We start from the raw sequence: 1,153,433 nt of genomic DNA, 5'->3' as shown, positions 1-1,153,433 counted from the left end.
AGGAATGAGTCTGTCAGTTCTCATAAGCAAACCATCCTCTATAGACAACTCATCAGCCACCTGGACATAGGTTTTTAGCAGTCAACATTAAGATTTCTCTCCCTGGGCCAACCTATCTCCACATACTTCATGACTGTCAACAAAGATGAATCCTTGGCAAGTGCACCCCGCCACTCATTCTCCGTAATAGCACACATTTGCGGGATGTCAACGGCAGCTACAATGTATTCATCCTTGTCATCCTCACTCACAATTTTCGGATCTTTCAAGATGTCCGAAGAATGGGACAAATAATCTGCACAACTATTCTCGCTGCCAGGAATGTATTCAGGATAGAAATCAAATTGGAGCAGCTTAGATGAAAAGCGAGTAATACGAGGTGTGAAACCTCTGACATTCTTTCCACTCAAAATAAAAATCAACGGCTTGTGGTCAGTTTGAAGACAACAGCTTCTTCCCCATATGAAATTCCTAAATGTCATCACAGCCCACCAACAAGTCAATAATTCTTTCTCAATTACAGAGTATTTTTTTTCTGCTTGAGACAGCACCCTTGAAGCAAAACCAATGGTCCTGATTTCATCAGCTTTGACCTGACTCAAGACTGCCCCCACAACAACATTACTAGCATCCACAGTCAAAGTGCAAGGTAGATCAGGGTCATAATGCTTCAACTCTCTGGGTGAGACAAGTTGCTCTTTGACCCAATCAAACACACTTTGGCACTCACCAGTCCATTCAAACCCGAAACCCTTCATGAGCATTCGAGAAAGAGGTCTCAACTTGGTATCAAAATTTTGTATAAAGCGTGAATAAAGTTCACAGAGCCCCAAAAAAGACTTAAGAGTGGTTTTATCAGAAGGTGGTTTAGATTTCACAATGGACTCTACTAAACTAGACTTGGGAAGAACCCCATGCTTAGTTACAAGATGTCCTAAATATTCCACTTCTTCAGTGAGGAAAACACACTTGTCTCTGCGCAGTACCACACCCTTGGACTGAAACCTAGACAACACTTCTTGAAGGATTGCATCATGGGTAGATCTGTCAGGAGCAAAAATTAACACATCATCCTGAAAAACAGGTAGACCATCAATACCCTTAAGCATGTTATTCATCAAATGTTGGCATACCGATGCCGCTGAAGCAAGGCCAAACAGCATGCGGACATACTGATGTGTTCCAAATGGAGAAACAAATGCAGTAAGATGTCTGGACTCAGGAGCTAATTCCACCTGATGATAAGCAGAAGCTAAATCCAGTTTAGAAAACACTTTAGCATCTTTCAATCCTGCAAGAAGCTCATTAATATTCGGGAGAGGGTGTGAATCTACCCAGATTTCCTTGTTTATGCAGCAGAGATCAACACATACCCTCAATTCACCATTCTGTTTTCTACCGACCACCAATGGAGATAGCCCCAGGGAGGAGTCCACTGGCTCAATAATCCTCTTTACACATAAAGAATTCAACTCCTTCTCCAAATCTTGTCTAATACTAAAAGGTACATTCCTGAGCTTGATCGTGTGTTGGTAGTCTCTAATCTTCCCAAGCTCTCCGGAAAAAACATGAGGAAATTTGTTGAAAATGCCCTCAAGATCTCCATTGTCTCACACAATACGAAACTGCTCACTAGTTCCAGGTCTGAGCACCATCCTAAACAAACCCTGGTGAAACCAGCCGAGAATGTTCAACCCTTTGTGAGCAACATACACCTTCCCTGCAATTTTCCTTCCTTTAAACTCCATAATGTCGTCAATGTATCTAGAGATGTCGATTTCATGTCCTTCATATGAAACTGCTTTACGATCAGGAGGTAATAAAAGTCTATCCGGCCAGGTTTTGTCAAAAAGATCTTGGGTGATCATTGAAATGCGAGCACCCGAACCCACTAACAGTTTTAAGATCTTATCTCCAACCTGGACTTCAACATAAGGATCAATACAAAGTTCAGGATTGCCCACTTTAACTGCTTTGTCGCGAACTACAACAACCATGTGTCTCAACTCCCTAGTGACAGAATCCTCATTACTGCCAACTAAGTTTTCGTCCATAACACACTTGACCATCGTGGATTGTTTACTTTTATTGGCTTGACAAACCTTTGCAAAGTGACCTTGTTTGTTGCAAATTCTGCAAACACCAAACCTCGCAGGACATTTGCTACCATACCCATGAGCTTTGTACCCACACTTGAAACAAATATTCTGATAGTTGTAAAATGCATTACGTTTTACTCCAAAACTTGCACATGATTTTTCAGACTGACCAGCATCCTTTGAGTCCTTGACTTTAACAACAGGAAAACCTTCACTGGTGTTAGGTTCAAGTTCTTTTGCTGATAACTGAGATGTTTCAATACTTTTCACTAACTTAATGGTTTCCTCCAATGTTGGATTCCCCATTGAAAGCAACTTTTGTTTTATCATTTTGTCCGTGCAATGACGGGATGAACTGATCCCGGACTAATTGATCAGCAAAATTCTCAAATTGGCACTCAGAGACCAACTTCTTCAAGGCAGTGATATCAACATCCTCCCCCGGTTTATGAACACATCAAAAAAACTTGTGTCACAACACCACTAAACTGGGTTGTACATCAAACCTGTTTTTCAATGTATTTAGAGTCTCTTGATACTCATCCAGTACTTCTTCGTTAACAACTATAGGTGGAGGAAGATGTTTCAAGATCTCCCTCCCTTCATACCCTAAGGAGTGAAGAAGAAGGTATTTTTGTCTTTCTGGCCTGAAACGCATAGCTCCAATTGCACCAACATAGGTTTCAAAACCATCGTACCACTGTTTCCATTTAATAGGTGGTTCCCCTGGCATTTCCAAAAACTGTGGAGGTGGTGAGACAGACTGCATGCTATTGGCAGTGTCAATTAAAAATAAAAATAAAACTTTGGTGTGGTATTATCTAATATCTCTTGAACATAATAAAGTGTGAAGTGCTGAGCATAGCTTTAACAAAGCACATACTGATAATAAGGAGAGCAAAGCAAAGCTGTATAGTTCATATAGTTTGAAGATTCGAGCACAATAACATCCAATCACAATTACATTACATTGGGTCACAATCTACTCCCTCAAAATGTGTCCAGACCCCACAAACCTTCTAGTTTCTCCCATCCCTTTTGCATAGGCTTCTTCAAATTTCAGTGTGCTAATCATTTTATTATACCATTGTTCCTATGTGGGTACTCAAGAAATACTCCAATTCTGCAGAATCAAGGAGCCACGAAAGAGGCTATTGTAATAAAAGCACCCCCATCCCCCTATTTTCGCTTTTAAGACATTTTGATTTAGTTTGGAGATTCCAAAAAAAGCCACAGCAGCTCAGTCTCAAGTTGAATTTGCAGACCATTACTAAGAGCCCCAAATAATGCCTCCCAATACTGTGTCAACATGGGACAGGCAAAAACAATATGAAGCCAATCACCTTCTTCCAATTGCTGGCAGCGAAAACATCTATCCTCCAAGTCAGGAAACATTTTGTGGAGAGCTTTTGGAGTATAGTAAGCCTTCCAGAGTGACAAGAAAGACGTACACTTGCAATTGGCTGGCCTTAAGGACTTTTAGCAGAGTTGTGAAATCGTCTGCCACTCAGCCTCAGTATAGAGGCAATTTGAAGTCTCAGAGATTTTACCCAAAATGTTTTCAATTGAGTGGCTTTTCCCTTGATTCCGCAGAAGTCGATACCAATTACCAACCCCTCTTAACTTTCTTCCAAAAAGAACAGCCGTAAGGGGCGGTGTGCCTGAATTGGCCATAGAACAACATTTCTTAACTAGATACGTTATCTTCCGGTATTCAAAGAAAAAACGTACCGCTGTGGCCGCACCTAGCGTGGAGTTCCTGCCAGGTAATGCATCTCCCTCCCGTCAGGAAGTTTCTTAATTCGCAAAAACTGTGGATATTCCAAAATCTTAAATGAGTAGACTGGATATGAAGCCCCACAAATTTACATTCCCTGAGCTTCAGGTATTCATATCCAGCAGACACACTATTTGAAGAGTATAAAAACTGAAGCCGCATGTGTAGTTCTTGTAGGGTCTTATACTTAGCTGTTTTGCTATCTTTATAAAAACCAGTAGCTGGGACCCTGCTTCCTTTACTATTTTCCCCAGAAAGAAACAATCTAACAATCTCTGGAGATAAATTATGGTAGCAAGCATATCTATAAGAGAAGCTTCATAGTACATCCGGACCTGGGGCAGTGCGAGTCCCTCCTGATTGATTTCCAATTGAAGTACTGGATACCTAACCCTGGGTGCATTTTTATTCCAAATAAATTGATGAAAGCATATTTCCAGTTCTTTAAAATATGCCATATTTACTTTAATGAAGACATTAGTGAAAAGAGAAACTAATGAGGGTAGAAGAGACATTTTAATAAGAGAAACCCGATCTATTAAACAGAAAGGCAGGAATGTCCATCTGTCTAATAAGTCTCCAATTTTCTTCAACATGGGGAGATAATTTAAATTATACAACTCTGCATAGGAATTAGTGATGTATATTCCAAGATACCGAATTGGATTATTAGGTAAAGCTTGACGTTGAAGAGTAGCAGGAAGAGTGCTCAATGATGTATTAAACATCAAAACCAAAGTTTTTTAATGATTAATTTTATAGCTTTCAATTAAATAAAATTGGGCAAACTCAGCAAGCATCATCCATAGATTTTGCTCTAGTGGCTTTAGATAAAAAATGATATCATCCGTGAAGAGTTTTAATTTAGCCATGCCCTCTGCAGGGGGTTTGATACCTAGATTAGCTCTAATCCTGGTTGGCAATGGCGCAATGAAGAAAGTAAGTAGGATAGGAGATAAGGGACAACCCAGACGAGTTCCGCGATTTATAGCTACAATTCCTGCTGAGTTAAAATTCACGAAAACCTGAGCATGGGCGGCATGATAAACATACTGCGCAGCATGTTAATAATAGTATTAGGAAAGCTCACCTTATTAAGACCATAAAAAGAATTTCCCAATTGACAAGGTCAAAAGCATTCTCAGCATCCAACATTATCATAAAAGCAGGTATCTGATTGATGTTAAAATAATCCAGGGCATGAATTAAGAAAGCGGTATAAGATTGCCATTTGTCAACCTGGCAAAAACCCAGTCTGGTCATTATGAATAACCTTCTGGGCAACAGGCGTAATTCAATTCCCCCAGATTTTCATTACAATTTCGTAATCAGAATTAAGTAAACTGATCGGTCGGTAAGAATTTACATCTCTAGGATTCTTTCCATAATGTGAAAAGCTGGCCTGGTATATGATGTACAATAATGTAAGTGGGCACCTTGCTTGCACCAGTCCAGACAACCCTTATGGTGATTTAAGAAGTCTTAGACAACCTTAGAAAGCTCTCTAAGTGGTAGCTGTGGAGAGCATCCTTCAGGCTTGGTTTTAAAGGAGTGTAAAGCAGCTTGTCTCACCAGAATGCAATCTTATAGTATAGATTAAATGAAAGTCAACCACACCAAGTATTTATAAAAATATGTATTCATTATATAATACTCTCTAGTATGTTCCAGTATCTCCAACGTGGATATGAACACAATGCACACAATACTTTAGCAAAGTAACACCGTAAATAGCACAAAATACTCAGTGGGCCCTGGGGGTAGGGGGCCAACCCATATACTAAGAAAGTGGTATAAGAACCACGACTCGAGTCAGGACTATGTCGAGAATGTGTGCAGTGTGTGACCACGACCGCGTGCTCCATACAAGTCTATGTGCAAGTCGTGGATGGAGTTTTAAGGAATAAGGACCCTTCCCAGTGGACCCTTGAAAACCCCATGGAAGACAGAAGGTTGGAGAGCCACCCAACCCGAAGAGGAGAAAGTGTCCGTAGGTATCCAAATGTGGATTATTGAAGAGGAGTCCCTGAAAGCAGAGGGGACAGAGTCTGTTTCACTCAGGGGCGACCAGGAGACTTGGAAGACGAATGCCCTCCGATGTCGGGTGCTTCAGGGAAGATGACAATGACCTTGTCTCTGCAGCTGTGAGGACCAGGCGAAGCTGAGGAAGTCTGGGACCCGGATACGAGCTGTCCCTTGAAGGATGTCAAGTGCTGAGGGGTCGTTGTCCAGCAGGAGCACCACAGGCTTTGGTAAATGCAACCCACGCAGAAAGTCGAGATGATGCAAAGTTAGGACCAGCAAGGACCAGGGGACTCACCACAAGCAGGGGAGTCAGGGCAGGCCCGAGTAATCAGGGGAGCCCAAAAGAAACAAGTGTGACCCTCAAGTGGACCCACAGGCTGGTGACACTGGAGGCGCGAGAGAACCTCAAGCAGCTCACCAAAAGATACAGTGCATGATGCACAGGATGTGGTGTGGCTGAAGATTCTGGTCACTGGAGGTGCTCGAGGTTGGGGCTACTTGGAGCCTGAAGATCTCCTTGCAAAGAAGCCAACAAGCCTTTGCAACTGCAAATTGGATGCGATGCAAAGGGGTTCAGTTATTGCATCCCCCACGAGGGATACTGGCGTCAAACTCGGTGAGAGGGCAGGGCAGGCCTCGGGAGCTGGGGAAAACCACCACCTGTGTTGCAGAGCCCACAGAGTCCGGAGTAGCTCAGAATCTGCAGACCTGTCGACTTAGTTGCGGTGCCTGCGAATGCAGAGTAGTGATTCCTTCACTCCAAGGAAGATTATTTCAGGTGTCTTTGATGCTTCACAAGCCTTGGAAGGTTCCTGTATGATGCACAGGCACAGACGATGCAGCAGACTGGAAGGGAGACGAAGTTGGGCCTAAACAAAGTCCAGAGTGCCCAGACGGTAGAAGTGCAATGGTGTCTGATCTGATTCTTATCCCATGGGGAATCTAGGGACCTACACCCAAGTAACCCAGGGAAAGGGTTGGGACGATTCAGGGGACCCTCCCAGGTGGGAGGTTACTCTCATGTTGTTTGTTCAGTTTTTCACCAGAGCGGGAGCCAACGGCTCCTAGGACTGGTTTGAACCGGACTATGCACAGGGACAGCAAATATGCCCCTCATTCAGACTTTCTGGTGCTGGCAAGCGCACTCACCCAGCCCTAATACACTAAATCCTCTCTGGGAGATGGTCACACCTCCCTGTGACAGGATGCCTATTGTTCTACCTTCCTCTGATCGAGCTTGACTCAGTAGCAGGAGGGCAAAAATATGTCTCCGGTCGACATCAACTATTTTGTGCTGTCTGGGTCTAAAAGGCAGGTACTGGGAACACTGAAAGCCTAAGGGAGGGCTCTTCCAGTGCTTGGAATCAAATCCCCACACCGTAGTGGGGGTGTGATTCCAACATGTTTGATATCAAACATGAGATCAGCCGCGGCCCATCGAGGTAGTTCTGTGGGGCGGAAAGGCGGGGCGGGGGAGGGACAGGGTGGGGGGTACTAAAAACCAGAATATGGATAATTGGAGGTAAGTAAACAATTAAATAAATAAAACGAATTTTGTTGCGCGACCTGCATCGCTTAACGCAGCCTTGTACATAAGGGCCCCTTTCATGCTACGGTTAACGTGAAAGGGGTGGGCAGTGGGTGTTGCGGTGGGCGTTCCACCGCAACATCCCTTCATTTTGACGCTGCCCCCTATGTTCGGCGGTGGCGTACATATGAGGCAGCACCAAAATTAAGATAAGGTAAAAACTGGTCTTAAGATGGTGAAACGAGGAAAAATGCATTATTTCTCCTCGATTTTGCTTTTTCCATGTGTGCTGCCTTGTACAGCGCACATCGAAAAAGCAAAATGTCATTGTTTGTTTATGTACAGGAAGGTGTCCCTTTCTGTACACCAGGGCCGGACTGACTACCGTGCGTTTTGGAATTCCACCGAGCAGGGGGCTGATTTCACTGCGGTGGGGGCTGATTTCATTCATGGAGACCTGCGTGTACTTCGAAATAATTAAAGCAAAACGAATTTCGTTCAGTACACGCAGGTCCCCCTCAACGAAATCAGCCCCCAGCTCAGCAGCATTCCAAAACGCCCAGTAGCCAGTCCGGCCCTGCTGTACACAAACACACTTTGTAAAAAATGCCATTTTGTCACTTTCATGTGTGCTGCATGAAGCAGCACGCATGAAAGGGACAGAATGGCATTTCCGGGATTGCTTATGTGCAGGAATGGACACCTTTCTACACATAAACAATCCTCCCCTGCAAGCAGACAGCCTTGCACTCTTGTTGCTAAACTTAGCGCCATCGCAGGGGAAAACGCAAGGCTGCACCACATTCTTGTAAATATGGTTCAGACTTGCGTTTCGGAAGAGGAGGAGAGAGGCGTTAAACCAGGAAGGCTAACGCCTCTCTCCTCTACTTCGTTGTACATATACCCCTATGTGTCAATGAGTTGAAATTTTAAATTGTAAAGACTACTCATTCATTAAACATTCAAGTGGTTTGCAAAGCCTCTAATAAAAGCCAGATTCACAGGGAGTACTCCTAATTCCTTCATATTTTGTCATATTGAGGTTTACGCACACCTTCTTAGAGGAGAATTTAGTGAAGGATATTTACTTAGAATTTATTTATATATTTGTCTAAGTATATAGTTGAGATGTAGCTCAATTTTTCCACTTCATTCATTTTTTATTTTACATTGTCAAAGACAGTATGTATGCTTTGCGGTCCTGAATTATAAAGCTTTATCTGAACCCTGCTTCACCATGTAAGTGTTGCTACTAATTAATCAACTAGAAATGACAGAGAAAACTTTGGGACTGCTGAAGAGTGACTTTCTTCACAAGAGTTGTAGAGCACTGTAATACAGACCAGAAACCAGCTGCATAATTGTAAAAGCATATGCTGTACTGCACTACATGGCCACATCTAACGGAATACAGAGCCAGAATCGATGAACTGCAAATACTACCATATCACCCTCCGGATTGGCCAAGGGCATGAGAAAGCAGAACACTATGCAATGAGATTACAAAAGCTTATTTTTAAAGTAAGTGCTACATTTAAAGTTGAACACAAATTTCAGCAATTCTCGTTCAACTATATATTTTTATTAACTTTGCTTCAGGAATATTTTTAAGTTGTAAATCAAACAACATTAACTGCATATAATGTACAAAATCGGATATTTCATTTTTGGTAATTCAAATGTCCAAATAATGTAAATAATATGAACATAAATTGAAACAAAAGTTTCCTAATGATTCTTCCTGTCTCTTACCGAACTTGCCCTTTCTTTGTGCTATATACTTTGAGATTGTGAGACATCTGTAGATGCACTTTGCCTGCAAGTGTTATTCTGACTCTTTGCTTTTGGGGGTGAAATGCTGCTGAGGCTTGACAACTCCTCACTTTCTCCTCCACCTAGCTCACCGGTTGGTGAAATGTTTGATGTGTGGATGCTTTCCAATGCACTGGTGACTTGTACTAAACCACATGCTACATCAGTACCCTGGTGACCTATGTCCACCTGCATGTTCACCATGCCTCTTGATAATGTTGATGTTGCATGTAAGTTGGTGAGTAGACCTAGTGAAACCATCCAATCTGGACATCAGCTGATAATCATTGTGTTTGTGAGTAATGTTATCCTGCTGCATTACAGTGCATAAGAGTGTTATACCATCTGTGAGATATCTGAAATTGTCAGAAACGGCTTTTAGACCCTCCCCAACAGCGTTGATTAGATTTTATAAGCCATCTTTGATATGGCCAATGCTTTTATTCATGGGCACTGTGGTATGAGAAGATAACAGGTACAAGTTTATTCTGCCATAAACTTAAACAAACACATGGAACCTCGAAAAGATTTCATTCTAATAAAATACAACAAGGCATACTCCTTATAACACATTCCCTTCCCTTCCATAAACATGAATATAATAATGACTAAACAAGCTATAGAATAACATAAACAGGATAATAGCTAAACACGCTAGAAAGGCACAAAACAAAATAAACAGTACCAGCAAATGAGTATGATATTCCATCTCTCTCCATTCTCCAACTGAATGTAATATTGATGTTCACGTTTCACTTTGGATGGACCTCTAAGAGTAGAGAATCCTTTTTTTACTCTACCAACCTTGATCTTCACCCAATCACCAACCTTCACTGTATTATTCATCCATTCAGTTTTACCCATCAATGGTTCCCTCTTTTCACAACCTTGCAACAAACATTCTTTCATCCATGATGGAACTATCTTGGTGCTCGGTACTCTCTCTCTCTTTACTTCAAACAGAGACTTGTGAGTAGCTTCCTGTACAGTGGTATTTTATGCCCACAGCTTGTCCTCCACTGACTTTTCAACATCCTGTCCACCCGTACGTGTCATCTGGATAATACCTTTCATCAAAAACAATTTGCTCTCTCCACAATAACATTGCCTCGTGGATTATAAAGTGAGGTGCGATGATGCGTGATACCAATGCCCGAGAAAAACATTTTAATCTCATGAGAGATAAGTTGAGTGCCATTGTCAGTTATTAATACTAAAGGTACATCCTCTTCCAAAAATATCTTCTTCAAACTATGAATAGTGACAATTGTAGTGATTTCTCTAAAAATTCCATGCACATCCATTTGGAATGTACATCAACAATTACCAAAGCAAATTTGCACTCACTGCGAAGTTCACCCATCGGGCCAATAAAATCCATTCACACACTATGCCATTGCTTACTAGGATTGGTAATGTGCTCCATTGAAGACTGCACACCAACCTCCAGTCTTTTCTCCCCCTCCTTGTAAACAGCACACTTTTCAAACCATGATATTACTTTATCATCTAAGCCTGACCATCAGAACTGAACCTTAAGTCTACGTTGAATTAAACTATGTCCCTAATACCCCTCGTGGGCTTACACCATGAGTTTAGTTATCAATCCTAAGGGTGGCTCCCGGTAACAACTTATCAAAACACATGGTCAATTCATCCAAAATCTTAATATATGGTCGCACATATATAGACACACAACTCTCCCTTCTAATCCCAGCAATCATTATTTATACAACGTTTTTAGAATAAAATCAGCATGCATCTCACAGCATCACTCCTCAACAGTAAACGCTTCTTCACAACCTACTATCACATCTTGAATAGAAGCTACAGCACCATCACTCTCACTGACCAATACAGCTGTATCATCCCTTACCTGCCAATCCACTGCCAACTTCGACAAACAATCTGTCTAAGTAATCTTCTCACCTTAAATGTGTTCAATCTGATATTGATACTCCTGGATCCTGGCTGCCAACCTTACCAACCTTGATGACCCTTTACCTGCCCCACCCGGGAGCAATACTTTCATCAACAGTTTATGATCTGTCCGATAGGTAAACTGTGTTCCCCATAAATATGTTCAATGATATTCAGCACCCACAATTGCAGCTAACGCTTCCCTTTTGATAACAGAATAGTTTATTTCTGAATCAGCAAGTGTTCTTGATGCAAATGTCACAGTTTGTTCTGTGTTGCCATGTCTTTGAGAAAGAATAGCTCTCAAACCGGTGGCACTTTCATCAACAGTCAGTATGGATTTAGGATTGATATCAAAAGGGTACCAACATCCCTGCATCACAAATTTCATTTTTTAAAGCATCAAAATATTCTCCTGTTCAAAACCCCATATAAAATTAAACCCTTTTCCCAATAAAGATCCCAAACATTCAGTTTTTTTCTGCAATTTTTTCCACAGATTTTGAATAACATTCTATCAATCCCATAAAGGAACATAACTGTTTCTATTGTAGGGGAGCTGTGTCCAAATCAATTGCCTTTAACAAGTCCTTCTTTGATTTTACCCCTTCTCCCGAAATAGTGTACCCCATATACTCAATTTGCTCTTTACAAAAAAGAACTCTGATCTATTCTTAATGAAAGTCCTACTTCAATGAGTTTACGCACAACTTGATTAGGTACAACATTGTGTTTCTCAGTAGAGATCCGAAAGATTAGTATGTCATCTTGGAAATATACAATATTCTGCAATCCTATAAAAATGTCACTGATCTCATGCTGAAAAACGCTTGCTGCCGAAGACAGTCCAAAAGGCATGCAAGTAAACTGAAAAGTTCCCTTCATGGTAATAAAAGCTGTAAGTGATTCAAATTATTTGTGAAGTTTAATATGGTGGTAAGCACTTTTCAGATCCAACTTAGAAAACGACCTCCCCCTTTAAGCAACAACACCAATTCTTTATTGTTAGGCAATGAAGATGTATCTACTGCAATATTTGATTCAATGATCTGGGTTCCACACAGAATTATAACCATCCATCAGCCTTCTCAGTAATAACAACAAAGGATATCAACTAGATGCCTCTTTCGGTTTTATGATCCCTTCATTTATTATATCTTGTACCATTTATTTTACCTCATCTTGAACCATAATAGGCACCCTCCTGACCTTCTTTTGAACTGGCACTGCATCTTTTTTTAGTACGATTTTGTTCACATGTCCCTTAAGCTGTCTAAGTTTGTCATCAAATAAATCTTTTCCCACATCCAGTATTTCCAGTATTCCTGAATAGATTCTACAACCATAATATGGGATGGGTCCCTGGGGTTAATAATTATATGTAGATCATATTGGCATAACCACTCCAAGATCAGAGGTCCATGCTCAGTTACATACACCTTGCCCTGTATATTTTTTTCTCAAAAGAAATATGAGCTTCCAGATACCCAGTATATCAAGAGTTTCACCTTGATACCCACCTTAAGTTTCAAAGTGGTTCCACCCCACTTACGCTCGAATATTTATTTTGAGATAATAGTGCACATAGATCCAGTATCTACCCTAATTTGGATTTGAAATCCATTTACCATATAAGTGGCCTATTATTTCTTTTGTCTTATTCAGTTACATTTTCCTCACAACCCACACTCAAAAATCTATCAGCCCCCTCAGTAGCTAGAGATGAATCTTCCAGTACTACAGCTACTTTGTTACGATTCCTCAAATTTATACATTATAACAAAATGACCTAAGTAACCACACTTCCTGCATTCTTTGTTAGTAGCAAAACAAGTCTTCAAGTGCGACATATTACCTATGCTCCCACACCTATTGCAACACCTATTACATTGTTTAGAAAGCACATTGCCTTTAAATGAGAAATTGGAGGATTTCAGCGCCACACCCACTTCTGGTTTAGTGATAACCCCCACCTCTTCAACCTCATGCCCCTGATTTTTCTTTTCATTTCTTTCAAACACAGATCAGATTCTTCAACAACTTTTGCAATGTCAATTGTATCCTTTAACCTGGGAATCTTTGCTGCCCATAATCTCTTTGGAATTTCTCACTCTTGCATTGTACAGTTAACTGATCTCAGATACGTTCATCTGTCATTTCACCAAATTGCCACTTAGTTGACAATTCTCTTAGTCTAGCTACTAATTCACCAATTGACTCTTCAAAACCTTGGTGTTGAGTATAAAATGTGTACCTTACATCTTGCGTCTAACCTCCCTAAATATGTCTTGAATAGGCTGACCATGAAGCTTGTGGTAAATATCTAAAGTTACATTGTCCTTCTTTACCTAAGGCACTCAATAGTAACGGTTTTCTTCGTGCAGCCCAAAATTCTTGATCATCAAGACTCCCTAAATAGCTTTCAAACATTAAGATCCAATTTTCCCATGGAATAGGTGGTGTACCAGCTTGCAAAAGGATCAAGGGGGAGTAGATTCCATGAGTACAGTACAGTGTTGCTGTTAAAAAGAATATTAAAATAAGCAATTGTTGCATACAGTACTGTGTTGTCATTAAAAATCCCCAAAAAGACCACTTCTTTTCAAGCAAACAACCCACACAATACACAATAGGTTGTGTGTGCATCACGCTCCAGGATTTTAATTTTACTTGCCACAAGGAAAGGTCGGTCCAGGATATGTCTCCTTTGCAACATCTGCACAAACGATCTATGATTTCATAGTGGGCTCTCCTCATGAGCAAACGCGGATTCACCTCAACTATCCCGTAAACACTGGAGCTCTTCGCTGGCCAGCTCGTCACCAAATTGTAGTAAATGAAGAATGAATGAATGAATGCGTGAAACTTCTCCCCCTAGATGGGGGCGGGACCAATGCCTGGTGCCCCGAGAGTAGGGGCGGGCGGAATTTGCGTAATCGCGTTACGCAAATCTCCGCGAAACGGTAAAAAATCTCCGCGAACACGCAGAAATTCCGCGAACACGCGGAATTGCTTGTTCGCGATACTTTTTTTTTGTTCGCGATCGCTGTTTGCGTGCTCGGGGTGAAATATCTCGCGAACACGCATATTGAGAACGCGAACAAGCAAAAAATTTCGCGAAGTCGCGGAACGCAGATTTTTGGGCAATTTCGCGTTCTCCGCGGAACGCGAAATTACTCAAATTCCGCAAATTCCGCGAACGGAACGGAATTTACCGCCCAGGCCTACCCGAGAGCCCACATTAGTGCAACAGCAAATGGGCAGAGGGGTGCCAAGACACACCACTGTGTGCTCCTTAATACAAGGTCGCTCATTAAGGATAAATCTGAATTTGCAGATTTTATGAGCCAGCATAATCCTGATATCTACTTTCTTAAGGGGACTTGGGTTAACAGAGGGTCTGATCCAGACATCAAGACTGCTATCCCAGAGGGCTTCAATATCGAAAGGCTGGACAGAACAGGGAAGAGAGGGGGGTGCTGGCAATTGTATATTGCAACTCACTTGAGGCGAGTTTCACCCCAATGTTTCATCTAGACTGTGAAGCACTTATATTTGGCATTAAACTAAGTAAATCATATACGTTTCATGGAATGCTAGTCTATCGACCCCCAGGCCCAGGTACGGGCTTTATTGATAAAATCCAGTCCTTTATGGAATTTTGCGTGACTCATGCCAGCTTTACGCCGGTAGGGGACTTCAACTTTCATCTTGAACTGTCCTCCAATAAGGACTCGGGGCACTTGGTTGACACGCTCGATAGCTTCAACATACACCAACTAATAGATGTGCCCACTCACATGGCGAGCCATACGTTTGATGGAGTTTTCATCAGCAATGCAGACTTAGTCATAGACAAGCTTCTGCCACTCCTATGGTTGGATCACAAGGCCATACTCTTCTCAGTGACAACCCCCTGTAACAAAACAGATAGAACCAGTGCAATTAGAACAATTAAATACAGACCGCATTATGTGAGGCTCTCTCTCAATCAGCTCCATTGCCTGAGAGCAACTTAGATTGCGCTACTATCAGCTTCACCCGCTGGCTTGATGTGGCAAGTTCCAAAGTGGTACCTTAAAAAACGCCAAAGAGCCACAGGAAATATCCATCGGCTCCTAGGTTCTCACCAGCATTAAAAGCAGTACAGCTTAAATGCAGGCTGCAGGAGCGCATATGGAGGAGAGATTACGGGTCGGAGGAAAAAATCAAATATAAAAAATGCCTTCTGGGGTATAAACAGCTAATTAAAGCAGAAAAGATTAAATACTTCTCAGAAAAAAATCAGGCTAGCTGCAAACTCCACTAGGGAACTTTTTAAAACTGTCAAAAACGTGTCCAATTGGAATAACAGTAATGTCTTCCTACCGGATGTATCTTTCTGCAACAAGTTGGCGAACTTCTTTCAATCTAAGGTCAATACTATCTTTCAAGCATTTTCTACAAATTCTTGTAGATCTGATATTTTTCTCAATGAGGCTGAGGCTGTGACCTCGGGGCATCCTCAGGCGACGGAGCTCCTCTGTTATTCGTGGAGTTCTCTCCTCTCTCATGGGATAAAACTATCAGACTCATGAGCTCCATCAAATAAGGAGCCCCTTCGGACCCTTGTCCCCCTTTCATTTTCAACAAGGTGGCCAGCACGGTGGAAGGACCACTTAGAGTCCTATTATATGAGGTGCTCAGCCCCGGGCACTACCCAAGCAGCTGGAAAGAAGCTTCCATTCTCCCCCTGGTGAAGAAACCCTCCTTGGACCCTAAGCTTGTGGAAATCTGCAGATCAATTTCCCGACTTCCTATCCCTGTAAGCTGCTAGAAAAGGCCATTAACAAAGAAATTCTAGAGTTTCTGGACACGCATCAACTGAAAGATTCTGCCTAATACGGTTTCAGAGCTAACCATTGCACGGAATCAGCTCTGGTAGCTGCAGCAGAGGAAGTAAGAATAAGGGTGGACAAAGGTAGCAGAGCGACTCTAATCCTCCTCGATCTCTACGCCGCCTTTGATACGGTCCACCATGCGTTACTCCTTAAGCGTCTGTATGCTTTAGGTTTTAGGAATTCTGCACTAACAGTGCTGAGGTCCTTTCTGGCTGGCAGACAGAACACAGTGGGTGGAGATGGGAGAGGCAAAATCAAACCCTTTTTTGCTCCTCCGTGGGGTGCCGCAGGGCTCGGCACTCAGTCCCACACTTTTTAACATGTATGCTACCCCCTGGTACAGCTCATCTACAGTTTTGATCTGACCGTACTGTCCTATGCGAATGATACACAGATAGTGGTAGCCATTTAATCTCAGGTTGAGAAAGATGCTGTAAATGTTTGCAGATGTATGACGGCAGTGGCAAGTTGGATGTGGAGCAACTGCATCAAATTAAACTCAGACAAAACTGAGGTATTACTCTTTGGGAAAAATACCTCCTTCTGGAATGCGTCTTTGTGGCTGGCAGATCTGGGCAACCTTCCGAAGCCTGTGCAGAAGGCAAAAAACCTGGGAGTCATTTTTGACACTAAACTGTGCTTCTCTGCTCAAATCAATGCAATATTTTCAGGAGGATTTTTCATGCTGCGCGTTCTCCAAAAAGTCCTCCCGTACATTCCATTTGACTTGCAGAAGACTGTGATGATGGCCCTCATCACATCTAAAATGGATTAATGCAACTCACTCTATCTTGGTACCTCCAAATACCCGCTAAAAAAATTGCAGTCTCTTCAGAACACTGTAGCACGGACACTTCTGAAAATTCCCAAGTTTAAACCAGTGTCTCATTCACTGCATGGTCTACACTGGTTGCCAGTGGAGAAGAGGATATCTTTTAAGGCACTGTGCCTTATGCACAAGGCTCTTCACAAGACTGGCCCGTCCTGTTTTCAAGAACGGTTCGCATGGTAGGTGCCCAGCAGAAGTCTTAGATCAAGCTCTGCATTCATGGTCACAGTCCCAAGAATCAAGCGAGCAAACTGGGGTGGCAGAACGCCAGCCTATCAGGGGGGAAAGCTATAGAACTCTCTCCCCCTGGCTCTCCGCTCACAGCCAGCAATTTAAGTATTTAGAAAGCAGCTAAAGACTTGGCTGTTTCCACTTTAATTAGTGGGGTCACCCAGGTTTGTTTACGTTCACCCTAAACCTGCGGCTCCTTCTCGTGGCCTGATTCTGCTTAGCGCTAAGACACCCTAGGTAATGCAAGCTTTATAAAAATATTTCATTCATTCATTCAACCGTGTCTTCAGTGATTATATGTTTTTACACTATAGGTGCTGCACAGATAACATTGACACCTCCAAACCACCAAAAAGAGTAGTATTGCCACCATCATCTGATACTCTACAAATGCCTAAACCTCGCCTTCTGCTTGTCTTGTGTCAGCGTTGAAGAAAGAACTGAAGCATTTGTCTGCCTCTGGTACGAGAATGACTTGTAGGCTTGGCTCATGCTTGCTTTTCACTTTCCTCTGGAAAGTCAGGCAGAGAAAAGACTGCTGCTCCGTGTCTAGGTGGCACAGGTGTTTGTGGGTGTTGCTGTCATAGTATCATCTTCTTCCATATCTGAGAGAGCGTTATGAGTTTCCTCATGCTCTGTTTTCTCACATATTGCTGAGGGTGCACATGTAAGATACGTGCAAAGTATTTTAGTGTACTAAATATCTAAGTGTAAGAAATGGGGTTATTGGTTTAACTGGGAAGAAGCCCAACTCAAGCAAAAACCACAATCCTTGTCTAGAGGAACCACAAAAGACACAAAATTAACCTGTGCTTCACCCTCTGGTAGTTGGGCACAAAGCAGTGAGGCTTAACTTAGAGGCAAAGTTAAAACGTAACAAAAGAAAAATCTCAAACCAAATTAGAAATCCAGCATAAATTTTAATTAATAAAATGAGTACAGATTGACGAAAATCCAGTCACTAGAACAGAGATATCAAATGTAAAAGTTTTAAAAGCACAATGCGCTTAAAAAACAGAACACTACTCATGGTCATCTGGTTGTGCTAGACCCAAGAAAAGCCACAAGTTAAGGTCTAACATGATGGAGTGGTGGCCGGCTACAGCAGCCACATTACTCCTGCTGAAAAAGTTGTCTTTGCAAATTCTGATACGAAGACTGAGTTCCTTTCACTTTGGAGGAGGCCACGAGAAACAGGGAGAGTGTTTGCCAAGGGTCGTGGCTCAAGCAAGAAGAGCCAGTCGGGCATTGCGACGGTCATTGCTGGAGTTTCCCACGAAGTGCAAATCTCACATTGTCAATCATCACTGGCAGTTGCTGTAGTACAAAGAGTTCGGATCACCAGAACCTCACACTGATGGTCAGCAGAATCTTAGCGGGAGAGGGGCCCATTTGTAAAGAGCCCAAAACTTGAGGATTTTACCTTTCTTCACTGGAGGAGCTGGACTGATGGTAGCCAAGTGTAAAAAACCTGAGGAGGCACATCTTAGGGATCAGGAACTCACTCCAGCACCGTTCAGGCTGGTCTAGTTGCAGGTCCAGTGTAGCAACTCATCTGGGCAGTTGCAGGGAGGCCGTTGGAGCTTGTTGTGTCCCCATAGCTCAAACAAGATATCAGCCAACAGACCTTTGGAGTCACTTAGGTTAGCCTGGGGTGATGGGAGAAGGTGCAGTCTTCCTTCTCAGAGATCAAGGCAGTCCCTAAACTGCAGGGTAGTCCTTGAGTAGCAGCAGGGCAGTTTACTGGGGAGCACAGCGGTCCTTCACCTGTAATGTCCACAGGCCCCTGGGTGTAATGAAGAGTAGCTCTGGAGGTCCACTTTTATACCTGGTTCCAGCCTTTGAAGTCGGGGGATTCGCTTTACTACCCCCACATCTGGTTCTAGAAAGTTTTTCCCTTTCTCTGTCCAGGCTCTAAGAAGACTTGGATAACAAAAGACTGTGTTGGGTTCATTTGTGTTCTGGCGCCAAGCCCTTTGAAGTGTAAGTGAGGCAAGGCACAGCTCTGCCCCCAGCCATCTTGGCAGGATGGCCCATCCTGCCCATACTTAGTCCCCGTTGTGTCACTGTTTGGGAAGAATACACAATACCCAACATCAAAGCCATTCATAGTCATATGACCCAGGATACTGGCAGATGGCACAAATGGTTAGGACAAGAAAATACCAATTTTCTAAAAAGTGTAAGTTTTTAGAACTGTGGTTTAAAAGCTGACTTTACATTTCAGAATATTTTAGTGCAAACACCATATTTCTATCTGCTCCCAATCAAAGGTTATCACTTAACAAATGTGATAAGGTAACCCAGTGTTAGACAATGGAAGAGATAGGAAAATTACTTTGGGAGTTTTTTGCAGTACATGTCAAACTTATACCACATGTCTTACTTTTGAATGCCATGCACCCTGCCCATGGACCTTTAGGGCCTACCTTAGGGTTGGCTTAGAAGTATTAAAAAATACATTTTAGGACTGGCAAAAGGTTTATTTAGTCAGGTCGAAATAGTAGTTTAGAACTGCAATACAGGATTCAGTGGCAGGCTTGACTCATATTTTATGTTACTTTAGTGTGTGGCACAATGTCCTACCAGAGTTTTCTTTTGTGACTATCAGGTTCTTGAAAGGAGCTTTTTCCAAACAGCTCATCATGATGGAAAGTACATTCGTTGGTTAGAACCTCAAGCCTCTTTTCACTGAATCCTACATCCCTCTCATTTTCCTCTCTGGACATGCTGACCAATAATCTTAGAAAATGCCTTCTTGCACTGAGAAGGTTTGTAAGCTCGTACAGCCTACCTTCCTTTGTGAAGCTTGGAACTCAATTTAGCATGGGTGAACTCACTTCCCCATTGTGAGGTCATCATGCTGCTCCAGGTAGTGACAATTTGCGAATACCAAATAGCAATTCTCTCTTTGTTAGTTAGGATCCGGTGACCATAACTGATTAAGAATCGTGATTTCCTAATTGCGATAAAGATTAAATTTACATTTGGAAATCACTATTCTGAATGTAAGTCCATCTGGCCCCTATGTTTAATTAATACAACATAAGCTTTTGCAGAACCTGTTTATAGAAAGAAAAATACTCTATAGAATACCCAAAATAGATGCATAAAGAAGCTGCTTGCGGTTTTCCAATGTACTTTACATAGTAATTATCAGCAGTAGATCGTCCAAATATAGGAACCCTGTAACTGGTGTTTTACCTAAATTTAATATTAATAATGTCCCCAAAAATTCGAAAGGTTGATACAGAGTACCATAGATCGTGTAATACAATGAAAACATCTGTAGTAGGTGCTTATAAGTTGGTTCCATTATACAAAAATAGTGTAGATAGGTTCAATAGCAGTTCTGATACCGAAACACACCCCTCATAGAAATAAAGTCATTAGGATATAAAACGGCAGAGAAAGACTTTTTTTTCTCTTTCAGAGCTCGATGAAATGATTACTTTTGAGTTAGATAGTGATAAGTATCTGTTATTCAGCAACAATGGGTGTGCATGTGCTTTACCCCTTCAGATTATGTTATATAAATAAAGCTAAAACACACTTGACATGCATGTGTTTCAGTGGTCACAGTTTCTTAAGCAATGGGGTTATTGGTTTAACTGGGAAGAAGCCCAACTCAAGCAAAAACCACAATCCTTGTCTAGAGGAACCACAAAAGACACAAAATTAACCTGTGCTTCACCCTCTGGTAGTTGGGCACAAAGCAGTGAGGCTTAACTTAGAGGCAAAGTTAAAACGTAACAAAAGAAAAATCTCAAACCAAATTAGAAATCCAGCATAAATTTTAATTCATAAAATGAGTCCAGAATGACGAAAATCCAATCACTAGAACAGAGATATCAAATGTAAAAGTTTTAAAAGCACAATGCGCATAAAAAACAGAACACTACTCATGGTCATCTGGTTGTGCTAGACCCAAGAAAAGCCACAAGTTAAGGCCTAACTTGAAGGAGTGTTGGCCGGATACAGCAGCCACATTACTCCTGCGGAAAAAGTTGCCTTTGCAAATTCTGATACGAAGACTGAGTTCATTTCACGTTGGGGGAGGCCACGAGAAACAGGGAGAGTGTTTGCCAATGGTCGTCGCTCAAGCAAGACGAGCCAGTCGGGCATTGCGACGGTCATTGCTGGAGTTTCCCACGAAGTGCAAATCTCACATTGTTAGTCATCACTGGACTTTTTTTTGTCCTCTTATGAGCCCTGACATTGCTTGTCCCTGAAAGCATTTCATGTTCTTGTCTTTAGTGCTGTAATCAGTAGTGCCATAGAGTGAAATTATCTCTGCTTCCAGGAACTCTATTGTCATGGAGCCAAACCAGCTGTACTAATTGGGGTACAGCCTCCATTCTTTCCTTGCAACAAGCTTTGTATTAATCAAATATAATACCTGCAACATTTTATGTAGTATTAAAGTAAGTACTAGACTATCATTTTGAGGTGTCCAATAAACGCGTAACACAAGTAGGTTTGGTGATTGAAGTATTTATTCCTGTAGGCAGAATCCATCCACAACTCCAGCCCCTGCTCCTCCCAGTCTCTAAAATTAACTGACGCCCTGACATTCCACAATACAGTAATGAACACCAGTGGAACACGCACCACCATACATTCTACATTGCACTGCATCCCTTGCTGAGGCAGAATGCCACACATTTCTCTCCTTTATTTTATGATTTCTAAAATGTAAACATTAAATTCAACGTGGCCTAGCTTCATTTGCGCATGAATAAGCTGAAAATAGATAATACGATGAAAGTTGTTTCAAACAAGGGCCCCCAAAATATGTTTGGCTCAGGCCCCCCAAATTCCTTAAGATGTCCCTGCATAAGCTTTTCTGCTACTACGTTCTTCTGTCATCCTTGTCATTGCATAGAAATGGTAATAAGAAAACCTAATTTTACATTTCAGATATAGAATTTCAGTGCAAACCAATGGAAAAGTGAACTTCAGCAAGATGCCAATATTTCAGCTTCTTTTTTCTTTTTCTTCTCATTTTGTTACTTCACGCATAGGATTTTGTTTTTACAGCTGTATTTCTTGAAACAGCAAAATGAAAATGCAAAGCTTGCCCCATTACTAAATACGTTATTTTTAAGTTCCCAATAATGCGTGCCGTAAAGTGTTTTGAAGCCAATAGAGCAGACACACCAAGGCACTGTTGACATGTATACTGATGTGTGTGTTAGGAGTTCATTGTAACTTGTCATAACTGCAATAGCAAGTATTAGTCAAACATGTAGCTGACATAGATGATTGCAGGGTCTATGGGATGTGTTCACCTGGTGCTGGTCATGCTGTTAAACTACCCATTGGAGACAGGTCATGGATCCTTCTGATGAATAAACCTCGAGTTAACGTTTACAACTCACAGTTCCTGGTGATTATTTACCTACGCATGCAACATAATTTGGCCAAATGTGCTGGTGAAGGACTTTTGGACCCACCGACTGATAAACTTTTCTTGGATTTATCCTAGATATTGTTGTGCGGTTTGTGTCATTTTATGGCACACTCTGCACTTCTTCTGAAGCCTCTCACTGTACATTTTATTGCCCCTGTGTATGTCTGTCTATGAGATCTGTGTGTGGTTTTGAAGGTGCAGCAATTGCACGTTTCAAAAATGTTCTTACTGGCATTTTCAACTCATGCGTGCTCCTGCGCTGTTTAAAGCTGCCCTCATTGTTGCGTGTCAGTGAGCGTGAAGGTGATTACGCTCTATAGAGGTCATTACAATGGCGGTCGGACTTTCGTCCAACCGCCATTGTTGCAGGGATCGGGACTGGCCACCATGAATGCGGCGGTACCGCACTACAAATTAGGATGCCCCCACCACCATGGCGGTCGCATCTTGCAATTTACCATTGCAGCGGGCGCTGCTGACTGCAGCACCCGCCGCAATGTCAAAAAGGCATGTACTGCATTTCACTGCACTACGCGGCAGGCACCACACGGTGCCTGCCACTCAGTGCAGGGAAATGCAGGGGTGTACCCCCGTGCTTAGCCACGTCCTCCAAAACAAGGGGGGCCCGCAACGGGCCCAAAAAGCAATCCCCGACAGCCTTTCCATGGCAGTTTTACCGCCAGAGAAAGGCTGGCTATGGCCAGCATCCCAATCACCGCCACCATTTTATTGATGCTGACTGCTCCGCCTGGTAATTGCCTGTGGCGGATCCGTGGTGGGCGATCTTTGCCCCCGCTATGGTCATGATCAGATTCCCCCTGCCATCGTAATGTGGGAATATTGCTTTCCGATGGCGGAAGGCCCACCACCGTTCTGCTGGCGGTGGTGGGCCTTCACCCTCATAATGACCCCGTATGTATTCAACATTGAAAATTCAAGCTTTATTTCCTTTAGAAACACACATTGGCACCCTTGGTGTCCTGCACATTATCGGCCATTTTTCTGTGCTTGTTTCCTCGTTGCCTGTTGCCATGACAAGTACAACAATGTTACTCGTTGTGCAGGGAAATTGATTTCAACAAACAATATTTAAAATTTCCAAGGTGAGAGGCACACCTTTTTGCTTTACTCTACTTTCCTGTTGTGGTTATCATCACAGTGATAGGCACACCTACTATTTTGCTTCCTGAGCATTCCAATTCATACTGCACCTTCTTTGTTCCATGGATTGGTATTTATTTTTCAGGTTGCATTTATTTATTGCGCTCTTTTTTTTGTTTTTATCTTTATATTTATTATGGCATCTTCCAACAATGTCCGCAACCCCCACCATTCCTGAAAAATTCAGGCAAACCATTCATGCCATGGAGGAAATTGTTGAGAGGGTTTGAAAACAACATGGTTGCTATTGACGCTTCCAAATATAGTGAAATTCATCACGCAGGTTTACTTTTTAATCATTTAGGTGATACTGGCCAACAAGTGTTTGATAATTTACCACCTGCTATATCACCTCCTGGTGATAATATCTGGAATGTTTATACAGAGGCACTTGCTCAGATGAGCTAGCAAGCAATATACATAGGAACCAGCTGTCATGATGGTGTAATACCTGAACTGCTAATGTTGCCGTGTACAAACTCCATCTTGTGCACATGATCCCTTTTTGACCTTTCACAGAATCATCTTCTACATGACCCCGTGTCAGTGCCCTGGGCTGGTTTCTGCTGCACCCACGCATTTGTCTCAGGAACTTTTATAGACAGTAGAACAGGTCTGTCCCTAACCGGTCTGCCTCTGCCTACGGCCTAACACCTGGTCTGTCACGGAACCTTTCTTACCCGCAAGGCATGTAAGCTGCCTCCAAACAGGAACATGTCCAGCCCACTCCCGAAATTCTGCATACCAATGGACTTTCTGTCGTCTCCCTGCACACTAGGGGAGTATCCACATCCTATAAAAGATGCTGCATGCCAATAACACATTGAACAGTCTCCTGACACCTACGTAAACAGTGGGTCTCGGACACTCTTCCATCTCTAGAGATTGTCTGTTTTATGTACTAATAAATCTTTTGTTTCCTTGCTTCCAGAAGTGTGGTCTCCCATTTTTGGTTCTACAAATTGGTGCAGCAACATGGGACTCCATCAGAGATTCGGTAGTCCAGGCTTGATGACCCGGAGAGGAAGGGAAGATCGGTAACTGAAGCGTGCACCTACGGAAAAGCAGATTCAAGTCCCCGTAGCCGACGACGCCAGTATCTCCTTCCCTCGACTGTGTCCTCTACAACAGTGGCCCCGGTCCTGACTGGAGCTCCTTTCCATTTTTTGGTCCACCTAATTTGTTTTGGAAAAAGAGGAGATCCCGCTGGAAGAAGGACACATCAGTATTCTGGTAGGGTCGCCTTGAGCGACATATTTTCTCTGTTCTGAAAGTCATATTGTACAGGCCTTTGACTATTCTGGTTTCTGATTAATTATTCGATCTTTGCAAAGACCGAAGGACAGGTAATGTGTTCTCAATTTTGAACAAATTACGGGCGTAAAAGAATATCCTTGTTGATACCTATATTGTAGACATGCCTGTCTCTAACAGATTAAGGAAATTATGTTGCTGTTTTTATGGTCAAGATACCCTTGAAGAAAGTCAGCCGGCTCCTACGGAAGGAACCCCTCACAAAGAAATATACATAAAGTATGGTATTTCCGGCATTATTTACACAAAATTGTGGCGGAAATACACAAAATCAAATGTAGAATTACAATGGCCAGAGTTTGGGTCGTTTGAGATTACGCAAATAACATACCTAGAAGAACAACTTCACCGGCGGAAGGTTAGAGCAAGTATGTTTGATTCTTTTGGGCTTTGGAGGAAAGAAATACATGAGAGAATTAGGAAGGCCCAGGCTAAAGAGAATAATCGGAAAAGGAGAACTCCCCAATCAGACATGGCAGCCCTTAGGGGAAAGGAAATAGAGCATAATATAGAGAGACATGACAGAGAATATAGGTTAAATACAACAGGTCAATACCCGGTACTATCCACTAAACAGGATGAAGAGAATGCACTCTTGTATTCTAGACCCCCTGCCTATCAGCCACAATTGTTAATACAACTGCTACAGCCCCCACCCGTCATTCCTAATGTACTCCCAAATGCACAAAATCAACCTGTTCAGCCATTTGAAGCCACTGCCCTGATTCCTTCGGTTAGCGAATCAGATTCCGCGCCTCTTACCGTTGCTGAACCGGAGGTAAGATTAAAAGTAAAAAAACAAAAGAAGCGACCCCGTCTACTGAAGGTTCAGACTACGAGTCGGAATCTCTAGTACTAGGTCATGATTCCGATACTAGCGAATATAGAAAAAACCATCCACCGCGATTAAGAGGCCATGACAGGAAAAAAATAAATCGCAGAACCCAGCAGCTAATATACAAAGGTGCCACCCCAACAGACATACACAGTGCAGCAGATGAACAGATCCAAGTGGCAGGGAAAAGCTATCTATTAGAGAGGATGGCTTATCACCTAATGGCTAAACATGATGAGGGTATAGATACACCCTCGGCGTTTCAAAAACTATATAGTTCAGTAGAGAGTGGTGGGTCAACTAAAAATTAAAGAGATACTTTATTGGCAATGATCAAAACCACTTTACATAAAGAGAGCCATTCCAACAAGGCAGAACCTATTGAAAAGACACAACAAATGCCTGTTAAAGAAGCAGCACCCGTTTTTGTACCACCTCGGGGCGATGGGTCTAATGTTACTAACCCTAATGATCCCAATGCGTGTTCTAGATGGTTGTTCAATTTTGTAAATACCCCCTGGACCAAAGCAGAAGTGTTGCAGCTGCGAAAGGATATCCCTGATATCCGAAAGAATCCCACAGGATTCTATGAAAGCGTCCAACAGATTCTAAGCTCATATACACTGACTTTAACAGACATAATACAGTTTTTTGGACTTATACTTCCAGCCCAACTGTGCAAACCCCTACGGTTTACAGATGATCAGGTAGCCCTTGGGGATATATGGGAAGAGTTGGCACTCAAAGATACAAATAGGAAACCATGTGAAAAACCACACGATAATATTTTAAAATTACCCCAAAGATTGCTGACAAAATTGAAAACAATGGCACCTGAGAGGAAAATAGACTGGACATTACTTGCTGCCTGTAAACAGAACCAGGATGAGTCAGCCTCTGACTATTTCACAAGGCTGGGAAGAGCGTACACTGACTTCAGTGGTCAGGATGTGACCACTGAAACTGGCCGACATCTCTTAATTCAAACTTTTGTAAAGGGTCTGTTACCTTTAGTGGGGAACAGACTAACATCTAGTGAAAGTAGTTGGCCAGCGGCCACTCCGGCCACTTTTCTGACTATGGCTCAATATTACGAGACACAGAATAAGACAGCGGAAGATGAGAAAGAGAACAAAAGAAGAAATTAAATGAACAAGTGTTACTTAGTCAATTAGATACATGTCGCACCAACAGCAATATGTCCAGACCAACGGTCTCATAACCGCAACCTAAACAACATACCTCAGGTATCCCACGTCAACTACCCAGGTTAGGCCCTCAACCTACTGACATCTGCGCTTATTGTAAAAGGCAAGGACACTGGAAAGGTGATTGTAGGATTCTAGCAGCCAACATCGCTTCAGCGAAAACACAACCCACGACACATAACACCCCGACACAAACCACACCCCTTTACAGGGAGAATATATTCGATAAGTGCCCAAGACAGCAGGAACTCCAAGCTACTCTTCAGGACTATACTGAGGATAATATTGAAATTACATCCCTATATTGGGCAGCATAGGACAGTCAAGGATGGGGGAAGCAACCAGTGGAAGTACCTGTAGATCAACAGGGACCATACGTTACAGCGTCAGTCGCAGGGTCAGCGGGATCTTTCTTAATAGACACAGGAGCATCCCGTAGCACTCTAGCCACACCACTGATCCCGAGGGCTCCTCCATCCGGCAAACTCATTACATCGACTGGATTCGATGGTCAGCCCTCTGTCAATCCCTTGTCCTGCCCAACACCATTTTCAATGCAGGGTGAACAAACTTCAGCTACCTTTTTACTATCTTCCCAATGCCCAGAGAACCTGTTAGGCATGGATCTGTTGAAGCACTATAGAGTTACCATTCGGTGTTCACCAAATAACGTTCAGCTAAAACTGTACGATAACATTACACCTTCTGCTTCTGCCCAGCTTTTACAGTTAGCTCACATGCAAGATGATTTGGCGACTATTTCCCCCTGTCTATGGGCAACCTCAGATACTGACATTGGGTCCATCCAAATGCCCCCAGTGCATATCACTGTAAAACCAGGAGTAGCTCTACCAAGGATCCCACAGTATAAAATATCTAAAGAGGGAGAGGTTGCCCTCCAAGCCATTGCTCAGGACCTCATACTCGCTGATGTAGTGGAACAGGTATCAGGAAATGTCAGTAACAGTCCTATTCTCCCGGTTCTTAAACATTCACCTACAGCAGTGGTTCCCAAACTTTTTCCACCCACGGCTCCCTTGCCCTATTGGCCGTTTGCTGCGGCTCCCCAATATGTTACATTCTTTTGGCGGTGGGGGGATGTAAACCCAGCCTTAGGAGTACTTCCATTTTTCATCCTGAAAATAATTGGGATGAAGCTGACAAAGGTATTATAATGATTGATGTGGGGCTCACTCTTTCGAACCAAATGGGGGGAAAGATGGGGGTGGGGGGGGAATGAAAAAACGTATTCTCATTGGCACCTTTTGCATGATTGCTAGGTGTAAGAGTGCAGCTATTGTGAGTTTCATCATTTGTGGCGTCAAAGCACATTGGATATGTGTAGAATGGAGTGGTGCATGGCTGCACTTTAACAAACCAGGGGCACTCAGATCCTGCAGAGGGCATAGCAGCCCTTATATTCCTTGGATGCACTGGAAGACCTGGAGTGTGCACTGGGGGCTCTTTGGCATGCACTGGATAGCCCTATGATTGGCAGTGCAAGCCCAGAAATGAGCTTTGGAAGCCCTCTCATATGTGCTCACAGATCTGGAATGCGCATTGTCAGTATTATGGTGTGCATGGCCAGCCATGGAATCTGAAGCAAGCTTCCCCCTGCTGCCTTAGTACTTAATGTTTTGCTTATTGTTGTGCTCCTGTCCTGTTATCAGTGTCCCACCATGCCTTGTTTACTACACTGGACAATAAGCGTTGCTAAATCATTTCCACTGAGTCTACACAGCAAGCAGTTGGGGAGAGTCAAAGATAGACTTCTATATTCATGTGAGCACAGTGCTGCCTGCATCAAGGCTAACTCAGGACCAACAGATGCATGATTGGAGAGGTTAATTTTAATGCAGGAAACTATATTATGAAACAATAAGTAAACTACACCGTATTAATGTACATTTCAATTTACGGTGCTTTTGCAGCCCATTTGTTTTGCATCAGTCTAGTCCGGGAGGCATAATTAAAAAGCATGACTTGTTCGAACAGGACATTCAAAGCAGTGACATATATAAGACAAAAATGTCCTTGGACTATTACGGTGACATTGTGCAAAATCTAACAAGAGGGTTGTTTTGAATCTCACGGTGGCACACATCAGGAGCGAAATGCTGGCTGTGTCTGGGTGCACAGGACTCATTTGAATATTGAAAGGCAATCACTGTCCTTGCACAACCCCATTGTGCAAAATATAAAATTGTGAAGGCAAAGACAAAGTACAATCGTCAGTGGCATGTCAGTCAGTGGAGATCAGGGAGTGGGTGGTGGAGCCTCCACCCAGATGGCAGCACATACTACTTGATCCTTGCATTGAGGACATGGATAAAGCAAATAGGAAATGTCATGTTAATGACGAATAGCAGCAGACATAGACAAGTATTGTTCTAAAGCCATAAATTAGAGAAGCAAATGCACATAATTTGCACTATAATCCAGGATTAGTCTTTCCAAACTCTCTATGACCCACAGGTTTTGCACAGCTCTTAGCAGCTGGCACATTTACCAACTGAGATAATTCCCATTATATGTGTAAATCTGAGAACACAGCTAGTGGCCATGAGTTTTCCCCTGCCCACTTGTGCCTGCACTGCTGCACCAGAGAGGGCTTCCCGGTGCTGTGAATCATTATTCTTCAAGGGCGTTGTGTGTAAAAGCAGGTTGTCTGCAAATGTTTAGTTTCGCTTTGAGCGCCGCAGGACGTTTTATTTCCTTCTTAAGTAACACCTCCGACCCGACTCCTGGCTGCCCTGTCTGCCAACGTGCTGTCCTTGTGTATCCCACGTAGGCCCCATCCTACTCCCCTTGAATGGTTCTGCCTGAACTTCCTAATCACGGTGCTGCAGTGCATGCACGTTTCCGTCCGTTTGTAGGAGTGTTATGCAAGGCTTCCTCCCTCCTTGCTGAGTGGTCCCTGGGAGCAGGGGAATTGTGCACTCGCTAGGCGTGTGGGATTTATTACCTTTCTCCTGAACTACAGTTTCCCCGCTCCTTTTGAACTGCATTACTGAAAGAATAAACAAAACCGCCACCGATTACAAATCAGTGTCTGAAGCATCCTGCCCTCCACCGCAGGTATTACTCTTATCAGAGGCGCAACTAGAGCCAAATTTCGGGGGGGGGGCTAAGAAAAAATTTCGGGGGGCTGAACCTAATAAGGCCGGCAGAGTGGAGCTGCAGGGGCTCTTAGAAGGGGTGAAACAACAGCGAGGCCTCATTAACATGCAAATGGTCTTTTAAAGACCTGTGAAGTGCTCGGGTGCAGCTGTGTGTGCGCCGCGAGGCTGTCTCATCCCGGGCTGCCACACGCGACGGGGGGGGGGGGCTGAAGCCCTGTGGGTCCAATGGGTGTTGCGCGCCTGACTCTTATTGTGTATCAGTCAGTGGTTCTCAAACTGTGAGCTTGGTGCGTATCTGTTTGCGGCGCCCCTGGCTAGTTTTGATGGCGCACCAGGGTGCCGCGGCACACAGATTGGGAACCACTGCCCTACAGGACAAAAGATATATAAATTTGTGATTGACCTGTGAGCTATTAACAAAATAGTGCAGCCTCAGTTCCCTGTAGTTTCTGACATTACCACCTTTCTCACCATGATCCCACCAACAGCTAGAGTATTCACAGTTATCGACCTTAAAAACGCATTCTTCTCTATTCCTATACACAAGGATTCCCGTTTTCTTTTTGGATTTACATTGATGAATGTCTCCTATAGATTCTGTAGAGCTCCTCAGGGCTACACTGAAAGTCCCAGCATCTATAGCCAGGCTTTAAAAACACAACTGGATCAGATTCAGCTTCCGCAGGGAGTGGCGTTAATTCAATATGTGGATGACATTCTTTTGGCAGCAGACACAACGCAACTTGCCCGCAAAGCATCCATGTTCACCCTCCAGCTTCTTGCTACTAAGGGACACAAGGTTTCTAAAGACAAGCTACATTATTGTAAACAACAAGTGACCTATTTGGGTCACTTATTGTCTGAGGAGGGACGCACTCTTACACCAGATAGGATTTAAACTATTCTAAATTTTCCAACTCCTGTCACCCAACGAGATGTCAGAGCACTCATAGGACTGACTTCCTTTTGTAGGCAGTGGTTCCCTAATTTCTCTCTCATCATAAAACCACTCCTTTTTCTAGTCACCAGAGATGTATCTGACCCCGTCCCCTGTACCACTCAACACACAGAAGCATTCATGACACTATGCCAGGCCCTGTGCTCTGCTCCTGTACTAGGTACTCCCGACTATCAAAAACAATTTTTTCTTTTTGTACACAAACAATCTGGATGCAGCCTTTCACTCCTCGGTCAGACACACGGCACACACAAATGACCTTGTGCATACTTTTCTGCAGTATTGGACCCTGTTGCCTCTGCTTTACCCACCTGTCTACGCGCTGTAGCGGCCGCTGCAGTAGCGGTACGACAGACGGAGGGCATTGTTTTAGGCTCCCCCTTGATGGTTTTGGTCCCCCATTCGGTGGACATATTGCTTAACAAAACCAAGACACAAAATCTCACCAGTGCCCGATTACATGGATATGAACTCACCCTTCTTAACCCTCATATCACAATACAACGTTGTACCGCCCTTAACCCAGTCACACTCTTACCCCTACCAACTGCTGATCCCTTCACACAGCCACCCCACCATGACTGCGTGTTCCATACTGAAGCTGAAACAAAAAGTCAGTTGGATCTGAAAGATACGGCTTTCCCAGAGGCAGAAGGCCAGTTGTGGGTGGATTGGTCTTGTCTAAAATTACCGGACGGTGCTACTTCCGCTGCCTATGCAGTCACTACAGCCCTTACAGTAATAGAAACAGCTAGAATTCTTCAGAAATCAGCCCAGGCTGCGGAAATAACAGCCCTTACACGAGAATGCATCCTTAGTACCAATATGTCAATCAATATATATACCGACAGTCAATATGCGTATGGGGTGGTACATAATTTTGCCCTGCTATGGGAAGAACGAGGTTTCCTTACTTCCCATGGCACCCCTATTCAGCATGGCGACATTATCAATGCCCTTTTGGAAGCAATCACTTTACCAACCAAATTGGCAGTAATCAAATGTGCAGCTCATAAAAGGGTGACAGATGAAGTAGGGCAAGGAAATGCCTTAGCAGATAAGATAGCGAGACGGACAGCATTGGGGGAAGTACCAGCCCGAGTATACGTCCTTAAGTCACAAACTGAGAAATGGCATGACGCTAGACAGCAGATAATTGACATACAGCGTTCAGCCACTCCTGAAGAAAAGGGCCAGTGGGAAACAGATGGAATTATTGATGAAGAGGGGTGCTGGAGGTCCCAAGATATGCTCAAATGGAAACTACCACAGGCTTACGTAATTCCATTGCTCACTATGACTCACATACCCGCACATATTGGTTTCCAGGCCATGTGCATCATGCTCAAGGAAGTGTGGGACTACCCCCGACTCCGACCAGCAGCATAACGGTTTTTCAAGCAGTGCCTCACATGTCTCCAACACAACATAGGTCAGGGAACTTAAGTCCCAATGGAAGGATTCGCTCTACCTACTGCACCGTTTGAAGTCCTTCAGATGGACTACATACAGTTGAACAGAGTCAATAGCTACAAATATGTATTAGTGGTAGTCTGTGCCTTTAGCAAATGGGTCGAGGCATACCCCACGAAAGATAACATGGCCATCACTACAGCTAAGGTATTATTGAAAGAAACATTTCCTAGATATGGCCTTTGTAGATTGATGCAAAGTGACAGAGGGTCCCATTTTATTGAGCAAACAGTTAAGAACACCTTGGAAGGGCTAGGGGTCAAACAAATATTTCATGCAGCTTTTCACCCCGAGGCAGCAGGGCTGGTGGAGAGGTACAATGGGATCCTTAAAGAAAAACTGGCTAAAATAACAACAGAAACAGGACTGAATTGGGCCAATGCTCTCCCATTGGCACTACTATCTATTAGATCAGTCCCACATTCTAAATCTCATCTTACCCCATACGAGGTAGTCTTTGGCAGACCCATGAACATTTGGAATGGACCCTCTCCAAAGTCCATTTCTGAGCTACCACAGGAGATATTGACTGATTATTTGTATGCACTTACTGAAACAATGTCTTTAATCCATGAACAGGTGAGGGCCACTACTGAGGACAGATCCCAGGGTCCAGGCCATCACATCCTCCCTGGCGACTTCATCCTGGTGAAGAATTTTGCCTGCACTCAATCTTTACAACCACGCTGGAAGGGCCCTCTGCAGGTGCTCCTGGCCACAAGAACAGCTATCAGAGTGGAAGGAAGAAAATCGTGGGTGCACGCTTCCCACTGCTGAAAAGTGGACCCTGTCACCAAGGAACAGCTACAAGCCCAAAAGGAAGTCCTAGGGCACAAAAAGCCTGCATCGCCACACCTTGAGTCAGACACTGAGTTGGAACTCTGTGATGAGGGAACAGACGGATACTACCTCCGATCCAAGGCTAAGCTGAAGAACAAGCCCAGCTCCAAGGGTCATTAGTACTCCATTGTCCGTTGCTGCAGGGCGGTAGTAAAATCTGGCCGAGGGTCCTAGGCACCCCTAGTAGTGGTTTACCGTCGCAGATATTGGCCAGTGAAGCAACCAACAACTATCGGCAGCTATTAGGGACATTGCAGTACTCTCTGGACACTTGTAGAGCTATTATGGCTGGAGGTCACGATAATGTGGGACCAATCTCCCCAAAACCCGGATATGTCACGATCCGTCCTATTCATGAGTACCAAAGACTACGCACCCCCTTGAACAAATTATTACCAACAAGGGCCATCATCCAGGTCTGCCAATGTTCCCCCCGATGAAGAAAACAATCAACGACACGGGAACGGTATGAATCCAGAGGTCACATGCACCCGTGATACTTCCCCAACGCTGAAGAAAGCTAGAATGATAGTTTACAGTACTCGCACCATAATACTGTTCATTCTGATCATACTTGCAATAATTGTTGGTATATCATTTTGGATCCTCGAAGAAACAGCCCCCGTCAAACATACTGTATTACCGCAAGCAACAGTTCCACCAACGCCACCCGAACACTATCACGTACCTTGACCAGATGCACACCTCGACAGACACCTGGAATTTCATAATAATACTTTTATTCAAATGTTGCACCAATTGGATCAGGTTTCAAATGCAACAGACTGTTATGTTTGTGGACTCCCACCTCGCGCAGCTCAGCACACTATCTCATTCTTAGTGTTTCCTGCCTCTCCCGCCTATACTTGTGCTTTGATGTACAACTTGATGAACGTTTTTCAATCACGTTATGACAGAGGCAACCTTACAACATTCCAACCCTTTCTTTGGACTTTCCATGCAAAAAACAATACTATCTGTAATACCTCTGACCCGCCACAAATGCGTGCTATAATGTCCATCCCCATGCAGGACACCTGGGGTTACACTTTCCTTCCCACCCAAGAGAAAGAAGTCGCCATTTCTATTACGTCACGTCCTGGTATATTATGTCTGCAAGGTCAAGGGAAAATACCTGTAGGAACCAGTCTATGCAATACTACCATCATTTACAATAACTTCACCCAATATCTCAGCTTTCCGTCAGGATTGCATTTTGTATGTGGAAACAACGCTTACAACTGGCTGCCTTCTGACTGGAGTGGCACATGCTATATTGCATTCCTGCTGCCACCCACGTTTAACAGGGACAACATGCACCACAGACAGAAAAGACAGGTACCAGATGTAGACCAGACCGATACCAGCAACCAGCAATTCAACGATGCCCTGAAAGGCCTTCTACCTTTTTGGGGTCCCATGTCCAACAGTCTCAACACCAGACGACTGACCAGGGTCCTGGAAGCTACTACCAACATCACTGCAGGAATACTGACCCAACACACATCCGAGATCGATGCTATACGTATGGTTTCTCTCCAGAATCGCATGGTACTAGACGTCATCATGGCAGATCGGGGAGGAGCCTGTTGCATCATCGAGGCCAGCTGCTGTGTGTATATTCCTGATTCATCACCCTCTGTCTATGAAGCAATTTCTAAACTACACTGAATTGCCACCGAAATACACCCAGACAATGGGGCCTCTTGGGCCTGGACAACGGGTTATTGGAACAGACTAATCACTTGGGGATGGAAGATACTGGTGTTCCTCACGATCCCCTTGGGTGCCGTCTTCTTTTGCTGCCTGTGCATTCATTGTGGCCCAGCTCTCTGTTCTCTGTGTGCTTCCATTTGTAGACCCACCCCTAAGACACATTAGGCAGAAAGCAGCAAAATACAATATCATCAGGCCATTGAAGACCTCTGTAATATTGACATTTCCTAATGATGTTGCACACGGCAAGAGGAGGGACTGTAATAACTGAGCTGCTAATGTTGCCGTGTACATCTTGTGCACATGATCCCTTTTTGACCTTTCACAGAATCATCTTCTACATGAACACGTGTCAGTGCCCTGGGCTGGTTTCTGCTGCACCCACGCATTTGTCTCAAGAACTTGTATAGACAGTAGAACAGGTCTGTCCCTAACCGGTCTGCCTCTGCCTACGGCCTAACACCTGGTCTGTCACGGAACCTTTCTTACCCGCAAGGCATGTAAGCTGCCTCCAAACAGGAACATGTCCAGCCCACTCCCGAAATTCTGCATACCATGGACTTTCCATTATTTCTCAAATACCTGAATTTCTGCCTCAAACACCTGAATTCCTGCATACCAATGGACTTTCCGTTGTTTCCCTGCACACTAGGGGAGTATCCACATCCTATAAATGATGCTGCATGCCAATAACACATTGAACATTCTCCTGACACCTACGTAAACAGTGGGTCTCGGACACTCTTCCATCTCTAGAAATTGTCTGTTTTATGTACTAATAAATCTTTTGTTTCCTTGCTTCCAGAAGTGTGGGCTCCCATTTTTTGTTCTACAATGGAACGGCATAATTATTTTAAAAACGAAACAGATGTTGGAGAATCTGTAGAGGATTATTTGGCAGTGTCGATAGAGCTAGCAGTGCGAGTTTGGTGCTAATTTGGATATTTATTTTTCCGTGATCAATTGGTATTTAATTGTTTCAACAAAAAGATTCAGGAAGTATTTTAACTTGCAAAAATCCTAGTCTTAATGAAGTTATGGGTATTGCTAGAAGTGTTGAGCAATCACTTATTTCTTCAAAGATTTTGGCACAGGATCCTAAGGGCAATGCACGGGTATCGGTTGTAACTGAGAATGAGGATGTGGCTGTATCTGCTGTTATGAAAAATAATATGGTAAAGAGGATTGCTGATGGAGGATCCGAAAGAAAGTGCTACAGATGTGGCTCTAAAGTCCATTTAGAGAATTATGTTTCATGTTCAGCTCTTGGCAAAAAGTGTGAAAATTGCAAACAAATAGGTAATTTTCAAAGCTGTGTGTTGTGCTAGCAGAACTAACCCCAAAATTGACCAGATATATGTGGAAGAGGATCAATTGTGGGAGGATATTCACAATGTTTTACTGACAGTTGATGTTAATGCACTGAAGTCTGCTCAGAGGAAATGTAAAGGTTCATATACGAAGTAATGATTGGCAGTGTAAACCTGGGAACTATGGTCGATTCAGGCTCTCCCATCACAATACTCACTGATGTTGCCTGAAAATATTTATGGTCTAAACAATTATTGATGCAAACTAATGTCAACCAGAAAGCCTTTGGTGAATATGATATCATTATGAAGGGTTACTTTTTGGGCATTGTTAGAAATGGGATTTCTGGTTGGCTAGGGCTTGCGCCAAAGCCAGGCAGAAACCTCCACTCTAGTCAGGGCAAGGAAGTTACAAGCCAAAGATAACCCCTGCTCACCCCCTTGGTAGCTTGGCATGAGCAGTCAGGCTTATCCCGGAGGCAATGTGTAAAGCGTTTGCGCGCGCACACAGCAACAACACCCTAGGCCCACCACAAAAGAAACTCCACACAAGGTTATATATAAAAATAGCCTTTGTATTATAATAAGCACATTAGATGATAATCACATAATTTGCACTGTGCCAACTGGCACTGGGCAGAAACTTACAGGGGACTATTTACACAAGACAGGGCCACATGGACCACTGTCAGAATTAGCACAAATCACTAATTGTAACTGTAGAAATGTAGAAATGTAGAACAAATAATAAATGTAGCGCACAACCAGTAACCACTGGCAAAAGGTAAGTACACCCTACGCAATCCTAAACACCTTAGGCATATATCACGCAGGGAACCTTGAACTCACTAGCATAATTTCTACTAGAAAAACAATCTCCTATGCATAGACACAGTTAGGAATAAAAAATAGCATAAAGGCAATGCACATTGCGCAAACGTACACAGGTAAAAATAACCATGTACCCTAGGTGAGGGCACAACACAGGAAAACTGTCCCCAGGCCAACTTGGCCTCTCAGGAGCTCAAACGCCCTTTGTCCGAAATGTCAGGGCTGGGCTAGGGTAGGCGGAAGGCGCAAAAGATCAGGCCTAAACGTTGCAGCTGCCCACTACTTGCTGGGCAGCTGTGTAATCACAAAGCGGGGCACAAGCACTCCGTGTGCCCTTTTGTGCCGTCCTGCGCAAACCGTTGCAGCTGCCTGCGATCTCGCAGGGCAGCTGGGGTCTGGGAAAAGCGGGCCCTGGCATGACTGTGCCCTCTGGGCCTTTCTGGGGCTTTTAAAACAATATTGCCCCTGTGGGAGCCACACGTGCTTTAAAGTAATGGTGCCCAAGCAAGATCCTGATCTGGGACTCGGAATAAACAAAAATGCCAAAAATGCCCCCGATGTTGGAGCACGCAAGCTCTAAAACAAATATGCCCCAAGAATGCTGGCACCGGTAGGTGGGGGCTCCACTCGGGAATGCGGACCAAATGCCCCCCCCAAGATGCAGTTGCCCGCAATGGCGGCGCAACTGCGAGGGCTGGAGACACTTCACGATGCAGCTGCCCACTGTCAGATGGGGCAACTGGGAAGTAGCTTGCACAGGGGGGGCGAGCACCGGCAATGTGGTCCGACACCCCCCCAACCAACGAAAACTGAGCCCCAATCACCGGGCTCTCTGCTGCGATGTCCCCGCTCTCTCCTTTGCCGGCAGCACTTCTCGACACGCTGGGGCGGCCTGCGGGACTCCCTCTTCCCTACGGGGGTCCCGCCTGAAACTTCTGTGGGTCGCGTCGCGGCCTCTCTGCTCCGGTTTCCCTCTTCGTCGTGCGGGGCTCTCCTCTCCTCATGGGAGCCCCGCATCAGCCGGCACTGACTTCCGGCTTCCGTGGACAGTCCTGGGGCATGCGCATCAGCTTGCTATGGGTCCTCACGTCTGCTAGGACGCTCTCCTGTTGCCGGGAAACTCCCGACGCGAGCACCAATCCCAGCACGGCTCCCCTCTAGCGTCAGCGGGGAGCCGGCGCGGTGCTGTGGTGAGCTGGGAGGCAATACGGGGTAGGCTCCCGTGGTTTCAGCACAAAGTCCCTGGCGGGGTGGGCACCCGCTAGGGGTAGTTAACAAATGGCCATCAGGCGGAGTGGGCACCCGCGACCGAGCACTGTAATGCGGGGTGGGCACCCGCCGCGAAGGCACCGATGCGGTGTGGGCACCCGCCGCGAAGGCACCGATGCGGGGTGGGCTCCCGATCGGCTTCAGCATAAAGGCCCTGGCGGGGTGGGCACCCGCGAAAGGCGACAAAAATGCGGGGTGGGCACCCGCTGCTATATATCGGCCAGACAGCAGCCCCGCGCTGCAAATAAAGAACAGGAGTGCTTCTCCACGTGCCAGGGCAGAATCCCGAGCCCTCTTTAGATTCCGGGAAAGCGCGCTTCAGGGCAAAGCTCCAAGCCCAGGAAAAAGTCCCTCAGAAGGCAGGGGGCAAGGGCTGGGCCCAGGGGCCAGCTCACAGGGCCCTCCAGGCAGGGAGACAGTCCCCAGTGGCGGTCCTCCTGGCGCCCAGCGGCCGCAGCAGGCCCCTCCCGTTAGGATCAGCAGAGCAGAACATTTTACATGGGGTCACAGCCCCTTTTTATACACAGGTTTCCTTTGTCTCAAGGTGCAGGGAAGGGGCGAACCAGATGCAACTGGTTCCTGAGCACTTTGTTTTGCTCAGCCCCTCTCCCTATTCACAGAACAGGCCAGGGTCATCAGTCGCACCACAGGGTGCGGAGCCAGCATTGTGTGGGGGAAAGCCCAGCCCTATTCAGGTCCCAGGTGTACTCCTCCCACTCATCACTGGGGCAGACCCATCCTGACTCCTGGAGCCAGGCACACCAGCCAATCACAAGCCAGACAGTCACTTCATATTTACTACACAGACATGCCAGCTTCTAGAAGTGGCACTTCTACACTAGACACAGTAACGCCGCACACATCATCGCGCTGCATTCAATTTCACGAGTTCGCACATACCAAACTCGACCCTGCACTCCCCACGCACCAGGAACTACCATGGACACACACATTCCCCATACATTCCTATGGGAGGGCAGGTCAGTCTCACTAAAGACATACACAGGGCGCACGCACTCTCCACTGGTAAACAGTGTAAAAAGCGCCTAGAGGCCTAAAACCCCTTACACAACAGAGGGAAAAGGCTAGGATAATTGCAAAAAGTTTTGGGGTGAACCCGCCAGAAGGGCCAAGTCCAACAGGCATTCTTAAATTCAAAGGCTGGGAGGTCACCACTAAGGTATCTGTTGCCAAAAAAAGGAGAGATGTTATGAGCTGGCAAAGCCAAGCTAAATTGGGCAATATTTTAAGAGCTGGGCATGAAGAACCTGCAGTTTTGGGGGATTTTCCTGTTTTGGCAGTTGAACATACTCAATCTGTTCAGGATGTTGATTCCCTATTGTTGGAAAGTGGGTTTTTGGTAGGGGCAAATGTAGGTCTGCCACTGGCAATAAGGCCATTAACACATGATAGGACTCAGCATAGGTCTTAGAAAATTATTCCTATGCTCAGCCCTTGGTAACGTGGCTGCGAGCAGACAGGCTTAACTTCAAAGACCGGTAGGTAAAGCATTTAAAAACACCATTTCAGTAAATAATTAAGACACAACACATAATAAAGATCCAACACCAATTTATAACAAGCATTGGCATAGCCAATAGGTCTCGCCTTGGGGACCTTATAAGTGTTTAGCCATGCGGTTGATGTTGTTGCACCAAGGATATTGTGCTGCACAACGAAATACTTACAAGATCCCAAAAGCTAAACCTATTGGGTATGCCAATGCTTGTTAGATTTCATGTTAGATGCAACCTGTGGCGCGATGCCAGCTTATTCGGTTGCAAAGACGTCAGAGTCAGAGCTGGTACTTGTGGCATGGATCAATTTGTTGGCAAGGCAATGCAAGCCCTTCTCCAAGTAAACTGCACGACATGCGTCTTTTTCAGTACATACGGTGCGTGAAGAACCGGTATTTTGATTGTCCAGCCTCCGTGCTTTCTGACTGGCCCTAAGCTTGTTTTCCAGAAGTTCGGATGTTCGAGTAAGGCGCGCGCTCAGCCGTTCACACTGCAGCTATACACAGCTTTTGACTTTCTTGTTCAGAGTTGTCTATTGGAAACAGCTACATCAGTAGTGTTGGTTAATTTCTAAATATGCCGTACCTGTAAAATTAGAATTTGCTGAGGCTGCTGGAGAAGGCTAACTGCAGATCACCTTTTTGGTTCTTTCAGAGAAAGAAGATGTGATTTATTTTCCGACTGTGTTTGTCGTCATCTGTTGTCCACATAGCAGAAGCGGGCTGTCAGTTAAGCACCGTGGCCGGAAGTGCATGTCTTCAGTGGCGTAGTAAAGGTTCCTGGTCCTAATGGATGAATGGAACGTGAGCCCCTCCTCCACGTGGCGGGGTGTAAAATCATTTATGACTGTGGTGCAGTGTGCCAGTCACACACCTGGGCCCTGGTGCCACTGCACCTTCAGCACTACTGAATGTTACTTAATGTTGCATGAAAAGTACACCTATGCAACCACGGAAGGGGAATGGATATTAGTTTGATGAATCATTACAGTTTCAGATGCACCTGGTGTCGCCTTTTTCTTGCTCTTATGACTGGATAAGTCATGTTTGTTTATTTTCCCTCATTTCTTCATAAGCAATGGTCCCCTAGCGGTCCCATGCACCATATAGTACCATGTGCCGCGTGCCACCTCTTTTAAAGTGCTGGTGCGGGCATTTCCCCTGATTATTGCTAAATATTTCTTTAACATTTCTTTGCATTATGCCCAGGTCCCCTGTTCATCATTCACTCATGCTCCATTTCCCTTTGTTTCCTCGTAAGTAAAGGACGATTACTTGATTATTTTATGATCTGGGGCATTTTTTGCTTTATACGCCATCCCACCATGGCATTTAGAGCCTGAGTCCAATAGGAGGACAGGGCACAGTTGCCGCTGGGAGAGCTCTCTGGGACTGTTAATGCTGCATCGCCCAATGGGCAGAGGTCTCTGCCAAAGGCACCCAGGGCAGGACGAATGGGACGCCAAGCAGCCCTAGATCACCATAGAAACCACAAAGATCCGAGAGCTGATCCGAGAGCTTGCACTGGAGCCTAGGAGCTACCAGGAGTTCATCACAACCTATTCGTTGCAGACGCCTTCATTACAAAGTTATCTCAACCTGATAATGCTGCTGCAGCCATGGCTGGCACAAATCACATTTGGAAACAAGTAAGATTTCACACACACATTTGAATGAGCCACAGTGCTGGAAGCAGGGGCTCTGGACAGCAGCTTGACTCCTCTGACAGGGGTTTGCAGCTGTGGGCGTGGAGTGTGCAGAACTTCCCCTGGAGGTGGGCACTATAATTAAATGAACATAAAAATACAAGGGAGTGTGTATAAACTTGCATCATGACGAGAGTGTGTATAAACTTGCATCATGACGAGCGCCGTGCTGATAATTAACAGCGCGGCGCTCGTGAGGAGCACCATGCTAATTATGTATGCAAGTGAGCATGCTGGGCTGCAAAAATCATTTAAAAAAGTTCCCCTCAGGCACAATTAAAACACGAAAGCTGACGAAAACTGTGGTTAGGCAGTGCTGCTTCCGGATAAAACGGAACTGACTTATCGCATGCACAGCCAACCATACGCCTGCTAAGAAGAGCAATTCCGCAGTTAACAAATGGCAAGCGGCAAGAGAAAGAGCTTCACCCCTGATACTGATTACCTGAAATCTCGGAGAGACAGTGCATGCACGCTGCCAAGCCGAGACCTAACAATAGGAAATATCTTTATCTTTAAAATGACACCAAAACAACAAAAATCCAATGTAGGGAACCGGAGATATGAATTTTCAAATATTTAATAAAATATAGCACTTAGAAGATTATAGCACCATATTGTGATCCCTGCTCGCGATAGACAGGGCCAAAGTCAAAGTTTCAGGCCAGGCGCGATGGAGCCCTGAGCAGCTACAGCTCCCGGCAGGTCCCGGTCTCAGTTTTTACCTTCACACTTAGAAACTTTTCTGGAGCTTTTCTTCCCGAGAGACCTCAAAGCTCCCAGCCAGTCTGGATCTGGTGAGGGTTCGCCGGCTTAACTTGTGACGAGGTCCCGGTCAACTTCCCAGGAGCGGACTTTGAAAATATTTCAAGATTGCTTCAGCGGGACAACCCAGGAATCCAGGACGACACGCGATGGAAGACAGGCGGCTTGGCTCTTGCGGTTGCTCCCGGTCACATTTTTTACGAGCGGACTTAGAAACTTTTCTGGAGCTTTTTCTAGTAGGGTCTCTCAATGCTTTCGCCTAGTCCCGGTCAATCAATGGAAGCTGGAGCTATGGAGCTTTTATCGGGACGAACCTGGTTGGCTTGGCCGACTCGCGTTTGAAGGCAGGCGGCCAGGCTGGCCAGGTTGAGTCAGTCCCTCTATGGAGCTTTTTTGCAAAGTTGCTCCAAAGTTCTCCAAACTTCTTGAACTTCTTCCTGAAGTTCCTCAAGCGGTCCCAAAGTGTCGCAAACTTACTCCAAGGGTCTAGAAGCTCCAAGATGGTCCTTGAAAGTTGAGGACATCGGTTCCCACAATCCACTGGTACAAAAGCCTTACAAATCTACTGATGGTTCTCCAAGGTGTAGATTTAGTTGTTGATGTTTCAGTTGAGCTCTTTTAACCTGTAGCTTTCAGGGAGTCCACTCTTTAGTTCTTTTTCAGCAAAATAATCCACCGGGCTGTAGTTTCAGATGGTGCAGTTTTCAGAGGTCAGGCTTTAGAGATCCTTGCACAGCAAAACTTCTCAGCAGGGCACTTCTTCAGTAAGTTTCAAGCAGCAGATCTGGAGGGCTCTGCCCCTCTCAGATACTTATTCCAAGTTCTCTGGGTCATGCAGGAGGTCACTTCTGACCAACGGGAGCATGGTAACTCCTCAAAGTTATGACCACATCCAGTAGAGTGTGGCATTATTTTGTCCCAATGTGCATCAAATCTTCCAAATCCATAATGGCTGATTTTCCAGCATGGAGGTAAGAGCTGGCTAAACACACCCCTAGGATGGATAATTTACTTAGACTCTCCCCATGCATCTGCTCATACCTTCCTTAATCCTACCATCTGCCTGAGGTGGTAAGTTCAGAGCTGTAAATGACACTGGCCTCTGCTCTCCTCTTTGAAGACCATGGTTTACGACTCCTTCCCCCTGGCCTGGCATACCTATGGAACAGCACACTACCCTCCCACTAGAGCTAGTCAACCCCAGGGGCTCTTTATCACCTCTACAAGGCAGCCTGGCTAATCCACTTAACTCTGACCAATCAGGGCAGACCATTGGAAGGCTGAAGTTGGACTTACAAACAAGAACGTCTTATAACTTCTTGTATGTACACTTTAGGAGAAATTCAACAATATGGTATTGTTGGCTTTAATAATACCATTCTGGGAAGTCTTTGAATGGCATTTCTATCCCTCTCCTATCCATAGTTATTAATCAATAACTTCCTACCATGTTAACCTATGTAACAGGGGATTTGCAATGGGAAAAATGACTGTGGTCATTTTTCCAGGACGAGGACTTACAAAAACATATTTTATAAGTACTTTTCTTATTTATACAGGAACCCCACCCCATGTGCAACTAGGGGAGACTTTAGGGGTTCTGAATCTGTAGAAATATTGCAGATCCGCCCTCAACAGTGTTCCTAGCATCAAAGTCGAATTTGAGTAGCACTGTACCACAATGTGGGGAGTGAAATGTGAAATTTCACTTTACCCAGGCATATAAAAAAATCGTTTTATAAGCGCGTACCTTATGAATACCTGACCCCCCACCCCTGGGATACCTAGGGGAGACCCTGGGGGTCCCTAATATGCCAAAACTTTGCAGGTTATCCATTTTTAAGTGCCCCAAACACCAAAGTCGAGTTTGGGCACAATATACTTTTTAAAAGCAGTCCTGGCACCCAGTGTTGCTTTTAAACTGACCTCAGGCTTCCACTGTGCACACATGCAAGTGCAAGAGCTGCTGGCCTTTAAACTGCCATGCCCCAGGGTACTAAGGACTTTTAGGTAGTTTCAATCCCCCTGCCCTATTATATACTAGGGGCTTATAGGGTAGGTCATGCCAATCACAGGGGTACCCCACCATACCATTGTGTACCCTAGTGTATGTAGGTGTTTTAACTGTATTCTAATGTGTTTTTTTCAACATAGCACTGGCCCTGGCCTGGTTAGGCAGAGCCCAGGGTCAGTCAGAGTCAGTTACCACCAGTATCAGTCAGCAAAAAGTTGGGGGGTGCCCGGGGCACAGGATGACTTTGTAACATAGCCCCCCCCAAACGAAAGGTGATGGGTTACTATCCTACACCCTGGTAGTCCTCATCAGCTAAGTGGAAAAACCTGAAAAGTCCATCCGCATTTGCATGGGCAACCCCAGGTCTCTGTTCCACTGTAAAGTCCATCCCCTGTAGGGAAATGGACCACCTTAACAGCTTGGGATTCTCCTCTCTCATCTGCATGAGCCATCTGAGAGGTGTGTGGTCAGTTTGAGCACGAAAGTGAGTCCCAAACAAATATGGTCTCACCTTTTTCAGGGAGCACACCACAGCAAAAGCCTCTCTCTCAAGGGCACTCCACCTCTGCTCTGTGGGAAGAAGCCTCCGGATAATAAAGGCAACTGGTTGATCAAGGCCCCCTTCATTTAGCTGTGTCAACACTGCCCCAATCCCTTGCTCTGAAGCATCTGTCTGAACCACAAATTCTTTTGTGTAGTCAGGGGCCAGTAGCACTGGTGTTGAACACATGGCAGCTTTCAGAGTGTCAAAAGCCTTCTGACCCTCTGGGGTCCAAATCACCTTCTTGGGCCTCTTTTTAGAAGTGAGTTCTGTTAGGGGCCCCACAATTTGAACAAACCTTCTATAGTACCCTGTCAGTCAAGGAATACCCTGACCTAAGTGTGGGTAACAGGAGCTGTCCAATCCAGAATAGTTTGGATTTTAGCTTGGAGAGGCTGTACATGGCCCGCACCTACCAGGTAGCCCAGGTACACCACAGAACTCTGCCCCATTTGGCACTTGCTTGCCTTAATAGCCTGGCCTGCCTGCTGCATGGCATGAAGCACTTCCCTTAGGTGGCTTAAGTGATCCCCCCAGGTAGAACGGAATACAGCTATATCATCCAGGTAAACTGCACTGAACTGTTCCAACCCAGACAAGATCCTGTTCACCAACCTTGGGAAGGTGGCAGGTGCATTCTTTAAGCCAAAGGGCATTACCTTGAACTGATCATGTCCCTCCAGTGTGGAGAATGCTAATCTCTCCTTTGCTTCATCAGTGAGGGCAATCTGCCAGTAACCTGAAGTGAAATCAAAAGTACTCAGGTACTTCGCAGCCCCAAAACTATCAATCAGCTCATCAGCTCTAGGTATAGGGTGAGCGTCAGTCTTTGTGACTGCATTCAATCCTCTGTAGTCCACACAGAACCTTAACTCCTTGGGTCCCCCCTGAGGATTAGGTTTAGGTACCAGCACCACTGGACTGGCCCATGGACTCTCAGACAGTTCAATTACCCCCAGTTCCAGCATCTTAGCAACCTCAGCTTTAATTCTGGCTCTGACGTGGTCAGACAACCTGTACAGTTTATTTTTGACAGGTAGGCTGTCACCAGTCTCAATGTGGTGCACACACCACTCAGTGATGCCTGGGTGAAAGAGAACAGGCCAGCAAACTGCTCCAGCACTTGCTTACAGTCTCTGTGCTGCTGGTCTGTCAATTTGGGAGACAGTACAACTCCCTTCACTGACCCATCTTGCACATTACTGGAGAGGAGGTCGGGCACAGGCTCAGTTTCCTCCTCCACACCCTCATCAGTGACCAATAACATGGTCATATCGGCCCTGTCATGGTGGGGTTTCAATCTATTCACATGCAGGACCATGTGAGGGTTCCTGGGAGTGCCCAGGTCAACCAAATAGGTAAACTCACCCTTCTTTGTTTTAAGATTGGATAGGGCCCACTCCACTTGTCATGGAGGGCCCTGGGAGCCACAGGCTCCAACACCCACACCAATTGTCCTGGAGTATACTCAGGCATAGTAGCCTTTTGATCATACCAGTGCTTCATGAGCTCCTGGCTGGCCTCCGGTTTCCTGTTTGCCTTGTACATGTACTCTGCCGTTCTAGATCTCAGGCCTAGCACATAGTCAAGCACATTGTCCTTAGCTTCTTTAAGAGGCTTCTCTAAAGACTCTCTTAGTAGTCTCAATGGCCCGCTCACAGGGTGTCCAAACAACAACTCAAAGGGACTGAAACCAACCCCTTTCTGTGGCACCTCCATGTAGGCAAACCGTAAGCATGGAGGAGAACATCCCATCTCCTCCTGAGTTTCTCTGACAATCCATTTATCATGCCCTTTAGGGTTTTGTTGAATCTCTCAACAAGACCATTTGATTGTGGGTGATAGGGGGTGGTGAACTTGTAGTTGACAGCACATTCATCCCACATAGCAGTCAGATAGCTGGACAGGAAGTGTGTGCCCCTATCTGACACCACCTCTTTTGGAAAACCTACTCTGGTGAACACACCAAGCAGTGCTCTAGCCACTGCAGGAGCATCAATGGTTCTAGGAGGTATGGCTTCAGAGTACCTAGTAGCATGGTCAATTACCACTAAGATATGCCTATTCCCTGATGCAGTAGGTGGGTCCAGGGGACCAACAATGTCCATCCCCACCCTTTCAAAAGGAACCCCCACCACTGGCAGTGGTATTAGGGGAGCCTTTGTCTTGCCCCCTGCCTTGCCACTAGCCTGACAGGTGACACAGAAGCTGCAAAAATCCTTTACCTTTTCAGCCATACGGGGCCAGTAGAAATGGTTCACCAACTTGTTCCATGCCTTTGTCTGTCCCAAATGTACTGCCAAGGGGATATCATGACCCAAAGTCAGGATGACCTCTCTGTACTTCTGGGGCACCGCCAACCTCCTGGTGGCCCCCTCCTTAAGCTTTCTGGCCTCAGTAAAAAGCAGTCCATCTTCCCAGTAGAGTTTGTGAAACCCACTGTCATCCCCCTCCTCTTGATTAGAAGCAATCCGCCTCAAGCTCTCAAGGGTGGAGCAGTCACTCTGTCCCTTACTGAACTACTTTATGGAAGGTCCACCTGCTCCTGTCAGTTCTGCCAAATCTGACAGCTCTGGCAAGGATGGAGTCCCTCCCGCTGAGGCCAGATCCTCCCCATCAGGGTTAGATTCTTCCTGCAACTCAGGAAGTTCACTGGGGTGGCCCACCAGGCCCAGTACCCATGTCCTTGGATGCTTGGCCCTTTGTTCCAGGGTCCAAGTGTCCAGCCCCTCCCTTCTGGCTAGTCTGTGATCTAGTCGCAGCACATACCCACTTAGGGAGCTCCACTATTTTCATATGGAGTCCTCTCTCCACCTCTGACCACTGAGAGGCTTCAAGATCATTGCCCAGTAAACACTGGACTGGGAGCACCTTTGACACAGCTACCTTCAAAGGGTGTGTCACACCTTCCCATTCCAAATCCACCACAGCCATAGGATGGAGTTTGGTAGTGCTGTCTGCATAAGTCTCCTGGTGAAACTCATCAGGTAACAGCCTCTCTGGATGCACCAGTTCATCCAGGACCATAGTTACACTAGCCCCAGTGTCTCTGATAGCCTCAACCTCAGTCCCATTCACTTTAGGCCTCTGCCTGTACTTGTTCATGTTTGGAGGTAAGGCAGCAAGGGTGGCAATATTCACCCCACCCAGGGACAGTAAGGTTGCTTCCACCACCTGACTACCCCTCTCTGGGGCACCACTCTCCACACCTACACTGACACTGGCAATCCATGTGGATGGCCCCTTAGGGGGGCGCTTCTTGGCGCTGACAGCATCTCCCTGCTTATGCCCTGACTGGTTACAGTCAAAGCACTTACCCACCTTTGAGGGATCAAAGAACCTACCAGGCTTTCCCTAAAACCCCCTCCTTTTGAATTTGGGTTGGCCCGGGCCCCCCCTCCTTGTACAGGTTTTTGTGGGTCTTTGGAGGACTCCTTTGGTTTTTGACATTCATTTCCCTGGGCTTTCCCTTGGGAAGGGACCTGTCCTCCTTTCTTCTGGTCACCCCCCTGGTGCTGAATGGAAACCCGGGTTCTCACCCACTCATCAGCTGATTCCACCAACTCTCTGGGGTCTGTCAGCTTAGAGTCCACTAGATACTGGTGCAACTTCTCTTCTGCACAATGAGTCAAAATATGTTCCTTCAAAAACAAATTATACAATCCCTTATATGTGTCAACTTTGTTACCAACAATCCAGCCTTCCAGTGCCTTAACTGAAACGGCCACAAAGTCTACCTAAGACTTTGAACTCAATTTCTGGGTTCCTCTAAACTTCACGCTTTACTGTTCTGGAGTCAGACCAAATCTCTTGACTAAGCATGCTTTCATCTGCTGGTATGATTCTGCATCCTCTCCCTTCAGGGTCAGGAGCTTATCCCTCCGAGCTACTGAAATCAACTCCCACAGGAGTGCTCCCCAATACCTAGAGTTGACCCTACTCATTTTAAGGGCCCTCTCAAAAGCTGCTAGCCACTTGTCAATTTCATCCCCCTCAGTGTACTTGGGCACTATGCCCTTGGGAAGTTTAGGTTCCAGTCTACCACCCCAGGACATCTCAGCATCTTCTTCACTTTCGCTGCCACCATTCCTCTTCTACCTCTCCCATTTTCTCCTAGCCAATTCCAATTTCTCCTTCTCCAAGGCAATCATCTCTAATTGAGCCTGGAGCTGCCTCTCTGCAAGAGACGGTAGTGGTGCCAGCGTAAGGGACCCTTCCCCAATCCCACCACCACCTTGGTTCACGTGGCTAACACTAGTCACAATGGAAGAGGTCTCATCCTCACCCCCCTCTTGTGTGAGGTTGGGGGGAACATCCTCCCACCCCCCTGGGTTCTCCTTAGCTGCCCTGACCCAGGCCTGTGTGGACTCAAGCAACCCTGCCTTCCTCATCTTCTTGGCAGCAGGCAGCCCCCTAAGTCTACACTGTTCCCTAAGCTCAGAAAGCTTTTACTGGGACAGTTTAGCCAGGTCCAGCTCCATGGTTCCCTAGTTTTGGGTCACAAAAACTAGGCACACCAGACTTAGAACAATTTGGAAAAATTAAAACAATGGCTTAAAACAGTTTAGTCCACATTCTAAAAATCAAACTCAAAAGTTTTGTTCTTAGGCAATTTAGAGGCTTTTTATAATCTTAACTCATTCACTGAAAGGTGTACTTTTTAAACACAAGTCCTCATCCACACCGCTTAGCACCAAATGTTGGAAAGTCGGTTATTGGTAGGGGAAAATGTAGGTCTGCCACTGGCAATAAGGCCACTAACACATTGATAGGACTCAGCATAGGTCTTAGAAAATTATTCCTATGCTCAACCCTTGGTAACGTGGCTGCGAACAGACAGGCTTAACTTCAAAGACAGGTATGTAAAGCATTTAAAAACACAATTTCAGTGAATAATTAAGACACAACACATAATAAAAATCCAACAGCAATTTATAAAACTAGGAAATATTTTTATCTTTAAAATGACACCAAAGCAACAAAAATCCAATGTAGGGAACCGGAGATATGAATTTTCAAAGATTTAATAAAATATAGCACCATATTGTGATACCTGCTCACGATAGACCGGACCAAAGTCAAAGTTTCAGGCTGGGCACGATGGAGCCCTGAGCGGCTACAGCTCCCGGCAGGTCCCGGTCTCAGTTTCTACCTTCACACTTAGAAACTTTTCTGGAGCTTTTCTTCCCGAGGGTCCTCAAAGCTCCCAGCCAGTCCAGATCCGGTGAGGGTTTGCCGACTTGACTTGTGACGAGGTCCCGGTCAACTTCCCAGGAGCGGACTTAGAAAATATTTCAAGATTGCTTCAGCGGGACAACCCAGGACTCCAGGCCGACACGCGATGGAATACAGGCGGCTTGACTCTCGCGGTTGCTCCCGATCACCATTTCTACGAGCGGACTTAGAAACTTTTCTGGAGCTTTTTCTCACGGGGTCTTTCGATGCTCTTGATGTAGCTGGATCTGGTGAGGGTTTGTCGGCTTTAGATTTCTCCAAGTCCCGGTCAATCTCTGGAAGTTGAAGCTATGGAGCTTTTAGCAGGACGAACCTGGTTGGCTGGCCAGATTGAGTCGGTCCCTCGATGGAGCTTTTTTTCAAAGTTGCTCCAAGTTCTCCAAAGTTCTTGAAATTCTTACTGAAGTTCCTCAAGGCATCCCAAAGTGTCTCAAACTTACTCCAAGGGTCTGGACGCTCCAAGATGGTCCTTGAAAGTTGAGGACGTCTGTTCCCACAATCCACTGGTACAAAACCCTTACAAATCCACTGATGGTTCTCCAAGGTGTAGATTTAGTTGGTGATGTTCCAGTTGAGCTCTTTTAACTTGTAGCTTTCAGGAAGTCCACTCTTTAGTTATTTTTAATAATCCACCGGGCTGTAGTTTCAGATGGTGCAGTTTTCAGAGGTCAGGCCTTAGAAATCTTTGCACAGCAAAACTTCTCAGCAGGGCACTTCTTACTTACAGTAAGTTTCAAGCAGCAGGTCCGGAGGGCTCTGCCCCTCTCAGATACTTATTCCAAGTTCTCTGGGTCATGCAGGAGGTCACTTCTGACGAATGGGAGCATGGTAACTCCTCACAGTTATGACCACATTCTGTAGAGTGTGGCATTATTTTGTCCTAGAGTGCATCAAATCTTCCAAATCCCTAATGGCTGATTTTCCAGCAAGGAGGTAAGAGCTGGCTAAACACACCCCTAGGATGGCTAATTTACTTAGACTCTCCCCCCTGCATCTGCTGATACCTTACTTAATCCTACCATCTGCCTGAGGTGGTAAGTTCAGGGCTGTAAATGACACTGGACTGTCCTCTCCTCTTTGAAGACCATGGTTTACGACTCCTCCACCTGGCCTGGCATTCCTATGGAACAGCACACTGCCCTCCCAGCAGAGCTGGTCACCCCCAGGGGCTCTTTCTCACCTCTACAAGGCAGCCTGGCTAATCCACTTAACTCTGACCAATCAGGGCAGACCACTGGCGAAATTAGGAGAAATTCAACAATATGATATTGTTGGATTTAATAATACCATTCTGGTAAGTCTCTGAATGGCATTTCTATCCCTCTCCTATCCATAGTTATTAATCAATAACTTCCTACCATGTTAACCTATGTAACAGGGGATTTGCAATGGGAAAAATGACTGTGGTCATTTTTCCAGGACCAGGACTTACAAAAACATATTTTATAAGTACTTTTCTTATTTCTACAGGAACCCCACCCCATGTGCAACTAGGGGAGACTTTAGGGGTTCTGAATCTGTAGAAATATTGCAGATCCTCCCTCTACAGTGTTTCTAGCATCAAAGTCGAATTTGATTATCACTGTACCACAATTTGGGGAGTGAAATGTGAAATTTCACTTTACCCAGGCATATAAAAACTCATTTTATAAGGGCTTTCCTTATGAATACCTGACCCTCCACCCCTGGGATACCTAGGGGAGACCCTGGGGATCCCTAATATGTGAAAACATTGTAGGTTATCCATTTTTAAGTGCCCCAAACACCAAAGTCGAGTTTGGGCACAATTTTCTTTTTAAAAGCAGTCCTGGCACCCAGTGCTGCTTTTAAACTGACCTCAGGCTTCCGCGGTGCACACATGCAAGTGCAAGAAGAGCTGCTGGCCTTTAAACTGCCATGCCCCAGGGTACTAGGGACTTCTAGGTAGTTTCAATCCCCCTGCCCTGCCTAGGGTACTAGGGGCTTATAGGGTAGGTCATGCCAATCACAGGGGTACCCCACCATACCATTGTGTACCCTAGTGTATGTAGGTGTTTTAACTGTATTCTAATGTATTTCTTTCAGCATAGCACTGGCCCTGGGCCTCGTTAGGCAGAGCCCAAAGTCAGTCAGAGTCAGTTACCACTAACCCTGGGCGTAGTGGGGCTACATGGAGCATCACGGGGGGGCACATCTATGCACACTCCGCCTAGCCCCACTACGCGCCGTCCGCCTCCCTCCCACACTCTTTTAAATACCCTCACAATGTTTAAAAGAATGTTAAAAGTAATTAAAATGACCTACCTGAGCTGTGGCGTCCCGGGGCTCCCTCTTAATCGCAGACTTCTTCCTCACAAATGCAACAAAAAGTTGAGGAGTGCCCAAGGCACAGGATGACTTTGCAACACCTACAATCTGTAAAACAATTACTGTGTAAATTTGAGACAGTTTTCAAGGAAACATTTGGATTGGTTAAGGGAACTGAGCATGTAATTTAACTGAAGTGCAATGCCATGCCGGTCATACAAAAAGTGAAACCTGGGACATTATCTGTCAAAGAAGATCTTAGAGTTTTATTGGGTAAAATGTGTGAAAAAGGAAATGTAACATCTGTGGATTCTTCTTAATGTTTTTTTTTGCCATTATAGCTTAAAACAAATCTGGGGATATACGTTTGTTTGCCGATCTCAGAGTTCTCAATTGTAATATCCTCATTGATTGCCATCCCAGAGGATACACGATTTGTTGTAAAATTTGGGTAATAGTAGCTATTTTTCCACTGTTGACCTACATTCTGCCTATCACCAGTTAGCTTTATGTAAAGAGTCACAGCCTCTAACAACGTTTATAAAACCTTTTGGTGCGCTTAAGTACTTATGTATGCCATTCCAATTGGCATCCGCCACTAGTGTGTTTCCACATTTTATGGATGAGTCGTTTGGTGGTGAGAGTAGTATACAGGCTTTTCAAGATTATATTCTTGACCAAACTGAAAATTTAAAAAAACATCTTGATTGTTTGGGTCTTGTTTTATGCAAATTGGAGAAATATGGTGTAAACGTGAATAGAGAAACGTTTCATTTTCTTTGCCCAGGTAGATTAGCTGGGGTATAGTATTTCTTCTTTAGGCATCCAACCGAAAACATCAGTCGTGGAGGTCATTACTGATGCCCATGTACCGAGAGATAAGTAATCTTTAAGTGCATTTCTGGGGTTGAGTAAGTACTATTCCAGTTTTGTACCTATGTTGTTAAACCTCTGAGAGCATTCCTTATAAAAAAATGTTATGTTTATCTGGACAGATGTTAAAAAGAACGCCTTTGGGAGATCCAATATTTGTGAATGCCCCCGCCATTAAACCTTTTGTGGCAGAGTGGGCTAAAGAACGGTGATGGATTAAACCCAGATCAGTTGACTGGGGGTGAGTGCTTGCAATGTTCAACACTCCGTCCATCATTTCCTTTGGTTTTTGCTATGTTGTTGTGGATACCACAGACTGTTTTGGTATTGCATCTGAACAGTGGGAGCTTTGTGTTTCTAATGATGAATGTTGAAGAATGGTTAAGGAGTGTCTTCTATTTGGATTGACTTGTGATAGGAGTCTAGGTATGGAATTGAAATCTTTCGAACAATGGCTGCTGAATTGTCTGTAGGGAATGGTTTTGTTGTAAGACAGGATTTGTTTGTGGCACCCATTGGTTTACGGACTAAAATAATTAGTTTTGCTCATCAGGGTCATTTAGGTATTACTGCCACTGCCAAGCTAGTCAAGAAACACTACTGGTGGCCTGGAATTGAAGGGCAAATCAGATCTTACGTTGATAAGTGTGCAGAATGTTTGTGCTCTGATAAACTTTGAGTGGTTGGTACCGCTCCTTTGTGTCCTGTGGTGTGTCTAATTGTTCTTGGGAAAAGGTTTGCAAAGATTTTGCCAGAATTAAAAAAAAAATGTAATACATTTTTGATTGCAGCAGGGGACTACTTCTCTAAGTTGTTATATTTTGTGTTTGTTAGGACTAATGATTCTGTGACTGCTGTTGAGTTTTTGGTACAGTTGTTTAAAAAAGGGAGGCCTCCTAAGGAAGTTATCACGGATAACGGGATGCACTTTGTGTCTGATTAGTTGTCGGTATTTTTCAAGAAATTATATGTGAAGCATGTTAGAGTCCCTGTACATATTCGTTCTTCCAATGGACTTTTTGGGAGAGCAAATCATACGTTGAGAGAGGGGGTTTAAACAGCTGTTGCGAGCAAACTCAATGTAAAATAATTCTACAACAGAAAGTGTGGAGTTATAAATTATAATATCACGCCACACAGCACTACGGATGTGACTCCATTTGTGTAAAAGATAATCAGAGTTGGATGAAGGAAAACCTTTAAAGAAAACGTCAGATGGACAGGGAAGAAGAGGAGCTGAAGATGCCTAGTGTGCGTGGGTATTTTCCATTGAAAACTGTCCTATCCACTGAGCCCTTTCTCCTATGGCTAGAAAGCACTCACAACAGATTTTTATAGACTAGATTCCATTTGGACCTTTTTCATTATCTCCCGGCTCATCCGGGTGGGGCACAGAGGGGTCAGAGTCTTCCCACCTGTGGCTGCGACGGGAAGTCTCTACAGGACATGGCGCATTTTTTAATGTTTCGCAGTTTTTATGAGTTTCCTAGAAAATGTTATCTAATCCCCGTTTTAAATGAGTGCAACTTTACACAGGTCAGACCAGCTTTTATTTTCTTGCAAATGCTTACCAGCAACTCCTTGTTACATGTCCTTAGCTTCTTGAGGTGTGCAGTTAGGCTTAAATCAAGCTGCGATTAGCCTATCTGCCAGTGTCCTCAAACTTAGGCTGCGACCTGTTTACTTGTCCGCCCCGGTCTATGACATGAATAGTTCTTTACTTTGGTATTTAATTGGGCTGGTGTTGAGGATCCGTATTGTTATAGGTATAATATATCGTTTTTAACCTATTATAGCTTTGTCTTTTTATTATTGCATATTTTGTATATATTTTTAAATGACAATTAGCGATTTTACCTGGAATTTGGGTAGATTTAAATGGATAGTAGAAAACGACTTTAGCCAAGAAACTGGTGCAGATCGGAGCTTCCGAATCCCCTCTACTTCCACGGACGGAGTGATTTCACAGTCATACGCGCACACACACATCACACGCTGGTGGGGCCCATAATACCAACATTCATCCTACCACTCTATCCGTGCCATGTATAAGGGGAAACACTTTTCGATACCTAACCAATCTGCATGTACCCTGAGGTCAATGGCATCAACTAGTTGCTATAGATCTGGTAAAACATCTTAGCACTCTATAGATTCAATAAACATGACAATAAAATAACCACCTGACACAGTAATTCAAACAGAATATTGTTTATCTAAAATTGTAAGAAAAGCCAATTAAATGCAAGATCATTTCTTTCATATTTACCTATTCTGGCTAAAAGTCGTTTTCTAAGTCAGAACCGGTCCTCAGCAAAATAGTTAAAGTTTCTAGCCGTCATGTAGAGTCACTGTCCTCTCCGTCAGCATCGGGACCTCTGATCATCAGTTCAGGAAGAAGTGGCGCTAGACCTCTCTAGTCTACTAATATTTATACCAATTTTACATTCCAAATGTTGCAATCATATCTTACAAAACAGTCGAATGGCGGAAATTATGTCGTCTTGGTACATTGGGATACAACGATAGTTTTTCTCACACATTGATAGTCTCAAATAATGAATAGAAATTAGGAGTCCATAACTAATTTGTTACTTCTACGGATGTGTCTTTAGGGTAAAATGCATCTCATCCGTGGGACCATTATAAGTTCATCAGGTTGGTATTTGGATTTGGCAACAATCTTCACGTTCAGGGGCATTTGGCATCTCTCCCAGATTTGTCGTCATGATCATGGCTTTTCAGTTCACTAGGAGAGCAAGGTCGCAGTCAGCGCGAAGCCTCCTGTCAAATTTTCCATCTACTCGAATGCAGGCTGAATGATGGTTAACTATTGTCTTGATCTGGTGAATTTTGCGTGTATATAAGCTTATTGATTATTGATTGGTATTGATATATGTACTAACACTGTATGTCGAAGTTGTATTGAGTTTATGTAGTGTGTACGGCTTCTGGGACGTAGGAAGTCGGTGACAGTTCCGTGGTAGGGCAGAGGGAAGCGCTGCTCTCGGAAAAGGCGGGATTGTTGGCCCTGTATGTGGACTGGGGAAAAGTGTGACAATTGAAGTTGCGCGTCGCATTGTCTGTGGTTCGATGAGGTAGCATCGCCGTGTGTTGCCATTAGAAACGTATTTTCTGTGTGAGAGAAGTGTATATGATAGCGAAGGTTATCTGTGAAGTTCTGGTCTTAGGTATCAGGGATCCTTATGGCATTCCGTTAACGCTTATCACTAGAAAGGTAATAGGTATTCTCTGAGCTTGTTAGAAGGACAGATTAGAGGTAAGCGCTGTTTTGTTAACGTGTGATATAATTCTGTAGTAGGACAGACTGTTCGCTGTTCTCGGGAAAGTCAGAATTCTGTGTGAATGTACTACATTTTCTGGTGTGAAAGTGCGTGAATGAGAAGGCATTCTGGTTAATTGTGAAACTCTTAGGAGCATTCCGGAGAAAACAGTTAATTGGTGCTTGTTAGAAGGGTAGAGTAGAGGGATGTGCTACTTTATCAACGGAAGTAACGATTCCGTAGTAGGGCAGAGGTAAGCGCTGCTCTCGGGAAAGGCGGAGTTCTCGTGGGAAAGGTCTTTTGCTGTTCTGTGGCTAGCAAAGCAGACAATGCAGATGTTTGTATGTTGTAACTAACAGACTCGTAGAAGTTGAAACAAAGTCTATAGTTTTATAAAGGAGGGGTAGACGAGGGAGACAGGGGACGGGAGCAGGAGCTGCTGCAGCGACTGCTGACGTCAGGGAGACCGCGCTGTGATTGGACAGTGGGTTAGAACGGTGGAAGCACGGTGATTGGTGTGCTAGTGTACGCCGCGCAAGGATTGGGAGACATACAGGGTGACGTAGACGCTCCAGGATTGGTGCGTTGGTGTGAGTCGCGCTGGGATTCGTGGACTGAGTCAGTGACGTAGACGCTCCAGGATTGGTGCGTTAGTGTGAGTCGCACTGCAATTGGACAGGAGATCGTACAGTTGTAGAAAGGACAAAAGGGTTGCGGAAAATAAGAAAATGTATTACCACGCTGAGGAAAAGAAAAAGAAATCCTTGTTTAGTAAGGTTAAGAACTGGTTTGACAAGGATAAGGATATTGTGACTAGGGAAGGACAGTTACTTCCCCCGATAAAAACCCCCGCATCCTTCATGGTTGCGAAGTATGGGTATCATACCTGTATTTGGTTAGACAACTGGGTGAAGTATACTAAAGAGGATGGAGTTTTAGCTTTCCCGGAACATGGCTCATTTAATCTGGCCATACTGAGGAACTTACGGGAGCGGATGATGTGTCTAGAGCCTCGGCCTAGGCCAACGCAGTTTGAGGCATTGACTGAATGGGAAGATGAAATGCATGAGCGAGAAAAGCAGAGGAGTGGAGGAAATTACAGGTATATGTTTGGGCGAAAGTATGATCGCGAAACTCATCATGACCGGATGAGAAGATGGCGAGATGCCAGTATGACTGAGGGATTATATCCTGTAAGAACTGCAGAGGAGACAGAAGGGAGAAAGTGTACAGAAAAAGAACATAATGTAGAAACAAGGAGGTATGGGGCGAATGAGTCTGATGATGATGTTTTAGATGACATGTTCTACAAAAGACCACCCCCGTATAGACGAGAACCAGAGGTAGGAACAGCAGTTACCCCAATGAGCGACACCCTGCGGATTATAAAGACAGAGGTTATGACCCCTGAATTGAAAAGCAGTAGTTCTCTTGCGGAAAGAGAGAGAGAGAGAGAGAAAGAGAGCGAGAGAGAGAGAGAGAAAGGGAGAGAGAAAGGGAGAATGAAATTGAGGATGAAAAGACCAGAGAACTAGCAAGAACCACATTTGAATTAACAGAGAAAATCAGAGAACTGACTAAAAATCTTGAGGCAGTTACGGTGCCTGTGACCATAGGTCCGGTTATGCCGATTTTCGAAAAGCAGAGGACTGGTGAAGGTGGTTTGACAGTTCCATATGTAGGCAATAGATTGATTGTTCCTCCAGAGCAGGCAGAAATGAGAACGGGAGAAAGTCAGTGGAGAACGGGAGAAAATCAGTGGAGACATACCATATGTGGAGGAGAGTTGAATGTGCAGACGAACTCAGGTTTGAACTCTGGATGTGTGGAAGGGAACAGAGGATCGATCTTAGAACCACAAAGAGTGACAGAACCAGGGGGTGGGAAAAAAAACCATGGGAATAACTGCTGAAGATTTGAATGATTGGCTGAAGGCTTTGCAGAGGAAAGAAAAAGAATCCCAGGGAATTGATGTAGCTAGACTACGTATGGAAATGGAGGAGCTGATTGTAGGAACAATCCCTACAGAAACGCTGAAAAATTATCAGGAAGGGGAGATTCTATTTCTATGTAAAAGTATCACATGGAGAGCAAAGAACATACATGACAGGTTGAAAGGAATAGCCAGTGAAATGGGGATCCACATGGACAAGGTAAAAGCTTTACAAAAGCCTTACCGAGTGGATTTTACAGATAAGGACATTGAGAATCTGAATAATGCAGGCCGAACAGGGCAGATTAAGGAGATGATTGCTTTGCTGAGAAAATGGGGAGATGTGGAGAGATGGAAAGATAGATGGTATAGAAAGCGAGAGGATGCAGCAGACAGAACTTACTCAACATTCCCTATGAAAGAAAAGGAGAAAGCAGTGACAGCTTACCCCATGAGAGAGATTCCAGGAGGAGGGTACGTACATGTCCCATGGACCAGACAAGATATTTTGTCATTTACAAATGATTTCCCTCGACTAAGAGAGAAGCCCGTCGAGTGGTTTAGACAGGTCGACAGATTTGTGAAGTTGTCAAAGGTGCTGTGGATCGACCTGAATAGTCTGTTTGATATAATTGTACCAGCAGACCTGTGGGCAGAATGTAAGATAGTCACAGACTGGCCCACTAAAGAGTACCCGAGAGATCCAAAGACAGGAGCTCCAGATCCGGAGGTCATGAAAAAGTATGAGCAGGTTATGGCCTTCTTGAAAAATAAGGTACCTCCCAAGGAAACAGACTGGGTTAAAATAGATCGAACACATCAAGAAGTGAAAGAATCAGTCCATGCTTATTATGAAAGACTAATACTGGCTTTCAAACAGTTCAGTGAAGATGAACATCTGAGTGACAAGGATCTGAGCCATTTTGTATATAGATTTGTGTATGGCTTGCGACCTGAAATCAGTGAAATGATAAGGCAGCATACCGTAGACTGGCAGAGTAAAAAGATTGATGAGATCCTGAGACATGCAAAATACTTCAGTGATGAAATTGAGGCGAAGCAAAGGAAAGGCAATGTGGGCACAGGTGAAAGTTGCAGAAAGACAGGAAGCTCAGTTGGTTGAACAAGCAAACAACCCAGGAAATAAACCCAGGTTTGGCCCAGGAAAAGGGAAAGGCAATATTGAGGAAGCAAAGAAGAAATTTCCTTGCCACAACTGTGGAAAATTAGGGCACTGGAAATCCGAGTGTAAGAATCCACCGTCTACTAATGATGACAATCCATCATTGAATTCACTGGTGCAGAGTGAGGGGTGTGGTCAGCATCAGCAACAGCAGAAGGCTGTTAAGCAGCAGAATCAGGTGCCAAAACCACCCTTGCCACAAAGAAGAGGATCCCAGAAGTACAGCCAAGATTCGGGGTTCTACGATGAAGAGCAGGTAAACAAGCCAAAACGCGCAAGCGCTGTGTCACAATATTGGCTGAAAAATGAGGGAAGTGATTCTGAGGGAGACTTCTGACGGTGCCGAAGAGAGGAGGAGGAGTGCGTACTTGGCGCAACTCTAGAAATAGACCAGGCAGGACCTTTTGTAGATGGAAAAATCAATGGTGAAAGTGTTACTTTTCTAGTTGACACAGGGGCCACGAGATCAACTGTCAGGTCAGCTGATATATAGAATCTTCCTCTCTCGGATGAAGCAATCCAAGTAGTTGGTGTGTCTAACACACAGATAAAAACTCATCTTACTGAACCAGTAAGGGTTAGAATAGGGAAATTCTCAGACATGCACCGATTTGTGGTGTGTGACACTAGTCTTGTGAACTTGCTAGGCAGGGACCTGCTGTGCAAGATGAATTGCACTATTTTCTGTACACCAGATGGAATAACCTTTGAAACACCAGATGAGGATGTCCTATACAGAATGACCCTAGATAACAGGGAAAGTGAGGCTTTGGGGACATATGCTGTGTTTAATCCAGATGCATTACCCACAGAATTGAAACAGACAGTGAAAGCAGCAGTTTTGGATTTTACTGGAGAAGATGTGGGCCTGATGAGAAATGTAGATCCAGTAAAAATTACGGTAAAAGAAGGAGTGGTTTACCCAAACATCCCACAATACAGACTGACACCTGAAATAATTGAAGGAATAACACCCATAATTGAGAAAATTATCCAGCAGGGGGTGTTAAGGGAAATATTGAGCAGCCCATGTAATTCACCAATAATGGGACTGAAGAAACCTAATGGAAAGTTCAGAATAGTACAGGATTTGAGAAAAATTAACAAGATTGTTGTGTCATGCTGTCCCATTGTGCCAAATCCATCAGTGATTTTGTATCAGATTCCCCATGATGCAGAATGGTATACAGTAATTGATTTGTGCCATGCTTTCTTTTCAATCCCGTTGCATCATGACAGCCAGCCGATTTTTTCATTTAGATTTGGAGAGCGAATTTTGGCATGGTGCCGAATTCCACAGGGGTATACAGAGAGCCCTTCTATATTTAATCAATTGGTGAAGAAATTTCTGGAGAGTTTAACAATGCCTGAAAATTCAGTTTTGGTCCAATACATTGATGACCTGCTTGTGGCATCAAAAACATGTGAAGCCTGTGAAGTAGACACCATTGCTTTACTGAATCACTTGGCAGATGGAGGATTAAAGGTATCCCCAGCCAAATTGCAATTCTGCAAGAAAGAAGTCCAGTATCTGGGACATAATATTGAGAAGGCCTGAGGAAAGTGACCATTGCCAGGATTAAAATCATCAGAGGGATGAGAGCCCCAATGACACAAACAGAAGTAAGAATGTTTCTGGGAATGGTTGGTTACTGTCGTCAGTGGATAAGTAACTTTTCCTTGATTGCCAAGCCATTGATTAAATTGACCAAAAGTGAGGTGAAAGACCCATTGGAATTAAACCCAGAAGAAATGGCCGCATTTAAGGAGTTAAAGAACAGGCTATGTGAAGCTCCTGCCCTGGGAATGCCAGATTATGAAAAAGAATTTGAGCTGTACTGTAGTGAGAGAAATGGATGTGCACTTTCAGTGTTAATCCAGAAACATGGACGTCTGAGGAGGCCAATTGCATACTTCTCATCAACACTTGACCCAGTAGCTGTGGGTTTACCAGGTTGCCTGAAAGCAGTAGCTGCTACATGCAGAAGTCTGGAACAAAGTGAGGGAATCATAATGGGATATCCTGTGCGGGTATTCGTACCTCATGATGTGGCAATCCTTTTAACAAGGTGCCGGACACAGTTCATGTCTCATAGTCGGCTGACTAAATATGAGAAAGTCATTCTTGGTGCAACAAATGTGAGCCTTGAGAGATGTGTGAATGTGAATCCAGCGACACTGTTGCCTGATGCTGAATGTGTGGGAGTGAGAAATGAAGTTGATCATGACTGCCTGGATGTGCTTGATTACTGTACAAAACCAAGACCAGACATAAGAGCTCTGCCACTGCCTGAGAGTGATCATGTGTTGTTTGTGGATGGATCTTGCTTGAGAACGGATGAAGGAACACTGAGTGCCGCATATGCTGTGCTGTGTGTACAGTTTCAGGAGTTGTGGAAGCATCACCTTTGAAAGGAGTTAAATCCGCTCAGGTGGCAGAATTGGTGGCACTAATGAAAGCTTGCAAGATTGGAAGAAATGTGAGAGTGACTGTAATGACTGACAGCCAGTATGGCTTCGGAGTTGTCCATGATTTTGGCCAGTTATGGCTACAAAGAGGTTTCCTGACCTCAAGTGGAACTCCCATAAAGAATGCTGAAGTGGTTGGAAAATTGCTAGAGGCGATACAGCTGCCTAAAGAACTAGCAGTTGTAAAATGTGCAGCTCATGGTCAAGGTGATGATTTCGTCACCGTTGGGAACAAATTTGCCAATGACATAGCACAATACTGTGCAAGGAATAATCATTCCATTAATCGGAGTAAAGAAAGAGAAATGTCTTCTTGTTCCTTAATGTTTACTAATGCGATGGGAACATGGGAGGAAGTGAAGCAGTTGCAGGATGAGGCAGGAGATGAGGAAATAAAAGATTGGGTGAAAGCAGGTTGTGCACCAAGAGAAAAAGACCATGTGTGGGTCTATAGGGATGGAAGACCAGTTATGCCCAATAGCATGTTGTCAACAATGGCAAGGATGTATCATGGCCAAGGACACTTGGGGAGGGATGCTATGATAAGGGCCTTTAAGCAGACGTGGTATAGCCCGAAATTCAGGCTGATAGCAGAGAGTCTCTGTCAGAGATGTCTGATATGTCAGCAATTCAATCCTGGAAAGAGAACAGTGGTGAGCCTAGGAACAATAGGCAGGGAGGGAGGACCCTTCACAAGAATGCAGATAGACTTCTTCGAAATGCCCCAAGTCAATAGATTAAGGTATGTCCTGGTGGTGGTCTGTTTGTTCTCCAGGTGGGTGGAGGCATATCCAACAAGAAGAAATGATGGGATAACAGTGGCCAAGCTACTGTTAAGAGAATTTATCCCAAGGTATGGGTTCCCAGTGACCATTGAATCAGACAGAGGAGGACATTTTTATAATGAAATCATGGGTTTGATCTGTGAAGCATTGAGTGTACAGCAGAAGCTACATTGTGCTTACCGACCAGAGGCTTCTGGTGTGGTTGAACAAATGAATGGTACCATCAAAAACAGAACTGGCAAAATATGCCTGGCCACAGGAATGAAATGGCCTGATGTCTTGCCTCTAGTCCTGATGACAATTAGGTCTACTCCAGACAGAACAACAGGTTTGAGTCCACATGAAATTATCATGGGACGTGCTATGAGACATGCATTTGTACCAGTCAACAAGCTAATGACTATAACTGATGACATGATTTTGGATTACTGTAAAGGCCTGGCTGACGCAGTTCATTCTGTGTTTCACCAGGTTGGAGAAGACGCCACCACACTTGAAAAGAAACAAGCCCATGATCTGAGCCCAGGGGACTGGGTAAGGATAAAAGTCCACAGAAGAAGGAATTGCCTGGTTCCAAGGTGGGGAAGGCCAAGACAAGTCATTCTGACCACAACGACTGCTGTGAAGTGTGCTGGAGTGAAAAATTGGATACATGCAAGTCACACACTGAGAGTTCCAAATCCAAGAGACAGCACTGGAAAAGAATACTTTGAAGAATCAGATTCCAGTGATGATGCAGACAGTGAGGCAGTAAAAAGAAAAAAGAATCCTGAATGGGGGGAAAGTGAGTCAAGAGAAATTTTCATCCCACCAGAAGAAGTTCTGAAAAGATCATTGCAAACTTCTGAGACGAGTCCAGATTCTGAAGAAGTGCCTGAAGTTCCAACTAACAGTGACTAACACAAAAAGAAAGAAAGAAAAGAAAAGAACATTCCAACAGAAGTGACACCAGAATCAAATGAGGAAATTGGACAAGTTCCACCTGAGATAATTCTTGAAGAAGAAGGGACAGAAAAAGAAAGAGAGGGACAGATTGCCGAAAAACCCCGAGGAGGTGTAGGGAACATCGACAACAAGCTAGGTGAAGGGACAAGTAGACAGCAAGAAGATTGCGTGTCGGAGACCCGAGGAGGGACAGAAGTAGGGAAATCTCAATTGGTGGAAAAAGAGACTGTTGGAGAAAAAGAAGTTGTTAGAGAAGAGAAAACTGTTGATGAACAAGAGGCAACTGAGACAGAATCCGATGAAAGTGAAAATGATATACATAGAGGACGAGTTCTGAGAAAGAGAACTTGGATTGGAGAAAGAAACAATAAAGAAGGAAGACAAAAGAGAAATGCTAAAGGAGATCTTTGGCCTAACAAGATAAAGAGACTGAGGTATCGACTGACACGAGTTAACTCTTCGAAAGCTGAACAAGTGAACGAAGTGTCAAGTCAAAACCCAACGAAAGAAGAGGAAACAAAGATATCTGAAGGAACTAAAAGAATCAGAAAACCAAACCAGAAGTATAAGTCACCAGAATGGACGTATGTGGCACTGAAGAGGCAGACAGTCAAGGAAGTCCAGAGGAGGCTTTACTGAAAGTGGTTGATGAAGAAGAAGCAGTGGGAATCCTGAGAGTTATCTTGTCCGACATTGGAGAAGAAACGGATGTTCAGGACCTAATACAGTTTGATGATGATGAAGAAACAGTGAAAAGTGATGAAAATCCAAATTGAGTAAATCCATAGAAATCATTTGGAGAAGAAAGGAAAAGAAGTAATATTAAAACTAGTAGCTTGTAATAATCTGTTGGGTACTTGCTGCCCTAAAGTTCGGTAGTGGAGTAGAAGAGGCTAAGTCAAAAGACACGGTCAAATTAATAAGATGGCTAACACTAACAATAATCAAAGTAGATGTACCTTCATGAAAAGATGGTGCAAGATGTGCTGCTGCTGTACAGGATTATTAATGCTGCTTTGGAGCGTGCTTGCTCTACTGATTTCTTTTCGAGTAACTATAGACACTTTAGAAGGACATACTGAAAACAGGACTAATATAGGGAAGAGTTCACAGAAGATAGTTCCAACTAGAACTAGTAATTTACATATACATAAGGATAGGTCAATTAATGATTTTTCTAGCAATGTGTTTTCAAAATTGTTGTATGAATACGTTAAGACAATGGATGTAAGGGATTGCTACGTCTGTATGCAATTACCTGCATCTGTTTCGGAAGGAGTGACTTACCATCATCTTCCGGCTACGTATGGAATTTCATGTAGTGTGTTGATTAGTATATTTTATCAATTAGTGAACCTAGATTATAACATGTCTAATGTAGATAACATTCTTGGTCAACTGCCTATGAATAAAGAACTGAATCCTGCTAAAGAAGCTAACACTTTAGGTGAGATTTTTATAGAAACTAGAGAATTAACATTAGAATATGTTTTTAGAAACAATTTAACCTGCAGTTTGAAGGAAGAAGAGAAAACTTTCTTAGACATGGTTGAGAGAAGAAGGTTGAACATGCACAAGAAAGCAGAAGGGCATAAAATGAGTGAAACAGTGTGGGATATTGAGAAAGAAAAAGAATTGAAAAATGGAGCCAGTCCAACTATGGCTATAGATGCACCACAGAAAGGCAAACTATGCATTACCAGGAAGAGATCCCAGTATGATTATTATTTCATAGGGACTTGTGAGTGCCATGATACATACTTTATTGCAACCGGATGGGGATTTAGAGGAGGAGAAGATCCAGTTTTTCCGGGAGTGTATTATATTTGTGGGAACAAGGCTTATTACAGGTTGCCTGACCATTGGTTTGGCACATGTTATGTTGGCCTGGTCTTTCCAAAGATTTTTCACATAGATAGAGTAGAAAATGCTGAACAAACTAATCCATTAACACGCTATAGAAGAGAAACATGGACAGAAATTGTAGGAGATATTTTTGGAGCTTTGATACCAGCAGTGGGAATTTCTTTAAATGCATTTGGCATTCGGAAGCTGTCAACAGTGGTGAATCGCTTGTCAACAAGCACCGCTGGAGGCTTTCTTTTGGTAAATACTGAAATGGTTGCTTTACGCGCTATGGCGATGCAAAATCGACTTGCCCTTGACATTCTTTTGGCAAAAGAGCGTGGAGTCTGTGGAATGCTGAAAGTTCAACATTGTTGCACTTACATTCCTGACGAAAGCAAAGATCTAAAGGTTTATATCAAAAATATTACTGATTTGCATGAAGAATTAGTACCACTGGAAGCTGAAAGTATCTGGACTAAAATGGCTAATAAGGAGGGAGGAGCCTAGCGCTTGACCAAGATGGCCGCGTGAGCTTAGAGCTCCCGAGACCCTCGCGCCCTCCGTCGACTATCCTGTCTCTAATCCTGTCTGCATGCATGGCATCGTGTAGATTATTGGTCAGGGAGGCGATTGATGCTACCTGCGGTCGGATCGTCCACCGGGAACCGGACTTACACCTGGCGGAAGATTGCGGCCTATCTCCCGGGGAAGCCAGGGGCTAGAGTTGGCTGGATGCCCGACTCCTAGTTGAACAACAACGGCCAGGCGAGGTGTGAACTGTCGGACGGAGGTCCCCGCACTTTCACTTTCGATTTCGCTCCCTTTGTCAGCCCTGCTACTGGAGAGCTCTGGATGGCTTTATTACCCCGGGGACGCTCCGCAGGCTACTCTGGCGGTCCACGGTAGAACTGATCACTCCTTATTCCTCTCCTTGAGAGGGACCCGTCTTAACTGAACCGACCTGCTTGGAGTCAACCATGTCGGGCAAAGCAGAAGGGGATCGGCAGAAGCCTAAGTCTACCAGGCGGGGAACCTACACCCAAGTCAACAGCATGGACCGATATGCTCTGCAAAAGGGATCACCGAGTGGATCGAGCCAGGTGCCGGATGCCCAGAAGGAGGACTCGCCTGTGGCCCCGGAGCTCTCCCTGCAGGATGTCATGGGCGCGCTCGAAGGGATGCAGACTTCGATTGGGAGACAGTTTGAGGCCCTGGCGCATAAGGTGGATGCCATTTTGGTGGATGTCAACCTGATCCGTGCGGACTTGGGCAAAACGAATGAACGGGTTAAGACCTTGGACCTCAGGACCACGGGCCTCACTGATGATGTTACGGAACTGCAGACCGAGGTTCGTAAGCTGAGGACCGAGAGTGATCTCGTCGCCCGCCGGCTGGAGGACTTTGAGAGCCGGGCCAGGCGCAACAATGTGCGCGTTATCGGGGTCCCGGAGTCCTCGGATGAGGCTTCGGTTGACCTGCTTGTTGAAGACTTGGTCCTCAATCATCTCAAGCCCAAGGGCCTTGGGAAGTTCTTTGCGGTGGAAAGGGCCCATAGAGTGCCGGGCGGGAGGCCTAAGGCGGGTGCCCCGCCGAGGCCGATCGTGGCCCGGCTCTTTCACTTTCGAGATCGGGACGCTGTTCTGCAGGCATCGAGGGTGACGGGCCCGGTCCCCTTCCAGAACGCGTCGGTGAGTTTCTGTCCGGACTTCGCCCGGCAGGTGCGGAGGCGGAGGCGGGGCTTCCTGGGGGTGGGGCGGCGGCTCCGGGAGAGAGACCTGAGGTATGCCATGCTCTTCCCTGCCAGACTGCGGGTGGTGCACGACGATCGGACATTCTTTTTTGACTCTCCTGTTATGGCCGACGAATGGCTGGACGCTTTGCCCCGGCGACGGACGGGGGACGACACAGCCGAGGATGGAGACAGTGGCCGGGATGGGCAGGGCTGACATCTCGGAGCCGGTCTGACTTGATTTGACTATACTTGAAGACTTGCATAGAGTGCAGTAACTGTGGAGGGTTGCGGGAGGACGAGGGTTGCTCTTTTCCTCCCTTAGGGTACTTTTTGTAGACTTTTTGTTTTTGTAGGGCGACAGGCACACTGCAAGTTGGGGGGGCTTTGTAAGCTGCAGCAGGGGTGCAGGGTGGGGGGAGTTTTAGGGATTTTGGGGTTGTTGTTGGGGGGTTTATTTCTGCAAGGCATGATGCTTATATCCAGGGCTGTTCCATGGTGGCTCCTCGGGTGTGGGGTGGGCCTCTTTCCATTTGAGGATGGGGGGTAGGGGCTTAAGTGTTATAAGCTGGAATGTTAATGGGTTGGGGGATCGCATTAAGCGGGGGATTGTTTTGCAATTTTTGAAACGATCAATGCCGGATGTTGCCCTGCTGCAGGAGACGCATCTTATAGGAAATACGTGCTATGCCCTGAATAGGAAGGGGTATAAATTCATTGCACATTCAGGATTCTCATCTGGGTCCAGGGGTGTGGGCATCCTAGTTAGAGCTTCGTTGCCATTTGAGGTGGACTCCACCATTGTTGATGATAGGGGGAGGTTTGTGGCGGTGGCGGGGCGGTGGGAAGGATGGACTGTGGTTTTAGTTTCGGTTTATGTCCCGCCGGCCCTGCAGGCCTCCACTTTTGCAGATCTGGGTAGGGCCCTGCTGGATCTCCCGGGGGGAATGCTTGTGGTGGGAGGGGATTTCAACGCTGTTTGCTCCGGCCTGCTGGATAGACACCCGCCCAGAGACACAGGGGGGGCTCAGAAATGGCTTCCAGACTTCCTAGACACGCTTGGTCTGATAGACTGCTGGCGGCTCCGGCACCCCACACAGAGCCAGTACACGTTCCACTCCGGGGCACATGGTAGCCTCTCCAGGATTTATTACCTGCTCACTCTGGCCGCGCATGCCTCGTTGGTATCCGAAGCGAGGCACATGGCGCGCGGTATATCTGACCACTCGCCAGTGTGGATCCGGCTGGATCTAGGTCGGGAGGGAGGAGGAAGGGTGGCCCCTATCAACCCTTGGTATTTCCGAGACCCCAAGATGCGCAGCGCCCTGGTAAAGAAGGTAGAAAATTTTTTCAAGGACAATCAGGGAACCGTTGACTCGGCAGTGTCGCTGTGGGAAGCTTTTAAGACCGTGCTTCGGGGGGAGGCCCTCTCCCTAGTAGTGGCTGCCAAGAGGCGTAGAGATGGTGAGATTCTGCAGGTGGAGGAGGAGATCGCGGCTCTGGAGGGAGCGATGGAGGAGGAGGTTACAGAGTCCTCACTGCATGAGCTTTGTTTGAAGCAAACTGAGTATAAAGACCTGGTGACGAACGCCGCTAAGACCCTCAGTAGGGAACAGCAGGGCCGACTGTATGATGTTGGTGATAAGGCAGGGAAACTCCTGGCGTGGCTGGACAAAAAAGAACGGGTCAATAGAGTGGTGCCAGAGTTGACGGGAGAGAGGGGAGAGGCGATTGTGGACCCTGAGGGGATTGTAAAGAGCTTCTCGGACTATTTCTGTAAGGTTTATGCCTCTGTGTCGGATAGGCCAACCGAGGACTCGTGTGACCTCCTCCGTGATATCGAGTTGCCCTGCCTCTCTGCTATAGATAGGGACGATCTAGATGGTGAAATAACGGTCGACGAGGTGGCGGGGGCTATCCGCGCGTTAAACTCGGGTAAGGCCTCGGGACCGAACGGCTTGCCGATAGACCTGTACAAGCTGTTCCCGGATAGGGTCGCCCCTCACCTGCGCGCCATGTTTTTGAAGGCGCGGGGGGGTGGGGCCCTCCCGTTGGATCAGCGACTGGCGTCGATTGTGGTCATACACAAAGAGGGTAAACCCCGCGATAAGTGCGCCTCATATCGGCCTATTTCACTTCTTAACGCGGAGCCGAAAATTCTGGCTAAACTCCTGGCGACCCGTTTGATTAGGGTACTTGGCGACTTAGTCCACCCGGATCAATCCGGCTTCATCCCGCACTGAAACACAGCGCTGAATCTTAGGCGTCTTCATGGCGTAATCGCCAGGGCGGGCACGTTGCGTGAACCGGCTATTGTGGCGTCTCTTGATGCCACGATGGCCTTTGACACGGTGGAGTGGGCATACTTGTGGGCCGTGCTGGCCAAGTTCGGTTTTGGCAGCGGTTTTGTGAGCTGGGTGAGGTTGCTGTACGAGGGGCCGCTAGCTAGTGTGGTGGTGAATGGTCGGGCGTCGACTCCGTTTCAGCTTGGAAGGGGTACTCGGCAGGGTTGCCCCCTGTCGCCTCTGTTGTTCGCCCTCGCCCTTGAGCCGCTGGCTGCGTGGATACGTTGGCACCCGGATATACGGGGCCTTCGGTGGTCGCCTGAACACGAGGACCGTATTTCGCTCTATGCCGATGATATCCTGTTGTATCTTGCCTCGCCCAAGAAATCACTTATAGTGGTCTGTGACGTACTCACATCTTTTGGTAGGAATTCGGGTCTCGTCATCAATTGGAGCAAATCGTACTTGTATGTTCTTAGTGGCGAGGTTCCACCGATCCCTAGAACATGTTCGATACAGATCGCCCAGCAGGGTTTCGTGTACTTGGGGATCTTTATCTCCATGGACTCGGCTGTGCGCTATGAGAAGAATCTGCTCCCCCCCCTGGCACGCCTGAGGCGCGATGTTGAAGGGTGGCGGAGGCTGCCGCTCTCCCTCGTCGGGCGTGCGGCCCTGTTCAAAATGATGTCTCTCCCCCGCTTTCTCTACGCCTTACAGAATACCTTGGATTGGGTGCCGGCCAAATACTTTCGGGAGGTCGAAGGCCTCCAACGGACGTTGCTGTGGGATGGGCGGCCGCGAATTGCTATTGCAAAGCTGACGCTTCCATGGTATGACGGGGGCATTGCGCTCCCAGATATCCGTCGGTACTATTGGGCCACACAGCTGAGCGCGATCAATCATGGGCTTTATGGCCCTGCTCTCAGCCCTGGGTATGCCATGGACAGGTGGTTGCTGCGTGGTGGTAACTATTACAGGGCGTTGTACTCGCGATCCCTAGACTCGTCCCTCACGGGGCCCACCGCTGTGGCAGTGCGGGTGTGGAAGATGGCAACTGACTCGCTGGGCTGGAAGGATAAGCTCACCCTCGCTACCCCGTTGTTTGAATCGGAGAGATTGGGAAGGCTTTGGCATTCAAAAGGCTTTGATAAGTGGGACCTGATTGGCATCTCCAGGGTGGGTGATGTGCTGCATAAGGGGAAGGTGAAGTCCTTTGAGGAGTTGCAGACTGAGTATGAGCTGGGGCCCTCCGAGTATTTCAGATATATTCAGATGCGCCACGCCCTCCGATCAGTCCTCGTGGAGGGTGAGAAGGTGCCTGAGTCCTCTCCCTTGGAGGACCGGGTCCTTGATGGCCACATGCCCGAAAGCACGATCTCGCTCATATATAAGAAACTTATAAACGTCCGGGCGGACATGCTTCTGGGGCTGAGGGACCAGTGGACTAGGGATGGCCTCGAGTTAGATGATGAGGATTGGCAGTCAGCTGTTTCTTCCCCTAGGGAGGTCGCGATCCCGTCGCGCCTGAGGCTGGTGCAGCTTAAAATACTGCACCGAGTGTATGTGACGGGGCCAAGGCTGGTCCACATGGGGTTCTCGGAGGACGGCCTGTGCAGGAGGGGGTGTGGTATGGTGGGTACTTTCCTGCACATCATTTGGGAGTGTGGTGTCATTGTGGAATTCTGGAGGGGAGTCCATGCAGTAATGGGGGAGGTGACAGGCATTGCTCTGCAGCCGGAGGCGCGGTGCTGTCTCCTGAATATCTGGGGGCCCACTGATCTCGATGAGGCGCGGACCCAATGGGTGACACTGGGTAACATGGTCGCTAAGAGGGATGTCGCGCGATTGTGGGGCTCCTCGGGGCCCCCCACACTGACTGCGTGGAAAGAGAACATGGACTGGAGCATGTTTAGGGAGAAGACAGTCTACTGCTCTAGAGGCCGCCCCCGGAAGTGGCACGCCATCTGGGGGCGGTGGAATCAATACAGGGGGGGAATATGCCTTGCCCCTGATCTGGAACCGCCCGAGGAACAGCTTTCCCCCTGACCTTCTTTCCAGCACAGTCTGGTTTGTGAACTATTTGGGCCTCTGCTGTCCCCCCTCTTCCTCCTTACACTATCTTGTAACCGGTAGATGAGTGGGGTCCGGCCTCCCCTGGGGGCTCTCACCATGGTTTTTAATGTTCTTGCCTTGCTGGGGTTTGCTGTGCTTTTTGTGTTTGTTTAAAATTGAACCTTTGCACTTCTCTTTGTACTTTACTGGGGGCGCATCACTGTTTCTAATCATCGATGCTGCCGAACCTCCGGGTTGTCGGCTGAATAGCTGTGTCCTGTTTTTAAATAAAGGTTTTTCAAAAAAATAAAAAAATAAAATGGCTAATAAGATGATTGCTATTAAGAATTTTGTAGCTAAAATAGGTAGTACCATTTTTGGTAAGATATTATTTCCATTAACGTGTGTAATTGTTGCATTATTGATTCTTAGATTAGGGTGTATGTGTTGTAGATACAGAAGAAATAAAAAGAAAACAACACAAGAAAATGTTAAAAAGAGACAAAAGAAACCAGAAAGAGATCCACAAGAAATAGAATTAGAAGAACTAAGGGAAAGCATGTATATAGAAACAAAGAGAGAAGATGATATGGAAACAAGGGTTTGAGAAATGAACAAGAAGATATTTTGAATTTCTTCAAAAGGGGAAATTAAAATTGATTTTTTTGGTTTTGATTTTTGTGGTGATTAGATATCACCAAAGGGGGGATTGATGGAGCAGGGTTTTTACTCTAAACCCAAATATCTGTTTCATTTTCGTATGTTATTATTAAAAGTACTACTGATTAGTTAATAATTACTAAAGATTTGTCGAGTCCGGTCTAACCAACCTTATTAACAGAAGAATTACACGTGGGAATGCTATTGCATGGCTAAAATAATAAGTGAACTAAGTTGGTGAGCAAATTGACAGAATAGATGTTGCTTATGTGATGTTATTGTGTTTTGCGCTTATAATTAATATTCATTAATGGCTTTTGATGTTGCAAATGGCTAGATAAATACATACACATAAGGGTATTACCAGGGGAATAACACTGTATAATCATTTCCATGCAGTAATTATGTTTTGTGTTTCATTTTACTTAAGTTGACCAATGTGGCCTGCTAGAACATGGCTACCACCCGCAGCCTGCATTCGAGTAGATGGAAAATTTGACAGGAGGATTCGCGCTGACTGCGACCTTGCCCTCCTATTGAACTGAAAAGCCATGATCATGACGACAAATCTGGGAGAGATGCCAAATGCCCCTGAACGTGAAGATTGTTGCCAAATCCAAATACCGACCTGATGAACTTATAATGGTCCCACGGATGAGATGCATTTTACCCTAAAGGGATATCCGTAGAAGTAACGAATTAGTTATGGACTCCTAATTTCTATTCATTATTTGAGACTATCAATGTGTGAGAAAAACTATCGTTGAATCCCAATGTACCAAGACGACATAATTTCCGCCATTCGACTGTTTTGTAAGATATGATTGCAACATTTGGAATGTAAAATTGGTATAAATATTAGTAGACTAGAGAGGTCTAGCGCTACTTCTTCCCGAACTGATGATCAGAGGTCCCGATGCTGACGGAGAGGACAGTGACTCTACATGACGGCTAGAAACTTTAACTATTTTGCTGAGGACCGGTTCTGACTTAGAAAACGACTTTTAGCCAGAATAGGTATATATGAAAGAAATGATCTTGCATTTAATTGGCTTTTCTTACAATTTTAGATAAACAATATTCTGTTTGAATTACTGTGTCGGTGGTTATTTTATTGTCATGTTTATTGAATTTATAGAGTGCTAAGATGTTTTACTAGATCTATAGCAACTAGTTGATGCCATTGACCTTAGGGTACATGCAGATTGGTTAGGTATCGAAAAGTGTTTCCCCTTATACATGGCATGGATAGAGTGGTAGGATGAATGTTGGTGTTATGGGCCCCACCAGCGTGTGATGTGTGTGTGCGCATATGACTGTGAAATCACTCCGTCCGTGGAAGTAGAGGGGATTCGGAAGCTCCGATCTGCACCACCAACATTGCACATAGCACATTCATAATGGCTGAGCAGCAGGCATAACAGTATTCTACATTTTCTTATAACAAGTTGCATTTATTGTTTCTATATGTATATTATTTATTTATTTATTTATTTATTGTTTTTTGGGGAGTGAAGGGAGATGGTGTTATATATGTATACTCGTGTGTGTTAGGAGTTCACTGTAACTTGTCATATCTGCAATAGAATGTATTAGTAGAACGTGTAGCTGTCATAAATGATCACAGTGTATATGGAATGTATTCACTTTGTGCTGGTCATTCTGTTGGACTACCCATTTTAGACAGGTCATCGGTTCTTCTGTTGACTAAACCTCGAGTTAACATCCACATGTCTCGGTTCCTGGTGATTATTTACCTACGCATGTAACGGACACCTAGTCGATTCTTGAAAGAAAGATGCGTGGTTTGGTGGGCTGACTCCGCACATATATTAATGTACTGCCAGGCTCCTCTTATCTGCGATAAAATAATGTCTCGAGAAACAAGATACTTTTTTTTATTAAGGATGGGAGTCACTACTTTACAACGATACGGGCATTTTAATATTCTTCTGTGTGAAATATTGGAGGTGTCGCCAGTGAAGCCATCCGGAAATAAAACAAGGAATCATAAAATGTGATGGAAAACATATTTATGACAGGATAAAACACCACGGCAATGTGGTGTTTTCAGTCAGTCTCTTTGTTATACACTGCTCGTTGAGTTCATCTTATTGCTGGTGGGTACACCATGTATTTATTTTAGAGTCGCACATTACTGCCTTGTTACTGTAAATATGCTGTGTAAATCAAAGCCAGAAGGGTGGCTTGTGAAGCATTACAGATAGTGTATTTGTATATATGGCCTTGTTTCACTTCCATAGTCTCAATATACTTAATGGGGGCCATTTGAGTAGAGTGGGTGTGTGTGTACACTGATTAAAATTGTGGATTGCTTACCTGCTTACCTAGTTACGGCTGGCATGACTAGCGAGTGGGGGGGTGGGCGTTGGAGGTCATGTGGGGGTTAGAGCGGGGGTGGGTGAATAATTTAAAAATAAAAAGATTACCTCACGGGGTCCTGAACAACCTCCGCTGCTGGCCAGGTCCCCCGTTTTCCTGCTGCTTAAAGAGCACAGGAAGCAGGCATCCTCCCTACCCTCCCCCAAGCCAATCACAACGCTGCAATGGCAGCGTTATGTTTAGTGCGGACAGCGCTCAGCCGGGTCCCTTAATAGAGCCATTTTCTCTATGTAGGCTGTAGAGTGCCGACCAAACAGTCATGGCCCACAACAGTGGGCAAGCCACTCCTCCCCAGTGCCCCCAACCAGGCATAATCTCCCGCCCGCCCCCAACCAGGCATACCATTCTGCTTTCTCGCAGTGCGAGAAGCAGAAATATAAAATGTCATTTAAAATATCATTTTATGTTTCTGGTTCTGGCACTGTGAGAAAGTAGTGAGGTGATGCTCCTCCGCCCTAATGGAGGAGCCGCCCCTGGTCATACCCCATCTGTAGGCATCTAGAGCATTCAGAGTTTTCTCATTCAAACTCTACCTGTACTTTTGGGAATGGTTTTAAACAAGCGGATTGGTTCACAGCTCCCAATTCCCCTATTCCTATTAAGTCTCATTTCCCTGCACCCTTTCAGCTGGGCCTCTACCCCGAGGGCAGTACCATTCCAGAGCTGTGCTACTTTTGTTACTTTTTGTCCCACCTTTTTGCCTTAGTGGTATTGTGCTACATAGTTATCGCTGTAGTCGTGGTTTGGGGTAGGTTTGCTGGAACCTTCCACTGGAGTATGTTATGTATACAAGTAAGTCTTAGGGCCCTAGCTAGTCTGCCCAAATTTATGGACAGATCCTCCAATGGAGAATACACCCATTTGTTAACTACCGCTGGTGATATCCCGAGTATAAGTTTCTAAGATGCAACAGGTCTATATCATCAATCTATAAAACTTAGAAAGGGCTATTCTGGGTACTTTCAAGCTTGTCAACAATGTGCACAGTATTTATTTGGCCTGTCAGAAAAAGGTCTCTGGGATCAAGGGGGGGGTGAGTTTGGCATAGTATGTAATTATGTAGGCAGTGAGATTTGTTTTAAAGCAGTATAGTTCTGTTTAGTGGAGCTAAAGGGAGCTTTGTCCATTGTAGTCTATCATTATTGAACCGTTGAAGTAATGTAACTAAGTTACATTACAAGTAATCTCAGTTATTGTGAGTTATTTCTATACTTTGGTAGCACAAACCAGCTTCCCACACACTGATATTTTGATCACCCTTGGATCCCTAATCCACTGGTGTATGTTACACAGACTTCACTTTTCCAACTTAAATGGGTATCCAGAGAATTCATATACTTCTGTAAATATGACTAACATTTTGGGCATGGTGATATACCGATTTGACAAGAAGAGATAACTATAATCTGCATAGAGGGCCTTTCGGTCTTCCTTACCCACCTGTCAATGGAACTGTCACCAATATTGGTCTGCCATACCTAGCAAGCCACTGGCTTCACTCCTGGAGCTAACACATTGGGAGAAGGTACGACCCTGTCTTGTCCCTCATCTCAAAGCAAATCTTCCCATCACTCTCAAGCTATCCCAGATCACAGCTGTCAGTAATGATGTAGCAATGATTTGACAGTGCTTAATTTGCAAAAGAATGAGTGCCAGTGCCCAAAGCTCAGAAGCCAGTAGCCACGCTATTAAATGTTGGTGCGCCAAATAACAAGTCAGGAATCCACCTCATTCATCTTTAATCAAGTACCACACACTCCCTGCCCCTTTATCTCACCATTATCTGCCTCTGCTTTCTCCCTTTGTGACGGCTTTTCTGTCTTTCTTTTCCTCCTCCTTTCCATTTGTGCGTTTTTCTCCCTCATGCTCTCGGTAAATGTCTATTTAGAAAAAATGGGTTCTGGTGGGTACCGCAGGCAATCACCTGCTCAATTTAAGCATTGGCAGGGAAATCTGAGACAAAACAATTGACTCTAGTCCCATTGCCTGCAAAACCTCAAAGAGGAACTGTCAGTCCATAGAGCTAAATGCCTTCTCAGCATCTAATGTCTACATAGAGCGTTGTTCCTCAACCTGACCCATGTAATACATGGATTATGGCGGTCTCTTAGAGTCTGTCTAGAATCTCTATGTGACACCAATTCTGTTTGGTTTGGGTCCATTACGGATGGGAGGAAGGTGAACAATCAACCTGCTAGGGCTTTGGCCAAGGTTTTTGTCTGAGTTCAGTAGAGAGATTGGGTGGCATGGTTAATGGGGTGTGAGCCTATTTCCCTCCTGGTAAATATTGCTGCCACTATAGTGTTTCTCACATCAGGTAACATGGTTCCCTCCTCCCTAGTAGTCTAAAATAATTGCTTCAGCTGGTTGCTGAGACTAGTTGATAGGCTCTTGTAGAGTTTCAACAAGATGTCATTGGTGCCAGGGGCTTCCCCAGAATGTTGCTGCCCTATTGCCTCCGTTATTTCAATTGTCAATGGCTGCTTCACCTTGCCTCTATCTGCATCTGTCACTTGTAGCATATTTAGACTGCTCAGGAATATGTCTATCCTTGACCCCTTGCTGTTAGACCTGTCATTCTTAGGGCTGTCTTCCCCCAACTTTTTGCATGCTTACCTCCTCTTTTTGTTCAATCTTTTTATTGGCCTTGGGACTCTGAGCACTTTACCACTGCTAACTAGTGCTAAAGTACATGTGCTTCTCCCCTAACACATGGTGACATTGGTGTATACCTGATTGCCATATTTAGTGTACTTGTAAGTCCCTTGTAAAGTGGTATAGCATTTTCACAGGGCCAGTGATCTAAAGCTGTGCCACTGGACTCAAGCTGATGAGGGGTGAAACCCCAAAACCGGTACTAGGATGCTTGTTTTCGGTCCAAGGAGGACCTGGCTTGGCAGTTTAGGCTGGACTGTTCCCATGAGCCACAGGGTAAAGACTGATTTGCATATGGCCAGGTCTAAACTGGGGTGGCATGGTGAGCAAAAGAATGATGGATTTACCCCAGATCTCTTGACGGGGGTGAATGTTTTGATTTGTTTTGCATTCCGTCCATCAATGGTGTGTCTTTTACAGTGGGCCTTTAGCACTAGTTGCGCCACCCACACAAGTAACGTTTCAAACCCATCTCAGACATGCCATTGCAGGGCCCGTGTGTGCAGTTTACTGCCACTTCAACGTGTCCTTTCTAACCACTTGTCAAGCCTGAAACCTCCATTTTATTACATGTAGGTCACCCTTAAGGTATGCCCAAGGCATCTCTGAGGGTAGGGTGTTGTGTAACTAAAAGGTAAAACATTCACGTTTAAGTATTACATGTCCTGGTAGTAACAAACAACTAAATTTGTTTTTCACTACTGCGAGGCCTACTCCTCTTACAGGCTAGCATTGGGAATTCCTTAAAACAATTTTAAGCTGTAATTCATGATTTGAAAGGAGTAGCTAAACCATATTTCATATCTATGGAATGGTAATGATAAATCCTCTTTAGTGGTATAGTTGGATTTGACATTGCTTTAGAAATGTAACTTTAAGAAAGCGGACATTTCTCTCCTCTTAACTTTCCTCTGTGTGCCTGCAGCCTGTCTCCAATACACGTCTGGGCTGGGTGATAGCTATACTTTGTACATTTACTTAGACAGCCACAAACAGAGGAAGGGTGGGTGTGATAGACGACTGATCTGCATTCATCTGCATTCTGATAGCCTTCATGGGCAGGAAGGGGGAGAGGGAGCTCACACTTAAATCTGAAAAGTATGTGTCCTGTCCTCACACAAAGGACTGATTACCCCCCACAGATATCCTGGCAGACAGGACTGGGATGAAAGGGGACCAGTGCCGTTCAAGGGGCAGCATTAAAAATACCCCCACTTCAAAGGCACATTTGGGTATAAGTACTGGGGCTCTGACCCCACGAAATCGGTGCACTACTGGACCTGGGAAGATCTCTGCTGGAGTAAAGATAGCTGTTTTGTAAGGATTGCTACTTTAAATTGACTGACTGAGGAGTTCTGTAGGGCACAGAGGGAGTGTCCATTCAAAGAGGATATGAGGAAACAGGTTAAAGCACAAGCAGGAGGTAATGTCTCTTGTTGTTATTACATTTACTGGGCGGACAACCTCCTTTACAGTGAGCCTAAGGCCCCTGTGCATGGGACAGCAAGGGCCCTGGTGGTCCCCCAAATACTACAGGGCCTTCCTACTGGAGCTGGCTCACTAGATTCCACTGGCACAACACTAGACCCAAGACAAGACCTTTGCAAGGCTTCTCCCACATTTCTTTTGTCCCAAGATCAGGGCATCCTCAGAAGCATTCTGCAGAACCTTTGTAACCTGTCAGGCTAGTGCAAAGACAGGGCAAAGGCTTAAAGCCCCCCATAACCCAATGCCAGGCAATTACACACCTTTTGAGAGGGTGGGCATTGACATTGTAGGGCCAATGGATCCCTAGAATGCGATAGACAACAGGTTCATCCTTGGTCTGGTGGATCATGCCACTCGATACCCAGAGGCAATCCAACTAAGGACCATGACTGCACCTGCAGTGACAAAGGCCCTGATAAGGATGTTCCCCCTGTTTGGGTTTCCTCAAGAAATTTGTAGCTGTCAATGTGGATGGAATACGAATGAACTTAAACGTTTTTAACTCCTTGGCATCTGGAAATGAATAGGTTTATTGAGAGATTCAACAAAAGCCTGAAAGGCATGATTAGAGGCCTGCTTGAGGCCCTGAGGAATAAGTGGGACATCCTCGTACCATGCCTGTTGTTTGCCTACAAATAGGTACCATTGAAGAGAGTGCGGTTCTTCCTCTTTGAGCTTCCGTACAAGCTCCCTGTCAGGAGACGTTGGAGTCTGGGGAAGGAAGGGTGGGAGGAAGCTCCCAGGAAGACTTCTCAGGATGTAGTGAGCAACGTGTTGGCCTTTAGAGGCCAGATGGCTAAGTTGTGGAAGGAAGCTGTGAAAGAGTAGTATGACCGAAATATTACCACTGTGGGAATTACAGCCTGAGCAGAAAGTGTGTGTTATGGAACTTGTGGAACCCAGGGCCCTCCAGGACCATTGGACTGGGCCCTACAAGGTGATTGAAAATAAGGGTAAGGCCACCAACCTGGAAGACTTTAAGACCCCCAGGCAATCCCATAGTGTACTTCACATCAATCACCACAAACCCCACGTTGAGAGGTCTGAGCTCACCATGCTGTTGATGACAGCAGAGACAATGAAGATTGGAGTGAACCTCTCCTTGACCTCTTGGACTCCAAGGAGAAGGGTGGGTCTGTGGAAGGATTAATCCTTTCCCCCATTCTAACTCTTGAACAGTCTACTGACTGCAGCCAAGTGTTGGGGTAGTACTCGTCTTTTTTCTCCCGTACCTGAGAGACTACCCACCTGTGTTCACATTATGTGGACAACCACCTTGTTAAGAATAACTCTTGCAGGTTGTCAGAGAAGGTGAGAGACAGCATAGAGAGTGAAGTCTCTAATATGTTGGAATTGGGAGTGATAGCACCCTCCAGTAGCCCCTGGTCTGGTCTTCTGATTCTCATACCAAAAGCTGCCCAAGCAGGCACCACGCCTGAACTGAGCTTCTGTATGGATTACAGAGGGCTAAATTCTGTGACTTAGACTGATGTTCATCCCCAGGGCAGATCATCTGATTGACAGGATAGGGTCTGCCCAGTACTTAAGTACCTTTGAGCTTACATCGGGGTATTGGCAGATTGCCCTGACAGCAGGTGCCAATGAGAGGTCACCCTTCTCCACTCCAGAGGTCCACTATCAGTTTTGAGTGAAGCACTTTGGACTCAAGAATGCCCCTGCCCCCTTCCAGAGGCTGGTAAACCAGCTACTTGCTGGTCTGCAGGCTTTCTCAGCTGCCTATCTGGATGACATAGCTATCTTAAGTACAAGTTGGAAGACCCACCTTTTTCCATTCAAGGAAGTGATTCAGGCTCTGCAATAGGCAGATGTGACTATGAAGGCCAGTAAGTGCCAGATAGGCCAGGGGTCTGTGTTGTACTTAGGGCCCCTGAGGCCTCATTTACAATATGTTGACTCAGGACAGCACAGCAAGCCTTCCTGCTGTGCTGCCATGCATCAAAATAAAAGGGCTGGAATGTGCAGTGTCTACAATATATGACTCAGTCCTGGCCTTCTCCCCTGCGCTGGCACACAAACAGAAGCGGTTCGCCAGTGCAGACAGCCTTGCGTCATTTTGCAAGGGTGCCTGCACTGAAGGATGGTTGTTTTTGTGTAGGAAGGTGCACCTTACTGCACAAAAACAATTATTAAAGGCATTTTACTCTTCTTATGCATGCTGCAGAATGCAACACGCATTGAAATTGGACAAAACAAGGAGAAATAAAAGTATTTCTCCTCGTTGCACCTCCTTATACCTCCCTTAGGGCGGCATAGGAATCCGACTCATTTCCATGTTTACTATATGTTGTAAATCTGGAAATGCGTCAAGTTCCATGGATGTTGCGTGGGAACACCAACAGCAACACCCATGGAATGCCCCTTTCCCACAGAGTTATGTGTGAAAAGGAAACATATTTACAGGTTTATGTAAAGTCATGCCGGGTGAATTTACATGGCCTTGTAAATACGGAGAAGCCCATTGCGCTGCCGGAGCGTCAATATAAGTGTTGCACTGGTGGCACAATGGGTTTGTAAATAAAATAACCCCCGGTGGGCAGGGGAAGGTGCAGCCTCCCCCGGCTAAGATAGAGACCATCATGGCCAGGAGCCCCCCCAAAATCCAGACTGAGGTCAGAGCATTCTTGAGCCTCACTGGGTACTGCAGGAGGATTGTCAAGGAATATGACACCATTGTTGCCCCCTTGGCAGAGCTGAATTCTAAGAAGCAGCCCAGAAATGTGATTTGGACAGGGGCATGTCAAACTGCATCCACTACCCTGAAGCAAGCCATGTGCACAGTCCCTGTGCTCAGGGCCCCTGACTTTTCCAAGGAGTTTTTGTTTAAACAGATGCCTCAGAGTATGGCATGGGGCAGTGTCATCACAGCTAAATGAAGAGGGCCTGGAACAATCTGTAGCCTTCATCTCCAGGAGGCAGTGGCAGCTGGTGACATTTGAAAGTGGTAGGCGTAAAAGTTCTGGATGAGTGCCCAATGGCGTGGGAGCGAGGCCAACTGTCATAATAGGTGTTTGGGGGTCTTTCTCCGGAATTTGTTTTTCAAGAAAGTGGGCAAATGGTGCATTTTCAAGCAAATTTGAGAACACAAAAACGTTTAGAAAGTAATCTGTAAATTAATAAGCTACCCCATTCATCCATTCACAAGACAACCTGGAGGCACTTGAAGGCAATTGGATTGAGTAATTCTGTACAATCCCATTCATCCATTTAGAAGAGGTGTGCCCTGAGCCCTTCACTTAACATAGCCATTCTATAAAAGTTTCTTCATTTAGTAATTTGTTGACCTATTCACAAGAGGACCAGGGACCACCTTGAGACGATTCAGTTAACAGAATAGTGCTCTACAGTTCTATTCATCCACCCATTCATTTATCTATTCACAAGAGAAAATTTATTTGGAAGTGTCAATCTCTGGAACCCTATTTATTCATTAAGCTACTCATAAATTCATACGCGACCAAATTGAGCTGGCCTTTCAGGGATTCTCATTGCATCCACCCCTGAACCCTACTCTCCAGCCACGTTCCTTCTCTCTTCCATACCTTGGGTATTTAGTGGCGTTAGCACCTTCTGTGGAATCAGAAGTCGTGCCTGCCTTACAACTGAGCAAAGCTGTGTTATCTTGAGAATATCAATGTATGTCAGTGGGGAGGTGGGTGGGACTTAAACCGCAATTATCACCGTTAAGTGATAATTAAGTCCTTTAGCTATAACAATTGAGGTGCCAATTCCGATCCGGTAAAAACCGGGTACGAACCGTCGGACGGAGCCTTTTCTCCGTCCGACTCGTACCCGGTGCGAAATCCATCCGAAAATGCAAGTACGATTCATACGGAAACACCATTTCCGTACGAATCGAACAAAACACCGACCGAACAGAAACAAAACACAATTCCAATCCTGAAAGGCGCCGACGTGACGTCGGTACGCATCCAGCCTACGTTTCACGAACCAGGAAGTACGATTCGAACCGACGTCATCCCGCACGGTAAATATTTACCGGCTGCCAAAAACTGCCGGGAAATCAGGACGACACACGCAAGGAGCAGCTGGACGCGACGAACAGACATGGACCCGAACCTACGTGCCATCCCTGCCCTCCTAGCAGTCCACCTGGCGTACAGGAACCGACGCAGACGCCGCAGAAGGTCAGCACAACAACCAGGGGCAAAGGGGGGGGCAGGGGCAGGACACACAACACCAACACATGGTACCAAATCAGACATGGCCTGGACATACCTGACCATCAGGGCCTGGACACTGCCAGGGTGTGGGGGCGAGGCCAGCAACGCAAGCGTCCGCCACAACGGAAGTGGATGGTCACGCGAACCGGTACGTACCCTACCCAGGCCGCAAGAGCGTGGGTACGGAACGTACCACGCGTCCCCCTACGTCACTCCAACAATGGCGGTACGGCCCGTACCCACGTCAGAAAGGCCTTGGTACAGCTCGTACCAGCATTGCTGGGGTCATGTAGGGGTACGCGTGGTACGACCCGTAGCCACGCCCCCAAGGCCTGTGTACGGTGCGGACCCCACGGCACCGCAACAATGGGGGGACACACCGTACCCACCCACCAAAGGCATGGGTACGGCCCGTACCCAGGCACGCAGAGCGTGGGCAGGGGTATGTACGGACCGTACCCCCACCCGTGGAAGTACGGCCCGTACCCCCACCCACTCGTGTATGTACGCACCCAAGCACCACCCGTGTATATACGCCCTGAACCCCCACCCGTGTATGTACGCCCCGAACCCCCACCCGTGTATATACGCCCTGAACCCCCACCCGTGTATGTACGCCCCGAACCCCCACCCGTGTATGTACGCCCCGAACCCCCACCCGTGTATGTACGCACCGAACCCCCACCCATGTATGTACGCCCCGAACCCCCACCTGTGTATGTACGCCCCGAACCCCCACCCGTGTATGTACGCACCGAACCCCCACCCGTGTATATACGCCCCGAACCCCCACCCGTGTATGTACGCCCCGAACCCCCACCCGTGTATGTACGCACCCAAGCGCCACCCGTGTATGTACGCACCGAAACCTCAACCGTGTATGTACGCACCGAACCCCCACCCCACCCTGGTATGTACGCCCCGAACCCCCACCCGTGTATGTACGCCCCGAACCCCCACCCGTGTATGTACGCACCCAAGCGCCACCCGGCCACCCGTGTATGTACGCACCGAAACCTCACCCGTGTATGTACGCACCGAACCCCCACCCGTGTATATACGCCCTGAACCCCCACCCGTGTATGTACGCCCCGAACCCCCACCCGTGTATGTACGCCCCGAACCCCCACCCGTGTATGTACGCACCGAACCCCCACCCGTGTATGTACGCACCGAACCCCCACCCGTGTATGTACGCCCCGAACCCCCACCCGTGTATGTATGCACCGAACCCCCACCCGTGTATGTACGCCCCGAACCCCCACCCGTGTATGTACGCCCCGAACCCCCACCCGTGTATGTACGCACCCAAGCGCCACCCGTGTATGTACGCACCGAAACCTCAACCGTGTATGTACGCACCGAACCCCCACCCCACCCTGGTATGTACGCCCCGAACCCCCACCCGTGTATGTACGCCCCGAACCCCCACCCGTGTATGTACGCACCCAAGCGCCACCCGGCCACCCGTGTATGTACGCACCGAAACCTCACCCGTGTATGTACGCACCGAACCCCCACCCGTGTATGTACGCCCCGAACCCCCACCCGTGTATGTACGCACCGAACCCCCACCCGTGTATGTACGCACCGAACCCCCACCCGTGTATGTACGCCCCGAACCCCCACCCGTGTATGTACGCACCGAACCCCCACCCGTGTATGTACGCCCCGAACCCCCACCCGTGTATGTACGCCCCGAACCCCCACCCGTGTATGTACGCACCCAAGCGCCACCCGTGTATGTACGCACCGAAACCTCAACCGTGTATGTACGCACCGAACCCCCACCCCACCCTGGTATGTACGCCCCGAACCCCCACCCGTGTATGTACGCCCCGAACCCCCACCCGTGTATGTACGCACCCAAGCGCCACCCGGCCACCCGTGTATGTACGCACCGAAACCTCACCCGTGTATGTACGCACCGAACCCCCACCCGTGTATGTACGCCCCAAACCCCCACCCGTGTATGTACGCACCGAACCCCCACCCGTGTATGTACGCACCGAACCTGCTATAAGAATGGGGTGTGCCAAACACCCCCAGCAGTGCCCAGACACAGGAGGGGTGGGTGCAGGGTCCTCCCAGCAGTGCCCAGACACAGGAGGGGTGGGTGCAGAGTCCTCCCAGCAGTGCCCTGAGACAGGAGGGGTGTGTGCCTATCACTCCCAGCAGTGCCCAGACACAGGAGGGGTGGGTGCAGAGTCCTCCCAGCAGTGCCCAGACACAGGAGGGGTGGGTGCCTATCACTCCCAGCAGTGCCCTGAGACAGGAGGGGTGTGTGCCTATCACTCCCAGCAGTGCCCAGACACAGGAGGGGTGTGTACCTATCACTCCCAGCAGTGCCCAGACATAGGACAATATACCCCATCAACAAGTTCAGTGACCTACAAGGGTGATACCCCAGATGCAGGCGGAGCCATCGCTGAGCCAGCATGGCTATATTGAACGGCAACCCTCACACATCCAGGAAATGTAGACACAGCACAGCACAGCATTTGGGAGACACCCTGCAGGGAAAATGGCCTGCTCCACAGAGGATGGAACACACCTTGGGACAATGTCACCATACAGTGAGAGCAAACATGACCAAATACCATTGGCAGAGACCTTTGTGATGGCACGCAGATGGCAGGGTACACCCCATGAGCAGCACACTCCAACATTTCACAGACCCCTAACACATCATCACCACCCCAACGCAGGGAGCACCAGCACCAACAGCAAGTCCAGGAAAGCATCAGTGTGCAAAACCAAAAGAAAAGGCTTTATTCAGCAGGAAAATATATCTGAGAAAATGTCCACTATGTACAAGGGCCATGGGCCAGCCCAGCAGCAATGTCCGGGGGGGGGTACACATCGGGACGTGTGTCCCCTAGCTTGCCTGCACAGTTCACAAGTCCATTTCATCCACAGAAGAGGGGGCATCAGGGGGGAGGGTGGAAACAGGCACCGCAGGGACAGGAGGGGAAAGGGTAGGTGTTGTGGGTGCAGGGAGGGATGATTCTGCCACAGGGGGGGTGCCAGCGCCAAAGGTGGAGGACAGAATGGCGCTGCACACGTCGGCAAGTTCCCCCAGCGAATCCCCCGCACCCAATCCAACGACAGGCCCCAAGGAGGGGGGGGGGCAAAGGGATGGGTCGCAGCGCCACTGGGGGAGGGTGTGGACAGGGTGGGGGACTCAACTCCCCTGGCCGGGTCCCGCCTCCACCGCTTGCGGGGTGGTGTCATCCTGGGGCTGGGGGGCACACTCGCAGTGGATGATGCTGTCACTGACTGTTGGCCAGGAGAGCTAAGGGGAGTGGATTTGGAGGGAGTGGGTTGTGTGGAATGCGGACTCCCACTGTGGCTGCGTGTTCTACGTTTCCCCCCCGACCCAGTGGGTGTGCCTTCCTCACCCTGTGTGTGCGTGACAGGAGGTGTGCGCTTCGACTTCCCTGGTGGTGTGGTGCCTGTGTCTGTTGGGGTGCGTGCACGCTGACGTCTGGATGTGCGTGGGACAGGCACGGGAGTGGGAATTGTGGATGGGGCAGGGGTAGGGGGTGTTACGCAGCGCTGCAGGAGATCCAGTGCTGCAGTCAGTGTGGAGTCTATGGACCTCAGCAACTGCCGTTGGTCAGACTGCGCAGCCGACATGCCCTCCATGTATGCCTCCATCTGGGTCAGCACCTGGGTGTGGGCATGGAGGACATTTAGCATCGCAGTCTGACCAACCTGCAACTGCCTCAGGATGTCCACAGACTCCGCACTCACCGCAGCAGTGGTGACAGGGGCAGGGGGTGCGGTGCCTGGCAGGAAGGAGACATGTGGGGACCGAGCACGGAGGGAAGGGCCACGAGCATGTGGGAGGCCGGTGATGGAACCTGAGGTGGCGGGGGGATGTGGAGGGCTGCCATCAGCTGGGGGGGCAGACTCCGCCACCTCTGGGAGCTCAGCCTCGGACCCGTCTGCGTCATAGTCTGTGTTGGCAGTCAACAGGTCCTCTGCCTCACTCCCTTCGGCCTCCGTGCCACTCCATGTGCCAGACAGGACAGCACTGCTGGCACTGGTGCTCAATCCCTCCTCCCGGTCCGTGCTAGTGTCTCCTTCCGTGTCCCCCGGCGATGCTGTGGGCAAGGTGAAGAGACAGGAGAAAATCAGACACCTGTACACTTATGTCACATGAGTCAAATATACATAGGTCACATTGCATAGCCTGAAAAGCAACAGGAGTAACACCTAAAAAACAATGTACACATGTAGGCCATGGAACACACAGTTATTCGACCCACCATGCCACTGAGACACAATGGAGATCATGACACAACAGCAAATCACTGCACCTGAAATTTTAGAGAGGAGTCAGCCTCTGGGGACAAATGTGCACAGCACCTGCACCACACTGCGTCGTCAAAAAGGGATGAGCATGAATCATATCCATTTACTCTTGCCGCATGCTGCAAAGGCAATACATGAAACCAGGCCACACATGACAGGGTCACTGCACCTTGAGCGTATGTCCAGTCAAACATCACACACAGGCTAAACCCAGCAAGGAGGATGAAGCTTCTGACATGTAGGCCTTGTACGCACAAACCACCCACACCTGAGACAATCTCATTGAGACGGAGAAAGTATGTACACCTCTTACTCTGGGATGGAAACACATGGCCTCCACTAATTCATGACTGTACACACACAGCCCCTGGTGGCCATGTCCACACATCATTGACAGGCAAACATCATCAGATTGTCTCAACAACACACACAGGTAATGCCCACTGTGAGTATGCACAAGCAAAATGGGTCCCCCTGTACAGTGGACACATGTAGCAACCTGTAGGTCCTAACAGTTGAGCCCAGGGTACAATGCCACCCTACCCAACCCATGGTGAAGACACAGTGAATGGCCATATTGTTGGATGACGCACATGATACCTAGGAAGAGGTGCCCCAGGGCACAGTAGTGCCCACACTCCTCCATGGTCCAGGATGGACATGACTGCAAATTAAGCAACCGTCCCTGCACTTAGCAGGCCTCCCACTCAGGCACATCATGTCAGAGGGCACACAATTGGACATGCATGCTGGAAGGCTGTAGATTTTGGAGACACACCCCTATGTCGTGATTCACAATCAGTGCCAAGTGACATGGACACCACAATGACTGAAATTGGCCATGGCACACGCAAGGTCCCCATACCTGTGGCACATCACCCCCACACATGATGCTGATAGCATAGGGCACCTGCATGAACTGCCTGCCTAAATAACCTTGTGCAAGAGTGGCTACAGACAGACCAGGGAACACATTGCAAGGAGGGGAAGGGAGGGAGTGAGAACAGCACTGTGCTACTTTGTGGAGAAGTTGACGCACTGCACAATCAAACCCTGGCAGTGTATCCATGCAACTGCACACTTACATTGGCTGGGGACACACAACTGACACACATGTACCTACCCCCTTCCTGCTGCTGCCTCTCCTGTAGGCGCCTGTCCATATCGGGGAAGACCACCGCCAGCACACGCTTCTGGATGTGGGTCAGACGACGGCGCCCACGGTTCTTACGGCTCTCAGGTGAGTCCCCCAGCAGGAGCCGTGCAATCCTCCTCGTCCAGCACCGGATGTCCTGCCAGCGTTTCCTCACCTGAGACAGGCTCCGCCTCCGACCCTCTGTACCCCTCACGGCACTGACGGCTTCCCTCCAGATCTCCCCCTTGGCAATGGCGCCTACCTGTGAGGATGCAAAAGAGAGAATACATTAATCCACATGAGCAAAAACACAGAGACACACATATAGAACAATCCTCATTATGAACAGGCCATGGTATGCATGCAACTAATTGCACCTTTGTCATAGGGACATTATCCACTGTGGAAGGCCAAATGCACTACGTGCCAGTGTAAGCACACGGGTGGCATGAGGGGTACCACACACTCACTGACCAGGGATCACACTGTGCCTCACAGGCTACACCAGGATTATGTACAGCACCTCACAGCAGTCACCTGCCCCAGCACACTGATGCTACCTCAGCAGAGTACACAGACACACACAGGTACAGGACAATCACATGGCATTGCCAACTGCGGGTACACACCTCACTCTGCCCATGTGCCAGTAGACGGGGGTGTCACAGGTGTGGGGCTGGCTCAGCACGGCATGCACACAGCACTGCTCCCTGCTCACATCGGATGGCCAGGCCACATCCATCCCTCATGCTGCTTGTGTGCAACACTCCCCATATGCACTCACCCACATGACAGGGGACTAACACACACACCAATGTGCAGGGGACGAACACGGCCTTTGGACACTCACAGCACAGGTACACTGAACAAACACACATCCATGGGTACTGACACCTGTCACACTGGGGGGAACACAGGATCACATCAGGACTGTGGAAACAACATCCCCAGGAGGAGTATGCAGGCAGAATGTGGCATGCACCTTGCATTCATTGTCACAGTAGGCACTATGCAAGTGAGGAGTGCACACAGGAAACACAGCATGCTCTGCATGGGTGACATGAGGCCTTCCACACCCTGGGACCCACTCCAAACAACAGTGCATGTCTGTCACACATGGACACAATGCCAGAAGTCACTGTCACACAAAAGGGGCACAGTCTAAGCTAGTGGAGTCTGCACTCACCTGAACCCCTGGTCGACCATACAGGCTCTGGAACTGTGGGAGGATCACATCTATCAGGGCAAGGTTCTCCTCCTGGGTGAATGGCTGTGACCTCTCCACAGTCCTGGACATGGTGCCAGAGGAATCACTATCAGCAGCAGTGGTCATGGATGAATGGATGTGCAGGCAAGTGCTCTCTCATGGGACCTGGCTGCCTTATATATGCCTGGCTGGCCTGTTCATGTATAGGAGTACAGATTGATTGGTCAGTCACATTAGCATCCTACGTTTCATCCAATCCCTTCAAACCTACCCCAGTGTGTGGCTTTGCATGGTTTCATTTTTGATAATGATGTCAAGTCAACATCCACATTGCAACAATGTAGATTCTTTCAAACTGACTTCTGCTGTGCACCTGGTGCTCAAATTCAAAAATTTAACTCAGTCTCCATGGCAACCATCAGGCATTTAGGCCCTTATACTTGTCCCTCATGTGTCCCCTATGTGTTTTCATACATTTACACACAGGTACGGTGCGTTCCACGCCCTAGGGCACCCCACAAGCAGTGATACCGACCGTACAAGCGCTTGTACGGTCCGGATCACAATATGGGCGCTGGCGTATGCGTACGCCACAGTAGTACGGACCGTACAAGCGCTTGTACGGTCCGGATCACAATATGGGCGCTGGCGTATGCGTACGCCACAGTAGTACGGACCGTACAAGCGCTTGTACGGTCCGGATCACAATATGGGCGCTGGCGTATGCGTACGCCACAGTAGTACGGACCGTACAAGCGCTTGTACAGTCCGTACTACTGTGGCGTACGCATACGCCAGCGCCCATATTGTGATCCGGACCGTACAAGCGCTTGTACGGTCCGTACTACTGTGGCGTACGCATACGCCAGCGCCCATATTGTGATCCGGACCGTACAAGCGCTTGTACGGTCCGTACTACTGTGGCGTACGCATACGCCAGCGCCCATATTGTGATCCGGACCGTACAAGCGCTTGTACGGTCCGTACTACTGTGGCGTACGCATACGCCAGCGCCCATATTGTGATCCGGACCGCACAAGCGCTTGTACGGTCCGTACTACTGTGGCGTACGCATACGCCTGCGGCAATATTGGCCCAGGGACCCTATACACGCACTCCGAGCGTATGTACGGTGCGTTTCACAACTGTCAGTGGTGACAGGCGGCACACAAACAGGAATGGAGCGGACAGGTATTGCCAAGGGTGGACACCAATGCATTGTCTGTGCAATACCACATGTGTGTGACACAGGTGTGTCAGGATGTGATGTGGCACTTTACCCCTGAGGTGTGGGCAAAGCACATGTACGATGAGCTGTGTACACATGTCGTGTGTGATGGTGCGCATTGTACCACACATCCCCTGCACTCCTTTGACATGTGTGCATGTCGTACACACTAGTGGAGCCATGAGTCACTTGCATGTCCCAGTCACGGAGACCCGCACCTGTCCCCTGATGCCAGGTACACGGAATATTACACATGACACGTGTATGGCTGCGTTGCACGCTGCAACCATGTCATGTGTGTGGCATGTCTTTCCATGATTTTGCTGTAGGTGTGTGGTTCAATGCATCAGCAGTTGCTGCTGCCAACATGTGTCTGTGTGTCGATGGGCATGGCACACTGTTCCGCACACCAGCCCACATATGTGATTTGCCATGAGGTGTGTATGTATCCAACTACACGGAGTATCAACACAAGTACATATCCACATGCTCCCTATGTATGTTCTGTCTCGACATGTACTCCTCAAAGGCAATGTGTGTGGCCTGTCCTATTCCTATGACATGTGACCAGTGCATATCGCATCCAACTACCTGTCTGTACCATACGCATACTACTTCTGCACATGTGTGGATGTCTGTGAATCCTGTGATGCGTGTGCATGTTCACTTACACTGGCCCACAGCTAGTCTCATGCCATGTCATCGTGATCTTGCCCCCCTCCGTTAGTGGCTGTCCCTTGGTAGGAGTGTCACCTGACTGGCGTACGTGTCCAGGAAATGTGGCACAGACCTGACTCACAACGTGGCATATGTATATTGGCTGTGTAACATGTGCTCAGTGCATTGACGATGTTGTTGTACAGTGCTCACTCTTAGGTGTTCCTTCCATTTCACTGCAGGGCTCCGCCTCTCCCTCGACGTATGCCAGACATTGCTGCCCTGCATGAACGGGACTGTATACGCCGCTACAGATTCAGCCAACGGTTGATTGATGAGTTGACTGGCCGGCTGGAAGCACAACTCCTCCCGCGCCACAGGTATCCCAGTGCACTGACACCCAAGTTGAAGGTGATGGCATCCCTGCATTTCCTTGCCACGGGTACGTTCCAACATACCATTGCTGATGTCGGGGGCATGTCCCAGACGATGTTCAGCCGTGTTCTGCATGATTTCTTAGAGGCCATGTTGGTTCACCTGGATGAGTACATTAAATTCCCTATTCGTGAGCAGTTGACAGATGTCAAGCGTGAGTTCTATGCCCTGGGAGGGATGCCCCATGTCATTGGGTCCATAGATGGGACACATGTTGCGTTGGTACCACCACAGGCACAGGAGGTGGTGTATAGGAATCGCAAACATTATCACTCCATTAATGCCCTTGTGGTGTGTCTGTCCAACATGGTGATTTCACATGTCTGTGTTCGCTTTCCAGGATCAGCACACGATGCCTTCATCATGAGGCGTAGCAGGCTGCCTGAAATGATGCTGCATCTGCGGAACGAGCGAGCATGTATTGTTGGTGGGTAGACTCTGGCAGTTCAGTGTTTGGCGTCATCTTCCAATCTCACTGCCTGTGCTGACACACTTCTGTCCATGATGTTTCCTTGTAGGGGACGCTGGCTATCCCAACATGCCATGGCTGATGACGCCTGTCCGCAACCCCAGCACGGCTGCCGAGCACCGCTACAACAACGCACATGGGCGGACCAGGAGAGTCATTGAGAGGACGTTTGGACTTCTGAAGAGCCGATTCCGGTGCCTCCACAAGACCGGCGGAGCACTCCCATATGCCCCGGTGAAGGTGTGCAAGATCATCATCGTCTGCTGCATGCTGCACAACATGGCAGTGGAGGAAGCTGTTCCACTCATACTGGATCAAGATGACCAGGACCATCCACCCGTGGAGGATGAAGGCCTTGGTGACGGGGCAAGTGATGTGGAGGAGGATGAGGCTGTGGAGGACATGCGGAGTCGGCTCATACGCAACTTCTTTGCTTAGTGGTGAGTTCCAGTGTCTGAGTGTGCACGCATTGGGCCGTGTGTGGCATGTGTTGCAATGTGTGTGTCCATTTGCATGTCTGGCAAGTGAGTCAGTGGTGTGTATTGAAGTGTCACTCAAGTGATGGCGCAATGGAAGGATGTTGTCTGAGGGTCATCATTGTCACCTGTCATGTTAACAACATGATACGTGTTGAGTACATGCTTGCGGATGTGCTCCTTTGTGCTGAATCCTTGTGTGTCTCTGTTCCACAGGTCCATGTGCATGCTGTCTGCTGGTGGCATTGTTGTGCTCCTGCTACTCCTCATGAACACAGCAACATGTGCTGATTCAGCGTCACATGCACGGGCAAGTGTTTAAATCTCCTTAGGGTAAGGGATGCCTCACGTCGTTTTGGGTGTGTGAATTGTTTGTAGTCTGTGTGCACTTCTCCGGTTCATGTGTGTTCCATTTGCATACATGGTGATCCTACATGGGGAACATGACATGGGGCAGGCTTCACCTGGAGCCATGGTCAGACTTGGTGACTGTCATGTGGCAGGGGATTGGGGATTGTGATGAGGCGATCATTGTGTGTAACACTGACCTCGGAAACATACAGGTTGCACCGGGTTGACATGGTGTGTGATTGCCCCATCAGGGCCTCAATGGTGTATAGCGGCCTCTCCGTGGCAGCAGGGGGTGTTTAGCTGTTATCCGTCACTTGTGTGCCAGGTCAATGGGATACCAGCATCTGTGTTGCAATGGGGGGTGCCAGTGTTGCTCCCACATGTTCATCCACATGACCTGTGTATGTGTTGACAGAGTATCATTGTCATTCCAACACACATGACTAATAAATTTGTCCCTCTGTCTCCAAGGTGCCTCTTCCCTGTCAATGGTGGCCTGTTGCCACTGTGCGTGCGGCATGTCTGGCATATTTTTCATAGGTGGTGCATATGTGTCTATGTGTAGAGTGACAAGATGCTAGGGGTTTGTCAGGGAGTGGGAACTGTATTATGCACAAGATGCACAGTTCCATCCACCTCAAGGCAAGAGAGACCATCCCCCAGGGCAACTACAACATCCGTGTCGAATCCTACCCTGCAGTCTACGGACATGTGCCTTACGACTCCCATGGTACTTGTCCATATCCGGAGTGCATCTGCACAGCTCTGCTACTGCGTCGGGCAACCAGGCCACATCAACGTCCAAACGGGATGGGGGGAATGTTTCACAGCCAGCTGCAGGATGACCTTCTCGATCCACGCCCACACTCATGATGCAGCCCACAACCCCAACACAACCATGTGGCACTGTGATCCTAAACTGCATTCTGGCATCTCCATGCATCCAACCTTGGCCTAGCCACCATTCTCAACATCCGCCTGACGCAAGCATGCTGCACATTGTAGGGACACATGTCTAGACATACCTGGGAGCGGCAAGCCAGGTCACTCCACATGATCCCTGACCTCTGCGCATGACTGTTGCTCCCCTGAATGTGTCTGTAGCCACAGTTGTGCGGGAACCACTCAGCTGGTTGTGCCCAGCACAGGTGAGTATGGTACTCCATGTCTGTATCAGATGAGACATTGGGACCCATGTGTGTCCTGGGCAAGACTGCGACCCCACGGTTTGGATGGTTGGAGTTAATTCTGAGATCAGGCATGCTTTGACTGTACGACACACACATGTATTGTAATAATGTAGAATCACGGCATCATCTTGTAAGTGTGATTAATTTATTTGTGGTGGGGTACGGGTTTGTAGGGATGACAAGAGGTGCACAGCGGGAGTGTAGAATCCAAAGTTCACTGGGGGAGTTGGTATCCTTGCCGTAGCAAAATGTCAGAGTCCATGCCACAGTCTTTGTCAACATAGGTCAGACAGTGACCAGCAAGTCCATGTGGCAGAGAATGTCATGTGCTGCTATTGGGCCAGAGGGCCAGGTGCCAGGCCAGGTGACCTGGGAGATGGTGATGTTCTGCTGACTCTCACAGTCTTTTTCGTGGACGGCCCACCTTCCTGCGGGGACCCTCGGAAGCAGTCCGTGACGATGTCTGTGACGCTCCGTCGGATGAATCCTCCTCCTCCTGATCCCTCCCTGTGTCTGGTAATGGCCTTCGCCTGGTGCCACAGGGAGGGTTGCCCATGTTGTCGGCAATCCGACGGAGTACACCGGTCATTTGGGTTTGCACCGCCACGAGCTCAGCCTGTCTATCCTCCATCCTTCCTTGGTGTTGCAGTTGACAGGCATGTTGCTGGGACTGCAGGGTCTTCATCTCCTGGAGGGTCCCCTTGATGTCATTGAGGGTGGACGCAATCTGGTCCATGCCCCTGGTGTCACGCCGGTATGTATCCAGGATGTTGCTGACCTGGGACACTACCGGGTCCTGAGCTGCCTGGTCAGGTTCGCGCCTCCGCCGTCCTCCACTCCCGCCACCCCTGCCCACGTGCACCTGGCCTGCCGTTGTGGGTGCATCGGGTCTCCGGGACCCCTGAGGGATGGCATCTGCGTTGCCGCCTGCCTCCTCCTGGGTGCCCGGAGGACCGTGTCCCTCCTGGGCAGACTGGCTGGGTGGTCGTGTGCGGGCAGGGCTCCTGGACGTCTCCTGGGATGTGGCAGGAATGGGGGTGGTGGTTGGCACAGTTGTACCTGACGCAGGTGCTGCAGGTGGTTGGACACCAGAGGGGCCAGGTTGGTCTGGGTCATCCACGGAGTGGTGAGAGTCATCGCTGGCGGTGGGGTCCTCATCCCGCGGAGCCTGGTCCTGTGAGACTTCCCCCCCAGTGTTGGGGGGTGTTCGTCGACGTTGACCTGTGTGTGAGAGAGACAATGTTAACAGTGTCACATGTGGCATCCATGTTGCATGCATTTCTGATTTGGCACTCTTCCTCTGGGTAGTTGGATCTGTCCTGCATTCCTCTCACAGTGCACTTGTGCATGGCTATGTCCCTTGGCCACAGCTGTCAGGGCTTTACGCATGTGTGAGACACAATCTTAGTTGATGCATCTATTTGGGTACACAGTCAGCAGTGTGGTGTGCGGGCGTAGCGAGCCATGCAGAGGCGCCTTACGTGTTGCACTGTACGTGGCCAAATGGTGTTTTGCCAAGGCAATTTGATGTTGCAGGTAGGGGACTGAAGCATTTGTGACAGGGTTCTTACCGACACTGTGGCTGGGTATACTGGGTGTGTGGTTAGGTCTGTGCCTGCAGCACGGATGGACTCGTGCACAGATTGACACATGGACCGGTCTTCATCTACGGAAGGGGGTGTTGAGGCACTGCCAGACCTGGTCTGCATGCACACAGTCCACCGGCTGACGAGTGGACATGGCCACACCACCCAAGGGTGATTTAGTCTCCCTGTGTCTCCCTTCCTCCCTCCCTCTGTCACCCTCCTCCCTCCCTCTGTCGGTCTCCCTCTGTCACCCTACTCCCTCCCTCTGTCTGTCTCCCTGTGTCCCCCTCTGTCTCCTTCCCTCTCATTCCCCCTCTCCCTCCCTCTCTTTGTCACTCTCTGTCACCTCAGGCCAGCTTCCTGGGCACACACAGTTAGCCGGTCTTTGAATGGCCATTGGCTTGTTCATGTGAGTTAGTCCCTGTTCTCCGGGCACCCATTGGGCAGTGTGTCTGAGTGTAGGCTGCTGCTGTGGCGGTGTGTGCTGAGACTCTATCAGAGCGATGCATCTTCATTGTCTGCTGTTATGTGCAAATTGTGCCTTCGGACCCATGTCATCCTGCATGGCAGCCACCATTTGCAGGCAAGACAGTACTGTGTGGGTACACACAGTTTCTATGGCTGTGCCCTGGGCCATATGGGCTGAGGGCATTGTTGTGTGCTTGTGAGTTGCTCAATGTTAGTTTTGATGCCCCCACTCCCAGCATCGACCACATCCTGTGTTGTGTTGGTGTTTTGTGTGGCCTGTGACTTGGCATGGCCCTGATTGATGCATGGGGCATGGTGGCGCTAGTGGCATGTGTGTGTTTGTGGAGTGTTGTTGTGTCCGGTGGTGGCTTGGGGGGGGTGGCATGCATGATTGATTGTGTATGGCATCCCCCCCATGTGAGGTGAGTTGTTTGTGTACTCACCAGGGTCTGGGAGTCCTGGCAGTCCGTGTAGTCCCTCCACCGCCAGCGTGGACATCACCTTCTCCTCCCAGGGATGGTATTGTACCGGTCTGGGGGGCGGCCCTCCTCCAGTGATGTTCCCCTGGTTGTGATTGTCAGTCATCTTCCTCTTGACCGTCCTCCGCAGATCGTACCACCTGGATTGGCACTCGTGCCTGGTCCTTCTGGTGGTCCCAACAGCATTCACAGAATCGACGATCCTCTGCCACATGGCCGTTTTTTCGGATATGCTGGTCTGTCTGACCAATGTCCCAAAGAGCTGTGGCTCGACTCTGAGGATTTCGTCGACAAGGATCTCCAGCTCCTCCTTTGTGAACTTTGGATTCTTGGTGGTGGACATGGCGTGGGGTGTGGGTGTGGATGGTTGTGGGGGTGTGGGTGTGGATGGTTGTGGGGGTGTGGGTGTGGATGGTTGTGGGTGTGTGGGTGTGGTAGTGGAGGTGTGTGTGTGAATGTGATGAGGGGGTGTTTGTGTAGGTGGTTGTGTGAAGGTATGCAAGTGTGAGGTTCAAGTATGGTGGTGTGGGTCGTCTGTGGGCTCTGGCAGCAGTGGGTCTGTTGCAAAGGCTCATGGTTTGTGTGTGTGGTCCATTTTTATTGGTCCATTTGTGGGTGTGGCTGTGTTTGAAATTTGTGTGGGTGTGTTATGAGGAGTGATTGAGTTTTGGGCCTCTGTTTGGCAGTTTGGCAGTTGCAGGTGGGTGTATGTGATGTTTGTGGGGTTGTTGGGCATGTTTGGTGGTGTGGGGAAACTCTACTTGACTCTCCTTGTGTAAATATGGTTTGTCCTGGTTCAGTACGTGTTTTTTTGGCGTCAGTACGGTCCGTACATGCACTGGTGGGGGTGCGGTCCGTACATTCCCTGGTGGGGTGGGGGTTCGGTGCGTACATACACGGCTGGGGGTTCGGTGCGTACATACACGGCTGGGGGGGGGTTCGGGGGCGTACATACATGGGTGGGGGTTCGGTGCGTACATACACGGCTGGGGGGGGTTTGGTGCGTACATACACGGCTGGGGGGGTTTGGTGCGTACATACACGGGTGGTGGTTCGGTGCGTACATACACGGCTGGGGGGGGTTCGGGGGCGTACATACACGGGTGGGTGTTTGGTGCGTACATACACGGCTGGGGGGGGGTTTGGTGCGTACATACACGGCTGGGGGGGGTTTGGTGCATACATACACGGGTGGGGGTTCGGGGGCGTACATACACAGGTGGTGGTTCGGTGCGTACATACACGGCTGGGGGGGGGTTCGGGGGCGTACATACACGGGTGGGGGTTTGGTGCGTACATACACGGCTGGGGGGGGTTTGGTGCGTACATACACGGGTGGGGGTTCGGGGGCGTACATACACGGGTGGTGGTTGGGTGCGTACATACACGGCTGGGGGGGGTGTTAGGTGCGTACATACACGGGTGGTGGTTCGGTGCGTACATACACGGGTGGTGGTTCGGTGCGTACATACACGGCTGGGGGGGGGTTTGGTGCGTACATACACGGCTGGGGGGGGTTTGGTGCGTACATACACGGGTGGGGGTTCGGGGGCGTACATACACAGGTGGTGGTTCGGTGCGTACATACTCGGGTGGGGGGGGTTTGGTGCGTACATACACGGGTGGTGGTTCGGTGCGTACATACTCGGGTGGGGGTTCGGTGCGTACATACACAGCTGGGGGGGGTTTGGTGCGTACATACACGGCTGGGGGGGTTTGGTGCGTACATACACGGGTGGGGGTTCGGGGGCGTACATACACGGGTGGTGGTTCGGTGCGTACATACACGGCTGGGGGGGGGTTCGGGGGCGTACATACACGGGTGGGGGTTTGGTGCGTACATACACGGCTGGGGGGGGTTTGGTGCGTACATACACGGGTGGGGGTTCGGGGGCGTACATACACGGGTGGTGGTTCGGTGCGTACATACTCGGGTGGGGGGGGTTTGGTGCGTACATACACGGGTGGTGGTTGGGTGCGTACATACACGGCTGGGGGGGGTGTTAGGTGCGTACATACACGGGTGGTGGTTCGGTGCGTACATACACGGGTGGGGGTTTGGTGCGTACATACACGGCTGGGGGGGGTTTGGTGCGTACATACACGGGTGGGGGTTCGGGGGCGTACATACACGGGTGGTGGTTCGGTGCGTACATACACGGGTGGGGGTTTGGTGCGTACATACAAGGCTGGGGGGGGTGTTAGGTGCGTACATACACGGGTGGTGGTTCGGTGCGTACATACACGGGTGGGGGTTTGGTGCGTACATACACGGCTGGGGGGGGTTTGGTGCGTACATACACGGGTGGGGGTTCGGGGGCGTACATACACGGGTGGTGGTTCGGTGCGTACATACACGGCTGGGGGGGGGGTTCGGGGGCGTACATACACGGGTGGGGGTTTGGTGCGTACATACACGGCTGGGGGGGGTTTGGTGCGTACATACACGGGTGGGGGTTCGGGGGCGTACATACACGGGTGGTGGTTGGGTGCGTACATACACGGCTGGGGGGGGTGTTAGGTGCGTACATACACGGGTGGTGGTTCGGTGTGTACATACACGGGTGGTGGTTCGGTGCGTACATACACAGCTGGGGGGGGGTTTGGTGCGTACATACACGGCTGGGGGGGGTTTGGTGCGTACATACACGGGTGGGGGTTCGGGGCGTACATGCACTGCTGGGGTGGGGGTTCGGTGCGTACATACGCGGGCGGGGGGGGTGGTGGGGTGTTAGGCGCGTATGCGGGCACATGTCTCCATGGTTGCTATGGGAGTTCGGTTCGGACGGTGTTTTTTGCGTACGGTTGTGAAATGGGGAGGACGGGAGGGATCGTACTTGCGCAGTCGGACTTTATTTTTCCGCACGGTGGGTTTTTCGCCCGGGGACGTGTCGGTGACTTTTCCCGACCCGAGGACGTGTGGGGAAATCTTCCCAATGCGATTCGTATGGACTTTTTTCCGTTCGAATCGTACTTGGCAGTTTGTACGCTACTTTGACGATTCGGACGGGAAAAAATCCGGATACGAGTCGGACGGGGAATTTTTTTACCGGATCGGAATTGGCACCTGAGTGTTTAGAAACGGGTTAAAGGCCAGTGTAAGGCGCTACATAAAGGACACCTGAGGCTTTCTTTCTCTCAGACCCAGTTCCATATAGGCTTGATCAGGGTATCGAGCACTACTTTAAAATCTTGGACGAGTTGGTGACAGGAGGAAAAACAGCCATATTTGTCAGCTGGATTCACTCATGTGAGTCGCTCTGGAGTCTTTACCATGATTTACACAGAAGTACATGTCCCCACTGCCCCAGTCAAGCCCATTCTGGAGCTCACACTTACATCTGAATAGGCTGTGACCCATCCTCACACAAAGGACTGATTACCCCCACTGATAGCCTGGCAGACAGGGCGGGACAGGGGACCTGTGCACTTCAAGGAGCTACTCTGAAGTCACCTCTCACTTCAAAGGCACATTTGGGTATACGTACTGTGGCTGTGACCCTTCCTAATCTGTACACTACTAGACCTGGGAAGAACCCTGCTGGAATAACGACTGCTGTGCTGTAAGGATTGGTTGTATGACATAATTTCGACAGACAGAAAATCGACCTACAAATATATCGCAACAAAAATATCGATGTCAGGAATATCGACATCCTATCTACAACATGGTAAGTACAAAAATATCGAAAATTAAATATCGATGTCAAAAATATCGTTATTAAAAATATCGTTTTTCTTTTACTTTAAAAATATATGTAAAATAAACCAAATTATACTTAGAAATTAAATAAACATTATTAAATATATTGTATAATATTTAAAATGTATAATTAATATATATAATTTAATAAAACTTTAATTAAACATATACATATAATATATAATGTATATACTTACTTAATAATTAATTTTAATAATAATTTCTGTAACATATAAATTGTTAAATGTTTTTAAAAATTACCAATACATCTATACACATAAAACAATAACATTAATAAATATTTAATAATTACATATAGCAAATAATAATCAATATTTTTCATGTGAATAATTTTTATTATTAATGATATATTACAATAGCAAAAATAATACAAAACATATTAAATATCAGACACAATAAAACTACTAGTCCAACTCCAACAAAAACAACAGTAAGGAAAATGTTGGATACCGTAGGGGTAAAAATTACTATTCCAACTCCAAAGAGTGCAACAGTAGGGAAAGCGTTGGATAGCATAGGGTTAAAATTACTATTCCAACTCCAGAGAGTGCAATAGTAGGGAAAGCGTTGGATAGCGTAAAGGTAAAAATTACTATTCCCACTCCAGAGAGTGCAACAGTAGGGAAAACGTTGGATAGCGTAGGGGTAAAAATTACTATTCCATCTCCAAAGAGTGCAACAGTAGGGAAAGCGTTGGATAGCGTAGGGGTAAAAATTACTATTCCAACTCCAGAGAGTGCAATAGTAGGGAAAGCGTTGGATAGCGTAAGGGTAAAAATTACTATTCCCATTCCAGAGAGTGCAACAGTAGGGAAAGTGTTGGATAGCGTAGGGAAAAAAATTACTATTCCAACTACAGAGAATGCAACAGTAGGGAAACCACTGGATAGCATATTGGTAAAAATTACTATTCCCACTCCAGTGAGTCCAACAGTAGGGAAAGCGTTGGATAGCGTAGGGGTAAAAATTACTATTCCCACTCCAGAGAGTGCAACAGTAGTGAAAACGCTAGATAGCTTAGGAGTAAAAATTACTATTCCCACTCCAATGAGTGCAACAGTAGGGAAAACATTGCATAGCATAGGGGTAAAAATTACTATTCCCACACCAGAGAGTGCAACAGCAGTGAAAACGCTGGATAGCGTAGGGGTACAAATTACTATTCCCACTCCAGTAAGTGAAACAGCAGGGAAAGCGCTGGATTGCGTAGGGGTAAAAATTACTATTCCAACTCCAGAGAGTGCAACAGTAGGAAAAGCGCTGGATAGCGTAGGGGTAAAAATTACTATTCCTACTCCAGATAGTAAAACAGTTGGGAAAGCACTGGATAGCATAGGGATTCTATAAACATAATAACCAATTAAATAATTAGTTATAAAAAAATAGCATATTAATAATTAATTAACAACATATTTATTCTTAAATACCAATTATTTAAAATAAATATTTATATAAATAACTTTAAATTACATCCCACACTATTCACCCTTTAACACACAACACACTACACATACAAAATACACAATACATTTAAATATCAGTTTATCTATTATTTACAATTAATAATATAATTAATATACTTATTATTTACTAATTTATACATATTAACTACCAAATTACAATTATTCACAAATTCATTATTAATTAACAATACATTAATTAGCAATAACAACAAATAACATGAAATACTAAATTATTTATATTTACTATATTTAACGTACTAATACCAATTAATTACCAATTAATAATTAATTAACAATAATTATTATTAATTACAAATAAATAAAAATTATCAGTAATTATTTAAATTTAATTACATCCCACCCTATTCCCCTATAAGCCCACAACCCACTGCACATACAAATTCACATAATTAATTTTATCATCAATTAATCACTTAATAAAATTAAATCACCAATTAATTACTAATTAACAATTAATTAATTAACAATACCAATAAATAAATATTAATATTAAACTAATTATAACTTATATAATTAACCAATTAATAAAATTAATTTACAATTAATAATTAATTACAATTAGTTAATCAATTAATATATTTAATTTACAATTAGTAAATAATTAACAATTAATTAATCATAAATACCAATTAAACAATACATATTAATTAATTAATTATAATTAAATTACTTCCCACCCTATTCCCCTATAAACCCACAACCCGCTCTGATACTAAAACGCTAAATTATATTTTAAATAATTATTAATCTCTAAACATTTATTTTTAAATGTATTAAAATACATTACAATAATCTTTAACATACAAATGAAATACATATTAAAATACATTACACTAATAAAATATCAATATTATTGACATCGAAATTTTTCATTACAATATTACTTACATCTATATTAATGACTTCGATATTATTAACTTCGATAATACTTACCTTGGGGTCGATATTCTGTCCATCGATATTCTTGACTTCGATATTCTTTACCTACGATATTTACAACTCGATATACTTGTAGGTCGACATTTAAAACTCGATATTTAGACTAACCACCGTAAGGATTGCCCCTTTGCCTTGACTGACTGTTCTGAGGAACTGCTTTTCCCTTTGCTCAGCTGTCCTGCTGCCTGCTGATCTCTGCCCTGCTTTGGAAAAGAACCTGACCCATCTCACTTGAACCCAGAGTGATTCCAAGGGCTTGCTGGCTTGCCTCCTGTTTTCTGAAGTATCGAGGACACCAAAGACTTCCTACAATTCTGCTGGTGCTGCTGTACTCTACCATCTGTGAGTTCTACCCTTGCCTTGGTTCAGCAACTGAAAACCAATGAACTGTCATCTTTGCGCCTATTGGAACAGATGCATCGTCCTTTGATGCTGACACCAAGAGTGTTCGACGACAGTAGTTCCACAGCCTCCCCAGCCCAACGACAACGCTATACACCGCTCGATGATGATGCATTGCCTGCATCTCAAAGGAGCTTGATAACAATGCAGTGACCTAACTGTGTGTAAAAGATTGGCGCATCGTGCCCTCATAGTCGATCTTGAGCTCTATCCAAGGTACTTCTTCAGCCGGACCTAAATGAGCCTTGTTGCCGATCTGCCCTCCATCGTGGTCGGTCTGAACTATGATTTTACCCTAGTCCCTTGCGACCTCAAGTTACCTTTTAGCGCTATTGACTTCAAAGCATTGTTTTCGGATTTATTCTTTAAAAATTCATATCTCGACTTCTACTGATTGGATTTTTGTCGCTTTGGCCTTGTATTACTCAGATAAATATTCTCTAATTTACCATACCTGTGTGGAATCTTTTTGTGGTGTTTTCTTTGTATTACTATGTGTGTGTGTGGTGCACAAATACTTTACACATTGCTTCCTAAATTAAACCTGCCTGCTCTGTGCCAAACGACTAGAGGGTGAGCACAGGTTAAATTAAAGTGTGTTTCTAGCTTACTCTGACTAGGATTGTAGCCCCTATTTGGACAGGGTGCAAACCTCTGCCAACTAGGGAAATCCTCCTGGGTAGCTGTGTGCAATATACAAGTCTCAAAATACTGCTAATAATAATAATAATATAAACCCAATTTCCAACACTTGTTTTGTGATTTTGATAAGTTATACCAGGTCTCATAGTATTTACAGAATATTTTTGCTTTCTCGTAATAAGCCTTGACCTGATTGTTCAACATATCTGTCATCTCTCCTGTTCAATGAGCTTCATTTATTAAAAAACATTCTTTTATTTAAATGCGATCACAAACTTGTTGGACTGCTGACCAATCATCGTGGGTTGCAGTTTGAACCTAACTCATGCATATTAATGAGGCAGGTTGAATTGCGACCCCCTATGATTATTTTTTTTAGAACAGACCTATTAGTACATAGGTCAGTTTGCAACAAACCACTTAATTCAGAAGAAGTCGGTATTCAATTTCCAACCACTTTTACCGAATTCATTTTAGTACATTCCAAATCAGAAAACGCAAATTGCGAATCGTTATTATTGGCAATTTTCCATTTCTTATATTGAATCTTTGTACATGAGGCCCATTGTTCTTTAGAGGTTCAAGCATTACTTATGAATTAAATTACCTGTGTATTGGGTTTCAACTGTTTAGCATACTTCATTACTCTGAACTACTTGAATTCTTGAATTCTTGAATGTTGTCAATAAGGCAATATATATTTTATTTTTCAAATATTATTTTGTCCCCTGCAAATATTATTAAGTAAGGCTCTATGCATTTCGACCTCATTTTACCATTCATCTGGACTAGATTAACAATTGCAAAATCTAAAGTTCTGGGAAGCAGAAAGTGCAAAAGGGCCTGGGCGCAGGACACAGGCAATGCAGGACTCACAACAGGTGACAATACCAAACAAATACATTTCCTTAACTATTGACCTTAATTGTTTTTACTTCTCTACTGCCAGATTTTAAACTTTAAAGATTGCAATTGCTGATTTCCTATTTATGAAATGTAAAATTCGAATTGCCTCTAATCTTCATCTGCCATGAAAGACTATACCTTAAAAACTAAAACCGAAAGAACTTTAAGGTCATCCTAAATTGGTTTCAATCAACTGTTCCTCTTCAAACTTTAATATACCTTGGTTTGAGAGGATGACCTTTGAGTGTGGTGTAGCACCAGTCGGATACTCCAATCTGAGAATGTGCTTAACTTCCCCGCTATGCAGAAATTCAGCTTTCTGTTCCGCTCATACAATCAATATACTCTAATGTGCAGAATTGAGAGCGACGGAGAACACCCCATCTCCATCGCTGACATAGGCCTCTGACAGCCAAATGGATTAAGGGTTAACAGAGGTTTGGCAAAGCGACCTCCTGCCAGATTTAGAGTGTGCAGTTGAATGTCCAGTTTTTACCCTCCCTTATCGCCATGAAAAATGTGGCACTAAGTGATGGTAAAAAAAATTAAATGACCCCTCAGCACTGGAGAAAACTACCATGCATGTTGAATTCATTAACAGGAACTGCGATGTCAGCGGTTCCTGCCTTATTAAGAGTTGTCCTCTGGCCTGGTGGACACCTTAAAATTTGCCGGGTGAAAGACCCCCCGCATAGCAGAAATAAAGCACTACACCAAAACGATGGATTACTGCCATCAGCCAAAATCTAAATCAGCCCCTAAGAGATATTGATGCTAAGTAGTGTGTCATACACTCGCACACATCTCAGACACCATTTTTTAATATTGGGCCCTCTAGTGTTGACTAAGGAGAGGAATGCTTGCATCTGAACCAAGCAAAAGGCAGGTCTTGATTTTCAAAGTTGGGAAGGCATCCTGAACCTTCCATCCTTCTGAAAGCTGTGAATTGGGTACCATTAAATTGGATGATAGTAGCACCTGCTATAACAATGCTTAGAAACGGCAGAAGTGTAGTATGTAGCACTTCATAAAAAAGTGTGTTTTCTCTGTATAGATATATAGATATGTACACATACATACATACATACATACATACATACATACATACATACATACATACATATATGCATACTGTGGAAAAGAAGTGGAGTAGAAAAAGAGGTGGTATGGTGTTTTTTTGGAAGATTATATCCACACACAACACCTTGGAATTCTCCAAGGGAGGGAACTGGAGACTACGGGGTGTTCAGGCTGAGCTGGCCTCCAAACCTATCATGCACACACAAAAAGAGCTACCATGAATGATTAGTCGTTGAAAATGCTACAAAATCCTTGCAAAGCACTGAACACTAAGGGGGTCATTAGTATGAACGGGACCGCCCGCAATGCATGCGGCGGTCCCGCAACTACAATTAGGATGTGCCCGCCACACTGGGGGGCGCATCCTGCATTCATGACATTGCGGCGGGCGGTGCTTTGAGCACCGCCCGCCGCAATGCCGCAAGAGCAAGTTGTGCCTTTCAATGCACAACGTGACAGGCACCACATGGTGCCTGCCACGTTGTACATTGTAATGCAGGGGGGTACCATAGGTACCCCCCATGTGTACCCCCACCCCCAGAATCCCTGGGGGCCCGCTACGGGCCCCCAATGTCGAAGACAGCATGCCTTTCCATGGTTGTTAAGAAAGTATTCCCACCAAATCTGTTTGGGAATGGTTTCCTACTGACTCAGATCGGGAGAGTCCGATTGACCGATTACGATGTATCCAATGCTTCCAGATATGATTAGATCGGACTCCCATTGACTTCAATGGTAGCTACTGTTCTGACCGAATGCATAGGCTCCCATTGAAGAAAGAGGTGGCAGGGGAAAATCAGGCACCCTGTGGTGGGCACCCTCTGGTGCCTGCCACACTGTGCACGGCCAGTAAGGGGGACCCATGAGTACCCCCATGGGCCCAATTGGGAAGGCTCTGGGTGCAGGGGGCCCGCTACGGGGCCCCAAAGTCTTATTCCAACTGCCAATTCGAGCCAAACAGCACGATTCTGAGAGGCTGTCCGAATCCAGCATCGTAATCAGTCGGTCGGAAAGTCTCCCGTAGAGACGTACAAACTGCTCTGTACAGGTCGGTCATTCCGAATGCCGTCGGGTTCAATTAGAATATTCCTAATGCCTAACTCGCATCGTATTCGGTTGGTCGGCAACCTTTCCGATTCGGTCAGAAAAACACGTTTCCGATTCGGACGGAGCAAAAGCCGTTAGGAGGCCTTCATAACTGCATCGTAATTGGGCCCTATGTCAGTGGAGTGCTAGGCATCTCAAAAAATGTAAAGGACAGTACTCACACACCACTAAGTGCCATGCTTCATCATTGGCAGTCCTCTCTCTAAAGCCGCATTTGATATAGAGCGGGCCTACACCTGGAGTCAGGGAGGCACTTCTAGAAATCGAAATGGGGGCCTGTGAGTGAGTGATTTTAAACCCAATGTAAGAACCCAAATACATTTATTCACTGGGTGCTACTGGGTATTAAAAACTGAAGTATGGGGATTGGGCGACCTAGTACCCCATCACCACCATTATCGTCAACATCTTTCTGCCATTGGCCTAAAAGGGTCTGTGGCATTCAACAGGACGAAAAAATAGGGCTCCTATCTTACCAAATACGGTCAGATGTTACCACTGTGTTAGGGTGACCTAGGTCATCCTCAATCTAAGCAGTGTTTCTTAACCCCAAAATAGGGTCTTAAGTGCCCCTTGGCAAGAGGGTAAAAGGAACCCCTGTAGTCACACTTCTCTCAAGGTGCATCCCTCGCCATCCTCCTAAAGGTGCCTGCTCCTGTCCCCGTCTGTGGATATTTGGAAAACCCAAATAATCATAGTTTACCCCTTTTTCTATAGCGTGAAATTGAGACCAAAAATGATCTGTCTTTGAATTTTAGAAATAAAACTGTAAGCGCATAAATTATTAAACAGTTTATGAAATAATCCAGCATAAAGAGATATAAAATAGATATCACTTTCATAGAAAGATACTTCACATTTTTTTAGAATTTAGACAACTAGTTACCTAGTGGGACCTAAACATTCTGTAAAGGGTAGACCTCAATCTTGTGACTTATCCCTTTGTAGTATGGCTACTGAAAGTAACTGGAAAGAAAGAAACAGTGAATTTATGTAGTACCAGCAGGTTAGGAGGCACCAAATGAACACAATCTGATTCCAGGTTTTAATTAGGCCTGGGCGAAAATTTCGTTCCGTTCGCGGAAATTGCGCTAATTTGACATTTTCGCATTCCGCGGAGAGCGCGAAAATGTCAAAATTTCCGCATTCCCCAGCTTGGCGATAATTTGTTTCTTGCTCGCGCTTTAAAATAATACATTCTCGCGCGCGCGCGATCGCCTTACCTGAATCCCTGCGTTCGCCGACAAGTTTTCTTGATCCGGTCGCGTTCTCCACGAGATGTTGTATTGTTTTTAGCCATTTGCGCTGTCTCGCGACAGTTCGCGCCTGCAGTGACGTCATGCATCGCGCGATCACGTCTTTCTTCTCGTGATCATAAACCGCGAGACAACTGAAAACAAGATGGCCGCCCCCGCGAGCAACCACATGGGTAAGTTGGCGAGCCGCAACCATGCAGAAAATCTCGCGAACATGCGGGAAAAAAACTTCCGCATCTTCACGATATTTCCGCGTGTTTGCGATAATTTTTAACATTTTCGCGATAATTTGCGAAAGTGGATTTCGCAAATTCCGCCCACCCCTAGTTTTAATCAGTACTTTATGTGAAAAAGCATGGTGTAAGTGAAACTTGATATGCCAATGGGACCGGCAAGTACCAGACTTTTGAGTTGAAAAACAGGAGCTTTCAGAATAGAGAACAATGAACTTTTTTTCCCAATCCTGCATCACCAGCAAAGAGGCCTAAAGAATATTCCTTTCTTTGAATATGTTAATTGAGTTGCGAGACCTTCTGTGATATAATTCACTTGAATAGTACTTCAGTGCCCAGAAGAATCTGTTATGTTCCAAACACAAATTACTAACTCAATGTAGTACCCTGAAAGGAACGCTGGGAGATGGCCTTCTGTGCTGCCACTTTGCACCATTCCTGTGATGTGCTGTGTCTGGTGGCTTAGTGGCCTAATGCATCCACTGTAGGGGCCTCTGTTCACCCTCATGGTCACAGGTTCAAATACTAGCAGGGCTGCTCATCCTTCTTAGATTGATAAAATAAGTACCATTGAGTTGGGAAACAATAAACACCTGTTATTCAGCACCAAGATACCCTTCTAGGTGAATGTGCACTTTACAAATACACGTTATGGTGTGGGCCACACTGGGGCTGAGGACAAAAATTAGCCAAATAAGAGAGCGCTGTTGACCTAGAGCCATCTCTAACCAGAAAGATAGGACAAAAATCTGCTCCATTCTCTTGTGAAGCCACCAGTTGAGACACGGTCACCTTCCCTCTCAGCAAAAGCAAGTGGGAGAGCCCAGATAGCCATGCCTTAAGCATGTTTCAACAACATTTTCTTTCAAGTAAGAGACAGTTCTAGCTCTTGCAGCACTCTCTTTTTTGGGTGGGGTGTTAATAGCCTTAATGCCCTTGCCTGCAGGACAATAACAGCTGTTAATTACTCCCCCCTTGTTAGGTGCCGTCCCATGCATGTCAGGTCCATAACTGCTGGAGGGATAGTTAACTGAATAGCAACCACATTATGTAAAGCTGAACCCTAAATAGCTTATTTGAAAATCTACATTAGCAATAGTGGGCCAATCTGTCTTGGAAACCAGTGGGGGAAAGGCAAAGCCAACAGATGAATATTACCCTCACACTGCCTCCTTTGGATATATGCCTGTATGCATGTGAATTTATAGACAGTGGACCTAACTACAGAGCAGAATGCTATTCACAAGTATGGGGGTGGGACTATATCGATCTATCGAGATGAGTACAGGATTCGGGGTGCTGTTGGGAGGAGGGGGATAGGTGTCTGCCCAGTGAGCGGCGACCTCGTCATTTTATTTGGAAGAGGTGTTTACCGTGGGCAAAAATTCCTTTCACAATATTTCGCAAAAATTGTGGGAATTTTCATCAAATCGTCTTGATTCTCGCATGAAAATCTAATACATGGGAATACTGGCCGTGTACTGGTCAAGATGATGTCTCAAAGAGTAAATTTGCGAACAAATTGTACAATTTACGCAGCAGCCATGAAATTAGCGAGTTTTGCACGCATAGTAAAAATAATTGCAGAAGACACCAAGCCCATGATCCTTGTCTGCCCTGGTCTGTTCAAAATGGGTCGAATCGCAGATTCAATCCAGATTCTGTCTTGCAGAGAGGGTCTCTAGCTGTCGTGCGCGTTGTCTGCCGAATTAGATTTTGTCAATAAAGAAATACAAGCAAAAGCTAAATATTTGCATTGTCAGCTCAGCCTCTCCTAGTCTCGGAAAGAACAATCTCGCCCGAAAAAGAAACGTAATTTTGTTCTCGGGGCGCAGAGCCTGGTTTATTCACGGTTTGGTGAACTGGATTTTCTTTTCAGAAACGCAGGGACACGTGGAGATATTTGCAACAGCTTGCAGTCGCTCTGCTGTGCGCGCCAGGTAATCTCATCAAACGTGAAGTGGAGCCTTTGATAAGAGATTTAGCAGAGCCCTGGGCGAAGATGGCATTTGTTTTCGAAGTCTGTAACAGGCCACTGAGCACGCAGACTACTCGAAACAGAAATATTGACTTTGCTGTCAAAGTCTAGGTTATTGTGTAATTGTAGTTCTGGGAATTTTATGAAACAATATATAGATGGAAAAGCTGCACGCTTAGGGCACTTTGGGGGAGTCAGGAGGCAGTAGATTTCCCTTCTCAAATTGCTAAATTGTGAGTGAATTGACAGCTTCTGCGAAAAGTAGGATTGAGTGCACCTGAACACATGCAAAAACAGAGCAGGATGTGTCTGCTCTTCTAAGCCCACACCACTCCTTTGCTGATATACTTTGGGTACCTGTCCCATTAACATTTGGCACCTCAGCAGAGAAGGTCAACAGTTGTCTCTTGTGGCCAGTGACAGCTGTGCTGGTACATTTTAATGAAGTGGACATATGCCTACAGTGACACAAATCCATCATTGTCCTTGTTAGATCTGGTACCATTGGCGTGAGTCTCCCTCCCATTTTTTTTGCTGATGTCTCCTCTGTTTTTGATATGTTTTGCTGGTTATAGATGTTTTGGGCACTGTGCCACTGCTAATCAGCGCCACAGTGCAAGTGCTCCCTATAGTAAATTGTTGTAATGTATTAGTGACTCCGTGATTGGCTTATTTGATTTACTTGTCAGACCCTAGTTCAGTGCACGATGTGTGCCCAGGGCCTGTAGATCAAATGCTGCTAGTGGGCTTGCAGCACTAATTGTGCCACCCACAGAAGCAGCTTGTAAAGTGTGTCTCAGGCCTGCCATTGCAGAGCCTGTGTGCGGTCTAGTACTGCCATGTCTACTTGTAAGTGCACCCACTTACCAGTCCCTAAACCTTCCATTTTCTACATGTTAGCCACCCCTAAGGACAGGGTGCATTGTAAGTAAAAGGTAGGACATGCCCTGGTGTGTGGCATGTCCTGATAGTGAATTACAGCCAATTTTGTTTTTCACTATTGCAAGGCTACCTGTCTCCATAGGCGAGAATGGGCAGTTTGATTATAACATCTTATAATCCTAACTGACCCAGGGAACATGGTAGGAAGACAAATTTAGTATGCCTGAACTCAGATGATAAAATACATCTTTTAGTGAAGTTGGTTTTAACATTCTGGTGCCGATTCCGATCCGGGAAAAAAAAATTGCGTACGACTCGTATCCGTATATTTTCACGTACGAATCGTACAAGTACCGTACAAACTGCGAAGTACGATTCGTACGTGAAAAATACATACGAATTGCTGTAAATTTTTACGTCCGAATAGCGTCGGGAAAAGTGTCCGATAGGGAGCCGGACATTTTTACGTGCAAATCATAAAACAGAAGTCCGAGCGCGCAAGAACGATCCGTACCGCCCGTCCGAATACACAACCGCATGTAAAAGGCCCCGTACGGAGCGAACGCTGTAGCCTACATGTACACGGGTAAACTTGTGCCCGGATACGAGTCGTACAGCCCCCCGCACCCCGCACATGTCAGCACCATACCACCGTATGTCAGCACCGTACCCCCCCTCCGCACCGTACCCAAACACCGTTGCACAGCCCCGCACCTGTACGCGCCGCACCCCAGGCCCATCTCCCAGCCCCGCACATGTATGCCCCGTACCCCAGGACCGTACCCCAGCCCCCCACCTGTACACGCCGCACCCCAGGCCCGTCTCCCAGCCCCGTACCTGTACGCACCGTACCCCAACACCGTAGCCCAGCCCCGTACCTGTACGCACCGTACCCCAACACCGTAGCCCAGCCCCGCACCTGTATGCACCATACCCCAACACCCTAGCACATCCCCGCACCTGTACGCACCGTACCCCAACACCGTAGCACAGCCGCGCACCTGTACGGACCATACCCCAACACCATAGCACATCCCCGCACCAGTACGCACCTTACCCCAACATCGTAGCACATCCCCGCACCTGTACGCACAGTACCCCAACACTGTAGCACAGCCCCGCACCTGTATGCACCATACCCCAACACCATAGCCCAGCCCTGTACCTGTACGCACCATACCCCAACACCGTAGCACAGGCCTGCACCTGTATGCACCGTACCCCAACATCGTAGCACAGCCCCGCACCTGTACGCACTGTCCCCAACACCGTAGCACAGCCCCGCACCTGTGCGCACCGTACCCAAACACCTTAGCACAGCCCCCCACCTGTACGCGACGCACCCCAGGCTCGTACCCCAGCCCCGTACCTGTACGCACCGTACCCCAACACCGTACCCCAGCACCCTCACCCAGCATCGCGTATGTACGGACCTTACCTACGCGAAAAAGACTCGTACAGAACCAGCACACTGTAAAACAGAACAAGGAGGGTCAATTCGACTCGCACAACACCACAAAACACGTCAACATGACAAAATACATCGCTATGACTGACCTGGCACATCCAAACAGGCAAACAGAGGCCCTAAATCACAACCACCTCTTATAACACACCCACCACAAATTCAAACCCAGCCACACCCACAAATGGACCAATAAAAAGGGCCGACACACACAACCCATGAGCCTTTGCAACAGACCCACTGCTGACAGACCCCAGAGACAAACAACTGCACCTTACTTACACCTTAACTACACCTTCACTTACACACCTTCACACAACCTCATTCACAAACACCCCCTCTTCACATTCACACACACACTGTCACATTCATACCCACACACCCACAACCATCCACACCCACACCCCACACCATGCCCACAGACAAGAATCCAAAGTTCACAAGGGCGGAGCTGGACCTCCTCGTCAACGAAGTCCTCAGAGTCGAGCCACAGCTGTTTGGAACATTGGTCAGACAGACCAGCATAGCCCAAAAAACAAGCCTGTGGCAGAGGATCGTCGATAAGGTGAATGCTGTTGCGCCCATCCGAAGGACCAGGCATGAATACCAAGCCAGGTGGTACGATCTGCGCAGGGCAGTCAAGAGGAAAATGAACGAGGAATATGCCCAGAGTAACATCACTGGAGCATGGCTGCCCTGCAGACCCGTACATTACCATCCCTGGGAGGAGAAGGTGATGGCCATGCTTCCGCCGGTGGGAGTACACGGAGTCGAAGGAGTCGCAGAGCCTGGTGAGTACACAAACAACTCACGTAACATGGGGGGAATGCCATCCACACCAAAAATACACCAAATGCACGCAACTTCCCCCAAGCCCTCACCGCACACAACCACACTCTAAAACCACGCTCATGCCACTATTGTCTCCATGCCCCATTCACAAATAAAGCCAATGCCATGTCCCAGGCCACACCAACCACAAACCCAAGACTGGCTGTCCGAGATGCTGGGAGGGTGGGGCTCACACAACTCATTGTGCAACTCCGAAGCAGACACCAATGCCCTCAGCCCATATGGCCTAGGTACATACCCATGCACCATGCCCAATGCACAGGGACTGGCAAAGTACTGAGAAGGTAGCTGACACTTGGCCCTGCTGTATGCAGCACAAGGCCTTTCTGTGACTACTGGACACTCAAACACCAACTACACAATCTCAGATATCTAGCACAGGCACTCAAACTCACTGTCATGCCAGCATGCACCATGAGGGGACAGATACATCACCTGGGAGACCCAATGACAAATCACACTACACCCAACAGCAGGCCCGGTCACACCCCCCCCTCCCCCCCCCTCACACAAGCACACACCCCGGGGCAGACAACGGATTTACCCACTCTCACAATGGACATGTGACACAACCATCGCCAAATAAGCATCCGAGCCAAAATTCTACTGGTCAAACACTCAGAAGAACATACCAAACTGTCCCCCGCAACATACCCATCCCCAAGTGGACATTGAGAGGAATGCTAGGCACATCCAACTACCTGGAGGATCTGTGACAACTTGAATATGTATGAAACATGGATGTGGCATGAAACAGCATTAACATTGTCTCTCTCTCACACACAGGGCAACTTCATCGACCTCCCCCCAACAATGGGGGGTAACAATCACAGTCCCAGGCTCAGCGTGAAGATGATCCCACCGGCAGCGACGACTCTCACCACTCCGTGGATGACCCCGACCAACCTGGCCCCTCTGGTGCTCAAGCCCCTGCAGCACCTGCGTCAGGTACATCTGTGCCAACCATCACCCCCATTCCTGCCACATCTCAGGAGACACCCAGGAGCCCTGCTCGCACTGAACAACACAGCCAGTCTGACCAGGAGGGACAAGGTTCTCCGGGCACCCAGGAGGAGGAAGACAACCCCGATAATGCCATCCCCCAGGGGTCCCGTAGACCCGATGTGCCCACAATGGAAGGCCAGGCTCGGGTGGGCAGGGGTGGTGGGAGTGGAGGCAGGCGGAGGCGCGAACCTGACCAGCCAGCTGAGGGAACCGGTATGTCACACATACGCCACATACCGGCGTGACACCAGGGGCATCAGCCAGGTAGTGTCGAGCCTCACAGAGATGAAGGGGACCCTCGACGAGATGAAGAACCTGCAGGTCAAGCAACATGCCAGTCAACAACAACACCAAGGACGGATGGAGGCAAGACTGGCTGAGCTCCTGGCAGTGCAAACGGACATGAGCCGCTCACTCCGTCGGATTGCCGGCAACATGGGTAACCCTCCCTGTGACACCAGGCGAAGACCAGCACCAGCCACAGGGAGGGAGGAGGAGGAGGAGGAGGATTCGTCCGACGGAGCATCACAGACATCGTCAAGGCCTGCATCTGAGGGTCCCCGGGGGAAGGTGGGTCGTCCACGGAAAAGACCGTGAGAGTCAGCGGACCATCCACATCTCCCAGGTCACCTGGCCTGGCACCTGGCCCTCTGGCGCGACAGCACCACCTCACCCAATTACATTCTCTGCCACATGGACTTGCTGGTCACAGTCTGACCAATGATGACCAACACTGTGATCTGGACTCTGATGACTCCAACTGACAGGGATGCCATCTCCCCCTGTGAACTTTGGATTCTATGCACCCGGTAGAGCACCTTACTTCATCTACCAAAAGACTTACCCCACCAAAAATAAATACTTTATTTTGTCATGAGATGTTGCTGTCATTTGGCATTATTCCCCAACATATGTGTGTGTAAATGTCAAACTATGCCTGAGTGTTGAACTAACTCCACACATCCATACCCTGGGATTGGAGTCTGGTACAGGACACACATGGGCCACAATGTATCATTCAATGCAGACATGGAGCACAATGCTCACCTGTGATGGCCTCAAGCTGCTGAGGGGGTGCATGCAATACTGTGCCGACAGACCTATTTGGAAGAGTACCATTAAGGCGTAGAGGTCATGCCTCATTCGGAGGTTCCCGGGAGGGAGTCCCAGGTATGTGTTCCCAGGTGGGAGAACTATGTCCTGCATGCTGGAGTACGGTGGATCTGAAGAATGGTGGCCAGGTGGCCAGGTCATGGTTGGATGCACGGAGATGGCACTACGGGGTCTCGGATGACAGTGGTACAAGGTTGGTGTTGGGTCGGGGTCGTGGCCTGCCTCCTGAGTGTGGGTGGGGAGATACCAATCCCCTTTCTAAATAAGTGGGTCCTTTTTCTGTTCCTCCTTTCCAACCCTTTCCATTTGTTATGTCAGACCATGCACCTCTATATTCTGATGATTATATCAAAAAAATCTGCGAGGGCCCCTCACTTTTCTCAGACTCTGTAGAGAGCCCTTCCTCTACCAACATATCATCTGCAGAACAATTAGAAAAGTGTAAAAAGAAACAAGTACGCCTCCAACTAATGACCCGCATGCTTACCGAATACCTTAAAGCAGAAACCATCCCCACTGGGTTACAAGTACGTAACATTCCTGGAATCTTTACCGATAATCCAAAGTATATCAGCAATTTCAGCTACATAGGTACAACCTGCTCTAGACACTGGTTAGTACTGGGCATTGACACCGCCACAGAAGCCCTTAAAAAATTAGCGGAACAAATCGAAGAGATTGAAAAACAAATTAAAGATACATGCCCAATCGCTGAAAGTAAGAAATTATTGGAACAAATCCAAAAGACAGTCGATGAATTCTACAGAATAGAGCAAAACAAAAAAACTGTTAAAGTAAGAAAAGATATCAGATCATACAATATTGAACGTACATACCCGTATTTACAAAAAGATTTCTACACGAATAGGTCTTACTCCAACCCACAAAACAGCAGACCTTGGGGCCGCTTCAATAGACGCAATAATCTGGTCGGATTCTCAGATACTTCGGCTGAATCTTCCGAAAACTCCGACGCAGGTGAAGGTACGAGTACATCAAACCGTACCCCTGGCCCCAACTTCCCAGCCCCAAGCAGTAATTTTTTAGGACGGGGCCAAAACGAACCACCCAGACGCGGCCGTGTCAAACAGGCCCAGAGATGGTACAACCCACCAGGGGAGCGCCAAACTCGCCAAAAATTTTACCAATGGTAACTGCTGACAATCTACAATGCATACCCATCTTCAATCTTTCACAACACATACTTTTAGACCCTGAGTTATCCCTACTGAGCAAAGGTTTATCGTTTGTCCCCACTACCCATCCCAATTTCTTGGAACTTCATACGGAATTACTCAGATTCTTTAGACGTTTACGTCTACACACATTTTTCCTCTTAAATCCTTCCCCTTCTTCCATCTCCAATACTCCCTTCAGACCTCCATCTACTTTCTCACCCTCCTCCAACATGATTCCCAGCGAAATAACCACTTTTGAAAAACTTTGATCTACAGGCCCAGGGCCTGTAGATCAAATGCTGCTAGTGGGCTTGCAGCACTAATTGTGCCACCCACAGAAGCAGCTTGTAAAGTGTGTCTCAGGCCTGCCATTGCAGAGCCTGTGTGCGGTCTAGTACTGCCATGTCTACTTGTAAGTGCACCCACTTACCAGTCCCTAAACCTTCCATTTTCTACATGTTAGCCACCCCTAAGGACACGGTGCATTGTAAGTAAAAGGTAGGACATGCCCTGGTGTGTGGCATGTCCTGATAGTGAATTACAGCCAATTTTGTTTTTCACTATTGCAAGGCTACCTGTCTCCATAGGCGAGAATGGGCAGTTTGATTATAACATCGTATAATCCTAACTGACCCAGGGAACATGGTAGGAAGACAAATTTAGTATGCCTGAACTCAGATGATAAAATACATCTTTTAGTGAAGTTGGTTTTAACATTCTGGTGCCGATTCCGATCCGGGAAAAAAAAATTGCGTACGACTCGTATCCGTATATTTTCACGTACGAATCGTACAAGTACCGTACAAACTGCGAAGTTCGATTCGTACGTGAAAAATACATACGAATTGCTGTAAATTTTTACGTCCGAATAGCGTCGGGAAAAGTGTCCGATAGGAAGCCGGACATTTTTACGTGCAAATCGTAAAACAGAAGTCCGAGCGCGCAAGAACGATCCGTACCGCCCGTCCGAATACACAACCACATGTAAAAGGCCCCGTACGGAGCGAACGCTGTAGCCTACATGTACACGGGTAAACTTGTGCCCGGATACGAGTCGTACAGCCCCCCGCACCCCGCACATGTCAGCACCATACCACCGTATGTCAGCACCGTACCCCCCCTCCGCACCGTACCCAAACACCGTAGCACAGCCCCGCACCTGTACGCGCCGCACCCCAGGCCCGTCTCCCAGCCCCGCACATGTATGCCCCGTACCCCAGGACCGTACCCCAGCCCCCCACCTGTACGTGCCGCACCCCAGGCCCGTCTCCCAGCCCCGTACCTGTATGCACCATACCCCAACACCATAGCCCAGCCCCGTACCTGTACGCACCGTACCCCAACACTGTAGCCCAGCCCCGCACCTGTATGCACCATACCCCAACACCCTAGCACATCCCCGCACCTGTACGCACCGTACCCCAACACCGTAGCACAGCCGCGCACCTGTACGGACCATACCCCAACACCATAGCACATCCCCGCACCAGTACGCACCGTACCCCAACATCGTAGCACATCCCTGCACCTGTACGTACAGTACCCCAACACTGTAGCACAGCCCCGCACCTGTATGCACCGTACCCCAACACCATAGCCCAGCCCTGTACCTGTACGCACCGTACCCCAACACCGTAGCCCAGCCCCGTACCTGTACGCACCATACCCCAACACCGTAGCACAGGCCTGCACCTGTACGCACCGTACCCCAACACCGTAGCACAGCCCCGCACCTGTACGCACTGTCCCCAACACCGTAGCACAGCCCCGCACCTGTGCGCACCGTACCCCAACAGCTTAGCACAGCCCCCCACCTGTACGCGACGCACCCCAGGCTCGTACCCCAGCCCCGTACCTGTACGCACCGTACCCCAACACCGTACCCCAGCACCCTCACCCAGCATCGCGTATGTACGGACCTTACCTACGCGAAAAAGACTCGTACAGAACCAGCACACTGTAAAACAGAACAAGGAGGGTCAATTCGACTCGCACAACACCACAAAACACGTCAACATGACAAAATACATCTCTATGACTGACCTGGCACATCCAAACAGGCAAACAGAGGCCCTAAATCACAACCACCTCTTATAACACACCCACCAACAGATTTACCGACTCTCACAATGGACATGTGACACAACCATCGCCAAATAAGCATCCGAGCCAAAATTCTACTGGTCAAACACTCAGGAGAACATACCAAACTGTCCCCCGCAACATACCCATCCCCAAGTGGACATTGAGAGGAATGCTAGGCACAGCCAACTACCTGGAGGATCTGTGACAACTTGAATATGTATGAAACATGGATGTGGCATGAAACAGCATTAACATTGTCTCTCTCTCACACACAGGGCAACTTCATCGACCTTCCCCCAACAATGGGGGGGAACAATCACAGTCCCAGGCTCAGCGTGAAGATGATCCCACCGGCAGCGACGACTCTCACCACTCCGTGGATGACCCCGACCAACCTGGCCCCTCTGGTGCTCAAGCCCCTGCAGCACCTGCGTCAGGTACATCTGTGCCAACCATCACCCCCATTCCTGCCACATCTCAGGAGACACCCAGGAGCCCTGCTCGCACTGAACAACACAGCCAGTCTGACCAGGAGGGACAAGGTTCTCCGGGCACCCAGTAGGAGGAAGACAACCCCGATAATGCCATCCCCCAGGGGTCCCGTAGACCCGATGTGCCCACAATGGAAGGCCAGGTTCGGGTGGGCAGGGGTGGTGGGAGTGGAGGCAGGCGGAGGCGCGAACCTGACCAGCCAGCTGAGGGAACCGGTATGTCAAACATACGCCACATACCGGCGTGACACCAGGGGCATCAGCGAGGTAGTGTCGAGCCTCACAGAGATGAAGGGGACCCTCGACGAGATGAAGAACCTGCAGGCCAAGCAACATGCCCGTCAACAACAACACCAAGGACAGATGGAGGCAAGACTGGCTGAGCTCCTGGCAGTGCAAACGGACATGAGCTGTTCACTCCGTCGGATTGCCGACAACATGGGCAACCCTCCCTGTGACACCAGTCGAAGACCAGCACCAGCCACAGGGAGGGAGGAGGAGGAGGAGGAGGATTCATCCGACGGAGCATCACAGACATCGTCAAGGCCTGCATCTGAGGGTCCCCGGGGGAAGGTGGGTCGTCCACGGAAAATACCGTGAGAGTCAGCGGACCATCCACATCTCCCAGGTCACCTGGCCTGGCACCTGGCCCTCTGGCGCGACAGCACCACCTCACCCAATGACATTCTCTGCCACATGGACTTGCTGGTCACAGTCTGACCAATGATGACCAACACTGTGATCTGGACTCTGATGACTCCAACTGACAGGGATGCCATCTCCCCCTGTGAACTTTGGATTCTATGCACCCGGTAGAGCACCTTACTTCATCTACCAAAAGACTTACCCCACCAAAAATAAATACTTTATTTTGTCATGAGATGTTGCTGTCATTTGGCATTATTCCCCAACATATGTGTGTGTAAATGTCAAACTATGCCTGAGTGTTGAACTAACTCCACACATCCATACCCTGGGATTGGAGTCTGGTACAGGACACACATGGGTCACAATGTATCATTCAATGCAGACATGGAGCACAATGCTCACCTGTGATGGCCTCAAGCTGCTGAGGGGGTGCATGCAATACTGTGCCGACAGACCTATTTGGAAGAGTACCATTAAGGCGTAGAGGTCATGCCTCATTCGGAGGTTCCCGGGAGGGAGTCCCAGGTATGTGTTCCCAGGTGGGAGAACTATGTCCTGCATGCTGGAGTACGGTGGATATGAAGAATGGTGGCCAGGTGGCCAGGTCATGGTTGGATGCATGGAGATGGCACTACGGGGTCTCGGATGACAGTGGTACATGGTTGGTGTTGGGTCGGGGTCGTGGCCTGCCTCCTGAGTGTGGGTGGGGAGATACCAATCCCCTTTCTAAATAAGTGGGTCCTTTTTCTGTTCCTCCTTTCCAACCCTTTCCATTTGTTATGTCAGACCATGCACCTCTATATTCTGATGATTATATCAAAAAAATCTGCGAGGGCCCTTCACTTTTCTCAGACTCTGTAGAGGGCCCTTCCTCTACCAACATATCATCTGCAGAACAATTAGAAAAGTGTAAAAAGAAACAAGTACGCCTCCAACTAATGACCCGTATGCTTACCGAATACCTTAAAGCAGAAACCATCCCCACTGGGTTACAAGTACGTAACATTCCTGGAATCTTTACCGATAATCCAAAGTATATCAGCAATTTCAGCTACATAGGTACAACCTGCTCTAGACACTGGTTAGTACTGGGCATTGACACCGCCACAGAAGCCCTTAAAAAATTAGCGGAACAAATCGAAGAGATTGAAAAACAAATTAAAGATACATGCCCAATCGCTGAAAGTAAGAAATTATTGGAACAAATCCAAAAGACAGTCGATGAATTCTACAGAATAGAGCAAAACAAAAAAACTGTTAAAGTAAGAAAAGATATCAGATCATACAATATTGAACGTACATACCCGTATTCACAAAAAGATTTCTACACGAATAGGTCTTACTCCAACCCACAAAACAGCAGACCTTGGGGCCGCTTCAATAGACGCAATAATCTGGTCGGATTCTCAGATACTTCGGCTGAATCTTCCGATAACTCCGACGCAGGTGAAGGTACGAGTACATCAAACCGTACCCCTGGCCCCAACTTCCCAGCCCCAAGCAGTAATTTTTTAGGACGGGGCCAAAACGAACCACCCAGACGCGGCCGTGTCAAACAGGCCCAGAGATGGTACAACCCACCAGGGGAGCGCCAAACTCGCCAAAAATGTTACCAATGGTAACTGCTGACAATCTACAATGCATACCCATCTTCAATCTTTCACAACACATACTTTTAGACCCTGAGTTATCCCTACTGAGCAAAGGTTTATCGTTTGTCCCCACTACCCATCCCAATTTCTTGGAACTTCATACGGAATTACTCAGATTCTTTAGATGTTTACGTCTACACACATTTTTCCTCTTAAATCCTTCCCCTTCTTCCATCTCCAATACTCCCTTCAGACCTCCATCTACTTTCTCACCCTCCTCCAACATGATTCCCAGCGAAATAACCACTTTTGAAAAACTGGTTCTGAATGATTTTTCCATCTTGGAATCAAAAAAACGTTTCATTCCCTACAATATTTCTCTTCCTGAAAAGAAAGCCATCACTTCTCTGAAAATGAATGACTCCCCAGTCATTAAATCAGCTGACAAGGGAGGAGGCATTGTCCGTCAAGAAAGAGTAACGTACAAGGAAGAAATCCTACGCCAATTATCAAACACAGATCATTATTGTAGACTTCCCACGAACCCTACCAAAGAACTACAAATGGTTATCTTGAAAATCACTACAGAAGCCAAACAGGAGGGTTTTCTTAGCCAGAAAGAATTTTTATTCCTCAATGTAAAATCACCTCGCACACCAGTCATTTATACCTTACCTAAGGTCCACAAAAATCAGACCAATCCACCGGGACGGCCCATAGTTTCCGGTTGTGGTTCTATCCTAGAACCCCTAGGTCAATACATTGACCACTTTATTAAGGATTTCGTACCACTCACCCAATGTTATATCAGAGACAGTATGGCTATGATAAACCTCATCGAACATCACCCCTTTGAACCTTCCTCCGATATTCTTTGTACCATGGATGTAGAATCACTCTACACTAACATTCCCCAAATCCCAGCACTTCTCGTGATCCAAGAGATCTTGGACTCCAGACCACGCCCCCACCCTGTCCCCACACATTTCATTTTTCAGCTACTCGAACTCTGCCTGACCCGAAACTTCTTTACCTTTGATAATGAATATTACCAGCAAGTCAAAGGTACGTCGATGGGCGCAGTTTTTGCACCGAATCTAGCGATCCTCTATATGGACCATCTAGAAATGACGACCATCCTTGATTCCACCAACCCATTCCTTCCGGGCATAACTATATGGCGTTGTTACATAGATGACATTTTCCTGATATGGCATCAAGATGAGGATACACTTTCCCAATTCAATCATTGGCTCAATAATAATTTTTCTGGCCTCAACTTCACCAACACTTATGACAGATCACAAATCCCATTTCTTGATCTAACCATATATCATTCTGACGGCGAATTATTGACCAAACTATACAGAAAAAGCACGGAGAGAAATACATTACTCAGATACGAAAGTCACCACCCCCAAGCACTCACAGATTCTCTGCCATACTCCCAATTTCTCCGCATTAGACGGAACTGTTTTTCCAAAGATGATTATTTTTCTGAAGCCCTCATTCTCACCAACAAACTGAGAGCCCGTGGTTACCCCAAAAGACTGGTAAAAAACGCTCAAAAACGCGCTTGGTATTGTCCAAGTGAAATCCTGTTATCACCAAAAGACAAAACCAATGCAAACCGCTTAGTTTGCGTGACCACATTTTCCCCAGCGTCCAACCAAATACGCAAATCCATCCTACAACACTGGCCAGTAGTCAATGCAGGTAGTCTCTCAATAGAGCGACCCATTTTTGCATTCCGTAAGAACCGGAACCTAAAGGATCATCTGGTAAGAGCCGCTTTACCTTCCCCCAGCCCATTGGTCACCCTTGATGCACACTGGGGGTTAGGCCCCCTCATTGGACATGTCAAATGTGGCAACTGTAATGTGTGTAGCACTACTATGGAAGGTAAAGACTTTGTATTTAATAATGTGTCTATCACTCTGAATTCCTTCTCGAACTGTAATACTTGCAATGTTATTTATCTCATTTCTTGTCCATGCAACAAGATTTATATCGGACAGACAACGCAAAAGGTGAAATTACGTATTGGCCAACACAAAAGCAGAGTGCGTTGCAAAACCCCAAATGCCCCCCTTGTTGAACATTTTACCGAAATGGGGCACAAAGATGTTGACATTAAGTGGACAGTTCTGAAATGCATCAAACAGCTGCCAAGAGGTGGAGACATTGCCAAAATCTTGAATAAAGAAGAACTTAGAATGATCATCCGCACTGACAGCATCAGGAAAGGCCTGAATCGGAGCGAGGATTGGACTAACCTCCTCTGACATCATTTTCTCTCACCCTAATGTTACATCTTACTTGTTTTCACAGCGACTGTCAAGGAACAGCTGTTTTCCTTACTGAATGTCACATTGTCATCTGGCTTTCCCGATGTATACATCGCGTGCACCTGTGTATCTCTCTCCCTGGGTCTACCTCTTCATGACCATGACACTGAGCTACAATTTCCAACAACAGCTCTCTTTACATATAATTTTCCAATTGCTCGTGTTCCAAATACTTGCTGTATTTCATTTTATTCAACTGTTACAACTGTGATGCAAATAGTTTCTTTTAAAAGTAATATATGAAGTTTTTGGTCTGTCTACAACTGTCTTAAAGAACTTCCGCTATCTTTTCTTTCTTTCTATTATTCTACTCCAAGATGGCGCCGCTTTCACCCGCTCTAGTCCTAACACACCTTCCGGTATTTATTGTTTTCCGGCGCTCGCAACGCTATCACTCGGTTCACTGTAACCCGCAGGAGCAGGCTGGATCACGGTAAGAATCTAATCTCACTACCTTCCCCTCCCTCTCGTGTCCGGGGCACCAGCTACGTGCTCACACCTTGTTTTCCTTCGTAGTGCATTGTCACGCCGCCTCGATTATCAACAGTTTCACTTGGACGGTTAGTCGAACTGGCATTAACCTCCCTTCATCCAGGTAATTATTATCCCAGTTTTGCCCACATACTCACGATACTTCCTTCCTAGTAATGCACCTTCTCCGGTTTTTTCAGTGGTCGCTCACCGACAGGAATTCTTCGCGTGACTTCGACCTGGTTTTATTATTAATTCTGCCCGGCTCAGACTCTCGAGCGTCCGCAGCTGCCCCCGTCATTGTACGGTTCTCATTCTCCAACGAGTACAGGTCAGACCCTTCCCTCTGTGGATTCACCACCCACCAATTGACCCCTTTTTCACTATCACATTCAGTTGAGTCCTTCAACACCCACCAGTCGTCCACCATCGGTTTCTGATTTCACATGCTCTCGTAGCACACGGCTCCCTTCCGCTTCCACCTCGTATTTTTCCACCACCATAGACCATACCTCATTATTATACCACCCATACAGACCTTTCCTTGAAAGCCAGTTGCGCTTATATGGCATGTCTACAAGCGGACTGTTCACTACTCTTTACCGCTGTTTGCCTACACATTCGCGCACATTCCACATACATGGCCTTGATACCCCGAACCATTCTCTATTCACCTTCGCGTTGTACCACCGCGCTTATCACGTTCAACCCGTGTTCCGTATTAATTCACGCATGCCCATAGAGTCGCATGCACTCGTGGAAACATACTTGCTTTTTTGATTCCACCACTAGCGGTTAGCCAAAAATCTTCCTTGTTATATATTTCCCACTCTATTTTCTCTACATCTACTGCTTTTTGTTTCCCCACAGGCAATTTCGTTCACAATCAGGCATGTCCACATCTAAGTCCTGATGATGATCCTGTTATTCTTCTAAAAAGGATCGAAACGTCGTCGCACCCCTTTAAATAGCATGCACGTTATCCCATTGTGTTAAGAAAGTGCAATCGCTGTTTTGAAAAAGCTTTTCACACTGAATAATCTAAAAAAGCTCAATTTTTCGTCTTGCCTGAAATGCCTTGTTTGTTTTGTTAATGTCAATGTTTATTCTGGACACAGGACTGTGTCCCACACGTATTGTAAATTGTACATGTATTTTCAATTTGAATAATTAAATTGGTTGTCCGGCTGGACTTCCAGAATATAGTATCGATTCTGAACTATATTTATCTGTACATCATTCTATCCATTTGAGGATCATTGTTGCTTGTATTGAAGGTCATCCTGCAGCACACAGTGATCCATTGCAGCTATCTCTGCTGGACGGTGATGTGGCTGGGGCGCGGGATGTTGCAGCTGAGGTGTGCAGATGCAGCCTGGATGTGGACAAGTGTCCTGGGAGTTTGGATGTGGCTGCCCCGTAGAGGGCAGGGCAGTATTTGACACGGATGTTGTCGTGGACCTGGGGGATGGTCCGTCTTTCCTTGGAGTGGATCTATCTGGAGATCATGTGCAGAATGCAGAGGGTGTTGTAGTCTGAGGCACAGATGCTGGTGATTACCATGGCAAATGTGAGCAAGTAATCCATGATGCACACCATCTTGTGTGCATGGACACTGGGTGCTTGTGCGGGGCTTCTGCGGGTGAGACACAAGCAGTTGACCCAGCTGTAAGGGGACAATCCTCAGATTTTGACCTCAGTCCTGTACAAGTCCAGCCTCAGGTGGCTGCTGTTCTGCCATTCATCAATGGATCTCATGCAATCTAGAATATTGGAACTGGCAATGTCTGCGCCCTTGGTGAGGGTGAGAAGTACCTGGCTGTCAATGGCATACGAGTTGATGATGAGGTTGTGTGTGCATGTGATGGTGGAGAGGGGGGTCCTGGACACATTGTAGTTTGACACGCTGGCAGATGATACCTGTGCCATGTGCCTCACAACGACAGCATACTACATGCAGAAGCCTTGAGTCCCACTCCCATGTCCTTGCCAGGGTACAGAGCCGGTGGGGAGTAGGAGGGACATGACCTGGTGGGTGTGACAGGGCCTGGAAGGCGTGGCAGCACTGTGTAGGCAGTCGGAGTTGCACACTCATCATGCAAAGGTGTTGTGTCTGCGTTAGTGTATGCCTGAGAGCTGGCGGCAGATGTGTGGATGGACATTGCTTGGAGGGTGGCTGCAACATCAGACTGTAGTGGGATGTGGGTCATGCAAGGACATGAGGCTTGTGCAATGTGCACGTTGCATGTGCAGACGGTCCAGCCTTTGGGACGGCGTGGCCGCAACTGTGGCACAGACAAGCTGATGACAGCCAAATGAATGGGTTGATGGAGAAAGGGAGGAGCATCTTTGATGTGTGTGTGTTGCCAAATCAGGAAACTTTGTGTGCCCTTGCTGCAGTGGCTGCAACAGCAGGCGGCATGTCCTGGGAACTATGCCACAATTTCCACACAAAGACTAGGATGTCAGAAAGGACTACTGCAACAGGTGTATGTCAAGGAAGGGGTGACCGGTTTTCAATGGCACACCCAGAGACAAAGGATGCACAATTCCCAAAGATGACTGACACCGGATCATGAAACTGAAGGCCAAGCTGCGCACAGGAAACACACCCCAGAAGGTGTTGACGGCCCGTTGTGGTAGACCAACATACCAAAACACATACACAGCCATGGACGTCATGCACAATAGAGAATCAAATACATGTAGAACAGCATGCAGGTTGCTAATCTACACATAGACTCCTATGCACAATCCTTGACAACCATGCCAGAGATGGCGCATGCAAAGTGGCAAAAGACATGCATTGACAGAGATGAGGCACCTTGGAGGCTGAGGAACACCTTTATTACTCAGGCTCACACCTATGGAAATGCATCAATATTAACAGACTCACATGGTCTTTTGGATTAACATGTGCGACCTACACCGGACACCCCCTTCGCACCACAGATGCTGTCAATCCATGGGTGTGGCACACAAGTGAAGGGGGTGAGCCAAACATCCCCTGCTGCACACGGAGAGGGTGCAATTCCCCATTGAGCCTCTCATGGGGATGTCCCGCAATATGTCCACCCGTAGCCTCCCGCATGTTTCCGAGGGAAGTTGTACACACATAGATGCCTTCATCAAAATCCACAATCCCATAACAGATGACTGTCACGAAGTGTGACTATCAATTCATGTGAGTCATGCTACATGTTATGTGCCCCATGGTGAGTCGACATGTATGCATAGTAACAATACCTGCACAGGAGCAGTGCCCACACATCACAAACAACTACCACACCCAAAAAGCCTTGCTGCAATCCTTACCCAAAGGAGACTTCTCACCATGTCCGTGCATGTAACGCTGATTCAGCACACGTTGCATTACTCATGAGGAATAGCAGGAGCACAACGATGCCACAAGCAGACAGCATGCGCAAATACCTGGGGATGAGAGACACACAAGAAGTCAGGAAAAACATAGTCATCCGCATGCATGGTCATGTACTCTACATGAATAAGGTTGACACCATGCTAGTTGTCAAATGAGTGTGTCAGCCAAAATGTGTGGAATGTCATCAGCACTCGAGTGACACATCAGCACACACCTCAAAGTCACTTCGCATACAGTCAGCTGGACACACACATTGCAACACATGCCAACAAAGGCTCCAAGCGTGCACACTCAGACCCAGGTACTCACCATTATGAGAAGAAGTTGCGTATGAGCTGACTCCGGATGTCCTCCTCCTCCTCCTCCTCCTCCTCCTCACTTGCCTCGTGACCAAGGCCGTCATCCTCCACGGGTGGATGTTCCTGCTCACCGGGATCCAGGATGAGTGGCACAGCTTTCTCCACTGCCATGTTGTGCAGCATGCAGCACACGAGGAAGATTTTGCAGACCTTCACCGGTGCATATTCGAGGGACCCGCCGGTCTTGTGGAGGCAATGGAATCGGCTCTTCAGGAGGCCAAATGTCCTCTCAATCACTCGCCTGGTCATGGGCGTTGTTGTAACGGTGATCTGCAGCTGTTCTCGGGTTGCGGAGAGGCGTCACCAGCCATGGCATGTTGGGATAGCCAGAGTCCCCTACATGGAAACATCATGTAAAGAAGTGGGTCAGGAGATGCCATCACATACTAAGATACCGCTGAATACTGGACAAACAGAGTCTACCCACCAACAAGACATGCTCGTTTGTTGTGCAGCTGCAGCATCATTTCTGGCACCCTGCTACGCCTCATGATGTAGGCATTGTGTGCTGACCCTGGAAAACGTGCACAGACATGGGAAATCACTAGGCCTGGGCAAAATTTCCGTTCCGTTCGCGGAATTTGTGATAATTTGGCATTTCCGCGTTCCGCGGAGAACGCAGAAATGTCAAAATTTCTGCATTCCGTAGCTTTGCGATAATTTGGTTCTTGCTTGCGCTGTAAAATAATACATTCTCGCGCGCGATCGTCTTACCTGAATCCCCGCGTTCGCCGACAAGTTTTCCCGATCCGGTCGCGTTCTCCATGAGATGTTGTATTGTTTTAGCTATTTGCGCTGTCTCGCGACAGTTCGCGTCCGCACGTCATGCGTCGCGCGATCACGTCTTTCTTCTCGCGATCATGCACCGCGAGACAACTGAAAACAAGATGGCCGCGAGCAACCGCAGGGGTAAGTTAGCGACCCGCAACCATGCAAAAAATATCGCGAACGGGCGGGAAAAAAACTTCCGCATCTTCGCGATATTTCCGCTTGTTAGTGGAGATTTTTAACATTTTTGCGATAATTTGCGAAAGTCGCTTTCGCAAATTCCGCCCACCCCTAGAAATCACCATGTTAGCAAGACACACCACAAGGGCATTAATGGAGTGGCAATGTTTACGGTTACGAAAGGCTACCTCCTGTGCCTGTGGTGGTACCAAAGCCACATGTGTCCCATCAATGGACCCAATTATATGGGGCATCCCTGTCAGGGCATAGAACTCACTCTTGATACCTGTCAACTGCTCAGGAGTTGGAAAATGGATGAATTCATCCAGGTGCTCCAACATGGCTTCTAAAACATCATGCAGGACACGGCTGAACATGGTCTGGGACATGCCACCCACATCAGCTATGGTCAATTGAAACGTACCAGTGGCAAAGAAATGTAGGGCTGACATCACCTTCATTTTGGGGGTCAGCGCAGTCGGATAACTGTGTCGCGGTTGGAGGTGTGGGGCCAGCCTGTTTGTCAGGTCCACAATTAACTGTTGGGGGAATCTGTAGCGGCGTACGCAGTCACGTTCCCTCATGGCAGCCAAGTCTGGCATTGGTCGGGGGAGAGGTGGTGCCCTGCAGAAATTTGGAAGGAATAACGAAGATTGAGTACATTACTACACCAATGTCAATGAACTGAGCACATATTCAACAGCTAATACACATATGCTACATACAGAGTCTGGTCTGTGCAATACATCCTGCACACGTATGCCAGCCAGCTGATACTCCTACCAAGAGCCAGCTACAAACGTGGATTGTCAAGGTCTACATGACATGCCATGAAAGTAGCTGTGCGCCAGTGTGAGTGAACAGCCAGACACATTACAGGAGTGACATACATCCACATATGTGCATTTGAAGTATGTTATCTCATACAGACAGCTGCCGGCAAGCTAGACGCACAGGTCACATGTCATGGAAAAAGGACAGACCACACACCTTGCCATGAAGGGGTACATGTCAAAAATGATCACACAGACATTGAGACTACGCTGATATGTCCTAAGCTCGCAAGTCCCTGTTCGATGCATACAGACACACATTACATGTTATTCCACATGTGTCCTGGTGTGCGTAATAGTGTGACATGGGCATCTACACACAGACACATGTTGGATGCAGCTACAGCAGATGCCGTTGACGGAACACCAACAGCAAGATCATGGAAACACATGACACACACATTACATAGTCACATCAGGGCACGCTGGTAGTGAGATGTCAGGTGTCATCATCCGTGTACTTGGCATCAGGGGACAGTTGCGGGTGTTGGTGACTGTGCCATGCCACTGATGCAGTGCTTGACAAGTTTGAACTACATGCACACATGTAAAAGGTGTGAAGGGGAAGTGCGCCACATAGTGCCCCATCACACATGACATGTGTACACAGGTCATCACACAACTATTGGGTTAAAACATGAGGAGACATGTGCCAGCTCACTGCCTGACACACCTAGGCCCTACACATGAAGCACTGCACTGACAATGACTTGATGTCCATCCTTGTGCGAGTCAGACACCTCCACTGTCATAGTGCTACGGGCCCTACCCAGGCGGGTACGGCCCGTAGCACTATGGCGTATGCCTACGGCAACACTGCCATAGTGCTACGGGCCCTACACACGCGGGTACGGCCCGTAGCACTATGGCGTACGCCTACGGCAACACTACCATAGTGCTACGGGCCGTACACACGTGGGTCAGGCCCGTAGCACTATGGCGTAAGCCTACGGCAACACTACCATAGTGCTACGGGCCGTACTCACGCGGGTACGGCCCGTAGCACTATGGCGCACGCCTACGGCAACACTACCATAGTGCTACGGGCCCTACACATGCGGGTACGGCCCGTAGCACTATGGCGTATGCGTACGGCAATACCATCATAGTGCTACGGGCCCTACACACGCGTGTACGGCCCGTAGCACTAGAGTAGTGGTGCCCTAGGGGTACGTGTGAAACGCACCGTACCTGTGTGGGGATTTGAAATTTACAATGGGGACACATAAGGGACAAGTATTAGGGCCTACATGCATGCTGATTGTCATGGATACCCAGTTTGAAGTTCAAATTTTTCCATCATGTGGCCTGGAAAAAGCAGTTGGCCACAATATACATTGTTGCAAAGTGGTTGTTGACTTGACATGATGCTGCAAATTCGAAAAAATGCTAATGCTGTCACTGGTGTATGTTTAAAGGGATTGGAGGAAACATAGGATGCAAAGGAGTCTGACCAATCACTCTGCACTCCTATTACTGAAATAGGCCAGCAAGGCAGATATATGTCAGGCAGAACCCATGAGAGGGCACTTGCCTGCACAACCTTTGATTCGACACCACTGCTGCTGCTTGTGATTCCTCTGGCACCATGTCGCGGTCTGTGGAGAGGGCCCAGCCATTCACACAGGAAGAGAATGAGGCGTTGCTGGATGTCATCCTCCCACAGTTCCCCAGCCTGTATGGTAGACCAGGGGTGCAGGTGAGTGCTGACTCCGCTACCTTTGACTGTGCCCCTTATTTTTGTGACTGGCACTTCTGGCATTGTGCCCAGGTGTGACAGACATGAAATGTTGTTTAGAGTGGGTCCCGGGGGGGATGGCTCATGTCTGTCATGCAGAGCATGATGTGGTTCATGTGTGCACTCCTCACTTGCATTGTGCTTACTGTGACATTCACTGCATGCTGCATGGCACATTCAGCATAGCTAATCCTCTTGGCCCTTCTTGTTCTCTAGTCCTGAGGTGATTCAGTGTTCCCCCCATGTGACAGGTGACTGTACCCACAGATGTGTGTGAGTTGAGTGGAGCTGTGGTGAGAGTGTCCAAATGATCTGGACATTGATGTGTGTGAATGTTCCTTGTCATGTGGGTGAGTGTCTATGTGGAGTGTTGCACCACAGCTGCATGGAGGAGGCAACAGCTCTACCCATCTGATGTGAGAAGTGATCCGTGATGTGTGTCTGACTTGCTGGGCTAGCCCCACGCCTGTGACACCCCCCAGGCAAGTGGCACATGTGCAGAGTGAGGTTTGTATCGACTGTTGCCACTGGCAGGTGAATGATCTGTGCCTGTGTGTGTCTGTGTAGTCTGCTGTTGTTGGGTCAGTGGCCTGGGGCATGTGACTGCTAGGAGGTGCTGGCCATCAGCTTTGTGTTGCTTGTGATGTCCAGTGTGTGCCATGATCAGGGAGTGTGTCGCACCCCTCATGCCACCTGTGTACTTTCAATGCCATGTAGTGCATTGGGGCTTCCACTGAGCCTAATGTCCCTATGACAAAGGTGCTTTTCGTTGGCAGCATACTATGCCCTGTTCAACATATCAAAGATGTTCAAATATGTGTCTCTGTGACATGGAGCAGGTGTAGTGATGTTGTCTCACTTTGTCATCCTCACAGGTAACCGCCTACGAGAAGGGGGAGATATGGAAGCGGGCCGTCAGGGCCGTGAGATCTGTGGAGGGTCGCAGTCGGCGCCTGGCACAGGTGAGGAAACGTTGGCAGGGCATCTGGTGCTGGACCAGGAGGATCGCCCGGTTCCTGCTGGGGGACTCACCAGAAGGCAAGAACCGCTGGCACCGACGCCTGACCCACCAAATGAAGCGTGTCCTGGCGGTGGTCTTCCCTGACATGGATAGGCGGTTACAGGCGATGCAGCAGCAGCAAGGGGTTAGGTACATGTGTGTTTGTTGTGTGTCACCAGCTTTGGGAAGTGCACAGTCGCATCGATACACTGGCAGGGTTAATATGTGCATTGCATTTCCTGTTCCCCAAAGTCATCCTCTGCTGTTCTTCCTCCTTTCCCCTCCTTGACACATGTTCCCTGGTCTGTGTGTAATCACTATTGCACATGCTCATCTAGGCTGGCGGTTAATCCAAGTGCACATTGCTGTCTGCATCATGTGGGGGTGGGGTCGGAGACATGTGTTGTTACCTTGCCTGTGCCCTGTCCTGTTCAGTCATTTGGGGGTCCATATCAGTTGGCACTGCTGCTGAGTCTCAACATAGGAGTGTGAGTGTTCAAATGAACAGACTTGCAGCATGCATGACCGATGTTGTGGCCTCAGACATGATGTGCATGAGTGGGAGATATGCATAGTGCTGGTACGGTAGCTCATGTTACAGTCAGATAATTCCAGGCCCATGGAGCAGTGTGCCCACTTCAGTACCCTAAGACACCCTTGCCTCGGTATCATGTGTGTCATCCAACACTGTGCCCATTCTCAATGTGTTCAGCATAGTTTTCCCTCTGTGGCATTGTTCCCTGGCCTCATTTGTATTTATCTAAAGTGTGCTACATCTGCCCATTGTACTTGCTTCTGCATCCTCACACTGGCCAGTGCCTGTGTGTCTATGTCCAACAATCTGTTGAGGTTTTGTGTCACAAATATGTGTTGGCAGCCTCACAAGGTGATGTGGAGTACATTCAGGATTTCCTGATGCACTTTTTAGTAAACCCAGATTGAGAGGTGTCACTTTTTGAGCTGTCTCAATCACATTGTCTCAGATGTGGGTTGTTTTTGCGGGCAAGGACTACCTGGCACATGCATCAACGTAGGCTTTTGCGATTCCTTAATTGCGATTATTAAGGAATCGCAATTAAGGAATTGCAAAAGCCTATGCATGTAGGAATCGCTATAAAAATAGCGATTCCTACACATTCCTTAATTGCGAGTCGCAAATTGCGAGTCACAATTAAGGAATGCCGTCCCATTAATTCCTATGGGCCTCCAGGTCCATAGGAATGAATTGGAGATTGCATGAGCAATTTGCGAGTACCAGGAGGTACTCGCAAATTGCTCATGCAATTGTCAAGAGTGCAAGGGTGTCAAAATGATACCCTTTTGCACCCCTGAAATTGATCTGTGCACATATGTTGCACACACACATGCCCTAAGGGCATGTGTGTGCGCAACATGAAACTTAGAAAAATGCACAAAAGTGCATTTTTCAAAGTTTTTGCAAATTACCATGAAGTTCAACTTCATAGTAATTTGCTCCCCCTATTAGCAAAATCGCTAATTTTTTTACTTTAATGCATTGCATTTAAGGAATCTCAATTTGGGATTCCTTAAATGCAATCGCAATTTAAGTATTCGCAATTTAGAGATTCCTTAAATTGCGATTTTTGCATTTGGGATGATGCATCCCAAAAGCAAAAATACCGGTCGCAAATGGGCAGATTCTGAGAATCTGCCCGTTTGCGACCGGTTTTTCCTTTGATGCATGTGCCTGTACATGTCCATTCCTTATGTCTCCTTGCCAGGTCTGACCAGTGTGTTGATTGTCTGGACAGGCACTCAACGTGCAGTGACCCAGGCATGTTGTGCAGGGTGTCATGTTTGTGCTTTGCAGCATGTGTCACAAGTTAAAAAACAAGTTTCCTGCTCATCCATTATTGGCACGGGTGGTTGCTCCAGATGCTATGTGGTTTGGTCTGTGTGTGCTGACATCTGTGTGGACATTCTTCATTCACATCAGGGTGTCTCCTCAGTGCAGGTGCTCTTTATTCCAACATAATTTCAGGGCCATTTGCTAATGCATTGTCCTGTGTCTGGACATGTGTGCCACTCCACATGACAGGTAGTGTGTCAGATGTGTTGCCAACTGTGTCATCATGGTATGGATGGCCATGTGACAGGTGGCATGTTTTAAGTTGTTATTCAAGACGGCATGTGCCCTGGCACTCACTACACTTGTCAACATGTCCCAATAGTTTATATGCTTCACTTTGATTTTTGTGAAGGACAATGATGTGCCTGCATGACAGAGATCTCCCAAAGGAGTGCACAAGTACCACTTTTACACTTTTGTGGTACACGCTGGCACAATTAGAACATGGGCACATTTCAGGCCAAAAGTTGTTTAGGATTTATACATATCCATGTTCCCACAGTGTGTTAGCATTTGGGTTAGTCCTTGGTTGTTGCTGAAGGCAACTTACTGGTGTCAAGTCATCCTGACCACCGTGGTGCCATGTATGTGTACTTCCTGATACCACATTTCTTCTTAACATTGGCTTCTTGCCATTATGCGGGCAGCTCATACTATGACTGTGTAAATGTAGTTTTGTGTGCACCTCCTTGTGTGACTTCTGATATTCATGCACATGTGTGTTCTGTTCCACAGGTGGGACATTCACACATTCCAAATATGTCAATTGTGTAAAGTTTTGTGCTTCCCAATGGATCAGATAGTATTACATTTGCTTTTCTACAGTACTCACAGGTCTATGAGTGTGGGGACCCTTTCAGCATTGGCATCTGTTATTTGGCATTGGGTGCACCAATACTATTTCGTTCACAGTGACCAGGAGGTGGCATGCCGTCATGGTCTGCCTGTGCTCCACTGTTCACAGACACTAGCTTCTCTGTTTAATTGGATATCCAGTTATTTGCTGTGGTGTCCTGATTTTCATTATTTCAGGGGGCATGTTGGGTGAACCAACTGGGGAGTGCAGGGCTTACATATGTGCTGGGTATTCTAGATGTTCCTCATGGTGCTTTTCATGATATGCACTGTGACCTATTTAGTTTGGACTCATGTGTCAGAGGTACACAGGTGACTGATTATTTCCTGTCTCTTCACCTTGCCCACAGCATCATCGGGGGACACCGAGAGAGACACCTGCACGGACGTGGAGGAGGGATCCAGCACCAGTGCCACCACACCTGGAGAGTCGGCAGCATCAAGTGGCACGGAGGGCGAGGGGAGTGCGGCGGAGGACCTGGGTATTACCACCACCGACTACGATGCAGACGGGTCCGAGGCTGAACTCCCTGAGGGGGTGGAGGCTGCTCCAACAGCTGGAAGCAGCACTGCAACTGTCACCGCCTCCTCCATTCCCATCACCGCCCTCCCACTTGCTCTGGTCCCTTCTGTCCGTATAGGGCAACAACGTGTCTCCTTCGTGCCAGGCACTGCACCCCCTGCCCCTGTCTCCCCTACTGCCCTCACTGCCGAGTCTGTGGACATTCAGAGGCAGTTGCAGGATGGGCAGACATCGATCCTGACTGTCCTCCATGGCCACACCAGACTGCTGACACGGATGGTGTCGTACATGGAGGGCATGTCATCAGCGATGTCTGACCAACGGATGTTGCTGAGGTCCATGGACTCGTCACTGATGGCAACAGTGAGTCTCCTGCAGTGCTCCGTCCCCCCACCTACCCCTGCGCTATCCACACTTTCCACTTACATTCCTGTCCCAAGCACACACACACCTTCCCAGGCAGGCACCACACCAGACACAGGCAGCACACCAACAGGGAAGGGAAAGCGCACACCTCCTGTCACGCACACTCAGGGGGAAGAAGGCACACCCACTGGGTCTAGGGCACACAGGCGGACACGCAGCCACAGTAGGAGTCCACATGCCTCACTCCCCAGTCCCTCCGATGTCACTCCCCTCGGCTCCCCTGCCCCACAGTCTGAGAAGGAGACCTACTTGGCTGTGCTGGGCCTCAGCCCCACTGTTTCACCTGCGCGCAAACGGGCAAGGCACACCACGGGTAGGGGAGTAGAGTCCCCCCCCTGTCCACCACCTCCCCCAGAAGCGCTGCAACCCATCCCTCCGACCCCCTCCCTCCTTGGGGCCTGTGGTTCCTTCGGGTGCAGGGGAGACGCTGCAAGATCTTGCGGACGTGTGCAGCGCAGTACTGACCTCCACCTTTGGTGCTGCCCCACCCCCTGTGGTGAAGTCGTCCGTCCCTGCACCCCCAACACCTGCCCTACCCCCTCCTGTCCCTGCGGTGCCCGGTCCTTCCCCACATGATGCCCCCACCCCAGTCGATCAACCAGAGGTATCTGATGTGCAGGCAAGCTAGGGGAGACGCATGGCCATGTTTTCCCCCCCAGGACTTCGTGTTTGGACTGGCCTATGGCCTTTGTAAATAGTGTCCTTTTCTACTTTTTGTTTTCATGCTGAATAAAGCATTTTGTTTTACTTTGCACACAATTGCTTTTCAGGTATTGATGTTGGTACTGATGCTCCATGAGTTGGGGTGGTGATCATGTGTTGGGTATCTGGGAAATGTATTAGTCTGCTGCTCATGGGGTGGACCCTGGTATCTGCTTGGCACCACAAGGTCTCTGCAATGATTCCTTGGCCGTGTATGCTCTTTGTGTTTTGAGACATTGTCCCAAGGAGTGTTCCTTCCTCTGTGGCACCTGACATCTTCCCTGCAGGGAGTTGCACCATTGTTTTGTTGAGCTGTGTCTACATTCCCTTGGTGGCTGATGGATCCCTTCAACTATGTCCATGCCTGCTCAGCAATGTGTCCGGCTGCATCATCTGTGCCATCCTTGGTAGTCACTCTACTTGTGTATAGTGTATGTTGCCATGCCTCCATGGAGAAATGGTCCCTTTTCCGCACTATGCATGTGTGTACTCCCAGCCTAGCACACATATGGTACTTGTTCAGCCGGGTATTTGGTCACCTGACTGACAATTGTGGGCATTGTATCTGAGGGTGGTCCACCCTATTCCTTCCATGGGAGACAACAACTTGTTGGCTGTGCCAGCACCTGAACATTCCTATCAGTCCTGGAATGTGCGTGACAGTGTGTGTTCCCTTTGGCTCTCTTAGTTTAGTGGGTTTCACATGACTATACAGTCTTGTGACATGATCTCAGTGTGTGTATTGTGCAGCCTCCGCAAGGGGTGGGTATGCATGTGTCATTTATCATCGCACCCACATGTGGTGTGTCATGCAGTGGGGGTATGACATCCATCCTCATGGGAGTGGGACACTGCTGTCAGTGATGTGTTGATATGGCACTCTCAACATAGTCACACATTGGGGATGCGTTCATGGACCCATGAAGTTGTGGTCATCTGAGGATGATGCACCCACCCCTCATATGTCTGGGCACTGCTGGGAGTCCTCTGCACCCACCCCTCATATGTCTGGGCACTGCTGGGAGTGAAATGCACCCACCCCTCATATGTCTGGGCACTGCTGGGAGTGATATGCACCCACCCCTCATATGTCTGGGCACTGCTGGAAGTGACATGCACCCACCCCTCATATGTCTGGGCACTGCTGGGAGTGATATGCATCCACCCCTCATATGTCTGGGCACAGCTGGGATGCCTCTGCACCCACCCCTCATATGTCTGGGCACTGCTGGGAGTGATATGCACCCACCCCTCATATGTCTGGGCACTGCTGGGAGGCCTCTGCACCCACCCCTCATATGTCTAGGCACTGCTGTGAGTCCTCTGCACCCACCCCTCATATGTCTGGGCACTGCTGGGAGTGATATGCACCCACCCCTCATATGTCTGGGCACTGATGGGATGCCTCTGCACCCACCCCTCATATGTCTGGGCACTGCTGGGAGTGATATGCACCCACCCCTCATATGTCTGGGCACTGCTGGGAGTCCTCTGCACCCACCCCTCATATGTCTGGGCACTGCTGGGAGTGAAATGCACCCACCCCTCATATGTCTGGGCACTGCTGGGAGTGATATGCACCCACCCCTCATATGTCTGGGCACTGCTTGTAGTGACATGCACCCACCCCTCATATGTCTGGGCACTGCTGGGAGTGATATGCACCCACCCCTCATATGTCTGGGCACTGCTGGGATGCCTCTGCACCCTCCCCTCATATGTCAGGGCACTGCTGGGAGTGATATGCACCCACCCCTCATATGTCTGGGCACTGCTGGGAATGATATGCACCCTCCCCCATGTCTCTATCCACTGCTGGGAGTCCTCTGCAGTCACCCACCCACCAACCCACCCGCCCCCTTGGTGCAGTACACTGCTGTCCTGTGCATACACACACACCAATATACTGCTTATATGCTACAACAGGCCCTATGCCAACATTCGTGGGTTGTGTACGCCTTGTATCCATTCTGTACTGGTGCCGTAGGGGTACTGGTGGGACGGACCCTAACCCCGCATTCATAGGGTGTACGCGCCGTACCCACGCTGTGAGGGTGTGGGTACGGGCCGTACCACCAGTGGAGTGGTGATGGAGGGGTACGTGCCGTACCCACGCTGTGAGGGTGTGGGTATGGCGCGTACCCCTCCATCACCACTCCACTGGTGGTACGGGCCATACCCACGCCCCCACAGCGTGGGTACGGCGCGTACACCTCCATCACCACCCCAATGGTGGTACGGCCCGTACCCACGCCCTCACAGCGTGGGTACGCCGCGCACACCTCCATCACCACTACAATGGTGGTACTGGCCGTACCCACGCTCTGGGGGGCGTGGGTATGGCCCGTACCACCAGTGGGGTGGTGATGGAGGGGTACTCACCGTACCCACACTGTGGGGGGCGTGGGTACGGCCCGTACCACCAGTGGAGGGGTGATGGAGGGGGACGCGCCGTACCCACGCTGTGGGGCGTGGGTATGGAGCGTACCCCTCCATCACCACTCCACTGGTGGTACGGGCCATACCCACGCCCCCACAGCGTGGGTACGGCGCGTACCCCTCCATCACCACTACAATGGTGGTATGGCCCGTACCCACGCCCCCCAGAGCGTGGGTACGGGCCGAACCACCATTGTAGTGGTGACGGGTACGCGTCCACGTCCACTTCCGTTGTGGCGGTCCGTGGGATTGGTGGACACGCCCCCCGAAGTGACCAGACCATGGGGGTAAGTTATGTGCAGGATATATATGTTTTAACTTTGGGGGGGTTATGTTTCCTGCCCCTCGCCCCCCCACCCCTTTGCCCCTGGGTGTTGTTCTGACCTTCTGTGGCATCTGTGTCGGTTTTGGTGCACCAGGTCGTAGGCTAGGAGGGCCGGGATGACACGTAGGATGGGGTCCATGGCTGTCCGTCGCGTACCGGTGCTCCTTGTTCACGTCGTCCTCAATTTCCCTGCAGTTTTTGGCTCCCGTAAAAAATGGTCCGTGCGGAGTGACGTAGGCACGAATCGTACTTGTTGGTCCGTAAAACGCTGCCTGACTCCGTCCGGACATCATGTACGCGATGTCCCGTGTGGGTATTTTTTCGCCGCACGTAGTTTTGTACGAATCGTACGGAAATGGTATTTCTGTCCGAATCGTACTTGCTGCTTTGTAAGGTGAATTTCCAGGGTACGAGTCGTATTGAGAATACGCTCTGTACGACCATTCGTACCCGGGTTTTACAGGATCGGAATCGGCACCTCTGTGTTTAAAAATACCACTTTTAGAAAGTGGATATTTTCTTGCCTAACCATCCACCCGGCCTCTGCTAGGTTGTGTATTGCATGTGTGGTTTGTGAGTGACAGGAGGGCTTGGGCTCCAGCAGTCTCATGAGTCAGGGTTGGGCTGAATAGGACCTTGGCTGCATAGAGAGTGGGGACGGAGATTTCCTTTCACTCCCCTGAGCCCTCATAAAATAGAAAGTAGGGGGAGGAGATTTCCTTTCAGCTACCTGGACCATGTCTGCTTTCAACAATGCTGTCTCCACCTCCGGCCAGTAAGCTGCACAGAACTGGTTTTGGCTAGGTACAGGCACCCTCTGTCTTCAGAGGACAAAGGATTTACTAGTATAAATATTGGGGCCCAAACCCCAAGACTTTAGATCTCTTCTGGGAATCAAGACGGACCTTTTGCCAAGGAGAAAAACCAGGGAATCCGAAGGAGTTTGACTGCCCCTGTGCCAGTGCGCTATTTTCTGGGGTTGGCCTGCAGTGGTTTCTTTATTGCCAAGGAAAGGAGAAAGACTTTTATTGAAACTTTCATCATCTTGAAGAAGAATCTCCAAGGGCTTGAACTGTGCTTGCCTCCTGCTGAAGTCTCAGGGATATAAGACTTCACCACCTGCTCCCCTCTGAATTTTCTTGCTGGGAATTCTGTCTGCAGAAGCCTGTGTGTTGTTGAGAGCTGGAAGTGCGACTCAACGAGAAGAAGCGTGTCGCATCCGCAGCTGTTGCATCATCGGAGAAGTGTGTCGCCACCGCATGGTTCGCTATCGCATCACCGGAGAAGCGTGTCGCCGTCGCAGCTTTTTGTCGTCGCACCACCGGAAAAGTGTGTCGCCACCGCAAGGGTCGCCGTTGCATCACCGGAGGAGCATGTTGCAGGGCCTGTCGCAGCTCCGAAGTTATAGAGTAAGCCGCACGGCTGTCGGACGTGCAAGCATCGCCTTCACTTCGTCGCATCGCATCAAAGATGCCATCTTGTCACATTGCTTGCACCGGATCATCGCATCGCATCGAGGCACCATCTTTTCGTATCGCAACCGGGACGCACCACGAGATCGTTGCATCACCTCCTCTCCGATAAGGAACAGACGCATCGCCTACTTTGCGCAAGCACTGAGGAACAGACGCATCGCCTTCCCCGAAGCAAGGAACCGACGCATCGTTCTCCCTGCAAACCTTTTGTTTATCTTGCGTGACGGTTCCAAAGGTACGTTGTGAGAAACATGTTGCATTTACCATCTAAAGTGAACTAAGCTATTTCTACCATTTAATAGTCATTTTCTTAATACTATATTGTGAATTTTTCGCAGTTTTCGTGTTGTGTTAAGTCTATATAAAGAATACCTATTTTTATAAAACCTGTGTTGTATCCATCTGTAGTGTTTTCACTGTATTACTGTATGTGTTCACAAATGCTTTACACACTGCCTCTGAGATAAGCCTGTCTGCTCGTGCCAAGCTACCAAGGGGGTGAGCAGGGGTTATTCAGGAGTGTATCCCCCTTTCTCTGACTAGAAGCAAGGGTCCCTATTTGGACAAAGGTGTATACCATTGCCAACTGGAGACCCCCATTTCTAACATTGGTGGCCAGCGGTTAGGATTCTGGACTTGCATTTGTGACTCATATACAGTAATTGGTGTACACTACTAGTGAGTGCAGACCAAACGCAACCACAGCTAGATGGGCCATTGGGTCCAGCCAGGGAGAGAGTGTCTTCCCCCATAGGCAGCAGTGTTTCTTCCAAGGGCCTGTCCCCAGGAGAGCTGGAGGACAGGGAGAGAAATAGATTGCACAAAATGGACCTGGCCAAGCTCAAGATGGAGGGTCAAAGGGACCTAGAGAGTAAGAAACTAGAACTTGAGAATAACAGGATAGCTTTTGAAAGGGAAAAAGAGAAATTAGCACATGAGAGATTTTTGAGGGAATTGGAGCTTAAGGTTAAAAGCTTAGAAATGAGTCCCTCTGGTGGCAGTGCACCATCTGTGCCTGCAGAAGGCAGGGTATATTTCCCTAAAGATCTCAACAAGGATTTCCATAAGCATGAGGATATTGGGCAGTGGTTTGCAGTCAATGAAATGGCAATGTTGGCCCACCGGGTCCCTGAGAAGTAGGGGAGCGGGGTTGTGGGGCCACTTTGTTAGGGATGGGAGGGATACTTTGTTAGACCTACCCAGTGAGAGCAGGATGCTTTATGTCCACATGAAGGAAGCCCTGATGACCAGGTATGGGTTAACCAAAGAACTCTATAGACAAAGGTTCAGGAATTGTAAGAAGCTGGAGGCAACCACCTGGGTAGAAGATGTGTCTTTCTTTTGTAGAGCTATGGATGGTTGGGTGAAGGGTAGCAAAGTGAGTACTTTTGAGGAGCTCTATGATTTGTTTGCATGATAGCACTTGTCTGGTAATTGTTTTCCAGAGCTATGCCAGCACCTTATTGATAGCAAGCTAACTAACCCTAGGAAGCTTGCTGAGGAGGCGGACCGCTGGGTGAGTACCCGGGTCCACAAGGGTCATGTGGGAGACTCCACCAAGGGTGGGCAGGGTCCCCAGCAGAAGAGTGGGGGGACAAGGGTAAACAGAGGGAGTTCCAGAAAGGGCCCCAAAGTAATTCCCAAGGGAGCCATGGTAAGGGTTCCCAGCCTCCCCCTGAGAAGAAGACAGGGCCCCCAATAGGTTTACCTGTTCACAGGGTGCCCCCTACATGCTTTGAGTGTAAGCAAGTGGGTTACCGCTGATATGATTCTCAGTGTACCCTGAAGGATCCCAATGCACCACCCCGTGCACCATCCTGTGCACCACCCCATCAGATGGCGAGTGTATCCCTGGAGGGGAGGAGATGTGTGCCCAAGGTGAGTGGGGTCCCGCAGAAATGTCCCTTGTCTCTTTAGGAGATTGTGAGATGGTCCCTAGGACCCAGCTGCCTGATAACACTGAAAAATGCAGGCAGTGGGTGACCATCAATGGCCATAGGGTGGAGGCTCTGAGAGACACCGGGGCCAGTGTGACAGCTGTCAGTTGTTGACTGGTGTCTCAGGAGCAGGTGATCCCCCATGCATTCTTCTCTGTAGTTGCTGCGTACAACTCAGAGAGCCAGTGTGAGGTGGCTCAGGTTCCCTTTGATTGGGGGGGGGGGGCACAGGTACTCTCCAAGTAGCTGTGAGGCCAGCCATGCCTGTGGATTGTCTGTTGGGCAATGATTTAGAAAGCTCTCCTTGGGCTAAGGTGGCGAGAAGGTCTCATTTAGAGATGTTGGGTCTGCCTGAGTGGGCATGTGTGACCACTCGGTCTATGGCAGCCAGTAAGGGTGTTCAAGAGGTCCTGGAGCCTGAAAGTTTGGCCCAGGTACCTGCCTTAAAGAAAAGAGGTAAGGGGCGTGGAAAACCAGCCCCCCTAGTTCTCACGGTCTAGGAGGAGGCAGACCTTGAGGGGGATGCCCTGGAACCTACAGGGGAACAAGTGGCCGAACTGGGGGACCTGCCTGAGCTTACCCATTGGCAGCAAGAAGGAAGACCCTCCAGGGAGGAATTCTGTGAAAAACAGAAGTGCCCTTCTCTTGTGGGTATGCGGCAACAGGCCATAAACCGGGCAGCAGGTGATCAATCTGGATCACATTGGGTCTACTGGGAGAATGGCCTCCTGTATAGCGAGCCTAAGGTTGCTAAGCCTAGTCAGCCTGTGTGCTGGTGGTACCCCAGTGCTTCAGAGCCTTCCTACTGTGTTTGGCTTGTGATGTACCTTTAGCTGGACATCTGGGGAGGACAAGACCCTTGAAAGGCTTGTCACCCACTTTTATTGGCCCCAGATGTGCAAGAGTTCAGATACTCATTGCAGGACCTGCCAGACTTGCCAGGCAAGTGAAAAGAGTGGGAGGAAGAACAAGGATTCTCTCCAGCCCTTCCCTGTGGTCAGCACCCCCTTTGAAAGGGTGGGCATTGACATTGTGGAGCCTCTGGACCCAAAGCTCCTCGAGACAGAGAAGCCACTCTGCCTAATGCTGACGGAGACTTGGTGGGGTGAAGCTTCTAATCCCGATGTGGCTATGGCCATTCCGCCGGATTTTGACATCTTCAGGAAGGACAGAGCAAAGGGCAGGGGTGGCGGGGTCGCATTGGTGGTAAAGAAGGGCACGCCCTGCACTATCTTGCCCACTGAGGACATCCGCGGCTCGGAATCGTTGGCTTTTCAATTGTGCTAGCGCCGCATCAATCAGTAAAGGGACTGTTAGTCTACCGCCCCCCTGGTCCGCTTGGGACGTTTTTTGCTGACCTTGATTCGGTGCTGGTGGGTCTAGCACTGAGAGCAGAACACTGCTTAGTGGCGGGGGACTTTAACATCTGGATGGATGATCCGTCGGACCCCGCCGCTATTAAGCTTTTGGAGGCTATGACTCCGCTGGGTCTCACCCCGCATTTGCAGGGCCCGACCCATGACAAGGGGCACACTCTAGACCAGGTCTTTTCGACCTCTCCTGTAGTGGTGAAAGAGATTCTCCCGGTCTTGTGGTCGGATCACTGGCTGGCCAAATTTGTAATCAGCGGCAACGTCAGGGCACCTAACCCTGTCTCACAGCAGCGGGGACGAGCCTCTAGAGCATTTAGCAGGGTGACCCCTGAGATGCTGGCTCAGGCTGCTGCGACGCACCCTTGCCCTCTGTCTGGCGAGCTAGAGAGAGACCTGGAGTCCCTGCAAGAATGGCTGACGGAGAGGCTGAATGACCTGGCCCCAGTCCCGCCCCCCCGCCCGACATCTAAGCGGGTCTCGGCCCCTTGGTTTACCCCTGCTCTGTGGGCTACGCGGCAGCAGTGCAAGGTAGCCGAAAGGGCCTGGCGGGCACATTATGACAGCAAGGACAGGTCTGCCTACAAGGCTGTGGTTAAAGCTTACCACCGAGACATCCGCCTCGAAAAGAAAGCCTATCTTGCGGGGAGAATCGAAGCAGCTTCGAACTCCAGTAAGGAGATCTTTACCATCTTTCGAGAATTCATCTCCCCTCGGACTACTGCTTCGGAAGAGGGGCCCGTAGAATCTTGGGCGGCGGATCTTGCGTGTTTTTTTACAGGCAAGATCAAACTTATCCAGGACTCCTTTCTATCGAGTGAACCGGTTACATTGCCGATGCCCGAGGCGGGCTCGCCTTCCCCAGTTGCGCAGGGCGCCTTATTGGCTGAGTTTCCATCTCTGCCAGCCTCAGCTTCTCTAGCGCTTATGGGCAATTTAAAATCTGGGTCTCCGCTTGACCCCTGCCCTGCTAAGCTCCTGGGTAAACTGGCGGAGGTGGTTAATCCACTGGCGCACCCTCTTCTCAACCTCTCGTTGAGTCTGGGAGAGGTGCCTCCAGTATGGAAGCAGGCAATGGTCATCCCGTTGCTTAAAAAGCCGGGACTTGACCCGAAAGCCCCTGCCAATTACAGGCCAATTTCGTTGCTGCCGGCTCTTGTAAAAATTCTGGAGAAGCACGTTCAGTCGGTGCTCTCCAATTTTCTGGAGTCCCATGAGATCTTACATGACTCCCAGTCGGGCTTCCGTTCACATCGCAGCACCGAGACCGCGCTCCTTGAGGTTTCTGAAACCATTAAAGGGGTGTTGGATACCGGGGGCAAAGTCATGCTGGTGTTGTTGGACTTGTCGGCGGCTTTCGACACCGTCCCCCATGAGGGCCTGCTCGCAAGACTCTTTGAGATTGGTCTGTGGGGGACGGTGCTCAAATGGTTTTCTTCCTTTTTGGCCGGCCGCCGGCAAACGATCTGGACATCATCTGACACCGCCGTAATGCCGCCTCTGGGAGTCGGGGTCCCTCAGGGCTCTATATTGAGCCCAACCCTTTTTAACATCTTTATGACCCCTTTGGCGGCGGTGGCGGAGTCATTTGGTGCCCGGATCGTGTCGTATGCCGACGACACCCAGCTTCTCTTCTCTTGCGAGAGAGGGGCTGACTTTGACGGGGAGAGTATCCAGAATTGCCTTAGGGCTGTGTTCGCATGGTTCCAACTGAACAGCCTCAAGTGCAATTCCGACAAATCGGAGGTACTCTTCTTCGGGTGCGATACGGAGCCTAGCTGGCAGGCCTGGTGGCCCATCGACATGTTCCCTCCGTCCGGCTCTTCTCCCATGGCTAAAAACTTGGGGGTTAAGATGGACAAGGGGCTGACGATGAAAGCCCAGATCTTGGGGGTAACCGGCACTTGCTTCGGCCTGTTAAAAATGCTGCGGAGGTTCTTGCCTCTCTTGTCCGAGGAGCACAGGAGGCTGACGGTGCAGGCTCTGATAGGCTCCAGGTTGGATTATGCCAACATTCTTTACCTGGGCCTGCCAGAGTATCTGCTACAAAGGCTTCAAGTTGCACAGAACGCGGCGGCCAGGGCCATCTTTGGCCTAAGTAGACGGGCCAGCGCCTCTGGGTTGTTGGTGACGTTACACTGGCTACCCATCCGCAAACGGATTGCCTTTAAGGCTCTGACCTTGGCCTACAAAGCGCTCCATGCTGTGGGAGCTAAACATCTCCAAAAGAGACTGACCTTTTACCATCCGACTCGCTCGTTGAGGTCAGAATCTCTACTTTTGGCGGCTGTTCCGCGTGTGAAGAGGGCTCGCCTTGGGGGCCGCTCTTTCAGTCTGTTGGCCCCACAGATGTGGAATGCACTACCGCTCCCTTTGCGGGGGGCGTCTACTCTCCTTGATTTTAGAAGAGGTCTCAAAACCTGGCTGTTTTCCCAATAGGTCTGCCAGTAGTTTTGCTTTCTTTTTCTTTATCTTTTAACCTCTTTTAGCTGTGTTGTGTTATTCTGAAATCTGTTCCCCTTACCTAAAAGCGCTGGGACACTCTTTTTGAGTAACCGTTGCGCTATACAAAAGAATAAATAACATAACATAACATAACATAACAAAGCAAGCCATGAGCAACAGGGTTATCTTGGTCTTGGTGGACCATGCTACCCGGTACCCAGAAGCCACCCCTCTTAGAACAGTGACAACCCCCGTGGTGGGACGTGCACTGATGGGGATTTTCTCCCGTGTGGGGTTCCCCAGAGAGGTGGTATCAGACGATGGTACAAACTTCATGTCTAAATATATGAAATCCCTGTGGCAGGAGTGTGGAGTAACTTATAAGTTCACCACTCCTTACCACCCCCAAGGTAATGGGCTGGTTGAGAGATTCAACCAGACCCTCAAAGGCATGATTATGGGTCTTGAAGAACCTATGAGGCGTAAGTGGAACGTCCTCATGCCATGCCTTCTGTTTGCTTACCGTGAGGTGCCACAGAAATCCTTAGGGTTCAGTCCCTTTGAACTGCTGTATGGTCGCCCGGTAAGAGGACCTCTGAGTCTGGTTAAGGAAGGCTGGGAGAAAGCTCCCAGGAAACCTCCCCAGGATGTATATATCTACAGGCTGGCCGTCAGGAACCAGACTAGGTGATTCAGACAACTCGCTCAGGCAAATCTGGAAGCCAGCCAGGAAGAGATGAAGCGGTGGTATGATTAGAATGCCACCCTAACTGAGCTGCAGCCTGTTCAGAAAGTTTGGGTCATCGCCCCAGTGGAGCCCTGTGCACTCCAGGATAAGTTGAACGGACAATTTGAGGTGGTGGAGCTTAGAAATGTCCGAAGTGGGCATGTTCCTAGTGACAGATGCTGGAATGGAGGAGGAGACTGAGCCTCTTCCTGACCTCCTGTCTGCAACAGAGCAAGCTAGGTCAGTGGATGGTGTAAACCTCTCTTCCACCCTGACCCCTGAGCAGCAGAATGATTGTCGCCAACTGTTGGGACAATTCTCTGATTTGTTCTCCCTGGTTCCTCTTGTCACTGAGTGGTGCATCCATGAAGTAGACACTGGGGACAGTCCTCCTTTTAAACACAAGGCTTACAGAGTGACTGACAGGGCCAGAGCTTACATCAAGGAGAAGGTCTCCAAGATGTTTGCCTTAGGGGTGATTGAGTCCTCTAATAGCCCTTGGGCCAGCCCAGTGGTCTTGGTCGCAAAGGCTGTCGCGCCTGGTGCCACACCCGAACTCTGGTTCTGCGTGGACTACCGAGGACTCAATTCAGTCACCAAGACTGAAGCGCACCCCATCCCCAGGGCTGATGAGCTCATTGATTGGCTAGGGGCTGCACGGTACCGCAGTACGTTTGATTTGACATCTGGGTAGTGGCAGATCGCCTTGACTGATAAAGCCAAAGAGAGGTCAGCATTCTCCACACCAGATGAGCACTAACAATCCCGGGTTATGCCCTTTGGGATGAAGAATGCCCCTGCAGCCTTTCAGTGGTTGGTCAATCAGGTGTTGGCTGGACTGGGAGATTTCAGTGCCGCCTACCTGGATGGCATTGCAGTGTTCAGCGCCAGTTGGGAAGAACCTCTGTGCCATCTCTTGGTAAGTGTTGATGGCGCTGCGAAGAGCAGGCTTCACGATTAAGGTGAGTAAGTGCCAGATCAGGCAGGGTTCCGTGGTGTACTTGGGGCACCAGGTAGGAAGCGGTCAGGTGGCGCCCCCACAACCCAAGATTGATACCATCCTGGCATGGGAACCCCCAAAACCCAGACACAGGTGAGAGCCTTTTTAGTACTCACAGGGTATTACAGGAGGTTTGTCAAGGAGTATGGCAGCATTGTTGCACCCATGACTGAGCTGACTTCCAGGAAGCAGCCCAAGAAAGTAAACTGGACTGACACCTGTCAAAAAGCTTTTGATGCCCTAAAGACTGCCATGTGTACAGCACCTGTGCTTCAGGCGCCCAACTTCTCAAAGCAATTCATTGTCCAAACAGACGCTACAGAGCATGGTGTGGGGTCTGTTCTTTCACAGATAAATGAGGCGGGCCTAGACCAACCTGTAGCCTTCATCAGTAGGAGGTTACTTCCACGTGAACAGAGGTGGAGTGCAATTGAGCGGGAAGCGTTTGCTGTGGTATGGACACTGAAGAAGTTGAGACCATACTTGTTTGGGACTCACTTCTGGGTTCAGACAGACCACAGGCTCCTCAGATGGTTGATGCAGATGAGGGGTGAGAATCCAAAGTTGTTGAGGTGGTCCATTTCCCTACAGGGGATGGACTTCACGGTGGAACACCGCCCTGGCACAGAACAAGCCAATGCTGATGGTCTGTCCAGATTTTTCCGTCTTAGTGAAGAGAACTCCCAAGAGGATGGGTAGTTCTCCCCAGATTTCAGCTGGAGGGGACACATGTTAGACCTGGTACCATTGGCGTGAGTCTCCCTCCCATTTGTTTGCTGATGTCTCCTCTATTTTTGATATGTTTTGCTGGTTTTAGATGCTTTGGGCGCTGTGGCACTGCTAATCAGTGGCACAGTGCAATTGCTCCCTATTTGTAAATTGTTATAATGTATGAGTGACTCCATGATTGGCTTATTTGATTTACTTGTTAGACCCTAGTACAGTGCACCATGTGTGTCCAGGGCCTGTAGATCAAATGCTGCTAGTGGGCTTGCAGCACTAAGTGTGCCACCCACAGAAGCAGCTTGTAAAGTGTGTCTCAGGCCTGCCATTGCAGAGCCTGTGTGTAGTCTAGTACTGCCATGTCGACTTGGTAAGTGTCCCGTCTTACCAGTCCCTAAACCTTCCCTTTTCTACATGTTAGCCACCCATAAGGTAGCAGGGTGCTTTGTAAGTAAAAGGTAGGACATGCCCTGGTGTGTGTGGCAACTCCTGATAGTGAATTACAGCCAATTTCATTTTTCACTATTGCAGTCTACCTGTCCCCATAGTCCAGAATGGGCGGTTTGATTATAGCATCTTATAAAATCTTAACTGACCAAAGGAACATGGTAGAAAGACTAATTTAGTATGCCTGAAATCAGAATGATAAAATACATCTTTTAGTGGAGTTGGTTTTAACATTCTGTGTTTAAAAATACCTCTTTTAGAAAGTGGATATTTTCTTGCCTAACCTTCCAGCCTGCCTCTGCTAGGTGGTGTATTGCATGTGTGGTTTGTGAGTGACAGGAGGGCTTGGGCTCCAGAAGTCTGATGAGTCAGGGATGGGCTGAATAGGATCTTGGCTGCATAGAGAGTGGGGGGTGGAGATTTCCTTTCACTCCCCTGAGCCCTCATGGAATAGAAAGTATGGGGATGAGAATTCCTTTCAGCTACCTGGGCCAGGTCTGCTTTCAACAATGCTGTCTCCACCTCCTGCCAGGAAGCTGCACAGAACTGGTTTTGGATAGGTACAGGCACCTTCTGCCTTCAGAGGACAAAGGATTTACTAGTATAAATATTGGGGCCCAGACCCCAAGACTTTAGATCACTTCTGGGAATCAAGAAGGACCTTTTGCCAAGCAGAAGAACCAGAGAATCTGAAGGACTTTGACTGCCTCTGTGCCAGTGTGCTATTTTCTGGGGTTGGCTGCAGTTGGTCTGCAGAAGCCTGCGTGATGTTGGGAGCTGGAAGCGCGACTCAATGAGAAGAAGCGTGTTGCATTTACAGCCGTTGCATCATCGGAGAAGCGTGTTCCCACTGCAAGGGTCGCCGTCGCATTACCGGAGAAGCATGTCGCCATCGCAGCTGTTTATCGTCGCACTACCGGAGAAGTGTGTCGCCACCACAAGGGTTGCCGTTGTATCACCGGAGAAGCTTGTCGCAGGGCCTGTCATGGCTGCGAAGTTACACAGTTCACCGCACAGCCGTCGGGCGTGCACGCATCGCGTTCACGTCGTCGCATCGCATCAAAGGCGCCATCTTGTCGTATCGCACCAGATCGTCGCATCTCATCGAGGCGCCTTCTTTTCACATCGCAACCGGGACGCACCACGAGTTTGTCGCATCACCTCCTCTCCGGTAAGGAACAGACGCATCACCTACTTTGTGCAAGCACTGAGGAACGGGCTCATCGCCTCCCCCGAAGCAAGGAACCGACACATCGTTCTCCCTGCGAACCTTTTGTTTATCTTGGGTGATGCATCCAAAGGTACTTTGTGAGAAACGTGTTGCATTTACCATCTAAAGTGAACTAAGCTATTTCTACCATGTAATAGTCATTTTCTCAATACTGTATTGTGGATTTTGTCGTTTGGGTCTTGATTTAAGTCTATATAAAGAATACTCATTTTTATAAAACCTGTGATGTGCCCATCTGTAGTGTTTTCACTGTATTACAATATGTGTTCACAAATTCTTTACACACTGCCTCTGAGATAAGCCTTCTACTCGTGCCAAGCTGGCAAGGGGGTAAGCAGGGGTCATTCAGGAGTGTATCCCCCTTTCCCTGACTTGAAGCAAGGGTCCCTATTTGGACAAATATGTATACCATTGCCAACTAGAGACCTCCATTTCTAACAGTCCTATAGAAATGTGCCTGATTTATCACCCTTTGATGGTATATGCTAGCGGTAGACTGATATCTGACTTGAACCCCAAGTCTAGCTGGAGATGAAAGTCTGTTAAAAAATGAGGCAAATCCGCAAGTTACTCAGGGATGGATTTAATTAGAACCTGCATTGTCCTTGCTTGATGCATCTAGCTGCAAGGCAATGCAAGTCTTCAACTGAGATGTTCCTTCCTGCACTAAAACAATTCTGCCTGTAACACAGACACCATTGTCCTGTGGTTCAAAGGTGCCTGCGATGGCACGAGGCGGCACATAATGTGACAATGCAAGGAGAGAGCAGAAATGCTCCATATATTGTAAATATGGGGCATTTCTTTTCTCTCCCTTTCATGGAACTTCCCTTGCTATTTTGCGTTGCTTGAAAGAATGGTGAATCTGCACCTCAATCTTCAACAGTTCTACAAACATGGGTTCAGGCAGTGCAAGGAGGGTGATGCTTGACTGAATGTGCTGAGTGCACTTGGACATTGCCTGCCTGAGATTAAAGTAGTTTAACTGGAGCCTGATGTTTCAGCCTAGAGTCTGCCTGACAATTACTGACTTGCAGCAGTACTGTACCCTCTTGATAATAATGTTATGTCTGGCCATGCACAACATTGCAGGTGACATTGAGTATCTGTAATGCAAAAAAGTGTCTGTGGCCTTTTAACTTCAAACCTGATTTCAACCTTTGGATGAAGGCGCATTATTTTTAAAATATTTTTATTTTTTAAATATTTTTATTTGCTCTGGATAATTCAAACATATAAACAATAAAATCATGAATACACAACACCAAGTGATCAACGGGCATTGACAGTCGGCGTAAGACAGAAAATATAACATCAGTTCCTCTGAAAGAGATCACGGGCCGAATTCGCAGTGTTACATATGTACATTTGCTGAGGATCACATCAGGGTCAACCTTCATTGTCAACAATAGGTCAGGTAGTACAAGTTTCAAGGCTCTTTTCCCGATTCTCCCAATACCCTGTCCTGTCCCTCCCCCTCTGATCCTATTTCCAAACCATAATATTGCATCCAAGGAGTCCATACGTGCCGTAACTTTCAGGGACAACCCCTTGCTGTGTATGTCACTTTCTCCGCAACCATATACAGATTTAGGCAGTTTCTCCATTCCTTTAGTGTAGGGAGTTGGTGAACCCCCCAATATCTAGCTATGTCCCTCTTAGCTACTACCAATCCCAAGTTAACCAACATAAATTTATGACGTGGGAGAACCACCTCTGTGGGGATTCCCAGTAGGAGTTAACGAGGTTCCATTTCAATTTGTGCCCCTAGTATATTGTTTAATTCTTTTACCATGTTGTTCCAATACATTTCAAACCTGTTGCATTCCCAGAGGGAGTGTATAAATGTCCCATGTTCTGTGTGGCATCTAAGGCAACCCTGGTTGTCTGCCCTACCCATAGATGAAGGCGCAATATTAATCAATCAATAAATAAACAGTAAACAATCCCATTTTGTGATGGGTGTCATTTCTCACTTGCACTATAGGTTAGTTTTCCTTTTTCTTTTTCCATGTTTTAATTGGGCAGCAGGAATTATGGCCATATGTATCAACATTAGTAATTGTGAATTCCAAATTGCAATTATTACTGAATCACAATTTGAAAATCATGATTACTTATGTATGAAAATGTTGGACCTGGTCCTTTTTGCAGGTATTTCCCCTTTTAGCCTTCTATTTTTTGACCCTGTGTTTGTTGACTTTAGGACTCTAGTCACTTTACCACTGCTAATCAGTGCTAAAGTTCATATTCATTTTGTGTAAATTGTGATTCTGATTGGTTATCCACGAATGCCATATTTGATTTACTGGTAAGTCCCTAGCAAAGTGCATTGTGTGTTCCAATGGCCTGTAAATCAAATGCTACAAGTGGGCCTGCAGCACTAGTTGTGCCACCCACATGAGTAGCCCTGTAAACTTGTCTCAAGCCTGCCATTGCAGTGTTTGTGAGTGCAGTTTTAAACTGTCATGTTGATCTGTTAAGAGTACCCACTTGCCAGACCCTAACCATACCTTTTTATATGTATACGTCACCCTTAAAGTAGGCCTGTGGGCAGGGTGCATTGTTTACAAAAGGTAGGGCATGCGCTGATGTGTTTTACATATCCTGATAGTGAAATACTGTCAGGATATGTTTGTTTCCGGCAAGGTCATGGAACAGAGACCGCCCTGATCAAGGCGGCAGATGAAATCAGGGCTACAATGGATAAGGGTGGACAGGCTGTCCTAATACTGCTGGACTTGTCGGCGGCTTTCGACACGGTCGATCATGTAACTTTGGTCGGCCGTGTCGAGGCCATCGGCATTAAACATAAAGCTAGGGACCTCATTGCATCATTCTTGGCGGATCGTAGCCAAGCGGTCAAGTTGGGCACTTTTACTTCACCCACCTTCAGCCTTCCCTGTGGAGTCCCTCAGGGTTCCTCGCTAAGTCCGACCCTTTTTAATATCTATGTTTCGGACTTAGCGAGGGTAATAAAGGAGCATAACATCAGTTTGACAACATACGCTGATGATACTCAGCTGGTGTTGTCTATTCACAAAGATGGACCCACGGTCGCAGCAAATTTCAAGAATGGTATGAGGGCCATTAGCAGTTGGATGGTTTCCAACTGCTTAAAACTCAACTCAGCTAAGACAGAAGTTATGCTGTTTGGAAATATTCAACCTGTGTGGTCCCCTTCATGGTGGCCTGAGGAATTAGGAACCCCACCACAACCTGTCAGTAAAGTTAGAAATCTGGGAGTGATATTCGACAACAAGCTCCTTTTCCATCATCATGCGAATTCGGTAGTGTCATCTTCCTTTAACATCTTAAGGAAAATAAAGAAACTTCTACCGTACCTTCCCATAGCTATGGGAAAAACACTCATATCCACACTGGTGTTTTCTCGCATCGATTACTGCAACTCCCTCTTCCTCAATGCTCAAAAAAAGGTTATCTCCAAACTGCAACTAATACAAAATGCCTCCGCCAGAATTCTACTGGGCATTCCCAAATACAGCTCTGTCTCTGGACATCTCGACCAACTGCACTGGCTTCCAGTCAGAAGCCGCACGAAGTTCAAGACCCTCTGTATTGTCTATAAGGCAATAAATAACACGGGACCTAGATTCCTGAGAAGTTCCTTTAAACCTTTGGCAACCCCCAGAACGTTGCGCTCCAACACGGCTCACATGCTTCAGATTCCCAGAACAAGAAAAGTGACCTGGGGAGACAGATGTTTCACCATAGCAGCGGCGAAATTGTGGAACTACCTTCCCCTTAACATAAAGATTAGTCCATCTTTGATTGTTTTCAGAAAGCAGCTAAAGACTTGGCTGTTTTCCCAATGACATTCCTGTAGATCACTTTATCCACCGTTTCAATGTTTATTATCTGGTTAGTTGGCTTTTAGCTGCTAGCGCCGAGACACCTACGGGTAATTGCAGCGCTTTAAAAATTGCCAAAAATAAATAAAAATAAATAAATAAATAAATAAATTTTCATTTTTCACTATTGTGAGGCCTGTCTCTCCCATAAGTTTTCATTGGAAATGCCTTGTAACATCTTACAAGTGTAACTTTCCGTTGGGAAGAGATAGAGAATTGGAGTTTGGGCTCTCTGAACTCAGAATTTTAAAATACATCTTTTCGTGAAGATGATTTTTAAATTGTGTGTTTGAAAATGCCACTTTGAGAGGGTGGGCATTTTCTTGTTTAACCATCCTATGCCTCTTCCTGCCTGTGGAATCAACATCTGGTTTAGACTGACAAGGGCCTGCTTGTGCAGTCACTCTAGAGAGCCTCACAAAGGGAGCTGAGGTGTGTCCTGCATATCCTGATGGCTCATTACCAGGCTGATGGGTCTTCCTGGGCTGGAGTGGTGAATGGAGTTGTCACTGACTCTTGAATAGGGCTGTGCCTGCCCTCTCACAGTGCTGTCTCCACCCCCCTGGAGTGTGCCTGGAGCCAGCGCAGAACAAGGCAGGAACTTGTGAACTACAAAGACTTTATTTTGAAGTATGTCTACTTTATTGGACTTAAAACCCTGACTTTGAAAACACTTATGGATCAAGAGGAACCTCTGCCAAAGAGAGAGCTGACGAGCTGTGAGGATGAGCACTACCCCTTTGCTGTGTGTTGCTCTGATGGGTTGGCAGACAGTTGCTGCTTCTGCATTGAAGAGGACAAAGGACTGGACTTTGCTCTGTATCCTGCTGTGAAGTTTCTCCAAGGCTTGTTTGTGCTTGCCTCCTGTTAAGAAGTTTTGGGGCCATCAAAGACTTCCTCTGCAGCATCCCTGAACTACATTACTGGCAGTTCCAACCTTCTTTGTGGTGCCAAATCCAGGTCTGGGCCCTTGGCTGGGCCATTGGAGGTTGTGTGGCTGCTAAAAGACTTGAAAATCGACGCATCACCCTTCCAATGCATGTTTTTCCAACACTGCACCAGCGTCAAGGAGACATTTCAATGCACCGCTGATGTGCAGCTGAAGTGCTCGATCCAGCGTCTGCCCGTGGCAAAAGAAACCGCCGCAGCCTGAGTTCAGTGCACTGTGTCTCCGAAGCCATAAACCACTTTACGGAATGAGATGCAGGCCCTTCTGTGTGGCTGAAAGAATCGAAGCATTGTTGGACCATGGCTGAAGAAATTGACACAGGGCCTGTTTGCCACTGCTGCATCGACCATCAGCACGCCCGGATTTCCACCCATTGCACCTGTGCGTCATTTTTTTCGGATGCCTCTCCCAAAGACCAAAACCGTCTTGGATTTTGGCTCATCGCTTCCCCTTACAGTACGGATTTGATGCAACACTTTTCCTGCATGCAGCAGAACTGCCTTCCCAAGGACTCAAGAACCAACGCATCCCTGTGTTTTTTAATGCTTCCCTCCTCTGCAGCTGTTTTCCTTGTGAATTTTGATGCATCTGAAGGTACATTTGTGTAAAATCACCGCAGCCATAGAGCTCTATGAACAGAATTGCTAAAACCTTTTAAAAGTGATATTTAGACTTGTGTATTTTGGATTTTTGTCATTTTGGTCTTGTTTGGTTTAAATAAAGATACTTTATTTTTCTAAACTGGCGTGGTGTCCATTTTTAGTGTTTTCACTGAGCTACTGTGCATGTTATGTACAAATACTTTACACATTGCCTCTGGGATAAGCCTGACTGCTCGTGTCAAGCTACCAAGGGGGTGTGCAGGGTTTATCTTGGGTCTGTAGTCCCCTTACCCTGACTAGAAGTAATGGTCCCTATTTGGACAGGGTGCAAGCCACTACCAACTTGAGACCCTCATTTCTAACAGAAGCTTTTACTTTTAAAATAGCAATTCCTGGTGGGTCACAAATCGATCTACCTAATGAATATTTATGTGGTAGGTCACAATTTGCAACCCACTAAGAATCAGTGTCATCATCATATGGATGAAGGGCTATTGCAGTCAACAGACCACAATGCCTGTGATTGCTTTTAAATAAAGCTACATTTTAAAAAAAAATGCAATCTGTTTTCCTCAAAGGAAAATGGGATGCGTTTAAAAAGAAAATTTTCTTTTTTTGTTTTGTTTAAGAAGACTTAATGGTCCTTTGGACCACTACCTCCTCTTAGACAAACCTTTCGTTTGCACTTAAAAAGGGATGGGGGGGAATCTCTTCCCATTTGGGTATGCATTGCCATTATACTTCTGAAATCTGTAAATTATTAATGTTTTCCAACTGGAATTCGGTCACAAAACATTAAAACATACCACTCTGATTCGGTATGTGGAAGGGATATCACTTCTAAATAATGAATTGCTTTTTGATTGCAAAACTAAATTTTGATTTTGTAACATGTTACTAAATTGCACTTTGGGTTTGACACATACCAAAATGCTTTTTGGCAGTCGCAAACAGGCCGATGCTGCAAATTGCCCCTTTTGAGACTGCAAACAAGTTTGATAAACCTGACCCTGTTTGAAACATAGTCCAATGGGAAGTTAAAACAAACTTACTTATTTGGTGAATCTCCAGTCTCTGTTAGTCACCCCAAAAAATTCCCATCTAACTGTAATTCATCCTTAAATTTTGAAATTTGCCCAACCACGCTTGAATATCTTCTCTCATTGCATTGCATACATCTGTTGTTCGATACAATACATTTAAAATTTCTTGAAAGCAGTCCAGGATGTCCCAATGAAAGGAGTCCTTGAAATGTCGAGCGAATGTGTGTGTAGTCAAAGTGGCATGAAAACTAAATTGCCTTTAGCCTCAGGGGTTGATACCACTATGATTAAGGTAGCATTTGCGTCTAACCGGAATACAAACTGCTCCAGTGTTTTAGAAAAAATATGTTTTTGTTGGCCACTTGAATTTACAACTAGCAGCAGAAGGGTAGCATATCAGGGATCATTTAGCCATCTTTTTCAGAGTAATACGGTCCTCGCACAAATCACAATTATATCGTAGTCTGATTTTAGTCCTAGTTGTGTCCTATGATCTTCTAACCAAGGACTGCCCTCAGGGGTAATCGCCTGATCTCTTTAACTAATGAAACCAAACATTTAGCAGCCCACCTGGCAGTTCATCATCCAATGTGGCAGGAAGACTCGGCAGAAGCTGGACAGGGCCGGACTGGCTGTAGCGGGTACCGGGCAATCCCCCGGTGCGCCGCACGGGTGGGGGCCGGTTTTGGGCTTTTTGGGCCCCTGGGGACTGTTTTTGTTACAGGGCCGTTTTTGCAGCATAGCTGCAAAATCGGCCCTGTAACAAAATCGGTCGAAAACCGGCCCTGGCAAAGAGCTCGGTGGCACCTCCAACCCCCAGGGGAGGTGGGGGGCGGCCGAGCAGTTTGCCAGGGCCGGCTTTGGTTCCCAGTCCGGCCCTGAAGGTGGACATATTTGTTTGGACAGCCTCTAATAAAAGAGAACAGATATCGAGGCAAAAATCAATTTCTAGTTTAGTTGTAATAAAGTTGAGGCCTTTGTTATTTGTAAGTATTTTGAAAATTCGCGCTGTAAAATATAGAATTCCAGGGCTAGTTCCAAAAACTAGGGGGCATATTATCAAGCACGGCGTTAAAATTATCGGCGCTTTAGCAGCAGAAAACTGCTGCCAAAGCGGCGATAATGGGCTTGATAATATGCCGCAGAGAATTCCAATAGAAGCCCATGTTGACACTAGAACATGGGCTTCTATGGGAATTCTCAAGGGCATATTATCAAGCCCATTATCGCTGCTTTAGCGGCAGTTTTCTGCATCTAAAGCGGCAATAATTTTAACGCCGTTTCTAGATAATATGCCCCTACTTTAGCAACTGGTTAGAGTATAACTGATGTGAAATGTAAAATGTGAGTAAATCAAGATGGATGAATTATGTATAATGAAACTCGCCGGTAATTGTAGGTTTTTCCACAGAGGTTGATAGCTATGGAATTTCATCTGCAAGTATCCTGACAGACCTCACTGATAACCTTCGTTTCGAATGCCTCGGTCTTGGCTGGCACTTGGGGTTATAAAACTGAAATATAGAAAGATAAGGAGACGTTAAGTAAATCGCCATAAATGAAAATGTTATAGGGTTGCCTTGTACTGATTCGGCAGGGTGCGGAGCTAATGCTCTTTCCAAAGTCAGTTGTAGGAACCGAAGGGCTCATCTCATTAATGTTTTTTATTTTTCTCTATGAAAGGTGCAATTGATTCATTTTTTTAAAAGACAATGAAAGGTAGGGGCATATTTACATAGATGTGATGTAGCGCGGCGCCAGCCTTCTTGTGTTTACGCCGTGCTCTGCCACTTCTGAAACACAGGGCTGCACCGTATTTACAACAATACGGTGCAACCCTGTGTTTCCCCCTGCGCTGGTACTAATTACAGCTGCCTAGCGCCAACGCAGGCACCCTTGCACCATAGTGCAGAGGTGCACTATAGTGCTAGGGTGCTTGCGTAATGGGGAATTATTGTTTATGTGCAGGAAGGGACCACCTCCTGCACTAAACAATCATGCATGGCGTTTTGCTGTTTTTATGTGTGCTGCACAATGCAGCACACATATGCAGCAGAAAAATTAAACATTTCTCCTCGTTGCGCCCTGTTAAGACCAGGTTTGCCCTAGTCTTAATTTTGGCACTGCCCCACATTTACGCCACTCTTGTAAATATTGGAACGTATCAAAATCAATAGGTGTTGTGGCGGAACGCCCACCGCAACACCCATTTCCCACCCATTTCACGCTAAGTGTAACGTGGAAGGGTGCCTTATTTACAAGGCAGCGTTAAGCCACTTTAAGTGTCTTAACACTACCTTGTAAATAAGGCAAGCCCGTATAGCCACCACAATGTAAAACAAGCATTTTAAATGCAATAGGTCTCTCATTACTGAAAGTTTGAGCTATTGGCTTTCTATTATTAATTGCAACGCCAATAGCTAAAACTTTCAGTAATGCGAGACCTATTGCATTGCAAACGCTTTTTTTTATTGCAGCTGGTAATCTTTTAATTCTGTTGTGAGTGCATGCTTTTTAAGCTATATGCCTTTGGGTTGCAGTAGCTTGTATTTGCATACTGCAAAATATCTGTTGTTCAAGGCTGGCCTTAACTCCTGTGTCATTGGCATGTGACTCCTTATGCCACTGTTTCGCTCTCTAAGCAGGCAGTTTTATTATGTGCTGTTGAAATGGGGGTCTTGAGTTGGCAGAGGTAGGTACCTTTGTTCAAATAGGGGCTCAAACGCTCCGTCCATCATCCCCTTTGGTATCGCCTTGTTCGCCCTAAGTTGGCAGGGTATGCCCAGTCGTGGGTCCCTTGCTCACTTTGCCACTGGATTCAAGATAGCCTGGCTGATGAGGGTTATGAACCCGAAACCGGTCCCAGGATGCTTGTTTCCGGTCCAGGGAAGACATGGTTTGGCAGTTCGAGCTGGACTGTTCCCATGAGGCACAGGGTCAGACTGATTTGCATATGGCCATGTCTGAACTGGGGTAGTGGAGTGAGCTAAAGAATGATGATGGATTAAACCCAGATCAGTTGACTGGCGGTGAGTGTTTGATTTGCTCAAACGCTCCGTCCATCATCCCCTTTGGTATCGCAATTTCCTTCTGTGGCAGCTCATACAACAGTTCCAGATGCAGACAGACAGAAGAAATGAAGTCTTTGTGTCCCTGAGCCTTCAGAACAGGAGGCAAGCTCAATGCCAAGCTTTTGGAGAGCTTTTCCTGAAACAGGTGAAAAGAATTAAACAGCAAAGTCCTTTTCACCTTTCCTTGGCAGCAAGTAGCCACTGCAGGCCAACCCTAGACAGCAAACATCACAGGGGCAATTTTCCTCCTCAGCGCTCTTCTCCTTGCCAAAGGTTCCTCTTGATTCCCAGAAGTGATCTAAAAGTCTGGGGTCTGGGCCCCTCTTTTTATACACAAAAATCCTTTGTTCTCTGAAGGCAGAGAGTGTCTGTACCCAGCCAAAGCCAGTTCTGTCCTCACTGGTACAGCTTCCTGGCAGGAGGTGGAGACAGAATTGTTGAAGGTAGACCAGGCCCATTCAGGTGTAAGGAAACCTGCTCCCCCTACTCTAAATGCAGCCCAGGTCTATTCAGCCCAGCTCTGACTCATCATTCTCTCTGGAGTCACTGACCCTCTCCAGCCCCTGTCATTCAAAAGCCAGGCATGCATAACAAAATCCTAGCAGAGGCACACTGTATGGTTAAGCAAGAAAATACCTACTTTCTAAAAGTGGTATTTTCAAACACAGAATGTAAACATCACCCTCACTAAAAGATGCTTTTTAACATTCTGAGTTCAGGCATACTCACCTTTATTTCCCTACTTTGTTCCCAGGGGTAGTAATGTTTATAAGATGTTATAAACAAACTCCCCATTCTGTCCTATGATAACAGGTAGCCTTGCAATAATGAAGACCGAAATTGGCAGTATTTCACTATCAGGACATGCCACATACACCAGGGCATGTCCTACCTTTCACATACACTGCACCCTGCCCGCAGGGGTACCTTGGGCATTCCTTATGGGTGACTGATATGTAGAAAAGGGAAGGTTTAAGGACTGGCAAGCGGGTGCTCTTGCCAAGTAGTCATTGCAGTACTAGACTGCACACAGGCTCTGCAATGGCAGGCCAGAGTTACATTTTACAGGCTGCTCCTGTGGGTGGCACAATCATGCACCCACTAGCAACATTTGATTTACAGGCCCCGGGCACACACATTGCAATGTACTAGGGTCTGACTGGTAAATCAAATAGCCAATCATGGAAACACCAATCCAAAACAACAATTTATAGGGAGAGCATATGCAATTTAGCACTGGTATAGTGCCCAGAGTCATAAAACCACCAACAACAGGTCAGAAAAAATACAGGAGGAAGACAACAAGTCCTGGGAGGACCCTGAAAAAAGGGCCAAGTCCAACATGTACCCATTACGCCTGATTGCAAGAAACACCCACAACAGAGCCACATGCAGCAGTGGACATGGCTGCATCACACCACCAAATGTGTACAAGATCAAAAAGCGTGTTTGTTACAGAACATGAACAGAAGCATGAAACTGATGTGATGCCTCTTACTTTCCCATTGTCTCGGACAGATCAATGGGAGGTGGCATGAGCAGGACGTTTGCAAGTTAATACAGCGCAAGTGAAATGCGCTTCTAAAGACAAAATAAAAAATAAATAAAAGGCTGGGAAGTGAAGGTGGGAAATCAAAGCTACAGGCAGGGTGAGAGAGAGACCAGAGAGGGGGTGGAAGATCAGGAACCTGGAATCGTGTGTCGAAGTGCACCACCTGAAATGAAATGATGCAGAGGAAATGCTCCAGCAGGTAAACATGCCTTTTGAACACATTGCAAGCTAGGCTGTTGTTTATTTTATGAAGTTTTTTTTAATTTGAAAGTTTTCAACAAGAAGACTCGCAATTCTTACAAAACGTTTTTTAAACTTGAAACAACTGGGATTGTACGTGAAGTTCGCATGACTATGAGTGTTTTTAAAAATATATGTAAAAATGTGGGTGATTACCTTTCAGTACATTTCAAATACTTATCTTATGTTTGTATCATGTGGTGTTTCATATCTAGCGTAACTACCATATTCATTTGCGGCAAACACAATGTTTTGTGTGTCGTGTCTTTGAAAATAGCCCCAGTACACTCACTATCTTTAATAAATGCTTTTTAACAAAGTTCATTTAAAGAATATTATATTTAACTTAGCCTGTGACATTCAAGCCTATTTGTGTGAATGTGTGCCTTCCAAAACATGCTGTTTCACTTTCCCTTGCAAGATTGTGTTTGTCCACCCATGTCTTCTCTGTTGTTAGGCACACTAGTCATGTGCTATGATACAGCTGAGTGCTGTTTATCACCAGGACAAGGCAGGCAGGAAATGTTAGGCAGTCTAAATACCTGCCGAGGAGGTTAAAGTCGGCCTTTCTCTAGAGGTGACACGTTATTTTACAGTCCAAGCATGTCTCAGGATGTTAGCATGTATGTGGTCTCCCAGCAGGGAAGAGGGTCGCAGAATGTTGTGAAGTAAATGTAGCATCATGTTTTAAACTGTTTGCCCGCCTCCCTGCAAGGTTGAAATGCAGATACAATACGGGGTGATGAAACATATGGAGTGGAATTAATTAGAAATACTGTCCCAAGTTAAGGAGCCACTTACAAACTTTTATTTCGGCACATCTGCAATTGCACTCGAGCAGTGTCAGGCGATAACGAACATGCGCCTTCTGGCGTTTGGTCTCAGCCAAGCTAATAACAACAAGCAGCCACGGACAGAAAGCAGCAATTTGAAGAAAAAAAGAGTTCTCCAACAAAACACATAAGGAAGGAAAGGGGAAGGAGACTGTAATCGGCCGGTGCTCCTCTGGCTTGACCAGAAGTGAACCATCGGCTGCCAGAACAAGTCAGAATGCTGCAATTAGGAGGGGCGCTGGAGGAGACCTATGGCAAGAAGTAGGCGGATGTAAACGTGGTGTAAGTGATTACAAAAGGTCTTGCAGACCATGCACTGTAGGCTCGACTTGTGGTGATAGCAGCTTCTAAATATGCCCACAGACTGGAAAGACTCAGAATTAGAAGAGGAATTTGGTAGTAAGGTCATCTAGATCAGATTAGAATGTCCTAGGAGAGTGAGTGCCAGCTGTTTCTCATTTTTAGAAGAACCATGTTACTTCTTTTAGTAATGGTGAGTAAGTAGTTGACCTCAAATTATCACATCTAGCAGTTGAGCAAATCTCAAGATATCTCAGTTTTCCAAGCCAGAAAGTTTTGTATTAGGGCAGTTGGCCAACATTCAGTTTAAAGCTGGATACCTTCCTGAAAGAAGCTGATGTAGTTTCAATTGATGCAATGCAGAAAGAGGGTCAGGAGTAACATTTCCAGCATATGCCAATACTTTGTATCCTGTTGGAAATCTTAGGAGCGATGTCTAGTGTGTGGATCAAGTATGTCAGAAAGGGTTTGATATAAAATACATAAAGGTAAGGAGACAAAAGACAGCCTTGTTGCATACCCTGTGAGATATTAAATATGGCTGAGAAGTGGCTAGTAATAGTAACTATCACAGTTGGGGCTTGGTATGTAGTGCTAATCCACATAATTGAAACTGTAAACAAAAGTGGTAAATAACAATCCAAAGTTATGGCCACTCTACCACGTCAAATGCTTTCCCAGCAACTAAGTTTATAGACAATAAATGTTGCCTCGCCTCTGCTCACTCTTTCATCGTCACTGCTAGGTTAGTGAGCCTGATTGTGTCTCTTCCCGAGATGAAGCTATGCTGCCATTGTGTCACTAAGTATGATAATATTTCATCATATTTCCTTAATTTCTGCTAAATAAACCCATAAAAGGTACAGTATAAACATTTAAAATTATAATGTAGTAAAACATGCAATTTTATTGTGCAAAACTATTTCTAAGTAAAACTCTTTTGTTTGGGGAATTTTGGTCCAACAATACAAAACTCATTATACATTTTTTAGGATCCACAATATTATAAAAAGGGATAAAAGAGATTTGAATAAAACATCCTAAAACTTATATGATTTACAAAGAGGACAAGTGAACACCTAGGTAAAAGGGTACAAAACCAATCATAAAAACAATTGGGACAGTACATTAAGTATACATGAAAATGCTATTTTTAGGAGCAATCAAACTAATGTACCATATTGCCGACAGGTATCTAGCAATAGAATACACCACACAGTCTCTGGTGTTGGTTTTACATATTCTAAGAACTGTATGGCGATCTCTAAACCCAAGAAGTTTAGAAAGAGGAATTTTTCAACGTGTGCGTTGTTTAGCATATGCCTTACAAAAAATAGCACATGCTTGGTATTCTCTGGGACTAGACAACCCATCGGACACAGGTATGTCTCCTTTTTTCATCCAGGATTGGGTTAAAGAAACCAAAGGTAATATGCCCAATCTGAATTTAACATAAAGTGCACATGCAGCATGGTTGATAACCATATTCATACATTGCTTATATTCATGTGCACATTTGAACATTAGGAAGGAATCTACCGTTGTACCAGGAGAAAACGCTGAAAGTTTTACACCTAATACATAATTCCAGTAGGACATTTTCAACTTCTCCCGAGCACCTTTGGGTAAAGGGCTTTAGCCGGAAACCTTCCAGACCTAACTTGAAAAGCCAATTTTTAATATGGAAAAGCCAGGGGATCCTCCCTGCATGGTGGCCACCTAGTACAATGCTTATTCAATCCCTATAGTGACCTAGATCCTCGTTGGTTCAGAGCCTTAGCCAATATAGTGGATAGGTATCAACATAGCAATGTCAGAAATCAACCTTAGCTTTAGGTCAAATCTAACTGGCAAAGTCGATGCACTGGTAGGGAGTCTTGTGAGGGTATTAATAAAGGCATTTTCTGATTTTTCAAGGGTGTTAAGATTACAGTACCCACATAAATCTGACCCATACATGGCTACTATTTCATTCACTCTCCGAGCCACAGGACAAGCAGTGATATTAGACAATATGAGATAATTTGAGAAGGGGGGATAATCATTTTTCAGAAAAGCCATTACACAAGCAAGATACCAGAAAGGGAGAATAGGCTCTCCTGCTATCATTTTGTAGATTGTCTGAAGGAAGAAATGGGGCATTTAATGTATTATTTGTTTATATAGTTTACTTGGGATGACATCCATACTCTCAGCTTTCAGCTTGCGGAGTGGTATGTATGATTTCTGATTTACAGAAGTGTAACAGGGGTAGACATTTCTTCTTGGTTAATCCGCATGATAGTTGATAAGGATTTATGATTGAAATATTGATTGGGCTTGTAGGAGGCTGGCTTAGTATTTGGTGCACACTTATGTGAGTGATGCACCTTGTACTAAATGAGACAACCTTTATGGCGATTTTAGTGGTTTTTGATAACCAAAGAAAGCTCTCAAAGCGGTAACTGTGGAGAGCAGTTTTCAGGCTAATCTTAAAGGAGTGTAAAGCAGCTTGTTTTACCACGTGTAATCGACAATATAGATTAGATGAAAAAGAACCACACTGGTTTATAAAAATAAGTCTGTTTATTAACACAATCACTAACACATTGGCATAACTCCTACCCGGAGATATCAACAATACACACAAGAATACTTCTAAATATTCAGGTAAATAGCACAAATATACACTGATCTCCAAGAGGAGACCAAACCATATACTAAGAAAGTGGAATGCAAACTGAAAATGAGAATGGGACTTAAAATACTAGGCTGGAGAAACAAGGAACCACCCAAGGTAAGTACCCAGGAACTCCACAGAGTCAATGGAGAAGTTGCAGTTGCAGTTTTAAGGAAGAAGGACCATTACCGGAGGACCCAGAGGAAACCCTTTGGAAGACAAAAGGTTGGAGATTCACCCCATCCATAGATGCCCCAGGAACCAGGTTACCTTCACCAGGGAACCCGGGGGCATAAGGGCGAAGTGACGTTAGAACCAGCTGTAAATGACACCAGGAGACTTCGAAGAAGATGCCTCTGGAGAAGACTGTAAAGGAGTCCGATGAAATCCAAGGGTGAATTCTGGAAGTGAAGAACTTGCAAGCAGAGGGGACAGAGTCTATGCCACTTGGAGCTGACCAGTAGCCACAGAACAGAAGCACAATACCCACTGATGTCTAAAGGTTCAGGGGAGACAACGTTGACTTTGTCACTGCAGCTGTGAGGGCCAGGCAACATTGAAGAAATCAGGAGCTGTACACAAGCTGTTCCAAGTTTGATGTCAGTGTCTAGATGGTCGGTGTCCAGCGGGAGCTCCAATAAGTCTTGGTAGCCGCAACTGACGTGGAGAGCGTAAAGATGCTGATATTGGAACCAGCAAAGTCCAAGGGACTCACCAAGTGCAGGAGGGTCAGAGCAGGCCCCGAGAAAGCAGGGGAGCCCACTGAAGCAAGAGAAAACCTCAGGTGGACCCACAGGCCAAAGGCACAGGATTCGCAGGAAGACCTTAGGGAGCTCACCAAAGGATGAGGCAGAGGATGCAGTGAGAATGCTGATCTTTGGAAGAGAAAGTGTTGGAGGCTGGAGTTTCTTGTAGCCCGAAGATCTGTGGAGTGCAGAACCAACAAGCCTTGGCAACAGCAAGGTGACTGGATGCACAGGGGTTTGGTCCCAGCCGTCCCGAGAAGGGATACTGTCCTCAAAATGACTGAGAAGACAGGACAAGAGCCAAAGCAGCTGCAGAACTACCGCTTTTGTTGCTGGGCCTCACAAAGTCAGTAGGAGAACAGGAGAAGCAGACCGGTCAGCTTCGTTGCTGTGCCTGCAGGGGAGTGACTCCTTCCCTCCAAGGGAGATTACTTAGGATGTCCTTGATTCCCACATGCATTCTGGAGAACCTTGATGAAGCACAGACACAGACGACGCAGAAGACTGGAAGAACAGTGAGACCAGGAGCAGCAGGAGTCTTCCTTAATGCAGCCTGGGTTCTAGTCGAAGTCCAAAGAGGTCCAAGTGTCCGGACAATCGAAGAGTTTCTTGGTGTCAGAGGTGAGTCTTGTTCCATGATGAATTTAAGGACCCAACCACAGGGTGGCCCTTAAACACCCTAGGGAAAGGGTGTGGTAGTCGGCACGGATCGGGTGCAGGGGGAGTGGGCGGGGGTGAGAGGGTATTGAAAAAGTCTTTTACCTGATTGCCGTGTCTCTCCTCCTTTGTCCTTCCCAGACAGGAAAGGAATCAGGAAGAGCCAGGCTCCCCATAGCCAATCATGGGCTGTGGTTTAGCACTCAATCAATCAGGGGTTTGTAAAGCGCGACTACTCGACTGTGAGGGTCTCACTGCACTCACACAGCCAGTGGGAGCCTGGGCATGTTCTCAATGGAGGCCGTAATGCAGCCTGGGTGGAGAACATGCAAAGTGTGCATGACTGTTTGGCAGGCCCAAGACGGCTGGCCAAACACTTATGCGCACTTGGAGTGGGCAAACCACTCCTCCTCCTGCTCCAGTATGAGCAGCCTAGCCCGCCCCTCCCGAAAAATGATAATAACATCGAGTTATTATCATTTATGTTTTTTTGACTGCTGCAAAACGGTGGGGCAACACTATCCCCCCTTAGTGGAGGAGCCACCGCTGGGGAAAGGGTTGTAACGACTCGAGGGTCCCTCCCAGAGGAGGAGGAGCTGGACAGGTGGAGGATACTCCACTTTGTACGGCTTTGTGCCAGAGCAGGAACAAAGGGTTCCTGAACTAGCTCAAACCAGAGTATGGAAGACGGGCAACAAATATGCCCTAGAAAGCAGTCTGGTGGCACTGCAAAGCACCCACACCTCAGCATAATTCACTAAGTCCTGTCCGAGAGGTGGTCACACCACCCTGTTACAGGAAACCTATTGTTCTACCTTCCCCTGCTCATGCTCAGGTCAGCAGCAGCAGGGTAGAATTGTGTCTGTGGTCTGAAGTAGCACTAGCTTGCTGGCATATCCTGAAAGGCCAAGACAGGGCGTACAGGGGGTCCCCTGAGGAGCGCCGCCAGTACATGAGATCATACTTCCATCACCAGAATTGGTGTTGGGGTATGAGTCCAACATGTTTGATAACAAACATGACCAGGTTCAGTACAGCCATTATATAGTTAGACATCTCGTAAAAACTGATCTCCAGTATATACCTTAAAATGCCTGACTGCACTTACAAAGCCTGGAGAGTCGATTCCAGGGTTTGTAGGGGTGCCCTGCTCATGCAGGGACACCCTCACACTTGTAACCAAGCACCCTGCCCTCAGGACTGAAGAGCCTTCTATAGGGGTGACTTCTAGGTATTAAGTGCAGTGACCTCAGATATAAGGAAACTTACATAAGTGGAGAGTGGGTGCAAGCACCCACTCAAAGGCTACAATGGCAGGCCTGTAGTCGCAGTTTAAGTGGTCTCTCATGGGCGGCACAATTTATACCACACCTCAGGGGAGACCCCTGGAGTACCTATGCCCTGATGTCTCCTCCTCCCTCACGCCCTGTCCTGTCATCTCCGGAGAGCTCTCCTTCTTCCCTCTCCTACTCCCACCCGCGTGGTGATGTTTCCGCCCGGTAGCCTCAGGTGCTGGGGAGAAAGATGGCAACTGCCGCTGCTGCCAGTAGTAGCGGCACAACCTCAGGCGGCCTACTCAAAACTCCTGATTCCCTTCCTGGGGCTGAGGAGCAGTTCAGGAGAAACAGCAGCAGTAAAGGGGAGGACAACCCTGGCAAAAGGGTGAGTGTCAAATATGCAGTGTGTGCAAGCACTCTAGGTCCTGGATATAATAAGTCTTCCCCACACGCCTGCTAGAAATGAACATAGTCTATCAAGAGCCAGACTGCAGTGGTAGAGCTGCTACGCCTAATGGAGTTGACGCGTTCTGCTCCGTCTCGTCACGGGACTGGCTACGTACTGTTGTCAGATGTACGGTATGCTCTACATTCTAATGTGGGTCCAATGGGTCTGCGAGATGGTGTTGACCCATTGACTATTTTTAATTAATTATATCCATAATTAGGTGATGTTGGTGTTTAGTTTTAAGTGGGTTAATGCCTCGTGCCAGAATGCTGTATAATTTGTCAGTGAAGTTTGGGGTGTGTTTTCCTTGATAAACAATAACTCCGCTTGCATGCGGAACTCCATGGAATTCGATTGTGTGCTTTGGTAACTGCGCAGAATTCCACGCAGTGAAACTCCGCAAGCTCCACCCACCCTTAGATTTTAATTAGCCACAGAACGACCCAGGAGCACTGGGAGCAAGCCCTGACAAAAATATCTGAAAAATTAATGCTGCAGCAAATAAGCAGAATATTATTTTGAGCTGGCCAAGACACAGCATCACCGTACCAAAATAAATGCAATAATAAATAATACCTCCAGAAATAAATACGTGGAGGTGATTTGGGTCATGCCACTTCATCCTTTGGTGTTTTCAGCAGTCATTCATACTTTGCTTCTGCATACCGGAATACACAGCATGATACAATGAGTCAGGTCATTTAAGCCATTGGCTCTCTTGCTCTGTGAGTAATGGCAATTTTCCTCAGTATGTGTGTGTATCTAACTAATAAGAAGTGCAGTCAGTGCCAGGACTGGTGGGCCACTGCTTTACTTTGCAATTTTTTTTTTTTTTGTAATTGTTTATACTTTTTATTTTTATAGTCTCTTGAGGGCATATTCTCAAGGAGCTATCGCCGAGTTATCTGCACTTTACCGCAGCCAAAGTCACAATAAATTCATCGCCCCATTCACAAGCTGGTCCTAACAGGCCATATCACCAGTTTTCCGGCGATAGCATCCTCAAAAAACATTGCCACGGATGACCCCAGCAACTAACGCTAATGGGAGGCAGAATAGGCGTTTCCGAGCAAAAAGCGGCGACAACACCACTCCGCAACATTCTCAACGACCAGCCAGATTGGCGATAAGAACACAAAACATGCGATAAGGCACGTTAGCAGCAGGAAACTAACACCTGCTCTGACCTGGTGTAAAGTCGGACGAGAACCAGCACCAGACAAGGGAGCCCAGGCCAGCGCCACACATGAAGAACAACAGATGCCCTGGAGCAACTGAACATGCAGTAGTAGAGCCCCAATAGGGCAACAACTTCCACCGCCACCACCACCAGAACTGCCCCCATACCCTCCCACACCCCCCGGACCACCACAGAGGCAGCACAGACAAATCTGGGAGAGGAGTTGGGCTAATGGCTGGGGCTCTCGACCTCGAACCTGGGGAACTAAGTTTGAGTCTCGGTAATGACGCTGAACATGCTGTGATTCTGGGCAAATCACTTAATCTCCCTGTGCCTAACAAATAAGGGATGTGTGTCCCAATGTAACATAACTGGTGCTATGGAACGCGCTCTGAAACCTGATTGGATTCGGGTCAAGTTCGCGCTATATAAAACTCCGCAAAAAAAAAAAGACAGCGGACCCTCAAAAAATGCACCAACCTCACAGACCCAACACCAGGGAATGTCATTGTCCACTACAGGCCCAAAAGGACAACCATCCTCCGCATCCTGAACATCATTGCCCACAGGCCGCCGACGGCACTAGCACAGCGGACAACCAACATCCCACCTCAGACAAAGCTTCTGGCTGTGGTGCACCTGTTGGCCTCTGGTACCTTCCAACCAACTGCCGTCCGAGACGAAGGAGTCTCACAGCCAGCCCTATCCAAGTTCACCACAACTGTCCTGAATGCCATCACCAGCTTGGTACCCCAGTACCCATTCCCCCCCACTGCGCAGGAACAGCTGTTGATCAAGCAAGGCGTCTACGCCATAGCTGGCTTTCCGAACATGTTAGGGGGCAATTGACTGCACACATATCCTACCTGTGCCCCCTGGGGACACTGCACACAATTACCTCAAGGGAAAGCACACGCATTCCATCAATGTGCAGGCAATAGTGGACCACCGGGGAATCGCCAGCCATGTCGTCGCCAACTGCCCAGGCAGTGTGTATCATTCCACTTCTTCCGACAGTCCATCAGCAACCGGCGCTACCAGGATGGCACCCATGGAAATGCACTGCACGTTGGTAAGTACCAAATGAACACACAACACACCTCAACTCCACAATCATGCAACTCACAACACTGGCAATGCACACGTACCAAACTCACATACAACATGCCCAACAACATGCCCACACACCAGACACGACAGCACAACTTACTGTGGCAACCGGGCCAGCCATGTACATGAGCCATCAATGGCATGGCACATCAGCCACACAATAGCAGATTGTGGGGAGAGGTGGGAACCAGGCATTGCAAAGGAGGCAAGTGACTCATGAATGAGAATGTAGACAATGCCAAGTGTGGCGTGGATGTGCTGGCCAGACTGCAGTATCCAGGTCGACATAAACCGCTGGTGTATGGAGTGTAGTGGACAGTGGACACAACCATGTCACCCCAGCCAGTGGGGAAGATCGCAAAAATGTAGCTTGTTGCGTCCCCCCTGTAAGTGTGAGCAGAGTGGGCTGGTCCGGCGTATGCCAGGCCAGCGTAGGGATGTGAATAAAAAGCACGTAGCTCTGGGCGTGGTTCTCTTCCGGAATGCCCAACGTCTCTGCCAGGGCGGCGCCTCTCACCCAGCTACTTGGTCGACACCGTCATCGTGAGCGGAGTTGGCTGCGATCCTTTGCGCCTGCTGTACCCCGGGCCGCTGGTCCCCGAACCCGTCCTGCCTGCCCCTGCGCACCCAGGCCTCACTGCTCACCTGCCAACACCGGCGTGTGTCAAAGAGGGCCCACCATGTGCCCATGCAATCTCCAAGCCCAAGGCCCGTGACCTTGGCAGCCTGCTCAGACCATCACAGCCTCCTCGAGCTAGGCCCGCAGTCCTCCTTTCTTGTTGATGTACTCCACCGGCATACACAGTGGACAAGTAGGTCACACATTTGGAACTGAGTCTTGATCATGCAATGGCAGAGTACATATTCATGGCTGATTTGATGTCACTATACTCCCTTCAATGTGGTACCACCAAGTCTGTACATAGCATCCCAACCACACATGTCTGTGGGCCCTTGATGACTACGCCTTCGTTCAACAATGCGGTCCAGTAGGCCACACACCAATCCAATCCAGTCCGTACCAGGCAGGACACGGCATCGTCGTTGACTGAACACCCGCTCAGCTCTGGTGCTCCTATATCCTTCAACCACAAGTCACCCCCACATGCCAATTCAACGTTGTGTGTTAGAGTTCCAGGAGGAGCTCGCTGAACAGCGGTTTGCCCGTGCTGACCGCTGTCTCAGGCCTACACTGCGGTCGACTAGGTCACACTTTCAGAACTCAGTCCTGATTCATTAATGGCAGATTTGATTTCATTGTACATGCCTCATCGCAGACTGCATACCCTCTCAGCTCCGGTGCCACTAAGTCTGTTCCCTGACATCCATGGACACTTTCTGGTTGAAATTTGGTGGTGACTGAGTCTATGGACTGGGGGTTGTCGTCGTCATCATCATGTCAGTGATATTGACTTGGTGGCAAAAACAAGGCAGTCGCATTCCACTTCTCCATTTGCCACTTCCAGACAGCTTCTGCCCTCTGCATCATGCCCTGGAGGACACCTTCCACTGTCCCCCGCAACACATTCATCTTGGACATCGATGAGGACCCGCTCAGCTCACGTGGCCCCATCTCACTGCACCGCAAGTCACCGGACCGTGGCGGTGTGCCTGTGCCGGCCACTGTGCATCCAAGGCCACTGACTCTGTGCAGCTTAAGTCAGGGACCCTCTCTGCTGAGATACTGGATGGCCGCTGAGACGATGGCCTTGGGCCATCAACACCATGAGTATGTGGCCCTGCACTGTCTGATGCCTCCAGCCTCAACTGTGGTCCACCAGGGCTCACACATTAAATCGAGTCCTGACTGGCCTGGATGTCGCATCACGCCACCACTGCCTGGACTAGCTCCAAACGCCAAAAGCCAGAGTTGAAAGTGTCTTACTGCCAGACTATCAGAGTTGCTCACACCTGTCATGGATGCCATCATCTACCTGATACCCTTCTCAGCCCTACAGGTGCCACTAACTCAGTGCACCACAGCTCATGGACACTTCTGTTTGCTCATTGGGTGACCTCTGTACTTGCTCCGTATAATACCATGATGCTCCGCAGTTGTCTCTGTAATGCTGGTGTTTTCTGTGTCCGTTTTAATTGTGTTCACTGTTGTAGTTGTCGCCAGCACCAACCACTCCTTGCGGGCTGGCTTACACTCACCCCACACACATCCAGCACAGGCATCACTGTACATGTGACCCTGCCAATAAAGGGGCCAGGCGCACGTGCCCGTAGCCAGTTCCACAAACTATCTGCATGTGTCCGTGTGGTCATGATGTATGCATGAGGGCCCCTGGGCCTACAACATTACATTGCACTGTGTACAGCAGACGCAACCATGTCAACGCTGGCATCGGATAAGACCTTGGACATGTAGCTTTGTCATCACCCACTCAATTCAATTCAATTCAATTCAATTCAATATTTATTAAAGATTTGGAACTCCAATGAGGTCCACATTAAAATACATACAAATTATTACATAAATATAAGAAAACATAAGAAAACTCATTTCTCAAACCATCATACATTTTCAAAATACTACATAGCAGGTCTAGATTTTCCCTTACATAACATTAGTAGATGTTGTCATTTACCCTAATAGGCGAAATAACTACGGTTTCCAACAATAATACCATTTAGTTCATAGGCAAAGAGAGAGGCCCGAAAGACCTCTACCAAAGCAAGCGATGTATGTTTAGAACCGTACTAAATAATAGCAGCTTCATGTAGGTATAGAATAATATGCATCACATCAGTGCTAGGTAAAAAATGTCAAACATTTAGGTAGCAACACATAACCGCTTTGGCAGAAAATAGGGTTTGGGATTAGTAGCAGAAGGATTGAAATAATAAAGCATATCCCAGAGTGTGCAAAAATCAATAAGTAGCAGCCAGTTCATCTGCAAAATATAATCCAAAATCCACCTTCAGCAGAGAGTTCAGTTTAAAGTTATCAGCAATAAAAAAGGAGTAACAGGGCATATCCTAATCTGTGCAAAAAGCAATTCAGTAACAGCCAGTTCATGTGCAAAGTACAATCCAATCTCCCGCTTCAATTGAGTTTTGAAATTCGCAACAAGAGAAAAAGTGAGAGACAAGCACAACGTATCCAATTGTGCAAAGAGCAATAAATAGCAGCCAATAAATGTCCAAAATACAATCTGAAAAAGAAGAAAATATTAATACTTCCTAAAAGGGTGATAGACACAGGGGTTAACAGCCCATTTAAAAGAATATATAAAAGATTTCAAATATATACATAAACTCCTTAAAATAATTGACTAGTTTTACACAGACTGCTTCGTTCTTCAAGCAAAAGAAAAAGTCTGGGGCTGAAGCTACATTTTTAACACAATTTTGTAAAAACATCGGCCGAAGCCAGCGACGACGACTCAGAACCAATGCTGGACAGACAAACAATATGTAAAAGGAGTGGACTGGGCCATCGTACGGGTGTGAATGATGATTCCGGGGCTCTGGGAATGGATCATTGCAGGAAATGTGCAAATGCATGTGTATGTGTCATGGTGTGGGTCTCCTTTGTGGGATGTAGGTGGTCCATGATGGGACTTGAACACCCATGTATGTGATCTAGTTCTGCTTCCATGAGCTCTGACCCCACCCGCACCCGTTCGGCCACCTCCTTTTGCCATTCTGACACATGGCATTGGAATGCGATGTGTGCATAGCTACAGTGTTGGGAGCCAGCCGTGGTGGCGGGTGCTTCCTGCTGTGTGGTCTGTGCAGGGGCTGGGGTCGCCTGTGTGTAGCTTGGCTGCCCTGCTTCTGAGGGTGGGTTGCCTAAGATGTCCATGGGCTGTTGTAGGGCATCGGTGTCGAAGGTGTGATGGTCCTCTCCAGCATCACTGATGAGTAGTCTGGTCTGCTCTGCTGAAAGTGTTGTTTGTCCCTCTGCAATGTGAAGGGGCGATGCATGTTGACATTGTGTTGACATGTATGTTGGCGCATTGTTCTAGTTTACATGCAGATTGTATGACAATGTACATTGTGACTGTTTCAGAGGGGCTGAATATTTGATGCGGGACAGTGGACATTTGGACTACATGACGGATGTGAGATTGTACACGTATATTTCCATCTCACAGTTTCCTGCTATGTTAGATGTTATTGGCCTGTTTCTGCACATGGGCAGACCCAGCTGTGTCCTCTGTTCTGCAGTGTTGGTGTTGCACTTTGTACCACATGGTCCTCGGATGTCCTGTTATTGCTATGTGTGTGTGTTGCAGTGTGCCACGGGGATCAGGGACATGATCCAGGATCATTGTGGTTGTGCAGTGTGCTGCACATCGTTGTGCATGTGTGCCATTGTGCCCATCTCCCTCCGTTCCCCCAGTCCCTGTTCGTTACTCACCCTGTTGATGTTGTGTCAAGTCCTATCCAGCTGTGTCTGGACTGCCAACTCCTTGCGCCGTCTCCACCTGGCATGATGGTTCCTTGGTGGTGGTCTGTGGGGCTTGTGGGGTTCGTGCTGGCCTCTGCACTCGGTCTGGGACCATGGTGCTACGCAGTTTCTTTTCTTCTCCCTTTTTAGGTCTCGCCTGGCGAAAAGCAGCGCATGCGCTGCTCTCGTCAGAGAGACCCTTTGCAATCGATTCTGCCAAAGCCTTACATGCACGCGCAGGGATGGACACCATTCGTCCAAACCTAACAGCATGCGCGTGCATGTAAGGACAGCGGACAGCCCGCCGCCATGTTGTTAAACACGCGTGCTTTCATGGCGTGCTTTCACTTTAAACACAGTTTTTAAGTGAAAGCACACCGCCATGCGCGCGCGCGCGCGTGCACTGCGCGCCACCCCGGCCGACCTCCCTTGTTCCATTTAGTGTGCATCTCGGGGGGCATTTCCAAAACCTCCTGTTTCCGTTTTCACCCAATTTAGCAGTAGATTGCTCAGGGCAAACTCCCCCAAAAAGTCGAACAGGTTGGAGCATGAACTTACTATCTCTGTTTCCACATTGGCACTCAGAGTCTAAACTTCAGAAAGTTCCATTAGGAGCTCTTTAAAAGCGTGTTCTCCTCGTAATTTGGACTGAATGAACTCTTTTAAGATGAGTCAGAGGCACATTTTCTGGGCCAAATTGTGCTGAGCCCAATTCCAAGAGTGACGGCATTATTCTAAAGCTAAAACAGCGACATATCCAGTCTATAACTTCGGACGTTATTGAATAACATTTAATGAAGGCCTGGCGAGGCTTGCACTAACATACACGTCTGTAAATATAAGGCTGGTGCAACCTGGCTCGAATCGATGGCAGATGTGCAACAAGCCGTACATCTCCTGTGTATGCGTGGTTAGGCAGCAGTGCACATTGATTTATGCCCCATTCGCCACTTACTAGCTAGCCGTTATCACTCGAGTAGGCCATGGAGGCAATGTTGTAGCAAGGATGCATGCCCTCGACCCTAGTCTCAGCCAGGAAATTGGGTCCCGAAAAACCCTTGTCGAAAACTGAAACGTCAATGTTTGGTTCACGGGGCCTCGCCGGTGCCACTGCACCTGCTGCACCGTGGAGAGCTACGTTCCTGCATTCAGGAGCCTCTTTGCTGCGCGCTTTTATTGACTTTCGGCAGACTGGAAAAAACCTTTCAGCGAGCCACTTGCTGAACAGAGGTAGCACAGCAGAGATGTATACACCGCCGTCTAATCTGCCAGCAAAGGGGGCCTGTTTTGACAGATGCTGACAGCCTCTGGGCTCGGCTGTGGCACTTCGCACAGGAGTCTATCTGGGGAGCGCGGGCATTTGCCGTCCATGTTTTTCTGCGGGCGGCACACGTTTGAGAACGCAGGCATTTCAGATCAGGATTCTAGTACACGCAGCTTCGAAGCACTGCATGGATTTTACAATTTAAATTAACAAGACCATGTAATTAAGGGAGTGCTGAGATTCGAAGTTCCCGTCCTCTGGACACTGAGGATGGCGTCCATTCTGAAGACAGATGACAGCCATTATGAAGACAGGTGACATCACGTGACATGAAGAGCAGGGCACGTGACATGAAGAGCAGGGTTCATTCCTTGCGTGGGACACTGGGAATGGAACTACTGTGTGTGTGTGTGTGTGTGTGTGTTAATTGTTGCACTCGCAGTTTTCCTCTCATAGATTCCATGAGCACAACACCCCCCCCCTCCCCGAAATATATTGTAGGAAGAGACTCGAAAAAGAGTCAATACTCCAAGAACTCGGTGTGTTAAATAATGGATTCTGCACGTTATGCCGCATTTTCCTGTTGAAAACTCAGAATAGAAGTTCTTTACCCATGCAGGGTAAATGCCTCTCCCTGGGCCCTGGTGTTTAATATGTGTGGTAAATACCCCGCCCTATTCCTCCCAACTTGAAAAGAGAGCCATATAGTGACTACTGTTTTGCAAGTGCTTTAAACTCCGAAAATTTCAGTGTTACAGGTACCGGGTGCTCCTGCAGAGGCACTTTTCCTTTGTGCACTTTAGAGCAGAGGTGGAAGGCTTAATGCCTTTTGCACCCACCAATGCATAAACCATTGCATCCTTTCTGTAAAGCAAGCTTCTGCTTTGCTAAATTGACCAAGACTCTTATTCAGCGAGGCACACTGGTCTATCACAATGTCGCATACTTGCATGTGGAATAATGGCTTTGAATATTGTTGCAGTAGTGACAACATCATAAAGAACCAAAGTAGTGATCACACCTTGCAGGTTTACTAGTAGTGACATATTCGTTTCCCAGAATACATGTTTTTCTATTAAACTTTCTATAAACTTTCCATTTTTGGCCAATACATTCAAAGAAAATGTCGTTTCATGGGGGAAACGTTTTCATGCATGTCCCTTAAAAGTCAGCTTGTCATTTTTCTAGTTCAAATGCATTATCTTGACACATTCTGCTCCATCTACCCTGGTATGTACATGCAAGGGATGCCCATCCAAATGACAGAGATTGGCTACATTATGCAAGGAATGCCCCCATAATGTCAGGGCCACAACCACTATTGTATCCATTCGTGGACATTGATTCCAAGAAGGCCCAAATTATTCGATAGAAGATCATAATTAGGCCAAATATATTCACAGTATGGCAAGAATAGCAGCCATTATGCAACGTTAGTACAAGATGCCCAACATATGTCAAAATTTACCGTTATTATGCCAGAGCCAACTTTTTCCGGAATAGTATTAATAAACATGCGTAGATGCACACACCCTTCCCACCATATGAAACAAAAAAGGCTGTTAGCCAATCTTCATTCGCAACCCTGCCTCTGACTACATGGCTACCAACGAATGAGTCTCACGCAATGCCACTACTACAGTGCACTTTTATTCTTGCCCAATTTTCACACATACTGTATGGTTTACAGAATGGATCTTGGAAAGTGACTAATCTCGTTGTGACTGCAAAATTGAAAGTGGAGACATGTGGCCAGTCTATCTGTACACCAGCTTGTTACAGTGTGTGTGTGTGTGCGTGTGTGTGTGTAGGCATGTTACCCTATTTGTCATTGGCTTGTATCATTGTTCTTTGTAAATGCTGGCTTCTGATTCGTTATTAGGCTTGTTAGTCCCTCCTTAGTACCACCTTTCCACATAATTCCACTATGCAAATCCACTCCACACAATTCTACCACACACCATTTCACAACTAAAAATTCCAATGCCCATAAATCCACTCCACATACATCCTCTCCAATCCAAACCACATGAGTAAAAGACATTCTCATTTACAACGCCAATTCCTCTAACTCTAACAAATGCGAGACCAATTTGCATTGCAAATGCTTGGTTTTTTTTGTTGCCTTTTATAGTGCATTTTCCCGCATGACGCGTGGTAATTGTAGGCCTGTCACTGGTTATTGCAGATTTTTGTATCGCGGTTGGCCTCATTACAACTTTATGTGCGTTCGTGTTTTGCATTTTTGCGGTGTCGCGTTGATTTTAATGCGGTCATTTGATGCGTTATCATGTGACTATCGCATGGTGCCGCCAGGTTGAGAATACCACGTTAACACGGCGTTGTTTTTCTGCGATAGACTGCGATATGCAAAGTTGCATTAAGCTAAATTTGTGATGGTTATCACACGTTCTTGAGAGTATCCCCCCTTGTGTGTTTATATCATCTCCTCAGGTAACACTAATTCAAAGTCAATAGTATCTTTTTTGCCGCAATAACAATATTTTTTTCCTGTCGTGTACAAAATGAAAGGCTTTTTATACCTGTACGCCTGCCTGTTAGGATGCCCCTGTGATGTTCTATTAATAAATGGTTGAATTTTTTTTTACATAACATTTTTATTACAAACATAGCACCAGATTAGACGAAAGCATGTTTATTTTTTTATTTTTGTGGCAAATACTTGCAAAATAAAATAATTAAGAATCGTACAGTGCTTGTATCTGTAGAATTGATGTTTCAAATGATTTTGCCTTAGCTCGCTCCACAGTTCTGTTTGGTAATCAAGCGCTGACGAAGCCAATTGGTTTGACATTTGTGTGACGCACGCAAGCCGGATGCCCAAGCCAAAACATCTTCACACTGTCCGGCAATTCATTTCCTGCTGAGAGCCACGGAGCAGGAGCTCTTTGTTTCTCCAAAGGATATTGGGGCTTAAACAATAACACACAACCATAAATCCCAAAAAAAGCAGTATTATTAATGCTCATTTCTCTATTAAATGTAGGTCCCCTAGCACACAATAAAGATAATAGTTTGCTTCCTCTGCAGTTTGTGAAGGAAACACGTTATAAATATCGCTCTCCTCACATTTGCCCGGGGCAGTAAATCTCCCTCTCGGCAGCGAGAGCCCTCATTAGCATTAACTCACGGGCCGCAGATTGCTCTTGTCACCGAGCCAGCCACATTTTATAAATCTTCATGATTGCGTTGCTGAAATATGTCTGCCAAAAGACCTCTGTGGCCCATCCCTCTGGAAGTTATAAAGTGCCCTCCCAGCACTTAGGCCAACGCCGCCTGCTGATCCCGGTCCTTGCCAAACACATACGAGAGAGCTTTATCATGTCGAGTGAGGGGCAGAGAGCCCCTCCAGAGATCTATCACAGGGCAGACAAGCTATATCTATTTTTAATTAGTCAATTCATTTTTTCCAATAAAAAAATGTTAAAAAAACAGTTTGCACCCATTTAGTGTAATAACAAGTGTCTTCTGCTAATTTGTCATTTAATAACTTTGGACGCGTTCTCTAGTCCCCTGAGAATCTTCACCAGCTATCCATGGAAACGAACATAGCATATGGCTTTCATGCCTCCGCTTTGGCTAGTGCCTCCTTCAAAGAATGGAGATGGGCGCTAGTTCCCCCTGGTCAGTGTACACTAGGCTGGGAGTGCACTACCAGATGGGGGAGTCAAGTGTTTATTTGTGTCTGTCACATGTGCATTGGTTACGCTCTTACCAGCGTTGTGACGTGACGTGAAGCTCTGTACACTGGTCCTTAAAACAGCAATCTGAATTGGCGATTTGCAACTGCCTGGCAATCTTCGCCTCTGTTTTTGTTCCGATAGGCAATGCAGCACGTTTTAGCCAATGTATAATGTTTGTTTATATCGTTATTCAAGTTTCCATTTCTTCTTTGAAGAACTGTGTTCGGATTTTATTTCTGAGTGGCACAGTTTTTTGAGGGTGCGTTTCTACTATGTGGAGGGCCAATTTACTAAAAAGAGCGGCTGCGCTGCTGGCGCGCCAAAGGCAAGTCCATCTGAGCCCGTCCGTGCCTCGACCATTCCCAGTGCCAGGACCCCTGGCCCTTCCACCCCACGATCATACACCACAGCTGACCTCTGAGCTCTGAACCCAGGATGCACCAGCACCACAGCTTTCGCACATCCCCGCTCACCACCAGAGGACCGTTCTCCTGCCGACACAGATGCCTCACCTTCAGCACCAAAGCAGTCAATGACACCAGCGACACCGCAAACACAGCCGCACCCACTACATCAACTGAGATCACCATGTCACAACTCCAGTGCATCCTACTCAACGTACGTTCACTCAGCATACACACCACTGGGGTCTGGGACATGATCTTCGTCCTCACCCTGGGTGTCATCTTCCTCACAGAAACCTGGCTAAACCGAGCTTCCGCACCAGACTTCGGCACAGTCATCTCTGAAGTTGACAAGTTGACACACCGGGACCGAACCAACAAGCACGGAGGCAGTATAGCCATCATCTACTGGGACACCATTCACTGCACAACATCCCTTGATGACCCAACAACAGTAATGGAACACCTCAACTTCCAACTTCACACAGATGGAAAAGCACCATTAGAGGTACCCTTACCGACAGACCACCAGAACCATGCCTAAGCTTCTGCACTGCCGTTGCCCAGCTCGTAATCAACTCAGAGCACTACATCTTCCCAGGAGACCTCAACTTCCAACGTGACGACCCCAGTGGCGCCAATTCCACCGACCTTCTGGAAAGCATGAGCAACATCAACATCATACAGCTCATCGCCTACCCTACCCACATCGCAGGACACATGTGTAACCCCATTTTCACCTCCAGCGACAGAGCCAGGTACATCCACACCACTCACCTGGTCCGACCAGCACAACATACACTTCAGCATATCAGGACCCACCCACCCAGGCACTGTGCCCCCAGATCCACACAAAAAGACTGGAAAAGGGTATCCAAAGACCAGTGGAACTACACTCTCCACTCTTAACTCCCAGCCTCTGCACGCAACCCTAAACAAGAGCCTCTCCCAGTGGATCACAGACTGTGCCGATGCCATCACCCCTACCAAGACAGTCAGGACCAAAGAACAAAGCAAAAAAAGTAAGCTGGTTCACCAAGGAACTGCACTCTACTAAATGCAACTGCCGACAACTTGAAAGGAAGTGGTGCATCAGCAAAAAGACAGAAGACCACACCACCTTCAGGTCAGCTCTGAACCAGTACCACAGTCTCCTGACAGAAACCAAGAATGCCCTAGCAGACCGCATCAAACCCAGCACAAACCACAGCAAAGAACTCTTCGCTATCGTGAAGGAGTTTACCAGTCCTGCAGCCACCGAGCATGACATCACTCCTTCCTAGGAACTGGGCAACAACCTCACAAACATCTATGACAACATCTCAGCCATCTATGAAAACCTCAAACACCAACCCTCTGCCACAGACATCATCAATCAGCTTAGGCCTATGAAAACAAGCCCCAAACACCTTCTCACGCACTAAAACTCCTCACAGAGCAAGACACTATCTTCACCATAAACTCTGTGCAGTCTGGAGCACTCACAGATCCATGCCACCATCACATCTTCAACCTCGGAAGCAAGATAATAAGGTACGAGCTTAGGAAGGTCCTGAACACCTCCATCACCTCAGCCTCCTTTCCTGAGTACTGGAAACACACTGAAGTGAGGCCCCTCCTGAAAATCATCCACCGACCCCACTGAAATGGAGAACTATTGGCACATCTCTATGCTCCCCTATCCAGTAAAAGTCCATGAGAAAATGATCAACCAGCAACTCGCCCAACACCTAGAAGACCACAACCTCCTGCACCCCTCCCAAACTGGATTTCAAGCTAACCACAGCACTGAGACAGACCTGATTGCAGCCACAGACAACATATGAGCCCTCCTGGACAGTTGGGAAACAGCACCATTCATCCTCCTGGGCCTCTCCGCCACGTTTGACACCCTCTCCCACCACATCCTAATCAACAGACTCCACCACATTGGGATTCAAGGAAACGCCCTGAAAGGGATCACCACGTACCTCACCAGCAGAATCTAAAGGATACGCCTCCCGCCGTTCACCTCAGGAGCCCAGGAAGATCATCTGCGGAGTCCACCAAGCATTGTCCTTCAGCACAACCCTCTTCAATACCTGCATGTCCCCCCCTGGCTGCCACTATCAATTCACACGGACTCAACATCATCTCCTACGCCAACGACTCACAGCTCATTCTCTCATTGTCTGAAGATCCATCCACTACTAAAGCTAACTTCTACAGATGCATTTCTGAACATGGCAAACTGGACAAAGGACTACTGTCGCAAACCTAACACCAGAAGTCCTCATCTTTGGAAACAGCACCTCTCCATAGACCGACGGATGGCGGCCCAAGGAGCTTGTCACCCCCACCACTCGCCTCCCCAACAGACCACACCCGCAACTTCTGCATCATCCAGGACAGCACGTTAACAATGGAGAGGCAAGTCAACATAGTCTCATCTGCCTGCTTCCATATTCTTCTAATACTCCTCAAGATCTTCAGGTGGCTCCTGGCAGATACCAGAAGGATCCTCACGCAGGCCCTCATCTCCAGCAGACTGGACTATAGAAACATGCTCTACGTAGGAATCACTGCACGTCTCCTGAAAAGACCCCAGACAATACAGAGCTCAGCAGCAAGATTCACACTTGACCTCCCCAGATAGACCCACATAACACCATATCTAAAGACACTACACTGGCTGCTGATTTAGAAGAGATGCCAGTTCAAAATGCTGATCCACGCCTACAAGACCCTTTCACAAGGAAGGACCAGCATACATCAACAAACGCCTGACTCTTCACCAACTGACCAGACACCTTTGAGCAGCTTCCCTCTCACTCGCTGACACCCCACAAATCTGTTGAGCCAACAACGGAGGACACACCTCCTTGCACCTGACAGCCAAGGCTTGGCACAACCTCCCCCTGCACCTCAGGACCACACCTTTGTTGCAGAAATTCAGAAGAGATCTAAAGACCTGGATGTTTGAATGATCAAACCTCCATGCAGCAGCAAACAGCATCAATACCTAGAGACCCTCACGGTTGATTTGCCATGCTCTATAAATGTTTGATTGATTGACTGAGACACCAGTTGACGAGGGCTTGAATGTTGACATGGGGCCATATGTAGGTAAAACTTGTTTTGCGATTCTCTAATTGCAATTTTTAGGGAATCGCAATTAGAGAATTGCAAAACGCAATGTAGGTAGGATTAGCAAAATATTTTGCGATTCCCACCTATTCCTTTTTTGCGAATCCCAAATTGAGATTCGCAAATAAGGAATACCTTGCCATTCATTCCTATGGGCTAGAAGGCCCATAGGAATGAATAGGAAGACATTCTCAATTTGCGATTCTCAATTAGAGAATCGCAAATTGAGAATGCAATTTCAAGGTTGCAAGGGTGTCAATAGAACACCCTTTTGCACCCCTGAAATAAACATGTGTGCACATGTGGCGCACATACATGCGCTAAGGGCATGTATGTGCGCCACATGGTACTTTGAAAAATGCAAAAAAGTGCATTTTTCAAAGAAATCGCAAATTACCACCAACCTGAAGTTGGTGGTAATATGCGATTCCTTAAGCCAAATGCGTCACGATGTAAAGCCCTGCGCCCCGTAAAACCTGCGTCAGGTTTCACGTGGGCGTGTCGACAGAGGGGGGGCGTTCCATCGCAGGAACGCCCCTGAAAAGTGACTCAGTCAAATCTATAAGATTTGACTGAGTCACTTTCCCAACGCTGATGCGCCAAAACCCTGCGCCTGCTTGAAGCAGGCGTAAGGCTTGACGCACCATGTTAGGGATAGGGTAGGTTGGAACAGTGCTGGAGTTGTGTCGCGCTTGAGACGAAACTGAAGGACTGCGCCAACCTTACGCCATTGGATGCGTCACGCATCTGTTTATTCCTGCGCCATGATGCGCCGCATTGTAAATGCGGCGCATCATGTGTGGCGCAAGGGTAAACTTGCGTGACGCATCATTCCTGGCGCATCCTTGCTGATTTGCAGGGATGCGCCAGGAAACATAAATCTGCCCCATAGTGTTTATCCTGCCAAATTTTTGGTATAAGAATTGTAAAATGGAAAAAGAAAACATTGATTTTGTCTGCTTTGCTAATTATGTAGTTTTTAAATAACTATTTAATTTTCTCCTTACAATTCATTATTATTATTTTTAAAGGAGAGAAAAATAAATCATACATAACCAACCCTCAAAACGCAGGCAGCCACAATGTTACAATGTCACTAAAACACTTTATAACATTGACTTAGAAAAGGAGGCAGAACATAAATGAACATTAAACTGAGTACCCGAAGTGCAACCAAAGTACATTGTCGGCATTTGAATTTAATTTAAAAATAAGTCACAATTTGAGCTGGATTTGTCACTGAATAGAAAATAACAAATGATAGGTGGTTGTGAACAAAGTGCACATGCTTTGTGCAGTCACTTAAAGTGGAGGGAGTCAGTGAGTAAAATGGATTTACCTACTCTGAATACACTATATTACTATGGTGGCCTAAAGCAAAATGTGAAGGCGAATTAAAAAGATCCATGGACGAAAGCTACAGACCAGAAGCCCCTCTATGTATGGATATTATGTATGTTTCTTTTTGCTAAAGCAATAATCTGGTGTCTCGATGGCCAGACATAAAAATGACTGAATTAAAATTGGAAATTTACTGAGACCACATTCTTTAGATCTCAGGCACACCCGAAGGTTTTAATGCCTGCAGCAGACTCACAACCCTCTTTCTCTCCAGCATTAAGCCACCAACTCAATTATTTATTAGGGCTTTCGGCACTAACCTTTAACGCAGTATGAAAGTTAAAATATAGACATTATAACAGAATAAAACATGAGAAACAGATTATAGAGGTGCCGGGAAACAGGGGCCTTGTAGAGGGCGTAAACCGTTATAAAGGAGTTTTGATCCATACTGAATTAGATTGTTTCAGTGAGGTATTTTAGGAATGTGTGCAGTGCGAGGGGTTATTTCCACCAAGGTCACCAAGGCAGCCGGGATAGCAGAGGCTCGACTCTGACCACCCCATATATATCCTGGCTCCAATTTAGAAAGAATTGAAATAGATGGTTCATGCACGTCTAGCGTGCCTGTCCCGGAACACCCAAATAGTGCATAATTCCTAATGCACTAATTGCATCCTCTCTGTGGCAAATGGGCAGCCAATAATGACTGTGCACCAGTATAGTGAGCATAGGCTGCACCAGCACCTGCACCAGCATACAAGCAACAAGCCTCCCACCTCTACAGGGAGCAGAGGGACCGTGGGTTTGGCAGGTGGGGAGCCTCTGATGTTTGGAAGAGCTCCAGCTCCGTCAACCCCTTCATGAGGCCCCTTAATACAGGTTAGTACAAAAGGGGGTGGTGATGGACGGAGCATCAGAACCAATCAAACACTCACACCCAGTCAACAGATCTGGGTATGATCCATCACCGTTCTTTAGCCCACTACGCCACCCCAGTTCAGACATGGCCATATGCAAATCAGTCTGACCCTGTGCCTCATGGGAACAGTCCAGCCCGAACTGCCAAGCCATGTCTTCCCTGGACCGGAATCAAGCATCCTAGGACCGGTTTCTGGCTATCAGCCGTCATCAGCCAGGATAGCTTGACTCCAGTGGCGTAGTGAGCACGGGTCCCACGTCTGGGAATACCCATCCCACTTAGGGCGAAAAGCGTTACAACAAACAAATGATGGACGGAATGCTGACAATGCATACATTCTCCCCCAGTCAAGAGATCTGGGTTAAATCCATCGTTCTTTTGCCCACTACACCACCCCAGTTTAGACATGGCCATATGCAAATCAGTCTGACCCTGTGCCTCATGGGAACAGTCCAGCCCGAACTGCCAAGCCATGCCTTCCCTGGACCGGAAACAAGCTTCCTAGGACCGGTTTCTGGCAATTCAAGTTAAGCATGTGTGCAGTTCGCAAATGATACCTGATAATATCATTCTTCATATATTATTACATGTGTGTTATTTTGCCTGTCCGGCTACATTACCAATGCCTATCTCTTGTTTATCTTATATTATTGTCCTGCCGTGTCTGAATATTTTATGCAGTCTTCCAATTTGTCTTTGCTTTGTTTTATCTGTAGTCTTTGTGTTGTATTTTGTGAAGGTATACAAGCACACAAACACTGAACCAGGTGCGTTTTTGTGATTTGAAACACACATAAATAAAAGGAATACATAGACATTGAATCTTTGCCAAATATATAAATCACTGAAACACATATGTTAAGGAACCTTGTTGTGACAGGAAAACGAAACAATCTAAATTGGCCAGTGCACCATAAGTGGATTAGTTAGTGGCTTTTTTCGTGTCAGTACTCATGTGACATGATGCATCATACATGATGTGAATTACGTCATCTGAGAAAGCATATATGGGTTCATCATTAGGATGCGTTACAGCAGCATAACTGATCATTATTGGAAAATTTCAGAGGTTTCGGCTTTGGTTTGCAATCATATCATGTCTACTGAAATTTTGTTAGGTGAAATACTGAGTGGATAGTCTCAAGAACGTGTGATATCCATAGCAAAAGTAACTTAACGCAGCTCTCAACATCGCAGTCTATCTTGGGAAAATTGCGCCGTATTAACTAAGTATTGACAATACGGCGGTACCATGCGATAGTCACCAGATAACGCGTCAAATGACCACGTTAAAATCAACACCACGCCGCAAAAATGCGGAAAATGTACGCAAAAAATCTTGCGATGAGGCCAATCGCGGTACAAAAAGCAGAGAAACCAGCGACAGGCCTGCAAATCCTACACGTCTTGCGGGAAAATGCACCATAAAAGCAGAGTAAAAAAAAAGGTGAGATGACAACGTATGAGCACAACCCCACAGCTGTGATGCAAACAAATGACCATTGTCCAAATCAGATAGGCAGTTCCCCACAAACAGCCGCAATGTACATGGACATGCATTCAGTATGTAACCTGCACCAATGCGGAAACAAACATGGAACACACTGTGAAACAGCATCTCCTCTTCACATTGCAGAGGGACGAACAACACCCACTGCACACCGACGTGCCATGTCCACGAACAAACAATAAGGAAAGCATTGATCAATGTAGGGGCAGTGATTCCCCCTATGTATTTGTTGCCCATGTCATGGGACTTGAGTCACAGGGTGCATCCCTGCATCATGGCGGCACATATCAGAGCCCAAAAGAATCCCTAGTAGGCCACAAATGACAGCCAAAATGGAATGAATTGGGACACATGTGAAATGCCGAAGAGTGGGACACCGTAACAACTGTGACACATAGAACTGGCAGTTCGAATACTTGACACCCCAAACAGCCTCACTGCACAGAGGTGACACACCCACCATCCATCAACAAATTCCAAAACTGTCAGCACAACATGTCGCACCCACACTTGTCTGAGTGAAGTGCCTGTACAGATGAGTGACAATCACACACGGAATGTGTATTGGAATGCATTTATTAGCACATTCTGTGCCTGTGGTCAGTCAACGCACTGTCCCATTACTGCTAAGGACCGTCACAATGTGATGTCAACCAGAGAAGAAATTGTGAATGATGTAGTCCCTACGGGCTATTCCTGCTGCGGCTGCAGTTGGGTGTGGGACACCTGCCTCATCTTCATCATCATCTTCCAATGCATCTGGCACTTGTATCCATAGGGCTTTACTGCATACACATATGTTGTGCAACACACAAAATGCAACGATCATCTTGCACATGAGGTCTGGGCTGTACAGGAGCCTTCCACCTGTGATGTCCAGGCACCTGAAACGTGACTTCAACACGCCAAATGTGCGCTCCACGATGCCCCTGGTGCATTTGTGGGCCAAATTGTACTGCCTCTGGGCCTGTGTGTTCGGGGCTCGGAGGGGGTGTCATCATCCAAGCACAGAGTGCATATCCTTGGTCACCTGTGACAGTGCAGAGAGACATGAGTCAAGACAACGCACTGCATGATGTGTTGGCAGTCTCACTGGTTCCTTGGTGTGTGACATGTGTGAATCTGAAATTCCTGTATGATACGTAGTGTGTGTTGCAAATGGGCGGCATCACTGTGTATTACTGCACCTCTCCCCCCTGACCACATTCACCTGTGTGCGCAGTGAGATAGCATCACATGCACCCCTACGGCACACCATTGTCATGCCTGTCTGCACATGTCCTCAAGCCTGACTATGACACAGTGACGATGCTGCGCAGAATGTGGCCGGCCACGTGTGTGTAGGCCCATTGCAAGGACAGGGCTGACACAGATGTAGAGCACCGGCCTGACTGAACTCGACCTGCAGTTGAAGGTACATCTTTGGCTCATGCTGCGCTAATAGCGAAACACAACAGTTGGCATGTGGGAACCCTGACCCCGAGTGGGCATGCCCGTCCCCATGTACCCCTTCAGCCGAGCACGCACACCAGGGGCATGCCACATAGCGACATTGTCGATTGCGGGACGGGTGGCGCAGACACTACAACAGAGACACACGCATCAGCCACATCCTTGGTAAGGCCTACACTGCACCACACCCAGATCCACGTGTGGAGTAGCCACACCCCGACGCAGTACTGTCGTATACCTGTCCACCCCGATTACGCTCATAGGGAGGTACGACATGGGTTCCTGTCCCAGGTCTACACCACTGCCTGCGGTGATATAGATGCGCATGCTGTACACAGCACAATGTTATGTGGAATGACCCCGGTCCCTCATGCATACATAATAACCACACGGACACACTGAGTGAGTATGTGGGACTGGCTACGGGCAAGTGGGTCACGGAAAAGAGGGGGATCAAAGTACAAAGACCCGCACCAATCTAGAACGTCTCAGCAATTTTTAAACAACAAACAAGGTGAAAAAGAGCCTGGGACACAATCCCCTATGTCCCCAAGCTAGGGAAAACCAGGAGGAAGTCAACTGGTTTCACTAGATACATGCAACAAGAGATAGCTCTGCACACTTGTAAAAATGTAATTCTCAATAGCCCACAATAGGGTACCATTATAGTGTAGTTGTATGCTTATATAAGAAAACAACGTTATTCAGTTGAAGTTGATTTTTCATCTTTATTCATTATGCAACCGCCAACGGATTTCGTCCACACATGGACTTCTTCAGGGCTACAAAAATATACAAGAGAAAGAATACTATTCACAATACTATATATACATAAATTAAAAACATTTTGTACAATGATATATACAATGTTATATTACATTTTTTATGAATTTCTCTTCTTAAGCATACAAAGGTAAATACATAGCATTATATCCCAAATGTATATATACCATCTCAAACTTGATACGAAGATCATATATACGGGAGAAAATCATGGAGGAGCGAATATCTAAAGAAAGTTCTCAGTATATTTTCTTTAGTCACTAAAACAGTTTTGTCTCTATTGGAGAACCATATTTGATAACACACACACCTCAACAATAATTTTTCTCTATTATCAGATGTTCATGGTCAACATGTTTAACACAATCTGTTTGTGAAAGAAATTGTCCGGTCATCGTCCATCTTATGTTTCCATTAGGGCAAAGTAGTAAGTTCTAGAAAAAGTATATAAGATAATACAAAGTAAGGAATAGATATAAATCAGTCCTATAGTACTCAAATGATGTAAAAGGATTTTTATTAAAAATAAATTTTTTTTGGGGATGAAATTCATCCAAAAAGATGCATACATATGTTATTACTAAATTAACTGGCTTTTATTTTCGCCTCTCTAAGTTATTATTTATAATCTTAAATTGATTTAATAAGGTAAACACCTCAATTTCTTTTAAATTGATTTAATAAGGTAAACACCTCAAAGGATAACACAATAATATAGGAAAGTATTCCTGACTCATTATGCGTAATTGTTCGTATTAACACGGCTAAGTCTCCGCAAGTATATTTTCTGCAAACATTTAGGAGTAGTTAGAGTAACCATAGGTAGTGCCTTAGCGGACATATTTTCAGTGATTTGAGATCTAAAAGGACAATAATATATAGGTGGTTCTTCAAATAGCTTGTTTTGTATAATAGACTATCTAAGTTTATATTTACAAATCTTGAGAAGTTTGCACCTCAAAAAAACCGTACTTTGACAGTTAAGTATTCCCGCTTTGCTATACAGTGTTATTCGTGTAACAAGGGCAGAGTCTATACAGAGGGGATATGGGGCAGCCATTTCGAAATGGTTGAGGCAACCGCAGGTAATGCCTAATCAAACATATTCCTAATAATATTTCGATCTGATTAATGTTAAAGATAAAAATATAATAGAGACATTTTATATAGCGATACTTATAAGATGAGAAAAAGGAGCTTCCAAATAAGACTTACGGTCACAGTGTTCTTCCGTCCCCAAAACGTCCGTCCGATTCGATTTGCAAGTATGGCAAGTCTGTGTTAGCCCGTATATTTATAAAGAGTGCAATTGGTAAATTGATTAGTTTAATTTGCACGATTGGTCTAATTAATGCCTCTTTTTCGCGCCACGGAATACAGATAAAGTAGAGAACCAAGAAAAGACACAAACAAACGCGCCATTTTGGAATGGGTTAGTTAGATAAAATGAAAGCCTTAAATGGATTTATATGCAATCAACCATATAATCAAACATGTGCAAATATATTTACACAAGTGTACTTTTGATACAATAGTTGCTGTAGTCCAATGTCTATGGGTATTTATTTTCTTTTCAGATCCGAAGTGAATCAGATCGACATAAAAACACTTCGGGCGCCATCTTATAATGGTGTGAGTCACTCGGAAGATACAAGTTGTGGAGTAAAATAGAAAACTGTGTGATAGGTTCAAAAAATCGTACGCCATTTTAGAACGGGATAGCTAAATGGAAAAACAACCTTATTTGAAGTGTGCGCACGCACGGGTACATAAATGTCGAAGGAAATATATACTCTGGATTTTTTTAAAACCACTAATCCCGAGAACTGAAAATCTTTACGATTTTGATATTTTTAATATACATATCTTGACATAAAGCAGATCGAAATATAATCACTTAGCACGCCATTTTGTAATCGTATTGATTACTCAAAAAATAAACACTTTCCAGTAAAGCATGAGATATGCCAATATAACTAATTCTCAATAGAGTATATATGTTGCACTAAACTATAGCAACAATTGATTATAAGTTCTAGAATTTCAAATATAGTGAGAAGTAAGGGGGATCTAAATCAGAAAATCTAAACAAAACAAACCTTTTTTTTTATTTTTGAAAATTCAGTTAGCACACAAAAACGTAAATGGGAGAAATCATTTTACCCATATGATACTATGTTTTGATTATCATTTGCTCAAAATTGAATAGGTGTCCTATTATAGGTAATAATGAAATTCCCTATATATATTCAACCCTAATAACATACATATACATGGAATTGTGTGTGTATGTTGTTTACAAGAAATAGTGAAATTCCTTATGTACATTCAATCCCAGTAACACACATCGTAACCTACAGATCCAGCGTGCTTTCATCTGTCTAAATTGTAAAATCCTATTTCCTCCCCTGATATTGACATCAATATGATCTATAGCATGAAATGTAAAATCCCTTTTATTGGGATGGACATCTACAATATGTTGGGTTACCGGATTTCTTACATCACTATTTTTTATATCCCTTGCATGTTCTTGAATCCGAATTTTAAGATTCCTAATACTACTGCCAACATAGATTTTGTCGCATGCACATATAATTACATATGATAGTATACGTTGTATTGCAATTGATAAAGGACATAATCTGATATTCTTTTGGGCCATTGTATTGAAAGGCTTTCTTTTTATTCAGACCGTATTTACAAATAGAACAGTTGCCACAAATGTGAAACCCATTAGGTTTTACTGGTAACCATGTTGAATAAACAGTTTTCGGTGTCACAATATGACTTGGGCATATAATTTTCTTGATAGTGGTCCCTTTTCGGTATATTATCTTAGATTTTTGATGTTAGAGAGTCTTTTCTTTTGCTTAATCGGATTTTATTTTCAGCCTTCTTTAGACAATTAACGTCATAACCTCTTACTTTAAAGTCCCTTTTTGCTTTACAAATGTGGTTCTCAAAGTTATTGTCCTCACTGCAGTTCCGACGAATGCGTACCATCTCGCCATATGGGATGGCCGCAATGGTAGTCTTGGGGGTGACAGCTTGACGCATGTAACACATTATTACATGCTGTGGGTTTTTTATACAAATCGCTGGGAATGACACCCTCTTTCATATAAAGCCTCAGATCTAAAAAGGTGATCTCATGCTTCGAGCTATTCACAGTGAGTTTGATGTTCCGATCATTATCATTAAGAAAAAGAAAATAATCATTGAGTTCAGAAGTGCTTCCTCTCCATATCAGGAAAACATCGTCGATGTATCTTGTATAGAAGAGTATATTGTCGACCCAGGTTTTGGCCCCCGGGCCCCAGGCATGCTCCATCTCATACAACCCCATAAAGAGGTTAGCATAGGACGGAGCAAACCTGGAGCCCATAGCTGTCCCTTGTTTCTGGAGGAACCATTCCTCCCCATGCATAAATGCATTTTGCGTCAAAATCATTTCTGACATGGCAAGCAACATATGAGTGTGTTCCAAATGGCAGGCATTGCGTTTGAACAAAACATATTTTAAAGACCTGAGTCCATCTTCCAGACCTATACCTCCAGGAGCAGGGCAGACCAGCTGCATCCAGGAGACCCCACCCCCTGCACAGACCACACAGCAGGAAGCACACACCACCACGGATGGCTCCCAGCACTTCACTGAAGCATACATCGCATTCCACAGCCAGGTGTTCAGACTGCCAGAAGGAGGTGGCTGAACAGGTGCGGGTAGGGTGTCGAACTCATGGCAGCCGAACTCGATTACATACTTGGGTGTCTAATTCCCATCAGGGACCACTTGCACTCACCAAGGGACACACACACTGCGACATAGCCACATGCATTTGCACATTTCCAGTACTGAACCACGCCCAGAGCCCCGGGACAATCATTCACACCCCTACGCTGGACTTGCGGATTCCGGCCCAGTCCACTCCTCTTACGTATGAAGGGGGGATGACAGAGCTACATGTACAAGGTCTTACCCACTTCCTGGTCTGACATGGTTGCATCCGCAGTACAACGCACAATGTAATGTGGTAGGGCCCGGGGCCATCATGCATACCTAATGAGCACACAGACACACCTTGATAATCAGTTGAACTGGCTTGCACAATGTAATGTGGTAGGGCCCGGGGCCATCATGCATACCTAATGAGCACACAGACACACTTTGATAGTCAGTTAAACTGGCTACGGGCACATGCGCCCGGCCACTCTTTATTATCAGGGTCACCTGAGCAGTGATGCCTTTGCTGGATGGGTGTGGGGTGAGTGTGAGCCAGCCCTCAGGGAGTGGTTGGTGCTGTCAACAACTTGAACAGTGTCCACCACTAAAGCGGAAACAGAAAAAAACAACACAACACAAACAACTGTGAAGCATCATGTTGGTAGCCGGAGCAAGTACAGAGGTCACCCTATATTCAATTAGATGGGTCAGCGAGTCGCAGTGCACTGAGGTAGGGGCACCAGAGCTGATCGTGCTCATGTGAAGAAATTGTCCAAGATCGTGTCCCTTCGGGATATTCCTGCTGCAGTAGGGTATGTTATACCTGCCACATCTTCCCCATCATCGTCCCAGGTCTTCCCCACTGCCTGATGTGACATAGTTGCGTCCGCAGTCCACAGCAGGTACCTCAATCGTAGCTCCTGGTGTGTCGCTGGACTACCACCTCCAGTCTGCATTGCTGCCTTCAAGGTGTTGCCTCCTGCCCTCCCATTGTCTGTGCCTTCAACCCTCTGCACATCGGCCACATCTACCCCATCATCGTCCCAGGTGTTCCCCACTGACTAAGGTGACATTGTTGCATGAGCTGTCCACATCAAAAAACATCTATTGAAAAGGGTCCATGAGTTGTGGTGCACTGAGTTAGTGGCAACTGAAGAGCTGAGCAGGGTACCAAGCTGATGATGGCATCCAAGACATGTGTGAATGTTAGAAAGGGTAGACGGACCGGGAGGGTCGGCCGGGGTCAGGAGGAGAGGTCTCCGGGGAGAGCCGTCTCCAGCGATCGTACAGACAAGTAACTTCCCCCCCACAGACGGATACCACACACGGATAAGGTTCAGGGTTCTTTATAAGCACTTCTTAGGGTACGGTTAAATGGTACAAGGAGGTCTGGACTCAGGGGTCCCCTCGATTCAAGTCTCTCAAAGCAGGGTAAGGGGTAGCGGGACAGTCTGTCTACCAGTCAGGTAGTTCGGATGAGATGATGACTAGCTCACAATCCTCGAGCTTGGTGGGTTAGTTGGTACGGGCCGCGGCAGCGCCAGCAGGTCCCGGTTGAGATGGTCGGTACACGGTCCGCGGCAGCGCCAGCAGGTCCCGGAAAGATGGTCGATGTACGGTCCGCGGCAGCGCCAGCAGGTCCCGGTGAGGATGGTCGTTACAACGGGCCGCGGCAGCGCCAGCAGGTCCCAATGAGGATGGATGTTGCAGAAGGCCGCGGCAGCGCCAGCAGGCAGGACGATGGTTCACAAGAGCGGGCTACGGCAGCGCCAGTAGTCCGTCAAGGCTGAGTTCTCTCGGTGTCTCTCGACTCCAGGATACAACTGCCCTCCTGCTCCGGAGCTGCCCCAGTTATAGGGCAGGCGCCCTTTGATGTCCGGACCCTCACACTCGGAGGTCGGAGGGCCCGGGATGAAGGTGTCCAGACACCCAGCAGGGGTTGGAGCCAGCTCCTGGGGGAGCTGGAGGCGATCGGCACCTGGCGGGGGAAGAGCTCTTGACACTTCGTTCTCCCATTGACCTGCCAAGTGGTCCGTTCACCTCCTGGGTGGAAGGTGGTGCCGGGATGTCGGGGCCGGCCAGGCCCGGGGTTAGGGTCGGGCCGAGGCCACGCGGCCTCGTGGTGCAGGGCCCAAGATGGCAGCTTGAACCGGCCGGGGGAGCCGGTGGGGCTGGGCCCCGTGATGAGTAGAGGTCCGAGGGCAGAAGATCCGTCGGGAGACGGGGTACAGGTGCTTTTCGTGGGTTATGCCTGGCGGGCCGGAGCTCGGGCCCTGTCGTGCGGGGAGGGAGCAAGCCCTTCGTGTGGCCTGTCCAACATGCGTCCCCCCCAGCTGAAGGCGAGGAGAGTCACCCATCTCCTTGGGGACTCTCTTCGTCGAGGCGGAAAAAGCGGGACAGGCCATCCGCGTTGGCGTGGTCTTGGCCTGGCCGGTGCTCCACAGTGAAGTCCATTCCCTGCAGGGAAATGGACCAGCGCAAGAGTTTTGGGTTCTCTCCCCGCATCTGCATCAGCCACTGCAGGGGTCGATGGTAGGTTTGTACCCGGAAGTGGGTACCGAAGAGATAAGGCCGGAGCTTTTTGAGGGCCCACACCACTGCGAAGGCCTCCCTCTCAATGGTGCTCCAGCACTGTTCTCGGGCCAGGAGACGTCGACTGATGAAGGCCACCGGCTGGTCATGACCCTCGGGGTTTAACTGAGAAAGGACGGCTCCGATGCCGTGGTCGGAGGCGTCGGTCTGTACCACGAATTCCCGACTGTAATCGGGGGCCTGGAGCACAGGGGCGGTGCACAGGGCGGCCTTCAGTTTCTCGAAGGCCGCTTGACAATCGGGGGTCCAGTTAATCCGCTTCGGCTGGTTCTTGGACGTGAGACCCGTGAGGGGCCCCACGATGCTGCCGTAGTCTTTCACGAACCGCCGGTAGTAGCCGGTGAGCCCCAAGAAGGCTCGGACCTCGGTCTGGGTGACGGGGGACTGCCAGGACTGGATGGCAGCAATCTTAAGTTGTAGCGGGGCCACCAGCCCGCTTCCCACTTGGTGCCCAAGGTAGGTCACAGACCCTTGGCCAATTTGGCACTTGCCGGCCTTAATTGTGAGGCCGGCCCGCTGGAGGGCCTGTAGGACCTCGTGGAGGTGACGGAGGTGGTCGGCCCAGTGGCGGCTGTATACAGCGATATCGTCCAGATAGGCAGCGCTGAACTCTTCGAGCCCTGCCAAGACCTGGTTCACGAGGCGTTGAAACGTGGCGGGGGCATTTTTCATGCCGAAGGGCATGACCTTGAATTGGTAGTGGCCATCGGGGGTAGAGAAGGCTGACCGTTCCTGAGCCCTGGGTGTGAGGCCGATCTGCCAGTAGCCCGCTGTTAGGTCGAAGATACTGAGGTAGCGGGCGGCCCCCAGCCGGTCGATCAGCTCGTCTGCTCGGGGAATCGGATGAGCGTCGGTCCGGGTGACAGCGTTCAAGCCCCGGTAGCCGACGCAGAATCTCAGTTCAGGTGCGGTGCCGGGGGCAGTGGCTTTGGGAACCAATACCACCGGACTGGCCCAGGGACTGTCCGAGGGCTCGATGACCCCGATTGTGAGCATCTTGGCCACTTCCTCCTGTATGCAGGCCCGTACCCGATCTGGTACGCGGTGTCGGACAGGGGGGCTGTCCCCGGTGTCCACGTCGTGCAAACACCAAGGGGTGACCCCGGGGGTGAGGGAGAACAGTGTAGCGAACCGCAGCAGGAGGTTTCGGCAGCCCTGGCGTTGCTCCGAAGTGAGGGCGTCAGATAGCCGGACCCCGTCCACGGAGCCGTCATTCTCCTGAGTCTTCAGAAGATCCGGAAGGGGTTCGGAGTCTTCCTCTGCCCCACTGTCCGTAGCCATCAGGAGGCTGAGTTCTGAGCGCACAAAGTGTGGTTTGAGTCGGTTGGTGTGGAGGACCCGGAGGGGGTTCCGGGAGGTCCCCAGGTCGATGAGGTAAGTGACGGGGCTTTTGCGCTCGACCACTTTGAAGGGCCCCGTCCACTTATCCTGCAAGGCACATGGTTCGGTGGGGGACATCACCCATACTTGTTGCCCAGGCTCGAACTCAACGGAGGAGGCATTGTGATCATACCACCTCTTCATGTCCTCCTGGCTGGCCTCGAGGTTCGCCTTGGCCATCCCTCTGAAGCGCCGGGTCTGATTGCGTAGGGCCAGGATGTATTTGAAGACGTCTGGAGGGGTCTTCAGGGGGGCCATCTCCCAACCTTCTTTTACTAGGCTGAGGGGCCCTCGCACAGGGTGCCCGTACAGGAGTTCGAAAGGGCTAAAACCGAGGACCTTCTGGGGAACTTCTCGGTAGGCGAAGAGGAGGCACGGGAGTAGTACATCCCACTGGCGACGGAGGGGCTCTTCCAATCCCCCAATCATCCCCTTGAGGGTGCGGTTAAAACGCTCCACTAGTCCGTTCCCTTGGGGGTGATAGGGGGTCGTGAATCTGTAGGTGACCCCGCATTGTTGCCAGAGGGACTTCATGTATTTGGATATAAAGTTCGTGCCTCGGTCGCTGACGACTTCTCGGGGGAAGCCTACCCGGGAGAAGATCCCCATTAGGGCCCGGCCAACCACCGGAGCTGTCACGGTCCGTAGGGGCACCGCCTCGGGGTAGCGGGTGGCATGGTCCACCAGTACTAAGATGAACCTGTGTCCTTGTGCCGTGCGGGGGTCCAGAGGCCCCACAATGTCTATCCCCACCCTCTCGAACGGGGTGGTGACCACAGGGAAGGGTTGCAGAGGGGCTTTCAGCTTCCGACCACTCTTCCCGCTGGCTTGGCATGTGGGGCAAGATCGGCAGTGGTTCAGGACGTCGTTCCTCATTTTCGGCCAGAAAAAGTGGGTCACTAGGCGGCTGTACGTTTTATCCTGGCCCAGGTGTCCAGCCAGGGGGACATCGTGGGCCAGGTTGAGCAGAAAGTCTCTGAAGCGGAGAGGTACCACCAGTACTCGACCGGCCCCCAGCTCGGCGATTCTTTGCTCGCTGTATAGCAGGTCGTTATCCCAGTAGACCCAGTGAGTTCCGGTGGAGTCCCCTGCGTTCTGGGCGCTGGCTTGTTGGCGGAGTCCCTCGAGGGAGGGACAGGTCTTTTGCTCCTGGCGGAACTGTTCTTGGGTGGGCCCCCCTTCTTGACGCCACTGAGCCAGGTCAGGAAGGTCCTGGGGTTGCGCGTCCCCTTCGGTCGTCGGGTCTGGGAGGCTGGCCTCGTCGTTGTCTTCTACTGGGGCGACCGGGGGCGGAGGTGCTGGCCATTCTGGTTCTTCTGATCGAGGGACGGCACGGGCGGCCCTGGACCGGGTGGTTATGCAGGCCCAGTCCGGGAGGCCCAGCATCCCCAGGTGCTCTCTTCTCTCAACGGTGGCCCACGGGGAACTCTCGAGGTCATTCCCCAGGAGGCAGTCCACGGGGGCATCGTCCCGGACCGTCACCTTCAACAGGCCGGAGACCCCTCCCCATTCGAATGGGACGCAGGCCATTTGACACATACTTTCAGAGTTGTCTGCCGAGCGGACGGGGCAGAGAATGTTCGGCAGGATCTGCTCGGGCTTCACCAGGTGACAGCGGACGGCCGTCACACTGGCGCCTGTGTCACGCAAGGCCTCGGCTCGCTGTCCATTAATGGTCACCCACTGACCGTATTTCCTGGTGTTAGCGGGTAGGGGAGCCCGCGGGACCATGTCTCTTCCCCCTAAGCACGCCAGGACCATGGCGGCCGGTTCCCACTCTTGCTGGGCCGGCTCATACTCCTCTGGTTCCTCCGATGATCGCTCTTCCCCCAGGGCGGCGGCAGCTACCTGGCGGGGCTTGGGTGTTTGGTTCTGCGGGCAGCTCGGGTCATTGGCGTAGTGGCCGACTCGCTGGCATCGGTGGCACGTGACGTTGGCTCGGACCCCAGGATGCCACGGGGGGTTGCCCCGGCCGGCCGGAGGCGGGGTGCTGGCCACGGGTGTTGCGGGCAAGGCGTCTCTCCCTCGCCCCTGGCCCCCTCCTCCTCCCCGAGGACGGTGCTGGCCTTGGTTGTTTCTGTTCTGTTCGTGTGGCCCCCTCCGGCCCACTCGGGTGCTTTCCCATCGGTCAGCTTCGGCGGCGAGCTGCCGGGGGTCAGTCAGCTTACTGTCGAGGAGGTGCTGCCTGAGCTCGACGAAGCAGTTGTTCGACAGGTGCTCCCATACCATCAGGTTAAAGAGTTGTTCGTAGGTGGTGACATGGCTCCCCTTTATCCAACCCTCGAAGGCACGGCTGAAATAGTTCACGTATTCTACCCAAGTTGTACCTGGGATCCGGGTGCAATCTCTGAACCTCTGGCGGTACATCTCGGGTGTGAGGCCGTAGCGGGTGAGGAGGGCAGCCTTCATGTGGTCGTAGGACGACATTTGGTGATCTGGGAGCTGCAGTAGGGCATCGCGACCCTCGTTGATAAACCTCCCCCAAAGTCCGGCTCCCCAATCACTCCGGTCGATCCGGTGGGAGGTCATGGCGATCTCGTAGGCTTTAAACCACTGTTGTATGTCGTCTTCTCGGACATACTCGCGGACAACATCCTTGGGGATGTGGACTTTTTTCTCGATTGGCCCCGGGGTGTGTGGTCGCTCAGGCACCCCCAGTTCTTTATTCTGTTTCCGAAGTTCTATTTCCGCCAGCTTGCGCTCGTGCTCGAGCGTTATTTTTTTCTCCTCCAGCTCTCTCTGTCTCTGCTTCTCTTCTCGTTCATCTCGGAGCCGCATATGCTCAAGGTTGAGTTTCTGTTCAGCTAACTTGAGTTCCCCATCCATCTTGAGTCGTGCCATTTCCAACTCGTGCAATCTGGTTCTTTCTCTTTCTCGGATCTCCTCCTGCGAGAGGCCCGTTCCCCGCTCCTCGGGAGCCGTGGCGTTCCCCTCTGGTGTGATGCTGCTTTGGTCGGAGGGTCCGGCGACCCCAGTTTCTGTCCACGACTCTAGGGCGTGCTTTAGATCATCTTTGGTACTCAGGCCGGTGGTAGCAATGCCAAGTTCTATGCAGAATTGTCTCAGTTCGCGGTGGTTGTATTCTTCTAATTTATCCATTTGGAATTTCTCGGTGGAGTTGCTATCTTTGGCTGACATCGTGTTTTTGTCGTGGGGTGAGCTACTCTCTGTACGATTACGCGTTGATTCGGATCCCACCGCTGCCACCAATGTTAGAAAGGGTAGACGGACCGGGAGGGTCGGCCGGGGTCAGGAGGAGAGGTCTCCGGGGAGAGCCGTCTCCAGCGATCGTACAGACAAGTAACTTCCCCCCCACAGACGGATACCACACACGGATAAGGTTCAGGGTTCTTTATAAGCACTTCTTAGGGTACGGTTGAATGGTACAAGGAGGTCTGGACTCAGGGGTCCCCTCGATTCAAGTCTCTCAAAGCAGGGTAAGGGGTAGCGGGACAGTCTGTCTACCAGTCAGGTAGTTCAGATGAGATGATGACTAGCTCACAATCCTCGAGCTTGGTGGGTTAGTTGGTACGGGCCGCGGCAGCGCCAGCAGGTCCCGGTTGAGATGGTCGGTACACGGTCCGCGGCAGCGCCAGCAGGTCCCGGAAAGATGGTCGATGTACGGTCCGCGGCAGCGCCAGCAGGTCCCGGTGAGGATGGTCGTTACAACGGGCCGCGGCAGCGCCAGCAGGTCCCGACGAGGATGGATGTTGCAGAAGGCCGCGGCAGCGCCAGCAGGCAGGACGATGGTTCACAAGAGCGGGCTACGGCAGCGCCAGTAGTCCGTCAAGGCTGAGTTCTCTCGGTGTCTCTCGACTCCAGGATACAACTGCCCTCCTGCTCCGGAGCTGCCCCAGTTATAGGGCAGGCGCCCTTTGATGTCCGGACCCTCGCACTCGGAGGTCGGAGGGCCCGGGATGAAGGTGTCCAGACACCCAGCAGGGGTTGGAGCCAGCTCCTGGGGGAGCTGGAGGCGATCGGCACCTGGCGGGGGAAGAGCTCTTGACACTTCGTTCTCCCATTGACCTGCCAAGTGGTCCGTTCACCTCCTGGGTGGAAGGTGGTGCCGGGATGTCGGGGCCGGACAGGCCCGGGGTTAGGGTCGGGCCGAGGCCACGCGGCCTCGTGGTGCAGGGCCCAAGATGGCGGCTTGAACCGGCCGGGGGAGCCGGTGGGGCTGGGCCCCGTGATGAGTAGAGGTCCGAGGGCAGAAGATCCGTCGGGAGACGGGGTACAGGTGCTTTTCGTGGGTTATGCCTGGCGGGCCGGAGCTCGGGCCCTGTCGTGCGGGGAGGGAGCAAGCCCTTCGTGTGGCCTGTCCAACAGTGAGTAACTCTGATAGTCTGTCTGTAAGACTCTTTCGACTTTGGCAGTTGTTGGTTTGAGGTGGTCCTGGCGGTGGTGGCATGTGCATCCTGCGGTGATGCGTCATCCGGGCAGGTCAGGACTCGATTTGATGTGTGAGCCCTGGTAGACCACAGTTGAGGCTGGAGGCAGCAGACAGCGCAGGGCCACAGACACATGGCGTTGATGACCCCCAGGCCATCGACACAGAGGCCATTCAATAGTCAATCAGACAGAGCCCATTACTTGAGCTGCACAGAGTTAGTGGCCCTGGATGCACTGCGGCCAGCACAGGCACACCGTCATGGGACGGTGACTTGCAGTGCACTGAGGTAGGACCACAAGAGCTGAGCGGGTCCTCGTTGATGTCGAAGGTGAATGTCGCAGAGTGTTTTGGGGGACATTGGAAGGTGTCCTTCAAGGGCATGATGCAGAGGGCAGAAGCAAGCCGAAACAGGCAAACGGAGGAGTAGGATGCTACAGACTCCTTTTTACCACCAAGTCAGTATCAGCTACATGATGATGAAGACAACCCCAGGCCATAGACTCAGACGCCACCAAAGTTCAACCAGATTGTGTCCATGAATTTGATGGCACAGAGTCAGCGGCACCAGTGCCGAAAGGGGATGCAGTCTGCGATGAGGCCTGTACAATGAAATCAAACTCTGCCATAAATAAATCAAGGCTCAGATCCAAATGTTTGACCTACTTGACCACAGTGTAGGCCGGAGGCAGCGGTCCGCATGGGCCCACAGACATGTATCATTGGGATGCTATGCACAGGGCTGCTGGCACCAGATCAAAGGGAGTACAGTGAAATAAAGGCAGCCACAAATATATGACTTCAGACATCATGAAATCAAGACTCAGTTCCATATGTGGGACCTACTGGACCGCAGTGTAGGCTGGAGGCAGCAGTCAGCAAGGGCCAACAGCTGTCCATCCAGCTCCTCCTGGAACTCTCACACACAACGTTGGAATGGCATGTGGCAATGATTTATGATTGACGGAGGTAGAAGCTCAAGAGGTGAGCGTGTGTGCAGCCTGTGATGATGCCGTGTCCTGCCTGGTCTGGACTGGGTTGGATTAGTGTGAGGTCTGCTGCACCGCAGTGTAGGCCGAAGGCAGTAGTCAGCAAGGGCCCTCAGCCACGTGTCGTTGGCTTGCGATGCACAGAGTTAGTGGCACCATATCAAAGGGAGTACAGTAACATAAACTCAGCCATAAAGTGTGTACTCTGCCATTGCATAATCAAGACTCAGTTCCAAATGTGTGACCCACTTCACCGCAGTGTAGGCCGGTGGAGTATGTCAACGAGAAAGAAGTGCTGGGTGCCTGTGTCGTGGAGGCCATGATTGTCTGAGGAGGTTGCCAAGGTCGCGGGCCTCGGGCTTGAAGCTTGGCGCTTGCACAGGCACGTGGTGGGCCCTGTTTGACATACGCCGGTGTCGGCAGGTGAGCGGTGGAGCCTGGTTGCGCAGGGCTGGCCAAGACGGGTCTGGGGACCTGGGGCCTGGGGTGCAGCAGGTGCACATGACCGCTGGCCCCGCCGCTCATGGCGTCGGCCTCATGTTGGTCTGCGAGGCGCCGCCCTGGCAGACACGTTGGCCATTCCAGAAGAGAACCATGCCCAGAGCTATGTGCTTTTTATTCACACCCCTACGCTAGCCTGGTGTACGTTGGGCCATCCCACTCCGCTCACGCTTCCGGTGGGGACGTAACAAGCTACTTTTCTGCGATCATCCCCAGTGTTTGCGTCCACTGTCCACTGCACTCCAGACACCAGCAGTATATATCGACATGGACATGTCTGTGGTATGCTTACTGCAGTCTGTCCAGCACATCCACGCCACACTTGGCATTGTGTACATTCTCATTCATGGGTCACTTGCCTCCTTCGCACATGCCTGGTTCCCACCTCTCCCCACAATATGCTATTGTGTGGCTGGAGTGCCATGCCGTTGATGGCTTATGTACATGGCTAGCCCAGGTTACCAGAGTCAGTTGTGCTGTCATGTATGGTCGGTGGGTATGTTGTTTGGCATGTTGTATGTGAGTTTGTAACATGTGCATTTTCACATCTGTGAGTTGCATGATTGTGGAATTGGAGTGTGTGGTGTGTTCATTTGGTACTTACCAACGAGCAGTGCATTTCCGTAGGTGCCATCCTGGTAGCGCTGGTTGATGATGGACTGTCGGAAGATGTAGGAATCATGCACACTACCTGGGTAGTTGGCGACGATGTTGGTGTAGAGTTCCCGATGGTCCACTATTGCCTGCATGTTGATGGAATGTGTGTGCTTTCTGTTGCGGTAATTGTGTGCAGTGTTGGCAGGGGGCACAAGTAGGACATATGTGCAGTCAATTGCCTCAACACGTGTGGGAAGCCAGCTATGGTGTAGATGCCTTGCTTGGTCTCCAGCTGTTCCTGCGCAGTGTGGAGGAAGTGAAGGTGCTTGTGTACCGAGCTGATGATGGCATCCAAGATAGTTGAGATGAACTTTTATAGGGCTGGCTGTACACTCCTCCGACTCTGGCAGTTGTTGGTTGGAAGGTACAAGAGGCCAACAGATGCAGCACAGCCAGCATCTTTGTCTGCGGAGGGCTGTTGGTTGTCTGCTGTGTTGGTACCGTCAGCTTGTGGGCTATGATGTTCAGGATGCGGAGGATGGTTGTCCTTTTGAGCTTGTAGTGGGCAATGACATCCTCTGATGTTGGGTCTGTGAGGCTGGTGTGTTTTCTGAAGGTCCGCTGTCTTTGTCTGCACTGCCTCTGCAGTAGTCTGGGGGGGGGGGTGGGCGTGGGTCTGAGGGGGAGTGGAAGGCCTGGGTGTGGTGGCAGTGGGTGTTGTGGCCCTCTTGGGGCTCTGAGCTGCATGATCAGTAGCTCCATGGCATCTGTTGTTCTTGAGTTGTGGCTCTGGGCTGAGCTCCATTTTATGGTGCAGGTTGTCGTCCGACTTTACACCAGGTCAGAGGTTAAATCCCTGCTGCTCGAGCGCCTTATCGCCTGTTTTGGGATCTTATTGCAGATCTGGCTGGTCGTTGAGAATGTTGCGGAGTGGTGTTTTTGCAGCTTTTTGCACAGGAACACCTACTCTGCATATCATTAGCGTTAGTTGTGGGGGTCATCTGTCGCGATGTTTTTTGCAGCTGCTATCGTAGGTAAACTGGTGGTATCGGCTGTTAGCACCAGCTTGTGAATGGGGCGATAAATTTATCACCACTTTGGCTGCGATAAAGTGCTGATAACTCGGCGATGAGTCCTTGAGAATATGCCCCATTGCATTTTACCACTACTAGACAGTGCTAAAGTGCTTGGGCTATGTCCTTGAAATATGGTAACATCGGGCTACACCTAATTGGCACATTTCATTTACTTGTAAGTCCCTATTAAATGGTACTACCTGTGTAAAGAGCCTGTAAATTAAATGCTATTATTGGGTCTGCAGCACTCATTGTGCCACCCCTTAAAGTAACATTGAAACTAGGGGTGGGCAGAATTTGCGAAATTCACTTTCGCAAACTATCGCGAAAATGTTGAAAATCTCCGCAAATACACCGGAAATATCGCGAAGACGCGGAAGTTTTTTTCCCGCAGTATTTTTTGCGTGATCGCGGCTTGCCAACTTACCCATGCGGTTGCTCACGGGTGCGGCCATCTTTTTTTCACTTGTCCTGCCCGCCCGCGATGCTTACTTCCTGTTTCGGGTCGAGCAATGAATGCTCGCGCCCGTTCGCGGTACGTATTTCCTGTTCGGGAACGCTTTTACTTGTTCGCGTTGCTTTTTGCATGCTTGGGGAGAAAATATTGCGCGAACTTGCGCATGGGGTCGCAATGGGCGTGGCCATCTTGTTTTTCACTCTATTGCATGGTTCTGGGGCCTGATTTCCAATCCTCCCTGTATCTTTCCAATCCTTTGTTTAAAGCCACTTTTTTAAAATCTTTCTTATTTATTATTTCACTAACTATTTTCCTGCTTCTATATTTTTGGTTTTTGTCTACTTTTTTTTTGTTTTTTAGCTACTTTTTCACTCTTTCTATTGCCTGCTATTTATTTCCTTTACTTACTTTTTAAATTTTATTACCTTTTCTTTCCCGCCCCGTCTCTCATCCCCAGAACCATGTCAAAGGGTAGGGCTCGCCGCAGCCAGAGCCACGACCGCCTTCCTTGTGCAAAGCGGCGCCCACAAGGGGTGCAGGCATGGGCCTTATTTGGGGAGGTGGAGTTGGCTGCACTCATTTTCTTTGTGCAGTGCCACCTCCCCTCAACCCTGGCAGCAGGTGGCAGGCCTGGGTCCGGGTACGGGCTCCGGGAGCATCGACAGCGGTGGGTGATGGTGCGCCGGGCAGTGTTGCACTGCTCTGGGGTCCGGCGCACCCAGGCGCAGTTGACGCACCAGTGGTCCGACATCCTGGACCGTGAGCAGGCCCTGCTGGACCTGCTAGGAGTGGAAGTCCCGGGTCTTGGTGAGTAACTATTTCATTATTACTACTTTGTGTCTGTTCTTCTGCTCTATGTTATATATTGCGAATATCTTTTTTTCTTCCAACCAGCTAGAATGTTGCTGCTTACATTCCAGGTTAATTACGTTTAAAAATCTTCTGTGATTGTTATGACACAGGTGCTCCTCTGCGCTACTACTAATCTTACTTGTTTGCAACTTTGCGTTTGCGCACGCTTAGCGTGATTCTGTAAGAGTTTATTTTAGAGAAATTAAGTTACGTAATGCTATAGTGACTCTAGTCCTTACTTTGTCCTGTCACTAAGAGATGGGGCGGATTGATACTTAGGTTTAGTTATTTCGTTTGAGTTTGTAATTTTTTAGTGGTATGCGTGATGCCCCCTCAGTTACGTCACGTGCTGCTAGTACGCCAGTCTTTATTAGAACCTTTTTCTAGTTTGTTCAATGAGTGGTGATAATTGGCTTAGCACCTTCAGTTCAGAGGGCTAGCAATTAAAAAAAATAGAGGTGTAATGTTACAACCAGGAGAACATTGGAGAAAAGTGGAGCTGCAACTCAACTTAACATTAAAAATCCATGTAGTATAGATAGTTTAATGGAACTGGATAAATGCAGGAAAAAGCTAAAGGAACATTGTCCCGAAAAACAAATTGTAAAACATAAAACTATATATCAAATTGTTACGAATAATACAAAAAACTTGGCATAGATTAGGCTACCGAATGTGGAACACAGAACAAGCACAGTATCATCCATAAGGCCTTATTACGATGTCGGGCGGTCTCGGGACTGACTGATCTCCGGTCGGCGGTCCCGACACCACTATTACAATACGACCTCACATGGTGCAGTCGCATACTCCCATTTTGCTATGGAGCTTGTGCTGCGGCCATAAATCGGCTGTAGCACTAGCCCCCACAGAGAAATGGGAGTTTATGTTAATCCCTGCACCGTGTGACAGACACCATAAAGTGCCTGCCACACGGTGCAGGGATTAACAGGGGGTACCATAGATGCCCCCTCAGCCCCCAACCGGAGGCTGCAGGGTAAAGGGGGAGCTGCTAAGGTCCCCCAAAAGCCGCTTTCTGACAGGCTTTCCATGTTGGAAAACCTGACATGCAAAGCATGTTGGAAATTGACCTACTAATCCCGACAGCGAAAACGCCCTCCTTAGGGATTACGGTGAGGCATCCAACTGGCCGACGGGCTCCTTGAGCCCATCGGATTCCAGCCGTAATAACCGTCCAGTTTCACCTTCGACCGCCTGCATCATAATGCGGCGGTCAGAAGTGAAACCTACTATGTGACTTTCCGAGTCACATCGTAAAGAGGCCCCTGATGTAGAAGTTCACTTCATTGGATTAGCACTTTAACTCCACAAATAAATAGAAGAATCATTTCATTCTGCAGTGAAACATTAAACCCCTCTGGTGTGTCTACCAAACATTTTGACATATTTACTCTCTCAAGAATTACTCTATCTGATAAAAAATTAGCAGTAGAAAAGTTTACTGTAAATTAAATATAGTGAGCAAGAAGCCCTGTTCTAGGTACTAACTGTATGGCTAGCATTGTCTCCCTATTGAAATTTACAAAATATTAGTCAATAAATTAATTCCAAAATCGATGATATGAAACAGCCATGTCACAGAACGGTAACACCCATTGCTCTCGTTCCTTCGAATCATTGATGATATTAGGTTCTCTTTGTGCCATATCTATCATTAAATTATTAAATCTTGATTAAAAAATTCCAATGGAAGTCTTTAGTGGTACATAATGCAGAGATGCTGTTCGGCCTGATGCACAGTCATTCCTTTGTGGAAGCACTAGGCTTTCATCACTTCACTCTCTGGTTACCAGATTGACCGAGAGCCTGTGATCAAAATTGGGGTAGCTTCGTCATTGGAAATACCATCTACAAAGACATCAGAATCTTTCATTAAAACCTACAATGAGCTTGATTTATCAAAACTGAAAAATATGCTGTGATCTTCAAGCAGTGAGCTTCAGTTAGAACCTTTTAATACTCCTGAGTCTACGGACAAAAAGGCTATCTTGCTCACAGCTTTTCCTCTTTTTACCTCTAAAACTGTTGAACAGCACCTCCTTAATACAAAGTCAGGCTCGACCCTTGACCCATGTGGACCTGCAACACTGCACATGATGGCTGGTACTGTCACATATCCTCTTGCATCCTTAATGAACAAAGCAATTTATTTCTGGCTGCTATCCACGGCTATGGACGGAGGTGTTGGTGAGGCCACTTCTTAAAAAGCCCAACCTCGACATCAAAGATCTCAACAACAATTGCCCGATCTCATTAATTCCATTATCTGCAAAGAACCTGGAGAGATATCTGAGCAGCCATCTGATGGAGTTTGTGAAGGATCGTGGATGGTTGGATATATTTCAGTTCTCTCTCTGGAAACATCATGGAACTGAAACTGCACTGGTGTCGGTTATGGACTTTATTAGGCGGCTAGTGGCCTCCCACTCGCAGCCATCGTCCAACAACAGGGCCTCAACATCGTATCCTACGCTGATGACACCCAGCTCATCCTCTCCCTCACCAAAGACCCCGCCACTGCCAAACTCAACTTCCAGAAAGGAATGCAAGATGTCGCAATCTGGATGACCAACAGCTGCCTGAAACTCAACGCAGAGAAGACAGAAGTCCTCGTCCTCGGTACCACCCCTTCTTCATGGGACAGCACTTGGTGGCCGACCACCCTCGGAAGCCCACCTTCCCCCTTAGACCAAGCCAAGAACCTCTGCATCGTACTCGACTCATCACTCACCATGAACCGACAGGTCAACGCCGTCACCTCCAGCTGCTTCAACACCCTTTGCATCCTCCGCAAGACCTTCAAGTGGATCCTCCCCTGTGTCAAGGGAGACAGTAACCCACACACTCATCACCAGCAGACTGGACTATGGAAACGCACTCTATGCCGGCATCAACAAGTCCCTACTCCGCAAACTCCAGACAATACAGAACAATGCCGCCAGACTCGTCCTCGGCATCCCCCGACACAAACACATCAGTCAACACCTATGAAGTCTCCACTGGCACCCCGTGGAGAAAAGAGTCACTTTCAAAATCCTCTCTCACGCCTACAAATGCCTACACAACAACGGACCCAAATACCTCAACAACAGAATCAACTTCCACGTTCCCAAAAGAAACCTCCGATCTTCCAACCTCGCACTGGCCGAAACCCCACGCATTCACAGAGCCAGAGCAGGTGGAAGATTCTTCTCTCACATTACAGCCAAGACCTGGAACAAGCTACCGGCAGATATCAGATGCCCCCTCCCTGAACACCTTCAGGAAGACCCTCAAGACCTGGCTCTTCAGCTAAAAAGATCTGCTGACACCCCCCCCCCCTCAGCGCCTTGAGACCCTCACGGGTGAGTAGCGCGCTTACAATTCCCTGATTGATTGATTGATTGAGTAGATGAAGGGCAAGGTGCGGTTCTGATCCTATTGGATATGTCCACTGCCTTTGACATCATTTCCCCCTCTCTGCTGATTGAACGCCTACAGAAAATTGGAATTACATTCAGGGTCTTGTCATTGGTGTCCTACTTCCATAAGGATTGATCCTAGAGGGTGATACTGAATCAATGCCAATCTGATGTATTTTTCTTGCTATGTTGAGTGCTGCAGGGCTCATCTTTGAGCCCTACTCTATTCTATCTCTATGTTTCTCCACTTGCCAGCATCATCTGCCCCTATTGGCTATATGCGGTATAATATGCAGAGGACACCCAGATCATTGTGTCGATTCCGAAGAATATGACGGATAACGCAGCTCATTTTTCACATTGTATGTCTACTGTAGCAGGATGGATGGAGAGGATTTTCCTGAAACTCAATGGGGAGAAAACTGAGGTGTTGCTCTTTAGAACACACGTTTCAATTTGGAATAACAGCTGGTAGCAAGATACTCTAGGCATCCTGCCCGCTCCAATAGAGAAATCTCGGGGTGATCCTGGATAGCAAACTATCTCTCAACGGACAGGCTAATCATATCGTTGTGACTTGCTTCTGTCTTATAGGAAGTTACAAAAAAATCTTCTCCATTATTCCCTTCTCGGCATGGAAGCAGGTCGCCCGGGCACTTGTTAATGTCTACAATTAATTATTGTGATGCCCTCTATCTGGATACTAATATCAGTACCCAGGCAAAATTGCAACAAAACTAAAAGCTATCAGCAGCTGACCATGGGTTCTGCACCCCACTCCCCTTAACATTTATTTAATAAGCAGTCCAGTGCATTCTCTTCCTGCACCTGCCGCCGTTTAGTGCCACTGGAATCCAGAGAAACAAATATAAGCTAAAAGGAAGGTGCACCAAAAATAGAATCAATATTGCCAGTGTAAATTCATCATCTTCTTTTATTGAAAATTCTTGATCATATGCATTAAAATCAGCCATCAGCCAACACGTTTCGTTCCTTTTTCCAATAGGAACTTCGTGAGGGCTCCAGCTATTAAATAGTATATTCACGCTTGTAAGCAAGAGTCACCCCGAACAAAGCAAACACATGGACTGATTTGCATATAGCTATGTCTGAACTGGGGTGGCGAAGTGAGCTAAAGAACGATGATGGATTCAACCCAGATCTGTGACTGGGGGTGAGTGTCTGAAAAAATTTTTTGCGGTCCGTCCATCATCTCCTTGTGTTTGCTTTGTTTGCCCTAAGTTGGCAGGGTATGCCCAGACATGGGTCCTTTGCTCACTTTGCCCATGGATTCAAGCTAGCCTGGCTGATGAGTGCTGTTACCCCGAAACCAGTCCCAGGATGCTTGTTTCCGTTCCAGGAAAGACATTCGCTGGAAGTTTGGGCTTGACTGTTCCCATGAGGTACAGGGTCAAGACTGATTTGCATATAGCTATGTCTGAACTGGGGTGGCGAAGTGAGCTAAAGAACGACAATGGATCCAACCAAGATCTGTGACTAGGGAGTGTCTGAAAAGTTTCAGCGCTCCATCCATCATCTCCTTGTGTTTGCTTTGTTTGCCCTAAGTTGAAAGTGTATGCCCAGACGTGGGTCCCTTGCTCACTTTGCCACTGGATTCAAGCTAGCCTGGCAGATGAGGGCTGTTAGCCCAAAACCGGGCCCAGGATGCTTGTTTCCATTCCAGGGAAGACATGGCTTGGTAGTTCGAGCTGGACTGTTCCCATGAGGCACAGAGTCAAGAGTGATTTGCTTATGGCTGGGTTTCAACTGAGGTGGTAAAGTGAGCTAAAGAACGATGATGGATTCAACCCAGATCTGTGACTGGGGATGAGTGTCTGAAAAGTTTCAGCGCTCGGTCCATCATCTCCTTGTGTTTGCTTTGTTCACCCTAAGTTGGCCGGGTATGCCCAAACGTGGGTCCCTCGCTCACTTTATCACTGGATTCAACCTAGCCTGGCTGATGAGGGCTGTTAGCCTGAAACCGGTACCCGTATGCTTGTTTCCGTTCCAGGGAAGACATGGCTTGGTAGTTCGGGCTGGACTGTTTCCATGAGGCACAGGGTCAATACCGATTTGCATATAGCTATGTCTGAACTGGGGTGGCGAAGTGAGCTAAAGAACGATGATGGATTCAACCCAGATCTGTGACTGGGGGTGAGTGTCTGAAAAGTTTTAGCGGTCCGTCCATCATCTCCTTGTGTTTGCTTTGTTTGCCCTAAGTTGGCAGGGTATGCCCAGACATGGGTCCTTTGCTCACTTTGCCACTGGATTCAAGCTAGCCTGGCTGATGAGTGCTGTTAGGCCGAAACTGGTCCCAGGATGCTTGTTTCCGTTCCAGGGAAGACATGCGCTGGAAGTTTGGGCTTGACTGTTCCCATGAGGTACAGGGTCAAGACTGATTTGCATATAGCTATGTCTGAACTGGGATGGCGAAGTGAGCTAAAGAACGACAATGGATCCAACCAAGATCTGTGACTAGGGGTGAGTGTCTGAAAAGTTTCAGCGCTCCATCCATCATCTCCTTGTGTTTGCTTTGTTTGCCCTAAGTTGAAAGTGTATGCCCAGACGTGGGTCCCTTGCTCACTTTGCCACTGGATTCAAGCTAGCCTGGCAGATGAGGGCTGTTAGCCCAACACTGGGCCCAGGATGCTTGTTTCCATTCCAGGGAAGACATGGCTTGGTAGTTCGAGCTGGACTGTTCCCATGAGGCACAGGGTCAAGAGTGATTTGCTTATGGCTGGGTTTCAACTGAGGTGGTAAAGTGAGCTAAAGAACGATGATGGATTCAACCCAGATCTGTGACTGGGGATGACTGTCTGAAAAGTTTCAGCGCTCGGTCCATCATCTCCTTGTGTTTGCTTTGTTCACCCTAAGTTGGCAGGGTATGCCCAAACGTGGGTCCCTCGCTCACTTTATCACTGGATTCAACCTCGCCTGGCTGATGAGGGCTGTTAGCCTGAAACCGGTACCCGTATGCTTGTTTTCGTTCCAGGGAAGACATGGCTTGGTAGTTCGGGCTGGACTGTTTCCATGAGGCACAGGGTCAAGACCGATTTGCATATAGCTATGTCTGAACTGGGGTGGCACGAACGATGATGGATTCAAATCAGATCTGTGACTGGGGGTGAGTGTCTGTAAAGTTTCAGTGCTCTGTCTATCATCTCCTTGTGTTTGCTTGGAAATGTAATATGACTTTTTTTTCTTATGAAATATCTAACTATTTTAACTCTACAAGTTCTTTTCTTAACAATGTAAGTCCCCTCTGCAGTTGATTGTTATTGCACTATCACTTTATGCAATGTGTTTCAGTCAATATTGTTGAAGAGTTTTAAGTTTCCATTTCAATTAGTCAATTGTTTGGTTTGAATTACAGAGTTTGTTCTTCGAGTTCTAGAGAAGCGAAAGAGCTGATGTTAAACCTACACAGTGAGTGGGCTTTGAGGGAGTTCCCTTCTGTCACTGGCTTGTTTGGGCCATTCCCCTTCAGCCATTGTGCGACTTAACCATCTAACACATTTGGAACAGGCATACTAGAGTACTTATCAGTTTTATATTTGTATTTATAATTTTGCACTGGTGATTACAAAATAGCAGTACATCTTAAGTATCACGTTATCAGTTACCCATCTTGTAGGGATATATGGTCAAATGGAAGCTAGCTTGGCCTGTTTGATCTCAGTAAGAGCATCTGAAGTGTGTAATTTGTAAAAGAATAGGTGCCGGGCACAATGTATGGCTCAGGAGCCCATAGCTGGTGATTTTTGAATGTTGCTGTGCTGAATACCAAGGCTGCGTAGTGTTGATTTTGCTTCATGCCTCATTAATCCACCACTGTACATTTCAAGGCCCTTTATTCCACTCTTGCATGTTCCTGATTTCTCAATTTGTCACAGCTATTCTGTCTTTCTCCTTCTTTCCACCTTGTGTGTTTTTTCAATTTGTGCTCTGGGTCATACACACAGGAACCACCAAACACCAACAGTAAGATTCCAGTCCAGATTCTCACTGCACCAGAACCAAGCAGCAGTTGAGGAACATCAGCATCACTGAGACCCACTTAGAGAGTGGCCCAGCTGCTTTGATTTTGCCTCTGCCAGCTGTTTGTCCCTGACCAGGGGATGCATTTTTGCACACCCGGCCCAGCTGACCTTACCACTCTGCACCTGAGCCCCTCGACCGGGGTCCTGACAAACCTGTTATGCCCCCTTGTTTTAAGACACCTTGCGACATAATCCCCTGTTTGGGAGCGCTGTCCCCAAATCCCCCGGTGCAGCCTGTTTTTGGGTGGGCCCCCTCACTATAGCACACCAACTACCAACCTCACCAGCACCTTGCTCCCAGTAGAACCCAGGCAGTTCCCGATGAAATGCTGGTTGTACTTTGAACTGCTGGTAGTACTTTGGAGTTGTAGTGGAAGTCTAATTTAGTGATACACTCAGGTGGGTCCTACCCGGTAATTAATGAGTAGGAACTTGATACCCTAGATTTTACGGGATACCGGCATCTCGGGCACAGAGTAGGTAGTGTCCTTTGTAGTCACACATTTGTCAAAAGGTACGCCTCTCCGTAATATCTATGTGGAGCCCGCCTTGTGCCGCTGGTACCACAACAAAGCACACCACCCCCTCTGTGACCGAGATGCCAGTAACCTCTGAAACCCAGGCTATCAGTTTCCTACTCATCAATTACCGGGTAGGACCCACCTGACTGTATTACTAAATTAGACTTACACTCAAGAACATCCAATAATAGTAAGTGTGAGAAGTTGGCCGTTCCAGTTCCACGCTACTCACGAGGGCTGCGGGTCTCAGCTTTGCTGGGGACTCGGGTCGGCCTCTGAGATGTCTAGAAATCCTCTTCGTGGGCTGCGAATACTTCAGAGTCCGGCGGGAGCTTCGTAAATGCAGACGTGCAAATTGCTTTGTTGGTGCCTGCCAAGCAGGGGAGTCACTCCTTGACCCCAAGGGAGATTTCTTCAGTCCTATGGTCTTTAGCAGAGCATTGAAGGTCCAGGATTCAGCTTCAGAGGTTCGTCCAGGGTAATCTAAAGTTCTGGTTACAGAGGTTCCTTATTTATACCTAAGGAAGGGGTTGGACTAGCACTGGGGACCCACCTATGGGAGGGTTTGGAAAGAGGGGTGGCTACACCCATTTCCTTTGTCCAGTTTTGCGCCAGAGCAGGGGCTGGAAGCCCCTGAACCGGTTTGAGTTGGACTATGCACAGGGACACCACATGTGCCCCCAGTGCAGGACTTCAAAGCAATCAGAGAGTTCTCCCACCCAGCCCCAATACACATAACCCTGTCTGGGAGGTGGTTAAACCTCCCTGTGACAGGAAACCTATTGTCCAGGCCTCCCCTGCCGGAGTTTGAGTCAGCAGTAGGATGCCAGCCTTGTGTTGTGGCTGCAGCATCCATTTTGTGATGCCAGGGCTCTATTAAGTTTCTACTGGGTATACCAGTGCTGTCATGTTTCTCCCTCTAGAAGGGTGGGATCATACTCCTACACCAGTTACTGGTGTGGGGGTATGATTCCAAGGTGTTTGACACCAAACATGACATTTTTCCGTGCAGCCAGTCCAAAGTTAGCATTTACCGTTTGGTTATAATGCACTTAAGAGTATATGGTCAGGCTGCACTACAAACAGCATCAGAGAAGGGTCTCCGAACGCTGCAGAGGGGCTCTGCTCATGCAGGGGCCCCCTCTCACATACGAACCAAGCACTCTGCCTTCAGGATTGATAAGCCCTGCCACAGGAGTGACTTATTGGTTTATATGTGTGTATATATATAGTGATATAGGTAACCTATATCACAGTAAGGGGTGCATGCACCACCTTACCCTGGCTGCAGTAGCAGACCTGTGGTGTCATTTTGGGTGACTTTCCGGGGGTGGCATAATACATGCTTCAGCCCCTGGTAGACCTCTGGGGTACCTATGCCCTGGGTACATAGTAGACCATATACTAGGGACTTATAAGGGCACCTCAGATCCAATCTGTAATGTACCTAAAGTAAATGGAATCAATTTAGAGAGGAAGCAGCTAGGCTGTGGACCTGAATAGCAGGTTCCCAGCCACACTAAGTCAAAAACCATCAAAACACCTGGAAAAAAGTGGGGGCAACCATGCAGTCAGATTCCACCTTCCCACATAACCCACCCCCCAAACAAAAGGAGATAAGGCTAACATTGCCCAGTTGAGCCTTTATTGACTAAGTGGCCATATAAGGAAGTACCTGCACTAGCATCGTTACCCCGTCTTATGGTCCACTAGGCTATCCCTCACCCTAAGGGTATGAGAGGTTCTCCACCATGGAGAATCACTACCTCTGGTGTGTTTTGGTAAAACAAAAGACTGGTGAGGTGTCTGAGTAGGGATGTGAGGCCCTAATAAAGTTGGTCTCAGCTTCCTCAGATCACTGGTCACCATGTATACCTCTCTTTCCATGACTGAGTTGAACTTTGCTCTAAGGGTCATCCTTTGGCTGCCTACAGCTGGGGGTTGGGTCCCTTTGGGTGGAACACTGGGGGGGCATAGCTGGTTTGGAACCATTTGGTCCCAGGTTTGCCCTTGCCCAACAGAGTCCTTCTGGGGGAGGTCCTTACTCAAAGGCATGGGAGATCCCTCAGTGTGTTGAAGAATTTTCACCTGGCTAGGGCTACTAGACTGGGTGCCCCCTAATCTGCTGATGGAGGGGGGTTCCTCTGGACAGGGGGCCCTGTGGGGTCCACTGACCTCCCTGACCTCTTCAGTCCTGGGCTGACTAAGGCAGGGTAGAGAGGGGCAGGTTACCTGCTCCAGACTGGGTACCACCTTGGAAGGGTCCCCTGCCATCAGAGGTGTTGCCAGGACAGGCCTGACTACCTCTGGGGCAGTTCCTTCACTAGGGGTAGGATCAGTTCCCTGAGGAGGCTGACCCTTACCTAAAGTATGGGGGGATGAAGACTTTTCTTTAACCCCTGTGCCGTCTTGTGGGGGAGAGTGGGCCATTATTTCAGGCTCCATCACTCCAAAATGTCCCTGTGGTTGGGCTGTGACCATCCCAGCCCCACTAACTCTTTCAGGGATGCCCAGCATTTTTAGATGGGCTTGGTGTTCAACTTCAGCCCAGGCTGAAATTTCCAGATCATTGCCCATCAGGCAATCTATAGGCAAGTTTGGGGCCACTGCCACTCTTTTTCGGCCTGTGACCCCTCCCCAGCTGAGATTGATTATGGCCATGGGGTGATCTGTTCTGACACCATCAATGTTGGTCACCTGGTATTTAAACGCAGGTAAAAGCTGCTGAGGGGGGACTAGTTTCACTGTCACCATGGTGACACTAGCCCCTGTGTCCCTGAATGCCACAGCTTTCTGACCATTAATCAATGGCTCCAATCTGTACCTGCCCAATGCATTGGGACCTATGGTAAAAGTGGCAAATGCCATACCACCGTCAGAGGAGTCAGGTGAGGAGGACCTTCTTAAATTAGGGCCTACCTCTGTTTAGGGGTGGGCGGAATTTGCGGAATTAACCTTCGCAAATTATCGCGAGAATGTTTAAAATTATCGCAAACAAGCAGAAATATCGCGAAGATGCGGAAGTTTTTTTCCGGCATGTTCGCGAGATTTTCTGCATGGTTGCGGGTCGCCAACTTACCCATGTGGTTGCTTGCGGGCGCGGCCATCTTGTTTTGAGTTGTTCTCGCGGTGCATGATCGCGAGAAGAAAGACGTGATCGCGCGACGCATGACGTCACTGCGGGCGCGAACTGTCGCGAGACAGCGCAAATGGCTAAAAACAATACAACATCTCATGGAGAACGCGACCGGATCAAGAAAACTTGTCGGCGAACGCAGGGATTCAGGTAAGGCGATCGCGCGCGCGCGAGAATGTATCATTTTACAGCGCGAGCAAGAAACAAATTATCGCCAAGCTGCGGAAACCGGAATTTTTGACATTTTCGCGCTCTCCGCGGAACGCAAAAATGTCAAATTATCGCAATTTCCGCGAACGGAACGAAATTTTTGCCCAGGCCTACCTCTGTTCCACTTGCAAAAGCACCTAACTTTTTGGGTGCAATACTACCGCCTGGGGGATTACTACTAGTAGTACCAGGAGGGGTGGTAGTATTAGTTGGAGGAACATTTTCTTTATTGTCAATCCTGGGGCAACTGAGATCAGTTTTCCAGTGGCCAGGCTTTTTACAAACATGGCAATATGGTTTCTTTTCAGGAGAGGAAAGAGTTTGGGACCCACACCCAGGGGTGGACTTTTGTGACCCTCTAGGAGACTTATCTTTAGATTTATCCCCACCTTTCTCTTGGGACTTGGTAGAATCTTTCTTCTGGTCACCACCCTTATTTTTAGGCCTTACCCTTGTTTTGACCCATTTGTCTGCCTTCTTTCCCAATTCTTGGGGAGAGGTCAGATCAGAGTCCAGCAGGTACTGGTGTAAAAGCTGGTTTTGACATTTATTAAGGATCTGCTCCCTCATAATCAAATTGTACAATCCTTGAAAGCCATGCACTTTGCTGCCATGTATCCAACCTTCCAGAGCCTTAGTAGCACAATCCACAAAGTCAACCCAGTCTTGAGTCTGAGCCTTTTGGGTGTCTCTGAACTTCAACCTATACTGTTCAGTGGTTAGGCCAAACCCATCAATCAGAGCACTCTTCAAGACCTTGTAATTGTCAGCATCCTCTTCTCTAACAGTGAGGAGCTTATCTCTACCTTTGTCTGCAAAGGAGAGCCATACGTTTGCTGCTCACTGCTCCTGGGGGACCCTTTGAAGTTTACAGGCCCTTTCCAGTGCAGTTATCCATTTGAGGATTTCATCCCGACTCTGGTAGGGAGGGACAATCTTATTCAAGTTTCTATGGTCATGAGACCTCTCCCTATCTCTAGGGATGTTATTGCCACCATGGGACTCTAGTCCCAACTTTTTTCTAGCTCTGTAGAGCTCTAGGGCCTCCTTATCTAGGGCGACCTGCTTTCTTCTGATTTCAAGCTGAGCTTCCTCATACTTGAGCAGTCTCTCCCTTCTCTCCTGAGAGGTTTCCCTCCTATGAGAGGAGATTGAGGTCCCTACAGATGAGTTAGAATGGTTAGACTCCCTGGAGGAAGATCTTGACCTTCTAGGCCCACCACCGACTCTTCCAGGAGGGACAAAGAGGGGTCCATTGTGATCCTCTCCATCACCTTCTAGGGGACTTGGATTTTCCAGGTCCAGATCATTGTCATCTGCCTGGCCAGCCTCAGAGGTCAGGTCATGGGGAGTTACACCCCTAGGCCTTTCCTCGGGTGCTGTCCCACTCACTCTGCCTAACCCTTCAGATCCTAAAGATCTGCTAAGGTCATCCAGCCTGAGTACCTCTATGAGATGCTGGGTGGTTGGACTTTTGCCTGTCTTCAGTTTCCTAGTTGTACACAATGCTCTCAGTTCCATGAATGGGAGTTTATCATACTGGGAATCTTGAAGCCCATTGGCTTCTGGCAAGGACCTACTGGTTCCTGGCCTTGAAGACATTACAGTGTGGTGTGGTATATTGCACTACCTACTCTAATGTGGCCTACTAAACTCTCTTGAGTTGTAGAAAGGGTGTGCTAGCCCTTAACACACAACTCTAAGTTCAATAGAACTTACTGTATTCTAAAGCTTGTATTATATGTACCTAGGGTACCTTTAGTGGTTTTCAGTTAGTCACTCAATTGAGATTATCTGGTAAAACAATAGCAAGCTGGAATCCCACACGCTGCACACCAATGTGAGAAGTTGGCCTGATATATGCTGTCCACTAGTTATAGTGGGCACCTTGTATCAATCCTGGTTATAGGTTAAAGACAACCTTTATTGAAAGCTATCCTAGTGGTAGCTATGGAGAGCAGCCTTGAAGGAATGTAAAGTAGCTTGTTTTACCAGTCTATAATCTCTTGAGTTCCAAAATGAAAGATATCCACACCAGGTATATATATATTAAATATATGTATTTATTACTACACACACCCTCCTAGTTTCTTTATGAGGCTAGAGGTCAAAACATATACGTTACACTTCAATAATCACAGTAAAATAGCACAAATACACGTCAGGCCCAGGGGTGAGCCAAACCATTTACTAAAATAGTGGTATAAGAACCACGAATTAACTAGACACAAGGCCTAGAGCCTGTAGAATCGCTGGGACCCCAAGGAACCACCCATGGTAGTGACACAGGGAACCCACGGGGCCGTGTGCAGTGTGTGAACACAGCCGCGAGCTCCCGTTAGCTTCTATGGGGAAAGTCGCGGTTGGATTTTTAAAGATTAGGGACACTTAGAAATGAGTCAGGACCAAACCCTTTTGGACTTAGGAAGTTCTAGGGGTAACACCCACGGGAGCACCAGAGTACTCGTGTTACCTCACCCAGGGAAGCCGGGTGCACAGGTGTCTTTTGGTGTCGGGTCGCGTCATCGATTTCAATGGGAGCTGGCGAAGAAGTGCTTCTGCAGTGAAGATGCGAAGTGTCCGAAGAGATCCAAGCCTGGAGCGGAGATGAGAAGAACCTGAAAGCAGAGGGGACAGAATCTGGGTCACTAGCCAGTGACCAGGAAGGCGATGGACAGATGCCCACCGATGTCGGGTGATTTCAGGTGAAAGAGCTGAAGCTTGACACTTCATCCACGAGGACCAGGAGGTGTCGAGGACAACCAGGAGCTGGATTTGAGCTGTCCCACAAAGGATGTCGAGTGCTGCAGTGTCGGTGCCCATATGGACACAACAAGCCTTGGCAACAGCAACCCACGCAGAAACAAGAAAGAGGCTTTGGTGCAGACCAGCAAGGTCTGAGGAACTCACTACTTGGTAGGGAATCGGGGCACATCTGGAGCAACCAGGGAAGCCCAAGGAAATTCAAAGTTACCCCCATAGGGACCCACCAGTCAACGGACCAGGGATCCTGAAGGGACCTCAAGACGAAACACAGAATGGCGGCCCACGGGTCACTTGGAATGACCAGGCCAACAATCTTCAATGGATTCAGTGCTCGAAGAGGGGGCTATAAGTCAGCCTAAGCACGACTTCAGAAGACGTCGACAATTCAATACACTTGCAAAAGTGTGCGGTGACCAGGATTTCCGGTTGCACGCTACTCACGAGGGCTGCGGGTCTCAGCTTTGCTGGGGACTCGGGTCGGCCTCTGAGATGGCTGGAAATCCTCTTCCTGGGCTGCAAATACTTTGGAGTCCGGCGGGAGCTTTGGAAATGCAGATCGGCAAATTGCTTTGTTGGTGCCTGCCAAGCAGTGGAGTCTCTCCTTGACCCCAAGGGAGATTTCTTCAGGCCTCTGGTCTTTAGCAGAGCGTCGAAGGTCCAGGATTCAGCTTCAGAGTTTCATCCAGGGTAATCTAAAGTTCTGGTTACAGAGGTCCCTTACTTATACCTAAGGAAGGGGTTGGACTAGCTCTGGGAGGGTTTGGAAAGAGGGGTGGCTACACCCGTTTCCTTTGTCCAGTTTCACACCAGAGCATGGGCTGGAAGCCCCTGAACCAGTTTGAGCTGGACTATGCACAGGAACACCAAATGTGCCCCCAGTGCAGGACTAAAGCACTCAGAGAGTTCTCCCACCCAGCCCCAATACACATAACCCTGTCTGGGAGGTGGTTACACCTCTCTGTGAAAGGAAACCTATTTTCCAGGCCTCCCCTGCCGGAGTTTCGGTCAGCAGTAGGAAGGCCAGACTTGTGTCTGTGGCTGCAGCATCCATTTTGCGATGCCAGGGCTCTATTAAGTTTCTACCGGGTATACCAGTGCTGTCATGTTTCTCCCTCTAGAAGGGTGGGATCATACTCCCACACCAGTTACTGGTGTGGGGGTATGATTCCAAGGTGTTTGACAGCAAACATGACATGTTTCCGCGCAGCCAGTCCAAAGTTAGCATTTACCGTTTGGTTATAATGCACTGAAGAGTATATGGTCAGGCAGCACTACAAGCAGCATCAGAGAAGGGTCTCCGAATGCTGGGGCTCTGCTCATGCAGGGGCACCCTCTCACATGAGAACCAAGCACTCTGCCTTCAGGATTGATAAGGACTGACATAGGAGTGACTTATAGGTTTATATGTGTGTATATATATAGTGATATAGGTAACCTATATCACAGTAAGGGGTGCATGCACCACCTTACCCAGGCTGCAGTAGCAGACCTGTGGTGTCATTTTGGGTGGCTTTCCAGGCGTGGCATAATACATGCTTCAGCCACTGGTAGGCCTCTGGGGTACCTATGCCCTGGGTATATAGTATACCATATACTAGGGACTTATAAGGGCACCTCAGATCCAAACTGTAATGTACCTAAAGTACATGGAATCAATTTAGAGAGGAAGCACCTAGGCTGGGGACCTGAATAGCAGGTTCCCAGCCACACTAAGTCAAAAACCATCAAAACACCAGGAAAAAAGTGGGGGCAACCATGCAGTCAGATTCCACCTTCCTACAGTAAGGTACACGTAAAAAGAAATTCAAAACGAACACTAGGGATCCATATGCCATGATGAATGCGCAGACCCCATAGGCTAACATGAATGGGTGGAAACATTAATCTCCATATAGCCATTTATTTTAGATTTTAATCTTACCTAGGGTTCTGTCAAATAAAGGTATTGCCATGGGAAAACTAAGGTATTCCTATTTTCATTTTGAATCTGTAACCCCTTCCCTGTTGGTGTCGTCCAGTAAGATTTATTTAAGAAATCACTCCTTCTGTTACAGTCTTTGAGGAGATTGAGTCTGCCTCAGTGGTGTTGTCCTACCGGTGTGGGGAGAGGATCCCTATGGTGAAGCACGACACTATTAAGTGTGTCAGGTTTAATTTTCCACTAAGGATGACCTTTCCTAAATGAAAAGGTGGACTGGTGTCAGCTGTCTCCTCTAAAGAGAGTCAAACAGCTTCTTCCAGACAGCGACTTCAGATATGCAGTTCAAGACCTAGTCCAATTTTATCTGGAAGGTGGTATTGCCCTACTCAGTGGCCTCACAGACTCCACACTGGTACCCCTCAGAGTCATCCTTGGCCTCAAGAAAAACTATTACATCAGCCCCATCCTAATGGAACTGCATTGACTCCCCTTGCTGTCCCCCACCATCTTCAAAACCAACTACACCATTTATAAAACCCTCAAAACAAGCACACTGACTTATCTTGCAGACAAGATCACCATCTCTGGTGGTTCTGGGCACACCCACAGGCATGACAGCATCTGCCTGCATGCTAGGAAGTGTAAAAATGTAAAAAAAATAAGACAAAAGCCTTTTCTAGCCATACACCCAGAATATGGAGGACACCTCCATATCCATCCATGTTCACAGCGCAACAGCTCGCTTTCTGTTGAGGCTGGCTAAATACCAGTATGTTTGAACGTCCTTGATCAAACAACATTGGTTTCCTATTAAATAAAGATCCAATTTAAAGCCTTATGCTTCGCTTTTGAAGGATTTAAGAACATTCTTCTGTCATCTGGTCCAGCAAATCCCTCAGATCATCAACATCCTACTCAGATTCCATATCCAAATTCCAATCCTCAGATTCCATAAAAGCAGAGGTTGTGGTCATTCTTTTTCCCTTCTTGCTTCTAAACTATGGACCTTGCTTCCATATGCACTCCGTAATTCTCCTGATGAACTCACTTTTAGGAAGACCAGTGGTCGAAGTGGGGGGAAAAAAAGTAGGGGAACTGTGGGCGGAGAATCAGAGGGTGAGAATAACCCAAGGATTGACTCAGTGGGCGGAGCCAGAGGTGTGGCCAGAATGCGCAAATATCCCAATTTTTAGTATTTGTTTGGCATTTCACTGCCCAGTTTAATCAACCAATGGATACACATGATTATCTAAGGTTATAATGAGTTATTGACATTAAAACACATTCACAAAGTAGGATATGCTTCTAATCACAGAATGTCCCAAATACGATAAAATGTGGAAGCTCAAGCCATTTGTCTCCGAGCCATGGAGTTTCTGTCCTCAGCACTTCTCCCTTTTTCCACAACAGCAGTTCAAACATGAATAGCAAAAAATATCCTAGTTTGCAAATGTTTTCTATATAATCATGGTTCTGCCGTATTTGCCTCATAATGCAAGATCTGCTGCATGATCTGACCATTTAAACTAATAAATTGTTTATAGCTCAAACGTATCACAAGTTAATAAAAAATGTGACTTGTTTTGCTGCGGAGTGGATGGCTTATTGCGAAGGTTGACTGATCACCTTTCTCACTGCTGCATTTGTATGTTACACTGGTACTAATCAGGCAAAATCTTTCCAGAGACTGTTAGCATGTGTGTACGTCAAAATAATAAAATATCAGAAAATATACTGCATTACGCTGCAGCCTTTTTTTAAATGCATAATTTAGTCAACACTGTGGCATAATTTTGTACTCCTCTGCTGCATATTTTATTCCAGTGGCCCCACAGCAAGCAGCACATGTTAAAAGTGCTTGTGAATGAAGCAGAGAGACTGTGAAGTTTGTGAACTTAGTTTGGTGTGCGTGCAAATTCTGCACTGCCAATCCCTGGTGAGTTGCAGCTACTACTTCTGAAACAAAGCCAATGGAGCTACCTATAGGTGAGGCAGACTGGCCTCAAGGGCAGGGCCGGTCTTAGCACTGGTGGTGCCCTGTGCATTAATGTTTGGTATTGCCCCCCAATGACTACCTCTGCCATGGATTCCCTCACTACCACCCTTTAGCAGTGCCCCTCAAGTCTCCATAACCACACTCTCTCTCAGATGCATTTAATTTGATTTACAGCGCCACTCATACCAGTGTAGGGTGTCAGAGCACTTTACATCACACACATTACTCAGAGACAATATGTGTGTAAATCACTGTATAGAAAATGTTACACAAGACTAAGGACTACAAGGTGTAGGAGTCACATGACAACCATACTACTAAGCCGTATAGTTTAATAGTGATTGGTCTGGAGAAACAAACTCAGAATTTTAAAACGTAATACCATGGTTGGGGCTTCTCTTTAATAATCAGAATTGATTTCTGTCCAAAAGAACACTTTTTGCAACATTAGGATAATCAAAGACTGGGGGGAAAAACATAACGCTCTAATTTATACCTTGCAGTTTGTATGCAGCTCTTAGATGAAAGTTAATAGCTCACTGTTGTATGTTAGGATTTTAACTTATAAACTGCAAGTAACAAAAGTATCTCTCTGACAAAAGCAGTAGCCCACTGACCTATTTACATTATGTGCACTTTGTGATCTGTGTAGGAAGGTGGAATCTGACTGTATGGTTGCCCGCACTTTTTTCCTGGTGTTTTGCTGGTATTCGACTTAGTCTGGCTGGGATCCTGCTATTCAGGACCCCAGCCTATCTGCTTTCTCCCTTAAATTGATTACAAGTACTATAGGTACACTCCAGATTGGATTCTGGGGTACCTTTATAAGTCCCTAGTACATGGTATACTATGTACAAAGGGCATAGGTACCCCAGAGGCCTACCAGGGGCTGCAGCATGTATTGTGCCACCCCTGGGAAGCCTTCAAAAATGACACCACAGGTCTGCTACTTCAGCCTGGGTAAGGTGGTGCATGCACCCCTTCCTGAGATATAGGTTCACTATATCTCTCCATATCACTGCACATATAAACCTATCAGTCACCCCTATGGCAGGCCTTACCAATCCTGAAGGCAGGGTGCTGGGTTTTATGTGAGAGGGTGCCCATGCATGAGCAGAGCCCCTCTGCAGCCTTCAGAACCTTTATTCTGGGGTTGTTTGTGATGCAGCCAAACCATACACTCTTAAGTGCATTATAACCAAACGGTAAATGCTAACTTTGGGATGGCTGCATGGAAACATGTCGTATTTGGTGTCAAACACTTTGGAATCATACCCCCACACCAGTAACTGGTGTGGGAGTATGATCCCACCCTTCTAGAGGGAGAGACATGACAGCACCGGTATACCCGGTACCAGCTAACAGAGCCCTGGCATCACAAACTGGAGCTTTGGATTACTTATAGCCCTGACCCCGAGCAGCATTTGCACTGAAGATTGCCCATCTACACTCCACAAGTGTTCCGTGAGCTGGCCTTTTGTGTTTCCTCTCGAGGTTTCTTCGCGATCCCTAGTCCATCGACTGGTGGGTCCCTGTGAAGGCAACTTTACCTGTAATTAGGCTTACCTGATTGCTCTAGATGTGCCCTGTCTCTCCATTGCTTGGGGAGTCCCCAGGAACTTGCTGGTCCGCACCAAAGCATCTTTTCTCTTCCTGCGTGGGTTTCTGTTGCCAAGGCTTGTTGTGTACAATACGAGCACCGACACCGCAGCACTAGACATCCTTCGTGGGACAGCTCAAATCCAGCTTCTGGTTGTCATCAACGCCTTCTGGTCCTCGTGGTTGCAGAGTCAATCTTCGCCTCTTCGCACCTGAATAACCCAACATTGGTATGCTTTTGTCTACCGTGCCCCTGGTCACTGGCAAGTGACCCAGACTCTGTCCCCTCTGCCTTCAGGTTCTCTGATCTTCGATCCAGGCTTGGATCACACCGGACACTTTCCTCCTTCCCGGCAGCAGCACTTTGCAGCAGATCGCCATTGAAATCAACGACGATTCCAGACACCATTTAACACTTATGCACCAGGCTTCCCTGGATGAGGTAACGAGTCCTCCGGTGCTCCCGTAGGTGCTGGCCCTAGAACCCCCTACATCTAAAGGGGTTTGCTCAAAGTCCTCTCCTAAGTGTCCTTAACTTCTAAAATTCCAACCGCGACTTTCCAATAAAATAGTACGGGTCTCGCGCCTGTGTTCTCACACTGCACGCGTCCCCCGTGGGTCTCCTGTGTCACTACCTTGGGTGGTTCCTTGGGGTACCAGCGATTCTTCGTGCTTTAGGCACTGTGTCTAGTCAAGTTGTGGTTCTTATACCACTTTCTTAATATATGGTTTGGTCCGCCCCTAGGGCCCATTGTATATTGTGCTATTTACTGTCATTTTAGAACTGTATTATTGTATATCTTGGACTCTAATCTCATAAAGAGATTAGTAGTGAGTGTTTAGAAATAAATACATATATTTTATATATACCTTGTGTGGATCTCCTTTCATTTAGTAATTCAAGAGGTTATAATCTGGTAAACCAAGCTGCTTTACACTCCTTCAAGACTTAGCCTGAAGGCTGCTCTCCATAGCTACCACTAGGATAGCTTTCAATAAAGTATGTCTTTAAACCTATCATCAATAAGGGTTGTTTGGACTGGTACAAGGTGCCCACTATAACTAGTGGACAGCATATACCAGGCCAACTTCCCACAATCTGTATGGTACTTGTTCTTTGCAGCAGGCACATTAACCCTCTGAGCTACCTTTCCATGAATCAAAACTTCCACTAGACAAAATGATCCCTCTCTAGGAAGAACATTAAACACCAGAGTCATCATGACATTTTTATTGTTGCCGAAAATTGCTGGAGGCCAGGAAGGAGGCAGCAAGCGCGTTTAAAACCTTAATATACTTGCAAACATAATGCCTCCACCCAAAGTCAGCACCCGGCGTGGTCACACTGGTTGCACTGCCCTAGAGCTGGCCCTTCAAGGGTCCTGTGACCTCAGTGACAGAGTCAGTGTTGCTCTAGAGTGTGCTGCTTTATAGGCCTGTCTGCAAGACTGGAGATGAACTTCAGTATGGATTGTGATGGACAAACCTTGAAGGTTAACCCACACTTGCCACTGCTAGGGTTCACCTACTGGTGCTGACACCAGGGCTCCTAAGGTCTTGCGCAGCCTGCTAAGGTCTAGCATGGGATTGTGCTCCCTCAGGAGAGTGGTCTGTTGGACTGGTTATTGAGGCTGAACCTGGTTCCCCAGTTACAAATTCAGTAGCTCTGGCCATAGTGCCACATCCTCTCCCCCGCTGAACACCATACTAACCCACTCAGAAAAACTCACCCTGCCTTCAACTACAACCCAATTGCTGCCAGCTATAAACACCTGGATGAGGCTCAATTTAAATGACGCACTAGACAAGAGCAATATACGGCCTACAAAAAAAAGAAACAACATCCTGGAAAAAGCAAACCCTCATAGGGAATGTAAAATTTAACAAACCATGTGAAATGTAAGCAGGAACAACATGGTTACCTTAATGCGTTTACACTCGCTATTCAGAAATCAGTGAGTGCTTTTGCCTGAAAAGTTAAGGACATGACTACAGGGCCCTGAATGGACCCATTTCAATGTGCATTGCTTATATCCTTAAAAAACGTAAGCAGCATGGTAAAAAGACCACATCCCTGAACGCAGAGCCGCAGTACACATTTTGTTTTCCAATCCACACTTTGCAGTACCTCCAGGACTGGTGCACTAGTTGCAAGCCCAGGGAAAACAAAGACAAGAAAACAAAAATAGCGCTTCACTGAGAAACTCTGTAAAAGTGGCGCTAATGTGTTTGGGAGTGAATAAAATCAATCTGGTCAGTTTGCTACCACTCTGTCTTACTTTATTTAGTTATTTTTCCTATTTTTAACCTTTTATTCCAGATGCTGCACTTTGGAATTAAAATACGACATTTCCAGCAAAAATTATTTTCTTTTTTGGATCCATTTCACAGGGGAGCAAATAAAAGGAAGGAGAGGAAAGAGTGTGAAAACCCCATCTTGAAATCTCGGTTTTCGGTAAGAGAAGAACTGCTAGACAGAAAGAGAGGGAAGAAGGAAAGGGGGGGGCAACTGAAGCGACAGAGCAGAAGTGGACACTGTATTTTTCTTCTCTGGGTAAGAAGGAAAAGACAGAGTCCTGTTACTTCTCTGCCGCCCGTCCTCGAACGCCAGGAACGCCGAGTTTTATTTATAGGCGATGGTGATTTCTTGCGACCCGGGACGCATTTTCAAAATAAAAAAGTAGGGGAACGGAATTCCTGGAATTGAAGAAGTAGGGGCACGCTGTGCCCTGCCGTTCCCCCCCCCCACTTCGACCACTGAGGAAGACCCTTAAGACTTGGCTGTTTGAGCATTTGTGTTAAGATCTCATCTGGCCCCTTTCAATCTTAGTGCTAGGAGGCCCTTTGTGGGTATCCATGAACGTTATAAATGACCATATAATAGAAAAGAATAGAATAGAATCAGAACAGCCCTAAAGCTGCTCCAATTTAGGAAAGAGTTAAATATTCACCTCTTTAAAGAACACTACATCACAGCGCGTTCACTGTCCACAGCTCAGCTTTCTCTCCTATTACTCGATGACTTTAAGCTTGCCTTTGACCATGTACACTGCATGTTACAATGTATGTTGCATTATAGCTAAGTTTGCGCCATAACAATACCATATACCTACATTTATACATACAGACATGAATGCATACATTCACTTTTTCATGTGTTCCACAGAATGATTAGTTGACAGCTCTAGTTAGAAAACGGTTTAATGTAGCACAGATACATGGTACTGTGTGTAAGCGTTGCATTTGATTACCGTGTTTGGTGAATCGTTGTCTGTGTTTCCTACGTAGGCCATTGGTGTCATTTAAGTCATTCTGTAAATCTCAGCCGAAGCAAAATTCAAGTACTATGCCTATGTTTATGGAATTCTAAATCTGGTCCCCCCAACCAAAGCTCAATTCCGTCTTGTTCTTTGGGATTTACAATAAAGCGGGAAGGCTGCCAGGTGATGGATGCACAATGGTTTATGCAGAGAAAGCGAGAACTAGGATCACAAATGCATGCTCGCGCACATGTCTTTGTTTATGTCACTAACATGAAAGCACAACCTGTTGGGTCAGTGTTGCAACAAGGGCTGTCAATTCCAATCTTCTTCTTTGAATACCACCCCTTAATGTCAGACCTACAACACTGTCCTGCCCGAATCATCTGTGAGTCAAACTGCATGATTCCCGTGACATTCTGCTTTTTGGGCAGTTGTTGATAACCAGCAACATTTATTTCCAGTACTAGGTTGTGGTTTTTTTGCGGTGTTAATTTGGTATGGCAAGTCTCTATGTTTGTTTTTGTCCTTTCTTTTACTAGGGACTATTTCCTCCCCTTTCTACAATGTGTTTATTTGGAAAGTATGTATTTATCTACAAAATGCTTGTAGCATCAGCTGTCCTCTGGTTATCTTTTTTGACTGACTGAATGAATTCAGACCTAAACTTACCAGAAGCTCCGACCTGCACAAACCAATAGGTACAGAAGGAGCGACAGACCCCCGCTGGATGAGGAACGTTGGTTGCTGCAAAACACGCAATAGAAGAAGAATGTAACCCGCACTTCTAATAAATGCTGCATCTAACGCTGTCTTTTGTGGGTGTTAACCAGCCCGAAGATTAATTGCCTGGTGGCCTAGCGAGGCTGCACCAACCCCCACGGCTCTCCTCTGCGAGGTCACTAAGCGCTGAACCACGCGCCAGCAAGATTGTATTTAATAGAAACTGATTCCTGTCCAGGGGATTGTGTGTCCCAACACAACCTGCCTTCCCGAATGATCCATCACCAGCCTCGCCTCCGGCCATTAACCTGCGCTCTCCGCTGCCGGCTCGAAGCCCGTACACACTCGGAGACCCGCATTTCGTGGATTTCAGCTGAACAGATCCATCCGCGGGTCCCTTATTTTCGGGGGCGAGGGAGGGTGTGGCGGAGGAAAGAATGGAACATAAATCTCCGTAACAAGAAGACAGAAGCTATTAAAGAGCTACGGAGTTCGGAAAGAAATGACTTCGCCCGGTAACGCCAGAGGTGCTGGAACAATTTTCAGAGTGGGGGTGCTGCCAACAATCAGGGTTGGAATGGGGAACACAATTCGGCCCGGGCAGCCCCAAAAAAAGTGGCCCACTTTCGTAGAATGCGACCTTTGATAATACAGTGCTTAGTTAATTATTGGAGCTAAATGACACACATTTGCAGTAATAAAAGTATTTTAAAGCTTATGAAGCCAGTACCTAAATAGGAAATTAACATTCCAAGGAAAAAAATATACTTTGGAAGCACAGAATTATCAAAAAACCCAGGCACAATGGTGTTTTTTACCCATACATTTGCTATGGGTGTTTTGATTAATGTTCACTGGGAAACATGATACGTCAGAGACCTAAACTGCCTTTTACACTCACTTTTTTTTATGACATTAAGTTTATTTTTTGCAGTACTAAAGAGAGGCCTCCAATGTTCAGAATCTGGTGAATGGTGTATGTGTGTTTTTTGTTTTACTTGTGGCTAGCATCACGTGTACGTTCTGAGAAAGGGAATGATGCTAGTGTGTAAATGCAAAAATAAACAAAAAATAGTGTCACTTTCCTTACATGCAGTTTATATAGCATGAACTAGGCCCAGAGGCATCGGAGCGCTTTGTTTGCACCAGATAACATTACAGAGGGTCATTAGGTTAATGAGGATTAAGTGATTTGCTCAGAATCACAAGATGTCGAACTGGCACTGGGACTTGAACCTTGTTTCCGAGTTTCTAAGTCAACTGAGGCCACAACCTGTCCCTGTTGACTGCAGTAATTGTTATCCTGCTGATAAAGGAGAAGAGCAGATACAGATGTATCTCCACAGCTTGCATGGAGTGGAGAAGGACAACAACTGAGGCGCTTCTTCGCTGGCCTCTGAAAGCCCCACCTCTCCATGCTCCAGTCCTCTCCCCTGCTGCAGACCCCTGAAAAGTAAGTGTTAATGGGTTCCCAGCAGCACCTCTTTGAGGCCTCTGTCACACCGGGATGGAGGCAGCCACACCTCTTACTGTGACAGTCGGAGCAGCCTATTGTCATTCTGTCACTGATGTTAATCTGCTGGCCTGACTTCAGCTGCATGGGGTCGTGTTTTGTCAAGGCTGTGACAGCCTTTCATGCTGTGCACAAGGGGTGGAGTCCAAAAAAAAGGCCAACCATCTGGCCTCAGCCAGAGGCCCACTGGCCGATGCCCGATTGCACGCCTTGCCAATCCGAGGCTGCCAACAATGTTACTTCACTGAACTCATAAGGACTGTGAAACATCCAAGCTTAACACACAGACCAAGTGCAGCAAATGAGCCCACCCATTCGGCACAGTGGTACCGATGTAGTATGTAACTGGTAGTGCTTTTTGGCTCACACTGTCACAAATATATTTGTACAAAGCATGATGTGGTAGGTCAATGTAATTTACAGACAGCACATTCTCCCTTGAAACGGCCAGTCATTTTGCACAAACATCCAGTTTTAGTGCAACACGTTATAGCACATAAATAATATTGTGTGGAAATCATTGAATATTTGTCATTTGTGCATCACCAAGTAAAGTGTTGTGGTTTTTTCTGATCCTATTAAAATCTTTTTTCAATCACACTTCAGAATGACAAAAAAACGCTTCATTGATGCTTTCCTAAATGCTTATTTTTAAATATTTGTACAGTTCAATTACAGGTATATAGATGTTGTGTGCATGGAAGAAATTCCATCCTACAGACTTTCCTTTCTTATCATCGAGATTGTCAAATTGTTTCACTTCACATGACCCTTATACTTTGCAGTTAGAGAAAGAAAGGTAAACGCTAATATTAAAATAAGCAGCAATTTGTCAGAAGACATAACCTGATATTTGGCCTCTGTCTTTGAGTGTACAGAAAATATGCAAGATAAAAAAAATTTGAAGGCATCTTTATTGCTCATTTATCTCCAGAACTCCAGCATTGTTATTCTGGGGGTGCTACAGCACCCCCCAAACTCCTACTTCCAGAGCCTGTGGGTTCCAGGGCTATGGTCTGCAGGCTCAATCATGAAGGGTTGTGAAAAATGTAGACAACAGCACTAAAATTAATGTAGCGAGATGCAGCACGTGTGTTTTCCAGGTCATCTGATGTAACTATCAATTCGAGCACTGAAAAAAGTTTAGAGCACTCTCTTTTTTTGTAACCTAAAAAAGTATTTATAATTAGACAACTCTCAACTCTGCCCTCGCCAGGATTTTTTGTGGGGTCCGGCATAAACATATTTACTGGGCCCCCAACTTTTTTCGCAAGGGTGTCGTGCATTTATCAGAAGTTATTATTTTATCCTTATTTTATTTCTCCTACCATTCTTCCAGTGCACACTTCCTTTCTCAAGCCTCTGTTCCATCTCATCTATAACTTTACTTGTCCCATAAACATTTGTTTTTTTCCTATAAATTTCACACCCTGCTCTCTCCTTTCTGATCTGCTCTCTCTTCTATACCCTTCAATTTACACTCCAACACTCACCTAAGCCCTGGCCTGCTCACATGTGCTTTCCCAATTTACACCACCCAGGCAGCAATATGACACTTGTCACAGTCAATCAAAGGAGGTGTGCACCTCGAGCTCTGCAGTGATTTTTAGAGGCTCTGGCAAAACGGCGTGGTTACTAATAGGCGAGCCTTTCTAAATCCTGAGCAACATGACACTATTTAGGCTATTTTATGTCATTTGGAGTTTTTCATTGGCCTGTTGTATTGACGCTGTAAGACAGGTATATGCAGTGACCTTCATGAAGCGTGGGTTAGAGCACAGTCTGTCGCATTGACCTATAGTGTCCAATCGGATCCACAAAGTCACAACAACCAGACCCTAACCAAGAGCATCCTTAATGCGCTAGAACTGGGGCCCACAGGCAACCATGTCATTTCATCTCAGTTCTGACCTGCGATACTTGGCCATTATCCCTCTGTGTTTTGCCCCATACAATGTCTTGGAATTGCAACACCTCAAAACAAGCAGCATTCCAGTTATTGTAGCAGATGGACCCATACAATATTAGTGCACCCCAAACCTAACTCACAGTAACCCTTTAAATTCCAATATCAAGATCTACTTAAACTCTGCTGCTACTCATTAGTAACACAACTGCAATTGGTAGAGCACTTCCAATTCCAAAACACACACGCACACACACGCACACACACACACACACACACACACATGCACACCCACACACATACACACACACACACATACTCTCACACACACACACACACACACATATATATATACAGACACACACACACACACACACCTCTTCCTGTGCACCACAACTGTGCTTGCAAGTGCCTCATTCTACTTACATAGGTATGTCAGTTCAAGAAAATTCAAGAATTACCTACATTAGAATCCCAGAATGTAACAATAGCTGTTTAGGTTTAGAGTGTTGATTAATAAACCACTCTTTGTGTTGTTGAATAGGAGATCTTTTAAGCATATTGTTAGACCTGGCAATTCTTGGCGTGTTACCCCTGACTTTTTGCCTCTACCCCCTCTATTTTTGATGCTGTGATGGATTTTGTTTTACTGGCTTAGATGTTTTGGGCACTTTGCCACTGCTGATCAGTGTCAAAGTGCAAGTGCTCCCTGTATAAAGTGTTATGGTAATTGGTTGTCCATAATTGGTATGTTTGCCTTACTAGCAAAGTCCCTAGTAAAGTGCACTATGTGTGCCAGGGCTGGTAATGCAAATGCTACTAGTGGGCCTGAAGCACTAATTGTGCCACCCACACAAGTAGCCTTAAAGAGAGAACTCAGGCCTGCCACTGCAGTGCATGCACGCAGTTTGCTAACTGCTATGTTGTCCTGACAAGTGCACCCACTTTCCAGGCCTTACCCTTCCCATTCCATGCACATCAGACACTCCTATGGTAGACCCAAGGTACCCCCCTGGGCAGGGTACAGTGTCTGGGAAAGGTAGGGCATGTACTGAAATGTTTACGATGTCCTGACAGTGAAATACTCTCCATTTCGTTTTTCACTGTTGCAAGGCCATCTTGCCCATAGGACAGAATAGGGAAGGCTGTGTAATATGTTTCCAGCCTATCTTCCCATAGGCTTAAGATGGAGAGGTGAAGTTTAATGTACCTGAACTCACAATTTATTAACACATCTTTTTATGAAGGTGGTTTTGGAATTGTGTGTTTAGAAACCACGCTTTTAGAAGTGGCTGTTTTTTTTGTTCTAACAATTCTCTGTGTCTCTGCCTGGCTGTGGATTAACTGGGTGGACTTGAATGTGATAGGATCTGGGAAATGTGTTGACCCAGGGGAGAAGTAGGTGAGATAGAAACAGGCTGACCTGCATCTGGAGTGTAGGGGGGAGGAGTAGCCCCTGGAGGTGAAGAGGCCTGGGTTGCTGCCATAAAACAAGGCTCCACCTCATGCTGAGTGATTGAGGAACCAGACCCCCACTATCAAAGGAAGAAGGTGTCACTGGCAGGGAGACTCCCAGAACTGGTTGGACAGGGGTCAGTGCCCCCGAATCACAAAGACTTCAAAGACATTTAGGGGTATAACTATGAGAGCTGAAACCCCTGACCGTTGGACTGATCAAGACTGAAAAGGATTGAAACAAGTTCATGGTCAAGAGGAACCTCTGCCAAGGAAAAACAGCTGAAGAGACTGAAGGAAAGGTCTGACCCTTGCCGTGTGTTCTGGGGCTGGCCTACAGTTTGCTGATTTAACTAAGGAGAGGCTAAGGGACTTTGCTGTGTCCCCCTGCTTGAAAGGACTTTGCTGTGTCCTGAAGTTGTGGAAACTCTGCAACATCAAAGTTTTCAAGTGTGTCTCAGCGGCGCTGTGTGCGTGTGCTTTTTGCAGCCAGAGACTGTCGTAAGCATTGCCCCGGGACTGTGCGACCCGAAGCCCAGCCAAGTATCAGCGACGCTTTGTGTGTGTAGCCTGAGACTGCTGTGGGGTCCGTGGTGCTAGTTGGAAAGTGCCCCCGCAGCCGGAATCATCGTCCATGCTGCTGTGTAGCTGTTTGTGGCCCAAGCCGTCATCGTAACGGAGGCTGCGGATCAAGATCGCCGCTGCCGGCCCAAGCCGCAATGTGCTGAAGGATTTCGTAAAGCTAAGGAAGTCGTGAGGTAATCGTGTTCGTTGTTCGCAAGAGGAATCTGCCCAAGATCGTCAGCAACAAAGAAGGCAGCGTCGTAACCTGTCCGGCAACAGCATTGCCTTGCATCGGAGCTGCGCCGTCATCGGGAGCGCCCAGCAGGACGCCCTACGAGAGGGGAGAAAGAGAGAGAGAGAGAGAGGCCACGCATCCCCCAGGTAAGGCTTGGACTCCGGTCAGGAGCCACAAGCGTGTGTGGCCTGGGGAGGCACAGGAGGAGTACAGGAGTGCTCCCGTCTCTCTCTCTGTTGCATCGCGTTAGACACTCTGAGTCCTCGAGCGGCCCGGACCTGCCCGGCAGGACCGGGGCCGCCCTCAGAAGTTCAGGTCTGTTGTCTGTGGTTGGGGCTTAGTGGTGCCCGCGCTAATCACTTCGATTGGCCTTGTATTATTCCTGCATTTACGAACTGCCTTATTACATGCATTGAGGATTGTAATATTCCTGCATTTACGAACTGCCTTATTACGTGTATTGAGGATTGAATTATTCTCGCATTACGAACTGACTTATTACTTGCATTAAGGAGTACGTTATACTTGCACTACGAACTGCCTGATTACGTGCATTGAGGATTGCATTATTCTTGCATTACAAACTGACTGATTACGTTAATTGAGGATTGAAATATTCTCGCATTACGAACTGCCTTATTACTTGCCTTAACAAGTGCATTATACTTGCATTCCGAACTGCCTGATTACGTGCATTGAGGATTGCACTATTCTTGCATTACGAACAGCATTAGTTTGACAATACGAATTGCTTTATGAACTGCATAGCATTGCATTAGGACTGCATTTTGAACATTGTGAACTGCTCATTAATACCGCAAGAATCTACAAGTGTTTGTTGGCCTTATAACCGGCAAAGTGAAATATTACGAATACGCATATGTTGGATTTCTTTCGTTTGTTCTTACCGTATTTTTATTCTTGCTAAAGATACCGCTAATTTCATACATCAGTGTGGTGTCCATTTGTGGTGTTATCACTGTGTCACTGGGAGTGTGGTTGCAAATACTTTACACATTGCTTTGAAGATAAGCCTGGCTGTTCGTGCCAAGCTACAAGGGGGTGAGCAGGGGTTATCAAAGAAAATGTCCCTCCTTTCCTTGACTAGAAGCAAGGCTCCCTATTTGGACTAAGGCAACTGCCTCAGCCAACTAGAGACCCCCAGTTCTCACACATGTCCTTTAGCTATTCTACAATATCTGCCCTTCCAAACACAGCTGTTTGTGCTAATCTTGCCAATTACACTTATATCTGTTCTCATTATATCACCTGAACATATTCACTTCATCTCTATACACTTGAGATTCCAGGGGCTCAGACTAAGGTAAATAATTGCTTCCAAGCTTTTGAAAAATGTGCAGCAAGGCATGGAATGTCGAGTCTTGTTTTATTGAAAGAGGTGTGGCAGTATTTCCACCATAAGGTAATTTTTATTGGTTTAGCGAATTTTTGTCTGAGGTGTAATGGAAAATGTGTCAACGGCACATGTGCCAATCAGGTATTTTTCATCTTTTTCTACCAAATAATAGTACAAAAAGATCAAGAATCTGCACGACCAGCAAACATTAACAAAATGCACCTGGGGATGGCAAACACATAACTACACCACCTCCCTTCCTAGGTCCTCAGACATAGAGAAGAGGGGAAAAAATAGCGAAATAAAGCAGCACAGCAGGAACGCTGATGATGCATATCGCAAAAGTGGGTGGACCGTGGCCTGCTCACTTTTACAGGTGCATCCCAACTTATGAACCAGGAAGCGGAGATGAAAAAAATGAAAAACAAAAAATTAATGTGTCCTTTTGTAATGCAACTGGTGCTCATGCAAAGCGTTCCGATACCTTCGGGTCGAGTTCGCTCTATATAAAATTGCAAAAAACCATAAACTGCACATTGAAGTGCGTGGAGTTTACACCCCCCTCCCTCCCCCCCCCCATTTGCCCAAGAATGTGCTGGCTATGCCAATGGTCCCTCTATGTTGTGGAAGAGCAGAGGGCAAACTAGCCCCTCCTCATTTCCAAGGTGTGGGGCTGTTTTTTCCTGCTCCCTCTTGCTTTAGCCAAGAACATTTGAGGTTGAAAGCAGAATGAATCATTTGGCACCTACCCAGCTGAAGCAGAGCAGCTACCTCTTGCCACCACTGCACCCGTTTTCTATAGCAGACAGGGTGCTGAATCTGACCTACACTTCCATGGACTGTACCATTTTATGGACAGGGTGCAGGGGCAGTAGATAGGTAGCCTGTTCATCCAGTGCACACAGTATTTTTAGGGAGGTGCACGCTGGACACTGATTGGGACAGGTGTGAGGTGCATGTTCCTCTATGACCTGCAACATTTTGCAGACTGTGGAGGAGCATGCCAGCTTATAGCTGTCCCAGTACTTTGTTCTACATTTGTAACAGTGTAGTTAGACAGCTATAAGGTGCCTACTATGTTTCTTAGCCCCTTGCGAATTTTGGCACACTGGGGTGCAGAGGGGTCACACACTGCCATAGTCTGTGTAGTTTTTAACAATACACGTACAGCCATTGGGCAAGGTAGGAGTAGGAGGAACTACATCTTCAATTGGTAGTCTTAGAAAAAGTCTGTCGCTAGGTAATGCAAAGCATGGGGGCACTCACTCAATCAATCAATCAATTATGCATTTGTTAAGCGCTACTACTCACCTGTGAGGGTCTCAAGGCACTGGGGGAGGGGGGTTTCGCAGGTTCCAGTTTATCAAGGAGGGGGTCTGTCGAAGAGCCAGGTTTTGAGGTTTCTTGTGAAGATGGGGAGAGATGTTGTCTGTCTGAGGTTGAGAGGGAGGGCGTTCCAGGCTCTGGCCGTGATGAAGGAGGAGCGGCCGCCTGATCTGGCCTTTCTGGTGTGGGGGACCATGGTGTAGGAGAGCTGGGCTAATCGTAGGGTCCTTTGGGGTGCATGTAATTTGAGTCTGCTGTTCAGGTATGCTGGTCCGGTGTCGTGGAGAGCTCTGTGAGCGTGGGTGAGCATCTTGAAGGTGACTCTAGCTTCGATGGGGAGCCAGTGGAGTGTGCTCAGGTGCTGGGAGATGTGGCGGTGTCTTGGCAGGTTGAGGACCAGTCTTGCGGTGGCGTTCTGGATGTTCTGTAGCTTGCATGTGAGGTTTTAGTTTATTCCGGCGTAGAGTGTGTTGCTGTAGTCGAGTGTGCTGGTGACCAGGTCATGAGTGTAAGTCTTTCTGTGATCGAGGGGGATCCATTTGAAGGTCTTGCGTAGGAGGTGGAGGGTGTGGAAGCAGGAGGATGAGACGGCGTTGATCTGGCAGTCCATTTTGAGGTCGGAATCCAGGATGATTCCCAGGTTGCTTGCGTGGTCCATGGGGGTGGGCGGACTTCCAAGGGCGGGGGGCCACGAGGTGTTGTTCCAGGCGTCGGGGTATGGGCCCATGATGAGTACTTCTGTTTTGTTGGTGTTTAGTTGAAGGCAGCTGTTTTTCATCCATTTTGCAACGGCTTCCATGCCTTCTCAAAAATTGTGTTTCGCGGCTTTGGGTTCGTTGGATAGGGAGAGGATGAGTTGGGTGTCGTCTGCGTATGACACAATGTTGAGTCCGTAGGTTCTGACGACAGGGCGAGCGGAGTTATGTAGACGTTGAAGAGCATAGGGCTGAGGGATGACCCCTGGGGGACTCTGCGGGTGGTTGGTGTAGGTTCACTGCGTTCTGCCGGAGAGGAAGGAGCAGATCCATTCAAGGGCCTTGTCCTGAATCCCAGCGTCGTGGAGTCTGTGTATTAGGGTGAGGTGAGATACAGTGTCGAACACTGCTGAGAGGTCGAGGAGGGTGAGGGCTGCTGTTTCTCCTTTGTCCAGTAGGGTGCGGATGTCGTCTGTTGCGATGAGGAGGGCGGTTTCTGTGCTGTGGTTTTTTTCTGAAGCCAGATTGGGAGGAGTCGAGGATGTTGTGCTCTTCCATGAATGTGGCAAGTTGGCTGTTTATGGCTTTCTCAATGTCTTTCGCTCGGTAGGGGAGCAGGGAGATGGGTCTGCAGTTTTGAGGTCGGTGGGGTCCGCTGAGGGTTTCTTGAGGTGGGGGGTTGATCTCAGCATGTTTCCAGTCGTCGGGGAACGATGTGGTTGCCAGGGAGCGATTGATGGTGTGGCGGAGCATGGGTGCAATGGTTTCGGCTGGTCTGTTGAAAATGTGGTGGGGGCAAGGGTCCATGGGGGCCCCAGAGTGGATTGAGTTCATCATCTTCACTATGTCTTCAGTGGTGAGGGCTGTCCAGTTGTCGATCGTTGGCTTCATGGTGTCAGGGGTGGTTGGTGAGGGTTCAGTGTGTTGGTTGTCTTCATCGAAGTTGTCGTAGATGCTCTTGATTTTGTGGTGGAAAAAGGTGCTGAGTTTGTCGCAGAGGTCTTGTGAGGATGGGATGTCAGTGGACTCGCTGGTAGGTTGGGCGAACTTCTTGATGATGTTGAAGAGTTCTTTGCTGTTGTGTGCGTGGGTGGAGATTCTGTCTTCGATCACGTTTTTCCTCGTTTTTCTGATGAGTTGGTGGTGGACATTTGGTGGCGACTCTGAAGTTGTTGTGGGCTTCAGTGGATTTGGTGTTCCTCCAGTCCTTTTCAAGGCAGCGGCAAGTGCGTCTGGACTCTCGAAGTTCGGTGGTAAACCATCTAACTTTCTTGGCATGGGTGTTGTTGTTTTTGTTGAGGGGGGCTAAGGTGTTGGCGCTGTCTGTGATCCATCTGTGCAGGGTTCAGGCTGCGGCATTGGGGTTGTCGTTTTCCGCAGCTGTCGGGGTGGAGTTGCTGAGTGATGAGGTTAGCTGGTCAATTGTGATTCTGGTCCAATTTCATCGTGGGAGCAGGTGCTGGTGTCTGTGGATGATGGATGTTCTGAAGGTGAAGTGGACGCATCGATGGTCGGTCCATGGTAGTTCGAAGATGTGACTGAAGGTGATGGAGTTTCCTGGTGTGAAGACGGGGTCGAGGGTGTGTCCTGCTGAGTGCGTGGGTTCGGTCAGGATCTAGCAGAGTCCAATGTTGTGGAGGTTGTCCAGGAGGGATGTGGTGCTTGGGTCCCGTTGGTTGTCGAGGTGAAAGTTGAAGTCTCCCAGCAGGGTGTAGTTGGTGGATGCGATGGCCTGCGGGGAGAAGATGTCCGTGATGGATTCGGCAAAAGGTCCACGGGGTCCAGGGGGTCGGTAGATGAGGATTCCTCAGAGGATGGTGGTGGGGCTGGCCAGTATCTTGAAGTGAAGGTGTTCCATCAGGTCTGTGGGCTCGTCGGGGAGAGTCCTCAGGCTGAGAGTGGATTTGTGGACTATGGCGATTCCTCCTCCCGGGCAGTTGGGGCGGTCCTTCCTGGAGATCTTGTATCCTTGGGGGGATGGCGATGGCGATGTCCGGTCCCGAGGAGGTGTTGGTCCATGTTTCAGTGAGGAACACTACATCCAGGGTGGTGCTCACTAAGCCCACCCTAGGACAAGGCGGTTGTGGCAAAAAATTGTACTCCCATAATACAACCGCATAACCACCACCTTGCATCCAAACAGGTGCCATCATGCACCCAACATCTTACCTTCACAATCTCACACATCCTCCATCTTGAACTAAGAAATCTGGCATAGAACATCGATACATCCACCAAAATGTGGCAATGGGCCAACAATCAACACAGTCAGCATCATACATCCACATAACTAACTTTATATGCCTCCACAACCACCACCATATGGCTACATACATTGTGATTTACGGCCAGACCGTCACCATCATACATCCACGGAGATACCATTAGACATCCCCACATTGACCAACAAATGGCAAAACGTGCACACAACCGCTGTCATATGTTAAATGGTAGCGGCAGTTTCAGTTGATAACCCTTCAAGTATTGCCCGGCGGTAATCGCCTCTCATACCATTCGATAATTTACCAATGAAAGAGGCAGGCGCCGGAGACTGGAAGGCAGGAAACAAAGTTTTATTCCGTCGGAGCAGAACACATCAGATCAGACAGCAAGGTATCGTCACGAGGTGCTCTAACTGCATCTCTGAGGCCTGGCCTCTTATACACAGGTTTATGACTTTATTGTACATGGCACATTCTTGAGATTACTTTGATGTATAAAAGAACGTCTTCGGAATCCCCACTTCAAACTCGTTCCCACACATATCTACAGTGGAAGTCCCCACCCCATCTACAGTAGGAGATGGCTATCACGCAGCTGGACATTCCGCCAATTCCCGGGGGTGTGTGCAACCGGCCGGGTCTCAGGGGGTAGGGGCTTTGATCCACTGTAATCCCTTTGATGTGGGGTGTTTCCCTTACAGTAAGGGCAATAAACTGCATCCGCAGGGCTAGGTGATGGCCTGGGACCGGTTCGGATAATGGGGCGCAGAGGAAGGGGGTTATCAAAGAGATGCATGACCATGTATGGGATGTCGGTCGGGCGTGGGATGTGGTTCCATGGCAGGGTCGCGCAGAAGGAGAGGGTTTATGGCCCGTGTATGAGAGAGCGGGGGTGGCCGGCGCGCGGGGGATGCTCACAGCGCCAGGGGAAAGCGCTGGCGATCGAGAATGAGCGGGGAGAGAGTGGGGTGCCTAAAATGGCGGCCGTGCATTCGCTGTGCGTGGCGCTGGGGAGAGGCAAGATGGCGCAGATAATGTTCAGTTACAAGCTAAATTTCCACAGTCCTCCCTTTTAACATATCTCGCCAGCTTGCCTGGCCGACGTTTACCTTCGTTAACCTTCAGCTATAATATCGCTAATGTTTTTCGTACATTCCTTAAAGATACAGAGTTTTTAGGGCAGGCAGGAGTAATCTGACACATTTGTACATAGTTACATACAGGTGATAAAGTAGGCTAGGAGGTAGTACATACAAAGTTACATCAGCTGCGCCGCATGTCAGGTCCAGGGGTAGGAAGAGGTGAGCTTGTTTGAGCACAAATAGGATACTGTAAAGCAAAAAAAATGTTTCTGGCAAAGCAAGGGATATTCCGTACATTACATATGGCCCAGACTTCGTGTGGATCAAAAAGATAGTCAGTATAGTCGTGTGCATGGCTGGTGTTGTATGAATGTCATTATACAAAGTTAGATTTTCTAAACTTCTCAGTGTGCAGTCGGAAGTGACTGATGCAACATCATGAAAACTCGATAGGAAGATAGTTAATATAAAATGGTGGTTGGGAGAGGATTTTTCAACTTTAACATGGGTTCTTCTTTCCAGTGTCCTATTACGAAGAGCCATCACTGGTAAGCTCTTATTGTTGTTTTTCTTTCGTTGGCTCTGTTGAGCACCGGCGGTGGAGCTAAGGTCCAGCTCAAATCCAATCTCTCACGTGGCAGGGTGTGACCATTCGCTGTTCTCTGATCACAGTCCTGTTCCTTAACACAGTTCATCATAGGTACTTTGAGACAGGGTACCTGCTTTTTGTTCTTCTGTGGTTAAGTCAAATTCATAATCCATATAAAAGGGGGAGAGGGAGAGAGAAGGGTGTGACGTGCTTCGGGATGCCGAGGGAAGAGGGGGTGGAGTGGGATCGGATCAAAATGCGGACCAAGGAGAGCAGAATCTTCCAGCACTGGGCCCATCAATCGGGCCCGATGGGTTGGGACTTCAGGCACGCTGGTCAGTGAGCAGGGGGCCTTGATATAGCCCTTCGTTCTATCACTTATCATCCTGATATTAGTGCCTCGTCTCACGCCCTTTTTGCTTCGATGCTTCCCCCTTGGTCGATGCCATAGATGTTCCATGGTCCGCAGCCAGGCTGTGCGTCACGTCCGACCCCTCTCTTCCGATGGCCGCAGGTTATCTTTGAATGGGTACAAGAAACAAAAATCTTAGAGAGTTGGCAGGGAAGACATTTACATACTTCATCCTCTCTCCCAACCACCGAGTAGTTGCGGAAATGCTTTTATCGGTTGCTGTATGATTGGTGTCTGTTGACTCTGATGTTTGTGTGCGTGTTACCAATCTATTAATCATTGCTGTGGTGCAGGTTTCTGTGGGTGTCCCTGTCCATCGTCTGGCCTTCTAGGTGTCGATTTCTGCGCCCTATAATCGTTGCAGGAACCCTGACATCTGTCAACCTTCTGGTCTAGTAAAAATTCGAACCGGCTTCTCCGGTAGAGACTCGTTCATCCTAACACAAGTTTTGTTAATACACCTTTTTCTCCGAGGACTGCTAAGTTTAAGAAAAGAAAGTGCGAGGTGCTACTGTCACGGGTTCACGAGTATCCATTTCGGGGAGGAACATAAGCTAAGCATTATTTTTGCTGGCGACAATAGGTAACCCTTTATCAGTTTAGGCGATGTATTATTAGAGAATAAGGTCATCAGCTGTTTCGTTCGAAATACTCTGAGGCGGCTAGTATAGGGCTGGGGTTATTTTGGGAGAACGGGGTGCTTTAGACATTCTATTTCGGGGTAATTGGGCGGGGGTAATTCTGGGCGGTGGAGATGGTGTCTTCTAAAAAAAACAAAAACCACTGACATATAGTCCCCGTGATAAGGGCCAGATTGGGAGACATCAGTCGTCTTACCTGTCCCTTCTTTCTCAGCTAATTAAGCTCAACATTTGCAGAAAGGAGAGGTAGTAACGTGGTAAAGTACGGTCGTTTTGTTTCAGTCAATTTGTTCGAACACCACCGTGCTCCAGGCCAATTATACACCCACCGAGGAGGTATGTGTCGTTAATTTATTCAAAAAGAAAGAGGGCAAGAAGGCTTTTTAGTGAGGGAGGGAGTGAGAGAGAGAGAGAGAGAGAGAGAGAGAGAGAGAGAGAGAGAGAGAGAGAGAGAGAGAGAGAGAGAGAGCCGTGTGCATCAAGTAGGCTATTTGGCATATGTACGACACAAAACGAGAGAGAGAGAGAGAGAGACATGGGTACGAAAATAGGCCACTTGGTGCACACACAACATGGAGTAGCATGGGTCTGTTCTATGTAAGGAAACACAAGCGGGAAAAAGACATAAATTCGGTGATCACGTACACACAAATACCGGATAGGGTGTGACAGTACATGCATCAAGCGCAGAAACTTAAGACGGAGACTCAGGGCTACGCTGAGTATGGGGACCTCTCCTTTCCTGTCCTCTTTCCTAAGCATGATGCGTATTTTCAGTATTTTTGTAGTTTATCTTGGGGGGGGGGGTGTCGGATCTTCTACTCTCCTCCCTTTGATCGATGGACGAGTACTTAAATCATATGGTGACGCTCTCTTCAAGTGACCCAAGCATGAAATGCATACATATTCACATCGTATAATCGCAGTACACACGCACAATCACACCATACAGTTTTTCATGTCCCCAAGGGTGGTCTGCACTTTATGCACTATCCCACAACGTTTGTCTATGTTTTTCCTGATATTGAACAAGGTGCGGTCCATGTCCACTTCATTTTTCAGTCGGAGCTTCGTCGTGACCTATAGAGGGGAAAAAGAGGGGAGGGGATGTGCAGTATTCAAAGTACCTTAGCGCGTGTAGACACAAAAAAGTTCTATTTACCTCGTACTAGGCTAGCCGCAGGAGTGGGTAATACCCCAGACCTCTTATTCTTTTTGTCCGAGACGAAGATGCTCTAAGTTATTCATTTCCTAAATTCGGGTTCCCTTGTCATACATGCATTTCTCAATCGGCCGTGTATTAAGGTGCAAGATACCATACCTAGCGTTTCGGCATATATCTTAAACTATGGTTGACCATTGTTTGACAACTCTTGGAAAAAGGTAGGTGTGATGGGTACAAATTCCGTTAATCAAAAAGATTCAGGCAAATGGGGACTGCATTATCTGTTTTCTATTGCTTGGGAGTAACAATCATTTATTCAAAAGAAGAAATCTTTATCAACCTATGTGATTAGTCATGACACTGATTCCGTAATTCTTTCAAGAGGCCCTTTATTTAAAACAATGTCAGTATACAAGATACGGGCCTACAGCCGTTCAGGCCGGCCACGGCGTGAGAGGCGTCGAGTATCATGAGCAACACTATTTTAGCATCTAAGAATAAGAACGCTAAATAAAAATGGGTAGGTCAGTAATCAGTAAGATTGTACGTACGTTCGGTCAGTACCCTTCCCGTCCCTCTGCTCATCATGTGTGGAAATATCACATACATATCCTTTTGACACAAATGTCACGTGACTGGAATGCCACAAGGAGTTGTAGGCCTCTCCTACATCGGCGCCATTCTGGGGCGGGGTTGGGCCAGTGTACAGTCTAAGTCTTTCCATGAATTAGCCTTTGGACCAGAATTCCTTTCGGTAGTTCGAGAACTTTCGTTAGCGTCAGCTTGCGTCAGCATGGCGTCACCGCGATCTTGTAGCAATGCCATGGTCCGTTCTTGGGGCGGGGCAGCAGGCGGGTTCTTCCGCCGACGTCTTGAATCTGTCTTTCTCACTGCACCAAGCGGAGGCAAGGTGGCTGCCGCCCGGGGCAAAGAACAATGGCGGCGGTTTGTCCTTACCGGAAGTCCGCGGGAGTCGAGTGCCAATGACTCCAGCAGATTCTGCAAAGCTGAGGGGAGCGTTTTGTCAAGGGTGGGGCCCACGCCCAAGCAGACAAGCTTTCGAGTCCAGAATCGCCTCACGGTGGGCTAGGCCTGGATCCGGAGAACCGACCGCCGGAGTCCAAAGGCAGCAGCAGTAGCAGCTCTTCGGTACAGCCACCGGGTGGGTCCAGTAGCAGCGACAGCAGAAGTTCGGATGGTATCGCTACCGGGGTGATTCCAGTAGCAGCAACGACAGCAGTTTGGATGGTATCGCCACCGGGGTGGGTCCCCGATTACTTGGCTGCGGGGGCCCACTCCTCGCGTCGGGCGCTAGTGGCGATCCTGGTGAACCCGTGCTTGGGCGGTTGTCCGGTGGTCGCGTGCAGCGGCAGGGTGCAGCTCAGTTGGCCGGCGAATTAAAGACGATTGGGTGCAGCTCAGCTGGCCGGCGAATTAAGACGGTTGGGGTGCCCTCATCTGCTGGTGAGCCTCCACCTGGGGAGGTGGGGGAGGCCTGTCCGCGGCGCTTCCCCCGGCCAGGGCACCCCTCCGTTATTGAAGGAAGAAGAGAATGGGAAGATCCGACGGTTGGGGTGCCCTCGTCTGATGGCGAGCCTCCACCTGGGGAGGTGGGGGAGGCCTGTCCGCGGCGCTTCCCCCGGCCAGGGCACCCCTCCGTTATTGAAGAAAGAAGAAAAGAATGGGAAGATCCGCCCAGCGTGGCAGACTCCATCTTGGCGCTGTCAGAGCTTTGGCGCTTCGTATAGCCTCCGGCCTATTCGCACAATCGTCCGCCACTGATGTCGATGGATTTGGCATGGTTTTTATAGCCCAGAGCTGACTAAAAGGACCGCCCAAAACAGGCCAATGTTGCAATTTCGAGGAAGGAGAGGCGAGGACGGTGTCACGTGGACGTTAAGGCTTCGAGATGGAGGTTGCAGCAGACTGTCATGTAAATAGTTGTTTAAAAACGTGTTTTAACCTGTTTACCCTGTTGGTGTGTTTGTTATATCTATAAGTTATTAAAATGTTATAACTATACTACTTCGTTGGAGTGTTTGTACATATTTGCAATCTGGCAACGAGCACAAGGATGTTACTGTGTAATCGGAAAAATAACATAGCCCAATTGTGCGCGATCTAGCCCTAGGTTGGTGACGTCGATGGTGGGTGTCAGCAGGCTTCCGTTTGTGCAGGATTTTGTCATGTTTATTGGGCGGGGTGGGCAGTAGGGCAGACATGTTTAGGTAGCGAGAGTAATGGAGTCGGGCTACCTCGTGGCCGTCTCGACCGTGAGCTTGGCTCCTTCCCTTGGTTTCATATATCCCACAAAGGGCTATCTTCTAGCGCTACTTTAGTTTTGTAAGGTCAAAAAGGATCCCACCAGTGCCTTTACTATTTTGTCGATTCCTGCTCGTTCATCCTTTGTTAGTCGATTCATTCTGGTGGAATCTTTCTTTCTTATCTCAGGGTCATCCAACGTCGTTGCCGACGTTGTGTTCAGTACAAGAGGCTCGGCCGGCGCGGAGGCCGTGAGGACCGAGGCCCCTGTACTGCTTTCGCTCGTGTTTGGGGGTTGTGGGTGTTGCACTACCGATTGGGATGGTGTGTATGGAGGGGGCATGTAAATGATTGGGGGACCTAATAGTAATTCGTCATTCGTTCGTTGCTTAGAGGACAACTCAGGGTAGAGCATAGAGGGGGTCCTAACAGCGTACTGGCCTGAGGTTTCGGGCTCCTGTCTTAGTTTAGTTTCCCTTCTCTCCTTTATTTCTTCTTCTAACTTTCTAGCGGCAAGGTGAGCTGCCTTTCGTAATTCCTTTTCTGCCTTTACTTCTTCCCTCTTTTTCCGTTGCGTTGCTTCTTTGCGCCACATGCCGATACTGTCAAGCATAGTAGGCGTCGTCTTATTGCTACGCAGAGCCATTTCTAGCACTTCTATCTTATGGTCGTCGAAGGATCCCATCAGTGGCCACTGACTCTCGGGGTCCTTCCTGGTATATTTATGCCATAGCTTGCTATAAGCTACAGCGACTAGTCCATATTTAGTGAACATGTCCTTATTAGGGGTGCCTTCCAGTGGAGCCGGATGGTCCACCTCTAATAAGCGGTCCGGGCAGAACCAACTACCAATCAGTGGGGAGAAGATAGGCATGACGGGTTTCAATGGGGACAAAAGTCAGCACTACCTATCTTTTCACTGCTTGCAAAGACTAGACAGAATATCTCTATTCCTCGTTATTTGTAAGCAGAGAATACCTCCAAAGAACCAATATCGAACAACTAGTGTTCGTACAATCAATCAATCAATCAATGGGGAGATAAAAATAGGCACGACGGGTTACAACGGGGACAAAAGTCTGCGTTACCTACCCTTCACTATTTGCAAAGACTAGACAGAATATTTCTATTCTACGTTATTTGCAAACAGAGAATATCTCAAAGAGCACTATTCTTCAAAACAATCAATGTTCGGACAATCAATCAGTGGGGAGATAAAGATAGGCACGACGGGTTTCAACGGGAACAAAAGTCTGCGTTACCTACCCTTCACTATCTGCAAAGGGAGAGAGAGAAAGTGTATTTCTACTCCTCCCCGTTTGTAGACAGTGAATATCTCAAAGAGAACAATCAATGAGCAATACTAGTATTTTCAAAACTTCAAACAATCAATCAATTATTTCGCAATTTGTCGTGTATCACGACCTTACCCGGACCGCGTGGACAGTTTCTCGTCTTCCGCCTCCAGCGCCCGATCGTCCTCTACTCTCCGTTATTGCTGCGTCACTCCTGATGGTTCCCAGTCAGGACCGTAGATCACTCGAGAGAGGTCTGCTCGGAACCAGTGAAGTTCGGATGATCGGCTGCCAGACGAGGATCTATTGGGCAGGAGCTCTCCCGATCGTTGCAGTCGTTCACTCTGTCGTCAGGACCTCTCCCACTGGATCCACGTGTCTCTGATGGGCCCCACGCTTGGGACGCCAATTGTTAAATGGTAGCGGCAGTTTCAGTTGATAACCCTTCAAGTATTGCCCGGCGGTAATCGCCTCTCATACCATTCGATAATTTACCAATGAAAGAGGCAGGCGCCGGAGACTGGAAGGCAGGAAACAAAGTTTTATTCCGTCGGAGCAGAACACATCAGATCAGACAGCAAGGTATCGTCACGAGGTGCTCTAACTGCATCTCTGAGGCCTGGCCTCTTATACACAGGTTTATGACTTTATTGTACATGGCACATTCTTGAGATTACTTTGATGTATAAAAGAACGTCTTCGGAATCCCCACTTCGAACTCGTTCCCACACATATCTACAGTGGAAGTCCCCACCCCATCTACAGTAGGAGATGGCTATCATGCAGCTGGACATTCCGCCAATTCCCAGGGGTGTGTGCAACCGGCTGGGTCTCAGGGGGTAGGGGCTTTGATCCACTGTAATCCCTTTGATGTGGGGTGTTTCCCTTACAGTAGGGGCAATAAACTGCATCCGCAGGGGTAGGTGATGGCCTGGGACCGGTTCGGATAATGGGGCGCAGAGGAAGGGGGTTATCAAAGAGATGCATGACCATGTATGGGATGTCGGTCGGGCGTGAGATGTGGTTCCATGGCAGGGTCGCGCAGAAGGAGAGGGTTTATGGCCCGTGTATGAGAGAGCGGGGGTGGCCGGCGCGCGGGGGATGCTCGCAGCGCCAGGGGAAAGCGCTGGCGATCGAGAATGAGCGGGGAGAGAGTGGGGTGCCTAAAATGGCGGCCGTGCATTCGCTGTGCGTGGCGCTGGGGAGAGGCAAGATGGCGCAGATAATGTTCAGTTACAAGCTAAATGTCCACATCATACACCCATACGCCAACCATCATATTGGGACAGGGACAGTGGGCCAGAGACACAGGGACAGTGCCAACATTATAGGGATAGACACAGAGGGGCATGGGGAATGTGACAGGGAAATATACATATAGAGACAGGGATATGGTTGAAGAGGCAGGGACAGTGAAATAGTGACATTGTGGACAAGAAAGAAAGTGGAAAAGGGGACTAGAAAGAGAGACCAGGACCCACCACACCCCCTCATATGTCCACACACCCATCAACATACACCCTCCCAGCCACCATCGCACACCAACACACACACCACCATGCAGTCAATTACATGGCACTGTACAGCCACACACCCACCAATAAATAAGGACTGAGAAAGAGGGGCAGAAACAAAGGTAAAGGGTAAGAAACGGATGGATAATGAAAAATCTCAGGCAAGCACATGGGGGCAAGGACATGAGCAGAGGAAAGGGTCAGAGGAATGGGGACATATATAGAGAGACGACAGAGGGACAGAAGAAAACAGGGACAAAGAGGGACACTGACATAGAGAGGGACAGGAACCGAGGAACAGGAAGAGATACAGTGATCCATCATAATATGCCCACTAACAACATCATACGGCCACACACCCCACCGTCATACAGTCACTATGGAATGTCCACACAAATACAATCGTACTCACATGCACCTACCATTATTTGAAAACACACCCACCATAAAACATTCACGCACTCACCAACACCACCGATAAACCCATATTCCTAAACCAGCACAAACACCATCATACATCCATCAACATCATGTTGGCACAGTATCATGTAACCAAACACCCACCATCATATAGAGCCATAAACCCAACTTTGTATAATGACAAACTCACCTACTCTGCCACCATTACATACCAACACATGAATGGCAGTGATCCACAATTATAGAAGGACAATGAGAAGGAGGGGACAAAGGACGAAGAACACTGGTTTAGGGGGCCAGGGACAGAGAGAAAGACAGGGGAACAGGCAGAACCACTTTAGATCTTTGAAAAAGCGACTGTGGAAAGGGACATAGAGTTCGATAAAGAGGAATGAGACAGAGAGAGGGACAGTGGAAAAGAGAGACAAAAGAGACACAGAGAGGGCCGGGGTTAGGGGAAACAAGAGACAAACTGTGGCAAAAGGCTATTCACACAGCTGCCATTGTATTTTATTGTATTGCAACATTTATATAGTGCTTACTAACCCTATGTAGGGCACGGAAGCACTTGCCTACATGACTAGCACCCTACGCTATGTAGGGTGCGTGGTTGGAAGTATGTTTTGACCCTGTGTCATAGGTGTTTCCATGCCGTGAATGGTGACCACACCCCTCATTATATGTCCATACACCCAGCAACATACACCTTCACAGCCACCATCATACATGAACAAACACACTACCATTCAGTCAATCGCCCACCATCATGGAGCCACACACTTATATAGTGTTATAAGGCACAACACTTAGCAGAGTGATGAATGAAGAAGTGTGAGAAAGAGGTGTACGGTTTTTGATTGTCAGTAAACTGGCAGCTTTTGCAGGTCCCTTTATGGTATTTCGTATGATCATAATCCAGTTAGATGGTTACTTCACTGGGTTGTCAATATCGAGATATTTTAAATAAAGTGTATGGACCAGAGCAGGCATAGATTAGAGGAAAAATGGAAGAGAGGTCTGCTAGGATAGACTTTGTCTCAAATCTTATTGGCATTGTGTGGTGTCAAGAAGAGGTCGTTATGTGTAGCTTGTTGGGACCTGCAATGGTGGATTAAAATCTCTGTTGTCTAGTGGCATGCAACAGATCGTTTCAGTTATTCCATGTCTGTTCCATTGGGGATGGGTGCTTTAATGCTGTGGACTTGTATACCACAGGGCGATCGACAGGGCCCATTACAATTTTGTCTTATGTGAGTGTAAGCAAGAGGGATCACATGTATATAGATATGTTCTATGTACTGCGACCGTAATATGGGTATATACATAGGCGTGTATATGTACAGAAGAAGAAGGAAGGCAGGAGCCAAGGGGAAACGACAATTATTACTGTTTTCAGCTCTCTGTACTTATGTGCATTCTGCATGTGCAGGACCTGGACATCTAATGATCCAGCCAACTATGGAATGCAAGTAGTGTTAGATTTGAAAGCAAAGCTTTATGCTTCTCTACTTCTAAGTTTAAAATTAGGTTTAGAGAAAATAGTGGCACACTTTTTAGCATTAAGGTACTATTAATGCTAGTAAGCCAGCATGTCAAAACTCGAGCTTTGAAACTTCATGCTTGTTTTATCGCTTTTAAAACAGTGTATTGATAGAAATATGTTATGGTATAAATTGAGTTTTTAGGCTATTGATCCTATACCATTTTAAAAGTGATTTGAGCTCTTTATACTGATACGTGGATCCAAGCTAAAATGGACAATAATAAGAACCTAACTAAAAACAAATATATCAACATGTGCCTAAAACAAAGTTATGCCCTGCACAATTGTACTTAATTTGTATATTTTAGCGATTATGTCATTTTTAGCAAATTCTAGAGCATGCTCCCCTAACGTAGGTGGGATGTTGATGCCCATACTTTTTTATACAGATGACAATCATTATGGATAGAAATAGCATGGGCCTCCAGCACACTTTAACTTACCTTGAAAACTATGGTAAGGCAAATAATTTCCATATAATAAATTATGAAAAATTAGTTATATTCATTTTTGGAAAAGGCAAAATTATCAAAACTTATTGGGGACTAATCGAACAGTATATCCTGAGGGCTCTCACATTCAACTTATTTAAGAATCTGGTTTAAAGACAATGGGAGTATTGTCTTACATCAAGTAAGGTTAAGGTTAAAGGCCCCTTCATTAATGATGGCCATGTTAAAGCTGGCCAATAAGATGTCAGGAGTATCGATTAAGCCTGTTTTAGATAATGTTCTTTTTGGTGTCAAACATATAATCCAGTAATGTACTCATTTTACAACACAGATATCTGGTGATTGTATCTGGTCTACAACTTGTTCATGTCATGGCTTATGATGTTTCTGCACATGCTGTTGACTCATGCCTTGAAATGTACAGCTGTGATATGCCACATCCTGCTTTGCAACTAAAGTAAATTGCTTCATTGTTCTAGTATCAGTGAGGCAGGAGAGCATGTAGTGAAGCCTCAATGGCAAGCTTACTGTATACATTCCTCCTTCATCTTCACTTTGTATGTATGAATATGGTATTTCTATAGTGCAAACCTAGCCAAAAGGCAGTGACGAGCTGTACATGGCCAAAGCCAAGCTTAAAGTCAACTAGCAATAGAAGAGGAAGCTAAGTTGAGGATGGTTAATGCATTGTAATGTAGTGTTCTTTAAAGAGGTGTGTCCTCAAATCTTTTCTAAATTGTAGCAGCTTTGGGGCAGTCTTGATAGCTACAGGGATGTTGTTCCAGATCCTTGGTACATATGTGGAAAAAGCTTTCTGGCTTGTTTTTCTCTTTTCAGCACTTCGTGGTCTGCATTCTGATGGTGTCCTGGCTGTAGGTGTGCCGAGAACCAACGGAGATGGTAAGCTTGACAGCAAGATAATCAGGAGTGCTGGATGTGATGGCTTTGGAAGCTGGTTCTGAAGATGGTGCAGGTCAGCAAGGAGATCCAATGGCATTCCATCAAGATTTGATCATGTGATCATATTTCATCAGGCCCTGGATCAGACCTACATCGGCATGCAGGATGTTGCTCATGACAATATATCTCATTTACTGTTTACATCTTCCAAAATGTGTTTCTTCACAGCTGCAGTCACTCAAAATCCCCTGATGACATCACTACTTCCCACCCACCATATTACATCAGGTTGCCCAATTTAAGAGACTACTGTAGTCTATCAGTGAGGTATGTCTTCAGCTCCAGAACCTCAAAAGCAGTGAGACACTGTTTTACTTGGCCATTTTTGCAGGGCCATCCCAGAACGTTTTGCCTTCCTCCTGTATTTTTTCCGATCTGTTTTTTGTGGTTTTAGGACTCTGGGCACTTTATCACTGCTGTTCAGTGCTGAAGTGCATGTGCTCTCTATGGTAAACTTGGTAACATTGGTCTACACCTGTTTGGCATATTTAATTTACCTGTTAAATAGTACTGGTGGGCTTGCAGCGCTGCTTGCGCCACCCACCAAGGTAGCCTTTCAAACCTGTCTCAGGCCTCTGCCACTGCAGGGCCTGCACGCGCAGTTTACTGCCGCTGTGACATAGCACATAAAGTGGTTGCCACGTCTGTGACTCTCCTTTTGCTACATATCAGTCACCCCTAAGGTAGGCCCTAGCTAGCCCTATGGGCAGTGTGTGGTGTAGTAAAAAGGTAGGACATATGCCTTAACTGTGTGGCATGTCCTGGTAGTGACAAACAGCCTATTTGGTTTCTCACTGCTGTGAGGCTGCCCTCTCATAGGAGTGCATTGGAGATTCCCTGATATGCACTTTAAATCGTAATTCCTGACATGAGAGGGGTAGCATGGTCAAGTTTTGTATGTTTGGAATAGTGGTGATAAATGCTGCGTATTGGGGTTTGCAGATTTATTATTACTATTTTAGAAATGCCACTTTTAGAAGTAGGCATTTCTGTGTGCTATATGTCTTTGGTCCTCTGCTAGGATGTGTATTGACTGTCTGGCTTTAGAGTGACAGGGGCTGGGGAGGTGCAGTGGCTCCAGAGAGTCTGAATGAGTCAGCGCTAGGCTGAATAGGCCTGGTCTGCATTTGGAGTGGTGGGAGGAGTAGCACTTGCACCTGAATAGGGCTGTGCCTGCCTTCCACACTGATGGCTCCACCCCCCTGTGGTGTGCCTGGGGCCAGGGCTTACACTTACAAATGGGAAGTGTTGTGCACTTGCAAAGTGCCCCCCCAGAACCGGTTTGGACTGGGCTCAGGGCCCTGGGCCAGGGTGCAAGACAAAGGCACTTAATGGTATAAGTACTTGGGCTGTGCCCCATGTCTGATGAACTGAGTTTTTCTTGGGACTTGTGACCCGCAGGCTGCTGTAAGCCTGGAGGAACTGCCTTGAAACTTTGCCCCTCTGGACTGCTGACCTGCTGCCCACTGGGCTTGAGGAGAGGACTGCAGCCCTGTCCTGAGGGACCCTTGTGCTGGCCTACCAGCCAGCGCCTTGCTAGTGTGTCCCTGGTCTTGAGGATGGTCATCGCAGGTGAGGCGCTTTCTGCGAGGGGAGCTAGAAGCGATGGAGAAGTACAGCCCCTTTTCTCCTGCACACAGAGAGAAAGTGTGTGGAGTGCTGCTTAACATTCTTCCCTGCTGACCCTGTGGTTTTGTGACCGCACCATGTGTCCAGAAGAAGAGAAAAAGGGAAGCAGCCACCGCGCCTTTCCACAAGTCCGCCTTCCCAAGGGCCTGCACCGATGGAGACTTCGCTCCGTGGTGCCAGAAGCTAGGCAGAGGTCAAGCATGGTTGTGGGCGGGGCCACGCTCAGTAAGGAAGCCGGAGACACCAGGGCCTACAGAGGCTTTGCTCTGCGTCCTACCCTTTGTGTCCCCGCAGCAGAGCAGCCACACCGTATGGTCGCGAGCCACCGCCGTTCTGGGAGTCAAGGCGGATGGCCCTGACCTGCCAAAGACTTGCTGCCCAAAAGGGTAGTGTGGCCGCGCTCGGCCCGGAAGAAGCGACGCCTCCTGTGAGAGCCTGGCAGGAAGGTGAGTGCCTTGGGATAGAGCCAGCCGGAAGGAAATCACAGTTTCACATTTGCTACATGAGATCAGCCGCACCGTGGGGTAGCGGGTAACCGCTTTGAGCTATTTTGTTGTCTTCACAGGAGGAGGGGGGAGACCAAGTGAGGTCTTCCCGCCCTCTGGAGCATTGCGCTGCCTGTTTGTGGCATTGCAGGGATTACCCCGACCTTAGACACAAGGCTGGGAGAGGTCTCCAATGTATGTGGCACCAGCAGTTGCACCTTAGAAAGTCGCAACAACTGCCAGTTGGGTGCCCTGTTAGAGACCTCTTTTTGTTCTTGTGGGCATTGCAGGGTGAGTCCAAAACAGGCCCCTGCCTCAGTTGCCACGGTGGCTGCACCACGAGTGGTGGGTAGCTGCCTCTCACTAGACTAGAGGGGCAATTTGATGCAAAGTAATGTACTAGTCTGCACTCTGATTTATGATATGTGTGCCCAGCTGAAAGTGCACTAAGGTGCACTGATGATTATGTGCCTAAGAGGTGCTCATGATATGTGTACTGCAAGTGTTTACTTTGGTTCTCTGTTGCTGATGCTTATGCATAAGGTGTTGTGCTAAGTCTAATCGTGATGAAGAGAAAAAGGTGACTGTTCTTTTCAGGAAAAGTCATAGTCCTACAACAAATAGCTACTGCATCCCGAATGGAATGCAAACACAATGTCACACCTTCTTCTTCTGTTAGACACACTCGTCAAGATCACACACCCTTGTAGTCTCCAGTTGATACAGAGCACCCCTGCACGCCTCTTATCACGGGGCTTGGGAGAGGTTTAGAAAAACATTCATTTGCGCGCCAAATACCCCGAACCACTGCCGCGCACACAGCGATTGAGCGCCACAGGTAAGTAACGTGTCTTTGTCACTAAAGTCACTACCAAATGGATTCCTGTGGATACAAATTGACTCTGTTGCCTCTTCATCCATGACTTCCAGAAGACAGCTGTCAGTGTCAGTGACATGATGTAGCACACGCTGGGAAGCTGACAACCCTAACAAACAAAACCTGCTCCAGAGGGTGGATGGCATGCAAAGGGATTTCGTACCACTTTAAATAGTCAAACCGGCACCTGAAATGCGGCTATCTGGGTGTTTTAGAAATGCTGCGTGTATGTTTGCGTTGGAGCTTTAGATTGCGTGTCTCCTGCATACAGAATTATATTTGAACGTAGGTACGTGTCAATAGCTTACAGTGTTTGCATAACTGTGCTATGTGCTGAAATGTGAGTTTGGGTGCGATAGAGAGAGCGAGAGGGAAAGATAGAAAGAGAGAGAGAGGGGCAGAGAGCGGGAGAGTTTGTGTACTCTGCATGTGGAAACTGTAGTAATGCTATCACTTGCTTACTTGCTCGGTGCGCCTATCTCCATGGTTATGGAATGTTGATGTTTAAACTGCCTGGACTGTTGTTCATTCCCTGGGAGCTGTGGAGATGAATGGTCAATAAGCATGATTTCTCCACTTACCTGTTAGGAGTGGTCACTTCATTTGGCGAAGAGTTGGGTTGCCGTTCCGTGTCTCCACCCATGCGTGTGCCTGCTTCTGAACGAAGATTCTGTGTCATGGACTTCACCTTTGAGTTCATCTGGAGTTCTGTTCCACTGTGTGCTTCTATTTCCCTCGTAGACTGCCAATTCTGCATCCGGCCTTACAGTACCGATAGGGCGCCTGTTGGGGCAATCAAGGCGTGTTTCTCTGCTGAGCTGTGAGCCTGAGTCGCATGGTGTTCTAAGGTTCAAGTGGGTGAAAATCAAACTTCCTCATAATGTTCCTAAGGGTTTGTCAAAGTTTGGTCCTCCTGTGCGAGTGGAAGCCACTTCTCTCTATGCATTAAGAGTTAACCGAAAAAGTTGGTGGGATTTATCAAGGATTTACAGGATTCCTAATCAAGCTGCATGGCAAATGGGACTGGATTTCAGTCTAGAACACTCATTGGACATGTCTGATAAAGGTGTTTCCAATTCTAGTGTCCTGGGGAGTCCTGCTGATGTTCCTTTTTGCGGAGAAGTGGAAGACAGAGAGTTCCAACACAACGCATGAATTTGTGATTTTGTTACTGATGTTTAGTGCACATTTTGTTATTCTGTGCTTTCTATTGGTATCTGCTATCTCTTTAGTGTGTCTTTTCTTTCTCTCATTTTCCTGCATTGTTTAGCTTCCTGTGTCGCCCTTTTGGTTTGGGTTGTAAAGAAGGGAGATGTTGTAGTAATGCTATTACTTGCTTACTTGCTCAGTGTACCTATCTCCATGGTTATGGAATGTTGATGTTTAAACTCCCTGGGACTGTTATTCATTCCCTGGGAGCTGTGGAGACGAACGGTCAATACACATATGATTTTTCCACTTACCTGTTTGGAGTGGTCACTTCAGAAACCCATCATTTTGCCAGTTCCACCTGCACTGTCTGTCTTCACTGTTATCCTATACATTTGCCTATAAAGGTGTCAGGTCGGATACAGAGGAGAGGAGGATCTCATTAGTTTATCACAATTTGCAAGTGACTGGTTATACGTTTCCCTGCAGCTCATGAGTAATTACTTACCGGTAATCTTCGATACTCCAAGTCTTCTTGTCGCAGTCAAAGCCTGCCTTCTCGGTGTACAGGTCTCTGTAACTGCCCCTTCATCGCTCTCCAACAATCCTTGCTCTTATAAAAGAGACTAGTAGTGTGCATCCTTTCTTAACTCTACCTACCCCTTTCCTGCTATAATTATACCTTACCCACCTTCATTTTCCGAATGCGCTATCCATCCATGACACAAAACACAGGGGGTGAGGGAGTTAGCGAAGGCCAAGTGCCAGGGTAGTGAAGAACACCCATCAGTAATCGCTCATTCCCTTCTCATCTGCCTTCCTCATTACAGTGCTAACTAATCGAGAGCGGAACACGCCATCCCTTGTATAAAACACTATTTAACACCAGAACTCCTGCTCATGCACATCGTAAAATGATTATAATGGAAAATGTAAGAACTGAAGGCGAGGCAGCTTCCCCAGTGGATTCTGAAGATTGATTACCTATTTGCAATCTACAATCTATAATGTAAGACAGATGTAAGAAGAGCAGACTAAGGAGCTGTCACACCACCTCTTTTAAGGAGACTCCTTGGCTTCCAACCAGGACCTCGCCCAGTGCTTAATTTGAGCCAGAGCTAATGGCTCTGTCTTTTCATAACCATCTACTCATTTTACCATCTAATCAATATACCAACTGACATCTTTCTAACTTTAGCTGAACTTTAATATCAAATAAAGTGTCACATGTCCTAAATATAGCAGTTTCCTGCAAATAAATATACAAAGATCTAGGCAAGTCTCACTTCTTCCGGATATTGAGCCTTAGGAAAAAATGTTGGCAGAGCTATTGGGCCAGATGCATAAGTCCCTTTCGTGGTTTCAAACCCTGTGCTTCCCAAAAACACAGGGGGATATATTTACTAGAGAAGGGTGCAGCACTTCAAGAAATTTTGCAAGGCAGCACTGCGTCATTTCAAAAACACAGGGGTGCACCATATTCAAAAGGATACCGCGCACCCCTGCGTATTCCGTTGCGCTGGTGCTAAAAATAGCTTCCTATCGCTAGCGCAGACACCGATGCGCCATTTTGTAAGGGTGCCTGCGTTGCAAGGATAATTGTTCATGTGCAGGAAGGTATGCCTTCCTGCACATACATAATAAATAATGGCGATTTTCCACTTCTATGTGTACAGCAGAATGCATCACACATAGAGGTAGCAAATTGCCATTAATTAATGATTGTTTTTGTGCAAGACAGGACACCTTCCTGCACAAAAACAATCATTCATGGCATTTAACTCATTCTATGTGTGCTGCAGAATGCAACACACATAGAAAGAGCAAACAATGAGGAGAAATTAAAGTATTTCTCCTCGTTGCGCCACACTAAAGCTTGCATTTCACTGGCGTTAGTTTTTGGTGCTGCCTCCGATTTACAGATTCTTGTAAATCTGGGGTAGAGTCAAAATGCAATGGATGTTGCATGGAAACACCCACAGCAATACCCTCTGCACTCCCCTTTCATGCAAAGTGATGCGTGAAAAGGGTTGGTATTTATAAGGCGGCGTTAAACTTTCAAAGTGGATTAGGAACTGGTCTGGTGGCTCAGTGGACTAATACTTCAAGGACCTGTGTTCGACCTCATGATCTCAGGTTCAAATCCCCGCGGTTCCCCTCAGCCTTTCATCCATCTGACGTTAAGAAAATGAGTACCATCGAGTTGGGTAACAATAAACGTCTTCTATTCAGCGCCAAGGGTGAACGTGTGCTTTACAAATAGACATGTTATGTTTTTTATGTTATGAACGCTTTGCAAATATGGAGCAGGGCATAGCGCCACCGGAGCATTTGTAAAAGTGACGCTCCAGTGGCGCTTTGCCCTTGTGAATATGCCTCTGAGTTTTCAACCTCAAAAGAGTAATCTCTATTGTACAAATCCATTTTTAGGTCTCGCCTGACCCAGCGCATGCGCTGGTCTGGCGAGACATTTTGAGAGGGCTCCAGAAAGTGCTACCAGGCCAGCCTACAGTGCATGTGCGCGGGCGCGCGCGCCGCGCTTGACCGCGATTACTTTCACTTTCACGGCCGCACGGCCGCTTGGCATAGCCAATAGGTCTAGCTTTTGGGACCTTATAAGTATTTAGTTTTCCATTGTTGCATGGCTAAACACTTATAAGGTCCCAAAGGCGAGACCTATTGGCTATGCCAATGCTTATTACAAGTTGGAAAAGGTTTTCTGACTTGCCAAATGGGTTCTACAACTCCTAACGTATTGCAATTTGAAAGAGACATCAAAAGGGGTGAAGAGTCATAATATCGAAAAAAAAATATCGACTGGACAGAATATCGAGTTTTTAATATAGAATGGACAGAATATCGAATTGCCAGAATATAGTGGTGACGAATATCGAAAATCAGGTAAGAAATATCGATTTATATAATATAGAAGTAAGTAATATCGACAGTCATAATATAGTTGTTAAAAATATCGAATTTTTTTATAGTGTTTTAAGTGTTAGTATATGTGTTAAAAGTATATATTAATTTTGGAATGTATGTTTGAATATTTTTAAAGTAATGAATTTTATGTTATTTAATTTTTGTGTAATTTAATTCCGAAGCGGGTTGTGGGTTTATAGGGGATTAGGGTGGGAAGTAATTTAATTATAGTAAATTAAATAATAATTTTTAGGAATTATTCATTATTTTTTAATTAATCTTTGCCCTTGGTTTTGAAACTTGCTATAACTTGTTTATTGTTTCACACTTTTACTTAATGTTGCTTTTATCCATCTTGCTCTAAATACTCACTGCCACTCCACCTTTTTGAGTCTTTCTGACACGTTGCGAATGTGATTTAACATTCGAGATTTCGTTACTACTCGATCCTTATTTTGGGCGACTTTTAGTCTTTCGCAGTAATATGCTTTGTTTTCCTAGTTCAAATGCACTATATACACTTTGGTTTTGATCCTCTAAACTGTGTAAATTCACTTGCGCTATGGTTCATCATGCTCTTTCCACTTCTCCATAGGGTTTCCACTTACATGAGGTGTTTTCACGCCAATTCACCTCTGTGTGGTTTATTTTGCTTTTCAAGTATTGAATTTGTTTTTGTACTATGTTATTTGTTTATCCCCAGCCCTGAAGAGTCACGGATAAACTGCCCGCTTGGCGAAACACGTGTCGGCTGTTTTTTTCTTTGATGTTCTCCTTCTGAAGAAGGAGGTTCAAATATATTGACTTGAAAGGAACGGAAAAACTTGTGTCTACCTTGTCTCCATTTTGTGCCGTTATATTATGTTTCTTGAAAAAGACACTCACATACATTTATTTTAAAACGTGTGCACAGGACTTTTGCTGTATTTACTGAGTGGGCCCTTGCCACTCCCTTCAAGGGTTATTGGGGTTTCCTCTGACCTAGCAGCACCGTATCCTCCTTTGGTTCTAACTACTTTCACTCACCGCTACGAGGCAGGGCGCCAATTTTCCGGTATACTCAAAACCCTACACGGAACCCTCATATAACAAGTGTTGTCAACATTTTATCCATTCCTGGAGGACATTCAACGTTCACCACTTTTGTGAAGGTCTGTATACCAACACTTCTGCTAACTGGTTCAATGACCTAGGCATAATCTTGGTGACTCTTATATATGAATTTACTGTGCAAGCCAAAATTTGTTTTTACACGTAAAGGACGTTCCTCATCAACATCTTCTCTTCCTGAATCTGTTCTAGCTTCACATTTTACTGCAGTATCAATGTCTGGGGTTTCTTCCAATCGCTCTTCCTTGTCACAGTCATATCCTAAATCATCTCCATCAGCTTCAGCTTCTAAACGTCTGAAGCAAGGCCCTCCTTCTCCGGACACGGCGTCTTCTCCCGAAACAAATAACAAGATGCAACTCCTGGAGGAGAAATGGTCTGCAATAGAAACCAGAGTGTCCTCAGTAGAACAGCAGCTTTCAGTGGTTCAGGATCGGGCCGATCCGTATGTACTTTTTCCCGTACGAATCGTACTTCATGGGTTGGACGTGACTTGTACGATTCGTACGGAAGAAAATATGGATACAAGTCGTACGGAAAAAAAAATACAGGATCGGAATCGGCCCCCATGTCTATTAAATATAGGTGGGTCACAAACATTTTTTGTTCTTAAAAGTGTGTTGTGGTTCAAAATGTTTTGAGAACAGCTATTCTAGTTAATTTCACACATACAGAAACAAATATGTGTATGTAGATACATGACACAATGGTGGATTGTGGGATGCTCAGGGCCAATGCCCTACACGTGTCTGGTATTGACATGGACTAGTGCATTCAGCCACCATTGGTGCAGAGATATGTGCTTTCCACACATCTACTTTAAAACTCATTCCAATAAGATTTTGAGGCACATGTAGGCAGACCCAATGGAACATTTACCGTATACTGATCATTCTAATATAAGACTATTGATTTTAAAAGACGCACATTGCAAAAAAAAAATGTTTGGTATCTATTATTTTCGGATTCGACTTATTCTGTTATCGTGATGATGCTGCTGACTGATGTTGCAATTAGTAATAGTTATAAGGATCGAGAACACTCTTGAAATGAGCAATTTAAAGGGTTATTTTATGTAGAGGCTTTTTTTGCCATTACCCTGTTTCGTGACACACGCCACTTCAAGATGGCGCTCAATTAAAACATCGTCCGGGAGGAGAGCGTTAATGTAAGTAAATTTGATGACATCGTTGTCTCCTCTGTTATATATTAATGATATTTTTCCTTATGGCGCGATTGTTTACCCGTATCCGGGTGACAGAAAATGAGAGGAATACTATTATTATCACAGTACAAATAGTCTATGTGACTGAAATTTTAGAGTAAAAACAATGTGAATATTAATGATTTAGCACTTCAAGATGGCGTATAACTAGAACGCCGGAAGTGGAGTGGTAACATGAGCATGTATTATCTCTAACATCGTCGGTTTCTAGGTTATATATGAATGGCGATCATGCTACACCGCTGACGCTTACCTGTAATCGGGTGAATAGAAACTCAGAGGTACGTAATTACCGCTGCGGGATAACATGGTCTGTTTGTAATAACGAGAGCCTATTTGGTTGGCCAGATTGATATCTTGGTTTTTGAATTGATTTGTAGGTCCCCGTACTTCAGGGACGTGGAGGGTACGACTTCTTGTGTTACAATACACGGTTATTTATGCGGCGCTAGTGATGAACATCACTAGAGGATATATGTGAAGCCCATACTTCAGAATTCAAACAATTGAATGTTTCGATCGTAGTTTGACGGTCTTAGCAATTGGAATACATTGAAAAGAATAGTGGAGGTAAGAGACTGTGTATCATAGGATCATGACCATGATGAGTTAATACTTCTGCAGTGAAGTGATGGTCATATTTTGAATTAAAAAAAAAAATATATATTTCTTGAAGTGGATATCTACATTGAAATTGTTGAGCTACATTACAGTTGAAATCAGAATACAAAGCAATATGTGAGGTAAGATAGTCCTTTCATTGGACATGTATAGTTATTTACACGTACTGAGAAACCTTGCCCCATGTGCTTCATAATTTATCTCATGGTTTGATTTTCAGATATTTGATTCAATTGAAGCTTAAGGTACTGATTAATCCATTATGGGTATATTTTGGCACATTATACACTATGGGTGAGATAATAATAACCCCAGATACTTGAATATTAGGCACTATACAAGAAACATATATATACATATAGAGTCTCAAGGATATACTTTATAATGATTATTTATTGATATTATTTGAATAATGACCTTAGTTTATGAGAATTTGTTCATGTGTGATCACAGAGCACTGGAAATCAGGCTAACTACTATTATTTATTATTATTATTATTATTTGGAGTTTTATATCGCGCACGGTTACCCTTGAGCATCCCAGCGCTAACCATAGATCAGACCACCAACCAACGCCTGACACCTAGACCGGGAACAGATGGGTTTTTAATAGTTTGCGAAAGCGCAGAGTATTGGTCTCTGCCCACAACCTGAGTGGAAGCGAGTTCCAACGGAGGCCGTATTCACTGAGAACCTTCTCCCTCCTGTGCGGGCTCGCCTTACTCTAGAAGACTGGAGGAGAAATTTATGATCCGAGCGGAGAACCCTTACTGCTTTATAGGGTTGGATCACGTTCCTCAGGATCGCTGGGCCCTTCCCCTGCAGACTCTTCTGTGCCATGCAGAGTGCTTTGAAGGTTACTCTTTCCCGCACCGGAAGCCAGTGCAGCGCCTTCAGTGCTGGTTTGGCGGACTGCCTTCTGGGAACATTGGTCAGCAGTCTGGCCGCTGCATTTTGCACCTGCTGCAACTTCTTAAATGTGGATTCCGGCGCGCCCAAGAAGAGTGCATTGCTGTAGTCCAGCCTTGAAATGATGAGCCCCTGTATAAGCAGCTTACGGGAGGTCTCAGGGAGGAGTGACAGAATCCTGCGGGCTGACCGGAGCATACCAAAACATACACCGGCGATCTTTTTGGCGTGTGTTCTAAACGTCAGGTCCTGCTCCAGCCACACCCCCAGGCTCTTAATCTCCTTCTTCGAGCTGGGAGGGGCTCCCATGCAGTCAGGCCAACTACTGGGGGACAGGGAGAAGGAAGATTCACCTAAGATCATGAGCTCGGTCTTTGAGCCGTTCAGTTTAAGGGATGAATTACACATCCACCCAAACACTTCCTCCAGGCAGGAATGAAGCACCGCTGGTTGCTTCTCTAACTGAGAAAGCCCCACCACCATCTGCGTATCATCCGCATAGCTGATGATGTTAAAGCCAAACGGAGACACCACATCCTCCAGGGGGGCCATATATACATTAAATAATGTAAACACAATGCGTAGTCCTTATGCATGAGGTTGTAATTTGGGCTCACCTAAGTTGTTAAATGTAATCTTTTTTATATATATTGGTAGTACAATTGTGGTACTTATGTTACTTCCAGCCCTGAGGAAGTCGCTCGGTTAATCTCTATAGCGACGAAACGTGTTGGGAATGGAAGATTTTGAAAATAAAAGAAGACCAGAAAGACCAGAAGCCCAACTGATTATTGTGTTGTCTTAATAATTACTATATTGTATATGGACATTGAGCGTGTGCATCAGCAATTTGTGATTTACATATCATTCTTTGATTGAGTCTTTTGGGAAATTGGGTGTTATTTCCCAATGTTTGATGGCACCGCAGTATAGCTAGCATTAACGAGAATACTTGTGTAATATTGTTGGAGCGCCTCACATCCGTTGCACCCATTTGAAGTGGTAATCATTCCAATATGTTGCCTGAATAGTGAGGTGGGAATATCAAGGTTGAGCACCTGCCTCATTTGTGCAACACCTTTTTGCACTGTGAGGGCAGCGCTCGGAACATACACCTGCTCTCCCTCTAAACAGATGCAACACCATGTAATTCAGCAATTATACCCTCAGCACCCCCCATACTGCAGGGCTAGTTAGTGGCTGCAGCCTCTGATGTTTAACAGGTGTGACCCGAACTCCCTGATCCTCTTGCTGACATTGGTGCACATAGTTGGGTCCATGTCCTGCTGTATCCAGTTGAATTATTTCTAAGCTACTGGTCCATTGGCAGCGCAGTTGTCCAGCTGATTGAAACTGTGTAACTACCCCAGGTCTTGCTTCAAATGGTTCTATGGTATGCTGCTGAATTTTTGAGAGACTGCCATGTTGGTGAACGATTTTCTCCAATTTCTGCTAGGTAATGAGTTGATTTACTGCTCATTAGCAGATATTCTGTGCGCAAGAGCCTTGGAAGACCTTCTGCCATGATGCACCAATATTTCTGGAAATTCCAGTGATTTCTGTTGCTATATTTTATCCTATATTCCACTAGTAGTGAAATAACCATTGCTGCCACCAACATCGCATATTTTCCATTAGCACCCTACCTTGCCTGCAAACTGTGGAACTCAATGGACTTTCAACTCAGTGCTCAGTCTAATCGCCTACTATTCAGGAAACATCTCCTAACCTGGCTGTCTGGAATGGAATTCCTGGTTGGCTGAGATATGCACACTGGCCAGGCAGGAATCACCACTTTAGTCAGGGTAAGGTAGGGACACCCTCTGGTAGCACAGAGAAGTCAGGCGTATCTAAAGAGTCAAACTGTAAAGTATCTGTGGAACACACACACACACAGTAAAACAATGAAAATACCAGAAAAAGACTCTACATAGGTTTAGAACAATAGACCATTATATTCTGAAAAAAATAAGACCAAAGCGACAAACCTCCAATGTATAGAAGTAGAGATATTGAATTGCAAAAGAAAAAGTGAAAAATAGTACTTTAGGGGTTACTTGAGGTTGCGCTGAACCGGGGCAAAGTTAAAGTTTGGGCTGACTGCGAAGGATCACCAGCCGGCTACAGGACCCACACAGGCCCCAGTGAACAAAATACCTCTACTGGTCGCAACAGCGAGATGCATTGTGAGCTGTGTTGATGCAGGTCCAGCAAGTTGAGGATGCGTTAATTTTCTTCACTCGCTGATGCCGATGCGTCAGCTCCGTAGACAGGTGCCGGAGTCAAGAGGCATCTGGCAATGTGCTGGGTTTCTCCATGTAGTCGAGGGGATGCGCCGATCTCTCTAAGCTGCAGAGGTGATGATACTCTGCATGATGTGTCTATCTCAGGAGGCAAAGTGATGGTTCTGATGCGATGCACCGATTTTACTTTCGCAATCGGGTTAAAGCGCCGGTTCTGGTTCACTCAGATAGGAGATGCGTCACAGTCCGTGTTGCAAGTATCTGGACCTATTCTACTGAGCCAGGCACAGGAACAGGGTTAGAGACTTTAATATCCATGAGTCTCACACAGCAGAAGGCAAGCAGACTCTTGTAAGGAGAGATCAAATGACATTAGTATTGGGGGAAATCTCATTTGATCTCCCCTTACTCCAGTGAACGACATCTCTGTTCCTCCAACACAAACTTGATTGACATTTTATCTTTTAAGGCTTCCTTCCTCCAATGCTAGGCAATGATTTGTGATCAGGGTGCAGCTTACTCAAATTCCCCACATTAGCACCATTTTGAATCCCATGGCTTGAACGCATTTCATGAACATCTGAAAGCTTTTTTGATAAATCTGTGTTACATGAGTTGTGTTATATCACATGTCAGTAATATTACATCTACTGGAGAAATGTTTACTTATATATAATAGGTTAATATTTACTAGAGTTAGGCTGACGATTAATAATATACCTATGATGTAGTAGTAGGTAATGTAGTGAGTGTGGTATTAGTGTAGAAAACTGCTGTCAACCTTGATATAGTGTCATACAATAGCTTGCTTCTTCGAACACGTTATTGTCACAACTCTCCTTCCCTCTTGTTTCTGTCTACTGATCTTCGTCTTTGCTGCCTTAATTTTTTTCCCCCGAGTTATTGTGCTTTACAAATGATCAAAATAAATGCATTAAAAATAGACCCGCTGTGCCCCCATATGCCACCGTCAGCTAGTTGTCATTGGGTTCTCGCAGTTCTAGTCCCTGTAAGTAATTAACTTGAAACTGATTTTAAAACGATCACGTTTTGTAGTGCAGTCTTTTCATCTCTAATTAACTACTTTGCTTTAATTGTTACATTAAAAGTCATTAAGATTGAGGCCAACTTCGCAATCAATAGTTTAATTAGAAAGAAGCTGCCAAGGTGAAAACGGATGTTTGCAGGAAGGCCTTATCAGGGAGGGCTCCAGGAGCGCCACGTGCCTCCGCCTGGAAGTCTGTTCAGTGACACACCAATGAAGCTGCATGTCTGATTGTGAGAATTGTCAGTTTCATGTGATATTTATCATCTGCACTGAAGGTAATCTTCAGAAGTCACTAATAATGACCAATTTATATTAAATTCATGTTAAAGAAAATCTGCATTTCTTATTAATGCAATCTAGTGACCTAGGGAACTGGTGCAGCTACTGCAGGGATCTGTGTTCGACCCCCATGGTGATGGGTTTGAGTATTAAACTAGGAAACAGAGTCTTTGGGTAAGAAAAAATAGCGCCAAGAAGCTTTCTGTGGGGGTGAATGTTCAGCTCTACAAATACACGTCATTGCATAATTATTGCACTTTCCTGGGCAGTGTTGGAAAAAGTATCTGCTGACATCGAAATGGTACTAGACTCAAAGATAACGCGGCTGAGGAACAAGGAGGAGAATGTATGTTGTGACAGCTGTTAAGATGAGGCGTGGGTACCGTTTCCCACACATATTCAGCACATCCTGGAAAACATTTCCTAAACTGTATTCTTCTCTTCTGTCTGGTTTTCCCACAATACCAACATCGCTACCAAAAAATAATAAGGGACATATTATCAAGAAACGGCGTTAAAATTATCGCCGCTTTAGCGGCAGAAAACTGCCACTAAAGCGGCGATAATGGACTTGATAATATGCCCTTAAGAATTCACATAGAACCCCATGTTCTGGTGTCAACATGGGATTCTATTGGAATTCTCCAGGGCATATTATCCAGCCCATTATCGCCGCTTTAGTGGCAGTTTTCTGCCGCTAAAGCGGCGATAATTTTAACGCTGTGCTTGATAATATGCCCCTAATATCTTTTCTGGCTTTATGGCCAAGGTTTTTGAGTTGTCACTGTTTTCTATGTGCCTTTCTCTGTAAAGAGCTCTGCTAACCTCCACCCAGGAACTTGCTGAGCTATAAAAAACATAAATAGATATATGAATGTTACGGGCAAGTAGGCATCAGAAACCTGTTGCTCCAAGTACCTAAGTGCTCAGAAGAACATATAGCTACGCAGTGTGGCTGTCCCCCTTACAGTGGTGGCTGGTGACCTTTGAAAGTGGTGACTGTAAAAGCTCTGCATGAGTGTCCTATGGAGGGCAAACATAGCTAGCGAGCCCGACCGCCATAAGGGTAGTTCACAGGGTTTCTACCCCGAGAAAAGTTTGAAACAAGAGTAGGCAAATAGTGCATTTTTCAAGCAAATTTGAGAAAGCAAGAAGGTGAAAACCAGCGATGTTCCATGGTAAACACCGCTATCGCTGAAATATTATCGCCATAGTGCTATGTATTGTTAATATAGCGTTATCATGGCGATAATTTTCAGCGATAGCCGCCGATAATATTTCTACCGCTATGTGGGGCCAGCGATAATTATCGCTGGCCCTTGTTAATATGCCCCTATGTTACTTATGTATTAGGACTACTTAGGGAGTTCTTCCAAGGCACAGCTTCCCCTCAAATAATTTGGGATACCATGAAAGCATATATTCGGGGTACTACGCTGCAGTTTATTGTTAAACAAAATATAGATGCTTCTGAGTAGGCATACATTCTCCGCCCGGATATTTTACAACACGAGACACTACAAGCTCTTAAAACCTCGCAAGAACGGACAGAGGAGCAGTTGGTTTATATTCAGTTAATGGAGAAAAGATCTCTCCTGAGGCATACATTAAAAGATCAGGTCGCCGCTTGGTACGTAAAACACAGAGAGTTGCATTAGGAATATGGGGAAAGGGTGGGGAGAGTCCTGGCCCATCAGATACTAGACCGACAGTCATAGAGCGATATACGGCTAATTAAGTGCAGGAATGATAAGCTTTATACTATCTCACTGCCTATTCTGGAACAATTCGCTTGATTTTTTTAGGAGGTTTATAATCAGACACAAAGCATAGACCAGACAAACTATTTACTGCACATCCAGCAGTGTAGCCTTCCCCACCTGGGGGAAAGCCAGGTTAATGGTATGCAGTCCGAATGTTCTCTGACAGATATTGACGCAACTTTAATGGCTCTGTTAACTGGTAAGGCGGCAGGCTAGGATGTTATACCGTTAGAGTTGTACAGGGTATTTAAAGATATAACAGCTGTTGAGTTCCTAAAAGTTGCCTGACATATATATATGGGGGGGGGGGGGTCACCCGGATTCCTGGAATATTACTAACCTTACGGTATTTTAAAAAAAAGATAAGTTGGCAGAAGATATGGGATCTTACCGGCCCATATCCCTGATTAATTCTGATGCAAAATGGTTTGCCAAGATCTTGGCCATGCGTCTGGCCCTAGTAATTTCACTCTTAATTTCCCCACACGAACATGGCTTTGTCCCAGGAAGGGATACTACTTGCCATACTAATATGGCAATTACAGCTTTTGATGTGGCAGGGAGGCTTAATACGATTTTGGGCATGATTCTTCTTAATGCGGAAAAAGCCTTTGACCGTGCTGCATGGGATTTTATGTGGGCTACATTGCGGGCTCTCAGTATCAGTGAAAGATTCACCAACCTGACTCAAGCTTTATATAAGACACCTAGACCAAGGTTAATACTCACAGGAAACTGTTCTAATCATTTTCAGATATCCCGTGGCACCCGTCAGGGATGCCTGCTTTCTCCTCTTTTATTTGCTCTCTATGTAGAGCCATACCTGCAAGCTTTATGCAGGAATGTAGATATACAACCCTTCACTGTTGGAGACCAACAGCCGAAACTGGTCGCATATGCTGATGTCCTGGCAGTTTTTTTCTTCCAATCCTCTAACAGCAATCGGACAGGTTTCTAAGGAGGCAGCCAGGTTTGATGAGGTTGCAGGGTATAAACTTAATATATCTAAAACACAGCTCCTCCAGATTTTTAATCCAGATTCTCCTACCCCAGGAGTAACTAATACAGCTGTTTATTTAGGTATCAAGCTATGTTCACAAGTGCACAACATTATTAGATTGAACTATGAACCTCTGTTATCTGTGGTTCACACTAAATTAAAATCATGGAACAAACTTCCTCTGACAATTATCAAACGAACCAACGTTATTAAGATGAATATTCTCTCCAAATTCCTTAATTTGTTTATGGCCATCCCTTTAAGGGTCCCGGACTCTTTTTTTAAGCATCTGGAGGGGATCATCGGCAGCTTCATATAGGGGTATAGGCGTGCAAGGAGAGCCATATGCTTTGTGAAGCTTTCATTTAAGAAGGGAAGCGGGGTCTCTCACTCCCAGATTCTAAGCTATATTTCTGAGCGGCATTCACTGGCCGCCTACGCAGCTTATTGGATCCTAACGATCTAACTTTTACAGATTAGCTCCAGGGGCAGAGTGCAGGCTTTTTCCATATCGACTAGGAGATCCCAACTACTACAAGAGGGTATGGTTTAAGGTCTTGAGGGACATCGTACATATATGGAAGGAGATATGCTCTAAATACTCCATAGCCTTAATAAACATAGAAACACCACTCTCGAATAATCCAGCGTTTCCCTCAGTCTTTCAGGTTGCAGCTTGTAGGATCTGGGCACGGAGCAGTGTAGTAACAATGGGTTTGCTCTATGATGCAAATGGCCTCAGGTCATTTTTGGGGCTGCAGGAAATATATGGGCTTCCACTACATATTTTCTTTAAATACTTGCAAGTGAGAGACTATTTTCAGTTAGGTTGGCAATATACAATGGATAGTGAGGGCTCCAAACTGCCATACTATTTTAAATCAGGTATTAAACCCTCAATTAGCACTGCCTACCAGGGGCTCTCCTGCCTAAAAGCAGATGATACTATAACTCTGGCAGCCAAATGGAGCTGACTGCTTTCAGTGGAGACCTCCGTATATTCAGTAAGTCTAAAACTACAGCAATTGCGCACCATGTGTCTGCTATATTATACCACGGACAAAATACTCAAATGGGGAACAAATGTTACTAGGGATAAGACTAAGGTGCCGATTAGGATCCTGGAAAAAATGTCCCCGTACGACTTGTATCCGGTCTTTTTACCGTACAAATCGTACAAGTGCCGTACAAACTGCCAAGTACGATTCGCATGGGAAAAAGTCCATACGAATCGCACTGGGAATAATTCCCCACACGTCCTCGGGTCGGAAAATGTGTCCGACACTTCCCCGGACGATTTACCATACAAATGTGAAAAGTGAAGTCCGACCGCGCAAGTACGATCCATCCCGTGCGTCCGATGTTACAACCGTATGGAAAATGCACCGTACGGACCGAACTCCCATAGCAACCATGGAGACATGTGCCCGCATACGTGCCGAACACCCCCCCAGCCCATGTGAGTACGCGCCGTACCCCCCCAGCGCCCGCGAGTACGCGCCGTACCTCCCCAGCCCCCGTGAGTATGCGCCGAACCCACCCGTGTATGTACACCCGTGTACGTATGAGTTGAACCCCCACCCGTGTACGTACGAGTCGTACCCCCACCCGTGTATGTACGGTGCGTACCCCCAGCGCGTTGCACTGGGGGTACGCACCGTACATACACGGGTGGGGGTACGACTCGTACGTACACGGGTGTACATACACGGGTGGGGGTTCGACTCGTACGTACACGGGTGTACATACACGGGTGGGGGTTCGACTCGTACGTACACGGGTGGGGGTTCGACTCGTACGTACACGGGTGTACATACACGGGTGGGGGTTCGACTCGTACGTACACGGGTGGGGGTTCGACTCGTACGTACACGGGTGTACATACATGGGTGGGGGTTCGACTCGTACGTACACGGGTGTACATACACGGGTGGGTCCGGCGCGTACTCACGGGGGCTGGGGGGGGTACGGCGCGTACCGGGCCCCCTAATCTGGTCGTTTCGCGGCGTACTTCGCTTTTCCGGCACTTTTTGGGTGCCGTAAAAATATTGCCGTCCGGACTGCTGTCGGTTCGATTCGTACTTCCTGGGTCGTGAAACGCTGCCTGAAAGCGTCCCGACGTCACGTCGGAGCATTCCCGGATCACATTCGTATGTATATTTTCGTCGGTCGGTGTTTTGTACGACTCGTACGGAAACGGTGTTTCCGTGCGAATCGTACTTCCATGTTTGTAATGTTATTGTCCCGGGTACGAGTGGGACGGAGAAAACGTTCCGACCGACGGTTCGTACCCGGTTTTTCCAGGATCCTAATCGGCACCTAAGTGTCCGAAATATAAACTTCTGGCTGCTGACATAATACATATGTTTGCGCTCTGCCCTGCTCTTTAATAATTCTGGGCAGGGGTGAACCAGGCAATGATATCTGGCCTGGGCCACTTGAGTGCATTAACAATTGAGGAAAAAATTATTGGGAGTTATGAACGATTGTGAGGGAGGTACTCAATATTTGGTAATGATCATTCTGGTGTGTGCACGGCTATGTATAGCCAGGGCATGGATGTCCTCAGATGCCCCTAAGGCCGTAGAATGGAAGGTTCTTGTGCATCAGATATATGAGGCAGAACTAGCCTTGGATAAGGCCAGAGGTATCACTTCTTTGAAAAAATTTGAAATTATTTGGAATAAATTTAGATGGGTCCCTCTTAACACCAATGTGTAATACTGATCAAAATTTTAGCCTTTGGGTTTCTTCTTAATATGGAAAGACTGCCTCAAGTCCCCGTTTTTCATATGATAATACAACGTGGTTATGTGTGACCAATATATATATATTTTTTTTAAAATAGGTCATTTTTCAAAATGACTTCTTTTTAACGAATTGTCTTACATTTAAAAGCAGTAAAGCAAAGAAAGTCCATTGGTAATAGCACTTGTTCTACTATTTTGTGTTTCCCTAAGTCTCCCGATAAAAATGCTACCCCACTTGTGTGGGTAGGGCTAGTGCCTGCGACAGGAAACGGCCCAACACGCAACGTAAACCCCTAACATTTTTCCAGTGAAAACGTACCCTTTTTTTTGCAATGTGCCTAGCGATAGATTTTGAACCCTATCTCTGCATGCATCTAGGGAAACCTAGCAAACCTATACATTTTTTAAAACTAGACACCCAGGGGAACCCAGGATGGGCTGACTTGTGTGGCTCTCACCAGGCTCTGTTACCCAGAATCCCTTGCACACCTCAAACTTTGTAAAAACAAAACACATTTTCCTCACATTTCTGTAATGGAAAGTTCTGGAATTTGCTTGGATCCACAAACTTCCACCCAACCAGAAGTCCCCAAAGTCTCCCCATACAAATGCTACCTCACTTGTGTGGGTATACTTACTGCCCACGGCACAGAAGGGCCCAAAACATATTGTGGAGAATTACCTATCACAAAACTACCTGGTTTTGCAAGTGGGTCACCTGCGTTTTTGGTCCTGGGCTCGGCGGTCATTTAGGGAAACCTATCTAAACCAGACAATTCTGAAAACTAGACAGCCAGGGGAGTACAGGGAGGTATGGCTTGCGTGTATCCCCCAACATTTTTCTACCCAGAATCCCCTGAAAACTTAAAATTTAGATAAAAAAATCTATTTTTCCCACTTTTCCGTCTGGTAAAGTTGTGGGATCACTGGGCTGACACAAAGTTACTACCACCCAGAGTTTCCCCAGGTTTCCTGATACAAACGGTACCACACTTATGTGGGTGGGCCAAGTGCCCGCGGCAGGGAAGAGCCCAAAACGTATTGTGGAGACATTCAAATTACCTATCACAAAACAACCTGGTTTTGTAAGGAGGGACACCTACGTTTTTGGTCCCGGGCTTGGCAGCCAACTAGGGAAACCTACCTAACCTAGACATTTCCAAAAACTAGAGAGCTAGGGCAGTCCAAGGAGGTATGGCTTGCATGGATCCCCCAAAGTTTCCCTACCCAGATTCCCCTTCAAACCTCAAATTTAGCTAAAAAAACATATTTTCATTACATTTGTGTGTGGGATCACCCCTCCAGCACAAATGTCCTACCACCCAGCATGCCCCTTGGTCTCCTGATGCTTCATTTTTGTGGGTGCCCAATGCGTAGTTAGCCTAAAAACGCATATATAGACAAAATAGCGCTTAGAACTTGCGGTGCTATCCCCTCAAACCCTATGTTTTTGGCCCTTCACAGTCACAGGACCTTGGCCCACCCATACAAGTGAGGTATTATTTTACTTGGGAGACCGAAGGGAATGCTGGGTGGTAGGACATTTTTCCCGGTGCAATGATCCCACAGGGAAAAGTGAGAAAGGTTTGATTTTTTTAGCTAAATTTGAGGTTTGGAGGGGATTCTGGGGAGGAATACATTTGGATATCCACGCAAGCCATACCTCCCTGGACTACCCCGTGCTGTCCAGTTTTCTGAGATGTCTAGGTAGGTTTCCCTAGATGGCGCCGAGCCCAGGACCAAAAATGCAGGTGACCCCATTGCAAAACCAGGTACATTTGTGATAGGTAATTTTGATGTCTCCACAATATGTTTTGGGAGCTTACCTGCCGTAGGTACTTGGCCCAACCACACAAGTGAGGTACCATTTTTATCGAGAGACCTGGGGGAACGCTGGGTGGTAGGAAATGTGTGTCAGCCCAGTGATCCCACAACTTTCCCACACAGAAAAGTGAAGAAAAAAACAATTTTAGCTAAATTTGAGGTTTGTTGGGATTCTGGGTAGGAAACTGTTGGGGGATCCAAGCAAGCTATACCTCCCTAGGCTTCCCCAGCTGTCTAGTCTTCAGAAATGTCTGGGTTAGGTAGGTTTCCTTTGATGGCCTCCGAGCCCGGGACCAAAAATGCAGGTGACCCCCTTGCAAGACTATGTCGTTTTGTAATAGGTAATTTTGATGTTTCCACAATACATTTTGGGCCCTTCCCTACCCCGGGTACTTGGCACACACACACACAAGTAAGATACCATTTTTATTGAGAGACTAGGGGAATGCCGGGTGGTAGAAAATGTGTTGTTTTTTTCGGAAGCGTGAAAATAATGGCACAGTAATGCTAGGAAAATGTGACAGTAACATTTTGAGGTTTGCAGGACATTGTGAGTAAGATAACTCCCCTAGGTGTTTAGTTTACCAAAATATCTAGAGTTGGTAGGTTTTTCCTAGACAGAATGTACACTTTGGCAGAGAAAGACAATTATTACTGCACAACCATCTATTCCTCAAGCACACACACATACTGGTTGGATTTGGCACGAGGGTGAGTGATGGTTCAGTATCTAACATTTTATTAACAAGAGATTTCACAAAACTGAAATGCACTGTTAATAATTGAAAGGACAAGAAACTGAACCATTGACTCATAGCTTGTGAGATGTAAAGCCACGACAGGGCACCACCCTCTTCACAGGCCATTCATACACCTTTGATACGTATAACACATACTAAACAATTCACACCGCCAGCCACGGGCCCATCACATTACAACACTCACATCAGCAGACAGCGCCATTCAAGGGTCCATCACCTATACACGCCCACATGCCTGACACAGCAACCACACCGGCTGATGGATTGCGTGGGCTGGTGTTTGACTACCAGCGTGTGTAGTGAGCAGCAGCAAGTCACTACTCACACACCACCAGCCAAGAGCCAGTCCACACACACCACCAGCCATGCACCAGTCCACGCATATCACCAGCCAAGCATTGGTCCACGCACACCGCCAGCCAAGCACCAGTCCATGCACACTGCTAGCCAAGCGCCAGTCCAAGCACACTGCCAGCCATGCACCAGTCTACACACACCGCCATGACATTTAGGGTTTTGTTAATCGAAAAAAGAAAACACAAACAAATTGTTAGTAAATACAAATCTGCAAACACAATAGCTGAAACTAAATGCATCGCACTAATGCCAACCTTGAAACTGAACAAAAAATATAACATAATACAGATCAGGCAGTTCACTTTACCACTCATGGATGCTCCCAAAAATTATTTTGCATGTGGTACATTCTAAAACACGGGTACTCATAGTACGGCCCGCGGGCCGCTAGCGGCCCGGCAAGCCTTTCTTGGCGGCCCGCGGACCTTGCAGACATCGTACCGGTGTTTTTTTTTTTTTTTCAGTGTCAGTAAACACAGACTCTGCTCTGTGGGGGCCAGGCGATTCAAGTGATGGTCCGAGTGGAGCTACAGGGGCACTAAGAAGAGGTGAAATACAACAAAGCCTTGTTATCATGCAAATGGTCTCTTAAAGACCTGTGAAGTACTCGGGTGGGGCTGTGTGTGTACCCGGGAAGGGAAGCTGCCTCAGCTGCCACACAAGCGGGGGTGAGGTGACAAAGAATGACAGAGGACAGCAGGGTGTGAGAGTCAGGTGAGATGACAGAGGGTGACAGAGGGCAGTAGGGAGAGACAGAAACAGACAGAGACAGAGAGAGATAGAGACAGAGACAGACAGAGACAGGGACAGACTGACAGATAGAGGCAGAGACAGATAGAGACAGAGACAGATAGAGACAGAGCCAGATAGAGGCAGAGATAGATAGAGACAGGGGCAGACAGAGCTAGATAGAGGCAGAGACAGGGACAGACTGACAGAGACAGACAGAGACAGACAGCGATAGAGTCAGAAAGAGAGACAGAGAGAGAGACAAAGACAGAGGCAGGGACATATAGAGGCAGAGACAGATTGAGGCAGAGACAGACAGAGATAGAGACAGACAGAGACAGATAGAGGCAGAGACAGGGACGGGGCAGACAGATAGAGGCAGAGACAGACAGAGAGGGAAAGGGAGACAGAGGGAGGGAGACAGATAGAGACAGGGGCAGACAGAGTTAGATAGAGGCAGAGACAGGGACAGACAGAGACAGATAGAGGCAGAAACAGACAGAGATAGAGACAGACAGAGATAGAGACAGAGACAGACAGAGACAGGGACAGACAGAGACAGATAAAGGCAGCGACAGGGACGGGGCAGACAAATAGAGACAGAGACAGACAGAGACGGAAAGGGAGACAGAGGGAGGGAGACAGAGACAGGGACAAACAGAGACAGGGACAGACAGAGACAGATAGAGGCAGAGACAGGGACATACAGATAGAGGCAGAGACAGAGACAGAGAGGCAGAGAGACAGAGAAATGGAGAGGGCGAGGGAGAGGGAGACGGAGGGAGACAGAGGGAGACAGGGAGTGGGAGTGAGAGGAAGGGAGAGGGAGGGAGGGAGACAGAGGGTGACAGAGGGAGGGAGAGGGAGGGAGACAGAGAGGGAGGGACACAGAGAGAGAGGGAGACAGAGGGAGGGAGACAGAGGGAGGGAGACAGAGAGAGGGAGACAGAGGGAGGGAGGCAGAGGAAGGGAGGCAGAGGTAGACAGAGGGAGGGATTCAGGGGGAGACAGCGGGAGGGAGAAGAAGACAGACAGAGGTAGACAGTCAGAGGGAGGGAGGCAGATAGAAGTAGACGGAGGGAGATAGACAGAGGGAGGGAGACAGAGAGGGAGACAGAGAGAGAGGGGGATAGAGATAGAGGGAGACGGAGAGAGAGGGAGAGAGAGGGAGACAGAGAGAGAGGGAGACAGAGGGAGGGAGACAGAGGGAGACAGACAGAGGGAGGGAGACAGAGAGAGGGAGAGAAAGATAGAGAGAGAAAGATAGAGAGAGGGAGAGAGAGATAGAGAGAATGATGTGTATGCCAGGTACGGTGGCTCAGTGGACAAAGGCGTCCGCTGCTGGGGCCTCTGTTCCACCTCATGGTCACATGTTTTTTTTGTTGCTCTAGCCCCACCCTCTCCCCCAATGACCCCTCGGCCACAAACCACACTGTAAGTTTGGCCCCCGAGAGAAAGTTTGTGAGTACCCATGTTCTAAAACAAGCAGGCACACACAGTGCAGGGTTATAAGGACACTCCAGCAGTACATACGAATCTCATTCTGAGTACCTCTACGCCAACAGACTCTACATCTCCTACTGGGAAAGTCTTTTGTGGGCATGGGAGGAATGCGATTAGGAAAGTGGTGATCTTTCAATCTATTCACATCCTCCACCACTCCAACTCTAGGAGCACTTGCCTGTTCCACTACAACAAGGCTGCCTATCACAGACTCCTGAAACTTGACAAAAGTCATCGTTGTCTTAGGACAACAATCCTTAAATACAGCAAAAGCATTAAAGTTTGCCAAATGGAAAAGATGGATAGCCAACTTCTTATACCAAATGTAAGCCTTACAAAGAACAGTGTAAGGTTCCAATCTCTGATCTACTCTATCAACACCACCCATGTGCCTATTATAGTCTAAATTGCACACAGGTTTGCGCACTTCAGCAACCTGACCCCAAACAGTCACAGGTGAAGTGCTTTCATCATGAATGGTAGTTAGCATGTAGACATCTCTCCTGTCTGCATACTTCATAGCTAGAAGCTTGCCACTATGCAACACACACACTGCACTGTCCCCGCTCAAGTATTTGACAAACAAGTTCTATTGGGAAACCTTCACGGTTAGAGCAGATTGTAACTCAAGGAACAGTGTCCACTTTGGCCACTTCCCTGAACAACTGCTCACCAGAGTAGAAGTTAATTACATATAAATGGTGACCTTTGTTAAAAAGTCCTCTACGAAGTTCCCACACAATTTTACTCACTCACTCCAAAAGTGGACGGACAACCAGAGAGGTCAATCCTGGAATCCCTACCAGTGTACACCCTGAAATTAGAGTCATATCCAGTCCTACTGTCAGACAGCATATACATCGTAATTCCATAGCGTGCCTTCTTGCTAGGAATGTACTGCCTAAAAAACCATGCAGCCCTTAAACAAGACCAAAGACTCATCCACAGCTATTTCTTTCCCTGGAGCATAGATCTTAGAGATTCGATCTACAAAGTGATCAATGACAGGCTGAATCTTAAAAAGACAATCACAATCACGGTGATCTCATGGCAATGCTAACCCATTATCGACAAACTGTAGTATCCGAAGCAGTTAGCAAATACCGATCACGACTCATGATATCCAGAAAAATAGCCGTTGCCATCAAGGGACTCGTAGACCAATATGAAGACTTCGATGGCTTCCTTATCAAGCCCATCGAAAAAGTTAAACCCAATAACTTCTTCAACTCTTTCAGATTTGTGGGAGTCCACCGGGTAGCTCTAGAGTGCGATAAGTCTGGCACTGTTGTCCCTCAAATACTGTTCAGCATACAAATTAGTCTGCTCAAAAATCTCCACCAAAAATACATCATCCATAAACAAGTGAAAAAAATGTATAGGCAAAAAGTTTTCAGTAACCACTCCACACCTTGGAACACCAATAAAGCCTGGCAATACTGGCTGCACCATGCCTGGGGCAACCCAAAGGTCAGCTCTTCCAATGGGAAGCCTTGCAGACCCAGGCTGCAGCTCACATGCCTCTTGCTGCACTATCGGCACATCAATGTCCTCCTCTAAAACAAGCACTTCATCTGCACTAAGAGTGGCTTCATCCTCCAATGATTCCTTGTGGACAGAAAACTCACTGCCAGAATCTTCCACTCCCTCCTCTGCCTCAGATGCAGAGTCAGCCTCAGAACCATAGTTAGAGTAAGACTCAAAAAGCATACCAACAAACTGCTGAGCAGTAATCCTGTGGCTAGCTACAATCCTTACTAGGAAAGGGGACTTCATCAACGTTCAACAACCACCCAAACAACATTGTGCAAAATAAGTAATAAACAAAGTGTGGCTTTATCACAAGGACCTATATACATAAAAACTATACGATTCACTTGCCAGAGACAGCTACACTCACCAGAACCTGCTCTGTGGAGACACAGCAAAAACCAACGATATACCACTAGAAAGAAAGAACAAAACCAATTACTCACAAGACAACAAAATGCACATTGAGCACAAATGCAAAACGTTTTTCACACTCAATAAAACAGAAGCTAAACTTACTGCTATTATTACACCATTTACAAAAACAGAAGGGGTCGCTTCCATTAACTAAAAATGTTTTAAAATCCCTAAATCTAGTGATTTTCTACCTGATCTGTCCCTGGGTGTGGGGGTGCAGAAAATACAAACATAATAATTCCCCCCATTGGAAGCGACCCTTGCCCAAGGGGTCACTTCCATTACTAAAAAAAGAATCCCTGGTGCCTAGTGGGGGCATTCCTGCTGCATGACCGCAACGCCATGCGCGATCGTGCAGCAGGAATGTCCTGCAAAGAGACATCAGGTGAGAAGGAAAACTCTTTCCTCTCCCCCGATGCCTCCGTGCATGGAGGAAACCACCCTGCCCCTGGCAGGAAAAACCTACCTTACTCTACGGACGCCTGGAAGCAAATGGCTTCCAGCTCATCCTGGGCTTCATGATGACGTTGCTGCACTCTGTGTGCGCTGGCGTCATGGTATTGACGAGGGGGGTTCGAGTGGCAGTGGAAACTCTTCCACTGCCATCCCTGTTTGTGGGGGCTAGATGGGCTGCCCATGGGGGAGAGCCAGCGCTTCCACCTTGGGTGGATGCCATGACGGAACAGTTCCGTCCTGAGCACACGTCCACCGTGGCTTATGACAGAACCGCTCTGTCATGAGCACGGAAGGGGTTAAAGGCAGAAATAAAAAGTGCTGATTAGCACCGCTCGGCATTCCTATTGCGGGTTCATTGTTTTTTGCAAGTCTGATTAATGCTGCTGTTTATCATTGGATCACACTGCACGCTGTTCTTTATCACGTCACTGTACCCTGGTTCTCACCCATCAAAGCCCCAACCCCCGCTGCGCCCCTCTACAGTGAAGATTAGTTAGAGCAGAGTAACCTGAAATCCGGGTGTTTAACATTATAACTAAGAAGTGGGAAGTCGTCTGGGAGGAAGGGCGAGGGCTCGCCCTCCCATTAGAGGATGTACTCTCCTGATGGACAGTGTGAATAACTTTCAAGAACCACTTTACTTAATTCTTTGTACAATGCATCAGAGGCCTGCCAGCATCAGGTCCTTTAAAGACATCAGTAACATTTCACAAGTCAGGTGTAGCAATCGTATGAATGCACCGGCATGAATATACAATGCAGTGTGAGAAATGCAAGTTCAGGTTTTCACATGCTACACATCGGGAACACACCCGTTATCTATACAATCACGAGCTCCACAGACACACAAAATGTAAAACACTTGCACTTGAAGGCTATATATCTAGGTGCACTGGACAACAGTTTTTATAGCTAATTATGAGAGTACGGGCTGGGTGGAGGGAAAGGAAACATTTGAAAGTAGAGTCTTCTTTAATCGAAAGCACACAAAATTCTCTCTGACGAGAGAGTGTGACTGCACTCACTGAGCACGAACACATGAACAGTCGATCCAGTGCCGTCCTCACAACAAACACTTCGCTGTGGCCTCTGTCTTTCATTGTGAAAAGTGGAGAGCCAGAGAGACAGCATCCTCCCACCCTGCGCTGTCTCACACACACCACCTGTGGCCTGGCAGTTCGGACTGGACTGTTCCTATTGGACTGATTTGCATATGGCTGGGTCCAAACTGGAATGGCAGGTTGAGCAAAAAAACGATGGATTTAGGCCCAGGTCTCTGTACTGGGGTGAATGTCTAACATTGTTCTGCATTCTGTCCATCAATTGTTCTTTTTGCATTTCACACACACACTGTGCCAGAGGGCCCACTAACTGCTGCATCTCTCTCAGCCAATCCAGACGCTATTCCTGCTGTTAAAGCAGCTCCTGGATTGGCTAGGGCAGACACCCTCAAGGCTATGAGTCACCCTGGGCTCTAGTATGAGCAGGGTGAGAGACTCTGAGCGGTCTCTAGTGCTCAAGTTGGGTTTGCCAGAGTGAGGCAGCCGTCCAACCCGACATGCGCACTTGGGCCCCTCTGACTGACGGTGTTATGCCTGTCAATAAAATTGTTAAGCCCCACCCCGTCCGGCCCACACTGCCTTCTCAAGGTACCCACCTCTTCATGCCTCAATACTCCAATGGCCTGCAGCAGAATGAAATGCAAGTCTTTACTTATGTTTAATTAGGGAGCACAGGGGTCAAGATATCAGAGGGACACACTGCCCTACACCCTTATGTGGAAACTCTAGCCAATGAGGGATGAAGTAGAAGGCATGATATGTCGAGGCTCCTTGTGCGGAAGAGGTTAGCTTCATGATATCATTCTGTCACTCCCTCAGTTATCCTCCCCATCAACCCTCTTACCCACCAGTTCTACTGAAGTGGTACTTACCATTATGCATTCACATAGCTCTTGCATCATTAATCATCTTTATGCAAAAATTGATCCAGCATAATTGGTTATATAGCGCGAACTTGACCAGAAGGTATCAGAGCACTTTACATGAACACCAGTTGCATAATAGACAAACACATTAATTTTGGTAGCCACAGGAGATTACGTGATTTGCCCAGAATCACAGAATGTTGAGCGTTCCATCCAAAAAGCGAACCAGGTTCCCCAGCTTCAAGGTCGAGCGCTCTAGCCGTTAGGCCACATCCTCGCCCAGCATTCTATTGCAAGGATTCCCCTATATATTAAAATATGAGGGGTTCCAATTTTCTGCAGCAGGTATTTCAGAGCTAAGGTACTTAATATGAATAGTGCTTTTCTCCTCTAATGCAGCATTCAGTGGTGCCTTTAGGTAACAAAATGCACTAGGGATATTTGAAATGAAGCAGGAACGTCACAGGTATGAGGTAAACAGGGTTGTATATTTGATGCAACCATATCAGGAGGAAATCCGCTTGCAACAGCCACTTTTCACTAGCCTCCATACACCCCCCCCCCCATTCCACACACTGAGAATGCTGAGAATGCTACACATCTCCTTTCCCCAACACAACACAACCTAACAAGAAACAATAATGTTGACTATAACAGTAACCATGGCAAAGATGGTTAAATTAACATCCTGAATAAAAAATGCACCATGATATCATTCTACAATTTAGAACAGTGTAATCCATTGCATCACAGTACAATGAGAACAAAGTTAAGAGACTATGTGAGTTAGTACATAACAAAATCATTGTACATTTTGGGACAACGTAGTTCATTATGATCCCAGAATACCTTCCTCTCCAGCACCTCACCTGGCTTCACCTCCACTCTTCCACCCGAAATTATTTCCATGTTTTCTCCATTCATCATGCCCTATGGGATCTTCACCACCTTCTTACGATGCCACACATTACCGTCACTGAGTTTGAATGTATATTGGTTTACCCATCTGAGCTGAAGAGGAGGAGAAAAACTGGACTCTCCCTTCCTCACTCTTCTCCCTCTCTTGACAAACACCCAATCACCAACCACATAATCTCCAACCTCACTTATCTGCTCTTTTTTTCATCTCCTTCTGACATTAATGGATGAGACGTGTGTCCTCTCAACAGCTCAAAGGGAGACTTTCCAGTGGCAGAATGGGGTGTGGTGCGATAAGCTCATATCAACCTGCTCACTGCTTTCTTCCACTCTCCACCACTGCTCATTGCCAATTGCAGACCTTCCTCCAATATTCTGTTCCACCTCTCAACCATATCATTACTTTGAGGGTATTAAACTGACGTCCACATGTGCTCGACTCCCCTCATCTGCAAAAATCCTTTAATGTCTTCTGAAACAAATTGCACACCATTGTCACACACGATTATCTCCGATACCCCTTCTCTGTCAAACAATTCACTTAGAAAATCAACTATGCCATTTAGTATCCACATGATCGGTGAACTTGACTTCAGCCCACAGTGAAAAATAATCAACTACCACCATGGCGTGCTTAGGCGTCCCACCCAATATGTGCAAAGGATCCGTCAAATCAGTGTCAACCATCTTCCATGGTTCACATGACTTACCTGAAATCACCAGTGGATTCTTTACAGTCCTTTAAGACTTGTCACTCCATGCACATGGGAGACATTTGCATATGCTACCCTCCACCTTTCATTCCATTCCAGGCCACTAATACTCTTGGTGGCACTCATCCTGATATGGCTCTCATGTGTGAGGTCAACAATTCTCTTCCTCAACTCTGATGATATCACCAACAACTCCCCTCTGAACAAAATTCCATTAAAAACCGACAGCTCCACACTCACCTGGTGAAATGTTTCTGCTGCATCAGATATCTTCCCCTTCACAGACTACTCGTTAGTCATGTATCCCCCGATTTCTTGCATTACCTCATCGTCTGACACAGCACACACCCATTCCTCATTTGAAATCCTCCCCTCTGTGTTCACGTTAACCCAAACCACCATTACTTCATTCAGGATTTCATCCATGTACTTTTCCTTTTTGGTTGGCAACCTGCACATACAATCCACTAAAACACATTTTTCATTCCTGGTACATACTCCATCCTGTAATTATTGTCTAACATTCTCAAGACCCATCAGCCTATCCTGGCAGAAATCCTATTGGCCCCCTTGCTGGACAAAACATCCACCAAAGGACAGGTCATCTTGGACATAGGTTACATGAGGAATGCCCTTAAGCATACAGTGCATTGCATGTTGAAACACAGCGGACGCAGAGGCTAGACCAAACAGCATCTGCTTAAATCTATCAAGCACCTTCATGCATAACAAAAGAAGTCAAACGTCTTGAATCATGATGTAGCACAATCTGGTGGTATTTTAAAGACAAACCCAGTGTGGAAAAAACCTTTGGCCCCTTTATAGTAGTCAGCATTTCCCCTATGTTGGGCAAAGGATGCCTGTCGACCCAGATTGCAGCACTCAGATCATGCAAGTCTACACACATATGCAACTTACCATTCCCTTTCCTCACTAGAACCACAGTGGTCAACCATTCCAATGCCTTTATGTCATCAATGATCCCCTCATCACAAACCTCTTTAGTTGCTGCCATAATGGTTATCTCATGACCAGTGGAACACTCTGGGGCTTATATGTCTTTGTCACAGCCCCTTGCTGCAAAATAATTTTGAGCATGAACCCCTTTAGTATGCCTAGCTTTCACACAAACACTGATGCAAAATCCTCTTCTATAGACGAAGATACTTTTTTAAATTGTAGCATCCCATGACTGTGCCCTCAAAACTAGATCTTGCAGAGTATCACTCCATGGAGTTCCAAGTTACCCACAATTTTTGCGAGTTTCTGAGGAGTTCTGCAAGCGGCGGAGTTGTGGTACATCACACTGCTTGCACTGATTTTTAATGTCTGGAGCTTGTCCCGCTCTGCAAAACCAGTGAGAACAGCACCACATGGCACGCCAAAGGGTACTGTTTCTTTCTGCCGCTCGGGTAGATTTTCTACACGAGCGGCAGCTTTCACAACACAAAGGCCAGCTTTCTGAATGCAAAACGGTAGCAACCTGCAGTGACTGCCTGCATTTACAAGTATTGGAGAGATGTGGTTTACCGCTTGATTTTCTCGCTTCCCAACTTACTGTTGGCAAGCCGCGTGTGAGAAAAAACTCCACCATGTGGCGGTTGGCAGAGTTTTTCTGAAACCCTTGCTCCCAGTGGAGCAAGGAGTGGACAAAACTCCTCCAACTCTGGCAGAGGAGCGGAGTTTACCACCCACCCCTGCCCAAAACCTGATCCAGATGATTAGGGTTTAATCGCATCTTCAAATCCCTTTGTTGAGACCATCCCAAATTACATGAATCATCCTTGGCAAAGTAAGCCTTGGAGGGCACCACCACACCCTGAAATTCTAAATTTGACTCTATGAATCCAATCAATTCTATAGGTTTGTTGACATAAGCTACTAATTTGACACCTGGTGATTTGAGTACGTGAATAGGAAACTTGCTTACAAATTCTTCCCCAATAAGAGTGTATCCAGTGTCTGAATCAGTCCTAACATTAACTTCTTCGCCATCTATCTTGATTCTACAAAATGTGTAATCTTCACCCTCTACACTCCCAAGCAGCTGTATCTGCAAAATGACTTCCAGAATCTCTTCTGACTCAACCCCACACTCCACCATGTTGATTCCCTCTCTTCCCTTTTTGAAACAATACAATTTTCCACTGCATACTCTCACAAAATATCCCTTGACCTTGCACTTCCTGCACACCTGGCCTATTACGGGACATTTTTCATCTGGTGCCAAAAGTCCCTTCAGCCTACACTTGAAACATGTTTTATCCTCAAATTTAGACACTGCATAACTATCTTTTGTTGTAGGCCTAACATTATTTCTTTCAACAGCATCTATTCCTTCCTTAGACGTCAGTTTCTTCAATCCTTCATCAATAAGCTCATCCCTCTTTATAATATTAATGGTATTTGGAATGTCAAACCCTCCATACTTAGCAACTTTTCTTGCAACCTCTTATTGTTTGCTTTCAATACCAACTGTTCTAGCAACATTTCATCCTGGAAATACTTGTAGTTGCATGTGGCCGCTAACGACTGCAGTCCTGCTACATACCTCTCTACATACTTGCCAGGCATCTGACTTCTTTTCAGAAATTTTAATCTCTCCACCACCTCATTCTTCTTTTTTCCAAAATTCAGTGTTAACTGCATTAATGCCAACTCCTACTCATCCTCACCCTCCTCTTCTTCTTCATTGGTTTCATTTAAAGGTGGTAGATATTTCAAAATGTGCCTCCCTTCAGCCGTGATGCAATATTTGAGTATGGATAACTTCCTGGGAGCTTTATAAACTATCTCCTCCTATGGCTTGTGTAGTCCTCAAATCCTTCTCTCCAATCCTTCCAAGCTACATTCGGTTCTCCTGGCATGCGTAGGAATAGTGTGACGGACAAATATCCATCCATAAATCCTACTTTGACAATGGCCTTGTGGTTTTAGAATCAGCTTTAGATGTTTCTGCCTCTATTCATTTTATAATTGTTGCCCTTCTTTTTTTATGCTTTTCACGTTGTTGCCCTCTTTTTTCTTTTCTTTACTATTTTCCTTTCTCCTCACCAACTCCTAAATTGTATACTGTCACTCACCCACTGTGCTCTTGCCTTTATCACTCTCCACAATGCATGGCGCCTCTCTGAACAGTGCTCATTTTGTGAACACTAAACTATATTTTGACCAACAACCTCTGTTCACTTGCTTTCAATAATCCTTGTAATGTGTGTGCCTAGCTGAACCGTGCTCGTCCTGTGAGCATTTTCCTCCTCCGAATAACGTGTAAGATGCCAATGGTTGCTAAGCAACACTAACGCTACTTGGAAAAGCTTGTCCCCCCTGCAGCCAATCCGAAGCCCTCTCTGAGGTAAACCGGAGTGCTTATTTGGTGCAACCGTATTGGGAGGGAGTCCGCCTGAAACTGCCGCTAGCCTCCATTGAATTCCAGACCCCTCCTCCTGCACCCCCCACAGTCCACACACTGAGAATGCTTCAAGGCTTCCACGCCTAAATAATAACTGTAATTCAAGCAAGAGTAGGCTTGGTCAAAAATGTACCTTTCAGCCTGGCTCCACAGGCTTATGATTCAAAGCACATGGGAGAGTAAGATGGTGGGACCTCTGCACTGATCAGATAAACAGGAACAGAGTGACAATTGGTGTGTCTAGATGACTCTCTTCTGGCACGATCCAATGCTTGTAGGTAGTCGGTGCTCTCACTTCACAACGGGCATCCTACCACCCTAAAGATAATGGTATAATTGTGACCTTGTCTTACTGTCCCCGAAGGAATATTCAATATTTGTCCTGTGGACCCTCACACACTCTACTGGTGTCATGCTTCATCATCAGGTCGCACCCTGGTCCCTAAAAGCCAGGGTGGGCTCAACCATATTCTAGGGAGCACTTTAGATAATGTTCTTATCCTGTTGGGGAATGTAAATATTAAAATACCAAGTAGTCACCCCAGTTTCCCTTTATTTTGGGTGCCAGTGGAATGATTAAATTATAAGTAAATTACTTGGAGGGGAGGGTTACTATTTATATACACTCATACTACATCAACATGTTTCAGCCCTTCATCATGGTTCATACAGGATCCCGGCTTTCGTCAGGATTGATTGTTAATCCCCATTCCCTATAACGTGTCAATGTTACTGTTTAGTCTATGATGTCGTGCCTGTCATTTGTCAATTGTCACAACACAGAACATAAAATAAACATCAACAGGTTAGGATGGCCTACTTGCCCATGACCCTGATGGAGAGGCATACACTTGTGCCCTCCTAGGTTTAAAATAGGCACCGTACATGGGCTGGTGAATCACGTCCCTGTAGCCACACTCACTCCAAGGGTTACGTGTCGCAATTATCCTACAGTGCCACCAAACACCTGTGCCGGCCTGTGCTCTCACCACAGTGGACAGAGACGCAGAGGATGAGAAATGTAGAGGAGTCTCTTCACAGAGCAGGAATACCACTTCAGGGGCAGCTCCTCTGCACTTTATCGGTGCTACAGTGACCATCACTTCTTGTAAGAGCTCTCTGGGGACCAGTAGGTGAGTCTGGGAATCCCCTCTGGTCTCCTTGGACTGGTGGGGGTGGGCTCAGACTGCACTTATTGCAGCAGGCAGGCGTTCAGTAGCAGGCCTAGCCCTTTCCTTGAGGTGACAATCAGCACACAGTCGAGGAGGAGCGCGCAGACCCTATTGGATATAGTTCAGTTCTAGGTATTTCATTCTCTGAAGTGGCACGCAAGCATATATTTTTAATGTGTGGCAGTTGGGCCACACCTCGCCATCAATCAGTCTGTCTGCATCAGAAGGTTTGCTGACTGCACCGTGACACGCTTTATCTTGCTTGTGGCGGGTCGGCTGTGCATTGCAGATTGGGAAAGCCAGACATACTGAGCAGGGGAGAAAGCATTTGTAGTATCTTGTGCTTGTTTATGGAATCTGCCTGGCCATGTCACATTGTATAGCTCTAAAGTAATCATAGAAATGCGAGCCCCAGAGTCCACTAGTAATTTCAGAATACGATCACCAACTAATATCTCAACATAAGGATCTTTACACAATACAGGATTACCAACAATGACCCCATCATCATGTACAACAACGACCATCTCACCGAAGGATTCACATCCACGCCGTTTTTCAAACTTTCCAACTTCAAAATTTGAGGAAAAGTAATCGTAAGTGATCAGTACGAGAATCAGGTCAGTGACTGGTGGAACGCACATTCAGTGACGTGCGTTCCAGCAAGGAGTTACGCCTGTATGCGTTGTACACGTTTGCATGTCAGCACGGTTGCATTCCTATTGTGAAACACAAGAAGGCTCTTCCATGTTAGAGCGTCACAGTGCATTGTGACGTCACAGTGGGCTATTGTAGTACGCTCAGCAGTCTTCGCTTAATGGATTTCCTTTCATCTGCGCGTCACAATTCAATCAAGGGAGCGGCAGACGTAGAGGGCTGAGGACTGCAGGTACTATTGATTTTTTTTTGCCATTCAAATCGTTTTGTTCCACATGTGCTCAGACTTTGAAACAAGTTCTTTGTATGTGGTGCAAGATCAGGAATAGTGTACAGTGTCAAACATTCAATGCATACATCCTGTGGAGTGGATTTTTGTGTCTCTTGTCAGCAGAATGATAAACACTTCTAGATTTTTTTATTTAAATTAAAAGTTTGCAGTGTGTCGTCTTACTCCCCTAAAAGTACTTACGTATTCACCTTTCAGAACCTATTTTGACACTAATTTGTCTTTTCAATAAGCAAGCGGTCAGTCCTCCTCCACCTTTCCTCGAAACGCCAGATGACCCACCCATCAATTGGAAACAATAGTTTGATGGGTTTGAAACTTATTTGGGTGCCATGGGTGCTAACAGGTTCAGAGCTGAACGCAGGAATTATCTACTTTTACACTCTAGGATTTGAGGGGAGGGCTATCCTGAAACATCTTCCACCACCAGTCATTGTTGGTGAGGAAAATCTTGATGAGTATCAAGATACAATTAAGAGACTTCAAACAAGATTTGACGTTCAGCCTAGCATTGTTGTACTGCGTCATAAATTTCCTTTACACACACAAAACTAGGCCTGGGCTAAATTTCCGTTCCGCTCGCGGAAATTGCGATAATTTGACATTTTCGCGTTCCGCGGAGAGCGCGAAAATGTCAAAATTTCCGCATTCCGCAGCTTAGCGATAATTTGTTTCTTGCTCGCGCTGTAAAATAATACATTCTCGCGCGTGCGCGATCGCCTTACCTGAATCCCCGCGTTCGCCGACAAGTTTTTCCGAGCCGGTCGCGTTCTCCACGAGATGTTGGATTGTTGGTAGCCATTTGCGCTGTCTCGCGACAGTTCGCTCCCGCACTAACGTCATGCGTCGAGCGATCACGTCTTTCTTCTCGCGATCATGCACCGCGAGAAGAGTGAAAACAAGATGGCCGCGCCCGCGAGCAACCGCATGGGTAAGTTGGCGAGCCGCGACCACGCAGAAAATACCGCGAACGGGCGGGAAAAAAACTTCAGAATCTTCGCGATATTTCCGCGTGTTTGCGAAGATTTGTAACATTTTCGTGATAATTTGCGAAAGTCGCTTTCGCAAATGCCGCCCACCCCTACACAAAACACAGGGCAAGATGTTGACACCTATATCACTGCTCTGAGGAGACTTGTGCCCGAATGCCAGTTTGAGAACTTTGCCGAACAACTGGTGCGAGATCAATTTATTTTCCACTGTGCTGATAAGGAAATTAAACAAAAACTTCTCTCTATGGGGAATCCTACCTTGGAAGACACTATCAGAGTTGCGAAAAGCATCGAAATTTCTGTTTTGTCTGCAAAAGAATTGGAGAACAAGGGCAATGAAGCAGTCTCAGCAGTTAAAGTGAAAGACAGCATAGACAAAGACAGCAAGCCCCCTGACAAACAGTGTGCACATTTTTGGGAAAAGCAGAATGCTTTCTTTTCTCAAAGCAATATCTGCCATAAATGCGGATACAAGAATCACATAAAAGGCAATAAGTGTCCTGCTAGATTTGTGACTTGCAATATTTGTAACAGGACTGGTCATTTTGCGAAAGTCTGTCAATCCAGCAACGGAAGATCAAACCTCCCTCCTTGCACTGTCAAATGTGTTATCGACGGGGGAATGCCTGGTGATGATGATGAATCCGTCGCTAGAGATCTCAGTGAGATTCTAGGCCAGGCAGATTCCAAAAACAAGCACAAGATACTACATTTTTGCTGGGCAGAAAAGGGTGTATTCTGCTCCTAGCAAGCCGCAGGACTGCTACCAACGCTCCTGCTGAGTAGAGTCACGTATCTCCCTTTCACAGAGGTCGTCTGGATGGAAGAGCAAGATGGAGATGACGCAAAGAAGCACACCTTAAGCATCTTCTCTCACACACAGCCCGGCAAAGTCTCTCACACTTGGGGGCCGATTCCGATCCGGGTCGGAAGGGCACTGAACGCGATCCGGCCGGAAAAACTACGAGCCGTACGCGTGTTTTCCGGCCTCGTACAGCTGTACGAGCGAGCAAGTACGATGCGAGCTACATGAGATTCACCGACCGAGTCGTTTCCGGGTCTGAACAGCTCCGTACGTCTCGTTCGGAAGCTAACCGTGACGTGCAATGGATGCGATTTACAACTGAGCCAGTACGATGCACGCGTCGGACAGACTGTGCGAGTCGGAGTGTCCGGCTCGCAAAAGCTCCCAGAGTCGGACTTCGGGGGCCCGTGTCAGACCCCCTGACACCCGCAGCCCTATGACTCGGACACAGGGGGAGACCTATGGGTCTCCCAACACAGGCATGTACGGTGCGGATGGCACCGACGCGTACCCACTGTATGGGGCGCACTTGTTCGAGACGTACCCATTCAGCCAATGGGAGCGCATGTACGCATCGTACGACCGGCTCCCATTGACTTCTATCGGAGTCCGACCGAACCGAGTCCGACAGCATACGGCCGCATCGTACTCGCTCGGTCGGACTGTAGAGGTCCGGCTTGGTTGGAAAACACTCCGGATCCGACTCGGTCGGAGTGCTTTCCGACCCGGATCGGAATCGGCCCCTTGGTGTCAGGGGAAGAGTTCCCTTTACACAGACCTCGGCACTGGGAGCCACCACAAAGTACCCTAACCATGAATTATCACTGCACTCTGGTGAACACATTTCAAAGGGGCCCTTTTTGGCGGTTCTTTGTTCAAGCAGCAGCATAGTTCTCTTCTAAGGAGCACTAGGGTCAGAGTCTTGATAGTTCTTTCCAGGGCTTTGAGTGGTCCGGGTCTTGCTGGTGCTCAGCTCTGGCAGTTCTAAAAAGCAGGTGCTGAGACAGGTCCCTTTCGGGCTCACTAATTTTGTCCTCATCATCACGGTGAAAAATAAATCTGAACTCTGCAGCAGTACCACCCTTCTCTGCCTCTGATGTAAGTCAAAGAGACTCGTTAGAGTTCTTTCATAGTCTCATCGTTTAAGAACTGAATCATTTTCTATTTTATAACAACGAAACCGTAGTTGTTGCTTATTTGTCTTATGCAACAAACAACCATAGATAGCCAAGTCAATAGCCCTGACTTCTTGTAAGTGTAACGTTACTTGTTGTAATATATATCTGGATGCAGCGACACAAGCAGCAAAATACCAGTCGGGTGGCACACTATGCTAAGCACAGATTTTTAGCTTATGTGTTTTAAGCTATGCCCTTAATTACATGGGCCACGCCCCTTTGAGAGACCCTCATCCCCCGCCAAGTTTTTCCATCCCACTTAAAGCCCTGGTTCTTCCTGGACATACCAAACAATAGTGGAATCATTAGGAAAAAGCAAAGAATGTTAGACTGGCTCTGAAACCCACAGACTTTCTGCCCGGCAGCCAGCATCACCCCAAACTCATCAGCATCTGCCTAGTAGGTAAGTGATCTGAGGCGAGGACAAAAATCAATATTTTAGTATTATACTTAGCAGCCAAAAATAAATACATTATTAGAGAAAAAAACTGTACAGTGTTTACAAATTCAAATGCACAGTTATTTGTATAGTGTTTCATTGATGTAGACGTCCCCCATCGTATGGATGATTCTGTCATTAAGGGAGATAAATTGATGTGCCCAGGATCACACATGGCAAGTTAGAGGATAACATGTGCAAGTAGAGTTGCATCTTAAGATTCTCAGATTCCAAAGCAGCAGCTTAATCGTTTTCATGCTTCATCCGTAAATTACTCTGCTGTAAATTGCAGCCGCTGCTCAGAGACCTTACAGGGCTGGCCCAAAATGTTAATTTACCTAAGGGTACTAACAATAATACATGGAAGAGAAGGGAGCTGTTTATTAATTACCAAAGGGATGATAAAGTGTAAATGCAGTGGTAAACAAAAGGGGCGGCTCCTCCTTGGAGCGGAGGAGCAGCGCCCCACTTAAATGCCCCCTAGATGAAAAATAAAATGGTAATTCATTACCATTTTATTTATCATTCCCCGCCCGAACAGACCGTCAGGGTGTGGGTGGGGATGCTGCTGAGTGACAGCAGCAAGGAGGAGGGTGGGCTGTGTATGCACTATTTAAAGTGTGCATGTCTTTTTGGCTAGACGTCTTGCGACAGCCTGCCACACGGTAAACGACCAAAATATAGAATCCAAAAAATAGACAAGACAGAATATCGACTCTAAAATATAGATAGCACAGAATATCGAATTACCAAAATATAGATAGGACAGAATATCGAAATTGGGGTATGAAATATCGATTTCCATAATATCGAATTTAAAAATATAGACTTCCATAATATCGAGAAAAAAAATTGTGTTATGTATGGTAGTATATGTGTTATAATTATGTATTATTTTTGTAATGTATGTTTCATTTTTTTAAAGTAATGAATGTTATATAATTTAATTTTTGCGTAATTTAATTCCGTAGTGTATTGCGAGTTTATAGGGGAAAAGGGTGGGAAGTAATTTAATCATAGTAAATTAAATATGAATTTTTATTTATATGTATTGATTATTTAATTGATTGATAATTAATTATTAATTGGTAATTCATTTTAATTAATTGGTCATTCATTTTTATTCATTGGTAATTATTTTTTATTAATTGGATTAATTGATAATTATGTTAATTGTATTTTTTATTATTAGGTGCAGGTTGTGGGTTTATAGGGGAATTGGGTGGGAAGTAATTTAATTGTAATAAAGTAAATATTAATTTTTATTTATGTATATTGATAAATAATTGATAATTAATTTTTATTAATTGCTAATTAATTTTTATTATTTGCGAATTCATTTTTATTATTGCTAACTCATTTTTCTTAATTGATTAATTGATAATACTGTTAATTGTATTTTTTATTATTGGGAGTGGGTTGTGGCTTTATAGGGGAATTGGGTGGGAAGTAAATTAATTGTAATAAAGTAAATATTAATTTTTATTTATATGTATTTATAATTAATTGATAATTAATTATTTATTGGTAATTAATTGTTATTAATTGGTAATTATTTTTAATTAATTTTTTATTGGTATTGATAATTAATTTCATCTTATTTTAATATTAAATCATTACTTTCCCTACTGTTGCACTCTCAGGAGTGGGAATAGTAATTTTTACCCTCCCGCTATCCAACGCTTTCCCTACTGTTGTACTCACTGGAGTGGGAATAGTAATTTTTACCCCCCCGCTATCCAACGCTTTCCCTACTATTGCACTCACTGAAGTGGGAATAGTAATTTTTACCCTCCCGATATCCAATGCTTTCCCTACTGTTGCAGTCACTGGAGTGGGAATAGTAATTTTTACCTTCCCGCTATGTAACGCTTTCCCTACTGTTGCACTCTCTGGAGTCGGAATAGTAATTTTTACCCTCCCGCTATCCAACGCTTTCCTTACTGTTGCACTCTTTGGAGTGGGAATAGTAATTTTTACCCTCCCGCTATCCAACGCTTTCCCTACTGTTGCACTCACTGGAGTGTGAATAGTAATTTTTACCCCTACGCTATCCAACGCTTTCTCTACTGTTGCACTCACTGGAGTGGGAATAGTAATTTTTACCTTCCCGCTATCCAACGCTTTCCCTACTGTTGCACTCTCTGGAGTGGGAATAGTAATGTTTACCCCTACGCTATACAACTCTTTCTCTACTGTTGCACTCACTGGACTGGGAATAGTAATTTTTACCTTCCCGCTATCCAACGCTTTCCCTACTGTTGCACTCTGTGGAGTGGGAATAGTAATGTTTACCCCTACGCCATCCAACGCTTTCTCTACTGTTGCACTCACTGGAGTGGGAATAGTAATTTTTACCTTCCCGCTATCCAACGCTTTCCCTACTGTTGCACTCGCTGGAGTGGGAATAGTAATGTTTACACTGTCGCTATCCAACGCTTTCCCTACTGTGGCACTCACTGGAGTGGGAGTAGTCATGTTTACCATCCCGCTATCCAACTCTTTCCCTACTGTTGCCCTCTTTGGAGTGGGAATCGTAATTTTTACCCCTACGCTATCCAACGTTTTCCCTACTGTTGCACTCACTGGAGTGGGAAGAGTAATTTTTACCCCTACGCTATCCAACGCTTTCCCTACTGTTGCACTCACTGGAGTGGGAATAGTAATTTTTACCTTCCCGGTATCCAACGCTTTCCCTACTATTGCACTCTCTGGAGTGAGAATAGTAAATTTTTACCTTCCCGGTATCCAACGCTTTCCCTACTGTTGCACTCTCTGGAGTGGGAATAGTAATTTTTACCCTCTCGCTATCCAACGCTTTCCCTACTGTTGCACTCTTTGGAGTGGGAATAGTAATTTTGACCCCTACGCTATCCAACGTTTTCCCTACTGTTGCACTCACTGGAGTGGGAATAGTAATTGTTACGTTCTCACTATCCAACAAAATCGCTACTTTTTTTTACATAACATTTATTATTTTTACATTTTAAGCTTTTTTATATTATTTTAGGTATCTTTTATTTAATTGTTTTTAATATTTAATTACTTTTATATTATTTTTAATACATTTAAAAAATTCGATATTTTAGCTAACTATATTTTAACATTCTATATTTTGGAATCAATATTTTAGTACTTACCTCTTTGTAGATAGGGATTCTATATTCTGTACTTCTATATTTTGGAGTCGATATTTTGGGCATTCTATATTATGTCCCTCGATATTTAGTCACTGAACCCTGCCACACATGCGCACTTTGAACATCTCTAACCCAGCTGTCTTAAGACATCTAGGTTAGAGTAAGCAAAAGCCTCCAGAGCCCTGTGGAGCGGTCAGTGAGGCAGCTTGCTCCAATCGGGATGCTGCTCTCATGCTGGTAACACCAGTGCCCTGATTGGTCAAGGGAGTTTCCTGGTGGCTGGGCTGCAGTGGCGACCAGGACGTCAGGAGCTTGGAGGTGCTGTCCAGTAAGGTAAGTGGTTTTTTTTTTTTTTAATTTTATATGTGCACGCACCTGACTGCACCCCCACTTAGATGCCAGCCGCCACTGAATCCTGCCGGGGGGGGGGGGGTCAACTAGGAACCAGAGTATCCCATCGTAACTTTTTTGCAACCACTTTTTTTTATCAAACTGTCTTGATTGGTTTTCAAAGATTCAAGAAAAAAACATGACACTGTCGCTATCACATCAGGCCATCGCTGGATTGGAAGCTAATTACAGACTCAGTTCAATACAAGTAATTGACGCCCACATGTCAACATACATGAGAAAACTAGAGACGATATAGTAATATGACAACAGCAGTCAAGTGAAACGTTTTTGTCTAATGGAAGTGCTCATTTTCTTGTATAATAAGGGCATATGAACAAAAAATAGAGAATATAAGAGAGACAACATCAGGGGGACCTGGACTGGTGGTTAGGGGAGATCACCCCTTGGTGTAGTTGGACATGTTTCAAGAGAAATTCAAGAGGGGGAGTTGTTATGTCTGGAAGATTATGCGGGAGTGGCAAGAAAGAAGCGGAAGTCCTTGTGAGAGGAATTGTACCAGGGACTCCCATATGTAATCAAAACTTTTTTGCTCATCTGCTGGAATGTTCGACAAACGTTCCCTCGTAAGGGCGTGCCAGAGACGAGCATGCTATTGTGACATGGAGGGAGCTTCAGCTTTCTTCCATGCTGTGGCTAGGGCCATCTTGGCCGCTCCCAAAACAGAGTGATCACCCTGTGTTTGTCATTTAAGGGAGGGTCTCGAAGACCTAAGAGGACAAATTGTGGGGTGCAGGGGACTGCAAACACTTTTTATTGAGAAATATAGATATGACAGACCCATTATCAACAAGTACCTCACATGAAGGAGGAAGTTCTTGTTCACACAGGACTCTGCCAAAAGTCAAAACTGTGCCACCCCCTCCTGGAAGATCTGTTTCCCGGGCAAAGGTGTCACTAAGGTGAGGGCCGCTCTCCAACCAAACCCAGCACACAGATCACTTCAAAAGGTAGCAATTACTTTCATTTCGCCATTCACTGGGCCAAGAATAAATATTTTAGTCGCCTCCACTTGCATAAAAAATACATTTTCCCTACATATTCCAGCCTAAGTCTCCAAGGGAAAAACAAGGACCCTGGACTATGAAAGTCATTCAGTGTGTTTACACACAGAAGTACCCTCTTACGTGTCAATGTCTCAGGGTTAATGAAGCCAAAACAAGATATAGTGAGTGCAAATACACTTCTCTCTTTACAGTCGCACATTGTAGGTCTCTATCACCTGTCTCTTAAGAGTGTAACACACTCTAGGCTGTATCATCAATAGAACCAATGAATCTAGGGGTTTGTTTTGCTCGTCTAATCAAAGGGAAAGCTACACTTTAGCCAAAATTAGACATTAAGGAGCATATTTACAAGGGCATTGCGCTACCGGAGCGTCGTAAAAAGTGACACTCGGGTGGCACTATGCCCTTGTAAAAATGCCCCTGAAAGTCAAACTTCCACAATCTCCTCTTGCAAGGTGTCCGAAGGAATCGCTGCTCTTCCCAAATTACCAGTAGGGATTGAGATTGTAATGCACGGATAGAGTAGGTAGTATATCAGTTCAACGCAAAGGAGAAGCATTTGATCTAAAAAAAAGAGTTCCCATGTTGATTTTGTCTCATTGGCGATTTTGCACCTAATTGTGATTTTGCACTCAAATGTGGTTTTGCTAAAACGTCTTTTCCCCACACTTCTGCTGATGTTGCACCAAGGAAGGATAATTTTACACCTTAATATGATTCTGTATCTGAATTAAATGTTGCTCCTGTGTGTAACACAACTTTTCACTTTTCACCCTAGGCGATTTTGTACCTAAAATTGATTTTGTACTTAACAATGATTTTAGATCTTAATGTGATTTGTGTTCATAAAAGTGTTCTAACTCAGTTTGATGTTGTAACAAGGGTGATTTTGCACCCAAATGTGCCATTGACTGATTGTGATGCTATACTGATTCACACCATTTTTCAATGGTAATTCTTTATTGGTATTTCTTAAGACATACATCCTTATTTGCCAACATCATACAATTAGAGCAAAGCAAGGCACAACGCCATGAAACCAGAGCATACAGGGCAACATCTGAACAGGATAGAAATAATAAGTTCGTTACGAAGGCCGCACTGGTTTGTGATCGTAGTAATGGGGGAGGGGGGAGTGTCAGGAGAGATGCAGTGGGGAAGCAGTCCGAGGTGATGGTAGAGTGTGGGGGGACAAGTACTGGCTAAGGAGTGCTGGCGGGCCTGAGTGGGATGGGTATGCCCAGACGTGGGTCCCATGCTCTCCATGCCACTGGAGTCAAGCTATCCTGGCTGATGAGGGCTGAAAGCCAGAAACTGGTCCTAGGATGCTTGTTTCCACTCCAGGGAGGACCTGGCCTGGCAGTTTGGTCTGAACTGTTCCCATTGGGCGCAGGGTCAAGACTAATTTGCATATGGCTGGCTCCAAACTGGAATGGCATGGTGAGCAAAAAAATAATGGATTTAGGCCCAGATCCCTGTACTGGGGTGAATGTATGACATTGTTCTGTATTATGCCCATCAATTGTTCTTTTTATACACTACAGCCTGTGCCCTTGCTGTAGACAAGCCTGAAGACCGGCTCTGATCCTCTGCCCAGTAAGGGCAGTCAGCCCAGACTGGCCCTCAGGGAGATCAGTGACTTTAATCTAGGGGGGAGGGTGAATGGCATACACTCCACTGAGAATAAGAGGACTCAGGGGTGTGGCTCTGTGCAGGGTAGGGATGAGGGAGGGAGGCCAGTAGAGACCCCCTGATGGTGAAGCTTTTGGATGCAAATAGGGTGGCTATAATGGGTCCTTGTGAGGTGGAACTACATGCAGAGTTACAGTCATGGGGGCTTCCTGGTGTTGGGTTCAGATCGTGTGATTTGGGTGATGAAAAGGCTCCAAAATGGCTGCAGATGTGTCCAGTTGGCCGTTAATTCTGTAAATTACCTGTTCATAATCTACCACCCAGTCAGTTCCGCCAACCATTCCGAGGGCGTAGGGGTGGAGGGTTACCACCAGCATCTCAGGATGTAAACCTTGGTGGTCAGTAAGGCTGTCCCAGACAATGTTGGGCATGTTTAGTGGTTACCACGCAATCAGTCATGTCGTGTAGCAGGCCCAACTGCATGGAAGGGCGGTTGTGCAGGCCTCGAAAGCCCAAGACATCTCATACCATCGTCTAGTACGACTTGCACACCTGATAATGTCTGAGAAGATGCAGATGGTGACAGCCACTAAGGCGCAAGCATCCCCAGCACTGGTTGTGAGGGAGTAGCCTTGCCCCAAGCAGTTCTGAGGAGTCCAGTACCAATTATCCAGTACCTTGAAGTAGTGAAATCTCTGCCCTCCCGATGAAAGGTATCATGCCTGGACAGGAGAGCGAAGCAGTTCTCGGCCACATAATTATGGTTCAAAATGGGTTGGCAGCGCAGTGGGAGGGCTTCTCTGACCTGGGCCGAATAGGAAGTATCAATGAAGAGGTTGTACAGGCCAGACACAACTCCTTTCAATGTGCCCCATGTCTTCAAATATTTGCGGATAGCGAACAAGCGGACCCCTTTAGATAATGCATCAATTGAATGTAAGACGGTACTGGGACCGAGGCAGTCCACATTCCAAACGGAGGGTCAGAAAGGAAAAGGAGGTGCTATCGAACAATTGAATAATGCCTGTGGTTTTCCAAAAGGGCAAGGTGACAGGGAGACCACCTATGCGGATCCCACAATTATCCCACAGAGGGGCAGAGGCATGGAGTTAGGGCTGTTTCTTCAAGGAGCCATAGTTGGCATACAACGTGCAAATCGCCCCTCACCCCCTGCCGTGTAGGCTGGTTCCCAGTAAACACACCAAGTCTGTAGTTGGTCTTCACAGCATAGTCTTTATTAATTTAAGTTATCGCCACTTTAAACGTTGACTCACTGTCTGTCAACCCTTGACCAACTTTATTATTTATTGCACAGCAAACACACGCATAATAAAACAGAAGGCTTATACAATTTAGCCATGGGCTGCATATTTGTATTTACATTCCTAGGTCTCCAGAAGCACCTTGCCGTGGGTTGTGCCAGCAGGCCACAACCAAGATAACTTGCTCTCTCTTCTGTGCTGAACGCCAACCGGCCACCAGTGCAGCAGGTAGATTCACAAACTGCTTATAACAAGCGCCAACTTCTCAGGTAGGGCCAGAGAGTCCAGGGCCACCAGCAGGTCAGCCCCCTCTCCCGCCAGCCCGGAGCCCCCAATTGACTGCATGCCCTGTTCTGGGGCCAAGCAGCCGCCGCCAAATGGAGTCCCTGTCATTACCTTGCCCACGACCCCGCCTAACCAAACACTATTCCTAGGGATGGGTGGATGGGTGACTTTCGTGACGCTCCGATCTGTTTCACCCGAGACTTGAGGACAAAAGAGGGCTTCCCCTTCCTGTCCTGAGATTCTAAAACCCCCGGCAGTCCGAGGTCTCCCGCGCCCCCGAGTGACGCACTTACGGGGGATCCCTGCAATGCCCTCTTCTGGGTTACTTGACCCGGAAGCGCCCCCTGACCTGGCTCCTGCCCGTGATGCGACTAAAGGCACCACGCCCTCTAGGTGGGGTAGTGCTCGTCATGCACCATATTCGATAACACCAGCATGACAGTGATGACCGGGTTAGGGATCAGTGGGGAATGCGCCTTATGTTCACAGAGGGCATTGAGGGATCTGGCGCTCCCAAGTAGTTCACTTCAATGGGTATCCAGGTGGGCGGGTCAGGGGTGAATGCCAATTAGTGGTCCACCTGTAAAAGATGATGGGTCATGTAGTAAGAGGTCATAGGCAGCAGACACAAGCCACCGACCCCAGTATGGGCACAGAGCTTGTCCAGTTTCAGGCATGGAGGTATGTCGCCCCCAGATAAGTCTTAATCATTGCATACATTTGGGATATCAGCGCCCTAGGGAATCAGTGTCGGGGGCATGCCAAAGAGTAATTGAAGCGCAGGGCAGTTACTCTTCTTACAACTTCTTACAACTTGTACCCGGCCCCAGAGCGAGAAATGGCGCGTGGACCACCTGTTAAAGTGTCCTTGGGTCTTGGCCAGTACAGGGTCAGGTTCTTTTCTACCATGTGGCGAAGGCCTTTGTTGAGGAGGACTTCCAAGTATTTCATCCCCGTTTGCACCCATGGAAAAATGGTAGCACACTATACAGGCTAGGGTAGCGATTCTGACATGAGCATGGCTGCATGAAGGGCAGTTTTGAATATAAGGGTGTGGGTAAACCTAAACATGATTTTTGCTCTTAAATGTATTTTTTTGTGTTGTCTGGATGTTGCGCCATTAGTGATTTTGAGTCCAAATGCGGTTTCAGACCGAAATGCTTTTGGATCTAGAGGTCTTTCCATACTCATTTTGGTGTGTTATACCAAGGAGAATTTACACATCAGTGTGCTTTCAACTAAATGTCATGCCACACTGGTGCACACATTGCACAGCTAATGTGGTATCTTGCTGCCACATTTTCTCACAGTAGTAAGAGATGTTGCACCTAAATATGATGCCAGACTGCTGATGAGTGTGCACCAATATCAATGCTGCACCTAGGAGTGTTTTTGCAACTGAATGTGTTTTACGCCTGGATGTAATATCAGCTCCAGTAAGTGTTTTCACAGCCTATGGGGCACTATGCGTTTCAGTGTTCTGGCAGAGTGGGAGCCAGTTTCAATGCCTGTGGATGCCGGTTTCATTTCCGGGGATCTTTTGTGCCATGTTCCTCCTTGCACCACTTCTAAATAAACAATTCAAAAGCAAATGGATTTAAAGCCATTTGTTTTTGATTATTTAGAAGCTCTGCATTTAGGAACGTGACAGGCAGGTTCTCAGCCCCCGCCGGCAGTGAAACATTCCCACCACCGAAACGCCCAGTAGTCACTTTGGCCTTGTTTCACACCTCAGTTGATGTTGTGTTAATGCTGTATTTGCCCCTAAATGTGGTTTGCACCGAAATCTAGTTTTACTCCTAAATGTGATTTGTGCTCCAAAGTGTTTCCACTTGCTTATCAAGGGGCATAACAGCAAGGTGAGGCGATAATTATCGCTAAGCGCACTTAGCGCTAGGATAATTATCGCCGGCTATCACTGGATTCTATCGTGGAGATAGCGTGCTATCAGCAACGCTTATCTCCAAAGCGATAGAAATCCAAGCGTTAGCTAGAAAACAGTGCGATTATCGCTGGAAATCCAGCAATAATCGCACTGCGACCGGCAATACCTTGCTGATAGGGCAGGGTGGTCTTAGCCATAAAATCCACCTCCCATTGGATTACATGGCTAAATCAGAAGAAAAGCAGGCGTAAGGAAAGTAGCGATAACCACGGTTAGTGCTACTTTTCCTATCGCTCTGCTTGTTGGCGTGAAGCTTGATAATTGGAGAAATGTAGGTTAGCGACATTTCTCCAGTTATTTTGGGGAGCAACGCCCACTTTGCATCTCATTAGAGATGCGAAGCTGGGCGTTCCGGAAACAGGCGCTAAAGGCATGGATTCACGCGTCCATGCTGATAGGGCTATAAAATTAACGCCGCTTTTCATCCAAAAACGGACGCTAAAGCGGCGATAATTCTATCGCCTCGCCTTGCTGATATGCTGCCAAGATCGGTGACTTTGCACCTTAAATGGTTTTGGTCACAAACATGATTTTGACAGACACTTGAATATAATTTTAAACATAAACGTGGCATGTTCTCCATAACGTTTTACACGCTCATTTAGTTGCCCAAAAGGGATTTTGCAACAAACTGTGAAATGGGAAGTCATGTCATTGTGCATCTTATTTTCTTAATGTGACATCTTTGTATGAATTTCATCTCTGTAAAATGTGATACCATGACGCTGCATATTGCAGCAGTCCCGCACCAGATCTGCTTCCTAAAATCAATATTGGTTTTCGTGTGATCATAAAAGGGCAGTGGAATCTAAATCAAAGAAAGTTTAATCTCAGATCAGATTCCTTGATAGATGTAACAGCACCTCAGTGATCCCACTCCCCACTTGTGTACTTACGATTGCTCTCAAATTCCACAAACAAAGAGCCCTGATAAGCATCTCCGAAAAATTATACAGTGACAGATGCCAGAGTCTGAGACAGGGTTCTAGTAAAACAGACCTGCCTACCCTTTTTTAACACATCGTCCTGTTGGAATTATAAATTATGAATGTTCTTCTTGGTCTAAAAAAACACAAATTTCCATTTTAGGAAACACTTACTATTTCAGACTTCTGTAACCCCAAATGTGGGTTACATATCTACCTGTTAGAAAAAGGAAGGTCATTGTTTAGTCCTTGAATGTCATTCTTCACATGTTTCCCCACATTCTTTGATATCCTGAAAGCCTAGAAGATTCTACTAATGTTCGGGGTAGATTTTCAAAAAAGTCGCGCAGCGCAGCCCCCCGCGAGGCTGCGCCATGTTGTGCAACAGGGAATGAGCAGGAGAGTGCCATATCTGCGCCATGCACACACCTTAGCGCCACAGCGCTAGGGAGTGTGCATGAGTGTAGCATAGGTTTTGTACAGGAAGAGTACTCTTCCTGTACAAAACACAATGCATGGCATGATGTAAAGCTTTTCCCACTTTGCATACGTGCTGCACAGTGCAGCACACATGGAAAGTGGGAAAAGTGCGGAGAAATGAAAACATTTCTCCTGCTAGCGCCTCCTTTGAAGGGGCGTTAACTTTTGGCGTAAAACCATGTTTGCAAATCTTTGTAAGTATGGTTTTGCATCAAAAGGCATGGGTAGTTGCATGGGAACGCCCATGTACCACCCATGTCACGCCCCTTCAGCACAAAGTAAAGCAAAGCAGTGCTTGGCGCTGCTTTGCAGTACTTACAGGGTACTTTCCAGCGCAAAACAAGTTTTGCGCTGGAAAGAAAATAGCAAAACAAAAATTTGCACTGGTTAGCGTCACTTTTGTAACGCTAAACCAGCGAAAAAGTTTTGAAAATCTGCCCCTTCGTATGTAAACAGGGATACCACATCTAATGAGCTAACCCTTTTCCACCTCTGCAGCACAAGGTCTGGACTGGGAGCTAAAACTGCCCTGGCAAAAAGGTTTACCCTGCTCCCCTCCTCCACACCCTCCTATCTATTCTCTCTGTCTCCTAAAGCCCCCTGTGCATGCTACTTCGGGAAGGTGGGGGATGTGACAGAGGCGACAGCACTGGTCACTTGACCTAAAACCACCCTCCAAAGTCTCCAGGCCACCAGTAAAATGCCAGTGTAAAAAATGGGCAGTCCGGACTTGACTGGCGCCACTTAACACTTGTGAAGGTTAACTGCACGAGTGTGTGGGCGTAAGAAATTAAGGAAACTCCATGTGCTAAGGGTAGGTTAATAACTAGCATCTCCGTAAGACAATTCTTGTGTAATAAAAAGTTTGCACTTCAGAGATAGAGAGGGAGTGTGTGTAATTCAACTGCTGATGGTTATGATACGCCTTTTCTGTATATGATTTGGAGGGGGTGTTTGCACTGATGCTGTCTGTGCTGTGCAGTTCTCTGTTGGTGACTGACATTCGCACTGCTGCTGCGCATGTTGAGCCTCATTGTGTGTTAGGGTAGTTTGAACTGTTACTGCTAGTGACAAAGCTGCACAGGCTGTATCTTCTTCCGTGTCATATATGATTTCCATTTTGATGACTATTATTTTCATGTTTTTTGTATGACGGAAGCTTGTGTGTGCTGCAACTAGTCAGTATGTGTAAAAGCAATTGTCTTGCTGTTGCTCGTGCTACTTTCATTCTCTGCACATTGGAAGCTTGCACTGCTACTGCCTTTAATGCACTTATTTTGTGTGTGTGTGATGAAGCTGGTGAGTGTGAGAAGCTTGCACAGATGTTGATCATTGTTTACCAGTTCTGCTCTGTGCATGAGAGAAAGCTTGCTTCGCTGCTGCTCTTTTAACAAAAAGTCCTGTTTAAGGGAAGCGTGTAGTGCTCCTACCCTTGCGGTGTCTCTTCAGTGCGCGAGAGCATCTTACACTGCTGGAGGCCTATTGCGCTTATGCAACTCATATGCACTGTTCCGGAAATCACTTAAGACTTGCTTATTTTGAGTTCTTGAATGGTTTTACTGGTCATTGATCCGCCAGCCCTGGGAAACCCCGGTGGGGTAGCTATGCGCTTTACCAACTAGATTGATTGATTGATTGATGCATCTGCACTGTGTCTGCGTGTGTGTCTGAGACTGATGGATGTGTGCACTGCTGCTAGCTGTGCAGTACTTGGTCCTTGAGTGTGAATGATGCTTGCAATCCTGCTACATTTGCTATGCCTCACTCGCATTTTAGCAGAATTGCGGTTTGGCTGCCTTTGCTGTAGCTGTTCTATGTGTGAGGAATTATTTCACTGCTGCTGTGTCGTTTGTACACGGTTTCTGGTTGCAGCTCCTGTGGCTCCTGTTTTATGGGTAATACTGAAAAAATGCAATGATGTAGAAGCCCAAAAGTATTAAAGTTTTGGAGATAGTTACATAATTGGGGTACTGATATTTCCAATTGCATATTTGTCCTTAATCGGGCCATTACTTCATGTACTTTTGGGTGTACAACTATTTTGTCTTGCTGAAAGTTCTTAATATATATGTTGGCTAATGATTTTGCTCTGCTTAAAGTAACATAATGTAAATGATGTATTTTGCTATTATTAAAATGGATGTAAAGTGGTTCAATAGTTTCTCCTTGTGTTCTATGTACAGTACGAGAGCTTGTTTACTATATAATAATGTTGAAAAACTGTATAATAATGTTGATCTTTGCCTGAGAGAAATTAATTTTTTTCATTTTAGGCTAAATGTACCATCCCTGTTCGCAGACTATGGATGTGCACATTGCGCACTGAGTGGTTTCCGAGTTCGGTTGCAATTTGGTGAGTTGCATTGAGGTGAGCAAGCCACTGAGAGCTCAAGGTTTTCTTGCACCTCGAGCCCAAAACAAACTGAGCCTTCACAGGACACGAGGTGGCCGACTGATTTATAGCTGCTGGCCATGCAACATGGGATCCAGGTTTGAATCCTGGCCTCGGCACAGGAGCCTGTGAATCTTGTAAATCTCCCAGGGCCGAAAAAAAGTCTAATTTATTCTGTGTATGTTGTGAAACACTCTTATGTCCTTAGGCAAGGTTTTCACTATGTAAAACTACCGAAAACTAAATTTTGATTCTGCCTGTCACCCATGCTGTAATCTCATCTTCCAATTATGGACAAAGCATTAACCTTTGAGGTCACAAAGAAATTCCCATTTAGTGGCTGAATTGCACAGTGCAAAATTGGAAAATCTGATCCCATCTTCCCAGCTTGACCATATGTGTGATCCTAGGTAAACACTTTATTTCACCCAGCCACCTTTGTGGTCAATATCTCATAAAAAACACATTCAAATATGTGAATTCAGGATGTGCACGGAACAAAAACCTCTCTTGTGGCTGATTTGCTAGCCTTCCATGTTGTTCCATCTGTAATAAGGACATAGGATATATATATGGTACACATAACAACTGCCTTGACTCTTACTTCACCAAAAGTATTGTCTTCAGGGCGGGGGCAGGAATGTTTCTCAATTCATGTTTAAAACTCACATTTAATAAATACTTTTTAATGCAGAAATAACATCTGGTGTACTAAGGTGAAACACTACCGTGTGTTAAAGACATAGGGCCCGATTCACAGAACTAACTTAAGACAAAATCCTAAACTTACTACCATTTTGGTATTCACAGAAGGCACTTACTCATTTTGGTATTCACAGAAGGCACTTACTCATTTCGGTATTCACAGAAGTTAGTTGTCCTAACTTTAGGACTCCTAAATGCCTTCTGTGAATACTGAAAGTCTTAAAGTTCGTTTTTTTCTCAGTTTAGGAGTAGTAAAGTTAGGACTCCTAACTTTAGGACTCCTAAATGCCTTCTGTGAATACCGAAAGTCTTAAAGTTAGGTTTTTTACTACTCCTAAACGGAGAAAATTCCTAACTTTAAGACTTTCGGTATTCACAGAAGGCATTTAGGAGTCCTAAAGTTAGGACTACTAACTTCTGTGAATACCAAAATGAGTAAGTGCCTTCTGTGAATACCAAAATGAGTAAGTGCCTTCTGTGAATACCAAAATGGTAGTAAGTTTAGGATTTTGTCTTAAGTTAGTTCTGTGAATCGGGCCCATAAACTTTTTTGAATTTTGAAAACACCCTATTATATTCTAACATGCTGTCTGTTTGCATGATTTAGATATTGAATATTTTCAATGTTCAGATCATGAGTGGCTCTCAGAGCCAGAGTAGACGCTTGGTTCAGTTCTGGAAAGGCACTGTTGACTCGTTCACCTCTAGCCACCTATGTACAATTTAGATGCATCCCACATTATACATTCACAGGGTGGTGCAAAATGACCTGTCTAAAGAACACTCATTACGTAAGTGCAATTTTATGATACCTGGATGGAAACCTGCTAGGCGCAGCAGTCCCCTGTTCCTGAATTTGTAATCCCATATAGGAATCATTTTCTAAAAGCAGCCCATTAACCCCTTGTGTGCCACGCCCTTTCCCCGCCCTGTGCCGGGCGTTGAATTAGCGGGCGGGGTTCATGACGAGATAGTCTCGTCATGGGCACAGCGCAACCGCGGCCCATGACGAGACCATCTCGTCATGGGCACTCAAGGGGTTAAAGGGGAAGGACTTGCTCCTAAAATAATTGTTTCCTGTAAGAAATTGGGTTGCTGGTTGATTGGGGTTGGGTCCTGGTCAACCAGCAACTACAATCCTTGTCTGGGTATGGCACAATGAAACTCCAAATTAACCTTTACTCAACCCCTTGGTAGCTTGAGACAGAGCAATCAGGCTTAACTTAGAGGCAATGTGTAAAGTTTTTGTGCAACACTTCAAACAGTAAAATAGTGACAACACCATACAAAAAGGTTCTCACACCAGATTAGAAAAATAGAGCTGAATTTTTTAATAAATAAGACAAGACTGACAAACATCCAATCAGTAGAACCAGAGTTATGAAATTTTATAAAAATAAAGTGAATTTAGCGCCAAAAAGCACAAAGCGCCTACTCAGGACATCTGGTCGCGCAGGACTGGGTCAAATTCAAAAGTTCAGGCAGACCGCGATGGAGCGCATGTCGTATACTGTCCCAGGATAGTCCCACTGAAGGTCTACTTTCTCAAGTTTGTGCCAAGAGTCCTATTCTCATTGCAGAGTGACAGAAGGAGCAGGGAGAGGATTTTGAGATGCTGTCAGCAAAGTGGAAGCACACATAACATTTTGCCAATTTTCAACAATATTTGGGAATTTTACATCAAGCTTTTGACCAATTATGAGCTTTGTGTAGTATGGTACAAAAACAAACAATGCAATATATAAATCCTCCTGGATTTCTATGGTTTGGTACCTGGTATTAGGGTGAGCACTTCTCTATCACACTTTATCACTTGAAGGCCAGACAAATTATGAATAAAGTCACTCAGAGGATTAAAATAGAAGGTCCGCTCCATTGAATGTGTAGAACAAAATCCCTTTCCTCCCACCCCTCCATGCTGCCTCCTCTCCTGCTGTTCTCGCACTTTTGGAAGAGACTTTCTAATAGAAATTGTCATTTCCCCATACTATTCTAAAGAACACGATGTCAAGCGTACGTTGAGAACAGGCAGAGGCTAGAAAATACAGAAGCAATGTAATAAGATAAACAAAGCAGCTGCTGCAGACACCAAAATTATTATCATAGAACACAATTACTTCAAGCCAGATGATTGTGACATGTTTCCACAGAAACTTGGAGTGATATACTGCATAATTCATGGGTGATTGAAAATAGAGAGTTCGAGGAAAGCCCTGATAGAATGTCCTAAAAACTCACTCCTCGATTTCCACTGATTGGAGCCATTGCTTATCTTGAAATGAACGGTCACCCACATTTGTATTTACATTTTATATTATGATTATTTGACAGTTGCGGCCAGCATGATTTGCGGGTGACGGGGCGGAGTGGGTGCAGGGGGGCTTGGGTAACCGAGGTAGCTCAGCGAAAAACAAAAACTTATATAAAAAATAATTACAACACTTACCTTGCCACCAGTCCCGCCACCGCGTCTCCCCTCCATGGTCCTGTTCTCATTGTGGGAGAGGAAGCTAGGCTCCCCTAACCAATAACAACACTGCAATGCGGTGTTGTGATTGGTTTTGAGTGTCCTGGTGGGACGCTGAACCACGGAATGGGAGCCTGGGCTTGTTCTCCATGCAGGCAGCAATGCCGCCTGCATGGAGAAGGGGAAAATGCCCATGACTGGTTTGGCGGCCCGAGTGGACCGATTAAACAGTCATTGCGCACATAGAAGTGGGCAAGCCACTCCTCTCCTGCCCTGCTCCGTATGAGCTGAGCAGCCCCGCCCACCCGCAAAGGAAAGAAATATAAAATGATAATAACTTGTAGCTAGCCATAGCAGAGGAGCCACCACTGTAATTTGATACTACTAAAAAGCAAAATGTGCACAAGTAGAAAAGGGCAATGCTAAATGAAGGGTTTAGCTAATGAAAATGTGGTGAAGTGGGTTGTCTTGAAAGCCTTCATATGGGTAGACATTTTTTCTTGATTGCGTAATCGTGGGCCTTGTGCAGAAAAAAATATCTGCCTGACTTTTATTTAATGAAATTTGGAATGGAGGGAATTCAGGATGTGGAGTATCAAGAGTTCTATCTGGTAAACACATGTTATAAGTGTGCATGGCCCAACGGTTTCAATGCTCAGTTAGACAGCATGAATATTGAAATTCAATGTTTTTTTTATTGTAAAAACAATAAATGGCAAATACAATGGGGCAGATGTTTTTTTTACTGTGAAAAAAGATCACAATAGCTGCTCAATGCTGAATAGTGTAGATTCGGTAGAGAAGGGTGATAAGAAGTTGTAATTCCAGGGGGCGTCACTGGTCAAGCCAGAAGATGACCTGTACTTGAAATGAATATTTGCAACATTAGTGTAAAGGTCAGGGGAATCTCTTTAGTAATTCCAACTGGAACTTGGCTGGTTCAGTGAGTCTATTGATTTAAATGTTGATGGATGTGTGCTTGCTGAAGCTCACTCTGGAATTCTTTATGGTGGACAGCAATGCTCATGAAGGAAATAGAATGGTGGCCAGTTGAAAAACAGAGGAGCTGGGTTGGGCTGACCTTAGGAGTATTTCAGTTTTGAAAGGACTAAGAGTTAAATGGTTGCCCATGTCCATACCAGGACTGGGCAAAGTTGTAATTACACCAGCAAAATTCAGGTGCTAAGGTGGGGGAAGTTTCTTTACTTCTCCAAGTGCTAAGGATAGCCAGCCAACTTGCAGTGATACTTTCTTGCCACAATAAAATCCCACTCCAAAGTACAGAATTTGTGGTGACAGAAAATCATTGCATGTCTTAGGCTGTACATCCATCACAGTAAAATGGAGGATCCCGGCAGCTTATGACTGAGGAGCACGTAATTCCTCCTCTTTAGTGACTGATGGAATGGGTCACCGGTACCAGAAGGATCACTAATGCTGGCCTTCCATTTTTTGAAACTTTGAAAACCTCATACTTCTCCAAACAGTCAAAGTTTTGTTTAGAAAAATACTGAAAGTAGCAAGTCAAACGACTTTCCAACTTTTCATATCCCTAAATGGTATGTATGAATGTCTTTGAAGCAGTTTTGAGTCAAAGGAAACAATACTTGCTAGGCACCAAAAAACTGTGGTTCTTGTCAATATGAATATATAGTTGAGTGAAGTTAGAGCCATCTGCACAAAGCACCAATAAATAGTTAGTTCCATACATTATGTAATCAAGTCGCCTAAAGTAAATGATGCAGAGAAAATGGAGGATCCCTGTATAAATCAGCTGCATGGTGTGATTTCAAGTCAAAGATTTTAGTCAATAGTGTCAACGTCAGCTTACAATTCAAGGAGAATCAAATGTATTGGTTCGCCTAGATCATGTGAATAAAGGCGTTTTTCAGGATTGTCTAATGAGGCTTATTCATGTGGCAAAAGAGATTGTGAGGGTCTCAGGTGGAGCAGGTTTTCAATGAATCTTTTGACTGAGGGAGAATGTTTGCATTGTCAACATTCCGTCCATCATTTGTCTGCTTTAACACTTTTCACCCTAGGTGGGTTGGGCATGCCCAGACATGGGTCCCTTGGTCTCTCTGCCACTGGATTCAAGCTAACCTGGCTGAAGAAGGGTGATATACCCAGAAACTGGTCCCAAGATGCTTGTATCCGGTCCAGGGAGGACATGGCTTGGCAGTTTGGCCTCGACTGATCCCATGGGGCACAGGGTCAAGACTGATTTGCATATGGCTGGGTCCAAACTGGGGTGGCGTAGTGGGCAAAAGAACGATGGATTTAACCCAGATCTTTTGACTGGGGGAGAATATTTGCATTGTCAGCATTCCGTCCATCATTTGTTTACTGTAACAGGTTTTCAATGAAGGCATTCTGTTTTTTCAGTGGCAACTATCAAGGTTCTCAAATACATTCGATAAACAGGACGTCGGAGACAGGCCTAGTTATCGTTTTAAATATAGTCATTTTGGAAAGGAGAGCCGCAGTGAAGACACAGTGAGTAGGTTAGTGTAGGCATTGATAATGGTTGCGAAGTAGCAAGTGAAGGCGTGGATAATGAATTGTGAGGTTCATCCCCTTGGAGGGTTGAGGATCAAGTGAGATTAGTGCTTGTCCATTTTGGATACTGTCATGTATCATCTAGCAAGTATAAGAACCTGTATAAAATGAGAGAGTGAACGTTCCAGGCATGATGAGTGTACTGGGGTGGTGACAGGTGAGTAGAGATTCTATAGCAGTCAGCACAGAGGAGTCTAATAAATGGCGTGAGTGTCTGTTTTGTTTATTCCTGAATACATCTTGAGGTGAGCTTGCAAGTATTTATTACAGGTCACAGTGAAGGCAGAGTTATTCCATTTAAGTTTGATGGTGATGTTATGTTTGCTGAGATAACCAGCTTCTTTGGATAACCTTGTGTTGGCATTGTGATTCCATAGGTTTGATCAGGGTTTGAGTAAACATTTGTGGTCGCAGGACAATCAAGGAAAACCATTAGTCAAATGATGGGAATAAATGTATTGGTAAAGGCCAATTAATGAATGAATTAATGAAGCCGAGGTTGGAAGATGTGATGGCGGAAGGTGTGAGGGCATGCCAGTATGGATATTGGAGAATGTAAAGCCCTGATGACGAGTAGCCCGGCAGGGGATGACATAACTATCGCACCTTTAAAAAAACGATGACACAGGGATCAGAACTTAAAGGTGAGATAAATATCACCTATTACAAGTTGTGCTCTTTCAAAATGAGGCCTAGCATGCATGAACCAGAATCTAGGTGACATTTTACCCCTGGTAACATTTGTCAGGTTTCACTTTCTTGAAATTTACCTGGGGAAACTTGAGGGGGATGTAATGTACCTAAAACTTGCAATTCTGACACCCATGTAAATAGTAGTTTGCACATGGATTGGAAAAGAGCAGGCCACTCGTAATAAGGGCCAACGTCTGCATCATAAGGGGGAACCTGCAGTTAGCAAAGACCCTGCCATAGTGCTGTACTTCAGTTGGAAGGTAAGAGGGTAGGTGGTGACTCCACCAAGGGATGATACACGAGCAATAGGTTGACGAACCTGCCAGGACTTTCCAAAAGGGCGGTGGCGTTCATAGCGAGTGGTGGCTGCCACATGGCAGCAGTTGACCGGCGGCCCTTTTCCTGCAGAGGGAAGGGGAATGATTTCTCGCTGTCACTGGTCCGCTATAACAGCCCTTAACAAAGTATATATATTACAACTTTTCAAGATTCTCATTTACCCAAGAAAATTGCAAAGTTGCAAGTCAAACGACTTTGAAGCTTTGGACTCCCCTCGTAAGAAAGAGGGGCTTGTGCATACATTGAGATACCATTCAGAGCACTGCTTCTGGAATCTCAGACAAAGCCAGAAGAGACAGCCGACATATGAGGTTCAATGCAATGAAATGTGCCAGTTCTCTCCAGATAAGGGTCAGCGAAGGGGCAGCGTGTTAGTTTCTCTCGATTATTTTGCAGCAACATTAGTAAGCCTTCTAAAGGTTTCTACAGTAGTGGCATTTTGGCAGATAAACTAGGCGCGGATTGACGCATGTTGTCAATCTGAGAAGGCAAGGAATGGCTTGGTAAACAGGACTGGACATGCCTAACTTTCAGGGGAGAACTGGTGGCTGCACTCTACATTCACAGAACTGGTTCACCGTGGAGTCTGTAAGAAAGAAATCATAGGCTTATGAACACAGACATACTTTGGAAGGTGATAGGATTATGAATTTGACTACTTTAGCCCCAGGAGATTTCATTGAGAGTCACCTGCACTCTGGGTTTCCTAAATGATCAAACATGACCCAAATGACCATCTCATAAACTATAGATTAAGCAATACCTATCTATTTCCTCCTTCCAAACTTTGTTAGCAAGCACAGTCCAATGGCCTTAACTGACACAGCTGTTTCTGTGTCATGCTTTTGAGAAATTCGCTTGTTTCCAAGTAGCTGGGGGGCAGTAGATTGGATGAACAGTTGCAACAGTCCCATACATTTTGATAAGGCTAGAATTTCATGACTATGTGCATCGAAACCTTTCTTCATTTTGCCGATGTAAACAGCTTGTATTGAATGAATGGAAGGTGTCCTGAATGGATAGAAATAGCCTTGTGTTGGCTGGATTGAAGCTGCTTTATCTTGCATCATGGAACAGACCAATGCGTTGAATTTATAAGCACAGCATTGTCATTATGGACAGATTGATACAATACAATTCTGAATGGATGGAAGCAGGCTGTATTGTAAGGTGAGGACCATGACATTCGCCAAAATGCCCCTGGCAGCAGAAGTGATATCACTCACTCTTTCACTCCCATAATAACATCAAATGGCTCAATCCTTGCCCCACACTTAGTCCCTCAACAGCTCTCAATTTGCTCTAGAGGAGCTCTGGTGCGGTCAAAATTTCTGGAAACTTCAGAAATAAACAGGGCCCTTTGAGCTCTGCTTGCTTTCTGCTCTCACTGTCGCCTTAATGACCCTCGAGACTGGGGGTAAAACTAGCAGAACCACTGTTGGACCTATCGTCCTAGGGTTGCTTGGCTCAATTGGAAAGGCCTATGCCCGAGAAACATGTTGTGCTTGCATCAGACTCACTTCACACTCCAGCGTACCACCACTTAAAAAGGACGCTACACCAGGTAATTAGAAAAGGTAGAAAAGCTTTATCTTTCTTTTATCATGCTTCTTTTTTTTCCTTCAAATCAAATCAATCAGTGTCGGTCTAGAACACATTAGGGTCCAAACATTTCATCGTTACTAGATTGACAGTACAGCAAATTCACTAGTGTTTTAAAAAAAGTCATCAGTCACCATGCTGCACTTAGCAATTACTTAGCACTGTAAATTGAGTCAATAAATATAGCGCCGCACATAGCATTGACATAGCGCTTTAAATAGAATCAGTAAATATAGCGCCGCACATAGCATTGACATAGCGCTTTAAATAGAACCAATAAATACAGCGCCGCACATAGCATTGACATAGCGCTTTAAATAGAATCAGTAAATATAGCGCCGCACATAGCATTGACATAGCGCTTTAAATAGAATCAGTAAATATAGCGCCGCACATAGCATTGACATAGCGCTTTAAATAGAATCAATAAATACAGCGCTGCACATAGCATTGACATAGCGCTTTAAATAGAATCAATAAATACAGCGCCGCACATAGCATTGACATAGCGCTTTAAATAGAATCAATAAATACAGCGCCACACATAGCATTGATGTAGCTCTTTAAATAGAGTCAATAAATATAGCGCCGCACATGACAAACACAATGCTCTGATTATCAGGTCAGTAATTATAGGACAGTTCACAGCGATCACTATGCTCTTGAAATTGAGTTACTAATTGAAGAACTGTTCATATTAGCTCATTAACACTTCAGATTTGGTCATACCGGGATGCATGAAATCTAGCCTTACATAGGCTTATTACACATGGCTGGTTCTGCCTTTGCCCGCAAAATGCTCCGTTTACTCTGCAGTTGTTACTTCCCTCACTCGAGAGAGCAGGGGCCAGGAGCCGAGTTACTTCTTCCGCTGTAATCATGGAAGGCCGCCGGGCTCGGGGAGAGACTTTACCCAGGGGTTTCCTCACTTGTGGGCACTTGCAAGTAGACTCGGCCGGAGGAGGGCTCACTCGGGTGATTTGGGGCCAACGAACTGTCGGGGAATCATCCCGGGGGAGGGGCGTGCACCGGACCTTACATAGGCCTCCCGCCCTCTTCCCCGGGGGGGGGGTTACCTTGTTCTTCGGCCTCAGTTAGGCCCTTGCGATGGTCTCTTTCTGGCAAGAGGGCTCTCGGCTCCCTTCACTCGTCCAGGGTTCACGCCTGCAGTCGCCCTTGGTAGCGCGACCTGCGGGGGCGCGGCCCTGTCAGCAAATCGTGCATCGGCGGGGGCGGCGTCTCGCAGTCCGCCCCCGTCACGTGATCCGAGTTTCTGGGCCTCAGGCCTAATGCGGCCTACGTGGAACTCCAGCGGCTCTCACTCCACATGAAGGGCCGCGTTTCAAAAGCTGCGACGGCAGCGGAGGGGTCCCAGTCTTCCTCACAAACCCCAGGTGACAGGAGGGTTGACCTTACGGGCCTTGGGCTGCAGCGGTGAGTGATTCCTTATGGGGTCTTTCAGCGGGGGTGGCCAAAGTTAAGGGGGTGATCTGCAGGCTAGGGGGTGGCGATTTATTACGCGCCAAGCACCCCCTTTCTCCCTCAGTGTTGCCCCAGCTCAGGACAGGCAGGCTAGGAAGTGGCAGGCCACACACCAGTGGCGTCAAAGGATAGAAGAGTCCCAGGCAAAGTCAGGAGAGCCAGAGATAATCACTCTATTTCCCCGTTCTCCTCAGGAGTCCTGGCAAGGTGGGGAGCTCCAGAGCTTGAGGTGATCCCAGGGTCAGTGGCTGAGGGCAGGGTCAGGTCAAGAGGTAGGGGGTAGTGTCAGCCGAGGAGGAAGAAAAGCAGACCCTAGGATCTGTCAGTTTCCTTCTCTAGCGCACCCACCTCCCCCACTCAGATGCCTTACTCCTGACTACCTCTTCTCCTACAAAATGGCCGCCGCCCCTCACCTCTATATATAGCCTGGGCCCTGACTGGCCAGAGTGGGCCAGAAGGTTCTGGAACCCCTCATGACAGTCTATGGCCCAGGCTCTGAGGTGACAGTTTAGGCCACCATTTTGTGTAAGAGCTCTCTCCCTCCCTCCATTTTAGAGAAGCACCTTGCGCCTCACCCTAAATCAGTGAAAATGGGGCACCCAGCGACTCTACGTCAACACCAAAAACAAAACTAGTGGACAGAAAAATTGGAGGGTAAAGGGAAAAAAAGGGAAAAAATGAGGAGGGAACAGCCAAAGGGCTGGCAGGTCTAACAACCACGAATGCCAAAGTGTAAGCCAGGATTAGCAGCTGCTTCCCTTGATTGCCAGCTATAGAGAGAACCAGTATTTTTTTCATCATGTTTGTAGCCACATTTTGCATAGTTAGAGTCTTGCTTACTTAAGGGTAAACTCAATACTGCACAGAAAGGATAGAATAAGCCATTATATGTAATGGATTAGGGCAACCTGTGATTGAATGGGTTCAGACAGCCTTTTATTGAAGGAAATAAAGCACCCGTGTATCTCATGGCTGGATTGATTGAAATTGTCTTATATTGTATGGATGAAAGCCTTCATCCACACACTTTAAGATGCACAATATATCCATTGTAACGAATAGATAGCAGCAACCAAGTGTTATATGAATGAAAGTAGCCTTGGATCGTTTAGATGGGAGCAGCCTTGCATTAATTAGAGAGAGCTACTTGTTATTGAGTAAGGTTAAACAGTCCTATGTTGAACATAATGCCCTATATTTCTTCGACAAAACTAGCATTGTGTTTGGTAGATGAATGCCATCTGTGTTGCATGGATGGAAATATCCTTGTATGTTTAATATACGGAAATGGCTCAGTATTGAATAGATAGAATCAGGCTTCTATTTTAGGAACAAAAGATGCCCCATATTTCATAGCCAAAACTAGCTTTGAGTCTGGTAGATGGATGCAATCTGTGATAAACGGGTGCAGATATCATTGTGTTAAATTATTGATAAGAGTTTATACTGATTGGATCAAAGGACTCCTAAGTACTGAATGGGTACAAGCACTAGTGTTACACATGTGGAAACAAAGGTCTAACGTATAGGTGCAGAAAACCTGTATAGAAAGGAAAGAAGCAGGCTCATATGGAATGGATGATAACTGCCTTGTATTCAACCGATATAATCAGATTTCGTTGCATTAAAAGGAGGTCAAATCCTTGCATTGAATGGGTGTAAGCAGGCTTGCATTGAATATATGGAAGAAAGGTTGTCTTAAAGGAATGCATAAAACATCATTGCCTCCAATGGATGTGATAACCCTTATATTAAATAGACAGAAATCGGCTTCTGTTGGCTAAATGTCAGCAGATTTGTTGTGCATGAATGGAGGCAGACATACATTGTATAGATGTATGCCGTCTTGTAGCGATGGAAGCAGCATTTCCTCTCCGTTGTATAAATGATCGGCAGCATCACACTGCATAGGTGGAAACAGCTGTGTGTTGGGCTGGTGGAAGCAGCCAGGTTCTGTGTGGAAGGAATCAGCCTTGTCATTTGAGCATGTGATGGCTGCTTTGTTAACACCCCAGGAGAGGAGGGGTCAGGTACCCTTGTTATAACTGCCAGACTCCTGTGTTGTATTGACTCGAATGTCGAGCACTTGAGCAGGATGCCGGCTGGAATTACAGCTTTGAAGACCGTGTCTGCTATATTATGCTTTTTCGAGTATAGCGGTGATAGCGCTAAGGGCAGCAAGCAGCCCCTCCCTTCCATTTACTCGTCATCCTTGAAACCTGTCAATATGGAAATGAATGCCCGTGCCAGAGAGAAAATGCAAAATTACTCAGCTCCTCCTGTAACTTCTTAATTAACTTTTAATCTGCACTGTTGCGTAGGAAGCCTCTCTTAATGCTAAATGTGTCTGCAATGGAAAAGACAGTGATTTAAATGATTTAAGTAAACATCTGGCTTATGCAGAGGCATGAAAATTGCAAAATTAAGAAGGAGTGGGCGTCTGCCTGCCTTCCAGCAGATACTGCCAGAAAAAGTGATGCTCTGCTTACCTTTCTCCATCCAAGCGCAGTCTTTACTTTGCCACAGACCCCTTGTTTAGGGGGTACTCCCCACATCCTTCTCATCTGGTTGTAGTGTCTTGGCCCAATGATAACAGACACTATATATACTTTTACTACGAGCTTTATTCAGAGCTTCTTGCTCAGTCCCCGTCCCTACTCTAACTGCCTTTTCCTGCCGTCTCTCCGCCTCTTCCCCTTGTCCCCTTAGCTCCGCCCACCCAACAACTATACCGCTCACTTTCTACATCTCCCCCTTTGTTAACAAAATGGAATGACTGACTTGTTCATAGTTCTTCAATTAGTCGTTTTGGCCTTTGAATGTCTCGTCGAGGTCGGAGAGATACGCTCCCAGCCTCAGACTCCGGTTCTACGTGAGTATCAGGACGCTGAATTGCGACTGCCGGTTCAGGCCGTTCTCTCCCTCCACTCTCTGGTCGGCCCATCATCTTCTGGAGCGACTCTCTCATGGCTGGAGTGCATTTTTGAAAATGCGATACATTCCTGGTGACTTTCCTGCTGCCGGACTCTGCGGTCACCATGGTACCCTTTTGCTGAGTAATCGTCAAAGGCTCAGCTCTGAACTTACAGTCCGTTTTCCTTTGCTGTTCCTGTTTGACTATGACACAGTCCCCTTCATGTATGGATGGTGATTTTGCTCTCCTTCTAGCATCCGCATATGACTTCATTTTGTCTTTCCCAATACGGTCAGCCGTCATTACCTCCTGATGAACACGGGCAGGTGAGAGCGCTCTCAGAGCGCCTTCCCAGGTAGGTATCCGGTTCCTGATTGGTCGCCCAAGCATTAGTGTGGCAGGGCACTTTCCTGTGGTGGCATGCGGTGTTGTTCTATAAGCCCTTAGAACTTCATTGAGAGCCACTTGAAGATCCTTTTTTTCGACGGTAGCCTGTTGAAAAGTCTTTTTTAGAGTGGCCATGAACCTTTCAATAGTCCCATTGGCCTGCGGCCACAAGGGCGTGACTTTACGGTGCTTGACATTCAGATGCTTTGCGAATTCGCCAAACTCGTGTCCATTAAAAGGAGGGCCATTATCCGTCTTGAGTTCTTTGGGAATACCCCATGCCGCAAATACTTTGTCTAACACCGCAATGGTGCTTGATGCACTGGTGGATGATACAAATTGGGCAAGTGGAAATCTTGAATATTCATCCATAATTGCCAGGACATATTTTCCCGATTGAAGAGGTCCATAAAAGTCCATGGCAAGTTCTTGCCACACTCCACTGGGCAATGTTGTCATTTGCAGAGGAGCTGGGGGAGCTCCTTGACTGACGAGTTGACATTGGGGACAGTCTTTGAGGGTGAGTTCCACCATTTGATCCAAAAGCGGAAACCACACCCGCTCCCTGAGAGCTCTTTTAGTCGCGACCACTCCCCGGTGACCCTCATGGGCAAGGTTGATGATGCCCTGACGCAGTTGCATCAGCAAGAGACCTTCCGAGGTGGAAGAGAGTTCCTCACTCACATGTCGGAATGCTTGCATTTCTTGTCGGATTGTGGGATCATTCCCTTCCTCTTCACTGTCATGTCTCCACCTATTGGTCTGCAGTCGGCGTAATACTTTCTGCAGGATGACATCTTGCGCAGTGGCCTCTTGAATGGCTTCCAGGGGAACTGCTGGTGGTTGAGCGTGGCCCACCACAAAGTGGATGTATTCCTCAGCCATCGATGATCGTGATGCCGACGATGATTGAGGGTGTCGTGACATGTAGTCAGCCGGATTTGCTGATTTTCCCGGCTTGTGTATGTATATTCCTGTAGACGCAAACCCCATCGCTCAATCCGAGGTGGCATCTTTGACCTGGGGTTTCCAAAGATGGTGACAAGCGCCTGATGATCGGTCACCATGGTAAAATGTTTGCCGTAGATGAAGACATGGAAATGCTCGCAGGCCCATACAACTGCCAGACTTTCTTTCTCTGGTTGAGAATACGCCTTCTCCGTGTCCGACAAACTGCGACTGGCGTAAGCCACAATATGCCGCTGATCATCGTCATTGTCGTACTGAGCCAAAATTGCACCCAGGCCCACAGGGCTGGCATCTACAGTTATCTCCGTCTTCCTCTTGGGACTGAAATAAGCGAGATTGTCGGCAGACCCAACTGCACGTTTGATGTCTTGGAACGCCCGCTCACACTGAGGGGTCCAGTCAAACGGCTGTCCCTGCTTTGTAAGAGTTCTGAGAGGATGACTAATCGTGGCATAGTCCTTTATGTATCTGGCACAATAGCTGGCCATGCCCAGAAACGATCGAATGTCACTGACATCTTGGGGACTCTTAGTGTCATTGAGCGCCATCACTTTTTCAGGGTCCGGCTTCATCCCAGCTCCAGAGAACACATGTCCAAAGAATTTGAGAGTGGATTGATGGAACTCGCACTTGTCCTTGTTTAGGGTCAGATTAGCTTCCAAGAGGGCATGACATACCCGATCTAGAGCCTTATCATGTTCCTGAACATTTTACCCATACACAAGAATATCATTGCTGTAGTTCAGCGTGTTGGGTATGTGGTGTATAGTCTGACGGATGGCCTCTTGAAAGATCTCCGCAGCCGAGGAAATACCAAAACTTAACCGTTTGTATCGAAACAGCCCCAAGTGAGTTGCAAATGTTGTTAGGTATCTAGATTGTTCATGCAACTCCAGCTGATGGTATCCCTTATTCAAGTCAAGTTTCGAGAATACCCTGGCACCATTTAATGCAGAAATCATGTCACTCAGATGAGGCCCGGGGTGACGTTCCCTTTCGATAGCAGTGTTGGGAAGCCGCATATCAACACATAGACGCACCTTCCCGGGGGTGCCTTTCTTCGGCACAATAACTACAGGCGACACCCATGGGGTGGGACCGTCGGTCCGTTTAATGATATCAGTTGCTAATAGATCTTGAAGTTCATCCTCCACTGCTTGCTGATGGTGGTAAGGCACTCGCCTGGGATGTTGTGCTACAGGTCTTATCTGTTCATTGATGTGAAGACGAATTTGACATCTGTTCATCATTCCCAGCCCGGTGAACAGCTTGGGGAATTTGTGTAGAATGTCCGGGTCATCACTAACCCTGTATAGAATGTCAACTAGACGAAGGCGTTCCGCAGTTGGTAAGCTGAGAAGACAATCAGCTTCTGGGCCATCGATTACGTGTATGAATGCCGGCACAGACATGGTCTGGTGCCTGAGTGTTTTTGGGAATTTTCATAGACAGGGAAGGGGCTTCTTCGACATCCAGGTAAATACCTTGACGTATGCTGGACTCAAAGGCGGCTGTGGGTTCATTTTCTTGTATTCCGTCACAGGGATATAATTCAGCGATGCTCCACTGTCCAGAACAAATTTCGTGGCGTGATTCCCTACACTTATGTTTAGTCTCGGGTATTTCTTGAGTTGGTCAGGATCGGCGACCATACTAGCGTATTCAATAGTGTATTCTGATTCACGCGACCCTGATCGGGAATCCCTGGACGACGACCTCCTCGACCATTGAGACCTCCTTGACTCTCTGCTGGAATGTGACGAGCTCGAGGACGACTTCGGTCGACATGGTGTCGTCTGGCGTCAGAGGGAGTTGGCCTTGTCCTTTCATTCCTTCTTTCCCTGCGATATTCTCCACACATTGATTCAAAGTGATTCGTCCGTCCACATTTCCGACATTGCTGGCCTATGGCCAGACAGGCCTCTCTGTGCGGGAAGTCATACCCACACCGATAATATTTTCTTAAGCTGCCTTGTTTCTTGTCTCTCCGGCCTGACTCATGACTCGTACGCTCTGTGTATTGCTGGCTAGAGGACGGTCGGGATCTGTGCTGTCGCTCTTTCGAATGTCTGCGACTACGGCTGGCTTGCACTTGGCATACCTGCTCTCTTCTTTCAGTGCGCCCGGTCTCCATGCTCTTGGCGTGTTCCTCCGCTTGATCGTAAACTCGGGTCATTTCCTCAATCTCCTCCAGATTGTGACTCTTTCGTAATAATCTCCTCCTAAGCGTCTCGGATTGACAGCCATCGATTATTTGTGATCTGATGGCATCATCTGTTGAGAACGCGTCAAATTCGCAGTACCTGGACAGTGGACGTAGTCTCGTTATGAAGGTGCTCATCACTTCCTCCTTTCCTTGACGGGCTTGGTGAAAAGCATATCTCTCGTAATCCATATTTCTTTTAGGTAGGAACTTCTTGTTCAGAGCGTCTCGCACTTTATCATAGGTTCCCGTGTCTGCCTTCGGCAATTCTTTGATTAACTTGCTGATTTCTTTACTCACAAGGTTGCGCAGTGCAATCACTTTGTCTTCATCCTCTGTCGCTTTTGATCCCTTGATATAATCTTCAAAGTCCTCGAGCCATTCCTGCCATCCGGGGCCCATGCTTCCTCCAGTCGTAAGTGTTAGGGGTTCTGGGGGCGCAGATGTGACACTCCCGTCAGGAGTGGTTTGACTTCATTTCTTTGTGGAGAGTTATGGTTCGACATCTTAGCAGTACGCTCTTGCTTCTGTCTTGTCTATGCACGTGCTTGTTTGTTATTTCTTGTTTGTATTGACTTGGGCTTGTTGTTTCTCGTTTGCATTAACTGGTGTTTGTTTACTTTTCAGGCTTTCTCTTTTTTTTTCTTCGATCAATGCTTGTTTGCTTGCCCTTGCCTGACTTCAAAATGGCCGCCCCATGAACTTCATGGGGATGTCTTTCAAGGACGCCTGACTTAAAGATGGCCGCTACACAGAAACTCTCACACCCATGAGATTTTGGCTGCAGTCCTTGTCAGGCTCACCACGCTTCATCCGGCACTCACCCGCAGCCACTTCACAGGTGCCAGGACGTCAGCAGTGCCTCGCACACCTTTCTGGGCACTTCACCTACCCAGGCAGGCTCAGGGTGAGCTCCCGACTTTTCCTTCGTGTGCGTGCCGTTTCTCACGCATCGGGAGTGAGCTTTTCGTTCTTGGCGCGCAACGGCGCTCTTTCTCACGATCCCTTCCACAAGGCTTCAGCAGTGCCTCGTACACCTCCCGATCACCAGAGCAGCAGGCAGGATCGGGGTGGGCTCCCGATTTCTCCTCATCACTCGCGTGTCAACTTGCACGCATCAGGGGTGAATTACAATTTGGCGCGAACCAGCGTTCTGCTTCAAACGCGCTTTTCTTTTCTTCCTTCGCGCTACAGGGGACGGGACGCTCTTCTTGATGTTCAGTGGGTGCTGGGCTGCATCATCCCACCCTCGTCGCCAGTTGTAGTGTCTTGGCCCAATGATAACAGACACTATATATACTTTTACTACGAGCTTTATTCAGAGCTTCTTGCTCGGTCCCCGTCGATACTCTAACTGCCTTTTCCTGCCGTCTCTCCGCCTCTTCCCCTTGTCCCCTTAGCTCCGCCCACCCAACAACTATACCGCTCACTTTCTACACTGGTGATCCGTGCTTATAAGGTCATCCGCGCCTTTCGTCCTTCGGGACACCCAGAAGAGAAAAGAAATAGACACCATATAAATAAAACATTTCATTCATTGTTCCTTCGTTGTTAAACTAAATACCTTTTCCACTCTGGACAGAGGATGCACTGTCTGTTGCGAGATGCATTGTCCGCTTACGTTGGCTTACAGCCAGTCCATTGCTTAAAATTATTTGGCTTTATTTTCACTCTCATACGCTTGCTTCTTATCCATTGGCCTGTGTGAACTATATTTCATCTTTTTCTGTTTGTTCCTCTGCTGAAGCATGGACACATTCCTTGTGTTTCTCCACTATTTATTTTTCAAGCACTATTTTTTGTTTTTTTTGGATAAGCACTACACAGAGTTCCATGTATTTTCCAGCTCTCTTCTTTGTGTATCATCACCCGTGTACTTCTTGGCCACTGTTCTCCATGGTGTGCTCACCTGCATATGCTTGTCCACTGTTGCTCTCTCTTTGTGTTGTTTGGTTCCCTCCACCCTTTCCCTCTGTGTTGATTTAGCAGCAGTGGAAGCTACGGGGCAGTACTGGTGGGGCAGGGAAGGGGCAGTTAATAAATTAAAATAAAAGAATAAAAAATTAACTTTACTGCCGGCTACCGCTTCTCCTCCGTCCTCTTCTTCTTCCATCGACACAGGAAGCAGGAAGAGGAAGATCTCAGGCTTCCAGACTCCCCTAGCCAATCACAATGCTGCTGATAGCAGCATCGCGATTGGTCTGAGGACCGTGGTTCGGCGCTCAGATGGGGACTGAGAGCCTAGGCATGCTCTCCACCCAGCCTGTGCAAGACAGCCCTGTGGAGAACATGACAAGTGCGCATTGCGGTTTGGCTGGTCCAAGATGGTCGGCCAAACCGTCATGTGCACTTGGAGAGTGCCTACTACTCCTCCCCATTCTTTATGGGCACTCCAGCCCACCCTGCCCCTAAAGAGGAGTGCTGAATAATAAAATGATAATAACATGCTGTCATTATCATTTTATTTTTCCTTATCGGATGAGCTGTCCCTGTGATTCAGCCACCCTGTGTTGGTTCCGCACTCCTGTTGTTTCCAGCCTATTGCTTGTGCCACCCCCGTGTTGCTTACCCAATGGCATTTAAAAAATTTAATAAATGCTTTTTCGCATTATTTTGTTTTTATTTGGATTGGCAAATAAAAAGAAAAAACAGTGGTCACATAATTTTGTAGGTGTGTGCATATGTGGTAAGCCTACAAAGTGATGTGGCCTGCCTTGTCATATGCCTTTTTACGTATTTAGCCATGCTGCACAGCATTGGGATGCAGTGAGGCATGGCTAATAACCACTGACAAAGCCAATAGGTCCCAAAGGTGAAACCTGTTGACTTTGCCAATGCTTGTTTTCTAAAGTGGCAAATAGTAAAGTAATTAACATTGATGTCATTGTTATTTTGTCAATGTGGGACACCATACAGAGATGTATTATTACATACTGAAGATTGACAGGTAAGCAGGGGCAGTTTGGTTTCTTTACTGGCTTCAGGATGAGTATATTGAGGGTTCAGTTCTAACTTTCCAAAGAGATTTATGCAATGCGGGGTTACTTATTTAGGAATTTTCCAAAAGGGCTGCTAACATCGGATGGCCTGATAGTGCTTTGGACTTGGATACATTCAATACTGGCAGGCTATAGGACAGTCATTTCCAGAACTGTGGACTAAAGGCCCAGCCTGTTCCTTGGTAAAGGGTGGGCATCCCAGAGAACCTGCCACTAATGTGTCCCAAAATATGACAAAACCATAATGTACAGAATGCTTATGCCAGTAGTGAATACGCAGCCTGCTTGGGGATAAAAGGCCTTAGTGCATTGATCCCAACTCCCTCCCAGTCGCTTCTAAGGAGAGGCTGGGGTCTGTAGCGATAGTGTAACCAACCGGCATGGGTGCAAATTCAGAATGGTGAGTGTAAATATTCAATACAAAGGGTCCAAATTCAGGAGAAAACTTTGGGACAAAAGGTAGGTTTTACAGACCTAACAGAGAAGGTCATGTGATAGTATATAAGTAAGTAAATAGACAACCTCTTAAGTACCAGTCAAAAGAATTTTATATTAGTTTGACACAATCATGCACTTCACGGTTTATCAGTGTGCGCACAGCTTTGAACAACTGTGCGGATCTTTTTGTAGTATTTCATATGATAATAATCTATTTATAAGGTTGCTGCATTGGGTTGTCCAGTCTGATATTTTGCTTACAATTCGTGGTCCTGAGCAGGCATGTTTGGTGAGAGAAGTGGTCGGGAAGACTTTGTTACTAGCATCTCATATCTGAGTGCCATTGTGAGATGTAAAGCGGCACCCATATGTGACCTAAAGGGAGGATTGCTGGGATGAACCCACTATAGGGAATGCATTATGGGTGTTTCAGCAAGTAGAACTTAAAATATGGAATCAGACTTTGTTTTTGGGGGCTTCGCAGAGGGTTGCACTGGCTGACGGAAGTCACAAAGGTGCTTTTCCCTGCAGTTTTCTTAAAGAAGGCACTGTCCATACACTATTACATAATTTATTTTTGAAGCCTTGCCTATTGCTACAAACACAATAAACATCTCGTACACAGCTCATGGCACTATGAGGCTCTCCCTAAAACTTTACATCTAAAACAAAACATGCAAACACTTACAATTACTAGTGTAACATTCAAGTAGCAGTTGGGTGTCACTGAAAATGTCATATGCATGACGTAGAGACCCCACTCATAAGCACACAGCAAATACAGAAACGTCACACATAGGCAAGGGAGTAGCCAGAAAATTAACATACCTTCCACTTTGAACCAAAGCTCTTATGGCACCAAGATAGCAAAGTAAGTAATTACAACCCTCCTGAGAAGAGCTCTCTTATCCACGGATCTAGCCATTCATCCTTCCATCAAATCGCTGATATCCACGATTTCACATTTACATCCTGTCATCCATTCATTCTTTCATTCATCATTCAATCTTTCACCACTCATTCTGTCCTTCCATCTGTGTGCCCATCCCTATCCAAACCTATTCAACCATTTGCAAGCCTATCCATCATCTATCCTTCCATCCATCATCTCACTCATCCATCCCTCCATACATCCCTTCACTCATCCATCCATCATCCATCCATCCACCCTTTTACCCAATCCATCCTTTCACTCACCCCTCCACGCTTCCACGATCCATTATTTATTTATTTTATTTTATTTGCAAAGTTTTATATAGCGCTGGCTAGACCATCCATTCACTCCTTCATCCAACCATGTACCCTTTCACCCTTCCAGCCATCCTTTCCCTTACTCATCCATCCACCCAGTCACTCATCTGTCCACCCATTCACCCTTTTACTTATCCATCCATCATTTTTTCCAGCTCTCCACCCTCCCTTTCATTCATCTATGCATTCTTTCACTCATCTATCTTTAGAGCCTTCTTTTCCGTCATTGATGTACCCATTCGCCCATCCATCCTGTTAATCATCCATCCATACTTTCACTCATCCATCCATCCTTTATCTGATCAATTCACCCTTTCATCTATCCATCCTTTTGTCCATTTACATTCTCTTTCACTCGCTCATCCATCCTTACATCCACCCTTTCACTCATCCATCCATTCACCCTTTCACTTATCAATTCATCAATCCATCCATCATTTCACTCATCCATTCCCCCATCATCCACCCTTTCACTCATCCATCCATCCTTTCACTCATTCATCCACCCCTTTACCCATCCATCTACCCTTCTGCCCATCCATCCATGTATTTACCCTTTCTCTCATCCATCCTTCCACTCACTCTTCCATCCTTTCTCTCATTATCCACCCATTCACCCTTTCACTCATCCATTCGTCCATTCACTAATCCATCCAACCATTCACCCATTCCTTCACTTACTCACTCACCCATCTTTTAACATTAATTATGAGCTGAGCCTTTATCTGCAGGGTTGCAGACAGAAGAGGACTATCAAGAACTCTACCCTCACTGTAGTTCATAAAGCAAGGGGTGGTGTGGGGGTGGGGGTACGTTTCTGATATGGAATTTGGAATAACTGATTTAGTTTTGATCAATGGAAAATCAGCACACAGCTAATATGAGACTGGCTGCATATGGAACTACTGGGTTCAAAAAGAAGATCTAACTGTATTGAGGTATGTTTGTGAGAAATGAGTTTAGGGTTCTTTTGGCAGACACAAATGACAACACTATGATGTGATTTTGTACTTCAAAATATTTTTTGCTAAGAAACAAAATGTTCTGCAGGATATAACTTTGTTGGCATATATTGTCTCTTGATTGAGGAGCTCTAGTATAGGGTTCCAGCATGTGCTTAAGATGCCTCTTTGTCCTAGGACTTTGATTTTGGAGACGCTCTAGTGAGTGTGGTGGTTATGGGACAGCGGAGAACTTTTGCTCTAGATGCATCTCGTGATGCAGTTCACACTGTCTTTTTGGAACTTTATTCACTTTATTGATCTGTTTGGTTGGAATTGTAGTGTCCCAATGTTTGTTGCAAGTCCCTTGGCCGTGTTTAATGTTGGGAAGATAAATCAGACCATAAGTGGTATGGCACTTAGATTTGATACTTTGATGTTGAGTTTAATCACGAAATCCAGCCATTGGCTAGTTTTGAGTGTGGGGCCACTTACTGCACATAGGCAATCTGAAAATGCGGAAGTCATGAATCATGCACCATGCCCAGTGCCAGGACATGAGATGACTGTGACATGGTGTTATTTCCTGGACTTTAAGTGGGTTGGAAAAAATGGGGGGTCTCTCAAAAGGGGCTGTTAGATGTAATTAAGGGCTTGACTTACAACACCTAAGCAAAAAATCTGTGCTTAGCATAGTATGTGCCCGACTGGTATTTTGCTGCTTCTGTCATTGCATCCAGGTATATAATACAGCAAGTAATGTTAAACCTACAACAAACCAGGACTATTGGCTTTGTCAATGTTTGTTAGTTGCATGAAATAAAAAAGCAGCAACCATGGCTTCGGTGAGTATAATACTGAAAATGCGTCAGTTCTAAAATGATGAGACTGTGAAAGGACAATCGAAAAAAGGGGGAGATGGAGGTACTGGTTAGGTTCACCCTCCAATTAACATGTAGTTCACAAAAAATCTGTAAATGTCAGATCCAAAAAAACTAACCAAGGGAATGGGGATTCCGCTGAATGTGCGAAAAAACAAGACCCCTGTCCAAAGAAAAGAAAATTATTTTCTTGAGTCCCCGCACTCACCCAGGGTTGCCCCTAGGAGACATGCTTCATCATTGGGGCCATCCCAAACAGCTGCTGCTTGGGGCGTGCTGCGACTTGCGGAACTACGTAGGAGCACTTTTTTGTGAAGAAATGTGTAGTGCAGTGTTCGTGGAGTGGTGAAAGTGATGTTAAAAATAGTGAGCTAATATTTTATTCTCGCTCCTAGTTGGTATGGATAAAAAGGCGTTAAATAGTAGGGAAAAGATATAACTATTATGTGTATACAATCCCTAATATTCGGTCGACATGTTTCGAGGTATCCTCTAAACCTCTTCTTCAGGACCACATGGGGACCAGACCCATGGGTGCCACTCCTTGTGAAAACCTATAATAAAGTGGGGATGCACACCTAATGTGTGAGCACCCCATTCAAAATACATATGGTTTAGTCTTTGACTCGTAGTATTTATGCTTTGGCAATACTATGCCTCATGGTCTGTCGGCATAGTGGTCCTGAAGAAGAGGTTTAGGGGATACCTCGAAACATGTCGACCGAATACTAGGGACTGTATACACATAATAGCTCCTACGTAGTTCCGCAAGTCGCAGCATGCCCCAAGCAGCAGCTGTTTGGGATGGCCCCAACGATGAAGCATGTCACCTAAGGGCAACCCGGTGAGTGAGGGGACTCAAGAAAATAATTTTCTTTGGACAGGGTCTTGTTTTTTCGCGCATTCAGTGGAATCCCCATTCCCTTGGTTAGGTTTTTTGGATCTGACATTTACAGATTTTTTGTGAACAACAGAGACTGTGAAAGGCCCATGGCCCCTTCCTTAGGTCTCGCCTGGCGTAAGACTGCGCAGACATGCGCAGTCTCGCTGGCGAGATTGAATGATTTGAAGAGATTTCTCTAGTGGGCTTTAAGCCCGTCCCTCTTTTCCATTGGCTGGCGTCACCGTTTATGTTAAACGGTGGCCAGCTATTGGAAAAGAGCGTCTTGTGACCTACACTTTTCTCTTTTAGAGCCGTCCTAGTTGGACTGGCTCGCTTGCTTTACGTTTGTAGTAAAGCCTTTTCTTATCTTTATGGGGCCATGTGTTTCAAACACATGGCCCCATAAAAACAAGAAATCACCGCCTGGAGCTTCATAAAGCTCCGACATCACCGCAAGCCACGCTGGGATTGGCCCAGCCTCGCAGGTTGCCTAGCAGGCTGTGAAGGGGGGGGGGCTTGTCTCTTGTCTCCTTTGTGGGATGGCACCCCTTTGAAGCGCTCCAAGGCTCGCCCTGTAGTACAGAGAACTTCACAGGAATCGGAAACATGAGCGCGCAGGTCTGAAGCCGGGCTACTGTACAATGGCGAGAAGAAAGCCCGGGAGACCCCAGCGCCGAAGGCCACCTCCCCGGAGCCCGCGCTCATATCAAAGCCCAGCAGACACCGGCTGTAAAGGCAGCGCGGCAGGGGGAGCGGCAGTATCCTGGACACTGCTCGTCATCCTGGTCAGCTGTGTCTCCAGGAGGCGGGGAGGTGCACATTCCCGTGTAATCTCACCCCTGAGCTCGTATACTTTTCATGTTCCTCATGTCTGTCCCACCTATCAACCTCGACCCGCGGCCTCACTTCCCACATGATCACCCACACTGAACCTTACGTGGCCTCTCCTAATGCCCTTAGACAGTTTTCCACTCTGCTTCTCTGATGTTGCCCACGGCACACTTATAACCTGGCCGAGCTCTACCCTCCCCGCCCGTGGTCTCAAACACTGTAGAATCATACCCTACCAGCTAAGGTCTCTTCGGTTAGTATCCCTAACTCCAAGGGTGTCGCGTGCCCCTTCGTTCAGGAATTACTACTCTGCTCTCAGGTGTCTCTGCTAGTCTCACCCAAACCTCTAATCCCAGAGTCCCCTCTCGCTACACCCCTCTTCATACATCTCATGTCCCCTCTATAGACTCACAAATTTTTGAAAGGGTATTTTTCTTCATGGGTTTACAATCTTCCCCGCCCGCTTCTCCCTCCACTCCTCCATGCCTACAAGTGTCTCTTTGTCCACCTGACCCTCGCTTTGGTCCCAGGTAACCTATCAACACTCACTCATCTCTGCCGGTGTTCTTTCCTTTCCCCGGTCGGTTCCCTACGTCCTGCGGACAATATGTTGGAAAGAGTCGGCAACCCAGAGAAACCATACAAACCATACAACCAATGCACAAACTTATCCGAAGTAAGCCGAGCGTGTCCGATATATTTGGCATCCCATTCAGTTCAGGATATCCGTCATTTTTAGTGTGTTTCACGAAAGACATCCGATTAAAGTTTAACGCATTTACCTGCAAGAAACAACATAAAATAAATATTTATATATTTTTAATAAACGTCTCCTTGAGGTAAGATGGACCGGGCAGCCCGGGCAAACGTTAGGCTCTCCCCTGTTCATCATGAAAAGTCTTGTCTTTGAAACTCCCCCATTGTATGTATGTCATGCAGTGTGCAGGCTAAAGAGGAACCTCTCCCAGTCCCTGTTGGCTGTGCCCCTGCCCTGTCTGTACATCCGCTCTGAAGTGCCATCTTATCATGCAGCGTGCAGCTTTAGGGTGGGTCCATCCACACTGAGGAGGCCACGACCAGCTCCTTGAGTGCTGGCGCTGTGCTAAGTGTGCTTAAAAAAGATTGCCATATACTTTCAGAAACAGCGCGGAACTGTTTGAGGGGTGTTGGCGAGCGCGCCGCACGCAGCCTTTCTTACCACGGAATGAAACGCAGGCACTGAACCGCATTTTTACCACGGCGGATGCAGAGGCCACACACAAGCTTTGTTAAGGTTAGAAAGTAGACAGTTAATTTGCTGCAGGTCAGTGACTTGTGAGTTGCAAAGATTTGTCAGCGATTCGGTGCATGAAATTACGACAGATTTTCTGTTCCTCGTCACAGGGAGGAAGGTTATCGGATGACTTTTTTCTTCTATAATTATTCTTTTCAGCTGTGGTAGTTCAATGGAAACGACTGGTGGTAACCAGGACTGCAACGCCCAGAATGCATTTGGTTGTTAAATGAGAGCCAGTATCTGCGGAACAGCGTCCTTCGTGACTTGAAGCCAACTGGTTGCACTATTAGTGAGGAATGCAAATCTTTCTTATCAGCCACAGAAAGAATGGTGCTGATGGTATCTGGTAACTGTTAAAAACTAATAATTAGAAAACAAGTATTCTAAGCGCCCCTTTTATAGCCGAAGCAGCATTGCACCAATAGCATGCTCAACAAGTGTCGACAGACGGAATGGAAACATGCCTTCGTGCATGGCTTGTGAAAAGCCAGGAACAGCGTCGCTGTAAATAATGCATCCATTTCAGAGGCTTTCGTGTAACCGGAACCGTGATAAAAATATTTAAATGAGTTTGAGCAGCCATAAATCCCAAAACGCCCTGCTATTCCTATACCAAGATGCCACTCTATCGCTTGAAATAGTCCATTATAAATGCAGAACGTTATGAATTAAATGTCCATTTTGGTATAATATTGGACTTTGTAACATGAGTCTCTCTACAGTTGTCTGGCAGCGAAGGGGACAGGAGGAGAAAAGGGCACAGAATCACGGGGGCAGCGAAGGGGACAGAAGGAGAAAACAAGCATTGAAAATGTTATAGGTCTCGCCTTTGATTAAGTTAAAGCCATTTGCTTTGCTAATTGGTATTATATAGCAAAGCAAATTGCTTTAAATTAATAAAAGCTCGAGGCCTATTGTATTTTCAATGCTTGTTTTAACTTGTTTCACCGCCTTTTTTTCATGAACGTGATTCTCACGTAGCAGCATGGGAGTTTTTGTACATTTTTTCCATCTGACAGAATGCCCTGCCCTAGAGCTAGGCTGGAGGAGACCACCACGTGCAGTAACAGCCCAGACTGGCCCATTGTAATTCTGTATGTGACAATCGGGCGGGGTGGGGCTGCTCTTGGCTCAGAGGAGGAGTGAAAGGCGGCCCCATCAGGGAACTCCCGAGAGGTCATCCCACCGGATGGAAATCGATAAATAATTTGAAATGGAGACCATGCCTCCCTCTTACATACTAATAATCATCCCTTATGTGACAGCTCGAAGATTGAACCTGTTTTACAACCCTGTCAGAGACGGGCCACCTCCTGGGATGAGACGCCCTGACCCCCTTCACCCCCACCCTCCCAGCTCCTTCATTAATTTCCGGGCTAGCGGTTGCCCAAAGTTTTCGATAGGGCCCCTCGCCTAGAAGCGCTCAAAGAAAGGCTTCGTCAGCGGCACATCCGGCAGTGTCGATGCGTCCTTTATAACAAGGCGTTCAGCATCTCCAAGCATTCAACAGCTGGCATCCCCCGCCCCTCGGTAAGTACCCGAGGCACACGTCTCTAGGTAGCAACTGGAGAAGTGAAAACATTGAGAGAAAAATAACACTAACTCCCCCTGACACCTAACTGGTGGATCATAAATTTGAGTCTCTATGCAAATGAAGTAAATAATTAAAACCTTTAAGAACAGCATAGCCTAGGTGGTTGATGACTGGCAATTACACACGCTGCATTTTTAATATGCACACATCTGAGAAGCCAGAAAAATTAGCTCCCAGACTAATGGACTTGCTTTTCTTCCCTGGTAGAATTTTAATGAGAGCATTATTTATAACACAAAGCGGGAGTAACTGTACTCTTAGCACGTCTCGTTTTTAGCTGTCCTCCGATGCACCATCAATTATAAAAGGTGCTTTTCAGAAACATAACTGTATATTTCTCTCCTTGGAGGAGCTTGTGGTTTTGTATTTTGTTCTGTATTCCTTAAACCTGAAAGCATCCTCGCACAATGGCTTCTCTCTGTTTTGTGACTGAGAAGTCAGATGAAACTGGTTGGGGCATTTTTTGTTTCTTCTGATGTGTTGAGAATAAGTGACACCTTTGAGAAGCTCCCTCGTTTCCCTTCGCCTGTTCAAAGTTTTCTTCGCCTGGCGTGAGAGTTTTAAGGCTAACAAAACCCAGCCAGTGGTGTGGCGCAGCTTCAAATAGGGGACGGGCGCAACAAGGTGTAGCTCCCAGATGCGAGACGACCCCGTTTATAAACTTATTCTGTGTCAATTGTGACAAGAGTGTCATCCCTCACCCCGACCCAAGCCACAGATGGGCATGGTTTGTGTGCAGAAGGCATTGTAACACGGGATGCAAACACGTATGGCAGAGGCTTGCATGTGACGGCGAGAAACATAACTGGGCCATAGGTGACAGGAATGGACTCGTGGCCGTGTAGAGTCCAGTGTGGCCTACAAATAAACACAACGAGGGGCATCTTAACAGGCACCTATCGCCAAAATAATGTCACTTTTAATGACGTTGTGGTGGCGATAGGGGCCTTGCCTTATTTACAAGGCAATGTTAAGCCACTTAATGTGGCTTAACCCCTTCAGTGCCCATGACGAGATAGTCTTGTCATTGAGCGCGGTTGCGCTGTGCCCATGACGAGACTATCTCGTCATGAACCCCGCCCGCTAATGAAAGGCCCGGCACAGGGCGGGGAAAGGGCGGGGCACTGAAGAGGTTAACACTGCCATGTAAATAAGGCACACTTTCAAGCTACACTTAGCGTGAAAGAGGCAGGCAATAGGAGTTGTGTTGGGCGTTCACCGCAACACCCATTGATTTTGACGCTGCTCCCTATTTACAAGGGCGGCGTAAATAGCAGGCAGCGCCAAAATTGAGACTAGGGAAAACCTGCTCTTACCCTGGTGCAACAAGGAGAAATGCATTATTTCTCCCCGATTTTGCTGTTTCCAAATGTGCTGCCTGGTGCAGCACACATAGAAACAGCAAATTGCCATTGTCTGTGTATGTGCAGAAAGGTGACCTTTGCTGCACACAAGCAATCAAAAAAAAAATGACGTTTTGCAACTTCTATGTGTGTTGCATTAAGCAGCACACATAGAAGTTTCAAAACGCCATTAATGATTGTTTATGTGCAGGAATGCAGACCTTCCTGCATAGAAACAATGATTTCCCCCAATGCAGACACCCTTGCACTATGCAAGGGTGCCTGCCTTGGCGCACGGCAGCTGAACTCAGTGCCAGCGCTAGATGAAACGCAGGGGTGCGTCGCATTCTTGTGAATACGCCGCATCCCTGCATCTTCAGAATGGAGAACCGTGGCGTTAGCAATGATGCTTAACGCCATGCTTCTACATTCTGCTGTAACTATGCATTGAGTCTGTGGTGTTGCTTACTCCGGTGCTCCGTGATAAATCATGTCATGGGCCCTGACCTTTATTTTATATATCCTGCATTACGTCATGTGGCAAACCACAAGTAGTGATGGGATGGATAAAACTTCCCAAGCGCACCCATTTCCACTTGACCAGTGGAACATTAAATTCCTCCTTAATTTTAGTAAAATTAAAACAGCACACAAATATGTTCATATCAAAACATCACACAAATATGTTCAACAATAGTGTCATCATGTTCATTTCTGGGAGTTGTATAGAGTTACCAACCTGCCAACCACTGCTACATACTTCGCAGGCATCACACCAGAAACCCCGCCAGAGGGGAGGATAGGGCTGAGTTGTCCCTCAGGTTGCATCTGGAACTGTCACCCCTGTGGTACTGGGTGATGCCGGATCATCTTCATCACCACTCTCCCTGGGTGCTCTGAGAACGGCATCGGAAGTTCCAGGCATACTCTTGTTGGACGGGGAGCCTCTTGGGGGGGCAACAGGGGACGGAAATTGGGGACTCCTGGAGAGGAGTATCTGTCACAGTCAACAATGTCTTCCTAGAAAGCTTTGCATTTCAGAGATGTTGGGGGGTGCGAGAACTTCCTGGATGTCACACACCTCATCTGGAGTGATGCTCTTGTCACAGAAGGTGTAACCAAAGAAACGAATCCTCCACTTTAAGAATTCACACTTTTCTTGGTGTATAGTTAGACCGGCCTCACGAATGCATTGTAGGACTCCTCTGAGATGTTGGAGGGGGGCCACGAGGGACCTCGCATAAAGCAGAATGCCATCACTGATGTTAAGGACCCCAGGCAGTCTGCTGAGTACTTCCCTGATGATGTTTTGAATACCTCAGCGGCACTGGCGATCCCGAAGTTGAGACCCTTGTTACACTGAAAGCCAGCGTGAGTTGAAAACATAGTGATGTAGTGTGAGTCAGGGTGGGGTGGCAGTTGGTGGTACCCTGACCTGAGGTCCATCTTTGAGAACTACATCGCGCTGTTCAACTTTCCCAAGATGTCATCAATAAATGGGGTAATGTGACGCTCCTCTTTAATGGCGGTGTTTGGGAGACACATGGCAACACAGATGCGCATCTGCCCTGGTTGCTTCGGCTTCTTGGCGACCACTATTAGGGAGACCCATAGAATAGGACCAGTGACCTTTTCGATGATGCCTTGTCGTTCCAATGTCTCAAGCTCTTCCTTAACCTTGTGCCGGAGGTGGAAAGCGATGCAGTGGTGCCTCAGTGCTACAGGTTGGACAGACTAATTGAAGTGAAGTGAGATCTCTTTGCTTTTGAGACACCCAATGCCTTGGAAGACTTCACCAAATTCTTCTAGGAGCATCGCAATCTCCTCTTTCTGTACTGAGAAGGCAAACAATATCAACTTGAGTGTTTTGGATGTGGTTCCGCTTACCAGCATGCCTTCCCCTCCTTGGATATGTAGACCGTGGTGTGTGTGGTTTGTTCCTGGTGGGAAATCTCAGGCTTGAAACACCCAATCAGGGGAATGGGTGTCTTTTGGCCATATGCGAACACTCATATTCTAGCTTCCTGCAATGGGGGACTTGGGTTCATGGATCGGTAAGTGCTCGCCGACATAAGTTCAGTGGAAGGTTTGGTGTAGATGGTAGCCTATAAATCCTGATGGTGAATCTGGACTTAGCACTTGGGAAGGCAATACCTTTTTTGTGACTGCTTTCCTACTGCCTGAACGTAGTGTAGTGGGTACTCTTCTGTGTCATCGTCCATGTCTTCATGGTCAGGGGCATCCTCTATCACCTGCGCTACCTCTCTCAACGGGGTCTGGAGGATCTGCAGGCCTTTGCAAAAAAAATTCTACTTCCCACAGGATGAGCACCGCTTCCCCATAGCCGGGCACTTACTCATTCAGTTTGGGGGACCTCCGCAATAGCCGCAATCTTTCTGATTCTCTTGTGGGTGCTTGGCCGCTGGAGGGTGTGGGCATGTTTTCACCACATTGGCCTGCTCTGTCTTGATGGGGTGGTGAAGTGCAGCTTTCATATGTGAAGCTCTGGCCTCCGCTAGTTCTTTGGACCTTCCCATAGGCAGGATGTCACATAGCGGCTTTCCTGATTCCTGGAGGATGTTCTCGCGGAGCTTCTCTGAGTAGCAGCATTGAATGATTTGAGCCCTGATCTCACCCTGCTCATCCTGGAATCCGCATGTGCTAGTGAGCTCTTTTAGACAGCCGAAGAAGGTGTCCAATTACTCATCCACCTCCTGGCGAGCATGTCTAAAGACAAACCGCTCATTGTCCCTGTTTGCCATTGGTTCAAAATGGGCATTTACCTTCGTTTAGGGTGACACACATTTTGGGTGTAGCCTCTACTAGGGTCTTATAGATCCTGTGTATGTCTTTCCCCCCTAAATGGAGCAACAGAGCTCGGTGTCAGTCTTGTGCAATGCCTGCTCCCTCAAAGTAGAACTGCAAGCGGTCCGTCCAGTTCCTCCACTTGGGAGCCAAAAAGGATGGTGTGCCATCAACCATGAACGGTTCAATGGCGGGGATGGCCGACATCATGGACCCCACCTACGGAAGTGCCTTGTGGCATGAGCGCTGTCTCACTTTAGGGAAGTCCGCAGACAGCTGCCAGACCAATGGAGTGTCCCAGGCAAATGAGACATTGTTGCTTCTGTAAGGTGGCAGGACACTACAAAGTCTCTCTTTGGAGTGGATGGTGTGCTGCTAGAAGTAAGAAGATGCCAAGGTGGGTCCTTCCCCTTTCACAGGCGTGTAGTTCACCTCCAACGGCCTCCTAATAGTTCTGCCTATTTGCAGCAGACCAAAGCAAGCACGCAGCCTGCGAGAGGCCACGAGGCTGAGGAGAACCCCCCTTGGGAAACATCAAGCTCACCGCCGGATACCAGAGGGGAATGCCGCATTGAGCCCCATCTCCCAACAGGCTTTGAATGGCAGACATGTGGCGGTGGCCATCGGGGAGAGACCGACAGACCGGGAGCACTGCGTCCCAGCCCACCAGAGTCGTGGCTCAGTGTGCGTGTATGAATGAACAGCCTGAGGCCAGAGGCCGTGTTGAGCCACTTTGGGGAAGCTCACCTCCGTCACCCAGACCACAAAGCGGTCACTGTAATCGGCCTCCAGTCTGCTGGAAGCTGTGGCAAGGCAAGCAACACCCCTGCTCTGGCAGGTGAGTAAATAACCCTCATCGCCAGTGTAGAGTCCAGAGCGGCCTACAAATTAACACACCAAGTCTGTGGTGTTGCTTACTTGGGTGCTCGATGACCACTCATGCCATGGGCCCCACCTTTATTTTATATACCCCGCAGTACCTCATGCAGGGGCAAATCAAAAGTTATGATGGGGTGGGTAAAACTTCCCGAACACCCCCAGTTTCACTTTGCCAGTGGAACGTTACAGGCCGTAGTATGAGGAGGCACCCTACCCACTTGGAGGGGAGCGGCATGCAAACTGGATACCTAGTGCTGGTGGCCCAAGAGGGGACACATTGTTATATCAAAGGTTGCTTCCTTTGCAGGTACCCCTAATGCGTGTTGGGTTTGAGGGCCCCCCTTTACTGCCTGCCACACAGCTCCCGAAAGATGTACAAGTTTCATCATAGAAAGGGGTCCAGAGCCTAGACCTGGAAAGTTGACAAACAGAATTACTGTTTGAACTGTTCTACATTGAAGACACTGGAGAGGGGCTAAAATTGAGACATGGAACCTGTTTGTACTCTGGAATACCGAGACCAAGATTATCGTGGCTTTGTGGCACACTAAAATTGTAGCTAAATTATATAGGGACAAAATATTGAAAGGAAAGCGCATTTAGGGAAGTATAGATTTACTAATCTCAATTCCACATAGATGTGCCTTGGAGATCTGTTTAGGGTCAAGGTACATATATGTGGTATTAGGTATAGAAAATGTACACATATTTACCTTTCAATATTTCATCACTGATATAAGTGTCCCAGGATATTCATATTCGATATTTCTGATCCACACCCCTGGAACCCACAATTGAGGTTTCAGTGCATACTTGTTCAACTACCCCACATGCCTAGGCAGGTTTTGAGCATGAGGAGTAATTGGAAAGGTGGGTGTGATTACTACCCCTTTTCACCCAGTATTTTAGTGCTACCACTATAATACTCATCAAAGCATTGGTAAAGCAGACACAGTCTTCAAAGTCATAATTTAAGCCCACATTCCACAAAAACATTTGATATTTGAGTCAGTAAAGTGAAGGACTCCAGCAGCTATGGCAAGGCTAACTGAATCCCTCTTTTATGGGTTGCTAACAACCAGACATGAAAGGCATGTTTCATGCTAAAATGTCACAGCTGATCTCTTTCTTACAAAACCTGGCTGCTTCCATCAATCAAACACACTGCGGTTTCCATCTATGCAACATAATGCAGCTTTTATTTATACATTGTAAAGTACAATGCTGCTTCCATCTATACATGACAGCATACATCTATACTATATAATCCTGTCTGCCAAAAGCCTCTTGCAGGGTGGCTTATCAGCAGCGGAGATGGAATCGATTTCCACAGAACTTTGAACTCATGGACTGGGCATATATGTTAGAACTCTAGACAGCGGGCCTGTATGATGCTGATGGGTTTGCCATATGTGGTCACAGTTAATCAAGATGCTACTGACCTAGATGGACTGTGTGAGCCCCTGAGGGACCTTCATTGGTAACCACAGGAGGAAGATCACACTGGGAACCAGTCTGTGCATAGTTAACAGAACACATTGGATGAATAGATGCATGGATGTTTGATTATGCCCTACCTGAACTCAGGATCTGTTGGGTTGTTGCGGAGCAAGGCATGATCCCAAGGATCAAGATGAACGTGAGTAACAAGAGCATAGGATACAGTTGAAACAGGATGGTAATTCCAAAATGTGGAAAATTCAGCCTGTTAAAGACTCTCAACGACCTCAAGAATCTGAGCAGAGAGACAAAATGGACCCAATAAGAAATGTGGAAACAATATTAGAAGAATGATCTGGAACGGAAAATATTGCAACATTTTGCAGGCGATGCTAGATATAGATATGAAGGGCATTCTGGAAACAAAAATTGATGCTGTGGCAACTATGTGATCCAGCTGGAAACTGATGATAGGAAGATGATGGAGTAGGTAACAGAAAACAAATCTACACTAGCGGAAATTAGACCAGAGATGGTTGAATTACAGATTAAGGTGGAGGAACTGCAGAGGGATTTGCAGTGCATGAAGACTTGCAGAGGAATGCTCATGGTGTAGTAATATTGACATAGTAGGTAGGCCAGAGTGGGCTGAAGGACCAAGCTTGGAAATCTTCCTGGAGAAATTGCTGATCGCTAATATATATGATGGTAACCCCCTCCAAACCTTTTTAGCTGATTAGCCACACAGAGTTCTGGGGCACTAATGAGCAAGGGGCCACCAGAGGACCATGGTAGCACCTATGCTTAACTGTAGACCTAGGGACTAGATTCTGCATGTTGTCAAGTTGCATGGTCCATGAATAATGGACAGGCAGCTGATACATGTATTCTTGGGCTGTACCTCTGAGGTGCAAAGGAGGAGAACCTCATTTCTGGTGTGAAATGCAAGTGCAGCAACTTGAGATTCAGCATGTACTGATGTTTACAGCCAACCTATGCATAGTAAAAGACAAAGCTATGCATTTCTTCTCCACACCTGATGAGGTTTAGAATTAGCTGGAGGCAGCAGGAGTCCAAGTAATTAACAAAGATTCCCAGAATCATGATGCAAGATCATGTTGTAACAGAAGAAATTGAGAAAAGATCTGAGTTTCATGGAAATTGACTAAAGAATAAGCAGCGTGGCAAAGATCCCTAGTGGCTTAAAATGTATCCAGCACACGGGCTTCAAAGAGGCACCAGTCAATAGTAACCTAGAGAAAATGTGTAGAGAAGAGTACTCAAACATTGGAGAGGTGGGTGATTGTGAGAAAGTGTCCTCTTTCTTGCATGGTATGCCCCCACTTTTTGCTGAATTGCTGATGTTCTTTGACTGAGTGTGCCCTGGCCACCTGCTAATCAGGTACCCAGGGCCTATGTTCCTTCCCTAAAACTGCATTGAAGCCTAAACCCAATTGGCATCTCTGGCCACATGTCAGCCCCTGGTAAATGGTACCACAGGTACTGTGGAAATATGGATTTTTCTGATCAGTTATGTCCCCTATCTTGGACCCCAACGGTTTCATGTATGAATCACAAGTACATGTATGTTCCCTCCAGTTCCAGTTATGAAGACGCAAACACATGTGCGTCCACCGTCAACATGTCCTCTTTCAGATCCGCCATGAATAGGCCGGATATTCCATTCCTAAGTATGAAAGGCCACTGGCTTTATATGGTTCACTTATGCCATTTTACAGTCCAGGCAAGTAGGCCCTGATTCTGTCATCAAGCTTTTCTTGCCTTCTGCCTCTGAAAGCTCCAGTCTGAGCCTGCATCTGTGACCATGAACTTTGTCTCATTCCCTGCGCGGCTCACGATGCCTGACATCAGCCTGTTGCCTGCCAAAAACTGTATTTCACCTTCGAAATTATCTGCTCCGCTCCCTGCCCAATGCATTCCTGTCTAGTAGTTTAAGTAAACATTCTCCCAGTTACCGAGCAAAGGCCCGGCTTCTCTGTCTTTATGCAAGTAATTCATAGCCCTATTATTATGGAAGACTTCTGCCCTCGCATCTAGTGTAGACACTTAGACGCTTGTACACGCACTAACAGTCAGTATAGTCAGTATAGAATAAGATTCTACTCTAAGAGACCTCTCTTTTGGATAACATAGTTCTTTAAACATAGGATGTTAGATATGATTTGGGATTAGGTTGACTTGACCCTCCAGACTTCTGTCGCCACATGTAGAGCTAAATGTCAAGTCCCCTTCACCCCCTAGTTGCACGTCAATCACACGTCATGCTGCTGCGCGCGCATTTCTGCCAAGTATTTCTGCTGACATTGCGAAATTCTTTCATGGAACCACCCTATTATGACATCACACCTGATGACGTTCTTTAGTTACACCCAGTTACGCCCACTTTTGCTACGTATGTATGTTTTATCTTCACTATCAATTGTTACGCCTCCTGCATTTGCTTCACTGTAATGCCTATTGTATAAAAGTGATTACTTATCAATAAAGTATGTACTTCACTTCCTGAACCTCCGTGGTGATGGAACTTGGAGTCAACGATTCGAATCGTCCATTGGAATAAAGCCCATTCCGAACCTCTAATACCACGGATTTTGCCTCTTATTTACTGAGCTATTTTTATTATGTTTCTGTATCAAATTAAGTCCCGGTAATTAAATTATTTACCACATGAATGGCGCCCGAACAGGGACACTTTCTCATCTCACGCGCCGGCGGTGCGTTGCAGGCCCGGTCTCCTGCCACAGCTGGACGGACAACAACGCGTACCAGCAGGATTTCCTGTATCTCCCTCCGGTCAAGCGGGGGCGACTGAGGCTGCGATCAACACCCAGACGAGGCGGTGAGAAGTGCGAAGTATCCCGACCAGAGCCTAGCTGAGAGAGCAAGATCCGAGGTATACAGAGGCCCACCAAGTTCCGAAGTTCCGAAGTTCCGAGGTTTCCGATGTTCCGAAGTGTCCGAAGTTTTCGAGTCGAGTCCAGTCCGGTCTAGTTCAGTTCCGTTCCGAGGCCTTCCGTTCCGAGCTACCCGGTGAGTACCATTACTGGGGAGGCGTTCTGACGTGCACATAGGTTGTGCCGGTCAAGACGGGTTTGGGTACACAAATCCGGTCTGCACTGTTTTAGCAGTGTATCTGTACTGTTTAGCAGTATATCTAGTATATCAAGTATATAAATTCAGAATAATTCAGTTAATGCCGAGTATTATGTTTAGTGATTCTCATTTAAATGTTAAATGTTAAATGTGTTAATACGTCCTGCATATTGTGGTATGAATGACTGTTCATTATTGTGTTTATTGTATTAAGTTTGTTCAAGATCAAGTATCAGATCAGTTCTCAATATGCCGCTCTTTTCGAAATTAAGACAGATCACAACTAGAAAAGGGGTACTCGAAGAAGCTGTTCCTATTCCTCCTAGGGACACTCCAGGGTACTTCATGTATCATAAACACGGCTTAGACGCTATATTATTTCTTGATTTATGGGTAGACTACACCAAGGAATTACCAGAAAGTCAGAGGTGGCCCGCAGCTGGGACCTGGGATGCAGAGTGCATCATGAAAGTAGAGGAAGAGTTATGGAAAAGGAAAGCCAGACAGTCACAGAAAGACGCCGTTGAGTTATGGCGTAAAGAATCTCATAGACGTACAGAAAAAGCACTCCGACAGGAGGAGAAAAATAAGGAGAATTCAAATAAAGTCCGTGAAAATCTATTAATTGAAGAAGGTACACGAGTGAAATCAGAACAAGTAGACAGACAAAGAAATGCCCTTATGAATGGTATGTATCCCCTCCTGGCCGAGGGATTACCTAAGGCTACTCCGGAGATACCAAAAGACTTGCCACCCCCATTGTTCCCAATAAAAATGCATGCTAAGGGGCATCCTAGAACAGCAGAAGATGTTTTTCTTTCCTCATATTTAGATGACGCAGCTCCCGAGTATGCTAACCCCGCCCCACATAGACCGTCTGCCGGGGAAGTTCAACGCCAAGATCCTGTATCTGTATCTCTACAGCAACAAATCCTGACACAAGTTCCGGCAAGCACATCTGTTTCCACATCTGTTCCTACAGCTACTTCTACAGCTGTGTCCACACCTATAGTTGCTGTATCGCGTTCAACGAATCCTTTCACGCCCGATACCCCAGATGGGGCTACCGGAGGTGCTACCAACATTTTTTCTACGCCACCCAGAATAAATAAACTTACCTTTCAAGAATCAGCACATCCACGTACCCCCAAACTCATAAATTCCCGCACGCTTAAGGAACTTCTTGTAGATTGTAGATATGACCCGGTGCCCGGCAAAGAGGACGAAATGATCCTGGCATCATTACGTATCAGACGAGCTGCGGTGTATTTAGGGAAGTTACCAGGAATGACTGTGCATCTAGATAATATATACCATTTTGTCCAAACAGGGCGAGATTCTGAATGTATTAACAGAGCTATGGAATACCAGAAAGTGGAGATACAGGGGGAACTGTTACGTTTCCTCATAAATTGTGTGATCAGAAATCAAGACCGACCGGGGGTAGATCCGGAAACAATGGAAACTCTTACCAGATGGAGCCAGAATATATCAGAAGGGAGACATGATAGGCAAAAATGTATAATAGCCATGTGCCGAAAGATCCGTAAAGAAATAGAACGCCTACACGAAGAAAGATTAGCGGTAGACCAGTTCGAACAAAGCGAGGAGGAGGAAGGATCAGGACTGCCCACAGGACAGTCAGAAACCATAGCCTATGTAGGTAAAGGAAGATCTTGTAATAGTACTAGATGTTTTTCTGACCCGATACGTCCGATATGTCCAGATAATAACAGGAATTTCCAAACACCTATAATAAATATAAGGTCCCCCGAGCATTCGTTCCAAGCCGCTGACAAATTACTCCGAGAACGAAGGGGTTATCATTTACTCGATTCTATGGATGAACAAGAATTAGCCAGGTCAGCCGTTCATTGGGTTGACAGTCCCGGAAAATATGGTGATGATACAGTAGCACACACATTTTTGAACCTCACCCCAGATGAACAGCGTTTAGCTGGGATTTATATGATTCAACAACTCCTTATACTATATAAAAGCCAACATTCAGATCCTGGTCCCTTACCTGATATATTGACTGAATTACTCACGAATAGATGGAGAGGTTCAGGTACTAAGTTAATTAGAGAAATACTAGAATCAAGAAAGCAGTACATTCTTTTTGTATGCCCAGAACATGTCTCACTGCCCATCAAGGAAAGAACGACGTATTACATGGACAGACAGAATCCCTTACGAGAAGTACACCCAATAAAACGCGAGGACAATGAGTTTAAACGTGTATTTGTATATACGCCCATATCGAAAATAGAATTGTTAGAAATGAAGAAAGTGGTACCCAGTCATGACAAAGACCCAGCGGGTTTCCACCGAGAAATTAAAGACATGTTACTCATGGGAGAGTATACCTATCCCGACATTATGACAATATTAAAGGTATTAATGCCTGCTGGCATTTATGAAAAACTCAAGGAAAAAGAGTGGGAGGTGGGAGACCAAAAGATAGACTGGACAGCATTAGAAGCAGAAGAAAAGGCCCGAACTGCAGGAGCAGGGCTTGGGGATAAAACTAAAGCACTACCAGGTTTACTAGTACAGGTACTGCCACGTTTATTAACTACGAAAAAGGAAGACTGGGGTGCAATTTCAGCCTGTAAACAAAAGCAAGATGAAGACACTAGTGATTTCTATGCCCGATTTGAAAAATGTTTTGGTATAAATAGTGGCATAAAAGCAAGTAGCGAATCATACCCACATCTGTTTGTGACAAAATTAGTTGAAAATTCCTTGCCCCAAGTGAAGAATAGAGTATTAAAATTCGAGAGTACCTGGCAAGGTAACACCCCATCACAAATGTTACAAATGTTACAGTATCATCACAATAGAATTAGAGAGGAACAAGAACATGAACAAAGACGCATGAAAGATACAAAAATGAAAATGCTAGTCTCCCAGACAGTTCCAGCTGAAGGTCATAAAAAGGGTACGACACAGTCCGGTGATTCAGCAGGACCTGTAAAAGGGACATGCAACTATTGTAAACAGCCAGGACATTACATACACGATTGCCCAGTCCTGAAGCGTAATATTGCCACAGGTAAAACACAGGAAAGACCACGGCCACCTAGACAGGATCAGAATGAACAAGGAGCCCCGCAGCATGCACAGTCCATGCCAGCTCCACAACAGTATATACAGTTTGTGCCAGCTGCACCAGCGCTGCCTGTTGCTGCCACACAAACCACGACACGACAGCTGTACCAGACCGCACAGTACGACTATCCTGATTATCAACGATACGCATGAACCAGCCTAGAGAGGGAAGTTGGCTTACCCCTTATCGAGGTCCCTGTAGACCAAGAAGGACCTTATGTACATAGTGAATTATTAGGCCAAGATAGAAAATTTTTACTTGATACAGGGGCAAGTCGAACAACCATAAAACGTAGTGAAGTTCCAGGGGCACCCCTCTCAGGCTCACAGAATATTTCCCTTGGTTTTTCAGGAAAACCTATTGTTAATGAAGTATCACAGCCTCTTCCACTTACGATAGGACCCTTGACCCGAACTACAGATTTATTGCTTACTAAATCATGTCCAGAAAACTTGTTAGGTATAAAAACACTGAAAGCTCTAGGAGCTATAATATGTTGTTCTCCGGAAGGAGTAAGATTGTTTTTACGTGATTTCAAAGGTCACTATGTGTCTCGAGACATGGATCCCCGTCTGCAGACTTTACCTACACATTTATGGGCACAAGGCCCTACTGATGTTGGTTGCATGAATATTACACCATATCGAGTTACACTAAAGGCAGGAGTGGTACTACCACGAATGCGACAATACAAGTTACCACCAGATGCTGTAGTGGCTTTACTGCAAATCATTGACGAGCTCATTGCCCAAGGAGTGGTTGTGGAAACAGACTCCAATGTATGTAATTCCCCGATAATTCCGATTCTTAAACGAACAGATCCAAAGGCCCCGCCAGTATATCGATTGGTTATTGATCTGCGCGAATTGAACAAATGCATTGTGCCACAATTCCCTGTGGTCCCAGATATCTCGTCATTACTGATAGCTATTGATTCCGAAGCAACATTCTTTACTGTAATTGATCTCAAGAATGCCTTCTTCAGCGTCCCAATAGATCCGGAAAGCCAATACTTGTTCGGATTTAGTTTAAATGGACGTAGCTTTAAATTCACACGCGCACCTCAAGGATTTACAGAAAGCCCCAACATCTATAGTCAAGCACTGAAAAGAGAACTCGACAGTATCCACATGCCAGTCAACACTGCCCTGCTTCAATATGTCGATGATCTGCTGATCACCGCTAGAAGCGAACCTGAATGTGAGAAAGCATCACTGACAGTTTTACAATTTCTAGCCGAAAAGGGGCACAAGGTGTCCCCTTCTAAGCTGCAATTCTGTGTCCAGCGAGTTGTTTATCTTGGACACTCGCTGTCCAAGGAGGGAAGGCAGCTTACACCAGATCGCATCCAGCTAATTGCTAATATGCCAATACCCAAGACACAAAAGGAGGTGCGGGCTTTCATAGGCCTCACTTCATATTGTAGGCAGTGGATCCCTCAGTATGCATTTCTAGCAAAACCACTCATTCAATTGACAACACAGGAGGCAGCCACATCGACTGTTCTCCCTTGGACTCAGGAACATGCACAAGCTTTTGAAAGCCTAAAGAAAGCCTTATGCCAAGCACCTGTTTTAGCAACACCATGTTACAATAAACAGTTTACACTCTTTGTTACAGAGCGCGAAGGTACTGCCTTGTCAGTACTCACACAGGAACAAGCAGGATCACACAAACCATGTGCTTATTTTTCTAGTACATTAGATCCCGTAGCTCAGGCTTTGCCTGCATGCCTAAAATCAGTGGCAGCAACAGCTTTAGCAATCAGACAAAGCGATGCCATAGTGTTAGGACATCCATTGACAGTTCAAGTACCACATGCAGTAGAGGTTCTTGTGAATCGAACGCAAACACAACATTTGACTATAGCGCGACTTACAGGGTATGAATTAACATTGTTTCAGCCACATATAGAAATCAGACGTTGTAACACATTGAATCCTGCCACACTTTTACCTGTAATCGGAACAGACCCACTAGCTCATGATTGTATTGAAGTTATTACAATCACGACGAAACCCAGACAAGACTTGACAGATGTCCCATTGTCAGACCCAGACCTGACGTTGTATGTAGATGGTTCATGTATGAGAACAAGTACAGGAGAGTTAGTGGCCGCTTACGCAGTCACAACAGACACTGAAATCATTGAAACAAATTGCATAAATACCTTGTCAGCTCAAGCCGCAGAGCTCATCGCTCTGACACAAGCCTGTATTCAAGCCACAAATAAAAAAGTCAACATATACACTGATTCACGTTATGCATTCGGAGTTGTACATGACTTCGGCGTGCTGTGGCGAGAGAGAGGTTATTTAACTTCTCACGGTGCCCACATTCAACACGGACCCCTCATTCATGCCTTATTAGATGCAATACATCTACCCACTGCAATATCAATTATGAAATGTAAAGCTCATACGAGAGTTACTGATATCATTTCTCAAGGCAATGATCTGGCTGACAGAACAGCTAAACAGACTGCTCAAACTCAAACATCCGACATGACAAAGACAATAGTCCCGACGCCAACACATTGTATTACGGTTAAAGATCCCACTCTTGACGTAATTGACATACAGACACATGCTACACCAGACGAAATAAGGAAATGGACTGAATTAGGAGGGATCCAAACGGATCAAGGATGGATGACGAAGGAAAAATCTGTGTGGTTCCTTCCTGATTCAATGGTCCAAGTCATTATTAACACTATACATAGTCCAGCGCATCTGGGAGAAAAAGCTATGCTAGACAGCATTCAACACATTTGGTTCAACAAACATTTACGAGCAGCAGCCAAACAAAAAGTTCGTACCTGTATGATCTGTTGTCAGTTTAACCCAGGAAAAAGCATTCCCGTAGAACAGGGTGGATTTCAGCCTCCTGATCACCCTTTTGAAGTCCTCCAGATGGATTATATCCAGATGGAACGATGTCGAGGATTCAAATATGTTCTCGTAGTTGTCTGTGCTCTTTCCCGTTGGACAGAGGCATACCCGGTTTCAGATTACACTGCCCCGACTACTGCCAAACAGTTGGTTCGAGAATTCTTCCCACGATACGGTTTACCACGTGTTGTCTACTCAGACAACGGCCAGCCGTTTTCATCCGAACTAATGAAACACGTTTCACTTTTGTTAGGCTATCAGTGGAAATTCCACTGTGTCCGACACCCCGAGGCAGCAGGTCTCGTGGAAAGACATAATCAGACCCTGAAAATTAGATTGTCCAAAATATGCAGAGAGAAAGGTGTCGACTGGGTAGTAGCGTTACCAGTTGCACTCTTTTACATGAGAATGGTAGCACACTCTCGAACAGGGCTATCCCCGTATGAGGTGATCTTTGGCAGACCACCAAATATGTGGGGGACGCCTATACCACGCAAAATAACTGATATTGACTGTAATATGCTGACAGATTACTTGGCTTCCTTGATGTCTGCACTACAATCTTGTCGTTCACAGGTAGCTGCAGCCTTTCCTGACAACACTGAGGTGAAACCCCATGACGTAGTTCCGGGGGATCTGGTTCTAGTGAGGAACTTTGATCGGAAGACTCAGCTGGATCCTAGGTGAAAGTCGCCGCAATTGGTCTTGCTTACCACAAGGACAGCCGTGAAGATCGAAGGCAGAAAAGGCTGGGTACATTCAAGTCATATCAAGAAATTTCATGGACTACCATCGGATGTAAATACCACACCTCGTGTGTCTTCACCCATTGACTCAAAGCTCCCTTTGGTTGAACCGAGTAATCACGAACAATACAAACTAAAACTTAGGTCTAACCAGTCAGGCAATTTGATTGTTTAAGTCCTCTCCAAGGTGAATCGGTCGAATTTGTCTCTGACATGTATCATTTAGACCTGTATAGAGAAAGAAACAAAAGGATAAAACTGAAACGACATGCGTACTGTAAATCACTGCGTAGTTATTGCACAGTGACGTTATTAATTTTGTTTTTCTTAAATCTTTTAATAATTACTGCAAGTATATTGTTGCACATATATTATCCTATTTCTAGACATGTTTATAATGTTACTGCTGAACATTCTTTTAGTGAATTACCTCCGCATGAGTTGTCTTATAGATTTGCGCTGTGCAATAACACGTTTATTAGTATGTTACATCATTCCCATCAGGTTAGCAATGCTACAAATTGTTGGATATGTGGCCGACTCCCTCCCTATCAGAATTATAAAGGAATTCTACCTCTCTTTCCATACCCGTTCACACACAACGGCTCCTGTGGAGCATGGTTTAGTTTAATTAATTCCCTAGATTCGAATTCTGCAGTTTATCAAGACAACTGGGTATGGGGAAATTTGAACTTAGTTTTACTTAAAGTCTGCTACCCTAACAAGGAGGGACTTCCCAAAAGAACAGGAACTGATCTAGAAAATGAAGTATATGGATTAGGTAATTTTACGCTTAATCTTATGATCCTAAATGTCGAATCCGAAGCTACTCCAATTTTGCCCGCTATGTCAATATTTCCAGTAAAAGGTGAATTATGTGTAAGAAAGAATGGTTCCATACATATGGGCCATAGTAGATGCACCACTGTAATAGAATTTAGTGATCAAGGCAAGTCTACATTTAGAGCTTCCCGCCATTCCTATTTCATATGTGGTCAGACGGCATATGTACGTTTGCCTCTAGATTGGGATGGTACCTGCTACATCGGATTCCTTTTGCCACCTGTTTTCCTAGCTCCTCCTGATTATCACAGAAATACTCATTTAGTACACAATAGAGAAAGGAGAGATCTCCCAATAGTCGATTACACTGAAACAGCATGGGAAAAATACACAGATTTCAATAAAGGTCTCTTTCCCTATATAGGTACCGTTACTAATAGTAAGCTGATACGTAGATTAACTAGAACCCTTGAAGCAGTAGTGAACGAAACTATTTCCGCCTTAGGCAATTTAACAGAAGAGCAGTCTGCTATGCGGATTGTTGTGCTTCAAAATCGTCTTGTCCTTGACGTCATCCTGGCCGATAGGGGCGGAGCTTGTAGGGTCATCGGATCAAGTTGTTGCATTTTCATACCAGAAAATTCGCCATCTGTATATAAAGCCATAACTCGCCTTCATAAGATTGTAAGTCAGATACACCAGAATCCAGGCACCTGGACTTGGTCCGGTTGGTTTTGGAGTGTATTATCTACCTTTGGATGGAAGGTCCTATCCTTCCTAGGTATTGGCCTTCTCATACTATTCAGTTGCTGTCTATGTCTACAATGTGGACCAGCGATCTGTGGTCTGTGTGCCACATCGTGTATTCCACCACCAAGATTTCATTCATCCCAGAAGAAAAAAGAAGAACAAATGATGCTATATGAACAGATCAACGGATTGATGAAGATTGATATCTCTTAACGGGCAAGTAGGGGACAAGGAGGGAATGTGGAAATATGGATTTTTCTGATCAGTTATGTCCCCTATCTTGGACCCCAACGGTTTCATGTATGAATCACAAGTACATGTATGTTCCCTCCAGTTCCAGTTATGAAGACGCAAACACATGTGCGTCCACCGTCAACATGTCCTCTTTCAGATCCGCCATGAATAGGCCGGATATTCCATTCCTAAGTATGAAAGGCCACTGGCTTTATATGGTTCACTTATGCCATTTTACAGTCCAGGCAAGTAGGCCCTGATTCTGTCATCAAGCTTTTCTTGCCTTCTGCCTCTGAAAGCTCCAGTCTGAGCCTGCATCTGTGACCATGAACTTTGTCTCATTCCCTGCGCGGCTCACGATGCCTGACATCAGCCTGTTGCCTGCCAAAAACTGTATTTCACCTTCGAAATTATCTGCTCCGCTCCCTGCCCAATGCATTCCTGTCTAGTAGTTTAAGTAAACATTCTCCCAGTTACCGAGCAAAGGCCCGGCTTCTCTGTCTTTATGCAAGTAATTCATAGCCCTATTATTATGGAAGACTTCTGCCCTCGCATCTAGTGTAGACACTTAGACGCTTGTACACGCACTAACAGTCAGTATAGTCAGTATAGAATAAGATTCTACTCTAAGAGACCTCTCTTTTGGATAACATAGTTCTTTAAACATAGGATGTTAGATATGATTTGGGATTAGGTTGACTTGACCCTCCAGACTTCTGTCGCCACATGTAGAGCTAAATGTCAAGTCCCCTTCACCCCCTAGTTGCACGTCAATCACACGTCATGCTGCTGCGCGCGCATTTCTGCCAAGTATTTCTGCTGACATTGCGAAATTCTTTCATGGAACCACCCTATTATGACATCACACCTGATGACGTTCTTTAGTTACACCCAGTTACGCCCACTTTTGCTACGTATGTATGTTTTATCTTCACTATCAATTGTTACGCCTCCTGCATTTGCTTCACTGTAATGCCTATTGTATAAAAGTGATTACTTATCAATAAAGTATGTACTTCACTTCCTGAACCTCCGTGGTGATGGAACTTGGAGTCAACGATTCGAATCGTCCATTGGAATAAAGCCCATTCCGAACCTCTAATACCACGGATTTTGCCTCTTATTTACTGAGCTATTTTTATTATGTTTCTGTATCAAATTAAGTCCCGGTAATTAAATTATTTACCACAGTACCCAGGGCACTGTGACCAGAGAAGGCCTCTAAGAGCTGCAGCACTTATTGTGCCACCCTTAGAGGTCCTGTCCCCTGACACTCAGACACTGCCTTTGCAGGCTGCCTGTCTTGGTGCAGAACAAAGTGAAGAGTCGGCATGGCCCACACACCACTGCCCTGGAATACATCAGTCACCCCTCTAGCTGGGTGCCCTATGCCAGTGGTGAGGGTACAGGTGCATGAGCCCTGTACCCCTACAGTGCCCAAGTTCATTCCTGGGCACTGTAAGTGCAGTGCTACCATTAAGAGTATATGGTGCTGGGAGTTTGTCATTACGAACTCCACAACACCATAATGGCTACACTGAAGAACGGGAAGTTTGATATCAAACTTCTCAGCACATTAAACCCACACTGATGCCAGTGTGGGATTTAATGTAAAATGCACAACAGAGGGCATCTTAGAGATGCCCCCTGAAACTCGACCAACTTCTAGTGATCTGACTGAGTGGCTGCTTAGGCTGCCACAAACAGACATGTTTGTGGACCCCTGGGTTGATAGCCTGCTGTTCTCGGTGGCCTGAAACAATGCACATCCTGGGACAAGGTGCCAAGCCTCCTCCCCAAAGATGGGCAGGGTTCACGAAGGGGAAGATTCAAAGGCATGCCGCCTTTGTGAGCCTCCCCAGACCATTTGCTGCTTTAAGCAACTGGTCCCCACTGATTCTACCCCCCACTTTGGCCGGGAGAAGCGGCCAGAAAAACAAGTGAGTTAAAGAGGTGTGACCACCTCTGCCAACTCCACCACTCAGGTGGGGGAGGTGAGGTGATGCACTACTCTGAGTCCCCACCATCTTGAGGATGGGGGGACCTAGCCAACCAGGGACAGGCTCCTGCTCCCTCCCACTGGAGGGTGGCACGATAGGGGGTGTACCCAACCCAGGGAGGGGACCCACCGGTCCCTGCCCTTACCTACCTGTAATGCTCCTAAATCTAGTATTTAGGGGCACCCTGAACCTTGCTTCCTCAGATCCAGCCTGACAACAAGAAGAAAAGAAGAAGAAGGATCGAACAGCCGTGCATCTAGCTAACAAGAGGACGACACCCACTGACTTGGCCCAGCCCTACCAGCCTGTCTCCCCTCGAACCTGCTCCTGCGAAATCTCAGTGTGTCCTGCAGCCAGCAACCTCGAAAACCCCGGAGGATCTGCCTGCCTACACTTCCAAGAATGCTCCTAACACGAACACAGGATTTGTTCAAACTGCAGCTTCTGGCTCCGGCCAGATACCGCGAATCCAGCCCACTCTGCACCCGTCATACCCGGCCCAAGCTCGAGTGGAAAAACACAAGGAGGAGGTCGCCCCGACCCCTGACCTGCGTCAAGCCTCCAGCCAACGCCTGCAGTCTAAATCCAGAAGGCCCCCCTGACTGCGACCAGGTGCTGGTAAGAAGGTCTGACCCCAAAAGGCACCCCTACACTCGACGCCCCATGGCCTTGTGTGCCCAAACCAGCGGTGCCTAACCAACCCTTAACTTCCCAACTTACCTCTCGAAGTGGTGGTCGCACCCAAAAGACCTTTGTCTCCCTGCCTGCTGCGCCTTTGCAAACCGGAGGTTCTCCATTGAAAATAACAGGACACCCGACCTCAAAACAGCACCCTGCACCTGGCCACCCTAGTGCCGCTGAGGGTGTACCTTTGGTGCAAATTTAGTTCCCTATTTGCCCTGACCTAAACCAGCAGCCACCCACCGGAGGCCCCCTATCCTCCATAGGATAACATTGGGCCTCAAAACTCTGCACCCGGCCGCCCTAGTGCCGCTGAGGGTGAAACAAAAGTGCATCACTGACCCTGGGGGACCTCTGAGTCTAATCCGAGAACCTTAACTCCCACAGTCGATTACTTACTTACAAACCGATAACATGTTTTTCCTCCATAGGATAACATTGACAATTTTCTTTCAAAAAGTTTTTAAGTGTGGAGTTTGGAAATCTAAAAATATTCTTTAAAAATCGCACAAATAACCAAAACGTATTTACTTACCTGTTTGCAAGAAATGTCCCAGTGCTGATCCAGATATCCAGCACTGAGTTAGAAAAGTTACATAAAAAGTAATTTACCTGTAATTTACTGAAAAAGCCTATTCATTTCAATGCACTGTATTTGCTAAGTGTTGCAACCTGCTGCATCCCCTGTAAATCAAAGTACAAGTTCTATTGCATTTTCAGACTGTCCTATATCCAGTAACTTATTACTGAAAAGTATTTAATGCTTACCTGTGCCAGGCTTGCTTGGTTCTAAAAATAAAACAACAGTATATATTTGTATAATTGGCATTGGGTTCAGTTATTGAGTGTGTGAATTCATTTGCTGACTGTGGGGTATATTCACAAGAACGTGTGCTAAACATCACCAAAAAATACTAACGCAACTTTACACATCGCACCTATCGCGGGAAAATAACTCTGTGTCAACGTGGAATTCACAACAAGGCGGTACCATGCGATTGTCTGCCGAAACCGCGGCCAACGTCCGCGATACAACCACCTTGACGGAGATAAAAACGCAAACCACAACACAAAAAAACGTGCGTTGAGCACATTCGCGATGAGGAAAGCAGGGATAAGCACCGCCAGGCCCGCGACACACACGGCAGGCGGGAATAAGCACAACAAAAGATTGAAAAAGAAAGACAAACCAAACAGAAAATAACAGCCAAGCACAATGGAGGCAACCCGAGCCAGGATACAACCCCACAAGCCCCATTGGCAACAAAACATTGTACAGGGCAGGCCATCTTGGACAAGGTGAATGCAGCCTGAGAGCGGAGGAGGGCAATGGAAGAAAACCAGAACATCCGGAATGATGCCAAATGCACAAACAAGCAGAAACACTCCAACAACAAGAAGGCAGCAATGCACACCAGAGGTGGGAGTCCAGTGCTACACCAGGAGATGGATGACATGGAGGAAATGGTGTCCACCACATCAGTCTGGAGATGGTGGCAGGACTCGGGGACCGTAAATTGCCCAAAACCACAGACACAACAGCAACAGGGAGAGGAACCAGCAGGGACTGGGGGGGAGGGTAAGGGGGGAGATGGGCACATTGGCACACATGCACAATTAAGCACAGCACAACTTTAGACAAACCATGCCCAAGAGTAACAACACCAACCAAGAGCACAAGTCACACAACCCAGCAATATCACACCACTGAACAAGCAAAGAAGTGAAAACCACACTACCTGAAAGGGAGAAGGGTGAGCCAAATCAGAGCTGAAGGGACATCTCACACTCAATGCGGCACACACACATGGGAAGCATAGCACCCCAACATCGAACACAATGTGGTACAAACACCAACATTTTCACACCAAACACAGGACACTAGTGCACCCGCCTTTGACCGGTACACAGCCATACGCATCTGGCAAAGCATGAAACAGGGACATGATAATGCACAAGTACAAACCCACAGTCCTGATGGTATAGCAATGCACGTATGGCAGGGAGCCAGAGAGTCTGTGACACACACATTGGCATACAAATCAAGACACAACACAGTTGGAGACAAGTGAAAGTTCTGAAACTTTATCAACAAGTGCGTGTCAGTATGGCCAAGAGAAGTGCCACGACATGCAGACCAATGCAGTAGCATGTCTGAATGAGGAACGTAGAAAAGCGCCCATGTCCACCTCGGGGGAGTCCATCACCAACACAAATCAGTGCCAACCCGCGTTGGTTGCCCAAGCCTGGATAATGAGTCTAGGCCAATGCTGCCATGTCCACTGTCGTCTTGGGACATGTGACCATATTCCCAACATGCGACCAGGCGTCGGGACACGTGCAATGTGTCACATCCAGTTATGGCTACAGGTACCTAGTTACTCGTCCATGAACGCAAGTGCAGCAGTGTAGGCCAACATCTCCAATGAGCGATCGTTGTCCACCACATCCGACATGTCATCGAAGTAATCCATAAGCTGACCTGGACAGATGTGCCGACTCCAACCACTGGACCCAATGTGCACCAAAGCCCAATCGGGTAGTGCCTCAATGTGCTCACTGCACACAACGACTCATGCAATCTCCCAGGTTCAGTAACCAGCCTGCATGCCAAACATCCATGCATGCCATAAACGGGCATCACGGTGACACTCCTGGTCATGGGCCAACAGGGGGTGCACACACACACATCATAATCCAGGTCAGCAACCGTTACGTTGGAGAGGCAGACATGCATGGACAACTCGAATATGCACGAGCGACAATGCAACACAGGCTGAATGCAGGTGACATCCGCAAGGCGGAAGCTCAGCCGGTAATTGATCCGCAGCACTGCCAACGGCAGTGCCCCCAGTACATGCAGCAAACGAGCACGGTACAGCTCCACATGACTGGAGTCGAGCATGTGTCTGGGCACGTCTGCCATTACGTCAGTGGCTCTTCTTGAAGCAGGACTGGCTTGCCCTGCGCCAGTCCTGTGGGTGAAATGGCACAGCTCGGTGCCACTGAGCAGTGTCTGTGTGCAACGGGTGCAGGCCTGGGGTGGGGTGGGAGTACGTGTGAAGGCCATTTCATGCACACCAACTATGACCAAGGACTTCTGCGTGTGGGATGTGTACATGTTGGTCTCACGACGGGCAGTGCGCTGTGTGGAAGTCGCAAGCAAATGCTATTGTATCTGTCAGGGGGTGCTGGCCACAAGCAAGTTCCTGCTCGGAGCTGCAGATGTGCTACCGCCTGATAGTTCAGACAAAGGACCTTTCATCCCTACAGTACCTTCACAATCTGCATGCATACAGGAGATGAACAGAGGCCAGTCGTGGGTGTGGTGGGATGTCTGCGAACCTGGGAATCATGAATGATATGCCCAGCAAGTGGCACATGAGCAGCCTCACTGTGTGTCACATTGCCACACAGCCGCTCCTCCCTCCCACAAGCCCCCAGACTTGTATGCGCTGAGCGGTTGCATCACATGCACTCCTATGGCACAGCATTGTAATGCCTGTCTGCGCATGTCTAGCGGCATGCCAACAACACCGTGACACTGGCCTTTGAACGTGTGCGGTCACGTGAGTGTAGGCAAATGGTCTGGACAGGGCGGACACAGGTGTACAGCCCATGGCTGTCTGTGATAACGCTGCGAATGGGGGCAGGCAAGTGACTCATGCATCCACAGGACTGATACACATAACACTTGGCATGCATGTGCCAAGACCCCGAGTGGTCTTGCGCTCTTACATGTCCCCGTACGTGCAGGCCCGCCCTCCTGGTGCATGCTACATTGCAACATCGACTACTGTGGCCCTGGTGGCGACAATACCCCAACACAGAGACACACTTACTGCACTTCCTGCCCAAGGCCAGGTCTGAGCCACGCCCTGCTGCCCCTGCCAAATCAGCACACCCCTGCGCTGACCTGACATACGCCGGACCAGCACACGCCGCTTGTGCATGCAGGGGGGTGCATGCGGGGTTACATGTTCAGGGTCACTGCCAACGCTGAGGTGACATGGTAACGTCCGCTGAAGACAGCACACTGTGATGTTGCAGGGCCCGTGCCCATCATGCTGACACAATGACCAAACGGACACACTTGCTCAGATGATGTGAATGGCTACAGGCATGTGCGCACGGCCACATTTATTAGCTGGCACACATACTGAGTGACACCTGTATTGGATGTGTGTGGGGTATGTGCACACCAGCCGGCAAGGGCTGCCTGGTGTAGTCAGAAATCGACAACAGTGTACATCGGAAAGGGCACAACCATACAACCATAAAGGCCCCATGATTTGTGCTGCACAGAATTAGTGGCCCCGGATGCCCAGCGTCCTGCACGGGCCTACCGCCACGGGCCGATGACTTGCGGGGCACTGTGGCAGGGTCACGAGTGCAGAGCAGGTTTCCGTAGATGACAAAGGGGCTTGTGGTGGAGTGTCTCGTGGACAGTGGAAGGTGTACCCCCAGGGCATGATGCAGAGGGCAGGACCACACTGAAAGAGTCACTATGGTGGAGATGGATGGAACAGACACATGTCGGACACCAAGTCCGGGCCAGCCAGATGAAGATGCAGAAAACCACCAGGCCATGAACTCAGACACCACCAAGGTCTAATCAGATGGTGCGCATGACTCATTGTGCATGGAGTTAGTGGCACCAGTGCTGTTAGGGGATGCCGCCTGCGAAGAGGTGTTTCCAATGGTGTGGACTCTTCCACATCTTACCCAAGACACAGTTCCACATGTGTGACCTACTGGACCGCAGTGTAGGCCTGAGGCAGCGGTCAGCACGGGCCATTCACCGAGTGCCGCCGGCTTCGGTTTGATGTCCCCACTGGCCTGCGTAGTTCAGGCTCAGTGGCACCAAGGGACGCGGACTTGCGGTGAACAGGGTTGATGGCACCAGGTCAGTTGTTGATAGTGTCGGATCACCTGAGTGACTCTGATCCGGCTTCCGTCCGGACTGAGCAGCATCTTCCTCTTACTCCTCTCCATGCGTTCACTGGTGTGGACTCTGCCATTCATGATTCGCGACTATGTGCTGGATGTGGGACCTACAGGTCCGCAGGGTAGGCCTGAGCCCTCATCCACGTGTTGCCGGCTTGTGTTGAACAGGGTTAGTGGCACCACGTGTCGCCGGCCTGCATTGAACAGGGTAAGTGGCACCACGTGTCGCCGGCCTGCGATATGGAATTATGCCTCACTGATCGAAGGGAGTCTGATGCTGTGGCCGCTGCCACAGACTTGGGGTCACTGCCATTCAGGACTCAGGACACAGTTTCACATGTGGGACCTACTGGGCCGAAAGGGACGCCGGTGGAGTATGTCAATGAGAAAGGAGTAATGTGGGCCAGCGTCAGGGGGGCCAGCAATGGCCTTCGGAGGCTGCAGAGGTCACGGGACTGGTGCTTGGAGCTTGCACCGGCATGTGGTGGGCCCTCTTTGACACACGCCGGTATAGGCAGGTGTGCAGAGCCTTGTTGGTGCGCTGGGGCAGGCATGACGGGTCTGGGGACCAGCGGCCCGGGGTGCAGCAAGCGCACAGGGATGCAAGCCCCGCCGCACTCGGTGCAGGACTCGTCGCGGGCTGAGAGGCACCGCCCTGGCAGGCGCATTGTCCATTCTGAATGAGAACCATGACCAGTGCGACAGGCTTTTTGTTCACACCCCTACGCAGGCCTGGGGTACGCAGCTCCAACTCACTATGCACATGCATGCAGGGTCTGACGTAACATGCAACATTTCCGTGTTCTGCCCCACAGCCTGTGGGGACATGATAGCGTCCACTGGCCACTACACTCCATGCACCAGAAGTTGATCTCCACATAGCCATTTCCGTGGTTTGCACTCTGTGGTCTGTCCGGCACCTCCACGCCACACCTGGCATTGGGTAGGTTCACATTCCTTAGTCACTTGCCGCTCTCGCACATGCCTGATCCATGCCTCTCCTCACATCCTGCTATTGTGTGTCTGTGGTGCCATGCCATGGTTGGGTTGTGGGCATGGCAAGGCCGAATTCCCAATGGAGTTGTGTTGTCATGTCTGGTCGGTTGGCATATTGTGTGTCATGTTGAATGGAGTTATGCTGTGGGCTGGAGGTGTGTGGTGTGTTTATTTTGGACTTACCAAAGGGCACTGCATTTCCATGTGTACCATCCTGGGAGCGCTGGGTGATGATGGACTGTCGGGGGATGTGAGTTTCATGCACTCTGCCTGGGGAGTTGGCCACGACATTGTTGAGGAGTCCTGGGCGGTCCACTTGTGGTAGTTGTGTGCAGGTTGGGCAAGCGGCACGAGGGGTACATGTGTGCAGTTGATTGTCCCTGACACGTGAGGGAATCCTGCTATGGTGTAGGGGCCTTGCTTGGTCTCCAACTGCTTATGCACAGTGTGGGTGACGTGGGGGTGCTGGGGTACCAGGCTGATGTTGGCATCCAGGACAGGTGTGATGACCTTGGATGGGGCTGGCTGTGTGATTCCTCCGACTCTGTCAGTTGTGAGTTGGATGGTACCAGAGGCTGGCATGTGCTGAGCAGCCGGCAGCTTTGTCTGCGGAGGGATGTTGGTTGCTGGGTTGTTTCTGTCAGCAGGTGGGGGATGTGGGTCAGGAAGTGGGGGATGGTTGTACCTTTGGGGCCTGTAGTGGGCAATGTCCTCCTCTAGCGTTGGGTCTGGGTGGGAGGTGCGTTTCAGGTGGGTCTGCTGTCTTTGTTTACGCTGCCTATGTGGTGTTCCCGGGGGGGAGTTAGGACGGGTCCTGGGGGTGGTGGCGGGCCTGGGGTGGTTGCTGTGGGTGTTGTGGCCCTCATGGGTATCCGCATTGCATGATAATTGTCTCCATGGCATCTGTGAGTCTTCCGGTGTGACTCTTGGCTGGGCTCCCTTTTATGCTGCAGGTAGTCATCCTGCTTAACACCAGCAAAAAGCAGGTGTTAATTCCCTGCTGCTACCACGGCTTATCACCTGTTTTTGGTTCGCATCGCAGATCTGGCAGGTCGTTGTGAAAGTGGTATTGTGGTTTTTTCGTGTGTTTTTGCATGGGAACGCCTACTCTGCATCTCATTAGGGTTAGTTGGTGGTGTCCACCGTGGAGATGAATTTTGGGGCAGTTCTCGTGGGTATACTGGCGGTGTCTACAGTTTGCACCGGCTTGTGAATGGGGTCTTAAATCTATCTCCACTTTGAATGCGTTAATGTGGAGATAAATCGGAGATAAGTCCTTGTGTATATACCCCTAAGTGTGTACATCAAAGGCTTAACACTGCCCTCTAATACTGCCTTACTGCTCGACCACTCTACCACAAATAGAGAGTAAGGTTCTATCTAACTTTAACTTCTGCCTACCTCTGGGGTCACTTCGTCTCTATACACATAATACCTCATTTTGGTGTAGTATATATAGAGCCAGTTTCCCACAGTGATCCATAGGGCCATGGTCTGCAAGACCACTCCCATGAAGGTAGAGAAGATCATCGGAATACTTGGGCAAGTTGACTTACGTTTCAACAGCCGGCTCAACTCCTTTTTGAGTAATTTGTAGGTTTGGGGATAAGGGGAAGACTATGGTTAGCAAATTTGAATGGGACGGGGGAATGCCAGAGGGTAGCTGAAGGGATTTGTCAACTGTGGGGCAGCATAATTTTAGCTCCCCTCTTACATGTCACAAAGTGAAAGTGTTACGTTCACTTACCACTATATATTCTGTGTGCCTAACTGTATTGATGACAAGTAAAGTATTTCAATGTTCTACTGAATTGCATTTACTGTAGAAGATTCATAAATGTGTGCACATTAATATTTAGCTTAACCATGAAGGAAGTGCAGTTCTCATATATATTTATGCAAATGCTTCAAGTTGTGTTGCATTCATTTGAAATTGCTTCATGCAATGCAGTGTGAACTCATTCACATTTATTTTGCTGCATTTATTTTCAAGTTATACATGCATATATAACCATGTAGTCGAAGTGCACATTTTAGCATTTAACAATGCTAATTAACTAGACCTGTATTTCGAAATGTATTTTCTGTTTGCCTTGCATGTTCTCTCCTCTGCAGATGCAGTTCCAAGGCTTCATTAGTCAGATAAAGGAATACTGTGTTAGTGATACTGAGGTCTGAGAGGAAAATCTTAGCAGAGCTGTGAGGAGCTAATGGTCAGGAGAAATGGCGTCTATTCATTGTATAACAGCAATGGTGTTCCATCCAAGGTCATGTGAATGTCCAGGTTTCATGAGCTTGGAAAATTTGACAATGGAGTGTAATTCTATTGGTTCCTGGATTGCACTATCAAAATGTATCTGTATATTTAAGTAATATATGAACTGTAGGAGTTTATGGCAGATCCCTTTAGACTGAGAGAGCTTCAGACCTCTCTGCCTGCCCTATTCTTGAGAGTATAAATCTATATGCTAAACACTTGTCCTCTATTAGAGGTTTACTACTTGAAATCCTCACTATGCTGCCACCTTCTCATTTCACCGTTTTAGTTCTTGATTCCCTTGAGATCTTCCATTCTTAACCATCCTCAATTTAAACGTAGAGCTCTGATTAGCCGAATTTAAAAAAATTGCCATCAGTACTTATGTGGCTGCACTTGTCACACTTTGATGCCACTGAACTGGATTTACTTTGTTGACTAATGCCTCCTTTTGAATTATATATCTGAAAAATGCTTAATTTGCATTGATTTGTATTGATGATTAATTTGTAATAAACCCATTTGACTTTAGTTACCAATTCCTAGTCCCTATTGTGTGGCCAAATGGGTTACATGACATTGAATTGTTTTGTTCAATGCTAACTCTCTTTTTCTTCTGCCAACCACAAAGGTCTGTTGCATGGAAATTATCACTGCATGCCAACATGCCACTACCTGCCTCACTGAAATAATGCAAGACATGGTTCCAAATGCCCAAGTTAGAAGTTCACCCTGAGCACCACTAGAATTCCACTTTACTTTCCTTGTAGGGAAGTGCGTTGCCAGTTTTGGGAGGTGCCTGGCTCCCGTAGGTTGGGCGCCATTTTCTAAGGGAGTAAGTCCCTGTTTTTATGCTTTTATGTGTTTCTTCTCAATTTTAATTGAATTAGCTTTCATTAACCAGTAGGGGTCCCTTCACAGGGGAACCTGTGTGGGTCCGCGGGGTTGCTGGACCCCAGTTTTGCACCAGTAGTTTGCCCCACCCTGATTTTAATAGTTTCGCTCATAGAGCTTAATTGGACATGCCCCCTTTATGGAGGGACATTTAAGGTCGCAAATCGCGTGTCTGCGCAGCTCTCTCTGAGCACCACTTTACTTTCCTTGTAGGCAACAGCATTGCCAGTTTCGGGAGGTGCCTAGCTCCCGTAGGTTGGGCGCCATATTAAAAGGGAGTAAGTCCCTGTTTTATGCTTTTATGTGTTTCTTCTCCCTTTTAATTTAATTATGTTTCATTTACCACTAGCGGTCCCTTCACAGGGGAGCTTGTGAAGGTCCACATGGTTGCTGGACCCCGGTTTTGCACCAGTAGTTTCCCTCCCTGATTTTAATAGCTCGCGCTCATAGCGCTTAATTGGAAATGCCCCCTTTAATGGAAGGACATTTAGGGCGGCAAATCACACATCTGCGGAGTTCTGTCTGAGCACAACGGGAACACCACTTCACTTTCCTTGTAGACAACTGCATTGCCAGTTTTGGGAGGTGCCTGGCTCCCGTTGGTTGGGCGCCATATTAGAAGGGAGTAAGTCCCTGTTTTTATGTGTTTCTTCTCACTTTTAATTTAAATAGCTTTCATTTACCAGTAGCGGTCCCTTCACAGGGAGCCTATGTGGGTCTGCGGGGTTGCTGGACCCCAGTTTTGCACCAGTAGTCTGCCCCCCTTAGTTTGCCCCACCTTATTTTAATAGTTCACGCACATAGCGCTTAAAAGGCGTGCAAAAAGCAAACGCGTCTGAGCATGTCTGTGGATAGAACACGCCTAGCGCCGGGACCCCTGGTTCAGAGAGGATTGAATTCAGAAATTACTCAAGTAAGGAACTCCTAGATCTTAATAGCTACGTCCCTGGCCCTAACTGTTGTTGTTAGAAATGGGGGTCTCTACTTGGCAAGGGCTTGCACCTTTGTCCAAATAGGGACCCTTCTTCCTAGTCAGGATAAGGGAGGTAGACTCCTAAAATAACCTCTGCTCACCCCCCTTTGTGGCTTGGCACAAGTAGTAAGGCTCATCTTAGAGGCAGTGTGTAAAGCATTTGCACGTAACCAACAGTAATACAGTGTAAGCACTACAAAAGTACACCACACCAGTTGAGAAAAATATCCAATATTTTTATATACTTAAGTCACGACCAAAAACGATAAAAATCCACAATACAGTACTCAAAAATCTTCAGTTATCAACTTATGCTTGAAAAACAGTTCCTTGATGTTGATAGCTCCGTCCGGGGCTATCAGGGTGTCGTAAGCAAACAAATCCAAACAGTTCTGGCTGACCACGGCGTCGCGGGCCAGCTACAGTGTCGGGAAGACCCGCAAACAGTACCTTTTAGAAATGCAGGATGTCGGTGGCCTCTCGTTGAGCTTCTGACAGCACGGCGTCTGCAGGTGTCGGTTCCGGAGGTCGTTGCAGGAGTCGACGGGCCCTTGAAGTCACACACGTTACAGATCAAACTCCTCTCTGTTGAAGTCAGGAGCGCTGGTGTCGGCAAGCATCGGGTGCCGTGGTGCGAAGTGCAGCGGTGCGGAGTGTGGTGCCTGCAGGTCACGGTGCGAGTAGCGGCCCAGTGGTGGCGTCAGATGGCGTCATCAGTGAGACCAGGGTCGCGGTGTGAAGTGAATACAATGCTCGTCATGGTGCTGGCAGGTCGCAGTGCAAGCAGCGTCGTCGTCATTGCTAAAGCGCTGTCGTCGGCTGACGAACTGGAGTCGATGGCGCCGGTGTCGGTAGGCCAAGGCTGCGGTGCAGGATGAGGGCAGTGCATTGTGTAACTTTATGAGCGGTGCCCTCGAGCCACGGTGCAAGCAGCGGCGTAGATTTCAGCTTGTAGCAGCGTAATCGGGGATACCAAGGCGTTATCGTGAGGCGGTGCAGGTTGAGGTGGCCACAGGTCGCGGTGCGAGCAGCGGCATGGTGACGGCATCAGCCGGTGTCGTCAGTGATACCAGGGTCACATTGCAGCGGTGCCGTCAAGACACGGAGTCGGAAGCGGCATCATCGACGTCGTCGGGTTGTTTTTTTTCTGTTGCAGCACAAAACACACAGTTCCCAGTGCTGAGGGCAGAAGAGCTTGAAGTCTTTGCTGTTCCTGAGACTTCTTGAACAAGGGGGCAAGCTCTACCTCAAGCCCTTGGAGAAACTCACAAAAGTAGATTGCAGAATGTTCAGTCCAGTCCTTTCACTGCCCAAGACAGAAGCAGCCACTGCAGGCCAACACAGCAAGGCACTCAGCAATGTGGTAGTTTTTCCTCACAGCATCTTCGGCTCTTCTTCCTTGCAGTCTTCTTGGTCCAAAAGAGTTCTAAAGTTCAGGGGCCAAATATGCTTGGCAAATAAAGCTTTAAACAATACAGGACCCGTCTTTCTCAAAAACCTCTTCAATTGGTATCATCCTAGTAGACTGCTTCGGTCTGCCGAAGCCAAGTACATGATTGTTCCCAGATTTTGAGAAACCGATTGTAGTGGCCGAAGCCTGAGCCATGGAACAGCAAAACTCTTCTTTTCCATATTAGGTCTTCACACTCTTTGTTTTACTTTAGGAAGGGGCTTAAAATTTGGCTTTTTTCAGATCTAGGCCTCGGTTCTAGTTGTGTGATGTTGCTTTGAGCTTTGGTGCCAAGAAACCTCAGGGTATTTATGCGCTTAACAAGTCTAAATAACATAACATAACTTCAAAGGTGAAATTGACCAAAGAACTCTTGATATTTCAGCCAGGGAGAGGAGATAGTTGCAACCAGACCAAATGGCCATTAGTGTGGAAGACAGGTAAAGACTCACCAAAGGGCAAATGCCAGTTACCCAGATTTACAGTAAAGACTAAACACCATACACATGTATCAAGCAATGATGGTCACAATAGTGAGGACAAATTAAGAGTTTCCAGTGGGACGGAAGGACACCCTGTCTCCAACATATATGCACAATAGATTTAACTATATCACTTGGAATATTAGAGGACTGGGTACCCCACTAAGAGATACAAGTATTTACACTTTTCTAAAGCACAGGAAAATACACATAGCTTCCTTCAGGAGGCCCATCTAGTAGGAAATGAATTATGCATCCTACAAACGTAATGGTATTACCAACTTCTTAGTACCACATATTCTGCTGTGCCAAGGGGCACCCTAGTTTGGCTGGTCCTGGGAACCAACTATGTCATAAGAAATGCCCTTATTGATGTTATTGGGAGCTACTTGATGTTGGAGGGAGCATTAGAGAGTGAATACCTCACTCGGGCTGGCATTCATGTCCACAATGTTATACGTATATAATTTCTTGGGGGCTGTCCCCTCTTCCACTGAGAAACCGCAATGCTCTTAGTTTATGGGGTGGAGACTACAACTCAGTGCTGACTATGAGAAGGGCATTTTCTTGCTTTACCGTCCTGTGCCTCTGCCTGCTTGCTGAATCCACGTCTGGTTTAGACTGACAGTTTGGCTGTTTGTGGATTCACTCTAGACAGTCACAAAAGGGAGCTGAGGTGCGCTTTGCATATCCTGATGGTCCATCACCAGGATGATGGGCCTTCCTGAGCTAGAGTGATGGGAGGAGTTGTCACATACATCTGACTAGGGCTGTGCCTGGCCTCTCACAATGCTGTCTACAACCCCCTGTAGTGTGTCTAGAGCCAAGGCAGGGCAAGACAGAATCTTGTGGACAACAAAGACTTTCATTTGAAGTATGCCTGAATCAAAGGCCAAAAGGGGTATACATATTGGACCCATAATCCCACATCTTTAGAATACTCCTGGATCAAGAGGAGACTCTGCCAAAAGGAAGAGCTGGAGAGCTGTCAGTAGGAGTACAGCCCATTTTCTGTGTTGCTTTGCTGGGTTGGACAGAAGTTGCTGTTTCTCTCTTGTGGAGGACAGGGACTAGACTCTACTTTCCTAACCTGCTTGAAGAAGATTATCCAAGGGCTTGTGTGAGCTTGTCTCCTGTTGTGGAAGACTCAGGGGCATCAAAGTCTTCCTTGAGCTCTGTCTACTAAACCTATGAGATACTTTTGGATCTGTTTGCTGGGCCTCCAGACACGCTCTCACCACCGGCAATGTGTGCTTCACTACAAGCTGCATAGCCCTCCACCACCGGCTGTGTGCAACCCAAGGCCCTGTGTGTCACGTGCCATGTCACAAGGCTCAAGGGTTGTGGAGATCTGTGCACGTCGGCGCTGGCCGCTCATCAGCTGAGGCAGCTCGCTGAAAATTGGTGCGGGAGCAAACCCTGCATTGGCTGGCAACAGTCCTCTGCTGTGTTCAGCCTTTTCCTGGCATCCCGGGGGTGAGAACACCCAATGAGGCCTTGCCGGATGTCTAAGCCCAGCCCTACCTGCATCTTCCCTGACCCCAAAGTCCCAGAGGTCCCGCAGCTGCAAGCCATCAGGGGAATGACGTTGCCACCCTCCCCTAGCCCAACACAAGAGACTGTAGGCGCGTATCCCGTGCCCCAGCAGCACTGAGTGATGATCCATGTATGGGGGCTAGCACTCAATTTTTACCACTCAGAGGCAGTGGCTACACCTCTGCTTGCGCCGCCCAGCATAGACCAGGGATGACCAAACCATCCTAATCGGACCAGACGAGTCCCAACGCAAGAGGAGCAGTCGGGGAAAAGGAATCCTTTTGTCTAAGATTCCTCGCCCCCCCCTTCTGAGACAGCAACTGCAGGTCAACTCCACACAGCACATAGCAAAGGGGCAGTACTCCTCCTTACAGCTCTTCAGCACTTCTCCTTAGCAAAGGTTCCTCTTGAGTCCAGAAGTAATCTAAAATTCTAGGGTTTTAGGTCTAATACTTATACCCCAAAATGTCTTTGTTCTCTTTGTGCAAGTGTCTCTGAGCCCAGTCCAAACAAGTTCTGTCCTTACTGGTGCAGTATGCCCACAGTGGGTGGCGACAACATTGTGCAAGGGAGACAGGCTTTATTCAGGTGCAAGGAAATCTCCTCACACTACTCTAAATGTAGCCAAGCCCCATTCAGCTCAGCTCTGAGTCATCCAGGAAGGGCGAGGCACACCTCAACCCCCCTAGTGGCTGTCTACAGTGAATGTACATCCGCCGCCCCTGTCACTCCAAAACCAGATAGTCAACACACAAACAGGCAGAGGCACACAGAATAGTTAAACAAGAAAATGCCTACTTCTAAAAGTGGCATTTTCAGCAGCAGCAGAACTGTTACAGCTCCTCCCCAAGGTCTCAGGAACTGACTCTTCTCTTTCTTTCTCGGCGCTTCCCATCTCTGCGGTTGTTTGGCCTTGTGAATTTTGACGGATCAACAGGCGCATTGTGAAAAATCACACATCAATAGTTTTCTATGGACCCAGTTGTTTGAAACCTTTGAAAAGTCATATTTCTATTACATTTATGTTGGATTTTTGTCGTTTTGGTCTTGTTGAGTTTAAAGATACCTTATTTCTCTCAACTGGTGTCATGTCCATTTGTGGTGTTAGCACTGCATTACTGCGTGTTTTGAGTACAAATAATTTACACATTGTCTTTGGGATAAGACTGTCTGCTTGTGCCAAGCTACCCAAGGGGTGAGCAGGGGTTACCTAAAGTGTGTATCCCCCTTACCCTGACTAAAAGTAAGGGTCCCTATTTAGACTAAGGTTCCTACTTCTACCAACTAGAGACCCCAATTTCTAACATTGGTGGTCAGCGGTGAGGATTTGAACCTGTATTTGTACTTGACCCACACTGATTGGTATACATCACTAGTTTAGTGCAGACCACTATGCAACCACATACTGTGTTTATTTTTGGTTCTATTTTTGATCAGACCCTTGCAGTATCCACGCACCATGTCTCTCGTTGGTAAGCCAGCGAGTGAGGCTGCAGAATTGGAGTTTCACATTGAAACGTTAAGTAGTTACAGCGTGGAGCAACTCAAGCAATTCTGCAAGAGCTTTGGGTGTCCCATGAACTCTTGGAAAGAGGATCTACAGAAGGCCTTAGGGGTTTGGTGGGAGGCCAGACAAGATGATGCAGATGTGGATGGGGGGGTTGCCAGAAGGTAGTTTCAGATCCCAGGATTTGCCTTTTGGGAGAGCAGCCTCTAGGGCAGTCAGCAATCATTCTTCCACAACTTTGTCTGCAGAGGAAATAGAGGAGAACAAAAGGGCCAGAGAGCAGGAGTTAAAAATCCGGAGTCTCAAGATGAAGCAGATGGAAATGGAAACCCAGAACAAGGCAGAGTAGATCCAAACTGCTTGTGAAATGGAAGAAAAAAGGTTGCTTTTTGCACATGAATTGAGCATGAGAGAGCTGGACCTCAAGGCCAAACGGGCAGAGTCCAGTATAATGGTGGCAGTGTACAGCCAGTTCAAGGGGGTCAGGTTTACATTCACAAGGACCTAGTAAAAAATGTCAAGAAGGGGGATTATATTTATGCATGGTTTGCATCTTATGAGTCAGCACTGCGTATGAATGAGGTCCCTGAGAAGAATTGGGGGCCGTCCTGTGGAGACACTTTGACCCCAATGGGAGGAACACCCTGACACCTTTAGAGAAGGTGGGTGCTCTGACCTACTTTAATATGAAGGAGGCTTTATTTCTCAGGTATGGGCTCACACCGGAGCAGTACCAGGAAAAGTTTAGGTTTTTCAAGAAGTTTGAATCCAATACTTGGATTGAGTGTGTGAATCTTTATTGCAGAGCACTGGATGGTTGGATAAAGGGTAGCAAGGTTACTGATTACCAGGGGTTTTACAACTTGATTGGTCGGGAGCACTTGATTAGTCTTTGTGTTCCAGAGCTGCACCAGCATCTGATGGCTAGTAAGCGGACTAACACTGGGAGCTTGCTCATGAAGAGGACCGCTGGACGAGTACCAGGGTCCACAAGGGGTATGTTGGAAACCCAGGCAAGGGTTGACAGGGTCCCCAGCAGAAGAGTTGGGGCACAAGTGTAACCAAAGGGAGTTCTCTAAAGGACCCCAAAGTAGTTCGCAGGGTAAAGATTCCCAGCCCCCAGTTCTAAGAAGCCATGTCCTCCTAAGGGTAGGCCAGACAACCGGGGTCCCTGCAAGTGTTATGCATGTGGTCAGGAGGGTCAAATGCAGAATTATCGCAAGTGCCCCAAGGCCCCACTAGCACCCACTGGTGCACCGTCACTGGGGTGAGTTAGTGTAGTGCTGGGGGAAGAGTTGGTTTCTAGTGAAAGTGGGGAGCCAGCTGTGATGACCCTTATCTCATTAGTAAATAGAGAGATGGTCCAGGAAACCTGCTGCTAGATATCTCTAAAAAGTACCTGAAGTGGGTGACCATCAATGGGAGGAGGGCGGAGGCTCTGAGAGACACAGGAGACAGTGTGACGTCTGTCAGGTGTCAATGGGTGTCTGAAGAGCAAGTCATCCCCAATGTGCTTAACCCCAGGGCTTTAAGTGGGATGAATAAACTGGGGGGTTTCTTAAAGGGGCGTGGCCAATGTAATTAAGGGTATGGCTTAAAAATACCCAAGCTAAAAATCTGTGCTTAGCATAGTGTGCCGCCCGACTTGTATTTTGCTGTTTCTGTTATTGCATCCAGATATATGATACAACAAGTAACATCCTACCTACAACAAGTCAGGACTATTGGCTTTGTCAATGGTTGTTAGCTGCATAAGATAAATAAGCAACAACTATGGCTAGTATATGATATTGAAAAAGCTTCCACTTAAAGCCCTGGTGACACAAACAACAAAGTTGCTGCTCCTGAGTTTCGAAAAGAGAAGGGAAATCCAGAGAGAAAATGACTCTCTTTAAAGGATTTCCCTTCCCCTACAAGGCTTACCTGGCATGACGTCATGTCGTAACTTCCCCATTAGTGAGAAGTGGGCAGTGTGGGAACAGGCACATTGATGTGTCTGCTGCACTGCAGTCCGCAAAAAAAGCACCGCCTGTACCAGGGCACAAAACAGAGCTCGATAGAGACCTGTTTCGAGGTCCTCTTTAAAAAACTGCCGGTGCTCAGCACCGGCAAGACCCGGTCCACTTAAAGCCCTGCTTCACCCTGTAGTTGCTTCAGACAACTCTGAGCACCTGTGTATGGTGGCGCAGGTTCCCTTTGAGTGGGGAGGGGGACTCAGGTTCCTTAAAGGTAATTGTAAGTCCATACATGCCTGTTGACTGTCTGCTTGGCAATGACCTGGAGAGCTCACCTTGAGCGCCAGGCTCATTTAAAGATGTTGAGACTGCCTGAGTGGGCCTGTGTGACTACCCAGTCAATGGCAGCCAGTAGGGGTGATCAAGAGGACCTGGAGCCTGAAACAATCGCCCAGGTGCCTGCCAGAAAGAGGAAGGGCAGGAGGCGTGGGAAACCTGCCCCCGAAGATCCCAACGTCCAAGAGGAAGCAGAACCTGAGGAGGTGCCCTGGAACCTACAGGGGACCAAGTGGCTGAACTGGGAGACCTGCCTGAGCTGACACATTGGCAGCAGGAAGGAGGTCCCTCCAGGGAAGAGTTCTGCAAGGTGCAGATGGAATGCTTTACTCTTATTGGTTTGTGGCAACAGGCTGCAGACTATGCAGCAGGTGGTCCAGCCGGATCACACTAGATCAATTGGGAGAAGGGTCTCTGTTAGACTTGGCGCTTTTTGCAGGGTCATCCCTTAACTTTTTGCCTCCCTCCTGGTATTTTGTCTGACCTGATGTTGGTGGTTTTAGAACTCTGGGCACTTTATCACTGCCGTCCCGTGTAAAGAGCATGTGCTCTCTATGGTAAACGTGGTAATATTGGTCGACACCTGTTTGGCATATTTAATTTACCTATCAGTCCATTGTAAAGTGGTATCTCATATACCCAGGGCCAGTAAATTAAATGCTACTGGTAGGCTTGCAGGGCTGCTTGCGATACCCACTAAAGTAGCCTTTCAAAACTGTCTCAGGCCTCTGCCATTGCTGGGCCTGCGCGCGCAGTTTACTGCCGCTGTGACATGGCTCATAAAGTGGTTGCCACGTCTGTGACTCCCCTTTTACTACATATCAGTCATCCCTGAGGTAGGCTCTAGCTAGCCTTATGGGCAGGGTGCTCTGTAGGTAAAAGGTAGGGCATGTGCCTTAACTGTGCGGCATGTCCTGATAGTGACATACAGCCATTTTGGTTTCTCACTACTGTGAGGCTGCCCTCTTGTAGGAATGCATTGGGGATTACCTGATATGTGTTTCAGTGCTAATTCCTGACATGAGAGGAGTAGCGTGATCAAGTTTTGTATGTTTGGAATAGTGGCAATAAACGCTACGTAATGGTGTTCACAGATTTATTATCACTATTTTAGAAATGCCACTTTTAGAAGTGGCCATTTCTGTGTGCTATATGTCTTTGTGCCTGCCTGTTGTGTATTGCATGTGTGGCTCTGGATGACAGGGGCTGGGGAGTTGCAGTGGCTCCAGAGGGGCTGGGTGAGTCTGCACTAGGCTGAATAGGCCAATCTGCATTTGGAGTAGTGGGAGGAGTAGCACATGACCCTGAATAGGACTGTGCCTGCCTTCCACAATACTGGCTCCATCCCCCTGTGGTGTGTCTGGGGCCAGAGCCTACACTAACAATGGAAGCTGTTGTGCACTTTTTAAGTGCATCGCAGAACTGGTCTAGACTAGATCCAAGGCCCTGTGGCAGGGCAGAACGAAGACTGTATGCAGTATAAGTATTGGGGCTGTGACCCCATGAAAGTGTGGAGCTTTGTGCTTACTGAAATTCTGGAACTGCTGGGCCCCAGGAGGAACCGCCATCGAGGGCTACCTACTCGTGGGAGTGAAGCTGCTGCCCTGCGGAGGTGCACGGTGTGCTGGCCTGCCTGGTCCCTGCCTTTTAAAGAACCACCAGGGGTTGGTGGCTGGCCTGGGCTAATTGGCAGTAGCGCAGGATAAGCGCTGTGCCCGTTACTTTCCTTATTGCCTTACCGCAGAGCAAAGTGTGTTAAGCACTTCACTTTGGCCTGTGGGAGGAGCGGTTGATTGCTCTGCTCTCTGAACTGGGCTGGTAGAAGCACTTCAAGAGGTGCAGCGGAGTTGCCTTGTGGACCACTTCTCATGCTGCTGGGGCACTAGGCGTTGCCTAGCAACCGGCTAGGACAGCAAGGAGAAGGAGGCTCGTCGCGGTCCCGCCCAGCAGGACACAGCGACGAGTCTCGGTTTCAGGGAGGGCGCGCTCCAGACAGGAGGAAGCCGTTCCATTACTGAGCTGCACCCGAGAGGAGTTTGCCCCGAGCCCTGAGGAGACCAGAGAGGCTGTCAGAGGAAGAGCGGGTGAGGTCACCGCACCAACCCCCTCTCGGCCGGAGTGTCCAGGCGTTTCTTGCAAACACGGGCCGTGGTGGTGAAGGGCTTCCGGTACAGTTCAGAGAGGGTCCCTCGTCAGGAGGATGCCGGTGAGTGGGGCCTGCGAGGCATTATTGGGGGCATTTGTTTTCTAAAGAAGGAGCATGGTGAGTTTCACCCTCGCCCACATCGTATTACGGGTCTGTCAGGGCCATTGCTCTGCTGCACCTGCAGCTAGGTGGGGCTAGTTGGAAACCCCATATCTGCAGAAGGGACTACCCTTGGGGAGAGCCCCTACTTTGGGACAAAATCATTGTGGTGATGCCCAAGACGGGCCCCCGAGGTTAAGGCCAGCCGGCCTGATGGTCGGCCCTATGTTTAGGTGGGGCCTAATGTGATTAGGTGATGTGGTGTAAGGATCACCTATTGTGCAGTTTCTGCCTAAGAGGGGCCAGGATGTGTGCACCCCTTACAAGTGTTTACTAGGGGGGCACTGATGACTGGGGGCATGATGTATTGTGATGATGTATTGCACTACTGCTGATTATGTTTTGCATAGCATGCTATACTAGGAAGTGCTATGATGTTCATGCCTCATGCTTTATGCATAATGTGTTTATGCTAAGTGCCCTATTGCCAGTAGCTAATGGTTGTTTTCACTAACTGTGATATAATGGTTATGACAGTGGCCCGATTGGCCCTGTGGTGTATATAATCCCTGTAAAGTCATACCAAGTGCCAGGCGGCACAGTGTATATATGTCATTACGTTCTAATGTGTTTTATGGATAATGCAAAGGCTATTTTTATATAACCTTGTATTGAGTATCTTTTGCAGTGTGGCTAGTCTGTCACTGCTGTGTGTGTGTGTGTGTGTTGTGCAAATGCTTTGCACACTGCCTCTGGGATAAGCCTGACTCCTCTGCCAAGCTACCAAGTGGGTGAGCAGGGGCTATCTTCAGTGTATAACTCCCTTGCCCTGACTAGAGTGGTGGTTTCTGCCTGGCTTAGGCCATGCCATAGTCAACCAGAAATCCCTTTTTTAACATTCTCCTTTACAGTGAGCCTAAGGTTGCTGAGCCCGGGGCTGCCTACATGCTAGTGGTACCCACGTGCTGCAGGACCTTCCTACTGTGTTTTGCTGGTATTTCATTTCATGTGCCTTTGGCAGGACATTAGGGGTGCAACGAGACCTATCACAGGCTTGTCACCCACTTTTACTAGCCCCAAATGCAAAGGCACGTTGACACATTGTAGTTCTTGTCATACTTGCTAGAGAAGTGACAAGACTGGAGGGATGTGCAACTCTCCCCTTCAATCCTTTCCTGTGGTGAGCATCCCTTTCAAGAGGGTGGGCATTGACATTACGGGGCCACTGAAACCCAAGACAGCCTTATGCAACAAGTTTATCTTAGTGGACCATGCCACGTGGTACCAGGAAGCTATCCCTCTCAGGACAATCACGGCAACTGTGGTGAGCCGTGCATTGATGGGGATCTTTTCCCGTGTGGGGTTCCCCAGAGTGGTGGTCTTTGACCGTGATACAAACTTAATTTCCAGGTATATGAAGTCACTGTGTAAGGAGTGTAGTGTAATGTACAAATTCACCACTCCTTACCATCCCCAGGGGAGGGGGTTTGTTGAGAGATTCAACTGAACCCTGAAAGGAATGATAAATGGTCTTGCAGAACCTATGAGATATATGTGGGACATCTTCCTACCATGCCTGTTGTTTGCCGACAGGGAGGCACTGCAGAAATCCTTAAGGTTCAGTCCCTTTGAATTGCAGTATGGGCACCATGTGAGAGGACCTCTGAGTCTGGTAAAGGAGGGCTGGGAGAAAACGTCTGGTAAGACTCCCCATGATGTGTTCAGCTACATGCTGGCCTTCTGAAACCAGACTCTGCGCTTCAGGAAAAACACTAAGGGGAACCTGGAAGCCAGCCAGGAGGAGACGAAATGCTGGTGCGACCAGAATACCACTCTGGTTGAGTTTCAGCCTGGTCAAAAAGTGTGGGTGATGGCACCAGTGGAAACTTATGCGCTCCAAGACAAGTGGACTGGTCCATTTGAGGTGATGGCGTACAAGTGTCGTGTGGCCTACTGGGTCAACTTGTAGACTCCAAGAACCCTTTGAGGGTCCTACACGTGAAGCGCCTAAAACCTCACTTTGAGAGGTTTGAATTAACTATGTTCCTGGCTACAGATGATGGAATGGAAGAGGAGAGTGAGCCTCTTCCTGACCTTCTGTCAGCAAGAAACATGATGGGTCAGTGGATGGAGTGAACTTCTCTCCCGCCCTGACCCCAGAGCAGCAGAGGGACTGTTGTCAGGTGCTGGAACAGTTTGCCTCCCTGTTCTCCCTGACTCCAGGAATCACCAATTGGTGTATTCATGATGTAGACACTGGGGACAGTTACCTATAAAACATAAAATTTACAGAGTAACTGACAAATTCAGGGCCAGTATCAAGGAAGAGGTTTCCAAGATGCTGGTGTTAGGGGTGATAGAGCCCTCCAGCAGCCCCTGGGCTAGACCAGTGGTCTTGGTTCCGAAAGTGGATGCACCCAGTGCCACTCCTGAACTCCAGTTCGGCATTGTGGACTACCGTGGACTCAATGCCATCACCAGGATGGACGTGCACCCCATCCCCAGAGCTCATTGATCGGATGGGAGCTGCCCGGTACCTTAATACGTTTGATCTAGCATCTCAGTACTGGCAGATTGGCTCTCACCAGGTTCTGTTATCCAGAATCCCTTGCAAACCTAAAAATGTGTCCAAAAAAACAACATTTTCCTCACATTTCTGTGGTGGAAAGTTCTGGAATCTGCGTGGATCCACAAATTTCCATCCACCCCGTGTTCCCCAAAACCTTCCGAGAAAAATGGTACCTCACTTGTGTGGATAGGTCTAGTGCCTGGGACAGGAAACGGTGCAAAACGCAACGTGGACACACCACAATTTCACAGTGAAAAATGACCCTTTTTTGGCAAAGTGCCTAGCTGTAGTTTTTTAACCCTAGCTCTGCCGGCACCTAGGCAAACCTAGCAAACCTATATATTTTTGAAAACTAGACACCCAGGGAAATGCAGGATGGGGTGCCTTGACTGCCTCTCACCAGGTTCTGTTACCCATAATACCGTGCAAACCTAAAGAATTGTAAAAAAAACACATTTTCCCCACATTTCTGAGGTGGAAAGTTCTGGAATCTGCGGGAATCCACAAAGTGCCTAGCTGTAGTTTTTTAACCCTAGCTCTGCCAGCACCTAGTGAAACCTAGCAAAAATATACATTTTTGAAAAAAAGACACCCGGGAAATTCCAGGGAGGTATGGCTTGCGTGGATCCTCCGACGTTTCCTTACCCAGAATCCCCTGCAAACCTTAAATTTAGCTGAAAAAATCTGTTTTTTCTGATATTTTTGTGTGGGAAAGTTGTGGCATCACTGTGCTGACACAAATTTCCTACCACCCAGCGTTCCCCCGGGTCTCCTGATAAAAATGGTGCCTCACTCGTGTGGGAGGCCCAAGTACCCGCGACAGGCAAGGTTCCAAAACATTTTGTGATAGGCAATTTTGATGTTGGTATCCACAAGAGAGACATCACCATGTACTCCCATGGGTGTTTAGTTTTTGACAATATCTACAGTTGGTAGGTTATTCCTAGATGGAATGTACACCTTGGCAGAGAGACTAAAAAGACAAAGATTACTGCACAGCCATCTATTCCTCAAGCACACACACATACTGGTTGGATTTGGCACGCGGGCGAGTGATGGTTCAGTATTTAAAATTGTATTAACAAGAGATTTCACAAAAATGAAATGCACTGTCAATAATTAAAAAGACAAAAAACTGAACCATTGACTCGCAGCTCGTGAGCTGTAAAGCCACGGCAAGGCACCAACCGCTTTGCAGGCCATTCACACACCTTTCATACGTGATACACACAAGACCATTCACACCACCAGGCACGAAACCAACACATTGCAACACTCACAAAAAGGGACAAGGTACATCCTGCTTGAGAAAGACAGAAAAGACAAATATTTCTGCACAACCACCTATTCTTCAAGCACACAGACATACTGGTTGGATTTGGCACGAGGGTGAGTGATGGTTCAGTATATACAGTTGTATTAACCAGAGATTTCACAAAAATGAAATGCACTGTTAATAATTGAAAGGACGAGAAACTGAACCATTGACTCACATCTCGTGAGCTGTAAAGCCACGACAAGGCACCAACCACTTTACAGGCCATTCATACACCTTTCATAAGTGTAACACATACAAAACCATTCACAATGCCAGCCGCGAGCCCAGCACATTACAACACTCACACCAGCCGACAGTGCCATTCAAGGGCCCATCACTTTCACTTGCCCACATTCCTGACACAGCAACCACACCAGCTCACAGATTGCATGGAGTGGTGTTTAGCTAGCAGTGTGTGTAGTGACCGGCAGCAAGTCACTACTCACACACAGCCAGCCAAGTGCCCGTCCACGCACACCGCCAGCCAAGCGCCCGTCCACGCACGCTGCCAACCAAGTGCCTGTCCAAGCACACTGCCAGCCAAGCGGCAGTCCACGCACACAGCCAGCCAAGCGCCAATCCACGCACACGGCCAGCCAAGTGCCAGTCCACTCACCGCCAGCCAAGCACCAGTCCACACACACCGCCAGCCAAGCGCCAATCCACGCACACCCCCAGCCAAGCGCCAATCCACGCACACCACCAGCCAAGCACCAATCCACACACACCTCCAGCCAAGCGCCAGTCCACGCACACCGTCATAATTGTTTTTTAAACAAGAAAGAAAACACAAACAAATTGCAAACAAATAGCAAACTATAACTACAAAAACAACAGCAGTAACTAAAGACATCATTCTATTGCCAAACGTTAAACTGAACAACTATATAAAACCATACAGACCAGGCAGTACACTATTAGACTCATGGTTGCTCCCAAAAACTCTTTTAAGTGTGATGCAATCTGAAACATGTGGGTACACACAGCCCAGGATTAGAAGGACAATCGGCACAGTGCATACGACTCTCCTCCTGCACACCTCTTTGCAAGCAGACTCTACACCTCTTACAGGGATTTTTTTTGGGCTTGGGAGGAATTAAATCAGGAAAGTGGTGATCTTTCAATCTAGCCACATCCTCCACCACTCCAACTCTAGGAACACTTGCCGGTTCCACAATAACAAGGCTGCCTATCACAGACTCCTGAAACTGAACAAAAGTCAACTTTGACACAGGAGAACACTCCTTGAACACAACAAATGCACTGAAAGTTGCAAATAGAAGAGATGGACGGCCAACTTCTTGTACCAAATGTAAGCCGTACAAATAGCAGTGTAAGGTTCCAACCTCTGATCTACTCTATCAACACCACCCATGTGCTTATTGTAGTCTAAAATGCACACAGGTTCGCGCACTTCAGCAATCTGACCACAGACAGCCACAGGTGAAGTACTCTCATCATGGATGGTAGTCAGCATGTACACATCCCTCCTGTCCACACATTTCACGGCTAGTAGTACATCACTATGCAAGGAACTGCACTGTCCCCTCTGAAGTTTTTTGCAAACAAGCTCTTTTGGGTAACCTTTATGGTTAGAGCGGATTGTGCCACAAGCAAAAGTGTCCACTTTGAACAATTCCTTAAACAATTGCACAGCAGTGTAGAAGTTATCAAGGTACAAATGGTGGCCTCTATTAAACAGTCCTCTAGCAAGATCCCACATAATTTTCTCTGAAACTCCAAAAGTGGACGGACAACCAGGGGAGTCATTAGTGGAATCCCTACCAGTGTACACATGGAAAATAAAAACATATCATGTCCTACTCTCAGACAACAGATACAGATACATGCCCTCTTGCTAGGAATGTACTGCCTAAAAACCAAACGGCACTTGAACAGGACCAAAGACTCATCAACAGATATTTCTTTCCCTGGAGTATAGATCTCAGAAAATCGATCTACAAAGTGATCAAGAATAGGCCGAATCTTAAAAAGACACACAGTCAGGGTGATCTCGTGGCAATGCCAAAGCATTATTAACAAAATGCAGCATCCGAGGCAAAAGTAAATACCAACCACAAGTCAAAACTGCAGGAAATATGGCCGTTACCATCAAGGGACTGGTAGACCAATATGAAGCCATGGACGGCTTCCTTATCAAACCCATCAATAAAGTCAAACCCCAAAACTTCTTCATCTCTTCCAGATTTGTGGGAGTCCACCGGGTAGCTCTAGAGTGGGGCCTAAGTCTGGCACTGTTGTCCCTCAGAAAACTGTTCAGCATACACATTAGTCTGCTCAACAATATCACCCAAAAATGCATCATCCATAAACAACTGAAAAAACTGTATAGGAAAAAAATGTTCACTACCCACTCTACATCCTGCATCACCACTAAAGGCAGGCAACACCGGCTGCACGATGTTTGGATCAACCCAGAGTCTAGCAATTCCAGTAGGAAGCCTAGTAGCCTCAGGCTGCAATTCAGATGCCTCTTGCACCATCGGCACAGCAGTGTCCTCCTCTAAAACAGGCACTCCAGCCGCACTGAGAGTAGCTTCATCCACACCGAGAGTAGCTTCATCCGCACTGACAGTAGCTTCATCATGCGATGATTCCAATTGGGTAGAAAACTCACCCCCTGAATCTTCCCCTCCCTCCTCTCCCTCAGACACACTGTCAGTCTCATAATCCTGCTCAGAGGAAGATTCAAGAAGCATACCAACCACCTGCTAAGTAGTCATTCTACGGCTAGCCATAATGCTTACTAATAAAGGTAACTTGTCAAACAAGTAAACAACAACAAACCCTTTGTAAAAAAAGAAATAAAAACAATGTAGCTTTATCACAAAGACTCCAACACTATACCACTCACTTGACAGAAGCAGCTAGACTCACCACCACCTACTCTGCACAGACACAGTAAGGATCAACAATATCCCACTAAAAAAGAAAAAGAAAAAAGAAACACATAAGACAATGCAAAACACATCGCAAAGAATTTCATGCTCAGAACACTAACAAATATGCTGCTATTATGACACCACTTACAAAAAAATTAATTCATGCATGACAATAATACTCATTTGGAGTAAACACAACAAAAATGTCCTTCTTACCAAATAAATGCAATTACACAAAACTGCAGAACAACCACTGCCGAAACCGCAAACAGGAATCAAAAGCTTTACACTAGAATAAAAAGGAGGAAAAAAAAACATTGCAATCACATATTCAATTCATGCACACACAATCTACCAGCTGAGCTAAGGGGTAGGTGGGCCTAGGAGTATAAATAAAATATTCACCCCTGTAAAAGGGGAGCAACCCTTGCCCTTGAGGCCACTCCCCAACACAAACATTTTAAAACCCCTGTTGTCTAGTGGCTTCTGCCCCCCTTGGGGGCAGATGGGCCTAAAAAACATACTGCTGATCTGCCACCCAAAAAGGACAGAAATGGCCACAATCATCCTCCCATAAAGGGGATCGACCCTTGCCCAAGGGGTCACTCTCCCCCCCAAAAATCCCTGGTGGCCTAGTGGGCCCTAGATAAAGAAAGGCGAGATCTCCCCCCCCCCCCAATGGGGGCAGACAGCCAAAAACATAGCCCCCAAAGGGGAGTGACCCTTGCCCAAGGGGCCACTCACCACAAAGTATTCCCTAGTGGTCCAGTGGGCCACTTTAAAAACAAAGCCAATTACTAATGCCCCCACTTTAAAGACAAAGCCAATTACTAATGCCCCCATAAGGGGAGCGACCCTTGCCTAAGGGGCCGCTCCCCCAAACAGTAAATCGATTGAAGACTTAAAAAAAAATCCCTGTGTCTAGTGGCCATTCCTGCTGCACGATTGCACGATCGTGCAGCAGGAATGCAGAAAAGAAGCATCAGGAGAATGGAAAACCCTTTCCTTTCCCCCGATGCCTCTTTTGCTAAAATCACCCCCTCCCCAGAAGAAAAACTTAACTCTTTGTTCCCCGATGTGCTGGAAGCAAGTGGCTTCCAGCACGTCGGGAAACAAAGGGAAACCTCCAATGACGTGGAGGGGGTAGCGGGGGGAGGCAGGGAAAGGGCTTCCCCAGCCTTCCCCAGTGGAGGCACGAAGATCGGCATCCCACGTGGGGAACACCAGCGCTTCTCCCATGGGTAGGTGCCAGGACGGCTGGGAGCCATCACGAGCACACACCCACTGTGTCTCATGACGGCTCCCGGCCGTCATGAGCACCGAAGGGGTTAATTATCACTGTGTGTGCTGCATACTGGACATATACCCTTTTATTTATGTCCAAATACGTGAAAAGTTATGCCGTGTCACATCGCCATATCACTGTGTGTACTGGATACTGAGCAAATACACTTTATTTTGGGCCATTTTTTAGATACAAATACCACATCTCCTCATACATAAAGTATATATTGGCAATAAGTCGGATCATGGATAAATGGTGATACTGTATTTCAGGATAAGTTGTTCAACTGCTTCCAGGGGATATTGTCGTTGAGTACTCTTATATGTGTCTGCAAATGACATACCCAATGTTGCTCTTTAGTGAGAAGTATTCTACGGATCCCAATTTTCTGGGGTAGTTTCTCAATGATTGACCATGATAAATCGTTATCGGTGTGTTGCATCTCAAGGAAATGAGCAGTGAGTTTAGTTGTAACCCTCTTGCATCTTATAGTGCTTCTATGTTTAGTGATGCATAATTTGATTTTCCTATTGGTTATTCCGACATATTTAAGGTCACACAGGCAGGATAGCAGATATACTACATTGCTGCTGTTGCAGTTGGTATATGTTCTCTACTTCCAGGGGGTAGTCAAACCAAGGTCTGTAGTTTTCGTGTGGTAAAAGAAAGGACAGACTGAGCAATTCCCACACAGGAAATGTCCTGTGACCGGGGATAGTTCCCATAATGTATTCTGATGGTTCGTAATGCTTGGTGTGCTGTTAATATATACCAGTCTGTCGCTGATACTTTTATTTCTTTTGAACGAAAAAAGAAGTTTTTCAAATGTGAGATGCTTCGATGTTGAAATACGCAAATGTTTGTTAATGGTGGGTTGGATGCTGATTTGTATGCAGTTACACAGATCAGCGATTTTGAGTCTGGTTTATTTGTCTTTTCAAGTAAGGCTTCTCTGGGGATATTGCGTATTCTTTTACTTGCTTTACAGACAATGCGATCTGGGTACCTACATTCCTTTAGGATTTTTTAGAGGTTTTTAGCATATTTTTTGTAGTCATCAATCTTTGAGCAGTTACAACGAATGTGTAAAAATTGGCCTAAAGATAAGTTTTCCCTCAGCGCTTGTGGGTGTGCGCAACCAAAGTGTAACAAACTGTTATGGTCTGTTGGTTTAGTGTAGAGTGAAGTGCACAAGTTCCCATCTTCTGCCATGATGTTCATATCAAGGAAGGAAACCTGTCTGTTGTTGCAGGTCATGGTGAAACATAGATATGGATTTCTTTCATTGAGCCATGTGTTAAAAGCTTTGATCGTAGAGTCACTGTTGCGCCAGATCACCAAAATATCATTGATATGTCTTCTCCAAAGGCCTATCTGGTCTCTGAAAGGATTATTGGTCCAGAGGTCTTGCTCTTCGAACCAACTCATGTATAGACAGGTTATACTGGGGGCAAATGTACTGCCCATCGAAGTCTCATGGCATTGGAGGTAGATCTGGTTTTCAAAACAAAAGAAGTTCTCCGTTAGTGCAAGTTTTGCCAATTCAATGATCCAGCTGATGGGGGCTCTCCATCTCCAGTCTTGTTCATGTTGGAGGTCTTTGATAACAAGTAGACCTTCTTTCTGTAGGATACTTGTATATAGGGCCTCAACATTGAGGCAAAGCAATGTTTCACTTGTGGGGGTCAAACTCAATTTCCTGTAGGATGGTCAGTAGGTGTGTATTATCTTTTATATCGGATTTGGCCTATGTTACCAATGGTCTTAGGAACCAATCAGTGTATTGGGAAAGGGGCTCCAAAATGGAACCAATAGCAGACACTATTGGTCTTCCGGGTGGTGGCATCCTTCCTTTGGGGATTTTTGAGATGGTGTAGAAGCATGGGGTTCTAGCTTCAGTACTAATCAAAAAGTCTTTTTCTTTTTTGTTTATCCAACCTTTCTCACTCACTTCCTCTAACAGGTTGATAATCCTTTTCTGTATTCGACCAGTGGGGTCGCCGCAGAGAATGGTATGGTGCCTAGTATCCTGTAATCATGATAGGCAGGCTTGTCTGTAATCTTCTTTGTTCTGTATAACAACGGCCCCTCCTTTGTTGGCCGGTTTTATTTGAATATGGTACTACTTGCTGAGGGTATTCAAAGCACTGGTCTCTTTTTAGTGAGATTCCAGTATGTTGTTTTTCTAGGTTGATATGTCTCGACAGCTGTCATAACCGCCTCCTCAACGCCCATACTCCTGGAGGTATTGTGTAAGGGGGAGGGTTGAAATTGGATTTCTTCTTCAAGTCAGTGTATCCCTCTATTGCATCCATGGGAGGATTGCTGAGAAAGAAGGATTTGTTACATATCTTCCTAAATAAATTGCCTTGAAAATGTATATTTTTTTATAAATATAAGGAGGCAGAGTGAGCACACCATGACCCGCAGTAACATGTGGGGCATCCCAAATGTTCTCTCTTGATTGACTGGCCACAATATTGATAACATGTTGTGATAGCCATTACAGGACTCGAGGACATGGTCCCCATTAAAAATCATTGCAGTGGAAGCCTGATTTTGAACTTAAAAAAATGAAAACAAACGAAAGGAGATATAAAAATGTTGTCACAATGTAAACCGTTTGCTGGTGGTACCATACTAATTATAGAAATTGTGTGGTAAGATGATTTTACCCAGTGAAAAATGCTGAGCAATGGTTTTCTCTCAGGGTTTTCTAATAGAGATAATGAAATTAGCTCTATAAGCTAAAATGAGAACACATTTTCTATAAGTTCACACTATATTCCTCAGCCATATGAGAACAAAATCTACCATTCTTAGTAAAACGTACTTCCAACAGCAGCCTGTCAGTGGATATCCCAGTGTTTTACTGAAGCTTCACCAGTTCTCTAATGAACAACCAGAGCACTAACATTCTAGGGGGCATATTCTCAAGGAACTATCATCGAGTTATCAGCACTTTATCACACCCAAAGTTGCGATAAATTTATCGCCCCATTCACAAGCTGGTACTAACAGTCCATATCGCCAGTTTACCTGCGATAGCAGATGCAAAAAACATCACCACGGATGACCACGGCAACTATCGCTAATGAGATGCAGAGTAGGCGGTCCCGAGCAAAAAACTGCGACAACAACACACCTCAACATTCTCAACGACCAGCCAGATCGGCGATGAGAACACAAAACACGCAATAAGGCACATTAGCAGCAGGAAATTAACACCTGCTCTGACCTGGTGCAAAGTCGGACTACAACCTGCACCAGAAAAGTGAGCCCAGACCACAGCCACACATGAATAACTAGAGATGCCATGGAGCCCACACCATGCATCCCGGAGCCCTGAGAGGGCAACAACACCCACTGCCACCCCTCCTCACCCTCCCCGGGGCCACAATCTGGGCACCCCCACCTCCCCTGGACCAAGAGAATGCACATCAACATCACAAAACATGCACAAAACCATTCGCCTGATGCCGCAGAATCACAACAACTAACAGCCATGTGAGTACAGAAAAAGCAGAATCAGTCATCCACCATTGATAGTCCAAACAAAACATCACAATCCATTTCCACACCAAACAACTATTTTGTGGAGGCATGGCGGATCATCCCAGGACAAACTCCAAGTGACAACCTGTAAGAATATTTCCCAGATAAGAAGGTGTGTCAGGCACCCATCAAAGGACAGAGAGAGGGAAAGAGAGAGAGAGAGAGAGAGACTGAACAAGGAGCGCAAGGACAATCGTGCCCTTGGCACATACATGCCAACTGTTGCGTGTGTCTCGCAATTGGTGCACCCAAAATCTAAGGCCTGGCAACAATTTGAGCACGAAGCCCACATCACATTTCAGAAAGACAAGCAGTAGCCAGACCAAAATTAGGCATGAAAGCTCCTTTGTCTCAATACACGAGGTGGAAGGACACCTGACCTTGGTCTCCAATGCGCCCGGCACCCCCTGAATGAGATACCATACCAGACTCTGCCGTCTCCCACAACACGAACTGCACTAATGAAAGAGCAACTGGTCCACACCCCACACACACTTGTCCCTATTTGAGATACACCTGCACGGCATGCCCCCAACACATCATCAGAAAAGACAAACCATACGTCCAAACGTTGAACACACATACGACTCATTACTCCAAGCTGTGGCATATTGTCCCCAGAACTGCCGCCGGTCTGAGGAGTGCCGGTGGTAAGAGACCAACAAATGCAATAGCAGACAATCCCGGGCACATGCACAACCCCAGTCACATGGAACTGTACCGTGCACGAATGCTGCATCTGTTGGGAGCTCTGCCAATGGCTGTTTTGCTAATCAGTTACCGTCTGAGTTTCCGGCTGGCGTACGTCACATGCGTCCAGCCCTGCTTCCACTGTTGATCACGCACATTCGAGTGGCCAATGGAGGTCTGCCTATCCAACACAACGGTAGCTGAACAGGATTACGACTTGTGTGTGCGCCCCCTGTTGGTCCACAAACAGGAGTGCAACTGAGATACCCAGCCTTGGGATGCCTTGATATGTGGTGTCTGTGCCGGCAGCAGTGGATGGGAGATTGCACAAGTCATCATGTGCAGTGACCACATTGAGGTGCTCCCCTATTGGGCTGTGTTGCGGATTGGTGAAACTGCGTGGTCGGAGCACATCTGTCCGGACCAGTCAATGGATTGGCTCGCCCTCGTGTTCCTTGAATTCAAGAACGACGTACTTCTGGAACTGATCGCCTATGAAGCAGCGCTCGCATTCATGGACAAGTAACTATCTTCCTGCAGCCACAAATGATTGACACCCAGAGCACAGGTCCCAACACCATGTTGCATTGTGGAGGAATGGTCCCATAAGCTACAACAACAGTGGACATGTCTGCATTCGCTCGTACTCAGAATGCATGTGCGTGCACCTACGTGTGTTGCCACACACCTGTGCAAGGTGCTGCAGCCCCATGGGCAGAGCTGCACAGCGTCGTTTGGCAAAGTTCCTAAATCTGACATACTGACAGAGGGAGACTTCACACATGGCAATGTAGCACGACATGTGACCTTGTTGGTCCCTTTCACCTGCTCACTGTCAGCAGAGCACACAGTCTGCGCAGTCCGGTGGTACAGCTCCATGCAGATCCCATGGGCTGTGAGTTGCGTCCCCTGGCACGGGGCAATGACCACACGCCAAAAATCAGATGACTCGACCAGCAAGGCAAGGTAGGCTGAGACCGTTGCCAACCGTAAGGGAATGTGTACATTTTTGCCACCCCATTCCTTGAACCTCGACACATTCCCATTCTGCCTGTAAGTGTCTTAAGCATTTGTCTGCCTGTTGTGGCCCATCACCTGCCCGTACTGACATGCACATGCTAATAAAGCCTAGGCAACTTCACCAGTGTACAACTGTGATGAGTGTTGATTAGTATGACCAATTGTGTGCCTCAATGAAGATTGTCCATACACAGGGAGGGACAGACTGCCTCTGGTACATAGGTGGCAAATCTCCATTAGCAGCTCCACCTCTGTGAGCCACACATTGTGTTTGGGATAGTTGCTGGTAGACTTGTGCTCTTACGTGTCTTCAGCAATGTGAGTATAGTGTCCAACTTCTTGCCATGTGGATCAATATAATCCATTAAAACAGACTGTGTACACACTGATGTGTGTTAGTACGTAATGCGAACAGAAGTTCCGTAGCCACATTCGATGGTGGACACTACTTCATGAAGGCTACTGATTCTGACATTGATACACACAGCCCTATATGATACATGTACATGGGGCTACATTGGGGGATGCAAGATTGTTGTGCATGTGCAATGAGGCCACAGCTAGTTCACACCTTCACAGTCATCTAATTGGCCATGTAGGTCAGGCTCAAACATGCACATTGATGACATTTACAAGGGTGTACCTTTATGTGCAATCAACGTCCCTACATTCATCCATACTTGTACACGTGGGTGAACCTAGACTTGATACATCTGTGTGATTTGGAATGTTTTATTCACATTCTGGGGAGTCTCGGAGATGGAGGGGTACATGGCCAGTTCAAGTCCACATTACATCGTTGCCAAGTGGTGGGCCAACCAGAGTCCTTGGGGAATGCAAAGATAATCTGAAGAGGAAGAGTACAGTCCTCAGCCGGATTGCTGTGTCATTGGTACAAGAGCAGATATGGCAGTCCATCTCGGGGTCCTGGTGAATGTTTCAGAGTGTCCCGGTGGACAGTGGGAGGTGTTGTTCCAGAGCATGATGCATAGGGCAGAACCATGCAGGGACTGGCCTTGTGGCCGGTACGGATGCTACTGCCTCCTTCCTCACACAGTTATTGCACTCAACAGCTTACTCCTCTGAGACATCTTCTGTGTCCAGTGTGTGTGGTGGTGTTATGGCTGCATCACTGTGGGCTACTGACACATCAGGGTGCGGAGGTGTAATGGCCACATCACTGTGTGCCAATGACACATCAGGGGGCAGAGTAGTGTGTGTCGAAGGTCCTGCAGCAGTCATCTGGGACAGGCTCTGTGGCAGCAATGGCAAGATGAGGATCTGCAAGACTTGGAAGATCCCAGCTACATGTCACTGGTGTCCAGCTGTGGCTGCCCTACTTCCAGCCTGCTTCAGCTCCATGGTCTCCATTGTCCTCCGCATCTGTGCCAAATCTGTGCTGTCGTCGGCAGCGAAGTCAGCCAAGGATTGTTGGTGAGTATGGTGCGGACAGGGGGTGTCCGTTAGGGACTGTACGTGGTCCCTGATGGGACTCAGACACCCACATATGGCATGGAGTTTGGCTGCCACGAGGTCGAAACCCACCCGCAGCTGATCTGCCAGCTCCTCCTGGCATGCTAACACACGGCGTTGGAATTCATAGTGTTGGTCGTGGGGGGCCTGTGGGCCAGCCGTGGTGGTGTGTGCTTCCTGCTCTGTGGTCTAGCTCACCGAGATGCTGCTGGGCTGCCCTGCTACTGGGCATGGTGTGCAGAGGCTGTCCACGAGCTGTTGGAGGTGTATGGGCAAATGTGCAGGGTGTCCTCTTCATCACTGTAGAGATGTGTGGTCTGCTCTTCAGGAGGTGTTGATTGTCCCTCTGCAATGTGAAGGGGAGATGCAGGTTAAAAGTGTGTTCCATGTATGTTCACGCATTGTACATGTTTACATACAGACTTCATGACAATGTACATTGTGACTGTTTTAGAGGAGCTGGCTATTTGCTGGGAAACATGTACATTTGGACTACATGACGGATGTGAGTTTCGTATTTCGTATCGCGCGCTGCATCGCATTTTGCGATGCAGCGTGCGCTACGAAATTCGTTTTATTTATTTAATTGTTTACTTACCTGCAATTATCCATATTCCGGTTTTTAGAACCCCCCACCCTGCCCCTCCCCCGCTCCGCCTTACCGCCCCACGGAACTCCCTCCACGGGCCGCGGCTGCTCATGACATGTTAAGTGATATCATTGATGGCATCACCCATTAAATTCTAAGAAAACAAGTTGTTCAAACTACAAAATGAGTACTATGGTCCACCCAAAAACTTAAAAGGAAAACCAAGGTTATGGGTGTAGGGAATGAGCACACACAGGGTTCAGTATGTTATGTCATGACTGAGGTAATTTTTGAGGTTATAAGCAGTACGTGATGGGGTGACATTTATAGTTAGTTGATTAAACTGTAAGTGAATTTTCGTGTTTTTTTTTGTCAATTTGTGTCAATTTTCAACACCTAACTTTAATATCAGTTTAACTTTTAACCATATATAATACATGTTAAATAAGAATGATACTTTGTGTTGGATTTTTTATTATTCTTTAGAAAATATGCAACAATGAAATAATTATAAGTAAATGAATAAGTTAATTCACATGTAATTGAATGAGTTAGTATGCTGTAACATTTGATTTAATTAGTTATATGTTGACTTTAAATGTTTGGAAATATTTTGTCTTCATTTTTTATACCTGTAACACCTAGAGCGGTATTTGCTTGATGTGGTGTTACCATATCCTTTTGCTTAAACACAAATCATGATTTTGAATGTTGTCTGGTATTCCAAGATGTGAAATTAAAATGAGTGGTATCTTCACTGCACAACTTCCACCTAGTTTTACCTGGTGAAAAACAACCTGGGCAGCAATTCCCTACATCTTGGAAACCTAATTCAAGTACAAATTCATGTTTTCTCTGAACATTAGCTTCTTGCAGGACTCAGAATGAGCTCTTACGTAGAGCTATTTTGTAGCATTAAACAAGTTTGTATGAAGCATGATTCATCACAAAATTCCCAATTTTCTTACATATATCACAAACAAAATAACTTTGTGTTGGGACAGAATTATTCCGTGCATTTTTCTTTTATTTTACTTTTCCATTTTTCAGAAACCCCTGAGAGCACTTTCAGCAAAAGATTATATGACAAGAACTTACCCAATATCGGAAAGAAGAAGTGAAAGGATTTAATTAATAAATCTTTATTGTTGCCTAATTAAAGCCTTTACAATTCACAAGTTACATCAGTGCACTGATGGTGCCTGATAAATGCAGACACTAAAAGAAAAGATTAAGTCATTAATTTATAGTTGTATGTTTATCCATTAGGGAAGCTTCAGTAATCTTGAACAGTTAGATGACTTGATCAAAACTTTGCACCACTCTTGTAATTAATTGAGGTGAGATGCTATTCAAATAAACATCCACTGCTGGAGATCACATAGTAGCATCAAGGGCCACAAGTAGGGGTTTCATCAGAGAGCAAGATTACGCTTTTAAAGCTAGTCACATACAAAAGATATATGACAGGTCTTCTTTGGGGCCATTACACAAAACGCAATTACCTTGTTCGCTTTTACAACCTAACCAGCCATGCCTAAACTCGTGTAAAGGGATAGGCAAAACTTCAGAGGCAATAACTTAAAGTGAAAATTTCTAAAAGAAGAACCTATTATATAGCTCTTAAACTGACTGGCAGCATAATTCAGTATGGTGTGCAGAGTGCAAAAGAATCTTGATTTTGACAAAAAAACATCATGGCAAAGTGATAATGCACATAACGTATGTTTACAAATGCATGTTTTCTGCCGATAATTACTTCGATTAGGCCTAATATCTGATACTTTCAATGATTTTAATGGATTAGCTAAACGTGGCTCCCATAAATGTGATCAGTTATGAGAGATTAGGTCGTGTATTGTGCTACATTATCTCAGTAATTTTCAAACTCATAAGGGACCTATTTAACCAATTAATTAGAATATTTGTGAAATTACATAACAAATACATTTATAAGCAATATATACATTTGGCACACAAAATGCACCCCTTCTTTTGAGAGTGACAGTTGTCTTCTCACTGACATGAGAGAGACAGAAGGCGTTGGCAACAATTCACTTATAGAAAAATGGGCAGGGTATTTTATCCTGGTCCCTCCATGGGAAAAGTGTCTACTGGCCTCTTCTGTACAAAAGGTCTGCTAGTCAGACAGCGGGGTAAGATGGCGGGTTGAACCCGCCGCTGAGAGCTCCTCCTTGTTGCTCCTGTGAATGCCACCTATTAGCAGCAGTGTCGCTCAACTCCAGGCCGAACCGGAATTGTTCCCTGACTGTCTGTAACCTCCTGATCTGAGTTGGAGGCTTCTGCGGCTTATGTGGCAGCTATTCAAGTGGAAGCAGCGTGGTCTCCTAGCGTTTTTCTTGTTTAGACACCATGCTGTTTGTGATCCTACAGCTGCTGGTCCAATTGGGACCGCGAACTGTTGCGGGATGGCACTGCCGTTGATCAAACACTTTACGAGGCAGCTGGGGGGCCCACAACTCTCCCAAGGCTCATTCTGAGACTATCTGATTCACGGAAGGGGGTCAGTTCCTTTGTAGTGGCAATAAGTACAAGATTTTACTGTCTGCCTACTGTATTGGTCGCTGGGAGATCTATATTTCAGATCGTAATGCCCTCACACACCTGTTAGGGCATCATGCTTCATCATAGGGCGCTCCTCGTCAGACCGGCGCTGCAATGTCTGATGGGCCTGGTGGCATCTTTAGCGGAGGTCTTTTGATCTGAGATCGCCGTATGTGAAGAGTATCATACTCCCGAACGTTTAGGGCGGAAGAGATTGACGGTGCCACGGTGAAAAGATTTCAGAGCAGGCACGCACATAAACAACCCTGCTTCATCAGAAACTTGTTCAGAGCAGAGAACGATTTATGAACCAGGACTATCGATGCACAAATAAAAGGCCAATTGGTCCCCTCCAGTGGTCGGGCCTCCTCCCCCACTTCTATGAAGTAACACTTTCTACCAAGTAAGGTGGAGAGACACTACAGGTTCCTGAACTGGGACCTGACATTCATCTATTGAATATCCCCATAATGTGGGGTGACATTCGATGGTGTTCCCCTATGAGGGACCTTCACCTCTATATTTTTGGTACTGAAGAAATGTCGCTCGATATTGGAGCCTCTATGACACGAAACATGTCGACCACATACACCTACTAGCTACTTTGGCACCTTAAGACCTTTTGGTAGCACCACTGTTTTTACTTAGTCCCAGTCCTATTTCTTGAATTAAAACATTCATAGGTCTGGTGCCTATTTTAAAACCACCTAGTCACCTGAATACACACCAAGATCCACTCACTTTTTGCCCACATACACTCTTCACATACGGCGATCTCAGATCAAAAGAACTTCGCTAAAGATGCCACCAGGCCCGTCAGACATTGCAGCGCCGGTCTGACGAGGAGCGCCCTATGATGAAGCATGACAGCCTAACAGGTGTGTGAGGGCATTACGATCTGCAATATAGATCTCCCAGCGACCAATACAGTAGGCAGTGACCTCTAGTACTTATTGCCACTACAGAGGAACTGACCCCCTTCCGTGAATCAGATGTACACATATAGGAGCACAGGAACAGGACCTCTTTAAATATTTAGCTCTTCTGTCCCTCTATTGATTACACGTTCATTCTGAGACTAACCATGCTGGACCCAATGGAGCACCTCTGTAGTGCCTGGAGGTTGAAAAAATCAGTGGTTTGGCACGCAATCCTATAATTGCTTAGGTCTGGATCTGTAACCTCTATCCTAGAGACACATTCTATGGAGGCACGAGCTTTGGGGGATGATCCCTCACTTGTGGACATGCTAATGACTGCTGCCCGGAAGGGCTATATGGATCTTTTGAGGATAACTGTGGAAGGCAACATTGTTACAGGAGCTCAGGAAGAAGCCCAGGAAGAAGCGACGCTGTCAATACATATTTGCAGCCTCGGCCCCTTGAAAGTCTTGGAAGTTTCCCTTAGAGTCTTTCCACCAGAGCGCCATGAAACAGATATCTTCAGGGCCCGTGTGTCAAACCGTGGGTACTGAGGGGGCTACTCATTCCGCTGAAGCAATATTGGAAGCTGATCTGGTGGTGTTCCATGAGGGGCAGGGGCAGGGGCGCAGCCGGTTAATTGTTTCTTCACTTGAGTTGTCCTTAAATCAGATAGAGGGGTCCCTTCAGTCTACTTCTTTATCTCCAGTCAAAATTTCAGCCCCCCACCAGTGTCTGAACCAAACACTGATACTTCTTATGTAGCAAGTAATGTGGATACAACATTGAGTAGAATACAGGATTCTGCGGCAGAGATCGCTGCAGAAATTGGTGTAAAATCCAGTGTGGCTACCTCAGTGAAGAAGTCTAATCAGCTAATTAAAAGAATACAAGGTAGAGCAAACACGCTTAAAGATGCCTCTACAAGCAAGGAGGGTGGCAGATAAACTCCCTCATGGCAGAGGAGCTGGACCGTGAGTAACAGTGCCAAAGGCAGTCCACTGCAGGACAGGGTCATGTCAAAGGGAGAGGTGAAAGCTCTGATATCACGCTTACCCTCTGTTCAGTTGCAGTCTCAAAAGCCCACAGAGACAGGCAAGCAGGGCCTGCTGAGCCACTCTCTTCAACCTCCAGCAGCCCAGGAAACTCTGTTGCTTCTGAGACTCACCTTTTCTCACCAGGCGATGCCCCTCTGGCTGTCCTTGACCAGCTACCCCATCGGAACCGTTTTTAGTGGACAATGAGCAGGAACCATCGCTGCTTGCTCCACTGCAGCTGCTGCAAGCTCAGTGGGCAGAGGCACAGCAACCTTACGCCCAAGTCCGAGCAGACAAGGCACCTATCCAGCGATCCTTGGCGGAAGTTACTTGTAAAGTGTCAGCCCTCCCTACAGATATGGGTGAACTCCCGCCTAACATGTCTAGTGAGGGACATGAATGGCATTTGGATTTCATGCAATCTAAAATTGAGCACTTGGAAAATCGACAGAGACGGAAAACCGTCACATGTTTGGTATACTTACTGTAAGGGAAAGAAGGTGATGATGCCCGCCAATCTATGGTGCAAATGTTTGGGAAAGCATTTCCCAAACTTTCGGATTGGGACGGGGACTCAAAAATCCAGAGGGTGCATAGACTCCTCATTACCAGGCCCAATAAACTGGTTGCTTCCAGGGCAGGGAGTTCTCGTCCTATTTTGATTTACATAGGTAATTTTTTGTTAAGGCGGGCTATTTTTTATTACAACTCATCCCTTCGCACCTGTGATGATTGATTCCTTGTCAATTTCAGTTCGCTCAGATCTATATAAATCTACGATAAACAGGCGCTGGAATCTTCACCAACTTATTGATCTGCTAAAGGCTGTCTGAGCTCAGGTCTTTTTGCAAGAACCAGCCTGGCTTCAGGTCATTAAAGATGGCCAGATGCGATTATGTTCTACAGAGCAGGATGCTGCACAGACCTTGTGTAATATGAAGGAGGGAACTCTGTAGACTTCTATTTGCGCTGTTCCCCTGTTTTATTATGCTGATGTGCATGCATAATTTTCTTTTTCTATATGGGAAGGAGGGGAGTTTGCTGTTTCCTGAAATGTTCTTTCTCTTCTGAATGTTTTGATCTCTTTCCCTTCCAGTGCTTCTCTTTTCATTTTTCACTTTCTCACTGTGACGGGCATGGTCTGTGATGGATGGCCGTGGAGCACATGGGGGGTAGGTTCTCTGAGCTGTATATTTCATTGACAGCTTTGGGACAAGGATGATTCCATTTACCAGAGTTAATGGAGGATCGGTTTGTCGGGTGGTGGGGGAGAGGGGTGGAGTCTGTTGGGGTGTAAAGAAATAAGTCGAAATGATCAAATATTATTACACTAGCTGATATTTTAATTTGTCAAACTGTAAGGCGGGGTGCTCCCTGTGCTTTGGGGTGGCTTCTTTAAACAGAAGAGATTGTTTTTTTCTTTTCTGGCCTAAATTTGTCCAGCAAAAGCCGATTAGCCAGTGAAGAAATCAAGATATGCAAGTCTCACCTAGTATCTCTCACTGAGACGCATCTGGCCCACAATGATAGATCACTACTTAAGCATCTCGGATGCAATGTGATCGCTTGTGCATCCCCGTCTGTTTCTATTCAGGGGGAGCCATTCTGGCTGATGGAGCTTTAGAGTACAAGGTACCGCTGTGGAGCCTAGATGCCGATGGGTGATTGCACAGCTGTTACTCTATGCACAAAATATGTGTTCTGCACAGTGTATGGGCCAAATGTTGATGGAAGGGCTATCTCTTGAGTTACTGGAGTGGTCAGGGGAACTCCTAGTTGTGGGTGATTTTAATCGTGTCCTGGACTACAGTAATAATTCTACCAACCACCAGCCCACTCCCCGAATGGTGAAAACTAGGGCTTCTATTCTTGAACTTGCTCACTAACATTGTTTGAGTGATGTTTGGAGGGCATTATTCTGATCTGTGCGAGGCTATACCTATTACTCGGCCCCGCATAGACACTATTCCGGGATTGACATGGTTTTTGTAGTGGTAGCTTTTTACAAACAGCAAGTATGGAAGCATATCCCAAAGTTACATTGGATCGCAATCTCATGTTAATAATCTGTCGTCTACAGGCTGCAAGAACCCACAGGCATCCATTCTCTTTTCCTCACTATTTACTCTCATATTCAGAGTATATCCAGTCCATGTCAAAAGCCTTAACTGAGTTTGTTCTAATTAACCTGGCACGGCATCTCTGCCGGTTGTCTGGGATGCAATGAAGGCTTTTATCAGAGGCATTACACAGCAGTTTGTTCTCAGTAAAAACAGAGATAACTTAATTAATGCATCATCACTTTGGCAGTTAATAATGCAATTAGAATATTCACATGCTCATGAAATTCATGAAATTGGAGATGGGGGAGAGCTTGATCAACAGAAACTATATTTCTCTTTGATTGAAAAATTGGTCAGCCTTGGGTAGGGCACTGAAAGAGAAGGCTGCGGCAAGTTACTGTAGGAATTAGGCGCTTCAATATGAGTATGGAGAGCAGCTTGGATGCATGTTGGCACATCAAATTGTAGATAGGAGGTCTCAATGCCATATTTGTTCTATTAAAGGTGATGATGGTTTATTACATACCCATACACAAGCATTTGCGGAACAATTCTCTGCCTTTTGTCAGGGTCTTTATAGTCAGCCGGAAACATTTGATGTGACAAGGCTTGGGCAATACCTTCATGGCTACAGCGTGCCTACTTTTGGCGAGATACATGTCTCTACTCTTCAGGAAGATATTACTTTAAATAAAATTATGGTAGCTTTATCAGCACTACCATCGGGCAAAGTGGCGTGCGATGATGCCATATTGATAGAATTTTACAAAACTTTCAAGACTTTGTCATTCCTCCTCTGATTAAAGTCATTGAATATATTGTGGTTAGTGGAGAAGTGCCAAATTGAAATATGACCAATATAGTCATTTGTTCTAAAGAAAGTTAAGCCTCTGGAGGAGCGAGGCTCATATCACCAGATATCTCTTATTAATGAAGATGCAAAAGTATTTGTAAAGATTCTTTCAGTCTATCTTGCTTCCCTTATGTCTGGGCTTGTGTTGCAGCAGCTACATGGCTTTATTCCCAGGTGGAACATTACCTTTCAGGTCAACACCTCTGTCGCCGCCTTTGATGTGGCAGAGAAATTGGGCTTCAATATGGGAATGGGACTATTAGGCACTGAGAAAACGTTTGACCGGGGGGTGTGGAAGTGCCGTTGGCAACAATGGCTGCCTTCAGCATTAGTGGTTGATTCTGTAAATGGGTATAATCTTTACATAGAAGCCCTAGTGCTCAAATTGCTCCTGTGGGGCCATCTTGTATACCTTTCTGGATTTATTGCAGCAGCCGGCATGGGTGCCCGCTATCTCTCTTGCTATTTGCTCTATATGGAGCCATATCTGAGTTCCCTGTATTTGAATGATTATATTCAGCCTATTATCTTCAGTGGCTGTGAACTTAAAAACACTGCTAACGCTGATGACATGGCGCTCTACTCTTCTAATCCACCAGCTGCCCTTGATTTTACTATAGAGGAAGCCAATACATCTGGTGCATTTTCAGGTTGTAAACTTGACATAGCTAAAACCCAAGTCCTTCTTAACTTCCAGCCAGAAATGCCGATACCTGGGGTCCACACGTTGGCCACATATTTAGGTATTCAGGTTACTTCATAGGTGGCACAGATGGGCAACTTAAATGATGAGCATCTCTTACATTCTGTTACAAAGAAATTACAATGCCGGAATAAGTAACCCATTAGCATTATTGCCCGATGTAATATTATCAAAATTAATGTTCTACCAAAATGTTTATATCTATTTAGGGCAATTCCATTACGGGTTCCAAATTCTTTTTTAAATGATTAGGAGGCATCATCTGCGGTTTTATTTGGGGTTATACGTAGGCTAGGTGTGCAATACGGCTTATTAACTTTCCTAATAGTTGATGGGGCTTCAGCTTCAAGCTTTATTGAAGCCTGACGTCAAGCTTTAGTTTTGGGCGGCTTTTGCTGGGCATCTCTGCAATCTTTTGGCAATTAGTAATCCAGACTCTACTGTTATCTACTAATGCTTTGCACTTGGACCTGATTGTAGATTGTTTTTGTATCGACTTTGGGATCGTAACTACTTTAAGTGGGTTAGATTTAAGTGTATTAGGATATAGTATATACATGTGCGAGATCCCTACCAAATATTCTTTATCCCTTATGCATTTTGATACACCTCTATAGGATAACCCAATCTTCCCAGCTATATTTCACAACCCAATTGACAGAGCCTGGTCCCTCTATGGGGTCAGGCATTTAGGACATCTCTATGATTTAAATGGATTCCGTACATTTAAAGGGCTCCGGGCTTCTTTTGATCTCCGTTGCCATTTTTATTTCAAATATTTGCAGATCAGGTATTTCTTCATGGTTGGCCGTAAGATTATGATGACAGTCACAAGTTCTAATTTACTTACTTGTCTGCACAAAGCACCTAAGAAGACATTATTTAGCACTGTCTACCAACATCTCTGTCAGTATAGGGCCAGCGATAGTCCTAATCTTGCTGCTGTATGGAGTAAAACTCCATCTGACAAAATAATGCCCTCCGAAATTCTTGCTGCTTTAGAGACTGTAGGGAGTTTGGTATATTCTATCAATTTAAAATTGCACAATTTAAAACTCTATGTATGCTCTATTACACTCCTGATAGAATCATTTGTGTTATTGTTATTGCTGATTCTATAATTATGTTTGTTTCTATTTTTCTCTGCCACCCAGCAAATTGTAACCGTGATGTGTTTTAAGTTGGGGGGTAAACCTTCGCCTAATTTATTATACGTTTTAGTTGGCTGACCGACTTTTTTTTTATCATGTTTGACTTTATATGACAATAAAAAGAATTTAAAAAAAATTCTGCTAGTCTCCTTTAACTGAGTCTTTCACTCACTTCGAGTGAGACATGGATGGGGCGCACATGTATGCATTGCTGATGGGTGTTAAGGCATGCAAACTGGACTTGAATATAGGTGGCTGGGCTTAATTCCATTTTGGTATTCCTGTATTTGAATAGCTGACGAGATGGTGAGATGAGCTTGGTCCAGACCTTCTTTTGGACTAGTCAGAAGTAAGTGATCATCCCTTGACATACCCATTTGAAGTCAGAAGCTCGCATAGTTGGAAGGAGAAGGCAATATATTCATTCAAAGTGCATGGGCTGCCCCAGAAGTATCTGCTTTACCCTGTTCCCAAGAGGTCTAATTCCCACGGCATTCCATTTTAGCTGGATAAGAATGCCTCCCTCCTAGTTGAACCTTTATCTCCAATTCCGGTCAGGGCACACCCCACACCACCTTCTCCTCCTTGCATGTGTTCTTCAGGTTGTATCTAGGACCTGCCTGGGGTTCAATAATCTGTGTGTCTGAACCAGACTGAACCAGGCCTAGAGAAGGATCCCTGGATTTCACTTCTGCGTCTGAAAGATGGCCATAAACCCTAGATGTACCCTCTTCTGTAAGTGTCTAGCTCCGGGTAGGAAGATAGTTTTTATGGAGATAGGCTCTAAGGATCAGCCCCTATAGAGGAAGAACTGTCTTGGAGCTGATGCTCTGTGTTGATCGCGCGCACTTTGCAACAGAGCGGCACTCCGTCGCATCCAACCCTCACAAAAAGTTATGATTCCGTGATCGGAATACACGAACCGACAGCAGGGTTAACAAGCATTTGCAATGCAATAGGTCTCGCAGTTGCGAGATTTTGAGCTATTGGCATTGTAAGTGACCTCGGCTTTTATTTATGTGTTTATAAAATCTGCAGTAATAAAAGGCATTGTCATTTACAGTACCAATAGGTCAAAGTTTCTAAAATGCGAGACCTATTGCACTGCAAATGCTTGTTGTTTACAGGCACCACATGCTGCGCTTTCACAATAATAGAGGCCATGCTGCCCCTTTTTTCAAACGAGTCATATCTAACGAAAGGTCCGCAGACACTATTTAATAAGTGTGATATAGGGTGCTTTTAACAAAAAAGCATTTGTTTGCCAAGTTGATAAAAAAATGCTTTTTTTCCGTAAAAGCGCCCTGTGAAAGAGTGCATGGCGCGCTGAATGTTGTAGAAAAGCATAGTGCATGCAGTAGGAGAAAAGCATTAAAGAAAATAGTGTTTACAGACTAATTAAGACGCACCGAAGTAAAATAGCCAGTCCTCATGGGAGGTTACAAAAGACAAGGTGGTACTAAGGAGGGACTAACAAACTTATTACTGAATCAGAAATAGCATTTACGAACGACAACAACACAAGCCAATGACAAATATGGGCAGAGATCAGCAGGATATAGTGATTTTCTTTCTTTTATTTTGGTCAGCATTTTATCATTTTAAATACATTCAAAATATTTTTGGAGATGAGCGAGTAAACAAGTCATGAAATAAGCTGCGATAGCACATTAACCACAGATAAGAACATCCCTGAACCTCTCTCAGCACAAAGAATTGAGATGGGGTGAAACCTTGCCATGTAGGGTCTACCTCTGCCAATTTAAAAGTAAGGATAGCTAGAAAGGCCATGCCCTTTGAACACAGGGCTCTGGAAAGAACGTGCAGGAAACAAGCTGTTGGTGGCTTCACATTTGAGCCTCCTCAATCCTCTTTGTACGTTTTATTTGGGAGGCCGAGTGGTGACTACAGCTCGCTGAAATAATAAACGCTTTCATTAAGGAGGAATCTACGAACTATTGCTCTATATCGTTCATGAATATAAACCAGAGAACACATCCACATGGCAATCTCATGCAGAAGGCTCAGCTTGGGTTTACTGTAATCATGGCTAGCTGGCTTGTCTGCCAGGCCCCTCCCCCTCACCCTTCTGTCATATCATGAGCTCAGAGGAGAACCTTTGTCTTCCTGTGACTCCGCTCATTTGAGTCAGGTAATTGGCAGGCACTTTAAACACTTCCCTCAGTATACTTGATTGATTCAAACGTCTGAACTCAAAGATCCTTTTGCAAGTAAATGATCGGTACACACATTATTCCGCAAGGAGTTTACCAATCACCAATTTTAATGGTAAAACAATGATCAAGGAAGAACAGTGCAAGAATTTATTGCGGGTGGAAAAATCCATCTCTGTTAGGTGACTTGACGATGTGGATATTATGGGGGTGGTTGACTAATCCAAAAAGCCAGACGAAGGGAATGGATGGGGGAGGGAGTGGGAACAATGGAGGAAGCGTTTGCAGTTTGTTTCATTAACCCAGCACCCGCTTCAGTCAGCGTCCGTGCAGGGGGGGGACGGGGGAGCATATTTACTACATATAATGGCCTTAAATAGTCAAATATTTTTGTTGAAAAATGTAAATGTATTCAATATAAATAAAACCGCATACATGACCGCAAAACTCTTCCATGTGTGTTTTTTTTTGTTTAATCTGGTTCCGACCTGCGCCTTGGGGAGGTTTACGGCTCCTTGCTCTTTCTCCTCCCTTCGTTCATGGCTGGTCTCCGAGCCTGAAAGTAGTTAAGGCCAGAGGCAGTGCCTGCAGAGGCACAGCGGGCGGAGTAAAGGAGGGTGAAAGTTGGCCCAATATGGAAAGTAAAGAAAAACGAAAACAAACAAACCTTGTTCAAATCATGATACGCGGTGTTGGAGTTTACCGTGCTTCATGCTTTGGACAGCCCGGTGCTAACAGTGTTTGTTTATTTTAGTACAGTCTTTCTAAAATAAACAAGCTTACTAGCACTCTGATGTCCAAAACATGAAGCGCAGTGTCAGAGAAACGGGTGCCGAAGGAGCGACGCGGACTACTGCTGCAGGGGCGGTGTGCGCTGTGAGGGAGGCACAGTGCTTCAACAAACTAGGGAAAAATAAAGTACCATGAAGAGCGATGTCGGAGATGCGGGTGCATATATGAAGTAAGAAAAAGTGTGAAATTCTGGGAAAAAAATGCTTTCCCTACACGATGGCCCCTCGCATCGCATGCCGCTTCTTCTCAGCTTTGGAAGCGGTGAAATATAAGACGTGACCCCTGGTTATAAACAAGCAGCATGCGGTGTCCGCCCCTCGCGCACACCGGCACTTGAGAACGGCGGTGGAAAATAAACAAGGAAGTAGTCCCTACACGAATAGATAATGCCGAGCAGTGGAACGAAACTGTAGTTGGTCGGTGCTGCTTCCTGCTAAAGGGAAGCAAAACGGAAGTGCCGCATGGGATCGTAAGCCAATGACAAGCCCGCTAACCAAATAAACGCCCAAGTTAATGAATGGCAATGGGCAGGAGAAACTACCGGCAATAGGCGGAGTTTCACCCAATATTCAGAATTACTTAATGCCTCGTAGAGGCAGCGCATGCGCTGCCCTTTGCGAGACCTAAAAATGGCAGCTCTAACGGACCCGGAAGTCTGTTATTGGTTGCAGAGATCCCTAGGGCCCGGCACACAAAATGGTGCCTGAAGACCGAGAAATCGCCTATGACCGGACTGTAAGTCAAGCTGCCTTGACCGCCTAGACTGACCACTGGAGAAGCCCCCTAGACGAACGGGCATTAGTCGCTGACCCCATCTGCTGCAATGGTCCGCCTCTGGGCATGCCGCCTGGAATAAGTCCACGCCGTTGAGATATGGATGCAGCCTAAACAGTGTATCCGGCGCCGAGCAGTGAGTTCACCCGGGAGCGGCAATGTGGTGATGTGAACTTACAGGCCCCCACATCCTTGTAACTGAAGTTTGGAGACTCGAGTAGTATGTGGAGAAATTGCAGGATTTTGTTCTTATCGACCGGGGACTGTAACACTCCTGCGGTTCTGCATGCATTCCGGGAGATCGGGAGAGACTAGTGCTTCGATCGCCATTGCAAAGCGATTTGCTCCGATGACCGGGGGAGGGGATACTGACCCTTGACCACCCCCTGCCTCCTCTTTGCCTCGCGATTGTTGGGATCAGGAGCACTCTTGAAGCGCCGGCGGAGTCCGGACGAGCATAACAACGGGCAGCACCCCTCGCTGACTCCAAGGTTGCGACCAAGGTAGTGACTATCCCGTCAGAGAAGAGCTGTGAGATCCGCGAGCATTGGAGGGCCGTGAATAAAATCGAACCTGGAGCGGGGCATATTCCGCCAGAGTGCAGGGGATCTAACAACACGGCCACAGCAAAGGAGGTTATAGCATATGTCTCGGCCCGCCTGACCCCAAACCGGCGGACGTCATCCCTCACTCGGGAGGTGTTCAGGAGGCTTCCCTGTTGTACCATGGTGATAAGGAAGACGAAAGTAAGGCTCCCTGTAATGTCGTGTGCAGATGTGAATTGAAGGCACTTGATCAGCAATACATGGGAACACATAGCCATTGTTTGACCTCAAGATGGCCGCCATGTTACATTATTTACTAATGGGGTCCTCCATCTCAGGCACTAATCAAACCTGATTAGCGCTCATTGTTTAACCTCAGCCCTTATCTGCCATATAGCCTTGGGCTGTCTCAGACGGGATGGCGCCGATGCAGGGGGCCTGATACTCTGGAGTTGCTGGAAGATTAATAAGTGGCCGTACTGAAGTGTGTTCTCTTCAATAAAGCTGCACAGCAATTCAAATGAACAAGGAGTCTTCACAGTTTGAGTAGATTTATTGTAGATAACAGGATACACAAGTATTCAGTGTAAAGGGCTCAAGGTGGCTGCTCCAACTGATTAAGAAGCAATTCCAGCCTCTAACCCAAACATTCCAAACATGTATTACATAGAATACTTTGACAAGTACAAAGAAACACTCCAACACTCATATGTAAAATAAATGCACTGAGAAATGATGCACAGACCCCCTGGTGGGGCTTTATAGTACATATCTACTGGAAAACCTATCTAACCATCTAAGAAGAATAAACTTATCATCTGTAACCTAACCAAGTCTTCTGGAACTCTTTACCTACGACACAACATAAATTGGTGTCAAGGTGGATCAAAACTACGCGTGAGGACCTTCTTCAAGCTTCTTAAAAGGTACTTTCACTCAAGATTAAGCTTATTAAGAACTTCTTAAGGATTTTGCGCCCTGTTGCCCCACCAGTGTCCAGATTCACCGGACAGCCCATTGACAAGGCGTAAGTTCCTTGCTACCTGCTACTTCCTCCCTGATGTCTACTACCTGCTCCTGACTGGGCGCATGTTTCCTGATACCTGCTTCTTCCTGCCTGATAACTGCTGCTTGCCTCTGATAGGGCGTATGATTTATACTGCCTGCTTCTGACAGGGCGTATGATTCCTGCCATCTGTTCTTCTTGCCTGATTCCTGCTGCCACCAAATGTTCATCCCATCCTCGTCGCCAAAATTGAAGTGTGTTCTCTTCAATAAAGCTGCACAGCAATTCAAATGAACAAGGAGTCTTCACAGTTTGAGTAGATTTATTGTAGATAACAGGATACACAAGTATTCAGTGTAAAGGGCTCAAGGTGGCTGCTCCAGCTGATTAAGAAGCAATTCCAGCCTCTAACCCAAACATTCCAAACATGTATTACATAGAATACTGTGACAAGTACAAAGAAACATTCCAACACTTATATGTAAAATAAGTGCACTGAGAAATGATGCACAGACACCACACATACTCTACCCCCCAATTTCCCTAAAGTATGTGGCCTGGCCTCCTCATTTTAAGGATTTCCTTGGCCCCCCATGAGGTACTTTTCTTCCACTGCCGGTCAACCAGAACTGATCTGCTTCCCAGCCCCCTGTTTCTACTCCCCTCCCATATTCCCTCTTTCCTCTATTGGGGATTTGTTCCTCTATGTTTAATTATGCAACTGTAACTAACTTAATTATGCAAAAATGGTATTCTTGTTATTCCTGACCGCGCAAACCTGAGCAACATGGCTGATGCGCGGTGGAGCTGCATTTCAGCTATAGAGGAGATCGGTTCTGGTTCACCCCCTCGGCCTTCACCTACCCAGCCGGACACTGGGTACAGTTCCCCCTGTCTCCCCGCTGTGTCTCCTTCCTCCCCTCCCTCCTACGTATTACCGTAACATTGTTTTTCTTTGTCCTGTGTGTATACTTGCACTTGTAACTGATGTAATTTGTAACTGGTAACGTAACGATCCTCATGTAAAGCACTCTGATACCTCAGGGTCTAGCCAGTGCTATATAAAACTCATCAAACAAGTAAATAAATAAACTGTCCAGATGAGAATAGCACAGCCCAGTGACCCATGGTAAATGGCTGATGTGCAGAGGAACTACGAGAGCCATCCCACTAAGGACACTGCGTCCCAGGGAGAAGACCCGATCTAGAAGCAACTATGGTATCTGTTTCATGACCTGTACTCAGTGGGAAGCATCCTTCACAACGTGGGCATTGCATCGCAATGCCTTTACATCGCGGGCATTACAACGCAAGTCATTACAACAACTTGCGCTGGATGGCGCTCTAACCTAACGAATAGTATGATTCACTATTCCAGCACTTTCCCTACTGTATGTAGACTGGAGTTGGAATAGTAAATCATACTATTCCTAAGTCCAGCACCCTCCAGCGCAAGTCGTTGTAACGACTTGCGTTGTAACAAACGTGATGTAAAGTACCGCATTGTAAATGTATGCGTAGTAACGTCATACATTCGTACCCAGTGCATGCCTTTGATGGTACTTGAAGAGTGATTGGTTCAACCCTCCCAGTGAGAAAGAGAAATAGGGCTGTCAGGTGAGGCTTTGCGAACTGACCCCACAAGATGCATCCAAATATATCTGATGGTTGTGGATAAAGACTAACTATGCCCTGCTTTGGTGAGAACTCCATTAATTCTGTGACAAAATCGGGACATAAGGAAGGTCAGTGCAATTGACGTGTTTAACCGTGGGAACCCTGGGAAGATTGTGGCACTGATGCACACCAGTAAGATGAGCACCACAGCCTCAGGAATTCTGGTATGCGGTCACTAGAGACCAACTTTGGTCTCCCTTCAGGACTCTACAAGGAGGCTGAAGAATGGTGTGAAAGAAAGCTAGATGGTTCACCACCGAACTTCGAGAGTCCAGACGCACTTGCCGCCACCTCGAAAAGGCCTGGAGGAACACCAAATCCACAGAAGCCCACAACAACTTCAGAGCTGCCACCAACGCCCACCACCAACTCATCAGAAAAAAGAGGAAAAAAGTGATAGAAGACAGAATCTCCACTCATGCACACAACAGCAAAGATCTCTTCAACATTATCACCAGCGGGTCCAACGACATCCCTTCCTCACAAGACTTCTGAGACAAACTAAGCACCTTTTTCCACCACAAAATCAAGAGCATCTACGACAACTTTGATGAAGACAACCAACACACTCAACCCTCACCAACCACCCGACACCCTGAAGCCAGCGGTCGACAACTTGGCAGCCCTCACACCGAAGACACACTGAAGACGATTAAGTCAATCCACTCCGGGGCCCCCACGGACCCCTGCCCCACCACATTTTCAACAGAGCCACCAACACCACCGCACCCATGCTCTGCCACACCATCAACCACTCCCTGGCAACCTCCTCATTCCCCGACAACTGGAAACATGCTGAGATCAACCCCCTCCTGAAGAAATCCTCGGTGGACCCTACAGACCTCAAAAACTACAGACCCATCTCTCTGCTCCCGTTCCCAGCTAAAGTCATCGAGAAGGCCATCAACAGCCAACTCGCCACATTCATCGAAGAGCCCAACATCCTCAACTCCTCGCAATCCGGCTTCAGAATAAACCACAGTACGGAAACTGCCCTCCTCGCCGCAACAGACGACATCCGCACCTTACTGGACAAAGGAGAAACAGCAGCCCTCATCCTCCTCGACCTCTCAGCAGCGTTCGACACAGTCTCGCACCGCACCCTAATATGCAGACTCCACATTGCAGGGATCCAAGACAAGGCCCTCGACTGGATCCGCTCCATCCTCTCCGGCAGAACGCAGTGGGTCAGACTCCCCCCTTTCCTCTAAGACCCTACATTTACCACCTGCGGAGTCCCCCAGGGTTTCTCCCTCAGCCCTACGCTCTTCAACATCTACATGGCTCCACTCGCCCCTATTGTCAGAACCTACGGACTCAACATTGTGTCATATGCAGACAACACCCAACTCATCCTCTCCCTATCCAACGAACCCAAAACCGCCAGACACAACTTTCGAGAAGGCATAGAAGCCATCGCCAAATGGATGAAAAACAGCTGCCTATAACTAAACACCAACAAAACGGAAGCACTCTTCATGGGCCCAAACCCCGACACCTGGAACGACACCTGGTGCCCCCCCACCCTCTGAAGCCCGCCCACCCCACAGACCACACACGCAATCAGGAAATCATCCTGGACTCAGAGCTCAAAATGGACCGCCAGATCAACTCCATCTCGTCCTCTTGCTTCCACACCCTCTGCCTCTTACGTAAGACCTTCAATTGGATCCCCCTCGAACACAGAAAGACCGTCACTCACGCCCTGGTCACCAGCAGGCTCGACTACGACAACTCACTCTATGCTGGGATAAATAGAAACCTCACCGCAAGCTACAGAACATCCAAAACGCAGCTGCAAGACTGGTCCTCAAATTGCCAAGACACTGCCAAATCTACCAGCACCTGCTCACACTCCACTGGCTACCCATCGAAGCTAGAGTCACCTTCAAGATGCTAACCCACACTCACAAGGCCGTCCACGACACCGTACCAGCATACCTGAACAGCAGACTCAAATTCCACGCACCCCAAAGGACCCTACGATCAGCCTAGCTCTCCTACGCTGTGGTCCCCCACACCAGAAAAACCAGATCGGGAGGCCGCTTCTTCTCCTTCCACGCAGCCAGAGCCTGGAATGACTTTCTGCTCCACCTCAGACAGACAACATCGCTCCCCATCTTTGCAAGAAACCTCAAAACCTGGCTCTTCAACAGACCCCCTCCTTGATGGACTGGAACCTGCGACCCTCCCACCCCCCAGCGCATTGAGACCCTTACGGGTGAGTCGTCGTGCTTAACAAACAACTGATTGATTGATTGATTGATTGATTGATTGATTGGGTTGGTACTTGTGATCTTCAGAATGAAGGGTCGCATTTGACCCAGAGGAAGCGGTATAGAGACCTAGAGAGACTCAGAGACAGAGAAAGCGGCATGGCCCGGAAGCGCCATGAGTGCACAAAACTTGCGTTCTTCAATTAATTGCCCACAGGATGGCTCCCCCTGCCTGCCTGCTCCCACCCACTCCCCATGTTCGCCCACTCCGGTTCGAGTATGCGCACTCGTGTCAGTTTTCACAGAGGCCAATTTAGAAAGCCATCAGCACGGCTTCACGCGTTCCCCCTACAGGCTTAGAGACTCTCAGAGTAAACAGTCTGGAAGTATTCCTGGCATAGTTGTTTGCACCTCGCTCCTCAACAAAGAACTTTTGAGGTCTGTGGAGGTGGGGTGAGCTGTATTTTTCCTACATCATGGCAATTGGTATTCAGGCCTATTGTAAGTGATTGCAATACTGTTTATTTACACGCGCACTAACTTAATGTAGTAGTGATTAAAGTTATTTTCCTTTTCAGATAAAAGAGCCCTGATTGGACTTTGATTGTTTGTTAGTGCACCTCGTTGCATTAGTTAAGAATCATACTTGTATACAGCCCGTAGAGGGCGTCAGTAGACCCATTGGTAATACCTCTATGTGGTAACATCAGCGCAATCATCAGGTAGTGCGGAATTACCTTTGGTTCATGTGTTATCGCATATTTTACTGAGGTTACATGTGCAGAGTTATTGTCTGCGTTTACCTGGCGGCGATCTGCCATGGCCATGATACAATAGGGCAGAAAGCGTTCTGTTTCCCAGTTGCCTCACATTACTATCAGAACTTCCCCATTTTAGCGACTGGGAGCAAATGCATTTGCTATTAACACTAGAATGCTTGGGTGCAATTTTTAATTTCTTGCATAAATAATATATTCTCGTCCTTAATCTGCTGGTACCACGTCATGAATGTACAAAAGCGGCCCATGCTCTTTCAATCCTTTCAATTCAGTTTGGAGTTCTAAATACTTTTCTTGTGTGCCTGCTCCAAGAACAAGGTCAACCGATGGCTTCCCCAGAAAGAGTCTCTGTACCGGTTATAAAAAGAGATTACATCAGAATAAGAACACACGCACATGAAGCTATTATAGAGTCAGGGTAGGACTCCGTTTGGGTTTAGCCTATGAACGTTGAAGACAGATTTCAGCACCTGGACAGCTCCTACCCGCGTTTTCCGATAAGGCTTCTTCGTGTGCTTCTCGCTATGATGATGTCTGGAGACAATTGGACATATTTAAAATTTGGTAGCAAACAAAACATGATAGAAAGCCTTTCTGCTGTATTAGAAGAATCATAGGTTAAAATACACTTGTAATACAGCTGGAGGGACAACCGCCATGAATGTTTGTAACGCATGTTCGCTTAACAGTAAGTAAGGGCCGATGTTTCTTCAGCACCTAGACAGCTCTCAAGTGTACTGCAGCTAGGGGCCTGTACCTAAGGTACTTTCAGGTCCTGGACAGCTCCCCGCCTCAGCAAAATTTAAATTACGTGTGTATAATTCATACCATTTCAGGATCTTTGCATTACGCTTGTTAGCAGTAGGTGTCACCCGGTGCGGGTAACTCATGGTGTCACCCCCTCACGACTTACCGCATGGACCTCCTCCGCTCCGAGTCCGCTAGCCTACAAGCCCTAGATTAGATTATATCTACTTGCAAACAGTCACCAGTATACAACGGATCAATTCTGTGTGTATACAGAGCAGGGCTGGCTTTAGCACTGGTGGCGCCCTGTGCGACAATGTTTGTTGTCGCCCCCCTCCCATGTCCACCTCCACCACGTATTCTCTCACTAGTACCCTTTAACAGTCTCCATAACCACACTCTCTCAGATACATTGAATTAGTTTTATAGCACCACTCATACCAGTGTTGGGCGTCAGAGCACTTTGCATCACACACACATTACACAGAGACAATCAATCATACGTGTTTTAAATTAGAGTATACAAAATGTTTACATAAGCCAAAGGACTAAAAGTGTAGGAGTCACATGTCATCCATACTGGTAGGCAGTATAGTTTAAGAGTGCTTGGTGTGGAGAAGCACACACTCAGAAAAAGAAACAGCATAGTTGGGAGTTTTCTTTAATAAGAAGAATCGATTTCTAGTCAAATTAACCCTTTATGCAACATGAATCAATGCTCTAATGTATGCTTTGCAGTGTGTATGCAGTTCTAAGATGAAAGTTAATAGCTCACTGTTGAATATTAGGACTTTAAGTTATAAATTGCAAGTAACAAAAGGATGTCTCTTTTGAAAGCAGTAACCTGCTGATCTGTTCACATTATAGGCACTCTGTAATCAACTTGGTACACGTTCTTTGCAGCAGGCATATTAACCCTCTGCACTAACTTCACAGAGGTCAAAACCTCAACTATACAAAACGCTGATCTCTCTCCAGGAAGATAATTAATCACACGAGTTATCTTGACATTTTTGTGAGGCCTGGTAATTGCCAGAGGAAAGAAATGCAGCAGGTGCTTCAAAAACATAATAAACTTGCAAACACGGCGCCCCCAGGAAGCCAGCACCCGGTGCGGTGGCACCGGTCGCACCACCCTAAAGCCGGCCCTGATACAGAGCATGTGGAGAGTTATTTGAAAGTAAGAGCGATGTCTGGATGTAAGTGCAAACCCTCAAATTCCAACAGGCCAGGTTTTAACACAAGTACTTACTTCCAGGCCCGATTATCCACTTTTCGTCCATCCCGCTCCTGTGTACCTTATCTCACAGCTGACCTTCGGGCCCCAGCCCCATATCAGCCCCATCCAGCTCTACTTTCATTATTCCCGTAAAAAAAAATTTGCAAAATCACCTTCAAACTTAAAACATTAAATATAGCAGTAAATATAATTAGCTCGCACTTTAAAATATGTTCCACAGTTGCCCTAATGACCTGATTGCTAATTAAATAAAACCAGAAAGGCAATGACAGGGCGGGTTTTATCGCTAGTATGTAATTCCGTCTACAGGGAATGTCACATGAGCCAATGAGGATTACAAGATGTAGGAATCACATGGCATCCATACTGGTGGGCAGCAAATTTAAAGAGGGTTTGGGCTGGGGAAGCACAAACTCAGGATTTAAAGCATACCGTAGTGGTTGGGGCTTGGCTTTACTAATAAAAATGTATATCGGCCCAAACTCTTTTTAGCAACATTAAAATAATGAAAGACTGGGGAATTTCTAACTTTATAGTAACACAAAAAAAGTGAAGTTCTAACTATACCATTCATGTTTGTCTGCAGGTCTTTGATGACAGTTCATAGCCACTGTCCTATGTTAGGATTGTAACTTTTGAACTGCAAGTAACACAAGAATCTCTGTGACAAAGGCAGTAACCCACTGAGCTATCCAAATAAAATACAGTTTATCTTCATTTCAAAACTACCAACAGGCAAAGGACTGCTCTCCAGCAGGATCATTAATCACCAGTTCTCTGGACATGTTTTATTGTTGCCTTGCATCCATGGCCATGATAATGATGTGCCTTGCTGGGCCTGTGCAGATTTTTAAAATAAAAACAAACAGTAATGAGGTCCCTAATTATCCCCTTCCATTCATCTTTAAGACTTTCATGTATACATCCATCTATCCATCGTTTCATACTTTCATGAATCCTTTCACCATTCCATCCATCCACCCTTTCATTATTAGTTTTCCATCCATACATTCTTTCGCTCACACTTCCAAACATTCATACATCCTATTACCCATCCATTCGTCAATCCATTCTTCTTCATCCATCCACCAATTCACCCTCCTTTTATCAGTCCAGCAGTCCATCCTTCCACACCTCCATCCAGGCGGCCATCCATCCAGGCTTCTATCGTTCCAGCCACTTTCTTTCTCACACTCATGCAAATATTGTTTTGTCCTTACATGACCTTCCCTCTCAGCAGGCAAGTTAGCTTCTAGGTTAAAGAACAGTAGATGTTTCAGCACAAATTGCTAATATGCTGCATTGCTAAGTACATATAAGGTCCCAAAGGCGAGACCGATGCATTGCAAATGCTTGTTATATTAAGAACCCTGAGGGCGAGGGCGAAAATGGAGACACGGATAGGGACCTGTCTCACCACACCTGCTTTTAGAACTGTGGTGCTGAGCACCGCCAGGACCCGGCCCACTTAAAGCCATAGGAGGTTCTCTGGATGAATAAATCTTGAACAGGCTGGCTCCTGGTCTGTCCCATCTTTGCAAAACTAACAAGCATTTGCAATGCAATTGGTCTCGCATTTGTTAAAGTTAGAGCTGTTGGTGTTGAAAATGACAATGTTTTTTTATTTTGTTTTTTATTTGCAGTGTAGTCATTATATTTGCATAGCGTATAATTGGTATAAAAAAGCAAAAGTAAAAAACTGTCATTTTTAAGAATAAAAAACAGGAAGGAGTGAAGATGAGAATTGCTGACAGGCTTGAGAGGACTGGTGAAGGGGTGAGCATGCAAGAGCAGCAACCGTGTGGTACAGTGGGGAAGAGAATCTTAATGGAAGGAAAAGGGACTATGGCAGCAGGTCTGTGCATGGAACTACAACCGACCTCAGGCCCGGGGCAGTGTGCTGGTGACAAACATATGAGAAGGGTGGAGGAAGCAGCAGATCGAAGGGAGAGAGATCGAGGAGAATGAGCAAAAAAGATTAAAGGGTACATCAAAAGAAACAGAATGAGCTACAAAGAGAGGCCTTTTTTCAGTCCATAGTAAACAGAACTGGCAGCAATTATGCATCTGTTTACTGTGGTTTTAAAAAGAAAGGATATCTACCTAGGAAGTAGAGAAACAGAACCACCGTATATGTCGAAGTGATTGCAACATGGAAACAGCTCAAGTTGTCTTCGGGTCCCTCCCTGAAAATCTCTCACTTCTTTCGCCATTTAACTGTATCTGTGCCCGTGCTCTGTCCAAAACTCCCACACTTGCTTTTTCTTTGTGCCCAACAGGAATAAATTCATTAGAGATCTTATGATATAGAGGGAGATAAAAATATTGTAGGGTTGTGTGTTACCGAGAGCAACAGCCAACAAGAAAGGAAAGTGAGGCTCACCCCAAACACACACACACGGGCTCACGCACACACAGTCTCTCACACACGGAAACGAAACCAATGAGCAAGAGATGCAAAGGCACCAAAAACACACAAACACATGGAAACCAATAAGCATCAGACACAAACATGCACATAGAAAGACACATTATACAGAAATGCAACTAATTAAACCCACATATTAAAAACAATACCTACACTCCAGAGCAAGTAAGACATTAAATAACACACCGATCAAGTGTGGTTTAACAACATGCGCACTTACAAAGTGCAGGTGAATTTGTGCCATTGCGCAGCGGGGAGCCCCCGGTGGTGGAGTGAGGAGGTTGTTCAGAGCAAGAAATTCAGTGGAGGAGGAGTGAGTATTGAAGAGGTGTTGCTGCCTCATTAAGGTAAATGTTGCGTTTGTGCCAGGCTCTGAATGCGAAGCGGGAGGGGAAAAGCAAATAGAGCTTTAAGGAGCACGCTGCGGTGTGCAACTCTAAAGAAAGACGGTGCACACTTTATGCCTGGGTGATACCTCCAAGCATAACCCACACCCAAGAGCCATCTTTTTCACGGGCTTCGTTCTGATATGAAGAGAGGCACCGGAGAAAGGGCGAAGGAAGTTGTGCAACTTGGGGCCCAATGCTGCGGGATTCAGATTCCTCCAAAAACGCCGCCCGACTGCACCCCTCTAGTGACGACGTGACATCACTGCCGAGGCGCGCAGACGCGGCGGAGGAGGAGACAGTGCGCGCTGCGCACAGGCACCTTCTGCAGAAGGTTAGGTTGCGCGCCGGTTTCTGGACTGCTGGTTTTAATAAAATTTTGCACGGACTGTTGCAGTGCACCACACCACACCGACCGGACCGGCCCTTTGGTGTCACCCCCCCGTGAGGGTGTCACCCGGTGCGGTCCGCACCCCCCGCACCCCTCTAGTGACGCCACTGCTTGTTAGGCAAAATTCTGAATATTATTATTCCTCTTTGCTTAATTTCATGTCATTCACAATAAAAAAAAAAGACCACTGCAGACTCACAGGACGGACAGGACACAAGCAGCTGTTGTTCACGATGCTTTTAAGAGCATCCTCGTACCTGGACACATTTCACCCTAAAATATAGTGTGAAATTACAGATCTGTACTTAGTGTAGCTATGCATAATTTCATGTAATTTTTCCGAAATTTCTCATAATTATATGAAAGCAAATTATGTAAAATTTGCACATCTCTAGATATATTCTGTCAGGGCTAAGACTTTGAGGCCTGCAGACAGAATTCTTTCACCACTTGGAGCGCTAAATTTGAGGCTGTGAGCTCTTCAATTAGAAGTTTTTACTCATACAGTGGCTCCCACAACCACTCACTCCCCCTTATAGCCTCTCACACAGTTACTCACAGACCCATACATCCACTCACTCACCCACAAACCCAGTCACCCACCCAATCATAGATCCTTACAGCCACTCACCCACTCAATCACTTACCCATACACCCAGTCAAACAGCCAGTCACTTACCTACCAGTCACTTACCTAAACACTTACCTAAACATCCACTTACACAACCAGTCAGTCACCCATAAAGCCATTCACACAGCCACTCAGTCACCCATACAGCCACTCACAAACACACTTATCCCCCATAGAGCCAGTCACATAGACACCACAGATACAGCCACTCACAAACTCACCCACTCATACAGCCACTCACACAGTCACTCACTCACCCTGACAGCTACTCACACACCAACGTATTCACCCATACAGCTACTCACACGCCCACACAGTCACTCAGACACCCACTCCCACACTGATACAGACACTCAGATGACATATATTAAAAACAGTATCGCTCATTAGTAGTACAAAAAGAAGAGTAATTTAAATGATCAAGTAGCATAATATATATCTTTAACTCTTGGAAATTTTCCCAAAACTCTTGCACTCACTGGATGATGCCATCAGTGATGTCATTTGAGATGTTATCATTGATGTCATCAGTGTTGACACTGACCATGTCATGACTCATGTGATATGTGAGGTCATAAGCATTGTATTGCGGGGGCATATTTTATAGTTAGCTCAGGTTACTATAACTGCTGAATTTCACTGGTTTTGGTCAAGTGAAATCTGAGCCTAATAATAATGTCCCTGCAACCTTTAGTTTTTTAAGTGAATTTATCTATCTATTTACCTATCTGTCTATCTATCTGTCTATCTATCTATCTATCTATCTATCTATCTATCTATCTATCTATCTATCTATCTATCTATCTATCTATCTATCTATCTATCTATCTATCTATCTATCTATCTATCTATCTATCTATCTATCTATCTATCTATCTATCTATCTATCTATCTATCTATCTATCTATCTATCTATCTATCTATCTATCTATCTATCTATCTATCTATCTATCTATTCACTGAAAAAACCATAGGTTTCAGGGGCGTTATAGTTAGCTGGACTTTTCACTCGTACAAAACCATTGAAATTCCCCCGTTATAGTTAGTTCAGCTAACTATAACTCGCGCGCCCGCAATGCACTGCTGATGAAGTGACATATTACATCACCTATGACGTCACATATTATTCACCTATGGTTTTTTCAGTGAATTTCTAAGGTTTTTTAAATGCTAATTCCTTACTATAACGTGCCTGAAACCTATGGGTTTTTTCAGTGAATTTCAAAGGTTTTTTAAATGCTAATTTCTAACTATGCCTACAGAGATAGGACATGTGAAGAAAGAAGAAAAAACGCACAGAAAGAAAAAAAAGAAATGCAGAAAGAAGCAACAGAAGTCCTCAAAGACGAAGAAAAGTGCAGGAAGAAGGATAACGTGCAGAAAGAACAAACAGAAGAGCAGAAAGAAGCCTTGTTGCAAAATCATCCTGTACCCTCAACTTTTTCAGATGGATACTGGTGGTAACTGAGTCTGACTAACCAGTCCTAGAGCCAGTGCTATGCTAAAAGACACTCCGAATACAGTGAAAACACCTACATACACTAGGGAACACTATGCGTTGGGGTCCCCCTGTGATGACCTCATCTATAAGCCCCTAGTATATAATAGGGCAGGGGATTAAAACTACCTCTTAAAAAGCGCCACAGGGAGTGTTTGCACACGTCACCTCAGGCCCCGTCCCCTCCCTTCCCCACTGTGTAAACACGCCCTGTGGCCGTTTTAAGTTGGGAGATTAAGTCCCCTTGAATCCTGAGGGTCCCTAGGGTCCAACTAGACCACTGGGTACCTCCAGTAAGCGCCACAGAGAGATGTAAAAAGGGGCACGGCCTAGACCAGCTCTCTGCAGCGCAGTGGCGCTTACTGGAAGCACCTGGTGGGCTAGTTAGCCCCCAGGGGCCCTCAGGATTGAAGGGGAATTATTTCCCCAACTTAAAACGCGCCATAGGGCGTGTTTGCACACATCACCTCAGGCCCCGTCTCCTCCCTTCCCCACTGTGTAAGCACGCCCTGTGGCCATTTTTTAAGTTGGGAGATTAAGTCCCCTGGAATCCTGAGGGTCCCTAGGGGCAAAATAGCCCACTAGGTACGTCCAGTAAGCGCCATTGCAGAGAGGTGTCAAAAGGGGCACGGCCTGCACCACCACTCTGCAACGCAGAGCAGTGGCGCTTACTGGAAGCACCTGGTGGGCTAGTTGGCCTCCAGGGTCCCTCAGGATTGAAAGGGAATTATTTCCCCAACTTAAAATGCGCCACAGGGTGTGTTTGCACACGTCACCAAAGGCCCCGTCCCCTCCCTTCACCACTGTGTAAACGCGCCCAGTGGCCGTTCTGAGTTGAGAGATTAAATCCCCTTGAATCCTAAGGGTCTCTAGGTTCAAACTAGCCCACTAGGTACCTCCAGTAAGCGCCACAGAGTTGCGTTGCATAGAAGTGTAAAAAGGGGCATGGCCTCAGAACACCTGTCTGCAACGCAGCTCCCTAGCGCATACTGGAGATACCTGTTGGGCTAGTTGGCCCTCAGAGACCCTCAGTATTGAAGGGGAATTAATTCCCCAACTTACAACTGGCCAGGGGGCGCGTTTGCAGAGTGCTGCAAGGAGGGGGCGTGGCCTCAGGCGCGATGCCGGTCTTTTATTTATTTAATTTTTTTAAGAAGGAAGGCTGTGTCGCCCCCTTTCTTTTTCTAATTTATTGGCCCTGGGGACCCCATCCCCCAGGGCTTGCACCCTAATTTTTTTTGTTGAAAAAAATTAATTTGGCCCTCCCAATGCCTTAATCGGCCCCGGGGACCCCAACCCCCGGGTCATGGCCTTTTTAAAAAAAAATTCTTTAGGAGGGGGCTGCGTTGCCCCCCTCCTCAGGACACTTATGGCCCCGGAGACCCCATCCCCCGGGGCCGGCCTTTGTTTTTTATTATAATTTTTTAAAATATATTTATAGAAACACCTAGGACATGCTGGACAAACCGTATGTACCTATCACCATGACGATTTGCGTGGAATGTATTTGCACTGCTAGTGAAGCTCTGACGTGTCTGACGCCCTACCGTGCCTAATCCCGGCACCCCCGCCGGTGGGTACTCTCCAAGTAGACACCCTTGTCGTTTATTTATACAAACATGGTTAGCTATTGACGGGCACATTTAATACACACGCACACCAAGCCATTCAAAGGGGATTCAACAAAAATTCGACCAAACTATGCAAGAAACCCCCCTCACGGTTAATAAAACACACATCCACCGCCGGATGTGTAATACTTTTTATTTTACTCTCTGGAAAGGAGACGAACCTCACTTAAGAGTCACAGCGTGCTCCTGGCTGCGCCCAATGCTGTGTTACACCCACCAGTGCCCGCCGAGTGCCACACACCTCTGTGTTGTATTCCACCAGCTAGTGCTTATGCTATGACACTCTCCAGCCCATGTGCACTGTAACACCACCCCGTGAATATGTCATGCCACACTTGCCTTCGCACGGGTTGTATTGCCCCATCTAACGTGCCTTCCTGGATGCCTATGTTATAACGCACAGCGCTATGCCATACATATTACAATCTGGGATCCATATCTTTGTCACAGTGCATATGCAACGTTACACTCCCCAGCACATATTTTATATTACAACTTTAGAGACTAGTTAGGTTACACAACACTGCCCTGTGCATATTACAATCCAAGGCGCATATCGCATAGCACGCGCTAGTGCCTGTGCTATCTCGCGCTCTCCAATGAATCTGTCATTGCGCAAAATGTGTTGCATATTATATTTCACGCCCCGGTTCATCTTATATCACAATTTTTGGTGCATAGTTTATACCATATACTATATCTAGTTTTCATTTTCAATCGTGCTCTCAGGACTATGTTCTATATAACACTGCGTCCACCTACCCTTTTCATGGGCATTAAATTTTGCGATGGGGGTGGAGGGTCAGGGGGTGTTTCTGCCAAGTGAGCCCAGAGTCACAGTCACAAACGTCCTCTTCTTCCTGAATAAAAGTGAGATTATGCTGCATACTTGTTCATATTTAAGTAGTTCGCACAGACACGCATTTTAAAAACAATAACGTTCTTAATACCCACCTTCTCTGAACAGTTAGCTTGCTGCCCCACCCACCTCCTCCCTATCCTCTGTTGTCTGAATCCATGGACTAGCCTCCTCCCTCCTGCCATGCATGGTCTGATGTGCAGCCACTGCCCTCCATTTAGCATGATGTACCAGTCCACTCCTCCTGCCCTCCATTGCCCAATTCTATGGCCCATCATTGACCTCCTGCTTAGCCTCTGTGCTTAGCTTGCTGCCCCTATTCTCCTTCCCCCTGCCCTCGGATGTCTTTGTGCATGCCCATGCTCCATCCTTTTTGCCCACCATGTTTTATGGACCTGCCACTCCTATCTACTCTGAGTGTTCTGTTGAGCTTCCACTCCCCTCCCACCTGCCTAGCATTGTCAGATGACTGTAACCTGTCCCTGCCACCACCACCCTGCCTGTCCACATGCCATGCCCCTATCCCCTTCCTCCTGTCCTCCATGGTCCATTTTACTGCCACACCCTTCTGCCCTCCCTGGTCTGTTGTGCTGCAACTGCTCCTCCTGCCTGCCCCACCCGGTCTGTTGTGAGGCCCCTTCCCCTGAACTCTCTTGTCTGTGTCCAGGTCCTGACCCTCCCTTCTATCCTCCATGGTCCTTTGTGCATGCCCCTGCACCCTCCTTCTTGCCCATCATAGCCATTGTGCTGCCACTAACCCTCCCGCTTGCCATGCATGGTCTTCTGTGCTGCCATGGCCCCTCCCACCTTCCCTGTGTGGTCAGCTAGCTGCCCCTGACCCCCTCCCACCTTCTCTCCATGGTCTGTGTGTATGCCATCATAGTCTCATTGTTGCTCTCCATGGTGTGTCTTGTTTCTAGTGCCCATCCTGCCTGACCTCCGTGGTCATCTTGCTGCTCCTGCCCTGCCACCTTGCCCCCAGCCCTCTGTTTCCATGTGCAGACCCCTATTCCCTCCCTCCTGCCTTGTCTGTTCCATTGTAATGCCCCTGATCAGTCCCTCCTGCCCTTTATGGTCTGTTATGCTGCAGCTTTCTCTCCTGTCTGTCCATTATGCTCAGCTAGCTACCATTGCCTCTTTCCCCTCTGTTCTCTGTTGTCCATGTGCATGGTCCTGTCCCCTCCCTATTGCTTTCTATGGATTGTTGTGCTGCACTCCCGTCCCGCATGCCCTGTAGGGTCAGTTTGGTACACCTCTCCATGTCCCTCCTGTCCTCTGTTATCCAAGTCCATGTCCCTACCCCAATTCCTCCTGCCTACCATGATCCAATGTACCATACTTGCGAACATTTTGAACTTGGTAAGAGGGAGATTTTGAAAAAAAAACTGGGGTATTGATTTTCCCCTTTGAGTTACATTGAAAAAGAGGAGATTGTAGACATGAGACAGATCAAATAAAGCCCATTTGAGCTTAAAACATTGGACGTTTCCTGGCTGAAACGGGTCTGTTGGCATGTATGGTTGTACTACCACTGCCTCTTCCTTCTGCCCACAATGGTCTATTATATTGCCACTGCCTCTCTTGCCAGTCCTGTATTGTTGGTTTGTTGCCCCTGCCCCCCTTTCCACTGCCCTCCATAGTCTGTTGTGCTGCCACTGCCCTTCCTGCCTGCCCAGTGTGGTCAAATTGTTGCCTCTGCACTCTCCTACCTGCCTTCAATTTTCAGAGTCTGTGCCCCTTGCCTCTGCCTCTCAACAGTATCCTAATGAACAACTAGATTGCTAACATTCTATATTTATTACAAAAGTGTGGAACGCCTGAAATCATCTTGATGTAATCAAAACTGTAATACCTAGAGCATTTCCTTTAGAAATTACATATATGAGAGGGTCTTATTTGCATCAAAATTATGGTTAGTGCTCTAAAAAACTTAAATGAGGACATATTTTATGAGTTTTCAAATAGCGACAAAGAACCTTTACATTATTTGTAATCTTTATGTTTTTTTATCCAGTTGACCACTTGATTAAATGTTGAACCTAGGGGAGAGGATGTGGTGTTACTTCCAGAGCTGCAGACTTTGCAACTGGGGAACCAGGTTGGAGTTTCTGCTTCAGCTCAACATTCTGTGATTCTGGTCAAATCACTTAATCTCCCCATGTCTACAACCAAAATGAATTTGATCTTGTGTGATGTAACCAATGCTCATGTAAAGCACTCCAATACCTGACAAGTCTGCACTATATAAAACTGCAAATACACAAAAAGTAAGTGTTTTGTACACTTCTGTCATTGGGCTAATGTGGGCTACATCTGGGTGATATTTGTGCTGCATTTGGGCTCTTTTCTGGTGGCCATCTTGGGAGATATATTTGTTATGAACTTTCCTAATTTCCTCATTTACTGCTGTCTCCTCAGTAGGAAATGCTTTCAGTTTTTTCCTTTGATTCCATCAAGAAGGTATTCAGATATGTCACACATTTGCCATAAATTCTGAATGTTAGCACTCTAGTTGCTCATTAGATCACTCTGGTAAAGCTACTGCTCACCACAAAAGTCTGCTGCTGGTATTAAAAGTGCATGTTTCAGTCTGCATATCAGAATTTTTTAATGAAATAGACGAGGATTTGAGAAGTCACTCAAAATGTGCCCTAATTTTTCTTTCTTCAGCACTAATCATAATTTCTATGGCAAAATGAACCCCCTCATTGTGTTCCTTTTTAAAGTAAATGTTTTAAGTGTTACCAGTTTATTCCAATCAAGATGGCTTCAGGTGTGCCATACTTTTGTCATAAGTAAGACAGTAAGCGCTCTAGTTGTTCTTAAGAACACTCTGGGACATTCTGTCATTGGTCTATACTTGGGCTACATCTGGGTGATATTTGGGCTACATTTGGGCTCTTTTGTCTCTGGTGGCCATCTTGGGAGATTTATTTGTTATGACGTTTCCTAATTTCCTCATTTACTGCGGTCTCCTCAGTAGGAAATACTATCAGTTTTTTATTTTGGTTCCATCAAGAAGGCATTCAGATGTGTCACACATTTGCCATAAATTCTGAATGTTAGCACTCTAGTTGCTCATTAGATGACTGTAGTAAAGCTACTGCTCACCAGGGAAGTCTGCTGCTGGTATTGAAAGTGCATGTTTCAGTCTGCATGTCAGAATTTTTTTATGAAATAGAAGAGGAATTGAGAAGTCAAAATGTGCCCTAATTTTTCTTTCTGCAGCACTAATCATAATTTCAATGGCAAAATGAACCCCCTCATTTTGTTCCTTTGTAAATTAAATGTTTTAAGTGTTACCACTTATTCCAATCAAGATGGCTTCAGGTGTGCCATACATTTGTCATAAGTAAGACTGTTAGCACTCTAGTTGTGTGTTAGAACACTCTGGGACATTCTGTCATTGGGCTATACTTGGGCTACATCTGGGTGATATTTGGGCTACATTTGGGCTCTTTGTTTCTGGTGGCCATCTTGGGAGATTTATTTGTTATGAAGTTTCCTAATTTCCTCATTTACTGCAGTCTCCTCAGTAGGAAATACTTTCAGTTTTTTACTTTGGCTCCATCAAGAAGGCATTCAGATGTGTCAAACATTTGCCATAAATTCTGAATGTTAGCACTCTAGTTGTTCACTAGATCACTGTAGTAAAGCTACTAATCACCAGGGAAGTCTGCTGCTGGTATTGAAAGTGCATGTTTCAGTCTGCATGTCAGAATGTTTTTATGAAATAGAAGAGGATTTGAGAAGTCAAAATGTGCCCTAATTTTTCTTTCTGCAGCACTAATCATAATTTCTATGGCAAAATGAACCCCCTCATTGTGTTCCTTTTTAAATTAAATGTTTTAAGTGTTACCAGTTTATTCCAATCAAGATGGCTTCAGGTGTGCCATACTTTTGTCATAAGTAAGACAGTAAGCGCTCTAGTTGTTCTTAAGAACACTCTGGGACATTCTGTCATTGGGCTCTACTTGGGCTACATCTGGGTGATATTTGGGCTACATTTGGGCTCTTTTGTCTCTGGTGGCCATCTTGGGAGATTTATTTGTTATGAAGTTTCCTAATTTCCTTATTTACTGCAGTCTCCTCAGTAGGAAATACTTTCAGTTTTTTATTTTGGTTCCATCAAGAAGGCATTCAGATGTGTCACACATTTGCCATAAATTCTGAATGTTAGCACTCTAGTTGCTCATTAGATCACTGTAGTAAAGCTACTGCTCACCAGGGAAGTCTGCTGCTGGTATTGAAAGTGCATGTTTCAGTCTGCATGTCAGAATTTTTTTATGAAATAGAAGAGGATTTGAGAAGTCAAAATGTGCCCTAATTTTTCTTTCTGCAGCACTAATCATAATTTCAATGGCAAAATGAACCCCCTCATTTTGTTCCTTTGTAAATTAAATGTTTTAAGTGTTACCACTTATTCCAATTAAGATGGCTTCATGTGTGCCATACTTTTGTCATAAGTAAGACTGTTAGCGCTCTAGTTGTTTGTTAGAACACTCTGGGACATTCTGTCATTGGGCTATACTTGGGCTACTTCTGGGTGATATTTTGGCTACATTTGGGCTCTTTGTTTCTGGTGGCCATCTTGGGAGATTTATTTGTTATGAAGTTTCCTAATTTCCTCATTTACTGCAGTCTCCTCAGTAGGAAATACTTTCAGTTTTTTACTTTGGCTCCATCAAGAAGGCATTCAGATGTGTCAAACATTTGCCATAAATTCTGAATGTTAGCACTCTAGTTGTTCACTAGATCACTGTAGTAAAGCTACTGATCACCAGAGAAGTCTGCTGCTGGTATTGAAAGTGCATGTTTCAGTCTGCATGTCAGAATGTTTTTATGAAATAGAAGAGGATTTGAGAAGTCAAAATGTGCCCTAATTTTTCTTTCTGCAGCACTAATCATACTTTCTATGGCAAAATGAATCCCCTCATTGTGTTCCTTTTTAAATTAAATATTTTAAGTGTTACCAGTTTATTCCAATCAAGATGGCTTCAGGTGTGCCATACTTTTGTCATAAGTAAGACAGTAAGCGCTCTAGTTGTTCTTAAGAACACTCTGGGACATTCTGTTATTGGGCTATACTTGGGCTACATCTGGGTGATATTTGGGCTACATTTGGGCTCTTTTGTCTCTGGTGGCCATCTTGGGGGATTTATTTGTTATGAAGTTTCCTAATTTCCTTATTTACTGCAGTGTCCTCAGTAGGAAATACTTTCAGTTTTTTATTTTGGTTCCATCAAGAAGGCATTCAGATGTGTCACACATTTGCCATAAATTCTGAATGTTAGCACTCTAGTTGCTCATTAGATCACTGTAGTAAAGCTACTGCTCACCAGGGAAGTCTGCTGCTGGTATTGAAAGTGCATGTTTCAGTCTGCATGTCAGAATTGTTTTATGAAATAGAAGAGGATTTGAGAAGTCAAAATGTGCCCTAATTTTTCTTTCTGCAGCACTAATCATAATTTCAATGGCAAAATGATCCCCCTCATTTTGTTCCTTTGTAAATTAAATGTTTTAAGTGTTACCACTTATTCCAATCAAGATGGCTTCAGGTGTGCCATACTTTTGTCATAAGTAAGACTGTTAGCGCTCTAGTTGTTTGTTAGAACACTCTGGGACATTCTGTCATTGGGCTATACTTGGGCTACATCTGGGTGATATTTGGGCTACATTTGGGCTCTTTGTTTCTGGTGGCCATCTTGGAAGATTTATTTGTTATGAAGTTTCCTAATTTCCTCATTTACTGCAGTCTCCTCAGTAGGAAATACTTTCAGTTTTTTACTTTGGCTCCATCAAGAAGGCATTCAGATGTGTCAAACTTTTGCCATAAATTCTGAATGTTAGCACTCTAGTTGCTCACTAGATCACTGTAGTAAAGCTACTGATCACCAGAGAAGTCTGCTGCTGGTATTGAAAGTGCATGTTTCAGTCTGCATGTCAGAATTTTTTTATGAAATAGAAGAGGATTTGAGAAGTCAAAATGTGCCCTAATTTTTCTTTCTGCAGCACTAATCATAATTTCTATGGCAAAATGAACCCCCTCATTTTGTTCCTTTGTAAATTAAATGTTTTAAGAGTTACCACTTTATTCCAATCAAGATGGCTTCAGGTGTGCAATACGTTTGTCATAAGTAGGACTGTTAGCGCTCTAGTTGTTCTTTAGAACACTCTGGGAAGCTGCAGTAGAACACAAAGGAATCAACTGACAGTCTCTGCCCTTGTTGGATGTACATGTTTTACTGAGAATGTCAGACTTCATTCTCACATGACTGAGAAAGATAATGTGAATGTACAGAAAATATGCTCTCAGTTTAGCTTATAGATCACCTTCTAAACCTCTGTGGGAAATTCATGAGAAAATAGTTTTCTCTCAAACATGATTCATGATATCACAGCAAAAGGCTTTTTCACATGGTAAAATCACCTTAGAACACACCACAATTCTTAAAATGAGTATGGTACCATCAACAAATGATTTAAAATGTAACTAAAGTTTTAAAACATTCTATTAACTGCAATGCTTTTTAATGAGGTGCTATCATGTATATTGGTCCCAAGATGGCTGCCAACACTTCTTGGATGAAGTACTGACAGCCAATCAGATCTCACGATGAGATGTGTGGTTAGGCTCCGCCCAGATATATCTATCTTTTTAAATCAAATTTTCTCAGGAACTACTGAACGGATTTACACCATTTAAGCAAAATGCACGAGTCTGAACTGAGGACTACCTCTTTGCCAAATTTGGTGCAATTCCATTCAGCAGTTCGGGCTGTAGCTGCGTCAACAGGTCCTATGGGAAAATGCATGGGGAAAATGCGTTTTGGGACCCCCCTTTTTTCTCGGCCCCCTCTTGATGAATCACCATGAAATTTTTAGGATAGGAGCGGACCGGAGGTGGCCAAAAGTTTGGAAAATTTCACGAAGATTCGTCAATCGGTGCCAACGTTATTCCAAATAGAATGTTGCGGATTTCCTATGGAAAATAGGTCCTAACTATAACTACCTACTGGCGACTGCCAGTAGGTAATATATACATATATATATATAGTGGTCCGCTCAGACCACGAAGACACCCCGCTGCTGAGGAAGCAGGTCCATGTGCCGTGACTGTGAGACACCGGGTGGAACGACGTACCCGTTTGGTGAGGTGAAATCAAAGCAGCAGGCTGGCCTTGCCCTTGTCAGCGTTTTGATGGATTGATAATTAAAGGAGAAAGCGGCTTCTACTAAAGAATCTAATACTTACCTGGACTACATCATCCAGCATGCATAGTAAGCGCACGCCCACTCGGGCAGGCTTAAGAACTGCAAATACCTGTGAAAATCATGCCACTGCTGCCTCTCTTCCCAACGCCAAGCCAGTGATGAAGGAAGTTATTCCTAAGTGCGTATTGTGTATTGGCGCAAGACTTTGATAGAAGGGCTTATTTCAAGTTGCTGTTGCCTGACCGAATAAAGAACGCAAAAATTCAACGTTGTGTGTGGTGTCTTCAAGCGCGAGCAGCTTTCATTTGGAGTATGTAGTGGTCCGCTCAGACCACGAAGACATCCCGCTGTTGAGGAAGCAGGTCCATGTGCCGTGACTTTGAGGCACCGGGTGGAACGATGTACCTGTTTGGTGAGGCGAAATCAAAGCAGTAGGCTGGCCTTGCCCTTGTCAGTGTTTTGATGGATTGATAAATTAAAGGAGAAAGCGGCTTCTACTAAAGAATCTAATACTTACCTGGACTATATCATCCAGCATGCATAGTAAGCACACGGCCAATTGGGCAGGCTTAAGAACTGCAAACACCTGTGAAAATCATGCCGCTGCTGCCTCTCTCCCCAACGCCAAGCCAGTGATGAAGGAAGTTATTCTGAAACGCGTAGTGTGTATTGGCGCAAGACTTTGCTAGAAGGGCTAGTTTCAAGTTGCTGCTGCCTGACCGAATAAAGAAGGGTAAAATTCAATGTTGTGTGTGGTGTCTTCAAGCGCGAGTAGCTTTCATTTGGAATATATATATCTATATATCTATATATCTATATTATCTACTGGCGGTCGCCAGTAGATAGTTATAGTTAGGACCGTGTTTCCATAGGAAATCCGCAACATTCTATTTGGAATAACTTTGGCACCGGTTGACGAATCCTCGCGTAATTTTCAAAATAGGTGGGGCGCTCCGCTCTGCTCCTACCCTGAAAGTCTCGGGGGGATTCGTCAAGCGGGGGCTGAGAAAAAAGGGGGGTCCCAAAACGCGTTTTCCCCATGCAATTTTCCATAGGGACCTTTAGTCCAAGGTACAGCCCGAACAGCTGAACAGAATTACTTGAAATTTGGCAGAGAGGTAGTCCTCAGCTCAGGGATGTGCCTTTTGCATATATGGAGTCAATCTGTTCAGTAGTTCCTGAAAGAATTGCAGTTAAAAGCACATACATATCTATAGCCGCGCACCGTGCGAGCACCGTGCGCACACCGTGTGAGCACCCTAACGTGCGCGAGCGTAATTCTGATTGGTGGTTACATGTTAGTCAACGTTCGAATCGGTCGAAATCAGGAAGTGTCGGCCGCCATTTTGTTTGTTTTCAGTGCGAGAGTGAAAAAGGAAGGTGGCGAACGTGAAAAGGGGGCAGGGTAGAGAGTTCCTGACCCCCTAGCCTTTGTCAGGGGGTCTCTGAAGGACCCCGAAGGCAGAAAAAAACATTTTAATTTTTTTTTTTAAATCGCTGGGGTGCGCGCACGGTGAAAAACCAAAAAAAAACAAAAAAACATTTAAACATTTTTTTTTAATACGTAGTTTATTGTAAAATAAATATATAAAAAAGATAATAATACATACATAACTTAGCATTTAAAAAACCATACAAATTCACTGAAAAAACCATAGGTTTCACACACGTTATAGTTAGGAATTAGCATTTAAAAAACCTTGCAAATTCACTTAAAAAACCATAGGTTTCACACATGTTATAGTTAGGTGGATATTTCTCTCGTAAAAAAACAATGAAATTCCCCCGTTATAGTTAGTTCAGAAAACTATAACTCGCGCGGCCGCCACTCTATCACAAGGATGATGTCATCAGTGATGTCATGAGTGATGCCACTGAGCATGTCATGAGTTATGTAATATGTGACGTCATTAGCAGTGGATTGCGGTCGCGCGAGTTATAGTTATCTCAACTAACTATAACGGGGAATTTCATTGGTTTTTTACGAGAGAAATATCCACCTAACTATCACATGTGTGAAACCTATGGTTTTTTAAGTGAATATCTATGTGTATATATATCACTAGAGAATCCCAAGTATTACCTCTGAAGATAATCCACAAGGGCACAGACTCCAATTGATGTGTAGATTTATTACATTAGTACATGGTCCAACTGATGCATTTTGGCTGCCGACATGCGGCCTTGATCACATAACGCGCTACGTGCAACTAGCCTCTTATTTAGCCAGGTAAGTTTCTTTACATTTTTTTACATTTCTTTCGCCACAGATTGACTTACGAACAAGCCCCAGGTAGTCTCATGTTAGATGACACACAGGTAAGTGGATAGACATTGTAGACAGACTAGCTACATATTAGATGAGCATATATACTAGTTAGAGCTTCACATCAAGCCTGCAGTTACTGTTCCTCCAATATCGGCGGGGGAAGGAAGCACGCGGCACAGCTTCGTATATCCAAGAAATCCTTTTTATTACATTCTCTGTATATCTGAAGAGCACGAGTTCAGACAAGACCAACACATTTCATCCATAGCCTCCAAAAGGGTCATAGAGCTGCAATGTACGGAGTGTCAATTTAAAAGGAGAAACCCTTTCCCCATCACCATTATATTAAAAGCAACTAGGTTGCCCATGAGGTTTCTTCCTTGTGTCCACCATTATTCCTCTCACAATTATCGTTTAGTAAAACAAATAGATGAATTAGGAAAAACACTAACCAGATAATATATACACATAGATATTTATCTGTGAAACAAGCGGCAAATAGGTCGAATCAAATGGTTGTTTCCTGATTTTACGGTCAAGTACCTCAAGGATTATAACATATCTTTCAGAAGCATTTTTGACCCTTGGAGTTACAAATGTCAGCGCAAGTGTTTATTCTTCGAGTATGTTCACTTTCACAACAGTTTCAGGAGAGTAGGAAAAGATAATCTGGTATTGTCGATATGAAATGTGTCATAATTGTTTCACCAACAGTGGGGGTACAGTGAATTAGGCTTGATGGATGTAAGAGTCCTTGTGAAGCACAGGTCCCTAATTCTATTCATGAAGACTACTTCCGGGTGCCACCCATATTGCGTTGTTGGGCATTTATCTAAATCGGAAGTACCAGTCTTAATGCATGATCTATAAAGAAAATGAGGAAATTCTCCCATGCTTCTGTGTTTACTATTCTGCGCCTGTAAGGTACATATAATATATCTTCTTTATCTGCACGAGTGCATACTGTAATATTAATATGAATATAAAAGGCCACTGGATGGGGTTAGTATCATAGTATTCTTGTCTGTGCCACTTAGTGCAATAAATGCGGCCAGTTTTTTTGAAGTACTGTCAATATCACACAATGCCATATCATCTTACAGTATTGTCCAAAGTTTGCATCTTGAAAGAAGATGTAATATCAATTTTCTTGCTTTCACCTGAGATAATCTTAGAATCGATGTGAGTAACAATAACTGTATTTGACCTATTTTGTATGTATTAAATATAGGACATATGATTTTGATGTGCTTTGGAGTTTGATATGTATGTATGAATTATATGACATATGATTTTGATACACTAGACATACAATAATTATGACAAATGTAGTAAATGAACAATTATATTTCTTGTGACAATTTGCTGGGTTCTCCTATTTGCAATGTAATGTCTTTACCCTCGCCCTTGCCAAAGCACAGAAACTGCCCTGCTGGCGGTGGTGGAGGAAAGCAGAAAGACTCTGGATTCAGGAGGGTCGGCAGCCATCATACTCCTTGACCTGAGTGCAGCATTCGATATGGTGAATCATCGCATTTTGATTCACCGTCTCAGAAAAAGAGAAGTAGTTTCAACTGCACTAAGGTGGCTGCACTCCTTTCTGGAAGGACGCTCCTTCCAGATTTTTGAAGGAAGTGTGAGCTCCAAACCCATGCCTTTGTTGTGTGGCATTCCGCAGGGTTCATCGCTAAGCCCAACCCTTTTTAATGTATATATGGCTCCTCTGGCAGCAGTTGTGGCCCCTTTTGAGATTCACATGGTTACCTATGCAGATGACACTCAATTGGTTGTAGCACTGAAGCAAGCAACACAACATCCGGAGGCCCTGAATACTTGCCTAACCGAAGTCGCTAAGTGGATGGGGTCGTCCCACCTGAAGCTCAATGGGGAAAATGCTGAGATCATGATCATGGGCACCCCCCTATATGCGGCTCTTGGGACCATGTGGCCAGCATGCCTGGCCCAGCCCCGGCCCCTGCCCCCAAGTCCGAAATAAAGAGTCTAGGTATCTGGTTAGACCAGAACCTGACATTCAAGGCTCAAGCTAGGAAGACGGTTGTGACATGCTTCGGCCTGCTCAGAACGGCCAGAAAGGTGCTTCCCCTTCTTCCCCCTCAAGCCAAGAAAATCCTAGTGCAATCACTGATACTTTCAAGGATAGACTACGGAAATGCACTTTATCTAGGGGCCCTGATCGCAGTAATCAACAAACTACAAACTGTCCAAAACTGCTCGGCGAGACTACTGTTGGGAATGGCAAAGCGCCTCTCAGCCAAACCGGCTCTTTCCTCTCTTCACTAGTTACCAGTGAAGGAAAGAATTAGCTTTAAAGCCCTCTGCATCATCCATAAATCCTTGCAAGGGAAGGGTCGACCATTAATTTCGGCCATGATCCGCCCCTACAAAGCAAGTAGAAAACTTCGCTCGGATGAACTCCACTTAATTGAAACCCCAATGATCAAGAGGTCCAGAAGCGGTGGCCGGTGCTTTTCTCTCAACGTCGCAAAGCTCTGGAATACACTTCCACTCCATCTCTGCAGGGAACCCAGCCACCAGGGCTTCTGAAAACAACTGAAAACTTTCCTGTTCCCCTAATGTTCGTGTCTCTGATTACTGGTCATGCTCAGCGCTGAGAGGCCTCCGGGTAGCAATGCGCTTTACAAGTGTCCCTTTCATTTCATTTACAGAAAATGACTACTCTCTATCGGTAGAATTTTGTGATTGTTAATTATCAACCATGGATCACGTCGAGTAGAATTGTGATGTGATTTGTTAATTGGTAAATGTTCAGACCGTTCAGGGTTATTTGACACTCACCATTATTATATGTGGACTTGGGAAATGTATGTTTTTATTTTTAGATGTTTTCAATCATAAACATCTTTTGTTTATGTTTCTCTGCATCCCTAATTAAGTCCTGTTGGAGGGGAAAAAATGCATTGGCTGTGCTGACAATGTGTGTTCTATAGCAGAGAAGACTGCTGTAAAGATGAATGAAGAAAAAATGAAATATATAATGAATTGGTCTGGTTAATGGACTGAACGTGGAATACCTTATGACCATTACCGGTAGAACAGATGCTATTGTAGATATATTGGATAAGGAGATTGCATACTATACAAAATGACACTTTTTGGGGTACTTATAGTCTATTTGTGTCCGTCTGGTTGGGTGGGGCTGAGGGTGTATGAGGGTTGCCTGAAGGACTATGAGGACTAACAGATGGAATCTGGTGGTGAACTTGATGTTTTTTGGGGTTGACTAGGGTGTTTCTCTGGACCAACTAAGAATTGAATCCTGTGAGGCCTGTAGAAGGTGAGTTATGGTTGACTGAGGGCAGGCTAAGTGTTTAAAGGGCAATGTAAGGACAGAGTGGATCTGAGCCCTAATAGAGTGGGTCTGCAGGCCATTTGATGGCAGCTTGCGCAAATGGATAAGCCGAATGGCAGCTTAGGGTCTCTGAGTTTAATTGTTGGTGTCAGGGTACTGTTTGCACATGCTCCTGAGCTTCCATTATTGCAATCATTTGAAATAATCTCCAATGGCACCCTCAATTTATATACCCCTTTTATTATGGCATCATTTATCCTTAGAATTAAATGGTCTGTTTAACTCATGTCAGATTCAAAACATCCTAGCAACTCTAATTTTCGACGCGCGCCCTATGCTCTGGATTTGCCACTATTGGTAGCAAAGCCTTTTCAGCATATATCGGACTCCATGGTGGTGCAGAGATGTCAGGAGGGTGGATGCCAACTGATTGGACACCTGTACGAAAACAGGTGCTTTATAATGGGGAGGAAGGCAGAGACTTCCTTCGCACAGGGACTGGGACAGGTCTTACAGTCCGGAAAGATCCCAAGTGTGCCCTGGGAGATTTGGCCATTCTTTCGGGAGGAACCCCCTGCACTAACGTGTTGCAGGTTATGCTCTACAAGGCCCAGGGCCGTCGATTGGTGCCACATTTATATCGGGTGCACCGAGACAACGCTCTGGGTGGGGCATTCTCAGTACAGATGGAATGGGAAGATATAGTTGGGGAACCTCTTACCGAACGGGACTGCCTGAAAGGAAGTCAGGATCACAAGCACTAATGAGTGGATTAAACTCGCTCAATATAATTTTGTACATCAGACTTATCTTACCCCACAGACATTAAGCAGAATCTACCTGGACCGCTTGGTTGAGTGCCCCCTGATGGGGAGCTACCGAAGCTGAATTTTTACATATGGTATAGACCTGTCCAACTCTGACGCTATACTGGGTGACTGTGCAGGCTCGTTTATGGGTAGCTAAGTGATGGGAAGTGCCTAGGGAGGTTCGGATAGTGTTGTTGGGGCTGCTTTCTGTGCCCCAAGAAAAGAAGTTGAGCAGAAGATTTGTCCTTTTAGGGCTGGTCTTAGTGAAAAGATGCATTGCCATAACAAGGAAATGGCACATGCCCCCCTTGCGGAGACGTGGTTGAAGGACATGTGTGAGTGGGCAATCATGGAGGCAGCGCACATGAAGCATGTCCATAAAGACAATGAACTTGAGGGTGACCTCAGGGCATGGGCTTCACTGCTAGCGGACTTATGGGAACCACGGACCTTGGATGAATCAGAGAACACAGGTGAGGAAAGGCTCAAAAGACCCCTGATGAATTGAGTGATGGACGGCTCTCAGTAGAGCATCAATGGGGACACACTGAGTTGTAGGCATTGCTCAAATATTGTATAACTGGACTCGAGCAAACACAAGGAGATGATGGACGGAGCGCTGAAACTTTTCAGACACTCACCCCCAGTCACAGATCTGGGTTGAATCCATCATCATTCTATAGCTCACTTCGCCACCTCAGTTCAGACCCAGCTATATGGAAATCAGTCTTGACCCTATGCCTCATGGGAACAGTCCAGCCCGAACTGACAAGCCAGGTCTACCCTGAACCGGAAACAAGCTTCCTGGGACCGGTTTTTGGGTAACACCCTTCAACAGCCAGGCTTGCTTGAATCCAGTGGCAAAGTGAGCAAGGGGCACATGTCTGGGCATACCCTGCCAACGTAGGGTAAACAAAGCAACCTCCATGCCACTGGAGTCAAGCTATCCTGGCTGATGAGGGCTGAAAGTCTGAAACCGGTCCTAGGATGCTTGTTTCCAGTCCAGGGAGGACCTGGCCTGGCAGTTAGGGCTGGACTGTTCCCATTGGGCGCAGGGTCAAGAATGATTTGCATATGGCTGGGTCCAAACTTGAATGGCATGGTGAGCAAAAAAACAATGGATTTAGGCCCAGATCTCTATACAGGGGTGAATGTATGACATTGTTCTGCATTCTGTCCATCAATTGTTCTTTTTGCATTTGTCACCCCGAGTGGGACGTGTATGCCCAGACGTGGGTCCCGTTCTCTCCATGCCACTGGATTCAAGCTATCCTGGCTGATGTGGGCTGAAAGCCCGAAACCGGGCCTAGGATGCTTGTTTCCAGTCCAGGGAGGACCTGGCCTGGCAGTTCAGGCTGGACTGTTCCCATTGAGCGCAGGGTCAAGACTGATTTGCATATGGATGGGTCCAAACTGGAATGGCACGGTGAGCAAAAAGACGATGGATTTAGGCCCAGATCTCTGTACTGGGGTGAATGTATGACACTGTTCAGCATTCTGTCCATCAATTGTTCTTTTTGCATAACTCGACTAGACATATGAAAGATCGGCATGGGATGGGGTGGGGGAAGGAGGGGATTTAACTGTTTTTTACTGGCATGGATCAATGAGCAGGGCTAGGACAGCGATCTTCCTCATTGAATGAATAAAGTAATTGTAATGGATCGAATCCACTGATGTCTGGGGTACTGGGATGGTGGAGCAAGGGGTGAATACCTCACTGATACTCCTATTATGACATCACCTGTTTATGACTTTGAAATGCCAATAAAGGTATGTTAAAAAAACCGAATTCCGTTCAGTCATATGACACTGGGGCCCTGTGAGGTGATTCCAGTTTTGGTTTTCCCTCGTATTTTCAAATAACATTTAAGACTGTTCTGAAAAACATTGGTCTTGGCAAGAGAAATGTGAAGCATAGACACCATCATGATTCCATGAAAACTATCCATTGATCCCAACATTCCCACTAAGTGCATGCCCTCTTTTTCTCTAAAAGGGTGTATTTTGTCATGGTAGTATGCCTTGGGGTGGAAAACGAAGCCCAGGGATAAGGGAACCTGGGTCACTATTCCTTCAAAGCCTTAAACCAACCCGTATATTTTTATCTGATAACCCCTGAACAAAAAAAGAGAATTCTGACATCCCTCTGCCAACACTGTCAATCCTTATGGTGAGCAGGTGGAGCCACAAGGTTTTGCTCTGGCTGTCAGCATGACGTTCCGTGTGCTTGTATCGACACATTCATGCATTTTGTAGATATGACCACTTGTGATGATGGTGGGTGGGCTCTCCACAGTCTCTGATATCAATATCCTTACATGGAATGAGCGGGATCTGAACAATATCAGAAAGGGGAAACATGTGTTAAATTATTTACAGCACCATAAGGCCGACATCGTATTTTTACAGGAAACACAGTTGTCCCCCACCACCCCTACCACGTTTGCCTCTAGCTGGGGTGTGCACCGCTACTTCATGAACTATAGTACTTATTCCAGGGGAACAGCCATACTTATACACAAAAGGTTGCCTTTCCAACTATATAACGTACATACCGAAAGAGCAAGCCGTTTCACTTTGGTGACTGGGACCTTATGGGTTAAAGCATCGCTCTAATGTGTGTATATGCGCCAAATGTGGATGATCCTGATTTTTTCCACTCTCTGCACCCCCTGTTGCTTCCCTTAGGCGCTGACAGCATTTGCTTAGGGGGGATTTTAACCTTCTTCTGTAGCCTAAAAGAGATAGAACAGTGGATCCCCCGCCACGACACCCCGAGCCAGCATGGTACTTGGTGACATTTGTGTCTCCATCGGACTAGTTGACATGTGGCGTACACGTTGCCCCACCGACAATGCATATACTCACTATTCATCCCCCATGACACTTGGACATAACTGGACTTTTGGTTAATCTCACATACAATGGCTCCCTGGTTCCGATCTATGACCCATTTGCCTAGTACGTACTCTGACCACTCATCGGTTATCATGCGTGTAGGACTTGGCCTTTTTGGCTAAAGTTCCCTAAACTTTTTGCTTTTCCGCTAGACCATTTTCCTGACATAAAGTTGCCAATTTAGATGCTTTGGGTACTTTGCCACTGCTGATCAGTGTCAAAGTACAAAGAGTTCCCTCTGTAAATTGTAATGGTAATTGGTTGGCCATGATTAGTATGTTGCCTTACTAGTAAAGTCCCTAGTGATATGCACTGTGTGTGCTAGGGCTAGTGATGCAAGGGTGCGTGGAGAAGGGAACTCAGGCCTGCAGTGTAGGGCCTGCACGCAGTTTGCTAAGTTATCATGTTATCCTGACAAGTGTAACCACTTGTCAGGCCTTACTTTCCCTTTTATGTACACAGTGAGCACCCCTGTGGTAGGTCCCAGGCAACCCCTGGGCAGGGTGCAGTGTAAGTAAATGGCAGGACATATACTGAGGTGTGTGTTATGTCCTGACAGTGAAAAACACTCCATTTCGTTTTTCACTGGTGAAAGGCCATTCTGCCCATAAGACAGAGTGGGGGAGGCTGGGTATTGTGTTTGTTAGCCTAGTTTCCTGTAAGTTTAGAATGAAGAGGCACAGTTTGGTATGGATGAACTCACAGTATCATAACACATCTTTCTATGAAAGTGGTTTTGTCACTCTGAGATGAGAGTGGGGTTGCCCCCCCAGGTAACGTGGAGCATTCCCTGGGCTGGGTGCGGGCTCGGAGGGACACTCTCTCGGCCTCTCAGTCCTTCTGGCGACGTGAGCCTTTACTTCGGCTCAGATTTGGGCCCTTACTGACCAAAAGAGTGGCAGCATCGGGCCCGAGTGGGAAGCTGTACTGTATGTCATCAGTGATCCGTGTGGGGGGCAACTGTTATCGAAGAGGCTGACTGTCATAATACACATTTCCAATATTGCTGCTAACGAACTGCCGAACTGTCTTATGACGCCCAACATTATTCCTGCATAACGAAGTACATGATTGTAGCGCTACGCAGTGCATTATTTCTCCCTTGCAAAGTACAGGATTGTAGTGGCCCGCATTGCATTATTTCTTCATTGCAAAGTACATGATTGTAGCAACGCATTTCATTATTCCTTCATTGCAAAGTACATGATTGTAGCGGGCACATTGCATTATTTTGTCATTGCAAAGTACGTGTTTGGGGTGTGATGCATTGCATTATTCCTTCATTGTGCAGTACAGGATTGTAGCGGTACGCATTGCATTTTTTCTCCCCTTGCAAGGTACCGGGATGTATCGTTAAGCATTGTAATATTTCTCATTTGCCCAGCACAGGAGTGTATCATTACGCAGAGCACTATTGTTTATTCATTGTAACGTGTGTCATTCAAGCATTACGACCAGCATAGCATTGCGAAAGCGGTGGTTGGAATTTGAACCTACCAACCAGCAAGAATGAATATTACCCTGTATTACATGTTGGCTTTTGTATCGTGTGGTCTGATCGTATATCCTTTTATATAAAGTTTATACTTGTTTTATCAAACTCATGTGGAGTCCATTTGTGGTGTCATCAGTGGGTTGCTGTGGGAGTGGTTGCACATACTGGACACTCTTGCCTTGGAGATAGGCCTGGCTGCTCGTGCCAAGCTACCAAAGGGGTGTGCAGGGCTATCTCAAACGGTGTCCTTACTTGACCTTACGTTGAGTTGGGAGTCCTGGGTCACGCACCTGGTGACGGTGGGGCGTGACGGGGACTCTGGCTTCCAACAATGCGTATCTGCCTCCCCAGACCAGAGGGTAGTGAAAGGCAGTGGAGGTTCCCGGGGCAGGCTTTAAACAACGAGGTATTCTCTGCAGAAATTCAGGAGTCAATAGCGACATACTTTGATCTAAATGTGGGCTCCGTCAGTACATGAGCGACTGTATCGGAGGCATTCAAGGCGTACATAAGGGGGAATGCATTTCCAAACACGCTGGGGTACTTAAATCACTGAGAGGCACAATTGCTCACATAGAGGACCGTCTAACGGACTTGGACGAAGAACAACCCGGCTAAGCAGGCCAGTCGCTTGCTGCTACTGACAGAATTCAGGGAAGCCACTGACAGCGAAACAAATTTTCTCGGGAAATGCACCATCGCCAGGCAGTGTGGCGAGGGGGACAGCCGGAACGCACATTGGCGCAACTGCTGAGGCCTTCTGTGGGGAAAGCCTATATCACATCTATCCCCTCTGACGATGGGCAGATTCACACGGACACAGCTGAAATCAGGGATGAGTTCCTTCGATACTATACAATGTATATACCACACACGCGATGCATGACGACGAAGACTGCAGGGTTTACATAAATGAGATGGCTATGTTATGGCTAGAAGGCTATATGCAGACGTTTTTAGCGGAACCATTTTCTAAAGAAGAAATTTTTAGCACCATAGATGCCTTATATGGTACTACAGCGCCAGGGCTTGATGGCTTCACAGGAATATTTTACAAACATTACAAAGATATACTTGCCCGTACCTTCTTGAGGTCTATAAAGAAGCCATGGAAAATAAATTATTACCTCCCACACTCCGTGAGGCAGTAATTGTCTTACTGCCCAAACCTGGCAAGGACCCAGCTAAAATGATTGCATTGAGACTGGCGTTGCTCTTAGACTGCATCATATCCCCAGTGCAGTCTGGCTTCGTTCCCCACAGGTCCAGAGGGCTAAATTTGCGCACATTGTTTGCAGCATTGCACAGAATTGCGCCAGAGGTACCGGCTGCGGCGGTCCTGCTATATTCAGAAAAGGAGTGTGACTCCTTGGAATGGCCTTTCATATGGGACATGATGAGGAAACTGGGCATCCCCAAAGGTTTTATTGACCTCATGGCATTGCTGTATGCCTTTCGCACAGCGAGACTTCGCCTGCATAGCACAATATCCACCCCGTTCGCTCTTACACGTAGTACCAGACAAGGTTGCCCTTTATCTCCTTTACTCTTCATCCAGGCCCTTGACCCTCTGGTTCGCAATTTTCAGGCAAAACACCTCCAAAAAGGTATCCAGTTCAATACAGGCCCCCTCCTCATCTCGCTCTATGCGGACGACATTATGTTGTATGTCCACCACCAACAGGACAATTTGGATTCACTTATCAGAGAGATACTTCGCTATAGTGGATATTCCGGATTGGGTATAAACTGGAGCAAGTCCGAGCTACTTCCTTTAACGACAGGCACCATTGAATAAGAGTGCGACTTCCTGCTGAAATGGTGTCATTATTCGGTCAGGTTTTTAGATATCCAGATCCACAGAGAAGCGGCCCAGATGGTGAGGCTGAATTACGGTTCAGCTATACACAACATTGAAGCACAGATCGAACGCTGGATAAGGCTTCCGCTTTCTATGTCCAGCAGAATTGTGCTGATGAAGATGATAATTCTTTCGAAATTTCTATACATGTTCCACAATATCCCAATCCCGCTCCCAGATAGTTTTTTTTAAGATCCTCAGATCACACCTTATCAGGCTCGCAGGGGGTGGCAAAAGACCTAGGATACGATGGGAAACCATGCCTTTGCCATATGAAAGGGGGGGGCTAGGGGCCCCAGACTTCAGAATGAATTACCTAGTGGCACAGGGCAGCTTTGCCCATTCATGGTACCATTCAGATGCGTGTATCCCCTACAGTAAGCCTGAATCCGACCTGGTGCTCCCGACTCTGCTCCACCCCATTTTGCCTCAGGGATTTCCTCGTGACCCTAGGGACAATCAGACAGTGTCCACCTCGAGCTGGACGTGGCGCAAACTCTCGCGATTGACTGGGAGTGGTTCCCTGTACTCTTCCGAAATTTCCATAGCACACAACCCATGGCTCCCTATCACAGAAGAGAAATTAGTTTTGCGAGTGCTTTGATCTCTTTCCATTATAAAGCTTGGTGACATGTTACCGGGCAGGCATGAATTTGACAGCTCTGGGAGGGGCATGGGAGCCGGATTGACCTTTATGGATTAGTTTATTTTCAGCAGGGTTCGCGTTCTAAAATATTGGAATATACACTTGAGCCACAGTCTTTCGAGCCTTTAACCCTTTTAATATTTAACTCTGAAGGGACTCAATTGATTTCAAGGTTATACAAGGCCAACATGACTCTTGTCCCGAGCCACGATACCAAGATTCGAGCGGCCTGGGAGCGAGACCTGGGACATCTCATCCTGGATGACCAGTGGGCTTTCTGCTGTTCACAAATTAGGGAAATCTCTCTTAACAGCAGGCACAAGCTGATGCATTTGAAATACCTATGGAGGGCGTACATGACGCCGGCCAAACTTCATGCTATTGACCCTTCCCAGATTCACAATTGCTGAAAGTGTGGTAGCCCTTATGCAGAATTCCACCATTTGACTTGGACTTAACCCAAGATTGGGGAGTTCTGGGCAGCCCTTTTCGGAATAATATCCCGGATGACAATGTTGGAAATAGAACCCACCCCTGAGGTTGCATTCCTGGGATATGTATATAATATGCCCAAGAAACTACGCAAGTTTATTGCGCTGGCGCTGCGTTTGGCTAAGCGCGAGATAGCTGCTAGAAGGGGCATCAAACTTCTCCCTACAACAGGTGCATGGCTTGCTAGTCTTACATTTTGCAACACGAACTGTGAACTGTATGCGACATTGCCCCCACCCAAGTCCCGGCCGAGAGATATATGGGGCCTGCTTAAGACATATTTGCAGAACTTGGAACCTGTCGCTCCTAGCCATACTCCTAGTGGGATAGCTCCGACTGGTGTGGTTTGAAATGTAATGGTATGATACTGCATTGTATATAGATTTGGGTTAATGCTGAGGATAGGTACATGCGCACTCTGGGATGATGTGTCACAAGACGACTAATATGTACTGATCGGACATTGTATTTTTTTGTGTCGCTCTACCACATATTTTGTGTATAACATGGCACGATGGTACCACATGGTTAAACTGTTAAATGATTATGAATGAACAACTGTGAAGATGGCATTTGATATGTATATGTCAGAAAATGATAAAGTTTAATTAAAAAAAAGTTCAGTTCCAGCTGCCTGACATGGCCCATGTCATAGGCTTCTTAGAAAAGTAGAAGGGCTCCCATTTTTAGGTTGAGCTAGACAAAGCTTGCACTGTCAGGATGGCCTGTTGTATATACTTTGTGGGCTAGGATTCTGCCCATTGCTTTACAGTTGTCTAATTGCATGTTTTTTTAAATTTCTTTCTTGCCAGTGGGTAATTCCTCTTCCTGGTCCCTCCTTTTCGAAACTCCTTTACTCCCCTAGAGCATCGCCCCATGAATTGTAGGCTTCTGCTTTTTGTATTTTACTACAGGCTTAGGAACTTAAAAAATATATTCAGATCAGCTCTTTACATACGTGAATGCTCACCTCCATGCTTGCTCCCTCTACTCGGGCTGCAACTACCTTTCCCCCCTCCTGCTTGTACACTTTAGCTGTCCACGTATGCAAATGCTCATTCCCACGATCCCTCCCTTTCTCCCTCTCATCAGGCTGCAACTGCCTCCACCTTCCTCCTGCTTGCTTACTTTAGGGCTGTTTAACATTGTTAAGACATTAGAACCTGCCGCATCTGTTAGTCATATTGCTTGAATTCACTTGGTAGTACCGCACATACCTGAATCGCACTGTCCACACAAAGTTCATCTTGGGTGTGGCTGTAACCTTCGTTTTGTGGGAGAAGCAATTGGGGTAGTTATCATTCCTCAACTTATAAACCTTGAGCCAGGTTTTAAATGCACAGTTAACAAAGCCCATGGGAGGTATAGCACCTAAGGCCTGTAAGGAGTATTGGCTGCATGTGTTGTGTGTGCACTTGTAGATAGAGGGGTTTGCTGTTCAGTCCAGGAAGTGAGTGCATTTCTGAGACTGATACTGTTCATGGATAAACTGCACAGGCTCAAGCAGCTCGATGCATGGAGGTGAGCATTCACGTATGAGTTCTTTCGTAGGGAGAGTTACAGACCAGTCTGGGTTAAAGTGCCCTTTTCTGACAACATCACTTGAGATTTACTTAGCTCTTACTGTTTGTGGCCTTCTGTGTAACGTAGTCAATCTTTAAGGTAAATCTTCTAGTGATGGGGAGACAGTAAAGGACTTGTAAGGCAGGGGAGATATGGTCTTGTAACGTTACAAGTGGGAGTTGTCTTGCTGTTACATATTCACACAGGCTCTGACCTCATAGTACTAACAATATAAAAGTCACTATTCTCCACTGCACCAACCATGATTTAATTCTGTTTCCTGAATCAAGCATGCATTCTGGAATCAGACTGCATGACCCAGTGTGTAGTAATTGTATAGATCTTCAATCCCTGACGGCACAGCACCCAGTATAATATTCTACATGGTTAAACACTTATAAGGTCCCAAAAGCGAGACTTATTGGCTCAGCCAATGTTGTTTAACAATGATGGGCTGTTCTTCGGGGCTTACATTTTCTCGAGGTAGTTAAGAGGGTCTCATAGAAAACAATATAAATTACATGAGTGGAAATCCAGAATACAACAGTCCCATTAGAACCAAAAAACTGGGGGAAACACACAACTCAATGGAGTTGCCTTTGTCTTGATGTTGGCGATTTCTAAACACAGGCAATGAGTCGCAAAGCAGACAGTGGAATCTTAAAGGAAGTAAACAATCTTTTTTTTCACACTTACACTCACATTTCTCAGAAGTGCTCCACAGGAAAGGATTGTCATCACTAACTGTCAACATTCTCTAACATTCTACTGCAGTCAGGAGGACCGAACTATGGGATGGGCAAAAAGATGGGATCAATGACAGGAGAAAGGCAGAAAATTGGCTTGGGTAAAATGGGCGAAGTTACAACAGTAATTTTTATCTTGCAGGCTTCCCTTGACGCACTTTCCAAGGGCATCAGTTCCTGATATATATAAAGGTATATTATTCATCATGAAATAAGCTGTATTGAGATCTCTTCAAGTCACCAAGGGTTAATAAAGAATTTGCCTTGTGGTGCCTGCCGCAAAACTAATGAAATAGCACTCACATAAATATCTTTTTACACCTCTGAATATATTTTTTTAAAAATTCCCTTAACATCCAGCTTTTCACGCCTCCCCACATTGCTTTGCGTTGTTTTGGGGATTCGAGACTTTGTAAGGCCGTTGTTAGGAGACTGTACGTTTCAGCCTAGGTATCCGTAAACAGGGCACAAAGTCTTTTCTTTTTTGTTCTTTACAAATCTTCGCCTGCTAGAAGCGGATCGGTCCTGTAGGGGATTCGTCGGGAGAGAATGAAGCACGACACAGGCCTCTTTTCATACATTGCCTGCAGCCAGAGAGCGGCAGCAGAATGAAATATTAGGTGTGCCAGTGTCTGCAGAACACACGGGCAATTTCCTTTCATCCCGAGTGGAGCTGATCAGAATAAAAGAGAAAGGCAGTTTTTTTTTTATCTGGAATGAACTCCTTCCTAATTCATGAAAAATGTATCCGGGAGTCAGATTGCCCTCTGCATTAAACCTGATGGAAGTTTCAGCGTTGTACCTTAGCCGTACAACATGACGAGCTCCTTTCAACATCCGGGAAGTTGGCACTCGCTAGTTTCTAAGCCTAGTTGTCTTCGGGGGTTTTTCAACTCAAAATAGTCCCAGGTGAGCAATTAAATAGTACATTGTGAGAGTACAGTTAAATGCCTTACCGAGAACGTGATTCAAGATGCATACCAAGGGCCGCACTTATAATTTTTCTCATTTACAGCTGCCCATCTTTGAAAACTAACTACAAAACCTTAACCCTTTTCACGTTCTCTGCGTGGCATCGCCACCAATTATCGATCCCTAAGTAGAATGACAGGCGCCCCCCGCGCCTAGAGGAGGGGCGCCCTTAGTAGCGCCACGGGACTGGACCTTCCCCAGGGCCGAAAAGGGGGCTGAATGAGGTGACGTCATCGGGGTGCGCTGGGAGGTTATTTCATTTTCATTTTCATAAGGCTTTATTCGAACAAAGAAAAACAAGTTCATAAAAGCACGACATTGAAAAGACAATAGTAAAACGTCAGTCAAAGCAGGGAATACATCGATTAAAACAGTTAAAAAAGCATACTTTTCCTTGCATTAATTGATTTAAGGAGAAAAGTTGCCGTATAAAAACATACATCTGGGTGATGTAGATTAAAAAGCAAACTCATGCAGTCATGTATTGACCTAACTCCAAATTTTACAAACAGGGGTTTCAGATATGCAGTTCGAAAATGTTTATACAGCTGACATAGCAAGAGAAAGTGCACAGTGCTTTGAGAGGTAGTGTTGTCACATGGACACGGGCCAACTGGATGTAGGTGCAAGGAGGGGAAGGCAACAAGGTTGTGGGCTACTACCATTCTAAGTCTAGTCAACACAAACCGATGTGCCTTCCAGGTTACTTGAGACAAATAAGGTTGGAAACCCACAAATTCGTGTAAATCATGGTAAAAAACATAAGATGAAAGATCAGAGCTTTTTTGGTGCCTTCTGATGGAAAGCTGTTGGAAGAGGCATTGTCTAAGGTCGAATTTGGACAGTTCGGTAGCCCCATAATGATCCACAGTAATGTTAATGTTGAAGAACTCCCGAAAATTAACCACAACATACTTTAACCATGGAATCTTTAAACAGTGGTCCAAGGAAAGGCAGTCAGAAATAATAGCTCTGCACAAAGAGGTCTTTTCTTTCATCCAAATGGAGCGCCATAGGATCAATGGCCTGAGGAGAATCAAATCAGCCAGGTGATGAATACCCAATTCATGGTGCACTAGGGCATTAGAAACAGAGCTTGGCAGGCACAAAAGTCTCTTCAGGAATACATTCTCCTCGACCTGGAGAGACCCGGCCGGGGCGTGGCCCCAAATGCCAGCTCCGTACAAGGCGAGTGAAACACACAGAGATTGAAAATTTTTCAACATCTCATTGACCCACCTGTCTCCCAGCTTCGTAGCCATTGTAAAGATTCCATGAGCACTCCTTGCCATCTTAGCCCGAACGTTCTTATGTTCATTGGCCCAAGTATTTTTGTTTGAAAAAGTAACCCCCAGGTACGAAAAGTTATCAACAGCCTGGACCTTTTGTCCCTCTATGAAAAAAGAAGACTGTTTCTTTCCGTTCCTGCGCCCACATACCATAACATAGGTTTTGGATTTAATTAATACTAGCTTTCTGCTATTAATAAATCGCAGAAAGCCATCCATCAGCTGTTGAAGACCGTATGGGGTGCGTGAAATTAAGACCACGTCATCCGCGTAAAGTAACACAGGGACATAATCGTTATTAATTTTGGGAGCATCCACTGCCAAGGATTTGAGAAAGGAGTCAATCTCGTTAATGAAAAGTGTTAAAAGCAGTGGGGCCAATACACAACCCTGGCGAATTCCACGCCCAATCTTAAACATAGATGTGCATTCTCCTCTAGGTCCATAGCGGACACATGCTCGTAATTTAGTATAGAGACGTGCTAAAAAGAACACAATGCCCTCGGGGGCCCCCATTTCTATTAACTTTGCCCAAAGAATACCGTGGTCCACCAAGTCAAAGGCACTATTCAAATCCGCAAAGCAGAGGTAAATAGTGCCAGTCTTTGCCAAGGTGTATTTACCGATGAGTAGTTCTAGATTTAGACACTGCTCAATCGTACCACGACCCTTCCTGAACCCAAACTGGCTCTCAGCTAGAATACCATTTTCCTCCACCCATTCTTCCAATCTCACTAAGAGCACTCGGCTCATTACTTTTACGGAAGAGTCTAACAAGGAAATTGGGCGATAGTTCTTAACTTCCCCATGATTTCCTTTCTTGAAAATTGGGATTAAAATGGATTCTTCCCAGGTCGGGGGCATCTCATAGCGGACAGCTGCATTAAAAATAATAGTTAACAGAGGCCCCCATAATTCAGGGACCAATTTATAAACATCAATTGGAACCCCATCTGGGCCCTGCGCTTTTCCCCCTTTGCTGTCCCTTATGCTGTCTAAAACCTCTTGAACGGTAAAATTCAATGGGGTGTATGGCCACCTAACCCCTAAATCCCTGGATGCACAATCTGACTCAAAGATTTTAGAAAAATGAGAAACCCACTCTTCCTGCATGACGTTGGAAGTTAATTCCGGAATTTTGTCATCTTTAAGAAATGTTGAATTAACAGTTTTCCAGAACAGGGAACAGTCGTTTAATTCAGCAGCCTTGGTCAAATTGTCCCATGCCTCCTGCTGAAGTTCCGACTTCCTACGTTTAAGGGTTTCTTTGTATTTGGCTCTTAGGTCTACAACTAAACCCTTATCTCTTGGTATGACAGATAGAGCTAATTTCAGTTCCTTTAAAGCCGAAGTGCAGGCAGAGTTGAACCATCCCCGCGGTCGATCCTCCTTATGCTTGCATGTACTTGTAAGCTTAGAGTCAATGACCGCATTAATACTAATAAAATGCTCAATAGAGCCAATGGTGCCTAGTTTATCTTCTAGAAACGCAGTAATACTTGCTAGGCAACTAGTGATAATAGAGTCAGACGTAATATCGGCCTTGTCCCCCTTCCATCTGAGTCTGGTACCATTAGGGCGAACTGCCTCAATACTATTGACAGTACGGCCTGGGATACGGGTCCCGTTATTTTCCCATAACATGGCCTCTACTACCAGGCAGTTATGGTCACTAAGTTGGATATCTATTACTTTGGGTACCGTAGTCCAGGCTCAAGACTCGAGGAGATGCAAATAAAATCAATAACTGTATTTGCTCCCCGGCCAGTAAAGGTTGGGTAGATCTCCCCCTTTTCGTTTTTCTCATTGGCCATAATATACATATTATGTGAGGCAAGGAGACTATTTAGGGCATCTCCGTAATAATTATGTTGGAAATGAAGAATCCCATCCCCATGATGGTCCACCAACCCACATACATTAACATCTGAGAGAGGACAAGTGGTGGGGTTAAAATCCCCTGCCATGAATAAATCATAAATTTCATTGGATTCCTGAAGTAGGTCATCCAATGCCCTTGATAGTGCTTTAACCGCCTGATCCCTAGAATCATTAAAAAGGTTATTATAAAAATGTATTAAAAGAATATTCCTGCCACCTGTTTTGTACAACCATAATATCTGGGAGTGAACCCCAACTTGTACATATTTTTTGACCGACAGAGGAGTTTGAACTGAAATCAAAACCAATAGGCCCCCTTTAGCTCTTCCCGATACTGAACCAGTAGCGGGTAACTGGTATGAAACGAAGCCATTTAATCCTTTAAAATCCGTACACCAAGTTTCCTGTAAGCAGATAATATCAAAAAGGGCTAAAAATTCCGACCACCCCAGACTATCTGATTTTGATCTTATTCCCGCGATATTCCAACTGGCGATATAACAGCCGGAAAAACCATGGATATCTGACCCCGTATGGAGACAGTTACTACCCTGTGAAAAAGTAGCAGTATTGGGTGTCTCCATAACTAACTCTGGGCAACCTGCAGGATCTTCCTCCTTGCCCAAAGGCGTACAGTCTACGGTTAACCCAGGGATATTAACCATTGACCCAGGGATACACACACTTATGCCCGTATCCGACAGAACTTGATTCACCGAAATTTCCGAGGGTACCATACCCGACTCCATTCGTAATTCCAAACAGCCTATTGGGTCACCCTCATTGCCCATAGGTAGACTGTCTACAGTTATCCTGGAGATGTTACCCGGCTCGAGTCAGTCGTTTTGATCCAACCCACTCAAGCATTGAAAACGGTTGACAGTATTAACCTGGAAATTGTTAACCGAACTATGCATCACTTCTCTCCTCATTCTCACCCCCCCGCAATTCCTTGAAAAGTCCTCGATATGTTGACTATAGAAAAAAAAAAACCTAAAGGACGAAGTGAGATGCCCTGGTCGTTACTAGAACGTGAAGTGGCTCGGATCAGAGCTGTCGTGGCAAGATGGGGGTTGCTAAAATTAATAATAACACAATCCCCAGGAATATTTTTAGGGTACGTTCCAATCCAGTTGGTTCTGGTGGTAGCCAAAATGTGGTCCGCCATAGCCACTGGAAAGCCACACTCCCGATTAAGCCATGCCACAGTTTTATTTTTGAGGGAGTCATGTGATTCTGTAGAACGATAAAGCCCATCCTCCCTAATAGGTGTAACGTTGGTCAAGACTGCTACATATGGTGCGCAGTCAGGTGGGAGGTTTGGTTGGGGGAGGCCGCAGGGATTAGACTTCCCCCTTCCAAAAGTCTTTGGTGCATTCCCCGAGGTGCAAGTAATGGGATTTAAAGAGGTATCATTAGAGCAAGAAGGTATTGCTGAATTAACACTCAAGGCGTCCCCAGGGAGAGGAGAAGTTGGTTTGCCAGCAACACCCTGCCGCTCAATAGCTGTTGTGGACCTACTAATTTGTTGTGAAGGGATACTTAAGCCTGCGCAGGTCAGACCAGCACTGGATATATCATGGGTAAATTGCACACGATTACTGGTACTGACCCCAGCCACGTCGACCGCCACCGGAGGTTGTGGACTATTGATTGAATGTAAGCCAGATTGCATCAACTCACCCAGTCTGGTCACTTCCCTAGATACAGCCTCGAGTTTGTCCAAGAGTGGAAGGACTAATTTATCTAACTTGGTGTCAATCATACCGATAAGCAACTCAAGCTGATCCGGGGCCAGTTTCATATAAGTGGGATTAACGTCATTATTTACACAAGTAGGCTCAATAGTGCCCCCATTTAAAACAGGAACAAGATTCTTTTTACTTTTACGACCCCCTTTTTTGGACATGACAGGTCTGTTTAAGTGTGTTCCTGATCTTAACACTCTGTGCGGTTTATGGGCCACTGGGCCCAAAACGTCAGGATCGTTAAAGGATTTGTTGTCAGATGCTTTGGAGGGGGCCTCGTCCAAAAGAGGGGTCCGTATTGACTCAAGTTCATAGGTACACTCCCTCCCTGGGGAGTCTGAAGAAACCGCTACATAGCTATCATCAATAGTAGGGGTCACTTCAGAGACTAGTTTACTCGTAGAATCGGGGACACTGCCACTACCCAGACCCAAGGATAATCTTCTTTCCTTGTTAATCTTTTCTACTACTTTAACTAAATAGTTATCTAGTGTAGAGACAATAGGGCGGGAAATCCCGGCTGATTTAGACATGTTTTCTTAAACAGAAATAAAATAACAAGCACGGGGAGCTACCAGATAAAAAAGCACTTACTATGAAATGACTCTAACAACAATACAGAACAATACAATATAAAATGTACACAATACAACACCTGATATCCAACCCCTATGTTAACAACTGATTATAGGGGTGCTATAATAGCATTCCAGGATGAGTCAGTGTATAAGCGCCCTAATATACACCTATTTTACAAAATAAGTGACATATAAGGGGCGCTGACCAAATCAACGCAATCACAGTCACAATACAGTGAGAAACAGAACCTCAGACAGATGAATGGTTTACTTAGGTCCCGGCAAATGAATAACAGTACCTTGCAATATCGTCCACTGGAATATAAGAAACTAGCACGATTTTCAGGTGTACGGGGTATAGCCCAGCCTGGCCTCCTCTGGCCCCGGACGGCCACAGACGGCCCGTCCTCTGCCCGGGCTCAGCCCGGCACCGCCCGCGCACGTCCCGCGACGCGGAGGGAGCCGCGTTCTTTTGTGCGCCTCCGGGCGCGTGGGTGGCGTCAATAGGCGCTAGGGCGCCTGGGAGCTGTAGTCTCCCCCCGCTTCTCGGCCAAAATGCACAGTGGCGGCGGCGGGGGAGACACGCAGCAGGAAGACCCAGGAGCGACGTTAGCAGTGCAGGTAGGGCAGGACGTCAGCAAGGTCCCCCAAACAATAATGCAGCCTCTGGATTTTGTGGTTCCCGCTCCCCCGAGGGAGCCGCGTTCTTTTGCGCGCCTCCGGGCGCGTGGGTGGCGTCAATAGGCGCTAGGGCGCCTGGGAGCTGTAGTCTCCCCCCGCTTCTCGGCCAAAATGCACAGTGGCGGCGGCGGGGGAGACACGCAGCAGGAAGACCCAGGAGCGACGTTAACAGTGCAGGTAGGGCAGGACGTCAGCAAGGTCCCCCAAACAATAATGCAGCCTCTGGATTTTGTGGTTCCCGCTCCCACGAGGGAGCCGCGTTCTTTTGTGCGCCTCCGGGCGCGTGGGTGGCGTCAATAGGCGCTAGGGCGCCTGGGAGCTGTAGTCTCCCCCCGCTTCTCGGCCAAAATGCACAGTGGCGGCAGCGGGGGAGACACGCAGCAGGAAGACCCAGGAGCGACGTTAGCAGTGCAGGTAGGGCAGGACGTCAGCAAGGTCCCCCAAACAATAATGCAGCCTCTGGATTTTGTGGTTCCCGCACCCCCGAGGGAGCCGCGTTCTTTTGTGCGCCTCCGGGCGCGTGGGTGGTGTCAATAGGCACTAGGGCGCCTGGGAGCTGTAGTCTCCCCCCGCTTCTCGGCCAAAATGCACAGTGGCGGCGGCGGGGGAGACACGCAGCAGGAAGACCCAGGAGCGACGTTAGCAGTGCAGGTAGGGCAGGACGTCAGCAAGGTCCCCCAAACAATAATGCAGCCTCTGGAGGTTATTTAAATCCGCGCCCTGCGATCTTCAGCCTCTTTGTCCCTTTGAACCTCCGGCAAGCTGCAGGGGCACATCGTCAACGCGGAGAGAGTTCGAGTCGGCGGTGTGCCGAGTGTGGCACAGGAGGTTTGAGGGGGCCCTAGGTGTAGTTTTAGGATACTTTGACCATCATGTACTTAAATAAATATTCCCTTTTAGAGTGCGAGGCGTCTCAGTGCCATATGCGGTGGGGCGCGCCTTTGTTTTTCTTGTGTATTTCCTTTCGAGGGCCGTGCTGTTACAGGAAAGATACGGTTGTAGTGTGAGGCATTTCGCCACTATATGCGAGGGGATGCTCCCTTTATTGTCGAGGGGCGCGGTGGTATATGGTAACATGTAACTTTGGGCATGGCAGTGTGGCGGTCATGCGGTAGGTGATATTAGAAGACGCGGGTATGAGCTCAAGCCTGTATGAGCGTGTGGTATAATTGTTAGAGCGGTCGCATTTGGTGCGGGAGTCCCAGGTTCGAGCGGCAGCGTGGGCGGGAACAACATCATTTAATAAGCCAGTATTTTACAATGTATCTACTATAGTTAATAGGGCCGTTGGTATCACCAAAAGGTAATGCAGCTTTGAGTCTATTATCGAGATCGGTGTTATTTGGCGCAGCTGCGTTGCGGGTGAGGGGCGGTGCCCGTATTAGCAGGGGGTTGGGCTCCATTGATAGGGGCGGTCGATTTCAACCCAGAGGAGCCCGGGTTCATCCCGCTATATGGGGTTAATTTACCTGAGAGTGCAGCCACACATGTAGAGCCGGGATGGCAGTGTGGCACGGGTGGGTAATAAAGGTTGTTAGGCATAGTTATCACGAACAGGGGCAGGGTCCCTGGTCAAGCGATAGCTGAGATTAGAAGCCGCGAGTATGAGGTTGAGCCTTTATTAGAGTGAGGTTCAATTATCAGAGCGGTCGCCTTTGGTCCGGGAGATCCAGGTTGAGCGGCAGCGTGGGGCAAGAACAAGATCAAGTAATAGGCCAGTATTTAAAAATATATTTAATGTATTTAACAGTGCCGTCGCTATTTATCGAAAGGTAATACAGCTTGGATACTTGATATCGGAATCGGTGTTATTTGGTGCAGCTGCCTTGCGGGGAGAGGCGTTGCCCGTATGTGCAGGGGGTGGGGCTCCATTGATAAGGTGGTCGATTTCAACCCGGAGGAACCCGGTTTCGTCCAGCAAAATGGGCGAATCAATGTGATCAGTTAGCAGAGACAAGGTCAGGCAGGCGCCCTCATTCCCCGTGCGTCGGCCTTAGAGGAACACAGATAAATCATATGTAAGGTATCGTGGGCAAATACAGTAATGTGTGCTAATACGGATTAGAGATTTCAAACTCCAAGACGCGACTTAAAGCGTATAATTAGCATGGTAGTCGCAGTTGTTAAATACCTGCTGTTTTACCGTTTTTTCAGTTACGGAACATTTTTCCTTGGAAGGTGTCAAGGAGTTAAGGTATTGTTGTAAATTCGGCTAATGTATCTGGGGAACGTAATTCATTTACTGATGAAATTACTGTGTCACACACGTGTTTGTCAATTACGGAACATTTTTCCTTGGAAGAAGGTGTCAAGGAATTAAGGTATTGTTTGTAGCTTCGGTTACTGGCTCTGGGGAACGTATTTCATTTACTGATGTGATTACTGTATAACCTCAAGGGCATTGGTGCAAATGCAGTTGAGATTATGGCCTGGATAATAAAAGAGCAATTGTTAGACTTGCGTCATAAGAGCGCTATTTTATCTCAATGTGTTATCACAACTACACTGTTTTAAATGCATGTTATGGGAAGGGCTGTGGCCTTGCACATCCTAATTATGGGGTGATCTTTGCCCTCCAGGCGACAGTTACGAATATTATTTTATTTTCTTGAATACGAATGCGTTGTAATGTTTAAGGGGTCGTTGCCCCGGAAGCGCCAGTTACGATGTTGGTGGGATTTTTTCTCAAATACAACATTGGTTGTAAGTGGGACTTGACTTGCATTCCTACCTCGTGCAAGTGTGTTTTCAGGCCTAGGCTATGCTGAAGTATGCTGTGCCTCCTTGCACAAAGGTGGACAATTTATGGCAGATGGTGCAGAAACACACCGTCGCGTACAGCAACCGCACCCTAGTAGCGGGCATTCTTTCTGGAGGGGTGTATAATTCATGCCAAATGGCGCAGAAACACACTGATGCCTACAGCTGCCGCATGCTAATAGTGGGTATTCTTACTGTGTGGGTGTACAATTCATGCCAAATGGCGCAGAAGCACACCGCTGCGCACAGCAACTGCACGCTAGTAGTGAGAATTGCTTCTGGGTTGGCGTACGCTTATTACCACTCTCGGTACATTGCAACGAGACAGTGGGATAGGGGCTGCACATGGAAATACTGGGAGCTAATCCAGCCCAGTTTCAATAGGCGCCGGATGTGTACCTGAATCCACACGCTTTTGCTGTAGTGGGGTATTAGTTATGGGGCTTATGTTAAATAGGACGATAGGCCGAGCGTTTGCTGTGTGAAACATTCTAAACGTTCCGAGCCAGGCGCCCCCATGTGCGGCATTACGTTGCTCTGCTATAGGTCACCTGGTACAATGCATATACAAGTTCTCTAAACAGCAGGATTTGCGCACTGCTTTCCCTCATTGATAAGGTATACGTTAGAATAGGCTCTTGCAGGCACAGCTGAGCAGAACTTTGCGTATTCGGGCTAGCTCCCATTACACCAACTCCAGTAAGGCTATGTAGTCCAGTAGGAACTCTGTAGATCTAAAACCGGACAATGCTGTTATGGTAAAGACAGCACATACTTATTTCCGTTTTTATGTTACCAGCAATAAGGAAATCAGCCATTGGTCTCAGTCACTTTTAGTACGTTTGGTCCCAATACTCCCGCCAGTGGCAATAACCAAGTTTCCTGGGGGTAACACGGTAGGGTTAAAATTGCCAGCCATAATGGTCCTGGTGGCTAAATCTCTGAGGAATGTAAAGCAGCTTGTTTTACCTTATAATCTCATGAATTACCAAATGAAAAGACACCACACAGGTATATATATCAAATATATATGTATTTATTTCTAAATATACTCTACTAATCTCTTTATGAGATTAGAGCCAGGTAAACATTCAAAGATCAACAATTCTCAATAAATTAAGCACAAATATGGCTGTAGCCCTAGGGGCGTACCAGACCATATACTAAAATAAAAAAAATAAAAAACAAATAAATAAATAAATAAATAAAAAAATGGTTAACAGTTCAAAACTTTTACCTTCTTCCAGTTATCTGTGAAACGTTATGGTCTGTTCAGCACAAGGGACATAAACTCTGTCTTGCCAACATAATCACATGGCTGGTGTGATAGTATAGGGGGAATCAGCTTTGGCCTGGATGGAGAACGTCTCATCAAGTGCTCATGGTGCTGCTAAGAAGTCAGGAAACAGATGAAATTTTGTCTGCTTACAATTTCCCTTGAGCCGCTAGTGCGGGGGAACCAATTCTGGCATGGATGTAGTTTCTTGTTATGTTTACACGGTGATGCCAATAAGTGTGAGGAGACAGTGCAAAATCATTCTCAAGGCTTTGTTGCAGGAGGACCCCTTCCAAAACCCAAGTTTACAATCACCAGTTTGTGCCGATATGCAACAGTATTTATTCCTTTCACGTAGGGGGTCTTTTGCGAGGGACATAATAACCGTTAGGGTAGTAGTCAGTTTGGGGCTGAACGGTGAGTATTGTTGCGTGGGCTACCGGGTCTGGCTAGTTACCAGGCAATATATTAAATCATCCAGCCGCTGCTTCCCTCGACCAAGGGCAACGCCATCTTCACATAGTGTTGGCCAATGCGGGGGTGGGAGGATTTATAATAAAGAGGCACATAGCAGAGGATACGGTAACCGGAGGCTCCCTGGTAAAGGTGGTGTTGGAGTACAATTTACAAACTTCACCTCGGGCACAGGGTAATTACCCGGCAGGTGCTATATTATCATGGTAACCCAGCCATGAATACCCCTGTGGCAGCCTGTAACCACAGGTCTTAACAGTAAGGGGCGAAGCAAAACCAGCCTTTTATACCCCTGTGGCGGCCTATAACCACAGGTCCTAACAGTAAGGGGCAAAGTAACACCTCTCACAAAGGGAGCAGCCTTGTCAGTGGGTGGAGCAATAGCTCAGAGGGTGGCAGTGCAGGAGTCCAGGCCAGTGTAAGTCCGGCTCAAGAGGGTCTTTTGATGGACACAAAATATGTAGCATAGCTGAGTGGTTTCTAGGCACAAGGAGGTGCCTGGTTGGTAAGTTAACTATGACTGATGTCAGCAGGTAACGGTATGGGGCAGTAGTTCTTCTTCGGGATTGAGGCTGCGGGGAGATGGGTCACAACACAGGCATCCACACATGCTGTGGGTCATAGGGATTCCCAGAGGTTCTGGTGAAGTTGCCTAAGGCTGTCATCAACCGGAACTTAGCTTCTGGGGCATCTGGCTGGCGACAGAAGGGACTGACCTGCCGGTGGTCCCGGACATCACCTGGCTGGTGACAGAGTTCGGACCTGCTGGGGGTCCTGGACTTCATGGACATACCGAAGAGGCATACCGGAGAGGCTCGGGAGAGTACACTTAGGGTTGCACTAAGGTTGCAGGCATCCTGGTGGGCAGAATTGCTATTGGAGGCCCTAAGGGACTAGTTTCCTTGGGGAGGGAGGTGGATGTCATAAAGTAAAAACGGGAGATAGTGTTGGGCCTTCCCAACTCGGTGGGCATTAAGAGAGGCTTCTGGACAATGTGCCAGCTACTGAGGTTAGTTGCCAAGATATTTATCTAACGCATTCTTGGGCCTGGTAAATTATCACAAGGCTGTAAGAGGGTGTGTTATTACGCCACCGCTCAATGACCGATGGTCTGAAGGGAAGTTTCTATATGTGGTCGGTAGGATAACGCAGGCAGTATAAGTTTAGGGGGTTCTGGTTAAGGCCATGGACAAGCTGGGGAAGAAAGTGATACAGGCGACCAGTAAGAGGAAGGCAGTGGGTCCAACACTTCCTCCGCTGTCCCAGTAGACCAGGGGAGTCTAATTGGGTTGCGCTAGCATCTAGGCACCCGTACGGGCGGAAATTTTATGGAGGGCCTGGGGTAGTAGTTCCCTTTAGGATAACGGTGGTGGAAATACAGCTGGTCACAGGTTCCTGGCAGGGGGACATGGATTAATTCAGGGGAAACAGGAGATGGTGTAAACTAGGGTCTTCACAACTCGATGGCCACTGAAAGGGGGCAGGTAATGTATCACAGGACGGCCCAGATAACAAAAGGGAGAGGTGGAATCAGGATGGAGGGCATAATTTTGGTAGACGGGCAGTGGCTCATACAAACAATACTAGGGGCCATTTGGGAGCACAGTTAGCGTGGGGGGGGCGAGCGCGCCAGGGAGCTTCTCGCCCTGTGGCGGTTCAACAACTGGATGGCCCCCAGAAAGGGGTAGGAGCCACGTGTGCAGAGGGTAGGCGGAAGGGGGGACTGGCCTGCTGGTGGTCCCGGACTCTTCTGCCCTAACCCACAACGTATGGACTGAGGTGAACCCTGGGGAGGCTGCCTGAGTGCAGGTACCCCGGTGGGCATGCCAGTGTGCCATGCGGGGCCCTGGTTTACAAGTAGTGCAACTGTTCACTGTAGCGCGTTGGGGCCTGCTGGCACAATGTGCACAGCAGAGGGGGGGCTTGGTGGGCCGAGACGGCCAATTTCAAGTGTATGGCCAAGTTCAAGAGTTCAAATGTAATGTGGTGCATATCTTCTTTACTGGCTTTGACAGGCCAAGGCCACTAACGTGTACGGCCAAGCTCAAGTTCAAGTGTAATGTCGTGCCTAATTGCCTGGCAGCCTTCGTCAAGTTAATACCGCTAAAGAGTGATGCTTTGATAATTTTATATCCAAAAGGGATACTGTTACTCTCGTGTTGGTCACTGGTGAATTACCTGTTTCGTGAATAAAAAGGCTACGCCATGAACAACACGCTCTGTTTCTGAGAGTTCTTGGGCAAATGGGAAGAGTGAATATCACGTTGTGCGCCTACTATGACAGGCGCCCCCCGCGCCTAGAGGAGGGGCGCCCTTAGTTGCGCCACGGGACTGGACCTTCCCCAGGGCCGAAAAGGGGGCTGAATGAGGTGACGTCATCGGGGTGCGCTGGAAGGTTATTTAAATCTGCGCCCTGCGATCTTCAGCCTCTTTGTCCCTTTGAACCTCCGGCAAGCTGCAGGGGCACATCGTCAACCACCCACCCACCCGGCAAGAGAGCGAGGGCGGAACGGTGACAGTTAACAACAAGCAAGCACAACAATGGCGGTTCAACAACTGGATGGCCCCCAGAAAGGGGTAGGAGCCACGTGTGCAGAGGGTAGGCGGAAGGGGGGACTGGCCTGCTGGTGGTCCCGGACTCTTCTGCCCTAACCCACAACGTATGGACTGAGGTGAACCCTGGGGAGGCTGCCTGAGTGCAGGTACCCCGGTGGGCATGCCAGTGTGCCATGCGGGGCCCTGGTTTACAAGTAGTGCAACTGTTCGCTGTAGCTCGTTGGGGCCTGCTGGCACAATGTGCACAGCAGAGGGGGGGGCTTGGTGGGCCGAGACGGCCAAGTTCAAGAGTATGGCCAAGTTCAAGAGTTCAAATGTAATGTGGTGCATATCTTCTTTACTGCCTTTGACAGGCCAAGGCCAGTAAAGTGTACGGCCAAGCTCAAGTTCAAGTGTAATGTCGTGCCTAATTGCCTGGCAGCCTTCGTCAAGTTAATACCGCTAAAGAGTGATGCTTTGATAATTTTATATCCAAAAGGGATACTGTTACTCTCGTGTTGGTCACTGGTGAATTACCTGTTTCGTGAATAAAAAGGCTACGCCATGAACAACACGCTCTGTTTCTGAGAGTTCTTGGGCAAATGGGAAGAGTGAATGTCACGTTGTGCGCCTACTATAAAGGATGCGCTTCTTTGGTGTTTAATGCTGGGAATTCTCTAGTTTACAGCAGGTCTGTAGCCCTATGTTATTATTGCTTTTCACCTTGGTGTGCCTGAAAGTGTGCTTGCAGTATGAAGGGGGCCAAGTGGCCTAGGCTCATAGTGCAGCGGACCACCCAGCCTCTAGTAAAGGCAGCTGATGTATTCACGCGCCCGTCGAGCCTGGTGCGGCTCAGGGTTTAAATAATGTGAATAGAGTCACACGGGCTTAATCCGACATCCCCAATCCAAGCAAGTGTGTGGTGTGCTGTAATTCCCTAGACCCCGTTGATGCCTACTAAGGCTGTCGGGCCACCGTTGCTGCCAGTGCCCAGCCAAGTCAATTATTGTAGGTGCTTCGACCAAGAGCCTGCAGCTGGCTCCTGACACAACATTTTTTGGGACGTGGTAGAGCCCACTCACCTGGCTGCTCCTCTCTCCTGCAGTTCCGTGTGCGGAGTTCAAGTCAGGGTTCAGTGCTCCATTCACCATCCTTCATTGTGGGTGACTGACTGCACCCTCAAAGTGCTATGCATATGTGTCGCCACCCGCTGGTCAACCATCGCCACCCCAACCCTTCTGATCTGGCAGCTGTCGGCTGTTTCAGCGGTCATCTCAGCCCTCCCACATTGGCCCGAAGAGGTCCCAGGTGTGCCTGCTGTGAGGATCACACGTGTGGCGCAGATTCTTGCCTTTTCTTGCTGCCTGGACTCTCTGCCTCGATATAGGGAATTGGACCCTGTGATACTGTATGTGGAGGGTGGTGCCTGTACCCTGTAGCCTCCACTCTCGGGGCTGCCAGAGATGCTCTTTCCTGGGCACATAAGCCACGACTGTTCCGCATCGGTAGGCTGCCCACCTGCTCCAAGCTTGGCAAGATCAACCACAGATGGGTGTACAGAGATGGTGAGAAAGAGCATACTGGTGACCAAGGCCTTTCGACACCTGACGCTTGAAGATGACTCCCAGCAGATCACAACAAAGAGGAGGACAGTGGTGAGGAGGCGGTGTTTCTCATCTCTTATGCAGGGGCAAGAGCAAGTGTCAAGAGCCTGCAACCACCCCAAATTGCACTGTAACTATTGCTGGGAGCAAAGTCGAAGTCCTCGTGGACACAAGCATATCTGTCACTGAAATGGTCATACAACAATACAGGGCACTGATGCCCCTGCCTCCACTCTCATCTAGTACCAGAAAGATCTTTGCCTATGGAGAACGACGGCCAATGCCAATGACAGGGGTCAGAAACGTGGAGGTTACCAATGGTGAAAGTGTGTCACGCACATTTCCATGTCACGAAATAAGGTACGGGCACACTGCTGGGGTGCCAGACAGCTGAGGAATTAGGACTGCTGTTTCTCACCCAAGAGATCCATGCAGCCCTGGCTGATAAGATCTTGAAAGATTTCTCTCAGCTCTTTGAAGATCTAACTAAAATCAAGCTGCACATTCAACCAGCTGAGAAACCCACCGCCCTTTGTCAGTGGAGAGGAGTTGCTACACACAGTTGAACAGCTCGGAGTGATTGAAAAGTTCTCAGGGCCTATCCCATAGGTATCCATGCTCATCATCACTCTTAAGCCCACACAATCCTGGGCTCTTCAGCTCTGTGTGTGTTAGAAATGAGATTTCTGGTTGGGTAAGGTTTGCGCCAAAGCCAGGCTGAAACCATTACTCTAGTCAGGGCAACGGAGTTACACGCCGAAAATAACCCCTGCTCACCCCCTTGGTAGCTTGGCAGGAGCACTCAGGCTTAACTCAGAGGCAATGTGTAAAGCATTTACGCAACACACACACACTGCAGCAACACACTAGGTGCACCACAAAAGAAACTCCACACAATATTATATCAAAAATAGCCTTTGTATTATCATAAACACATTAGAATCATAATCACACAATATACACTGTGCCAACTGGCACAAGGCAATATTCACAGGGGATTATATACAAGACCAGGCCAATCGGGCCACGGTCAGAACCATCAGAATGCAGGTAGTAAATATAAAACACAACCAGTTACTACTGCTACCATAATGACCTAAACATTATCACATTAGCATTAGACACCATCCTAAAATATCATAGTATGACATTAGGCATAAACACATTAGGCCCAAAACTCATTTGCATAAACACATTACGCATTAGGCCTCACCAGCATAAACACATTACGCATTAGGCATTAATCATGGTGAATAAATCACATTTGTCATAGGCATCACATAAATCACATTAGGACATTGCGCCCTACCAACCTACAACTGATCCCCTGGCCAACTGGCCTTCTCTAGGGGGCCCCATGCCCTTTGTCAATAAAGTCAGGGCATAGCTGCCAATTCAGCAAAGCAAGGTGCGCAAATGCACTGGGGAGTGGGGTGTAACTCCCCCCTATCTCAATACAACAAGAAATGGCCCCCAAACGTTGCAGCTGCCTGCGCTCTCGCAGGGCGGCTGGGAATGGCAATGGTACCACTGTGCCCCTGACCTCAAAAATAAATGCCCACAAGTCCCACTCTGGGACTTCTAAAAAGGATCTGGCCCAAAACGTTGCAGCTGCCCACAATGGCGGCGTAGCTGTGATCAGCAAATGAAGGCAGTGGCACTACGGTGCCCAAGGGAGCACCAACGCGGCCCCCAGTCAGTGACAATGAGCGTCAGGGGAGCCCCACTCTCCGGGTCTCTTCTGGTGCCAGTCTCGGCACCCACGCTGTGCAAAAATAAAGCCCCACTCACTGGGGCTACTACAGTCCTCCGTGCGCTGAATCAGGCCTTGACAGGGTGCCTGGCCGGCCTCACTCACAGGACTTCTCCCGGTATCCTCGTTGGTCTTGGCTATCAGCGGGGACCCGCCTCTCCCTCCACCAGGCAGGGGTGGGGGAGCCGGAAATGTGGGAAATGGAGCCCGCGAGGCTCTGACGCCTCTCCCGGCCACCCAGACTCTGCAGCACGCGGGACTCTCTTTGGACACGGGAGCCCAGCCTACCTACAGGCACGAATCTTGTCTGACTTCTGCTCCTGCGGCCTCTCCTTCTCGGCCGCTATAGGCTCCTCTGGGTCCTGCCTCCAACCAGGCAAGTAGCCTGACTTACGGTGCTCCTCTTCCGGTCTGGCGGCTCTCCTCTCCTCACCGAAGCACAGGGTAGGCTCCTGCCTTCGAATAAGCACAATTGCGGGGTGGGCACCCGCTTTCCTCACAATGCGGGGTGTGCTCCTGCCAGTTAAACACAAAATGTGGGGTAGGCACCCTCTCTTAGATGAGAAGCGCAGGGGGGAACTCCAGACGCAGGGATTCCCTCGCAGCTTCGCGCTGCAGATGCCAGCTCCTCCCTCCTGGAAATAAAGTTGTAGCACTCACAAGGCGCTAGGGCCCTTCACAGTTCAAGGGCAAAGCTGGGCTTAGGGAGGCCAGCACACAGGGCCCCAGCAGCAGCAAGCCCCAGTAAGCACAGGAACATCACTTTCATGGAGTCACAGCAAATACATTTATACTACACATCTCCTTTGTCTGCAAAGCACAGTGCTTGGGGGAACCAGTCCCAACTGGTTCTGGGTTTTTTTGGAGCACTCTGTTTACAGAGCTCCTCTTCCCCTTTGTCAGGTGGGGGCTTGGTGATCAGACACACCACAGGTGGCGGAGCCAGCATTGTACAGGCTAGGCACAGACCTATTCAGGGACCAGGGACTTCTCTTCCCACTACTCCAAATGCAGATGTCCCATCCAGCCTAGCGCTGACACACCCTGCCCCTCCTGGAGCCACACACACCTCACCAGCCCCTGTCACTCAAAAGCCAGACATTCAATTCACATCAGGCAGGCAGACACATAGCACACAGAAATGCCAACTTCTATCCAATGATCCATAAAATTGTTTCAGGAGAACAACACGGTTTTATTCCCGGGAGATCCACAACTGATCATATACAAAGGGCTATCTCCCTTTTTGATTACACAGGAGTGACAGGAGACCCTATGTCGCTTATGCTGTTGGACGCAGAAAAAGCTTTTGACAGGGTCTCCTGGAAATACTTATGGGCAGCCATGGCAAATTGTGGGATCGGAGAAAAATATATACAGGCAATAAAACAACTCTACATAAACCCCACTGCCCGTGTTTTGATCAATGGGATCTTGTCTGACAGCTTCACCATCAATAGGGGGACAAGACAGGGATGTCCTTGCTCACCCCTTTTGTTTGCCATCTATATTGATGTATTTATACAAAGACTAAAACTCAATACTTCAATCCCTCCCATTAAAATACGAGATCTAGAAACAAAATGTTTGGGCTATGCAGATGACATTGCTATTGTTACAGGTGATCCCATCGAAGCGATGAAACTTATAGAGAAAGAAGCATTGGATTTTGGTCGAATTTCCGGTTACAAATTGAACTCTAGTAAAACTCAGATAGTAGTAAACAATAAAATTATCATGAACGATATGAGGATTGTCGATAAAGCAATATATTTAGGGGTAAGCATTAGTGCTAAAATTGAAAATATTGTGGATGATAATATTCAGTCCCTATTAATCCAGACCAAGAAAGAATTATCTCGGCTGCACAACTTACATTTAACTATTGGTGGAAGATCCAATGTGGTTAAAATGCTATTCTTTCCTAAATTTATATATTTTTTTAGAACTATTTGCCTTGAATTTTCCTCATTAATTTTTAAAAATATCGACACTATGTTTTCACATTTTGTTTGGGGATACAATAAATCACGTAGAGCACTTAGATGGATTACTCTACCTAGAGAACGTGGGGGAGGGTCATTACCAAACTTTAAATTATATTACTGGGCCACAGTGCTAAAGTATAGCAATAATCTCCTAATGGAGAATTCAATGGGTCACAATACACCCAGCCCGCAAGAACTTATTCTGGGTGACGGCAGCATTGGTTGCCTGTGGCGCCATATGAACAATGATTATTTAAAAAAAGTGAAATTCAAAACTATCTCTAGCATTTTTAAAGTATGGAGTAGCACAAAAAAACTCGTCGGTTTAGGTCGATATTCATACTATACCCCCGTATTTCAGAATGCGGATCTCCCAGAAATATTTCATGATATATATATACAGAGATGGATTGAACTAGGAGTTAAACGACTTGGGTGTTTTTTTTCTAGTAGTGGAATAAAATCATTTGATGAATTAAAAACAGAGTTTCACTTGACAAATCGAGATTTCTTTAAATTTCTTCAGGTGAGGGACTTCTTATCTAGGAAAATGGGCGGCCGCATTAAATTTCACCCTTGTGATATTATAGATAAACTGAGACTAGTCAAAACTCCGAGAATTGGGGAGATATATGCAGGACTAAACGCTTTACTACCCGATGATATGGATAAACATTTGATGACATGGCAGACCAGGTTGGGAGTAACTTCTCAAATCCCTTGTGACGCCTATGATATGTCAATAACTCATTTAATGTCTATGAAACTTCAGGCACAATTCTTTAAAACATTTTTTTCACTTTACTACACTCCTGAAAAATTGGCAAAATGGGGGACGGGGAATGGAACTTCGTGTCCGCGGTGTGCTCTTCCAGCAGCAGATATAACGCATATGTTTGCCTCGTGCCCCATCTTAGCCAAAGTCCTCTCTGAAATCTCCGACTTTCTTTCGAGGATTTTACATTCTAAGGTCAACATCACGAAAGCAGAAGTGCTGTTGTGCGTTTCTAATAACACTCGATCCAGTGAAATACAGGGGCGGATCTTTGTTAGTATGGCCATCTTCAGGATGTACGTCGCTTCAGCATGTATAGACCCAATACCCCCTTCATTTTTTGAATGGAGAGCTCGGCTATTGGCGACTTGCAGTCTGGAGGTTGCCATTTATAAAAATAAAGGGAGGGATAAGAGGAAGAGGGGTATGAAGATATGGGCGCCATTGATTGCTTGGACACAAGAAATTTGATTGTGGAAAGATGATATTGATGTGTTGTATACCGTACATCTGACATGTTCTTCATATCGTCTATGTATAAATAAATTTTCTGTTGACAACATGTCAGATACCTGTTCTCCGGGGGAGGGAATGGGGGGGTGGGGGGCTGTTGTGATGTAATGGCAAATAAATAAAAATAAAAATATTGTTTAAATAAAAAAAAAAAGAAATGCCAACTTCTAAAAGTGGCATTTCTAAAATAGTTATAATGAATATGCGCACACCATTGCATACCATTTATTATTACTATTCCAAACATACCAAACTGGACAATGCTGCTCCTCTCATAACAGGAATAACCACTGAAACACTTATCAGAGAATCCCCAATGCATTCCTATGGAAGGGCAGCCTCACAGCAGTGAGAAACCAAAATGGCTGTTTGTCACTACCAGGACATGGCACATACTTAAGGTACATGTCCCACCTTTTACCTACAATGCACCCTGCCCATGGGGCTAGCTAGGGCCTACCTTAGGGGTGACTGATATGTAGTAAAAGGGGGGTCACAGATATGGCACACACTTCAGGTGCCATGTCACAGTGGCAGTAACACTGCGCACACAGGCCCTGCAATGGCAGAGGCCTGGTATAGGTTTGAAAGGCTACTTTGGTGGGTGGCGCAATCAGCACTGCAAGCCCACCAGTAGCATTTAATTTACCAGCCCTGGGTATATGGGAGACCACTTTACAAGGGACTGACAGGTAAATTAAATAGGCCAAACAGGTGTAGACCAATCTAACCATATTTATCACAGAGAGCACATGCACTTTACACTGAACAGCAGTGCAAAATGCTCAGAGTTCTGAAACCACCAACACCATGTCAGAAAAAAGGCTAGGAGAAAGGCAAAAAGTGTAGGGATGACCCTGCAAAAAGGGCCAAGTCCAACACAACCCCCTTCCAGCCAAAACGCAGGGTAGACCAATCACCACCTTGATGGGCTTCCCTGCCTTGGGCGATAGAACACGGACCCGGATCCGCAACTGCAGGGGCACACTCCAGTTCTACGTCATTCTGAACGCATGTGGTTCCCTCTGTCAAAGCTCCGAGGACCAACTAAGCTACCCCACTGGTACTCCCTAGTTGTCCTCGGCCAGGACCAGGCCCTAGGTCATCCAGATATATCTGGTCCTTGCCATCTCACGGAGTGGGGGGCGGTAGTCCCAGGCACATACTTCCCATTCTCCACTCTACCCCTCATCAGTGCAGTTCTAAACTGACACTGATCCTCCAACCTAGGGTCCACACCTTCAGGTTGACCAGAAGTCATGGGCGAGGCTCTCCTCCCCCTACCTCTTCTTTTGGGGTTCCGTACCCTCATCTTTGGAGAGGCACCCTCAGAACACAACTCTCCCACCAGCTGAAACTTCCTAACAGAAGGCCCACTCATTCAGACCCTTGGAGACGTCCTTGAGGACACAGCACACAGTACCTTCTTCTCAAGCAAGGGTACACAGCACACAGCCAAGTCCCTCGCCCTTTCCTTAGCAGAACAGCAAATGGCAGGTCAGCCCCAGATCACACAGCAAGTACTTCTTCTCAGTCTATTTAGCTGTCCTCTTTGGCAACAGGTTCCTCTTGATCATGAAGTAGTCTCCCAACTCAGGGTCTAAATCCTCAAGTTGCACCAGGGTTAGAGGCGAGGAATCCCTCCCTCTGCACCCCCTTCCAGGGTTCTGCACCCTCCCACCTGGAGTGGTACCCCTGGAAGCCAAACCGGTCAGGACACTGATTACAGATGTCCTACCCTCCAGGTCAGGCAGAACCTGAACCTGGCCTCCCAATTTTGGGGCTGAGCCCCTTGCTTGAGCGATTGCCTGGCACACCAGGACTTCTGGGGACTCACACAGTACCCCCCCCCAAGGGTAACACATGACTAATGTGCTGTGTGACAGTCTGCCTGGCGCAGATCTCCCGACCCCTGTCCATCTGACAGTGAGCAAATATCCCCCAGGACAGAAGTGGTGTCACCATGGTCTCTTCTAGGAGACTCAGCCCTTGGTTCTCCCACTGGGGAACACATCCCTCTCTCCCCCCTCAATCTGGACTCCTGCACCCTCCCAACTGGAGTGGTACCACTAGACACCAGAACCACTTGAGCTCCATTTACAGATGCTCCAGGTTCTCCTGACACTAGGAGATCCTCCTCAAATGGCCTACGAGTACAGCCTAGACCCCTGACCTGGTGTTCCCTTAAGAAACCCTACAGGCCCTGAGACTGGGTTTCGGGCACCTTGGGACACACAGTCCCACACTCACTCCTTCTCCACTGAGACGAGACGTGAGCCCCTACACCCCTCCCACTACACCGGGACCTAGCTGGGCTACTCTGAACCTCTTCCACCACACAGGACCGGAAGATACTTGAGCCACTTCTTTTGGGATCACTCCCCAATGCCTCTTCAGACCCTCTAGCCCACAGCCAGAGGTCTGTCTCCTGTGCAAGCTCCCTGGGATCATAGAACTCACACTCCAACAGGTGTTGGGGCAACGCCGGAAAACAATTAGTGAACATGTGCTCTCTGACAACCAGATTGAACAGCCCTTCAAAATCATTTGCTGTGCTACCCATCACCCAACCTTCCTGTGCATCACAACACTCATCCACCAACTCCCCCCAAGAGTTGTGAGACAGTTTCTTACTGCCCCTGAACTTCAACCTATACCCTACAGGTGTGACACCCTCTTCCTGGGAACTAGGCACCGTCTTCCGAGCCCTGGGAGTGGGACTTCCTACACTGGACTTCATATTGCTGCCACCACTGGACCCCACCCTTACTGGTGAATCCAAACAACTCAAACTACACTCAGCGGATAAACTACTCCCCAGAGCTAGCTTTTTCTCCTCCACATTCAGCTGCGCTAGCTCCACATTTGAGCCTTTCCAACGGCAGCTGATGCTCCCTTTCTTACCTCTCATCCACACACTCCTCTGGGGACAGGTAAAGGGATGGGGCACTACCCCCGGCACTGGACCCAGCAAGGCACTCCCTATCTATGGGAACCTTCCCACCTACTGGTGACCCCACCCTGTCATTTTCTCTCTCCTCCAGGGGGTACTCCAAAAGGTCATCCTCATTATAGGTTAACCCCACCGTGGCAAGATACACAACCCACAGTGCAACAGGAGAACACAATTAAAAAAATGACACTTTTAGGAGAAAAATAATCAGGAAAAATAATCCCCAAACCTGTGATTCTCTAAATGCAGAGTTTGTAGTGCAACCAATTGTCGCTGTGGTACTGCGCAAACGCAAGTCCTATCGTCACCGCTGACAACCAATGTTAGAAATGGGATTTCTGGTTGGCTAAGGCTTGCACCAAAGCCTGGCAGGAACCATCACTCTAGTCAGGGCAAGGGAGTTACACGCCGAAGATAACCCCTGCTCATTCCCTTGGTAGCTTGGCACGAACAGTCAGGCTTATCCCAAAGGCAATGTGTAAAGTGTTTGCGCAACACACACACACCCCAGCAACACAATAGGTACACCACAAAAGAAACTCCACACAAGGTTATGTCAAAAATAGTCTTTGTATTATCATAAACACATTAGAATCATAATCACACAATATAAACTGTGCCAACTGGCACTAGGCAATATTCACATGGGATTATATACAAGACTAGGCCAATCGGGCCATGGTCAGAACCATAGAATGCAGGTAGTAATTATAAAACACAACCAGTAACTACTGGTACCATAATGACCTAAGCATTATAACATTAGCAGTAGACACCATCCTAAAATATGATAGCATGACATTAGGCCCAAACCTCATTAGCATAACACATTACGCATTAGGCCTCACCAGCATAAACATAAACAAATTCAGCACTAGGTATCAATCATGGTGCATAAATAACATTCAATCCCTATGCAGTCTACAACGCATAGCAGCCCTGGGGTGCCAACACCACTTGTACCTCTAATTTCCGTACAGACCGGCCCTTTGCCAACTACACACAGGGCTAATGATCTAGTTTATGACACGATTAATCCCACCAGAAAACCACCTCTGCCCTCCACTAGCCGGAGTATACCACCAAATAGGGATACTATCAACAATCAGAGAACCCATAAAGTTATCACCCCTACTCCACATTTAGCTGTAGGAACTGGATCTCTAAGAGCCAGTACTCAGAGGTCTGTGCCATGTTCCGGAGACAACACCGCACTAAATCCTATTGCCGATGGTTTGTTGTCTAACCCAACCATAGTTTATATGGCTGGGGTACCAAGACTCACTAATAATCAATCTTACGAAAATGTGGATTCCCTCACAAACAAAGCTATACACTGGGTCAGGCATGTCAGGGGCTGTAGGTCTATTATTCGGGAAGACATTATCAAGGCCAGAAGATTGTCTCATTACACTAGCCAATTTGACTGTATTGAGCTTACATTTTCTAATAGCATCCTGGCCGAGAGCTCCTCGAATATCGTACCTCAGCCCCAGACCATTCCGGTATCCAAATAAGGCGTACTCCGCTCTGGATTCCAAGCTATTCTCCACCAGAGGGTAGAAAGAGGATTCCTAGTAATGATTCCAACTTGAATAGGGTTGATTGACTGGCCCAAAATCCTTCTCCTAAGGCTTGTCCTATGGATCGGCCACTATTGCTCTCAATCATATTATCACAGCCCCTGAAAGTTTACCCCCTTTCTTATTGCCCTCGCTGACCTGTGAGATGCCCCCTGACACCCAGCCCACCATTACACTCGCCAAGTCTATGCCTCTTCTCAATCTTGTGTCATGGAATGTTGCGGGGCTTACCAAAAAGCTTTTGATCCCGGAATGGCACGATTTTATTGGCGCATTTGATGTATGTGCATTCCAAGAAACATGGAGCACAATCCCGCTATATAAATCAGGGTATTCCACATATTTTCTACCGGCCCTGAGCTCAGGGAAAGGTCGCCCTTCGGGGGGATTACATGTGTGGGTAAATATCAAGCACAATTGGCAGGTTCAGCTCCATAATAATGTTTCCCCCGATCTTCTCCACTTGACAATAAAAGGTTCACATAGCGGCCCCACCCTAGATCTCTTTAACATCTATGCTAGAGGTTCTACGGGTGGACAGATCTCTCAGACAGTGTCTGCTTTGGAGCACGAACTGACCCTCATTGATCGGAACTCTACTGTTATCATCTGTGGAGATTTTAACTGTACTTTTGAACCCCTAGCCTCAGAAGATCTATTGGGGTCCAGTGACTCAGACCTCACTTGGGGAATTCCGCCCTTGGAGCTCTCTCCGATTAAGAAATGGTCACAAAGGGCCATCCAATTGAATGCACTTACTCAAGAATTCAATCTACGTGCAGTGAATGGCAGATCCATATCCGACAAGGGCGGGGCCTTTACTTTTAACAGGTTAACTTCGCCATCACGCATCGATTATATCCTTGTCGATATTTATTCCTGGGGGCTCATCATAGATATGGTTGTCAAAAACACAATAGATAGCGACCACAATCCATTATGCTTACAAACTAAAGATCTCTGGATGACAATACCCAATGTGGCCAACGAGCCTCCCTTAATGGCAACCAAGGAGGTATCACTGGCAGGATGTTGTCGACGCCTCAAATGGCATGGGATCTCCCAACATGAGGAGAAGCTCGCTTCAATTAAAGAGCTCCTAGCTAGAAAACACATTGAACTTTGCGATGCCAGCACCAAAATGGATGATCCCCACCTCATAGCTTCTGTTTATCTTGATACCATCAATAAAATAGGGGATTTCTTTATTCTGGGGGAGTAAACCCGTTCCAAGGTGGACTCCTCGAGAAGCGGAAACCCTTGGTATTCTAAAGGTTGCAAAAGGGCCAGAGTTACCCTGTCCCAAGCCCTAAGGAAACAGGATAGAAATCTAATTAGCAAGGCAAGACAAGACTATTCGAGATCCTTGAAAGTCGCCAAACGGGACTGGGAAGAAAATCACTGGCAGGAACTTAAGGAGGCGGCCCTAAACCGGAATTCTACAGCCTTCTGGGACATTTTGAATAGAGCCAAAAGGGCCAAAACAATAAGCATCCCAAATCACATAGCGGAGCTGCAATGGTTCGACCATTTCTCTGCTATATATGAGGATGAGACTGTCTCTGCTACATCGGTGGCGGATGATTTGCCCCCTATCGTTGAGTTTCCAGCGGAGACCAATTTTGGGACCAACGAAACTATTTTGGCTATCAAAAGTATTGCCCCCGGTAAGGCGGCTGGGCCCGATGGCATACCAGGTGATCTTCTTTTACACGATCCAATCCCCTGGGCCTCTTTTATCTCTGTTGTTATGAATGCCATAGCTAAGGGTTCTATAGTACCTGAGTCCTGGAAAGCCGCGGTGGTGGTACCAATTTTTAAAAAGGGCAATAAGGAGGACCCTGCCAACTATAGACCCATTAGTCTAATTGACGTAATACAGAAAGTGGTTGGCAGGGTTCTCCTGGTGAGACTGAGATGCTGGATTGAGAACGGGGATGTTTTATCACACTTCCAAGCAGGTTTTAGACAAAATGTAGGCACTATGGATCAAGTTTTTAGATTTTTTATGATATACTGGAAAACGGTAGTTCTAGGCAAGGGAACCCTATACTTAGCTTTTATAGATTTAAAGTCGGCTTTCGACTTAATTCCTCGCCAACGTTTGTGGCAGGTTTTATTTCAACTAGGTGTTCCCCATGAGATTCTTGCCTTTTTAAAGCTTTTACATGAAAACAATCATGCCAATATTAGATGGGGGGACCAGGGCCAGCTTACAGGGAGTGTCGCGGTGAATAGGGGGGTACGCCAGGGCTGTGTGCTGGCTCCCACCCTGTTTTCCTTATACATCAACGGGGTGGTGGATTTCCTTAGAGAGGTCCCAGCTGATGCTCCAGTCCTGGCTGGCGAAAAGATCCCCACTCTCCTGTTCGCCGACGACACTCTCCTGATTTCCAAATCCCCGGCTGGCCTACAAAGAAACCTAGATAGATTTGACTCCTTTTGCAAATCCTATGGGCTTATTATAAATACCGAAAAAACCAAACTAATGGTAATAAACCCTCCGAGACGTTTTAGTTATACTTTTACCCTGGATGGCACTCCTTTAGATATTGTAGATTCTTTTGATTATCTAGGGATACGCATTGCAAAAGGGATGAAGTGGAGTTCGCATCTGACTAAGATGCTTCTGTGCCACAAGAGGGTATCCGGTGCTATTATAAGAGAACAATATCTCTCTACTAGTCGACCTGTGGCACCGGCTCTTGTGGTATATGAGGCCCAGGCACTGTATAGTTCTATGTATGGGGCTGAAATTTGGGGCTATGAAAATATTCACGATCTGGTTGTCTCGGAGAATAAATTTATGAGGAATCTCATCTCTGTCCCAACATCATCCCCCCTAAAACCTTTGCTGTATGACCTCGGTAGACACTCTATTCAGGACATTGCACGTCTACGACCTTTATTATTCTGAGCAAGAGTGCGGCGGACCCCTGAACTTGTTAAATATGCAGCAGGTTTAAATGATCTCATATCAGCAGACACTGGGCGGAGGTTAAAATGGATTACTCACATAAAGCAAACATTGAAATCCATTGGCTATGAAGATTCCTGGGTATCCCAGGTACCCCCTTCGAAACAGGATCTTAAGGAAGCCTATTGGAGTTGGGTAAATACAAGAGAGCTGAGCAATCCCAAATCGGGGAAGCTGAGCGAGGCTTTTTTCGAACATAAGCCCTTTTGTAAATTGGAGGCATATCTCGACTTCATCCAGTCCCCACTAGACAGATCCTTGTACGTACGTTTTAGATTTGGGTCCCTCCCCCTTAATTGTGTGACTGCTGGCTGGAAGGGATCCTTACCTTCATCCGCTGGCTGTCCGAGCTGTACAGCACCTAATGAGTCCATTCCTCACTTTTTATTTGCTTGCTACCATTATCGAAGGCCAAGAGCCAAATGGCTGCGTCCGATTTGTAGAATGCTCGGATGCCGTGACTATCGTACTGTGCTACGCATTCTGCAGACTGATACCTCGTCCCTTACTATTGTCTGCGGCATTGCCAAGTATTTGGGCTGTGCTTGGCTGTTGCGTAAGAAAAAAATTTCTCCTTAACCGCATTGATCCACCTCTGCGATCTGTTCCTATTTGCACTTTAACGAACTCCAAGTCACTAAGCACTTTGTCTTTGTCTTTCATATGCTGTTCTTAACCATTTTTTATAACCCTTTTAGACGTATTCACGATCAACTATTGTTGTTTTTATTGTCTAACTTGATCCTTTTATCATTGTATGTTGTGCTTTTATGATATTTTTTATCGAATAAAGCTTTACCTACCTACCTACCATTTGTCATGGGCATCACGTAAATCACATTAAGGCCTTGCGCCCTACCAACCTACAACTGATCCCCTGGCCAACTGGCCATCTCTAGGGGGCCCCATGCCCTTTGTCCAAAGAGTCAGGGCGTAGCTGCCAAAGCAGCGACGCAAGGTGCACAAATGCACTGGGGCGAGGGGTGCAACTCCCCCCTTTCTCAATACAACAAGAAATGGACCCCAAACGTTGCAGGTGCCTGCGCTCTCGCAGGGCTGCTGTGAATGGCAATGGCACCACTGTGCCTCTGACCTCAAAAAGAAATGCCCCCAAGTACCACTTCGGGACTCCTAAAAAGGATCTTGCCCAAAACGTTGCAGCTGCCCACAACGGCGGTGCAGCTGTGAACAGCAAATGAAGGCACTGGCACTACAGTGCCCCAGGGAGCACCAATGTGGCGCCCAGACACCGACAATGTGCCTTGGGGGAGCCCCATTCCCCGGGGCTCTTCTGGTACCAATCTCGGCACCCACGCTGTGCAAATATGAAGCCCCACTCACCGGGGCTACTCCGGTCCTCCATTTGCTGAATCAGGCCTCGACAGGGTGCCTGGCCGGCCTCACTCACAGGACCTCTCCAGGTTTCCTCGTTGGGCTCGGTGATCTGCAGGGGCCCGCCTCTCCCTCCACCACGCGGTGGAGGCGGAAATATGGTAAATGGAGCCCATGAGGCTCTGACGCCTCTCCCTGTCACCCAGACTCGGGAGCCCCGCCTACCAACAGGCATGAATCTTGCCTGACTTCCGTTCCTGCAGCCTCTCCTTCTCAGCCACTATAGGCTCCTCTGGGTCACGCCTCCAACCAGGTAAGTAGCCTGACTTCCCCTGCTCCTCTGCCGGTCCGACGGCTCTCCTCTCCTCACCAAAGTGCGGGGTAGGATCCCGCCTTCGAATGAGCGCAATTGCGGGGTGGACAACCGCTTTCCTCACAATGCGGAGTGGGCTCCCGCCAGTTAAACACAAAATGTGGGGTGGGCACCCGCTCTTAGATGAGGAGTGCAGGGGGGAACACCACACGCAGGGATTCCCTCTCAGCCTCGCGCTGCAGACACCAGCTCCTCTCTCCTGGATATAAAGTTGAAGCGTTCACGAGTCGCTAGGGCCCTTCACAGTCCAAGGACACAGCTGGGCCCAGGGAGGCCAGCACACAGGACCCTCCAGCAGGGAGGCAAGCCCTCATGGCGGTTCCTCCTGGGCCCCAGCAGCAGCAAGCCCCAGTAAGCACAGGAACAGCACTTTCATGGGGTCACAGCCCTTACATTTATACTACATTTCTCCTTCGTCTGCAAAGCACAAGTTTTGGGGGGAACCAGTCCCAACTTGTTCTGGGGTTTTTTGGAGCACTCTGTTCACAGGGCTCCTCTTCCCCTTTGTCCGGTGGGGGCTTGATGATCAGAAACACCACAGGGGGCGGAGCCATCATTGTACAGGCTAGGCACAGACCTATTCAGGGACCAGGGACTTCTCCTCCCCCCAACACCAAACACAGATGTCCCATTCAGCCTAGTTCGATATGTAGGTTCAATAAGTGAATCCTATTATTCAAAGTGAGAGGAGGAGACCCCTCTTCGGAACTGGAGCCCTCACACACCCAGCAAGCTAGGTGTTATGCTTCATCATCTGAGCTTGCTCCTTGTCAGGCCGGCGCTGCAATGCCTGACGGGCTCACATAAATGGGGCTCTTTGTCGGAGATCTTTTGTCCCTGTCATTTGGTGCAGTGAGGGTGAGGGGCCCAGTAATGTAGATGTAGTGTAAGTGAGTTAAAACAGGTAAATTATTCCTTGAATTGTATTTATTCTGGTAGGTAAATTGCCTGATTAAAAGTCAATAGAGTGGCGAAAAGCTAGGGGTTAAGTGCCTACGTGCCTACGTCCTACTCTCATTCGGTCGACATGTTTCTTGCCTCTATTGTCAGTAAGATCATGGGCAATTCATCAGGACCAGGGTATCAAATGCTATCTACACAAAGTGAGAGGGGAAAACCTACTTCCCACATCGTAATACAGTGGGCAATGTCCCACTGATGTCACGGAACCTAGATCAGAAAAAGGACAGATATTATAATAGCTGTACGTTTACTCGACATTCATAATGTGCCTTATACGCCTTAGTGACAATAGCACACAACCTATTAGAAGGTGTGCATACACAAGTGATGTCTCACGCAGTTATAGTGTCTAGGTGCTGTATATAGTGGAAGGACCAAGCACTAAGGGCCTTATGTATGTAAATTACATTTACCGATTCTTAAATACCGAATTTTACCGATTCGGTATTTATGAATCGGTAAATGTAATGTAGGTAAAAAAATACCGATTCGGTAAGTGTCGGTATTTTAGAATCGGTATTTACCGATTCGGTAATGGTAACCTGTATCTCATTGATTCCTATGGGCCAGGAGGCCCATAGGAATCAATGGGAAGCCAGTTACCATTACCGAATCGGTAAATACCGAATCGGTAATGGGGGGAGCTCAATCAAGGGTGGCAGGGTGTCACATTGACACCCTGTTGCACCCCTGATTCCTGCATGTGTGCACATGTGGCACACACACATGCCCTGAGGGCATGTGTGTCTGCCACATTGCACACATATAAGGGCCAAATAATGCATTACCAGGGACATTCGTCATTTACCACCAACTTTCAGTTGGTGGTAAATAACGAATCCCCACACCCACCACACACTCCCCCTACATCTCATTTCTGTATTCGGTATTTACCGAATCGGTAAAATTACCGATTCGGTAATTTTACCGATTCGGTAAATTACCGAATACAGAAATGAACCCCCTACATCTCAAAAGCCTAAATACCGGTCGGTAACGGTATATTTACCGAAAATCGGCCGTTACCGACCGGTATTGGCCTACCTACATATGGCCCTAGGTGTTTTAAAACCAATTACAACATAAAAACATGAGCAAAGCAGCAGTGGAGCATATTGTTGTGGAAATGCTCACCTAAGGGCCTAAATAGTATGGCCTCATCAATTTCCGGCGGAATAAGAGAGACACCAACAGTTAGTGTCCTGTTGAAAGAAAATAAAAATATAAAGAAATGGCTGATATTGGAAGCACACCCACAGGTCACGCAAAAAGCTCTATTCAAGGTTGAACAGTGATGGGTCCACAAACTATCCACTGACAGCAAGGGAATCAATGATGACATTCCCTGAGCCAGTTTAGCCAACTCGTGATTTCCATTGCAGAAAAGGATTGTCTGCATGAGTGAGCGATACTTATTACAGGGGAAGTGACTTTCTAATGGACCGAGAATGGTCCAGGATTCCCGCTGTTATCTCGCACACATACCTTTTTGTACTCGAGTGGGCATTTCTGATCACCATCTCACCCTGAGTTGTTTTGGATAGTGTGTTAGTTAACTCAACTTTAGTCCAAGATGGCGACCATTTACCTATAGTATTCAAAATGACTGAGACTGAGCTAAGATGGCCGCCCGTTTTTGGACTCAGTGGTCCTTCTTTGTATTACCATCAACAATCACACGTGATACTTACCTCCGCGCACACTGACTACATGACATCAGACAAGGACACTCAGTGACAAATATGAACGCCATATTTTCACAGGACTGTATTACTAATTACATTGGGAATATATGAGTTTACATTTGACACGACCAACAGTCTTAGATGGCCACTTTCCATCCATTTCGCACTAGAACATAGACTAGGCCAATCAAATTGAGAATGTATGAGTTTACACTTGACTCGTTCAACAGTTTTAGATGGCTACTATCAATCCATTCCGCACCATAACGAAGACTAGGCCAAGATGGCCGCCGTTATTCACAAAGGTTGTCCTTCTTTGAATTACTGCCATGTATACCATGTGACGGATAGCCCCGCCCACCCCATCCCCATTGGACCCGGCGTGCTATACATTATGAATGTCGAGTAAACGTACAGCTATTATAATATCTGTCCTTTTTCTGATCTAGGTTCCGTGACATCAGTGGAACATTGCCCACTGTATTACGATGTGGGAAGTAGGTTTTCCCCTCTCACTTTGTGTAGATAGCATTTGATACCCTGGTCCTGATGAATTGCCCATGATCTTACTAACAATAGAGGCAAGAAACATGTCGACCGAATGAGAGGAGGACATAGGCATCTAGGCACTTAACCCCTAGTTTTACTTTTAATTAGGCAATTTACCTACCAGAATAAATAAAATTCAAGGAATAATTGATCTGTTTTAACTCACTTACACTACATCTACACTACTGGGCCCCTCACCCCCACTGCACCAAACGGCAGGGAAAAAGATCTCCGACAAAGAGCCCCATTTATGGGAGCCCGTCAGGCATTGCAGCGCCGGCCCGACGAGGAGAAAGCCCAGATGATGAAGCATGACATCTAGCTTGCTGGGTGTGTGAGGACTCCAGTTCCGAAGTGGGGTCTCCCCCTCTCACTTTGAATAATAGGATTAACTTATTGAACCTACATATCGAACCTAGTACTCGCTGACTTTATATGTCTCCTCACCCTTAGGAACTGCATACGCTTCTTTATACACATTGCCCTGGGCACGTATGTTGGACCTGAAAAAAGCCCTATTGTCCCTCCTCTTGTTGTTACACACTTTAGGTGCCACGTCACAGCGGCAGTAACAGTGCACACACAGGCCCTGCAATAGCAGAGGCCTGGGATAGGTTTGAAAGGCTACTTTGGTGGTTGGTGCAATCAGTGCTGAAAGCCCACCTGTAGAATTTAATTTACCAGCCCTGGGTATATGAGATACCACTTTACAAGGGACTGACAGGTAAATTAAATAGGCCAAACAGGTGTAGACCAATCTTACCATATTTATCACAGAGAGCACACGCACTTTACACTGAACACCAGTGCTAATGTGCCCAGAGTTCTGAAACCACCAACACCATGTCAGAAAAAAGGCTAGGAGAAAGGCAAAAATTTTAGGGATGACCTTTGAAAAAGGGCCAAGTCCAACAGTGTGGGTATGAGTTTGTTCAACCAGGCAATCCACCGCCAGCACCACATAACGGCAACAATAGACAACATAACTGCGGAGGTAAACTCATCCTAAACCCAGCTTAAATGTACCTTGGAAAGCCGCTATATTATGACCTTTTCCCCCAATGTGGGACTGCAGCTCTACAGAAGATTGAACTTTGGTACCTCTTCCTCAGTGGAGATATTACAAAATGCCATTCCGGGGCTTTGTCAGGACATCCTTACTTACTCTGTTACCATTGAGGGGCCGGCATCCAGCTGGCGTAGCAAGGCCTGACACTGCATAAAAACATGAGTACTTTTTTTGAGTCGACAATAAAGTTCTTTGGGATTATATTCTCAGGTGATGGACTGCAGATTGACCCACGAAAGGTGGACACCATCCAGCAAAACCTCAAGCTCAAAACCCCACTGAAGTACAGAGTTTTTTAGACATTGCTACCTATTGTGGGTCCTTCGTGACCAACCTCGCCAACATTTCTGAGCCCCACCAAGCTCTGACAATGATTAACAATTTCTGGATCTGGACAGATCAAGCCAATAAGGCATTCAGGGAAGTCAAGAAGGGATTGATGTGAGATGCCACCATGTCATACTTCGACCAGCAGCATTCATCTCAGCTCATTGTTGACACCAGACCGGTCGGAGTGGGAGCTGTCCCCGCTCAAGGGAGGACTCCAGGCTTTTGGGTGCCGATGGCATATGCCAGCAGGGCACTGATGGTGATGGAAACAAAGTACTCACAAATTGAAATAGAGGTCCTGGTGATCCGATGGCGGTGCAAGCATTTCCATCTTTAACTCTTGTGGGCATGAGGGCAGTGTTCACTGACCACAAGCCGTTGGTAACTCTCTTTGCTGGCACCCCCCAGAGGATTGAACGGTTCAACTGCAACTGTACCATTTCAAAGTCACATACCACCCTGGACTAGGGAATCCAGCAGACTTCTTGTCATGGCACCCTCAATTGAAGCCAGAAGGAGAGAGAAATGATACAGTAGTGGACGATGAGCTGATGAACATGGTAGCGAGAGCGGTTAACCCCATAGCAATGCCCCTGGATGATATTAAGGCTGCAACTGCTGAGGACGGAACCTTACAAAAAATCATTGAGCCTATTCAAACCTAACAGTGGAAAAGTTTCTTGGAAGGAGCAAATGTCACCCTACAGAACATACAAGGATGGAACACTTCTGGAGAGTTAGAGCCAGATGTACATAGGGAAAGTTTTGTGATTACCAAATAGTAAATATTTGCAATTCGCTATTTGGTAATCACAAACAACAATATCCGAAAGTGTGCTTTATACATTCTGCAATTTCCAGTGGGTCACAAGTAGACCTACCTCATTGTTATTCATGAGATAGGTCTCGGTTTGCGACCCATAGTGAATAACAAAAATCACAGGGATGGTGGCCTGCTGGGGTCAGCAGACCACCATGTCTTTGATTGCTTTTAAATAAAGAAATCTTTTTTTTTTTTAAATACAGCCCATTTCCGCTAAAGGAAAACAGTGTGGTTAAAGAAAGTGAAAAGTTTTCTTTTTGGTTTTAAAGAACAGGCAGTGCGCAGGATAGGAGATTGGATAGAATACATGTCAATCCTATCTTAAAACCACCACTGTCAGCATTTAAGCACGTAAATCTTCATACAGCACTTCACTGTGTGAGGGCTTGATAGCATTATGACGGAAGGAAGAGATATGTGCGCCATGTTAGTAAGTGTTGTGCTTTTGTTCCCATTCTCGTATTCCCGAACATCCTTCTCATTCCCACCTGTAACTGGATTCTGCAGCTTACTGCATATCTGTGCATAACCAGGCAGAGGGGGAGACTACTTTTATTTGGGCCCTTGCAGTCATTCTCCGACAGCAGCAAGTGGGTGCATGTTGATTACATGAGGATGCTGCTTTCGAGGGGCAGCCTGTGTCTTTCAATATACTAAGATGGCTGCACCACCAGTATCTCCCAATGCTGAGTTTTCCTAGTGTCACTCAGTCCCAGTGAGTGAACTCCATGAGTTAGCGCTACTGCTGTGAACACTTTCGGGATAGATTCATGCATAAGGGTCATGATTTAAGAGTCCTTTTCGGTGCATAGTTAAAGTCAGGCCAGGTACTTTTCTCTAGAACGTCTGCATCTCCCCAGTGTTCCCTAAGATAATTATTTTTTATATTCCCCTCAGACAGAGTGGGGCAGTATGCCTTCTTCAGTGATGGCTGTATAGTCATTGTGTGGTTGATAAGTGGTATTACAATTTAAAATCACTGACTGCCACCAAGATGGTCTTCCTTTACCACCTCTGCAGTCATTAAATGTAGAGTGTAGTGTCAAGGAAGGCTAAGGTTGGTGATTCAACTTCATGGTTGTGCCTCCGTTATAAACATTAAAGATCATTAATTGCTTCACCCGCTTGAATGTTAACAATAACTGTTGGATATCTTGGTAGTCATATTTGATTTCTAGGTTCTTCCAATTTCATCAGGCCCTTTTTGTGCCGCCTTCCAAGTGGCATGAACGCATTTGCCTGATGTGCACAGAAATCCCTGTGAGCTTTAAAAAATGTTGTCATGAACTGTGCCTTTTAATATAACTTTTCGGAGGCATTCTGGGGCATATTATCAAGAACGGCGTTAAAAAATTATCGCTGGTTTAACGGCAGAAAACTGCCGCTAAAGCGGCGATAATGGGCTTGATAATATGCCGCAGAGAATTCCAATAGAAGCCCATGTTCTGGTGTGCTCATGGGCTTCTATTGGAATTCTCCAGGGCATATTATCAAGCCCATTATCGCCGCTTTAGCGGCAGTTTTCTGCAGCTAAACCGGTGATAAATTTAACGCCGTCCTTGATAATATGCCCCTCTGTCTTTTATCAGCCTTTCCCTAGTGCCCCTCTCCTGCTCCCTTTTATCTCTGCATAACACAGTGCACCACTAGAAGTGTAGTGCATACTCTGGAATCTAACACAGGCTCCCTCACCCAAAAAGCATGCACACAGACACTGGTATACACCAGAAAAGCAGATGTCTGTGTCTTTGTTTGTGGCAGCTCTTAGTCAGCTAGCCAACTCTAGTTCCTCATCCTTAGATCCTTAGTACCTTGTCTACCTGTGAAGTAGCTTAACAGCACCCATAGTCGTGCATGTTCTAATCTACACTCCCGTGAACGCCGAGAAACATTGTTATACCCATGTATGGCAATTTTATTGTATTTAGTCACCCGTTCACCATTTCACATCTTGATGTCCCCCCCGAGCAGGGCCACCAAAATATACATTATCTGAGACAGGTTCTTCTCAGCCTGTACTGCACAGTTGCTCGCCATTCTGTAAAATGTTCTCTTATCCCTTCTGCGGGCACTCCAGCCACTGGTCAGACAACTTTCTCCCTGCCTTCTATGGCCCACGTTTCCCTCATCCTCATTCTCAGCTCCCTTCCCATTTTCCCTTTGTTCCAATTATTTACTGTATTGTTTATTTTGTGTTAAAGTATATTATTTTCTATGACTATGTCTATTTGGTATTTTTGACAATAATGTATTAGTCAATACTTTAGTTATAATAATTTTTTTGTTTGTTTTATATTGGTTTTGATGCTTTCCTCTTTATTTTGAGATTCTATATTATTGCTTTCGATATTGGTGGTTTTCTGTTGTTTTGAATGACAACAATTTTGCCGTTGATATTTGTTAGTCCTATGAGCATTTGGTGTGGTCTTCTCCCAAACCTTTTACCTTCTCCCTTTTTATTTGCTGAAATTCGTTTTTGTTGAGTTTAGGACTCTGTGCAGAAGGAAAACTGGACCTGCTCCCTTCATCCCAGGCTGAGTGACTCCAAGGGTCACAGGTTAATTTAGAGATTGTTGTTTTTCATCCTGACAAAGATTGTGGTTTTTGCTTGAGAAGGGTTAATACCCTCTCAACCAATAACGCAATTTCTCACATTGGGGTTCAGTGATGGGATTCAGTACTTGTGTTTGTACAATACCAATCTGTGAATTTGTGATTTTTTGGAACACTAAAATCACCGAAGACCCCCTCCCTCCCAAAACCAACTTCCATGAAGGAATGAAAGCCGTCACCAAGTGGATGAAGAACAGCTGTCTGAAGCTGAACACAGACAAGACGGAAGTCCTCATCCTCGGCTCCACCCCCTCAGCCTGGGACGACTCCTGGTGGCCGACCTCACTGGGAGCAGCACCAACACCCACCGACCATGCACACAACCTAGGGTTCATCCTCGACTCAAAACTCTCCATGGCCAAGCAGGTCAACACCGTCTCGTCCTCCTGCTTCAACACCCACCTCATGCTCCACATGATCTACAGGTGGGTCCCCACCGAAACAAGAAGAATGGTCACCCAGGCCCTCGTCAGCAGCAGGCTAGACTAAGGAAACGCCCTCTAAACAGGAGCCTCGGCCAAACTCCTGAAACAACTACAATGCATACAGAACGCCTCTGCATGCCTGGTCCTTGACATCCCTCGCCACAGCCACATCACACCCCACCTGAGAGACCTGCACTGGCTTCCCGTCAACAAGAGGATCACCTTCAAGCTCCTCACCCACGCACAGAAGGCACTCCACAACACCGGATCGGCATACCTCAACAGACGACTCACCTTCTACATCCCGAACTGCCAGCTCTGCTCCGCCGACCTCGCCCTCGCCACCATGCCCTGCACCTGAAGAGCGACCACCGGCGGCAGATCGTTCTCCCACCTCGCCGCCAAGATCTGGAACACCTCCCCATCCCCTCTACAGCAGACCCAGGACCTACTAACCTTCAGTAGGCTACGTAAGACCTGGATATTCGAGCAGTAGCAGCACCCCTCTCTTTCCCCCCCAGCGCCTTGAGACCCTCACGGGTGAATAGTGCGCTTTACAAATGTCTCTCATTGAATGATTGATTGATTGATTGATTGATTGATTGATATGAATAACTTGATACCAGATTCCACATTTTTTTTAGATACTCTTCGATTGCCCTCTTTTGCTTTTTGCAAATTCACGTCTGTTTCACCTGTGACTCTGCCTGCTGCAGGCATGGAGTTTGAGCTCAATAACCTGGAGAATTACACTGTGGCTGAGCTAAAGGGATTCTACAGGGAGAGTGGTCTTCCAGTGACCAATGGCACCAAGAAGCAGGAGCTCAAGATGGCCCTAAGGACCTGGGAGGAGGCCCGCCAGTTACAGGCTACAGCTATGGAGGAGAATGAGGAGGTAAATGTTGAGGATGAGATGGAAGAGGGGATGACAACCCCCAGATTGTGGCCTCAGATGAAAGAGGAGGGCACACAGAAGTGAGGTGCCCTGCCAGACCACAAGCAGACAGCAGCATCTCTGCCCACACACTCTTTCCAGAGGAACTGGTGGACAGTAAAGAAGAAAGGTGGCTCATGCTGAAGATGGGTAAATTGAAAATGGAAGATGACGCTGCCCACAGGAGCGAATGCAGAGGGGAAAATGAATGAGGTAGAGAGAGCCTTGGAGGAAAGGAACCTGGCCCTAAAGGAGAAAAATGCTGAGGAACAAAGGGCCTTGACCAAGGAGAAAGGTGAGGCAGAAAGGGCCTTGGCTGAAAGGAAGATGGTTCTGGTTCATGGGATGAGCCTGGAGGAGCTGTACCTTTAAGCTAAGCAAGAGACAGAGTCCAGCAGCAATGCTGTCAGCAATCCAGTGTCCAATGGAGAGGTGAGAGCCTGCATACCACAGGACCTGGTGCCTAGCTATGTGGTGGGGGATAATACAGACAAATGCTGTTCTACCTATGAGGTAGCCCTGAGGGTGCACATCGTCTCAGAGAATGATTGGTGGTAGCTTGTGGAAACCCATGCCCACAGTGGAGAGGGAAACCCTTCTTACACTAGAGGTGGGGGGTCAGATGAAGTATGCTTCCATGAAAGTCTTTCTACTGGCCAATTTTGGGCTGACCCCATAAAAGTACTTTACACACAGTCAGAAATTGCCAAACCAGTCTTAGACAACTGCAGCAAGGCACTGAGGGGTTGGGTGAGGGGCAGAAAAGTGAGCAATTTCAATGGGCTGTGAAAGGCTTTTTCTAAACACACCATCAGGATATGTTGCTTTAGTCCTGCGAGCTCATAATGCAACACTTGTGCCCCAAACGTGACAAGATAAAAAATGGAGAGTGCAATCTCAGAACATGACAACCCTTACTCCGCAAGAAAATTGTGGTAACAGATCTTGAACCTTTTTGTTTGGTTACTCATGCATATCCACAGAGATGCACACAAAATGCACAACATAACGTTTCAATATATATTGAAGCATTGGGATTCTTGAATAAAATACGTGAACTGCAATAATCAATAATATTAACCCCTTCGCTGCTAGGCCTTCCCCCCCCCCCTGTGCTCAGCCTTTTTTGGGCTATTTGGGGCAGTTCGCGCTTAGGCCCCTGTAACTTTTTGACCACATAAGGTATCCACGCCAAATTTGCGTCCTTTCCTTCCAATATCTTGGGGATTCTAAAGGTACCCAGGGTTGTGTGGATTCCCCTGGAGGGGTCCCAGAAATTAGCCAAAATACAGCAAATATTTTTTTTGGGGGGGGGAATTGGAAAAACGGGCTGCAAATGAAAGCGTCTGGGTTTTTCTCTGCAAATGGTATCAAAAAAGGGTTTGTGGGGCTGAAATCACCATTTCCCCAGCTTTTAGGGAATGACAGACTTTTGTCAGAAAACCAACATTTTTTACACAGTTTTGGCATTTTTCTGGGACATAGCCTATTTTTGCTATTTTTTGTGCTTTCAACCTCCTTCCAGTTAATGGTAGAAATGGGTGTGAAAGCAATAATGGATCCTGTAAAGCTATACATTTTAGAAAAGTAGATACAATTTTGAATTCAGCAAGGGGTCATTTTTGTAGATCCATCAAGGTTTCTTTATAGAAACTAACAGGTAAATATAGGAAAAATTGAAAATTAGTTGAAAAAAATAGCCTTTTGTGTCAACGTTTTTACATGTAACTTCTTCTAATTATGACAGCTCTTTGAAAGCTGGACCTTCCTGGTTGTAGGGATATATAGGACTTGTAGGTTCACCAAGAACCCGACGAACCCAGAGTCAAAAACTGAGCAGCAATTTGCAATGGTTTTTTATTATGTTCCGGGTATATAGCAATTATTGTGGGAAAATGTATACATGGAAAAATCGGTATGGGAGACACCTATGTTTTTCTGAAATGGGAACAAAGTATAGAGTTTAGAAACAGTACATATTTGCACATTTTCGAAATTGGGAATGCTCATACTAGCATGAGAATTATCAGTCATTTTTCAAAATGACTTCTTTTTTACACAAAGTCTTTCATTTGGAAGGCAGAAATGCATAAAAAAACAATAGGTAATAACAGTTGCTTTACAAATCTGAATTACCTTAAGTCTCCCAATAAAAATGGTACCTCACTTGTGTGGGTAGGTATAGTGCCCACGACAGGAAATGGCTCAAAACCCAATGTGAACACACCGCATTTTCACAATGAAAATGTACCCTTTTTTGCGAAGTGTCTAGCTGTAGTTTTGGAACACTAGCTCTGCTGGCACCTAGGGAACCGTAGCAAACCTATACATTTTTGAAAACTAGACACCCATGGGAATCCAGGATGGGGTGGCTTGACTTCCTCCCACCAGGTTTTGTTACCCAGAATCCCTTGCAAACCTAAAAAATTGTCAAAAAACCCACAAATTCCCCACATTTCTGTGGTGGAAAGTTATGGAATGTGCGTGGATCCACAAATTTCCATGCACTCCGCGTTCCCCAAAGTCGTACGAGAAAAATGGTACCTCACTTGTGCGGGTCGGCCTAGTGCCCGCGACAGGAAACTGCGCAAATCTCAACGTAGTCACACCTCAATTTCGCAATGAAAAATGACCCTTTTTTGGAAAAGTGCCTAGCTGTAGTTTTTGAACCCTAGCTCTGCGTGCACCTTGGGAAACCTAGCACACCTATACATTTTTAAAAACTAGACACCCAGAGGAATGCAGGCTGGGGTCACTTGACTGCCTCCCACCAGGGTCTGTTACCCAGAATCCCTTGTAAACCTAAAAAATTGTTTAAAAAAACCAAATTTTCCCCACATTTGTGTGGTGGAAAGTTCCGTAATCTGCGTGGATCCACAAGTTTCCACCCACCCCGCATTCCCCAAAGTGTTACGATAAAAATGGTACCTCACTTGTGCAGCTCGGCCTAGTGCCCGCGACAGGAAACGGCGCAAAACGCAGCGTGGTCACACCTCAATTTCGCAGTGAAAAATGACCCTTTTTTGGCAAAGTGCCTAGCTGTAGTTTTTGAACCCCAGCTCTGCGGGCACCTTGGGAAACCTAGCAAACCTATATATTTCTGAAAACTAAACACCCAGGGGAATCCGGGATGGGGTGGCTTGACTGCCTCCTACCAGGGTCAGTTACCCAGACTCCCTTGCAAACCTAAAAAATTGTCAAAAAAAACACATTTTACCCACATTTCTGTGGTGGAAAGTTCCGGAATCTGCATGGATCCACACATTTCCACCCACCCCGCGTTCCCTAAAGTCTTACGAGTAAAATGGTACCTCACTTGTGCAGGTCGGCCAAGTGCCCTCGACAGGAAACGGCGCAAAACGCAACATGGTCACACCTCAATTTCGCAGTGAAAAATGACCCTTTTTTGGCAAAGTGCCTAGCTGTAGTTTTTTAACCCTAGCTCTGCGGGCACCTTGGGAAACCTAGCAAACCTATACATTTTTGAAAACTAGACACCCAAGGGAATCCAGGATGGGGTGACTTGACTGCCTCCCACCAGGGTCTGTTACCCAGAATCCCTTGCAAACCTAAAAACTTGTCAAAAAACCCACATTTTCCCCACATTTTCCACCACCCAGCGTTCCCCCAGGTCTCCCGGTAAAAATGGTGCCTCACTTGTGTGGGAGGTCCAAGTACACGCGACAGACAAGGGTCCAAAACGTAGTGAGGTGACATCAACATTGCCTATCAAAAAATGTTTTGGGCCCTTGCCTGTCGGGGGATCCACGGAAGCCATACCTCCCTGGAAGCCCCCCGGGTGTCTAGTTTTCAGAAATGTGTGGGTATGGTAGGTTTCCCTAGATGGCCGCCGAGCACTGGGCCAAAAACCCAGGTGACCCCCCTTGCAAAACCAGGTTTTGAGATAGGCAATTTTGATGTCGCCTCACTATGTTTTGGGCCCTTGCCTGTCGCAGGTACTTGGGCCCCCACACAAGTGAGGCACCATTTTTACCTGGAGACCTGGGGGAACGCTGGGTGGTGGGAAATATGTGTGAGCCCGGTGATGCCACAACTTTCCCACACATAAATGTGTGAAAAAAGTGATTTTGTCAGCTAAAATTGAGGTTTGCAGGGGATTCTGGGTAAGGAAACGTTGGGGGATCCCCACAAGCCATACCTCCCAGGAAGCCCCCGGTGTCTACTTTTCAAAAATGTGTGGGTTTGGTAGGTTTCCCTAGATGGCCACCGAGCACGGGGCCAAAAACACAGTTGACCCCCCTTGCAAAACCAGATCGTTTTGACATAATTAGTTGTTTGTTTCTACAGCGTGAGAATTTCGGCACATTATTGCAAGGAAAATTTGGCAGACATTTTGAGGTTTGCAGGACACTGTGGATAAAATAACTTTTTGAAATTCACAAGAGAGACATCACCATGAACTCCCATGGGTTTACGACAATATCTACAGTTGGTGGGTTATTCTTACATGGAACGTACACCTTGGCAGAGAAACTAAAAAGACAAAGATTCCTGCACAGCCATCTATTCCTCAAACACACACACACATACTGGTTGGATTTGGCACGAGGGCGAGTGATGGTTCCGTATATTAAATTTTATTAACAAGAGATTTCACAAAAATGAAATGCACTGTCAATAATTAAATGGACAAAAAACCGAACCAATGACTCGCAGCTCGTGAGCTGTAAAGCCACGGCAAGGCACCAACCGCTTTACAGGCCATTCACACACCTTTCATACGTGATACACACAAGACCATTCACACCACCAGGCACAAAAACAACACATTACAACATTCACAAAAAGGGACAAGGTACACCCTGCTTCAGAAAGACAAATATTACTGCACAGCCATCTAATCCTCAAGCACACACACATACTGGTTGGATTTGGCACGAGGGTGAGTGATGGTTCAGTATATACAATTGTATAAGCAAGTGATTTCACAAAAATGAAATGCACTGTTAATAATTGAAAGGGCTAGAAACTGAACCATTGACTCACAGCTCGTGAGCTGTAAAGCCACGACAAGGCACCAACCTCTTTACAGGCCATTCATAACCCTTTCATACGTATGACACATACAAAACCATTCACACTGCCAGCCGCGGGCCCATCACATTACAACACTCACACCAGCAGACAGCGCCATTCAAGGGCCCATCACTTTCACACGCCCACATTCTTGACACAGCAACCACACAAGCTGATGGATTGCATGGAGTGGCACTCAGCTAGCAGTGTGTGTAGTGACCAGCAGCAAGTCACTACTCACACACCGCCAGCCGAGCGCCAGTCCACGCACACCGCTAGCCGAGCTCCAATCCACGCACACTGTCAGCCAAACGCCAGTCCACGCACACCGCCAGCCAAGCGCCAGTCCAGGCACACCGCCAGCCAAGTGCCAGTCCAGGCACACCTCCAGCCAATCGCCAAACTACACACACCGCCAGCCAATCGCCAATCCACGCACACCGCCAGCAAATCGCCAATCCATGCACACCGCCAGCTAATCGCCAATCCACGCACACTGCCAGCCAAGCGCCAGTCCATGCACACCACCAGCCAAGCGCCAGTCCACAAACACCACCAGTCAAGCACCAGTCCAGGCACACCACCAGCCAAGCACCAGTCCACGCACACCGCCAGCCAAGCGCCAGTCCACGCACACCGTCAGCCAAGCGCCAGTCCATGCACACCGCCAGCCAAGCGCCAGTCCACGCACACCACTAGCAAAGCGCAAGCCTACACACACCGCCATCACATTTAGGATTTTTTTTAGACAAAAATAAAAACACAAACAAATTGCAAATAGATATAAATCTACTAACACAAAATCTGAAACAAAATACATTGCACTAATGCCAACCTTGAAACAGAATCAAATTTTTTAAAGAATATAGACCAGGCAGTTCACATTACCACTCATGGATGCTCCCAAAAATTATTTTGCGTGTGGTACGCTCTAAAACAAGCAGGGACACACAGCCCAGGGTTAGAAGGACACTCATGGCAGTACATATGAGTCTCCTTCCGCGTACCTCTTCGCCAACAGACTCTACATCTCCTAGTGGGAAAGTCTATTGAGGATGTGGGAGGAATGAAATCAGGAAAGTGGCGATCTTTCGATCGAGCCATATCCTCCACCACTCCAACTCTAGGAACACTTGCCTGTTCCACAACAACAAGGCTGCCTATCTCAGATTGCTGAAACTGAACAAAAGTCAATTTTGATGCAGGAGAACACTCCTTGAACACAACAAAAGCATTGAAAGTTGCTAAATTAAAGAGATGGATGGCCAACTTCTTATACCAAACATAAGCCTTACGAATAGCAGTGTAAGGTTCCAACCTCTGATTTACTCTATCAACACCTCCCATGTGCTTATTGTAGTCTAAAATGCACACAGGTTTGCGCACTTCAGAAATCTGACCCCAAACAGCCACAGGTGAAGTACTCTCATCATGGATGGTATTCAGCATGTACACATCCCTCCTGTCCACAAATTTCACAGCTAGTAGTTCATCACTACGCAAGGAACTGCACTGTCCCCTCTGAAGTTTTTTGGAAACAAGCTCTTTTGGATAACTTTTATGGTTAGAGCGGATTGTGCCACAAGCAAAAGTGTCCACTTTGAACAATTCCTCAAACAATTGCAGAAGTTATCAAGGTACAAATGGTGGCCTCTATTAAACAGTCCTCTAGCAAGATCCCACACAATTTTCTCAGAAACTCCAAAAGTAGACGGACAACCAGGGGGGTCAATAGTGGAATCTCTACCAGTGTACACACGGAAAATAAAAACATATCCTGACTAACTCTCAGGCAACATATGCAGCTTAATTCCATAGCGTGCCCTCTTGCTAGGGATGTACTGCCTAAAAACCAAACGGCCCTTGAACAAGACCAAAGACTCATCAATAGATATTTCTTTCCCTGGAGTATAGATCTCTGAAAATCGATCTACAAAGTGATCAAGAACAGGCCGGATCTTAAAAAGACAGTCACAGTCAGGGTGATCTCGTGGCATCGCCAAAGAATTATCAACAAAATGCAGCATCCGTAGCAAAAGCAAATACCGATCACGAGTCATAACTGCAGGAAATATGGCCGTTGCCATCAAGGGACTGGTAGACCAATATGAAGCGGACGGCTTCCTTATCAAACCCATCAATAAAGTCAAACCCAAAAACTTCTTCATCTCTTCCAAATTTGTGGGAGGCCACCGGGTAGCTCTAGAGTGGGGCCTAAGTTTGTCACTGTTGTCCCTCAAAAACTGTTCAGCATACAAATTAGTCTGCTCAACAATCTCACCCAAAATACATCATCCATAAACAACTGAAAAAACTGTATAGGCAAAAATGTTCACAATCCACTCTACACCCTGCATCACCACTAAAGGCAGTCAACACCGGCTGCACCATGTTTGGATCAACTCAAAGTCCAGCACTTCCAGTAGGAAGCCTAGCAGCCTCAGGCTGCAATCCAGATGTCTCTTGCACCATCGGCACAGCAGTCTCCTCCTCTAAAACAGGCACTACATCCGCACTGAGAGTAGCTTAATCTGCACTGAGAGTACCTTCATCATCCGATGATTCCATGTGGAGAGAAAACTCACTGCCTGAATCTTCCCCTCCCTCCTCTCCCTCAGACGCACTGTCAGTCTCATAATCCTGCTCAGAGGAAGATTCAAGAAGCATACCAACCATCTGCTGAGCAGTCATTCTACAGCTAGCCATACTGCTAACTAATAAAAGTAACTTGTCAAACAAGTCAACAACAACAAACACTTTGTAAAATAAGCAATAAACAAAATGCACCTTTATCAGAAATACCTATATGCTCCAAAACGATACCACTGACTTGCCAGAAGTAGATAAATTTACCACCACCTACTCTGCACAGACACAGTATGGATCAACAATGTCCCACTAAAAAAGAATGAGAAAAGAAAATTACACATAAGACAATGCAAAACGCCTCGCAAAGAATTCCATGCATAAAACACTAACTAAATAAGCTGCCATTATGACACCACTTACAAAAAAATTCATCCATACATGACAAAAAAACTAATTTGGAGAAAATACACCCAAAAAGTTTTTCTTACCAAAAAAAATCAAACTGCGCAAAACTGCAGAACACCACTGTCAAAATCGCAAACAGGAATCAAAAGCTTTACACTGGAATGAAAAGGAGAATAAAACATTACAATCACATATGCAAATAATGCACCAGTCCACACACAATCCACCAGCCAAGCTAAGGGGTAGGTGGGCTTAAGAGTATAAATAAAATATTCACCCCGTAAAAGGGGAGCAACCCTTGCCCTTGAGGCCACTGCCAAAAACAAAAATAAAAAATAAAACAGGTGTCTAGTGGCTTCTGCCCCCTTAGATGGCAGATGGGCCTAAAAACATACTGCTATTCTGCCACCCAAAGAGGGAAGAAATGACCACAATCCTCCTCCCATAAAGGGGAGCGACCCTTGTCCAAGGGGCCACTCCCCAACATAAAAAATACCCGGGTGGCCTAGTGGACCTACAAAAAAACAAATCAGCCGATCTGCCCCTCAAGGTGGCAGAAACGGCCAAATTAATGCTTACCAAATGGGAGCAACCCTTGGCCAAGGGGCCACGCCCCACAAAAAAATCCCTGGTGCTCTAGTGGGCCCAATTTTTTAAAAAAACATGGCGATCTGACCCCCTGTGGGGCAGCCACAGCCACAAATATTGACCCCAAAGTAGAGTGACCCTTGCCCAAGGGGTCACTCTCCACAAATAACTCCCTGGTGGCCTAGTGGGCCGTACATTAAACAAGCATTTGCAATGCAATCGGTCTCGCATTTGGGACCTTATATGTACTTAGCTATGCAGCACATTAGCCTGTGCACTGAAACATCTGCTGTTCTTTGACATGGAGGAAAAGCAAGCACCAAACTGCGTGACACGCCAAGTATTGGAACACACGGGGAGAAATATTGCCTTTCAGCGGGAAATGGTTTAGTCCAAAGCTCTGTTTTTAATATAAAATCTGGGCCTTCGGTGGTCATATCACTGAAAATACAAGATTTAAAAAAAATATTATTGTCTATGGGTGCTCGTGGAAGATAATTTCTATGGACTGAAAACTAGAGAAGGCTGAAGTGATTCAGGTATTTTACTGACCTCTGTTGATCAGAAAAACTTTTTTATCCCTGGTTTTGCTTCCTTACTGCCTGCCTGCTATGTAATGTAATTTCAGTCTGTTTTTCTTTACAGTATATATGTAAAGCGCTATACCTACCTACGGGTCAAGCTAGTGCTATATAAAACTTTTGAAATAATAAAATAAACTTACAAAAAAAAATGGCCCCCAAAGGGGAGTGACCCTTGCCCAAGGGGCCACTCCCCACTACATTACAATTAAAGCGAATTGGAATTAAATAAAAAATGTCTGCCCCCCCCGGGGGGCAGACAAAGCAAGTAAATATTGCCCCCCAAAAGGAGGAGCGACCCTTGCCTAAGGGGCCGCTCCCCCAACACAGAAAAACATGGTGCCATTTAAAAAAGAAAAAATAATCCCTGGCGCCTAGTGAGCATTCCTGCTGCACGATCGCACGATCGTGCAGCAGGAATGCACAAAAGAGGAATCGAGGTAAAGGAAAACCCTTTCCTTTCCCTCGATGCCTCTTTTAGCAAAATCCCCCCCCTCCCCAGCCCCAAAACTCACCTCTGAGTTCACCGACGCGCAGGAAGCAAATGGCTTCCTGCGCGTCGTTGATCCTAGGGAACCCTCAATGACGTCAGCACGCCTCGCACGCTGACGTCATTGATGACGCGAGGGGGGGGCAGAGAAGGCAGGGGAAGGTCTTCCCCTGCCTTCCCCAGAACAAATACGCCGATTGATCACCCACGGGGGGCGCACCAGCGCTTCCCCCGTGGGTGGGTGCCATGACGAGCTGGGCTCGTCATGAGCACACGGCGACTGTATGCTCATGACGAGTATGCAAGGGCTTAAACAGAAGAGTATGTTCAGCAATACAAGAATGGAGATAAAAACAAATAGCTCAACCATTGCGCTGTTACAGGGAATACATGCTTGAATATAAGTACTGTAATATATAGTACTCCTACCTAGTGCTACCTATCCTAGTGTTCACAGGGTGGGTGAATCTGGCAAACCCCTGTAGGGTGACCTAACTCTCCAGTTACCTGTGGTTAAGTGTTATCAGGAAGCCAGTCTTCGTGGAAAGCTTCATCTCTTGCAAGAGATAAACAGGAATCTGATGGGCTGGAATCCGGCCATCTGGCGACCTCACAGTGCCAGCGAAATGCTTCTCTAAATAAGGAAGTGATGTTGTTTATATAATAAACATCACCCATATTGCCATGCCAAAGTCCCAGTCAGGCCTCTATTGTTTATTCTATTGTGATAGCTCTGTCACTAAATGGACAATAACAAACAACAACATTGCTCAGTGAACTTAGCTCTTGTACAGAATGTTCGAGGTATTTGACAATATGCCTATGTAGTGGAAATGCAAGCAAAGCTGTGTCAGAGAATATTATCCTGCAAAGGCACGCAAGCAAATGTGTGCCACAAATAGGATTGGCAAGGGGCATATGAACCTAGCCTCTGAACCTCCTACACTCCAGGAGGAAGCAGAACCTGAGGGTGCAGCCCTGGAAGCTACAGGGGAGTATATTGCACCTTTGGGAGACCTGCCTGAGCTTGCTGGGTGGCAAGTTGAAGGTGGGCCTGCGAGGGAGGAGTTCTGTAGAGCACTGAAACAGTGCCCAATTCTATAGAACTTGAGCTGGTAAGCTAAGGCCCCGGTAGCTGGTGACGCTTCTGGAGATTACCTTATATATTGGTAGAATAATCTACAATATAATGAGACTAAGATTGTGTTTGTGGTCTTCCAGTGCTACAGAACATTCCTGCTGGGTCTGGCTTATGATATATCTCTGGAAGGATATCTGACCTTTGCTAGACTAGTCACCCACTTTTATTGCCCCCAGATAAAGACAGCCTCAGATACATTTTGTAGGCCATGTCCCAACTGCCTGGCCAGTGGGAAGTAAAAAAAAAAAGCAAACGGCTTCCCTAGTTCCCTTGCTTGTTGTTGGGACCCCCTATGAAAGTATGGGCATCAACATTGTGGGTCCCTGGATCACAGGGCTGCCTTAGGCAACAGGTTTATCCTGGTTTTGGTGAAACTTGCCACTAGATACCTAAAGGCACCTGATGTACCCGGGTGTGGATCCCCAAGGAAGTAGTGCCAGGCAGGGGCACACATTTCATGTCTGCATACATGAAGTAAATGTGGGATGAGTGTGTTGTGACTAATAGATTCTCCACAATCTATCACCCTCAGAATAATGGGTTTATTGACAGATTCAACAAGACCTTTAAAGGCATGATCATGGGCTTGCCTCATCCCACATGGCAGAAGTGGGACATCCTATTACTATGCCTGTTTTGTGCCTACAGAAATGTGCCACGTAAGGGAGTTGGGTTTAATACATTTGAGCTCCTTTATGACCACCCTGTTAGGGAACCTCTCAGTTTGGTGAAGTAGGGGTGGGATCAATCTCCCAAGAAGCCCCAACCAGGATATAAATAGCTGCATGTTGGCTCTAATAAACCAGGTGCAGCTCTTCTTGAAGAAGGTCACTAAGAATCTGGAGGCCTGCCAGGAGACCATGAAGCTCTGTTATGACCAGAAGGCCATGGACAAAAAGTGCGGGTTCTGGAGCTTGTGAAGCCCAGGACCCTACAAGACCGTTTGTCAGGGCCTTATGAGGGGAAAAAAAGGAAAGGGGGAGAACATCTACTTATTGGACCTCAAGGCCCTCAGGAACCCCTTAAGGGTACTCCATATCAACTGCCTCAAAGCAAATTATCAGAGGTCGAAAGCCCCCATGCTCCTGGTGACAGGTGGTGGGATAGAAGAGGAGAGTGGAACTCTCCCCGCTCTCCTATCTTCAAATTAGCAGAATGGATCAATAGATGGTGTCCATCTCTCCCCTACCTTGACCCCAGGATAGCAAAGGGACTATTGCTAGATTCCGGGGCAGTTTTCCTCCTTGTTCTTCCTGGGATTACACATTTGTGTAAATATTATATTAATACAGGAGACAGCATGACTGTAAAGAACACAATTCACAAACTGTCAGACAAGGTGAGGGCTAGCATGAAGGAGTCAGTGTTAAAGATCCTTGAAGTTGTTTGTAGTGCAGACAGATGCTTCAGCACATAGCATGAGGGGCTGTATTATTATCAGAGTTAAATGGGGAGATCTAGACCAACCTCTAGCCTTCATAATATAAGGGTTACTCCTCAGGGAATAGAGGATTAGAGCTATTGAAAGAGAAACCTTTGCTGTGGTCTGAGCACTGAAGAAATACGATCATACCTGTTTGAGACTCACAAGTACAGCCCGACCGCAGGCTCCTCAGGTGGCTCATGCAGATGAGGGGGTGAGAATCCTAAATTGTTGAAGTGGTCCATCTCCCTGCAGCACATGGACTTCATGGTGGAACACCACCCTGGATCAGACCACTCCAATGCTGAGTGAGAACTAAGAGGTTCTTCCACCTTAGGGATGAGAACTCTTCTGAGGGTGGGTGGTCATCACCCTTTCAGCTGGGTAGAGAAACATGATGGCCTTCTCAACCTTTTGTGTGGCCTTTCCCCAAACCTTTTGCCTTCTCCCCTTCTGTTTGCTGAAATGAGTTTTTGTTGACTTCAGGATACTGTGCACTGCTAATCAGTACTAAAGTGCTTGTGCTATCTCCTCTAAACATGATAAAATTGCCTCAGACCCATTGAATTTACCTACAGGTCCCTAGTAAAGTGGGACTAATTTTACCCAGGCCATGTAAAGTACATACTGCCAGTGGGCCTGCGGCACGTATTGTTCTACCCTCTTAAGTAGCCTTTTTAAACTCATCAAATGCTCGCTATCTCAGCCTGTGTGCAACTTTAAACTGCCACTCGGACTTGGCTAAAAACAAAGGGGGATATTCTTAAGAACGTGTGATAATCATCGCAAAATTAGCTTAACGCAACTTTGCACATCGCAGTCTATCGCGGGAAAATAACACCGTGATAACGTGGTATTCTCAAGCCGGAGGTACCATGCGACAGGCTCACAATAACGCATCAAATGTCCACAATAAAGTCAATGCGATGCCGCAAAAATGCGAAACATGAACGCAAAAAATAAGCTGCGATGAGGCCAATCGCAATACAAAAATCAGCAAAAACCAGCGACAGGCCTGCCATTCCCACGCGTCATGCAGAAAAATGTACTATAAAAGCAACAAAAAAATAAAGGGAGAAAAAAATGAAACTGCGTAGCACCATGAATGCACCCGGACCAAGTGCAGAGACCAATGCGAACCCCACAAGCCCCACAGACCACCAGCAAGGAACCTCATGGTCGTGGAAGGCCAAGGAGATGAGGGAAGAGGCAGACGGGGTGCAGGTCGCAGGAAAACCAGATCAGCGTCACGGAGGTGACAGAACACTACCATTCACTGAACATCAATATGACAAACGTGAATGCAGTCGGAGTGTCGAGGAGGTCCATGGAGGAGGACAAGTGGCTCTGGCATGATGTGAAAAGCCGAAACAAGCACTAACCCGCTGCCAACAGGAAGGCAGCAACGGCGACAGGAGGTGGGAGTCATGCGCCACAGGAGGAGCTGGAGGAAACGGAGGCCACAGTCATCAGGGTGGAGACGGCGCAAGGAGTTGGGAATCCGGATACAGCTCGATAGGATCAGACACAATATCAACAGGGTGATTAACGACCAGGGACAGGGGGAGATGGTCACAATGGCACACATGCACAACGATGTGTAGCACACTGCACACGCACACTGCACACCCATACTGACCCTGGATCATGTCCCTGCTGCCGTGGCACACTGCAGCACACACACATAGCAAGAGACATGCTCCAACATACATGTCAACACAATGTCAACATGCCTCTCCCCTTCACATTGTAGAGGGACAAACACCTCCAGCAGAACAGACCAGACTACTCATCAGTGATGCTGGAGAGGACCACCACACCTTCGAAACCGACGCCCTACAACAGCTCATGGACATCTTAGGCAACCCACCCCCAGGAGCAGGACAGCCAAGCTACATAGAGGAGACCCCAGCCCCTGCACAGACAACACAGCAGGAAGCACCCACCACCACAGCTGGTTCCCAACACTTCACCTAGGCACACATCGCATTCCAATGCCAGGTGTCAGAATGCCAAAAGGAGGTGGCTGAACAGGTCTGGATGGGGTCAGAGCTCATGGAAGCCGAAGTAAATCACATACATGGGTGTTCAAGTCCCATCAGGGACCACCTACACCCCACAAAGGAGACGCACACCGCAACAGAGACACATGCATTTGCACATTTCCTGCAATGAACCATGCCCAGAGCCCCGGAATCATCATTCACACCCCCATGCTGGACCTCCGTACGACGGCCCAGTCCACTCCTCTTACGTATTGAGTGGGTGACGACAAAGCTACATGTCCAAAGTCTCACCCGCTGCCAGCGGTGACATGGTTGTGTCCACTGTACACAGCGCAATGTAATGTTGTAGGTCCCGGGGCCCTCATGAATACATCATGACCACACGGACACACGCAGATAGTTTGTGGAACTGGCTACGGGCACGTGCGCCCGGCCCCTTTATTGGCAGGGTCACATGTACAGTGACACCTGTGCTGGATGGGTGTGGGGTGAGTGTAAGCCAGTCTACACGAACAACATTAAAACGGAAACAGAAAACACCAGCATTACAGAGACAACTGTGGAGCATTATGGTGGTAGCTGGAGCAAGTACAGACGTCACCCAATCTGCAAACAGAAGTATCCGTGAGTTGCAGTGTACTGAGGTTGGGGCACTAGAGCTGAGCATGCTAATGTGAAGAAAATGTCTAGGATTGTGCCCCTTTGGGTTATTCCTGATGCAGGTGCAGTGGGGTGTGTTACACATGCATCATCTTCCTCATCATTGTCCCAGGTCTCCCACACTAACTAAGGTGACATTGTTGCCTGAGCTCACCACAGCACACAACTCATTCAGAAATGGTCCATGAGTCATGTTGCACTGAGTTAGTGGCACCTGGAGTGCTGAGTAGGGTATCAGGCAGATGATGACATCCTCAACAGGTGTGAGCAACTCCGTTAGTCTGCCAGTACAGCTGTTTCGACTCTGGCAGTTGGTGTTTGGAAGTGGTTCTGGCAGTTGTGGCATGTGCCTCCTCCTGTGATGTGACGTCCGGGCCGGTCAGAACTCGATTTGATGTGTGAGCCCTTGTGGACCGCAGTTGAGGCCGGAGGCAGCGGACAGCGCAGGGCCACAGACACATGGCGTTGATGACCCCAAGGCCATCGTATCAGAGGCCATCCAATATCTCATCGGACAGGCTCCCTGACTTGAGCTGCACAGAGTTAGTGGTCCTGGATGCAGTGCGGCCGGCAGAGGCACACCGCCACGGGACGGTGACTTGCGATGCAATGAGATAGGGCCAAGCAAGCTGAGCGGGTCCTCATCGATGTCCAAGGTGAATGTGGCGGAGGGTTGCGGGGGACAGTGGAAGGTGTCCTCCAGGGCATGATGCAGAGGGTAGAAGCCATCCGGAAGCAGCAAATTGAGGAGTGGAATGCCACAGCCTCATTTTTGCCCAAAAAAATCAGTATCACTGACATGATGACGAAGACAACCCCCAGTCCATAGACTCAGTCGCCACCAAAGTTCAATCAGAAAGTGTCCATGGCTGTCGGGGAACAGACTTAGTGGCACCGGAGCTGAAGGGATATGCAGTCTGCGATGAGGCCAGTACAATGATATAAAAGCTGCCATAAATAAATCAAGACTGAGTTCCCAATGTGTTACCTTCTTGACCGCAGTGTAGGCCCGAGGCAGCAGTCAGCAGGGATGCACAGCCACGTGTCATTGGCTCAAAATGCACAGAGTTAGTGACACCAGAGCAGTTGTTGGCAGTGTTCGATCACCTCCGTAACGAGGATCCTTTTTTCCTCCGGACTGCACCACGTCTTCCTCTTACTCCTCTCCATACGTTCAATGATATGAACTCTGCCATACACAAATCAAGACTCAGTTCCAACTATGTGACCTACTCAACTGCAGTGTAGGCCGAAGGCAGTAGTCAGCAAGGGGCCACAGACAGGTGTCATGCGGATGTTATGCACAGAGTTGGGGGCACCACATCGAAGGGAGTACAGTGTTATAAACTCTGCCATAAAGTGTGCCATTGAGTAATCAAGACTCATCTCCAAATGTGTGACCGACTTGGCAGCTGTGTAGGCCGGTGGAGTATGTCAACGAGAAAGGAGTACTGCGGGCCTGTGTCGCGGAGGCTGTGATGGTCTGAGGTAGGCTGCTAAGCTCGCGGGCCTCGGGCTTGGGGCTTGCGCTGGCACGTGGTGGGCCCTCCTTGACACATGCCGGTGTCGGCAGGTGAGCAGTGAGGCCTGGGTGCACAGGTGCGGGCAAGACGGGTACGGGGACAAGCGGGCCGGGGTGCAACAGGCACACAGGATCGCAGGGAACACCACTCACGGTGACGGCGTCAGCCTCGTGGCAGGCTGGGAGGCGCTGCCCTGGCAGAGACGTAGGGCATTCCAGAAGAGAACCACATTCAGAGCTACATGCTTTTTATTCACACCCCTACGCTGGCCTGGCGCTCGCCGGGCCGGCCCACTCCAGTCACGCTTACAAGGGAGGATGTCACAAGCTACATTTCCAGGATCTTCCCCACTGGCTGTGGTGTCATGGTTGTGTCCACTGTCCACTACACTCCATACACCAGCAGTGCATGTGGACATGGATATATCTGTGGTCTGCATACTGCAGTCTGTCCAGCACATCTCCGCCACACTTGGCATTGTGTACCTTCTCATTCATGGGTCACTTGCCTCCATCACACATGCCTAGTTCCCACCTCTCCCCACATTCCGCTATTGTGTGGCTGAGGTTTCATGCCATCGATGGCTCATGTATATGGCTAGCCCAGGTTGCCACAGTACGTTATGCTTTCGTGTCTGGTGGGTGGGTATGTTGCTTGGTATGTTGAATGTGAGTCTGTGAAGTGTGCATTCCCTGAGTTGTGATTTGCATGATTGTGGAGTTGGGGGGTGTGGTGTGTTCATTTGGTACGTGCCAACGAGCAGTGCATTTCCATGGGTGCAATCCTGTTAGCGCTGGTTGATGATGGACTGTCAGTAGAAGTAGGAATCATGCACACTGCCTGGTTAGTTGGCGACGACGTTGGTGGCGATTCCCAGGTGGTCCATTGTTGTCTGCACATTGATGGAATGCGTGTGTTTTCTGTTGGGGTAATTGTGTGCAGTGTCACCAGGGGGCACAAGTAGGACATGTGTGCAGTCAATTGCCCCCCTGACGTGCGGGAAGACAGCTATGGCGCAGACGCCTTGCTTGGTCTCCAGCTGTTCCTGCGCAGTGTGGGGGGAGAATAGGTACTGGGGTACCAAGCTGATGATGGCATCCAATACAGTTGTGATGAACTTTGATAGGGCTGGCTGTGAGACTCCTCCGACTCTGGCGGTTGTTGGTTGGAAGGTCCCAGAAGCCAACATGTGCAGCACAGCCAGCAGCTTTGTCTGTGGAAGGATGTTGGTTGTCCGCTGTGTTGGTACCGTCAACCTGTGAGCAATGGTGGTCAGGATGTGTAGAATGGTTGTCCTTTTGAGCCTGTAGTGGCCAATGACATTCTCTGGTGTTGGGTATGTGAGGTGGGTGCGTTTTCTTAAGGTCCGCTGTCTTGGTCTGCGCTGCCTCTGTGGTGGTCCGGGGGGATAAGGGGGTACGAGGGGTGGCGGTCCTGGGTGTGGTGGAGGTGGGTGTTGTGGCCTTGTTGGGGCTCCGAGCTGCATGATCAGTGGCTCCATGGCATCTGTCGGTCTTCAGGTGTGGCTGTGGTCTGGGCTCCCTTTTCTGGTGCCGGTTGTTGTCTGACTTTGCACCAGGTCAGAGCAGGTGTTAATTTCCTGCTGCTAATGCGCCTTATCGCATGTTTTGTGATCTTATCACCGATCTGGCTGGTCGTTGAAAATGTTGAGGTCTGGTGTTGTCGTGGCTTTTTGCTTGGGAACGCCTACTCTGCATCTCATTAGCGATAGTTGCCAGGGTCATCCATGGAGATGTTTTTTGAGGATGCTATCGCCGGAAAACTGGTGATATCGGCTGTTTGCACCAGCTTGTGAATGGGGCGATACATTTATTGCGAGTTTGGCTGCAATAAAATGCCGATAACTCGGCGAAAGGTCCTTGAGAATATGCTCCAAAATTGGCAAGCCTACACCTTCCTTTTTAATATATATTTCATATCTAAGGCAGGCGCTAACAACCCTTAGGGCAGGGTGAAGTGTATTAAAAAACTGTTGAACATATAAATTTAAGTTTGACATGTCCTTGTGGTGAAAAACTCAAAAAAAGTGTGCCCCTTGAGACGCTCAGTATCCCCTTTGCACCATGCCTTCAGGGAGTGTTAAGAAGGCAGACAGGAACTTAGAGTACTTCCATTAATCACATTACATCAGTATAGAAATAAGATACACCCTGCTGGGCTATAAGTATTTTAAAGTTAATTGACAGATCCTCTAGAGAGAATGCACTAAAATGGAAACAAACTCTGTTAAGTACGTTATGTGGTAAAAAAAAAAAAGAAGTAATAGGGTACCTTGAGTCACTTTGAGTGTGAACATAAATCATTAGCAAAATGAGAAACATTTGACATGGAGGAATTTTACCCAGTCCCAACCTAAATGCATGTGGGGGAAAAGTGGAAGGAATTTAGAATGAAATGGACATATTGGTAAAAGGACACACAGTGTCACAAGGTGGACCTCCAGGTGTCTAGTTTTTAAAAAATGTGCAGGTTCGTCAGGGTTTCCTAGGTGCTGCCTGAGCTGGGGCCAACTTTCACAGCTTCCTACAGTGCAAAAGAAAAGTCAGCTTTGATTGGAAAAATGGGATGTATTCATGTTGCGTTTTGGGCTTTTTTCCCATCACTGGCACTAGGCCTACCCACACAAGTGATCTACCATTTAGTCAAGGTTAGAGGCTTGGAAGGGATTCTGAGCAAAACAAACCTGTTGAGAGCCACGCAAGTCACCTCACCCTGGATTCCCCCACATGTCTAATTTTTCGAATATTTGCAGGTTTGCTAGGTTTCCCTAGGTATGGCTAAGCTAGGGATAAAAATCCACAGCTACCCACTTTGCAAAAAAAGGGGCAGTTTTGACTGGAAAGATTGAATTTATCCAAGGTGCTTTTTGGGATATTTCCTGTTGTGGGCACTAGGTTTTGCCACACATATGAGCTGCCACTTGTATTGGGTCACTTGGGGAAATGGTGGGTGAAAGGAAGTTTGTAGCTCCCTGCAGTTTCCAGAGCTTTCCATTACAGAAATGTGATGAAAATGTGTTTTTTAGCCAAAGTTTGAGGGTTATAAGGGATTCTGGCAAAGAAAAACCTGGTGAGAGCCACACAAGTGCTGCACCCTGGATTTCCTCAGGTGTTTATTTTTTTAAATGTGCAAGATTTCTCCATTTACCTAGGGGCCGGCTGAGTGAGGGCCCAAATCCACAGCTAACCAGTTTGCAAAAAAAGCATAAGTTTTGAGTGGAAAAATGGGATGTATCCAGGTACCATTTCTATCGGAAGACATGTAGGAGTACAGAATAGTAGAACATTTGTTATTGTCAATTGGATTTCACTGTATTTGTGTCCCCCAAATGTGAGCCAGTGTGTAAAAACCAAGACATTTTTAAAAATACACTCTAGATCATATGCTAGTACGGGTTCTGGCAATTCCGGATATGTACCTATAACCACAGCTTTTCCTAAACACCATATCTTGTGAATACGTAGGTTTCCTTGATACCATTGTCCACTCTACATATTTTACCATATGAATTGGTCTATATTCAGTACACAATGAAAAACCTTTGCACGGTGCAGCTCAGTTGTTGGCTCTGGGCACCTTGGGTTCTTAGAGAACCTACAAACCCTATATATCCCCGAAACCAGAAGGGTCTAGCGGACGTAATGGTATATTGGTTTTGTAAATTGACCATCGTGACAAAAAGTAACAGTTGAAAATGTTGTCACAAATGGCAGTTTTTCCCAAGTCATTTTCAATATTTCTTTATAATAACAGTTAGTTTCTTTATGACAGCCTACACATGAGACCCCTTGCTGAATTCAGAATTGTGTCTACTTTTTGAAAATCTATGGTTTTCCTGGATCACCCACGGTTTTCCATGGGTTTCTAGCACAAACTGGAAGTAGGTTAAGAGCACAATAAATAGTAAAAAGGGGCTACCTCTTTGAAAAATGCAAAGAGTGTGGAATTATTATTATTTTTTTTTGATTCAGCTCTGCATGCTCCTGAAAGCTGGGAAGATTGTGACTTTACAACAGCAAACCGCTCTTGATGCCATTTTTAGAAAAAAGCAAACACTTACAAGGTTAACAAGAACAGATCAATGGAATTGTGGCCTGAACCAATAGACTCATGGGGGTGTGGAGAGAACCTTTCACAGGGAATAAGGAGAAAGTGTCTTTCAGGGTGGGACAAGGATTTAGTCAACCCAGAAAAACTGTCATTTTGGCATTCTCCTTTCTGACAATCTCATATTTACTCTTTATTGAATCAGTTTGCTAAGCGACCCTCCTATAATTGCATTCTAGCGGAATTTGATCTGGATGAGGCAATATGGCGTGGAAGTCTAGCTAATGTCTGTGGCATACAAGACTCATTACGGCTTGCTGGCTGTTTATGAGCTGCATTCAATGTGTATGCAGTCACATTTATTGGCCGTCTCGGCTGAAAGCCCAATAGTTAAAATAGTTGCAGGAGCAGTGCAGGCAGGGCTTGTACTGTATATGTGTGGGCCAAAGTGCTCTGAAGCACTCTCAGGTATTCAAGATAACATGAATCCTATAAGAAGACTCCCCCCCCACCACCACCACCATAAAATGCAACTTAGTAAATAACAATGGTTCCAGAGCTCCTCACCCTGCTTCTATTGTAAGTGCTCAGAAGCAGTTATAAAAGAGAAAAGCTTACATCTGGCGGGCTACAAGTATTTGGACTCTTCTTTCATTCTTCACAAACATGAAAGCATAACATTAAAGTAATTAAAAATTACGTCTTCTCTTTTTAGAATTAAAGTAACAGCTTCATCACTGCCATATGTGCCTGTTAGAGTGAGCATACCAATGGAACATTAAACCACTTATAAAAAACTCAAGGTAGAGTGCATAATTTATGTTTTGTTTTTGTGGTATTTCTGTGTAGTCTCCCAAACCGATTGATTCCTTATCGCCAAAATGTAATAGTGACACCTCTAGATTGGCTTCTGTGTATTTGTTCATGACTCATTCTGATACCTTCTTATTTAGGGCCCGATTACAATGCGGTTAGGAAAGCATTCCCACCTCTGGCCCAATTATGATGCGGTTAGGAAGGCCTCCCTCCTAACACCATTTGCTCCTTCTGAATCGGATTGGGAACGTGTCTTCCCGACCGAGGGCCAGATTACGATGTGGTTAGAAACATAGGATCCCATAGAAGTCAATGGGAGTCCAACCAAATAGCATCTGGAAACATCCGGATGCATCATACTCGGTCGGTCGGACTCTCCCGATCCTAGTCGATCGGGAACCATTTCCAAACCAATTCGATCTGGAAGGTTTCCTAACCGCATCGTAATCGGGCCCTTAGTGTTAGTTAATCTGGTAATACAATTTGAGCAAGAGGCACATTTTAATCAATTAATTCTGTACTAAAGAGTGGTCTTTTCATGCATCTCTCGATGCCCAACCTTACAATCATCATCACATTCTATTTCACCTCAATTTGAAGCATATTACAAGGGGTACAGACTTACTGCATGAGTATTGCTGCTCAGGAAGTACAATGTCATAAGTACTTCGGGTTTGCACGAGTATCGGGGCATTACACGATTAGACCTGAGAAATGTCAAACAGAATTAGGTGTTTCTGAATCAATTTGTGCATATTGTACACCGCAATTGTGCCTCCTGGGCATGCCGGACAACTGTATCATCTTCACACTCTTAGAAAAATGACATCCACAGCCACTAGCTGAAAAGAAAGCTAAGACTCTACCTTACCTGTTAGTTTTAGGATAACTGTTAGACCTGGCATTCTTGGTGCGGTGGTTTCCTCTGACTTTGTTTTGCTTTCTGACCTCCTGTGTTGCTGAGTTCAGTTTTGCCTGCTTTACGATTCTAAGCACTTTACTACTGCTCAACAGTGGTAAAGTGCAGGTCTTCTTTCCCTAAAACAATTGGCTTATCCACATTTGGCATATTTAATTTGCATATAAGTCCCTAGAAAAGTGCACTACATGTGCCTGTAGCCTGTAAATTAAATGCTACTAGTGGGCCTGCAGCACTGATTGTGCCGCCCACTCAAGTAGCCCTTTAAACATGTATCCGACCTGCCATTGCACAGTCTGTGTGTGCAGTTTTAAACTGCCATGTCGACCTGGCAAATTAATCCTCTTGCTACTCTCAAACCTTCCTTTTAACACATTTAAGTCACCCCTAAAGTAGGCCTTAGGCAGCCCCAAGTTCAGGGTGTAATGTATTTAATACATTGGGCATGTACTTTTAAGTTTTACATGTCCAGATAGTGAAAAAACTCTCAAATTCGATTTTCACTACTGCAAGGCCTATCTCTCCCTCAGGTTAACATTGGAATTTCCTTATTACAAGTGTAATTTTCAATTGAGAAAAGATAGATATTTCAATTTTGGTGTCTCTGAATCAACACTGATGGTAAAGTTGGATTTTACATTGCCAGTCTGAAAATGTCACCTTTAGAAAGTAGGCATTTTCTTACTGTAACCATTCTGTGCCTTCTGCCTGTCTCTTAATGCATGTGTGGGGTAGGTGACAGCTGGACCTTGTGAGTTCTCTCTAGACAGATAGACACATTAGCTTAGGTGTGATTTGATGGGCCTTAATGGGTCATTAACTGGATGGAGATGGAGGTGGAGCTACGCACCGCCCCACTTGCAACTGAATAGGCTGTGCCCCTGTTTCCAAACAATAGGCCTAATTGTATTGTCACTCAAGCAAGCTTGGAGCCAGGGCAGGAGAGAAAGAGAATTCCCTTCACTTCAAAGCTACTGCCTAGAAGCTTCTCCCACTTTCCAGGACCAGTGCACTAAAGTATAAATACTGGACCTCAGACACCACTACTTCAGTGCACTTCTGAACCTGTGGATACTCTATCAGGAAGAAGGACTGCTGTGCTGTTACAATGACTGCCACTCAGCTGGACTCCTGCTTTGCTGTGCTGACCTGCTACCTGGAGCCCTCTTACCTATGAGGGTAGAGAGGACTTGATCTGCATCACTGAAACCCAGAACCAAGGTGACTGAAAGGGCTTGTCTGCTTGCCTCTTGTTCTGACGTCTCAGGAAAATCAAATACTTTCAACCACCCTTCTACAGCACCTGAACTCTGCCATCTGCGAGTCTTGCCATGCCAAGTGGTACCAATCCACTCCTGGGCCCTTGAAAGTGGGTATAAAGTGCTGCTCCTGTAGAACACCAACGGATCACTTAACTACACCTACATCTTTGTCGACGCAACCACAATTATGGTACTTTTGTTCAGCAGGCCTCAATGGGTCTCTGTATCAGACCCATGCATTATCGTGGTCAGCCTGAACTCTTGACTTTGTCCGAGACCAGTGCGACCAGATAACACACATAAGAGGTTTTACTTCTATTACTGTTTATTCTTTAAGAAATCATATCTCAAGTTCTACTTATTGGACTTTTGTTATTTTAGTCTTGCTATGTTCATTAAATTAAGTTCTATTGTTCTAAGCAGGTGTGGTGTTTTTGCTGTTTTACTGCTTTAAGTGTTGTACAAATACTTTACACATTGCTCCTTTGTAAAGCCTGACTGCTCTGTGCCAAGTTACCAGAGGGTGGGCACAGGTTAATTTAGGGTGTGTATCTGACTTACCCTGACTAGGATTATGGTTCCTGCTTGGACAAGGTGCTGACCTCTGCCAACCAGAGACCCAATTTCTAACAATAAAAATTGATGCCGCAGCTTTTAAAAGACACATGAGAGCCTAAAGCTAAGTGATCAGGAAACAGGATCACGAACAGATGTACTCTAACAGTTGTTTTAGTATAGCTCAAAATATTGACAGCAAATTATTTAGCATTAACAGCAGAGGTTGAATCCCTCTGCTATGACCATGCAGGCAATTTGTGAGAAATAAACGTTTTTCTTTTTTCCATGAGTAAGTCAGACTAGCTATGACGCATCGGTCTTTAAGATAAATCCTGCCCCCTCCTCCAAATAGCATGGTCGGTCTAAAAATCAACTGTTGGACCTGACATTCTTGGAGTGGTTTTCTCCCAACTTTTTCCCTTCCATCTTTGTCTTTAAGACTCTGTGCCCTTTACCTGTGCTAACCAGTTCTCAGGTGCATGTACTCTCCCCTCTACATCGTAGAATTGGCTTGTACCCATTTGGCACATTAAATTTACTTGTAAGTCCTTAGTAAGGTGACACTACATGTACCCAGGGCCTGTAAATTAAATACTCCTGGTGGGCCTGCAGCACTGATTGTGCCACCCACTTAAGTAGCACTTTAACCATGTCTCAGGCCTTCCACTGCAACCTGTTTGCAGTTTAAATTGCCATTATGACTTAGTAAGTTACACCAATTGCCAGACCTAAACCTTCCTTATTAATAAATATGCCACCTCCTGGGTAGGCCGAATCAACCGATAGGGCAGAGTGCAGTGTATTTAAAAATCTGAACATGTACTTTTTACTTTTAAATGTCCTGGTAGAGAAAAACTCTTATATTTCGTTTTTCACTACTACAAGGCGTACTTCTCCCATAGGATAACATTGGGTTAACTTATTGAATTTAATAAGTGATAACTTTCAAATGGGAGCAAGTAGGAATATCAAGTTTGATGTCTTTTTAATGGTAAAGTTGGATTCTAAGTCACAATTCTAAAAATACCACTATTAGAAAGTTTTAGAAAACAGAGGATCTGACCACCTTTTATTAAATTCCTGCTTATTATTTGAGCAGATTCTAGACCAATGTATACAAATTTCCTTGGTCCCGGCTATTTCTTTGCCATTATTTTAACAACATATAAACACATTTAGTACATTTAAATGCGTGCCTGAACAAAAAGCAATACACTTATTAGTTAGGACTAACAATACAAATTGTCGAAATTAATAAAGCTTAACAAATAGTGCAAAAAACACAGTAATCAAAGTAATATATTACACCTTTAGTTTGTCGAACCAGTGACTATTTTGACAAACTAAAGGTGTTCAGGCACGCATTTAAATGTACTAAATGTGTTTATAAGCCATTAAAATAATGATAATAATGATAATAAAACTTTTCCCACGTCCTATCTGGACATCAATATTGGACGCAACCCCTTAATGAACCACTATTAGAAAGTTGGCATTTTCTTGTTTTAACGATTTGGTGCCTGTAGCCTGCTTCCTTGGTCACATGATTAGGTGTTGGCCCCAGACATTGAAACAAAGAGAGGCTAGGTGTTGGCAGGAAGGGCCACTCTGACTTGATGTGGGGAGGAGCGGTCACCTACCACACTTGCACATCACAAAGCTCTGCCAGAGCACATAAAGGGTTTGTCACTATTCTTTTGTGTCCCCAGACAAGATGGGGAAAGGGCAGGGAGGAAGAGGATGCCTGACACCTTAGTAGAGTGGAAACCTCTGAACCTTCTCCTACTTCAAAGCGGGCACCAGTTATAAATAATGGACGTTCAAGCCCAACTCTTCACTACATATCTGGACCGGAGGAAGACTCACAAGAAGGTCTGTTGTGGTGCTGCTGCAAGGAGGACTGCCAGACTGCTGCCCTGCTGTCCTGCAGCTCTCCTCCCTGAGTGAGAAGGACTGGACTTGCATCTTGAACCCAGAACCCCCAGAGTGACTCCAAGGGCTAGTTGGCTTTCCTCCTAACCAGAGCCTTAGGGAACAGAGGGCTCCAACCACCTTGAACCCAGGACCTAGACTCTGTCTGCTGTGAGTCCTACACTCCCAAGTCGTGCCACCATAGTCTTAGACTCTTGGAAGTGGGCCTGCAGTTGCTCTCCCAACCCACCTGTGGACCCTTTACAATGACACAGCATGAAACATCACCTCCCAAAAATCTGTATCAGTACGACAATGTGGCACATAGCCTCACAAATACTCTGCATCAGAACTGCTGTGCGACACATCCCCAATGCGGGACCTTGTATTGCAGCCTGCAACCTTCCCGAAACCGCTGCTGTGCGTTGTATCCTTGGCACAGGTCTCTGCATCACAAGCACCTTATCGATGCTTTGATGCAGGACTATGCATCACAAGCCCCTTGTTTACGGCACCCTCGACAACCACATAGTACCTTGTATTGCAGCCTTTGAGCTTCCCGGAACCATCGCTGAGTAACGCATCTCCCCACTTGGCTGCGATGCATCATCGAATTAGGATCTCACATCACTCCATTACCAGGATTTGAGGTACTCTTGTTCAGCGGGCCTACCTTGGTCGCTGTATCCAGCCCAGGCTCCATTGTGGTCGGCCTAAACTTGTGGCTTTGTCCCGATCCGGCAGAACCAGATAACCGCAGTTGTCATGCTATTTTCACTTAAATCTTTAAAAATAGCATATCTACGATTCTACTGTTTGGATTTTTGTCCTTTTTTTTTGGTATTAACTTATTTGTTACATTTTACTCTATTTGCCTCAATTGGAGTGGGATTGTTCTTGTGTTGTGTTTCACTTTATTACTGTTTGAATTGATGCATAAATGCTTTACACATTGCCTCTAAGTTAAGCCTAGTACTCTGTACCAAGGTACCAGAGATTTGAGCACAGTTTTATTGGGGGAGTTGATTGTGATTTCACCCTGACAAGGTTTGTGGTTCCTGTTTGAGTAGGGTTTAAGCACCCTCAACCAGTAACGTATTTTTAACATTGATACAGTATTATAACATTTCAGCAGCGGCCGCCATAAATGAAGGGTGGTGGGGTCACATGGGGGGATTTGGTGGGGGATTGAATATAAAAAAAAAACTTACCTTTTACTGCCGGGCACTCAAGTGTCGCGTCTCCTCGAACCGCCTCTCCTCTTCCTGTCTGCTGGTCCCACCAGCACCTGGGACAGACTCCCTGTCTAATCGCTGCAGAGCAAAGTGGGGAATGGTCTGAGCAGGCAGAAAAGACGCCCTGATCAGATCAGGAAGTCTGTGGGGTTTCTCCAGGCCGGCTGCTAAATGCAGCTGTGCCAGAGAAAACCTAAGTGTCCATGTGTGTTTTGGTCTGCCTGAGACGCCGGCCAAAACATATATGTGCACTTAGGGAGCAGAGTGCACTAGCACTCCTGCTCCCCCTCACATTCCTCGCCCCGTCCCTCCGGCAAATGTAAACTAAAACAATGCAAGAATATCTTTTTAATTTACATTTGCTGGCTCTGAGCCAGGCAGTGGGGGTAACACTACTCTGCAATTGCGGAGGAGCCGCTACTGTATCATTTTGAATTATTTAAAGCCATTCACTGTTTTTCTATCAGAGTTTTTAGAAATATTAGCATCCTAATTATAACTGAGTTATAATTTGCGTGCCTCTTCTCTTATTTGTTGTGAGGTTCTTCAAAAATTCCAATCTAAAATGTTCATTTTACTTGTAGAAACCCTACTCTGGGTTCTCTGGATCCTGTGAAGCAGTACCCCCCATCTTCCCAAAGGCGTTTCCTGCACGATTGTTGAAAATTGATGCTTCACTTCATTTACAACACTATAACCCTGCTTCTGAGTTTCAAGGTACTGGGGACACAGTAAAATGTAATGCAATATTATCAATACTGACCAGTAAAATTTCCCCCGACTAGTGCATTTTCAAGTAAGACACCTTGTAATAGGGAATTATTGTTCGGGACAGATTTTTTCAGACTTACTAGCTTTGTCAATGCTTTTGAATGTATGCTGATGTTAAGCAGCTTTTTCAAATTCCAAGGAGTTGGCTGGGCAACAGATGCCAATATCTTTGGGCATTTTTGTCTGTCAGATCCTAAATGACTGCCAGCCACCTAAAAGTTAAGGGACTGTTGTAACTGATGTGGCAGTTGGGAAATTTTAACATTTTATGTAAATGTAAATGTGGGTGTACTTGTAAAGCGCACTGTGACTCCATGGAGAATCCTGGCGCTGAAGACCGCTGGGGAACCCGTCCTGGTTTTCCCTGTGAGATGGTCCCTTTCTGGGTATCTCCAAGGTGAAACCAGGCATCCCCGGCGTCTGTGGGGGGCCGTTGTAGAGATGAGGCAAGCTTAATGCCCAGAGTTGCCGAGTGTGTTCCTGGTTAGAGTAGGTACCGAGGCGAGAATTATCGAGTCCGTTTTGACCCTGGTCCACAACCCTGCCGCGTCGGGAATTGAACCCTGGTCCCTGGCCGATTCTCTGCTTACGGGTCGGCCGCCTCTAACCAGTGAGCCACACCTCTCCACCTCACCCCAAAACATTACGTCAACAACACGCTAACACGTGGATGAATGGGAGATGGTGTTAAACCTTAATTTCATGAGGCAATGTGTCCCTGAGAGGCACCTTACAGCATATCCATAATACAGACAAATAAGTAAGGAAATACTCAGTAACTGACATCTGGGGAAGAAAAAGATTTTTAAGAGATTTATTACAAGAGTTCAAAAGGTGAGATACAGAAATTATAAAAGCAAATGCAATAAGTCATTATAGATAAAGGCTCTCGGTACACAAGGAAATAGATAATAAGGTGCAATGCTAAAAAAAATTCAATCCCAATTGTAAAGAAAAATCAATAGGAAAATGGACAGCATCTGTAGTAGCACTCAGGAAGGTTCTGTCTAACCCCCAGTATCGAGGATTTTTAAGAAGTTTTCTTCCATAGAAAATCACCAACTTCTGCAAACTCATCATGGTGTGAGTAAAAGAACAATATATCTCGCAAATCTGAGCACAACTTTATAAATCATTTTTTTGCCATGAATATTGATTCTAACCACGCTATGCTAATGTCATCTGGAGATGTCAGAACAAACTAGTTATATGAACAACAGTTTTCTGTTATTAATGAGTAGAGCACAATGAGCTAGTGGAAGGGCATTGCGAAAGGAAACATTATTGTGTTCATGTTGGAAAGTTGTTTTCAATAACAGTAAAAACAACATAAATGGAAATAAACACATGGCAGCTTGACTGTGTGCTGCAGAAATAATGAACAGTGAACATGCAGGAGGAGTCATCCATTTTAAATGAGATGGTGGCAAGGCCTAAATTAAGCCTAGTTAACAAAAGCCAGAAAAACACACTTTAGTCCATCATAGAAAAATTATATCAAATGCATTAGAACCAAATCAGCATATCCATGTAAATTTGAAGGCGAATCAATGTTTTGCATGTTGTTAACAATGCACAAAAATATAAAATGTACTAAATGTTAAACACTAGCACTGAGCAACAGACTCAGGGCATTTCAGTAGACTCTGAAACAGATTTGTAAACATCATGATACGATATGTATTTACCATATGTAATAATGCACTCACATGTGTGTCTGCATGTGATTGCATTATAACATTATGTTAATTTCCGGTTAATATGTTTATTTAATGTGTTTTCTATTTCACCTACATCTTGTATTCCGTGAAAGGTTAGATTTATATATTGTTTGATACCCCGGATGAGGTGCTGAAGTGCTTTGGAAGATTGGTTACATGCTACTCCACAGGTTGCAAGAGTGTGCGTTTGTAGTGTAGCCAGTGTGGGAAGTTCTGTGAGTATTTTTAGGTTTAACTTGAAGAAATACTTGATGGAAAGATGCATATTTCAGTAGATGGCCTTGGGAGCAATGCAGCCTACCTTGAAGAAAAGTGTCTGGTAGTGTGTAGCATGTTAATCACTTGTAGGGTGGGTGTGATTTGGTAATGTATATGCAGCTGTAGGAGTTTTCTTGAAGTTACATCTCTGAGCAAGGTCTTAGGAGGAGTCCATTGAAGCAGTCTAACTGAGACAGAACTTGGCACTGGTAGCTCTTACCCTCGTTGAACAGCTTGTGTGTGAGAAGAGAATGCAAAGGGTTTGGTGGTGAAAGTTCTTCAAGTGACTTAATTCACTGAAGGATGAGTTATAAACTTTGATCCAAATTTCTTCCTACTATCGATTGTATGATGGACCGAGCTCATAAGACCAGATGGCTGTAGTCTGCTAGTTTTTCCTTTCAGAACAGATTAAAATATCACTTCTGGATGAGTTCGGTTTCAGATGGTTCATCAGTATCCACTAGTCAACTGTTCGTATGCAATGTTTCATTTCTGAATTGTCTAGTTTTTGTCATCTTTTCCAGATTCAGGATGATCTGTGTGTCATTGGCGTGGAGGTAGCAAATTAATGTGGAGGAGTTTCTGAGATCCAATAGATGACTGAGGTATTCGCGAAGAAAAGAGTCTACAATTATGCCAACATTGGTTCCAAGAGAGGCTGTTGTGAAAGGGGCAGTGAAAGGGGCAGAGGAAGAGATGATGATGTGTCTGCAGGCTTGAGACTCTTCTTTCTGATGTGTGTTCTGATTCAGAATGATATCTGAAGGAGGCCAGGTTCAGGAGCTGCAAAACACATGGGAACTTGGTAGACTGAACAATTTTTATGCAAACAATAGATGCTTGGTGCAGGTCAATGTGCTTTAATGCACAGTTTACTAGAGTAGGTCATGGGTCAGGCCAGATGGAGCTGGTGTTCTGTAAAAGAGGGTTGGCAAGTAAGTATTCTTTCAGATGAAAGGGTGCTTTGCACAAACTTCTTCAGTTGCTACAGGGATTAGTGAATATAAAGATGATTAGTATGGGAAGGTGTGTCTATAAGAAAGAAGGCTTGCCTCAACTCTCCCCTTCACTTGATATTTTGCAGCTTCTGCATGTGATTAGATCATCACTCTCCATCGAAACGTGCCTTGTCCAGCTCCTTACGCAGCTCCATACTCATCAGGAGGAATGGTAGGCTTGACCTGGGCTGCTGCTGGTATCTCCTTCCACTGTTGTGCCTCCAAGATGCCAGATATTTTAGGCAAGTAGGTAGTGACAGTTTTCCAATTATTTCTGGCAATATTTGAGGGACATTTCTTTCCACCTTCCTAGGTGCAATTAGATCATTTTGGATCTAAGAAAGTCTTGGTAGCTCTTCCCAGGTCCTGGAGAAGAAGAGAAAGGGGTGTCCTGGTGAGTTTGACATTGGGTCAGCCCCCAAACCAGATCCTAATTAGAAACTGAGATTTTAACTATGGAACTAGTGTTGTGCAGGATATTTCCTGGATTAACATAAAGGAGGTTGGTTTGTTGAGAATATTGTATTTTCCAGCCCAGCCCTCAATCAACTAAAAATAACTTATTGGCAATAGTTGTGCCTAGAAATAAACCACGGGGTGAAGAGTCTCAAAGCCAGGGTGCATCCTCCAGTGATGAGTCACCCCAACTGCAGCCATTCACCCCTATTGCTGATATCACATGTATTCATTGCAAGTACCATATTAATTTATTTGAAAAGTTTTATATAGCGTGAACATGACCCCTAAGGGTATCAGAGCGCTGTACAAAGAAGCAGATAAAATTGGCAAGTAAAAGCATAAATAATAAACATAAGGTAAGTTAACAAGCACATGATAAAAAAGAGCAAACCAAACATGCGGTACATGTCCAGTAACAAAAATTACAACATTGCATGAGAGACCAATGTTGTCGACAAGAAACAAAAGTTAGTTATGGTGTCTTCAGATCGATTGTTGCAACTGGTTATTCAGTAATAACCCTATGACTTCTTTCTTGAATGAAGAGGACAAAGGGTTCAATCTGATTTCAGGAGGAAGAGCGTTCCAAATTCTCGGGGCAAGACCGGAGAAGGAGCATATATTTGAAGTATATGAACAAAGGTGTTTTATACCAGACTGCAAATAATTTTCAGAGGGTGCAGTGGTCATTATAAAGATCTCATACCAACATGACAGGCTTCCACCATCTTGGAAGTATCAGCACAACTAGTTGAGCAACACTACTCACTTTTTGAAAAAAAAGCAGGCACTTTTGAGACCTCCCTAGTTATCCATCAATTACTTAGATCACTGTAGGCCAGCACCTCAGGTGGCATTCTCGTGGTCTCTGCCTATGGAGGTTAGAAACAGCAGGTGACAATGGCAATCAGGGAACCTTCTACTGATAAAATGCAGGGTGACAGCTAGTGCTTACCACTCCAGTTTTTGAGCACATGGCTCAGGATCCACCCGTGAACGGAAATAAATAACTACTAATATTCCTTAATAAATGCTTTTTTTTTTTTTGCAGAGTTTTATATTGCGCGAACTTGACCCGAATCCAATCAGGTATCAGAGCACTTTACATAGCAACAGTTACGTAACATGAGGACTCACATTCATTTTTTGTTAGGCACCGGGAGATTAAGTGATTTGCTCAGAATCACAGGAAGTTCAGCGTCATTACCGAGACTCGAACACAGTTCCCCAGGTCCGAGATCGAGTGCCCTAGCCCTTAGGCCAACTCCTCTCCTCTCCCAAGCATTTACTTCAAAGAACTGATTGTAGGAAAAGGCATACATTAAGTGTGTCATGTAAAAGCTTATATAGTGACCACAGGGACCAAGTTACCTGCGTTCAAACAAAACATGCCACCAACCAACTTTCCTACGCTTGCGTGAAGTATCTTCTGAAGCACTGCTCTGTGTTATGCTTACTACTCACATGAACTCACTGTATTGTGGCTGAACCTATCTGGTGGGGCACACAATAAACACAGCTTGTGTTCAGGACGAGTTTAGGCAATCATAAGGAACACCTAGACACTGCTGTGGAATAAGCTTCCAAGCAGGCATGATGAGCAGGACGATTGTGGCTTGGGGGCATCTTGTGGGCATCCTGTTTTAAATGGCTGACCTCTTGAGAAGGCTGTTTAAAGAGGCAAACAATCACAAATATTATTAAGGTTTGGTAGGTAGTTTGCATATCCCTTAGTTCACAGTAAGGAAGTCACTGATTCACACACAGATGGGACACTCATTGATAAGGAGACCAGTATTTTGACTGACATAGTCACACACTTCACAGCTCCCCTAAAGACCAGCTAGATACAAGGACGTGATTGTTGTATTCCCCAGTCATGTTACTATATTAGTTTTACTGGATCCACTTATGACATATAGGATTATGGAATTTGTATTAAATTTGACATGAGGAACAAACAAGGGAAATGTTACGGGTCATATTTAATTACTAACTGAACTGCGATTAAATGATTAGACACCAATGACAAAACGGCTTTAAAATACAACCACAATGTATTTGAATTTTCCCCAGGGTTAAAGCTTGTCAGACATAAAGGTAGTAGTTACGAACCCAACTTGTCAGAACAGTATTAAGATGTGCCATGCCAGTAAAGTGTTTTTCATTGTATAGCGAGCGCTATATGTCAATGGCAGACTCTCTTTCCTGTGAAAGCAGTTAGTTTTCAACAAGGCCCAGATCCTGCAAAACATCTTCTTTTGAGTGCTGCGGAAATCTTGGAATGAAATGGGTAGATATTTACACCCTGCGCTTTCCGTGCATTAGAAGTATGATCTCCAGGCCTGATTGGCGAATGCACAGGGGTCTCAATGGAGCCATCTAGGCAACCTAGGAAGATGTGTTGACCCCTGAAACCGGTACAAGCAACAAAAGGTTGGGCATGTGCTCTAGCCGCTTCTCTTAAACTTCTTGGAAGTTTGAACAGCTGGATAAATAAGAAACCCCTTCTACTACCCCCATTTCGTCTGTGAGCCCAGAGGTAAATACAACCTATTACGGAAGGACATCATAAGAGGATTTCCTATAGTTAATGTGACATTATAGACGTTGTAGTCTCTTGACTCCCAAGGTATCACTCTGGTGTGGCATCTCTTGATCAGCACACTATGATTGAAAACAGTCTTTTTTTCCATGAATCTTCACAGTGGACCTGATTCTCAAAGGGCCTCCGCACTCGTGGTGGAGGCCTGCAGTCTCTTGGGAGTCTCTGCACTCGGGGCTGAAACTCCACAATGAGAAGTCTCACTGCAGAGATTCCGCATTGAGTGCAGAGACTCCCCCATGACTGCGGGGCCTCCACCACGACCGCAGAGACCCTTTGTGAATCAGGCCCATTGTCACCCCTCAACTGAATCACCTGATTTGTATTATGTTCTTCCTTGTTGCTTTCTGATTCCACCTTCTCAATGCTTCTTCTGCTTGCTGCCTACTTATATGCTGGTCGGAAGCCAAACACCATCTACAAAAAATGTATTATCACTTCCTTTGGTGTACTATAAGCATTTTCAGAATGACTTTCCATTCCACAAGCCTCCTTCCTTATGTCCACTCTTCTCACTATCTTGTCCCATGCTTTTTATCCCTTCTGGTGACTCCTTTACATAGAAATCCTTTCCCTGCTTCTGGTTTCCTAAGTGATGTAAAGTAATTTTATGGTGATGTGAAGCACTATGCAAATGTGCATCATAATATAATAGAACTTGATGTGCTTGTACCACAGCACTTCCGGCCCATCAGAAGCCCCATCATGCCCCAATGAACCTTCATTTCCCACGCTGTTTACTTACCAGATATGCCATATAGTCAGCTATCATGGGAATTCTAAAACACTTGCTAGCAAGATACGATGCCCTCAAGATCACAAACACAAAACATTAGAAGGAGCTTGTCTCAAAGATCCAACCCAGTTTAGGGCAAGGCGACCATTATTCATTTCCCCTAACTTTGACTGTCATACCAGTCATTGCATTCCCTCCTAGGCACAGACTACAATTGCCCATGTGTGGAGAAACACTCCCAGTGCATCCAATCACTATTATTATGTTGTGGAAGAGCAACCTTCTACTATGGACTAAACTGAACTAAATTTACAAAATCATCGAGTCAGGACTCATGAGAAGGTTATGCATTTTAAGCAACACAAGTCCTTATTCAGAAAGGTAATCTATGTTACACTTTTGGTGTTAGTTTAGTCTTGCCGTGTAAGTTTACGACTAGTAGCTTTTCCATCAGTAACTTTACCAAAAGCAGCTTCGCAAGTAGTAAGAAATCCCTATCAGTTTTAAAGGAGTTACTATTACTATTTGTTAGTTAGTACCAAGGTTACTTACTACTTGTAAAGTTGCTGGTAGTTCAGTAAAACTGCAAAAGGGAACCAAACATCGAAAGTGTAATTTAATTTTTGTGAATGAGGCCCTACGGTGCACTCTAGTAGTACATACCTTGGGACAGACATTTTTCTGAAAATTCCACTTTTAGAACGATATCATTTTTTGGCCATAGTCATTTGGTGCCTGCAGTCTATCTCTAGTCACATGACTAGGTGTGGTTGGAAGTTGGGTTTTGTGTATTCCTCCTTGACAGGCACACACAATGGGAGCTTAGGTGTGACTGGGTGGGCCAACACTGGCAGGATGGAAGGGAGGAGCAGAGTACAGCTCCATTTACATATAAATAGAAAGGCCTGCATAACCCCTGTAGTTAGTCTAGAGCCAGGGCTAGGAAGGCAGGGCAGCTGTGCACTTCAAAGGCATGCATCTAGAAGCTTCTCTCCACTTCAAAGGCACCACTGTGTATAAATACTGGACCTCAGATACCCCCACTTCTGTACACTTCTGGATCTGTGAATGCCAGGAAGAAGGACTTCTCTGCTGCTAGTAGGACTGCCACTCTGCTGAACTGATGCTCTATAGCAATTGCTGCCCTGCTGTGCTGATCTGCTGCCCTCTTGCCTGCGGAAAAAGAGTTGGACCTGCAACTCATCTTGTAGCCAGGACCGTGGAGTGACTCCAAAGGCTAGTCTGTTGGCCTCCTGATCTGAGCCTCAGGGACATAAAAGGCTCCCCAACAGCCCCTAGTCCTGTCCTTAGTGAGTTCATGCCCCCAAGTGGTGCCTCTCAGGTCCAGAACGCTTGGTGTGGCTCATGAGCTCTTGAAAACAAACGTGTGGGCTCTTAGTGACTGCAAACTAACCCTTTCACAATGATCTGTTCACTAGTTTTAGAAATATTTAAGTTTAACAAATATAGATATCTGGGGACAGCAACTATAGCAAAAGAGGCCTGGCCAGAAACCTTCCATTTTGGCCAGATGCCTATCACAAATTCTAAAAATCCCCTTTTACCACAAAAGGAAAAAGGAGGAGGACCAGTGCTAACACTTTAGCCAGCTTCCCATTGTAGAAAACGTGCCATTGGTTGGTTTTGTTTGTAGGCCCCCTCCTACCTAAACATGCTTATAATAGTTGCTTGGATTTTTTTTTTTTTGTGGTGCCACTGACACAGGCGACTTTCAGAGAGAACCAGGGGTTGGTATACTCAATGTGCTTCTTGGGAGAATCACTACATGCGGTGGTGTCTTCATTTGAGTCTTGTGCCATTTGGAGGTTGCTGATGTGGGTGATGCTGGCCCACTGCAATGGACTGGGCTGCTTTGTGTAAAGCTGTAATCCTCTTCTTCCTCATCATCTCCTTCTATCACCGTGATCGGAGTTGCTTCCCCTCTCTCATCACCTTCACCATGAGAAGAAACCATTTTAAGGTACTTCTCCCACCGGATTATGTCATGTTTTTTCATATGGGGCATTTGGCCTTTAGTACCATATTGTGAACCTGGCTTACCTCAATGGACACTCATGTGGCAAATGGAGCATATTGCAATGTTATCCTTCTGCTTGCTGAGTTTAAAAAAGTCTCAAGCTGGGGAGGGGAACTTTTTTTGTGTGCTTCCGCCAATACCCTAAGAACTGGAGGTAGGTGGATGTGTCTTTGCCTATCTGCAGTACGTACTTTGACTGAGGTAGTGGTGGATGCAGGTCTCAGCAGGGGCCTCACAAATATATAAGCTGACGGTGGTGGTGAAACTATTGCTACATCCCTTTGAGCAGGTTGAATAGGAGGGGTCATCTCGATATCCTCTGAGCCACCCTCCATACTGACAATCACTGGCTCGTCCTCATTACTGTCATTTTCCATAATTCTAAATCTTTCAGGAACTTTCCTTCTTCCTTGTTTCTTCTGGATCTTCCACATCTGGATGTGGCCTGGGTCCAGGCCACATCCAGATTATCAGAAGGGGGCTTGGAGAAGATGGTGGCTCAACCTTTCTTTTTCTTGCTGGAGATTGTGAAGCCACTGTTTCTAGAGCTACCTATTGCTCAACAGGAAGCTCTTCCCCCTTTTCTTTCCCTACTTCAGGGAGAACTGTTGCTGACTGCAGCTCCTGTTGTCCACTTTGTTCAGTTTCCAAAGATGATTGGTTACTTTGTGGCTGATACAAATCTAATTCAGACTCACTGCTAGTTGCCATGACTGCAGTGACTGCCTCGCTGAGAGACATGGGTTTCAGCTTATGCTGGGATGGTGTTGTAAATGCAGGAGTGCTGCCCCCAGCTATCTGCTGCCCAGAGGAGGGTACAGCAGGCATACCATGCTTCCTGAAAAGATGGAGGGTAGCACACATGTGGTGGAAATCTACTTCTTTTTCTCCTCCTCACTGGCCACTTTCCTGGCAGGACCACCTTTCTTTGGGGACCATGTTAAAGCTCTGGCAGTTGGCACGTAGCTGGACAAGCAGAAGCAGAGGAAGAATCAAGTAGTGTCACTTAGTGCCAGCCTTCTGTATGGCAGTACTGTGGGTCATGTGCTCTTCTTGAGCACCTATAAGCAAACAAACAAGAAAAACACTCTGTGAAACATGGCATTTGCTGTTTCAATATACATACACATTTAGTGTTGTTATATAAATAACAATAGTGTATCCATTCCAATCCAAACCATAATATAATGTTTCAATAACAATATACAGATTTGAAAGTTTACTTTATGTGTCTCTAATACGTATGCGGCACCTATGGCAAGCAGGGAATGCAGTGGAAAATGGAATAATCCTTAAAAAAATGAATGCGGTGGTATGCCCATAGGAGGTGCAGGGCATAATCGAATAATCTTTAAAGAAATTAATGGTGGTATGCACCTATGGCAAGCAGAGGATGCAGGGATAATGGAATAATTCTTAAATCAAGTCAAATGAATGCTGTTGTGCCCCTATGGCAGGCAGAGGTGCAGGGGATAGTGAAATAATCATTAAAAAATGAACGCTGGTGTGCGCCTATGGCAGAGAGGGGGTATGGACGAATGAAATAATGCTTATAAAATGTCAAATAAATGCTGGTGTGCCATTATGACAGGCAGGGGCAGCAGTGGATAATGGAATAATCCTTAAAAAAATTAATGCTGGTGCGCGCCTATAGCAGGCAGTGGGTGCAGGGCATAATGGATTAATCCTTAAAAATTTCAAATGAATGCAGGTGTACACCAATGGCAGGAAGGGGGTGCAGGAGATAATGGAACAATCCTTAAAAAATGAATTCTGGTGTGCCCCTATGGCTTTCAGGGGTACTTGCGATAATAGAATAATCCTTAAAACATGTATGCTGGTGTGCACCTATGGCAGGCAGGAGCTGCAGTGGAAAACTGAATAATCCTTAAAAATGTATTCTGGTTTTAGCTCCTCCTTTTGCTCATACGACAGAGTGGGGATTTCAACCCACTCAAGGTACTAGTTAATTTGATCTTTTGTTGCAGCTATATCCTCTGTATACAGATCCTGGAAAAAATTAGCAAAAGCATTCTCAATCTCTCTATCAATGGTGCTAGGAATTCTCTGTCCCACCACCCGGAATGCTGGGATCCTATTTTGATTTTGTTCTGTTTTAAGTTTCCAGGCTAACAGTTTCTCTCATCCCTCCCCGTACTCATAATGTGAGAGTTTACTCGCCTTCCATTTATTCCTAGCTACTCTTCCCAGGATATAGACCAGCTCTACCTTTTTCTCTTTTATTTCTGCGTCACTCTTACTTACATCCCGAAGGCTATATCTCTGTTCTACAGATCAGTCCAGCTGTTGTAATCTGTTTTCTAATAGATTTATTTTACTCCTAATGGTTTTGTTTTTAAAGGCTGCTAAGCTAATCAGCTTCCCCCAATGACTTCCTTGTACACATCCCAAATGATTTTAATAGAAGTACCAACTTTGTTTAGACAAAAATATTCATTGGTTTCCTCTTTAAGATTTGTCACTACCGGCTGGTCTAAGAGTAAAGTTTGAGATAGAGTCCACCTTGAAGAAGCACTTGCCTTATCTATCGTTAGTTCCAATCGAACCGCTGAATGGTCTGACAAGTGAGACGGCAGATGATCCACTTTCCTAACGTTTTTGCTTTTCAAACATCAACTAGAAATCAATCTATCCTAGAGGATTGCCCATATTTCTTAGCTCTGAATGGAAACTTATGCACCCTCACCCCTTTTACTCTACAGACATCCACCAACTCCAAATCTTACATACAGTATTTCAGCCACAACATCATTTTGGGCAGCTTGAGCTCTGTAGATGATCTCAATAGTGACTGTATAAGGACTGCAGGGGGCTGGGTCATCTACATTAGGGCCGTAATACCCTGCAATCACATACATTTTCCCTAAAATGTTGTCTTTTCTCATGATTTACATCCATGTAAACTTCTTCTACTGATACTTTAACTGATTTCTTGAATAAAAAAGCCACCCCCTTAACGCCACAGGCCTGGTTAGTGCAGACATAGGTGTCTACCCACCTTTGCTTCTTCATTATTTCCCACCATTCAGCCTTTAATAAATGTGTTTCCTGAAGGATAATGATTTTTACTGACTCATTGTCAGTGAAATTGCTCTCCCTCCCTCGCAGCTCCACCATTAAGTGAGGCCTTCCCCCGAGCTCCTGCACTCTCGAGTGATGGTGTTCGAGGCCCTCCTCCACCCACAGGTTTCACCTGCGCCTCATCCCTGGTGGTCCAGTGGACCTCTGTCTCCATTCTCTCGCTGCGCTTTTTCTCTCCTTTTTAACTTGTTATTTTCCCCTCACTTCTATCTCCCCCTTCACTCTCCTGCTGGGTCTTTCCTCCATTTTCTGTCATGTTCCCCTCATTTCAAGCTCACCCCTTTATTCTCCTTCTGTGTCTTTCCTCCGTTTTTCACTCGTTTTTACCCTCATCTCAATCTCCCCCTTTCACTCTCCTTCTGTGTCCTCTGTGTCTTTCCTCCACTCTTTCTTGCACTTTTACTGCCTTATTTGCACTTTTCTCTCTCTTTTTGACTTTTTCCTTTTGCGTTTTTCAGCCCGTTTTTCTCCGCCGCTGCTGCCCCCGTGTCCCCTCCCCCAGCATGACCAGTGCAACTGGCCCAATCCAGCTCCACTCCCCGCTCCCGCCTCCCAGCTGTCCAGCCCTCGCTGACCCCTACTTAATGGCAGCCACGCCGCCGGCGCGCCAATTCAATCAATCAATCATTTGTAGAGCGCACTACTCACCCGTGAGGGTCTCAAGGTGCTGGGGGGACGGGAAGGGGGGTCGCTGATACTGCTCAAACAGCCAGGTCTTGAGAAGTCTCCTGAAGGTCAGCATGTCCTGGGTCTGTCGCAGGCGGATGGGGAGGGTGTTCCAAGTCTTGGTAGCAAGGTGGGAGAATGATCTGCCGCCGGCAGTCGCACGTCGGACGCGAGGGATGGTGGCGAGGTTGAGGTCAGCTGAGCGAAGCTGGCAGTTTGAGGTGTAGAAGGTGAGTCGTTCATTGAGGTATTCTGGTCCGGTGTTGTGGAGTGCTTTGTGAGCATGGGTGAGGAGCTTGAAGGTGGTCCTCTTGTTGACGGGGAGCCAGTACAGGTCTCTCATGTGGGCTGTGATGTGGCTGTGGCGGGGGATGTCAAGGATGAGGCGCGCCGAGGCGTTCTGTATGCGTTGTAGTCGTTTCTGGAGTTTGGCCGAGGTTCCTGTGTAGAGGGCGTTGCCGTAATCCAGTCTGCTGCTGACGAGGGCCTGGGTGACCATCCTTCTGGTTCTGGTGGGGATCCATCTGCAGGTCTTGCGGAGCATGCGGAGGGTGTTGAAGCAGGAGGAGGAGACGGCATTGACTTGCTGGGTCACTGACAGCAATGAGTCCAGGTTGACCCCTAGGTTGCGTGTGTGGTCAATGGGCATCGGTGCAGTTCCCAGTGTGTCCAGCCACCATGGGTCGTCCCAGGCGAGGGAGTGGATCCGGTGATGAGGACCTCCGTCTTGTCCAAGTTCAGTTTCAGGCAGCTGTTCTTCATCCATTCGGCAATGGCCTTCATTCCTTCGTGGAGGTTGGTTTTGGCAGTGATGGGAGCCTTAGTGAGGGAGAGAATCAGTTGGGTGTCGTTGGCATATGAGATGATGTTGAGGTCGTGTCATCGGACTATGTTGGCGAGCGGTGCCATGTAGACGTTGAAGAAGGTCGGACTAAGGGATGATCCTTGGGGTACGCCGCAGATGATCTCGGTGTCCATAGATCGGAATGGAGGGAGGCGGACACTCTGGGTTCTGCCGGTGAGGAAGGAGGTGGTCCAGTCCAGGGCTTTGACGCGGATCCCTGCGTTTTGGAGGCGTGTGCCTAGGGTGTGGTGGCAGACGGTGTTGAAGGCGGCCAGAAGGTCCAGGAGATTGAGGGCCGCAGTTTCTCCGTTGTCCAGCAGGGCTCTGATGTCATTGGTAGCGGCGATGAGTGCGGTCTCTGTGCTGTGGTTGCTATGGAATCCGGATTGGGACGGGTCCAGGATGTTGTGTTCTTCGAGGAAGGAGGTCAGTTACTTGTTGATGATTTTCTCGATGACTTTCGCCGGGAACGGGAGTAGGGAGATGGGCCAGAAGTTCTTGAGGTCCTTGGGGTCCGCCTTGGGTTTCTTGAGTAAGGCGTTGATCTCGGCGTGCTTTCAGCTCTCCAGGAAGGTGGCGGTCTCAAAGGAGTAGTTGATGATCTTGCGGAGATGAGGTGCGATGGTGGAGCTTGCTTTGTTGAAGATGTGGTGCGGGCAGGGGTCTGAAGGTGAGCTGAAGTGGATGGTGTTCATTATTTTGATGGTGTCGTTGTCATTGACGTGGGTCCAGGAGAGCAGGGGGCTGGTGAGGCTGGGGCACGGGGAGCCTGGGGTGTCGGTGGCTGTCTGGGGGCCTGGTTGTTGAAGCTGTCGTGGATGTCTGTGATTTTGTGGTGGAAGAAGGTGGCTAGGGAGTCGCAGAGGTCTTGCGTTGGCAGGATGTCGTTGGAGTTGGAGCTGAGGTTGGAGAGTTCCCTCACAATGATGAAAAGCTCTTTGCTGTTGTGTGTGTTGTTGGGGATGCATTCTTTGAAGGAGGTCCTTTTGGTGGTTCAGATGAGTTGATGGTGTCTGCGGTGGTGCTCTTGTAGGCTACGTTGCTGTCCGGTGTCTGCTCATGGTGCCACTTTTTCTCGAGCCTACGGCAGGCCTATTTGGTTGCTTGGAGTTCAGTAGTGAACCAGGTGGCTTTTCTGTCAGAGCGTTTGTTTGTTGTAGGGTTTCTTGATCAGGGCGAGAGTGTTGGCGCAGTCGTTGATCCATTGCCTGAGGTTGCGGGCAGCAGTGTTGGTGGAGTCAGTTGGTGGGTTTCGGGCCAGGGTGGTGATAAGCTGGTCTTCGGTGACTTTGCTCCAGCTGCGGCGGGGGTCCCTCTGTGTGTTATGGTGCGCGGTGGGCTTCTCGAAGGTGAAGTGGATGCAGCGGTGGTCGGTCCAGTGGAGTTCGGTGGTGTGGCTGAAGGTGACGTGGTTGCTGGCCGAGAAGATGGGGTCGAGCCTGTGTCTGGCGCAGTTGGTGGGGGCCGTGACGAGCTGTTTGAGTCCGAGGTTGGCGAGGTTGTCAAGCAGGGTGGTGGAGTTGCTGTTGTTGGTGTTCTAGAGGTAGAAGTTCAGGTCTCCGAGGAGGATGTATTCTGTGGATGCGAGGGCGTGCGTGCTGACGAAGTCTGCGATGGAGTCGCTGATCTGTGGCCTGGGGCTGGGGGTCTGTATATGAGGGTTCCTCTGAGGGTGGTGGTGGGGTCGGTGTGGATCTGGAAGTGCAGGTGGCTATGGCGATGTCGGGTGCCGAGGAGGGGTTCCGCCAGGTCTCCGTCAGGAAGGCGACGTCCACGAATGAGCGAGCAAGGGGCGGGGCCACAGGGGACGCAGCGGCGGGAAAACGGGAGAGCAGAATGGGCGGAAGGTACAGGAGGCAGAAGGGCACAAAACCAATAAAAACGAAGAATAAAACAGATTACAGTGCAACAGATTACAGTACCAACAAACATCAATAAGACTGACAGAAGGCAGACATGAAAAGGGGCAGAGCGAGCACACAGATACCTCTGGCTCACCACTAAGCCACCAGGAATGAGGCACAGGTGGGAGCCTGAGGGTGGAGGCGGGTATCGAACTCGCAGCAGCAGCGAGGGTCAGGAGCAGGGGACATGGGTGCAACAGGTGGAGCTGTGCGGCGTGGAGTGCGATCTGCCTTCAACAGGGTCAAGGGTCACTCTCCTCACCGCGCAGCGGCCACCATAAGAAGGGGAGGCGGGAGGAAGGAGCAGCTGGGAGGCCGGAGCGGGACGAAAGAGCGAGCGGGGGCGGGGCCGCATGGGATGCAGCGGTGGGAATATGGGAGAGCACAACGGGCGGAAGGTACAGGAGGCAGAAGTGCACAAAACCAATAAAAACAAAGAATAAAACAGATTACAGTGCAACAGATTACAGTACCAACAAAAAGCAATAATACTGACAGAAGGCAGACAGGAAAAGGGGCAGACCGAGCACACAGATACCTCCGGCTCACCACTAGGCCACCAGGGATGAGGTGCAGGTGGGAGCCTGCGGGTGGAGGCGGGCCTCGAACTCGCAGCAGCAGCGAGGGTCAGGAGCAGGGGACACAGGCGCAACAGGTGGAGCTGTGCGGCGTGGGGAGCGACCTGCCTTCAGCAGGGTCAAGCCCATCTGCACCCGTCCACGACCCGACTGCGACCAGCACCAGGAACCCTGGATCTCTACACTGCCAACGCTACGACCCAGTGGCACTCCACGCTCCCAACCCAGGCCGCAACAACAACTGCAAGCTAGCATCACCAGCCGACACCCACCGACCCTTCAGCTGTTACCACTGCCAGCACACCTGCAGCACCGCCAAGGCCACAGACCCAGCGCAACCCGCCCGCAAGAACACAACTGAATTGAAGACCCTGCAATGCCTCCTCCTCAACGTCCGATCCCTCCACAAACACGCCACCGAAATCTGGGACCTCCTCGACAGCTGGATGTCATGCATTCTTTAAAATTAGGGCACGTCCCTCTGGGCGCAGCTGTAACAGATTGCGTTGGCGATATTCAAAATCTGATTCCGGTGTATATAAAACTTCATCTCTGTAGTTTATGTTAAGTTGGTTCTTTAATCGTGCAATAGATATTTTTTAACTTCTTTCAACATTGAAGTACTATACTTCTTTTTTGCAGACAGTATTTAACAATGATCCCAATGCATTTCGGGCTTACAGTTAGCCCTTCATCAGGGGAAATCTAAACACAAAGGATATAACATGAAATTAATTCAATGAGGATCCACAGCCAGTGAAGATTAGTCTATTAGTGTGCTATTTACAAGTGTATACATGCGGATGCGCAAGAATATATCACCGCGATTGAACGAAAGTGGTCTCCAGTTAGCGTTCTAAGAAGAGTGCCGTGGCGTGACGTGACTCACGCTAAGAATTCGTCTCTTAAAGAGTGCGACATGAACGGTTAAATAAAAGGAATTGAATCTTGATACATATCGGGAGTGAACGTCTCACATAAAGTTTTGTTTGTTCAAAAGGTGCAACATTCAGCGTAAAAGTGATGCATGCGGAAACAGTGATTCAATAGAGTCAGGTGCAGAATTTTAACATTAGACGTGAAGAAAACGAATCGTAAATAGTGTTGTGAGTACAGTGACTTAAAGGAAGTGCTCTTGCCCAATGTGTTCACTGACAGTAACCCACATAAGACGTTGACAAACCACTTATACCAATCGTTACGTTGGGGTCTAGTTATCTTACCTCCCGCTTCTGTGATTCTGCATGAGAAAGAAGTTCATGTTGTGTTGCAGTTAGTAAGCATGTGAGACTGCCGTTTCAAATAGAATGTGTACAAAATCAACAAGGGGCTGTATGTTGGACTTAACCCAAACAACGTACCACTAGTTTGCTCGTTTCAGAAAAAGAAAGTGCTAACAGGCGCCATCTTGTCAAAGGAGCCCTACACAAACAATAAACTAAAATATAACAAAAAAACGGTGATTCAGATAACAGTCTCAGGAAAACTGGAGCATGTTGAGTTGAACATCGCTATAAACAGTGATATAATATGAAATTAACAAAAGATTATAGGTAACAAGCAAATTCCATTCGGTCAGTGAATCCCTTCTGCTTCATTACCTCACTAACATTTAAACAATCAGCCTGTGCGTGTTCTACCTCTTTATTTCACCTCCACATCAGCACCACCCCTGACGTAGCATTCTTTACCGAAACCTGGACCAACACCACCTCGGGACCAGCATTCGCCATCGCCATTCCCCAAGGATACAAGATCTCCAGGAAGGACCGCCCACCCGCCCTGAAGGAGGAATCGCCATCGTCCACAAATCCACCCTCCGCCTAGGCACACTCCCCGACGAGCCCACAGACCTGATGGAACACCTTCACTTCAAGATACTGGCCAGCCCTACCTCCACCCTCTGAGGAACCCTCATCTACCGACCCCCTGGACCCCGCGGACATTTCACCAACTCCATCACAGACATCATCTCCCCACATGCCATCGCGTCCACCAACTACACTCTACTGGGAGACCTCAACTTCCACCTTGACAACCAACTGGACCCCAGCGCCACATCCTTGCTGGACAACCTCCACAACATTGGACTCCGCCAGATCGTGACCGAACCCATGTACTCAGCAGGACACACCCTCGACCCCCTCTTCACAACAGGAAACTCCATCACCTTCAGCCACACCACCGAACTCCCATGGACTGACCATCGATGCGTCCACTTCACCTTCAGAACACCCACCGTCCACAGACACCAGCACCTGCTCCCACGAAGAAACTGTACCAGACTCACCGATGACCAGCTAACCTCATCACTCAGCAACTCCACCCCAACCATCGCGGAAAACAACGACCCCAACACTGCAGCTCAAACCCTGCACAGATGGCTCCACGACAGCGCCAACACCATAGCCCCCCTCAGGAAAAACAACAACACCCACGCCAAGAAAGCTAGATGGTCCACCACCGAACTTCGAGAGTCCAGTCGCACTTGCCGCCGCCTCGTAAATGGCCTGGGGGAACACCAAATCCACAGAAGCCCACAACAACTTCAGAACCGGCACCAACACCCACCACCAACTCATCAGAAAAACGAGTAAAAAAGCGATTGAAGACAAAATCTCCACTCAGGCACACAACAGCAAAGAACTCTTCAACATCATCAAGGAGTTTGCCCAACCCACCAGCGAGTCCACCGACATCCCTCCCTCACAAGACCTCTGCGACAAACACAGCGGGCCCGATTCACAGAACTAACTTAAGACAAAATCCTAAACTTACTACCATTTTCGTATTCACAGAAGGTACTTACTCATTTTGGTATTCACAGAAGACACTTACTCATTTCGGTATTCACAGAAGTTAGGAGTCCTAAGTTTAGGACTCCTAAATGCCTTCTGTGAATACCGAAAGTCTTAAAATTAGGATTTTTCTCAGTTTAGGAGTCCTAAACTTAGGAGTCCTAACTATACTACTACTAAACTGAGAGAAATCCTAATTTTAAGGCTTTCGGTATTCACAGAAGGCATTTAGGAGTCCTAAAGTTAGGAGTCCTAACTTTACTACTCCTAAATTGAGAAAAGTCCTTATTTTAAGACTTTCGGTATTCACAGAAGGCATTTAGGAGTCCTAAAGTTAGGAGTCCTAACTATACTACTACTAAACTGAGAAAAATCCTAATTTTAAGACTTTCGGTATTCACAGAAGGCATTTAGGAGTCCTAAAGTTAGGACTCCTAACTGCTGTGAATACCGAAATGAGTAAGTGATTCTGTGAATACCGAAATGAGTAAGTGCCTTCTGTGAATACCAAAATGGTAGTAAGTTTAGGATTTTGTCTTAAGTTAGTTCTGTGAATCGGGCCCAGCACCTTTTTCCACCACAAAATCAAGAGCATCTACCACAACTTCGACGAAGACAACCAACACACTGAACCCTCACCAACCACCTCCGACACCCTGAAGCCAGCGATCGACAACTGGACAGCCCTCACCACCGAAGACACACTGAAGACAATGAAGTCAATCCACTGCGGGGCCCCCGCGGACCCCTGTCCCCACCACATTTTCAACAGAGCGGCCGACTCCATCGCACCCATGCTCTGCCACACCATCAACCGCTCCCTGGCAACCACCTCGTTCCCTGAGGACGGGAAACATGCTGAGATCAACCCCCTCCTGAAGAAACCCTCGGCGGACCCCACCGACCTCAAAAACTACTGACCCATCTCCCTGCTCCCGTTCCCTTCAAAAGACATCAAGAAAGCCATCAACAGCCAACTCGCCACATTCATTGAAGAGCACAACATCCTCGACTTCTCCCAATCCGGCTTCAGAAAAAACCATAGTATGGAAACCGCCCTCCTCGCCGCAACAGATGACATCCGTACCTTACTGGACAAAGGAGAAACAGCAGCCCTCATTCTCCTCGACCTCTCAGCGGCATTCAACACAGTCTCTCACCACATCCTAATACGCAGACTCCACGACGACGGAATCCAAGACAAGGCCCTCGCCGGATCCGCTCCTTCCTCTCCAGCAGAACGCAGGGTGTCAGACTCCTCCCTTTCCTCTCAGACCCACCACCTGCGGAGTCCTCCCAAGGGTCCTCCCTCAGCCCTACACTCTTCAACATCTACATGGCTCCGCTCGCCCCCATAGTCAGAACCTACGGACTCAACATTGTGTTATACGCAGACGACACTCAACTCATCCTCTTCCTATCCAACAAACCCAACAACGCCAGACACAACTTTCGAGAAAGCATGGAAGCCGTCGCCAAATGGATGAAAAACAGCTGCCTTCAACTAAACACCAACAAAACTGAAGTACTCATCAAGGGCCCAAACTCTGATGCCTGGAATGACACCTGGTGGCCCCCTGCTGTCAGAAGCCCACCCACCCCCACGGAACACGCACACAACCTGGGAATAAATCATCCTGGACTCAGCTCAAAATGGACCGCCAGATCAACTCCGTCTCGTCTTCCTGCTTCCACACCCTCCGCCTCCTACGTAAGAACTTCAAATGGATCCTTCTCGAACACAGAAAGACTGTCACTCACGTCCTGGTCACCAGAAGGCTCGAGCACGGCAATGCACTCTATGCCGGAATGAACAAAAACCTCACCCGCAAGCTACAGAACATCCAAAACACTGCCGCAAGACTGGTCCTCAACCTGCTAAAATACTGCCACATCTTCCAGCACTTGCACACACTCCACTGGCTCCCCATCGAAGCTAGGGACCAGCATACCTGAACAGCCAACTCAACTTCCACGCACCCCAAAGGACCCTATGATCAGCCCAGCTCTCCTACGCCGTGGTCCCCCGCACCAGAAATACCAGATCAGGAGTTAGCTCCTTCTCCTTCCGCGCGGCCAAAGCCTGGAACGACCTTCTGCTCCACCTCAGACAGACAACATCGCTCCCCATCTTCGCAAGAAACCTCAAAGCCTGGCTCTTCGACAGACCACCCCCTCCTTGATGGACTTGAACCTGCGACCCCCCAGTGCCTTCAGGCCCTTACGGGTGAGCAGTCGCGCTTAACAAACACCTGACTATCAGACATTCTTAAGTACTCCATTATCTTTTGTCTTCTGCATCTGACCCTGAGGCCATTCGCATTCCAAGATAAAATGTTAACCGACATCCAACTTGTTATGTTGAACCTGATCACCCCCTGATCCTTCCCACGTCTACACTTTGCTTTTTTACACAAAATTGGACATTTCTTTTTTAAATTTTCTCCCTATTTGCTCCCACACCCTATGTGAATGCACCAAAAAAAGATTATGTACTGTCCCCCCACACGCCTGGAGAAACATGTTCCGCCCTTCAAGGTCCCCTTACTCTTACAAATAGTTTTTACTTATTTTGTTGCAATTTAATTTGTTTTATTAATGACTCCACTTCTTTGGGTTTGACCAGTCTCCTTTGTTATAAATGCCAACTTTGTTCAAAATATTTTCCTTCCAAACATAGCTCTTAAAGTTAATTAGGATTTTTCACAGGTTTTTCCTCATCCCTTCCTTTCTGAGGGGATCACGATTAACCCCGGGCGTAGCACTACGCTTCGCCCACGTAGTGTACGTAGCGCTGCCTGCTTCGCACTTTCCGAAGTAGGCGAAGCAGGGCAGCGCTACGCACACGCCGAGGGCGAAGCGTAGCTACTTGCCACCCTCCACCCACCTCCCGCCTGCCCTCCTTTTAATAATATAAGCAATGAAAAATAAATTAAAGTAAGTCGACTTACCGTAAGCGCGGCGTCTCCGGGGCTCCCTCTTTCTGTTTCTAATTTCTTCTGGCAAATGCGCATGCGCGGACACCCGCGCATGCGCATTTCTCGCGAGAAATGCGCATGCGCGGGCGTCCGCGCATGCGCATTTGTCAGAAGAAATTAGAAACGAAGAATAGGGAGCCCCGGAGACGCCGCGCTTACGGTAAGTCGCTTTACTTTAATTTATTTTATATTGCTGATATTATTTAAAAGAAGGGCGGGCGGGAGGTGGGTGGCACGTAGTGGGGCTACGCGAAGCGCGTAGTGTGCGTAGATTTGGGCACACTACGTGCTGCTTCACGTAGCCCCACTACGCCCACCCTTAATCACGATGTATCCTCTGAATATCCTCTTCCAAAAGGGACAGCTCCAGCCTATGGATAAACTCCTTAAGAAGGTCCATCACAAAACCCTTAAAGTTCTCCCCTTCCATTCCCTTTGGGATATTCAACAATCTTAGGTTATTTCTTCTTGCATTATTTTCTAATCTTATCCCTAAGGTCTTTTTCATTTGCGTTCATAGCCTGTATCTCTTCACAATTCACTTCTACCTCCCTGCCGAGGTTGTCTACTGAGACATTCAACTCATCAATGTACTCATTATAGGGGTAACTTTGGATTTAGTTGCTTATGAGGGCACCCGGAGAGGACGGCTTAGACTGAACTTTGATGAAAGAATGTAATGAGGGAGTAATTTAGTTCCTGTATGCCTTCCTCTTGATGACAGAACATGAGGCTGTTCAAGGTACTGGGCTTGTTTCCTCTTCTGTTCATGAAATGTGGGCACCAATACTGGGCTTAGCTGTGGAACAATTGTAATAGAGGACCCTAAATTCCTATTCCTAGGGCATTAACTTGTCCCACGCTTCTGAATAAACTCCTGTGGCTGCGCTTCTAGAACTTCATATTTTCTCCCTTTTGGTAGTGATTTCAAATCAGCTCCCTCTATCTCTGGGGCTGCAGGGACTTGTACTTTCTTTCTGCCCACACTGTCCCAACGGAGCTCCAGCAGACCGCCGTGTTCCTCCCGCGCTCTCGCTGCCTCATCGCCAGTTCCTCCGCATCAAGCATGCGACTGCCCAGACAAACCAAGGTACTTTAAAATGTTTAAAGCATACTTTCCTTATGCTCCCCACAGAGTCTGCTTAACTTTCATTGCATCTACCATCCGTAACGGCTAAAGCAATTAGGAGCTCCTGATCAGGCCTCCTTAGTCAGCCACTACTTTCTCTTTAGAAATAACAATGGAGGCAGTGATGGGTGTGATTGGGAAATTAAAAAGAGGGAAAGCAGCTGGTCCAGACGCACTACCGAATGAGATCTATATGTCCTTAAAAGAAGAGGTTTCCCTGTTTCTGACCAAATTATTGAATGCAGTTTTCACAAAAGGGCTAGATTTACCAAAGTCTTGGGAGGAAATAACTATTTGTGTTCTGCTGAAGTCAGGGAAAGACCCAAAATGTTGTGAGTCTTATAGGCCCATCTCGCTGTTAAACAGTGACTATACAATTTATACTCAGATCCTGACTGGGAGACTGGGGAGGGTGTCAGATCGGTTGGTACATCAAGACCAAAATAGTTCTATTAAAGGAAGGCATACTTTTTAGTTGACCCGCAAGCTGTTTGGGGTGATAGATTTGGCAACACAGGAACCGCCCCCCTGTCTATTATTTACTTTTGACGCTGCAAAGGCCTTTGACAGGGTGAGTTGGCCTTTCTTACATAGAGTCATAGATCAGTATGGTCTAGTGGAAGTATTTTTGGAAGCATTATAATCACTATACATAAACCCAACTGCCAGGATATTGGTTAGTGGTAACTTTACAGGGAAGATAGCTATCACCAGGGGCACATGACAAGGTTGACCACTTACCCACCTGCTCTTTGACTTATACATTGAACCATGAGCCAGTGAAATTAGGGCTAACCAACATATTCCCCCTTTCGTGTATCAGGGTTGGGAGAAGAAAGTTGCCTTACATGCAGATGACTTAACCCCTTTGATGCTCATGATGGAATGGTTCCGTCATGAGCATCAGTGCCCCTGTGCTCATGACAGAACCAATCCGTCATGAGGCCAGGGGCACGAAATCCCTCTGCTGCAGACAGCAGAGGGATTTCCTTATCTCCCTCAAAGCCTCGGGAGCTGGGGAAGAGCTTCCCCAGTTCTGGAGGCACCCTCCCTGGTTTCTGTGCAATGACGATCAGCGCGCATGTCGCGCTGTCGTCATTGCACAGAAACCGAAACAGTTTCACTTTCTACGTGCTCAGGGGGCTATTTCAGCCCCCTTGGCACGTTGAAAGACGAGAGAGGTATCATTGGAATGGCAACCCTCCCCAGTGGATCCCTGCTTGGGGATCACCCCAGGAGGGCGATCCCCAAGCAGGGATCCACCCACTAGACACCAGGGAGGGGGGAGCACCCCCTAGGGCAAGGGCCTTCGCTCCCCCATAAAGAAATGGGCACAATTCAGTCTTTCTGCAGATGGGGCAGTAGCCCCCAATATGTCCCCCCGGGTGCATTTTTTTTAGGGTGGGGGCTGTCTGAAATGTGCACGCCAATCCCCCCTTCCCCCATCACCATTACAGCCTCTCTGCCCCCCTGGGGGGGGCAGAAAGCCCACTAAATGCCAGGGATTTTTTTTTGCCCCATTTTTTTTTCGGGTGGGGGCTGCCTGAAATGGGCACACCAATGCCCCCACCACCATAACAGCCTTTCTGACCCCCCCGGGGGACATATGGAGCAGTAGCCCTCAATCTGCCCCCCTGGGGGGGGCAGAAAACCGACTAAATGCAAGGGATTATTCTTGGTGCATTTTTTTTAGGGTGGGGGCTGCCCGAAACAGGCTCGCCAATGCCCCAACCCCCTGCCACCATTACAGACTTTCTGCCCCCCGGGGGGGAAGAAAGCCCCCTTGATGCCAGGGATTTTCTTCCACGCAATTTCTTGTAGGGTTGGGGCTGCTCAAAACAGGCACGCCAATGCCACAGCCACTATTACAGCATTTCTGCATGGGGCAGTAGACGCCAGGGATATTTTGGGACAAATCTGAATTAGGGTGGGAGCCGCCCAAAATGGGCATGCCAATGCCCCCACCCCTCCTCCACAAAAAGTGCAGCCTTTCTGCCACCCCGGGGGGGGGGGGGGGGGGGGGGGGGCAAAAGCCCAGAAGATGCCAGGAATTTTTTGGGCAAATTTGAATTATGGTGGTGGGGGCATTTGTATACTCATTCTGGGCAGCCCCCACCCCTAAACATAAAAAAGCCAGCACAATCGTTGGCATCTAGTGGGCTTTTTGGCAGAAAGGCTGTCATTTTTGTGGGGGAGGGGGGCATGGGCACTTTGGCATGCCCGCTTTGGGCAGCCCCCACCCTAACTAAAATTTGACCCAAAAACTCCCTGGCATCTAGTGGACTTTCTGCCCCCCGGGGGGCAGATGGGGGCACTAGCCCCCAATCTGCCCCGCTTGGGAGGGGCAAAAAGGCCACTAGACACCAGGGATTTTTTTGGGCCAAATTTGAATTAGGCTGGGCTGCCCAAAACGGGCATGCAAATGCGCCCATGCCCCCCGCCCCTACAAACATTACAGCCTTTCTGCCCCCCTGGGGAGGGAGATGGGGCAGCAGTCCCCAATCTGCCCCCCCCCGCGGGCCAAAAAGCCCACTAGACGCCAACGATTACATTGCCTTTTTTATGTATGGGGGTGGGGGCTGCCCAGAATGGGTATACAAATTCCCCCACCACCAACAAAATAGCCACAGTGTTTCTGCCCCCCTTGGGGGCATATTGGGGCAAGCCCACACCCCATTATCCCCCCAGGGTGGCAGAAAGCAGCCGGCACATAGGGAAATATAGCAAACATGTACATTTTTGAAAACTAGTCACCCAGGTGAATCCAGGATGGGGGGACTTGACTGTTTCTCACCAGGTTCTGTTACCCAGAATCCCTTGCAAACCTACAAATGTATAAAAAAAACACATTTTCCTCACATTTCTGTGGTGGAAAGTTATGGAATCTGCGTGGATCCACAAAATTCTACCCACCCCGTGTTCTCCAAAGTCTTCTGAGAAAAATGGTACCTCACTTACATGGGTAGGCCTAGTGTCCGCGACAGGAATTGGCCCAAAAGGCAACGTGGACACACCACATTTTCACAGTGAAAACTGACCCTTTTTTTGCAAAGTGCCTAGCTGTATATTTTGAACCCTAGCTCTGCTGACACCTAGGGAAACCTAGCAAACCTATATATTTTTTTAAACTAGACACCCAAGGGAATCTAGGATGAGGTGAATTGACAGGCTCTCACCAGGTTCTGTTATCTAGAATCCCTTGCAAACCTAAAAATGTGTCCAAAAAACAAATTTTCCTCACATTTCTGTGGTGGAAAGTGCTGGAACCTGCGTGGATCCACAAAATTCCACCCACCCCACACTCCCCAAAGCCTTCCAAGAAAAATGGTACCTCACTTGTGTGGGTAGGCCTAGTGCCCGAAACAGGCAAGGGCCCAAAACCTATTGAGGCGACATCAAAATTACTGATCACAAAACAACCTGGTTTTCCAAGTGGGGTCCCATGAGTTTTTGGTCCCGGGCTTGGCGGCTATCTAGGGAAACCTACCAAACCCACATATTTCTGAAAACTCGAAACCCGGGGAAGCTCAGCGAGGTATAGCTTGCATGGGTCCCCCAACGTTTTCCTACCCAGAATCCCCTGCAAACCTCCAATTTAGCTGAAAGAAATCACTTTTTCCACAGATTTTTATGTGGGATCACCTACCACCCAGCATTCCCCTTGTTCTCCCGAGTAAAATGATACCTCACTTGTGTGGGTGGGCCAAAGGCCTGTGACTAGGATGAGCCCAAAACATTTAGAGTATAGCACCGAGAATTCTAAGCGCTACATTTAAAAAAAAAAACGTTTTTAGCCAATTCTGCTTTGGACACCCACACAAGCGAGGTATCATTTTACTCGGGGGAACAAGGGGAATGCTGGGTGGAAGGACATTTCTGCCAGCACGGTGATTCCACGCAAATATTTGTGGAAAATATGTTTTTTACAGCTAAATTTGAGGTTTGCAGGGGATTCACAGTAGGGAAACGTTGGGGGATCAACGCAACCCATACCTCATTGGACTCCCCAGGGTGTCTAGTTTTCAGAAACGTGTGGATGTGGTAGGTTTTCCCAGATGGCGGCGAGCCCGGGGCCAAAAAACCAGGTGCCCCCCAAAACCAGATAGTTTTGTTATAGGTAATTTTGAAGTCTCCACAATACGATTTGGGCCATATCCTGTTTCAGCCACTTTGCCTGTCCACACAAGTGAGGTACCATTTTTATCGGGAGACCGAGGGGGACACTGGGTGGAAGGAAATTTGTGGATCCACGGAGATTCCAGAAGTTTCCCACACAGAAATTTGAGAAACAAATGATTTTTTCAGCTAAATTTGAGTTTTGCAGGGGATTCTGGGTAGGAAAATGTTGGGGGACCCACGCAAGCCATATCTCACTAGACTCCCCCGGGTGTCTACTTTTCAGAAATGTGTGAGTTTGGAACTTTCCCAAGATGACCGCCGAGCCCGGGGCCAAAAACCCAGGTGACCCCCCTTGCAAATCCAGGTTGTTTTGTGATAGGTAATTTTGCTGTCTCCTCAATACGTTTTGGGCCCTTGCCTGTTGCGGGTACTTGATCAACACACACGAGTGAGGTATCATGTTTATTGGGAGACCTTGGGGAATGCTGGGTGGGCAGAAATTTGTGGATCCACGTAGATTCCACAACTTTCCATCACAGAAATTTCAGAAAAAAGTAATTTTTTTCAGCTAAATTTGAGGTTTGCAGGGGATTGTGGGTCGGAAAGCTTTAGGGGACCCACGCAAGCCATACCTCGTTGGACTCCCTCGGGTGTCTAGTTTCCAGAAATGTGTGGGTTTGGTAGGTTTCCCTAGATGGTCGCCGAGCCCAGGGCCAAAAACTCAAGGGACCGCCCTTGCGAATTTTGATGTCGCCTCAATAGGTTTTGGGCCCTTGCCTGTCATGGGTCCTTGACCCATCCACGCAAGTGAGGTACCATTTTTCTCGGAAGACTTTGGGGAATGCGGGGTGAGTTGAAATTTGGAGATCCACGCAGATTCCAGAACTTTTCACCACAGAAATGTGAGGAAAATGTGCTTTTTTGACAGCTTTTTAGGTTTGCAAGGGATTCTGGGTAACAGAACCTTCTGAGAGGTAGTCAAGTCACCCCATCCTGTATTCCCCTGTGTGTCTAGTTTTCAAAAATATATAGGTTTGCTAGGTTTCCCTAGGTGGCGACAGAGCTAGGGTTAAAAAACTACAGCTAGGCATTTTGCCGAAAAAGGGTCATTTTTCACTGTGAAATTGTGGTGTGTCCACGTTGCGTTTTGCACCGTTTCCTGTTGCGGGTACTAGGCCTCCCCACACAAGTGAGGCACCATTTTTGTCGGAAGACTTTGGGGAATGCGGGGTGGGTGGAAATTTGTGGATCCACGCAGATTCCAGAACTATCCACCACAGTAATGTAAGGAAAATGTGTTTTTTTGGACACTTTTTTAGGTTTGCAAGGGATTCTGGGTAACAGAACCTGGTGAGAGGTAGTCAAGTCACCCCATCCTGTATTCCCCTGTGTGTCTAGTTTTCAAAAATGTATAGGATTTCTAGGCTTTCCTAGGTGCCAGCAGAGCTAGGTTTCAAAAACTACAGCTAGGCACTTTGCCAAAAAAGGGTCATTTTTCACTGTGAAATTGTGGTGTGTCCACGTTGCATTTTGTGCCGTTTCCTGACTCGAGCACTAGGCCTACCCACACAAGTGACTAGGTACTATTTTGATTGGGAGACTTAGGGTAATTTAGATTTGTAAAGCAAATGCTATTACCTATTGACTTTCAATGCATGTCTGCCTTCCAAATGAAAGACAATGTGTAAAAAAGAAGTCATTTTGAAAAATGACTGATAATTCTCATGCTAGTATGAGTATTCCCAATTTCGGAAATGTGCAAATATTTACTGTTTCTAAACTCTATATTTTGTTCCTATTTCATAAATACATAGGTGTCTTTCATACTGATTTTTCCATGTATACATTTTCCCAGAATAATTGCTATATACCCGGTACATAATAAAAAACCAGTGGAAGTCGCTGCTCAGTTTTTGGCTGTGGGTTCGTCGGGTTCTTGGTGAACCTAAAAGTACTATATATCCTCACAACCAGTAAGGTGCAGCGGATGTAACGCTATATTGCTTTCAAAGAGCTGTCATGATTAGAAAAAGTTACAGGTGAAAACGTTGACACAAAAGGCTGTTTTTGTCAACTAATTTTCAATTTTTCCTATATTTAACTGTTAGTTTCTATAAGGAAACCTTGAAGGATCTACACAAATGACCCCTTGCTGTATTCAGAATCTTGTCAACTTTTCAAAAATGTATAGCTTTCCTGGATTCATTATTGGTTTCATACCCATTTCTACAATTAACTGGAAGGAGGTTGAAAGCACAAAAAATAGCAAAAATAGGCTGTCCCAGAAAAATGCCAAAACTGTGTTAACAATTTTGGTTTTCTGACAAAAGTTTGTAATTCCCCAAAAGCTGGGAAAATTTTCAGGGAAAAAAAAAGACGCTTTCATTTGCAGCAGTTTTTTCCCATTTTACCCACAAAAAACAAAATTTTGCTGTATTTTGTCTAATTTCTGGGTCCCATCCAGGGGAATCCACAAACCCCGGGTACCTTCAGAATCCCCATGATGTTGGAAGAAAAGGACGCAAATTTGGCGTGGATACCTTATGTGGTCAAAAAGTTACAGGGGCCTAAGCGCGAACTCCCCCAAATTGCCAAAACAAGGCTTAGCACAGGGGGAAAAGGTCTAGCAGCGAAGGGGTTAATGATACAAAAAATTGTCATTCTCGTTTACAATAATATTAGCTATTTTAGATGAGTTTGGGAAGATATCAGGTTATCAAGTCAACCAGCAGAAAACAAAACTTATGGAATGGAACTCCCAAAGTAATAATCCCCTACTAAAAGCAAAGATAAGATAACTTGGCATCATTGTAATAAAGGATATTGATGCTTTAGCTCATCTGAATTTTGATAAAAGGGTAACGGGGACCAAGAAGTTGTTAAAAGTATGGGTAGGACTTTCATTTTTGCGACAAGCTAATATTCTAAAGATGACAATATTACCAAAACGTACATTCTTATTAAATACAATACCTCTAGAATTTAAACGGGACTGGCTCTGAAAAACTACAAGGAGAACTAAACAGTTTTTTATGGGCCGTGAAATCAACAAGAATAGCTTGGAAAAAAGAAAAAAGAGCAGGGAGGGATAGCAAGTCCAGACTTTTTTTAATACTGTAGGGCATTCCAATTTAAAAATATAAGATCGCTTCTCCAAACACTTCCGGTATATGCTCCGTATCTTCAAGCTCTGACATGGCTGGAGGGCAATTTTTTCACCTATACGTTTGGGCATCCAAGTTTTTTTTTTAAGTGAAATTGAAGATACTATTATTGGTATGTAAACTCTGGCACCAAATTAGAATATCTTTAAGAATCCCATACTACAGTGACTATGCTCCAATATGGGCATCCTCAGGAACACATCACGATTATCTCCTACGTGGACGATACACAGCTAATCTTAGTTTCAGATAAAAATACCACACTGACGGAAGAAAATCTCTGACAATGTCTTATAGCTGTCTTCCGCTGGATGAAAACTAACCACTTAAAATGCAACTCCGAAAAAACAGAAATTATGCCGCTAGGGAAAGAGAACATCTTTTCCCCTAGCTTATAGTGGCCCTCTGACAGTCCACCCCCTACCCCCCAATACAGTAACAGTAGCCAGAAATCTTCAGGGTCAAATTTGACTCAGCACTATCCTTTCACCATCAATCCCTAGCAGTAGCTGGGACCTGTTTCCATCTAATAAAGTCACTTAAAAAGTTATTTGACTTACTTCCTTGTATGGCAAGACAGGCAGTGGCAGTTGCCTTAATTACTTCCAGATTGAACTATTGCAGGAGCCAATAAGTTGGTCCTACACAAGCTACAGATGGTACAGCACGCTGCAGCCTGACAAGTCTTAAAATGGCCCAGACATTCATCAGCATCCGCTGCTCTAAAGGCTTTGCATTGGCTACCTATGCATAAAAGAATCTTGTTCAAGATCCTCATAATTACTTTCCGAATCTTTCATTCCTCAGGCCCACACTATCTACGGCCTAGGTTTGCACGCTATCTGCCATGCCGAATCCTCAGATCTTCGACTGCTAATCTACTAAAACCCCTTGTTTTCAGATACATCTCAAAAGGGGGGAAATCAAGTGCAGTTCTAGGGACAAAAGCCTGGAACCAACTCCCTAACCCCTACGTTTCATCCAATCAGAAACCCTCTTCAGGAAAGCTCTAAAAACGTGGATTTTTACGGCACCTGATACGCTATGTAAACACTTATCTAAAATCTCTTTTCCTAGTCTCAGCCATCCTGTCTGTTAGCAGCTTGCTCAGCTCCATGATGCTCCTTGGAGTCAAAGTTGCACTTTACAAATACCATATTACATAACATAACATAACACCAGAATGTTTAAAAGATAAACTTTCAAACTCTCTGATTGAGGTCGGTATAACAAGATGGGGTAAACTACTCAAAGGAAACATCTTAGTAGATTGGTAACATATATCACTAAAAACCAACAGTAACCACTCCAGATTCAAGTATTACCAGCTGGTAAGCTGGGCAAAGTCCTCGGAGAAGGACGGGGTGGGAAATGGCGAACTGGAAGCAAAGTTACAAGGAATTTCAATACAGAAGAAGGAGATCTCATGTTTCCCCTGCCTACAGAGATTTGGGGGAAAGATCTACTGTCGCTGGATGTACAAGATCTCTGGCAAGTATCGATGTCTACTTTGTGGTATACTAATAGTTCAGCTCCTTTCAGAAAAAAACATTTATTTACAGTGCGCAGGGTGTACTGGACACCAAAAAACTGATGGGAATTAGTAAACATGCAGTGAAGTGCTGTCCCAAGTGCAGAGAGGAAGTGGCTAATGATATACACATGTTTTGGCAGTGCCCCCAATGCCAGTCATTTTGGCAAGACGTGGGTAAGGTTATCTTGGAGGTGTTGTGTAAAGAGCTGGAGGTAAGCATAGGCCTAGTTCTGTTTGGGGTTGTAAATGGAAATGGGATAAGGGCTAAGTTAAGTAACAAACAAATAAATCTACTATTTCTGTTAATATTGCTAGCCATATTTGAGATATCTATTAAATACATGGATAACTCGTAGTCCTCCCACGAGGTGTGATTGGCTGGCCTCTGTCCAAAAGATCAGCAAACTGTATCAGAGTAGGGTACAGAGTAAGAGGTCTAGATTTTGAGATATATGGGAACAATAATTTACCTCTGGGATTTTAGGGAATTGAATGGGGTACAGACTTCCAATGATTATGCAGTTTAGCAATAATCCCATAGACATGGAATTGGATCTGGTAACTCTGTAAGTTTCTGGGCTTGCGACCAGAGTTTAAACTGTGCAGGAATTTGTTTTGAATAAAGGGATCTATTACTTGTGGGTCTCGCTAGAACGCCATACAGTTACTAATGATTTTGGAAAGTGTATCTAAGTGAGCACTTATCGTCAGGGAAGCCAGTCACATCAGAGCTTTTTCCTTCTCATTACAGGGCTGCTTTTACTGAAAATTACGGATTTGCTCACTTTGAAGTACGGATACTAGACTCACTCGCAGTCTAAAGTGTGTGGGACGGAATTATCACCACATGGAAAGTAGGTGGTGACATGATACATAAGGCTATTTTGGGACTCTATTTGATCAAGAGGATCAATTTTGACAGGCTCTTAACTGTCCTTGTTTGTTTAGTTCCGCATAGGTTGCTACCAATGATATTGAAGGTACCCCCTCTTAGAAGAAATTTCACAATGGTGATGCTTGTAGTTGGCTACATGGGTGAGATAGAGATCACCCCTTTTGGTCTTTGAGGGCTTTATTTATGTACTGACGGTAATGAGAGAAGGGTCTGACATACAGGGCCCAGGTGGCCCTTTATGGTTTTGGTCTTGTGTATTTGCGGTTTGGTCTAGATGCCCTTATATAGTTTGGGGCTTTGGGTGCTTTTTAATCATTAGGTTTTTCTGCATCACCTTGATTTAGAGCTTTTTAATATGAAATATTCTTGCACGATTATTTTGTTTTATCTTCACAAATTGATGCTCACAAAGTCACTATCATTGACTATAGGTCCACCATGTGCATGCTTTTGCACTTGCACATTATGTCAAGTTTATATTTGAATTGAGTTTGTGCACACCAGTTTTGTGTATGGTGTCACAATGGCCATTGTTCATTTTATTTTTGTTTATTCAGCCTTGAGAAAGTCGGGGGACGATTTCCCAGTTTGTGTGATGAAACACGTGTTGGCTGATCAGAAAAAAAGAATAAAAGAAAGAGAATATTTCTGAAACTGTGTTTATAATTTGTGTATACTTGCATTGGTATTTAATATTACTTTACAGACATGTGCTGAGGATTTTGCGAATTTCTATGTTGTCTTTGGCCACAACTTTGTGGGAGGTTGGTGGTTCTCCTCACCTTACAGCACCGTAACCTAATACCATCCTGCACTGATATATGTGCGATTGTTCCTAAGGCGCTGCATAACCTATGACTATACCACTGTCGATTAAATTTAGATTGGTTAGACGGGAGCAGTAAGGAATGGACCTTTCCCCGACGGTACCGCACGACAGGGAGTGAGGTGCAGGCACGGCAAGTGACTAGAGGAGAGTTGACGGCATTCGAAGGGAGCGAGACATATAGAAATTAAAGGCGCAGGACTTTGTTTTTTACTGTGGTTGGCCCAGAACCTCTCTTCGCAACGGACCTTGGTGTGGACAGCACGAATTCATAGCAAACTACACGGGGCTTTTAACTCTCAGTCTATTTTACCTGCGGGACTGCGAGGACCAGAGTGCTTTCCTTGCTGCTGATCACTCGCACCTGGTTCCTCTTCCCGCCCCTCCCTCCGGCCTATTTAACCCTCACCTGTTCTCGCGTTAGCGGGACGCGTGCGGGGCGAAGCCCGGGCCAAGGGCGGGCCCGTTCTAGCCCGTTACAGACCGGGAAAGACCGGACCGGGCCATACCTCTTTCGTTTGCTTCAGTGTCCCGGCTACCCATTGTCTGTCTTGTGTTGTTTTAACTCCAATTTTTTGTGATTATAGTTTAAAATGGCAGCTAGGGAAACTCGTAGCAAATGTCTTGTAAGCAGTGGATCTGTATCAGGGACTTTAGATGCCTTTTTATTTCGAGCCAATTCTCTATTAAATAATGAGATAACGGTTCTCGAGAAGCGCCTTTCCATAGGCATTGAAAATGCCAAAAGATCCTCATTGGGTCATATTGCTCATGCAAGAACGCCTGACAAAGTTTCTTTGCCCGGTAAACAGGCATTATCTACTGTTATCCCTGCTACCCTGTCTCTAACTCCCCTATTGATAATGAGTGTCTCCACAGAATGAATAATGCTAGGGTATCGCCTTTGAGAAGCCCCAATTCCAATCCTACTACAAAACAAATTTTGGCAGGTAGGAAGCGCTCTAGAGCTGTTAGGGAGGGGGCCATTCCTAAGAGGAATAAAGGCCCTCCAATAAAGAGAAACAAGTTGCATACGTCATCAGTTCTTCCCCCCCGTACTGATATTGTCCCTGAGAGTATCACAAATCCAAGCGCGACTCCCGTCGCTATAAGTAAATCTACATCCACCATGATTACTTGTCCAGTTCAGGTGGCCTCCCCTCATTCCTCAGCTACCCCTACCTTCAACACTAATATGGGCACAAACACTGAACCCTCCTACAAAGATGTAAAGGCTCTATTAAAATCCTTGCTTGATCCTCTTTGCATTAAATTGGACCAATTGGAGGATAGAATAGCTAATCTGGCAAGGGTAATTGAGTCTTACTCCAACCCCTCCGCTGTTTTACTTTCTTCTGATAGGGGGCGGGGTAATGTCGCTGCATCGCAGAGCACAAGCGCCTCAACTACACAACTACCCATACATACTTTAGCACCCTTGACTTTGCCAGCACAGGTCCCCACAGTCCCCTCTAGTAGCTCTATCCCTCCCTCTTCTACTGTGATAAACGAAAACTCTCTAGCTAGGGTAGAGCCAGACCTGCATCAGACCATAACCAGAAATGCTCCTATTACTGGAGTATATCAACCCCCAAATCTCCCCCCAGAGGCTGCCCCGTTTGTTGTAGTTCTAGCGGGAGTCCCTAAACTTACCGAGGGAACCATCGAATCCTTCTCATCGCTCAAGAACAAAGTGGTGAGTTGGCTTACAAAGCATAGACCCCTCCCCTCAAATTTTTCGGGTGAGATCTTGATGGTTCGAAGGGTTCAATGGGTGGGCAATACTAAGAAAGGTTTTATTGGGGATTGTGTGATTATAACTCTGAGGGATAAGGGTGCTGTTTCTTTTATTCTAAACTCTTCCCACGTGGGGTCTGAATCTTTAATAAAGACTCTCCCACTAGCTTTTTTCTATCCCCCTTCCAGAAGACACCAGGAACATGACTATGATCAAGGGTGGACACGGGTGGGTCGCAATGGATTTTGTAGTGGGCATATTACCAGATATGAACCACAGGGCCCTTCTCTATACCTTGGGGACTACAATAGATTTAGATGTCTTAGCGAGATTGATTGACTGGTCCTAAATCCATCTTTGACCAGTAGGCCGAACCACGCTGAATCATCTACCCAAGGAGAATTAGACAGGGGAGTTCCTAAAACCACATCTATGGTGCCATCAAGCCCGGTTTTATATCCAAATCCTACTATAGCGACCACCAAACTGCTAACGGACGAGGTATCTAATATTTCATCACAGACCCTGTCCTATGTGAACTCCCCTACTGTCCCTCACACTGGGGATAATGTCTTTGTCCTATGCCCTAGTCCTCCTACTATAGCTGATTCCCCAAATCTAAGTATAGATGCCCCTACCAAAGGAGAGCTTAAGACTGATGTCAAACTTATCTCCTGGAATGTAGCAGGCCTAAAGAACAAACAGATATGCAATGAGTGGGGTAATTTTATGGACACCTTTGATATCTGTCTGTTACAAGAGACATGGGCCACGGAAAATTACCAACGAGAGGGGTTTGCCTCTTTTGGCATTCTTGCTCTATTCAGTGGTAGGGGGAGACCTTCTGGAGGTCTTAGCACCTGGGTTGCAATCCACCTGGGTGCTAAAGCCAGGCAACTCCAAACAGGCTCTGATGACATCTTATGTGTTCTACTGGACCTGCCTGAGAACAGGCACTTGGTTCTTCTAAATGTCTATTCTAGACCTTCCCCAGGAGGAGGCGAATCTAAGGTCATTACAGCTTTGAATGATTTCATTCTGACTTTAGATCCAGATTACTCTGTTATAGTAGGCGGCGATTTTAATTGCCAGTTTGAGCCGCTTAGTCTCTCTTTTCAAAATGACCTTGTGGCGGAAGACACTCACTTAAACATCCCTGACCCCATGATTCCCACGGTTAGAGCTTGGACCCCATTAGTATTACAAATTCTTTCTCTTACCCTCTCCCTATCGTTGAGGGCCTGCAATGGCCGATTCAAATCCGACCAGCCTGGACACACCACTTTTAACAGAGCTGGGCACTTGTCGATCTTGGATTATATCCTGATCGATACAAAATCATGGGATAAGGCCCTAGACTTCAGAGTGGTCGTTCGTGATGATAGTGACCACAATGCCCTTACCCTGAAATTAAAACCAGACCATTGGGGATTTTCAACGTATCCCAGTGGGGTGTTTCCTCCTTTGCAATCTTTAACTCTGCATAATAATAAACGAAGAGTTAAATGGTCAAGCATCCTTATGCGTCCTGAGAAACTGGCAGAAACTTATAGATTGGTACTTCCCTGCCTTAATGAAATGGCCGGTGTTGTGCTAGATTGCTCTTCCGTGGAAAGTTTATCTAGCCCCGTTACTATCCATACTCAGCTATCTATGAAACTTCAGGACGTCTTTTCTCGTTCAGAGGCTCCTAAGGCACTTGTGGTCAATAAGCAATCCTGGTATACATGTGAATGCAGGAAACTAAAAGCTGAGTTGATTCTGGCAATAAAAGCAAAGGATAAACCCAGAACTAAATCCCTCCGTGCCCTTTATAAACAACAGACCAATAGGGCAAAGAAGTCCTGGGAAGATGACATGTGGGAGGAGCTAAGAGTATCTTTACAGAATAAGGATTTTAGGGCTTTCTGGGCCATTGTTAGCAACGGAAAGAAAGATCCTGAGGCCATCACGGGTTCCAATATAGCCCCCGCAGTGTGGGAAGGGCACTTCGGGGGTCTATATTCTATAGTGGATTTTAATTTACCTTCCTCAGTTGACTTTTCCCCCAATACCGCTTGTCGTGCTGAAGTTATCCCACGAATTAAAATTAAAGAGGTTGAAAATGCCATCTGTATGCTCATACCTAATAAAGCGCCGGGCCTGGACAAAATCCCAGGCGACCTTTTTAGGTCTGAACCTACGGTATGGGCTCCTTACCTATGTGTCCTTTTTAACTCCATCTTGTACGGCGCAGATCCGCCAGTAACCTGGCGTGGTGCTGAGATAGTCCCTATTCACAAAAAAGGCTGTCCTTTACAGCCCTCGAATTATCGCCCGATAAGTCTAATTGATACGACTCAAAAATTATTCGGGCGTATAATTTTGAACAGATTACAGGCCTGGGAAGAAGAAAATAACGTTCTGAGCATTTTGCAGGCTGGCTTCAGGAAGGGTACTTCAACCATTGATCAGATATTTCGTCTCCAGGTTATATTCTGGAAGACTGTGAGTGTAGAGGGTGGCAGCCTCTACCTCATTTTTGTTGACCTAAGGTCAGCATTTGATCTGGTCCCGAGAGAAAAGCTCTGGGCCGTTCTGCAAATGCTCAATGTTCCCCCCTATCTTTTAGATGTTCTGAAGAATTTACACAAGACCAACTTCGCTCAGGTTAGATGTGGGAAGTATGGTGAACTCTCTGAACGTTTCCCTGTTAGCCGAGGAGTCCGACAAGGATGCGTGTTAGCGCCTACGTTGTTTTGTCTATACATCAATGGGCTTATAAAACACCTTTTAGCCCTAAAAGATATTGATGTCCCTAGGCTCGCCTCGGGCAAGGTTCCTGCCCTAATGTTCGCTGACGACACTTTGTTGTTGTCACGCACTCCTATGGGAATCCAGCGAATATTAGATGGCTTTGTTGACTTCTGTAGTGACAGGGGTCTTGAGATCAACCTAGCCAAAACGAAATTTATGATCCTCAATCCTCCTAAACGTACTCGCCCCAGCCCAGTTCTGAATGGTATCCCCCTTGAAAGGGTGAAAACGTTCACTTACTTGGGGATTACACTCCAAGAAGATCTGGGCTGGGGAGGTCAGGTGGTTAATTCCACACTCAAGTTGACCCAAACAACAGGAGGTATGGCTAGATTGTTTAGCGGCACGGTTTTCAAACCAGCGGTTTCAGTGGTAGAAATCTTTAAAACCCAAGCCAGACCTGCCTCAACCTATGGAGCACAACTATGGGGTCATTCCAAAATAGATAGTCTATCGAGGGTTGAAAACTCCTTTATTAGGAAATTATTAAGTTTACCCCCTAGCACCCCGTTGGTCCCAATTAGACTAGATTTCTTCCTATTGAAGAGGTGGTGGCGGCACGGCCTGTCCACTATTGGAAGAGATTATGGTCTAACCCAGACCTGGAAATTTTTAGAGATGAATTTCTGGAACTCTGGCCCACACTTAAACATATGAAGATTCCCTGGTTAACCCACATAAGGGATACTTGTTCCAAGATTGGTCGCCAGGAACTCTGGGATACCCCAGAAGGTTCCTGTCTATCTGTTTCCAAAACCAATCTTGCTGAAGAATTAAGATATTTCCATCTAACACGCTTGCACATGAATCCAAATATAGGCAGGCTGACTGAGCAGTTCCTTCAGATTAAACCGAACTATGGGAGGGAGTTATTTTTGGATTTGATTTTCCCTCCCATTGCCAGGAAATTATATGTTCAATTTAGAATGGGTACCTTACCACTCAGGTCTTTTACTTCTAGATGGGACACCAACAAAAGCATTTCATGCCCAGCATGTGGCTACAAATTGGAGGATGAAATCCATATGTTTTTTGTTTGCCCTGCGTACCTCACCCACAGGAAACGTTGGGTAAAATCAATTTGTAGGAACCTTGGTTTTAGAGACTGCGCTAATGCCCTGCGAGTTTTAAAATACGACACCCATCCCCCAATTGTGTTCGCAGTGTCACGTTTTTTAAATGCTGTATGGTTCCAGCGTAGGAAATTTTCCACCAATTATTAATAATGTGAATATTTTAATCTGATTATTTTATTCTGTTATGGTGGTTAAAATGTGATCTGCTTTTGTTGATATATAATTGCTGTATTGTATTCTTGCTTTTATGGCCTTTGTGGCCGAAATAAAGTTTTTTTGGATTGGAAATTTAGATTTTGGGAAATGGGAACAACAATTTACCTCTGGGATTTAAGGGAATTTAATGGGGTACGGACTCCCAATGATTATGCAGTACAGCAATAATCCCATATACATGGAATTGTATCTGGTAACTCCAGAGCTAGTTTACTTTGGATCTAATGGGACAGGAAGATAGGGGACCTGTTGCAAAGACATTCAAGCTGGTATATAGAGAGAATACAGGACCCCTGACATTTTCTGAGATGTTTATTGCACAAATGACGACAAAAAGAAATTATTCTGGTATTAACCTTTGACCTAAGAGACCTGTGGCAAGCAGGGGGTGCAGAGAATTATTGAATAATCCTTCAAAAAATTCATGCTGGTGAGTGCATATTGCCTTAAAAACCCATGGCAGGCAGGGGGTGCAGGGAAAAATCAAATAATGTAAAAAAGATAATTGCTAGCATGTCACTAAGGCCTATGAGTAATCCTTTAGGAGAAAATGCATATACTATATACATAAACACAGTACATACATACTATAATCATCCTCAAGCACATTAAACTGATGTCAGGGAATAAAGGAAAAATGATCAAAAAACTTCTATAAATGTCCCTAGAAAATGGCTTTCATAACTGTAAAAAAAAAAAACATTTAACACACTGGCTGGCTACACAAAATGGCCACTGGCCACATGTTCAAACAACAACAAGCAAGACAATATGGTCAACAAAGAACACAAGCAGGCCTATAATAAAAGGACACTGACTGGCTAGACAAAATCCATGTGTCCAAACAGCAACAAGCAAGAAGTCATGGGCAATAAAGAACACATGCAGGACTATGGCAAAAGCACAATGTCTGGCTACACAAAATGGCCACCGGCCACATGTTCACACAACAACAGGCAAGGAGGCATGGACAACAAAGTACACATGCAGGCTTTTGGACACTTACTACACAAAATGGCCACCGGCCACATGACATGGAGAACAATGACAAAATGGTGACCTATGGCAAACACACAAACAAAAAAATGGCCAATTGGACAGGAAACAAATGAGGCATGGTGAGCAAAGAAGAAAACACTACCCTTAATTCAGCATGCTAAAAAACTCCAGCTATAAACAATTTCCAATAACACACATCCTCCCAAGGCATCAAAATATTACCCCACCAAAATAAACTTTTAACACTGTAGAAATAAAAGTAAAGTACAAAAAAAACACAGTTTGCATTTAATCCAATGCCATTCCTAAATCATAGATGTTTTAAAACAACATATACCACATAAACAGTTGTTTCATATACCCAATGCCTTGTACTGGCTCGATAGCCAGTGGGCAGACTAGACCACATGGTAAAATAAATTAATAGTGCAAATTTCACAGATGTGGAGAAACAGTACTTAACTATGCAACCTTTTTCATTATAAAAGCTCAAAAAGTGAATGCAAAACAATGGGCCCCTATTGTAACTCCAGGCCACACACCACAACTATAATCAAAGTTAAAAATTGAATGAAAACAAACAAGGTACAAATATATAGTGGTGCATGCCCTCTATCAAGCAACACCATTATCCAAAAGTTGTTTAACTTACTTGATTGTAATGTCACAAAAACAAAGTCCTTAAAATCCAGTGATATATGCAGAAGGATTTGCAGACATAGAGAGTGATCCTTTTACCTTGCAACCCAAACGATAAGTGATTAGGAGATCGACAAAGCACTTCTGGACAGTAAGAGGAAGTTGAAGTGTCTGTAGCTCATCCTTCATGCTAAAAAAAAGTGAAATAAAAAGAAGAACGCTTCTCGCTAACAAAAAAGCCTGTACCATCCGTTTGGGTAAAATATTCACTCACAAATGTATTTTTGAGTTGATTTAGCTGCTTCTCAAGTAGAAAATCTGCTTGAGAAGCAGCCTAGAATACTTGCGACTGCCAGCTTTATAAAATGGTGCCAGAAAGCTCCCTGGCACCCGGAAATCTCACTTGCAAGCATGCTTGATGGAACCTCTTACTGTTCCCATGAACACTGCATTGTTTGAACCGAGTTGTTTAATACAGCCATGTGCCGATTGACGGAATTTGGGAAGAACTATACATTTCAAGAGTAGCGCAGAGTTACCAAATACTGCAAATTCTCAATCGGAATTATAATTCTGCCAGGGCCTAATTGAGAGGCAGTGCATGTGGCAAGATCTTGGCACAAATAGGCACGTTCGCAAAGAGCCCAAAATTCCAGGATTTCTCTTCTTTTTTAAAGAGGAGCTCAACTGAGAATACACCAAGGGTTCAGCACCCAAGGGGCACCTCTTGGGGGTCAGAAACTAACTCCAGCATAGGCTAGCAGGGCAAAAGCAGGTGTAGTTGCAGATCCAGGCAGCAGGTTCAGGTAGCATGTCAGCTAGGCAGTTGCAGGGAGCCTCTGGGGCTTGTTATGTCCCTGTATCTCAAAACAGGAGGTCAGTTTGCTGACCATTGGAGTCGCCTTAGCATTGGATGAAGGGTGTAGGTCCAGTCTTCCTTCTCAGCAAGAAGGGCAGGAGGCAGCAGAGGAGAAGAGGGGCATGGTATCAGAGTAACAGTCCTTCTGGGAGCATAGCAGCACAGCAGTTCATCTTATATAGTATCCACTGGTCCAGGAGTGTGCTTAAGATTAGATCCGAGGGGCCTTTATTTATACTTGGTGCCAGCTTTGAAGTAGGAGAAGATTCTAGATAATTCCCTTTGAAGTCCTTGAGGATTCTTGCTTTCCCTGTCCTGGCTCCAAGCTGCCTACATGAACAATGCAGTGGTGACAAGTCCTTTGTGTGAAGACAGGGCTCAGCCTATTCAGTTGCATGTGGGGCTGTGCCAAGCTTCGCTCAAAACCTGCCTGTTGATGGCCCATACAGATACACTTAATCCCTCTATTGTGTGGCTATTTGGGAGGAATAAACAAAGGCCACCTGCCAACTACGCTCAGTCATGTGACCCAGGAAAGGGCTTCGTGTGCCCAATAGGTAGGACAGGAAAATGCCAAATTTCTAAAAGTGGTGTTTCAAAATTGTAACTTAAAATCTGACTTTACATTTAAAGATTTTAATTGTGAAGTGAAAGTGAAAGTGAAAAAAATTTATTGTTCAGTTAATAAAAAATTACAATAATATACTTTTATACAATTTTCTTATATTTCATACGTAACCAATCCTGAACCCTTATTTAAAAACCACATAATTAAAAATACTATTCATCAATTAATAAATGCAAGAATCTCTTCATTAACCACTGTTAATCAGTTTCATCTCTAATATTCCTATGAACTTCAAAAATCTGCCAGTGAATTGTAAAGATTCTCCCTGCAAGCAGGCTATGACTGATTGTCGACATGATCGAATCAGTTGACTATTAAAGTCTAGCCTCAGCAGTCTTCTACGTTCAATTATTAAAGTTGGGCATCTACAAATGATATGGCAGATGTCATCTCTCTTGTAATTACAGAGATGGCACGTCCTTTCACTACTAAGCTTTTTACAAGCTGGGGTGTCGCCACAAAATTAGCTATTGCCAAATCGGAGTCTCATAAACTTCAGCATAGCCCTTTGGCTATTCAGACCCCCTAGATAACTCTGAGGTTTGAGCATGCCATAGGGAGCAATCACTGTCCATGCATGGGATCTCTTTACCAATACTGCTCTATCCAATAGCGAAGACATTTTTTTAGTGCACCCATGTATAACTTTGTTAAATGCCACCTGTGAAAGGGGTAAAGCCCATAATTGTTCAGCCTTAATGTGTCTATAGCAAAATTGAAATATTCATGGGCCTGCTTATGTTTGCTATCACATATAGCCTCCCAGACCACTGTCATTAGCATAGAGGTATTATCCCTTCTAAGTTTATTACAGAATTTCAAATATGCCCCTAAGCTGTTTCTGTCGTTTAAGACCAAACTCAAGTCGAATTTGCGCTGGTGATGTCTGCTGAGGGAGATTAAACAGGCAACGGTAGGTACCTGTCACAAGATTGTCTATGATATTATCAGCACATCCTCTTAAAATCTCTACACCATATGTCAGAGATGGAACATGTTTAACTGACATAACATGTAGTAACGGTTTGAGGGAAAGCCCTTTTAAGTTATTCTGGAGGGTAGCGAATGCTGCAGTTAATGAGTTATTTCTTCTCTGTAGTGCTGCACACTGATTCTTACCCGAACCCCTTGCGTCTATTATGACACCCAGATATTTCTACTCTGAAACTGATTCTAACACCGACCCTTCTATGCTCAATATAGGTCATGCAGCTGTCCCCCTTGACACCAGCATAGTTTGTGTCTTCCTTAAGTTGATTTTTAACCCATGAGATGTAGCATAAAGAGCAGTTTCACTAATTAATCTCTGCAGTCCCACCTTTGCATAACTTATTAATACAATATCGACAGCATACAATAAGTGGGAAACCTTAAAACCGGCCACCGACGGACAGTGAGAGTTAATACTATTAAACCCTGGAGAGATGTCAGCAACATAAAGGTCGAACAAAGTAGGAGCCAGTACACATCCTTGCTTCAAACCATTCCTTGTTATCATTTTTTTTTACACAGCTATACCCTGGCCCAACCTCACTCTCGTCCAGGTATTAGTATACAGCAGTTGGATCGCTCTCAACAGTCAAGGTACAATACCCATTTTCGTTAACTTGTTCCAAAGAATGATCCTTTGCACAGTGTCAAAGGCAGAGCTAAAATCGATAAAACACAGATGAAGATTCAAGAACGGCGCCTAGCCCTTTCAACTTTGAGAGCTAACATTTGAATGTTAATGATAGTCCCCACGCCTTTAATAAACCCTGTTTGATCAATTGGCAGCAGTTTACTGGCGCCCACCCAAGCTGTTAACTCTACCAGCAAATATTTAGCGAAAAACTTTGCTTCACAATCCATTAAGGCTATAGCCTGTAGTTATTTCAAGAAGTGAGGGGGAAAAGGTCCCAATCCCTTACTAGCCGTAAAATAAGCATGTGTCCTTTGTGTGTTGTTTCTTGCCCACAACAGGGGGAGATGCCCCTATCCCCCTAATTTTAAAGTAGAGTTCTGAAGAGTGTCTTAGGCAAGAATTCTGGTCTCGTAAAGTGTGGAAACAAATTTCCAAATTCGTACTGAATTGATCCGATTAGGTGAGTAATTCGTTTGTATTTTATTCGTAAGAGTAAATACACAAGAAAAGCTGGCACAGCCAACACGTGTTTCGCCCCCTACAAGGCCATCAGGCCTGGGGCTTCCTCAGGGCTGTACATTTGCAAGGTAACAGAAAGCATTATTTGTCATACGGTTGGTAATGATAACAGGTGTGAGTGATAGATGATGTGTGGTTATTCAGAGGGACAAAGAGAGGAGGAAACACGAGGAGAGAGAGACACATAAACATAAAGATGTGAATGGTTAACGTTAACAGAAGTGTATAGGTAGGGGAGTAAAAGGGAAACAATTCACAGTGATAGTAAGTGTAAGTATATTAGTCGGATGAGGATTAGTATAGGTCATGCGAAGAGGATATGGTAAAGGTTTATGTTTTGGTGGGAATATCCACGTGAGATTGACATGAGATTGGAGTGAGTAAGAAGGAGTAAGGATGGATAGTATGGTTGAAAGCGTATGTAAGGCATAGATAATATATGTGCCCATTAATATTAATCAATTTGAATTTGAGTTATTTTAGCAAGACGTCAATCCCAAAGGGAGTGCATAGTCATGTAGTCAGGAGTAGATTTAATAGCGGATATTAGTTGGATAGTGAAGATGGGAAAAAGGAATGTTTGGTGAGAAGGAGAAAAGGGTTGGTATTATAAATATGTTTGTCAGACATTACATTGATTAAAACCGGAAATTTCAAGGAGATCAAACAACATTCATATGATGAACAGACAAGGAACAACAGTATTGAGAGAATTGACATTGGCAGGTACATATGAAAAGCGCGTGCATGCGTTAATCATGTTGGCAGGTAGGTAGTTGAAAAACCCACATACACATGCAAGACAGTAATTTGCATAGTAATCAGGTAAATGTTCAAGACAGTGGCCATATCAAAGAATGTTGGTATTGGAAAGAAAATTTTACAAAGAAAATCAGGTAAGACAATGAGAAGTAAGAAAGGGAATATTTACAAGGTAATCAGCATCAAGGGCGGCGGGGCCGTGGGTCGCATTGAATGTTGAGGAAGATAGAGTCCAATTAGTAATTAAAGCGACATCGTCGGTTGTAAGGCGAAAAGATAGTGAAGGAGTGATTTAATAAGAAGGCGAAATAGTGAGTCGATTGTTGTATAATATTTGTGGTGATAAATAGGTCGTAATTGTGAAGTTGCCGTGAAGGAGTGAACAGGAGTAGCACGGAGGTTCGGACAAGGGGGCACAATGGTGAGATCACAATTGAACGACGGTGATTTAATTGGAGCGACGGTGATTGTGTAAAGGTCTATGCATGCATGTAGAGAATAGCCAGTTGGAGCTTGGGCCGAGGTCGGTAAAAAACATTTCGATTCGGTCTAATTAGGTGAAACTCGATCATTTAATCCTAAGGTGACACAGTAATGCATTATGGTTATTTTCATATCATGCTCCGATTGCGGCGCAGGTGACTGGAACGTGAAGCGGAGGTTGCCAGATTCTAGTCAGGAGAGCTAGCCAGTGGGCGGTGTGTATTAAGGTAAGGTGCGCTTACGAGAGCTATTAGGGCAGTGTTTTAAGGGATCTCATAGTACGAACAGGTTGGTTCTTACCGGATGGTCCATAAAAAACTAGTCGTGATGTATAAGGTAAAATACCTATGGATTCTGCGGGGAGAATAAGCAAAGAATCACTTATCATGAAGGACAGGTGTAAAACCTCTAGGGTCGGCCGTCTAAGGCCGTGGTCGCGCTTACCTTTAGTCTCGGCTAATGCCTCGTAGGTGTATTCTTTCGGTTTCTCAATGGTGTGAAGCCGAACTAACAGACAGTTATTTGTACGTCCGGTATGGGTACTTCCGGTTTAGGACCCGGAAGGGGATGGCAAGTGTATACTAGCGCCATTTTGGATTGGGGTAGGGTTCATACATTATTTTGATTAGACTGGAGATTTAGAGAAATAAGAACTGTTTCTGCGAGAAGGATAGAAGAATGCGTGAACTGGCGACATGGTATTAAGTATAGGAACCAAGTAAAAGTAGTTAGAATACTGAGAGGTAGTGACATATTGTAGAAGGTTTAGACAGATCTACACGAATTCAGCATAAATAGCAGTACAAATATTAGAAAAATAAAGGTTTTGACAGAGCTACAAGAATTAAGTATAATTAGCAGTACAGATATTAGAAAAATATAGGAATATTCAGCATTTACTGAACATATAGGGTAGAAGTCGAGTTAGTAGAGCAAGGGGAATATGAAGTTATGAAGGAATAAAGGAATGACATGGTTCAAAGTAGTAGGTAAAACCGGAGTATATTTGAGAGTACAAAGACCAGATAATGGGGATCACATCGCCGATCCTCATTTGTCGAGTATGGAGTCAAATGATCATTATTTCTTGGATTTTGTTCATAAGTCTTTCTGGAAATTCCAGGTAATGGAAGACAGTATGGTAATTGAAGAGGGAAAGGTCATAAACCTGGTAAGATGAATTACAGGGAGAAATGAAAGGAAACCCAGTACATATTGGCAGGTTAATCATCGCCAAGCCATACATGCATTTCCGCATCCTTATTCAGTCCCAGACTGGTTGTTTTGTAGTTCATAATCAGTTCGCTTTCACGTCTTCGTAATCTTAATTCACGGTTCCCCCCTCTGGTGTTTGGTGTACAATCTCCAGTCCAAAAAAGAGGAATTCTTTTTTATGTTCGTGTCTGGCCGCAAAATGTTCAGTTAGCGGGTGACCAGAAGTGTGTTTATGGATGTTGCGGTAGTGTTCCTGGATCCGAGTTCGCAAGGGTCGGATCGTGCTGCCAATGTACGGAAGATTGCAGGGACAGATTATCACATAGACGCAGAATTTACTGTTGCAGTCAATCCATTCCTTAATGGTGAATTCCCTCCCTTGTGTTATGGGTATTTTCGTCACTTTGTTACGGCTCAGTTTACAGATACTGCAGTTTTTACATGTGTGGTATCCTGGTGGTCTTTCTAGAAAAGTGGTCACTGTGTTTCGTTTGTCAACAAGCTCCGAGTTGCATAGAATATCTTTTAAGTTTGGAGCACGTCTGAAGGTTATTTCAGGGTATATTTTTAGGTCTTCAGATAGGTTGGGTGTTTGCTGTAGTAAGTGCCAGTGTTTCTTTAGGCTTTGTCTTATTTGGTGATGGCCATTGTTATAGTCTGTGATGAAGCGCATCACTGAGTCAGTTTGTTTTTCTTTTTTGTTTTGTTGAAGCATCTGTTTCCTTTCCAGTTTGGCTACCGTGGTCATGGCGTGTTTGAGTGTTGATGGTTCATATCCTCGTTGGGTTAGTCTTGACATGATTTCATCTCCTTTGGTTTTGAAAACTTCGTCCTCACTGCAGTTTCTGCGTGTCCTTAGAAGTTCCCCTTTTGGGATATTTCTGATTTTGTGACGTGGATGAAAGCTGTCTGCTCTTAGGATGGAGTTGGCTGCTGTGTCTTTTCTATATAGTTTACTTTGTAGGGTATTATCCTTGACATAAAGTGTTACGTCAAGGAAATTGATTTCTTTTTTGGAGAAGGTGTGTGTTGTTTTGATCCCCCATGGGTTTTTATCCAGTTGATCCAAGAAGTCTACTAGTAGAGTCTCATCTCCTTGCCAGATGCATAGGATGTCGTCGATGTATCGTCGCCATAGTACAATGTGGGAGGTGAAGTTGGCGAAGTCTTGATCCCATAGCCAGAATTTTTCCACGTGGCTCATGAAGATACATGCGTACGGCGGCGCAAATTTGGCTCCCATAGCAGTACCGCGTCTCTGTTTATATATCTGTCCGTTGAAGCTGAAAACATTATTTTCTAGACAAAAATTGAGCATTTCAAGGGTCATTTTATTGCTTTCTAGTAAGTTTGCTGATTGTGTCCATAATGATAGTTGTGCTGCAGTTAGGCCATCCCGGTGTTCAATTGAGGTATATAGACTCACAATGTCAATGCAGACTAGTATGAAGTCTGGTTCCCAGGTGATGTCTTGAAGTTTGTCAAGGATGTCTTTAGTGTCACGGATAAAAGAGGGTATCTCTTTCATGAGTCCTTGAAGTTTCCTGTCCACATATTCGCCCATCCTTGAGCATGGTGAGTTAATACCTGCTATGATGGGTCTTCCAGGTGGGGGGTAGATGCCTTTATGTATTTTGGGGAGGAGGTATAGGGTGGGCATGGTAGGGTATGGAATGTACAGGAATTGTTTCTCTGATTGGGAGTTCCTGTAGTTAGCAGGCTCCGGGGCTTGACCAGCTTTATAAATTGGGCCAAAATTGAGCCCCTCCATTTATCGGGAATTTCTTCGTTCATCAGAAGATAACTAAATAATATTGTCAATTTCTTTGCCCAATATTGCGGATTTTCCTTATATAGGGCCATATGTAGATAAATTATATTTACCGATTCATAAATACCGAATTTTACCGATTCGGTATTTATGGATCGGTAAATAGTATGTAGGTAAACAATCGGTAAATATTACCGATTCGGTAAATATCGGAATTTATGAACAGGTATTTACCGAATCGGTAATAATGCATCCCTTCCCATTCATTGAATGGGAAGCCATTTACTATTACCGATTCGGTAAATACCGAATCGGTAATAGGGGAAGCATAATCATGGGTGGCAGGGTGTCACATTGACACCCTGTTGCACCCCTGATTCGTGCATGTGTGCACATGTGGCGCACATACATGCCCTAAGGGCATGTATGTCTGCCACATGGCACTTTTAAAGCAGCCAAATTTAGCTTTTTGAAAGGTATTCGTTATTTAACCTGTAGTTGGTGTTAAATACTGAATCCTTACTACTGAAATTCACTCACTTGAGTGCTCCCTACATATGATTTAAGGATTCGGTAATTTACCGAATCTGTATTTTGCCGATTCGGTATTTTACCGATCCCTTACTGATTCGGTAAATTACCGAATCCTTAAATCATGCCTCCTACATCTCAAATGCCTAAATACCGGTCGGTAACGGGATATTTACCGAATTTCGGCCGTTACCGACCGGTATTTAGCTACCTACATATGGCCCATAGTACTTGAGGGAGGCCATTTGGCCCCTGAGCACCACTCCGGCGACTAGAACTTATAATTTTCTCCACTGTTATATGCTGGATCTCTAACTGCGTGTTTTCTCTTGAGTTATCACCTGTTCCATCTTCAACTAGATTTGTTATGATACTTATGCCACCTGACGTAGTTCCCAAATGCTTTTCTCAGGCTTCTTCCGATATACTTCAAGTTACTTCTTGTTGTTTCCTACCATTAGCTTGGTTTACCAGTCTCCAAAGCTCTTGTACATCTTTCAGTTTAGCTACAAAAATTAATTTTACACCAGTACAGATCTAATTCAGCTTTTGTTAGTGACCTTAATTTTGGTAAGGCCTCACTCCTGACACTGGAGGATGCATTGTTTCTTAGAACCCTCAGGGCATGATTCAATTTCCTTTTCGCTGTTTTAAGTTGCACAGACATCTTCTTTGGAAAAGAAGTAGCTGTTGCTACCATGACTTTTGACTGAACAGCATTTTTCTCTACTAGACGGATTGAGAACTGCTCCCAAAGGGTCAAAAGATTTTGATCAGTATTGTTTAAGTCTTCCCACAGGTCTCTTGCTTGCTGTTGGTTGTTTTGTATGCTACTTACTGACCAGTGTAGCCTCTTATAATTAAGACCGACGGACTGACCTAACTCTTGGGCAATTTGTTCGTGTAGAGAAATATTTAAACTAAGACTGATCATTTGTGGCTGGTGATCACTTTCCAGCCTATTTCCCAACTTGTAGCTTGTTACAGTCTGATATAGTGGGAGTGATACTAAAGAATAATATATAACGGCTTTCGATTTTGCCGAGTAATGAGCCGCTTGAGCTGGAATGTCCGGGTCCATTTGGCTATTCAATACTCGAAGAGCATGGTGCTCTAGGTTCCTCACCACTTCTTTACCCATTCTATCAGATCATTGTTTGAATACTTCAGTCGCCAGGATGTCCCAGATTTGATCAATAACGTCCAATATTTGATCCCTAGACGTCACCTGGAAGAGATTCATATTAAAATCTCCCGTCAAGAGAATACGAGGTACTGGATTCATTATGCTTTGCGATGACAGTAGTCTCAGTATCTTATGGATAGTTTCTTTTTTTCTTCTACCGAGGGGATGTGTATACACATTTATTATCAACAAGGGGATCATGTTTGCTGGACTAAAGGCCATACCCAGGGCACAAGACCTAAAAAAAGGAAGTGGGGGGAAGCTGACGTCACGACAGGAAGTGACGTCACGAAAGGTGGCTTGCACAATCAGACTCATTGCCTCCCCTCGCTCACCCCTTAGATGCGATTGCATCAGGGAAGCCAGCGCGTGAGCAGCGTTCTGAATGAGCTCCGATCTTGCCCCAGAGAGGCCAAAGAGTGAATGTGTGGCACCATTTGCTCCCGTTATCGAGCTCCCGGTAAAATAAGTGGGGGGACGAAGTCCACCCGCGTGGTACCCCGACTCGAGCCCTGGCCATACCTTAATTTCTTGTATGTTCGGGTGATCAATTTCAACTTCTTCGATTTTTATTTTTAGATCCACTGTTACGTATATAGCCAGACCTCCTGCTGCTCGCCATTTCGCTTTTTTTTTTATAGCTGGCTTACTGTAACATAAATATGCCAGAAGCTTAATTTCCTCTTGTGCCCATGTCTCTTGAAAGAGAATTATCTGGTACCTTCTAATGAAAATTAGAAATTCCTGGTCATCTACCTTTGCTGCCAGACCCTCTACATTCCATGAACAGATGTCAACTTTGTTCACTTTATGGCCTACGATGCGGGCTTTATCCTGTCAGGTACTTAGATCTTTGTCTGAACTGTCAATGTCAATGTCAATGTCAATGTCAGATATTTTTATATAGCGGGCATATCACCAAACGGTCTCAGGGCGCTTTGCAGCCAAAGACAAAAGGAGAGTACAGCAACTATAAAGCTCGGCCTGAATTTAGAGGGCAAAGAGCCAGGTCTTAAGCTTTCTACAGAAGAGTAGATGGTTAGTTATAGACGTTAATTCCAAAGGGAGTTTATTCCACAGAAAAGGGGCAAGATAGGAGAAGATCGACCACCATTACGTACCGTCCGGACACGCGGCTGGGCAAGAAAAAATCTAGAGCTAGACCGCAGAGAGCGTCCAGGGCCATACAATTGGAGCTTCTTAGCAAGATACAATGGACCAGCTCCGTGCATTACCTTGTGGGCAAGACTAAGAATTTTAAAACGCCCTCTTTGGCGAACAGGTAGCCAGTGCAGAGTTTTAAGAGTAGGGGCAGAGGGGGACCGAGGGGGAAGATTAAGAACCAGTCTGGCAGCTGTGTTTTGAAGAATCTGAAGCTTACAAAGCAAGTCTTGGTTAAGCCCAGTGAACAGGGCATTGCCATAGTCCAAACGGCTTATTATAAGACCTTGAACCAGAGTTTTCCTTGTTTCCAGGGGTAGCCACTTAAAGATCTTCTGCAGCATTCGTATAATACCAAAGCAGGTCCCAAGCACCTGATTTATATGGGTCTTCAGTGACAAAGACTTGTCAATCGTGATGCCGAGATTACGCACTGCTTGCTTAGGCTGTGGACAAATGCCCAGCTCTTCTGGCCACCAGTCACTGGACCAAAGCTGTTCTGCTTTTCCGAATAGGATAACCTCCGTCTTACCGCCATTTAGTTGAAGCTTATTCAAGTTCATCCAGTCATTTATCCGGATCAAACAGCTTTTAAAACGGACTTGCACATCAGTTAGATCCGACTTACAGGTGACAAGCAACAGTGTCCTGGCACTCAGGACACTCGGGAGCCAAGACCAATCAGATTTTGGATGTAGGGCTTCGCTCACCATGGCGTCTATATAGTTGTTATCTGCCTGAGGAGCTGTATTGTCCCTTAAAGGTATAATTGAACGACTCCTTGCCATCTTTAAGATCGTCGTTAGACCCAAATGCCGTTTTTTCTTACACATTAATGGACTTTTGGTTTGGTTTTGACGTCCCACTACCACACTCCTCTCCTTCCATCTAAAGACGAGTTCCGTAACCATCCGTATATAAAAACTGTGGGTAGTGTTCCTCCTTTTCCCTAGTCATTTAAATGCCCCATTTTTGAAATTTCTCCTTTTCAGCCCAAACTTGGTCCGCTACTTCTGGTGTGGCCCATGTAATCATTGTCAGTTTCTCACCTCCCCATGTCGGGATGTTTACGAATGTAACTCAATGTATGTCCGTAGACTCTATGTGGTGTAACGCCGGTATTTCTTTGGTCATTCGAATCATGGACCCTCTATTTATTCTATCAAAATGTCCCCTAGATTTATATTTTGGAAAAAATGTCCATTTACAGTGAATACTAGGCGGGCTGGGGTGAATCGACCACTCTCTTTGACCCTACTGTATAGTACACACTATTTCCTGCTGTGTATTCTTGACCTGCACTAATTCATCTGGAACCTTATTTCCCAGCTGAGAGACTACTGGCGGCTGTTGCTTCCGTTCCCCTTGTCGGTCCTTTTCATTCCTTAGTAATTTTTCCCTTACTCGCATTCTGATCGCCTTTTCTTCTTTATCTTCAGTGCCTTTCTCTACTTCAGGAGCTTTTTGTGTTCTTTCCCAGTGCACCGCTGACTTAACTACTTTAATTTGGCTTGTTAATTATTTTTTTCCTGGGCTTACCTGGACTGACCCCCGTTGGATTTCGTCCATTTGCCGATCCTTTTCCTTCATTGTTGTTTTTCCTTTAGCTTGAGCTGATATCGTCTCGATCTCCTTTTCCCCTTTGTTTTCCACTACCGTGTATTCATTCTTTTTTTCTGGAAACGCCACTTGATTACCTCTTTTTTAAAAATTGGATACACCTTCCCTTGATGTCCTGAAGTGGTCTCCATATCTTTTTTGTTATGGCTTTTCCTAAGTCTTTTGCACTGTCTCTTAGAAAGCTTAGTTATCTTGACAGCATCTCCTTGTGAGGCTGGTTCAGATGCTGGCTGCTCCACTGACCCATTCCTACCCGATGTACTGAACGATGACTGGTCACATTAGAACCTTTCACTAAGGTCTAAGTTTATGTCCCGGTTACTTTGCAATGTTAAATCAACTTCCTTCCTCTGCTGTAACTTCTCAAGCTGGAAGATTCCCCCCGATGGCACCTCTTCTCCTGTTCACTTACTTGGGCAGATTTCTTTCCCTCTATCTCCCTCCTGTTGATATTTGTTTGACCTACAAGGACCTGATCAAGCATGCCAGGAAGAGAGGACTGTGCAATTCCTCAGACAATGAACATGATATTCATATCTGCTCTGAACTGAAAGTTACCACTTATTAAATGCATTAAGGGAACCCAATGCTATCCTATGGGAGAGGTGGGCCTTGCTGTACTGAAAAACAAATTATGGGGTTTTCACCACCAGGACATGTAAAACTTAAAAGTACAATTCCAACTTTTTAAAAACACTGCACTTCACCCTGTGGGCTAAGTAGGACCTACCCTAGGGGTGACTTATAGGTATTTAAAAAAAAGGTTTAGACCTGGCAAATGGTTTATTTTGCCAGGTTGAAATGGCAGTTTGAAACTGCACCCATAGGCTGAAATGGCATGCCTGGGACATGTTCAAAGGCTACTTACGTAGGTGGTACAATAAGTGCTGCAGGCCCACTAGTAGAACTTTATTTACAGGCTCTGGTACATGTAGCGCCACTTTACTAGGGGCTTGCAAGTAAAATGTATGTGCCAAATGGGTTTTTGCATATTTCACCATGTTTAAAGGAGAAGGCACAAGCACTTTAGCATTGGTTAGCAGTGGTAAAGTGCACAGAGTCCTAAGGTCAACAAAAACAAATTCAGCAAACAATAGGAGGACGAATGCAAAATGTTTGGGGATGACCCTGCTGAAAAGGCCAAGTCCAATAGTGTGGGTACCCCCTAAATTGTATTTTTCAAACCTAGGTGACAGTAAGTCACACATTAAATCTGTCAATTGGTTGTATGCCAATTTCACCATGCTTAAAGGAGAAAGTACCATCACTTTAGCCCTGGTTAGCCGTTGTGAAGTATTCAGAGTCTTAAAGTTAATCAGAAACGGGTTTCAGAAAACAGGAGGATGAATGCAAAACATTTTTGGATGACCCTGTAGAGAGGACCAAATCCAAAAACACGTTAGTACATTGCACTTCAAGTACAAGGCTACACATAATTACTTTATCAGCAGTACAAGAAGAAGTTGATTATAGACTACCCTTGTAGATAATGTTAGGCGTGTTTCTTCTTTATTGTCACTTCCTGCCTAGGGGAGCAGGATTGTGGGAAATGTAATGTGCTTTAAAGGTTCTACTTATTCAAACAGCAGGAAAAGAGAAAAGGAAAGGGAGCCTCCCGTTTTCTAATAACATTTATTTGTTTGTGTTTTTCTTTGGTTTTATATTTTTCTGAACTAAAATTCTGCAGCCTTTATTAAACATATGTTTCTTTTTAAGTTACAGACCTGACTGGTGAATCATATTGGCTGTGTGTGTAATCATTGTGTAATATTTTATACAGCTCATCCTTGACATCATCTCCACTGAGTGTGGCCTTGACTGTTCAGCCAGGAGAGTCAAGGAGGTTTTGGTGGCCCAACATGTTGTTGTAGACCATGTACCCTGCATACTGGCCTTTAGGGCCAGTGTGAGCTTTAACACACAAGCCACTAAGATCTCAGCCACCTGTTTTGGCCTCCTCAGAGTGATCAAGAAAGTCCTTCCCCTCCTCTGCTTCGAGGCCAAACAGATAATTATACAGGGCCTTATCCAATCCCGTTTGGATTTTAATAACGCCCTATACCTGGGAGCCCCGGATTACACCCTACAGAAGCTCCAACGCACCCAAAACTGTGCTGCCAGAACACTGTTGGGCATCCCCCGGAGGACCTCAGTGAGAACCAGCTTGAGGACCTTGCACTGGCTACCTATCAGGGACAGAGTAAGATTCAAATCGCTCTGCATTGCCCACCAGACTTTCTGGGAAACGGGCCCAGACATCAATCGACCCCTGATTTCTCCCTATAGGCCGAATAAATCCCTCCGCTCTTCTACAGCATTCCTGGCCGAGATCCCCAGAACTCGCAGAGCTAGAGCAGGAGGACGCTCCTTCTCGTATAACGTTTCCAGACTCTGGAACTCACTCCCTTTGCAGCTAAGAAACAACCCCAACCTGACCACTTTTCGTAAACAGCTAAAAACCTTGCTGTTTAATGCCTAGCTAGTAACCTCAAGAGGGCCCCATCTGTTTCCAGCGCCTGGACGCCTCAGGGCAACTGTAGCGCTTTATAAGTCACATTTTCATTTCATTTCATTTCATTTCATAATATGTCACTGTTAACAGTGCTCTATGTTCCTTTCAACTTTAGGATCTGAAATGCACCAGAGGAAATCCACTCTAATGCTCCTTCAAATCTGAAAGAGGAAGAGGCTATCAGAAGTTGTTCTCTTGCATGATAGAAACATCTCCACTTACATAGCCGCTTGCTGGGCACTCTTGGGGGCATATCAGCAACAGCCGGTGATAATTAACGCTAAGCGCGATTAGCGCGAGGATAATTATCGCCGGCTATCGCTGGATTTTATCGCGGAGATAGCGCGCTATCAGCGACGCTTATCTCCAAAGCGATAAAAATCCAAGCGATAGCTGCTAAACGTGCGATTATCACTGGAAATCTAGCGATAATCGCACAGCAAAAGGCGATAGCTTTATGATAGGGCAGGGCAGACTTAGCCATAATATCCACCTTCCATTGGATGTAAGCAGGCGTAAAGAAACCTGCGTTAAGCGCGGTTAGCGCTACTTTTGTAATCGCTAAGCAGGTTAGCGATTAGCTTGATAATTGGAGAAATGTCGGTTAGCGACATTCTCCACGTTAGTTTGGCAGGGTATGCCCACTTTGCATCTCATTGGCGACGCAAAGGTGGGCGTTAGGGAAACCGGCGCTGAGGCATGGGAACACGCGTTACCGTGTCTATGCTGATAGTGCAATAAAATTATCGCCGCTTTTTGCCCGAAAACGGACTGCTAAAGCGGCGATAATTTTATCGCGGGGCCTTGATGATATGCCCTGAGGAAGGCTGGGTGCGTGTTCTATTCACAGTGCCTCCCGGGAAGATGCTTGTAATCCTTCATCCTCAGCTGTTCTTCACAAGAGACTCTGCTTGAACTGTTTACTTAAGTTAAACAGACATCGCTGTTAAGAGGTTTTACGTTTTTAAGGATGGGATCTGCCTAGCTTTTAACGTCCCTTTGATCAGGAAGTGTTTTGAGATATATATAGGGGGCATATTACCAAGGGCGTCATCGCCGCTTTAGCGGCACTTTTTGCCGCTAAAGCGGCGATTTTTTTATCGCTCCATCAACAAGCTGTCGCTAACAGCAGTTAGCGACAGCTTTCTGACGAAAACGACCGGTTTGGGTGCCGCTTTGCATGTCAGCGATATTTATCGCTGATGACATGCAAAGTGGGCGTTCCCATCATCAAAGCGACTGAAAACAGTCGGTAACTCACATTCCCCCTATTACCAAGTCCCGCAGAGCGAAACAATAACTCGCGCTGACTGCGAATATCGCATGAAAGTTACACCTGCTAAAATCCCTACTTAGGCATGCATAGAATGGGAGGTGGATTATGGGGTTACGGCCACATGGCCGTATCGGCAAGCATTTCGCCGTATTGCCAGGATGTTCGCTGGTTTTTCAGCGATGTCTGGTTGTTTTTCCAATTCCAATTCCAAAAATTCTTTATTTCGGTCATATAGACCATAAAAGATGCAATAAAAAGAATACAGACAATAAAACATTAATAAAATACATTTGAATAAAAACAACTGTCCCAGCAAGGAATAAGTTAAAATCGCGTTTAGAAGGTTCTTTAAAAAGTTCAAGGGGCTTCAGACAATTTTTTCCTTCTGATCAACCATATAGCCATAAGAAATTTGGAAACAGCAAACACAATGTGGTCCAGGGTGCAAGTTTTCAAGATCCTATATGCTTGTGCATACTCTCTGAACCCCAGGTTCTTACAGAGTGGCGCTATCCAATATTTCCTAGGCCTTTGGTATGCAGGACACACAAACAAGATATGGGGGTCATCTTCCACGTAGTTGTTACAACAGGGGCATATTTTGTCGCCCCCATTAGTCCACTTCGAGGTATATGAATTAATAGGTAGTGTGCTATACCTCCATTGAACATACAATTTCCTTGCCAGGATAGGAAAGATAAAATCCATAAAAGGTTCAAAAGCATATGAATTTTTGGATTCTAAAAATTTCAGGGTTAGGGTACCACTATTTTGAGCAGCCGTCAAGTGTGCGAGGGACCTGTCCTTATAAATTAGAGCCAAAGCCTTGCGCGAGATTGCGCGGCAACCTCGTGCAGGGTCCTCCCACAGATGACGAAGATTAAGGGCAGACAGTTCGTTTTCCACAAAGGTGAGCCAGGGGATTTTGCCACTTGAATTTAAGCTCATGACATGGGTAAGGTCCTCCCTATAGTGATAAAGTTCGTCCGTAGACCAGAGCCTGTGCCAGAATTTCACTGGCTTTGACACAAGCTCCTCTGCAATAGGGGGGAGGCCCATGTCCATTCTCAGAGGCTGGAGTGGCGTGGCACTTGGAAGGGCTAAAAGGCGCCTCAAAAAACTGTTTTCCACTATTGATAAGCCCTTCACCGTTTTATGTCCCCATAGCTCACTGCCATACATGGCCGCAGCCTTGGCCTGGGTCTTATAGGTTTCAAGGGCCGGGCTTATGGGCTTGAAAGAAGAAGTATTGGCCACTTTCAGGATTGCACCCGAGAGTTGGGATAATTTGGCCTTGGAACGTACTATCTGCCGATCCCATGCCAGGTTTTCCTGCAGTGTGACCCCCAGATATATGAAGGTAGACACCCTCTCAAGGCTCTCGGTCCCCAGGGTAGGATTGGGCCTAGTTTTAGTTGGTGGGTTAAAGATCATAAACTTGGTCTTTTCTGTATTCACCTCCAATCCATGCTCACTGCAGAATAGACCAAACCCATCCAGGATCCTCTGAATCCCCATTGGAGATTTTGAGAGGAGGAGGGTGTCATCGGCAAACATGATTGCCGGAACCCTCCTACCTGCCAAATAGGGGGCGTCATTATCCTTAACATTTTCCAGATGTGATATGACATTGTTAATGAATAGACAAAACAGGGTCGGTGCCAGGACACAACCCTGCCTCACACCTCGGCGCACAGGGAACCTGGATGAAAGTCTGCCATCCCTCCCACACCTGACTTGCGCATAGTTGTTCTCGTGCAGGCGGGCCAGGATGTTAAGTAGCTGGGAGGGAATTCCTAGCTTTTCCAATACCTCCCAGAGTTTCCTGCGCGGGACTAGGTCAAAGGCTGACCTCAGATCCACAAAGACCATGTACAGTCTCCCGCCCTCAATCCTCACCGTCTTCCAGTAGAGGAGAACTAGGCGGAAGATCTGGTCCATGGTCGATGTGTTTCTCCTGAAGCCAGCCTGAAGGGGACTCAAGATGTCATTTTCCTCCACCCAGTCTAATAGATGATTCAAGATAAGGCGCGCAAAAAGCTTTTGGGGAACATCTATCAGGCTGATAGGCCTATAGTTTGCAGGGCTCAAAGGGGACCCTTTCTTGTAGATCGGAACTATTTCAGCCCCTAACCAGGAGGAAGGGATCGCCATACCTCCCAAAATGGCATTAAAAAGGACAAGAAAGTACGGGGCCCAAATATCCGGGTGATATCTAAACAAATCACCTGGTAGCTTGTCCAGCCCCGGTGCCTTCCCCAGAGCTAAGCCCTCCAGTGCCAGCTTCACCTCCCCCAGAGAAAATTCCAGGGCAATCTCTTGCAGGCAGGGGGACTCTAACACCATCCCCTCCGGCCAGAGAGTGGAATCTTGGTATAATAACCCAAAATGAGCCTCCCAAACAGAGGGGGCAATGTTGGGTTCTACTGCAGACAGCAGATCCCCTGTTCCATTGTTTACCAGAGCCCAAAATTTTCTATAATCTTTGGATTTCAGGGCTCCGGTCAGGTCATGCCAGTGGTTCCAATCCCACTCAGCCCTTGCATTGGCCAGTGCAACCTTATACCCCCTCCTAAGGGCAGCTATCTTCACCTTATCACTACCCTCTTTGATTGCAGAAAGAAGCTCAGACTTAGTTTTCCTGCAAGTGGAAGTATACCAAGTCGGAGCACGAGTCTTTTTCCTTCTAGTAGGCACGGCCGGATTGAAAACATCTGCAAGGTCCTTTACTAAGGCCAGATGAATACCAGAGAGTCTCTCATTGTAATCTGAGGGTCTAGATTGGCTGATAAGGGCATCCACCTCCTGGAACCTGGGGAGTGCTATGTCATAGAGGTTTTTTAATGCTTCTTCTTTCTCAAGTAGTTTCCCCCATTTCACTCGGCGCCTGCTTGTAGTGAGTAATATATCTCCCTGGTCGGCTAGAAAACCGGTAGTTGGCGTCCCTAAGACAGGGGCTGGGTGCTGGATCATCAGGGAAAGGGCATTGTGGTCACTATCTAACCTCGAGATCACTCTAAAATCAATAACTTTGGGCCAGAGGGAAATATCTATAAAAATGTAGTCCAGCCTTGACTCATGGTCCTTTTTATTAAACGTACAGACCGAAGGGGTGTCAGAAGGAGTGCGCCCATTGCACGCCCTCAAGGCGAAATTCAAGGTGAGAGAGGTAAGTTGTACTGCCAACGGGGACCAAGCTTTAGGGTGAGGTGATGAAGAGGGAGGGACTCCCCAATGGTCATCTTCGGCACTAGAAACACCCTCCATTAGGCCCTCCAGGGGTTCAAAGTGGCAGTTAAAATCTCCTCCCATCACTATTTTCAAGTCCCCCGTCAATTGCCCTAAAAAGGATGAGAGGTCAGCTAGGGTGGGGGATTCTTTACCCACAGCGACTGGTCGAGAGTATACATTGACAATAGCCCACGTACTTTTGTCAGGCCATCTGAGGAGCACACACTGAATGTCCGGTGAAAGTGTGTCCATACCAACTGCCTGACACCCAATATGGCTTGCTACCCAGATTGCCAAACCTCCCGAAGGTCTCCCTCTCCCATTCGATTTTGCTGAGATTTCGAAGATGTCGTATCCCCTCCTGGCCAGTGGTGCCCTGGCCCAAGTCTCTTGAAAAAGGAGTAGATCACACTTACTAACCAAAGTTTCCCACTCCGGGGTATCCACCTTGTTAGAGATGCCAGCTACATTCCAGGACAGGATAGTCATACCAAGACCTTGGGGTTTGGGACCACCCTCACTTGGTGCAGACGGGATGTCATATACAGGGTCGCCCAAATCACCCAGGCCAGAGGTGATGGGCGACCGAGTGGGTAATTCAGCAGGCTCCACCAACTGCATTGCGGGAACAGTTAATGCATCTGGTGGATCCTCGTTAAAGACTTGAGTGCATCCCAGTATGGGCCCTTCGGCTTTTACAGGGGTCAGGGACCTTTTTTTGTAAGTGGGAACAAATGTACCTCCCCCCCTAAGTATAAAGCCATAGGCAGATTTTATCTGACCATGCGGAATGGCCCCTCTTATTGGTCAATCTACCAGTTCCAGACAGGAAAATCTGTTCTGATGGACAAAATTACCATGGGCAGGCAATGGATTGTACTTGGGTCTGTACCGAGAACCATCTACTGCAAAGCCCACTCTAGTCCAACTCTGTTCCCTCCCCACTCCTAAGTTGGAAGCTTTTGGATAGAATTGCGAGAGGGACACTACATCTATGTTGGATTTGTCCGGCCTTACCAGCCAGTTGCAAATATAAGGGGCAACCAGTGGGCTTTTAAAACTGATTATGATACAGTCCCCTACCCTATTTTTGGGAGTGATTCCAATCCATGGGATCCTTCTAACCATCAACACATCACCTTTTATATTAGGAGGGAGGGGCCTATTGGTATTAAGCCAACTAATTACTTTATTACGAAGTGAGTCCTGTGGCTCTCTGTAATCACTAGTGAGCTCAGGGACTCCTACCATAATCGCTGTGTAGGGCACAGCCTCCGGGGGCAAATTAACCACCCTACGCCTACTGTTAGGACTCATGGGGCGATTAGTGAATTCATCGTTGGCTCGCCCCCCGCTCATTAGAAGTGGTGATGTTGGTTGTTTAGATCTTCTAGGTACCGGGACAGGGGGCCTAAGTATTTGTGAGGGGGGCAATGGGGGAGAATGGCTACCTATACCACTATCTTGAACCCCTGCCGGGACCTGTATACTTGTTCCCGCAGAAGGCGCTCTGAGCCCAGCAGGATCCTGGGGAGTCGTCAGTGCACCTGGACCCAACCCCCCACTAGAACTATTCCTACTCTGTGCCTCTTCCATAGCCTTAAGTCTAGCAGCTATAGAATCCAATTTGACGGTCAGAGGCTCCAACAGGCTCCTAAGGATATCCCTAAAAGAGCCAATCAGAGCTTCGGCTGTATTTAGAGAATTTCCACCAAATACAAACGGGCCAGAGGACCCAGGTACCACTGTTGCTAACGGCGAATCTAAATGATCAAAACCGATTCCCGGGGAACTATCTACGGGAGAAGCTAGGACGCCAGAACTAGCAACTAGTGATGGGTTGATTTTATCCACTTTGGCCCTTTTTGCCCCTCTTAATTTCCTTATCCTTTTCCTTTTCGAAGGGTGGTAGACTTTCCTGCCTACAGGATCTGTTGGCGCTACAACCTGCCCTTCAACCTGTACTTTGGATGTTTCTGCACAAATAATATGCGGAGTGGACTCCACCACCCCCGAGGGGCACAGGGACTCGCTATCCCTCAAAAGGTTTGACGGGGTCCTAAGTTGTTGGAGGACAGTCTCTATTGTCTGGTCGATGCTATCCATGAGAGATAAGTGAGTGGCGTCAAATGGTGTTGGAGTGCTAATATCAATGGATGAAGAGTCCGAGGGGACCATTGAGACGGACACATTTTCAACATTTACCTCTGGGATAGTGTCTGATGCTATGCGACCTTTAGTAGCCGCAGCACTAGACTTACAAAAGAATTTATCCAGCGTGCTGGAGCACTGTTGGGCAGCCTTACTTCTAGATACTCTAGTGGCCATAGCGGGCGGGATAGTTAAAACCACTAATTGTATAGAAAAAGGAGGGGTTTGGGACAAAGACAACGATAGAGAGGGGGCCCGGTCCGGTCTCTGCCGGCCTCTAACGGCCTAAAACGGCCCGCTCTTTGCCCGGTCTTAGCCCGGGCTGCGTCCCGCGCTGCGGGAGTAGGATGTTGTGTTAAAGCCTCAGGAGGGCGGGGGGCGGGGCAGCAGGGAGAGCGGACCGGAAGCTCGTCGACGGTCTAGCAGGGACTTCTGGGAAATGAAGTCCCCGCACGCTCGCAGCCCCGCTACAGCCACACGCTTGATGCCGGTTTCCCTCCTCTGGGCTCTTCCCGGCGTGGATTGTGGTCCGCTCCTCGATATGGGCGAAGGGGCACCCGCGAAGCGGGTGCGCCGAGTGGAGTTTGGGCACCAAGTAGGAACAGGTAAGCTCCTCCGTGAAGATCCCCTGTAAAAATCAGCAAGATGTCCCGCTAAATCCACGAAAAACAGGTGTTTTTAAGCCTCAGGAGGGCGGGGGGCGGGGCAGCAGGGAGAGCGGACCGGAAGCTCGTCGACGGTCTAGCAGGGACTTCTGGGAAATGAAGTCCCCGCACGCTCGCAGCCCCGCTACAGCCACACGCTTGATGCCGGTTTCCCTCCTCTGGGCTCTTCCCGGCGTGGATTGTGGTCCGCTCCTCGATATGGGCGAAGGGGCACCCGCGAAGCGGGTGCGCCGAGTGGAGTTTGGGCGCCAAGTAGGAACAGGTAAGCTCCTCCGTGAAGATCCCCGTTTAAATGTAAAAAACTGAGAAAACTCCAACATTACCACGTGCCAGCCCTGGTACTCTTTCTGAGTTGGGAGCTGGGCCTCGTGCCGGTATTCGGGAGACTGGCACTTTTCACTGGCTTTTCGCGCCCCGCATTTTCACACTATCGCTGGAATATTTAACACCATAGCGCCATTCGTTGCTAATACAGCGTTAGCGTGGCTAAATATTCCAGCGATAGCTGGCGATAAAACTATTCGCGCTAAGCGCGCTCTGCGATGTTTATCGCAGTTTGTTGGTAATATGGACCATAGTTTGATGTTGTCAGATACGTAAACGAGACAGACACAGTCAGCCATTCTGGGTGGTCTGTGGACACTTGGACAGTCACCCATCAGTACGCAAGTGCAAGTAACCTGGTGATATCAATCAAGAAGTGACCTTCCACTGTTCTCTTTTTTTGACAGCTCCGAGCCTGGAGGCTGGCTGCCTCTCCTGCCGCATGCAGGTGGCTAACAATGATCCAATTTACAGGCCGCGCCATAGAATAACAGACGGAGCCCGCTGCCTCCCAGCGTGAGAGCAGGGCTGCCTCCGCGGCTTTGATTAGATCGCTGCAGCCGCTGTCACAGCGCAGCGAGGCTGGGAGGACCAATCAGAGCCATTACAAGGCTAACTTGAACGGGACCTCGTCCATTACTCAGTGTGTAATTGATACTTAACTAACACGAACGCACGCTGCAATTTAAACCTTTACATTGTTATTCAAAGTCCTGCTCGTGGTTCCTTTGACAGACTTTCTCTTGGTTTGCACTACTAGAATTAACTGCTGACTGCAGTAACCTGCATCTGGTCTTACTGGCTCACTGAAAACGTGACTTTGTTCCTTCTATCCCAACTGAAGGTATGATTACTTTGTTTCTCATTTGACTATCTAAGCACCTTGAAGCCCTTGTGTGTTTCATGGCACTGTGTGAACGTATACTCACTCATTCACTCCAGTGTATCGATGAACTCAGCAAATCTGCCATCCTGCTCCTCGATTCGCGCATGCTATTCATATATAGATACTGGGGGGGGGGGGGGGGGGGTCTGTGCGCCAACCTTTTGTCACTTTTTCCATGTTAAAAATGACGCAAAAGTGGCGCCAGGGACTTGCATATCTGCCCCTGGAATCTACCACTCACTGTGCGCGCTTTCGCGCACTTATTTTACACATCCTAGAGCTTGGAAGTGTGAGCACAACAAATCCCATTATCCTAGCTATGTTTAGATGGAAAAAGTCCAAAGGATTATTTCCCTGTCCAGCTCTGTCTAAGGTGCTGAAACCGGCATTATATAAAAATTAGTATTGTTTTACCTAGTCAACAAGAACAATGGAGTGAAAAGACTTCAAACTACTCCACCGACACACACACGTACACGCACACGGGTACACCCACATACACGCGCGTGTGCACACGCACCCAGGTCTGTGAGACACCCAAAAATAGTCCATACCCTCCGACTACACTGTGGTCCCTCCAAGGCCTTTGGGTATTACATACGACGGCACAACTATTGTTCCGTTGCGCATCTATGTGTTGATCCCATGAAGGGCTATGTATCCTAATATGTTCTTGCTCGAACACGCATGCGCACACTCACTCACACGCATGGTACTTTGAAAATACAATGAAATGTTTCTCCTTAATCTCACTCCTGAACTGGCTTTTTTCTCAGTTGAGAATCACTACATCTTATTTATTTCAATTGAAAATGCTCGTTCTGTTAAGGTTCATTGCTGTTTCTTAAATATTTATTCAGTTATCGCGTACACCATAGGTTTCTTTTTCTGAGGCTGGTTACGGCTTTCATTTGGCGTGAATCCTCAGGTCTTTAAATAGTTTTGTTGTCCTTTGTATTTTATCGAACCGTTACTGCATGTTTAAGTTTCGCCTGAGGGGGCCACAATTATTGGAATGGTGTAAGTACGTGTGGCAAACGGAATCCATTGGCTGTTCAACACGTTGCCAAGGGAACAGGGAGCACTGTAGCTGTGTGCTTGCTCTGCGTGAGTCCACGCATCGGATGTGGCTTAAAGAGCACGAAGAGGTCACTCACCTGTTGAAGACTCACAGCCCATCATTCCGAAAAAACTGTAGGGGAGAAACACCGTCAGTGCAATTTAAAGATCTGAATGTTGGAAGAAGGGATAGGCTGGAATGTTGGGCCCTTGCTAAAACTGCACGTTTGCCCCTTGTTTGACACGTCTTTCCTCAGCAAACTTCCAGGAAGTGGGCCTGTAGGTGCCTTTTATCTGTGTGTGGTTCAGCTCATGGGGCCCGATTCACAGAACAAACTTAAGACAAAATCCTAAACTTAGTACCATTTTGGTATTCACAGAATGCACTTACTACTTCTGGTATTCACAGAAGGAACTTACTACTTTTGCGATTCACAGAATAAACTTACTACTTTTGCTATTCACAGAATGGATTTACGACTACTAACTTTACGTCTGCACTCGGGCCGGAAATTCCGACCCAGAGGCGGAGCTTCCGGCCCGGAGGCGGGGCTTCCGGGCCGAAGGCGGAGCTTCCGGCCCAGAGGTGGAGATTTTGGCCATGGCTAAATCTCTGCCACTGGCCGGAATCCCCACCTCCGGGCCGGAAGCTCCGCCTCCGGGCCGGAATTTCCGGCCCGAGTGCGGACGTAAAGTTAGTAGTCGTAAATCCATTCTGTGAATACCAAAAGTAGTAAGTGCATTCCGTGAACACCAAAAGTAGTAAGTGCATTCTGTGAATACCAAAAGTAGTAAGTTTAGGATTTTGTCTTAAGTTAATTCTGTGATTCGGGCCCATGGAGTTTGTGTATCAAGTCAGTCACGCTGTAAGTCTTACAGTGATTATTACAGGGCCCTAGTGCTCTATGGACAGAAGAACCATACACATGGAGACTGGCCTTGTGTGTGCTCCAGCACATTCATGTGAAAAATGGAACGGCTGCTTTGAAGCGGCTCCATGTTTTTCACAGTACAGGTGGGTTACCGCCTGCACTGTGAAGGGGGATTGGAGATCCCCTTGCAGGCAGGCGGGTGCAGTCAGTGACTGCACCCGCCTGCAAGGGGATGTCTGTGGGGGTCCATAGCACCCCGTTTCCCCCTCCAGAGGGCTGCTCTCAGCGGGCGCACTCACAGTGTGCCACCTTTTAGGTGGCACACTGTGAGGGCGCCTCCTGAGAGCTTCTTTGCCACTGCGCCTGCATCTGTAATATGGCACAGGCGCAGACGCAAAGGGATCCCTCATTTGTATGGGGCCCACCCCCATGTAAATGAGGGGATGCTCCCTGAAGAAAGTGCTGGCACTTTATGTGCGCCAGCTTTATCGGTATTACAGAAGGAGAAGGACAAGCCAAACACCTGTTGCGCCCCCAAGGCCAGGGGCATAGGAACCACTACATTTCTGGGGGAGGTGTGGGGGGGACAAGGACACAGTTTGGACTTTCCAGTGACCCAATATAAATAGACTATTGTCTGAGAAACGTACGCTCCGTTAAACGTATACAATCACAAAGTTTTGTAGTGAAACATTGATAAAGGAAGGCATGTAGTATTCTTTAATTGTTATTTACATTCACAAAGTAATTAAGCAAAATGTGAAAAAACATGTTTTTGAATCTTACATCTTCATGCACCAAGCAAACAAAGGTGGGACGAAAAAGGAAGAATACACTGAATGCTCTTTGCGACATTCCTAAACCTCAAAATGCAATTGGACTAATATTGGAGTGTATTGGAGGCAGGCTACAAGCACACAGAGCTGTAAGAGCAGATAAATGTCCACATTGAAAAAGTGGCATATCTAAAAGAGTAATATGAAATCCAACCTTACCAGTAAAGAGGATTTATCATTGCCATTCCAAAGATACAAAACATGACACTGCTACTCCTTTCTAATCAGGAATTACAGCTCAAAAGAGTGCATTGAGAATTTCCCAATGTTAATCTATGAGAGGAGTAGGCCTCACAGAAGAGAAAAACAAATGTAGGTGTTTTTCACTACAAGGACATGCAAAACTTAAAAGTATATGTCCTCCCTTTTAGTAACATAGTCCCCTGCCCTATGGGTCTACATTAGGGATGAAGTGTTTGTAATAAAAGAGAAGTTTAAGGCTTGGCGAGGGGGTTTTAATACCAAGTTTACTTGGCAGTAAAACTGCACACACTGGCTCTGCAGTAGCAGGCCTGAAACATGTTTAAAGGGCTACTTGTGTGGGTGGCACAATCAGTGCTGCATACCCACTAGCAGCATTTAATTTACAGGCCCTGGGTATATGGTATACCACTGTAATAAGGCACTTATAAGTAAATTAAATATGCTATTGTGTATACACCAATGTTACCATGTTTGGGGGAGAAACACATGCACTATAGCACTGGTCAGCTAGGGTAAAGTGCTCAGAGTCCTAACACCAACAAAAAGAATAAGCAAAAAGAGGAGGTAAGCATGAAAATGGTTTGGGGGAAGACTACCCTAAGACTGGCAGGTCTAATAGTATGGTATAGGATTCTGTGTATCTGAGTATTAAAGTCAGTTGAATCCCTTTTGGAAACCCCTGGTTTAGCAGGGCACAAGAAGGAGAGCGAGAATAGTTTCTCAAACACTAGAAGTTTATCACCTGCATTCCTGTGACTGGAGGATGAAGAAACCCTTAATGCTTCGCAAAGTATACAACACAATACAGAAACTTTTGTTCTTGCAGATGGATGATACGAGCGTAGAGTGCACTCAAACCGCATTATCTTGAACTAATATATAACAAGCCCTAAGAGATAAATTTGCAATAAGAATTAGCCTTGTGTGGGATGCTCACAAAAATGGGATGGACAGTGTTTGTGTGGAAGAGAGATGCTTATCAACGTAAAAAAGGCCTGCTGTGTGAGACACATTTCCAATGCTCACAGAAGATAGGTATAGTGAGATATGCAGAATTAACCCTGGGCGTAGTGAGCATGGGTGGGCTACCCAGAGTGCCACGGAGTAGCAAACAAACTCTGTGGCCCTCTGCGTAGCCCACTACGCCACCCGCCTCCACCCCCCATTATTAACAAGTAATTATACTACTTGAAACAAGTAAATTAAAACCACTTACCTGTCCTGCGGCGTCCCCGGACTGCCCTCCTCTTCTACCTCGCCGTCTCTGCAAATCCTTGGGAAAACTGCGTGCCCGCGCATGCACATTTCTCACACAAAATGCGCATTCGCGGACGCACGCGCAGATTTCCCAAGGATTTGCAGAGACGGCGAGGAGGAGGAGGAGGGCAGCCCGGGGATGCTGCAGGACAGGTAAGTGGTTTTCATTTACTATTTTTAAGTAGTAAAATTATAATGGGGGTGGAGGCAGGGGCTGGCCAACTCCGCTCCGCTGCGGAGTGTGTGGATATTTGCCTACACTGTGTTCTCCGCGGAAGGCGAAGTAGGCAAACCTCCGCACACTTGGCCCAGGGTTATGCAGAATGAGGTGTGTGGCAAAGATCAGATATGAGGTGTTAGTGATGAACACCAGAAACATAGTGTTTGTGTGTGAAGCTTACAAATGAACCGAGTGGGTGGAAAGTCACAAACGAGTAGTGCATGGAATGCACTAAAGCATAAAAACTTTGTTATATGGGAGGCTCACAAAAACTACAAAATGCTCACAACAAGCAAAAATGCATTGTGCTAGGATTATTGGAGCCGAAATATTGAGCATTTAACTGAAACAATAATTGAAGGCGTGGAGGCTTTGTTCAAGACTATGATGATTTATTTACAAGTGACATTTGAAGAGTTACATATTAACAGTGAAGTAATCTTTGGGGAATCATTATTGCCTCCAAAAAAAGTCAGATGGGCAAGATAACTTGGATATGGGGGGGTGATGCTTCTGAAGATGAGCCAGGGGTGCCCAACACCAATGACTCTGCTTCGGAGCATCTCCAGGAGGAGTCTGAAGACCCCTTACTGGAGAACTCTAGTCCCCAAGGGAATAGATCTAGTGAGAGAGGGAGGCCCTTGAGGTAGGACCCGCTTTATTCCTTCTCAGAGCGTACAAAGTGTCCAGGTCCTCCACAGTATTTTCAACCTCCTCTGCCACTTCAATAGGGACCGCCATCTCTAGCAAGAGAGTGGATTCTTTAGAAAGGGAATACCACCTGCTCAAAGTTGAGAGTTCCATGCTCAGAATCTAGAAGGAACAGTTGGCCCTAGATAAGGAAACCCTAGAAGTACAGAGGGCTAGGAAGAATTTTGGATTAGAATCCCATGGTGGCAGCACTAGGGAATCTAGACTTAGGGCACACTCCTGTGCCACTAGGAACTCGAGCAGGATGATCCCTCCTTACCAGCAGGGTGATGACATGCATAAGTAGATTACTGCTTCAGAGAGGGCCTGTATAGTTCAGAAGGTTCCTCAGGGCCAGTGGGCAGATATCCCGTGGCTCTCCTTTGCTAACAAAGAAAGAGACAAACGCTTGACTGTGAAGGAAGAAGATGTAGACAATTACAAAGTCTTGAAGAGTGCCCTCATAAATGGGTTTGGGTTAACCACTTACCAATACAGGGTTAAGTTTAGGGACACATAGAAGGCACACACCCAAGACTGGGTAGATGTTGTAGATAGTGCTATTAAGGCTCTGGAAGCCTGTCTTCATGGAAGTAATGTGCATGATTATGAGGGCCTGTACAATTTACTTGTGAGGAAGCACATCCTTAACAACTGTCAACATCAGCAACTGCAACAGTACATGGTGGATTCGGATCTGACCTCTCCCCAAGAACTGGAAAAGAAGGCAGACAAGTGGTTCCGCACCAGGGTGGAACAAAAGTCTCATGGTAGTGGTGACCAGAAGAAGCAAGATTCTTCTAAGGCCCAAGAGAAAGGTGGGGAGAAATCTAAAGAAAAGAAAGAGTCATCTGAAGGTCCTCAAAAATCTTCCTCTGGGTGTAGGTCCCATTCCTCTTCCTCCTCTAACAAGAAGCCTTGGTGCTATTTGTGGAGGGAAAAAGGACAAGGGGCAAATGATGCTGATTTCTCTAAGTCTAGCACCAATACTGCTACTTCAACTCCTAAACCCACTAGTACCCCTAGCAATAGCACTGGCAGTAGTAGTGCCTCCAAGAGTTTAGCTGGGTCAACCTTGGGTACTGAAGTGGGTTCTGGCCTAGTCAGGACACCCACTCAGGCTGTTTTAGTCTGTGATGGCGGCACTGAGTTTTCCACCCTTATTGTAAGTTCCACTAACTTAGGCAAATACAGACAACAGCCTCTCATCAAGGGTCAGGAAGCTGTGACATACAGGGACAGAGGGGCCAGTATCACTATGGTGACATGGTGACAGAGAAACTTGTGTCTCCTGAGCAGATTCTACTTGGTCAGATTTACCAAGTGACCAATGCTAACAATACCAGGACAGATCAGGACGTATGCAGAAATATTGGGAATTTCAGCCACTGTTTTTGCTATCACTAGGGCTGTTGCCAAGAAGTTAGGCACCGAGGGAGCTCTGGATCCTGAAGAAATGGACCAGCCAGCTCCCAAGAGAAGGAGCAAGAAGGATAAAGATGTATCCTCCTCTCAGACTCCCAATGAGAATCAGCCTCCTGAGGGAGATGGTCTCAGTACCTGTGAAGGAACTGTCCCAGAGGAGCTTGGGCTTGACAAGGCAGAGCAACTGGGGAAAGGGGTCCTTCAAAGGAAGACTTGAGTCTGGAACAGAAGACCTGCCCCTCTCTTGAACAACTCAGACATCAAGCTGCTGCTGAGGATGCAGGGAATGTCAGTGGGTCCCACAGGACTTATTAGGAAGAAGGGCTCCTGTTTTCTGAAAGTAGAGACCCCAAGCCTGGTGCCAGGTTGGTCATACCTCCAAAGTTCAGGGGTTTCCTATTGACGCTGGCACACAACATTCCCCTTGCAGAACATCTTGGGCAAAGCAAGACTTGGTCCAGGCTCGTCTCTCACTTTCGCAGGCCCCACATGTATGAAGACACCAAGGAGTTTTGTCACTCCTGTGTCGCCTGCCAAGCCAGTGGTAAGTCAGGTGGCACTACAAGAGCCCCCTTAATCCTACTACCAGTGGTTGGGGTTCCCTTTGAGAGGGTGGGGATAGACATTGTAGGTCCCTTAAACCCTCTAACAGCATCTGGACATAGTTGTATCTTGGTGGTGGTGGACCATGCCACTAGATATCTAGAGGCCATTCCCATTAGAACCACTACATACCCTGTATTGGCCAGGGCCCTCCTGGGAATCTTTTCCAGAGTTGGGTTCCCTAAGGAGGTCTTGTCAGACAAAAGCACTAACTTCATGTCTAGCTACATCACTGCTATGTGTACAGAATGTGGTGTTAACTATAAGTTTACCACACCCTACCATCCACAGGGCAATGGGGTGGGTGAAAGGATCAAAAAGACCCACAAAGGTATGATCATGGGACTCCTAGAAAAGCTGAGGCGAAACTGGGATGTCTTACTACCTTTCCATCTCTTTCCCTACAGAGCTGTTCCTCAGAAGGGGGTGGGCTACTGCCCATTTGAACTTCTGTTCGGACATCCAGTTAGGGGTCCATTATGTCTAGTGAACGAAGGATGGGAGCAACCTCCCAAGCCTCCTAAACAGGACATAGTAGACTATGTTCTGGGCCTGCTGAGCATACCCAGTACCCTGGTACATAGTGCAAATAGCACCTGATCCCCATCATTTTTAAGGCTCATGATGGCACTGCCTTCAATACAGCAAATTGTACTTAAGGAATTACCTTTTCGCAAAGTAGATTGAGACCATTGTATCGTATTTGTAGTATTTACAATCTGCCTACACTGAGCATATAATCATTGTTGACATTATCACACATTTCATGTGAGTAGGGTAGGGATCTGTGTACCAGTCCTGAAGAAGAAGCAGCACACTTCGAAACATGTTGACACACACAGGAGATCTTGTACATTAACACAACACACCTCTGCCTCACACCTTTTAATAATACCGGCACCAAGGCATATTACATTTTTCTACTCCACAGGTGCTAGGTATTTTTTAGCATTCACTTATCACTCACTCCTGACCCTACCACTCACCCTTTCTCACACTACACATAGTGAAAACACCAGTGCTCCCTCGCATTCGCTGGTAGTAGCACACCGTGTTCCGTAGAGGGACCCGTAGACCCCTATGATGAAGCATGACACCAAGGGCCCTTTTGGTGTGTGAGGGGTATTTAAGAAACATGATGTGCTTTCCACCAATGTAGGAAACACACTTGGCCCATGATCAAATATCATCCATCACAATCTCTCATGGTCGGATCCTTTTGTTTATTAAAAAAAAAAAAGAGATTGCATCAGGACAGAGGAAGAGATGCCAGAATTGGGAGTCATTGAGCCTTCAGATAGCCCTTGGGCTAGTCCTGTAGTCCTTGTAACAAAACCTCACACCCAGGATGGTAAGAGAGAGAATGAGGTTTTGTGTTGACTACAGGGGACTCAATGCAGTCACTAGGACTGATGCCCATCCAAATCCAAGGGCAGATGAACTGATTGATACTTTGGCCTCTTCCAAATATCAGTACGTTTGACCTGACTGCTGGTTATTCACAAATCAGACTCAATGAAGATGCCAAACCAAAAACATCATTTTCAACCCACAGTGGGCATTATCAATTTATTGTGAAGCCTTTTGGGTTGAAAAATGCACCTGCCACATTTCAGAGGCTGGTGAATAAAGTCTTAACAGGTCTGGAAGTCTAAAGTGTGGCAAATCTAGCATTTAGCTGTCAGAAGGCATTTGATAACCTGAAGCAAGCCATGTGCTCTGCTCCAATCCGGACTACTCCAAACCATTCATTGTCCATACAGATGCTTCTGAGATACGGATAGGTGCACCATTGTCACAGCTTAATGCAGAGGGCCAGGATCAACCAGTATATTTTAGAAGCAGAAAGTAGACCCCAAGGGAGAAGCAGTGGACAGCTTCTGCGAGGGAGGCCTTTGCTGTGGTCTGGACCTTGAAGAAGGTGAGACCATACCTGTTTGGCACTCACTTCATTGTTCAGACAGACCATAAGCCCCTCTTATGGCTTAAACAGATGAAGGTGAAAACCTCAGGTCAGACTTTTGCGATGGTCTATTTCCCTACAGGGGATGGACTTTTCAGTTGAACATAGACCTGGGAGTAACGATGCCAGTGAAGATGGTCTTTCCAGATATTGCCACTTAGAAAATGAAGACTTAAATGGCCAAGGTTAGTCTCGTCCTTACGTTTGGGGAGTTGGGGGGTTGTAGGAAAGTAGGATCTGCTTTCATGGTTACCCCCACTTTGTGCTTGGTGTGTGTGTTTTGACTGTAGACTGCTGGGATCCTGCTAGTCAGGACCCCAGCAACTGTGCTCTCTCTCCACTAAATTGGCTCTGGTAAGTACTTTGGTACAACCACAATTGGCTACTGGTGTACCCTTATAAGTCGCTAGTATATGGTAGTAAGGTAGCCAGGGCATTGGTACACCATAGGCACCAATGGGCTGCAGCATGTATTTTGCCACTCATGGGAGTCCACTTAAACTTGACTAAAGGCCTTCCATTGCAGCCTGTCGGAGATGGTGCTTGCACCTCTCACAACAGATATAAGTTTCCTTATTCTGACGTCACTGCGCTTAAAAACTATGTCACCCCTATGGTAGGTGGGTGGTTGGTTGCAAATGTGAGGGTGCCCCTGCATGAGCCGGACACCCCTAAAAACCCCTTAGTCGATTCTCCAGGCTTTGTAAGAGCGGTCAGCCATTTTAAGCTATATAGTGGACATCAGTTATTACGAGATGTCTAACTATATATTAGCTGCACTGGACCTGGTCATGTTTTGTATCAAACATATTGGAATCATACCCCAACACTGATTCTGATGCTAAAAGAATGATCCAAAGTACTGGGGGGCTCCTTAGGGGACCACCTGTACTCCAAGTAACAGACTTTTAGGGTCTGCTAGTGACCTAAGGCTTCTGCTGACCACAGACACGATTCTGCCCTCTTGCTGCTGAGCTTGAGCAGGGGAAGGTAGAACAATAAGTTTCCTGTCAAAGGGAGTGTGACCACCTCCCAGACAGGACTTAGTGTATTCGGCTGGGGTGGGGGTGCTTGCCAGTAACACCAGACTGCTTTGAAGGGCAAATTTGGTGCCTTCCTTGCATACTTCTGTTTGGGACAGTTCAGGAACCCATGTTTTCCACGCTGGTGTGAAACTGGACAAAGAACAGGGGAGTATCCTCCCCTCTGTCCAGCCACTCCTCTGGGAGGGACCCCCAAGTCATTCCAACCCTTTCTCTAGGGTACTTAAGGGCTTCCCTGTGGGTAGGTCCTCAGATTCGTTCGTGGAACAAGACTCGCCTCTGAAACCAAGACACTCTTCAACAGTTTGGACACTTGGACTTCGTCGGACTTCAACTGGACTCAAGAGTGCATCAAGGAAGACTCCTACTGCTCCTGGTCTCGCTGTTCTTCAAGACTTCTGCATCGTCTGTGTCTGTGCTGCATCCAGATTCTTCAGAAGGCCTGGGGGCATCAAGGACATCTGAAGTAATGTCCCTTGGCGTGAAGGAGTCACTCCCCTGCATTTGCAGGCTCCGCAACAAAGATGACTGGTCTGCTGCTCCTTTCATCCAACGGACTTCCCGAGGCCCAGCAACACAGGTGGTGGTTCTACAGCTCCGTAGAGGCCTGTCCTGTCTTCGCTGCAATTTGGAAGACAGTATCCCTCATCAAAGCCACTGGGACCAAACCCATGTGCACTGCTTTGACTTGCCGTTGCCAAGGCTTGTTCGCCCTGCACTCCAGAGATCTTTGGGCTACACCCAATCCTTCAAAGATCAGCATCCTCACTGCATCCTCTTCACTGTGGGCCTCCATCTTTGGTGAGCTGGCTGAGGTCCTCTTGCGACTTCTGTGCCTTTGGCCTGTGGGTCCTCTCGGGGTCTTCCTTTGCTTCAGTGGGCTCCCCTGCTTGCTGGGGGCCTGCTCTGGTGAGTCGCTTGGATGTTACTAGTCCCAATGTTTGCATCTTTTCCACGCCAGTTGCGGCTACCAAGGCTTGTTGGTTCTCCCGCTAGACACCGACCACCTGAACACCGACACCCAATATGAGACAGCTTGTGCATGGCTCCTGGTCTTCTGCAGCATTGCCTGGTCCTCACAGATGCAGCAACAAGGTCACCGTCTTCACTCTTGAACCTCCAAACATTGGTGGGCATTGTTCTTCCGTGCCTCCTGGTCACTTCCGAGTGGCATAGACTCTGTCCCCTCTACTTGCAGGTTTTCTTCTTCAAGAGTCCACTCTTAGATTCCACCGGACTCCTTAACATGCTCCTTCAGAGCTTTCTTCTTCAAACGCTTCCATTGTCGTCTACGGCAGGTTCTGATGTCACTTCACCCCTTTGCACCCAGCTTCCCTGGTGCAGGAAACCTGGTTCCTGGGCATCCACGGGTGGAGCAGCGAAGAGTCAGTCCTACGGCCAGTGACTTGCTGCTGTTAGCGTGAATGCTTATGCCCTGAGCTTTTTAAATGTGGATATTTTAAATGTGAAAATATTTGTCTGTATTTTCAACTTTAAATCCTACCTGTCTGCACTGCTATTGGTTCGTGGGCTTGCACACTCCGACCGGCCTGTCCTCGTTCCGCCACGGCTTGTGCCGATTGAGCGGAGGGACGCGAGGCTCATTTCCTTTGTATTTGAATAACGAGCAGCACATTTTCAGCAGGTCAGCGCTCTAGTAGTTGGCCCGCCCACTCTTCCTATTTAACGCTGATCAGGGCGCGGATGCGTGCAGCGAAGAGTCAGTCCTACGGCCAGTGACTTGCTGCTGTTCTCGTGAATGCTTATGTCCTGAGCTTTTTAAATGTGAAAATATTTGTCTGTATTTTTTATTTAAATCGTACCTGTCTGCACTGCTATTGGTTCGTGAGCTTGCACCCCCGACCGTCCTGTCCCCGTTCCGCCACGCTTGTGCCGATTGAGCAGAGGGACGCGAGGCTCATTTCCTTTGTATTTGAATAACGAGCGGCACATTTTCAGCAGGTCAGCGCTCTAGAAGATGGCCCGCCCACTCTTCCTATTTAACGCTGATCAGGGCGCGGACGCATGCAGCGGCGCGCCAAAGGCAAGCCTGTCTGCGCCCGTCCGCACCAGACCGCCGACAGATGCCAAGACCTCTGTTTATTTTATACTACACTCTCTGGTAAGCTTATTTTATTGTTATGTTGTGCTACTCCAGTGAGGAGTTGCGATCTCTGAGCCCCCTGATTTCACATATTCATGGAAAGTCCTCCAGAATGATCGAGTCTTTTAGTAATTAGCAGTTCACCACTCACAATAGTAAAGAGATAACTGCACGAACGCACGATATAGTGGACACCTGTGCTACAGATATAAAAGCAGTTCCTAAACCCCTCTCGGCGCTATATCTTAATGCGAGGTCTATACCTAAACATGTCCTCGAACTTTGGAGCCTTTTGGAGGCGGAAAAACCCGATATATGTTTCATAACGGAGACCTGGCTTCACAGCCTAGCTTCATCCGATGTTACAATAGCGTTCCTCCTTCAGTATCATCTAACAAGATTAGATAGAGAAGTGGGTAGAGGAGGAGGTATCGCAGTTGCCACTAAGGCCCCCTCTGAGATTAGAGTATTAGAGTCTCTCACATCTACGATGTTGGAGATATTGATTCTTAATATAGTCATTCCTGACTCTGAAACCTGGAGCGGAGCTCTAGTTTATAGACCTTCAGGACCAAAAACGCATTTTGTCAACCATTTGTTGGAAGCAATAGTGCCTTATGTATTAGCTACAGATAACTTTATCTTAATCGGAGATTTTAACTACCATGCGGAGTTACCACTGGACACTGACTCCAGCCTCCTAATTGGGGCAATGAACACGCTAGAGTTGATACAGAGGGTAGTTGGCCCAACGCATCTAGCTGGACATACGTTGGATCTAATTTTCACGAACTCTCTCAAACTGACTATTGAACCTCCCTGTCCAGTACTATGGACTGACCACTTTATTTTAAAATTTGGCGTGCCTACAAGCACACATAGGAAACTTGGACCGAAGAAAAGTATTCTGATTCGGCCCTGGCGTAAGTTAACTCCTGACGCTTTTTTAGCGCATTTTGAACCCCCGCAGTTTTGTCAAACAGATACTGTGGAACAGGCTGCTAGAACTCTAGAAACCGCCATTATATCGGCTCTGGATAAAGTTGCCCCTTTTTCCAAGGTTCAAGTAAAAAATAATGCTTCACCTTGGTTTACAGCGGCATTAAAAATTGATAAACAAATAAGCAGAGCTGCTGAACGCCAGTGGAGGAAAACCAAAACTGACGAAGATCGTAGGAACTATAGGCACTGTCATTTAAATTATATAAAAAACATCAAATTAACAAAAAGACCTATTTAACCCAGCGTATAAACAACGCCGCACACTTGGGTAAAGAACTTTATAAAATATTGAAAGAATTTACTTCCCCCCTGGTTGAGCAGTCCTCTTTTTCTCCCACTCAAGAGTGGGTTGATTCTTTCTCCTCTTTCTTTGATAAGAAAATTAAAACCATCTATTCCTCTTTTCCTCACCAGGACAGTGACCTTAACTACCCTACCAGTAATACGACTAAGACACCTCCTCTGCCGGAAATAAATGACGTTCCCCTGTTAACCCCTTCAGCGCTTATGACGGAGCCCCTCCGTCATGAGCCACGGGTGCCGTGTGCTCTTGACGGAGTGGTTCCGTCATGACGCGGCCTTCGGCCGCCGCTCCTCCCATGCTGCGCTGATTCCCCGCCTGTGCGGGCGATTAGCGCAGTGGGCGGAGTCATGACGGAACCACTCCGTCATGAGCACAGCTCAACCGTGGCTCATGACGGAGTGGCTCCATCATGAGCACAGCGCCACCGCGCTGCCCCCAAACCCCCCCCAGCGCTGCGGCGGAATTCCCGCCGCAGCGAAGGGGTTAATGGAGTTCGAACCCATAACCACTACTGAAGTAGTGAAAGGTTTAATTAAGATCAAATCCGGTTCTCCAGCTGACCCTTTTCCTCCTCGATCTTGTACTAAGATTACGCCTCTGTTCACGAATGTCTTAACTGTTATTTTTAATATGTCACTAGAGCAAGCCAAGGTTCCGAATAGGTGGAAACATGCTCAGGTTAAGCCAATCCTTAAAAAACCTTTGGCTGATCCCAATCTACCAGTAAATTACCGTCCCATTTCATTACTACCTTACTTTGGGAAGGTACTGGAGCACTTAGGTAATAAACGCATTACTGTCCATCTAGAGAACCACGGCCTCCTTGATTCCTCGCGATCAGGCTTCCGTGCTGCTCACAGTACGGAGACCGCGGTTGTTGAGATAGTGGATAACATCAGGCTTACTCTGGAAAAAAGAGAATCAGCAATCTTGGTCCTCTTGGACCTGTCTGCTGCTTTTGATACCATCTCCCACAATATCTTGAAACATTGACTGTGGGAGGTGGGTATCAGAGGGAAGGCCTTGGACTGGTTTGAGAATTACTTGGCTGACCGATCCACCACTGTTCATGTAGATGAAATGGTCTCGCGCAGTTACCCAGTAACAGTTGGTGTCCCTCAGGGCTCTATTCTCAGCCCCATGTTGTCTAATCTATATCTAACACCTTTAGCGGGTATCCTTAGATCGTATGGCTTTGATACTGTGTCTTATACCGACGATACCCAATTGCTTGTTACATGTGGCTCTAATTATGGTGGTACACGATCCCGTTTTAAGAGCTGCATGTTCCAAATTAACAACTGGATGAGCTTAAATAAACGACAGCTAAATGGCAGCAAGACTGAGATTATTCTATTTGGAAGAACTGAGCAATTCTGGACGCAGGATTGGTGGCCCCCGGAGCTAGGTACTTGTCCTTCTCCCAAGTTAGCAGTACGCAACCTGGGCATTACCATCAACAATTCTTTGTCCATGAAAGCCCACATTAACCAGGTTTTAGGTGTCTGCTTTGGGATTATGCGTGGCTACCCATCGAAGCGAGGAAACCTTTGGTACAGGGTCTTGTTATTAGCCGTCTTGATTATGGCAATGCTTTGTTTATGACACTTAATCAAGTTTTGTTTTCCAAGCTCCAGATTCTTCAAAATATCGCTGCCAGACTTATTCTCAATCTTCCCCCCAGATCTCCTTCCGCCCTGATTCTTAAAACTCTGTAATGGCTCCCGGTGCGTCAAAGAGGTCATTTTAAAATCTTAAGTCTTACACACAAGACAATGTTGCAAAAAACTGTAATGGTATGTACCTGGACGATCCTTAAGGTCTGGTACTAAATCATACCTTGCTCAGCCGCGAATTCGAACCTCTCATAATGGTGGCCGTTCATTTTCTTACCTTGCCCCCATGCTTTGGAATAAACTACCATCAGATCTTTCATCCATAGCTTGTCATAAATGTTTTCGTAAAAGGCTGAAAACCTGGCTCTTTTCACAATAAGTTTTTGCATTAGGTATCAGGTTATTGTCTGTTTTTCTGTCTTTTTTGCTGCTAGCGCCTTGAGACCTTCTGGTGATTTGTGCGCTTTATAAGAATATTTGACATTGAGATTGAGATTGACTCTCCAATCTCCCGTCTTCCAAAGAGTTTCTTCGGGGTCCTCTGGGAAGGGTCCTTCTTCTGTAAAACTCAAACCGCAACTTCTCTATTGACTTCCATTGGGCATGAGGCTGTGTTTCTACTCTGCACACAGCCTTCGTGCGGTTTATGGGTACTTACCTTGGGTAGTCCCTTGTGTCCCCCTCTCCTATAAGTCTTCTGGTCCAAGTCTCATTCTCCTTCAAAGTTGCATTCCACTTTCTAAGTATTTGGTTTGGTCTTTCCCTGGACACCAGTGTATATTTGTGCTACTTACTTAATTATTTTGAAATATTCTTGTGTGTATTGTTGATACCTCCGGGTAGGAGATATACTAATGTGTTAGTGATTGTGTTGCATAATAAATAGCCTTATTTTTATAAACACTGTGTGGTTCTTTTTTATCTAATCTACACTGTTGATTAAATGTGGTAAAACAAACGGCTTTACACTCCTTCAAGATAAGCCTGAAGGCTTCTCTCCACAGCTACCACTTTGAGAGCTGTCTATGGTTATCAAAGACCACTAACATCACCGTAAGGGTTGGCTGGATTAGTGCAAGGTGCATCACTCCGAAGAGTGTACACCATAAACTAACCCAGCCGCCTACAGCCAGCAACTCCAATATACTTCTCCCACCAGGGCACAAGTCGTAAAAAGTTAGTCAGTATGTAAGTAACATCACAGCGCATGACATTGCACCTGACATCACAATCCATGACCTCACCGATCCTGTACTGAACAGAGCTTTCCAATAGTTCTCTTCTGAGGCACAATTGGAACCCTAAATAACAAAATTAGACTAAGTCCAGTTGTTTCGCTTATAGTGATTATGTCTTTCTTACTTTTTAATAGGTCCAATTTATGAAGGGCGTATACTGAATACTGCAAAGGCCACCGCATGACAGTTTGGGAACCTTAACAAGCGTGAACCTATACTCAGTTTTAAACAGGTGGTTTGACACTACTTATGATTTTTTTAGAATAAGAGAGAGTGCAACCTATGGAGACTGATGGTCAATTATTGCTTTCCACAGATTCTTCCAGTGATTCAAAAAAAGGTTTTTAATTGCCAATCATTATGAAGGCACCCTTGGAGATTTGAAAACTATAACTTTGGGATTTTTTCACAGTAGGTGAGAGATCTCTCTAATGATTAGGGATGCACTCTGAAAGATATTAGGACTTCCAGAAGAATTGTTTAGAGGATAAATAGCTTTTTTCCCTCTGCCATTAAACAAGTTAGCGAATGTTCTCAACTAGAAATTAGTAACCAGAGGACATTGTTTGCTACCAGGAGTGTGGCTGCCTCATTGTAAGGCAAACAACAGTGTATAATTAGACAGGTGAGGTTTGTCTCGCCTTGGTTGTTTCCCACTCACAACAAGATTTAGTTCTATGAGAAACAAAACCTTTTGAGTATAGAATCATTATATTGGTACAGCAGTTATTTCCTTTATTACTTATAAAAGTATGGTTTATTGTGAATGGTGTGTGGCACGTGTGTTGTATTTGGGAGCACCTTATAGTCTTCTATTATTCTGCCCATCCAGTCGGTCAATATATGTTACTATTGAATGTATTTGTTCTCTTTTAAAGCATAGGACTTGATATGGTGGATAATTCTTTTTTTATTTGAGTGTTAGAATTTTATAAGTGTTTCTTTTAAATATTATGTTTATATAGTACTGATATATACTCATGTTTGTTTCAATGTACAGGATTATGATTAGGATCAACTATATTCCTAGCTATGAGAGATGTAATAATGTCTTGATAAAGATGGTATAAATTTGGACACCATTGAAACGCGTCTACGCCTCTGACACACAATTTGTGTAGTGGACTGAAACCATAGATATCGAACGAGTGCCAACGTATCGGGTTTCAGTCTGTATTTCGTTTCACACAAATGTGTTTTTCATGACAAAGTGTACTGTCTTTCTTTTCTCTCATTGTTTGTGTAATTGGTAGCAATAATTATTTTGTTGCTTATTGTTATTATGGTGATGTTATATGGTATATGAAATGTACTTTTCTGTAATTTCTTGTGTTTTTAAACCTTTTTATGTTATCAAAAAGAACTCCCCTTTTTTATAAAAAAATATCTTTGTAATAAATTACTGTACATTGTCTACTATTGACGTATTTTTGGTGTACAGTTTGGGCATATAGCATAACTCCCTGGAGTGAGATTGGTTGTGACATTAGTGTATTGGGTGATTGAATATGAGTGGGGTTAATCTTGTAGTTACCAAAGGAAGATCTGCTCTTCACTTGTTAGTAGCATCCTTGTCCTGTGGTGAAAAGGGGTCCCTCTCTTGACAATCTGACTAAATATTAGGACAGACAAACACATCTGACATAACATAATTCAAGATGTGTGCTTAGACTATGTCTGCTGCTAATTGTTCTCACGTTCCAGGGCAAGGTTCAACTGCTCAACATGAACATTTTCATAAAACATTAAGCTTTGAGTGGCTGAATTGTGTAGTGTGAATGATGTAGGGACTCAGCTGAGGAGGGGCAGGATGCAGTCAGTAATTAACACACTACCTCTCTTCCTTTGCCCTGTTAGTTGACTGCATGCAGTAGTGGTGGCTTCGGGGACTATGTGTGATAAATTCCTTGAGCTTTTGTGCACAACAAAAGGGAAGGTCCCAAGTCAAGTGCCGGGCCATTAGCACGTCAAAGCACTCGCACTTTGAAATACCAATTGCCCTGCCAGAGACAGAAGAGAGAGGGGAAATTCTTTCATCCCCTCGTCCCCCCATCCTTGTCCCCCACTCCAAAATCTGGGGGGATGTATCCCCCGCGTCCCCCACGGTTCCTACGTCCATGCCCAAGGTATTGTGTGTAATACGGCCCCTAATATATTCATTCAGATTTACAGTTACTTTTACTTCTATGTATGACAGAGCTGTGAAGATATTTCTTTACCATGTAGGGATCCACTCCATCATGCGGGTCTCATTGACAGCCGAGTGACACAGTTGAGTCCAATTTCTCTGTTTTGTGTCTCATCCAAAACCCCTCTCCTAGCCACTACCAATTACTGTCATATGGCTGTACATGTGGTCTTTTGTGGGAGGGATGGGAGATGGAAAAGATCATCATTCCCATTGGATCCAGCACAGCAGATCAGGGCAACCAGACACAAATGACTCTAGACGATACCTGAGACTTTGAGTGGATGAACACCTCCGCTCAATCCACCATTTGCAACTCACTCGAAATCTGACATAAACACTGTTTGCCCCCATTGCAAACTCACTCCACCCCTCAGAGTCTAGCTGTCATTATACCAAAGGTCTGTCTGCCCTAATCTCCTCCTCTCCACATCAAGCACCACAAATGCCACAACTCTGCACCTTAATGGTGCTTCAACTGCCATAATTCAAATGCAATACTTCTGTTGCAGCACTTCAACTTCAGCACCTCAAGACAGGACAGCAATCAAAAAACAACACTACAATTACAATGGCAACACAACCACAATGATAAACATCATTACAAATAAAAAGTACAGTGATTGCATTATAATAACACAACACAATGACAAAACACCGTGACACCACTCTACCAACAACACAACCATGCTAATGGTACAGATAGAACTCTAAAAATGCAAGTACCGTAAATACAGCTACAGTATTACCAGTAGAGCTACACCTCAACACAACTACAGCAACAACAGTACATTTACAACAAGCACAGCACCACAGTCACAAGTGCAGCACCACAACTACCACACCAAGATTTCAGCAATGTATAAATATAATTTCGCAAATTGAGTGGATTCATGGTGCTTAGTGGCAAGACAAATGCAAGTTATACTAGGGCATGAAACCCCTTTGGATTGGTGGATTTTTGTTTTATTCTGGTGTCCAAAATACCACGCCTCACTTTAGGAGTGGTGGACCCTATTCTCTGTTGAATTGGAGTATTTACCTGAAAAACACACTGACTACTCGGATGTTGTTTATCGCGGATGGTTAGGAAATATTATCACCTGTCCCACCCTTGCTGTAACGATATGTTCCCGCCAGGCTTGTACAATCGGCTCCTTAGTGGCGCTGGCTGATATTTGTCTGGGTACATTTCAGCCGAGTCTCTTGCCTTCCTCAAGTCTCAGTCCTATGGTAGTTCTTTCTTGTGTGTTTGGTGTTTGGAATTCCAGGAACAGATTAGCAGCGGTGATGCGTCAGCGCTCTTGTTTCGGCACCGCCAAGAGATGGCATCATTGAGAGATGTTATAGTTCGATGCTTGCAGCTGTGGGAATTCAACCCCTAGACAAAACCCGATGAGCAAACACGTGACGACGCCCATAACGTCTGCACCTCGTCTCAGTACACAAGGAAATCCAAATTACAGGCTCTTTCTACTTCATATTTCACGGTGCATAAACGACAACGCCAACCTTTGCCTGGAGATGTAGCAAATGACGATAGTGTAATAGCAACTCTGGACAAGTGAGCAGTGAATAATAGCTTTGCGTAAGAGGGAAAGCTCTTAATAGACCCTCATAACCCGAGTGTACAGTGCGAAGGCAATTGGCGGAAGACGGCGCATTAGCCGTGCAGCAGCCGGACTCGTAGCAGCATTCTGAGCAGGACACAGACCTGCTAGTGCCTACCGGTGTATGGAGTATCTGTGAGCAAAGAGGCCGCTAGGGCCCAGGAGATAAGTACATTCAATCGTACAAAGAGATCTCCCCGCACACAACAGAACAACCAGAACTTAAGCAATTATTCTAAGAAAATGCACCTGTGCTATTACCAAAGTAATCACGGCCTGGGAGGCAGGGACTGGATGCCACGAAGCAATTACACAGAGCAACGAGATGGAATCACACATCAGGAACTTGGATAGACCACCAGTGGGGAAGGAGAAATCACAGCATAAAGCAAGAAAAACTAATAGGATGAATAAAATATAAGATAAAAACAGAAGGCCACAAGGCAAATGAAGACTTGGCAAAAGCATGAGTTTCAGGAGCAAATATAGTTCATGTTTAGGTCTCACAGACATGCGAGGACTCATCCGAAAGTCAGACATGCTTGCTAAAAAGGAGGTCTCCTAAAAATGATTATCCTCTGCAGTGGTGGCTGCTGCCAATGGAACCTGGTAGGGCGGTGGGGGAGGGGGAGGGGGTACAGGGTTGGGGAGAGGCAGTGCTTAATTTGTTAAAGTGCCAGGGCTCTCATCCGGAGGGCACTGCCCCTTGCAGCACACATTGCCAGTGCAATGCTACTAATGATGGTTACTGCGCAGCTACTAACCGTCACACTCTTAGGAGTGTGACAATTCGGACTATTTCAGGCCCCCAAAGCTAAAAGAATGGCTGGGGCAGTAGGTGATAGTCATTTATAATGTATTTTGAAATAATAACGAACTGTTGCTGTGGCACCTTGTGGCAGAATGTCACAAGCACCGGTGTTCAAAATAAAGTGCTGGTGCCGAGCACCAGAAACCACAGGCTCAAATTAAGCACTGGGGAGTGACGCTGGGAAATAAAAAAAATAAAATAAAAAAATCACTTACCTGCCTCTCGGCTTTTGCTGAGGCCTGGTTGCTCATGCTACTCTACTCCGGAAGTGAATGGGCCTGAAACACAGGCTACCCACCCAATCCACATGCTGCTTTCATAGCATGAGAGCAGTGCCAGTGCATTGGAACCTGTGGCATTTCTCCAACCCAGCTGTGCAACACTGCAGGGTTGGAGAAACATAAGTGCGCATGTCTGTTTTGCTGGCCTGGGATGGCCGGTCAAACAGATATGCACACTTATAAGTGCACACTACTCCTGCCTGTCGTGGCCCAGCCCAACCCCTCCCACTCCCACATAGGCAGCGCACAGATTAATAAAACAATAATAACAATGTTTTATTATTGTTTTATTTATCATCTGCTGGCAGTGGGGTGATGCTCCTCCGCCACTGCAGAGCAGCCTTCGACCAACTGTTTCTTCAATAACACTTCGATGGTCAATGTTAGACTTGGCATCTTTTGGCATGGTTTCCCCTGTATTTTTACCTCTGACCTCCTGTTTCTGAAAGTATGCTGTATTTCGTTTTTGGTGGTGTTAGGACTCTAAGCACTTTACCACTACTGACCAGTGCTAAAGTGCAAGTGCTCCCTGTCTAAAATGTAATGATATTTGATTCCTCTATGATTGGTCCATTTGATTTACTAGTAAGTACAGTGCACAGTGCTCCATGTGTGCCCAGCGCCTGTAAATCAAATGCTACTAAATGGGCCTGTAGCACTGATTGTGCCACCCACGTGTAGCCCTGTACACATGTCCCATGACATCATTTTCACTGGTGTAAGATGTAGCTTCAAGTGCACTGCAGTCTATACCGGTATCACAAAAAATTACAAAAGTTATCTGAAGACAACATTGCTTCATCTCTGCATTGCTGGCTAATTTTCACAAGTGTATTTACATTACACAAGTTGCAATCATCTCAATTGACTTATAAAAGATTTCCCTACATAACTGCTTGAGAAAATTTTGATAATCCTTTTGATAACATGTCTGGGAACCTTGTTCTTGATATTGATCAAACCACTCTTCTCGTATGATATTCGTAGCATCATGTCAAAGTTTGCTCGTCATTTGTTTTATCTCAACATTCTTGTGTGCTACTCATACATCGTTAGGTGAACAAGCGCCTCAATAAATTGTGTTAACCAAGCCGAACATAATTCCAAATTTGGAACCCAATTTTATAGCATGACTAATGGGCAGTGCCCCTTAGCAGAGGGAGGAGTCCCATGTATGCACGTCATCCTTCTTGCAAAATCTTTTCCACAGACACATTTCTTTTAATGACCGTTTGCAGGGTCCTACAATAATTCTATTTACTTCCTCCAGCTTAACATTGCTCTAAGAAGAGTAGAAAGGAACACGTTTGTTGATAATACTCCTTTGTTGTAGAAAGAACACACTTTGACTAACAATAACTCAATGGCATCGTCAGGGGTAATGGAGAAAGGGAAACCTTCTCTGAGAAACCAATCAGTCAAAACCTTAGTTGTCTCCTCTGTAGTGGATTATTTTATACTTTTCATTTCAATCCATTCAGAATACTGATCTAATAGAACAAATAGATATTTTCATTGAGAAGGACACATGTAATAAGTAGGTGTGTGAAAAAATTAGGTAATTTAATTTCGCATAAATATGCACAATTGCTGCAAAATTACTAGAAATCACGCACAAAACAAATCTATAATTTCACACTATATTTTGGCATGAAATGTGTCCTAGTGTCAATATTTGGCAGGGGGGCGCATTTAAGCGAAAGCACCACAAAGAACAGCCACTGACGTTTTGCTGTTTCCAAGCGTACGCGGGAAATTTCTATAATGAATGGCACATTATTATGCAGAATAGCGTCATTTTGCATAACAAGTGCATTGTGAAATTTCAGTAATCACGCTTAGGCATCATAATAAGGTCTAAAAACCCCAAAGCTAGATGTTGACAAGGTGAATCTGGAAGTTTCATAAAAGACAGAGGTTCGTGATATATTTTCAAACGTTTGTCTGCATTAACACAGAACTCACCTTAACAAAATTACAGACTGAGCCATCCATGAAGGGCCACCAGTATCTTTTCCTCCATAATTATTTGGTAGCAGCCTCTCCTTGAATGGCCCTGGGGAGCAGCTTCAATACTGCTCAAAATCATATCTTCTTGAAGGACAATATTATCAAAACTAAAAATATGCTACCCTTGCCAGAAAGTTTATCCTTGAACATGTAAAAAAAGCCGAGGTAACCATACTCGTAGACATTCCCTGGAACAGCCAATGACATAATTTTTAACTTTCTCTAATACGTTGTCCTTATTCATGGCTTCTATCAACTTATTTTCAGCAAAGGTGCTTTCTCCCACTTGAATAGCATCGGAAATAGATGTTACCACACAATCCTCATCCTCAAAGGGCCATCATCAAGTCCAGAAACTAATAGATGACACAATCAATAAGTACTTCAGTCGAAGTCACATCCTATATGTTGAATAGTAAAATTTAATTTAAAAAGTTTAGATAAAATTCTTGCGCAACTAAGAGATTCCTTTTCTATAGTGGGATAACCTTGTTCATAGATGCCAGGGTTCTAGAGACAAAGGTAATCATATTCATATTATCATTATATTTATAAGTGGGGACATCACCAATTCCAGTATTGCTAGCATCAACAATAATTGTTCATTCAGCTGGTAAATGTGTGAATGATTTTGGATTTTTAACACTGTTAGCCCTGGCATCATTGGCATGGTTTCCCTCCTAACATTTTGTCTTCAGACTTCCTGTTTTTTCTGACTCTGTTTTTGCTGACCTTAAGACTCTGCACACTTTACTACTGCTAACCAGTGCAAATGTGTCTGTACTCTCTCTTAAAGCATGGCAGAATGGGCATATACCCAACTGGCATAATTCATTTACATATAAGTCCCCAGTAAGGTGGCACTACCTGTCTGCAGGGCCTGCAATTTAAATGCTACTAGTGGGCCTGCAGCACTGAATGTGCCACCCGCTTAAGTAGCACTTACAACATGTCTCAGGTCTGCAATTGCAGCCTGATACTATGCAGTTTTAAACTGTCATTTCGTTCTAGCAATGTAAACCATTTGTGAGAATGAAATCTTCTGTATTAATACATATAAGTCACCCCTAGGGTAGGCCCGGGACAGCCCAGAGAGAAGGGTGCAATGTTTTTTAAAAAGTGGGACGTATACGTTTAAGATTTACATGTTCTGGTAGTGAAAAACTCTTAACTTAGTTTTTTACTACTGCAAGGCCTACTTCTCTCATAGGATAGCTTTGGGTTTGCCTTATTACATTTCATAAGTGGAATTTCTAAATGTGAATAGGTTTCCAGGTCATGTTTCGTGTCTTTGGAATTGTAATGAAAAATTCGAACATGGTGAAATTGGAACTTAAATTACAATTTTCTGCGTTACCTGTTTGGTGCATTCAGCTTGTCTCTGGGTCTGAGTGTAGTTGACAGTTGAGCTTTGTTTATTTCTCCTAGATAGCCATACACAATAGGGAGTTTAGGTGTGCCTGGATGTGCATTCACTGGCAGGATGGGAGGAAGGATCTGGGCCCAGCCCCACCTACACTTGAATAGAGTGTATCCTGTCTTCACACAAAGGGTTGCATACCCCCAGTAGTCAGTCTGGAGACAGGGCAGGGAAGGCAGGGCACCTCTGCACTTCAAAGGACTACCTCTAGACGTTTCTCCCCACTTTAGAGTCAAAACTGGGTATATAGGTGTGGACGGAATGCTAAGAGATTTACTCCATAGAGTTCCGCAGAACTATGTAAAAACTCCACATGATTCTGTGGAGTTCCACCGACGGGCGGAAAATATGCAGCTTGCTCTACAAGATGTGGCTCATAGCGTGAGCAGCTCTGAAATTCAGCGCAAACGATATCATGTGTTGAGCAAGAGTGCGCAGCTATTCAAGTAGATTTTGCTCAAGGGCAGCAAATCTACTCAAACAGCAGCCTTCTGACCGCAGCCAGTGGGACTGGTGGAATTTGCCCAAAACTGTGTTAAAGACTAAGATGGGGTGACCAAAATTCTGACAATTCCGCAGGTAAAATGAAACATACCGCCCAACCCTAGAACAAATACTGGACCTCAGACACAAAGACTTCAGTACACTTCTGGACCTGTGGACACTCTGCCAGGAAGAAAGACTGCTGTGCTGCTGGAAGGACTGCATCTCTGCTGGGCTACTGCCCTTCTGCGATGGCCTACTGCCTGCTGCCCTCTTGCATGGGTGAGAAGGACAGGACCTGCATCACTTGGAGGCAGAATCCAGACGGACTCCAAGGACTAGTTGGCTAGCCACCTGATCTGAAACCTCAGAGACCCAACAGGCTGTCAACAACCTTGAATCTGCACCTGGACTGTGCCCTCTGTGAATCTACCAAGCTAAGTGTTGCCATCCCAGCCCTGGAACTTTGGAAGTGGGCTTAAGGTGCTCTGCCAGTCTCTGTGTATCCAGTTGAACTGGTGCATCCCCTCTACTGCCCTGCCAACCCCGAACAGAACCGATGCATCGTCGCTGCTGCATGGATTGGACCTGTTGCAAATACTGTCATCGCCGTTGCAGCTCCATCGGAACCGCCACTGGATGAAACATCTGCAACGCAAGTCCTCACATCCCTCGTCGAAAGCAGTTTCGATGATGTTGCCGGACTCTGCATTGCAGCCTGGTAGCTCCTCGGAACCCATGTATCGGCCTGACTGTACCGCATCTTTAACACCAGACTTCACATCACTCACCCAATTGACAGGATCCTCGAGGATAGACCAAGCCCTCGCATCACAGCCTCGCCACATCTCAGAACTGATGTATCACTTTGGTTGCACGACGTATCTTTGGCATGGATCCTCAAAATGCTCCCCAAAGCAGGATTTACGATACTCTCTTCAGCGGGTCTGTCTGGGTCCCTGTATCTGGTTTGATCTCTATCGCTGTGACTTTGTCCCGGTCTCCACCATCAGATATCCACAGTTGGTGCTTTGTGCTTTTTAATGCTATCCCCATTAAGATCCTTAAAATTGCATATCTCTGATTGGATGTTTGTTGTTTTGGTCTTGCTTTATTTATTAAAGGAAGTTCTATTTTTCTAACTTGGTGTGGAACCCTTTATATTTGTGCCTCACTCTGACAAGGATTGTGATTGCTGCTTGGCAAGGGCTCACACTCCAGTAAACCAACAACCCAATGTCTCACAAACAGTTTAAAATCTGTGGACATTTTACTTGCCCATTCCAATTTGACATTTTAACTCTAAAGCACTCTTATGGAATTAGTAAAAGGTGGACACCCTTTCAACAAATCTCAAATAGCGCTCACATAAATCAAAGAATGACCCCAGCTTATCTTTATTGCATGGAAATGGGACATGTTTCAAAGCCTAAATCAAGGTATCCTTCAGTTTAATACCGTGAAGAAAAGTGCATTGGAACTAGCATTCCGATTCACTATGCAAAAACTTGCAGTTATCAGTTAGTAGGTTTACAACCACATCCTGCAATTCCTCTTATACTTTACAGAGCCTCATCAATTATTCTAGATTTAAGACACACACAAGGATATCCTCTTGGAATGCACCCTCTATGTTTTCCGATATAATGTATGTTAGAAATGGGATTTCTGGTTGGCTAGGGCAAGCGCCTAAGCCAGAAAGAAACCACCACTCTAGTCACGGCAAGGGAGTTACACACCAAAGATAACCCCTGCTCACCCCCTTGGTAGCTTGGCACAAGCAGTCAGGCTTATCCCAGAGGCAATGTGTAAAGCGTTTGCACAGCACACACACACACACACAGCAGCGACATACTAGGCACACTACAAAAGAAACTCCACACAAGGTTATATAAAAAATTGCATTTGTATTAGCATAAACACATTCAAATCATAATCACACAATATACCAGGTAGAAATTCACAGGGAATTATATACATGACAGGGCCAATTGGGCCACTGCCAGAACCATCACAAAGCACACGCATCAAATATAAGACAACCAGCAACTACTGGTAAAAATACTGTACTTCGCATCATATCACATTAGCATTAGGCATCATCCTAAGCATAAACAGAGCATGACATTAGGCATCATCATCAGCATAAACACCTTATGCAACAATCATATTAGTCATAAACATTATTATGCATCACATTACATAGGTGGAGTGCACACATTGGTCATAACCCCTCATCAGCTGTATGCTAAAGTACCCACTTATAGCTGGGCCCACATGGGGCAATAACCCCGTACAGAATGGCATCAGTATCAACAGAAATGCATGTAACAACCATTATTAGTGGGCACGTCATACATTCCTCCTGCCCACCTTGCACCCAGTACATTCTACCTGCACATTAGCCCACAGACTTCCTATAGCACCTCAGGGCATAATGCAATAGGAAGGAATGTAATCCATAGCCATCCTTAGAAACCTATATGTATAGGGTGCACCATCATGGTCCTATGCTCATCCGGACCCTCTTAGTGGACTGTAGTTGCCCACAGACAATAATGCCCTAGTGTAGCAGGCAATCATGTGGCGGCCCATGATCAGGCCACTTTCTGACAATGCGGCCTTGGTGCAATTCCAGTAGTTAAGTGGGAACGTGTCCAAGGCCCCTCACCCACCGGGGCCTGGCAGACCGCTATGCATGCTTGGAAAAGAAGGGGCTAACCTCCATAAATGCCCTCCGTGCCCCCGGCCGTGGATGCTGCAGAGCCGGGCTTTTTCTCTGTAGTCCCTCACCACGGGATCTTACAAGGGAATGGCACACTATGTAGACCCCCGGGGGGGGATGAGGTGGGAGACCTCAACCAGTCCCCGTCTGTCTCCTGACTGCCTCTTGATGTCTGTGCCTCAACAACTGCACCCATCTACTCACATGGTGGCAAGGGTCCTGGGCCCAGATGGTGTCCCGTTGCTCTCCTTCCTCGACGCGTCATCCCGCAGGGCTGTGGCGAGTAGCGGCTTCCCCTCTCAGGATGTTGCTAGGCAATGCAGGCATTCCCAGGCTCTCCTGTAGCCGCTGCGGCTCCACTTCCTGCTTTTTGGCCGGCAGCCACGCCAAGAACCAGGCCACATCTGCCTGGCTTCCTGCCCACGGTTGTTCTTGCTGGATTTGCTCTCTGCTGCTGCCTCCCCCCGATGGAAGCCCGCAGACAGCGCTCCTCCGGCACTTTGGTAGTTTCCTCCAAAAACAAAGGGAGGGAGAGAACTCCCTCACTGCAGCTCTCCCCTCCTTACTGCTTGTGGATCTTCTCTCTGCTGCCCGATGGGCTTTAGACAACACGCGGGGCTCCCCCTTCTCTCATGGGAGCCCCGCCCACAGTCAGGCAAGCGCCGCCTGGCTTCCTGTTTCTTCCTGGATTGCGGGGAAGTTCAAAGCAAGGTCTCCGTCGATCCTGACGAGACGGCGTGATTTCTTGTTCTGCGCTCCCCGCAATCACGTTCTGTCACAGGGCTCTGCGCCCGGTCCAAACTAGTTCTGGGGGCACTATCATAATTTTCTAAAGGTGCATCACCACCCCCTTTGTCAGTGGAGGCCCTGACCCCAGACACACCACAGGGGGGCAGAGTCAGCATTGGGGAAGGTAGGCACTGTCCCATTCAGGGCCAGGTGCTACTCTTCCCACCACTCCCAATGCAGATTGGCCTATTCAGCCTAGTGCTGACTCACCCACCCCCTGTCACTCCAGAGCCAGACATGCAATACACATCAGGCAGGCACAAAGACACAAAGCACACAGAAATGCCCACTTCTAAAAGTGGCATTTCTAAAATAGTGATAATAAATCTGCGAACTTCATTGCGCAGCATTTATTACCACTATTCCAATCATATCAAACTCGACCATTCTAATCTTCTCAGATCAGGAAATACCACTGAAACATTTATCAGGGAATCCCCAATGCATTCCTATGAGAGGGCAGCCTCACAGTAGTGAGAAACCAAAATGGCTGTTTGTCACTACCAGGACATGCCACACAGTGAATGCACATGTCCTACCTTTTACCTTCAATGCACCCTGCCCATAGGGCTAGCTAGGGCCTTCCTTAGGGGTGACTGATGTGTAGTAAAAGGGGAGTCACAGACGTGGCACTCACTTTATGTCACAGCAGCAGTGAACTGTGCGCGCAGGCCCTGCAATGACAGAGGCCTGAGACAGGTTTCAAAGGCTACTTTATTGGGTGGCGCAATCAGCGCTGCAAGCCCACCAGTAGCACTTAATTTACTGGCCCTGGGTATCTGGGGTACCGCTTTACAAGGGACTGACAAATAAATTAAATTAGCCAAACAGGTGTAGACCAATCTTACTGTTTAACCATAGAGACCACATGCACTTTACACTGGACATCAGTGATAAAGTGCCCATAGTCCTAAAACCACCAACACCAGGTCAAAAAAAAAGCTAGGAGGAAGGCAAAAAGTTCAGGGCTGACCCTGAAAAAAGGGCCAAGTCCAACAATGTACATTAAACGTAAAAACACAGAGGCAGCAGAAGCATGGCAGAAAGGCAGGAATAAAAGCCAATAGCTGGAATCAGGATTTAAGAGAGTTGTAACATTACAGCAATTGTTTGATAAATGTGCTTTATGGTATATATCCCTCCCTTCCAAAGTCGAAAACATTTTAGCTTCACCTAACACAGCAAGCAGTTCTTGAATTTTAGAGAGTGGGTGGCGGCCCACCGAAATTGATTTATTTACAGAGGTGAGGTCAATACATACTGTTAACTTGCCTGGTTTTTGTTACTAAAACCATGAGGGAAAAACATGCCAAAGACTGAACTTCTTTAAAAAAAACCTTCCTTGAACGTTTTGACAATCATTTCTGACAATTGCTTCCATACACTGAGTAGTATGTTCTCAAGACCATGTCGCGCAGCTATAGCACTTCCTTTAGATATGTTGCTGAGAAAAACAATTGACATATCCTAACACCCTTTTATAATTTTAGAGAACTTTCAGATTGTCTGAAACTTGTTCACATTTTAAATTACATGCATCAGTTCCTGGCCATAGAGCCAAATCAAGATTAGCATGGTGCTGTCACTCTAGTAAATGTTGGCTCTTTTTAGCAACCTAGTTGTTCTATCGTGAAATTGTATGGGAGAAATAAAAAATCCAGTCATTATCAACAGTGTTAAAAAAATAGCAATAATTTGTGACTTCAGGTTTTAGTCAAGTGTACATTCACCCAATGAGGGTGCAAGAAAATATATTTTATAATAGTAAATGTCAAAGCTGAATCACCAAGATCCTGAGTAGTAAACCATCAATTATAATTCCACATTCTGGTGGACATACATTATTCGTCCACGCCTGTAGATTTACTATATCATATATTTGAGTCCTTAGATATGTGTTTGCTCATACTACGTATCACATTGAATTTAATGACATATTCATCCCTAATTTCCTCATGCACAGCATTAATTTTTCTTTTAAGATAATTAGAAAAACTGTTGCAAAAATTTGCACAATGTCCAAAATATGTTTACATTTAAAACATTCCTTACTTATCAATATAGACAGTTTTTTAAATTGGCATTGTGAGATCCACAACAATGACATTTGAACTTGTTGCTAGTCCAGTTTCATGAATTGTCCCTATAGTTATTTTTTTCTTCAGTTTTGTCAAGCAAATATTTCCCACAAATGACATACATTTCATCGTATGTTTGTTTATAATTGTATGAAAATGCCCAGTTTGGCATGGTCACCCTCATTTGTTGTTAGGTTTTATTGCTGTTTTTTTTACTCTGCACACTGCTGTGACCTCTAAAATCCTGTGAAATTGGATACACTCATAAGTGGCATATTTAACTTACCTATATGTTCCTAGTATGTGGCACAAAGTGTTCCTAAGGCCGGTAAGTCAAATGTCACTAGTAGACCTCAGCAGTCATTGTGGCGCCACTAGAGGGACAGTGCCAAATAAGATTACAGGCCTACTGCTGTAGAATGTTTTTTCAGTTTTACAACTGCAATTTCAACATGTCAAAATAATCCCTTTTGACATGCCTAAACCCTCCTTTTGAATACTAATAGCTCATCCCTAAGTAGGCCAGGAAAGCATTGGGATATAATATTAGAATTAAATAATGTTATCTACGATTATGAAACAGCTACATAGTTCGCTTTTTGGATTTTTCAAGTATTTATTATAAGCCCAATTCAATGATAAAATCGGATTTAGACTAAATATTTTACAAAATGTACTTTAAAAAAGCCACCTTTACCTACCTGTAGCCTCTAGAAGACGATTAGGATGAGCTTCCAGGATCTGAACAGCCTCTTCGATAAGGTGTGAACATGCTGGCAGTGGTGAGACAAAGGCTGTTGAGGATGCAGAGGGTGTTCTGTGTCTCTGACAGGATGACCCCCTGGAAAGTGCCTGGAAACTTAATTAACTTCAATGAGGCCTACCCACAGCCAGCTCTGACAATGACAAAGAGATTTGTGGCATCACTCCTTTACAGGAGAACTAGAATAACTTCAAAAAACAACTGAGCCCTGAGGACATCCTTAGCAAGCTTCACACTGACCACTCGGTCAGACACCTAACCAACTGGAGAACACAACTCACAAAGGAAGACACCACTTCAATAATGGATACCATCTACTCCGGGGGCCCATAGACCCATGTCCACATCACATTTAAAACCTAGGAGGACCTGTGATCAGCAAATTTCTCACTCACATCATCAACTCCTCCATCAAGTTTGCAAAGCTTCCTGAGGACTGGAAGCATGCTGCAGTCATGGTCCTCCTCAAAAAACCATTAGCAGACCCCAGTGAACTGACCAACTATTGCAGCATCTCGCTACTACCATAACCAGCTATGGTGATAGAGCAGGCAATCAAACAGCAACTCACCAACCACCTGGAACTCCACACCCTTCTCGACCACTCCCAATCTGGCTTCTGAAGCAATCACAATACGAAGACAGCACACATCACCATCACAGTTGAGATCTGCACCCTTCTAGACCAAGATGAAATCACCACCCTCATACCACTGGATCTCTCAGCTGCTCTCAACACTGTCACACCCAAGCCCTCAAATGGATATGCTGTTTCCTCACAGGGAGAACAGCGCAAGTCAGACTCCTTCCCTACACACCAGAGCCCGAAGACCTGATCTGCAGAGTCCATCAAAGATCATCTCTCAGCCCCACTCTATTTCGAAATGTAAACCACTCACCGATATCATCAGATCTCACGGCAACTCCATCATCTCCTATGCCAAAGGCACGTAGCTCATACTCTCAATGTCAGACAAGTGTTCCCCAATGACCAGATCTAACTTCACCAAATCCATGATCTGAATAGCAGACAGGATGAAACACAACTGCTTGAAACTCCACATGGACAAGACAAAAGTGTTGATCTTCAAGAACAATAACTCCCCCTGGGACTCTACTTTGTGGTAATCAGAGCTAGACCCAACACCATCATCCACTAACCACGCAAGAAACCTGGGAATCATCTTAGACGATGAATTAATCTGTCCTCACAGTTGAACGCATTTAGTTCCTCCTGCTTCTAAATTCTACACATCCTCAGAAAAACCTTCAAATGGATCCCCAAAAACAGATTACGCCACTCAAGCCCTAGTAAACAGTAGTCTAGACTATGGCAACGCACTCTAAGCTAGAATCCCCAACCACCTCCTCCACCTTCCCGAGACCATCCACAGACAGAGACTTCTTGGACCACCCACGGCACACCAACATCACACCTCACCTTTCAGAAGTCCACTGGCTGCCGATACACAAACACGGCCGATTTAAACTCCTCAAAACTGCATACAAGGCATTGCAAAACATTGGGCCTGAAATGCTGCCTCCACTTCCACCATCTCACCAGACACCTATGCTCTGCCTCACTCTCGCTCGCACACACCTCTTGAATCCACAAAAGCAGAACAGGAGGCCTAACCTTCACCTACCTCACACCCACAGCTTGGAACACTGCCCTCTGTGCATAAAAGCTTCCTCCTCACTTCCGGAATTTCACAAGAAGCTGCAGACATTGCTCTTTGCTAACGCCAGCAGACGAATTACACACCTGCTCCAGTGCCTGGATAACCTTTGGGTGATAAGTAATGCTTTACACATATCAACATGAATAGAGAGCTGGCTAGGGGCCCCTTTCAATGTCCGTTTTTTCTACTGGCCCTCAGATCTGTGCCGCGGCCATTCTTCTACAACGCGATCAGGTGCATGTCTTCCTCATGGCCAGGTCCAGTGCCAGTAGCACGATCCAGAGGCTGGTCAAAGAAACAATGCAGTGGCATTGGTGTTCTCTACTTTGTGAAGAGTACCAAATATCTTCATGCTGGGGAGCCAGGAATCAGAGAAATTTGTTGACAAAATGTAGTATCCCTGAGTAAAGAGGAATTTTCAAGGATCTGTTCCAGTGAACAGAAACAAATGCTTTATAGTTTGCAAAGTAAACACGGCACGAGAGGCAGGGAACAGACGCCATGGGAAGAACACATACACCCACAAGACAGATTCACACTCCAGGAAGTTAGAAAGAGCACCGGGGTGGGAAGGGATCACATGACACAAAACAAGATAAACTACAAGATATAACAATATCATTCACTGAGCTCCCAAAGGTGAAAAACGGTTTTAGTGGCATATCAGCAACACCCGGCGATAATTATCGCTCAGCGCTCTTAGCGTGAGGATAATTATCGCCGGGTAACGTGGATTTTTATCGCTGAGATAGCGTGCTATTAGCAACGCTTATCTCCTCAGCGATAAAAATCCTCACGCTACCTGCCTAACGGGAGATTATCGCTGGAAACCCAGCGATAATCTCATGCAGTGTGGCGTTAGCTTGCTGATAGGGACTCACAAACTTAGCCATGATATCCACCTTCCATAGGATATCATGGCTAAGTCAGTCCTGAAGCAGGCGTAAGGAAAGTAGCGATAACAGGGGTTATCGCTACTTATCCTGACGCTATGCTTCATAGCGTGGGGCTTGATGATAGGATTCTCCTGTCATGTCAGGTCAGGAACGCCCACTTTGCATCTCATTAGCGATGCAAAGCTGGGTGTTAAGATTCCCCACGCTTAAGCAAGGTTTCACGTGTTAGCGTGGCCTTGCTAATTAGGCGATAAAATTATCGCCGCTTTTCGGCCGAAAACGGCCGCAAAAGCGTCGATAATTTTTTATCGCCAGCTTGTAAATATGCCCCTTAATTCGTTGTGAGGTGACGAGCTCATAAGCTCTCGGTATCACTTCCTCAAAGGTTGCAGCGAGGCAGATTAGAAAAGAAAGTGGCGGGCTGAGCAGACTTCAATGAGCTCATCCTAGGAGAAAACGCCAGGACTTTCATAAGACAACGACAACGAGTTTGTGAATGCCAAGCATCAACAATTGCAAAACGAAGCCAAGGAGGAAAAACTGGAATATCAAACACCATTAAAAAACGATATTCGTACTTTGCAGCTATATCCAATGAATGTTTCAGAAATGAAAAACCCGGAAGAAAGATGGATTTTTGCCTGGTGAGATTTTTAAATAGTTTTGAAGCAAATGAGTGGAACATGAGCTGGACACTTGCCATCTTCCATCGCTGCTGGTCGCGTGCTATTTTTATTTAGTTTGATATGGAGAAAGGGAAGAACATCTTACTTCAATTATCCAAGGACTCAGGTAGTCGAAGATGCAGTGAAGTAGACTGACTAACGTTTCCGGCACAGTCAAGGCAAATCCGGGCAGGGTTCTCCATCAAGTGATGCGGTAGTAAAAAAGAAAAAAAGTACATTAAGGGGAGGAACGTGTTGTCAGTCATTAGGCTATTAAGACCTCTTTTTTTACACCTCAGAAAAAAAAGCTGTTACAGACGGAAACAGGAAATTAAAAATGGTTGGCCCGCCACCATTAAAAAAAAAATGTTTTTATTGATTTTGCATTAAACAACAAAGCATCCAGTGCAATAGCAAGAACCACAGAGATGGTTAGCAGTGTACATCTCAGCAGGACAGGATAATGCAAACAAATGACTGAATATGACCTAAGAATGTAAAAAGAAAAGGAGAAAAAAAGGGACTGGAACTCTTAGGGGCATACTTTCAAGGGAAGTGACGGAGTGAGGCATTAGCCTTCCTGGCTTAACGCAACACTCCGCCACTTCAGAAACGCAGGGCTGCACCATATTTCCAAGACTATGGTCCAGCCCTGCGTTTCCCCCTCCACTGGTGCTACACTTAGCAGCCTAGCGCCAAAGCCGGCACCCTTGACCCATAGGCGTAAATAGGAGGCAGCACGAGACCTTCCTCCCCCCAAAATATTGGGGAGAGGAAGGTCCGTTTGGGAGCGCCATTGTTGTTAGCGCTCTAGCGCTCCGGTGATCAGGCCGTCAGCCTACTTAAATCCCATACTCAGGTGGGTCAGTTAGAACAAGGTACCCTTGGGTGCTGGAAGCGCTGCTTGCTACTGGAATACGCTGCCATTTGCACAGCCTCTGCTGTGGTGTGTTTTTAATTTACCCCTCGTTTTGTATTTATGTTGGACTTTATTTGTTCTGCCCTGTTTTTAATCTGTGGCATCGGATGTTGAGCTATCTCCCCAGTCATGCATTTCTTGCACTTTAAATCGGTGATTTCACCGCTTTTAGAGCGGGTCCCTGTCCCGATATTGCCACCATATTGGGGGGAGGAAGGTCCGTTTGGGAGCGCCATTGTTGTTAGCACTCTAGCGCTCCGGTCGTCAGCCTACTTAAACGACTCATGGATACGCGCAGCGGTCGAGCGCAGCGGGAGCGCCGTTTATGCGCCGGAGGTGCGCCAGAGGTAAGCCCGTTTGCGCACGGTCGGGCCTAGGGCCAGGACCGTCTGCTTCAATATGTATGTTGCCTCTTGCGTATTCACGTCAGTCTTTACTATCATTAAAGAGCAACATACCCATGAACTGCCATCATGCGTTAAATTTAGCTCGTGGACAATTTTTGTGTACGACCTGTGCATTTAGAACTACAGAGAGTGATAAGTTGAGAAGTCGATGTGAACGGGATTTAAAAATGGCACTAGTAAATTGCCGCTCATTGCCCAAACATGCTGTTGAGATTTCTCACTTACTTGTTGACAAATCTCTGGATATCCTGTTTCTTACGGAAACTTGGCTGAGCCCCACTTTAGATCCGGATATTGTGTGGTCATTGCCCCCTGGATATCTGATCCAGCACAAGGATAGAGTCGCTAAAACCGGGGGAGGGATCGCCATCATCTATAAGGACTACATCACTTGCCGCTTACTCGAGCTTTCAATTTCGGACAGTGAGAGTGCTCACTTTGCTATTACAATATCCCCAGCTACTTCTTTTTCAGGCTTCCTGATCTACCGCCCCCCGAGCCCTTTGGGGCTTTTTCAGGAAAACCTGATTGAAACAGTGATGGATGTAGCCACTACTGTCTCTAACTTTCTGGCGCTGGGAGATTTTAACCTTCATTTTAATAAACACTCGGATCTGGCCGCTTTAGAAGTTATAAAGGATCTGGGTAGTTATGGCCTAAGCCAAAAGGTATCACATCCTACTCACTCAAAGGGTAACTTGCTGGACCCTGTTTTTTGTAATATTCCTGGCCTCGTCATCGAGGTACCCGTCCCGGTCCCCTGGTCAGACCATATGGTGGTCCCTTTTGGTTGGAAGGTGGCTCAGCCTAGCTCGTCCTCAAATCTTTGTAAAGGGCTAGCTAGGCATTGGCCAAGCTCGACCTCTCTAAATGGATAAACATCTTGAAGCATACTGAACCTTCAATCCACTTAGACGTGGAGAGAGCTAATCAGGAGTTAAACCTGTGGATAGAACGCTCCTTGGACAGTTTGGTGCCTAAAAAATCGATCACAATTAAGAAAGGCCTCACCAAGCATTTGTGGTTTAATCAGGAGCTAAGAGCTCTCAAACAAGAGTGTAAGAGGGAAGAGAGGCAATGGAGGAGAGAGTTTAGCAGTGAAAAAAAAGCAGATACAGAGCGGCTCTAAAGAAATACAAGACCGCCCGGATTAACACTAAATCTGCTTTCTTTGCTAGTAAAATCGAGTCCTCTGCCAATGCTCCCAGGGAGATATTTAGAATAGTGAAATTACTGACTAAAGTCCCCGATCCGCGGCCTGATTCAGATGAAGCAGCTAGCCGATGTGAGGAATTGGCGATTTTCTTTCGTACCAAGATTAAAAAGATCATTGATGCGCTTCCCCCACTTTCCTCAATCGACTCTAAAGCGCCATTTGTTAGTCAGTATCAATCGGATCATCCTAGGCTTTCCACTTTCTCTCCTCTCAGGGAGGATCTCCTGCCTACCTTGCTGAATGCCATAAAGAGTGGCTCCCCGTGTGATCCTGCCCCGATGAGCATCTTAAATGCTGTCCTTCCAACTGTTAGCAAATCAATTGTGATTATGGTAAATGCCTCTTTGATCTCTGCCATTGTGCCTAGAGAATGGAAGATAGCAATGGTTAGGGCCTTACTTAAGAAACCTAATTTGGACCCAGGGGATTTTTCCAACTATCGCCCTATCTCCTTACTACCGGGCATCAGTAAACTTACTGAGAAATTTGTCAATTCACAATTAGCTTCCTTTTTGGAAACTTATAATTTGCTTCATCCATCACAAACTGGATTCAGGAAAGGACAGGGAACAGAAACAGCCCTGTTGAGGGTGGTGGAGGATGCCAGGAGGATTCTGGATGACGGTGGCAGCGCAGCCATTATCCTCCTGGACCTCAGTGCCGCCTTCGACACAGTTAATCATCACACTCTGGTTACCCGTCTTAGTAATGTGGGAATCACGGGCAAGGCTCTTAAGTGGCTGGAATCGTTCCTTGAGGACAGATTTTTTAAGGTCTTTGAGAATGACTTTTGCTCTGGTCCGGTTCCATTACAATGTGGGGTTCCGCAGGGGTCGTCCCTCAGCCCCACGTTGTTTAATGTGTATATGGCTCCTCTGGCGGGGATAGTGGCCCCTTTCGGGGTCCAGCTGGTGAGCTACGCCGACGATACTCAGCTGGTGCTTTCCTTGAATCAGTTTAGACAGTCTCCGCTGCAGCTGCGTAACTGTCTAGAGGCTGTAGCACGCTGGATGGACCAGTCCCACCTCAAACTGAATGGTGGGAAAACAGAGCTGTTGTTGTTGGGACGGCAGGCTAGCTTTGACAACGCAACCTTCTGGCCTGCGTGTATGGGGCCGGGCCCTACTTCTAAATCAGAAATTAAAAGCCTTGGGCTCTGGCTCGATGCGGAACTTACGTTCAGAACTCAGGCCAGAAAAGTTGCTGCTACCTGCTTTGGGATTCTAAAAACCATACGAAAAATCCTCCCACAACTGCCAGAAAGGGCCAGAAAAATCTTAGTACAATCTCTGATCCTTTCTAGGATAGATTATGGGAATGCCATGTACTTAGGAGTACCAGCCTCTACGACTAAGCGACTTCAAGTCGTTCAGAATGCGGCGGCAAGACTTTTAATGGGTGTCAACCACCGCACATCAGCCAAACCCTCTCTCAAATCCCTTCACTGGCTTCCGGTGAAAGAGCGGGTTTTCTTTAAATCTTTGTGTTTGACACACAAACTCCTCCATGGGAAAGGCCCTCCCATCTTAGAAAACTTGGTCATTCCCCACAAATCCCCTCTAAATCTTCGGTCCAATGATCAAAACTTGGCTGTGATCCCTCGAATAAACAGATCTCGTTCTGGTGGGCGTCTTTTTTCATTAAATGCCTCCAAGCTTTGGAACTCCCTTCCTCTGACTCTTCGCCAGGAGCCTTGTTTGCTTGTGTTCCGGCAGAAGTTGAAAACCTGGCTCTTTCCGAGGACATAGAGCCGTGCTCTAGTTAATGGTACTTTTCTTGTCCTTGGGTGATCCTTGTTGAGCGCTGGGATGCTTTCGAGTAGCCATGCGCTATATAAGAGCCTATTCAATTCAATTCAATTCAAGACCAGGGAATACCTGGTCATACCCTGATGCAACGAAGAGAAATGTTTCATTTCTCCTCGATTTTGCTGTTTTCTTGTGTGCTGCATTGTGCAGCATACATGAAAACAGCAAAAGGCCAATGACTGTTTATGGACAGGAAGGTCCCACTTCCTGCACATAAACAATCTTTAAATGCTGTTTTGTAACTTCTATGTGTGCTACTTAATGCAGCACACATAGAAGTTGTAAAACGGCATTTAAAATAACTTGTTTATGTGCAGGAAGGGGGACCTTCTTGTACATAAACAATGATTGGCCTGTTGATGTTTTCATGTGTGGCTGGGAGTTAAAAGCACTGGTATCTTTCCGGAAGTTGGAAAGCCATTTTAGCTGGGTGGCCAGCTAATACAATTCAAAGTGGGGCTCAGCAAGACCCCATGACGAAGGGAAAGCAGCAGTTTGGATGAGGCTACTTGGCAAAGACAATTTACTCCAGCAGGGTATCGAGGTCACATTTCCTTTGCATTAATCGAAAGATTGGTAAAATGATAAAGGGGTTGCAGGAGTATAGCATCCTAGGGGCATATTTACTAGGACGGCGATAAATAAAAGCAAAGTGCGCTTAGCGCTTGTTTATTTATCGCCGTCTATCGCAGGAATTTATCGCCCTGGTAACGCGTTATTAACAAGGCGTTACTTCAGGTCGATAATATTCCAGGGAAATGGGCCAACATCGCTGGAAAACCAGCGATGTTGCACCCATAACGGAGATAGCCTTGGTGATACGACCCTGTGGTCGTATCACCATAATCCACCTCCCATGTTAGCTATGCCTTAGTCAGGAATTTAACAGACGTTAATTCCTGCGTTAAGGCACAGTTAACGGGATTTAAAATATCGCTACCCCTCGTTGATGATATCACGAAGCTGGGGTAGCGATATTTTCCCATTCGTGTTTTGTCAGGCATGCCTCCTTTGCATCTCATTAGAGATGCAAAGCGAGGCGTGAACAAACGGGAGCTGAAACGAGGAAACACGCACTAGCGTGTCCTTGCAAATAATGCAATAAAACGGCCACTAAAGCTGCGATAATTATGTCACCAGCCCTTGATGATATGCCCCTTAGAGAGTGCAGTGGTCCCATAATTGATCTCAGGAAGGACCTTGAGAAAGTGGCCTGAGCTCAGAGGAAAATCACAGCAGCTGTACGGTTACCATCAAGGAGGTCTTGGTCGGCATGAAATATACAGATCCCCAGACAGTGCAAGAACCTGTCCACCCATCTTCCTGGGCACTCCCCTAGACCCAAGTGAACCATGAGCATGAAGTTGAAGTGAGGGGGAACAGACAAGGCTTATTCTAGTTCACTCGCAAACCTGAAAGTTACCGAGATGCTTTAGAAGATGGGCAATGGTGGAATGGTCAGTACTCAGGTCATTGAGATATAATAGCGTGTTGTCTGAATATAAAGAAACAACATGAGTTGTATCTGGTAAGGGGATTTGTTAGCTCCTCCCAAAGAGTCATGCATGTGTGGCGAGGGACTCCTTTGCCATTTTGAAGAAAAATGGGGAGAGAGGGCACCCTTGTATGGTGCCTCTCCCTACCAATATAAGCTTCAAAATCAAACATCCAGAGTGCACTCGAGTGGTGGGATCCATATTTAACCGATTGATCAGAGAGATGGTGCAGGTCCCGAACCTGAAGCGATTCAGAACCATAAACAGGTAATAGCAGGCCTAGGAGTCTAATGCTTTTCAGGTCTCGCCTGGCGTTGCAGCGCAAAGCATTGCTCGCTGGGCAAGATATATTGTAAGAGAGCAGATTTCAGAAGGGGACTTGAAGCCCTGCCCATCATTTCCATAGGCTGGCATCACCATTTATGCTAATTGGTGGCCTGCCATTGGAAATTAGGTATTTTTGTTTCCGCCCTTTCGCCTTTTTGTCTGGCCCATCCGGACTGTGTCGTCTGCTTAGCAGCTGTCGCAAAGCATTTTCTTATCTTTGTCGGGGCCATCTGTTTTCACTCAGGCCGTGTTTATTTTTGCATCGCGTTTTCAGTGAAAGTGAAAGCGCGATGCAAATATAAACAAGCGGCTGAGTGAAAACTGATGGCGAGTGTGTTTTGTTTTTACCACACGGAGCCCCCCACCGCCCAGGCCTCTCCGGGCTCCTGTCAGCTCTGTCGGAGAGGAAGGGGGCTCTGTGAGGAGTGCCCCCCTCTCTCCAGTCTCTATTGTGTGAACTCCCTCTCCCCGTGGCTGCGCAGCACAAATAGGCGGGAAGGCGCGGAGCCAGTTTGGGTCTGTCAGGAGCCCCTGACCCGGGACAGTGAGTTCCCGTGCCTCGAGGCGCTCCGTCTGAGGGACAGTGGCTGTCACTGCAAGGATATGGGGGTCCGGCACCTCGAGGCTCACGGAGTGCTTCGAGGCCCTTCGTTTGAGGGATAATGGGTGTCACTGCATGGATACGGGCAGGGGGTTCAGCGCACACAGTGCCTCGACACTGCTCTTTCTGAGGGGCCGGTGCACCGCACCCTCTCACCAAGAGGCCCCCACATCGCCCATGCCTTCTAAGCAAACAAACCCTCACCACAGGGAAGCGCGCGCCGCCCCGGACGTGTTCAATGCATGCTCCTTTCATGCACACGTGCCCGTGCACAGGAACACCGCCACCAAACAGCGCCTTTTACCCCGAGCACCTGTGTCACACTCAAGCCCACTTTTTTTGCCATAAGGGATCTTAACTTTCACCACTCAAATGTTTGCCTCAGTTTGCCACATAAAAATTCCACACAAATGATTTTCTTGGTTTGCCACATAAAAGTTCCCACAAATGTTTGCCATACAACTTCCCCACAAATGTTTGCCTTCGTTTGCCACATAAAACATCCACACAAATGATTCTCTTGGTTTGCCACATAACACGTTCCCACAAATGTTTTCCTTCATTTGCCACATAAAACTTCCACACAAATGATTCTGTTGGTTTGCCACATAACAACTTCCCTCAAATGTTTGCCTTCATTTGCCGTATATAACTTCCATACAAATGGCCCTCTTCGTTTGCCATAAAACTTTTCCACAAAAGTTTGCCTTCATTTGCCATAAAACTTTCCCACAAAAGTTTGCCTTCATTTGCCATAAAACTGCCCCACAAATGTTTGCCTCAGTTTGCCGCATATAACTTTCCCAGATGATACCAAGCCATGAGACCGAAAGCTGAGCGCCCCGCGCAGAAACATCTCCGCAGAGAATCAACCAGTTTACAAAGGAGGGTAGCAGCCACGGGCATGGACCATGGGCAGCCATCTTCAAGGGGGGGGCTGTAGCAAACACAGTCTTTTACCGCACAAGGGGGGGCACCCGCCATGGTTTACCATCTTTTACAGCAGGGCGTACGGCACCAAGATATTTTACCACATTTACCATGTGACATTTGCATCTTTTACAGCAGGGGGTGCAGCGCCAAGATATTTTACCACATTTACCACATGAAATTTGCATCCTTTACAGCAGGGGGTGCGGCACCAAGATATTTTACCACATTTACCACATGACATTTGCATCTTTTACAGCAGGGGGTGCAGCACCGAGATATTTTACCACATTTACCACATGATATTTGCATCCTTTTCACCAGGGGGTGCAGTGCTGCCACATTTTACCGCATTTACCACATCATATTTGCATCCTTTACAGCAGGGAGTGCGGAACCAAGATATTTTACCACATTTACCGCGTTATATTTGCATCCTTTTCAGCAAGGGGTGCAGTGCTGCCACATTTTACCACATTTACCGCTTGACATTTGCACCTTTTACCACAGGGCATTTAACACCCACTGGTGATGCAGGATCTTAAGCCTTACCGCACAGACATGTGCCACAGGGGCTTTTTACCCCCGAAAACTCAATCCTTAGCGAAAAGCATGTATCCCAGAGTGCAGAGTGGGGAATAAAACACTTCCTTCGGCCGCAAGCAGTGCTCCCGGCAGGGCCGTGAGTCTTACATGCTTGTAACAGGCCACGGGTTACAATGAGGTCTAAGGGCTCGTGATATGGATGCGCAAAAACAAAGGGTGAAGGTGCACCCAACAACCTCTAAAGGCTCTGCCACTTTGGCGGTGACACGTCCGTGGCGCTTCCTTCAGGGGGGTCTCTGCGGGCTCCGGGTCTGCGGGCGTCAGGCCTGGGGCCAGGTCAGGGCTCGAGGCCTTGTCACCCAGTGAGGACCGTGGCTAGGGCGCACATGACACACCGGCTTTACTCTTCCTACACTCAGGACTTTAACACACGGTGTCCCTGCCAGCTCTTACCACACCTGTCAACACTGGGCCTTTCACCAGAGGGGCAGGAACACCCCCTCCCAACCCTCCCGGCAAGTGTGGTCACCCTGCCCTCATCACACTGGGCCCTTATTTTTACCACACGGGTCTCGTATCACAAGACTCCCTACCTGACTCAAAGCCTCCTCCAGGGCGGTGCCACCTCTTATTTTGGAAGCTCTGCCCTCTTTTGGGGGGGGTGTGAGTGAACTGCGAGGTTCAGGACCTCTGCTCCCCAAGAGGGTCCCCGGCAGCCCCTCCGAGGAGAGCGGGCCACCTCTATCTACCCCTCACTCTCGATCTTCTACCTCACTCTGTTCCTCACTCTCCACCCCTCCCCGTTCCTCACTGTCCTTCTCAACTCCTCTCTCCCCCACTGTCCTTCTTCTCCCTCCTCTATCCCTCACTGTCCTTGTTCTCTGTCCCTCACTGTCCTTCTTCTCTCTCTCTCTCCTCTGTCCCTCACTGTCCTTCTCCCTACTCTATCCCTCACTGTCCTTGTTCTCTGTCCCTCACTGTCCTTCTTCTCTCTCCTCTGTCCCTCACTGTCCCTCTTCTCCCTCCTCTGTCCCTCACTGTCGTTTCTTCTCTCTCCACTGTCCCTCACTGTCCCTCTTCTCCTTACTCTGTCCCTCACTGTCCTTCTCCATCCTCTATCCCTCACTCTCCCTCTTCTCCCCCCTTTGTCCCTCGCTGTCCTTGTTCTCTGTCCCCCACTGTCCTTCTTCTCTGTCCCTCACTGTCCTTCTCTCTCTCCTCTGTCCCTCACTGTCCTTCTTCTCCATCCTCTGTCCCTCACTGTCCTTCTCCTCGGTCCCTCTCTGTCCTTCTTCTCCCTCCTCTGTCCCTCACTGTCCTTCTTCTCCATCCTCTGTCCCTCACTGTTCTTCTCCTCTGTCCCTCTCTGTCCTTCTTCTGCCTCCTCTGTCCCTCATTGGTATTGCAGTGTCTCTCTTCCATGTCTCTTCCTCTCCGGGACTCTCTAACTGAACTCCCTCTCCCAGTTTGAAGGATCTGGGGCTCTACCAATCACAGGCGTCTCCTGTCCGCCCAGCCAACCCATCGCATGCGTCTGAATCCCACCCACCTCCTCCTGCTCCAGGCCTGGCGCACTACGCCAGCGCAAACCCAAGAGGTAAAAGGCGGGAAGAGCGGCCGCCGGCACAAACTCCACAACCCTCAGCCACTGCACGCACCCTGCATCTGTAGCATGCAACACCACAGACCAGGTCCCAGGAGTGCGACATGCACATGCATGTAACACCAAAGACCCGGCGCAGGGAGTGCAACATGCATGTAACACCACAGACAAGGCGCGAGGAGTGCAACATACATGTAACACCACAGAACAGACGCGAGGAGTGCGACATGCATGTAACACCACACCCCAGGCGCGAGGAGTGCAAAATGCATTTAACACCCAGTGTTTAGTTAGTAAAAAAATAAAACGTGCCGGGGCCCTTGTCAGGAGGCCACCACAGTTTGCTCCATACATTGCCACTGTACTAACACAATTACTAACAAGCATTTGCAATGCAATAGGTCTCGCATTTATGTGCGTTTGAGCTATTGACATTGTAAATGACAATGCCTTTTATTTTTGTTTCCGTTTTTAAAACATAAATAAAAGGCATTGCTATTTACAATGCCAATAGCTTAAACTCACGTAAATGCGAGACCTATTGCATTGCAAATGCTTGTTCTAAATGTAGAACAAGGGCGGCAGCCTGGGGCCAGCAAGTCTGGACTGCCTCCATAATGCGGTAAAGACACCTGATGTTTAGAGTTGTGTTCCTACTGGGCATGAAGCCACTTTAATCTGCATGAATCAGGCGGGGCAGCAGCTGTCTAATATAGACAGCTATGATCTTACTTAACATTTTGTAGTTGAGATTGAGGATTGCTCTGGGATGGTAGAATCCATCGTTATGTTCAAATTAACCAGAGATATGGCTGGCAAGCTTGTCCCTGAAGACAGGATCTTCCAGGACTGCGGGTTGCAGCTGCCGAGTGGGAATCAGAGAGGAGATCCTACCCCAGGTCAAGCCTAACAGAAGGGGATTGTGGTCAAACAGGTCCCTACCAAGGTAGTCAGGGGAAGAAAAGGAGGGACAGAGCGCAGTTTAGCATACATTTCTGTCAAATTGGAAGTATAAATTGTGAACTGGAGAATAAAAGGAATATAGTTTGACCCCAGGATTATAGTGCCTCCGGGCATCCTATAAAGACCATAGGTGGAGCCTGGAGACCATCTTGTGGGCATTATGGAGGGTAGGGACAGAAGGGAGAGAGGGAAGTGACCATTTTGGGTAGACATCCATGACACAATAGAAATTACCCCCAATAACCCATGGGAGATGTGCCCATTTAGAAAAGTGAGAAGAGAGGTGATGGAAGAAGGTAGGTTGGTCAGAATTAGGAGCATACACACTATCAAGTAGCCGAGGAAGGCATCCAACTTGCTTTCGAGAAATATAAACCAACCATCGGGGTCCTCCTCATGTGCCAGGACCACTAGGGGGGTTCCCACCCTAATGCAGGCAGGAGTCCCTCTAGCATAGGTAGAGAGGTTAGTGGTGCAGACATGACATTTCCACAGCTTCTGGAGTCTAACCCCTCTTGATTGCATTATGTGAGATTCTTGCAGTAGCGCAATGTGATCCCTTTTGCACTTCAGGAAAGAGTGGCTTTTATATCACCTGAATGGGGTCTTCAGCCCCCTGATGTTCTAGAAGAATATTTGAAGCTTTTGGGTTGGAATCATCAAGATGAAAGCTCCCATTGATTCCCAGACGTGGGTCCAGGGCCAGTATCCTATCAGGTGTTGAGATCCCCTGGGTGACATGGGAGATTCCAACTCCAGAGTAACAAATTCCAGGGTAATAACAAACAGTACTAAAATCAGTGTAAATACAGCAGACAGAAAGACAAGCACTGATTGTCCAAGCCAGTAAAAACCAACAAGGGGAATAGGGCTGACTGTGTAGCATAGTGATCTGCCCATGTGACTGCAGCTCTCTTTGACATTGCATCAGTGTTAAAGTGGGGTCCAAAGAGCCAATAGAAAATGAAGTAGTATCAGGAGGGGTCAACCAGTGAGTGCACTTCTCCACGAAAGTCCACCTCCAAAAACAGAGCTCTGGACAGTGGTCCAATCGACAGAGAGAGACCTAAAGCCCCCAACAGGAAGAAGGGGGACAATCGTCTGATCTCAACCCTTTGATGGGTAAGTTCCCCATCAACAGTGGTAGGGAGAGCAGACAGAGTAAGACCCCAAGCAGAGGAAAGAGTCCCAAGCGATCTCAATTTTCAATGTGATCCCCATGTTTCCATTCGCATTTTTCCAGAATCTTTCACTATGCACACATAGGTGCAGCTGGGTAACATTGGGGTGCATCATGGCCAGCAACATCTGTGAGCTGCAAGGTCTAAAGATCAATACCTGAACCCTGCTACGAAGTACCAGTCTGCCATTTTCCAAGGGCACCATGGACATTTTTCAAGGAGATGTTGTTGAAAAATACAGTTCTATTAGTTGCACTCACTCACCCCTAAACACTCATAAGCACCACCCTTAGCGACTTCTACTAATTTCCCTGTATATCAAATTCCCCTCTTAATTTTCTGTCCATTTACTTTGATTAGTTAACGTTTACTATTTTTGTAAACATGGGTCAGAAAGAGGGGTTAAGTTCTAGTTGATAGAATGCCCCAATTAAAAACTGGTAATCTTCATTACTGCCAGTCCTACTTGTTGCAGTAATTAGACATGAAGTGAACCCCTCTTCGATAAAGGAAACATTTAGGAAAAATGCCATAAATGGTAGACCCACCGATCCTCAGCTGTAACCCATAAAAAAGCTAGCATTCCTAGCATCCATCTCAAATACCAAAACTCCTTGTCTAAGGTCAGTACAACATGGAGTGAAGGATGGGGTTTAATGATTGGGGCAAGTACAAGTGGGACGGGTAATAATGAAGATCAGATGGTAACTATCTGCCTTGGTCCTTCGCCTCTTAAAGAATAGGGCCAAATGTGTTGCCAGAGTGAATACTGGGCACAAAAATGTTCCAGAACTATTAACATCAGCACTGGGGTGTTCTTCGTGATTTTGCTTCTGATTTTGATCTGCTGAGTGATGCTTATACAAATTATGGATATATTAGATTTTCTTGATATTGTAAGTGAGAGCATGTTTATGAAAGCTGTGGCGTTACAAAGTATCGCAGGTTGGTTGTCCATTAACGAGGCATCCTCAGCCATGATGACAAAGTCTTCCATGTCGAAATAAGAGATCTATATGGTACTTTCCTGAGGGCACTTGCATATGAGTCCCAGGTTTTTTTTGTAGTGAGGCTAACATCTCAGTTGGAAAGCAGGCCCAGAAGTCCTATTCTGGAAACAGATTCCTGGGCAGTCCTGGGAAGTCCATGTTCTCCTTGTCATAGATACACCATTCAACTTCTCAGCATTCATTTTTCTAAATACGTCTACCCCAAGGTTCACAATATCAGGTCTATCCTATCTCCCCTGAACAAAACCCCATCTTCTACATAATTCAGTTCTCCCCTTTGGGCAGTCCCACCATCCCACTTCACCTTCTTTTGTACCACATCACTGAATGAGTTAACTCATCCACTCAAATAGTCTTACCTTTCTTGTACTCCCAGAATCCTTTTGTCCTCAACTCATGGAAAGTCTGACATCTAATAATGATTGTCATCAGCTTTCATTCTTTTTCACTCACACAGCTTGTCATTCATTACTAGAATTTACCCACAATGGTTTCAGTCAAGTACGCTGTGACTATATCACTTTTGAATAAAAACACATGAGAGCCATTCTCTCCCATCAAATACCACTGTATCTAAACCCCCTTTATTTTATAAAGCACTGGGATATCTTGCATTTAACAGGTTAAACCTCTACCTTACATATTACAATTTATATATCACTCGTTTGCACTCCACTCTGGGTCTCTGAAATTGAAACTGTTGGGCAGATTTGCACAGTTTGTAAACTATGCGCAGGGCAAAAACATCCTACTTTACACCCTCTCTCACTCAGCCCCTGACAACATCATGTTACCAGGTAGTATTGCCCTGAATGGGTCTGGGTAGTGAGAGTGATTGACCGGGCCAAAGGAATGCTTCTGAGAGCGATCGGAAGCAGGTCAAGAGATTGCGTGACACCCCCGTGCTTCTCAAAAATGGGTTGTTGCTGAAAGGCAGATTGTAGAACCTTTTCAAGTGACCCACTAGCCCGCTTCTGCTCCGCATCCCGTGGGTGAACCTCCCAAGTGGTGGCCACCCCACCCTTTGATGATTGTCTCTTAATTAGCTCTGCTTCCTACTCCCACTTCCTTCCTGGGGAGCCTTACTAAGTGTGACTTCAGCCCCGAGAGGGGACCTGTGGGCGCAGGGTAGACGGTGTGAGTTGGAGGGTGGAGGGAGACTTCTGCCACGGGGTCTGCAGTCTGTTATCTATTGACTGCCCAGTTATTGTTGGCACCATATTACGGTGCTGGGTGTGACTGTGTGAGTGTGGTTCTATACAAACCTGCTTGATATCTGCTGCACTGTGTATCAGTGCAGAGTGAGTGCATATGTGTGTGTGGGCATGACTGCATGCGTACCAGCCGGGATTCACTACACCACACGGCAGTGTTGCTTGACATATTGATTTCTTGCCCACAGCTTACTATATTTGACATTGGGTTTACCCATGCGGGCTCGGCCCAGGGTGCTGCTTTCTTTGAATGTACATATTTCTGATATTGTTGTGATCAGTGGTGCACCCTATAATTGTGTGATATTGCATTCCCATGATTCCAAGGGTGGGTCTGGGTTTGTCAACATTTTGCACTGCATAAGGGTGCTGGAGTGTAAATTTATAGATGTATAATAATGAAAAAAAAAGCGGAAGCAAGATGATTGGCTACAATAATATAACCGTACATTTCATTATTAAAATCTCATTTCATCCTTGTCACATCAACGTACCCAGAAAACCTGATTATTTTGAGTTCTGGTTTGACACCACAGCTGCCAGCATAACCTAGTGTTACCAAGGGCCAGATGTATGACCATTGTGATTTGCGACTCGCAAATTGCGACAATTTGCGAGTCGCAGATCACAATCTACAAGGGTGTCTCAGACACTGTTTGCGATTCCCAGTGGGGTCACAAATTGCAATCCTCATGAATATTATTGAGCCTCTCGCAATTTGTGAGCCCATTGTAAATGCCAGCCCTCCCAGGGATGGTGGCCTGCTGGGCTCAGCAGACCACCATGTCTGGGACTGCTTTTTAATAAAGCACATTTTTTTTTTAATTCCTTGAAAGAAAACGGGATGCATTTAAAAAATAAAAAAATAAAACATTTTTGTTTCATTTTTTAAGTGCAGGCAGTGGTCCCTGGGACCACTGCCTGCCATCAAAAAATTATTTCGCTAGCATTTGCAAAGGGGAAGGGGTCCCTTGGGGACCCATTTGCAAATGCATTACCACCTACTTGAAGTAAGTGGCAATTGCAAGTGTTTTGCGACCACAATTGCGGTTGCAAAACATTAGTACATTGTTTTGAGACTTGCTATTTGGAAGGGAACGTCCCTTCCAAATAGCGAGACGCAAAACCTATTAAGGGATTTTCAAAAAAATTGCGACTTGCTAAATAGGATATGTACATGGCCCAATGTGTTTTTACTTGTGCAAACGGATTCGCAAACCTGTTTGCGCATGCAAAAACGGGTCATATATCTGGCCCCAAGTCTTTAAAAAATAGGTAGAGTGGCAATTGAGTCCAGCCAGATGGGTAGTACTCTCTCACCTCAAGCTATTGACTGCTCTGAATATCATTACCCCCTCCTTTGAAGTGCTTGCATTGGGAGACAGGAGGGACTGTTTTACATCTCGAAGAACACAGCCTTGATCCTATATCAAATGATCTCAACGATGAATAATTTCGCGAAAACACTCATTTTTTCACTACAGCAGGCATTTTTTTAAACAACTTTATTTATTATATATAAACAACATATGTGACCCAGAGGAGACAATCACAATATGTCAGATTATTAGAGAGGAGGGATATCATAAAAACAAATTAAGTGCTTATGACATTGCATAAGCCCACAGCAGATTCTCTTAGGTGTCCCCTGCGTCAGCGCATGCACTGCATGAGCTCTCACTTGGGAGAGATACCGTATACAAGACGAGGCTCGCAGTACCCATTGCTGATCATTCATTGGCCTCACTGTCACTCTTAATTGCTGCCTTCTAATTGGTCAGCACATGCCAGCTTCACCTCCTCTTCTTTCGGAACACGACGAAGTACTGATTGCTTCAGCTTGACTGCGGTCCTTCTGCTGACTGTGCTCTGATTGAGGTATTATGTTTATTTTGGTGTGTTACTTCTTCCCTTCCAACTCCTCATTGTCCATGTTGCTCTATCCTCTCCCAATCTCCTTGTCTGTGTTGCTTCTTCGCCCCTCCAACTACACCTGGTCTGTGTTGATTCTTCCCCTCTCATCCTTGTTGTCCGTGTTGATTCTTTTCTTCACACCTCCTCATCCTCCTGATGTCCATGTTATCTACCCCTCACCCCCATGACAAATAAAAGCGCAATGACGCGGACAGCACCGACTGTGTCATCCCGCTTTCTTTTGTATGCTGTTTCCCAACTTTTATCCATGCTGCAAAGCAGCTGCTCTGCAACATGGAAAAAATACATTAGCCAAGCCAGTAGCTCTTGCAAAGGTGACACCTAAACTGCAATTTTGCAGACGCCTGCTTCCCACTGAACAGTGTCTGCTGTTTTGCATGTCCGTAACTACATTACCTATGTCTGTCAACCATAACCATTGATCTGCTACGATTATCCTCGTTAACCCTTCAGCTACCTTCAAAATATTTGACCAGTCCATCCTACTTAACACACTTGCTTCCCTTAGTATTGCACCTAATGTCCCTTCTCTTCTCTGTTGGGTGGGCTGCTGGGCCCACTCCTGTCAATCCCTCTTCCAGCGGGTGCCCTGCGACTAGGTCTTAGACCCTCTCTACACTGCCTCCTTCAGTAACATCATCTCCCCCTATGCTTTCTCTTGCTACCTCTGTGCTGATACCACCGTCATTGTTTCCTGTTTACACACTTTCACACCTCAGCTCACACTAAAATGTCCAAACCTCTCACTGCTAACAGACATTGCATAACTCTGGGATCTCTCGTGCTCAGTTGATCGAATACCAAGATCACCAGTTTTGCAGCTTCATCTAAGCTACCTGCATTGGCTGAAATGCCCCTCTTCAGGAGTAAACTCCACTAATGAAATAATCTACAAGTGAATCTCCAAAAATACTTTTTCTGTCCACTTGAGAAAGTGGTCACTTTTGATACATTTGCACTGTTCAATCAATCACGAAGCCATCCCACCTCTCTTACGGTGTTGCTGACTATCAGTTCATTCCTTTTCCCTAATTCCTCTGCCTACAGTTTCGCAATTGCTAATTTCATCTTTCCTCCTCAACCCTGTGGCATGCCCTCCTGCTGAATCTCAGATCTCCAGGACTTTCCACTTGCCTCTAAAGTTCTTCACAAATGCCATTTTGCTGACTCTCACATTCAAAATACAATAGTCTTCTTTTCTTCACTGCCTACCCAAGGCTCCTCGACCACTGTGGGTAATGTATAATGTGTGATCTTTGTACAATATGTACGACCTTAATGTGTTATTTCTTGTTATATTGTTCTAACTCCTCATCAGAGCTGCATTCCACCACCAGGCTTTATGCGATGACCGGACGATCATGTTGTTATTTAGCACTGAATTATTCAGTGAAGCACTTCATGCAGGATACTATTGCTCACCAACAAATTGCATTTGGTTGGATTACAGAGCTCTGAACAACGTATAGAAAGTGACAATGAGGTGCGCCATAACTAAACGTTTGACATCAATTAATGAATGCAACAGGGGTAGAATAAAAAGCATAGACCTAGTACACAAGTCCTAAAAAAAAGTGGGGGGACTAACCAAGTTAGACAGTATGCAAATGACACCGTGGCTCATGATATCATGGTGCATGACATCAAACGTGGCATCACAGGAAGTGGCATCACAACCCATGACATGAAAGAAAGTGATATCACAAGAAGCGACATCAGATCTTAAGACCCCACACATGTTTAGCAGGTCTATCATTAGTACATTTGAGTCCAATTTCATATTTAACTAATTAGATTTTGTATTGAGCATATGCGAAAAAGGTGAGGAAACAACGACGCAAAATCTGGGCCTCAACATATTCATTTATTTTTTAAAACCGTGCCACAAAGAAATTGGCAACAAGGAGAAAAGTGGCAGTAAATCTGTTCTGCTTAATAGTTTGCAAATCCTACATTTTAGAAATATCTTATGTGGTTAAGGCTCCTGCTGCAGAGATCTTTGTGTGCCCTGTAAATCTCAGCAAATACTAATGGTAAGATAACTCTGGAGGTTAAAATATTTGCTGGAGAGATTTGTGTTTTGTCTAATCCCAGTTTTGAATCTAAGTAGCATAAAGGGCTAATAAATTCTCCTGCAAAGCACATCATGCAAAACGCAGATCAAATTATTTTATTTTATGGAAATGGGTTGGTGGGTTACTGCTTTAACAAAGAGATATTTTTGTTACTTACTGTTCATAAACTGTAATCCTTCTAATACTTCTAATATAGCACAGTAAGCCATGGACATATGACTCCTACGCCTTGTAACTCACACTGCCTTATGTAACACATCCTGTACATTGATTTACACACAAATTATTTATTGTCAATGTATAATGTGTACGTGTGGCACTAAATAAAACAGTATAGTGGTTAGTTGTGTAAATAGTGGGACAGACAAACTTATCTGACATTCTTACAGTACATGTATATCTCTTATATACAAGAACTGAAAAAAGTTAAAAGCATGTATCTTTTAAGTACTTGTGAAGTAATGGAGAGTTGTGTGCCTTTGCTTCCACTCCACTGCATTTGCATCTATGTGTGAGGCTACAGATAGCTCCAAGCCTGAATACTCCAACAAAAGGAGACCTCGTGTCTCCTTAAATTTGGCTTTTTTTGGGCCCAGCTGGAATTTAAAATAACAAAGCCCTCTTGCCTGCACATTGCTGGTCTTAACTAAACCTTGTCTGAAAATTACACCAGGATGAGTATAGGATATTTCTGTGTTGCCCAGTTTCTTGGGAGGGCAGACAGTGTCCATCCTGTGAAACAAGTGAGTAGATGCCATCTACCCGCATGTACCCTCAAGTTGTGCCCTGCATAGACTGCACATCCAACAGGGGAAAGGGATTAACTTTAGAAATGTAAAGTGGGAACAGAGGTATATTAGGCTGGTATATGCAAAAGAACATGGTCAAAGGGAGACGGTATAATAGATTTAAAGGAGTTGAAGACTTGAGACTATTTGAAATCAAAGGGCTTGATTCACATAGGTAAAGTACACTTTTGTGGAAAGTTACGATTTTTTGCAATTCACAAAGCCATTTTAAAAGTAGTGTTGGAAATGGCCCTTTTTGCAGGTTTATCCCCAAACTTTTTGCTTCTTCCTCCTATTTTTTCCTGACCTGCTGTTGTTGGTTTTAGGACTCTGGGCACTTTACCACTGCTGATCAGTGCTAAAGTGCATATGCTCTCTGTGTAAATTGTGTTAGGGATTGGTGTTTCCATGATTGGCATATGTGATTTACTTATCAGTCCCTAGTAAAGTGCACTGAGTGTGCCAGAGCCTCTAAATCAAATGCTACTAGTGGACCTGCAGCACCGATTGTGTCACCCACATGAGTAGCCCTGAAAAGGTAACTCAGACCTGCCACTGCAGAGTCTGCACGCAGTTTGCAGCTGCCATGACGACTTGGCGAGTGCACCCACTTGCCAAGCCCTAACCTTCCCTTTTCTTACATGTCAGTCACCCCTAAGGTAGGTCCAAGGTACCCCTGTGGGCAGGGTGCAGTGTATGTAAAAGGTGGGACATGCCCTTGTGTGTGTGGCATTTCCTGATAGTGAATTACTGCCAGTTTCGTTTTTCACTATTGCAAGGCTACCTGTTCCCATAGGACAGAATGTGGATTTTGTTTATAACATCTTATAAACATAACTGGCCCTGGGAACTAGGTAGAAAAATAAAGATTAGTGTGCCTGAACTCAGAATCTAAAGATGCATCTTTTAGTAAAGGTGATTTTTACATTCTGTGTTTGAAAATACCACTTTTAGAAAGTAGGTATTTTCTTGCTTAGCCATCCTGCATGCCTCTACTAGAATGTGTATTGACTCTCTGGCTTTGGAGTGACAGGGGCTGGGGATGTGCAGTGGCTACAGAGAGTCTGGATGAGTCAGGTCTGGGCTGAATAGACCTGGGCCGCATTTAGAGTAGGGGGAGGAGATTTCCTTGCACCTGAATGGGCCTGGTCTGCCCAATGCCTTCTCCACCTCCTGCCAGGAAGCCACACCAGAGAGGGCAGAACTGGTTCTGGCTGGGCACAGACACTCTCTGCCTGAGAGGCAAAGGATTTTGGGCTTTAAAAAGTGGAGCCCAAACCCCTGAACTTTAGAACTCTTTTGGACCAAGAAGACTGCCAAGAAGAAGAGCTGGAGAAGCTGTGAGGAGGAACTACCACTTTGCTGAGTGCTTTGCTGTGTTGGCCTGCAGCGGCTGCTTCTGTCTTGGGTGGTGAAAGCACTGGACTGAATTTTCTACAATCTATCTGTGTGAGTTTCTCCAAGGGCTTGAGGTAGAGCTTGCACCCTGTTCAAGAAGTCTCAGGAACACCAAATACTTCAAGTTCTTCTGCCCTCAGCACTGGGGACTGTGTGTTTTGTGCTGCAACAGTAGAAAAAGCAACCTGATGCCGTCCATGACGGTGCTGCTGACTCCGTGTCCTGAAGGCACCACCGCAATGCCGCACCGCGACCCTGGTCTCACCGATGCCACCTGCTGACGCCACCACCGAGCTGCTGCTCACACTGCGACCTGCGGGCACGGCACTCCGCATCGCCTCGCTTGACAACACTGCCGTGGTATCCCCGATGACGACGCTCCACACCGAAATCGATGCCACTGCTTGCACCGTGGTTCGAGGGCACCACTCATAAAGCTACGCGACGCACCACCCTCATCCCACACTGCAGTCTTGGCCTTCTGACACCAGTGCCATTGACTCCAGTTCGTCAGCCGACGACAGCACTTCAGCAACGACGACGCCACTGCCAGCACCGTGACTTGCCAGCACCGCGACAAGCACCGCAACCCTGGTCTCACAAGGTCTTACAGACTATGCCATCTGACGCTGACACCGAACAGCTGCTCGCACCGCAACCTGAGAGCATTGCACACCGCACCGCGGCACCCGATGCCTGCCGACACCAGCGCTCCTGACTTCAACCACGAGGAGTTCGATCTGCAACGTGTGTGACTTCGAGGGCCCAATGACTCCTGCACCAACCTCCGGAACCGACGCCTGCTGATGCCGTGCTTTCGGAAGCTCAACGAGAATTCCTTGACGCCCTGCATTTCTAAAACGTACTGTTTTCCGGGTCTTCCCAACACCGTAGTTGGCCTGCGACGCCGCGATCAGCCAGAACTGTTTGGATTTGTTTGTTCACGACGCCTTGATAGCCCCAGAGGTAGCTATCGACTTCAAGGAACTGTTCTTCAAGGTTATTTTGATAACTGAAGATTTCGAATTACTGTATTGTGGATTTTTATCGTTTTTGGTCTTGTCTTGAGTATATAAAAATATTGGATATTTTTCTAAAGTAGTGTGGTGTCCTTTTGTAGTGCTTACACTGTATTACTGTTGGTTATGCGCAAATGCTTTACACACTGCCTCTAGAATAAACCCGTCTGCTCGTGCCAAGCTACCAAGGGGTGAGCAGTGGTTATTTTAGGAGTGTAACTCCCTTATCCTGACTAGGAAGAAGGATCCCTATTTAGACAAAGGTACCTACCTCTGCCAACTAGAGACCCCCATTTCTAACAAGTAGGATCTTTATGACTGCGGAGTCTCCGCACTTGTGGCAGAGACTCCACATATAAAATGATAGCCAGTCGTAAAGCTTCTTTACCTTTGTGAGTCAGGCCCATAGTTTTAATTTCACACAGGTGTTTCGAAATTCAAAAATGGTTGATTTGAAAGACAGTATATACTTAGAGCAGCGGGTCTAGGGAAAGGTGTAATGTCTCAATAAATAGGGTGGAAGTGCACTGTAATAGCAATGGAGAAACATTGCTTACAAATAAGTGGGAGAGGGGCTGAAGCAAATAGTTGAATGCGGCAGATTGCAGGCAAAAGGAAAATACACAACTTTAGTATTACAAGGATTCTCTCTCAAGCACATGAGCTGTAAGAGCATCTTCTCCTGAAAGCAATTACCTGTGCCCCCAGGTCAGATACATCAGCCTCTTCAGCTCTCTTTGGCTGTTCTCTGCACTCCTATTATCACATGAGGGCACCCTTTTAAGCAACAACCACCATCAGTAAATAATACAATAAAATGTGTGGACGCAAAAGACTCCCAGTAGACAACATTAGGATTGATGTTTAAGAATTGCTGTCTTATCATATGATCAGCAACATGTCCCTGGAGCCCAATTGTCACACTCAAGCAAGTGTACAGTTTCAATAAAGCATTATTCTTGCAGTTAGACGTTCATCCACATAGCCCCTAATTACGATTGTCCCATTACCACTGTATTACCACGAGGCTTATGCTCCCGGCCAATCGTAATGTTGCCCAGAATCATAATACCATTTTGTGACTAGTCATTCCTGAGAGCCTTAGCACTGACTTTCCTGATGAGAGCCCTACACAGACACTCATTTTTAGGTTGAAGCCTACCAAACAGCGCAGCTCTCTGGTTTGCGAACAACATCTTGGGAAAATTCTGAAAGGTGACCCAGGAATGCATTCCGCCTGCTGTTTACCACTGGCTTTGTGGTTTGTAACTTACATTTGCTTGCTTTCTATTTGCTGACTCTATTTGTTTTACGCTGTTCAACTCAAGCTCATCTCTTCCCATGCCTACACCTTGCTTACTGTAATTGACCACCACTGCTCGATTTCTGTAAACAGGCCTTTAAATCTTGTTCTTATCTTGTCACATTTACTGGCCATTCAGGGACAAAGGTCAAATGCCAACCTCTGTCTTCCAGGGAGCTTGGTGCAACTTCAAAGTGAGGGGATTTAGTCATAATCATGCTGGCTGTGGGGGAAGTGTTTGAGGAAGGCTGTCTGATGTACACAACAACATTTTTAATGTCTGTAAATGAACTGTGCAGATATTTCAGAATTAGAAAAGCCCAAATGAAGCACATTTTTTTGCTAATTCTGAAGGGTCAATCAATCAATCAGAGCATTTTTATAGCGCGCTACTCACCCGGAGTGTCTCAAGGCGCTTGGGGGAGGGGGGTCCGCTACTGCTCGAACAGCCAGGTCTTGAGTTGCTTCCTGAAGGAGAGGTGGTCTTGGGTCAGGCGGAGGTGGATGGGGAGGGAGCTCCACGTCTTGGCCGCCAGGTAGGAGAAGGATCTTCCTCCCGTTGTGGCTCTTCGGATGCGGGGGACGGCGGCGAGGGCGTGGCTGGTTGATCGTAGCTGGCGGGTGGGAGTGTAGAAGGTCAGGCGGTCGTTGAGGTATCTTGGGCCTTGGTTGTGGAGAGCTTTGTGTGCGTGGGTAAGGAGTCGGAACGTGATTCTCTTGCTGACGGGGAGCCAGTGCAGGTGTCTCAGGTGTTCGGAGATGTGGCTGTGTCGGGGAATGTCCAGGATGAGGCGTGCTGAGGCGTTCTGGATGCGCTGGAGTCTTTTGTGTAGTTTGGCTGTAGTTTGGCTGCAGGGTAGCATAAACAAATATTTAAAAATGATCAAAACAAATTAATAAACTAGACGATGACATTTGCACACATTATTGTTTGTACGCTGTATACTTTTATCAGTAAAACTGTATGTCTGTGCAAATGCAATGGTGATTTCAATTGAAGATGTGTTGTTTGTAATGGAAGTGTGCTACCACCCCATGCATATTCCAGTCTACGCCACTCCACTCTACTCTGCACCACTCCACACCACTCCACTCTGCATCACTGCTCTCTACTCTGCACCACTCCACTCATTTCCACTTCACTCTATGCCTCTCTGCTCTACACCACTCTACTCTATGCCAATGTACTCTACTCCACACTACTCTACTATGCACCACTGTACTCTTTGCCACTTCACTCTACATTCTGTGCCACTCCACTCTGCCACTTCATTCTATGCCACTCTACTCTGCAACACTGCACCCTATGCCAATGCACTCTACTCTGTACCACTCCACCTTACACCAGTGCACTTCATGCCAATCCACTCTAAACTTCTCTGCACTCCATACCCCTGTACCATACTGTGCACTACTCCAATCTACTCTGAAACAAACTATGGAAATGCTCTTGGCGCCATTCCGCTGTATGCCACTCTACTCTGTGCCACTCCAGTCTATACCACTCCACTCTGAACCACAGCACTCTGCTCTGCACCACTGCACTCAATGCCAATTCACTCCACACCACTTTACTCAAAACCAATGCAGTCTTCACCACTGGACTCTAAGCCAAAGACTCTGCGCCATGCACTCTGTGGCACTATACTTTACTCTGCAACACTCTATGTCACTATACTATACTCTGCAACACTTTGCACCACTTCACTTTATGCCACTGCACTTTATGCCATTATGCCATTGTACTATAAGCCACTCTATTGTATTCTGCACCACTGTACTCTACGCCACTTCTCACTTCGCCATTCTACTCCGCATCACTCTACGCCACTGCAATCCATACCAATGCACTCTGACACTTCTCTGCACCATTCTGTGCCACTGCACTCTATGCCAATGTACTGTACGCCACTCTGCTACACACCACTGCACTTAACGACAGTCTACTCTGCAAAACTGCACTCTCTGCCACTGCATTCTCTGCCACTCTACACCACTGCACGTTAGGCCACACCACTCTACACCTCTCCACTCTACACCACTGTACTCTGCAACATTGCACTCTCCACCATTGAACTCTACAACACTTTTATCTGCACCACAGCACTTTATGCCAGTGCAGTCCACTCTGCACCACTCTACACCACTCTACATCACTCTAATGCACTCTACATCAATCCACTGTATGTCAATACATTCTACACCACTCTACTCTGCACCACTGCACAGTACTCTGAAACAATCTACTCTATGCTACTGCACTTCATGCCACTCTATTCCACTCTGTGTATTTCCACTCTTCGCCACTCTACTTTATGCTGCTAAAATCTACCCTGCGCCACTCCACTCCACTCTTTTCTACACCATTGTACTCTACACCACCACACTCCATGCCAATTCACTCTACACCACTTTACTCATAACCAATAACCTCTACACCACTGTACTCTACGCCACTCTACTCTACACCATTTCACTCTGTTTCCATTACTCTGCCCCACTCGATTCCCTTGCACTCTACACCAATTCACTGTATGTCACTCTACGATACACCATTGCACTCCACAATACTGTACTCTGCAACACTGCCCTCTCCGTTACTGAACTCTCTGCCATTCTACTCTGCAACACTGTACTCTGTGTCACTGCACCACTCTACTCTATGCCACTCTCCACCAGTGCACTTTACACAAATACAACTCTACGTCCATGCATTCTACACCACTAAACTCTAAACCACTTCACGCCACTCCATGCCACTCTAATCTACTGTGCACCACTGCTCTAAGACTGCACTCTACGCCACTTCACTTGATGCCTCTCTAAACTGCTTTGCACCACTCTAATCTATGCCATTGCACTCTACCCCACTCTACTATGCACCATTGCACTTTTCGCTATGGCAATCTGCACCGCTCCAGTCTAGGCCAATCCATTTTACTCTGCAGCACTCCACACCACTCTACTCTGCAACACTGCACTCTATGCACCTGCACTCTACACCATGGGCTCTATGCCACTACTCTATTCCACTACACTCTCCCTTGCACTACTCTACTCTACACCACTTCATTCTACTCTGAAAATCTACTACATGAAACTGCACTCTAAGCCACTCTACTCTACTCTGTGCCACTGCACTCTACTCTGCACCACTCTATGCCACTGTGTTCTACACCACTACTCTATGCCACTGTCCTCTACCCTGCACCACTCCACTCTACACCACTTCACTCTACTCTGAAACAATCTACTCTGCAGTACTACACTCTACACCAATCTAATCACTTCTATGCCACTGCTCTCTATGCCACTCTACTCTAAACCACTGCACTTTATGCCAATGCATTCAACACAACTTTACTCAAAAACAATGCCCTCTATGCCACTGTATTCTATGATGTAAAACTCTACGCCACTGCATGCTGTGCATTACACTGTATCACTCTATGTCACTCTACTCTTCACCACTCTACTCTTCGCCACTGTGCTCCATGCCACTCTACTGTAAACCACTGCATGCTACGCCAATGCACTCAACACCACTTTACTCAAAATCAATGCACTCTATGCCACTGCGCTCTATTCCAACTACTCTGTACCGCTACACTCTCTCTGTGCCACTATATGCCACTGCACTCTACAGCAGTTCCCTTTAGACCTCTCTATGACACTCCACTCTATAACACTACACTCTATGGTGCTCCATTCTATAACGCTTTACTCCATTTAACTCTATGCCACTCTACTCCACTCTATGCCACTCCACTCAAGAACATTCTACTCCACTTTATTCCACTCTACAACACTACTCTGTTATATGATGCAGTACACAGCTCCGTCTATGCACCTCTATTTTACAACACACTACTCAACTCTATTCCACTCTACGCCACTCCATTCTATGCCACTCCACTCTATGACACTCTATGCCACTCCACTTTGCTACTCTACTCCACTCTATACCACTCTGCTCAACAACACTCTACTGCACTCAAAGCAGCACCCTCTATGTCACTCCACTCTGCTCTACAATTGTCCACAACACCCTATGCCACTCCACTCTACAACACTTTACTCCACTTTGACACTCCATGACACTTCAGTTTACTCCACGCCACTCCACACCACTCCGCACCACTCCACTCTATTCCACTTTACAACACTCCACTCGTCGTCACTCTCCCCTATTCCACTAACTTTTAGCCAGGCTCAAAAGCGGCCACACTGGTGTACAACATGGCTAAAACATATTGGCAAAGCCAATAGCACTTACATAAGCGAGAACTATTGGCTTTGCCAATGCTTCTTTCTGTTTCTCTTCCTGTTTATGTCTACAAAGAGTAAATATGTTCCATGAGTTTGTTCACACATCTCAATTCCGCTCGTGTTGCCAGCCAATGGCCAGGCTCCAGCTGCGCAGGGAAGCGTGCAGTCTCCTTTGGCCATCTCCCGTTCATTTAGTGAAGGACAAATAATGTCAGCCAGTCCCCGGACCGGGATGAAATTTCAATTTTGTTTACCTTCGCAGCAATCGAGCTTGATGTCAGCTCCCATTTAGCTGGGCCGATAATATTGATATTTGATGTCAGTTCTTATTCGTCGCTGAAGCGGGATGAAATAGGAGTCAAATTTCTCTGATGGAATCACGTTGCGGAAATCCAGCAAGGCCACGACCGCCTCGCTAAGGCGGTAATGATGAAAGAAGGACTTGTGAGACGCAGAAGGAATGATTCCCGCGTGGAAAATGCCTCGGAAAATCCCCTGTTGACAAACCCCAGTCGATACCAATCAATCTTCTAGAGTAGCGCACAAAGTAGCGCCTGCATGGGGGCCCCAGTTGACCTTGCTAATATTGCCAAAAGTGTACACACATTTCGGCTTTGGCAGTTCAAGCTTCATCCGCACTCTCCCGTCAGTGCATGCTTCAACAACAGTGCTCTGCCGGTGCAAGCTTCTGCACGCTCGCCTCCCAATGAAAGACTGCCGCACGGTCAGATAACACCGCGATGTCCTGCCTGAGAAGAGAAGAGAGCAGTGGCTGTTCGAGCTTCAGAAACATCCCCCTGTCAGGGTCAAGCTTCTACAACACAGCTCGGATGGTGCAGACTTCCTCCATCTTGGTCTTCCAGTGAAAGGCTGTGCCACAGTGCCAGTAGTGCAAGTTTTCCCCAAACATTCCTGCCACCGTGCCCAGTAGAGCAAACTTCTACCACATGTTCCTGCCAGGAAAGAAGGCGGTGACAGCCCACGCTTCAAACACACTCTCGTCAGGGCAAGCTTCTACAACACAGACTTCTTCCAGGCTGCCATCTCAGTGAAAGGTTCTGCCAAAGTGCCACTAGTGCAAGCTTTTCCCGAACATTCCTGACACCGAAGCTTTAAGAACTGTGATCTGCGGTGCAAGCTTCTCCCACAGTAGCCTCACAGTGAACGTCTTCTACCTCATGGTCCTGTACATCAAGCTGCTACCTTTCTCTGCTTCCATTGAAGCTTCTGCTGCACTGGTCTGGCCGCTTTTCACAGCGCTCCCAGTTCAGACACCTGCCACACTGCCATGCCTGCTCACAACTCTCCTACAGGACTCACCTTGTCTGCACTTCGCTTTAATGCAAGCTGACTCCACACTGCCCTGCCAGGCAAGCTTCTACCACATGACCACCTAACTGCAAGCTTCCAAAACAATGCTTTGCTATTGCGAGCATTCACCTCATTGCCCTTCCCGTGTGTGCTTCTCTAACACTGACATGTCATTGCAGGCTTCAATGACACACCCTTGCTAACTCAAGCACTTGCCGCATTGATGTGTTGGAAGATTCTCCACGGATACCCTCCCAGTGCATATTCTTTCCACAGTACCATGTCACAATTAACTTCTTTCAAGCTTGCCTGCCAAAGAAAGCTTACAGCAGTGTGCTGCCAGTGCAAGGTTATGCCAGAACACGAAACTACCACATCACACCGCCATGCCCGAGGAAAAGGTTCCATGCGGCCCAGCCTGTGAAAGTTTCAACCACATTTCACTGCCATTTCAATCTTCTGCCACACTGCCTGCCGGATCACTGAGATCTATTTCTACACTGCCCTGTTGCTGCAGGCTACTACTGCCTTGCCAATGCAACATTGTGCCTCAGTGCCCTACTGGTGTAAGTTTCTAAGCAATTCTCGTGCCAGTTGAAGTCTGCTACACTTGTGTGACAGAGTTTGCATACACTACACTAACCTGCCAGTGCAACCATCTACCACAATGCCTTGCAAGTGAAACATCCCCCAGGCCGCCATGTCTCTGAAAGCTTCTAAATAACTTCCCTGTCGGTGTCTGCCTTATCACTTGAGGCATTTATCACACTACTTTTCAGTGCAAGGTTTTAATTTACTTCCCATGGTGAATGTTTCTGCTGCATAGTCCCGCCCCCTTAAACATCTATTACGTTTTCGTCTGTCTTCCTCGCCACCTTAATTCCCCGTGAGCAATAGCTCGTTTTCCAGAACCTTATACGTAAAAATCACGATACTAGTGTTTCCCATCCCTTCCCTGAGATGGCCGACTTCCTCTTCCTACCTACCCATAGAAAAGGAAGTCCCACCCCAACTCCTTCTATTTCTTTAATTTTGCAGGAGGCAGCCCACAAGCAACTAGCAGGTAAGTGCTGTACCTTACTAGGGGGTGAAGTCTCGCTTTAGTACCCCAAGACCCTTTGTTATATGGAGTCCTACTATAGCTGACTCTTTTGGCGGGTCTGAGATCAAGCAAGATTAGGGTGACCGACTGGCATGGGTGCAAATTCAGGACAGTGAGTGTAAAAATTCAGGACAATGGGTCAAAATTCAGGACAAAAATTCAGGACAGGAGGTCAAAATACAGGACAAAAGGTAAGTTTTATAGACACATCAGAGGAGGTTGCGCAATAGTATATAACTAAGTAAATAGACAACCACTTAAGTACAATTGAAAATAAGTTTATATTATGTTGAGACAATTGTGCACTTAATGGTTTTTCAGTATGGGCGCAGCATTAAGCAAATGTGCAGGTCTTTTTGTGGTAACAAAACCGCCCCACCTTTCCAGCTCCCAGAGAAAACGCCCAATTGCCCGGTCCGGCCAGTCTGGCCTTGCTATCACCCTCCAATGGTGCCCCTCATCTTCACATAGAGCCTCTCTCACGTGTATTTAATTTCTTCTATAGTGCTACTCATCCCAAGTACGTGGGGCAGAGTGTTGGAGTGCGTTACAACACACACATATTATATAGAGACAATCACTCATATACATGTGAAAGTCAATGTATAGGAAATGTTGCTTAAGATAATGAGGCTTACAATGTGTAATCATACTTTCATCCATCATTCAGTCTTTCACTATTCATTCTGTCCTTCCATCTGTGTGCCCATCATATCCATATTCAACCATTTACAAACCTATCCATCACATATCCTTCCATCCATCATTTCACTCATCCATCCCTCCATCCACCCTTTTACTCATCCATCATCCATCCATCCACCCTTTCATCATATCCATCCATACACTCATCCATCCAGCCATTTACCTATCCAGCCATCCTTTCACTTAATCATTCATCCACCCAGTCACTCATCCTTCCACCCATTCACCCGTTCAGTCATCCATTTACCCATCCACCCTTTCTCTCTCAATTCCCCTTTCACTTAGCCAGCCATCCTTCAATCCACCCACCCATCTACTCATCCACTCATGAATCCATCTATTGAACCTATCACTCTTCCATCCTTTCACTCATCCATACATCCTTTCTCTCATCCATCCACCCTTTCACTCCTTCACTCATCTATCTATTCTTTTGTCCATCTACCCACCCTTTCACTTATCAATTCATCAATCCATGCATCATTTCACTCATCAATCCACCCATTCACTTGCCCATCATCCACCCTTTCACTCATCCATCATTTCACTCATCCATCCATCCATCCATCCCTCACTTACTTACTCACTCACGTTTTCACATTAATTATGAGCTGAGCCTTTGTCTCCACCCTCGCTGTTGTTCCTAAAGCAAGGGGTGGTGTGGGGCAGGGTTCACTGTGCCCCTGCACATAGGCAATCTGAAAAAGTGGAAGGCATGAGTCATGCATGACGCACAGTGCCTGGACGTGGGGCGACTGTGACATGGTGTTGTTTCCAGAGCTTTAAGTGGGATGAAAAAACTAGGGGCGTCTCTCCAAAAGGGTGTTCGATGTAATTAAGGGTGTGGCTTAAAACACATGAGCTAAAAATCTGTGCTTAGTATAATGTGGCGTCCGACTGATATTTTTTGTTGCTTCTGTCATTGCACCCAGATATATAATACAACAAGTAATGTTACACCTAGAACAAGTAACGTTACACCTACAACAAGCGAGAACTATTGGCTTTGTCAATGGTTGTTAGTTGCATAAAATAAAAAAGCAGAAACCATAGCTTCCTTGAATATAATGTTGAAAATGCGTCAGTTCTAAAAAGATGAGACTTTGAGAGAACTATAATCCTTTCCTTTGAACTTCTTTCACCACCTTCCTTTGGTTAACTGGATTCTCACCTAGCAGCAGCCTGGGCGTTTTTGAACTTCCATGTGACAGAATTCCCTGTCCTGGACTGAGGCTGGAGGACCACATGCTGTGCAAGCCCAGACTGACCCATTGTCATTCTGTATGTGGCAATCAGCCCCACACAGAATGACAATGGGCGGGGTGGGGCTGCTCTTGTGCTCAGAGGAGTGCGAGGCGGCCCCATTAGGGAGCTGAGGCCTTTAGCAGGGGTCAAAACCAATAAGGGCTTGGCATCAAGAGGAATCACATTTGAACTCAAGGACCTCCACTACTATTGGGAATACCTATCTCCCCCCAATCTCTGGCATCACGTCCAAATTAGTGAAGTCCCGGCCTCTTAAATTTCAGTTAAAGACCTGCAACCCTACCCTCCGTTACCTAACAATATTTTCACACAAAGTAGATCACCAGAACTCAGGAAAATAATCAGAGAAATAGATGTGAAAAGTGAGAGGGCACCTCACGTACGCAACACCAGGGAGGCTACCAGCTGGTTCTCGCCAGTATGCCCACGTTTTGTCATCATTGGTTGCCAACTCACAAGAATCAGAAAACTAGTGTCCAGTGAAGAAAAGGTAGACAGACAAAGAAAAGAAATTTCAAAAAGAGACTTTGAAGTCTTTGAAGTCTCTTTTTGAAATTGAGGATGATCAGGCGAATCTCAAGCTCTGAGAGCAGCATTAAGATTGTCCGCAGGGCAAGCTGCGAGCCTGTGCCTACCTGCCTGCAGTGGAGTTAGAAGAGCATCGATGCGGTCGGATTCAGGTATGCTTTTTTTTTTTTTTAATTAGATTTTTTAGATTTTAGTCTTAGTCCCACCCCTCACTCCCCTATCCCGCCACTTTGCCCCGACAGCAGCCGTGACTGGATTTCAGCCCGCTGCACTTCAGGATTATCGCTTCTCTGGCTTCAGGCTTGATTTCCTAGTGGTGAGTGTGTGCGCTGGTAGTTACGTGATCTTTTGTAGTTACTAAGCAAAGGGGGATACGCGATCTCAGTAGCCCGTGTTGCCCAGAAACTATAAAAACCAGAACGTGTTGAGATCCTTCATTTTTAGCATAGGAGCAACATGGAGGGCCCAGGGAAAGCTAGAGAGAAGACACACAATATTGAGGGTTGGGTACATAAGGACCCTCTCTCATTTCTCATTGAAGGATATGCAACAGATGATTCAGGACTCTGTTGCTGCAGCCTTTAGAGCCAACGAATGTCCACATTCTCCTAAACGACCCTGGCTAGAACCTTCAGCAAGTGAATAGCCAGAGGGAGAGGAGGAGGATTTCAAAGGACGCATGGACGGGGGCCAAGAGTTTAAGGAAGTTCTTCAGCACACTAAGATAAATATGGCATTTCCTGAGGCTTCAGCATCAGAGGGCGTGGATGTTGTTTTCCGCTTAATAAAAGAAAAGAGACAGAATTATTACCTCTACATGACTCAATTAAGATGGGGATAAGTCAACTTTTCCCAGATACCTGTCTAAGAGATGCCCCGATTTTGAATTTTGCAATGGAGTATACAAGTTCAGGCAAAGTGGATTCATTAGCGACAGGCCTGACATCTCAAGGTACTATAACATCTCTGGACGCTTCTCCCTCAGATGCGATTGATAAAAGAGCTCACACAGCTGTGAAGCGTCCATATACAGGGGCCAATTGTGCCACAAGAGCAGCAGCATGTTATTTCTACGTGATTCAGTCCTTGTTGAAGGATTTTAAAGGGTTAGCGGAGTTGATGGAATGGGGGTGGAGGGGATATTACTTTACCCTTCACTATGATGGAGCAACGACCCAAAATGTAAGCAGATATCTCATATGACACTCTCAGCGCAGCAGCCTCAACCGTGGTGTCCGCTATCCAAGCCAGGAGGCAGATGTGGTTGTGGAACTGGAAATATGATTCTGCTCAGAAACCTCTGCTGAGGAGGATTCATTTTTAGGCACTAAACTTTTCAGTTTTTCACTTGAGGAGATGATTACAAACTCGGCAGAGGACAGAAAACGTCTGGCTCCGGTGAAAGCTCCTAGGTCAAGGTTTTATCCTAATAAACAGGCTTTCGGTTCGGTATTCCAGGTTAAAACAAATCCGCCCTTTCGTGAACAGGGATGTGGTCCGTGAGTCTCTTCCTCCAACAAGTCCTGGATCCAACAACCAAAAGTGGGGCCCAAGTTACATCATGCAAAATTTGTACTATGTCTTAAGAGCATGGAATTCCCAGTGGGCGGTCGCATTTCTTATTTTGTGGAAGCCTGGAAGAAGTTCACTTTGTACTAACGGGTCTTGGACATGATAGGGAAAGGCTACAGGGTTCCTGTAATCTCTTTCCCTCCAGAATGTTTTTACACACTGCTGTGGGGAAAAGAAGAGCACTCTTGCAGGACATTCAGGACCTGATCTCGAAACCTGGCATTGCTCTGGCTACACATCTGGAAAGGGGTTAAGGAGTGTATTCAATCCTCTTCCTGGTTCAAAAGGACACAGGGGGATGCAGACCAGTCATGGATCTAAAGGATGTCAATGCATATGTACCACATGTATGGTTTAAGAGGGTGTCTATTCAGGAAATCCTGCTATACTTCTCTGGGGTTAATGGGTGCATACCTGCATGTGACAATTCATCTGAAGTGGCAGAAGTTCCTCTGATTTAGTGTGTGCAATCATCACCAGTTTCAGGCATTACCATTTGGTCTTTGCTCTTCCCCAAGAGATTTTACTAAGGTGTGTGCTCCTTTGGGGGATGCAATTCATAAAAGGGAAATTCCCATTTTTTCTTATATGCATGACTGGCTTGTCTCTGTTTTTTCTTTTTTGTAAAGCGACCCAAGATGTCCAAAAGGTGTGCAGTATGATACAACATGGTTTTCTACTCATCATCAAGAAGTCATATCTGTTTCGTACTCAGGATACGATATTCATAGGGGAATATTTCAACACAAAGATGGGCCAGGTGTTCTTGACTGGGGACAGGAAAATAACTCTTCACAAAGAATCATAGACTTTCTGGGTCAAGACGCTCCTGCTGTATCACAGTGGCTGAGATTACAGGGACTGATGGAGTCAATTTCAAAAAACTTTATTCGACAATTAAGTCATAAAAGTGTCAAACATCAGCCATTTACATCAGCATGAATTAAAATGAAACATGAATATCAACATGATTATTAAACTTAAGCATCATAAACTACACTATTCACCAGTTTTTGATAAACAATGTTAATGCCTATACAACCAGATAGATTTCATTTTTGAGCAGCAATTTTTAGTCCTCCACAATAATAGTCAATCAAGGCAACGAAATAACCTAGGCTAAAAAATTTGTGTGTATGAATAAATGCATAAAAAGGGAAACAAATATGTAAATACAAACATACTGGCGCCTACTCGTTGGGCAGTTTTGTATTGAACTGTCTAGACCGTATAATCCAAGCCCACTTAATATATTTAGCCATTGCAATTGCAATTGTCGGGCTCGGATCTGTAGACAGAATTCTTAAGGCCTCCTCATGCCTTCGAGTGCCTATTAGCCGACAAACGGGCAGTACCCATTTTTTACGTGGGAGCACATATAAGGGACAAAAAAACACAAAGTGACTCATGGATTCAATCGTATCCCGACATTTGGGACATTTGTCCTGAGACCCTATCACTCATTTAGATGTAAAGGTGCAGATCGGGAGAATACCTATCCTAAACTGTAAGTAGAGCTTACGATCGGTTGGTGCTTCAATCAAGCCCCAGAATAATTCCTGTCTAGGGTAGGTCTTAATTTCTAAGAATCTGGCTGTTAGATGGGATGTGCTCCCCCTGGAGACTGATTCCATACCGATCAATTCCCAATACTTAGCTTTCACGGCTTCTTTTGAAGGGAAGATCGCGTTTTGGGGATCGTCCCATAGGTTACTCCATCCCAATCTATGAAGTAGTGTCTTGATAGACCTCAGCCAGTCTATCTTACGAAAGAGATCTTTCTCCACGATTTCTTTTATGCCCAGGGCGTAGTGTTTGAGCTCCTCAGTTGACCAGACTCTGCGCCAATACAACAAGGGCCTCAAATTAGCAGTGTCTTGTAGGGTTTTCAGACCAAGGTCCCAAAAAAGAGGTAACAAGGGGGTACTTTGCGGCACGCCTACAACTTTTCGGATGAACTCGCTCTCCATGGCGTTCAGGCGTTTATGATTATTGCCATACCCCCATAGCTCGGATCCATATAGGCATGAGCTACGGATCTTCGTCGAATAAATCTCGAGAAGAGGACCAATGGTTGGGTCTGCGAAGTTTTAAATCTTTTTAGAAGGAGGCCTGTCTGTTGTTGGAACTTCAGTATAGACAAATCCAACTGACTTTTCCAACGCATATTCTTCTGCAACGTGACTCCCAAATAAGTGAATGCATCGACCTGCTCCAAAGGAGATCCGTTCATAAGAATTACCCCGTTGAAGGGTTTGTGAGATCTACACGGGTTAGGACCGTTAAGGACCATAAACTTGGTCTTGGAGACATTTATTTCCAGACCACGTAGCGAGCAAAACTCTTCAAAGCGCCGGAGGGTAAGCTGCAGGCCACTCGGAGTTTTTGAAATCAGCAGCGTGTCGTCCGCGAACATGAGGACTGGAATACGAGTACCTACCATCGCCGGTGCATCCGAGGGGACCCGGGAGAGGAATTTGGCCACCACATTCACGAAGAGAGAGAACAGGGTCGGTGCCAAGACACAACCCTGCCGAACTCCTCGTTCCACGGGGAAGGACTCCGTAACCTCGCCCTGCCGTCCCCACCGGACCCGGGCAAAGTTATCCTCATGCAAGCGCACGACCAATGCCAACAGCTCCGGCGCCATTCCCATACCCTCCAGTACTTGCCACATATTGCTAAGCGGAACTAGATCGAACGCCGCCCGCAAGTCGACAAACACAGCATACAAAACCCCTTTTTCTAGGACCACTGTCCTCCAATAGAGGACAATAAACCTAAAGACCTGATCTATAGTGCTGGTTTTTGGGCGGAACCCTGCCTGGAGAGGACTTAAGACGTTATTGGCCTCCATCCAGGTCTGGATATTGCCCAAAACCAGCCGGCCCAAAATTTTTTGCATGGCATCTATCAGGCTAATGGGCCTGTAATTACTAGCCAGCGATTTGTCCCCTTTTTTGTATATCAGTACAATTTCGGCACCTTTCCAAGATTGAGGAATAGCCATTCCCTGAGCTATAGCGTTAGCTAGATGGGTAATATATAGGCGCCATTTGTGTCTATCGTGCAGAAATACATCGGCCGGGATACAATCCATGCCGGGAGCACGTCCTAGAATTACCGTATCAAGCGCCATGTCAACCTCCTTAATGCTAAACACAGGGTTATTGTAAAACATCCTCGCGTGATGGAACATACTAACTTCCTCAGCACCTTTTGAATATTGTGATTTAAAAAATTCAACCCAAGAGCTCTGGGGAACATGGTTATGAGGGCTATCGGTGATTACGCCCCTCTTCCACTTAAAAATATCCCAAAATGTTTTCTGTTTTTTGTCGGTACATGCTGACTTTAGGTCTTGCCACTCTCTCTCATCCCATTCCTTTTTTGCTTTCCATTGGACCTTTCTATAGATCTTACGGGCTATTTTGATCTCGCTTAGGTCTTTTGATTTATGAGCAAGTCCCAGATTTCTACGAGCACTTTTACAAGGGGCATTATACCAATTCTCCTGTTTGCATCTAGGGACTTGTTTTGCTGAGAAGGGTCTGCAGAAGCAGGATTTGAGTTTAGCGAATAATTTTCCATGTATTGTCTCTGTTACAACTAGAGTGTTACAATTGGGATCAGCTGCCATCATTGATGTCAACGCCTCTTCGACGTAAGACTCAATTTTATCAATAAGGTCAGGGTGCTCTACTACTTTGTGCCACTTAAGGTGGCGTTCGTCATTTGATATGGCGGCAGCTGGGCCTAACATTTCGGGAGTTTGGTTCATTCTGTCTCCCAATCCCAAATTAAAAATAGCAACTAGTGGGTTGTGATCGCTTTCAATCCGTGGCTTGGCTGCCATATCTACTAGGGTATGCCACATCCTCAGGTGGACCAAGAGGTAATCTATGTTGCTTGCCCGAGTACCATTATCATACGTTTTACTACATTTCCTATCTGATGTAGTTCTTCCATTAGCCGCCCTAAGTTGGTTGCCCAGGCAAAACCCTTTCAGATACAGGGCCGCCTCTGTCCATTTGCTAACTGACTTTATCTCGAGCTGCGGGACGCCCCATCTAAGGTCCTCCTCCTCTGTTAAGAGCATGTCTTGAGGCCCAAGTGGCTCGAAAGTCGTGTTAAAATCTCCCGCAATCAGTGGGAGCACATCATTGGGCCTGGATTCGACAAGGGCGTTCAGTGCTGATACCACCTCGGATTTTTTCCCGCCTGGAATGCCCCTTGCATACACGTTAAAAATGTCAATTTTGAGATTTGGCGAACAAATCAGCCTAACTCCCAAGATATCATCATTCTGGGTTGGGATAGGCTGGATATTACACTCCAAGCTTTGTTTAATCCAGATAACCAGGCCTCCTACTGGCCGGCCCTTAGGCCTTTTCCCTGCTGGGATAAAAAAATTCAAGTATCCCAACATAAGCACAGGCTCTAGTGACCATGTCTCCTGAAAAAGACAGATGTCATACTTACTAATAAAGTCTGCCCATAGGGGAGAAGAAAGTTTAGACACCATGCCCGCCACATTCCAAGATAAAAACGATATGTGACCTACAGCATTAATTCTCCCTTCTACACTCCCAACGTTTGATATAGGAGGAATGGATACACCTGATGGGAGAAGTGAGGTACCCTCATTGCTTGGCGTTTCGTTATGGTACACAGCTTGAAGACCTTCTTCCCTAGCCGCAACAATATTGATGGGGGCAGGAAACGCATTATCATCACTTTTGCTAACTGTTCTAAGCTGCTTTCCTTGTTTTGTGCCCTCCACTATCCCTAGGTCAGCATATGACTTTTTGTGATTGGGATATCCTCTTCCACCAATCAGTCAGTCACAATCCGCTAGCCCAGATAGCACATCGAATCTATTAATGGATCTAATGTCCTCAAAGGTGCATCCATTAGTCAGAGGGCGCCCTCGTGTAGTCCCACCCAGGGGCAAGGATATAGGTACGTAGAAGTAGGACAGTGGCATTGTACATATTAGGGATGAAGGGTCATTCTGAGGCCAAGAACAAATGTAATCCACACAGCGTCTATCCATAAAATTGATGATAATACAGTCCCCCTTTACCGACTTGGGTCCATTGCCCACCCAGTTTACTCTTCTAGCGTACAAAATTTCAGCACGCATGTGGGCCGGCAATGGACGCTTGACATTAAGCCAAAATGTACATTTATTCTTTAAGTCCCTATAAGATTCCCTTGCTCCGTTCGCCAAGGGTGAAACCCCTGTTAGAATCACCACATAAGGAGCAACTTCAGGGGGTAGATGTATATCAATTAAACCTGATGAGCCCGGAGCTAAGGGCTGTGGGAGTGTAGACTGCTCATCAGATCTATCTTTACCAACCCCTGGATTATTTAATACTGCACGTGGTGGAAGATGTTCAGCTCTTATCCGATTATCAACATCAGGGATAGTTTGGGGCTCCTGGGGAATAGGAGGGATATCTTTCACAGTACCATTTGTTAAGTTATTGGGGGTAGAGTTAGACTCAGTGCATTGACCTGTCCCACTAGGGCACTCCTTGTTTAAGCCCTATCCCTGTCTACCACCCCGAAGCTGGGCCGAGGCAAGTGAGAGTTCCATACATACAAGCCTACTTTCGATAGAGCCCAGCCTTTCATAAATTGGATCACATAAGTTCTTAACAATACTTTCCATTTTTTTCCAAAACAATTTGTCGTTATCTTCCGGAAATTTGGACCCCTGTAGGAGCGGTGGGTTAGCCCTCGCATCAATAATTTTAGGGCGCGGAGCTATATCCTTCCCTAAAACGGGTACAGGGGCAGGATCTGGCCTAACATTTTTCCCAACAGCGGGTTTTTGGTTTCCCTTACGTTTTTTTTTCAAAGTAGGGGCTAGTTGTTGAAGGATAGGAGCCACTTTTGGAATACTGGCTGAGCGGGTTTTTATACTTGACGTAGCCTTGGTGGTTGGGGCCACATTATCAGTATTCGTGATATCAACAGTTCCACCCTGTGATTCGATCAAAGATGGGAAACATATCATTATTTCATCATTTTGCTCCTCCACCAGAGAAGATATTGAGCCCGTGGAGTCCGACATGGCAGGCTGTCGGCACGGTGGTGAACTTATATTGGCCATATTTCCCAAAGACGACCTCTTATCACAAAGGATATCTAGAGATAATCTTTTTTCAGTTAGTTCTATGTCCTTGGCGAGCACTGATTGTACTCGCACCAGAAAATTATCTAATGTTCCCATTAGTGAGCCCCCGCTCGATTGCATGATGGGTCCATCCCTTTTAGCAGATTTATCCTTTGCTTACAATATACTAGCAGCCTTTAAATTCTAGTGCCCCTCTGGCTTGCTTTCTAGAGGCAGATGCTTACCCACAGTAGTCAGACAATAGGCCTTGGTCAGTAATTGTTAAAGGGGGGTCCCGTTCTGTTCTCTGCCGATCTCGGACGGGCTCAGACGGGCCCGCCCTTGGCCCGGGCTTCGCCCCGGGGTGCGCCCCGCACACGTCCCGCTCTCGCGAGAACAGGTGTGGGTTAAATAGGCGAGGGGCGGAGCCGGGAAGGTGAACCAGGTGCAGGAGGTGAGTGGTGAACAGAGCACCCTGGTCCTCACAGTCCCATGTGTAAAAGATTGTCAATAAAATCCCTGTGCCTTTAAAAATCAGCTCGTCACCAAGCGCCGGTCACATCCGAGATAATAGCCCAGCCGATGAGTGAAGCAGAGTCCAGAGCCTTCGAGCGGCATTGATGGAGTCCTCAATCAATGTCCTTCCCTGGGCTCGCCTGCATATGTACCCTTTGATCAGTCACTTTCTATATCACTGGTTGTCTTGTTTGCAGGTATACATACAACAGGCTCTATTATCAGATCAGAGCAGATCAGGGACTCTGTGGGCTGGTGGTTGGAGGAGCAGAATATGAGCAGGAGTCTTCTCTTTCATATAATACTGACATGAATGGTCACCAAAGATGCCCTCAAGCTGTGTTGGGGATCCACGTTGGACTCCTGGTTAGGGAAAGTAGAATCACTTGCAGGCCTCCTGTTCACTCAACCTCAGGGAGCTGAAGGTGGTACTTCTAGGTCTGCAGGGGTATGCTCACCTTCTGGGTCACCATGTACAAGTGAGAACAGACAACATGGTAGTGATGGGATACCTGAAGCATTGGGTGGGAGGGGGTGGACAGTTCAGTCCCTATGGTTAGTGGCTCTGTAGATTTGCAGTTTGGCAGAAGCAAATCTGTACTCCCTCAGGGCGGTTTATCTTCCAGGAAGGGAGAATTGGGCAGCAGCCAAAATAAGTTGTGTCTTTCCTCCAATGAGTGCTATATCATTGAGGAGGGACGTGTTCTAGATGATGCAGAAGATAATTAGGTTTTGTTAGAAATGGGTTCTCTATTTGGCAGTCGGTATGCACCCTGTCCAATTAGGGACCCTCACTCTAGTCAGCATGAGGTGATCACACAGCTAAGATAACCCCTGCTCACTCCTTTGGTAGCTTGGTGCGAGCAGTCCGGCTTATCTCAGTGGCAATGCCTAAATCATTTGTACATACAGTCACAGTAACACACTGAAAACGCTACAAAATTAGCCTACACCAGTTTAAAACAATAGCCAATATGTATCTGAGTCAAACAAGACCACAACAATAAAAATCCAACATACACCACTAAAGATATGAATTTTGCAAGAATATCTCAAAAATACAGTGCCTTGAACTCAATAGCACCAACTGGGGCTATTGCTGCATTGTGAACAACACAAATCCAACAGTTTAGTGATACAGCATCAGACAGACCCGCAAAACAGTACCTTTGGAAGTGAAGAGGCCTCTGGGACCTTGCAATGAACTCTGAAGATGAGGTGTCGCCGGCAGGCATCGTTTCTGAAATTTGGGCAGAAGTCATTGAGGCCATGGAGTCACACACACTGGGGATCGAGCTCAGCGATGTCGAGGTCAGGAGCACTGGTGTCGTGCTATTCACGAGCGGTGCTTTCAGCTTTGGTGCAATATATGAGCAGTGTTTCTCCCACAGCAAAAATCAACATCTTTCTTTCATTCTTCCTCACAGAGGTAGGACTGCAATTAATGATTCTATGAGTCACAAAATTGTTTAAATAAACCAGAAAATACAAAGCACACAACTAAATGGAATAATGTTAATATATTGAAAAAATCATTGTTTTTCAAAGAATAGATATTACAGGACATGACATAAATCCAATATACACAACAAACTAAAATTATTTATACAATGGTGACAGAAAATGAAAAGTGACCTAAGTGGTTTTTACATGTATTAACAATACAAACTATATGCAATAAATAAAACACATAGACCAAAAATTCATTGTGTAGCGTTGTGTTTAACAATGATAAAGCCCTATCAAGACCTATAATTAATTTTTATTTTCACAAAGGTCTAGTTGGGCAACAACGCTTATTCTCGAACGTTGACGTTTCGACCAATATAAACATGTGTGTATGCAAAACATCACCATGGGGTCTTCATCAGGACAATGGAACAGTTGTGTATTGCCAGTTCGGGAAGACATGTGGGTATGTTTTAAAAAAAGAAACAATGTGTGAAGGAAAAACCACATTAAAAAAAGGAAGTGTGGAAGCATGAAAATCATGGTCATCTTCTAGGAAGAAGCAGCTAGCCTTGTTGATTCAACCTCTACATTCATTATCCGAGGCCCACAGAAGCAGAAGATTCATAAAATAAGGAGTGGGCTTCACCCTATTATGGATCATAAATCATACAGACCCATGAGAATCACTTATGTATTGTATTACCAGCGAAGATATAATTATATACAAAATATAAATATGTACAAGACTGGGTCCTACCTTAAAAAACTGTTATGACCTCAGAAATCAGTTTGACGGCTTCCAAATATTATTGCTGTGACAAACTAACACAGGGCCAAGGGCTCACATGCACACTTTAAATCTGTGTTGATTCATAATCAAGGAAAGAATCACGGTATGTACCAGAACTATAAAGTAAAGTCTGTGCTATAAATTCAAGCATATCCCCACTTACCTTCGGCATCACACGCTCGGAGTCAAATGACAAGGCGTCTTAAACCATGGTCCAGGTTCAACAATGTTTCCTCAAGTGGACCTCTTTGTCAGTAAAGAAAATACCTTACTTCCATGGTTTTGCACAATTAGTCCATGTGCAGTGGCATGGAAGTTGGATGCACTCATATTCTCATGAACTGGGGGATCTACTGTATGCATTCCCTCCCATTCCTTTGATCCCTCACATACTACAGAAGATCAGGAGGACAAGCCCAAGGTTCTCTTCATAGTTCCAGGGTGGGAAATACATGCATGGTTCCCTATGTTATTGGAGATAGTGTTACAGCCTCAGTGGGAGATTCAAATTCATCCATATCTACTAGTAGGGGCTCCACTTCTTCCAGAGGTATTGTAAATGTTATGCTTTCAGGCTTGGGTATAGTTGTCTAAATATTGTTCTGCCACAGAGGTGGTTTATTTCAGTCCTCCAGGAAGTCTTCAACATTGAATTTGTATTGTAGGCATTGGTACTCTTTTAATAGGTGGTGCTAGGAGAGAGGGTTTGATCCAGTGATAGCAGTGTTTAATTTGTGCTGGTGGTTTCCGGTGCTTAGCACCGGCACTTATTTATTAGGTCTACCTGCGTGCCACTGCCACCTCACATCAATGACTGCATGTGTGTCCAGTCACACAATATAATTGACTATTGACACTCTTTCTCCCCAGTGAACAGTGCTTAGCACATAACAAATCCACACCTCCCTTCAGTCAGTGTTGCCAATGGGCGGGCCACTGATGGGCTGGATTTGGTCTTGTAGGTCTGCAGCAGCAGCATGCTTAACGTAACCTTTTTAAAATTCCATGACCACCCTGCCGCCCCACCCTATCATCATGAGCACACTGCGCACGAGTAAAAGTACCGGCAAAGGCAGTCTGTTCCGTTTGAAACAGCGTGTTATCGTGCAGTGTGTAGCAGAGCAGCATCAGACCTCTTAATGAAGGCAGTAACCATTCCGGTCCGTAACTGCAGTAAGTAATAACCAACCAACACTGCTTTTTCATTTGAGCGTGGTCACCACGGCGTAGTGGTTGTGGCTGGTTAACCAGGTATTAAGCCAAGCCAAGCACATTATGTGGTGACCCTGAATCAGTGACTCCGACTCTGAGAAATCGTGCCACCGGAGCCAGACACCATGTGCAATGAAATCCCCCAGGCCGGGGGCTGGGCTGGTTTTTAAATGGATTGGTTTTGGTACTGGGACCTATTATTTTTTTTACCAAAATTGGCCCAGGGTAACAAAATCAGAGGCCCACTATTACAGTTGTGCTGCCTTTCTGTCTTATTGTGTCCTGTCCGGCGGCCTTGTCAGTCACTGCCTCTGGGCCTTGTTGTCCCATCTGCTTCTTGATATGTGAGCCTTCTGTGGCTAGAGCTAGACGAGCTGCAGCTACTGGTGACGGTCTGCCCTATCATGACTTGTACCTTGCCGACACACACCTCCGTGTTTTCTTCAGTGGTGCGTGCTCTCATTTCCCTGTTGAGCTTCTGGCTCGCGCAGGGGTCAAAGTAGGCGTGATCGACAGGGCACGGCATGCCCCTTATTCTTTAATTTAATCGAATACATTCCCCTACTTGTTTATTATTTTACAAATGCATCCCAGGATGGCAGAAATAGCCAAGGCATAATGATGAGGTTTGGCTGTTTTTGGCCATTTGGGGATGGGCGTGCAGAGAAGTAAAAGGACTTTGTCTTTTCCTTCTTGCCCAGAGAAGACAAAGACAGTGTCCACTTCTACTGTTCTGCCTCTGGCAGCTGCCCCTCCTCTCTCTTGGTGAAACTTGTGCACAACAACAACCAATCATGGACATGATAGCAATAAAAAGAAAAGCATTAGCTGGGAGTAGCAGGGGGATGAAGTGGTTACTGAATGCACAAGCATCTGCTTGCAAGGAGAAGTTTGATAGCAATCTGGTAAGTTCTGCAATGAAAATAGTAGTTTGTGGATAAAAGGCACAATGAATATTGTGCTTGGCCAAAATAGGCCTATGCCTCAGAACGCAAGGGAGTCTCATTCATCTTGAAGGTCTGAGGCCATTTGAGAAGAGCAGATAGAGCTGCACTCCAGGACCTGGGTACCACACACTGGTTTGTAGGTCAGAAGCTGTGTGTGTCTCATATTTACTAGAGGTCATCAGAATGTGGAGATGGTCCATGAAGAGGCACATGGGTAAAATTGTTAGGTCAGAAGGAGAATTAAGTATTGCGTTTAAATAGGGCTCTATTAACAAGTGTAAAATTGACAAAATAATGAGGTGAATCTATCATAAAATATGCCTCATTATGCTGCATGATTAGCCTTTTCTTACTGCATAATTTGCTCAACCCTGCCGCATAATTTGCTTAACCCTGACACATAATTGCAGTGGCTCTCCCTATAGGCATTGCAAAATGCAACGGGCAGGCCATATGGTCTGTGAGGTTTTCCCCCCTTGCTTATTCTTTATTTCCTACTGAAGCTTGCATCCATAATGGGCATATTCAGAGTGTCTTGCTTCTCTGGAGGGAATCCTGTCAGGTTCACTCTATCCAATCCTGTTTAGAGGTTAGTTCACCAGGTGAGTTAGGACCCTGTACTCTATATAGTTCAGTGTAGAAGCCTAAAAAGGCGGATTATGCTGCTTTGTGCAGTTCATGGCATATCACAGGTATATGTCATTTGTGTAACGCTCATTTCGGGTTTAGTCATCCACAGAAGTAGTTTGCCTGCTTTATCTCCCTCATAGTCTTTGTGGATTAGGTTTTCAGTATGAATGAACCAGCACAAATGTGTCACTAGCACTGCATGTTCCTGTCTGCTGACTTTAAATATTGATGGCTGAGAGGATCATGTATTGGTGCCTGTTTTAGCTCTTTTAGTGTTTTATCTAGTGTTGTCAGTACCCATGTCATCGTTTTACTGGCACCACACCAAACTAATGCAATTTAGACACTTTGTGGGCTTTTCTGGAAAAATAAATGCTAGCCCAGTCCAATTGCAAAGCACGCACCACTGCAATGTTTTGAATACGTTAACAAGTTAGGCTTTACCGTGTTTGCATATTTATTAATTGTTTTGTTTATATGTTATTTATTTTGCATTTATAACACCTTATTGACAGTGTCAATTTATTTAACCCCTTCGCCGCGGCACGAATTTTGCCGCGGCGCTGGGGGGGTTTGGGGGCAGCGCGGCGCCGCCATGCTCGTGACGGAACCACTCCGTCATGAGCCACGGGTGCGCTGTGCTCATGACGGAGTGGTTCCGTCATGACTCCGCCCACTTGCGCTATTCTCCCGCACAGGCGGGGAAACAGCGCCGCGTGGGCGGAGCGGCTGCCAACGGCCGCAGCATGACGGAACCACTCCGTCATGAGCACACGGCGCCCGTGGCTTATGACGGAGTGGTTCCGTCATGAGCAGTGATGCGGTTAATATTTTGTAATATATATGTGTCTTCCTTGTTTGAATTTTATATTTATTGTTCTATTTTCTATATTCTATTTATTTTTATTTATCTATATTTAATTTTGAGTTATTTTGTGTTTATATATTTATATTTCGCATGGCAATGTTGTCATTTGCACTAATAGTTATAACTTGAGATACGGTCAAATTCAAACTATCCAGCCACTACCTCTTTTTTTGACCTAGGCCATTCTAGGACTTTTTGGGGGAGATCTTTAATTATAAAGTAATATTTTGAACATATGCCTCTTTTGTAATCTCTGTCTTGTCTTTGTGATACAGAACTACATTTGGAAATTTCAGTTAAGTTTCATGTTTTTAATATTCTGAACTTCTAATAAATGCAAATATATTGCTCTGGGAAGTGAGCACATATAGCACTGGAAAATTTATCATGTCTCTTTTCAATGCATTAGTCATTTTAGCTTATTTATTACAAAATTGTCCTTTAAATGTACTTTTGATTTCATCTTTTTCAAAATTTTCATGGGTGTGCGAATCTCCTATCACAACCTTACTCGAGGAAAGCTCACTTGCTGAAATTCAGATCGGGTAAGGCATTTGGCTTTCAGCAGTGCCAATTGAGGATGTGGATGGAGCCATAGAGGAAGTGGGTGGAGCCAGTGAAGTGATTTGGTGGGGCTGAGAAAAGGGTGTGGCCTCCGACAAACATCTGAGCACCTGAACTTCATATTTTACAAATTAAGCTCTCACTGATAGTAGATTCCGTTAAGATTTTTGACTTCTTGCTAGATGGGTTTTCTTTGGGTTTAAGTTCTTCCACTTTGCGAGCCCAGTGGGTGGCTCTTCAAGCTTTCAGAAGTTCGCAAATAGATAGATTGGAGCCTTTGATTACTAGCTTAATGAGGATTTTTTTCCTCAAGAGGCTGAGAGTGATTAATCCTTCCCCATCTTGGGATCTGCCCTTGGTGCTGAAAGCCTCACTGCTTCCGCCTTTTGAGCCATTGGAGGAAGTGGATATAAAATTCTTACTCTCAAGGTTATGTTTTTGGTGGCAATGTCTTCAGCCAAGTGAATTGGAGAACTGAGAATTTTTAAAGTCGGAGCCTTTTCTAAGGGTATTTAAGGATAAAATTGTATTATGGTTCAATCCAAACGTTTTACCTAAAATACTTTCCATCTCAGAAAAGTGGATAATCTTTTTGTGACTTTTGGTCCAGTGGGAAGTTGATTAAAGCCATCTTATTGTACATTGAGCAGATGACTTAAACAAGCTATTATCTTGGCTTATGCTGCTCAAGGTTCTATCTTACATCATCAGGTCCAGGGTAGACCTACAATGAACATATCGACCTCCTGGGCATCTTTTAAGGAGATGTCTATTGAAGGCATCTGTAGTGCGGCCACATGTTCCTTACCCCACACTTTCATAGACCAGTAAAGACTAGTGTTAGGGGGTAACACTTCATCAACATTTGAGTCCTCTGTTCTGCAGAGTGTGAAGTATACCGTATGGAAGGGGGAGAGATATTTATGTATATAAATAAAGGTGTCGTTACTTTGCTGATAAATCTTTTGTTAGTGCATCATTTTTCATGTTTCATGAATCTGTTTCTGACTTTGGTACCACCTCACGGATAATTAGGTTGGTGAGGAAGACTGACAAGGAGGTAATGCACCGGTTACTTACAATCTTCATTACTCCGAGTATAAGTCTTCCTTGTCACAGTCAAGATTCCCATCCCTCCCTTTACTTGATGTTCGGCTTCATGTTTTCTAGAGGTGTGGGAGGTAACAGGAGGAGTTAGGCGTGGGACTTCCATTTCGATGTATAGGTGGAAAGAGGAAGTCGGCCATCTTAGGAGAGGGATGGGAAACACTAGTATGGCGATTTTTACTTGCAAGGTTCTGGAAAACGAGCTATTGCTCAAGGTAGATTAAGGTGGTGAGGAAGACTTGAACTTGGAGTAATGAAGATTTCCAGTAAGTAACTGGGCATTTTGTATATTCTACAAGTGCAAGCTACTAAACTTTATTTTCCGAACTGTTCTGTCATCACAAGCTAGTATAACAGATCCCAGCCAGTGCAAGCGACAGTCATAATCCAGTGAATACAAACTAATATGACACTGCCCAGCCAGTACAAATCTCTGCCACAAAACTCCACTTGTGTAAATTTCTGTGATACCCAGTTGAAGCTCTGCCACCTTATTTTTATTGCAAATTTCTACCTCACTCCTCTCCCAGTCTACAGGTCTTCTGCAGGGTCTTGCATTTGTTGCAAGCACCAACCAAACTTCATTTCCTGAGAAAGCTTTTTCCACATTGTAGTGTTTGTTTCTAGACCTGCCAACCTCAAACAAACTTTAACCATTGCAGGAAGGAGGTAGGGTTAAGTACAAAGTACTATCTGAGGTACTTCTACGTAAGATACCCTTCTCCTCAATCCCTCCAGCAGAAAAATGGCTTTATGCCTTGCACCAATGTCCACCATTTCACACCTCGTAATGGACGTCAGATGTACAGGGCCTCTAGATGGAAGCTGAAAACCCACCCTGTCAAGATTTTTCTAGGTCATTTTTTGTGACACCATGTGATATCTGCTCTTCACTGGGTGACCATGTAAAGGAAACAATATTGTGTGTCACACAGTGGTCCGTGTGTGTTGGCAGGTCTGTGCTTCTATTATATGCCACTGTCAGTGCACTGCAGCACACTACCAGTGTGTTTGACCTCTACTCTGGGTGACGTGGTGGCTGTTCAATCTTTACATTAAAGCACCCCTGCTTCTTAATGCAAGTGGATTTTGCTGACATCAGATTTCAGAGTGGCACATGCACACGTTCAGTGTGTGCGATATAGCAGCAACCGCAAGAGGAGGAGGAGCCTCTTTTACCTCTCCAAAGTGGTTTTGTCTGAATTATGACCTGACTGGGAGTTGGTGCTAGAGGTCAAGCAAAGGACAGATGGATGCTCACAAATTGCCATCATACCCTAGAGTCCCTGGTTTAAGGGAAACAAAGATACAGGCAGTATGTCACTTCACAATTTAAGGTGGAATATACTGTACTGAGAATTTTTTGGGACTTTTTCAAGCTCTGTTTGTTATATAGATGAGTATTTTCTTTGCAAATGTAAGGTGGTTGAATGAATATTTGCGTAAATATGCTAATCATAATCATTTGTATAAGGCAAAACACAATCTGAATTAATTTTTTGGTGTTTAATAATAAGTCTTTATGACTACACAATGGAAGCCATTGTTCAATCTTGGAATTACCATAAATCTAGTTAAAAGCTGCAAGTGTTCAACCTTGGGCCTTGCAAGTTACACTGAAGTATACCCAGAGATGAGTCTCGTGCTCACTGCGCCATCAGACTCAAGCATTACCTCGCTGATGAAACTTAGGTAGGTCAAAATGGTCTGCGGTTGTTTGTGTTCTTTTTTGGAGGGTTGATTGATTAATTTATTGTACAGTTAATTAAAACCTTTACAATCGTACTATACATATTTTCATACACTTAAAATAAAATATTGTTAAAATGACATATTAAAAATAGGAGAAATCTCAGCATGAAATTCATAGACGTTATTGATCAGACTAAGGGAGTAAAAAAAAAAAATAAGAGAGAAAGAAAGAAAGAGAAAAGAGGAAGAGAAGAAAAGAAAAACACAGGATGTGGACCTAGTAATTGCAATTTTGAATGCAAGATGTAGTAATCTTTAACGTTTGCTGAATTAACTGTTCTACGACAGCTATATAGTCCTGAGATTACGTAGTGTGTTAGTCCTAGTAATGCTATGTTTCCTAAGTGGGCTAACAGTACATGCGTTAGTTTTTGTGAATTGGTTCAGGGCGCCGCAGGCAATTCAGCTGTAATTCAGTCTGTGACCAGGGGGCCTGCCTTTTTCATAGTTATTTCTGCAATAGATATAAATTTCACCAACCGGCAGCTTAGTTGGACGTCCTCACCAGAGAAGGATGCTTTTACTGCTTGCCTACAGGTTCGAATGGCTTTCATGTTGAAGATGGATCTTAGCAGAGATCGTCGGGCCGGTTTTATGGCTTTGCAGATTGTCAATAAATGCACTATGTCCTCCTCCCCCTCTCCACAGAGGCGACAAATTGCAGGCAGCGGGGGACGTAGCCAAGGTGGCATATGGTATGCAGATGGTAGTATGCCTAAGCGGAGTTTCAGGAATTTCTCTTTAGTCGCTCTTGAGAAACTAGTGAGGAGGTGTGCTTGAGGTGAGGCCGTGTTATAGGACTGTAGGGTGAACCAGCCGTGGGAACGGCCTATCAAGTCGGCTTTATCCTGTATGAGAGACTCTTTTTTTATCACTTTATTTACAATTTTTTTGAAGCCGGGGATCGTTGTTGGTAACTCCCAGAGTTCATACAGAGTTGGTGAAGTGATTTGTCCAGATAGTATCGGGCCGGGCATGTCCCCTTGTTCTTCAGTTCTTCCCATAGATGCATGTTTAATGAGTCAGGCGGGCCCCTTTTAATTTTAAACCAGCTTTTGATAAATGCCCCTCTACGGGCAAGCTCTTGCCTTTGAAGTCCGAACTCCAGCCTCAGTTGTGCGGGGGATGTATAACTTGGAAGCCCAAAGATCATTCGAATTGCTTTTGTTATTGTGTGGTCCAGTGTACCTGCGTCTCTCCCTCTCATAGCTTCGCTTCCATAAGTTATTGACGGTAGAAGTTTTGCCTGGATCACTCTGATTAAAGGAAGGAGGTTTGGGCCGGAGATGTTGTTCTTAAGATTTCTTAGTGCCACAGCAATCATTAGCCCCCTTTTTTTTATAGCCTCAATTTGCACTGTGTACTTCCCTTTGTTGTCAATCATGATTCCCAGGTACTTATAACTTTGTACTGCCTCCAATTTCCATGACGCCAGGAACCATTGTGGTTGTTTCTTTTTTTTGCGCCAGTTCACGCAGAGTGTTTTTGTTTTATCTCTGTTGATTCTGAGTTTGTTCTCCTCAGAGTGGTGAGATGTTAAATCAAGCAGGCGCTGTAGGCCCACCGGTGTCTGACTTATTAGTACCAAGTCATCTGCGTAAAGTAGATTTGATAACTGGAGCCCGCCTATTTTTGGTGCATGTGAGTTGTTTCCATTTAAGGTTGTTGAGAGCTCTGCCATAAAGAGGTTAAATAGTAATGGGGCGAGTACACAGCCTTGTTTCAGTCCGATTGTTGTTGGGATCTTTTTTGAGAGACGGTCTCCTCTGCCCAGTTTAACTTGGACCCAGGTGTTGCTATGCAAAAGGATTAACTGGTTTAGGAGTGATGATGGGATATTCATTTTTTCCAGTTTTTTCCACAATAAATTCCTGTTTATGTGGTCAAATGCAGCGCTATAATCAATAAAGCATAGGTATATGGGCTGTTTTTTGGCGAGTGCGGCATCTATCAGTAGTGAGAGAGTCATAATGTTCGTTGTAGTGCCCATGTTCTTACAAAAGCCTGTTTGGTTTAAGGGGATTGCAGATGTTTCCGCAGCCCAAGTTGTTAGTTCTTGTCGAAGCAATCCTGCATAGTATTTTGCTTCGTTGTCAAGCAATGCTACCAACCTATAATCTTTTGGATTATCCCGATTACCGTTTTTATAAATGGGGGAGATGATCGAACCCCTCCATGAGTCTGGTATTGTAGAAGTTTGTAGGATTGTTTCAAAGGTTGGCTTTAATATACGTGCCCAGTATTCTGGGTCTTGTTTAAATAATATGGGCGGGATGCCATTTGGACCAGGGGCTCCATCGCGCCTGCCTTTTGAAATTCTTTTGCAGATTTTTTTGCACGTAATTTTGAAAGGTTGTTCTGAAGGTAATTTAGAAGGTAGTGGGGGTCTTAAGGATTCACTTCTGGGTGAGGGAGCGTTGATGTAAAGTGAGTTTTCCTGGTCTTTATTGAGGTGAGAATATAAGAAACTTGTCCAAGCCTCTTCGGTGACATGTGAGTTAATGCCTCGGATTGGAGAACTGTCAAGTGTGTTGACCTTTACCCAGAATTGAACGCTGTTGTTGTTTTTAATATCATACAAGAGTTTTGCCCAGAAGGCCCCTTCAGCGTCTGTTTTTAGGCACCATAATAGTTTCCTTCGTTTGGCCTTCAGAGCCCTTAGTTCCTCTAGGGCCGTACGGTCCAGCCGATCTTTCTTTAGTCTCCGTAGTATGCGGTTTATCGATGTTCTAAGTTTTTTAAGTGGCGCATTGTTTCCGATATGAAGGTATGGGCATTTCGGTTGGACGAGGCCTGGGTTTCTCTTTTTGTAAGAATCCTTTTTTGCGCCATATTTGTTTCCTAGTTTCCTTGTAAACGTCTCCCAGCTTCTGAAACTGTCAGAGTCTGCAAGTTGTACCTCTTCCAGCAGTAATTTTGCGAGGGTGAGAAACCCTTCAGGGTCTTTTATTTCGCATTTTATTCTCTTTTCCGTAGCTGAGAATTCTGAATTATGGATATTTACTGGCAAGGTGTGTGGTGTGAAAGTTGAGTATATTGTAATTTCCTGTGGTAAATGGTCGCTGTAGTCAGAGGTTCCAATATGATAGTCAATTATTTTTGGGAACATGCAGCGAGTGACAAATGTAAAATCTATTGTAGTACTTGCTGTTGTGTTATGGAATGTTGCAGTCTGAGGTTGGTCTCCTGGAAATCTCCCGTTTAGTGATCTAAAGCCCAACTGCTCGAGGATTGTTACAAGCTTCTGTACAGTTTTTGGTGTTTTGGATGTTTTTGTATGGCTCCCGCCCACGTTGTTGTCGTTTATTATTGCGGACCATGCAAAGGGGTCGTCCCCCATGTCGGTTTCTTCAGGTGTTCTTCTAAACATGTTTGCGTTGAAGTCCCCGGTAATGATCAACCTGTTTGTTGTTCCGTTAAAATGATTTCTAACTTCTCCTTCAGCTGCGAGATCCCTTTAGTTCTGCCACGCGGATGCAGGTATATGTTTATAAGGATTACCGGCACGTTTATTTCCTCCCCTTGTACAGTTAATCTGAGTACTTGCATGTCGTTTGAGAGAGTTAAGCTATGCGGTGTTGGCTCCAGGGCGTAGATCCTCTTTATGGAGCTGTATGTTGCAAGCCCTCCCTTGCTGTGTCCAAATTTGGCGCTTTTTGTTGCAGGTGTGGAGAGCAAGTTGAATCCATTCAAAGCTGGCGGAGTGTCACACCAGGTTTCCTGAAGCAAAATTAAATCGAAGCCTTCTAAATAAAGTTGCAATTCATGATCAAAGAACTTCTCTCTGACCTCATTGATGTTCCACGAGCAGATTTTAAGAGTATTGTTGTTTATTCCAACGTTGGGTACGCAGAGCTTCGAATTTCACAGGTTTTGATTTTTTGTATTTATGGTCCTTGACAACCAGGACCACTCTTGTGGGGGTGTTTTTTTGTTGCATTGAATGTGGGATGATACTGATCTTTTATTGCACTACGCTCTGGACTTTCGCTGCGGGCTCCACGTAGCACTGAGTAAGATTTATCACTCAGTTGGGTCCCCCCGGGTCCTGTTTGATTTAGCAAGAAGTTAGTTAATGGTTCCGGGTATCTTGGTTTGGAGTAAGGCCGAAGCTTAATGCCCCAGGTGTTAAATTTGGCATGTTCTTTTAAGATTTTATCTGCTACCGTGGGTGAAGCCCAAACTGTTTTAGTTGCTTCCACCCCTGGATGCTCCAGGGACTCCATAAATTCTATTGACTCTAGATCCTCAGATTTTAGATTCTTCAGACTGTTGATCGAGTGTATTAGACGTAGTATGTTTCCTCTGTTAAGAGTGTCTATTCGTCCCCTGGACTTGTATTCAGGGTGGAACATAATTATAGTAGGGTTCAGTTGCGCAGTTTGGTCTATAGATGGTTCTTCAGAGGTTTTGAATGTATCCGCTAGTTCACAGAGATCTCTTGGGGTAGATGGAGTCGTATCGTTGGTTGTACCCTCTATAGCTTGGTCTCTTTTCTCAGAGGGAAGAGTCTTTTGGGGTTCTCCCCCGTTGGTGGATATTCTAAGGGCATTAATTTCCTGCACTCCTGTCCCCTCTTCCAAATGTTCTAGAGGTTCTTGGTGGCATTCTGTCGCTGTAATCACCTGGTCTGAGGTGTCTAAGGGATCTATGCTGCAGTTTTTCTCCGGTCCTTGTGCCGTGGCCATGTCAGGAGAGTTTATTTTAATAGGCTCAAAGATTTTCTGATTTTGCCTCTTTCTCTTCAGCTTCCTTCGCTGCTTGCGAGTGAGCGAGCTAGATATTGAGGGGGTCGTTTTATTACGCTTTGTTGGCTCTGGCGAGGGTGTCCGAGGTCCAAGCCTTGGTTGGTTGTTTTCCTTTTCACAGGGACTAGGGTCTGATTCCTGATCTGTAATGGCCTGCCTTGCATCCCCGGTTGTCGGTCGTAGTAATTGATACTCTGCCATGCTTGTTGTCACGGCTGGCTCTTCCGGGTTTGCCTTCTGTGATACGGTGTCTTTTATATCAGATAAGAGATTGTCCATTGCCTTCGGGAGGGTGGCCAGCTTGTCTATAAGTGTTGCACAGGTACAGCTAACCTGTGTTATTCTTGTTTCTGCTTGTGCTCTTCTAATCAAGCTGTTGAGATCTGCCAGTTTGTCATCTATATTCGCCACAAAAATAGAGAGGGAGTTCAAAACTGACAATTGTATATCCATCTTATCTGAGTGGTATTGCATGGCATTGACTGACATTTGCATCGTGTGTAACAGAGTGGACCAGATGTCTTGTTTCTCCTGTTTTTCCTGTTTTTCCTTTTCTTTTTCCTGCTCTTTAAATTATTTTATGTTGTTACTTGTCGAGCAGTTGCTTCGTTGGGGTCCAATTTGGGGACCGAGAGAGTATGAGGCAACTAATTCCTCCCACTCCTCTGATGTCAGATAAGAGCATTCAGGTTCTTCTTCCTGAGTTGTTAAGGAGAGTTGCTGTTGTGTGTTATTTTGTGTAGTTGATACGTCTTGTGCGCATCTTATGATCAGTTGGTCGTCACTTCCTTGCGGGCAGTCATGTGTTGATTGAAGGAATCCTTCCGAAAACACCTTCTGCGTTTCCCCCACCGCCAGTTGAGTTGACCTATACACAGGATCTTTATTTCCCATGTGTGGATCAGCGTTTTGCCTTTCCGTTACTTTCTCCACTTGTTGCAGTTGTGATTCCGGGGTAGCTGAATCGTCTCTTTCGATAATAACAGAGCTGTTGGTCATGCCACCTGGATCTTGTACCTCGCATTCATAATGCGTTAATCCCTTTTCTCTCAGATTATGTGATGTCCAGTCAGTCGGAGTTTCTTCTATGCCACTAGGAAGTGTGTGGGTATTGTAGTTTATGTTCTCTCCTTCTTTTGTAGCCCTTGTAAGGCTGTGCGTCCAGCCTTGGCCAGCTGTTATACTTGCTTTGATTTTTTTGGTGTTTACCTGGGTGTTGAGTTTTGACGTCGGGGTCAGCACTAGTTGATTCAGTTTGATGTTTTTTATTTCCTCATATGCATTGTCTCCTTGTTTCCTCTTCCCTTCAGACGTCTCGTGCTTCTCATCTTCTGGGCTAATGTCGCACATTCTAGTTGCTCCTGGCACTGCCCTACTGCACAAGGACCCCTCGTAGCTTGTGTCTAGCTGCTGCTGTTGCTCATCGAGGTATGGTGTTTTGGTAGGTTGAAGGGGTGATGGGAGATTCTTCCCTTTGTTGGTATCTAGGTATAAGACTGATCCTGCGTCTTTTAGAAATGAAAATTTGGTGTATATTTTTGGCTGGTGATTTTTGAGTTTGGTGATCCCAGCAGTTAAGCTGATCCCAGCAGTTAAGCTGTTTGTATTGGCTGTTGGTCGTGCCTGCGGGCTGCTGAAGAGTGGGGAAATCAAGAGAGAGTTTCCCTTTCTACTGTTGAGGGAACTTCTGTACTCTCTGTGTTCTCTGAGATCTCCATGGGAGGGGTCTTCTTTGTCCTGCGCGTTCTCCTATTTGGATTAGACGTTACCTGCTGTCTTGTCTTCCCTGATCTCATTATTGCACTCGGTGCGAGATGCGTTGCAAGTCTCTGCTTTTACAATTTTCCTGATATTTCCTTGATATGATTTTTTTTTTTTTTCCTTTCCTCGTCCAGTCCCAGGTGCCTGGTGCCTGGTGTCTCGGATGGTGTCTCGGATCCGAAGTCTTAGTTGCCTAATGGCATAGGTTCCTGCTACCCGGGGCTTGTTGCTCTGCCGTCTGTTCTCCCTCTTTGGCAAATTCTTCCGGATGCTAGGTCAAGGGTGGTGTTTCAAGTGTTTCAAGTGCTGGGTTCACTAACCAAAAGGGTTGAAATTTGAGAGTTGAGAGGCGGCTGAATTCACGTAGGCAGTGTCCCAGGAATCTGTCCCAGGAATCTCCCCCCCCCTTGGGGGAACGCGGTCACCTACGCCGTCCACCTGTTCTACCCCCTCTGCCCGCCGCTCCACAGTACCGCAAATCCCTTGCTAAGTCTCCACCGTTTCCCGCCCGTCCGCTTTCTCCCCTACCCCCGTGCAACAAGGGGGGGGGGGCAGCAGGGGTAAGCGTGCAGAGGATGACAAGTGGGTGACAAGTGGCGCCGGGAGAAATGCTGGAAGCAGTACGGGTTAACAGCAAGCTGGGTGGGGGGCAAGGGGGGAGGCGGGCGCGGGTGCGTTCTGCAATGGGCAGTGAGCCGCTTCACTTCACCTCACCTCCCAGTACAGCAGAGCAGCTGAGCAGCAGAGCAGCAGAGCAGGGCAGATGGCACCAATGGTGCTGGCAGTGGCGATGGTACTAATGGAGGTTGCCCACGGCACAACCACCAGGAAGTTGCCAGGCGGTCGCTCGATTTTCCTGCGGAGTCCTCCACCGCTACAAGTCCGAGGTGCACAGCCCAACCCTGCCTCGGAGCTCCGGACCCCACGCTTCAACCCACCTCGAGCCGCCTCAAACCGCTTAGTCTTCTCAAGATGCCCGCGGGACCAGCGGCACAAAGGCCGGTCGGCGGGTCGGTCGGGTTCGGTTGGGTCAGCGGGTCTGCAGGTCGGGACGGCATCGCGGTGATTTCAGGTGATTACAGGGAAGCCGTTTCTGCTCAGGCTCCTCCTCCAGCAACCAGTCGTAGTATCTGCGCACTCTCGCGTCACTGCACCCTGGATGGGAATGCTGATAGCGATCTTTTTTGGAGGGGGCCTAGCTAGTAGTTTGGGATGGACATTTTTCCATGAGGAACTGGGTCAGTACTGATTTGTATAAGGTGGTTGTGTGTCTAGAGTGGCATGGTGGGCGAAAAATGATGGACTGGATTGACCCATGAAATTACAGAAGGCTGAGATTAATTCAACCACTCCATCCATTTCCATGTTCGCAAATTGTGACCTGCTCTTTTGTTTATACAATGATCTGTGCACTAAAATTATACTTAACCCATCATCTGTCACCAAAATGTACCACGTATTTCTCTGTTGCAGACTTGCTAATCAGCTATTCTACTTCATGCTGAGTCAAGCCTTTGACCAAAGGTTAGACCCAAATAACTCGAACGAACCGCTAAAGATGTCATGAGACTTGCTAGAAATACATCTCTAGAAAAGATGATTTGAGTACCTGAGCCATTTTAAAAAGCATTTTGATAGTGAACAATTGAGATCTGATCAACAAACCAATATTGAACACTTCACTTTTTTATCAACATTTGTAAAAAATAATGCATTAGAACTGGTAAACGACAGGCGGACTGTAACTCGGGTTGCTCTACTCATGATACCGCCCTTCTTTGTGACTCTGTCACTAATCACTCCTCTCTCACAACTCCACTAATTCATACATTTTGAGAGAAAATTATTTCCATTTCCAGCACTATATAAGTTTACTATTTTGCCCCTCCCTCCCAAAAGAGTGGATTTTAAAATCATGTATGGTAGTTGGGCGATAGTTTGGTTCTCACAGAGGGATTTACATGCGGTATCTTTACGAGTGCAGGCTCTGCATATAAGAAGACCTATCTATTTAAGTGCGAGACTCTGCACTCGTAAAGATACCACTCGTAAATCCCTCTGTGAGTATCAAAGAATTGTAGACTTACACAAAAGTGTAAATTTACCTTTGTGAACCAGGCCCCCAGTGAGTAGAGAACTGAGGAAAGAATTTTAAACCTTTATCCGCTTCCATAGAATAATGTGAACACATTCATTCTGACCTTCTTGCGTTTTTGGTTTGTTCTGGTCTTGCATTTCCATTGCTAGCCTCTCATTCTGTATTAGGATCCATGTAACCGTACTTCGGTTATATGACGTTACAACGCATACCATTACAACGCATGCCGTTACAATCCATACCTTTACCCTAAATTGCTGTCGGGGGTGTGCTGGAAGTTGGAATAGGTTAATTTCCTATTCCAACTCCAGTGTGTGCAACAGTAGGGAAGGTGTTGTAGTAAAATCCAACACCTTCTACCCACTGCGGCACACCTTTTTCGTTGCAACGGCATGTCATGTGTTGGTATGCGTTGTAATGGTTGCGTTATAAAGGCTATTTCCCATTGAGGACTATTCTTGCAGTGTATCTTTTGCCATATTGTACAAATTGTTTTTCCCAAAATGCTCAGTATTTGCTTTTTAGGGCTTTAAAAAAATATTAAGAAAGTGCTCCATTCTGCAACAAGAGAACCTCTGCCAGACTGTGATGAAAGGATTTGTGTCTCTTCCATAGGGAATGTGAAATAAATACCCCTGCAGGCTGGATGATGAATAAAGGGGAAGTTTAATCTTATTAACAGCATTATCAAGCACATTGATGCTTTGCTGCCTCAGAGCAATCTGGCTGTGGAGCCTACACAACACTGTATAATAGGACCACACAAGGAGGTGTGTGGCAGGCACACCACATACACAATACAGCATTAAAGAACACGTTTGCATGTGACTAACATAAGTTCATTTGACAAAGTCCTTATTCCATGAAGGGGGTCTCGTTCCGACCGAGCTCTCTCTCTTCCTTATCCCTGCATGCACCTCCTCACTTACACTTCTAGAAATAGCTCCTGTACTGCACAAGCAACTCATGCTCACAGTTTAAACAACTCATGCACACAATGTAATCAACTCATGCTCACAGTTTAAACAACTCATGCACACAATGTAATCAACTCAAGCTCACAGTTTGACCATTTTGTAACAAATCTATTTTCCTCCCTACACTCATTACTGAAAGGAGTCGGAAAACTTTGAAAGCCCGTACCCAGGCACACTTCTAAACTGCAAAACAAAGTCTCGCACTTATGAGTTAATGTCTTTGATGACCCTGTAACCTTCTCATCTTACGTTTTCCATTATCAGCTCTCTACCACAGCAGGCTCACCTACTACCAACAGTAATGAAGCTAATTGGTAGTAGACTGTCTTTCTGTGAGAAAAACAAAATGTAATGCATAGGGGATACTGTTATTGAGTATGCAATATGACCAAATGATTTCCTACATGCCTCCGTCCCCAGGCACTCCATTCACACGTCCCGCCCCCAGCTGCAAACACTCCTTCACCATGCACCTAATTGTCTCCACCAACCTGTTTGCCTTTGGGCAGTGAATAAGACAGTGATGGCCACATTTATCAAGGGGTTGTGCCGTCTTTGCAACGTGGTGCAAAAGCTACACAAACCCAAACATGCGATTTATCAAGCCAATCAAGGCTCCCTTCCGTGGCCCTAAGTAGCTTGATAAATCTGGAGTAAAGCAAACCTGCGCAAATCTATGCATTGCATTACTCTGCCCCAGGGAGACACGGCATGGGTGTTCCCACACAACACTCATGGATTTTGACTAATTTCCAGATTTACTATTACTGGTAGACCAGAGAATGTGTCAAAATGCTACGCCTTCTTAGGGGAGGTATAACAAGGAGAAATACTGTTCTTTATCCCCTTTACTTCTTCTTTCTTTGTGTGCTGCATTCTGCAACCCACATTGAAAGAGCAAAGTGCCTCAGGGGATTGTTTTTGTGCAGGAAGGTGCCCCTTCCTGCACAAAAACAATCCTGCTTGCAACACAGACAAACACCAAGGTGCAAGGGTGCCTGCATTGGCGCTAGGCAGCACATTGTGCACCAGTACTGGGAAAAGGCTGGAATGTGGCGTATTGTGATAAATACGGCGTATTCCTGCCCTTCCCCTGCACGCAGCAAGGTAGCTTGCTGGACATGCTCTATTTTTTAAAATAAATATTGTCCCTATGTGTTTAACAGATTTCTCATTCAGTAATCTCCCCATTCCTTCAGATACAAGTTGCACCCCATTGTCTCTGTGTGATTTTAAGACCTGTCTCACTGGAACAACCTATGCTCTTCCAATTTCAATTCATCCTTTATAGGCTGACGTGCAGTGTGTTCTCTTTTCCCAGCAGTCATGAGAGCTATTGTACTTGACCATGTCCTACCAATTCTTCATACTCTTTAGACTATTCCAACATATTTCAGACATATAATCCACAGTTAAATCACATAACCATGGTAAATATTTCAACTTAAATTTGTCAGACTCGCAAAATGGAACTCCTCAGAACTGGAATGATGCACAAAGTGGTCCACCTCCTGACATCCCCAACTCTGTAGCTATAATAGATACACAGAGTAGTGAAGTGGTCAAGCGAGGGATAGGGGTGTAGGAAAGGAACTGCAGGGATTTTGAACCTGTGGAAAACGAAAAAACAAATAAGTAGAGTACAAGATACAATTACACTCTCTGTAAGTCTCACTAAGAATCCATAAATACCGTAGAAACATGGAAATGTTCTCATAAGTGACAGTAATTCTGGGATAGAACCATCTGTATATTTCTCCCTGCATGAACCTAATGAGACAAGAACAAATAGAATCAACAACTTTCTCTTCTATGTCATACATTTGAACTGCACTGATATAATAAATGTGAAATCATCATACAATATACATACCACTTAAACGCAAGAAAGACAATAAAAGTTAGGAGATGATGTAACAGTACTGAGTAGATAACTTCTGGATTTCAAAAGTCATGCCCAATTGTATTTTACTCCTTTAGGCACTGTAATGAATATAGAAAGTAAACCATAAATATGTTCCTTATATGTGCCAACTAGCATGTCTTCACGTTCACAATGAACGCTAAACCTTAATTAGCCAAGAGAGTTCTGAAAGAAAAAGATCGCCACAAAAACAACAAGATTCAAGCAGGAACCAATCTCTGCTCCACTCCGAATACCAAGTAACAGTTAAGCATCAGGAAGACTTCCTGGGGCAGATTTATGACGACTGGCGCATCCCTGCATATCAGCAGGGATGCGCCAGTTATTATGCGCCACAGCTGCGCCACCATGGATGCGCCGCATTTATAATGCGGCGCACCATGGGGCAAAAACGGCACAGATGCGTGACGCATCTGTGCCGAAAAGTGGCGCATTGCTGGAGTTGCGTCGCAAGCGCAACGCAGCTCCAGCAATGATCTGGGGGGCCCTATCTTTACAATGCTGCGTCAATCCTTACGGCTGCTTCAAGCAGGCGCAGGGTTTTGACGCAGCATGGGCCTAAAAGTGACTAAGTGAAATCTTGTAGATTTCACTCAGCCACTTTTAGGAGGCGTTCCTGCGTCGGAACGCCCCCACCTGCCCTGGAACGCCTACATGTGGCGCAGGGCTTTACAACGTGATGCATCTCCCAGATGCGTCACGTTGTAAATACCCCGCACCATGGCGCAGGATTTGCGCCGCTGCTGCGTCACAAAAGTGACGCAACGGCGGCGCAAAAGTGGCGCAAGTGCAACATAAATCTGCCCCCCTGCCTGTAAGTCGAGTGGTTCAAACTGTTGAAAGCGAGAAACGGAGCCTCTCCACACAGCGGGATGCAAACCTGTTTTTCGCACGCTGTGGAATCCAAGTGCAGAAATACCTGTAGCCGATCCCACGAGAATGCCGTTAATCTACGTGGAAAAGACTCCTCGTTTAGCTGCGTGTATGCGCAGAGCCCTGCAGCCATACGCCGATTACCCCAGGAGTCACAGGAACAAACGTTTCCAGACGTGACGGTTCCATTGAAACTGAACCCGATCAGCCGATACGGGTCTCCAAACGACCACAGGATCGAGAATTACACACGTTGACCGACGTGCGAGGACATCCTTAAGTATCCATGAGACTCTGCCGTTTGAATCATGGAAATTGAAGTCTTTTAAACATTAGGCATGACGCGGTAGGCGCTTTGGCCGTCAGACCCTGACAACATTTTCAACTTTCCAAGCTCTAAAAGCAATCAGAGATGCACAGTTTAGTGTAGTCTGCTCCCTGACATGTGAACACAAACGTCCATAGGCACTTGCAATAATAATCCCTAAACAAAGAATATAAATTGCCTTACAGCCTAAAAACTTCTCTCGCTCCATAACTTACTCAACAATTATCTTATGAGCCCTTTAAAACACTTCAGCAAGTACCACTATTTTCTCTTTCCAATGTTTACCAGAGATAAATTCTCCTTCTAACTGTTAGCACTAGCAACAGTGATGAGCATGGTAAGGTGAGATACAACAAATCTGCCTAAAATGGGCTCCTTGTCGTACCTTGCAGATCTCCTCTATGAATATACCAAACATTTTCTGGCTCCTAAGATCAAATGAAAAATACCTCCTCTTTGTAAAATATTCCTCAGTGGATTTTTTAAAGTGGCAACATTTCTCATGAAGTTTTTGATTTCTTTTGAGTACTATACATACATATGTATATTATATATACATATATTCACAGAAAAAATCATAGGTTTCAGGGGTGTTGTAGTTAGCTGCCCATTTCACTCATACAGAACCATAGAAATTCCTCCGTTATAGTTAGTTCTGCTAACTATACTTGCGCGCCCGCAATGCACTGCTGATGATGTCACATATTGCATCATTCATGACATGGTCAGTGACATCACTGATGACATCTCAAATGACATCACTGATGACATCACTGATGAAATCATCCAGTGAATGTAGTTTAGTTTGAAATTTAAATATATATTATTATCTACTGGCGGTCGCCAGTAGATAGTTATAGTTAGGACCGTGTTTCCATAGGAAATCTGAAAATTCTATTTTGAATTACTTTGGCGCCGGTTGACGAATCCTCGTGAAATTTTCAAAACTAATGGGGCGTTCCGCTCAGCTCCTACCCTGAAAGTCTCGGGGGGATTCGTCAAGCGGGGGCCGAGAAAAAAGGGGGGTCCCAAAACACATTTTCCCCATGCATTTTCCCATAGGACCTTTAGTCGAAGGTACAGCCCGAACGGCTGAACAGAATTACTTGAAATTTGGCAGAGAGGTAGTCCTCAGGTCAGGGATGTGCCTTTTGCATATATGGAGTCAATCTGTTCAGTAGTTCTGAGCAAATTGCAGTTAAAAGCACATACATATCTATAGCCGCGCACCGTGCGCGCACCGTGCGCACACAGTGCGAGCAACCTAACGTGCGTGAGCGTAATTCTGATTGGTGGTTACATGTTAGTCAACGTTCGAATCTGTCGAAATCAGAAAGTGTCGGCCGCCATTTTGTTTGTTTTCAGTGCGAGACTGAAAAAGGAAGGTGGCGAACGGGAAAAGGGGGCAGGGTAGAGAGTTCCTGACCCCCTATCCTTTGTCAGGGGGTCCCTGAAGGACCCCGAAGGCAGAACATTTAAAAAAAAAAAAATTTTTAAATCGCGGGAGTGCGCGCACCGTGCTCGCACGGTGAAAAACCCCCCAAAAAAAGTTTATTGTAAAATAAATATATTTAAAAAAAAATAATACATACATAACTTAGCATTAAAAAAACTTATAAATTCACTGAAAAAACCATAGGTTTCAAACACGTTATAGTTAGGAATTAGCATTTAAAAAACCTTGCAAATTCACTTAAAAAATCATAGGTTTCATACATGTTATAGTTAGGTGGATATTTCACTCGTAAAAAACCAATGAAATTCCCCCGTTATAGTTAGTTCAGATAACTATAACTCGCGCGACCGCCACTCTATCACAAGGATGATGTCATCAGTGATGTCATGAGTGATGCCACTGACCATGTCATGAGTGATGTAATATGTGACGTCATGAGCAGGATTGCGGGCGCGCGAGTTATAGTTATCTGAACTAACTATAACTGGGGAATTTCATTGGTTTTTTACGAGTGAAATATCCACCTAACTATAACATGTGTGAAACCTATGGTTTTTTAAGTGAATATATATATATATACCAATCTGTATTGAAGATTGAGTGGATATATAACTGTCTGGATGGAGGATTTAGGAGCTGTCTGACTGTCTGTTTAAGTGAGTAATTAAAAGTGTCTCACTTAATACATGGATTAGTAACTAAACTATGTGAATGTGTGCATCACTGTCTCTGTTGTTGTATAACATGTTGCATCAGTTGGTCACTAACTACATGAGTGTGTATATTAGTTATTGATTAGTTGGGTGAGTATTTGTATGGGACACTGAGTTTGTGTATGGTTGGATGTGGTGTGTTTAACTCTATGCATAGATGTGTGAATGGTTGAATGACTAGGTGTATAGGTTTAAGCGTGCATGTGGAAACAGTTGTTTGGGTGACTGAGCATATTTATTTGTGTGTTGGTGAGCGAATATATGTTTTAGTTGTACATCTTCAACAAAATAAAAAAATAAAAGGCATTGTATGTGAGAGTTGGTGTATATAAATAAGTATGTGTAAGAGTCAGTGATTGTGAGAGTAACTATATGAATGAGTTTATAATTTTAATGGTGATTTTTTAACATATTAACTATGAGTTACTATGTGTTTGAATAAATGAGGTGTTGTTGGATAATTGTGTAGGTGAGTAAATGTAAGTGTGATTAATTTTTTTCATGAGTGAGTAGGATGATTGCATAACCGACTAAGATGACTGCTGATGTGTCAATGTCTATATATGTGTATAAGTAAAATTTGATAGTGTTCTATTAATTAGTGACTGCATGTATAAACGATTCTGTTGTTGAATGGGTAGTTGTGTGTGTAGACTTAGGAATCAGTGAGTGGGTATGTAGTAACTGGTATTGGTGTGTCAATGGTTTCAAATATGGTACTCTGTATTTTACAGTGAGTGATGAAAGGTTATACTAGTGTATGATGAGGTGTATCAGATTGTCACGTGCATGATGTCATCAGTGATGTCATTTGAGATGTCATCAGTGATGTCACTGACCATGTCATGAATGATGCAATGTGTGACATCATCAGCAGTGCATTGCGGGCGCGCGAGTTATAGTTAGCAGAACTAACTATAACGGAGGAATTTCTTGGGTTTTGTACGAGTGAAATGGCCAGCTAACTATAACACCCCTGAAACCTATGTTTTTTTCTGTGAATTTCTAAGGTTTTTTAAATGCTAATTTCTAACTATAACGTCTCGGAAACCTATGGTTTTTTTAAGTGAATTTCAAAGGTTTTTTAAATGCGAATTTTTAAGTTTGATAGCAGTTATACCTATTTTTTTGTACTGATTTTCTACAGTTTTTTAACTGTTCATTTATAAATATTTTATTCATTAAATAACATATATTTTTCTGAAAATTGCAAAAAAAACATTAAAAATATTTTAATATATTATATTATTTTCGTTAAAAAAATGTTTCTTCCAATTTTTTTTCGGAGTCACGCACTCAAAGCGTACACATCACGGTGAGTGCGCGAACTCTAGCCGCTATTCTAGAAAAGTCATGAAGGATCCGCGTACGGTGTGCGATGGCTGCATATTTTTCAGTTACATCATATACATTTAATATTACGTGATGTGCGCGATTGGTATGCGACCAGTCTGCAACTCCTGCTCCAACGCATTTGCGACACATGTGCATTACGGTATGAGATGCTTGCACGGTGGCGGGTCCCGTGTGATGTCATATACATGCTGGGGCGCGCTGGGTGCGCAACCCCCGCAAAAAAATGTTATGTTCCAAAATGATATGTATGTGTCTTTAATATACATATTAGGGCAAGAGATTATCTCAGATAGTCATTAAAATAACATATTTGTACTTATAATAAACTTATATTATTTTAAAATATATTTTCGCAAAGTCGGGTGGGTGCATCATGAGTGCAGAGAACCAGGTCAGCAGAGGTGCTGTAGAGCCAGAGAACCAGGTCAGCAGAGCTGCTCTAGAGCCTAAGAAGCAGGTCAGCAGAGCTGCCCTAGAACCAGAGACCCAGGTAAGCAAAGCTGCTCTAGAGCCAGAGACCCAGGTCAGCAGAGCTGCTCTAGAGCCAGAGAACCAGGTAAGCAGAGCCGCTATAGAGCCAGAGAAACCAGGTCAGCAGAGCTGCTTTAGAGGGAGAGAACCAGGTCAGCAGAACTGCTTTAGAGACATAGAACCAGGTTAGCAGAGCTGCTCTAGAGGCAGAGAACCAGGTCAGCAGAGCTGCTCTAGAGCCAGAGAACCAGGTCAGCAGAGCTGTTTAGAGGGAGAGAACCAGGTCAGCAGAGCTGCTTTAGAGCCAAAGAACCAGGTCAGCAGAGCTGCTTTAGAGCCAGAGAACCAGGTCAGCAGAGCTGCTTTAGAACCAGAGACCCAGGTCAGCAAAGCTGCTCTAGAGGCCCAGAACCAGGCCAGCAGAGCCGCTGTAGAGCCAGAGAAACCAGGTCAGCAGAGCTGCTGTAGAGCCAGAGAAACCAGGTCAGTAGAGCTGCTTCAGAGCGAGAGAACCAGGTCAGCAGAGCTGCTTTAGAGGGAGAGAACCAGGTCAGCAGATCTGCTCTAGAGCCAGAGAACCAGGTCAGCAGAGCTGCTGTAGTGCCATAGAAACCAGGTCAGCAGAGCTGCTTTAGAGGGAGAGAACCAGGTCAGCAGAGCTGCTTTAGAGCCATAGAACCGGGTCAGCAGAGCTGCTTTAGAGCCAGAGAACCAGGTCAGCAGAGCTGTTGTAGAGCCAGAGAACCAGGTCAGCAGAGCTGCTCTAGAGCCTAAGAACTAGGTCAGCAGAGCTGCTCTAGAGCCAGAGAACCAGGTCAGCAGAGCTGCTGTAGTGCCATAGAAACCAGGTCAGCAGAGCTGCTTTAGAGGGAGAGAACCAGGTCAGCAGAGCTGCTTTAGAGCCAGAAAACTAGGCCAGCAGAGCTGCTTTAGTGCCTGAGAACCAGGTCAGCAGAGCTGCTTTAGAGCCAGAGAACCAGGTCAGTAGAGCTGCTCTAGAGCTAGAGAACCAGGTCAGCAGAGCTGCTCTAGAGTCTAAGAACCAGGTCAGCAGACAGTAGGGTAAGTGTTGGATAGTATAGGGGTAAAAATTACTATTCTAACTCCAGGGGGTGCAACAGTAGGGTAAGTGTTGGATAGTATAGGGGTAACAATTACTATTCTAACTCCAGGGGGTGCAACAGTAGGGTAAGTGTTGGATAGTATAGGGGTAAAAATTACTATTCTAACTCCAGGGGGTGCAACAGTAGAGTAAGTGTTGGATAGTATAGGGGTAAACATTACTATTCTAACTCCAGGGGGTACAACAGTAGGGTAAGTGTTGGATAGTATAGGGGTAAAAATTACTATTCTAACTCCAGGGGGTGCAACAGTAGGGTAAGTGTTGGATAGTGTAGTGTAATATTATGTGTTGTAATGGTATGCGTTGTAATGGTAGTATGCGTTGTAATGGAATGCGTTGTAAAGGTAGTTTTTAAAAATGCGTTGTAGTGTCATGCGTTGTAATGTCATGCGTTGTAATGGATTGTGCGTTGTAAAAAATGCGTTGTAAGTGTAGTGCATTGTAAAAGTTGCGTTGTAAAGGTTGTTCCCTGCTCTGCTGACCTGGTTCTCTCCCTCTGGAGCAGCTCTGCTGACCTGGTTCTCTCCCTCCAAAGCAGCTCTACTGACCTGGTTTCTCTGGCTCTACAGCGGCTCTGCTGACCTGGTTCTCGGGCTCTAGAGCAGCTCTGCTGACCTGGTTACCTTAAATGCAATTTAATATTATGCGTTGTAATGGTATGCGTTGTAATGGTAGTATGCGTTGTAATGGAATGCGTTGTAAAGGTAGTTTTTAAAAATGCGTTGTAGTGTCATGCGTTGTAATGTCATGCGTTGTAATGGATTGTGCGTTGTAAAAAATGCGTTGTAAGTGCATGCGTTGTAAAAGTGTGCGTTGTTACGACATACATCCCAGCAGAGCTGCTCCAGAGCCAGAGAACCATGTCAGCAGAACTGCTTTAGAGCCATAGAACCGGGTCAGCAGAGCTGCTTTAGAGCCAGAGAACCAGGTCAGCAGAGCTGCTCTAGAGCCAGAGACCCAGGTCAGCAGAGCTGCTCTAGAGGCAGAGAACCAGGTCAGCAGAGATGCTCTAGAGCCAGAGAACCAGGTCAGCAGAGCTCTTTAGAGGGAGATAACCAGCTCAGCAGAGCTGCTTTAGAGCCAGAGAACCAGGTCAGCAGAGCTGCTCTAGAGCCAGAGAACCAGATCAGCAGAGCTGCTTTAGAGCCAGAACCCAGGTCATCAGACCTGCTCTAGAGGCCCAGAACCAGGTCAGTAGAGCCACTGTAGAGACAGAGAAACCAGGTCAGCAGAGCTGCTTTAGAGCCAGAGAGCCAGGTCAGCAGAGCTGTTGTAGAGCCAGAGAAACCAGGTCAGTAGAGCTGCTTTAGAGCGAGAGCACCAGGTCAGCAGAGCTGCTTTAGAGGGAGAGAACCAGGTCAGCAGGTCTGCTTTAGAGCCAAGGGACCAGGTCAGCAGAGCTATTCTAGAGCCAGAGAATCAGGTCAGAAGAACTGCTTTAGAGCCATAGAACCGGGTCAGCAGAGCTGCTTTAGAGCCAGAGAACCAGGTCAGCAGTGCTGTTGTAGAGCCAGAGAACCAGGTCACCAGAGCTGCTGTAGTGCCATAGAAACCAGGTCAGCAGAGCTGCTTTAGAGGTAGAGAACCAGGTCAGCAGAGCTGCTTTAGAGCCAGAGAACTAGGCCAGCAGAGCTGCCTTAGAGCCTGAGAACCAGGTCAGCAGAGCTGCTTTAGAGCCAGAGAACCAGGTCAGTAGAGCTGCTCTACAGCCAGAGAACCAAGTCAGCAGTGCTGTTGTAGAGCCAGAGAACCAGGTCACCAGAGCTGCTGTAGTGCCATAGAAACCAGGTCAGCAGAGCTGCTTTAGAGGGAGAGAACCAGGTCAGCAGAGCTGCTTTAGAGCCAGAGAACTAGGCCAGCAGAGCTGCCTTAGAGCCTGAGAACCAGGTCAGCAGAGCTGCTTTAGAGCCAGAGAACCAGGTCAGTAGAGCTGCTCTACAGCCAGAGAACCAAGTCAGCAGAGCTGATTTAGAGCCATAGAACCAGGTCAGCAGAGCTGCTGTAGAGCCAGAGAAACCAGGTCAGTAGAGCTGCTTTAGAGCGAGAGAACCAGGTCAACAGAGCTGCTTTAGAGGGAGAGAACCAGGTCAGCAGGTCTAGAGCCAAGGGACCAGGTCAGCAGAGCTATTCTAGAGCCAGAGAATCAGGTCAGCAGAACTGCTTTAGAGCCATAGAACCAGGTCAGCAGAGCAGCTTTAGAGCCAGAGAACCAGGTCAGCAGAGCTGTTGTAGTGCCTAAGAACTAGGTCAGCAGAGCTGCTCTAGAGCCAGAGAATCAGGTCAGCAGAACTGCTTTAGAGCCAAAGAACCGGGTCAGCAGAGCAGCTTTAGCCCCAGAGAACCAGGACAGCAGAGCTGTTGTAGTGCCTAAGAACTAGGTCAGCAGAGCTGCTCTAGAGCCAGAGACCCAGGTAAGCAAAGCTGCTCTAGAGCCAGAGACCCAGGTCAGCAGCCAGAGACCCAGGTAAGCAAAGCTGCTCTAGAGCCAGAGACCCAGGTCAGCAGAGCTGCTCTAGAGCCAGAGAACCAGGTAAGCAGAGCCGCTATAGAGCCAGAGAAACCAGGTCAGCAGACCTGCTTTGGAGGGAGAGAACCAGGTCAGCAGAACTGCTTTAGAGACATAGAACCAGGTCAGCAGAGCTGCTCTAGAGGCAGAGAACCAGGTCAGCAGAGCTGCTCTAGAGTCAGAGAACAAGGTCAGCAGAGCTGTTTAGAGGGAGAGAACCAGGTCAGCAGAGCTGCTTTGGAGCCAAAGAACCAGATCAGCAGAGCTGCTTTAGAGCCAGAGAACCAGGTCAGCAGAGCTGCTTTAGAACCAGAGACCCAGGTCAGCAGAGCTGCTCTAGAGGCCAAGAACCAGGCCAGCAGAGCCGCTGTAGAGCCAGAGAATCCAGGTCAGCAGAGCTGCTTTAGAGCCAGAGAACCAGGTCAGCACAGCTGCTGTAGAGCCAGAGAAACCAGGTCAGTAGAGCTGCTTCAGAGCGAGAGAACGAGGTCAGCAGAGCTGCTTCAGAGGGAGAGAACCAGGTCAGCAGCTCTGCGTTAGAGCCAAGGGACCAAGTCAACAGAGCTATTCTAGAGCCAGAGAATCAGGTCCGCAGAACTGCTTTAGAGCCATAGAACCGGGTCAGCAGAGCTGCTTTAGAGCCAGAGAACCAAGTCAGCAGAGCTGTTGTAGAGCCAGAGAACCAGGTCAGCAGAGCTGCTCTAGAGCCTAAGAACTAGGTCAGCAGAGCTGCTGTAGTGCCATAGAAACCAGGTCAGCAGAGCTGCTTTAGAGGGAGAGAACCAGGTCAGCAGAGCTGCTTTAGAGCCAGAAAACTAGGCCAGCAGAGCTGCTTTAGTGCCTGAGAACCAGGTCAGCAGAGCTGCTTTAGAGCCAGAGAACCAGGTCAGTAGAGCTGCTCTAGAGCCAGAGAACCAGGTCAGCAGAGCTGCTCTAGAGTCTAAGAACCAGGTCAGCAGAGCTGCTCTAGAGCCCGAGAACCAGGTCAGCAGAGCCGCTGTAGAGCCGGGGAAACCAGGTCAGTAGAGCTGCTTTGGAGGGAGAGAACCAGGTCAGCAGAGCTGCTCCAGAGGGAGAGAACCAGGTCAGCAGAGCTGCTCCAGAGCCAGAGAACCATGTCAGCAGAACTGCTTTAGAGCCATAGAACCGGGTCAGCAGAGCTGCTTTAGAGCCAGAGAACCAGGTCAGCAGAGCTGCTCTATAGCCAGAGACCCAGGTCAGCAGAGCTGCTCTAGAGCCAGAGAACCAGGTCAGCAGAGCCGCTATAGAGCCAGAGAAACCAGGTCAGCAGAGCTGCTTTAGAGGGAGAGAACCAGGTCAGCAGAACTGCTTTAGAGACATAGAACCAGGTCAGCAGAGCTGCTCTAGAGGTAGAGAACCAGGTCAGCAGAGCTGCTCTAGAGCCAGAGAACCAGGTCAGCAGAGCTCTTTAGAGGGAGATAACCAGCTCAATAGAGCTGCTTTAGAGCCAGAGAACCAGGTCAGCAGAGCTGCTCTAGAGCCAGAGAACCAGATCAGCAGAGCTGCTTTAGAGCCAGAGACCCAGGTCATCAGACCTGCTCTAGAGGCCCAGAACCAGGTCAGTAGAGCCGCTTTAGAGCCATAGAACCGGGTCAGCAGAGCTGCTTTAGAGCCAGAGAACCAGGTCAGCAGAGCTGCTCTAGAGCCAGAGACCCAGGTCAGCAGAGCTGCTCTAGAGCCAGAGAACCAGGTCAGCAGAGCCGCTATAGAGCCAGAGAAACCAGGTCAGCAGAGCTGCTTTAGAGGGAGAGAACCAGGTCAGCAGAACTGCTTTAGAGACATAGAACCAGGTCAGCAGAGCTGCTCTAGAGGTAGAGAACCAGGTCAGCAGAGCTGCTCTAGAGCCAGAGAACCAGGTCAGCAGAGCTCTTTAGAGGGAGATAACCAGCTCAGCAGAGCTGCTTTAGAGCCAGAGAACCAGGTCAGCAGAGCTGCTCTAGAGCCAGAGAACCAGATCAGCAGAGCTGCTTTAGAGCCAGAGACCCAGGTCATCAGACCTGCTCTAGAGGCCCTGAACCAGGTCAGTAGAGCCGCTCTAGAGCCAGAGAACCAGGTCAGCAGAGCTGCTGTAGTGCCATAGAAACCAGGTCAGCAGAGCTGGTTTAGAGGGAGAGAAACAGGTCAGCAGAGCTGCTTTAGAGCCAGAGAACTAGGCCAGCAGAGCTGCTTTAGAGACTGAGAACCAGGTCAGCAGAGCTGCTTTAGAGCCAGAGAACCAGGTCAGTAGAGCTGCTCTAGAGCCAGAGAACCGAGTTAGCAGAGTTGCTTTAGAGCCATAGAACCAGGTCAGCACAGCTGATTTAGAGCCAGAGAACCAGGTCAGCAGAGCTGCTCTAGAGACTAAGAACCTGGTCAGCAGAGCTCTTTAGAAGGAGAGAACCAGGTCAGCAGAGGTGCTTTAGAGCCAAAGAACCAGGTCATCAGAGCTGCTTTAGAGCCATAGAACCAGGTCAGCACAGCTGCTTTAGAGCCAGAGAACCAGGTCAGCAGAGCTGCTCTAGAGCCAGAGAACCAGGTCAGCAGAGCTGTTTAGAGGCCCAGAACCAGGCCGGCAGAGCCGCTGTAGAGCCAGAGAAACCAGGTCAGCAGAGCTGCTATAGAGCCAGAGAACCAGGTCAGCAGAGCTGCTGTAGAACCAGAGAAACCAGGTCAGTAGAGCTGCTTCAGAGCGAGAGAACCAGGTCAGCAGAGCTGCTTTAGAGGGAGAGAACCAGGTCAGCAGGTCTGCGTTAGAGCCAAGGGACCAAGTCAACAGAGCTATTCTAGAGCCAGAGAATCAGGTCGGCAGAACTGCTTTAGAGCCATAGAACCGGGTCAGCAGAGCTGCTTTAGAGCCAGAGAAACAGGTCAGCAGAGCTGTTGTAGAGCCAGAGAACTAGGTCAGCAGAGCTGCTCTAGAGCCAGAGAACCAGGTCAGCAGAGCTGCTGTAGTGCCATAGAAACCAGGTCAGCAGAGCTGCTTTAGAGGGAGAGAACCAGGTCAGCAGAGCTGCTTTAGAGCCAGAAAATAGGCCAGCAGAGCTGCTTTAGAGCCTGAGAACCAGGTCATCAGAGCTGCTTTAGAGCCAGAGAACCAGGTCAGTAGAGCTGCTCTAGAGCCAGAGAACCAGGTCAGCAGAGCTACTCTAAAGTCTAAGAACCAGGTCAGCAGAGCTGCTCTAGAGCCCGAGAACCAGGTGAGCAGAGCCGCTGTAAAGCCAGAGAAACCAGGTCAGTAGAGCTGCTTTGGAGGGAGAGAACCAGGTCAGCAGAGCTGCTCCAGAGGGAGAGAACCAGGTCAGCAGAGCTGCTCCAGAGCCAGAGAACCATGTCAGCAGAACTGCTTTAGAGCCATAGAACCGAGTCAGCAGAGCTGCTTTAGAGCCAGAGAACCAGGTCAGCAGAGCTGCTCTAGAGCCAGAGACCCAGGTCAGCAGAGCTGCTCTAGAGCCAGAGAACCAGGTCAGCAGAGCCGCTATAGAGCCAGAGAAACCAGGTCAGCAGAGCTGCTTTAGTGGGAGAGAACCAGGTCAGCAGAACTGCTTTAGAGACATAGAACCAGGTCAGCAGAGCTGCTCTAGAGGCAGAGAACCAGGTCAGCAGAGCTGCTCTAGAGCCAGAGAACCAGGTCAGCAGAGCTGTTTAGAGGGAGAGAACCAGGTCAGCAGAGCTGCTTTAGAGCCAAAGAACCAGGTCAGCAGAGCTGCTTTAGAGCCAGAGAACCAGGTCAGCAGAGCTGCTCTAGAGCCAGAGAACCAGATCAGCAGAGCTGCTTTAGAGCCAGAGACCCAGGTCATCAGACCTGCTCTAGAGGCCCAGAACCAGCTCAGCAGAGCTGCTTTAGAGCCAGAGAAACCAGGTCAGCAGAGCTGCTTTACAGCCAGAGAGCCAGGTCAGCAGAGCTGCTGTAGAGCCAGAGAAACCAGGTCAGTAGAGCTGCTTTAGAGCGAGAGAACCAGGTCAGCAGAGCTGCTTTAGAGGGAGAGAACCAGGTCAGCAGGTCTGCTTTAGAGCCAAGGGACCAGGTCAGCAGAGCTATTCTAGAGCCAGAGAATCAGGTCAGCAGAACTGCTTTAGAGCCATAGAACCGGGTCAGCAGAGCTGCTTTAGAGCCAGAGAACCAGGTCAGCAGTGCTGTTGTAGAGCCAGAGAACCAGGTCAGCAGAGCTGCTCTAGAGCCTAAGAACTAGGTCAGCAGAGCTGCTCTAGAGCCAGAGAACCAGGTCACCAGAGCTGCTGTAGTGCCATAGAAACCAGGTCAGCAGAGCTGCTTTAGAGGGAGAGAACCAGGTCAGCAGAGCTGCTTTAGAGCCAGAGAACTAGGCCAGCACAGCTGCCTTAGAGCCTGAGAACCAGGTCAGCAGAGCTGCTTTAGAGCCAGAGAACCAGGTCAGTAGAGCTGCTCTACAGCCAGAGAACCAAGTCGGCAGAGCTGATTTAGAGCCATAGAACCAGGTCAGCAGAGCTGCTGTAGAGCCAGAGAAACCAGGTCAGTAGAGCTGCTTTAGAGCGAGAGAACCAGGTCAACAGAGCTGCTTTAGAGGGAGAGAACCAGGTCAGCAGGTCTGCTTTAGAGCCAAGGGACCAGGTCAGCAGAGCTATTCTAGAGCCAGAGAATCAGGTCAGCAGAACTGCTTTAGAGCCATAGAACCGGGTCAGCAGAGCAGCTTTAGAGCCAGAGAACCAGGTCAGCAGAGCTGTTGTAGTGCCTAAGAACTAGGTCAGCAGAGCTGCTCTAGAGCCAGAGAACCAGGTCAGCAGAGCTGCTGTAGTGCCATAGAAACCAGGTCAGCAGAGCTGCTTTAGAGGGAGAGAAACAGGTCAGCAGAGCTGCTTTAGAGCCAGAGAACTAGGCCAGCAGAGCTGCCTTAGAGACTGAGAACCAGGTCAGCAGAGCTGCTTTAGAGCCAGAGAACCAGGTCAGTAGAGCTGCTCTAGAGCCAGAGAACTCAGTTAGCAGAGCTGCTTTAGAGCCATAGAACCAGGTCAGCACAGCTGCTTTAGAGCCAGAGAACCAGGTCAGCAGAGCTGCTCTAGAGACTAAGAACCAGGTCAGCAGAGCTGCTCTAGAGCCCGAGAACCAGGTCAGCAGAGCTGCTGTAGAGCCAGAGAAACCAGGTCAGTAGAGCTGCTTTGGAGGGAGGGAACCAGGTCAGCAGAGCTGCTCCAGAGGGAGAGAACCAGGTCAGAAGAGCTGCTCTAGATCCAGAGAACCATGTCAGCAGAACTGCTTTAGAGCCATAGAACCGTGTCAGCAGAGCTGCTTTAGAGCCAGAGAACCAGGTCATCAGAGCTGTTGTAGAGCCAGAGAACCAGATCAGCAGAGCTGCACTGTAGCCTAAGAACTAGGTCAGCAGAGCTGTTCTAGAGCCAGATAACCAGGTCAGCAGACCTGCTCTAGCTGACACTGACTGACTGACACTGACAGATTGACACTGACTGACACTGATTGACTGACACTGACACTGAGTGACACTGAAACTGACTGACACTGATTGACTGACACTGACTGACTGACAATGACTGACACTGATTGACTGACACTGACTGACTGACTGACTGACTGACACTGACTGCCTGACTGACACTGACCGACACTGATTGACTGACACTGGCTGACTGACACTGACTGACTGACACTGACTGACACTGACTGACACTGACTGACTACTCTCTACTACTCTACTACTCACTCTGTACTACTCTCTACTACTCACTCTCTACTATTCACTCTCTACTACTCACTATCTACTACTCTCTGCTACTCTCTACTACTCACTCGACTACTCTCTAGTACTCTTTACCACTCACTCTCTACTACTCACTCTCTATTACTCTCTCTCTACTACTCACTCTCTACTACTCAATCTCTACTACTCACTCTCTACTACTCACTCTCTACTACTCGCTCTCTACTACTCTCTACTTCTCACTCTCCACTACTCACTCTCTACTACTCGCTGTCAAGTACTCTCTACTACGCACTCTATTACCCACTCTCTACTACTCTACTACTCTCTCTACTTCTCACTCTCTACTACTCTCTACTACTCACTCTCTATTACACACTCTCTACTACTTGCTCTCTACTACTTGCTCTCTACTACTCGCTCTCTACTACTCTCTACTACTCACTCTACTACTCTCTAATACTCACTCTACTACTCACGCTCTGCTACTCTCTACTACTCACTCTCTACTACTCTACTACTCTCTACTACTCTCTCTACTACTCACTCTCTACTACTCTCTACTACTCACTCTGCTACTCTCTATTACTCTTTACCACTCACTCTCTACTACTCTACTGCCCACTCTCTTCTACTCTCTCTCTACTACTCACTCTCTACTACTCACTCTCCACTACTCACTCTCTACTACTCGCTCTCTACTACTCTCTACTTCTCACTCACCACTACTCACTCTCTACTATTCGCTCTCAAGTACTCCCTACTACTCACTCTATTACTCACTCACTACTACTCTACTACTCTCTCTACTTCTCGTTCTTTACTACTTTCTCTACTACTCACTCTCTACTACTCTCTACTACTCACTATCTACTACACACTCTCTACTACTTGCTCTCTACTACTCGCTCTCTACTACTCTCTACTACTCACTCTACTACTCTCTAGTACTAACTCTACTACTCACTCTCTACTACTCTCTACTACTCACTCTCTACTACTCTCTACTACTCACTCTCTACTACTCACTCTCTACTACTCCACTACTCTCTACTACTCTCTCTCTACTACTCATTCTCTACTACTCACTCTCTACTACTCTCTACTACTCACTCTCTACTACTCTCTACTACTCACTCTCTACTACTCACTCTCTACTACTCCGCTACTCTCTACTACTCTCTCTCTACTACTCACTCTCTACTACTCACTCTCTACTACTCCACCACTCTCTACTACTCTCTCTCTACTACTCATTCTCTACTACTCACTCTCTACTACTCTCTACTACTCACTCTCTACTACTCTCTACTACTCACTCTCTACTACTCTCTCTCTACTACTCACTCTCTACTACTCACTCTCTACTCCTCTCTCTACTACCACTCTCTACTAATCTCTACTACTCCCTTTGAGATGTCATCAGTGATCTCATTAGTGATGACACTGACACTGACCATGTCATGATTGATGTAATATGTGACTTCATCAGCAGTGCATTGCGGGCGCGCGAGTTATAGTTAGCTGAACTAACTATAACGGGGGAATTTCAATGGTTTGTACAAGTGAAAAGTCCAGCTAACTATAACGTGCCTGAAACCTATGGTTTTTTCAGTGAATTTGAAAGGTTTTTTTAAATGTTAATTTCTAACTATGCCTACAGAGATAGGACATGTGAAGAAAGAAGAAAAAGCGCACAGAAAGAAAAAAAAGAAATGCAGAAAGAAGCAACAGAAGTCCTCAAAGACGAAGAAAAGTGCAGGAAGAAGGATAACGTGCAAAAAGAACAAACAGAAGAGCAGAAAGAAGCCTTGTTGCAAAATCATCCTGTACCCTCAACTTTTTCAGACGGATACTGGTGGTAACTGAGTCTGACTAACCAGTCCTAGAGCCAGTGCTATGTTAAAAGACACTCAGAATACAGTGAAAACACCTACATACACTAGGGAACATTGGGGTCCCCCTGTGATTAGCATGACCTCCTCTGTAAGCCCCTAGTATATAATAGGGCAGGGGATTACAACTACCTCTTAAAACGCGCCACAGGGCGTGTTTGCACACGTCACCTCAGGCCCCGTCCCCTCCCTTCCCCACTGTGTAAACACGCCCTGTGGCCGTTTTAAGTTGGGAGATTAAGTCCCCTTGAATCCTGAGGGTCCCTAGGGTCCAACTAGACCACTGGGTATCTCCAGTAAGCGCCACAGAGCTGCGTTGCAGAGAGATGTAAAAAGGGGCTAGACCACCTCTCTGCAACGCAGCACAGTGGCGCTTACTGGAAGCACCTGGTGGGCTAGTTGGCCCCCAGGGTCCCTCAGGATTGAAGGGGAATTATTTCCCCAACTTAAAACGTGCCACAGTGCTTGTTTGCACACGTTAACTCAGGCCCCGTCCCCTCCCTTCACCACTGTGTAAGCACACCCTGTGTCGGTTTTTAGTTGGGAGATTAAGTTCATTTGAATCCTGAGGGTTCCTAGGGTCCAACTAGCCCACTAGGTACCTCCAGTAAGTGCCACAGAGCTGCTTTGCAGAGAGGTGTAAAAAGTGACACCTCCTGGACCACCTCTCTGCAACTCAGCTCAGTGGCGCTTACTGGAAGCACCTGGTGGGCTAGTTAGCCCCCAGGGGCCCTCAGGGTTGAAGGGGAATTATTTCCCCAACTTAAAACGCGCCATAGGGCGTGTTTGCACCCGTCACCTCAGACCCCGTCCCCTCCCTTCACCACTGTGTAAACGCGCCCTGTGGCCGTTGTAAGTTGAGAGATTAAGTCCCCTTGAATCCTAAGGGTCCCTAGGGTCAAACTAGCCCACTAGGTACCTTCAATAAGCGCCACAGAGCTGCGTTGCATAGAGGTGTAAAAAGGGGCGTGGCCTAAGTAGACCTGTCTGCAACGCAGCTCCCTGGCGCATTCTGGAGATACCTGTTGGGCTACTTGGCCCTCAGGGATCCTAATTATTGATGAAGGGGAATTAATTCACCAACTTACAACTGGCCAGGGGGCGCGTTTGCAGAGTGATGCAAGGAGGGGGCGTGGCCTCCGCCGCGATGCCGGTCTTTTATTTATTTTATTTTTTTAAGAAGGAGGGCTGAGTGGCCCCCCTTCTTTTTCAAATTTTTGGCCCTGGGGACCCCATCCCCCAGGGCCTGCACCCTAATTTTTTTTGTTGAAAAAAATTAATTTGGCCGTCCCAAGGCCTTAATCGACCCCAGGGACCCCAACACCCAGGTCATGGCCTTTTTTTAAATGTTATTCTTTAGGAGGGGGGCTGCATTTCCCCCCTCCTCAGGCCACTTATGGCCCCGGGGACCCCATCCCCCGGGGCCGACCTTTGTTTTTTATTTTTATTTTTTTAAATATATTTATAGAAACACCTAGGACATGCTGGACAAACCGTATGTACCTATCACCATGACGATTTCCGTGATAGTCATTAAAAGGCAACTATGCATACAATGAATCCACTTGGAATGTATTTACACCGCTAGTGAAGCTCTGACGTGTCTGACACCCTACAGTGCCTAATCCCGGAGCCCCCGCCGGTGGGTACTCTCCAAGTAGACACCCTTGTTGTTTATTTATACAAACATGGGTAGCTATTGATGGGCACATTTAATACACACGCACACCAAGTCATTCAAAGGGGATTCGACAAAAATTTGACCAAACTATGCAAGAAACCCCCCTCACGGTTAATAAAAAACACATCCACCACCGGATGTGTAATACTTTTTATTTTACTCTCTGGAAAGGAGACAAACCTCACTTGAGAGTCACAGCGTGCTCCTGGCTGTGCCCAATGCTGTGTTACACCCACAAGTGCGCGCCGAGTGCCATACACCTCTGTGTTGTATTCCACCGGCTAGTGCGCATGCTATGATACTCTCTAGCCCATGTTCACTGTAACACCACCCCGTGAATATGGCATGCCACACTTGCCTTCGCAGGGGTTATATTGCCCCATCTAACGTGCCTTCCTCAATGCCTATATTATAAAAGCGCTATGCCATACATATTACAATCTGGGATCCATATCTTTGTCACAGTGCATATGCAACGTTACACTCCTCAGCACAAATTTTATATTACAACTTTAGAGACTAGTTAGGTTACACAACACTGCCCTGTGCATATTACACTCCAAGCCGCATATCGCAAGCACGCGCTAGTGCCTGTGCTATCTCGCGCTCTCCAATGAGTCTGTCATTGCGCACAATGTATTGCATATTATATTTCACGCCCCGGTTCATCTTATATCACACTTTTTGGTGCATAGTTTATACCATATACTATATCTAGTTTTCATTTTCAATCGTGCTCTCAGGACTATGTTCTATATAACACTGCGTCCACCTACTCATTTCACTGGCATTACATTTTGCGATGGGGGGTCAGGGTGTGTTTCTGCCAAGTGAGCCCGGAGTCACAGTCACAAATGTGCTCTTCATCCTGAATAAAAGTGAGATTATGCTGCATACTTGTTCATATTTTAAGTAGTTCGCACAGACACACATTTTAAAACAAATAAAGTTCCTAATACCCACCTTCTCTGAACAGTTAGCTTGCGGCCCCATCCACCTCCTCCCTATCCTCTGTTGTCTGAATCCATGGACTAGCCTCCTCCCTCCTGCCATGCATGGTCTGATGTGCTGCCACTGCCCTCCATTTAGCATGATGTACCAGTCCACTCCTCCTGCCCTCCATTGCCCAATTATATGGCCCATCATTGACCTCCTGCTTAGCGTCTGTGCTTAGCTTGCTGCCCCTATTCTCCTTCCCCCTGCCCTCGGATGTCTTTGTGCATGCCCATGCTCCATCCTTTTTGCCCACCATGTTTTATGGACCTGCCACTCCTATCTACTCTGAGTGTTCTGTTGAGCTTCCACTCCCCTCCCACCTGCCTAGCATTATCAGATGACTGTAACCTGTCCCTGCCACCTCCACCCTGCCTGTCCACATGCCATGCCCCTATCCCCTTCCTCCTGTCCTCCATGGTCCATTTTACTGCCACACCCTTCTGCCCTCCCTGGTCTGTTGTGCTGCAACTGCTCCTCCTGCCTGCCCCACCCGGTCTGTTGTGAGGCCCCTTCCCCTGAACTTTCTTGTCTGTGCCCAGGTCCTGACCCTCCCTTCTATCCTCCATGGTCCTTTGTGCATGCCCCTGCACCCTCCTTCTTGCCCATCATAGCCATTGTGCTGCCACTAACCCTCACGCTTGCCATGTGCAGACCCATATTCCCTCCCTCCTGGCTTGTCTGTTCCATTGTAATGCCCCTCCCACCTTCCCTCCATGGTCTGTGTGTATGCCATCATAGTCTCATTGTTGCTCTCCATGGTGTGTCTTGTTTCTAGTACCCATCCTGCCTGACCTCCATGGTCATCTTGCTGCTCCTGCCCTGCCCCCTTGCCCCCAGCCCTCCGTTTCCATGTGCAGACCCCTATTCCCTCTCTCCTGGCTTGTCTGTTCCATTGTAATGCCCCTAATCCGTCCCTCCTGCCCTTTATGGTCTGTTAAGCTGCAGCTTTTTCTCCTGTCTGTCCATTATGGTCAGCTAGCTACCATTGCCTCTTTCCCCTCTGTTCTCTGTTGTCCATGTGCATGGTACGGTCCCCTCCCTATTGCTTTCTATGGATTGTTGTGCTGCACTCCCGTCCCGCATGCCCTGTGTGGTGTATTGTGCTGCTGCAAACCCTGATGCCTGCCCTGTAGGGTCAGTTTGGTGCACCTCTCCATGTCCCTCCTGTCCTCTGTTATCCGAGTCCATGTCCCTACCCCAATTCCTCCTTCATACCATGATCCAATGTACCATACTTGCGAACATTTTGAGCTTGGTAAGAGGGAGATTTTGAAAAAAAACTGGGGTATTGATTTTCCCCTTTGAGTTACATTGAAAAAGAGGAGATTGTTGACAGGAGACAGATCAAATAAAGCCCATTTGAGCTTATAAACATTGGACTTTTCCTGGCTGGAAATGGGTCAGTTGGCATGCATGGTTGTACTACCACTGCCTTTTCCTTCTGCCCACAATGGTCTATTATATGGCCACAACCTCTCTTGCCAGTCCTGTATTGTTTGTTTGATGCCCCTGCCCCCACTTCCACTGCCCTCCATAGTCTGTTGGGCTGCCACTGCCCTTCCTGCCTGCCCAGTGTGGTCAAATTGTTGCCTCTGCACTCTCCTACCTGCCTTCACTTTTCAGAGTCCGTGCCCCTGGCCTCAGCAATCAAGTTGTTCATTGGGATACTGTTGAGAGGCAAACATTCTATATTTATTACAAAAGTGTGGAACGTATGACGTCATCTTGATGTAATCAAAACTGTAATACCTAGAGCATTTCGTTTAGAAATGACATGTATGAGAGTGTCTTTGATGCAAATCAAAATTATGGTTAGTGCTCTAAAAAACTAAAATGAGGACATATTTTCTGAGTTCTCAAATAGCGACAAAGAACTTTTAAATTATTTGTAATCTTTATGTTTTTTTATCCAGTTAACCACTTGATTAAATGTTGCACCTAGGGGAGAGGATGTGGTGTTACTTCCAGAGCTGCAGACTTTGCAACTGGGGAACCAGGTTGGAGTTTCTACTTCAGCTCAACATTCTGTGATTCTGGTCAAATCACTTAATCTCCCCATATCTACAACTAAAATGAATTTGATCTTGTGTGATGTAACCAATGCTCATGTAAAGCACTCCAATACCTGACAAGTCTGCACTATATAAAACTGCAAATACACAGAAAATAAGTGTTTTGCACACTTCTGTCATTGGGCTACATGTGGGCTACATCTGGGTGATATTTGTGCTGCATATGGGCTCTTTTGTCTCTGCAGGCGATCTTGGGAGACTTATTTGTTATAAAGGTTCCTAATTTCCTCATTTACTGCAGTCTCCTCAGTAGGAAATGCTTTCAGTTTTTTACTTTGATTCCATCAAGAATGTATTCAGATATGTCACACATTTGCCATAAATTCTGAATGTTAGCACTCTAGTTGCTCATTAGATCACTGTAGTAAAGCTACTGCTCACCAGGGAAGTCTGCTGCTGGTATTAAAAGTGCATGTTTCAGTCTGCATGTCAGAATTTTTTAACAAAATAGAAGAGGATTTGAGAAGTCACTCAAAATGTGCCCAAATTTTTCTTTCTGCAGCACTAATTATACTTTCTATGGCAAAATGAACCCACTCATTTTGTTCCTTTTTAAATGAAATGTATTAAGAGTTACCACTTTATTCCAATCAAGATGGCTTCAGGTGTGCCATAGGTTTGTCATACGTAGGACTGTTAGCGCTCTACTTGTTCTTTAGAACACTCTGGGAAGCTGCAGTAGAACACAAAGAAATCAACTGACAGTCTCTGCCCTTGTTGGATGTACATGTTTTACTGAGAATGTCAGACTTCATTCTCACATGACTGAGAAAGATAATGTGAATTTCCAGAAAATATGCTTTCAAGTTAGCTTATAGATCACTTTCCAAACCTCTGTGGAAAAAGCATGAGAAAATATTTTTCTCTCGAACATGATTCATGATATCCCAGCAGAAGGCTTTTTCACAATGTAAAATCACCTCAGAACACACCAGATTTCCTAAAATGAGTATGATACCATCAACAAATGATCTATAATGTAACTAAAGTCTTAAAACCTTCTATTAACTGCAATGCTTTTTAATGAGGTGCTATCATGTATATTAGTCCCAAGATGGCTGCCAACACTTCTTGGCTGAAGTGCTGACAGCCAATCAGATCTCACGATGAGATGTGTGGTTAGGCTCCGCCCAGATATATATGTGATTTTGATTTTGATTTTCTCAGGAACTACTGAACAGATTGACACCATTTAAGCAAAAGGCACGAGTCTGAACTGAGGACTACCTCTTTGCAAATGTGGTGTAATTCCGTCCAGCAGTTCGGGCTGTAGCTGCGGCTAAAGGTCCTATGGGAAACTGCATGGGAAAAAAAACATGTTTTGGGACCCCCCTTTTTTCTCGGACCCCGCTACACGAATCATCCCGAGACTTTCAGGTTAGGAGCGGACCAGAGCTGACCAAAATTTTTGAAAATTTTGCGAATATTTGTCAATCGGCGCCAAAGATATTGGGAATAGAATGTTGCGGATTTCCTATGGAAAATAGGTCCTAACTATAACTGCCTACTGGCGACCGCCAGTAGGTAATACATATATATATATATATATATATATATATATATACATATATATATATTCACTTAAAAAACCATAGGTTTCCCACATGTTATAGTTAGCTGTACATTTCACTCGTAAAAAACCAATGAAATTCCACGTTATAGTTAGATCAGGTAACTATAAATTGCGCGCCCACAATAAACTGCTGATGACGTCACATAGTACATCAATCATGACATGGTCAGTGACATCACTCATGACATCAATGATGACATCTGAAATTACACATTGTGGATTGTGGTCGCGCAAGTTATAGTTACCTGATCTAACTATAACGTGGAATTTCATTGGTTTTTTACGAGTGAAATGTACAGCTAACTATAACATGTGTGAAACCTATGGTTTTTTAAGTGAATTTGCAAGGTTTTGTAAATGATAATTTCTAACTATAACGTGTGTGAAACCTATGGTTTTTTCAGTGAATTTGTACGGTTTTTTAAATGCTAAGTTATGTATTTATTTTATTTTTTTTTTCTGGTTTTTCACTATGCGCACACTCTGCGCGCATGGTGCGCTTCGCGCACCGTGCGGGCACTGTGTGTGCTAGGTGCGCTTCGCGCACCGAGCGCCCACGTTGCGCAGTCCATGCCGTGCACGCCTCGCCTTTTTTTACGCAGTAACATTTGTTTTTTTCTCCCTTGTGGGTCCTTTAATTTATTTAATAAATGTGATTGTTACTTCTTTATTTTATTTTTTTTATTTATTTTGCCGTGCGCGTACGGTAAGCTTACCGTACGCGTACCCCGCGATTTTTTTTTAAAATTATTACATTTATTTTTTGTACTTTTGGGTCCTTCTTGGACCCCCTGACAAACACTAGGGGGCCTGCAACTCTCTTCGTTGCCCCCGTTTCACGTTCCCCACCTTTGTTTCTCAGTGCGAGAGACAGAAAATGGCGGCCGACACTTCCTGATTTCGACCGATTCGAATGTTTACAGTCATGTAACCACCAATCAGAATTGAGCTCGCGCACGGCACCGTACGCGTACGGTAAGCTTACGGTAAGCGCACGGAGCACGCTTACAGATATATATATTGATTTAAATGCTATTTTCTCAGGACCTACTGAACAGATTTACACCAGACCTACAAAAGGCACTTCCTTGACCTGAGGACTACCTCTCTACCAAATTTCAAGTAATTCTGTTCAGCCGTTCGGGCTGTAGCTGTGTCTAAAGGTCCTATGGAAAAATGCATGGGGAAAACGCGTTTTGGGACCCCCCTTTTTTCTCAACCCCCGCTTGACGAATCCCCCCGAGACTTTCAGGGTAGGAGCGGAGCGTAGCGCCCCATTAGTTTTGAAAATTTCGCGAGGATTCGTCGACCGGCGCCAAAGTTATTCCAAATAGAATGTTGCAGATTTCCTATGGAAACAGGGTCCTAACTATAACTATCTACTGGCAACCGCCAGTAGATAATATATATATATATATACATATGTGTGTGTGTGCATATATATACACACACACACACACATATTATCTTCTGGCAGTCGCCAGTAGATAGTTATAGTTAGGATCTAGTTTCCGTAGGAAAAGTGTTTTTTCTTTTCCTGATATCTTTGGCGCCGGTTGACGAATCTTAGGGAAATTTTCAAAACTTGTGGGCCGCTCTGATCAGCTCCTATTCTAGAAGTTTCGGGGTGATTCGCCAAGCGGGGGTTGAGTAAAAAGGGGGGTCCCATAATGTGTTTTCTCCATGTTATTTTCCATAGGAAACTTTAGACACGGATACAGTCCAAACTGCTGAACAGAATTACACCAAATTTGGCAAAAAGGTAGCCCTTGGTTCAGAAAGAGTCCCTTTTTTTTAAATGGTGTAAATCCGTTCAGTAGTTGCTGAGAAAATAAAAAAATAAAAGTTTCGATATTTAGAGACGGTGGATCCGCGGACCCTCCCGACGACGAGCTTTATTCTAATTAGATGTCAACACTCCAAACCAGGAAGTGTTGGCAGACATCTTGTGACTCGGTAGAAAAACAAACGCAAAAAACAAGAAAAAGGAGCAGGGTAGAAACACCCTGACCCCCTAGGCCTGCTCAGGGGGTCCCACAAAATCGATGAGATGCGTGCATCCAGCATGAATTTCGGCCGAAAAAAAACGCACTTTGTTACTATTTAACCCCCGGGTGGGCCAAGACATTAGAATTGCGGGGGCCCAGGGGAACGCCACCCCCCGGGGCTTTCCTTAAATATTTGCGCCCCCCCCCAATGCTCATGGGATCGCCACCCCCGGGGCTTGTTTTTTAAAATGTGGGTTGGAGACACACGCCCCCCCAAGCCCAGGGGACTGCCACCACGCAGGGCTTTTTTAAAAGATGTGCGGGGGACCATGGTCACCCGCAGCCCTGGGGACCGCCAGCCCCGGGGCTTGTTTTAAAAAAAAAAATAACCTATGTGGGGGGGTCGAGCCCCCCCACATGGCCCGGGGACCGCCACCTCCCAGGGGTACTAAGTATTTAAATGCGGGGCTCCGTAACGGGACCACAACCTCCCTGGCGCTGTGCATTACGTGCCCTTGATGGCCCTGGGGACCGCCACCCCCCAGGGCCGGCTCCTGCAGTGTCCCGGGGTGCCCACCCCCGGGACACTGTTGTTTGCAATGACAGGGCGGGAGCCGTGCGGCTCCCACCCTGTCATTACAAACTGCTTTGCTTCACTGAAGCGAGAGCAGTTAAACCTGCTCTCGGTTCAATGAAGCAAAGCAGAATTGCTTTTCCACACGGGGAGCTGCATGTCAGCAGCTCCCCATGTAGAAAAGCAATGCCAGCTCCTACAGGGCGTGAGGAGCTGGCAGGACCGTGGGGCATTGGGGCTCTCCCTACGGTCCCCAACGGATATGGTCTGCCCCGGGTGATGGGGTCCCCGGGGCTAGAAGTGGCCCCCCTCCCCAAAAATAATTAAAACATTTTTTACAAGAAAAAGGCTAATGACATCACTGATGACATCTCAAATGACATCACTGATGACCATGTGATAATTTCATGCATCTGCTCTCACCCTAATATAACTTTTGATACACCCACTCTAAATTACAGACTGCCATTCTCAAAATCATAGACACTCCAACACCAATAACTACATACCCACTTACTGATTCTTAGGTCTACACAAACACACATCCACTCACTCACCCTTACAGTCACTCATACTTACGGTCACTCAGTACAGGACTATCATATGCACTCATACACCTATATAGACACTCACACACCGCCACTCATCCATAGAGGTACTCACACACCTAGTCAGTCATACAAATAATTAATCACACTCCCATTTACTCACCTATACAGTTATACACACACCAGCTCACTTACTCATACAAATACTAGGACATTCTTACGCTCTTATACAATCACTGATACAAGCACACCCTCATCCATACAGCCACTCTCACAATCACACACTCTCACTTATAGCCATTTATATACTCTAACACACATATATACTGCCTTTCACATATGTAGTTACTCACACATGTACCACTGAGATATACATTCACCCACTAACACACCCACACACACACTCACCCACCCATACAGTCCATCACAGATGCACTCTTGAAACCATGCACCCAGGGAATCACCCACTCACACATCTATGCAGAGTCACACACACCCCACCCACACAAACACTCAGGCACCCATACAGATACTCAGACAACCAATCAATAACTCATAAAGACACTCATCTAGCTATTCACAAACTCATGCAGCCGCTTACACAACAACAGACAGACAGATACAGACATTCACACATTTTAGTCAGTAACCCATGCATTCAGTAAGATACATTTAATCACTCACTTATAGAGTCAGTTCCACGTCTACTAAAACATCCATTGAGACACTTATACACCCAATAATTCTTCAATACTCCTTTCCCTATGTATATTTAACATATTTAAACTTTACAGAAACACACAGTCACTGGATGATGTCATCAGTGATGTCAGCAGTGGTGTCATTTGAGATGTCATCAGTGATGTCATCAGTTATGTCACTGACCATGTCATGAGTGATATAATATGAGACGTCATCAGCAGAGGGTACGAGATATAGTTAGCTGAACTAACTATAACGGGAGAATTTCTATGGTTTAGTACGAGTGAAATGTCCAACTAACTAGAACGTCCCTGAAACCTATGGTTTTTTCAGTGAATATATATATATAATATATTACCTACTGGTGGTCGCCAGTAGGAAGTTATAGTTAGGACCTATTTTCCATAGGAAATCCGCAACATTCTATTTCGAATAACTTTGGTGCCCGTCGACGAATCTTCACGAAATTTTCAAAACTTTTGGCCAGCTCCGGTCCGCTCCTATCCTGAAAGTCTCGGGATGATTCGTGTAGCTGGGGCTGAGAAGAAAGGGGGGTCCCAAAACGTGTTTTCCCCATGCAATTTCCCATAGGACCTTTAGCCGCAGCTACAGCCTGAACTGCTGAAGGGAATTACACCAAATTTGACAGAAAGGTTGACCTTGGTTCAGAGTCGTGCCTTTTGCTTAAATGGTGTAAATCCGTTCAGTAATTCCTGAGAAAATCAAAATCAAAATTACATGTATATCTGGGCGGAGCCTAACCACACATCTCATTGTGAGATCTGATTGGCTGTCAGTACTTCATCCAAGAAGTGTTGGCAGCTATCTTGGGACCAATATACATGATAGTACCACGTTAAAAAGCATTGCTGTTAATAGAAGGTTTTAAGACTTTAGTTATAATATAAATCATTTGTTGATGGTACCATACTCATTTTAGGAATTGTGGTATGTTCTAAGATGATTTTATCATGTGAAAAAGCCTTCTGCTGTGATATCATGAATGATGTTTGAGAGAAAACTATTTTGTCATGCTTTTCCCACAGAGGTTTGGAAAGTGATCTATAAGCTAAACTGAGAGCATATTTTCTGTAAATTCACATTATCTTTCTCAGTCATGTGAGAATGAAGTCTGACATTCTCAATAAAACATGTACATCCAACAAGGGCAGAGACTGTCAGTTGATTCTTTTGTGTTCTACTGCAGCTTCCCAGAGTGTTCTAAAGAACAACAAGAGCGCTAATAGTCCTACTTATGACAAACGTATGGCACACCTGAAGCCATCTTGATTGGAATAAAGTGGTAACTCCTAATACATTTAATTTAAAAAGGAACAAAATGAGGGGGTCATTTTGCCATAGAAAGTATAATTAGTGCTGCAGAAAGAAAAATTAGGACAAAGCTGAACTAACTATAACGGGGGAATTTCAATGGTTTTTTACGAGTGAAATGTCCAGCTAACTATAACATGTGTGAAACCTTTGGTTTTTTCATTGAATTTCTAAGGTTTTTTTAAATGCTAATTCCTAACTATAACGTGAGTGAAACCCATGGTTTTTTCAGTGAATTTGCAAGGTTTTTTAAATGCTATTTTTTTTTTTTCTTCTTTTTTTTTTACATATTTTTATTTTAATTGTCTATCCTTTTTTAAAGACTATGGTTACATTTTAAAAATTCTACAATATGTTTTTATTTTACCATTTTTTTTAAAATAAACAGGTAAAATTTATTAGTATTACATATTTTTTTTTTTCCTTTTTTTTTTTTTTACCGTGCGCGTACGGTAAGCGCACGTCTTGCTGTAATTACGTTAGATTTCTACGCTGTTTGCGTTCATTTACGCAATTTGCGTAGACGCACGTCACGCGCGCACAGCGCGTAACGCGTACGCTGCACGCGCACGTTACGCGGAAGTGAAGGGGCGTGCCTGTTTTGCGCATGCGCGCGTGCGCGTGTCTTTTTTACGCGCATGCGTACTTTTGCCGTAAGCGCAACGTAAGCGCACCGTAAGCGTACGGTGGGTCATGTGATCATGAAACACAACTTTTGATTGGTTGAAACTACTTTCAGTTCTAGAACTCTCCTACACCACACCCATTCCCCTCATTTCTGCTTGTGATCCCTTAGGAGAAGGAGCTGGGTTGTCTTTTTGATACGATGGCAGAACAGCAGAGCCCTTCTGAGAGTGAGGCTAGCAGCACTACCTTGAGGCAGAGAGCGAGGAAACAAAAGACCTCTTTCATATGGGAGTATTTTTCTTTTCCAGAGGGCCAGCAAAAGGTAAATGCACCCTTAGTGACTTGTAAGCTGTGTGGCCGTGTACTTTCAAGAGGGAATCCCGACAGGAAGTATTCCTTCGGGAATCACACCATGTTGAGACACCTTAAGGATGTACACAGAAGGACACATGCTCGACTTACTGAAGGTAACCCTTCAGTAAATCAACCAAGCACATCCACAGCAGCTCAGCCTGGACCATCATCTGCAGTGCCGAGTTCTTCTTCTGCAGGTCAGGTGAGCCCTTCATCTGTGGGGGGAGCATCTCCTTTTTCTTCTCCTCGGGAAATTAACCCTCGGTTTCTGAGGGTTGAAATACGGTGCGCCACTTGTCATGATCTAATTTGTTATAGGGAGACCAGTATTTCCCTAGTGAACAATAAAATAGATCAGCACACTTGTCGTACCGTCTAATATTCCCATTCTTTCTTTCCTCTGTCCCTGCATGAACACAACGGCTCTTTTAAGAGCCAACCTTACCTTTCATCTATTTTTTATATATGTTTTTAAAACTTTTTTTTGTTTTTTTTTTACCGTACGCGTACGGTACGCGTAATTATTATTTTTTTTTTTTAAAAAACACTAAAAATCAATTATCACATTACAAGGTCCTTGAGAGACTACAATGAAAAACTGAAAATGTGATTGTGGAGAAGTGGAAAAAAGGGACCATGATATTTTTGACTTACCATACCCACTCAAAAAAATATTTATTCATTTAAAAACATTTTTAATTGCTTTAAAAATGGTTCTAGTTTTCGAAAATTTTCTATCTCAATCTGAAAAAAAAGAAAAAAGTATTAATATTTAATAAAACATTTTATAATACAGTACACATATTTACATATTTTTCAAAAAAAAAATTTGCCTTTTTTTTGCTGTTTTCAGAATATATTGCATTTCACTATAAATTGTGAAAGCAATTGCATTCATCATTTAACAGCGGGCAAAAAAAAAATTTACAATCTCAAAGATTGTTTTAAAAAAGCCCACAATCTCTTTTTGCATAAACATAACTTTATAGAAATGCATAATATTCTTAAAAAATATCATCTAATATCAATACTTATTTCTTTAAAATACCGTCTGATATTTTTGTTTCAGAAGTATAATCACAAAAATATATCTCACATAACTCCACAGTACATCTGGTTCCATTTCCTTTAGGCCAAATAGTAATTTTAAGAATCTTTTTTGAATAAATTTCCAATGGCAATCCAATAACATTCCAAAATTTAAATTGTGCAGATGTTACCGATTTTTTCAAAATTTTTGGTTTTCCAAAGTTTCATTTAAAATTGAAAAAGTCCACATTACAATTGGTTACCTTTCCATTAGGCCAAATGGTAATTTGTAAAATCATTTTTTTTGAAAATTCCACTGGTAATCCAATAAAATGGTAAAATTGTTTTGTCCAGATGTTGCCAAATCTCTCTAAAATTTAGGTTTCAGGAAGATTAGATAGGAATTTGCTAAATCAAAAGGCAAACGTTGCTTAAAAATCAATTGGGAATCATTACACAGTGTCCAGCCTTTTTCACATTTAAGATAAACTGTGTAATGTCCAGAAGTTACAGTAGGTCCATCATGGAAAATTATTGCAACTGTTACAAAAGTTTTTCCTGAAATTGATAATTGCTGTCCTGTAAACTTCTTTATTAAAGTATCTAATTTTGAACCATCAGCTTTACAGCGTTGCATCATTAAAATTACATACTGTCCGTATTCCTTTAAAATTAACGTTGAAAACATGTCAGATTGACACTCACTGCATTCCATGCTATGATTAGCATCTTTAACTAATTTAGCAAAAGTGACTGTTTTACTTTCTGGCAATGTTAAATAAATAAACCTTTCATAATCAACATTAGAGCCACATATATTATAACAGTTTTCACAACTATGTTCCCATTTATAAGAGAGACCAAATACATTTTTAATGGGAACCCCTTCTTCTTCCAGTACCTGAAGAAAAAACATCAAGAATTCCTGTGCGTCTTGCTGTACATTTTGAGAAAACTGTGTTCGTCCTGAACATACATCTAAAAGTTTTCTAATTTCAGTAGCACTTTCTATTTGAGTTTTATCATTACTCAGCTTTTGAAAAAGGAGACTCAACTCAGAACAGAATCTTTTTCCCTGATTTACTATTATCTGCTCTTGCACACTTTCCAGATAAAATGCAACATTCAGCACTACATTAGCGTAGCAGTTGACACCAGAGCTATTTTCAAAATGACATCCTACAACCTGTTCTTCATTTTCCTTTTTCTTTTTGCTTGCAATTACATCACTCCTCTTTTTTTTCCTCCTCTCTATATCTTCATTACAGATATTCTCATTTCTCCTTTTACGAGAAACTACACGTTTCTCCAACACAGGATACTGACCTAAATGAGGAGCATAGCTTCTTCTTAATCTATTATACTCCTTTACACAATTTGCATCAGCACTAACTTTTGAGTCATCAAAGTCTATCATGAATAAACCTGATAATGTTTTCACTCGTGACAAAGCAACATATGCCATACCTTCTTTGAACACAGTTGAACCAATGTTCACAAATGCACAATCTACAGTCAATCCTTGAGAGTTGTGAATAGTTACAGCATATGCTAGAGAAAACGGAAACTGCTTCCTACGTACATATAAATCTTTCACAAGCATGAAACGAACTGAACAACGACAAATGTCTTTAACTTCTTCTATCTGATCAAATTTTATTTTTAAACATTCAATTCCATCTTTTTTCTGATAATTAATAAAACCCACAACTCTTCCCATAGCTCCATTAACTAAACCTTTTTCAACATCCAAATTTCTCCTTAAAAATACTCTACAGTTTATGCAAACATATAGATTTTTTTCTAATCCAGCTGTTTTGGAAATGTTCTTCTCTAGTGAATCCAATTTATTTTTCAGTGTGCCTGTTAATGTGACAGTAATTCTTCCATCCTCAATTTTGTCCACTGCTTCCAATTTCCTGATATCTTCCTTTTCCAATTTCAAAAGCTCCTCATTGAATATTGAGCATTCACGTAGAGTTGGCATTAAGCAGATGACACTTTTCTTTTCTGCAATGTTCTTGTATATCTTCTCTGCAACTATTTCTTCCTTTGGAAATAAATTATGTAGCAGCCGACTCTGTAATGCTTTTTTGCCAGCTTCAGTGAGTAGTCCAATTCTGATATCTTTCAGAATACTTCCATATTCTTCATTGTTTGCTTGCCTCATATTAGTAGTAAGTTCCTTGTACTCAAAGAAGGACCAAATATTTGCATTACCGATGCTTCCCAATGACTTATTTGTGTCTTCATGTGTCACAGTATTAAACACTGGTTGTCCTTTAACTGGAGTAAGTTGCAAAAGATCTCCAAAAACTATGACGTGTTTTCCTCCAAATAACACGTCATAGTCTGTCTTCAGAATTTGCTGCATTCTTAAATGCACAAAGGCAAGCATTAAGTTTGATACCATGATCGCCTCATCAATAATGAGAACTTGCATCTTCTTCAATACTCTTGATACTTCCAAGCATGCTTCTCCAGTTAGCTTGTTGTATTGTATTTTGTTCTCATGCTCCACTGGTAACATTAGCAAACGATGTAAAGTGATTCCTTTTATGTTATATGCTGCTAACCCAGTTGGAGCAGTAACCACACAAGACAAAGTAGAATCCGTTTTTTGCTGTAGGTAGCTTCTGATGACTTTTATAAGGAAACTTTTTCCAGTTCCAGCTTGTCCGCTTACATACATCCTGATTGGATGAAATGATGTGCATGAGCACTCTTTTTTTTCATGTAGAAATCCGTGATCAATTTTGTTTCTGATCTCTTCATAAATTTGTTGCTGCTCTTCGTTAAGTTGTCTTTCCAAATTTTGTAAGTCTATAAATTCTTCTTGAGCTTGATTCATAGCTGTTTCCACTTCATTCATGGCTATTGATGCTTCATTTTCAACGATTGGTTGTCCTAGGGGATCTTGACTGAGTGTTTCTGAACTTTGGCTGTCCTGAGAACTGTCTCTAGCTATTTCTGCTGCAATTGTAGTTTCCTGTTCAATTTCTTCATTTAACATTTGCAGATAAGTTGAGAATGTACTGCATTGTATGCTGTCTTTGCAAGCATTAAAAGAATCTTCATAGCTTTGAAATTCTCCCAGTAGTTCATCCTCTGTACGCCATGGTTTAAACAGCTGTAAAAGAGCCAAGTAGTAAAATTCCTTTTTGTCAGTAGTGTCGCAACTCAGCTTCCTGTGATTTATCAAACTTCCTTTTGTTTGCTTCACCAAACATCCTTCCTCACCAATAACTTTATATTTTCCATTGTTGATGTCTTCTGTGGCTTTCCGTGAATAAATGTAGTTCTGCAGCACTTCATAGAGACACATGTTCTCCAGATGATGACTTCTCTTGGGATAATATGTGTCCAACATGTTTGATTTCAAAATATCTGTACTTTCTGGGTCATTCTCGGCCAAATATTCAATTTCTCCAACAGATTTCAGTACCCGATTTCTCATTGCTGCAAGGCCTAAACTTGCCCAAATTATTCTTCTTGATTTCGAGTAGAGACTTGCAGAAGATAACCTATCTGAACATTCGTAGGATCCAATTTCTCGATGCGATAACATCTTCAAACTGAAACTGTACAGCTTCTTACTGACAGTCTTCTCGTGAGAAATCTCTTCCCACATTTCCTTCAATTCTGTTTTTTCTGATTTCGTAATGTAAGACGTTACATATCGAGCAACAGCAATGGAATTGCCAGCTACATACTGTATATCCATGTTAGCATTACACATGGATAAAATGACTGGGTTGTAGTCATTTATATTTTTTGATTCTTCTTTTCTTTTAAGGTTGTAGGTATTCTTAGGTGATTTTCTTGTGATAGTATGTCTCACAGATGACATAAAACTGTTTACTCTTCCATTTGAAAGAACAGGTCTAGGAAATCCAAATCGACATTTAGTGTAGTATTTATCTTTGCTCTTGTATTTCCGTCGACAGTATTTTCCACACCGATGACTTTGGAAACGTAAAACTTGCTCCTTTAACTTTTTATCTTCTGTGCTTTTTGGTATAGCACATGTTGCATATTCTTCAATGTAAGATAACACTGCTTCATCAGCATCTGTTCCAAACTTTGGGGCATCCTTGATCCACAACAGCATATGAATATGAGGAGCACCTCTTGCCTGGTACTCTTTTCTCCAAAAGAAATCCACTACTTCTCCTAGTGTTGAAGGGATTCTGCTTATACACAGAACTATGCGTAGAACCCCAGGACCTCAGTGAGTTGTGGTGTACCAGAAACTCACCTCAGAACCCAGAACCCAGTATCCGGCTAGCATAAGTGTCCCATTCGTTATCCGAGATTTAGCTCGGCGGTCCCAATGAAAAGACAACCCAGAACAAGCGACTCAGTACATACTCAGGAATGGTGGGAATCGGAAATACCTGTTCGTATATTATTCTCACATCAGTCCACAACAAGAATCAACAGAGACACGGTGAAAATAAAAAGAGTTTATTTTTATAGACCACGTGTCCTAATATGCAGTACTTTGGCTAATACAAGCAGACAAATGATTAAAATCAAAACCATCAGCATAGTTACAATTCCATAGAATATAAAAGGGGTGATCATGTTATAATGACAGTGGATACTACCACCTTCCCTTTACTAAGAAGCTAATATTATTATTAGACTAACAGAAGGTCTCTTAGGCTTGAATAGGGGACCCCATACCTCAAAGATCAGCTTAGTGAAATCACATCACAGGAGCATCAGGAGTCTTCTCGCAGGAAGGCTCGTCTTCGGTCTGAATAATAAACATGATGTCTGTGATATTAAAAGCACCAACTTTCAGGTATGTGCAGCTGCTCGTGTGTTATGACTAAATAGTGGGTCGATCAACCTAGAGTGGAAAACATGCATTGTCTAGCAACTCAGCCTGTTTGTCACATCGTGTGCAGACCAAGGTCGCTGCGCAGAGCTCAGGATGGTAACAACAGATTGCCCTCGTGTGAGGCAAAACTCGAGTCAGCAGTTTGTTTAAGCAATAACATGTGAACGCAGTGTCGTGTGCAAAAGCAGCAAGATGGCTTTCTAACTTCTAACGTGGTTATGCTAACTTAACAATGCATGTACGTATTAAGGAAGTCCTTACTACATGCCCCCTTGATCGAAGCACTACTTAGTATGCAAGAAAAGAGAGAACGCAGAGTTCAAGCGCGACAGAGCAGAACAAGGCGTATCCAATTTAAAAAACACTGGTCAGTTCAGGCAAAGTCCGAATAGGAAAAAAACAAAAGTGGAAGGAAAAACAAAAAAACCTCAAACGTGCCGTGGGGGGTGAAAAAATGAAAAAACGCCTCACCGGGCAGAAGTGCAGACGTACAGGGACAGTTCAAGACACTTGAGGAAAACACAGTGGACGATAGTTCACTCAATCCATGAAAGTATATGCAGCATATGTGGCCACTGCTTCCAGCAGAAAATCATTGGCACGGCCACTGAAGGTTTCAGCCATCCAGTTAAGCAAAGAAAAGGAACATACGTGTTCTTCTATCAGCGGAGCCTCTAGCACCATCAGAGGGCAACCAGCGTGTACTTCCAAATAACTCATATCCAAGAAGTCATATGCCGCTCTCACGATGTCCCAATTACCCAGGATACCATGCGCCGCACCGCAGGCCATAATCCGAACACCAGAACAGGCAGACTCGTGAGACACTAAGGGCCTCATCAGTCGATCATAATCCGGGTCCGGAGACACCATGTTGGTTAAACACAAATCCATAGGCCATTCAAAGGGACAATCTAGGCAGTGGAAGACAGGTTGCACGTAGGTGAAGTAGGAATACCGGAAGGATAATCCATATGCCAGGCTCAAATTCGCCAACGGCAGGACACCATAGTAATCAAGCATCCTGCCACGAAGAAGCTGCAGGCGGGACAGGCTGTCGTGTGGCACAGAAAGAGCAGCCATTCCGCAAGATGAAAAGTAAAAGCAGCACACCTGCCACTAGCACCAGAATTAACGGGACACCTCCAAAGACGCTTGAGAAAATAGAATGAAAAAATGCCGGAATCACACCAAAAATAGTTTGGAAAGAGGTCACGAGGCCCGAGCCCACAAGTTTAAAAAAATGAGCCAGGCCAGTCGCGGACGAGGCATTGAAAATTGTTTGGATCAAAGCTCCAAAATGCAGGGGGAGGTCAGTATTCAAAAGCGCCTGTACCTCAGTGCGCGTATTTGCTACGTGAAGGACAAATGTTTCCCGGGAGGAAGTCAATGGCACCTCCTCTTGGGACAATAGCGCTCTTATTCTGCTCATCTTGTTGAACTCTGCTTTCAAGGTTGGAATCGAAGGCCAGATGGAAGCATCCAGCCTCCCATGCGGGGTTGGAAACAGGACGTTATTGCAGCAGACAACCCTCTGTGATACAGTTACTATATACGGGATCCCTACTAACATCCCGCAGCAAGCTTCATTGTTTAAAATTAAATAACTACCGTTTGCAAGCAGCGTGAAAGATGGCGTAATGACTGGTACCGGGATACCTTTGAGGACGCAGGCCAAATTCGGAGCGTGTAAATTACAAGCTCCGTGCAATTGAATGTGCCTACATACAACAGAATGATCAGGTGACGTTGTACATTCTTCACCCTTCAGATAAACCTCAGAACCGTCCCTTGTACATCTATACGTAAAGGGGAGGGACCAGACTTCATGTATGAAAGCGGTACCCAGCTGTTCATATCTACCCAGAGCATAGTGTTTCATACAAGAGGTAAACTTAAAAAGTGCGAACGGTAGAGTTATCAATCCGTGTAAGAGCCACACAGCGGAATCGACTTCCGCTACAGAGAAAGGTAACGGCTCTAATTTTTCAATATGTAGCAAGGAATATGTAGCATCCTTCATGGACATGAACTGCTGTTTGTCAGTAAGGTTAAAGGGAAGAAATAACGATGTTGTATTCAGATAGTCCCAAGGGACCTTCCCTGCCTTCAATGTTTGTAATGTCCATGCAAACTGCATAACAGAACGCAACTGGTTTTGACCATGATACAACACAGACATATCATCCTGCACAATATCCACAATTGAAGAAACAATATTATCTAATGTATAAATGCGAGAAGAAAGAGTGTTAATGCTGTTGTCAATAACTGCTAATACTTTTTCCATATTAGCCTGATCAATAGCTCTCAATCTTGAAGCTGCCTCAATTTGCGACAGTTTCCATACTTCGTTGTAAATAGCATACGCCCATCTCTTGGATCTGCCACCCACAGGACCTTTAACAAAATCATTCAAATCTATTTTGTCATGTAACTTTGATAAATGAACTTTGACAGATGCCAAGGTGGAATGTCGCAGCCAGGACTGACATAATTTCCCTACAGAGTATGTAGTTACTGTATGTGACGACTCAAACCGGGGGTCCACGCGATCTTGAGTATACCCCGGTTTCAGTCCTAGAAAACGACGTTGACAGGTATCAGAACTGCTTTGCCAAATTAACCATCCCTCACTATTAAATTTCGAAATATTGAAAGATGAATTAGAAACTAATAACTGCAAAGCAGGAAGGGACAGATCTGTGTGATTATTCCAATTTGGGTAAGCACCCAGATCCGGCACAGAAGGCGAATTCAGTTTTTTAGAAGTGGCCAATCCGAAACAGGTGGTTTGGAAGATGGTTGCATTTAAAAACAACATATGATTTGGTACTAGACAGGCACGGTGTAAATCTTCAGTTCCCTGAACCTGCCACGGTTTGGAACCCCAAACCGACTTAAGATCAATAGTAGCCTTCCATAGATCATAACCTTTGATTGACAACTCATCCATAAAGGACTTAGAATATAGCAATTTGGTGTGTGTCAGTCTAACCTTAGAGGCAGACTCAGGCTTAACTTTAAAATAAAAGGATGCCGGGGCTGAAACACTGAAATCAGTAAAATAAGTAAACTTATCAACTAATGTATGTGAACTGCCAAACCAGGGGGTGGGACAGTGTTCCCACTGGGTAAAATTTACAAAATTTCTAAACGTATTTGCTTTATGCAGGAAGTGATTGCCATAATGTTGAAAACAATACTGTTTTGCATAATTAGCCGCATTGTCATACAAATCTTCAGCATCAAAAGCGGCATAATATTTCAAGTCTGAAAACAGTGCCTCAATGGCATGAACATCCCAATCATCAGAACGTATGTTCTGTTTAACTACATCACCCATAGAAACACGAAACACATTTGGCACATTTATGACCTCTGTAGGCCCATGAATTTGAAATTTAACTGCATCCCATGCGATTCCATCCATGACGGGCCAGGCAGTAATATTCACAAAAGTCTGGTCCCTTTTCATGATGTGGGATGAGGAGTGGGGGGCCAAAGTTACATTGATAAGTCTAATTGTCGATCGCTCTTTGAGATAATGGCCATCCACCAAATGGAAGAAAACTACAACAAATCCAATGGACATGAACAAAAAAATACTGAAAAGCATCAACCAGATGTATGTCCAAGGGGCTATCAAAAAATGTTTCTTAAACCAAATTACAAAAACAGCAATGTTTGATGGGGGAGTTGAGGGCAAAGAGTTAGTGTCAAAGGAAAAACGGGACTGGCCAAGCGCTGTAGATTGTAAAACAGGCGAGGGTCCACGTGTAGGATAAGCATACTCAGTCTCCTCGGGCAAACCACCAGCCGGTGGTATCAGCAAGGGATCAGTAACTGAATGCATCTCGATGGCAACATCAGATAAGGTGGTAGAAGCAGGAACCAACATCGAATGTCTTTGCATTGTCTGGCATGAAACTGCCGGAGTCATACTAAGAAGTATCGGCCACTCGCTGAAGTTTGACATTGTCAATAGAGATGTACCTGTTTTCTTTGCGACCAGGAAGTGGAGGTAAAATGACTGTTCTTGTACCCTGCACTCCAAGCACTGGAACTGGTGCACGATAAGAGGGGCCGAACTCCTTCTTGTTCTCCACCTTCTCACGGACCAGATCTCCAACTCGGGGTAGCCAGCCGACTACCGGAATCTGAACCTCAGCTTCAGATGTGGAGGGCAAATGTTCTTTCGAAAGAGAGTCTCTGGCTTCTTGTAGAGTCTGCAAAACAGCACAGTGATCATCTACGTCAAAGGGTGCGGTCGACGCCGCAATGTCTAGACCATCAAGGTCTGGAACAAACATTCTGATTCCGAAGAGCATCATGTACGGGGTCCGCCCACCCAGAGACCTTCTAGGGAGATTATTAAGTGCACGTTGGACGTTATACAAATGGGCTAGCCAGTTCCGGCCTGTGCCTAAAACACGTGCTGTCAATGATTGAAGTCACGGTTCATTCGCTCCACCACACTATTACCCTCAGGTCGGTAGGGAGACGAAAATTTGACAAGGACCCCCAAATTTTTCATAGCCTCCTTGTAAGCCTTAGAGGCGAACGCAGGGCCCTGATCAGAATGGAAGGTACCACACGCAAAAGTTCCCACAAAGACACGCAAATCCCTGATGACAGTCCGCGAGTCAGCACTCCTTTGTGGCCATACCCATAGAAAACGTGTGCACGAATCCACTGCAACCAAGATGTACTTGTACGCAGTATCAGAGGAAAAAGGACCGCAGTGATCTAAATAAACACAACCAAATGGCTTATTAGAGATGTACAGCTGTGTCTGTGGTGGGCGCGCAACAGTAGAAGGTTTAATCTGTTGGCAAATGTCACAATCAAGAACATAAGCGCGCGCTTGTTTATATAAACCAAACCACCAGTAACGTTGTTGTAGCAGAGATATTGTAGCTGACACACCGGCGTGGGCTGACGCCAACCCCTCGTGCGCAGCTAGGATCAGTGCTGGTCTGCAGTCCGCGTTGGGAATAATTCTGTCACCAACGTCGTTAATCCTCACTAATGGGACGTTATCAGGACTTAAATGATAAATATAACGAGAGGGAAAACCCTTCGGGTAATCACCTCCCTTCTCTGTAGCAGCAATAGCTGCCAAGATGTCATCATCAATCTTACTTTTGGATCTTGTAACTGCTGCCACTAAGTATGTAGCCACTGCTGTTTTCGTTGCCTCGTCAGCTAAGCTGTTGCCGACAGCATGGACACCAAGTCGTTGGTGACCCAGAGTGTGAATAACACTCACGAGAGGGAGACGTTCTTTAAAGTCTGCCACTCGAACCCAAAGCGTTTTATGCTTAATTGTGCTACCTTTAGTGTCTCGATAATCATTCTGAGACCAGAAGTGTAAATTGTCATTGTAGGACTGGACACAGTAGAAGGAGTCACTCACTATAAGAGTAGTGACTCGGGGATCAGCAAACTCCAGTGCAAGCACCAGAGCCCGGAGCTCCGCTAATTGCGCGGTACAATCACCCAATGACTGCGTATGCACTGCATCAGATTGGAATTCACCATTTACGAATGTACCTACGACAATTGCGCAAGCCGCTGAATAAGCGTGCTTCGATCCAATTGCGGGTTGCGCAGACCCGTCAGTGTATATGACACAATGGTATTCCTCGAGCGGGCGCAAAGACAGAGGTGCCGGATGAACGAATTCATACTGCAAGTACTCTTGAGTCTGTAATGAGGCATCAAAGATGTAAGTGACATCTGGCGACGTCAGTGTTGTGGCCCATTGTATCCACCGTGGATGCAAAGCTTTAGAATTTGGTACACTTGCTTTAGTCACTGCCTCTAAAGCAGGATATGGTGTTACAACCAGAATCTGTTTCCCATGCGACAGTGCGCGTTCCTTGAGGATCGCCATCTGCACAGCAGTCAGAACTTTTTCGACCGTGGAAAAACGTAATTCAGCAGAGGTGTACAAGTGGGATTTGTACGCAATGGGGACTGTGTCGCCCTCATTAAACGTCAAATACGTGAACCCCACGGCGCCTGGTACAATTCTTATTACCAGGTTAGTGCGGTTATCACGTGTCAGCAAGTATTGTGAAGCAAGAAGGTCAGCCTGTAAAGACTGTAAAATTGCAGAGTGTTCTAGCTGCCAGCTAGACTTCGAAAACGAAGGTTGTACCAAGGCGTAAAGCGGCTTGATACGCTGGGCATAATCAGGAATGTACGTACGGCCGAAATTCAGAAAACCCAGCAGAGATTGTAATTTCTTCAGTGTCGTAGGAGCACTTAAGCGTGCACACTTCTCCAGAAAGTGGGGGGCTAACCCCTTACCTTCATTGTTGAGCTCGTAGCCCAAAAACAACACCGTATATTCTGCGATGTGTGACTTCGCAAAATTGAATTTGTAGCCATAGTCAGCAAAACTCACGATAATATTGTCGACTCGAGACAGATGTGGCATCAGCTCATCATCCGTAAGATAGATATCGTCAACATAGGAGTATGCGTCGGGGTCTATTCTTTCTAAGAGAGAAACCACGCGAGCAGAAAAGACGCCAGGGCTATTTTTGTAACCCATGGCGAATCTTGTAAACTGTTTTTGTTTGCCGCCCGAAGTAAACGCTGTCCACTGGCTACTCAGTGTGGACAGGTTGTGGCTAAAAAAGCCATTGGAAATGTCAAGTGTCGTTTTAAATCTTTTACGCACGAGACTGTCGACCAAAGCCGAGCTATGTGTATTTTGTACCGCGCAGGTCCGGCAATGGGAGTTTAGGTGCCGGTAATCCAAAGCTAAACGGTACGAGCCGTCAGGCTTCGTTACAGTGAATAAAGGGTTATTCATAGGGGACACACATGTTTCAATAACACCCTGATATTCCAATTGTTCAAGGATTGCCGCGACGTGGGGTCTCGCTTCACGACGCATAGGATATTGAGGTTGAGGCTGGGGCATAGACCGCAATGGAATCTCATGGCAGGGGGACAATCTGTCCCATCCTACCTGAGTACGATACACCGCCGGCGCAAGCGCAAGCGCCCACTCCCCAGCAAACACTTCAGCTTGGTCCTTAGGCACTGTGTGCGCAAAGGACGGGAGGATTACTTCCTCCCCTCTAGGAGCCTCTAAAATGAAAGCTGGGGGCCAATCTGCCTCCGCTAGGAGGATATCATAGGTGGTGGTCAGATTATCCCAAAAAATCCCTTTTATTGTACGTTGTATGTCACCCTCAATTAATAAGACTATTTCATAAAGTCTGTCAGGGGGAGCCACTCTGGTGTCAGCTGTTTCAACAGTAACCGAGATATCAGTTGCTGTCACCGCCAGAAATGGACGCAGAGCTTGACGGACTATGGTAATTTCCGCTGCGCTGTCCAGGAGCGTCAGCGCCCATGTCCGGTTCCGAAGCTGTGTCCGCACTATCTGAGGCATACCTTGCCGTCAGAGCCGCCACTTTCTTCTTCTGAAACGGGGGTCTTTGTCGTGCAAATTCGTCCTGCTTGCCTTTACCCTCAGTCTGTCGGGGCTGGTCACGCTGTTGTGGAGCACCCCGACCTTTGCCACCGCCTCCGCCACCGGACTGTGTAGCCGATGTTTCCTGTGAAGAACGAGGAGAGCGCTGTTCAGAAACCTGAAACCTATCAGGAGACTTTATAGCAGCACGATCGCGCAGATCATAAGTGCGTTCACTACTTGACTGTACGGGAGAGGCAGGCCGAGAGCCCTGTTTCTGTTGCTGCTGCTTTCCCTGTTGTTTAAACTGCCATTTTTGTTTTGGAAAAATGGGTCGTTCGTCCTTACCAGACGTTTCTGCCTTACCCTGCTGTTTTAGATCGGGATTCTTTATGACAGGCTTAACTCCTAAAGAGCTACGACCCAAATCCCGATATGCTTCTGCGATTATTTTCGCAAATTCCTGCGGTTTGTCCTCCTCAGCAACTCGCTTCAGTTCATTACGAACCTGGAAATGCAAAGCATCACCCTTTGGGTTTCCAATTATCATGGTAGCCACCAGGTCAAATTGACCGAGGAGCCGCATCCCTAACTCTATCGCAGACTCCGCACCATGGTTCTCTTGAACTCTTTTGATAACGGAGGGCAGCTGCAACATAGACGGAGTGCCAAAGCACTGCGCGTACGTCGCTGCAAAGACCTTGCCCCAATTTACACAATCATCTATGTGGGGGACCAAGTCTTTAGGCAAACTAATGGTGAGGATCCTGTGTTTCTCCACAGGAGTAGTATTCGGGTAAACCGCTTCTATTTGGTCAAATTTTTCAGCAAGCCAAAAGGGGAAATCATCCCTATTTTGGGGGCGCTTGCCCATAACAGAATTAACCATAACAGGACTAATGACCACCGCGTGATGATCAGTAGGCTGCCCCGCAACAGCAGGTGCCCCCGCCTGCATATTGCGCGACACGTACTGCACCAATGCCCTATACACCGTAATTAGGGCAGTGTGTAGTACACGCAACTCAGCTACCGTCACCGTGAGGTAACGGGGATGAGGCGTAAATCCGGCTAGTACCGGCCAAGTGGCCCCTGCAATTGATAAAGGGCCCATTCTCGGCGGTATAACCACATGGGGAAGGGCGCCATTAAACCAAATAAGATGCTGCCAAGCAGATATTGGTATTTCCTGTGTCCTATACGGCGTATAGTTCGCTGGCACGGCAGCGGCAGTGTAAGAATGAAAGGTGTCATCATCCCCCACCGCCGGAATCGTCACCCAAGAGTAGAACAACTCATAGGGATGAGCCGCATCGGCTCCCACCACAAAGATGACGGTCATACCAGTGTCCGGCACCCCATACTGCGTCAAATGACGTTTCAGAGCTGCACGGCTATGCGCCGCAATATCCACCGACATTAGGACAACACACACTTGAAACTATCAGTAGCACAAGGGTTCAATAACCTTTTTAATTATCAAGCTTGAAAGAACCTATATCAATAGACCTAGGTAGGTTTAAATCCGTCAGACTTGTTATCCGGAAACAAGAATGAGGGTGTTGTGGACAAACGCGAGCACTACTAAGGCGTTTCAACTCATAGACCAAACGTTAGGTGCGCCATGTTGCAGGGATTCTGCTTATACACAGAACTATGCGTAGAACCCCAGGACCTCAGTGAGTTGTGGTGTACCAGAAACTCACCTCAGAACCCAGAACCCAGTATCCGGCTAGCATAAGTGTCCCATTCGTTATCCGAGATTTAGCTCGGCGGTCCCAATGAAAGGACAACCCAGAACAAGCGACTCAGTACATACTCAGGAATGGTGGGAATCGGAAATACCTGTTCGTATATTATTCTCACATCAGTCCACAACAAGAATCAACAGAGACACGGTGAAAATAAAAAGAGTTTATTTTTATAGACCACGTGTCCTAATATGCAGTACTTTGGCTAATACAAGCAGACAAATGATTAAAATCAAAACCATCAGCATAGTTACAATTCCATAGAATATAAAAGGGGTGATCATGTTATAATGACAGTGGATACTACCACCTTCCCTTTACTAAGAAGCTAATATTATTATTAGACTAACAGAAGGTCTCTTAGGCTTGAATAGGGGACCCCATACCTCAAAGATCAGCTTAGTGAAATCACATCACAGGAGCATCAGGAGTCTTCTCGCAGGAAGGCTCGTCTTCGGTCTGAATAATAAACATGATGTCTGTGATATTAAAAGCACCAACTTTCAGGTATGTGCAGCTGCTCGTGTGTTATGACTAAATAGTGGGTCGATCAACCTAGAGTGGAAAACATGCATTGTCTAGCAACTCAGCCTGTTTGTCACATCGTGTGCAGACCAAGGTCGCTGCGCAGAGCTCAGGATGGTAACAACAGATTGCCCTCGTGTGAGGCAAAACTCGAGTCAGCAGTTTGTTTAAGCAATAACATGTGAACGCAGTGTCGTGTGCAAAAGCAGCAAGATGGCTTTCTAACTTCTAACGTGGTTATGCTAACTTAACAATGCATGTACGTATTAAGGAAGTCCTTACTACACTAGAGGTGGATTTTTTTTATTGCAGATGAACGACATCATAGCCTCAAATCTATGATTGAAATATCTGCAAACATTAACCGGATCCAATGAGCACAGTTCTCCTGCTGTCTTGTATTCGATGTTTTTAATGTTTGAATTTGCCTCTCGTAGAAAATCCAGTAAATCATCCCAAGCGTACTCAGCACAGCTTAGGGTAACGAACCATGTTGGTGTTCCTAAATTCCGTAACATGCATTTTAATTCACCATGACGTCGGTACCAATATTCATTTGTCCCACGCTGACAAGCCATCAGATTGATCAGTTGTGTTTCCAAATGATCATCTCGGTGCTGCACTTTCTCCATAAAATCCTTAGCAGACACATTTTGTAAATGTACTCCATTTTTTAAAATGTGATTTACTGCATAAGACAGTGCAGACAAGTCGCTTTCAAATAAAAGATGGAACAAATAAGGAATACTTTGTCGAAATCTGGGATCTTCAGCATATAGTCTTGTAGTCCGATACTCAGAAGCTGGAATCTGTTCCGGACGTTCATCGTATCGTCCTCCTTTTCCTGTAGGAAACAGCTGGGGAAAATATCGAGCTTCCAAGCTCTCCTCCCATACACTCACGGGAGTTCCTTTTGCTTTCTTCATCTGAAACAGATCAATATTGTCTCCCATAACTTCTTTTGAATGAAGAGGATGTATGCTAAAATGTTCATAAATTTCTTCTTCCTTTGACTTGTCCACTTTTTCAATTTGTCCAGTTGGTGTTTCTGTGTCTTCTTGTAAATCTTCTTCTTCTTCTTCTTCTATATAAATTGATTCTTACCATTTGTTATTCCTTTTCAAATACAAATTTGCTCTTTGTACTTTCCGTACATCTACCAGCTCCTGCCAAATCTTCTTATTCTTTGTAGGTACACCATTAACCAGAATAATTAATGGTTCAGTTTCCAAAGTATCCGCATCAATACTTTCCATATTTTTTTTCAAATCCAAGGGCAAATACACCACTCTACCTTTTAAACCTCTCAGTAAATCTGAAGGAGGTAATTTACCAGTTTTGGGCTCCATACGTACTATGGTCTGGAACGGATGAACACATTGAATGAGTATAGACTCATATGTATTTAATTCAGAAAGTTCAGCAGGAATTGCATCCAATTCTAAATTATTATGTACAGCTCTGGTCGGCATTCTATTTTCTTCTAACTTATTATAACAGTATTTACAAATACGCTGAACTTCACCCAATTCAAAACAATTTTCAAAAAATATATATGTGGCAAAATCCTTCCACTTATAATTATCTTCATTTTCACTTTTTCTATAGAGATCAACATACCTGGTTTGTTTTCTATAATGAGTTCTGCGGCAACAAATACAAGTAATATTTGGTCTTTCATTAGAGATTATTGCAAATTTTGTTATGTGATCATTAAATGTCTTACTTACAGAGGGTTCTACATTCTCTTCCACTTCTTCCTCATTTACTGTGTCCTTTTCTGCACTGTTTTGTTCAGGACCAAAGTAACAAAACTGAATTTCATCAACAACCTTCTCTACATCTGATACCGATCCACGGAACAGAGCCCTATTCAATTCATCTAACTTTATTGCTGGACTTTTAGCAAAATACAACCGTCTCACAAACTTTCTCATTTCAGTATGATGAACAGCCAGCATCCTAAAATGATGGAAAACACTATTACACACTTTTCTAGATAGACAAGCCAGAGAATGACCCTGCAAACCGGTATTCTCTCTCACTCTGCATGGATCCAGACGTTGAAGCACCTTAATCTTCTGTTTTACACTTTTTTTACTATATTCTCTTAGAAACTCACGAAATTTATCAATAGATTCCTGACGCACAGTGCAAATACTACTACAATTCCAAGTGTACACTGGGGCTTTAGGACGTCTCCCCATAGCCTCATCCGCCATCACTTGTACCTCATCTCTTGGAACCATTATCTCCTTCTCCATTATGCAACCATTTTTCACTTCGTAAGCACGACCTCTGGTGTCAACTGCATGCAGCAAACTATTACTTTGAAAATAGCTCTCTTCATTAAAAAAAGGTTCACTACTTGAACTATGCATCCATTTTCCTAAAAACACTTTACAAAAGTTTGTTCTGTTCACTACTCTTTTCCTTTTGCTTTGTGATTTCAGTACATTAACCATTTTATCTAATGTACGCATCCTATTCAAAATTAAAATGAATAGTTTCCTTTTTAATTCTAATGCCTTTGCTGCAATGGCTTCAATTTCTTTTTTTCTCTTATAAAACTTAGCCTTTTGCTTATATTTCTTCACATCCTTTATCAAATTGGACATAACTCTTCTCTGAAACATTTTTCTACGTATCTCTTTAAACGCTGTTTTTCTGTTTAAGTTTATCTTTTTAGTTGCAGAAGGTATATTTGCATTAACTAAATGCTCAATTTTTTCCTCTCCTTTTCTATTGAAATTTTTTTTTCCAGTACAGACATTTTGTACATTTTTCCCTTTTTTGAATATGTTCTTTAAAAAATCTTTTGTTTGCTTACCAGAAGATTTTTTCTTTTTCCCAACATGAGCATCTCCAACTAACTTAGGTCCTCCAGTTGTCTTCAAATATAGGTTTTTTTTGTGGTCTTTCTTTACTCTGGATTTTGTAGGCATCTTAAATTTTGTTCACTGCTCTTCAGCAATACCTGAAAAAAACAAAAAAAAAAATCCTTTATTTTATTTAAATATATTACTACATTTTTTATGTTCTTTAGAAATCTTAAAATACTATAAACCCCTTTCCTATAAATGAAAATCACAATAACACCTTCACAAATTAAATTTCTAAAAATAATTCCTGTGTGCACACAAAGTCATGCTTTGAGATTAGGCAGACAACTGCTTTTTCAGACCAGCACCATGTGTAACCTGGGTGACTGCCTACACTCCAGCAAGGGCAACCAGCCTTAGTGATGCTGTATGTATTTGCATTACTGACTGAAACCTCAAACCCCACTCGCTTGTGAATACTGTGCATGATTCCACAGGGTAAGCAGCTGGGTGTGTGCTAAGAGTCTGCTTCTGCACCAAAAAATGGCTCCCCCTTTCCATCTAATGCAACTGTGAAATCACCAGAGCAATACGCAATAAATCTCTGCCTGTAATTCCTATATGCACACAGAGTCATGTTTTCACATTAGTCACAAAACGAAATTTCTTTGCCAATTTGAAAGCACACTTACTACTCTTTTTTTTGGCAAGTGATAAACACTTTTACAGTCTGACACATTATGAATCCACTTTTCAGATTCTTAAAAAAGCACATGTCCAAACTGCTTTTTCAGACCAGCACCATGTGTAACCTGGGTGACTGCCTACACTCCAGCAAGGGCAACCAGCCTTAGTGATGCTGAATGTATTTGCATTACTGACTGAAACCTCAAACCCCACTCGCTTGTGAATACTGTGCATGATTCCACAGGGTAAGCAGCTGGGTGTGTGCTAAGAGTCTGCTTCTGCACCAAAAAATGGCTCCCCCTTTCCATCTAATGCAACTGTGAAATCACCAGAGCAATACGCAATAAATCTCTGCCTGTAATTCCTATATGCACACAGAGTCATGTTTTCACATTAGTCACAAAACGAAATTTCTTTGCCAATTTGAAAGCACACTTACTACTCTTTTTTTTGGCAAGTGATAAACACTTTTACAGTCTGACACATTATGAATCCACTTTTCAGATTCTTAAAAAAGCACATGTCCAAACTGCTTTTTCAGACCAGCACCATGTCTAACCTGGGTGACTGCCTACACTCCAGCAAGGGCAACCAGCCTTAGTGATGCTGTATGTATTTGCATTAATGACTGAAACCTCAAACCCCACTCGCTTGTGAATACTGTGCATGATTCCACAGGGTAAGCAGCTGGGTGTGTGCTAAGAGTCTGCTTCTGCACCAAAAAATGGCTCCCCCTTTCCATCCAATGCAACTGTGAAATCACCAGAGCAATACGCAATAAATCTCTGCCTGTAACTCCTATTTGCACACAGAGTCATGTTTTCACATTAGTCACAAAACGAAATTTCTTTGCCAATTTGAAAGCACACTTACTACTCTTTTTTTTGGCAAGTGATAAACACTTTTACAGACTGACACATTATGAATCCACTTTTCAGATTCTTAAAAAAGCACATGTCCAAACTGCTTTTTCAGACCAGCACCATGTGTAACCTGGGTGACTGCCTACACTCCAGCAAGGGCAACCAGCCTTAGTGATGCTGAATGTATTTGCATTACTGACTGAAACCTCAAACCCCACTCGCTTGTGAATACTGTGCATGATTCCACAGGGTAAGCAGCTGAGTGTGTGCTAAGAGTCTGCTTCTGCACCAAAAAATGGCTCCCCCTTTCCATCCAATGCAACTGTGAAATCACCAGAGCAATACGCAATAAATCTCTGCCTGTAATTCCTATATGCACACAGAGTCATGTTTTCACATTAGTCACAAAACGAAATTTCTTTGCCATTTTGAAAGCACACTTACTACTCTTTTTTTTGGCAAGTGATAAACACTTTTACAGTCTGTCACATTTTGAATCCACTTTTCAGATTCTTAAAAAAGCACATATCCAAACTGCTTTTTCAGACCAGCACCATGTGTAACCTGGGTGACTGCCTACACTCCAGCAAGGGCAACCAGCCTTAGTGATGCTGAATGTATTTGCATTACTGACTGAAACCTCAAACCCCACTCGCTTGTGAATACTGTGCATGATTCCACAGGGTAAGCAGCTGGGTGTGTGCTAAGAGTCTGCTTCCCCACCAAAAAATGGCTCCCCCTTTCCATCTAATGCAACTTTGAAATCACCAGAGTAATACGCAATAAATCTCTGCCTGTAACTCCTATTTGCACACAGAGTCATGTTTTCACATTAGTCACAAAACGAAATTTCTTCGCCAATTTGAAAGCACACTTACTACTCTTTTTTTTGGCAAGTGATAAACACTTTTACAGACTGACACATTATGAATCCACTTTTCAGATTCTTAAAAAAGCACATGTCCAAACTGCTTTTTCAGACCAGCACCATGTGTAACCTGGGTGACTGCCTACACTCCAGCAAGGGCAACCAGCCTTAGTGATGCTGAATGTATTTGCATTACTGACTGAAACCTCAAACCCCACTCGCTTGTGAATACTGTGCATGATTCCACAGGGTAAGCAGCTGAGTGTGTGCTAAGAGTCTGCTTCTGCACCAAAAAATGGCTCCCCCTTTCCATCCAATGCAACTGTGAAATCACCAGAGCAATACGCAATAAATCTCTGCCTGTAATTCCTATATGCACACAGAGTCATGTTTTCACATTAGTCACAAAACGAAATTTCTTTGCCATTTTGAAAGCACACTTACTACTCTTTTTTTTGGCAAGTGATAAACACTTTTACAGACTGACACATTATGAATCCACTTTTCAGATTCTTAAAAAAGCACATGTCCAAACTGCTTTTTCAGACCAGCACCATGTGTAACCTGGTTGACTGCCTACACTCCAGCAAGGGCAACCAGCCTTAGTGATGCTGAATGTATTTGCATTACTGACTCAAACCTCAAACCCCACTCGCTTGTGAATACTGTGCATGATTCCACAGGGTAAGCAGCTGGGTGTGTGCTAAGAGTCTGCTTCTGCACCAAAAAATGGCTCCCCCTTTCCATTTAATGCAACTGTGAAATCACCAGAGCAATACGCAATAAATCTCTGCCTGTAATTCCTATTTGCACACAGAGTCATGTTTTCACATTAGTCACAAAACGAAATTTCTTTGCCATTTTGAAAGCACACTTACTACTCTTTTTTTTGGCAAGTGATTAACACTTTTACAGACTGACACATTATGAATCCACTTTTCAGATTCTTAAAAAAGCACATGTCCAAACTGCTTTTTCAGACCAGCACCATGTGTAACCTGGTTGACTGCCTACACTCCAGCAAGGGCAACCAGCCTTAGTGATGCTGAATGTATTTGCATTACTGACTGAAACCTCAAACCCCACTCGCTTGTGAATACTGTGCATGATTCCACAGGGTAAGCAGCTGGGTGTGTGCTAAGAGTCTGCTTCTCCACCAAAAAATGGCTCCCCCTTTCCATCTAATGCAACTGTGAAATCACCAGAGCAATACGCAATAAATCTCTGCCTGTAATTCCTATTTGCACACAGAGTCATGTTTTCACATTAGTCACAAAACGAAATTTCTTTGCCAATTTGAAAGCACACTTACTACTCTTTTTTTTGGCAAGTGATAAACACTTTTACAGACTGACACATTATGAATCCACTTTTCAGATTCTTAAAAAAGCACATGTCCAAACTGCTTTTTCAGACCAGCACCATGTGTAACCTGGGTGACTGCCTACACTCCAGCAAGGGCAACCAGCCTTACTGATGCTGTATGTATTTGCATTACTGAGTCCAACCTTAAATCCTTAAAGTATTCTTTATTTTTACCAGTACACCTTAATTTATCGTGAAAACATAGTCCATATTATTTTACATGTTCCTCACATTTAAATTTCTCCCAAAACAGAAAATAATAAACACAACTTCAACAAAAGGAATTCCATTTCTATTATTCATTTCTTAATTTACCATATACATCCCCTCTCAAACTCTAAACTCACCTTTAAAATTAGTTAGCTGTGAAAGAAATGTGGCACTCAAACAGCAGATTATCAGAGCCAGGATCTCTGTTCTTTACACCTCTCTCCTCTCAGCAGAACCAGATAATGGCAAACTTTCCCTCTCTTTTTCCACACATATACATGTTAATTTCAAATCTCAGTGCTTCCCCCTTTTTTTCAAATGTAATCACACATTTCTATTGGTTGAAAACCAACCCTTTTCCAAAAGTACCCTTCCCCCAACTTGACTTCTGCCTAGTACCCTTCCCCCAACTTGACTTCTGCCTGCTACCATAGCAACAGCTCATGGAACACTGCTGTGTGGAGTTAGGTCAGAAGTTCACCAAACAATGTTTCAATTCCACAGAGCAAGAGTGCTTGACTTTTCAAACCTAACAGCAAATCCATAGTACTGTTCTTTGGTAACACATTTTTCTGTACCAATACAAAACATGCTTCTATTAATTTACACATACAGCCTAGTTTTTATTCTAGAATGGTATGAAACAGCCAATCAGTTCTTTTTTTTATGTAAAAAATATGTATGCCTCCATTTCCAAACTGTCTTTCATTTCTTTGTACCATTCTACTGAATTACACCTCCTGAGTGCATCCAGTTCTCCTTTGAAGATGTTCACAGTGTGGATTGTAGGGCACAGCTATGTCTTCTGGAGTGAAAAGTTTGCAGAGAAAACAGGTATGGTGAGAGACCTTGCTTTGCCAAATGTAGACATTAAATGGATTGGTCAGAGAGGGTTAAAGTGGCACCAATTGATGCCATTGGTGAAATCCTTCATGCAAATCCAACACCCTGACCTCATAATAGTGCACTGTGGTGGCAATGACCTAGGCACTTTGAGTGGGGTAGGTTTGGAAATGCTTATGAAGGACACCTTTGCACAACTGTTTTCACTTTTCCCTAAAACTGCCTTTGTGTTTTCTAACATATGCCAAAGGCAAAAATTGAACTGGTCCAATCATTTCTGTCTGCAGATTGACAAAGCAAGAAAGCACGTCAACAAATCTGTTTCTGCTTTCCTCTGTGACTATGGTATGGGTTCCATTTACCACAACAACTTGCGTTACGACATGCAAGACATTTATAGAGGAGATGGTGTGCACTTCAATGATGAAGGGAACAGAGTCTTCCTCTTGAACCTTAGACTCTGCATCGGTACTTACTTGTAGGTACCACTAAAAAATCACTTCATAAACACAACGGCTCTTTTTAGAGCCCCCTAATATCTAAACACTTAAATCTGCATTTCATTTCATTTTTTATTTTTTTTTTCTATCGTACGCGTATGGTAAGCTTACCGTACGCGTACCCCGCGATTTTTTTTAAAATCAATAAATGTTTTCTTTGTACTTTTCTGTCCTTCTTTGACCCCCTTTCAAATGTTAGGGGGGTCTGTAACTCTCCTCCTTGCCCCCTTTTCAAGATATCACTCTTTTTTTTTCTGAGTGAAACACACGAAATGGCGGCCGCCGCTTCCTGGTTTCGACCGATTCGAATGTTTACTAAGATCTAAGAGCCAATCAGAATCGCGCTCGCGCACGCCACCGTACGCGTACGGTAAGCGTACCGTAAGCGCACCGTAAGCTGGCTCAGATATATATATTGATTTAAAGGCTATTTTCTCAGAATCTACTGAACAGATTTACACCAAACCTACAAAAGGCACTTTCTTGACCTGAGGACTACCTCTCTGCCAAATTTCTAGTAATTCTGTTCAGCCGTTCGGGCTGTAGCTGTGTCTAAAGGTCCTATGGAAAAATGCATGGGAAAAACGCGTTTTGGGACCCCCCTTTTATCTCAGCCCCCGCTGAACGAATCCCCCCGAGACTTTCAGGGTAGGAGCGGAGCGTAGGGCCCCACCTATTTTGAAAAATTCGCGAGGATTCGTCAGCCGGCGCAAAAGTTATTCCAAATAGAATGTTGCGGATTTCCTATGGAAACGTGGTCCTAACTATAACTACCTACTGGCGACCGCCAGTAGGTAATATATATATATTCACTTAAAAAACCATAGGTTTCACACATGTTATAGTTAGCTGGACATTTCACTCGTGAAAAACCATTGAAATTCCCCCGTTATAGTTAGTGCAGGCAACTATAACTCACGCGACCGCAATCCTCTGCTGATGACGTCAGATATTACATCACTGTATTTAGACACTTATTTACCCATGTCTTCTTCCATTAATTTTTAGCTATACATATATTACAAATATTTTTTTTTCAGAAAGACACATATGTCATCAGTGATGTAATATCTGACGTCATCAGCAGAGGATTGCGGTCGCGTGAGTTATAGTTGCCTGCACTAACTATAACGGGGGAATTTCAATGGTTTTTCACGAGTGAAATGTCCAGCTTACTATAACATGTGTGAAACCTATGGTTTTTTAAGTGAATTTGCAAGGTTTTTTAAATGCTAATTCCTAACTATAACGTGTGTGAAACCTATGGTTTTTTCAGTGAATTTGTACGGTTTTTTACATGCTAAGTAATGTATTTTTTTTATGTTTTTCACCGTGCGTGCGCTGTGGGCGCACGGTGCGCTTTGCGCACCGCACGCCCACGTTACACAGTTCGCGGAATTTTTCCATTTCTACCGTACGCGCATGCTATGCGTACTCCGCGATTTTTCGCAAAAAAATTAAAGGAAATTTTGGCCCTTGGGTGTCCTTCTGGGACCCCCTGACAAAGGCTAGGGGGTCAGGAACTGTCCACCATGCCCCCTTTTCACGTTCTCCACCTTTGTTTTTCACCCCCTCAGACTGCGAGAGACAAAATGGCAGCCGACACTTCCTGGTTTCGACCGATTCGAATGTTTACTAAGATCTAACAACCAATCAGAATCGCGCTCGCGCACGGCAGCGTGCGCGTACGGTAAGTTTTACCGTACGCGCACGGAGCACGCCTATAGATATATATATTGATTTAAATGCTATTTTCTCAGGAACTACTGAACAGATTTATACCAGACCTGCAAAATGCACATCCCTGACCTGAGGACTACCTCTCTGCCAAATTTCAAGTAATTCTGTTCAGCCGTTCGGGCTGTAGCTTGGACTAAAGGTCCTATAGAAAAATGCATGGGGAAAACGCGTTTTGGGACCCCCCTTTTTCTCGGCCCCCGCCTGACGAATCCCCCCGAGACTTTCAGGGAAGGAGCGGAGTGGAGCGCCCCACCTATTTTGAAAATTTCGCGAGGATTCGTCAATCGGCGCCAAAGTTATTCAAAATAGAATGTTGCGGATTTCCTATGGAAACACGGTCCTAACTATAACTCTCTACTGGCGACCGCCAGTAGATAATATATATATATATAACATCCCTCTATACTTCGATAAGACACAGTGATGGCCTGAAGGCGTTTGAACATTTTTTAGATTTGCGACCAATGAGTTGTGTGTCTCATAACAAAATGTTATTACAGATGGTAACTGCATGTCTTGAGCAGAATTTTTTCCTTTTCAATAATCAGATCTACCAGCAGACCCGGGGCGTCGCCATGGTGGCCTGCTTCTCCCCCAGTTACTCATGTTTACACATGGGACTGTGGGAGGAGCGGGTCCTGATGGGCGAGGTCAAGGATATCATGGTGGAACATGCTGTTATGTACTTAAGGTTTATTGATGATTTGATTTTTATTTGGAAAGGATCTGAACAGAGTGCACAGGCATTCGTGGATAAACTTAATAGCAATTGCTTAAATTTGCAATTTACATCAGCCATAAGTAAGAATTCTGCGTATTTTCTTGATGTGGAGTTATATGTGGAGAACAGTAAATTGGTTACAAAGCTATATAGAAAGCCCACTGCTGGGAACACAATTCTTCATGCCTCTAGTCACCATCCGCAGCACTTAATACGCAGCATCCCGTATGGCGAGATGCTGCGTCTACGACGGGTCTGTAGTTTAGATGCGGACTGCATTCGTGCTCAAGAGGCCAGTAAACTTCGCTTCTTGGCAAGGGGCTATTCATATAAAATCATAGACAGTGCGATCATGAAAACAAGAGTCTTATCCAGATGTGAAACTTTGGCCCCCAAAATGAAACAAGTTACTTCTAGTGAGGATACTTCGAGTGCCCAATCCAGGATTATTCTAACCTTTAGTAGACAACATCAGGAGCTAAGGAAAATCTATTCTCGTAACTGGAACTTGGTGCAGGGGGATCCCATTATTGGCGACCTAGTAGCTAATAAACCAGTTCTAACTTTTAGGAGATCTTCTTCGATGAGCAATAGGTTAGTCAGCAATTGTCCTGAAATAGCCACTCCTACAACTTGGATGGCACAAATTAAGGGCTTTAAAAAGTGCTTCACTTGTAAAGCTTGCAAATTTGGACAAAATAAGACCCATTACATCAGTCCGTTTAAATCTGAACCCATCCTGATTAAGAAAAGAACGACGTGCAAAACAGAATATGCTGTGTATGTGCTGGAGTGTCCTTGTGGACTGAAATATGTGGGTAGCACTAGGTTACCGGTCCACAAAAGGATACTCCAGCACATCAGAGCTATTACAGGGAGGGATCAGGCATATCCCGTCGCTAGACATTTTGAGCTGTTACATGACAGTAACCCCAATTGTCTCCATTACTATGTAATAGACACGGTTCCACCAATGAAACGGGGCGGCAATCGTGAGGGCAAATTGCGCCTTTTGGAGACACGTTATATCTTGGAACTCAACACAAAGAATCCGGCTGGATTAAATGCTAGTGAAGACTTTTTTTACCTGTTTATAGCATCTGTACGTTCTTTATATGATGGGCATTTTCATGACATGTGTGAGATGTGGGACAGCTTTATGTGACGAACAGCGAAAAGAACGGGATATATGAAATCTGAGGGAATTAAATAAACAACTATTACCAAGAGATGGTAATATCAAATATGAATATAGATCCCATATATCTTTTAAACTGTTTTTAAACGGGGAAACTATCTGGTATCTTTTTTAAGGGGAAGGAAATTATCCTTTGCACAATTTTGCACTATTTGCACAAACTCTCTGAGTGTTTTTTTAATTTTAGATACAACAATGGGATTATTGGCTTACTATGATGGCCCACTTGGGCTTTATTTTTCGTTTGATAAAAAAGAAAAAGATTGATTGTTATTTGTGGAAGTGTTAGCAACATATTGACCAAGAATTCACTAAGAAGGAATGCGAACAATTTAGGGAGGTCTATTGAGATACCTAAGAAATGTCGTGAAGGAAAATCTATATTTGTTGTTATAAATAACAATAACAAATATTAACTAACACAGTAAAATCTGTTTTTATATATATTCAGGTTTTTATAGATTTATATATTTTTGTATGTATTTATATTATATATTTATACATTGATGGATCTTTCTGTAATTTAATGTTTACATGATGACATGTCTCAGTATTTTTTCTATGTCCATGTAGTTGCAATAACACCTGAAAGCCATTTCCTGTTTACTACTTTAAATACCACTCTTTCCGTTGGCAATGTGTCATGTGATCAAGACCCGAGTGGGGGTCGAAACGCGTTATGACGGACTGGCTGGGCAACTAAATAAAGCACTTTGATTGGCACAAAATCCTCTGGGTCCGCTTTTCGTCTTTATGTCCAAGCGAGGCACTGGCAGCGGCGTTTTGCATTTATATATATATTCACTTAAAAAACCATAGGTTTCACACATGTTATAGTTAGCTGGACATTTCACTCGTAAAAAAACAATGAAATTCCCCCGTTATAGTTACTGCAGGCAACTATAACTCATGCGACCGCAATCGTCTGCTGATGACGTCAGATATTACATCACTGTATTTAGACACTTATTTATCCATGTCTTCTTCCATTAATCTTTAGCTATACATATATTACAAATATTTATTTTTCATAAAGACACATATGTCATCAGTGATGTAATATCTGACGTCATCAGCAGAGGATTGTGGTCGCGTGAGTTATAGTTGCCTGCAGTAACTACAACGGGGGAATTTCATTGTTTTTTTACGAGTGAAATGTCCAGCTAACTATAACATGTGTGAAACCTATGGTTTTTTAAGTGAATTTGCAAGGTTTTTTAAATGCTAATTCCTAACTATAACGTGTGTGAAACCTATGGTTTTTTCAGTGAATTTGTACATTTTTTTTAAATGCTAAGTTATGTATTTATAAAAAAAAAAATTTCAGGTTTTTCACCGTGCGCGCACCGTGATTTTTTTGTTTTTTGTTTAAATTCGCGAGGTGCTCACACCGTGCGCGCGCTGTGGGTGTGCCATGTGCGCGCGGTGCGCGCACCTCGCGATTAAAAAAAAAAAAAGAAATTGTTTTTTTCTCCCTTGGGGGTCCTTCTGTGAACCCCTGACCAAGGCTAGGGGGTCAGGAACTGTCCACTCTGCCCCCTTTTCACGTTCTCCAACTTTTTGTTTCACCCCCTCAGACTGCGAGAGACAAAATGGCGGCCGACACTTCCTGGTTTCGACCGATTCGAATGTTTACCGACATCTAACAACCAATCAGAATTGCGCTCGCGCACGGCAGGGTGCGCGCACGGTGCGCGCACGGTGCGTGCGTATAGATATTGATATGCTTTTAAATGCTATTTTCTCAGGAAATACTGAACAGATTTACACCAGACCTGCAAAAGGCACTTCCTTGACCTTATGGCTACCTCTCTGCCAAATTTCACATAGTTCTGTTCAGCCGTTCGGGCTGTAGCTGCGACTAAAGGTCCTATGGAAAAATGCATGGGGAAAACGCGTTTTGGGACCCCCCCTTTTTCTCGGCCCCCGCTTGACCAATCACCCCGAGACTTTCAGGGTAGGAGCTGAGTGGAGCGCCCCATTAGTTTTGAAAATTTCGCGAGGATTCGTCAACCGGCGCCAAAGTTATTAAAAATAGAATTTTGAGATTTCCTATGGAAACTAGGTTGTAACTATAACTATCTACTGGCGACCGCCAGTAGATAGTATATATATATATATATATATATATATATATATATATATATATATATATATATATATATTTCTCTGCAATTAGTTTCAGACTTGACGCGCTCAACTGAGGGTGCTGGCAACGGGCTGAAACTTAGTGCCCACAGTTCATTGATATGTACAAACATGCCGCACTCAATAAATCTTTAATGGCGAACACCACTAATCCACCGATGTATTTCGACCTCTCAGGGTCTTTCTGACAGTATAGGTCTACGTGAGAAAGACCCTGAGAGGTCGAAACGCATTGGTGGAGTAGTGGTGTTCACCATTAAAGAAGTATCTATACATTTGTATTCACTGTATTTGCTCAGTTATTTATTATCTATGAATTACAAGTAGGGCAGTACGCATTGAGAGGAGTGGCACTATATTAGGTCATTACATTAGCGCACCTGTCCTGTGATTAGGAGGACATGCCTCCACCTTGGGTAGATGTCCTTTCCAGTGTCTGTGTTATTATACTGCAAGAGATTGATCCTTTTTTAATCAGGTAGCAAAGTATGTTGATTGCGCATTATGCCGATATTTTTACATATTAACTATTTGCTAGGCACCCGTCCTTAAGTTGTTCAGAGGCATCAGTGGCATCGTGATGGGAGTTGTGTCAAGGTATTGAAATCCTCTGACCCGCCGCAGCCGAAGGGAACGGAAACCTGCTGTTATCTACAGAACGTGATTACACGGTGAGATGCAGTTTACTCGAACAGTGCCTCCGGGTGTGTTTCAAGTTGGGGATTCATGGCTGGATGAAGGGATCTGAGAAATTCATTGTATTTTTTCAAATGATTTAAGGGCAACACATGAATGACATTTATAGAATTTTGAAGGTGACTACTATAAAAGTCCACACTCACTATGAGGCTATACCAGGACACTATTTAAGGGCTAAAAGAAAGACGCTAAATTAATAACCCTCTTTAAACAAGAGGAACCAGGAGCTTTTTAAACAGGTTCTGCATACATACTCCTAAGTCATATATTTGAAAAAAATGGTATGCAGCTCCTAAGTGTGGGGGAGAGTTCAGGTTTTTTAAGAAGTGCCATCAGACATCCCATAGGATGTCATGTTTCATCATTAGGCCTGCTCCTGGTCGGGCCGGTGCTGTAATGACTGATGGGCACCTGCGAAGGGCTCTTTAGCGGAGATCTTTTGTAGATGAAGCCGGATGATGCGTGCATGTGTGTGGGCTAGGTAGTGGGGTGAGTGTGCAGTAAGGTTTTTAAAATAGGTCAAGGGCAACCTTTTCTATTAATTTTATTCCTAGGGGGACCCCAGCCTACCTAAAATAAGATAGCCCCACTGGATGTAATGATTCTACAGGGCCTGTATGGTGCATGAGGTCGACATGTTTCATGCCAAAGGTAGCCCCTAGCGGGTCTAGTGGCAATTCATCTGGACCGTGTTTGATTCAGAGAGATTAATCTTAACTCCAGCACTACCGCAATGCTGGTTCTTTGATTGGCGTTATGTAGTAGTAACCAGCCTTGCAGTTGAATACCAGGTCCAATTTGGCCTAGTGGTCTGAGACCTGAAAAAGAGGGATAAAAACAAAAACAAAAGTAGACCTGGATTAGGGGATTGCGGCAGCATCATTGCGGTGATTTATCTAAAGGGTGAGACCGTAAGGGTGTCGCCGAGGTGCTTAAAACAAAGGACACCTGGTGGTTGAAGGTGACCCTGATTGCATAGCCAGTTGCTATCCTTTGTGTAGTGCCTTTGCATGTAGCTAACAATTTAAAACCGGGAAAATCCCATGTGGTTCGGCAAAAAGAATGTGCAATGGAAGACATCTGATGTCGCCATGATGAGGTGGTCCATTCTAGTATTGGTAGACATTCCTTTTACGATTAGTGCCTGTGGGACTTGGCCCTTTTTGGCTAAAGTTCCCTAAACTCTTTGCTTTTCCCCTAGACCTTTTTTCTGACATCTGTTGCCAATTTAGATGCTTTGGACACTTTGCCACTGCTAAACAGTGTCAAAGTGCAAGTGCTCCCTGTGTAGCGAGTAATGGAGATTGGTTGTCCATTATTAGCATGTTTGCTTTACTTGTAAAGTTCCTAGTAAATTACGCTATGTGTGCCAGGGCTAGTAATGCAAATGCAACTGGTGCGCCTGCAGCACTTATTGTGCCACACACTCAAGTAGCCTTCAGAAGGGAACTCAGGCCTGCCATTGCAGGACCTGCGCGCAGTTCTCTAAATTGCCATGTTGTTCTGGTAAGTGCACACACTTACCAGACCCTGTCCTTCCCTTTCCAAACACAACAGGCACCCCTATGGTAGGTCTGGGGTACTCCCTGGACAGGGTGCACTGCATGTGAAAGGTGGGACATGTACCAAGGTGTGTACCATGTCCTGGCAGTGAAATAATCTCCATTTTGTTTCCTCTGCCATCTTGTCCATTAGAATAGAACTGACAGGCTGTGTAATGTGTTTGCCAGCCTATCTTCCCAAAGGCTTAAGATGGAAAGGTGAATTTTAATATGTCTGAACTCACCCTGCAATAACACATCTTTTTATAAAGATGATTTTTGCATTATGTGTTTGTAAGCCACTCTTTCAGTAGTCGCTGTTTTTTTTTGCATTAAACATTTCTGTGTGTCTCTGCCTGGTTGTGGATTAACTGGCTGGATTTGTAAGCAATAGGGTCTGGGGAATGTCTTGACCCAGGGGAGGAGGTGAGACAGCACATGCTGACCTGCATCTGGAGTGTGTAGGAGGAGGAGTAGGCCTAGAGGTGAAGAGGCCTGGGCTGGTGCTATAAAACAATTGTTCCATCTCCTGCTGAGTGATTGATAATTCAGACCCCCACTAATCACAGGAAGAAGGTGTCACTGGTAGGGTGGCACCCAAAACTAGTTTGAGCAGGGGTCAGTGCCCCCTGTAAAACAAAGACTTTATTGCCATTGAGGGGTATAACTATGGGAGCTGAAGTCCCTGAACTTTGGAGAATGGCTTGATCAAGTGTGAACAAGACTGGAGCTACTTCGTGGATCAAGAGGAACCTTTGCCAAGGAAGAAGCAACTGAAGAGACTGTTGGATAGGACTGCTCTTGCTGTGTGATCTGGGGCTGGCCTGCAGTTTGCTGTTTCAACTAAGCAAAGGCTGTAGGGACTTTGCTTTGTGCTGTGTCCCCCTGCTTGAAGGACTTTGCTGTGTGCTGTGTCCTGACGTAACTATCCCCAAGGGCCCGCGGTGAGCTGGCTCCCTGTTTGGAAAAACAGGAACATAAAAGGTTTCCAGAGAAGACTCTCAGATACGCTGTGGGTGCATGTGCTCTGTCTATCCTGAGACCTTCGCAAGTCGTGCCCTCTGATCTTGGGCACCTGGAGTTCTAAACAAGACTCAGAGATGCGGTGTGCGTGTGCTCTGTCTAGCCTGAGTCCTCGAGAGGATCGTCCTGTGAACGTGTGTGCCGGGAAGCTAAGTAAGTCTCAGCGATGCAGTGTATGTGTTCTTGGGGGCAGCCTGAGACTTTCGTGTGGATTGGCCCGGGATCATGTACATCAGAAGAGCAAGTGTGTCTCAGCGATGCTGTGTGCGTGTGCTGTTTGCAGCCTGAGACCCTCGCAAGGGGTGCCCTGTGATCGGGGGCACCGAAAGATAAAGTGTGTTTCAGCGACGCTGTGCGCGTGTACTTTCTACCGGCTGAGACCTGCGCAAGTGGTGCCCTGTGATCGAGGCCACCAGAAGATCAAGTGTGTCTCAGCGGCGCTGCATGCATGTGCAGTACATAGTCTGAGACCCTCGTGAGGAGTTGTCTGGTTATCGCGCACCCGGAGCTCCCGTGAGTCTCCCTGACTCTGAGTGCGGGTGTAGTGTGCAGCCTGTGATCTTCCCATTGCCCGGAAATTCAGAGAAATTGCATCAGAGGCCCAAGTCGCTGGAAGAGGAGGGGATAGTGGGTTTGCATCCCCCAGGTAATGTATGTCGACTCCTGGGGCGGGGCGTGGGGTCGGAGGGAGACTCTATCGGCCTCTCTCTCTGTCCTGCGGGCACGAGCCTCTGCTTCGGCTCGGATTGAGGCCCGTGTGCCAAGGGAGTGGCAGCACCGGGGCCTGAGTGCGAAGCTGCATTTACTGTGTTCTATCTTACCCGTGTTGGGGGGCGACTGTGGCTGGAGACTAACCGCAAGCCAGCACGAGTGGCGGAGAGACCGCCGAGGCAGCGTGAACAGTGCCGGAGTAACTTACGTATTGCATTACTTCTGCATACCGGAGTATCTAATGATTGTATAACGCATTGCTTTATTCCTGCACAACGAACTGCCTGTTTTGTCGTATGGCCCATTTCATTAGTTTGCCTATCGAGCTATTTGATTGCTGTGTTACGCATTACACTAGGTTTGCATAACAAACTGCCTGATAGATGTGTTACGCCTTGTCTTAGTCCTGCATCATGATCTGCGGGAGTATCGTATTACACATTGCATTAGTGTTGCATACCGAACTGCCGCGTATATTTGTTCCTACAAACAAATGATGGACGGAATGCTGACAATGCAGACATTCTCCCCCAGTCAAGAGATCTGGGTTAAATCCATCGTTCTTTTGCCCACTACGCCACCCCAGTTTAGACATGGCCATATGCAAATCAGTCTTGACCCTGTGCCTCATGGGAACAGTCCAGCCCGAACTGCCAAGCCATGTCTTCCCTGGACCGGAATCAAGCATCCTAGGACCGGTTTCTGGCTATCAGCCGTCATCAGCCAGGATAGCTTGACTCCAGTGGCGTAGTGAGCACGGGTCCCACGTCTGGGAATACCCATCCCACTTAGGGCGAAAAGCGTTACTACAAACAAATGATGGACGGAATGCTGACAATGCAGACATTCTCCCCCAGTCAAGAGATCTGGGTTAAATCCATCGTTCTTTTGCCCACTACGCCACCCCAGTTTAGACATGGCCATATGCAAATCAGTCTTGACCCTGTGCCTCATGGGAACAGTCCAGCCCGAACTGCCAAGCCATGTCTTCCCTGGACCGGAATCAAGCATCCTAGGACCGGTTTCTGGCTATCAGCCGTCATCAGCCAGGATAGCTTGACTCCAGTGGCGTAGTGAGCACGGGTCCCACGTCTGGGAATACCCATCCCACTTAGGGCGAAAAGCGTTACTACAAACAAATGATGGACGGAATGCTGACAATGCAGACATTCTCCCCCAGTCAAGAGATCTGGGTTAAATCCATCGTTCTTTTGCCCACTACGCCACCCCAGTTTAGACATGGCCATATGCAAATCAGTCTTGACCCTGTGCCTCATGGGAACAGTCCAGCCCGAACTGCCAAGCCATGTCTTCCCTGGACCGGAATCAAGCATCCTAGGACCGGTTTCTGGCTATCAGCCGTCATCAGCCAGGATAGCTTGACTCCAGTGGCGTAGTGAGCACGGGTCCCACGTCTGGGAATACCCATCCCACTTAGGTCTCTTGACTGGGGGAGAATGTCTGCATTGTCAGCATTCCGTCCATCATTTGTTTGTTGTAACGCTTTTCGCCCTAAGTGGGATGGGTATTCCCAGACGTGGGACCCGTGCTCACTACGCCACTGGAGTCAAGCTATCCTGGCTGATGACGGCTGATAGCCAGAAACCGGTCCTAGGATGCTTGATTCCGGTCCAGGGAAGACATGGCTTGGCAGTTCGGGCTGGACTGTTCCCATGAGGCACAGGGTCAAGACTGATTTGCATATGGCCATGTCTAAACTGGGGTGGCGTAGTGGGCAAAAGAACGATGGATTTAACCCAGATCTCTTGACTGGGGGAGAATGTCTGCATTGTCAGCATTCCGTCCATCATTTGTTTGTTGTAACGCTTTTCGCCCTAAGTGGGATGGGTATTCCCAGACGTGGGACCCGTGCTCACTACGCCACTGGAGTCAAGCTATCCTGGCTGATGACGGCTGATAGCTAGAAACCGGTCCTAGGATGCTTGATTCCGGTCCAGGGAAGACATGGCTTGGCAGTTCGGGCTGGACTGTTCCCATGAGGCACAGGGTCAAGACTGATTTGCATATGGCCATGTCTAAACTGGGGTGGCGTAGTGGGCAAAAGAACGATGGATTTAACCCAGATCTCTTGACTGGGGGAGAATGTCTGCATTGTCAGCATTCCGTCCATCATTTGTTTGTTGTAACGCGTATATTTGTTCAGCATTGCATTAGTATCACATAACGAACTGCCTGATAACTGTAGTACACGTTGCATTGCTTTTTCCTAACAGAGTACCTGAAAGGGGATCGTACACATTGCATTACGGGGGCATAGCAGTTTACCACGTTGTTGATTTATGCATTGCATTACAGTGACAGTACAAATCGCCAGATAGCAGTATTACGATCTGCATTATTCTTATGTTGTGAAGTACCTGATTCTTGCTTAACAAACTGCATATTACGACATTAGGATCACGTAGGATTGTTTAGTTTAGCTCATTAATAATAGGCCAGGGGAAGTGTTACCCCGACGCATATGTTGGTTTAGTATTGTATGGTCACATCATATATCTTTTTATAAACATATACTTGTTTTCTATGAAAACCATGTGGACACTATTTGTGGTGTCATCATTGGATTGCTGTGAGCATAATTGCAAATACTTTACACATTGGCCTTGAAGATAAGCCTGGCTGCTCATGCCAAGCTACCAAGGGGGTGGAGCGGGGGCTATCTCTAGAGGCGACCTGTCTGTCCCTCTCGTTGGGGCTCGCGGGTCCCTGTTTGGCCTACGGTACCTACCTCAGCCAACCAAGGACCCTGGGAATTCTAACAGTGCCTATTCACACAGCATGCCCTTTCATTGAGGAGCCACATCGGTATTGCAATGCGGAAGTAGCGTAACTCGTACACACAGAAGAGACAGACAAAAACAACACAATTAGTGGGGTTTAGAGTTGGAGTTTTTGCCATCTATGTGTGAACATAGTCAGGGGCAAAAACCAGAGGTATCCACCTGACCCATAGGTTTTGCCATATACAAGTGCACACATATAACATGATTTTATCCCAGCTGTGGGCAAGGTGATTTACTTTGTAGTCATTTGTAGTGTTAATCACAGGTGATAGTCAAGTGTACGAGTTCAAGGTGTGATACAACGCGAAATACAAGTTTGTATACTACCCTGGCTCTGTTCCCAGTGAGGAGTGTTTCCGGGGATGTGGTTTTTAGCATAACACATGCTGACTGTTGTGCGTGATAACGCTAGACCGTCGAATGCGTCGGCCATCTTGGGAATGAATTTTAATGATACTGTCTTGGTGTGAACAGAAATTACGCAAGGTAGTGGTGAGTACAAGTGTAATTGCACTGTGGATGGTTTGTGTGAAAGTAAACTCACCCGCAATTTGCCGCTATTAGTCTGCTCCAGTGATGAACAATGTAATTGGACATTATAGATGAGCAGAGCGTTTGCTCATGTAAGGTACTTAATAGGAGGTATGGCTGCTTGTTGGGGCTGAGGCCGACCTCCATGAGGCCTGAGGTTCAGGTCACATAGCGGACAGTGATGAATAGCAGATTACATGCAGGGGCCACACATATTGACCACCCTCTCCTATGCAGAATTTATCCCCTAGTAAGGAGCGGGTGAGGGTAGTTAGTGGGCGAGGCTGGGAGGGCGTGACTGTGTAGTAGTGCACGTATGATAAAGGTGAAGGGCAAATTGGAAAATCATTGTACCCAGGCACAGGTATTGTAGTGTTAGCTTATGATTTCCTTATCAAAACTGGTAGGGGGACGCCATGGGAAGGAAAAGCCTATCATCCGTTTACGTATATCAGTTACCCTGGTTGGTTCAGTTCCGCCCATGGTATATACAAAGCCTCTTTTGATATTTGAGGGTGGCATTTCAGTCTGGTCCTGTGTAGGTCATTGGTGATGTCATTCAGTTCTGTAAAGTGAGCACACATTTTAGTGTTTGTCTTTTTACACCTTATGTTGCGCCTATGTTCAGTAATCCTGGTTTTCACAGGATGTGTTGTCATGCCCACATATTGAAGCTGGCAGGGGCAAGTAATGAGGTGCATGCAATTTTGTGTGTTACAATTGGTGTGTTTCTTTTGTGTCCACTTCAGAGTGTCAGATAATGTAACTGTCTTTGTCGCGCTAGTCATGGGACAGACTACACGTTGTCCACACTGAAAGTGACTGGTTACAGGTGGTAAGTTCCACAGCGGGTTTTGTGGTCGGGACATCTTTTTCCTGGGCCTGGTGCTAATTAGCATATCTTTTAGATTGGCAGTTCTTTTGAAAGCAAACCTCGGGGGCTAGGTGCATGGTCGCCAATCTGGAGAATTCTCCAATGTTTCCTTATGACCCATCTGATCATATTGGATTCTGGTGTGAATGTGGTTATACATGTCATGTGCTCGGTTTCAGCCTTTGGTTGTGTTTCGAGGAGAGCTTCTCTATTAGTGTTACGGGCTCTCTTCTGGGCTGTTTTTATTTTGCTCACTGGGTAATCCCGTTTGGTCAAGTGGTTGGTTAGTTCTGATGACCGGGATGTGAAGTGCTCCAGATTACTGCAATTGTGTCTAATTCGGAGGAATTGCTCGTAGGGAAGGTTTTCCCGTAGGGCTTTTGGATGAAAGCTGTGAAATAGAAGGGGACTGTGACTATCTGTGGGTTTCTTAAAAGTCTTAGTCTCCAATCTGTTGGAATTGCGGCTGATCATAAGGTCCAGCAAGGGTAGTTCATGGTCAGAAATATTGGCCGTGAACTGAAGGTAGGGGTTGAGACCATTGGCCCAGGTAACAAAGGCGGGAATGATATGTTGACCACCTTTCCAAAACACCAGGACGTCGTCAGTATAGCGACGCCACAGGGTGATATTATCTTTGTAAGGGTTGGTATCAGTGAGAACGTGTTTGGCCTCAAAGTCTGACATGTAAAGGCATGCCAGACTAGGGGCAAAAGTGCTGCCCATTGATATCCCCTGGGTCTGGTGATAGAGGCAGTCCTCAAACTGAAAAAAATTCTCTGTCACGGCTATGTTAGCACATTCCATAATGAAGCTTATGGGTGTTGAGGCTGTCCAAGTTGTGGCTCTTAGGGTCTCCTCTACAACCTCAAGTGCCATTAATTGAGGGATGTTGGTGTAGAGGCCTTCGAAGTCTAAGGTGACTATGACATCCGGCTCTGTGCCCTCCGAGTTAACAGCATGAATTAGGTTCAAAACATCCCTTGTGCCTTGGACGAATGTAGGGGTTTCCTTGACCAATGGTCTAAAGAAGTAGTCGCCAAATTTTGATAGTGGTTCTAAGACTGACCCTATGCCAAATACAATTGGCCTTCCTGGTGGTGGTCGTGCTCCTTTGTGTATGTTAGGAAGGGTGTAGAAATAGGGTAGTCTTGGGTTGCCATTAATGGGGAATAGAGCCTCATTCTTTGTAATCCATCCCTGGTTTAATGCGGCTGTCACAATTGATTTTATTTGTGTGATCAGACGTGTGGTAGGGTCTTCCGGATGGGGTGTGTAGTACTTCCTATCGTTTAGTTGATGGTGGTATTCTGTTCTGTAGTCAGTTTGTTGACATAACCACAATCGCACCCCCTTTGTCAGCCTCTTTAATGGTAATAGAGATGCCACTTGCTAGGTTATGGATGGCCTCATTTTCCTGTCTGGAGGTGTTATGGAATGCTCCATTTGTGCGTTTTTATGAGATTTCTTTTAGGACTGCCTTCTCAAAAGTGAGAATCTCTGGTGTTACCCTGCTTGCATTGGAGTGAAAGTAGAGGGCTTTCGTAAGGCTGCACTGCAATGCCCGACGGGCACCCACGAAGGGGCTCTTTAGCGGAGATCTTTTGTAGATGAAGCGGTATGGTGTGTGCGGGTATGTGGGCTGGGTAGTGCGGTCAGTGTGCAGTAAGGTTTTTAAAATAGGTCTAGGGCAACCTTTTCTATTAATTGTATTCCTAGGGGTACCCTAGCCTAACTAAAAGAAGGTAGCCCCACTGGATGTAATGATCCTACAGGGCCTGTGTGGTGCATGAGGTCGACATGTTTCATGCCATAGGTAGCCCCTAGTGGGTCTAGTGGCAATTCATCAGGACCGTGTTTGATTCAGAGAAATTAATCTTAACTCCAGCACTACCGCAATGCTGGTTCTTTGATTGGCGTGATGTAGTAGTAACCAGCCTTGCAGTTGAATACCAGGTCCAATTTGGCCTAGTGGTCTGAGACCTGAAAAAGTTGGATAAAAACAAAAACAAAAGTAGACCTGGATTAGGGGATTGCGGCAGCATCATTGCAGTGATTTATTTAAAGGGTGAGTCCTTAAGGGTGTCGTTGAGGTGCGTAAAACAAAGGACACCTGGTGATTGAAGGTGACCCTGATTGCGTAGCCAGTTGCTATCCGTTGTGTAGTGCCTTTGCGTGTAACTAACAATTAAAAACCAGGAAAATCCCATGTGGTTCCGCAAAAAGAATGTGCTATGGAAGACATCTGATGTCGCCATGATGAGATGATCCATTCTAGTATTGTGGATATTCCTTTTACGATTAGTGCCTATTTGCCAAATATGCTCTTTCATTGAGGAGCCACATCGGTATTGCAGTGCAGAAGTAGCTCGTACACACAGAAGAGACAGAAAAAAACAACACAGTTAGTGGGGTTTAGAGTAGGAGTTATTGCTATCTATGTGTGAACATAGTCAGGGTCAGAAACAAGGGGTATCCACCTGACCCATAGGTTTTGCCATATACAAGTGCACACATATAACATGATTTTATCCCTCTTTTTCAGGTCTCAGACCACTAGGCTAAATTGGACCTGGTATTCAACTGCAAGGCTGGTTACTACTACATCACGCCAATCAAAGAACCAGCATTGCGGTAGTGCTAGAGTTAAGATTAGTTTCTCTGAATACAACACGGTCCTGATGAATTGCCACTAGACCTGCTAGGCACCTTTGGCATGAAACATGTCGACCTGAGGCACTACACGGGCCCTGTAGGATCATTACATCCAGTCGGAGCTACCTTCTTTTAGTTAGGCTAGTGCCCCTCTAGGAATAAAATTAATAGAAAGGGTTGCCCTAGACCTATTTTAAAAACCTTACTGATCACTCACCGCACTATCCAGCCCACACACCCGCACGCACCATACGGCTTCATCTACAAAAGATCTCTGCTAAAGAGCCCCTTCGTGGGTGGCCATAGGGCATTGCAGTGCCGGTCCAACGAGGAGCAGGTCCAATGATGAAGCATGGCATCCTCCGGGGTGTGAGAGGGCACTTCTTAAAAAAACTGAACTCTCCCCCTCACTTAAGAACTGCATACCATTTTTTCAACTAAATGAATAACAGCATTTCCAGGAGAAACAGTGGTGTGCTGGGACATGTAGTCTATGTTGTGCTCCCCCCAATCAGAGTGAGGTAGCATGCATAAAGAAGATGTGTAATTGAGCCCCAGAGTCAAATATATTTGTGAAAGGCACACTCGCAGAAACGCGTTATGCTGTTTTAAAAAATAAATGAAATCTGGGAACCCCGCTGTGTGCCATATCTGCTTCTTGGATGGAGGGATACTGTGCTTGATAGGTACGTGTGGCCACTAACACATCAGGGCACCCATCCTTAAATTGTTTGGAGGCATCAGTGGCATCATTATGGGAGTTGTTTCAAGGTATTGAAATCCTCTGAACCGCCACAGCCGAAGGGAATGAAAATCTGCTGTTAATGTTAATGTTAATGTTAATGTTAATGTTAAGGGAGATTTGTTAAGCGCACTGTCACCATAAGTTTCCTGGCGCTGATAGACCACCGAGATAGTGCAAGAGGGACTTAGTGGGGGTGTGAAAAGAGCAGAGTTTTCAAGGATTTCCTAAAGGACAGAAGAGAGGGCTCAGTCTTGAGGGAGAGTGGGAGAGAATTCCACAGCTTGGGAGCCAGGTGGATGAAGCTGCGGCCCCCTAGTCTGGAGAGTTTGAAACGAGGGATGACCAGAAGCAGGAGGTTAGTGGACCTCAAAGTACGGGAGGGACAGTAGGGGGTGACCAGGGACTTCACGAAAGCCGGGGAGGGGCCAGTCCGGGCTTTAAAGACCAGGCAGCAGACCTTGAAGGCTATTCTTTCACTGATGGGCAGCCAGTGTAATTGTTGGAGTAGGGGTCTGGCCGACTGCCATCTTGGAATTTTAAAGGCAAGTCTTGCGGCCTGGTTTTGAATGATCTGTAGCCTGGATAGCAGGGATTTTGGGAGGCCATGGTACAGGGAATTGGAGAAGTCCAAACGGGACATCACCAATGCTATTATGACCTGTAGCAAGGCTTCCGGGGTCAGAAGGTGGGCGACTTTCCGTATCCTGTATAGCTGGAATATACAGGCGGATGTTACAGCGCTCACCTGGGCCTTGAGATTGAGCTCAGAGTCAATGATGACCCCGAGACTCTTTATACAACCAGCTGGGAGAGGCGGAGGGCCGAGCTCAGAGGGCCAATACTGGGGGCCCCAGTGGGAAGCGCTCCTCCCGGGAAGGAGGAGCTCAGTTTTCCCAGGGTTGAGCTTCAGTTGGTTTTGATTCATCCAGTGCTGGATGTGTATCATGACCGCCTGGAAGTTGGTGATGGCGTCAGGGAAAGTGAGGGGAAAAATAATTTGTAGGTCGTCCGCGTAGTTGAACACGGTGACGTCCCACCTACCCAAGGAGTGAATAAGGGGTTGGAGATACAAATTAAAAAGAAGGGGGGACAAAGATGATCCTTGGGGGACGCCACAGAGCGACGGGGCGCTGGGAGCTCTGAAAGGGCCCAGGCTGACAGCTTGGGATCTTCCCTCGAGAAAAGACCTAACCCAGGTCAGAGCGAGCCCACGGATTCCAGCTGACTCGACACGGTGGAGTAAGATGGCATGATCCACCGTGTCGAATGCTGCCGACAAATCCAGTAGGACCAGTGCCTGGGAGAGTCCTCTGTCAGCATTGCTTCTGAGGTTGTCCAGCACGGCGAGGATAACAGCCTCGGTGGAATGGGCTGGTCTAAAGCCGGCTTGATTTAGTTCTAAGAAGTTGGATTCTTCAATGAATTGCGAGAGGCAGGCAGTGACATGTGCCTCTAAGATTTTAGACAGGTAGGGTAGGAGGGAGATGGGCCGATAATTGGCGAGGACCGCAGGGTCCGCGCCAGGCTTTTTCAGCAAAGGCACCAGGATGGCCTCCTTGAACGACCTGGGGACTGTTCCAGAGCTGAGAGAGGCGTCAAGTAGGGGTAAAACACTGTGCGGGAAAGTATGGCAGATCTCACGAAACACTGAAGGAGGGCAACAATCTTTGGGGGAGCCAGATTTCACTCGCATAGCCAATTTGGCTAGGGAGTCGGAATCAAGGGTCGGGAGGCAAGTCAAGGTAGAGGTGTAAATAGAAGGGACTGCCACAGTAGCCAGAGGGGGAGAATGAGGAATGGAATTTTTAATTACCGAAATCTTATCGATGAAGAAAGAGTTCAAGGCATTGCATGACTCGGCGGAGGGGGCCTGGTTGGGGAGTGTCCTGGCGTCTGATGTTAATTCAGCAAGAACCTTAAATATCTCTTTGGATTTATTAGGGGCAGTTAGTATTCTCTTGGAGACAAAGGCGGCCTTAGTGGTGGTAATGGCTTTTTTGTATTCTTTACGTGCAAGCACGTACGCCTCCCTGTCGGTGCTAAGGTAATTACGCCTCCACCTGCGCTCCACTTGGCGTAGCTCAAGATGTTGAGATTTCAAAGCTGAGTTAAACCATTTATGAGATTTACTGTGTCGGGAGCGAGGGAACCGGGATAGGGGGGCAAATTGGTCGCTAGCCGTCGTGAGCCAGTGGGTGATATTTGCATCCAAAGCATTGACGCCTGGGCTGTTACTAGGTGGGGGTTGGGTCTCTGCAAGAAGAGAGAGGAAGGCAGGGAGATCAAGAGCATTCCATTTCCTAGCGGCCCCACCCTCCAAAGGCGGGAGTCTAACCAATCCCTTCACAGAGATGGAGGACTCGATCAACGAGTGATCTGACCAGACGCATGGGGAAATGATCGGACAGGAGAGCGATACCCCCTGCGTCCAGATGTGATCCAGGATGTGGCCCCCAGTGTGAGTGGGGGTGGTGACGTGCTGAGTCAAATTTAAGCTGAGAAGTGCCTCGAACAATTCAGTAGCATGAGGGCCGGCATCAGCTTGATTGTACCAGTAATTAAAGTCGCCAAACATGGCGATACGAGCAGAGGCAGTCATCAGGGTGGCAAGCTGTTCGCTGAGAGCAGCGGGGAACAGAGGCATAGGAGTGGGAGGACGGTACAGGACAATGAGAGTCAAGGCTCCAGCTTCGGAAGCTAGGCTGATGACAAGGCTCTCAACCTCAGGGAGACAAAGCGAAGAAGACGCAATGAATTTGAGATCTTTGCGTATGATTGCTGCCACGCCTCCACCACGACGGGCTGTAGGCTGGTTGGCATTCAGCATATATTAGTTGGGTGGCAAAGCTGCCAGGATATCAGGAAGGGAGAGGTCAGACAGCCAGGTCTCGGTGAGCAGCAAGACATCGGGGTTCTCGGCTGTCAGAAGAAGGAATATATCAGAGTGATGTTGAGGGAGGGAGCGGGTGTTAAGGTAAAGTATGCGGATACAGGACTCAGGCTGGGTCGGGGCAGACAGAGACTGATGTGTGAGTCGGGGTAAGGGTGTATCAGCCGAGATGCCAAGAGACACTAGGCGATCCCAAATTGTAGAAGAGAGAGCACAGGGAGGGTGCTGTAGTGCTCTAAGTGTGGCAGCTGAATGAGTGATAAAAGGAGCAGCATCCCAAGGCCCTGGGCCTGTCAGGCCGCGGACGGGCGCAGACGGGCTTAACTCAGGCACAACTCCGGCGCGCCTGCGCCGCGCCCGCTGCGCTCGTCCGCTGTGCTTCCGGGGGGGGGAGGCCATTTTGTAGGGCTGAGGGCGGGAGGGGCCGAGCGCTAGTCCGCTCGCCTCGGCTCCACCCCAGGCTCCTCACCCAAGATGGCGGCCAAGGTCGGGTCCCGGGCAGCGCTTCGATCGCCTGCCAGGAGACAAATCAGGGGCAAATGCACAAATGAAGCCCAAGTAAGCAAATGCGATCAACATGCACAATTAAAAGGGGGTTAGCAGACAAAGTGCGAGTGCAATATAAAATATACAGTTCCGATTTTTCAAATAGCTTTGTGGCCTCTAAAAGTAATCACGGGGCCCGGTAGAGCCTCTGGCAACCGTGAGCGTCTATCAATGGGCCAAAGCACGAATGAGGCTTTTGTAGGGCTGAGGGCGGGAGGGGCCGAGCGCTAGTCCGCTCGCCTCGGCTCCACTCCAGGCTCCTCACCCAAGATGGCGGCCAAGGTCGGGTCCCGTGCAGCGCTTCGATCGCCTGCCAGGAGACAAATCAGGGGCAAATGCACAAATGAAGCCCAAGTAAGCAAATGCGATCAACATGCACAATTAAAAGGGGGTTAGCAGACAAAGTGCGAGTGCAATATAAAATATACAGTTCCGATTTTAAAATAGCTTTGTGGCCTCTAAAAGTAATGACGGGGCCCGGTAGAGCCTCTGGCAACCGTGAGCGTCTATCAATGGGCCACAGCACGAATGAGGCTTTTGTAGGGCTGAGGGCGGGAGGGGCCGAGCGCTAGTCCGCTCGCCTCGGCTCCACTCCAGGCTCCTCACCCAAGATGGCGGCCAAGGTCGGGTCCCGGGCAGCGCTTCGATCGCCTGCCAGGAGACAAATCAGGGGCAAATGCACAAATGAAGCCCAAGTAAGCAAATGCGATCAACATGCACAATTAAAAGGGGGTTAGCAGACAAAGTGCGAGTGCAAAATAAAATATACAGTTCCGATTTTTAAAATAGCTTTGTGGCTTCTAAAAGTAATTGCGGGGCCCGGTAGAGCCTCTGGCAACCGTGAGCGTCTATCCTGTTATCTACAGACCATGATTATATGGTGAGACACACTTTACTTCAACAGTGCCTCCGGGTGTATTTCAAGTTGGCGATTCACAGCTTGATGAAGGGGTCTGGGAAATTCATTGAATTTTGTAAAATGATTTAAGGGGCAACACATGAATGACATTTATAGAATTTTGAAGATGACTACAACAAAAGCCCACACTGACTATGAGGATATGACAGGACACTATTTAAGGGCTAAAAGAAAGACACTAAATGAATAACAGCATTTCCAGGAGAAACAGTGGAATGCTGGGACATGTAGTCTACGTTGTGCTCCCTCCAACCAGAGTGAGGTAGCATGCATAAAGAAGACGTGTAATTGGAGCCCAAGAGTCAAAGGCATTTGAGAAAGGCACACTCACTGAAACGCGTTATGCCGTTTAAAAAAATACATCAAATCTTGGAACCACGCTGTGTGCCCTATCTGTTTCTTAGATGGTGGGATTCTTTCCTTGATATATATATATACACATATATATATATATAAAGTGATCCGTCAAGTGGAGATCGAGAAAAAGAGGCAGTCCCAAAATGCAAAAATCCCTTTGCATTTTCCGTAGATTTTTTGGAAAAATGATACAATGGAAACGGCTGAACGAAATGAAACCGAGTGTGGCAAGAAGGAAGATCTTGGACCAGAAAGTTTGCTTTTTGTGATTTGTGTAAATTCGTTCAGTAGTTTTTGAAAAATAAGGTTTAAAAATATTTGTATATCTGGACAGTTGATTTTGCAAAAGTCTTGCGGGAGTACTGCAGCTGTGCAAATTCAAAAATCGAGCCACCAAATTGGTAGAGAGGGCGTTTTTTCTCATTAGCTTTCTAGCTACTGTGGGAGTGAGAGGCTCCCAGGAGTCCCGCTTGAGCCTGTCCTCCACTTGGCTGACCACAAAATGAAGAGAAATGTTGCAGCTGCCATATCAGAACACGGGTACTTGATCCCCGTGTTCTGAAAATAAAAACAAAAAAATAAATTAATTCAAGGTGGCAGGGTAAGAGTATCCTGATACCTTGGATCATGTGGGGGTTCCAGAGGGATCACCACGGAGCACAAATTAAAATGAAATATATATTTTTGTGGTTCTTGCCGGCCCGCTTCGCAAAGCTGAAGGCTGTGTGCGGCAGGTTGTTGTTTACCCGCAGGGCTTTGGCCACAGGGCCTGGCCATAGGTCAGGCCCTGTGGCCAACCCAACGCCGTGCATGGCCGCAGGCTGTGGTTGGCTTTGTGTTTGGTAATAAAATATTACTTTATGTTAAAAAAACCTAGACAGTCACTGAAAAAATAAAAAACATATTTTTTTATAAAGTAAGATATAATTACAATGCCTAAATATAGTGTCACTTTAATATATGATTAACATGATGAGCATATATATAGCTGGATCAGTATCCAGAGGCGGGGGATTCAATCCCATCAGTATTGACTGCATTTCTGTTGCAACATCTTTTTGGGACAGGAAGGTCCCTTACATGGTGAATGGCATGACGGAGGCACTAGTTGTAGCACTTAAATCACCTGATAACAGTGAAGACGACACCTCCATGGGAGACCCCACAGCAGACACAGGTTAATCTACAGGCAGAAGCAGGACTCCTGAGGCCTGGGTTCCCACTACTGGAGAATGCATTGAGACACCTCCCTGCGACGTGATCCCTAACAGTAATACCGCAATCAGTGTTGCTGCCCTACTTGGTATGAGGGTATGCCACACATTGTTGACCTGGACCTAAGTGACACGCCTGGGGGGAGGGACGGGTGGAGGGTAGTTAGGAGGGGGGTAGTTCGGAGATGGGTGCCTGCAGTTGCAGCAGGAACTGACTACAAGCACTTATGCAGTGCTGAACATTCATTGGGTTAATCCAGCATTTTGAACAAACTATTACCTTGTGTGTTATGTACTGCCGTACTTGTAATTTAAATAGCTTGATTGCAAAATATCTGTTTGACAAGGTCGTGAAATCATGGCCTATACACCTTGTATGAAACTCAAAAAAGTCTGTTTAAAAAAAAATGGTGAATGGCATGACTCCTGCCGTGCATGTCTGCCTGCTTGTGAAAGTCGCATCCCAACCTCATATTCTTCTAATCTCACTTGTGCTCAGTGTCCCTGATTGTGCAAGGTCCAGAACCTGCTCCGTGACCTGGAGTTGGTGCACAAAGTGTGCCCTCATCAAGTGAGCATAGGACTATTGTCCATGCTATGGTGAAACAAATAAAATGATGATCGAAACGTACTGAGATGTTGATGATCACTACTGTGACCAGATCATGTTTCCCTGTGTCATGGAAAGGACAAACTCCTTCTATCGCTCATAGAACATTCTGGCCTCATGTGAACTCCAGGCTTTTGCTCTGAAATTCCGTATGCATGTCGAATGTATGGAAGTTAAGTGAGTATGTACTATTTGCATGGTATTGGGACTCTGTGTATGGTGAGAATCTGAGCACTGGCACTGCATTTATGTGGCTAGGGTTGGAGACCCAGACATTGTAGTGAAGAAGGGAGAGTGAAATGACTGCCCTTAGAAATACAATTACGGCTGTTGATTATTCCCTCTAGAGCACTGCCATTTGGTAGATGGTAGGAGTGAAGGGTGGACTTTAGTTTCTGCATTTCAAGGTAAGGAAGTCTCTAAGCTGGCCTGCTGTTTGCCTGTCCATTCTTACTGCTTCAGGAAGCTAAAGAGTTCTCATGCTTCATTGTGGCCTTGTTTTTGGATACTCCTGCTTGATATCAGCATCATTACTACCTCTTGTGAGCCATCACCTAGTACAAGGGCTGTGTCTGAGGAACACCCAAAGAATGACATTTGAAAGATAACCACCCAAAACCAGTTTTGAAACCTTGAGCAGCAAATCTATATATCCTGTTTCGAAATGTGTATAAAAGTGGGATCTAAACAGCCCACTTTGCTCCATTTCCAGGTTTTTCACAGCAAAGCTCCGCAGAGTACTCAAAAGACTACTCTGTGGCCACAGCTAGCGTCTGCATGACAGCCAAGAGGTGAGGTGACGTCACTTGAAGTCTACTCTTTCTGCTGAGGAAGCTGAGGGTCTGCCTAGAGTCTAGACACCTGCACGCCTGCTGAGAGAGGGAAGGAGTGTGATTGGCCCTGCAGAAGGAGACACAGTCTAGGAGGAGAAGCTCAGCGGCAATGGCAGTCATTCAATTATATAGCAGCTTATCTCACACCTATACAAGAGAAGAGGGAATGGAGCAGAGCACTGTTGCCCTGTGCAAGACGTGAGTCTTCTGGAGTTTGCTGGCTGGTGGATGCTGAGCTCTCTGCTGCCTTTCATGCCAGTGGGCAATATTAAGGGAGAGCTAGCCTGCACGTGGAGACAGTACAGGCCGCAGCCTGCAAGTGCACCAGGGAGCTGCAAGCTAAGCTCTAACTCCAGAGTGGGAGCAGCAGAGTGGCTCGGGCAGGCTATAAACAACAACAGTGGGCCATCCTCTGACTCCTCTGACTCAAACTCTGGACACTGATGTGACTGACCATGTCTGAGTCACTCACTTCCTCACCCACCTTCTCACCAGTTGCGTGCAGTTGCGTGTCATCATTGTCCTATCTAATCCTCATACCTTAATCATTCTGGAACTCTGCCCCCCACCCTAGTAACTGAGGTTGAACTTTCTAAGGCAAAGTATGACAGCAAGTCCCTGACAACCGATACCATTCTGCTCTATTTATTTAATTCACCGCTTTACAGATCTTTTATGAGTAGCATTTGGGTGGTTGGCAAAGATTGCTGGCCTTTGTGTTTTAAAATGTCACTAGTTCATTTAGGAGTCTCCTGTCTCCTGATTTTCTCTTGATGAAAGAACGAGTGGTAGTTCTCGTCCTATCAAGACCTGAAAATGCGCTGAAGGAATAAAGAACCCCGACACAGAAGTACCCTTTTGTATATTCAAAGGTAATAATATGAGCAAACCAGGAATGAAAAAGAGTCATTCAAGAAGCATTCAAATGACCTGAATTTTCTGTTAGGCAATCTTTAGCATAAGCGTTGCTGATGCTGTTACCACACAATAGTGAATTCTAAAGTGAGCTATCTGCAAACCTCCTACAATCATGCATTCACTTTTGCAAACAGCTTGAAATATTAGCTGGTCCATCATCATGAGTCCTGTGGAATGCACCCGACTTCCCCATCACTTACAAATGACCTAGGGCTGCGCGAGATTGTTTAAAAGATGTTAACTAATTTACATAACAGAGTCCAAAAATGAAACGTGATGTATAAAACCGGTGTCAATGGTATCCGTGGTATTGACCCTGGGGGGTTGAAAGTTTGTCGGAGCATTATTCAATCCAAGCCCTTGAATTCCACCTTTATCCTAGCATGTAGAAGGGAAGATCCATTTTCCATACATAAGCTACATAGCTACCATTAACATACGCGGAGGGCCATCACATGCACCACTTGCCTCTAGCTCTGCCATGTCTTGTTTTGTCCGTCGAAGCAAATGTTTTGGGACGAGGCACTAAAATTGCACCATAAAAAGGGCTCTATTCAGAGAAATCCGAAGTGGGTCGAATGCTCAATGCATTAGGAGGGTTCATTTGTGACCCTATTAGGAAACTGTATGTTTGCCAACTTTCCACCTATCGAAATACTGTCAAACGCGGTGAATGGTTATTATTAGTTGGTAATTATTTTGACAGCAGATGCTTTGGAGGTCTCTTTACACTTCCTAATGAATTTTTGACTGCGACCTTTATGGTCTACACTGTGAGTGTGAGCAAGGAGTTTTAAGGTTTCTACAGAGTCCCGAAGCGTCCACCGAACTGCATAATTTTAAATACAATATGTAGAGGCAACATTACTAGGGGTGTACCTATGATTAGTTCATCAGGCCCGGTGGCACTAGAGCCCGGAAGTGTGAGGAGCCAGCTACAACCCAATAACAAGTCACCGAGCTGGAAGCCTGTTTTCCTTGCTTGCATTAGGACCGATGGCACCCTTGCTACGCCCCTGTTAGGAATGGCTCTTGTTGTCCATGGCACTGGGCCATGGATATTGCTTTGGGTTGAGGAGGTTTCACAAGTTGGACATTGGAACTTAGTAAAACAATTTTCAACTTTTAACAGTAGTACAAATCTTAGCAGCATAAACTAAGATATATAGAATTCTGTATAGTTCCACACTGGTGGCTGACTGGTAATTGTACTGAACTAATAGAACGCTTAGACTGTGGGCTTTGCTTTTGACTGATCTGTCCATGCTCACAAGCACACTTGGTGACCTCTCCACATTCAAGTAAATGGTCAATGAACTGCAAACAAGGTCCTTGCCAAGTGAGCTTGATTTAATTGCTCAGAGTTGGGAACTGTTGGACTTGGCTGTCTCTGCAGGATCATCCCAAAACATTTCACATTCACCCTCCTGTTTTCTGAACCCATTTTCCTTGGCTTTTAGGACTCTGTGTACTTTATCACTGCTAACCACTCCATAAGTGCTTATTCTCTTTTCTTTAAACATAGTAAAATTCTTACATACAATTGGCCCATTTAATTAACTTGTAAGTCTCTTTTTAAAGTGTTAATACCCGTACCCAAGGCCTGTAAATTAAATACTACTAGTATGCCTGTAACACTTCTTGTACCTCCCACTCAAGTAGCCTTGTCAGACATATTTCAGCCCACCATTGCAGCCTGCATGTACATTTTTAAACTGCAATTTCGACTTTGCAAAATAAAGCTTTCGCCAAGCCGAAACCTTTTTTTTAATACGTATAAGTCACACTTAGGATTGGCCCTAAACAAGCCACAGGCCAGGGTACATTGTATGTAAAATATTGCAAAAGCACTTTTGAGTTTTACATTATCGGATAGTGAAAAACTCTCAAATTCATTTTTTCACTGCTGCAAAGTCTACCTCTCCCACAGGATAAAAGTGAGTTATTACATTTTTTTAATAAGTGATAACTTTTCATTGGGAGTATGTAGATATGTCAGGTTTGGTGACTCATGAATTGTAGTTTAAAACCCTTTTTAATAATAAAGTTGATTTTAAGTTTCAATTCTGAAAAAGCCACTTTTACAAAGTTAGTAGAAAGGACAAATGATGGACGGAATGCTGAACACATCAAACATTCACCCCCAGTAACACATCTGGGTTTAAACCATTGTTTCTTTTATCACCATGCCACCCTAGTTTGGACCCAGCCATCATCTGTTCTTCTTGCATTTGCCACTCGACTTGGGAAGGGTATGTCCAGACGTGGGTCCTGTGCTCCCTATACCACTAGATTCAGGCTAGCCTGACTGATAAGGGGGAGACCCCAACAACGGTCCCAGACTGCTTGTTGCTGGTCTAGGGAGGACCTAGCCTGGCAGTTGGACTGAACTGTTCTCATGGGGAGCAGGGTCAAGATTTGCATATGGCTAGGTCCAAACTGCAATGACCTGGCAAGCACAAAAACTATGGATTTAACCCCGATCTGTGACTGGGGGTGAACGTTTGATTTGTTCAGCATTCCGTCCATCATCTGTTCTTTTTGCATTTTTAAAAAGTTGGCATTTTCTTTTTCTAACCTTCTGCCCTGCTACTCTGTTGACCTGCTGCCTGAGTGAGAAGGACTGGGCCTGGTCTGGAACCAAGGACCACCAGAAACACCTGAAGGGCTAGTTGACCGCAATCTTAATCAGTGCCTCGGGACAGAAAAAGCTCCTACCATCTTGAACCCTACACCTGAACTCTGCCTGCAGTGAGTCCTAACCTCCCAAGTGGTTCCCCTCCTGTCCTGAACCCTTGGAAGTGAAATTAAGATGCTCTGCCAGCCAAACTGTGGATTTCATCACAAACAACGCAGTGCAACACAAATCCAACACAGTTGTTAACCTTTTTGGCCACCTCCTAAACCTTAAATGATATTGACACCACCATTTGTGTGTCATCAGCATACAAAACGACTGAAAAGCCACAGCTCCAGATTAAGTTGACAAGGGTGGTGAGATAAATATTAAAATGTGAGGGGCTAAGTGAGAAACCTTGGGGTACCAACACACGGGAGGGAAAAAGGATCAGAAACAAAGTCACCGAGAACAACCACTTGCTCTGTATCATGCAGAAAGGTGCTTAAAAGGGCTAGTGCTACATCTTTAAAACCAATGGTCTCAACTTAAGCCATATAACAAGAACTGAATGGTTGACCGTATCGAAAGTGGCAGATAAGCTGAGAAGAATCAACACCACTTCCCCTCCTTTGTTAACCATCATTCTTATTTCTTCATAGGCTACCACTAAGGTCAACTCTGTGCAGTGGTTAGATCCAAACCCATACTATGGGGAATCCAGGAGATGATTTGAATCCAGGAAGGCCAGAATTTATAAAATATTGCATCGGAGACACTCAACCACACTTTGACAGTGATGGATTCAACCCAGATCTGTGACTGGGGGTGAGTGTCTGAAAAGTTTCAGCGATCCGTACATCATCCCCTTGTGTTCGCTTTGTTCATCCTAAGTTGGCAGGTGTTAGACCTGGCATCTTTGGCGTGGTTACCCCTGACTTTTTGCCTCTACCTCCTGTATTTTTGATGCTATGCTGGATTTCGATTTTGCTGGTTTAGATGCTTTGGGCACTTTGCCACTGCTGATCAGTGTCAAAGTGCAAGTGCTGCCTTGGTAAATTGTGGTATTGATTGGTTATCCATGATTGGTATATTTGTTTCACCTGTTAGCCCCTAGTAAAGTGCACTGCGTGTGCCAGGGCTGGTGATTCAACTGCTACTAGTGGGCTGCAGCACTGATTGTGCCACCCACAGGAGTAGCGCTAAAATGATGTCTTAGGCCTGCTTGCAGTGCCTATGTGCAGTCCAGGACTGCCATGTCGACCTGGCCAGTGCACCCACTGACCAGGCCTCATCCTTCCCTTTCTGTACATGTAAGGCATCCCTATGGTGGCCCTAGGTACCCCCCTGGGCTGGGTGCAGTGTATCTGAAAGGTAGGGCATGTACTGAGGTGTGTAACATGCCCTGGTAGTGAATTACAGCCATTTTCGTTTTTCACTGCTGAGAGGCTATCTTGCCCATAGGATAGAATGGGGAAGGCTGTTTACATGCCTATCTTCCCATAAGGGCAAGATAGAAAATCCAAGTTTGGTATCTCTGTGTTCAGAATTTAATTATACATCTTTTTAGCAAGATGGTTTTTAAATTCACTGTGTGAGAATAGCACTTTTTAGAAAGTAGCTATTCTCCTGTTTAACCTTCCTGTGTGCCTGTGTGCTGGTTGGCTGAAGGGTGTCATGTGATGGGCCAGGTGGCTCCAGGAGGCTGGATGAGTCAGCAGCAGGGTGAATAGGGAGATCTGCTTTAGATGGGTGGGAGGAGTAGTCCCTGGGTTTGAATAGGGCTGTCCCTGCCAAACACAAAGCTGGCTCCACCCCCTGCTGGCCAGGCTGAGGACTCTGCCTCTGCTGGCACAAAGAAGGCTCCACCTCCTGCTGAGCGTCTAATGACCCTGCCCCTCACTCTGAAAGGAACCAGGTGCTCCAGAGCAGAGCACACCCAGGAACCGGTTTGAGCAGGGGAATCCCCCCACTGAAACACAAGAGACAAAGACTTGGAGGGGTATAAGAAGAGGACCCCAGACACCTAAAACTTTAGATCACTTTGGAACTAAGAAGAAACCTCTGCCAAGGAGAAAGCTGGAAGAAACTGAAGAGGAGAAGACTGCCTGCTTGCTGTTTTGCTTTGCTGCCAAGGAGAGGGGAAGGACTTTGCTGTGTCCCCTTCTTTTGATTCTGATCTCCAAGGGCCTGAGAAGAGCTGGCTCCCTGTTAAGAAGTCCCAGGAACAAAAGGACTTCACCACCAGCTCCCCTGGAACTCTGCTGAAGGAGTTCTGACCTGCCTTGGAGTGCTTGCCCAGTCTTGGGGCCTCAGGAGGTCGTTTTGCTGTGTTTGGGAGCTGGGAAGCAGAAGCGTGAACAAAAGTGACTGGTACCCGACGCATCATCCGATTGCGTGTCGCAAGACGAGAGTGCGAGGAAAATTTCATCGCGGCACCATCGCAACACGCAGGGTCTCCGCATCGCCGAGTGCGTCGAGCATCGTCCCGAAGCGTGAAGCTTCCTGCCATTGCGAGGGTTGTCGCAGAACCAGTTTGCGGGCCGCACCACTGCCGGTGCGTGAAAAGTCTCCAATCGCTGCGTGCGTCGACGCAGAGTCCCGTTCCGTGGCGCATCGAGAGTTGCGGCGCCGGAAGGCAACGCTGCGCCACGCATCGCACCACATCGAAGAGTGTCGCATCGAACCTGTGCGTGACGCTTCCCCCTAAGAAACCTACGCAACGAAGGCCAAAGTCATCGCATCCTCCCCTTACAGATCGGAGCCGGCGCATCCACCTCTGCTGAGTGAAGCAGGGCTGCTGCAAAGCCTCCCCAGGATCTCAAGAGCATCGCATCGCCTTTGCAAGCTTCCTTGTTATAGCTTTTGGGAACCTTATCGCAACTACAGGTACTGTTGGGCACGAAAGTGTCGCATTTTGTGCATTGACAGTCGCATTGTGCAGGACACTGACTTTTACATCCTGGAGTACTTTCTGCAAACTCTGAACTATCTTTAAAGTAACCTTTTTGAATTATATGTCGGTTTGTCTGTAGTATTTGGTCTTGTGAAGTTTTTAGTAAAGATACATTATTTTTCTAAAACTGGTGTGGAGTAAATCTGTGGTGTTTTCACTGTGTTACTGTGAGTGTTGGTACAAATACTTTACACATTGCCTTTGATAGCCTAGACTGCTCAGGCCAAGCTACCTAGAGGGTGAGCAGGGGTTATCTTAACAGTGTATCCCCCTTTCCCTGACTAGAAGCAAGGGTCCCTACTTGGACAGTGGAACCTACCCTCCCAACTAGAGACCCCCAGATCTAACAGCAGGGTATGCCCAGCCATGGGTCCCTTGTTCACTTTGCCACTGGATTCAAGCTAACCTGGCTGATGAAGGGTGTTACCTAGAAACTGGTCCGAGGATGCTTGTTTCCGGTTCAGGGAAGACCTGGCTTGGCAGTTCGGGCTGGACTGTTTCCAGGAGGCACAGTGACAAGACTGATTTGCATATAGCTAGGTCTGAACTGACGTGGCGAAGTGAGCTAAAGAATGATGATGGATTCAACCCAGATCTGTGACTGGGGGTGAGTGTCTGAGCTCCGTCCATCATTTCCTTGTGTTTGCTTTCTTCGCCCTAAGTTGACAGGGTATGCCCAGACGTGGGTCTCTTGCTCACTTTGCCATTGGAGTCAAGCTAGCCTGGCTGATGAAGGGTGTTACCCAGAAACCGGTCCCAGGATGCTTGTTTCCAGTTCAGGGAAGACCTGGCTTGGCAGTTCGGGCTGGACTGTTCCCATGGGGCACAGGGTCAAGACTGATTTGAATATAGCTGGGTCAGAACTGAGGTGGCGAAGTGAGCTAAAGAAAGATGATGGATTCAACCCAGATCTGTGACTGGGGGTGAGTGTCTGAAACGTTTCAGCGCTCCATCCATCATCTCCTTGTGTTCGTTTTGTTCGCTCTAAGCTAGCAGGGTATGCCCAGACGTGGGTCCCTTGCTCACTTTGCCACTGGATTTAAGCTAGCCTGGCTGATGAAGGGTGTTACCCAGAAACTGTTCCCAGGATGTTTGTTTCCGGTTCAGGGAAGACCTAGCTTGGCAGTTGGGGCTGGACTGTTCCCATGGGGCACAGGGTCAAGACTGATTTGCATATAACTGGGTCTGAACTGAGGTGGCGAAGTGAGCTAAAGAATGATGATGGATTCAAACCCAATCTGAGACTGGGGGTGAGTGTCTGAAAAGATTCAGCTCTCCGTCCATCATCTCCTTGTGTTTGCTACCATCTTTAATAGCCAATGATCACCATGACGGCCCAGACATCATCGTGGTTAGATATAGACCTCCTGCGTAGCAGGTAGTACAGATTGCAGAGCCTTAGTAAAGGGACAAGCGAGGATTGGTAAATCTAACCCTGCTCTTTGCACTAAATGGCAATAAGCATTCTGAAAATAAAGACACTCTAGCAGAGCTGCCAACTTGGTAAAACATGTTCACCATGTGAGCCGAAAGAGAGAGGTTGCAGGGCCTTGGAGGAGATGTGGACCTAGAAAAGGGACGGGACTTTGAATCTGTCAATGTCTGCAACAATCCTAGCATCTCTAACAAATACATGGTCCAAGATTTACTAAAGATTTGTACTGACACAAAGCGATGAGCGATGTAAAGTAGCACTAATTGATGCAAAACCTGGCAAGGATTTTTACTACCCAGCGCAAAAGGTGTTTTGTGCTCTCAAGGCATCCTTTTCTCAGTGCAATAACCACTTGCCACTGCTATGCATCAATTTGCATCAAGGGGAAATTACTCGAGTGAATCAGAGCAAATACCCATAGATATTCATGTTCGGCCAATCTCCTAAAATAGCCAGAATGGGATTTGCTTAAAAAACGAAGTCCTTCTGGAGGATTTTTACCAGTGGGAAATGTTTTCATTTCTTTAAAAAACAAAACATGCTTTGCATGTGTGTTGCAGTGCACAACACATATCAAATGCTTTTGTCTAGCCATAACAACTTGTGGTTGATGGTATGTTTCTAATACAAATCCTATTCTAGACAGTGCACATGCACCTCGGCACTATGAGTCAAGGCTGAGTTTCACATAAGGCAGCCTTGTTTGAATGCCAGGATCAAAAATAGGCTAATCTTAGTAGCTTGGGCCCTGTCCTGTGTTTTTCTCCCAGTTCAGAGCAGTGCAGCAGAGTTGGTTGCTGAGCTGAGTTGCATGGAAAATTAGAAAATGTGACCCCCATATTCTAATTTCATGAAAGTGATAGAATGCACTCCATTATCTAATTAAACAATTCTTTTTAAATGTACTCATGTGACAATGTTTTTTGTGTGCAGACTTGCTTGTATTATGTCCCAACAGCACGTTTTGAACAGTTCTCATACACATGCTCATGCATTACGTTCCACACACAAGACAAAAAACTGCAAAAGAATCCTGATTCATCCAATGTTCCATATTGTTTGTCCTTTTGGTCATCCAAAATGTATTCCAAAACTTTTATTCACATTTTTATACATGTTCCATCTGGTGACTTCATGAATCCCATATTTTACTGATGCTGAGGACTTGCCTATCCAGGCCTTCATCACTAGTCTGTATTCTAATGCCACACCTCCCATGTCCTAGAGAGGTTGTAAAATGTATAATGGCCACAACCCTCAAAGGATTGCACGTTCAAGCTGAGAACTACCTACGAATAGGGTGTTTCATCTCACCTTTTGCTCACCATGTGAAATCCTCTCTTCACTGAGTGATTGGGTGAAAAGAGCTGATGTTGTGTGACCCAGGTGGCACATGGGAGTTGGCAGTTCTAAACAGGCCCCATCAGGTGATTTCTGTGTGAAGTAAAGCAAACAAAAGGAAATAATGTGGGAATGCCTCCTATTTATGTTCTGCCAGTACAGTGAGTGATAGTGAGTGCGTGTGAGGGTTTATTCCATCGGGCATTTCCAGGAGGACTGAAGTCCTTGGAGGGCTATTTTTTAAATCCCAGGGCCAATGTTGATGCCTCTAACTTTCCCCAGCTCCTGTAGTTAATTGTAGCTGGCACAGACAAGAAAAGGAGACAGAAAAGGAGGGAAGTGGAATGGAAGAGATAAGAGAGAGAAATAGGAGAGAAGGAGAGAGAGAATGTATGGATGGGAAGAGGTAATTAGAGCGAGAGAAGAAATGGAGCAGGGAGTGTTTGAGTATTTGTGCTAGGGCTGCTTTTGGTTTCCAAATCCAGATCTGGAATCAGGTTTTAATATTGAGTATTTGTGTAGGGCTGCTTTTGGTTTCCAAATACAGCTCTGGAATCAGGTTTTAAGATTGGCCCTCTGGTGACTCCTAAATATAGAAGAAAGTGGGATGAAGAAGGATAGTGAAAAACAAAATCTGAGGCTTATTGGATTGTATAATTGATGAGTCTTACAGATTTCCATAGCAGCATATTTGTTTAGAATTTGTAATTGTAATTGTATTTATAAAGCACCTACTACCCCTGACAAGGCGTCATAGGGTTTTTTGGTGAGTAACATTCTACTCTGAAACCCAAACAGATTAGTGGTGGATTAGAATAGGGAAATATGAGGTAATTTGAGCAGTGGCTACATGAGTCTGTTAGATCGATTGCATAGGATGATGGAGGGATATTAGAGGGAAGAATCTAGAAAGTGTTTTTTGGGTGATCATAGTAGTCAGATGAGGTTTGGGATTAGTAAAGCGAGAGATGGTGGAGGGAAGAGTCTCTAGAAATGGATTAGGGACGTCATAGTAGTAAAATGAGGTTTGGGATGAGTCAAAGGAAGCCTATATAGGAAAAGATTTACAAAGAGTTGTTTGGGAGCTCATTGTAGTAAAAGGAGGTTTGGGGTGATCCAAGGCGGGATAGAGGAGGGAAGATTCTAGGAAGGGTTATTTTGGAGATCGTAGTAGAATGAGGTTTGGGATGAGTCAGAGAGTGGAGGCAGAGGATATATTGCGTGAGGTACAGGGTGAGACATAGGATAGTCCATTGGATAGATTCATAGGATTTTTTTTCTTCTACAGTGGGAGTAAAGTAATTCATATTTAGATACATAGGTACAGATGATATACATGTATTAGGAAAATAATAATATATCAAGATTTAGGTTGCTTTTTATAAACTCAGACTTTCAAGGGTTGCTGTACTTTAAGGTCATTTATTTATGAATTTTTGTTAACTAATGTTTTTTTATTATTTTATATTTTCCACAATATTGTAATAGTGAAGCGCTTGTAGATAAAATAGTTATGATAAGATTTAAATATTGTGATAGAAAAATAAAACGGAGACCCATAAGCATCTAATCAAATAACTTATGTGAAAACTATGCAGTGACCTATATACATGTTAAGAATACAATTATATATATATATATATATATATATTACCTACTGGCGGTCGCCAGTAGGTAGTTATAGTTAGGACCCCTTTTCCATAGGAAAACCTCAACATTCTATTTTGAATAACTTTGGCGCCGGTCGACGAATCCTCGCGAATTTCTCAAAATAGGTGGGGCGCTACGCTCCGCTCCTACCCTGAAAGTCTCGGGGGGATTCGTCAAGCGGGGGCTGAGATAAAAGGGGGGTCCCAAAACGCGTTTTTCCCATGCATTTTTCCATAGGACCTTTAGAACGAGCTACAGCCCGAACGGCTGAACAGAATTACTAGAAATTTGGCAGAGAGGTAGTCCCTAGGTCAAGGAAGTGCCTTTTGTAGGTTTGGTGTAAATCTGTTCAGTAGATTCTGAGAAAATAGCCTTTAAATCAATATATATATCTGAGCCCGCTTACGGTACGCTTACCGTACGCTTACCGTACGCTTACCGTAAGCGTACGGTGGCGTGCGCGAGCGCGATTCTGATTGGCTCTTAGATCTTAGTAAACATTCGAATCGGCCGAAACCAGGAAGCGGCGTCCGCCATTTTGTCTCTCGCACTGAGTGTTGTTTATCAAACATGATGGCCAAAAACATGTTACGGGGCTGTTTTGACAACTCCCTCCCACATAGTCATGTTGAGGGAGTCCCCAAACATCCCCCAAGAGCAAAAACGGTTTTATTTTTTTTTCGGCAATTTCGCGGGGTACGCTTACCGTACGCTTACCGTACGCTTACCGTACGCTTACGGTAAAAAAATAAAAATAAAAAAAACACTATCCACACTTACCCCACCCCCTGTGCTTTTGGTGGCCGCAGGCCACCAAATGTGCAGGGCTTATTAATAGAGAAAAAAAACGTAATTTTGGCAACATGAAATTATAAAATCGAAATAAAAAAAACACTATCCACATTGACCTCACCCCCTGTGCTTTTGGTGGCCGAAGGCCACCAAATGTACAGGGCTTATTAAAGTTGATAAAAACCGTGCACGGAACGAACTGCGTTAAGTGGGCGCGCACGCCACAAATGGCGTAAAGTAACTTAGCATTTAAAAAAACGTACAAATTCACTGAAAAAACCATAGGTTTCACACACGTTATAGTTAGGAAATAGCATTTAAAAAACCTTGCTAATTCACTGAAAAAACCATAGGTTTCACACATGTTATAGTTAGCTGGACATTTTACTGATAAAAAACCAATGAAATTCCCCCGTTATAGTTACTGTAGGCAACTATAACTCACGCGACCGTAATCCTCTGCTGATGACATATGTGTCTTTATGAAAAAAAAATATTTGTAATATATGTATAGCTAAAATTTAATGGAAGAAGACATCGGCAAATAAGTGTCTAAATACAGTATTAGCATCAGCAGAGGATTGCGGTCGCGTGAGTTATAGTTGCCTACAGTAACTATAACGGGGGAATTTCATTGGTTTTTTATCAGTAAAATGTCCAGCTAACTATAACATGTGTGAAACCTATGGTTTTTTCAGTGAATATATATATATATATATATATATATATATATATATAAATAAATAACCGTAAGTAATATGTACATTTGTTAAGCTGACCTAAAGAATATCTATATATTAATATATATAAAAATATATATATATATATATTCACTGAAAAAACCATAGGTTTCAGGTGCGTTATAGTTAGTTGGACATTTTACTCGTACAAAACCATTGAAATTCCCCCGTTATAGTTAGTTCAGCTAACTATAACTCACGCGCCCGCAATGCACTGCTGATGACGTCACATATTACATCACTCATGACATGGTTAGTGACATCACTCATGACATCACTGATGACATCTCAAATGACATCACTGATGACATCATCCAGTGAATGTGTGTTTTTCTGAAAATCAAATATGTTTTATATATGTATATCTCAAGGTCGATGGAAGAATAAATGGGTATATATGTGTCTAAATGGATGAATTTTTGGGGGGAAAATTGATTCTATAACTGACTGATTAAGTGTATCTTAGTGAATACATGGGTTAGTAAGTAATCTTTAAATATGTAAATATCTGTATCAGTCTCTTACTTTGTGTATAAGTGGCTGCATGGGTTGGTGAGTAGCTACATGAGTGTCTATCTAGGTTATTAGTTGTTTTTTTGAGTATCAGTATAAGTGTCTGAGTGTCTGTATGGTTCGGTGGGCGGTATTACATAGTGCATAGATGCATGAATGAGTGACTCACTGTATGTGTTGAAGACAGCATGTGTGCAGCACTGTATGGGTGGATGAGTGTGTGTATGAGTTTGTTAGTGAGTGAATGACTGTCTCAATAGTGTCTTTATGAGTAACTACATATGTTTTAAACTAGTATCTATGAGTATTGGTGTATATAAGTGAGTATATGTGAGAGTGAGAGATTGGAAGAGTTCCTGTATAAATTAGTCTGTGTTTCTATACGTGATTCCTAAAGAGAGTAAGTATGTGTAAGTTTCTGTAGCAGTAAGTGTGGTGGTGTGTGTATAACTGTATATATGCAATTTAATGGATGTTTGATACTTTGTTTGCATGTGTGACTATGTGTCTGAGTAACTCTATGGATGAGTGTCACTGTGTAACAGGATGTATAGGTGTATAAGTACATATGATGAGTGAATACATGTATGAGTGACTGTATAGGACTGTTGGTGAATGAGTGGATATGTGTGTAGATCTTGGAATTACTGAATTGGTGTGCTGTAAGTGGTATTGCTATGTCCATTCATTTGAAAATGTTAGTTTCTATTTTTGAGTGTGTGTATCGAAGGTTCTATTATGGTGAGAGAAGGTCTGTCACTCTATAACAAGGATGATGTCATCAGTGATGTCATCAGTGATGTCATTTGAGATGTCATGAGTGATGTCATGAGTGATGTCACTGACCATGTCATGAGTGATGTAATATGTGACGTCATCCGCAGTGCATTGCGGGCGCGCGAGTTATAGTTAGCTGAACTAACTATAACAGGGGAATTTCAATGGTTTTGTACTAGTGAAATGTTCAACTAACTATAACGCACCTGAAACCTATGTTTTTTTCACTGAATTTCTAATGTTTTTAAATGCTAATTCCTAACTATAACATGCCTGAAAAATATGGTTTTTCAGTGAATTTCATAGGTTTTGTAAATGACAATTTTTAAATGTATTAATTGTTATATTAATTTTTTGATACTGATTTCCTACATTTTTTAAAACTATTTATTTTTAGATATTTTATTTTTTAAATTGCATTATAATTACATTATACATTACATTACAAAATATACTTTCTCAGAACGAATTACTTTAGCATAAATACTTTGCAAATAGAGAATAGACTTTTTAGTACAGTAGTTACAGTTGTTGCAATGGGCAACACAATTTCAAACACAATGCAACATTGAGCTCAATGGGAATTTCTAATTAAATGCAAATAGTTACTTTATGGATTACCTTTCTAACCACAGGACTGGGTCCTAGATTCAGTCCTGGGACATCTCCTGTAAACAGTAGAGTAAAAGCGTTTTGGTTACAGTAGTGATTTTTAAGAAATATTATTGTATTTTAAAAGTTGACACTTAGAAACTTTTTCACATAGAATCACCGATGTTATCCTATGGAAGGAAATTCAATTACCAGATAAGTAGTGTTATCGTTACGTTTTCTTACTCAGTGGTGGATCTTGGATCCAGCAATGGTGCATCTCCTGTAATCAGTTGAAAGAATGTGTTTAAGTCATACAGGCGATTTTTAAGGAATATTTGTAGTTTGTTAAAATCGACACTTAGAAACTTTTCTGGTGAAAACCACACAATGGATTCCTATGGAAGGAAATACAAGTTACTGGTAAGTATGGTTAGAATTACTTTTCAGGGTCAGTGCTAGGCTAAAAGATGCAGCACTAGGTTCTCTCCTGATAAAAGGTGAGTAAATCGCAATTCGTTGTTCGGATGATTTTAGGTGAATATTTTAAAGTTTCAAAACTCCACACACAGAAGAATTTCCAAGTGAAAGCAGTCAATGTTAGCCTATGGAAGGAAATTCAAGTTACTGTTAAGTACGGTAAGAATTACGTTCCAGGATCAGTACTGGGCTCAAAGAAGCAGCACTGAGGTCTCTCCTGATAACAGGTGAGTAAATCAGAATTCCGAGTTCGGCTGATTTTAGAGGAATATTTGTAAGTTGCAAAACTCCACACTTAGAAGAATTTCCATGTGAAACCAGTCAATGTTAGCCTATGGAAGGAAATTGAAGTTACTGGTAAGTATGGTTAGAATTACTTTTCAGGATCAGTACTGGGCTCAAAGAAGCAGCACTGAGATCACTCCTGATAACAGGTGAGTAAATCGGAATTCGTAGTTCGGCTGATTTTAGAGGAATATTTGCACAATAGTGAAGGAAGGGGGCGGGGCCTGAGGTGACATGTGGGCAAACACGCCCTGTGACGCGTTTTAAGTTGGGGAAATAATTCCTCTTCAATCCTGAGGTCCCCTGGGGGCCAACCAGTCCACCAGGTACCTCCAGTATGCGCCAGGGAGATGCGTTGCAGAGAGGTGTTCAGAGGCCACGCCCCTTTTTACAACACTCTGCAACGCAGCTCTGTGGTGCTAAGTGGAGGTACCTGGTATGCTAGTTGGCCCCCAGGGGACCTCTGGATTGAAGAAGAATTAATTTGCCAACTTAAAACGCGCCACAGGGCGTGTTTGCACACATATCAGCACAGGCCCCTCCCCCTCCCTTCACCACTGTGCAAACACGCCCTGTGGCACGTTTTAAGTTGGGGGATTAACTCCCCTTGAATACTGAGGGTCCCTGAGGTGCAACTAGCCCACCAGCTACCTCCAGTAAGCGCCACAGAGCTGTGTTGCAGAGAGGTGTAAAAAGGGGTATGGCCTCAGAACACCTCTCTGCAACGCAGTTCCCTGGCGCATACTGGAGGTGCCTGGTGGGGTAGTTTGCCCCCAGGGAGCCCCAGTATTCAAAGGGAATTTGTTCCCCCTCAGCAAACGTGCCAGGGGGCTCGTTTGCAGAGTGGTGCAATGAGGGGGCGTGGCCTCCGTCCACGATTTCGTTTTTTTTAATGTGTTTTTTTTTAAGAAGGGGGGAAAGGGGGCCACGTGGCCCCCCTCCTGAGGCCATAATCTGACCCGGGGACCCCATCCCCTGGGGCATGGGCCATTTAAAAAATATATATATATTTGGAGGGGGGCTGCCTTGCCCCCCTCCTGTGGCCACTTGTGGCCCTGGGGACCCCATCCCCCGGGGCCATGCTGCTCCTCATGTGGAAAAGCAATCTGCTTTGCTATTTGGAAGAGAGAGCAGGTTTCCTGCTCTCTTCCCAATAGCAAAGCAGTTTGCAATGACAGGGTGGAACCATGAGGCTCCTGCCCTTTCATTGCAAACGGCAGTGTCACTGGGGGCACCCCGGGACACTGCAGGAGCTGGCCCTGGGGGGTGGCGGTCCCCAGGGCCTGTACAAGGCTCCAGGGGGGGGCCACGTGGCCCCCCTCCCACATTTGTAAGAAGCCCCGGGGGTGGCGGTCCCCGGGGCTAGGGGGGCCTGAGAGCCCCCCACCCAATTTTAATAAGCCCCGGGGGTGGTGGTCCCCGGGCTTGGGGGCCCTGAGAGCCCCCTGTACATAATTTTAAATAGCCCCGGGGTGGCGGTCCCCTCTGGGCCCCCCTTTACATGAACTCCATTGCCCCCCGGCGACTAAATACCAAACAAGCGCGGGAGACCGCGCTTAATTTTTATTTTTTATCGACAGGATGCACGCATCCTGCGGGCATCCTCCCGTTTTTGTTTTTTTTTTTAATTATTTTTTGGGCCTTGGGGGTCCTTGTGGGACCCCCTGAGCAGGCCTAGGGGGTCAGGGTGTTTCTACCCTGCCCCCTTTTCGCGTTTTGCGATTTTTTGGGGGGGGTTTCTTCCTGATTTGGAGTGTTGACAGCCAATTAGAAAGCAGCTCGTGCACGGCAGGGTGCGCGCTGGGTGCGCATACAGTACGCGGATCCTCCTAGGCCATAGATATATTTGTAATTTTAAATGTCATTTTCTCAGGAACTACTGAACGGATTTACACCATTTAAGCAAAAGGCATGAGTCTGAACTGAGGTCTACCTCTTTGCCAAATTTGGCGTAATTCCATTTAGCAGTTCGGGCTGTAGCTGCGGCTAAAGGTCCTATGGGAAATTGCATGGAGAAAACACGTTTTGGGACCCCCGTTTTTTCTCGGCCCCCACTACACAAGTCATCCCGAGACTTTCAGGATAGGAGCGTACCGGAGCTGGCCAAAAGTTTTGAAAATTTTGCGAAGATTCGTCAATCGGCGCCAAAGTTATTGGGAATAGAATGTTGCGGATTTCCTATGGAAAATAGGTCCTAACTATAGCTACCTACTGGCGACCGCCAGTAGGTAATGTATATATATATATATATATATTTATATATATCATGTCAGCAAACAACTCCTTCCGGGCTCGAGTGGACCCTAGGAGAGTGGCGTGCACGCCGGCGGAGAAAACCGGCTGTTCCAATATTCCAATTTTAACTATTCCAATAAGCACGCTCTCAGAAATCGAATGACCCAGAAACAGAATAGGAAAAACTGCTGTTTAATTCACACAACGCGTTTCACCAACAGGCTTGATCAGGTGTAAATGACATCACTGAAACTGACAGCGTATATACTGACACACAACAAAGAACATAGAAAGAGGACATCGTGACTAAACAAATCACTCTAAGGTTTGCAATATAAATCAAAATTGCAATATAAATCAAAATTGCTGTTACGTACACAGTATGGTTGCTGCATAGTCTCTTTGCAAAGTCATATTGTCATGTCGCTGTAACAGAAGATTTCGTGAACCACATAATAGGGTGTTAGTTCAATGATAAACAGCAACATAGGACCACAAAATACAGGTAGTAAAGCCTCCTAGTGGATAAATTGTTCGCTGCCACCTCTCAATAAAGTTCGATCTTGTTGCCAACAGTGGTCTCATGTGTAAGCTAAATTGTGTAGAATTTAGAATATAAAATATAAAATGTAAATGACAGCGTGCTGCGCATGTCCACTGCGTAACTCCGCAAACCTGACATGAACTGTTATGAAATGCTTATCTAATTATAGGTATTATTAATCAACATGCTGTTGAGATCGTGTGTGCAGGTGCAGAGGCGGATACCACGAATCAAATTGTAACAAAGTTACGTAGTGAGGCTATTATATAATGTGGCAACTTGGTCTAAGAGAAAATGCACTGGCACCCCCTGTTTGCTGATGACAAGTGTCAAGTGTCAATGTTGTACCAGACAATTATCTCCACGATGTCCAAACATCAAATCGCAGCGCCCTGTTGGCAAGTGCCTAACAGTGTACAGCTTGTCTGCTTGTGTAGCTAAAGCAATACAGGGCCCGCAAATAATACTGAAAACTATGTGTGTGTCATATTGTGCGCGGTCTACCTTGTACACAGTGTGTCGTGCTCGTAGGAAAAGTAAACATAGAATGAAGATACATTGGTGTCAAGAGGTATGTGTACGAGGAAGAAAGAAAGAAGAAAGAAGAGAAAAGGAAAAGAAAGAAGAGGAAGGGGTAGGGGGGGAGTGTTAGTGGACCATGTGTGTAGAACTCAAATATCTGGGCCCCATCCTCACTTCCTGCAATTGAAACATAAAAACACCAATTAGAATCGTGTCTAGAAAAACCCTTGACAGTGTGTAAATACACAAATACACATTACGAACACAGTAACTCTACAGTCATGAAAGTGGAGGATATCTAAATGTACATATTAAAAAGAAGAAGAAGGGCAGCACAAGAGCAACCCAGAGTTCTAATGTGCAAATCATTCCCTGCGATATACGGACAGTTCTTCTTCCTGATTTAACCCTCCCGGGGTCTTGGTCTGAAAATCAATGATGAGTTTTGATTCACGTTGTCTCAGTTTGAGAACTCTGTTTCCTCCCCTGGGTTTTTTTTCTACCTGTTCCAGGAGGATAAACCGTAGTTCTTTGGTATTAGAAAAATGTCTCTCCCTGAAATGACGTGCCACGAGATATTTCTGATCAAAATTGGTAATGGCTCTGCAGTGTTCCAGAATGCGTTTCTTGGCCATGCAGGTAGTGCTGCCAATATACCACAGTTTGCAAGTGCATTCTATGGCATATATAACATACACTGAACTGCATGTCAAGAACTGAGTGATGTTCCTACTGATCCCATTGTATGATACTTTTTTCTGGGATACACTATTGTTACAAGCCTTGCAGTGACCACAGGGGAAAAACCCCTCGAGATCTTGTATGTTGGTGGGTGGATATATAGTAACATCGCTATGGACAAGCAAGTCCCTAATGTTTTTGTTTCTGCGGTACGTTATGCTTGGCCTGTCTGACATACTACCTCCAATCACAGAATCGTTCTTAAGAATGCCCCAATTTTTGGTGATAATTCTTTTGATGGTCTTAGAGTCTGACCCAAATGTCATAATCACTCTCGTGGTTTCCTCCTCTGTACTGGATGCAGGATGTGTGTCCGAAATGGTCTAGGCCCTTTCTATTCCTGCAGCTCTAGCCAGTGCCTTCTTTAATACCCAATTAGGGTACCCTCTTTCCTTGAACCTGGATGTGATGCTATTGCTTTCGAGCTTGTATGCCTCTTCAGTGTTGCAGTTCCTCCTCGCCCTCAGCAGCTCCCCGTACGGGATACTCCACTTGAGAGTCTCCGGGTGGCTGCTGAGGGCGTGCAGGACACTGTTTCCTGCTGTATTTTTGCGGTACAAGGATGTGTGCACCTGGTTGTCTATGATTTCTAATTTGACATCCAAGTATTCCACCTGTGTTTTACTGATGGTCCCACTAAGAGTAATATTGAGATTGTTGTTGTTGAGTTTGTTGATAAACTCTTGTGCCTCTTCAGCAGATCCCTTCCATACAATAAACAGGTCGTCGATGTAGCGAAGCCACATCGACACCAGTTTCCAGTCCTGCTGTAGGGATGGATGGGACCGAATGTTCTCCTCCCAGCTCCCCATGAAGAGATTGGCGAAGCTGGGAGCAAAACACGATCCCATCGCCGTACCGTTCACCTGTCTGAAAAGAACGCCATTGAACAGAAAAATATTGTTCGTCAGGCAGTACTCCACCATCATGAGGAGCATCCGCGTATGTTCATGGAATCTGATGGCTCTGTTCTTTAAATAGTGTTCACAAGCCTCCAGACCCTGTTTGTGGTTGATAATGGTGTGCAAGCTCTGTACGTCTAGTGTAATGAACATGCTGTCCTTATCCCACTCTAGGCTCTCTATCTTTTTCAGAAAATCTTTGGTATCTTTGATGTAGCTGTCCAATGTAATCACATATTCCCTCAAAAAATGATCAATGTATTTAGAAACATGTTCCGCCACACTCCCCCTTGATGATACTATGGGCCTCCCTGGTGGTCTTTTTGGATCTTTATGTATCTTGGGGAGGAGATATAGGACTGGGAGGACAGGATAGTCTCGCTTGAGGTATCCATATTCTTCCCATGTCAGAATCCCTTTGTCTTTCCATTGCGTTAGCAATTCCCATATGGTGGTAATGCTCTCGTTGTACTGTTGGAAATTCACTGTTTCATAAAATGTAGTATCTGTGAGTTGTCTGTCTGCCTCACTCAGATATTGATCATGGTCTAAAATCACAATATTGCCCCCTTTGTCAGAAGGACGGATTATGATACTATCATCTTCTATCAGTGATTTGAGGGCTTTTCTTTGCTCAAAGGAAAGGTTAGGATCACCAATACCTCTGCGTTTGTTTTTGTTTCGCCTTACTTCATTGAGTGCCTTGCTTTCGCACTCGTGAAATGTATCTATACTGTCGTGTGGTAATGTTGGTAAGCAACTGGACTTGGGTTTGAACTCAGTATCTGCAGATGCATCAGTTGTTATATCTAGTTCAACCAATAGCTGTGTTGAAGTACTGTCCTGCGTTGTCCCATTATCACCACAATTAAGTTCAATTATTGTGCTGAGTGTGTCAACATCTCTTAGGATCGAAATCATAAGTATCATTGTTATTAGCCGTCTCTGTACTCTGGCTCCCATTTCCTCCCTTGATCTTATGCCATTTCTTGAGTTTTAACTTACGGACATATTTGAAGAGATCAATCCTATCGTTAATGTAATTCGAGGGACTAGAGGGACAAAAAGAGAGGCCAAGACAGAGGGTTCTTTTCTCTGTTAAGTTCATGATTCTTTTGGACAAATTTACAATTGTTCTATTTACCGTTTTTTCATCCATCAATAAGTTTTTTTGGCATATGCTCGGCCTCTTCCCACTGTGCCACGGCCCCTGCCTCTTCTGCCACCGTTGTCTGATTCTGACTCTGCGATTATGCCGTGTCCTCTTCCTCCCCCCCTTCCCCGTCCTCTCTGTCCTCTTGTTTTCGGGGTTGGGGTCTCCCTGGTGGTTTGGCGGCCTCTCCGTAATGTCCGATATTCGTCTAAAAAAGTCAGTTGTTTCTTGTTTGGCAGTGTGGGGGTTTCGCTACGTACTGACACATCAGACTCACATTCGCTTGAAATGGCTCCTTCATTTTCAGACATCACATTTGGGGAAATCGTCTTCTCCAATTCATGTTCGCCTTGCTTGTAAAGATGGTCATACTTATGGCTGAATGTAAGGATGCGCTCGGTGTCGTAGTCACCATAGTCGCGGTTAAGCTTCCTTTCTTTCCGCGCTTTTATATCTTCTTCGTGTTTGGTCAATTTCTCTTTGATGTTAGCTAGAGCCTTTTCCAAGGTTTCCTTATCCATACTTTTCTTCAAGTCATCCATTATTCCTTTAATGTCTTCCAAGATTGCCTCTCGATCTAACCAGGCGTATTTGATGAGAATTTCTAACATCCTCCTAGAGCTAAGAGCTGAATTATTCGACCATTCTTCCAGCATATTGGGATTGGGTTTTTCATTTGTTGGCATCGTAAAAATTCTCAGCCCCCTAGGGACCATATCCTGGTCAACATAATGCTGTAGTGATGTCGCTTCCCACCACTTAGTTATTTCGCTTCTTTTCAGTTTCTCGTATTGGCGTAACTTGTCCTCCTTGGGTTGTGATTGGTTGTCTCTATCACTGGCCCTGGTCGCTGGTCCCATTCTTCTGATAAACATGGTCTGTGCCGCTAACTTGCGCTCCTCCTCTTCATTCATGACTGCAATACAGCAGTATAATTTTGTTTCTAATTATACTCGTTTGCTGGGTCATAGGTTCCCCCTACAAATAGTAGGTTCTCTCTGCCTCTGATACACACAACGACTGGAATGCACTGTAATGGTGCAATTGTAGTTTTGTACTTGGGTTCTGGTGAATATCTTCGCTAATAGGTACCCCGCAGTCGGCAATGCCTAAAGCGCTTAAGCAGGTTTCGCGGTGTGTACAGAATCCCCGTTAACCCAGAAGAGCGAGGAAACAACGCCCAACTGCCGTTCGACGTCCCGTCCCCGCTCCCTCAAGGATGGACGACTCAGACTCCCGCTTACCTGTGTTCCCGCGCTATTCACAGATTTTTCACCACAGCATTCTCCGTCAATGTTATTTTCTCGTGGCCGGTCCGCACAAAAGTTCGAGCCCTCAAATTTCCATCATGTCAGCAAACAACTCCTTCCGGGCTCGAGTGAACCCTAGGAGAGTGGCGTGCACGCCGGCGGAGAAAACCGGCTGTTCCAATATTCCAATTTTAACTATTCCAATAAGCACGCTCTCAGGAATCGAATGACCCAGAAACAGTATAGGAAAAACTGCTGTTTAATTCACACAACGCGTTTCACCAACAGGCTTGATCACGTGTAAATGACATCACTGAAACTGACAGCGTATATACTGACACACAACAAAGAACATAGAAAGAGGACATCGTGACTAAACAAATCACTCTAAGGTTTGCAATATAAATCAAAATTGCAATATAAATCAAAATTGCTGTTACGTACACAGTATGGTTGCTGCATAGTCTCTTTGCAAAGTCATATTGTCATGTTGCTGTAACAGAAGATTTCGTGAACCACATAATAGGGTGTTAGTTCAATGATAAACAGCAACATAGGACCACATCATGGAGATAATTGTCTGGTACAACATTGACACTTGACACTTGTCATCAGCAAACAGGGGGTTCCTGTGCATTTTCTCTTAGACCAAGTTGCCACATTATATAATAGCCTCACTACGTAACTTTGTTACAATTTGATTCGTGGTATCCGCCTCTGAACCTGCACACACGATCTCAACAGCATGTTGATTAATAATACCTATAATTAGATAAGCATTTCATAACAGTTCGTGTCAGGTTTGCGGAGTTACGCAGTGGACATGCGCAGCACGCTGTCATTTACATTTTATATTCTAAAATCTACACGATTTAGTTTACACATGAGACCACTGTTGGCAACAAGATAGAACTTTATTGAGAGGTGGCAGCGAACAATTTATCCACTAGGAGGCTTTACTACCTGTATTTTGTGGTCCTATGTTGCTGTTTATCATTGAACTAACACCCTATTACACCAATCCTACAGTGTATGTTGTCTATACTGAATACTTTGTATAGGAACTACACAACAGTGTACTTTCCATGTTTGCACCCAACACCTGCTTTAAGGTGTGCCTTGGTGCTAACATGGAAAGTGTGCCCTATCTGTAATACCGGTATTGGAGCGAAGGTTCCTTTATTGAATGTATTTGGTGATTTTGTTCCTGATGAAGAGTGGTCCTGTTCCATGTATTGCTTTGCGGGTGATACAACGCAGCTTGAGCGTGGATCCTCTGGGAACCGGTAACCATGCAGGGCCCTCAAGGCAGTGGAGATGTGGGCTTATGGCTTTACAGGTAGGAGTAGTCTGGCAGCAGAGTTCTGAATCCATTGTAATCTTCATACTTGATCCACGGTAGATGCGATTTGCATAATCAAGTTCAGAAAGTACAATAGAGTTAGTAACACGGACCTTGTGTGGAAATCCCAGTTTGTGTGTGCAGCGCTGCACTGTGCACCAGGCCTGCAAATAACACTTATAAAACATCTTTTATCAACACAGAACCAAGGCATAGCGTAGGCAATGGGCAGCTGTGTGCTTCTCACATCCCAGCACCTTTATTTCAACTCCCTCTCCACACAGATTTTCTGGGGTTAAACAGACTCTCTGGAAGCGCTCATTTGTAGCAGCAATTGCTCCCTGGAGCTGTGAAACATCTCTGACGGCCATTACAGGGCGTTACAAACTGTTTATATCGAGACTACAGTCCCAGCTGTCACATTTCCTACCTCTGTTTCTAGCCAACTACCAAAGCTCCCATCGGCCCTATGACGCCTGCCCTAGTACCACGACGTTTCGGCGTAATCACAGTTCTGTTTTTGGCCACGTCACGGCTGCCTGCCATCAGCGCATAACTGTCTCAACCTGCTGCTCATGACAGAGTCATCTGCTAACATTTAGGGTGATGGGGAAGCGCAGATAATAAATCAAGAATAATCTCTTTTGCTTAGTATTTCTGCCAATTTCTTCGGGGACGGAGAATAGCTGCTGACAGCACGCGCCGCTCCGAGAGGAAGGAATCGTCTCGTCAGGAAGGGCTTGAGCTGATCTAATCGCGCGCGCTGCGGTGAATGTGACCCCCCTGAAGGCCTGCGCTGCGGCAGCCTCGCCTGCTTAATATGCAAACGCCTTCTCAGCACACAGGAAGTGGCGTTCTCAGAGGAGAAGAATGAAGGTGTCATTTGCAAGAAAGAGCTGAAAGGGACCTGGGGGGCAAGATGTCCTCAGAAGGATGGACAAGAAGAAACAGGAGCTCCGCGGTACCCGAGTATCAGGATGTCCCAAGAGTGAGGGGTATGTCTATTGAGCCAAGAACTACAAGCCCAGCTACATCACTATCAGGCTAACCAAAGATTGATGCGGCTATCAAAGGCAGGCGCCGAAATCTACATAGGAATCAGGATGTCCTACGAATGAAATAAGCGAAAATTGCATGCTACCTGGATATCAGGATACCCAGAGTGTGGCTGTGGTTATGAAAAGCAGGAGCTGCAAGGTACACGGGTAACAAGATATCCCAAGAATGCATGTTTCGATGAAAGGCAGGATCTGTAGAAGCTTGGGCACGAGAATGTCTTAAGAAGATTGTTAGTAAAGGCAAGAGAAGTAACGAGGATTGGTATTTCAATCAAAGGTAGAAGCTGCGAAGTACCATGTATGAAGATGTCGCATACAAATAAGAGGCACCTGAAGGCAAGGGCTGCACAATACCTGTTCTAAGATGAATGAATGTGTCTATTCAATGCGAGAACTGAAAGTTTCGAGGAGTCCGAGTGTTCCAGTAACTCTCGAAGGGAAAAGCTGCAATGTACTTGGGTAAAAGGATGTTTTAAGAACCAAGGGTCATCTTATCAACGGACAGCGATAATTATCGCTGGCCGTGCTTAGCGATAATAACATTATCGCAGGCTATCTCTGGAATTTATCGAGAGATAGCGAGGTTATCGCCCTTTTGCAGGGAACATCGCTGGTTTTCCAGCGATGTTCCCTGCTAAACGGCGATGACCTTGCTGATACGACCCACAGGGTTGTATCAGCATAATCCACCCCCTATGTTAGGGATGGCTAAGTTCCGATTTTAGCAGACGTTAGATTTTGGCGAAAACGGCCGTTTTTGCCAAAATCTAACGTGAGCTAAAATCATGTGGTCTGCCTTGTAAATATTGCGATGTAAACATCAGCGATATTTGCAAGGTAGTCCATCCGAGGTACGCCCAGTGACGCCCACTTTGCATCTCATTGGAGATGAAAAGGAAGGATTTGGGGAAAAGGGAGCTAGCATGCGATTATGCATGTTAGCACCCTCTTGTAAATAGGGCGCTGGTAAGCCAAAAAGCAGAGATAAAACCCTTGTAAATATGCCCCCAATTTGCCTAATGAAGGCACACGCTGCCAGGTATCTGGGTATCACGATGGCTAAGAATGACTTTTTCCAAAAAGCAAGAATTGCATGGTACCAGACTGTCATCGCAATTAAAGTGTCATTAGAAGAAAAACGCTGCAAGGCAGCAAATCATCCAGTTCGTCCAAGAATATTTTTGGCACTGGCAATTAAAGATAAGAGCTGCAACATACCTGGGTACCAGGACATCCCACAAGTGTCTCTGACAGTCAAGGCAAAGAGCTGCAAGGTGCCTGGACACCTGGCTACCACGATGTCCCATGAAATTATCTGACAAAGAAAAATACTGCAAGGTATCTGGGTACCAGAATGTCCCAACAAATAATCTAAATCAAAATTGTATTCTAAATCGAATCTGAGTGACAGGATATCAAAGGAAATAAAGTAACTATTCAAGAAGAATGTAGTGAGCTGGTAATTGGTAATAGGAGGATACAAGCCATTTTTATTAACTACTCTTTTTTTAGCTTTATTTCGTCTGATTGTTGGGGACACCGCGTTTGGTACTTCACCGTCTAATATAAAGGCATGTCACAATTTTGAATAGGTCTGCATTATGCTGATTCCTCTTGGGCAGGACCTCAGTTTACAGAAATTTAAGGAAGTTACCTTGCTTTCCAGATGTCCCAAGAATGATTATGTTATTTGAAAAGTTCTAAATATTTAAAAAACAAATGTATGTTTAGTACAGAAGATAAAACTCAGTACAGATGATAGATGTGAATTGAAATGTACCCATAGGATTGCGAAACCGATTTGTAGATGTTAAGTCATATTTCAGTTCTTGATTTTTATTTATCAAATCAGTACACTTCATAAAAGTGATTTATAATCCCATGGTGTTAGATCTGTCATTCATAGGGTGGTCTGTCTTCAAACTTTATGCCTGCTTACCTTCACTTTTTGCTGTATATTTTTGTTGGCCTTAGGACTCTGAGCACTTTACCACTGTTGACCAGTGCTAAAAAGCATGTGCTTCTCCCCTGAACTTGGTGACTTTGGTGTATACCTGATTGGCATATTTAGTTTAATGATAAGTCCTTTGTAAAGTAGTATACAATATACCAAGGGCCTGTAATCTAACTGCTAATGGTGGGGCTACAGCACTGGTTGTGCCACCCACACAAGCAGCATTTCAAACCTGAAAAATAGGGCCCATGAGCTCAGCATGACAGAGCTGGACATCAGAGCCCCGAGAGAGGGGTACAGCAGCAGCAATGGTGGCGGCATACCTGCAGTTTCCACTGTTAAATCCAGAGTTTGTCTACCCAAGGATTTGGTGCCCAGTCATGTGGTGGGGAATGATAGACTGAATGGAGAGGTGAGGGACAGCAAGGTTGATGATTATTCAGGGCTGTACAACTTAATTTTAAAGGAACACATGCTTGATATTTATTTTCCAGAACTGCGCCAATACCTAGTTGATAGCAAATTTGCTGACCCCAGAAAACTTGCTAAGGAGGTGGACATATGTGTCTTCACCAGAGTGTCTAAGAAGGCATATGGGGGGGACTCCCAAAAGAGTCCTCTAAAGCTCCCCAAAAAACTCACGGGAAAAAATGTGTTTGGTTCTCTTTCCCAATCTTGCTGCCAGAAGCAAAACTACCTTTACAAAGGTCAGCAGCTCAAGCCCATCAAGTGCTATGAGTGCTGTGAGTATGTACACTACAAGGAGGATCACTAGTGTACAACAATAGCGCCACCTTCCACTAGAGTAAAAAATCCAAGGGTCACTGGTATAGGGCTGGGGGAGGAGTTTGTACCAGTTAATGGTGGGGAGGCAGTTTAGTGGAGTCACCCTGGTGTTCCTGGGTGACAGTGATTTGGTTCCTAAGATTCATGTGCCTTCAAATACTACTAAGTGTAGGCAATGGGTCACCATCAATGGGCAAGGTGTTGAGACTCTGAGGGATATAGCTGCCAGCATGAATATAGGAAGGAGTCAGTTGGTGTCCACAGAGCAGGTGATTCCAAATGTATTCCACAAAGTTGTGGTGGTGGCTGACAACAGAAAGGGTCACTATCCAGTGCCCTTGTTCCTTTTGAGTGGAGTGGGGTTACAAGTCTTTTGAAGGTTCCTGTGAGCCCTCCCATGCCTGTGGACTGTGTGTTGGGTAATGACCTTGAGTAAACTATCAGAAAGGAAGTGGAGCTCAAGGCTCACGTGATGATATTGGGGTTACCTGATTGGCTCTGGGCAACAACAAGGTCCATGGCTGCGGAGGATTGGAGTCAAGAAGGACTTGTGCCTGGAACAATGGCCCAGCCAGCTGCTAATAAGAAGAAAACAAAAGACACACAGCTGAAGGACGGAATACAGAGTAAATCAAACATTCACCCCCAGTCAAGAGATCTGAGTTAAATCCATTGTTCTTTTGCTCACCATGCCACCCCAGTTTAGAACCAGCCATATGCAAATCAATCTTGACCCTGTATCTCATTGAAACAGTCCAGCCTGAACTGCCAAGCCAGGTCATCCCTGGAACAGAAGCAAGCATCCTGGGACCAGCCGCGGTCGGTAGTAGGAGTTCCTGCAGGGCAGTGACGTGGGGAGGGGGAGGGGCAGGGTGGGGGGTAGTAAACTATGGATTACGGAGGTTTACAGGTAAGTAAACATATAAATTAACAAAACGAATTTCGTTGTGTGCACTGCATCCCCAAATGCGATGCAGTGCACACAACGAAATTCATTTTATTAATTTATATGTTTACTTACCTGTAAACCTCCGTAATCCATAGTTTACTACCCCCCACCCTACCCCTCCCCACGTCACCGCCCTGCAGGAACTCCTACTAACGACCGCGGCTGCTTGGGACTGGTTTTGGGGCATCACCCCTTATTAGCCAGGCTAGCTTGAATCCAGTGGCATGGTGAGCCTGGGACCCACGTCTGGGCATACCCGGCACACTCAGGGCGAGAAAGCAAAAAACACCTCAAGTGGGGCAGGTATGCCCAGACGTGGGTCCCATGCTGTCCACTGGAGTCGGGCTATCCTGGCTAATGAGGGGTGAAACCCCGAAACTGGTCCTAGGATGCTTGTTTCCAGTCCAGGGAGGACCTGGCCTGGCAGTTAAGTCTGGACTGTTCCCATTGGGTGCAGGGTCAAGACTGATTCGCATATGGCTGGGTTCAAACTGGAATGGCATGGGGAACAAAAAAAATTATTGATGTAGGCCCAGATGACATTGTTCTGCATTCTGTCTATCGATTGTTCTTTTTGCATGTTTTTCTTTTTGCTAATAAGAGGAAAGGCAGATAGCATCGAAAACCATCCCCTGAGTGTCTTCGCTGTGAGGTGGATGGGGCACCTGTGAAGGTCGTTCTGGAGCCCACTGAAGAGGGCACTGCTTCCTTGGTGACATGGCTATACTAGCTGAATGGCATGTAGAAGGAGGACCACCAAGGAGGAGTTCTGTAGGGCACGGGGGAGATTTTAGCCCTTTAGGGCATGAAAAAACAGGCAGAAGCCCCAGCAGCAGGTGATGTCTGTAGGAGTTATCACATTTACTGGGAGGACAACCTCCTTTACAGTGAGCCTAAGGCTCCTGTGCATGGGACAACAAGGGCCCCAGTGGTATCCCAATGCTACGGGACCTTCGTAATGGAGCTGGATCATGAGGTTACCTTGGCAGGATACCTGAGCCAAGACAAGACCGTTTCAAGGCTTGTCCTATACTTTTATTGTCCCGGGATCAAGGATTTCTCAGATGCATCCTGCCAGACTTGTAAAACCTGCCAGGCCAGTGGGAAGACAGGGCAGAGGCTGGAAGCCCACCTTAATCGCTTTCCTGTTGTTGGCACACACTTTGAGCAGGTTGGCATCAACATTGTTGGGTCTATGGATTCCCAAACTGCATCAGACAACAGGTTTACACTGGTCCTTGTGGGTCATGTCACTAGCTACCTAGAGGCAATTCTTCTGAGGGCCATGACTGTACCTGCAGTAGCAAAGGCCCTTATGATGATTTTTACCCAAGTCCAAGGAAGTTGTGGTTGACAGGGGCATACATCTCATGTCTGCATATATGCATATATGCCTCCAAAGTGGAAGGAGTGTGGCGGTACCCTACAGGTTCTCCACTCCTTACCACCCACAAACAAATGTTCTTGTTGAAAGATTCAACAAGACCCTAAAGGTCATGATTAGAGAGCTACCTGTGGTCCTGAGAAATAAGTGGGACTGCCTCTTGCCATGCCTGCTGTTTTCCTACAGGGAGGTACACAGAAGAGAACGGGACCCAGTTTCTTTGAGTTGCTGTACAGGCACCCTGTTAGAGGGCCGCTGTGTTTGGTGAAGGAGGGGTGGGAGCAAGATCCCAGGTAGATTCCATAGGATGTAGTGAGCTAAATGCTGGGCTGCAGAATCCAAATGGCTAAGTTTTGGAAGCAAGCTTCTGATAACTTAGAAACCAGTCAGGCTGTGACGAAAGAGTGGTATGACCGAAATCCCACCACTACAGAGTTGCAGCCTGGGTAGAAAGTGTGGTTTATGGAACCTGTAGAACCCACGGCCATCCACGACCATTGGACTGGGCCTTATGAGGTAATTTAGAAGAAGGGTAAAGCCAACTACCTGGTGGGCCATAAAACCCCCAGGCAACCCCACAGGATGCTTCATATCAATTGCCTCAAACCCCACTTTAAGAGGTCTGAGATCACCATGCTATTGGTGACAGATTGAGAAGAGGAAGAGGAGAGTGAACCTCTCCATGAACTCTTAGACTCCAAGGAGAAGGGTGGGTCTGTGGAGGCAGTAATCTCCTCTCCCACTAACTCCTGAACAGCAGATGGACTGCCACCAAGTGTTGGGAGAGTAATCCTCTATTTTCTCCCTTATTCCTGGGACTACCCACCTGTGTACCCATGATTAGGGGTGGGCGGAGTTTGCTGAGTTGCACTACACGGAATTACATGGAGTTGCATAACAACTCTGTGGACTTAAATTACATTTTAGAGGTGCAGTTACAATAAATGAAATGAATGGGAGTAGCCACTGACCTCAATTTAAGCAAGTCCACTCTAGAGTACTCAGGGCCTGGGGAACTTGGACTGTTAGTCTGCAAGCGGTCAAAGGAGCTCTACGGAAAAGATGACAACTCGAGTCAGCTCACCAGTGGAAATCATCTCCGCTTCTGTTCCGACCCGAAACCAGAAGGAGCTAAATGTTCAGCTCCTGGGAGATCTCTGCCACACTGATAGTGACGGCCAGGGTTTACATTCATTCTTGGTGTCAAGGTGGGAGGCGGGGGTAAACTCCACCATATAGCAGAATCAGAGATTTTTTGCCAAACTACGTGCTCCCAGCGGAGTGCAGATTTGGGAAAACTCTTCAAACTCTTCTGCAGAGCGGAGTGCATCGTCCACCCCTACCCATGATGTGGACACAGGGGATAACTTCCCTGTTAAAAATACATCTTACAGGTTATCAGAAAAAATGAGGGCCAGTATTAAGAGTGAAGTCTATAAAATGCTGGAGTTCGGGATGATAGAACCTCCCAGTAGCCCGTGGTCCAGTCCTGTGGTTTTGGTACCAAAAGATGCTCCACCGGGTACCACACCTGAACTGAGACTTTGAGTGGATTAAGAGGGCTAAAATCTGTGGCAAAGACAGATACTTATCCCATCCCCATGGGCTGAGGAGCTTCTTGACAGTTTAGGGGCTGCCCAGTACTGAATTACCTTTGATCTTACATCAGGGAACTGGCAGATTGCCCTAAGAGATGGTGCCAAGGAGAGGTCAGCCTTCTCCACTCCAGAGGGCCACTACCAATTTTGTGTGATGCCCTTTGGACTCAAAAATACCCCAGCCTCCTTTCAGAGGTTGGTGAACCAGGTCCTTTCTGGTTTAGAGGCCTTCTAAGCTGCCTGTCTGGATGACACAGCTGTCTTCAGTAGCAGTTGGAATGACAACCTCTTTTATCTTCAGGGAGTGTGCCATGCTCTGCAACAGCCAAGCTTGACTATCAAGGCCAGTAAGTGCAGGTAGGGCAGAGATTGGGGGTGTACTTCGGACACCTGATAGGCAGGGGCAAGGTGCTGCCCCTCCAGGCCAAGTTAGAGACTAACAGGGCCTGGGAGCCCCCCAAAACCCAGACTGAGGTCTAAGCATTATTGGGCCTCACTGGGTACTACAGGAGGTTTGTCAAGGGATTTGGCACCATTGTTGGCCCCGTGACAGACCTGACCTGTAGGTGCAGCCCAGAAATAGGATTTGGACATAGGCAGGCCAAACTTCATTTGAATCCCTGAAGCAAGCCATGGGCACAGCCCCTGAGCTCAAGGACCGTGACTTCTCCAAGAAGTTTATTGTTCAAACATATGCCTCAGAACATGGCATAGGGGCAGTTTTATCACAGCTCAATGAAGAGTGCCTGGACCAACGTGTAGCATTCATCTCCAGGAATTTACTTCCCATGAAACTGAGGTGGAGTGCTAGAGGAAGAGAAGTTTTTGTTGTGGTCTGAGCACTGAAGAAGTTGCGGCCATACATGTTTGGTACTCACTTCCTGATTCAGACTGAATACAAGCCCCTAAAGTGGTTCATGCACATGAGGGGTGAGAATTCAAGATTGCTGAGGTGGTCCATTACCCCACAGAGTATGGACTTCAGAGTTGAACACCGACCGGGTTAGACCACGCTAAAGCTGACGGTCTATCCATTTTTTTCCGTCATAGTGATGAGAACTCCCTAGAGGTTAGGGAGATCTCTCCACTTTCAGCTGGGTGGAGACATTCTCCCAAACCTTTTGCCTGCTTACCTCCACTTCTTTCTGTATCTTTTTGTTGGCGTTAGGGCTCTGAGCACTTTACCACGGCTGACCAGGGCTAAAGTGCTTGTGCTTCTCCCCCTAAAATATGATGACATTGGTGTATACCTGATTTGCATATTTAGTTTACTTCTAAGTCCCTTGTAAAGTGGTATACCATATTCCCAGGGCCTGTAATCTAAATGTGACTAATGGGACTGCAGCACTGGTTGTGCTATCCACACAAGTAGCCTTTCAATCCTGTCTAAGGCCTGCCATTCCAAGGCCTGTGTGTGCAGTTCACTGCTACTTTTACTTGTTATATATAGCCACTTGCCAAGCCTTAAACTACTCCCCTATTTTACATATAAGTCACCCCTAAGGTAGGCCCTAAGTAGCCCTAGGGTGTAACTAAAAGGTAGGACATGTATTTTTCAGTTTTACTTGCCCTGGTAGGGACAAACAGCTAGATTAGTTTTTCTCTACTGTGAGGCATACTCCTCTCATAGGCTAGCATTGGGAATTCCTTAAAATACTTTAAAGTTGTAATTACTGATTAGAAAGAAGTAGCTGCATTGTGTTTCATATCTTTAGAATGGTAATGATAAATCCTCTTTAGTGGTAAAGTTGGATTTAACATTAATGTTTTATAAATTTCACTTAAGAAATGCCACTTTTTGAAAGTAGCCATTTCTCTGCTCTTACTGCTCTGTGTGCCTTACAGCCTGTCTCCAATACACGTCTAGGGTGGGTGACAGCCATACTCCATGCTTTCACTCTAGACACCCACAAACACAGGAAGGGAGTGTGTGACAGAGAACTCATCTGCATTCATGTACATTCTGATAGCTCTTCCTGGGCAGCAAGAGGGAGAGGCAGCTGATACATATGAATAGGCAGTGTCCTGTGTCCCACACAAAGGGCTCATTACCCCCACAGATAGCCTGGCAGACAGGGCTGGGATGAAAGGGGACCTAGGCACTTCAGGGGCCGGCTTTGAAGTCACCACAACTTCAAAGGCACATTTGGGTATAAGTACTGGGACTCTGACCCTACCAAGACAGTACACTACTGGACCTGTGAAGAACTGTGCCAGAAGTAAAGACTTCTATTCTGCAAGCATTGCCACTCTGTTTGACTGACTATTCGGAAGAAACTGCTTCTTTGTGTTGCTGAGCTGTCCTGCTGCCTGCTGAGAACAAGGACTAGACCCATCTCATGTGAAAAGAGAGTGACTCCAAGGGCTTGCTGGCTTGCCCCCTGTTCTAAAGTATTAGGGCAATCAAAGACTTCTTGCACCCGTGCTGCTGATGGACTATGCCATCAGCGAGTCCCCCCTTGCCTGATGTACCAGTCTAGTCCTGACCCTCAGAAGTGGGTTCTGCAGCTGTTTTGCTTCAAAGTTGCTGCAGTGATGACTTTATGCCGAATAAAGCCAATAATGTGTCCTTCCCCATGGACACAGTGCGGATCCAGGGACATTTCTGTGCTGCTCAACAATGGCATGGTACTCGACTGAGAGGTTTGACGATGAGGCAGCAACTACATCACAAGAGGATCGACACCGACGCTGGACCCGATTGCGAGACTCGATGACCACATTTCGACCTGACTTCATCCTTGGCCTCAGAAGTGGGTTATGCAGATGTTTTGCTCCAAAAACACCACAGTGATGAATTTATGCTGATCGGCACCAACCCAGTGCCCTTCAATGCTGACACAGTGTCATTCTGAGGACATCCCTGCATGGCTTGATGACGACATGACACCTGACTGCGAGGTATGATGATGACACAGTGCCTGCATCTTAAGGGGTTTGATGCCGACACAGATTCCGACTGCTTCGACGAAACTGCATTAATAGGAACCAATGCAATGAGTGTTCGACTCCGACGCTTGCTCTATCCAAGGTACTTTTTAAGCAGGCCCTGCGTTTGCTCTGTAGCTAGCTTTGGATTTACCCTGGTACAACGCAAACTTAAGTAACCCCTAAGCACTATTTACCTCTATGCACCATCTTTTGGTTTATTCTTTAAAAATTCATAACTTCAGTTCCTCTTACTGGATTTTTGTTGTTTTGGTCTTGATTTTTTATAAAATATTCCATATTTTTCGAAAGCCATGATGGAGTATTTTTGCGGTGTTTTCCTTGTGTTACTGTATGTGTGTGTAGGCTTACCGTGACTAAGATTGTGGTCCCTACTTGAACTGTGTGCGTACCTTTGCCAACTAGAGACCCAATTTCTAACAAATGGTATGGAGGCTTTTTATTCAGGTACATGAAGAAATTTGTAAACACGAAGGCCCTCATTATGAGTGGCCCAGTAAATGGGCCAGATTTTCCTAACTTTCAGAGATACCCATACTGGAGGTGACAATAATGCCAGGGTTGAGGGAAATCTGGCACAATGCCAGATGGACCCTAAGGGTCCACTAGAAATGAGAAACTACCAAAAGAATCAGCAATTCCAGGCCTAATTCCCCCAGTAAATTTTGTTTTCCCCTCACCTTTACAGTGACATTTTCTCTGTTTTCAGCAATTCTCCAGGTCTACTTGAAGCCATTTTGGTTCTCTGTGACCTAATTAGACCTGTTAGTCTATTTGCAAGCAGCTTTTTGAGGAGTTTTATCTTGGTATTTATTAGTGAGATAAGCCGACACAACATCCATCATTCTTGGGGTCGATCTCATTTTAGAAGAACTTAGACAGTGGCCATTCTGAGATTTCAGGAGAATGAGCCTTTCTGAGCTACCTCATTGAGCATTGGTAGCGATTCTTGTTTCGTAAAATATTTTATTGTAGGGGACAGAGAGTTCAGAGGATAACAGTGTTTTCTGCTCTCTAATTGGAGGGAGACTTACTTTATAAAGTTGTTGGTAGTAGTCCACAGAGGTGGAGTCAACTCCAGTTGCATTTGATATCATTAATTCAGACTAATCTGCCACCCTGATATCAATCTAGAAGCTGTGTCATTACTGGCTAGCCAAACGATGAGCTTTCCTGCTTTTTTGGCCATCTTGTACGTGTAGTTCTGTGAAGCTAATCAAACCACTTGTGCTGTCTATGTGACTACGTTTTTGAGCTTGTGAGTTGTTGATGCTTCATTAGTCGAGATGTGTTCCCTTTCTAACGCCCTTATATGGTCTTCAAGATCTTTCCTTGAGGACTCCCTATCTCATGACCAGCTGTTCAGGTATCCTTTCACCCTGCTCCTCAACACCATTTTGTTAGCCTCACATAAACCTCATGTGTGTCAACCAAACCTGGGTTCAGTTCAACATGATGTTTTGTTTTGCCATACTGGAATGCTACAAAATCAACATCCAAGAGTCACCAGCCTTTTATTTGCCATATGCCATTCTGTCTTATATTGTTGTGGCGTTGGCCTGTCTCTAGTGCTGAGTGATCACTGTAGTATCCATATCCCCTCCACATAGTGCAAGTCTACTTCAGAGAGCAGGAAGTAGTCAATTGGATAAAAGAGAGATTTGCCCTAGAAGAAAATTGATGGGTCCTATCTAAGGAATAGCACTTCCTCCAGACATCGCAAAGGCTTAGCAGGTCCTCCCAAGTCGAAAGCATGGAGTTCCTGTTTGACTGGGAGATGCCCGTTCAACAGGTGTTGCATTTAAATCATCAGGAATTATCGTTGTACTAAGTGGTGTTCCAGACAGCAAGTCACTGAGTTCCTTCATCTTCTCTTACATAAAAGGGGATGGTATGTTTGCATTAATTTGAGGCCATGTATGTCCTTCTAAATAACTTGAGACTGCAATGAATCAGCTTTCTTTATCATACTGTCGTAAATTGGCTGCAATTAAATTAGCGTTAGCGGAATCCATCTGGTATTTAGAGGCTATCTTGTCAATTTTGTGGAATCCATTTTGTATTTCTGGCAGCCATTTTGTCTGCCATGTGCTCACTATGAGCTGTTTCCTTCTTCACTGTTGTTTACCCTTGTGCACCTGTTTGAAGGACTGGTTATACTTAGACTCTGCTACTCTGCACATGTGCAGAAGAATCTAACTGTCCATGCATCTGTTTTTAGTCTGTAACTATCAGGTTGTTTCTACCAGAGTCAGCAACTGCTAGCTCCTCCTTTACTGTTGACTGTGCATTTCTGTATGACCATCTATGTATGTAATTCTCCTATGTGTACTTGTACCACCTTTTTCAGCCCCTGTGTGGGTATAAAAGGACCATGCTTCTTCTGTTCAGGGTGCTACATTCATTCAGCACTACAGGGTGCTGTGTGAATGTGGTTCCACTTCATGAAGGTTTATTAAACTTTGTATTTTCTATTCCAGTTTCTCTGCCAACATCTTCTACTTGTCTGAGGACTCTGTGCAGAGAAGGGCGAACCCCTTGCACTGGTAGGCCTAGCTGAGGTCTCCTTTCAACAAATTGGCGGCAAACGTGGGGTTCATCGGTGACTCGGATGCCCAAAGGATTGGTCGCGACGAAGGATTGGAATCTCGCTGTGGACGCGATCGCTGCCCAATGAGACCCGAGTCTTGGCAACCACGGCGTTTTTCCTTTCCTTCTGATCTGACCATCCAGGTGGTGCCGGTCCTCGACTGAGATCTCTTCTGTTGATTCGCCGTGCAGTGACCATTTGGTCGATTTTAGAACTTGGCAGTTGGAACCTGGACACCAAGTGATTGGTAAGTGTCCTTCTGCGGCGCTTGCTGTTGGTTTTGATGCCTGGGATTGGTAAGGTAGTTTAGTAACGCTTACTGTGGCTTTTGGATTTGGAGATTTGTGTTGGCCAACTTGGTTTGTTATGATATATATATATAAGTTGCAACCTATATAGGCAGGTAATGAGGAGAATTTTCTCTATCTGAATTGATTTGAACGGCACATCGTACTAAAGGTACCTTAAGTGCTACTTTGATTATAATACTGCATATTCTGCACTATTTTTGGCATGCCTGTTTTTAGCACACTTCCTAGGAGGTGTAGCTCTGGTAGTGGTACCAATTTGAATTTGAAACTAGATGAAGCACAACCGGGCCCCCGGAGGGGACGCCTAATAGGGATATGTATATTAAGTTTGGTCTTTCTTCTATAATGTACAGCGCATTATGGAATAAAAACACTCGTAAGGATCCTGAGTTGCGTTGGCCTATGTATGGGTCATTTGATTTACGAAAGATTGAGTATATGGAACAATGTATGTTTAAGCAAAAGACTAGGCAAGAGATGTTTGATTGTGTACGAATGTGGGAGAAAGAAGTGCATAAACGAATGAAGCGTGAGCAAGCCTTGATTAAAAAAAAAGAACAGCGAAAGAACATTTATGTGAAAGCATTAGAGCTGAAGAACAAAGCAGTTACTGGTATATAATTAGCCGGCTCCCCTAGAGGGGATACTTAACTAGGTTTAGGTAAAAAAAAAGTATTTATTCTTTGGTGACTAGTACCCCGAGGAACTAAATATGTACATAGAAAGGATCCTGGTCTGTGCACTTAGTAACATTCATAAGTGGTGAGATGCAGAGCGTTTTTCCTGGTGTTCTGCCAGCCAAATCTAGTGAATATGACTTGCAACTAGTATTTACAAATGGTTTTGTTTAAGTACAGTCTGTGGGCTGTCTTTTGTTTCTGTCTTAAGTGTTGATCTGTGGGTTAAATGTGTGTTTAAATGTTGTGGTGTGGTAAATTGTGTTTTGGATGTTGCTAGCACTGGAAAAAGCGTGTGATTGAATGACTGTGAATATGTGAAAGAATTCTGAGAAGTGAAATTGTTAAGGAGTAAGTTTAATTTGGTCTCATCACCATCAATGCGTCGCAAAAAGAAATTGAGAGGGGTGTAGTTAGAGGAAGAGCAACCCCTGTGATTTGACGACACCCTTAATGTACAAAAGTATTAATGAAAAGTACTTAGGGACCGGTTAAAAGTTTAGCTTGAGAAAAATTGTGGTTATTTCGAATTTGCAAATTGTTCCTATGCAGCTTTGTGTTCTTGGTGGTTCAGTGAGCCAATGTGCTGGGTCCAGATGGTTGGAGGTTCTGATTCAAGCTGAACCTGCTAATCTGAGAATAGAAACTAAAATTATGACCCCCTGAAAAGAAATTGTATATCAAAATTAATTTTTCCATAGTGCGAATTATTGCAGTTTAGAATTAGGAAGGCTTTTTGTCTTTGACAGCTTCTGGGCTGTGCGAGGCATATTTTGACCTTGAAGCCTGTAAGGTGGGGGCTAGAAATAGGAGCGAGTAAACCAGGAGGTGAAATTACTGCTTAGAAAGCTTCTCTGACATGAAAATGTGTAATGCTTGCAGCAGGAGAGCCTTGGAAAGGGGTGGGGGCCAGGAGTGCTCGCAGTGGCTGATTCTGCGCTGAGGGGCTATTTTTAGCTTCTCTGATAAGACAGGCCAGCTGAGAAACGAAACTCAAGGAGCCTTCCTTGTTCCTATTTCGTGCAAGACCAGTTAGAAAACAAAAAAAAGAAAAGGTGCAGTGCCTTTGGAAAATATTTTCCATGGAAGACTGTTTTTATTTTTTTTTAAATGTTGCATTAATCCTAGACAAAAAGTAAAATGATGCTCTTGTTTGAAATTTTAAGGGCTATATGCCTATATAAAAACGATTTTCCAATTAAGAATTAATTTTCACAGTGGAAATTGTGGCCCAAAGCTAACTTGGAATGTCAGTGAAGTAATTTTACTTTTAGAAAGTTAAAATTAAGGTGGCCTAGTGTCGCAAGCTGACTGACAAGATGATAACAGTTAAGCAATGGAAATTTATTTTTGTGTATTATGTTTTGTCTTCTGATTACAAGTTATAAGTGTTATTTTGTCTGTTATGGGACATGTCTCTCTTTTGTGTGTACTGTATTTTTTCTGCTTCTGCCCACAGATCATTCATGGGTTGTTCTGGGTGGTTTTTAGGCTGACAAGACACGTGAGTTGGATTGGCAAACAAATTAAAATGTTATAATTATGAGAGGGAAAAAAGTGAGATATGTGCCTTAAAATGGCTATAGGTGGGAAATCAGGGTAAATTGTGTTGAAATAGATGTATTTTTGCCATAACACCTTTCCAAAGAAATGTTCGTGTGTTTTTCATTTTAAGCATTTTTGTCCTTTTTATAAATTGTTCTTGCTGGTCCTATGTGTCAGCACCGACACAGTCGGTTCAGCTAACAGCTGGTCATCATAAAGATGACCTACTGTCAGATGGGGGAGAGTAAAGCAAGAAAATCAGTTATTGGTTTTAAGCCTTGTGGAAATATGGATTTTTCTGGTCAGTTATGTCCCCTATCTTGGACCCCAACGGTTCTATGTGCATGTCACAAGTACATGTATGTTCCCTCCAGTTCCAGTTATGAAGACGCAAATACATGTGCGTCCACCGTCAACATGTCCTCTGTCAGATCCGCCATGAATAGGCCGGATATTCCATTCCCAAATATGAAAGGCCACCGGCTTTGTATGGTTCACTTATGCCATTTTACAGTCCAGGCAAGTAGGCCCTGATTCTGTCATCAAACTCCTCTTGCCTTCTGCCTCTGAAAACTCGAGTCTGAGCCTGCATCTGTGACCATGAACTTTGTCTCATTCTCTGCGCGGCTCACGAAGCCTGACATCAGCCTATTCTCTGCCAAGAACTGTATTTCACCTTCGAATTATCTGCTTCACTCCTTAGCCGATGCATTCCTGTCTAGCAAATTAAGTAAACATTCTTCCAGCTACTGAGCAAAGGCTCGGCTTCTCTGTCCTCATGCAAGTAATTCATAGCCCTGTTACCATGGAATATTCCTACCCCCTCGCATTCAGTGTAGACACTTAGACGCTTGTACACGCACGCACAGTCAGTATAGAATAGATTCTGTCCGAGAGTCCTTCTTTTGTGGATAACATAGTTCTCTAAACATAGGATGTTAGATATGATTTGGGATTAGGTTGACTTGACCCCCCAGACTTTTTGTCTCCACATGTAGAGCTAAATGTCAAGTCCCCTTCACCCCCTAGTCGCACGTCAATTACACGTCATGCTGCTGCGCGCGCATCTATGCCAAGTATTATCTTATAGATCCACCTATATGTGACATCATAACCAATTATGTTCCTTTTTACTCCTTATTACACCCATTTTCGGTTACGCATGTAAATCGTCATTTTCCTTATCAATTGTTACGCCTACTGCATTTGCTTCATTGTAATGAATGTTCTATAAAAATCATTTCTTGTCAATAAAGTATGTACTTCACTTCCTGAACCCCCGTGGTGATGGAACTTGGAGCAACCGATTATAATCGTCCATTGGAATAAAGCCCATTCCGAACCTCTAATACCACGGATTCTGCCTCTCATTTTACTGAGCTATTTTATTATGTTTCTGTATCAAATTAAGTCCCGGTAAAGGAATTTTATTTACCACATGAATGGCGCCCGAATAGGGACACTTTCTCATCTCACGCGCCGGCGGTGAGTTGCAGGCCCGGTCTCCTGCCACAGCTGGACGGACAATAACGCGTACCAGCAGGATTTCCTGTATCTCCCTCCGGTCAAGCGGGGGCGACTGAGGCTGCGATCAACACCCAGACGAGGCGGTGAGAAGTGCGAAGTATCCCGACCAAGAGCCTAGCTGAGAGAGCAAGATCCGAGGTATACAGAGGCCCACCAGTTCGAAGTCGAGTCCAGTTTCCGACGAGTCGAGTCGAGTCCAGTCCGGTTCAAGTTCAGTTTGCCGAGGCCTTCCGTTTCCGAAGCTACCCGGTGAGTACCATTACTGGGGAGGCATTTCTGACGTGCACATAGGTTGTGCCGGTCAAGACGGGTTTGGGTACACAAATCCGGTCTGCACTGTTTTAGCAGTGTATATGTACTGTTTAGCAGTATATCAAGTATTCCAAAGTATCTAGTTATTGTCAAGAATTATGCTTGGTGATTAGTTATGCAGACGATCATCATTGTTGGTTATTTTAAAGGTTAAAAAAAAAAATGTTTAATGTTTAATGTTTAATGTGTTAAACGTCCTGCATATTGTGGTATGAATGGTTGTTCATTATTGTGCTTTTGTATTAAGTGTGTTCAAGATTAAGTATCGGATCAGTTGTCAATATGCCGCTCTTTTCGAAATTAAGACAGATCACTACTAGAAAAGGGGTACTCGAAGAAGCCGTCCCTATTCCTCCTAGGGATACTCCAGGGCACTTCATGTATCACAAACATGGCTTAGACGCTATATTATTTCTTGATTTATGGGTAGACTACACCAAGGAATTACCAGAAAGTCAGAGGTGGCCCGCAGCGGGGACCTGGGATGCAGAGTGCATCATGAAAGTCGAGGAAGAGTTATGGAAAAGGAAAGTCAGACAGTCACAGAAAGACGCCGTTGAGTTATGGCGTAAAGAATCTCATAGACGCACAGAAAAGGCACTCCGACAGGAAGAAAAGAATAAAGAGAGTTCAAATAAAGTTCGAGAAAATCTATTAATTGAGGAAGGTATCCGAGTGAAATCAGAACAAGTAGATAGACAAAGAAATGCCCTTATGAATGGTATGTATCCCCTTCTAGCCGAAGGATTACCTAAGGCTACTCCAGAGATACCGAAAGACTTGCCACCCCCATTATTCCCAATAAAGGTACATCCTAAGGGGCATCCTAGAACCGCAGAAGATGTTTTTCTTTCCTCATATTTAGATGACGCAGCTCCCGAGTATACTAATTCCGCCCCACATAGACCGCATACCAGGGAGGTCCAACGCCAAGATCCAGCACCCGTATCCCTACAGCAACAGATCGAGTCACAAGTTCCGGCAAGCACATCTGTTTCTGCATCTGTTCCTACAGCTACTTCTATAGCTGTGTCCACACCTATAGTTGCTGTGTCACGTTCAACGAATCCTTTCACACCCGACACCCCAGATGGGGCTACGGGAGGTGCTACCAATATTTTTTCTACGCCACCCAGAATAAATAAACTTACTTTTCAAGAGTCAGCACATTCACGTACACCCAAACTCATAAGTGCCCGTACACTTAAGGAACTTCTTATAGATTGTAGATATGATCCTGTGCCCGGTAAAGAGGACGAAATGACCCTGGCATCATTGCGTATCAGACGAGCCGCAGTGTATTTAGGGAAGTTACCAGGAATGACTGCACATCTAGATAAAATATATCATTTTGTCCAAACAGGGCGAGATCCAGAATGTATTAACAGAGCTATGGAATACCAGAAAGTGGAGATACAGGGGGAACTGTTACGTTTCCTCATAAATTGTGTGATCAGAAATCAAGACCGACCGGGGGTAGACCCGGAAGCAATGCAAATTCTTACCAGATGGAGCCAGAATATATCAGAAGGGAGACATGATAAGCAAAATTGTATAATAGCCATGTGCCGAAAGATCCGTAAAGAAATAGAACGCCTACACGAAGAAAGATTAGAGGTAGACGAGTTCGAACAAAGCGAGGAAGAAGGGTCAGGACTGCCCGCGAGACAGTCGGACACCATAGCCTATGTAGGTAGAGGAAGATCCTGTAATAGTAATAGATGTCTTACTGACTCGATACGTCCGATATGTCCAGATAATAACAGGAATTTCCAAATACCTATAATTAATATAAGGTCTAACGAGCATTCGTTCCAAACCGCCGACAAACTACTACGAGAACGAAGGGGTTATCATTTTCTCGATTCTATGGATGAACAAGATTTAGCCAGGGCAGCTGTCCATTTGTATATACGCCCATATCGAAAATAGAATTGTTACAAATGAAGAAAGTGGTACCCAGTCATGACAAAGATCCAGCGGGTTTTCACCGAGAAATTAAAGACATGTTACTCATGGGAGAGTATACCTATCCCGACATTATGACAATATTAAAGGTATTGATGCCTGCTGGTATTTATGAGAAACTCAAGGAAAAAGAGTGGGAGGTAGGAGACCAAAAGATAGAATGGTCAGTGTTAGAAGCGGAAGAAAAGGCCCGAACTGCAGGAGCAGGACTTGGGGATAAAACTAGAGCACTACCAGGTTTACTAGTACAGGTACTGCCACGTTTATTAACTACGAAAAAGGAAGACTGGGGTACAATTTCAGCCTGTAAGCAGAAGCAGAAGCAAGATGAAGACACTAGTGATTACTATGCCCGATTTGAAAAATGTTTTGGTATAAATAGTGGCATAAAAGCAAGTAGCGAATCATACCCGCATCTGTTTGTAACAAAATTAGTAGAAAATGCCCTGCCCCCAGTAAAGAATAGAGTATTAAAATTCGAGAGTACCTGGCAAGGTAACACTCCATCACAAATGTTACAAATGTTACAGTACCATCACAATAGAATTAGAGAGGAACAAGAACATGAACACAGACGCATGAAAGACACGAAAATGAAAATGCTAGTTTCCCAGACAGTTCCAGCTGAAGGACATAAAAAGGGTATGACACATTCCGATTCAGCAGGAACTGTAAAAGGGACATGCAATTATTGTAAAAAGCCAGGTCATTACGTACACGATTGTCCAGTTTTAAAACATAATATCGCCATAGGTAAAACACAAGAAAGATCACGGCCACTCAGACAAGATCAGAATGAACAAGGAGCTCTGCAGCATACACAGGCCATGCCAGCCGCACAACAGCCAATACAGTTTGTGCCAGCTGCACCACCGTTGCCTGTTGCTGCCACACAGACAACAACACGACAAATGTATCAGACCGCACAGTATGAATATCCTGAGTATCAGCGTTACGCATGAACTAGCCTAGAGAGGGAAGTTGACTTACCCCTTATCGAGATTCCTGTAGATCAAGAAGGACCTTATGTACATAGTGAATTATTAGGCCAAGATAGAAAATTTTTACTCGATACAGGGGCAAGTCGAACAACTATAAAACGTAGTGAAGTTCCAGGGGCACCCCTCTCAGGCTCTCAGAATATTTCCCTTGGTTTTTCAGGAAAACCTATTGTTAATGAAGTATCACAGCCTCTTCCACTTACGATAGGACCTCTGACCCGAACTACAGATTTATTGCTTACTAAATCATGTCCAGAAAACTTGTTAGGAATAAAAACACTGAAAGCTCTAGGAGCCATAATATGTTGTTCTCCGGAAGGAGTAAGGTTGTTTTTACGTGATTTTAAAGGTCACTATGTGTCTAGAGACATGGATCCCCGACTGCAGACTTTACCTACACATCTATGGGCACAAGGCCCTACTGATGTTGGTTGCATGAATATTACACCATATCGAGTCACATTAAAGGCAGGAGTGGTGCTACCACGAATGCGACAATACAAGTTACCACCAGATGCTGTAGTGGCTTTACTACAAATCATTGACGAGCTCATTGCCCAAGGAGTAGTTGTGGAAACAGACTCCAATGTATGTAATTCACCGATAATTCCGATTCTTAAACGAACAGATCCAACGGCCCCACCAGTATATCGATTGGTTATTGATCTGCGCGAGTTAAACAAATGCATTGTGCCACAATTTCCTGTGGTCCCAGATATCTCGTCATTACTGACAGCTATTGATTCCGAAGCAACATTCTTTACTGTAATTGATCTCAAGAATGCCTTTTTCAGCGTCGCAATAGATCCGGAAAGCCAATATTTGTTCGGATTTAGTTTAAATGGGCGTAGCTTTAAATTCTCTCGCGCACCTCAAGGATTTACAGAAAGCCCCAGCATCTATAGCCAAGCACTGAAACGAGAACTTGACAGTATCCACATGCCAGTTAACACTGCTCTGCTTCAATATGTCGATGATCTGCTGATCACCGCGAGAAGCGAACCGGAATGTGAAAAAGCGTCACTGACAGTTTTACAATTTCTAGCCGAAAAGGGGCACAAGGTGTCCCCTTCTAAGCTGCAATTCTGTGTCCAACGAGTTATTTATCTTGGACACTCGCTGTCCAAGGAGGGAAGGCAGCTTACACCCGACCGCATTCAGTTAATAGCTAACATGCCAATACCCAAGACGCAAAAGGAGGTGCGGGCTTTCATAGGCCTCACTTCATATTGCAGGCAGTGGATCCCTCAGTATGCATTTCTAGCAAAACCACTCATTCAGTTGACAACACAGGAGGCAGCCACATCGACTGTTCTCCCTTGGACTCAGGAACATACACAAGCTTTTGAAAGCCTAAAGAAAGCTTTATGTCAAGCACCTGTTTTAGCAACGCCATGTTACAGAAAACAGTTTACACTCTTTGTTACAGAACGCGAAGGTACTGCCTTGTCAGTACTCACACAGGAACAAGCAGGAGCACACAAACCATGTGCTTATTTTTCTAGTACATTAGATCCCGTAGCCCAGGCTTTGCCTGCATGCCTAAAATCAGTAGCAGCGACAGCTTTAGCAATCAGACAAAGCGATGCCATAGTGTTAGGACATCCATTGACAGTTCAAGTACCACACGCAGTAGAGGTTCTTGTAAATAGAACGCAAACACAACACTTGACTATAGCGCGACTTACAGGATACGAACTTACATTGTTTCAGCCACATATAGAAATCAGACGCTGTAAAACATTGAATCCTGCCACACTGTTGCCAGTAACCGGAACAGACCCACTAGCTCATGACTGTATTGAAGTTATTACAATAACGACAAAACCCAGACAAGACTTAACCGATGTCCCATTGTCAGATCCAGACCTGACATTGTATGTAGATGGTTCATGTATGAGAACAAGTACAGGAGAGTTAGTGGCCGCTTACGCAGTCACAACAGATACTGAAGTCATTGAAACTAATCGTATAAATACTTTGTCAGCTCAAGCCGCAGAGCTTATCGCTCTGACACAAGCCTGTATTCAAGCCACGAATAAAAAAGTCAACATATACACTGATTCACGTTATGCATTCGGAGTTGTACATGACTTCGGCGTGCTGTGGCGAGAGAGAGGTTATTTAACTTCCCACGGTGCCCACATTCAGCACGGACCCCTCATTCATGCCTTATTAGATGCAATACATCTACCCACTGCAATATCAATTATGAAATGTAAGGCTCATACGAAGGTTACTGATATCGTTTCCCAAGGCAATGATCTAGCCGACAGAACAGCTAAACAGACTGCTCAAACTCAAACCCCCGACATGACAAAGACAATAGTCCCGACACCGACACATTGTATGACAGTTAAAGATCCTACTCTTGACGTAATTGACATACAGACACATGCTACACCAGACGAAATAAAGAAATGGACTGAATTAGGAGGGATCCAAACGGACCAAGGATGGATGATGAAGGAAAAGTCTGTATGGTTCCTTCCTGATTCAATGGTCCAAGTTATAATTAACACTATACATAGTCCAGCACATCTAGGAGAAAAAGCTATGCTAGACAGCATCCAACACATTTGGTTCAATAAACATTTACGAGCAGCAGCCAAACAAAAGGTCCGTACCTGTATGATCTGTTGTCAGTTTAACCCAGGAAAAAGCGTTCCCGTAGAACAGGGTGGATTTCATCCTCCTAATCACCCTTTTGAAGCCCTCCAGATGGACTATATCCAGATGGAACGATGTCGAGGATTCAAATATGTTCTCGTAGTTGTCTGCGCTCTGTCCCGTTGGACAGAGGCATACCCGGTTTCAGATTACACTGCCCCGACTACTGCCAAACAGTTGGTTCGAGAATTCTTCCCACGATACGGTTTACCACGTGTTGTTCACTCAGATAACGGCTAGCCGTTCTCATCCGAATTAATGAAACATGTTTCACTTCTGTTAGGATATCAGTGGAAATTCCACTGTGTCCGACACCCCGAGGCAGCAGGTCTCGTAGAAAGACATAACCAGATACTGAAAATCAGATTGTCCAAAATATGCAGAGAGAAAGGTGTCGACTGGGTAGTAGCGTTACCCGTTGCACTCTTTTACATGAGAATGGTAGCACACTCTCGAACAGGGCTATCCCCGTATGAGGTGATCTTCGGCAGACCACCAAATATGTGGGGGACGCCTATACCACGCAAAATAACTGATATTGACTGTAATATGCTGACAGATTACTTGGCTTCCTTGATGTCTGCACTACAATCTTGTCGTTCACAGGTAGCTGCAGCCTTTCCCGACAACACTGAGGTGAAACCCCATGACGTAGTTCCGGGGGACCTCGTACTTGTGAGGAATTTCGACCGAAAGACTCAGCTGGAGCCCAGGTGGAAGTCACCCAAGTTGGTCCTGCTGACCACAAGAACAGCCGTGAAGATTGAAGGCAGGAAAGGCTGGATTCATTCAAGTCATATCAAGAAATTTCATGGACTTCCTGCAGATGTAAACAGCCCACCTCGTGTGTCTTCACCCATTGACTCAAAACTTCCTTTTGTTGAACAGAGTAACTCTGAACACTATAAACTAAAGCTTAGGCCCAACCAGTCGAGCAATTTGATTGTTTGATTGAAGTCCTCTCCAAGGTGAAGCGGTTGAATTGTCTCTGACATGTATCCCTTGGACCTGAGTAGAGAAAACACCCGGAAAATGTTGAAACGACAGGCGTATTGTAAATCACTGCGTAGCCACTGCATAGTGACATTATTAATCTTGTTTTTCTTGAGTCTTTTAATAATTACTGCAAGTATATTGTTGCACATATATTACCCTATTTCTAGACATGTTTATAATGTTACTGCTGAACATTCTTTTAGTGACTTACCTCCGCATGAATTGTCTTATAGACTTGCGCTGCGCAATAACACTTTCATTAGTATGTTACATCATTCCCATCAGACTAGTAATGCCACTAATTGTTGGGTGTGTGGCCGGCTCCCTCCCTATCAGAATTATGAAGGAGTCCTGCCTTTCTTTCCACATCCATTTACACATAATGGCTCCTGTGGAGCATGGTTTAGTTTAATCAATTCCATAGACTCAGACACAGCAGTTTACCAAGATCATTGGGTATGGGGAAACCTGAACCTAGTTTTACTCAAGGTCTGCTACCCTGACAAGGAGGGTCGCCCCAAAAGAACAGGAACTGATCTAGAAAATGAAGTATATGGATTAGGTAATTTTACACCTAATCTCATGATTCTACATGTCGAATCCGAAGTTGAACTAGTCTTACCCACCATGTCAGTATTCCCAGCGAAGGGTGAATTGTGTGTAAGAAAGGTTGGTTCCATACATATGGGCCATAGTAAATGCACTACTATAGTAGAATTCAGTGATCAAGGCAAATCTTCATTTAGAGCTTATCGCCACTCCTACTTTATATGTGGTCAGACTGCATATATGCGTCTACCTCTAGATTGGGATGGTACCTGCTACATTGCATTCCTTTTGCCACCTGTTTTCCTAGCTCCTCCTGATTATTACAGAAATATTCATTTAGTACACAATAGAGAGCGGAGAGATCTCCCAATTGTCGATTATACTGAGACGGCATGGGACAAGTATGTAGATTTCAATAAAGGCATCTTTCCCTATATAGGTACTGTTACTAATAGTAAGCTGATACGTAGATTAACTAGAACCCTTGAAGCAGTAGTGAATGAGACTATTTCCGCCTTAGGCAATTTAACAGAAGAGCAGTCTGCTATGCGGATTGTTGTGCTTCAAAATCGTCTTGTCCTTGACGTCATCCTAGCTTATAGGGGCGGAGCTTGTAGGGTCATCGGATCAAGCTGCTGCGTATTCATACCAGAAAATTCGCCATCAGTATATAAAGCCATCACTCGCCTTCATAAGATTGTAAACCAGATACACCAGAACCCAGGCACTTGGACTTGGTCCAGTTGGTTTTGGAGTGTGATATCAGCCTGGGGATGGAGAGTTTTATCCTTCCTAGGTATTGGCCTTCTCATACTATTCAGTTGCTGTCTATGTCTACAATGTGGACCAGCGATTTGTGGTCTGTGTACCACATCGTGTATTCCACCACCAAGATTTCATTCGTCACGGAAGAAGAAAGAAGAACAAATGATGCTATATGAACAGATCAATGGATTGATGAAGATTGATATCTCTTAACGGGCAAGTAGGGGACAAGGAGGGAATGTGGAAATATGGATTTTTCTGGTCAGTTATGTCCCCTATCTTGGACCCCAACGGTTCTATGTGCATGTCACAAGTACATGTATGTTCCCTCCAGTTCCAGTTATGAAGACGCAAATACATGTGCGTCCACCGTCAACATGTCCTCTGTCAGATCCGCCATGAATAGGCCGGATATTCCATTCCCAAATATGAAAGGCCACCGGCTTTGTATGGTTCACTTATGCCATTTTACAGTCCAGGCAAGTAGGCCCTGATTCTGTCATCAAACTCCTCTTGCCTTCTGCCTCTGAAAACTCGAGTCTGAGCCTGCATCTGTGACCATGAACTTTGTCTCATTCTCTGCGCGGCTCACGAAGCCTGACATCAGCCTATTCTCTGCCAAGAACTGTATTTCACCTTCGAATTATCTGCTTCACTCCTTAGCCGATGCATTCCTGTCTAGCAAATTAAGTAAACATTCTTCCAGCTACTGAGCAAAGGCTCGGCTTCTCTGTCCTCATGCAAGTAATTCATAGCCCTGTTACCATGGAATATTCCTACCCCCTCGCATTCAGTGTAGACACTTAGACGCTTGTACACGCACGCACAGTCAGTATAGAATAGATTCTGTCCGAGAGTCCTTCTTTTGTGGATAACATAGTTCTCTAAACATAGGATGTTAGATATGATTTGGGATTAGGTTGACTTGACCCCCCAGACTTTTTGTCTCCACATGTAGAGCTAAATGTCAAGTCCCCTTCACCCCCTAGTCGCACGTCAATTACACGTCATGCTGCTGCGCGCGCATCTATGCCAAGTATTATCTTATAGATCCACCTATATGTGACATCATAACCAATTATGTTCCTTTTTACTCCTTATTACACCCATTTTCGGTTACGCATGTAAATCGTCATTTTCCTTATCAATTGTTACGCCTACTGCATTTGCTTCATTGTAATGAATGTTCTATAAAAATCATTTCTTGTCAATAAAGTATGTACTTCACTTCCTGAACCCCCGTGGTGATGGAACTTGGAGCAACCGATTATAATCGTCCATTGGAATAAAGCCCATTCCGAACCTCTAATACCACGGATTCTGCCTCTCATTTTACTGAGCTATTTTATTATGTTTCTGTATCAAATTAAGTCCCGGTAAAGGAATTTTATTTACCACAGCCTGACAAATTAAGCCAGCCAGAATGTTCGACTCTGAGCTGTAGGTTCAGTAATTGCGCATCACTGCTCATTTATATATGCTATTGTAATTTGTCTATGCTTTCTGTGCTTGGTATACTGATGGCTTGGCATATGTATTTTTATTTTATATATGTTTTGTTTTTGTGTCGTATTGACAATTCTATTTTAATACTAGTACAAGTTCTCCTGTGAGGTAAGGAGATGGTTGTTCAAAATTACTAAATTCCACAGATATGATATTATCATTATCATGCTGTCAAAATGGCAGACAACACGTTATCAGTGTATGTCTAATTGGTATTGGAGATGAATACAAAAAAAAGAAAGTTATGCAAGACTAAAATATGTGTCACCTGTGGTTAGCCATGACTGCCCTTCTCTTATAGACAGGCAGCCGTCGGTCATATGTTTCCAGATTGGATATTATGGAACCATTATGATTTGTAGCCCCTGCAAAAAGGTGACCTGAATTTTTCTAATATCGCACTAGCTAAATCCTGTTCTGTTTCCTTGGAAGTGTATAAGTATGCCTTTGATTCCGTAAAGGAAATCAGGTTTCCTTTTTCATATTCTTTATATGGGGATAAAAGGACTCAAAAAACGAAATTGTGTGTTTTACAATAGATTAAATTAAGGTACAAAATGTCACAGCATTTATCCTTCTGTATTAGGTATTGAAAGGCATTCACATTATCTGAGTGAGTTGGTTGTTCCTGCCCTAAAGTACACATTATACAGAACGACAGATTTGTGTTGGCTTGAAAGGTTGACTTGAAAGGCGTGTGAATTCGACGCCTTTACGTGTCAAGCAGCTGTGTCAGCAAGACTATTTCTGTTTCTGACTCCGGCCACAGAAAACAGCTGAAATTACTACCCCTTAAAACACGGAGTAAAATCCCGCATTTCAGACTGCCGTTTTAAAAGTTAGAAACCGATCCCGGGTCATATAGACCTATAAGTCTGATGAACAGCGACACTAAGGTTTACTCTAAGATATTAGCTAATCGCCTTAGTGCAGTCATAGGCAAGATTATCTCTCCCCGACAGCATGGGTTTATCCCAGGCAGGGGTACAGCGGACCATATTAGAAGAGTGTGTGCACTGTTTGACGGGACGGCAACCTCACGAGACCCTATTTAATTTTGTTAGATGCTGAAAAAGCGTTTGATAGGGTCTCGTGGGGCTTCCTCTGGGCGGCTTTGGGGAAGGCAAACATAGGAGATGTCTGTATTGGGGCTCTGAGAGCTCTATATAAGAACCCCACGATAAGATTAAGGATTATGAGAGAGCGGAGCGAGACAATAAAGATTGGACGGGGTACCAGGCAAGGGTGCCCCTGCTCCCCGTTACTCTTTGCCTTTTATATAGACGCTTTCATAAGAAAGATAGAGTTAAATGAAAATATTAAGCCTGTTGTTTTGAATGGATTTGAAACAAAAATTTTAGGGTATGCCGACGACCTAGCCGACGACCTAGCCATAACATCTACGGATCCAGCAGTAGCCCTGTTAGAAATAGAAAGGGAAGCAATGGCTGACGGGGCTCTCTCGGGGTATAAATTAAACCAGAGCAAAACTCAAATAGTAATCAATAAAAAGGTAACGATGGTGGATCAAAGAATTACAGACTCAGCTACCTATTTAGGGATAACAATAACTTCAGATCTCTCAAAGGTAGTGGAAATGAATTTGGGGCCGGTAATAAAAAAGGCTAAAGGGGATTTAGATAGAATAAATAATCTACATTTAACAACAATTGGCAGATGCAACTTAATAAAAATGATTGTTTTGCCTAAAGTACTATATCTGTTCCGCACCATTCCACTAAAATTTAATAATAAGTGGTTTTGTGAAATAGAAGGACTCACAAATCGCTTTATTTGGGCTAAAGGCAAAACGCGGCGAGCATTGAAATTTCTGTCGTTACCGAGAGAGCGAGGGGGCCTGGCACCTGACTATAGGGTTTATTATTGGGCGACTGTCCTGCAATATATCAGAGGGTTAGTGGGTGGAAGTATGGAGGATCGGTGGAGAGTAGGAGAGAGCGTCCCTGATATATATGAGTTATTGATTAAGGACTCTAATAAGTGGCTTCTTTCGTTTAATGAAGGTAGCTATTACAAAAAAGTCAAGTTCAAGACTCTAGGTGCGGCAATGGCAGTATGGTCAACTGTCAAGAAGAAAATGAAAATGGGGAGGATGAATTATTACACCCCGTTATTTAATAATCAGCTGTTGCCAGAGGGTTTTCATGATCCAGTTATGAAGAGGTGGGATATGATGGGGGTAAAAATGATTGGTGACCTTATGGGTATAACAGGTTTCATAACATTTGATCAAGCACAGCAGTTATATAGCTTAGATCGCAGGGACTTTTTTAAATACCTTCAAATAAGATCAGCCTTGTTAAAAAAACAGGGAGGGGATATTAACTATCGGAGAGTAGAAATCATGGAAATCCTAAGAGATAAGAAGGGTTGCTCAATATCCCAGGTATACGGGGATTGACCAGGCATAAGGATGACGATTGTGCAAAGGTTATAGAAAAATGGAACATTAAATTGAATTTATCTGGGAACGAGGTTGAAAAAGCGTTCAAGCTATTAAATTCAGTGTTAAGAGTAGCCACCTTACAAGTCCAGCAATATAAGACCATGTTTGAGCTCTATTACACCCCACATAGAATTGCTCAATGGGGTGGAACGACGGGAGTGGTTTGCCCAAGATGCCAGGCAACACAGGCAGATACTATACATATGTTTGCTGCATGCCCCGCCTTGGATTTATTTAAGAACTCAATAGAGCAATTTTTGGATAGAGCACTAGGGATTAAAATTACTATAACTAACGAAGTTATGGTTCTGGGGGTAATTAGGGATGGTGTAGAAATACCCCAATTTGAGTTTATATATATTGCGATGACTTTGAGCCGACTTTGTGTCGCAACAATGTGGAAAGATCCAAATCCGCCAACATTTCAACAATGGCTATCACGATTATTAGCTGTATATGCATTAGAAAAAGCCTTGTACGATAAAAAAGGATGGAAGACAAGGCAAATGGGGAATCGGATATGGGCCCCTATCGCTTATTGGAAAGAGAGGCTTGAAAAAGATTAAAATAATGACACTCTCCGTTTTGATTGGGGGCAATCGGCTAGTTTTCCATTAATTCTTGGCCTAATCATGTCTTGTTTTTCTTATTTTTAATTCTTTGTTTTCTTTTTTTTCTTTCTTTTTGATGAAACTGCATAATGAAATGTATCATTAAATGTAATTCTTGATGATGATGAATAAAATTTTTTTTTTTTTTAAATAAAAAAAAAAAAGAAATGTAGTTTCATTATTTTTGATAAACAGAGGACAGATTGACAGTAGGGATTTATTTTCTTAATGCCTTTTTAAGTAAGGATAAGAGTGGTGTTTGATGTTAAATAATAATGACTGTCTTTTAAAAGTGGCGCAGACTTTCAAGTTAAGTTTCTGATCTTAGTACTGTGAATGACTGCGTTTAAATATGATAGGCAAGGGATGCAGCTCGCTTTTCATATGTGGACTCATCAAAATGATTAGATTTATTTAAAAAAAAAAAAAAAGATTATTTTGATTATATAAAAAATGTCATTTAACATAGGTGCATTAAATTCGTTTTTTACTATTCATAATGCCTAATCATGATGCTGTGACCTCCTAGCATCCAAATTGAATTTAAGCAGTGCTATACAGCAATAGGGGGTCACTTACATGTGAAATGTCACTTTACCCAGGCGTACAAAACTTATTTTTATAAGGGTATACATTATACATTTCTGATGCTACAATTCTGGGATATGTAGAGGACATTCTGGGGATGACTATTATGCAAACACATTGTAGGATATTCATTTTTAAGTGCCCTAAACATCAAAGTCGAAATTGAGTAAAATTCACTATTTAAATGAGGTTTCTCCAGTCAGATCAGCTTTTAAACTGCCTTAGGCTACAGTAAATGCACATATGTAAGCATAGAATGAATAGCTGACATCTATACTGCTAGACAAGCACTCTGCACACTGCTTACAAATATCAATATGTACAAAAACTGGCAGAAGTTATTAAGCTTACCTCTGAATTGCTGGTACACAGGACTGGAGTGGGTTTTGCTGTTGCTTTTTCCATTTCTAGGGTCATTTTGAAATGGGACACCCCCATGAAAATCTTGCATGCACGATGGGACAGCTGCATAGGTTATAGGCCGAACTCCTACATTTAGAAGCCTGGCAGGGCTCAGCGCAATATGTGTTTTGACATTTCGACATTTGAAAGACAAAATGGCAGGGCAGGGAAAGAAAGAGGTTTTGCTTACCTTTTTTTTGTTTTGGCAAAAGCAAGTTTTTGTGCACTCAATGAACATAGTATAATGGTATATGTGACCTCTCTTTAAAAGACAATGGCTCTGCCATATATATAGCACTAATGCTTTTAGGGCTGAATTCAGGAAGCAATGGGATTTAGTTTGAATTCATACGGCTTCATGTCACACTACTACATTTGCTAAGGGAATATGTTCTTTAGCTAGCTCAATGTGCTATTTAGCTCCTCAGAGTTTGTTTATGCCCAGTTGCTATACATTGGGGTTGATAGTGTTGACAGAATGAAACCTATTATAGGTTTCCCACTGTCAAAAATGGGGGGAGGAGGCTAGCTCCTCTACAAATTAAGGGTAGGCAAATTTATGTTTTCTCTCTCTTTTTCCTAGTTTCTTTTGAGCCTGTCTAAACTGTCTGTAAAATAGCCATGAGACATTGAATTGGCTATTCAGTAATACTGTTTTAAACATTATTAGCATTAATAAAATGAATACATATATTTTGCTATGTTACTACCCATCCTCTCTGATGGAATTATGAGAGGATGAGTAGCTAGATTGCTGTTTCCTTATTTGATCTTTAAGGGGAACTAGCTGTGGGTAGTTTTTGTTATAAAATTCTCAGGTGATAACACCACTATTGTTTGTTATTCTCATGCTACATACAGTTTTGCAAGGGCATTGCTGGTTTTTTTATTAGCTAGTCTGTGTAAATAAACTGACAGTCCTTACTAGAGCTGATGTTGCATAGTTTGGATTGTGAAAAGTAGAATGCAGGGAAGATGCCTATGTGATCCTTAGCAAACATTTTTGAGGAAAATATTGTTTTATAGGAGTCTGCGTGTCACAAGATGTTCTGTTGGAGAAAACGTACCCATTATGTTGAAGTTTTTTAGTTCTTTATGTAATAGGAATCCTTGTTAAATTAGCAGTGTTAGATTTTCCTGTTGCTCCTATAACATGCGAGCATGGTCCTAAGCATACAATGTAGGTGCTTTTATTAAGAGAAATCATTTTAGAAGTGTCTGCAGTCCTGTACAAGTAATGCAAAGTCTATGAGTAAAAGTGTAGAACATTTCTTTTTTCTTGAGGGTCTTTAGATGATTAAGATAGGAATATACAGATGTAAGGATTTGGAGTATGTCTATATTGTTTTTCTTTTTTCCTCAGAATTTAGTAAATTAACACAGACTTCCTTGGCTGCTTGGGATTGGGTGACGTATTACTCTTGTCAGTTCACCAAAGAGTTCCTTTTATACTTGCCAATAGGTCCAGGCTGATGTTTTATTTACTCTCACATAGATGAAAGTGGTTCCAGGGTGCCTTGTTAATATATGGGGCGTCCCTAGACTAGGAAGTATTCTGAGACTATCCTCTCTGTTGATAGATTATTTCTGTGCCTTGTCTAAAGACCTTTTGTTCTGTCCACCAATAGATATTTGCTGCCTTACAACCATTGCCAGAGGGGCGTGGACATCAGATCCAGCTTGGAGAGTCAGCACCAGTCCATCTTGAAGTCAAAGTGAAGGTAACCAGCACAGGCATTGCTGGCAACCAGGACCTCAGTGAAGGTAGAAGGCCGGAAGCACTGGGATGTGAAGTGTGTACCCCTGCCACTGTCTTGGGCGAAAGACGGGGTCACAAATCAGAAAGGAGAAATCGTGGATCAAGTTTTTGATGCCCAGCCGAGAGTCACAGACCGACCAGGAAGGCAAGAAAGTTTTTGCTTGAGGTAACACCCTTTGAAACAAGGGTTGCTTCAGAGATCCTAGTATCAGGCCTCTGAATCCTGGTCCTAAAGTGGCTGTAAAGTTTTCACCTTTGTTGGTCAAGAGATACCTGGGCACACTGAATGCAATCTATTGCCCCAGCGAAAGAGCAATGTGCCAGCAGAACAATACAGGAGTTAGGGAAGGACTTGAGTTCAGGGTACAGGTGCTATGTCTCTGGTGCCTGTTAGATTGAAATGAAGAAAACTGGTGCACTGCCTGAGACACTGGACAGGATCGCTGAGAGCATTTGCCCTGGTGGGTGATTGCCCTATCCTTAAAGAAGAAACTTTTCCCTTGAAACTAGGCCATGATTCCTGAGTTGCGAGTTGTGCAGCTCCACCGTGGGAACAACAAGAGCCTGCCTGTGAGGCTCAAACGGACACAGGGAGAAGACTCCCCTCTGGTTGGTTGTATAGTGGCCGTAATTTCCCAAGGACTTCTTTTCCTTTTTTGTTGAAAATGTATCCCATTGGTCGTCCCATTTTTGAGGAGGAGCAGCCCTTTGCAGCTCTTCGTCCTAATTCTCATGGTCCTGTGTAGTCCTCCTGGTCCTCTGGATCCAGGATCATTTTTGTAATAATATGTCTGACTGCTTTAATGTTTGTATTGGGTATAATGATAGATACTCTAGCCCTCATAAAGGAAACACTTGAAAAGTCTAGCGAAAATGTTTTTATTAGATATGTACTGTTAGCTACTTTGATATTGAAATGGATCATAACTGAAATGCATAGGGGCCTTGAAAATGTTTTTACTGGATGGTTCTAGGATTTGCTTAGGACTAGAAAGCTAATAGTTCTGTTTCTGATAATAGTAATTACTCTCTCCTGCTATCTGTATGACCCAATTCTCTGTTCCCTTTGTACTCCTGCTTATACCTTATACATACCCGCTTAACAATATTTAGAATAAGAACTGCCCACCTAGCAATGAATTAGGATATTGATAAATTTATGAAGAGAAAAAAGAAAAAAAAATTAATATGCATATTTTTCGTTTTCCTACTCGATTATGGGAGATGTCTTCAGCTAACGCTAAAAGGGTCGTCTGTCGTAAATTGGCTGCGATTAAATTAGCGTTAGCGGAATCCATCTGATATTTAGAGGCTATCTTGTCAATTTTGTGGAATACATTTTGTATTTCTGGCAGCCATTTTGTCTGCCATGTGCTCACTATGAGCTGTTTCCTTCTTCACTGTTGTTTACCCTTGTGCTCTGTTTGAAGGACTGGTTATACTTAGACTCTGCTACTATGCACATGTGCAGAAGAATCTAACTGTCCATGCATCTGTTTTTAGTCTGTAACTATCAGGTTGTTTCTTCTACCAGAGTCAGCAACTGCTAGCTCCTCCTTTACTGTTGACTGTGCATTTCTGTATGACCATCTATGTATGTAATTCTCCTATGTGTACTTGTACCGCCTTTTTCAGCCCCTGTGTGGGTATAAAAGGACCATGCTTCTTCTGTTCAGGGTGCTACATTCATTCAGCACCACAGGGTGCTGTGTGAATGTGGTTCCACTTCATGAAGGTTTATTAAACTTTGTATTTTCTATTCCAGTTTCTGTGCCAACTTCTTCTACTTGTCTGAGGACTCTGTGCAGAGAAGGGCGAACCCCTTGCACTGGTAGGCCTAGCTGAGGTCTCCTTTCAACAATACTGCACCTGTGAGTTCATCAACAGAAAGTTCTTATGGAATTAGTGAATGTTTCATTGCTATTTGCTTACATGTTTCATAGTTTTTTAGTCATCTGATAAATTTAAATTTCAGGTTGTGGGATTTATTGGGGGAGTTGGGGGGTAGTGTTTTAAAAGCAATATTTAAATTGAAATTAATGTACTAACTATGAAACATTTTCTTTTTTGTTGGAAATCACTTTTTGATATTTAATAAAATGCAAATTAAAAACTGTTTATGTTTTAACTTATTTTATCAATTTGTTATGGGTCATGGGGTGTTTTGAGGTTTTGGTGAGTAGTGTTATTCTTAAAGGTATATCAATTATTGATAGTTGTTTAATATGTTTCTTTTCTTTAAAAAATTGCATTGTTATTTATTTGATTACAAGTGAATAATTTTACAGGTATTTATTTTTAGTTTTGTAAGATTAATTGGAGGATGATGTGGCTTCGACTTTTCATTAAATATATATTAAGTTAGAAAAGCTTTCCATGTATTGATTATGTAAAATGTTAAATGTAATGAATATTGTAACAGGTTTTCAAGCGTTTTGCCTTATGTGATTTTATTTAAGAAAATATGTATTTATGATGGGTTGTTTGGTATAGTGGGGTAATGGGTAGTTAGCTTTCTTTTAACAAAAACAAGACATTTAAATTATAATTCTTCAAGAAGTAAATTTTGTTTGTTTTGTTATTTTGCTTTCATTTTTGTTCTAAGGAGAGATTTGAGGAACTCTGTTTATGTTAAAATTGATTCATTTGGACAAGATTAAATTCTGATATATGTGTTTATTTTTAAAAATTATTTTAATGATTTTCTTTAAAATTTGAAGATATCTAATTAACATTTTGGAGTTTTAAAGTGTTCATTTCAATTTCTGAAATAGTTTTAATGGTTACTAGATTATTTAGTTTTTGTGAATCTGCCTCCCCCCAATATATGCTCCTTCACTCAATCTAGAATAGTAAATGTGAACACCCCATTGTATGTATTCATTTTTCCAGTGTTTGTAAGACTGGAGGTAGAATGGTAATTCTGACCTACCCCGTTGTCGCTCTAGATCTATCCACCTTTCCAACATTTGTTAGACTGGAATTAGAATAGTAAATCTGACCCCCAAAGCATGCACCTTTTTTGGTATTGGCTGGACTGGAGCCAGAATGCTAAACATGACCCTCCTAACATTTCTCACTGTTTGTTATACTGACGTTAGAACACTTGGGGCCTCATTACGAATTTTTGGCGGAGCGGTGGCGCAGCGGTGCAAAAACCCTCGCCAACACTCTGCCAAAGCTTGCCCCACCCGCCAGACAGATTGCAACTTTTTCGTAGTTTGGCAGGCGGGAGGCATGATGGTCTCATGGCAGTGCCTCTTTTAAAGGCAGCGATGCCATTAAAAAAGGCACCAAAAAGGGACCGCAGTACAAGGTTCCTGAACGGCATGGACTTTCAAGTCCATGCCGTACAGGAACCTATGTGCATGCAGACAGGGGGGCACATGTTAGGCCGCAGGAGGGCACATGTTATGCTCCCCTGTGTGCATCCATATGTTTGAGGCACAGGGGTCCTCCTCTGTTTCCTCTCCGCCAGGCTTTTCATGACTATGGAACCGCCATTAAAAGCCTGGCTGAGAGAAAACTCCTAATATGCTTGGTGGGACCGTGCCAGTCCCGCCAAGCATATTACGGCCTCTGACCACCGCTCCGATACCAGGGAACTCAGTTTTCCTGGTGGAGCCAGCAGTCCCAGACTCCTAATAGGGCCCTAAGTGTGCACATTCCATAGTGTTTGTTAGTATGGACTCAGATTACTAAAACTGTCCCAATGTTTGTAGGGCTGTAGTGTGAAACAATTTTTAAATCATTTTTATTTGTTTATTATTTGATAATTTTGGATTAGATTTAGGTTACTAGGGGGCCTATTAGGAGATCTGCCTGCCAATTATCCTTTTTCACCCCCGCCATATTAGTATGGCGAGGGGCACCGCGGCAGACGGAAAGACCGTCAGCTGATTTTCCGCCGGTCGCATTGCCGGGTGGGTGGAAATGGCAGTCAATATGGTGGCGGTGCGTTGCCGGCACCACCATCCATATTAGCATTGGCAGGGTATGCCCAGATGTGGGTCCCTTGCTCACTTTGCCACTGGATTCAAGCTAGCCTGTCTGATGACGGCTGATTAACCAGAAATCGGTCCCAGGATTCTTGTTTCCGGTCCATGGAAGACATGGCTTGGCAGTTCGGGCTGGACTGTTCCCATGAGGCACAGGGTCAGACTGATTTGCAGATGGCCATGTCTGAACTGGGGTGGCGGAGTGAGCTAAAGAATGATGATGGATTAAACCCAGGTCAGTTGACTGGGGGTGAGTGCTTTCAATGTTCAACACTTCGTCCATCATCCCCTTTGGTTTTGATCCATATTAGCATGCCTGCTGTGACATGGCTTTCCATGGCGGAGACTCTGCAATGGAAAGGCATGCGGAGAATGCCTTTGGGGGCCCATTGCCGGTCCCCGGAGGGGTGGGGGGTGGATGCCTGCACTTGGGGGGTACCCATGATAGCCCCCTTCATAGGCATGCATTGCAGTGGGTGCTGCTGACAGCAAACCGTAATCGGCCCCTACGTGTGGCATCCAGCAATCCCAAAGTGCACTATTCTGCCAACTCTCAAGATGTCCTAACCATTCCTTTGATGTTAGGAGCTTGGTAGCCTCTCTAGAGGTGGGGCTACCTGTGGACTAGATGCCCATGAGAAAACCAGTTTTGCTACTTGTTTCCCTCTCTGTTCCCACCGCCTACCGTTCTTCATGAACAAAGGGCAGCCCTACATGAGTGTGATCGCCATTTGCCCACCAAAGGTGTCTTCCCCCTTTGAAGCTCATCTTATGGGCCAACAAACTGTGTGGCTTCCTGCAAGAGGGATGTAACACTTACCTCGGCAGCAGGCCTCTGTGGCTCTTGAGACTGGGAGTTATTCATACAACTCTCCAGGATGGCAGAGGGATGTCTGGTGGACAGAAACTGTGCGTGGCCACTGGCCAAACTGGGCAACAGAGAGGAAACTTTCTAAAAGTTCCCTTTCCTTAAAAGTGACTTTACATTCAAGTTGGGCATCACGATGAACTTAATACATTGAAGTGCCCATTTTAGTAGTCTCATTCAGATGTTAGCCTGACTGAGAGGTCAGATAATAAAACTCTGTACTAGCCAATGGGGCTACTATCTTTTCCAGAGCAAAACATACATTTTGGGGTTTTGCTGTTAGGACATGTTTAAGTATAGGTCCTACTTCATAAAATACAGCTCCCTGCCTTAGGGCTCTATAGTTCTTCCTAAGGGGAGACTTACATATTTTGTTAAGGGAAGTGGGGGCTTTATCAATCGCTTAAATGGCAAAGTCAAGCTAGCAGTTTTAAAACTGCTCATACAGGCTGCAGTGGTAGGCTTGGAGCCATTTTATACTTTGTCACACACAGAGTACACAATCAGTGCTGCAGCCCTCGTGGAAACCCTGTCTTACATGCACTGGGTACCCATGGTACCATATACTAATGACCTATAAGTAAGTCAGTTTATACCAATTGGGGGTAGCCAATTCAACAAACATTTTGTAATGGGTTAGGACACTGGCACTGAGGTGAGGTTATCAGGCCTCAGTGCACTCTCAGAGTCTAAAACCCAGTAGCATCAATCCAAAACTTTGGGGGTGATCATGCAAAAAGAGGCATTTTCGTACAGCTTTGTATTTTTTAATATAGTTTAATACTATTGAATTTGTATTTAATATTTTATACGTATAATTAAATATTTTTAATTGACAAAATCATTTTAAAGTTATATGATTTTTAAGACTATTTTTAAGTTCATAAATTAATGCTTCTCATTTTTATTTTTCATAGAGTTTTATATATATTACATTTATTTAAAGAAAATGCACCTCTTATTTTCCCATACAATAACTTTATTTTCATTGAACTACATATACTTATCAATATGATGGTAATATTTTGGACCACAATATTTCGGTAGTCAGTTTTTTGCACTTTCATTATATATTTGTGAGGGCTTTTAAAGCAATAGTTTTGTCAAACTGCATTTTCTTTGTGTATTTTTTGTTTTAAACGTTCCATCACTCCTAATCCAGAGAGCATGTATTGAATAAGCATTGAAAGCGCTCCTTCCCAATCCCCAAATTGTATTTCCTCTGCAGAAAGTATCAAGCCTGAGTTTATAAAGTGTGTTCCCATTCGTTTGACCATCTGCCCCTCCATCAATCTGGCTGTCCCTCCATACCACTAGGTTCTATATAAACCTATTTGTGTGCTGTGTGTCTATGTATGTGTAGTGTGAACTGTACATGTGTCTATGATGTGTGTTCATGTGTGTGAATTAGGCTCTGCTTGTTTTGGTACATGTGTATCTATGTATCTGTCAGATTGTGTATAAGGGAATTAGATGTCTGCTGGATTGTTTGTGAATTGGGTGTAGGTGTGTGCATGTGTATCTGTAGATCTGGTGTTCTGTTGATCTGTGTGCTCATGGATGTCTGTAGTAAGGGTGTACAAAGATGCAAGTATGACCCCAGACAACTTCAGTTACTTTAAACTTTGGGAGTTTCAGGATGCAGAAAATTTAAAAAGGGCATCTTCAGCAGTGGGAAAACATCCCTGGTGTAGAAAAATGGCCGATATGGCAGCAGGTGGACCGTCACCACTGAGCTGCAGTCTCCTTCCTGGTCGCAGGTCCCCAACAGTCATATCAGAACTTCTTGTGGGGCCCCGATCATCAAATTGAATTCAGTCCCTTAACAAAAGGAGAACCTGTTTCAAAGTTTACAAATACGTCCTTTAGGGAAAAGGAAAAGGGGACAGATCAGCATATAGTGGAGTAAGTCGTGTTAGCTTCCTCTCCATTCATAAAAATGGTTACTTTTTTAAAAAATTCTTTAAATACACAAGCAAGCACCCCTACAGACAAACACCTACACATAGCAGTTCATAGCCATAGATGTTGAAGAAAAAGCAGAGCTAAACTTGCAGTCATCAAGGAAAATGATGGATAGCATTACAGGCATATAAATAAAAGCTGCCTTCTCCGTAAAAGTTTGGTAAGTTCGAATGAGGGTCTAAGCTTTTGAAGACCTCTTCTGGCATAAACTACATTCAATAACATCTTCAGCTATTTGAGTTTTATGGGAATAGGTAAAAATTAGACTTCAACCACGAATGACCACATTAGCATTTTTCAGCTGTCTTGAAAACAAACATGTGTTAGAGGAGTTAAAACAGAGGAAAATTCCAATGAACCTCCCTTTCAAAACTCTTAACTACTTAATGGTTATTGGTTGTGACCCAGCCTATCAAAGCTGCACAAAGTGTCTGACGGTCATTAAAGTAGTGAAAAGAATGATCTTCCGATTATGGAAATTGAAGCGCAAACCATGTGTTAATGCATTTCTACAAGAGAAGAGTACTCAGGAATCATTGGAAAAATCAACATTTCACAAGAAGAAATACTTAGATAGATTTAAAAACATCTGGAAAGGCTTCATTGATCGTCATGTATAATGTTGTTTGTAAACTGGTCTTGTTATTTATCTGACCTATCATAAGCCCTATCTCTGTCCTTTTTATCAAGGTATGGTATGCTCCTTCACTCTTGTCTCATGCTAACATAAAACACTCTCTTGCAATCTTGACAAAGTACAATGACTCATCTGATAAAATTCTGTATTTCACAAATGGCCATTGGTTGATGGCTTACTTTGCATTACCCTTTCTTCTTTTTCTTTTTCAATAACTCAGTATAGTACGCTACTGTTATATAAGCGTGCATGCCAATGGACTCATAATATTCAAGTCAAAGATGGCTTTATTTTATCTTTGTCCCACATAAAATATCTTTCTCTTCCATGCAAGTCAATGGGGATATTAAATTCCCTTAATTTGTTTTCAAAATCTACCTCTATCCTCTTTCCAAATGTAGGCATTGATCTATAGAGGGACCCTTTTCAAAATGTTGTAATTCAATGAAATCATGTCACAGCAGTGAGAACCAAAAATTGTTATACACTGCTGTGATAGAACAATGACCAGCCCTCGGTCTGAAGTCTGCCTCCTTCAGTTGATGTTTATTTCTATGTTTGAAATAACTCAGTAGTGAACGTTTTTTAAATCCATACACCATAAAATTGGAGATGAGGAACTCTGAATAAAGGGGATGTTTTTCACCTTAGGGTTCTAAGTATCAATATAGGCAACTCAAACTTCTCTCTGGAATGTCACCCAAAACTCCTTGATCAAAACCATCCTCATTATTTCTAGTTTTGCATTAATAGTTTATATATGTTTTGATACTCCACATATTTTAAATAAGCTTCCAATAAAAAAATAAAGAAAAATAAACTAGCTGTGTTTACATGAAAAGGATGACAATTAACTTCGTCTGCCAACCTTATACCAACTCTTACAAAACTGTTACTATCACTGCGTTTGTTGTGCTTCCGCTTTGCTTTTGTCAACTCATTCCCTGAGCTAACCCTCTGAAGCAATCGCAACACTGTGTCAGATCTGTACAAAAAGCAGACATGCAATTTAAAAGCAAGCATTTGTGAAACCAAGTGGCTTTTAAAATGGAGCATGAGAGCTGACCAAGGCGTTGCTTTGAATATGTCTGCTATACTAGATTGGAAAAGTATTAAAGAATTAAAAAAATACTTTCAAATGTATTCATCCATGTATGTGCAAGCACAAGCAGACATTTTAGAATGTTTTTGACACACTTTATCATTTTTTACCATTCCAAACTGGACAGTCCCTTTCCACCATCTTGGAACTTTATAGAGTGATAAAGAATGGAAGCTTCATAAATTCCATCCAAAGATGGGTGTCACAGGGTGGATATGCACTTGCAGACATATTTGATTGCTATTTTCTTATTCATTCTTTTTCATTCCAAAATGACTGATATGTTGAAAGGAATACATCAGCATTCTTGCAACAGTAAATAATAATAAAGAAGAAAAAAAACTGGTTCCAAGAAGTCTGTCAAAGATGTGCCCGAACTTGCGGCATACTGCAAGCAGCAGATAGCTTCCCGAAGCAGTGTGTATGTGTACTACTTGTCGAAATGTAATTATGCCAGTATTGATTTGCACAATCTTGAGAATTCCAGTTACAGTTGTTATGCTAAATTTCTCAAATTACGCCCTCATATCACTGTGTAACTACGCACCATCCACGATAAGAATTTATGGTGATATAACTATTTGGGTTTAAAATTAACCCTAGGCAGGTAACTCCGCTCCGCCAGCAGACTTTGCAGAGATTTGCCTACTCTGCGCTCTGTGGCAAACATGGAGTAGGCAAAACTCTCCCTTCGTGGCGGAGCGGAGTTAGCTGCTCCCCCTCCCAAAGTCTTTAAAATGTAAAAGAAGCCACTTACCTGTCATCTGCCACCTCCCCTGCCTGGCCGCGTTCTCCTCCCTGCTCCTCGTGTCCTTTTGTAATTAAAAAAATTAAAAGGTAGGTGGATTCTTTTACATTTTTAAAGACTTTGGGAGGGGGGAGGGAGCGTAGTATATTTTTTTTAAACTCTGTGGAAATACACGTAGAGGCACCATGCCTGCTATGCCCACAAACAACAGAAGGTGTACTCATTTGATGCTTGACATTCATTCTGACTAAGAACTCTCTAAACTCTTTGCACTTGAAGGGCAGTTTTGAAAAATGTCAGGGATACCCCATGCTACAAAAAGGTTGTCCAGCTGCTCTATGAGTTTGGCACAGATAGTTGATGACAAATCCTCTATCAAAGAGAAACATGAATATTCATCAATGACTACCATGAGATGATGTCCGTTCCCTAGGAGCCCAAAGAAATCGACTGCAATCCTTTCCTGAGCCTTCGTAGAAAGGTCAGCCATGGTCATTGGATGTTGTGTCACTTTGGGGGAGAGGAAGCTGCAAAGATGGCACTCTTTAAGGTTTTAAGTTACCTCTCAACCCGCTTATCTGAGTGCTTGAACCACACTCGAATCCTCTAGGGATCTTTTGGTATCTACAATACCCCAATGTCCTTAATGGACTAGTTCAATGACCTGTTGTTTCAAGCTTTCTGATATGACTATTCATGAGCCTCACTTTGATCGCAGTCAGTTCATCCTTTACATTTTTGAATTTTTGAAATTCAACATCGTCAACAAGAGGTCGAACACTTCTTTTCCAGGATTTAGCCAGAATGATGTCTTTGAGAATATGCATGTTCTTGTCAGCATTTGTAGCATCAAAAATCTGCTAAATTGATAAAGCAGCTGGCGAACTAGATTTCACAATAAAGATGATGTTGATGATCTTGGTTGTCAAACAGTGACGATTTAATAGTACTCGTGAAAAATAATCATCAGGGTTCTGGTCTTTACCTGGCTTGTGTATAATTGTATAATCGTACTCTTGCAGTCTCAGACTCCACCTTTCAATGCGAGGGGGCATCTTGGCTTTCATATTTCCGAAGATGATGAGTAGAGCTTGGTGGTTTATGATGATAGTGAAACGTTTTCAATACAGAAACACATGAAAATGTTTGCAGGCCCACACTACTGCCAGATTCTCCTTCTCCGGCTGAGAATAGGCACGTTCGGTGTCAGACAGGCTCTGACTGGCATAGGCCGCAATGTGTCTCTGAGCATTTTAATGACCAATATGTTGAGAATGATTGCCCTCAGCCCCACTGGGCTCGCATCTACTGTGATCTTAGTGTGTAGTTTGGGGTCAAATTAGGCCAACTTGGTTGCCTTCTCAATTGCTTGTTTTATAACTATGAAACTTTGATCACATTCAATATACAATTGGGAAAGGACATTTTGTTATTTCAAATTGTTTAATGGAGCACTTACAGTAGTAAAATCATGAATGTACCTTGAACAATAGCTGGCCATACCTAGAAGGGATCACAGCATGGTGTCAGCTTGGTGGGTGCAAGTAGCTGACAGTGCTTTTACTTTGTCTGGGTCAGGAGTCATTCCCTCAACAGAAAATATGTGTCCAAATAATTTGAGTTTGGTATTGTGAATCTCATACTTAGCTGCGATCAGAGTAAGACCTGGATCACCAAGTAATTTGCACACTTGTGTTAGAGCCTTGTCATGCTCCTTTCATGTCACTCCAAATACCAATATGCCATCACTGTAATTAAAAGAATTTGTGGCAAGTTAAATTATTCGGTGTATAACATCTTGAAATAGTTCTGCAGCTGACCACACTCAAACCTAACCTTTTGTAACTGAGCAAATCAACATGAGTTGAAAAATAAGTGATGTACCTGCAATTCTCTTTCAACTCGAGTTGACAATATCCCTTGTTCAGGTGAAGACGAGAAATATTAGCCATGGTTCAGTTGCACAATCATGTCCTCTATGTGTGGACCAGGATGTCTTTCTCTTATTGCTTTGTTGGCCCGGCGCATATTAACACAGATGCACACTGCACCCTCACTGTCCTTTCTTTGGCACCACCACTATTGGCAGCACCCATGGTTTAGGACTAGTGGAGCGCTCAATGATGTCATGCGTCAACAGCATTTCTAGTTCTTTCTCAATGGCTTCTTGAAAGTTGAAAAGTGACTCTGCGTTGCAACTGGACAACAGGACGAATGTTCTCATTGATGTAAAGTCGCACTTTCATTGTCTTGAGCCTGTCCAGGCTGTGAAATTTTGAAATGAACTGACTCACACCTTCAATTTGGGTGTGGAAGCTGTAATTGATAGTTATCAGTCCCATGTCAGTGGTAGTGGGAAAGCTGAGTAGGCAAGCACTGGATGAAGCTCCTTGAAGAGCATGAATTTACACTTGCACACATACTGCTTTATGTCTTAGAGTCGCTGTGAATGACCCTAGACTCTGCAACGGTTAAGAAGCTACACAAGTGTATACTTTCGTGTTTGACAGGTGGAGACGTGGCACAGGAGAGAAACTGTTGAACTTCTCAATTGGCATTATGTTAACCAACGCAACATTGTCTATAATGAAATTTGTGGGGCAATTATTGACCTTCATTGTAATCTTGGGGCAATGTCCAAATTAGTTTTTCTTTTGGGGTGATTTGCTTTTGTCATTGGTACTTCCGTGCAAGCAGCCAAACCTACAATGTGCTCATTGTTTGTTGGTCGAGGCCATCAGCACACATCCATTTTCCTCACTGGTGCTCAATGATGACTTGTCATAACTGATTTTTGTTTGGGGCTTCTAAAACTTTCTGGCGGCCATTTTCTCTTCTCGCTGCGATGCAGTTAGTTTCTCTTTCACTAGACAAACCATTATAAAGTGGTTCTCCGTACCACAGCCTTTGCATGTCTGGCCTCTGGTGGAACATTTGTCTGCTTGGGGAAATAAAAATGCACATCAGAAACACAGCCCTTTTTTTTTCTTTCTAGACAACAACTTGCATGTATCTACCTGGTGTTTGCCTTTACTCTTCATGGCCAGCTCTGATTCATTTTTCACCGTTCCAGCTTCCATGTCAGTGGCTTGTCGATCCTCTCTTTCTTTGACCTTGGCTCCATTAGCACTTTCTTTAAGCTGAGCATCTCTCTCAGCATGCGTCTTCTGAAGGAGTCTGAAAGACAGCCATTGATAATTCAAAGACATATGGCTTCTTCATTATTACATTCACTAAATTTGCAATGCTTGTAAACACATCGTCTTTTCACAAACTCGTGCATTGTTCACCATCTTGCTATCACTCTTGATTAAAAATGTACCTTTCATAGTTAACGTTTCACATTGGATTGAACTTGACTTCCAACGCTTCCTTGACTTGACGGTATGATGTTGCATCAGCTTGTGATAGTTTCTTCAGTGCTTCTTTTACTCAATCACCGGCAGGGTTTTTTAGGTCAATCATAATTTTCTTATCATCTACCTCTCCTAGGGCATCTATGAAATCATTGAATGTCTCGATCCATGCAGTCCATCTGGCGCTAATATTCTGCTTCTTGGCGGTGTTGAAAGGCCGGGTGGTTTCAGAAATGCAGCTGCACCGTACTTTGCACTCTTTTCAACTGCCTTTGTGAGTATATGCTGTTCAGGTGACAGTGACAGTTCTTTTGGGCCAGTACCTCCTTCAAGCACTGGCCATGTGCTTGTACGTGGGTTGTCGTGCCCGATCAGAGGTCATAAGAAGCCATCTTTCTATCTTGACGGTAAGCAGCAGTTGCGCCTCTCGTAGTCCTTCACTGCTTTCAGCTTTTTTGCAGTGCACTAGGTTGTGGCTGCTTCTAGCGTTTCACTTTGTATCGATAATGGTAGTGTGTGAGGCTGTGGCACAGTGTCTCTTCTTTTGGCCTTAATGGTGGGTTTCTGGCAGACTTTCATGTATGCTCCGCTTCAGGGCCTTCAACTTCTTCGAGAACCGTATGTGGGTCAGAGAGGGATGTGGATTCCACACACGGCAACTTCAAACTGCTTCTGATTGAAACAGGTGCATGTGGTACACATGAGGAGTTTGCAGTAGCGTTGCAAACTTCCAAGGAGAGCAGTCTCATTTCTTTGGGGCAAAGATCCCGCACTCATTGCCAGTTATAGCATCCTCCTCAACCCGTAAGCATGTAAATCAATATATGTCACTCGCAGAGCTCTGGATTGCATGTCTTTATTCCTCAGCAAAAAATCTCACTCTGCCCTCTGATTATATCATAACTGTTAATAACCACATCTTAACACTCCCAACCAGTTACATACGTCCTCTACTGAGTCTGCCCAGAACCACAAGGGTCCTAGCACATATAGTTTCATGAACCTACATGCTTGATCACAAGTGACGCAAAGTGCAATGAGAAATTTGACTTGGTAAATACTGACAACCTTGGGTGAGGTGTTTACTAGGACTTGTAGGTGCCTTCCTATTCTGTGTTCACAATTGAAGATGGAGCATACGATGCAGGTTTCTGTGCCTACTATTCCATAATTAGCAGGCTTTGCCTCCTCAGTAAATGTCATAATTTTTGACCTGCTTAAATTCACCTGGATAAAATTGTAGAGTACGTGGTTTATCATGCAAGATATTTGCTATCACCTTGCCCTAGTTGTAGCAGTGGGTGTGATATGCTGCAAGTGATTGTTGTGGTCCCTTGGGTCCTCATTTATGGAATTTTGCATTGGGCAGTGCAGCAAAACACCTTACTGCGCTACCCTACGCTAAATTGAAAGAGCCGGAATGCCCCATTTCTAGAATACTGTGCATTCCTGTCCTTTCTCTGCGCTGGTGCCGTTTTGGCAGCCTAGGGCCAATGTAGGCACGCTTGCACCATGCTGCAAGGGAGCCTCCGTTGCATGCAGGATTGTTTTTGTAAGGAAAGGGACACCTTCCTGCACAAAAACAATCCTAATATGCATTTTCCCCTTTCTATGTGTGCTGCAAAATGGAGAAATAAACATATTTTTCCTCATTACTTCTCACCTTCGGAGGCATACAGGTTTGGCATTTTGCTAGTTTTACATGATTTTGTAAATCTAGGGCAGCATCAAAATCCATAGGTGTGTTGGAAAACCCACCGCACTGCCCATGGAACGCCTCCCACATGCAGAGTAAAGCGATGCAGCGATTTGCACCCTCATTGCCCTACTCTTTATGAGGCCACTCAAAGCCAGGCAGGGTGCCTTTGCGTAGCTTCATAAATCGGATTGAGAGCCCTGCGTCATGCGTGTACCATGTTACATGGTGCAAAAGTGGCCAGTGCTCTCATAAATGAGCCCCTTTGTCTCTATCCCCTGCTGAATATTGATTGACAACACAAAAGTGAAGCCCAAGCTGAGTAGCCAGTTGCTGGTCGGGGTGTGAAATGGAGTGGCTTGCTCCCCCATTAAGGTTATTGAAAATACCTGCCTGGAATTGAAGCTAGCATTCCGCGTGTGATTTGTGAGAAGAGCTTCTAACCCAGCGACTGGGTAGACTGCCTTGAACTGAATGCAAGACCGCCCAGGTAGCTTGGCTCTGCAGGGGAGACCAGCATCTTCTCGTTGCTATGTAAATGTATGCAGCTTTCATCTACAAGCCTGGTGTGCCATTCCTAGACCAGGAGCACACAGGGCTTTTCAAAAAGTCGACATGGCAGAGGGAAAAGAGATTCTTTCTGCCCCATGCTGTGGGTGTCAATCTAAAGCAGAACCTCAGCATCGTATCCCACGATCTGCATCGCCTTTAATATGCACTTGCAGCAGCTCCATTTTATATACATGTAAAATTCGTGTTTGTTTTCAAAGAAATGAGTTCACCATCCTCCGAGCTGGCTGCTGCTGTCACGCCTGCCGATCCCAGCCCCCGGATGACTCCGTTCCCTGTCCAAGATGGCCGCTCCTGAGCGCGCAGGCGCAACATGGTCAGGCGAGTTGAAAAGCCTGACTTCCGGTTTACTCGGAGCTTCGCGTTCCAGTGTGGCTCCTCAGGCTGTTGCGATACTAGTTCTCCAGCGTTCTGAGTTTTCCTGGACTACCTCGGTAGTCGCTTTTGTTCCTGTGTCCTTCGCCCATCCTCTTCTGAGGATTCCTCAGTTGCTCTATTTTTTTAGCAACCCTCGTTGTCAGAGCTCTGACACCCGAGCCCAATTCCTCCGGCTCGGGGGCTCCTTTTTGTCCCGCGCCGTTTGGCGCCTTGTTCCTTGGCTCTGTCGAGCATACTTCAGCAGGCAGTAGTGTACTCCGCCCACCTTACCGGATCTTGTCCCGTGGGCCGGCCGGGTTTAACTGCTCCTGCACCCCTGTCCTTCCTCGCTTCCACTCCCGTTTCGCTCCTTATCTGCCCCATACTCCGGAGACCCGCTTTCCTGCGTTTCCTTACTTGGAGAGCTGGCCATATTCACTACAGTTGGCGTTTGGGACTACATACAAGGCTCCTTTCTTCATAACTCAAGGTACTGTGCTGGGGGAGCATTGCGGGTGGGGGTGTTAGTTCCCCTATTACAAGCATTTCATCCTTATCCTGTTCCTTTTTATGATTTCATAGATCCTACTCAAGGAAGTGTCTCATATAACGTCAGGGGCAGTTCCAGTAAGCTTCTTAGGAATCCCTTTACAGCCTTCACAACCAGTCCACTAGGTAGGCGAGCCTCCTATGGGTAGCCAAGACAGATAGAGGGGGCTTTTAGGGAATTTCACCTCACTTATCTTATATTCTTTATGCCTTTTTCAGACGTCCGCTCTCTCTACACCACAGTGACAACCAAGAAGGCAGTTCTCTGGATGCTACCCTCCTTTCCTTGTTTTGTCTCCCCTCTTTCCCTCCTTACCCGTGTGTTCTAGGGTTTGATAGCCACACGGTGTGAGAAGGGACGGTTGGGAATTAGCTTCTACACCTCGCAACAGCAGCGTGGGAACTCGGTGGCGCTCCTGCAGAATCCTATCCGGTAAGAACCTGACAGAACGCGAAGCCTAAGTGGTTTGTTCTGCCCGGGCGCCATGGACTTACCTCAGGTTACAATGACGGACTTAGCTAACATGATAGGGAATTTGCAGTTAGAAACACAGGACTTGACTGCTCGAGTAAATACCCTACAGAGAGAGAGACCTGGGGAGGGCGGTGCTAGGGGCTCAGCACAGGTTATACAAGTAACTACTCCTCCGTCCATTCCTCTTGCACCACCCGAAAGATTTTCAGGAGACTCTACAAAATGTGCCACTTTTATTAGCCAGTGTCAACTGCAATTCACATGTAAAGCACAATGTTTTCCTACAGACCAGGCAAAGGTGGCTTTTATGATTTCTTATCTAGGTGGTTCAGCAGCAAGATGGGCGATTCCGTTGATAGAACGGGACGACCCTTTATTACAGGACTACAGGGCATTCCAAAGAGAATTCAAAAAACTTTTTGACAAACACACTTATACCCAGTCCGCAGATACAGAGTTACTAGCTCTCAAACAAGGGACGACAGATTTGATTAGCTACATCACCTCATTTCAGAGGTTGGTGGTTGAGGCTGAGTGGCCTGAAGAAAAACGCAGTACTTTATTTTATCGGGGCCTTAGAGACGACATCAAAGATTCTTTATCACAGATTGTAGATCTCCCCAGGGATTGTAAAGAACTTATCGACCTAGCGGTCAAAATAGACCATCGTCTTCAAGAAAGAAGGCGGGAAAAAGGAAAGAGCGAGAGTAGAACAGTGATCCTTCGGGAGAAAAGAACAGAAGCCGCTTCTGCCGCTGACGAAGTGGAACCTATGCAGATAGGGACATTACGTGGGCCTTTAACCTCTGAAGAAAGACGCAGAAGGCGAGACAATCAGCTGTGTCTTTATTGTGGGAAGGCGGGTCATTTTCTCAGAAATTGTCCTACCAAACCAGTAATAACCAAGAAGTCGGAAAACTAGAAAACCCGGGGCCTAGTGAGACCAGGACTCCGGGTTATTCTGGTTTAAGTGTCTCTTCAGCTAACCCTAGTATTGCTCACCCCAGTCATTTTTTTGTCGCTGCCAAATTAATCTGGAACCAAGGAAAGACAGAGATTCAAATCATGATAGATTCGGGCGCTTCAGGGAATTTTGTAGACAAGAACTGGGCTGAGGATCATGGTGTACAAGCTTATAACAAGGGTTACATAGAAAATGTCACCACGATTGATGGAAGCATCTTAAAATCCGGTCCCATCACACATCAGACGGAGGCCATACAAGTCCTCTTAGAGCCTAATCATACCGAAGTGATGGTATTTGACTTGATCCAATCCCCTCAGTTCCCGGTCTTGTTGGGCCTCCCTTGGTTGAGGTTGCATAACCCGTTGATAGATTGGAAAAAGGCAACAATCCAGTTCAATTCCGAATACTGTTTGGCTCATACGGTAATGTCTAGTCAGATCAGTAAGATACCAAGGGTAGAGGAGGAGAACTCTTTACCACAGGAATATCAAGAATTGAAAGCCATTTTTAATGAGGAAGAGGCCACTAGTCTTCCCCCTCACCGACCGTATGATTGTCGGATTGAGCTACAGAACGGAGCCAAAATACCCTGTAGCAGGGTTTACTCCCTCACGGAGAAAGAAAACCTGTATTTAAGGGAATACCTGGATTCCATGCTAGCCATGGGATTTATACGTCCTTCCCGCTCCCCAGCCTCATCTTCGCTGTTTTTCATACCGAAGCGGGAAGGGGGCTTACGATGTTGCATTGACTATAGGTCTCTGAACAAGATCACGATCAAAAATAGGTATCCTCTTCCGCTCATCTCCTCTCTCCTTGATCAGGTGAGAAGTGCCCAAATATTTACTAAACTAGATTTACGGGGTGCTTATCACTTGGTCAGGGTAGCTGAGGGAGATGAGTGGAAGACGGCCTTTTGTACGAAATATGGCCTCTATGAGTATCTTGTGATGCCCTTTGGGCTGTGTAATGCCCCCTCAGCATTCCAATTCTTTATAAATGAGGTTCTTAAGGAAATGCTGGAGGTCTACGTCATTGCCTATATTGATGACCTGCTTATCTACTCCTCTTCTCCACAAGAACATGTACACCACGTCAGAAATGTGTTGCAGCGACTTAGGGACAACCATCTCTACTGAAAACTTGAGAAATGTATGTTTCATGTCCAGGAGGTCCCCTTTTTGGGTTTCATTATAACTCCAACAGGGTTACGTATGGATCCCCACAAGGTTGAAGCTATCCATCGATGGTCCACTCCTCAAAAGGTGAAAGAAATACAACGTTTCCTCGGCTTCGCCAATTTTTATAGGCGCTTTATCTCGGGTTTTTCCAAGACGATAGCGCCTTTTACCAAACTACTGAAAAAAGGGGTTCCCTTTGTTTGGACAACAGAAGCCGAGACAGCATTTCAAACGCTAAAGACAGCTTTCACCCAAGCACCGGTACTCCAACATCCGGATCCCAGGTATCCGTTCATAGTGGAGGTGGATGCATCGCAGGCCGCGGTAGGGGGGGTGCTATCCCAGGCAGACCACATTACAGGCGAATTACATCCAGTGGCATTTTTTTCTCATAAATTCACACCCGCGGAACTAAACTATGCAGTGGGAGACAAGGAACTGTTAGCCATTAAGAAGGCCTTTGAGGAGTGGCGTCAGTACCTGTTAGGAGCCAGACATACCGTTATGGTATTCACAGACCACCGCAACTTGCAATTTCTAAAATCAGCCAAGGCCCTATCCATGAGGCAATTAAGGTGGGCCCAATTCTTTAGTGAATATGATTTTACTATTCAATACAGAGCAGGCAGACAGAATGGTAAGGCTGATGCGTTGTCTCGGTTGGGATTTGAGATGCCTGAAGAACCGGTAAATCCACCCCACATCATACCACAACATAGAATAGTGGGAGGACTGTCAGAGGAGGATTTCTGCACCAAAGTAAGGACAGAACAACAGACAGGGAGCGGACAAGAGATGGTAGAATCAGTGGAACACGTTACCAGGAAGGGGTTCCTGTATGTACAGGAAGGCCTGGTTCTTCCTACTTTGGATTTGCAAAGACAGGCTCTAGAATGGTGTCATGCTCATCCTCTGGCCGGACACCCTGGAATAAAGAAAACTCTTGCCTCAGTCAGAAGATGGTTTTGGTGGCCAAATTTGGGAAAGGATGTAGAACTATTTGTGAAAACATGTCACGTGTGTGCCCAAAGTAAAACATCCAGACAGAGGCCCATGGGGTTACTCCAACCTCTCCCTACCCCCCCGATGCCGTGGCATACAGTGTCCATGGACTTCGTAGTAGAGTTACCCCTTACGACCAGTGGCCACACTACCTTATTGGTAGTCGTAGATCTATTCACCAAAATGGCCCATTTTGTTCCATTACCAGGCCTCCCTACGGCGGCTGAACTAGCTACGATATTCCTCCATCAGGTAGTCAAGTTACACGGGTTTCCCTCAGTGGTCATTTCCGACAGAGGCGCTCAGTTTGTTTCTCGGTTCTGGCGGAAAATGTGCTCCCTGCTACAAATAGAGGTCAGATTGTCCTCAAGTCATCATCCCCAAACCGATGGCCAGACTGAGAGAGTAAACCAGTGCTTCGAACAATACATAAGAAGCCAGTCACTACACTCCAGAACAGAATGGGACAAGATGGTATGGACGGCAGAGTATGCATACAACAACAGTCAACATGCATCCACAAAAAACACACCCTTCTACTGTTCTTACGGCTTCCACCCAAAGACCCTTCCTTCAGTGACCATCGCGGACTGTGTTGTCCCAGCGGTCAGTGACTTCATTCATCACATTCAAGATATACACAAAGTCACACGGGACAATTTAGACCAGGCTAAGGCACAGTATAAAAGAGGGGCGGATGCTCACAGACAGACAGAACCTTTGTATCAAACCGGGGACGAGGTATGGCTATCATCAAAATATATACCTCTAAGGGGTCCTTGTAAATTCAAACCTAAGTACCTTGGGCCTTATAAAATCAAAAGAGTAATCAACCCCGTAGCTATGGAACTGCAGTTGCCAGTGTCATTCAAGGTACACCCTGTCTTCCATGTTTCGTTGCTAAAGCCCATGGAACCTGAGACCCGGCTTCCCCCAAAACCTGCTCCAGTGTCCATAGAGGGAGAGGACGAATATGAAGTGGAAGCCATTATCGATTCACGAAGAAACAGAAGGCGATTGCAGTATCTGATACACTGGAAAGGCTATGGTATAGAGGAACGTACATGGGAACCCGCTAGTCAGGTGCACGCCCCTCGATTACTCCGTCTTTTCCATAGACGTCATCCTCACAAGCCTAAACCTGTGGGAGGGGTTCTAGGGGGAGTATACTGTCACGCCTGCCGATCCCAGCCCCCGGATGACTCCGTTCCCTGTCCAAGATGGCCGCTCCTGAGCGCGCAGGCGCAACATGGTCAGGCGAGTTGAAAAGCCTGACTTCCGGTTTACTCGGAGCTTCGCGTTCCAGTGTGGCTCCTCAGGCTGTTGCGATACTAGTTCTCCAGCGTTCTGAGTTTTCCTGGACTACCTCGGTAGTCGCTTTTGTTCCTGTGTCCTTCGCCCATCCTCTTCTGAGGATTCCTCAGTTGCTCTATTTTTTTAGCAACCCTCGTTGTCAGAGCTCTGACACCCGAGCCCAATTCCTCCGGCTCGGGGGCTCCTTTTTGTCCCGCGCCGTTTGGCGCCTTGTTCCTTGGCTCTGTCGAGCATACTTCAGCAGGCAGTAGTGTACTCCGCCCACCTTACCGGATCTTGTCCCGTGGGCCGGCCGGGTTTAACTGCTCCTGCACCCCTGTCCTTCCTCGCTTCCACTCCCGTTTCGCTCCTTATCTGCCCCATACTCCGGAGACCCGCTTTCCTGCGTTTCCTTACTTGGAGAGCTGGCCATATTCACTACAGTTGGCGTTTGGGACTACATACAAGGCTCCTTTCTTCATAACTCAAGGTACTGTGCTGGGGGAGCATTGCGGGTGGGGGTGTTAGTTCCCCTATTACAAGCATTTCATCCTTATCCTGTTCCTTTTTATGATTTCATAGATCCTACTCAAGGAAGTGTCTCATATAACGTCAGGGGCAGTTCCAGTAAGCTTCTTAGGAATCCCTTTACAGCCTTCACAACCAGTCCACTAGGTAGGCGAGCCTCCTATGGGTAGCCAAGACAGATAGAGGGGGCTTTTAGGGAATTTCACCTCACTTATCTTATATTCTTTATGCCTTTTTCAGACGTCCGCTCTCTCTACACCACAGTGACAACCAAGAAGGCAGTTCTCTGGATGCTACCCTCCTTTCCTTGTTTTGTCTCCCCTCTTTCCCTCCTTACCCGTGTGTTCTAGGGTTTGATAGCCACACGGTGTGAGAAGGGACGGTTGGGAATTAGCTTCTACACCTCGCAACAGCAGCGTGGGAACTCGGTGGCGCTCCTGCAGAATCCTATCCGGTAAGAACCTGACAGCTGCCATTCTTAAATGTTCATGTCAATTGTGTAGCAAGATTATTGTTTCCAGGGTTTGCAGTTTTTTGGTTTTTGTTTACTTATTTGAATGCAAAATCATTTTTAGGCCTGGTCTAGAGAAAGGTTTAGCAGCCTCACCAGCCGTATGTTTTCCAAAGAAAAATAATAAAAATACATAGACGTACACATACATAGAGGGAATTTCAGTCAACCCTCTTCATCCATTGGTTTGTTCAAGTGTCACTCACAATTTGCTTCTGCCCACCACAGCGTACATAATGGGGCAGTGGGTCAGCCTATTATATTCATCGGCTTTCCTAATTGTGACGTAAGGCATTTACCTCTTGCACTTGTGCACATTTATCTAATAAGTAGTTCATTTCAAATTTAGGACGGATAGGTCAATATCTGCTTTCGTTTTTTTTTATTCTTTTTCTGATGTGTATTTTTTGGGGGTCTTTCTTTATTTACGTGCAAATATATGACCATCACCTTTAGACATTTCTACATATTCATTTTTTATTCCTTTTACACCTTCAATGTCTATTGTAAAAGTATGCAAACAAAAGAAAGAAACCCAATAAAAAGCAGGCTTGCCAACCCAAACATTGATTTTCTGCTTGCTTGTTTTTGGTGCTCCCTCATAGAGCTACTACTGCATTGCATCACAGTGACAAGGTGAGACACTGGACCACCACTTGAATGCCAGAGAGACATCTCAGTGTGTTGAACATCCTCTGGAAGTTCCGTATGTAATCTGCAACGTTAGAGTATAGATTCCAGAATTGTGGCCAGTGTTTTTTCTGCTTCTGAAGTTGATGAAAAGAGTACCATTGATTTACACAATAGTAACAATACTTTATGTAACCTTTTTTGCATTGAGCGCCACTACTCTGTAAATATCTAAATACGATTTGGTGCTTCCTATGCAAGACTAGCACACTGCCTGGTCCTTATGTTCGTATAACATGGGACATCTCATACGAACGCTTTAAATCAAAGTGCATCAATTCTTGATCTCGGGTTCAGAAATATCTCCTTCCTACATCGCTGAAAGAAACATATATACAAGATGGCTGTGGCTCGTGATCATTATTTACTCGTATCCTAGGCCTCCCTCACCTCTAATCTAAAATCTGCTAGTATATAGTTTTAGTGTCCATTAGTCAGTATCTGTCAGTGTGCCGGAGTCTCAGGAGGAATTGTTTCAGAGACCCTCAGCCATGCTCTTACCATCAGCAGCGTATATTATCTCCGCTGGTGTGGTTTGGTGGATAGTATCATCATTGGGTCTTTTCCTTGAGTGTCCTGTTCTCCACGTGATAAACATCCTCCACCAGGAGGGAAATTGGATGATGATGGTGACAGAGTCTCAGAAGTGTGTCATTAAAATGATCTCCTATCCTGTGATCAAATTTTATTATGAAATAAGACATCAGTATAGTGATAAGGCTAAAAAGAAATCGATGTTACTTGGATGAACTATTAATCCGCAATACCTCATGGCCAGGTTGACGTGTTTCGGCTGGGTCTGCCCATATGGGTCGATGGCCTTTGTCAGGACTGTGTATTGGGAATAACCCTGGGCGGAGTTTGCAAACTCCGTGAAGTGGAAAAAAAACTCAGCCGTGCTATGCGAAGCTCCGCAAGCGGCAGAGTGTGATAGAAAAATGCTGTTTGCGGTGATTTTCAGTGCCAGATGCTTGTCTGCACTTTGCAATCATCGCGAACGGCACCATGCACAGCGCAAGCGGGCTCTGCTTTCCTTTCTGCCGCTTGAGTAGATTTTTACTCGAGCAACAGCTTTCTCAACACAAATGGGCAGTTTCTCAATGCGAGGGGTCGCAAGCATACGCGACTCCTCACAATGAGAAACCTGACCCCCACCCCCGCATTGAGAAATCTCACCGGGAGGTTTATTTTCCACGCTCGGGCTCGCCAACTTGATGTTGATGATCGTGAACGAGGAAAAATCTCGCCGGGAGGTGGATTTTCCTCGCTCACGCTCGCCAACTTGACGATGACGAACATGAGTGAGGAAAAAAACTCCGCTATGCGGAGCAGAGTTTTTCAGAACTCCTTGAGCTCCGCATAACGCGGAGTGCGGTAAACTCCACAAACTCCACGAGCGGAGCTGAGTTCACCGCCCAGGCTTAGTTGGGAAGCCCTACAGTTGAGGACAGTCCCTGGGCACTAAGGGTCAGTATTCTAACTTAACGATCTTCATCAAAGAGAACACTCTGCTCAAGATGGTTCATTGTTACAGGTGCAGTTTTTAGCCTATAACTAGAAAGAAACTAGGAAAATAAATGGGGATCCAATTAGTATCATATCATATAAAGTTATATCCTTTGGACCCAACGGGATACTTCATGAGAGCATAGTTATTAGTGTTGCATCTTATGTGAAACGCTAATGTAAGCCCTCCAATAAAACATTACTATCACTGGACTTTCGTGATTGAAAATTTCTACAAGCTCATAATAGTCATATTTTATAGTGTCACATCTTTTACAAACAGTGCGCCCGAATTGGTTCAATTGTTGTTAATCCATACAGATCACTAGTTGAGATCCCTATTTTAAGGTATTCGTGTTTATTCATCACGATAAACAATCGCAGTCATGGTGTTTACCTTAAAGAGGAATTAAAACCACCTCACGCGATAGAAAAGGACCAGTAACGGTATGTCTTTGTCCCATAGTGAAGAATATAGCGGACAAGAAGTGAAAGGCAGCGTTACATATCCCGCCAGGCTACCGATAATAGTGCATGTTCTAAGCACAGGGGAGCTGGATTTTGTTTACTAAATCAGGTACTTGACATAGAGCTGTCCCGCGCGGTGCTGCTGCGTGTCTATTTCATCCCAAATGTTAATGGTGAACGGAGAGGAGGTGTGGTTATACTGGGCCATGGGGCCTCGATCGTTATGTGATTGGCTCAGGTGGTACGGTCCACTTCGGGCGGAGCCCGGTCTTTATTACGGGCTCCAGGTGCAGCGCCGCTATTAGTTATGTGCGCCTCTAACGAGGCGTGCAAGGAAGTTGTTTTCGTGCGAGCCACAGATGCAGCGCGTTATAACCCAAAACGAAGTCGGTAGTTAGGGACGGCACGCTGCAATAAAGAATAATACAAATATATGATAGACTTCGTGGCTGGTAATTCTGTTAAGGCATAAACATATTGTCAAAATAAATAGCATATTTTGGGCCAGATGTTTTATTCTTAAGATCTAATAAAGTGCAACTGCTGTACAATTTGATAGGTGTCCTTTAACTTACTAGAAGTGTTTAGTAAATTCTTGCTTGTATATGAGACATTTTTGGCTAATAGCCAGTACTAAGAGGAACTAAAAATGGGGTTCCTATGGCTATGTCAAGATTTACTGTTAAGTAGTAACTGCTGGCAATTAGGCTCTTGTGTTTGGTGCAATATCTGCTCATCCTTTCTGGCTAGGTGTATGCCATTGTGTTCAATGATATGGCCCAATGTGTGCCATCGTGTGGCTTGGACATTATCTGCAGAGCAGGATAAAGGCTGTGTGTGTGCGCAAGCATGTATGTATGCATTTTTGTGCATAAGGAACTGTAGATGATCAAAGTAGCATTGATTATGATCACAAAGCAGGCTTTACATCTCAGTTGTCAAGGGAACACAAAGGCAGTCGTTATGCGTGCCATGTATTTCCATCACCAATGGACTTACCAACAAAGGGAGTACCAGTAACATCATGGGGGGCTAAAGTCCGCCCATTATGAGATGGACCCTGAGGGTCCACTAAAAACTGAGAAATTACCATGAGAATCAATAATTACGGATTCGATTTTCCTGGTAACTCCTCATTTCACCTTGAGATTTTATCTGCTCTCTGCAGTAATGAGAACCCAAGCAGAGGGCTCGTATGTGATGATGCTTACATCTTTCATTTTTGTAGAAATTACCACACTGAGCTCTCAATTTGAACGATGTACATAATTTAGTGGCTTTTTTATATTTACATATAAAATTATTTTTTGAATGAAGGCCTTTCTTCGACTCAGAAGCAAGGGTGTGCAATGTGTTTTTTCTCCCCAAAATGTGAGACGAAGTACAGATTTTCCCACTACCAAAGATTACAAAGTTTCCACGTTTTCCTTTGTCTTCACGGCTTCACCTCTGCAAAGATGTCCTCCTTATATCGAGTTCATTGTTAAGATAGTAGAATCCAATCAAGCCAGGCACTTACATATCTGCAATACAATTCCAAATTGGAAAATGCCCGTTTTATGTGCACTATGATAATGCGGAAGGATAATCTTTTCTTTGGATATCTCTAGACAACTGTTCTCGTTTAGCAATAACAAAAATGTTAAGTGCAACATAAATTGTCGCAAAAATGATGATTTTGCCCTAAATCAAAAACGGAACAAACTGTGTAAATTGCATAGATTCCATAGACATTTTGGAATGCTGCGAAAAAAACTTTGGAGCTTCACTCAGACAACACCTAAGTTTGAGGTGTTTCTGCTTAAAATAGTAATCAAACAAAAGATGTCAGAATGTAAAGACAAGACATTGACACCTTTTATATATCAGTAATTAATGTCCACCCAAGATTTAAAAATGTTAACTCACTGAAGAAAGTACTTATCAACTAGGAAAACGTTGAAAAAGGTTGTTTTCCATTTTGATTTACTGCTGAAATATGGAGAATTCTTTGGCAAGGCCTCGAATAGTTTTCCATTCTGTATTGGCATGTGGTCTACAGAAGTTTATCATTTAATCATTCAGAAATAGAAAAAATGAAGATAAATTGTTTGCAGGTATCATAATGTTGATTTAATAAGGTATACAAAAAGTGATGGATGGAATGCTTGAATTATTGTCAGCCTCTGGTATTTACTCAGAGCCGCATCCCAGTTCATCATGCGGAGAGTTCTCACCCGCCACACTAAACTGAGAACATCCCATATGGAGAGTTCATCCGGGCAAGACGTAATTGCAGTGAAGATGTGGAATTTTGTAAATGTATCAAAGACATGGGGCCCGATTCACAGAACTAACTTAAGACAAAATCCTAAACTTACTACCATTTTGGTATTCACAGAAGACACTTACTCATTTTGGTATTCACAGAAGGCACTTACTCATTTCGGTATTCACAGAAGATAGGAGTCCTAACTTTAGGACTCCTAAATGCCTTCTGTGAATACCGAAAGTCTTAAAATTAGGATTTTTCTCAGTTTAGTAGTAGTATAGTTAGGACTCCTAAGATTAGGACTCCTAAATGCCTTCTGTGAATACCGAAAGTCTTAAAATTAGGATTTTTCTCAATTTAGTAGTCCTAAGTTTAGACTTAGGACTACTAAATTGAGAAAAATCCTAATTTTAAGACTTTCGTTATTCACAGAAGGCATTTAGGAGTCCTAAAGTTAGGAGTCCTAACTATACTACTACTAAACTGAGAAAAATCCTAATTTTAAGACTTTCGGTATTCACAGAAGGCATTTAGGAGTCCTAAAGTTAGGAGTCCTAAATTTAGGACTACTAAATTGAGAAAAATCCTAATTTTAAGACTTTCGGTATTCACAGAAGGCATTTAGGAGTCCTAAAGTTAGGAGTCCTAACTATACTACAACTAAACTGAGAAAAATCCTAATTTTAAGACTTTCGGTATTCACAGAAGGCATTTAGGAGTCCTAAACTTAGGACTCCTAACTTCTGTGAATACCGAAATGAGTAAGTGCCTTCTGTGAATACCAAAATGAGTAAGTGCCTTCTGTGAATACCAAAATGGTAGTAAGTTTAGGATTTTGTCTTAAGTTAGTTCTGTGAATCGGGCCCATGGAAATTAGATTCTCTAGCAGAGGCTGCAAACCGCACATTATTCGTAGAGCAGCCATGAGAATTGAGAAGGTGGATCGGGATTCCACACTCAGAAAGAAAGAACATCAAACACACAGGACACGACCAGTGAGGTTGATCATGGATTTTAACGACATGAGCTTCATTATGAAAAAAAGTCTTAACAAACATTGGAGTGTACTTTTAGCAGACAAAACTTTGAAAGATGCAATCAGCCCTAGACCTCAAATCACATACAGGCAGGGCAGGAATCTTAAGAATAGATTAAGCCCTACGGTACCACATGTCACCAGAACAATGACCTTGCTCATGCCTCACTCCAAGGGCTTTTTTAAGTGTGGTTGCTGTGGAGTTTGCAAATGGGCATGCCATGGGACCAGGAACTTCTGTGGCTTCAACAGACAGAAATACGCCATTAATCACAACATCACGTGTAATTCTCTATGAAGTCTTCGCTTGTAGCCTTTTTGTTATTTTTGTTTTGTGCACTGTGATAGTATTTCAAGCTTCCTTACATATACACAAAATTCAATTCCAGAACCTGATTTGTAACAAAACATTTTTTGGGGTGGCCTATGAAAAATGTACTGTATTTTTTTGTTGATATATTTCTATACGTATGCACTGTTTAATATGTTGATCTGACCTATCCATAGTGCTATTACACACAGTGGTCAGGAATATTCCGTTCTATTACTATTAACCTCATTGCCTCTTGACCTGCACTCATCTTGTAATTCTGACGATTTTGGAATATTTCTTTCTTAAACACTCATAATTAAAAAAAAGTATTTATGATTAGACAAGATGTCCATTAAAATCACACAGTATGTTTTGATTCTCATTTTATGACCTAGACATTACAGGGCAACTATGACACTGTTAATTTCATTGTCTTGCTTATATAATATGTTGTTTACTTTATCTATTGATCCTTTTGTACTATCCACTATGCATCTCGGACTCCCGTTCTCCAATAGCCAATACTGAATACTTTTTCGCTCTCTACAAGCACTTTTACACACTTCCGGTGGATTACCCTTATCCGGATTAGCGCTCTAGTCCTCCCCCCTTTTTTCATACAATGTTTACACAGTACATGCATTATTCATACTTCCGTTCGTTAACCCACATCCGGGTTAGCGCTCTAGTCTTCTCCACCTTTTTTACCTTCTCCTGCCCTGCCCTGCCATTTAAACATTCCCGGTCCGGCTCTCTCCCTCATCTACCAGAAGAGAGCAACGTTCATATTCGGAATTGGAGCACCAAGGTAAGCGCTCGTTTCACACTCATGGTAACGGCTTCAAATTTTGGGAAGGCCCTGCTGTTCCCACGTTAATCCCTCTTCATTTACCCTTTTACGTCCAGATTACACGGTTGACGGTTGAACCCGCCCGTCACCCCGTGTTGTCCCAGACACAGCAAGCCACTACTGGCCCTACCTTTAACATAGAACCCGATCTGGCCGGGTTGGAAGTATCACCCGCCTAACGGTGAGTTATTTCCCTTTCACTGCCCATTAATCATTGTTTTTTACTGTTATTTTGGTAGGCCCCATGCCCTCCTGATTTTGACCACCATTTTTTCTCCTTCCAGAATATTATACTCTTGATTCATTTTCAGGTATTTATTGCACTGTCCTCCTCCTTCTTCCAATTACACCACAGTTAACGGTAGCCGATTGTTCGCTCACATGAGTTCACTCCTTCTTCCTATTACTTCATATTTTCTTACAGTTTGCTGTACAAACTTGTGGATATGTATGCGGTCTCTAAGTTTTGGCAGTGGTGTATAATCTATTAATACTGCCTTCGCACAATTTGTATTATATTGATGGATTATTGAGTGATGCCAGGGTGTAACTCCATAGCTGGTCTCTTTATAGGTACATTCTCAAATTTGTTTGGCCCTGAACTATATGTTTCATCCGTAACATTGCACACTCCATGTGGTCCTTTGAACATATCAAGTTTGTTTGTTTTGTGTTTGGTAGTGTTCTCTTTTGACTTTTTTATCCTTATTATGCTAGGCTCCTCTGTTGGCTATCAATCTTGAATTTTGTCATTAGTTTATGAAACTGGTTATAACTTGTAAATTGATTTACATACCTACTTAACTTTGCTTTTGTCCATTATGTTCTACACACTCACTCACCACCCCACCACTTTTTAGTCCCTCTGGTACGTCGCAATGTGTTTATAACATTCAAGATAGCATCACAACTTGATCTGAAGTTTGTGCGCCTTCTAGTCTTTCGCAGTAATATGTTTTGATTTTTCTAGTCCTATGCACACACTACACTTTGGTTTTGATCTTCTAACTGCGTGAAGTCACTTGTGCTATTGTTTTCATGCTCTTTCCACTTCTCTATAGGGTTTCCACTCACATGAGGTGTTTTCTATGCCGATTCACCTCCTTGTGGTTAATTTTCTTTTTTGAGTATTGAATCTGTATTGTACTATGTTATTTGTTTATCCCCAGCCCTGAAGAGTCACGGGTACATTGCCCGCTTGACGAAACACGTGTCGGCTGGTTTTTCATTGATGTTCTCCTTCTGAAGAAGAAGGTTCAAATATATTTCAACTTGAAAGAAACCGTTTACTTGTGTCTACCTTGTCTCCATTTCTGCTGTTACATTGTGTTTCTTGAAAAAGACACTCACTTACATCTATCTTAAACGTGTGTACAGAACTTTTGTTGTATTTGCTGAGTGGGCCCTTGCCCCTCCCATCAGGGGTTATTGGGGTTTCCACTCACCTAGTAGCCCTGTATCCTCCTTTGTTGTTAATTGCTTGAACTCACCGCTACCAGGTAGGGTGCCATTTTTCCTGTATACTCAAAACCCTACAAGGAACCCTCATTTTGCACCTCCATTCCACCTCAGTTTGGACCCAGCCATATGCAAATCAGTCTTGACCCTGCTCCAATGGGAGCAGTCCAACCCAAACTGCTAAGCCAGGTCCTCCCTGAACAGGAACACAAGCAACCCAAGGCAGGTTTCGCCCCTTGTTAGACTCTCATCAGCCAGGTATAGCTTGGTTGCAGTGGCACAGTGTGCACAGGACCTACGTCTGGGCATAACCGTCCCATTTAGGCAGACATACTAATGTACACAATAAGTGATGGGTGGAATGCTTGAATTAATCTCAGCCACCGGTAATTACTCAGGGCAGCATCCAAGTCCATCATGATTTGCACACCATGCCATCTCAGTTTGGACTCAGCTATATGTAAGTCAGTCTTAACTCTGCTCCATTGGGAACAGTCCAGCTCTAACTGCTAAGCCAGGTCCTCACTGAACAGGAACACAAGCAACCCAGTACTGGTGGTTTTGCCCTTGTTATGGGCTCATCAGCTGGGTATAGCTTGGTTCCAGTGACACGTTGTGCACAGGGCCCACTGGATTTTTGTAAGCTACCCTGCTGGTACAATAAGTGTTGAAGGCTGTAGTTGGCATTAAAGATTCCTTGGATGTGATGTAATCTAAAGGTAATCTCTTACTTCAAACCCAAAGACCAGGTTTATCCACTTACTAAATTCTATGATAATGGGTAGGTTCTTTATGCACATGGGCATTAGTTTTCTTGTCGATCAAAAAAAAGGAGATTGTGAGGCCAATAAGTTTGCAATGTGGATGACGCTCTGTACGAGAACATTTAGTCATACATTTTAAACTGATATTCTGATCCTGACTCCGCTGGATATGAGGGTTTCAATCTTCGTCTATATACTTCATAAGCACTCAAGTCTGTGATCAGAGTTTTATATATTAAAAGGCCGTGACAGCAGTCTTTCACTGAGCTGCACTAGACCAAATTGAAGGGAGGGGTCCTTGACATGTATACTTATACCTGAATTCACATAATATGGTTCAGCCCTTAATAATACATCATTAGTCCTAAAAACAAGATCTGCTCTCGCAAAACACAAAATGGTGCTCCCCTAAAAAAGTTAGGTGCCTTACCTTTGCTCTAAGAAAAACATGCCCCACATTCTGAAATAAGGGTCCTCAATTTAGTTGCAGAGGGCCTCTGTCCTTGTGATGCCTTTGGTTTGAGCTTTCATTCAGTAGGATTATTGGCTGTTACCCTGTGGCGTAACATTAGCCCCCGCAGCACCGTGGGGCCTCCAGCTGCACTGTGCACAGGAGGCGGGGTCCCTAGCCTGAGAGCTCCTGACTGTGGTGTCCCCCTCCATGTACTTTGCAGCAGACACCCTCAAGTTTTGTTACTCCACTGCTGCTACCGTTGTCTGGATCAAGCAAAAGTGGGGAGGTCTCGTCTTCTGCCGATGTCTGGGGCACTTAGGGGCTTATTTACAACCCCCTTTTGCCCCCGGTGAATCACTTTTTCCCATATTCAAAGTGACGCACCGGCAGCGCAAGGGGCTTGTAAATAAGCTCCTTAGTTTCAATGCAGTGTAGCACTGACAACAATGCAAGTTGTTCCTGTGGTGGCTCCTTCACTATGGTGGAGGAGTGTCACCCCCAAAATGGCAGGAAAGACTTGGGGGTGACAGGCATTGAGGTAGTGCGCTCCCATTACTGCGCATGCCGGTTTGGCCGGCTGACTCTGGCCGGCCAAACTGTCATGCGCAGTGAAAGCTCTTGTCAATCTAGCAGCACAGCTGGGTTTGAGAGAGCAGGCACAGACTACCGGTCTGTCCTGGAGTGCAAACCAAGGGCACTCAGGCCAATCCTGAAGCTGCTCTCATGCGTGAAAGCAGCTTCAGAATTGGCCACAAGGCGTTCTGGGAGCTTGTGCCTTCCTGCAGTGAAGAGGAGCTACAGACTGCATTATTACATTTCACGTTATTGTATTGGCAAATTAGTAGGTTTCTCTCTCTGTCATGAATAACTCAATCTCAAACCAGTTTGTGACCCTTCTGCATGCTTTTACGATGCAGTATTAAACTTTCACTTGTTTCATGAGGCACACTGTTAGTCATGTTTCTTAAGTATGTATTAGTATCACACCCAATGAGCAGGAATTGATTGAGCAAAACACTCTTAAATAATCACGCTACATCAGCTGCAGGTAAGTTTTAAAAAAAAAATGATCTCCCCCTTCCGCGACCCAGAAGCCCCTCCCCCCCACCAGCCCGCCCGCTCCACCTCTCGTCCAGCATACCGGCCGCTCCTGAGTTATTCTCAGCGCAAACAAAGTGTACTTCGGGCCTGATACCGGTCTTTGAAACCTACGTTTACATTTAAGAGTGATTCTGTTTATCTACCATTGTTTATGGCCTTTGGTTTGAATGGCAGTGATGTTATGGCTTCCTGACAGTATCTGGGTTTTATTGACTCTGGTTCTGGCCTGCCACCAGTATCATGAGTAATCGAGATTAATGTATGGGGCTTTAAATTGGGCATCTGTTTGAGCCGCGGGTTTCTGGCCTGCTGGCTGTCGTGTGGTCAGTGTTTCAGTGGCAGTGAGTTTGTTACTCACATTCCGTGCTAGGAGCACAGCTGAGGCAGTACCCCAAAAGATGCGTGCTACCATTTGCACCCAGAGGGCTACAGGAGAGTGTAACACCCCTGTCTCTTTGAAGTAACAGCTGGCAAGGGGGAGGAAGGAGTCCACAGTTGAGTACCATAGACTGTCAGAAATAATATACACTGTAAATACAAGACAGGGTTATTATTGCCAACAAATTACCATGATTGGTCTCGTTACCAATGCTATTCCATAAATTGCGCAACCCACTCGAAAGTGCACCTGCAGGCAAAGGCTGGATATAGCATTGTTGGGGAAAAATCGCTGTGGATTAGGCGAGAAGATCTATGCCTTATATTTTGTCAACCTTACCTCTTCCTTAGATCAAACAGTCATTTTCATATAATCCAAGCTCAGGGTGCTATGAAGCATGATAAGTCAGTCTTGGGGTTGCACAGGTCGGTTGGAGATGCCCAGGTTGAAAGGCGTTTGCAGGCAGAGGCGACGGTGCTTAGTGCAAAGTGCTCTTTTCTGAGTGACGCAGGAGGTGCCAAGTTTTGGTTGGATTTGAAGGTCAGTGTGAGGAGCTTGTACAGAGCTCTGTCTTGAACAACGAGTAAGTCGGCATGGTGTCACTCGTAGGAGTTGGTGTTGGTGCAAGAGATGCAGAATGTAGGGGGCAAAGGTGAGATCTTTGTTAAAAGGGTGGAGAGTGGTACATTGAGAAAGATCTTGTTTTTGGACTCGATTAGTGATAAGGCTCTTAGCTGGATGGACTTAGCAGTGACGCTGAATCATAGATGTTTAGGAAGTGAAATGGTCAGAAAACAAGGTAGAGAAGACGAATAAGTGATGCATTTGACATGGGGCCATAAATATTGGCTACAGTTAAAATAGTAATAATGTTAATTGGAGAGGTGAGGGGAGGCTTGCTAAGGCTTCTTTGTGGAATTACCTACATATGGTTTAGGTTGAGTTAAACAAAATACAGATTATGCAGTCTTGACCTGCAGTGAGTCGGGCAGATCACTTGTCCTTGAAGTGTGGAGTGAAAAAGGTGAGAAAAAAAATGTGAATAACATCAGCTGAGGTGGAATGAGAACCCAAATATGTAGATGCCACCCTGAAGAATGATCTTCGGAGAGACAAAGAGGGGAACCAGATCAGAACCGTGTGGAACATGGTAATAATCCAAGTGTATTTGTGAAGCAGCAGGAAGCGTGCAGTGCAGAGCTGGGGCAGTGATGACCAAGAAACACAAGGTGATGCCCAGGTGAGGGCTGCATGGTGGCACAGGCAGGGCCAGATGCAGCAGTGTAAGAGGATGGAGAATAGGCAGATGCGAGGACATTTGGAACATGTGTGTATAGAGACAATAAAGGCCTAGTCGGACGAGGTCGAGTGTAAAGGGAATACTACCAGAGACTGAGGGGGGCAGCCTGTTAAAAACGTGTCCATACAAACACAGTCAAATACGTGCTGGGCTCTGTTCCAGCATAATTAATAACACCAGTTGCAGAAGAGCATTTTTCGATCCTAGAGTGGAAACAGAATAATGAGGCGCCGCCGCCTCGCCTGCCCGTTGCTGTGTGACCTTGGCGCTTGTTAAATATGTCATATCGACAGCAACAGTAAACACCTTCTTTTGCACTTGGAGCCGGGCAAGCGCTGCCTGCATTGCACCTCAGACCTTCTCAGGAGTTCTCCTGTTCAGAGGAAAGGAAGGATCGGTCATGGCGTCATGCTGTCAGGATTTATGATTGGCACGATGTTTACGTCACCTCCCCCCCGCCCCCCCCGCCAACACCGCCTACCCCCAGCACGCATTTATCTCATCTGTCACAATCGCCTCGGGCGCACAGAAGACACACATCCGAAGAGCCGGGGCTTAACGGCGCTCTGGCACCTGCCTCCAACCACCGCGTGCGTCTTCGCAGTCCGCTGACTCCCTCCCAGACAGGCAACCTACTAACTGCCTGAAAGAGGCTGCAAAAAAAAAAAAAAAATAGCACAAGCAGACAGGCGAGTGGGAGGAAAACCATTACTTGCATCAGTAACAAATTCCACTTTGAATTAAGTAAATTAAAACTACTTTAGTTAATTATAAAAACTGCTTATTTAAGCAATTATGATTACTTGTTTCAAATATTAAAACTGTCAGTCTGGTAAGTAATGATTTTTCTCGCCATGTGCAGTAATGGGATTTCTAAAGTAATGGCCCACTGTGAAAATTGTGTGTTTAGTTACAGTGGGTGTGAATATTCTGCAGGCTTTTCTATGCAGCTTGGTTTACTAGGCTGTTGACTTCGTGCTGCTACTGTCAACTTCATCAGCGGGTTTTGCTGCGGCTGGCTTTGTGGCTATGAATGATTATTAGTTCTAAAACATTGTGACAATGAAAAATCTCAGAGGGAGCCACTGGAGCTGGACACATTAGGGAGAGGCCAATGCCTGCTGCAGTCTTCACAGCCTTTGAGGGAGAGCACATTTAAAGACTCAATTAGAGTTTGGAGGGCAATGAAAACATTCCAATTTCTAAAGAAATACACAGAAAGGATAGCCTGGCTCTGCAAGATGGAGGACGCGTCTAGCTGAAGCTCCGAGGTCTAGGGGGCCGGCATCTGGAGCCTATCCGCAATCTGAGGCACCATCCATCCTTCCCAACCAGCGAAGGGGAGGCGGCCATTGTGTGGCAGCAGACAGGGTTGGAGAGGAAGTGATGAAGTGGCCCCCTTGTGATGCGCAGATGGACTGCAGGAGCGATTGGAGCAGGCCACATCGGTGGAAGATGCAGGGGCAAGACAGCTGAAGTGGCCTCGTTTCTTCTTCCTTCTCACTGAGGGAACCTAGAGCAGCTGCAGACGCCTGGGAGGTCCCCTCTTCCTTACAAGGAGAGAGAGGTGAGTTTGGGGCTGCCCGAGAGTTGCTCAGGTCACACGTTGGCGGTCCGTTCCCCCATCATACACTCTGGGGCACGGCAGCTGCAGGACAATCTGTTTCCTCCTCCTGGTAGAAGAGGGCCTGAGCACTTGACTGCCAGGGGGCCATCCCCCCAAGAAACAAGAGAGAATTGGGACCTGAGCACCATGTTTTGACCGGAGGACGTATAGTAGCTAGGGGGGGAGGATGGCAAAACAACCTCCCTTCCTCCACAGGATTATACCCGCCTTGCCACTCCAGAACTGGGGTCCAGGGCATGTTAGAGACAGTGTGGTTAATGTGCACATGGGTTCCTGACTCTGGCACTCTAGGGAGGAGACATCACTTCACAATTTTAGTGGCAGCATGGGCTGACTTTGCTGTGGCCCTATATATAACATAGTGATTGCCGCTCCGTAGTGCGACTCCTGAGGTGGGCCAACAGGCTGCTCATGCCTCCCCGGTGTGCTGGATAGTGGAGGCTGATGCTGGGATATGGCAGGCCTGGAAGTATGATGGCTCTCCTGGGGGCTAGTTGCTGCTAAGTTTTTGCAATGAGGCAAGAAGAAATTCCTTCGAGTTCATGGCTACCCATGTCCAAGCCCACTGAGCGGCTGCAAGTGCCTCCCTTGCAGGAATGGCTTAAAGAGCTGTGTTGGTGACAGTTGTTTTCTTTCACCGTTGGCTACTGACCCTATCCAAAACAGATCCATGTAGGTCCTGCATCGTTGAGAATGGTACAACACAAAGTTGGAAAGCCCTCCATAGTGGTGCCTCATTTGGGACAGGCCTTGGTGGACGGTAAATCGCCTTCAACACCTCTTTGCCGACAATGGTCCTATCTTTGGCTGAAATGGACCTTATGGCCAGGAAACTTGACACAATCCTACAAGCTATTGCAACTACCTGGCTGGAACTTGGGGGTAAGGTAGATTCTATGTCAATCTAGCTAGGCCTCCTGAGAGATGATCAACATAAACTCTCAAAGAGGATGAAGCAGATAAAAATTGTCATCCACGACCTGCAACCTCAAACTAAAACCCTCAGTGACCATGTTAAGATTCTCACCAAAGCCGTGTGACTCCTAGAGGGGAAATTGGATGACTATGAGGGGTGATCCCGGTGTAACAATATTCATATCATGGGCTTCCCAGAAGGTGCTGAGGGTGATAATACTACCTTCTCCTTTAGGAACCTTCTCTCCACTAGGGACGCACCAGGATGCCTTTCCCTTCATTTCACAGTGAAAAGAGCACGCAGAGTGCTGAACTGACGGCCTCTACTAGGGGCCCCACCAAGGCCATTAGTGGTCAAATTATTGAACTTCAGAGACAAAATATTGCAAGATACAAGAAGACCCGGGCCTGTCCCCTTTGAGGATGCGCAGATCCTTGTGTTCCCAGAATATACCATTGCTGTGCAATGCTGGTGGGCCTCCTTCTTAGGAACAAAACGGAAGCTGTGGAAGGCTGGCCTTAAATACTCTATATTATTACCTGTGAGGTTAAAAGTGATCGGAAATGAGAAGTCTTATTTTTTCACTGAAACAGGAGATGCATGAGACTGGGTTGAACAATGCAGACACAACTCGCTGGAGGCGAGAGACATGCCCCGGCGGGAACAATGACTGCGATTCCCACGCATCGAACTTGTGACACACTACCATGTGTCATTACAGAGATCAGGATCTGATACATCTCTGGCTCAAGTACACTGTTAAAGAGACCTGCCACTTCCCACATTAACTCACCTATGTAATCATGTCCTTACCCATTCTGTAGAGGGATGAGAAGATACATGTTCAGAAAGAGGCTTGGATGACTTGCATGCCAGTAGGACCTCCTGTCTACCCCCGGCTGTCATGCCTCAGACAGCTGACAACATGCTCTAACTATTGCTTGCGCTAAGTAAGTGCACCCACCCCCTGCACATTGTGACAACACTTCTAAAAATAGTGTCCTTTCCTTCCCGTGGACGATATATACTTGGAGGGGCTGTTTTCTTTTATCTTCATCTGTTTGTGTTAACTGTTTAGACAGCCAGATGTTGCTCTGCTGCCCTTGTGTGTGAGAGTTGGGAAGTTTCGATTGTTGAGACAATTAAGTCCTGTGTGATATGGAACGTGGTTGGTGGATTAGCCCGCACAAGGCAGGTCTTATACCCTCCCTGCCCCTGTGGCCCCCTCATCTGGCCACAGACATGTACAACATAGAATGGGTATGAGGGGAATCACTAACGCCGAGAGCCCTGATACTTGCCTTCCTGTTGTGGAATATCCTGCTGCCCTGCCAACACAGCATTGCCACAGCAGCGCCTGGGTTCTTTCTGCTGTGTGTCTCCCCCGCTACAGCAAACCGCGGCCGAGAGCGGGGGGAGACTACAGCCCCCAGGTTCCTTTGCGGCTGCTGACGCCGCCAACGTGCCCGGAGGCGCTTAAAAGATCGTAGCTCCCTCGGGGGAGCGGGAATCACTAACGCCGAGAACCCTGATACTTGCCTTCCTGTTGGGGAATATCCTGCTGCCCTGCCAACACAGCATTGCCACAGCAGCGCCTGGGTTCTTTCTGCTGTGTGTCTCCCCCGCCGCCGCTACAGCAAACCGCGGCCGAGAGCGGGGGGAGACTACAGCCCCCAGGTTCCTTTGCGGCCGCTGATGCCGCCAACGCGCCCGGAGGCGCTTAAAAGATCGTAGCTCCCTCGGGGGAGCGGGAATCACTTACGCCGAGAGCCCTGATACTTGCCTTCCTGTTGGGGAATATCCTGCTGCCCTGCCAACACAGCATTGCCACAGCAGCGCCTGGGTTCTTTCTGCTGTGTGTCTCCCCCGCCACCGCTACAGCAAACCGCGGCCGAGAGCGGGGGGAGACTACAGCCCCCAGGTTCCTTTGCGGCCGCTGACGCCGCCAACGCGCCCGGAGGCGCTTAAAAGATCGTAGCTCCCTCCGCGTCACGGGACGCGCGCGGGCGGGTGCCGGGCTAAGCCCGGGACAAGGGCGGGACCGTTTGTGGCCGTTAGTGGCCGGAAGAGGCTGGGCTGGGCCATCCCTCTGGGCCCTAATCCTTCGTGCTCCTGTAACACGATTGGACCTAGTAATCACCTGTATTCTGTGGCTACTGATACGACACCTGTAAGTTGTGCTAGAGTAAGCTGTGTACTGGGATTGGTAAATATTGTAGCATATACCACTCGTTGTGTATACCCTTATGGTGTTACAGTAGGTATATAATCCTGTTTAAAACATATTTGGTTTGTACCCCCTATTAGAACTTGCAAAATGGGAAAGCGTAATACCCATAAAACCTCACTTGTTCAAAACCAAAATGCTATTACACCACAGCTCCCTAGCTTAACAGCGATAGACCGTATGTTACAAAAAACCATTGGTGTTGTGGCGAATGCCATTGAAAATACGGAACGTCGCTTGTCACTGCCCATGGGTTGCCACCCTCCCCTCCTTAATCCTGATTTGTCATTGCTTACCACCAACTCACAGGATTCTACTTTGCTCCTATCTTTTGCTTTGCTCCCAATGATTCGCCAGGCCCCAGACATCGTCGATGTGTCTCTTCTGGATAAGAATGCGTCCCTTAATTCCTCCCCTTTGCCCTCTCATGCAAGGTTATCACAGACACCGACTATACCATCATCCCTCCCAGGTGACTCTCAAATCACTAACAGTTGCCCAAGGCTATTAAATTTGTCTGGGATGTTTGAGGATGCTCAAAGCATAAGCTCGCCTCATGTAATTACCCGAGGTCAGTCTGCTAGACTTAGACCTGAACTATCTATTAGGGAAAATCCCCTCGAGCTAAGATCTAGTGGGGGTAGGGGAAACACAAGTAATAAAAAGCAGCACAAATCCAAAAAGCGTAAAATAACCCTTGAAAACTCTGGTGCTAGTCATTCATCCGATACCTCTATTATAATATCTGAAACTGGTGGCGTTGTCGTTGGAGATTCAACCTCACATAGGCTTGAAACTTTGGTAGAAAAATCCTCGGTGCAAATCAATAGTGCAGTTATCAACACTGGTCCTACACTATTCCAGAGTGATAGCCCAAATCGGGAAAACTCTTTAAGCCGTCCTCAAGAGATTCCTCTAATTGACTGTATTGAACAAACCTTGAAGTCTCTCCTACTTCCGGTCAATGAAAGCCTTAAAGTTCTATCAAATAGGTTGGATAGGCTTGAACAAGATATCCTCGACAACTTTTTTTCCTTAAAATCACTAATGAAGCTGCATATAAAAAGTAGTTTTACTTCTATTGAACAGAAGTTGCAAGATCCACTGCCAACGCCCATTGCTGTTACTTCGAAAAATAATAACGTTACCACTGGGAACGTGGGCAGTGATAATTTTCCAGCATTAAGTTTGAAAAAAGGAAATAAAACGAGTAAATGCCTACCAACAAAAGGCAGCAAGGCGTCAAGAGCTGACCAAGCCCTCCAACCCAAGGCTACCTTTAACATCCCTAGAAATGGAGCTACTCCCGAAAGTGAGGGCGCTAGTTCTGCCACATCTCCACAAACTCTTGGTGACAAACCCACCGCTAAGAATGTAATCGAATCGAGGACAAAATTGCCAAATAGTGTGAGTAAGGGTGATAACGAACAGTTTAGCCCCCTCAATATCGACCTACCCTCAGCCAGTATGCCTTATGTGGTAGTATTGGTAGGAGTCCCTCAGCTGCCATCTGGCAAGATAGAATCATATTCCGAATTGAAAAACAAAACCATCTACCACTTGAATAAAACCAGTCCTCTCCCTAGACAGTTAGATGGGAAGGTTTTGTTTGTTAGAAGAGTTGGCTGGGTAGGCAATAGACCTAAGGATGTTCCCGGTGACTGTATTATAGTCAATTTTCGGGATGCATACGCTGTGAAATACATCTGTAACCACCAAAATGAGTCTTCCAGTAGCACAATTCGAGTAGTCGGCTTAGATTTCTTCTACCCTTGTCAAGTGCCTCAAACTCAATGGCCAATTCAGGGTAATACATTTTGGGATAGGCATATGAATGAGTACCACCCTTGTGCCTCTTCTAGTTATGGTTACAGGGGGGATTTCTTTGGACGCAATTTGGGGTTTTGACATACTCATCACTCGCCCTTGTATCCACAAAATAACTCTACCGATCTCCTCCCCCTGGTGTTCCCTTTAAGGAATCAGGGAAGCACCTTGGATCCGGATACATTCTTCCAGTATACTCTCATCCCTACTCCAACCAAAGTAGTGGCTAATCCGCCTAGTGATCAATTGGACCCGCCAATAAGCTGCATCCCTCCTATTATGGAACCACTTAAAATTATTAGCTGGAACTTGGCAGGCATAAATAGGAAGTTGGGCTTGCCAGAATGGAATTCCCTGGTAGAAGATCATAAGATATGTATGTTCCAGGAGACCTGGAGCCTGCAGCCCCTCTATAAAGTTTGGTATGTTACCTTTTTCTTGCCCGCAACATCCTCAAGTACAGGGAAGGGCCGCCCTTCGGGGGGACTCCTTATTTGGGTAAGCACCTCGCTTGGTTGTTATATTACGCAAAAAAAGACCAATTGCCCGGATATAATAAGAATTTTGCTGAGAGGTCCCAACAGGGGGGGAGCCCTTGAATTATTTAATGTTTATGCCAGGGGTACAAAAAATGGTTCTCTTTCCCCTACAGTAACCTTGCTCGAAAATGAGCTTAGAGCCTGTAGTGATGGGGCTCAGGTCCTGGTTGCGGGAGATTTCAACTGCTCATATGAGCCCCTTGCGACCGAGGACATCTTGGACTTGGTGGAAGACGACTTAAAAAGAGGCATACCAGCATTAACCATCGAACCAATTAAAAAATGGTCCCAAAGGGTGATACAGTTAAATGCATTAACTATGGAGTTTGGGTTAAGAGCTGCTAACGGCCGCACCGTTTCGGATCTTATGGGTGCTGATACCTACAATAGGGTGAACTGCTCCTCACGGATCGACTATATCCTTCTTGATTTTATACTTTGGAAATCGGTTCAGGATATGGCGGTCCTACCCACTATTGAAAGTGATCATAACCCGTTGTCCTTAACCCTTAACAATTTGTGGCCTAACAAAATAAATAGAATAACTCATAAGCCTGCCCCCAAAGTCTTTTTATCTAACTGTGGGCGGCGCCTAAAGTGGAATAGAATAGCCCTTGATGAAACCAAGCTCAGCCTCATAGATCAAACTCTATTAACCTCTCAACTACAGTTTGATGCTATCCCACAAACTCCTTCTGCATCTGGTAGGGCAACACTAATCTTTGAAAAAACAATCAAAACTATAGGGGAAGTTTTTTTGGAACAAATGCCCTGGGGTAAACCTGTAACGAATTCACAGCCGAAGGGCACACATGACTGGTTTACACCTGCATGTAGGCAGGCAAAAACAGCACTAATCAAAGCAATTAAGGGCAAAACACAATCCTTGATACAGTACACTAGAAAGGATTATAAACGGGTGATAGCTAGTGCCAAAAAGGATTGGGAGGATGAGTATTGGCACACCCTGAAGGAGGCTAGCTCTGCCAAAGATGCCAGACATTTTTGGGAGTGTAAACAAAAGGGTATGCAGTTCCTAAAATTAACGCAGTGTGTGTTAGAATCACTCCAGGTCCCAGGGTGATGTTGTGAAAACAATAAGATGGATAGGAGTAAAAAGTACTCCTTCTGGAAAAGAAGACCCTCACACACCCAACAAGCGGGTGTCTTGCTTCATCACCGGGTCTTTGCTCCTTATCGGGCCGGCGGTGCAATGCCCGATCAGGCACCCAATGGGGCCTTCCTGTCGGAGATCTTTATTTCCAAACGCCGGTGAGTGAGGTGTGTGGGGGGAACAGTTAGTTATGATAAATGGTGTAGGTGCAAGTGAAGTGAAAGGTAAGTGTACTAAAACAGGGGTAGGTGACCCACTTCAAACAATTTTAATAAAGTATGGTCACCACCCTGATTAAAATCAAATAATCCGCACATCTCTCACCATTAGGTATGTGAGTAATATGTGCTAAAGGGATAAAAAGGTCGACATGTTTCTTGCCTTGTATTATATTAAATGGCAATTCTTCAGGACCAATAAACAAGCATATACGGCTACCTGCACCTTTTTGGTGGTGGCCACAACCTCTAGGAGGTATCAGTGGTGGACACACGTACAGCACCCTAAAAACGTGTGGTACCGTGAATAACAAGAACACACAACCCTCTTAGGCTGTGGAGAATATGAGGCCAGGGTAGGAAGGCACTAAATTTTAGTGTCGATTTCGTTGCGAAAAAGTTACCGTATACCTAAGACCCCGCCAGCCGCTCAAGTCGGGTGATAGTACGCTCGACTCGCTCTAAGTAATGAAAGCGGGACGTTTTTGGGACACTATTAGAGCTAGGAACAGACCAAATAGTAATCACATTACATGTAGTATTACTAGCCAAGCATGGTTTACCCACTTCTCTCAATTATACACCCGCCCACAAGGGCTTAGCATCGGAGCTCCATTTGACCATTCTGTATTAGAGGGTGACATGACTGAGCTCGACTTCACAATCAAAGAAGTCGAGTGTGCTATTAAAACTATCCTGCCACAAAAAGCAGCTGGCCGTGATGGCATTCCGGGCGACTTGCTTCGCCATGATGTTTCAAAGTGGGGGAAGTTTATACACTCCCTGCTTATTGCTATCCATAAAGGTGCGGCAATCCCTGAATCATGGAAGGGAGCAGAGGTCGTCCCTATCTTTAAAAAAGGTTTAAGGGACGACCCCTCTAACTACCGCCCCATAAGCCTATTGGATACAACCCAGAAGGTTGTTGGGAAGGTTATATTGGGGAGGATCCTACAATGGATTGAAGATAATGACATCCTCTCCGATTACCAAGCTGGGTTTAGAACAGGCACGGGTACGATAGAACAAGTATTTAGATTAATGCTGATCTATTGGAAGGTTGTGGTTATAGGCAAAGGCAGTCTTTATCTCGCTTTTATTGACTTGAAGACTGCCTTTGACCTTGTGCCTAGGGAGATCCTATGGGGAGTCCTTCTTAAAATGGGCCTCCCACGCTATATTCTTTTAATGTTGGTAAGGCTCCATGAAGGTAATTTTGCCCAAATTAGACGGGGCACACAGGGCGAGAAAACAAATAGAATCCCGGTAGATAGAGGGGTCCGCCAGGGATGTGTTCTTGCTCCCACCCTTTTTTCCTTGTATGTTAATGGTGTGGTTGAGCATCTGCTAAAAGATCCTTCAGATGAACCATCCCTGGCGGGCGAGCGCGTTCCCACTCTCCTCTTTGCGGATGACACGCTCCTGTTGTCCAAATCCCCAATGGGCCTCCAGAAGCTCCTTGATAACTTTCAGATTTTCTGTATGGAGCGGGATTTGGTCATTAATACTGACAAAACTAAATATTTAGTGATGAATCCCCCAAAAAACTTGCCCGTCCCCCTGTCCTGAACTCAGTACCCCTGGGTAGAGAGAGGGTATTCGATTATTTGGGAATACGTATTTCGCAAACCATGCAATGGACTACCCATCTAGCCAAAATGCTTCTAACCCATAAGAGGGTAACTGGGGCCTTATTAAAGGAACAACGCCTCTGCACTATAAGACCAATAGCCCCAGTTATTGATATTTATAAGGCAAGAGGAGTTAGCTCTGCCCTCTATGGAGCTGAACTATGGGGTACCCATAATATAGACGAACTCTCAAGGTCGGAAAAGAAATTCTGCAGGTCATTGATGTTACTTCCCCAGGGCACGCCTACCTTGCCACTGATGCTTGACTTAGGCTGTCGCCCGATTGCTGACCTTGCTAAACTCTAGCCATTGCTCTTATGGGCCCGACTGTGGCGGGTTCCAGAACTCGCCAAATATGCTAAAGGGTTGTCCGAAATAATGGCATCACCAGGATGGTATAAGATAAAGTGGTTAAAAGATGTAAAAGCTTTACTTGTTGATCTTGGGTTAAGTGAAGCGTGGGATAATAGATCCTCTCCTCCAAAGGCAACACTAAAGACTTTATATTGGAATTGGGTTATGTCCCGAACAAATGTTGACCATTCACTGGGAAAACTCTCGGAAGATTTCTTAAAGTTCAAGGATTTACCCATTCGGGAACTCTATTTGGACACTATTGAGAAACCGTTTGACAGAGCTCTTTATTTCAAGTTTAGAGCTGGGACTCTCCCACTACGAACTTTCACAGCACGCTGGAAATCTCCGGCTCAGACAACTGTATTCTGCCCTTTCTGTATAATCAGCTCTGAGACTCTAGCGCACTTTATGTTCCAATGTCCGGAGTATGTGAAACCCAGGCAAAAGTGGCTCAAAGCACTGTGTCGGCTTTTAGGCACTAGGTCCCATATTGAGGCCTTGCGTATCTTAACGTCAGATTCACGTCCACTTTATGCTTGTGGTCTATCTAAATTTCTATCATGGGCCTGGTATCTACGCAGCAAAAGGCTTAAATCTACTGTTTAATTCTTTTTATTATTAATTTGTATTGATTGCTTTTTAACTTGTCTAGAGTGTATGTACTTTTGCTAAAAACCAATGAATTTGGTGATTGTTGTAAATAACTCTTTTTAATCCTATTTATATCCAGCTTTTATGATATGTTTTTATCGAAATAAAGCCTTTTTGACTGACTGACTGTAAGTTAGCTTGACTGACTTCTTGGAATGTCCGTGGCATGAGTATGGTGAGATGGGTTACTCTATCTATCAATACATTAAAAAGCAGGATGCACACATCACAATCTTGCAAGAAACTCATCTAGTCACGGGGGGGCACACAAAGCTCCAAAAATTCTGGAGGGTCCAGTGTTATGGCACCGATTATTCTGGGAATGTCAGAAGGGTGCTCAATGGATCAGGGGTACCTTTTTGTGAAGTAGCAGTTGAGGTGGACAAGGAGGGCCACTCTGTCCTAGTGTAGGGAATACTGGACGATGAACCGGTACTGTTGGGTAGTGTCTATCTCCAAAATACGGGTCGGTCGCAGTTTTTAGGGGACTTTTCTGCCCCACTAGTGTGACGGCCCCCTTTGCCCTGGTTGCCAGGGGGAGACTTTATTAGTGTGCTCCACACTGCATTGAACCAAGCCCACCCCTCCTCAAACTTCCACACGGTACAGGCTATGGCATGTCTTTCACAGGTAAACCCTACAATGGTCATTGGTTGAAAGTTGAAGGATTTTTTTAACATAATTTTTATTCAGCAAAACCCGAGCACACCTATAAATTATACATTAATATGTTAACAACAAATGAAAAATAAATTTCTTGATATTTCATGTCATGTCTTCTCTTTTATTTTTCTTTGGTCCAGCCTTTTATATTTCTTATAAATATACAAAATTTGTTTGTTTGTATTGTATTATATGTGCGCCCTCCACAACCAATCATGACGTGAGATACTGGTGGAGCCCGTAAAGTACAATCAGATGCAATTGGTGAAATGCATTCAGAACATTGTGTGAATCATTAAAATATCAGATATAGCGACAGAAGACCCACGTTGCTGAAAAAGAGTGACATCAATGCATAAGCGTCTCCCAAAGAAGACACCAGATTTGAAATTGAGTCGCACCACCGATAATGGTGTATGAACACTACAGATATGAAAGGGAAATATAAGTCACCAATAAAACCAAATGTGAAAAAAGTCCCAATACCAAAATGACAGGTCTCAGACCATATCTACCTAAAGACCAGTTAAATCCGTCCTGGCCGCTTGACAAAGAGAGGTGATGAATATATGCCTCAAAGTGTACGTTCTGAAAAAATATGTTATATGTAATTTATATATAGTATATACCGCATATTGTCCACTGGCTCTATAAAGAAAACAGCCAAAAGAATAAAAAGAAACTCTGAATCCGCCTTGTGCATAGTGAAAAATAATCACTAATCCATACATTGTGGCTCGTTGGCACGTACGAAACTATAATACGTTGCCGGTAATAGATAAATGACAACATATCCCTAAATAATTGTCCGTAGCTACACTATAAAGACATAAATGAAGTCAGCAACAATATTATACCGTTATCATAATATAACACATATGGCCCGTGATTGTGGACAACAATGACTTTGAATATACCCATACAGAGGTATTAGTGAACAAATAAAAAATAACCAGAAAGTAAATGCGAAAAAACAACTCACATGGAATCAAAATCATACGACTTCCGTATCAGGTATGCTGCTCTGATAAAAAATAAAGATATACGTAAGTATCGTAATGGTAAAGGGAGACCTAACTGATATTCAAAAAATTAGTATGGTCCGTACACACGATAGCCTACCTTAAAATCGGTGACGAGGTTATCTGTCTGACTCTCGGTCCTGAGTATTGACACGGAGTAACGTGAACCGGAAGTTCCAAGATTTAAATCCGGTTCCGAATCCAGGCAGTAAAAGGCTAGCACTGCTATTAGCTATAACGTAGGCCTGACACGGCGGCCATGATGCCTGTGTTGTGATATACGCGATTGTATCTCAGGGACTACCATGTAAACTACCATGGCGTCCATAATTAAAAAAAAACCAATAAGGGTACATCCGATTCGAGGTTAGCTGGATAATACAAGATACATACTGGAAAAATATAGAAATACAATTGCGACTTGATGATAACGTTCATGATAAATAGTCATTGCTAATCCAAACAGAAAATTATCCAAAGTTGGTGTGAGCTTGAGTAGAATAGTGAGTGTGATACGGATATATTGTATCGTATAAGGACCCGACCAAGGAGTAATGCAACTTATAAGGACAGTCACTCTGTTTTAGCAGCGCGGATATACAGAAATTGGAGACCAATGACTACAATGACATGTTAATGGAGAATAATCACATGGCAGGTACAATTAATATAAACGAGACCAAACCAATTTCACCAAAATCACGTCTATGTGAGAATAGTTCACATCATGATATGAAGCATTGAATATGAATATATAAACATGAGACAAATTATAATGCATCACAACTGGATCATATGTCATCTGGTAGGTTACAGAAATTATTTTGTAGTTACTTTTTAAAATTACCTTTAACACTTCTACTGTGTTACTGGTACAAGATGTATAAATCTCTTCTAATGAGTGACCAGCTAACAATGCATTTCATGTGAAAACATATGATATCTGTACTATAAGACACGTATGCATTATCTAATCAATGCACTGTTCCAACACAGTTGATAAAATAATTATTCACCCAAAAAATAATGTAGCTCATGGTCTAAGTTGAGACCGTGTTCAACCGCTCTCATTTTCATGATCCAAACCGCTTCTCGGCGTCTCAATTTTAGCTCCATATTGCCACCCCTGGGATCCCTCTCAATTTTGTCAATCCCACAGAAAGTGAATACTTTGGTGCCAATTACGATCCGGCAAAAAAATTCCCCGTACGACTCGTATCCGGTCTTTTTACCGTACGAATCGTACAAGTGCCGTACAAACTGCCAATCACGATTCGCATGGTAAAAAGTCCATACGAACCGCATTGGGAATTATTCCCCACACGTCCTCGGGTCGGAAAATGTGTCCGACACGTCCTCGGACGATTTACCGTACAAATGTGAAAAGTGAAGTCCGACTGCGGAATCACGATCCATCCCGTGCGTCCGATGTTACACCCGGATGGAAAAAACACCGTCCGCACCGAACACCCATAGCAACCATGGAGACATGTGCCCGCATACGCGCCGTACCCCCCCCAGCCCCCGTATGTACGCGCCGACCCCCCTCAGCCCCCGTATGTACGCGCCGACCCCCCCAGCCCCCGTACGTACGTGTCGTACCCCCCGTGTATGTACACCCGTGTACGTTCGAGTCGTACCCCCACCCGTGTATGTACGGTGCGTACCCCTCCGTGTATGTACACCCGTGTACGTGTCGTATCCCCCGTGTATGTACACCCGTGTACGTGTCGTACCCCCATGTATGTACACCCATGTACGTTCGAGTCGTACCCCCACCCGTGTATGTACGGTGCATACCCCCCATGTATGTACACCCATGTACGTGTCGTACCCCCCTGTGTATGTACACCCGTGTACGTGTCGTACCCCCGTGTATGTACACCCGTGTACGTGTTGTACCCCCCGTGTATGTACACCCGTGTACGTGTCGTACCCCCCGTGTATTTACACCCGTGTACGTTCGAGTCGTACCCCCACCCGTTAATGTACGTACGGGGGTACGCACCGTACATACACGGGTGGTACGTACGGGGGCTGGGGGGGTCGGCGCATACGTACGGGGGCTGGGGGGGTCGGCGCGTACGTACGGGGGCTGGGGGGGGTACAGCGCGTACGTACGGGGGCGGGGGGGTACGGCGCATACCGGGCCACCTACTCAGGTCGTTTTGCGCCGTACTTCGCTTTTCCGCCACTTTTTGGGTGCCGTAAAAATATCGCCGTCCGGACTGCTGTCGGTTCGAATCGTACTTCCTGGGTCGTGAAACGCTGCCTGAAAGCGTCCCGACGTCACGTCGCAGCATTCCCGGATCACATTCGTACGTATATTTTCGTCGGTCGGTGTTTTTTACGATTCGTACGGAAATGGTGTTTCCGTGCGAATCGTAATTCCATGTTTGTAAAGTTTTCCGACCGGGTACGAGTCGGACGGAGAAAACTCTCCGACCGACGGTTCGTACCCGGTTTTTACCGAATCGTAATCGGCACCTTTATGTCTATCCTGTGTTGTACATTCATTTATGTGTACTGCAGTAGGGTATCTTATGTCTTTATATCTGATTGCTCGTGGATGTTCACTAATACGTACTTTTAAAGATCGAATGGTGCTTCCTATGTAAAATTTATTGCATTTACATTGAAGCATATAAACCACAAATTTACTGTTACAATTGATCATTTGTCTGATCGTGAATTTTTATTCATAAGCAAACAAACAAAACAAGCATGGCAGAATTAAACATATATAATCCCCTCACATTACTGTCCTCTTTGAAGAACTCATGAAATACAGATATACAGACATTGGCCGCAAAGCACTGTTCCCCTTCTGCCTAAGCAGTGTAAGCCCATCAGTATGTCAAAGGGTTGACAGTTGGAAGATATGCCTCCTGACACTCGGGAGTACTCCTTTTATTTACCCCCGCCCCCATGATTTACATGTTTGCCTTGATATAATTTTTTGCCAGCCCGCCACGCAGCTGTTAGTTTCAAATACTGAGGACCTGGGCAAGACCCTATCTGACCACAACCTCCTTCTCTTGAGACTTGCTTGGGGAAGACACACTCTGCCAGTACTCAAATGGCACCTACAACCCACAGCACTAGAAGACCAGGCGTTCCAAGCCACCACATGTGACACATTCTTCAACTACTTACCAACCATGCAAATACGGCCACCACGCGGCTGGGGGAGGGGGAGGCCATGAAAACGGTGGTCAGGGGTCACTGTATACACACACTTATTGGTGCAGTGGGTATGCTGACTCGAGAATAAGCCAAACTGAAGAGCGCCCTGTGGGGACTGGAAGCAGACACTGTGACTGACGACGCAGCTAGCACCCCTCTACAGAAAGTGCATGAGCACTATGCTTGCCTTCTAGAGTCTTTAGATGTATAGATTTCACGGCATACTGTGCAAAAATGCATGTGGACGTGTATGAACCTAGCCATCTATTGGCATGGCTCCTTAGAAAATAGACTGTACATGCCCCAGTAACGGCCATTCACACAGCCCCTGCTACTACAGTGGACTTGCAGGCAGACATTCATGAGACATTTCTCACACCTTACTGTATTCTTTACAGCCCCAGGCGAGGCATGAAACACACAGGGCTGAAAGATTACCTGGCCGCCAATGTATTTCCTGTCATGTCAACAGAGCACCGACTCACTCTGAATCCCCCAATATTGGCACAGGAGATCAGGTGCGCCATACAAGATTCTCCAACATGCAAAACACCGGGGCTGGATGATTTACCCATAGAATTTTATAAAACATACACCAATCCATTAATTCTCAAGCTACTTGAATTGTACACTCCAGCACATATGGCAGGGTGCCTGCTTTATTCCATTCATAAGGCCCTTCTGGTGTCGCTCAACAGACCGGGAAGAGGACCCTGGGTGTTGCATCTTATCAGCCTTTAGCCATGATGGGATGTGTCTACAAAACCCTTAGCAAAATCCTCATGACCCAACTTCTGGAGTGCATGCCACCTCTGGTCCACTCAGGCCATAATGGATTTATACCAGGAAGGTCTAACTCCCTTAACCTGAGATGGCTGCAAAGGGTCCTGGAGGAAGCCCCGTCTCAATGGCACATTTGGTCTGCTTGGTTTTGGATCTTGAAAAGGCCTTCAACATGCTGAATTGGGATTTTGTATATGCTACGCTTCGTCGCATGGATGTCGGGGACTGGCTGCTCTGTCTTACCAACTTACAATATACTGATCCAGTGGCCAGGATAAAAATTGGTCAGCTATTATCAGCCTGATTTTCAGGAGTCTGGGGAATGCACCAGGGTTTTCCTCTGTTGAAGTTGCTCTTTGCCCTGTCAATGGAGCTCTTGACACAATAGCTGAGGACCTCTGGAAGACCCACAAGCCTTACTCTAAGTGGACAAATACATGCAGTATCACTGTATGCCGATGATGTTAATTTCTATGTCTAGGACATATGTGAGGTGGTGCAAGATATTGTAAATTAACTGCATGAATTTTTAGACCGCCTCTGGACTAGGGGCTAACTGGTCAAAAATATGCTTGTTCCCGCTGCTCTGGGCCTGCCCTCCATATCCTATCATGGTAGACAATCACCAGATTAAAGGGGAGGCTCACACATTCTGATATTTGGGCACTAATATATATGACTCTGCTCCAGTCCTAATCTTCTTGAGGGCAATGTAATGAGAGTAATCATCACCCTCTGGACCCAAATTGCATTTTGGAAGACACCCCCCCTCACCGTACAAGGCAGGATCACGTTGTCCAAAATTATGATGCTCCAGAAACTACTCTGTTACCTTGCAAATTTCTCCACTATTGTTCCCCGCAGAGTGTTCTGTGTACTAGATGGGATGCTGGGCGACGTGATCTGGAATACCTGCAGGTGCAGAGTTGTTCTTCCTAAAGTACAATTCCCCACTAAGTAAGGCAGACCGGGGGCATGTCATTTTGAGCACTGTTATTTGGCAGCCCAGCTACAATGGTCAGCCCGCTGGCTGGCTGGGCATAATCTGACCAAGATATCGGCTGTGTTGGGAGGAGATACGCTACATATAATAGAGGAACTGTTTCTCCTTACAACATTCCTACCAACCTCCCCTCTGGTTTTGCTTTGAGTAGCACTACCCAGTTATAGGTGAGCCCTGCGAATATCGCCAGGAGTGGACCCCATGTGTCGGACATCCCTCTGCAGACTCTGGCAACCTTCTGACCAGCCCTCAAACCACAAAAAGAGGGCCCCTGAATATATATATATATTGGGTGCGGAACAGGGGAAAACTCAGTAATGAAACAAGAAACAAACCGCCACCCCAATACACTTTCATAATAAGCTAATAGCCTGCAGTTGTTTGTGTAAATAGCCAAAACATTCAATACAGAGCCCATCATCTGTTCATAAATGAGAGTATATTTTTTATTTATTCAAACATACATATAATGATAAATTAATATTTTTGATACATTTCATCATGAATTATTTGTCATAGTAGCTAAAGGAAGATATCTATCTAAATACGTTAGACCCTCTCCCAAAGACCCATATCGAACACTAAAAATTCATACCTTACTCACTAAATATTAATACCCCACACTCACCTCCTACATGCCCAATTAAAAATAGAAATATCACATAATGCAGAAACCTAGTACATATCAAAGATGACTTGGTCACAAAACTTTTTATAACAATGCACTGCATATGATGGTTCAACAATCTATTTTATGCATCGTCTTATTGTGTATGCATATTAAAAGAATATCATTCTCATATTGTAATCTTTCAATTATAATAACATAATTTGCCAGGTTTCCTATCTTGTAGAAACATAAATTTGGCAGACCTCCTACATTGCGCCAAATGATCCACTTTGTGCCGATGTGTGTTTCATTGTGAAACAACTCAAAGGTCATACACCTTCTTCAGGGCCCCAAACAATATCAAACAAATATAAGAACCTAAATGGGCCTCACAGAGGGCAGAGAACAGCCTAGAAAATAAAACAATTAAAGCCATTGATACAAAGCAACACTCTTCAAGTTTATTTATTTTTATGATACGGAACTCCAACGGAGGTCCACATAATCATGTGCTACAAATAAGTCAGAAAATACATTTTTTCCAATAAATAATTTTCCAATATATATAAAAATACCTCCTAAAATTATTTTACAATACATATTATATCATATACAAGAAAAAGTAAAACAATCTTATAAAACAGTAAAGTGCAGAGTGCGATATACTAAGTACAGGAAAACACAGGGCATTCCAAGAAATATTACAACGCTCATACTCCCAAAAGATGAGGAGTAGAAATAATACTAGATAAAACACAACATTACAATTCAAAATAGATAACCAGCAAAGTTTAAAAAAATAGATAAATGCTATTACAAGCCATTTATCTGGGTACTGATCCCTCCTGGACCACTGAGGCGTGGAACATTTCGACCCACTTAACTCCCCCCACCACATGTCTAATCTTTGATTCAGCACCATAGGAACAGTTATACGATAGGACTGTGATAATAATGATGGACCATATTATGTTATATTATGTTACTACCATTTGTATAGCGTGCATACACCAGTTGCTTTCTTGGCACTTTGGTAATAGATGCAAAAACAACAGTTGATGGACAGAATGCAGAACAATGTCATACATTCCCCCCAGTACAGAGATCTGGGCCTAAATACATCGTTATTTTGCTCACCATGCCATTCCAGTTTGAACCCAGCCATATGCAAATCAGTCTTGACCCTGTTCCTCATGGGAACAGTCCAGCCCGAACTGCCAAGCCAGGTACTCCCTGGACTGGAAACAAGCATACTAGGACCGGTTTCGGGGTTTCACCCCTCTTCAGCCAGGATAGCTTGATTCCAGTGGCATGGAGAGCACGGGACCGACGTCTGGGCATACCCGTACCACTCGGGGTGACAAATGCAAAATCAACAGTTGATGGACAGAATGCAGAACTATGTCATACATTCACCCCAGTACAGAGATCTGGGCCTAAATCCATCGTTTTTTTGCTCACCATGCCATTCCAGTTTGAACCCAGCCATATGAAAATCTGTCTTGACCCTGTGCCTCATGGGAACAGTTCAGCCCGAACAGCCAAGCCAGGTCCTCCCTGGACTGGAAACAAGCATCCTAGGACTGGTTTCGGGGTTTCACCCCTCTTCAGCCAGGATAGCTTGATTCCAGTGGCATGGAGAGCACGAGACCCACGTCTGGGCATACCCGTCCCACTCAGGGTTACAAATGCAAAAACAACAGTTGATGGACAGAATGCAGAACAATGTCATAAATTCACCCCAGTATGCCACTGGATTCAAGCTAGCCTGGCTGATGATGGCTGACTAGCCAGAAACCGGTCACAGGATGCTTGTTTTTGGTCCAGGGAAGACATGGCTTGGCAGTTTGGGCTGGAAAGTTCCCATGAGGCACAGGGTCAGACTGATTTGCATATGGCAATGTCTGTGCTGGGGTGGCGGAGTGAGCTAAAGAATGATGATGGATTAAACCCAGATCAGTTGACTGGGGATGAGTGCTTGCAATGTTCAACACTCCGTCCATCATCTCATTTGGTTTTGCTTTGTTTGCCCTAAGTTGGCAGGGTATGCACAGAGGTGAGTCCCTTGCACACTTTGCCACTGGATTCAAGCTAGTCTGGCTGATGACGGCTGATTAGCCAGAAACTGGTCCCAGGATGCTTGTTTCTGGTCCAGGGAAGACATGGCTTGGCAGTTCGGGCTGACTGTTCCCATGAGGCACAGGGTCAGACTTATTTGCATATGGCCATGTCTGAACTGGGGTGGCAGAGTGAGCTAAAAAATGATGATGGATTAAACGCAGATCAGTTGACTGGGGGTGAGTGCTTGCAATGTTCAACACTCCGTCCATCATCCCCTTTGGTTTTGCTTTGTTCGCCCTAGGTTGGCAGGGTATGCCCAGAGGTGGGTCTCTTGCTCACTTAGCCACTGGATTCAAGCTAGCCTGGCTGAGGACGGCTGATTAACCAGAAACCGGTCCCAGGATGCTTGTTTCCGGCCCTGGGAAGACATGGCTTGGCAGTTCGGGCTGGACTGTTCCCATGAGGCACAGGGTCAGACTGATTTGCATATGGCCATGTCTGAACTGGGGTGGCGGAATGAGCTAAAGAATGATGATGGATTAAACCCAGATCAGTTGACTGGGGTGAGTGCTTGCAATGTTCAACACTTCATCCATCATCCCCTGTGGTTTTGCTTTGTTCGCCCTAAATTGGCAGGGTATGCCCAGATGTGGGTCCCTTGCTCACTTTGCCACTGGATTCAAGCTAGCCTAGCTGATGACGTCTGATTAGCCACAAACCGGTCCCAGGATGCTTGTTTCTGGTCCAGGGAAGATATGCCTTGGCAGTTCGGGCTGGACTGTTCCCTTGAGGCACAGGGTCAGACTGATTTGCATGTGGCCATGTTTGAACTGGGGTGACAGAGTGAGCAAAAGAATGATGATGGATTAAACCCAGATCAGTTGACTGGGGGTGAGTGCTTGCAATGTTCAAAACTCCGTCCATCATCTCCTTTGGTTTTGCTTTGTTCACCCTAAGTTGACAGGGTATGCCCAGGCGTAGGTCCCTTGCTCACTTTGCCACTGGATTCAAGCTAGCCTGGCTGATGACGGCTGATTAGCCAGAAACCGGTCCCAGGATGCTTTTATCCGGTCCAGGGAAGGGATGGCTTGGCAGTTCGGGCTGGACTGTTCCCATGAGGCACAGGATCAGACTGATTTGCATATGGCCATGTCTGAACTGGGGTGGCGGATTGAGCTAAAGAATGATGATGGATTAAACGCATATCAGTTGACTGGGGGTGAGTGCTTGCAATGTTCAACACTCCGTCCATCATCCCCTTTGGTTTTACTTTGGTAATAGAAGCATTACACGCTGCTCACAGCTTAAATCGTATACTTGTCTAAAGAGCCATGTTTTTAGAAGTTTTTTGAATCTGGCCTAACAGGGGGTAGTCCTAATCTTGAGAGGGAGGGAGTTCCAAATACAGGGGGCGAGTACAGAGACTATGGTGTTGCAGGGATTCTGCCCAAGAACAGAACTTTTGCCAGGATTATAGGACCTTGTTGTATAGGGACTGAGTCATCCTACCACTTTAGTACCCATGAGCCCAGGACCGACTAGCTCAGAGAAACAAATGATTAGACACCCCAGAACACAACACTCCCAGATCTCTCAGGAATCGCAGTAACAAGACACAATCTTTTGCTCGCACTCTTATACTTGTCCACGATAAGATCTGACAGAGACACGAAACAGTCTAAAATATTTATTTTAACTAACGTGCCCTAACATGCAGTATACATGGCACAACAAGCAGGAAAATGCACAGTACAAATACAGTTAGCATAGCAGCTTGTCCATATATCATAAAAGGGGGTCTCATAATGAAAAGATAATAGAGCCTAACCTCCCTCCCCTTGCTAAGAAGCAGTTTTTTTTATATATTAGAAGATCTCTGGGCTTTGTCAGCAGGTCTGATACCTTACCCTATAGAAGGTAGATCTACATCACAGGTGCTGTCCCACTCTTCTCCCTGGAAAGGTCCCTCTCCAAGTGTGTGCTACATATTTGTGTATTCCAATAAAAACAAAGGGGCATATTTACAAGGCCCTTGCACCACTTTTGCGTCATTTTTATCATGGGAAAAGTGACGCAAAAGTGTTGCAAGGGGCTTGTAAATATTCCTCAAAGTACGTTGTCCAAACAACAACTGCATCAGTATGTTTTGTCTAAACCCTAAGGCCTGGCCAGAACAAAATAACAAGGGGCATTGTTGTTCGACCTTACTCACAATGTTCAGTCAAAATCCCAGGAAGTGAACACAGCGATTAATTCTCATGTGAAAGCAGCCATATAAGTTATTGCATAACAAAATTGTGTAGTAACATGCGCAAAGCAGCAGGCAAGCTGCAGAGTGCTCATGCTAACTTAGTGAATACAACAATGTCCCTATGGGCCATGTGACAATGGAGCCACCAAGTTTCTTCTTTTTAAATGAAGGGATAGTAAGATAATTTAAATTGATGTATCTCAAGTTATGGGTAGGTGTGCATTTTTCGATACAAGCTGAGATAAAGGCTGGGCTGCTGTCATTTAAAGGTAAAGATAATGCAGCCAGTCTTGAATACAGTTCACTTTTCTTCCAGCAGCCACTGTAGTTTCTTTATCAGGGTGGTGATGTAGCAGTTTATGTGCTGTTAGTAAATTAGCATGGCTACCTGGTTTTGTGCTAGTTGTACTCCACGGTTGAGGCCCTTAGGATGGACTAGGTAGAAGGAAATTGCATAGTCTGCCCTTGAGATGAATAATGCGATAGTGACTTGGATGAGAGCCTCTAAGGCAGGGAATTTACATATCTTCCTAATTTTGCGAATTTGTAAAGAGCATGAAAAAATTACTGCCCCTACTTGAGGTTTCAAAGACAGGTTATTTTCAATGAGAACTCCGTGGCTCTTAACTGAGCTCTAGGGCTGGGGGGTGCCCATATCAGCTGGGCAGAATGTGGAGTTTCACAAGTCGTGCTTGGTTCTGGTTATGATAATCTCCGTCTTGTCAAAGTTATATTTGAGGTGGCTAGTATCTATCAAATCGCGGATGAATAACATTGTGTTTTGAAAAGTATCTTTGGATTCCTGTGAGTTATCGATAGCAAAAAAGCAATTGCATATCATCCACATAGTTGCACATTTGGGCCTTCATTTTTTCCAAGCACTGCACTAGGAGGAGTATGCACAAATTAAAATAGTGCGGAGAGGACCTTTGGGGTACTCCACAGGTAAGTTGAACCATGGAAGAGCTAATGGGAAGTAGCCGGACTAAGTGAGAGTGGTTCTTCAAAAAGATGATCCAATGAAGCGCTGTGCCCTGCATGCCCTCATGGTTGACCGTGTCCACGTCCACTGAAAGATCGAGGACTACCAGCTCCTGAGTAGTGTCCCTGTCAACTTATTCACACAAGTCATCCACAACTGACCGCTTCAGTAGAGTGGGCTATCCAGAAGCCTGCTTGATGGGATCGAAGAAGTTGGTTTCTTCTATGAAGGAACATAATCCTCTGGAAACATGTGTCTCTAGAACCTTCAGTAGATAAGGTAGCAGAGACATAGGGTGATAATTTTTCAAGGTAAGCGGGACATCACAGACTTTCTTTAGGAATGGAATCACCATCGCCTCCTTAAAAGAGCTTAGGACTATACTTTGACTCAAGGACTGGTTAAGGAGGGATTTGGCTGGGTCAGGGAAGAGGGAGAAGACTTTGTAGTGCAGATGTCATTGGGAGATCCCAATTTCAGTTTAGTCAACAGGTCCATGAGGAGCCCCTTGCTGATAGTAGCAGCTCAGACATTGGGGCTGGATTCCTGTCTTCAATGGAAGTTACAGAGTGGAAGGGACTTGAGGCGTTACTATTTACAATCATCTTAATCTTATCAATGAAAAAAGAATTAAGGGCGTTGCATAAGTTATGAGTAGGCAGGATCATTGCGGTCACTCTGTTGGGATTTGACCATTCGGACACAATACCGAAAAATTCCTTAGACTTGTTTGTAGAGTTTATCATTTTATCCAAGCAGATGGCAGATTTGCTTGTATGATTCATTTAGTTTTTTGTTTTTTAGGGTGTTTAAAAGTTTGTCTCAGTGATGGGGCAAGGGTCTCCTATTGTCAAGAGCAAGTGAACCCTACCATATATACTCTATTAACGGAGGACTGCTAAGTCTCATGACCCATTGCCCCCCACTCTATGATTAATGTTTTGTATACTTTAAAATGTGGTAAATAAACTTCCTTTTTGTCAGATGACCATAATGCCAAAATGGATATTACCTGCCTGATAAAATCAATAAATCAAATATAGAGAAGTTTAGATGATGATCTGCTCAAAGAACATACAACAATGTATCGCTCAGCAAAAAGCATCATAAGGGCTTTTAAAAAAACCTAAACTCAACTAAACTAAAGGCAGGCTAATGAAAATATCCATTGAAAAGTACTAAAAATGATATTTATCATACCTCCAACCGTTACTTCATTATGTGTATCTCTATAATAAAGGTAAACCTCTCAAAAAATCATATTTTCCCAGGGAATAACTTCATTGAGACCTTCTTTATGATATCCAAGAGCAAAGATCCAATAGAATTTCCTCTTCCTTTGATATTTTGATATTTGATATTTTTGGGTATTTGTAGAGCGCAGACATACGCTCCGGAAGGAGCATCTTGGCGCTAAGTTAAGCAGCAGGTACATAAGAGATGGTACGTGGTGAGGAGACTAAAGCTAGATAGCTGCCAATACAGAGGTATCTGATTGTTGGTAAACACAGGTCTTTAGGAGTTTTCTGAAGGTGCTCTCCTTGTCGGTTAATCTAAGATTGACAGGTAGATTGTTCCATGCCCTAGCTGCCAGGACGGTAAAGGTCCTCCCACCCCTGGTTTTGTATTTGAATCTTGGAATGGTAATAAGATTTGTACCAGATGATCTCAGATCTCGCGAGGGGTTGTAGCGTATGAAGCGCTTTGCAAAGTAATGGGGCCCTGAGTTTTTCATAGTTTTAAAAACAGTGAGGAGAAGTTTAAAAAGAATCCTTTTGTGTAACGGTAGCCAATGGAAAGTGTTCAACACCGTTGAAGCTGATGACCTTCTAGGAAGTCCCAACACCAATCTGGCGGCTGCATGTTGTATGCTCTGCAGCTTTTTAAGGGTGGACTTTTTTACTCCCGCCATTAAACCATTACAATAATCAAGTCGGGAGAGTATTATGGCTACCGCGACTGATTTTCGGGCTGCAATGGGGAGGAAGTCAAAGAATTTTTTCAAAGACTTAATGAGTCCAAAACAGCGGTCAGCAGTGATCCTGACGTGGTCATCGAAAGAGAGGAATGAATCGAATTGCACGCCCAGGTTCCGCGCTGAATGTACAGCGCTAGGTGGAGCCTCAGATCCTGTGGGCCACCAGGCCTTCGGGCAGAAGGATATATCTTTGCTCAGCAGTATGATTTCGGTCTTGGCACTATTGCATCTTAGATGATTGTTGTTAAGCCACTGGAAGACATCGGAAAGACAATTTTGGAAACGCAGATCTGCGCTCGTACACTTTTTGTCGATCGTAACGACAAGTTGTGTGTCGTCAGCGTATGACGTGACGAGGATCCCATGGGATTCTATCACAGCGAGGAGGGGGGCCATATAGATATTAAAAAAGAGGGGACTTAATATGGACCCCTGGGGCACTCCTGATGTTATGGGTTTCTCGCTGGATAGATAGGGACCCAAGGACACAGTTTGGGACCTATTAGATAGGAAAGATTTAACCCATGCCAAAGCTGTGTCTGTCACGCCGATCTCTCGCAGTCTGTTGATCAGGATGACATGCGAGATAGTGTTGAACGCTGCTGTTAGGTCAAGCAGGATGAGGATGGCCTGCCTGCCCTCATCCTGCAGGAACTTGATAGAATCAGCTAGTTCGATCAGAGCTGTTTCTGTGGAGTGACCAGATCGAAATCCCGACTGCTGCGGATGCAGGATGTTACCAGTCTCTACAAAAGTTTTCAACTCTTCATATACCAGCTGTTCCGTGATTTTACCAAGGACAGGTAGTAATGAGATGGGGCGCATATTGGTAAGATCAGTGGGGGATTTGTTTGGCTTCTTCATCAGAGGCTTCACGATAGCCTTCTTCCAGTCATTGGGCACCATCCCGGAGTCGAGAGATTCATTTATAATGGTGTTAATATAGGGATTCACTGTATCAATCAAATGGTGCAGGATGCTAGGTGGACAGGAGTCAGTGGGGGCTCCTGATTTACATGCCAAAATTGCCTTACGTGTTTGTTGAATGGAAACAGGTTTGAAACTAGACAGCAGACAGTGGTTGTCAGTAACCTTGCAAGAGGTGGTCAAGGAAGGAGGGAAGTCTTTCTGAATATTAACAATTTTCTCTACGAAAAAGTCAGCGATTTGATTGCACAAGGTTGCCGATGGAGGAATTTCCGGCGCAAGAGTTTTGGGATGGGTGAAGGACTTAACTATAGTGAAGATAGTTTTTTGTTTTTGATGGGCATCATTTATGGCTTTAGTGAAATATTCCTTTTTTGCCTTTTTTATGTTAGAGAGGTATGATTTCCTTTGTTGGACATAAAGCGCCCTTGCAGCCTCATCGTACGTTTTTCTCCATTTTCTTTCTAGTCTACGACAGAGAAGATGGCTATCGGATAGGGCCTGGGTGTACCAAGGTGCGTTAGGTTTTCTTTTATGTTGATTCCCATGTTGATTTTTGGGTGCGGAATTCTCCAAAACAATTTGGTCAATCCAAGCATGGAAATTATGGGAGTCGGCAGTTACGTCTCCAGTTGGTATCGGGGGTTTAGGTGGGGGTTGAGAGGCCAATTTAATATGTTCCGACACTTTCCTCCAATTCACTGTAAAGGAGGGAGGGGGGCGTTTCTTGTTAGGCAAGGTGGGGGCTTGTGTCTTGATATTAAAAGGAATGAAAGAATGGTCAGTCCAAATTTGAGGTATCGGGAGGGACGTGGTCAGAGTTGTAAGATTAGAGCAAATACCGTCAAGGGTATGACCCGCGATATGAGTGGCCGCAGTGACAAGTTGGGACAATCCAAAGATATTTAATGAATGTTGGAAAGAAATGGCATGGGGGTCTATACAAGACTCTAAATGCAAATTCATATCTCCTAATAAGGTAAAATTGAGATAGTGCAGTGTAAGTGCTCCCAGGACCTCATCTAGTGACTCAAGAAAAGGGGTGGCATTCCCAGTAGGGCGGTATATGAGTCCCCCTGAAAAGGAGGTCGCGGCATTAATTTTAATTGAAAAGCCTATGCCCTCACTTTCTTTGAGGTGGCCTAGATCAAATATATGGCAGGGGAAGGTTTTTTTAATAGCTAAAGCTACCCCACCGCCACGCCCAAGTGGTCTGTCCCGCCTAAAAATAGTGAAATTAGGGGGAAGGGCAGTAGCCAGGTCGGGATTTGACGAGTCATTGAGCCAAGTTTCGGTACTAAGAAGAGCATCTAAATCATGTCCTGTTATTAAATCAAATATGTCTTGGCTGTGACAGGCTAGGGATCTAGCATTAATGAGACCTCCCTTAAAGTAAGTGGGATTAGTCTTTAAAGGGGAAGGGGAGTCGAGTACTTCCGAGGTTAAGAGGGGGGGTACCCATTTGCAATGTGAACATAAGAAGGGGCTGGAGAGGGGATCAATAGGGGGGCAATCAACGCAGTGATTGACTGTTTTAGGACGTAGGGCGAGTAAATTTCGGCTGTCGTACCTGATTTTAGGGGCTAGTTGGGCAGCATGCCATGCGCCCGGCGCAGTCCGGTCGCGGACGGGCGCAGACGGGCTTGGCTTAGGCGCGGCTTCGGCGCGCGTCCGGCGCGCCCGCTGCGCCAGCCCGCTGCGCCGTCTGGCCGGCATGCACATGTTATAGAAGGAGAAAAGGGCGGGAGGACGGCGCGACTAGAGCGCTGTCCCCGCCTGACTCAAGATGGCGCCCACCGCCGCCGAGAGTCGGTAAAAGCGGTTGTGCCAAATGTGGGCGGTCAAAGCCTGCTGCAAGTGTCAAGGTGTCAGAGTGCCTCCCTAAAATAATTCCCCTTAACTTTTTGAAGCCCCCCAGAAAAAGCAGATCAATGTGGTACAAAGTAATCAATTTTAAAAAGCGTTCCAAATGCTCAATAGAAAAACACAATGACGAGTAAAACACCACGATATGCTGTGTACGCTGCTCGCAGCCCCAGTTCCCCTCACCGGGGAGAGCTTCTGAAGGGCCATGGCATTCAGTGTCATTCCTTCCTTTCAATGAATTTACTCTCTCAAAAATAATTCATTTCATGGATGAATGTTTGAAATTGCATACAATGATGAACTAATGGTGCTGAGACTGTATTATTGCAGATAGCTGATTTATGTTCTCCATATCTAATATGAATTCCATGCCCTATTTTTTACGCCTGGGCTTAGTTCGTGGAGTTTTGCTACACGGAACTTCACAAAGTTACAAAAAAACTCAGTGAGGTGCGGAGTGCAGTGCGAAATGCAGTTTGTGGTAGCTTGGGTAGAAATTCTACCCCAGTGGCAGCTCACGCTCGCGAACTTACTGTTTGCGATCGCGAACTTACCGTTCACGATCGCAAGCGGGGAAAAATCTCCGCTGCACATCGCGAAGCGGAGTTATCTTTACTCCGTAAGCTCCACGGAGTGCGGAGTGTAGAAAACTCCGCAAACTACATAAACGGAGCAAAATTTACCACCCAGGCCTACTATTTTGCCCACATTTCCTAAATGGCTTGACCACACTGAGGACATATTTCAGTAGGGTAATCTGGTTCCCTTTGACCTTCCGTTGGAACAGACCAGCCTCCCGGCAGGGCACTTTCTCATGCAGAGATGCTTGGTGCTCGAGTTTTAATGCCTATGGGGTGTTGCAGTCACTGAACTCCCCCACTTACACGCCCACCCAAACACTTTTCATCTTTTGTAATGGAAGGTGGCTCATATCATGAATCACCTGGGCCATTCGAGATAGAAACATTGCCACTGTGCTTCCCTGCGCCAGCAGTGGGAGCAAGATGTAGGGAGTCCCCTGACTCCCAAATATTGTCAAAAACACTAATTTACACATGTAAGGTCTCCCACAATGTCTGATTCCAAGGTATTCAACATAACATCCTCCATAGGGCATATCTGACACTGTCTAGGATCCACAAAATATACCCTACGGCATCACCGCCTGCCCCTGCTGCTCTGCTCCTCAGGCTAACATAATACACATGTTCTGGGATTGTCCATTGACACAAACCTTTATGGGGCAACATTTCTGCAATTCTACAGCATGTCACAGGTTGACAAGACCTAAATAATATGGGCAGTTGTGTCTTGGGCCTTTATAGACGATGAAGGGTCGTGAGGCTGTCACCCATCTCATTGATCTGGTGGTGCTGTAGGCTATGCATGTGATAGCGATGAGGTGGAGGGCAGTGCTGTACCCAAGGGTCCCACATTGACAGACAACACTGATTAGGTTGCCGGGGGTGGAGTCGGTGGCGCTATTGCAGGAAGAGGTCTGTGACCTACGTAAACATCCCATAGTGACAACAAGTATGACCTCTTACATACACTCCGGAATGCTCCCGATGACAAAATCACTATCCGTAATGGATGACTAAACCCCTCTCTGGCGGAAATCAACAGATATGGGTACAAAACACAGAAAATAATGGGTGCGGCATGCACGTCCAGACCCCCATCCACTCTACTAAACCTAATTCTGGGACGCCTTACAGGTGTCACAAAGGCTCATAGATTGAAATATTGGTGCTTTTATTTCCTGTTGTTGTTTTAAAGTTCACTGTATCATCTCTACATCAACCTGTTGAATAATCAAGAGACAATATTATATATAAATATACTATTTCTTGTATTTACTCCTGAATCATAATTGCGTATATTATGCTCTTAATTGCTATAAAACTCAATAAAGACAGTTTTAAAACAAATAGTCGAATCCAGCAGCCCAGTTTCCTCCACAATACTAGCCTAATGGAGGAAATTCAACCAGTGGATTTGACTCCAGGTTTAGGGTTTCCTTCGGGAACTGGAAGTTCAGTTCTTTCCAAGATCTTAATATAACCCTTAAATGTCAGGCCAATGTCATTGATTGCAACAGGCTCCTAAAGAGGGTCCACAATCCACTTTAGAGTCCGGCAGTCAGTATATCACCTGACTCCATTATTGTAACATAGAATGATAGAATATGCTGATAATGTAATTTTGCTGAACACCAGACCTCTTGGCTCCACGCTCTATAAGGCAACCCGTCGAGAGTAGCTACTGATGTGTTATCCACAGCTGTTTTATTGTAAGTCTAATCATGAGCTAAGGAGTCAGATGAAAACTGTTTTAGTATTTACTTGAAAAAAACATACGTGTTTCTTGATCAGAGGGTCCTTCATTCCTTCTGAAGGAGGTGGTAAACAACAACTACTTTCCACTCCTTAGGATAACCTTACTCTTGAGACTGGGGGCCAGATGTACGACCGTTAGATTTAGCGAGTCCACTGCCTGCTCTTAAAAATTATTTCCGCACCCATTCACAAAGGGGGAAGGGGTCCCCAAGGGACCCCATCCCGTTTGCGAGTGGTTTACCACCTACTTGAATTAGGTGGTACACTGCGAGTGTTTTGCGACTGCAAATGCAGTCGCAAAACAACAGTACATGGCATGGTGACTCGCTATTAGCAAGGGATGCCCCTTCCTAATAGCAAGAGTCACAAATGCTATTTTGCGAGTCAGTGACTCGCAAAATAGCATTTGTACATGCCTGGAACCTTTTTTGCAGACGCAAACGGTCCAATCTCCGTTTGCGGCCCCAAAAAGGGTTGTACATCTGGCCCTAGATGAGCCTGGATGGCCTTGATCTGCTTTACAGTGTGGAGGCACCAATTAATTTTGGGGATTTTTCAGACATTGGCAACCACAGTAAGGATTCCCGCTCCATACCTTTCACCTTTCTACCGATGCATGTCTTCAAACATCTACTTTCTTATTAATGAATGTGATGCACCCCATTCCCTTTGCCTCGGCGTAACTGTCACAGAACCGTGTGTTCACATTCCTTGGAAAAGGATAATGAACCTTTCTCTATTCTACCAAGCAAAGGACAGCATAAGCTTACTTTTTAAAGGAACACATGCACTGGACCCCCAGGTTCATTGAGGTTTGGGCAGCAGGATATTACTCTCCATGTTACTCTTGAAATGTGTATCATTGGATGACTCTCTCTGTTCTGGGGCAACATGAATGTGTATCCATGTTCCTTCTGCCAAGATCAGCATGCAATGTGTGTTGGTCATACAAGGGATAGAGTGAAATGGCATTGTTGACTCTTTCAGGATCAGCATGAGATGTCCCTCCATGATCCTTTTGCTTTCAAGGGTTGTCATGACATTAGGTGTAATTGTGATCTTTGTAGGGGCAGCAAAATATGCTGGTTCCTCATGATCTTGCCTTGGACAACATTATATGGTTCCCGAAGTTCTTCTTCTGGTGTTTCTGATGTTTTCAAACCATTGTTTAACTTGTTTTCCAGTGAAACAAAAACAACACATTAAAACAATGGCAGCACATATAGCACAAGTGCAAGAAGGCATTGGCGGCTGCTCCAATTTTCGCGTTGTGGGGCAACACGGTGGGGTGACAGGAGTGAGGGGAAAATACATTTTTTTAACTAACCTGTCCCTTCAGCTGCCATCTTGGGCTCCTCTTTCAACTCTGGTCACTCTGCACAGGCTCCCAGGGGGCAATCACAGCGTGATGGCCTGAGCAGGCTAACTTGACGCTTTCTCAGGCCCAGGGAGCTTGGGGCTTTTCTCCAACCCGGCTTTACAACACAGCTGGGTTGGAGAAACATGAGTGCGCATGTCTGTTTGGCTGTCCTGAAATGGCCAGCCAAACCGACATGCACGCTTACAAGTGCCCAAACATTCCTCCTGCTGTGTGACGCTCAGGAGGATGGCCCGCCCCATCCTAACCTCAGCCAGAAGTAAGGAAAAATAAAATGATAAGAAAATGGTTTCCTAATCATTTTATTTTTCAGTGGTGTGACGCTCCTCTGCCATTTCGGAGGAGCCACGCCCGCAAGAAGGTGCAGGCATCCAGCAGGAGACTCCTGCCAACTCTGCCTCCGCTTAGTGGGAGGCAGAGGCATTATAAGGCATGAGCAAAGTGGGCTTTGGCCCAGGCTTCAGTCTCTTAGGGGGCCACCTGATAGAGCCAGCTCTGTTGTGCAGAGTTGTGCCCTGATGACCTTGAATAATCCTTAAACAGATCATTCTAAATATTGATTTCCTTTAATTTATTTTTAATGTGGGTGATGTGTGAGATTCTATTACAGGCATTTTGCATGGAAATATTGTGTTTATATTTCATACATTAGCCATAAAACAATTTCTTTCAGATCCAAACAGAATGTCACAAGTGAGAAATGGGAGGTAGTTACACAAATTATTTGCCGTAATATTAGTGAGCTGCTGCTGTGTTCCAATATTGAAAACACACATTTTGAATGTGTTCGAGTGTGCCTATCCACTGTCAGTGACCTGGTCAAAGACAGGGATGAAAGTGCTAAAATCGGATCATAAATTCAAAGCTGTTCAGAACAGGGGCCCATAATATGTTTGGCCCTGGGCCCCCAGAATCCTTAGGATGTCCCTTGGGGGAGCTGGCCTGCAGTTATCCCTGTTGGCAAGTTGGAAGATCAAGACCCAGATATCTTTGGTGTACTTCAGATGTTGGCTAATGTTGGGAGAAAGTAGCGTGGAATGGCACCATTAGTGCATCCCTCTAAAATGACATCTTCCGCTAACTCCCTCAAGACTGGACAAATCCTGTTCCCCCTGAAGAAAAAAATCAATACATATCCCCATTGCTTACTGAACTACTGACCCAAAGCACTTGCAATTTGTAGGTAACATCATCAAAAAGGTAGTTAGAAGAATTTCTTTCGATGAGGCTGACCATTGTGTTACTTTGCCTCAACTGTAACTCACCATCCCATATTAAATTTGGAATTGCAAAAAAGGATATAAGTAAAATGGCAATTTCTGAATAGTGTGAACAATGGGAGGTATTTTGTTTTAGAAAATTGACGTCATAGTGTAAAATGACGTACTTAAAATGTTTAAGTAGATTGCATAGTGTGATAGTTAGTTTTTCGTGTAGCACAGGTCTGCAGCAGTCACATGTGTCCAAGGTAAGAAGTCGCAGGAGGAGTAGTGCTGCATGAGAAGAATGAAACTATAAGAAGGAGAAATCAGGTAAGTGATTTAAAATGAAAATGAAAATGTGAACAGAGAGAGATGGGAAAGGAGTCAGAGGGAGACAAGCATTGGTACACCAAGCAGCCCTGTCAAATGATTTTGTGAGGCCTAGGGGAAAAATTTAGGTGCTTATTTGCAGACAGCACGTACTCAGCATAGTATCCTACACCGATGACACCCAGCTCATCCTCTCCCTCACAAAGGATCCAGTCACCACCAGAATCAGCTTCCAGGAAGAAATGAAGGACGTCGCATCCTGGATGAGCAGCAGCTTCCTGAAGCTCAACTCGGAGAAGACAGAGGTCCTCCTCCTGGAACCCTCCTCCTCTGCATGGGACAACACCGGGTGGCCCTCCGCCCTCAGCAGCCCACCCACCATGATGGACCACACCCTGAAGCTCTGCATCTTACTTGACTCCTCCCTCTCCTTGACCCAACAGATCACTTCCGTCACCTACACCTTTTTCAACACCCTCCGCATCCTTTGGAAGACCTTCAAATGGATCCCCCCGAATCAAGAAAGATCCTCACCCACGCATTCATAACCAGCAGACTGGACTACAGAAACACCCTCTATGCAGGAATCAACAAGTCTCTGCTCTGCAAACTTCGGACCATACAGAAACCACAGCCAGACTGGTCCTCGGCATCCCTCTTCCCAAACACATTACCCAACACCTGTAAGACCTCCACTGGCTCCCGTCAAGAAGAGAGTAACCTTCAAGATACTCACCCATGCCTAGAAATGCCTCCACATCACTGGACCCCAATATTTCAATGAAAGAATCGCCTTTCACGTACCCAGGAGAAACCTCCAATCCACCTACCTCGTCAATGCCCGCGCTTCTGCAGAGCAAGAACAGGTGGAAGATCCTTCTTCTACATCACAGCTAAGACCTAGAATAATCTCCTGATCGACATCCGATGCGCCCCCTCTATGCACATCTTCAGGAAAACCCTCAAAACCTGGCTCTTTGACTGACCGGAGATGCTCCCCCCTCACCATGAGATCCCCACAAGCGAGTAGCGAGCTTGAAGATTCCCTGATTGATTGTTTTTTTGACGTTTAATAAGGGAAAAGGTGATGTACCGATCGTGCAAGGGGCTTGCAAATAAGCCCCTTGGTAAGGAACCCTCTAGGCACTTTTTTGTCAGAAGCCAGAACCACTTGTTTCTATGTATTAAAAATGTGTACCTCATGGAAAGAGACAACATGGCTTTTGGCACCATCTAACGGTAATGCAGCACAAGCCGTCACTTTTTTTAAATGAAGGTGACACGCTTGCTTTAATTTAAAATCTACAAATAAAGTTTGATGATGCATCATGAGGCCCTGGAAAGTGTACTGTCTTGGGCATAATGACCATTCCCCCCCAGTGTGACCATCCGGCCAAGCAGAAGTCCACACCGACAAAAGTGAAAGAAGTGTTGGCTTGATGACAGAGGTGTTAGTATTTGGGAAGAGTGTTTTTTCAGGAGAATCCTCTCCCATGAAGAAAGAGCTAAAAATGAATATTGCAATGGTACAGGTGCCATTAGGATCAGAAATATGGCAAGGCAAGGAACAATTAAGAACAGACAGGTTAATGACAAAGCAAAATCTTAGTAGAGCTGATGTAGTGGTAGAATCAAGGCAGTAGGGATGAATTTTACAGTGGTCAGCATAACGAGCCCAGTAGTGGTAGATCAAGATTAATGAGTGAAAGGTCTGTTAAATTAAAGATTTGTCTTTATACGAGATGTCTTACTGAATAATTTTTACCATGGAAAGTTGAAGGAATGTCCCCACGTTCAACTCAACCGGTCGCATATAATATTTACATGCCTTAACGTCTCCATTGAAGGACACACAATTGTTGGTTGACAGTGGTGCACACATAACTATTATCTCCCAAGAGTTGTTTTTTTTAAACTGGTATAGTAAAGTCTTGGCTCCTCTAGGCATCTTAACTATAGCATTTGAAGGTAGTAGAGTATATCTGATTGCTTTTTCTGGGCCAACATAAAAATGTTTGCGGAATCCATTAAAGGTAAAGTATATGTTGCAAGAAAAGGAATTAATGTCCTGGGTCTAATTCACCAGGCTGAATTTGGGATCACAATAAGACCTGGCTTAGACCAACCAATTACTATTGAAAAAAAGAGATTGGGTTCGGTGAGCAACAGTAAAAATGTCTGGGATGAAAGATTTTGCAATGTATTTCAAGATAAATTGGGGAAGATATTAGATTTTGTCTATACCATTAAAGTTAAGCAAGGCATCTTACCAGTCAAACACAAACTATGCAACATTCCTCTGAGTGTAAGGGGAGATCTTTCTATGATGCTAAAAGATATGTGTGCACAGGGCATCATTGAGGATACGGAAGCAACACTATGGTTGTCTCCCATAGTTTTGCCAAATAAACAAATCTGCTGAGCTTCGTATGTGTGTAGACATGACATGAGTAGTGTTATCGAAGCCATATGGGTTGATAACCATCCACGGCCTAGAATTGAAGATTTAATAACTAAGGGGTCGATTAGGATGGCGGTCGGATGGCCGGTGCCGGGCCTGCGGTGGCAACCTCCGGGCCGGTGACGGTCATCCGTCCGCGATCGCAACCCAGAAAACCGCCGGTCCCATTAGCATGGCAGTGATGACCGCGGCAGTGAGATTTTCCGCCCACCACTTTCTGCTGGTAGCAGTCCGCACACTTGCCTGGCGTGTGGAGCTGGACCGCTAAAATGGTGCTGGTGCAGGGCCAGGCTCCGTCTGCATGATTGTGATGCCGGCGGCAGCCAGCCTTTCCGTGGTGGTAGAACCACCATGGAAAGGAATGCGGAGGATATCTTCGGGGGCCCATTGCGGGCCCACAATGTGTTTGGGGGTGTGTGGGTGCACTGGGGGGTACCCATGGTACCCCCACCCTACATGTCCCTGTACCAGGTGGCAGGCACTGTGCAGTGCCTGCCACGCAGTGCAGGGATATGCTGGACATGCCTTTTTAGACATCGCGGCAGTGCTGCTGGCAACAGCAACTGCCGCAATGTTAAAATCCGTTATCATGCCGCCGCGGTCGGATTTCGACTGCAGAGCATACTAATTGGACCGGCGGTTATGCCGCGGTCCTAGCGGGCAGTGTTTTCCTGCTACCATGGCGGTTGGAGTGCTTTTCCGACCGCCATCCTAATAGACCCCCAAGGTTGGTCAGTCCAGCTGGTTCAGCAAACTGGTTTTAAGAGCAGCTTACCACCAAGGTGAACTAGCTGAGAGCTCCCGTCATCTAACAGCTTTTGTAGCTCCTGATGGAGTATTCCTAGTCTGCAGAATGCCTTTTGGCATAGCTTCTGCTGCAGCAGTATTTCAGAGACTTATGACAGAAATGTTCAATGGTATGAATCATGTTGTAATCTTTCAAGATGATATTTTAATATTCTCAAACACAGAATAAGAACATGATTGTGCATTAAAGAAATAATGAAAAGGAGCATATAATCAAATGTAGAACATTTATAGATTGTAAACAATATCAAATTCATGCAATTTGAAACAAAATTAAAGTGCGGGGAGTCTTGAAGTTACTTTTCTTCATATAATCTTGATTTTCATTTCCAATCAGAAGCATAAAGCAAAGCGACACGTTTCGTCCAATAGATGGACTTCATCAGGGCTGTAAAACAGTTAGAAAAACATTATAGAAATTATCAAAAAATTATATATATATTTAAACAAGGTCTTTCGAAGAAGACCTATATTATACAATATACAATAAGAAAGGCCAGATAGACGTGAACATGATAACAACCATTGGCATAGCTAATAGGTCTCGCCTTTGGGACCTTATAAGTATTTAGCCAGAGTTATAGGCCTTGCCAGTGTCTCTAAGCTATGTTGTAGAGCATTGCGGCTGCTGTGTCGCATGTTGAAAAGTTATAATAAAAAAGTGTTGTAAGCATTTTTGTTATCTTATAGAGAACCAAGAAGACAGTATGTACAACTGAACAACACTATTAAAACAAGCATTTGCAATGCCATCGTTCTCGCCTTTGGGACCTTATATGCATATAGCTATGCAGCACATTAGCCTGTGTGCTGAAATATCAACTGTTCTTTAACATGGCACGATCCAGGAAATTGGGCCACTTTTTTAAGGAGTGCCTAATTGTGATCCCAAGACGACCCTGTTGTTAGCCCACTCAGAAAACTGTGCTCCTTATTCAGAAATGTCTGCGTATCCTGCAGGACACAAATTCCAGTCCCAATAAGACCGCTCAATGGTGAATGCATAAGGGGAATGCATATGAGACATACTGACTACAGATTCTAGGCACAAGAATAGACTTGTAGGTTAATGCACTTACTACAGAGATCGGTGTGTTAATTGTTTCTCACACTTATCTTTTCTAGCATGATAGCTCTAACACTCCAATGCACTGATAAAAGTGGAACATTCTTTGACCAGCGATTAAAATGTGTTTGAATATAAACAATGGTTATCTAAGAAATCAACTATGTTTCTCAACTAAGTGTGTAGTTAGATCAATTATTTAATTTGCAGTTACTTATAGAGAAAATACAACAAAATATTTACACAGTACTGTTTAGTCATACTTCTGGCTGGTGTTCGTTGTATGATTTAAAATAGCAAATTTTGTCAGGGCCTGGCTCGTGCACTGGCTCTAAGATCCGAACCTCGGCTGTCTCTGTTAATTTGTTGCCGCGTCCACCTCTACTCTAAGTGAAGCTAAAATAAATATGGCATTTCTGAATCAGAGAATCTCAAGATTTTCGAACCACACAGTGTTTTAGGAAGAATCATCGTACAAGCTTTCTAGATCATGTCCATTTTTGCCCATTATCAATGGTATTATAAGATGCCTTTCTGGCCAACTATGAAAACCGAAACAACGTTGAAAAATAAACCATTCGTTAGAGATGCAACTCTCCTCCTACACTGCCCTGTGACTGCCGCCCCTTCAGAACTGACATAAACTTATTGGCCGATTCAAGTCCATATCTTAAAATAAAGTAATATGATTGGCTTAAGAGCCTCAGCCTCCTGATCCTTGTGCCTTGCCTGCGATCTCGACTCTATTTTCCATAGAGTTAGCTCTTTAGGGCCTGTCCTGATGAATTTCCCGAACCCCCCACTAAAACTATCCAAGATGCCGACGCGTGCAACTTCACACCCAAAATGGCCCCTAATCGCTTGCCCAGTTTCACATGGTTTTCCCTTAACTCAATCCACTGCCAATATATGGGATGTGACATGCTCGTAAAAACTCTACAGAACAGTGTCCTTTCCTTTAAAACCCTTGTACCCCGGTCCCAACCCCCAGCGCTCACCCGATTCTTAAGGCTCCCCCACTGGGTTTGGGGTCGTGGTACAGAGCCTGCATGGCCTGGTAGACCAACTGCAGGTTTTGTTTGGCCTCCATGGCAGCGGTTTGGGCGTACACCAGGCCTGACGGCTCTTCACGCAAGGCTCCTTCTTAGGCGCATGGCTCCTCCCATACTTCCCTTTGCCGTCCATTGAAGGCTCGCGCTGTTGCTATCCCCAGGTGCGAGGATCTCTCCGCTAATAGAATTAGCAACCTATTGAAAGCCCTATTCTGCATCACATTAAACCCACTGGCGGGGTTTCTAGGTTTCCGGACACTGCTAGGGGAGTCTCTCCATCATCCAGTGCCACGTAGAGTCATTCTGCGTGCATGCTTCACTATAAATTACAGGGGGCAGAACAATCCCACAACTAGATGACTGAGTAACTCCAGCTGGGCAGCCTACTCAAACACACTTATAATCGAGCTGCCTAGGCCAGCCCCACACCAACAACCTCAGGGGAGTAACCGTCGTCATAAGTGAATACTTAAAATAGTGAGCCTGTGTTGCTAGCTGCCCCCGCAACTCCTTTTACTTTGTCCTAGTCACTGTTACTTACTCTTTGATCATTTCTACAGGCTGTCGTTGTCTGCTGGAAACCGCCAGAAATAAAGGCTCCAAAATTCTGCAGTAACTGCCCAGGACCTATTTAGAATTAAACGTGTAATACTTTTTATGAATGCCTTCAAATGCAATCAAAAACAAATCTCCAGCTTTCAGAAAGCCCATCTCCTACCCCCAAAAATACTGAGAAACTGGAATACAATTTACCTCTTCTCTAGAACTTGCGGAGAATCTACACCTTAGATGAGAGTTTAGTGCAACATTCCCACCTCACAATGGTCAACGACCCAACACCCTACTCCCCAGTCACATCTTTGCAGTTTGTTGACCTCTACCACTTTGGTAACTCTTGGTCAAATCTGCCTCGCCGCTCCCCGGAGTACCACGCAACTTTACAGTTTTAAAGCATCCCCTCGTTCTTCAGTCACTCATGTCCACGCAAACTCTGAAAACTTCCCACCACTACATAACCAGAACTCACACTTCGCCACACAAACTCAGCAGCTGTCCAAAAACTGTAGATATATATGATATAAAACAACCTCTGACATTGGTGAGTCACAGCCGATCCTTTACTTACAGCCAGTGCTTTAAAATGGGCCAGTACTGTCCGTTACGGAGTACCGGCACTTTTTTTTATTTTGAGAGAGAGTGTATGTGCACCTCTCAAGAGAAACACAATACTTTTAATTGGAGAGAACCGCCACTTCTCAGAAACGAGCAGGTACTCTGGTGTAGACTACCTGCACTTCTATTTTTCCATTTGAAGTACGGCGGTAAGCTCAACCTAGCTCTTCCTTAAAGCCCTTAACATTGTCCCCACTTACAGTACTCTCACTCAGCACACGAAAAACCGTGGACAGAAACTTCCATTGCTAGCTCCTTTTACCTTTTGCCGACAGTGCCCCTGCTTGCGGCACTGGACCCAAACTCGGTTCCCTTGTGGGCGGTGGCAGAGTTGGTGTCTGCGGCGGGGTCCATGTTCTGGGATGCCATGATGAGATCGGAGCTCACTAGAGCAGAGCAAATTCAGATGAGCTGATCTCTGTTGTGTTTCTGTCTCCGAGATGCCTATTCCTCCTTAGCTATCTCCTCCTCTCCGATTCCGACCTCTCTCCCCTAGTCCCATGCGGCAGGCACGTCACTTCTCCTCCTTGCCCTATTGACAGGAAGTACAGGTAGGAGTGCAGGTGAGACACTGCTAGGAAGCTGACAAGTGACAGGAAGTTAAACTGGTAGCCATCTTTGAACACCTTGTAAGACAATAATAAGGTGAGGAAAAAAGGTTCATCTTTTGTTTAAACTATGTTTTTCCATCAATGCCTGGCGATGTTCTATCGGACTACTGGAGCGTTCCTTGCGCACTTTTGCAACCGGAAATAAAGTTGAAGTATTCCTGATTCAGAGAGGACGGACGGCACCTGCTTAATCGTTTGTTTAAATTAAGGTTTTCTATCAATGCCCAGCGATGTTCTATCAGACTACTCGAGCGTTCCTTGCGCACTTTTTCAACCAGAAATAAATTAAGTGATTTCCTGCAATGTGTGCGGGTGACGAGCACGAGGTGGATAGGGGGTACGGGGTGGAGGGGCCGGCGAGAAGGCATTGGACTGCGGGAGAGGGGGGGAGGGGAGAGGAGGGGAAGAAAAGTAGTCTGTGCAGTGAGGGGGTCAGTAGCCATGGAATGACACAAATGACGACATGCTCGTCATAAGGCGGGACTAACAAGGCTATAACCAATGGGAAGGCAGCATTTAGGACCAAGTCTATCAAAAAGATGGGCGGAGAGTGGGCGGAGCTTTCATGAAGCTTCCCTGCTATAGTGTATACTGCATGCCTCGCAAACTGAGCAGCTCATGCGCTGCAACACTAGGCGAGACCTAAAAAAGAGATCCCTGATAAGTAACAAAGCCCCAAAAAATGCATTCATACCAGTAAAGGGGCCAATAGCCATAGGCGTGCCCAACAGGGAAAAAGGAGGGACATAAAACACGCTTACCCAATAGCAAGTAGGACATTTTGAAAGACACACTCAAAAACAAATAGGAAAACGGAGGCGGGGACTCCCCCACTAAAGCATATACTGCATGTCTCAACGAGACAGCGCATGCGCTGCCTAGGCGAGACCTAAAAGGGACATGAGTCAATTCTACCTCTAATAATGACAACTCCTCTCAATACTGGAATTGTTATCCTGTGGTAAAATGGTCCCTGTCTATATCCATTCTTAACATTTGTTTCCAATAGGTAATGGTATTTGTGTTTTTCATATAGAAAAGCAACCTACATATAATCCAAAAAATCAGTGGACAGGTTTCACAACATATAATCCTCATTGTTATTACAAAAGCTCTGATCTGTATATAGGAGTATCAAATGAGAAAAAGTGGACATCCAGATCAAAAAAAGGATTTATAATCCACAAATATATAAGGTATTCTACGTCCCATTTATAATACCTGAAAAAATAGTCAATAAGGTACTTCCTATGATTTGAAGTACAGCAGGGCTGAAGGTGATTTGTGTTACATAAACTTTACTGGTGTGAGTGTCGTTTCCATGAGCGCTTGCATTTCCACGCTCGTGGGAATCACGCCGGGTGTTTTGTTTCAAGGGAGGATTCGAGAGTGGGGAGTGGATCGGGGCTGCGGTTGGGGGCATTAATGTAACGGACCCGGACTGATGAACACGGATTAAACCTTCCTGCATATCCTGATTTCTCTCGTCAATTATTTTATACTGAAAGGACTTTGATTTCCCACAATTATGATGGTTGGAAACAATAGCTCATCAACCCTTTAAGGGTCTATTAAAGAAAATATTTATTAAAGTAACACTCACATGTGAATCAGATCACCAAGATCAGTAAAGCAATCTACAAATGTGAAATCTTGAAAGCCAAGAATCTCATGACGTCTTGTTAATAATAAATATCCAAGCTAAAAAGAAGACAGCAAAATCTATAATGGCTATAATCAACACATCCATCCATTAATATATGAGAGGGCAGCAAGTTAATTATTCTAAAAACTTTTGATTACCCACTTAAATTACGTACTATCATGTTTACACTTCCAAGCACCTAAGACGTCTAATAGGATAATTATTAAAAGAACAGAACTTTCTTGGGAACAGCTCATGTAAATCACCAAACAAGTTTAGTGATCTATATAAATATGCATCGATATTCCAGTCGCACCAATATCTTCTGGAATGCTTCTGATTGGAAATGAAAATAAACATTATATGAAGAAAAGAAATTTCAAGACTCCCCGCACTTTTAATTTGTTTCAAATTGCATGAATTTGATATTGTTTACAATCTATAAATGTACTGCATTTGATTACATGCTCCTTTTCATTATTTCTTTATTGTAAGAGAAGTTTTCTTCTCGTATAGTGTGACTTCTTTAGAAAATTGAAACGTACAACTGCTCGAATTGCTAGACTATCTGCCGGACTATTGGAGTTTACATTTTCTGTGGAATACATACCTGGTGGAAAAATACTAGAGCAGACTCCCTCTCTAGACTACCTGTTGAAGATTCCAGTGAATACGATTGGGAGTCAGAAATTAAAGAGTGTTTCATTGCTCATGTTGGTAATGTCAACATATGCAAGAAAGAGAGTGAATGGATACAAGCAGTGAATGATGATGTTGTACTAAAAGAAGTCCTGCAGATGGTTGAATCAGGTTGGCTGAAAGAGAAAAACTTTTCTGACGAGTTACAGATATTTTGGAAGGTTTCAGATGGCTTATCAGTGGAAAGGGGCAAATTAGTGCTTGCTGATAAATTGATACCCCCCTTTTGTTTCCACCAATGCATAATTGAATAGGCGCATTCGGGTCACCTGGGCTCGACGGCTACCAAAAGAAGAATGAGAGAAGGCTTCTAGTGGCCAAAAATGGATAACGAAATTGATAGTTTTGTTCAAAGATGTGAGAAATACAAGGTGAGTGATAAAGTTTTGAGAACTGAAGGCACAGTCGACTCAGCTGTAATTTGTCCCAGTAGAGCATGGCAGCACATGGGTGTGGATTTTCTGGGACCTTATCACGTTCTTCCCAATTGTATGAGATACTTCATCGTCATGATAGATCATCTATCCAGATGGGTGGAGGTTAGAGGTTTTAAAGAACCTACAACCAAAAGTGTGATCATGTTTTTCCAAGATGTTTTTGTCAGAGAAGGAAATCCTGGGGAGATCTTGACTGACAATGGTGTTCAGTTCGCTTCTCTGGAAATGGTGTCCTTTATGGATAAATGTAGTATTAAACACATCAGGACACCACTTTATCACCCCCAGAGCAATGAAAAAGTTGAACGTTTTAACAGAGTTTTAGTTGAATGTATACAGTCCACATTAAGATGCAACATGGATGTGAAAAAAGCAATCAAAGAATTGATTTGTTGTTACAGAACGACACCCCACAGTGTCACGACAAAGACTCCTTTTGAACTAATGCGAGGCAGGTAGGCTGTCACAGAGCTGTGTCCTTTTTGGATGACTGAGCTGTTCCCAAAGGACACAAATGTGAGTGAGTTGTGGAGTATAGCAGACAGCAGATCAAATTCATCCAGTGCCAAAAGGGTGGAAGTTGGTAGAAGTAGTATGAGCAGATTACAAATTGGTGATTGGGTGCGGGTTAAAAATCCCTGTTTAGTTGGGAAAGGTTCTTCCAAGTCTAAAGAACCAACACAAGTATGTGAACTAAGAAGGAATTCAGCCAAATTGTCTGGCGGGAATTGGAGGAGCACTTCTCGTATAGCACTATACCCCAGTGTTTGTAGTGATGACAGACACAGTTATGAAAGGTTACACAACAAAATAAAGTAGGAGACATGTACAGCGTTTTGAGGAGGAGGGTTTGCCGTAAATTTGCACCTAGCAAATGGCCAGATATTATCTGTGATTAAGTTCATGATGCCGCGCCTTGAGTTTAGTTCAACTTTGGAGGGATGGAAAGAGATGTATAGTTATTTTATTCGTTATTTCTTCTCTTCACAAATTTCACTCATTTTTTAAAGTTTTTGTAATGAAACTTTATTCAACCAATTTCATTGATATTGTATTTTTTGCAGCATTTGTTGTTTGCTCTTCTTTGTAAAAAGGGGAGAAGTGTGGTGATGTATGTCTAGAGCGCTGCTCCGTCATGGAATGTTAGACATCCTTGGGATTCCATGTCGGGCAGTTGTCTCTGGGCCCCTGTAGGAGAGACACGTCATTTCCCTGAATAAACACATTCAGACCTCTTCAAACGTGTCAACACCTTCTTCATGTGCCCTGTATAAGTGATTTTTGTTGTTGTTGCCTAAACAGTTACAAATTAATATAAGAGAGTCAAAAGGCCCCTCATCCTTTTCCCTCTGTTCCTTTCCTTATAGATCGATTGAGGCGTTTTCAGTTTTATCTCTTTCTTCTAGTCAACACGATATGAAGAGGCCCAATCGCAATGTTTATTACACAGATATAACCTAGTGTAACTCCCAAGTTTTGCATAAAGCACATTTTTTTGCCATTTCACATAGTGCAACATTTTGAGTGGATTTTGCCTGCAGGATTTTGGTTCGGGCACAAAGCTTGTACTGTTTGGAGCATTTTCCTGTTAGTTAAAGGCGATGTATGCCCTCGCCTAGAAAAGTGAGACACTAACCAAAACCTTATTTAACTTGTAAATTTACCAACAGTATTATTCAATTTCAGAAGCAGAGGCAGCGAGATTATGCAAATTATGCTTAGACCTGAACATGACTTTCGGCGTTCCAATTATATGCAGCAGCCTAAAAGCTTCTTGTTCCCTTTTTCGGAGCAGCATTAGCAGGGTCCTTGGTTACCACAGAAGGTGAATGTGAGGTTCTTCACGTCCCCACTTTGGTAGTGTACTATCTCCCTTACTTTCCTCACTAAGGGGCATATTATCAAGAAACGGCGTTAAAATTATCGCCGCTTAACTGCCGCTAACGCGGCGATAATGGGCTTGATAATATGCCCTTGAGAATTCCCATAGAAGCCCATGTTGTGGTGTCAACATGGGCTTCTATTGGAATTCTCTGCGGCATATTGTCAAGTCCATTATCGCTGCTTTAGCGGCAGTTTTCTGCCGCTAAAGCGGCGATCATTTTAACGCGGTGCTTGATAATATGCCCCTTGGTTGGCCAGCATGTGGAGGACTGATTCTTTTGCCACCTTGTAGGGCAGCCCTTCTGCGTGAAGCATTTTAAAATGCTGCCCAACCTTCTCAAAGTTTGATGTAGCGCCTGGTGATCCCTCACCATTCTTCAGTGTGGCCACTATCTGATAAGCCTGTCCCACGCCCCTCCCCTTGCTCGAGAGGCGTTCAGGATCTCTGAGGGCGGTAGTGCTTGCCACACACTGCACAGGATCCAGAGGTCTGTCCTGCTTGACCTCTGAAAGAATGGTCTTGCAAAGATACACCAAAATATCTCTCAATGAAAGCACTGATTATTTTGACAAATTGTTTATCAAAACTAATGTATTCTAAATCGACTCGCTACCATTTTTTGCTGCAGGAATCAATGTGCATGCCTCGTCTGCAATAAACAGCTCATAATAAGTGCCAGGAAAATGAAACCTTTTCATTGTAAACATGATTAAAGTCTTAGTATTGGAATCTGTAATGGGATCAGTTAGCCGTGATAAAACAGCAGCCAAAGCCCCCTGCTGGATGCAAACAACCTCAAGGTCTTGATGCCCCTGAAGTGTACTTTGACACAGAAGAGAGGGTGAGACAACACTGAGTGGAGGGAGAAACAGATTTCTCACCATAGAACGTAGTATAATCTTGTAGTCATAGCGGTGTTCTAAGGTGCACGTGAAGGCTTCCTATCAAAGAGTTTGGGTTGGTGTGGAATCGCGTCCGCTGAGGTGGCAAATGGCAGTATGCTTAGGCAGGCAAAGTCCTTATGGATGGTGGCCAGGTTTGCAAGACTTAGGGCATCATTGCAAGTTATTTGTTATTTTGTGCAAAAATCGCACACCTGGTAAATATCAACACCATGTGGTGCTATTTGCACATGATTTCGCGATAACGAGGTAAGTGAAAAGAATAACATGGTGTTGGAGTTTGCGCACACTGTTACCATGTGTTTTATCCCTTGGAATCCATTATTTCTCAGGCAAATTGTGCCAGATTTTCCATGAAAAATGTATCAGAATTGTTGAGATTTTCTAACTGCGCATAACTCAAAATTCCAATTCAGATAAGCATTTGCACCCACATCAGGATTTTTGAGAATTTGTAATGAGTCCCTTAGTGTCATGTGACCTTAGTTTCTTTTAGGTTCAGGAGCGTTTTCAGAAAGCTCTCCTGTAAAATATCAGTTTTGTATTTTTTTTATTTTTTTTAATGTCCTCATTTAACATAAAGAAGTGAGAAATCTTCAAGCAAACCAAGGGTTTTTTTAAGGGTCCCCGTATATATATATATGATGAAACCTTCTGGTTGCTAGGCCTCCCGGGGATTCAACGAAACCAGTTGCCAAGATTCTGATGGAGATAGGTATAGAGGGTGGATACCTTTCACCGCCACAAAATAAGTGTACTAGCTCCGTACTCACTTATTTAATAATCATTGGAATTTTATGTATGTGAAGTCAAATAGCAAAATAAATTATATCAAACCATATTCTCCCAATCAACCCAATGCCTCCATATTTTGCATCTTTTCCTTGCTGAACTAACCAGATCTAAATTATGAATGCGCCTAACCGAGGCAACCCAATCTAATACTGCTGGTGGTTGTGGTGTAATCCATTTTAGGCAAATTTCACGCCTGGCAAGAAGAACCAACACAAATAAAAGAGAAGCCTGTGAATTAGATAAATTATAACTAACACCCTCCTCTTGTAGGACCCCAAATATAACCAAACTTAAGCTTACCTTAATCTCTCGCTCCAGAATCTCCAGAATTGCCAAAAGCCCTGCATAGAAGGACACTGCCAAAACATGTGTGAATCATCCGCATCATCAGAATCACACTTCGGACAAACCTTTCAATGAACACCTCCCAGTTTGGCCAACTTCTTCGGGGACCAGTATGCGCTATGGAGTGTGAACAAATGGTTACTCTTAAGATAGGAAGCTTTGACCACATTCCATAAAGTGCGCATTGATACTTGCCATAGGTGTGTTACATTGGTTGAAGGCAGGTCTCTTCTCCAGGACTCCTCCATAGGTACTAAAGGAGGTTCACTCTTGATCAGAAGCCAATACCATTTAGAGACCTTCTTTTGTTGAAATAGGGGGCCGTGAAGAGAGAGTTCATGTTCTACATCAGCTTCTTCTTCTTTGTTCAAATGTGAGGCCCAACTAGATACCTGATAAAACTTAAATCTTGCAAGTCTTTGGTGCGTAGAATTGTATAGCACGTCCCACGGGAGGAGTAAAATATCACATTGTGTTATAGTCTTTTGCAGGGTCATGAAGCTTCGATATACATGCACTTTACAAATACACATAACATAACATGTGATGTCCTGGAGGAGACTGTGATCATCCTTTGAGTTAAGCTAGGCAGTGGTACTTTATCAAAGGGTTATATTCTCTGCACCCAGATTAGCTGAATGTCGATGCTGTGCTTTTAAGCCTTTCTGGAAGATGACTGTGGTCTCTGAAACTATTCAAGCTACAGATTCTGTGACCAGGAAAGTTGGGATCTTTGAATAACGATCCACGCATCCTCCACCGGCTTGACCTGTACCGTAAAGCGCCTTATGAGGGATTTTCAGGTTTTGTTGCTGTGACTTGACGATGGACCAGACTGTAGTCTTCTACTGGACAGCAGGCAGAAACAGATCCAGTTTGATCTGGCTTTGCTTTGGGTGGTCTGAAGGCCACTCTATTAATTCATGTTTCCCCAATGATCTTATTTATTCATAAATCACCCTTTGTAACTATTCTGCACCCTTCACTCCACAACCTCTGCTACCTGTAGCAATCACTTTCTAATCATTTGTCACCATTTCGCTGGAGGATATGGCGCATCAGTGGGAGCTGAAAACAGTCAGAATAGATTATTAAGCTTATTTTTTATGCATGTCTCTATGCCTTGGCACGCAAGTGTTTTCCTTCCCTGTGATCTTTTTTAAACTAAAACAATCTGCATGTATCCAATATTTGATGGATATATGTGCCATCCTCTGTTTTTTTTTTTTGAATAGTGGGTGAGAGTTCCCAAGTTATCTTGTTGTGGGTCCCAAAACATTCAGAACAATTCTTACATATATTCAACACGAAAACATAAAACTTGCTTATCAGATCCAATTTTTGCAGGGAAAACCCAGCAACTGGTTTTCCCGTTATATCTGCAGTGCCTTTTCTGATATGTTTCAAGATTGGACACTTCCATAGTCTTATTCTTTCATCCCAATAAGGACTCTATGTTTTGAGCCCTGGAAGCATTCTCCATGGCATTGTTGTTGGTTGTATTCTTGATATGAAGGAGGCTCATCTACACCCTTACCTGCTAACTGGTTAGTCCATGTAGACTGCAAAAACAACAGTTGATGGACAGAATGCAGAACAATATCATGCATTCAACCCAGTACAGAGATCTGGGCCTAAATCCATCGTTTTTTTGCTCACCATGGCATTCCAGTTTGAACCCAGCCATATGCAAATCAGTCTTGACCCTGTGCCTCATGGGAACAGTACAGCCCGAGCTGCCAAGCCAGGTCCTCCCTGGACTGGAAACAAGCATCCTAGAACCGGTTTCGGGGTTTCACCCCTCTTCAGCCAGGATAGCTTGATTCCAGTGGCATGGAGAGTCCGGGACCCACGTCTGGGCATACCCGTACCACTCGGGGTGACAAATGCAAAAACAACAGTTGATGGACAGAATGCAGAACAATGTCATACATTCGCCCCAGTACAGAGATCAGGGCCTAAATCCATTGTTTCTTTGTTCACCATGCCATTCCAGTTTAAACCCAGCCATCTGCAAATCAGTCTTGACCCTGCGCCTCATGGGAACAGCCCACCCCGAACTGCAAAGCCAGGTCCTCCCTGGACTGGAAACAAGCATCCTAGGACCGGTTTCGGGGTTTCACCCCTCTTCAGTCAGGACAGCTTGATTCCAGTGGCATAGAGAGCACGGGACCCACGTCTGAAATGTCCTCCGCTACTGAGACCTGCATGGCACTTGCCCTCTCACATTTTCAGAGAGGCCTAGTTGGTCTGCAGACATAAGGCTACACAAGGTGCCATGTGCATTAGATGATGCACATGGCAATGATGGTGTGTTTGCCATTAGACGACTTGGACAACAACTATCGATGACTTGCATGGCGTAAGGGTGACTGGAGGGACTTTGCAGCCACATGACTCATTGTATAGTTGGTGCAGGTCTTTTCCTTCAGCCTGTGCTGCTGCTAGCAGGGATACCATTTGCTTCATGGAATCAACGCTTGGGAAGTGGCAGTTACACTGGGGAGAGTTGGGTAGAGACGTGGTTTGCGCTTGCGGGCAGCTTACATTTGGTTCTCCCAGTGAGCTGTGTACAGAGACATCGCTCCGCCTCAGTGGCTGGCTTGTGCCTGTAGGTGCACTCATGTAGTGATATGAGTCCTCGGTCTTGCCCCTTGATTTTGTGCTCTTGTGTATCTGTGATCATCCAGTCTTTCAGTGTGACAGGTCTAGTCATAACCACTTCTCCAGTGTGACAGGTCTGATTACGCTTTCTTCTTTCTTTCTTGTTTGCTGCCTGTGATGTGCCATCCTGCCATGTATCACACATGTTCTCTTTACCTTGTGCGAGGTGGAGTAAGGCTACGTTTTGTCAGTTCTCCTCACTGGGACCTACTGCCAGCTTCATCGCGTCGTTGGACTGCACATCTTCTCCCGCCATGGACCCCTTGCAGGTTTGGTTCTGTCTGTATGGCTGGGCATCTTCTTGCATGTGCATCAGCCATTTCGTGGACAGCCGTGGAGGTAGGTGTGCTTTGATGGATCCGGTCTGCAGCCTCTTCCATACCTTTCTTCTCCTCAACTAGGTATTCTGGGAGAAACTTAGGATCGCTGATGGAAAGTAAGGATCTCATTTCTTTTGCAGTGAAGGCAGACTGCCACTAGGGGATGTGCAACTCTCCTCATGCCTGTAATGGGCCGATGTGCGACAGTGTTGGGGGCACTCCCTGAATAGTGTTTGGTTCACTGCAGGGCGGTGCTAGTGCATTTAGGGTGAACACGATCTTTTACCTGTATTCAGGCCACACGGTGTCCGTCCTCTGGAATATCCTTGGTGCGGAGTAGATGGCGGGTCACCTCCATCCCACCTCCTCTGTACTTAAGGGCGCAGTGCTTGAACCTCGAGGCTTCGCCATCGCATCGCTGGATCCTGCCTAGATTTGTGCTTGCTTGGCAGGGCTGGTCACTCTATGTGACACTCTCTCTGAAAGGCCAACTGTGGCCATGCGGTGTTGGTCAGCCAGCTTGTTCTGCTCCTTCATGCAGCAATGCATTGGGATGCAGTACTGGAGGTAGTAGTTAGTTCTCATGAGTGTCTTCTGCTGGCACCTGGCGTTTTGTGTTCTTCTTACTTGCAGTGGTTGGCATTCACCATCAGGGGCACGCAGCACTATCTTTATGAGTGCAGTGGCAGCAGACAGCAGCACGCAGCGCTATCTTTAGGAGTACAGTGGCAGCAGACAGCCAGTAGGAGTCATGGTGCGTCCGTAACAACCTTCTCTGATGCTGCAGGCCTCACGACCATTGGGTTGCAAGTGTAGCGGTGCTCACTCTTTGTGCTGGTGACGGCTCAGTCTTTCTCTACCTGCTGGCAGGGTGCTGCTTTCTATGCAGATGTAAGGGATCTGCAGTGCTGAAGTGCAACCTCAACTGTCACTCCTACTGGCAGGGATTTTCACAATGCAGGAGCGGCATATGTATGGCTTTAGTGACTGTTTACGTTGGGGCAGTGTCTTTGTAAACTGTTCACTTTCATTAAGTAGAGTACTGCAACTAACCGCTAGGTGGGACTGCGGCCACTATTTTTATGCCCCGGCAGCTTTCTCCAGGGGGGTCATGCCGTTCTTCTCCCATTTAAGGTGGGTCTCAGCAGGCATGCCCCATGCTGGGCTGCTGCAGATACCAGTGTGGGTACTCAAAGCAGACGCGGCCTCGCCGGCAGCAGGGTCATGTTGCAGGATGCCTTTCACTGGCCGCAGCACCACTCTCAGTGCAGTTAGCTGTGAGCAGAGCTGGGCTGCTACGGGAAATACCCTCTCTTCCATGTGGTGGTGAAACACTGGTAGCAGGGTCCGTATGGTGTCTTCCTCCCCCCTCTGGGTTCACAGTTTTTTGCCCGGTTATGACGAGGGAGGCGGGGGTGCTCCTGTGTGGATTAGGGCTGCTTCTCAGGGGCGTAACACAGGCCCCCGCAGCCCCCATGTCGTGGGGGGGCCCCACACTCCAAGGGCCCCCTCACTTACTTCATCATTAATAACAGGGATGGTGCGCTGCAGTGCGCAGTGCGCACGGCAGCTTTAATAAATTAAATGGTGCGCAAGGCATGCATGCCTGGGCACCCGCCGAGCCTCAAAAGCGAATAATCATTATATGGTGTGCAAGTTGCGCAACAACAACTGCTGCACACAGTGCACAGACTAGTGCACACGCGGGCACTGTGGGCCCCGGCCGGGGCCCCTGAGGCTCTTAACCCCTTCGCTGCTGCGGACATTCCGCTGCAGCGCTGGGGGGGGCAGGGGGGCAGCGCGGCGGGCCTGTGCTCATGACGGAGCCGCTCCGTCATGAGCCACAGTTGAGCTGTGCTCATGACGGAACGGTTCCGTCATGACTCCGCCCATTTGCGTTGTCGCCCCGCACAGGCGGGGAAACAGCGCCGCGCAGGCGGAGCGGCCGCCGGCAGGATTGTCATGACGGAACCGTTCCGTCATGAGCACACGACAACCGTGGCTCATGACGGAACGGTTCCGTCATGAGCAGGGAAGGGGTTAATAAATGGTGCCCGGCCCCGGCCGGGGCCCCTGAGGCTCCTAATAAATGGTGCCTGGCCCCGGCCGGGGCCCCTGATGCTTTTAACAAATGGTGACCGGCCCGGCCGGGCCACCTGATGCTCTTAATAAATGGTGTACGGCCCCGGCCGGTGCCTCAGTCTGAGGCTCTTTATAATAAATGGTGGGTGGGTGCGAGTTGGCGGCGCGCCGTTGCTTCCGTGACGCGTGTGCATGCTCATCAGGGTGGGGGTGGGGCAGGGCTGTTGACCAATGCCCTGATTTGAATTTGTCTGACTCCTGACATGCGCATTAAGCGTGCGCAATTAAAAGTGCGTGTGAGGCATCCCATGAAGAAGACCCAGCCACGCAGCCGCTCCTACGTAGGATTGTCGAAGTCAGTCACCGGCGGCAATAATTTAAATTAATTTATTAGCCCCCCCGCCTCTGCCTGGCTAACCTTGCCCTGTCCCTCTCCTGCTGTTTGTCCGTCCTGCTTGCGCCTAACTGAAGCTGCAGACGAGGCCCAGCCGTAGGGTCAGGTGAGTCAGAGTCTGCGCTGCGTCCACTCCCAGGCCGAGCCATCTTGCTGGTCAGCCTGTTCCATCGACAGCCTCTGCTGCTGCTTGCTCTTAATGGGGAGGGGAGTGGTGGTGCTACAGGCTGTCTTCTCCCAAATGGCAGGTCGGTTGACACTACGACCCAACGGTCAGCTTCTTCAGGGCCACCACGGTGGTCAGCTACTTCAGGCCGCCTTTCTCACTGTCGGTCAGCTTCTTTGGGTAACGAGGCGACAGGTGGCGTTCAGCAGCCACCTCTGCAGGCAACACTAGTGACTAGTCATGCACCAGAAGGCGTTTCTCCCTCCATTTTCCTCGGGACGGCTGGCAGCACGCTGGGCTGCTGATGGGTGCTCCAGCATGTAGGGGGCAACTTGGGCATCAGATATGTGGCTGGCTTTATGTACAGCCCTCACTTCTTTTTAGATGTGCCAGCTCCTCTCACTGGCAGGTGCTTTGTGCACTTCAACTTCTGTGAAGACTTTTTTTTGCTCACAGGCACTGTCGAAACGGGGAGGCCTCTCACCTCTTGCAGGAGGTTTGGCAGCGTGGGGGCACCTCGAGCATGGCGCTAACTGTGCAGAGTCAAAGATCAAGGAGGTTGGGGGCAGAGTCAAAGATCAGGGGGGTTGGGGGCAGAGTCAGCCATTTCAGACCGCGCCTCACAAAGATCAGATGGGTTGGGGCTGAGTCAAAGATCAGGGGGGTTGTAGGCAGAGTTATGTTATTTTATGCTATGTTAATTCCACTTGTAACGCGCTCGGCTACTAAAGAGTGTCCCGGCGCGAACCGGAAGGGGGGAGAGAGACAATCAGGCAAAAAGGAATGTTTTAAGCTTTTTTTTAAAAACTGCAAGCTCCTGAGTAAGGCGAAGATCAAGGGGAAGGGCGTTCCAGGCCCTGCTGGCTCTGACCGCCAAAGAGCCGCACCCAATCCTCTGGAGTTTATAGCGAGGGACCAAGGACAGGCATAGAGCCGACGAGCGCAATACCCTCGCAGGGACATAGAAGGAGAAACGCCTTTGAAGGTAGAGCGGGCCCTGACCATGAAGAGCACGATGGGCCAAGACCAGAGATTTAAATTTGATCCAGGCCGCAATGGGTAGCCAATGAAGAGAGTGCAAGTAAGAAGTGATGCTCTTCCTAGATGAAATACCTAATAGCAGTCTGGCAGCCGTGTTATGGACCACCTGCAATTTCTTAATCATATAGCCAGGAGACCCAACATACAAGGAATTGGCATAGTCTAGCCGAGAAAGCATCAGCGCACAGATCACTGTTACTCTGGCTGCTTGCGGGAGAAGCGGGAAGAAGTTCCTAAGGGTTTTAATAAGACCAAAGCAGCAGCCGGCAGTTTTCTTGATATGGATAGAAAACGAGAGATTCTCCTCAAACCAAACACCCAGGTTCTTGGCGGGCTGTCCATCCGAAAAGGGAAGAGGAAGCTCCTGAGGCCACAGCTGTTGACGAAAGTCAGTTGGAAAAGTGCCAAAGAGCAGGATCTCTGATTTCTGCTCGTTACACTTGAGCTGAGCATCAGCCAGCCAAGCGAAGATGGAGCGTAGGCACTGTTGAGTGGCAAGGACCGAACTAGAGGCCTTATCCCACGTAAAGAGCAACTTGGTGTCATCGGCGTAGGCCAGAACTTTGGCGCCCAGAGCTTCTGCCAGGTGGATCAGAGGCGTGACATAAATATTAAAAAGCAAAGGGCTAAGGGAAGAGCCCTGCGGGACACCAGTAGTGACCAAATGAGGAGAGGAATGAAACGGAGGGAGACAGATATGCTCAACCCTTTCCTCCAAAAAAGACCTAAGCCAGCCCCACACGGCCCCGGATACACCAATCTCAGCGAGACGGGTCAGCAGAAGGTCGTGGACTAGGAACAAACCCTTTCAGACTTAGAAGGTTCTAATGTCAACACCCACGGAGGCACCCGAGTTCTCGTGTTACCTAAACCAGGGAAGCCGGGTGCATAGGTGTCAAATGCCAGAATAACAATAGTTTAACTTATACCTGAAACCCTACGCCGCCATAAATAACATGCTGAGTTACTTCAAGTGTCCGGGAATGCACCCTGCATTCAGACAACTCACTCCTCTTTCTTGCCCTCCACATTTATGTTCATCCTGCACTCACATCACTCACACTGCACTCACAATGCACTTGCGCTGTTCACCCTGCAGTCACATGAGCACACTACTCACCCTGCACTCATGTCACACTTCACTCACCTGTCCCCCTCACTGCTCAATCTGCAATCTCACTCAAATAAGCCCATCACTAACCATGCATTCTTTTGTCCAAATCTGCACTTACATATGGTCACCTCACTCACCCTAATGTCGCTCCTCTTACCCTACTCTCACTCACCGTGCACTCTTTAATCTATGCCTACTCAGGAGCATTAACTTTTAAACAGTAGACACAGTATTTCCAGAATGGATGACTGACGACTCCGTGCAGTAATCACCAAGGTGGGATTATGAACAAAAGAAATACCATAAAGGGACCTGCAGAGAGATGAAAAACAAAATAGTGTACATATCTGTCACCTCTTAAGCCATTGCTAAGCGCTGCATCCTATTGCACAATAAGATGCATTCACCCCAGTCAGTGGTCCTCATACACAACATGGAATGGGAACACTTCCAATATAGCATCAAAACAAATGCAACGCCCTTCCAACCACATACCCTACACATTGTAGCTTGCTACTCATGTAGGCAAGCGCTTCAGTGCTCCACCTAGGGGTAGTAGGCCCTCTATAAATATAACAATACAATATAAATTCAAAACCACTCCATCCCCTGTCTTCTTGGCTCTGTCCTTTAGCTCCTGCCTCCTTGCAGCCGTCCATTCAGTTCATGCCTTCTTGCATCTGCCTTCAACTCCTGCATTCTTGGCTCTCACCCTCCTCATCCAACTTTTGAGTGATTACGTCCTCAAACATCTGCATCAATGTTCTGAAGCATCCAAACAGTTTTCTTCCTCAGCCTTGTTTGCCTGCCTGTTTTGCAATGCTTACTAATAAAGACATGATGGTAGAAATTGAAATTGCTTCCTCAGTTCACGTTATTATCATGCACAACCCTTGACAGTCGCTAATGTGTGGCATGCAGATAATTCACCAGTCTATTTCTCTTGACTTTCACAGGCTACTGAGTTATATCTTGTGTACTTCTCATGTATATTGTCAGTCAAGTTTTTATGGAATTGCAGGTTTGGGTTTATCTTTCAAAGTTCCAAGTTATTGTCCATTAATGTCAATTCTATTTCAGACCCTTTATAGTTGTTCTTTGTTCTTCAGCCATAGGCAGTTCCCGAGACAATAGGATCGCTCTGTTCTGATTGCTGCCTCAGTTAAATAATCTGCTTTTGACAGTATTGTTACAAATGGCATAGCTTGTATGTAAAGAGTATTTCCCATTTTCTCATTAGAACTTAGAGAAAGACAATATATAGGCATTTCATTTAAATGTTGGAGGTTTCAAACCAAAATATACTAGATTTCTCATTTGAGGGCAAAGTGGTAGGTGGTGGGCTGGGCCGCCGGGGCGGGGTAGGGGGCCCCCTTCATGTGCTTTGCAGGGGGGCCCACTCAAGTTTCATTACGCCACTGCTGCTTCTGGGGTGTGTGCAGCCTGTTAGGTGATGGTTGATGGAAGCGGATCTTGCTGCTGCGGGTACTCAGGCTGCTGCGGGGACAGGTACAGCCTTCCCTCCCATGCAGGCAAGGTGCCTGTCTCCCCTGCTGGCGGGGTGCTGCAATTGAATACCGGGAGGAAGCATATTTGTAGGAGTTCCCCTAGCTGTACCTCAGAGCATGTGCAGGCCTCACTGAGACTTGGTATGTGCATCATTGGGAGGGCACCCCTCTCCCCTCCTCACTGGGACAGATTGTGGCATGTGGGGTCAGATTGCGAGTGCCTTGACAGGTAGGGGCACATGCAGTCACAGGCCCTGCCCTACCTTGAGGGCAGTGCGGATTGTGGTCTCTTGGCAGTGCTGACCCCTCCTCATTGCACTACTCTTACTTTATTATGCTGCCTGTTGTGGCATACGTTCTGTTCAGGCAGGAGGCAGCCAGAATCGCAAGGTGTAGAAAATGAACAGTCTCTTCTCTCTACCCTCCCACAACAAGGAGATGGTTCCCCCTCTTCTAGGGATGATGGGCCTACAGTGACAAGGTTGACGTTTTCCTCCCCCAGCACAGCAGTTGAGGTTTCATACCACACGGGGCAGACCAGCTCATCACCAATGCAATGTCGTGGGCCCCAGGCCCACATACTAGATAAATAATGGACATAGACATATACTAAATGTCAGAGGCTGCTCCTCTGCGAAGGTGGAGGGCGTCACCCCACTGCTTCTAGATTAGTGAAAACGGGAAAAATAAAGTGATAATAACAAAGTTATTATCATTTTATTTTTCATTGCTGCGGGGCTGGGTTAGGGTGGGGCGGGGCTGGTCGTTCAGGGATGAGGAGTGATTTGTGCACACTAAGGGGCCTATTCCGATGGCGGGCGGATTGGGAAACGGGAACGCCCGCCATGGTCGTGGCGGTCCCGCAAGTGGTATTAGGATGCACCCGCCAGACTGGTGGGCTCATCCCGCATTTTAAACATTGCGGCGGGCGGTGCCGCAATGTGGAAAATGCATGTTGTGGATTTGAATGCACAACATGACAGGCACCGCGTGGTGCCTGCCACCTTGTGCATGCAAATGCAGGGGGGTACCCCCCATGTGCAACCACCACCCCCCCGAACACCCTGGGAGCCGGCAACGGGCCCCCAAAGACAAAACCGCACGCCTTTCCATGGCGGGGTCTCCGCCATGGCAAGGCCATCCTTCCGCCAAGATGATAATATGGATGGCGGTGCCTGCAAGGCACCGCCACCATATTCCTGAGCTTTTCCACCCGATAGGCAATCGGGCGGATTGCCTACCAGCGGACGGTCTTCCCATCCGCCGGGGTCCCCCCGCCATCGTAATGTGGTGGAGGAAAAGTAATGCGGGTGGGAGATTTTGGCAGGCGGATCTCCACCGCCATACGGGCGGTGGCGATCTGCCCGCTATAATAATGACCCCCTAAGTGTGCATGACTGCTTGGCCGGCCGTCTTGGGCTGGCCAAACTGTCATGCGCACTTTGCATGTTCCCCACCAGGCTGCAATGCACAGCCTGATGGGGAACATGCCCAGACTCCCTGTTCCTGTCTGAACGCCGATCGCTCTGGCCAATCACAACTCTGCATTGCAGCACTGTGATTGGCTTAGGGGACCCTATTTGCTTGCTGCCTCTTGTGGACTGGAGTCAGGAAGAGAAGAGAAGCGGAGACGACAAGGAGAGATGGCGGAAAAGTATGTGTTTTCTTTTTAATTTTTCTACACTGCTGCCCCCCCCCCCCCCCGTTTCTAAACCAGGCACCACTACTTACTGTATCTAGAACTGGCCTCAAGTATGTGCTCTTTTTTTGGTAGGGTCTCCTGACCGGTGACATTTGTGTTGAATGGGTGTGGGGTGGATGTATGCCCAGCCCTCAAAGTAGTGGCTGGTAGACTACTGCCTGTTGAGACACCAGAATGTGTCCAGCAGGACACTACAGCACTGAAGGGCATGGCTATCTGGTAATATTTATTGTTTGTTTTCCTCTAGGATTCTCCAAGTTGTATTCTTCATTCATGTAAAAAAAAATACAGTGTTCATTGCCACTCGCTAATAATATAAAACTACAAACTCAGCAGGAATCGAATGTCTTCATTTCTGGTAGCGTGGGCGGGGTAACAGCAACAGGCAGGTTGTGCTAGTTTTGTGCCTTCTGTCTTTCAGCTGCTGCAGCACAGTGACGTACTTTTCAAAAACTGCTATACTGGTTTTTTTGGCCATTATAAATTTGTAAAATATTTCTTCAAAGGCTATTTGGGTTTGTTCATTGGCCTGGATTATGGCCATTCCAGTGCCATAGATGCCTGATAGATATATCCTGCAGAAGTCCGAAACACGCAAGGCATAAGTGCTTTGGGATGGATTTCAGAATGGCATTTGTTAAACTTTTTTTTTGTATTTTAGTCTATTGTTGTTAATGGCTATCTGAAAGAGATTTCTAGAGACAAGATATGAATGCGCTTAATGGAGCTGGCCTTGGATTGGTGAAGACGTCAGTGGGTGGTGAGTGTCAGAAAGTAGGCAGCTAGTCTAAAAGTGACACAATAGTAGGTGTGTGCAGTATGTGAGGTTTGGAATGTACAATTCAACTTTCTATAGACATGTACAAACACTGCGACAAGTACGTGTCCTGAGACAGGTTTCCATGTGCATTTTTGTGCGAATAGATTTAATAATTTTTTTATTGTAAACATTTGTGGAATTAAACATCTTTCAGGTTTTCTTGTTGGCTGTGTCATGATTTGCATCTTTGGCGAGTTTGGTCTTCTTTTTATAAGACTTGGGCTTTTTCAGGTCAAATTTTGCTTCGGCTTGCCTTCATATTTTTTGTTGTGTCCTGCAAGGGTATTGTGAATCTTGAGAGTGGATTTGTTTTTGCTACTCCGGTCAATATTTAGGTTCGTTTTCGGAAAAAACTGAGCTTTTTCAAGAGAACTGTGCTCTAAAGGAATTATTTTGTTGCAACCAGGTAGGCCACTGTGTGTGGCTTGGACAAGGAGGGTTGCTCAGTAATGCACTTAATTTAGTCGATGAAAGTTACAATCTTGGCCGACAAAGTTAGGGAAATAATGGAAATCAGTGGTGTCTTGTTGCATAGGGTACTACCATTCATAATTTATGACTTTTTATTTTTATTTAATCTTTTGCGATTTCAAGATGGCCATGTTATCGAGTAAAGCCATTAAGATTTCAGACGTCAGTCCATTTTCCTTTTTCCTGGTTAAGGCATGGCAATAGGTCAGAAGGGTGCATCTTGATATTGAGTGGTGGAGTGGGGTGTGTTAGTACATATTGGTTTCACTTGAGGATGCACTTTGAAGGAATGGGGGTGGGGCTTGACAGGGGATGGGTTCAGATGTATGGATGTGGAGGTCATAAATAGGATTTCGCAAATACTGATCTCCAGCAGTATAATTGATTCTAATGGATCAGGTGTGTGGAGGGAGCGTTGGTCCACCACATAACTGTGTTGTGTGTCCGAATATCGTTAGCAAAAATATTATCTGATTGAAATATTCTATTATGCGTATTGTGTACAAAAATACCATGCCACTGGGCATTATCTCCAAAAGTGCGATAATTTTGTAAATGATATTAAAGACACTATATTTCTGTTAGACAATATGTTGGTTATGATATTCTGGTACCATACCACATAAATGATTAGCAGGGCCAGGGGTATGGAATGCACATACGTAATTATTGAGAGGTGGAAAATGAGGGAGACTCGTTGCTAGGCAGTGAAGACTCTATAAAGAGGCTGCAATAGAGCTATCCCAGGATAGTGAGTGAGTGTAGGGGGGATAGGGACACCACATCAGCAATGTTTAGAGCCAAGGAATGAGCATATGGAATGACAAAATACTTCAAATGAAAGGATTGGGCTGTGGGCTAGGTGAATGCATAGACAGTTGGCCAGGCCAAAGCAAAGGGGGGTGACCAGCTTTAGATAAATGCAACCAAGTAACTGGTCACTGGGAATATATTGGGCATGTTGTCTTGACACATATTCAACCTGTTATATTAGGATGGTGGGGAATGGAGCTCGTCTTTACAGGACTTGGAGATAGGAAGAAGCTTTAGGGTTAAGCACCCCACGATGGTGTCCAAACCACAATTGTTGGATCTCTGTATGCTGGTTCCATCAGCTACAAACCACCAGGTGGCCTCCAGAGTGGACAAACCTATTTTGTTCTGGTGAGTCAAAATGCATATAAGTCGATATCTTTTGGGTCTCTTCGCTTATCCAAAAACCTGGGCTGTAGTCCATGAAACTCCTCTTGTGCCATTAATATTCAATATCTGCATAGACCGCTACACCAGGTTATTGAAAAGGATAACAATCATTTCCACTATGTGAAAACAATATCGAAATAAAAGACTGGATGGAGGACACTTTATGTGCCTAATTGGTTCCAAGATAGTGGTGTTTGTGGTTGGAGAGATATGTAAAGGTAACCTACGGTAAATATGCCCTACGAACAAGGATCCGGTTCCATTCCCTTCCTATTGCTCAGCGGTCTTGAATGTCTTCTGCAATACCAAGGGGTAGAGCACATCTGAGGACGCACATAATGGAAGCTGATGTTGATGCAGAAATATAAGTGTTGGGGGATGGGGGGTTGTCATCTCCCTCCTGGCCCTACAAGAGAGTTTTGGAAAGCGGCTTGATGAAACAGAAGGTGGTAGCCTTTAAAAACACCTCCAAGGAGCCTACAATCCATGAATGTCAACAAGGCGGAGCACACTAGTATGGAGAAATTAGATTCAGATGGTGACCTCAAGAAAAAAAAGGTTTCTTTTCGCATCCCAAACATTGCCCACACCAAAGTAAAGTCTGGGAGCACAAGAATTAACACTTCTGGAGAAGAACTTGTTACTTTCTGGTGCAACCAACACAATGCTGCTATAAAAAGATATAGTTCCCTGTTGCCAGTGACTTTGTAACCGCTGCTGGCACCACAGCTGCCAGGAGTCAGACAAGGTGTCTCCACCTAAATTCTAAAAAATAGGAAACCGTTTCGTGAAAGACTTAAGTTGTACACTGAAAGAGAACACATTGTGAAATCGACCTTACTAGTAACCAGACAACAGCAAGGCAGATGGAGCAACAGGTGAGGAAAAATGTATATGTTGTTAATATAATGCATATTTAGCATCCCCTCGGATACTTATGGCTTTTTTTCTACTTCAGAGCTTCCCAATGAGGTGTCTCCCGATTTTTCCTATTTCCTCATTGAATCTAACCAACACTGGTGCTTCTCTACCCCACGGTAAATGACATTTTATTATTGTTGTTCATTTACAACAAGACAGGGAATCCTCAGGGATGGGGGTGCATTTCCTACCTCTATTCCAGAGTGAATCAAGTGATCCACCAGATATACCTACAGACACCTAATCTTTGCTTTGCCATATCCGTTGCACCAAGTCCACTCCAAAAAGAAAGACCCCTTTGGGCTGGGTTTAGTGGCGAGCACTAGTTGCCTCTGAAGAAAAGATTGGATACAAATGATTGTCCCTGAAACATACTAAAAGCAATCTGTAACTCATGCGCTTACGCCATCCAACGGAACTCACCAGACCATTGAGGCTCTGGACACTGGCGTAACGAAAATTGAAGGGGCCGTAGAGGGGCCCCATCCGGGCTCAATCAGGAGCTCTCCTGCCAGACTGCAGTGCCGAGGGGACCCCCTGGAGCTTGGGGCTCCTCCGCACCGCGGGGGCTGTGGGGGCCTGTGTTACGCCCCTGTCTCTTGAAGATGGGATATAGCAATATTATGCGTGTGAGCGGCACATATACACTGAGAGTGATGACACATACTGTAGTACATATATGTTGAGGCTCAGAGGAATTTGAACAATTTAAGATGCTAGCCACCATGCACAAACTATTTAGGATAAATTCCTGAGATACCTCCAGACTCTCGGAATACTCCAGACTCTTAACAGGAAACGTAGGATCAGCCAATCCATTTCTGTTTGCCACATTCAAACAAATCAAGCACAGATTTAAATCCTTTAGGGTGCAAGCTTCTTTACTAAGTTATGCCCTGGACCCATCTTTGAGATTCTTGCAGAACGACATAACCAATAGAGACAAGGGTGCAGCTATTAATGGTGTTGCAGGAGCAGTGTTATGGTGACGCAAGAGTTCGATGGTCTCACAAGACCCCAAACATAGCTTTGTTTGCAACCCAATCGGGATAGGGTCATGCTTGAATTCCAGCCTTTGGCACCTTTGCCACGCTATTGTTTAGAGGAAACAAAGTGGTATTGTTCAGAGAAGCATCTAGATCATAGATACACGCAGCAGTTTTTGTACCTACTCATGATACCCATATACCCAGAGATGTTTTAGGGCATGGGCAAAGAGGGCTTTGGCCTCAGGCCCCAGCCTTTCAGAGGGACCCCTGAAAGAGCCAGCTCAGTTCTGCACAGTATTGCCCTCATGATCTTGAATAATTCTTAAACAGATTATGTTAAATACTGTTTTCCTTTAATTTATTTGTAATGTGGGTGATGTGTGAGAGTCTATTACAGACATTTGTTAGAGAAATGTTGTGTTTATGTTTCATGCAACATCCATAAAAAAGTTTCATTTAGATCAAAACAGGACCTCACATATGTGAAATGGGAGGATGTTACAGAGATTATTTGCAGGAATATTAGTGAGCTGCTGCTGTGTTACAATATTGAACACACACATCAATATCCCTGAAAATAAGATATAAACACATTTAGAATTTGGATGGGTGTACCTGTGCTCTCAGTGAACTGGCCAAAGAGGGCATGAAGAAGTTGAAATTGGATCATAAAATAAAAATTGTGCCAAACAGGGGCCCCCAAAAAACGTTTGGCCCAGGGTCCCCAAAATCCCAAAGATGTCCATGCGTATCCCACCTCTCTCTATGTGGAGACATACTGGACGATTACGATGTCGGGCGGAAAGCTTCCTGCCGACAGTAGGAATCTCCTCAACTGTGTCGGAACCCTTCCGACTGACTCGGTCGGTTTACATTCCGACCGACTGATTACGATGTTCGCAGTCAGAAAGTAAACCACACGGTCATTCTGAATCTATTCCAACTAGCTCTCGGAGTATCCGTGTCAGTCGGAACCACATAGTGCACCTCTATGGACAGCGTTTCCGACCTACTGATTAAGATGTCGATTCCCAACCGCCTTTCCGAGTTAGCCTGTCCGACACGAAAAGGCAGTCAGAAAGTGACTTTGGGGGGCATAGGGAACAATGGGATTCCGATCGAACAGTGTTCGTTGCATTGTAATGGGTCGTGAAAAACTGCCGACCGCGAGTCAGTCGGTCCCGATCCCGTGACGGTGTCGGGTGAAAGGTTTCCGCCCAACATCGTAATCACCCCATAGTTGTAAAAACAGAAATGCATACTGATTCTTGCTGGCATGAACTCACTGATCTCACCTCAGCACTCATCTTACCACACTGCAGCAGGGCTCTGTGTACGATTTAGACAAAAACAGACGTTTCCACCCAATACAGTATTACAATACCTGTGGAATTACGGCATGTGGTCTTGTTGCATGAGGTAACACCATGGTTGACTGTAGGCACAAACCCATCTGGTTAAACCTTGTGGAATTGATTTCTGCAAAAAAAACCATAGTTCTGGAATATACCGCAGAAGGTGGTGCAGTGACACTGATTTCTGCATCGTTTTTCTCATTCTTTAGGGGTCTACATAAGAAAACTGCATTATCCTCCAGAAATACTGTATCCTGAAATTATTGATGACCACTATTTCAGTAATTCTGGGAAGAGTATTACCCCACTGTAATTATTAAGATCTTCAAAGTTAACTATCCGAAATACTAGCCGGCTACATCAAAATAGCCTACGCTATAGTAGCCATCTAATTTAGTGACCCGGTGATATATCAGCACTCAACAAAAATAAATAGATTTATTTATATGCCCATCATTTGTTAATTTACCCACAGAATCAACGTTAGGATTTCCAGCACTATTCCTACCAGTACGTTCCATGTTACCCACAATATCAAAAGTACTCTCATCAAGGATACTGTTGGAAATTTGCCCTTCCTGCGGGGTCACCTGGGTTATATGCCATTTTATTGAACCCTATTTTTATAGGCTGTAGAACTCGGTGCACTTTACTGCTACTAAGCTAAAGTGTTTGTGCTCTTCTTGTGCAACATTATTGTTAGACCTGCCATTCTTGAGGTGTTATTCCCCAAACGCTTTTTCTTTCACCCCCTGATCTTTGCTGAACTTGTATTTGTTGGCCTTAGAAAGATGTGGGCTTTTCCCCCGCTATCCAGGGCTAAAGTGCTTGAACTCTCTCCTTCAAACATGGTAAAATTGGACTACACCTAATTGTCACATGTAATGTATTTGTAAGTCTCTAGTAAATGGTACTACCTGTAAATAATAGGTGTGAGATCCAAACTCGGATGGCATAGTGAGCAAAAGAACAATGGATTTAACCCAGATCTCTTGACTGTGGTGAATGTTTGATGTTTTCAGCATTCTGTCCATCATTTGTTACCGCATCATTTTTTGCCCTAAGTGGGATTGGTATGCCCAGGTGAGGGTCCCTTGCTCGAAGTGCCACTGGATTCAAGCTAGCCTGGTTGATGAGAGGTGATACTGTAAAACCTGTCCCAGGAAGATTGTTTCCAATCCATGGAGGACCAGGCTTGGCAGTTTGGGCTGGACTGTTCCCGTTAGGAGCAGGGTCAAGACTGATTTGCATATGGCTGTGTCCAAACTGGGGTGGTGTAGTGGGCTAAAGAACAATGGATATATTACAGATCTCTTGACTGTGGGGTGAATGTTTGATTCATTCAGCATTCCATTCATCATTTGGTGCTGCTGCACATATTAATTTTGCACATTTAAGAAAAGGCATATTTTCCTATGTTTCATTCTATTAAGCATTTTCATGTTAATATCTAGTGTAATTTATGGCATTTATTTAAGCTAAATTCTTCTGCTCTCTCACTATCATCGAGTCCAACTTTGGATCCAGCTTGCAGCTTCCAGCACCGATGACTCATTGCCAACCAATTTTTCTCAATAAAAGTTTCTATCTCAGAAGGTAAATTTTCCACCATGACGAACCTTGGTCCTGTATCCTACCCGTGCTCCATCACGGTTAGCCTTAACGTTTGGCTTTGACCCAGTCTAGCTAGACCAGATTATCCCCGTTGGCACTTTGCACTTTTGGAGCTAGTTTTTAATTACAACTTTTAAAATTAATATCACTGGTTCTACCTTTGGATTTCTGTTGCTTAGGTGTCATTTTTTTTTATAATTTCAATTTGTTTTAATTGGTTTGGAATTTTTCTTGTGTTAGGTTTTCACTGTATTGCTGTTTAAATACTGCATAAACACTTTACACATTGCCTCTGACTTAATCCTGACTGCTTTGTGCCAAGCTACCAGATGTTTAAGGATAGCTTTATTTAGTGACTTTGGTGCTTCACCCTGACAAGGATTATGATTATTATTTCAGGTGGGTTTTAACTCACTTCAACTAGTACTCCAAGGTCTTAAATGTAGATATAGCAATATTATGTGTGTGAGCCTATCCGGCACATATACACTGAGAATGATGACACATACTGTAGTACATATATGTTGAGGCTCAGAGGAATTTGAACAATTTAAGATGCTAGCCACCATGCACAAACTATTTAGGATAAATACCTGAGATAACGCCAGACTCTCGGAATACTCCAGACTCTTAACAGGAAACGTAGGATCTGCCAATCCATTTCTGTTTGCCACATTCAAACAAATCAAGTACAGATTTAAATCCTTTAGGGTACAAGCTTCTTTACTAAGTTATGCCCTGGACCCATCTTTGAGATTCTTGCAGGACAACATAACCAATAGAGACAAGGGTGCAGCTATTAATGGTGTTGCAAGAGCAGTGGTATGGTGAAGCAAGAGTTCGGGTGTCTCTCAAGACCCCAAACATAGCTTTGTTTACAACCCAATCGGGATAGGGTCATGCTTGAATTCCAGCCTTTGGCACCTTTGCCACGCTATTGTTTAGAGGAAACTGAAAGTGGTATTTTTCAGAGAAGCATCTAAATCATAGATACACGCAGCAGTTTTTGTACCTACTCATGATACCCATATACCCAGAGATGTTTTAGGGCATGGGCAAAGAGGGCTTTGGCCTCAGGCCCCAGCCTTTCAGAGGGACCACTGAAAGAGCCAGCTCAGTTCTGCACAGTATTGCCCTCATGATCTTGAATAATTCTTAAACAGATTATGTTAAATAATGTTTTCCTTTAATTTATTTGTAATGTGGGTGATGTGTGAGAGTCTATTACAGGCATTTTTCTGAGAAATGTTGTGTTTATGTTTCATGCAACATCCATAAAAAAGTTTCATTTAGATCAAAACAGGACCTCACATATGTGAAATGGGAGGGTGTTACAGAGTTTATTTGCAGGAATATTAGTGAGCTGCTGCTGTGTTACAATATTGAACACACACATCAATATCCCTGAATATTAGATATAAACACATTTAGAATTTGGATGGGTGTACCTGTGCTCTCAGTGAACTGGCCAAAGAGGGCATGAAGAAGTTGAAATTGGATCATAAAATAAAAATTGTGCCAAACAGGGGCCCCCAAAAAACGTTTGGCCCAGGGTCCCCAAAATCCCAAAGATGTCCATGCGTATCCCACCTCTCTCTATGTGGAGACATACTGCACGATTACGATGTCGGGCGGAAAGCCTCCTCCCGACAGTAGGAATCTCCTCAACTGTGTCAGAACCCGTCTGACTGACTCGGTCGATTTACATTCCAACCGACCGATTACGATGTTCACAGTCAGAGAGTAAACCACACGGTCATTCTGAATCGGTTCCAACTAGCTCTCGGAGTATCCGTGTCAGTCATAACCACATAGTGCACCTCTATGGACAGCGTTTCCGACCTACTGATTACGATGTCGATTTCCAACCGCCTTTCCGAGTTAGCCTGTCCGACACAAAAAGGCAGTCAGAAAGGGACTTTGGGGGCCATAGGGAACAATAGGACTCCGATCGAACAGTGTTCGGTTGCATTGTAATGGGTCGTGAAGAACTGCGGACCGCGAGTCAGTCGGTCCCGATCCCGATCCCGTGACGGTGTCGGGTGAAAGGTTTCCGCCCAACATCGTAATCGCCCCCATAGCTGTAAAAACAGAAATGCATACTGATTCTTGCTGGCATGAACTCACTGATCTCACCTCAGCACTCATCTTACCACACTGCAGCAGGGCTCTGTGTACGATTTAGACAAAAACAGACGTTTCCACCCAATACAGTATAACAATACCTGTGGAATTATGGTATGTGGTCTTGTTGCATGAGGTAACACCATGGTTGACTGTAGGCACAAACCCATCTGGTTAAACCTTGTGGAATTAATTTCTGCAAAAAAAAACATAGTTCTGGAATATACCGCAGAAGGTGGTGCAGTGACACTGATTTCTGCATCGTTTTTCTCATTCTTTAGGGGTCTACATAAGAAAACTGCATTATCCTCCAGAAATACTGTATCCTGAAATTATTGATGACCACTTTTTCAGTAATTCTGGGTAGAGTATTACCCCCCTGTAATTATTAAGATCTTCAAAATTAACTATCCGAAATACTAGCCGGCTACTTCAAAATAGCCTACGCTATAGTAGCCATCTAATTTAGTGACCCGGTGATATATTAGCACTCAACAAAAATAAATAGATTTATTTATATGCCCATTATTTGTTAATTTACCCACAGAATCAACATTAGGATTTCCAGCCCTATGCGTACCAGTACGTTCCATGTTACCCACAATATCAAAAGTACTGTCATCAAGGATACTGTTGGAAATTTGCCCTTCCTGCGGGGTCACCTGGGTTATATGCCATTTTATTGAACCCTATTTTTATAGGCTGTAGAACTCGGTGCACTTTACTACTACTAAGCTAAAGTGTGTGTGCTCTTCTTGTGCAACATTATTGTTAGACCTGCCATTCTTGAGGTGGTATTCCCCAAACGCTTTTTCTTTCACCCCCTGATCTTTGCTGAACTTGTATTTGTTGGCATTAGAAAGATGTGGGCTTTTCCCCCGCTAACCAGGGCTAAAGTGCTTGAACTCTCTCCTTCAAACATGGTAAAATTGGACTACACCTAATTGTCACATGTAATGTATTTGTAAGTCTCTAGTAAATGGTACTACCTGTAAATGATAGGTGTGAGATCCAAACTGGAAAGGCATAGTGAGCAAAAGAACAATGGATTTAACCCAGATCTCTTGACTGTGGTGAACGTTTGATGTATTCAGCATTCTGTCCATCATTTATTGCCGCACCATTTTTTGCCCTAAGTGGGATTGGTATGCCCAGGTGAGGGTTCCGTGCTCGAAGTGCCACTGGATTCAAGCTAGCCTGGTTGATGAGAGGTGATACTGTAAAACCTGTCCCAGGAAGATTGTTTCCAATCCATGGAGGACCAGGCTTGGCAGTTTGGGCTGGACTGTTCCCGTGAGGAGAAGGGTCAAGACTGATTTGCATATGGCTGTGTCCAAACTGGGGTGGTGTAGTGGGCTAAAGAACAATGGATATATTACAGATCTCTTGACTCTGGGATGAATGTTTGATTCATTCAGCATTCCATTCATCATTTGGTGCTGCTGCACATATTAATTTTGCACATTTAAGAAAAGGCACATTTTCCTATGTTTCATTCTATTAAGCATTTTCATGTTAATGTCTAGTGTAATTTATGGCATTTATTTAAGCTAAATTCTTCTGCTCTCTCACTATCATCGAGTCCCAGTTTGGATCCAGCTTGCCTCTTCCAGCACCGATGACTCATTGCCAACCACTTTTTCTCCATAAAAGTTTCTAACTCAGAAGGTAAATTTTTCACCGTGACGAACCTGGTGCCTGTATCCTACCCGTGCTCCATCACGGTTAGCCTTAACGTTTGGCTTTGACCAAGTCTAGCTAGACCAGATTATCCCCATTGGCACTTTGCACTTTGCACTTTTGGAGCTATTTTTAATTAAAACTTTTAAAATTAATATCACTGGTTCTACCTTTGGATTTCTGTTGCTTTGGTGTCATTTTAATTTTTTATAATCTCAATTTTTTTTTATTGATTTGGAATTTTTCTTGTGTTAGGTTTTCACTGTATTGCTGTTTGAATACTGCATAAACACTGTACACATTTCCTGTGACTTAATCCTGACTGCTTTGTGCCAAGCTACTAGAGGGTTAAGGATAGCTTTATTTAGTGACTTTGGTGCTTCACCCTGACAAGGATTATGATTATTATTTGAGGTGGGTTTTCACTCACTTCAACTAGTACTCCAAGGTCTTAAATGTATCCATCCAGGCTACTCACTTTATTCATGTCAATACTGCCCACATTATCAACAGTTTCAACATCAGGGCATTCCTACATTATACATAAAGGTGTTAAGGAGGCTACTTTCAATATTCTCACCTGTGTTTACCTGGTTACTGTTAATATTCTTAGCTGTGTTTTCCAGGACACCCGCCTTATCCATGACATGACATTTTTTAGGTTCACTCAGCAAATCCTTATTACTGTTCTCCAGGTCAGACATTGTACCACATTGATGCTTTCTTTATTATCCACACAATCCTCACAATGGTGTCTAGTTACACACACCAGTGTCACATACAGTACTCAGAGTATTTAAACAAATGTGCTCCAGGTCACTAACAAACAACACTGGTGTTCTTCATGTGATAAATACTATCCATTCCTAAGTGCTTTTGGATATTCACAAAATACATGCTAGCAACAGTGGTCTCCAGATACTGCATGTCATTCACATCTTCTTGCCTCTTCATAAGCTATCACCTCACCAACATTGCTTGTTGTAATTCTTACTCATGAGTTGAGTTCTCACCCTTAGACAGGCAACCTACTTGCTCATCGATAAAGAAGTAATTTTGCTCTCCAGAATGGGCCCCTGTTTTACCTGAATAAATAAACTACTCCACTTCTGATTCCTCTACAAATGCTTAGAAAACATCCTGTATATCACCAAACCATAATTAACACAGGAGATTGCTGGTTACAGCCATTAGCATCATACGGAATGCAAGGAAAGTGATGAGAAAGTCTTGGACGGAGAGTAATGAAGATTACTGGTAAGTAGTCAGACCATTATCCATACCTCGCCTTCATATCATCTGCATTATCAAAAGCAGGGATCTCCTTGTTGCCCACATTATCCTCACTAGTACTAGCTTTTACCAGCATTGTTGGATCCAGCACTGCTTTAATTACCCACCTCATGAACTTCAGACCTCTCTATATTAGTGACATTATGTACGTCCGTGTGGTGTTATTCATATTGATAAATCCAGTATCTTGCCCATCATCCACATCAATTAAACAAGTGCTATCTCTTAGCTACTTTTCCCACACCAGCGCTGTCTATCATCTACCTTATCTATTCCAGTGCTCCCATGTCTACCGCAGTATGGACCCTAGCTATCTGGCCATAGGACTCATGACAGTGTCCTCCCACTAGAGAGCATTTCAATATCAGGGAACAAAGCTTATCTTCTGTTGGAATTGAAAGTGGTGTTGTTTTGGAGGCAGGGTGGTTGCATCAGGGGGAGGTTGGGGTGTGATTCCTCCCACATAAATGCATTCTTTTTTTTTTTTACATTTTTTTAAAATTTTATTATCATAGTCATCCTCCTAGTTCATTAGATTATATCGAGATTCACAGAAAGTAACAAATAGATGAATAGTATATAATCCATTATATATAGGTCCCACAAGCAAACTAATACAACACAACACACTTCCAAAATAGCATACACATTCATACATCACTCTCAATTCGAAACATTCCTGCAATCCTACACATTGTTTTTTTTTTTTTTTTTTTTTTTTTTGAAAAACCTTTATACTTGAAAACATGGACACAGCTATTTAGCCGACATCCCGGAGGTTCGGCAGCTTTGAGAAAGCAAACAAGGAAACGTCCACAGTGCATAGAGGAGAAGCAAAAAAGGTTCTATTTTAAATAAACACAAACTCACACAAAACCCCAGCAAGGCGAATGACACTGAATACCACTGGTGATTGCCCCTCAGGGGAGAGCAGACCCCCGTCGTCTAACAGTCACAACTCTGTGTTAAGAGGAAAAAGGGGGGAAAAGCAGAGGCCCAAAAAGTCAATTATCAATCAGATACATATACAAATGCTGGAAAGAATGTTAAGGAGAGAGCTGTTCATCGGGGGGATCCAAATCAGGGGCAAGACATATGCCACCCCTATACTGGTTCCACCTCCCCCAAATGGCATGCCACTTCCGGGGGCGCCCTCTAGCACAATATACTGTCTTTTCCCTCAGCATACTCCAGTCCATGTTTTCTTTCCACGCAGTCAATGTGGGGGGACCCGCTGAGCCCCACAGGCGCGCGATGTCTCGCTTAGCCACCATATTACCCAGGGTCACCCACTGGGTCTGTCCCACATCGTGATCGGTAGGCCCCCAAACATTCAGGAGACAGCACCGTGCCTCCGGCTGCATAACAATGCCCGTCACCTCCCCCATCACCGTATGGACTCTCCTCCAGAATTCCCTGATAACGCCACATTCCCAAATGATATGCATAAAGGTACCCACCATACCGCATCCCCTCCTACATAAACCCTCCTCCGAGAATCCCATACGAACCAGTCTAGGACCCGTGACATAGGTTCTGTGGAGTATTTTGAGCTGCACCAGCCTCAGTCGTGATGGGATCGCGACCTCCTTAGGAGAGGAGACCGCAGACTGCCAATCCTCATCATCCAGTTCGAGCCCGTCCCTAGTCCACTGGTCCCTCAGCCCCAACAGCAGGTCCGCCCGAACGTTTATCAATTTCGTATATATGAGAGAAATCGTACTCTCCGGCATATGGCCGTCGAGGATCCGATCCTCCAATGGAGAGGACTCAGGCACCTTCTCTCCGTCTACGAGAACTGATCGCAGGGCATGACGCACTTGAACATAGCGGAAGAACTCGGATTTCCCCAACTCATACTCCTGCTGCAGCTCTTCAAAGGACTTCACCCTCCCCTTAATCAGCAAATCTCCAACCCTGGAGACTCCAATCAAGTCCCATTTATCAAAACCTTTCGTATGCCAGAGCCTCCCCAATTTGTCAGATTCAAACAACGGGGTAGCTAGGGTGAGCCTATCCTTCCAGCCCAACGAGTCAGTCGCCAACCTCCACACACGCACCGCCACCCCCGTAGGCCCCGTGAGGGACGAGTCCAGTGCCCGAGAGTACAGAGCTCTATGATAATTACCGCCGCGCAGCAACCATCGGTCCATGGCATAACCGGGGCTTAGAGCCGGACCATAGAAACCATGATTAATCGCGCTCAACTGGGTGGCCCAATAATAGCGTCGAATGTCCGGAAGCGCAATACCCCCGTCGTACCACGGAAGCGTCAACTTAGCAATCGCTATGCGCGGCCTACCATCCCACAACAATGATCGTTGGAGGCTTTCAACCTCCCGAAAGTAACTGGCCAGTACCCAATCAAGGGTATTCTGCAAAGCATAGAGGAACCGGGGGAGAGACATCATTTTAAACAAAGCGGCACGCCCAACGAGGGAGAGCGGCAGCTTCCGCCAGCCCACAACATCCCGCCGCAAGCGCGCCAGTGGGGGGAGCAGGTTTCTCTCATACCGCAGAGTGGAGTCAGTGGAGATAAAGATCCCCAGGTACACAAAGCCCTGCTGGGCAATCTGGATCGAACACGTTCGCGGGACAGGCGGAACCTCGCCGCTCAGAACATACAAATACGATTTACTCCAATTGATGACGAGACCCGAGTTCCTGCCGAAGGACGTCAGAACGTCACAAACCACTATAAGCGAGTTCTTGGGCGAGGCGAGATATAACAGGATGTCATCGGCATAGAGCGATATACGGTCCTCGTGCTCGGGCAACCACCTAAGTCCACGTATATCCGGATGCCAGCGTATCCACGCTGCCAGCGGCTCGAGGGCAAGGGCGAACAACAGAGGCGACAAGGGGCATCCCTGCCGAGTTCCCCTCCCAAGCTGGAACGGAGTCGACGCCCGCCCGTTTACCACAACACTCGCAAGGGGACCCTCATACAGCAACCTCACCCAGCTCAAAAAACCAGGGCCAAAACCAAACTTGGCAAGCACTGCCCACAGATATGCCCATTCCACCGTATCAAAAGCCATCGTGGCATCGAGAGATGCCACAATAGCTGGTTCTCGAATCGTGCCCGCCCTGGCAATCACTCCATGGAGGCGCCGAAGGTTCAATGCAGTGTTACGGTGCGGGATAAAGCCGGATTGATCCGGATGGATCAAGTCTCCGAGCACCCTGACCAAGCGGCCTGCCAGAATTTTAGCCAGAATTTTCGGCTCAGCATTAAGGAGTGATATTGAAGTACTGGGTATTTTAGACCCAGCGGTGCAGGGGCACACACCCTATGACTTCTGGGTTCACCCTGTTCCAGACCTACAGAAACACAGAGTCTTCTGGGTGAAGTCAAAGATTCATTTATTGGCTGCAGACCAATTACAGGTATCCTAGAAGTACAACAGCGTGTATGTTCTCAGGAGACTGCTGAAAATCATAGGAATGGACTTCATCTTAAATACCCTTTTTCTTGCCTCAAGCATACATTCCTAGGTTTATGATATGGCCATTACAAGTATACATTACAAACGAAAAAGCAGAGTCATGATGACCATCCCACATTCCAGTTCGGCCAGCCCACAATGATTTACACAGTAAGGTTCAGATCCCACATCGGATGTCAATAGACCCCCCAATAAACATGAGCATCTCCTGTTTTGGGAAACAAGTCATAAAGCCGGAACAAGCAGGTGTGAAAGAGATTAGCCGGAGGATTGTGTAGAATGAAAGGGTTTTATGATGGGTCAAGCCCTGATGCTAATCACAGGTGGACGGAGGAAGGGGAGCTCGTGAGACCGGTTTGACCTGGGGCAGCAGAGCCAGCTGCCCAGGTCACAGAGAAGTCAGAGGAGAAGCCCATGTACTGTGAGACCCGTATTTACTCCATTATAGCCTATGTGAGGGCAATGACAAGATGGCCACTGCTTCCAAAATGGAACCCGCGTAGTGAAGCAGAATAACGTGTACACAGTGCATTCATAGCTAGAACGATATATAAAGCACTTGTACATACCGCATTTACCATTTGCGGTTTGCTAATACCAAGATAGACAGGGGTAGGGCCCTGTTCCCTACGCGGTCCCAGAGATTAAAGTACGACAGACCCTCCTTTTGCCCTTACATAGGCAATCACTATACTCATCTTAATCCGAGTCCAGGTCAATGTTCACAAAGTCATGGAGATGTTGCTGTAGCATCATCCTATTACTTAGTTCGTCCCTCGATACAGGTTTCCTTACACATAAGGTAGCACAGAGGCCACATATCGCAGGAGCACACTGTATGCACAGACAGAACAGGAAAAGAATGGCTAAGATCATTCCAATGACCATCAGAACTTTCCAACCCCAGGCAGATATCAATTCCCAGAACCACCCCACCAGTGACCAGTCTCCCTTATCCACGTGTATGGATTCAGATATTTTATGGAGTTTGGAGATGGCTTGATACACTGTTGGAGCATTATCTGGTATGAAAATGCAGCAACTAGATTGGATGACCTTGCATACCCCACCGCGGTCTGCAAGAATAACGTCTAGAACCATGCGGTTCTGCAAAGTCATAAGGCGATCCGCTTGGAGCTCAGCCGTCAGATTACCAAGGGCACCAGCCGTTACATTGACAGTGGATTCAACCACACGAGTCAGCTGTCTCAGGTTCCTACTATTCACCATAGGTCCCCAAAACGGCAGGAAACCCAAAAAGAAGTCTCCCGCTTCCTGACCGGCAGTATCCTCCTTACTAATCACACCTCTCATAACTCTGGTCTTGTGATAGTCAGAGGCAGCAGTAAATGTCGGCGGTAGCAAGTTCGCAATATAACATGTGCCCGAGAAATCAGGGGGCAGCCATGTATATGCTCGGTCATTACAGATGAAATATGTGCCCTTGGCAGCCAAAAACGCAGGGGAAAACTGTGATGGGAAGGTGTACGTTTCAGTACAGTCACTTCTTCCCAGTTGAGCTCTAGGATTCTGACCATTACCCTGTAAGCAGAACCGACCCATGTGGGGTACGACCCAGATTGGAGATGAGACTAATACTATACCCCGTCGCGTTCCATCCTACATAAGGTCTCAACTCTTCTTTGGGAATGGATGAGTATGCATCGATATCCCTACTCATATCGGCAACTCCTTTTATCAAAGCCTTATTATTGGTGATAGGTCTGATGGAACGCGGTTGGCGAGGGGAGTACGTATCTAGAGCATAGAGAAACATGGTCTGGAATGCCCATGACGATCCATTGTAACTATACGGCAGCACCAGGTAGGGAATACCCTTGTTAATGGTATGTGGCATTAACCCACACACCCAGCAATTAGTCGTATTCATTACTAGTTGGTGCTGGTGCAAGAGCTGGATAAAGGGGTTATTTACGAACTCTGATCGTCTGGTCTGTTCGTGCTCAGGCAAAGGGTGAAAAGAGTGAGAGGAGGCAGTAGAAAGAGGTATAGGCTGTTCAGTGGGTGTAATGGGCTTTTGAGCGGAGAAAAACACAAATCCTACAATAAACATTTTGATACTACACAGTGTAAAAAGGCACAAAAATACAAAACATTTACTTTTTACGATTCTACACATCCTTGCGTTAAAGTTCATTTCCTCAATCGGTCTCTCCATCTTAAAAAACTCCATCCTCTACTCGGGCCGCTCGCGGCGGATGAGTTTCTTCTGCTAAGGAGTACGCCTGTCAGTCCAGGGAAACGCCCTAGACCAACCAGAACCGTTGACCTAACGTCTTCGGCCTGTACCCCAAAGTCTTGGCACCGCAACCCTGCGGCAGAACCCGGATGGTGGTTCGAAAAACAAAAATCAAGAAAGTCCTTCAGATGGGAGAGCAAAAATGTCAAAAAGGAAATAGTGAGGAAATCTTTATTTGTCCATGGGCCTTGGTCTCAAATTATAGCGGAGACGGCCAGGTGCTGTTTGGTCTTGAAACAAAAGTTCAGGCTCAGTGGTGTCCAATCGATTTGATGGTGGCACAGCTTCCTGCAGAATATTGTCACTCTCTTGGTCTGAAACTGTGTCTCTTATGCGTGCGTCACTGAATGGTACAAAACGAGGTACAGTGTCTGTCTCAGAGTCGGCGATACCCTCCTTGACCCACTGGTCATATGGCAGAGGCAAGGGGACTACTTTGCAGTGGGTACCATGGATCCAGTGCTTCTTCCCTTTTACTCGCACCGCTGACCTTGTCGACAGGAGTACAAGGTGAGGGCCGATCCAGCGAGGCTCGTCGTTGCTCTTACGCTGGAAATTTCGGACCAGGACCCACGAGCCAGGGTTCATAGGGTGTCCAGGAGGTTCAGAAGCTTGGGGAAGAGTATCATGTACCTGTTGGTGCAAAACACGCAGTTTAACAGTCAAATCATACAGGTAATCGAGTAGTACTGGATGCTCAATCTCACTAAACTTCGTAGGCCTCGGTACACCCCATACGTTGGCCGGACGGCCAAAAACGACCTCGTAAGGGCTAAGTCCCACTCGTGAGTGTATGGTCATTCTGGTGGACAGGAGTGCTAAAGGCAGAGCGTCAGGCCATTTAAGACCGGTGCTCGCCTGAATTTTGGCCAGCTTGAGCTTTAAGGCTCCATTGTAGCGTTCTACTAATCCAGCTGATTGGGGGTGATTTGCAGCATGGAACTTCAGCTTTATCCCTAGCCCTTCACATACATTCTTCATCACTTTACCCACAAACTCACTTCCATTATCACACCACACCATTCTTGGCATCCCAAACCTAGGGAAAAATTCCTTTACAAGGGCTTTGGCTGTGGATAGGGCAGTGTTATCTTTCAGAGGATAAGCCTCTATCCATTTTGAGAAAGCACAAACAACCACCAGTACATATTTCAGGTTGTTGCATCTTTCCATGTGAACAAAGTCCAGCTGCAAAACTTCGAATGGACATGATGGGGGTGCAAAGTGACCAGCTGGAGTTGGGGTTCCCCTACCAGGGTTGTACTTCAAGCATACCATGCAATTCTTGACCACATTCTCTGCACACTTGGGAATCCCGGCATTCTGCCATACAGGAGCCAACAACTTGCATATACCTTTCGTACTGATATGTGCCATTCCATGTGCCATAGTAACCACTGGAAGCACATATGCATCAGGCAATAACCATCGCTTATGTTCTGTCAGATCAATCCAACAACCATTCTCATCCAACTTACCCATACTTTCTCTCCACTTGCTTAACTCTTTCTCTGTGGCTTCAGCCTGAAGCGACTTCACACTCTCTATTGTGTTCTCACACATTCCCACATCATTAACCCATCTTGCGGGGCCTGCAACATACATTCTAGTCTTCACAATCTGTGCTGTTTCTTTCGCGGTCTCATCAGCAAACGCATTCCCACGTCCAACATCATCTGTGACTTTCCTGTGCGCACTGCATTTCATGATCGCAACTTGCAACGGTAGGGTCAGTGACTCAAGGAGATCATTCACCAACTTGCCATTCTGAATTTTAGCTCCATGCGACATCAGGAACCCGCGCTCCTTCCACAGTCGCCCAAAATTATGAGCCACGCCAAAGGCGTACTGGCTGTCTGTGTATATATTTACTCTCATTCCTTCAGATAACACACACGCTCTCGTGAGGGCGATTAATTCCGCTGCTTGGGCCGAATTATGTGGCACTCATGCAGTTTCCACGACCGTGTGTAAAGTCGTGATAGCATATGCAGCAGTCGTGTCACCATTAGGGAGTTTGAAACATGAACCATCCACCCATAAAGTGCCATCACACTCAGTCAGGGGAGTATCTTTTAGATCTACTCTCCCTTTCGTCTCTTCTTCTGTTCTGAACAGACAGTCATGTTGCTCAATCTCATCTGAGTCTGCTGGAATTGGCAACAATGTAGCTGGATTCAGCGTATTGCATCTCTTTATGTGTATGTGATTTGCTAACAGTGTGAGCTCATAACCTGATAATCGCGCACTAGTCAAGTGTTGTGTCTTGGTTCTATTTAATAATGTGTCTACTGCGTGTGGAACCATAACAATCAATGTATTGTCCATTACCAAACCAGCAGATTGTCGGATAGACATTGCTGCAGCAGCTGTCGCTCTCAGACAGCTTGGCAATGCCCTCGCTACAGGGTCCAAGGTTGATGAAAAATATGCGCATGGGCGCGGTCTGTCGCCAAAAGGCTGTGTTAACACTGACAACGCACATCCATCTTTCTCGTGAACATACAATGTAAAAGGGTTTGCTGTAGTCAGGAGTGCCCAACACAGGTGCTGAACATAATGCATTACGCAATTCCACAAAACTTTTCTGGCACTCTTCAGACCATGGGATAGGATTCGGTGTGTCTTTGCATGTTAAGGCTACTAAAGGTTTTGCCAACAAAGAAAAACTAGGGATCCAATGCCTACAGTATGAAGTGATGCCCAAGAAAGCACGCACTTCTCTCTGTGTTCTTGGCACACTCAACTGTGCAATGGCTTGAATTCTTTCTGGGGTCAGTTTCCTTCCCTCCTTCGATAAGAGATGACCTAAGTAGGTCACTTCTTGTCGACAATATTGCAGCTTAGAGAGAGACACCTTGTGATGAAAAGCGGATAAATGGCGCAACAGTGACAATGTGGCTTCTTTACAGATCTTCTCAGTATCCGCGGCAATTAGTAAATCGTCCACGTACTGAATCAGGATAGCGCCACTAGGTAAAACAAGTGCATCAAGCTGCACTTTCAAAGCTTGACTGTATATTGATGGACTTTCACAGTAGCCCTGGGGAGCGCGTTTGAAGCGGAAGCTTTGGCCTCCCAGACTAAAACCAAAAATGTCTCTGCTCTCTTCTGCAATTGGGATACTAAAGAAAGCATTCTTTAAATCAATCACTGAAAACCATGCAGCAGAGGCTGGAATCATCGTCAACAAGGCAGTTATATCAGGGACAACCGGAAACTGTGGCACAACAATCTTATTAACCTCTCTGAGATCGATCACAAATCTGTAAACAGGTGGCTGTGAAGGGTCCGTTCGCTTTAAGACAGGTAAAATCGGACTATTGCAAACGTTGCCTCTTGTCTCTTCAATCACACCCTTATTAATCAAGTCGCTGACAATGTCTAACAATGCTTTCTGCCCTTCATTAGAGATCTTGTACTGGGGAATACGTGGCAGTCTGACATTAGCCTTTAAAGTCACCACATATGGTGGTATCTCCAAGAGGCCCACATCATTGGGACCAGTAGCCCAAAGGGCATCCGGAAGGGATGATAATTCAGGTGGCATTGTATTTTTAGACAAATACATTGGGGAAATCACTTTCCTACCTAATGTAAGTTGTACTCCTGAAGGAGAACAATACAGTGTAGCATGCAATCTTTTCAACAAATCTAATCCCAGTAAATTCTCACCACAACCTGTTGTCAGAATCAGGGGTGCTTTCAGCTCGCAAGGTCCAACAGAAAGTGACATGGGACTAGAAATCGGATTCCTAACTGGGGCGCCAGAAAAACCTACTGAAACATTTATATCGCCAGACAAAGGTGCGCCAGGGAGTTTTGAATGCATGATTGAACTCTTTGCAGCACCAGTGTCTAGCAGAAAAGGCTCCGTTACATTTGCTGTAGTCACCTCAACATACGGTCCACTCTGATCCACGGGCACTGAAACAACTCCCTCTCTCTGTCTATGGCTGTCCTAATAATCATTATTTTCTGCATCACCGTCCTCTGCATAATAATCATTATTATAATACTGGGCCGTATTACTAGTCGCGTTAGCTTGCTGATCAAAGCTATTAATGGCGCTTTGGGGCGGAAGAGGACGCGCGTTCTGGGGAACACTTCCACGCCCTCTGCCTCTAGGAGCTTGCTGACCACCCCTACCTCTTGCGCCATACGCATTACCGTTCCGCTGCATTAATTTAGGGCAACTATATTTATAATGACCTTCCTCTTTGCAGTATGAACATTGGTTGGGACCTACAGGGACACGTGGTTGATAATACCCGTTCATTTGCTGATTGTTCTGAAACTGTTGGGGTTGGTGATAGACACCTTGGGGTTGTCTATAATTATTCTGACCTCCACGTGGCGGATAGGCCTGCTGTAAAAGGACCTTTGTCTTTAATTCCTTCGTTTTCTTTTCTGTTCTATCTTTCTCGTCTTTATCTCTATTTTCATAATACTGTGCAGTAGCCAGTATTTGCGCTGAAGAAGAAACAGCCCAAGAACTTTCTGAATCTTTTAACTTTTTACACAGGTCAGGAAGTAGATTCTGCACAAAATTATCCACAAATAACCGTTGGCCACCCTCAGTACTCATATCCTGCCCACTGTGATCAATAAACGTTTCTTCAAACCTAGTAAAGAAGTCTGACACTGTGTCATCTTTCTTCTGCTTACATGCAGATAACTTGTCCCAATTTACGCGCATCGCAGGCATTATTGTCTTCATATACATGATGATTCTACCAGGCAGTTCAGCTACTAAAGGTTCTGGTTTCGCGCCACCAGTTTGTCTAGCATCAGCAGCAATAATGTTAGCCCATGTATCCCCTAGTTCTGCATCGTGATCTACATTACGAATTGACCCCCATAGAGGCTGTGGAACAACATTACCAAACAACATGTCTATGTCGGCCAGATTCATAACGCATGACCCTGCCGTCTGAGACAACTCTTTATAATAACCTGCTGGGTTTTTACGGGGATCAGGTAAGGACTGCTTAAGTGCTAACACCTCAGAGCGCTTCCATGGAACATGCACCCAAACACGCTGGAAATGCGCTGGCACAGCGGCGATACCGGCGTTAGCATCAGCTGCAACTGCTTCCTTCCATACCGGGGGAACTTCTCTCATGGGGTATTGTCGCGCTTTTACCTTTTTCCCCACAAGGACATCTTGTTCAAACAATGACTGTTGACAATCATCATTCCTGAAGGACAATACAACCGCAACTGCTTTATCTACTTCGCGGTCCACAATTATACCAGTTCCAAAATCAAACCTCACTCTACACAATTCCTGCGGGCTCGGATTTTTACCACTATCCTCCAATTCTTCACAGAGAATTTCGCACATTTTCTCAAACACATATCTCTGTTTTGGGGCATCCCATTGATGGAAAACGTTGACAACTGATTCCACATCATACAGTGAAGGGAAAACAATCCATCTACGCGCCATGTTATCTATTACCTTTTTCTCATCGAGGTTAGGCAATTGACTGCGCAGTTGCTTACGCTGTAAACCAGGAGTCGCACCAGATGACTCAAAGAGAGGAGACATTAATGTAGTAACCACATTAGCTAAGCGCTGTCGCGCTGAAGGAGAAGCTGAGGCGAAAACAGGGGGATAAACAGAGGGGAGAAAAGAGGATGTAGAAACAGGTACTGGAGTGGTGCAAGGAAGAGTGTCAGAAGAGGCAGCTGCTGTATTAGGCAAAGTCGCAGGAAGTGCGGGGGCAGTTGGAAGCACAACTGGCGGCCCTTGAGAGGGCTGCGCTACATGGATAAGAGCCGGCTGCAAAGCAACTGGCGGTAGCGGCAAGGCTTGCAGTATATTGACTGGAGGTGGCATATTCACAAGCTGGGGAGGTGCCGTGGCATTTTGAGCATACGGGGGTGGCGAACTCAACAAATGTGACATCAGGGGATCTTTCTCCTTTTCTTCTAACTCATTCTGCTTAGAATGTGGTAAAGCTGGGTAACATTTGTCAATCCCTAACTTGCGCTGCCTGTGCAATTGCTCACTCATCTGCTCCTCCTCATTGTCTTTAAATTGTACAGCTGCTTGCATTACTGTCATACCTTTCTCTCTCTTATTCTTTTTCGCTAGCTTAATTTCCTTTTGTTTGGCTTCCTTTCGCCATAAGCGGAAAGAGTCAAACATCGCCGGCCGGGCTTTCTTCTTAAACAATTTAATTTCCAAATTATCTAAAATATCGGTATCGAAACTACCATTTTGGGGCCATTTTAAAACACCGTCTTTCCTGGTGTAGTGGATCCATACTTCGTTATATGCAATGGGGCCTACGCCATGTTTTACATAGAGCTCATAAGTTGGAGTTCCAACCGGAGGAACCGGACATGATTCCTCCAGCTGGAAATCTTTTCCACAACCCAAACAGAATAATCTACCAAATAGTCCAGAACCAGGCATCTTTGCTCACTAGTCTAGATCCAAACGTCAAAGGATTATCGATTACGATATTCTCGTGAATACACGAGTCCTCTGGCTTTGGCGTTTGCAAACTCCAAATTACCAAATTACCAAATCAAACGATCCTGAAGGATACCAAAAACAAATGGGAGACGCTCCACTTATACTTAACTGAATATTGCTGATCGATGGCGTCACCAGAAGACTCTCTCGATTGTTTCGCTCTCTCAAAACTCGTCAAGGGTCCAAAACAGGTCGATTAATCAGGGCAGCAGTCCTTCGTAGCCGTCGGGATGCGGAGAACCTCGCAGAAAAGACTTTCGGACCACGTCGACATGAAGGGGTCGATGAAGTGGCGACCTTCCTCCGGAATTTCCACACGAAGCTCCTCACGAACCTCTGGCTTGGACTGGTACCGCTGAAATCGTCCCGAGTTGGGCGCCAAACTGAAGTACTGGGTATTTTAGACCCAGCGGTGCAGGGGCACACACCCTATGACTTCTGGGTTCACCCTGTTCCAGACCTACAGAAACACAGAGTCTTCTGGGTGAAGTCAAAGATTCATTTATTGGCTGCAGACCAATTACAGGTATCCTAGAAGTACAACAGCGTGTATGTTCTCAGGAGACTGCTGAAAATCATAGGAATGGACTTCATCTTAAATACCCTTTTTCTTGCTTCAAGCATACATTCCTAGGTTTATGATATGGCCATTACAAGTATACATTACAAACGAAAAAGCAGAGTCATGATGACCATCCCACATTCCAGTTCGGCCAGCCCACAATGATTTACACAGTAAGGTTCAGATCCCACATCGGATGTCAATAGACCCCCAATAAACATGAGCATCTCCTGTTTTGGGAAACAAGTCATAATGTTGTAAATTAAGGCAGAATGTGATTAAGCATTTACTGAAAACATTAGTGTTTCCCTTTTATCGTGTTTTCCTCATTATGTTGGCCGAAGTCCGGACTCCATTTTGTATTGACATGCTGCCACGTGTTCACCACGAGGAGAGTCCGACCTCTGTGTTAGTTGCTCTTGTAATCTGCTTAGCAACAGTTATAAATAGCTCCCTCTTGTCCGTCTGGCGCATGCCCAGACTTGACCACATCTGTTATAATTAGCTTTGCTTGACCATGTGTTTTCGCGGGCCCAAGGAGTGTGTTAGCTCCGCCCATGTATTGATTTGGTATCGAGAATGACCCTAAATGGTAATGTTCTTCAACTCTGTGGTATCCACCCACTCATGAGCCCCTCTGTTGTGTATAAAAGGGGACAATGTACGCAAGTTCTTTGTGCTACTCCTTGCAATACTGAAGAGTGTTGTGTGGATTGTAGGACCACCCTTAAGGGTTAATAAACGTTGTTTTTGTACTTTGCAGTTTCCGTGCCAACTTCCTTATAGATTTCGTTACAGAAGAGCGAACCCTTGTCTCTTGCGGGCCTAGCTGGGGCTTGTATTCATCAATTGGCGCCCGTCACGTGGGGCTCATCGGCGACTCGGATGCCCGAAGGACTGGTCGCGACGAAGGTGAGGAGTTTGGCCGGGGACGTGATCACTGCCAGCGGCGTCTTAGCCTTGGCATCCCGAGGTTTTTCTTCCTTCCCTTCCGAGCTGACCGTCTGGGTGGCGCCGGTCATCGACTGAGACCTCTTCTGTCGGTCCTGCCGTGAGAGCCGTTTGGGCGATTGTGGAGCTTGGCAGTTGGAACCTGGACTCTTGATTGGTAAGAACCGTTGTACGGTACTTGCTCCGAGTTTTGAAGCCTGGTCTGGCTATTTGAGTTTGATTGATGGTGACTAGTCATATTTTGAATTTGTCTTTGTGAAAATATATGCGTTGCAACACATATAGGCAGGTAATGTGGAGAAATTTCTCCGGAGCTGTGTAAACTTTGAACGGCGCAACGATTAAGTGCCATTTTTCTTGATAATACTGCATATTTTGCATTATTCCTAGCATGCCTGCTTTTAGCGCACTTCGTAAGTGGTGCTGCTGTCTTGGGAACCGGTTGAACCTCGAGGAATCTGCTCCAGCTCCCCCAGAGGGGACTCCTAATAGGGATATGTACGTGAAGCATGGTCTTTCTTCCATAATGTACAGCACGTTATGGAGGAAATATACTAGGAAGGATCCTGAGTTGCGATGGCCTTTGTATGGATCGTTTGATATACGTAAGATTGAGTATGTGGAACAGTGTATGTGTAAGCGACGTGCTCGTCAGGATATGTTTGAGTGTGTGCGATTATGGGTGAAGGAAGTGCGTGAGCGAGAGAAACGTGAGAAAGCGCTGTTTGATAAGGAGCAACGAAAGAATGATCATATGCGAGCGCAGGAAGCGAAGCGTTGGGAGGACAAAGAGCAAACGGACAGACAAGAGAAAGAGCGTAGGCTACAAGTTTCGGGTCAATATGTTGTTCGTCAGCCGCTTTATCCTGTCCTTAATAATCCTGATGACGATTTTTATTTACTAGATCGCTCTCCGCCCCCTTATGTTGGCGCATCTGCTCCACGGCCGCAAGATTCTGGCCCGGCTCCGGGTAAGGTCGACACACGGTCCATGTTATCGGCCGAGCATATGGCTGAGCTTCGGAAACTTTCCCTCCGTGCACTTAAGGGCAAGATGTCTATGGATGAGTTGTTCTATGCTTGGGGGTCGTGGCAAGATAGAGAGAGGGTGTATTTTCTGTCTCATTTTTCAGAAGAAGTAATTGCTGCTTTCCGAAAATATTCTAGTATCCTTGAGCCTGACGACGTGTCTTCGGATGCCGGAGCATTACGTAATGGTGTCTTTTCTCCCCCTAAGGCTTCTGAGGCGGCTCGGCGGCTGTTCGCTTTGCGGGACGAGGTGCTGGCCCTTAGAGAGAAAGCACGTCAACAAACGGAGGAGGAGAAGCAGTCGGATTCGTCTGCAGCAGGGGGCCACCCATCCGCCTCCCAGTCAGATAAGGATGACATAGTGCATGTTAAACCAATGCGAGAGGCGGCGCCTCTGTATGTTCCTCCTAAGGGAGCAGGGACTAGCTCGGATATTAACTCCGCCGATGCAAGGGGATATTTTGTATATAATTGGGTTTATACTCCATGGCATAGGGCCGATGTTATGGCATTAAAGAATGCGCTGCCTGACCCCCGCAAGAATCCAGCGGCCTTCTATGAAGAAGTCGAGGGGGCCTTGAATTCTTGCATTATGACCTTAGCGGATATAGACCTATTCTTTGGCCTTATCCTACCGCCGGATACGTGGCGCTCTGTTCGGATGGTAGATGATGCGGTTGCCTTCAAGGCCCGGTGGTCTGACCTTGAGGATGAGGATAGGGAACGGAAGCCCGCACAGAAACCACCCCAGAATATTTTAGATCTCCCTGCGGCTATTGTGGCTAAGTTGAAGACGATTATTCCCCCTAAAAAGATTGACTGGAATATGTTAGCTGCATGTAAACAGAAAGTTGACGAGTCAGTCGCGGACTTCTTTACGCGTTTTGAGGAAACGTTCCATGATTTTAGTGGCCAGTCGCTTACTGACGACACGGGCCGCCACCTTTTTGCGGACAAATATGTGGCTAATCTGCTGCCGGCAGTTGCGGCCCGGTTAAAAGCGAGTGAGAGTTCTTGGTCCTCCGCGACTCCGACGGCCCTTCTGACCATTGCCCAGTATTATGAGCGTCAGGAGCACGAGGCGAAGGGCCAGGAGGAGAAGAAATCGAAAGATCTTAAAACTAAAGTGATGTTAGCACAAGTATATGGCCCGCCCCGGCGGGGTAATACTAATAGGGAAAGGGGCGGATCTTATGGTCCCCCTTCGGGCCGATCGGATTTGAATAGGAACCAGTGTGCGTATTGCAAGCAGTTGGGCCATTGGGCCAGGGATTGCCCAGCGTTGCGTGCTTCGCGTCAGGGGCACACTCCGGGTGGCCCGAGAGGTAGAGGGGGCTTCTCGAACTTTAGAGGGAATTCCAACGATAATGTCCGTTTCGATACTGCTGGACAGCACCGAGATAGCTCAAATGTTTTCGATCGTCAGCACCAGTATCATGTATCGGACATCGATCGGTCGGGATATCATGATTCTCAGCATGCATAGGAATGCGTAGGATGGGGGTCCGAATCAGTTGAGGTGCCGGTCGATCAGACGGGTCCTTATGTATCGGCTGAGGTTTTAGGTTCTACTGATCAGTTCCTAGTGGATACAGGAGCGACACGTAGTGCATTGTCTAGGTACTTGGTTCCGGGGGCTCCCCCATCCGGCTCAATAGTTACATCGGTAGGGTTTGACGGTACACCCTCCCGAAGCCCTCTTTCACAGCCCCTTGCATTTAAAGTTGATTGTTTTTCTGCGCCTTGTCCGTTTCTGCTTGCTCCGTACACACCGGATAACATTATGGGCCTTGATATGTTAAAGTACTTTAGGGCTACAATTCGTTGTTCCCCTGAGGGTGTGAGGGTGATTTTAAATGACAACTACCCCCGATCTGGGCGGATGTGTACAATCTCAGAGGATGCGTTGTTGGCTACCCTCCCCCAAGCTTTATGGGCGACTTCGGACACAGATGTCGGACAAATGGTGATTCCTCCGGTCCACATTAGTGTCCAGGAGGGGGCGGTGTTACCACGCCTCCCACAGTATCGTATTTCCCAGGAGGGCGAGGAGGCTCTCATACAGATTGTGCAAGACCTGATCGCAGTGGGGGTAGTGGAAGAAGTTCCCTATAATATCTGTAACAGTCCGATTCTCCCAATTTTGAAAAAGGACACGGATGCAAAGGTCTATCGGTTTATAATTGATTTGAGGGAGGTAAACAAGATCGTGATACCTCAGTACCCGGTGGTTTCCGATATCACGACGTTGCTTACCTTGGTCCCGCCTACGGCGACCGTGTTTTCAGTGATTGATTTGAAGAATGCCTTCTTTTCTATTCCCATTCACCCTGATAGCCGATTTCTTTTTGGGTTTACATTAAACAATAGATCTTATCGTTTTTGTAGAATTCCCCAAGGCTATACAGAAAGCCCTAGTATCTATAGTCAGGCTTTGAAGCGACAGTTGGATTCCTTTGTTTTACTCGAGGGGGTCGCCCTCATTCAATATGTCGATGACATCCTGTTGGCGGCTGACACCCTGGAGTTGTGCGAGAAAAGCACGATAGCCTTACTTTCCTTTTTAGCATCCCACAATCACAAGGTCTCTAGGAAGAAATTGCAATTCTGTAGACCAAAGGTGACTTATTTGGGTCACCTTTTGTCTAAGGAGGGGCGTGCACTCACACCAGATCGTATCCAAGTAATTTTGGACACACCAAGGCCATCCACGCAGAAGGATGTGCGTGCATTTTTGGGTCTTGTTTCTTTTTGTAGACAGTGGATATTGGGGTTTTCACACATAGCTAAGCCATTACTAGCTCTCTTGACAAAAGACACGCCCATCCCGATCCCCTGGTCAGATGAGTGTGATGCTGCTTTTCAGCAATTGAGACAGGCCCTTTGTTCAGCACCAGTGTTAGGGACCCCTGATTATGCAAAACCCTTTTCGTTGTATGTGCATGAGAAAGATGGATGTGCATTATCAGTCTTAGTGCAGATGCACGGCGATAAGCAGCGCCCTTGTGCATACTTTTCGGCTGTACTTGATCCTGTCGCCCGAGCATTGCCGGGGTGTTTTCGCTCGGTTGCGGCGACAGCTGTGTCAATACGGCAGAGTGAAGGAATTGTATTGTCCCATAAACTGTTGGTGTTAGTTCCCCACGCTGTTGATGCCCTGCTTAATCAAACAAAGACGCAGCATTTGACCAGTGCCCGTTTAACGGGATATGAGTTGACGCTTTTAGCTCCTCACATTACGTTAAAAAGGTGCGTGACATTAAACCCGGCCACATTGTTGCCATACCCCGAGACCCAGTCTGAGGCGCAGAAAGCGCATGATTGTATTCTTGTGACTGAGGAACAAACAAAGGGTCGTATTGATCTCCAGGATACGCCCTTTTCAGATGTAGATGGAGAGTTGTGGGTGGATGGATCATGCCTGAAGCTACCAGATGGTACGACTTAAGCAGCGTATGCAATTACCACATTACACACGATAGTGGAGACAGCACGCATACCACAGAAATCGGCTCAAGCAGCGGAACTGATAGCGTTAACACGAGCGTGTGAGCTCAGTACAGGATTGTGCGTGAATGTTTACACAGACAGCCGCTATGCCTTCGGAGTAGCGCACGATTTCGGCCTACTCTGGAAGGAGAGAGGGTTTCTAACGTCACATGGGGTACAGATAATGCATGGGGAGTTAGTCCACAATCTTTTAACTGCATTGACATACCCAAAGAAAATTGCCATTGTTAAGTGTAGTGCCCATAGGAAAGTAGTTGATAAGGTTGGAGAAGGGAATGCGTTAGCGGATCGAGTAGCACGGGAGACTGCGATGCAGCCCGGTACTACTGCCATGTATGTAGTGAAGTCACAGGTGGAGAGATGGCATGATGCGAAGGAGGAAGTGCGAGAAATACAAAAGACCGCTTCTGACAAAGAGCGGGAACAATGGGCTAGCGAAGGAGAACTGGATGACGAGGGTTGCTGGAGAAATAAGCAGATGGATAGATGGAAATTACCCACGGCTTTTGTACAACCTATGGTCCAGATGGCACATGGGCTAGCACATGTTGGAGCTTCCGCAATTGTGAAATTGCTTACCCAAGTCTGGGAGCATCCAGAGATTGCTAGCACGGCAAAGAGGGTGGTGCAGACCTGTATGATCTGTCTGAAGTATAACCCAGGGAAAGGCACGCGAACTCCAGCAGGAGGATTTGCGACACCCACTGCACCCTTTGAGGTTCTGCAGATGGATTACATCCAGCTTGAGCGCTGTAACAATTTGAAGTATGTTCTAGTAGTGGTTTGCGCCTTCAGTAAATGGGTTGAGGCGTACCCTGCGAAAGACAATACTGCAATGACTACAGCGAAGCTATTGCTGAAAGAGTTTTTCCCCCGATACGGCGTCTGTAGACTTCTGTGGAGTGATAATGGCCCTCACTTTGTAGCAGATGTTATAAAGTATGTCTTGAAGGGCCTAGGCATCACCCAGAAGTTCCACGCCGTGTTCCACCCTCAGTCTGCAGGACTAGTCGAGAAGTATAATGGTACACTGAAGCTTAAGATCGCCAAAATTCAAGCTTCAACGTCTTTGACTTGGCCAGACGCTTTGCCACTGGCGTTATTGTCAATTAGGTCGGTGCCACACTCTCGAACCGGCCTTACACCCTATGAGATTGTATTTGGACGCCCAATGAATATTTGGGGTCCACCAAGGCCTAAGGCTGTGTATGATGTACCTTGTGTGATGATGAGTGATTATCTGGCACAGTTAACGGATAACTTGGTTTCTATTCATCAACAGGTCCGAGAGGCGCTCCCTGATCGGTCTACCGGCGAAGGACATGGTCTCCGGCCTGGGGATCATGTCATGGTGAAGATCTTTGACAGAACGAACAGTTTGGAGCCGAGATGGGTCGGACCTGAGCAAGTCCTTCTTGCAACGAGGACGGCAGTGCGAGTCTCGAACAGGAAGAATTGGATTCATTCCCTGCACTGTCGAAAGGTACCGCCCGGATTGGTGGAGTCTGCCGTGCTGACCGATCAACGAGACATCCTAGCAGCAGAGACAGGCCGTGCTGCAGAGCCAAACGACACGGAGGAGCTCTTTCCGGACCATACGACTTCTGGAGGAAGGCGATATCATCTGCGACCAAGGAAGTGAGGTTTCCAGTACCGGGACATACTGTCAGAACGGCCCTTGGGTTAGTGAAACGGAGAGCCAATGAGGCAAGGGGGGGGGATCAGCCCTGCATTAGTGTAGCGACACCCGTCTTGGCCCGCTGGTGAAGAAATCAACCGCTGCCCAAGGGGAAGAGTTCTGACAGACTTTTTAGTTTCAGGAAGATATCAGGGTATTGTTTCCTTTGACATGGAGAAGAAGAAAATTTTTTGTGCGTTGGGGTTCATGCTAACAGTAGCTATCGTTGGTATAACCACATGGTTTGTGGAGGAGGCAACTCCTGCCCGAGAGACACTTGTGTTGACGACTCCAGTGCCTGCGGAGCACTACTTTTATACATTGCCATATCAAGAGTTGAAGCATTGACAATCCTATTTGAATAACACTTTCATTCAGATGCTGCATCACACCCACATTGCTACAAATGCTACGAACTGTTGGATATGTGGGATGATGCCAGCCCATCAGAAGAAAGGAGGCACGCCATTCATACCACTTCCTTTCTCTCACAATGGCTCTTGTAGAGCATGGTACACTCTGTTGTTTGCCACTCGAAAACCGACAGTGGGACGATTGCTTTTCAGACTTAATAAAGAATGCCATCAGGACAAGAATGGATATCCACAAGCGAATGGGACAATTTGGGAATGGGAAGAGTACCGACCGGACAATGAATCCATCCCCTATATCTTCACGAACACCAGAGACACTGTGGGGAAGGATAAATTTGTAATCCAAGTAGCACAAGCCCAAGCGGACCTGTGTGTCCAGAGTGTGGGTTTTATCCCTGTCGGTGTCAGTGATTGTATAACTGTGTTAAACATTGATGGGTTAAATAACAGCACTTTCCTAGCATCCCATAATACCTATTTTGTATGTGGAAATAAAGGTTATTACCGTTTGCCGGCTGGGTGGTCTGGGGTATGCTATGTATCATTCCTATTACCTCCTGTATTTTTAGCACCTGCGTCATATCATAAGGATTTGAAATTGCTGAATAATGTGACTGTAAATAGATATAAACGTACTCTATCAATTGACGAGGTGGATCAAACAGATACCAGTTTGCAACAGTATATTGATTTTAACTTAGGACTGTTTTTCTTTGTTGGAGCCGCTCTGAATAGTAGGAAGATCCGAAGATTAACAAGAGTGGTAGAAGCTGTGACTAATCAGACTGCTGCTGCTCTTGGGAATCTTACGGAAGAATTACAGATTACCAGGATTGTTGCATTACAGAATCGTATGGTATTGGATGTAATGCTAGCTGATCGAGGAGGAGCCTGTAAAATTATTGGAAGTAGCTGCTGTGTGTTCATCCCTGATCATACGCCATCCGTTTATAACGCCATTAATAAACTGCACAAAATAGCAGCTGAAGTCCACACAGAAAACGGCACTTGGTCCTTTTCTGGATGGTTTTGGGCGTTGGTTACTGCCTGGGGTTGGAAGGTTCTAACTGGTCTCTGTATTATTGTAGCAATTCTGTTCCTTTTCTGTATGTGTATTCAATGTGGACCATTTTGCTGTTCCGTATGCATTTCATTCTGCATTCCAGATAAGAAAGTTATTGCCGATGTTGCCCGCCAGAAGGGTCTAGCTAAAGAGGTTAAAGGAATGATGTTAATTGACATATACGATGATTATTCTTGGAAGCCAGATGTCTTCAGTAAATGCTGAAAGGGTCGTCTGTTGTAAATTAAGGCAGAATGTGATTAAGCATTTACTGAAAACATTAGTGTTTCCCTTTTATCGTGTTTTCCTCATTATGTTGGCCGAAGTCCGGACTCCATTTTGTATTGACATGCTGCCACGTGTTCACCACGAGGAGAGTCCGACCTCTGTGTTAGTTGCTCTTGTAATCTGCTTAGCAACAGTTATAAATAGCTCCCTCTTGTCCGTCTGGCGCATGCCCAGACTTGACCACATCTGTTATAATTAGCTTTGCTTGACCATGTGTTTTCGCGGGCCCAAGGAGTGTGTTAGCTCCGCCCATGTATTGATTTGGTATCGAGAATGACCCTAAATGGTAATGTTCTTCAACTCTGTGGTATCCACCCACTCATGAGCCCCTCTGTTGTGTATAAAAGGGGACAATGTACGCAAGTTCTTTGTGCTACTCCTTGCAATACTGAAGAGTGTTGTGTGGATTGTAGGACCACCCTTAAGGGTTAATAAACGTTGTTTTTGTACTTTGCAGTTTCCGTGCCAACTTCCTTATAGATTTCGTTACAGAAGAGCGAACCCTTGTCTCTTGCGGGCCTAGCTGGGGCTTGTATTCATCAATAAAGCCGGAACAAGCAGGTGTGAAAGAGATTAGCCGGAGGATTGTGTAGAATGAAAGGGTTTTATGATGGGTCAAGCCCTGATGCTAATCACAGGTGGACGGAGGAAGGGGAGCTCGTGAGACCGGTTTGACCTGGGGCAGCAGAGCCAGCTGCCCAGGTCACAGAGAAGTCAGAGGAGAAGCCCATGTACTGTGAGGCCCGTATTTACTCCATTATAGCCTATGTGAGGGCAATGACAAGATGGCCACTGCTTCCAAAATGGAACCCGCGTAGTGAAGCAGAATAACGTGTACACAGTACATTCATAGCTAGAACGATATATAAAGCACTTGTACATACCGCATTTACCATTTGCGGTTTGCTAATACCAAGATAGACAGGGGTAGGGCCCTGTTCCCTACGTGGTCCCAGAGATTAAAGTACGACAATATTGGCCGATAGGAGGAACACTTATCTCGGGGTTTACCCTCCTTGTGTATCACAACAATCGTCTTGGGAAAAAGGGGGTGGTGATGGACAGAGTTTCTGAATGATGCAGAATACTCTTACCAAGTCAAGAGATCATGGTTATAATCCATCACCGTTTTTTAGCTCACTGCACCATCCCAGCTCAGAACCTGGCTACATGCAAATTAGTCTGTACCTGTCCCAGTGCATGATGGGAACAGGGCAAACCAAACTACCAAGCCAATTCTTATACTGGGAAGGAAACAAGTTTCCGGGGACCGGTTTCTGGCATCACAGCCTTCGTCGGCCCGGCTTGCCTGAATCCTGATGGTGCAATGAGCAAGGGACTCACGTCTGAGCATACCCTCCCACACTGAGTGTGGATAAAATCGATTTGGGAAAAAGGGGGTGGCGATGGACAGAGTTTCTGAATGATGCAGAATACTCTTACCAAGTCAAGAGATCATGGTTATAATCCATCACCGTTTTTTAGCTCACTGCACCGTCCCAGCTCAGAACCTGGCTACATGCAAATTAGTCTGTACCTGTCCCACTGCATGATGGGAACAGGGCAAACCAAACTACCAAGCCAATTCTTATACTGGGAAGGAAACAAGTTTCCGGGGACCGGTTTCTGGCATCACAGCCTTCGTCGGCCCGGCTTGCCTGAATCCTGATGGTGCAATGAGCAAGGGACTCACGTCTGAGCATACCCTCCCACACTGAGTGTGGATAAAATCGATTTGGGAAAAAGGGGGTGGTGATGGACAGAGTTTCTGAATGATGCAGAATACTCTTACCAAGTCAAGAGATCATGGTTATAATCCATCACCGTTTTTTAGCTCACTGCACCATCCCAGCTCAGAACCTGGCTACATGCAAATTAGTCTGTACCTGTCCCAGTGCATGATGGGAACAGGGCAAACCAAACTACCAAGCCAATTCTTATACTGGGAAGGAAACAAGTTTCCGGGGACCGGTTTCTGGCATCACAGCCTTCGTCGGCCCGGCTTGCCTGAATCCTGATGGTGCAATGAGCAAGGGACTCACGTCTGAGCATACCCTCCCACACTGAGTGTGGATAAAATCGATTTGGGAAAAAGGGGGTGGTGATGGACAGAGTTTCTGAATGATGCAGAATACTCTTACCAAGTCAAGAGATCATGGTTATAATCCATCACCGTTTTTTAGCTCACTGCACCATCCCAGCTCAGAACCTGGCTACATGCAAATTAGTCTGTACCTGTCCCAGTGCATGATGGGAACAGGGCAAACCAAACTACCAAGCCAATTCTTATACTGGGAAGGAAACAAGTTTCCGGGGACCGGTTTCTGGCATCACAGCCTTCATCGGCCCGGCTTGCCTGAATCCTGATGGTGCAATGAGCAAGGGACTCACGTCTGAGCATACCCTCCCACACTGAGTGTGGATAAAATCGATTTGGGAAAAAGGGGGTGGTGATGGACAGAGTTTCTGAATGATGCAGAATACTCTTACCAAGTCAAGGGATCATGGTTTTAATCCATCACCGTTTTTTAGCTCACTGCACCATCCCAGCTCAGAACCTGGCTACATGCAAATTAGTCTGTACCTGTCCCAGTGCATGATGGGAACAGGGCAAACCAAACTACCAAGCCAATTCTTATACTGGGAAGGAAACAAGTTTCCGGGGACCGGTTTCTGGCATCACAGCCTTCGTCGGCCCGGCTTGCCTGAATCCTGATGGTGCAATGAGCAAGGGACTCACGTCTGAGCATACCCTCCCACACTGAGTGTGGATAAAATCGATTTGGGAAAAAGGGGGTGGTGATGGACAGAGTTTCTGAATGATGCAGAATACTCTTACCAAGTCAAGGGATCATGGTTGTAATCCATCACAACAATCGTCGCCAGTCTCTGGTCCAACGGAAGGGACCCTCCCCCCCGCGCCTCCACAAACATGGCGCGCAGGTGAGGGGCAACCCTATCCGGGAACAGCTTATACAAGTCAATCGGCAAACCATTAGGGCCTGAGGCCTTACCCGAGTTCAGCGCACGGATGGCACCCGCCACCTCATCGACCGTTATGTCTCCATCGAGGTCGTCCCTATCTACGTCAGACAGGCAGGGCAGAGCAATGTCCCGCAGGAGGTCAATCGAGTCCTCGGTCGGCCTATCCGAAACTGAGGCATAAACCATACTGAAATAATCCGAAAAACACTGTACTATCCCCTCAGGGTCAACAACTACCTCTCCCCCCTCTCTCGTCAGTTCCGGCACTACTCTATTAACCTGTTCTTTTTTATCCAGCCAAGCCAGGAGCTTCCCGGCCTTATCCCCAACATCATACAAGCGGCCCTGCTGTTCCCTACTGAGGGTCTTGGCGGCATTAGTCACCAGGTCCTTATATTCGGCTTGCTTCAGGCTCAGCTCATGCAGGGAGGCCTCTGTAACCCCCTCCTCCAGGGCCACCTCTAAAGCCGCGATCTCCTCCTCAACCTGCATAACCTCGCCATCTCTCCGCCGCTAGGCCGCCACTACCAGGCAGAGGGCCTCTCCCCTCAGCACAGTCTTAAATGCTTCCCACAACGACACGGCCGAGTCAACAGACCCCTGGTTGTCCTTAAAAAAGTGATCAACTGTCTTCAACAGCGCACTGCGCATCTTGGGGTCCCGAAAGTACCAGGGGTTAATAGGAGCAACCCTGCCCCCTCCCTCGCGCCCGACATCCAGCCGGACCCACACTGGCGAATGATCCGATATGCCCCGCGCCATATGCCTGGCCTCAGATACCAATGAGGCATGCGCAGCCAGGGTCAGCAGGTAATCTATCCTAGAGAGGCTACCATGCGCCCCGGAGTGGAAGGTGTATTGGCTCTGTGTGGGGTGCCGAAGCCTCCAGCAATCTACCAGGCCGAGTGTGTCTAGGAAGTCTGGAAGCCACTTCTGAGCCCCCCCGGTATCCCTGGGCGGGTACCTATCCAGCAGCCCAGAGCTGACAGCATTGAAATCGCCCCCCACCACTAACATACCCTCCGGGAGGTCCAACAAGGCCCTACCCAGATCTGTGAACGTGGAGGCCTGCAGGGCAGGAGGGACATAGACCGAAACCAAAACCAAAGTTCTTCCTTCCCACCTCCCCGCCACCGCCACAAACCTCCCCCTATCATCAACAACGGTGGAGTTCACCTCAAACGGTAGTGAAGCTCTAACTAGGATACCCACACCCCTGGATCCAGAGGAGAATCCCGAGTGAGCTATGAATTTGTAACCTTTCCTATTAAGAGCATGGCAAGTATTACCTATAAGGTGTGTCTCCTGCAGTAGGACGACATCCGGCAAAGACCGTTTCAAGAACTGCAGGACTATCCCCCGCTTAATGCGATCCCCCAAACCATTAACATTCCAGCTAAGAATGTTTAAACCCCTACCCCCCATCCCCACACCACAAGAGACCCACCCCCCACCCGAAGAGCCACCATGGAAAAATCCTGACAATGAGTACTGCGCCTTGCAAAAACAAACCCCCCAACAACAAACCCAAAATCCCAACTATCCCCCCCACCCTGCACCCCTGCTGCAGCTTACAAAGCCCCCCCAACTTGCAGTGTGCCTGTCGCCCTACCAATACCCAAATCTACAAAAGTACCCTGAGGGAGGAAAGAGCTCCCATCGTCCTCCCGCAACCCTCCGTATTGTACTGCAATCAGTTCAAGTCATCATCCGGAACCAAATCAAGTCAGTCCGGCTCCAAAGGCATCAACCCTGCCCATCCCGGCCACTGTCCCCGTCTGTGGCGGCATCTTCACCAGTCCGTCGTCGGGGCAAAGCGCCCAGCCATTCACCGGCCATTGCAGGCGATTCAAAGAAGAAAGTTCGGTCTTCATACACCACCCGTAATCTGGCAGGGAAAAGCATGGCATACTTCAGGTCCCTCTCCCGAAGCCGTCTCTTCACCCCCAGGAAGCTCAGCCTTTGCTTCTGCACCAGCTGGGTGAAGTCAGGATAGAAACTCACCGACGCGTTCTGAAAAGGGACCGGGCCCGTCACCCGAGATGCTTGCAGGATAGCATCCCGATCTCGGAAGTGAAAGAGCCTGGCGACAATCGGTCTCGGTGGCGCTCCCACCCTGGGCCTCCCGCCTGGCACTCTGTGGGCTCGCTCAACTGCGAAGAACTTCCCAAGGCCCTTAGGCTTCAGATGATTAAGCACCAAGTCCTCCACGAGAAGGTCCACAGAAACCTCGTCCGAGGACTCCGGGACCCCGATAATGCGCACGTTGTTGCGCCTGGCCCGGCTCTCGAAGTCCTCGAGCCGACGGGCGGTGAGGTCACTCTCGGCCCGCAGCTTACGAACCTCAGTCTGAAGTTCCGAGACATCGTCAGCGAGGCCCGTGTTCTTAAGATCAAGGGTTTTTACCCGTTCATTAGTTTTGCCCAAGTCCGCGCGGATCAGGTTAACGTCCACCAAGATGGTATCCACTTTATGCGCCAGGGCATCAAACTGTCTCCCAATCGAGGCCTGCATCCCTTCGAGCGCGCCCATGACGTCCTGCAACGAGAGCTCCGAGGCCGGGGGTGAGGCAGTCTTCTGTCCATCCAGCGACTGGCTCGATCCACCGGGCGACCCCTTCTGCTGGGCATACCGGTCCATGTTATTAGCTTGAGTATAAGCTCCCCGCCTGGTAGCCTTGGGTTTCAGACGATCCACCTCTGCTTTACCCGACATGTCTGGCTCCAAGCAGTCCGGTGCCAAAAGACGACACTCTCTCAGGTAGAGGGAGCAGGAGAGGTCGGATCTGCAATAGCCCGCCTGGGTAGGGCGCAGAGCGTCCAGAGGATAATAAAGCAGCCGAAAGCACTCCCAGGCCAAGGCAGACAAAGGGCGAGAAAGTGAAAGTGAAAGGACGGGATCTTCCGTCCGACAGTTCACACCTCGCCTGGCCGCTGTTGTTCAATTAGAGGTCGGGCATCCTGCCAACGCCAGCCCCTGGCATCCCTCGGAGACAGGCCTCAATCTTCCGCCGTGCACAACTCCGGTTCCCGGTGGGCGATCCGAACTCGGGCGACGTCAATCGCCTCCAGAACGAGTCATCTGCAAGATGCCGTGCATATAATACAGGATTGAAGACAGGATAGTCGACGGAGGGCGCGTGGGTCTCGGGAGCTCAAAGCTCACGCGGCCATCTTGGTCCGCCGCTAGGCTCCTCCCCCATAAATGCATTCTTGACTTGGTTATTGGGTCTGGGGGCCCAGAGTCAAGTCTGCTGTGTCTTTGTCAGTTGTTCTTGTTGTGCTCCAAGAATACAGACAAAACAGTAACCTTTGATGTGAAACAGGAGAGAGGGAAAATGAGAGTGAGAGAGAGAGAGAGAAAGAGAGAGAGAGAGAGAGAGAGAGAGAGATACATTTTGTAGCTGAATTTTAGAATGTGAAACCAGATAACCTGGAATCATACCCACCATCCCTATTTGTCAAAATTGTGTGAGCCTAGAAAAGCATTTAGTTTCACAGAGCCTTCTTTTCTGTATTAGCACATATGAAAGCACTTTTTGAGTTCAGGATGTGCTCTGTACAAGCACCAATTATGTTTGATTTCATGGACAATACTGTTGCTCCATCTATAATAAGACCACTTTAAGGGTTTTCATGAATACTGACATACCTTTTACTTCACTAATGGCATGGTCATTGAGGAGAGGACCCATTACTGTTTCCACGTTCATGTTTAAAAACTACCTCTTTTAATAAATGTCTGCCTATGCAGTTACTTAACCTGATGTCTGCAGCGGTTCCGCCGTTATGGCAGAGGAGTGTCGCCCCTGTGACAGCAGCGTAAAAAAAAGAAAACTATAAGAAACCCAGGTTTATTTTCGTTTTATTTAGTTTCCCAGCCAAATCTTGGGGGCAGGGCAAGGAGGATGATGGGCACCAACGGGGAGTGGTCGGCACTGCAATCAGTGCACATGGCGGTTTGGCCGGCTATCTCAGGCCAGCCATATCATCATGCACTCTGAAGCTGGTTTCAACCCAGCAACATTGTTGGGTTGGAGACAGCAAAGAACAGGCTCCCAGACTCCCTAGGAGCGCAAATCAAGGGTGCTCAGGCCAATCTTGAAGCTGCTCTCATGTATGAGCGCACCTTCAGGATTGGCCACAGGGGAGATTGGAAGCCTGTGCCTGGAGTGGAGAAATGAGAGGAGCAGAAAACCAGTGATGCAGCGGGATGCAGGCAGTAGGTAAGATATTTTTCCTCCTTTTTAGGTCGAGCCTAGAGTCAGCTCGCAATCTCTGCTCTGGTGAAGATCTGCTGTAGTTCAGTACGTGAGGGAAGCCCCGCCCACTCGTCGCCCATATTTTTCATTGGTTTGTGTCTTTGTCCTTATAAAATGCTGCCTTGGGATTGGTTTATAGGCTTGTTAGTACCTCCTTATTACGGCCATGTCATCATTTGTATCCTCATCAGATTGAACAACCCTAAATCGGCTGTTGCAGTACATTTCAACAAACTCAAACACAACATTAGTCAGCTCCAGTTTCTTATTTTGGAACAAGTCCAAACTCAAGAAGGGCGAGACAATAGAATATTTCTTTTACAGAGAGAATTATTTTGGATTTATAAACTGGACTCACTACACCCAAACGGCCTAAATGACCGTGTGGAATTCAATTGTTACCTTTAATTAATTATATGGTTCTAACAGTGACCCTATGTCGTATCTCTGTGCAGGCACACATATCAGAGGATATGTGTTGAAATGTAACTCCTGGTTGTAAGGATTCAGTGTACCATTAGCTGATAACAATTTATACAAAAAAAAAGTTTTTTTATAATTGACACTTTATCCACAGATTTCTATTTCATTTTATTTTTATTTACATCAATAACGCACACTATTATATTGTGTTATCTACTATTGACAGTGTGTATTGACATCGATTTCGCAGGCAGCGTTACATCACGCAACCATAAGGTCTATTTTCTATGTTTATAACGTGTAGACACGAGTGCTATTTCATGCACTTCCGGGTGAGACAACCGTCACTTCAGAAGGATTTTGTTTACCACCAGTTAATAATTGGTTTACAATTTTGACATTTGAACTTTCATCCACAAATTTTTATGCATATTAATAATGTGCACTATTATATCACGTCACTCATTGTTCACATTTCTTTATTAACATCAATTTCGTAAGTAGCATCATAGCACGCAATTTTAAGGTCTATCTTCCATGTTCATTACGTGGGGACACAAGCGCTATTTCACGCACTTCCGGGTGAGGGAGCCGTCACTTCCGAAGTTCGAACATGTTACGCGGGAGACAGCTTGCCATACGGCGGGTGTAAACAGGTTGGACCGTTTGGAGTATTTCTATTGTAGTGGACTACTGCGGATGATTACCACAGTGTACATCTGGGTGGATGCCTCGTTCTCTATTGGGGGAGCACCTTGATATTTATTTAACAATTACTTACAGTTGTTTTAACATACGGTACCGCTACTCTACTCTCTAGTTTCTTGCATGTTTATCTTGGGCATTTGAGTACGAAAACGAAATCAGGAATGGTAGCACAAACTGGCGGTGTATCTTTATTTTATTTTATTCAATCTCGTTTTGGTGCTTCATGATTTTGACTAAGCAACCGTACGTTGACGTACCTTTCATAGTTTACGTTGTTAGCGTATTTAATATAAGACTAACACGAAAACACACCAGTTCTGTTACTGCATGTGTAATATTTTATAGACCCGTTTTTCTTTTCAGCTTGCACATTCTAGCTCTTAAAGTGAGTAAGAGACTGTATTCTTGTTTACAGGGAGAACCCACTGAGGAAGGGCACGCCTCGAAATGCATTGGGGACTTATAACCCTGTGACACCAAGAACCATTTATGGATTCAGCCATTATGTGTATACAAGAAGACTGTGTTACAATGAATTTGAACATGAAAGTGTACACTATATGATTAAATCATCAAGTTTGAACGTTTAAATCTGAGCATGTTTATTTAAAGAAACGAAAAGCAAGGGGAGTGCTATATGGGATATACCTTCCAGGAGTGAAGGATCAATTCTGCATATACATGGACATCTCTCTGATCAGTAGACAGGATCCCACAGCACCCGGAGAGGTTTATAATGTTTAATTTCAATTTTAAGCAACAATAAGGAGTGCGACCGACATTAGAATTCATATCCTTTGTATCCTCCCATGGTTACTGGCCCCTTTACTTCAAGTGTTACACAGTAGGTGTTATTTAGACTGTGAACACTATTTTTTTAATGAGGTTCTCCTATTGCCTTCTCTACTCCACGCTCCCTCATGTTGTCCGTGCCTTCTCACCCCTCTCCCCTGCCCGCACTCCTGTTGTCTGTGCCTTCTCGCCCCTTCTACCCACTACCCCCGCCCGCACACCCATTGTCTGTGCCTTCTCCCCTCCTCCCCCCTGCATTCCCTTTGTTCATGCATTCTCCCCCACTCCCGTTGTCTGTGCCCTCCCCGCCCTCCCTCCCATTGTCCGTTATGACTACCACTTGCAATGCAATAAGTCTCGCGTAAATGCTATTGCTGCTCTGGTGAAGATCTGCTGTAGTTCAGTACGTGAGGGAAGCCCCGCCCACTCCCCACCCATATTTTTCATTGGTTTGTGTCTTTGTCCTTAGAAAATGCTGCCTTGGGATTGGTTTATAGGCTTGGCTTGTTAGTCCCTCCTTATTACGGCCATGTCCTCATTTGTATCCTCCCATGGTTACTGGCCCCTTTACTTCAAGTGTTACACAGTAGGTATTATTTCGACTGTGAACACAATTTTTTTTAATGAAGTTCACCTATTGCCTTCTCTACTCCCCGCTCCCTCCTGTTGTCCGTGCCTTCTCACCCCCCTCCCCCGCCCGCACTCCTGTTGTCTGTGCCTTTTCGCCCCCTTCTACCCACTACCCCCGCCTGCACTCCCGTTGTCCGTGCTTTCTCCCCACCTCCCCCGCCCGCACTCCCATTGTCCATGCTTTCTCCCCTCTCGCTCCCATTGTCTGTGCCCTCCCTGCCCTCCCTCCCATTGTCCGTTATGACTAACTCTTGCAATGCAATAAGTCTCGCGTAAATGCAAGTCCTATTGCATTGCAAATGCTTGTTTTCATTGTCATCTCCTTTCCACCGTGTGTTCCACCCCACAACTCTCTGACACCGACCACTCCTGCCGGATTTGATGAGGTGAAGCGCTGTTGCATGTTAAAGAAATACTTTCTTTAGTTTTGTAGAGACCGTATCATATTTTTGCATTATTTTTGTTGCACAATACATGCCAAATGTTTTCATGGCTTGACTTGCGCCGGACTAGTAGAGCCAAGCCAGACCATTGGCTTGGCTTGCAGTAATAATTTGCTGGCACTCCCACCTCTCTTTGTGAACCCGGCCTAGTAGGGGCTATCAGTGAAGTGAGAAAAATATTTTAAAATGTGAATTTTGGAAACATGGAGCACTGCCAATGTGCACCGACTTGACAACTCTACCATAAAGGCTTCTTGTAGCAGTGACAAAGAAGAGTGAGTGCAGCGAAAATGCACATAAAATAAATAATCCCAAGGCAGGGACTTCAGACATTTGTGTAGAATGCGAGCATTGTCATGGGTTCCTAGGGAGAACTACCAGGCCCAAGTGAGACAGGTAGGGTTTTAGTTTCGGGGGGGGGGGGTGTTTTGCATATGACATACTCCCAATGCATTCTTGGCTTGGTAGTTGAGTCTGAGGGCCGCAGATCAGTGTGCTATGTCTGTGTCTGTTTTTCTTGTCGTTCCCATTTTTAACTTACTTTCAACTTACTTTGTTCATTTTTGGATAGGGAACAAAAAATATGTCTAGTTTCTGGTTTACCAAAAAAAATGTAAATTTGCACCCACAGGAGTACAACTCACTAGGTGTAAATTTAGTACTTCTTGGAATTCACAAACATTGGCAGAAGTTGGCTTCAAAAGCTGCACCAGTTTCAGGCTTCCAGGCATGCTAAAAATAAGTCAAACACCCAAAAGTTGGTTGAATGAATGCTTGTAAATAGTCTAACCAGTGGCAAACGCTCGAGGTAACAATTCAACCCATCGCTTTTCGCCCACTGGGCCACTCTAGATATAGGCCTACCTAATGCAAATCAGTACTGACCATGTTCTCTTGGAAACAGTACTTCCCTAACCTTGTTCAATTAAACCCTCCAGCGTGCAGCCCACTGCTTTTTTAGTTGAGATTTATACCCCACAAATCACACTGACTAAGCTATGCCCCTGTATGGATGAGTAAATGGTGTACGTAGATGTAAAATCACTGGTTTCATGTTGCTAAAGCAGGAAGTACAGCTCCAGCTCGGCCCCCACATGACATCCTGCCAGAGCACGTGGGAGCATGCAACAGTTCCCACACCCTCTCAGCACCACCCCCCAGCCACCACACCTCCCTGTGACCTACTGAGGCCACTCAGGGCACTAAATATGACAGGAAATGTCCCCGGAATCCTCATGCCACTACAAAAAGGACCCGAATTCCAGATGTGCACAGTTATTCCCCATTCCAGGAACATTATCTTTGTAGTGGCCAGACTTTGTTCACCCTCTCCCAGTATCTCCCAGTCAAAAATCCACCATCCATGTAATGAGGCCACCTGTGGGCACCGTTCACAGAACTGATCAGCCGCGGAGCATCTGATCTTTAGCTAATGAACAGGAGGGTCTGGTTTGGTGAAGCGAATCGGATACTTTTGAATAATTTCCTCCTCCTAGGATCATCTTTTCCATAATCATTGCATTCATTAGCGTCCAGGGGGAAAAAAACAGGACTCCAAGGCAATGTTCCACTTGTAACATCCCCTGTTCTTTAAAGCCTGGAGGAAAACGCTTCCCGCACTTTTTACAGAGATGGCTGATTCCTGGACATGGACCCGGACACCCGGTGTGAAGCACCTCACACACTCAAAGGTCACTCGGTGTCCCGGGTGGCGCGCTGTCACTCAAGGGCTGCATCCAGGCAGGCGTCGGTGAACGCCACTGAGCACTTAGCAGACTGGGGTTCACGGGAGCCCTGCTGTGAGGTCTACAAATAGAAATCTCCCGCCGCAAGGTCAATGCCATCGGAACGTGATAGAAACCTATTTGAATAAGACTCAGGAATTATTGATCCCGCGTCCCGCAGCACTTCATTTTGATTGTGTGAAAAGAGATAATGCAGTTTGTGCCCGACCGACGAAATAAAAATGAAAAATGACTTTACAGGGACGGAGAAATTCTGAAGCACAGATTACCTTTCAATTATGCCTCTGTCAGAAGATGGAAAAGGGAGGGGAACAACATATTATTAGAAAAGCCGACATGACTTCAATTTTAGAAATTCAAATTTATGTGTACATCAAATGACTTGTGGGCAAAACAAGCAACATTCAATTTAGAAGGGGAGGAAACACCAAATAAAAAAAACGTAGAAAGGAACAGCAACGTTACGTTTACTTTTTCAATTATTTAGTATTAATCAGATTATTGCACATTTTTATAGATAGACAGTAAATGCGAAGTAATACAGATATTGGCATGATCTAATCTCTGAGTCAATAGAAGAGAAGTCGTAACGCCACTGATACAGGTGTGGGATTTGTTGATTCGTTGGGAAACTACAGGCTGTTCAATTTTGCCTCTGTGTGTGTTTTTCGGGTTAGTGGCCTCGCCATTCTCGCCTAACTGCAACTAATGATGCATGACCAATTCTGAACAGCATATGGTTGATCCTGTTTGTAGGGGTACACACAGTGAGCAAAAAATTTGAATTGGCGTGTGGCACAAGTGAATTCAGGTGAGCAACAAACAGAAATGAAATGTGGCACAAGTGAATACAAGTGGCAGGGATTAATTCAAGCATTCTACCACGCTTTTTTTTTTCTTTTTGACTAATTGCATTCTGAACAATCATTGTCGAAAACAATAGATCTGGCTTGTTTTCTCATTTCTAAGTCAGACTTATTGAATTTGCCAATACCAATAGTTTAAGCAAACACACAAACCTTTGCATATTCAAATCTTACTTAGTTTCTGAGTCGACCTGAAGCCACCACAGTGGTATTTTGGCACTATTTGCTGCTAAATAAGTATACTTATGCACAATCTAGTCTGCTTGCCTGAGATAATGATGACTGTCAGGACATTTTCATTACATTAAAAATGAAACAGAAACCTAGTTTCACTGTTTCGGTGCTCATGGGGCTATCCTATCCCCCCCCCCATCACCGAAACGCACGAGAGAGGTATCGTTGGAAAGGGGAGAATCTCCCATTTCCAATGGTACCCCTCCCTAGTGGATCCTTGCTTGGAGATCACCCCAGGAGGGCGATCCCCAAGCAGGGATCCACCCACTAGACACCAGAGGGGGGGAGCGGCCCCTTGGGCAAGGGTCTGTGCTCCCACCATTGCAAATGGGCATAGACAGTCTTTCTGCCCCCCCCTTTGGGGGCAGATGGGGCAGCAGCCCCCTTATCTGCCCCGGGGGAAGGGGGGAAGAAAGAACCCTAGACACCAGGGATTTTTTTATTAGGTCAGGGGTGGAGGCTCCCCAGAATGGGCATGCCAACGCTCTCACCCTCTAGCCCCAAATGCAAAAGTTTTTCTGCCCCCCCAGGAGACAGAGGGGGCCACTAGCCCTTGATCTGCCCGGGGGGGGGACAGAAAGCCCACTAGGCACCAGGGATTTGTTTTAGTTTTATACGTAGGGGTGGAGGTTGCTCAGAATGGGCATGCCAGTGACATCACCCCCCAAAAAATTGCCACAGTCTTTCTGCCCCCCGAGGCAGATGTGGGCAATAGCCCCTTTTCTGTCCCCCCCAGGACAGCAGAAAGCCCACTAGGCACCAGGGATTATTTTATTATTTTTGGCAAAGTTCAGGGGTGGGGCTGCCCAGAATGTGCATGCGAATACCCTCATCCCCCCAAAAAAGCCACAGTCTTTCTGTCTCCCCCAGGAGGCACATGGGGGTACTAGCCTTTGATCTGCCCTGGGGGGCAGAAAGACCACTCGGTACCGGGGATTAATATTTATTTTTTATATGTAAGGGTGGGGGCTGCCCAGAATGGGCATGCCAATGCACCCATCCTCCCCCAAAAAAATATTGTAGTCTTTCTGCCTCCCCAGGGTAGCAGATGGGGGCATACGCCAGGTGTCTAGTTTTCAGAAATATCCGGGATTTGTAGGTTTCCCTAGATGGCTGCCGAGCTCAGCATCAAAAACACAGGGGACTCCCTCTCAAAACAAGGTCTTTTTATAATCAATAATTTTGATGTCTCCACAGTATGCTTTAGGTAGTTTCTTGTCGCGGGCACTATACATACCCACACAAATGAGGTACCATTTGTATCGAGAGACTTGGGGAAATGCTGGATGAGTGGAAGTTTGTGGCTCTCTACAGATGCCAGAACTTTCCATTGTAGAGCGAGTAAAATAGTTTTTTTTACAAACTTTGGGTTTTGCAAGGGATTCTGGGTAACAGAACCTGATGAGATCCACATGTGACCCCATCCTGGATTCCTCTTGATGTCTAGTTTAAAAAAATGTATAGGTTTGCTAGGTTCTCTAAGGTGCCGGCAGAGTTAGGGACCAAAATCTACAGCTAGGCACATTGCGAAAAAAGGGTCAGTTTTCACTTGAAAAATTGTGACGTGTCCATATTGCGTTTTGGACTGTTTCCTGTCGCGGGTACTTGGCCTACCCGCACAAGTGAGGTGCCATTTTTATCGGGAAACTTGGGGGAATGCTGGGTGGGGGGAAGTTTGTGGCTCCCTACAGAGTCTAAAACTTTAAATCACAGAAATGTGAGGAAAATGTGTTTTTCTTACAAAGTTTGAGGTTTGCAAGGGATATTTGGTAACAGAACCCAGTGAGAGTCACACAAGTCGCCCCATCATACATTTCCCTCAGTGTCTACTTTTCAAAACTGTATGGGTTCACTATGTTTCCCTAGAAGCTGGCTGAGCTAGGATACCAAATTCACAGCTAGGCACATTGCAAAAAAAGGGTAATTTTTCTGGGCCTACCTACACAAGTGAGGTCCCATTTGTATTGGAAGACTTTGGGGAATGCTGGGTCGTGGAAGTCTGTGGATCCACGTAGATTCCAGAACTTTCAGTCACAGAAATGTGAGGAAAATGTGTTTTTTGACAAAGTTTGAGGTTTGTAAGGGATTCTGGGTAACATAACCTGGTTTGAGCCACACAAGTTACCCCATTCTGGATTACCCTGTATATCTAGTTTTAAAAAACGTATAGGTTTGCTAGGTTTCCTTAGGCGCTGGCAGAGTTAGGGTCCAAAATCCACAGCTAGACACATTGCTAAAAAAAAGGTCAGTTTTCACTGGAAAAATGTGATGTGTCCATGTTGCATTTTGGGGACACAGAATAGTTGAACAAGTGTAACTACCTATTGACTTTCTTTGCATTTCTGCCTTCCAAATGTAAGACAATGTGTAAAAAAGAAGTCATTTTGAAAAATGTTCTCTAATTCACATGCTTGTATGGGTACCCACAATTTCGGAAATGTGCAAATAACCACTGCTTCTGAACTCCATATTTTGTTCCCAGTATGGAAATATATAGGTTTCCTTGGTGCCTATTTTTCACTCGTTATATTTTACCAAATGAATTGCTATATACCCGGTACACAATGAAAAACCATTGCAAGATGCAGCTCAGTTATTGGCTCAGGGTACCTCGGGTTCTTGGTGAACCTACAATTCCTATATATCCCTGCAACCAGAAGGGCAGCTTTAAAAAATCTGCCATACTTGGAAGTAGTAACAGCTCAAAACATTGGCACAAATGGCAGTTTTTTCCAACTCAGTTTCAATATTTGTTTTATTTCAATTGTTAGTTTCAATAGAAAAACCTTGAAGGATCTACACAAATGACCCCTTGCTAAATTTAGAATGTTGTCTATTTTTCAGAAATGTATAGTTCTCCAGGATCCATTATTGCTTTCACACCCATTTCTACCACTAACTGGAGGCAGATTGAAAGCACAAAAAAGAGGAAAAATAGGCTATGTCCCAGTAAAATGCCAAAACTGTGTACAAAAGTTTGTTTTCCTGACAAAAGTCGTTGAGTTCCTGAAACCTGGGAAGATGGTGATTTTAGCACCACAAACCCTTTATTGATACCTTTTGCAGGGAAAAAAACAGACGCTTTCTTCTGCAGCACTGTTTTTCCATTTTTCCTAAAAAAACTAAAATTTGCTGTATTTTGGCCAATTTCTCGGTCCCCTCCAGGGTAATCCATAAACCTTGGGTACCTTTAGAATCCTCAAGATGTTGGAAGAAAAGGACACATATTTGTCATAGATACCTTAATGTTGACAAAAGGTTACAGGGGCCTAAGCGCAAACCACCACAAATAGCTGAATAAAAAGCTTAGCACAGAGGTGGGCGGGGAGGCCTAGCAACGAAGGGGTTAAGTTAAAAGAGCATGAAAGTAAGCATGTTTTACACTATATTTGGAATGTGCCTGGTAGTGCTTTTACACTTTGTTTCAAAAAGTGTTTGTGTTTGCTTTATTTTGGTATTTGTGGGTATGTAGCCTTTATTGAAGAGAAATGAACAAATGTGACTGGTCCTGCAGTGCAAACAGGGCAGAGGAGGCTTTGTGTCTACATATAATAGGGCAATAGGTGCATAGAGGTGAATGTGTGGCTAAGTCTAGACAGGTGAAGTGGGACTGGATTCATATAAACAAATGAGGAGCACAGATATGAAAAGGTCTTGGTGCAATCAAAATAAGATGTAATTCGTGCAAAAAGGTTAGATGAGCTATCTTCACACAGCTAAAAAAGGTCTTAATATCTGCATACAAAACGTTAGGTTTACAATAGTGAATGGAACAACGTTCATGTAGGTGAGAGTGGTGTTATGTGCACAAAGGAGAAATTAGACTGGGTGAAGGTGGGTCTAGGTGACTCCAGAAATCTCAAGTCATGCAATTTCAGCCCAGTAGCTGAGGGTGGCACTGTGCAAACAGACAGCAGGAGTTAAAGGTACACAGGTGTGAGCAGGCAAGGTACAGAGGCAAAGACAAGGTGCAAATAATTGAGGAAATTTAGGTGCACATCTGTGAAAGGTATTAGGTAGATGCACGAGATAGGAATGGTTGCACACAGTTGAAGGGGCAGGTGCATACAGGTGAGAAGAGGTTAAGGTGCACACAAGCAAGATGTGACTTGGTGCACACATGTGGGAATATGACATACAGGCTCACATATGAGACCGTGGCAGTACATGTACACATGTGAAATGTGGCTTTGTGAGTGCAGATGCCAGTGACCTAAGTTTGGTGTACACAAGGTTCAAACAAACAAGAGGCAGCTAAGTCTACACTTATTTAAAAATTAAAAAATATTTTCTGTGACTCACACCTATTAATTAAGTACCAAGGAGAAACTTAGTTTGTGATATGTGCTGCAGCTAACAAAATTAGTACAAATGGATTCAACCAACCCATATTGTTATAATGGCGACAAAAACTATAAGGAATTCATCTAAATGTAACTCATTACCTGGTCTGAGGTTGTCCTCAAAATCTGGCATAGATCAAATACTCCTGGGACTATGTTAGATTGTTTTAGTGTATACAAAATGCTATTGTGATTAGCATTCACCAGCTAGGTATTCAATCATTTAATAAAATCATTTAATAAAATAAACACCTTTTTCCCCAGAATAGATGTCCAGGCAATTGCAACAGAAATATCAAACTATTGGAAACTATGGGCCTCATTTACAAGTTTGCGTCAAAAGGAACGGGCAGGAATACGTTGTAGTTATGATATACATTACATTCCTGTCCTTTTGCACTGAACTGGCGCCGTTTTGGCTGCCTTGCACCGACACAGACACCCTTGCACCATAGTGCAAGGGTGTCTGAGTTACAGAAATGTTTGTTTTTGTGTAGGAAGCGAGATCTCCTTGAACAAAAACAGTCAATGGAGGTGCTTTCCTCCTTTTATGTGTGCTGTAGAATGCAGCAGACATAGAAAGAGGAAAAAACGAGGAGAAATAAAGTTATTTCTCTGTGTTACGCCTTGCCTGAAGAGGCATAGGCTTTTGACGCATTCCCAGGTTTACAAGTCCTTGGAAATTCGGAAATTTTGGAAATAAGTCAAAATCCATGGGTGTTACATAGGAACACTCACCTCAACACTCATGGAAGGCCTCTTTGAAGCAGAGCAGTTCCGGCTCCTGCAGGTTAGTGCGGTGGGGCAGGAGGGTGTCTATATTCTTTTTGCGCAGTGTTTTCATTTTACTACTGTATGAAGTGCTGCATAAATATTTTATACATTGCCTCTAAGTTAACCGTGACTGCTTTGTGCCAAGCTACCAGAGGGTTAAGGACAGGTTGGTTTAGTCACTTTTGTGGTTCACGCTGACAAGAATTGTGATTGATGCCTGAGCGGAGCTTTCAACCCCCTCAACAACTAAACCAATTTTTTACATTCAAGATACTGTTGTTGATGTCTATCTGATAGAGCTCTTGGGTGACGAGACATAAATGTTCTTAAAGGAGCAGGTTTAATTTGGGGACTGCTTGTGGCTTCACCATGACGAAGGATGTGGTTGCTGCTTGAGTAAGGTTTCTCCCCTCAAACAGTAACCCAATTTCTTACAGGCTGGGACTGTAATTTCGATGGCTACAGTTGGAGGCATCTGTATGAAGTTAAGTACTGCTACTATCTATAAAACTATGGAAACAAAGTGTTTCAGACGTTTCTGACCAAGAACACTCTGTGATCAACTTCAGGAGTGGTTGTAATGCATTCGACCAAGGATTTTATGTGGCTACCACTGCTGCCTCCCTTCTTGGAAAGCACTCACTGCAAAGGCAAATGCAGTAGGTATATTCCGTGCCACTGGAATTATGAGAAGAAAGAGGACAATTATGCAGCAGGGTTGACTAAGTTATGTGGCAAGAAAAGGAAAATTATGTGGCACAATGCTGCACACTTTATGGGAGTATTATTTTGTGAGTTTTGCACATATTAACACTATCTCGGCAAAGGTTTCACCTCGTCTGTACCAGTTTGACACCCAAATACTGCAATAAGAAAATTCAACCTTTTCAAAGGGCCTTCCGCTATGCAGCAACACATGAAGCAGTGTTTTTAGTAAATTTTGAGCTAGAAACAATTATTTTTTGGTTAAAATTTCCAGAGTATGCAACATGTTATGGATTATGTGGTAAATGCAGGAAATCCATAATGATAGGAAAAATATCGTGGCTTCAAAATCACCCAATTTCAGTGGCCCTGGCTATATTGGAAAGGTTGTTGTACTAATTCACACTCTCGATATTGGAACCTGTGAAACAGCAAGCCATATTATAAAATGATAGGAATGCATATTTCTAAATTGCTGACACTGCTAGACAAGTACAGCAAGGGAAATGGTGAATGAGAGGGTGGGCTGACCCAGAAATTGATATGCCATTCAAACAATGGCTGACAAATCTGAATCAAAAAAACAAATGGCTCATGGGGGCTGACTTAAAGTCCCTTTCTGTTGATTTTATGTGGATGTGTTGTATTTTATATGTGTGTTGTGTTTTTAGCTGCCTTGTGATTGTGTTGTGTTTTTCTGATGCAAAGTCTTTCAGAAAGCAGACCTAGAAAGGATTAATGAGATGAACTTACATGTTTTAGGTGCACATCCTGTGATTGTGTGTGTGTGTGTGTGTGTGTACAGAGAGCATACCGTGTTCACATATTGAGTGGTGAAGGTGCTGTAGGGTTTAGAAATATGTAGCTCAAGAGGTGCGTGGCTTGGTGTCCAAGAAAGATGGCTGCTCCAGTGTGAACTAAAGTGAGCCCTTTCTAGAAAAACATCATCCGCACCACCAGGCCCATGCTACTAACCCAGTATCGTCCTTTATCGGCATACCTCGGATTCTGTATGCATAGAAGCTGGCCCCATCCTACAGTACAGTACCCGATACCTAAATGGTCTGAACCTTTAACATGTGCACCAATTCCCATCTGGAGATAGCGAATGTCTTTGGATCTGGAGCTGTCCAATATGAAAATATTAAGCGATTGGAGGCACATGGTAGCATCAGTTGACTGGGTTGTGTGTGTGTCTTTCTCTGGGTATAACTGCCCCTCTAACCTCTGACACCATACTCTGTGAGTCATCGACTATATCATCCATTAACATTGGCTGTCTAGGCAATGGAAAGTCCTAGCACCCCAAGACATCAGTCATATAATTGACTGATGTCTTGGGGTGCTAGGACTTTCCATTGTCTAGACAGCCAATGTTAAAGGATGATATAGTCGATGACCCACAGATGATTGAATATGACTGCCCACTCATTTGTTTGTGAGTTAATATTTAAGTGCCACTCATCTGCGTTGCTGATTCTCAAGCAAATTTAGAATCCAGCAACAGAGTGCCACAGAGGAAGTGACATTTCCATGACCTCTGCAAGGGTTGTAGAGTGGTGTAGTAGAGTGTGACATACCTGTGTGCCTCTTTCTGCTATACCTAGATAGCCACTCTAAAACCTTCCTTTAAATGCTGGGACGCACACAGATGGCTGACTTGAAAGACTGCAAAGACCACAAAGAGGACTCTAAAGTGAATCTGAAAAGATCAACAGTTGATCCACCTATTCTGGAACCTTCAATGAAGGATAAATCTGACAGTAACACAACACTAGAAGCTATTCTAGAAAAGCTGGACACGATGCATGGCATCTCACAGAGCACTAAAACTTATGCTGATCTACTACAAGTTGAAATGTCAGAGATCGCAAAGGACTTAAATGAGTGAAACAAGGCTTACCTGCTCTGAGTCCGAAATCAGCAACATAGAAAGCTCTGACAACTTACTTTCCAAGCACCTGCATACATTTTATTCAAATGCGGCCATACTCGATAGAATGATCACTGAACTGGAAGATAATAATTGCGAGAGTAGCCTAAGTATTTTGGCCGTCCTTGAGGAAGCAAAGTTTGGGTCTCAGTCAGCTACCACCTTCTTGGAATCCTGCATACAAAAAAGAGAATTTGAACTGGAAAGGGCACATCGGACCCCTTCCGTCAAATAAAAAGGCCCGTCAGCTCCTAGAACGATGATTTTCAAACCACTTGACACATATACACACCAAAGTGATTCTGTCACAAATGCGGAAGATAAGATACATCACCTGGATCAGAGCTAGGATTTCCACATCTCAGGACTTGGCCAAAGATACAGTCAAGAGAAGAAAGGACTTCCAGGCCTAATATACAGCTTCACAGATTGGCTATTCAGCACTCGTGTGTTGGCCCCTCAAAGTTCAAAATCATGTAAAGTACCAAACTCATATTTTCACAGAACCTGTAGATTTAGAAACTTTCATTGCTGACAAGTCGAAATCCGGCATGGAGACGTTATTTTACCTGGGTTGTTACTCTATGTTAGCTTTGTTATTGCTCTTGCATAGTAAATTGCATACTCATATGTTTTACGACTCCCCACAATTTAGCTGTCAGCCAGGCTAATATTTAAAAGACTCCTTTCATCGTTTACGCCATATATTGACTCGTAATTTCGATGAAATAAACACAACAAAAATAACAGGCCCGATTCCCAAAGACAATCTGAGACAAAAGTGTAACTTTGACTTTTGGTATTCACAGAAGTCATTTATGAGTCGTATCTTTATGTCCGCAGTCGGGCCGCAATCTCTGGCTTGGGCTGTACTCTCCGCACTCAGACCGTACTATCTGGCTCGGGTGAAGTGTAATCAATGGGCCAGAATGCAATTTTTACAAAAAGGAACATTAGGAACATGTGATAAATGGTAGAGGAGGTCATAAAATCAGTTTGGGCAGGGAAAAGGATGTGACCGGACACTACATCATATGCCAGAAAAGTTTGCTCCTTTGCATCATGGTACATGCAGTCAACAATTTGTGCTCCTCTCAGTGTTGACTGTAGTGTCAACACTACAGTCAACACAGTGTTGGGTAATTAACTGCCAGGATAATTACATTTCTCTCCAGCAGCAGGAACAAAGACTTCCTTGCACTAAGGGAGCAATTAACAGTGCTTCACCTAGCTCCTGGGGCGGAAAGGGGTGGGCTGAATGATCTGCAGCAAGCAATCAGCGGCCACACTGCAGCATTGGTGGGTCTGCCCGGCCCTGAGCCCTACTCTATTTAATATATATCTTGCCCCCCTGGCATGGCTTGCAGTGACCCTGGGTGCTAAAGTAGTCTCTTATGCAGACGACACTCAGCTGCTTTTCGCATGGGGCAAGGAAAAAGCATTCCCCGGCAAAAAAATAGAAATTGTGTGAACCGTAGTTTTCCATTGGCTTTCCCGCTACCAACTGAAATGCAATGCGGAAAAGACTGAGCTTCTCTTCTTCGGTTTAAGATTGGAAGTGCTCTGACCAACATGGACAAACGATACTTCTCCTTCATTTTCCACACTACTGCTATTGAAAGCCTAGGCATTAAGTTTGATGGGGAACCTTCCTTTCTTTCACAATTCAAAACAGTAGTAGGGACCTGCTTTGGTATGTTACATATGCTGAGGAAGTTTCTGTACTTTTTGTCTTTGTCGGCTAGAAAATTGGTGGTCCAGGTTCTGACTACATCTAGACTAGGCCATGTTAATGCACTATACCTGGGCTTGCCAGACTATCTGATTAGTAGGTTGCACGTAGTCCAGAATGCAGCCGCTCACACAGTACTCAGCCTACCTCTAAGAACCCATGAGTCCTCATTTCTCAGAGAACTGCACTGGCTTCCCATAAGGAAGAGGATTACTTTTAAAACCCTATTACTAATCCATAGAGCATTGCATGGAACAGGTCCAAGATACTTGAAAGCGAGAATCAGCCTCTACATCCCTCCTAGAAGTCTGCGTTCAGCAAATCTCTTTCTAGCCAAAATTCTTCAGATCTGTAAATACAGAACAGGCAGCAGGTAATTTTCTTTTCTGGGACCATCTTTATGGAATAATCTTACATCCACCACTCTGTTCCAGAAAAAGCTAAACACATGGCTCTTCTCTAAAAATTAATTCTGTTCCCTTTTTTGTGCCTCAGCTCCCACACTGTAAGCGCAGAGTTCCAGGAACAATAGGGAGCAACAGTAGCACTTTAGAAGTTCCCTTTACATTACATTACAATCATCTGCTCCACTGCACCATGGATGGGTCTGCCCATGCCCACTGAACAAAGGAGGGAGCCAAGACCTCTGGAGGCAGAGCTTTGCCCAGTCCTCTGAAGGCTCCCCTTTGAAACTTTAGTGAGAAGCACCCTGACAGTGATGTCAGTGAGGTGTGGACCTGAGTCTCCCATAGGAGATGTGACTAGTGACTACTGGAGAGGTGACGTGGCAGCCTAATATTGACCAGGTGTGCCTGGTTTCTGGAACCTTCCTCTCCCTTTTAAAAACTTGTGCACAAGAGGGAGAGTCTCTCTTGCCTGGTGATTTCTCTGAGCTTCGCTGCTGGACTCTGGGACCACCACGGAGAACTGGAAGGAGGAAACCCTGCCCAAAAGGACTATGGACTCTGCCCAGTTGACCCCAGGACAAGTGGGCCTGTCAAAGGGCCAGTGAGGCAGCCCCCCAACACCTCTTCCGGATGAGCTGTGGGAAAGCCCTGAACTTTTGTGTCCAGCAATCAAGACCAGGAGGAAGGCTGGCACATGGAGCCGGGAGACCCATCTCCCTGAGGACGGCACCGCACGGGAGGTGAGGAGGTTTGTGCTCACCACCAGGAGTAAAATTTGTCCTGGATCGTCAAAATCAGAACAACAGGGCCTAAGTTATACCATTTTAAACGTTGGCAATCTCTGACGTTTTTGGCTTTTAAAGTTTGGTTACATCTGACCCTTTCAGCAACGAATTGCGTGGGGTTCCATCACAGTTTCTTAATCTTCCTCCAGGGTGGGCTATGGCCAGGGCCTAGGCGTTAGTGCGGGATTTCCGCATTTCATTTCACCAGAAAGGGGGCATGCGTGGAGTTCCCAACTCATCTTCACTTTTTCCCCAAGGGCCCCCCCACGTGCCTGGAGCAGATGCAACTGTACAAGGGGAGCACCAGTGAAGCCCCCAATAGCAGTGGCCCTGCCAACGCTCCCTGTGCCCATGTCTGGGAGGAGCAGGACGGCCACCACATCACACACTCCCTGCCAGCATAGGGTTGAAAAACCAGAACCTTTTGGGCCTGGCGGCGCAGGGTACACCTTAATCTCCTGGGTTCTCCTGCTCAGCTACACAGAGACATGGGACACTCTGTTAGGCGTTAGAAGATCAGATTTATTAGCTGCAGCTAGTACAGTTATCCCAGAAGTACACAAGGTAGGTTCTCAGGAGACTGCCACTTCACTCCGTGGTGCACAAACTTTTATACCCTATAGGTATCATATACATTAACCAAATACACACCCAGAATATACAAGAAAGAGCCAATAAGAAACATTGAAAAACAGGACAGAACCAATAGGAGAGATTTGAAAACAAAGTGTCAGATGACTCGAAGAGACCTCTCCTCCAACTATGTTTGTCACCCCTCCCTCAAACTAATTCATTAACGGATTCGTAACTAACTTGCAGGTGGCGAGATATGTTTGTGTGTGTTGGAGGACAGTTGTGAAATGAGAGAATGCTAGCAGAGGACAGTGAAGGCCAGACGATAAGATAAAGTCAGAAAAGAATAGTGTGAACCAACAGATAGTTGAGACGGGGATTAGAAAAACCAGACAGGGATTAGTGTACTCGGCCAGTCCTAACACCAGCTTTGCAAATAGAGGCAGAAGGGTTATTCCAACACGAAGCTGCAGAAAAAGCAGAATAGACTTTGTTCGCCGTGCTGCCTGAGTGATGGCAACACAAGATGGCGGCGGAGCACAAAATGGCGGGTCGATTCGATTACGATCGGAAATCGAAGTTCCTCAGACCCTTCTTTTGCCAGAACTCAGGCAAGATAGACTCATGTTAATCTGGGTCAATGTCGATAGCCATGAGGTCATCGAGCTGTTGCTGTAACATCATTCTTATGTTTTCTGTTCTTGGTGATTTGGGTTTAGGGATGCACATAGTAGCACATAGGTCACAGATGGCGGGACCACAGTGCATACAAAGGCAACAAGAGAAAATAATGGTCAAAATTATTCCAAGGAATGTCAATGCTTTCCAACCCCATTTGGACAGTAGTCCCCAAAACCACTCCGAAAAAGACCAATCTCCTTCGTCCTGGTGAATCGACTCAGAGATTATATGCAACTTGGAGATAGCTTGGTATACTGTCGGAGCGTCATTAGGTATGAAAATACAGCAACTTGACCCGATCAATTTGCACACTCCACCACGATCCGCAAGAACAAAATCTAAGGCAACTCAATTTTGTAAGGTCATAAGACGGTCCGCCTGTAGTTCTGCCGTGATATTACTTAAGGCTCCTACAATGATGTCTATTGTGGTCTCTACGACATGGACCAGTTGCCTTATATTTCTGCTGTTGGCCATTGGACCCCAAAAAGGAAGAAATCCTTTGAGGAAATCTCCTCCCTCTTGTCCTGCTGTGTCTTTCGAATCAATAATCCCTCTGCCCTATCTGTTTCGATGATAGTTTGCAGAAGCGGTGTATGTAGGGAAAAGAAGGAAAGCTATATAGCAGGTACCAGAAAAACCCGTTGGTAACCACGTGTAAGCTCCATTGTGGCAGATAAAATACGTGCCCTGAGATGGCACTAGAGGAGGCGAGTTCTGAGAGGAATAAACGTATGTGTGGGAACAGTTATTTCTTTGTATGGTGTCAGAAGAGCGATCATTTATTTGCAGACAGAAATTTCCCTGATGAGGAATAGTCCAAATTGGTGGAGATTTTCTTTGTTTGACCTTTTCACTAAGGCTAGTGACATAATGGGTGACGTTCCAGTTTGTATACGCTTTTCTTTCATCAACGGAAATCTTACTATTTTCCATGATTTTAGCCATAGCTACCATTCCCTTAATTAATGAGCTATGACTAAAATCCGGACCACCAATATATGAACTAATGGATCGTTTGAACTTGCTTTGGTAGGCATTGGAGAAGATGACAAAATAAGCCCAAGCAGAACCCTCATAAGAAAACGGGAGAACTAAATATGGCATTCCTTTCTCTGTGGTATGTGGCATAAGTCCGCACACCCAGCAGTCAGTTGTATTGACCACTAACTGGTGTTGATGTAATAACTGGATAAAGGAATTGTTATAATATTCAGTTCTTCTAATGAGTTCATGTTGAGGAAGGGTATGAAAGAGATGTGGAGAGACAGTAGAAGAAGACGAAGAGAAAGAAGGAGAGACAACTTTTCGCTGCAGAGCATAAATAATCCAACTTATAACCGCCAAAAGGATACACAATAATATAATGATACATAAAGTTATACTGAAACGACTATACATTATTTTACAGGATTCTTTCTTCATTTCATCCTTTCTCTCTCTTTTGCCTAGTGTAGTTTCCATCTTTCTAATGGATGCTCATGGCAATCTTCCTCGATCACTCAATTATGATTATCTGCCGTCCTGTGACACTGCAAGTCCTGCAGGCCTATTGCCACTACTCAGGTCACAATCAAGACTCTTACCGTGACCCTGCAACCGGGACAGAATACTACACAAGAGAGAAAAAAATCTTAAGTGTTCTTTGGTCTAGGTCTCAAATTATAATGTTCTTTGTTTGGTATTCTTTGGTCTTGAAACAATGTTCGTGGATTTGTCGTATCCAAGCGACGATGTGGTGTTATTGCTTCCTGCAGAATGTCGTCGTCCTCTTTCTCAGACAGTGTCCCATTCAGGCGTGCATCGCTAAAAAGTACGAATCGTGGCACCTTTTCACTTCCAGAGTCACCAATGCCCCTACGCACCCATTGATCATAAGGTAAAGGCAAAGGCACTTTCTCACAATGCACGCCGTGAATCCAGTTTTTCTTTCCTTCAACTTTAACTGCTGTTCTCGTGGTCAAAAGCACCAAACGAGGCTCCCTCCACCTGGGCTCCAAGTTTCTCGTCCTTTGGAAATTCTTGGTGCAGACCCAGTCACCTGGCCGAATGGAATGACCTGAGTCTGTGGAGGCCTCTGGTAAAGCACTCTGAACCTGTTGATGGAGAACACGCAATTTAGTTGTAAGTTCATGCAAGTAGTCAATCAACATTGGATATGGCAAATCTGACTATTTCCTAGGGCGAGGGACTCCCCATACGTTAGCTGGACACCCAAAGACCACTTCGTAAGGGCTAAGTCCCAAACGAGAGTGCACATCAGTTCGGGTGGACAGGAGAGCCAGTTTTAACTTCAAAGTTCCGTTATAACATTCCACTAGACCTGCTGACTGTGGATGGTTTGCCGCATGGAACTTTTGCTTGATACCAAGACCCGCACAAACTTTTTGCATGACTTGGCCAACAAATTCGCTCCCATTGTCACTCCAGACAACGCGCGGCAAACCAAACCTGGGGAAAAATTCTTTCAGTAAGATTTTGGCTGTGTATAAGGCTGTGGTGTCTTTTAGAAGGTATGCTTCTATCCATCTTGAAAAGGCGCATACTACCACCAGAACGTATTTGAGATTGTTGCATCGTTCCATGTGTATGTAATCGATCTGCAACACCTTAGATGGATATGTCGGAGTAGCAAAGTGACCCGCAGGAGTTGGGGTACCCTTTCCTGGATTGTACATTAAACAAACAATACAATGTTTCACTACATTGTCTGCACACTTTGGGATTCCTTCATTTTGCCACACCGGAGCCAGAAGTTTTCATATGCCTTTTGCACTTAAGTGAGCTGGACCATGTGCCATGGTAACCACTGGGAGTACATAGGCATCTGGTAACAGCCAACGTTGGTGTTCAGATAATTCCACCCAACAACCCATCTCATCTAACATTCCCGTACTTTCTTTCCACCTACTTAATTCCTTCTCTGTAGCCTCTTTCTGAATCGATTTTACACTTTCTACTGTATTCTCATACATTCCTCTCTCTCTGACCCAATTCGCAGGACCTGCCACATACATTCGACTTGTAACATCTCTTGCTGTCTTTTTCGCTACTTCATCTGCAAATGCATTTCCTCGGCCAACATCATCTGTAATCTTTTTGTGTGCACTACACTTCATAATTGCTATTTGGGTGGGTGAGGCAAGTGATTCAAGAAGATCAGTCACTAACTGACCATGTTGTATTTTGGTGCCATGTGAAGTGAGGAATCCCCTTTCCTTCCAAAGATGCCCAAAGTTGAAGGCTACACCAAAGGCATATTGGCTGTCGGTGTACACGTTCACTTTTTTCCATTTTTACAATATACATGCTCTTGTTAAAGCTATCAGTTCTGCTGCTTGAGCTGAATTGTGTCTGACACGTGCTGTTTCCACAACTGTATGTAAAGTAGTTACAGCATAGGCTGAAACTGTATCTCCATTAGGCATTTTAAAGCAAGAACCATCTACCCATAGAGTTCCATCCGGATTCTCTAGCGGTGTGTCTTTCAAATCAATTCTTCCTTTTGTCTCTTCCTCAGTACGAAAGAAACAATCATGTTGCTCCTCAACGCTTTTCTCATCTGGAAGGGGCAACAGAGTAGCCGGATTTAGGGTATTACATCGTTTGATGTGTACGTGACTAGCCAAAAGCGTCAGCTCGTATCTAGTTAGACGAGCACTCGTAAGATGCTGCGTTTTCGTTCTGTTTAGTAAAGTATCCACTGCATGTGGCACCATGACAAAGAGGGTGTTATCCAACACCACTCCAGCAGACTGTCGAATAGAAATTGCTGCTGCTGCTGTTGCTTTGAGACAACTAGGTAATGCTTTTGCTACGGGATCTAACGTAGCCGAAAAATAGGCACATGGCCGCTGTTTGTCTCCAAATTGCTGTGTTAAAACTGACAACGCACAACCTTCTCTCTCATGAACATAGAGCGTAAAAGGCTTACTGTAATAAGGAGTACCCAGTACAGGAGCAGAACACAGAGCAGTACGTAAGTCAGTAAAACTCTTCTGACATTCGTCAGTCCAAGGAAGGGGCTGAGGCTTATCTTTCAAAGTAAGTGCCAGCAAAGGCTTGGCCAACAGAGAGAAGTTAGCAGGGGCGTAACAAATGCCCCCACAGCCCCCGCGGTGCGGGGGGGCCCCCAGTCTTCGGTTAGGTGAAGGGGGCCCCCTCAGCTCTTCGGTAAAGAGCTGGAAGAGAAATGCTTGCTCTAGAAAGCAGGTGCAGTCTGCAGCCTGCTCAGAGCTCCTCGCGCTGACCCAGGGCAGGACTGAAGAGAAACAAAATAACAAGTTACATTGTTTCTCTTCAGTCAGAGCCCGGCCGGAAAAGGGATGGGGCCCTGCACTCTTCAGAAACTCCGGGGCTTTCAGGGAGAGAGGTGAGACTTGTAAAGAGCAGGACAGATAACATTCTGCAGCGTTGTCGGTAAGTCTAGCAGTTTTAATTGTGAGTTTTCATTGTGAGCTCCTTCAAAAAACATGCTATGTTGTGGGTTGATAAGAAATGCCTGATATGTTTTAAAATGCAGCATTTACATTTCTACAGATAGGTTATCTGGGACTTTAATTAGTCCCAGCTGTAAATATCCTCCTGTCGCTGACCCTTTTCTTTGTCTCACACCACTAACAAGTGCAGGATATGTTACCTCCTGCCAGGCCCGGTTCTAGAGGGTGGGGTGGGCCGGGTGGGCCAGGCCCACCCAAACATGAGCCTGGCCCACCCAAACATGAGCCATGGCCCTCCCAGTGAATCTGCCACCGATGTACAACTACAATAAAAACTGTGCAGATAACTGGTGATTTACGATCCTGCTGCAGAGTAACCATTTGTCTGTTGGTAGTTTTTAAGTGCTGATAAACTGAATTTTATGGGAATAGCTCAGTGGGTTGCTACCTCTGTCACAGATATCCTTGTGTTACTTGCAGTTCAGAAGTTACTGTCCTAACATAGGACAGTGACCTATGAACTGTCTTTAAAGAGCTGCATACAAACTTCGCTTTTTTGTATTGTGATATAGTTAGAACTTCTCCATTCCTTCATTATTCTAATGTTGCCAAAAAGAGTTTGTTTGGGCAGTTATACATTTTAATCAGAAAAAACTGACCCCCAACCGTCTGGAGTACTCTTTAAATCCTGAGTTTGTGCTTCTCCAGTCCAAACCCCCGTAAAATATATTGCCCACCAGTATGGATGACGTGATTTCTACACCTTGTAATCCTCATTGGCTTATGTGACATTCCCCATAGACTGATTTATTGTCTCTGTATAATGCGTGCTGTTATGTAAAGTACTGTGACACCCTACACTCATATGAGTAGCGCTGTACAACAGATGGAATGGATATGAGAGAGGGGCAATGGAGAGATGAGGGGCACAAGTGGAGGGTGGCAGTGAGGGAATCCGAGGAAGAGGTCATGGGGTGGGGAGCTACGGAGAGATGAGGGGAGCTGGTGGAGGGTGGCAGTGAGAGAGTCAGAGGAGGAGGTCAACGGGGTGGGTGGAACTACAGAGAGATGAGGGGCACTAGTGGAGAGTGGCAGTGAGGGAAGCCGAGGAGGAGGTCCTGGAGTGGGGGTGGAGCTGCGGAAAGATGAGGGGCACTAGTGGAGGGTGGCATTGAGGGAAAACGAGGAAGAGGTAATGGGGTGGGGAGCTACAGTGAGATGAGGAGCACTGGTGGAGGGTGGCAGTGAGGGAGTCAGAGGAGGTGGTCACGGGGTGGGGGGAACAGCAGAGAGATGAGGGGCACTAGTGGAGGGTGGCAGTGAGGGAATCCGAGGAGGAGGTCACAGGGTGGAGGGGAACTACAGAGAGATGAGGGGTACTGGTGGAGGGCAGCAGTGAAGAAATCTGAGGAGGAGGTCATGGGGTGTGGGGGAACTACAGAGAGATGAGGGGCGCTGGTGGAGGGAGCAGTGAGGGAATCTGAGGAGGAGGTCATGGGGTGGGGGGGCTATGTAGAAATGAGGGGCACTAGTGGAGGTTGGCAGTGAGGGAAGCGGAGGAGGAGGTCATGAGGTGGGGGAACTACAGAGAGCTGAGGGGCACTAGTGGGGGGTGGCAGTGAGGGAATCCAAAGAGGTCACGGGTGGGGGGATCTACGGAGAGATGAGGGGTGCTGGTGGAGGGTGGCAGTGAAGGAATCTGAGGAGGAGGTTATGGGGTTGGGGGGAATTATGGAGAAATGAGGGGCACTGGTGGAGGGTGGCAGTGAGGGAATCTGAGAAGGAGGTCAGGGGTGAGGGGGAACTACAGAGAGATGAGGGGCACTGGTGGAGGGTGGCAGTGAGGTAATCCGAGGAGGAGGTCATGGGGCTCGGGGGGAATTACAGAGAGATGAGGGGCGCTGCGCTGGTTGAGGGAGCAGTGAGGGAATCTGAGGAGGAGGTCATGGGGTGGTGGGGCTACAGAGAAATGAGAGGCACTAGTGAAGGATGGCAGTGAGGGAAGCCAAGGAGGAGGTCATGGGGTGGGGGAACTATAGAGAGATGAGGGGCACTAGTGGAGGGTGGCAGTGAAGGAATCTGATGAGGGGGTCATGGGGGGGGGAACTACAGAGAGATGAGGGGCACTGGTGGAGGGTGGCAGGGAATCCGGGGAGGAGGTCATGGAGTGGGGGGAAATACGAAGCTATGAGGGGTGCTGGTGGAGGGTGGCAGTGAGGGAATCTGAGGAGGAGGTCATGGGGTGTGGGGGAGCTACAGAAAGATGGGGGACACTGGTGGAGGGTGGTAGTTAGGGAGTCTGAGGAGGTGGCCATGAGAGGGAGTGGCTATGGCGAGATGAAGGATACTGTTGGAGGGTGGTAGTTAAGCTATCTACAGAGAAAGAGGTCAAAAAAGAGGTCAAAAAGACGTTTGCACCAGCAATAAAGCCGGCCCTGTCATGGCCTTTCTGTTTTCATTTATTTAATTAACAGTCAGGTGATTAGGACAACTGTGGAGCATACTTTATCATGCATGCTAATTATTTTTACTGCTATATTCAATGTTTCAAGTTTGAAGGTGATTTTACTATTGTTTTTTACTGGGAATAGTGAAAGTGGAACTGAATGGTGGCTGATATGGGGCTAGGGCCCAAGGTCAGGTGTGAGATAAGGTGTGATGGAGAAGGGTGGTAGAAAAGTGGATAATCAAGCCTGTAAGAGAGTGCGCTGCAGAGTCAGAGGTCAGGTGGAGGTAGTAATGAAGAGGGTTTCTCCCTGAAGGCTCGCACAGAGGAAGCCCGGGTAGTGTCACTTGCTTGATACTCCCACCTTAGAAACTTCCTCTTCCCATCAAAGGGACATTGCATGGAAGAAAAGCACTTTTTGAGAGTGATAACATTTAGAAAGAGACTTTGAAAAGAGTGCGTTTTACTGTGCCTTGTAAGAGTAAGGAGAGATAAAGGAGGGCCCAGAAGCAGGCCTGGCTAGATATATAAGCGATAAATTGGGCCAGCAGTGGCCCACCCGAATGTACCCTTGGCCCACCCAAATAAAAATTCCTGGAGCCGGGCCTGCCTCCTGCCCCCAATTTTACCATTCCCCGTCCCACCCTTCGTGTTAGTTGGCACTAGCTTGGTTTTATTTTACCTTTGCCAATGCTTGATTACTTGCTTCACAAGCATTGGCTGCCGCTGCATGGCTCCCACGTGCTGGCCTCACACTTCGGAGCTGAGGAGACCCGTCCCCTGTTGCTGTAGACGCCTCGGTGCTGTTGCTCCACCCTGGTGTAGGCTGCCAGCTCCTCACCCTGCTCCTAAACCTCTTACTCATCAGCTCACAGCCTCACATCTACCGGGGCACATGAGCTGAGCTACCGGGAGCCGTTTGTGTTGGTCTTGGCGCTGTTCTGTGGTATTGCTTGCTATGCTGGAAGGAGAGAGGGCTCCTTCCTGTCCACCTCTAAACAGGTGCCGGGGACTACAGAGAAAGGGGGCCGGGATTGACAACCCTTGTTGCATGTGACAATAAATGACCTAATATTACATTCTCTCTATAATGCTGAGTTCAAATCAGAACATGCCAAATGTGGCCCTCGGGGTAAACGCACTGCTACTGGGCACCAGAGACACACAAAAATCACTATTCGGCTCCCGGGCATCGGCTAAGCTTTATCCAAACAGTTCTGAAGTGCTGCTCACGTGGCATTAAGAAGTCTTTTCTTGCACTTTTTCGTCGAACAGCACGTCACAGTGACCGGTCTGTGTGCAACCCATTAATAAAACAAATTGCACCTCTGCCAGTGGCATAGTGTTAACTTTTGTTGAAATAGTGCCAAGAAACACGCTTATGCTGTTTGTGAGCGCTATAAAACACATAAATTGTACCTATTTCAGCTGCACGCAAGTTACCAACTGAAGCGTGTTACAATAGCGCTTAATGGAAGGTCCTTGCTCTTCATCTGATGTGTACATAAAATGAAAAGCATGTCATGCTTTGTTAGCACTGGAGTCGTAGAGTAGAAGAATATGGAAGGATTTGCTGTCTTCGTCTTTCTTTTCTCATCTTGGTCTCTTTCAATCTTACTTTCATTAATCTTGCACTTAATTTACTAACTTTTCCTACTTATGCCTACTGCTGATTTTTGTTTCTACTCATATGTTGCATACTTCCTCTTACTGTGCTACGTAAGCTCTTAATTTTACCTTTCTCTTACACCTCATATTTGTTCCCACTCTTACGTTTTATTATTCCAACATTCTCTTGCTTCCACTTACAATTTATTACGCCTATTTCCTCCTGCTCTTACTCATTTCTCCTCTTACTCCTATTACGTCTTCTAACTGCTATTCTTACTTTTGCTACCGTATTTACCAATGCCCTTATTACCATTAACTTAGTCCTACCTACTCCTACTTGCACTCTTACTCCTGCATACTCCTACTTGAACCTACCTTCCACTACTTTTACATCTAAATACTTCAGCTCTTCTGCTTAGCCCTTCTTATGCCTATTCTTACTCATACTTGGGAGAGGAGTTGGCCTAATGGCTAGGGCGGTCGACCTCGAATCTGGGGAACTGGGTTCGAGTTTCAACAATGACGCTGAACATCCTGTGATTCTGGGCAAATCACTTAATCTACCTGTGCCTAACAAATATGAATGTGTCCTCATGCAACGCAACTGGTGCTCATGTAAAGCGCTATGATACCCGATACGGGTCAAGTTCGAGCTATATAAAACTCCATATAATAAATAAAAATTAAAAAAATGAACAGGATCTGCTCGGTCGCATTGGAAGGTAAACAAGCATTTGCAATGCAATTGGTCTCGCAATTGTGAGAGTTAGAGCTATTGACATTGTAAAGGACAGTGTATTTTACCTATGTGTTTTCTGCTTGGAGTGGAGTGAATGTGTGTGGTGTCAAGTGGACATATGTGGTTTGGATTGGAATTGTTAGTTGTGGAATTGTATTGTGTGGATTGGATCTGTGTAGCGAAATAATGTAATTATGTGGATAGGAATTGTGTGGTATTGAGTGTACTGGAATTATGTGGAGTGGGATTGTGTGTCTTGGAATGAGATTATCTGGAATGGTATTTTGCGTTGTGGAGTAGTATGTAGTGGAGTTTACTTATGTGGTGTGCTGTTAAATATTATAGCATGATGTGGAATTTTGTGGTGTAGATTGGATGTATGTGGTGTGTTATGTAATTCGGTTGTTGGTTTGAATTATGTAGTTTGTTGTTGAATTATGTGGTGTGGAATGGAAATGTGTAGAGTTGAAATGTGTGACGTGGAAGTGTTCGCTGCTGGGTGAAAATTATGTTGAGTGGTATTATGAGGCATGGTGTGAAGTGTAGTTATGTGGAATGTTGCTACGTGACAGACTGGATTTATGTGGAGTGTATTTATGCAATATGGATGAGAGCATAATTATGTGGAGGTTAATTATGTGGTGCTGAGTGGTATTATGTGGAGTAATTATGTGTGATGAATTGTGTGGGGATGAATTGTGGAATTGTGACGTGTGGAATTATGTGGCATGGTGTGGTGTATAATTGTGCGGCGTAGAATTATGTAGCATTTTGCAGAGTTGTATTTTGTGGAGGGTAATTCTGTGTTTTGGAGTTGCGTGTAAATATGTTGTGTGACGTATAATTATATAGGTTGAAGTGGAATTATGTGTACTTGTTTTGTGTAGTGTGGAGTGTAATTATGTGGTTTGGAATGCTATTAAGTTGTGTGGAATGTTATTATGTGATGTGGAATTATGAGGTATGGAGTGAAGTAGAAATATATGTTTTTTCATATTTAGGATTGTAATTATGTGGTATGGAATGTAGGGTTAAATTATTTATAGTTGAATAGTGTGGCAGGGAATTATGAGAGGTTCAAATGTGCTGAGTTTGGTAGAATTAGGTAGCGTGGATTTGAGCAAGCTGTGCACGCTAAGGCTTTTATGTCATGGGGTATAAAGTTGACGATTGTCTATTTTTCTTTGTAAAAATAATTTGGGCTGTTTCTTTACCTTCCGGTACATTTCTAAACAATTTGTTAAGCTAAATTGGGATGTATCTTTTTGTGCGTGGCATGGTGTGAAGTCTAGTTATGTGGAATGTTGCTACGTGACAGACTGGATTTATGTGGAGTGTATTTATGCAATATGGATGAGAGCATAATTATGTGGAGGTTAATTATGTGGTGCTGAGTGGTATTATGTGGAGTAATTATGTGTGATGAATTGTGTGGGGATGAATTGTGGAATTGTGAGACATGTGGAATTATGTGGCATGGTGTGGTGTATAATTGTGCGGAGTGGAATTATGTAGCATGTTGCAGAGTTGTATTTTGTGGAGGGTAATTATGTGTTTTAAAGTTGAGTGTAAATATGTTGTGTGACGTATAATTATATAGGTTGAAGTGGAATTATGTATACTTAAATTTTGTTGTGTGGAGTGTAATTATGTGGTTTGGAGTGCTATTAAGTTGTGTGGAATGTTATTATGTGATGTGGACTTATGTGGTATGGAGTGAAGTAGAAATATATGTTTTTTCATTTTTAGGATTGTAATTATGTGGTATGGAATGTAGGGTTAAATTATTTATAGTTGAATTGTGTGGCATGGAATAATGAGATGTTCAAATGTGCTCAGTTTGGTAGAATTAGTTAGCGTGGATTTGAGCAAGCTGTGCACGCTAAGGCTTTTATGTCATGGGGTATAAAGTTGACGATTGTCTATTTTTCTTTGTAAAAATTATTTGGGCTGTTTCTTTACCTTCCGGTACATTTCTGAACAATTTGTTTAGCTAAATTGTAATGTTGCTTTGTGTGCGCATGCAGGGAAGAACGAGTGTATGCAAAAAATCATCCTATGTCTCAGTATTAACTTCCACACCTCTAAACAATAATCCCAATCCTAGAATGAGTTATCTGTTTGCTTTACAACAGTTAGTAAAACAAGGAAGTGCTTTGCGAGTCTGTAAGTAGCAAAGGTTTTAAAGGGACTTGTTTTTGTGCAAAGTATTGCTTTTCCCAGTTCAAGGAAGGGATAAAAAAATATCTTCAGATAATAATAGGGGTGACAGGATGGTGCGATAGCAGAATATTGATTTGGGTGGATCTGGCGAGGACTGCGGGCAGCAAGTGCTTGATACGCTATTTGCATAAGAAAATACTATATTTTTTTTCGTTATCCTCCATTAGTTATTAGTAAGGAAGGGGGAAGAGAAGCGTTCACCGACAGCATTCGGTTAGTCTTAGGGACACAAAGAATGCTGTGGTCTGTGGTAGATGGCGCCCAGAAGGCATACGTATATGTATCAGGAGCTGCCAAAGAAAGGAAGTGGAAATGCGCTTTAGACGTGGCTGGTATTGATGGCTACTGTGCGGTTGCAGACTTCGCTGGGCTGACAGTTGGTGGGGAAATGCTACGTTGTCATTGTAGGTTTAATTCATGAATCGCTCATTCTCTCTGGTGTTTGTCCTTGGGGTACTTGTTGACTGGTGCTACATATGGGATCTGGTTTGCCTTTGACAGCAGGTATGGTTTAGTGGGGTACATAGTGTAAATTAATGTTGGCGTGAGGAAACAAAAATCTGACCCTTTGTACATTTGATATTATTGTGTGCATCATGCAGAGGATGAAAAGTAGCAGGAACGGCTTTGATGCCGTATAGGCTAGCAGGAAGAACTGTTTTGAGGTGGTCAGTTGCAGAGATTGTTCAACATTTTTAAAACTTCCATAGTGGCATTGGGGAGGCCAGCAGCTGAAAGGCTCTGTCTTTACTGGTAGGCAGTGGTTAGATGGTGACCGGTCATCAGTCTTTCTGTGGGTGATGGACAGGGGAGCAGTAGGCGGCGGTCACAGGTTTGCAGTGACATCCGAGGGGTGGTTTTAAAGGCGGGCAGAAAAGCATAATTGCGGGTTTCATAAGGGTGAGGGTAGAGTGTAATGGATGAGTTAGTAGCAGGCACGACGGAAGTGATCTGAGTTTGGAGGTGGTTAACTGAGAGGGCTTCGCTTGAAGGTGGCTCCTCAAGTAGGAGGATGTGTTTGGTGGGCCTTCTGGAGGCAGTGTTATGTAACTTTGCTGGAGGGCGCAGCAGCATTTACTGATGTATGTAAATCGCTCGATGAGAGGGCGGATGTGACCAATAGAGGAACCAGAATCCTTTTTTTATGGCTGGGGTGAGCCCCTGCAGTATGGCGGGTCGCTGGCCTGAGGGCGAGGAGAATGGGGGGCCCCCTCCATGTACTTTGCAGGGGGGCCCCCTCAAGTTTCGTTACGCCACTGGAAGTTAGGGATCCACTGCCTACAATAAGAGGTAATACCCAGAAAGGCACGAACTTCCCTTTGTGTAGATGGCACAGACATTTGCGTAATCGTCTGAATTCGTTCTGGGGTTAATCGTCGTCCCTCCTTTGATAGGAGATGACTGAAATAGGTAACCTCTCGACGGACATATTGTAATTTGGAAGGTGAAACCTTATGATTCAGATTAAACAAGTGGCGTAACAATGCAACAGTGAAAGTTTTGCAAATATCCTCTGAATCAGCAGCGATCAACAAGTCATCCATGTATTGTATAGGAGCAGCACCAGATGGCAAATAAAAAGTATCAAGATGACATTTTAAAGCTTGGCTGTAAATGGAAGGACTTTCACAATAGCCCTGAGGTGCGCGTTTGAACCGGAAGCTTCGGCCTCCAAGAGAGAAGCCAAAAATGTCCCTATTCTCTTCTGCAATGGGAATACTAAAGAAGGCATTCTTTAGATCAATAACAGAGAACCAAGTCGCTGTGGAAGGTATCATTGTCAACAGAGCAGTGATATCTGGGACGACAGGAAATTGTGGTACAACAATTTTGTTTACCTCCCGAAGATCAATTACGAAACGATATACAGGTGGCTGAGAAGGATCAGTGCGTTTAAGAACAGGAAGAATAGGACTATTGCATGTGTTACCTCTCGTTTCCTCAACCACATCCTTCTGAATTAAATCATGAATGATTTCCAAAAGCGCTTTTTCACCTTCAGTGGAAATTCTATACTGCGGAATACGAGGCAATTCAACATTAGGTTTGAGAGTGACAATATAAGGTGGAATCTCAAGACAGCCCACATCGTTCGGACCCGTGGCCCAAAGCGTTGTCGGAAGATGGAAACTGATCTTTGGACAAATACATAGGAGAAATCAGTTTCTGTCCTAGAGTAAGATGTACACCAGAAGGAGAACAATATATCGTAGCATGCATTCTTTTCAATAGGTCCAAACCCAACAGATTCTCACCACAACCATTCGTGAACAGAAGTGGAGCTTCCAAATCATAAGGGCCAATTGAAATAGGCAAAGGGCAAGAAACCGGATTACGAACAGGGGTGCCAGAAAATCCTACAGATACGTTCGTTAAGCCAGACAAAGGTGCCCCAGGGAGTTTAGAATGAATGATAGAACTTCTCATCGCCCCAGAATCTAAAAGAAATGGCTCTAAAACACCCATTGTAGTGACGTTAACATAAGGTCCATTCTGATCTACTGGAATCGACACAACTCCCTTGCTTTGTCCATGGCTGTCCTAGTTAGCATGAAGACTTTCGTTTCCGCTTTCAATATAGTGGTCTTCATTGTAGTACTGTGTAGACCTAACATTTTGCTGATCAAAGTAATTCACGGAATTAGGAGGAGGAAAGGCACGCTGTTCTTGAGTTAACACACCTCGACCTCTACCTCTGTTTGCTGACTGGAGGCCAGCACGTCCTCGTGGAACAGACAATGCTCCATTGCGTTGTAATAAAACCGGACAACAATTTTTAAAATGACCTTCTTCTCTACAATAGGCACATTGATTAGGTCCTAACAAAGGTCGCGGATTGTATGGCTCAGGTTTTTGATACAACCTCTGAAACTGCGGAGGCTGTTGTAACTGAGGCTGAGCATAGCGAGGAGGATAAGCTTGTTGCAAGAGAACCTTTGTTTTTAATTCTTTCGTCTATTTCTCTTGCTTTTCTTTTTCCTCTTTATCTCTGTTTTCATAATATTGTGCAGTAGCCAATATCTGGGCAGAAGAGGAAACAGCCCATGAACTTTCTGAATCTTTCAATTTGTGTGACAGCTTGGGAAGCAAATTAAATACAAATTTGTCCACAAATAATTGCTGCCCACCCTCTGTAGTCATATCTTGACCACTGTGATCAATAAATGTCTCCTCGAAACGAGTGAAGAAATCAGAGACACTTTCATCTTTCTTTTGTTTGCATGCCGCTAGTTTATCCCAATTAACTCTCAATGCAGGCATCATCGTTTTCATTAATGTAATAATCCTACCAGGGAGTTCTGAAATCAAAGCGTCAGGCTTTGCACCACCCACTTGGTCTCTATCCGTGGCAGTTATAATATCCCAAGTAGCACCTAATTCTTGTGCGTGGTTTTCCTTACGAATCTTAGCCCATATTGTCTGTGGGACTACATTTCCCATCAACATGTCGATATCAGCTAAATTCATGATGCAAGCGTCAACCGTCTGTGATAATTCTTTATAATAACCCGCAGGGTTTTTACGAGGATCCGGTAAAGTCTGTTTAAGGGCCAAAACTTCAGATCTCTTCCAGGGACATGTACCCATATACGCTGAAAATGAGCGGGAATAGCTGGATTAGCACCTTCTGCTGCAACCTCTTTCTTCCATACTGGAGGAACCTCTCTCATGGGATAATTTTTCAGTGTGAGTTTAACCGACGGATCAGAATCAAGGAAAGTCTGAGAGGATAATAAGTTTCTAAAGGAAATAAGTGTCCTTACAGCATTTTCAACTTTAGGACCCACTACAAGTCCTTTATTAAAGTCAGCCTGAACATCTAACAAGCCCTGTGGAACCGAATTTAAATTCGCATCCTCCCAATCTTTAATGAGAGTATCACACGTTATATCGAAAACATATCTTTGTGTGGGTGCATTCCATTGTGAGAAAGTGGGCATAATATCAAGTACACTGTATTGGGGACCCTTTTTGATCCATTTTTGTGCGAGAGATTCCAATCTCTCTCGTTCTTCCAAATCTGGGAACTGACTACGATATTGTCTTCGAGCAAAATCCGGAGACACATTTAAAGCTTCAAAGAAAGGTGATAGAATACCAGTGACAGTGTCCGTGAGTCGCTTACGCATAGACGGAGAGTTGGACATGAGAATAGGAGACAAAGTATTAGGCAAGCTAATAGAAGGAGAAGCAATAATTGCGGGAGGTGCAGAAGGCAAAGGAGATCGAAGATCAGGAGATGAGGGCAAAGAAGTCGAAGTTAATGGTAAAGCTGGCAGAGGCGGTAATACTGGAGGAGGCAAATATGGAAGAGCCGGAACAGGCGGAGGTACCGCTGGCGGCTGAACAGGCTGTAACAACTGGGGTGCATTGGCACCTTGTACATAGGGCAGAGGCAATCTCAATAAGTGAGACATTAGGGGATCTTCTTCTAAATCTTTCTTATTTTCGGAAGGGGAAACAGGCAACAGCGGATAGCATTTATCTATTGCCATACGATGCTGTCTCTCTGAAATTTCAGTCGCATTATCAATTTCATCATCCTTAAATTGTTGGGCAGCCTGTATAATTGTCATACCCGGTGCTTTTCTATCTCGTTTTGCTTGCTTAATTTCTTTCTGTTTGGCTTCCTTACGTCAAAGGCGGAAAGAGTCAAACATTGCCGGCCGGGCTTTTCTTTTGAACAAGACTACTTCTAAATTGTCTAACACATCAGGATCAATACTAACATTTTCTGGCCATTTTAGAACACCATCTTTCTTTGTGTATCGGGTCCACGCCTCGTTAAAGGCAATGGGGCCAATACCATGTTTTGAATAGCGCTCATATGTGGGAGTTCCAACCGAAGGAATCGGACAAGAGTCCTCAAGTCGGGAATCCCTATTACAACCAAAGCAACAAAATGTTCCAAACTTAGTCAGACCAGGCATCTCGTGATTTCACCGGACTGTTCACAAGCTTCAAGGGGGTGAAACTCAGTTTACGCAGCACAAATGCACTTACCCCTCGGCTTCGGCTATTGCAATAGTCGAATCTAAGAAACCAGAAGATCAAAGTAACTAAGAAAACAAAATTGTGGGAGCGACCCACCAAATACTTAACTAAGGACGTCTAATCACGTCAACAGAGGCCCGTCTATCGTCTCGCCTTACCATACATCACCAAAGAAAGGGCCAAGGCAGGGCGGCAGTCAGGGCAGCGGTCGTCAGTAGCCGTCAGGAAGGAGTAACCACGCTGTAAAAGACCTTCGGACCACTTTCGACATACAGGGGTCGCTTGACGTGGCTCGCGAATCCTCCGGAATTTTTTTGCGGGGTTCCTCACGACCTTCAGGCAGAACCAGTACCACTGAAGCCGCCCAACGTTGGGCGCCAGTTGAACAACCAGAACCTTTTGGGCCTGGCGTCGCAGGGTACGCCTTAATCTCCTGGGTTCTCCTGCTCAGCTACACAGAGACACAGGACACTCTGTTAGGCGTTAGAAGATCAGATTTATTAGCTGCAGCTAGTACAGTTATCCCAGAAGTACACAAGGTAGGTTCTCAGGAGACTGCCACTTCACTCCGTGGTGCACAAACTTTTATACCCTATAGGTATCATATACATTAACCAAATACACACCCAGAATATACAAGAAAGAGTCAATAAGAAACATTGAAAAACAGGACAGAACCAATAGGAGAGATTTGAAAACAAAGTGTCAGATGACTCGAAGAGACCTCTCCTCCAACCATGTTTGTCACCCCTCCCTCAAACTAATTCATTAACGGATTCGTAACTAACTTGCAGGTGGCAAGATACGTTTGTGTGTGTTGGAGGACAGTTGTGAAACGAGAGAATGCTAGCAGAGGACAGTGAAGGCCAGACGATAAGATAAAGTCAGAAAAGAATAGTGTGAACCAACAGATAGTTGAGACGGGGATTAGAAAAACCAGACAGGGATTAGTGTACTCGGCCAGTCCTAACACCAGCTTTGCAAATAGAGGCAGAAGGGTTCTTCCGACACGAAGCTGCAGAAAAAGCAGAATAGACTTTGTTCGCCGTGCTGCCTGAGTGATGGCAACACAAGATGGCGGCGGAGCACAAAATGGCGGGTCGATTCAATTCCGATCGGAAATCGAAGTTCCTCAGGGTGGGTTGGGGAGGAAAATGCTGCCGCTGCTGGCTCCCAGAGCAGCAAGGGAGAGAGGCAGCCAAGTGGGAGCTGACTGCGCAGCTAGGGGTGGGCTCCCTGGGCTGCCCCCAATGTCAGGAGAAAGTGGGGTGCCTAGGTAGGAGCTGGGCACCCCCAAAAAATAACAGAAAGAGAAAAGAGAAGTCCTTGTCCCAGAAAAATGTAAAGAGAAGCTCTGTGGCTCTCCCGGCATTGCTGGAGAGCCGCTACCAACACATTCACTGCTCCTGACTGAAAAGCCACAAAATGCCCTGCGAGGCTTATTCATTTGCATATTTTATGTGCTTTGTGGTGGCCTCAGGAGGACAGGGGCCCCGCCAATGAATTTGGAACGTATTGTGGGGGGGAGGGAGGGGGCTGTAGGAGTGACAGCAGCCCCCCAGGAATAATATTTATAAACTGATTCTTTGTCTGCAGGGCCAGCAATCCATGACCTTCCAGCATTTTATCAATGGTTTTTAAAGTACTCCCCATGCTAGAGTTTCTGCTCTACAGCTTGGAATGCTGTGCTTTCTAGGTGCTTACCATATGGTTACATTTAATTGACCTGCAAGAGTGTTAAAGTGATACATGTACTGAAGAACCCTCCAGGGGCTAAGTCTATGTTTGCATACAATGTAATTAAAGCTTGATGCTCTCTAGGGGCTATTCTTATGATTGAATAATCAAGGGTTAAAAGTCTACAGAAATGCACAGATATATGTTTTATTAACATTAATAAGTGCATTTACCCATGATTATTATTATTATTTTTTTTTTTTTTTTTTTTAAACCGTTTATTGCAATCTCAAGAATATACAAGTATGGGCCTACAACCTTTCGGCCGGCCGCTAGAATGACAGGAGCATATGACATACGTACAAAAACACTTGGCGTTGCAAAGGAGCAAAACAGGAGGTACAAGCGTCGTGGGCCACATCACTCTGACCCCACAATACGGTTTCATTTTATACAAACAACACAAAAACCACACCCGCAAGGCAACCTGCAATCGAAAGTAACAGCACGTGCTCCCCGAATGGGGGACCCCAGCCATCCACAGGAGTCTAGAGAGGGGAAGGGGAACAAATCGAGGACTGGGGGAATTCCGTGCTCAGGGCTAGGGAAAGGAGTCAACTAAGGGGACGGGGCTGGTGAGGCCGCAGGCAGCAGTGGTGGCGCGCAGATACCCCCGCGGTAGGCGTTCCAAGGGCCCCATATTTTCACCCATGCCCCAGGCTTACCCCTCGCCACATACACCACCTTTTCTCGGAACATGCACCAATCCATGTGTTCTTTCCAGGCCGACACCGCCGGGGGCCTCTGGGATCCCCACAGTTGAGCAATGTCACGCTTAGCTATCATATATCCCAGAGTCACCCATCGCGTCTGCGGAACCGAGTAGTCAGTTGGTTCCCACACATTCAGCAGGCATCTCATCGCTTCAGGCAGCAGCTCGACATGCGTAACCACTCGCAGGACCTCATGCACACCACGCCAGAATCGCTCCACCTTCGGGCATTCCCACAAAATATGCAAAAAAGTCGCCAAAGCACCACACCCACGCTTGCACAACCCATCCTCAGCATAGCCCATACGCAGAAGCCTTGGCCCCGTCATGTAAACCCGATGGAGTATCTTAAGCTGGACGAAGCGAAGGCGAGCCGGTATGGCCACCTCCTTCGGAGAGGCCACCGCGGAAATCCAGTCTTCGTCGTCCAACTCCAGCCCGTCGGCAACCCAAGCCTCGCGGAGGCCAGTCAGCAGGCCCGAGCGGTCATTAATCAATTTTTTGTAAATAAGGGAGATCGTGCTGTCCGGAACGTGGCCATCCAGCACTCTATCCTCCAGGGGGGAAGACTCCGGGATGGAGGCGACGTCCAGGAAGACTGAGCCCAGTGCGTGACGGACCTGCAAGTACCGAAAGTATTCACTGCCCTGCAGCTGAAACTCCGTCTGCAGCGCCTCGAATGTTTTAAATCCCCCTCTCGTCCAGAGGTCCCCCACTTTACTGATGCCGATCGTGTCCCACTTCTCGAAGCCCTTCGAGGTCCACAGGGAACCCAATCTCTCAGACGCGTACAACGGTGATGCCTGGGTCAAACGGTCCTTCCACCCCATAGCTGCGTTAGCCGCGTGCCATACTCGTACCATGACACGCGTAGGTCCCGTCAGGCGGGGGCCGGGCGCGCCAGAGTAGAGCGCTCGATTATAGTCGCCACCAGGCAGGAGCATCTTGTCCATTTCAAATGCCGGGTTTAAGGCGGGCCCGTAAAGGCCATGATTAATTGCAGCTAGCTGGGAGGCCCAGTAATACCGTTTAATATCCGGGAGGGCAATCCCCCCGTCGTACCATGGGAGCGTCAACTTTGCCAGGGCAATACGCGGCCTCCCGTCCCAGAACAGGCGGCGCTGTAGATTCTCCACCTCACGGAAGTAGCGAGCCGGGACTAAATCCATAGTGTTCTGGAGAACGTACAGGAAGCGTGGCAACGACATCATCTTAAACAATGCCGCCCGGCCGAGCGGCGAAAGCGGCAGGTGCCGCCAGCGCGCGACGTCCTCCTTCAAGCGCTGGAGGGGGGGAAGCAAATTCCGCTCGTAGCGGGCCTCCGGGTCCAGAGTAATGTAAACCCCCAGGTACCGAAACCCCTGTGAGGCAATCTGAATCGGACAGCCCCGCGGGAGGACGGGAGCCTCCCCGGAAAGCACATACACACATGATTTAGCCCAGTTGATGACAAGGCCTGAGTTGCGGCCGAATGAGCGCAAAACATCAACCAGGACAATCAGTGATTTACGCGGGGAGGCTAGGTACAAAAGGATATCGTCAGCGTATAGGGACACGCGGTCCTCATACTCGGGGGTCCAACGGAGACCACGGATGGAAGGGTGCCACCGCAGCCACTCCGCCAGGGGTTCCAAGGCCAGCGCGAACAGGAGCGGCGACAAGGGACAGCCCTGTCGCGACCCATGATTATTATTGATTGATGATTGTATTTAATACAAAATGATGTATTTAACATGTGGTTTGCTGCTCTTTAGCCTTTGGCCAAGCCAATAGACTTACCTTATATGCTTGCAGGACCCCTTTATTGGGTCAAAGGTCATTATGTAATGTCAACTATGGTATTTTCCATTTGCCTCTGTACACATTTTTTAAATTACTGCACAGTAGTTAGTAGTGTGTTTGTAATACATGCACCTTCCTATTCCTAATGAAAAAACACTGACTGGAGAATCATTTATTTGGTATTGTTACATGCCAGCGAACTGTGATTAGTAGCCCACACCACCTCTCCTGAGTAGGCCTTGGGCTGTTCTGCTTCACTACCCTGAGAGAGTCAAGCACTACAATGGGGTGCTTGGTTCCCAGTAAGGACAATTGTGGACCTATTACTTGTGCAGGTCACACAACTAATAACACAATTTCTGACACTAATTTAATAATAAAAGCATTCATCGATATCTATGATAAATTATATAAAGCCAATACCTCACAAATAAAGAAAAATGTTTGGTGTTCTTGAGTAAATTTGCTGCTAACAAACCTTCAGAAGATGAGAAAAATTATCTAAATAAACTCATTGAGAAAAGCAGCATTTTGGTCATTTTAAATCCATCTCCTTAAGGAAGGCACATGGCACTGGCACCCGTTCATATAAGCCTATAAAAACTTGGTGATATAAGCACTTTCCCTTTAAAAGCCACCCTTAAACATTTCGCACTTCAAGGTGTAGTCTTGGGTATGGCAGCTGAGGCAACAATTGTTGTCATCCCAAAAAAAGGCAAAGACCATCAAGATCCCCAAAAATATAGGCTTATATCCTAATTAATATGGATGCAGATGACTAGAGGTAATAATAACCAAACTTATCCATAAATCACAATCAGTTTTTCTGAAATGAATACTTGCCAGTGACAACACACACATCTTTTGTCTCATTATTGAAAAAGCATGACTCTCGCAGTACCCAGCGGCTGCAATTGCCTTAGATGAGGAAAAGGCTTTACCACAAAGTGGGATGGCGTTACGTGAAAGCTGCCCTATATCACCTCAATTTAGGCACACAATTAATCAAATTGTCTATGGCACTTTATGCTCAACTAAAAGCCAGAATAGGAATTAACAGTAATCTATTAGATGTGATTGCCTTAGGGTAATTGGCAGGCCTGCCCTCTGTCTCCCCTTCTATTTTTTTTAGCAATCGACCATCTGCTACAAGCTGTCAGTTGGTGTGATGGTATCAAGGGCTTCCAATTTAAATATGATATAATTAAACTGTAGCCTATGGAGATGACATTTTAATATTTACTGAGGAGGCAGACTGTTGGACTTGGCCCCTTTTGCAGGGTCATTCCTAAACTTTTTGCCATTCTCCTAGCCTTTTTTCTGACATGGTGTTGGTGGTTTTAGAACTCTGGGCACTTTAGCACTGCTGTCCAGTGTAAAGTGCGTGTGCTCTCTGTGTTAAATATGGTAAGATTGGTCTACACCTGTGGTATATTTGATTTACCTGTCAGTCCCTTGTAAAGTGGTATCTCACATACCCAGGGCTGGTAAATTAAATGCTACTGATGGGCTTGCAACGCTGATTGCGCCACCCACCAAAGTAGCCTGTCAAACCTATCTCAGGCCTCTGCCATTGCAGGGCCTGTGCGTGCAGTGTTACTGCCGCTGTGACGTGGCACGTAACGTGTGTGCCATGTCTGTGACCCCCTTTTACTACATGTCAGTCACCCCCAAGGTAGGCCCAGCTAGCCCTATGGGCAGGGTGCATTGTAGGTAAAAGATAGGACATGTACCTTAAGTGTGTGACATGTCCTGGCAGTGACAAACAGCCATTTTGGTTTCTCACTACTGTGGGGCTGCCCTCTTATAGGAATGCATTGGGGATTCCCTGATAAATGTTTCAGTGGTAATTCCTGATATGAGAGCAGCTGCATGGTCAAGTTTTGTATATTTGGAATAGTGATAATTAATGCTGCGCAATGGTGTGCGCAGATTTATTATAACTATTTTAGAAATGCCACTTTTAGAAGTTGGCATTATTGTGTGCTATGTGTCTGCCTGCCTGATGTGATTGCATGTCTGGCTTTTGAGTGACAGGGGCTGGTGAGGTGTGTGTGGCTCCAGGAGGGGCAGGGTGAGTCAGCACTAGGCTGAATGGGACATCTGCATTTGGAGTAGTGGGAGGAGTAGTCCCTGGTCCCTGAATAGGTATGTGCCTAGCTTGTACAATGCTGGCTCCGCCCCCCTGTGGTGTGTCTGATGACAAGCCCCCACCTGACAAAGGGGAAGAGGAGCCTTGTAAACAAAGTGCTCCAATTCCCCCCTGAACCAGTTGCATCTGGTTTCTCCAAAGCCCTGTACTGCAGACAAAGGAAATGGTGATATAAATATATAAATATAAGGGCTGTGACCCCATGATTGGTGTGCTTCCTTGTGCTGAGGGGACCTGCTGTTGCTGGGCTCCAGGAGGAACTGCCACAAGGGACTGCCTCCCTGCTGGAGGGCCCTGTGAGCTGACCCAGCCTTGTGCCCCTAGAACTTTACCTAGGACCTACCGCCTCATGGAGCACTCCTATTGTTGATTTGCAGCACTGGGCTGCGACCTGGAGCTTCCCCTGCACAGCATGGAGAGCGAGTGCCCACCCGGCATTTTTGCCAGGTTTCAGCGGGAACCCATCCCGCTGTTTTGTGCCTCCGTGAGCGGGTGCCCACCCCGCTTTATGCATATCTAAACAGCGGGTGCCCACCCCGCATATTGTGCTTTGCGGGAGCCCACCCCACACTTTGAAATTGCTGAAAGATCCGCCGCTCCCGGAGCGACCCAGAGGCCAGGCGGCTGTGCCTGGTTGTGGGCGAGGCAAAGCTACCGCGGCTGCCAATTTCAGTGCGGCTGGAGCGGAAGAGGCAGCGGAGCCAACTGGAAGCCAGCGTAGGCCCGAACGGGGCTCCCATGAGCCGGTGGGAGCCCAGTGAATGATGTAGAGAGGAGCAGTTCTGGTGAGGACTCGCTCCGAAACCGTCCAGAGGTTGAGGAAGGCTTGACGTCACCAGAGGAGCCCCAGTGAGTGAGTCTGCCATCCAGCAGTGCAGAACCATCAGCAGCAGCGGGAGAAGAGCCCCGTGATTGGTGCTGCCCCTTTTGCCTTGCGCTGGGTGCTAATCGCACCAGAGGGGGAGCTCGCAGAGTAGTGTCGGTGCTTGAGCGGACCAGCAGGAGAGCAGGCCGCTCCAACATGGGGGGCCATTGTTTCTAAGAGTCCCGGAGTGGGGATCCAGAAGGCACGTTGGTGCCCGAGGCGATTGGCAATCCTAGCTGTCCTGCGAGAGCGCAGGCAGCTGCAACGTTTGGGCGAATTTATTTTGAGGAGTACCAAAGGGGAGCTTCCAGGTGGCACGGATGTGCCAGGGCTGATTTATCATTCACAGCTGCGCCGCCCCAGAGCAGGCAGCTGCAACGTTGTGCATAATTGTTGAGAGAGTCCCAGTGGGGACTCATAGGGGCCCAGAGGGCACAGTGAGTGCCAGTGCCCCCATTTTTGCCCGCACAGCACCGCAATTAGCGGCAGCTGCCACATTTAGGCCTGCGCAACTGCACACTTTTGGGATTCTGCTGCATTGGCAGCCAGCCCTGACATTCTGGACATAGGGCATTTGAGCCCTCATAGAAGGCCATTTGGTCAGGGGGCCAGTGGTTGGTTGGTAGGGTGCCAGGCCCTAATGTAATTTATGTGATGCCTATGATAAATGTGATTTATGCACCCTGATTTATGCCTCTAATGTAATTTATGCTTATGAGGTTATTGCATCATGTGTTTAGGCTTAGGATGGTCTCTAATGCTAATTTGATAATGCTGAGGTCATTATGGTACCAGTAGTCACTGGTTGTGTTTTATATTTACTACCTGCATTGTGATGGTTCTGACAGTGGCCCGATTGGCCCTGTCATGTATATATTCCCCTGTGAATATTGCCTAGTGCCAGTTGGCACAGTGTAAATGTGTGATTATGTTTCTAATGTGTTAATGATAATACAAAGGCTATTTTTGTTATAAACTTGTGTGGAGTTTATTTTGTGGTGTGCCTAGTGTGTTACTGCTGTGTGTGTGTGTGTTGCGCAAACGCTTTACACATTGCCTCTGGGATAAGCCTGACTGCTCGTGCCATGCTACCAAGAGGTGAGCAGGGGTTATCTTCGGCATGTAACTCTCTTGCCCAGACTAGAGTGGTGGTTTCTGCCTGGCTTAGGCGCAAGCCCTAGCCAACCAGAAATCCCAGTTCTAACACAGACACATCAATCACAAACCTGTTAGAAATTATCCATAATTTCTTTACAGTGTCTGGTTACACCTTGAACAAAGACAAAACTGAGGTTTTTTCTTTAAATCCATTGTTCCTATCGGAACCCGCAGCTTTAACTGGCCTTCAACTTGCAGGCAACATTTTACAAATACCTCGGTATAAGGTTCACAAATGACTTAATGGAATCGGTTGGACATAATGAACAAATAATTACCAAGATCAAAAATCAACTGGATTTCTGGTCACCAAAATTCTTATCCGGTTGGAGAAGATTTCAAACAATTGATGATCATTTCAATCACTACTTTTACTGCTAGCATGCTCCCAGTCAGATTTTCGAGTAACTTTTTTTACAAGTATTGATAAACTGTCTTTCATATTCCTTTGAACCTCGAAAAAACGAAGCATTGCCCTAAAAAAAACTCCATTTAGAACATCACTCAGGAAGGTACAATTTTCACAGTTGGTTTAATTACCAAACAGCTTCCCTTGTGAGCCAGGAAATCTGTTGGTTTTCAGAATCTGCACAGATTGTCCTTACTGGCTTGGCCTTGTGCACGAGCTAGCTCTGCCATTCCACATCACTGCACTACTAGCAATAAAATCGAATAATACTCCTCACTTCAAAAAGATAATGTTGGATACAGTCAGAGCCAATCAGCTGTTAGGCAAAAGATCAAATCAAAATCTACCCTAATATCACTATAGAATAATACGAAAACTCACCTAGGCTTATCACCTGAGGTCTCTCGTGCTTGGCTAGTAAGGGAATAGCTCAAATCTGTGATCTGTACTCCCTAGATGGTCCCTTATCCTTTGTAGAATTATAGCATTCTCACTCATTTCAAACTTAGATTTTTATAACTTTCTTAAACATAAGGCTGGGATTTCCAAACTTGGAACGCTAGAAGATCTTGACATTGTACCCTTTATAAGGAGGCTAACCAAGTCAAGTCACACACTAATTCTACAAAATTATAAATAACAGAGAGAAAAAAACCCTACCCGTCTACAAAAGCAATTGGTGTACAACTTTGCAGTGGTTGGTAGACCCCACCCGCCGAGGACCTTTGGTCCAAAATATGCATGGAAGGGACAGCACATAAAGTCATCGCCTCCCTCCCCTAAGTAAAATTATTCTCATTACACAGAAAATGTTGGACCCCTGAGAAATTAGCTAAACTTAAACTAATGGATTCCAACTTATGATGGAACTTTAAAAAGGGGATAGGGAATACTGAATGTTATGTAACAAAAGTATAAATCAGCTCAATACTAACATTCCCATTGGAAGAAGAATTATAATCAGTAGATCCAAGTTTTAAAAGCCCTTCTAAAATAGAATGAATAGTGTTTTTCTGCCGGGTAATGTGCAGAGTTCTCCATACTCTTGCCATCACCATTAAAAAGCTCTACGTCCTAAAATAGCATGCACAAATTTGGGGACTGTGAGTGGAAAGTCATTCATAGAGTGAAGGGGCCTATTTGCTTCCTCAAGTGAAGAAGGTCAGAGTTCTAAATCATGCTGTATATTATAAAGAGATTTAAAGACAATAATTTTAGCCACTGCAAGCCAGTGTAGCATACACAGTTCAGAAGAAGATAAGGCACGCCAGGATGGGCCCATAGCTAACAAAGCAATATTTTGCATACGCTGTAATTTATTCAGCACATCCAGAGAAACAGGAATTACAATAATCAAGCTGACTAAAAATAGTAGCCTGATGGCAGTAGCATCATAATTTTCCTGAGAACACTCAGGGGCATATTCACAAGGATCTATCGCCGGGTCAATGGCACTTTATCGCAGCCAAAGTTGCGATAAACTTATCGCCCCAATCACAAGCTGGGAGAGGGGGAGAGAGAGAGAGAAGAACTGAGGGGGAGAGAGAGAGAGACAGAGAAGAAGAGAGGGAGAGAGAGAGATAAGAAGAGAGGGGGAGAGAGAGAAGAAGAGAGGGGGAGAGAGAGAGAAGAAGAGAGGGGGAGAGAGATAAGAAGAGAGGGGGAGAGAGAAAGAGAAGAAGAGAGGGGGAGAGAGAGAGTGCGGCCCCTGTGCACCCAGGCCACATTGCTCACCTGCTGCCACCTGTGTGTCTCCAACCATTTGCCGGTATGTATTGCAGTTCTTCAGGTAACACATCTGAGACAGACCCGTCATCTGAAACAGAGTCCAGATACATGATTGGCATAGTACACACAATTGCACAAGACAACATCGCCTGCCCGCCCCTGCGCACCCAGGCAGAGGCACTCAAGCCCTTCCCGCCACCCATCCGAGCATGCCCGCCCATGCACACCCAGGCAGAGCCACCCCAGCCCCTCCCACCGCCCATCGGAGCATGCCTGCCCTTGCACACCCAGGCAGAGGCACCCCAGCCCCTCCCGCTGCCCATCGGAGCATGCCCGCCCATGCACACCCAGGCCTCGCTGCACACCTTCCGCCACCAGCGTGCAGACAAGAGGTCCCACCATGTGCCGCTGCAAGCCACAAGCCCAGGGCCCACGGACATGGCACCCTCCACATCATGCAGCCCCACTCCGCAGGCCACCATGTCTCACATGTGATGCTGGGTCTTGATTTTGCCTTGGCAGAGGACATACCAGTGCACTGGGCATCAACGCAGGTTGCACACCCGCTCAGCCCAATAGGTGCCACTAACTCTGTGATCCCGGAAGCGACGCCACGTGGCGGTAGGCCCGCGCTTCACGCTCGCGCTGGCCCACACTGCGGTCCAGCAGGGCACACAAAACCTGATCTGTCAAGACCGCTGGGACGGGGCATCATCGCAGGCTGCACACCCGCTCAGCACTTAAGGTGCCCCTACCTCAGTGCACCCAAAGTCACCATCCTGTGGTGGGGTGCCTGTGCCGGCCGCAAAGCTTCAGGTGCCACTAACCCTATGCAATCCCAGTCAGCGCCACGTGGTGGTAGGCCCGTGACCGCCGCAAGGCCTCGGGTGCCACTAACCCTGTGCGCAACAACTTATGGGCACCTTTATGATTGAGAACCGTGGAGCGTCCGTCATCCAGTCACCAACGGCAGGAGGGAATGTCACGGCGTCGGCCCCTTATGTTGGCAGAGACACATGGCCTGTGACGCCTGTGCCGTATGGGTGTGGTGTATGTGCAAACCTGCCCTCAGGGAGTGGCTGTGACATTCTGACTACTAGACCAGTGACCTGCACACCACCAGTGAGTACGCCTGCGACGGGTAGCAATGAGGGCCCCCCCTCGGAGCATAAGCGGAGTGGTCTGGCCTGCCGTACGCAGAACCAGCGCAAGGCTTGCATCAATGACTCGTGGGCTCTGGGCGTGGTTCCTGCGATAGGCTGCGATGTGCAAAGTTGCATTAACATTTTTTGGTGATGTTTAGCACACGTTCTTGTGAATATACCGCTCAAAAGGGAAAAACTGAAAGATGTCATGCGATTAGCCTGCTTCATCAGCGCCAAATTCTCATCCAAGTAAAAAACTTTGATTTTTCACAAACTGAGCTGGAAGAAGGGGATAAGATCTAGTAGGTGGCCAGAATGTAGAAGGAAAAGGTAGCCAACCAGATTGAAGTCACCACAAAACCTCCTTTATCAGTATTAAACTTCAGATCAGAATGGATCTAGGGTGATATCACTGGAATACACTGATGGAATGCTTCTGATGGGGTGGCCCCTGTTTTATCCAGCGCAATCTTTAATTGAGTGTCATCCGCGTAATTCACAGAATTGACATCAAGACCTGAAATGTTAAAGAGGGTGGGGCTAAGGGCAGATCCCTGAGAGACCCGTTTAACACAAAGCTCTTAAGGATGACCTGAAAGGAGGGCGATAGACATCTCTCGCCCTATCCTCCATATAAGATCCAAGCGAGGCTTCTCCAAGGAGTAGATCGTGAGCTACTGATAGCTCTCCACTTACTTAAAAGTACCAAAATTGAACAATGTGCATTCAAGACAAAAATATGTGTATTTTCAGAACTCATTGCCTGCTGTCTGGAGATAAATGGTTGATTTTCCAAAATATGTTTAAAGCTGATATTTGAGTGAAAAATCACATGGTGTAAAGAATTATTACTAATACTAATAACTTGGTACCCAGGCATTGTAGTTATGGCTGTTATATATTACCCAGGTAGATGCATTACATATTTTTAAAGCCTTTTTCACCTTACTGATGTCAACCATGCCTGATACACTGAGGTTAAAAAACATGCTTATGATGCCGCTAATGCAATCTTATCTGATGTCGTCACTATTACAACACAAATAATATTAGTAGCTCTTGTTGGTTCTCATTGAACATAAGTCGCTCTTATTACAGAAGAAAGGTTGGTGACCCCTGATCTAAGCCATTGATGGGCTGTTGCACCAATACCAATCTCCCTAAGCTTTATAAGGAGCACGGAGTGGGAAACTTTGTCAAATGCTGAGCACATATCCAAAAGTACTAAACCTACCGGGTCCGCCCTATGAGCTGACAGTCTCACACCATCTAAAACCGGCACCAAGGCAGATTCAGTGCTGTGGGTCAGACGGAAGCCAGATTGTACCTGCTTGAGAATATGATGTTCTTCTAAAAAATCTGAGATCCTCGAATTGACACATTTCTCAAGATCCTGATCCCAATAAGGAGAAGTAAAATGCAATTTGTCAAGAACAGACAGAGCTGCATTCAGCTTTTAGAGAGACAAAAATGCATGTTTCTACTTTGTTGAAACTCATGCATTGCTCAGAGAATTGTTTCCCTATCCAACAGAAACTGTGACAACTCCAACCTCACCTCCTTCAAGAACGCTGAATTCAAATCAGTAAGACACAGTTCTTTAACAGAATCATCAGAGCAAATTATTTTACCGACCCAACCCCCACCACATTGAGTAGAATGGGCACAATAGAGAACCTGAAGACCTGGTGGGCAGAGGGGAGCTAAATCAGGGGCAGATGATTTAGAGAGCCCAGTCTCAGTCAAACATAGCACGTCAATCTCCTCCGAATAGAATACTTCGAAGATCTCAATGGCATGCTTAACTGCTGAGAAGGGTCTTCATCAAGGCCACCTCATGTGTTCTATGGTTTTTTTATAACTTTTCTCGAAGACAATGCATAGGTGACGCTGTTAACCTGATGCACCGCACCCTCACATGCTGCATCCATCTCCAAAACAGGTGATGATGTAGTAGAGAAGTCATCATGGTGCCTCCTTTAAAAACACAAAAAATGAATTGGACAACTCCCCCATCTGACCCGCATTATCAATCTGGTAAAGGAACAAAGGTAGAACTTCCTCCCAAATTGTAATGCCTATCTAGAATGCTAAGCAGTAGCGGCTGGCATCTATGGGGAGAGGTGTGGCGGGTGAACGAACAAAAAAAATAATTTAAAAAAACTTACCGGGCAAATGAGGCATCCTTTGCTCCGGACCTCCACAGGAACTGGACACTGGAGACTGGAACTCCCTTGACCAACAGTGCACTGCTCTCATGCTGTGAGAGCAGCACCCTAATTGGAGGAGGCGGCCTCACTCGGTGCTCCACAGCAACCTGGAGGCATGTACAGACTCTAAACCAGCTGTCTTATGACAGCTGGGTTAGAGATGTTTAAAGTGCAGATGTGTGGCTGGCCATCTCAAGGCGGGCGCTCAAAAAGACATGCACACTTTAAACATAAGTGCACAGACAGCCCACCCTCCTCCCTGCTGCTGTCACCTCCGTCCTGATGATTCGCTGGGGAGTTAAAATATAATGGCAAAAAATTACCATTTTATTTTTCATGGGATTTTCTGGGATTTTAAAAGAGGCGACACTCCTCCATTCCTACGGAGGACCTGCCCCTGTACCTAAGCTTAATTTGAGAAATCATTTCGGGAAACAAATGAGCAGCATAGCTGGCGATGAGTATGGGTCAAGCGTGGATGGGTGCAGACAGGCCGCTCGTGTGTCTGCCTATAAAGCCCCTAATATGTCTGCACTCCACTAAACACATGCTCTTTAGCTTATCAGACCATTTTTGGGATCAAAGCGCCTCATGTCTTGATAAAATATTGAAGTTACCGATAATGCTCAACTTCCCAACTGTAATCTTGGTTCCACCAGCAGCACATCAACCAGTTTCTCTCAACTTTAGTGACCGACATCTACTGGACTGATGATCATTTGTTATAATTAAACATATTCTGTGCAATTGAAAATCAGCAAGCAAGGCCTCTTCCCATACTTGGTGGCCATGGGTTAGTTACCTACGCAGCACACGCAAAACTCTCATGAATCAGGTTGACATCTTAAACCACTCATCTGCAATGTGGAAAGAGCTTGATACATACATTGCTGACAACTCAAGCTAATAACTCTCCCCATTAAATAATGCTTTTTTCGACCCACCAATATAATAATATCAGGCGTGACAACAAATCCTACTAACTGGGGGGCATATTTACAAGGGCCATATCTCCTTTTTTTGGCTTTTAAAGCCAAAAAAGCGGAGATAAAAATATCGCCCTATTTACAAGAGGGAGCTAATATGCATTAGCGCATGTTAGCACCCTTTTTTCCGACGCCTCGCTTTGCATCTCTAATGAGATGCAAAGTGGGCGTCACTGGGCAGTACAACCTTGTAAATATCGCTGATGTGCACATCCCGATATTTACAAGGTGGCCCACGCATTTTAGCATACGTCAGTTTTGGGCGAAAACCGCTGTTTTTGCCAAAAACTAACGTCTAACTCATACCTAACATGGGGGGTGGATTCTTGTGTTACGACCACATGGTCGTATCAACAAGCATATCGCAGTTTTGCAGGGAACATCGCTGGAAAACCTGCCATGTTCCCTGCAAAACGGCGATTACCCCACTATCGCTGGAATTCATATCGCCATTGCGCTATGCGTTGTAAATACAGCGCAAGCATGGCGATGAATTCCAGCGATAGACGGCGATAAATATAAAAGCTCTAAGCACGCTTTGCGATATTTATTGCCATCTGTTGTAAATATTCCCCTAGGTCTTGACTCTTCCTGCCCCCCTTTTCCAATCCCATTGCGTTCTCATACTTGCATACAAGATACTTCTCAAATAATATGATCTGGTCACATTGGTATACCTAGCAAATTACTCGAAATGACCGGAACACCACACAGATTGTCCTTTTATTGTAATCCCAAGCATAACAGTAGAGGTGGTGTTGTTTTCTTGTCTAATGTGTCTCTTCATTATTGTTTACATACACTACTTTTTTTTTTACAAATGTTATGGTATGTCTTGTCTCACTTTACATATTTTGACATCTTTTAAGCACCTATGTAAATAGTTCTCCGTTTCATTCGACCTTACTGGTCTACTATAAATGCATCGGATCGGTTGAGATTGTTCATAGCAGCAGACATAGGGCCTGATTTAGATCTTGGCGGATGGGCTACTCTGTCTCGACAGTGACGGATATTTCGTCCACTGAAATAATAACCCCATACGATATAATAGTATTTATATTTTGGCGGACGGCATATCCGTAACCGTTGTGATGGAGTACCCGTCCACCAAGATCTAAATCAGGCCCATAGTGATTTAGCAATATGGAGTAGACAAATTATGATACAATAACGTCATCAAGTAAATTTTGTTTAGACTGTACTTTTTCTCATTCCTGATCACACACTACATATAATGCCCAGGAACAATTATGTAACTTTTCACCATTTAAACGGATTTTTTTGTTCACATAATCAAATTGTAAACACTCCATGTCTGCCAAGAACTGCATTTTCATATGATAAATTACTGTGCAATCTAGACCTGATGGTGGCAAAGCAGGGTGCCACCCGCCACTGGAGAGCAGTAGAATCCCCAACAAAGTGGAGAAATGGAACAAATATGCATGTATAGGAATGGGGTGCCCAAGGAAATATGATAGGGTATGGGGCTTGTGGACATACTATTGTGGTCTAGGCAGCAATTAATTTGTAAAATAATGAGTGCTTGTGCCCAAAGCACTGCTCAGAAGTACAGACGGCGCTATTACATGTCGGTGTACCTAATAAAAAGGCCTCATAGTCCTAAATCCAGCTCGGGTCACTTTTATCCACTGCCATAAACACCCTGACCCTATCTCACTTTAGGGTGTCTACATTTTCCCTTTTTGACAGTTTTTCTGACTTTCTTTTTCTCCTTTTATCCCCGTTTGTGTGTTTTTCCCTCTTTTGCTAGTAGGAGATGTCTGATGAGGAAAAATAAATGCTGGTCCCTAAATGAGTGCCGATGGGCCCCACCGGTAACCACCAGCTCAAATTCAGCATTGGGACTAGGTTAGATTTCATAGGTGTGGTTGGGGTAGTTGTTGGCCATGACTGAAAGCTAGTGGTGTCAGGGATGTTATTGTATGCTGCCCAATATATAGCCTGTTGATCAGAGTGGCATATAGTTCTGAGGACATCATGCCTTTCACGTACATAGGGCCTAATGATGAGAATTGGAAAACCTCTGACCTGCGGTTGAAGGCGTTCTGAGTCTCATAGCTGTTTCAGTTTCAACAGCCTCATTCCGATGCAGGGGGTTGAAAGTGAAACCGGCCATTCCGGCTGGATTCCAACAGGCTCAAGGATCCCGTCGGCCAGTCGGAGGCCGGCCCGTAATCCCTATGGATGGGATTACAATGTTGGTTTTTTGGCTTTCCGACATAGAAAGCCTGTCAGAAAGTGACATTGGGGGCACTTAGGAGGGCCCCCTTCACTCTGTGGCCTCCAGTTGAGGGCGGAAGGGGCACCTATGGTGCCCCCTTGGTATCCCTAAATCATGTGGCAGGTATCATAAGGTGCCTGCCACGCGGTGCAGGGATGAACAGATTCTCCATTTGTCTATTTGAGGTTGGAGATGATGTTGCAGAAGGGTGGTTGTGGTCCCAGAGGCCTGTTGGCGAGGGTGCCTCACATTGTGGTCTTAGCGTTGGTTTGTAGTTGGAAGCTGAGGTATTCCATTTGAGGTGCTGGGTCGTCGTTGGTGAGGGTGCATTGGATGGTTTCCTTGAATATGGTGGTGTTTCCTGGCCGTGTTTGTCAGAGTGAACTCTGTGTATCATCTTGTAGTTGTCAGGAGTGACTGTGATGGGTTCAAGGTGGGGTTGAGCCACATTTTGATGACGAAGACGATGTTCAGGGAGAGGGCGGTGATGGTGTCCCAGATTCCTGTGAGGTATTTGTAGAGGGAGCAGGAGCTGATCAGTATGCATTGGAGTTGTCCAGGCTGTTTGTGGTCTTCCAAGTGAAAGTAGCAAGGGATTCTTTGGGGGCTGTGTTGCTGGAGAAGTGAAAGTGTCGGCAGGTGAAGGGTCCTTTGGTAGATTGTGACAAGGAAGTGAAGCAGCTGGTGTTTCGGTGTCCGGGGTTCAGGTCTTTGGGTACCTTGGTGATGTATTGGCGGGTGGCGGATGGGACAGGAGTCCTGGCGCTGAGCAAAGTCCAGGCACGGACCGGCGCAGACGGGCTCAGGGGGGCTTGCCTTTGGTGCCCCAGTGGCAGTGCCATGCAATGTCCTCTATAAGTAGCCCTGAGAGATGTAAGGGTCTGTTAGGGAGGCCGGAAGGCGAGGAGCAGGAACAGCAAGGGGTGTGGGTAAGAAACGTTGGGAACAGGTGGTGGATCAAGCAATAAAACAAATTATGCTCAGAAAACAAGAATAGCTCAGTAAAACAATAAAACAGCAGTAAAACAAAATCTAACCACAGTAAAGTAAAACTAACTGAGCAGGGATTTAAACAAATAAATTAAATGCCACAGGTGAAAGAGTCTAAAGCCCAACTAGTCAGACCTCCTGACAGCGGCTGTGGGACTAAACTAGCGGCTGTGGGAACTCCAATGCAGAGCCAATCAGTGAGGAGCTAGGTAGGAGCAGGACAACAGGAGAGTGGCGCACAAGCACAAAGGTCAGGGGATACTAATGATAAGATGTCAGCTTTAGAAAACCAAATGAAGGTTTCTCATGACACAATTGGAATGCATAGGCATGTAGACTTAGCACTCAGACAGTGGTGATTAGCAGAGGTTAGAAGGGTCTTCTCAGTTCAAAGTCAGCAAGCATCTCTGAGATCTGCTCCTCTCTAGTCTAAGGAACACACGCTAATATAAAGCAACAACAAAGTACTAGTTGCAACATTGCAACTTGTTCCCACTCCCAAGAACCAATCATTCTCTTCCAAAAGCTGAGAGCAGGTAAACTCCCTAGTTTCATACATCTTTACAATGGCTCTCTCAGGGCTATGTCTTTGAGTTGTTGCACTCAACAGAATCTTCTGGTTCAGACAGCTCTTCCTACAAATCTCACTACCTGGCATCTACCTTTCCTCTCGGTGAGAACCTAATAATTAGTTGTCTAATATATAACAAATGCCAATTCACTAGCTAAAAGAAGGCTTCAGGAAAAATAAAGCACCTGCAGTGTGAAGAAAAGAAAAACATCTTGTGCAGAACAACCGTGTACATGTGAATTCAGGCCTCTTAGCATTACTTATATTACTTATAAAGTTGACATTCAAAATGACTTTATAATGGGTCCAACCTAATTTATTACATGTCAACTCAAGTGGCTTCTTATGAAAACTAAGTGTGATTACCTTCTACAAATCATGTGTTAAATGTGCACATGTTAATTAACGTTATAAATTGTACTTTGTTATGCAATGTTTAATTTAGCAAAATTAAGAATTTCACTCTATCACCAGTATGGAGACTGTTTTTGAGAGTAAGGTTGAACTACCTGAAGATTTAACAATGAACCCATATTCCCCCCTTCTGCACAAAAACAATCCTGAGTTGTATTTTCCTCGTTCTATGTGTGCTGCAACACATAGAAAGAGGAAAAAGCAAAGAGAAACAGATATTTCTCCTCATTACGCCTCACCTGGGAGGCGTAGCATGTTGATGCATTCCCAGTTCTACTACTAATGGTAAATCTGGGAATGCGCCAAAATCCATGGGTGGATGCATGGAAACACCCACGCTCCACCGATAGAATAATTCCATGCCGTAGATTAACAAGGCAGTGATTAGCGCTGCCTTGCTTTACTCTCGCTTTACGAAGTCATGCAGGGCCGCTCAAGGTAAATGATGTAAATGTGTTGTACTTGTATAGCGCACTGCTACCCTAGGGTGTCCTGGCGCTGTACTCATACCGCTGTGGAACCCTTCCTGGCATTTCCCTGTGAAATGTCCACTCCTGGGCACCCCCAAGATGAAGCCAGACATCCCAGCGCTGTTGGGGCCGTTGTGGAGATTAAGCAAGCTATTGCCCAGAGTGGGACCCATGATTAGAATAGGCACCGAGGCGAGAAATAACAGGTCCGAGGAAATTGAGCCCAAGACCTGCCAAGGCGGGAATTTATGTTTTGTGTCCCCCTTCACCTACTTGCATGGTGCAACGGCTTTGTAAAACCTTGATAAATATGAGCCTTCAAGATTAGCATTAACTCTCATAAGTTTTATTTCTCATCCATGGCACTTTCCTTAACCCCTTCGCTGCGGCGCGAATTCCGCCGCAGCGCTGGGGGGGTTTGGGGTGAGCGCGGCGCCGCCATGCTCATGACGGAACCACGCCGTGATGAGTCACGTGCGAGCTGTGCTCATGACGGCGTGGTTCCGTCACGACTCCACCCACTTGCGCTGATCGCCCGCACAGGCGGGGAAACAGCGCTGCGTGGGCGGAGCGGCCGCCAACGGCCGCAGCATGACGGAACCACTCCGTCATGAGCACACGGCGCCCGTGGCTCATGACGGAGTGCTTCCGTCATGAGCATGAAAGGGGTTAAACTGGCAAATTGATTTTAAGGGTAACCTCAGGCGTCAACGCACCCTTAGTTTTGGCTTCATATTTCCTAAAGGAACATTTCCCAAAAAGGTGTTAGATATAAAATTCCCTTTCCTATGATTCCTCAGCCGTGCTGTTTTAGATTAGCAGTGTGTGGCTAAATTACATGTTTTGATGCTTGCATCCAGTAGCCCGTCAAGTATCCCTCGCAGTATGCAGGCCTCATTAGCCAGTGAGACTCAATTTTCTATTTCGTAATTCTTATAAGGCTGCCTGTGTCATGCTCATGTTAGGCCTTGGAGTTCAAAATTGCTTGCCTCAGCAGAACATTGCATTTCGTTATATTTTCTGTTCATGTTCAAGGCTGCAACTCGACTTGATAACAGTATAATTATTTTGCTCTGCATTCCATTGTATACATGTAGTCCTGTTCCCATGTTAGGAGACGTCAGACTCGGCACAGTGGCCTTGGGCTGCTGATAGTGTGCCCATCTGGCAGGTGTTATCCCATCCCTCTGTGCCTTCTTTGTTCGTGTCCGGCTCAGGCCGGTACTTTTCCATGCATCTAAACTGTTTCAGGTTGTACTATGTTAGCCTATACCGTATTCCAAGTTTCGATCAACATTTCATAATGTGCTGAAGCGGCAAAAAAGTCTTCAAAATTCAAGCCTTTTCAGATGAAATGTACATGCTTGAGCTGCAGTGCTGCACTGGAGAGACGGCGCGCTATTTTGTAGTCTAAAGATGTGGGTTTCATTTTATTTGTCCCCACACTGCGCGTTCTCCAGTTTATCACAAATACCAGAGAATGATGATAGCATTGTTTTTCTGCCCACCATTTTGCCGCTTTTTAAAAGGAGGGCATTATGGGGCATATCAACAAGGGCTTTAGCTCTGCTTTTTTGGCTTTAAAAGCCAAAAAAGCAGAGATAAAACTAGCGCCCTATCAACAACAGGGTGCTAACACGCAAATTCGCATGTTAGCACCCTTTTACTCTACGCTTCCCCTTGCATCTCTAATGAGATGCAAAGGGGGCGTTCCAGAGTAAAATAATAGGAGAAATGTCGCTAAGCGACATTTCTCCTATTATCAAGAATGTCGCTAACCCTGTTAGAGACAAAAAAAGCAGCGATAACCGCGGTTAACGCTGCTTTTTTACGTCTGCTAATTTTCAGACTTAGCCATGATATCCTGTGGAAGGAGGATATCATGGCTAAGTTTGCCTGTCCCTATCAACAAGGTAACGTGTGATTATCGCTGGGTTTCCAGCGATAATCTCACGTTAGCCTGTTAGCGTGAGGATTTTTATCGCTATTGAGATAAGCGTTGCTAATAGCACGCTATCTCAGCGATAAAAATCCACGCTAGCCGGCGATAATTATCCTCACGCTAAGAGCGCTGAGCGATAATTATCGCCGGTTGTTGTTGATATTCCCCCACGTTTCCGAGGAAAGAGACTGCAGCTTCTAACTGCACGTGCACCTCGCAGGGTAAGATTTCAGACCACAATTAAGTACTCCAAGTGCAAATATGAGACTCGAGTTCCCTTTGTGCTGTTGCTGTCTGGCGCACAGTGTGCGGTCCGCATAATAAACATTCGCGATTAAATGGAAATTATAATATAACGTAATGCTTGGATTACATCCCTGTCAAGTCCTTGATAAATAGGGCGCGTGTTGCTATAGAGAAGAGAGGCACGTAGGGTTTCCAACCCTGTTGGAGGTGGAGTTACAGTGCTCGAGTTCACGATTCCAGCCAGTATCTCCACTTCAGTACCAGTTTGAGTTGTAACCTAATATGAGCAAATAAGAGTAATTAGGTATTAATGAAAAGTATGCCCCTACAGTGAACAGCTACAAAAAAAACAATTGTAACTGTATAAGAAAAGTGCACTTTCCATGCGTAGGTCTGGTTGTCAATAAAATTAAATTTCAAAACTCAGTTTGGGAAAATAGCAAATAAATCATATTTTTTGTTTGCACCTGTTAAAGTAGATTTCATAAAAGTGTTGTCTAATATTAACTCTTTTTTAAACTGTACTCTGATGCTGAAGAACTTAGGGGCATATCAACAACACCCGGCGATAATTATCGCTCAGCGCTCTTAGCGTGAGGATAATTATCGCCGGCTAGCGTGAATTTTTATCGCTGAGATAGCGTGCTATTAGCAACGCTTATCTCAATAGCGATAAAAATCCTCACGCTAACAGGCTAACGTGAGATTATCGCTGGAAACCCAGCGATAATCTCACGTTACCTTGTTGATAGGGACAGGCAAACTTAGCCATGATATCCTCCTTCCATAGGATATCATGGCTAAGTCAGAAAAATACCAGACGTAAAAAAGCAGCGTTAACCGCGGTTAGCGCTGCTTTTTTTGTCTCTAACAGGGTTAGCGATATTCTTGATAATAGGAGAAATGTTGCTTAGCGACATTTGTCCTATTATTTTGCTCTGGAACGCCCCCTTTGCATCTCATTAGAGATGCAAGGGGAAGCGTAGAGTAAAAGGGTGCTAACATGCAAATTTGCGTGTTAGCACCCTGTTGTTGATAGGGTGCTAGTTTTATCTCTGCTTTTTTGGCTTTTAAAGCCAAAAAAGCAGAGATAAAGCTCTTGTTGATATGCCCCAAACTGATTTAAAACCAATTTGCCTGTAAGCCCACTCCACAGACTCAAAAACACCTATCAAAATAGGTGTGGTTGACTGGTGTGCTAGAGGTTAATAGAGCTACATCTAGGAGCAGGAAGACTGAGGCTATCTCATTTGAATAAGGTTGTTTCTGAAAAGGAGCATCATGTGCTTAAAGAGGGGAGACGGCGGGGACAATCTCGAATGAGCGACTCCATGATGGCAGGCAACCCATTCGAAAGTAATGTGATGGAAAAGCTGATGGTTTTTCCATTGAAAGGTTAGGATTGTAGGGTAAAGAATCATCTAACCACTGGCTAGAGTACCGATTAAGAATTGTGCCTCACAATGACTGCCTCAGGACTTTCATGGACCTTGGAAAAATATCAAGAAAAAACAAGACTTTGGAAAGAAGAGTGACAGACTCTGCACTTCTGTTGGCACCTATGGACATGCCCTGCTCCTCAGGGATCAAGTCGTTGGCCTCTTGGTGCTGCTAAAGGAAAACACACAGATGTGCTTCTTGCTCAGAGAAAGGCTCAGCGGACCACCTGGTCCTTGATACTGAGAAATTATTGACTGGAAACAGACCTGACGCTCACTAGTCTGTCGTGAGGAACTAAGCGAATGAGGAGAGACTATGAGTGACATTTTAGAGCATCAAAAATACTTTAGGGACGTAGGGGCTCATTATGATGGCGGAAGGACCACCACTGCCAGGCCGGCGATGGCGGTCCCTCTGCCATCTCACTTCCATTTCCCCCAGCCAAATTAGGATGGAGAGGGGAATAGCTTTGTGACCGTGGCGGTCACAAAGACCGCCATCCACGCTTCTGCCACAGGCAATTGTCACGATTGCCTGGCGGAGCGGTCTGCATGGGTGAAATGGTAGCGGTGCCTAGCAGGCACCGCCCGCCAGATTACAATGCTGGTGTCAGCCAGCCTTTCCATGGTGGTGGAACCGCCATGGAAAGGCTGGGTTCAGGGGCCCGTTGCGGGCCCCCTCTGTGTGGGGGGAGGGTTATTTGCACGGGGGGGTACCCCCTACATTTCCATGCACAAGGTGGCAGGCAAAGCGTGGTGCCTGCCACTTTGTGCATGGAAATGCACTATGTGGCATTTTGGCATTGCGAACGATGCTGCAGCCAGGAGCACCTTCCGCAATGATCAGGGCCCTGGATGTGCCTTCCATAGTGGCGGGCACATCCTGATTCACTCAGTGGGACTGCCGCCATACCGGCGGGCGGTCCCAGCACCGCAACTTTGGCGGGCGGACTGATGTCCCCCCGCCATCGTAATAAGCTCCTTAGGAATTTTTTGATCTCCAGAGCAACCAGACAAGGTGTGGAAGTTAAGTCAGGAATCATGAACCTTGGTGAATAAGGACTCCTGGTTCGTCCCTCTTGGAGATTTTAGCAGCAAAAAAAGGCTTCAGCTCGATCTTGGGAAGAAGGTATCAGGCTTTGTGGAGCCCTACCAGGCTCATCATCCAGCCTTGCTCCACTGGAGGTTTTGAGAAGCAAAAACATGATTAAATCCAAAAACAGTGCTAAATGGTGGTTTACGCTTCTCATATAATTATCATATAACTACGAGTAATTTTGCTATAATTACGAGTAATTATGCTAGAGAGAATCAAGCCAGTTATGCCCACCCCCTATGTAAAATCTTTTACGCTAAAAGTGAAGGCTTCAGTGGGAGCATAACGATATGTCATCGACTTCAGTATCCTACCTTGCACCGCTGGATGACTTGGGTAACCAGAAAAGGAACAATGTTACAAAATAAGAACAGTGATCAATGTTATCCTCTAGTCTCCATCACAGTTGGCCTGAATTTGCACACGGGCCCAGTGTTCCTCCAACATTGACTTTCAAATGGTGCTTTCATGGCACTTTTCGCCTTACATCTTTAACAATCCATATATTCTTCTTAGCTAAATGTCACCATTATTTTTCCTTTCTGCTTATTTAATGTTTTCGAAATTTTCCAAATTGGTTTGGAAATTTAATGGTGTGGTGATCTTAAGTTTGGTGTTTTTAGTACTGCACGTACTTAGCACACTGGAAAAACTGTCTACTGTTTGTGTTATTGCTAATAGTGGTTGATCAGATATTCACCTACAGCTTTGTTGTAACCTAATCAAAATGTCTGTTAGGTTGGTGGGGTGCTGTCTCTTTAGCTAATAATTAAGGGTAGATGAAATTGTGCATTTTTTCCCCACCAAATGTAATGAAATTCCATAAAAAGTTTGCAAAATTATGCTTGTAGAAGGAAAGTTGGTTTGCCAATATCTCATGTGTTGGACTTGGCCCTATTTGCAGGTTCAACCCAGAACTTTTTGCCTTACTCCTGTATTTTTTCTGACCTGTTGTTGATGGTTTTAGGACTCTGGGCACTGTATCACTGCTGTTCAGTGCTAAAGTGCATGTGCTTTCTATGGTAAACTTGGTAAGAATGGTCTACACCTGTTTGGCATATTTAACTTACCTATCAGTCCCATGTACAGTGGTATCTCATATACCCAGGGCCAGTAAGTTAAATACTACTGGTGGGCTTGCAGCGCTGCTTGCGCCACCCACCAAAATAGCCTTTCAAATCTGCCTCAGGCGTCTGCCACTGTAGGGCCTGCGTGCACAGTTGACTGCCACTGTGACTTGGCACATAAAGTGGTTGTCACGTCTGTGACTCACCTTTTACTACATATCAGTCACCCCTAAGGTAGGCCCTAGCTAGCCCTATGGGCAGGGTGCCGTGTGGGTAAAAGGCAGTACATGTACCTTAACTGTGTGGCATGTACTGGTAGTGACAAACAGCCTATTTGGTTTTTCACTGCTGCGAGGCTGCCCTCTCATAGGAATGCATTGGGGATTCCCTGATATGTGCTTCAGTGGTAATTCCTGACATGAGAGGGGTAGCGTGATCAAGTTTAGTATGTTCGGAATAATGTTAATAAATGCTGCGTATTGGTGTTTGCGGTTTTATTGTCACTATTTTAGAAATGCCACTTTTAGAAGTAGGCATTTCTGTATGCTATGTGTCTTTGTGCCTGACTGTTGTGTATTGACTGTCTGTCCTTGGAGTGACAGGGGCTGGGTAGGTGCAGTGGCTCCAGAGAGTCTGGATGAGTCAGCGCTAAGCTGAATAGGCCTGGCCTGCATTTGGAATGGTGGGAGGAGTAGCACCTGCACCTGAATAGAGCTGTGCCTGCCTTCCACAATGGTGGTTCTGCCCCCCTGTGGTGTGTCTGGGGTCAGGGCTTACACTTACAATGGGGAGTGTTGTGCACTTGCAAAGTGCCTCCCTGAACTGGTTTGGACTGGGCTAAGAGCCCTGTGCCAACAGAGTACAACGACTTTATGCACTATACATATTGGGGCAGTTACCCCATGTGAACTAAACTGACTTGCATCTGAAGATCACTCTGCCAGGGGAACCACCATGGGACTCAGCTACTACCTGCTGGGAGGCCCTGCGTGCTGGCCTGCCTGGGCCCAACTCTGCCATTATGGATTCCTGAGAACAGCGCTGCCTGCTCCCTGGTTGTGCCTTGAAGTGGGAGACAGGCTGAGAGCTTCAGATTGTTCTCATTGTCCTGTAACCCAGAGTGGGGAGCACTTCGTTTTTACAAGGGGCTCCTCTAAAGAATTGTTTAGGATTTTAAAGGAATTCACTGCACCTAGTGCAACCAACTCTTCGTGTCCTTCCTCCCAGGAATTCTGTGACCAGCTAGCGAATCATTTTAAAAATAAAATAGATAGTATTTATGACTCTTTTGAGTCGTTACCAGAAAACTGGGAGGAAAGTCAGAACACTGTGAGTTCCGCGCCTGTGAGACTGTAGGCGTTCGCAGCCATTACCAGGGAACAGGTATTACCACTATTGAAAGGCCTGAAGTCAGGGTCGCCGTCAGATATAGCCCCCCCTTATGTGCTGTCAGATTTAGCCATAGAGCTTGTCAATCCAATGACAGAAGTTTGTAATCTGTCACTGGCGACTTCCTCTTTCCCGGCTAGCTGGAAGAAGGCCTTTATTAAACCTCTGCCTAAGAAACCATCGCTAGACTGTGCTGATCTGCAGAACTATAGACCCATCTCGCTCCTCCCAGGTTGCTCCAAAATTATGGATGCGCTGGTAAACCGCCAACTGTCGGATTATCTGGTTCAGCACAACCTGTTAGATCCCTCGCAGTCGGGCTTCCGTGCTGGCTATAGCACGGAGGCCGCGCTGGTAGAGGTAACAGATACCATCAGGCTTTTACTGGACGGTGGGACCCCGGCTGTGCTGGTCCTACTTGATCTGTCAGCGGCCTTCGACACCATCTCCCACAGAATTCTTTTGAATAGACTGCGTGAGATAGGTGTCACTGGAGGGGCCTGGGAGTGGATGCGGAGTTTTTTATCAGACAGATCCCAGTGTGTGCTGATAGACTCTTTTACCTCTCAGTCTACAACAGTGGAGAAGGGGGTACCGCAGGGTTCTATCTTGAGCCCCACACTGTTTAACATCTATGTGGCCTCATTGGCTGCCACTATAGAATCCTGTGGTTTCCAAACCATCTCCTATGCGGATGACACTCAGGTGCTTATCCCCATAGAAAAGGATCACCTATTGACTAGAGAGAGATTTAAGAGCTGCATGATTAAAATCTCCAGTTGGATGAAAGACAACTATCTCCAACTTAATCCCAACAAGACGGAGATTTTATTGTTTGGGAGGGCAGAGGAACTATGGACAGATGAATGGTGGGCAGAGGTATTAGGCTCCCCACCTCTCCCAAAAAATGGGTAAGAAATCTGGGCGTGGTTATGGATAAAAATGTATCCATGGAACAACATGTCAAAATGTTAACAGGGAAATGTTTTGGCCTGATGCGCACTCTAAAGAAGATTTTTCCGTGGGTTCCTCTCTCTGCTAGAAGGGTTTTGATCCAGTCACTGCTAGTCAGTAGACTTGATTATGGGAGCACTCTTCTGGTAGGAGTGAGGGAGGATCAACTGTCAAGGCTACAAGTCGTACAAAACACGGCGGCCCGCTGGGCTTTGAATAAATCTCCACTCACGCCATCTGCCCCGCTTTTGAGAGATCTTCATTGGCTACCGATCAGAAAGAGGGCGCTCTTTAAACTTCTTTGCCTAGCTTTCAAGGCATGGGTCGGACAGGCGCTGGCTTATCTCACAAAGAAGCTGGTTTGGCACTCTCCGGTACGGTGCCTTAGATCTAGCGGCCAAAAACGCCAAGAATCAGGAAGATGAAAATGGGGGGGGCGTGCTTTCTCCAATCTGGCGCCTAAATATTGGAATCGGCTGCCTTGGGATTTGCGTTCCTGCACAGATCTAACCATTTTCAAGAAACATTTAAAGACCTGGCTATTTAGCTGAGCTGCCGGGGCCATCAAAGCCAGCCTTCATAGGTGCCGAGAGATCCCTCTGGGGATGATTCATGCGCAATATAAATGTAATATTAATAATAATAATTAATAATAATACTATGGCTTGAGTGCTGTGTCCTGCACCTCAGGAGCGCTTTCTGGGGAGTAGATGGTGAAGTGCAGCCCCTGCACATCAGAAGCACGTGGTGGGCGCTTTCAAAGTTGTTCACTAAGCCTGCAAAGTGGGCTCTTCCTCTAAACGCGGCGAGAGCAGCCGCGCCGCAAACCGGAAGTCAGGCAAAGAAATCCTGACTGTCGTCGGGGCTCCCTTGAGGAAGGAGTCTGATCGTGGACGGGGCCGAATGGGAACACGTTCCTCAATTAAGAAGGCCTCGCTCCATGTCCGGGCCCTTCTGCTTCAATTGAAGGGACTCCAAGGTGAAGCCTCCCCAGGCACAGTCCATACAGCCGTCCCCGAGGCCCAGGAGGGCACTGGACAGACTGCAGCGCCATAGGGCTTGCAGAGAGGTCACCGGAGACTGGTCTTGCCTAGCAGTTGCCTGCTGGTGCTCAGCTAGGATGGGTGTGTGTGCGCCCCACCCCCAAAATGGATGAGTCAGGGCTAGGGAGCATTCGGGTTAGGCAGAGGTCCTGGTCCTGCAATTACCACACAACCCCCACAGTAAGCGCTGAAGCGCTGGGGCCGCAGAATTGGAGTAGAGGTGCCGGTGCTTCGGTCTCCTACATGTGTTGGGGGCCAGTTGGCTCTCAGGAAGGTCATCGGGGCAGGCATGTTCAGGTCCTGATTATGCTGCGGGGCTACATTGTGGTATATACTGCAAAGTGAGTAATGTATGTTATGCCCTGATGTGATTAAGCATCAGGGTTACATGGCCAAGGTTTGTACCCTACACATCTCTGTGGTGATTTTATTGATAGATGCACTCTGATAATTGTGTACTAAGGTGCACAGAGGATCATATATATGCATATTGTGCTATGTTAGGTGCCGGTATTATGTTTATGCCTATTGTGGTGTGCTAAGCACACTCTTACCAGTAGTTGTTGGTTGTCCTCACTAACTGTGATTTATGTGCTGATTATTAACCCTGGGCGTAGTGGGGCTACGCGGAGAGCCCCGGAGTTGCAAACAAACTCTGTGGCACTCCGCGTAGTCCACTGTGCCACCCACCTCCACCCCCCATTATTAACAAGTAATTATACTACTTAAAACAAGTAAATTAAAACCACTTACCTGTCCTGCGGCATGCCTGGGCTGCCCTCCTCCTCTTCCTCACCGTCTCTGCAAATCATTGGGAAAACTGCGCATGCGCGCGCGCCCATGCATGCGTAGTTTTCCCAAGGATTTGCAAAGATGGCGAGGAAGAGGAGGAGGGCAGCCCGGGGACGCCGCAGGATAGGTAAGTGGTTTTAATTTACTTGTTTTAAGAAGTATAGTTACTTGTTTAATGGGGAGCGGGCGGGGGCGGACCAACTCTGCCCGGCTGCGGAGTGTGCGGAGATTTACCGATCCCGCGTTCTCCGCAGAACGCGGAGTAGGCAAATCTCTACACACTCTGCAGGAGGTCTCCGCTTGGGGTTACTGATTATACCAGTGGCCCGATTGGCCTAATGATTTATGCAATCCCTGTAAAATCATGACAAATGCCTGGTAGCACAGTGTGTATAAGTGATTGTTGGAAAACGAGGCAGTATCTGTGAGGCCTGCACAAATAACATGACTATATTTGTCCTTCACTGGGAACCAAACACCCAATTATAGCGCCTGACTCTCATAGGGTAGCGTTGTGGAGCAGTCTGAGGCTTACTCAAGGGAGGTGGTGTGGGCTAGTAATAGCCATTTGCAGGTGCGCAGAAATAACACTCGATAATTGATTGTCCAGTCTGTACTTTGCTTTATAAAAGTAAGAGTACATTTATTAAACACACACACTACTCAATACTATGCACCAATTTCGAAATATACATAAGCTGTTGGAATTACTTTGTGACATTGCATAACATCTCCACCCCTCCCGCAGGGGTGGTGGGGTCTAGTACCACCACTCCCATGTATGCACATCCTCTTGCCCCCAATGCAGGTAGTTGAACATAACCTGGAGCGAGGGCCCTGCGCACTGGACCATCTCAGTGGCGACACACCCCATTATCTCAACAAGCATTTAAAATTGCTAACCCTACCTTTGTGACACATGACCCTGACTGAGCATTTCCTACTGACCATGAAGTATACACCTCTACATCTTAAGGGCTAGGAGTCTGGGGTCTTCACGTAAGCGGAGCAGCACGAATACATGTTTGGGCATCACTTTAGAACCACAGTGCTCATCACATTTGTGGATCATTAGAATGCATTGCAATTACAGCCCCTAAAGGCATCACAGATGAAATCACAGGATTATGCATATACAGCCAGACTCCCTAGCAAGAATATCTGGCAACCTAACGCCACTTTGCTTATGACATTACCTTCCACAGGTACTTCACATTACACATGTGACCTTCAGTCCCTCTAAAAGAAATAACGTAAGTAAATGTATCTCAGGTGCAATTACACTGCTTAACCTCCAGGGGATGTCTTTTTCCAGACATCCCAACTCAGCCCTTCACTCCTTGATGCACTTCTCCATACACCCCCAGCTGCAGAACAAAAGTTCCAGCCCAGGAAGTGTTGAAATGCTGGCTGAGTCCTTGAGGGGTTATTCTTTTCAAGTCCCTATGAGACTTAGGGAGGGACTTCTCTTTGTGCTGGGGGGAGACTGCGCTTCTCCAGCAGCTCCCCCGGCTCCTTTGCACCCGTGTGGTGATGACCCCATTCTCTTGGGGCCACCACAAGCAGAGAAAAACGCTGTTTGCCCTTGCAGGCCGGTCCTGGCCTGCAAGGCATTATGGGACTTCTTGCATAGTAGAGCAGCGGCTCCCCCGCTGCTCCGGGGAGAGCCACGCTGCCCTTTTTCATGGCGCTTCGCTGCATCCATTGCTCGGTGTTGGGCCCGGTCCCACCTGGACCCCCAGATGAGTGTATGCGGTGCGGGGAGCCCACACCCGGCCACTCTGCCCGTTTTCGAGGCCCGGTCCCACCTGGGCCCCTGGCACCTTTCTTTGCTCTTTTTGGGGTCCCGGTCCCACCCGGGACCCCCGCAGGCCGTCCCGCTACAGGGCAGTCCGAGGAGCCCAGCCCCTGCTGCCCCTGCCAGCTCCCGGCATGGCCAGCACCCTCGTGTGCTGCCGCGGGAGCCGGCAGTGCAGAGTTGATCTGCCCGCTCCAGCGGACAGACACGGAAGTTCGCGCTGGCCTCAGGGGAGTGCGCTGGCACTCCCCCCTTCTTCCAGCACTTTGGGGCCCGGAGATTGGGTCCCGGGCCCCTCTGCTCACCTTCGCGGGAAGCGCGACGGTGCTCCCTGTCCTTCACTTCTTCGTCGTGGGGCCAGGGTGGGCTCCTGGAACCCCCTGGGGGAAATGTTCACGGGGAGCGCGACGGCGCTCCCCAGCTTTGCTTCAGGGCCTAGGGATGGGGTCCCAGGCCCCTCGAGATCTCTCCACGGGGGCACGACGGCGCTCTCCACCCCAGCTCCTTTTCTTCTTCCTCTTTGGGGTCTGGGGATGGGGTCCAGGTCCCCTTGGGCACATTTTTGCGGGGGGGGGCATGACAGCGCTCCCCCGCCTTTTTCCTTACATGGGTCCCGGAGTTGGGATCCTGGGCCACTCCTCCCATTCCCATGGGGGCGCGACAGCGCTCCCCTGCCTCCGGTTTCGGCGGGGGCCAGGATGGGCTCCTGGCATCCTGAGGAGGGCATTTTTCACAGGGAGCGCGATGGCGCTCCCCGACTTTTCTTCGTATGGGATCAGCCCCCGGGACCTGACCCACCCCAGGGGTATTTCTGGGCGGCAGAGCCCCACGCGCTTTGTCGTCGATCCTCAGGGTTCAAAGGTCACCTACGTTCTGGGGGGCACATATCAGCCCCCAGGGGTCTAATCTTCATGATCTTGGCCTCTTCTTGCTCCTGGTGGCGCATCCCAGCCACTGGGAGCACTTCCTTTTGCCCTCTGGGTCTCTGAGAGGGGGGATTCAGCAGGGAGCTGTCTTCACTGGCTCCCTGCGCCAGCCTTTCGCCTGGCTCTCCTCCTGGGCCTCTCTTCTCCCTGAGCAGAGGCCGTGGCTTCTGCGCACTGGTCCTGGTCTCTTCTCCTGGCGCTGTTCAGGGTCCTGGGATAGTCAGGGGGTTCATCCTTCCAACTGCCCATTGCGCCAGGCTCCAGCACCTTCTGCCTCAGCAGACCACACCCCAGAGAGAGCTCCTTAAGAAAATTGCGGAGGGGGCTGGCAGGAAGTCTCTGGTTGCCCTAGCACACAGCGACACATCACTTCTCTGCCCCTGCTCCCTCCTTCCTGCCCAGGCCTCTGGGTTTGTTGAAGATGGCGTCGTCCAGGGTGTCCTGCCACATGGTCTCTGAAAAAGCCCCTTTCCCCCAGGGCTGCCTTCTCCCTGGTGCAGCCTGGTGCCTGTCACCCAGTGATAGCTGCTGATGGATGAGCCTGTAGCTCCACCCATCTTCTCTTCCTTGGAGAGGAGGCCTTAGCTCGTGGAAGAAAGGTTATCAATCCAGCCTGCTGAGGGCAAGCCCCAGCCAGGCCCTGGTTATGGCTGACTGCGAAAATATGACATTTCTGGATGATCCAAAAGCAGTACAAGTATGACTTTGGACTATGCAGAATACTTCTTCTCACACCTGTTACAGTGGACTTTGGTGCGTGTCTGGAATTTGTAGGCCCTATGAAAGAAAAAGTAGCCCTTGTGCTCCCTATCCCCATAAGAGAATAATGGAATTAACACTGTAAAGCACACTGACTTTCCCTGGCATGTTTCTTCCCAGTGTATAGAGCCTATTCCATGTCACCACCCAATTCAGCATAAGTCCTGCCACACCATTCATTTTGTATCTGCTATGGGGCTGCGCACTGCAGGAATCTCCCCTGCGCAGCCCGTACACGTGTGCACATGCATGTACACATGTGTCTGCATGTAACTAGCCCGATGTCTCTTACTCCTGCTGCTGCGCAGTGGCCTGGTCAAGCCAGGGGGGCACCAGTAAAATCCCCATGCAGTCTCTTTTATTATGAGTTCACTGTGGGTGAGTCCCAACTTATGAGGCTCCCCCACAGTCAAAGCTCAACAATTAGGTGCTCAAAAAGCAAAAAGAATCCGGGCGGCCCATAGTGTCAGAACCACCTTCTAACAGTGATTATGTGCTAATGTGTTTTATGGATAATACAAAGGCTATTTTTATTTATTCTTGTGTGGAGTTTCTTTTGTAGTGTGCCTAGTGTGTCGCTGCTGTGTAAGTGTGTTGTGCAAACGCTTTACACATTGCCTCTGGAATAAGCCTGACTGCTCTGCCAAGCTATCAAGGGGGTGAACAGGGGTTATCTTCAGTGTGTAACTCCCTTGCCCTGACTTGAGTGGTGGTTTCTGCCTGACTTAGGCGCATGCCCTATCCAACCAGAAATCCCATTTCTAACATCATGAATTACTTTCACAGGAGCGCACACTTTAGGTAATAGAAATTTCTAGAGATACAGGTCAGGTTTAGCCAAAAATGTATCTTATGCCATGATATTTTCTGCTTGTACAAGTTTCTCATATTAAAAAAAAAGTGAAACTTCATAATGTAATATTTCAAGTAATTTTGGGAAAATTGTGTGACATGAATTTTGGGAATTATGTGAACTACACCATTGTAAATCTAAAAAAATCAATTTCTGACCATAAGTGGAGAGCGCACATATGAATACATACAACCATAGATGCATATTGTGGTTTTATATTACGATACTTTTTGCCTGATTTCACTTCAGTGCCTCTGTGATCGGGACACTTAGATCACGTTACAACTGGGGGTATACTCAATTGTCACAAGGAAGATAATGAAAACTGTACCTAGGAAGTGGTACCAGAAAAGGTTAGTTAGATTCTGTTAGACCTGGCACCTTGGCGTGGGTCTCCCTACCATGTTTGCTGTTGCCTCATGTGTTTTTGCTGGTGTTTGATGCTTTGGGCACTGTGCCACTGCTGTCCAGTGCCACAGTGCAAGTGCTCCCTATTGTAAATTAATGTATGAATTAGTGATTCCATGATTGGTTGGTTTGGTTTACCTGTCAGACCCTAGTACAGTGCACCAGGAGTGCCCAGGGCTAGTAATCCAAATACTGCTGGTGGGCTTGCAGCACTGGTTGTGCCACCCACAGAAGCAGCCTGTAAAAGTGTGTCTAAGGCCTGCCATTGCAGAGCCTGTGTGCAGTCTGCTACTGTCATGCTGACTGGGTAAGTGCACCCACTTGCCAGTCCCTAAACCTTCCCTTTTCTTCATATCAGACACCCCTACGGTAGGCCCAAGGGCAGGGTGCATTGTAAGTATAAGGTAGAACATGCCCTGGTGTATGTGGCATGTTCTAATAGTGAATTACAGCCATTTTCGTTTTTCACTTTTGCAAGGCTACCTGTTCTCCATAGGCCAGAATGGGCAGTTTGATTATTACATCTTATAATATTAACTGACTCAGGGAACATGGTAGAAATTCGAATTTAGTATGCCTGAACTCAGAATCATAAAATACATCTTTTAGTGAAGTTGGTTTTAATATTCTGTGTTTGAAAATACCACTTTTAGAAAGTAGGTATTTTCTTGTCTAACCATCCAAACCTGCCTGTGCTAGGCTGTGTATTCCTTGTCTGGAGTTTGAGTGACAGGGGCTGGGGGATTCCAGGAGACAGGGTGAGTCAGCACAGGGCTGAATAGAGAGATCTGCATCTATATGGGTGGGAGGAGTTGCACCTGGGACCCGAAAAGGGCTGTGCCTTCCCTCTACAATGCTGGCTCCACCTCCTGTGGTGCGTCTAATGTCTCTGCCCTGCACTCTGAAAGGAAAGAAGGAGTCATGTAAACAAAGTGCTCCAGGACTGACCAGAACTGGTTATGGACTAGGCAAAGGCCTCTGAGAAACTTGGTATAAATATTGGGACCCAAACACAAGAACTTTGGATCACTTTGGGAAACAAGAAGAAACCTTTGCTGAGGAGTGGAACCAGAAGAAACTTAGGAGAGACTATCCCTAAGCTGACGTCCTGCTTGGGGGATTGGCCTGCAGTGGTTGCCAAACTGCCAAAGAAAGGAGAAAGGACTTTGTGTGCATTTTCATTTAACTTGTGAAGGATCTCCAAGGGCTTGGAAAAGAGCTTGCCTCCTGCTGAAGTCTCAGAGACAACAGACTTCACCCACCAGCTCCCCAAAAGTTCTCTTAAAGTGCTTGCAGTTCTCCTGGACTTTTTGAGGACTTGCGTGTCGCAAGGAGCTGGAATAGGAAGCGTGTGGCCGAACTGCCGCTTCACAACACAAAGCGCCTCTCTTCGCCGGCGAAGAGGATCGATGTCGCAGCAGACGCCGCCGCATCACCGGGAAGCATGTCACAGAAGAATCGTTGAGTCAACACAGGTCCACCGAAGAGCCTCGCATCGCCAGGAGAAGAGGATCCATGTTGCAGCAGACACCGCCGCATCACTGGGTAGCGTGTCACAGGGACTGTCACGGATCATCGCAGGAGACGAGGCACGACGTCACATCAGATGCCGCTGCATCCCCGAGAATCATGTCGCAGGGCCTGTCGCGGCTCATCGCCGGGGAAGAGGATCGACGTCGCAGCAGACGCCGTCGCATCATCGGGAAGAGTGTTGCAGGGCCTGTCGCGGCTCACATCATTGTGGAAGCAACTCGCATTGCCAGGGGAGAGGATCGACTTCGCCGCATCACTGGTAAGCGTGTCGCAGGGCCTGTCGCAGCTCACATCGTGAGGAAACATCTCCAGAGAAGGAGATCGACGTCGCATCAGGCGTCACCGCATCACCGGGAAGCATGTCGCATCAAGAAGAAAGCGCCATCTTTGTTTATTTGCACCAGATCTTCAGCGCATTACCGTCTTTGCAACACTTTCGTTGCCCTGTGTGTCGCATCTGTGGTACATTGAACTCTGAGTGTCGCATTTACCATCTCAAAAGAACTAAGCGAAATTCTACAATTTTAAAGTAACAGTGTTGTGGATTTTTGTCGTTTGTGGTCTTGTGATAAGTCTATATAAAGAATACTTATTTTTTATATAAAACTTGTGTGATGTCCACCTGTAGTGTTGTCACTTGATTACTGTATGTGTTCACAAATGCTTTACACACTGCCTCTGAGATAAGCCTGTCTGCTCGTGCCAAGCTACCAAGGGGGTGGGCAGGGTTTATTTTAGAAGTGTACCCCTTTACCCTGACTAGACACAAGGGTCCCTATTTGTCACAGGTACCTACCTATGCCAACTACAGACCCCCAAATCTAATATTGGAGGTCAGCGGTCAGGATTTTGGACTTGCATTTGTGACTCATGTACAGTGATTGGTGAACACTACTAGTGAGTGTAGACCAAAACGCAACCACATACTTCTGGTAGATTGTTTTTCTGGGACTTTCTATTTTTGGAAAGAACTGCCAAGTTTACCCACCATGGAGAAAGCAGCATCCATAGCATCTGTTGATCTTGATTGGGAAGAGGAGAGACTAGAATGCTACACTGTTAACCAGCTCAAGCACTTCTGCAGGAGGTTCAAAGTTTCTACAACCGGTATCTCCAGAAAGGAGGATTTACAAAATGTGCTGAGGGCCTGGTTTGAATCAAGGAGCACCCCATGGCAGGTGGAGGGGGCAGATAATGTAGATGAGCTGTTAGGTGGGCCATTGGGTCCAGGAGGGAGGAGAGCAGTCTCCCCAACAGGTAGCCATGTTTCTGCCAGAGGCCTGTCCCTAGAAGAGCTGGCTGACAGGAAAGAAAACAGGATGCATGAGATGGAGCTGGCCAAGCTCAAGTTGGGTGGGCAACTGGAGTTAGAAAATAGAAAACTGGCCCTAGATGAAAAGAAAATGCAGTTGGATCATGAGAAAAGTTTGAGGGAGTTGATATTGAAAGCCAGGAGCTTAGAGATTGCTCCCTCTGGTGGCAGCACACCATCATTGCCTGTTGAATCTTGAGTGTATATTCCCAAGGATGTGATGAAGGAAATTTTCAAGAATGATGATATTGGTCAGTGGTTCAAGGCCTATAAGGTAGCCATGTCTTCCCACCGGGTCCCTGAGAAGGATTGGGGAGCGGGAATGTGGTGGGCGGTTCCTTAGTGAGGGGCGGGACACACTGTTAGACTTGCCTTCTGAAGTCTATAATTCATATCCCCACATGAAAGATGCATTAATGCCCAGGTGTGGTTTAACTCCTGAATTGTACAGACAGAGATTCAGGGGTTGCAAGAAGATAGAGAACAGTACCTGGGTGGCATATGTCACTTTTTTCTGCAGAGCATTGGATGGTTGGGTGAAGGGTAGCAAAGTTGATTTGATTGCATGAGAGCATATATCCAGTAATTGTTTACCAGAGCTACGCCAGCACCTGATTGATAGTAGGCTGACTAATCCTAGGAAGCTTGCTGAAGAGGCGGACCGCTGGGTCAGTACCAGGGTCCACAAGGGTCACGTGGGAGATTTAGCCAAGAGTGGGCAGGGTCCCCAGCAGAAGAGTGAAGGAGACAAGGGTAAACAGAGGGAGATCCAGAGAAGGCCCCAAAGTAATCCCCAAGGGTACCAAGGGAAGGGTTCCCAGCCTCCCCAACAGAAACCGTCTGGGGCCCCGACAGGTTCACCTGTTCCAGGGGGACGCCTGAGATGCTACAAATGTGGGGACCTGGGTCATAAAGCAAATGATCCCAGGTGCCGATAGTTTGTGAAGTCAGCACCCCCTGGTGCAGCCCCCTAGCAGATGGCTAGTGTAGCCCTGGGTGAGGAGATGGGTGCCCAAGGTGGGTGGGGGCCAGCAGAGATGTCCCTTGTCTCTTTAGGAGACTATGAGGTCATCCCCAGGACCCAACTGCCTGATAATACTAAGAAACACAGGCAGTGGGTGACCATCAATGGCCATAGAGTGGAGGCTTTTAGAGATACAGGAGCCAGTGTGACTGCTGTCAAGTGTCACCTGGTATCTCAAGAGCAGGTTGTGCCCAATGCATTCTATCCATTTGTTGCCGCTGACAACACAGAGAGCCACTGCAAGGTGGCTCAGGTTCCCTTTGAGTTGGGGGGGGGGTCTCTGGTACTCTTCAGGTATCTGCGAGGCCCGCCATGCCTGTTGACTGTTTGTTAGGGAACGATCTGGAGAGCTCACCTTGGGTGAATGTGGAGCAGAGTGCTCATTTGGAAATGTTGGGTCTGCCTGACTGGGCGTGTGTCACCACACGGTCCATGGCAGCCAGTAGGGGTTCTCAAGAGGACTTGGAGCCTGAGAGGGGGGCCCAGGTGCCTGCCTTAGAGAAAGGAGGCAGGGGGCACGGGAAACCGACCCCCAAAGTTCCCACGGTCCAGGAGGGAGCAGACCCTGAGGGGGATGCCCTAGAGCCTACAGGGGAACAGGTAGCTGAACTGGGGGACCTGCCTGAGCTGACCCATTGGCAGCAAGAAGGAGGACCCTTCAGGGAGGTGTTCTGTGAGGAGCAGAACAAGTGGCCTTCTCTTGTGGTTCTGCGGCAGCAGGCTGCAGACCAAGCAGCAGGTGATCAGTCTGGGTCACATTGGGTCTACTGAGAGAATGGTCTCCCGTATTCTGAGCCTAAGTTGGCTGAGTCTGGGTCAGCCCGTGTGCTGGTGGTACCCCAGCGCTTCAGAGCTTTCCTACTGGAGCTGGCTCATGATGTGCCATTGACAGTATATTTGAGGCAGGACAAGTCCTTTGAGAGGCTTGTCACCCAATTTTAATGGCCCCAAATGTGCAGGAGTACAGACACTCACTGCAGGACATGTCAGACTTGCCAGGCAAGTGGAAAGAGTGGGAGGAACCACAAGGCTCCTCTCCAGCCATTCCCCGTGGTTAGAACCCCCTTTGAACGGGTGGCTATTGACATTGTGTGGCCACTGGACCGCAAGACAGCCATGGGCAACAGGTTCATATTGGTCTTGGTGGACCATGCCACCCGGTACCCAGAAGCCATACCTCTGAGGACAGTGACGGCCCCCGTGGTGGGACGAGCACTGATGGGAATTTTCTCCAGAGTGGGATTCCCTCATGAGGTAGTGTCCGACCGAGGTACTAACTTCATTTCCAAGTATATGAAGTCCCTGTGGCAAGAGTGTGGTGTAACCTACAAGTTTACCACTCCTTACCACCCCCAAGGAAATGGGTTGGTTGAAAGTTTCAACCGAATCCTGAAGGGCATGATTATGGGTCTTGAGGAACCTATGAGGCGTAAGTGGGACGTCCTGTTACCATGCCTACTCTTTGCATACCGTGAGGTGCCACAGAAATCTCTAGGGTTCAGCCCCTTTGAGCTTCTCTATGGACACCCAGTGAGAGGACCTCTAAGTTTGGTCAAAGAAGGCCGGGAGCAATCTCCCAGGAAACCTCCACAGGATGTATATAGCTACATGCTGGCCTTTAGGAACCAAACTAGGCGTTTCAGGCAACTCACTGAGGCGAATCTAGAAGCCAGCCAGGAGGAGATGAAGTGGTGGTACAACAAGAATGCCACTCCGGCCAGAAAGTGTGGGTCATGTCCCCAGTGGAGCTCTGCGTGCTCCAGGATAAGTGGACCGGACCATTTGAGGTTGTGGAGCGCAAAAGTCTGGTTACCTACTTGGTGGACTTGTGGTCTCCCAGGAACCCCTTGAGGGTCCTGCATGTCAACCGCCTGAAGCCCCACTTGGAGAGGTCCCAAGTGGGCATGCTCTTAGTGACAGATGGTGGAATGGAGGAGGAGACCGAGCTTCTTCCAAACCTCCTGCCGGAGACAGAGCAAGATGGGTCAGTGGATGGTGTCAACCTCTCTTCCACCCTGACCCCTGAGCAACAGAATGACTGCCGCCAGTTGCTGGGACAGTTTTCTGATCTGTTCTCCCTGATTCCCGGTGTCACCGATTGGTGCGTCCATGATGTGGATACTGGGGATAGTACACCTGTGAGACACAAAACCTACAGGGTGACTGACAGGGTGAGAGCTTGCATCAAGGAGGAGGTCTCCAAGATGCTTGCATTAGGGGTGATTGAGTCCTCGAACAGTCCTTGGGCCAGCCCAGTGGTCTTGGTTCCAAAGGCTGCCGCACCGGGTGCAATACCAGAACTCCGGTTCTGTGTGGACTACCGAGGGCTCAATTCAGTCACCAGGACTGATGCGCACCTCATCCCCAGAGCTGATGAGCTCATAGATCGGCTAGGGGCTGCACGGTACCTCAGCACGTTTGACCTAACGTCTGGGTACTGACAGATCGCTTTGACTGATGGGGCAAGAGAGAGGTCAGCATTCTCCACACCAGTTGGGCACTACCAGTTCCGGGTTATGCCCTTTGGGATGAAGAATGCCCCTGCCACCTTCTCAGAGGTTGGTCAACCAGGTGGTGGCTGGACTGGACGAGTTCAGTGCACCCTACCTGGATGACATCGCAGTGTTCGGTGACAGTTGGGAAGAACATCTGCATCACCTCTGGGAAGTGTTGATGGCGCTGCGGAGGGCAGGCCTCACGATCAAGGCTAATAAGTGCCAGATCGGGCAGGGTTCCGTGGTGTACTTGGGACACCAGGTGGGGAGCGTCCAGGTGGCGCCCCGGCAGCCCAAGATTGAAACCATCATGGCTTGGGAGCCATCCAAAACCCAGACAGAGATGAGTCTTTTTAGGACTCGCGGGTTACTACAGGAGGTTTGTCAAGGGGTATGGCAACATTGTTGCACCCTTGACCACGCTGACTTCCAGGAGGCAGCCCAAGAGAGTGATTTGGACTGACACATGTCAGAAAGCTTTTGAGGCCCTAAAAACTGCTATGTGCATGGCGCCCGTGCTCTTGGCACCCAATTTCTCCAGAGAGTTCATAGTACAAACAGACACTTCAGAGCATGGCGTGGGGGCTGTTTTGGCGCAGATGAATGAGGAGGGCCTAGATCAACCCGTAGCCTTCATCAGTAGGAGGTTACTTCCATGGGAACAGAGGTGGAGTGCTATTGAGCGTGAGGCATTTGCTGTGGTCTGGGCACTGAAGAAGCTGAGACCATATCTGTTTGGGAGTCACTTCCGGGTTCAGACAGACCACAGGCCCCTTAGATGGTTGATGCAGATGAGGGGTGAGAATCCAAAGCTGTTGAGGTGGTCCATTTTCGTACAGGAGATGGATTTCATGGTGGAACACCGCCCTGGTACAGAACACACCACCGCTGATGGTCTGTCCAGATTTTTCCGCCTTAGTGATGAGAACTCCCAGGAGGTAGCGTAGTTCTCCCCACATTACAGCTGGAGGGGACACTTGTTAGACCTGGCACCTTGGCGTGGGACTCCCTTCCATTTTTGCTGTTGCCTCATATGTTTTTGCTGGTGTTAGTTGCTTTGGACACTGTGCCACTGCTGTCCAGTGCCATAGTGCAAGTGCTCCCTATTGTAAATTAATGTTTGAATTAGTGATTCCAGGATTGGTTGGTTTGGTTTACCTGTCAGACTCTAGTACAGTGCACCAGGAGTGCCCAGGGCTGGTAATCCAAATACTGCTGGTGGGCTTGCAGCACTGGTTGTGCCACCCACAGAAGCAACCTGTAAAAGTGTGTCTAAGGCCTGCCATTGCAGAGCCTGCGTGCAGTCTGGTATTGTCATGCTGACTGGGCAAGTGCACCCACTTGCCAGTCCCTAAACCTTCCCTTTTCTTCATATCAGACACCCCTATGGTAGGCCCAAGGGCAGGGTGCATTGTAAATATAAGGTGGAACATGCCCTGGTGTGTGTGGCATGTTCCAATAGTGAATTACAGCCATTTTCGTTTTTCACTATTGCAAGGCTACCTGTTCTCCATAGGCCAGAATGGGCAGTTTGATTATTACATCTTATAATCCTAACAGACTCAGGGAACATGGTAGAAATTCGAATTTAGTATGCCTGAACTCAGAATGATGAAAAACATCTTTTAGTGAAGTTGGTTTTAATATTCTGTGTTGTTTAGAAAGTGAGGGCCGTATGTAGGTAGCCTAATACCGGTCGGTAACGGCCGATTTTCGGTAAATATACCGTTACCGACCGGTATTTAGGCTTTTGCTATGTAGGGGGAACATTTCAGGATTCGGTAATTTACCGAATCGGTAATTTTACCGATTCGGTAAATACCGAATCCTGAAATGAGATGTAGGGGGAGTGTGTGGGTGTTGTGTGGATTCGTTATTTACCACCAACTAAAAGTTGGTGGTAAATGACGAATGGCTTTGAAAATGCATTTTTTTGCACTTAGAAGTGTGCAATGTGGCAGACATACATGCCCTTAGGGCATGTATGTGTGCCACATGTGCACACATGCAGGAATCAGGGGTGCAACAGGGTGTCACTGTGACACCCTGCCACCCTTGATTGTGCTCCCCCCATTACCGAATCGGTATTTACCGATTCGGTAATGGTAACTGGCTTCCCATTGATTCCTATGGGCCTCCTGGCCCATAGGAATCAATGGTTAGCCAGTTACCATTACCGAATCGGTAAATACCGATTCTAAAATACCGACCCATTCCGAATCGGTAAATATTACCGATGGATTACCTACATAGCATTTACCACTTCATAAATACTGAATCGGTAAAATTCGGTATTTTATGAAGTGGTAAATGTTAGGCCACCTACATATGGCCCTTAGTGTCTTCTGTGAATACCAAAATGAGTAAGTACCTTCTGTGAATACGAAAATGGTAGTAAGTTTAGTATTTTGTCTTAAGTTAGTTCTGTGAATCGGGCCCTGTCTCTTTTCATGTTCTCCCTGAGCCCAGTCACTGGCTGTTGTACTTCCCAAGTGTCTCCTTCCGTTCTCTCCTCACCAATATTCATACATTTCCTGCTTTATTTCTTCTCCCCGTCTCTCTGTAATCACGAAGAGTTCAGAAGGCGTATTAATGCGTGATTTGTCAGCAGAAATCACACCTCTTCTATTCACTGCTTTAAGTAGAGGTGTCCTTTGGAATCCTTCCAGGCCATTCAGCTGCTTGACTCCTTTCATTTACACCACAAGCTAGAGACCTAGCTCTTCGCCTAGCCCTGACTCTGGCTATCGTCCAATAAAGCTACTGCTTCAGCGCCACGATACCCTCTCGGGTGAGCTGCGCGCCATACTAATATACATAACACACATAACAGGCAAACGTGGTACAGCTGGGCCCCAGGCAAAGTCTCAACAGATCTCCAAGCTAAATGACCCCGGGAGTGTGATCAGGCCCAACTGCTTCTCCATCTGGCAGACTTCTGCTCCCGGAAGCAAGACTTCAGTGAACTGGAAATTTAGGGAGTGCTATTGGAAGTAGCCAACTCTGTATCTTCTACCTTACCTTGGGGCAGATTTATGTTAGACTAGCGCCACTTTTACGTCGCCGTTGCGTCACTTGTGTGACGCAGCGGTGGCGTAAACCCTGCGCCACGTTGCGCCCCATTTACTTCGTGACGCATCTATGGAGATGCGTCACGGTGTAAAGCCCTGCGCCACATTAAACCTGCGTCAGGTTTAATGTATGCAGGGTGGGCGTTCCATCGGAAAAAGCCTCGGAAAAGTGACGCAGTGAAATCTACAAGATTTCACTCAGTCACTTTTCCGACGCTGCTGCGTCAAAACCTTGCGCCTGGCATGACGCAGCATGTTAGGTATGGGCAGCCCCTAAACATTGCTGGAGTTGCGTCGTGCTTGCGACACGACTCCAGCAATGCGCAGCCCTTACGCCATCAGATGCGTCACGCATCTGTTTATCCTTGCGCCACGATGCGCTGCATTGTAAATGCGGCGCATCTGTGGTGGCGCAAGGGTAAACTTGCGTGACGCATCTTCCCTGGCGCATCCCAGCTGATTTGCAGGGATGAGCCAGGAAACATAAATCTGCCCCTTTGCTGGTGGATTTGTTAGCCCAAACAACCACCGCGCCCTTCCCAGAGACATATCGTGGGCAAACTTTCCTGCTTTCTAAATCACGTGTCCTGCCTCTCTCACGCTCCCCGCCCCGCCCCAGCCAGCACTGCAGCGCTTCTCAGCTCTTTCCACATAATTGAACACCGAGGCGCTGAAGCAAAATGGAAAAGATAGTCATCGCCGAAAGTCTGTGAGCCTGGTTTCATAAATGGGTAATCCTTTAATAGAAGAGCCTGCTAAATGTGTGCGGATTTTCGACACAACCTTCTGAGCAAACAGCGCATCACCGGCAAGGGCTGGCGGTGACTCAGTGGCCTCTTCAGATAAGTCGTCCCAATGTTTATCTGAAATTACATTTAAAACAAATATTCAAATAGGCTTTAGGCTGACTCCGGAGTTCAGCAGAGATGATTTCTCCTCTACGGCGCAGGAGGGAGGGGGGAATGGGCGTAAGAAAAGAAATGGAGAGGGTTTCAAGAGAAATGCCTGACGATTACTGAACTCAGACCTGGGTGATAATCTGCGGCAATGCAAATCCCCCTCATAACTGGCATAATATGGAACCGCATTGCATACTATCAACCGTCAGCATCGGCAAAGCCAATAGTGCTGGCACTGAAGTGGTGAAACACGAAATGATGGAATCCCACGTCAAGGATGTGATGAGGGGCCCTTGAGACTCAAGCATTTCTGAGAGATTCATAGGCGTTAGACGGAAGGGGGCCCCCTGGTGCACTGCAAGAACCCGCGGCATGGGTTCCACGTTTTCGTAAGTTTATGTTGCAAACATATGCCACAAAATCAAAATAAATGCTACTTAAATGTAGATGCCACATACTTTGAATAAAAAATGTACGTTAAAATCGCATTATAATTTAATAGGACAGTAAATGTGTCTTCTAACAGACAGGTGCACTACGGATAGGTATACAAACCCTTTTTGCTTTTAACTCATCATAGTAAAATATGATTCTTACTCGGGCAAAGGAAATTTAGTAATAGCTTTGAAATATTGCAACCTGGAGATGTTGCTTAAACAGGTAAGATTGAGTAAAACATTATTGATTGAGAAGAAAAAGTATTTCACCAGTTCTGGCTTTGAAATGCACTTATTTTTAGGTGGACGTGCACATGTAAGCATGGAAAAATGCAGTCACTCCAGTGCTTAATTTTTGCCGGTGTTTACCAGTGCTCTGCCCTGCCACCTATTTCGTAACACCTGCACATATCTATGACAGTCCATCACATGGTGGCATTGTCAGTCTATTTATAATAAAGCATATAAGCAAAGTGCTTCAAAGCTCAATATAAAATTACAAATAATAATACCAGGGTGTTCAGGCCACTCTTACATCTTTGGGTCACCTAGTAAAGTCCAAAGTGCCACTTCTTTAAGACTGTAACAGTTGGTAGGTGTCGTTGGTGCTGGTGTTTGGCAGCAGTTGCGTAAAGTGGTGTAAACTGCAGTGACCTCTTGAGAAATATCTATGGCCCTTGCACATAATATTTTACAAATTATGCACAGAGTCACTCTCAGTGCAAGAGAACCTCTGACCAAAGTGTGATGACCCACTGTTGTTTGCTGTATGCTGCAGTAGGCAGAATCAAAATGGGAATGACAGTTGAACAAATCAAGAGAAGAAGAGGGCTGACCCAAAGAGCCTTACTCTATGTAAACACTTTTTATTTATTCGTTTTTCTGATGACAAGAGGCAGGCAATACAGCTAAAGCAGTCTGTGGGCCAGGCCTAAAAACATTTAAATCCTAATAAGCAATTCTTAGTCTTTCTTCCATCTTTATCAAGTGGTTTGGAACCCATGTTTTTATTGAAGGGTGCTGCTGTTTGGACTAATTTTATGTCTAATCTGAGGGGGTCATATATTCACGGTGCAGGTTCTTATAGTGATGCATGTTAAATTTGGTTTTTATTGAAATATCTAAAAAAAACTATCTAGACTACTCCACTCAGACTTCTCTACTGGCTCATGCAGGTGCATCATTTATTAAAAAAGTTTTATATAGCGCGGGCAAGAACTATGAGAGTATCAGATGGCTTTACAGGTGAGCGAAAAAGAGAAGAGACCTGAAAATCAGACAACAGGGTGGTCAGAAGTGCCTGGGGAGAGAAACCTTTTGACGAGATGGCCTACATAATCATAAACAGTCTAAGCAAATAATAGGTCAGAGTAGGCATGGAGAATAACAAGAATAAAACAAGCATTGGCATAGCCAATAGGTCTCGCCTTTGGGAACTTACAAGTGTTTAGCCATGCAACCGTTGCATAACTAAATACTTATAAGGTCCCAAAAGCAAGACTTATTGGTTATGCCTAGCGGCCCTGCGGCCGCGAAAGTGATCGCAATCGCGATCAAACATCAAATCGGTCGTGCGGCCGTGAAAGTGAAAGTAATCGCGGTAAAAGCGGCATGCGCACCCGCACACATGCACTGTAGCTCTAGGCTGGCCTGGTAGCACTTTTTGGAGCCCTCTCAATAAGTCTCGCCAGACCAGCACATGCGCTGGGTCAGGCGAGACCTAAAAAAGCATGTTACAAAGTCACATAGGAGGAGATAGGAGGAAACTGAGAATAAAGTGAGTACAAAAAGTCCATACAGAGATTACTCTCTGACAAAACCCCAGTCAAATACAATAAAAAGACAGGTAAAAACAGAGAAGGGACGAGTCTTTGAGTGCGTGTAAGGCAAGGGGTTCCAAGGCAAGAATTTGTTCTTCAGAAGCACTTTAACTTCCTTTTTGAAATTTACAGTTGAAGGGATCATCCTGATTTCAGGAGGCAGTGAGTTCCAAATTTGTGGGGTGATACCTGAGAAAGCTCGATCATAAGTTTTCTTTTTATGGAATTTCTGGGGTTTCAGCAGAAGTGTGCTGGCATGTCTGGAGGATCTGAGGCCCCCAGATAGTACAAGTTTTTGTGCGAGGTATAGTGGGGTATTGTAGTATAAGGTTTTATGAGTCATTCAAGCAATTTTTAGTTGTATCCTTGCTTCATGGGGGTGACAATTTAGGGATTTCCTGCTGTTGTCAAACAGGACTTAGGTCTTCTGAAAGGTCTGAAGAGTTCCCAATTTCATGTTGGGCCTATTAAGGATGAGCTAGAGAGGTTACAGGATCAAGGGGTTATCGAAGAAATTGAGGCCTTGCACTGGCTCACTCCTGTGGTTCTAGCAGCCAAGCATGGAGGTAAACCATAAGGATGTGTATAAATCTTTTTGACATGAACAAGTGTTCATGGGTGGACCACCAGACTTTGCCGAATGTACCTAAGCCCTTAACAATTCTGGGGAGGACAAATGGTTCACTGTTTTAGCTTCGATACACATAATCCAAAATTCCAGAATACAACCTGCTGGAACTCAAATTAATGATGAAATCGATTCTTATCAACTGCATTTTGAGGGTGTATAAAATCCTAGTCATCAGCTCTCCTGACCTGTTGAGTAAGACTAGGCACAGTTGTAAACAAGCCCATGGCAACCTAGAGGAACCAGAGTGGTGGGAGGTGATGATGGCAGCCGGTTCACTGTCAACCAATTATTGAGCCAATTCAATTATTTACATAGATCCTACTAAGACATTGATTGGATAAGGAGAATTGGTGGAGTCCCTATCCCTTACTGTCTCAGCTGCAAAGCTCACACAGATACCTTCTAACATACCTTTTGGGAATGTCCACTTATTCAGGTTTTTTGGAGACAGAAGCGTACAAAGGGGGACGTGGTTTTATAGGTTCCCACCCTTTTGGAACACAATAAGGATATTTTCAGAGTGATGGATGAGGAGTTAGGATTTAGATGGGCCCATGTTCTATTGGGAATGGTTTTGCTGATCACCAAATGAGGCATATGATACCACTGGAGAGACAATGAATCCCCCTCACTCAATGAGTGGTCCAGAGGTATGTTTTATGTATCTTTTTGATCTTTTGGTGGTGGACTGTTCCTTAGTTCCTTATCCACTTGGTGTTTTCCCTTTTTCCTTGGAACGCTATGCATGTAATATGGAATCTCATTATGTCACCTGAGTATTGATGATTCTATGCGTTGGCAGTTGGTGAGGCACTCTGGCTGTAAGATGTTGGTTGTGTATGACATGCAATAAACTGCATCTTGGATTTGTGACACATTATTGATAGGGTGCAACAACATTTCAGTGAGCACATATATGGTTTAGCTTAATTCATTTTGAACCCTGAAACTTGACAAATTTTATGAGTGTTGTACACATAGATGGGTCAGCAACTGCTGAGTCTCTCACAACAAATAGCACATCATCAGTATCTAGTGATATTAGGTGCAACATTTCCTATGTTAGCACTAATTAATGTGCATATCTAATTCACATTAATTGCACCCGGAGTACTAGGGCAAATGGCAATGAGGAGATTGGATATCCATTGTCCTCCACATTGAACTGGCCAGGTCTTCGATAGCCCACCCATCATTATGGCTTCAATAGCCGACCCGTCAAGTCAATCAACTTCTCTTCCTGTTTCTTAACTACCTTCAATAGGTCTGTGAGCTTAATGAACTGCTCCATCATACTATCTTGAAGATCTGATATTTTCTCACCGATTTGGATATGCACTCTAATTTATTATGCATATCCTGTTGGTGCAATGTGACATGATCTACTCTTTTTCATAAAACTCAAGCTTCTATACATTGTAAGCTGTCTGAGGTAAGCGTCAAGAACCTCCATGTGATTTGTTGACCCTTGTTAAACTCCGTTAAAATGTCAACCATTTTAAAAATGCTCTTTCTGATTGTATTTTACATTGGAGTTTCCATAACAAGATTGTGCTTTGGTTTGTACAGAATCTGAGTATTTGTGGCAAATGTTTGTATTTATATTTGTATTTTGTAAATCGCTATTGTCGCTACGGAAGGAGCATCCTGGCCCTACACGGTAAATATATATAGGATTCACAAACGAGGATGTGTAGATCAAATTGATTTAAATAAGTGAGGAACACAGTAAATCGGGTTGCGAAGATCCAAGTTTTCATTAGTTTTTTAAAAAGGGGTACAGATTTGGTAGATCTAAGATCACTGGGTTGGCGATTCCAGGCTTTGGACCCAAGTGCCACAAGGAATTTTCCACCTTTTGTCTTATGACTAAAAGAAGGAAGTTTGAGCAAATTTGCTGATGAGGGTCTGAGTAGACGGAGAGTCACATAGGGCGTAAACCTGGAGGTTAGATCTCTGGGACCTAGTGATCTAAAAGCACGAAATGTGATTAGCAAGATCTTAAATATACCCTTTTATTCATAGGTAACCAGTGTAGGTTAGGGCTGCTGAGGCCGAAGAGCTGCGAGCCAGTTGCGGTACCAAACATGCGTCTGCATATTGTACTGTCTGCAATTTCCGCAGCACTTGCTCATTAGTGCCTGCATACAAGCTGTTGTAATAATCTAATCTTGACGTGATTAGAGCCACAGCCACTGTCTTTCTCGCAGGGCTGGGAATAAGATCGAAGAATGTTTTAAGGGATTTTATCAAATTTAAACCCATCCCTGCCACTGCCAGGGCTTGTGGGTGGAAGGATAAGGAGGCATTACATTTTATGCCAAGATTTTTTACCACCTCTACAGTTTTGCGTGGAGGGGTGGCATCTTCAGGGCCACCATAAGATTGAGTGAAATGGGTTTGATTTCCATACTAGCATAATCTCCGTTTTATATGTTTTGCACCTAAGGTAGTTGAGTTGCATCCACCAAATTACTTCTGTTAAGCATAGCTTAAAGTTGTACTCCAAGTCTGTAGAGTCTTTATCTAGGACTAAAATCGACTGGGTATCATCAGTATAAGAAGTGGTTTCAGTAATAAAGGATGATATCAAGGAGATGAGAGGGGCCATGTATATGTTAAACAGCACCGGGCTAAGGGAAGATCCTTGTGGGACACCTGAGGTAATCGCCTTGCAGTTGACAAGATAGGATGCTAGGGTGACTATTTGCCTGCAGTCAGAAAGGAATGACTTCAGCCAGGCTAGAGCAAGATGCGAAATGCCACTGCTTTTCATACGATGTAGTGGTATGTCATGGGGGATGGTATTGAATAGATCCAACAAGATAAGTACAACATTTTCCCCTGCATCCAGGGTTAGTTTTAAAGTGTCTGCAATTTGCAATATTGCAGTTTCCATTGAGTGTTTAGGCTGAAAGCCCAACTGTCAAAGGTACAAAATGTTAGTCTCTTCCAGGAAGATTGTTAGTTGAATATTGACCAGTTTTGCAATAATTTTATCTGGGTAGGAAGTAAGGAGATGGGCTGAAGATTGGAAATGGTCGGGGGGGTCTATGGCTTGTTTTTTTATAAGAGGTTTGACTGCAGCATGTTTCCAGTCAGCATTAACTACCGCTGAGACTAGCAAGGAATTAATTATATTAATAATAACTGGATTGATAATATCCACAATAGCATGGAGTACAAGAGGTGGACAGGCATCGAAAGCGGAACCAGATTTACATGAGAGAATTGCTTGGCGTGACTGTTCCAGGCTAATACTATAAAAGGCCTGGAGAGATGGTCCAGTAAATGAAGGGTCCATCTCTAGATCTGCAAAAGGAGTGTGTATCATATTAAAATCTTTTTGTAAGTTTTGAATTTTTTCTTCAAAGACAGAAGAGATTTGATTACATACGGTCTGGGAGTGGGGATGTCTTTAACTAGCACTTTGAGTGTGTGAAGGATTTAACAATTTTGGAAAGAGATTTTTGGTCTTGTCCTGAGTTTGATAAATGTTTACAATAAGGGTCTGTTTTAGCTAATTTGATTTTCAGTTGGTAAGATTTGAGTGATGCTCTGAATTGGGCTAGCTCCTCTATTTTATAGGCTATTCTCCACCTCCGCTCCTGCTGTTTACAATGAAGATGTTGGTCTGCTAGTGCCTGCATATTTCAAGGAGCTGAAGCCTTGGAAAAGTGTTTCTCTTTTAACTGGACTGTGGGGGCTAATTTGTCAATGGCCGTGCTCATCCAGGAGTTGAAACGCTGAGCATCTTCAGTAGTGTTACCTAATAGAATGGGTCTAGATGCTAATGCACAGGTAGTTGAGTCAGGATTGGTTATCATTTTAGACCATTTCCGAATCACTGTTGGAATGGACGTGGGGGAGGGGGGCAGGGGTAGAGCTAGTGCTAGGGATTTTAATGCTACATGCAATAAGCATATGATTTGTCCAGACTTGTGGAGAGAGGGTTTTGACTGTCAGGGTCGTGAGATTAGAACAGAGCCCTTCCAGGATATATCCTGTGCAGTGTGTTGGGAGTAGCACCAACTGCTGGAGCCCAAGGATTTCCAAAGTATCAAGGAGGTTTCCCACTCTGGGTTCGTTTTTGCACTAAAAGTGGAAGTTGAAATCTCCCAGAAGGGTAAAATTAGAGTACTGGAGGATTAAAGGTCCTAAAATGTCATCAAGGGTTTCTACAAAATCAGAACTGGGTCCTGGGAGGGGCAATATATCAATCCTCCTGCAAAGGAGACAGATTCTTGAGCTTGAAGCAGAAACCAAGGATTTCAAATGGAGGAGGTCAAAGTTTCTGCATTGAAATGAGTCTTGCTAAATGATAGCAAGTCCTCCTCCCCATATCTCTATTCTGTCTTGTCTGTAGATGGTGCATCCTCGGGGAAGGGCTTGGACAATGTCCGGGTTACACCACTCTTTATGCCACAACTCTGTGACAAAAAGAAAGTTGATCTGGAAATCATAAATATCTTAAACATGTTTCCATAAGGAGTGGGCATCGTTCTGAGAGTTTGGTTGTACAACGGTGGGTCTCAATTCAGCTCTGCAATTACAGCGGGCCAGGGGGCCTTTCCATTTGCTAGGTACTAGGCTGGTATGACAATTGGAGGGGTAGTGTTAAGTGATTTAAAAAAAATTGGCGTCCTGAAAATACCGGGATAGCTTCGGGTAACGTGGCTGGTGCAAACAGCAATTCGGATGCAGGCGGGCAGGCGAAGGTAGGGTTGCCTTTGGCAAGCCTATGGTGCGCCAGCGCCACGTCTGTTGCACGTCTGCAGTGGCTGGCACATTAAATAATTTTAAAGGGCAAAAAGGCATGTGCCTTACGTGCTAATCGGTCGCACTGCGTTGTGCGGGAATCGATCCTCTCAATTAACAACCGTACAAATTGTACTCCACATTTAGTCCAAGTTTTAATCCAACTTTTTATTGTAGTGTTGATTCCAAACTTCATCCATTAGTTCACAATCACAGCAGAGACAGTGTCATTCACAATTATCACAATTTTTCAAATGCCCACTGCATGCCCATCCAGGCCAGGGGCGTAACACAGGCCACTGCCTCCCCTGCAGTGTGGGGGGGCCCCCAAGCTTCAGGGGGCCCCCTCAGCAGTGCACTTCGGCCGGGGAGCTCCTGATAGAGTCCGGAGGGGGCCCCTCCACGTACCTTGCAGGGGGGCCCCCTCAATTATCGTTACGCCACTGATCCAGGCCTTAACAGCGACATGTGGGAATGAACAATTCATGCTGAGTCGCCTCATGTCCTTTCACCCAATGCATTTCGGGCTCTGAAAGCCCTTCTTCATGGGTAACTGAAATGGTGAAAAAATGCAAAGACATCTAAATTAACTGCTCTAAGTAAACTATCCTTAGCGACTACATATAAATACTACCCCCTGTGCTTTGCCTCTACTCAATCCCAACCTTATTGTACGTGCTCCCACATGGAGACATCCTTATAAAACCCTAGTGTTAATATAAAAACCTTCTGTTGATGCTCCTTCCCTACCAGAAAAACACTCCACATAACTTACAAACTTGAAAAGCCGTTTTCGCTCAGAACCCAAAATATAGTGAAAACAAACGTGCCTAATTATGAAAAAAAAACCTTTGTGTCAGTACACCAAAAACCTTTAGTGAATTTCTGTACTATTACAATGCCCGCCATCATCGCCACTCCCAACCTCATGCCTATTACTGCATACGCCATTACGTGACCCGTAGTGTAAGCCTGAGAAAACAACCTCTGAAGCCGTGTCCGGTAAACTAATCGCCTTCTCCATGCTTCTCCAACTGACCTCAATGTGTGTTCCTTCGCCTTCGAATTCACTACTAAACTTTCCCACGTGAGGACCATCTGTTTTTCATTAAACTAGGAGGTGTAACTCTGGCCCCGTGACCCAGTCTCAGTGCGATCTATAAACCTTAAAGGAATATGTTCTCCAACCCCACGCTATAATAGTACCCACCCTAAAAAATAAAATAAAAGACACTGATCTATCCCACCCCTAAATGAATATATCACCTTGTTGCAATACCACCCAAATACAAAATGTGATCAAATAATTACAACAATAAAAATTCCATGTTCATTTAAAAAAACTGAAATCCCAAATACGTATGAACAGATATTTAAATGTCCTTTATGACATGTATGTATTATTGTTCGTGCTTGAACACGTCCCATCTGAATGTACGATGTTCACTCGCTGTCTTCGATGTGATACTCCAATGACTGCCATTTTACTCTCCGTGTTAGGCTTTAACATTTTATCAACAGGGTGCAAACATATGTAGGGAAATTGCTTTACATCAAATAATTTTATGGCAAGACCGGAGGCTCATATTATGCTTTCTAATCTTGCATTTATTCAATTAGTAGCCAAGATAAGCACTAAAACTACAGTTCCCAGAAGGCCAAGCAACTGGCTGACCAATGGGAACGCATGAAATCAACAACAGGAACCAATGAATGAGCAGTCCCAAGTATAACATTAGCTCTGACTGCAAACAGCCCTCTTTTCTTGCTGTTCGCAGTCACATAAGTACCTCTCTTCCTTACTTTGGAATGGTATACAGTTTCATGTGTCGTGATTAAATGGTTTATTGTTAGGCTGTGTTAAAGCTCAGACCCCTGACTTTCGTGTTCTGTGTCCCCCGCTGTTGCTCTCTCCCGCTGGTGCCTGTAATTGCACTCTCTCTCTCTTTGCCGCTCGTGCGCGCTTCAACGCATCGCGCAACGGCTGTTTCTGCCGTTCAACGGCTGTTTCTGCCGTTTCCTTTGTTCTCCCTCACCTTTGTAGGCTTCTGACTCCTGGACTGCCACACTTCGTTTTTCTTTGACTTTCTTCACCGGAGCTCCGTCTTCCTTGCCCTCTGGTTGGCTTCCGCCACAGAGGGAGTGATTTCCTTCCCCTTTTAGTGCTTTTGACTCCCAGGGGCGGTCCTCAGCTTTGGGTTTAATCTTTAATGGAGATTGACAGCTCTCCCGGCTCAGATATGCAGAATGATGAAGGGGAAGCCTTCAAGAATGAGTTGAATGTTTTTATTAATTCCTCTGTAGAGCATGCGGTTGAAGCCTCTATGAAACGCTTTTCCAATTGTATGCTGTCTCTAATGTCCAAAGATTTGGCCCATTCTGCGGGGGATAGCAGAAAGAGAAAATTGGTACCCTCCAATACTAAACATAATATTCCTGAAGCGTCACGCATGGTTAGCAAGGTTTCCTTGCTCAAGTTTGAGGACTTGGTGCCTCCCAGGTCTCCTTCGAAGGAGGGGAATTCCGTTTCAGATGGTAAACTTAAAGTTAAGCCAAAAAAACGTGGAGGTACCTAAAAACTGATAATTTCCCATATTTTAGACACAGACTATGATATGAATGACGCTGATGATTTGTTTGACCTTTTTGATGTCATTGGTCCTTTTTCCCCTCCACCTGAAAAAATTGAAATCTGATTCTTTTTCCTCCACACCTGTTTTGGATTCTGAGGGTACTCCTATGTTTGACCCTTCTTCTATTCGCCATCCAAACTCCACGGAGTGGTTCCCGGCTTCCCATGTTGGTGATTATATTTATGCTAGACTTAATCTCCCTTTGGACAAATCCACCAGGTCCAAACTGAAGTCAGAATGCTCTAAGCCTTCTCTGGCTTCTAATATTACAATTGCTCAGACTATTGATCAGAATTTATTAACCTTCTTTTCTAAGTTTGGCAAAGATCCCCGTAAAGGGGTGGATAAGGCCTGGTCTACTTGTCAAAACAAGTTGTTAGATGTCGTGGGGCCCCTTGCTCGCATTTTTGACTTGGCGGAAACTGCTCGTTTTGATGGCACAGATTTGGAACCTCAGGATATCTCCTTATGGGTACAAAGAGCCTTTTGTCTCCTAGGAAATGCCAACTCGGCAATTATTCATGAGCGCCGCAAAGGTCTCCTTAATAAACTGGACCACAAATTGGCTAATTTGGCTACCCTTGACCCTGGAATTAAAGCAGACGGCCTTTTGTTTGGTGATTCTTTGGAAAAAGACTTAAGCAAGTTTGTTACCACTTTTGCTTCTCTTGATAAAGCCCAACAGCCCATAAAGAAAGTTTTTTCTCCACAGGTTTTTGGAAGGGCCGGCAGAGGTAGGAGTCGCTTTGTCGGCCGTTCATACCAAGATCAATGCTCCAGAGGACCTTCAAGTTCCAACTACCAAGCCTACAAGCCCCATTTCTACCCCCAAAGAGGTCGAGGTTTCAGAGGTCGGGGACAGAAGAACTTCCACAACAATTCCCAACAAGGTAAGTCCCTCAGATCCTCCCCCGGTTGGGGGTCGTTTAAGACTATTCATTCAAAAATGGGGAACTCTGCCCGCAGATCCTTGGGTTCTAAACTCTATCCAAGGCTATCCTATAGAGTTTTACGCTCCACCTTTCCTAACAGTTTTCCCTCCTCCTCTTGTCTTCTCTTTCAATATGGCAAATCTAATATCAATAGAGGTTCAAACCCTTCTCCAAAAACAGGTAATTCAGATTGCTCCTCTAGATCCTTCAGGGTTCCTCACTTCCATTTTCTTTGTGTGCAAAAAGAACAAGAAAATGCGTCCTGTCATAAATCTGAAGTGGTTCAACCAATTCGTGGTTTATCGCCATTTCAAAATGGAAACCATTATTCATCTCAGGGATGCTCTTCGTTTAAACGATTGGATGGTCAGAATAGGTTTACAAGACGCGTACCTTACGATTCCAATTCATTCCGCTCACACAAAATGTCTTCAATTTTAATGGCTAGGAGTAACCTATCGGGTTCGCTCCCTTCCCTTCGGCCTGTCGTCAGCATCATGGTGGTTTACAAAGATCATGAAACCGGTGTTGACATATTGAGGTCTCTCGGAATCAGATTAATTATCTATCTAGACGAGATCTTGATAATAAACTTGGACAAGCAAACTCTGTTGTCCCATTCGAGCATCACTCGATCTCTCCTTCTAGATCTAGGTTTCATTTTAAACCCTGAAAAAATCCATGTTCACTCCTTCTCAGCAAATCGACTTCTTAGGTTTTCTTGTGGATTCTTCCACTGCTTCTCTTAATCTTCCTCAGTCAAAAGTCTCAGCTATAAAGTCAGAAATCTTCCAAGTGCTTTGGACCTCTCTGGTCTCCCTTAGATCTCTCGCACGGATTATAGGTCTGCTTTCCGCCTCCATTCGGGCAATCTTTCCAGGGCCTCTTAACTATCATGCCCTTCAGCGCCTAAAAATTCGACATCTGTGTCAAGGCCTGACTTATTCCGATCTCATCTCTTTAGACCAGGAACCTTGCCTAGAACTTCAATGGTGGATAGACCATTTAGATGTGTGGAACGGGTGAACAATCTTTGACTTTGCCCCAGATCTTGTGTTAGAATCCAATGCAAGCCTTTCGGGTTGGGGCGCCCATTGTGGTACAATCTCGACTGGAGGTACATGCTCTCTCGGGGAGTCGAGGTTGCATATAAACTGTTTAGAGATGTTGGCAGGTTCCTTTCTAATGAGGAGCCTCGCAAAGGACAAGGTTCTCTGTTCTATCCTTCTTCGCATGGACAATGTTTCTGCGGTCCGCTACATAAACCATCTAGGTAACACCAAATCCAAATCCCTTGCGGAGTTAGCAAAGAGCCTCTGGGAATTTTGCCTTCTAAACAAGATTTCTCCCAGAGCAGAGTCTCTCCCAGGCAATCTCAACTCTGTAGCAGACTGGCACTCTCGTTATCTTCGGGACTCCAGCGATTGGAAGCTTCTTCCATCTGTCTTTCAATCTCTGTGTCAAAAATGGGGCCCTTTGCACATCGATCTCTTTGCCTCCCGCCTCAACTCCCAAGTTCCTCAATTCTTCAGTTGGCGTCTAGATCCTTTAGCTCTGGCAACAGTTGCTTTCCTCCAAGATTGGTCTCCTCTTCTCAACTACGCCTTTCCTCCTTTTGTCATGATCAACAGGGTCCTTGCTCAGACCAGATGCCAACTTGCCACTCTAGTGATAGTGGTCCCCTTCTGGTTCCCATCTCTGTTGGAGATGGCAGTGGATTTTCCAGTCCTTCTTCCTTCTGGCAACGACCTTCTTCTAGATCCCTTGGGTCAGATGCACAGTCTCATTCTGGACAATTCTTTTGCTCTGTCCGCGTGGAAGGTTTCGGGTCTAACCAGTCTGACCTCCTCATTTCACAAGAAGCTTCTCTCTTCATCGGCAGGGCTTGGGCTCCAGGAAGAACTAAAGCTTACAAGTCTGCATGGTCTTTATGGGCAAGCTGGTGCGTGGGAAAACATATCGATCCATTTTTAGCACATTTAAATTATATTGTCAATTTTTTGGCTTCTGAAGCCAGTTCAGGTAAGTCTTACAGAACAGTCAATCTGTATAGATCAATCACTGTCCAATTGAAGGCTGACCAGTGGGTGAACACCCCCTAATTTGTCGTCTTTTAAGAGGTGTCAAGTTCTCTAAACCTCCACTGGCAAAGTACTCTAGGTTACGGGACGTGAATTTAGTCCTCAAAACACTTTTCTGATTGGCCAGATATTACAGTTCTTTCTTTAAAAATCCTTTCAGCCAAACTTATTATGTTGTTGTGCTTGGTTTCTATCAAACGTGTTTCTGATGTCAAAGCGATGGATGTTTCCTCTTGCCAGTTCACCCCTTCTGGGGTGATATTTCACATTAACAAGCGTACAAAAACAAATTTGAACACTGTCCTTTATCCCTATTTTCCTTCTCAACCTAAACTGTGTGTGGGTCAACGCCTTAAGGTGTACGAACAACGGACCTTTGATCTCAGAACGCCCTCCCATTCTCAGCTTCTCATCTCTTTCCGCAAACCTCATAATCCTGTTTCTTCTGCCATTTTAGCATGTTGGGTCCACTGGGTCATGTCCCTGGCTGGTATCAATGTTTCTGTCTTTGGGGCCCATTCCACCAGGGGAGCCATGGCCTCCAAAGCTTTTTGGGCAGGCTCCAGTTTCGAGGAAATCCTGAGATCAGCTGATTGGTCCAATGACAATGTGTTCCGAATGTTTTATTGCAAACCTGTTATTACTGCTGCTTCTCTGGTTGTTGATATGCGTTGAACAAGCATAATATGAGCCTCCGATCTTGCCATAAAATATTGATTTTCATAGTAATTTATGACGGAAAGTCTTAATTTTATTAAAGACACGAAGGCGAGTATTATCCCACCACAACACCTTTTAATGTGTGTTTGTTCTCCCTCCCTACAGCGGCTCCAGCTCTGCCTCCCGCTTCTTCCTGATTGGGACCATGGTCTTCATAAGGATTCTGCTCTTCTACGTGATGTCCTTTCGCCCATCAGCGATTCCGCGATCCTCGATCCTGCCTCAGGGACGACTCTGCTGGATTGTGGTCAAGACCTTTTTGCTTGGACTTTAGCCTTTTGTATTCTTTTCTCTATTTTCCCTCTGTTTATGGACATTATCTAGTCTGCTCGCCAACGAAAAGAGGGCTGTTCACAGTCAGAGCTAACGTTATACTTGGGACTGCTCATTCATTGGTTCCTGTTGTTGATTCCATGCATTCCCATTGGTCAGCCGGTTGCTTGGCCTTCTGGGAACTGTAGTTTTAGTGCTTATCTTGGCTGCTATTTGAATAAATGCAAGATTAGAAAGCATAATACTCGCCTCCATGTCTTTAATAAACTTAAGACTTTCCGTCATAAATTACTAGGAAAATCTACTTTTTGCCTGCCAACCACTAGAGTGCAGAAAATCAAAGATGGCCTCCCGGAAGAGGAGTGCAGTGAAACTGCAACGTGTAATTGATTACAATGGTTCAGCACTGCTGTAGCAAAAAAAAGTAAAACAAAGCTTGTCTAATGATTAAAAGCCCTAATTCAAAATTCTTGTCAAATTCAAGTTCTTTCCTCAATTATCAATTTGTTCCTCCCCGCAATGAGAAAGGTAAAATTTTAATGCAATAAGCAGTTCATGCAAGTATTGTGAATGTAACTATTCGCTGCACGTCCGCAGTGGCAGGCACATTAAAAACTTGTGCCTGCCGACCACTAGTGCGCCGAAAATTGAATAGCCGCTCTGAATGGACTTCCTGCCTCCTGGTAGAGGAGTGCAGTGAACTTAGTGTTCCTGTGTTCAGATGGTAATTTCCTGCCCATTGTACTCTAGGGCTCTGGTTTCTGTACCTCTGACGAGGCCCTCTTCCCATAGTTAGAAATGGCTGTCTTTCTGGTGGATACAATGAAGACAGAGAGGTTTACCAAGTGGGCACCATGTCCTTTGGTACCACTTAGCAAAATCTGTGTTTTATGGAAACTACGGGCCCGATTCACAGAACTAACTTAAGACAAAATCCTAAACTTACTACCATTTTGGTATTCACAGAAGGCACTTACTCATTTTGGTATTCACAGAAGGCACTTACTCATTTCGGTATTCACAGAAGTTAGGAGTCCTAACTTTAGGACTCCTAAAGGCCTTCTGTGAACACCGAAAGTCTTAAAATTAGGATTTTTCTCAGTTTAGTAGTAGTATAGTTAGGACTCCTAACTTTAGGATTCCTAAACTGAGAAAAATCCTAATTTTAAGACTTTCGGTATTCACAGAAGGCATTTAGGAGTCCTAAAGTTAGGAGTGCTAACTACTGTGAATACCGAAGTGAGTAAGTGCCTTCTGTGAATTCCAAAATGAGTAAGTGCCTTCTGTGAATACGAAATGGTAGTAAGTTTAGGATTTTGTCTTAAGTTAGTTCTGTGATTCGGGCCCAAAGTAAACAAAAATTAAAGACACTGAGGTTTGGAAAGGTTTCTCCCTATTAGTCACAATAAGTGTTAGTTTTACTTACCATGGATCGTCATGTCTTGCGTGGCAGTAAATGGCAGGGAAATACAGTGAGACTCGACATTTCGCTACTTTCATTGTCCGAGAACTGACCCTTCATTTCACTCTCTGGTGCGGCATTTTTGCAATCTTTATGCTTATAGCAAGATTGGTTTGCATGGCAGCCACATAAATGAAAAAATGGATTGGAATGTTTGCCTTAAATAGGGTGGCCCTTCTTACAAAGTGTAGCTTGTAGACATGTAACTCATGGGCTCAAGGAATCTATCAAGGCAGCCAGCTGAGCCGCTGTCACTGCAAAGTGCCCATGTCACCCCATACCAATAATTGAGGCAGGTAATCTGCTGGATTGGTGGATGGGACATTTGCTGATTGTTAACAATGCTTACATACAGCAATTAATTTGTAAAAATATAAGTGCCAGGGCCATCGCCAAGAGGGCACTGCAGCTTGCTACACCCATAGCTCTGCCAGCGCTGCCAATGAGAGTACCAACACAATTGATAACCATTACACTCCTACAAGTGTGACAGTTCAGACTATTTCACACCCCTAAAGTAAAAGAATGGTTTGGGTGGCAGATATTTGTCATTTTGAATGAATATTGAATTAATAAAAAACTGATGTGCTCATCTCTAAATTAGACAGACAGCACCACCATATGGCAGGCTGTCATATGTGCCGGAGTTGATAATCAAGTGCTAGGGCTGAGCACCAGAAACCACTGCCTCAAATTAAGCACTGCATGATTCCCCTACTCTGTATCATAACAATGCTTACACTTACATCTACTTTTTCGAGTGCTTGAAATGCTGTCCTGTATCTCAAATAAATTGACATTTTAATGGCAAGAATACAACTTTTGAGTCCTGGGCAATATCACACAAAGTTTGCTCTGTTGGAAAAAAATGAAATATATTTGCACAATCTTTGCTACTTGTGTGACATGGAATGGAGCAAATGGTTTTTACACCTGGACAAACATCTAGAAAACGTTCATGCTATTTCTGCTACTTATATAATGAGATATCGATAAAATGCCTTTTAATGCACCCTTCAAATGTAAAATGAAGCAACAAAGAGTGCCAACTGCAGTGTCTGGATCTATCTACTCTTCTTCCTTGCCTACGAGGCACCATACTATATAATCACTCACAGACAACCATTTTAGCAACAGTAAGAACAACATTGCGCTGGTCCCAATGGTGTTATGGGGTGCTGGCCTCTCCTCTTTTCTGCCTAAGTTAGGCCAAAATGGAAAACCGGTGCAGGCGACATAAGATGTTTTCCTCTTGTTAGTCTAAAATTAGGAAGACCTTAAAAACAGTAAAACTGAAATGAATGATGAAGTCACTTGGCCAGGGTTCTCCAGATTTTGATCAACGGAAAACATTATGTGTTTCAAATGCAAATGTTATAACTGTTGCAACAGTGGTCACAACAGATATGTTTCCTACCTTCACACTAGAACTTAAGTAACAGCCATATCAGCAAGCGCCAACTGACATCAAGGAATATAATCAGCAATATATGTATTCCTTATTTTGGCCATTCACAGCCATAAAAGACCAAGCATTCAATAAAGTGCAGAAACATATTGACAAAGATCGCAGTTCACCTGGCAGAATACTGTAATTGAGAGGTGTCAACATTATAAGAAATTAAAATCAGTTCAAATACATAAAATTGGGCCAAACAGTGGTGTAGCTGGGGGTGCGGGGTGCAGTCCTCCCCGGGCAGCATGAGTTTAGGAGTCGGCCGGGCTGCCTTCACCCGCTATCACCTGCCGTCTCGGGGTGGCAACAACCCCTCTCCCCCGCTGCACCTCAATGCGTTTGCCGCGAGGGTCGGCAAATGGAGAAAATACTCGCCAGCACCAACCCCCCGTACTTCACTGTGGCCGCCGTGGGGTGGCAAACGCTGTGCAAATGTATTACTGTGAGGTCGTGCAATCATAGATAACCACGGACCTGGTAGGCCCATTTTTTTGCAGAGTCCCTAAGCACAGGGTCAAAGTCTGCTGTTAAGTCGATAAACGCTACATAAAGATGCTTGTGCCTCAACTTTACTGTCTTTCAGACCAGTAAGGAAAAGCGGGAAATGCCATCAATTACGTTAGCATTTTCCCTCAACCCAGCCTGCAAGTGGGAGAGAACATTTGCATCATCCAAATCTGTTTAGTAGACAGATTTTAGAAAGTGTTCAGGACTATCTAAAATCTGTCTGCTAAACCTCTTTTGGGAGTGTCAATAAAGCTAATAGGTCAGTAATTATCCGGATTATCCCTAGAGCCTTTCTTAAAATAGGAATAATTTCTGCCCCTCTCCAAGAGTCAGGACTATCAAAGCCCTGTGCTATTACGTTTGCTAATTAGTTATGTTACCGACCCCAAACAGTTATTTCTGAATGGTATAGGTCAGCTGGGATCTTATCTGAACCAGCTGCTTTGCCCCCCTCGTAGAATTAATAGCCCCAGGGCCGGCTCTAGGGCGGTGCGTCTGGTGCCACCGCACCGGTTGCTGGCTTCCTGGGGGGCCCTGTTTGCAAGTTTATTATGTTTTTAAGCACCTGCTGCAGCGTTCCTTTCCTCCGGCAATTACCAGGCCTCATAAAAATGTCAAAATAACTCCTGTGATTAATTATCTTCCTGGAGCGAGATCAGCATTTTCTATAGTTGAGGTTTTGACTTATGTGAAGTAAGTGCAGAGGGTTAAAATGCCTGCTGCAAAGAACGTGTACCAAGTAGAGAGTGTATGTAATGTAAACAGATCAGCATGTTACTGCTTATAAAAGAGACATCCTTTTGTTACTTGCAATTTATAGCTTAAAGTCCTAATATACAATAGTGAGCTATTAACTTTCATCCTAAAACTGCATACACACTGCAAAGTATACCTTAGAACATTGATTAATGTTGCAGAAAGGGTTAATTTGTCTTGAAATCGATTCTTATTATTAAAGAAAACTCCCAACTATGCTGTTTCTTTTTCGACTGAGTTTGTGCTTCTCCACACCAAGCACTCTTAAACTATACTGCCTACCAGTATGGATGACATATGACTCCTACACTTTTAGTCCTTTGGCTTATGTAACATTTCCTATACACGGATTTACACACGTATGATTGATTGTCTCTATGTAATGTGTGTGTGATGCTAAGTGCTCTGACACCCTACAATGGGGTACACTATAAAACGAATTCAATGCACCTGAGAGAGAGTGGTTATGGCGACTTTGAGCCAGATGTACGACCTGCCAAATAGCACCTCGCAAATTGCATCGCATTTGCGGCTCTCAATTTGCAAGGCACTATTTGGCATGTACGACAGTGTGTTTAACACTGTTTGCGATCCCCAACGGGGTTGCAAATCGCGATGCTCATGAATATTAATGAGCCTCTCGCAATTTGCGAGCCCATTGGGAGAGATAGGCCCTCCCCGGAATGGTGGCCTGGTGGGCTCAGCAGACCACCATGTCTGGGACTGCTGTTGAATAAAGCAGCTTTTTTTTTTTAAATGCAGCCGTTTTCCATAAAGGAAAACGGGATGCACTTAAAAAAAACACAAAAAAAATTATTTTCATTTATTAAGTGCAGACAGTGGTCCCTGGGACCACTGCCTGCCCTTAAAACATAATATTGCCTGCATTAGCAAAGGGGAAGGGGTCACCTGGGGGACCCCTTCCCATTTGCGAATGCATTACCACCTACTTGAAGTAGGTGGTAAATTGTGAGTGTTTTGCAACCGCAATTGCGGTTGCAAAATATTGGTACATAGCTTTGCGGTCGCTATTAGGAAGAGTACGCCCCTTCCTAACAGCGAGTCGCAAAACAGTATTTTTCAAGTCTCAATTTATTTGCGAATTGCAAAATACTGTTTGTACATGGGCCCATGCTTTTTAGCGTACCGCAAACGAGTCTAAGACCGGTTTGGGCACGCTAAAAAGTGTCGTACAGCTGGCCTTGGTCACTGTTAAGGGGTTCTAGTGAAAGAATACGTCGTGGAGGTGGTCATTGGGGGGGCGCCAACAAACAGTGTCGCACAGGGCGCCACCAGCGCTAAAACCGGCCCTAAATAGCCCTCACCATTTCATCCAACGTGAACACAATATGGTTTGGGCTGCCCACATCTGTGCTCCTCAAAGGCCTGTCAGCTGTAACATCAGTGTCAACACCCTGATCAACTAATGCGTACAGTTCCTTAAAGTGCAAATGCCATAACGCGGGTCGGATGTAGAACTCATCTATATTGATAGGATCCGGACAGCCCTGTTGAAAGAGATGCCAAAATTCCCTTTTCAGTGTTTTTCAAGCATTCAGTTAAATTGCGCAATTTTCTTTCACCTCACTCCCTTTTGCTGGTACCCAGGGATGAGTGATGCTGGTGAAAGGGCTCAGAACCCCTCTGGACTGTCCAAAAACATATAACGCAATAGGGTTTAATCACTCTGCGTTAATTATCATTCAGCTGTCAACATTAAATATATTTTGGGAATGCAATAGTGTTGTCTTCAACCATGAGCTAATCCGTTTATAAAATATATACATTTTGTTGTCAAAACAATACTTATCATTTTGAGCATATTCTTTAAAAACCGTGTTATTTTCTGATTAAAAAAATATTATTTTTAGCAAATGGATGTTTGGTCCACCTTAAATCAGCTTCCGTATTCATCTAGTATTCACATATATAATTTCAGCACAATTATAGGTTCTAGCTTACATGGCACAGCATTAATACGATAGGTAACATTATTCCAAGGCCACTATTATGCATGGAGGGGACACCATAATGCCAATGATGCCCACAGAATTTCACTGAGGGACTCCATTATGTCTGGGCCTAACACCATTATGGCACGGATGACCACAACATGCCAAGAGTGGCCACCCCAATGTAGCTACCACTATACCAAGGGTTGCCTCCATTAGACCAAGTAAACCCACCATATGCCAGCAATGGTCACTATTATGACAGGGCCACTGTTATGCCAGGACTAGACAACATATTGTCTAGAATGACTGTAATATATCAAGGATGGCCGCCATTATGTCTGGAATGGCCACCATTATGACAGGGATGGCAACAATTAGTAAAAGAATGCTCGAAATTTGGGGAGGTCAGCCCCAAGATTAAGCCAAGGAAGCCTAAAACATATCAAAACTGATCACCATTATGCCAGGATTATGTTTCTACAAGGATACAACATTATGTCAGGGATGGCCACTATTTAAGCTGCTTACTTACAGCTGGGAAACTAACAATATTAAGCATCTGGAGAGGGAGTTACTATTAAGGTGTGGGGACATGCCTCAGATTGAAAAGCGTCCAATACTAGCTCTACTATACACTGCCGATGCCGATATTATAAGCTGCACAACTGTTTCGCTGCAACATCTCTTGGAAGCCTTTTCATCCTTTATGTAGGTGCTTGATATGAGGATTAACACCAGCAAATCCTTTGTAATGTCCTATGGCTACAGGAAGGACTGTCAAGTATGTAGTCAATTTTAATTATCTAGGGGTAACATTTAATTGCAGGGGATCCTGGCAGCCACAGCTAGAAATCATCAATAACTAACTAGCATGGAGTGCTAATGCTGCCTATTCTTTTGCTACCAAATTAGGCAAAAGATTGCTTGCCCACCGCTGGCCATTTACTGAGAAAAATGTGTTGGCACAGCACTTATACAGGAGGTGTCTGGGGTATACACGTGGCATTGCCCATACACGCCACAGAAAATAAATGTATGCATCGCTCTCAGGCTCTCCCACCATCCATCGCCTCTTTTATTGGTTACAGGAAGATAGGGCTTTCACATTTGGAAGCTATCTTAAGGACCAGACCAATGATGTCATGGCAAAAGGTTTGGGTCAAAGAGACTGTCTCCCTAAATAGAATGTTAATTGTGGATTGTTTAACCCTGTCTCAGGCCTAGAGATACCCTGGTTGAGGGAAATAATGGACATGGACATTGCCCTGGGTAGGCAGAAACTGTTTGAAGACCCTTTACGATCTTTGCCCATGATAGACAAAAAAACACTCAGGGCTATGTGCTGCACCCACTGGGAGAATGAGAGATGGGCAAGGATATCAGAACTCTTTTCTGTTGCCTCATCTATGCAACTCATACCAGTCAGGAACATCCAACTATTTTTGTTGTGTGATCCACAGCACTATCAGCACTTCATTATACTCACGTTCAGACTTAGTCTAGTTCACCGATTAGTTACCTTTCCCGGTGATCTCTCCCCTGCTCATGCAATCAGAAATCAGCCCAGAGCACTTTACATGGATGGACCGATTACGATGTGGCCCGTAAAGGCTCCGACCGATGTTCACAGCCTTTTGGACCGCATCGTAATCGGCCCCTCAGTTTATTTTCCCACAGTCGCATTACAATGCTGGCGGTCGGAAAGTAAACTTTCCGGTCATTTTGGCTGGCTTCCGACAGGCTCGCGGAACCGGCTCATAATCCCAAAGGGTCGGCCTTTCCTCCCTTTGAATTACGATGCACGGATCTGGCATGGTTCCCTTGCCGGCCTGTCTGACATGGAAACCATGTTGGAAAGTGTGTTTGGGGGCCCCCAGTAAGGCCCCCTGGGGTGCGCGGCCTACATTTGGGGGCTGAAGGGGCACCTTAAGGTGCCTGCCACGGGGTGCAGGGATCAACAGCACCTCCCATTTCCCTATGGGGCATGTATTACAGCTGGTTTATGCCCATAATGCATTCTCATAGGGAAATGTAGGAATGCGACCAAACAGTGTTTGTCGCATCAAAATGAGGCGGTCAGGACCGCAGACCAGAGGTCGGTTGGTCCCATAACCAAGACGGTGTCCGGCGGCATTAAGTACGCTGGACATAGTAATTAGCCTCATAATGTTTTTTTGCACTTTTTATTCTTATTATATGTCTTCTGTTTTAAAGCCTTTATTGATTAAGTATTCCTTGTGTCATTGCACAGAAGCTGTCCTCTTTCTACGATCTCTTGGTTTAGAGAAGATAGCAATTACAATTTACACCTTTCCGAAGTTGGTGCCAAAGGTAAGCAAATGGCTTGGGTAGTTCTCAATACAGTTGAGTGTCTTTTGTGTGTATTATGGTTTTAGATGCATCTTCGCCTCTGGAATTCCTGCTGCCTAGACATTCTTGCAGTGCTGTGATGTAGTGCCTTAACCGTAATTCTAGCACAAAGATGAAATATGTTTTATGCTCTGATTACAATCCCATTGTGCGATGAAATACGCTATTTATGATCACTTTCTTGCCGCTCTCTCTGCTGTCATAGAAGTTTGTAGGCAGGTTTTTAAATTGATGAAACCATATTTATTGTATTTGGTGAATGTGTTTTATTTGTATCTTGATTGTATCTCTACTTACAGATTTTAAATGAATTGTGCTTTGTAACTGTTGTATATGATTGTCTCTTACTTTTGTGTTCTATATCTATATGACCAAATAAAGTTGAACATGACGTGACTTGAGTCCTGAAGTCACAGCTTATCTTTTTTGCTGTCATATCTGCAGTTGTGCTGCTGTCAGTTCCAATAGATGATTCTTCTGACATGCTTGGCTGCATATTTTTTCATTGAGCCTTAGGCCTCACATGCCAGGCTCTATGCTGTATCAAAATCAAATCAAATCAAATCAGGGGCATTTGTATCGCGCACATATCACTCACATGAGTCTCATGGCGCTTGCAGACGGCTCTGATAGACGGACCAGATCTAATTTCCAAAAAGCCAGGTTTTCAACTCTTTACGGAATTTGCTATGTTCTGGTATGCTACAAAGGTAAAAAGGCATTTTGTTCCAGGACGATGGTGCCAAAAAGGAGAACGAATGGCCTCCTTGCCTGACGACGTTAACTCTTTGAGGAGTTAGCAATGCCGCGTCGCTGGAGCGTAGCATCCTGGACGGGTGATACCAATGTAACTTCGTTCGCCAGTATTTTGGACCAGTTCCGTACATATGCTTATGAGTGAGACATAGTATTTTAAAAAGAGCTCGCTTTTTTACCGGGAGCCAGTGGAGAGTGTTTAAGCAAGCTACGGAGGGAGATCTGTAAGGGCGGTCAAGGTCCAATCTCACAGCGGTATTTTGTAGAACCTGAAGTTTATTTATAAGATCTTCGTTCATTGACAGCAATATTGCGTTGCCATAATCCATTCTGTTTCTGATCAATCCTTGTGTCAGGGGTTTACGATGCCTCTATGGCGAGCCATTTAAAAACCTTTCGAAGACTACGCATGACACCAAAACAGGTGCAAACGATGTGGTTTACATGGCCCCGCATAGATAGACAGTCGTCCATATAAAACTCCAGGTAACGGACCATGTTTTTTGGGGCAGGACAAGGGCCAAGCCTGGAAGGCCACCAGTCGTATGACCAATGGTTAATAGCTTTACCAAAGAGCATGATCTCTGACTTGCCCCCATTTAGCTGGAGATGGTTTGATCTCATCCATTTGTCGACACTGGTAAGACAGTTTTTAAAACGTTGCTTGGTGTCATTTGGGTCAGGACCTAAGGTGATCAGAATCTGTGTGTCATCAGCGTAGGATATGACATCAAAACCATGTGATCTGATCACCTCAGCCAAAGGGGTCATATAAAGATTAAAAAGAGTAGGGCTCAAAATAGAGCCCTGAGGGACTCCCATCTTTACCGGTCTTTCGCAGGAAACAAAGTTTCCCATCTGGACAGTAGTTGTGCGTTCTGATAGATAGCTGATAAACCATTTAAGAGCATTCCCCCTGACACCAACCTCCCAGAGCCTTTGTTCAAGGATCTTATGGGAAATGATGTCAAAGGCAGCAGACAGATCGAGCAGGACGAGGATAACCGATTGATGTTTATCTAGGGCTAGTCTGAAATTATCAGTAACCTCAATCAATGCCGTATCCGTACTGTGCGCTGTTCTAAAACCAGATTGAGAGGGGTTTAAGAGTCCATGGCTCTCAAGATGGTTTACCAGCTGCAGATTAACAAGAGACTCCAGCATTTTCCCAAAATAGGGAAGTAATGAAATGGGTCGGTAGTTCAGAAGCAACATAGGATCGGCTGTCGGCTTCTTTAAAATAGGTCTGACTCTGGCTGCCTTTCAAAGAGAAGGAAAGTCCACTTCGGAAAAAGATTTATTAAAAAGCTCAATCAGTCCATCTAAAACCGTGGGTGCCATTATAGAAACATTTTTTGAGGGAAAAGGGTCAGCAGGGGAGCCTGATTTTACCTTTAGCATAGCCAAAGTGACAGACTTGTGGTCGCATTCTGTGAATTTATCTAAAATGCAAGGGCCGTCTAGTAAAAAACAGGGCAGTTCTTCAGGATGGGTACAGTTATGTATGGGTAAAAATGTCCAGTGGATATTCATAATTTTTTCTTCAAAGAATTTAGATAAAGAGTCTGTCCAGTTTTGGGATGCAGACACAGTAGGCAGGTTTGTAGGAGCAGTTAATTCTTTGAAAATATGAAAAAGTTCCCTGAAGGAGTTTTCTGCCATTGTGATCCGATTCATCAAAAAGGATTTTTTTGCCAATTTTATTTCGTTCATATAGATATGATGCTGTTTTTTATAGCTTTCGCGGTCAGCAGGCCTTCTACTTTTTCGCCATAATCTTTCGGCAGTTCTGCACAGACTTTTAGTGGTTTTTAGTTGATCAGTAAACCAGGGGGCGACTCTAGTCTTAGTTTTAACATTATGTAAAGGAGCAATTTTATCTAGAGTGGTCAAAATGGCTTAATTAAATTGTGATGCCATATAGTTGACACTTGCTGCTGAGTCAATCGGGTCAGGGCAGAAGTTTTTTTGAAAAAGAGAGGGAGTTACTTTGCGCCAAGATCTGCGTAACACGACTTCGCTATCTATGTTATTCTTTTAAAACAGTTGGAATAGCAAATTTCAATAAGTAATGGTCAGTCCATACCAACGGTTTGGGGGGTTCCATAGTCATTTCGGAGGCATTTGTAAATATGAAGTCTAATGTGTGGCCGGCTCAGTGGGTGGGACCAACCACCAACTGAGACAGACCGAGGGAACACATATTAGAGATTAGTTTGTCAGTGTCTGGGTTTAATAGCATTTCTGCATGGTGATTAAAATCTTCAATCAGAAAAAAATTATCAGAGGCTAAGACATGGGGCGCAATAATTTCTAATAGCTGGTTTGAGAAATGTTCTTTTACACCGGGGGGTCGATAAGCCAATGCCCCTCTCCAAGAACCATTGGAGAGGCCAGTGATCTTGAAAGTACATATTTCTAATTGACTGTTCATTATATTTTCCAAAATGGTAACCATTAAGACGTCTTTGTAAGCAATTAGCAGACCGCCCCCTCTTTTCTCTTTTCTATCGATTCGGATGATTTTATATTGTGAAGGGAAGGCGATGTGTACATCTGAGGAGGCGTGTTCCCGAAGCCAAGTTTCTGTAACGAAACATATGTCAGGATCGGTTTGGTCTAATATGCTCCATATCTCAATAGGATGTTTGGAGATGGAGCGTGCATTAAAATAGATTGCTCTGAGAGATCCAGGAGGCATGTTGTGTTGGCTGGGGCCTTGGGAGCAGTTTGGCGCATTAAAGTCAGTAGGCACAAAAGAACGCCTAATATCAGGGACCCTCGATAAGTCAATTTCCCATACGTCCGTAAATGTATCTGCAAAGGTATTCAAATCTTTTGTTTCTTGACTTGTATATTGGATGAAACCCATAGTTCTTGGGCAAACAGAACAGTGTCAAGTGGAGATTGGAAAATAAGAAAGCACTAGATTGGAGACAGGAATACAAATCAAGGAAAACAGGGGCCCTGGCTCCTGGCTACGGTCAGGCGCGGACGGGCGCAGACGGGCTTGCCTTGGGCGCGCCCGCAGCCTTCACCCAAATAAATAGAAGAGGGGTGAAAAAAGGCTGGAGCGCTGACCTAGAGCTTCCGGTAGCACACCGGAAGCAATACAAGCCCCAAGCGACCCTCTGTTCAATCGGCACATGCCGTGACGGACCGGGGTCAGGTACAACTATCCGCGAAAGAAGAGGTTTAAAGAAAGTAAGCGTCAGGTATGTTAACATTTTAAAAGCAATTGTGCAAAGTAAGCAATGTTAAAAACATGTGACACAATATACTGAAATGGTAGATAGTACCTCCGTAAGCGTTTCAACAACCCAGCAGCGGCCAGTGATCAAAGCAACGCTGCGCGCGTCCGTGCCCTTCACCAAAATAAATAGAAGAGGGGCGAAAAAAGGCTGGAGCGCTGACCTAGAGCTTCCGGTAGTACACCGGAAGCAATGCAAGCCCCAAGCGACCCTCCGTTCAATCGGCACACGCCGTGACGGACCGGGGTCAGGGGCAACGATCCGCGAAAGAAGAGGTTTAAAGAAAGTAAGCGTAAGGTATGTTAAAATTTTAAAAGCAAATGTGCAAAGTAAGCAATGTTAAAAACATGTGACACAATATACTGAAAGGGTAGATAGTACCTCCGTAAGCGTTTCAACAACCCAGCAGTGGCCAGTGATCAAAGCAACGCTGTACTTATCCCCTTACCTTTTAGGGAGGCCTGCTCTGCTTGTAGAGTAAAGGGAAGGAAAGGAGAAGTTGGTGGGTTAATTATAGACAAAAGGTTTCACGGACTAAAAACAAACAGTGGTCTTCTGTATTGATCTTGCGTTTCCCCTCTAATGCTCCTTCTTGTTGCTCTATTCCTCTTCTCTCTATATAGGTATTCCTATCACTTTGCAGGAGCGGCTCCTCCACTAGGGCGTAGGAGCGTCGCCCCACTGCCTCTCGCAGTGCGAGAAGCAGAACCAAAGAAATGAGAATAGCTTTTATTATTACCATTTTATGTCTGATTGCTGTTGAGTGGGGGTGCTCGGAAATCAGGGGAGGGGAGGAGTGGTGTGCCTGCCCACTCCGAGTACGCAAAGACTGTTTGGTCGGCCCCCTGGGGCCGCCCAAACCAGTCATGCGCACTCTGCCTTTTCTCCATTTAGGCTGCATGCAGCCCTTCATGGAGAAAAGGGCCTCCCCATTAGCCCCTGGCTGGTCGATATCCCGACCAATAACAACGCTGCTTGAGCAGTGTTGTGATTAGCTCAGAGGAGGGAGGGAGCCTGGCTACCTGCTTCTGCTTCCTGTTCCTAGAGAGCAGGAGAGCAGAGGAAACGCAAGACCCGGCCAGGTAAGTTTAATTATCTTTTTTTTTAAATTATATCAACCCCCTTTCCTGCACGACCTCCCCCTCCCCGCGCGACACCGCACCCCCACACCTGCGAGTCTTGCCAGCCGCGACTGTGTCTTTGTCTTTCTGCCTCCCTATGTCTTTCTCTCTCTCACTCCATTCTCCTTGCCCATGCTCTACACTCTTTTCTCTCTCATAATGCACCCTTCTTATGTTCATAACTTCATGTTTTAGTTCTCGGTCTTCTCAATATCTTTTCATTTTCCTTATTTCACCTTTACTTTATTTTTCACTTTCTTCTCTTACCCTCACCTCCCTGACACTCTTTGTCACACGTGTTTCTTGTACTCTCTTCTTCCACCTTATTGTCTTACACATACTGTCACACTCTTGTATTTTCTCCAACCCTGTGAACCCTTTTATCCGTCACCAAACTACTCTCCTACTTTTTCTGGCAGCTACTTCTTTTCTCCTCTCCACCACCCGGGGCAAATGCAATTATTTTGTGACCCTATGTGGTAGCACGTTTTCCTGTGCCATCCTATCTAAGATGGTGCCACATGTTCTACTCCTTCTTGTAATATGGCATCTCCTGTTGGTCGCACCATATGCACTAATCTTTAACTTTTTCTGTCATCCATTCGTTTCCTATTCTGAATCATACTTCTCACCACTTCCCTTTTCACCCACTTCAGCTTCCTGTGTCTGTATCATACCCTCCTCCCTCATATTTTTTATTTGTATGCTCCAATCCCTTCTCCATCCGCTGACACCCTGTTCTTTCTCAAACTGTAAAGGACAATAGTTTCCACTTTCTATTGAGGTTTTCTTTTGCAGACAGATATTTAAGAAATGGTTTAATTATCAAGAATATACATCCTGAGCTAAATGCAGGCATTTAAAAGTCTGGTGGGGTAAGAGCTTCTCATAGCACTCTGTAGCAAGAGTAGGCAGGCAGGAGTATCTGCATAATAATTCATGTTTATACAGTACTTCATGGGGTATATCCACAAGAACGTGTGATAACTACCGGCAAGAGTAGCGTAACGCAACTTTCGATATCGCAGCCCATCGCGGGAAAATAACCCCGTGTTATCGTGGAATTCACAACAAGGCAGTACCATGCGATAGACACCAGATAACACGTCATATGACCACATCAAAATCAACAAACGCGAACACGGAAATTCATGCGATGAGGCCAATCGCAGCACAAAAAGTAGCGAAAACCAGCCACACGCCTGCAAATCCGATGCGTCTTGCGGAAAAATGCACCATAAAAACCACAGAAACAACACACCAGAAACAAGCCTAAGCACGGAGCAACATGGATGCACCCTGACCCAGCGCAGAGGACAACGTGAACCCCACAACCCCCACAGACCACCAGCAATGAACAACAGGCACAGGGAAGGCCAAGGAGAAAAGGGAGAGGAAGACGGGGTGCAGACCGCAGGAAAACAAAACCAGCGTCACGGAGGTGACAGAACACTACCAGTAACTGACCCACAAGCAGACTACCATGAATGCAGCCTGAGTGTCGAGGAGGCCAACGGAGGAGGCCATGAGGCGCCGGCAGGATGTAACAACCTAAACCAGGTACAAACCCCCTGCCAACAGGAAGGCAGCAAGAGCGCCAGGAGGTGGCAGTCCAGCGCCACAGGAGGAACTGGAGGAAACCCAGGCCACAGTCATCAGTGTGGAGACGGTGCAAGGAGTAGGGAGTATGGACACAGCTCGAGAGGACTTGACAACATCAACAGGGAAAGTAACTGACAGGGACTTGGTGGGCGGGGGGAGATGGGCACAATGACACACATGCACGAGACGTAGCACACTGCACACCCACAATTACCCAGGATCATGTCCCACATCCCCTTGGCACACTGCAGCACTCACACATAGCAAGAACAGCACACCCACATCGACGACAACGTGGTACAATGTGCATAGCCGACACTGCAGAACAGAGGACACAACTGGCTCCACACATGCACAGAAACATTCCTACCACATCTGACAGAGCAGGAAACTGTGAAATGGAAATGTACGCGTACGACCTCACATCCATCATGTAATCTAAATCCACACTGTCCCGCAGAAGAATCCAGCACCTCACAAACAGTCACAATGTACATTGCCAAACAGTCTGCATGTAAACCAGAACTATGCGCCAACATACATGTCAACACAATGTCAAAATGCATCTCTTCTTCACATTGCAGAGGGGCACACAACTCCTCCAGCAGAGCACAGAAGACACCACATCTGTGATGCCGGAGAGAACCACCACACCTTCGACACCGACACCTCACCCCACACAAACCACCACCAGGACCAGGGCAGACAAGCTACTCAGAGGAGAACACAGCCCCTGCAATAGATCACACAGCAGGAAGCACACACAAGCACAGCTGGCCCACGACACTTCACCCACCCACACATGACACCCCAATGCCATTTGTCAGCACGCCAAAAGGAGGTGGCCCAACAGGTGTGGGTGGGGTCCCAACCCATGTAAGGCGAACTAGATCACATACATTGGTGTCTATTACCCTTCAGGGACCACCTACACCCCACAAAGGAGACCCACACTGCCATAGAGACACATGCAGATGCACATTCACAGTACACAACCACGCCCAGGGGCACGCACATATCAGTCAAACACCCACATTGGCGCAGCATACGATGGCTCTGGCCACTCCCCTTATGAATTGAGTGGGTGACGACATAGCTACATGTCCAAACTCCATCCCGCTGCCTCCGGTGACATGTCTGCATCTGATGTACACAGCACAATATAGTGTCCTAGGGCCCAGGGCCCTCATGCATACAACAAGACCACGGGGACGCACTTAGATATCATTTCAAACTGGCTACGGGCACGTGCGTCCGGCCCCTTTTTTGGCAGGGCCACATGTACAGTGACGCCTGTGCTGGGTGTGTGTGGGGTGAGTGTAAGCCAGTCCACACGGAACGCTTGGTGCTGGCAACAACTTGAACATTGGACACCAGGGCAACGGAAACAGAAAACACATGCATAACAGAGTCAACTACACAGCAACATGGTGGGAGCCAGAGTAAGGACAGAGGTCCCCCAATATTCAGTCAGGAGGTTCCGTGAGTCGCAGTGCACAGAGGTAGGGGCACTAGAGATGAGCGCGCTCATGTGAAGGAATTGCTAGGATTGTGTCCCTTCGGGTTAGTCCTGATGCAGATGCAGTGGGGTGTGTTACACCTGCATCAACTTCTTCGTCAACGTCCCAGGTCTCCCACACTGCCAGAGGTGACAGCTGCATCCGCAGTCCACAGCGCAATACCCAGTAATGGTTCCGGGTGTGTGGCTTGACTACCACCTCCAGTCTGCATTCCTTCCTTGGGGATGTTGCCTCCTGCCCTCCCATTGTCTGTGTTATCTCTCGTATGCACACTTGACACATCTTCCCCATCATATTCCCAGGTCTTCCACACTGCATGAGGTGACATAGGTGCGCAACATCTCCACAGCACAATACTCAATCACTAATGGACAATGGCTTGCGGTGCACTGAGTCTCTAGCACCTGGAGTGCTGAGAAGGGTATCAGGCCGATGATGGCATTCAAGACAGGTCTGAGCAACTCCGTAGGTCTGTAAGGAACACCGTATCAACTCTGGCAGATGGCGGTTGGAGGTGGGTTTTGCGGTGGTGGCGTATGCCTCCTGCGGTGATGCGACGTCCGGGCCGGTCAGGACCCGAATCTATGTGTGGGCCTTGGTGGCCCGCAGTTGAGGCTGGAGGCTGTGGACAGCACATGGCCACAGACACATGGTGTTGATGACCCCAAGGCCAATGCTTCAGGGGCCATCCAGTATCTCATGAGAGGGGTCCCGGACCTGACATGTACAGAGTTAGTGGCCCCGGATGCACAGCGGCCGGCACAGGTACCCAGCCACGGGTCGGTGACTTGCGGTGCAGTTAGATGGGCCATGCGACCTGAGCTGGTCACCATCAATGTCCGAGGTGTATGTTGTGGAGGGTTTTGGGGGACAGTGGAAGGTGTCCTTCAGGGCATGACGCCGAAAGGTTTGATTTTATCCAGAAGCAGCAAATGGAGGAGTGGAATGCGACAGCCTTGTTGCCACCACCAATTCAGTATCAGCTACATGAGGATGAAAACTGCCCCCTAGTCCATAGACTCAGACGCCACCAGAGTTCAACCAGAGAGTGTCCATGATTGTCGGGGAACAGACTTAGTGGCACCGGGGCTGAGAGGGCATGCTGTCTGCGATGATGCCAGAACGCTGATATGAACTCAGCCATTAGAAAATGAAGAGTGTGTGACCTACTGGACCGCAGTGTAGGTGGGAGGCAGCAGTCAGCAGTGGCCCAGAGCCACGTGTCGTTGGCTGGCGAGGCACAGAGTTAGTGATAGAAGGGCAGTTGTCTGTAGTGTTCGGTCACCTCCGTAACGATGATCTTGTTCCCTCTGGACTGCAATGCGTCATCCTCTTACGTCTCTCCGTGCATGCGATGACATGTATTTGGGGTCACTGCCATTCATGACTCAGGACACAGTTTCACACATGGGACTTACTGGGCCGAGGAGTAGGCCTGAGGCGGCAGTAGAGTACGTTAACGAAAAAGGACTAAAGCGGGCCCGTGTCGTGGAGGCCGTGATGGTCTGAAAAGGCTGCCAAGGTCTCGGGACTCGGGCCTGGAGCTTGCGCCGGAACGTGGTGGGCCCTCCTTGACACACGCGAGTATCGGCAGGTGATCAGTGAGGCCTGGCTGCGCAGAGGCGGGCCTGACGGGTTCGTGGTCCAGCGTGCCGGGGTCCGGCAGCCGTACAGCGTCACAGGCAACTCCGCTCTAGAGGACAGCGTCAGCCTCGTAGCGGGATGATAGGCACCGCCCTGGCAGAGACGTTGGGCTTTTTGGAAGAGGACCACGCCCAGGGCTATGTGCTTCTTATTCACACCCCTACGCTGGCGTGGCATACACTGGGCCATCCCACTCCGGTCAAGCTTAGGGGGGGCATAACAGGCAAGATTTCCGTGAGGTCCCCCACTGGCTGTGGTGATATGGTTGCATCCACTGTCCACTACACACCATTGACCAGAGGTGTATGTCGCCAGGGATATGGGTGTGTGCTGCATACTGCAGTTTGTCCGGCACATCTCCGCCACTCTTGACATTGTGTACTTTCCCAATCATGGTACTACTGCATCCTTCACACATGCCTGTTTGCCACCTCTCCCCACATTCGGCCGTTGTGTGGCTCAGGTGCCATGTCGTTGATGGCTCATGTTCATGGCTTGGCCAGGTAACCGTTGTGAGTTGTTCTGTCGTGTCTGGTGGGTGGGCATGCTGTTGTGCATGGTGGTTGTGGTTTTGTGACATGTGCATTGCCAGAGTTGTGATTTGCATGGTTGTGGAGTTGAGGTGAGTGGGGTGTTCATTTGGAACTTGCCAAGGGGCTGGGCATTTCCCTTGGTGACATCCTGGGGTCACTTGTTGCTGATGGACTGTCGGAGGATGGAGGAATCATGCACACTGGCTGTGTATTTGAAGGCGACATTGTTGGAGGTTCCACGGTGTTCTGTTGTTGCCTGCACATTGGGGTGGGACGTGTGCTTTCGGTTGCAGTGATTATGTGCTGTGTCACCAGGGGGCACAGGTGGGACATGTGTGCTGTGGAGTGCCCCAACACGTGCATGCATCCTGCTATGGCGTATGGTCCTTCCTTGGTCTCCAGCGTGACCTGCGCATTGTGTTGGATGTATGGGGACTGGGGTACCAGGGTGATGGTGATGTCCAGGACAGATGTGAGGGACTTGGATGTGGTTGGCTGTGAGGCTCCTCCGACTCTGGTGGGTGTCGGTTGGGGGGTACCAGGGGCCAACAGGTGCAGCCAAGCCAGCAGCTTGGTGTGGGGTGGGATGTTGTTTGTCCGCTGTGTTGGTGCCGTAGGCCTGTTAGGCGGTGATGGTCGGGATGTATGGGATGGTTATCCCTTTCAGCCTGTGGTGGACAGTGCTGTTGGCTCTGTACGGCTGGTACGCTTCCTGGGGGTCCGCTGTCTTTGTCTGCGCTGCGTCTGTGGTGGTCCGGGGGGAGTGTTCCGGATGTGGGTTGTGGTCCTGGGGTGGTGTCGGTTGGTGTTGTGGCCCTCTTGGGTGTCCGGGCTGCATGATGAGTGGCTCCATGGAATCTGTTGCCCTTCCAGTGTGGCCCTGGGCTGTGCTCCCTTTTGTTGTGCAGGCTGCCGTCTGACTTTACACCAGGTCAGAGCAGGTGTAGATATCCTAATGCTAACGCGCCTTATCGCCTGTTTTGTGTTTTTATCACAGTTCTGTCTGGTCGTTGAGAATGTTGAGGTATGATGTTGGCACGGGAACGCCCACCCTGCATCTCATTAGCGATTGTTGTGGGGGACCTCTGTGGCGATGTTTTTTGCGGCTGCTATCATGGGTAAACTGGTGCTGTGGGCTGTTAAAACCAGCTTGTGAATGGGGCGATAGATTTATCGCAACTTTGGCTGCGATAAAGTGCCGTTGACTCAGCGATAGTTTCTTGTGAATATGCCCCCAGGTGTCTTAAAAAACGAGCAGGGGGCCCACAGTTTTCGTAGGAGCTTGTAACCAGCATTGTCAAAAGCCAGGATTGCTGAACACTCCCGTCTTTATTCCACAACATTCCTCTTTCTTCTACCACAGTACACACAGTTCATGTACCTTTATCTTACTCTTGGATTTTTTTTATCCCCACCTTCTCCCTTTGTCGCTGTTTTCCTATTATTCTCTTTCTACAACTTTTTCCCCTTTCTGTTGTTTTTTAGGTCGAGCCTAGCGCAGTGCGCATGCGCTGCTCTAGGAGATGATCTCTTGGAAACACTCCAGCTTTTCAGCAAACTTGTGCATGTAGCTTTGGTTTTTTGGACACATTGTATTGGCCATTGCGTGTGGCTTTCAAAAATGAAAGCACACAATTGGCCAAAGGCAGGTTAATTTCACACCTTTCTCAGAAATTGTTTCCTAACACAGCCTATAGATGACGGGAGTGAGCAGCGGCACTCACGGTGCCATCTGTTCTGGGTCTTATTACAAAGGTCGCTTTTACTTTCGCGGCCGCACAGGCGCGCTGGTTTCTTTTTGTTTTAGCACGCTACAACAGTGCATGCGTTTTCCGGCTGTGTCCCTCATGTACTAGCTAATCACCTTCAGGGCTAGTTCCTAGCACTTCATCCAGCCCTGAAAGCAGCCTCCTACGTAGTAGTCCACTGAGGAAAAGCCAGCATTCAGCGTTTGAGTTTTCACTTTTAGCAAGAAATGCACGTTTTCAGAATTCTACTAAAGTTCACATAAAAGTCAAAATACACTTGCCATTGGATTGGGTTCCTCCACGTCACAACGGATTATTTATTTAAATGAATATTCCCCTGATATGCCCATATTATGAAAACTAAAGATAATGTCAGTGCTGGCTGTCTTGCAATTCACTTCTATGCCAGGTCAAGAAAATCACTTAATCTGAGTTCTACATTTGCAACATTGGAGATATAAAACTCGAAAATTTAAAATATTTTCTCACTTTTCGCATTTTGCTAGTATTATGTAGTATTTGCATATTCTGTATTCAACATATTATGGATACATTATCTTTTCTCCCAGTGCAGTCAATGACTCATGCTGAGGTTTTCTCACTATCTTCCCCAGTAAAATGCCCAAATATCCGTATCTACTGAAATTATCAAAGTCCCGGTACCCTATGTTGTGAGGTCTGTGTACGGGAAGAATGTCAGTTGGCATACAAATCTCAACCGCTCAGAATGCTTTGCATCAGAGCTCGGGGTGTCACTGACCTGGATGCTCTCACCACCCTGCCTCCCACTGACACCACATGGGGCTGGGTGATGGGCTGGAAGTCCGGGTTCAGCTTCATGAACCTGGCACTGCTGCTGCTGGCTCCCACGCCCATGCTGGCGAGGCCATGGTGGGCACTGCGCTGCCGGGGCTGCCTCGACTGCTTTCAGGCGCACTTGGCAGTTGAAATTGTACTGACTTTTCACTTTAGCGAGTCAAGCAACCGTTCTCGAGCCAAACTCAGGAGGCTAGCAACGGAGCACATCAGAGCATGCGCAGACTGGTCGAACTGTCAGAGAAAGTGTGGTTTTCCTGAGTTTGGAGGGCCGTAGGATGGAAGCATGGCTGCCTGTCCACGAGAGAAAAGAATAACCATGCCGAGGCTCGTCAGGTACTCTGGCCCCTTTGGAGAAAGCATATTTTCTAGCTCAAACCGTGTTAATTAGCCATGGTCTCTCATGTACTTCTTCCCTCCCAGCTTCACTCGCTCACATTTCTGTTTTGCTGCCCTTGGGTAACTCCTCTGCCCTCCTCCATGATGCCCCCATTTGCTTATCACCCCACATTACTTTTTCTCCTCTATCCTGCTACCCGCTTCTTGTTTCATTCTGTCGTCCATTTGTTCACCCCACATTCCTCTCTGTTTGCGTACTCCCACCTGCCCCTCCTTGTTCCTTCACCCCACCGCTACCCATGCCCTCTGTATTCCTTACCCCCACCCATGTGACTGTATTTCTTTCCCTCCAGCCTGTGTTCTTGTTTTGCTTTGGCCCTCCCACCCTCCTTTTGCTTCCCACCCCCTGTGATTGTGATGCCCTCCCTTTCCCCTCCGTGTTGCTTCCCCTTACCTGTAGTATGTTGCTTTATGTTTATCAATCCAACTCAAGTTGACAAACAAAAAGAAAAACAGGAGCTTGCTTCATTTTGTAGGCACGGGCATGCTTTTTGTGAATGTCTGCAAAATGATACGACCAGTCGTGTAATAGGCTTTTTCTTTTATTTTGTAAAAGCTATGCTACATAGCATCGGGATGTTGTACAACCTAGCTAGTACCATTGGCAAAGAAAATAGGTCCCAAAAGCGAGACCTATTGGCCATGCCAAGCGGCCGTGCGGCCGCGAAAGTGAAAGTGATCGCGATCTCGATCAAACATCAAAGCGGCCACGAAAGTGAAAGTATTGGCGGTAAAGCGCGCGCGCCCGCGCACATGCACTGTAGCTCTAGGTTGGCCTGGTAGCACTTTTTGGAGCCCTCTCAATAAGTCTCGCCAGACCAGCGCATGCGCTGGGTCAGGCGAGACCTAAAAACAGGAGCTTGCTTCATTTTGTAGGCACAGGCATGCTTTTTGTGAATGTCTGCAAAATGATACGACCAGTCGTTTAATAGGCTTTTTCTTTTATTTTGAAAAAGCTATGCTACATAGCATCGGGATGTTGTACAACCTAGCTAGTACCATTGGCAAAGAAAATAGGTCCCAAAGGCGAGACCTATTGGTTTTGCAATGCTTGTTTCTCTTCCTCTCATTCAGAGTCTTATGATGAAAAATATGCCTAATCTCCAAAAATGAGTGCTGGTCCCACCACCTTTAATCATGGGCACAACTTAAGCACTGTAGACTCTATGCTTTAAATGAGAGAGCTAGCGTCAGCTAGATTGATTTCCCAGGAGTCCAGAACCAGGCATGAAGAGGTACAGGCCTGGATACACTGGGGGTGATTGAAGCCTTCAGATGAAAAAATGAAATGCTCCGGGGCCCTTATTACCAGAGCTGGAGAAGTGACTCAATTTGCCTACAGTGCATCACAGAAACGAACAATTGTCAATGCTAATGGCACAGCTCAATAGCTCTGTGGGTAGGGGACAAACTACAACTGCTCCAGAGGACAGCTGCTATTCTCCACGTTACGCTACGTTATGCTATGTTACGTAATCTAATGTTAAATTATGTTATTTTATGCTATGTGATTTTATGGAAATTTCTGTTGCCAGGTGTGGCCGGTACAAGTAAGAGCGGTGAGGCGGGGCAGAACGGGGGGGGGGGGGAGAGGTGGGGGGGGGGGCTGGGGGGGTGAGTCGACAGACGACGGAATAGGGAGGATTTAAGAAAAGAAGAAAAAAAACCTTATCTTGCACTCGCCTCATCGCCGACTCGGCAGGTAAGTGTTTTGATTTGAGTTTTTACATAACATAACATATTCCGTCGTCTGTCGACTCCCCCCACCATGCCCCGCCCACCGCTCTTACCTGTACCGACTGCGCCTCTGTGTTGCACCTTGTTGAATGAGCATAGCCTTGCAGTGCTGTTGGTAGCTTTAGAACATCACTTAATCACAGAAGAAGGAATCACTCATTTGGCGCTAGGGCAGCATATCTCAGTGCCACAGCTCGATGTTGTGCAACTGACTTTCCCCTCAATTTGTAATTTCCAAATTACCATGGAAAGTCTCCTCTTTACAGCAGACAATTTTGTTTCCAGATAATCTTATATTTGCATGCTCTTAAGAATTGACTGTTAAAACAGAGTGGTATCCAATGGTACATAAAGATTGGTCTACCAGAGAATAGGTGAATTATATTCAATAATCAAATCTCTTTGAAAGGCTGTGAGTTAGTGTGACCCCCACAGAGTAGCGTCTGAAGTCTAACAACTGACACAACCCCAGTTGTACTACTTTTTCAGAGGCACCGAATGCATCTTTTTTTCCTAGAGCCCCAAATCGTTTGAGAAATCTATTCTTGTACAGCTACTTGTCTAAGAGTATGCCCTCCGCCATCTCCAAGTTACTTTGCTTGTCTAAAAGTTATCTTTCCTGTTGACATTTTTTGAACCAAATCATGCAGAATGTTTTTTTACTTTCAAATACTGATAAAAAAATAAAAAAATCACAGGGTTGCCTTACACCCTTATTCAGTTCTATGCTCAACTGTGTGACACAAAACATTGTTGGCAATGTTTATTATTGGTGGGGATTGAATATTGCTGCTGTGTAAAGGTGGCTGTAAAGGAGGGAGAATAGTTTTGATTTCCATAGGACACAACTGTTGACTATTATTAACTTTACCACCCACTATTGTTCAAGTCACATAAATGTCAGTGTCAAAAAGGCTGCTCTGCTACATTCACATTGATATGACAAATATTGTTTTCACATATGAACATTAAATTAACTATAGCTGTTGTTCTATCAGATGTTGTGTATATCACACAGAGCGATCGGTTCAACCAATTGTCCACTTGCAAGGGTAAATTCTCAAATATCAACAAGCATTGGCATAGCCAATAGGTCTCGCCTTTGGGACCTTATAAGTGTTTAGTTATCCAGCACAATATCCTTAGTGCAACAACATCAACTGTTGCATGGCTCAACACTTCTACGGTCTCATTTCCCACTCTCACAGTATTGGTGCGATAGGGCTCCCCCATCCCCGGAAAATGTCCCATTGTCCAACAGCTAGAGCCACATTACAAAAGAGCAGGGTATACTTCTTCAAAGTTTGCTAACCCAAATGTCTAGGGTAATGTGTTGAGGCGTGAGCTGAGTCTGCACCCCCGTCACCTCAGACAGGTGCCCTCATACTTTCTCCAACAATCTCCGTACCTGCAGGGACTCTCAAACAGTATGTAGCAAGGTGCCCCTCTGGCCACTACCCCTCAGGCATAGAGCAAACTCATCATGCTCCATTTTCTACAGCAACTCCTGCATGTAATTTCAGCTGTACCAGGTGGTATACGGGTAGCAGCAGGCATCTCTGCATGCGTAATCTTCCAGCCTACCCAAATCCAGTTCCTACCTGCCTCTAAGAGCATCCAGTGGGGGGAGGCTATGGGCAACAACATGGTGTAGATCAGTGAGATGGCATAAGAATGTAAGGGAGGGTGAAGAAGAATGAAATGGTTGACAATTGCACTCCTAGTTATGCGCTATTTTTTCTATTTGTCTCTGTATGGGTGTTGATGGGTATCATCTCCTGATCACGAGACATTAGATAAGTAATAAACTAATAAAGCATTTTCCTTAATGCCAAGAAATTTCCCCAGTCTGTACTCCCTAGATAGAATTTAGAAAATTGAACCATTAACCCATGGTAATTTTGATTTCCAATTTATTGGTCTTCACAAATTTCTCCAAAGCATAGGTAATGTTAAATTCACATTACGTCATTATCAAGTTCCTTCATTGGAAAAAACATGCAGTAACAAGCCCAATGCATTTCGGGCTGAGCCCTTCATCAGGGGGCTAATCCTAGAAAGTAACAACAGTAATGAATCTAGCGTACTGAGTACAACTTCAAATTGTTAGTCCGTTGTGTCCGTAAACCAGTGATTTGTTAAAGGAAGTGCACTTGAGAGCGATATTGTGAGATTATCACATGACAAATGTTTTTGAAAAAACTATATTCTGAAAGAACTCGTGAAACGAGTGAAGGAAAATAGTACTAAGAGATTAGCACACAGCTTTCCAAACTTTTCCTGTTGGTGAAACACTTTTTGGAGATGCATCATTTTGGGACACAGTAAGGCAGTGTAGCGAGCGAGCGTAGCAAGCGAGCCTGAACCACTTAAGGGGGATTCGGGGGGGGGTTCTCCCCCGGAAGAAATTTTTTAAATAAAAGTGGGCAAATGGTGCATTTTCAAGCAAATTTGAGACCATGAGGTTGAACACAGGCCCCTGCAGCGAGATGCCTTCATCCACTGAGCCACCAGACCTGGCATACACACATCTCTCTCTCTCTGTCTCCCTCCCTCTCCCTCCCTCCCTCTCTCTCTCTCCCTCTCTCTGTCTCCCTCCCTCTGTCTCCCTCTGTCTGTCTACGTCCCTCTGTCTCCCTCTGTCTCGCTCCCTCTGTCGCCCTCCTCCCTCTGTCTGTCTCCCTCTGTCTGTCTTCCTCTGTCGCCCTCCCTCTGTCGCCCTCCCTCTGTCGCCCTCCCATTGTCACTCTCCCTCTGTCGCCCTCCCATTGTCGCCCTCCCACTGTCTCCTGCTCACTGTCTCCCGCTCACTGTCTCCCACTCACTGTCTACCACTCACTGTTTCCCTCCCTCTGTCTCCCTCCCTCCCTCTGTCTGCCTCCCTCTGTCTGGCTCCCTCTGTTGCCCTCCTCTCTCTGTCTGCCTCCCTCTGCCTGCCTCCCTCTGTCTGCCTCCCTTTGTCTGCCTCCCTCTCTCTCTGTCTCCCTCTCTCTCTGTCTCCCTCTCTGTCTCCCTCTCGCTCTCTGTCTCCCTCTCTCTCTGTCTTCCTCTCTCTCTCTGCCTCCCTCTCTCTTAGTCTCCCTGTCTCTCAGTCTCCCTCTCTCTCTGTCTCCCTCTCTCTCTCTGTCTCCCTCTCTCTCTCTCTGTCTCTGTCTCCCTACCTCTGTCTCCCTCCCTCTGTCTGTCTCCCTCTGTCTGTCTCCCTCTCCTTCCCTCTGTCTCCGCCTGACTCCCTCCCTCTGTCTCCCTCTGCCTCCCCCTCCTTCTGTCTCCCTCTCTCTCTGGCTCCCTCTGTCTCCCTCTCTCTGTCTCCCTCTCTCTCCCTCCTTCTGTCACCCTCTGTCTCCTCTCTCTCTCTCTCTCTCTCTCTCTCTGTCTCCCTCTCCCTCTCCTTCTCCCTCTCTGCCTCTCTCTCAGTCTCTGCCTCTATCTGTCTGTTCCTGTCCCTGTCTCTGCCTCTATCTGTCTGTCTGTCCCTGTCTTTGTCTGTATGTCGCTGTCTCCCTCCCTCTGTTTCCCTCTCCGTCTCTCTGTCTCTGTCCTTCTCTGCCTCTGTCTGCCCCTGTCCCTGTCTCTGCCTCAATGTGTCTGTCTGTCCCTGTCTCAATCTGTCTCTGTCTCTATCTCTGTCTGTCTATCTCCCTCCCTCTGTCTCTCTGTCTCCCTCCCCCTCTGTCTCCCTCCCTCTATCTCCCACCCTCTCTCTCCCACTTTCTCTCTCGGTCTCCCTCTGTCTCCCTTACTCTGTCTCCCTCCTTCTCTCTCGCTGTCTCCCTCCCTCTCTTTCCCTTTGTCTCCCTCCCTCTCTTTCCCTCTGTCTCCCTCCCTCTGTCTCCATCCCTCTGTCACCCTCCTCCATCTGTCTGTCGCCCTCCCTCTGTCTGTCTCCCTCCCTCTGTCTTCGTCCCTCCCTCTGTGTCCCTCCCTCTGTCTGTCTCCCTCCCTCTGTCTCTCTGTCTCCCTCCCCCTCTGTCTCCCTCCCTCTATCTCCCTCCCTCTCTCTCCCACTTTCTCTTTCGGTCTCCCTCTGTCTCCCTTACTCTGTCTCCCTCCCTCTCTCTCGCTGTCTCCCTCCCTCTCTTTCCCTCTGTCTTCCTCTCTCTCTTTCCCTCTGTCTCTCTCCCTCTCTTTCCCTCTGTCTCCCTCCCTCTCTTTCCCTCTGTCTCCCTACCTCTGTCTGTCTCCGTCTTTCTCCCTCCCTCTGTCTCAATCCCTCTGTCATCCTCCTCCATCTGTCTGTCGCCCTCCCTCTGTCTGTCTCCCTCCCTCTGTCTCCGTCCCTCCCTCTGTGTCCCTCCCTCTGTCTGTCTCCCTCCATCTCTGTCCCTCCCTCTCTCTCCGTCCCTCCCTCTGTCTGTCTCCCTCTGTCTCCGTCCCTGCCTCTGTCTCCGTCCCTCCCTCTGTCTCCGTCCCTCCCTCCCTCTCCGTCCCTCCCTCTGTCTCCTGCCCTCCCTCTCTCTCCGGCCCTCTCTCTCCCTCCCCGGCCCTCTCTCTCCGGCCCTCTCTCTCCCTCTGTCTCTCTCCCTCTGTCTCTCTCCCTCTCTCTGTCTCCCTCTCTCTGTCTGTCTCCCTCTCTCTGTCTGTCTCCCTCTCTCTGTCTGTCTCCCTCTCTGTCTGTCTCCCTCTCTGTCTGTCTCCCTCTCTGTCTCTCTCCCTCTCTGTCTCTCTCCCTCTCTGTATCTCTTCCTCTCTGTCTCTGTCTGTCTCAGTCTATGTCTGTCTCAGGCTCTGCCTATATCTGTCTGTCCCTTTCTCTGCGTCTATCTGTCTGTCCCCGTCTCTGTCTGTCCCTCTATGTCGCTGTCTCCCTCCCCCTGTCTCCCTCTCTGTCTGTCTCTGCCTCTATCTGTCTGCCCCAGTCTCTGTCTCCCTCCCTCTGTCTCTCTCTGTCTCTCTCTGTCTCACTCCCCCTCTCTCTGTCTCCCTCCCCCTCCCTCTGTCTACCTCCCCCTCCCTCTCTCTGTCTCCCTCTCTCTGTCTCCCTCCCTCTGTCTCCCTCCCTCTGTCTCCCTCCCTCTGTCTCCCTCCTGTCTGTCTCCCTCCTGTCTGTCTCCCTCCATCTGCCGGTCTCCCTCCATCTACCAGCCTCCCTCTCTCTGCCGGTCTCCCTCTCTCTGCCTGTCTCCCTCTCTCTGCCTGTCTCCCTCTCTCTGTCTGTCTCCCTCTTGTCCTCTGTCTCTCGTCCTCTGTCTCTCATACTCTGTCTGTCTCCCTCTGTCTGTCTCCCTCTGTCTGTCATCCTCTGTCTGTCGTCCTCTGTCTCCCTCCCTCTGTCTCCCTCTATCTGTCTCCCTCTCCCTCCCTTGGTCTCCCTCTATCTGTCTCCCTCTCCCTCCCTCGGTCTCCCTCTATCTGTCTCCATCTCCATCCCTCTGTCTCCCTCTCTCAGTCTCCAACGTTTTCCCTCTCTCTCCGTCACCCTCCCTCTGTCTGTCGCCCTCCCTCTGTCTGTCGCCCTCCCTCTGTCTGTCACCCTCCCTCTGTCGCCCTCCCTCTGTCTCCGTCCCTCTGTCGCCCTCTGTCTCCATCCCTCTGTCTCCGCCCGTCTCTCCCTCCATCTCTCCCTCTCTATCTCCCCCTCCCTCTATCTCCCTCTGTCTGTCACCCTCTGCCTGTCACCCTCTGTCTGTCACCCTCTGTCACCTCACCCCAGCTTCCCGGGCACACACACAGCCGCACATGAGTACTTCGCAGGTCTTTAAAAGACCATTTACTGGGAGACGTTATGCAATAGATGAGGCATAGTGAGAACAAAGCTTTCAAAGGAATGCCTCTTAATTAGAGGCAGTTATGTGCTAAGTGCCCGTTAATACCAGTGTCCTCCCGCGACACACTCACCATTTGCAGGCGACACAGTACTGTGTCGGGACACACAGTTTGGAAAGCTCTGGATTAGCACATACCAAATTATAGTAAAGCGATGCTCGTAAGGAATTTAAAAGGTGAGGGAAACCCGAGTAATGAGAGGGAGAAAACCCTGTAAGGCGATTAGCTTACGTGTCTTCTTGTAAACTAAGTAGAATATATAAAAACCGTTTAGCTCCAAAATTGTGTGAAATTAGTAGATGACCATTTCTCACCACAGTGAATATTGCATCTTCTGTTTAAAACAATTAACGGTAGCAGTGAAGTTACGTACTTGGCGTGTGAATGTTGGTTTTTGTGCATCGCGTTTGGTAGACACTTTCAGCATTCACTGACTATGGCAGTGTTGAGATTGTGTCAGTAGAAATAGGAAAAGGGTCGGGAAGGTGTATACCGGAAGTATGCTTCATGAAATAAACATAGAGGCTGGGTTGTAGCGTAAAACAGAGAAACAGTACTGGAAATAAAAGAAAGAACAAGCATTGGCCGCGCTACGCGGGAAGCTTGTAGTAATGTAAAAAAAAAAGCACGCTAGTGATGCGCGCGCATGCGCGCACAGCAGCACGAAAAAGTGAAAGAGATCGCGCTGGAATGGAGGCAGATGGCAGCTGCGCCTGTGCACGCTCACATGAACGCAAGCACTAGGCCACCAAAAGCCTGTGGCAGCACTTTGAAAACCCTGATACTAAATGTCTCGCAGAGCAGCGAATGCGCTGGCTCAGCGAGACCTAAAAACACATAAAATGAGAATTGTATTTTATTGTAGAGGCGCAGGTAACATATACACCTCTTTATGACCCAACAACTTGTATTGAAATGCCAAAAAGAATTCAGCTCAAGCCTTGAGTGAACTATGCTTGATAGACCACTTGAAGCCATAAAAATCTGTTAAAAAGTTCACACCTTTCTGAGACAACACGCTCATGATAAGTCTCACTCTGAAAATTTTGAACTGACGTCAAGACATATTTCTCCCGTTTTTAGGTCTCGGCTAGCGAAGGCTGCGCTTGCGCAGTCTCGCTCGCGAGATATAATGACAGGAGAAGAGGGGCTTGAACCCGCCCCTCTTCTCTCCTCTTCTCCATTGGCTGGCCTCTTGAATGCTGGCCAGCCATTGGAGAAGAGGTTTGTCACTCCGAACAGGCCCCGTCCTTTTCGGATTAGGGGGCGTGTTTTTTGCTACTTTTCTCATTATCTCCTCCAGCCAATGGCAAGAGGAGAGAACAGAAAAACACGCCCCCGAATGCGGAAACGCCGCTGCCTTTCTCCGAGGCATTTCTGCTTCGCCTCCGAGAAACACGGTGGTGTGCTTGTTTTTGTCTGCGTACAAGGCGGTTTGCAAGAGTTGGGCCATTTGTAACCCCCTCGGCGACTCGTATGCAAAATGAAGGGTGTCAGAGGTGCCCCTCCACCCCCTTGCCCCACCCTGCGCAAACCGCGTCAACCATTTGAGAGACGAATGAGTGTTGCACCCTGCTAGTGTGGAAGCTTCCGAGTGCCCTGGTAGTTGGTGTCTGTTTCTGCTCGTGCACTGTCGCCCTGTACACTGTCACAACAGACCGATAACAATTTATTTCAGGAAGTGCCCACGCATTCACCACTTTTGAACAGCTCAGCCCGCGACGATGATCCCTGCTCATACTCTTTGGATGCTGATTGTGATGAAACAAGGACGGTAGAGTTCTATGCCAGGCTTCACTCCAGGGTCAGTTTGTGTGCTCCTCTGCAAATCTGGCGACCTTTGCTTTACCTGTAATCGTTGCGATCATCCAGAAAATAGATTTACTCTCATATTTCGCGCTGCACATTACTTTTTCTTGTACACTGCCCTAGGCCTCCCAGGATTTCTTCGTAATTCACAGGCCCCCTCTTTCATGTCATCAGACAAGGCCTTAAAGCTGTATGCTGTACTGCCCGAGACGGCGACAGGTGGTCCGGGGCCTTTCTCTGTTCTGTTTTGAGATTTTTGTGGGTTCGACTCACGACGCCACGTTTCCATCCGCATGCAGCACCCATAGGCTGCTTGTCCCCAGACTGGACTCATACCGGGAATTACGTGCGGTTACCCTCGGTCTGCGGCGTGTATGGGGATTGTCTGCCGTTGCTTGGTGAATTTCAGCTCCACACAAGAAGAGAGGTGACCAGTGTGCCAGGAGCTGCATGTTAATTCTACAGGTCAAAGATTCTTAACTTGTAGATATCTGTGGCCTCCCACTTAATTACTACTGGAAGCCGGAGACACCCGCGTAAACAATTTGAACCTCAAAATAAGGAAACAAGTATACATCGAACATACACAAATTAAAAAATATTTTATTTATTTCACAAATAAACGTGAGAATCAAAATTATAATTTTAATGCGAACGTTTAATCTTTTCCAAATCTACTTTTATTTCTAGAACACTAAGCAGCATACTGGCCACTAGTATCTCACGTTGTCTTTTTTCCCCATAAGGCATGCTCTCTTTTCGTCAACGCACAGCACTGCTGCTTCGGTTGAGGCCTCCAGTCGTCCCTACTTGAAATCCGCTTGCTGCACTTGTTCTACTCCCTCCCACAGATAAAGAGAATATGGACTTAATTTTTAGTTTTCAGTTTCAAATGCCATCACTTTTAATGAACGTTTTAAAACTTTCCATTTTGCTTTTCATTGATCTGCTGATACTTAATTTTATAATAAATAGTGCATGCTAATCCAAATACTACAACTCCCAGAGTGCATCAGGAAGCTAAATGCAAGCCCAGCACTGAAAGCATGCTGCTGTGTCAACATGGGGCGATTTGGCCACCCCACCAAGTGGCAGAGGCCAGCATTTCATTACTTCTCCGCTTGCCTTTCATTGGCCTGAAGCTGCATAGGCTCGTGAGCGCTCTCAGGGAATGCACTGACCCTGTGGATAATTGCTAAGAAGTGAACTGGAACGCTGCACAGAGCTGCACAAAGTTCACCTGTGTTAATGCAGTTTCACTGCTGACGAGGAGTGAAGGAAAGGAACAGACTACCAGACTAAGAGAAACAACTGAGTACGAGGTGAGGCATCGAGCAATGCCAATAGCTCTAACTTTAACAATGCCGAGACCATTGCATTGTAAATGCTTGTTTAGTTTATGTTGTGGCACAAACTATCTCTGGAGAAATGCTTTGCCTTCTACATTCCCAAAAAGGAAGTCTGACTTCTTATTCTATAGCTGCTATGCTGTACATTTAGTTGAATGGAGCAGGAGTGTTTGCACAAGTGAGAAAGAAATGGAAATTGTGACATTGATCTGAGATCTTGATTTGATCTTGATCTGAGGTGTAGCAAAGGAGCACAATTATGTGGGTAAATGTAAATCTCACCTCTTGGACCCATTAGCCTTTTCAAGGGTACGAACCAACATAACATAAAATACAATCCAATTCAAAAATAGGTATTTTATGGAGTGAAGCTGCATCTTTTTGTGCCACAAGACTCTGGAAACAGATGTGCCTGTTGTCTGTTAGCCCCTACAGGAGCCTGTTAGGTAGAATTGTTACCATCAAATATTGGACCCACTCATGTTTTAGCCAGCAGAGGTTGAATAAGTGACCGCTGGACTTCAACCATAAGGAAAGGGCTGCCACCTGCATGTCTCTCCCAAATCCCTCTGAAGGAATTGTGGCCTCCTCTGGAAGTTTGGGCCTTTTAAGATGTCCATTTTAATTCCCACTTTACGCCACCAGCGAGAACGTTCATTGAAGTTGTGTGAGTATCCGAGACTAAGAAAGTGACATAAAAGTTCAAGCCCGCCTGTGTGCCCTGTCTCTGCCAGCATCCTTTTCTACTGCCTGTGGAGTTGGGTGGCACAAGTGTCTTTTTTTCCTAGCAAGTGACTGGAACGCCGGCGAGCTGCGGATGCAGCCGAGGGCCGGTTTATCCAGATTACAGCACCTTTCTATAATTACAACAAAACCCCATTCGCCCGCACAGGCAGGCCCCAGCCTTGGCCGGCCACTTCCATCATCCCGGCTCTCGCCGGTCGCTTTCCAGGCAGTGTGTTTCCATGCCCTCCCCTCCCTGGGGCCAATCGCTCACTCTCCATGTGGCGGCCGTGTAGCACTACTGACAGGCCTCCTATATCTCCCCAGGTATTCGACAAGCCCCTCTTAATCACGAGAGCCAGTAACAGCGCACTCTGGTCTCCAGCCCATCAATTTATCTGAGCTCCTGGTCTGGCGTCCTCCCACTGTGCAGGGTATGCAAATCAATGGAGGGGAAGGATCAGGCACGGGTCCGAAGACAGGCACAGATGGGAAGCCATCCGTACAAGGAAGAAGAATATGTGACTTTACATTACATGGTGTATATTCTTTTATTTATGCGACAAAGCAATTCATAATAATAATATATCAAGGTCCTTCCATCTTCAAGAGCCGTGTACACAGTGGTAACTCGTTAGTTAATTTACAAACTGTGACCGACCTGTGCAAACATTTCACAGCCTTTAAATGAACGATGCAAATCTTGAACCGATATGAGATGTGTTCCCCTTCCCTAGTTCTACAAACGTTGTACTCCTGTCTGTCTTTTAATATAATACCCTTCCTTGTGGTCTGTGCACACAGGCACTTCACAAAGAGGGCGATACATAGGGTCATGGTAGGTACGTATACCCGGGACTTTACGTGGGATGGAAAAATTGGGGGTCTCATAAAGGGGCATGGCTTAAAAACACATATGCTAAAAATCTGTGCATACCGTAATGCGCCTCCCAATTTGTATTTTGCTGTTTCTGTCATGGCACCCAGATATATGATAGAACAAGTAACATCATACCTACCACAAGTCAGGACTATTGGCTTTGTCAATGGTTGCAAGTTGCATAAGATTAATAAGCAGCAACTATGCGTGTATATAATATTGAAAAAGGTTCCACTTAAAGCCCTGGTGACACCACGACAATGTTGCTGCTCCTCAGTATCAAAAAGAGAAGGGAAATCCAGAGAGAAAATGACTCTCTTTAAAGGAATTCCCTTCCCCTAGAACGCTCACCTGGCATGACTTCATGCCATAACGTCTCCACAGGGAAAAGTGAGCAGTGTGAGCACGCGCACATCGATGTGCCTGCTGTCACTCAGTCCGGAAAAAAAGGACCGCCTGTGCCAGGGCACATAACAGAGCCCGATAGAGACCGGTTTCGAGGCCCCGGTGAGACCTGGCCCACTTAAAGTCCTGCGTATACCCTACCCCGAAAGCCTCCTCTTCTTGGGGTACCTCTGGGGGTGGAACGCCACCTGAAAATCTTGAGCATTCTTACATTTCCACCCACTCTCTCGTCCTTGATCACACAATGGACCGAGGTTATCTTTACTATTGCAGACCTGCTGCCCCTCCTCCATACATCCCAGTAGGTGGCAAACAGGGGTGAATCAGTGTGGGCTGAAACCCTCAGCCAAAACCCAGGCCTATCAAGCCTTCCTCTGGTCTTCATCACATCAAGGGGCGGCTAAAGAAAACTGTTATTCAATTCAAATATATATTTAGGACGCCACTCACAAAATCCAATTTACTGCCTGTTGAGGGACGCCTGGGACGCGGATTTGCGCCAAACTTGCCTGCAGAAACTTTTCGAGGTCGCGCTGCTGGTGGGAGCTCCTCCTTGATCGACGGAGTGTCCAATAGCTCCCAGCGTGCGCTAGACCCCACTCTAGTTGGCTGCCTGCACCGGGGGACTGCGAGGACCAGAAGCCTTTGCTTCCATCACCTGGTGCCTCTTCCCCCGGCGGTAACGCCCATCACCTGCTGTTCTCTATTTATCCTTCGTGACACCCGCTTCGCGGGTGCCACTCACAAAATCCAATTTACTGCCTGTTGAGGGACGCCTGGGAAGCGGATTTGCGCCAAACTTGCCTGCAGAAACTTTTCGAGGTCGCGCTGCTGGTGGGAGCTCCTCCTTGATCGACGGAGTGTCCAATAGCTCCCAGCGTGCGCTAGACCCCACTCTAGTTGGCTGCCTGCACCGGGGGACTGCGAGGACCAGAAGCCTTTGCTTCCATCACCTGGTGCCTCTTCCCCCGGCGGTAACGCCCATCACCTGCTGTTCTCTATTTATCCTTCGTGACACCCGCTTCGCGGTTGCCACTCACAAAATCCAATTTACTGCCTGTTGAGGGACGCCTGGGAAGCGGATTTGCGCCAAACTTGCCTGCAGAAACTTTTCGAGGTCGCGCTGCTGGTGGGAGCTCCTCCTTGATCGACGGAGTGTCCAATAGCTCCCAGCGTGCGCTAGACCCCACTCTAGTTGGCTGCCTGCACCGGGGGACTGCGAGGACCAGAAGCCTTTGCTTCCATCACCTGGTGCCTCTTCCCCCGGCGGTAACGCCCATCACCTGCTGTTCTCTATTTATCCTTCGTGACACCCGCTTCGCGGGTGCCACTCACAAAATCCAATTTACTGCCTGTTGAGGGACGCCTGGGAAGCGGATTTGCGCCAAACTTGCCTGCAGAAACTTTTCGAGGTCGCGCTGCTGGTGGGAGCTCCTCCTTGATCGACGGAGTGTCCAATAGCTCCCAGCGTGCGCTAGACCCCACTCTAGTTGGCTGCCTGCACCGGGGGACTGCGAGGACCAGAAGCCTTTGCTTCCATCACCTGGTGCCTCTTCCCCCGGCGGTAACGCCCTCTTACTCCCCCTTTAAATTAAACCATACTTCACGCAACGCGGGACGCGCGCGAGGAGAAGCGCGAGGCGAAGCCCGGGCCAAGGGCGGGCCCGTTTCAGCCCGTTACAGACTGTGCAGGACTGGACTGGGCCACGGTATTTCTATTTTTGTCTTCATGTCTATATTTTTCTCCGTTTTCTTGCTGTCCTGTGTGGTCATAAATTAGTGGGAACTCATATTCTAGTTGTAACAGTGACACCAGTTCTGCTTGCGACCCACAAGTTATTGCCCCTGTGACGCAGAGTGCTTAATCATAATCATGTCCAGAGTCACTAGAAGCAAAAAAACAGACAAAACCACCGATATAACGGGTCCACTTGACCTATTTCTACACAAGGCCAATGCAGCCATTGACAACACTATCCAACTGATAGATCGACGGGTGTCTCACGAATTAGAGATGGCCAGAAAAAGATCGTCTATGGGCCCGCTGGCCTCAGCACAAACCCCTATACAAAAGGGGTCGATTATACCCCTGCTGAATCAAACAAGTGCACTAGTTCACACAGTTTCAAACACTGTGGATTTGTCAGCAACACAGTTGTCACTAGGTTCCGATTCTGATTCTAGGGAGGATCTGGAAAAAACACCAGATTTACAATCCCTACATAATTATGAAACGGCCACAGAACTAAACATCACGGGGGCTAGGGAGGGCGCCATACATAAGAGGTTAAATAAGGGGGCGAACCCACATGTGCATCTATTAGTTCCACCAAATGGTGGGATTCCTAGCAACCTGAATATAGACAGCAACAACACCGTACTGTTGCAAACACCATCACCAACCAATAGTGTGATTCTAAATACGCCCCCACGGAACATCACGCCACTGGAGAACCTTGATACACTAGGCGCAGTAGGGGGCATACAAAAACCTTGTACCTCATGTGTGACACTACACGACTTTCTCACAAACAGCATGGGGGAACTGTTAAAATACCATCTGAAACCCCTGGAGAAAAGCCTAAGGGTAATTGAAAAACAACTCGCCAAACTAAATACTCCTGCATTTATGCAGAAGTCACTTAGTACCTTAGACATGGGCGAGGGGAAGATCAAACAACCAAGTAAATTGGCCAAATCGGCTAAACCAATTCAACCATCTACAACACCAGCCGCTTGCCCAAAGTCCTGTGGACCAGATAAAGTAGGGAACATCCTGACCACCAAAAACGTCAAACAGAATCCACAAAATATTCCTAAACCCCAAACTGCAGAGGGAATGGGCCAACTCGTCACCACTAGCGATAACGCACAACCCACCCCAGCTCTAGTAGCCCTAAATACTCAGCTAGCAAACCTAAAGGAGAATACACAAAAACTCCAGAAATCTCAGCCCTCTCAAGCACAGGGGAAACAGAGGACGGGATTTAGACCTAGACGGCCATTCCATCTCCCACCTGAGGCCACCCCGTTCACTGTTGTCCTAACAGGGGTCTCAGAACTAATAGAGGGAGCGGATGAGTCCCAGTGGTCACTGAGAAACAAAGTTCTGCAATGGCTTAGCCAAAATAGACCTATACAGCCATCGCATTATAACAGAATTAACTCAGTTAGAAGAGTGTTTTGGATCGGGGAAACTAAAAAAAGCTTACAGGGTGACTGCGTTATAGTCAACTGTGACGATCCTGCTATGGCTGACTATATCTCTTCCTGGCCAGCACTTGAAAAAAGGGGGGGGGTGGATGTACAGCGCCTTTCCTATTTTTATCCTCCGTTAAATACCCCGAATTATGAAAATAAAACTGGATGGGAGGATGCTCAGGACTGGCCTTGGACACAGGTGGGGTACACTAATAGAAACAGAAATAGGAATAACAATAATAATGGATGGAATAGAGGCTGGAATTCCCGCCCCTGGTACCATAGTAGAGGCAACTCAAATTTCGACTACTGGGAGGGGGTTCCCATGAGGAACAGATTTGACTGTCTAGACATGGTCGATTGACCAATAAAGGTCACCACAGGGGTTTTAGAAGTCACTGCTCCCCTACATAAGATCCATGACGTCCCTTCCCTTTTAGAAGTCACTGCTCCCCTACATAAGATCCATGACGTCCCTTCCCTAGTAGAAAATACTAACCCCGTGATGCCAGAGATTACACTAGTGCAAGACTCGTCTGGAGGTAACCGACTAAGCCAGCAGTTAACAGAAAATTCCAGCAGGTTACGGACTGAGAACGGAACTGGGACAATAACTGAAATTATTAACATAAAACCATATCTGAGTACAGTAGATAGGACCAAGACCCAACTCGATAATGAGATCGAAGCCTTGCAAGAGGGCATGGTCTCACAACTTAGGCAGGAAGAACCCTGCCTCATCACTGAGGGGTTTCATCTGCTTAAGATATCTTCCTGGAATATTGCTGGGCTTGCGAAAAAAGCGCGTGACCAGCTATTTTTAACTTTCATGGAAAAGCAGGATATAGTCTGCCTACAGGAGTGTTGGGACCCATATGAGACATCAGTAGAGGGTTTTAGTACTTTCTACGTTCCCCCGATCCAGGGTAACCGAGGCAGGGGTTCGGGGGGACTTTGTATTTTTACCTCTAACCTCTGTAACATAGAACAGAACATGTACGAGGCAAATGGGCCAAAAGCAGGTGTAGGGAGTTCACTACTAGGATTGTCTTTTAAATTAAATGGGCGCTCCTTTTTTCTGATAAACCTTTATAATAATATGCCAAAAGTAGAGGTAAAAACTCTAATAGCGGAACTGGATTCATTGCTAACCAAAGGCGGTCAGGTGGCAGACTGCTTAATCATAGCAGGGGATTTTAATTGTCATTTATGTCCCTATAGCCAAACAAAAAAATGTGGCATTTTTGACTCACAAGGGGATCCCACCACACATTTTGAACATTCCCTAGCGGGAAATCTGCTAAATCAATTCATGCATGAATGGGATTTGGCTTTTGCAAATGAACTTTGCCAGCCACCCGTAGTGTTTCAAACAACCTTTTTTGGTCATGGGGCAGGTACTGTAATAGACTTCATCCTGGTCTCAAATAGGAACCAAGGTTGGGTGGGTGGGTTTGAAACGGAGGGCCTAGCAATAAGTGACCATTTTCCCATTAGCACTTCCCTTAAATTAGGGAAACGGGGCACGCAAAAAATAACCACCACGGATATATTGCATGGCCGTTCAGTGGCACTGGCCAGGAAAAATGGCTATGCCATTAAATGGGCAAAAATTGAACCCACGAATTTTCTGAAAGATCTACTACTGAAAGAAACTAGTCAATTTAACACCTGCCTGGAACCAAGCATTAACCCAGAACAAATAATACAGGCATTTGATGAGATTAAAGCAGAAATAAACGCCAAGCTAACTAAAAAATTAAAGGCAAGGGAGGAAACGAGAACATATGGCTGGTTTAACCGAGCCTGCACAAGTGCCCACAAAACACTTTTACAGGCTTTAAAGACTATACCCAGGGATAGCAGACAAGTCAAGGAGGCTAGACAAGCTTATAAGCTGACTCTCCTGACAAGAAAGAAAGAACTCAAAAATGCAGCTTGGGAAGCCTTGATAAAGGCAAGTGCACTAAGGGATAATACGTCCTTCTGGAAAGAGGTAAATGCCCCCTTTTTTCTAGATAGGAAGGTAGATTCCATGGAAATTGGCATAGCTGAAGATGTCTGGGTCAAGCATTTTACTGCTCTTTATAAGAAAGACTTACTTATGTCGACCTCACAAGAGGAGTTGGCTGAGGGGAGGGAGATCCTTTTACAACCACAGGGAAATTTCCCACTAAAAGTAATGTTCACCCCTGCAGACCTGGAACAAGCGATTTCCCAGAGTGCAAGCCTAAAAGCTCCAGGGCCTGACGGTGTACCCATTGACCTATTTAAAGGGAATGTAGATCTCTGGGCTCCCTTACTGGCAAATGTTCTAAATGCTTATACCAATTTGGGTTTCCCTAAAACATGGAAGGAAGCGATAGTCATTCCAATATTTAAAAAAGGAGATAGACAAGACCCAAAATGTTATCGCCCAATTTCTCTGTTAGATAATTTAATGAAGGTTGCTGGCAGGGTGTTACTAACCAAACTACAAACCTGGTCCAAGACTAACGGGATACTTTCAAAATTCCAATATGGTTTTAAGTCGGGGGTGGGAACCATAGAGCAGGGTTTAAACCTGTCCCTTATAATAAACAAATATATTGGATCAAAAAAAGGGAACTTGTTCCTGACATTTGTCGATTTAACTTCGGCTTTCGATTGTCTGGATCATGGAACCCTGTGGAAAACCCTGACTAATATGGGGATAGATAAAAACATCCTAACTTTTATCCAGGAACTTTACAGAGATGCAGGAGCTACGGTGAGATATGGCAAAAATGGCGAACAAACCAGAAAATTCCCAATTGCAAAGGGCGTTCGCCAGGGTTGCATCCTTGCACCGTTTTTATTTAATTTGTATATAAACGAGGTAGCAGACTCGATGAATGACCTGGAGGTGGATTACCCCAAGATAAACGGACTCGCAGTCCCGTTATTGCTATACGCTGATGATGCGGTGATTATGGCCCGCACTCAGCGGGGACTCCAAAAGGCACTAACAGGCTTTGCAACTTTCATGAGCTCTAGAGGCCTTATAATAAATGTGGGGAAAACTTTCACGATGTCATGTACAACGAGAAAAAAAGTACCAGACTGCAAAACCTTTGTTAATAATTCAAAGATAGCGATGTCGAAAACTTTTTCCTATTTGGGTATCATTTTTAATAATAGGGGGACATGGTCTGCCGCGGTTACCTCCCGAAACCTGGCTTTTGCCCGCGCAATAGGGGCGGTTAAGCAATTTGCTAAAAAACTGGGCGGGAAACCGGTAGACACACTACTTAAGATCTATGCAGCTAAATGTGTGTCCACAGCTGTTTATGGGGCGGGGATTTGGGGACTTGCAGATAGTTCCGAAATTCAAAGGGTGGAGAATGCCTTCCTGAGGTACCTCTTAGGAGTCCCGCGTTCCACATCTACTACTATCTGCCACAACGAACTGGATAGATTTCACATTAGTGACATTATAAAGATAGCGCCAGTGATGTTGTGGCATAAGATCTGGACATGCGAGGACACAACCTTTAATAGGGAGGTAATTCAGGATTGCCTGCAGCAAGGAAATGGCGCTAAACAACCTTGGCTAGCCTACGTTAAAAAACTCTTGAACTCCATCGGCAACCCAGAACTCTTTTCAGACCCAATATCATGCGCCCAAATCCCCAAAAAAGCACTAAAAGAGACGTGTCTTGGCCTATTGGAGGAGAGGAGATACTATTTAGATGGGAATAAATCTACCATTATAGCCCACCGCCAGATTTTGCACGAACATGGTTTACATCCTTATCTAGCGCCAAATATCTCCCCTTACCATAGAATGCTGTTGGCTCGTCTGAGGACAGACTGTTTTTTCAGGTTAATAACGTTCCCTACACCGAATGATTGGTCAGTGAAAATGATTAATTGCCCGTGTGACGGAATAGCCACCCAGTCTAACATACATTGCATATTGTTCTGCAAGTACTATCAATGGGGTAGGAAAAAACATCTATTGCCTCTGTTAAAACTGTGGGGCCTGAGAAGCTGTAAAGCAGCTCTCCACAGATTGTATCTGCTTCAAGACGAATGTACTATTGGAGTGATGATAAAATTTCTGTCGTTTATTATAAAATGTAGAGGGTCTATGAGAAGTGATTAGAAGGTTGAGGGTTTGTAGAAGTATTATTTTGTGCCTAATAACATCATATAATACATAAATATGTCATATTTACCTCGACCCTTCTATCACCTTTTAGTATGTAAATAACACTGTTTTAACCGTATTTTTGTAATGTTTGCTTATATGGTGTTTTGTCAAATACCGAATAAAGCTATCTTTGAATTGAATTGAATATTTAGGACGCTCTCACACACATGTCCTTGGCATCAGGGTGTGCTGTCCCTTATATGTATTATTTTTAGTTCATTTTCAGGATGCGTGGCCCATGTCCCTGAGTCATTTGAATGGCTGCCATGGCAAATGGTTCATGTTGCGGACAGACAATCGGGGTTTTTTAGTCCCCGTTAAATTGCCCAATCAAAGGATATCAGGACACCGATGGCCCAGATATACCTAACTCTTTACCCTCCTCTTGCCCATACCAAGCTTTTTTTAAATGCTAATAGCTAGTAATCAACTTTACGGATTTACACCAAAGAAGAAACAGCACACTTTGTGAATACATTTCTACCTTTGTTCCAGATTTGGTTTTAATTTGTTCAGCTTGTTTTCTGTATAGAAGCACAAAGATTTCTATGGGAAGTAACAAAGGAAATCAGTTTTGCCTCCCTCCCCTCATTTTTCTTGGTCCACACTTGAAGGTTTAATGCAAATCTTTCCATGAAGAAGCCGAGGTGTGCCGATAAAATAGCACCAAAGTTATTCAAGGAACCAAAAATGCCTATACCATGGAAACTATGGGAAACTGCCTGAGGAAAACGCATTTTCTGACATCTCCATCTTCTCGGCCCCCGCTTGGCACACTGACAGACCACTCTGAAACTCTCCATGAAGGAGTTTAGTTGGCCTAACGTTTTTGTGGAAAGTTATAGTGATTTGTCAAATGGCCCCAAAGTTATTATGAAACCAATAAATCCATTTGCTGTGGAATCCCGTTCCTAACAATAATTACACAGTGATGACTGTGCAATTATTAGAGGTGGGAGATCAATTCTGCTCCACCGGCGGAGTTGGTGGAATTTTGGCCACTCCACGTTAAACTTGCAATGCAAATTTCTAGCCAAATCCTGCCAACCATCGTGTGGTAAAGTTTTCTCCTCACACGCGACTTGCCAATGGTAAGTTGGCAAGCACAAGCAAGATCTGTTTTCCCCTAGCGTGACTTTCAGGCTCTAGGAGGGCACCCAGCAAGATTTTCCCAACATGAGTGGTCACGCTAGTTCATTGTGAGAAAGCTGCCCCTCAAGTAGAAAATTATATCTACTGAAGCTGCAGCAAAGTCAACTCAAGAAGAACCACCCTCTGATGTGCACATTATGCCGTTCATGCTGATTTTTCAGCACAGTACGAGCTCCTGACACTAAAATCAGCACAAGCAGTGTGACGTTCCGATTTCTGCTCATTCACTGAATTCCACGGAATCTGGCATAGTTTTCATGTAACTCAGCAAGTTCTGCCGACCCCCTACTAATTTTTTATATATATATATATATATATAGATATATATATTCAGCTCAATACTTCAAAGAAATTAAGGGACCGCACTCTCATTAGAGGTGAAAAGACCCGGTTTATTCCCCGAATCTGCAAGCAAACAGGACGCGTTTCGCCAGTCGAGAAAGGCGTGCGCCGAAACGCGTCCTGTTTGCTTGCGGATTCAGTGAATAAACTGGGTCTTTTCACCTCTAACGAGAGTGCAGTCCCTTCATTTCTTTGAAGTATTGAGCTGGCTATGAATATGTGGACCCACCGCCACGTATAGGACCGGCACCCGTTCCCGAGTGCTCAGAAACGCGTTTGTTGGTGGACCGGAGCAGGAATATATATATATATATATACATATATATATATATATATAACGTGAACTCCGCAAACTGGAAGACTCCTTTTCCAAACACACGGACACGGACCCAATTCAGTGCTTGAGGTGTTTAATCAACCGTCGCCATTACGCGTTTCGGCTCCGAAGAGCCTTGATCACATGACATGGATGCACAGGTTAGTGCAATATTTAAAGTGACATGTACATACAATTGGGATATCACATGGTCATAGACATAAAAAACAAACTTGTTTATGTACTTCGTTTGTGTCATAAACAATAAATACATGCTGTTTATACTTCAAATTGTCTAAACTATTTTAAATAGATTTAAAAAAATAGGAGTAAAGTAATTCTTGTAACCGATTTTTAAATTAGAGTAAAAATACTAAAAACTGGAAAGCAAGTTAATACCAGGTTAAATCCTTATTCTAGTGTATTTCCCTGTTCTAATTCAACCGCCTCATATATCCCAAAATGTTTTGTACAATTATCTACAGAGTGCCTAAGTGTAAAGTGCGATGTGCTATAAACATAATAATCACATTTTATATTGTTTTCATATTCCTAAATACCGACATGTTCACTTATTATTTTTCTGACTCATATATTCTTTACTGAGGTATTTGGGTTGGTATGTAAATACAGATGTTAATAAATCCTGTTAGTGCAAATTGGTTATTAAATATAACTGAATCGGTTGTTTATCCATAGATTAAACATTTGACATAAAGCCTAGTCACTTATCCTTGACTCTTCAACACATATGTGATTATATCTACGTCTGACTAGCAGCTTATATACATACATCAATATATAAATATATAAATAAATATATAAATAAATACATAAATAGTGATTACTGCCAATAAATATAAGTAAAATTCTCTCCTTTGGTATAATCCTAAATATATATGTTTTTATAGGCTAAATCTTATGTTCAAATAGTTATTCCTCATATGTTTACAACCAATTTCTGTATATACTCCATAACAGTGATATATTTAAAATCCTAACTTAAGCACGTATGCAGATCCTCTGTTGGGTTAAGTCCCAATGGCACTTTAGAGTATAGCTGTAGAATATATCTTGTTTCCAGCTTCCTCAGTTTTGTGACTCTATCACCCCCCGTCTGCTGGGAGGCACGGCATCTATTACATAATACTTGAGGTCTGTGTTATTTGAATTGTGCTTTTCTTTAAAGTAGCGCGCCACTGGGTAGGTATTGTCTTGATTTGTTATGGCGCGCAGATGTTGAAGGATACGCTTATGTACCTGTAAGACAGTGCTGCCTATGTACTGCAAGCCACACGGGCAGTGCAATACATATACAGCAAATTCTGTACTGTACGTTAAGAGTTTGTTGATTTTAAACTCTCTATCACTGAATGGAGTACTGTAGGTGTTTTTGTTTATACCATGTGTGAATGCCTTGCACGTTTTGCATCTGTAAAAACCTTTTCTCATCTGTAACCAACATCTCAATCACCTCTGGGCTTGTCCTGACTATCTTATCCCTTTGTTGAGGGCGCTCGACTATAAGTATTCGAAACTCTTTCAGGAAGCAGGGATCCAATTATTGGGTCACAGAGTACCATGGCCCAATTTTTCTGTATGATTTTCTGTATCTCTCTATGTAGATTACTGTACTTCATAATCATATGAAACGTTTTGATTTCTTGTTCCTTGTGTCACCCTGTTTCTCTCTTAAGACATCAATTCTGCTTTGCTCAATGGCTCTCATAATAGCTCTGTCAATCGCTTTTTCCTGGTACCCTCACTCTAGGAATCTAGTTTTGCTATCACTTTGAGCTATCATTAGCTCGCTATTGTTACTGCAAATCCGCCTTAATCGCAGCATCTCTCCATACGGTATGCTGTTTATAAGATGTTTGGGATGCATACTGCTCGCATGGAGAGTTGAATTGCCAGCTGTTTTTTTCCTAAAGAGTCTGGCTACGATCTTATGATTATTGATATATACTTGTGTATCAAGGAATTCAATTGAACTAGAGCTAATGGTGGCCGTAAACTTGAGATTTATGTCATTGGTATTGAGGGACTGAACAAATTCCCTAGCTTCACATTCTGTTCCCTGCCACACAACAAAAAGATCATCAATGTAACGTCGCCACATTTTCACATTTGCCATCATATATTGTTTATGCTCGCCCCTGAGAGCCAGCTCCTCCCATCTGCCCATGTGTAGGCAGGCATAACTGGGCGAGAAGCTGGCTCCCATGGCACCTCCTCTAATTTGTTGATATAGCTGGCTATTGAACATAAAAATATTGTTAAATAGACAGAACTTTATCATATCAATAAGCATATTACTGTGGCATTTGAATTGCTTGGGCCTACGTGATAGTGTCTGATTGCCTCAATTCCGTCTGTATGTTCAATGCTCGTGTATAGCGATGTTAAATCCAATGCAATTAATAAGTAGTCATCATGCCATTCAAATTCAGAAATTTGCCTTAAAAAGTCACTTGTGTCATGCACATACGTTGGTAATTTCTTGATATAGTCTTGAAGGAAATAGTCAATATATCTGGTGGTGTGCTCCAACTGGCCATCCCTGGCCGAGATGATTGGTCTGCCAGGGGGATTGTTCCGATCTTTATGGATTTTTGGAATTAAATACAGCAAAGGAGTAGTTGGGTTTTCTTTTTTCAGATATTTGTATTCATCTCCAATGATCAAATTTTCCTGTCTCTATGTGGATAGCTTTCCATAGTATTCTTTGTATGATGCATTCAAATTGGCCTGGCTACTCCGATTATAACATAGCCTGTCATTGAGCTGGCTATAAGCTTCCTTATCGTATAACTTTTGCAGCCAGAGCACAATGTCACTGCCCTTTGTCACTGCTGCGAACTACAATTTCATTGTTCTCTTTTAGCTTTTTGATCAAGTTCCTGTATTGCTGGACTTTGTTCTTCATATTGGCCTGTTTCATTTTCAGGATGTTTTTATATAAATATCAAAACTCTGGTTTCTTATCCCATGTTCCGAAGAAACCACGCCACTCCAGGGCTGGTATGTTCAATGTTTCTTTATTTTATGGTAGAAGTATCTAAGCGTTTCGGTGCACATGCACCTTGGTCACGATTTAGATCATCATTGCATTCCTCCAAAGGAATGCAATGATCTACATCACGCCGTGGTTTCTTAGGAACTTGGGACAAGAAACCATAGTTTTGATTTAATTTGCAGCGCATGGCAGAGCGCTGCATAACGAGCACTGCCGGCTTTCATGCAGCTCGGAGGCAGCACCCCAAGGCAGGAGGACAAATATATATGGAAATTTTCGCGCTATATATATATATATATACATACATATATATATATTCACTGAAAAAACCATAGGTTTCACACATGTTATAGTTAGCTGGACATTTTACTGATAAAAAACCAATGAAATTCCCCCGTTATAGTTAGTGCAGGCAACTATAACTCACGCGACCACAATCCTCTGCTGATGCTAATACTGTATTTAGACACTTATTTGCCCATGTCTTCTTCCATTAATTTTTAGCTATACATATATTACAAATATTTTTTTTTCATAAAGACACATATGTCATCAGCAGAAGATTGCGGTCACGTGAGTTAGAGTTGCCTGCACTAACTATAACGGGGGAATTTCATTGGTTTTTTATCAGTAAAATGTCCAGCTAACTATAACATGTGTGAAACCTATGGTATTTTCAGTGAATTTGCAAGTTTTTTTAAATGCTAATTCCTAACTATAACGTGTGTGAAACCTATGGTTTTTTCAGTGAATTTGTACAGTTTTTTAAATGCTAAGTTACTTTACGCCATTCGTGGCGTTGCGCGCCCAGTTAACGCAGTTCGTTCCGTGCGCGGTGCGCTTCGCGCACCGTGCGCGCACAGTGAGCACGCGGTGCGCTTCGCGCATCGCGCGCCCACTTTACGCAGTTAGTGCCGTGCACACACGGTGGTCACGCGGTGCGCTGCGCGCACCGCGTGCCCACATTATGCGGGATGGGCCATGTACGCACGATGCGCTTCGCGCACCGTGCGCACATGGGGGACATATTATGCGCATCTTTTTGAAATGTATTCTTTGTTAATTTTATTGTTGTTATATGCCATGCACAAATGGGGCACCATTTGCACACGGGGTGGCACCGTGCGCACATGGGGGACATATTATGCGCATCTTTTTGAAATGTATTCTTTGTTAATTTGATATGTGTAATATGCCATGCACAAATGGTGCCCTTCGGGCACCATTTGCACACGGGGTGGGGAGAATGTGGATAATTTTTTTTTTTTTTAATTTTTACCGTACGCGTACGGTAAGCGTAATCGGCGAATTTCCGAAAATTTTTTTATTTTTTTTGGGCTTGAGGGTTGTTTGGGGACCCCTATATCAATGCTGGGTGGTTAGGATGTGACGAAACTGCCTCTTTAGCCATTTTTTGGCTTCGTTTTTGCTGCCCAACTCAGAGAGCGAGAGAGAAAATGGCGGCCGCCGCTTCCTGGTTTCGACCGATTCGAATGTTTACTAAGATCTAAGAGCCAATCAGAATCGCGCTCGCGCACGCCACCGTACGCGTACGGTAAGCGCACCGTAAGCGCACCGTAAGCTGGCTCAGATATATATATATTTAAAGGCTATTTTCTCAGAATCTACTGAACAGATTTACACCAAACCTACAAAAGGCACTTCCTTGACCTGAGGACTAGCTCTCTGCCAAATTTCAAGTAATTCTGTTCAGCCGTTCGGGCTGTAGCTGTGTCTAAAGGACCTATGGAAAAATGCATAGGAAAAATGCGTTTTGGGACCCCCCTTTTATCTCAGCCCCCGCTTGATGAATCCCCCCGAGACTTTCAGGGTAGGAGCGGAGCGGAGCGCCCCACCTATTTTGAAAAATTCGCGAGGATTCGTCGACCGGCGCCAAAGTTATTCAAAATAGAATGTTGCGGATTTCCTATGGAAACAGGGTCCTAACTATAACTACCTACTGGCGACCGCCAGTAGGTAATATATATATATATGGTGCAAAAATTTCCGTTTTCTCCACAGTCGGGTAGGAAATAAGGACTCGCACTCCAGGGTTGATGTACTTATGAAAGTTTACTGGCAACGCATTTCGATCTAGCGATCTTCTTCATATATATATATATATATATATACACTGAAAAAAATTAAGGTTAAAGTAAGTAATGTTATATTTAGATAAAATGCTCAGTAACAGTGTAAAGTTTTGAACAAAAAGAAAACAGAAATTCACCACTTAGAGTTATTTCAAGTAACTATAACCAATGTTGCAACGATATTATCAATGATGTCAAAGAAGATGTCATGAGTGATGTAATATGTTGGCTAATTAGTAGTGTATGGCATGGCTCGAGTTATAGTTAAGTTAAGGCACAGTTGTAGTTACTTGAGATAACTATAAGAATAGCTTATGAATTTCTGTTTTTTTTTTGTTTGAAATGTTACGTTTTTACTAAACATTTTACGTGTCTAAATTGTTACTTTACCCTTTGGGTTTTTCAGTGAATTATTAGGGTTTTTTAACGTAAAGTAATATGTTGTTAACATACCTAAAGCCAAAGCCTGCCTTCCATGGCTTTTAGCCATGTGCGGCAGGGGGTTGGTCACTGAGCCTGGACTATGGATGGCCAGGACCTTTCCAACTCCCCCACAGGCAGCATACCCCACGTTGCGAGGTTGGCTGCAGGCCCTGTGGCCAATCCCCTACAGGCAGCTAAACCCACACAGTGCATGGACTACGGCCAGGCCCTGTGGCACACTCCACTGCAGGCAGCCAAATCCACACTGTGCATGGACTTTTGCCAGTCCAGGCTCTGTGGCCAACATCCAACCCTCCGAAGGGAGCCTACCCTATGCAGCGCACAGCCTTCACCGTGAGCAGCGGGGGTTGGCTGCAGTACTTAGCTTCAGTCCAGGCCCTGTGGCCAATTCACCCAAAGGCAGCCAACCCCCCTGCAGGCTGCTAACCCCCTGCAGGCTGCCAACCCTATGCCATGCACAGCCTTTGGCAAAGTTGTGTAGGGTTAGTTTTCAGGCCCCCCAGGACCAAAATATATATATTAAGAGGAGGGGAGCATGCAACCTTCTTCCCCAAGTTTGAATAGGCCCTGGGGATCCCATATCCTAGGGCTAAAAAAAATGGAGTGGATGTGCATGGCTTCCTCTCCCCGAGCCCTAATGTGCCGCGGGGACCTCAATCCCCAGGGCCGAATTCTAAGGGGAGGGGGCATACGGCCTGCCAATTTCTAAGGAGAGGGATCATATGGCCTACCTCCCCAAACCTTAGAAGGACCTGGAGATCCCATCCCTGGGGCCTAATTTCAGAATAAAGGGGAAGGGGCTAACCAGGCCTTCTCAGTAGATTTTGAGAAAATAAGATTCAAAAGTTTAGATTCTGGATGATTGGGTTTGTTGGCGTCCTGTAGGAGTCTAGCTGTCATGCAACTTTAAAAAATAGAGTAATCTGACTGACCGAGAGGGCCTTTTTCCCATCAGCTCCCTCGCTCCTGCGGGTCGTGAAGGAGCTGGCAATCTGAATGCCTGGCCTCAACTTGAACAGAAATGTTCCAGTCATCATTATAGGACTTGGGAACTCAGTCCCCATGTCATGAAAATTGATATAAAATAAGATATGAGGGTGCTAGGTAGGGGTATTCTCACCCCCTTGGACCTTGTGGAGAAGTCCCAGAAAGCCCTCCTTGGGCCAAAATAAAAAAATTGAGAGGGTGCTGCAATCCCGCGTGCATCCCAAGGGAACTAGTGATGGTCCTTTAAATACTGCTGGAGTCCCACGAGACCCAGCGTACCCCCCTGGCTGACACAGGAGTCCCTTGGGATCGGAAAAACAATTTTAAAATAAAGGGGTGATTGGTGTTCATTGGGGTTGGGAAGATTAGCCGCCCTTGGGGATCAGGTACAGGGCCATGCCGGCTGCCAGGTCCTACTGCCTCCCCCATGCTGCGCACGGCCAAAGGCCGAAGCCATGCATGGCAAGGTTTGCCCACACACAGGAAAGAGGTGGGCATAGGGCCTGGCCTGCATCTAGGCCCTGCAACTAACCCCACACTGCACAAAGCCAAAGGACTTGCATGACAGGAGCTGAGCCACATGCGGGGGTTGATAAAGTTAGGTATGGTATTAAAATCTTACTTTACATTTAAAAAAACTAAAAATTCACTGAAAAACACAAATGTTACAGGGACTTTATAGTTAGGTATGGAAATAATATCTTACTGTACCTTAAAAAAGAACTCCGCAATTTACTGAAAAAAAGGTTAAAGTGACTTTGTAGTTAGGTGAGAATTTCAGTTGAAACATAACATTTTAAACCCAAACATTGACTTAAATTAATCATTTATAGCCAGGAACACTGTAATTATGCGATTGCGGGGCCACTGCATATTTCGTGTAATTATAGATTTGGTGCATTTGCCACATCATCCAAAGTCTGCTGCATACTCTGCAGATTTTACCCCAAAAAATAATTTCAAGTTAAAACGTTCAAAAGTTACTAAAAATGCAGCAAAACACGTTGCTGCTCAGTGAAAGGCCCTTGCAAAGCTTGACTAGTCACCTTTCTGTTGTTTATTGTTATATTGGGATGTTAATCTGGTCCTAATGAGGTGTAACCAATTTACAGACAGTGTTAACAAGTATAAAGATGACAAAATATTGAACTAGTACTATCAAAAAATTGGCCACATCACGCAGAATAATTTGCCTTTTCTTGATGCATAATTTACTCAACCCTGTCGTATAATCTGGCCCTCCACTGTTGCATAATTCCAGTGGCCCTGGTTATAATTAAATCAGGTAACTATAACTTGCACCCTCACCATGCACTGCTTATGACCTCACATATTACAACACTCTTGACATGTTCTATGACATTATTAACATCATTAATAACATCACTGATGATAACTGAAATGACATCGTTGATGACATCACTGTGCATGGCGAGGGCGAAAATTAAAGTTACTTGAGTTAATTATAACTGGTGAATTTAGATGACGTTTTGAGTTTAAAAAGCAGGATGTATGTGCACAATCTTTGAGTTAACTGACAAGTACTTTACTGTATTTTAATTTTGGCATTGAGATTTATAAAGTATGATGTAAAAAAAAATTTGTAAATAAGATGCCCCATAATAAAAGAATATTGTGTCAAAATCACACGAAAAATAACATTAATACTATTTCTGTGTGCTATTTTAATTTCCATAATTATATAACTATTCCTCTGGCAGCAAGAACCATTGACCCATGTTATTGTATTGAAAGATATTAAAGTTTTAACTTGCTAGGAATCCTTAGCCATGAACATGCACTCAGACCAGGTCCTCACGAGCTCAAAAAGAGATGGATGGTGGAACGCCTTCCCCCTACACCTCTGGCAAGTCCCCACACTGCTCCAGTTCAGGAAGGACCTCAAGACCTGGCTCTTCGGATGACCCCAGCACTCAATGAAGCCCCCCCCCCTTACCCCGAGCACCTTGAGACACTTGCAGGTTAGTAGCTGCGCTTTACCAACCCTGATTGATTGAGTGATGGATTGATTGAGCATTGTGGCCCATTGTAATTGGCAGTAGTTGAGATTAATTCAAACATTCCACCCATCCCTTTTTTATAATTTTTCCCAATTAATAGCCAGAATTGTTTTATTTTCACCAGGATTAACAATTCCAAATATAAAGGCATTGAAAGCTAGCAGTTATGGTTGGATGGCTAGCCTGGAGACCTCTGTAAACCTACTGACATGTAATTCCTTGACTGTGATTTTTAAATTTCAAAATATTGGTCCTGGAAGTCCCCTGACCCTGGGATAGAATGAGAAACTGAATATGGTAGAAACAAGCTAAAATTACTGTTATTATCTTTTTCTAATTTAACTTTGACTGACTCCAAGTCTTTAATTCGTGATTTTGGTTTATTTTTCAAAATACCGCAATAATGTGTCAAAATTTCGAAGGTTGATTTGTAGACAGCCTTCTAAAGGTACTTGTCAGTAGTGAGTTCTGAGGCTTTGCACTACCATAAACTTCAGCCCAAAAATATTCCAGCACTTTGGTCAGCCTTTCTGGCCCTGAACCTCAATAGAATAACATTGGTTCTTGCTTCATGGGAGATACTTTCCAAACAAGCCAATGAACCATGGATCAACTCCCAAAATAAGAGTAAGCCAGGTATTGTGGCTCAGTGGACTAATGTATCCGCTGCACGGGTCTACGTTTGACTCCATTGTCACATGTTTGAATACTGGTGAGTCTTTTCTGCCTTTTACCCTTCCGAGGTCGATTAATTCACTATCACTGAGCTCGTAACATCCACTATCTGGCCATAGCGCCAAGAAGCCATCAGAATTGATTGTGCACTCTGTAAATACGGCAGTTCAGACGGTGTTGCAAAGCTTCTCTTATATATATGCATCAGCGCACCTGTCCCCTTTATTTCTTTATTAGGCTCTGGTTTCTCTCACTGTTTGAATCATGATATTCTTTTCGTTTCCTTTCCCGGTTAGACAGCGTGCCCTTCTTTTCCGAGCCTCTAAAATATCTGTATTTCCATAGTATATTGTATCCCTTGTATTCCTCGCACTCGTCTTTAGTTAAAGGAAATGGGAGATTAGGGACATTTAAATAAATGTATGTACAGACCTCATCGGTCTCGTAGAAACTGCCTGATCTCCCCGCTCAGTGTGAACTTCCATTGCCCGGCTTTCATTTCCCAGGGGCCGCAGAACAAGAGCGTTTGCTGATGGATGACATATCAAACGCCTAATCCTGCTGCACGACGCCTCCTCAGAGCAGGCCACCTTTGCAGGCAGGCTTGATTAGCGCGAGAAGGCGCGTGCCTACCTGCCGGGTCGAAGGGCGGCTGGTTGCCAGGTTGCAGAACGTCGGCGGCAGATAGCATGGCTGACACCTTCCGAACGCCCTAAGCCTCGACACCACGTGTGCCCCACCGGAGGCGAAGGTGTCACCCTGCCAGGAATGAAGGGAAGGCAGTGATTCACAAGGCGAGCGAGGGGCAGTGAGGGGAGATTAATGCAGAGCAACAGTGTACGGTAGCTCACCAAAGGGGTCTCCTCATCAGTTTGCGAAGTATCGCTATGCTTATGGAGGTGGCGCAGGGGTGAGGCGCAGCTCAGCGGCAAATACACGTTTTCCGGTCCTCGGTCCGAAAACATCAGGTCTGCAATAGGCCTGGGTTAAAATTCCGTTCCGCTCGCGGAAATTGCGATAATTTGACATTTTCGCGTTCCGTGGAGAGCGCGAAAATGTCAACATTTCCGCAATCCGCATTTTACCGGAAATTTTTTGCTTGCTCGCGCTGTAAAATAATACATTCTCGCGTTTGCGCGATCGCCTTACCTGAATCCCCGCGTTCGCCGACAAGTTTTCCCGATCCGGTCGCATTCTCCACGAGATGTTGGATTGTTGGTAGCCATTTGCTCTGTCTCGCGACAGTTCGCCCCGCAGTAACATAATTTGTCGCGTGATCACGTCTTTCTTCTCGTGATCATGCACCGCGAGACAAGTGAAAACAAGATGGCCGCACCCGCGAGCAACCACATGTGTAAGTTGGCGAGCCGCGACCACGCAGAAAATACCGCGAACGGGCGGGAAAAAAACTTTTGCATCTTCACGATATTTCCGCGTGTTTGTGGAGATTTTAACATTTTCGCGATAATTTGCGAAAGTGAATTTCGCAAATTCCGCCCACCCCTAGTCTGCAAACGCGGTCCTGATAAACCAGGCACTAGTTTAGTTTATCAAAGTTGGGGGTGAACTGAAGTTGTAATGAGGGTTTACATGGCATTTTGTCTTTGGTGGAAAACGAGGCAGTATCTGTGAGGCCTGCACAAATAACATGTCACATTTGTCCTTCACTGGGAACCAAACACCCTATTGTAGCGCTTGACTCTCAGAGGGTAGCGTTGCAGAGCAGTCTGAGGCTTACTCAAGGGAGGTGGTGTGGGCTAGTAATCGCCATTTACAGGTATGCAGAAATAACACTCAATAATTGATTGTCCAGTCTGTACTTTGCTTTATAAAAGTAAGAGTACATTTATTAAACACACACACTACTCAATACTATGCATCAATTTACAAATATACATAAGCTGTTGGAATTACTTTGTGACATTGCATTACATCTCCACCCCTCCCGCAAGGGGGAGGTGAAGGAGTCTAGTACCACCACTCCCATGTCTGCACATCATCTTGCCCCCTAATGCAGTGGGTTGAACATAACCTGGAGCGAAGGCCCAGCGCACTGGCACCATCCCAGCGGCGACCCACCCCATTATCTCAACCAGCATTTAAAATAAGCACCCCTACCCTGGTGACACATAACCCTGACTGAGCATGAAGTATACACCTCTACCTCTTAGGGGATAGCAGTCTGGGTTCTTCACCTAACACAGCAGCAAGAATACATATTTGGGCATCCCTTTAAAATGAGGTACTTGATAGAATTGATAACATTTATAATGCATTGCAATTACAACCTCTAAAAGGCACCACAGATGAAATCACATGATTAAGTATATACAGACAGACACCCAGGCAGGAATGTCTAGCAACATAACCCCTCATTGCTTATGTCTTCAGATTACACATGTGACTTACAGTCCCTCCATAGAAATAATATTGGTCAATACACTTTATAGAAATTACATTAGTAATGCACTTCTCGTGCAAATGCACCTCTTCACCTCCAGGGGATGCCTTTCTCTAGGCGTCCTCAACTCAGCCCTTCATCCGTGGGTGCACTTCTCAATACACCCCCAGCTGCAGAGCAAAAGTTCCAGCTCAGGAAGCGCTTCAGTGCTGGCTGGCCCCTTGAGGGGTTATTTCTTCAGCGTCCCCAGAGACTTAGGGGTGGGACTTTTTCTCGTCGTGCTGAGGGAGACTGAATTGCTCCTGCAGCTCCCCCTGCACCTGGGCACTCACTGGGTGGTGACCCCGTTTTCCTGGGGCCACCACAAACAGAGAAAAAGCTGTTTTCCCCTTGCAGGCCGGTCCAGGCCTGCAAGGCATTATGGGGCGATTCCTCGTTTTCTTGAATGATAGATGAGTGGCTCTCCCGCTGTGATGGGGAGAGCTGCGCTGGTGGTGCTTACGGTCTCCAGCTGCTTCCTTGCCTCGTTAGGGGGCCCGGTCCCACTCGGACCCCCAGGTAACTGAGCGTGGCCTGGGGAGCCCACACCCGTCCGCTCCTGCCGCCTCTCTGGGGCCCGGTCCCACCCGGGCACCCCGCTGTCAGCATCGTTGGGGAACCGCATAGGGAGCCCACCCCTGGCGTCACCAGCTGGCTCCCCAACCTGCCAGCACCCTTGCGTGCTGCCGCAGGAGCCGGTACACTTCTTTTGGTCCGCTCGCCCCTGCGGGCAGACACAGAGTTTCCCGCCGGTCCGGGGGACCTCGGGGGAGTGGAACGGCAGTCCCCCACCTTCTTACAGCTTCGGGGGGTGCGGCGGCACTCCCCCCTCCTCCTGTCAGTCAGGACCCGGAGATGGGATCCCGGGCCCCAGAGCTCATCTTCACTGTAAGCCCAATGGCGCTCCCCGGCTTCGACTTTGCTCTCCTCGGGGGCCAGTGTGGGCTCCTGGCACCCCCTCCTATATTTTCACTCTTTGGCGGGCCCAGAGTTGGGATCCCCGGCCCCTGTCACTTTTCCCAGGGGGGCGTGATGGTGCTCCCCTGCTCCAGTTCTCCCAGGGGACATGGGTAGCCTCCTGGCACCCCTCTCTACCAGATTCACGGGGAGCATGACGGCGCTCCCTGACTTTGCTTTCTGCGGGGGCAGCCCCCGGGACCTGACCCAACCTGGGGGCAATTATGAGACCGGCGGCAGGGCCCCACATGCTTCATCGTCAGTCGGCCAGAGGTCAACGGCTGCCTACCTTCTGGGGGGCATATCTCAGCCACCAGGGGACCGATCTTCACAATTCTGGCCTCTTCTTGCTCCTGGTAGCGCTCCCCAGCCACTGGGAGCACTCTCCTTCACCCTCCTTGTCTCCAAGAGGGTGCACTCAGCAAGGAGCGGTCTTCACTGGCTTGGAATGCTTGTTGTGCAGGGCTGGGCCTCTGAGGCTACAGCTTGGAGAGGAAGGTCATTAATTCAGCCTGGCAGGGTCAGCATATGACATTTCTGGCTGACCCAAAAGCAGTACAAATATGACTTTAGACTATGCAGAATACTTCTTCTCACATAAGTTACAGTGGACTTTGAACTAGCCCATGTGACCACATGCTCATAGGAGAATAATGGAGTGAAACACAGTAAAGCACACTGACTTTCCCTGGCATGTCTCTTATTTATTTATTTGTGTATTTTATAAAGCGCACAGCTGCCCCAACGGGGCGTCCCGGCGCTGAGAACTCTGGGAAAGGAGAGCCAGAAAAGGAGGACCTGTCTAGGAGGAGAAAAGGTGTGTCTTCAGCAGTTTACGAAATGCTGGTTCTGATTGGCTGGTACGTAGAGCTAGCGGGAGTTTGTTCCAGTTCTGAGAGGCACAGACCTCAAAGGTTTTTCCACCAGCACGAACTCGTTTAAATCGTGGGGTGTGCAAGAAGAATAGGGAGTTGGAGCGCAATGTCCTGGAATGGGCATACGGTCGCAAGATGTTTTTCAGGTGTGCCGATCCGGTGCCTTGAGAGGCTCGGAAGGCCAGCGTCATTGCTTTGAAGACACTTCTTTTAGCAATGGGTAGCCAGTGCAGTTTGCGTAAAAGTGGAGAGACATGGTGTCTAGCAGGAATTCTCTCTACAAGCCGAGCGGCAGCATTTTGGACTGTCTGAAGTTTGTGACACAGGCCTGCTGAGATACCAAGATAGAGGGCATTAGCGTAATCGAGATGGGAAATTATCAATGCCTGGATAACAGTTTTACGGCAGTCCGCCGGCAGGTAGTTAATAAGGCGTTTAATGGTCCTGATTTTAGCGAAACAGGAAGCAGCCACTGTCTGTACCTGATTACTGAAACTAAGATGGTTATCCCAACGTACCCCTAAGTTTTTCACTGAGTCTTTAGGGGTAGGGGCTTGGCTTAGATCGTCTGGCCACCAAAGGCTAGAGTCCAAGGGAGAAGGAGAGTTGAAAAACAGGATCTCCGTTTTTCCTGCGTTGAGTCGGAGGGAGTTAGCGTCCATCCAGCTAGAAATGTCCCTGAGGCAGGATTTCAGCGGATCAAAGGCAGAAGCAGAGGGGGTGTCAAAAGTAAAAAGAAGCTGAATATCGTCAGCATAGGAGGTGGATTTAATCCCTGTCTGAGCGATCAGCTTAGCTAAAGGGGTAAAATAAATATTAAAAAGGAGCGGACTCAGGGAAGAACCCTGGGGAACTCCCCATTTAAGTGATCTGGCGGGGGAGGTATAGGGAGGGGTGAAAACCTGCTGTGTGCGGTCCGAAAGATAGGATGTGAGCCATTTCAGCACCACACCACCCACACCCAAGTCCTCGAGCCTGCTCAGCAGGATCTTGTGAGAGACGGTGTCGAATGCTGCTGATAAATCTAGCAGCACTAGCACCGCCCTCGACCCCTGGTCAAGCGTCCACCTCACCGAGTCCGCCATTTCAATAAGGGCAGACTCCGTGCTGTGGCCCGACCTGAAGCCGTGCTGGGAATCATGGAGAAGTCCATTAGACTCAATATAGTTCGCCAACTGAGAATGCACCAGTTTCTCCAGGATTTTTGCTGGTGCGGGCAAGAGGGAAATGGGTCTGTAGTTACTAGGTTGGTCAGGATCCAAGTTGGACTTTTTAAGGATAGGGACCAACGAGGCATGTTTCCATTTAGCAGGAAAGCGGCCCAGTCTGAGAGAGCTATTCCAAATATGATTCAGATAAGGATTAAGTAGAGGGGCAAGTTTTTTGTACTGCTTGGCTGGCCAGGGATCATTAGGCGAGCCTGATTAACAATTGAGTAGTTCAGCCATAGATTCGGCTTCCGAGACGGCTGCAAAATCGGATAAGATAGGCAGTGATGGCGAGAGAGTGGTGGGCTTTTCTTCCCAACCTAATGTGTCGAGGGTGGGGAAAGAGGAATAAATGATTTCTATTTTATCCTCAAAAAATTTGGAGAGTTTATCGCATAATGATTGAGAAGCAGGCTGAGTTCGAGTCAGCGCGTGGGGGTCTGTGAAGGATCTGACTATATTAAAAATCTCCCTAGCGCCATTACTGGCGTGCGTGATTCTGGAGGCCAGAAAGTGTCGTTTGTGCTTCTCAATCAGTCTCCTATATTCTTTAAGGGCTAATTTATAGGAGATTTTGCTGTCGATGGTATAGTTCTGCCTCCAGAGGCGTTCAAGAGATTTGCAGGAGGCCTTTTTCTGCCTAAGCTCATCAGAGTACCAGGGTGCCGAAGGTGCAGCCCTATAAGTTTTGATGGTTTTAAGGGGGGCCAGAGCATCCAAGGCCTGACTAAGCCATGTGTCCAAGTGGTCAATCTGTAAATCCGGGTCAAGAGACGGGCAGGGTTGAGTATTTTTTAAATATTCCTGGAGCGTTTCAGAGGTGATGCGACTCCAATTTCTTCCAATTGCTTTGGGAATGATAGCGGGTCTAATATGACAAGAAATGTCGATCTCAAAAGGGATAAGGAAATGATCCGACCAGATGAATGGGGTAGGGGGAGTCGCCCGGATAGATGGAAGGTTGGAGCAGATCAGGTCCAGGGTATGACCCGCTTTATGCGTAGGTAAAGATATTATTTGAGCTAGGTTGCAGGCTGCAAGCGTAGAGATGAAGAGCTTGCTGTGCGAGCAAGACTCGTTGTCAACATGGAGATTGAAGTCTCCCAAAGCGGTAAAGTTAGCATATCGTGTACTAAGCTGAATGACATAGTCAGCTAAAGCAGGTAAGTAAGAGGTATTGGAGTGAGGGGGGCGGTAGATGAGAATTCCAGAGCAGGAGAAAGAGGGGGAGATTTGAACAACGAAAGGCATACCCTCTATACATTCAATTTGGTTGAATGGAGGGAGGGTAACCGACCATTTGGAATTATGAATTAGAGCAATCCCGCCTCCCTGTATTTTATTGGGTCTATTGGCACAGACAATACTGTAGCCCTCCGGTAAGGCCAGGGTGATTACGGGATTCGTGGTGTCGTTCAACCATGTTTCAGTTAAGAAGAGCAGGTCCCAGTTGTTGTCCCGAAGGGACTGCCAGATGTCAATGGCATGTTTGCTCAGTGAGCGACAGTTAATCAGCGCAGCTCTGAGGGTCAGGGAGGACTGGGCTCCATAAGTGGAGGGAGAGTTCGATGAGTGTGTTATGTTGGTGCTGTGGCCTGAAGCCGGGAGAGTGAAATTACAGACAGGGCAAGAGTAAGCCAAGCTGCGAGTGTCTAAGATAGAAAGCGGGCAGGTCTCACACTGTGGGGGTCTCACAGACATCAGCTCAGTCCGGGAGTATTTAGCAGTAATGTGGCTAAGGGGGCGAGGAGGAAGACCGGCCCCGGTCGCGTCCTGATCGCGGACGAGCGCAGACGAGCTTGCCTTTAGCGCGCCTTCGGCACGCAGTCGGCGCGCCCGCTGCGCTCGTCCGCTGCGCCTCCGGCACATACACATATTTATGAAGATGTGACGAAGGGAGAGGGCGTGGCCTCGGAGTGGGCGTCTCCCAGTCAGGGCGTGGGGAATGGCGGTCACGAAAGCTCGTCAGTTTCGCCCTAATCAGCGCTCGTTATGCAGCGCGAAAGGGATCCTGCAGACTGCAGCTGTGTAACAGGCAAAATAAGTAAGTTCTTTTTAAAAACAGAAATTTTGCAGTTTGTTAAAAATAGAGACAAGCACTATCAATCTGGCTACTCCCGGCTGAGCCTCAGGAGGATTCGAGAGTTATCTGATCGTGTACAAAGCAGCGCGTCTCTTATCAATGCTCTGCAGGGGGCGTGGCCTCGGAGTGGGCGTCTCCCAGTCAGGGCGTGGGGAATGGCGGTCACGAAAGCTCGTCAGTTTCGCCCTAATCAGCGCTCGTTATGCAGCGCGAAAGGGATCCTGCAGACTGCAGCTGTATAACAGGCAAAATAAGTAAGTTCTTTTTAAAAACAGAAATTTAGCAGTTTGTTAAAAATAGAGACAAGCACTATCAATCTGGCTACTCCCGGCTGAGCCTCAGGAGGATTCGAGAGTTATCTGATCGTGTACAAAGCAGCGCGTCTCTTATCAATGCTCTGCAGGGGGCGTGGCCTCGGAGTGGGCGTCTCCCAGTCAGGGCGTGGGGAATGGCGGTCACGAAAGCTCGTCAGTTTCGCCCTAATCAGCGCTCGTTATGCAGCGCGAAAGGGATCCTGCAGACTGCAGCTGTGTAACAGGCAAAATAAGTAAGTTCTTTTTAAAAACAGAAATTTAGCAGTTTGTTAAAAATAGAGACAAACACTATCAATCTGGCTACTCCCGGCTGAGCCTCAGGAGGATTCGAGAGTTATCTGATCGTGTACAAAGCAGCGCGTCTCTTATCAATGCTCTGCAGGGGGCGTGGCCTCGGAGTGGGCGTCTCCCAGTCAGGGCGTGGGGAATGGCGGTCACGAAAGCTCGTCAGTTTCGCCCTAATCAGCGCTCGTTATGCAGCGCGAAAGGGATCCTGCAGACTGCAGCTGTGTAACAGGCAAAATAAGTAAGTTCTTTTTAAAAACAGAAATTTAGCAGTTTGTTAAAAATAGAGACAAGCACTATCAATCTGGCTACTCCCGGCTGAGCCTCAGGAGGATTCGAGAGTTCCCACTGCATAAAGCCTATTCCATGTCACCACCCAACTCTGCAGAACTCCTGCCACACCATTCTATCTTGTAGCTGATCCTGGGCTGCACACGCCATTACACTTGTGCACACGCATGTACACACGTGTCTGCATGTAACCAGCCCGGTGCCGTTTGCTCTGGCTGCAGCGCCGTGGCGTACTCGCGCCAGGTGGACACCGGTAAAAATACACATGCAGTCTCCTGCGCAGCCCCTACACATGTGCACACACATGCATACATGTGTCTGCATGTAACCAGCCCGGTGCCCCTCACTCCAGCTGCAGCGCAGCGGCCTAGTCAAGCCAGGGGGACACCAGTAAAATCCACATACAGCCTCTTTCATCATGAGTTCACTGTGGGTGAGTCCCAACTTATGTGGCTCTCCCACAGTAAAATCTCAACAATTAGGTGCTCAAAAAGCGAAATATCCGGGTGGTTCAGATGGTCAAAACCACCTTCTAACAGTCTTTATTTTGCATATTCTACCCTCTTAAGAAAAAGGAACCGTATACATCATGCAAACTCTCATTTTAATCACTTCATGTAGGTAGACGACTGGTAATGTGATCTAATGGTTTCCCAAAATGAAGGACATCCAACAACCAGTTACAGTTGGCTCGTTCAAAAAAAAGTCTGACTATCGGTCGAAATGGTTGAAAGGCAATAATGGTCTTTATTTTGTGTCTGTAAAGTGGGCAATAGCTGACAGTCAAAGACAATTTTTTCTCCCTCTGAATAGCTTGCAAGTCAGGTTTCGTTTATCTTGATCAGCAAAAAGTCAGCAATCTGTCCTCATTTCATCACGAAATAAGATATCACATGATATCATTTTAATCGGCATCCATCAGCCTTGAGCAAATTCTACGTAATATTACAGAGCAAATGACAGACTTACATGGTTGCATCCAGTCCTTTAGTCAAGTGGAAGAAAAACCGATATAAATAGAATGCCTCATCTTAGGATCAACTGTGTCCTCACAGTCTGAGAACATGCTAAGCTTTTGCTATAAGTTTGCAACATGTAAATTGTCATCATTTAGATTCTTGCATGTAACATACCCACTGGCACAACTTTGTTGCCGCACTGATCACTCAGTGAGGGGCGCTACCTCCCCCACAGACACAAACCTCACTGCCATAACTATCAACCAAGAAGCTTTTATTCAATCTTGCGGCCATATTTTGTATTGGAGCCATACACTGTATATGACCTACGGTCTGGGTGCAAACACAGAGTTAAGTCTTGTGCAAGAGTTCTGTCAATGGGCCTCTCATCGTTTTATTATTTCTGCGACATTATACCATTAAACCACTCTTCGCACATTGACACAAAAGGTGTGATCATTCCTATATCATGGTCTCTTCTTACTCTCTCCTGATACCTTTTGCACACAACAAGCTCCTGTCCTCCACAGAGGAGAAGTAAAAGTAGTTGATACCCAAGACATTATTGGGAACTAGTCAATATGCTGGCTTGCCTTACTTTACATCAAGGGGGCGTTTCTTAGGTGATGCATGGGCATTACCATAACTTTTGAAGCAAATCCCTATCTACCAAAATTGCAGACAAGGATTTGCACCAAAATCCTGAGCCTCCCTGAGGCAGGTATAATGATGAGAAATGTTTTCGCCTCTTTTTATTCTGCAGCAGACATGCCTTAAAGCATACTTGTTGTGCAGGAAGGGACCTCTCTCTGCAAAAAAACATGCTGACTACAACGCAGTCACATTTGCACTTTGACACGAGCTTGCCTGCGTGGGTGCATTGAAGCCAAATGTGCACCAGCACAGGAAGGGAGCAGAACTGCACCATTTCTAAGTAGATATGGTGCAGGTCTGCTCTCTACCGTTCAAGCAACACAGCACAGCACCATTACATGCTGCACTGCATTGTATGAAGTCTTTGTAATTCTGGTCCCAAATGTAACAATCGAAAAATTGTGTGAACTTCAAGGAACCGAGTTTTAGAGGGCAGTACAATACATATTTAAAAGCACAAATCCAACCATCTACAGACTGATGGAATATAAACAAGTAGTTTTGCCATGTATACCATTGAAGATTTTTGTGCATTTATATTTTCGTGCATTTTTAATAACACGAAGAAGGTAATTTTATTGTTTGATTGTACATATATACACTGATATAGTAATAATTCCTTTGAAGAGATTTCTATATGACATGTAGAAGTATGTTTTCCTCACTCATATTAACTAGGCCTCAATGTAGGCCCAGCTGCACTCTTTGTCAAAATGGATATCTGGGTGGAGAAAATAATAATTAGTGAACATTTGTTTAGTGACCATTACCCACTTAATTTGAAACTTAGACTTGGTCTGGGTCACCAACAAAGGGGTAAGTCCACACATACGGACTTAACACTACAAGGAAATAATGGAGTATCCATTAAATGCGCAGGTGTAGATCCAACACTTTTTCTGGAAAATTTAAAAGGGAAAAATCATAAGGATATTGATATCTGCTCAAATAGTTCCCTGTCAGATCTGCGTATTGTAAAAGCTTTCCACAGTATTACGAATGAAATAGCGAGTGATCTAACTAATAAAAAGAAGAAAAAACCCAGCGATAATAACCCCAGATGGTTCAATAAAGAATGCTCTAGGCTAAATAAGGCTTTAAAAATGGCTCTTAAAGCAAAACCCGGGAACTGTGGTAAAATAAGCACATTGAGGAAAGAATATAAAATTACTCTAAGACATAGGAAAAGTGAAATCCGAGAGGATGCTTGGGTAGCCTCATTCAGGCGGCGGAGAGTAGAAACACAAGTTTATTTTGGCATACTATTAACCATCCTTATTTTAAAGATAACTCAACACCGAAAATTGAAATCATGGTCCCTCCGCAGGACTGGATTATACATTTTGAGTACATTTATAATCCAGGTGCTTGTGGTGCTTCCACAATACGAAATAGCATCTTTATATTAGTTGAACACGTAAAATCAGTACCAATCACATCGGAGGAAATTAAAATAGCCCTTTTAAAGAGTGCCAGTGGGAAAGCGGCAGGACCGGATGGGGTAACTATAGATGTTTTTAAAAGTAATATGTAATTTTGGACCCCGATCTTTTCGAATGTTCTAAATGCTGCAATGGGAGGAGTCATACCCGCATCATGGTCCCAAAGCATTATTGTACCCATTTTTAAAAAGGGAAACAGAGGAAAGGCTAACTGTTACCGACCAATATCTCTTCTGGACTCAACTCTAAAATTAATGGGAAGGATCCTCCTGGGGAGTTTAGAAGACTGGGTGCATGAGAATAACATTCTCTCAGATGCCCAGTTTGGGTTCAGACGAGGTATTGGAACGGTGGAACAGTGCCTAAATTTGGAACTCCTTATAGGAAAGTATACATTGGCAAAGGAGGGAGCCCTACACCTTTGTTTTGTGGACCTCACAAGTGCGTTTGACTTCGTCAACCACGCTAAATTGTGGCAAACTCTAAAAGAGTTAGGAGCACCAAATGAAATTATCATATTTTTATCCTAAATGTACACTTTTTTAACCTCAAGAGTTCGTTTTGGGAGCAACGGGGAATGTACACAGGATTTTATGTTCACAAGAGATGTATGCCAAGGATGTGTATTGGCACCATTGTTGTTCTCTTTGTATATCAACAATGTGGACCCTTTTTTGCAAAAGCAAAAAGCGAATTGCCCAAAAGTAGGCAGACGTACAACTCCAGTATTACTTTACGCGGATGACGATGTCCTTTTATCAAGGACAGCGTACGGATTACAATGTTTAATTGAGAAGTTTGCCCAGTACATGACAGAAAAGGATTTGCAGTTAAACCTCACTAAAACTTTTGTCATGGTAAGACCATGGTAAGACCAAAACGAAGTACAGACAACATAATGTGGGGGGTGTAGTCATAGGTAGAGTGGCAAATTTTGTTTATTTGGGCCTCCTGTTTAATAGAATGGGCAGTTGGAGACCACACAGACACGCAAGTAACTTGACAAATTTAAGAGTTGCCGAGGGAATTTTTAGATTTTCGGCCAAAATGGAAAACAAGCCGGTGAGGGAGATACTCACTTTGTTTAGAACAAAGTGTGTGACTGGTGCCTGCTATTGAGCTGAAATATGGGGAAGAGCAAGTACTGCCACCTTACAAATACAAGAAAATACATTTTTGAAAAGAGTTTTGGCAGTACCTAGCTCTACAGCCAACTATATTGTACATAAGAGAACTGGCAGTACCATACATAAGTTACACTATCAGAATAGCTGGACTTACTTTTTGGCGAAGGCTGTGGGCAAAGGATGAGACAAAATTTACTACTGATATAATAAGGGATTGCCTGGCCCTTGACAATTGGAAATGTCTGTGTACATTCAAAACTTACTGATGGAATGCAGGATAGATTTTAATAAAGGGGACTTGATATCTATACAAAGTATCAGTAAGAATGAGCTGAAGCAGAGATATATTTTGGTTATGGACTGTGTTAAAACTGATGAGGTTAAACACAAATATAGCGTTACTTCCTATTGTCAAATTCATTCTGTGCCGGGTATACAGACATACCCTACAACGATAGTCAATTCCCAGCACAGATTCTACTTGACAAGGCAAAGACTTGGCACAGTACACTATATAATAGCATTCCGTGACAAGGAAAAAGAACCCTATAAGTTACCAAACTGTCCATGCAATTGGAAAACCCCTCAGTCTACGATACATTTCATATTATTCTGCACTCTGTACAGCGATATAAGGAAATCAGTTTTAAAACCTCTTTTTCTTACTAATTACTTGTATAATTTTAAAAATGCTTTAACTTATTTGTGTAGTTTGGATAATATGAAGACCATGTGCAGTGTTATACGCTTTATTGCATGTGCAATTAGGAAACGAAAGGAATTAGCACATTTAGACGTACTATTATACGAGAAACCTGATGAGGATAATTAGAGGCGTTACAACATATTTGCAGATATTACATTTTATAGTGATCTTTGTTTTTGTCTTTGCACATCATGTATTCGAGTTGCACAAGGTTTACTACACTATATAATTATTATATTCCTGTGAAAATGAATAATGTAAAATTAGATTGAATGTAACTGTGAAATATAGATTTTTATGATCCCCTCAATCAATACATTGTACATAGAGTTGTCCATAATATATAATGACTACAGCTGCATTAAATAAGGTTTTAAGGAATGTCTTTTATAGTAAAGAATATTGACATGAATTTATTATATGTAACCTGCCACTTGCCTACTTTTAAAGGTATCTTGATTATTGATCATATGGCTTCTCTCTAAAATATTAATTGTAAATGTTAAAATGTTTAAATTTATATATTATACTTCTGATTAATTTTATTATGGTTTGTATAACTATGCTTTTATGGATGTATATCTTACACAGAATAAAGCTGTTTTGAAATTGGATATCTTTCCCCTGCACATTTAACTGTTCATTATTTTTCCCGCACACAGTCAAACAGAGCTATGTTCCTTTATTTCCATTGACATTGTTCTTGCTGTTCTAGCTGAAGTCTTTCTAGCAGGTTCCTAATACTGTGATCTTTTACAAGGGCCTTTCTCTAGCTGTGCCGTATTCTTTCATAATAGTTTGCTGTTGTTCATGTATCTAGTTTGTCCTACCATCTCCAGATGGCATTAGTACAGAGTGGGCAGAATCAATATTAATGTAGTGGGATAGTGCTTAGATACTAAGATAATGTTACGTAAAATAAAACTGTGCTCTGATATGCTAACAAGTTGATACACTGTCTCCGTGCATGAGGAATTCAACAAGGAGCTGCAGAGGGAAACTGAATGCCAGGCCACCCTCCAATCAACATGGTAACAGTTGGCCATGTACACCTTTCTATCTAAACGATATATATATAGACCCATATGCTGATTGGTGCTAATTTGAGTGACTTGTTTTCTGTTTTTTGACTGGTACGTCTCCCGATTGTGGGATTTTTTATAATAAGAAGAAGTATTTAGTAAGGCACGGGGAATAGGTCAGAGTTCATGATATAGAACTAACTATTAGGGGAATATCTAAGTATATCGCCCTATAAGTACTCCTACGTATCTATATATATACAATTTGTTGAAAGTGCCTACCAATGCCAGGTCCTTGTTGTTCAATTATTCCGTGCATGAGGAATCTGCACTTTCTTTTATGTTCTATGAGAGATTTCCTAAATAAACTCTTGATTTTCGGGTTCAGCCAGAAGACTTTCCTATTTTACTAAGAATTTTGCCTGTTTCTCAATTGATGTTGCTGCTCAATTAAGACTTAGAATTATTTAGATTTGCACTTGTTCTGTTTGCCCTATTTGCTAATAGTCTTCATGACAATGACTTTATGCTGATCCTGTATGGCAATCCTTTTGAATTTTTGCAGTAAAACTCTTGAACTTATACAGCAGATCTAGAACTCAATTTTTTGAGTGTGCCCTTATTTAATTGACTATATTTTTGGTGTGTTGGGAGGTGCCTTACCCCGTGGAAACATTGCCTCATAAAACTGAGATTTAACAGTGTCGCCTATTCATCAGCCCTGGGCATTCTATTGAGGTAAAGTTTTGGGGTGTAACATTTTTGGGAGTTCCCCATGCCTATAATACCATATGTTTAACATTTGTTACAATATTTACACAGGTAACTGAAAATAGAAGCACAAGTGATATTTTAGGCCTGGGCGTAGTTCGCAGAGTTTTGCTACGCAGAACTCCGCAAAGTTACAAAAAACTCAGCGGAGTTACGCGAGTAGCGGATTGCAGTGCGAACTGCAGTTTGTGCTGGTATTCCAGCCGCTCTAGTAGAAATTCTACCCGAGCGGCAGCTCGCGCTCGCGAACTTACTGTTCGTGAACGTACCATTCGCGATCACGAGCTGGGAAAAAACTCTGCTGCACATTGCGAAGCGTAGTTTTCTGCACTCCGTGAGCTTGGCAGAGTGCAGAAAACTCCGCAAACGGAGAGAAGTTCACTGCCCAGGCCTAATTTACATATGATAAAGTTTAATTAAGCAAAGTTATTCTGAGATTCAACATCAGAAACATTGGTCTTAACTAAAACTCAGATAAGAGTGCACCGTAATCAAAAAAGACAGGAAGAGAGAAGGGAGATAAGAGATTGAAGTGAGATGTACAAGCTGGGGCGGCTACTTCACTAGGGCGGAGGAGCGTCACCCCACTGCTTTCTCGCAGTGCGAGAAGCAGAAACATAAAATGGTAATAACTTTCAGTTATTAGCATTTTATGTTTGGTTGCGGGCAGGCAGATGGGCGGGGCTGCTCTGCAAGCAGGCAGGGGAGGAATAGTGTGCCTGCCCACTCCTGAGTGTGCAAAGACTGCTTGGTCATGCGCACTCTGCCCTTCTCCATGTCAGCTTCATTGCAGCCTGCATGGAGAAGATGGCCTCCCAATAAGCTGCTGGCTGAGTTGGCTGCTTGCAGCATTGTGATTGGCTTTGGGGAGGGAGCCTGGCTGCCTGATTATGCTTCCTGTTCCTGTGAGCAGGCGAGCAGGAGCAGAGAAGATTCAGGACCCCCCAAAAATATTTAATTACCCACCACGTGCAACCTCCCCAAGCGACCTCTCCCTCCCCGCACAAACCCGCCATCCACTCCACCCATGAGCCATGCCGGCCGCGACTTTACAGAATGGTGGCCAATGTGCCACATAAGGATGGTACTAGAAAACAAGCAAAACCAAAAGTATCACTGTGTAATAGGAGGAAGGAATATAAAGGAATGTTGCAGTAGGGGGAAAGAGAAACACATACAGTCGTTTGGAGAGCACCAATAAAATAATAGAATTATTCCCAGAAAAATGAGAGCAGGAAAAAAATACAGGTGTACTAGGCAGTGAAGCCAAGAGGCAGCAAATCAGCTCGGCACATGATCGACAGTGGGAAAAAGCTAAATAAATAAGAAAAAAGCAGTGAGCGCAGAGAGCGAATGCCGTTGTTTGACGGATAGATTTGGTGGTGTTCTCCCGAGAAATGCTTTCCAAAGAGGAGGACAAATGATACATCATACAACTGTTCTTACAAATACAGTGCAGTAAAAGGCACAGCTGTTACAGGCAGTTCTAAAATGGAGCTCAGAAAACATTCCAATACTTCAGGGTCTGTCAAAGTAGACATTTTTTTCTCAACAGTAGAAAATCATGCTACCATCTATAAAAATAAACTGCGTGCTGCTGCCTCATGGCTGCCTCCAAGGGTGGAAGTACTGTAGCCACTTCAACTAATCCTGTCATGAAAGGACTGCAGCATTATAACTCCCTGGCTGCTGGACAGCTTTCCCTGTGTCTCATTATTGGTTATTCTAGTCCAATGATTAAAAAACACTAATTGTCACGCCAGTTTCTTTTGAGATAGGTACGTAAGACTCCTGACACTCTCACCATTGCAGATTGACAATTTTTATTTTTCATTATATATTTTTTCAATGTTTGTTTTTCTCTCCTAGTTGGCTTATCAAGAGCATGAGTGAACTAACCTCTTGACCACTCGCAGCCTCAGCAATCCTAGTTCTAGAAGTGTGAGCTTGAAGGGGTGGGGCAGAGAGACACATGACACCTCTGGCCCTCTGCTGTAGAATTGGTGCCAGAGAACGAAGTCACAATAAGGAGTGGTACTGTTGGAGTCCCTGTGTACAAAGTAGAGGACACACAATTAGTTAAATTGGAGGATACCGGAAGCATATCGCAGAATGGCAATCTGCTGCAGGCAGTTGTTGCATGACCCCATCCATAATCCCAGCAGGGTATCGTATTTTAGGAACCATACATGCAAAAAAAAAATCTCTGTGTTTCTTCCACTTTGATATGAACGAGGTGAAAGCTGTAGAAAATATGAATTGTTTATTAGCAAATGTGTATGTTAGGAAGACAATTTTGATGAGACAGTAATAACCGATTGAATAATAAAATATCCACTTAGACTTTATTGAAATATGTATTGAAATGAATTAATGTAACTTCCTGTATGCATAAAAAGTCTGTTTACGAAATCAAGTAGAATGTATGATGAATTTATAGTTCATTGTTATTTTGGAAATGTAATTGTACACGATAACTCCGCACAATGTAGCCATGTAACGCCGCTGCATTGTGACAGATTTAACATGAACCCAATTTAATGATACCATGTTTGCAGTCCTCCATATATTGAGTTTATGAGTTTTAAGCATATATACTAAACTACTACAAAACTTAGATTAGTATACTAGGTGTACTAGTAATGAGTAATACTATTTCTAACACATGTGATCTGAGTAGCTGTGTGACTGTATCAGTGTGAGAGTGGGGATCTGAGTACCTATATAGGTGTGTGAGTTGGTGTATGAGTGAGTGAGTGGGTTTCTGAGTAGCCGTGTGGGTGTTTGAATGGTTGCGTGTGTGGTTGTATGTGTGTGTGAGTGGTTTTGTAAGTGGTTGTGTGTGTGTGATGTGTGTTTGGTTATATGGATGTGTGAGTGGTTGTGGGGTGTGAGTGGCTGTGTGAACGGTTGTATGGATTTTTAAGTTGGCGTGTAAGTGGTTGTATGGGTGTGTAACTGGATGTTATGAGTAATTGTATGGATGTGTGAGTGGGTGTGTGAGATGTGGGGGTGTGAGTGGGTGTGTGAGTAGTTGTATGGGTGTGTGAGTGGGGGTATGACTGGTTGTATGGGTGTATGAGTGGGTGTAAGAGTGGTTGTGTGTATGCATGTGTGAGTAGTTGTATGGGTTTGTAAGTAGGTGTGTGAGTGGTTTTATGGGTGTGTGATTGGATGTGCAAGTGTATGTGTAGATGGGTGAGTGGGTGTATGAGGGCCTGTATGGATGAGTGAGTGGGTGTCAGTGTCTGTATGGGTGAGTGACTGCATGTGTGAGTGCCAGTATGAGTAAGTGACTGTATGTGTAAGTGGCTGTATAGGTATGTGACAGGGTGTGTGAGAGTCGGTATGACTGGGTGTGTGACTGGCTGTATTTATGTATTATTTTTTTATTTTGAAAGTTTTATATATCACGAACGTGATGAGATTTTGGGTGTAAGGGGAAAAGACCTAGGCTTACTTAAGCTAATTTATGTTTAAATATGGAAGATTCCATTTTTTGTAATTTTACATTACTTCCAGCCCTGAGGAAGTCGTTTGGGTTAATCCCTATTGCGACGAAACGCGTTGGGAGTGGAAGACTCTATGGAATATTAAAGAAGAACGGAAGCCTAAATGAATATTGTCTTCTCTTTAATTTTTTCACTTTTTGTTTAATAATTGCGTGTGCATCAACATGAGTTGTTATATCACGAACGTGACCCAGGCGGGTATCAAAGCGCTTTACAATTAGGATAGATGGAGTATAGAGGTGGGAAGCACAAGCATTACTTGAATATACATAAAACGAACAAGATAGGAGTGCATCACAACTAGAGTAGGACGGATAAAGTACATGGAAAAGAACATTCAATACATAAATGAGCATAGCAGGCGAGTGTTGCGAATCAAAGGTGCACAAAAATCTAGAAGACAATCAGGGGGCAGCCAATAAGCAGTGCGGCCAGGGCCGTTTAGGGCAGGAAGTTAGTCATTAGGATTTGTTTAACTTCCTTCTTGAAGGAAGCAGTGGAAGAAATTAGTCGGATTTTCTGTGGAAGAGAGTTCCAAATCTTAGGGGCAGCGCCTGAGGAGACTCTGTGACTCATTTTCATTTTGTGGATAAACTGTGGTTTTAGGATCAATGAGCTTGCACCTCTTGACTGTCTGCAACCTCCAGATAATTTTAATTTTTGAGCCAGATAAATGGGAGTCCTGATATGTAGGCCTTTGTGGGTCATGCAGGCTATATTTAACTGTATTCTTGCTTCATATGGAAGCCAGTTTAGGGATTTGAGGGCTGGGAAGATGTGATCATTTCTTTTTGTACCTGTGGTCAATCTAGCTGCGGCATTAATAGAGGCTCTCAGTGGGGCCAAGTTATATTTGGGAAGTCCACAGAGCGAGGAGCTACCATAGTCTAGCCTAGGCAGTACCAGAGCTTGTACCCCCATCTTGAAGTCCTCCTGTGGAAGGAATGGATTGAAATTCCTTAGTATGTTCATCTGGTGTTGAGCACCCTTGCTTACATTGCTAATATGATTCTGCATGTTCAAGTGCTTATCAAGTGTGATTCAGAGGGATTTTGCGGACTCAAAAATGTGGGGATTGCAGTGAAGGCTGTAAGGTATTTCAGCCAGTGGTCGATCTTGGGGGTGTGATTAGGTGGAGCAATGAGTTGGAATTCTATTTTGGAGGTGTTGAGCATGAGGTGGTTATCAGTTAGCCAGGGTGAGTGAGTAAGTGGGTGCATCTGTGGCTGTACGGATGAGTGAGTGTGTGAGTTGTTGTATAGGTCTGTGAAAAGGTATGTGAGTGCTTATGTGGACAAATGAGTGGGTGTATGAGAGATTGCATGGTGTGTGAGTGGGTGTGTGTCTATAATGTCAGCAGTGATGTCATGATGTCCTGTGAGATGACATCAGTGACGTTACTGACCATGCCATGAGTGATGTAATATGTGAGGTCATAAGCAGTGCATCATGGGGGCATAAGTTATAATTAGCTTAGGTAACTATAGCTGTTGAATGTCAGTGGTTTTGTAGCGGTGAAATCTGAGCCTAACTATAACATCCCTGTAACCTTTGGATTTTTCAGTAAATTTCTATGTTTTTATCAAATTTTAATCCTAACTGTAACCTGTCACCTTCGAGAGCAGGTGTGTGAGTGGCTGTGTGTGTCTCTGAGTATCTGTGTGTGTGTGAGTGGGTGTGTGAGTATCTGTGTGGGTCTGTAAGTGGGTGTGAGTACCTGTGTGAGTCTGTCTGTGAGTACCTGTGTGGGTCTGTGAGTGCCTGTGTGGGTCTGTGAGTGCCTGTGTGGGTGTCTGTGTATGCCTGTGAGTGGGTGTATGAGTGGTGCTGTGCAGTTTGGGCATTTGCATACTTAGGGTATTTACAAGGGAGAACTATGGACTCTGCACTCGCGAGGAGATGACAAGAAAAAGACAAATCATCACAGTCACTACATATCAAATTGTGGTCCAATAGATCAACAATGAATCCACCTCCATTAAGCATTTGATATCATTTTCAACATGTAATATGAGAGGAAACACACTTGCTTTGTCTTATCCAAACCCAAGAAGCTAGGACTGTTTGTGCTTTATCGAAGTGGAGCTTCAGCTGGGCCACCTGCTATGTTTTATTTGCAAGTGCTTCCTGTTGAGGTTTAATTTCTGTGAAATCAGCACCAGGGACTGAATCAAACTTGATTTTTCCAAGAAGAATCCCCAGTTTTGCGAAAACATCTACCCAACTGGAGAACTTTCATCTGATTAATTAGTAAGTGCTACCTAGTTGGGAACTTGTATTGTGCATATTCTGCACTACAGATGCATAAAGGACCACAAGATAATGTTTTTAGTGAACTTGTGTGCATGAAATTTTGACAATGCGATTGTTCGTCAAGTACTTTCATCCATAAAACTGTGATAACAAATCCTCTTCAAGAGAAGTCGACGAGACTACAAAGAGGTGAAGCTACACAAAATAGGGAAACTTCATCTTAAGTAAATGAAGGAAAAGCTTTTTTTTTTTGTAGAAATGGCCTTGTACTCCTCTGCATCAATAACGCGTCATAAAAATGATCTGGAAAACGCGCTCAAGGGCCTTTTGTTAAAGTATCCCTCAACGTGGGAAAAGGCAGTATGACCTCTGCATACTACTAAGGAAAACGGGGCATTACCAAACGGGTGGAGCTTGTAGATCATTTTGGGCATTTGTGTACTCATGGTAATTAAAAGAGAGAATCATGGACTCACAGTCACCACAGATCAGATTGTGCCCCAATGGACCAACGATGCATTCACATCCATTAAGGATTTCAGATTGTTATTCAACATGGAATAAGAGAGGAGCACACTTGCTTTGCCTTCCAAAAGCCTGAGATGTTAGTTTTTATTTTTTTTTAAACAGAGGGAGCCCATGGCCCATGCCCCCCTTCCATGTCAGATTTTTGGCCCCGAGATCCCATATCCAGGGGTAAGGCCATCATTTAATGGGGTGGGAGGGCCACGCAATCCCCTCTCTAGGCCAATTTTGGCCCCGGGGATCCCCCCCAGGGCCCGGCCATATTTCAATGATGGAGGGGGACCACGCAACTCCCTCCATGGGTCAATTTCCGTCCAGGGACCCCATTCCTCGGGGCCCAGCCATAACTCTCTGGGTGCCCTGGGGGCCACCAAGATTACCCAGTATAGTTTAATTGGGAGTGCGGGGCCTCCCCCACGGTCCCAGCTGGCTCCTTTTCTTCTGCAAGAGCTGGCACTGCTCTCGCATACAGGGAGCTGCTTAATATGCAGCTCCTTCCATGCGGGAGCAATCTTTCATCTGTTTCTCTGCCCGCATGACAGTGGGGAAGGAAACAGATGAAAACTCTACTCCCAGCAAGCAGGAGCAGTTTGACAGCTCCCGCTTGCTGGGGGCAGCAATGTCCCAGGTTGGGCACCCCAAGATATAACAGGAGCCATCCCTGGGGGATGGTGGCCAGCAGGGCCATCATTTGCACCAGACAAGGGGCTATGCAGCCCCCTCCTTTGTTTTTCATGGGCCATGGAGAAGGGCCGCACTGCCCCCCTCCATGTTTACATTTTTAATTTGGCCATGGGGAGGTGGTGGTTCCTGGGGCTGAGGGCCCGCATGGATCTCCTCCATATTGTTTAATTTAGCTTTGGGGAGGTGGTGGTTCCCAGGCTTCAACCTGCCTCAGGAGGGGAGACCTCGAAGCCCCATCCTTCATTGAAAATAAAGCCCTGTAGAGGTGGTGGTCTTCAGGGCTTTAATGAGCCTTTGGAGGGGAACCTGTGCGCCCCCCTCCTTTTAAAAAAAATATTCCCACATTCCCCTGCAACCTGGCACATCCGGTGTCTTAAATGTAAACAAGTGTGGGAAGATCTCCTTGTTTTTTTAGCAATTTTGCCGCAAATTTGTGGTTCGACTAGCAATTTTGCTGAAAAATTGCACAAACATTTTTTTGTAAACCCCAATGGGGTACTTGTTCTTTATTTATAGTGTTTTTTGTGGGACTTGGCTGAAGCCTAGTCCTAAAATAGCTGTTACAAATTCCTTGTTGAAGTATTTTGCCAAATCAGATTTCAGCACGGGGATTGTCAGATCCGTTTCTCCTTAGATATACAAATCAGTTTTTCAGTTAGTATCTCTAAAACTACTGAAAGCATTTACACCAAATCACAAAAAGGATGCTTTCAGAACCAAGAGCTAGCTTTCGGCTAAATTTGGTGTAATTCCCGAACAGCAGAACTGAATTAAACCAAATTTGGCAGAAAGCTAGATCTTGCTCCAGAAACATCTCATTGTGTGATTTGGTGTAAATCCGTTCAGTAGTTTTGGAGGTAATAAAGAAAAATGATCTATACATATATAGGGACAGAGGGTCAGTGGAACTGACAGATCTCAAAACGAGATCTGATTGGCTGTTACCACTTCAACCAGCAAGCATTGGCAGCCTTCTGGGGACTGGGAATTGGCAACGTCCCAAGAAAAAACTTGAAAAATACAGTCAAGGGTGTAGTGTAGGAATACCCTGACACCTAGGCCTAGTGGTGGGGGTCCCTGAGACCAAAATTCATAAAAAAATAAAATGCTACCGCAAATTTCCTTGTATTTTTTCAGCCGCCCGGATGGGCCAGGCCCTAGAGGGATTTATTTATATTTTCTGGGGGGAGGGGAGGGCACATGTGACCCCTCCCTGGACTGATTCCAGCCCTGGGGACCCCATCCCCCGGGCCCAGCCTTTACAATAAATCGGGAGGGGGCACACAGCCCCTCCTGTGCAGATTTTGGCCCCAGGCACCCCATCCCATGGGGCCCGACCATAGATTACAGAGGTGGAAAGGGCCAGAAAACCCCCATCCATGGGTTGATTTTGTCCTATGGGTCTCCATCTCCCGGTGCCTAGCTGTAATAGTAATGCGGAGGGGCCCCCCTTCCCAGTCTGTTTTTGGCCCTAGGGACCAAAAACCTTGGGGCTTGGCTGTGATTTAAAGAGGGAGAGGGCATTGTGCTCACCCTCCTGGAGCCCTAAATGACCCTGGGGACTCCATCATTCAGGGCCGGCAACTGCTATGTCCCAGGGTGCCAAGTCCAGGGGGCATATTTTTTAAAAAGGATGGGGGCGCATGGTGCCCCCCTTTCTTAAGCTCTTTGAGCCCCGGGTCCACCACCTCCCTGTGGCTTTGTTTTTATAAAAGGATGGAAGCTGTTCAAACCCCTCTCCTGGGCTTTGTGGAAGCCCTGGGAACCACCACCTCCCCAGCGTTTTTGTTAAATAAATGGAGGGGGGCTCTTGGCCCCCCCTGGGCTTCATAGAAGCCCCAGGGACCACCACCTCCTTGGGGCAATAATTAAGAGATTAAAAGGGGACCGCAGGGGCTACCACAGGGCCCAGAGACCACCACCTCACTGGAGCCTATAAAATATATTATACTGGGAGGAAGGCCGCTTGGCCCCATTCCTGGGCCATATGCGGCTGCGGGGACCACCACCTCTCTGGGGCCAGCCCGAGACCACAGAAGGAGGGGAGCTGTGTGGCACCCCTCCTTGAGCCATTAATGGTCCTGGGACCACCACCGCTCTGTATTTCCCAGGATGCCCACCCCGGGACATAGCTGTTTGTACCAACTTGGTGGGAGCTATGACAGCTATTGCCAACTCAAAGCCACACCCACACACAAATTCACTCACAGACCCATAGTGCCACTTATAGAATCATTCACAGACCTATAGGGCCACTTACACACCCACTCACAGACTCTGAAAGTTTACAGGTTACAGTTAGGAAAGAACTGTTTTAAAAAACATAGAAATCGACTGAAAAAACAAAGGTTACAGGGGCGTTATAGTTAGGAAATAGAATAAAGAAAACCATAGAAATTTACTGAAAAAAACAAAGGATACTGGGACTTTATAGGTAGAAAATAGAATTTAAAAAACATAGAAATTCACTGAAAAAAACAAAGGTTACACGGACGTTATAGTTCGGAAATAGAATTTAAAAAACCTTAGAAATTCACTGAAAAAATCAAAGGTTACAGGGACATTATATTCAGGAAATAGAATTACAAAAACCATAGAAGTTCACTGAAAAAAACAAAGGTTATAGGAACACTATAGTTTTTCACTCCAACAAAACCATAGCATTTTAGCAGTTATAGTTACCTCAGCTAACTATAACTTACAACCGTTCAATGCACTGCTTATGGCCTCACAGATTACAGCACTCATCATGACATGGTCAGTGACATCACTCAAATTACATCACTGATGACATCATTGATGGCATCTTCCACAGAACCACTCACACATCCACTCATACCCTCATAGAAAGTCTCATACACCCACTCCCACTCCCCATTCAACCACTCACAGATCTGTGCAAGTACTCACACACCCAATCACAGATCCATAGAGCCATTCACACATCCACTCATCCTTACACTCACTCACACAACCACTAACTGAACCCTACAGTCAATCATGCACCCACTCACTCTCCCATACTGCCACTCACACACTGAGTCAGTCACTCACACAACTACTCATATACCTTCTCACTCACCCAAACAGTCACTCACACACCCAAACAGTTACTCACACAACCACTCACATACTCATACATGTACTAAGACATGTACTGACTCACGGCACCTAGGGAAACCTATACAGTCACTAATGCAGCACACACTCCCCCAAACAGCCACTCTCACATTTACTCATTCACCCATACATTCACTCACACACCCACTCACGTATGTACCCACTCACCCACCCATACAACCACTCACACATCTCATTACTCACCTATGCAGCCTCTCACATACCCACTCACTTACCCATACACCACTGACACATCCATTCACTCACCCACACAGCTGTACACACAGTCACTCACTCACCCATACAGGAACTCACACACCAATACAACCACTCAGACAGCTACTCACACATGGATGCACACAGTCATTAATGGTACACAAAGTTTACTAATTTACACTCAGAAATATTTGAAAAACACTCACAATCACTGGCTAATTTAATCAGTGATGTCATCAGTGTTGTGATTTGAGATGTCATCAGTGATGTTATCAGTGATGTCACTGACCATGGCATGAGTGATGTAATATGTGATGTCAAAAGCAGTGCATTGCAGGGGTGTAAGGTTCAGTTATCTCAAGTAACTATAACTGCTGAATTTCTATGGTTATGTACAAGTGAAATCTGAGTCTAACTATGACGTTTCTATAACGTTTGCACTTCTTCGGGTTGATTAGACATTTATGGATAGAAATATTTTGTCCTGTTTCAATTCAATGCTCCTCTGTGTTTATGTCTGGAAACATCTCTATTTACTACTTAGCAACTGTAATTTTTTTTAAAAAAGGCTCTCTTTTATGTAAATCAATTATAGTGTCCTCCAAGGTCTGGTGCCTTCTTGAACTTTAACCCCTTCGCTGCCAGGCCTGACCCCCGGTGCCACGCCTTTTTTGGCTATTTGAGGTAGTTTGCGCTTAGGCCCTGTAACTTTTTGACCACTTAACGTATCCCCGCCAAATCTGCTTCCTTTTCTTCCAACATCACAGGTATTCTAAAGGTACCCAGAGTTTGTGGATTGCCCTGTAGGGGACCCAGAGATTAGCCAAAATACAGCTAAATGTTTTATTTTATTTTTAAATGGGAAAAAAGGGACAAGGATGAAGGCGTCTGTTTTTTCCCTGCTAATGGTATCAACAAAGGAGTTGTGGGGCTCAAATCACCATTTACACTGCTTACAGGGACAAGCAGACTTTTGTCAGAAAAGCAAAGATTTTGACACAGTTTTGGCAATTTTCTCGGACATAGCCTATTTTTGCTATTTTGCTATTGCTTTCAGTGGTAAAAATGGGTATGAAATCAATGATGGATCCTGGGACACTCTACATTTATTAAAAGAAGACAACATTTTGAATTCAGCAAGGGGTCATTTGTGCAGATCCGTCAAGGTTTTTCTATAGAAACTATCAGTTGAAAATAGAAAAACAGCCATTTGTATCAATGTTTTCACCTGTAACTTCTACTAAGTATGACAAATGTTTAAAACCAATATACCATTACATCTGCTGGATCCTTCTGGTTGTGGGGATATATAGAACTTGTAGGTTCACCAAGAACCTAAGGAACCCAGGGCCAATAACCGAGCAGCGTCTTGCAATGGTTTTTTATTATGTACCGGGTATATAGCAATTAATTTGGGTAAATATATACATGGGAATATCGGGATGTAAGGCACCTATATATTTCTGAAATTGAAACAAAATATAGAGTTTAGAAACATTAGATATTTGCACATTTCCGAAATTGAGAGTACCCATACTAGCATGAGAATTATAGGTCATTTTTCAAAATGACTTCTTTTTTATTCATTGTCTTTCATTTGGAAGTCAGAAATGCATTGAAAGTCAATAGGTAATTACAGTTGCTCTACAATTCTGTATTACTCTAAGTCTCCTGATAAAAATGGTGCCTCACTTGTGTGGGTAGGCCTTGTGCCCACGACAGGAAATGGCTCAAAACGCAACATGGACACACCACATTTTCACAGTGAAAAATTACCCTTTTCTTGCAAAGTGCCTAGCTGTAGTTTTTGAACCTTAGCTCTGCCGGCACCTAGGGAAGCCTAGCAAACCTATACATTTTAAAAAACTAGACTCCCAGGGGAATCTAGGTTAGGGTGACTTGACTGGCTCTCACCAGGTTCTGTTACCCAGAATCCCTTGCAAACCTAAAAGATTGTCAATAAAACAAATTTTCCTCAATTTTCTGTGGTGGAAAGTTCTGGAATCTGTGTGGATCCACAAAATTCTACCCACCCCACATTCCCCAAAGACTTCCAAGAAAAATGGTACCTCACTTGTGTGGGTAGGCCTTGTGCCAGAGGCCTGAAAGGGTCCAAAACGCAAAGTGGACACACCACATTTTCACAGTGAAAAATGACCCTTTTTTTGCAAAGCGCCTAGCTGTAATTTTTAACGCTAGCTCTGCCGGCACTTAGGGAAACCTAGCAAATCTATACATTTTTGCCAACTAGACACCCAGGGAAATCAAGGATGGGGTGACTTGACTGTCTCTCACCAGGTTCTGTTACCCAGAATCCCTTGCAAACGAAAACAATTGTTAAACAAATACACATTTTCCTCACTTTTCTGTGGTGGAAGGTTCTGGAATCTGCGTGGATCCACAAAATTCCCCCCATCCCGCGTTTCCCAAAGTCTTCCAAGAAAAATGGTACCTCACTTGTGTGGGTAGGCCTAGTGCCAGTAACAGGAAACGGCCCAAAATACAAGGTGGACACACCAGATTTTCACGGTGAAAAATGACCCTTTTTTTGCAAAGTGACTAGGTGTAGTTTTTTAACCCTAGCTGTGCTGGTACCTAGGGATACCTAGAAAACGTATACATTTTTGAAAACTAGACACCCAGGTAAATCCAGGATAGGGTGACTTGACTGGTTCTCACCAGGTTCTGTTACCCAGAATCCCGTGCAAACCTAAAACATTGTAAAAAAAAACAAATTTTCATCACATTTCTGTGTTCCCCAAGGTATTCCGAGAAAAATGGTACCTCACTTGTGTAGGTAGGCCTAGTGCCAGCAACAGGAAAAGGCCCAAAACGCAGGGCGGACACACCACATTTTAGCAGTCAAAAATGACCCTTTTTTTGAAAAGTGCCTAGCTGGCACCTAGGGAAGCCTAGCAGACCTATACATGTTTGAAAACTAGACACCCACGGAAATTCAGGATGGGGTGATTGACTGGCTCTCACCAGGTTCTGTTACCCAGATTCCCTTGCAACCCTAAACAATTGACAAAAAAACACATTTTCCTCAATTTAATTTTCTGTGGTGTAAAGTTCAGGAATCTGTGTGGATCCACAAAATTCCACCCATCCTGCGTTTCCCATAGTCTTCCGAGAAGAATGGTACCTCACTTGTGTGGGTAGGCCTAGTGCCCGCAACAGGAAACGGCCCAAAACGCAAGGTGGACACACCACATTTTCACAGTAAAAAATGACGCTTTTTTTGCAAAGTGCCTACTGTAGTTTTCTAACCCTAGCTTTGCCGGCACCTAGGGAAACCTAGAAAACCTAAACATTTTTTTAAACTACACACCCAGGGGAATCTAGGATGGGGTGACTTGACTGGCTCTCACCAGGTTCTGTTACCCAGAATCCCTTGCAATCCTAAACAATTGTAAAAGAAACACATTTTCCTCACTTTTTTGTGGTGGAAAGTTCTGGAATCTGCGTGGATCTGCAAATTCCACCCACCCTGCGTTTCCCATAGTCTTCCGAGAAGAATGGTACCTCACTTGTGTGGGTAGGCCTAGTGCCCGTGAGAGTAAACGGCCCAAAACGCAAGGTGAACACACAACATTTTCACAGTGAAAAATGACCCTTTTTTTGCAAAGTGCCTAGCTGTAGATTTTTAACCCTAGTTCTGCCGTCACCTAGTGAAACCTAGCAAACCTATATATTTTAGAAAATTAAACACCCAGGGAAATCCAGGATGGGGTGACTTGACTGGCTCTCACCAGGTTCTGTTACCCAGTATCCCTTGCAAACCTAAAAGATTGTCAAAAAAACTAATTTTTCTCACTTTTCTGTGGTGGAAAGTTCTGGGATCTGTGTGGATCCACAAAATTCCAACCACACTGTGTTTCCCATAGTCTTCCGAGAAGAATGGTTCCTCGCTTGTGTGGGTAGGCCTAGTGCCCGCGACAGGAAACGGCCCAAAACGCAAGGTGGACACACCACATTTTCACAGTAAAATTCACCCTTTTTTTGCAAAGTGCCTAGCTGTAGTTTTTGAACCCTAGTTCTGCCTGCACCTAGGGAAATGTTGGACTTGGCCCTTTTTGCAGGGTCATCGCTAAACTTTTTGCCTTCCTCCTGCATTTTTTCTGACCTGTTGTTGGCTGTTTTATGACTCTGGGTGTCAGGGCACGATGCTAGACAAAGGATACAAAACCTCAGGAGCGAAGAATATTCTCCACGCTCCCTTCAGGGCACGACCAGCCTCAAAGAAAAGTTCGAGAACGGATCAACTGCCCCACAGGGAGGGAAGAGACAGCGAAGGACCACCAGGCTTCGAGGAGGGACTGCAGAGATGTAAGGCTCTCAGGAGTGGGAATTACCCAGAGTGTGGAGATGTAGGTGATGTCTTGGCAACAGCAGGAGACTGGAAGGAGTCCGCGGATGAATATACACCAACGGGACTGATAGCAGTTCTTGAGAAGATGCACGCTTACTTCGGTGGAGTCACGGAGGGCACCAGGGCTCTTTTTGAGAGTCTTTAATTCCTCGGGAAGTACATCCTCAGCACTCGACTTTGGCAGCGGGATAATCGTATTCCACCCAAGAAGCACTGAGAGGAAGGTCCTGTAACGGCTTTCAGGGAGAAATGAGGGTGTAGATAAGTCAGGCACCCTACGTGGATTGTAACAGGTGCGGGTCTTGAAACCTGGGGCTGTCTTACAGAGGCCAGACTAAGGCGGGAGGAAAATAAGGAAGGAAATTGGTGGACGGGACACCGGATGGAGAACCTGCACACTCTCGGCCTCCGGCGAATTCCAAGGATATTTCCGCTAGTCCGAGGGGCCACGGAGGAACGAGAAGATAGCAAAGGACAAAGGAAACGGTCATGGTTAGCAATAACGAGTAACAGGCAATTGGAGCAGATGTGGACAAAGCAGGAAAACAGCAACACGCGACCTGACGAATTCCAACAGCAAGCAAAGTTCCGATACACAGCTGCGGGGGGCGTGGTCCGGGGGGCGTGGTCCATCACAAAGAGGGATTGTCAAACACCGACATCACGTAGAGTGAGGCTATATATCCGCCTCTTAAATCATGTGATCTCTGCGAGTGCACACAACCTCCTCCCTCTTCCCACTACCTTCTGGGATATGTAGTCTTTCTAGCTAATACGGGATCTGAACCGGGTACTAAAGGGTGTTAGGGGTCAGGGGCCAAGACCAGGTTCTAAGGTGTAACAGTTCCCCCCCTTAAAGATCGTCCTACTGGTCTAGGCTTGCCGGGGTTCAGTGCATGAAAGCTCCTAACCAGAGAAGGGGCATGTACATGTGCAGCTGGTTCCCACGTTCTGTCGTCAGGGCTATAGCCTACCCAATCGACTAAGTATTGTAGTTTACCCTGTACCCGTCTAGAGTCTACAATACACCTGACTTCATACTCTTCTTCTCCGTTAATGATAAGTGGAGGAGGAGGAGGTTCTGTACAAGAGGGCGTTAAATAGGGTTTAAGCAATGAAGTGTGAAACACTGGATGGATCTTCATTTCCCCAGGGAGGTCTAACTTCATGGCTACGAGATTAATGACTTGTTTCACCTCATAAGGACCTATGTATCTGGGTTGCAGCTTGCGTGGTCCCGGCATTCTCAAATTCTTTGTGGCTAACCAGACCTGATCACCTTCGTGATACTCTGGAGCAGGTCTTCTATGTGTTTCAGCTTGCTTCTTCATTCTGTCTTTAGCTTCAGCGAGCTCATGTATTGCTTGCTTCCAAATCTGTGTTAGTAAAGCGTGATGTTCTGTTACTGCAGGGAACTTCGTTACACTAGGGGGAAGAGACAAGGGCAAGAACCTTGGATGATAACCATAGGAAAAGAAAAAAGGAGATACTTTAGATGCAGAGTGATTTGTATTATTGTAGGCAAATTCCGCCAACGGAAGCGCTTGTACCCAATCCCCTGTAACAGTACTCAACAGACATCTTAGATACTGTTCCAGCGTTTGATTGGTGCGTTCCGTTTGCCCGTCTGTTTGTGGGTGATATGCAGAAGATAGGCAATGATCTAAGTGAAGAGCTGCACATACGCCCTGCCAGAATTTGGAAATGAATTGGGGGCCCCTATCGGAAACAATAACCGAGGGCAGACCATGCAACCGTACTACATGCATTTATTTATTTTTTAGTTAGAAAGTTTTATAGAGCGTGAACAAGATCCTTGCGGATATCAGAGCGCTTTACATAACAATGGCTGTAAGAGGAACAAAACAGAAATATGCAGTGAACAATCATATAAAAAACAAATGAGATCCAATATAGAAGGAGGAGTTACAGCATGCAGTGCTCAAGTAAATTTTGCCATGAGAAGCGCTTTGACTTCATAAATGTCTCTATTAAGTCCTTGGATGAGGGGAGTTTCTTGAGTGGTATAAAATGTGCCATTTTTGTCAGCATATCTACTACCACGAGTACAGCTGTATAACCCTGGGAACGGGGTAAATCAGTAATAAAATCCATACTAATGGACGACCAGGGGCTTGAGGGAATAGGTAAGGGGCGTAGCAACCCAGGGGGAACACAATGGAGAGATTTCTGTCGCGCACAGACAGGACAGGCCTTAACATAGTCATGGATGCACAGAGACATGTTAGGCCACCAAAACCACCTCTTGCACAACTGTAATGTCTTATCACCCCCGGGGTGTCCTGCAAGAGGGAGAGCATGACACCACTGGATGATTTCTTTCTGTAATTCCGTAGAAGGAACATACAGCAATCCCTCATGAAATAATAGGGCATTTTCGATTTTATTCAAAGGGTCTAGTAACCAGTCTTCTTCCTTTAGGGCCTTGTACGCCTGCAGCAATTTCTCAACAAACGGGGTGTCTGCTTTTTCTAATGCTTCCCCCACTGCTATGATCTTATTGGCGGGTATCAAAGGTACAGGCTCTTCTATGGTGTGTTTGGCGTCCTTGCCTAAGCGAGATAAGGCGTCGGCTCTGCCATGTTTTGCTCCAGGTCTGAAATTTATGACAAAGTCGTACTCACAAAAGAAAGACACCCATCACATCTGGCGTGGCGTGAGTGCCTTCGCTGATCTGAAAAACTGCAGGTTCTTGTGGTCTGAATATATGGTTATGACATGAGGAGAGCCCAACAAATAGTGCCTCCACTCCTGGAAGGCCAACTTAATCGCTAGGAGTTCTCTCTCTCCTATGGTATAATTTTGCTCAGCGGGGGCAAGAGTTTTTGAGAAATAGGCTACGGGATGGAGTGTTCCCGTCAAAAGGTCTCTCTGCAACAGTACCCCACCCACAGCATATTGAGAAGCATCAGCTTCCACGTAATAAGGTTGGGTTTCATCTGCGTGTCTCAATATCGGGGCTGACACGAATTTGTCTTTTAAGGCTTGGAAAGAGTCTTCGGCTTTATCATCCCACTTGAACACCACTCCCTTCTTTAGTAGTCTGGTAATGGGCGTGATGAGATCTGAGAAATGATCTATGAAACGCCTATAAAAATTGGCGAAGCCAAGGAAGGATTGTACGTCTTTGACGGACGAGGGACTGGCCCACTGTGTAATGGCCGAAATTTTAGCTTGATCCATATAAATGCCTTCAGGGGAGATCACGAATCCTAAACAGTCTACTTTCTCTACGTGAAAAAGGCACTTCTCCAGTTTGGCAAATAGATGGTTGTCTTGAAGTATCTGGAGGATCTTTTTTACGTGAGAGACGTGTTCTTGTATGTTCTGTGAATATACTAAAATGTCGTCTATGTAGACAATGACACACACATCCAAGTATTCACGCAAGATTTCGTTGATAAAAAATTGAAACGCTGCTGGAGCGTTGCAGAGGCCAAACGGCATTAAGCAGTACTCATAGAGTCCAAACTTTGTGCGGAATGCCGTCTTCCATTCATCTCCCTCTTTCACTCGAATGAGATGATACGCGCCTCTCAGGTCCAGTTTCGTGAATATCTTAGCCTTTCGGACTTGGTCTAACAGTCCAGGTATTAAGGGAAGAGGATACTTGTTCTTTATAGTGACTTTGTTAAGGGCTCTGTAGTCCAGGCAGGCTCTCAAACCTCCTTCCCGTTTCGGTATGAAGAAAAGCGGGGAAGAGACGGGGGAGGTCGAGTGATGGATGAAACCCTTTTTTAACATGTCCTCCAAGTATTCTTGTAAATACTTGCTTTCAGGTTCAGTCAACGCATAAACTCGACTCACTGGCAAGTCTGCGCCTGGGATTAAGTCGATGCGACAGTCAAATGGTCTATGAGGTGGCAGAACCACCGCCTTGACCTCATCAAACACCGCAGCATAGTCGTGATATTCTGCAGGTAAAGTGGTGGTATGGGACTCTGCAAGGGCACAGGTAACAGAGGTGGTGGTGGGTGTGGTATCCATGTAGCAATGCTGTAAGCAATAGGGAGACCGAAGCGTAACTTTCCGCAATACCCAATCAATGTGAGGGTTATGTGTCTGAAGCCAAGGCACTCCAACTATGGCACCGAAGTTTGGAGCCGCGATTAAGTCAAACTGGATCTTTTCAGTATGTCCGTTATCACACACCATCACCATTACAGGGGTTTGATAGGTGATTCTACCTGAGGATAACTCAGTACCGTCCACAGCCTTGACTGTTTCAGGATGTGTCTTGGATATGAATTCTAGCCCTAATTTTTTGGCTAAAGTAATGTCCAGGAAGTTACCGGTAGCCCCGGAATCCAACGTGAGCGACAGCTTGGTCTTATCGGTGGAGGATAAAAACAACACCACCGATAAAGTTAAGTGCTTGGGTGTAGAAGAGGAGGTGTTAGCTAGAAAACTAGAGACCAAAGAGGTAAGTGGACTTGAAGAACTGGTCTCCTGTTTCTCCAAGTCAACTAGTTTTCCGCCTGCACGGATGATCCTATTTTACCCACACTCGCCCTAGCGCTAGTCTTTGGTTTAACCAAACAATCTTTGGCGTAGTGTCCTCCTTTCCCACAGTACAAGCACAGATCGAGTCTTCTACGCTTCTCCCTTTCTTCTTTGCTTAGTGGTCCACGGATTCCACCTATTTGCATAGGCTCTGCTCCGTCTTTCACTTCCTTTCTCTCATTACGCGTCACCAGCAAGCGAGGAAAGTCGCCTTTAGTGGGTTCTCCCTTCCTCTCACTAAGTCTGTGGTCCAGCTTGACCACTAAATCAATGAACGAAGGACAGTCTTCAGGTGGATCTACAATTTGTGAGAGGATGTCCTTCAAGTCATCCCGGAGTCCTCTATAAAACAAGGAAGTCCATTTCTCTCCGAGCCATTGAGTCTCGGCCACCAGCCGATTGAAGGTAGTGATATAAGTCACCAGATCTTTGGAGCCTTCTTTCAGCCCTAACAACTCATTATCACTGGCCTGCATGTATGCGTGACGAGCGAAAAGGTTTTTCATATGCTCTTTGAAGCGGGTCAAATCATACAGAACGGGGTCATTGTTCTCAATTAGCGGAACCGCCCATAAGGCAGCATTGCCAGACAAATATGATATGATGAACGCCACTTTTGCCGCATCGTCCGGGAAAGATGCAGAGCGGCATAGAAACTGCAAGTGGCATTGGTTCATGAACACGGCGTATTTTTGACTTTCTCCAGAGAACCTCTCTGGCATAGCAAGGGGAGTCTGAGGAGGAGTCAGAACCGTTACGTTCACTGGCGCCGGAGTAACCCCTATGGAGGGGTCTGCCGCAAGAGAAGGCATTTGAAACCGGGCCGGCTGAATATACGTCTTTTTTTGCTTAACTGACCCATCTGGGTTACTGAAAGTGGGCTTGGATTGGTCTTTTAAAGTGTTCAGTTCTAGGTGGAGACGTATATTTTCATTTTTTACGGTTTGGAGCTCTTGTTGTAAATTACCGACTATAACGGCCAACTCAGACATAGTGACAACATGGTTAGGGTCTGCCATGGCCCCAGCCATATTTGTCATATCCCTATCCATCTTCGCTCGGGGGTTTTTAGAAAAAACGTGGGCTTGACAATCTGTCAGGGCACGATGCTAGACAAAGGATACAAAACCTCAGGAGCGAAGAATATTCTCCACGCTCCCTTCAGGGCACGACCAGCCTCAAAGAAAAGTTCGAGAACGGATCAACTGCCCCACAGGGAGGGAAGAGACAGCGAAGGACCACCAGGCTTCGAGGAGGGACTGCAGAGATGTAAGGCTCTCAGGAGTGGGAATTACCCAGTGTGTGGAGATGTAGGTGATGTCTTGGCAACAGCAGGAGACTGGAAGGAGTCCACGGATGAATATACACCAACAGGACTGATAGCAGTTCTTGAGAAGATGCACGCTTACTTCGGCGGAGTCACGGAGGGCACCAGGGCTCTTTTTGAGAGTCTTTAATTCCTCTGGAAGTACATCCTCAGCACTCGACTTTGGCAGCGGGATAATCGTATTCCACCCAAGAAGCACTGAGAGGAAGGTCCTGTAACGGCTTTCAGGGAGAAATGAGGGTGTAGATAAGTCAGGCACCCTATGTGGATTGTAACAGGTGCGGGTCTTGAAACCTGGGGCTGTCTTACAGAGGCCAGACTGAGGCGGGAGGAAAATAAGGAAGGAAATTGGTGGACGGGACACCGGAAGGAGAACCTGCACACTCTCGGCCTCCAGCGGATTCCAAGGATATTTCCGCTAGTCCGAGGGGCCACGGAGGAACGAAAAGATAGCAAAGGACAAAGGAAACGGTCAGGGTTAGCGATAACGAGTAACAGGCAATCGGAGCAGACATGGACAAAGCAGGAAAACAGCAACACGCGACCTGACGAATTCCAACAGCAAGCAAAGTTCCGATACACAGCTGCGGGGGGCGTGGTCCGGGGGGCGTGGTCCATCACAAAGAGGGATTGTCAAGCACCGACATCACGTAGAGTGAGGCTATATATCCGCCTCTTAAATCATGTGATCTCTACGAGTGCACACAACCTCCTCCCTCTTCCCACTACCTTCTGGGATATGTAGTCTTTCTGGCTAATAGGGATCTGAACCGTGTACTAAAGGGTATTAGGGGTCAGGGGCCAAGACCAGGTTCTAAGGTGTAACACTGGGCACTTTACTACTGCTGTTCAGTGCTAAAGTGCATATGCTCTCCCTATGTAAAATGTATATGTTGGTTGGATTCCATGATTGGCTTATTTGGTTTACTATCAGACCCCAGTAAAGTGCACCAGGAGTGCCAGGGTGTGTAAATACAAATGCCGCTGGTGGGCTTGCAGCACTGGTTGTGCCACCCACAGGAGCGGCCTGGTAAAATATGTCTAAGGTCTGCCATTGCAGAACCTGCGTGCAGTCTGGTACTGTCATGCTGACTGCGCAAGTGCACACACTTGCCAGTCCCTAAACCTTCCCTTAACTTCATATTAGTCACCCCTATGGTAGGCCCAAGGGCAGGGTGCATTGTAAGCATAAGGTAGGACAAGCCCTGATGTGTGTGACATGTCCTAATAGTGAATTACAGCCATTTTCGTTTTTCACTATTGCAAGGCTACCTGTTCTCCATAGGCCAGAATGGGCTGTTAGAATTGTTACATCCTATGATCCTAACAGACCCAGGGAACATGGTAGAAAATCGAGTTTAGTATGCCTGAACTCAGAATAATAAAATACATCTTTTAGTAAAGTTTATTTTAATATTCTGTGTTTGCAAATACCACTTTTAGAATGTTGGTATTTGCTTGCCTAACCATTTCAGCCTGCCTCTGCTATGATGTGTATCTGCCTGTCTGGTTTGTGTGAGTGACAGGGCTGGGGAAACCCAGAGGTGCAGGGCTAGGTAGCCTGGTGGTGAAGGGAGAGATTGACATCCAGATGGGTGGGAGGAGTGCACCTGGACTCTGAATAGGGCTGTGCTCTGCCACCACAATGCTGGCTCCACCTCCTGTGGAGCAGCTGATGTCTCTGCCCTGCACCCTGAATAGAAAGGCAGAGTCATGTCAACAAAGTGCTCAAGAACTGGTTTGGACTGGGCAAAGGCCCCTCTACCCCAGAGGAACAAAGGAATTAGGGGTATAAGTATTGGGACCCTGCTCCCAAGAAATTAGATCCTGCTTGACAAGAAGAACTTCTGCCTGAGGAGAAGGAACTGGGAAAGCTGTAAGGAGGAGTACTGTCCCTGAATTGGGGGATTGGCCTGCAGTGGTTGCCTTGGTGCTGGAAGGAGAGGAGAAAGACTACAAAGACTTTATTTCAACTTGTGCTTAAAAGATCTCCAAGGGCTTGTACTGAGCTTGCCCCTGAACGAAGTCCCAGGACCAGTGGACTTCACCCCCAGCTCCCCAGAGTCTTTAGGAAGTGCCTGCTACTGTTGTTGGGCCTTCTGAGGGACTGCGTGTCGCAAGGAGCTGGAAGCACGACTCGAGAAGGAGAAGCGTGCCGCCGTCGGAACTGTTGCCGTCACATCTCGCAAAGGGTGTCGCCGCTGCAGCATCGCATCGAGCGGAAGCGTCTCGCATCATTCCGGAAGTGTCTCGCAACGCCGAAGAAGCGTGTCGCCATAGCAGCCATCGTAGCTGACGCATTGCACCGCATCAAGAGAAGAGTCTCGCATCGAGGAAGAAGCATGTTGCCATCGTAGTTATCGCATTGCACCGCATCAAGAAAAGCGCCTTGCAGCCACAGAGAAGCGTGCCGCCGTCAGGACTGCTGTCGTCACATCGCGTAAAGGGGTGACGCCGCAGCAGCATCGCATCGAGCGGAAGCGTCTCGCAAACGTCGGAGAAGAGTGCCGCTGCCAAGGCCGCTGTCGTCGCATCGCGTAAAGGGGTGACGCCGCTGTAGCTGACGCGTCGAGTCTTCTCGCAACATCGGAGAAGCGTACCGCATCTGGAAGATCTTCACGTCTTTATTTCTTTGCACCAAAAACTTAATCGCATCAGCATCGTTGCAACTCTTTATTTGCCCTGCGTGTCGCATCTAAGGTACATTGACTTAAAGTGTTGCATTTAAGAACTTAAGAGAACTAAGCAAATTTCTACCATCTAGGTAACAGTATTGCGTATTTTTGTCGTTTAATGGTCTTGTGGTAACTCTATATTAAGAATCCTTATTTTTAATATAAAAACCTGTGTGGTGTCCATCTGTAGTGTTGTCACTTGGTTACTGTATGTGTTCACAAATGCTTAACCTATAACGCTCTGCGATAAGCCTTGTCTGCTCGCGCCAAACTACCTAGAGGGTGAGCAGGGGTTATTTTAGGAGTGGAACCCCTTACCCTGACTAGAGGAAAGGTTCCCTGTTTGTCACAAGTACCTACCTGTGCCAACCAGAGAACCCGGATTCTAACAGGAAAACTAGCAAACCTATACATTTTTGAAAACTAAACACCTAGGGAAATCCAGGATGGGGTGACATTGCTGGCTCTCACCAGCTTCTGTTACCCAGAATCCCTTGCAAACCTAAAACATTGTCAAAAAACCGAATTTTACTTACTTTTGTGTTCTGGAATCTGCGTGGTTACACACAATTCCACCCACCACGCGTTCCCCAAAGTCTTCCAAGAAAAATGGTACCTCACTTCTGTGGGTAGGCCTAGTGCCAGTGACAGGAAACGGCCCAAAATGCAAGGTGCACACACCACATTTTCACAGTGAAAAATTACCCTTTTTTTGCAAAGTGCCTAGCTGTAGTTTTTTAACCCTAGCTCTGCCGGCACCTAGGGAAACCTAGCAAACCTATACGTTTTTTAAAGCAAAACACCCAGATAAATACAGGGTGCGATGATTTGACTGGTTTTTTCCAGGTTCTGTTACCCAGAATCCCTTGCAAACCTAAAACATCGTTAAAAAAAACACATTTTTTCACATTTCTGTGGTGGAAAGTTCTGGAATCGGCGTGGATACACACAATTCCACACACCCCACGTTCCCCAAGGTCTTCCGAGACAAATGGTACCTCACTTGTGTGGGTACGTCTAGTGCCAGCAACAAGAAACGGCCCTAAACGCAAGGTGGACACATCACATTTTCACAGTAAAAAACTGACCCTATTTTTGCAAAGTGCCTAGCTGTAGTTTTTGAACCCTAGCTCTGCCAGCACCTAGGAAAACCTAGCAAAACCTATATATTTTTGAAAACTAAACACCTAGGGAAATCAAGGATGGGGTGACTTTGCTGGCTCTCACCAGGTTCTGTTACCCAGAATCCCTTGCAAACCTAAAACATTGTCAAAAAAATAAAATGTCCTCACTTTTCTGTGGTGAAAAGTTCTGGAATCTGCGTGGATCCACAAAATTCCACCCACCCTGCATTTCCCATAGTCTTCCGAGAAGAATGGTACCTCACTTGTGTGGGTAGGCCTAGTGCCTGCAACAGGAAACGGCCCAAAACGCAAGGTGGACACACCACATTTTCACAGTAAATATGACCCTTTTTTTGCAAAGTGCCTAACTGTAGTTTTAGAACCCTAGCTCTGCTGGCACCTAGGGAAGTGTTAGAAATGGGATTTCTGGTTGGCTAGGGCTTGCGCCAAAGCCAGGCAGAAACCACCACTCTAGTCAGGGCAAGGAAGGTACACGCCAAAGATAACCCCTGCTCACCCCCTTGGTAGCTTGGCACGAGCAGTCAGGCTTATCTCTGAGGCGATGTGTAAAGCGTTTGCGCACGTACCCAGCAACAACACCCAAGGCCCACCACAAAAGAAACTCCACACAAGGTATTATATCAAAATAGCCTTTGTATTACCAAAACACATTAGATAAAAACACACACTTTACAATGTGCCAACAGGCACGGGCAGAATTTACAAGAGATTATATGTACAGGGGACAGGGCCACATGGACCACTGTCAGGAATTAGCACTTTTAGAACATAGGAATAATACTGTAGTACAAAATAGCAAATGTAGCACACAACCAGTACTGGTAACAGGTAAGTACCACCTACGCAACCCTAACCACCTTAGGAAAATGTCACGCAGGGAACTAGGACCTCACTAGCACCACCTGTACTAGGAGAAAACAAACAACCACCTAAGTATCACAATACCTGTAGGGGTAATAGAACGTTACACATGATGCATCACATTCAGGTGTAGGGAAGGAAAACACATGACGCATAAAAACATTCAGCGGTGTAAAACAAGGCACATGACGCATAAAAACACATTCGGAGGTGCAGGGAAACACAATGGCGCAAGAACTCACATAAGCCACCACCTGTGGCAGTCCCTAAGCCAACTAGCCTTGTTGGGGTAGGACGCCCTGCGTCCAGCAGAGTCAGGGGCCTAAACGGAGCAGCTGCCCACGAAGTGCTGGGCAGCTGTAGGACAATGATGGGGCCAACGCTGGAGCCTGGCAGGCTCTGTCCACGGACTGTCCCCTGAGCCCCTCTGGGCTCTAAACAATAAAGAAATGCCCCCGTTAGAGCCTCACAGGCTCAATAAACAAATGTGCCCCTAAAACGTTGGAGCGGCCCGCTGCCTTCCGGGGCCGCTCTGATTGCCATAGAAATGCCCCCTAACACGTGGTGGGAGCCTCGTGGGCTCTAGGCAACCAATGCGCCGTCGTTGGAGTCCCTCTGGACTCGGAAATACTGCCCCCAACCGTTGGAGTCCCACGCGGGGGACTCGTGAGCCTCACAGGCTCTTAAAACAACTATGGCCCCGCGTTGGAGCCTTGGTGGCTCTTAAACAAATATGCCCCCAACAGGTTGGAGTCCCACTCGGGGGACTCTTCAATAGTAATGCCCCCGTTGGAGCGGCCCGCACTTGCGGCGCCGCTGGGGAGACCCGGGGGCAGAGTCACCGACCACGTGGAGTCCCACTCACCTGGGACTCCTGCGTTGTCTCCGCTTCCGCTCTCTCCGGTGTTCTCGGGGGTCCCGGGCGCAGGTGCCTTCTTGGTCCTCGGGGAGTTCTCGGATCGCGGAAGACGGTCCGTCGGCCTCGCACTCCCTGGACTTCCGCCTTTCAAACCGGCGAGCCCCCTGTTGCCGGGCAACCTGCAACGCTGGGGCCAATCCCAGCGCGGCAGGTCTCTGACGTAGGCGGCCCAAGGAAACAGCTCCTGCGGGGTTCCCAGGCCGGCGGCAGGGATTTTCAAGAGGGGTAGGCTCCCGTTATTCTGCACAAAGTCCCTGGCGGGGTTGGGCACCCGCCGGGGATAACAAAGGATTTTCAATCGTGGTGATGCGGGGTGGGCACCCGCAAGGAGGGTGAAAACAAAAGCGGCAAAGTCCTTGGCGGGGTGGGCACCCGCTAGGGATATTCACTCTCCAATAAAGCGGGGTAGGCTTACGCTCGAGCACCACAATGCGGGGTGGGCACCCGCGTTCGTTCTCAAGGCCAAGGGCACGCAAGAAAGCGGGGTAGGCACCCGCTATGGCGATAACAATGCCGGGTGGGCACCGGCTTCCAGAAATAAAGCGCTCCCAGCGCTAGGGATAAAACGTGAAAGCGCTCTCAGCGCTAAAGGCCAACAAAAGCTCCCAGGTGCTTTAGGGATACAAATAAAGTGCTCCCAGCGCTTAGGGGAGAATAAGCACCAAGTCCAGCAAGGTTTTTAGGAAGGTAGGCAGGGGGGCAAGGCTGGACCAGGGGCCAGCTCACTGGGCCTTCCAGGGCAGGAAGGCAGTCCCAAGTGGCGGTTCCTCCTGGCCTCCAGCAGCAGCAGCAGCCCCCCTCAGATAGGATCCTGGAAGAGAACAGATTCTGTGGGGACACAGCCTCATTTTTATACAGTAAAACCCTTTGTTCTTGGTTCAGGGTGAGGGGGAAAACCAGTCGCAGCTGGTTGGGGAGCACCCTTGATGTGCTCAGCCCCTCACTCTATTCACTGGCAGGGCTAGGGTCATCAGTCGCACCACAGGGGGCGGAGCCAGCATTGTGTGGGGAAAGCCCAGCCCTATTCAGGACCCAGGTGTACTCCTCCCACCCATCTAGCTGCTGATCTCCCTATTCACCACCGGGTGACTCCTGCTGACTCTGGGGAATCCCTAGCCCGTCACATGACCTCAACCAGCCAATCGCCAGACAAGGCACACATTTTACACTGCACACCGAAGTGCCCACTTCTAGAAGTGGCACTTCCATACTAGCTACACGCACGCCGCACGCATCATCGCGCAGCATTCAATCACACGAGTCCGCACATACCAAACTCGACCATGCACACCCCACGCATCAGGAACTACCAGGGACACATACATTCCCCATGCATTCCTATGGGAGGGCAGGCCTATCTCACCACATGCACTCAGAGGGCGCACGCACTTTACCCTGGGACACAGGGAAAGTGCGCAGAAACCAAAAAACCACTATCACCAAGTCACCAATAAAAGCAAAAAAGTTTAGGGGTGAACCTGCCAGAAGGGCCAAGTCCAACAGGAAGCCTACCAAACCTATACATGTTTGAAAACTAGACACCCATGGGAATTCATGATGGGGTGACTTGACTGGCTCTCACCAGGTTCTGTAACCCAGAATCCCTTGCAAACCTAAAAGATTGTCAAAAAAACAAATTTTTCTCAATTTTCTGTGGTGGAAAGTTCTGGAATCTGCATGGATCCAAAAAAATTCCAACCACCCTGCGTTTCCCCTAGTCTTCCGAGAAGAATAGTACCTCACTTTTTGGGTAGGCCTTGTGCCTGCAACAGAAAACGGCCCAAAACGCAAGGTGGACACACCACTTTTTCACAGTAAAAAATTACCCTTTTTTTGCAAAGTGCCTACTGTAGATTTTGAACCATAGCTCTGCCAGCACCTAGGGAAACCTAGAAAACCTATACATTTTTGGAAACTAAACACCCAGGGAAATCCAGGATGGGGTGACTTGACTGGCTCTCACCAGGTTCTGTTACCGAGAATCCCTAGCAAACCTAAAACATTGTCAAAAAAACACATTTTCCTCACATTTCTGTGGTGGAAAGTTCTGGAATCTGCGTGGATCCACAAAATTCCAACCACCCCGCGTTCCCTAAAGTCTTCCAAGAAAAATGGTACCTCACTTGTGTGGGTAGGCCTAGTGTCAGTGACAAGAAACAGCCTTAACAGAAGATGGACACACCACATTTTCACAGTGAAAAATGACCCTTTTTTTGCAAAGTGCCTAGGTGTAGTTTTTTAACCCAATGCCGGCACCTGGGGAAACCAAGAAAACATATACATTTTTGAAAACTAGACACCCAGGAAAATCCAGAATGGGGTGTCTTGAGTGGCTCTCACCAGGTTCTGTTACCCAGAATCACTTACAAACCTAAAAAGGTGTCAAGAAAACACATTTTCCTCACATTTCTGTGTTGGAAGCTTCTGAAATCTGAGTGGAACCACAAAACTCCACATACCCCACATTCCCCAAAGTCTTCCAAGAGAAATACCACCTCACTTGTGTGGGTAGGCCTTGTGCCAGGGGCAGGAAAGGGCCCAAAACGCAAGGTGGACACACCAAATTTTCACAGTGAAAAATTACCCTTTTTTTGCAACGCGCCTAGGTGTCGTTTTTTAACCCTAGCTCTGCCGGCACCTAGGGAAACCTAGCAAACCTATACATTTTAGAAAACTAGACAACGAGGGGAATCCAGGATGAGGTGACTTGACTGGCTCTCACCAGGTTCTCTTATCCAGAATCCCACGCAAACCTAAAAAATTGTCCAGAAAATAACACATTTTCCTCACTTTTCTGTGGTGGAAAGTTCTGGAATCTGGTTGGATCCACACAATTTCACGCACCCCATGTTACCCAAAGTCTTCCAAGAAAAATGGTACCTCACTTGTGTGGGTACGGCTAGTGCCAGTGACAGGAAACGGCCCAAAACACAAGGTGGACACACCACATTTTCACAGTGGAAAATGAACCTTTTTTTGCAAAGTGCCTAGCTGTAGATTTTTAACCCTAGCTGTGCCGGCACCTAGGGAAACCTAAAAAACATATACATTTTTGAAAACTTGACATCCAGAGGAATCCAGGATGGGGTGACTTGACTGGCTCTCACCAGGTTCTGCTACCCAGAATTCCTTGCAAACCTAAAACATTGTCAAATAAAACAAATTTTCCTCACTTTTCTGTGGTGGAAAGTTCTGGAATCTGCGTGGATCCACAAAATTCCACCCACCCTTAATTTCCCATAGACTTCCAAGAAGAATGGTACCTCACTTGTGTGGGTAGGCCTAGTGCCCGTGACAGGAAACGGCCCAAAACGCAAGGTGGACACACCACATTTTCACAGTCAAAAATGACCCTTTTTATGAAAAGTGCCTAGCTGTAGTTTTTGAACCCTAGCTCTGCCGGCACTTAGGGATGCCTAGCAATCCTATACAGTTTTGAAAACTAGACACCCAGGGGAATCCAGGATGGGGTGACTTGACTGGCTCTCACCAGGCTCTGTTACCCAGAATCCCTTGCAAACATAAACAATTGTCAGAATAACACATTTTCCTCACTTTTCTGTGGTGGAAAGTTGTGGAATCTGTGTGGATCCACAAAATACCACCCACCCCACATTCCCCAAAGTCTTCCTAGACAAATGGTACCTCATGTGTGTGGGTATGCCTTGTGCCAGCGGCAGGAAAGGCCTAAAATCGCAAGGTGGACACACCACATTTTCACAGTGAAAAATGACCATTTTTTATGCAACGTGCCTAGCTGTAGATTTTGAACCATAGCTCTGCCGGCACCTAGGGAAATCTAGCAAACCTATACATTTTTGAAAACTAATAACCAAGGGAAATCCAGGATGGTGTGACTTAACTGGCTCTCACCAGGTTCTGTTACCCAGAATCCCTTGCAATCCTAAATCATTGTAAAAAGAAACACATTTTCTTCACATTTCTGTTGTAAACATTTCTGGAATCTGCGTGGATCTACAAAAAACTCCACCCACCCCGTGTTCCCCAAAGTCTTCTGAGAAAAAAAGGTACCTCACTTGCGTGGGTAGGCCTAGTGCCCGCGACAGGAAATGGCCCAAAACGCAAGGTGGACACACCACATTTTGACAGTGAAAAATGACCCTTTTTTTGAAAAGTGCCTAGCTGTAGTTTTTGAACCCTAGCTCTGCCGTCACCAAGGGAAACCTAGCAAACCTATACATGTTTGAGAACTAGACACCCAGGAAAATCCAGAATGGGGTGTCTTGAGTGGCTCTCACCAGGTTCTGTTACCCAGAATCACTTACAAACCTAAAAAGGTGTCAAGAAAACACATTTTCCTCACATTTCTGTGGTGAAAACTTCTGGAATCTGAGTGGAACCACAAAGCTCCACCTACCCCACATTCCCCAAAGTCTTCCAAGAGAAATAGTACCTCACTTGTGTGGGGAGGCCTTGTGCCAGTGGCAGGAAAGGGCCCAAAACGCAAGGTGGATACACCAAATTTTCACAGTGAAAAATTACCCTTTTTTTGCAACGCGCCTAGGTGTAGTTTTTTAACCCTAGCTGTGCCGGAACCTAGAAAAGCCTAGCAACCCTATACATTTTTGAAAACTAGACACCCAGGGGAATCCAGGATGGGGTGACTTGACTGGCTCTCACCAGGTTCTAATACCCAGAATCCCTTGCAAACCTAAACAATTGTAAAAAAAAAACACATTTTCCTCACTTTTCTGTGGTGGAAAGTTCTGGATTCTGTGTGGATTCACAAAATTCCACCCACCCCACATTCCCCAAACTCTTCCAAGAGAAATGGTTCCTCACTTGTGTGGGTAGGCCTTGTGCCAGGGGCAGGAAAGGGCCCAAAACGCAGGTTGGACACACCACATTTTCACAGTGAAAAATGACCCTTTTTTTGCAAAGTGCCTAGCTGTAGTTTTTTAACCCTAGCTCTGCCGGCACCTAGGGAAACCTAGCAAACCTATACATTTTAGAAAACTAGACAACGAGGGGAATCCAGGATGAGGTGACTTGACTGGCTCTCACCAGGTTCTGTTACCCAGAATCCCATGCAAACCTAAAAAATTGTCCAGAAAATAACACATTTTCTTCACTTTTCTGTGGTGGAAAGTTCTGGAATCTGGGTGGATCCACACAATTTCACCCACCCCGCGTTCCCCAAAGACACTTGTGTGGGTACGGCTAGTGCCAGTGACAGGAAACGGCCCAAAACACAAGGTGGACACACCACATTTTCACAGTGAAAAATGACCCTTTTTTTCAAAGTGCCTAGCTGTAGATTTTTAACCCTAGCTGTGCCGGCACCTAGGGAAACCTAGAAAACATATACATTTTTGAAAACGTGACACCCAGGGGAATCCAGGATGGGGTGACTTGACTGGCTCTCACCAGGTTCTGCTACCCAGAATTCCTAGCAAACCGAAAACATTGTCAAATAAAATAAATTTTCCTCACTTTTCTGTGGTGGAAAGTTCTGGAATCTGCGTGGATGCACAAAATTCCACCCACCCTTCATTTCCCATAGCCTTCCAAGAAGAATGGTACCTCACTTGTGTGGGTAGGCCTAGTGCCCGCGGCAGGAAATGGCCCAAAACGCAAGGTGGACACACCACATTTTCACAGTCAAAAGTGACCCTTTTTTTTAAAAGTGCCTAGCTGTAGTTTTTGAACCCTAGCTCTGCCGGCACTTAGAGAAGCCTAGCAATCCTATACATTTTTGAAAACTAGACACCAAGGGGAATCCAGGATGGGGTGACTTGACTGGCTCTCACCAGGTTCTGTTACCCAGAATCCCTTGCAAACAGAAACAATTGTCAAAAAAACACATTTTCCTCACTTTTCTGTGGTGGAAAGTTGTGGAATCTGTGTGGATCCACGAAATTCCACCCACCCCACATTCCCCAAAGTCTTCCAAGACAAATGGTACCTCATGTGTGTGGGTATTGCTTGTGCCAGCGGCAGGAAAGGCCCCAAAAAGCAAGGTGGACACACCACATTTTCACAGAGAAAAATGATCCTTTTTTTTGCAACGTGCCTAGCTGTAGGTTTTGAACCACAGCTCTGCTGCCACCTAGCGAAATCTAGCAAACCTATACATTTTTGAAAACTAAACACCCAGGGAAATCCAGGATGGTGTGACTTAACTGGCTCTCACCAGGTTCTGTTACCCAGAATCCCTTGCAAACCTAAAACATTGTAAAATTAAAAACACATTTTCCTCACATTTCGGTGGTGAAAATTTTTGGAATCTGCGTGGATCTACAAAACATCCACCCACCGGTGTTCCCCAAAGTCTTCTGAGAAAAAAACGGTACCTCACTTGTGTGGGTAGGCCTAGTGCTCACGACAGGAAATGGCCCAAAACGCAAGGTAGACACACCACATTTTGACAGTGAAAAATGACCCTTTTTTTGAAAAGTGCCTAGCTGTAGTTTTTTAACCCTAGCTCTGCCGTCACCTAGGGAAACCTAGCAAACCTATACATGTTTGAAAACTAGACACCCAGGAGAATCCAAAATGGGGAGTCTTGAGTGGATCTCACCAGGTTCTGTTACCCAGAATCACTTACAAACCTAAAAAGGTGCCAAGAAAACACATTTTCCTCACATTTCTGTGGTGGAAACTTCTGGAATCTGAGTGGAACCACAAAATTCCACCCACCCTTCATTTCCCATAGCCTTCCAAGAAGAATGGTACCTCACTTGTGTGGGTAGGCCTAGTGCCCGCGACAGGAAATGGCCCAAAACCAAGGTGGACACACCACATTTTCACAGTCAAAATTGACCCTTTTTTCTAAAAGTGCCTAGCTGTAGTTTTTTAACCCTAGCTCTGCCGGCACTTAGAGAAGCCTAGCAATCCTATATATTTTTTAAAACTAGACACCAAGGGGAATCCAGGATGGGGTGACTTGACTGGCTCTCACCAGGTTCTCTTATCCAGAATCCCATGCAAACCTAAAAAATTGTCCAGAAAATAACACATTTTCCTCACTTTTCTGTGGTGGAAAGTTCTGGAATCTGGGTGGATCCACACAATTTCACCCACCCCGCGTTACCCAAAGTCTTCCAAGAAAAATGGTACCTCACTTGTGTGGGTACGGCTAGTGCCAGTGACAGGAAACGGCCCAAAACACAAGGTGGACACACCACATTTTCACAGTGAAAAATGACCCTTTTTTTGCAAAGTGCCTAGCTGTAGATTTTTAACCCTAGTTGTGCCGGCACCTAGGGAAACCTAAAAAACATATACATTTTTGAAAACTTGACATCCAGAGGAATCCAGGATGGGGTGACTTGACTGGCTCTCACCAGGTTCTGCTACCCAGAATTCCTTGCAAACCTAAAACATTGTCAAATAAAACACATTTTCCTCACTTTTCTGTGGTGGAAAGTTCTGGAATCTGCATGGATCCACAAAATTCCACCTACCCTTAATTTCCCATAGTCTTCCAAGAAGAATGGTACCTCACTTGTGTGGGTAGGCCTAGTGCCCGCGACAGGAAATGGCCCAAAACGCAAGGTGGACACACCACATTTTCACAGTCAAAAATTACCCTTTTTTTGAAAAGTGCCTAGCTGTAGTTTTTTAACCCTAGCTCTGCCGGCACTTAGGGATGCCTAGCAATCCTATACAGTTTTGAAAACTAGACACCCAGGGGAATCCAGGATGGGGTACCCAGAATCCCTTGCAAACATAAACAATTGTCCAAAAAACACATTTTCCTCCCTTTTCTGTGGTGGAAAGTTGTGGAATCTGTGTGGATCCACAAAATACCACCCACCCCACATTCCTCAAAGTGTTCCAAGACAAATGGTACCTCATGTGTGTGGGTATGCCTTGTGCCAGCGGCAGGAAAGGCCTAAAAACGCTAGGTGGACACACCACATTTTCACAGTGAAAAATGACCCTTTTTTTTGCAACGTGCCTAGCTGTAGATTTTGAACCATAGCTCTGCCGGCACCTAGGGAAATCTAGCAAACCTATACATCTTTGAAAACTAAACACCCAGGGAAATCCAGGATGGTGTGACTTAACTGGCTCTCACCAGGTTCTGTTACCCAGAATCCCTTGCAAACCTAAAACATTGTAAAAAGAAACACATTTTCCTCACATTTCTGTTGTAAACATTTCTGGAATCTGCGTGGATCTACAAAAAACTCCACCCACCCCGTGTTCCCCAAAGTCTTCTGAGAAAAAACGGTACCTCACTTGCGTGGGTAGGCCTTGTGCCCCCGACAGGAAATGGCCCAAAACGCAAGGTGGACACACCACATTTTGACAGTGAAAAATAACCCTTTTTTTGAAAAGTGCCTAGCTGTAGTTTTTGAACCCTAGCTCTGCCGTCACCTAGGGAAACCTAGCAAACCTATACATGTTTGAGAACTAGACACCCAGGAAAATCCAGAATGGGGTGTCTTGAGTGGCTCTCACCAGGTTCTGTTACCCAGAATCACTTACAAACCTAAAAAGGTGTCAAGAAAACACATTTTCCTCACATTTCTGTGGTGGAAACTTCTGGAATCTGAGTGGAACCACAAAACTCCACCTACCCCACATTCCCCAAAGTCTTCCAAGAGAAATAGTACCTCACTTGTGTGGGGAGGCCTTGTGCCAGCGGCAGGAAAGGGCCCAAAACGCAAGGTGGACACACCAAATTTTCACCGTGAAAAATTACCCTTTTTTTGCAACGCGCCTAGGTGTAGTTTTTTAACCCTAGCTGTGCCGGCACCTAGAAAAGCCTAGCAAACCTATACATTTTTGAAAACTAGACACCCAGGGGAATCCAGGATGGGGTGACTTGACTGGCTCTCACCAGGTTCTAATACCCAGAATCCCTTGCAAACCTAAACAATTGTAAAAAAAAAACACATTTTCCTCACTTTTCTGTGGTGGAAAGTTCTGGATTCTGTGTGGATTCACAAAATTCCACCCACCCCACATTCCCCAAAGTCTTCCAAGAGAAATGGTTCCTCACTTGTGTGGGTAGGCCTTGTGCCAGGGGCAGGAAAGGGCCCAAAACGCAGGTTGGACACAGCACATTTTCACAGTGAAAAATGACCCTTTTTTTGCAAAGTGCCTAGCTGTAGTTTTTTAACCCTAGCTCTGCCGGCACCTAGGGAAACCTAGCAAACCTATACATTTTAGAAAACTAGACAATGAGGGGAATCCAGGATGAGGTGACTTGACTGGCTCTCACCAGGTTCTGTTACTCAGAATCCCATGCAAACCTAAAAAATTGTCCAGAAAATAACACATTTTCTTCACTTTTCTGTGGTGGAAAGTTCTGGAATCTGGGTGGATCCACACAATTTCACCCACCCCGCGTTCCCCAAAGTCTTCCAAGAAAAATGGTAACTCACTTGTGTGGGTACGGCTAGTGCCAGTGACAGGAAACTGCCCAAAACACAAGGTGGACACACCAAATTTTCACAGTGAAAAATGACCCTTTTTTTTCAAAGTGCCTAGATGTAGATTTTTAACCCTAGCTGTGCCGGCACCTAGGGAAACCTAGAAAACATATACATTTTTGAAAAAATTTACACCCAGGGGAATCCAGGATGGGGTGACTTGACTGGCTCTCACCAGGTTCTGCTACCCAGAATTCCTTGCAAACCTAAAACATTGTCAAATAAAACAAACTTTCCTCACTTTTCTGTGGTGGAAAGTTCTGGAATCTGCGTGGATGCACAAAGTTCCACCCACCCTTCATTTCCCATAGCCTTCCAAGAAGAATGGTACCTCACTTGTGTGGGTAGGCCTAGTGCCCGTGACAGAAAATGGCCCAAAACGCAAGGTGGACACACCACATTTTCACAGTTAAAAATGACCCTTTTTTTTTAAAAGTGCCTAGCTGTAGTTTTTGAACCCTAGCTCTGCCGGCACTTAGAGAAGCCTAGCAATCCTATACATTTTTGAAAACTAGACACCAAGAGGAATCCAGGATGGGGTGACTTGACTGGCTCTCACCAGGTTCTGTTACCCAGAATCCCTTGCAAACATAAACAATTGTCAAAAAAAATACATTTTCCTCACTTTTCTGTGGTGGAAGGTTGTGGAATCTGTGTGGATCCACGAAAGTCCACCCACCCCACATTCCCCAAAGTCTTCCAAGACAAATGGTACATCATGTGTGTGGGTATGCCTTGTGCCAGCGGCAGGAAAGGCCCCAAAACGCAAGGTGGACACACCACATTTTCACAGTGAAAAATGAATCTTTTTTTTGCAACGTGCCTAGCTGTAGTTTTTGAACCACAGCTCTGCCGCCACCTAGGGAAATCTACCAAACCTATACATTTTTTAAAACTAAACACCCAGGGAAATCCAGGATGGTGTGTCTTAACTGGCTCTCACCAGGTTCTGTTACCCAGAATCCCTTGCAAACCTAAAACATTGAAAAATTAAAAACACATTTTCCTCTCATTTCGGTGGAGAAAATTTTTGGAATCTGCGTGGATCTACAAAAAATCCACCCACCGGTGTACCCCAAAGTCTTCTGAGAAAAAATGGTACCTCACTTGTGTGGGTAGGCCTAGTGCCCGCGACAGGAAAAGGCCCAAAACGCAAGGTAGATACACCACATTTTGACAGTGAAAAATGACTCTTTTTTTGAAAAGTGCCTAGCTGTAGTTTTTGAACCCTAGCTCTGCCGTCACCTAAGGAAACCTAGCAAACCTATACATGTTTGAAAACTAGACACCCAGGAGAATCCAAAATGGGGAGTCTTGAGTGGCTCTCACCAGGTTCTGTTACCCAGAATCACTTACAAACCTAAAAAGGTGTCAAGAAAACACATTTTCCTCACATTTCTGTGGTGGAAACTTCTGGAATCTGAGTGGAACCACAAAACTCCACCTACCCCACATTCCCCAAAGTCTTCCAAGAGAAATAGTACCTCACTTGTGTGGGGAGGCCTTGTGCCAGCGGCAGGAAAGGGCCCAAAACGCAAGGTGGACACACCAAATTTTCACCGTGAAAAATTACCCTTTTTTTGCAACGCGCCTAGGTGTAGTTTTTTAACCCTAGCTGTGCCGGCACCTAGAAAAGCCTAGCAAACCTATACATTTTTGAAAACTAGACACCCAGGGGAATCCAGGATGGGGTGACTTGACTGTCTCTCACCAGGTTCTAATACCCAGAATCCCTTGCAAACCTAAACAATTGTAAAAAAAAAACACATTTTCCTCACTTTTCTCTGGTGGAAAGTTCTGGATTCTGTGTGGATTCACAAAATTCCACCCACCCCACATTCCCCAAAGTCTTCCAAGAGAAATGGTTCCTCACTTGTGTGGGTAGGCCTTGTGCCAGGGGCAGGAAAGGGCCCAAAACGCAGGTTGGACACAGCACATTTTCACAGTGAAAAATGACCCTTTTTTTGCAAAGTGCCTAGCTGTAGTTTTTTAACCCTAGCTCTGCCGGCACTTAGGGAAACCTAGCAAACCTATACATTTTAGAAAACTAGACAATGAGGGGAATCCAGGATGAGGTGACTTGACTGGCTCTCACCAGGTTCTGTTACTCAGAATCCCATGCAAACCTAAAAAATTGTCCAGAAAATAACACATTTTCTTCACTTTTCTGTGGTGGAAAGTTCTGGAATCTGGGTGGATCCACACAATTTCACCCACCCCGCGTTCCCCAAAGTCTTCCAAGAAAAATGGTAACTCACTTGTGTGGGTACGGCTAGTGCCAGTGACAGGAAACTGCCCAAAACACAAGGTGGACACACCACATTTTCACAGTGAAAAATGACCCTTTTTTTTCAAAGTGCCTAGATGTAGATTTTTAACCCTAGCTGTGCCGGCACCTAGGGAAACCTAGAAAACATATACATTTTTGAAAAAATTAACACCCAGGGGAATCCAGGATGGGGTGACTTGACTGGCTCTCACCAGGTTCTGCTACCCAGAATTCCTTGCAAACCTAAAACATTGTCAAATAAAACAAACTTTCCTCACTTTTCTGTGGTGGAAAGTTCTGGAATCTGCGTGGATGCACAAAGTTCCACCCACCCTTCATTTCCCATAGCCTTCCAAGAAGAATGGTACCTCACTTGTGTGGGTAGGCCTAGTGCCCGTGACAGAAAATGGCCCAAAACGCAAGGTGGACACACCACATTTTCACAGTCAAAAATGACCCTTTTTTTTTAAAAGTGCCTAGCTGTAGTTTTTGAACCCTAGCTCTGCCGGCACTTAGAGAAGCCTAGCAATCCTATACATTTTTGAAAACTAGACACCAAGGGGAATCCAGGATGGGGTGACTTGACTGGCTCTCACCAGGTTCTGTTACCCAGAATCCCTTGCAAACATAAACAATTGTCAAAAAAAATAAATTTTCCTCACTTTTCTGTGGTGGAAGGTTGTGGAATCTGTGTGGATCCACGAAATTCCACCCACCCCACATTCCCCAAAGTCTTCCAAGACAAATGGTACCTCATGTGTGTGGGTATGCCTTGTGCCAGCGGCAGGAAAGGCCCCAAAACACAAGGTGGACACACCACATTTTCACAGTGAAAAATGTCCCTTTTTTTTGCAACGTGCCTAACTGTAGTTTTTGAACCACAGCTCTGCCGCCACCTAGGGAAATCTAGCAAACCTATACATTTTTGAAAACTAAACACCCAGGGAAATCCAGGATGGTGTGACTTAACTGGCTCTCACCAGGTTCTGTTACCCAGAATCCCTTGCAAACCTAAAACATTGTAAAATTAAAAACACATTTTCCTCACATTTCGGTGGTGAAACTTTTTGGAATCTGCGTGGATCTACAAAAAATCCACCCACCGGTGTCCCCCAAAGTCTTCTGAGAAAAAACGGTACCTCACTTGTGTGGGTAGGCCTAGTGCCCGCGACAGGAAATGGCCCAAAACGCAAGGTAGACACACCACATTTTTACAGTGAACAATGACCCTTTTTTTGAAAAGTGCCTAGCTGTAGTTTTTTAACCCTAGCTCTGCCGTCACCTAGGGAAACCTAGCAAACCTATACATGTTTGAAAACTAGACACCCAGGAGAATTCAAAATGGGGAGTCTTGAGTGGCTCTCACCAGGTTCTGTTACCCAGAATCACTTACAAACCTAAAAAGGTGGCAAGAAAACACATTTTCCTCACATTTCTCCGGTGGAAACTTCTGGAATCTGAGTGGAATCACAAAATTCCACCCACCCTTCATTTCCCATAGCCTTCCAAGAAGAATGGTACCTCACTTGTGTGGGAGGTCTAGTTCCCGCGACAGTAAATGGCCCAAAACGCAAGGTGGACACACCAAATTTTCACAGTCAAAAATGACCCTTTTTTTTAAAAGTGCCTAGCTGTAGTTTTTGAACCCTAGCTCTGCCGGCACTTAGAGAAGCCTAGCAATCCTATATATTTTTGAAAACTAGACACCAAGGGGAATCCAGGATGGGGTGAGTTGACTGGCTCTCACCAGGTTCTGTTACCCAGAATCCCTTGCAAACATAAACAATTGTCAAAAAAACACATTTTCCTCACTTTTCTGTGGTGGAAAGTTGTGGAATCTGTGTGGATCCACGAAAGTCCACCCACCCCACATTCCCCAAAGTCTTCCAAGACAAATGGTACATCATGTGTGTGGGTATGCCTTGTGCCAGCGGCAGGAAAGGCCCCAAAACGCAAGGTGGACACACCACATTTTCACAGTGAAAAATGAATCTTTTTTTTGCAACGTGCCTAGATGTAGTTTTTGAACCACAGCTCTGCCGCCACCTAGGGAAATCTACCAAACCTATACATTTTTTAAAACTAAACACCCAGGGAAATCCAGGATGGTGTGTCTTAACTGGCTCTCACCAGGTTCTGTTACCCAGAATCCCTTGCAAACCTAAAACATTGAAAAATTAAAAACACATTTTCCTCTCATTTCGGTGGAGAAAATTTTTGGAATCTGCGTGGATCTACAAAAAATCCACCCACCGGTGTACCCCAAAGTCTTCTGAGAAAAAATGGTACCTCACTTGTGTGGGTAGGCCTAGTGCCCGCGACAGGAAAAGGCCCAAAACGCAAGGTAGATACACCACATTTTGACAGTGAAAAATGACTCTTTTTTTGAAAAGTGCCTAGCTGTAGTTTTTGAACCCTAGCTCTGCCGTCACCTAGGGAAACCTAGCAAACCTATACATGTTTGAAAACTAGACACCCAGGAGAATCCAAAATGGGGAGTCTTGAGTGGCTCTCACCAGGTTCTGTTACCCAGAATCACTTACAAACCTAAAAAGGTGTCAAGAAAACACATTTTCCTCACATTTCTGTGGTGGAAACTTCTGGAATCTGAGTGGAACCACAAAACTCCACCTACCCCACATTCCCCAAAGTCTTCCAAGAGAAATAGTACCTCACTTGTGTGGGGAGGCCTTGTGCCAGCGGCAGGAAAGGGCCCAAAACGCAAGGTGGACACACCAAATTTTCACCGTGAAAAATTACCCTTTTTTTGCAACGCGCCTAGGTGTAGTTTTTTAACCCTAGCTGTGCCGGCACCTAGAAAAGCCTAGCAAACCTATACATTTTTGAAAACTAGACACCCAGGGGAATCCAGGATGGGGTGACTTGACTGTCTCTCACCAGGTTCTAATACCCAGAATCCCTTGCAAACCTAAACAATTGTAAAAAAAAAACACATTTTCCTCACTTTTCTCTGGTGGAAAGTTCTGGATTCTGTGTGGATTCACAAAATTCCACCCACCCCACATTCCCCAAAGTCTTCCAAGAGAAATGGTTCCTCACTTGTGTGGGTAGGCCTTGTGCCAGGGGCAGGAAAGGGCCCAAAACGCAGGTTGGACACAGCACATTTTCACAGTGAAAAATGACCCTTTTTTTGCAAAGTGCCTAGCTGTAGTTTTTTAACCCTAGCTCTGCCGGCACTTAGGGAAACCTAGCAAACCTATACATTTTAGAAAACTAGACAATGAGGGGAATCCAGGATGAGGTGACTTGACTGGCTCTCACCAGGTTCTGTTACTCAGAATCCCATGCAAACCTAAAAAATTGTCCAGAAAATAACACATTTTCTTCACTTTTCTGTGGTGGAAAGTTCTGGAATCTGGGTGGATCCACACAATTTCACCCACCCCGCGTTCCCCAAAGTCTTCCAAGAAAAATGGTAACTCACTTGTGTGGGTACGGCTAGTGCCAGTGACAGGAAACTGCCCAAAACACAAGGTGGACACACCACATTTTCACAGTGAAAAATGACCCTTTTTTTTCAAAGTGCCTAGATGTAGATTTTTAACCCTAGCTGTGCCGGCACCTAGGGAAACCTAGAAAACATATACATTTTTGAAAAAATTAACACCCAGGGGAATCCAGGATGGGGTGACTTGACTGGCTCTCACCAGGTTCTGCTACCCAGAATTCCTTGCAAACCTAAAACATTGTCAAATAAAACAAACTTTCCTCACTTTTCTGTGGTGGAAAGTTCTGGAATCTGCGTGGATGCACAAAGTTCCACCCACCCTTCATTTCCCATAGCCTTCCAAGAAGAATGGTACCTCACTTGTGTGGGTAGGCCTAGTGCCCGTGACAGAAAATGGCCCAAAACGCAAGGTGGACACACCACATTTTCACAGTCAAAAATGACCCTTTTTTTTTAAAAGTGCCTAGCTGTAGTTTTTGAACCCTAGCTCTGCCGGCACTTAGAGAAGCCTAGCAATCCTATACATTTTTGAAAACTAGACACCAAGGGGAATCCAGGATGGGGTGACTTGACTGGCTCTCACCAGGTTCTGTTACCCAGAATCCCTTGCAAACATAAACAATTGTCAAAAAAAATACATTTTCCTCACTTTTCTGTGGTGGAAGGTTGTGGAATCTGTGTGGATCCACGAAATTCCACCCACCCCACATTCCCCAAAGTCTTCCAAGACAAATGGTACCTCATGTGTGTGGGTATGCCTTGTGCCAGCGGCAGGAAAGGCCCCAAAACACAAGGTGGACACACCACATTTTCACAGTGAAAAATGTCAATTTTTTTTGCAACGTGCCTAACTGTAGTTTTTGAACCACAGCTCTGCCGCCACCTAGGGAAATCTAGCAAACCTATACATTTTTGAAAACTAAACACCCAGGGAAATCCAGGATGGTGTGACTTAACTGGCTCTCACCAGGTTCTGTTACCCAGAATCCCTTGCAAACCTAAAACATTGTAAAATTAAAAACACATTTTCCTCACATTTCGGTGGTGAAAATTTTTGGAATCTGCGTGGATCTACAAAAAATCCACCCACCGGTGTCCCCCAAAGTCTTCTGAGAAAAAACGGTACCTCACTTGTGTGGGTAGGCCTAGTGCCCGCGACAGGAAATGGCCCAAAACGCAAGGTAGACACACCACATTTTTACAGTGAACAATGACCCTTTTTTTGAAAAGTGCCTAGCTGTAGTTTTTTAACCCTAGCTCTGCCGTCACCTAGGGAAACCTAGCAAACCTATACATGTTTGAAAACTAGACACCCAGGAGAATTCAAAATGGGGAGTCTTGAGTGGCTCTCACCAGGTTCTGTTACCCAGAATCACTTACAAACCTAAAAAGGTGGCAAGAAAACACATTTTCCTCACATTTCTCCGGTGGAAACTTCTGGAATCTGAGTGGAATCACAAAATTCCACCCACCCTTCATTTCCCATAGCCTTCCAAGAAGAATGGTACCTCACTTGTGTGGGAGGTCTAGTTCCCGCGACAGGAAATGGCCCAAAACGCAAGGTGGACACACCAAATTTTCACAGTCAAAAATGACCCTTTTTTTTAAAAGTGCCTAGCTGTAGTTTTTAAACCCTAGCTCTGCCGGCACTTAGAGAAGCCTAGCAATCCTATATATTTTTGAAAACTAGACACCAAGGGGAATCCAGGATGGGGTGAGTTGACTGGCTCTCACCAGGTTCTGTTACCCAGAATCCCTTGCAAACATAAACAATTGTCAAAAAAACACATTTTCCTCACTTTTCTGTGGTGGAAAGTTGTGGAATCTGTGTGGATCCACGAAAGTCCACCCACCCCACATTCCCCAAAGTCTTCCAAGACAAATGGTACATCATGTGTGTGGGTATGCCTTGTGCCAGCGGCAGGAAAGGCCCCAAAACGCAAGGTGGACACACCACATTTTCACAGTGAAAAATGAATCTTTTTTTTGCAACGTGCCTAGATGTAGTTTTTGAACCACAGCTCTGCCGCCACCTAGGGAAATCTACCAAACCTATACATTTTTTAAAACTAAACACCCAGGGAAATCCAGGATGGTGTGTCTTAACTGGCTCTCACCAGGTTCTGTTACCCAGAATCCCTTGCAAACCTAAAACATTGAAAAATTAAAAACACATTTTCCTCTCATTTCGGTGGAGAAAATTTTTGGAATCTGCGTGGATCTACAAAAAATCCACCCACCGGTGTACCCCAAAGTCTTCTGAGAAAAAATGGTACCTCACTTGTGTGGGTAGGCCTAGTGCCCGCGACAGGAAAAGGCCCAAAACGCAAGGTAGATACACCACATTTTGACAGTGAAAAATGACTCTTTTTTTGAAAAGTGCCTAGCTGTAGTTTTTGAACCCTAGCTCTGCCGTCACCTAGGGAAACCTAGCAAACCTATACATGTTTGAAAACTAGACACCCAGGAGAATCCAAAATGGGGAGTCTTGAGTGGCTCTCACCAGGTTCTGTTACCCAGAATCACTTACAAACCTAAAAAGGTGCCAAGAAAAACATTTTCCTCACATTTCTGTGGTGGAAACTTCTGGAATCTGAGTGGAACCACAAAACTCCACCTACCCCACATTCCCCAAAGTCTTCCAAGAGAAATAGTACCTCACTTGTGTGGGGAGGCATTGTGCCAGCGGCAGGAAAGGGCCCAAAACACAAGGTGGACACACCAAATTTTCACCGTGAAAAATTACCCTTTTTTTGCAACGCGCCTAGGTGTAGTTTTTTAACCCTAGCTGTGCCGGCACCTAGAAAAGCCTAGCAAACCTATACATTTTTGAAAACTAGACACCCAGGGGAATCCAGGATGGGGTGACTTGACTGGCTCTCACCAGGTTCTAATACCCAGAATCCCTTGCAAACCTAAACAATTGTAAAAAAAAAAACAAATTTTCCTCACTTTTCTGTGGTGGAAAGTTCTGGATTCTGTGTGGATTCACAAAATTCCACCCACCCCACATTCCCCAAAGTCTTCCAAGAGAAATGGTTCCTCACTTGTGTGGGTAGGCCTTGTGCCAGGGGCAGGAAAGGGCCCAAAACACAGGTTGGACACAGCACATTTTCACAGTGAAAAATGACCCTTTTTTTGCAAAGTGCCTAGCTTTAGTTTTTTAACCCTAGCTCTGCCGGCACCTAGGGAAACCTAGCAAACCTATACATTTTAGAAAACTAGACAATGAGGGGAATCCAGGATGAGGTGACTTGACTGGCTCTCACCAGGTTCTGTTACCCAGAATCCCATGCAAACCTAAAAAATTGTCCAGAAAATAACACATTTTCTTCACTTTTCTGTGGTGGAAAGTTCTGGAATCTGGGTGGATCCACACAATTTCACCCACCCCGCGTTCCCCAAAGTCTTCCAAGAAAAATGGTAACTCACTTGTGTGGGTACGGCTAGTGCCAGTAACAGGAAACTGCCCAAAACACAAGGTGGACACACCACATTTTCACAGTGAAAAATGACCCTTTTTTTCAAAGTGCCTAGCTGTAGATTTTTAACCCTAGCTGTGCCGGCACCTAGGGAAACCTAGAAAACATATACATTTTTGAAAAAATTAACACCCAGGGGAATCCAGGATGGGGTGACTTGACTGGCTCTCACCAGGTTCTGCTACCCAGAATTCCTTGCAAACCTAAAACATTGTCAAATAAAACAAACTTTCCTCACTTTTCTGTGGTGGAAAGTTCTGGAATCTGCGTGGATGCACAAAGTTCCACCCACCCTTCATTTCCCATAGCCTTCCAAGAAGAATGGTACCTCACTTGTGTGGGTAGGCCTAGTGCCCGTGACAGAAAATGGCCCAAAACGCAAGGTGGACACACCACATTTTCACAGTCAAAAATGACCCTTTTTTTTTAAAAGTACCTAGCTGTAGTTTTTTAACCCTAGCTCTGCCGGCACTTAGAGAAGCCTAGCAATCCTATACATTTTTTAAAACTAGACACCAAGGGAAATCCAGGATGGGGTGACTTGACTGGCTCTCAGCAGGTTCTGTTACCCAGAATCCCTTGCAAACATAAACAATTGTCAAAAAAAATACATTTTCCTCACTTTTCTGTGGTGGAAAGTTGTGGAATCTGTGTGGATCCACGAAATTCCACCCACCCCACATTCCCCAAAGTCTTCCAAGACAAATGGTACCTCATGTGTGTGGGTATGCCTTGTGCCAGCGGCAGGACAGGCCCCATAACACAAGGTGGACACACCACATTTTCACAGTGAAAAATGTCCCTTTTTTTTGCAACGTGCCTAACTGTAGTTTTTGAACCACAGCTCTGCCGCCACCTAGGGAAATCTAGCAAACCTATACATTTTTGAAAACTAAACACCCAGGGAAATCCAGGATGGTGTGACTTAACTGGCTCTCACCAGGCTCTGTTACCCAGAATCCCTTGCAAACCTAAAACATTGTAAAATTAAAAACACATTTTCCTCACATTTCGGTGGTGAAAATTTTTGGAATCTGCGTGGATCTACAAAAAATCAACCCACCGGTGTCCCCCAAAGTCTTCTGAGAAAAAACGGTACCTCACTTGTGTGGGTAGGCCTAGTGCCCGCGACAGGAAATGGCCCAAAACGCAAGGTAGACACACCACATTTTTACAGTGAAAAATGACCCTTTTTTTGAAAAATGCCTAGCTGTAGTTTTTGAACCCTAGCTCTGCCGTCACCTAGGGAAACCTAGCAAACCTATACATGTTTGAAAACTAGACACCCAGGAGAATCCAAAATGGGGAGTCTTGAGTGGCTCTCACCAGGTTCTGTTACCCAGAATCACTTACAAACCTAAAAAGGTGCCAAGAAAACACATTTTCCTCACATTTCTCCGGTGGAAACTTCTGGAATCTGAGTGGAATCACAAAATTCCACCCACCCTTCATTTCCCATAGCCTTCCAAGAAGAATGGTACCTCACTTGTGTGGGTAGGTCTAGTGCCCGCGACAGGAAATGGCCCAAAACGCAAGGTGGACACACCACATTTTCACAGTCAAAAATGACCCTTTTTTTTAAAAGTGCCGAGCTGTAGTTTTTGAACCCTAGCTCTGCCGGCACTTAGAGAAGCCTAGCAATCCTATACATTTTTGAAAACTAGACACCAAGGGGAATCCAGGATGGGGTGAGTTGACTGGCTCTCACCAGGTTCTGTTACCCAGAATCCCTTGCAAACATAAACAATTGTCAAAAAAACACATTTTCCTCACTTTTCAGTGGTGGAAAGTTGTGGAATCTGTGTGGATCCACGAAAGTCCACCCACCCCACATTCCCCAAAGTCTTCCAAGACAAATGGTACGTCATGTGTGTGGGTATGCTTTGTGCCAGCGGCAGGAAAGGCCCCAAAACGCAAGGTGGACACACCACATTTTCACAGTGAAAAATGAATCTTTTTTTTGCAACGTGCCTAGATGTAGTTTTTGAACCACAGCTCTGCCGCCACCTAGGTAAATCTACCAAACCTATACATTTTTGAAAACTAAACACCCAGGGAAATCCAGGATGGTGTGTTTTAACTGGCTCTCACCAGGTTCTGTTACCCAGAATCCCTTGCAAACCTAAAAAATTGAAAAATTAAAAACACATTTTCCTCTCATTTCGGTGAAGAAAATTTTTGGAATCTGCGTGGATCTACAAAAAATCCACCCACCGGTGCCGTCACCTAGGGAAACCTAGCAAACCTATACATGTTTGAAAACTAGACACCCAGGAGAATCCAAAATGGGGAGTCTTGAGTGGCTCTCACCAGGTTCTGTTACCCAGAATCACTTACAAACCTAAAAAGGTGCCAAGAAAAACATTTTCCTCACATTTCTGTGGTGGAAACTTCTGGAATCTGAGTGGAACCACAAAACTCCACCTACCCCGCGTTCCTCAAAGTCTTACGAGAAACATGGTACCTCACTTGTATGGGTAGACCTAGTGCAAGGAACAGGAAACGGCCCAAAATGCAAGGTGGACACACCACATTTTCATAGTGAAAAATGATTCTTTTTTTGCAAAGTTCCTAGCTGTAGTTTTTTAACCCTAGCTCTTCAGGCATCTAGGGAAACCTAGCAAACCTGTACATTTATGAAAACTAGACAAGCAGGGGAATTCAGGATGGGGTGACTTGACTGGCTCTCGCCAGGTTCTGTTACCCAGAATCCCTTGCAAACCTAAAAAATTGTCCAAAAAAACACATTTTCCTCATTTTCTGTGGTGGAAATTTCTGGAATCTGTGTGGAACCACAAAATTCCACCCACCCCGCGTTTCCCAAAGTCTTCAGAGAAAAATGGTACATCACTTGTGTGGGTAGGCCTAGTGCCCGCAATAGGAAATGGCCCAAAACGCAACGTGGACACACCACATTTTCACAGTGAAAAATGAACCTTTTTTTGCAAAGTTCCTAGCTGTAGTTTTTTAACCCTAGCTCTTCCAGCACCTAGGGAAACCTAGCAAGCCTGTACATTTATGAAAACTAGACAAGCAGGGGAATTCAGGATGGTGTGACTTGACTGGCTCTCGCCAGGTTCTGTTACCCAGAATCCCTTGCAAACCTAAAAAATTGTCCAAAAAAACACATTTTCCTCATTTTCTGTGGTGGAAATTTCTGGAATCTGTGTGGAACCACAAAATTCCACCCACCCCGCGTTTCCCAAAGTCTTCAGAGAAAGCTGTAGTTTTTGAACCGTAGCTCTGTGGGCACCTAGGGAAACCTAGCCTACCTATACATTTTTGAAAACTAGAAACCCAATGGATGCCATGGAGGAATGGCTTGCATGGATCCCCCAACGTTTTCTTACCCGGAATCCTCTGCAAACCTCAAATTGTACTGGAAAAATCACTTTGTCCACACATTTTTGTGTGGGAAAGTTGTGGCATCAATGGGCTGACACAAATTTCTTACCACCCAGCGTTCCACCGGGACTCCCAGTAAAATTGGTGCCTCACTTGTGTGGGAGGCCCAAGTACCCGTAGCAGGCAAGGGCCCAAAACGCATTGAGGTGACATCAAAATTGGCTATCACAAAACAACCTGGTTTTGCAAGGGGGGTCACCTGGATTTTTGGCCCTGTGCTTGGCGGCCAGCTAGGGAAACCTACCAAACCCACACATTTCTTAAAACTAGACACCCGGGGATTCCAGGGAGGTATGGCTTGCGTGGATCCCCCAACGTTTTATTACCTAGAATCCCCTGCAAACCTCAATTTTAGCTGAAAAAAAATCACTTTTTCCACACATTTTGTGTGGGACAGTTGTGGCATCACCGGGCTGACACAGATTTCCTACCACCGAGTGTTCCCCAGGTCTCCCGATAAAAATGGTGCCTCACTCTTGTGAGAGGCCAAAGTGCCCGCAAAAGGCAAGGGCCCAAAACTTATTGAGGCGACAACAATATCTACAGAGACAAAAAAGACAAAGATTACTGCACTGCCATCTATTCTTCAAGCACACACACATACTGGTTGGATTCGGCACGAGGGCGAGTGATGGTTCAGTATATACAATTTTATTAACAAGAGATTTCACAAAAATGAAATGCACTGTCAATAATTGAAAGGACAAACAACTGAACCAGTGACTCGCAGCTCGTGAGCTGTAAAGCCATGTCAAGGCCCCAACCACTTTACGGGCCATTCACACACCTTCATACATGATACACACAAGACCATTCACACCACCAGGCACGAAACCAACATATTATAACATTCACAAAAAGGGACAAGGTACACCCTGCTGCAGAAAGACAGAAAAGACAAATATTTCTGCACAACCACCTATTCCTCAAGCACACAGACATTTTGGTTGGATTTGCACGGTGGTGAGTGATGGTTCAGGATATACAGTTGTAATAACCAGAATTTTCACACAAATAAAATGCACTGTTAATAATTGAAAGAACGAGAAACTGAACCATTGACTCACAGCTCGTGAGCTGTAAAGCCACGACAAGGCACCAACCTCTTTACAGGCCATTCATACACCTTTCACATGTGTGCCGCATACAAAACCATACATACCACCAGCCGCGGGCTTATCACATTACAACACTCACATCAGCAGACAGCGCCATTCAAGGGCCCATCACTTTCACACCCCCACATTCCTGAGACAGCAACCACACCAGCTGATGGATTGTGAAGATGTGGAGTTTGGCTAGCAGTGTGTGTAGTGACCAGCAGCAAGTCACTACTCACACACCACCAGCCAAACCCCAGTCCACGCACACCGCCAGCCAAGTGCCAGTCCACACACACTGCCAGCCAAGCGCCAGTCCATGCACACCACCAGCCAAGCACCAGTCCACACACACCGCCAGCCAAGTGCCAGCCCACGCACACCACCATCCAAGCACCAGTCCACGTACATAGCCAGCCAAGCATCAGTCAATTCACACTGCCAGCTAAGCGTCAGTACACACACACTGCCAGGCAAGTGCCAGTCCACGCACACCACCTGCCAAGTGCCAGTCCACGCACACCACCAACCAAGCGCCAGTACACACACACCACAATCACATATTTTATGCAACAAAAAAAACACAAACCACAACAGCTCTAACTGAATACATCACACTTGTGCCAATCATGTAATCTGAAAAAAATATAAAACAATACAGACCTGTCGCTTTACTATTATGCTCACGGTTGTAACCAAAAACTCAGTTGTGCGTGGTACAATTTAAAACATGTGGGCACATACAGCCCAGAATTAGAAGGGCAATAGGGACAGTACATACGACTCTTCTTCCGCACACCTCTTCGCGCACACACTCTACATTGTTTTGCGGGAAAGTCTTTTTTAGCTGTGGGAGGAAGGTGATCAGGAAAGTGGTGATCTTTCAATTTAGCCACATCCTCCACCACTGCTTCTCCAGGAACTCCTGCCTGTTCTACTAAAATAAGGCTGCTTATCAAAGGCTGCTGAAACTAAACAAATGTCATCTTTGACTCTGAAGAGCAATCCTTAAATACAACAAAGGCAATGTAGCTTGCTAAATGGAATAAATGGATAGCCAACTTCTTATATCAAACGTACGCCTTACGAACAGCAGTGTAAGTTTCCAACCTCTGATCTACTTGATCTACACCACCCATGTGCTTATTGTAGTCTAAAATGCACACAGCTTTGCGCACTTCAGCAACCTGACCCCAAACAGTCACAGGTGAAGTACTTTCATCATGGATTTTTAGTCAGCATATGGACATCTCTCCTGTCATAAAATTTCAGAGCTATAAGCTCATCACTACTCAAGGCACTGCACTGTCCCTTCAAAAGTTTTTTACAAACCAGCTCTTTTGGGAAACCTTTACGGTTAGAGCGGATTGTGCCACAAGCCACAGTGTCCACTTTGAACAATTCCTTGAAAAATGGCACAGCAGTGTACAAGTTATCTACTTATAAATGGTGACCTTTGTTAAAAAGTCCTCTGCTCAGTTTCCACACAATTTTCTCTGCAAATCCAAAAGTGGACGGACAACCAGGGGGGTCAATACTGAAACCCCTACCAGTCTAGACCCTGAAATTATAGACTTATCCAGTACTACTCTCAGACAGCATATACATCTTAATTCCATAGCATGCCCTCTTGCTAGGAATGTACTGCCAAAAAACCAATCGACCCTTGAACAGGATCAAAGACTCATCCACAGCTATTTCTTTCCCAGGCAGATAGATCTCTGAAAATCGATCAACTAAGTGATCAAGGACAGGTCGAACCTTAAAAAGACGGTCACAATCAGGGTGATCGCGGGGCAATGCAAAAGCATTATCAACAAAATGCAACATCCGAAGAAGAAGAAGAAGAAACAAATACCGATTATGAATCATGGTTGCAGGAAATATAGCTGCTGCCATCAAAGGTTTAGTAGACCAATATGAAGACAGAGATGGCTTCCTAATCAGGCCCCTCAAAAAAGTTAAACCCAAGAACTTCTTCAGCTCATCCAGATTTGTGGGAGCTCTAGAGTGGGGCCTAAGCCTGGCACTTTTGTCCCTCAAATACTGTTCAGCATAAAAATTAGTCTTCTCAACAATCTCAGCCAAAAATACATCGTCCAAAAACAACTGGAAGAAATTTATAGGCAAAATGTTTTCACAATTCACTCTACACCCTGCAACACCATTAAAGACAGGCAGCACTGGCTGCACCATATTTGGGTCAACCCATAGTCCAGCACTTCCAATGGGAAGCCTTGCAGACTCAGGCTGCAATCCAGATGCCTCTTGCTGCACTATCGGCACATCAGTGTCCTCCTCTAAATAGGCACTTCATCCGCACTGAGAGTAGCTTCATCTGCACTGAGAGTAGCTTCATCATCAGATGATTCCATGTGGAGAGAAAACTCACTGCCTGAATCTTCCCCTCCCTCCTCTGCCTCAGATGCAGAGTCAGTCTCATAATCATGGTCAGAAGACTCGAAAAGCATCCCAACAACCTGCTGAGCGGTCATCCTGCAGCTAGCCATAATCCTTAGTTATGCAAGTAACTTGACAAATAAGTCAACAGTACCCAAAGTGTATAAAAAAGTAATAAACAAAGTGTGGATTTATAAAACTAAACGAAAAACGACAAGCATATGGCAGTAGCAAGGCAAAGTCATTCAATACAAAGCACACAAGGACCTATATACTGTAAAACAATACCACTCACTTGCCAGA

General features: G+C 45.9%; 1 pseudogene; it reads left to right on the top strand.

Moving 5' to 3' along the window:
- Positions 1-34,439: 34,439 nt before the first annotated feature.
- LOC146857863 (syncytin-B-like) lies at positions 34,440-35,306 on the top strand (annotated as a pseudogene).
- The last annotated feature ends 1,118,127 nt before the right edge of the window (positions 35,307-1,153,433 follow it).

This window comes from Triturus cristatus, chromosome 3_2, assembly GCF_964204655.1.
Source record: "Triturus cristatus chromosome 3_2, aTriCri1.1, whole genome shotgun sequence".
Classification (NCBI taxonomy): domain Eukaryota; kingdom Metazoa; phylum Chordata; class Amphibia; order Caudata; family Salamandridae; genus Triturus; species Triturus cristatus.
Note: the sequence above shows the minus strand (reverse complement) of the source record. Positions and strands in the feature narration are given on the sequence as shown.